Genomic DNA, 1,153,433 nt, shown 5'->3' with positions numbered 1-1,153,433 from the left:
CAGTAAAGTACAAAATCTGAAATCAGTTACCTTTAATTAAATCCTCCTCCTGTTACTCGTCAAAATAATCATTTTAAAACATTCTTCTCAAAATGCTTCAACCTGTTCCCTCACCTCAGATAGGTAAGTCAGTAAGTCAGCATGTTGCACGTGCTCGGAATCGAACTGCCACCGTACCGCACGGCCTATGCCGTGCTACCACCCTTGAGTCACCACTGCCGACTACTGTGTCTCCTCATTCACGGTTAACAGTGCGCGTCATCTTCCGCCATCTTGCCTTCTCGATTACTGCTTCCCTTTCAAGTCATTGAAGTGTTAGAAATGAAGTTTGGTTTCTGTACGAGTTGTAGACAATCTTGTGTCCCCGTGTTTTATTGATGGCATCTCCAGAGCTTCAAAGAATGTTTTAATTAAGATTGTCAAAACCTTTCTCTAAACATGCAAATGCTATAAACACAGTTTCGCAGTGAGCTGTCAGGTCAGAGGGGTGTTCTGAACACAATTTCGACACAAAAGAGCTCAATAGGTTGTAGAGTGGAAGGGGTAGGCTAGCAATAGAACAATGCATCAATATTGACTAGTCACCCTTTCATTGAACACATAACTCAGGTATTACCCAAAAGGAACAATCAGTACAAAATTACAAAATAATATTCTTTTCCTTTAAGTCACTCAGACATTTAAACAGGCAAATAGCAATCATTTAACTGAAAGCCTTTTAAGAAAGCAAGACTAGAAATTTTGAATGATAAGTTAAAATCATATTTAAATATGCTCTGACCGAGAACATATTTTAAAACGAAATACTTCCTTTAAGAAACCAGCGATCAAAATTAATTACATAATCCTCAACAACCACATTACATCCAAGATATTTAAAATTAAACAGTAATATATAACATCAGAGAGCTGCAGTCCTAAGTTTTAAGCAGCACGTTTCAGATGGACTGCACTGCAACAGTACAATACAAGTCCCTCAGAGGATCTCCCCACACAGGAAGTTATTGCCGCAATCGACAAAATATCAACATCATTCCATGTACATACCTAAAATAAACTAAAAGCTCTCTTAAGTTTGGTACAGTTAATTCCCTTTCAACATAATATACATCACAAGTCTAGCCCTAGGACATCACCGACACCCCGCAATTTAGCACGCGAAAAACTACAGCGATGCACTCGTCACGTATCCTTACAAAATCCAAGAACCGAGAGCCGGCTCCCCAATAGCGGAACATTTAACCACGCGCAGCGTGCGGGTTTGCGGGATGCTGAACTCGCCATTAACTTCAACACCAGTTCAAATACTAGTCAGCCTACAATCTTGAACCACCATACACATTCCTTCAGTTACTGCATAGAAAGCCAATGTGATAGGCAACAGACCAGCATATGACAAAACCTTAAGCAATTTCCTTACTAGATAACCCTTATGAATAGTAGCCGTAATTTTTTTTTAAACGTGAGCACACCCACCATCAAAAGACAAACAACGCCAATCATAAGGACAGTAGCGCGTAAGCAAGTAGCAATCGAAACTTCTGCTTAGATTGGCCACAAATCAGCGCGTGGTTTAACACACCAGAGAACGGTCTTTACAACATTACCATCAATACAATAGCGAATTACACATGTACTCCCTCACGATTTCGATTCGCAAAGCCATAGGCAAAACGTGGAGAACGTATCACTTAGACCAAATAACTGACTCCCTAGGTTGCACAGCAAAGAACCAGACCTAATCAAACCACCACAGTTTTCGCCTCTAAATTGTCACACTACAAGAGAGACTCAATCACAAACGTAATTTTACATCACGAGTTCCCGTATAGTCAATATAAGCGCCTGATTTTCACCCGTTTATAACGGCAGGCAGCAACACCGTACGGAAAAGAGCGTAGACACAAGCTCTTACCAATTCTCTTTTCCGAAAGTAGCCACCGCAACTCTCGGGAACCGCTGGGACATGCAAAAATCGTTACTCCTTCACACAAATTAAGGGGCACCCGCTTCCCGCTGCTTGCTACGGCGCCTTCCGTTCAGAGCCAACTTGTATATCTCCATGCGATAGGTCCGGTCCCACACTCGCTGCGTCAACCCGACAACCGTCTCCCACCACGTCCCGGAGCACACCCCGCACAGGACCTCGCCTCGTTACTCCTCGCGTAGGCCCTAAGGGGCGCTGCTTACCGCCCTGGCCGTGGCAGGAAGGAAAAACCACCAGAGTGGCACTATCGATATGAGCCGCCACGGCTCAAGCAGTTCTTCAGTCTGTCTACTTAGCTAAGTGCTAGGATCAGTATTGCCTTGCGTGTTCAGACATTTCACAGGAGTCTAACACTGTGCTTATGTTAGTTTGTACAACCCTTCCTCCTCTCCTCCCCACATATTCCTTCCACTTTCTAGCCTTCTCTTATTTGCTTAGTTCTGGCTTGCCAAATGAGTTCTTGACACTTGCTTCTCCTTTGAGCAAAGTTTTCTTTCTTCTTTCTCTTCCCCTATGTTTTCCAAGTGCAAAATCGCGTTGCGATTTTGGACTTTCTGTCAACGTCATGTTTAGACATTTCTGCTTCCCATGGCCTACTTTATTTGCTGCATTTTTATATTTTTCCCACTTATCAAATTTAATATATCACGTTTTATCTATCGATTTCTACTGTATCTTTTTCCCGTTCACATACTCTGCTGCCTTCACCATTTCTTCTCTCAAAGATATCCATTCGTATTCTAGCGGATTCCTTCCTCTGTTTCAGTCAGTCGCTGCATTGCGGTAACTTTAAGATTATCGAAAAACTGTGGGTCTTGACTTATTCAAGTTCCATCTCCTTAATTTGCTGCCGTTTACTGTCTCTTTAGTTGCAAACTGCACCTCGTAACCAATAAATTATTGTAGTTACAATGAAATGAAAACACTTAGCTGCTTACAGGCGTTGACATACGTCAACGGGGATCTCCCGCTTACATGGCAGACGCTCTATCATCTGAGCCAACGAGGACACAGAGGATAGCGCGACTGCAGGGACTTATCTCTGTCACGCCTCCCGCGAAACCCACATTCTCAACGTATTGTCCCGCACTACATTCGTAGTGCCCCCGCCCATTATACTCATTACTCGCGGCGCGTTGCCGATTCCCGTAAGAGTTCGGGCACTGTTTGTGCATTCGCACAGAAGAAGAAGATGGTCAAGTGGCCGGTGAGCCTTAACTATGTATATATACTTAGATGGTATCTGTTCTTTCGGACATGTCCGAAAGAACAGATACCATCTTAGTATATAAATTATTGTAGGTTTGCGTCTGCACCTGTAAATGTCTTACAATTTAAAATCTGGTTTCAAAAACTGTTCCAAATATATATTATTCTTTCGTGATTCTTAAGCAAGGTGCTGGCGATGATTACATTATGCTCTGTGGGAAATTCTGTCAGGTGACTTCCACTTTCATCCCTTCCCCATAGACTTTGTGTTCTTACTGTTTTCGTGTACCTGCTACCGCATCACATTTTAAATTTTTGTCTCGCTTAACTATCTAAGTAATCTCTTTTATCGTACATTGTTTAAATGTGTTAGGAGATGAACGGTAGTCATGAAATCTCTTTATGGTGAAATGATAAAACATGAATAATGAAATATGTGAAAGAGTACATTGTACTCAGTTTAATAAGTCACAGCTGCAAAATACTAACGCGAATTCTTTACAGATGAATGGAAAAATTGGTATAAGGCGACCTCGCGGAAGATCAGTTTGGATTCCGTAGAAATGTTGGAACACGTGAGGCAATACTGACCTTACGACTTAACTTAGAATAAAGATTAAGGAAAGGCATACCTACGTTTCTAGCATTTGTAGACTTAGAGAAAGCTTTCAACAATGTTGACTGGAATACTCTATTTAAAATTCTGAAAGTGGCAGGGGTAAAATACAGGCAGCGAGAGGCTATTTACAATTTGTACAGAAACCAGATGGTAGTTATAAGAGTCGAGGGGCATGAAAGGGAAGCAGTGGTTGGGAAGGGAGTGAGACAGGGTTGTAGCCTCTCGCCGATGTTATTCAATCTGTATACTGACCAAGCAGTAAAGGAAACGAAAGAAAAATTTCGAGTAGACATTAAAATCCATGGAGAGGAAATAAAAACTTTGTGGTTCGCCGATGACATTGTAATTCTGTCAGACACAGCAAAGGACTTGGAAAAGTTTTGCTATTTGGGCAGCAAAATAACTGATGATGGTCGAAGTAGAGAGGATATAAAACATAGACTGGCAACGGCAAGGAAAGCGTTTCTGAAGAAGAAAATTTTGTTTACAAATAGTGTAGACAAGAAGAGAATAGAAGCTTTCGAAATGTGGTGCTACAGAAGAATGCTGAAGATTACATGGGTAGATCAGATAACTAATGAGGAAGTATTGAATAGAATTGGGGAGAAGAGGAGCTTGTGACACAACTTGACTAGAAGAAGGGATCGCTTGGTAGGACATGTCTGAGGCATCAGGGGATCACCAATTTAGTATTGGAGGGCAGCGTGGAGGGTAAAAATCGTAGAGGGAGACCAAGAGATGAATACACTAAGCAGATTCAGAAGGATGTATGCTGCAGTACGTATTGGGAGATGAAGAAGCTTGCACAGGATAGAGCTGCATCAAAGCAGTCTCAGGACTGAAGACGACAACAACAACAACAAAATTGAACAGAAAATGAAAAATTGGTATGTCTTCACCCAACTTCGTCTTTCCTTGATTTAGGTGTAAGATATAGTTAATCAAACGCTAGCGTCTGCCGCTTCCAGATGGGAACGCCAATTCCACGAGCCGCCGCGTCAAAACGGAAAACGCTTGCCGCTGCCGTTGCCGCACGCCGCGCTGCCGCGCTCTAGTGGGAACCGGCATTTAGGCAGAGATGGTTCAAGCAGGCCTCCATGCGAAACAGTATCTCTGATGCCACAGCGCGCTTACAACTTCAAACAGTACAAAGGCGCTTCCGCTTTCATAACATTCAAAAACTAGAGAAATCCGCATGAAATTATCTACAGCCCCCCATCAATCTCTACCAGTCTGCTACCCAAACACGATTTCACATGAGTTCTCCTGTATATCTCGCGGGATGTTTGGAAGGTATGAGATGTACTGGCGGAAGTAAAGTTGTGGGGGAACGTCGTTACTCGTGTTTGTATAGCTCAGTCGATTTGTTGATGAGCCCACACGAGCCGTAAATGGTTGCGAAAACACGCCTGACCTCTTAGCCACTAATAATCCTTATCTGATAGAGAGCGTCATGACGGATACAGGGATTAGTGACACAAGGTCATTGTAGCGAGGCTCAAAACAATTTCAGCCAAAACCACTAAAAATAAACGCAAAATACACTGCTGGCCATTACAATTGCTACACCAAGAAGAAATGGAGATAATAAACTGGTATCCGTTGGACAATATATTATACTAGAACTGACATGTCATTACATTTTCACCCAATTTGGGTGCATAGATCCCCAGAAATCAGTACCGAGAACAACCACCTCTGGCCGTAATAACGGCCTTGATACGCCTGGGCATTGAGTCAAACAGAGCTTGGGTGGCGCCTACAGGTACAGCTGCCCGTGCAGCTTCAACACGATACGACAGTTCATCAAGAGTAGACTGGCGTATTGTGACGAGCCAGTTGTTCGGCCACCATTGACCAGACGTTTTCAATTGGTGAGAGATCTGGACAATGTGCTGGCCAGGGCAGCAGTCGAACATTTTCTGTATCCAGAAAGGCCCGTACAGGACCTGCAACATGCGGTCGTGTATTTTCCTGCTTAAATGTTGGGTTTCGCAATGATGGAATGAACGGTAGAGCCACTGGTCGTAACACATCTGAAATGTAACGTCCACTGTTCAAAGTGCCGTCAATACGAACAAGAGGTGACCGAGACGTGTAACCAACTCCACCCCATACCATCACGCCGGGTGATACACCAGTATGGCGATGACGAATACACGCTTCCAATGTGCGTTTACCGCGATGTCGCCAAACACGGTTGCGACCATCATGATGCTGTAAACAGAACCTGGAATCATCCGAAAAAATGACGTTTTGCCATTCGTACACCCAGGTTCGTCGTCGAGTACACCATTGCAGGCGCTCCTGTCTGTGATGCAGCGTCTAGGGTAGCCGCAGCCATGGTCTCCGAGCTGATAGTCCGTGCTGCTGCAAACGTCGTCGAACTGTTCGTGCAGATGGTTGTTGTCTTGCAAACGTCCCCATCAGTTGACTCAGAGATCGAGACGTGGCTGCACGATCCGTTACAGCCTTGCGGATAAGATGCCTGTCATCTCGACTGCTAGTGATGCGAGGCCGTTGGGATCCAGCACGGCGTTCCGCAAGGTAGTGTCATAGGCCCACTGCTGTTCCTGATTTACATAAATGATCTAGCTGATAATCTGAGCAGCCCCCTTAGATTGTTTGCACATGATGCTGTAATTTGCCGTCTAGTAAAATCGTCAGACGGTCAATTCCAATTATAAAATGATCTAGAGAGAATTTCTGTATGGTGCGAAAAGTGGTAATCGGCACTAAACAAATAAAAGTGCGAGGTCGTTCACATGGGTACTAAAAGAAATACTATAAATTTTGGGCGGAGGTTCGAGTCCTCCCTCGGGCATGGGTGTGTGTGTTTGTCCTTAGGATAATTTAGGTTAAGTAGTGTGTAAGCTTAGGGACTGATGACCTTAGCAGTTACGTCCCATAAGATTTCACACACATTTGAACACACAAATTTTGGGTGTACGACAAATCGCGCAAATCTTAATTCGACTTAATATCTAGGAATTACAATTAAGAGCAACTTAAATTGGAAAGAGCACATAGATAATATTGTGGCGAAGGCGAAACAAAGACTGCGCATTGTTGGCAGAACTCTTAGAAGACGCGACAAACCCACTAATGAGACAGCCTACATTACAGTTGTCCGTCCTCTGTTGGAATATTGGTGCGCGGTGTGGGATCATTACCAGGTAGGATTGACGGAGGACATCGAAAAAGTGCAAAGAAGGGCAGCCCGTTTCGTGTTATCGCGCAATAGGGGTGAGAGTGTCACTGATATCATACGCAAGTTGGGGTGGCAGTCACTGAAACAAAGGCGGTTTTCTTTGCGGCGAGATCTATTTACGAAATTTCAATCACAAACTTTCTCTTCCGAATGCGAAAATATTTTGTTGACACGCACCTACGTAGGGAGAAATGATCATCGTAATAAAATAAGAGAAATCAGAGATCGAACGGAAAGATTTAAGTATTCGTTTCTCGCATGTGCTATTCGAGAGTGGAATGGTAGAGAACTAGTATGAAAATGGTTCGATGAACCCTCTGCCAGGCACTTCAGTGTGAATTGCAGAGTAACCATGTAGATGCTGATGCAGATAACTGCATCATCTGCAAAAAGTCTGAGGTTACTCTTGTCTGCGACGCCATTAACATACAGGCCGGCCGGAGTGGCCGAGCCGTTCTAGGCGCTACAGTCTGGAGCCGCGCGTTCGCTCCGGTCGCAGGTTCGAATCCTGCCTCGGGCATGGATGTGTGTGATGTCCTTAGGTTAGTTCGGTTTAAGTAGTTCTAGGGACTGATGATCTCAGAAGTTAAGTCCCATAGTGCTCAGAGCCAACTGAACCATTAACATACAGCATGAACAGGAAGAGTCCCAACACACTTCTACATCTGATGATGACTCTCCATCCAAGATAACATGCTATGTCCTCCCTACCAAAAAGTTCTCAATCCAGTCACAAATTACATTTGATAATCCACATAATCGTACTTTTGACAAGAAGCATAGGTACGGTACTGAGTCAAATGCTTTTCGGAAATCGAGTCCTGGTCCGACACACAGTTTTAATCTACCAGCAAGTGTCAAATGAGCGCACACTCCAGTTTAGGAATCTGCGGCTTGTGGTCTCGCGGTCGCGTTCTCTCTTCCCGAGCACGGGGTCCCGGGTTCGATTCCCGGCGGGGTCAGGGCTTTTCACCTGCCTCGAGATGACTGGGTGTTTGTGTCGTCCTCATCATTTCATCATCATTCATGAAAGTGGCGAGATTGCACCGAGGAAAGGTTGAGAATTTGCATGGGCGGTGATAACCACGCAGTTGAGCACCCATAAACCAGACATCATCATCATCGTCCACTTCAGGATGAAAGTTCTTCTGGAACTCGATTCCTGTTCCCGTGAACAGTATGAAGCTGATGTCGGGGGGGGGATCCGTAGTTCGATATCGCCTGTCGTGACGAACATACACAATTAACACTGGAAACAGAAAAGATTGTAACAACTACAGAGGTATCTCTTTCATCAGCGTTGTGGGTAAAATCTTCTAAGGTATTGTTGAAAGGAAAGTGCGAGTATTAGTTGAGGACAAATTGGACGAAAATCAGTGTGGGTTTAGGCCTCTTCGAGGTTGTCAGGACCAGATCTTTAGCTTACGGCAAATAATGGAGAAGTGTTACGAGTGGAACAGGGAATTGTATCTATGCTTTATAGATCTAGAAAAGGCATATGACCGGTTTCCTAGGAGGAAGTTATTGTCTGTTCTACGAGATTACGGAATAGGAGGCAAACTTTTGCAAGCAAAAAAATGGTTCAAATGGCTCTGAGCACTATGGGACTTCACATCTTAGGTCATCAGTCCCCTAGAACTTAGAACTACTTAAACCTAACTAACCTAAGGATATCACACACATCCATGCCCGAGGCAGGATTCGAACCTGCGACCGTAGCAGTAGCGCGGTTCCGGACTGAAGTGCCTAAAACCGCACGGCCACCACGGCCGGCTTTTGTAAGCAATTAAAGGTCTTAAAGTCAGGCAGCAGTTAGAGTTGACGGTAAATTGAGTTCATGGTTCAGAGTAGGACAAGGCTGCAACCTGTCTCCACTGTTGTTCATATTGTTTATGGATCATATGTTGAAAACAATAGACTGGCTGGGTGAGATTAAGATATGTAAACACAAAATAAGCAGTCTTGCATATGTGGATGACTTAGTTTTGATGGCAGATTCGATTGAAAGTTCGCAAATTTCAGAGCTAGATCAGAAATGTAAGGACTATGGTATAAAGATTAGCATCTCCAAAACGAAAGTAATGTCAATTGGAAAGAGATATAAACGGATTGAGTCCCAAATAGGAGCAACAAAGTTAGAACAGGTGGACGGTTTCGAGTACTTAGGATGCATATTCTCACAGTATGGCAACATAGCGAAAGAACTGGAAGCGAGGTGTAGCAAAGCTAATGCAGTGAGCGCTCAGCTACGATCTACTCTCTTCTGCAAGAAGGAAGTCAGTACCAAGACTAAGTTATCTGTGCACCGTTCAATCTTTCGACCAACTTTGTTGTATGGGAGCGATAGCTGGGTGCTTTCAGGTTACCTTATCAATAAGGTTGAGGTTACGGATATGAAAGTAGCTAGGATGATTGCAGGTACTAGTAGATGGGAACAATGGCAGGAGGGTGTCCACAATGAGGAAATCAAAGAAAAACTGGGAATGAACTCTATAGATGTAGCAGTCAGGGCGAACAGGCTTAGATGGTGGGGTCATGTTACACGCATGGGAGAAGCAAGGCTACCTGTGGTGTCACCGCCAGACACCACACTTGCTAGGTGGTAGCTTAAGTCGGCCGCGGTCCATTTAGTACATGTCGGACCCGCGTGTCGCCACTGTGTGATCGCAGACCGAGCGCCACCACAAGGCAGGTCTCGAGATACGGAATAGCATTCGCCCCAGTTGTACGACGACTTTGCTAGCGACTACACTGACGAAGCCTTTCTCTCATTTGCCGAGTGACAGTTAGAATAGGCTTCAGCTAAGTCCATGGCTACGACCTAGCAAGGCGCCATTAACCGTATCTGAAGATAGTCTTATTTGTATTATCAAGAGCGATGTACCACAAGGATAGAATAAAGTTAAGTATTCGAGAAGCTGCTTACTTTTCTTATTAGCATTCACTACTTATCCTGTTCCAGAATTCACGCCCGTCGGCGTGTGTGTACGCGTGCCTTTCTTTCGGCTACCCGTCACTGTGGACTGGCTGCCTTGTCAGTCCACTACACTACCCAAGAGACTCATGGGTTCAGCAGTAGAGGGTAGGAGGAGTCGGGGTAGACCAAGGAGAAGATACCTGGATTCGGTTAAGAATGATTTTGAAGTAACAGGCTTAACATCAGGAGAGGCACCAATGTTAGCACTGAATAGGGGATCATGGAGGAATTTTATAAGGGGGGCTATGCTCCAGACTGAACGCTGAAAGGCATAATCAGTCTTAAATGATGATGATGATGATGATGAAAGGAATCTCAAAATGGTTCAAATGGGTCTAAGCACTATGGGATTTAACATCTGAGGTCATCAGTCCCCTAGAACTTAGAACTACTTAAACCTAACTAACGTAAGTACATCACACACATCCATGCCCGAGGCAGGTTTCGAACGTGCGACCGTATCAGCAGCGTGGTTCCGGATTGTACGGCCTAGAATGACTTGGCCACAGCGGCCGGCTGAAACGAATCTCACAGATGGGACAGCATTTAATCAGCAGATTACTGAAATGTTGGTCAGACGCCGAATATTGTCACTGTTACAATGGAATCATAAGAAGGGCACCGAATATGAAATTGTTTGACTGGTTCACCTCGTATGAAAATAAAATACAGGTATACGAAATGTTACCAGAATTCCTAGCACATTTCAGCTTTCGAGAGGAAAACGTACTAATTTTCTATATATACGAAGACAGTAACTTGTTCTCGAAAGAACAGTTACTGTTGATGACCGTGCAGTTTTTCCCTGGAATAAATGATGACTAACTGAAAACCTCAGCTGCCGACAGGTGTTGTTGCTATACCTCGATGTGGGCAGCTGAAAATGTGTGCCCCGACCGGGACTCGAACCCGGGATCACCTGCTTACATGGCAGACGCTCTATCCATCTGAGCCACCGAGGACACAGATGAATAGCGCGACTGCAGGGACTTATCCCTTGCACGCTTCCCGTGAGACTCACATTCCCAACTGTCCACAATTCTACATATGTATTGTACCTTATAGACATTTGCCCATCCATAGACATTTGCCCAACAACACCTGCGAATGCGCACAGGTTGCCCAAACTCTTACGGGAATCGCCAAAGCGTGCGCGAGTAATGAGAGGGTGGGCAAATGTCTATAATCTGTGACAAAGTAGAATCCGTCATTTATAACCCTGCATAAAATTACGAAGTCCAAAAAAATTTTCAGATGTGTGTGAAATCTTATGGGACTTATCTGTTAAGGTCATCAGTCCCTAAGCTTACACACTACTTAACCTAAATTATCCTAAGGACCAACACGCACAGCCATGTCCGAGGGAGGACTCGAACCTCCGCCGGGACTAGCCGCACAGTCCATGACTGCAGCTTCAAGGACCGCTCGGCTAATCCTGGGCGCCTATGAAGTCCAATGTACAGGGCTATTACAAACGATTGAAGCAATTTCATAAATTCACTGTAGCTCCATTCATTGACATATGGTCACGACACACTACAGATACGTAGGAAAACTCATAAAGTTTTGTTCGGCTGAAGCCGCACTTCAGGTTTCTGCCGCCAGAGCGCTCGAGAGCGCAGTGAGACAAAATGGCGACAGGAGCCGAGAAAGCGTATGTCGTGCTTGAAATGCACTCACATCAGTCAGTCATAACAGTGCAACGACACTTCAGGACCAAGTTCAACAAAGATCCACCAACTTCTAACTCCATACGGCGATGGTATGCGCAGTTTAAAGCTTCTGGATGCCTCTGTAAGGGGAAATCAACGGGTCGGTCTGCAATGAGCGAAGAAACGGTTGAACGCGTGCGGGCAAGTTTCACGCGTAGCCCGCGGAAGTCGACGAATAAAGCAAGGAGGGAGCTAAACGCACCACAGCCGACGGTTTGGAAAATCTTACGGAAAAGGCTAAAGCAGAAGCCTTACCGTTTACAATTCCTACAAGCCCTGACACCCGATAACAAAGTCAAACGCTTTGAATTTTCGGCGCGGTTGCAACAGCTCGTGGAAGAGGATGGGTTCAGTATGAAACTTGTTTTCAGTGGTGAAGCAATATTTTTTCTTAATGGTGAAGAGAACAGACACAATGTACGAATCTGGGCGGTAAAGAATCCTCACGCATTCGTGCAGCAAATTCGCAATTCACCAAAAGTTAACGTGTTTTGTGCAATCTCACGGTTTAAAGTTTACGGCCCCTTTTTCTTCTGCGAAAAAAACGTTACAGGACACGTGTATCTGGACATGCTGGAAAAGTGGCTCATGCTACAACTGGAGACCGACAGCGACGACTTCATCTTTCAACAGGATGGTGCTCCATCGCACTTCCATCATGATGTTCGGCATTTCTTAAACAGGAGATTGGAAAACCGATGGATCGGTCGTGGTGGAGATCATGATCAGCAATTCATGTCATGGCCTCCACGCTCTCCCGACTTAACCCCATGCGATTTCTTCCTGTGGGGTTATGTGAAAGATTCAGTGTTTAAACCTCCTCTACCAAGAAACGTGCACAGAACTGCGAGCTCGCATTAACGATGCTTTCGAACTCATTGATGGGGACATGCTGCGCCGAGTGTGGGAGGAACTTGATTATCGGCTTGATGTCTGCGGAATCACTAAAGGGGCACATATCGAACATTTGTGAATGCCAAAAAAAACTTTTTTAGTTTTTGTATGGGTGTGCAAAGCATTGTGAAAATATCTCAAATAATAAAGATATTGTAGAGCTGTGAAATCGCTTCAATCATTTGTAATAACCCTGTACTAAGACGACATGAGCAATGGAATAGCGATATGCACATATACAGATGGCGGCACTATCACGTACAAAGGGATAAAAAGGCAGTGCGTTGGAGGAGCTGCCATTTGTAGTCAGGTGATCCATGTGAAAGGGTTTCAGACGTGATTATGGCCGCGCGATAGGAATTAACAGACTTTGAAACCCGAGTGGTGGTTGGTGCTAGACGCCTGGGACATTCTATTTTGGAAGTCGTTATGGAATTCAATATTCCGAGATGCGCTGTGTCAAGAGTGTGCCGAGAATACCAAATTTTAGACATTAACTCACACCACGGACAATGCAGTGGCTGACGGGCTTCACTTAACGACCGGGAGCAGCGGCGTTTGCGTAGAGTTGTCAGTGCTAACAGACAAGCAACACGGCATGAATTAACTGCAAAAATCAATGTGGGACGTACGACGAACGTATCCGATAGGGCAGCGCGGGGAAGTTTGACGACCGACGCGAGTGCCGTTGCCAACAGCACGACATCGCCTGCAGCGGCTTTCCTGGGCTCGTGACCATATCTGTTGGATCTATTGGATCCTAGCCGACTGCAAAGACGTGGTCTGGTCAGGCGACCTCGACTGCAGTTTGTAGGAACTGATGGTAGGGTACGAGTGTGGCGCAGACCCTACGATGCCATGGACCCAAGATGTCAACAATGTTCCGTGCGAGGTGGTGCTGTCTCCATAATGGTGTGTTTACACGAAATAGATTGGGTGCTATGGTCTGTTTGACTACTCGGATAGCATTTACAGCCATTTATGGACTTCATACTCAGAAACAGCAACGAATCCACAACTGTTCGCCGTTGGTTTGAAGAAGATTCTGGAAATTGCGCGCCTGTGCCCCTGAGTTTATATTACCGATAGTCCCAGGGAGTCAGGCATCTAGGTACCAACTGTGCCCAATATTCCTTAATTTGAGTGATTGGGCCACTGTGCAAGTCCTCTATCTAATACCTGTTTGGTTCGCTTCCTCCTCTGCCACGTGGGACAGTGCCCCTTCCCAGACGCTCTCCCATTCGGGTACCAACTGAGGCCAACACTTCTTCATTTGAGTGATTGGGCGAGTGCTGATACTACCATTGCGGCAGGACCTCTACCTGATTCTGGCCTGGTTCGCTTCCTCCTCTGCCACGTGGGCCAGTGCCCCTTCCCAGACACTCTCCCATTCAGGTACCAAACGGGGCCAACACTACTTCATTTGAATGATTGGGCGAGTGCCGATACTACCATTGTGGCAGGACCTCTACCTGATTCTGGTCTGGTTCGCTTCTTCCTCTGCCACGTGGGACAGTGCCCGTTCCCAGACACTCTCCCATCAGGTACCAACCGGGGCCAACACTCCTTCATTTGAGCGATTGGGCGAGTGCCGATACTATCATTGTGGCAGGACCTCTACCTGATTCTGGTGTGGTTTGCTTCCTCCTCTGCCAGGTGGGACAGTGCCCCTTCCCAGACGATCACAAATGGTTCAAATGGCTCTGAGCACAATGGGACTTAACATCTGAGGTCATCAGTCCCCTAGAACTTCTTAAACCTAACTAACCTAATGACATCACACACATCCATGCCCGAGGCAGGATTCGAACCTGCGACCCTAGCGGTCGCTTGGTTCAAGACTGAAGCCCCTAGAACCGCTCGGCCACCGCGACCGGCCAGACGATCACCCATTGAGATACCAACCGTGGCCAACACTACGTAATTTGAGTGATACTATCATTGTGGCAGGGCCTAAAGCGGTCGCTGGCATGGTGCCTCGGCTGTAGCGCCTCGGTCGCCTCTCTCCAGTGGCGTACGTGTTCGGCTGGCCCCCGCGTGCCGTGGCGGACGTGCCGAGTGGATCACACCACGCCACACTCGCACGACCACGGCCTGCCCTCCGCACAGTTCACCGGTTGTGGCGCTGCCCGATAACGCGACGCGGCCAGCCGTCCGTCTGTCTTTCTCAGGGCGGACGAACTCGTTGCGTCACCCAGACCTCTCCCGATCCCGACACCGTACAGGAATGAAAAAACAGTGACGAAACACACACTCCACGTGCAAAAAAATCTGAGTCAGAACAACTCGGACGTTACACTAAGAATGGACTACAGACCGATTGCACATATTTGTTTCAAAATATCACACTGCACAGAAAACATTCACCCACAGGAGACATCGAGCTAGTACCGTCTCCAGCCTTGATAGATGCCAGACAGTCCACAATTGACTCCAGAGGTATCTCACTGCATGAGTGTTATGAGGTATACAGCGTGATCCATTGATCGTGACCGGGCCAAATATCTCACGAAATAAGCGTCAAACGAAAAAACTACAAAGAACGAAACTTGTCTAGCTTGAAGGGGGAAACCAGATGGCGCAATGGTTGGCCCGCTAGATGGCGCTGCCATAGGTCAAACGGATATCAGCTGGATTTTATTAAATACGAACCCCCATTTTTTATTATCTATTCGTCTAGTACATAAAGAAATATGTTGGACCACTTTTACGCTTTGTGATACATGGCGTTGTAATAGTCACAGACATATGGCTCACAATTTTAGACGAACAGTTGGTAACAGCTAGATTTTTTCAATTAAAATACACGGCGTAGGTACTTTTGAAAATTTTATTTCGGTTGTTCCAATCTGATACATGTACCTTTGTCAAGTTATCATTTCTGAGAACGTATGCTGTTACAGCGTGATTAACTGTAAATATCACATTAATGCAATAAATGCTCAAAATGATATCCGTCAACAGCAATGCATTTGGCAATACGTGTAACGACATTCCTCTCAACAGCGAGTATTTCGCCTTCCGTAAAGTTCGCATATGCATTGACAATGCGCTGACACATGTTGTCAGGCGTTGTTGGTGGATCACGATAGCAGATATCCTTCAACTTTCCCCACAGAAAGAAATCCGGGGCCGTCAGATCCGGTGAACGTGCGTTCCACGGTATGGTGCTTCGACGACCAATCCACCTGTCATGAAATATGCTATTCAATACCGCGTCAACCGCACGCGAGCTATGTGCCGGACATCCATCATGTTGGAAGTGCATCGTCATTCTGTCATGCAGTGAAACATCTTGTAGTAACATCGGTAGAGCATTACGTAGGAAATCAGCATACATTGCACCATTTTGATTGCCATCGATAAAATGGGGACCAATTATTCTTCCTCCCATAACGCCGCACCATACATTAACCCGCCAAGGTCGCTGATGTTCCACTTGTCGCAGGCATCGTGGATTTTCCGTTGCCCAATAGTGCATATTATGCCGGTTTACGTTACCGCTGTCGGTGAATGACGCTTCGTCGCTAAACAGAACGCGTGCAAAAAATCTGTCATCGTCCCGTAATTTCTCTTGTGCCCAGTGGCAGAACTGTACACGACGTTCAAAGTCGTCGCCATGCAACTCCTGCTGCATAGAAATATGGTACGGGTGCAATCGATGTTGATCTAGCATTCTCAACACCGACGTTTTTGAGATTCCAGATTCTCGCACAACTTGTCTGCTACTGATGTGCGGATTAGCCGCGACAGCAGCAAAAACACCTACTTGGGCATCATAATTTGTTGCAGGTCGTGGTTGACGTTTCACATGTGGCTGAACACTTCCTGTTTCCTTAAATAACGTTACTATCCTGCGAACGGTCCGGACACTTGGATGATGTCGTCCAGGATACCGAGCAGCATACATAGCACACGCCCGTTGGGCATTTTGATCACAATAGCCATACATCAACACGATATTGACCTTTTCCGCTAATGGTAAACTGTCCATTTTAACACGGGTGATGTATCACGAAGCAAATACCATCCGCACTGGCGGAATGTTACGTGATACCACGTACTTCTACGTTTGTGACTATTACAGTGCCATCTACCAGAAAGCGAAAAAAGTGGTCCAACTAAAACATTCATGTTTCTTTACGTACTATACGAATATGTAATAAAAATGGTTGTTCCTATTTAAAAAAACGCAGTTGATATCCGTTTGACCCATGGCGGCGCCATGTACCGTGCCAACCATAGCGCCATCTGGTTTCCCCCTTCAAGCTAGACGAGTTTCGTTCTTTGTAGGTTTTTCGTTTGATGCTTATTTTGTGAGATATTTGACCCGATCATTATCAGTCGACCACCCTGTAGAGGATGATTTTTTCCGCCGTGTACAAACTATAGGGATTGATCAGTGAGAGGCTACGGAACAAGAAAGGTCTGATCCACGTAGGTCTAGAAACGCATGGTTTGCACGCTAGGGACGATATATTCAACCATACTGCTGTCTGTTACACGCTGAACCGTGTAGCCACAGTTACAGCATGCATGGTTTCCTCCTAGAGGGTGGTACCGTTCCTCATACGTCATGCCCTAGCGCCATCTTCTGCCATAGTAACTGGTGATGTTGTGTCCGATTCACTTCTCTTCCTGACTTACCTTGTGGTGGACGTGATACAGCTTTGTATACAACTGTTGAAATTAGTCCGGTAGCCCATTTTCACTAGTATTTCTCTTTCCGTCCTTGTTTCTCTTTTCCCATAACTCATAGTGGTGTGATTGAATGAATGTGGTTGTGTGTCACGTTGCTAGACGGTGGCGTAGTATGCTGCAGAAAGTCTGCGATAGTCGTACAGATTCAGCAGCAGTTGCACAGAATAGCCAACTCTCGTAGTGGTCAAGTAGGCAAAGAGTGTTTCGCTACTTGTGAGAAATCCACCTGCGTTAGGTTGGTGGCGGAAATGGCATCTTGGGGTTTTCCGGGCCACGCGGAGCGTGGAAGAGGCTGGAGAAGCGGGAGGCAGTCTGCCGCCGGTACGGGAAGCGTCCACAGCTGTGCTCCAGTCGAAGAAGGGTGAGTTAGACTGACCGCGTGGCGCGTTGTTACTTGGCGAGGGGAGAGCTGTTAGCTTTTGGTCTCGCTTTTCAAATCTGGAAGATTGCTTTGCCTTGTCGCAGAAAGGAATGCAAAACTTTGGCAGATTTTTCTTTTAGCAAATTTCTGTAGCAGACTTGGATCCGCCGGAACAGCGCCACACAAAGGTGTCGATAAGAAGTGAGCACTCGCTTCTGTATGAATGTCTGTTTGCCTTCAGCTCTGCCTGCATAAGCTTTCACCTTTCTAAATACTTAGAGCTTTGCCTTCTCGTAAATTTTCCTTGCTTTATGTGTCTTTCGTCCGTGGGGAGCCAACCACGTGGTAGAACATTATAGTTGTTGGGCTACCGGCATCACTAACTGTCCGATCGCATGTTTGTATTAGATAATGTTAACGTGATTGTGTGATGTGATATTGTTGGAATTTGGCACTATACCTAGAAATTGTGCCTCCACAAACCACGTGTTATCGGGAATCATGTACATGCCTCACATCCTTATCTTAGGAATAAATGATTTTATCTACAATTTTCTCTTGTGTTCCGAGATTACGTTTTTCCACCTAAGCCACTCACCTCGTAGCTTTCCCGTTAGCACATCCAATGCGTTTCCTTATGCACAGGTCCAGTGATTAGTCTCCCCTTGTATTTTATAACAAATGCTTTAGATTAAGTCTTATTTTCAGGTGCGTTGCTGGGAGCTGATCTTATGCACAGTGTTCTTGCATGTGCTATTTTATTTTAAATGTTTGATTGTCGTGAACAGTGCACGGGGAACGCTATTAATTACATCGTATCCCCTATGAGCGACATCACAACGTATGCATTTTTGTGAGTTTTTGGTCTGTGATCAAATTAATTTATTTTCCGACTCGACCAAACCTTTGATTAGTTGTATGGTTAGAGTCGGTGGAGACCCTACTCTTTTCACGTTAATTTCATAAGCAATAAGTATTTCCATTCCCAATAATAAGGAATAACCCGTAGTAACAGGTTAGTTACACTGTTCCGTATTCGAATCGAGGGCTCGCCGACATGGTGTTTACTTTCGGAAAGGCAAATCGCAACGGACGACGGGCAGCAAGTTTGTATCAGGAGACGTATCCCCACCGACAACAACCACAGCATGCAGTGTATGCAACAGTGTTCCGTCGTTATTCTGAGACATGGTCGCTTCAAGAAGCAGGAAGTCATGATGGATGTACCCGAAATCTTCGTACACAGGCCCTCGAGGAATGTGTGATTAACAATGAGGAAGGCGACCGCCGTGTCAGTACCAGGCTGTTGGCCCGCCAGTAACAGGGTAAGCCAGACGACCGTACGGAACGTTCTCCATGACTATTATTACTACCCTTATCACTTACAGCGTGTGTCTTCTTCTCCCAAGAGGTCCATTTGAAAATGCAAGTCCTCGTCCCATTGGGATGTGGAGATTAGGGCATAAAATGACTCAGAGCACTATGGGACTTAACTTCTGTGGTCATCAGTCCCCTAGAACTTAGAACTACTTAAACCTAACTAACCTAAGGACAGCACACACATCCATGCCCGAGGCAGGATTCGAACCTGCGACCGTAGCAGTCGCGCGGTTGCGGACTCAGTGCCTTAACCACGAGACCACCGCGACCGGCATTAGGGCATAGCTCGGTAGGAGAATGAAAACTTGCAACTTCCACATATTATAAATTTTAACTAACACAATATTGCGACAGTGCATGTATAAACGTCTCTATCGCACCAGCTCAAAAGACCGACAGACACCGAGATTGATGAAAAAAAAAAAAAAAAACAATTAGGTACATAAAAACCGATAGTATAGCTTTCAGTTTTTTGTAAGCTTAATCAGTTATAATCTGCCTCCCTGAGATACCTTTGCGGCACGGAGGCGGCGCGAACAAGAATGATTACAAATGTTTATATATATATGTAGGCCGTTTAAAGAACCTAGACACACACATCCATCCCCTTCCCCTTACACCGCACAAAAAGCTGAAAGGATCAGAATTTACCGCTTTACTACATTTTCGCTGTTCACACAGATAAATTTCTCCACCAGAAGCGGCGTATTAATTTATTGCATCTTCATTAACGACTCTATTCACAACTCAGGGGTTGTATACGTATCTACATCCACCACTGAATATACCTGCGAACTTATGTTATTGTGCAGCACATGACTCAGGAGATACTACGTCATAGATATTTACGAGCCTGAATACCTAGCTTCTGCGTGCAGTAAATCTTCAACATCATGCATGACTGTTTAATTCATTACTTCTCTACTGCTAACTCTATTCGCAACACCTTCTTCTGGCGGTATCTACATACATCAGTGAATATACCTGGAAATCTATATCGTTGTAAAACACCTACACTGAAGAGCCAAAGAAACTGCTACACCTGTCTAATGTCCTGTAGGGCCTCTGCGAGCACGCAGACGTGCCGCAACACATCGTGGCATGGACTCGACTGATGTCTGCAGCAGCGTTGTAGGAAATTGACACCATGAATGTGGCATGACTGTCCATGCATATCTAAGAGTATGAGGCGGTGGACATCTCTTCTGACAAGGGAACCTCCCCATCGCACCCCCTTCAGATTTAGTTATAAGTTCGCACAGTGGATAGGCCTTGAAAAACCGAACACAGATCAATCGAAAAAACAGGAAGAAGTTGTGTGGAACTATGAAAAAAATAAGTAAAATATACAAACTGAGTAGTGCACGCGAACATGGGCAACATCATGGACATTTCGAGACAAGGAGCGCCGTGGTCCCGTGGTTAGCGTGAGCAGCTGCGGAGCGAGAGGTCCTTGGTTCAAGTCTCCCCTCGAGCGAAAATTTTTCTTTATTTTTTGCAAAGTTATGATCTATCCATTCGTTCATTGACGTCTCTGTTCACTGTAATGAGTTTAGTGTCTGTGTTTTGCGACCGCACCGCAAAACCGTGCGATTAGTAGACGAAAGGACGTGCCTCTCCAATGGGAACCGAAAACTTTTGATCGCAAGGTCATAGGTCAACCGATTCCTCCACAGGAAAACACGTCTGATATATTCTATACGACACTGGTGACGGCATATGCGTCACATGACAGGAATATGTTGTCGACCCACCTAACTTGTACACTTGGCGAATGGGTAAAAAGATTCTTCTACCTTGCCCGATTTAGGTTTTCTTGTGGATGTGATAATCACTCCCAAAAAAGTGATGAAAACATAAGAGTTTGTCACATAAACTGAAAATAAAAAATTAAACTTTTTACTCGATGGAAGATTTGAACCAAGGACCTTTCGTTCCGCCGCTGCTCACGTTACCACGAGACCACAGCGCTCCTGTGTCCCCAGTGTCCTTGATGTTGCATATGTTTCCATGAACTACTCAGTCTGTATATTTTTCTTATTTTTTCACAGTTCCACACAACTTCTTCCTGTTTTCTCAATTGATCTGTGTTCAGTTTTTCAAGGCCTATCCACTGTGCCAACTTATAACTAAATCTGAGGGGGGTGCGATGGGGAGGTTCCCTTGTGAGCAGCACTTTGCAAGGCATCCCAAATGTGCTCAATAATATTCATGTCTGGTGGCCAGCGGAAGTGTTTCAGCTCAGAAGAGTGTTCCTGGAGCCACTCTGTAGCTCTGGACGTGTGGGGTGTCGCATCGTCCTGCTGGAATTGCCCGAGTCTGTCGGAGTGCACAATGGACACGAAAGGATGCAGGTGGTCAGACAGGACGGTTACGTACGCGTCACCTGTTAGAGTCGTATCTGGACGCATCAGGGATCCCATATCACTCCAACTGCACATGCCCCACACCATTACAGAGCCATCAACAGCTTGAACAGTCTCCTGCTGAGATGCAGGGTCCACAGATTCATGAGGTTGCCTTTATACCCACACACATCCATCCACTCTACACAATTTGACTCGACCGACCAGGCAACATGTTTCCAATCATCAACAGTTCAATGTCGGTACTGACGGGCCCAGGCGAGGCGTAAAGCTTTGTGTCGTGCAGTCATCAAGGGAACACGAGTGGGCCTTCAGCTCCGGAAGCCCATATCCATGATGTTTCGTTGAATGGTTCGCACGCTAACACTTGTTGATGCCCCAGCATTGAAATCTGCAGCAATTTGCGGAAGGGTTGCACTTCTGTCATGTTGAACGATTCTCTTCAGTCGTCGTTGGTCCCGTTCTTTTCCGGCCGCAGCGATGTCGGAGACTCGATGTTTTACCAGAGTCCTGATATTCACCGTACGCGGCCCCTTCCGGCGGAGGTTCGAGTCCTCCCTCGGGCATGGGTGTGAGTGTTGTCCTTAGCGTTAAGTTAGTTTAAGTAGTGTGTAACCCTAGGGACCGACGACCTCAGCAGCTTGATCCCTTAGGAATTCACACACATTTGAATACATTTTTCACCGTACGCTCGTGAAATCACCGTACGGGGAAATCCCCCCACATCATTGCAACCTTTGAGATGCTGTGTGCCTTCGCTCTTGCACTAACTGTAACACCACATCCAGACTCGCTTAAATGTTGATAGCCTGCGTATGTTTCTAGCATTTGTAGACTTAGAGAAAGCTTTTGACAATGTTGACTGGAATACTCTCTTTCAAATTCTGAAGGTGGCAGGGGTAAAATACAGGGAGCGAAAGGCTATTTCCAATTTGTACACACACCAGATGGCAGTTATAAGAGTCGAGGGGCATGAAAGGGAAGCAGCGGTTGGGAAGGAAGTGATGTTATTCAATCTGAATATTGAGCAAGCAGTGAAGGAAACAAAAGTAAAATTCGGAGTAGGAATTAAAATCCATGGGGAAGAAATAAAAACTTTGAGGTTCGCCGATGACATTGTACTTCTGTCAGAGACAACAAAGAACTTGGAAGAGCAGTTGAAAGGAATAGATAGTGTCTTGAAGCGAGGATATAAGATGAACATCAACAAAAGCAGAACGAGGATAATGGAATGTAGTCGAATTAAGTCGGGTGATGCTGAGGGAATTAGATTAGGAAACGAGACACTTATAGTAGATGAGTTTTGCTATTTGGGGAGCAAAACAACTGATGAGTAGAGAGGATATAAAATGTAGACTGGCAATGAGAAGGAAAGCCTTTCCGAAGAAGAGAAATTTGTTAACATCGAGTATAGATTTAAGTGTCAGGAAGTCGTTTCTGAAAGTATTTGTATGGAGTATAGCCACGTATGGAAGTAAACGTGGACGATAAATAGTTTAGACAAGAAGAGAATAGAAGCTTTCGAAATGTGGTGCTACAGAAGAATGCTGAAGATTAGATGGGTAGATCACATAACTAATGAGGAGGTATTGAATAGAATTGGGGAGAAGAGAAATTTGTGGCACAACTTAACTAGAAGAAGGGATCGGTTGTTGGACATGTTCTGAGGCATCAAGGGATCACCAATTTAGTACTGGAGGGCAGCGTGGAGGGTAAAAATCGTAGAGATGAATACACTAAGCAGATTCAGAAGGATTTAGGTTGCAGTAAGTACTGGGAGATGAAGAAGCTTGCACAGGATAGAGCAGCATGGAGAGCTGCATCAAACCAGTCTGAGGACTGAAGACCACAACAACAACAACCGAATTCCGACAAACGTCAAGCATAATTTCAAATCTTTTCTAAACGTTTACTCGTTTAAGTGCTTAAAGGCAAATATTTAACACATTAGCGCATTTTTGTAGTAGTCAGATATTTGAAGCTGTTTTAAACATGGGAGTTCGACTGTTTTAAGGAACCGGAGGTTTACTGCATTATTTATGATTACCTGACTACCCGGCGTTGTGCTGGTGTGTATTTATTTGAGTTCTGTTAGTTCATCTCTTCTTTTGCCCCCCCCCCTCCCTTCTCTCTCCACCTGCTCCACCCCTACCCTCTGTCCATCTCCTCCTCTTGCTTCTCTCTGTCCATCTCCTCTTTCCTCCTAAGGAATGTGTCGTACAATGATACACTTTTGTAGGCAGCATATGGAGATACTGTCTGATGGATGTGTTGCGGACGGCGTCAGTAGCAAAGAAACAATAAATATAGATGTCATTACCCCATGCCCCATTTATTTTGTTGTTATTGGTCTGGCGAATCTAATAAAACATGTCCCAGACGTGTATCTACAGTAGTTTTCCAGATCATCCAGAGAAACAAAGGCTAGTGTACAAGTAAATTTGTTTACTTTCCATTAAGAACGTAGAAACGTTTGTGTCATTGTTGGCGACCGTTAGTTATTTCAGGTGTCTCCTAACCATGAAACGAGTTAGTTTTCCGTATTGTTCAGTGGAGGAACATAATAACAACAGTGTATTTAAATGAAAACACATAGTAACTGTTGTTTGTAGATTATTTATGAAATAGAGATGCCTTTCACATTTACGACAGAGGAATACGCCGATATGGTGTTTACTACCATCATTTTTGCAAAATTAAATTCTCTACAACTTCTGTTGAAAACTTCGTGCAGTTGTCTGGAATTTAAAAAACAAATAGGGCCAAGTAGATAATAAATTAAGAATTTTACGAAATTACTTCTTTGCTCCTCTGGATATTCTCTAAAACTAGTGCAAATACACACCTGGGCCATGTTTTATTAGATTCACCAGATCAATAACAACAAAATAAATGGAAATCCTGCTTTACTTTAACCTCCTACAGTTTTGCGATGCCTTCATATTATCGAAGTTGCTGAACTTCAGACAAAATCTTTCATTAGCAGTAACTCCGCAAGTAAACATTTGTGGACCTATGTTTATATGACCTTTTTTCGTTAGCTTTACTTATGGAATAACATATTAAAATATTTGCATGTCTTCCTGCATCACACTGTATAATTGAACATATGAGGAGGACCTACAGCACCTCAAAGACATGTGTATCTCGATTATCAAGTGTACATACTGTAAATAAATTTATTATTGTGTTATCTTTGGTAAATGTCTGGTTGTCTTTACTGGCCACCTCACAATCGACACATCAGACATATTACAGCAAGTGTGACGGATATCTTAATTAACGAATTATAACCACAGCAAGCAACGCTTAGACGGAAGTATGTAGCTCGTTTTCACAGTACCCTTTGTGTCGTATGTTCTTTCTAAGAGCCAAATAACAACAAAAGCTATTTGTCGCATTCACTAGGGCAGACTTTCTAATTGGTGAAGCAATCAGCATTAGAAACCGATGAAGAGATTGAGGCAGCAGTACAGGGAAGTTTCGTGGAGGAGCAACTTGTCGGCGGAAGCTTTGCAGCGGGAATGTATTTCACAGCAGTACACGCATTTCTTAAGTAAAAAACGACCGTATGTTACGGTCACAGCGAGAGGTTTTCGCACTTCCTTTGTAGCGGAAACTAGTTCTACGACTGTCTTTGTTTTGACGCAAAAACGCGTCTCAAGTGAGCTAACTGTACTTCTAACGTGTTCCGTTGCTTTTCTTCAGCTTAACCGCCTTGGATTACGTAAATGTGGATTGCGATTATTTTTTTTTTCCATCTGCGAGACTGTAGCTTTCTACGTAAGGTTGCATGGTGGCATTACCGCAGAATGCTGTAGAGCAATACTTTTAACTTTGTGTTCTGCCTTACGGGAGGTCTTGACATGGGGCAAGCGTCGTCAGAGAGGTCCACCGCATGAGCGTCTAGGGAAGTGATTCCAGTGGTGGTTTCCCGTTACCTTCCACTGATGATGATGAAATGATGAGGGCAACACAACACCCAGTCCCTGAGCGGAGAAAAATGCAACAGCTTAATTTCTCTGATAGTGCAATGAGATGGTTTGAAAGCTACTTAAAAGACAGACAGCAATGTGTTGTCTGCGTAAATGAAAAATCTTCCTGGAAACATGTTTCCTCGGGAGTGCCACAAGGAACAGTCTTAGGACCACTTTTGTTTTCTTTATATGTCAACGATATTTCGTCGGTTCTGTCCTCCTGTAAATGTCATTTCTATGCCGACGACCTCCAGCTCTACCTAAGCGTCAGACCTGAAGATGTAAACACTGCAATCGGTCAGATGAATGATGATCTGTCTTCAGTAGTGACATGGGCGAAAAACCTGGGGCTTAAACTAAATGCAAAAAAGACGCAAGTAATCTTAATAGCCCATCAGAAATTAATAAGTTCAGATTTCCGCGAACGGCTACCTCCTATTCTGCTCGACGGTACTCCAATACCATATCAGAAAACAGTGAAGAACTTGGGCGTAACTTTGGATGAGCATCTCAACTGGGCGGAGAATACAGTCGCAGTGTGCCGAAAGACGTCTGCTTGTCTCTATGCTCTCAAAAAGTTTCGGAACATATTTCCACAGGACTTGAAACGCCAGCTCGTGCAAGCACTCGTTCTACCGAACCTCCACTATTGTGATGTGATTCAACAAGGCACGAGTAGTGAAAACAAAAGACGGCTAGAGCTAACCATGAATGCCTGTGTGCGTTACACCTGCAACATTCGCCGATATGATCATGTTAGTGCTTCATACTCCGAGCTAGGGTGGCTGCGACCGGACAAATTGCGTGACTACCACACTCTATGTCTACTCCACCGACTCCTCGTCGCGCAAGCACCCCAGTACCTTGCTTCAGAGATTAAAAACCTGTCATGCCATCGTAATCGAAACACGAGGTCACTCTTATTTGGTATCCTAACTGTGCCCACTCACAAAACTTTTGCAAACTCCTTCTCAGTTGCCGCTGTCCGGCTCTGGAACAAATTGCCCCTTACCTTGCGCAAAATTCAATCTCCTGCTGCTTTCAAGAAGAAGTTGAAGCATTTTCTACTATCATCCTCATAAAGTTCTCCACAAAATTAATGTACAAGGCCAATCCTCTCATCTGTCAAATAGCAAAGCTAGCGTCTCCTATCTTGCTCCTGAGATGCCTCCCTCTTCATCTATCTCTATTAGCCACGCAGTCTTCTTTTCCTTTATATTTCCTTAATTATGTATCATCATGTCTCTCTATTCTTCTCCTCCCTTCACCATGAGTCTCCCTCATACTCCCTGCTGCCAGCACTCCTATCTAAAATCTGTCTCTTCAATAATGTCTAATTATACCAGTACTTGTGATCTACGAATATAAACTCTATATGTATGTATTTTTCTAGGTGTACCTTTCTAATTATTTATTTCACTTTTTGTACTAGATGTAGTTTAACGTGCCTACTAAAACATATGAATGTAAAATAAGTAGAATGCCTGGTTAGATGTAAGAAAGGGCCTCATGGCCCTAATCTTGCCAGGTTAAATAAATAAATCTCCGACCCAGCCGGGAATCGAACCCGGGCCCCTTGGCGTGGCAGGCCACCGCGCTGACCACTCAGCTGTCGGGACGGACGTAGAGAAATAGTGTGGAGTAAATAAAAGTGGCAAGGAGGACAGAGTTCCAGGGTACAAAGAAACAGCAGGGGAAGGGTAACACGGTACTGACCTGACTACATCAGATGTTGAAAGTGACCGCCATTCATCTCTTGTCACTTTTGGGTCCTGGTCGTCAACTTGATGACGGCGGATCGAAACTGGACTGCTGGAGTTGCAGAGGATGGTTGCGATACGCCTTAGGATCGCGCACATTGACAGTCAGGTGACCTTGGTGGCCAGCTAGGTCCACGAGTCGTGAAGATTGTGTAGATGTGGTCCAAGGTTCGGCCGGCTGAATGTGCAGTTGGTCTGTCCTGTTGGAAGTAACTGTAGGTCTTTTCATCCTCCGTTAATGCCGTGACAAATGGTTTCAAAATGCTGGCAATGAAACGCTCCGAAGTCAGCGTCTGATGAAAGAAGATGAGATCAATAATGTGGCGTGCAAAAACTGCACACCAAACCCGAACCTCCTGATCGTACAATGATGTTCCCTGGAAGTTATGCGGATTCTCAGTTGCCCAGAACCTCTGATTCTGTGAGCTGATATACACGGTGGTCCATTGATCGTGATCGGGCCAAATATCTCACGAAATAAGCGTCAAACGAAAAAACTACAAAGAACAAAACTTGTCTAGCTTGATGGGGGAAACCAGCTGGCGCTATCGTTGGCCCGCTAGATGGCGCTGCGATAGGTCAAACGGATATCAGCTGCATTTTTTTTAAGAGGAACCCCCATTTTTATTACATATTAGTGTAGTACGTAAAGAAATACGAATGTTTTAGTTGGACCACTTTTTTCGCTTTGTGATAGATGGCGCTGTAATAGTCACAAACATATGGCTCACAATTTTAGACGAACAGTTGGTAACAGGTAGGTTTTTTAAATTAAAATACAGAACGTAGGTACGTTTGAACATTTTAGTTCGGCACTTCCAATGTGATGTACCTTTCTGAACTCACCATTTCTGTGAACGCATGCTGTTACAGCGTGATTACCTGTAAATACCACATTAATGCAATAAATGCTCAAAATGATGTCCGCCAACCTCAATGCATTTGGCAATACGTGTAACGACATTCCTCTCAACAGCGAGTAGTTCGCCTTCCGTAATGTTCGCACATGCATTGAGAATGCGCTGACGAATGTTGTCAGGCGTTGTCGGTGGATCACGATAGCAAATATCCTTCAACTTTCCCCACAGAAATAAATCCGGGGACGTTAGATCCGGTGAACGAGCGGGCCATGGTATGGTGCTTCGACGACCAATCCACCTGTCATGAAATATGCTATTCAATACCGCTTCGACCGCACGCGAGCTGTGTGCCGGACATCCATCATGTCGGAAGTAGATCGCCATTCCGTCATGCAGTGAAACATCTTGTAGTAACATCGGTAGAACATTACGTAGGAAATCTGCATACATTGCACCGTTTAAATGGCTCGGAGCACTATGGGACTTAACATCTATGGTCATCAGTCCCCTAGAACTTAGACCTACTTAAACCTAACTAAGCTAAGGACATCACACAACACCGAGTCATCACGAGGCAGAGAAAATCCCTGGCCCCGCCGGGAGTCGAACCCGGGAACCCGGGCGCGGGAAGCGAGAACGCTACCGCACGACCACGAGCTGCGGACATTGCACCGTTTAGACTCGGATCGATAAACTGGGAGCCAATTATCCTCTTCCTCCTATAATGCCGTACCATACATTAACCCGCCAAGGTCGCTGATGTTCCACAATGGATTTTCCGTTGCCCAATAGTGCGTATTATGCCGGTTTACGTTACAGCTGTTGATGAATAACGCTTCGTCGCTAAATAAACGCGTGCAAAAAATTTGTCATATTCCCGTAATTTCTCTTGTGTCCAGTGGCAGAACTGTACATGACGTTCAAAGTCGTCGCCATGCAATTCCTGCTGCATAGAAATATGGTACGGGTGCAATCGATGTTGATGTAGCATTCTCAACACGTTTTTGAGATTCCCCATTCTCTCCCAATTTGTCTGCTACTGATAGGCGGTTTAGCCGCGACAGCTGCTAAAAAAACTACTTGGGCATCATGATTTGTTGCAGGTCGTGGTTGACGTTTCAGACGTGGTTGAACACCTTCTGTTTCTTTGAATAACGTAACTATCCGGCGAACGGTCCGGACACATGGATGATGTCGTCCAGGATACCGAGTAGCATACATAGCACACGCCCGTTGGGCATTCTGATCACAATAGCCATACATCAACACGATATCGACCTTTTCCGCAATTGGTAAACGGTCCATTTTAACACGGGTAATGTATCACGAAGCAAATACAGTCCGCAATGTTGCGTGATACCACGTACTTATAGATTTGTAATACAGCGCCATCTATCACAAAGCGAAAAAAGTGGTCGAACTTAAACACTCATATTTCTTTACGTAATACACGAATATCTAATAAATAATAGCGGTTCCTTTTTAGAAAAATGCAGTTGATATTGGTTTGACCTATGGCAGCGTCATGTAGCGGACCAACCATAGCGCCATCTGGTTTCCCCCTTCAAGCTAGACGAGTTTCGTTCTTTGTAGTTTTTTCGTTTGGCGCTTATTTCGTGAGACATTTGGCCCGGTCACTATCAATGGACCACTCTGTATATGCATATCGCTCGCTATCCCATGACTTTTGCACCTTTGTGTATAACCACTCGGTACTTACCACCTCCTCCATTGACAGCTTCAGCAACCCCATCTGTCGACACGAATGGTGCAGATACGAGTTCTATTAGGCCATTAGTACGGACTGCACTACCTGCCGCAGCCGAACAACCAGCAGTTACTCGCCACCCCATTATCCCATTGTGCATAAAAATATTTCCATTGTCGAAATTGCATTCTACGCTGACATCTTGTTTTGATTACGTGTTTGTGATGTGGCTATCGAAATTTCCCAGCGACAGGAGATTTTTGCCCTTGTGAGCAATAGTTCGAAAGCTATTAGTAGTTTATCGATGCTTCACTGACATTGAGTTCCGCTCTCCATTAACCCACATATGCCCACAGGTTCGATAACCACCGTGCTGTGACCCTTCGAGGTCCACATATTATTCTCACTGGTCAGGTCAGAAGAAGATTTGCGCTTTGGAAAATAAAACTGTCCAAATGTGCTGCAAATGTAACATAAATATGCGCGACAAATGCTTTGCAGGGTTTCATGCATGATATTAAGTCTTACAAGGGGAGGCCACCAATTGTGAAATTCAGATTCGATTCATACTGCGCATAATAAAAGGTCCGGCTAGAGGTGTAATGTGGCAAAGCACCAAGATGCACTTCTCAGCCGTTGTCGAGAAAATCGACAGTTAAAAGAAACCGTTGCGGCGAAATACTCTCTACGATTAATAATTTTCTGCAGCGTCGTGGCGCAGCGGTAAGCGCACGGGTTTGTAATGCGAAGGTCGCCGGATCGAATCTCGCGCCATGCAACTTTTTTTTATTATTTGTTTTTTTGTAATTCAAATGTCTGCTCGTGTCTGTGTATGTGCGGATGGATATGTGTGTGTGTGCGAGTGTATACCTGTCCTTTTTTCCCCCAAGGTAAGTCTTTCCGCTCCCGGGATTGGAATGACTCCTTACCCTCTCCCTTAAAACCCACATCCTTTCATCTTTCCCTCTCCTTCCCTCTTTCCTGACGAGGCAACCGTTGGTTGCGAAAGCTAGAATTTTGTGTGTATGTTTGTGTGTCTGTCGACCTGCCAGCACTTTCATTTGGTAAGTCACATCATCTTTGTTTATATATATATTATATATATATATATATATATATATATATATATATATATAAAATTCCTGGCAATCAGTTGCAACAATTATTCATATAATAAGTTGTTGAAAGTCGTTTGTCGTGGAAAAATAAAACACAATATCACAAATAGTATTCAAGTGGATACAATTTATTGATACGTTCGGTACACACTCGCACATAATTATCAATTAGTGACCAGAAGTAGCTGGAGTATCGCACGAACCAGAGTGACAGTTATCATAGAAACATGGAAAGCAGAAAACAGCACGGCATCGAGCACATCTGATAAACGATGCGTTTTTACAAGAACAATTGTTGTTGAAATTATCTGATGGGAAACACACCTGATTGACATTCTGAAAAATTGTTCTATCGTTCGTCAGGTTTGATGCATACCACGCGTATCGTATCATATCGGCAAAAATCGGAGAAGACAATTGGCGGTGGACGATGGATTGGATATGTGTGTGTGTGTGTGTGTGTGTGTGTGTGTGTGTGTGTGTGTGTGTGTTCATTTGAATTACAATTCCCACCGAGCGAGGTGGCGCAGTGGTAGCGCACTGGACTCGCATTCGGGAGGACGACGGTTCAATCCCGTCTCCGGCCATCCTGATTTAGGTTTTCCGTGATTTCCCTAAATCACTTCAGGCAAATGCCGGGATGGTTCCTTTGAAAGGGCACGGCCGATTTCCTTCTCCATCCTTCCCTCACCCGAGCTTGCGCTCCGTCTCTAATGACCTCGTTGTCGACGGGACGTTAAACACTAATCTCCTCCTCCTCCTCCTCCTTGAATTACAAAAAATAAAAAAAAAGTTGCATAGCGCGCGATTCGATCCGGTGACCTTCGGATTACGAACCCGAGCGCTTACCGCTGCGCCACAACGCTGCAGAAAATTATTTGTTGTAGAGATTATTTCGCCGTAACGGTTTCTTTTAACCGTCGATTTTCTCGACAACGGCTGAGAAGTGCATTTTGGTGCTTTGCCACATTACACCTCTAGCCATGAGCTTTTATTATGCGCAGTATGAATGGAATCTGAATTTCACAATTGGCGGCCTCCCCTTGTTAGGTTCCTTACCTATGGTTCAAATGGCTCTGAGCACTATGCGACTTAACGTCTGAGGTCATCAGTCGTCTAGAACTTAGAACTAATTAAACTTAACTAACCTTAGGACATCACAAACATCCATGCCTGAGGCAGGATTCGAACCTGCGACCGGAGCGGTCGCTCGGCTCCAGACTGTGGCGCCCAGAACCGCACGGCCTCTCCGGCCGGCCCCTTACCTGTGTAATATGGTTACTTATTACTTCATATCTAGCAGTAATAACAACTGACAATCAAATTCCTAATAATAAACATTTAATTATTCCTGTTCCACAGTAGTGTATGACTTCGTGTGCCCATGGGGTGATTGTCGATCCACTGAAGAAAATCTCAACTACAAATTACTGTTAAGGAAGTTCTGGGCATTGTAAGGTACCCTTCTGTTCAAGCCACATTTTTTTTCCTTATTTTCCAGTTTTGTAATTTTGTATCGCGTCTGCAGGTATCATGTAGCATTAATGTGAGTAAAGCGATTCTACAGAAGGCACACATTCGCGAGGAAGTTTTCAGTTGCCACGCTGACTGAAGCAGCCGTTGAACCATATTGCGGAGTCGTCACTGGACGTTGATATGATGTGCTGTGGCTAGATATGAGAACGGCCGCACGCCAGCAGTAGAGCGCCCAGGAAAAGCATATTTACTCTGGATCTTTGTAAAATTGCTGCACGTAATTTTGCTTAATATATGTTGATAAAGCGGCAAATAGAACATACACAATAATAAATGCCCATACCACAACTGATCACAAAATAATAGAAAAGACCACAGAGAAGATATGGATGGATTTTGGGGGATTTTGGATCAGGCACCAACGAACATCAACAAAAATCACGCTAACATTTTAATTGGAGACTTTAATGCCCAATTAGGAAGGGAAAAGAGATACAAAGATGTAATAGGGAAATGGCCAGCACAACGAAGAACAAACCAGAATGGCATGAGATTCGTGGAATTCTGTAGAAACCGTGATATGATCTCAAAATCAACATACTTCATGAGAAGACCAAATAAACGTAAAACTTGGGAACACTCAGACTAGACAAAAGGAGAGTGGCAGTTGGATCATGTCTGCACGGATAAGAACTACCACATGGAAATCTACAATGTGAAAGTCCTGTGAGACACTGACACCGTATCAGATCATTACTTGATAAAAATAAAAATTAAATCCACCTCACTGAGAAAGAAAAAATCCCACCCAAAAAATTCACCTCACTGAGAAAGAAAAAAACCCACCCAAAAAAGAAGAGAACCTATAACCCTCATAAATTGATAAATAACAAGGAATATGAAGAACAAACTAGGAATATAAAAATAACAGTTGACCTGGATGAAATAATTCTCCAATTGAAACAAATAGCTGAACGAGTAGCCCCAATAAATCCTAGGAAAAAACACCAGTGGTGGAATGACGATTGTGGCAAAACAGTGGAACACAGACACGACGCCTGGTTAAGCTATCAGAGTCAAAAAACAGAAGGATCTTACATGGAACTCACAAAACAAAGAAACGTGACTCAAAAAACATTAAGGACTGTTAAACGCCAGTATCAAACAGATATCCTTTCTATGTCAGAAACAAATAGTAATAAAACTATCTCACGAGATTACTACGAAACATTTAGCACATAACTCCAAAGATATGATCCCTCAACACGAATGCTAAAAGATAAAAACAATAAGATGGCCCATAGTGATAAAAGAAATTCATAAATTGCAGCAGAAACATTTAATGAACTACTAAACTGTGGGGATACACCTGAACTTCTTTAAACAAACACAGAAACTCCAAGAAAAAACCACACCAGAAAATATAAACCCACCGACAATTCAGGAAGTTTACAAAGCTTTGAGCGACTTCAAGAACTACAAAGCAAGTGGAGAAGATAAAACATTTGCAGAACTCTGGAAATACGCAGCAGAACCCGTGAAGATATCATTACATCAACGCATAGTTAAAAATCTGGATCGGAAAAGAGCTACCAGAACACTGGACTACAGCTATCATACACCAATTACACAAAAAAGGAGAAAAAAATCAAATCAGGACAACTACAGAGGGATTTCCCTATTGGATTGCACATATAAAATATTGTCAAGAATTCTCTACAATCGCTGTAAAGATCAACTTGAAAAGGAGCTAGGAGACTATCACGGAGGATTTAGACCCTGGAGAAGCTGCCCAGAACAGATCATCACATTAAAATTAATAATTAGAGACAGAAGCAACTAGTCATAACCTTTTGTAGACTTCAAAAAAGCTTATGATTGCATCCACTGATCCTGTGTGTTGGACATACTAAGAAATTTTGGACTTCATCCCAAATTAATAAAAATGATAAAATTAACTCTTACAAACACCAAGTCCAAAGCAAAATTCAGAGGAGAACTATTTGAGCCATTTACGATTAAAACAGGGTTAAGACAAGCAGATGGTCTATCACCACTATTCTTCAACTGTGCTCTTGAATACTTGATGAGGGAATGGTTCAAAGAGAATCCTAAAAACATAATTGGAACCAAGAGAGACGATATAAACCTACAGTGTTTGGGATTCGCAGATGACTTGGTATTACTAGCTAATAATGTACAAGAAGCTAGAAATCAAACAATGAGCCTGCAAAATATAGCGCAAAAAGTAGGACTCGAGATATCCTTCGAAAAAACCGAGATGATGGTAACAGACCTGCTAGTAATAGACCACATAACAGCAGACAACAGAAAAATTAAAATAGTGAAGCATTTTAAATATCTTGGATAGATTATAACACACAAGTTGGATGGAAAACCTGCTTGGCAAGAGAGAACCAATAAAATGATAAAAGCTCAAAACTAACATGGTCTACATACGATAAGAAATGTTTATCAGTTCAAACAAAATTAAAACACTACTAGACGGTGGTTCAGCCAGAGGTAACATACGCAAGCGAGACTCTTTTTAAAGTCACTCAGAGTCGACAAAATACTAAAAGTAGAGAGAAGAATAGCTAGAATGTGTGTAAATAAAAAATACCAGAAGGAAGGACAATGGCGGATAGTGCCGAATGAAGTAGTGCACGGGGAACTGGAGCCCATAGCGGGTACTATACGTAAAAAGAGGATTTCTTTCTTTGGCCACATAATGACAACAGAAACCAGATTGCAAGAAAAATTATGCAGAAACTATGGAATCTGAAGCAACAAGTACGATGGATCAAGGAAATTGAAGAGGATTTTGGAGAACTAGATATAACCTTGGATAATCTGCAAAACAAGACAGAATATCTCAAGAAACTGAAAGACAAGAAAATAAGATTTTAACCAAAAGTAGACAAACGATACACAATGAAAAGGGTATTTACAGATGAGGAAAGACAGGAAAGATCAGAACAAATGAAAAGATGCGGGGCAGTTAAGAAAGAACGAAAGATGCGCTTACTGAAGGAGAGGAGCAGGAAATGATGGTCCAGTGAGGCCGTAAAAGCAAATAATAAATATTATTATTATTATTAGGTTACCTTCCATTCGGAAAGTGGGTGCACTCAGCGACTGTTATGTGGCTCATAAATTTCAAGAAATGTGACTGTCGTCCGAATAATAGGGACTTAATGCATCGAGAATAGAAAATAGTGCGTTGAGAATGGCTAGCCACTAGCCGAAATCTGGATTTGCGTAATAAAATCTAAAAAAGGATGACTGATTGCTGCACTCTTTAATTTATAAAATTATTATTATTATTATCATCGTTAATTCCGTGTTTAGGAGAGCGTTAAAACACAATCAATTTTCATGGCACTTCTTGTGTCTCTTTCTTTTCTCTTCCCAAAAACCTCTCGTATATTAACTATGTTTCTTCTTCCCCCTCTTGTGTCCATTTCTTTCCTGGTTTCTTCTCCTCTGGCGTTTCCTCGAATTTCTGTTTCCTGATGTTTTTCTCTGTATTTTTCTCTGTTTGTTATTTCTCCTGTGGAGGTATTTAGTTTCTTGAGGTCTTCCATGGTTTCCTTTGCCCAGTTAGTTATCATCGTATGGCTCATCACTATGTTAAAAATCATCTTGATCAGCCTACTTTCGTTCATCCTATAAACGTTCCCGTAGTATATAGACCTTCTTTTCCTGATGTTGTCTGTAATTGTCTCCGTCTGTTTGTATAGTTCTTTTGCAGGTCTTTTTATCCAGATGCGCTGCCTCTATACTGGCCCATAGATCTTTCTCAGAATTTTCCTCTCTTGCTTTAGAATTTCCTTGATTTTCGTTCTTCACCTGATTACTGTCGTTTCTGAGGCATACAAGGCTTCTGGTAAAACTACTGTTTTGTAATGTCTTAATTTGGCATTAACAGAGATACTTCTTTCATTGTAATGGTTCTGAAATCCCTGGACTAGCGGGACAGAGCGGGTGAGGTTACATTTGTGGAAAGGGACCAAAATAAGTCGCTATCAGTTACACTCAACATATAAATTTTATTAGTTAAAACACACAATAACATAAGCAAGAATTAAAAACTCTCAAGGTTTTAACGAAAGAGCTCCTTTGATTTGATTTAAATCGGCTGAAAGCCACATACGAAAATCCAGGGCCTAAGGCCTAAGCAAGGAATTGAAGTCCAAGAGTTCTTCTGGAAGTTTCACTTCTTTCAAAAAAAATTTTTTTACTTCAATAAAAAGAGGCTGAAAGAACAGTGTTACGGCTTAAGGCTAAAACAACGATTTTGAGTGTTAATCCTAAATGGACTGAAACCCGGCAAGGCCGCATATCAAACAAACAATTTAACAGCTTAAAGCCTAAGAAGAAGGGCTTTCAATTTAACAGACTGAGGGCCTTAGCTTAAAACATTTCATGCAAACTCGGCTGAAGGCCTCATACCCCAAAAAAATAACAATGTTATGACTTAATGGCAAGAGCAAAATTTTAAATTTAAAAATTGGCTGAAGGCCACACACCATGGAGAAAACAATTTCACGGCTCAAGACCTAAAGAGAAAAGAACTTACAATTTTAATAAGCTAAAAAAATGGCTCTGAGCACTGTGGGACAACTTCTGAGGTCATCAGTCCCCTAGAACTTAGAACTACTGAAACCTAACTAATCTAAGGACATCATACACATCCATGCCCCAGGCAGGATTCGAACCTGCGACCGTAGAGGTCACGAGGTTCCAGACTGTAGTGCCTAGAAGCGGTCGGCCATCCCGGCCGGCTTTAAATAAGCTAAAACTCGGCTGAAGGCCACACAGAGTACTTAACACTAAAAGGAAATCACTATGTAAAACACAATGACTGGCACTCAGAAGGTTCCATGGGTCGGTCTGGGAAGTAAGACCGACGCACGTTTGGGTGAGACAGGCAGCCAGACCGACCACCTCTTAATCGGAAGGCAACCCAACTGAAGGCCAGCCGACAAACCAACCAACAAATCAGTTCTGCTCCACCCGATGAGCAAACTGGCAACAAGACATCAATAGCTCAATGCTCTGGATACTGGTGCCCAATCCAGCCAAGTCAGAATAAACTCCCAAAACTACCAACAACACCTCAGCTGCCAAACTACACGCCACGCTGGACAGCAACAACACGCTGAGGAAAATACGCTGCCATAAACTACGTCAACGCCCGGGGCAGATAACCGGAACATTAACGGACACAAGGCAGAAGATACCGCTGGTACACTTCACTAATGAAGGAGTGAATTAAATTAAGTTCAACCCCATACAAGAAAACGGCTGCAACTCTAGCCGACTTCAAAGCACACACGCTGTAGCTCGCAGGAATCTCACAGAAAGCAACAACCAGCATCAAACGAAGAGAAGTGATAGCAATTGAGGCTTGATAGTAGGCCAAGTGAGCACTCAGCTTTAGAGTGCAAGATCGGTGGGCGACGAACTTCGTAACCCTCGCAAGAAGCGCCTCACAACCCCAACCACGCGTGCACACCGCCAGTGGTTCCGGTCTGACCCCACACGATGGGGACCTCCTCGCTGCTCTGCACCAACCGACTGACTCCCCAACACCCGGAAACGGTCAAAAGGTCAAATACACGTCGGCGATGAGGTGACCGACCGAACGACCAACCAACGGTCGTTACCACTCCAGGCCTCTTCAGTGTGACAGTGCATGTGTGTCGCCAGCAGTCGGCAAGTACGAGGTGCATTCAAGTTCTAAGGCCTCCGATTTTTTTCTCCGCACTGGAAAGAGATAGAAACATGCGCATTGTTTTAAAATGAGGCCGCGTTCATTGTCAATACGTCCCAGAGATGGCAGCACCGTATGGCAGATGGCATTTTACTGCCAGCGGCGAGAATGAGAACTGTTTTAAATACTTAAAATGGCGACGTTTTCCTTACTTGAACAGCGTGCAATCATTCGTTTTCTGAATTTGTGTGGTGTGAAACCAACTGAAATTCATCGACAGTTGAAGGAGACATGTGGTGATTTAGTTATGGATGTGTTGAAAGTGCGTTCGTGGGTGCGACAGTTTAATGAAGGCAGAACATCGTGTGACAACAAACCGAAACAACCTCGGGCTCGCACGAGCCGGTCTGACGACATGATCGAGAAAGTGGAGAGAATTGTTTTGGGGGATCGCCGAATGACTGTTGAACAGATCGCCTCCAGAGTTGGCATTTCTGTGGGTTCTGTGCACACAATCCTGTATGACGACCTGAAAATGCGAAAAGTGTCATCCTGGTGGGTGCCACGAATGCTGATGGACGACCACATGGCTGCCCATGTGGCACGTTAAACCCCATCCAATAAAACGGCTGCTACTCTAGGCGACTTCAAAGCACACACGTTGTAGCTCGCAGGAATCTCACGGAAAGGAAACTCATGCTGTGGCCAAATCCTTAATCTCACACAGTACATGGAAGACGGCTATCAGAGAGGAGAAGTAACTGGGGTCGCGTTCCTGGATCTCAGTGCTGCATATGACACAGTTAACCATAAGTTGCTTACCCAGAAAGTGTATAATGTCACTAAGGACTACACCCTTTCTATGTTCGTGCAATGTCTGCTACAAAACAGACGCTACTATGTAACCTTACAATCTAAAAACAGCCGATGGAGGACACAGGAAAATGGTCTTGCACAGGGTAGTGTCTTGGCTCCAATACAGGGTGATTCAAAAAGAATACCACAACTTTAAAAATGTGTATTTAATGAAAGAAACATAATATAACCTTCCGTTATACATCATTACAAAGAGTATTTAAAAAGGTTTTTTTTTTCACTCAAAAACAAGTTCAGAGATGTTCAATATGGCCCCCTCCAGACACTCGAGCAATATCAACCCGATACTCCAACTCGTTCCACACTCTCTGTAGCATATCAGGCGTAACAGTTTGGATAGCTGCTGTTATTTCTCGTTTCAAATCATCAATGGTGGCTGGGAGAGGTGGCCGAAACACCATATCCTTAACATACCCCCATAAGAAAAAATCGCAGGGGGTAAAATCAGGGCTTCTTGGAGGCCAGTGATGAAGTGCTTTGTCACGGGCTGCCTGGCGGCCGATCCATCGCCTCGGGTAGTTGACGTTCAGGTTTCATAACTAACCTTTTTCGTAGGACTCTCCATACAGTTGATTGTGGAATTTGCAGCTCTCTGCTAGCTCTGCGAGTCGATTTTCCTGGGCTGCGAACAAATACTTGCTGGATGCGTGCTACATTTTCATCACTCGTTCTCGGCCGTCCAGAACTTTTCCCTTTGCACAAACACCCATTCTCTGTAAACTGTTTATACCAACGTTTAATACACCACCTATCAGGAGGTTTAACATCATACTTCGTTCGAAATGCACACTGAACAACTGTCGTCGATTCACTTCTGCCGTACTCAATAACACAAAAAGCTTTCTGTTGAGCGGTCGCCATCTTAGCATCAACTGACGCTGACGCCTAGTCAACAGCGCCTCAAGCGAACAAATGTACAACTAAATGAAACTTTATAGCTCCCTTAATTCGCCGACAGATAGTGCTTAGCTCTGCCTTTTGTCGTTTCGGAGTTTTAAATTCCTAAAGTTGTGGTATTCTCTTTGAATCACCCTGTATTATTTAACATCTATACCAATGATCTTCCCATCAGCCACCAGACACGAATGTTCATATATGCTGATGATGCAGCAGTGGCCACACAGGATAAAACCTTTGAACAAGTGGAGGAGAATCTCACAGGAGCCTTAACAGAACTTGCTACCTATTACGACGGCAATAATCTCAAACCAAACCCTAGTAAATCTCAAGTATCCGCCTTCCATCTTAGGAACAAACAAGCCAAACGGAAACTCCGAGTCATGTGGCAAGGGGAAGAGCTGAAACATACAAACAGCCCAAAGTACCTGGGAGTAACATTGGAAAGAGCACTTACTTTTAAGCAGCACAGTCACAACACTAAAAAAAAGGTCTGTGCCAGGAACAACATACTGCAGAAGCTAACAGGTTCATCGTGGGGAGCTCAACCACATGTTTTGCACACCACGTGTCTGGTGCTGAGTATCTCAGCAGCGGAATACGCGGCGCCAGTTTGGAGGAACTCTGCTCACACTAAGCAAGTTGACGTCACCGTAAACGAAACTGTACGTATTGCCGCAGGATGCCTCAAACCAACTCCCACAGACATCATTTATCCCATCATAGGCATAGCACCACCCACTATCCGCAGACAAGTAGCCGCCGAGATCGAAAGATCAAATCAAAAGAAAGTAAGACACGATGCCGGCCACATACAAGAGGACCAACACATAGCGCGGCTTCCTTTTTGCGGTGCTACAACGAACAAGATAGCCAGAGTCCTGAAGAGGCAAGAAATAAAACCAGTTTTCCAACCACCTAGGAAAATTAAGGAAATGTTGAGACCAGTCAAAGATAGTCTCGGCCTAAGAGTGCCGGGAATTTATACTATTCCTTACGAATGCGGCAAGAATTGCGTGGGCCAGTCTGTAAGAACCGTTGCCTACTGCTGCATCGAGCACCAGCGCCACCTGAAATACAGGTATTTGGAAAAATCAGCGGTGGCTGAACATAGCCTGCTTAACAAGCATAAGATTTTATTTGAAGAAACCAGAGTAATAGCCCACGCATCGAATTACTGGGACTCTGTGATCCGGGAAGCAGTCGAAATTAGACTTAGCGATAATAACTTTAACAGAGACAACAGCTATGCACTTAGCAACACTTGGAAGAGTGCACTGGATAAAGAAAAGTCGCAGAGAAAAACTTCTCGCACTTTACCTCCTGATTCAAGGGATGGCGCTGCAAGCAAGGCGGGATAGCAACTACATCTATGGAAGTAGAGGGCACCACTTCACTACGCGCCATATCGCTGACGTATTCCAGCCAATCAGAAGCCGTCCTTTGCATATAAAAGTGGGAACCTCGCTAGTTCACGACAGGTTCCTCCATCTCAACCCCTCCAAAACCCAGGCAATCATCATAGGCCGCACCACTCGCTCCTTTCGCCTCCATGATTTCTACCTTACCCTTTATGGTCGTCCTATCCAACTCACCCCCACCCTGAAATACCTTGGCCTCACCCTTGACCGACACCTCACCTGGACTCCTCATCTCCTGACCATCCAGCAGAAAGCCCATTCCCGCCTCCGCCTGCTGAAACTCCTGTCCGGCCGGACATGGGGATTGCATCCTTCTACCATCCTCCACACCTACAAATCCCTCATCCGTCCTATCCTCTGTTATGCCAGCATCGCCTGGATCTCTGCCCCCACACGCTTTTACAAGGCCCTCCAAATCCGTGAACCCCATGCGCTCCGCCTTGCCTTCCGTATCCGCCTTCCTTCCCCCACACGGCTCCTGTATGAACTGATCCCCTTCCCCCACCTCCTCCTGTTCCTCCAACATCTCCGCATCCTTTACATTGTTCGCAGGCTTGATCCCCCCCACCCTCTCGTTTCCTCCTTCCTCTCCACCCCCCGCCCGTTGCCGCGCCTCTATCGCTGTATCCCTCCCTCTCTCCACCTCCACACCCTCCATCTCCTTCATCAGGGCAATATCCAACGCCTCCCCCTCTCGGATGACGAACTTCGCCGTGACATCTACCCTTCCTTCCAACTATAACCTGGCCTTGTTCACCCCCCCCTCCCCAGGGCCCCCTTTTCCTCTTTCCTCCTTCCACCAGAGCGGATTTTCCTCCGTTCCCCCCTCCCCTGAGGCCCTGCACCCCATATTTGCCTCTCTCCTTCCCACATCCCTCCCTACCTGGCCCTCTTCCGTGCACCTCCCACTCACCTCCCCCATCTCTTCCCCTCCCTCCCTTCTTCAGGTCTCCGTCATCTCCTAGCGCCTGGCAGATCCTCTGTATTGATCATCATCAGTGAGCCACATCAGTGTTGTGTTTAGTGCTGTTTCTCTTGTGCATCTAGAGGTGTGATTTTAATTGTGTACGGCCTTGAGGTTCGCCGTCATGTGTTACGTTATGTGCTATGCCATCCGTCGCTACCTTTATGCTCCTGTCGTACTGTGCCTTGTGTTCTTTTAAACGTCGCAGTGTGTGGCTTTTTGTGTGTGCTACTTTTAAACAGTTTTTTATCTCCATTTTACAGTCACCCCGTTTTTTGTCTATTGCCTTCCATGATGTTCCCCCTTTTATATATCTATGTTCACCTTATTCTCTCCTTTGCTGTTTTTAAATGTCTTCTATTGTTTTGTTCTGTCTTTCGGCTGAAGAGCAGCGCCTATGCTGCTGCCAGCCCGCCCCGATGGGGAATTGAAATACAATAAAGAAAAAAAAAAAGTTCACGACAGTCAGTTTTAGCCCTGGCGACGACCATGGAGGTAGTGGTCGAAATCTTGGAGTTCTATCCTGAATTGACGCGGCATGTACACCGAGAGATTTTTACTCAAGAAATACGTCGCGAAAGACTTCGTAGCCAAAAGAATGATCCTCGACACCCGATGCATATGCACCGAAAACAACGTGTCCATATGAAATCCCGCAGGAGTCTCATTGAAACTACTGAAGAGCTCGCCACCAAGCCCGTTGCAAGGCGGCTATCTCTTTGGGAAGAAATGGTACCACACTCCACAATGGAACTACTTGAGGAGGGATCTGCAGGATTTCAACTACCTTTTACAACTTGGAGGTCCTTAAACCGGCTACGCGCTGGAGTAACTGGGTGCAAATCAAACCTATTTAAATGGGTTTACAGTGATAGCGATAGGTGCGAATGCGGAGCAATACAAGACTTGGACCACCTACTGATTTGCCCAGATATGTCTATAACATGCACTAAAGATGATATTTTGAAAGTCAATGACAAATCAAACTATGTTGCTAATTAGTGGGAAGGGAAGATATAATTGGTGCATCCGGATACAGAAGAAGAAGAACAGAAAGCAACAACCAGCATCAAACGAAGAGAAGTGATAGCAATTGAGGCTTGATAGTAGGCCAAGTGAGCACTCAGCTTTAGAGTGCAAGATCGGTGGGCGACGAACTTCGTAACCCTCGCAAGAAGCGCCTCACAACCCCAACCACGCGTGCACACCGCCAGTGGTTCCGGTCTGACCCCACACGATGGGGACCTCCTCGCTGCTCTGCACCAACCGACTGACTCCCCAACACCCAGAAACGGTCAAAAGGTCAAATACACGTCGGCGATGAGGTGACCGACCGAACGACCAACCAACGGTCGTTACCACTCCAGGCCTCTTCAGTGTGACAGTGCATGTGTGTCGCCAGCAGTCGGCAAGTACGAGGTGCATTCAAGTTCTAAGGCCTCCGATTTTTTTCTCCGCACTGGAAAGAGATAGAAACATGCGCATTGTTTTAAAATGAGGCCGCGTTCATTGTCAATACGTCCCAGAGATGGCAGCACCGTATGGCAGATGGCATTTTACCGCCAGCGGCGACAATGAGAACTGTTTTAAATACTTAAAATGGCGACGTTTTCCTTACTTGAACAGCGTGCAATCATTCATTTTCTGAATTTGAGTGGTGTGAAACCAATTGAAATTCATTGACAGTTGAAGGGGACATATGGTGATGGAGTTATGGATGTGTCGAAAGTGCGTTCGTGGGTGCGACAGTTTAATGAGGGCAGAACATTGTGTGACAACGAACCGAAACAACCTCGGGCTCGCACGAGCCGGTCTGACGACACGATCGAGAAAGTGGAGAGAATTGTTTTGGGGGATCGCCGAATGACTGTTGAACAGATCGCCTCCAGAGTTGGCATTTCTGTGGGTTCTGTGCACACAATCCTGCATGACGACCTGAAAATGCGAAAAGTGTCATCCAGGTGGGTGCCACGTATGCTGACGGACGACCACACGGCTGCCCGTGTGGCATGTTGCCGAGCAATGTTGACGCGCAACGACAGCATGAATGGGACTTTCTTTTCATCTGTTGTGACAATGGATGAGACGTGGATGCCATTTTTCAATCCAGAAACAAAGCGCCAGTCAGCTAAATGGAAGCACACAGATTCACCGCCCCCAAAAAATTTCGGGTAACCGCCAGTGCTGAAAAAATGATGGTGTGCATGTTCTGGGACAGCGAGGGCATAATCCTTACCCATTGCATTCCAAAGGGCACTACGGTAACAGGTGCATCCTACGAAAATGTTTTGAAGAACAAATTCCTTCTTGCACTGCAACAAAAACGTCCGGGAAGGACTGCGCGTGTGCTGTTTCACCAAGACAACGCACCCGCACATCGAGCTTACGTTACGCAACAGTTTCTTCGTGATAACAACATCGAAGTGATTCCTCATGCTCCCTACTCACCTGACCTGGCTCCTAGTGACTTTTGGCTTTTTCCAACAATGAAAGACACTCTCCGTGGCCGCACATTCACCAGCTGTGCTGCTATTGCCTCAGCGATTTTCCAGTGGTCAAAACAGACTCCTAAAGAAGCCTTCGCCACTGCCATGGAATCATGGCGTCAGCTTTGTGAAAAATGTGTACGTCTGCAGGGCGACTACGTCGAGAAGTAACGCCAGTTTCATCGATTTTGGGTAAGTAGTTAATTAGAAAAAAAATCGGAGGCCTTAGAACTGTCTGCACCTCACTGGAGCTTCGTGCCCGGCGCTTCCTTTTCCCAGACCGCTGCTCCGTCCCCGACTGCACTGCTGGTCCGTCTCCAACTGACTTCCCGACACACGACGACCCGGAAATACTATCGGTCGCTCCAGAGATGGTACGACAGTGCACTATCGATACGCGCTGCTGCTGCCACTCACGGGCAAGTAAGGTAGGAAGTTAGTGACGCCAGTAAATGGAATAAGAAAACGAAGAGGCAGTACCATATTCGAATATGAAAAAAAATAAATGGCATGAACACGAACCGTGCACGCCTCAGGTTCCATGGAAGTCTGTAAGCTTTCTGTAGCTTTGTAACTCTTTCTTCATTGCCTGTCAAGTTTTGTCCTATTTTCTGTATAATCTCTCCCAGGTATTTTAAACTTTCAAACTTTCTACTTGTGCTATCGTTCCATACTTTGTTAGCAATGAGTTTCTGGCTCAAATGGTTCAAATGGCTCTGAACACTATGGGACTCAACATCTGTGGTCATAAGTCCCCTAGAACTTAGAACTACTTAAACCTAACTAACCTAAGGACATCACACACACCCATGCCCGAGGCAGGATTCGAACCTGCGACCGTAGCAGTCGCGCGGTTCCTGACTGAGCTCCTAGAACCGCTCGGCCACTACGGCCGGCTAATGAATTTCTGTCTGTGGATGTTGTACCCATGTACTGTTTTTTTTTATACGAAATTTGTAATCCTGTTCTGGCTGCGATTTCATGTAGTGTCTCTAGGGCTTCTTTGGCTTCTTTGCTGTTATTTGTTATGATGGCTATATCATCGGCAAAAGCCAGACAATGTACACTCCTGGAAATGGAAAAAAGAACACATTGACACCGGTGTGTCAGACCCACCATACTTGCTCCGGACACTGCGAGAGGGCTGTACAAGCAATGATCACACGCACGGCACAGCGGACACACCAGGAACCGCGGTGTTGGCCGTCGAATGGCGCTAGCTGCGCAGCATTTGTGCACCGCCGCCGTCAGTGTCAGCCAGTTTGCCGTGGCATACGGAGCTCCATCGCAGTCTTTAACACTGGTAGCATGCCGCGACAGCGTGGACGTGAACCGTATGTGCAGTTGACGGACTTTGAGCGAGGGCGTATAGTGGGCATGCGGGAGGCCGGGTGGACGTACCGCCGAATTGCTCAACACGTGGGGCGTGAGGTCTCCACAGTACATCGATGTTGTCGCCAGTGGTCGGCGGAAGGTGCACGTGCCCGTCGACCTGGGACCGGACCGCAGCGACGCACGGATGCACGCCAAGACCGTAGGATCCTACGCAGTGCCGTAGGGGACCGCACCGCCACTTCCCAGCAAATTAGGGACTCTGTTGCTCCTGGGGTATCGGCGAGGACCATTCGCAACCGTCTCCATGAAGCTGGGCTACGGTCCCGCACACCGTTAGGCCGTCTTCCGCTCACGCCCCAACATCGTGCAGCCCGCCTCCAGTGGTGTCGCGACAGGCGTGAATGGAGGGACGAATGGAGACGTGTCGTCTTCAGCGATGAGAGTCGCATCTGCCTTGGCGCCAATGATGGTCGTATGCGTGTTTGGCGCCGTGCAGGTGAGCGCCACAATCAGGACTGCATACGACCGAGGCACACAGGGCCAACACCCGGCATCATGGTGTGGGGAGCGATCTCCTACACTGGCCGTACACCACTGGTGATCGTCGAGGGGACGGTACATCCAAACCGTCATCGAACCCATCGTTCTACCATTCCTAGACCGGCAAGGGAACTTGCTGTTCCAACAGGACAATGCACGTCCGCATGTATCCCGTGCCACCCAACGTGCTCTAGAAGGTGTAAGTCAACTACCCTGGCCAGCAAGATCTCCGAATCTGTCCCCCATTGAGCATGTTTGGGACTGGATGAAGCGTCGTCTCACGCGGTCTGCACGTCCAGCACGAACGCTGGTCCAACTGAGGCGCCAGGTGGAAATGGCATGGCAAGCCGTTCCACAGGACTACATCCAGCATCTCTACGATCGTCTCCATGGGAGAATAGCAGCCTGCATTGCTGCGAAAGGTGGATATACACTGTACTAGTGCCGACATTGTGCATGCTCTGTTGCCTGTGTCTATGTGCCTGTGGTTCTGTCAGTGTGATCATGTGATGTATCTGACCCCAGGAATGTGTCAATAAAGTTTCCCCTTCCTCGGACAATGAATTCACGGTGTTCTTATTTCAATTGCCGGGAGTGTATGTTGATCGTTCTATTTTTGTGTCCCCTATCTTTGCCCCATTGACTCTTTTGTCCCATGTCCTGATTATTTTCTCTAAAACTGTGTTAAATAAAATGCGTGACATGCCATATCTCTGTCTCACTCCTGTCTTGATTTCGAATTGTTGCGGGATATCTCCCATGAATTTCACTTTGTATTTAGTATTTGTTAATGTTTCCTGGATTAGGATCTTTTTCCGGCCGCAGTGATGTCAGAGATTTGATGTTTTACCAGATTCCTGATATTCACGGTACTATCGTGAAATGGTCGTACGGGAAAATCCCCATTCCATACCCATCTAGAACATGCTGTGTCACATCGCTCGTGAGCCGACTACAACACCAGTTATATAGGCTTTGCCGACCCCAGCGGCGTATTCTGCCTGTTTACATGTGTCTGTATTTGAATACGCATGCCTAAACCAGTTTCTTTCGCGCTTCGGTGTAGTTTTTACGCCGGCCGGTGTGGCCTTGCGGTTCTAAGCGCGTCAGTTTGGAACCGCGTGACCGCTACGGTCGCAGGTTCGAATCCTGCCTCGGGCATGGATGTGAGTGATGTCCTTAGGTTAGTTAGGTTTAAGTAGTTCTAATCTCTAGGGGACTTATGACCACAGCAGTTGAGTCCCATAGTGCTCAGAGCCATTTGAACCATTTTTTGTAGTTTTTACCGAGCTAAATGTTTATGACATCATACCTCGTGAACTGTGTGTCGTGCAACGATGTATTTTTGTAAGTACATTCTGTCTTACATGTGGATACTGTATGCAAAATGTGTTGCACTTAGAGCTGATAGTAAAGAAGTAATAAACTCCAACCTCATGGATATTGAAATTTTACTGCATCGACAGCGAAAAATGTAGCAAGGGATAAAACTTTTCCCTTTCGCTATTTTGTACAGGTTGTCAGCAAGAAAATCTAATTCTGATATACTCGATGAATATAGTCTGGGCAAATTCCTCAAGTCATATACATAATTTGTAACTTCAGTATTTGACTTTTGGGTTAAGCCTTTAACGTAAAATTACTTTTGTAATGTGTATATTGACAGCTTTTTACATTTTTAAATTCGTTAAAAAATAATATGAAATATTTTTTGTTTCCCCAGGAAACCCTCAGATAGCCGGCCCGCAGCTGGGTTTTTTGTACCGCACACCATGATAGCCGCTTACTGACGTTTAATGGGAAGTCAAACGGACACAAGACAGATGGAAAAATGTAAGTGAACTGTTTATTATTTCAAAAGCAATCGCCAAAACTGTTAAATCATTTATCACGCTGTGAGAGGAGACGGCAGTGCCTAAACGGAAAAATATTTGCGATTGCCTACGGAACCGTGTTTGTACCCTGGCGTGTTCCTCTTCGCCAGAAGCAAATCTAAGGCCGCGAATGTCTCTTTTGAGAGCTCCAAAAATATGGAAATCGCATGGGGAGACATCAAGACTAGAAGGAGGGGGTGTAAGCGCTTCGCAGCGGAACTTTTGCTGCGTAGTCGACTATACAAATTATACACCCATACTCATAAATTAAGGATAATTGCAGAATGTGGTGCCAGGCAACGTGGCACTACACAAAACTGGCGCTAATAGCATAGGCACATACGGAACATACACTACACAGATCTATGTGTCCACAGTAATGGTGATAAGTTGAGAAAACCATTCCGAAACACACGTGCTACAAAACGCCACTGTTTCGTGCTCATGTACCACGACATCAGTATGGGATATGATCACCATGCACACGTACACAGGCCGCACAACGGGGTTGGCACACTCTGGATCAGGTGGTCGAGCACCTGATGGGGTATAGCCTCCCATTCTTGCACCAGTGCCTGTCGGAGTTCCTGAAGTGTCGTAGGGGTTTGAAGACGTGCAGCAAAATGTGGACCAAGAGCATCCCAGACGTGCTCGATGGGGTTTAGGTCTGGAGAAAAGGCAGGGCAATCCATTCGCCTGATATCTTCCGTTTCAAGGTACTCCTCCACGATGGCAGCTCGGTGGGGCTGTGCGTTATCATCCATCAGGAGGGAGGTGGAACCCACTGCAACCCTGAAAAGGCGGACATACTGGTGCAAAATGACGTCCTGATACATCTGACCTCTTACAGTTCCTCTGTCAAAGACATGCAGGGGTGTACGTGCACCAATCATAATCCCACCCCACACCATCAAACCATGACCTCCATACAGGTCCCTTTCAAGGACATTAAGGTGTTGGTATCTGGTTCCTGGTTTACCCCAGATGAAAACCCGGCGAGAATCACTGTTCAGACTACACCTGGATTCGTCCGTGAACATAACCTGGGACCACTGTTCCAATGACCACGTAGTGTGTTCTTGACACCAGGCTTTACGAGCTCTCCAGTGACCAGGGGTCAGTGGAATGCACCTTGCAGTTCTCCGGGCAAATAAACCATGTCTGTTCAGCCGTCTTTCGGCTGTGTGTCTGGAGACAACTTGTGGTGTGCGTATTGTAAGACCTTTGGTACACACACCATCAGATTATTTGACTTGTCGCTCTAACGGAGTAGGCGAGTGTCAGCAATATGTCTCGTGGTCTTATCGTGGCATGTTTATCTTCTGCCGTTAGGTCAGATGATAGAAATGCCACTTGCACGCTTAGAGTAGCAGATTGACGGTGACCAACTTTAAACAGAACTTGATTAATTTTCACACACATTTATTAAAATAATAACAAGCATAAAAATAACTTCGTGTTGAATGCTACTTACAATTGACAATCTGAAGTTCCTTTGGGTCTTGGTACGTTAATCTTATTCTCACATCTCTGATACTTGACAAAGTGTCTATACATTTATCTTCATGGGTATGTACAGGAATATGATAATTTTACTAGGCGTAGACTGAAACTTCAATGCAGACTAATGCAGACTGAGTAATCAGAGGTCTGTACACTCGTTATAATACCTCGTGCACTCAGGTATCACTGCATGAGTGTGGTCCGCGAGGAGAAAAAGTTCTACGTTAGCAGCAATCTCACTAGCTGCGTTACATATTAATACGCGGATCGGCGGAAGCAGAATTTGGTCCGTCTCTATGGCAGCGCCATCTCGTAGTGCGGAGACGGACGAGCACTGCGCCTGCGCTGTTGTGCTTAGCAGGGCGCGCTCTAGTGGGAAAGTTGTGTAGGCGCTGACTACGCAGAACTATGTACACAACACAACTGTTCCAGCGGCTGCGGTAAGGTCCCGAGCAAGGCTGCCTGCAGTACTCCGTGGCTGTCTACGGGCACTGATGGTGAGATATCGGTCTTCTTGTGGTGTTGTACACCGTGGACGTCCCGTACTGTAGCGCCTGGACATGTCTCCTGTCTGCTGGAATCGCTGCCATAATCTTGAGATCACACTTTGTGACACACAGAAGGCCTGTGCTACGACCTGCTATGTTTGACCAGTCTCCCGTGGCCCTAGTATTCTACCCCTCATAACGTCATCAATATGTGTTCTTTGAACCATTTTCAACACACAGTCACCATTAGCACTTCTGAAAACCTCTGCACACTTACTCGCTGCATCGTACTCCGACATGCACCAACACACATCTGCATATGTGGACTGCTGCCAGCGCCACCGTGCGACGACCGCAGGTCAAATGCACCGCATGGTCATACCCCGAGGTGATTTAAAGCCGCAAACCGCACACCAGAGCGTTGTTTCACCATGTATCACCGTTGTACTTAATTTTTGAGCAGGAGTGTAAATATGTGTGTATGTATATTTCACATCTCGTCCCAAACCACTGGACCGATTTTAAGCCAATTTGGTACACATATTATGTCTGCAAAGACTCACTCTGGGGATAAGAACCACCACCCCATTAAAGGGGTGGGGATGAAATAGCAGTGTAGGAAACGATGCGAGAATATCTATTCTTTAGTCATCCAGTATTTGAGATTGAGATCATTAATAGACTTGCAACAAACTTTACATTAAACCTTTACGAAACTTTTTCTCGCTGGCGACCCCCCCAAAATGACGAAAGGAAGAAACGTTCATCGCCTACAACGTTTTCGCAATCCATGCAATAAAACTGCCACATGAAATATGACGTTTTAATTTAGTACTTCTTTACTACTAACGTTATTCATGACACATTTCGCAGACGATAGCCTCATATACCACGTGACGTCAAATTATATCATTGTACAGTTCATAGGTCAGGAGATGCGACGTCATAAACAATGAGCTGTGTGAAAATGAAAGGCAGAATGAAATTCGAGTGAATACGAGTGAAATAGGTTACATATGTGTGAAATGTATTTGACATGTGCGGATGCAAGCAATACCACGGATAAAAAGCTCATCCTAAACCCCTGGCAAAGATTTCAATTAAATTTGGTTCATATGCTTGTTATAATCTGAAAAGAAATACCGTATTTACCGTAGGGGTAAGAACTACCAGCCCCTATCGCGGTCAGTGTGATAACGAAGACAGAACAGAGAGGCCGAGGAGGTGGACACACAGCAAGGGGGAAAGAGGAGATAGGCACAGAGAGGAGGCGAGAGGCAGAGATGGGAGAGGTGGAAATGGGAGAGGAGGAGGTGTACAGAGAAAGGAAAGAGGTGGAGATGGACAGAGACACAGGGAGGAAGAGACAGGCAGACAGATGGGGGAGCAGAAGATGAACAGACAGAGGGGGAGGAGGTGGACAGAGAGGAGCAGGTGGACACAAAAAGGGATGGGGGGGATGAACAGGAAAATGAGTGAGGAAAAGAGGAGCAGTGACAGGGAAGGAGGAGACTGACAAAGAGAGGGAGAGGAGGAGATGGACAAAGGGAGGAGATGCACAGAGTGGGGAGGAACAGATTGAGAGAGAGGGGGGGAGGAAGAGATGGATAGAGTGGGTGGGTTGGAGGAGAAGGACAGAGATTGTGAGGTGGAGGATTTAGACAGAGAAAGGGGTTGGTGGAGATGGACAAAGAGAGGGAGAGAGGGACAAGGAGGTAATGGACTAACAGAAGATTGGAATCAATAGATATTAGGGGAATGCGGGTACTTAGCTAATATATAAACAAACTGCATGTAGGAGCAAACATGGTCGTTACGGGTAGATGCATTGTGCTTTCCAGAGTGAGGATATCACTCACAGAATCCCCTGCGGTCTGATCGCTTCCGCCGATTGTTGCAGTGTGAATTCTTTCAGACGTTTCATGCTGCATATATATATATATATATATATATATATATATATATATATATATATATATATATCAGGGCGAGTCAAAAGTCCTTGGAGACCTTCATTGGTTGGAATATTAAAGGGCAAATTGAAATATGATGATGGGAACACACGTTTGACGTGGGGCCGCAACTTTTGGAGTGAATGTCATTCATGACCGCCATCTTGAAATCCGCCATTTTGGATTCAAGTCATTTTTTTCATGGGAAGGGGGGTTTATGACACATCAAATAACACTCGCTTGAGCTCTGGAATTGAGTGGCGTAATTTGTTTTTGTCTATCTTGTGCAGTTTAGAGGTTATTAATGTTCAAAGTTGGGAAATGACCTTCATACCGACTGTTACAACACATGTTCTAACTGTTGTCCATCCCGTGCAATGCACAACTGTAGTCGCCGCAACCACTCTGACTGGTGTTCCGGCAGATATTTGGAGTTTCGTTTTTGCAGTGTGTAGCTAGAGCCAGTGTCGACGGAAAGCTTCGGCTTGTTTTCCATTATAAACAGAATTATTTTTAAAGCAGAATTTTATGTGCTCATTCGATAGAGCGGCCCCAAATTAGTGCGATATTCGTTGTATCCATACGTATCAACTGGGACAGTAAATCACAAAGGACAATCAGTACTGCAGCAACCACACCACCCCCTAGGCTGTGCTGACCACTACCACCAGAGATAAAACGAATATCGCACTACACTAATATGGTACCACTCTGTCCAGCGGGCACGTAACATTCCAATTCAGAAATAAGTTTCTTTGTAACACGAAACAAACTGCGCTGTGCAAGAAAGACATGATGTGCGGCATTTGTTTTGGCTGGTTCCAGTTACACGTTTTCAAAATAGAAATTACAAATACCTGCCACACCAGCAGACAAGATGCGGCTGACGACTCTACACCTTATATTCAGGGTGATTCACGAAGCCACTACCCGTGGGTTTTGTGCAACCCACAACGCCTTCAAATACCATGTCTAAGACTCTCATATTCTCTCCCTCGCTGTGTAAATCCTGCAGAGAAATGAATGGGAAATATTTCTAGGAAATTTAATGTGTTTAAATTTTGTACTGGGATATGTTTTTGCTAGAGACCGCAGTTTTACAATTATTCAAGTGACCTTGAGACGCGTTTTTCTTGAATAACTCGAGAACGATGGCCTCCATTGAAACCCAGCACAAAATTTTACTGTTCATTAGATTTGCCTACATTAAATTTCCGACAAAAAGATCATGTTCATCTTTTCTGGGGTTTTAACAGATTGCATGTACCGAGCAAGCAAATATGAAAATCTCTTGGGTGATTTCTGAAGGCACTGCAGGTTGCATAAAACCTATCGGTAGGGGTAGCTGAATCATTCTCTCTCTCTCTCTCTCTCTCTCTCTCTCTCTCTCTCTCCCCCTCTCTCTCTCTCTCTCTCTCTCTCTCTCTCTGACTAGTGCTTGGGTAGCTCAGTCAGTAGAGCATTTGCCCGCGAAAGGCAAAGGTCCCGAGTTCGAGTCTCGGTCCGGCACACAGTCGTAATCTGCCAGGAAGTTTCACATTAATGTAACTGGACAGGGTGTATACAGAGTGAAGAAAACTTTGCGCACACTGAATTCTCAGCGCGATTTCTCACATACCAGCGACACGAAAATATCTGCCACAAAACTTCGTCCTGCGCATATTTCCGGCAGTAAATGGACGTTAAAGACTGGCAATCTGTCAACCATATAATCACATTTGCAGTAACTACGTCTGTCAGCGTATAGACTTAGTGTTGTCTAGTTGGTGCAGTGGGTAGCGTTTTGAGTTAACAGTTAGCAGGTCGAGGATTCCATTCTCAGTAGAAGCGTATTTATTTTTATTTGCCAATTTCATAATGCCATATACTACTGAAATATAAACTGAGACGACCCACAATATGTATACAGGGTGTTACAAAAAGATACGGCCAAACTTTCAGGAAAAATTCCTAACACACAAAGAAAGAAAATATGTTATGTGGACATGTGTCCGGAAACGCTTACTTTCCATGTTAGAGCTCATTTTATTACTTCTCTCCAAATCACATTAATCATGGACTGGAAACACACAGCAACAGAACGTACCAGCGTGACTTTAAACACTTTGTTACAGGAAATGTTCAAAATGTCCTCCGTTAGCGAGGATACGTGCATCCACACTCCGTCGCATCGAATCCCTGATGCGCTGATGCAGCCCTGGAGAATGGCGTATTGTATCACAGCCGTCCACAATACGAGCACGAAGAGTCTCTAGATTTGGTACCGGGATTGCGTAGACAAGAGCTTTCAAATGCCCCCATAAATGAAAGTCAAGAGGGTTGAGGTCAGGAGAGCGTGGAGGCCATGGAATTGGTCCGCCTCTACCAGTCCATCGGTCACCGAATCTGTTGTTGAGAAGCGTACGAACACTTCGACTCAAATGTGCAGGAGCTCCATCGTGCATGAACCACATGTTGTGTCGTACTTGTAAAGGCACATGTTCTAGCAGCACAGGTAGAGTATCCCGTATGAAATCATAACAACGTGCTCCATTGAGCGTCGGTGGAAGAACTAAAATGAGCTCTAACATGGAAATTAAGCGTATCCGGATACATGTCCACATAACATCTTTTCTTTATTTGTGTGTGAGGAATGTTTCCTGAAAGTTTGGCCGTACCTTTTTGTAACACCTTGTATAAAAACTTCTCACGTTAAGTTTTCTTAACAGACATCGTCCAGTTGCAATTTTATTATATGTATATACTGGAGACGGTAGCGGTTCGTAACGACGTAATTATCTCGCAAAATAATGGCTCTAAGCACTATGGGACTTAACATCTGAGGTCACTACTTAAACCTAACTAACCTAAGGACATCACACACATCCATGCCCGAGGCAGGATTCGAACCTGCGACCGTAGCAGCAGCGCGGTTCCGGACTGAAGCGCCTAGAACAGCTCAGCCAAATTATCTCGCAAACGGCTGGCTGGCGGACCAATGTACACCAGGCAGAACAATTATGACAACCTACCTAATAGCCAGTATATGTCCACGTTTACCACGTCTAACAGCGGCGACGAGTCAAGGCGTGGAAGCAATGAGGCCTTGTTAGGTCACTGGATGGAGTTGGTACGCTGTCTGCACACACAGGTCACCTAAAACTCGTAAATTCCGGGGATCGCGGCCGATGAGATCTGACGCCACGTCCAATTACATCCCGGATGTGTTCGACCGCGTTCACATCTGGCGAGCTGAAGGGCCAGCACGCCAGTTGGAACTCGCCACTGTGTTCCTCGAACCACTCCATCAGGCTCCTGGCCTTGTGACATGGTGCATTATCTTGCTGAAAAATGCCACTGCCGCCGGCAAACATGACTGTCATGGAGAGGTATACGTGGTTTGCAACAAGAGCACCATACTCCTTGGCCGTCACGGTGCCTTGCAGGAGCTCCACTCGACCCATGGATGCCGAAGTGAATGTTTTCCAGAGCATAATGGAGCCGCCGCCAGCTTGTCTCCAGTGTCTCCAGTACAAGTGTCGAGGAAGTGTTCCCCTGGAAGGGGACGGATTCGCGACCTCCCACCGGCACGATGAAGAAGGTGCTGGGATTCATCATCAGACCGTGCAACGCTCTGCCACTGCGACAACGTCCAGTGCGGATGGTCACGTTTCCATTGTAGTCGCAGTTCACGAAAATGGTTCAAATGGTTCTGAGCACTATGGGACTTAACATCTGAGGTCATCAGTCCCCTAGAACTTAGAACTACTTAAACCTAACTAAACTAAGGACTTCACACACGGCTAGTCCCGGCGGAGGTTCGAGTCCTCCCTCGGGCATGGGTGTGTGTCTTTGACCTTAGGATAATTCAGGTTAAGTTCAAAATGGTTCAAATGGCTCTGAGCACTATGGGACTTAACATCTGAGGTCATCAGTCCCCTAGAACTTAGAACTACTTAAACCTAACCAACCTAAGGACATCACACACATCCATGCCCCAGGCAGGATTCGAACCTGCGACCGTAGCGGTCGCGCGGTTCCGGACTGAAGCGCTTAGAACCGCTCGGCCACTCGGGGCGGCCCACTTGTAATACTAGAATTATTGTGTTAAACCTTTAACATGAGATTATAGAACTTAATAAGTAGATACTGGTAGCATTTTAAATTTTTAAATTCAATTAATGTGTGTTTGGAATACTTAAAATCGAAATTTTGCTTGCCCTTGGAAGACTTTAGATAGGCAACCTGCCACTGGAGGCGCGTCTTGGGTTAGTCGTTTAGTAATATAGGTGGTTCTCAGGATGCCCCAAAAAGGGCCGAAACCAATTATCTGGTTATCCAGTACAATAAAAACCAACCTAGACTTACTTCACCCATTATTAAACTACGTTTTAAGTTTCAGCTCTTGCTTCCTTTCCGACACTGGCCAATTTCTGACGTCGAATCCATTTGTAAAAACGCTTCACCAAATGTAAAACGCCCAGTAACAACAACGAATTGTGTTGATCGACTTCTCACTTGCTACTCAGAGCACGTAAGTTCGATGCTGCTGAGTGTAGCTTCGCTAAGTTATCTCTCTTCGTACTAAAAAGTGATTGTTCAATTTCTGTCATGTTTAGTAGTGTGACTCTTCATTTTAATATTCACGTAATGAAGTAGAAGAAGAGGGTAATTTCTAGATTTAGGAGCCTCTTAAATCTCAAGGCCACAGAGAAATGGAAACGAGCGTTTGGCGTCATTGGCCGGGAGGCCCCTTCCCGCGCCCGGGTTCCCGGGCTCGATTCCCGGTGGGGATAGGGATTTTCTCTGCCTCGTGATGACTGGGTGTTGTGTCATGTCCTTAGGTTAGTTAGGTTTAAGTAGTTCTAAGTTCTAGGGGACTGATGACCATAGATGTTAAGTCCCATAGTGCTCAGAGCCATTTGAACCATTTTGAACCGGGAGTCCCCTTGCAGGGCAGGTTAGGCCGCCTTGGTGCAGGTCTTATTACATTCGACTCCACATTGGGCGACCTGCGCGCCGGATGGGGATGAAATGATGATGAAGACTACACAACATCCAGTCCCTGAGCAGAGAAAATTCCTCGACCCATTCGGGAACCGAACCCGGCCCGCTAGGACGGCACTCCGTCACGCTGGCCACTCAACTATCGGTGCGGACGCCACAGAGAAGACAAAGGGGTATCTGGTTAAACGAGAACCTGCGACCGTAGCGGTCACGCGGTTCCAGACTGTAGCGCCTAGAACGGCTCAGCCACTGCCGCCGGCGCAGTTCCCGACGTCGTGATGTTAACACTGACACATGCATGGGTCGTGAGCTGTGGAGGCCCATCGGTAGCAGAGTTCGGTGCACTGTGCATGCAGACACACTTGTACTCTGCCCAGCATTAAAGTCTGACGTTAGTTCTACCACAGTTCGCCATCCGTCCTGTTTTACTAGTTTGTCCAGCGTACGACGTCCGACATACACTATGTGATCAAAAGTATCCGTACATCCCCAGAAACATGTACGGATACTTTTGATCACGTAGTGTATGTCGGACGTCGTACGCTGGACAAGTGGCTGTCCACCGCCAGCTACAACAGCTGCGTGAGGAGCTGCGGGTCCTCAGGAAGACGCCTACCCCCACCGCCAGCTCCAATGCGAGTCGGCCAGCGGGGGTCGACGGCTCCACCCAGACGGAGCCACCCGCGCCGCCAGTTGACGTGACGGGCGGCGTAGAGGCACCCGTGGACATGGAAGTGGAGCAGCCTGCTCTCCCTCGAGCCGCGGGCACACGACGAGGGGACGCACACGGAGACACCCCCAGCTGCTATGCCTGCCGCTCCCTACGGAGTACAGCCTGCAGCCTGTGCTGCAGTTGGTCGCCGCGACTCTTCATGACGGGTCATACCCGCACCTGGACAACCTCTATCCATCCACTCCACCCCACAGGACGAAGACCGCTTCTTCGCAAGCTGAAGAAGCGGTAACCGACGAAGAGCTGCCCCTCCCGCTCCCAGACGAGCGGCGCGTGCAGCCCTTCCTCAAGAAGATCGTGGCGTCGCTGAAGGACGGGTCGTACCCTCACGGGGAAAACCCGTACCCCTTCACGCCGGCGCACGCGAAGCCACCGCCGCCTCACAAACTGTGTGACCTCAGGCACATGCGTTGCATGTTGCGTGAGGCGGTAACCAGGAAGGAGCTGATTTTGCTCAACAGCCGCCCCATCTTCACCGCTTCGGACTGGGAACACATCACCCTGGTCACAGAGAAGTGGGTAAAGGAGGAGTGGCGCTCTGGCAGGCGTCAGCCTACCCCAGAAGACCTACCAGCAATAAACTACTTCGCTAATTTAAAATTAGCGGGGTAGCCAGAGGCCCATTCGAACGAGAGGCCACACTTACGACAACCCAGATGTTAAAGGAGGAATAGCAGCACTGCTGCTTAGCCTCCCCCATCTCCGGACAGAGGATGTCCGTGAGTTTAGCGAGACGAGACGAGACACCTACTGCCAGGTACTCCACATCAGCGACCTCAGTAGCCATTAGACATCGTGAGAGAGCAAATGGGACACTCCACGAAACTCATGGACTTCGAACGTGGTCAGGTGATTGGGTTTCACTTGTGTCACACGTCTGTACACGAGATTTCCACACTCCTAAACATTCCCAGGTCCACTGTTTCCGATGTGATAGTGAAGTGGAAACGTGAAGGGACACGTTCAGCGCAAAAGCGTACAGGCCGATCTCGTCTGTTGACTGACGGAGACCGCCGATAGTTGAAAAGGGTCGTAATGTGTATTAGGCAGACATCACTCCAGACCATCACACAGGAATTCAAAACTGCATGAGGATTCACTGCAAGTACTATGACAGTTAGGTGGGAGGTAACTTGGATTTCACGGTCGAGCGCCTGTTTATAAGCCACACATCACGCCGGTAAATACGAAACGACGCCTCGCTTGATGTAAGGTGCGTAAACACTGGACTATTGAACAGTGGAAAAACGTTGTGTGGAGTGACGAATCACGGTACACAATGTGGCGATCCAATGGCAGGGTGTGCGTATGGCGAATGGCCGGTGAGCGTCATCTACCAGCGTGTGTAGTGCCAACAGTAAAACTCGGAGGCGGTCGTGTTATGGTGTGGTCGTGTTTTCCACGAAGGGCGCTTCCACTCCTTGTTGTTCTGCGTGGCAGTATCACAGTACAGGTCTGCAGTGATGTTTAAAGCACCTTCTTGCTTCCCACGGTTGAAGAGCAATTCGGGGATCGCGATAGCATCTTTCAACACGATCGAGCCCCTGTTCACTATGCACGGCCTGCGACGGTGTGGTTGGACGAGAATAACATCCTTGTAATGGACTAGCCTCCATAATCACCTGAATCCTATAGAACACCTTTGGGATGTTTTGGAACGCCGACTTCGTGCCAGGCCTCGCTGACCGACATTGATGCATCCTCAGTGCAGCACTCCATGAAGAATGGACTGCCATTCCTCAAGAAACCTTCCTGCTTGAGCGTATGCCTGCGAAAATGGAAGCTGTCATCAAGGCTAAGGGTAGGCCAACACCATATTCCTGCATTACCGATGGAGGGGGCCACGAACTTGTAATTCATTTTCCAGCCAGGTGTCCGGATACTTTTGATCACATAGTGTATGTAATTTGGGTCGGTACCCAACGCCACGACGTGTGGACGTGGTTTCACCTTGGTATCGCCACCTGTTGAAGACACTCACTGCAGCACTCCTCGAACACTGAACAAGTCGTGCAGCTTCCGAGATACTCGAGCCGAGTCTCCGGTGCATCAGAATCTGCCCTCGGTCAGATTCGAATAGATCGCGCGCCTTTCCCGTTCTGCACACGGATTGCACGCTCACTGATACTGCAGGCGCCGTGTGTGTGTCTGACTGGCAGTCACTCCTCCCCAGGTGACGCTGCTACCGCCTGGACGGGATTATATCGATAGTAGGTACGTGGTCATAATGTGTACTGGACCGTTTTTGCTTCTGTTTTTATTAAAGTTGCTACACCACGAAAATGAAGTGCTACAGACGCGAAATTTAAACCACAGGTAGAAGACGCTGTGATATGCAAATCATTAGCTTTTGAGAGCATTCACACAAGGTTGGAGCCGGTGGCGACACTTACAACGTGCTGACATGAGGAAAGTTTCCAACCAATTTCTCATACACAAAAAGCACTTGACCGGCGTTGCCTGGTGAAACGTTGTTGTGATGCGTCGTGTAAGGAGGAGAAATGCGTACCATCACGTGTCCGACTTTGAGAAAGGTCGGATTGTAGCCTATCGCGATTGCAGTTTATCGTATCGCGACATTGCTGCTCGCGTTGGACGAGATCCAATGACTGTTAGCAGAACATGGAATCGGTGGGTTCAGGAGGGTAATACGGAACGCGGTGCTGGATCCCAACGGCCTCGTATCACTAGCAGTTGAGATGACAGGCATCTTATCCGCATGGCTGTAACGGATCGTGCAGCCACGTCTCGATCCCTGAGTCAACAGACGGGGACGTTTGCCGTTTGCAAGACAACAACCATCTGCACGAACAGTTCGACGACGTTTGCAGCAGCATGGACTATTAGCTCGGAGACCACGGCTGCGGTTACCCTTAACGCTGCGTCACACACAAGAGCGCCTGCGATAGTGTACTCGACGACGAACCTGGGTGCACGAATGGCAAAACGTCATTTTTTCGGAGGAATCGAGGTTCTGTTTACAGCATCACGATGGTCGCATCCGTGTTTGGCGACGTCGTGGTGAACGCACATCGGAAGCGTGTATTCGTCATCGCCATACTGGCGTATCACCCGGCGTGATGGTATGGAGTGCCATTGGTTACACGTCTCGGTCACCTCTTGTTCGCATTGACGGCACTTTGAACAGTGGACGTTACATTTCAGATGTGCTACGACCCGTGGCTGTACCCTTCATTCGATCCCTGCGAAACCCCACATTTCATCAGGATAATGCTCCACCGCATGTTTGAGGTCCTGTACGGCCCTTTCTGCAGAAAATGTACGTCTGCTGCCCTGGCCAGCAAATTCTCCAGATCTCTCACCAACTGAAAACGTGTGGTCAATGGTAGCCGAGCAACTGGCTCGTCACAATACGCCAGTCACTACTCTTGATGACCTGTGGTATCGTGTTGAAGCTGCATGGGCAGCTGTACCTGCACACGCCATCCAAGCTCTGTTTGACTCAATGTCCAGGCGTATCAAGGCCGTTATTACGACCAGAGGTGATTGCTCTGGGTACTGATTTCTCGGGATCTATGCACACAAACTGCGTGAAAATTTAATAACATGTCAGTCCTAGTATGATATATTTGTCCAATGAATACCTGTTCATCATCTGCATTCTTCTTGGTGTAGCAATTTTAGTGGCCAGTAGTGTACTTATGAGACACGGTGTAGTTTTTTTTTTTTTTTTCTCGCGACAACGGCTGGAGTGTGGGAGCTGGAGTCCGGCCGGCAGCCTTGGAAGGTCGTGGCGCTGAGACGGGTCGTGTTTGTCCAGCGGAGGAGCGGGAACGAGGAAGTCGTCACCTCACGTCACGTGGAGGGGCGTGGCCACCTGCGCCATGCAAATGTATGCAGATGCGGGCGCCGCGCCGCTCTCAGTATTTGCTAGTACAGATCTGCGCCACTCGCCGTCTGCATACATATTTATGGTAATGCCGCGTTTCTCCAGCAGCGCCGCGCGGCGGTGCGCTGCCAAGACGCCGGGCTATTTGTGGAGCGCCGCTCCCAGCAGCCGCGGCGGCGGCGGCGGCGGCAGCTGGAGGCCAGCGCCTGCTGGAGAACGGGTCCGGCGCCACGCGCAGTCTGTCGCACGTTTCCAGCTGGAAGCGAATCTGCTGCGGAATATGTCCAGAGTTACCGCGATGCCCGGCGGAGGTTCGAGTCCTCCCCCGGGCATGGGTGTGTGTGTTTGTCCTTCGGATAATTTAAGTAGTGTGTAAGCTTAGCGACTGATGACCTTTGTTGGGTTGCCAGAAGAGCCAACACCGTGTTACTAGAGGAGGCCGAAATGTACGCGTTTTAGCTCACGCAGGCTGGCGTGAGGAGGGAAGGACTCTACTGACGTGAGGTCTGGAACATGACAAGAAACTAGAATTCAGAAAGCGAACGTAATTAGTTTGATACTTTAATCCATTAATGAGGAACGTCGCTCTTGACGACACATAATTCACAATATTAATTGTTCAGATTATAGTAACTGAATATGGCCCCTTGCTAGGTCGTAGCAAGTGACGTAGCTGAAGGCTATGCTAAACTGTAGTCTCTGCAAATGAGAGCGTATGTAGGCAGTGAACCATCGCTAGCAAAGTCGGCTGTACAACTGGGGCGAGTGCTAGGAAGTCTCTCTAGACTAGACCTGCCGTGTGGCGGCGCTCGATCGGGTCCGACGTATACTAACGGACCGCGGCCGATTTATAGGCTACCACCTAGCAAGTGTGGTGTCTGGCGGTGACACTTCAACCTTAGCAGTTAAGTCCTATGAGATTTTACACACATATCAACATTTTTTTACCGCGATGAAGTGGGCAGTTCAGAGCTGACGATAAGAAACAATTCTACATCTACAAGGATACTCTGCAAATCACATTTATGTTCCTGGCAGAGGTTTCATCGAACCACCTTCACAATTCTCTATTATTCCAATCTCTTATAGCGCGCGGGGAGAAAGAACACCTATATCTTTTCGTACGAGCTCTGATTTCCCTTATTTTATCTTCGTCACCGTTCCTCCCTATGTAGCTCGGTGTCAACAAAATATTATCGCATTCAGAGGAGAAAGTTGCTGATTGGAATTTGGAGAGAAGATTCTATCGCAACGAAAAACGGATTTCTTTTAACTATTTCCAGCCCATACTCTGTATCATTTCTGTGACACTCTCTCCCATATTTCGCAATAATACAAAACGTGCTGCCTTTCTTTGAACTTTTTCGATGTACTTAGTCAGTCCTATCTGGTAAGGGTCCCAAATTGCGCAGCAGTATTCCAAAAGGGGACGGACAAGCGTAGTGTAGGCAGTCTCCTTAGTAGGTCTGTTACATTTTCTAAGTGTCCTGCGAAAAAAGGCAGACTTTGGTTAGCCTTCCCCACAACATTTTCTGTGTGTTCCTTCCACGTATTTAGTTGAACTTACGACTTTTAGATTAGACTGATTTATCGTGTAACCGAAGTTTAACGATATTAACAGAATCTTCCGTCGGTTCTTGGTAGAACAACATTATAATAAATGAAAAGCACCAGTTTGCTTTCGTTCTACAATATTACTTTTATTGTTAACCGCTTTTCGACTTACAAGGCCATCTCAGTAAATGTCTGAAGATGGCATTGTAAGCGGAAAACCGGTTAACAATAAAAGTAATGTTGTAGAACAAAAGCAAACTGGTGATTTTCATTTATTATGAAGTTTAACGAGTTCCTTTTAGCACTCATATGGATGAGCTCACACTTTTCGTTATTTACGGCCAACTGCTACTTCTCGCACCATTCAGATACCTTTTCTAAATCTTCTTGCAGTTTGTTTTGATCTACTCATGACTTTATTAGTCGATAAACGACAGCGTCGTCTGCAAACAACCGAAGACGTCTGCTCAGATTGTCTCCCAAATCGTTTGTATTGATAAGGAACAGCAAAGGACCTATAACACTACCTTGGGGAACGCCAGAAATCACTTCTGTTTTACTCGATGACTCTCCGCCGCTTACTACGAACTGTGACCTCTCTGGCAGGAAATCGCAAATCCAGTCACATAACTCAGACGATATTCCATAAGCACGCAATTTCAATACGAGCCGCTTGTGTGGTACAGTGTCAAAAGCCTTCCGGAAATCCAGAAATACTGAATCGATCTGAAATGCCTTGTCAATAGCACTCAACACTTCGTGTGAATAAAGAGCTAGTTGTGTTTCACAGTGACGATGTTTTCTAAACCCATGTTGACTGTGTGTCAACGAAATTCCAGCTGGAGAACTGGAGGCCGGGTCCAGCGCTTTCCACTGTCTCCCACAGTTCCACCTCGAAACGGAATTGGAGGATAGGTTCAGGCCTGCCCCACTGGAACGGGAAGTTTACGGCTAAAATTACGAAACAGATCCGGCTGGAGAGCTGGCGAACAGGTCCGGCACTATCTACAACGTCATACAAAATGGTTCAAATGACTCTAAGCACTATGGGACTTAACAACTGAGGTCATCAGTCCCCTAGAACTTAGAACTACTAAAACCTAACTAACATAAGGACATCACACACATCCATGCCCGTCGCAGGATTCGAACCTGCGACTGTAGCAGCAGCGCGGTTCCCGACTGAAGCGCCTAGAACCGCTCGGCCACAGGGGCGGCCAACCTCATACAATGCCAGCTGGAAACGAAAGTGAAGAATAGGTCCAGAGGTGCAACGAAGAAGTGGGCCACTGAGAGCTGAGAGCATGATACAGTTCCAGCTGGAGAATTGGAGAACAGGTTCGCAGTACTCAGAGTCTCAGTCAGTTCCAAGTGGAAACGAAACTGAAATCCAAGGCTGCTCCGCTGAAATGGGCAGTTCAGAGCTAACAGTACAAAACAGATCCAGCTGGAGAATTAGCTGGTAAGTGTGGTGTACATGGAACTGGGCACCCTCCCATTCAGTGTGTTACGCCTGTTACGCATAGGGTAGAGCTTTCTGAGCCTCGCGTATGCTTTGTTGGTCACGTGTTGAATGTGGTACCCCTCAGAGTAGTTTCCGGTCCAGCCAGACACCGAGGTATCTGACCTTCTCGCGGAAACGTATTGGGCGTGCATGTAGTGTTATTGGGTCGCAGTGTTGATGTTTGCGCAGTTGCTTCGGTCTTCTAGTAAACAGAACGGCTTCGCACTTGTCGACGTTTACTCTAACACTCCGTTTCACCAGCTAAGGCTCTGCCACTCTGAGTGTAGTCTGTTGTCATGAGTTAATGTTAAACGGTTTCCAATCTAGCGCTAGGATGGCACTGTCATCCTCGTAGATTTCCACTGTCGTGTTGTGTGTAGCTGGGAGGTCGTTAATGTAGAGGTTAAACAGTAAGGGCCCTAGGATGCTTCCTTGGGGTACTCCTGCCTGGATACCGTGTCGTGTCGATTGTTTGCCCTGCACGTCGGTGTTGAAACTCCTGTCCGTGAGATATGAGTGTACGAGACGTACGAGCCCGTCGGGGAACCCTGCGTCGTTGACTTTGCGTTTGAGGCCGTTGTGCCACAGACGATCGAAGGCTTTTCGATGTCCAGGAACACCGCCATGTCTAACACGTCTGCCCTATGACCCCTCCGGTAGGGAATGTCCGTCGGTTCGGTCGGCGCTAGTGTAATGTACACTCCTGGAAATGGAAAAAAGAACACATTGACACCGGTGTGTCAGACCCACCATACTTGCTCCGGACACTGCGAGAGGGCTGTACAAGCAATGATCACACGCACGGCACAGCGGACACACCAGGAACCGCGGTGTTGGCCGTCGAATGGCGCTAGCTGCGCAGCATTTATGCACCGCCGCCGTCAGTGTCAGCCAGTTTGCCGTGGCATACGGAGCTCCATCGCAGTCTTTAACACTGGTAGCATGCCGCGACAGCGTGGACGTGAACCGTATGTGCAGTTGACGGACTTTGAGCGAGGGCGTATAGTGGGCATGCGGGAGGCCGGGTGGACGTACCGCGGAATTGCTCAACACGTGGGGCGTGAGGTCTCCACAGTACATCGATGTTGTCGCCAGTGGTCGGCGGAAGGTGCACGTGCCCGTCGACCTGGGACCGGACCGCAGCGACGCACGGATGTACGCCAAGACCGTAGGATCCTACGCAGTGCCATAGGGGACCGCACCGCCACTTCCCAGAAAATTAGGGACACTGTTGCTCCTGGGGTATCGGCGAGGACCATTCGCAACCGTCTCCATGAAGCTGGGCTACGGTCCCGCACACCGTTAGGCCGTCTTCCGCTCACGCCCCAACATCGTGCAGCCCGCCTCCAGTGGTGTCGCGACAGGCGTGAATGGAGGGACGAATGGAGACGTGTCGTCTTCAGCGATGAGAGTCGCTTCTGCCTTGGTGCCAATGATGGTCGTATGCGTGTTTGGCGCCGTGCAGGTGAGCGCCACAATCAGGACCGCATACGACCGAGGCACACAGGGCCAACACCCGGCATAATGGTGTGGGGAGCGATCTCCTACACTGGCCGTACACCACTGGTGATCGTCGAGGGGACACTGAATAGTGCACGGTACATCCAAACCGTCATCGAACCCATCGTTCTACCATTCCTAGACCGGCAAGGGAACTTGCTGTTCCAACAGGACAATGCACGTCCGCATGTATCCCGTGCCACCCAACGTGCTCTAGAAGGTGTAAGTCAACTACCCTGGGCAGCAAGATCTCCGGATCTGTCCCCCCTTGAGCATGTTTGGGACTGGATGAAGCGTCGTCTCACGCGGTCTGCACGTCCAGCACGAACGCTGGTCCAACTGAGGCGCCAGGTGGAAATGGCATGGCAAGCCGTTCCACAGGACTACATCCAGCATCTCTACGATCGTCTCCATGGGAGAATAGCAGCCTGCATTGCTGCGAAAGGTGGATATATACTGTACTAGTGCCGACATTGTGCATGCTCTGTTGCCTGTGTCTATGTGCCTGTAGTTCTGTCAGTGTGATCATGTGATGTATCTGACCCCAGGAATGTGTCAATAAAGTTTCCCCTTCCTGGGACAATGAATTCACGGTGTTCTTATTTCAATTTCCAGGAGTGTATCTTGTGAAAGCAATTATGGTATAAAGCAACAGAGCAGTGTCTGAGAGGAATTTCGTTATGTTGGCCGTGTTGTACCTAGCGGAGGTGGCTTATCGGGAGTGAAAGTCAGAATTACGTAAATATTTGTGTAGTGTTGGCAGAAGAGCCAACACTGTGTTTCTAGAGGAGGCCGAAATGCACGCGTTTAATTACTCTCTGACTGGCGTGAGGTCTGGAACGGGACAATATCTTGAGAATTGCAAATAAAGTAAGTAGATGATGTAATACTTAACTTTAATCCACAATTGTAGAACATCTCTCTTGATGATACATGCTTCACATAATAAATATCAATTGAATACGGCGCCTTGCTAGGTCGTAGCAAATGTAGCTCAAGGCTATGCTAACTATCGTCTCGGCAAATGAGAGCGTAGTTGTCAGTGAAGCTTTGCTATGAACGTCGGCTGTACAACTGGGGCGAGTGCTAGGAAGTCTCTCTAGACCTGCCGTGTGGTGGCGCTCGGTCTGCAATCACTGACAGTGGCGACACGCGGGTCCGACGTATACTAACGGACCGCGGCCGATTTAAAGGCTACCACCTAGCAAGTGTGGTGTCTGGCGGTGACACCACAATTTGAACAGTAACAAACAATATTTTTGCCTAGCTGCACTGTTTAACGGATAAAGAAAACGGTCGCCAGCCTAATTAGGCAAGAGAATGATTAACATTCTTGTTCAAGAAAATGGTTATTAGTAACTTTAACGCATAAACACAACCTATACTTTGTCACACTCGAGTGCAGTGAACTCTGACACATACACGTGTTTACGGTAAGATTGAACCTAACAGCTAGAGCAGCACAAACTATTTGCAAAAATATAACAGATAACGAAACACACTATTACTTTCAGGGCTTATTCAAACTGAATGGTCTTTATAGCGTTACTATTAATATTCACTGCGGAATCATTAATTGGACATAGGTACAGTATTATTGTTCAAACATTTTCCTAGCTGACATAAAATTATAAATGTAGTTCACTGCAAAATTATGAACTGATCACAGGGTAAGTCTCTCTCAACTAAATACTTTTCTATTAAGAATAAAGGTTATATGGAATTCATCTACAGGTTACTTCTCACTGTCTTTTGAATAAAGAAATTAATGTTTTCGTAGATAGTGGTCTTCACATTACTTGTTACCCAGCATTAACACAATAGACAAACTGTGGATCCTGTTATACTATTAATATGCACTTCCAATACACAAGAGAGACACACACTTAGCAAACGAGTATATAACCTTCCGTAAATGCAATTCACGACTTTTGCTGCAGTGAGACGCAATGTTGACAAATTTGCAAGATACTGACTCACCTTCTGCGATTTACAACAGGCAGCAATGTGATCATTTACTAAGCAAAACTTTATAAGCCTCAGTCTTAAGAACTTTTAATTTTGAAGTTGGCAACAACACTTTAATAAGCAGTTTTAATAGGAAAATTATTTTCAGCAAGCATCATTAACTTTAACTCACTCTCTTGCCACATTAACTTTCTTTTTACTATGTTCAAGAGGCATTAATTAGAAAAAAAGGTCTTTAATGTTCTTTCAGTAGGGACACTCGGTAATCACTTTAGTTCAAACGGAGAGGAACCTAAGCGGTGTTATGATAAGGAAAAAATTAAGGCAGGTACATAAATTCAGTTATAAGTTACCTTATACGAGGGCAGTTCAATAAGTAATGCAACACATTTTTTTTTCTGAAACAGGGGTTGTTTTATTCAGCATTGAAATACACCAGGTTATTCCCCAATCTTTTAGCTACACAACACTATTTTTTAACGTAATCTCCATTCAATGCTACGGCCTTACGCCACCTTGAAATGAGGGCCTGTATGCCTGCACGGTACCATTCCACTGGTCGATGTCGGAGCCAACGTCGTACTGCATCAATAACTTCTTCATCATCCGCGTAGTGCCTCCCACGGGTTGCATCCTTCATTGGGCCAAACATATGGTAATCCGACGGTGCGAGATCGGGGCTGTAGGGTGCATGAGGAAGAACAGTCCACTGAAGTTTTGTGAGCTCCTCTCGGGTGCGAAGACTTGTGTGAGGTCTTGCGTTGTCATGAAGAAGGAGAAGTTCGTTCAGATTTTTGTGCCTACGAACACGCTGAAGTCGTTTCTTCAATTTCTGAAGAGTAGCACAATACACTTCAGAGTTGATCGTTTGACCATGGGGAAGGACATCGAACAGAATAACCTCTTCAGCGTCCCAGAAGACTGTAACCATGACTTTACCGGCTGAGGGTACGGCTTTAAACTTTTTCTTGGTAGGGGAGTGGGTGTGGCGCCACTCCATTGACTGCCGTTTTGTTTCAGGTTCGAAGTGATGAACCCATGTTTCATCGCCTGTAACAATCTTTGACAAGAAATTGTCACCCTCAGCCACATGACGAGCAAGCAATTCCGCACAAATGGTTCTCCTTTGCTCTTTATGGTGTTCGGTTAGACAACGAGGGACCCAGCAGGAACAAACCTTTGAATATCCCAACTGGTGAACAATTGTGACAGCACTACCAACAGAGATGTCAAGTTGAGAACTGAGTTGTTTGATGGTGATTCGTCGATCATCTCGAACGAGTGTGTTCGCACGCTCCGCCATTGCAGGAGTCACAGGTGTGCACGGCCGGCCCGCACGCGGGAGATCAGACAGTCTTGCTTGACCTTGCGGCGATGATGACACACGCTTTGCCCAACGACTCACCGTGCTTTTGTCCACTGCCAGATCACCGTAGACATTCTGCAAGCGCCTATGAATATCTGAGATGCCCTGGTTTTCCGCCAAAAGAAACTCGATCACTGCCCGTTGTTTGCAACGCACATCCGTTACAGACGCCATTTTAACAGCTCCGTACAGCGCTGCCACCTGTCGGAAGTCAATGAAACTATACGAGACGGAGCAGGAATGTTTGAAAATATTCCACAAGAAATTTCCGGTTTTTTCAACCAAAATTGGCCGAGAAAAAAAATGTGTTGCATTACTTATTGAACTGCCCTCGTATTTGTGCACACTAAATCGCCCAATAAGCTGATCCTTCACTGTACATTATTATAGTATTCCGTTACAGTGATTGCGCAGTGTGGTGGCAACTGCATGTTGGTAGGCGGATTTGTAGACAGAATTGCTGGACTCTGGCCATTCTTGGTGGCGATGATGAATACCAATTCCAGAATCGTTCCAGCCATTTATCCATCCATCCGAGGCATTGGAAAGTGGCAGAAAAAGCCTCTCTCGGAACCAGCACAATATGCAACATTTACATGGCAGTGCACAGCTTGGCAGCTCGTCCCCGACTGACTCTTGTTCCACCTTTTCTACCTAGGCCAACCACAATTTGCGCGCGCTACACAGTTCCGTTCCCGAGGGGAACCACTACACCTTTTACATACAAACTAACTAAGAACCCTAAGTGAGGATCAGCAGTTTACATAACAGTAACCAAATACATTAAATAAAACACAACATTTGCACATATTGACATTTCTACAAAAAAATTATTCACACAGAAATTACAATTATATACAGTAAGTTTTGTTCCCTCGAAATGGAACAAAGAATTTAAATGACAGATACACTACTTTGCATAGAACCAAACCATGACATCAAAGTTCGTACAAAGAAAGGAGTATACAATTTTGTGTTATCTATTCAATCAAAGACATTTACAGAAGCTTAACGATGTAATATTAAATGAAACAAAAGCAAAATAAATCAGTAAAGCACTAGAGTTATGGTGTTACAAGGTCATTAGTCTCCTAGACTTAGAACTACTTAAACCTAACCTAAGGACATCACACACATCCATGCCCGTGGCAGGATGCGAACCTGCGACCGTAGCAGCAGCGCGGTTCCGGACTGAAACACCTAGAACCGCTTCGGCCACAGCGGCCGGTATGTTACTGTTAAATAAAAGATTTAGTTCATCATTAAGCAAATTATTTTTGAACTGACAATTTCAGAATATTTATTCGTCTCATACAGATATGATTTTAGGTAGATAGACTGGAGTGGCGACTGGAAATACTAATCAAGGCTGAGTCTCTTGCTTACTAGGCATGCGGTTTTATTTTCACCCGTATGAGATGTATTTCTTTACTCTTTCGTTACGTCTCATGTCCACTTTTCTGATGACGACACTCGAATAGTGACTGTATCCTTTCACGAAATCATGGAAAATCCGCAAGTCAAAAATTAGAATTCCTGCGCACTTCGACTCGTCGATTTTATGTATTTTTTCGTTCCGCTATTGGTTTCTTGTTCTCCGCTTCGATCTGAGTGTGAGCCTACTGTGGTTCTTGCCTCATCTCTAGTACTTCCACCGTGATCATACCGGTTTCAGAGCGCTCAACAACACGGTTATCAGAGCTCTTGCAAATACGAAAAAACTACCTAGCTGGAATGTAAAGTGTTTCCTCGAAAGCAACTGCGTAGAACAACGGCCTGTGGACACATTCGTTGACGCAGTTCTTCACTTCGACCTTTTGTACTCCTCGAATTACAGTAGATCCTGTTTCTGTTTCTTCTTCCGTTTCGTTTCTCCTCGTCAATCAGTCACTCTGTAATTTTTCTTGAGATTGTCTAAACACTTAAGCCATGGCATTTTAGCGACAAACGATACGTTTTTTTATCGTTGTTAAACTCATAATGACGAAAGCGCTCTGGACTTGCATTGTATACATTCCAATTACAGTGCATTTGTCTGCGTCTCGCATCTTTCATGTCGTTCGCACATCTCTGCAGCAGTCTGACACATCTGAAGCATTCTCTCTGTCTCTTCACAAGAAGAAGAAAATGTGTTACAAAGCGACGGATTCCATGTGGCGATATATTTTTGCTGCTCACTTCCACTCACGCACATCCACCGATTATAAACTTTATCGCTTGTGGCAAATGAAGACTACCTACCACAACAACAGTGGTCACGCACACAGACACACACACAAACACACACGTTGTATATACAGGGTGAATAGCATTTAAACCGACAAACTCTGGAAGGTTATAGGGGACATCAAAACAAATATTTTTCCCTAATCTCATTTTTGAGGAGTATTTAAACCGGTGGAGGCCATATTACGTTCTTCAGATGTAGGCAACTGCTGTCCACCAGTGTAGTAGTGCATTGTCTCTCTTTACTGATGGAGCGATACACCTGGAGTGAGTACACTGATATGGTTGGTGCGTACTACGTAGCGCACCACAACGGACGAGCTGCAGAGCGGGTTTATCAACAACAATATCCTAATCGCCGTATCCCGCATCATACGACCTTTGCTGCTGTGTACCAACATCCACGTGAGACCGGGTCATTTAGCAGGTTACCTGGACAGGAACGCCGTCTCACGGTAAGAACGCTGCAATTTGAGGAAGCTGTCTTGCAGCATGTGGAGCGGGATCCTTCAATCAGCACTCGTGCAATTGCACGTAACACGGGGACGAATCAGACGAATGTAAGAACAGTTGAAACGTCCCCTTTTTGAACAATTTATACAGGACTGTGCTTAAACTGACACACAATATTTTGTTAGCGCAACGCAATCTGACTTTCAAAATTCCCTACAAAAGAATGGCCCTGACTAACATTAAACTATACCTTTCACAAATCACTTACCTCACAAAAATCTTCGCTGCTCAAGCTGCTGCAATACAGCGAGCGCCACTACTGCCAGCTAAATAAAAGATTCAAACTATGGAAGGCACTAACTACTGATAGGGATAGTTAGCAAATGAAAGATATTAATAGAGAACAAACAATGTATTTACCTTGATATCATCATATATAAATATAGCAGTTCATGACAAATTTCAAAACTCCGCCATCTCTCTCCCCACATCCACCACTGCTGGCGGCTCACCTCCAACTGCGCAACGCTACGCGCTGTTCACAGCCAGCTGCCTAACACTACAATGGCGAGTATTACAACAATGCAAAGCAGACACAGACTGCACACAGCACAGCCAGTGCAGGGCCATTCTTTGTAGGGAATTTTGAAAGTCAGATTGCGTTGCGCTAACAAAATATTGTGTGTCAGTTTAAGCACAGTCGTGTATAATTGTTAAAAAGGGGACGTTTCACAGTCCTTCGAGAGAAATTGTTACGTCCATTTGACTTACAGCGTGTCCACAACCTGGAACCAGTCGATTATCCACCCAGAGCACAGTTTTCGCAGCGGTACCTGGAACAGTGTGAAGTGCATCCTACATTTCCATCCTCTGTGTTGTTTACCGATGAAGCAACTTTCAGGCGTGATGGAGTCTTCAACATGCACAATTCGCATGTTTGGAGTGAGGATAATCCACATGCCAGAGTTACTAGTGCTCATCAAGTGCGGTTCTTCGTTAATGTGTGGGTCGGTGTTGTTGGGGACTGTTTAATTGGGCCGTATCTGCTACCTAGTTGTTGTCTCTTGGTCATAAAAAATGGAAAAGTGTTTGTTGGTTTAATTAATTTGCCACCAGAGAAATCTTCCTCTACCGGCTTAAATACTCCTCATAGAAAAAAAGGACGTTATGGAAAAATATTTGTTTTGATGTCCCCTGCAACCTCCCAGAGTTTGTCGGTTTAAATATTTTCACCCTGTATACACGCCTCAACAAAACTTTGGAGTATCACACAGTTTACTACAGCGGCACGTTTTTCCCTCCTCTGCCGTTCAAACCGCTACCCTTCGTTCAACTTTCGACCCAATCTATCTCCAGGTGAGCGCGTATTAATGGTTAACCATCAGTAAACGTAGGCAAACACCGCAGTGCCCACATCCTGCGAGACCTATTTGTTGTTGTTGTTGTGGTCTTCAGTCCTGAGACTGGTTTGATGCAGCTGTCCATGCTACTTTATCCTGTGCAAGCTTCTTCATCTCCCAGTACCTACTGCAACCTACATCCTTCTGAATCTGCTTAGTGTATTCATCTCTTGGTCTCCCTCTACGATTTTACCCTCCACGCTGCCCTCAAATACTAATGGGTGATCCCTTGATGCCTCAGAACATGTCCTACCAACCGATCCCTTCTTCTGGTCAATGTGCCACAGACTTCTCTTCTCCCCAATCCTATTCAATACTTCCTCATTAGTTATGTGATCTACCCATCTAATCTTCAGCATTCTTCTGTAGCACCACATTTCCAAAGCTTCTATTCTCTTCTTGTCCAAACTATTTATCGTCCATGTTTCACTTCCATACATGGCTACACTCCATACAAATACTTTCAGGAACGACGTCCTGACACTTAAATCTATACTCGATGTTAACAAATTTCTCTTCTTCAGAAACGCTTTCCTTGCCATTGCCAGTCTACATTTTATATCCTCTCTACTTCGACCATCATCAGTTATTTTGCTCCCCAAATAGCAAAACTCCTTTACTGGTTTAAGTGTATCATTTCCTAATCTAATTCCCTCAGCATCACTCGACTTAATTCGACTACATTCCATTATCCTTGTTCTGTTGATGTTCATCTTATATCCTCCTTTCAAGACACTGTCCATTCCATTCAACTGCTCTTCCAAGTCCTTTGCTGTCTCTGACAGAATTACAATGTCATCGGCGAACCTCAACGTTTTTATATCTTCTCCATGGATTTTAATACCTACTCCGAACTTTTCTTTTGTTTCCTTTACTGCTTGCTCAATATACAGATTGAATAACATCGGGGAGAGGCTACACGTGAGGCAATACTGACCTTACGACTTATCTTAGAAGAAAGATTAAGTAAAGGCAAACCTACGTTTCTAGCATTTGTAGACTTAGAGAAAGCTTTTGACAATGTTGACTGGAATACTCTCTTTCAAATTCTGAAGGTGGCAGGGGTAAAATACAGGCAGCGAAAGGCTATTTACAATTTGTACAGAAACCAGATGGCGGTTATAAGAGTCGACACCTACTTAGTGAAAACTGTGCAGAGATGGCAGTAGACCTCTTGTGTTGTCCATCATGCCGATGTGAGCGAGGAAAGGCTCGATCTCTTATTTAAAAAAATTAAAAAAAGATGTGGTCAGTAGAGAAGCTGTGGCAGCAGAATGGGTTCTGTCAGGAGACGTCAGTGACCGATCGTGGACTGGTCTTTAGGTGTCACCTTAGTAACGAATCGACCACTGGAATTTCAACGTTTAAAATTTCAGATAGCATTCTGGAGCACAGCGATCGGTATAAATGCTAAAAATTAGATAAATGCAGTTTCGATCGCGCTTTCATATTTTTGTAGTTGTTAGCAAGCGGTTTCGGCCCTTTCTTCGCACCGTCTTCAGCCTTTTGACCGCCATTATGGCTGCTGGTGGCGACAGACGGAGCGAGATCTTTAAAGGTAAGGTTGCCAATGTTGAATCTACATCTACGTGATTACTCTACTATTCACAATAAAGTGCCTAGCAGAGGGTTCAATGAACCACCTTCAAACTGTCTCTCTACCTTTCCACTCTCGAACGACATACGGGAGAAATGAGCACTTAAATTTTTCTGTGCGAGTCCTGATTTCTCTTATTTTATCGTGATGCTCATTTCTCCCTATGTAGGTGGGTGCCAACAGAATGTTTTCGCAATCGGAGGAGAAAACGGGTGATTGAAACTTCATGAGAAGATCCCGTCGCAACGAAAAACCCCTTTGTTTTAATGACTGCCACTCCAATTCACGTATCATGTCTTTCGCACTATCTCCCCTATTTCGCGATAATACAAAACGAGCTGCCCTTCTTTGTACTTTTTCGATGTCATCCGTCAGTCCCACCTGATGTGGATCCCACACCACACAGCAGTACTCCAGAATAGGGCGGACAAGCGTGGTGTAAGCAGTCTCTTTAGTAGACCTGTTGCACCTTCTATGTGTTCTGCCAATCAATTGCAGTCTCTGGTTTACTCTACCCACAATATTATCTACAGGGTGAAAAGTATTTAAACCGACAAACTCTGGCAGGTTGCTGGGGACATTAAAACAAATATTTTTCCCTAATGTCATTTTTTCCTATGAGGAGTATTTAAACTGGCAGAGGAAGATTTCTCTGGCAGCAAATTAATTAAACCAACAAACACTTTCCCATGTTTTATGACCAAGATACAACACATTAACACAACCCAATTTAAATTACAGTAGTTTTTCAAAAATTCCTCCATTGACACGTAAACAAAAGTTACACTGTCGGATCACGTTCTGTCTGACACGGGCAAAAACCCCAGGAGTATCCCGAATTGTTCCTGCTGCTGCTACCATCCGGGCGACCAGATCCTCTTCTGATGCAACAGGAGTTGCGTAAACAGGGTTCCGCATCTCTAACCCACACAAAAAAGTCCAGAGGGGACATATCTGGGGATCGAGCAGGCCATGGTACAGGACCACCTCTGCCAATCCACGTTTCTGGAAACTGTCGGTCCAGGAATCGACGCACACGACGACGGAAATGTGCCGGCGCCCCGTCATGTTGGAACCACATGCGTTGTCTTGTAGGGAGCGGGACTTCCAGCAATTCTGGCAATGCTCTGGCGAGAAAATTGTAGTAGTGCCTGCCATTTAATGGCCTAGGTAGCAGATACGGCCCAATTAAACAGTCCCCAATAACACTGACCCAGACATCAACGAAGAACCGCACTTGATGAGCGATAGTAACTGTGGCATGTGGGTTATCCTCACTCAAACCATGCGAATTGTGCATGTTGAAGACTCCATCACGCCTGAAAGTTGCTTCATCGGTTAACAACACAGAGGATGGACATGTAGGATGCATTGTTGTGTTTCAGAAGAACGATATTTTCTGAAACCGTGCTGACTACGTGTCAATAAATCGTTTTCTTCGAGGTAGTTCATAATGTTCAAATACATTATATGTTCCAAAACCCTACTGCAAATCGACGTTAGTGATCTAGGCCTGTAATTCGGCGGATTACTCCTACTTCCCTCACAGTCCACTTCACCCCTCCGCCGCCCCACACCGAACCCAGGGTTATTGTGCGGTTCAGCCCCCGGTGAACCCCGCCAGGGAACGTCTCACACCAGACGAGTGTAACCCCTATGTTTGCGTGGTAGAGTAATGGTGGTGTACGCATACGTGGAGAACTTGTTTGCGCAGCAATCGCCGACACGGTGTAGCTGAGGCGGAATAAGGGGAACCAGCCCGCATTCTCCGAGGCAGATGGAAAACCGCCTAAAAACCATCCACAGACTGGCCGGCTCACCGGACCTCGGCACAAATCCGCCGGGTGGATTAGTGCCGGGGACCAGGCGCTCCTTCCAGCCCGTAAAGCCGTGCGTTAGACCGCACAGTGAACCGGGCGGGCTAAAGTAAATGATTACAATACTTAACTTTGTATTTACACAGATGTGTCGTACGCAAAGGGCGACAGACAAAATAAACAAGTTTCCTCATAATAGACAGTGCTACATAGTAGAAGCGAAATGACAAGCCTTGGTGCTATTCTTGAGCTGGGCCGTGACCAGTCCTCTTCGCATAGAGGCCGCTGCTGTAGCGTTGTCGTCCTGGAGAGCGGTCGGCCAGCATGCGATTGGCTGACGTCTTCTTCACAGCCATCGCTGCTTCCTCGTTCCCGACTGGCGTGCCGGAGCTTGAGTTTACGCCGTAACAATCACATCCTTACTTCTAAGGATCTTGCTCCGTCTGTTGACAGTAGCAGCCATAATGGTTGTCAAAAGCCTGAAGTAGGTCTGAGGAAATGGCCGAAATCGCTTGATAACAAATGAAAAATCTGAAAGCGCGATCGAGACTGTATTTATCACACTTTTATTTCAACGTTTCTAAAGCTGTCCAATTCGGCTGTTGGTGATGTTTGGACAACATGATTGGGGAGAAACAGCGACTGCTGAAAATTAACTCAGTGTTAAGAAGAGTCTTAGCCGCGTTTTTTTATTTATTTAGTGCCGACGGTTTCAGCCCATCGCAGGGGCCGTCTTCATGGCGAACATATGGTCGACTGGAATGAGATTTTAACTCTGCAGCGGAGTGTGAGCTGATGTGAAACTTCCTAGCAGATTAAAACTGTGCCGGACCGACTCGAACTCGGGACCTTTGCCTTCCGCTGGCAAGTGCTCTGGAAACATCCCCCAGGCTGTGGCTAAGCCATGTCTCCTCAGTATCCTTTCTTTCAGGTGTGCTAGTTCTACAAGGTTAGCAGGAGAGCTTCTGTAAAGTTTGGAAGGTAGGAGACGAGGTACTGGCAGAAGTAAAGCTGTGAGGACGGGGCATGAGTCGTGCTTGGGTAGCTCAGTTGGTAGAGCACTTGCCGGCGGAAGGCGAAGGTCCCGAGTTCGAGTCTCGGTCCGGCACACAGTTTTAATCCGTCAGGAAATTTCATGTAGTCGACTGCTGGTGGCGGCACGTCTACCAAGGTGTGGCAGGAGGCTGACGCCACTAAATAAACAAAAAATTGCGGTTAAGACTGTTTTCTTAATACTGTGTTGGTGATGTGGTTGTGAAGCGAAAACGCGAAGAAAGAGACACAGACAGACCAGGCAGGCCGCATGTACTGGCGCACACTGTGAGGGTACGAGGGTTTCCAGATATGTAGCAGCCAAAGTTGGGAAATAAATAATTCCGTTGAGTGAAAGTGAAATCGGGTACTAATTCTGACTACAAATAAACAAGCTTTATTGCCAGGCTTATATGCAGTTTTGTTATCCACGATAACCGTTCAGAATATAAAGTTTTAATTATTATGCAGCAAGATTTATTACGGGACAAGTCCTCTTTTGTACACTACTGACCATTAAAATTGCTACACCAAGAAGATATGCAGGTGATAAACGGGTATTCATTTCACGCAATTTAGGTGCACAGATCCTGAGAAATCAGTACCCAGAACAAGCACCTCTGGCCGTAATAACGGCCTTGATACGCCTGGCCACTGAGTCAAACAGAGCTTGGATGACATGTATGAGTACAGCTACCCATGCAGCTTCGACACAATACCACAGTTCATCAAGAGTAGTGACTGCTGTATTGTGACAAGCCAGTTGCCCGGGCATCATTGACCAGACGTTTTCAGTTGGTGAGAGAGCTGGCGAATGTGCTGGCCAGAGCAGCAGTCGAACATTTTCTGTATTCAGAAAGGCCCGTACAGGACCTGCAACATGCGGTCGTGCATTATCCTGCTGAAATGTAGGGTTTCGCAGGGATCGAATGAAGGGTAGAGCCACGGGTCGTAACACATCTGAAATGTAACGTCCAGTGTTTAAAGTGCCGTCAATGCCAACAAAAGGTGACCGAGACGTGTAACCAATGGCACCCCATACCATCACGCAGGGTGATACGCCAGTATGGCGATGACGATTACACGCTTCCAATGTGCGTTCACCACGATGTCGCCAAACACCGATGCGACCATCATGATGCTGTAAACAGAACATCATCTTTACTTTGTCTTACTTTGTTATGCTAATTATTGCTATTCTGATCAGATGAAGCGCCATCTGTTGACATTTTTTGAACGTTTGTATTTTTATGGTTCTAATAAAACCCCATGTCATTCCAAGCATGTGTGTCAATTTGTATCTCTCTATCTACATTATTCCGTGATTTATTCAGTTTTCAAATTTATACTGACTTTTAGATCACCTGGTAAATTTGAATATTTATTAGAAATTAGAAACGTAGCGATTTGAGAACAATCAGTTGAATCTCATACTAGCGAAGATTATTGCAGGAATACTCAACAGATGGGTGGATCACAAAATTGAATAAGTAATAGGAGAGGACCAGTTTCGATTTAGGAAGGGAAGAAGGAACCAGAGATTCCATCCGCACAGTGAGGATATTGTCGGAGACAGTCTTGGCTGTTAACAAAGAAGTTTGTGAAACTTCCTGGCAGATTAAAACTGTGTGCTGGACCGAGACTCGAACTCGGGACCAGTGCCTTTCGCGGGCAAGTGCTCTACCAACTGAGCTACCCAAGCGCGACTCACGCCCCGTCCACACAGCTTTACTTCTGCCAGTACCTCGTCTCCTACCTTCAACACTTTAGAGAAGCTCTCCTGAGAACCTTGCAGAATTAACACTCCTGAAAGAAAGGATATTGCGGAGACATGACTTAGCCACAGCCTGGGGGATGTTTCCAGAACGAGATTTTCACTCTGCGGCGGAGTGTGCGCTGATATGAAACTTCCTGGCAGATTAAAACTGTGTGCCCGACCGAGACTCGAACTCGGGACCTGTGCCTTTCGCGGGCAAGTGCTCTACCAACTGAGCTACCCAAGCACGACTCACGCCCTGTCTTCACAGCTTTACTTCTGCCAGTACCTCGTCTACCTCCAACACTTTACAGAAGCTCTCCTGCGAACCTTGCAGAACTAACACTCCTGAAAGAAAGGATATTGCGGAGACATGGCTTAGCCACAGCCTGGGGGATGTTTCCAGAATGAGATTTTCACTCTGCAGTTTCTGTAAAGTTTGGAAGGTAGGAGACGAGGTACTGGCAGAAGTGAAGCTGTGAGGACTGGGCGTGATTCGTGCTTCGGTAGCTCAGTTGGTAGAGCACTTGCCCACGAAAGGCAAAGGTCCCGAGTTCGAGTCTCGGTCCGGCACACAGTTTTAATCTGCCAGGAAGTTTCATATCAGCGCACACTCCGCTGCAGAGTGAAAATCTCATTCTGAAACGAGTTTTGTGTTTGTGTCATAGATAGGTGATAAACGGGTATTCATTTCACGGAATTTAGGTGCACAGATCATGAGAAATCAGTACCCAGAACAACCACCTCTGGCCGTAATAACGGCCTTGATACGCCTGGCCACTGAGTCGAACAGAGCTTGGATAACATGTACAAGTACAGCTACCCATGCAGCTTCGACACAATACCACAGTTCATCAAGAGTAGTGACTGCTGTATTGTGACAAGCCAGTTGCCCGGCCACCATTGACCAGACGTTTTCAATTGGTGAGAGAGCTGGCGAATGTGCTGGACAGGGCAGCAGTCGAACATTTTCTGTATTCAGAAAGGCCCGTACTGTACCTGCAACATGCGGTCGTGCATTATCCTGCTGAAATGTAGGGTTTCGCAGGGAACGAACGAAGGGTAGAGCCATGACTCGTAACACATCTGAAATGTAACGTCTACTGTTCAAAGTGCCGTCAATGGGAATCACAGTTTTAATATGCCAGGAAGTTAAATATCAGCGCACACTCCGCTGCAGAGTGAAAATCTCGTTCTGGAAACATCCCCCAGGCTGTGACTAAGCCATGTCTCCGCTATATCCTTTCTTTCAGGAGTGCTAGTTCTGCAAGGTTCGCAGGAGAGCTTCTGTAAAGTTTGGAAGGTAGGAGACGAGGTACTGGCAGAAGTAAAGCTGTGAGTACGGGGCGCGAGTCGTGCTTGGGTAGCTCAGTTGGTAGAGCACTTGCCCGCGAAAGGCAAAGGTATCTAGTTCGAGTGTCGGTCCGGCACACAGTTTTGAGCTGCCAGGAAGTTTCATAATAGCGCACACTCCGCTGCAGAGTGAAAATCTCATTCTGAAAGGAGTTTTTTGTTTGTTTCATAGACTGGCAGAATGCCTTAGGCAGAGTCAACTGGCTAAAATTGATGAACATTCTTAAGGCGATAGGAATAAATAGGAGAAGCCAGAGACTAATTCTAACTTGTACCTGGGACAAAGAGTAAAGGTGCGGTTGAACTGCGGAGATACAAGTAGCGTGAAAATAGGAGGAGGCGTCAGATGAGGGTGTTGTCCATCGGCTAGTCTCTTCACCCTGTGTGGGGAATGGCTGGCGAGGGAAGCGTTGATGCGAAGACTTCAGGATATGAGGACGCCTCATGAGTACCAACAAGTATGCAGACGACCTGGTAGTGCTTGCTAAAAATGAAACACAACTGCAACACACGATGAACTAGTTGGTGGAAACTGGAAGGAAGTACGGCATGGAAATCAACATCGAAAAGTCAAAAGTGATGCGTATATCGAAAAGGGAGAAACCCTTGAAGATAACCATAGAGAGTCGAAAACTGTAGGATGTGAAACAAACCGAGTACTTGGGTAATAGGGGATGCCCAAAGTACCAGTGAAATTCTTGCAAGAATCTCTATGGCCAATAGTGCATTCAATAAAAAGAGGAATCTGCTGATGAGAAAGTTAAGCCTGGAATTAAGGAAGAAACTGGTGAAGTGCTACATCTGGAGCATTCCGCTGTGTGGAGCGGAAACGCGTGGACCAAGACACAAATATGAAAAAAAGATACCTTGAAAGTTTTGAGATGTGGTGCTGGAGGAGAATGGAGAAGATCAAGTGGACCGATTGGGTGACGAATAATGATGTACTGAGAAGAGTAGGAGAGAAGAGAGACATTCTGGATACAGTTATTCAGAGGAAGGCGAAGTGGATCGGATACGCACTTGGACACGGAAGACGCGTACACAAAGTCACTGAAAGGAAAATTAAAGGAACAGTAGGACGAGGAAGAAGAAGACATGAAAGATGGAAACAGAGGCAGCAGACTGAAGGAAGAAGCTGAAGACAGGAAACATTAGCATCACAAGTTCTGCATACGAAGACGCAGACCTGCCACTACGCGGAATGTTATACAGGGTGGTCCATTGACTGTGACCAGGCCGAATATCTCACGAAATAAGCGTCAAAAGAAAAAATACAAACTTGTCAAGCTTGAAGGAGGAAACCAGATGGCGCTATGGTTGGCCTGCTAGATGGCGCTGCCATAGGTCAAACGTATATCAACTGCGTTTTTTTTTAAAAATAGGAACCCCCATTTTTTAATTACATATTCGTGTAGTACGTAAAGAAATATGAATGTTTTACTTGGACCACTTTTTTCACTTTGTGATAGATGGCGCTGTAATAGTCACAAACATATTGCTCACAATTTTATACAAACAGTTGGTAGCAGGTAGGTTTTTTAAATTAAAATACAGAACGTAAGTACGTGTGAACATTTTATTTCGGTTGTTCCAATGTGATAGATGTACCTTTGTGAACTTATCATTTCTGAGAACGCATGCTGTTACAGCGTGATTACCTGTAAATATCACATTAATGCAATAAGTGTTCAAAATGATGTCCGTCAACGTCAGTGCATTTGGCAATACGTGTAACGACATTCCTCTCAACGGCGAGTAATTCGCCTTCCGTAATGTTCGCACATGTATTGACAATGCACTGACGCATGTTGTCAGGCATTGTCGGTGGATCACGATAGCAAATATCCTTCAACTTTCCCCACAGAAAGAAATCCGGGGACGTCAGATCCGGTGAACGTGCGGGCCACGGTATGGTGCTTCGACGACCAATCCACCTGTCATTAAATATGCAATTCAATACCGCGTCAACCGCACGCGAGCTATGTGCCGGACATACATCTTGTTGGAAGTACATCGCCATTCTGTCTTGCAGTGAAACATGTTGTAGTAACATCGGTAGAACATTACGTAGGGCCGGCCGCGGTGGTCTCGCGGTTCTAGGCGCGCAGTCCGGAACCGTGCGACTGCTAGGGTCGTAGGTTCGAATCCTGCCTCGGGCATGGATGTGTGTGATGTCCTTAGGTTAGTTAGGTTTAAGTAGTTCTAAGTTCTAGCGGACTGATGACCACAGCTGTTAAGTCCCATAGTGCTCAGAGCCATTTGAACCATTACGTAGGAAATCAGCATACATTTCACCATTTAGATTGCCATCGATAAAATGGGGGCTACTTATCTTCCTCCCATAATGCTGCACCATACATTAACCCGCCAAGGCCGCAGATGTTCCACTTGTCGCAGCCATCGTGAATTTTCCGTTGCCCAATAGTGCATATTATACCGGTTTACGTTACCGCTGTTGGTGAATGACGCTTCGTCGCTATATAGAACGCGTGTAAAAAATCTGTGATCGTCCCGTAATTTCTCTTGTGCCCAGAACTGTAAACGTCGTTCAAAGTCGTCGCCATGCAATTCCTGGTGCATAGAAATATGGTACGAGTGCAGTCGATGCTGATGTAGCATTCTCAACACCGACATTTTTGAGATTCCCGATTCTCGCGCAATTTGTCTGCTACTGATGTGCGGATTAGCCGCGACAGCAGCTAAAACACCTACTTGGGCATCACCATTTGTTGCAGGTCGTGGTTGACGTTTCACATGTGGCTGAACACCTCCTGTTTGCTTAAATAACGTAACTATCCGGCGAACGATCCGGACACTTGGATGATGTCGTCCAGGATACCGAGCAGCATACATAGCACACGCCCGTTGGGCATTTTGATGACAATAGCCATACATCAACACGATATCGACCTTTTCCGCAATTGGTAAACGGTCAATTTTAACACGGGTAATGTATCACGAAGCAAATACCGTCCGCACTGGCGGAATGTCACGTGATACCACGTACTTATACGTTTGTGACTATTACAGCTGCCATCCATCACAAAGCGAAAACAGTGGTCCAACTAAAACAATCATATTTCTTTACGTACTACACGAGTATGTAATAAAAAATGAGGGTTCCTATTTTTAAAAAAAACGCAGTTGATATACGTTTGACCTATGGCAGCGCCATCTAGCGGGCCAACCATAGCGCCATCTGGATTCCCCCTTCAAGCTTGACGAGTTTCGTTCTTTGTAGTTTTTTCGTTTGATGCTTATTTCGTGAGATATTTGGCTCCGTCACTATCAGTGGACTATCCTGTAAAATAATAATCATGTCTTATTTGCGCTTGATCTCCGCGCCGTTCCAAGAGTGTTGAAGCCGTACTTCGAGTCTTGACTTGACAGGCAAAGTAGTCAAAGGCGGTAAAAAGAGTTCTGCACCAGCCACTGTCACCAGACCATAGATTTACATCAAAAGTGTGTATACGAGCATGTGCGTCTTGAAAAGACACTTTTTATTCGTTACCAAACATGGCTGCTGTAACAAGGTATTTATCACATAATATGTGTTGTTTTTAAAAGCACAATAAAAGCCTTAAAAGACTGGAGTAGCCAAGTCGTAGTTTTTAGTGAAAATTAAGCTATTGTACAGACAAGAAGAATAGTTAACAAGTCGGGGGTTCGCAGACTACTCCGAGCTGAAGGTCGCAACGAGGTAACTTAAAACATAAACGAACCCTCACGACAGGGACTGTCGACGGCGGCTGGATAAAATCAGTGGTGAATCCCAAAAGTCCGGCCACCAGTGCAGCCAACACAATGACTGCTCGTAGGGAGTTGAAAAGAATGGTGTACAGTGATAGAACAGCTCCTTATTAACCTCAGGTTTTTCTACAGAGCGCTAAGAAACGCTTGAGATGGGGTAAAGAGCAAAGTCACTTGGAGTGACGAATCACTGTATACGGTGTGGCATTCCGTTGGAGGGGGAACGCTACCTGGCTTCATGTGTCGTGCCAGCCTAAAGGCCGAAATACTAAATGTCTTTTTCCAGAGCTGTTTCACAGAGGAAGACTGCACTGTAGTTCCTTCCCTAGATTGTCGCACAGATGACAAAATGGTATATAGCGAAATAGATGACAGAGGGATAGAAAAACAATTAAAATCGCTCAAAAGAGGAAAGGCCGCTGGACCTGATGGGATACTAGTTCGATTTTACACAGAGTACGCGAAGGAACTTGCCCCCCCTTCTTGCAGCGGTGTACCGTAGGTCTCTAGAAGGGCGTAGCGTTCCAAAAGATTGGAAAAGGGCACAGGTCATTCCCGTTTTCAAGAAGGGACGTCGAACAGATGTGCAGAACTATAGACCTATATCTCTAACGTCGATCAGTTGTAGAATATTTGAACACGTATTATGTTCCAGTATAATGACTTTTCTGGAAACTAGAAATCTACCCTGTAGGAATCAGCATGGGTTTCGAAAAAGACGATCGTGTGAAACCCAGCTCGCGCTATTCGTCCACGAGACTCAGAGGGCCATAGACGCGGGTTCCCAGGTAGATGCCGTGTTTCTTGACTTCCGCAAGGTGTTCGATACAGTTTCCCACAGTCAATTAATGAACAAAGTAAGAGCATATGGACTATCAGACCAATTGTGTGATTGGATTGAAGAGTTCCTAGATAACAGAACGCAGCATGTCATTCGTAATGGAGAGAAGTCTTCCGAATTAAGAGTGATTTCAGGTGTGCCGCAGGGGAGTGTCGTAGGACCGTTGCTATTCACAATATACATAAATGACCTTGTGGATAACATCGGAAGTTCACTGAGGCTTTTTGCGGATGATGCTGCTGTATATCGAGAGGTTGTAACAATGCAAAATTGTACTGAAATGCAGGAGGATCTGCAACGAATTGACGCATGGTGCAGGGAATGGCAATTGAATCTCAATGTAGACAAGTGTAATATGCTTCGAATACATAGAAAGAAAGATCCTTTATCATTTAGCTACAATATAGCAGGTGAGCAACTGGAAGTAGTTAATTCCATAAATTATGTGGGAGCAGGCATTAAGAGTGATTTAAAATGGAATGACCATATAAAATTAATCGTCGGTAAAGCGGATGCCAGACTGAGATTCATTGAAAGAATCCTAAGGAAATGCAGTCCGAAAACAAAGGAAGTAGGTTACAGTACTCTTGTTCGCCCACTGCTTGAATACTGCTCACCAGTGTGGGTTCCATACCAGATAGGGTTGATAGAAGAGATAGAGAAGATTCAACGGGCAGCAGCGCGCTTCGTTACAGGATCATTTAGTAATCACGAAAGCGTTACGGAGTTGATAGATAAACTCCAGTGGAATACTCTGCAAGAGAGACGCTCAGTAGCTCGGTACGGGCTTTTGTTGAAGTTTCGAGAAGATACCTTCACCGGGGAGTCAAGCAGTATATTGCTCCCTCCTAAGTATATCTCGCGAAGAGGCCATGAGGATAAAATCAGAGAGTTTAGAGCCCACACAGAGAAATACCGACAATCTTTCTTTCCACGAACAATACGAGACTGGAATAGAAGGGAGAACCGATAGAGGTAGTCAAGGTACCGTCCGCCACACACCGTCACGGGTCTTGCGGAGTATGGGTGTAGAAGTAGAACACTAAAGTACGGAGGAAGCGATGTTACAGTGTAAGGGCGTTTTTCCCGGTTGGTGTGTGATGCCCTTATTGCGCTTAATAAAACAATAAATACGGAAGAATATGAATACATTTTACGGCATTGTGTACTGCACAAAGTAAAGGAACATGATGACTCTCGCAGCGTGACAACACACCATGTGATAAAGCACCATCTGTGAGGCAGCGGTTTGTGGACAGTTACATTCCTGAAACAGAGTGGCCTGCGTAGTCCCTGCCTCACCTCAATGGGAAACCCTTGGGACCGGTTAGACTTCGCTCTAGACTCAGTTTCCAACATGGCTGCCTTTTCTGGTTTCGCCTCCTGAGAAAGAATGTGCTGCCATTCCTCCCCAGAAGATTTCAAGCTATCGTAAAGGCGAAGGCTGGCACATCGTATTTTAAGATTAGGCCTTTAGCCGTGTTTTATTTAAAAATTCTTGTTTGATCTGTATTTAGGCCTTCAGCCGCGTTTGTTTTAAAATTTGTGCCTTTCAGCCGTAATGTGTAAATTCCTGTCTGTAAGGTTTCTCTTTAATTATCTTGAATTTTTAAAATAGTTTTTAGCCGTCTGTGTAAATGCTTATCTCAAGGTTTGTCTTTCACTATTTTGAATAATTCTTTGGGTTTTCAGCCGTGAAGATACTTCAAGTTTTCTTAAGTTGGTTTTCTGTTGTACTGTGTAAATGCTTGTCTTTAAAGGTTGCCCATTATTACACTCCTGGAAATTGAAATAAGAACACCGTGAATTCATTGTCCCAGGAAGGGGAAACTTTATTGACACATTCCTGGGGTCAGATACATCACATGATCACATTGACAGAACCACAGGCACATAGACACAGGCAACAGAGCATGCACAATGTCGGCACTAGTACAGTGTATATCCACCTTTCGCAGCAATGCAGGCTGCTATTCTCCCATGGAGACGATCGTAGAGATGCTGGATGTAGTCCTGTGGAACGGCTTGCCATGCCATTTCCACCTGACGCCTCAGTTGGACCAGCGTTCGTGCTGGACGTGCAGACCACGTGAGACGACGCTTCATCCAGTCCCAAACATGCTCAATGGGGGACAGATCCGGAGATCTTGCTGGCCAGGGTAGTTGACTTACACCTTCTAGAGCACGTTGGGTGGCACGGGATACATGCGGACGTGCATTGTCCTGTTGGAACAGCAAGTTCCCTTGCCGGTCTAGGAATGGTAGAACGATGGGTTCGATGACGGTTTGGATGTACCGTGCACTATTCAGTGTCCCCTCGACGATCACCAGTGGTGTACGGCCAGTGTAGGAGATCGCTCCCCACACCATGATGCCGGGTGTTGGCCCTGTGTGCCTCGGTCGTATGCAGTCCTGATTGTGGCGCTCACCTGCACGGCGCCAAACACGCATACGACCATCATTGGCACCAAGGCAGAAGCGACTCTCATCGCTGAAGACGACACGTCTCCATTCGTCCCTCCATTCACGCCTGTCGCGACACCACTGGAGGCAGGCTGCACTATGTTGGGGCGTGAGTGGAAGACGGCCTAACGGTGTGCGGGACCGTAGCCCAGCTTCATGGAGACGGTGGCGAATGGTCCTCGCCGATACCCCAGGAGCAACAGTGTCCCTAATTTGCTGGGAAGTGGCGGTGCGGTCCCCTACGGCACTGCGTAGGATCCTACGGTCTTGGCGTGCATCCGTGCGTCGCTGCGGTCCGGTCCCAGGTCGACGGGCACGTGCACCTTCCGCCGACCACTGGCGACAACATCGATGTACTGTGGAGACCTCACGCCCCACGTGTTGAGCAATTCGGCGGTACATCCACGCGGCCTCCCGCATGCCCACTATACGCCCTCGCTCAAAGTCCGTCAACTGCACATACGGTTCACGGCCACGCTGTCGCGGCATGCTACCAGTGTTAAAGACTGCGATGGAGCTCCGTATGCCACGGCAAACTGGCTGACACTGACGGCGGCGGTGCACAAATGCTGTGCAGCTAGCGCCATTCGACGGCCAACACCGCGGTTCCTGGTGTGTCCGCTGTGCCGTGCGTGTGATCATTGCTTGTACAGCCCTCTCGCAGTGTCCGGAGCAAGTATGGTGGGTCTGTCACACCGGTGTCAATGTGTTCTTTTTTCCATTTCCAGGAGTGTATTTTGAAATATTATTGGGCCTTCAGCCGAGGAATTATTTCAAATTTTCCTCAATATGGCTTTTAGTCGAAATTTGTAAATGCTTACCTTTTAAAGAATTTCCTTTGGTCATCTAGAATATTGTTTGGGCCTTCATCCGAGAAGATATTTTAATTGCACTTAAGTAAGGCCCTCAGCCGTTTGTCTAAATCGTTGTTCTAAAACGAATTATTTAAACTCTTTGTTATTGAGAAGTTAAATGGTTCAAATGGCTCTGAGCACTATGGGACGTAACTGCTGAGGTCATCAGTCCCCTAGAACTTAGAACTACTTAAACCTAAGTAACCTAAGGACATCACACAAATCTATGCCCGAGGCAGGATTCGAACCGGCGAACGTAGCGGTCGTGTGGTTACAGACTGTAGCGCCTAGAACCGCTCGGCCGCCCCGGCTGGCATGAGTAGTTACTTGGGCCCTCAACCGTGAATTGATTCTTGTTGTTTTAAAGAGAAAACTGTGCACTGGTTTTCGAGGAATAAAGTTGTGTGTTCTTATGTAAATAACAGTAATTGATCTTGGCCCCTTTCCACAACCTGATCCGCTGCGTCCTGCGAAACCAGATTTCACTCATCTTCAGAAAAAACCTTGAACGATTAGAGGTAGGATTTTCATATTCAAGGGCATGTATATTAGTATACTCTGTATAATTATCATTTCAGTACCTCGGTTCAGCATGTGTCCTGTAGCCTTATTCCATGCGTGGTGGCATTGATGTGTATAAGATGCGAATGGCGTCCACGCTGCACTCACCTGGTTCCAAACTTCATCTATGGTAGTTCGCACTGCGTCACAGAACCGCACCTGTCGTTTCACCACATCCAACTAATTTCAACTGGCGACACGTATGGTTATCCGACCCGCCAGGGCAAAAGACAGACATTCTGTAACACCAAGAAGGCAAGTATTCGTACAGAAACATGTGGTCGTGCGTTGTCATGCTGAAAAATGGCCTGTGGGGTATTGTCCAGAAAGGGCATGCCTCTGGGTCGTAGGATGTCATTCACGTAGGGCGCACTGGTCACAGTGCCCTTAACAAGTACCAACTGTGATTTGTAGTTGTATCCAATAGCAACCCACACCATAACGTCTTGATCTGGCGCTGTATTTCTTGTGCGATTGCAGTCATTGTAATGCCGCTCCCCCGTCTGTGGCGAACCAAACCGCGGCCGCCATTTTCAAACAAACAGAACCTGCATTCGTCTCCAATGACATCGTTCCATACACCATTGCCGTCTAGCATATTTCTGGACATTCTTCTAAGGTGGGCGGAGAAGTGGACGTCGCACATGTAACCCATTCCTTAATAAACGGCAATGGACTGTCACCCCTGATAGTTTACTATGTGGTACACTGTTCACTTTTGAGCCAGAACCGAGGAGGATCTGGATCTGTCCTGCAATGCCGTTCGGAGGACGTGTCGATCTCGTCGTGTTCTACGGCTTTCCGCGAAGCATTCAACACACTTCCTTTGTACTGCCGAGACACTTCATCCTACACGAGCAGTAACTTCTGGGACGGATGCATCACATTTTCTCATGCCCAGAACGCACCCTCTTTCAAACACTCTGATATGACGGCACGGTTCGCGCATACTGCCTTCGGCTTATAGCGACAACGAAAGCCGCAGGTGCATTTTACTGTTAGGTGGTGTAGCGCCGCGATGTCGATGATGACCTTAAGGGGACCACACCGAGGGTCAGATCGAAAAAAAATGGGTTTTCGGTTTTCACCAAATTTCGATAGATTACGGTTTTTTTCAAGCACTTTGAAAAGGATTTCGCTGAAAAAATTTTTTTCGAGCATTTTCTACCACGTGTTTATGTGCCACGCCCATTTTTCAGTCACCCAATTTCCTATATATATTTTAGATCTTTATATCCCCTACATTTCACGTTATGGATTTTTTTTTTTTTACTCCCGAGTGTGTTGGCTATGCCGGCCGCGGTGGCCGTGCGGTTCTAGGCGCTTCAGTCCGGAACCGCGTGATTGCTACGGTCGCAGGTTCGAATCCTGCTTCGGGTATGGATGTGTGTGATGTGCTTAGGTTAGTTAGGTTTGAGTAGTTCTAAGTTCTAGGGGACTGATGACCTCAGCTGTTAAGTCCCATAGTGCTCAGAGCCATTTTTGTGTTGGCTATCCTTGGAATGCAATGGTCGGTATTCTTTTGTTTATGCTGTTTGTAAACAACACGCTTTCAAACATGCGGTTAGTTTTGTTCAAGTGTGATTGCGAACAGTTGTTATACTTACGTTTGCAGTGCTTGTTTACGTGTGTTTTGTTGTGTTTATTGAAGATGACGAAACGTAAAAGCATTTTCAAGACACGACAATTTAGAGGAAACGAGCTTAGAAAGCTCTCTGCACAAGAGGTTATGTCGCCTGGCAACGATGTTTCTAATTGTAAATCTTCAGCAAGCTCTCACCACTTCAAGAGTGTTACAACGAATTTACTGTAAGTGACAAGGGGTGCAGTAATATTATTATAAATCTGAGAATATTATCAGATGTAATTTCTAAATTTGTACAATGTAGGCAGTGCGGTGAGTCACAGAGTGTGAAAATTTGCGAGAGTGCCAGTGGGAGAAAAGGCCTAGCAATTGCTTTGGGTTTAATTTGCACTAAATGCTCAGCTGTGATTTCATTTATGAGTTCTTCAAAACCAGATGCAAGTGGCCTTTATGAAATCAATACTAGATTTGTTTATGCCTTACGAACCATGGCTGCAGGGAGAACATGAACTTCATCAATCACCAAATAAATTTGAAAAACTGACTGGAATATTAGAGAAAGCTGTATGTGAAGTGAGTGAGGAAATCATGAAACTGGCTGCTAGGGAAGCAGTGGAAGAAAATTATGGATGTTCAGATATTGCAGTTGCACTTGAGGGAAGTTGCCAGAAAAGAGGACATACTTCTCTGAATGGAGTAGTGACTGCCACGAGTGTAGACACCGGTAATGTTTCTAGAATGAAATTTTCACTCTGTGCGCTGATATGAAACTTCCTGGCAGTTTAAAAGTGTGTGCCTGACCGAGAATCGAACTCGGGACCTTTGCCTTTCGCGGGCAAGTGCTCTACCAACTGAGCTACCCAAGCACGACTCACGCCCCGTCGCTTTACTTCTGCCAGTACCTCGTCTCCTACCTTCCAGACTTTACAGAAGCTCTCCTGCGAACCTTGCAGAACTAGCACTCCTGAAAGAAAGGCTATTGCGGAGACATGGCTTAGCCACAGCCTGGGGGATATTTCTAGAATGAAATTTTCACTCTACAGCGGAGTGTGCGCTGATATGATAGTTTAATACCGGTAATGTGTTAGATGTGGAGATAATGTCTAAATATTGCAAATGTTTCTAAGTCAGTGAACATAAAGAACACAAGTGTGTGGCTGATTTTAGAGGAACAAGTGGTGGTATGGAAGTTCATGTAGTACAAAAAATATTTCATCGCTCCATAGAAACAAGAGGCGTACGGTACGCCAAATATTTGGCCGATGGTGACAGTAAGGCATACAACATTATGCTGAACACTAATATGCAGATGCCATTATTAGCAAAATAGAATGTGTAGACCATGTTCAAAAACATTTGGGAACAAGGCTGGCAAAACTGTTTTTTTCATAAATGTGTCAAATACTTGCCTAAATTAACATGGGTTAGATAAGCAGAGTGTCGTCCCCTTAAACACGCGGCCCGACATTGTTTTAATGCTAACGCTTTCCGCAGAACATACTAATTTACATGTCTTGTGAATGTGAACGTCTATCCCTAGTTGTTCAAGGTGTTAGTTTTTTTCTGAACATGAATATATATACGCACACAGAGTGTCCCCGGAGGAATGGTCAGTGTATTCATATGACAGGAACGATCGTCGAAGCAAAACAGTAAACATGAGGACAGGAACACAAAGTAAAATTGAGAAATAGGTGATTGACAGAAGGAACATGCAAGCGACAGAAAAGAAGACGAAATTCTGCGAGTAACGGAGACAGCAAATAAGCCACCGCATGAAACCTTACTGATAAAGGCGAAGGAAAGGAAATCAGGTCCTAAGTAGGCCATTTTTATGAGCATGTACAATACTCCGTAAGGAAGAGCCTCTACATGTCTTTTCCCCGTAAGGCTTCACGTTTCCACATAAGAGGAAAGGGTTCTCATTGTCTCTGAATAAAATCTGTACTTGCCTTTTCGTCGCAAGGCTACACGCTTCCGTATAAGAGAAGAATACTGTTAATATCTCTACTTCTATGAATTGTGGCCGAGTTGATTAACCGAAAATACAAGTATTTACTGTAAAAGTTCCCGGTAGAAGGGAATTAGCCTAGTTGTATGAGGAGAAGACTGCATGCACTTAAATTCCAGAGAAATGACACAAGTTTCCTCGTAGAGTGCTTCTAGGAACCCGCTAGTCAGCGTGTTTGCTTTCGTTTACATCGCACGGCTAGGGAATCCGGTAGCGCCATCTGCCGACGAGCCAACGGTAGCGGCGCCCGCGGCTTATCTCCAGTAATAGCCGCTAGGCGGCAGCAGCGACATTGCGAAATGTGCTTTTAATGCTCTCGTAAAACGGTTTAAGGTCCATTCGTGACGTTAGAAATTGCGTCTACAGAAGCGTGTGTACAGTGATGACCGTTTGATAATAATTATCTCCTCCAGAGCCGAGTCTCTGTACGAATTGTTCTCATTATCGTTCGTGCATATTATGCATTTTGTGCACAACAGTTATCCCACGATTTATTGTGTGTAAACGGATGCTACTTCAAGAAATAGTTCACGAGGCGGACGTGATAAATTCTCTTTAATGTTTCTACACGTCTCTTCCACTCTAGTAATCGTAATAAGCATGCATGTCATAGAGAGCAATATTCAGATCGGAAGCGATTGCAATGGATCAGATGTAGAAATAAATTCTATTGCTCATGTTGAGCTTAATATATGCAAATATAGTGTCGTATTTTCATGTCATAAATGGCAGTCCAGATTTTCTTTGTGGTGCAATTGCTGTCGTCAAGTTACATACTGAACAAATAGTTTTTTAGGGTCTCTAAAAGAGACACAAAAATGTAATTCACAGAAGTAACTGTTTCGTGTGTTCAGGAGAAGAAGCAGCTGAAGTTGTTCGGGTCAGTTATAGTTTCTGATACCATTGCAAGAGATGACGATTACCCTTCCGTCGTTACTGAATTAATGAGTTAACGAATGTAGAATGAAAACAGAGTTAAAATTGTGTAACATCAATTTGAAAGTAACATATGATTGAAATCCATACACTAAGTTGATAATTGACGTACAAATTCACTTTAGCGGACTGCCCGACTAGCTCAGTCGGTAGAGCAGGAGACTCAAACTCCAATTTGGGCGACCGGTCGTGGGTTCGAACCCCACGCTGGGCAAAAGTTTTTTTAATTTACTGCTTACAGCAGAATATATGTCAGATTGTAACATTAAAATGTTTTGGCCACAAAAAATGACTTTTGGTGCAGCGCATTGACTTTTCATTGGAGATCAGGTGCTCTGTCTCATCTACACTGCGTGCGCTGATATTAATGGGTACAAATTCCTTACTAGTTTAAATCTACATTAACACCACTGTGAGGTGCATGGCAAAGAGTTCGTGCTACTGTACCGGTTATTAGGATTTCTTCCTTTTCCATTCACGTGTTGTGGTGTTTGTTTGAACGCCTCTGTGCGTGCAGTAATTATTCTAATATTACCCTCACGAAGCTTGCACAGGACAGAGTAGCATGGAGAGCTGCATCAAACCAGTCTCAGGACTGAAGACGACAACAACAATATGCCCTCACGATCCCTATGCGAGCGGTACATAGGGGATTGTAGTATATTCCTAGAGTCATCGTTTAAAGCCCATACTTGCAACTTCGTTAACAGACTTCTGTCTTCAACAGTCTTACAGTTCAGTTTCTTTGGTATCTCTGTGACACTGTCCCATTCATTAAATGAACCTGTCGCCATTCGTAAGGCCTTTCTATGTATACGTTCAATATCCCCTGTCGATACTATCCGGTACGAGTTCCACTCACTTGAGCAATATTCTAGGATGGGTTGCGCAAGTGATTTGTAAGCAATCTCATTTGTAGACTGACTGCATTTCCCCACTATTCAACCAATAAACCGAAGTCTGCCACCTGCTTTGCCACAACTGAACCTATGTGATCATTCCATTTCATATGCCTACAAAGTGTTACAGCAAGGCATTTGTATGAGTTGACTGATTCCAGCAGTGACTCATTGATATTATAGTCATAGGATACTACGTTTTTCCGTTTTGTGAAGTGAAAAATGTTACATTTCTGAACATTCAGAGCAAGTTGTCAATCTCGGCACAACATTGATATCTTATCAAGATCAAACTGAATATTTATGCAGCTTCTTCCAGATAACTGCATCGCCTGAAAAAAGCCTCATTTTACTATTAATATTGTCTGCAAGGTAATTAATATACAACATGAACAGCAAAGGTATATACGAAATTTCGCGTACTGAGACAGACAAGATTTACATAATCATAATCAGGCCATAGCTTCTGGATTAATGCTTTCAGTAACTAACACATCTTTCAGCGATGGAGCTCTTAGGTGTGTTAATACCACTATCGGACTTATTTTATTGGATGCGATTTTAGACAGGAGTGTTTTCGTGTCATCCTAGGCACCCTATTTGTTAGTGTTTCGTGGAAACTGAGGTAAACTAAACTGAACATTGCCTTCTGGAATATAAAAATTATCTCAAGACAAGCGGCTACGCCACCTATGGGAATGTAGATCGAGTAGGACTGTTACTACTTGTAAATGTATCAAAATTCGATATATCGCTATTTTAAAAGCATCGCTACCGGCCACTCGTCAGTCGGGACAGGTATCGATATATCGACGGGAAATATATCGACTTATAGGCCTATAACGTAGCGGCTGGGCTGCATGCCGTAAACAGACTGCCGCTTTAAGAGTTGTATATTTAAGTACTGATTTATTATTAGATGTTCTTTACATCAACAAGCTAGCAGCCTGATTATCCAGAATTGGAGGGAAAAAGATGCACGTACACACTTGGCGATAGCTGCTTTGCTAACAATGGTAACTGCATTTAAGTGAAAAGGCGTCTGGTGGGTCCGTCATTCGGTTTCATCTCATATCGGATTCGTCGGGAATACTTCATGTCGACTTTCCTGGTTTTTGTTTCTGCAAACACCAGCGATCTAGAAGTTGTAGTGTGAAAATTGTGTGGTGCAGCTAAACGTTGTAATTTTTCTGTTCGTGTCGCCCATTACGTCAGCATCCCCCCCCCTTTCCCCCCCCCCCCCCCCCCCCAAAGGCAAATCTTGCCATTTAGATTTTTGTTCATGATTTTTCGTCAACTGTTTTTGAAGAATTTCGAAGAGATGAAATAGCATACAAGTTTTCGTTATTCCATTCACACTCTTCCCCCCCCCCCCCCCCCCCCACTCCCCACCCCGCCATTGCAATTGGACTACTACTTTGAAGATTGGACGTGATGAACGCTCAAATATCGGCACTCGATATTTCCATTTCAATATTTGGGCGAAGTATATCGCCGATATGTGAGGGTTACTTCTCTACATAGCCACCGCTCTGACGTAGACATTTGTCGGAACGTTATTCCAAAATTCCGACACCATCGTCATACAAGTGATAAATGACGTAGAAATTCCCTTTGGCAGACTGCCCGGCTAGCTCAGGCCGGCCGCTGTGGCCGTGCGGTTAAAGGCGCTTCAGTCTGGAACCGCGTGCCCGCTCCGGTCGCAGGTTCGAATCCTGCCTCGGGCATGGATGTGTGTGATGTCCTTAGGTTAGTTAGGTTTAATTAGTTCTAAGTTCTAGGCGACTGATGACCTCAGAAGTTAAGTCGCATAGTGCTCAGAGCCATTTGAACCATTTTAACCGAGCCTGGTGGGTGAGCGGTAACGCTCGGGCCTGGCATTCGGGAGGACCTGGGTTCAATTCCCAGTCCGGCAGTCTTGACTGAGGTTTCCGTGGTTTCCTTAGTCACACCAGGCAAATGCCGGGACTGTACCCTTTCGATGGCCACGGCTAACATTCCCGCCCAATCCCTTCCCCCCGATAACGACAGTTCCGTTTCAGCCGCGCTCGCGAGTGGCCGCTGTTAACTGTTGCGCTGCACTTCAGTGTTTACATCGCTGTACTTGCGCTTCGCCGAGTGCCGTCCGTCCGTTAATCTCCGTGTTCGTTCCTGTTCCTTGTGATCTGATCGCTCTTTCTGGTCTTGCTGCTGCTACTTGGAATTTCGGTTGTTTAACCGAAATTGCTTCGCTGGATTAACCATGGCTACAAACCTCAGGAAGAATACTCTGGTATTTGCTTTTGACAAAGAATCCCATCCCGTTCAGCCGACATCCCTGGAAATAAATGACTGGATTACACAGGTAATTGGTCTAAATTCTGAAACCGTTCATACCTGGCAACTGGATCAGGAAAAATACTGTGTTTTTGTCAAGTTAATCAGTGCTTCGACTGTTGATAAAGTGTTACGAAAGTGGGGCTATGAAGTAGACTTTGTGCATAGAAATGGTTATAAAAGTAAGGTTTCCATCTATAGAGCGGACATTCATTACAAAACCGTTCGTGTCTTGAATCTCCCCATCGAAATTGAAAATGATAAGATTAAGGATGCTCTTTTAAACTACGGAGACGTTAAATCAATTGCAAATGAAAGATGGTCGCCTCGCTTTAAACTGCAGTGTTTTAACGGGGTCCGCTGTGTAGAGATGGACGTTAAGACGAATATTCCGTCTCACATAACTGTTTGTGGGTATAAGGCACAAATTGTTTATACAGGTCAGGAAGCTACATGTCATATATGTAATGAAACCGGCCACTTCAGACAGGAATGTCCGCGGCGAACTGTTGTGCTTAAAAGTAATTTGATACAGCGTCAGAAGCTTACCTTAAATGATCTGTTCCCAAAGAATAGCCCGGAACAACTGGTTGAGGATGTTAACGCAGCGGGACAAGCTGATGTCTCCCTTCACGATAACAGTCAATTTCCCCCGTTAACAACAAAAGGAAACCCCGTTGCCACTACTCGTGAAACTGAAATGCAACCGAAAAAACGACCTCTGGAGATAACTGATAGTTGTTCAGAGGACGAGCTGTCTTGTCCCACTCCCTCACTTCGCAAGCAAAAACAGTGCGATGAGAAGGCAGAGGAACCTGAAGGCAAAATGCGAATGGAAACTAATGAACAGAAAGATAATACACATACGGTACCAGAAAATGAAAGGGGTGTAAGCAGCATTAATTTGCAAGAAACAACAGATGCAGTAGCCGATTGCAAAGATCAGAATCTATCTGTTAATAAACAAATTCAGGGAGAGGATGCAAAACTACAGTCTCCATTTGTTTCCCTCGATCAGAAAGTGAGTGAAATTAATAAAGAACGAGGAAGTGGTGGCCAAACTGAAATCACGGTCAACACCTCAGGGCAGGCGCCGGCAACCGAAATTGCTAAAGCGTCTGCTGCTGCTCCAGATAAGCCGCGAAGTAAAATACCGACGCAACCAAATGAGAATGTAGCTCGTAACCAAGGGAAGGGAAAATCCAGTAGGGGCGACCCAAGCCCAAAGAATGTTCAGTCCGAAACGGTCGTACACGAATCACTGGAGGAAAAATCAGAAAGTTTACCAGGAAATCAGTCTGCTTGCGGTACAAGAGAAAACATCAGAAGTAGAAAAAAAACGGGACAGTAACTAATAAACTGATTGAAGTGTTATTCCATGTTCAGCCTTCCGAGAAAACTGTTACAGCTTAACTGAACCCTGAACCACAGTAAACTAAATTAGTTCAACAAAACAACTACATAGTGACAGCACAATGACGCAATCTTATTCTGTCACCACTATAAACATAAATAAAATCACGACCGGTTTGAAATTACCGGCCCTTAAGGAATTTTTGTACGAATCCGCGACTGATATTGCCCTGTTACAAGAAGTTCTAATTTCGGATTTGGTAATTCCCGGTTTTGTCAGTTACATAAATGTGTCTCCCGAAACAAGTGTTGGAACAGCTGTTTTGGTAAGGGAAGGGATTACAGTAAGCGAGGTGGAACGACTGGAATCCGGAAGGGGAATAGGACTAAATATCTATGATGTGACTATCATCAACTTGTACGCCCCTTCAGGAAGTTCTCATCGAGCTGACAGGGCACGTTTCTTCAAAGACGACTTGATATACTTGTTAAGGAAATCACCAAGACAGTTATTACTTGGAGGTGATTTTAATTGTGTTTTAAATCGAAAAGATCAGTTACCTAATTTTAATTTCTCAAGTGAAGTAAAACAATTAGTTACTGGTTTAGAATTAAAGGATATATGGGAAATCAAATACCCCTCCATTGTTGAGTTCACTTATGTCACGGCAACATCACGTAGCAGGATTGACAGACTATATATTTCTAAAAATCTTGTAACTTCCGTGACAAAAGTAGAAACCATTCCTACGTACTTTTCAGACCATTCAAGTGTCTTAGCTTGCATAAATCTAACAAGACAGCCGGTTCGCCGATTCAAGAATCAGTGGAATTTGAACACTTCCTTGTTAGTTAATCATGATTTAGAAGATCTGATTAAAGAAACATGGGCAATATGCCTGCGAGCCCGTAGTAGATATGCCACTGCTATTGACTGGTGGGTTAAAATGGCAAAGCCAAAGTTGAGGAAAGTTCTTATTCAATACAGTGCCCAGAGCGCAAGGGAAATGAAATGCACTATAGAGTATTACTATTCCGTTTTGAGAGATCTATATGATCAAGTCTCAGCAGGTTCCTCACTTCGGATAGCAGACATCAAAAAAGTCAAAGCCAAGTTACTTAATATCAAGAGAAGTCAAATGGAAGGGTTGAAAATAAAATCGAAGGCAAATTCGGTGTCAGCAGATGAAACTACTTCCCTATATCATTTAGTGAAGCATACGAAAAACGGGAGAAGGACTTTTATTGAAGAAATTCGAACAAAACACGGTACGATTCTCAGAACCCAGCAGGATATCATGGACGAGATTTATCGCTATTATTGCGAGCTATATTCTGTACATCAAAGTAGTGAAGCTTCCTTGGAAGAATTCCTTGACATCCTAGCCCCACAGCTGACAGAAGATGACAACGAAAATTTTCTCGAGGTTGTCAGTGAAGAAGACGTGTATGAGACTCTGTGCGCCTCGCCACCAAAAAAATCCCCAGGACCGGATGGTCTGCCAGCAGAATTTTACATCCGTTACTGGCCAATAGTGGGTGCGAAAATCACGGACATTGTAAATGAGGTTATTCAGGGTAAAATGATTCCGGCTGAGTTTAAGGAGAGTAAAATTGTTCTGGTGCCAAAAAATAATGGAAACAAAGATTTAAATAATTTTCGTCCAATTTCACTGCTGAATTCTGATTATAAATTAATAGCTAGAATAATAAACAAGAGAATTTCATGCCTTACAGACAAAATTATTAGTCAACATCAGAACTGTGCGCAAGGCAGAACCATTTTTCAAAATCTAGCGGAATTCAGGGATATCATTGCAATAACTTCTGTAACAAACATAAAGTGTGCTTTATTGTTTTTAGATTTTTATAAGGCGTTCGATGTAGTAAACCATGAATATCTTCTACAGACATTGAAGAAAATAGGTTTCAACGATAGGGTTATACAGTTGATTAAGAACATAGCAACTGGAATAAATGCTAAAATAGGTGAATTGTCAACAATCCAGGCCGATGCAAATACAACGAGGTGTTCCTCAAGGAAGTCCTCTGTCCATGTCGCTCTTCGTAATTTCGCTGGAACCTTTCCTCCGACATGTCCATGCTAAATTAAAAGGCTTAACATTATCAGGAAACAAAACAGTTATAAGAGCCTATGCTGACGATATAGGGGTCATTATAAGGAATAATGACGAGGTAACCACGCTAGCAACAGTGATTGATTCGTACTGTAGAGCATCTGGAGCCAATGCAAACGGAAAAAAAGTAAGATGTTAAATCTCAGAGGTTTTGATAATATCAACGTCGAGTGGGCAAACTTAGTCCGACAACATAAAACACTTGGGATCACCCTGACAGCATGCCCTATGAAAATGACGGCTTTAAATTGGAAAGTTGCAGCAGATAAAGTGCAAGGAGCCATTGTAGAGAATTTAACTCGATATATGAACCAAGTTCAAAGAACACAGTATATCAACTCATGCATCCTTGCTAAGGCTTATTATACTGCCCAGCTGTTTCCAATACTGAGAATGAAAGCGAGGAGAATAATGTCCAAAATCACAAAATTTTTGTGGAGAGGTGAAGTGTTCAGAGTACCTGCTAAAGTAGCCACTTTAGATCCTAAAAATGGTGGACTAGGATTAACTGATATAACGGATAAAGCCTCTGCTCTTTTTATCAAAAGGCAAGTTAATTTAATAAGAGACTCGCGAGAAAGCATAACCAGCCAACTTTTCAACATCATTAAACCTCCAAGCCTGCTTCCCCCGATTGACGTGCAGAATATCAACAGTCGCTTACAGCACGTGAGGATTTTCTATGTTGAGTTTAGTTATGTCAGTGTCGAACTCAGGCAGTCCCGACACTTAACATCGAGAGCCATAATGCGGGAACGAAAGAAAAGCGAAGGAAGAAACAAAATAGAACGACAGGTTCCAAACATTGAGTGGACTGAGATTTGGAAAAACATTAGTTCTAATGTGCTCACGTCTAATATAAAAACGTCTTGGTACAAGACAGTTAACAACATAGTTAGCACCAATGAAAGACTGCACGCAATCGGACTCTGTGAAACAAATTTATGTCAACAATGTCATCTAGTTGACACAGTAATTCATCGATATACTTGCAGTGGTCACATGAATAGTTGGAAGTGGATCCGGGAGCAAATAGCTCTGATTACAAGAACATCCCCTGAGTATATATCGCTGTCATTGATACACAGGCCTGAAGCACGTTGTTTCCCAGAAGCAAAAAATAACGCTGTGTACTGGTTGCTGGGAAATTTTGTTAACTACGTCCTTAACAAATTAGGATCCGATAGCATCATAGACTTCAAGGTACACATGCTGTGTGAGTTCCACAAAATTAGAAGCTATTCGAATCACAAGAAAAAGTTCGGTAATATGCTAAAAATTGTATTTGAAAGAATGGGCACTGGTTAATATAAAAAAGAAGACTGTGTTGACAGTGATGTATTGTAGTTACCTTAAGAATACTATTTAAGATTTTACAGTATATTTATGATGTGTGCTTTCTCTACTTCAGAGAGTAATTTTTTGAAATTTATAATCTAATGTACAGAACTTATGTGACATTGAGATTGTGTGTCTAATAGTGCCAAACACAAATCATGAAAGGTGCATTATTGGCTTATACTAGAAATTTGGAAATAGACAGTTTTTATAGAAATCTCCTTATCGATTGGTTAAAACCATAAGATACTATCCGATAAATGTAATATTCAATGGCTGCCACATTGCCCTGTTCATTTTTGCAGTGAAAGACTGATTATATAGATCTGATCACTTCAAATACTAAGATTCAATTAATGTCCAGAACGTGTAGTTGGAAGGCTAGTCAACTTTATTATATATCTCCTTTCCGCCATTCTCAAGTATTTATGTTTAATTTAATTCTTTCTGGTGATTTAGTCAGTAACACAATCTTCTGTTGTCTTTCCTTAATGTCAGCGCAATTGAAATGATCAAACCGCTTTGTTTAAATAACTTCATGTATGTATAACTTAGTATGTATTAGCAATGTGTAACATTGTTTTTTTAATAAAGGTTTTATAAAAAAAAAAAAAAGTCGGTAGAGCAGGAGACTCAAACTCCAATTTGGTCGACCGGTCGTGGGTTCGAACCCCACGCTGGGCAAAATTTTTTTTAATTTACTGCTTACAGCAGAATATATGTCAGATTGTAACATTAAAATGTTTTGGCCACAAAAAATGACTTTTGGTGCAGCGCATTGACTTTTCATTGGAGATCAGGTGCTCTGTCTCATCTACACTCCTGGAAATGGAAAAAAGAACACATTGACACCGGTGTGTCAGACCCACCATACTTGCTCCGGACATTGCGAGAGGGCTGTACAAGCAATGATCACACGCACGGCACAGCGGACACACCAGGAACCGCGGTGTTGGCCGTCGAATGGCGCTAGCTGCGCAGCATTTGTGCACCGCCGCCGTCAGTGTCAGCCAGTTTGCCGTGGCATACGGAGCTCCATCGCAGTCTTTAACACTGGTAGCATGCCGCGACAGCGTGGACGTGAACCGTATGTGCAGTTGACGGACTTTGAGCGAGGGCGTATAGTGGGCATGCGGGAGGCCGGGTGGACGTACCGCCGAATTGCTCAACACGTGGGGCGTGAGGTCTCCACAGTACATCGATGTTGTCGCCAGTGGTCGGCGGAAGGTGCACGTGCCCGTCGACCTGGGACCGGACCGCAGCGACGCACGGATGCACGCCAAGACCGTAGGATCCTACGCAGTGCCGTAGGGGACCGCACCGCCACTTCCCAGCAAATTAGGGACGCTCCTGGGGTACCAGCGAGGACCATTCGCAACCGTCTCCATGAAGCTGGGCTACGGTCCCGCACACGGTTAGGCCGTCTTCCGCTCACGCCCCAACATCGTGCAGCCCGCCTCCAGTGGTGTCGCGACAGGCGTGAATGGAGGGACGAATGGAGACGTGTCGTCTTCAGCGATGAGAGTCGCTTCTGCCTTGGTGCCAATGATGGTCGTATGCGTGTTTGGCGCCGTGCAGGTGAGCGCCACAATCAGGACTGCATACGACCGAGGCACACAGGGCCAACACCCGGCATCATGGTGTGGGGAGCGATCTCCTACACTGGCCGTACACCACTGGTGATCGTCGAGGGGACACTGAATAGTGCACGGTACATCCAAACCGTCATCGAACCCATCGTTCTACCATTCCTAGACCGGCAAGGGAACTTGCTGTTCCAACAGGACAATGCACGTCCGCATGTATCCCGTGCCACCCAACGTGCTCTAGAAGGTGTAAGTCAACTACCCTGGCCAGCAAGATCTCCGGATCTGTCCCCCATTGAGCATGTTTGGGACTCGATGAAACGTCGTCTCACGCGGTCTGCACGTCCAGCACGAACGCTGGTCCAGCTGAGGCGCCAGATGGAAATGGCATGGCAAGCCGTTCCACAGGACTACATCCAGCATCTCTACGATCGTCTCCATGGGAGAATAGCAGCCTGCATTGCTGCGAAAGGTGGATAAACACTGTACTAGTGCCGACATTGTGCATGCTCTGTTGCCCGTGTCTATGTGCCTGTGGTTCTGTCAGTGTGATCATGTGATGTATTTGACTCCAGGAATGTGTCAATAAAGTTTCCCCTTCCTGGGACAATGAATTCACGGTGTTCTTATTTCAATTTCCAGGAGTGTATATTGCGTGCGCTGATATTAATGGGTACAAATTCCTTACTAGTTTAAATCTACATTAACACCACTGTGAGGTGCATGGCAAAGAGTTCGTGCTACTGTACCGGTTATTAGGATTTCTTCCTTTTCCATTCACGTGTTGTGGTGTTTGTTTGAACGCCTCTGTGCGTGCAGTAATTATTCTAATATTACCCTCACGAAGCTTGCACAGGACAGAGTAGCATGGAGAGCTGCATCAAACCAGTCTCAGGACTGAAGACGACAACAACAATATACCCTCACGATCCCTATGCGAGCGGTACATAGGGGATTGTAGTATATTCCTAGAGTCATCGTTTAAAGCCCATACTTGCAACTTCGTTAACAGACTTCTGTCTTCAACAGTCTTACAGTTCAGTTTCTTTGTTATCGCTGTGACACTGTCCCATTCATTAAATGAACCTGTCGCCATTCGTACGTATATATATGTATATGTGTATGTATATATGTATACGTTCAATATCCCCTGTCAATACTATCCGGTACGAGTTCCACTCACTTGAGCAATATTCTAGGATGGGTTGCGCAAGTGATTTGTAAGCAATCTCATTGGTAGACTGACTGCATTTCTCCACTATTCAACCAATAAACCGAAGTCTGCCACCTGCTTTGCCACAACTGAACCTATGTGATCATTCCATTTCATATGCCTACAAAGTGTTACAGCAAGGCATTTGTATGAGTTGACTGATTCCAGCAGTGACTCATTGATATTATAGTCATAGGATACTACGTTTTTCCGTTTTGTGAAGTGAAAAATGTTACATTTCTGAACATTCAGAGCAAGTTGTCAATCTCGGCACAACATTGATATATTATCAAGATCAAACTGAATATTTAAGCAGCTTCTTCCAGATAACTGCATCACCTGCAAAATGCTTGATTTTACTACTAAAATTGTCTGCAAGGTCATTAATATACAATATAAGCAGCAAAAGTCTATATGAAGTGACTTCTGAAATTTCACACACTGAAACAGACAAGATTTACGTAATCATAATCAGGCCATAGCTTCTGGATTAATGCTTTCAGCAACTAACTTATCTTTCAGCGGTGTTGCTCTTAGATGTGTCAATACCGCTATCGGACATATTTAATTGGATACGATTTTATATAGGAGTGTTTTCGTGTCATGTCATTTGTTAGTGTTTTGTGGAAACGGAGGTAAACAAAACAGAACATTGCCTTCTGGAGTTTAAAAATTATCTCAAGACAAGCGACTAGGTCACTCAAGGGAATGTAGATCGAGTAGGACTGTTGCTGCTTCTAAATGTATCGGTAGTGCGATACATCGATATTTTAAAAGCATCACTACAGGCCCCAGATATTATGGAAGGGGTATCGATATATCGACCGGAAAAATATCGACTTACTGGCGTATTACATATCGAAAAAAAATGGTTCAAATTGCTCCGAGCACTATGGGACTTAACAGCTGTGGTCATCAGTCCCCTAGCACTTAGAACTACTTAAACCTAATTAACCTAAGGACATCACACACATCCATGCCCGAGGCAGGATTCGAACCTGCGACCGTAGCAGTCGCTCGGCTCCAGACTGAAGCGCCTAGAACCGTTTGCCCTTTGAGGCCGACTATAACGTATCGGCTGCATGTTGTAAACATACTGCCACTTTAAGAGTTGTATATTTAGGTACTGATTTATTATTAGATATTGTTCACATCAACAAACTAGCAGCCTGATTATCCCCCTTAGAACAAGAATTGGAAGGAAAAAGATGAACGTACACAATTGGCGATAACCACTTTGCTAACAATGATAACTGCATATAAGTGGCACAATAAAAGGTGTCCGATGGGTCCGTAATTCGGTTTCGTCTTATATCAGGTTCGTCCAGAATACTTCATGTCGACTTCCCTGGTTTTTGTTTCTGCAAACAAAAGCGATCTAGCAGTTGTAGTGTCAGATTTGCCCGGTTGAGCTAAATGTTGTTATCTTTCTGTTCGTATCGCCGATCATTTCCCCACACACGTCTCCACCCCCCACAAAGGCCAATCTTGTCATTTAGATTTTTGTTCATGATTTTCGGCAACTGTTTTTGAACAACGCCGAAGTGAAGAAACAGCATACAAGTTGTGTAATTCCATTCACACTTCTCCCCACCCCCCCTCCACGACTGGACTACTACTTTGAAGATTGGCGCGTTGAAAACTCAAATATCGGCAGTCGATATTTCCATTTCAGTATTGGGGGAAAATATATCGCCGATATATGAGGGTTGTCCGGAAAGTTCTGGTCGGTCACTAAATGGAATCCACAGTGAAAATCAGAAACATTTTATTTGCGAGAGTTAGCTACAATTTCCAGATACTTCTCTACATTGTCACCATTCTCACTTAGACATTTGTCGGAGCATTATACCTAATTTCCAACAACATCGTCATAGAAAGCAGCAGCTTGTGCTTTCCGATAATTCTCTGTGCTGCTCTATAGCGTGTAGCCTGCGCTCAAGTGTTGTCTTCATATCCAGTGTTTCATGTGAACAGAGATGATACCCAGAACGTGCGAATTAGGGCTGTGTTGTGGGTGATCGAACACTTCCCACCGAAAAGGCTGCAGGGGCGTCTTCACTGCCCTTGCAGAGTGCGACTGAGAATTTCCATGAAGAAGGAAGTGCGTGGCAGTTGTGTTAGGTGGGCTGCATTCATTAAGGCGTAGCCTCTCAGCGGGCGTGAGACATTGTTGTTCTAGGCACCTTTACTCGCTCACAGTGCGCTCACAACTGAAAAGAGCGTCTTGATACGATCGATGGTCATACTAGAGACACTACCCTACACGTCTGTGCAAAGCCTCATCGGGTTTCCACTGTGGTGTCCATTTTGCGACCGATCGGAACTTACTTTCTGGACAACCCTCGTATGTAGATATTGTATCTACAGCCCTAACATCAATGGAGAATCCAACGACAACAATGTAATTTTATTTGTTGTGCATGGCCTTGTGTACACCATGTCGACAACACCAGGATGAATAATTTTTTATTTGGCTTGCTAAGCAAAGTTTGGAAAATGAAATTGAGACTTTGTTAGATGACATACAGTTTGGTTTTAGGAAAGGTAAAAGCACCAGAGAGCTAGTTCTGACGTTGCAGTTGATAATGACAGCTAGAGTGAAGCAAAATCAAGAATGTTCGTAGTATTTGTCAGTTTAGAAAAAGTGCTCGAGAAGGTAAAATGATGTAATTCTGAGAAAAACATGGGTAACTTAAAGGAGAAGACTGATAAGTATGCACAGGGACCAACAGGGAACAATAAGAGTGTAAGGCCAAGTACGATGTGGGAATCTTTTTTTTTTTTTTTTTCCTTTTGTGGTAGTTGCTATGGGACCGAACTGGTGAGGTCATCGGTCCCTTAATCTACTTAAACTAACTTACGCTAAAGATAACACACACTCCCCTGGCCGAGGGAGGACTCGAACCTCCGACGGAGGGAGCCGCGCGAACCGTTTCAAGGGGCCTGAGACCGCGCGGGTACCCCGCGCGGCAAGTACGATGTGCTCGGATTAAAGACAGAGATGTGCTCTTTCGCCCCTCAAACTATACATCGAAGAAGCAATGTCGGGAATAAAACAAAGGTTAAAGTGCGGGATTAAAATTCAGGGTGAAAGGATTTCAGTGTGAAGATTTGCTGATGACATTGCTATCATTGGTGAAAGTGTAGAGCAAATACAGGATCTGTTGAATGGAATGAACAGTCTAATGAGTACTGAAAATGGATTGAGAGTAAATCAAAGAAAGAGGAAAGTAATGAGAAGTAGCAGAAACTTAACATCAGAATTGGTGCTCAGGAAATAGACGAAGTTAAAGAATTTTGGTACTGGTCAGCGAAACAACACATGACGGACGGAGCAAGGACATAAAAAGCAGACTCTCACTGGCAAAACGGACATTTCTAACAAAGAGAGGTCTATTAATGTCAAACATAGACCTTGAGGACGAAATTGCTGAGTGTACCTTTGAAGGACAGTATTGTATGGTAGTGAAACATGAACTGTGGGAAAACCGGAAAAGAAGGGAATCGAAACATTTGAGACGTGGTGCTACAGAAGAATGTTGAAAATTTGGTGGACTGATAGGGTAAGGAATGAGGAAGTCATCCGCAGAATCGAAGAGGAACGAAATATATGGAAAACACTGACAAGAAGAAGGGACTGGTTCATAGAAACATCATGGAATATCTTCCATGGTACTAGAGCGAACTGTATAGGGTAAAAAGTGTAGAGGAAGACAGAGACTGGGATGTATCCAGCAAATAACTGGAAGGCTTCTCTGAGATGAAGAAGTAGAAGTTAACACAGGAGAGGATTTCGTGGCGAACCGTATCAAACCAGTCAGAAAACACCATTATCACACTGATGTATACGTGCTTGTTTCAAATATTAGTGCAGTAATTACAGAGTACACAGAAATTGAAATTTCCATTGTTGGAAGTCAGTAGAAACACGTACGTAAAACTCAGAATCTATAAGTAATTTCGTTCGTTATGTTGTAAAAATGGCTGCATATATATCTTGCGTTCATGACACTGAAGTTGGCATAGATAAAGGGCTGTCACTTACAGACAGTTGCGTACATAGTACGGTGAAAATAAGTATGCAGTTTTATGGAAAAATGAATACTTTAAAAGTTGACATCTTGAACTTTTGTACTCATGTCTTCCTCAGTTGCGTGTAATATTACCGGATACTGATAATTTATACTTTTTGGACCATCTGACAACAACTGAATGAGACACAATTCTCGTGCCATATGTGTTTCGCCTTTATTCTCTGCAAGGCATCCTCAGTGGCGTGGAATATGATATTTTTACTATTTACTTTTCATTTTGGGGGAATGCACCTATAGATTATAAACAGTTCGGGTGGTTGGTTTTTGCTATGAAGTAGTAATATTTTAAATTCTACTTACAGGTTGCGCGGACGATCTCCTACATATTTTGCTTCTGTTCTGTTTTTGGTGCTGTTCCTCTTCTTATAATTGCCTGATGGGGTTTTTTCCACATTTCACAGCACTAGGAACTGAACACTTGTTTTGATGCAACGTTTTGGTTTGTGTTGCCGACTGTCGGATGTTGTTGCCAAAGATCGAATGTTATTGTCAACTTTCGAGTGTAATTTTTGAAGTATTTGTGATCTGTTTGTGTATGCATATGTGTGTGTTTAGAAGGCGAAGGGATATGTATATATACAGGGTGTTACAAAAAGGTACGGCCAAACTTTCAGGAAACATTCCTCACACACAAAGAAAGAAAATATGTTATGTGGACATGTGTCCGGAAACGCTTACTTTCCATGTTAGAGCTCATTTTATTACTTCTCTTCAAATCACATTAATCATGGAATGGAAACACACAGCAACAGAACGTACCAGCGTGACTTCAAACACTTTGTTACAGGAAATGTTCAAAGTGTCCTTCGATAGCGAGGATACATGCATCCACCCTCCGTCGCATGGAATCCCTGATGCGCTCATGCAGCCCTGGAGAATGGCGTATTGTATCACAGCCGTCCACAATACGAGCACGAAGAGTCTCTACATTTGGTACCGGGGTTGCGTAGACAAGAGCTTTGGAATGCCCCCATAGATGAAAGTCAAGAGGGTTGAGGTCAGGAGAGCGTGGAGGCCATGGAATTGGTCCGCCTCTACCAATCCATCGGTCACCGAATCTGTTGTTGAGAAGCGTACGAACACTTCGACTGAAATGTGCAGGAGCTCCATCGTGCATGAACCACATGTTGTGTCGTACTTGTAAAGGCACATGCTCTAGCAGCACAGGTTGAGTATCCCGTATGAAATCATGATAACTTGCTCCATTGAGCGTAGGAGGAAGAACACACTGACGAAACTAAAATGGACTCTAACATGGAAATTAAGCGTTTCCGGACACATGTCCACGTAACAAATTTTCTTTATTTGTATGTGAGGAATGTTTCCTGAAAGTTTGGCCGTACGTTTTTGTAACACCCTATATATATATGTATATACACTCCTGGAAATTGAAATAAGAACACCGTGAATTCATTGTCCCAGGAAGGGGAAACTTTATTGACACATTCCTGGGGTCAGATACATCACATGATCACACTGACAGAACCACAGGCACATAGACACAGGCAACAGAGCATGCACAATGTCGGCACTAGTACAGTGTATATCCACCTTTCGCAGCAATGCAGGCTGCTATTCTCCCATGGAGACGATCGTAGAGATGCTGGATGTAGTCCTGTGGAACGGCTTGCCGTGCCATTTCCACCTGGTGCCTCAGTTGGACCAGCGTTCGTGCTGGACGTGCAGACCGCGTGAGACGACGCTTCATCCAGTCCCAAACATGCTCAATGGGGGACAGATCCGGAGATCTTGCTGGCCAGGGTAGTTGACTTACACCTTCTAGAGCACGTTGGGTGGCACGGGATACATGCGGACATGCATTGTCCTGTTGGAACAGCAAGTTCCCTTGCCGGTCTAGGAATGGTAGAACGATGGGTTCGATGACGGTTTGGATGTACCGTGCACTATTCAGTGTCCCCTCGACGATCACCAGTGGTGTACGGCCAGTGTAGGAGATCGCTCCCCACACCATGATGCCGGGTGTTGGCCCTGTGTGCCTCGGTCATATGCAGTCCTGATTGTGGCGCTCACCTGCACGGCGCCAAACACGCATACGACCATCATTGGCACCAAGGCAGAAGCGACTCTCATCGCTGAAGACGACACGTCTCCATTCGTCCTTCCATTCACGCCTGTCGCGACACCACTGGAGGCGGGCTGCACGATGTTGGGGCGTGAGCGGAAGACGGCCTAACGGTGTGCGGGACCGTAGCCCAGCTTCATGGAGACGGTTGCGTATGGTCCTCGCCGATACCCCAGGAGCAACAGTGTCCCTAATTTGCTGGGAAGTGGCGGTGCGGTCCCCTACGGCACTGCGTAGGATCCTACGGTCTTGGCGTGCATCCGTGCGTCGCTGCGGTCCGGTCCCAGGTCGACGGGCACGTGCACCTTCCGCCGACCACTGGCGACAACATCGATGTACTGTGGAGACCTCACGCCCCACGTGTTGAGCAATTCGGCGGTACGTCCACCCGGCCTCCCGCATGCCCACTATACACCCTCGCGCAAAGTCCGTCAACTACACATACGGTTCACGTCCACGCTGTTGCGGCATGCTACCAGTGTTAAAGGCTGCGATGGAGCTCCGTATGCCACGGCAAACTGGCTGACACTGACGGCGGCGGTGCACAAATGCTGCGCAGCTAGCGCCATTCGACGGCCAACACCGCGGTTCCTGGTGTGTCCGCTGTGCCGTGCGTGTGATCATTGCTTGTACAGCCCTCTCGCAGTGTCCGGAGCAAGTATGGTGGGTCTGACACACCGGTGTCAATGTGTTCTTTTTTCCATTTCCAGGAGTGTATATATATATATATATATATATATATATATGACTGCTTGCATGTGGTATGGTTTTTATCTTATCATTTCTTTTATGAAGTAAGGAGCCTGTTCTGATGTGTGTTTGCTCATTTATCACCTGTTTGTTTTCAGCGATGGCTTTCTGAATGTGGAGGTTTTCTTGCATTTGTATACGATATTTGTCATGGTTGCTTATTCTCATTATTTTTCTTCCTTGTTCCATGTTTGTAGGCTGGTGGTTATGGTACGATAATTGTGTGTCATTCAGTTGTAGTCATACGGTCCAACAAGTAAAAATTATCAATATACCGGAACTTTAAAGGTTGCTTTAGCACGTTGTAAATGGCATGGATTTTGGTTGTTATAATACCGGGAAACTAATACTTCAGCTTCTTTTTTTTTGGTCATCAGTCTACTGACTGGTTTGATGCGGCCCGCCCCGAATTCCTTTCCTGTGCTAACCTCTTCATCTCAGAGTAGCACTTGCAACCTACGTCCTCAATTATTTGCTTGACGTATTCCAGTCTCTGTCTTCCTCTACAATTTTTGCCCTCTACAGCTCCCTCTAGTACCATGGAAGTCATTCCCTCATGTCTTAGCAGATGTCCTATCATCCTGTCCCTTCTCCTTATCAGTGTTTTCCACGTATTCCTTTCCTCTCCGATTCTGCGTAGAACCTCCTCATTCCTTACCTTATCAGTCCACCTAATTTTCAACATTCGTCTATAGCACCACATCTCAAATGCTTCGATTCTCTTCTGTTCCGGTTTTCCCACAGTCCATGTTTCACTACCATACAATGCTGTACTCCAGACGTACATCCTCAGAAATTTCTTCCTCAAATTAAGGCCGGTATTTGACATTAGTAGACTTCTCTTGGCCAGAAAGGCCTTTTTTGCCATAGCGAGTCTGCTTTTGATGTCCTCTTTGCTCCGTCTGTCATTGGTTATTTTACTGCCTAGGTAGCAGAATTCCTTAACTTCATTGACTTCGTGACCATCAATCCTGATGTTAAGTTTCTCGCTGTTCTCATTTCAACTACTTCTCATTACCCTCGTCTTTCTCCGATTTACTGTCACACCATACTGTGTACTCATTAGACTGTTCATTCCGTCCAGCAGATCATTTAATTCTTCTTCACTTTCACTCAGGATAGCAATGTCATCAGCGAATCGTATCATTGATATCCTTTCACCTTGTATTTTAATTCCACTCCTGAACCTTTCTTTTATTTCCCTCATTGCTTCCTCGATGTACAGATTGAAGAGTGGGGGCGAAAGGCTACAGCCTTGTCTTACACCCTTCTTAATACGAGCACTTCGTTCTTGATCGTCCACTCTTATTATTCCCTCTTGGTTGTTGTACATATTGTATATGACCCGTCTCTCCCTATAGCTTACCCCTACTTTTTTCAGAATCTCGAACAGCTTGCACCATTTTAAATTGTCGAACGCTTTTTCCAGGTCGACAAATCCTATGAAAGTGTCTTGATTTTTCTTTAGCCTTGCTTCCATTATTAGCCGTAACGTCATAATTGCCTCTCTCGTCCCTTTACTTTTCCTAAAGCCAAACTGATCGTCACCTAGCGCATTCTCAATTTTCTTTTCCATTCTTCTGTATATTATTCTTGTAAGCAGCTTCGATGCATGAGCTGTTAAGCTGATTGTGCGATAATTCTCGCACTTGTCAGCTCTTGCCATCTTCGGAATTGTGTGGATGATGCTTTTCCGAAAGTCAGATGGTATGTCGCCAGACTCATATATTCTATACACCAACGTGAATAGTCGTTTTGTTGCCACTTCCCCCAATGATTTTAAAAATTCTGATGGAATGTTATCTATCCCTTCTGCCTTATTTGGCCGTAAGTCGTCCAAAGCTCTTTTAAATTCCGATTCTAATACTGGATCCGCTATCTCTTCTAAATCGACTCCTGTTTCTTCTTCTATCACATCAGACAAATCTTCACCCTCATAGAGGCTTTCAATGTATTCTTTCCACCTATCTGCTCTCTCCTCTGCATTTAACAGTGGAATTCCCGTTGCACTCTTAATGTTACCACCGTTGCTTTTAATGTCACCAAAGGTTGTTTTGACTTTCCTGTATGCTGAGTCGGTCCTTCCGACAATCATATCTTTTTCGATGTCTTCACATTTTTCCTGCAGCCATTTCGTCTTAGCTTCCCTGCACTTCCTATTTGTTTCATTCCTCAGCGACTTGTATTTCTGTATTCCTGATTTTCCCGGAACATGTTTGTACTTCCTCGTTTCATCAATCAACTGAAGTATTTCTTCTGTTACCCATGGTTTCTTCCAGCTACCTTCTTTGTACCTATGTTTTCCTTCCCAACTTCTGTGATGGTCCTTTTTAGAGATGTCCATTCCTCTTCAACTGTACTGCCTACTGCGCTTTCCCTTATTGCTGTATCTATAGCGTTAGAGAACTTCAAACGTATCTCATCATTCCTTAGTACTTCCGTATCCCACTTCTTTGCGTATTGATTCTTCCTGACTAATGTCTTGAACTTCAGCCTACTCTTCATTACTACTATATTGTGATCTGAGTCTATATCTGCTCCTGGGTACGCCTTACAATCCAGTATCTGATTTCGGAATCTCTGTCTGACCATGATGTAATCTAATTGAAATCTTCCTGTATCTCCCGGCCTTTTCCAAGTATACCTCCTCCTCTTGTGATTCTTGAACAGGGTATTCGCTATTATTAGCTGAAACTTGTTACAGAACTCAATTAGTCTTTCTCCTCTTTCATTCCTTGTCCCAAGCCCATATTCTCCTGTAACCTTTTCTTCTACTCCTTCCCCTACAACTGCATTCCAGCCGCCCATGACTCTTAGATTTTCGTCCCCCTTTACATACTGCATTACCCTTTCAATATCCTCATACACTTTCTCTATCTGTTCATCTTCAGCTTGCGACGTCGGCATGTATACCTGAACTATCGTTGTCGGTGTTGGTCTGCTGTCGATTCTGATTAGAACAACCCGGTCACTGAACTGTTCACAGTAACACACCCTCTGCCCTACCTTCCTATTCATATCGAATCCTACACCTGTTATACCATTTTCTGCTGCTGTTGATATTACCCGATACTCATCTGACCAGTAATCCTTGTCTTCCTTCCACTTCACTTCACTGACCCCTACTAAATCTAGATTGAGCCTTTGCATTTCCCTTTTCAGATTTTCTAGTTTCCCTACCACGTTCAAGCTTCTGACATTCCACGCCACGACTCGTAGAACGTTATCCTTTCGTTGATTATTCAATCTTTTTCTCATGGTAACCTCCCCCTTGTCAGTCCCCTCCCGGAGATCCGAATGGGGGACTATTCCGGGTTCTTTTGCCAATGGAGAGATCATCATGACACTTCTTCAAATACAGGCCACATGTCCTGTGGATACACGTTACGTGTCTTTAATGCAGTGGTTTCCATTGCCTTCTGCATCCTCATGTCGTTGATCATTGCTGATTCTTCCGGCTTTAGGGGCAATTTCCCACCCCTAGGACAAGGGAGTGCCCTGAACCTCTATCAGCTCCTCCGCCCTCTTTGACAAGGCCGTTGGCAGAATGAGGCTGACTTCTTAGGCGGGAAGTCTTCGGCCGCCATTGCTGATTATTTATCAAAATGTAGGCAGTGGCGGGGATCGAACGCGGGACCGAAGACGTTTTGATTTTGAATCAAAGACGCTACCCCTAGACCACGTGTCATTTCGGCCTCTGATGTTTCATTAAAAAAACTATTTGGCGTCTGAGTACTGAGTAGTGCGTATGAGTAAGTGATGTATCTATAGTGCGACATTGTAATGCGTGAAAAATTACGCAGTGCGTTGTTAAGTCTTGATCAAAAGTACAGTATTGGATCAAAAGTATCAAAACGTCACTTTGTTAACATTAATAAGGACCGTGTCCACTCTTCTCCTTGATGGCAGTTGAAGTCTGCTGGAGACACTTCCAATGAGACGTGTGAATGTGTGGGGACTAATACCAGCCCATTTGTTCCTCAAGCGCCGTTACTGATGTTGGTCGCTGGTGTATGGGGCAAAATTGGCGTTCTAATTCATTGAAGAGGTTTCCATAAGGTTAGGGCTGGAATACAGGCAGCCAGTCTATTTCAGGAATGTTGTTGTGCGCAAACGATTGCTTCACAGATGTCTGTCAGGGTGCATTGTCGTGGTGAAAAAAAAAAGAGTGATCGTCTCCGAATTGCTCCTATACTGCATGCAAAGTGTGTTCATATCGCTCCGCATTTAGCATTTTCTTAAGAGCAATAGCGAGCGAGGTGGTGCAGTGGACACGCATTCGGGACGACGGTTCAAACCCGTATCCGGCCATCCTGTTTATGTTTTCCGTGATTTCCCTAAATCGCTTCAGGTGAATGCCGGGATGACTCCTATGAAAGGCCACGGCTGACTTCCTTCCTGATCCTTTTTTAATCCGATGTGACCGATGACTTCACTGCTTGGTCGCCTCCACCCCCCCCCCCCCCCACCCCCCCGTATCAACCAACCAACAAGCTAATCTTTAGCGCAATAAGGGGAACACACCCTAACCATAACAATCCCCTGTATATCCCATCCCCATGTCTCCTAACACTGCATGCTTCTTAGTTCACTGTTGACACAACAGATGATTGCAAATAATGTTCTACAGCCATCCGCCAAAACCAAAGCCTTCCATCGCATTGCCACAGGGTATAGGATGATTCACCACTCCAAATCACTCGCTTCAACTCATCCACTGTCCAGCGACGTTCCTCTTTACACCACCTTAAGCGTATCTTATCTCTGACTACAGAAATGTGTGGGGCTTACACGCATCACAGTAGTACAAGTTTATATGCCAGCTACCTCCGCAGATGATCAAGAGTTTGAAGAAATATATGATGCGATAAAAGAAATTAGTCAGATAGTTTTAATGGAGACGAAGATTTAATAGTCATGGAGGACTCGAATTCGATAGTAGGAAAAGCAAGAGTAGGAAAAGTAGTAGGTGAATATGGACTGGGGATAAGGAATGAAATAGGAAGTCGCCTGGTAGAATTTTGCACCGAGCATAACCTAATCATAGCTAACACTTGGTTTAAGAATCATAAAAGAAGGTTGTATACATGGAAGAGGCCTGGAGACACTGGAAGGTTTCCGATAGCTTACATAACGATAGGACAGAGATTTAGGAACCAGGTTTTAAATTGTAAAACATTGCCATGGACAGATGTGGACACTGACCACAATTAATTGGTTATGAATTGTAGATTAAAACAGAAGAAACTGCAATAAGCTGGGAATTTAAGGAGATGGGGCCTGGATAAATTGAAAGAACCAGAGGTTGTGGACAGTTTCAGAGAGAGCATTAGGGAACGATTGACAAGAACAGGGGAAAGGAATACAGTAGAAGAAGGATGGGTAGCTTTGAGAGATGAAATAGTGAAGGCAGCAGAGGCGACGGCTAGTAGAAATCCATGGGTAACAGAAGAGATATTGAATTTAATTGATGAAAGGAGAAAATATAAAAATGCAGTAAATGAAGCAGGCCAAAAGGAATACAAACGTCTCAAAAATGAGATCTACAGGAAGTGCAAAATGGGTAACAGGGACAGCTAAGGGACCAATGCGAGGATCTAACGGCATATATCGCTGTGGGTAAGATAGATACTGCCTACAGGAAAATTAAAGATACCTTTGGAGAAAAGTGAACCACTTGCATGAATAGCAAGAGCTCAGAAGGAACCCCAGTCCTAAGCGAAGAAGGGAAAGCAGAAAGGTGGGAAGAGTATGTAGATGGTCTATACAAGGGCGATGTACTTGAGGGCAATATTATGGAAATTGAAGAGGATGTAGATGAAGATGAAATGGGAGATATGATACTGCGTGAAGAGTTTGACAGAGCACTGAAAGACCTAAGTAGAAACAAGGGCCCGGGAGTAGACAACATTCCATTAGAACTACTGACGGCCTTGAGAGCCAGTCATGACAAAACTCTACCATCTGGTGAGCAAGATGTATGAGACAGGCGAAATACCCTCAGACTTCAAGAAGAATATAATAATTCCAATCCCATAGAGATCAGGTGTTGAGAGATCCGAAAATTACCGAACTATCAGTTTAATACGTCACGGCTGCAAAATAGTAACACGAATGGAAAAACTGGTAGAAGCCGACCTCAGGGAAGGTCAGTTTGAATTCTGTAGGAATGTTGGAACACGAGAGCAATACTGACCCTACGACTTTTCTTAGAAGGTAGATTAAGGAAAGGCAAACGTACGTTTATAGCATTTGTAGACTTAGAGAAAGCTTTTGACAATGTTGACTGGAATACCCTCTTTCAAATTCTGAAGGTCGTAGGGGTCATATACAGAGAGGTTATTTACAATTTGTACAGAAACCATATGGCAGTTATAAGAGTTGGGGGGGCATGAAAGGGAAGCAGTGGTTGGGAAGGGAGTGAGACAGGGTTGTAGCCTATCCCGATGTTATTCAATCTGTGTATTGAGCAAACAGTGAAGGAAACAAAAGAAACATTTGGAGCACGAATTAAAATTCATGGAGAAGAAATATAAACTTTGAGGTTCGCCGATGACATTGTAATTCTGTCAGAGACAGCAAAGGACCTGGAAGAGTAGCTGAACGGAATGAATAGTGTATTGAGAGGAGGATATGAGATGAACATCAACAAAAGCAAAACGAGAATTACGGAATATATTCGAATTAAATCAGGTGATGCTGAAGGAATTAGATTAGGAAATTGAGACACTGAAAGTAGTAGATAAGTTTTGCTATTTGGGAACAAAAATAACTGGTGGTTCTCGAAGTAGAGAGGATATAAAATGTAAACTGGCAATGGCAAGGAAAGCGTTTCTGAAGAAGAGAAGTTTTTTAACATCGAGTATAGATTTGTCAGGAAGTCGTTTCTGAAAGTATTTGTATGGAGTGTAGCGATGTATGAAAGTGAAACATGGACGATAAATAGTTTGGACAAGAAGAGAATAGAAGCTTTTGAAATGTTGTGCTACAGAAGAATGCCGAAGATTAGTTGGGTAGATCACATAACTAATGAGGAGGTATTGAACAGAATTGGGGAGAAGAGGAGTTTGTGGCACAACTTGACTAGAAGATGGGATCGGTTGGTAGGACACGTTCTGAGGCATCAAGGGATCACCAATTTGGTATTGGAGGGCAGCGTGGAGGGTAAAAATCGTAGAGGGAGACCAAGACATGAATACACTAAGCAGATTCAGAAGGATGTAGGTTGCAGTAGGTACTGGGAAATGATGAAGCTTGCACAGGTTAGAGTAGCATGGAGAGCTGCATCCAACCAGTCTCAGGACTGAAAACCACAACAACAACAACAACAACAACAACAATGGGGAGCTGCACGACCATTTTACCCCATTCTTTTTAACTCCCTACGCACAATCACTGTGCTAGTTGGATTGCCAGTAGCACTATAGATCTCAAAAGTTATTGTTTCTGCTGATTTACAGCCACACTCTGGAATGCTCGACCGTCACTGTCCGTCAGTAGACGAGATCAGCCTGATGTGGTTCAGGTGCGGTTGTTGCTTCGCTTTTCCACTTCACAATTACATCACGAACAGCCGACTTGAGCATATTTACAAGGGTTGAATCGTCTCTCACGGGTTTGTTTCTCCGACCGATCCACCTCGCTGTCGCTGCCTCTCTACTGACAACACAAATGCCCCCTCTTCTGCTGGCGGGTCAGCCTCTCGCGACATCTAGCGGTCATTTCAGCATTACATATAGGTTTCCGGAGATTTTTAAACATATATGCAGCTCGTTAGAATGAAATTTCAATTAAATCAATACAATGAAATGAATACCCTTAGCTGCATACAGGCGTCGATATATGAAGGGCTTATTTCAATAGTGGTAGAAGTCCATTACCTCCACTTTTCTGCCGATAAAGCTTCTGAAGTTAATGATCCAAACAAACAGAAAGAAAGGTTCATCTCTAGTAAGAAGCAATATGCTTGAATATTTCTGGTATCTCAACTGCAGATTTTTCAGCGGTCATTTAACTTTAGGACTCTGTATCTCAACATGAACAAAAATGGACTTACACCTCTATTGAAATAAGCCCTTCATATGTCAACAGAGACCGTTGAAAATGTTTGCCCCGACTGCGACTCGAACCAGGGATCTCCTGCTTACATGGCAACCGCTCTACAATTTTTTTTTTAATCTCAATTTGTTCGCTTTCGTTCGGTGCATCTGTCTGGGGCGGACGTCGTAAGACATCCATTTAAGTTCGTCGTTGATGGATTAACTCAGTTTTTTTTTTATTACAGAGGGCAGATAACCCTGTAACCGAACAGGCTAAGCTACCCTGCCGACATCTGAGCCATCGAGGCCACAGAGGACAGTGCAACTGCAGGGACTTATCTCTGGCACGCCTCCCGTGAAACCCACATTCCCAACTTATTGTCCCGCACTATATTCGTAGTGTCCCTGCCCATTACACTCATTACTCGCGGCTTTACTGATTCCCGTAAGAGTTCGGGCAATGTGTGTGTATCCGCACAGAAGATGGTCTATTGGGCGACACCATCTTCATATACACTCCTGGAAATGGAAAAAAGAACACATTGACACCGGTGTGTCAGACCCACCATACTTGCTCCGGACACTGCGAGAGGGCTGTACAAGCAATGATCACACGCACGGCACAGCGGACACACCAGGAACCGCGGTGTTGGCCGTCGAATGGCGCTGGCTGCGCAGCATTTGTGCACCGCCGCCGTCAGTGTCAGCCAGTTTGCCGTGGCATACGGAGCTCCATCGCAGTCTTTAACACTGGTAGCATGCGGCGTCAGCGTGGACGTGAACCGTATGTGCAGCTGACGGACTTTGAGCGAGGGCGTATAGTGGGCATGCGGGAGGCCGAATTGCTCAACACGTGGGGCGTGAGGTCTCCACAGTACATCGATGTTGTCGCCAGTGGTCGGCGGAAGGTGCACGTGCCCGTCGACCTGGGACCGGACCGCAGCGACGCACGGATGCACGCCAAGACCGTAGGATCCTACGCAGTGCCGTAGGGGACCGCACCGCCACTTCCCAGCAAATTAGGGACACTGTTGCTCCTGGGGTATCGGCGAGGACCATTCGCAACCGTCTCCATGAAGCTGGGCTACGGTCCCGCACACCGTTAGGCCGTCTTCCCCTCACGCCCCAACATCGTGCAGCCCGCCTCCAGAGGTGTCGCGACAGGCGTGAATGGAGGGACGAATGGAGACGTGTCGTCTTCAGCGATGAGAGTCGCTTCTGCCTTGGTGCCAATAATGGTCGTATGCGTGTTTGGCGCCGTGCAGGTGAGTGCCACAATCAGGACTGCATACGACCGAGGCACACAGGGCCAACACCCGGCATCATGGTGTGGGGAGCGATCTCCTACACTGGCCGTACACCACTGGTGATCGTCGAGGGGACACTGAATAGTGCACGGTACATCCAAACCGTCATCGAACCCATCGTTCTACCATTCCTAGACCGGCAAGGTAACTTGCTGTTCCAACAGGACAATGCACGTCCGCATGTATCCCGTGCCACCCAACGTGCTCTAGAAGGTGTAAGTCAACTACCCTGGCCAGCAAGATCTCCGGATCTGTCCCCCATTGAGCATGTTTGGGACTGGATGAAGCGTCGTCTCACGCGGTCTGCACGTCCAGCACGAACGCTGGTCCAACTGAGGCGCCAGGTGGAAATGGCATGGCAAGCCGTTCCACAGGACTACATCCAGCATCTCTATGATCGTCTCCATGGGAGAATAGCAGCCTGCATTGCTGCGAAAGGTGGATATACACTGTACTAGTGCCGACATTGTGCATGCTCTGTTGCCTGTGTCTATGTGCCTGTGGTTCTGTCAGTGTGATCATGTGATGTATCTGACCCCAGGAATGTGTCAATAAAGTTTCCCCTTCCTGGGACAATGAATTCACGGTGTTCTTATTTCAATTTCCAGGAGTGTATATATATATAGATGACCATCTTCTGTGGGAATGCACAAACAGTGCCCGAACTCTTACGGCAATCAGTAAAGCCTTGAGTAATGAGTGTAATGGGCAGGGACACTACGAATATAGTGCGGGACAATAAGTTGGGAATGTGGGTCTCAAGGGATTCGTACCAGAGATAAGTCCCTGCAGTGGCAGTGCAGTGGCTGAGATGTATAGAGCGTCTGCCATGTACGCAGGTGATCTCGGGTTCGAATCCCGGACGGGGTACACATTTTCAACTGTCCCCGTTAACGTATATCGACGCCTGTATGCAGCCAAGGGTATTCATTTCACTGTATTGATTTAATTGTCATTTTTAATCCGACATTGTACCTCTCAGCTCCAATTGGCCGTAGTAATCACAACTACGGTCAGCTTTGCTTGCTGATCGCTTTCGTTTACAGATGCGAACTGCGCAGGCGCGTTGCTACCAACATTGAAGCGAAAAGATTTCCTGAAACGATACGTGGAAATTGCGTCACCAGCTACGTAAAGACGAGAAAAAAAAGACTGTCCTCAGAGATAGCTACGGGACGCATTGTTTGTGTGGGTGCTAGATGTTCTGTAATTGTGCCAGCTTTTTTGTAGAAAATTCGCCTGCTCATGAGACTGTGTCAGGATACATAAACATAAAAATCTTTATTAGTCCAGTCAAATTGCAGATATACCTTGCAAAAGGTGGGGCAGAAGACTTTATTTTTTCAACTCGTTCATATGGTTGGAAAGATTAGAAAACCGAGTTTTGCCAACAAAATTTCGCTTGGGAAAACTTTCTGCAGTCAAAAAACTTGGAAAATTTCGGCCTTTTTTCAGTTTTATCAAAATCTCAGTTTCATTTGCTCCTATCGCTTTGACGTCTATTTTCTTTTTTAAATAGCACAAAATTCTCTACAAATTTGATTCTTACCATTTTTTTTCTACTCCCAATATCTAAGGCGCTGCAGCTCCTAAAAATACCAATTTTTCAAATTTTGAGCATAGTGGCAAGATACCTTATTTTTGAACACTATTTTTTCAGTTTATGTTTGTGTAGTATAAATACATTATACATCAAGTTATATGTTGGAAATTAGCACCTCACTTTCAAGTATTCAATTCCTGTGCATGCAACATGAGGATTGCTGGGCACCCAACTATCGTGATTCTTACATCACTAACTCAAGTTCACTATGGGGCACCTCAGCCCCGGTATTTGTAAAACTATAAATGTAAAAATACATCATTAAGACACACACACATACACACACACACACACACACACACACACATACACACACACATACACACGCACACAAAATAATTTGTCTCAGGAAACTGAACTATTATTAGCTGCAATAGGCAACCTAATTACGTAGGTAATTATTCTTGTGTATAAAAGCCACACAGTTGACATTAAGTAGCTTTATTACAATTAAAATGCATTGTCAGTTACTAAAAAATGTGGACACTTCTGGGTGTGTAATACTTGTAATATCGCACTTTACCGCACTTGACACAGATATGAGCATCACTTCCAACGTTTTGATGGGCCAGGTTCCTCAGTGTCACCAGAAATACCTTGATTTACGGATTCAGGGTCTGTACATAGAGTTGATCCCAGATTGACCTCTTCTTTAAACAGCGAGTCAGCCTCAGCAAGTTCGTTGATTTCGTCAGCGGTTTCCTCAACATCCTCCATAACATCTTCTTCACTGTCTTCATATAAAAATTTTGGCACGTTTTCACTGTTGACCCCAATACATTTCTTACAAATTGAAGAACATTTCAAACCCGCTTTTCTGCAGGAGCACACTCCGCCACAGTTCAGCTTCATGAGCATGGAACAATGTGAAGAATTGCTTCAGGTGCTGGATCTTGGCTCATTATAACGGGTATTGGACCGTGGTCACTGTGATTCCAGCCCCATTTCTCAGGAGGTTTCCAGTTTCCCATCCAACTTTGGACTTGTTGGTAAGTCCGCAACGAATGATGTTGTGCAGCATATTGTGTAGGTGGTAACCGTGCAAGATTCAGTTTGCTTTTTGTGGTAGACTTGGCGAATAGCTGGTACCGAAAATGGTCTAGTGTGTGGGAACTGCTGACACCTCCACTATACAATGCGATAATAACCTGTTCTCCTGCTGTTATTATTTCTTCACGGGTAGCATGTGGTTTATTGAACGTGCAAAGGGCTGAGGTTAGGTGTACATTTTTCGCAACAATATTGCAGCAATTAATTTTTCCTTGACCAAAAAAAGCGGATGTATCACAGCCGCTAAAGGCGTAAGTGAACAGAATATATTCACTGTCAAACTTGTAAGCTGCAGTGGAATACCACTTGTCTTCTGCATTTCTTCTTCCTGGCTTTAAGAAAAATAAGTTTTCAATGCCTTGTCCCAAACCGACCGGTCATGAGCACAAGGAGGTCAACATCTTCTCCTACAATGACAACACTTCCAAAATCTTTGGTTCTTGAAATGGCAGATGTTACAGTCATAACGTCAGCATCTTCTTGTGCCTGGAGCAATTCAATGCTAAACTCCAGAAATTCCTTTTTAAGAAGTGTGATCAAACGCATCTTGTTTCGTTCGTTGTACAAGAACTTGTCCTGAGAGACTTGGTTCACCATCTCTGATTCAGCCACGTCAATCGAAGAATGTTTTTTGGACCTACGAATCCTCTCAGCACTCTTTGTGCTACATTTGCCTCCCTCACATCGATACCCATCAAATACAATAGCAAATTGAGATCCAAAATGACGCAGGTAAGAAACATAGCTTTGGGCTACTGACTTGAAGCAAACATTTCGAGTCCAAGTCACTCTGTGGATAAGGTACCCTCCATCAATGACAAAAAATTTACTCAGTCCACCCGACTTTACATCTTCCACTGGAACGAAGGCCAAAGAAAAAATACGCTTTTGTCCGCTAAAGAACAATTCCTAAATACTTTTTCTTATAACTGATCATTAACGTAAATCAACTGTAGAAAATGTACGGCACCTACATGCAATCGTATCACATATTGTAACACAAATAAACTTCACGCAATCCGACGTGAATGTGTTCGTAGTTACTGAATATGATGCTGTTTGTCCTGGCCCTGCAGCAGAGTGAGATTGTAAATTCCAGTGAATAACATGGTGAGTAATATGTTTATACTACACAAATAGAAATTGAAATAACAGTGTTCAAAAATTAGGTAATTTGCCACTTTGCTCGAAATTTGAAAAAAATGGTATTTTTTTACGTGCTGTAGCGCCTTAGATACTGGGAGTAGAAAAAACTGGTAAGAATCAAATTTGTGGAGAATTTTGTGCTCTTTAAAAAAGAAAATAGACGTCAAAGCGATAGGAGCAAATGAAACAGATATTTTGAAAAAACTGAAAAAGGGCCGAAATTTTCCAAGTTTTTTGACTGCAGAAAGTTTTCTCAACAGATTTTGTTGGCAAAACTTCGTTTTCTAACCTTTCCAACAACATGAACGAGCTAAAAAAATAAAATCTTCTACCCCACCTTTTGCAAGGTACAGACTTTTTTTCTGACAGTTTCACTGGACTATACCACACCAAAACGGATAATATTTTACGTATCTTAGTCTGTTAGTAGTAGACCAGGTTTGTTTCTATTTAGAGAGACAGTTATCTCAAGGTGAGAGACAGGTAAGGGAGCATCAGGTTACACCTGAGGCAATTGTGCGGGGTATACTCTTGGTCAACTCCTACCCCTCTTTCCTGGGGATGACCGGCCCCTCCTCTTCCACCTACCCCTCTCCGCTAACAGGATGGTTTAAAAAAGGCGGGAAGCCCCTCCCTGCCCCTGTGGGCCAATAGCAACGCATTAAAATGGTGGTGAACACCACCATCCTCCTCCTTCTTTTATTAGTGGCGCATTTCAGTCAGCGTCGTCCTTCGAGGTCTGTTCACTATAATGACAGGACCATGTCTTTTATAAATAATAGTAAAAGGAAATTAATTTTTCCACTATTGGCAATACTTTTTATCCTTTTCTTCCAAGTCCAATTGCATGATCCTAGTCACTTGCGCTCTGTAGTGAAATAATCACGGTCTTTTGTATAATAGTAACTTTGATATAACAAAGTAACTTACGGTTTGTAAAATATTTTCATTTTCACTGGATTTTTGTTAACACTTTTTATTAAAAGTAGTTTTTGAAGTTTTTACAGCTATTTTTTAATTTATGCTTTAATACCAATCATTTTCAATGCTACTTTACAATAAATTATTTTTTGTACTTTAAATATGACTTATCTACATGTATATCGTACTGAAAAAGTAAGTTGATTGGTAAATCCTAAAAGTAACTGGTGAAACCGAAGACTTACCATCACAGTGTGGTAAAAGTTCGAAATTTCCTGCTATAAATTATTTTAAACTAATACACTTGGCACGCACAACTCCACAGACAAACGATTTATTTACACTAATGCTAGAAAATAAGATTATATTCCCCACTTACTCATTTTTCCCTGATTGGTTTTTGTAGACTTCAATTTTCTTTTTACAACACGCATTTTTCTATGACCAGTTTTCATGTTAGTACGAGGAGTAGGTTTAATAATGAGTAAAAAAATAGGAGTGCGGGTAAGCTACTACAAACGGCATAGTGAACGCATTATTGTGGCCAAGATAGACACGAAGCCCACGCCTACTACAATAGTACAAGTTTATATGCCAACTAGCTCTGCAGATGACGAAGAAATTGATGAAATGTATGATGAGATAAAAGAAATTATTCAGATAGTGAAGGGAGACGAAAATTTAATAGTCATGGGTGACTGGAATTCGATAGTTGGAAAAGGGAGAGAAGGAAACATAGTGGGTGAATATGGATTGGGGGAGAGAAATGAAAGAGGAAGCCGTCTGGTAGAATTTTGCACAGAGCATAACTTAATTATAGCTAACACTTGGTTCAATAATCATAAAAGAAGGTTGTATACGTGGAAGAATCCTGGAGATACTAGAAGGTATCAGATACATAATATAATGGTAAGACAGAGATTTAAGAAACAGATTTGAAATTGCAAGACATTCCGAGGAAAAGATATGGACGCTGACCACAATCTACTGGTTACGAACTGTAGATTAAAACAGAAAAAAAACTGAAAAAAGGTGTGAATTTAAAGAGATGGGACCTGAATAAACTGACAGAATCGGAGGTTGTAGAGAGTTTCAGGGAAAGCATTAGCGAACGATTGACAAATCTGGGGGAAAGAAATACAGTTGATGAAGAATGGGTAGCCATGAGAGATGAAATAGTGAAGGCAGCAGAGGATCAAGTAGGTAAAAAGACAAAGGCTAGTACAAATCCGTGGGTAACAGAAGAAATACTGAATTTAATTGATGAAAGGAGAAAATACAAAAATGCAGTAAATGAAGCAGGCAAAAAGGAATACAAACGTATCAAAAATGATATCGACAGGAAGTGCAAAATGGCTAAGCACGGATGGCTAGAGGACAAATGTAAGGATGTAGAGGCTTACCTCACTAGGTGTAAGATAGATACTGCCTACAGGAAAATTAAAGAGACCTTTGGAGAAAAGAGAACCACTTGCATGAACATCAAGAGCTCTGATGGAAACCCAGATCTAAACAAAGAAGGGAAAGCAGAAAGGTGGAAGGAGTATATAGAGGGTCTATACAAGGTGCGATGTACTTGAGGACAGTATTATGGAAATGGAAGAGCATGTAGATGAAGATGAAATGGGAGTATGGTACTGCGTGAAGAATTTGACGGATCACTGAAAGACCTGAGTTGAAACAAGGCCCCAGGAGAAGACAACATTCCATTAGAACTACTGATAGCCTTGGGAGAGCCAGCCCTGCAAAACTCTACCATCTGATGCGGAAGATGTATGATTCAGGCGAAATACCCTCAGATTTCAAGAAGAATATAATAATTCCAATCCCAAAGAAGGAAGATGTTGACAGATGTGAAAATTACCGAACTATCAGTTTAATAAGTCACGGATGCAAAATACTAACGCGAATCCTTTACGGACGAATGGAGAAACTGGTAAAAGCCCACCTCGGGGAAGATCAGTTTGGATTCCGAAGAAATGTTGGAACACGTGAGGCAATACTGATCCTACGACATATCTTAGATTAAGGAAAGGCAAACCTACGTTTCTAGCATTTTTAGGCTTAGAGAAAGCTTTTGACAATGTTGACTGGAATACTCTCTTTCAAATTCTGAAGGTCGTAGGGGTCATATACAGAGAGGCTATTTACAATTTGTACAGAAACCAGATGGCAGTTATAAGAGTCGAAGGGCATGAAAGGGAAGCAGTGGTTGGGAAGGGAGTGAGACAGGGTTGTAGCCTATGTCCGATGTTGTTCAATCTGTGTATTGAGCAAACAGTGAAGGGAACAAAAGAATCATTTGGAGCAGGAATTAAAATCCACGAAGAAGAAATAAAAACTTTGAGGTCCGCCGATGACATTGTAATTTTGTCAGAGACATCAAAGGACCTGGAAGAGCAGTTGGGCGGAATGGACAGTGTGTCGAAAGGAATCTGTAAGATGAACATCAACAAGAGTAAAACAAGGATAAGGGAATGTAGTCGAATGAAGTCGGGTGATGCTGGGGAATTTAGATTAGGAAATGATGAACTTAAAGTAGTAGACAAATTTTGCTATTTGTGGACCGAAGTAACTAATGATGGTCGAAGTAGAGAGGCTATAAAATGTAGACTGACAATAGCAAGGAAAGCGTTTCTGAAGACGAGATTTCGTTAACATCGAGTATAAATTTAAGTGCCAGGAAGTCGATTCTGAAAGTATTTGTATGGACATGTTCTGAGGCACCACCAATTTAGTATTGTAGGGCAGCGTGGAGGGTAAAAATCGTAGAGGGAGACCTAGAGATGAATACACTAAGCAGATTCAGAAGGATGTAGGTTGCAGTAGGTACTGGGAGATGAAGAAGCTTGCACAGGATAGAGTAGCATGGAGAGCTGCATCAAAACAGACTCTGGACTGAAGACCACAAGAACAGCACGAGGGTCGTTCAATAACAAATGCCCCATATTTTTTTAAGCCACTACATAGACAAACGTGCTCGTAGCTGCTTAACATTTGATGTTTGTCTTGTGCGTCGGTGAAGTTTCGAACCATTCTGGCAGATGGCTGAGCCATAGTACAGCGTCAAAATGGTGTCTACATACGACACACGTTACAAGCAGCGGGGAAGAAAGGAGAGGTTAAGCCCTAACAAGGTGCAACTCCTCGTACAAAGACCTACGCGCATTCACGAAAGAAATGTTATGCATGTAATGGATCAGCGACGGTGTGGTGTGCTACGACTTGCTCCCCTGAGCTGTGAACATCAGTTCTGACATTTATGGTCAACAACTGAGACGTCTTACAGACGTAGTCCAAGAAGAACGACCATGAAGACTGCGTAGAGTTGTGCTACTCCACGATAGCTCCTACACGTATTCTGGTAGAATGACAAGAAAACACTACACAGGAGTTGGGTCGGGTAGTCATTCCGCACACACTTCAAACATCTGATCTTGTACCCTCAAATTTTCATCTCTTACACTCTCTGTCGAACTTTCGTTCTGGATGAAACTGCGTTCCGAAAATGGGTCGACGCTTACTTGGCTTAAAACCGCGTGATGTCTACAGACGCGGAATCCAAAAGTTACTCCCGCGTTGGAATACTAATCTAAATACTGAAGGTGAACGTATTATTGATGAATGAGTTCTCTATTATGTGTTTGTGTTGTTCAAACTTACGGAAAAAACACTACGAATTTATGGACCACCCCAGTATATTAGTAATGTGACGTTGCAATTGGCTGGTAATGGAGATACCATCAAGAACTTACATAGGCGTCAGGTCTTGGTCGGAGTTTGCCATGATTGGACTGTGCTCTACTCTGTATTATTAACAAATCAGAATCTATAAATGGATGTCGTCATTTTTAGGAAGTCATACAGTGATATTCCGTAAGAATCAGTAGTCCTAAACCCGCATTTAAAATAGCTCAAGTGAACATTCCACTACCACAACGATCCATGTCTCCTTAGCGTATATACACTGAAGCGCCAAAGAAACTGGTATAGGCATGCGTATTCGAACACAGAGATATGTAAACAGGCAGAATACGGCGCTGCGTTGGGCAACGCAGTTCTTAGATCTGTTACTGCTGCTACAATTGGGAGGTTATCAAGATTTAAGTGAGTTTGAACGTGGTATAGTGAGCGTACGAAACCAACGGGATTCAGCATCTCCGAGATAGCAATAAAGTGAGGATTTTCCGCAAGAGTGTACGGTGAATATCAGGAATTCAGCAAAACATCAAATCTCCGACATCGCTGCGACCGGAGAAAGATTCTGCAAGAACGGGACCAACGACGACTGAAGAGAATCGTTCAACGTGACAGAAGTGCAAGGCGTCCGCAGACTGCTGCAGATTTCAATGCTGAGCCATCAAGAAGTGTCAGCGAGCGAACCATTCAACCAAACATCATCGATATGGGCTTTCAGAGCCGAAGGCCCACTCGTGTACCTTTGATGACTGCCCGACACAAAGCTTTACTCCTCGCCTGGGTCGACATTGGACCGTTGATGACTGCAAACATCTTACCTGATCATCGAGTATCGTTTCAAATTGTGTCGAGCGGATGGACGTGTATGCGTAAGGAAACAACCTCAATCCATGGGCTCTGCATGTGAGCAGGGGACCGTTCAAGCAGGTGGAGATTCTGTAATACTGTGGGTCGTGTGCTGTTGGAGTGATCTCGAGCCCTGATACGTCTAGATACGACTCTGACAGGTGACACGACGTAAGCATCCTGTCTGATCACCTGCATCCATTCATGTCCACCCGGCTTCGATTCTCGGCGGGGTCAGGCATTTTCACCTGCCTCGAGATGACTGGGTGTTTGTGTTGTCCTCATCATTTCATCATCATTCATTCAAGTGGCGAGATTGCACTGACTAAAGGATGGGAATTTGTAACCGCAGTTGAGCGCCCCACAAACCAAACATCATAATCATCATCATCATTCATGTCGATTGTGCATTCCAGCGGATTTGGTTAATTCTATCAGGACAATGTGACATCCCACACGTCCAGAATTGCTACAGAGTGGCTCCAACAACACTCGTCTGACTTTAAACACCGCTGCTGGCCACCAAACTACTGGCTGTTCAGAAGATATCTCCACCCCGTCGTACTCTTACGGATTTACGGGCAGCCCTGCAGGTTTCATGGTGTCAGTTCCCTCCAGCACTACTTCAGACATCAGTCGAGTCCATGCCACGTCGTGTTGCGGCACTTCTGCGTGCTAGCTGGGCCCCTAGACGATACTAGGCATTTGTACCAGTTTCTTTGGCTCTTCAGTGTAAATAGTGAAAATGAATGCATTATTGATGACTAAATTTTCTATTATGTGCATCTGTTGTTTAATCTTGTGCAAAAGCGCTATGAACTTTTATCCGAAACTAATATATTAGTAAAGCGACGTTGCAGGTGACAAGTAATGCTGATACCATCGATGTCATAGGTAAGCGTCAGGTGTCAAAAATGGCTCTGAGCACTAAGGGACTTAACTTCTGAGGTCATCAGTCCCCTAGAACTTAAAACTACTGAAATCTAACTAATCTAAGCACATCACACACATCCATGTCCGAGGCAGGATTTCAACCTGCGACCGTAGCGGTCGAGCGGTTCCAGACTGTAGCGCCTAGAACCGCTCGGCCACTCCGGCTGGCCGTCAGGTGTCGCTGAGTATCAGTAATAGCTGCACTGTACTCTGTGTTATTAACAAATGACAAAGTGTACATTGATGTCATCATTATTAGCAGGACACGAAGGGATGTTCTGTAAGGGTCAGTAGGCCTAAAGCTGTATTTGAAATACCACTCCACTACCACAACTATCGACGTCTTTTTAGCGTATAAATAGCGTTTTGCGTTATTTTATTTTTTTGGTTGACATTTGGAACCGGAGAAACACACGAACTTGCAGACACTTTGTAGATTCTCTCTAGTGTTGTGAATAGATACAAATCACTATTGGGTGCTAAAGAAACTTGGTAGGATAAGGAAAAAGAGCACAAATATACTTATACATTGTAAGTAGGCTGTTTAGGTTTTTTTATTGGTAACGCCACCTCTGTATGAAAATCACTGGCTGTGCTGTGTGCAGTCTGTGGCTGCTTTGCATTGTTGTAATACTCGCCATTGTAGTGTTGGGCAGTTGGCTGTGAACAGCGCGTAGCGTTGCGCAGTTGGAGGTGAGCCGCCAGCAGTGGTGGATGTGGGGAGAGAGATGGCGGAGTTTTGAAATTTGTCATGAACTGCTATATTTATATATGATGATATCAAGGTAAATACATTGTTTGTTCTCTATTAATATCTTTCATTTGCTAACTATCCCTATCAGTAGTTAGTGCCTTCCATAGTTTGAATCTTTTATTTAGCTGGCAGTAGTGGCGCTCGCTGTATTGCAGTAGCTTGAGCAGCGAAGATTTTTGTGACGTAAGTGATTTGTGAAAGGTATAGTTTAATGTTAGTCAGGGCCATTCTTTTGTAGGGAATTTTGAAAGTCAGATTGCGTTGCGCTAACAAAATATAGTGTGTCAGTTTAAGCACAGTCATGTATAATTGTTCAAAAGGGGACGTTTCAACATTTCTCCCACATTTTTCTTTTCTCATATTTTTCATATTTTTATCGATATTTTATGCATAAATGTTGAAACGTCCCCTTTTGAACAATTATACATGACTGTGCTTAAACTGACACACAATATTTTGTTAGCGCAACGCAATCTGACTTTCAAAATTCCCTACAAAGGAATGGCCCTATATATATATATATATATATATATATATATATATATATATATATATATATATATAGAGAGAGAGAGAGAGAGAGAGAGAGAGAGAGTGTGTGTGTGTGTGTGTGTGTTCATCTATTCCGGGAATAGCGAATCTCGACGATTTTCGGCTTTTATCGACATTGGTGCTTGCAGAAAGTCGCTACGTGGGATATTCCAAAACTTTCAAGAATGATTTAAGTCTTGTATTACGCCACCACCTTGGCTTATTGTACTTAACCTATATCGGTATGTACAAGTCCAATGAAGACTGTACACTATCATCTGTTATGCAGGCTTTTTTTTGTTGACACTAAATTAGGCCCTACAGAATTCAAGAGGGTGGTGGAATAGTGGCGGCGTAATAAAATTTTACGACCGGGTGAAATACATATTTAGTGAAAGTGAGAGTCACCATAAGTTCTGTTTTTTATTATTAACCCCCACACAAAGCTAGTGCTGTAGTTGCACTGAAGTATAATACGATCATGTTTAATAACATCCTATTCACTTCAAATGCGAACATTTCAGGTTAGGCCTCACCGTGACTGTTACTGACATCAAATGAAAACAACAAGTTTACTGTTACCGGTCACTGTTTATGTGTCTTAACATCGCGTTTCAAAGGTTTAAACCTCCATCATGAGGTGGATTTACATTTGTTAGTATGAGGTACGTGTGTGTTGTGCTACGATATTTAGAGGAACTTATGGCACTGTCTCCTGTGGTCATAGGTTTCTTTAACTGTCGTAACACAACATATGAGATGTGTTAGGACAGTGAATGAACCTGTGACCACTGGAGACAGTGCCGCAAGTTCCTCTAAATATCGTAGCACAACACACACGTACGTCATACTAGCAAATGTAAATCCACCTCATGATGGAGGTTTAAACTTTTGAAACGCGTCGCGGAGATAAATAGACTGTGACTGGTAACAGTAAACTTGTTGATTCATTTGATCCTATTCACTCACAAAATCATCACAAGCAAATGAAATAGTTACAAGTACACTACTGGCCATTAAAATTGCTTCACCAAGAAGAAATGCAGATGATAAACGGGTATTCATTGGACAAATATATTATACTAGAACTGACATGTGATTACATTTTCACGCAATTTGGGTGCATAGATCCTGAGAAATCAGTAACCAGAACAACCACCTCTCGCCCTAAGGACAGCCTTGATACTCCTGGGCATTGAGTCAAACAGAGCTTGGATGGCGTATACAGGTACACCTACCCATGCAGCTTCAACACGATACTACAGGTCATCAAGAGTAGTGACTGGCGTATTGTGACGAGCCAGTTCCTAGGCCACCATTGACCAGACGTTTTCAATTGATGAGAGATCTGGAGAATGTGCTGTCCAGGGCAGCAGTCGAACCTTTTCTGTATCCATAAAGGCCCGTACAGGACCTGCAACATGCGGTCGTGCATTATCCTGCTGAAATGCATATGCAAGGATCGAATGAAGGGTAGAGCCAAGGATCGTAACACATCTGAACTTAACGTCCACTGTTCAAAGTGCCGTCAATGCGTAAAAGAGGTGACCAAGACGTGTAACCAATGGCACCCCATACCATCACGCCAGGTGATACGCCAGTATGGCGATGACGAATACACGCTTCCAATGTGCGTTCACCGCGATATCGCCAAACAGGGATGCGACCATCATGATGCTGTAAACAGAACCTGGATTCATCCGATAAATGACCATTCGTGCTCCCAGGTTCGTCGTCGAGTACACTATCGCAGGCGCTCCTGTCTGTGATGCAGCGTCAAGGGTAACCGCAGCCGTGGTCTCCGAGCTGATAGTCCATGCTGCTGCAAACGTCGTCGAACTGTTCGTGCAGATGGTTGTTGTCTTGCAAACGTCCCCATCTGTTGACTCAGGGATCGAGACGTGGCTGCACGATCCGTTACAGCCGTGCGGATAAGATGCCTGTCATCTCGACTGCTAGTGATACGAGGTCGTTGGGATCCAGCACGGCGTTCCGTATTACAGTCCTGAACCCACCGATTCCATATTCTGCTAACGGTCATTGGATCTCGACCAACGCGAGCAGCAATGTCGCGATACGATAAACCGCAATCGCGATAGGCTACGATCCCGACTTTATCAAAGTCGGAAACGTGATGGTACGCATTTCTTCTCCTTACACGAGGCATCACAACAACGTTTCACCAGGCAACGCCGGTCAACTGATGTATGTGTATGAGAAATCGGTTGGAAACTTGCCTCACGTCAGCACGTTGTAGATGTCGCCACCGGCGCCAACCTCGTGTGAATGCTCTGAAAAGCTAATCATTTGCATATCACAGCATCTTCTTCCTGTCGGTTAAATTTCGCGTCTGTAGCACATCATCATCGTGGTGTAGCAATTGGAATGGCCAGTAGTGTAAATAAGGCTGTTGGACATTCAAGAGAAGGGACTGATAGCTAGGCTGCTACGCTGTGAGCACACTGCTCCGTTCCAGCGATCTGACGACAGTGACTGGCAAAATTTGAGTTCGAACGGTTTCGCGTGCCAGAAGGGCGTCTTCCTTTTGCTCATTACCACTCTAACGTTTTCTGAGTACATTGTGACCTATACATATCGAAGCTGATTGCAGATCTTACCATACTTTTTAAACGGCGTCTTTCTGTTGTCCGCCAGCGGATGAAGTGTCTCCTTAGTTCCTCCTGTCTTTCCTCGTAACAATCGCCCCGTCCTTCGAGAGCCAATCCTACCCCCTCACGATCAGTCATACAATGACAAGTGTCAATTCTCCAGGAGCATCCTCCCACCTGTCATTAATTTCAAAAGCTGCTACGTCAGACCGGGCTGACCGATGGAAGTCCCGCATTTTCACGCCTAGAGGCCTATAGCTAACTGGATAAAGGATGGATAAGACGTGTAACACCCCACCCGTCACTTATCTGGTTTTGGCGTGTGTTCACCCCAGGTAATTGACTAACAGATCAACAGAGAGTGCAAATCTGCCGCAATCTCGGATAACGCAAAGAAAGTAATAAGGCCCTGTGACTCCTGATTGAACTGCGGTGGCAGTGTTGACATTAATTGATTCAGCTATTGAATACCAGATGGAAATGTTGAACATAAAATTAATTAAGAACGTGACTTGGGATTTCAACTACTTGATTGAAAACAGATACAGTCGGTTATCACAAATTTATTTTAACTCACGACCTTCAATCATCACATCGCATGTCTCTCCTACCAGGCAGAGGTAATAAATTGCGTTTGTGTGGAGTAAAGCGCGATAACTCAAAAGTAATTTCTATCGGCTGACCCAGGCGTAATACGAAGTGCGAGAAGAATTCTACAATCCACGGCTCATGAAACCCTCGTGGAAGCTTTGCCAACGTGATCCAACAAATTAATCAGTGGCCGGAGCGGGCGCAATATCACCGAATACAGCGTGGCGGAGCGGTGTCGTCGTGCGGACGTCGGCCGACCTCGTGGTGCTGCAAGGCTGCGCTCGTCTGTTCACTCCTAACTATCTTGCTCAGTACATAGTTGAACCAAAACTTCCTATCTCCAAGCTGAATCGTTCCATTTTCTAAGTCCTAAACTGCAGAGATGCTCACTCTCTCTCAGGCAAGCTGAGTACAGAACGCCACGTCCGCACTCTAGGCAAGCTGGGAACGGAAGACCACTACTGAGACTTCTCCCAGTCCGCTCTTCGCCTCGGTTTCCCCTCCAGCAAAATCGCTTACGCCAATTGCAGCGCAAGTCGCGTTAATTATGCGTCGCTTCCCAGCGCCGACCAATGCCTGCTCTGGGAAGTGAACAAATTCCCACAAAATTTCCCTTCCTCTCAACTTCTGCTATTTAGCTCCTCCCAGGCCACCCATCAAGGTTAGCGTCTGCACAAAACACCAATTTTTCCGGAATTCTGACTCCCAAGAGAGTACTTCAGATTCCTCGGTCCTATGTTCCCATCGGAGGCCGGCATATTTCATTCTGTCGCTCTTCACCTTGATTACTTCAGACTCTGTGGACCGTGAATTCAGCCTGAAGTTGCTATAGTCACGAACACGCATATTTTGGCCTCTGTTGACCGCTCCACCGTAGCTTTGCGTGGCTTTCTCGCATGTTTCACTGAAGACGGGATGACGGACATTTATCAACAGGCGTACAAGTTCCCCATCTTCTTCCCGGTACACCAGCATGGGGTCAACCACCCCCTCACTGTCACTCATCTTAAGGCGGCTGGAGGCCGCGCCCCGTTACCGCCTTCTCAGAGCTTGAGCCGCCCTAAGCTGCCTATTGTCGCTTCCCTTCGCCGCTCCCCAGCCGCGCGCCGTGGTCAACTCGAATTCTTCCCTGGGATAAACTAGTCCCCAGTAAATCGACGCGTTTCCACAAAGTTTTCATGTCGTGTGAATTACTTTAAAACCATCACCCAACATTAATTATTCCAATACATCCATACTATACCCTCTACAAGATGCATTGTGCCTTGTCAGTCATTTTTGTTCAGCCCTACTGTTCGCTCAACGTGAGTTAGGTGATCTTTCATGACTTCATGTAAGGGGCATAGTTCTTGCCATCTTGCAGACGCACCATGGTTTAATAACGAAACTTGTAAGATGCTGAGAAAGTAGAGGCTGACAAACTGCCTATTGGCTTCTATCTCGGGTTCTTCAGCCGACGTTCATCTAATGATTTTACTGACGTTTCGCCAGCACGAGTGGCTGGCATTGTGAAAGCTTCACCCTCCATTTCCGGTGGTGAGCTGGATGGAGGGTGAAGCTTTGACAATGCCAGCCACTCGTGCTGGCGAAACGTCAGTAAAATCATTAGATGAACGTCGGCCGAAGAACCCGAGACAGAAGCTAATAGGCAGTTTGTCAACAAATGGCCACGAAAGCCTTAACAATTTTGTAAAGCAGAGGCTGTTGCACTCTACGTTCAAAAGGGGGTGCACAAACGACGACAAGCGAAGCTTAGTACAGATTCGTGCGTGTGTGGAAAGATGTATGCGGGAAGCACACAACTACCGCCGGGGTAACCCCTTAGCAAAAGCTCTGGCAGAGAACCCGAGAAAATTTTGAACGTTTGTTAAATAGCGTAGCGGTTGTAAGGTCCCTTACCGACCTGTGGTGTGGCAGTTGAAGATAGCAAAACGAAAGCCGAAGTTTTAAGTTTCATTTTCAAGAAATCGCTCACACAGGAGAACCGTACAAACATACCATCATTTGACCATCGGGCAGACTCCCGTATGGATGACATAGTACGAGGGTAATTTCAAAAGTAAGGTCTCCTATTTTTTTGTAAGTAGAGAACTCTGATTGTGTGGCAGTTGGTCACACTGTTATGAAGAGTGCTTCACGCGCTGTGTGTAAACATGCGCACGCCGCGCTGTGGCTTGGCAGCCGTTGAGAATGGAGCTCCCGTTGGATGTTACCGCCAAGTGCGAATTGCGCGCAGTTGTTCGGTTTTTGAACGCAAAGGGCACTGCGCCGACTGAAATCCGTCGCCAATGGACGGAAGTGTATGGTGTGTCGTGCACGGACGTCAAAAACGTTCGTAAATGGTGCAGAGTGTTTTGCAGTTGGTCGGACCGAAATTCACGACGAACAAAGAAGCGGGAGACCGTCAGTTACTGAGGAGACAGTGTTGAAGGTTGAGCAAAGCATCCGTGAAGATCGACGGATCATCCTGGATGATCTCTGCACGTTGGTTCCTGAGGTTTGGCCGGAAAGAGATCAGCTCCGACGACGAGGTGAAAGAAGGGGTTCATAACTTTCTGAACAGCTTGGAGGCGAGCTGGTATGACATGGACATACAAAAACTGCCACAGCGTCTCCAAAAAAGCATCGACAGAAATGGTGATTATGTCGAAAAATAGCTAAGTGTTCAAGCTGTAAACTTATGTAAACCATTGTAAAAATAAACAGGTCTATGTACGTATAAAAAAATAGGAAACCTTACTTTTGGGATTACCCTCGTAATAAACACCCTCGGCGTAGAGAAACAACTGAAAAATTTGAAAGCAAATAAATCAGCAGGTCCGGATGCAATTCCGGTTAGATTTCACAGACAGAAATTTACGGCAGTGGCCCCTTACGTAGCTTGCACTTATCGTGAATCTCTCGCCCAACACAAAGTCACAAGAGACTGGGAAAACGGCGCAGGTGACTCCAATATCTAAGAAGGGTAAAAGAACGGACCCACAAAATTTCAGATCAGCAGCAGTAACTTCCGTTTGCTGCAGAATCCTTGAACATGTTCTCAGTTGGGATACAATAAACTTTATTGAGACTAAGAAGCTTATGTCCACGACCAGCAAGGTTTTGTCCGCCCCCGCCAGCTGAGTGGTCAGCGCGACATAATGTCAATCCTAAGGGCCCGGGTTCGGTTCCCGGCTGGGTCGGAGATTTTCTCCGCTCAGAGACTGGTTGCTGTGTAGTCCTTATTATCATGATTTCATCCGCATCGACGCGCAAGTCGCCGAAGTGGCGTCAAATCGAAAGACTTGCACCAGGCGAACGGTCTACCCGACCGGAGGCCCTAGTCACACGACATTTACATTTAGCATGGTTTTAGAAAGCATCGCTCATGTGAAACTCAGCTTGTTCTTTTCTCACATGATATACTGAAAGGCAACAGGCAGATTCCATATTTCTAGTTTTCCGGAAAGCATTTGACCCAGTGCCCCATTGCAGGCTGTTAACGAAGGTACGAGCGTTTGGTATAAGTTCACAGATACGTGAGTGGCTCGAAGACTATTTAAATAATAGAACCAAGTATGTTGCCCTCGATGTTCATCAGAGACAAGGATAACGTCAGGGGTGCCCGAGGGAACTGTGATAGGAACGCTGTTGTCCTCTGTACACGTAAATGATTTGGCGGGCAGGATGAGTAGCAATCTGCAGTTATTTGCTGATGATGTCGTGGTGTACGGTAAGGTGTCGGAGTTTTGTGACTGTAGGAAGATACAAGAGGACTTAGCCGGCCGGAGTGGCCGAGCGGTTCTAGGTGCTTCAGTCCAGAACCGCGCGACTGCTTGGATGTGTGTGATGTCCTTAGGTTAGTTAGGTTTAAGTAGTTCTAAGTTCTAGGGGACTGATGACCTCAGAAGTTAAGTCCCATGGTGCTCAGAGCCATTTGAACCATTTTTGAACAAGACGACTTAGAAAAACTGTCGAGTTGGTGTGATGAATGGCAGTTAACCCTAAATGTGGAAAAATATAAGTTAATGCGGATGAGTAGGAAGAACAAACCTGCAATATTCGGGTACAGTATTGCTAGTGTCCCGCTCGACACGGTCAAGTCTTTTAAATATCATATTGCAAAGCGATATGAGGTGCAACGAGCATGCCAGAACTGTGGTAGGGAAGGCGAAGGGTCGACTTCCGTTGATTGGGAGAATTTTAGGAAAGAATGGTTCAGCTGTAAAGGAGACGGCATATAGGACACTGGTGCGGCCTGTTCTTGAGTACTGCTCAAGTGTTTGGGATCCGTACCAGGCCGGATTGAAGGAAGACATCGAAGCAATTCAGAGGAGGGCTACTAGATTTGTTACCGGTAGGTTCTAACAACACGTAAGTGTTATAGAGATCCTTCAGGAACTCGAGTGGGAATTCCTGGAGGAAAGGCGGCGTTCTCTTCAGGAAACGCTACTGAGAAAATTTAGAGAACCGGCACTTGAACCAGACTGCCGAACGATTCTCCTTCCGCCAACATACGACGCGCGTAAGAACCACGAAGATTGTTGTTGTTGTAGTGCTCTTCAGTCCTGAGGCTGGTTTGATGCAGCTCTCCATGCTACTCTATCCTGTACAAGCCTCTTCATCTCCAAGTACCCACTGCAACCTACATCCTTCTGAATCTGTTTAGTGTATTCATCTCTTGGTCTCCCTCTACGATTTTTACCCTCCACGCTGCCCTCCAATACTAAATTTGTGATCCCCTGATGCCTCAGAACATGTCCTACCAACCGGTCCCTTCTTCTTGTCAAGTTGTGCCACAAACTACTCTTCTCCCCAATTCTATTCAATACCTCCTCATTGGTTATGTGATCTACCCATCTAATCTTCAGCATTCTTCTGTAGCACCACATTTCGAAAGCTTGTATTCTCTTCTTGTCCAGACTACTTCACTTTCATACATGGCTACACTCCATACAAATACACTCCTGGAAATGGAAAAAAGAACACATTGACACCGGTGTGTCAGACCCACCATACTTGCTCCGGACACTGCGAGAGGGCTGTACAAGCAATGATCACACGCACGGCACAGTGGACACACCAGGAACCGCGGTGTTGGCCGTCGAATGGCGCTAGCTGCGCAGCATTTGTGCACCGCCGCCGTCAGTGTCAGCCAGTTTGCCGTGGCATACGGAGCTCCATCGCAGTCTTTAACACTGGTAGCATGCCGCGACAGCGTGAACGTGAACCGTATGTGCAGTTGACGGACTTTGAGCGAGGGCGTATAGTGGGCATGCGGGAGGCCGGGTGGACGTACCGCCGAATTGCTCAACACGTGGGGCGTGAGGTCTCCACAGTACATCGATGTTGTCGCCAGTGGTCGGCGGAAGGTGCACGTGCCCGTCGACCTGGGACCGGACCGCAGCGCCGCACGGATGCACGCCAAGACCGTAGGATCCTACGCAGTGCCGTAGGGGACCGCACCGCCACTTCCCAGCAAATTAGGGACACTGTTGCTCCTGGGGTATCGGCGAGGACCATTCGCAACCGTCTCCATGAAGCTGGGCTATGGTCCCGCACACCGTTAGGCCGTCTTCCGCTCACGCCCCAACATCGTGCAGCCCGCCTCCAGTGGTGTCGCGACAGGCGTGAATGGAGGGACGAATGGAGACGTGTCGTCTTCAGCGATGAGAGTCGCTTCTGCCTTGGTGCCAATGATGGTCGTATGCGTGTTTGGCGCCGTGCAGGTGAGCGCCACAATCAGGACTACATACGACCGAGGCACACAGGGCCAACACCCGGCATCATGGTGTGGGGAGCGATCTCCTACACTGGTCGTACACCACTGGTGATCGTCGAGGGGACACTGAATAGTGCACGGTACATCCAAACCGTCATCGAACCCATCGTTCTACCATTCCTAGACCGGCAAGGGAACTTGCTGTTCCAACAGGACAATGCACGTCCGCATGTATCCCGTGCCACCCAACGTGCTCTAGAAGGTGTAAGTCAACTACCCTGGCCAGCAAGATCTCCGGATCTGTCCCCCATTGAGCATGTTTGGGACTGGATGAAGCGTCGTCTCACGCGGTCTGCACGTCCAGCACGAACGCTGGTCCAACTGAGGCGGCAGGTGGAAATGGCATGGCAAGCCGTTCCACAGGACTACATCCAGCATCTCTACGATCGTCTCCATGGGAGAATAGCAGCCTGCATTGCTGCGAATGGTGGATATACACTGTACTAGTGCCGACATTGTGCATGCTCTGTTGCCTGTGTCTATGTGCCTGTGGTTCTGTCAGTGTGATCATGTGATGTATCTGACCCCAGGAATGTGTCAATAGAGTTTCCCCTTCCTGGGACAATGAATTCACGGTGTTCTTATTTCAATTTCCAGGAGTGTACTTCCAGAAATGACTTCCTCACACTTAAATCTATACTCGATGTTAACAAATTTCTCTTCTTCAGAAACGCTTTCCTTGCCATTGCCATTCTACGTTTTATATCGTCTCTACTTCGACAATCATCAGTTATTTTGCTCCCCAAACAGCAAAACTCCGTTACTACTATAAGTGTCTCATTTCCTAATCTAATTCCCTCAGCATCACCCGACTTAATTAGACTACATTCCATTATCCTTGTTTTGCTTTTGTTGATGTTCATCCTATACCCTCCTTTCAAGACACTGTCCATTCCGTTCAACTGCTCTTCCAAGTCCTTTGCTGTTTCTGACAGAATTACAATGTCATCGGCGAACCTCAAAGTTTTTATTTCTTCTCCATAGATTTTAATACCTACTCCGAATTTTTCTTTTGTTTCCTTTACTGCTTACTCAATATATAGGTTGAATATCATCAGTGAGAGCCTACAATCCTATCTCACTCCCTTGCCAACCACTACTTCTCTTTCATGTCCCTCCACTCTTATAACTGCCATCTGGTTTCTGTACAAACTGTAAATAGCCTTTCGCTCCCTGTATATTACACCTACCACCTTTAGAATTGGAAAGAGAGTATTCCAGTCAACATTGTCAAAAGCTTTCTCTAAGTCTACAAATGCTAGAAACGTAGGTTTGCCTTTGCTTAATATATCTTCTAAGATGAGTCGTAAGGTCAGTATCGCCTCACGTGTTCCAACATTTCTATGGAATCCAAACTGATCTTCCCCGAGGTCGCTTTCTACCAGTTTTTCAATTCGTCTGTAAAGAATTCGCGTTAGTATTTTGCAGCCGTGACTTATTAAACTGATAGTTCGGTAATTTTCACATCTGTCAACACTTGCTTTCTTTGCGATTGGAATTATTATATTCTTCTTGAAGTCTGAGCGTATTTCACCTGTCTCACACATCTTGCTCACCAGATGGTAGAGTTTTGTCAGGACTGGCTCTCCCAAGGCCGTTAGAATAGAACAGAAGATCGGATACGAGATAGAAGATAGGATACGAGAAATAAGGAGTTATGCACAGTCATATAGATAGTCGTTTTTCTCTCGCTCTGTTTGCGAGTGGAACAGGAGGGGAAATGAATAGTAGTGGTAAAAATGGCTCTGAGCACTATGGGACTCAACATCTTAGGTCATAAGTCCCCTAGAACTTAGAACTACTTAAACCTAACTAACCTAAGGACATCACACACACCCATGCCCGAGGCAGGATTCGAACCTGCGACCGTAGCAGTCCCGCGGTTAGTAGTGGTATATGGTACCCTCCACCACGCACCGTCTGGTGGCTTGCGGAGTATCTACGTAGATGCAGATGTAGATGTACAGCTAAAGAAACGACTGTTTTGTCCGTCCTGTCGGTGATTCAAACGAGCACGTTAACACGTTATTTACTACCACCCTCCTAAGATTCCTACCCCTCCCGCCGGAGGTTCGAGTCCTCCCTCGGGCAGAGGTGTGTGATGCTCTTAGCGTAAGTTAGTTTAAGTAGTGTGTAAGTCTAGGGACGGATGACCTCCGTAGTTTGGTCCCTTAGGAATTCACACACACACGTTAAGATTCCTATCTGCTTGAGCTGGTGTGTTTTCTGGCGCCAGTTTCCATCGATCGTCATTTTGATGTCTGAGTCGACTTCGATGCTTACTTGCTTCGACCATAGATACTAGTAGACTGGCCTTGCTGTGCAGAGGCTATAGGGCTGGTGTGGCTCCAACATAAACCACGTGACTGTTGGCAAAACGTGGTGGGATTTCAAATCAGCGGTCTGCCATTCTATGTTTCTGTCGTATTTTACCCACATTTCTCAATTGACTGCCAAACGCTTCCAACAGAAATTACTTTTTTATTTGCGAAAAATTATGCCAGAACTACATTTGACCTGGATTTGTTCACAGTGCAATTTATAAAATCTAACAAATATATCGAACGCCCCTCTGGTGGGCAGCGGGACGAAATTACTATAAAATATGAATTAAAGTAAAATGTCGTTAAAATTCTTTTAAAGAGTAAGAGTGGGCTCGTGTCAAAACTTTAAACATTGGATTCACCGCGTTTTGAGCTCTAGTGACTTATAAAAGAAAATGGGATATGGGAATTATGTCAACTATAGGTGCCAAAATTGTCGACTTCAGGAGCAGGTGCATTTTAGAGTATCAATTGTAGGTGTACTCCAAAGGTTCAGTTCCTACTATTTTTACAAAAGTTGAAACTATCAGTTTAAAAAAAAAATTATATTTTAGATGAAAGGTGAGACTTTGAAGTTTCAGAAAGTAATTTTGGAGCCTACATTTATTTAATAGTGTGGTGTCACCGGCCGACACCACACTTCCTAAGTGGTAGCCTTTAAATCGGCCGCGGTCCGTTAGTATACGTCGGACCCGCGTGTCGCCACTATCAGTAATTGCAGACCGAGCGCCGCCACACGGCAGGTCTAGAGGGACTTCCTAGCACTCGTCCCAGTTGTACAGCCGACTTTGCTACCGATGGTTCACTGACCAAAACACGCTTTCATTTGCCGAGACGATAGTTAGCACAGCCTTCAGCTACGTCATTTGCTACGACCTAGCAAGGCGCCATTATCAATTGCTATTTATCTTGTGATGCATGTACCGTCAGACCGATGTTCACCAATTATGGATTAAAGTTAAGTATTCCAGAAGCTACGTACCTTTTTTGCTAGTCTCAATTCCTTGTCATTTCCAGACCTCACGCCAGCCTGCGTGAGCTTAAACGCGTGCCCTTCGGCCTCCCGTCCTAGCGGATTGGCTGTCTTGCCAGTCCACAAAAAATAGCATTAGAAGGTAGAAAAAAATTCTCTTCATATGTCGACTATAGGTGCTCTTACCTTATTATAATCTCAATTGTGCATACAAAAAGGCGTGTATGTGCAGATGGCTTAAACTTTCTCCGTTTCAGGGCCTAAATCCAAAGCTGCCTTCGGTTTTCATCCTTAGGGAACCTATGAGTAGGAACGAGAAACAGTTATACTTCTGTAACCGAATTATCACAGATACTTTCCAAAATGTAATATGAGTCTGACTTTAGACTTTCAACACTTTAATTTACGTGATACTCTATTTCAAGCGTAAAAAAACATTTAAAAGTCAATTCAGCACACTTCAATAAACGCATCTGCACTATCATAGAAACACTTACACGTGGAATGTAGTGCCATTTCCCCCGACAAAACGCTAAGTACAGCCATAAGCGCAACACGAAACAACCATGTTTTGCCAACATTCACGTGACTTTAGCCCAGAGATGTTGGAGCCACGAAAATGACGTCAGGGCCAGTCTATTATACAGGGTGTTACAAAAAGGTACGGCCAAACTTTCAGGAAACATTCCTCACACACAAAGAAAGAAAATATGTTATGTGGACATGTGTCCGGAAACGCTTACTTTCCGTGTTAGAGCTCATTTCATTACTTCTCATAAAATCACATTAATCATGGAATGGAAACACACAGCAACAGAACGTACCAGCGTGACTTCAAACACTTTGTTACAGGAAATTTTCAAAATGTCCTCCGTTAGCGAGGATACATGCATCCACCCTCCGTCGCATGGAATCCCTGATGCGCTGATGCAGCCCTGGAGAATGGCGTATTGTATCACAGCCGTCCACAATACGAGCACGAAGAGTCTCTACATTTGGTACCGGGGTTGCGTAGGCAAGAGCTTTCAAATGCCCCCATAAATGAAAGTCAAGAGGGTTGAGGTCAGGAGAGCGTGGAGGCCATGGAATTGGTCCGCCTCTACCAATCCAGGGGTCACCGAATCTGTTGTTGAGAAGCGTGCGAATACTTCGACTGAAATGTGCAGGAGCTCCATCGTGCATGAACCACATGTTGTGTCATACTTGTAAAGGCAAATGTTCTAGCAGCACAGGTAGAGTATCCTGTATGAAATCATGGTTCAAATGGTTCTGAGCACTATGGGACTTAACATCTGTGGTCATCAGTCCCCTAGAGCTTAGAACTACTTAAACCTAACTAACCTAAGGACATCACACACATCCATGCCCGTGGCAGGATTCGAACCTGCGACCGTAGCAGTCGCGCGGTTCCGGACTGCGCGCCTAGAACCGCTAGACCACCGCGGCCGGCAATGAAATCTTGATAACGTTCTCCATTGAGCGTAGGTGGAAGAACATGGGGCCCAATCAAGACATCACCAACAATGCCTGCCCAAACGTCCACAGACAATCTGTGTTGATGACGTGATTGCACAATTGCGTGCGGATTCTCGTCAGCCCACAAATGTTGATTGTGATAATTTACAATTTGATCACGTTGCAATGAAGCCTCATCCGTAAAGAGAACATTTGCACTGAAATGAGGATTGACACATTGTTGGATGAACCATTCGCAGAAGTGTACGCTTGGGGGCCAATCAGCTGCTGATAGTGCCTGCACACGCTGTACACGGTACGGAAACAACTGGTTCTCCCGTAGCACTCTCCATACAGTGACGTGGTCAACGTTACCTTCTACAGCAGCAACTTCTCTGACGCTGACATTAGGGTTATCGTGAACTGCACGAAGAATTTCCTCGTCCATTGCAGGTGTCCATTGCAGGTCTTCCCCAGTCGCGAGTCATAGGCTGGAATGTCCCGTGCTCCCTAAGACGCCGATCAATTGCTTCGAACGTCTTCCTGTCGGGACACCTTCGTTCTGGAAATCTGTCTCGATACAAACTTACCGCGCCACGGCTATTGCCCCGTGCTAATCCATACATCAAATGGGCATCTGCCAACTCCGCATTTGCAAACATTGCACTGACTGCAAAACCACGTTCGTGATGAACACTAACCTGTTGATGCTACGTACTGATGTGCTTGATGCTAGTACTGTAGAGCAATGAGTCGCAAGTCAACACAAGCACCGAAGTTAACATTACCTTCCTTCAATTGGGCCAACTGGCGGTGAATCGAGGAAGTACAGTACATACTGACGAAACTAAAATGAGCTCTAACATGGAAATCAAGCGTTTCCGGACACATGTCCACATAAAATCTTTTTTTTATTTGTGTGAGAGGAATGTTTCCTGAAAGTTTGGCCGTACCTTTTTGTAGCACCCTGTATTTATGGTCGAAGCTTACATGTCTTCTGCTCATCTTTGGCGGCGCAGATTTAACGGCTGCACGTGCGCTCTGCTGGGGAGGTGTGTCCCCATTGGCGGTGAGCAAGAGTCACTTGGGACTGTGTACGTAGGCAGGGCGGCGAGAGGACGAGTCGGACAACGGAGGAGCGGGGCCAGCGGCTACGGTGTGTTGAGTCGTGAGGGCAGGTCCACCGCCCACGGTGATTTGGTTGTCCTAGAGGTCGGAAGGACGAGCTCCTCCGAGTCTGTTATAAGCTACGCCGGCCGATTGAGTTGGAGTCGCCGAGGTGCTTCGGTGAGTTGCGTGCTGCTTAATTGAATATGCCAGTGTACTAAAAATCCTTTAGAATTGTTTTAGTTGTTTATCACTTACCTCGGTGTCGTGACTATCTTGACGGCAGTTGAGGAAGTGTAGCTACGCCCAACCAACCCACATGAAGCGTGGTTAAAGACGTAGCTACACTATTGGCCATTAAAATTGCTACACCAAGAAGAAATGCAGATGATAAACGGGTATTCATTAGACAAATATATTCTACTAGAACTGACATGTGATTACATTTTCACGCAATTTGCGTGCGTAGATCCTGAGATATCAGTACCCAAAACAACCACCTCTGGCCGTAATAACGACCTTGACACGCCTGGGCATTGAACAGAGCTTGGATGGCGTGTACAGGTACAGCTGCCCATGCAGCTTCAACACGATACCACAGTTCATCAACAGTAGTGACTGGCATATTGTGACGAGCCATTTGCTCGGCCGCCATTGACCAGACGTTTTGAATTGGTGAGAGATTGGGAGAATGTGCTGGCCAGGCCAACAGTCGAACATTTTCTGTATCCAGAAAGGCCCGTACAGGACCTGCAACATGCGGTCGTGCATTATCCTGCCGAAATGTAGGGTTTCGCAGGGATGAAGGGTAGAGATACGGGTCGTAACACATCTGAAATGTAACGTCCACTGTTCAAAGTGCCGTCAATGCCTACAAGAGGTGACCGAGATGTGTGATCAATGGCACCCCATACCAGCACGCCGAGTGATACACCAGTATGGCGATGACGAATACACATTTCCAACGTGCGTTCACCGCGATGTCGCCAAACACGGATGCGACCATCATGATGCTGTAAACAGAACCTGGATTCATCCGAAAAAGTGACGTTTTGCCATTCGTGCAGCCAGGTTCGTCGTCGAGTACACCATCGCAGGCGCTCGTGTCTGTGATGCAGCGTCAAGGGTAACCGCAGCCGTGGTCTCCGAGCTGATAGCCCATGCTGCTGCAAACGTCGTCGAACTGTTCGTGCAGATGGTTGTTGTCTCGCAAACGTCCCAATCTGTTGACTCAGGGATCGAGACGTGGCTGCACGATCCGTTACAGCCGTGCGGATAAGATGCCTGTCATCTCGACTGCTAGTGATACGAGGCCGTTGGGATCCAGCACGGAGTTCCGTATTACCCTCCTGAACCCACCGATTCCATATTCTGCTAATAGTCATTGGATCTCGACCGACGCGAGGAGCAATGTCGCGATACGATAAGCCGTAATCGCGATAGGCTACAATCTGACCTTTATCGAAGTCGGAAACGTGATGGTACGCATTTCTCCTCTTTGCACGAGGCATCACAACAACGTTTCACCAGGCATCGCCGGTCAACTGCTGTTTGTGTATGAGAAATCGGTTGGAAACTTTCCTCATGTCAGCACGTTGCAAGTGTCACCACCGGCGCCAACCTTGTGTGAATGCTGTGAAAAGCTAATCATTTGCGTATCACAGGATCTTCTTCCCGTCGGTTAAATTTCGTGTCTGTAGCACGTCATCTTCGTTGTGTACGAAATTTAATGGCCAGTAGTGCAGAAGTGCAACGAGTAGTGAGTAAGTCCGGCTCAGCCGTTTCAAGACACGCCGAGATACGTCCTCTATTGTACCTTTTAGTTCATTTGGTAGTTGGGCGTGTAAATGTGCCCAGAGATAATTCTTGTCATATTAACTTTAGGGCATGATTTTTAGCGAACTTTTTGACACTGGTTAAGTAACTCACGGAGGCTAATTTGTTTCTATTCAGTTGTACTGATTACCTGTTCTTTGGATAAGATTGTGCAGTTTACGTCTGAGAATACTGTCTGCCGTTGATGTGTGTTGTGTTACAGATAATTGGCAGTGGTCGACGCGAGCATTTTGGCAGCAGAGCAGCACTGGGGCAGAGAGATATTTAAGGCCCTGTCCTCTCCTTCACAATTTGGGTTATTTTGTCAGATTCCATCTTTCCGGTGGAGAATTATAGCATCCGAAGTTCAATTGCAGTGCAAAGTTGAGTACATTTCTATGTCACTTCCTGTCTCGTGGGTCTCTCGTATTGATTTGAATCCTTGGTCAGCTCGTGTCTGTCGCTAATTCACACGCAATATTGAAGCGACTTCATTTTAGGGGTATTGTCATATGGTCATGTTCTAGTTGTAATCATTCTAAGAATATTGTTGATTAATCAACTGAGTAAGTAAACTTGAAGCAGCTCCTTAATTCGTTTAGTCATTTGTATATAGTTTTGTTTAGGAAAGTTGGCTAGCCAAACGTTAAAAGATCTGTGTTCTTACCCTTAATCTGTTCCTCAGCTCATCATCATCATCATCATCATCATCATCATCATTTAAGACTGATTATGCCTTTCGGCGTTCAGGCTGGAGCATAGTCCCCTTTATAAAATTCCTCCGTGATCCCCTATTCAGTGCTAACATTGGTGCCTCTTCTGATGTTAAGCCTATTACTTCAAAATCATTCTTAACCGAATCCAGGTACCTTCTCCTTGGTCTGCCCCGACTCCTCCTACCCTCTACTGCTGAACCCATGAGTCTCTTGGGTAACCTTGCTTCTCCCATGCGTGTAACATGACCCCACGATCTAAGCCTGTTCGCCCCGACTGCTACATCTATAGAGTTCATTCCTAGTTTTTCTTTGATTTCCTCATTGTGCACACCCTCCTGCCATTGTTCCCATCTACTAGTACCTGCAATCATCCTAGCTACTTTCATATCCATAACCTCAACCTTGTTGATAAGGTAACCTGAATCCACGCAGCTTTCGCTCCCACACAACAAAGTTGGTCGAAAGATTGAACGGTGCACAGATGACTTAGTCTTGGTACAGACTTCCTTCTTGCAGAAGAGAGTAGATCGTAGCTGAGCGCTCACTGCATTAGCTTTGCTCTACCTCCTCCCTTCCAGTTCTTTCACTATGTTGCCATCCTGTAAGAATATGCATCCTAAGTACTTGAAACCGTCTACCTATTCTAACTTTGTTCCTCCTGTTTGGCACTCAATCCGTTTATATCTCTTTCCCACTGACATTACTTTCGTTTTGCAGATGCTAATCTTCATATCATAGTCCTTACATTTCTGATCTAGCTCTGAAATATTACATTGCAAACTTTCAATCGAATCTGCTATCACAACTCAGTCATCCGCATATGCGAGACTGCTTATTTTGTGTTCACATATCTTAATCTCACCCAGCCAGTCTATTGTTTTCAACATATGATCCATACATAATATTAACAACAGGTTGCAGCCTTGTCTTACCCCTGAAACTACTCTGAACCATGAACTCAATTTACCGTCAACTCTAACTGCTGCCTGACTATCTATGTAAAGACCTTTAATTGCTTGCAAAAGTTTGCCTCCTAGTCCATAATCTCGTAGAAAAGACAATAACTCCCTCCTAGGACGCCGGTCTGGATCTATAAAGCATAGATACAATTCCTCAGCTGATTGGAAGTAATGAGAGTTCTGATGGTAATTTATGGATATTCGTATTATTTAAGTAAACCTTTACCTGAGTATATTTACCTAGTCATACTCAAATTTCAAGTATTATGGGCCTTGTTCCGGTTCTTGTTGTTGTTGTTGTTGTGGTCTTCAGTCCTGAGACTGGTTTGATGCAGCTCTCCATGCTACTCTATCCTGTGCAAGCTTCTTCATCTCCCAGTACCTACTGCAACCTACATCCTTCTGAATCTGCTTAGTGTATTCATCTCTTGGTCTCCCTCTACGATTTTTACCCTCCACGCTGCCCTCCAATACTAAATTTGTGATCCCTTGATGCCTCAGAACATGTCCTACTAACTGATCCCTTCTTCTAGTCAAGTTGTGCCACAAACTTCTCTTCTCCCCAATCCTATCCAACACCTCCCCATTAGTTATGTGATCTACCCATCTAATCATCAGCGTTCTTCTGTAGCACCACATTTCAAAAGCTTCTATTCTCTTCTTGTCCAAACCATTTATCGTCCATGTTTCACTTCCATACGTGGCTACACTCCATACAAATACTTTCAGAAATGACTTCCTGACACTTAAATCTATACTCGATGATAACAAATTTCTCATCTTCAGAAACGCTTTCCTTGCCATTGCCAGTCTACATTTTCAGGTTCCGGTTAAAGAAATTTATTTGTTATTTGTCGAAGTGATCTGGCCTTGCAAGGCAGTCTCCTGTATTACTGTGATTGTGATTTTAGAATGGTTTTGTTTGTAATAAATTGTGTAGCTACTACAACGCATTACCATCGTGATTTTGGTGTGTCACTAAAGCAGCAGCAGCACTCCGTGTTCAGGCCGCGAGTGGCCTACCGCGACCATCCGACCGCCCTGTCATCCTCAGTGGAGGATGCGGAAAGGAGGGGCGTGGGGTCAGCACACCGCTCTCCCGGTCGGTATTCTTGACCGAAGCCGCTACTATTCGGTCGAGTAGCTCCTCAATTATCATCACGAGGCTGAGTGCACCCCGAAAAATGGCAACAGCGCATGGCGGCCTGGATGGTCACCCATCCAAGTGCCGACAGCGCTTCGGTGATCTAACGGGAACCGGTGAGGTGTGTCACTGCCATTGCCACATTTCACTGCTTGATAGACATGAGGTATTTTTGGGACGAGAAAATTGCAGCCTCGCGCTTGTAGAGCCCTCACACCTGCCGTGCCGTGTTCTTCCGAGAGCACAGAGCCGTAAACACCTGCAGCTTTCACAGAGCCTGCGTGGCGTCCACCGGTATATTGCTCTCCTACTGCGAGACTGGCGCTGTCTTCTTTGTATTCTACGCCCGCGGCTCATTGTTGCCCGTCTTCCGAGGCCTTTACTGTGCTTTACAACGCCCTCTCCACTGTAAAACCCTTTAGCACCGCGGGAGCGACAATCATCTCGTGCGGAATCCCGGCGATTCCTCTGCGGCTGTCCGGATGGCCGCAGGTCATCTGCTGTACGCATTGTGACTTTCGGCCTGCTTTGGTCTGTGAAATTGCCAGCAAAGGTAATACTCAAGAAATAAAACGCCTAGGATGAGATGTTCACTCTGCAGCGGAGTGTGCGCTGATATGAGACTTCTTGGCAGATTAAAACTGTGTGCTCTGCCACTTGCCCGCGAAAGGCAAAGGTCCCGAGTTCGAGTCTCGGTCCGGCACACAGTTTTAATCTGCCAGGAAGTTTCATATCAGCGCACACTCCGCTGCAGAGTAAAAATCTCATTCTGGAAACATCCCCCAGGCTGTGGGTAAGCCATATCTCCGCAATATCCTTCCTTTCAGGAGTGCTAGTTCTGCAAGGTTCGCAGGAGAGCTTCTGTAAAGTTTGGAAGGTAGGAGGCGAGGTACTGGCAGAAATAAAGCTGTGAGGACGGGGCGTGAGTCGTGCTTGCGTAGCTCAGTTGGTAGAGCACTTGCCCGCGAAAGGCAAACGTCCTGAGTTCGAGTCTTGGTCCGGCACATAGTTTTAATCTGCCAGGGAGTTTCAATAAAACGCCTACCTGCCTAATATCGTGTAGGGCCCCCGCGAGCACGCAAAAGTGCCGCAACACCACGTGATAAGGACTCGATTTAATGTCTGAAGTAGTGCTGGAGTCCCTGACACCATGAATCCTGCAGGGCTGTCCATAAATCCGTAAGAGTACGAGGGGGTGGAGATATCTTCTGAACAGCACGTCGCAAGGCATCCCAGATATGATCAATAATATTTATGTCTGGGGAGTCTGGAGGCCAGCGGAAGTGTTTAAACTCCAAAGAGTATTCCTGGAACCACTCTGTAGCAATTCTGGACGTGTGGGGTGTCGCATTGTCCTGCTGGAATTGTCCAAGTCCGTCGGAATACACATTGGACATGAATGAATGCAGGACATCAGGCAGGATGCTTATGTACGTGTCACCTGTCAGAGTCGTATCTAGCTGTATTATAAGTAGGCTGTTTAGGTTTTTATGTCGGTAACGCCACGTAGCGCTCTGTATGAAAATCACTGTGCTGTGTGCTGTCTGTGACTGGTTTGCATTGTTGGAATATTTGCTATTGTAGTGTTGGGCAGTTGGATGTGAACAGCGCGTAGCGTTGCGCAGTTGGAGGTGAGCCGCCAGCAGTGGTGGATGTGGGGAGAGAGATGGCAGAGTTTTGAGAGCGGACGATCTGGACGTGTGTCCGTCAGAAAAAGGAAATTTGTAAGACTGGATGTCATGAACTGATATATACAGGGTGTTAGAAAAAGGTACGGCCAAACTTTCAGGAAACATTCCTCACACACAAAGAAAGAAAATATGTTATGTGGACATGTGTCCGGAAACGCTTACTTTCCACGTTAGAGCTCCTTTTATTACTTCTCTTCAAATCACATTAATTATGGAATGTAAACACACAGCAACAGAACGTACCAGCGCGACTTCAAACACTTTGTTACAGGAAATGTTCAAAATGTCTTCCGTTAGCGAGGATACATGCATCCACCCTCCGTCGCACGGAATCCCTGATGCGCTGATGCAGCCCTGGAGAATGGCGTATTGTATCACAGCCGTCCACAATACGAGCACGAAGAGTCTCTACATTTGGTACCGGGGTTGCGTAGACAAGAGCTATGAAATGCCCCCATAGATGAAAGTCAAGAGGGTTGAGGTCAGGAGAGCGTGGAGGCCATGGAATTGGTCCGCCTCTACTAATCCATCGGTCGCCGAATCAGTTGTTGAGAAGCGTACGAACACTTCGACTGAAATGTGCAGGAGCTCCATCGTGCATGAACCACATGTTGTGTCGTACTTGTAAAGGCACATGTTCTAGCAGCACAAGTAGAGTATCCCGTATGAAATCATGATAACGTGCTCCATTGAGCTCTAACATGGAAATTAAGCATTTTCGGACACATCTCCACGTAACATCTTTTCTTTATTTGTGTGTGAGGAATGTTTCCTGACAGTTTGGCCGTACCTTTTTGTAACACCCTGTATATATTATGATGTGTGTGTGAAATCTTATGGGACTTAACTGCTAAGGTCATCAGTCCCTAAGCTTACACACTACTTAACCTAAATTATCCTAAGGACAAACACACACACCCATGCCTGAGGGAGGACTCGAACCTCCGCAGGGACCAGCCGCACAGTCCATGACTGATGCGCCCTGGACCGCTCGGCTAATGTTTGTTATGACTTTTGAACACTATTAAGGTAAATACGTTGTTTGTTCTCCATCAGAATCTTTCATTTGCTAACTATGCCTATCAGTAGTTAGTGACTTCAGTAGTTAGAATCTTTTATTTATCTGGCAGTATTGGCGCTCCCTGTATTGCAGTAGTTCGAGTAACGGAGAGTTTTGTGAGGTAAGTGATTTGTGAAAGGTATAGGTTAATGTTAGTCAGGGCCATTCTATTGTAGGGATTATTGAAAGTTAGATTGCGTTGTTCCAAAAGAAAAAAAGTGGTAGTTTGTTGATCAGAATAAGTAAAGAGAGAAATGTCTGAGGACATTCACTTTTGCTCAGCTGTTTGAAAATCAAATAACGTAGAGGTTTTCCAGCACTGTCATTTATAAATCTTCCTAAGGGGATGTTTCAGTAGCAGGGGCTCCATATCACTCCAACTGCACGCACTCCACAGCATAATAGAGCGTCCACCAGCTTGAACAATCGCCTGCTGACATGCGCAGACCATGAATTCATGCGGTTGTCTCCATACCAGTACACGCCCATCCGCTCGACACAATTTGAAACGAGACACGTCAGACAAGACAACATGTTTTCAGTCATCAACAGACCAATGTGAGTGTTGACAGGCCCAGGAGAGGCGTAAAGCTTTATGTAGCGCAGTCATCAATGGAAGACGAGTGGGCCTTCCGCTGCGAATGCCCATATCGATACTGTTTCGTTGAATGGTTCGCACGCTGACACTTGTTGATGGCCCGGCATTGAAATCTGCTGCAATTTGCGGATGGGTTGCACTTGTGTCACGTTGAATGATTCTCTTCAGTCGTCGTTGGTCCCGGTCTTGTACGTTTTCCTCAGCAACGGAGATTTGATGTTTCACCTGATTCCTGATATCTGCGGACACTTGTGAAATTGTCGAACGGGAAAATCCGCATTTCATCGCCACCTCGGACATGCTCTGTACCATCCCTGGTGCGGCGACCATAGCTCCACGTTCAAACTCACTTAAATCTTGATAACCTGCCATTGTAGCAGCAGTAACCGATCTGACAACTGCGCCAGACACTTGTTGTCTTACATAGGCGTTGCCGACCGCATCTCCGTATTCTGCCTCTTTACATATCTCTGTATTTGAGTACGCATGCCTATACCAGTTTCTTTGGCTGTGTTTTTACCAATTGAGGTTCAGAACTCTAAAAATACAGAAAATATTTAAAAAATCGTAAAATATTAAAAAATATGGAAAAAACGGATACGAATTGGCAATGCAGGCTATTCTGTATTTAAACAGAGGAAGTAATCAAAACTTGCTGCATAAGCACAAGAAATACGGGAGATGAATGACAGCACATGTATACATAGAAAAAAAGTATACAGAGAGAGTAATCGATGTTTGTGGTAGGACTTTTAATGTTCAAAATTCTTCAAATGTGTGTGAAATCTTATGAGACTTAACTGCTAAGGTCATCAGTCCCTAAGCTTACACACTACTTTACCTAAATTATCCTAAGGACAAACACAAACAACCGTGCCCGAGGAAGGACTCGAACCTCCGCCGGGACCAGCCGCACAGTCCATGACTGCAGCGCCCTAGACCGCTCGGCTAATCCCGCGCGGCGGACTTTTAATGTAATCACTAGTTACATATAGGAGAGGGATGACACGTCATATAGGTGCTTTAATAAGTGGGAGGGAGAAGCTCTAGCGACGAAACTGCCACATTCCCTTACAGGTGGGTTTTACTGCAACAGCAATGGACATAACAGAAAAAAGTTCAGCAGGGAGGCGCTGAAAACCATGTAGAGGAGATATAAATGCGAAGATGTGGCCATAGTCATAGGCCAAAGTCAAATTCATTTTGTAATGGATGAAGTGCCAGAACACGATTGTCAGCTAATGGATGTCTATATAGTGTAAGACTTTACTCAGACGCCTTAAAATCTGGACGTGGAATGGCAATGTAGGCTGTTCTGTATAATTTATTTTGCATTGAAGATCCTACTGTGGAGCTATCAAATAATACTATATAATAATATACGAATAATGGGGCTGTTTCTGTTAATAAGAAACCAAACACGGTAGCGCGGGAAATCCGGGTTTGAATCCTGGTTTGGCACAAATTTTCATGTGTTATTAATTTATAGTATTCCCGCGCCCGGATTCCCGGGTTCCCGGGTTCGATTCCCGGCGGGGTCAGCGATTTTCTCTGCCTCGTGATGACTGGGTGATGTATGATGTTTTTAGGTTAGTTAGGTTTATGTAGTTCTAAGTTCTAGGGGACCGATGACCACATATGTTAAGTCCCATAGTGCTCAGAGCCATTTGAACCATTTTTTAAATTTATAGTACAGGAGTTGTAAATCGTTTTCGCAATTTGCAAATCCATTTCATAATTTATTACAGCTGCAGTCATGAGCAGTGCCTGTTTCTCCGCAGATACAGGGATGTCCGAAGGAATGATGCACCAAACTATACAGACACTGTTCTACTGAGAAAAAAAAAATTGTCTATAGAATAGTGTTAACAAAAATGCAATACAAAAAGGAAGTAGTTGTTAACAAACCATAAGTTAATTTGTTGTATCAAATTTGTTATTTACAAAAGAGCCTGATCCTTTCACTACAGAATACAAATGTCTAGGTTCATGCAACTGCCTTAGAGAGAAAAGGATGAAAACTATTGTTAATAATCCAGAAACGAATTTGATATTATTATTAGTATTAGTTGCAACAACCTTATCTTCTCATTATGGTGAGAAAGCCTTGAATGACAAGGCTCATTGAACTGCCCTAGTAAGAACAGGACGAGAAGGGGATGGGTTCTCGCCATTTTAATGAGTTCCCATTGGCACAGAGAGGAAGGGGAAAGGGGACTCCTATTGGTTAGAATGGGAAGGGGGAGGAGGCGGCTGTTGCTCAGGGAAGGGGAGCTGTTACCTCAACAGTACACTGACAGGACAAATGTCACGGGATACCTCCTAAGTTCCTTTAGTCTGTTATAGTGTAGCAACTCGACATTGCATGGACGTGGCAAGTCGTTGGAAGTCCCCTACAGAAATGAGGTAGGCTGTCTCTATGTTGTTGTCGTGGTCTTCAGTCCTGAGGCTGGTTTGATGCAGCTCTCCATGCTACTCTATCCTGTGCAATCCTCGTCATCTCCCAATAGTTACTGCAACCTACATCCTTCTGAATCTGCTTAGTGTATTCATCTCTTGGTATCCCTCTAAGATTTTTACCCTCCACGCTGCCCTCTAATAATAAATTGGTGATCTCTTGATGCCTCAGAACATGTCCTACCAACCGATCCCTTCTTCTAGTCAAGTTGTGCCACAAACTTCTCTTCTCCCCAATTGTATTCAATACCTCCTCATTAGTTATGTGATCTACCCATCTAATGTTCAGCATTCTTCTGTAGCAACACATTTCGAAAGCTTCCATTCTCTTCTTCTCCAAACTATTTGTCGTTCATGTTTCACTTCCTTACATGGCTACACCCCATTCAAGTACTTTCAGAAACGACTTCCTCACACTTAAAACTATACTCGATGTTAACAAATTTCTCGCCGGCCGAAGTGGCCGTACGGTTAAAGGCGCTGCAGTCTGGAACCGCAAGACCGCTACGGTCGCAGGTTCGAATCCTGCCTCGGGCATGGATGTTTGTGATGTCCTTAGGTTAGTTAGGTTTAACTAGTTCTAAGTTCTAGGGGACTAATGACCTCAGCAGTTGAGTCCCATAGTGCTCAGAGCCATTTTTGAACAAATTTCTCTTCTTCAGAAACGCTTTCCCTGCCATTGCCAGTCTACATTTTATATCCTCTCTACTTCGACCATCATCAGTTATTTTGCTCCCCAAATAGCAAAACTCCTTTACTACTTTAAGTGTCTCATTTCCTAATCTAATACCCTCAGCATCTCCCGACTTAATTCGACTACATTCCATTATCCTCGTTTTGCTTTTGTTGATGTTCATCTTATACCATCCTTTCAAGATGCTATCCATTCTGTTCAACTGCTCTTCCAAGTCCTTTGCTGTCTCTGACAGAATTACGATGTCACCGGCGAACCTCAAAGTTTTTATTTGTTCTCCCTGGATTTTAATACCTACTCCGAATTTTTCTTTTGTCTCCTTTACTGCTTGCTCAATATACAGATTGAATAACATCGGGGAGAGATTACAACCATGTCTCACTCCCTTCCCAACCACTGCTTCCCTTTCATGTCCCTCGACTCTTATAACTGCCACGTGGTTTCTGTACAAATTGTAAATAGCCTTTCGCTCCCCGTATTTCACCCCTGCCACCTTCTGAATATCCAGCGGTAACGTTAGGTGACTCACCCCGTATATATATATATATATATATATATATATATATATATATATATATATATATATATATATATATGTCGTCGGCTGATACTCGTATCCGAGTTTTCATTTCTCTCCTGAGATTTCCTTTGTCACGGTTCAGGCGTGGAAGTGTCGTTGATGGCTTAGCAATCCAATCCTAGCGTGGAACAGGCGGCCACAGACATTACAGCTGATGGAAGGTGGAGGACGTGGCTGTGCCTGGAGGAGTTTACGTCTCCGGAGTTTGTCATTCTCCATTCTTCGACGTTCCAGCTCAAAGTTTTGAAGAGCATTTGAGGTAACTGAGCTCCAGCGACTTCGATCTTCTGCTATTGTGGACCAGTTACTCGGATCGATGTTCAAGTTTTTCAGATTTTTCTTGTACTGATCCTTATAACGTTTGGGAGGGGCACCTCGTGGCCTTTTAGCTGAGCTCACTTCGCTGTACAGCATTTGGCGTGGAAGTCTGTCATTTTTCATCCGCTGGACATGTCCGACCCATCTGAGTTGATGCCCAATGATAAGGGCTTCCGTGCTATACATTTTTGCTTTCTCAAGAACAGCCGTGTTGGTTATGAAGTCATCCCATTTCAGGTTCATGATATAACTTAGCTTCTGTTGGTTGAAGCGTTCTAGTTATATATATCAAGAAGTACTAATACGTCTCATACTTTTTGAATGTCACAAGTAAACAACTGCTTACAACTTTCATTCATCTGACGTACACTCCTGGAAATGGAAAAAAGAACACATTGACACCGGCGTGTCAGACCCACCATACTTGCTCCGGACACTGCGAGACCGTATGTGCAGTTGACGGACTTTCAGCGAGGGCGTATAGTGGGCATGCGGGAGGCCGGGTGGACGTACCGCCGAATTGCTCAACACGTGGGGCGTGAGGTCTCCACAGTACATCGATGTTGTCGCCAGTGGTCGGGGGAAGGTGCACGTGCCCGTCGACCTGGGACCGGACCGCAGCGACGCACGGATGCACGCCAAGACCGTAGGATCCTACGCAGTGCCGTAGGGGACCGCACCGCCACTTCCCAGCAAATTAGGGACACTGTTGCTCCTGGGGTATCGGCGAGGACCATTCGCAACCGTCTCCATGAAGCTGGGCTACGGTCCCGCACACCGTTAGGCCGTCTTCCGCTCACGCCCCAACATCGTGCAGCCCGCCTCCAGTGGTGTCGCGACAGGTGTGAATGGAGGGACGAATGGAGACGTGTCGTCTTCAGCGATGAGAGTCGCTTCAGCCTTGGTGCCAATGATGGTCGTATGCGTGTTTGGCGCCGTGCAGGTGAGCGCCACAATCAGGACTGCATACGACCGAGGCACACAGGGCCAACACCCGGCATCATGGTGTGGGGAGCGATCTCCTACACTGGCCGTACACAACTGGTGATCGTCGAGGGGACACTGAATAGTGCACGGTACATCCAAACCGTCATCGAACCCATCGTTCTACCATTCCTAGACCGGCAAGGGAACTTGCTGTTCCAACAGGACAATGCACGTCCGCATGTATCCCGTGCAACCCAACGTGCTCTAGAAGGCGTAAGTCAACTACCCTGGCCAGCAAGATCTCCGGATCTGTCCCCCATTGAGCATGTTTGGGACTGGATGAAGCGTCGTCTCACGCGGTCTGCACGTCCAGCACGAACGCTGGTCCAACTGAGGCGCCAGGTGGAAATGGCATGGCAAGCCGTTCCACAGGACTACATCCAGCATCTCTACGATCGTCTCCATGGGAGAATAGCAGCCTGCATTGCTGCGAAAGGTGGATATACACTGTACTAGTGCCGACATTGTGCATGCTCTGTTGCCTGTGTCTATGTGCCTGTGGTTCTGTCAGTATGATCATGTGATGTATCTGACCCCAGGAATGTGTCAATAAAGTTTCCCCTTCCTGGGACAATGAATTCACGGTGTTATTATTTCAATTTCCAGGAGTGTAATACAGGTACGTTAAATTTTTAGCGTTATGCACTTCCGATACAAGACAAACGCTATACACTATATTTTTTTTATTTATGGTACTTTAATTGTAATATGTCTAGTAAACGAACTTTAAAGGAGATAAATGCAAGTAACGAATAATTTTTACAGCCACTGTATCAAATTTTCCTGTGCTGTACGTAGTAGGCTACTATGAGTATATTACAGCAGTAAAGAAAGGCATTTAACGAATGATTTCGCCGTATTGTCTTGTGCTTTTGATTCGGTGAGTGTGTACTCCACTACTCCACTACTGGCCAATCAAAAGTTCCGCCCACAGTTTGGCAGAAAAATGGCCGCCGTATAGTCCGGTTGGCCACTCTCTCCCTATACAGGCTCTCTATGGACAAGTATGCTCCAGTGCCCTCTACACGAGATTTCGTAGCACTAAACTCGGAACGCGCACCTTATTCTACGTATTTCCATGATGTCCAAGTTTTGAAGCTAGTTGGCCCACCGTGGGCAGACCCGACACAAACGCACACTGGTTTCCCGCACAGCAACCCTGCAACGCGGGCACGAAGCGCCATACCCACCAGGCGCTTCCCAACAGCACCTGCTCCTAACAAGGGGGCGCTCATTTTTATTTATACCTACAGCATTTAACCACAGGCCTTGCCTCAGTGGTAACACCGGTTTCCGTCAAATCACCGACGTTAAGCACCGTCGGGCTTGGCTAGTACTTGGATGGGTGACCATCAGGTCTGCCGAGCTCTGTTGGCAAGCGGGGTGCACTCAGCCCTTGTGAGGCAAACTGAGGAGCTACTTGTCTGACGCCCAAACCCCCAGTTGTGAGACACCCAGATCGGTACCAAATGTTGTGTGTCGATAGAGTACCAACCAAACACCGATTTAGTTCGTGCTGTGTACTGTCGTCGAGTAGAACATTTGTAACTACTTGCTTTGGAGCTCTCTCGTGGGTGAGATGGTACGGGGTGTGGTCGTAGTACCAGAGGTCCTGCGTTCAAACCCCCCTGAACACAGTATCTTCCCTTTTTTTTTACTGTTTATGCTTGTAACTGTTATATGGGAGACAATTTTCTTGACTCGTAAAACACTTCCAAGCATAACACATTAAAAAGTATTGTCATCGTTAGCATTTGAACCCAGGTCCCTCGGTGCCACAATCTGATGCTTCACAAACTTCTGCACGGGAGCTACACATATTATGAATGCAATGAAGGCATTTTTTTTTTTACTGTTTATGCGTGAAACTGTAATATGGGAGAACATTTTCCTGACTTGTAAAAGGACATTTCGGGGTTTGTAGCAACTGTTGCAATGTTCTTTTGGTAGTCTGCTTTCGCTTCGTTAGTTGAAAGTAGCAAACCTATAGAGCACATTTGTACAGAGAGGTGTGCTGTACTGTCGGACATCTACATCTATATTTATACTCCGCAAGCCACCCAACGGTGTGTGGCGGAGGGCACTTTACGTGCCACTGTCATTACCTCCCTTTTCTGTTCCACTCGCGTATGGTTCGCGGGAAGAACGGCTGCCTGAAAGCCTCCGTGCGCGCTCGAATCTCTCTAATTTTACATTCGTGATCTCCTCGGGAGGTATAGGTAGGGGGAAGCAATATATTCGATACCTCATCCAGAAACGCACCCTCTCGAAACCTGGACAGCAAGCTACACCACGATGCAGAGTGCCTCTCTTGCAAAGTCTGCCACTTGAGTTTGCTAAACATCTCCGTAACGCTATCACGCTTACCAAATAACCCTGTGACGAAACGCGCCGCTCTTCTTTGGATCTACTCTATCCCCTCTGTGCGAGAGAACAGACACCACTCGTGATGAAGAGGCTAGTGCATTTGTAGTTCCACAGAATAAACAAAATCACAACACTAGAATAAAGAAACAATTGCATCACACGTTCGGAATTATTTAAAGCGCCATATAACACTTTTATGCAGAATACAGTAAAAAAAATTGTCTTCATTGGGACTTGAATGTTGAAATGTGTGTGAAATCTTATGGGACTTAACTGCTAAGGTCATCAGTCCCTAAGCTTACACACTACTTAACCTAAATTATCCTGAGGACAAAGACACACACACCCATGCCCGAGGGTGGACTCGAACCTCTGCCGGGACCAGTCGCACAGTCCATGACTGTAGTGCCATAGACCGCTCGGCTAATCCCGCGCGGCATTAGGATTTGAACTCAGGTTTGATCCTAAGATCTGATGCTCTACAACCTTCTGCACGGGAGCTATACGGATTAGCTACTCACAGTTAAACTTTTTCTGTGCTCCGTAGTTCTGGCGTTACTTCTAATTAACGTTGTATTAACCAATTACTCTAGCCCCTCTCCTCACGTTCGGTCTGTGGAATCGATTCGTCAGTATTTGATGTGGTTTATGAAATATATCCAGCGGTAACGTTAGGTGACACACCCTGTATATATATATATATATATATATATATATATATATATATATATATATATCCTTCGTAGATAACAAACGAAAAAGATTACAAAAATCAGGTAATGTTAAATGTAGGCTACTGTAATAACGACCAAATATAACAAGAAAACTACCGTATCCCTTCTACCCCACAGGAAGTAGGCCTATTAAAAATTGTCTTCAAGAGTACCTACGATTATTTACTACGAATAATGTTTCAGCAACTACAACAACTGCGGGAAACGTGATTACAACTTGCCTGCGTCAACAGCCAGGCAATAATACTGAAACAAGTCTCTCAGTAATTCAAATACCTTTTAATCGTTTCCAAAAGTCCTCTGAACTTCAATTCAACTCAAAAGCACGGCGAACATAGAAAGTGCGAGAGACATTTGGCAGAAAAAAGGCCGCAAAACTAATCAACCAATCACGGGCAACTTCACCTATGGCCACTCTCCCTGTATACAGGCTCCCTACTTGTCCAGTGCTCTGCTGGCATTCCACATTGAAGTCGATCTGATACGTGCTATGAAAACGGCCCGTAAAAAGGGAATCGGACGATGACGCATTTTTCAGGTAGTGTTTGTGTGGCGTGTTTAATTTATGACGGCGATCTTGCTCGGTTGTCAGGATGAAATAAGATGGGTAGCACTCGAGAAGGTATACTTACGACATTTTTAACAGGTGTAATGACGGACGTCGATTTTAAATTAAACTAACACCGATATATTATCCGATATCGTTGCTTACAAAATTTCGTCTGCGGGGCTCCTTTTGTAAATGGCTCTCTTACTTGTTCTACGGTATAAGTAACGAGTTAGAATGTCTTTCCGTGCGCATATCTGCACGTTTTTAGTGGACGGACATTTTGCCACTTCGTGGTAACGCCGCGCGGGAAACAATTATTATGCAGCAAAGCAAAATATTCCCCAATATTGAACTATATTTTGAAAATTATTATGCAGAAACGCTGTGGTAGACTTCAAAGTGGAAAATGCCGTGACGGAAACTTCATCTGCACGGCGTTGTTACATTTGAAAGGTGACATCGAAATAATTAAATAAAGTTCAAAATGACGTCTCGATGCACCTGACGATTACAGTTCCTGTTTCAAAGACATGCAGGTGTGTACGTGCACCAATCATAATCCCACCCCACACCATCAAACCACGACCTCCATACAGATCCCTTTCAAGGACATTAAGGGGTCGGTATCTGGTTCTTGGTTCACGCCAAATGAAAACCGACCGAGAATCACTGTTCAGACTACGCCTGGACTCGTCCGTGAACATAACCTGGGACCACTGTTCCAATGACCATGTACTATGTTGTTGACACCAGGCTTTACGGGCTCTCCTGTGACCAGGGGTCAGTGGAATGCACCTTGCAGGTCTCTGGGCGAATAAACCGTGTCTGTCCAGTCGTCTGTAGACTGTGTGCTTGGAGACAACTTTTCCAGTGGCTGCGGTAAGGTCCCGAGCAAGGCTACCTGCAGTACTCCGTGGCCGTCTGCGGGCACTGATGGTGAGATATCGGTCTTCTTGTGGTGTTGTACACTGTGGACGTCCCGTACTGTAGTGCCTGGACACGTTTCCTGTCTGCTGGAACCGTTGCCTTAGTCTTGAGATCACACTTTGTGGCACAGGGAGGGCCCGTGCTACGACCTGCTGTGTCTGACCAGCCTCCAGTCGCCCTAGTATTCTACCCCTCATAACGTCATCAGTATGTGTTCTTTGAGCCATTTTCAACACACAGTCACCATTAGCACTTCTGTAAATGTCTGCACACCTACTCGGTGCACCGTAGTCTGCCTGGACTGCTGCCAGCGCCACCGTGCGACGACCGCAGGTCAAATGCACCGCATGGTCATACCCCGAGGTGATTTAAACCTGCAAACCGCCCACCAGAGCGTTGTTTCACCATGTATCAGTATTACCCTTAATTTATGAGCATGAGTGTAAATACAACAAAAGTCTTGGAGGACTTTGTATCCATTTTTCGCTGATGTCCAGTTTTTGGAGCGAGCTGGCCCAGTGTACGGCGGTGTGAGTGTTTGGGTGGGCAGGACGTGACCGCGGCGGCGCCGCTGCGGCAGATAAGGTGGGCGGCAGTTCACGGGTCCCCGCCAGCGGGCATCGGCGGGCGCGCGCCGCTGGAAGCCAACTGTTTGACGGTCGCCTCTTTGTCCGCCGCCGTCAATCCCGCGGCCAGGGGTCGCTGGACGAGGGCGCAGAGCGCCGTCTCTGCTGTGCGCATGGACCCCTCATTTTCTGTCACACAGTGCAGAATGGCTAATCAGGAATGGCAAGAGGCTAAACGTAAAGAATTTAAAGCATACGAGGTGCGGCAATAAAGTAATGAGTTGTTGTTGTTGTGGTCTTCAGTCCTGAGACTGGTTTGATGCAGCTCTCCATGCTACTCTGTCCTGTGCAAGCTTCTTCATCTCCCAGTACCTACTGCACCCTACATCCCTCTGAATCTGCTTAGTGTATTCATCTCTTTTGGTCTCCCTCTACTATTTTTACCCTCCACACTCTACGGTCGCCGGTTCGAATCCTCCCTCGGGCATGGATGTGTGTGATGTCCTTAGTTAGGTTTAAGTAGTTCTTAAGGTACGTTTACACTGGGATACATGTATCGCGACATGTATGAGCGACATGTCAATTTGAAATGTCGCGATACATCACCTCATACAAAAATTCACGGAACTTGTATGCGGACCCTCCAGCTCATACATGTCGCATATACATTTTGTATATCGCTTTTTGGCCATATGCGCGACATGTATGAGCGACATTTGAAGAACTCGCGCATGCGCAGTACTATCATTTCCTATCGTCTTGTCGCCTGCCGCTTATTTTGACGATTAGCGCATGCGTAGTACCAGGCTCTTTGGCGGCTGTTTGAGTTTTGAAGGTGCCGACTATCGTTTCGACGTTAATGTATCTGCATAGAACATCAAAAAGTGCCATATGCAACATTATTCTTCGTGTTTGCGAGGCTATTGTGCAAGTTTTATGCCAAGAAGTGAAGGTAAAAGTTTTATATATATCAGAGTATGTAATACATTCTATAATTTTTTCATGCATCTGGCACGTATATCAATGTTTTGCTGTTATTCCGGCGGCCTCGCGTGATAATGTTGACAACGGATGCCGACAATTGTGTGTGAGACGTTGGCATTAGCAATCGCGCGACAATGCAAATGTTTTGTAATGAAATCTTCGTTTCAAGAGGAATCCCCAGTGGCCAAAAAACGGAGTGTTTCTGCCAACTGATCCTCTGGTTGAATCACTTCCCGAAAGTTTGTGTTGGTTTTGGACACAAGAGGAGCCACAAGTGATAACAAACCGCGGAAAGCCTCCATACTCATCCTAACATAATTTCTAAAATATGCGCCATCCTTTAGCGTTAATTCGCGAGAATGCCACCATCTACGCTTCCTCCACCTTTTCTTCCTATCATCTTCCAAAAGAGCAAGTGTACCAGCACATAAAAATGTGAAATCTTCCAAATCGTCGTCGAAAGCTATCGCACAGTGATACATATCAACCAGTGTAAACGCACGCTCATACATGTATGAGGTTGATACTTGTCAACTCATACAAGTCGCGATACATGTCGCAAAGTCGCATATACATGTATCTCATACATGTGCCGATACAAATCGCAGTGTAAACGCACCTTAAGTTCTAAGGGACTGATGACCTCAGATTTTAAGTTCCATAGTGCTCAGAGCCATTTGAACCATTTTGAACCGTGCCGCCTAGGCACGGCCGGATTTGAAGACTAGCCGTCATACGAACGCTACAGCAGTTACTTGCGAACTGAATTGTTTTGTTTGCATTGAAATTCTATATACCGAAGGACACTGATTACTTGCGTGTCGCCATTTGCTTGCGACAAACCTTTTTGAATACGCAAAGTTAAGTATTGTCAATTTAACTTACTGTAATAAACTCCGTTAATATGATTTGCTTGAACTGTTGTCTAGCAATCCGAGAAAACAGCTTCCTATGCACTCTATATTACACGAGTGGGCTGGATACTACACATTAAGTGTTAGGAAGTCTTTTCTGAAAGTGTTTGTATGGAGTATAGCTGTAAATGGAAGTGAAGCATGGATGGTAAACAGTTTAGACGAAAAGAGAATAGAATCTTTTGAAATATGGTATTAGAGAAGAATGCTGAAGATTAGATGGGTAGGTCACGTAATTAACGAGGAAGTACTGAATAGAATTGGGGAGAAGAGGAATTTGTGGCACAACTTGACAAGAAGAAGGGACCGGTTGGTAGACAGGATCATCAAGTTAGTATTGGTGGGCAGCGTGGAGGGTAAAAATCGTAGAGGGAGACCAAAAGATGAATACACTAAGCAGATTCAGAAGGACGTAGGTCCCAATAGTTACTCGCAGATGAAGAGACTTGCACAGGTCAGAGTAGGGGGTAAAAATCGTAGAGGGAGATCAAGAGATGAATACACTAAGCAGATTCACAAGGATGAAGGTCGCAATAGTTACTGGGAGATGAAGAGAAGGTCAGAGTAGCATGGAGACCTGCATCAAACCAGTCTTCAGACTGAAGACCAGTGCATGAACAACAAGTCACAGGTCGTAGCAACTGGTGGGAAGCCATCCAATAAAACAGAAGTCTTACTTGGCTTTCCCCAAAAAAGTGTTCAGCCAGTATTGCATGTAACACTGGAACTGCGAACCTTTTCATTAAGCTGTCGGCACATGGGACAAGGCAGCTGACATTGACGTGCATGCAGTCTGGATTTCCGGCGTCACGGCAGAAGGAACTGGCCGGGTAACGTGGTTTTGCGCTGCACTCAGCGCTCTCCAGCGGCAGTCGTCGGCTTTATTTGGCGCGCAAGCAAAACAGTACGAAAACAGCCGCACGTAAAGTTCGTACAGTCCCTTGTCCATATGCTAGTCATGTTGGTCTGTCTGTAGTATACATGAATAAAAACTTCAGTATTTGTGAATATGTAATCAGACAAAAAGGAAAGATACATGTCCAGCCAGTAAAGACATCAGCTTATAGTAGTTCACCAATTCGAACAAACTCATTGCTGACAGAGAACGTATATTTACACGCCGGCCGCTGTGACCGAGCGATTCTAACGCTTCAGTCCGGAACCGCGCTGTTGCTACAGTCGCAGGTTCGAATCCTGCTTCCTGGCATGGATGTGTGTGAAGTCCTTAAGTTAGTTAGGTTTAAGTAGTTCTAAGTCTGGGGGACTGATAACCTCAGATGTTAAGTCCCATAGTGCTTACAGACATTTGAACAATTTTTTATATTTGGACAACATCAATCGGCAGCAGAGCAACTTCGATTAAAAATCGAGCACCAAAACTGTGTGGACTGATACGTTGGGCGTTATTGCTGAATATTGTACACTGCTGCGCAATAAATGACCTTCCATATAAAACCCACAGATACGTGCACAAAAACGTACTTCAGCTCGTTTACTACACTATTAAATAAGGCATATACACTACTGGCCATTAAAATTGCTACACCACGAAGATGACGTGCTACAGACGCGAAATTTAACCGACAGGAAGAAGATGCTCTGATATGCAAATGATTAGCTTTTCAGAGCATTCACACAAGGTTGGTGCCGGTGGCGACATCTACAACGTGCTGACATGAAGAAAGTTTCCAACCGATTCCTCGAACACAAACAGCAGTTGACCGGCGTTGCCTGGTGAAACGTTGTTGTGATGCCTCATGTAAGGAGGAGAAATGCGTACCATGACGTTTCCGACTTTGATAAAGGTCGGATTGTAGCCTATCGCGGTTGCGGTTTATCGTATCGCGACGTTGCTGCTCGCGTTGGTCGAAATCCGATGACTGTTAGCAGACTATGGAATCGGTGGGTTCAGGAGGGTAATACGGGACGCCGTGCTGGATCCCAACGGCCTCGTATCACTAACAGTCGAGATGACAGGCATGGCTGTGACGGATCGTGCAGCCACGTCTCGATCCCTGAGTCAACAGATTGGGACGTTTGCAAGACAACAACCATCTGCACGAACAGTTCGACGACGTTTGCAGCAGCATGGACTATCAGCTCGGAGAGTACGGCTGCGGTTACCCTCGACGCTGCATCACAGACAGAAGCGCCTGCGATAGTGTACTCAGCTACGAACCTGGGTGCACGAATGGCAAAACGTCATTTTTTCGGATGAATCCAGGTTCTGTTTACAGCATCATGATGGTCGCATCCGTGTTTGGCGACATAGCGGTGAACGCACATTGGAAGCGTGTATTTGTCATCGCCGTACTGGCGTATCACCCGGCGTGATGGTATGGGGTGGCATTGGTTACACGTCTCGGTCACCTCTTGTTCGCATTGACGGCACTTTGAACAGTGGACGTTACATTTCAGATGTGTTACTACCCCTGGCTCTACCCTTCATTCGATCCCTGCGAAACCCTACATTTCAGCAGGATAATGCGCGACCGCATATTGCAGGTCCTGTACGGGCCTTTCTGGATACAGAAAATGTTCGACTGCTGCCCTGGCCAGCACATTCTTCAGATCTCTCACCAACTGAAAACGTCTGGTCAATGGTGGCCGAGCAACTGGCTCATCACAATACGCCAGTCACTACTCTTGATGAACTGTGGTATCGTGTTGAAGCTGCACGGGCAGCTGTACCTGTACACGCCATCCAAGCTCTGTTTGACTCAACGCCCAGGCGTATCAAGGCCGTTATTACGGCCAGTGGTGGTTGTCCTGGGTACTTATTTCTCAGGATCTATGCACCCAAATTGCGTGAAAATGTAATCACATGTCAGTTCTAGTACAACATATTTGTCCAATGAATACCCGTTTATCATCTGCATTTCTTCTTGGTGTAGCAATTTTAATGGCCAGTAGTGTATGTAGTGCTGTGAGACGACCTTTTTGGTTGCAAGTGGAGAAGACACTCCGTACGCTGGGATCGTAGTATAGAAAGTTTCATTGTTCTGAGACTGTTGAAATGAGTCAATGGAACAATGAAAGGTTCTATAGTGCAATCGCGGCGTTCGAAGAGTGTTTCTGATTTCCAAGAAGGGGAGACATATACAAAAGTGGAGCTGTGTAGAGGAATTTTTGTACCCAACCATTTCGGATAATATCGGTGGTAGTTCTGTCTTAACTCGATACCGGTACACGTCATAACTCCGGTTAATAATGAAATAAAGCTATCCACGGCAGTGCGACCCATCTTCATTCATCCTAACACTTCCTCAGGATCTTTGTCAAGAAACAGCAAGGAACGGAAATTTAGCAAGGTTGCGTTTATTTTCCCACAAACCAGAATAAACAGATGATAGCAATATAGAAACAATGTAAAGAATGCGGAACGTAAATAGTTGTGACATGCAAAGCAGTAGACAAAAATATTTTTTTTCTTTACTGAACAGGTTTTCACTGACTTTGCGACAACTGGTTAATGCGCTCAGTATGGGGTGTGGCCACCTCTGGCAGCAATACGGGCCTGAAAACGACGGAGCGTGCTGTGAATGACGTCATCAGTGGCACGTTGAGGCAATAACGCCCATTCTGCCTGTGCAGAGCTTCTCACAAGTCTTACTCTGCCATCCACAATTAAGTGCTTGGCAGAGGGTTTAATGAACCACCTTCAAGCTATCTCTCTATCGTTCCACTCGAACGGCGCTCGGGGAAAACGAGCACTTAAATTTTTCTGTGCAGGCCCTGATTTCTCTTATGTTATCGTGATGATCATTTCTCCCTATGTAGGTGGGTGCCGACATAATGTTTTCGCAATAGCAAGAGAAAACTGGTGATTGAAATTTCATGAGAAGAGCCCGTCGCAACGCAAAACGTTGTTTTTATGATTGCCACTCCAATTCACGTATCATGTCTGTGGCACTGTCTGCCCTACTTCGAGAAAATACAAGATGAGCTGCCCTTCTTTGTACTTTTTCGATCCCATCCGTCAGTCGCATCTGATGCGGATCCCACACCGCACAGCAGTACTCCAGACTAGGATGGTCAAGTGTAGTGTAAACAGTCTCTTTAGTAGACCTGTTGCACCTTCTATGTGTTCTGCTAATGAATCGCAGTCTTTGGTTTGCTCTACGCACAGCATTACCTATGTGATCGTTCCAACTCTGGTTATTTGTATTTGTAATCCCTCAGTATTTAGTTCAATTTACAACATTCATATTTGTGTGACTTATCGCGTAATCGAAATTTAGCGGATTTCTTTTAATACTCATGTGAATAACTTAACACTTTTCTTTATTCAGGGTCAAGTGCCACTTTTCGCACCATACAGGTATTTTATCTTAATCATTTTGCAATTAATTCTGGTCATCTGATGACTTTACAAGACGGTAAATGACAGCATCATCTGCAAATAATATAAGAGGGCTACTCAGATTGTCTCCTATGTCGTTAATAGAGATCAAGAACAATAGAGGGCCTATAACACTTCATTGGGGAACGCCTGATATTACTTCTGTTTTACTCGATCACTTTCCGTCTATTACTACTAACTGTGACCTTTCCGACAGGAAATCACGAATCCAGTCGCGCAACTGAGGCGATACTCCGTAGGCACGCAGTTTGGTTAGAAGACGCTTGTGAGGAACGGTGTCGAAAGCCTTCTAAAAATCTAAAAATACGAATTTGACATCCCCTGTCGATAGCACTCACTACTTCATGAGTATAAAGAGCTAGATGTGTTTCGCAAGAACGATCTTTTCTGAATCCGTGCTGACTATGTGGAATATATCGATCTCTTCGAGGTGCTTCGTAATGTTCGAATACAGTATATGTTGCAAAACCCTACTACTAGTGATATAGGCCTGTAATTCAGCGGATTGCTCCTATTTCCCGTTTTGGGTATTGGTGTGACTTGAGCAATTTTCCAGTCTTTAGGTACGGGTCTTTCTGTGAACGAGCGGTTATATATAGTTGCTAAATATGGAGCTATTGCATCTGCATACTCTGAAAGGAACCTGACTGGTATACCATCTGGACCGGAAGCCTTGCATTTATTAAGTGACTTAAGTTGCTTTGCTCCCCGTCTATCTCAGACACGCTCTGTGGGTTTCAACTCGGGACAGCGAGCAGGCCTGGCCAGATGTGTAATATCTTCCTCGACCAAGAAAAACACCTATACTCTATGAGGTCGAGCATCATTGTCCAACAGTACGAAGTCTGGGCCCACAGCACCTCGCAACAACCGCACATGAGGTCCCAAGGCCTCGTCACGGCACCTGACTCCAGTCGGCCGGAGTGGCCGAGCGGTTCTAGGCGCTACAGTCTGGAACCGCGAGACCGCAACGGTCGCAGGTTGGAATCTTGCCTTCGGCATGGATGTGTGTGATGTCCTTAAGCTAATTAGGTTTAAGTAGTTCTAAGTTATAGGGGACTGATGACCTCAGATGTTCAGTCCCATAGTGCTGAGAGCCATTTGAACCAATCACCTGCACAATTTCATGAACAGGGGTTCCAGTGGCCAACACAACGCCTCCCTACAACACAGCTGACTAATTCTAATGATTAATGAAAACCACCGCAGTTGTGTTATTACACATTTATTGTGTATTACGTTTCGTTCGTCGAACATCTTCAGGTGGCCTAGCAGTGCTAAAGGCAGACCATTTGTGTCATGACTTGAGCACAGTTCGGCAACCTGAAGATGTTTAACGAACGAAACAGGCTACAACACATACACATGTAATGATACGCCTGAGGTGCTTTTCATTAATCATTATTATCTGAACAATGTGTCGTTTCGCTGTTTACCGGCAAACTGTCACGGCACGAATAATGTGGGCTTGTGGCTAGAATGACGTCGCAGCTTTGGACGTATGCACTGGTGCAGGACCGCTGCTAGGTGTTTTGTCGCCCTACCCGAGAATAGAAAAATGACGCGTGTTCTCTTTTAGTAGCATCGTTCTCCCCGATATGCCCCCCCCCCCTTTCCATCACCACCAATATCCAACGGCACAACAATGCAAATATCGTCTTAGATGGTTCAAATGGCTCTGAGCACTATGGGACTTAACTTCTGAGTCATCGTCCCCTAGTACTTCGTACTACTTAAACCTAGCTAACCTAAGGACATCACACACATTCATGCCCGAGGCAGGATCCGAACCTGCGACCGTAGCGGTCGCGCGGTTCCAGACTGTAGCGCCTAGAACCGCTCGGCCATCCCGGCCGGCAGTCTCGTATTAGACTTTTCATCATTAAACTAAAGTCACCACACGTCCTCATGTTATGGACACAGTCATCACTTGTCATGCTTTCTCCTCAATTCTCTTAAAACTGATTAAGGACAACAAACGTCACACCATCTAATGCTATGTGAGACTCACTGTCCCCTTTTTTTATAACCAATTTGTGTCTGATTTTATTCTGAGAAGCTCAGTAAAGTATGTAAATACCGTAAATGTAAATTTGATTCAGAAAGTACTTGTAGTGAAGTGAAGCGCAGCTGGACGGCAACAAACTCTTTAGCGCGCAATCCCTGCAACGATAGTAGTTGTGAATCTTTGAGTATGGACTCTAAAAATAAAGACAATTGATTTTTTTTAAAAAAAAGAGGACTGTTAATCTGTATCTTGTGGAAAGAGGACGTGTTGCTAGGCCGTCGTTCAGAACGTATTGTTACATTTGATGAAAATTGATATTTTAGTGATAAAACCGAGTAAAGCATATGTAAGAGTTGCCAAACATTTATGTATACAAATTTTCTGGAAGTGAAGAATAGAAATATCTTGTTTTTGGAAAGGGAAGTGAACTGCATTGTCGTCGCCGTCTATCAATCGAAAGAGTTGTAAGTGTACAAAGTTCACTAAAATACAGGAAAAGAAATGCATTCTCTATAGTTTTCATTCAATAAGTAACAACCTCTCATCATTTCTTAATTACAGTAATTGGCTTATGTTCTTGTACAATAGTATGGTGCTGAACTCCACTGACCAATTTTGATGCAGAAGGACGTGTAGTTTGAAGGAAGTTTGTGTGCCAAGCAATGTCTTTTCTCACGAAAAGCAGATTGCTGTTAGGTATGAAAAGCTGCGAAAACTTGGGCTCAAAGCTATCCACAATACGGCCAAGAAATTAACAGAGTCGTATTTTTAAACCTTAAAGATCAATAACTTCCACCAGATTGTAATACGTCACCAACTGGTGCAGAAGCTGATCATTCAAGGAGGCAGCAACCAAAATTCAGGTACCAGTTACGACTTTAAGTAAAAATCTCAATCAAAAATCAATCCCTCTCTCTCTCTCTCTCCCCAAACACATATTTATATTCATATTACTAAAAAAAATAATTTTATAACCAGTTTTCAAGAGAGGCAATAAGAGTAGTTCACTAAATTACAGGCCCACATCATTAACGTCGATATGCAGCAGCATTTTGGAACATGTATTGTGTTCGGACATTATGAGCTACCATGAAGAGAACGGTCTATCGAGATATGGGCAAACGGATTTAGAAAACATCGTTCTTGTGAAACACGACTAGCTCTTTACTCGCACGAAGTGTTGAGTGCATTCGGCAAAGGATTTCAGATTGATTCTGAATTTATAGCCTTTCAGACGGCTTTTGACACCGTATCTCAAACGTGGCTTGTAATCAAATAGCGTGCTTTTCGAATATCGTCTCAGTTGTGCGACTGGATTCGTGATTTCCTGTCAGAGAGGTCACAGTTCGTAGTAACTGATGGGAAGTTATCGAGTAAAACAGATTTCTGGCGTTCCCCGAGGTAGTGTCATCAGAAGATTAAAACAATTTGCAAACCGGTTGAGATAAGCTATACGTATGGTGCGAAATTGGAAATTGACCCTAAATACTGGAAAGTGTGAGATCATCCATATGAGTGCTAAAAGTAATTAGTTAAACTTCGGTTACACGACAAATCAATCAAATCTAAAGGCCGTAAATTCAACCAAATGCCTCTGAATTACAATTACGAACAAGCTGAATTGGAAAGAACACCTAGAAGATGTTGTGGGGAAGGCGAATCAAAAATTGCGTTTTATTGGCAGAAAACTTAGAAGATACAACAGATCATCTAAAGAGACTCCCTGCACTACACTTGGTCGTACTCTTTTGAAGTATCGCAGCGCGCTGTGGTATTCTTACCAGATAGGATTAATGGAGTACATCGAGAAAGTTCAAAGAAGGGCAGCACATTTTCTATTATCGGGAAATAGGAGAGAGACAGTCACTGACATGATGCAGGATATGGGGTGGACATCACTAAAACAAAAGGGTTTCTCGTTGGGGCGAGATCGTCTTACAAAATTTCAATCACCAACTTTCTCCTCCGAATGTGAAAATTTTTGTTGACGCCGATCTACATAATGAGAAATCATCATCATAATTAAATAAAGAAAATCAGAGCTCACACGAAAAGATACAGATTTTGGTTTTTCCTGCGCGCTGTTCGACATTACAATAACAGGGAACTATTGTGAAGGTGGTGCGATGAACCGTGTGCCAGGCACTTAAGTGCGATTTGCAGAATATCCACGTAGATGTAGATGTAGATGAAAAATCCTGAATTTCTTATTTTTTTGTGTCGAATTTCTAAAATTTCCCAAAATAATTGAAATAGGAAGAAGGCACTGAAAATTTTAAACTAGAAATCAACTGAATACACTAGTGCAACGAAATTTAATATTAATTACTTATTTAATGAGAAGAAAATGGACTAATAAATGTGTAGAACTATATTTCTGGTGCGAATGAGTTTTTCCTTGAATTGAGAACCTATGCTGTACTGATGGGAGATATGCCGAAGCATCGGACCACATCTGCAAAATCGTGGTGTTATTTCGTTTCTGTTTTAATTGGAATATTTTGAAAATGCGGAATAAATATCATCTTTTTCAGCATCCATTCTCTTGCGAGTAAATAAATAAATGACGGCGTGTTTGCATTTTCTGTAGAGCGTTCTATAAGTTTTATTAGCCGCCCCAATGACGCAATAGTCTAAGCGATTTCCGTTTCGTTCCGGTAGCGGCTGCTTCAGTTTTGAGGTTGAGGTGGTTGTTGTTGTTGTTGTTGTTGTTGTTGTTCTGGTCTTCACTCCAGAGACTGGTTGGATGCAGCTCTCCATGCTACTCTATCCTATGCAAGCCTCTTCATCTCCCAGTACCTACTGCAACCTACATCCTTCTGAATCTGTTTAGTGTATTCATCTCTTGGTCTCCCTCTACGAGTTTTACCCTCCACGTTGTCCTCCAATACCAAATTGGTGATCCCTTGATGCCTCAGAACATGTCCTACTAACCGATCCCTTCTTCTAGTCAATTTGTGCCACAAATTCCTCTTCTCCCAAAACTGTTCAGTACCTCCTCATTACTTATGTGATCTACCCATCTAGTATCCAGCATTCTTCTGTAGCACCACATCTCAAGAGCATCTTTTCTCTTCTTGTCTAAACTGTATCGTCCATCTTTCACATCCATACATGGTGGCTACGCTCCATACATACACTTTCAGAAAAGACTTCCTAACATTTAACTCTATACTCGATGTTCAGAAATTTCTCTTCTTCAGAAATGCTTTTCTTGTCATTGCCAGTCTGCATGTTATATCCTCTCTACTTCGACCATCCTTAGTTATTTTGCTGCCCAAATAGCAAAACTCATCTATTGCTCCTAGTGACTCATTTACTGATCTAGCTCGTCAATATCGCCTGATTTAATTCGATTACATTATATTATCCTCGTTTTGCTTTTGTTGATGTTCAACTTACAGCCTCCTTTCAAAACATTGACAGTTCCGTTAAATTGTTCTTCTAAGTCCTTTGCTGTCCCCGACAGAATTACATCGTCAATGGCAAACCTCAAGGTTTTTTATTTCTTCTCCCTGGATTTTAATTCCTACTCCAAATTTTTCCTTGGGTTCCATTACAGCTTGTTCAATGTACACATTGAACAACACCGGGGATACGCTATAACCCTGTCTCACTCCCTTCTCAACCACTGCTTCCCTTTCATGTCCCTATTATTATAGCTGCCTTCTGGTTTGTGTAAAAATTCTGAATAGCGTTTTGTTCCCTGTATTTTACCCCTGGCACAATCAGAATTTGTAAGAGAGTATTCTAGTCAACATTGTCAAAAGCTTTCTGTAAGTCTACAACTGCTATAGCCGGCCGAAGTGGCCGTGCGGTTAAAGGCGCTGCAGTCTGGAACCGCAAGACCGCTACGGTCGCAGGTTCGAATCCTGCCTCGGGCATGGATGTTTGTGATGTCCTTAGGTTAGTTAGGTTTAACTAGTTCTAAGTTCTAGGGGACTAATGACCTCAGCAGTTGAGTCCCATAGTGCTCAGAGCCATTTGAACCAACTGCTATAAACGTAGGTATGCCTTTCCTTAACCTGGGTTCTAAGATAAGTTGTAGGGTCAGTATTGCCTCGCGTGTTCCAACATATCTACGGAATCCAAACTGATCTTCTCCGAGGTCGGCTTCTACCAGTTTTTCCATTCGTCCGTGATTCGTGTTAGTATTTTACAGCCGTAACTTATTAAACTAACAGTCCGGTAATTTTCACACCTGTCGTCACCTGCTTTATTTCGGTTTGGAATTATTACATTCTTCTTGCAGTCTGAGGGTATTTCGCCTGTCTCATACATCTTACCCACCAGATGGAAGAGTTTAGTCATGGGTGGCTCTCCCAAGGCTGCCAGTAGTCCTAATGGAATATTGTCTACTCCCGGGGCCTTGTTTTGACTTAGGTCTTGCCGTGCTCTGCCAAATTCTTCAAACAGTATCATATCTCCCATCCCATCTTCATCCACGTCCTCGTGCCTCGGACATGGATGTGTGTGATGTCCTTAAGTTAGTTAGGTTTAAGTAGTCTAGGGGACTGATGACCTCAGATGTTAAGTTCCATAGTGCTCAGAGCCATTTGAATTTGAGGATCAGAATGGGTCGCTCCGAGGAACTCATGAACGTGGTCAGGTGAATGGGTGTCACTTGTGTCATACGTCTGTACGTGAGATTTCCACACTCCTAAACACGCCTAGGTCCACTGTTTCCGATGTGATAGTGAAGTGGAAACGTGAAGGGACACGTACAGCACAAAAGCGAACAGGCCGACTTCGTCCGTTGACTGACAGATCCCGCCGACAGTCGGAGAGGGTCGTAATGTGTAATACGAGGTGCATTCAAGTTCTAAGGCCTCCGATTTTTTTTCTCCGGACTGGAAAGAGATAGAAACATGCGCATTGTTTTAAAATGAGGCTGCGTTCATTGTCAATACGTCCCAGAGATGGCAGCACCGTACGCCAGATGGAATTCTACCGCCAGTGGCGAGAATGAGAACTGTTTTAAATACTTAAAATGGCGACGTTTTCCTTACTTGAACAGCGTGCTATCATTCGTTTTCTGAATTTGCGTGGTGTGAAAACAATTTAAATTCATCGACAGTTGAAGGAGACATGTGGTGATGGAGTTATGGATGCGTCGAAAGTGCGTTCGTGGGTGCGACAGTTTAATGAAGGCAGAACATCGTGTGACAACAAACCGAAACAACCTCGGGCTCGCACAAGCCGGTCTGACGACACGATCGAGAAAGTGGAGAGAATTGTTTTGGGGGATCGCTGAATGACTGTTGAACAGATCGCCTCCAGAGTTGGCATTTCTGTGGGTTCTGTGCACACAATCCTGCACGACGACCTGAAAATGCGAAAATTGTCATCCAGGTGGGTGCCACGAATGCTGACGGACGACCACACGGCTGCCCGTATGGCACGTTGCCAAGCGATGTTGACGCGCAACGACAGCACGAATGGGACTTTCTTTTCGTCGGTTGTGACAATGGATGAGACGTGGATGCCATTTTTCAATCCAGAAACAAAGCGCCAGTCAGCTCAATGGAAGCACACAGATTCACCGCCACCAAAAACATTTCGGGTAACCGCCAGTGCTGAAAAAATGATGGTGTCCATGTTCTGGGACAGCGAGGGCGAAATCCTTACCCATTGCGTTCCAAAGGGCACTACGGTAACAGGTGCATCCTACGAAAATGTTTTGAAGAACAAATTCGTTCCTGCACTGCAACAAAAACGTCCGGGAAGGGCTGCGCGTGTGCTGTTTCACCAAGACAACGCACCCGCACATCGAGCTAACGTTACGCAACAGTTTCTTCGTGATAACAACTTTGAAGTGATTCCTCGTGCTCTGTACTCACCTGACCTGGCTCCTAGTGACTTTTGGCTTTTTCCAACAATGAAAGACACTCCGTGGCCGCACATTCACCAGCCGTGCTGCTATTGCCTCAGCGATTTTCCAGTGGTCAAAACAGACTCCTAAAGAAGCCTTCGCCGCTGCCATGGAATCATGGCGTCAGCGTTGTGAAAAATGTGTACGTCTGCAGGGCGATTACGTCGAGAAAAACGCCAGTTTCATCGATTTCGGGTGAGTAGTTAATTAGAAAAAAAATCTGAGGCCTTAGAACTTGAATGCACCTCGTAGGCAGTCCGTATGTTTTTGAGAACAACTCGGTGATTTAATCTTTCGGCTTTTCGTTTCTTCTCCACATTTGCTCGATTTTTGTGCTGTTTTATTTGAAATTAATCTTTTTGTCCCTTTGCCACTTCTAAAATTTTGCCGCCCTATGTGTCCGCCGAATCTTACCTAATGTTAGAAGCGGTCCTGCACTGGTGCAACGTACATAAGATTTCGCGGCACTAAAGTCAGAATTGCACACCTTTTTCTTTTCTATTCCGTCCACGTTTTGAAGCTAGTTCTCCCACCGCGCTGAGGTTCAGGTTTTGTTCTTTCCTGTCGTAGAAGTCGTCTTGAGACTCTTTGGAACGAGCAGCAAGGACCTGTAATTACATGAGGATAACAACCTCTGCTGAAAGCAGCGTCAGATAGCAGCCAATAAGCGACAGCAGTTAAGAGCACGGCCTGAGTACCTGGAGGTGCCGGCAGGCGTGCAAAGTGGCCGCTTGCTGGCGCTGATGAGGCGTCTGCAGTCGTGCACTTCAGGGCTGGAATGCCCGAGGAGCAGAAAATCCTTACCGCGTCGCAGGTGCCGAAACTGCAGGGTAATTACATTTACAGCTCTAACAGGCGTAGCCCACTAACGGGCAGTCTTGTTTCCAGCTGTCTTCAGGAAGGACGCCCTCAGGGTAGGACCGTCACAGCTGCGAACTGCAGGTGCAGGGCTGAGGTTGCTAACGTCCACCGGGCGGAGAGAGCCACTTCAAAGACCGTCCGCGGAAGACGTTTTAACCTTCGGTATTTTAGTGGGTAGCAGGGAAAATTATTACACTACTGGCCATTGAAATTGCTACACCAAGAAGAAATGCAGATAATAAACTGGTATTGGACAAATGTATTATACTAGAACTGACATGTGATTACATTTTCACGCAAGACGAGTGCATAGATCCTGAGAAATCAGTACCCAGAACAACCACCTCTGGCCGTAATAACAGCTTTGATACGCCTGGGCATTGAGTCAAACAGAGCTTGGATGGCGTGTACAGGTACAGCTGCTGCCCATGCAGCTTCAACACGATACCACAGTTCATCAACACTAGTGACTGGCGTATTGTGACGAGCCAGTTGCTCGGCCACCATTGACCAGACGTTTTCAATTGGAGAATGTGCTGGCCAGGGCAGCAGTCGGATATTTTCTGTATCCAGAAAGGCCCGTACAGGACCTGCAACGGGCGGTCGTGCATTATCCTGCTGAAACGCAGGGTTTCGCAGGGATCGAATAAATGGTAGAGCCACGGGTCGTATCACATATGAAATGTAACGTCCATTGTTCAAAGTGCCGTCAATGCGAACAAGAGGTGACCGAGACGTGTAACCATTGGCACCCCATACCAGCACGCCGAAAGATACACCAGTATGGCGATGACGAATACACGCTCCAAATGTGCGTTCACCGCGATGTCGCCAAACACGGATGCGACCATCGTGATGCTGTAAACAGAACCTGGATTCATCCGAAAAAATCACGTTTTGCCATTCGTGCGCCCAGGTTCGTCGTTGAGTATGCAGGCGCTCCTGTCTGTGACGCAGCGTCAAGGGTAACCGCAGCCATCGTCTCCAAGCTGACAGTCCGTGCTGCTGCAAACGTCGTCGAACTGTTCGTGCAGATGGTTGTTGTCTTGCAAACGTCCCCCTCTGTTGACTCAGGGATCGAGACGTGGCTGCACGATCCGTTACAGCCATGCGGATAAGATGCCTGTCATCTCGACTGCTAGTGATACGAGGCCGTTGGGATCCAGCACGGCGTTCCGTATTACCCTCCTGAAGCCACCGATTCCATATTCTGCTAACAGTCATTGGATCTCGACCAACGCGACGAGCAATGTTGCGATACGATAAACAGCAATCGCGATATGCTACAATCCGACCTTTATCAAAGTCGTAAACATGATGGTACGCATTTCTCCTCCTTACACGAGGCATCACAACAGCGTTTCACCAGGCAACGCCGGTCAACTGCTGTTTGTGTGTGAGAAATCTGTTGGAAACTTTCCCCATATCACCACGTTGTAGGTGTCGCCACTGGCGCCAACCTTGTGTGAATGCTCTGAAAAGCTAATCATTTGTATATCACAGCATCTTCTTCCTGTCGGTTAAATTTCGCGTTTGTAGCACGTCACATTCGTGGTGTAGCAACTTTAATGGCCAGTAATGTATTTTAATTTTTAAGTATTGTTACAGCAATTTTTACGTACCGCCTGCAAGCTACACTATGTCATCGAAAGTATCCGGACACCCCCATCGGTGCATTGTTCTGCCACCTGCTGCCAGGTACTCAATATCAGCGACCTCATTAGACATCCTGAGGGAGCAGAATGGCCGGCCGCTGTGGCCGAGCGGTTGCAGGCGCTTCAGTCCGGAACCTAGCAGCTGCTACGGTCGCAGGTTCGAATCCTGCCTCGGGCATGGCTGTGTGTGGTGTCCTTAGGTTAGTTGGGTTTAAGTAGTTCTAAGTCTAGGGGACTGATTACCTCAGATGTTAAGTCCCATAGTGCTTAGAGCCATTTGAATTTGAAGATCAGAATGGGTCGTTCAGCAGAACTCACGGACTTCGAACGTGATCAGGTGATTGGGTGTCACTTGTGTCATACGTCTGTACGAGAAATTTCCACACTCCTAAACACCCCTAGGTCCACTTTTTCCGTTGTGATAGTGAAGTGGAAACGTGAAGGGACACGTACAGCACAAAAGCGTACAGGCGGAGCTTGTCTGTTGACTGATAGAGACCGCCGACAGTTGATTAGGGTCGTAATGTGTAATAGGCAGTCATCTATTCAGACCATCACAAAGGAATTCCAAATTGCGTCAGAATCCACTGCAAGTACTATGACAGTTAGGCGTGAGGTGAGAAAACTTAGATTTCACGGTCGACCATCTGCTCATAAGCGATACATCACGCCGGTAAATAGCAAACGACGTCTCGCTTGGTGTGAGGAGCGTAAACATTGGACGATTGAAGGGTAGAAAAACGTGGTGTGGAGTGACGAATCACGGTACACAATGTGGCGATCCGTTGGCAGGGTGTGGGTGTGGCGAATGACCGGTGAACGCCATCTGCTAGCGTGAGTAGTGCCAACAGTAAAATTCGGAGGCGGTGGTGTTATGGTGTGGTCGTGTTTTTCATGGAGGGGGCCTGTACCGCTGGTTGTTTTGCGTGGCACTATCACAGCAAACGCCTACATTGACGTTTTATGCAGCTTATTACTTCTCATTGTTGAAGAGGAATTCGGCGATGGAAATTGCATCTTTCAATACGATCGAGCACCTGTTTATAATGCACAGCCTGTGGCGGAGTGGTTACACGACAGTAACATCCGTATAATGGACTGGCCTGCACAGAGCCCTGACCTGAATGCTATTGAACACCTTTGGGATGTTTTGGAACTTCGTGCCAGGCGTCACCGACCGACATCGATACCTCTCCTCACTGCAGCACTCCGTGAAGAATGGGCTGCCATTCCCCAAGAAACTTTCCAGCACCTTATTGAACGTATGCCTGTGAGAATGGAAGCTGTCATCAAGGCTAAGGGTGGGCCAACACCATATTGAATTCCAGCGTTACCGATAGGGGGCGCGACGAACGTGTAAGTCATTTTCAGCCAGGTGTCCGGATACTTTTGATCACATAGTGTACTTGGTTTCCTCATATCGATATCTGCAGCATGTTCCAGCCACGAGGGATAAGTGCGAAGAATTATTGTCTCTAAGCCTCCACGGCGCTTTTACTTCTGCTAAACGAATATGTGAAGAATCGCGCTGCTCTTCTTCGGATGTTGTATATTTCTACACCTGCGTCTACATAAATACTTCACAAGCTACTGTACGGTGCATGGCGGAAGGTACGATGTGTTGCTGCGTAAGGTCAAGTGGCGGTACGCCAATCGGGAACCACAGAGAAGGGAACTCTGTGAGAAGACGTCAGCCAATCGCACGCTGACCGACCGCTCTCCAGGATGACCATGCGACAGCATCGGCCCCCAAGTGAAGAGAACACAAGCGTCGCGACCGACTGGTGACTGCCCAGTTCAATAGCAGCCCCCCTCTGCCTTTTCCCATTCCCTCTCGCATCTGCCCTGCCCCTCCCCCCCCCCCCTTATGAGTCCTCTCCATCCTTTGGTTCCCCTCCCCCCTTTCGTTTTTCCTCTCTTTCCTCCCTCCTTGTTTTCCCCCTCATCTGTCCAGGTTCCCCCCCCCCCCCCCATCTGCCCTTGGCTACGGTGTGTCATCTAGGTGCCGACATTTTCGTGCAGTGTTTACAGTGAGTGTTCAGTGTTGTGTGTCTTTTCGGAGGTGTTGCGAACGGACATCATACTGTCGCTGGGTGTGATTTTCATAACTCTTGCGAACGGAAACCAGACTGTCGCCATGTTTTTTTAATTGTCTGTCTACTATGTTACTTGTCTGCTCCTGAGGCTCGTGCAAGATTCAATTTCCACCCCCACACTACTACAGAAGTCAGACAGACGCTCCTAACGTTCTAAAGAGAAATGCCTGAAAAACTTTCAGTAATAAATATCTTCTGGAGTCGTCCGCTGTAAGGAAATGACACAAAAACTCAGAAAATTTCTTACGTAACTAGTGGGATACTTGGGTACTGGAGTAGTGCTAGTTAGCGTAAGAAAAACATGCAACTAAAGAAAATTATTATTTATTTTGCAAAAATTCTGACAAATCACAATGGCACTTTTAGTTATGAACTGAACAAGTTATTTCCGGGTTCTTTTCAGAATGTGAAGTTACCTCTTAAGGATAGGAATCGCTAATGAAATTTCTATACAAAGTTTAAGATTAATATTGACTTGGCAGAATGGCTGAGAACCGCGCCTACTCAACTTGAATAATTATCCGTTAGAATGTTGCTAGGTACGGTCGAGGCTGTCGCGAGTGAAATGCAGTGAAGTGTACTGTTGTGGAGGAAATATGGGGCTCGCAATAGCTGTAGCGCACAATACCGTAAGCTGCGATGACTGCTGTCTGCGCCGCTCGCTGCTGACAAATAAGATAATTCTCGTTCTATCTGGATTGACCTTCGCCAATCAAACTCTCCCTACACCTTGATGAAGTCAAGGATTCCTATTCGCCCCTAGTCTAACTATTGGCGTGGTACACCGGTCAGATAACCAGTCCACTGCGATGCCACTCAAAAATTGGTTCGCAGGCGTTTAACTGTAACTCTGTCCGTTCACACCGCACAATAAGAGTGGCGGCCAACACAGTGAACAACGCTTAATCACAAGGACTCATATAAGATCCCTTATCATTTAGCTACAATATAGCAGGGCAGCAACTGGAAGCAGTTAATTCCATAAATTATCTGGAAGTACGCATTAGGAGTGATTTAAAATGGAATGATCATATAAAGTTGATCGTCGATAAAGCAGATGCCTGACAGATTCATTGGAAAAATCCTAAGGAAATGCAATCCAAAAACAAAGGAAGTAGGTTACAGTACGCTTGTTCGCCCACTGCTTGAATACTGCTCACCAGTGTGGAATCCGCACCGGATAGGGTTGATAGAAAAGATAGAGAAGATCCAATGGAGAGCAGCGCACTTCATTACAGGATCACTTAGTAATGGCGAAAGCGTTACAGAGATGATAGATAAACTCCAGTGGAAGACTCTGCAGGAGAGACGCTCAGTAGCTCGGTACGGGCTTTTGTTGAAGTTTCGAGAACATACCTTCAACGAGGAGTCAAGCAGTATATTGCTCCCTCCTATGTATATCTCACAAAGAGACCACGAGGATAAAATCAGAGAGATTAGAGCCCACACAGAGGCATACCGACAATCCTTCTTTCCACGAACAATACGAGACTGGAATAGAAGGGAGAACTGATAGAGGTACTCAAGGTACCCTCCGCCACACACCGTCAGGTGGCTTGCGGAGTATGGATGTAGATGTAGATGTAGATGTAGATATAGAGTCGCACTCCGATTCGCTCTCGACAGAGGTGCTCTCCCAGTGAAGTACTGAGGAGAGACTTGTTCCTCGCTCTTTGAGTACACATACGAGTGCGCACACTCTCGTTATGTGTTCTCGCTCCAAGAGCGACAACGGAACGGCCCCTCTCCACACCAGACCCGAAGGGGTATATCTTTCAGTCTCTTCCATTACTCCTTCAGCTCAAGGCGTCAGGAATATCGTCTGCCAATCATCATTGCTCTTCTAAAACGGGAGAATGACGTTTCGTTTAAGGCGACCAATCTGGAAATCTGAAGCAACGGCGTTTGGCGTTTGCTGTCTCCCTGTGAAAACCTCCCTTTCACTCGGGCAAACGCTGTCTGCTCTACGGGCGGTCGCCAGCCGACGTAGATAGGTTGACTCGTCCTCTGAAGGGACCGGCCTATTGGCGTGCGGTTTGCCTCTCCTGAACTAAAAGCTTTTGTGACCGTCGTGCCTTGAATGTGTGTGTGTACGCCAGCCTCGAGTATTTCAACCAATTCCTAACTTGCTGGTCTTGAAGTGCCTAATCTTGATGCTGCTCTAGAAATGGGCCACGACCAGTAATGGTGGCGCTTACGTCCTCTCCGCATAGATGTCCCTGCCGTCGCGTTGTCGTCCTGGAAAGCGGTCGGTGAGCATGCGATTGGCTGACGTCACAGCCCTCTCTGCTGTCTCGTTCCCGACTGGCGTGCCGGCGCTGGACTTTACGCCATAAGAGTTTCGCGTCTTCTACCCACTATTCTCGCAGATCAACGAGTGACTGGATGGAAGCGATTTTATGTAGGAGTAGAATTTTCTCGAGTTCTCGGCAATATCTGGGACGGTGTTAGTTCTAAGGTTTGCGCATCGATCTTTTTACAGACGCACGAATTTCTACTAACCTTTGCCTGTCATCATTTATGCATCCTCTTTCGAACAGAGAGTGCAACAGCCTTACTTCCTCGGCATTTTTCGAATTTTGTTGTTAAACCACGGTGTTTCATATCCGTCCGCAATCCACTTACTCGGTACATACTTCTCCAGGGTATGATTTGCAATTCGTTTAAAGTTTGCCCGTAATTTGTCTATGTCCATCATACTGAAACTAAATGATATTAATTCATTGTCCAAGTGGGATACTCACACTTACCTCTCTTCTCTTTCTTGCAGAAATATTCCCCTGGCTTACTTGATTGATTTATTAACTTTAGTAACGAAAGTCGCTATAATGACATCGTGACCACTAATCCCTGTCTCTGTACTGATCCGTCGATTAATGGTTCAAATGGCTCTGAGCACTATGGGACTTAACTTCTGAGGTCATCAGTCCCCTAGAACTTAGAGCTACTTAAACCTAGCTAACCTAAGGACATCACACACATCCATGCCCGAGGCAGGATTCGAACCTGGGACCGTAGAAGTCGCGCGGTTCCAGACTGTAGTGCCTAGAACCGCTCGGCCGCGTCGATTAGATCGGGCCATCAATCCTACCTGTGACGGGTCCCACAATAGCGAGCAATATTAGGAGTCTGTTCTTCTCAGCTACCCTATAATATAAACAGGTTTTACGACATCTTTTGGAAAAAAAAATGAAGTAATTGTCGTAAATTTTTGTAATCCTTGGACAATATATTCTGATTTTTTTAAAAAGAAATTCAGTGACCATTACGCGCCCATTTCGAGAAGTTAATAGTTACTCTGGCCAGAGTGAGGTGTGTCCATAACGCAAGTCCTGCCGTCTGCACATCGTATTTGAAATCAAACGACAACTAACTTTCTTAATCCATGCCATATTACCTACGAAGTAATGACACAGTTTTCTGAAATTTGAAAAGGTAATAAAATAGCGGGTATTTGAAACAAGGATGTAGTTTTGTTGTGTGTTTTTGGTCTCGGTTTCTGAATAAATTAGTATACGTTGTATGTCAAGCTAACGCAGTGGATTGCGGTCACACTAATAAACAGATGTTTCTGAAATTTGGCTTCCTCGGATATTTTTGGAAGGAGTAGTAGGCTATTATTTGATTTTAATTAATTCATTAGTTATTGCAAAAAAAATGTGGTCAAAAACACACTACAAAGCTATATCATTGGTTAAAACGCCTCTATTTTTATTATTTATTTTTCAATTAAAAAGAAAATGTGCTATTACTCCGTGCGCAAGATGCTATAGATTAAGAAAACTCCTTGCTCTTCGATTTCTGATGGGATTCGCAGACTGCAGGACGCAGCACTTCCGTCATTGACACGCCTCATTTTGGACAGAGCAAGTTTGGCTCCTCGCATGAGGGCTTTAATGATGACGAAATTTCTTTAAAAAATCCGAAAATGTTGTCTAATAATCAAAAAACAATGTTCATAAAATATTTACGTTAATTGCTTGAGTACGTTTTCCAAAACAATCGTAAACATCGTTTATACTGCATGCTGACATAGGAGGGTGAACCATTAAAGTGTACATCGAGCGTAAGTTTTGCAAACTTGCTGCTTCGTGGGGGGACTAGGTTTACTGAGGATTTTTCCAATGAATGTGTCTGCATGTGCCTCTCCTGCGATAAGTTTTATGTACTCATCTACATCTATATCTACATCTACATCTACATCTACATAGATAATCCGCAAGACACCATTTGCGTAGCCTAGGGGTATCCTGTACCACTGCTAGTCATTTCCCGTTCCACTCGCAACAGAGTGAGGGGAAAGCTACTGCCTGTATGCCTCCATGTTGTTGTTGTGGACTTCATTCCTGAGACTGGTTTGATGCAGCTCTCCATGCTACTCTATCCTGTACAAGCTTCTTCATCTCCGAGTACCTACTGCAGCCTACATCTGTCTGAATCTGCTTCTGTATTCATCTCTTGGTCTCCCTCTCCGATTTTTACCCTCCACGCTGCCCTCCAGTACTAAATTGGTGATCCCTTCATGCCTCAGAACATCTCCTACCAACCGATCTCTTCTTCTAGTCAAGTTGTGCCACAAACTTCTCTTCTCCCCAATTCTATTCAATACCTCCTCTTTAGTTATGTGATCTACCCATCTAATCTTCAGCATTCTTCTGTAGCACCACATTTCGATAGCTTCTACTCTCTTCTTGTCTAAACTATTTATCGTCCATGTTTCACTTCCATACATGGCTACACTGAATACAAATACTTTCAGAAACGACTTCCTGACACTTAAATCAATACTCAATGTTCACAAATTTCTCTTCTTCAGAAACGCTTTCCTTGCCATTGAGAGTCTACATTTTATATCCTCTCTACCTCGACCATCACCAGTTATTTTTCTCCCCAAACAGCAAAACTCCTTTACTACTTTAAGTGTCTGATTTCCTAATATAATTCCCCCAGCATCACCAGATTTAATTAGACTACATTCCATTATCCTCGTTTTGCTTTTGTTGATGTTCATCTTATAGCCTCCTTTCAAGACACTGTCCATTCCGTTCAACTGCTCTTCCAAGTCCTTTGGTGTCTCTGACAGAATTTCAATGTAATCGGCAAACCTCAAAGTTTTTATTTCTTCTGCATGTATTTTAATGCCTACTCCGAACTTTTCTTTTGTTTCTTTTACTGCTTGCTCAATATACAGATTGAATAGCATCGGGGAGAGGCTACAACCCTGTCTCACTCCTTTCCCAACCACTGCTTCCCTTTCATGTCCGTCGACTTTTACAACTGCCATCTGGTTTCTGTACAAATTGTAAATAGCCTTTCGCTCCCTGTACTTTACCCCTGCCACCTTCAGAATTTGAAGAGGGTATCCCACTCAACATTGTCAAAAGCTTTCTCTAAGTCTACAAATGCTAGAAACGTGAGCCCCAATTTCTCGTATTCTATCTTCATAGTCCGTAACGCAATCTTTGTTGGCGGCAGCAGAATCTAGAACGCCGCCTTTCCTCCTGGGACTCCCATTTGAGTTCCCGAAGCATCTCCGTCACATTTGCGTGTAGTTCGAACCTGCCTGTAGCAAATCTTGCTGCCCGTCTCTGAATTGCTTCGATGTCTTCCTTCAATCTGACCTGGTACGGATCCCAAACACTCGAGCAGCACTCAAGAATAGGTCGCACCAGCGTCCTATACGCGGTCTCCTTTACACGTGAACCATTCTTTCCTAAAATTCTCCCAATTAACCGAAGTCGACCATTCGCCTTCCCTACCACACTTTTCACATCCTCGTTCCATTTCATATCGCTTTGCAACGTTACGCCCAGATATTTAAACGACTTGACTGTGACAAACAGCACACTAGCAATACTGTATCCGAATATTACAGGTTTGATCACCCTACTCATCCGCACTAACTTACAAGTTTCTATTTTCAGAGCTAGCTGCCATTCATCACACCAACTGTAAATTTTGTCTAATTCGTCTTGCATCCACACACCGCAAGATGGCTTGAGAAGTACGCTACTGACCATTAAAATTGCTGCACTATGAAGATGACGTGCTACGGACGCGAAATTTAACCGACAGGAAGAAGATGCTGTGATGTGCAAATGATTAGTTTTTCAGAGCATTCACACAAGGTTAGCGCCGGTGACGATACCTACAACGTGCTGACATGAGGAAGGTTTCCAACCGACTTCTCATACACAAACAACAGCTGACCGGCGTTGCCTGGTGAAACGTTGTTGTGATGCCTCGTGTAAGGGGGAGAAATGCGTACCATCACGTTTCCGATTTTGATAAAGGTCCGATTGTAGCCTATAGCGATTGCGGTTTATCGTATCGCCACATTGCTCCTCGCGTTGGTCGAGATCCAGTGACTGCTAGCAGAATATGGGATCGGTGGGTTCAGGAGGGTAATACGGAACGCCGTGCTGTATCCCAACGGCCTCGTATCACTAGCAGTCGGGATGACAGGCATGTTATTCGCACGGCTGTAACGGATCGTGCAGCCACGTCTCGATCCCTGAGTCAACAGACGGGGACGTTTGGACGACAAAAACCACCTGCACGAACAGTTCGACGACCTTTGCAGCAGCATAAACTATCAGCTCGGAGCCCGTGGCTGCGGTTACCCTTGACGTTGCATCACAGACAGGAGCGCCTGCGATGGTGTACTCGACGACGAACCGGGGTGCACGAATGGCAAAACGTCATTTTTTCGGATGAATCCAGGTTCTGTTTACAGCATCGTGATGGTTGCATCCGTGTTTGGCGACATCGCGGTGAACGCACGTTGGAAGCCTGTATTCGTCATCGCCACACTGGCGTATCACCCGGCGTGATGGTATGGGGTGCCATTGGTTACACGTCTCGGTCACCTCTTGTTCGCATTGACGGCACTTTGAACAGTGGACGTTACATTTCAGATGTGTTACGACCCGTGGCTCTACCCTCCATTCGATCCCTGCGAGAGCCTACATTTCAGCGGGATAATGCACGACCGCATGTGGCAGGTCCTGTACGGGCCTTTCTGGATACAGAAAATGTTCGATTGCTGCCCTGGCCAGCACATTCTCCAGATCTCTCACCAATTGAAAACGTCTGGTCAATGGTGGCCGAGCAACTGGCTCTTCACAATACGCTAGTCACTACTCTCGATGAACTGTGGTATCGTGTTGAAGCTGCATGGGCAGCTGTACCTGTACACGCCACCAAGCTCTGTTTGACTCAATGCCCAGGCGTATCAAGGCCGTTATTACGGCCAGAGATGGTTGTTCTGGGTACTGATTTCTCAGGATCTCTGCACCCAAATTGCGTGAAAATGTATTGACATGTCAGTTCTAGTATAATATATTTGTCCAATGAATACCCGTTTATCATCTGCATTTCTTCTTCGTGCAGCAATTTTAATGGCCAGTAGTGTATTTACCTTGCCATTTGAAGTACGTTGAAGTCATGCACAACTCAACCAGGTCGCACATGTCTGGCGGGACATGCTCCTGAAGGATGCGGATAATTTCATCTAGTGGCGCCTTCGTAAGTAGTGACTTCACGTCACAGCTGAACACGGTGGCCGTAGGTAAAATTTTTTTTTCCCTTTAGGCGTTCTATAAAGTGCGTCGAGTTCTTCACGTAATAGTCCGTGTTGGCGACCTTTACACCTGTGTAGGGGGATGGACACAAGCAGGTGGCAGCTCCATTACGCTGTGGATAACATTCACGTGGGCTGCCATGTGTCCAGTGGAGCTCGTGCAAGGCACCATGACGGTCAAGGAGTATCGTACACTGGTTCCAGACCACGTACACCCCTTCATGACGATATTGTTTCGTGACGGCAGTGGCATTTTCCATCAAGATAATGCACCATATCACGTCGCCAGCAGTGTGATGGAGTGATCGAGGAACGCAGTGACGAGTTGCAATTGTGCTGAGCGGCCAACTCGCCAGACCTGAACTCGATCGAACACATCTCGGCTGTGGTTGAACGTAGTGTCATAGCTGATAACACCCCCCCCCCCCCCTCCCCACACCCAGGAATTTGCGGGAATTGGGTGACTCGTGTGTGCAGATGTGGTGCCAACTACCTCCAGCGATCTATGAAGCCCTCATTGCTTCCATGCCACGACGCGTCACAGCTGTTATCCATGCCAAAGGTAGGCATACCGGCTATTAGGTAGGCGGTCGCCATGTTCTGGCTGATCAGTGGAATGCTTCTTTCTACGAGGTGCATTCAAGTTCTAAGGCCTCGGACTTTTTTTCTAATGAACTACTCACCCGAAATAGATGAAACTGGCGTTACTTCTCGACGTAATCGCCCTGCAGACGTACACATTTTTCACAACGCTGACGGCATGATTCCATGGCAGCGGCGAAGGCTTCTTTAGGAGTCTGTTTTGACTACTGGAAAATCGCTGAGGCAATAGCAGCACAGCTGGTAAATGTGCGGCCACGGAGAGTGTCTTTCATTGTTGGAAAAAGTCACTAGGAGCCAGGTCAGGTGAGTAGGGAGCATGAGGAATCACTTCAAAGTAAAGTTGTTATCACGAAGAATCTATTGCATAACGTTAGCTCGATGTGCGGGTGCATTGTCTCGGTGAAACAGTACACGCGCAGCCCTTCCCGGACGTTTTTGTTGCAGTGCAGGAAGGAATTTGTTCTTCAAAACATTTTCGTAGGATGCACCTGTTACCGTAGTGCCCTTTGGAACGCAATGGGTAAGGATTACGCCCTCGCTGTCCCAGAACATGGACACCATCATTTTTTCGGAACTGGCAGTTACCCGAAATTTTTTTGGTGGCGGTGAATCAGTGTGCTCCCATTGAGCTGACTGGCGCTTTTTTTCTGGATTTAAAAATGGCATCCACGTCTCATCCATTGTCACAACCGACGAAAAGAAAGTCCCATTCGTGCTGTCGTTGCGCGTCAACATTTCTCGGCAAAATGCCACACGGGCAGCCGTGTGGTCGTCCGTCAACATTCGTGGCACCCACCTGGATGACACTTTTCGCATTTCTAGGTCGTCATGCAGGATTGTGTGCACAGAACCCACAGAAATGCCAACTCTGGAGGCGATCTGTTCAACAGTCATTCAGCGATCCCCCAAAACAATTCTCTCCACTTTCTCGATCGTGTCGTCAGACCGGCTTGTGCGAGCCCGAGGTTGTTTCGGTTTGTTGTCACACGATGTTCTGCCTTCATTAAACTGTCGCACCCACGAACGCACTTTCGACACATCCATAACTCCGTCACCACATGTCTCCTTCAACTGTCGATGAATTTCAATTGGTTTCACACCACGCAAATTCAGAAAACGAATGGTTGCACGCTGTTCAAGTAAGGAAAACGTCGTCATTTTAAGTATTCAAAACAGTTCTCATTCTCGCCGCTGGCGGTAAAATTCCATCTGCCGTACAGTGCTGCCATCTCTGGGACATATTGACAATGAACGCGGCCTCATTTTAAAACAATGCGCATGTTTCTATCTCTTTCCAGTCCGGAGAAAAAAAATCGGAGGCCTTAGAACTTGAATGCACCTCGTATGCATACCTCCCGAAAATACCTTGAAGGTAGAATTAGACAGACTGGAGCTCACAAGCTGTCTTACCAAGAAGCGCTATTCTGGAGCAGAATTCACGACTGTAATAGGGAAGCGAGGAGAGTGACAGCGATACACAAAGTACCCTCTGCCACACACCACAAGGTGGCTTGCGGAATACAAGTGCACTAGTATAGAAGAGCTACGTCTCTCCGCTAACTGAAACATGAAACTGGATACCGGATATCGTAAACCGCTCCGTTAGTAAATTTCACTGAACGAGCAGCGCTGAGCACCACATGGTACTAGAGTAACAGCCGCGCGGGATTAGGCGAGCGGTCTGAGGCGCTGCAGTCATGGACTTTGCGGCTGGTCCCGGCGGAGGTTCGAGTCCTCCCTCGGGCGTGGGTGTGTGTATTTGTGCCTAGGATAATTTAGGTTAAGCAGTGCGTAAGCTTAGGGGCTGATGACCTTAGCAGTTAAGTCCCATAAGATTTCACACACACACTACTGTGCCGCGGTTACAAAAGCAATGCTCGCCGCCACAAAACGGATATCGCTGCGCCGGCCAGGGTGGCCGAGCGGTTCTAGGCGCTACAGTCTGGAACCGCTACGGTCGCAGGTACGAGTCCTGCCTGGGGCATGGATGTGTGTGATGTCCTTAGGTTAGTTAGGTTTAAGTAGTTGTAAGTTCAGGCGACTAATGAACTCAGAAGTTGAGTCCCATAGTGCTCAGAGCCATTTGAACCATTTGATACCGCTGCGAGGCAGCTGTTTAGAGTGCTGTTCTCTTTACTGAGCCTGAGCTTACAGATTCCTCCTAGAAATAACACTGACATCAACAAAGAAGGCTCATTAAATCGATTTGCATGACTGAAGTAAGCGACGAAAGCAATTAGCACTGTTTCAAACTCCCGGCTATTAATAGCGAGAACGTGTTCGTTTCTATTTACGTAGGAGATTAAGCCACAGCGTTTATCGCACAAGAGGAGAAAAAAAGGCAGTTTTAATTAAATCAGATGTTCGTAGCGTCATCGACAAATTCACTTGTGATTTAGTGCGGTGAGTCATCCAGCGATAAGGCGATCCGTGTGTGTGGAAGAGTCCAGCTGTCGCCACGTGTTCTGCAGTAGCTTTACGCGTTCCACATCAGGGGAAGGAATTACATTCGTAAAGTTTATAATAAGATGTCAAAGCAAACAGCCACAGATGAGACAGAGAGAACCCATTTGCCTACTTTCTTAAATTCCTCCTTTCCGAAGAGGAAGACGAAGACTATCAATTATGCCTTGAACTGTCTGTTTTGATTATACGGTCTGTAGAAAGATAGCGTGCACGGAGATTTCATGTTCCGCTACTAGCAAAAGCACACGCAAATGAACAGAGGACGCTATTGTATTAACTAACTCGAGCAGAGCTGCTAATGGACATGATAACAACAGAATCTGCATTCAAAATGAGAAGTTTTACGCATCGCATACTCGGATAAATAATTTGCGAGTTTAAAAAGTGAGTAATAAATATAAATACATATTTAATAGTTTATTTTTTCCTATCAAAATACCAATAATACTTTAAGTTTTTCCCCAGATCAGGAGCTAGGTCCGCAGTTGTTTCTTTAGTAGCCTACTCGTGCAATAAACATATGGCTGCAGGTTCCATACAATGCGAAGAAGGAATTTTATAGGATATATATATATATATATATATATATATATATATATATATATATATATATATATACAGGGTGAGTCACCTAACGTTACCGCTGGATATATTTCGTAAACCACATCAAATACTGACGAATCGATTCCACACACCGAACGTGAGGAGAGGGGCTAGTGTAATTGGTTAATACAAACCATAAAAAAATGCACGGAAGTATGTTTTTTAACACAAACCTACGTTTTTTTAAATGGAACCCCGTTAGTTTTGTTAGCACATCTGAACATATAAACAAATACGTAATCAGTGCCGTTTGTTGCATTGTAAAATGTTAATTACATCCGGAGATATTGTAACCTAAAGTTGACGGTTGAGTACCACTCCTCCGCTGTTCGATCGTGTGTATCGGAGAGCACCGAATTACGTAGGGATCCAAAGGGAACGGTGATGGACCTTAGGTACAGAAGAGACACGAACAGCACATTACATTCACATGCTAACACCTTTTTATTGCTCTTTTTCACTGACGCACATGTTTATTACCATGAGGGGTGAGGTACACGTACACACGTGGTTTCCGTTTTCAATTACGGAGTGGAATAGAGTGTGTCCCGACATGTCAGGCCAATAGATGTTCAATGTGGTGGCCATCATTTGCTGCACACAATTGCAATCTCTGGCGTAATGAATGCCGTACGCGCCGCAGTACATCTGTTGTAATGTCGCCGCAGGCTGCCACAATACGTTGTTTCATATCCTCTGGGGTTGTAGGCACATCACGGTACACATTCTCCTTTAACGTACCCCACAGAAAGAAGTCCAGAGGTGTAAGATCAGGAGAACGGGCTGGCCAATTTATGCGTCCTCCACGTCCTATGAAACGTCCGTCGAGCGTGTACCTCACCCCTCATGGTAATGTACATGTGCGTCAGTGGAAAAGACCAATAAAAAGGTGTTAGCATGTGGACGTAATGTGCTGTTCCAGTCTCTTCTGTACCTAAGGCCCATCACCGTTCCCTTTGAATCCCTACGTAATTCGGTGCTCTCCGATACACACGATCGAACAGCGGAGGAGTGATACTCAAGCGTCAACTTTAGGTTACAATACCTCCGGATGTAATTAACATTTTACAATGCAACAAACGGTACTGATAACGTATTTGTTTATATGTTCAGATGTGCTGACAAAACTAACGGGGTTCCGTTTAAAAAAACGTAGGTTTGTGTTAAAAAACATACTTCCGTGCATTTTTTTATGGTTTGTATTAACCAATTACACTAGCCCCTCTCCTCACGTTCGGTGTGTGGAATCGATTCGTCAGTATTTGATGTGGTTTACGAAATATATCCAGCGGTAATGTTAGGTGACTCACCCTGTATGTATGTGTGTGTGTGTGTGCGTGCGTGTGTGTATGTATACATGTGTGTGGGCGTACGTGTGTGTGTGTGTGTGTGTGTGTGTGTGTGTGTGTGTGTGTGTGTTTGTGTTCATGTATTTGTATATGTACAAAGGAAGGAAGAAAAAATAGAGTCTAACGTCCAGTTCACATCGAGGTCATTAGAGACGCGTGGGATAGGAAATCAGCCCTACCTTTTCAAGGGGACCATCCTGGCATTTGTCCGCAGCGATTCAGGGAAACCACGGAAAACGTAAATATGGATGGCCCGAAGCTGATCTGAAACGTCGTCCTTCACAATCCGAGTGTGTGGAACTTTAATAGTGGCAACTATTTATTTACAGCTCGTAAAAAAAAATACGTTTTTCAAAGTTTTACTGGCCTTTAGAGTAGTCACCACCATTCTGTTCATTTTTGGAACACAACCTACGACCAGCGTAGAGACAGAAGTGATGACACTTTCTGCAGGACCTGACCATTATTTTGCAGGACAATGCTCAAACACGTACAGTGAAAGCTGTTACTGATTTGTTTGACTGATGGGGCTGCTAAGTGCTATACCACCTACTGCACTCCCCTGACTTAAGCCCTAGTAAGTTCAACTCGATTTCCAAACTGAAGGAAACACTTGACGGCGTTCGCTTCAGAACTGCTACAAATTCGTCGGGCAATAGACCACGCCGCTCGAACTGTCAACACAACTGGCACTGCTAAGAGTATTCTACGACTTCCACGTCGCTGGCAACGGGTTATACACAATGCTGGTGACTACTTTGAGGGTCGGTATAGTTGCCAAAAACTACAATGAACGAAACTTGTCTAGCTCGAAGGGGGAAACCAGATGGAGCTATGGATGGCGAGCTAGATGGCGCTGCCATAGGTCAAACGGATATCAACTGCGTTTTTTAAGAATAGAAACCCCAATTTTTTATTACATATTCGTGTAGTACGTTAAGAAATATGAATGTTTTAGTTGGACCACTTTTTACGCTTTGTGATAGATGGCGCTGTAATAGTCACAAACATATGGCTCACAATTTTAGACGAACAGTCGGTAACAGGTAGTTTTTTTAAATTAAAATACAGAACGTAGGTACGTTTGAACATTTTATTTCAGTTGTTCCAATGTGATACATGTACCTTTGTGAACTTAACATTTCTGAGAACGCATGCTGTTACAGCTGACGCATGTTATCAGACGTTGTCGGTGGATCACGATAGCAAATATCCTTCAGCTTTCCCCACAGAAAGAATCGGGGGACGTCAGATTGGGTGAACGTGCGGGCCACGGTATGGTGCTTCGACGACCAATCCACTTGTCATGAAATATGCTATTCAGTACCGCTTCAACCGCACGCGAGCTATGTGCCGGACATCCATCATGTTGGAAGTACATCGCCATTCTGTCATGCAGTGAAACATCGTACAGTAACATCGGTAGAACATTGCGTAGGATATCAGCATACATTGCACCATTTAGATTGCCATCGATAAAATGGGTGCAATTATTCTTCCTCCCATAATGCCGCACCATACATTAACCCGACAAGGTCGCTGATGTTCCACTTGTTGCAGCCATCGTGGATTTTCCGTTGTCCAATAGTGCATATTATGCCGGTTTACGTCACCGCTGTTTGTGAATGACGCTTCGTCGCTAAATAGAACGCGTGCAAAAATTTGTCATCGTCCCGTAATTTCTCTTGTGCCCAGTGGCAGAACTGTACACGACGTTCAAAGTCGCCGCCACGCATTTCCTGGTGCATAGAAATATGGTACGGGTGCAATCGATGTTGATGTAGCATTTTCAACACCGACATTTTTGAGATTCCAGATTCTCGCGCAATGTGCGGATTAGCCGCGCAAGCACCTAAAACCCCTACATGGGCATCAACATTTGTTGCAGGTCGTGGTTGACTTTTCGCATATGGCTGAACACTTCCTGTTTGCTTAAATAACGTAACTATCCTGCGAACGGTCCGGACACTTGGATGATATCGTCCAGGATACCGAGCAGCATACATAACACACGCCCGTTGGGTATTTTGATCACAATAGTCATACATGAACACGATATCGACCTTTTCCGCAATTGGTAAACGGTCCATTTTAACACGGGTAATGTATCACGAAGCAAATACCGTCCGCACTGGCGGAATGTTACGTGGTACCACGTACTTATACGTTTGTGACTATTACAGCTGCGATCTATCACAAAGCGAAAACAGTGGTCCAACTAAAACAATCATATTTCTTTACGTACTACACGTGTATGTAATAAAAAATGGGGGTTCCTATTTTAAAAAAAAAACGCAGTTGATATACGTTTGACCTATGGCAGCGCCATCTAGCGGGCCAACCATAGCACCATCTGGATTCCCCCTTCAAGCTAGACGAGGTTCGTTCTTTGTAGTTTTTTCGTTTGATGCTTATTTCGTGAGATATTTGGTCCGGTCACTATCAATGGACCACGATATATATATATATATATATATATATATATATATATATATATATATATATTATCAATGGACCACGATATATATATATATATATATATATGTGTGTGTGTGTGTGTGGTGTTCAGTTAGCTGAAGTTAGTTTAACAAGTGTGTAAGTAGAGGGACGGATTACCTCAGCAGTTTAGTCCCTTAGGAATTCACACATACACACACACAAACACACACACGATTCTCATTCAGAAAATAAAAAATATGAGATTCCGCGTTTTTGGAACTCAAAATCTAGGAGAACAGAAGTTAAAGGAAGCTTTTTTTAAGCAATTCAGCATCAAAATACTAATAAAGCATTTTTAAAACTACATTATGAAAATTGGCATTTGACTCGTTGGTTGCAAATGAGAAAATATATTTATTTCAGAGGTTTTGATAATTCAACCCCTAAAAGGGTGAAGAAGAAGATGAAAAATTTTTATGAAAATATTTTATTATGAAAGTATTTTTAATGCTAAATCTAACAAAGTTTACATGAGGCTTCTCCGTTAGAAACAAAAAAAAGGATATGTCTTTCTGTGTTTTTAGAAATTCGGTCCTTTAGAGCGTAAAATCGGGGAAGAAAGCTTTTATGAAAACATTTCGTAACGGGAGCATGTGAAACTAAAGCACTGAAAATTTGTATTTCGTTTCTCGGTCAGGAATTGAAAAAAAAAGTTTTCAGTGCCTTTTGGAAATTCAGCTAGTAATGGTGTGAAATATGGAACGAAAACTGTTATGAAAATATCGCGTTATATTAAATTATTTTTAAAGCTAAGTATTCGAAATTTTGTGCTTGACTTCCAAAGAAATAGAAATGGCAATTTCTGTGGGGATACCACAACAAGAAGTCAAAACCCAGAACTAACAAAGACCTCCGACTGCAGCTACCAGAATCACTTTCTGGTCAGAAGGACATCCGAAAAAGCCGATGCTTCTAAGGCCTTAATTAGCATGGAAACTTCAGAAGTTGTTTCAGTCTGTGCACAACATAAAATTCGATTAAAGAAAAGAAAACAAAGTGAAGGGCATACAGTATACGCGAGCGAAGCAACGGACGCTAAGATAGTATGTATATGCATTACTGGCCATTAAAATTGCTACACCACGAAGATGACGTGCTACAGAAGCGAAATTTAACCGACAAGAAGAAGATGCTGTGATATGCAAATGATTTGCTTTTCAGAGCATTCACACAAGGTCGGTCCCGGTGGCGACACCTACAACGTGCTGACATGACGAAAGTTTCCAACCGATTTCTCATACACAAAGAGCAGTTGACCGGCGTTGCCTGGTGAAGCGTTGTTGTGATGCTTCGTGTAAGAATGAGAAATGTGTACCATCATGTTTTGAAAGGAGGGTATAAGATGAACATCAACAAAAGCCAAACTAGGATAATGGAATGTAGTCTAATTAAGTCGGGTGATGCGAGCGAATTAGATCAGGAAATGAGACACTTAAAGTAGTAAAGGAGTTTTGCTATTTGGGGAGCAAAAGAACTGATGATGGTCGAAGTAGAGACAATATAAAATGTAGACTGGCAATGGCAAGGAAAGCGTTTCTGAACAAGAATAATTTGTTAACATGGAGTGTAGATTTAAGTGTCAGGAAGTCGTTTCTGAAAGTATTTGTATGGAGTGTAGCAATGTATGGAAGTGAAACGTGGACGATAAATAGACAAGAAGAGAATAGAAGCTTTCGAAATGTGGTGCTACAGAAGAATGCTGAAGATTAGATGGATAGATCACATAACTAATGAGGAGGTATTGAATAGAATTGGGGACAAGAGGAGCTTGAGGCACAACTTGACTAGAAGAAGGGATCGGATGGTAGGACATGTTCTGAGACATCGAGGGATCACCAATTTAGCATTGGAGGGCAGCATGGAGGGTAAAAATCGTAGAGGGAGACCAAGAGATGAATACACTAAGCAGATTCAGAAGGCTGTAGACTGCAGTAGGTACTGGGAGATGAAGAAGCTTGCACAGGATAGAGTAGCATGGAGAGCTGCATCAAACCAGTCTCAGGACTGAAGACTACAACAACAACAACATGTTTCCGACTTTGATAAAGGTCGAATTGTAGCCTATCACGATTGCGGTTTATCGTATCGCGACATTGCTGCTCGCGTTGGTCGAGATCCGATAACTGTTAGCAGAATATGGAATCGGTGGGTTCAGGAGGGTAATACGGAACGCCGTACTGGATCCCAACGGCCTCGTATCACTAGCAGTCGAGATGACAGGCATCTTATCTGCACGGCTGTAACGGATCGTGCAACCACGTCTCGATCCCTGAGTCAACAGATGGGGACGTTTGCAAGACAACAACCATCTGCAAGAACAGTTCGACGACGTTTGCAGCAGCACGGACTATCAGCTCGGAGACCATGGCTGCGGTTACCCTTGACCCTGCATCACAAAAAAATGGCTCTGAGCACTATGGGACTTAACTTCTAAGGTCATCAGTCCCCTAGAAATTAGAACTACTGAAACTTAACTAACCTAAGGACATCACACACATCCATGTCCGAGGCAGGATTCGAACCTGCGACCGTAGCGGTCGCTGCATCACAGACAGCAGCGCCTGCGATGGTGTACTCAACGACGAACCTGGATGCACGAATGGCAAAACGGTATTTTTTCTGATGAATCCAGGTTCTGTTTACAGCATCATGATGGTCGCATCCGTGTTTGGCGACATCGCGGTGAACGCATATTGGAAGCGTGTATTGTGTCTCTGAGCACTATGGGACTTAACATCTGAGGTCATCAGTCCCCTAGAACTTAGAACGACTTAAACCTAACTAACCTAAGGACATCACACACATCCATGCCCGAGGCAGGATTCGAACCTGTGCAGTTTGAATTATGTGGGAGCCTTCATGCGTCTAGATACGACTCTGACAGGTGACACGTACGTAAGCATCGTATCTGATTACCTGCATGCATTCATGCCAATTATGCACTCCGACGGACTTGGCCGATTCCAACAGGACAGTGCGATACCCCACACGTCCAGAATTGCTACAGAGTGGCTCCAGGAACACTCTTCTGAGTTTAAACAGTGCCGCTAGCTACCAAACTCCCCACACATGAACATTATTGATCGTATCTTGGATGCCTTGCAACGTGCTGTTCGGAAGAGATCTCGACCACCACGTACTCCTACGGATTTATGGACAACCCTGCAGGATTCATGATGTCAGTTCCCTCCAGCACTACTTCAGACATCAGGCGAGTCCACGCCACGTCTTGTTGCGGCACTTCTGCGTGCTTGCGCGGGCACGATATCAGGAAGGGTGTACCAGTTCCTTTGGCTCTTCAGTGTATACATGTGTATGGAATAAAATATTGTCGTAATTTATGCCAGTAAGAAAAGCACGAAGAACCTTTAAATTACGTTACAGGATAGCTCATGGTGAAGTCGTAATATTATAAAATAGCGTTAATTTATAACAACATTTATTGATTCTAGCGGGACTACCACGGGAAAGCGGCTGTTTTGGGCGGAGAGAAACACAACAGTGGGAAAATGAAAGAAACGATAACGCATGTGAAAGAGTAGCACGAAAGGTGGAGAAACCGACACAAATATCCTAAAAAAGACAGTAGACGAACAACGAAAGTTCACAAGATGTAACAAATATTGGAACTGACAATTAGAAGTGACAAATGTACGTTAATTTTATTTACCGATTTAAATATTTTTCATTTTTTCGCAGTAGTTTAGAGAGGAGTTACAAATTCAGAAATCGTGTGACATAGCTAACGAAATAACAGTCTAAATAACGTATCATGAATTGCTGGAATCGGTAACCTATGCAAGTCAGTTTTAGTTACCGATTCCAATAGTTATTTTTGCTCAGCAGTTCAGAGAGCAACCAGAAATGCAGAAATCCTATTACATTTCAGCGCGCACACCTACTGGAAAAACGATCAAAATAATGGAACCGCTGAATGGTTGGAATTGCTAACTACAATTGCTCTATGTAGCTTAATTCTAGTTACCCATTCCAATATTTGTTGTGAATTTTTGTTACTTGCGTAGTGGCTTTCTTCCAGGATATCTGTGTCACGTTTTCCACATGTCATGCTAGTTTTTTTTTATGCTTCTTGTATGTTATCATTTATTTCACTTCCCCGTTGTTGTGTTCCATTATAGTTTCTCCCCAGTCATAGCCCCCTCTTTCCCGCACTAGTCCCGTTTGATTCAATGTTTGTTATTAAAAATTATCGCTATTTCACAATACTACGTTTCCCCCATGGGTTATACTATAATACATTTAAAGGTTCTCTGTATTTTTCGTGCTGGCATAAATTACGATTATAATTTATTTCAGACATGTATATTTCTCTTTTTCTGTATTTATTTATTTTCGTTACCTTCAATTCTTTTCGATACAATTCGTGGCTAAGTAATTAACCAAGTGAACTGTGATTGGTATTTTATCGCATAGACCATAGAAACATAGACTGAGCATGACGTCACTTTACTGAAACGAACATCTATGTCACGTGACCCGGGGCACGAAGCCGAGCATTTCATTACGCATTTATAGTGCACAGTTAATGAAATTTTTGTTACAGACCAAATGTTGCACTTTTTACTAGATGCAGAAGTAAAAACCATCACTTATGCTCAGATTAGGTAGTTTTTCGGCTACAGATTAGGTAAAGTGACGGAAATCTCTGTTGCGTAAGTGAATTACTTGAAAATACTTGCAGAGGTGTTTCCATAAGTTGATAGTACGGATGTTGTCTTTGGAAGTAAAACTTCATGAATGACTAAGATTTTAAGACGACATATCGTTAATATCTGGCTGACTACACCAGTATAATCAACGTTTCGTAATATATTACGTTTCCTATCTTGATAACGTTTCGATATATGTACTGGATTAACCAAAAGCCAGATGACATATGTGCTTATTTTGTGTAAATACCTGACATTATGCACATAAACGAATTTCCTTTCTAACGCAATCTTACTAAAGCATATCACACATATTCTTGTGGAATCGTTAGAAAACTAATGCTACGTTCAAAATTGTTATTTTCTCTTCCACTTCTGTGAAAGCTGTGAACTACAAGAAATCACCGTGGGAAAAAAAGTATTCACTAAAGCGATGTCTATCTGTCGATTCTTAGCAGAACTGTCGATACATTTCAATTTGACCACATGTAAAACGATAACAACGGCTTATTTATCAGGAATTACGGAGAAAGTAGGTTAAGTGCACTACTGCATGTGTAACAATAGTACTACAGTTCCCAGAATGAGATTTTCACTCTGCAGCGGAGTGTGCGCTGATATGAAACTTCCTGGAAGATTAATACTGTGTGCCCGACCGAGACTCGAACTAGGGACTGCGCAAGACGTCACTTTACTGATACGAACATCTACGTCACGTGACGCGTGGTACGAAGCCGAGCATGTCATTACGCATTTATAGTGCACAGTTAATGAAATTTTTGTTAAAGACCAGACTCCCGAGTTCGAGTCTCGGTCGGGCACACAGTTTTAATCTGCCAGGAAGTTTCATATCAGCGCACACTCCGCTGCAGAGTGAATATCTCATTCTGGAAACATCACCCAGGCTGTGGCTAAGCCATGTCTCCGCAGTATCCTTTCTTTCAGGAGTGCTAGTTCTGCAAGTTTCGCAGGAGAGTTTCTGTAAAGTTTGGAAGGTAGGAGACGAGATACTGGCAGAAGTAAAGCTGTGAGTACCGGGCGTGTGTCGTGCTTCGGTAGCTCAGATGGTAGAGCACTTGCCCGCGAAAGGCAAAGGTCCCGAGTTCGAGTCTCGGTCGGGCACACAGTTTTAATCTGCCAGGAAGTTTCAGTACTACAGTTCTTCGAATTATCAAAATCAGTGCCTGATTTCAGCTATAAATGAGACAAAATACGGCGTGTTCAAAAAGTCTCTCCGCAGTGCCGTAAGATTGTTAGCCGCGCATGCCGTAGGATTGTTCGCCTGCCTGGGTTACTTCCCTTCAAGTGGGGGACACTCTCAACATTTAATGTGAAAATTTGTAAGTAAAAATGAATATTCAATAAACTAATAACTTGTATTTCACTGAGTTTCATTTCGGTATATTCACTGCGGCATACGGCACGCACGGCTAACAATCATACGGCACTGCGGACAGACTTTTTGAACACCCCGTATAAGTTTCATCTTCACTTCACACAGCGCATAATGACAGGAACTCGGCTTCCTGTCCCGAGTCACGTGACTTATATGTTGGTTTTAAGCGTTAACGTGGTACAGATGCGCAGTCTATGTTATATATGGTCTACGTTTTATCGTATGTTGCATTCGTTTGTTTACGAATACGCTCAGTTACTTTCAAAGCTTGCCTTTGTGTAGCATCTTTGCCGGAGGTATGACGTCATTGCTCATAGTTGACGAATGGAATCGGAGGGTCTAGTGAAGCAGGGGATACAACACGTCCGCTTTGACTAATGACGTCAGAGTTGGCCAGAGAGCATTTATTACACAGATGAAAGAGCTGACAAGACTTTCAGAAACAAAGGAATACGAGGGACGAAAAATGTAGTTGACATACATCAAGGCAAGTAGTCTTTTCACGTTAAGGATATCGCGTGTTTGTATCATATTACTTCTGTGGAAAATGAAGGGGAAAAAATGGATGGAAATATTCTTCACGTATATATGGGTTGTATCTCGAACCTCATTCGAACTGTATACGTTAACTGTAGTACGGGATACAAGTTTAGCGTACGTCGATTTTCTCGTTTTCGTTAGCATAAATCATGTTGTTCAGTTGAACTATTCAGGGTGTCCCAGCTATCTTGTCCACCCAAAATATCTCTGGAACAATAACAGCTACTGGAAAACGACTTTCACCGGTATCAATGTAGGGCTGGGGCCCATGAATGTACATATTTGGAAACATTCTAAAACGAAAGCATATGTGTTTTTTAACACAAACTTACGTTTTTTTAAATGGACCTCCTATATTTTTTCTTCAGCAACCCATAGCATGACAAAGCACATACACAATGGCGTTGATTGCATCACAATATTCCCATTCTATCCCGAGATATTGAGACGCGAAGTTGACGCTTGAAACACCCGACATGCGCTGCTAGCGCACGTCCTGAGGCTCAGGCGTGAACCCCATGCTGCCCGTAATCGCGATGTGATTGACATGTGTAATCACACCTCCATACTTATCAAGAGGTCCGAAACGAATAATACGGTCTGCTGCCATCCTGCATTAACGTCGTACATTCCAACAGGTATGGGGTTCACGCCTGAGCCTCAGGACGTGCGCTAGCAGCGCATGTCGGGTGTTTCAAGCGTCAACTTCGGGTTTCAATATCTCGGGATGTAATGGGAATATTGCGATGCAATCAACGCCATTGTGTGTGTGCTTTGTCATGCTATGGATTGCTGAAGAAAAAATATAGGAGGTCCATTTAAAAAAAACGTAAGTTTGTGTTAAAAAAACACATATGCTTTCGTTTTAGAATGTTTCCAAATATGTACATTCATGGACCCCATCCCTACATTGATACCGGTGAAAGTCGTTTTCCAATAGCTGTTATTGTTCCAGAGATATTTTGGGTGGACAAGATAGCTGGGACACTCTGTATACATAGATCAATTGAAGCACGGGATACAAATTTTACACGTGTTGTTTCTTTCGCCTCCGCTACCACTAATAGTCTGTTCTTACGTAGATAGTAGTACTACCGGTGGCAGAAGGGCTACGTACACAATATTTGTATCTCATACTTCCGTTGACCTATATGTATGTACACTGCTAACGAAAACGTAGAAATCGACGTACGTTACATTTGCAACCTGTACCTCAGTTGAACTACGCGAAGAGGCAATCAGACGACACATAAACAATTTGTATCGCGTACTTCAGTATGCGGTACAGTTTTTCGCCTTCGATGCTAATAGTATCGACTGAAAGTCATAGTTTTGATCACAGCAGTGACAATAGTATCCCATTCCTTAGTTGAGCTATACAGCTATACACAACGTTTGTATCCTGCTCTCCAGTTGACATATATAGGCAAATCTCATCAATGTTACATATGTCGTTCTTTTCGAATACGTGGTGTCAGTGTAAAGATCAACTGAAGGACGGGATGCAAATTTTAGCTGTGTCGGGCGTTTCGCCTTTAATATCCATCGAACTACAGACCTATAACATTGACGTCGGTTTGCAGTAGGGTTTTGGAGCATATACTGTACTCAAACATTATGAATCACCTCGAAGGGACCGATCTATTGATACGTAATCAGCATGGTTTCAGAAAACATCCTTCTTGTGCAACGCAGCTCGCTCTTTATTCGCACGAGGTAATGGCCGCTATCGACAGGGGATCTCAAGTTGATTCCGTATTTCTAGATTTCCGGAAAGCTTTTGACAGCGTTCCTCACAAGCGACTTCTAATCAAGCTGCGGGCCTATGAGGTATCGTCTCAGTTGTGCGACTGGATTCGTGATTTCCTGTCAGGAAGGTCGCAGTTCGTAGTAACAGACGGCAAATCATCGAGTAAAACTGAAGTGATATCAGGTGTTCCCCAGGGAAGCGTCCTGGGACCTCTGCTGTTCCTGATCTATATAAATGACCTGGGTGACAATCTGAGCAGTTCTCTTACGTTGATCGCAAATGATGCTGTAATTTACCGTACAGTAAGGTCATCCGAAGACCAGTATCAGTTGCAAAGCGATTTAGAAAAGATTGCTGTATGGTGTGGCAGCTGGCAGTTGACGCTAAATAACGAAAAGTGTGAGGTGATCCACACGAGTTCCAAAAGAAATCCGTTGGAGGCAATTAGAGTATTCGATAAATAGTACAATTCGCAAGGCTGTCAAAAAAAAATGGTTCAAATGGCTCTGAGCACTATGGGACTTAACATCTATGGTCATCAGTCCCCTAGAACTTAGAACTACTTAAACCTAACTAACCTAAGGACAGCACACAACACCCAGCCATCACGAGGCAGAGAAAATCCCTGACCCCGCCGGGAATCGAACCCGGGAACCCGTGCGTGGGAAGCGAGAACGCTACCGCACGACCACGAGATGCGGGCTCGCAAGGCTGTCAATTCAACTAAGTACCTGGGTGTAAAAATTACAACAACTTCAGTTCGAAAGACCACATAGATAATATTGTGGGGAAGGCGAGCCAAAGGTTGCGTTTCATTGGCAGGACACTTAGGAGATGCAACAAGTCCACTAGACAGCTTACACTACACTCATTCGTCCTCTGTTAGAATATTGCTGCGCGGTGTGGCATCCTTACCAGGTGGGATTGACGGAGGACATCGAAAGGGTGCAAAAAAGGGCAGCTCGTTTTGTATTATCACGTAATAGGGGAGAGAGTGTGCAGATACGATACGGGAGTTGGGATGGAAGTCATTAAAGCAAAGACGTTTTTCGTCGCGGCGAGATCTATTTACGAAATTTCAGTCACCAACTTTCTCTTCCGAATGCGAAAATATTTTGTTGAGCCCAACCTACATAGGTAGGAATGATCATCAAAATAAAATAAGAGAAATCAGAGCTCGAACAGAAAGGTTTAGGTGTTCGTTTTTCCCGCGCGCTGCTCGGGAGTGGAATGGTAGAGAGATAGTATGATTGTGGTTCGATGAACCCTCTGCCAAGCACTTAAATGTGAATTGCAGAGTAATCACGTAGATGTAGATGTACGAGGTGCATTCAAGTTCTAAGGCCTCCGATTTTTTTTCTAATTAACTACTCACCCGAAACCGATGAAACTCGCGTTACTTCTCGACGTAATCGCCCTGCAGACGTACACATTTTTCACAACGCTGACGCCATGATTTCATGGCAGCGGCGAAGGCTTCTTTAGGAGTCTGTTTAGACCACCGGAAAATCGCTGAGGCAATAGCAGCACGGCTGGTGAATGTGCGGCCACAGAGAGTGTCTTTCATTGTTGGTAAAAGCCAAAAGTCACTAGAAGCTAGGTCAGGTGAGTAGGGAGCATGAGGAATCACTTCAAAGTTGTTATCACGAAGAAACTGTTGCGTAACGTTAGCTCCATGTGCGGCTGCGTTGTTTTGGTGAAACAGCACACGCGCAGCCCTTCCCGGACGTTTTTGTTGCAGTGCAGGAAGGAATTTGTTCTTCAAAACATTTTCGTAAGATGCACCTGTTACCGTAGTGCCCTTTGGAACGCAATGGGTAAGGATTACTCCCTCGCTGTCCCAGAACATGGACACCATCATTTTTCAGCACTGGTGGTTACTCGAAATTTTTTTGGTGGCGGTGAATCTGTGTGCTTCCATTGAGCTGACTGGCGCTTTGTTTCGGGATTGAAAAATGGCATCCACATCTCATCCATTGTCACAACCGACGAAAAGAAAGTCCCATTCATGCTGTCGTTGCGCGTCAACATTGCTCGGCAACATGCCACACGGGCAGCCGTGTGGTCGCCCGTCAGCATTCGTGGCACCCACCTGGATGACACTTTTCGCATTTTCAGGTCGTCATGCAGGATTGTGTGCACAGAACCCACAGAAATGCCAACTCTGGAGGCGATCTGTTCAACAGTCATTCGGCGATCCCCCAAAACAATTCTCTCCACTTTCTCGATCGTGTCGTCAGACCGGCTTGTGCGAGCCCGAGGTTGTTTCGGTTTGTTGTCACACGATGTTCTGCCTTCATTAAACTGTCGCACCCACGAACGCACTTTCGACACATCCGTAACTCCATCACCACATGTCTCCTTCAACTGTCGATGAATTTCAATTGGTTTCACACCACGCAAATTCAGAAAACGAATGATTGCACGCTGTTCAAGTAAGGAAAACGTCGCCATTTTAAGTATTTGAAACAGTTCTCATTCTCGCCGCTGGCGGTAAAATTCCATCTGCCGTACGGTGCTGCCATCTCTGGGACGTATTGACAATGAACGCAGCCTAATTTTAAAACAATGCGCATGTTTCTATCTCTTTCCAGTCAGGAGAAAAAACATCGGAGGCCTTAGAACTTGAATGCACCTCGTAGATGAAATATTGCTAGTACAGATTCGAAAAAATCGTACTGATACTAGTGCTGGGAAACTATAGAAGAACGACAGCTGCGAAATTTCTATTACGTACTGGACTACACGAAAACATACGTAATGGTGTAACACAACAATGAAATTCTTAAAAGAACCGTAGCTCACCTAGAAAGACATCAACAAAAATCACATACCCTTATACACAACAAACAAAACATTACGAAAACACCCACAGACACACACACACACACACACACACACACACACACACACAGACACATAAACACACACACATATACACGCACAGACACACACATTCACCCCCCACATCCCATCCTAATGTGCAATTAGCTAACATATTTCGGACGGTACATTTTCCCAACACGTTTAACAAAATATTTAAACGGGCAATACGTTTGGGGAGTACTACACCTCCATGAATATTCGTCTAAGTGACTTTGAAGTGTGGTAATCCGGCGTTTCCCTAACCCACAAGAGATTTCACAGCTGACCAATGACCCTCTATGCTATCTGTGCAAGCCCCTGTGAATAATGATCTGAACTCAATATTGTGATTTACTACGAGATGCTGATAACCCGTTTCCCGTAAATCCCTATATGAAGAAAAACCATCTGAAATTACAATCGAATCATCTGCAACGCGATCTTCTATTAAGCTGACCAAAACTTCTTTCCTTCGATTGCGTATTACTTTAAAGACCACATCATCACACTCTTCAACTGAAACTACAGCCCCCCAAACCCATAATCCCACCGGAGGTTCCTCCCCTGTTGTACTTCATTTTGCCAAACTGCGACTCGTCAATTTCGACCATAACACCCCCCCCCCCCCCCTATATTTCATATATTCCCCACAAACGTGCCTACAAAAAGAGTACCAATCCACAACTGTACGCTTACTTATACGACATTCATGGACACGCTGCCACACAGGGTATCTCAGACACCAACAGTACGTGATTTTCATAATGTCTCTCAAGGTGAGCTTAGATTTTTCGAACCACGTCCCTCGTCTAATGGACCGCCACAGCCGATCTTTGCTGCAGCGCCGTACGAATAAGCCGTGCGTACGGCGACGACATATATTTGTGAGTCGCACATGTTGGGTCTAGTGAAGCAGGGGATACAACCCGTCGGCTTTGACCAATGACGTCATACTTTAGTCATAGATAGTAGTGTCTTCACTTCGAGGCATAGATAATAAAACAATTCTGCTTTCCGGATAAAAGCTATCATTGTACATTAAAATAATTATTCGTAATGATATTGAGGTAATTTGGAGTATTACTTTGTTATTGTAGAACAATTTTTAGTGTCTTATTTTCGTTTATAGGAATGGATTTGTCTGTTTGTGGGTATGTAATTTTCGTTACTGTCTGTCTAGGCGAGCTTCGGCTTTTCCTCGATATTTCCGTGTGGTAAGCTCACTTTTCCATTTGTTCCTTTCACTGTATTTCACTATTGTCCGCCCCAGTAGCTGAGTGGTCAGCGTGACGGATTGCCGTCCTCTGGGCCCGGGTTCGATTCCCGGCTGGGTCGGAGATTATCTCCGCTCAGGGACTGGGTGTTGTGTTGTGTTCATCATCATTTCATCCCCATCCGGCGTGCAGGTCGCCCAATGTGGCGCCGAATGTAATAAGACCTGCGATATGGCGGCCGGACCTGCCCCGCGAGGGGCCTCCCGGCCAATGACGCCAAACGCTCATTTACATTTCACTATTTTCACATATTTCTCTGTTTTATTCCACCAATATGTGTATTTTCGTGTTGTGAAGTACGTAATAGAAATTTCTCGCCTGTCGATCTTCTTTCGTTTCCCAGCACTAGTATCAGTACGACATTTTCGAATGTGTACTTCCTATATTACAGGCGAAACCCCCGGCACAACTAAAATTTTTATCCCGTGTTTCACTTCGCCTTTACACTGACGACACAATGAAAATTTGTATCCCATCCTTCACTTCGCCTTTACACTGACACTATATATACATCAATTGGCGAGCAAGATAGAAATATTGCTTATAGCTATATAGCTCACGTAACGAATGGGATACTATAGGCGTCCAAGGCAACAAGGAAACTGTACCCCATAGTGAAGTACGGGATACAAATTGTACATGTGTCGTCTTTTTGTCTCCGGGTAGTTCAATTGAGGTTCAGGTTGCAAATGTAACGTACGTCTATTTCCACCTTTTCGTTACCAGTGTACATATATAGAGGTCAACGGAAGTCTGGTATACATATATTACATACCTAGGTCCTTCTGTCATCAGTAGTACTGATATGTCCGTAAGAAAAGACTGTTAGTAATAGCGGACACGAAATAAACAACACATCTACAATTTGTTTCCCGTATTCCACTCAGGGTTTACTGAAGCGGAGGATACATCGTTCAAGTGAATAACAGGACAGTAATGCTAGTCAAAACGAAGAAATCGACTTACGACAAACTCGTATTCAGTACTGTACTTAAGCAACACACTTCGAGTGAGCTTTTAATTTGTATCCGGTGTTTCATTTACTGTTTAGTGAAGCAGGGGATACATAGTTCAAGTGAACAACAGGACAGCAATGCTAGTTGAAACTAAGAAATCGACGTACGCTGAACTTGTATCCCGTACTGCACTTAAGCAATACAGTTCGAAAGAGTTTCGAGATACAAATGACATACATGTAATGTGATGTATTCTTTGCTAGTAATATATTTCATTCACGTCTTTCCATTGTATTTTGCGGAGAAATACTAAGATACAAACATGCGATATCATTAACGTGAAAATACTACTGGCCCTTATATATGTGAAATACAGTTTTTCTTTCTTGCATTCCTTTGTTATTGAACATTCTTCTCGGCTCTTTCATCTTTATAATACTTGATCTCTGGCCAATTCTGACGTCATTGGTCAAAGCCGACGGGTTGTATCCCCTGCTAAACTAGACCCCACATGTTCGCCGCACTCACGACATCGAACATACTCCGCTACGAGACCACACATTTATAAAAAACAAATCGTAGCCAACATATCTACGCCCATAGCCTCCATACTTACAAACTAAAATGAGATACTAAAAATTGAAATCACATTCAATTATTTTAATGTACAATGATAGCGTTTATCCGGAACACAGAGCTGTTTTACTATCTATGGCTGAAAGTGAAGACATTATTATCTATGAGTAATGTATGGCGTCATTGCTCAAAGCCATAGAGTAAATATCTCTGGAGTGAGCATTCACATGCGCAGAACAGATTTTGTGATGTCAGCATACATTGCCGGCCTGGTCACGTGATCTCGGGACGACGTGTGTTTGTCCGTATAGCGCCGTGTATATTTAGAATGTCACTACATCCCTAGTACAGACGGATTCTTTTCGAACGTGTCGTGGATTATTTATATATGTTGCGCAGACATTTTAACAGGATCCATTTGATGCCGGGAATAAACCAGCTACGTAACTTTTAAGGGCAAGGCATCCTGCTTCTTTGCGATAGGTGTCACATTAGGGATGCACTCGATTTTTGGTAGTTTTCGGTATGATACGGCACTTTATAGTATTACAGAGAATGACGTACATTTTTGCAGTGATGGTCTTGCAAAACGACTTGACAGTACGCTAGTGGTTTTGCAAGTGTCCGAAAAACACCGAATTTGCCATACATTAGCGATTATATGCCTGCTAATTTGTCCTTTTTTTCTGCTATTTCTGCATATTTATTTTCTCAGTTTTGCGACCTAAACCACAGTTTTTCTTACTGGTGACGCTTTGAAGTATTTATTTAAGGCATTTTACGTACTTACTCCCAGTTTATTAAATAAATAGTAGACTGAGTAATCTATATACATAATCGACAAGTCACTGATAAATGCATGGAGGATAGTATTTGCTGAAACAATTATCCATTCCCTTTCCTGTTCCACTAACAAATTTACGAGAGGAAGCGATTGTTTGTAAGCTTTTCTACGAGCCGTAATATCTATTATATAGTCTTAAAATCGTAGAAAAATAGGTCTACAGAATCAAGCGTCTCGAAATTTTTAAACATATACAGTGTCTCTTACTAATATGATAACTACAATTAGAGCTACATGGTATGTACCCATGAAAAGTTACTATCCCTCCTTTTACATATTTTTCTTTGCATCCGTAGCAACAACAGTAATTCACCATCGCTATTACTCTATCAACAAACGGTTAAACAGAACAAAAACTCTTGATATTATGAACATCAAATGCTGCAGAAAGCACACACGCACAGCGAAGTCCCGAAAACACGTGACAATCCTGGTTTGATGTTGACAATATACGCAGAACACAATGCTCACTCAAGAGATATTTACTCTATGCTCAAAGCCGACGGGTCGTATCCCCTGCTTCACTAGACACGAATCGGACACTAGAATTGACCCATTTAGCCTATTTGAACCGCATTTACTCTATCAAAACACATCGACGGTGTGAACCACGACAAAAAAAATGTCAAAAAGTTAATCGACTCTTACCTTCGACCATAAATATAATAGACTGGCCCTGACGTCATTTTCGTGGCTCCAACATCTCTGGGCTGAAGTCACGTGAATGTTGGCAAAACATGGTTGTTTCGTGTTGCGCTTATGGGTGTACTCAGCGTTTTGTCGGGGAAATGGCATTACATTTCACGTGTAAGTGTTTCTATGATAGTGCAGATGCGTTTATTGAAGTGTGCTGAATTGACTTTTAAATGTTTTTTTACACTTGAAGTAGAGTATCACGTAAATTAAAGTGTTGAAAGTGATGCCTGTAAAGTCAGACTCATATTACATTTTGGAAAGTATCTGTGATAATTCGGTTACAGAAGTAAGTTTAACTGTTTCTCGTCCCTACTCATAGGTTCCCTAAGGATGAAAACCGAAGGCAGCTTTGGATACAGGCCCTGAAACGGAAAAACTTTAATCCATTTGCACATACGCGCCTTTGCTCGAAGCACTTCGCGGAGAAGTGTTTTGATAGGTTAGTTATTATTTACAATGTATATCTATAATTTGTATTTACAGTGTCTGTCATTTTTAAACCTAGGCTCCAAAATTACTTTCTGAAACTGCAAAGTCTCACCTTTCATCTAAAATATAATTTTTTTTAAACTGATAGTTTAAACTTTTGTAAAAATAGTGGGAACTGAACCTTTGAAGTGCACCTAAAATTGATACTCTAAAATGGACCTGCTCCTAAAGTAAACAATTTTGACACCTATAGTTGACGTAATTCCCATATCCCATTTTCTCTTATAAGTGACTAGAGCTCGAAACGTGGCGAATACAATGTTTAAAGTTTTGACACGAGCCCACTCTTACTGTTTAAAAGAATTTTAACGACATTTTATTATAATTGATAGTTTATAGTAATTTCGACCCGATGCCCACCAGAGTGGCGTTAGATGTATTTGTTAGGTTTTATAAATGGTACTTTGAACAAATCCAGCTCAAATGTAGTTCCGGCATATTTTTCGCAAATAAAAAGGTAATTTTTGTTGGAAGAGTTTGGCAGTCAATTGAGAAATGTGGGGAAAATCCGATACAAACATAGGATGGCAGACCGCTGATTTGAAATCCCGCCACGTTTTGCCAACAGTCACGTGGTTTCTGTTGGAGCCACACCAGCCCTATAGCTTCTGTACAGCAAGGCCAGTCTACTAGTATCTACGGTCGTAGACTCTTACTGATAATATAGGCAGTGTCGCTGCGGACGCAGACGATGCGTTTTTGTTGTCAGCGGCGAACTGTCACCGAGTGTCCGCCGAGGCGGAGACCGGCGGTGACGTCACGAGGCGCGCCCTGCCGGAGGCCGACGCCGACGCCGCCCCCGACGCCGCCAGCGCTAGCGACGCCCGGCCGGCGCCCGACGCCTCGGCGCCCCCCGGCGCCGCGACGCCACGCCGACGCCGCTGCCGTTGCTACGGAGACGCGCCAGCAGAAGCAGCCGCCGCCGCTGCAGTGGCCAAACAACACACAGCGGCGTCTTCTTAGGGCGGCGGGGAGAAGCGGCGTCGGGTTGCGTCGCTGTTTGCAGGACTGCCACAGGCGCCGACACGACAGCGGGCGGCTCGGTAGTCACCGTACACGTAAACAAGCTATTAAGACTGCATCAAAACAAATTACACTACTGGCCACTAAAATTGCTACACCAAGAAGAAATGCAGATGATAAACGGGTATTCACTGGACAAATATATTATACCAGAACTGACATGTGATTACATTTTCACGCAATTTGGGTGCATAGATCCTGAGAAATCAGTACCCAGAACAACCACCTCTGGCCGTAATAACGGCCTTGATACGCCTGGGCATTGAGTCAAACAGAGCTTGGATGGCGTGTACAGGTACAGCTGCCCATGCAGCTTCGACACGATAGCACAGTTCATCAAGAGTAGTGACTGGCGTATTGTGACGAGCCAGTTGCTCGACCACCATTGACCAGACGTCTTCAGTTGGCGAGCGATCTGGAGAATGTACTGGCCAGGGCAGCAGTCGAACATTTTCTGTATCCAGAAAGGCCCGTACAGGACCTGCAACATGCGGTCGTGCATTATCCTGCTGAAATGTAGGGTTTCGCAGGGATCTAATGAAGGGTAGAGCCACGGGTCGTAACACATCTGAAATGTAACGTCCACTGTTCAAAGTGCCGTCAATGCGAACAAGAGATGAGCGAGACGTGTAACCAACGCCACCCCATACCATCACGCCGGGTGATACGCCAGCATAGCGATGACGAATACACACTTCCAATGTGCGTTCACCGCTATGTCGCCAAACACGGATGCGACCATCATGATGCTGTAAACAGAACTTGGATTCATCCGGAAAAATGTCATTTTGCCATTCGTGCACCCAGGTTCGTCGTCGAGTACACCATCGCAGTGGCTCCTGTCTGTGATGCAGCGTCAAGGGTAACCGCAGCCACGGCCTCCGAGCTGATAGTCCATACTGCTGCAAACGTCGTCGAACTGTTCGTGCAGATGGTTGTTGTCTTGCAAACGTCCCCATCTGTTGACTCAGGAATTGAGACGTGGCCGCACGATCCGTTACAGCCGTGCGCATAAGATGCCTGCCATCTCGACTGCTAGTGACACGAGGCCGTTGGGATCCAGCACGGCGTTCCGTATTACTCTCCTGAATCCACCGATTCCATATTTTGCTAACAGTCATTGGATCTCGACCAACGCAAGCAGCAATGTCGCGATACGATAAATCGCAATCGCGATATGCTGCAATCCGACCTTTATCAAAGCCGGAAACGTGATGGTACGCATTTCTCCTCCTTACACGAGGCATCACAACAACGTTTCACCAGGCAACGCCGGTCAACTGCTGTTTGTGTATGAGAAATCGGTTGGCAACTTTCCTCATGTCAGCACGTTGTAAGTGTCGCCACCGGCGCCAACGTTGTGTGAATGCTCTGAAAAGCTAATCATTTGCATATGACAGCATCTTCTTCCTGTTGGTTACATTCCGCGTCTGTAGCAGATCATCTTCGTGGTGTAGCAATTTTAGTGGCCAGTAGTTTATAAGCAAGGACGGGAAGACAGCAATCAGTCGCAGTCCAATCGCGTTTTTATTATTGCAGCACAACCAGATTACATCTGTAAATAGCCGCCTTCTGTGTTAAAGTATTAGGAGGCAATTAGAGTATCAGAAGGGATTTACATAAAAAATACGACGGTCGTTCAATAAGTCATGCCCCCTTTTTTGTCATAACTGAAAGACTTAAGGCGAAACAAGGCCCTCGCAGTAGACAACATTCCATTAGAACTACTGTCAGCCTTGGGAAAGCCAGTCCTGACAAAACTCTACCATCTGGTGAGCAAAATGTATGAGACAGGCGAAATACCCCCAGACTTCAAGAAGAATATAATAACTCCAATCCCAAAGAAAGCAGGTGTTGACAGATGTGAAAATTACCGAACTATCACTTTAATTGAATAGAATTGGGGAGAAGAGGAGCTTGTGGCACAACTTGACTAGAAGAAGGGATCGGTTGGTAGGACATTGTCTGAGGCATCAAGCGATCACCAATTTAGTATTGGAGGGCAGCGTGGAGGGTAAAAATCGTAGAGAGAGACCTAGAGATGAATAGACTAAGCAGATTCAGAAGGATGTAGGCCGCAGTAGATACTGGGAGATGAAGAAGCTTGCACAGGATAGAGTAGCATGGAGAGCTGCATCAAACCACTCTCAGGACTGAAGACCACAACAGCAACACATCACTTTAATAAGTCACGGCTGCAAAATACTAACGCGAATTCTTTACAGAAGAATGGAAAAATTGGAAGAAGCGGACCTCGGGGAAGATCAGTTTGGATTCCGTAGAAATATTCGGACACGTGAGGCAATACTGACCCTACGACGTATCTTAGAAGATAGATTAAGGAAAGGCGAGCGTACGTTTCTAGCCTTTGTAGACTTAGAGAAAGCTTTTGACATTGTTGACTGGAATACTCTCTTTCAAATTCTGAAGGTGGCACGGGTAAAATGCAGGGAGCGAAAGGTTATTTACAATTTGTACAGATCCAGATGGCAGTTATAAGAGTCGAGGAGCGTGAAAGGGAAGCAGTGGTTGGGAAGGGAGTGAGACAGGGTTGTAGCCTCTCCCCGATGTTACTGAATCTGTATACTGAGCAAGCACTAAAGGAAACAAAAGAAAATTCAGTGTAGGTATTAAAATCCATGGAGAAGAAATAAAAAGTTTGTGGTTCGCCGATGACATTGTAATTCTGTCAGAGACTGCAAAGGACTTGGAAGAGCCGTTGAACGGAATGGACAGTATCTTGAAGGGAGGTATTACGTCGGGTGATGCTGAGGGAATTAGATTAGGAAATGAGACACTTAAAGTAGTAAAGGAGTTTTGCTATTTGGGGAACAAAATAACTGATGATGGTCGAAGTAGAGAGGATATGAAATGTAGACAGGCTATGGCAAGGAAAGCGTTTCTGAAGAAGAGAAATTTGTTAAAGTCGAGTAGAGATTTAAGTGTCAGGAAGTCGTTTCTAAAAGTATTTGTATGGAGAATAGCCATGTATGGAAGTGAAACATGGTCGATAAATAGTTTAGACAAGAAAAGAATAGAAGCTTTTTAAATGTGGTGCTACAGAAGATTATCTGGGTCGATCACGTAACTAATGGGGAGCTAGTGAATAGAATTGGGGAGAACAAGAGTTTGTGGCACAACTTGAGTAGAAGAAGTGATCGGTTGGTAGGACATGTTCTGAGACATCGAGGGATCACCAATTTAGTCTTGGAGGTCAGCGTGGAGGGTAAAAATCGTAGAGGGAGACCAAGGGATGAATACAATAAGCCGATTCAGAAGGATGTAGGTTGCAGTAGGTACTGGGAGATGACGTTTGCACAGGGTAGAGTAGCATGGAGAGCTGCATCAAACCAGTCTCTGGACTGAAGACCACAGCAGCAACAACAACATCTATTGTTAAGAGCTGGTGACAATACATACCAAGATGTCTGTCCATGTCCTATTTTGCCACGTAGTCTCCGTCCAGTTCTATGGCCGTATGCCAACGTTCTGATAAAGCGTGTATTTCCTGCTGGTAAAAACTCTTGTCCTGTAGGCGTAGCCGTGTTTTCACTGCATGACTGACACTCTCCTCATCTTCAGTGTGTTCCCCCTAGAGAACCTTTAAGAAGCTCAAAGAGATGGAAGTCTGAGGGTGCCAGATCTGGGCTGTAGCGTGGATGAGCCAATGATGTCCAACCCAATTTGCCGATGAGTTCGCGGGTTCTCAGACTTGTGGATGGGCGTGCATTATCGTGTTGGAGCATGATTTCTGCTGGATTCTTGTCCGTACGAACGCATCGGAAACGAAACTTCCTGGCAGATTAAAACTGTGTGCCCGACCGAGACTCGAACTTGGGACCTTTGCCTTTCGCGGGCAAGTGCTCTCCTTTCTTCCAGGAGTGCTAGTTCTGCAAGGTTCGCAGGAGAGCTTCTGTAAAGTTTGGAAGGTAGGAGACGAGGTATTGGCAGAAGTAAAGGTGTGAGTACCGGGCGTGAGTCGTGCTTCGGTAGCTCAGTTGGTAGAGCACTTGCCCGCGAAAGGCAAAGGTCCCGAGTTCGAGTCTCGGTCGGGCACACAGTTTTAATCTGCCAGGAAGTTTCATATCAGCGCACACTCCGCTGCAGAGTGAAAATCTCATTCTGGAAACATCGGAAACGGTTCTCGAGTTTATTCGGAGTCTTCATGTGTGCCTCTGAATTGATGGTTGATCCTCTTGGCGTCACATGCATGAGAATGACGCCAGCACAATCCCAGGGCACTGTCACCCTGACTTTCCCAAGTTGATGTCCCCCAATGTGGCGTCGAATGAAATAAGACTTGCACTTGGTTGCCGAACTTCCCCGAATAGGGGCCTCCCGGGCAACGATGCCATATGCACATTTCATTTTTTTCCCAGGTCGACTTGAATTTCTTCTTTTGTGGTGAATGAGCCCTTTTGTTTTCGGCGCAAAATGGTGCACCCAGCTTTCGTCCCCTGTAACGACTCGTGACAGAAAGGCGTCTCCATCTGTCTCACAAAACGCTCCAAGAATTCAGATGGAATGGCCTTTCTTTGAATTTTGTGGTCCGCTTTGAGCATTTGTGGAAGCTCTCTTTTAATATCCGAGAGTCTCGATCATTGCAGACGCACTTCCAATGCTGACCGACAACTGAAGAGCCAATTGTCGAATTGTGATTGGCCGGTCGGCACGAATAATTGCATCCGCACGATTCAGCATGGCCGGTCGGTGTGGCCGTGCGGTTCTAGGCGCTTCAGTCTGGATCCGCGTGACCGCTCCGGACGCAGGTTCGGATCCTGCCTCGGGCATGGGTGTGTGTGATGTCCTTAGGTTAGTTAGGTTTAATTAGTTCTAAGTTCTAGGCGACTGATGACCACAGAAATTAAGTCGCATAGTGCTCAGAGCCATTTGAACCATTTTGAACCATTCAGCACGCCTGGAGCAGTGGCTGTGGCAGAACGTCCCGAGCATGGCTGATCGTGGAGGTCTGTTTCTGCATTTCCTCAAGCTGTGACTTTCTCTACCTATTCCCCCAAACTGTACTACTATCAATTGCAGCATCGCCATACACTGCACCCAAACGTTTATGGATGTTCACCACGGTTTCTTTTTCTGCAGGCAGGAATTCAATAACAGCACGCTGCTTGTAACGTGAGTCGTATGTAGACGCCATTTTGACGCTGTACTACGGTTCTGCCATCTGCCGGAACGGTTCAAAACTTCACCGGTGCAAAGTACAAACATCAAATGTGAAGTAACAACAAGGACGTTTGTCTATGTCTATTAATGGCTTTTTAATAAAACGTAAGGCATTACTTATTGAACGGCCCTCGTACATAAAACACCACATTATCCCATTTTAGTCAACATACCATTTGAGTGAGCTAGAATCCAAACAAACTCGCAGCAGTACATGTTGCCACATGGATTTACTGGTGTCTGGTCTCAAGGAAACTGATGTTCACACCAGCTTCAATTTTCGTCACATAATATAATATACGCTCTCTATACAAACTTATCAGTCTTACTTTTTTCCGATGGTAGTTTAAACCCCTTTTTTTATAAACTGAAATCAGCAAGTAAAGGTGCGTATCACCATTAAAATACATCAAGAAAAACCGAGCTGACAATCTTTTGGTTCATACAGGGTGTTCCAAAAATGACCGGTATATTTGAAACGGCAATAAAAACTAAACGAGCACCGATAGAAATACACCGTTTGTTGCAATATGCTTGGGACAACAGTACATTTTCAGGCGGACAAACTTTCGAAATTACAGTAGTTACAATTTTCAACAACAGATGGCGCTGCAAGTGATGTGAAAGATATAGAACACAACGCAGTCTGTGGGTGCGCCATTCTGTACGTCGTCTTTCTGCTGTAAGCGTGTGCTGTTCACAACGTGCAAGTGTGCTGTAGACAACATGGTTTATTCCTTAGAACAGAGGATTTTTCTGGTGTTGGAATTCCACCGCCTAGAACACAGTGTTGTTGCAACAAGACAAAGTTTTCAACGGAGGTTTAATGTAACCAAAGGACCGAAAAGCGATACAATAAAGGATCTGTTTGAAAAATTTCAACAGACTGAGAACGTGACGGATGAACGTGCTGGAAAGGTAGGGCGACCGCGTACGGCAACCACGGAGGGCAACGCGCAGCTAGTGCAGCAGGTGATCCAACAGCGGCCTCGGGTTTCCGTTCGCCGTGTTGCAGCTGCGGTCCAAATGACGCCAACGTCCACGTATCGTCTCGTGCGCCAGAGTTTACACCTCTATCCGTACAAAATTCAAACGCGGCAACCCCTCAGCACCGCTACCATTGCTGCACGAGAGACATTCGCTAACGATATAGTGCACAGGATTGATGACGGCGATATGCATGTGGGCAGCATTTGGTTTAGTGACGAAGCTTATTTTTACCTGGACGGCTTCGTCAATAAACAGAACTGGCGCATATGGGGAACCGAAAAGCCCCATGTTGCAATCCCATCGTCCCTGCATCGTCAAAAAGTACTGGTCTGGGCTGCCATTTCTTCCAAAGGAATCATTGGCCCATTTTCCAGATCCGAAACGATTACTGCATCACGCTATCTGGACATTCTTCGTGAATTTGTGGCGGTACAAACTGCCTTAGACGACACTGCGAGCACCTCGTGGTTTATGCAAGATGGTGCCCGGCCACATCGCACGGCCGACGTCTTTAATTTCCTGAATGAGTATTTCGACGATCGTGTTATTGCTTTGGGCTATCCGAAACATACAGGAGGCGGCGTGGATTGGCCTCCCTATTCGCCAGACATGAACCCCTGTGACTTCTTTCTGTGGGGACACTTGAAAGACCAGGTGTACCGCCAGAATCCAGAAACAATTGAACAGCTGAAGCAGTACATCTCATCTGCATGTGAAGCCATTCCGCCAGACACGTTGTCAAAGGTTTCGGGTAATTTCATTCAGAGACTGCGCCATATTATTGCTACGCATGGTGGATATGTGGAAAATATCGTACTATAGAGTTTCCCAGACCGCAGCGCCATCTGTTGTTGAAAATTGTAACTACTGTAATTTCGAAAGTTTGCCTGCCTGAAAATGTCCTGTTGTCCCAAGCATATTGCAACAAACGGTGTATTTCTATCGCTGCTCGTTTAGTTTTTATTGCCGTTTCAAATATACCGGTCATTATTGAAACACCCTGTATATTGCTGGTGGAAGGATCCACCAAATCTTAGTCAAAAGATCATCAACATGCTCCAAATTTGGAAATTTGTGTAAAGGTCTCATGGGACCAAACTGGTGAGGTCTACTACTTAATCCAACTTAAACTAACTTACGTTAAGGACGACACACACACCCATACCCGAGGGAGGGCTCAAACCTCCGACGGGGTGACCCGCGGGAACCGTAGCAAGGCGTCCTAGTCCGCACGCCTGCCCCGCGCGGCCTTTTTATTAAATACATCTGGGTATATTAGTCTTGACATGTTGATTACAGTATTTTACCATGATGTTGACAAATCTTCGCAAAGTCGCCCCCCTGTTCCGCCGGGACGTGGAACAGGCCAGTCGCTTCACGGCTGGAATCCGCCAGGTCTTCGGAATAGGTTGGGGGGCAGTACATTACTATTGGATGTGACAAGCACCGATCATGACATTAGATTAAGGTTAGTTATAAGATCAAATTAGGATAAGAGAAATAGTATAAAACTGCAGCGACCAAGTTATCGGCCAGCCCAGTGCCAGGGGAACTCCCACTGGGATTAGCTCAGTGGGAATGGCCAAAAAAAAGAAAAGTAGGTTTGTATTGACTCTGGCACACTTGTAACGCTGCAGGTAGGGTAGTTATAATAAGTAATCATCCGAAAGTAGCATCTTAACAATAGAAGCCAAAATTAAAGTAACACTAGAAAAATAATAACATAGTACAGCATAGTAGCAGAACACTCCCGTAGTGGTGATGGATTATTGTAAATCCTGTAGTGTTAAACATAATAATAGCTGCAGATAGAAACTTAGAAATAGAAAATAATAGGACCTACTAATGTATTCAGGTAGTAGGTTATTTTGTATCACAATAATGATGGAATAAAGAATTTAAAAAAAATAAAAATAAAAAAAAACAAAAAAGTCGATTTCTATGAACTTTTTATGTTTATTTCATATTAATTACTTAAAAAAAGCACTCCGTCTTCAGGCCACAAGTTTCCCATCGGGACCATCCGACCGCCGTGTCATCCTTAGCTGAGGATGCGGATAGGAGGGACGTGTGGTCAGCACACCGCCTTCCCGGTCGTTATGGTGGTTTTCTTTGACCGGAGACGCTGCGGTTCGGTCGAGTAGCTCCTCAGTTGACATCACGAGGCTGAGTGCACCCCGAAAAATGGCAATAGCGCATGGCGGCCCGGATGGTTACCCAACCAAGTCCCGGCCACGCCGTACAGCGCTTAACTTCGGTGATCTGACGGGAACTGGTGTGTCCACTACGACAAGGCCTTTGCCATTATATTAATGACTTAGTGCACCACAAAAACACTTTGATACGAGCGAGTGCGCTAGATTTTACCTTTTACGAATTTCAAATTGATACAGAACTTTCAACGAATTTCAAATTGTTGTACAACTATTTGTTATGAAGATGATCTTCAAAAACTTTTAATTTTTATTTGAACTGTTATGTAGCCATTCTGTAAAGGACAGTTGTATAATTCTGTTAATCATCATTTGATTAAGATTTGGTGGATCGCTCCACCACTACCATATAAACAAACACATTGTGAATTCGGCATTTCTTGATGCATTTTAAGGGTGATGCGCAACTATACTTGGTCATTTCATTTGATTAAAGAAAGGGTTTTAAACTACCACATCAGAAAGAAGTAAGATTGGTTAGTTTTTAACATAGAGGGCTCTCCTTACGCTACCTGAAGCAAACTGCCGGCCGCGGTGGCCGAGCTGTTCTAGGCGCTTCAGCCAGGAACCACACGACTGCTACGGTCGCAGGTTCGAATCCTGCCTCGGGCATGGATGTGTGTGATGTCCTTAGGGTAGTTAGGTTTAAGTAGTTCTAAGTTCTAGGGGACTAATGACGTCAGATGTTAAGTCTCATAGTGCTCAGAGCCACTGTAACATTTTGAGGCAAACTGAGGCTACTGTACTTGTTGTGAACAGCAGTCACAGTTTCCTTTCGCCTGCACGCCAGTAAAATCATATGGTGAAATGTACTGCTGCGAGTTCGTTGCATTCTGACTCACTCAAATGGTGCCTTGACTAGACTGGATCATTGCCATTGGATAACGCGGTGTTCTACTTACTTTTTATGTAAATTAGCTCTGATTCTGTAACTTCCACGTATTTTGGCACTGAAGATGGCTATTTATAGCTGAAATCTCGATGTGCTGGAATAATAACAATAAAAAAAGGGCAATGGAGTTGCGACTGGTTGCTGTGTTCCTATCCTTCCTTATAGGTCTGTGGTAACTGTGCACAACAATTCCTTATGCAATCCTAGTTGGTTAAAAAATTTTTATATATTTTGATTTGACTATTAATAAAATGCCAGACATCTGTGGCACGTTAAATGTGGGTGTGACCATAAGTTCCCGTGGCTGTCGAAAGAGTCCTTACTCGTACACTCATATGTAGCACACCTTCACCCATTGCAGACTATGGCGTCGTTGACCGCTTAGTAAAGTCATCAGAACACCAAAACGAAGCTGGCCGCGGTGGCCGAGCTGTTCTAGGCGCTACAGTCTGGAACCGCGAGACCGCTACGGTCGCAGGTTCGAATCCTGCCTCGGGCATGGATGTGTTCAAATGGCTCTGAGCACTATGGGACTTAACATCTGTGGTCATCAGTCCCCTAGAACTTAGAACTACTTAAACCTAACTAACCTAAGGACATCACACACATCCATACCCGAGGCAGGATTCGAACCTGCGACCGTAGCGGTCACGCGGTTCCACACTGAAGCGCCTAGAACCGCACGGCCACAACGGCCGGCGGCATGGATGTGTGTGATGTCCTTAGGTTAGTTGGGTTTAAGTAGTTCTAAGTTCTAGGGGACTGATGACCTCTGAAGTTGAGTCCCACAGTGCTCAGAGCCATCTGAACCATTTTGAAGCAAACCGAATTAGAAAATTATTTAGACCAGGAAACCCTTCCCTCTCACACCTATCCCCTCCCCTACACTTTCCCCATACCCGAACTTTAAAGAATCGAACCACATCTACAAGACAGCTGCAAACGTCTGTTTAGAAATGGCTTAATGTGTTAAAGGGGCGGTGGGGGGGGGGGGGGGTTGGGGGGGGGGGGGGGAAATGTAGGGCGTCGAACGGCCCCACTTGGAGCGGGAGAGGCACCACAGGGCATTTTAATTTCCACTGTCTATACTTATACAAATCAACTCGTAAAACTTTGTCAGCATGACCAGAAAGGATTCAGGATTCACACTCATAGCAGTGGAAGTTTAAAAAAAAATAACAAATAATTTTTTTAAAAAGTGAAACTCCATCATTTTTTTCACTTACTATTGGCTTCATTTGCTGCTATATGTACACTTTTCTTCATAAGTAAGAGAGGTTCTTCAATGAATTTTGCACAGCATACAAACCATACTTACAGATGTGTGAAACTCTACAATTTTCCAGATCTTTTAAAAACTGTGGTAAATATTGAGATAATTAACTGTAAAATTTGAGTTTTTTCTAAAAATGAAGTTTAAAATGTAACAGCTCATTCGGTTTTTCATAAATTAAATAAATTCTAGCGTTTCATAACCTGTAAGTGTCCTCCGCCGAGGGTACCGGGAAGAACAGGGAATTGCAGAATCTGCTGCAGAAACAATTCTAGTTGCGATCGTTTGAACCACATCAATTGCGTCATGAGAAAGAGGCTCAATAGTCGCAATGGAGGTGAACGAGTCCCAGTCAGCCCTATTCGTAGCCCATCTGGAGGGGCGCCCAGAAGAGTGACGCTGTGGTAGTGACAGAAAGATCGAAAAGTGGTCACTACTGCACAAGTCGTCAAGCACACTCCATTGGACGGACGGTAGAAGGTCGATTGCTGAGTACGTACCATGTGCCACACTGAAATGTGTGGAGGCACCATTATTTATGAGGGTAATGTCGAGCTGTGCCAATATGTGCTCAACGACAGCACCTCGGCCTGTCGCCACCAAACCGCCCCACAAAGGGTTACGGGCGTTAAAATCGCCCAGTAACAGATAAGGTGGCGGCAGTCGGGCTATCAGCGCAGCCAAGACATGCTGCGGGACATCACCATCCAGTGGAAGATAGATATTGCAGACAGTAACAGCCTGAGGCGTCCACACCCAAACAGCGACAGCCTCCAAAGGTGTTTAAAGAGGTACGCACTCGCTGTAAAGAGAGTTAAGGACATAGATGCAGATACCACCAGATACGCTCTCATAAGGTGCCTGATCCTAAAAATAACCTCGATAGCCATGGAGGGCAGGGGTTCGCTTCGCCAGAAGCCAGGTTTCCTGGAGAGCAATTCAGAAGAAAGGGTAAAGGCCGAGAAATTGTCAGAGCTCAGCAAGCTGGTGGAAAAAACCGCTGCAATTCCACTGGCGGATGACATTGGACGCGGCCGAACAAGTCATGATGGAACCGATTAAGCAGATCACGCCGCTGGGTCATTTACTGCCACCGTAGGAGAGCCAGAATTGAGAACCATTGCGTGTGAGGTAGAGGTGAGATCGAGGTTGTCGGGAGACGCCAAGATCTGCAAATCGTTCTCAGGCGGAGAGCTGGTTGTAACAGATGGCACAGAGGCAACCTGAACCTCTGCCTTCCTACCCAGCGGTTTCTTCTTCCTCTTCGTCAGCCTATCCACTTGCTGCTCCTTACAAGGGAACCTCCCCATCACACCCCCCTCAGATTTAGTTATAAGTTAGCACAGTGGATAGACCTTGAAAAACTGAACACAGATCAATCGAGAAAACAGGAAGAAGTTGTGTGGAACTATGAAAAAATAAGTAAAATATACAAACTGAGAAGTCCATGCGCATGATAGGCAACTTCAAGGACAGACTGAACACAGGAGCGCCGTGGTCCTGTGGTTAGCGTTAGCAGCTGCGGAACTAGAGGTCCTTGGTTCAAGTCTTCCTTCCAGCAAAAACTTTAATTTTTTATTTTCAGACAATTATCAAAGTTCAGGCACTCACACATAATCAACTTCGCTCTCCAAAATTCCAGGACATGTTCAGATTTGCTTGAACATATGCAGGATATGACGGTCTACACACGAAAATTTGAAAACGTAAAAAAACATATGTTTTGACAGAGCACAGGGAAAAGTGTGCGAGTGTGAGACTTTTGGGTTCATTTGTTGCAGTTTATGTGACAAACTGTTATGTTTTCATCACTTTTTTGGGAGTAATTATCACATCCACAAGAAAACTTGAATCGGGCAAGGTAGAAGAATCTTTTCACCCATTCACCAAGTGTATTAGTTAGGTGGGTCAACAACATATTCCTGTGATGTGACGCACATGCCGTCACCAGTGTCGTATAGAATATATCAGACGTGTTTTCCTGTGCAGGAATCAGTTGACCTATGACCTTGCGATCAAATGTTTTCGGTTCCCATTGGAGAGGCGCGTCCTTTCGTCTACTAATCGCACGGTTTTGCGGTGCGGTCGCAAAACACATACACTAAACTTATTACAGTGAACAGAGACATCAATGAACGAACTGCCAGATCATAACTTTGCGAAAATAAAGTTTTCACTCGAGTGAAGACTTGAACCGAGGACCTCTTGTTCCGCAGCTGCTCACGCTAATCACGGGACCACGGAGCTCCTGAGCTCACGCTATCCTTGATGTTGCCTATCTTGCACATGGACTACTCAGTTTGTATATTTTGCTTATTTTTTTCATAGTTCCACACAACTTCTTCCTGTTTTCTCGATTGATCTGTGTTCGGTTTTTCAAGGCCTATCCACTGTGCGAAGTTATAACTAAATCTGAGGGGGGTGCGATGGGGAGGTTCCCTTGTTAGGAGCAACCACGGAGGGAGTCTCAGAAGGAGGGTCAGGGACAGACGAGCAGCGGGAAACTCTTTGATCTGGCGGCCGTGGTTCCTTGAGCCACTGACTGACGTTAGCTGCTGTGCTGGAGGATGCCTTAGAAGGTAGACTTCCAAGGGACTCTTTCTGCACGAGAGAAGCCGGAGGAGGCTGAGGTACCTCTAGGGGGGCGGTGGGGTCTGATATCCCCGTCAATTTGGGGGGTTGGTCTCCCAATGGAGGTACCTCGGAGCACCAGTAGAAGCAGTGTCCCTCATCACGGACATGGGGGAAGAGTCGGGGCGGCCCTGAGGGCTGACTGGAGGTGTAACAACTGTAGGGACAGCCATCGCCAATGGGGGCAACGAAGCCTCAGTCGCAGCATAGGACGCAGTCATTGGAACAGGCATCTTGATAGGTGAATCTGTTCAGGGTTTGGATTTCCAATATTCGCCGTTCCTTATGGAGAACAGGGCAGTCAGGTGAGCAGGGCGGAGTGGCGCTTCCCACAGTTGACACAAGTGGCAGGAGGCACACACGGAGCTTCCGGGTGCAGAGGGCGACTGCAATCCCTGCAGATGGCACTGGAGTTACAGTGAAATGACATGTGGCCAAACCTCCAGCACTTGAAGCACCTCATAGTAGGAGGGACGTAAGTTTCCACGTCGCAACGATAAACCATCACCTTGACGTTTTCAGGTAACGAGTCACCCTCAAAAGCCAAGATGAAGGCACCAGTTGCGATCCCGTTTTCTTTGGGTCCCCTATGGACGTGCCGGATGAAGGGGACACCCCATCGCTCTAAGTTTGCGCTTAGCTCCTCATCCAACTGCAAGAGGAGGTCATGATGGAAAATATGACCATGGACCATTTGAAGGCTTCTATGGGGAGTAAAAGAGACAGGGATATGACCCAGCTTGTCACAGGCGAGCACTCCCGCAACTGGGCTGGGGAGGCCGCCTAGATCAAAAGCACCCAACACGCATCTTAGACAATGCTGCCACTTCCGCAAACCTATCTTCAAGGTGGTCTATGAAAAACTGAGACTTTGTTGCCAGAAAAGTCTTTCCATCAGTCCTGCTGCAAACCAGGTACCAAGGCAAATATGGCTCTCGAGACCTGGTCGCCCTATGGTCTCCCCAAGGTGTAGCCAGGGAGGGAAACGATTGGGAATCATATGTCACGGCATCAAATTCATTCTTACCACGCTTGGAGACTGCTGGGGCGGAGCGACCACCAGCTTGATTCGATTTAACCCGTTTCATTGCGGGTCATCCACCCTGATGCCCCCCACTCCGACCAGGGGCTCTCCCCATGGGTGCCACCCAGCCTCAGCAAGGACCACCTGGTGGGATGGCCATTGCCGGGAGTCCTGGTGCCCCAGAAGGATGGGCACCTACTCCTTGGCATACATGTGGAGGTCTCAGCTCAGGCATCAACAGTGTGATCCCTGTGTTATCAGGGGCTACCACCAAGAGGGTACATGGCGACCCAACCATGACAGACTGGCTACTGCACTGGATTTTTGGTGTCGAAATGGTCCAGAACTGTCGTGGGCGCTAAGGATGGGACCGCGCAGGAGACAAGGAGGAGGCAACCCAGAAGACATTGGCTGCAAAGCCCGCCACACGACAATAAGTAGCATGCAAGATTTTGGTGCATGATGGACAAACAAAAAACATCACGTAAGGCGTCCTTCCCCAGATGCCACGCGCTAGCAACAGAAATTTAAAAAAAGAAAAGGAAGTCAAACCCGAGAGGGGACCAACACATAAAGGCCGAAACGTTGGGGACTCCTTTTAGTCGAATACCGCAACCCTATTCTACCACCGGACCTACGGGGGGGGGGGGGGGGGGGGAGAAATCGTATACAGGCATGCACCACAATGCCCCCAGAGGCAAATCCGTATTTACGTAGCGTATACATATGCAAATATCGGAGCTCACGCAAAATATTGGATTAGTAATAATGACCGTCGCCATGCGGCGCTGCCGTCGGATTTACGCTGTGATAACGGCGCAAAACTCAACTGGTAATGGATAAATTAAGAAATAAAATAAAACATAATAGATCATGTGGGAATATACACAATGGAGGACGTGCCAGATCGAAAGCTATGCACAGAAACATAGAAAACCGTTATACTCCAAAGCGGTGTAATAGTATAACAAAATAGAATACTTAGGGCAATAAAATAAAGATTAGGCTTAAATCTATGGTTGAAACATAACAATGCCGAAAAGATAAAATACAACTGCATACACACGAGAAGCGACGAGGGCCCTGCTAATAAATAGTTAAAAACTAATAAATTGCATGTTTCACGTTTTTAAACAGTCATAGAAAACCTGATTCTTCCTTGAAAACTGATCATTGAGTAACGTATCCTTCTTAGCGTGTGAATGTTTAACAATTTCGATCTTTTCAAGTACATTCCATTACCTTTGGGTGCGTGGTGCAAAATCCTTAAGTTTATGAGCGCGGGTGGTTGGTGGTCGCTGGCTTTAAGGTGCTCAGCGAAGGCGGAATTATGCTTAACCTGTCCTTTCTTAGTGAATAAATGCTGCTGAGACCTAATTTACAAGTCTTTTCCATCTGGCCAATATAAGCTGCTTCACATTCACAGCACTCGAGCATATATATGCGCCACACACAGCATATTTATCTTTCTGGGAACGCTCATTGTGAATGTATTGACACGGTACTGGATTTTATTAGAGGTGGTATACTGATTTTATCAGGTTAGTGACCCTCCGTATTAGTATTGTGTATGACGTACTTCAATTTACGAATTACTCCGATATTTGCGATATTAATGTGATGTGATTTTAACACTCTGCCAGAGTTCAAACGCAAATAGCAAACTCTGAAACAAAGCACGTTTGCAGTTTTTTTTAAGTATTCCAGAATTACGTGCTTTTGTCAGTGAATTTCCCCTCTTTTTGTTAGCACTGTGATTCAATTAGCATACCGGTCCCACAGTACTGAAAGACAAAATATGTTTGACATGACGCACTTAGTTTTCTAAAGATTGCTCAAAAATACGCTTGACTGTATTTTTATGCTTCAATTTACGTAATTCCTCCGATATTTGCGATATTAACGTGATTCAATTGGGTTCTGTGACTGCCTGTGCAGACATTTCCTTAGAAGGTCAGGATGAGCCAAGTCTCTGAAAATAGGTTTAATTGCTGTAAAAACAGCAGCAGCAACAGAATGCTGGTGAGAATAAGATTCTCCAGTTGCCGGAGCCCTATTGTATTTGCACCACGAATTTTCTCCTGATGGACACAATCCATGACATGGCTTATCATCAGTAGAGGACTTATGGAAGAATATGGCCCAAACATCTCACTTCATTGCCTCCAGATTTTCTTTATTTCTCCTACTTGCCTGCCCATAGTATACCTGCAAGTTTTCTATTTCAGTTTTAGTTAACTGACCTTGTCCGGTCAACAATTTTCCATCTTACAATTTTTTTCCTCTCATGTCAACAATTAAGCTTTCTCAGCCTTGTTGCCAAACGTTTTTGAACATGGCCTACACATTCTACACTCCTGGAAATGGAAAAAAAACACATTGACACCGGTGTGTCAGACCCACCATACTTGCTCCGGACACTGCGAGAGGGCTGTACAAGCAATGATCACACGCACGGCACAGCGGACACACCAGGAACCGCGGTGTTGGCCGTCGAATGGCGCTAGCTGCGCAGCATTTGTGCACCGCCGCCGTCAGTGTCAGCCAGTTTGCTGTGGCATACGGAGCTCCATCGCAGTCTTTAACACTGGTAGCATGCCGCGACAGCGTGGACGTGAACCGTATGTGCAGTTGACGGACTTTGAGCGAGGGCGTATAGTGGGCATGCGGGAGGCCGGGTGGACGTACCGCCGAATTGCTCAACACGTGGGGCGTGAGGTCTCCACAGTACATCGATGTTGTCGCCAGTGGTCGGCGGAAGGTGCACGTGCCCGTCGACCTGGGACCGGACCGCAGCGACGCACGGATGCACGCCAAGACCGTAGGATCCTACGCAGTGCCGTAGGGGACCGCACCGCCACTTCCCAGCAAATTAGGGACACTGTTGCTCCTGGGGTATCGGTGAGGACCAATCGCAACCGTCTCCATGAAGCTGGGCTACGGTCCCGCACACCGTTAGGCCGTCTTCCGCTCACGCCCCAACATCGTGCAGCCCGCCTCCAGTGGTGTCGCGACAGGCATGAATGGAGGGACGAATGGAGACGTGTCGTCTTCAGCGATGAGAGTCGCTTCTGCCTTGGTGCCAATGATGGTCGTATGCGTGTTTGGCGCCGTGCAGGTGAGCGCCACAATCAGGACTGCATACGACCGAGGCACACAGGGCCAACACCCGGCATCATGGTGTGGGGAGCGATCTCCTACACTGGCCGTACACCACTGGTGATCGTCGAGGGGACACTGAATAGTGCACGGTGCATCCAAACCGTCATCGAACCCATCGTTCTACCATTCCTAGACCGGCAAGGGAACTTGCTGTTCCAACAGGACAATGCACGTCCGCATGTATCCCGTGCCACCCAACGTGCTCTAGAAGGTGTAAGTCAACTACCCTGGCCAGCAAGATCTCCGGATCTGTCCCCCATTGAGCATGTTTGGGACTGGATGAAGCGTCGTCTCACGCGGTCTGCACGCCCAGCACGAGCGCTGGTCCAACTGAGGCGCCAGGTGGAAATGGCATGGCAAGCCGTTCCACAGGACTACATCCAGCATCTCTACTATCGTCTCCATGGGAGAATAGCAGCCTGCATTGCTGCGAAAGGTGGATATACACTGTACTAGTGCCGACATTGTGCATGCTCTGTTGCCTGTGTCTATGTGCCTGTGGTTCTGTCAGTGTGATCATGTGATGTATCTGGCCCCAGGAATGTGTCAATAAAGTTTCCCCTTCCTGGGACAATGAATTCACGGTGTTCTTATTTCAATTTCCAGGAGTGTATTTTGCTAATAATGGCATCTGCATATTAGTGACCAGCATAATGTTGTATGCCTTACTGTCACCATCGGCCAAATATTTGGTGTACCGTACGCCTCTTGTTTCTATGGAGCGATGAAATATTTGTTGTACTCCATGAACTTCCATACCACCACTTGTTCCTCTAAAATTAGCCACACTGCTGTGCTCTTTACGTTCATTCACTTTACAACATCTGTAATATTTAGACATTATCTCCACATCTTAGACTTTACTGGTGTCTACACTCGTGGGACTCACTTCTCCATTCAAAGAAGTATGTTCTCTTTTCTGCCAACTTCCATCAAGTGCAACTGCAATATCCGAACATCCATCATTTTCTTCCACTGCTTCCCTAGCAGCCAGTTTCATGATTTCCTCACTCACTTCACATACAGCTTTCTCTAATATTCCAGTCAGGTTTTCAAATTTATTTGGTGATTGATGAAGTTCATGTTCTCCCTGCAGCTGTGCCCTTATCAATGGATCGTAAGGCATAAACTAATCTAGTATTGATTTCATAAGGGTCACTTGCGTCTGGTTTTGAATAACTCATAAATGAAATCACAGCTGAGCATTTAGTGCAAATTAAACCCAAAGCAATTGCTAGGTCTTTTCTCCCACTGGCACTCTCGCAAATTTTCACACTCTGTGACTCACCGCACTGTCTACATTGTACAAATTTAGAAATTACATCTGATAATATTCTCAGATTTATAATAATGTTACTGCACCCCTTGTCGCTTCCAGTAAATTCGTTGTAACTCGCATGAAATGGTGAGAGTTTCTTTGATGATGCACTTGTTGAAGAATTACAACTAGAAACATCATTGTCGGGCGACATAACCTCTTGTACAGAAAGCTTTCTAAACTACTTTCCTCTAAATTGTCGTTTCTTGAAAATGCCTTTACGTTTCGTCATCTTTAATAAACACAACAAAACACACATCAACATGCACTGCAAATGTAAGTATAACAACTACTCGCAATCACATTTGAAAAAAACTAAGTGCGTGTTTGAAAGCGTGTTGTTTACAAACAGCAGAAACAAAAGAATACCGACCGTTGCATTCCAAGGATAGCCAACACACTCGGGAGTAAAAAAAAAAATTCCTAACGTGCCATGTAGGGGATATAAAGATCTAAAATATATACAGAAAAGTGGGTGACAGAAAAGTGGGCGTGGCACATAAGCACACATGGTAGGAAAATGCTCTTTCAATGCTCGAAAAAAATTTTTTCAGCAAAATCCCTTTCAGAGTACTTAAATGAAACCTTAATCTATCGAAATATGATGAAAACCGAAATTCGATGTTTTTCGATCTGAACCATGGTGTGGTCCACTTAAAGAAGCGCATCGACGTCCTTATTTATGTTAATATACTGCCAAGCAACAATTATTATTTATATGTGTTTATTCACAATTTATGAGCATATGTGAGTTCTTGAATATATATTTCATTAATCTCTATGTCTTTTTTCATTTTAGTAGTTGTAACAATGATGTAAGCGGCTGCGACATGACAGAGATTTGTGTGCAATCTGATAGAAAATTATAAAGTCCCAGTGTAAAAGAACCATAAGTCAATCTTCAAGGCAGTTTTACTGCAAAAGTCCGATATTTCACACTGTAATGCAAAAATACTTCGCAAATGCACGACCTCAGCCACCAATGCCATTGTTCGCACGCCAGACAATGTGTGAGGAAATAATTTTGTTTAATCTGAATACTTTGAAGTACAGGGTGTTTTCAAAAAGAATATATGTATTACGAAGTATTATTTTGTCCAAACTATCGATCGCTGCGCCTCGGCTTGGCTATTGAAGAAACAAATACATAGTCTAGTTTATATTAAAAGCCGCTAGATGTCAGTTGTCTTCTGTTTTGCGTGGTAGCCGTCATATGTTTAAAATGGCTACTCCACGGCAGAAATCATTTTGCGTTAAGTATGCGAAGTGCAGTTCCGTGAATACGGTGCAAAGACATTTCAGGTTGAGGTACCAAATTGATCCTTCGAATGGGTGGAACATTCGCAGATGTTATATAAAGGGTGTGTATGTAAAGGAAAGAGTCCTGGCCGCATTCGTGTTCCTGAAGAAAATGTTGCACGAATTCAAATTGTTCGCGATCTTGCGGGCACTGGAGCACATGAGACATTCTTCCTCTCCTAAATTTCTTGTCTGTTCCGACTGACTCAGTGCCCTTCACTCATTGCAACGTTTGTATGCGGCAGACAAAATTGTCCAGACCATCCAGGATGCCCCCCTCCGACTACAGCGACTGGGGAAAGTTGTAGCTTTCTGCTGGGTTCCGGGGCATGTCAGCATTGCTGGGAATGAAAGGGCAGATGTCGCAGCCAAGGAGGCGTGTCTCGCCCCACAAGTATCTCAGTGTGCTATCCCCTTGCACGCACTCACCTCGCTGTTGAGCTCACGGGTCATGCGTCGGTGGGAGGATGAGTGGCTGGAAGTGACTGACAATAAGCTCCGTATAGTCAAGCCCACAACAAGTGTGTGGTGTACTTCCTTCCAGCCCCGCCGACGGGACGAGGTTCTCCTCACTCGGCTTCGAATAGGCCACAGCCCTATGACGCACGGCTTCCTGCTCCGGCGAGAGGACCCTCCAATTTGTGCTGCTTGCGGCGTCCAGGTCACTGTGCGCCACGTTTTATTGGATTGCGTTTTACACTCCTGGAAATTGAAATAAGAACACCGTGAATTCATTGTCCCAGGAAGGGGAAACTTTATTGACACATTCCTGGGGTCAGATACATCACATGATCACACTGACAGAACCACAGGCACATAGACACAGGCAACAGAGCATGCACAATGTCGGCACTAGTACAGTGTATATCCACCTTTCGCAGCAATGCAGGCTGCTATTCTCCCATGGAGACGATCGTAGAGATGCTGGATGTAGTCCTGTGGAACGGCTTGCCATGCCATTTCCACCTGGCGCCTCAGTTGGACCAGCGTTCGTGCTGGACGTGCAGACCGCGTGAGACGACGCTTCATCCAGTCCCAAACACGCTCAATGGGGGACAGATCCGGAGATCTTGCTGGACAGGGTAGTTGACTTACACCTTCTAGAGCGCGTTGGGTGGCACGGGATACATGCGGACGTGCATTGTCCTGTTGGAACAGCAAGTTCCCTTGCCGGTCTAGGAATGGTAGAACGATGGGTTCGATGACGGTTTGGATGTACCGTGCACTATTCAGTGTCCCCTCGACGATCACCAGTGGTGTACGGCCAGTGTAGGAGATCGCTCCCCACACCATGATGCCGGGTGTTGGCCCTGTGTGCCTTGGTCGTATGCAGTCCTGATTGTGGCGCTCACCTGCACGGCGCCAAACACGCATACGACCATCATTGGCACCAAGGCAGAAGCGACTCTCATCGCTGAAGACGACACGTCTCCATTCGTCCCTCCATTCACGCCTGTCGCGACACCACTGGAGGTGGGCTGCACGATGTTGGGGCGTGAGCGGAAGACGGCCTAACGGTGTGCGGGACCGTAGCCCAGCTTCATGGAGACGGTTGCGAATGGTCCTCGCCGATACCCCAGGAGCAACAGTGTCCCTAATTTGCTGGGAAGTGGCGGTGCGGTCCCCTACGGCACTGCGTAGGATCCTACGATCTTGGCGTGCATCCGTGCGTCGCTGCGGTCCGGTCCCAGGTCGACGGGCACGTGCACCTTCCGCCGACCACTGGCGACAACATCGATGTACTGTGGAGACCTCACGCCCCACGTGTTGAGCAATTCGGCGGTACGTCCACCCGGCCTCCCGCATGCCCACTATACGCCCTCGCTCAAAGTCCGTCAACTGCACATACGGTTCACGTCCACGCTGTCGCGGCATGCTACCAGTGTTAAAGACTGCGATGGAGCTCCGTATGCCACGGCAAACTGGCTGACACTGACGGCGGCGGTGCACAAATGCTGCGCAGCTAGCGCCATTCGACGGCCAACACCGCGGTTCCTGGTGTGTCCGCTGTGCCGTGCGTGTGATCATTGCTTGTACAGCCCTCTCGCAGTGTCCGGAGCAAGTATGGTGGGTCTGACACACCGGTGTCAATGTGTTCTTTTTTCCATTTCCAGGAGTGTATTTTCTGACCAGCGGGCCGCGGCTGACTTGCCAGCGGACCTGCCGTCTCTTTTAGGCAACACTCGGACGAATGTGGCTAAAGTTTTAAAGTTCTGTGCCCTGTCAAATGTTTTTACAAAGATTTTAGGGAGAGGATTTTAATTTGCTGGTGGTGGTTGGTTGGTTGGTTCGGGGAAGGAGACCAGACAGCGTGGCCATCGGTCTCATCGGATTAGGGAAGGATGGGGAAGGAAGTCGGCCGTGCCCTTTCAGAGGAACCATCCCGGCATTTGCCTGGAGTGATTTAGGGAAATCACGGAAAACCTAAATCAGGATGGCCGGACGCCGGATTGAACCGTCGTCCTTCCGAATGCGAGTCCAGTGTCTAACCACTGCGCCACCTCGCTCGGTACATTTAATTTGCTCACTGTGTGACAAGCTCGCCCATATTTTATGTAAGTGGCCAGCCAATAACAATTTCCTGTGACATTCTTGTTGCTATGTTTCCCCTTTCCTTAGGTTTTACATTCTTATGTAGCATTTTCCTTCTTTTCCTGCTTTGTTTGAGTGTGTGCTTTAGTTTTCTTACGTCTGCCCACATTCGTTCCTTTTAATGTGTGTCAGGGCGCTGATGACCTCGATGTTGAGCGCCCATAAGCCCCAACACACCACCACCACCACCAAATTACTTTCCAACGTAGTCCTTCAAAATCAACTCGTGCCAGTCGGGAGTTACAACTGCCTACAACAACTATCTCGCGTGTTTTGAGACATTGGTTTGTTATGAAGCCGTACGAGTTACAGCTGCTACAAGCTCTGCGTCCTGATGACAAACGAAAATGTGCGGCATTTTGTAACGAGATTCTTGATGCTGTTGGCAATGACAACACTTCTGCACAACGCATCGTGTTCAGTGATGAAGCGACTTTCCATGTTAGTGGTCAGGTAAGCAAACGCAACCTTCTAATTTGGGGCCTACAGAACCCACATGCAGCCATTGAAGATGTACGAGATTCACCCAAAGTCAATGTGTTTTGCGCGATATCCCGATCATCTGTTTACGGTCCATTCTTCTTTGACGAAAACACGGTTGACGGTCATCAGTATCTTGCTATGTTACAAAACTGGTTGTTTCCGAGGCTGCACGAAGACAACTTCATTTTTCAACAAGATGCGGCACCCCGTCACTGGAGTCGCCAAATGCGTGTATATCTAACAAGGGAACCTCCCCATCGCACCCCCCTCAGATTTAGTTATAAGTTGGCACAGTGGATAGGCCTTGAAAAACTGAACACAGATCAGTCGAGAAAACAGGAAGAAGTTGTGTGAAACTGTGAAAAAATAAGCAAAATATACAAACTGAGTACTCCATGCACAAGATAGGCAACATTAAGGATATTATGAGGTCAAGAGCGCCGTGGTCCTGTGGTTAGCGTGAGTAGCTGCGGAACGAGAGGTCCTTGGTTCAAGTCTTCCCTCGCGTTAAAAGTTTAATTCCTTATTTTCGCAAAGTTATGATATGTTCGTTCGTTCTTTGACGTCTCTGTTCACTGTTATAAGTTTAGTGTGTGTGTTTTGCGACCGCACCGCAAAACCGTGCGATTAGTAGACGAAAGGACGTGCCTCTCCAATGGAAACCGAAAACATTTGATCGCAAGGTCATAGGTCAACCGATTCCTGCACAGGAAAACACGTCTGATATATTCTATACGACAGTGGTGACGGCATGTGCGTCACATGACAGGAATATGTTGTCAACCCACCTAATTTGTACACTTGGCGAATGGGTAAAAAGATTCTTCTACCTTGCCCGATTTAGGTTTTCTTGTGGATGTGATAATTACTCCCAAAAAAGTGATGGAAACATAAGAGTTTGTCACATAAACTGAAAATAAAAAATTAAACTTTTCAATGGAGGGAGGACTTGAACCAAGAACCTCTCGTTCTGCAGCTGCTCACGCTAACCACGGGACCACGGCGCTCCCGAGCTCGTGTTATCCTTGATGTTGCTTATCTTGCGTATAGACTACTCAATTTGTATATTTTACTTACTTTTTCATAGTTCCGCACAACTTCTTCCTTTCTTTCTCGATTGATCTGTGTTCAGTTTTTCAAGGCCTATCCACTGTGCAACTTATAACTAAATCTGAGGGGGTTGCGATGTGGAGGTTTCCTTGTAAGTAAAACGCTACCGAACCGTTGGATTCGTCGTCAAGGAGCTGGCGACTTAGCATCTCTCAGCTGGGCTCGGCGGTCACCGGATTTGACACCCTCTGACTTCTCCCTGTGGGGTTTCGTTAAAGACAACGTTTATGTGCCATCACTCCCACAGAACCTGGCAGAGTTGAAGAACCGGATCCGTACTGCCGTAACATCAGTGACGAAGGACATGCTTGCCCCAGTGTGGGAGGAATTTGAGTATCGATGTGATATTGTTCGTGTCGCTGATGGAGGACATATTAAACATCTGTAATGTGAACTTGAGAGATTCGAAAATACATGTGTGAAGTTTCATATTCGTATGTCTTAAAGTTCAATAAATGTATATATTCGAAATACGTATATTCGTTTTGAACACCCTGTATTATTAATTGTCTGATCTGTATACTCACCCTCACAGGCAGAAGTGTTATTATTATTTATATTATTTAAATTATTTATAAGTTCTGAAGGTGGCAGGGGTAAAATATAGGGAAGTTCTGAAGGTGGCAGGGGTAAAATACAGGGAGCGAAAGGCTGTTTACAATTTGTATAGAAACCAGAAGAAGAGTCGAGGGGCATGAAAGGGAAGCAGTGGTTGGGAAGGGAGTGAGACAGGGTTGTAGCCTATCCCCGATGTTATTCAATCTGTATATTGAGCAAGCAGTAAAGTAAACAAAAGAAAAATTCGGAGTAGGAATTAAAATCCATGGAGAAGAAATAAAAAACTTTGAGGTTCGCCGATGGCATTGTAATTCTGTCAGAGACAGCAAAGGACCTGGAAGAGCAGTTGAACGGAATGGACAGTGTCTTGAAAGGAGGATATAAGATGAACATTAACAAAAGCAAAACGAGGCTAATGGAATGTAGTCGAATTAAATCGGGTGATGCTGAGGGAATTAGATTAGGAAATGAGACACTTAACGTAGTAAAGGATTTTTGCTACTTGGGGAGCAAAATAACTGATGATGGTAGAGAGGATATGAAATGTAGACTGCCAACGGAAAGGAAAGCGTTTCTGAAGAAGAGAAATTTGTTAACATCGAGTATTGATTTAAGTGTCAGGAAGTCGTTTCTGAAAGTATTTGTATGGAGTGTACCCATGTATGGAAGTGAAACGTGGACGATAAATAGTTTAGACAAGAATAGCTGGTTTCGAAATGTGGTGCTACAGAAGAATGCTGAAGATTAATGGGTAGATCACGTAACTAATGAGGAGGTATTGAACAGAATTGGGGAGAAGAGAAGTTTGTGGCACAACTTGACAAGAAGAAGGGACCAGTTGGTAGGACATGTTCTGAGGCATCAAGGGATCACAAATTTAGCATTGGAGGGCAGCGTGGAGGGTAAAAATCGTAGAGGGAGACCAAGAGATGAATACACTAAGCAGATTCAGAAGGATGTAAGTTGCAGTAGGTACTGGGAGATGAAGAAGCTTGCACAGGATAGAGTAACATGGAGAGTTGCATCTGTCTCTGGACTGAAGACCACAGCACGTTCTATTTGCAAGAATCGACAATGTATTCTTTTATGAAACGGAATAGAACCGTTTAGTTTTTGCCCCCCAGAAAAATTTCGTTTTACCCCTCAGGGGGTAATTACCCGTAGATTGGAAACCACTGCTGAAGGCAAACAATTCGAGTGTCTATACGTACATAGACCAAATGTGGAACAGAAACGAAATACAGTTTCTCGTGAGGTGAGGTTGCAGCGCTGAGGGAGCAGGGCTGAGAGAGAGAGAGAGAGAGAGAGAGAGAGAGAGAGGAGTAAGAGAGTGAGGGTGGAGGGGGGGGGGGGGGAGGGAGCATACACAGACACAAACAGTTACGGTGGTGGGCGTGGCACGACAGTACGGAACAGTCTCCACCCTTCTACATCTCTACATCTACATCCACACTCCGCAAGCCACCTGACGGTGTGTGGCGGAGGGCACTTTGAGTACGTCTATCGGTTCTCCCTTCTATTCCAGTCTCGTATTGTTCGTGGACATAAAGATTGTTGGTATGCCTCTGTGTGGGCTCTAATCTCCTTGATTTTACCCTCATGGTCTCTTCGCAAGATATACGTAGGAGGGAGCAATATACTGCTTGACTCCTCGGTGAAGGTATGTTCTTGAAACTTCAACAAAAGCCCGTACCGAGCTACTGAGTGTCTCTCTTGCAGAGTCTTCCACTGGAGTTTATCTATCATCTCCGTAACGCTTTCGCGATTACTAAATGATCCTGTAACGAAGCGCGCTGCTCTCCGTTGGATCTCCTCTATCTCTTCGTTCAGCCCCACCTGGTACAGATCCCACAGCGGTGAGCAGTATTCAAGCAGTGGTATCGTTCCCAGAACCGATCGCGGTCCTCTGGTTTGGAACCGAGTGGAAGGCTTAAACCAGAGACGCAGACGATTCGGCAGAGATCTGGGGTGCAAATTTCTCGACTTCCGCAATCGGGTGGAGAAATGTAGGGTCCCCCTGAATAGGTCAGTCGCGCACTACACGCAGGAGGCGGCTACAAGGGTAGCGGAGTACGTGTGGAGTGCACATGTGGATTTTTTACGTTAGAGAATTCCCTCCCTAGGCCCGACAAGAACCCTCCTGAGACGCGACAAGATAGTAGTAGGCAAAACGCAACAGGGAATAACAATATTAATGTGTGAAACTTCCTGGCAGATTAAAACTGTGTGCCCGACCGAGACTCGAACTCGGGACCTTTGCCTTTCGCGGGCAAGTGCTCTACCATCTGAGCTACCGAAGCACGACTCACGCCCGGTACTCACAGCTTTACTTCTGTCAGTATCTCGTCTCCTACCTTCCAAACTTTACAGAAGCTCGCCTGCGAACCTTGCAGAACTAGCACTCCTGAAAGAAAGGATATAGCGGAGACATGGCTTAGCCACAGCCTGGTTCGCAAGAGAGCTTCTGTAAAGTTTGGAAGGTAGGAGACGAGATACTGGCAGAAGTAAACCTGTGAGTAGCGGGCGTGAGTCGTGTTTCGGTAGCTCAGATTGTAGAGCACTTGCCCGCGAAAGGCAAAGTTTCAGAGTTCGAGTCTCGGTCGGGCACACAGTTTTAATCTGCCAGGAAGTTTCATATCAGCGCACACTCCGCTGCAGAGTGAAAATCTCATTCTGGAATATTAATGTGGTAATAGTAAATTGCAGGAGCGTCTATAGAAAGGTCCCAGAACTGCTCTCATTAATAAACGGTTACAATGCCCACATAGTACTAGGGACAGAAAGTTGTCTGAAACCAGATGCATACAGTAATGAAATTCTAAACTCAGTTTGGAATGTATACCGCAGAGACAGGCTGGACAGTGAAGGGGGAGGCGTGTTTATAGCGATAAGAAGTGCGATAGTATCGAAGGAAATTGACGGAGATCCGAAATGTGAAATAATTTGGGTGAAGGTCATGGCTAAAGCAGGCTCAAACATGGTAACTGGATTTTCAAATAACTTCCGGGAATTCAGCCAGGTAACATTTTCAGCGGCCGCCGACGTTTCGGCGGGAGAACACCCCGCCATTTTCAAGGCAAACTGGAACGGACAGGCGGCGTACATGCAAATTTAAAACCTCGGTTCTCGGACTGAAGCAGGAAAGATAACACACACACACTTAACACTAGTGCCACCAAAGATAATCAGAGTCAGAGGTATCGATAGTGAGACTACGAATTCTCAGGTGAGGTAGCATTGAGTCTGTCCCTCTGTTTTTTGACAGGGAGAGAGCCGGATTCCAAACAGAGTTTAAACAGAAACCTCCACCCCTGTTAACGAGGTTGCTCGCTAATTTAATCTCAACTGCCTCCCTAATGACACTGTCCCAATAGCTGGACGTGCATGCCAATATCTCGGTGTTATTATATAACATGGCGTGACCAGTATCCAAGCAGTGTTCGGCAATAGCAGATCTACTTGGCTGCTGTAATCGTGTGTGCCGTTTATGCTCAGTACATCGGTCCTCCTCCTGATAGTTTGACCAATTTATGCCATGCCGCAGCTACAAGGAATGCGATATACACCCGCCTTACGCAGACCAAGATCATCCTTAACGGAACACAATAGCGCTCTAATTTTAGATGGAGGTCGGAAAACACATTTCACATCGTATGTCCGTAAAATACGACCGATCTTGTTGGAAGTGTTTCCTACGTAAGGCAAAAAGGCAGTAGGTGTTGACTCAGAATTATCACCAATCGCCCGATGTACAATTGGTCGATAGCGCAACGCACGTTCAATCTGTCTATCACTATAACCATTTTGACGAAATTTAACTTCAAGATGGGACAGCTCAGCTGGTAAAGTCTCAGCGTCAGAAACGACATGTGCCATGTGTACCAAGGTACGAAGTACCCCTTCACGCTGAGCCGAATGGTGACAACTATTAGCTTGTAAGTACAAGTCGGTGTGAGTACGTTTCCTGTAGACTGCATGTCCCAATGATTCATCATCCTTCCTCCTAACCAACACGTCGAGAAAGGGAAGGCAACCATCCTCTTCCACCTCCATCTTTCTAGAACATCTGAACTCGATCCACCCGAACATTCGTTTTACGATGGAGGTGGAAAAGGATGGTTGCCTTCCCTTTCTCGACGTGTTGGTTAGGAGGAAGGATGATGGATCATTGGGACATGCAGTCTACAGGAAACGTACTCACACCGACTTGTACTTACAAGCTAATAGTTGTCACCATTCGGCTCAGCGTGAAGGGGTACTTCGTACCTTGGTACACAGGGCACATATCGTTTCTGACGCTGAGACTTTGCCAGCTCAGCTGTCCCATCTTGAAGTTACATTTCGTCAAAATGGTTATAGTGATAGACAGATTGAACGTGCGTTGCGCTATCGACCAACTGTACATCAGGTGATTGATGATAATTCTGAGTCAACACCTAAGTCTACTGCCTTCTTGCCTTACGTAGGAAACACGTCCAATAAGATCGGTCGTATTTTACGGAAATACGATGTGAAATGTGTTTTCCGACCTCCATCTAAAATTAGAGCACTTTTGAGTTCCGTTAAGGATGATCTTGGACTGCGTAAGGCGGGTGTATATCGTGTCCCTTGTAGCTGCGGCATGGCATATATTGGTCAAACTATCAGGACCGTGGAGGACCGATGTACTGAGCATAAACGGCACACACGATTACAGCAGCCAAGTAGATCTGCTATTGCCGAACATTGCTTGTATACCGGTCACCCCATGTTATATAATAACACCGAGATATTGGCATGCACGTCCAGCTATTGGGACAGTGTCATTAGGGAGGCAGTTGAGATTAAATTAGCGAGGAACCCCGTTAACAGGGGTGGAGGTTTCTGTTTAAACTCTGTTTGGAATACGGCTCTCTCCCCTGTCAAAAAACAGAGGGACAAGTCAATGCTTTCTCACCTGCGAATTCATAGTCTCACTATCGATAGCTCTGACTCTGGTCATCTTTAGTGGCACTAGCGTTCAGTGTTCCTGCTTCAGTCCGAGAACCGAGGTTATAAATTTGCATGTACTTCGCTTGTCCGTTGCAGTTTGCCTTGAAAATGGCGGGGTGTTCTCCCGCCGAAATGTCGGCGGTCGCTGAAAGTGTTACCTGGCTGCGTTCCCGGAAGTTATTTGAAAGTTGTATACGCTAGGAGAAACTCAGGTCTCACATGGTAATTGGATGTCTCTATAGGCCCCCTGGCTCAGCAGCTGTTGTGGCAGAACACCTGAGGGTAAATTTGGAAAATATTTCGAGTAGATTTCCCTACCATGTTATACAGGGCTATTACAAATGATTGAAGCGATTTCATAAAATCACTGTAGCTCCATTCATTGACATATGGTCACGACACACTACAGATACGTAGAAAAACTCATAAAGTTTTGTTCGGCTGAAGCCGCACTTCCGGTTTCTGCCGCCAGATCGCTCGAGAGCGCAGTTAGACAAAATGGCGACAGGAGCCGAGAAAGCGTATGTCGTGCTTGAAATTCACTCCACATCAGTCAGTCATAATAGTGCAACGACACTTCAGGACGAAGTTAAACAAAGATCCACCAACTGCTAACTCCATTCGGCGATGGTATGCGCAGTTTAAAGCTTCTGGATGCCTCTGTAAGGGGAAATCAACGGGTCGGCCTGCAGTGAGCGAAGAAACGGTTGAACGCGTGCGGGCAAGTTTCACGCGTAGCCCGCGGAAGTCGACGAATAAAGCAAGCAGGGAGCTAAACGTACCACAGCCGATGGTTTGGAAAATCTTACGGAAAAGACTAAAGCAGAAGCCTTACCGTTTACAATTGCTACAAGCCCTGACACCCGATGACAAAGTCAAACGCTTTGAATTTTCGGCGCGGTTGCAACAGCTCATGGAGGAGGATGCGTTCAGTGCGAAACTTTTTTTCAGTGATGAAGCAACATTTTTTCTTAATGGTGAAGTGAACAGACACAATGTGCGAATCTGGGCGGTAGAGAATCCTCACGCATTCGTGCAGCAAATTCGCAATTCACCAAAAGTTAATGTGTTTTGTGCTATCTCCCGGTTTGAAGTTTACGGCCCCTTTTTCTTCTGCGAAAAAAACGTTACAGGACACGTGTATCTAGACATGCTAGAAAATTGGCTCATGTCACAACTGGAGACCGACAGCGCCGACTTCATCTTTCAACGGGATGGTGCTCCACCGCACTTCCATCATGATGTTCGGCATTTCTTAAACAGGAGATTGGAAAACCGATGGATCGGTCGTGGTGGAGATCATGATCAGCAATTCGTGTCATGCTCTCCACGCTCTCCCGACTTAACCCCATGCGATTTCTTTCTGTGGGGTTATGTGAAAGATTCAGTGTTTAAACATCCTCTACCAAGAAACGTGCCAGAACTGCGAGCTCGCATCAACGATGCTTTCGAACTCATTGATGGGGACATGCTGCGCCGAGTGTGGGAGGAACTTGATTATCAGCTTGATGTCTGCCGAATCACTAAAGGGGAACATATCGAACATTTGTGAATGTCTAAGAAAATTTTTTGAGTTTTTGTATGTGTGTGCAAAGCATTGTGAAAATATCTCAAATAATAAAGTTATTGTAGAGCTGTGAAATCGCTTCAATCATTTGTAATAGCCCTGTAGTTCTGGGTGGAGATTTTAATTTGCCAGATATAGACTGGGAGACTCAAACGTTAATAACGGGTGGCAGGGACAAAGAATCCACTGAGACTTTTTTAAGTGCATTGGTGAACAACTCCGGCAACACCTCGGCAGTACTCCAGTATCAGCCTGATACATGAGCAATATTGCCCGTCCACGTGTCAGGATTGCAGAGTATGGCAGCCACGTTAGAGTAATGTTGAGGGCAGCGCTATGGCGACCGCACACAGCCGTGAAGTACAGGCGGTGTGAACGCGGCGTGGCGCTCTGCCACCAGCTGAGAGGAGAGGTTTGTGACCGGCCGGCGCCGCCTGACCAGACGGCGTCGGCGTCGCGGCGCCGGGCGTCGCGCCGGACACAGGCGTCGGCCGGCGACGCCAGCAGGGGGCGTCAACAGCGCCGAGATAGCGACGCCGCGGGCGCCGGCGACGCGCCAAATCACCGGCCGTGTCCGCGTCCCCTCCACCCCCACACCCTCCCCCACCCTCTCGGGGGGGGCGGCGACGTCATGTGTGACAGCTGCACCCCACACGGAGGGTCGCCAGTGGCGGGTGGTGATCATGTGCTAAGCAGGCAAACTTCCCTCAGATTTAGTAGTCCCAGTTTTCAAAAAGGGTCGCCGAGCAGATGCGCAAAACTATATCTCTGACATCGACCTGCTGTAGACTTTTAGAACATGTTTTTTGCTCGCGTATCATGTCATTTCTGGAAACCCAGAATCTACTCTGCAGGAATAAAAAAAAATGGTTCAAATGGCTCTGAGCACTATGGGACTTAACATCTGTGGTCATCAGTCCCCTAGAACTTAGAACTACTTAAACCTAACCAACCTAAGGACATCACGCACATCCATGCCCGAGGCAGGATTCGAACCTGCGACCGTACCGGTCATGCGGTTCCAGACCGAAGCGCCTAGAACCGCACGGCCACACCGCTCGGCTGTAGGAATCAACATGGAATCCGGAAACAGCGATCGTGTGAGACCCAACTCGCTTTATTTGTTCATGAGACCCAGAAAATATTAGATACAGGCTCTCGGGTAGATGCCATTTTGCTTGACTTCCGGAAGGCGTTCGATACAGTTCCGCACTGTCGCCTGATAAACAAAGTAAGAGCCTGCGGAATATCAGACGAGCTGTGTGGCTGGATTGAAGAGTTTTTAGCAAACAGAACACAGCATGTTGTCCTCAATGGAGAGACGTCTACAGACGTTAAAGTAATCTCTGGCGTCCCACAAGGGGTGTGTTATGGGACCATTGCTTTTCACAATATATATAAATGACCTAATAGGTAGTGTCGGAAGGTCCATGGCTCTTTTCGCGGATGATGCTGTAGTATACAGAGAAGTTGCATCATTAGAAAATTGCAGCGAAATATAGGAAGATCTGCAGCGGATAGGCACTTGGTGCAGGGAGTAGCAACATAGACAAATGTAATGTATTGCGAGTACATAGAAAGAAAGATCCTTTATTGTATGATTATATGATAGCGCAACAAACACTGGTAGCAGTTACTTCTGTAAAATACCTGGCAGTATGCGTGCGGAACGATTTGAAGTGGAATGATATAAAATTAATTGTTGGTAAGAGGGGGTACGAGGTTGAGATTCATTGGGAGACGCCTTAGGAAATGTAGTCCATCAACAAAGGAGGTAGGTTACAAAACACTCGTTCGACCTATACTTGAGTATTGCTCATCAGTGTGGGATCCGTACCAGATCGGTTTGACGGAGGAGATAGAGAAAATCCAAAGAAGAGCGGCGCGTTTCCTCACAGAGTTATTTGGTAAGCGTAATAGCGTCACGGAGATGTTTAGCAAATTCAAGTGGCAGACTCTGCAAGAGAGGCGCTCTGCATCGCGGTTTAGCTTGCTGTCCAGGTTTCGAGAGGGTGCGTTTCTGGATGAGGTATCGAATATATTGCTTCCCCCTACTTATACCTCCCGAGGAGATCACGAAAGTAAAATTAGGGAGATTCGAGCGCGCACGGAGGCTTTCCGGCAGTCGTTCTTCCCGCGAACCATAGGCGACTGGAAAAGGAAAGGGAGGTAATGACAGTGGCACGTAAAGTGCCCTCCGCCACACACCGTTTGGTGGCTTGCGGAGTATAAATGCAGATGTAGATGTAGATGTAGATGTAGTCGTAAGATGGCCCAGTGGGTAGTCCATTAAAAACTAAAAACACGAGGGTCGTTCAATAAGAACTGTCCCACATTTTTTTTTCATAACATATTTATTGTTAAGAGTCAGAATTTGGTGACAGTATACAGGGAGCGAAAGGCTATTTACAGTTTGTACAGAAACCAGATGGCAGTTATAGGAGTCAAGGGGCATGAAAGGGAAGCAGTGGTTGGGAGACGGGGTAGTAGCCTATCCCCGATGTTATTCTATCTGTATATTTAGCAAGCACTAAAGGAAACAACAGAAAAATTCGGAATTAAAATCCATGGAGAAGAAACAAAAACTTCGAGGTTCGCCGATGACATAATTCTGTCAGAGACAGTAAAGGACTTGGAAGAGCAGTTGAACGGAATGGACAGTGTCTTGAAAGGAGGATGTAAGATGAACATCAACAAAAACGAAACGAGGATAATGGAATGTAGTCGAATTAAGTCGGGTGATGCTGCAGGAATTAGATTAGGAAATGAGACGCTCAAAGTAGTGAATGAGTTTTGCTATTTGGGGAGCAAAATAACTGATGATGGTCAAAGTAGAGAGGATATAAAATGTAGACTGGCAATGGCAAGGAAATCGTTTCTGAAGAAGAGAAATTTTTTAACATCGAGTATAGATTTAAGTGTGAGGAAGTCGTTTCTGAAAGTATTTGTATGGAGTGTAGCCATGTACGAAAGTGAAACGTGGACAATAAATAGTTTAGACAAGAAATAGAAGCTTTCGAAATGTGGTGCTACAGAAGAATGCTGAAGATTAGATCACATAAGTAATGAGGAGGTATTGAATAGAATTGGGGAGAAGAGGACTTTGTGGCACAACTTGAGTAGAAGAAGGGATCGGTTGGTAGGGCATATTCTGAGGCATCAAGGGATCACCAATTTAGTATTGGAGAGCAGCGTGGAGGGAAACCAAGAAATGAATACACAAAACAGATTCAGAAGGATTGCTGTAGGTACTGGAAGATGAAGAAACTTGCACAGGACAGAGTAGGATGGAGAGCTGCATCAAACCAGTCTCTGGACTGATGACCACAACAACATCAACATGTCTCGTCGATGTCTTATTTTTCTACGTAGTCTCCATCGCGTTCTATGGCCATAAGCCAACGGTGTGGAAGAGCATGTATTCCCTGCCGGTAAAAGCTCTTATCCTGTAGGCGTAATCATGTTTTCACTGTACGACTGACATTCTCGTCATCTTCAAGGTGTGTTCCCCGTAGAGAATCTTTAAGCTCCCCAAAGAGTTGGAAGTCCGAGGGTGCCAGGTCTGGACTGTACGGTTGATGGGGCAATGATGTCAAACCCAATTTGGAGGTGTGTTCCTGGGTTCTCGGACTTGTTTGTGGGCGCGCCTTATCGTGTTGGAGCAAGATTTCTGCTAGATTCTTGTCCGATCGAACACATCGAAAACGGTTCTCGGGTTTATTCAGAGTCTTCGCGTATGCCTCTGAATTGATGGTTGACTCTCTTCGCATCACATCCACGAGAATGACGCCATCACAATCCCAGAAGACTCTCACCGTGAGAGGGCATTGTCTCGAATTTCTTGTTTTGTGGCGAATGAGATTATGCCACTCCGTGGACTGCCATTTTGTTTCTGGCGCAAAGTGGTACACCTAGCTTTCGTCCCCCGTAACGATCCGTGACATAAAGGCCTCTACGGGGGCCTCAAAACGCTCCAACAATTCAGAAGAAACGGCCTTTCTTTGAATCTTGTGGCCCGCTATGAGCATTCGAGGAACCCATCGTGAGCACCTCTTTGAATATCCGGGAGCCTATCATTGAAGACGCACTTCCAATGCTGCCCGACAACTGTAGAGCCAATTCTCGAGTTGTGATGCGCCGGCCGGCACGAATAATGGCTTCCGCACGCTTCAGCACGTCTGGAGCAGTGGCTGTGACAGGACGTCCCGAGCGTGGCTGATCGTAGAGCTCTGTTTCTGCATTTCCTTAGGCTGTGACTGTCTTTACCCATCGCCCAACTGTACTCCTATCAACTGCAGTATCGCCATACACTACTCACAAACGTTTATGGATGTTCACCACGGTTCTTTTCTCTGCACACAAGAATTCAATAACAGCACGCTGCTTGTAACGATAGTCGTATGTAGACGCCATTTTGACGCCGTACTACGGCTCTGCCATCTGCCAGAACGGTTCGAAACTTCAGCGGTGCGCAGAACAAACATCAAATGTGAAGCACCAACAAGGACGTTTGTCTATGTATATTAATGGCTTAAAAACAAAAAAACAAAAAACAAAAAAAGGTGGGTGCATTACTTATTGAACGGCCCTTGTAGATCAAGCGTGAAAACAGAAGAAGGCGCACTGAACTAATAGCAAAATAGACCCAGTGAAATGTCCGAGCTCAAGATGGGTACGTTCGAGCAAACATCTCTAGCAACGGCGTCGTAGTAAACTGTTTACGGTAAAAAATGGAAATGTCGTGTGGCTAGGGCCTCCCGTCGGGTAAACCGTTCGCCTGGTGCAGATCTTTCGATTTGACGCCACTTCGGCGACGTGCGCGTCGATGGGGATGAAATGATGATGATTAGGACAACACAACACCCAGTCCCTGAGCGGAGAAAATCTCCGACCCAGCCGGGAATCGAACCAGGCCCTTAGGATTGACGGTCTGTCACGCTGACCACTCAGCTACCGGGGCGGACTATACAGTATTGGACCACCAAAGTGGGAGATCCATGTTCAAATCTCTGTTCGTCCCTGTGGCGTCACCTGGATCTAATGTATGACGCGATTTATTAAAATGATACGAATGAAATCTAAAAAGAGAAAATAATTCCTGTAACCTTACGACTTATCTTAGAAGAAAGATTAAGAAAAGGCAAACCTACGTTTCTAGCATTTGTAGACTTAGAGAAAGCTTTTGACAACGTTAACTGGAATACTCTCTTTCAAATTCTGAAGGTGGCGGGGGTAAAATACAGGGAGCGAAAGGCTATTTACAATTTGTACAGAAACCAGATGGCAGTTATAAGAGTCGAGGGGCATGAAAGGGAAGCAGTGGTTGGGAAGGGAGTAAGACAGGGTTGTAGCCTCTCCCCGATGTTGTTCAATCTGTATATTGAGCAAGCAGTAAAGGAAACAAAAGAAAAATTCGGAGTAGGTATTACAATTCATGGAGAAGAAGTAAAAACTTTGAGGTTCCCCGATGACATTGTAATTCTGTCAGAGACAGCAAAGGACCTGGAAGAGCAGTTGAACGGAATGGACAGTGTCTTGAAAGGAGGATATAAGATGAACATCAACAAAAGCAAAACGAGAATAATGGAATGTAGTCAAATTAAATCGGGTGATGCTGAGGGAATTAGATTAGGAAATGAGGCACTTAAAGTAGTAAAGGAGTTTTGATATTTAGGGAGTAAAATAACTGATGATGGTCGAAGTAGAGAGGATATAAAATGTAGACTGGCAATGGCAAGGAAATCGTTTCTGAAGAAGAGAAATTTGTTAACATCGAGTATAGATTTAAGTGTCAGGAAGTCGTTTCTGAAAGTATTTGTATGGAGTGTAGCCATGTATGGAAGTGAAGCATGGACGATAACCAGTTTGGACAAGAAGAGAATAGAAGCTTTCGAAATGTGGTGCTACAGAAGAATGCTGAAGATAAGGTGGGTAGATCACGTAACTAATGAGGAGGTATTGAATAGGTTGGGGAGAAGAGAAGTTTGTGGCACAACTTGACTAGAAGAAGGGACCGGTTGGTAGGACATGTTTTGAGGCATCAAGGGATCACAAATTTAGCATTGGAGGGCAGCGTGGAGGGTAAAAATTGTAGAGGGAGACCAAGAGATGAATACACTAAACAGATTCAGAAGGATGTAGGTTGCAGTAGGTACTGGGAGATGAAGAAGCTTGCACAGGATAGAGTAGCATGGAGAACTGCATCAAACCAGTCTCAGGACTGAAGACCACAACAACAACAACTTTATAAGTCACTATGTCGAGTCTGATAATATTCTGTGATAAATATTGCAAATATTTTCTATTAATATCATGAAAGCCTGGAACATATATACCCAAGAGCCACGTTGCTCGCCCCTGTTTATTATTTGCCGGCCGCTGTGACCGACCGGTTCTAGGCGCCTCAGTCTGGAACCGCACTGCTGCTACGGTCAGAGTTTCGAATCCTGCCTCGGGCATGGATGTGTGTGATGTCCATAGGTTAGTTAGGTTTAAGTAGTTCTAAATCTAGGGGACTGACGACCTCAGATGTTAAGTCCAATAGTGCTTAGAGACATTTGAACCATTTGTTTATTGTCTGTTTTTCGCTTGATCTCTCTTTCCTGCGCATCGATGTACGTATAACTAGCTATCTGTATGACCTTTAAGGTTGCAGTATATAATTAATTGAAAGTATGTTTCCTTTCAAAAATACTTCTCCCTTCACATGAAATTTATTTAAAGATCAGAATAACATTGCTGTCGGTTGCCCATCTGGGTGCGAGTATTTCGTGGCGGTGATTCCGCCATTACGTGTGCTAAAAAATGTTTCAATGTTTGCGAGCTTCACTCGAAAGGAAAATAATTCTAACTGCTTTTATGAATTGTGACAGTCAGTTTTCAATATTAAATGTTAGTTAATATTTTTTGATTACGAAACTCATTCGGAGATTTAACACCGCAAGGCTTGGGTGGAGCTTCACGTCGGTTTAAAATTTTTTCAGTTGATTCAAAGGATTAAAAGTTAACTCTATTCTTAAAGAGATAAAGTTAAAGAAGTTTCATACAATTATTTTAATAATACGACGGTGCTTGTACCATTCTTTCTTTCCGTGTAAAATTAATTTTCTGGGAAGAGAAATCATTTCACGCTCTATATTGTCGTTGGGTTAGGTGCAGGTTCGTAATGTTGTCATTCATTGAAAGAGAGCATAACATTTCCGTTAATAATAAATAGCTTTTTGCCTGCGCATTGAGATTAAGTTCCGCTACGTATATTTAAGACGCATTTACTTGCGCTCAAAATACACGTGGTGTTCCAAAAATCAATACGCAGTATGTTATCTGCTTCACTACTGGCCATTAAAATTGCTACACCAAGAAGAAATGCAGATGATAAACGGGTATTCACTGGACAAATATATTATACTAGCACTGACATGTGGTTACATTTTCACGCAATTTGGGTTCATAGACCCTGAGAAATCAGTACCCAGAACAACCACCTCTGGCCGCAATAACGGCCTTGATACGCCTGGGCATTGAGTCAAACAGAACTCGGATGGCGTGTACAGGTACAGCTGCCCATGCAGCTTCAACACGATGCCACAGTTCATCAACAGTACTGACTGGCGTATTGTGACGAGCCAGTTGCTCGGCCACCATTGACCAGACGTTTACAGTTGGTTAAAGATCTGGAGAATGTACTGGCCAGGCAGCAGTCGAAGGGCCCGTACAGGACCTGCAACATGCGGTCGTGCATTATCCTGCTGAGATGTAGGGTTTCACAGGGATCGAATGAAGGGTAGAGCCACGCCTCGTAACACATCTGAAATGTAACGTCCGCTGTTCAAAGCGCCGTCAGTGCGAACAAGAGGTGACCGAGACGTGTAACCAGTGGCACCCCATACCATCACGCCGGGTGATAAGCCAGTATGGCGATGACGAATACACGCTCCCAATGTGCGTTCACCGCGATGTCGACAAACGCGGATGCGACCATCATGATGCTGTAAACATAATGGTTCAAAGGGCTCTGAGCACTATGGGCCTTAACGCCTAAGGTCATCAGTCCCCTAGAACTTAGAACTACTTAAACCTAACTAACCTAACGACATCACACACATCCATGCCCGAGGCGGGATTCGAACCTGCGACGGTAGCGGTCGCGCGGTTCCAGGCTGTAGCGCCTAGAACCGCTGTAAACATAACCTGGATTCATCCGAAAAAATGACGTTTTGCCATTCGTGCACCCAGGTTCGTCGTCGAGTACACCATCACAGGCGCTCCTGTCTGTGATGCAGCGTCAAGGGTAACCGTAGCCGTGGTCTCCGAGCTGATAGTCCGTGCTGCTGCAAACGTCGTCGAACTGTTCGTGCAGATGATTGTTGTCTTGCAAACGTCCCCATCTGTTGACTCAGGGATCGAGACGTGGCGTGCAGCCATGCGGATGAGATGCCTGTCATCTCGACTGCTAGTGATACGAGGCCGTTGGGGTCCAGCACGGCGTTCCGTTTTACCCTCCTGAACCTACCGATTCGATATTCTGCTAACAGTCATTGGATCTCGACCAACGAGAGCAGCAATGTCGCGATGTCCGACCTTTATGAAAGTCGTAAACGTGATGGTACGCATTTCTCCTCCTTACACGAGGCATCACAACAACGTTTCACCAGGCAACGTCGGTCAACTGCTGTTTGTGTTTAAGAAATGGGTTGGAAACTTTCCTCACGTCAGCACGTTGTAGGTGTCGCTACCGGCGCCAATCTTGTGTTAATGCTCTGAAAAGGTAATCATTTGCATTATCACAGCATCTTCTTCCTGTCGGTTAAATTTCGCGTCTGTAGCACGTCATCTTTGTGGTGTAGCAATTTTAATGTCCGGTAGTGTACATTACATTATCATCGTTGTAAGTTGCGACTGACAGTTGCGCGCTTATTTCAAACCGCACGTAGCAGTCTGCAATGACTTATACGGATGTTAAGTCCCATAGTGCTCAGAGCCATTTGAACTTATACGGAGTAACTAAATTAATTCAATGCCACAACAATTAGGCGGAAAGGAGGTAATGGTACATCCCCCCAGTTTTTTTATTATATTTTATTTTATTTACAATAAGAGAAATTTTTTAACATCGAGTATAGATTTAAGTGTCAGGAAGTCGTTTGTGAAAGTATTTGTATGGAGTGTACCATGTATGGAAGTGAAACATGGACAATAAATAGTTTGGACAAGAAGAGAATAGAAGCTTTCGAAATGTGGTGCTACAGAAGAATGCTGAAGATAAGGTGGGTAGATCACATAACTAATGAGGAGGTATTGAATAGAATTGGGGAGAAGAGGAGTTTGTGGCACAACTTGACTAGAAGAAGGGATCGGTTGGTAGGACATGTCCTGAGGCATCAAGGGATCACAAATTTAGCATTGGAGGGCAGCGTGGAGGGTAAAAATCGTAGAGGGAGACCAAAGGATGAATACACTAAGGAGATTCAGAGGGATGCAGGTTGCAGTAGGTACTGGGAGATGAAGGATAGAGTAGCATGGAGAGCTGCATCAAACCAGTCTCAGGACTGAAGACAACAACAACAACAATATTATGAACTGTCTGTCTTTTAGTGATGTGCCTGTTTGCTGTTCTCAGATCTGCGTCTGTGTTGTGACGTTACGTCCGTTTGCAACAGTGATGTGTAAGAAAGGGACCTCCTGACATACGTACCTCCTACTTGTTCTACACAATTGCTACGTGTTACGACTCTTGGGTTTTGTTGTGGAAATTTTGACTTTTGAATTCCTTTGTTGTATCATAATTCACACCCGCTTATTTCTTGTTTTCATTTCGGTGAAAGGTCGATTCTGCTTCTCACCTGCGCTCACTATTCATCATATTTACTTGTGACGGTAATATATTCTTACCATATGGCTCATATTCTACGGGGTGTTCAAAAAATCTCTCCGCAGTGCCGTATGATTGTTAGCCGCGCGTGCCGTATGTCGCAGTAAATATAGCGGAAAGAATTCGGTGAAATACAAGTTACTAATTTATTGATATTCATTTTTACTTACAAATTTTCGCATTAAATGTTGAAAGTGTCCCCCCTGTTGTTGAAGACACAATTCAATTCGCCTAATCATGGTTCAAATGGCTCTGAGCACTATGGGACTTATCTTCTGAGCCCATCAGCCCCTAGAACTTAGAACTACTTATACCTAACTAACCTAAAGACATCACACACATCCATGCCCGAGGCAGGATTCGAACCTGCGACCGTAGCGGTCACGCGGTTCCAGACTGTAGCGCCTAGAACCGCTCGGCCACACCGGTCGGGGTCTAATCATGTTCCCGAACACGAGGTGTAACATTTGTTATGTAACAGAAGCAGTGAAAGTGTATATTTCAGTATTCAGTTCATCTATGGATTTTGGACGGATTTTATGGACAGTTGCTTTCGTTGTGTTAGGTCAGGCGATCGTGGGGGCCAAAGTCTCTGTGAAATTATGCGATCACCAAAAACATCAGCAAGCAGTGACATTGAAACGCGAGCTGTACGCGCGGTTGCACCATCTTGTTGAAAATAACCGTTCAGTATTTCACTTAACACAAGTTCTCCTATGAATGGGTACAGATTAGATTAGATTAGATTACATTTACTTTCATTTCAATTGATCCGTAGTGAGGAGGTCCTTCAGGATGTAGAACATGTCAGAAAAACAACAATACATGACAAATATTTACAACTCCAACAAATAAGCTAATGTACCATTCCACAGGACCCAAGTGGAATTCTCGCCATTTTTTAATGAATACTATATGAAAGAATCATTTTACAAATTTTAATGCACTAAATTTAAAAAAACAGTTTTTTAAATTTATTTATAAGGTAATAAACGTATAATACTGTAGTGTTGGCAGTTAGCCAACACTACGCACACTACTTGAGAGAGGAGGCCAAATGCACGCGCTTTAACTCACGCAGGCTGGCGTGAGGTCTGAAACAGGATACGTAATGAATGCTATAAAGAAAAGTACGTAGCTTCTGGAATACTTAACTTTAATCCACAATTGTAGAACATCTCTCGTTACGGTACATGCTTCATAATATTAATTATCACTTGAATACGGCGCCTTGCTAGGTCGTAGCAAAGGTAGCTGAAGGTTGTGCAAACTATCGTCTTGGCAAATGAGAGCGTATTTGTCAGTGAACCATTGCTATGAACGTCGGCTGTACAACTGGGCGACTGCCAGGACGTCTCTCTAGACCTGCCGTGTGGTGGCGCTCGGTCTGCAATCACTGACAGTGGCGACACGTGGGTCCGGCGTATACTAACGGACCGCGGCCGATTTAAAGGCTACCACCTAGCAAGTGTGGTGTCTGGCGGTGACACCACAAATACAACTACTATAATACTTATTTACTGCAGTGCAGAGCACGAACGAGTGTCTTCAGTTTTAGAAACGTTCAGTCATAAATGAAGTAATTCAACAAAAGCAATGTCTTCATAGCAGACTTTCTTTTATAGAAAGTTTGGAAAAAGAATTCTTTATACCAATTGCTTCATATTCTATTAATTAATGCAGACAAGCAATTAGCGTCCTAATTCACGAACCGCTTTTTCGCAATAAAGAACAGTGGTAGTTGTACGTTGCGCGTTTATTGCCTCGTTGAAAAATATGGGACCCACAAGCCGACGTCTAGAAATTGCAATCCAAACTCCTGTTTTCACAGAATGAAGTGTCTCCTCATGAATACACAATGGATTTGCAGTACTCCACATACGAGAATTTTGCGAGTTGATGTACCCGGATAAGCGAAACCACGCCTCATCAGTGAAAAACGTTTTATTAAGAATATGCCTTCCATTTTGTTGAACGAAATTTTTGAACCATAGACAATAATGCAGTCTCTTGCCATGATCAGTATTTTTCAGTTCTTGGACGACTGTGACTTTGTATGGGAAAAGTTCGGATTTTTTCTTAACAGCCGTGTGGGCCGTTCAGACACTAACATCGATTTCCTGGGCGAGTTTTGTTACTGACTTGTTCGGTCTCGTGGACATTTTATCGAGAATATCGAGTAGTTTATCCTCAGACAAAACGCTAGGACGACCACTTCTCTGTGCATCTGTCACTGAACCTCTACTTCGAAATTTGTTTATCATATCTCGCACAATATCGCGATGTGGGAGTGTTGTCTCCAGGAAAACTGAATTAAATGTTTGACGAACTGAAACTGTGCATTTATCGCCAGGTCTGAACACTTGTTCGACTAAAAACACACGTTCTCCAATAGTTAGTATTTTAACAGTGACAAAAACGAAACAAACGAATAAAGGAACTAAACTTTAAACGTCCACATCAACACGTAACGACACACACCAACGATGCTACTGACGCTGGCTGCGATAAACGAAACAGTGGAATGTTGGGAGAGTCCACTTGAAGGGAAGTAACCCAGGCAGGCGAACAATCACACGGCACGAGCGGCCAACACTCATACGGCACTGCGGAGAGACTTTCTGAACACCCCTTATATATATAGGATGACAATTGTTAAGACTGCAGAGGTTAAAAGCGACCGGTCGGAAAGTTCATAATTCTGTGTCAAAAAGAAAAGAAAAAAAAATGGGGCAATAGCGAGATTTGAATACGGATCTCCCCCTTCGAATCCAACACCGTGGCCGGCCGGTGTGGCCGTGCGGTTCTAGGCGATTCAGTCTGGAACCACGTGACCGCTACGGTCGCAGGTTCGAATCCTGCCTCGGGCATGGATGTGTGTGATGTCCTTAGGTTAGCTATGTTTAAGTAGTTCTAGGTTCTAGGGGACTGATGACCACAGATGTTAAGCCCCATAGTGCTCAGAGCCATTCCAACACCGTGACCACAGAACCACGACACCGTTTCTACGGGTATACGCTCGATGCTACACATCTCAAGCTTGTACCATTAACTGTTTCTATTTTGCTTTTTTTTTCACAGTTCAGTACACCTTGTTCCTGTTTTCATGCTTGATCTGTGTTCAGTTTTTGACGGGCTATCCTCTGGGCCGTCTTTCGAGTTTCCCTAGCAAGGTGTTACAGTACGCTTGAAACACACTGACTGGAAAAAATATCAGCATCGAGAAGGAGTTCTGTGACATAAATGAAAGTTCGCAAGCGCATTTCTACACTACTGGCCATTAAAATTGCTACACCAAGAAGAAATGCAGATGATAAACGGGTATTCACTGGACAAATATATTATACTGGAACTGACATGTGATTACATTTTCACCCAATTTGGGTGCATAGATCCTGAGAAATCAGTACCCAGAACAACCACCTCTGGCCGTAATAACGACCTTGATACGCCTGGGCAATGATTCAAACAGAGCTTGGATGGCGTGTACAGGTGCAGCTGCCCATGCAGCTTCAACACGATACCATAGTTTATCAAGAGTAGTGACTGGCGTATTTTGGCGAGCCAGTTGCTCGGCCACCATTCACCAGACGTTTTCAATTGGTGAGACATCTGGAGAATGTGCTGGCCAGGGCAGCAGTCGAACATTTTCTGTATCCAGAAAGGATCGTACAGGACCTGCAACATGCGGTCGTGCATTATCCTGCTGAAATGTTGGGTTTCGCAGGGGTCGAATGATTGGTAGAGCCACGGGTCGTAACACATCTGAAGTGTAACGTTCCCTGTTCAAAGTGCCGTCAATGCGAACAAGAGGTGACCGAGACGTGTAACAAATGGCGCCCCATACCATCACGCCGCGTGATACGCCAGTATGGCCATGAGGAATACACGCTTCCAATGTGCGTTCACTGCGATGTCGTCAAACAGGGATGCGACCATGATGATGATGTAAACAGAACCTCGATTCATCCGAAAAAATGACGTTTTGCCATTCGTGCACCCAGGTTCGTCGTTGAGTACACCATCGCAGGCTCTTCTGTCTGTAATGCACCGTCGAGGGTAACCGCAGCCATGGTCTCCGAGCTGATAGTCCATGCTGCTGCAAACGTCGTCGAACTGTTCGTGCAGCTGGTTTTTCTCTTGCAAACGTCCCCATCTGTTGACTCAGGGATCGAGACGTGGCTGCACGATCCGTTACAGCTATGCAGATAAGTGATACGAGGCCGTTGGGATCAAGCACGGAGTTTCGTATTACCCTCCCGAACCCACCGATTCCATATTCTGCTAAGAGTCATTGGATCTCGACCAGCAATGTCGCGATACGGTAAACCGCAATCGCGATAGGCTACAATCCGACCTTTATCAAAGTCAGAAACGTGATGGTACGCCTCCTTGCACGAGGCATCACAACAACGTTTCACCGGGCAACGCCTGTGAACTGCTGTTTGTATATGAGAAATCGGTTGGAAACTTTCGTCACGTCAACACGTTGTAGGTGTCGCCACCGGCGCCAACCTCGTGTGAATGCTCTGAAAAGCTAATCATTTGCATATCAGAGCAACTTCTTGCTGTCGGTTAAATTTCGCGTCTGTAGCACGTCATCTTCGTGGTGTAGCAGTTTTTAATGGCCAGTACTGTACATCTGAAACATGATGTGTGTTCAGGTTCTTCGCCATCCGCAAAAGAGTGTCGCTCGTAGGCCATCATGACGATTGAAATCAGGTTTGCTTCAAGTGCTCGCTGTAAAGGTCGTCAGCGTTTACGTTCGAGACAGGGCGCGGTACGTTGATGTTAGTCAAGAATGCGTTTAAGGCCACAAAGAAGCCATTATTAGCGACTCTCTGAATTTGAACGTGATCGAAAAAAAAAAATGGTTCAAATGGCTCTGAGCACTATGGGACTTAACTTCTGAGGTCATCAGTCCCCTAGAACTTAGAACTACTTAAATCTAAGGACATCACACACATCCATGCCCGAGGCAGCATTCGAACCTGCGACCGTAGCGGTCGCGCGGTTCAAGACTGTAACGCCTGGAACCGCTCGGCCACCTCGGCCGGCGAACGTGATCGTGTAATAGGCCTACTGTAAGCTAGGTGTTCCTTTTGCGATACCACAGAAAGACTTGGCAGAAATGTAGCCACTATACAGGGTGTGTTTCGAAAGTTTCAAGACTTGACTCAGAACTAGAAATTTGTTGGACATTTTAGTGCAGCAGACTAAAATTCTTCAAAATACGATCCTTCAGCATCAACACAGCGCTGCCAGCTCGTCTTCCACTGTTGGTAGCCCTTCTGGAAGGCCGCGGGCGTCGTGCTGTCAAGGGCTCTCGTTGAAGCCTGCTGGATGGGGTCGATGGAGTCGAATCGCTTCCTTTTTAGGCCTGTCTCGAGTCGGGGGAAGAGCAAAAAGTCACTTGGAGCCAAGTCGGAGCTGTAGGGTGACGGGGCAGTGTTGCCACGTTGAACTCGACCAAAACTTCGGCGGCTGCGCGTGACGTTAGAGCGCCCGCGTGTCGTGCTGGAGAATCCAATCGCCCTCGATCGCCGGGCGGTTGCTGCGAACTCGATCCCTCAAGCGGCGGAGCAGCGTCATAGTCACCTGTGAAAGTCTGTCCACGAGCAACAAACTCCTTGTGAATCACTCCTTTACCATTAAAAAAATACGAATCAGCAAGCACTTTACACACGATTTGCTCATGCGAGCTTTCTCGGGCTTCGGCGAGGAAGCAGTGTGCCATTCTGAGCTCTGACGCTCCGACTCAGGACCGTACTTGTAGACCAAGGCCTCATTACCAGTAACCACTTTCCCCATAAGTTCGGACCAGCATTCAACTGTTGGAGCATTTCCTGCCAAACAGTCATGCGCCGTTTCTTCTGATCCACCGACAACACTTTTGGCACCAGTTTGGCACACATTTTTCGCATCATTAAATTCTCCGTCACAATCCTCCACACCGTACTCTGACTGAGTACCAGTTCATCAGCAATTAATCTACACTACTTGCCATTAAAATTGCTACACCACGAAGATGACGTGCTACAGGCGCGAAATTTAACCGACAGGAAGAAGATGCTGTGATATGCAAATGATAAGCTTTTCAGAGCATTCACACAAGGTTGGCGCCGGTGGCGACACCTACAACGTGCTGACATGAGGAAAGTTTTCAACCGATTTCTCGAACACAAACAGCAGTTGACCGGCGTTGCTTGGTGAAACGTTGTTGCGATGCCTCGTGTAAGGAGGAGAAATGCGTACCATCACGTTTCCGACTTTGATAAAGGTCGGATTGTAGCCTATCGCGATTGCGGTTTATCGTATCGCGACATTGCTGCTCGCGTTGGTCGAGATCCAATGACTGTTAGCAGAATATGGAATCGGTCGGTTCAGGAGGGTAATACGGAACGCCGTTCTGGATCCCAACGGCCTCGTATCAGTAGAAGTCGAGATGACAGGCACCTTATCTGCACGGCTGTAACGGATCGTGTAGTCACGTCTCGATCCCTGAGTCAACAGATGGGGACGTTTGCAAGACGACAACCATCTGCTCGAACAGTTCGACGACTATCAGCTCGGAGACCGTGGCTGCGGTTTCCCTTGATGCTGCATCACAGACAGGACCGCCTGCGACGGGGTACTCGACGACGAACCTGGGTGTACGGATGGCAAAACGTCGTTCTTTCGGATGAATCTAGGTTCTGTTTACATCATCACGATGGTCGCTTCCGTGTTTGGCGACATAGCGGTGAACGCACATTGGAAGCGTGTATTCGCCATCGCCGTACTGGCGTATCACGCGGCGTGATGGTATGGGGTGCCACTGGTTACACGTCTCGGTCACCTCTTCTTCGCATTGACGGCGCTTTGAACAGCGGACGTTACATTTCAGATGTGTTACGAGGCGTGGCTCTACCCTTCATTCGATCCCTGTGAAACCCTACATCTCAGCAGGATAATGCACGACCGCATGTTGCAGGTCCTGTACGGGCCCTTCGACTGCTGCCTGGCCAGTACATTCTCCAGATCTTTAACCAACTGTAAACGTCTGGTCAATGGTGGCCGAGCAACTGGCTCGTCACAATACGCCAGTCACTACTCTCGATGAACTGTGGTATCGAGTTGAAGCTGCATGGGCAGCTGTACCTGTACGCACCATCCAAGCTCTATTTGAGTCACTGCCCAGGCGTATCAAGGCCGTTATTACGGCCAGAGGTGGTTGTTGTGGGTACTAATTTCTCAGGATCTATGCACCCAAATTGCGTGAAAATGTAATCACATGTCAGTTCTAGTATAATATACTAGAATAATAATGAATACTCGTTTATCATCTGCATTTCTTATTGGTGTAGCAAATTTAATGGCCAGTAATTGCCCACATTGGCACATTACATATGTAGATTGTGAACAGTTGGGGATGTGGATCTCACGGGGAGCGTGCAAGGGATAAGTCGCTGGAGTCGCGTTATTCATCTGTGTGCTCGGTGGCTCAGATGGATAGAGCATCTGCCATGCATGCAGGAGATCCCAGGTTCGAGTCCCGGTTGGGGCACACATTCTCAGCTGTCCACATCGAGATGTATCAACAACATCTGCTGGCAGCTGAGGGTTTCAATTAATTATCGTTTATTCTAGAGAAATCATCAATGGTATCTGTTCTTTGGGAACAGTTACTATCTTCATATTTATTATTATTATTTATTTTATGGCCTTGATTGGACCACTGTAGTCAAAAATACAAAGTTCTAAACAAGTTGTTACACATGGATACAATTTGGTTCGACAATAACTTAATATATTTAGGTAATATAATTATTAGAGGCTATTCTTATATGAAAGGTGTTTTGCTCTTCTGTCTGCCCAATATTTCTTCATTCTTTCAGATATTTTCTTTCTTTCTTCATCTGAGACAACTCTTCCTGTACTCCTTTTATTGATTTTCATTTGTAGTCTGGTTTGCGGGTCTTGCAGTATTCTGGTTTCCTCTGTCTTGTTTTTTATGTCATCTACTGTAATTTGAAGTTCTTTTATATCTTCCTTAATTTCTGTGATCCATTTAATGTCGCTCTTGCTATTCCACAATTTTTGTATTATTTTTTTACTAATTCTATTTTCTGGAGTTCTCATCAGATGTCCAAAGAATGAGATGCGTTTCTTCCTGATTGTGCTCATGACTGGTTCTACTTTCTTATATACTGTTTCATTTGAAGCTATTCTCCATTGTCCATTTATTTTATACTGTTTATTTATACATGTCCTAATTATTCTTCTTTCTGTTTTTAGTATTCTGTCAATTTCTGCTGTATTAGTTGTGTTGAAGATAGTTTCAGCTGCATACGTTATATCTGGTTGTGTAACTGTTTTATAGTGTTTTAATTTTGCATCTATAGATAGGCTTTTTTTGTTGTACGTAGTTTTGGTAATGTAATTTGCATAGTTCAGTTTTTTTACTCTATTTTGCCATGATGGCTTCTCATTTAGATTGTATGTTATTATTTCGCCTAAATATTTAAATTTATCAACAATTTTGATTTCCTGTTCTCCTATTGTAATTTTGTTTGCAAGTGGTGGATCAGTTAGCATAATCTCCGTTTTTTGAAATGATATTCTAAGGCCTACTTTCTCTGCTATTTCTTGTTGTGATTTCACTTGTTGCCTGGCTTCTTGAACGGTGTTGGCTAGGAGAGCAAGATCATCAGCGAATCCCAAGCAGTTTAAGCTAATATCATCTTTTGCACTTCCAATTCTTATCCTCTTTGGATTGTCCTTGTACCATTGTCTTCATATTTAATTAACTGTAATTAATGTAATTTCCAATGTGTGTGCTGTATGGGTGACATAGTATACCAACCTGTAGTTACTTACTTCTCTGGCAAAACAGTTCCTGCCACAGGCGAGTAAATTATATTAAAAGGAATGTACAGTCGCAAGGACACTGGGCCACGTGGCACTCCGACAGGGAAGGTCCATAGTGTTCGGAGTATGGCTCTGGTGCCCCGTACTGCATCTGCAGCAGCAATTTGGGCAGCGTTTGGCGACACAGTACTGTACATGGCTGCTCTGGTTTGGGTTTCCCCTGGCCAGAGGTGGATTATCATCAGGGATCCCCGAGCTTCTGCTCATACTCCCTTCAAGTCCAACCCATGCATCCACTACCCAACTCCGCCACAACGAAGGAAACCAGCTCGGAAAAACTACCCCCTTTGTGGGGGAATGGACCTGCCATCTGAAGAGCGCCTTTGGCCTCCCTTTTGGGTGCCCACGGGGAACCACGTGGAGGCGGCGCCGCCACTGCTGATGGCGACCCTTTTCATCAGCAGTATAGCATCCACGTACAGCATAATCGTAATTACGGAGGTGCTCAGCGGAACATCCTGTAGCCCCCAGGCTGGCGAGGCCCACATGCTGTCGATCACCAGTTTCCCAGGATCTCGGCCAATTCCTGTCCATGTACTGGTATTTCTGCCCTCCGACATTCCCTTCTCGCCACTGGTGTCCCAGGAGCCATGTAGAGGCATCATCGGTGGTTCTGAGAGTCAGCTCGTCACCCCTCCACACTCAGCCATGGTTCCTCCAAGTGCGCGAGATATCAGGGCTGTTTCGGAATCATGGGTCAAGGAAAATGTTGTTTTCCACTTGGTACTGGTTCTTGTGCTGGGTCGCAATCGTTTCCTACCATTTACTGTATATTTCTTTAGATTGCTTCACTGATGATTCTCGCTACTTCCCTGATCTCAAATGCTTCCTCAGCAAATGCCTTTATTGCTGAGAATCTATCTACTGTTTGGAGCAGAGTTTCCTTTCTGTGGTAGGATGTGTGTCCTACTGTTTGTATAAGCTGACTTCTGGGCTCAGCGTACTGCTTACAGGTGTAGAGGATGTGATTGGAATCCTCTTCCTCACCACATGTGCATCTGGCGTCATCTTCAATGCCCAGGTAGCAAATTTTCTTTTTCAGACCGTGGTGAGTCAGCAGGCACGTTAGGGAGTATGGTCTAATCGTCGCCCTCCGCCAACTTGCCTGCCACATTCCCACATCTGGTATCCAGCTGTAGGTTTCCCTGCCCTTCTCTGTCTGGTTCCATCTGTTCTGCCACTCCTCCTGTACATGATGTCTATTTGTCTGCTGCCATCACGTCTAGAGCTATGCCCAGCAGTGGGTCTTGGAGCCTGGAACCCTGCGACCGAGCCAGGAACGCCATGTCGCGTATAGTACAGCAAGGCTGCTTTCACTATATCCAGGTCGAGCGGCATGCATCCTGTTAGTACCACAGTGACACAACCAACTGTTCACAGTCGGTTACTTCAAGGACAGCTTCGAGCCAGAAGCCCTGTCACACATGCATTCCAGTGACACCGAACAACCGCCATTTACGTCTTCGGTGGTGCCGAGCAGGTCTCTTGTGTTTTCTGACGAAACTGGTTCTCCCTCAGTGCCTGTGTTGGTTAAGAGGCCAGTTGAGGACCGGCAACCAACCTGTCTGCGTGCTAGACACAGTAAAGCTATGATCAGGGGTGCAATTTCGTATGATACCACGAGAATTCTCGTGTTTATCCCACACACCCTGACTAAATTTCTACGTCAGTCTGGTGATTCCACTTGTTGAGCTGCCATGCATCAACAGCATTCGAGAGTGGCCAGAATGAGATTTTCACTCTGCAGCGGAGTGTGCGCTGATATGAAACTTCCTGGCAGATTAAAACTGTGTGCCCGACCGAGACTCGAACTCGGAACCTTTGCCTTTCGCGGGCAAGTGCTCTACCAACTGAGCTACCGAAGCACGACTGACGCCCGGTGTCACAGCTTCACTTCTGCCAGTATCTCGTCTCCTACCTTCCAAACTTTACAGAAGCTCTCCTGCGAAACTTGCAGAAGTAGCACTCCTGAAAGAAAGGATACTGCGGAGACATGGCTTAGCCACAGCCTGGGGGATGTTGCCAGAATGAGATTTTCACTCTGCAGCGGAGTGTGCGCTGATATGAAACTTCCTGCCAGATTAAAACTGTGTGCCCGACCGAGACTCGAACTCGGGACCTTTGCAGAAGTGAAGCTGTGAGACCGGGCGTGAGTCGCGCTTCGGTAGCTCAGATGGTAGAGCACTTGCCCGCGAAAGGCAAAGGTCCCGAGTTCGAGTCTCGGTCGGGCAAACAGTTTTAATCTTCCAGGAAGTTTCATTCAAGAGTGTGTTTTCCAACAGGATAACGCTCCGCTACCTACTGCTGTTGTAACCCAACATGCTCTACAGGGTATGGACGTGTTGCTCGGCCTGTTCGATCACCAAATCTGTCTTCAGTTCAGCACATATGGGACGTCATCGGACCACAACTCCAGCGTCATCCACAACCAGCATCAACGGTTTCTGTATTGACAGACGAAGTGTAACAAGCATGGAACTTGATCCCACAAACTTACATCCCGCACCAGTGAAACAGCCGGCCAGTGTGGCCGAGCGGTTCTAGGTTCAAATGGTTCAAATGGCTCTGAGCACTATGGGACTTAACATCTGAGGTCATCAGCCCCCTAGAACTTAGAACTACTTGAACCTAACTAACCTAAGGTCATCACAAACATCCGTGCCCGAGGCAGGATTCGAACCTGGGACCGTAGCGGTCGCGCGGTTCCAGACTGAAGCACCTGCGGTTCTAGGCGCTTCAGTCTGAAACCGCGCGACCGCTGCCTTCGCAGATTCGAATCCTGCCTCGGGCACGGATGTTTGTGATGTCCTTAGGTTAGTTAGGTTCAAGTACCGGTACTTCTAAGTTCTAGGGGACTGATGACCTCAGATGTTAAGTCCCATAGTTCTCAGAGCCATATGAACCTTTTTTTTTAACCTGTGCAACACAATGCATGGACGTTTGCATGCTTGCATTCATCATTCTGGCGGTTAACCGGTTATTAACGTACCAGCATTCCACGCGAGCAATGACTTATCTCGCGTTTACATTAACCTGTGATCTTGCTATGGCAGTTACTTAAATATGTTACCTAGACAAATGCATTGCCGAAATTTCACTACTCTACATTAATTACACTCGCCAACGAAAATTTTTTTAAAACTTTTTTACTTTGATAGCTGATCTTTATAGATTTTTATGAGCTGAATCCAAATCTAGCCTTAGTTTTTTTGTATCACCCATAGTTCTCGAGCAATATGCTTTTTATTATTTAGTATAAAAATCCTATACTATACGGTAAACGAGGAAATTAATGAAACGCTTTGTTACAATGTAAGATACTTAAAACAATGATGTGTGTTAACTGAGGTTTCACTTGTCCTTTGCAGTTGGTTGGTATTTTCTTTCTCTTTTTGCTTTGAAGCTTCTTGTGTAGATTTTTCTACGATGAGTCGCTTGCTGAACTTCTCGGAGAAGTGACCAACAGTGGCCGTCCATGATGCTGGTGTTCCAGAGGCCTTGGTAGCGTTTTTCCATCACTTTAATGTCCTGGTTAAAACTCTCTCCTTGCTCCTCACTAACATCTCCCATATTGTCGGGGAAGTAAACAAGGTGACTGTGCAAAAAGTGAACGTCCAGGCTCATCGAGCATCCTAAAGTTTTAAACTTCTTTAGTATTTTAGCTATAATAGAAACATATTCTGCGTCTTTTTTATCTCCTAAGAACTCTGTAACGACCCGCTTGAATGATACCCATGCTTCTTTCTCGTTTAAGGTCATTGTGGATTCAGGGCCAACATCAAACATCAATTTTCTAATGTCAGGTCCGACAAAGACGACTTCTTTTACTTCAGCTTCTGAAAGCAGTGGAAAATTTTGACAGTGATACTTAAACATTGGTCCATCTTTAGGCATAGCCTTTACAAAATGTTTCACTAGGCCTAACTATCTGTAGAGGTGGTAGGAGTACGTTTTTTAGGTCTACAAGGTTTTTGCGTAGAATGTTCTTCTCAGCAGGTTTTAAAGACTGCGTGTCAGGCCAGTTCTTTCTGCACCATTGTTGATCCCTAGCCCTACTGACCCATTCACACAAGAAACATGGAAATTTAGTAAAGCCACCTTGCTGCCCTACTGTTCGGATGGCGGACAGAAGGTTAGGGTAGCTCATTACCTTCTTGTTTTTCGAATTATGACCAGTAATATCAACACTGCAAAAGTATCAATCATCGGAATTATTTCTTGGCTCCCTCCATATCATAGGAACAGCAAATCCAAAGGCTTTTTTCTCCTTTTTGGACCATTTTCTCAGATCTTCAACACACACATAACATACCTTATGTGGCGCTCAAGATTTATCTTGATCACCAACTTTAGATCCAAAGTATGATAGATAAACCTTTTTCACAAAGTCTGCAATGTTTATTTGGTGTTATTTAATCACAAATACACCACCATTTAACAAAAACTGTCAGCAGAGTTTTTACCACCACGATTAGACATTGTACTTAGCACTAGTACAGGAAACGGTGAAGTGAGGTTAGGTTGACAGTAAACAAAACACCATCTGTTAACACAAAAATAGAATCGACCTTTTTTTGCCAGCAAATGTTTTTCAGCAGTGGTACCAACGTCATCTTTTTATTATTATTCACATATTATTTTATTATTATTTTAACTATATAAAATGTAGAAATAATTCAAAAGCCAAGATCGGCTTAAATACTGTTTACTAGATGACCGGTTTCAACACACTAAAGGTTCTATCATCGGATATGTGAAGATATAACATGACAGGTCTGAGGGAGGGCTTACATGAGTTACACTATATACATTACTATTAGTATAGTACCACATACCTGAATGTAGCTTAACATGTATAAATCATTTGGATATAACGATACATGAGGCAGACCAGCTGATATAAAATCATTGTCAGAAAAATAAAAAATAAAAAACAACTGCTCTCATGGTCGTTCTATGAGTTCACTGCAGTATATAAAATCTGTTAAATTCTTTAAAAATGGCTTAATTTAATCAGTTTAACTGTAAAATGTGAATAAATGATGGGTGATACTGTTTTTTAAATATCATATGTGGATTTCCCACCTTAAGAAACATAATGTATTTTCAGCAAAAAAGTTTTCCATCGTTGACCTGTGTTATTTTTTGGTGATGCCATTTTTTCCGTCAATGTATCACACTAAAATTATGTCTTTCCTCTTCGCATACATGCTGGCATACAAAGAAAACGGACCAAAACATGATCTGTAGAGCTCTCTCCGCGGTAACTGAAAACCACGACGCCGAGTGCTGAAATTTCCAGCCGCATTACGATCCACACACGAGAAGAGCCCGTCAAGTGCCATAACTTTGGTGGGCGCAAGAAAATCAAAAAAAGTAAAAACTTGTCTCGGCTTATCTGTACATATTCGTCTGTTTCTGAGGAAACGACCATCGAGGTTGTCGGGAATTTCAGCACATACGTAGTTCACCAAAAGTGATAGCACAAACGCTAACGTCGCGGATTAACACTTTTGGGACCTTTTAGTCAAGGGAAGGCACGATTCCGTTACAATTGTGGACGGGGCCGTAGTGAGTTACTATTGGCTGTCTTTTACAGTTACACACATTTACTTTTAAAACAGTAATTCCACACTCAACAATAAATTTTAAAAAAATGCAACACGTTATTAATGAAGGAATAAACAACTGTGTAAATAATAGTGTTTTCAGTGCGTTACAATTTAGCAATCACCATAAAATAAAGTTACAGATAACGTTAAAAAAAATAAAAAATAAATAAACAAGCCACTGTGATCACGGGTGAAGGCCTTACACGCCAGGAATGGCAATTTATATAAAAAAATTTAGAAACCTGCTATAAAACAGCAAATAGAATGTTGTGTACATAGTTCCGCGTAGTCAGCGCGTACACAACTTTCCCACTAGAGCGCGCCCCGCTAAGCACAACAGCGCAGGCACAGCACTCGTCCATCTCCGCACTACGAGATGGTGCTGCCTTAGAGACGGACCAAATTCTGCTTCTGCCGATCTGCGTATTAATATGTAACGCAGCCAATGAGATTGCTGGTAACGTAGAACCTTTTCTCCTCGCGGATCACACTCGCTCTGTGATACCTGAACGCGCGAGGTATTATAATGAGTGTACAGACCTCCGATCAGTCAGTCTGCATTTGTCTGCACCAGTCTGTACCAGTCTATAGTCAAGTTTCAGTCTGCACCTAATAATAATACCATATTCCTGTACATAGCCATGAAGATAAATGTATAGACACTTTGTCAAGTATCAGATATATGTGAGATAAGATTAACGTACCAAGACCAAAGGAACTTCAGATTCTCAATTCTAAATAGCATCCAGAATCAAGTTACGTAATGTTTATGCCCTCCCCCCATGAACCATGGACCTTGCCGTTGATCGGGAGTCTTGCGTGCCTCAGTGATACAGATAGCCGTACCGTAGGTGCAACCACAACGGAGGGGTATCTGTTGAGAGGCCAGACAAACGTGTGGTTCCTGAAGAGGGGCAGCAGCCTTTTCAGTAGTTGCAAGGGCAACAGTCTGGATGATTGACTGATCTGGCCTTGTAACACTAACCAAAACGGCCTTACTGTGCTGGTACTGCGAACGGCTGAAAGCAAGGGGAAACTACAGCCGTAATTTTTCCCGAGGGCATGCAGCTTTACTGTATGATTAAATGATGATGGCGTCCTCTTGGGTAAAATATTCCGGAGGTAAAATAGTCCCCCATTCGGATCTCCGGGCGGGGACTACTCAAGAGGATGTCATTATCAGGAGAAAGAAAACTGGCGTTCTACGGATCGGAGCGTGGAATGTCAGATCCCTTAATCGGGCAGGTAGGTTAGAAAATTTAAAAAGGGAAATAGATAGGTTGAAGTTAGATATAGTGGGAATTAGTGAAGTTCGGTGGCAGGAGGAACAAGACTTCTGGTCAGGTGACTACAGGGTTATAAACACAAAATCAAATAGGGGTAATGCAGGAGTAGGTTTAATAATGAATAGGAAAATAGGAATGCGGGTAAGCTACTACAAACAGCATAGTGAACGCATTATTGTGGCCAAGATAGATACGAAGCCCACACCTACTACTGTAGTACAAGTTTATATGCCAACTAGCTCTGTAGATGACGAAGAAATTGAAGAAATGTATGATGAAATAAAAGAAATTATTCAGATTGTGAAGGGAGACGAAAATTTAATAGTCATGGGCGACTGGAATTCGAGTGTAGGAAAAGGGAGAGAAGGAAACATAGTAGGTGAATATGGATTGGGGGACAGAAATGAAAGAGGAAGCCGCCTGGTAGAATTTTGCACAGAGCACAACATAATCATAACTAACACTTGGTTTAAGAATCATGAAAGAAGGTTGTATACATGGAAGAACCCTGGAGATACTAAAAGGTATCAGATAGATTATATAATGGTAAGACAGAGATTTAGGAACCAGGTTTTTAATTGTAAGACATTTCCAGGGGCAGATGTGGACTCTGACCACAATCTATTGGTTATGACCTGTAGATTAAAACTGAAGAAACTGCAAAAAGGTGGGAATTTAAGGAGATGGGACCTGGATAAACTAAAAGAACCAGAGGTTGTACAGAGATTCAGGGAGAGCATAAGGGAGCAATTGACAGAAGTGGGGGAAATAAATACAGTAGAAGAAGAATGGGTGTCTTTGAGGGATGAAGTAGTGAAGGCAGCAGAGGATCAAGTAGGTAAAAAGACGAGGGATAGTAGAAATCCTTGGGTAACAGAAGAAATATTGAATTTAATTGATGAAAGGAGAAAATATAAAAATGCAGTAAGTGAAACAGGCAAAAAGGAATACAAACGTCTCAAAAATGAGATCGACAGGAAGTGCAAAATGGCTAAGCAGGGATGGCTAGAGGACAAATGTAAGGATGTAGAGGCCTATCTCACTAGGGGTAAGATAGACACTGCCTACAGGAAAATTAAAGAGACCTTTGGAGATAAGAGAACGACTTGTATGAATATCAAGAGCTCAGATGGAAACCCAGTTCTAAGCAAAGAAGGGAAAGCAGAAAGGTGGAAGGAGTATATAGAGGGTCTATACAAGGGCGATGTACTTGAGGACAATATTATGGAAATGGAAGAGGATGTAGATGAAGATGAAATGGGAGATACGATACTGCGTGAAGAGTTTGACAGAGCACTGAAAGACCTGAGTCGAAACAAGGCCCCCGGAGTAGACAATATTCCATTGGAACTACTGACGGCCGTGGGAGAGCCAGTCCTGACAAAACTCTACCATCTGGTGAGGAAGATGTATGAAACAGGCGAAATACCCTCAGACTTCAAGAAGAATATAATAATTCCAATCTCTAAGAAAGCAGGTGTTGACAGATGTGAAAATTACCGAACTATCAGCTTAATAAGTCACAGCTGCAAAATACTAACACGAATTCTTTACAGACGAATGGAAAAACTAGTAGAAGCCAACCTCGGGGAAGATCAGTTTGGATTCCGTAGAAACACTGGAACACGTGAGGCAATACTGACCTTACGACTTATCTTAGAAGAAAGATTAAGGAAAGGCAAACCTACGTTGCTAGCATTTGTAGACTTAGAGAAAGCTTTTGACAATGTTGACTGGAATACTCTCTTTCAAATTCTAAAGATGGCTGGGGTAAAATACAGGGAGCGAAAGGCTATTTACAATTTGTACAGAAACCAGATGGCAGTTATAAGGGTCGAGGGACATGAAAGGGAAGCAGTGGTTGGGAAGGGAGTAAGACAGGGTTGTAGCCTCTCCCCGATGTTGTTCAATCTGTATATTGAGCAAGCAGTAAAGGAAACAAAAGAAAAATTCGGGGTAGGTATTAAAATTCATGGAGAAGAAATAAAAACTTTGAGGTTCGCCGATGACATTGTAATTCTGTCAGAGACAGCGAAGGACTTGGAAGAGCAGTTGAATGGAATGGACAGCGTCTTGAAAGGAGGACAAAGATGAACATCAACAAAAGCAAAACAAGGATAATGGAATGTAGTCTAATTAAGTCGGGTGATGCTGAGGGAATTAGATTAGGAAATGAGGCACTTAAAGTAGTAAAGAAGTTTTGCTATTTGGGGAGCAAAATAACTGGTGATGGTCGAAGTAGAGAGGATATAAAATGTAGGCTGGCAATGGCAAGGAAAGCGTTTCTGAAGAAGAGAAATTTGTTAACATCCAGTATTGATTTAAGTGTCAGGAAGTCATTTCTGAAAGTATTCGTATGGAGTGTAGCCATGTATGGAAGTGAAACATGGACGATAAATAGTTTGTACAAGAAGAGAATAGAAGCTTTCGAAATGTGGTGCTACAGAAGAATGCTGAAGATTAGATGGGTAGATCACATAACTAATGAGGAGGTATTGAATAGGATTGGGGAGGAGAGAAGTTTGTGGCACAACTTGACCAGAAGAAGGGATCGGTTGGTAGGACATGTTCTGTGGCATCAAGGGATCACCAATTTAGTGTTGGAGGGCAGCGTGGAGGGTAAAAATCGTAGAGGGAGACCAAGAGATGAATACACTAAGCAGATTCAGAAGGATGTAGGTTGCAGTAGGTACTGGGAGATGAAAAAGCTTGCACAGGATAGAGTAGCATGGAGAGCTGCATCAAACCAGTCTCAGGACTGAAGACCACAACAACAACAATGTTTATGCTTGTTATTATTTTAATAAATGTGTGTGAAAATTAATCAAGTTCTGTTTAAAGCTGGTTGCCGTCAATCTGCTACTCTAAGCGTGCAAGTGGCATTTCTATCGTCTGACCTAACGGCAGAAGATAAACACGCCACGATAAGACCACGAGACATATTGCTGACACTCGTCTACTTCGTTAGAGCGACAAGTCAAATAATCTGATAGTGTGTATAACGAAGGTCTTACAGTACGCACACCACATAGAAGCACAAGTTAATTAAAAGAAACAAGCAACTGACCACCATATGGGTGAAATATGACGATGGTAAACCTTGTAACACAACCCTTAACATCCAGTGAACACTATAATGCTGTCGAATTAGATGATGTGATGGAAGAAAAACAGGAGTTGCTATAGAAGAGATAGGGTATCCAGTCTTAGAATTTAAAAGGGCTTTGGACGACTTAGGATTGAATATGGAAGACGGGATATAATACATTCCATCTGAGTTTCTAAAATAATTGGGAAATAGCTACAAAACGGCTATTTACACTGGTGTATAGAATTAATGAGATTGGCGATAAACCGTCAGACTTGCGGAGAAACGCTATCCATTCAACTCACGCATCAAAGATACTGACAAGAATAATATGCGGGAGAACTGAAAAGAAAATTGAGGATATGTTACGTGACGATCCGTTTGGCCTTAGGAAATGTAATGGCAGCAGAGAGGCAATTCTGACATTGCGGCTGATAATGGAAGCAAGGCTGAAGAAAAATCGAGACACGTTCATTTCATTTGTCGACCTAGAAAATATGTTCGATATTGTCAAATGGTGCAAGATGTTCGAAATTCTGAGAAAAACATGGGTAAGCTATAGGGAAAGACGGACACATCTACATCCACATGGACACTCGGCAAGCCACCGTATGGGGCGTGGCGGAGGGTACCATGTACCACTTCTAGTCATTTCCTTGCGTGTCCCACTTGCAAGTAGAGCGAGGGAAAAACGACTGCCGGCCGGAGTGGCCGTGAGGTTCTAGGCGCTACAGTCTGGAACCGAGCGACCGCTACAGTCGCAGGTTCGAATCCTGCCTCGGGCATGAATGTGTGTGATGTCCTTAGGTTAGTTAGGTTTAATTAATTCTAAGTTCTAGGGGACTGATGACCTCAGAAGTTTGCCATTTGAACCATTTGAAAAATGGCTGTCTGTATACTTCCGTATGAGCCTTAATTTCTCGTACCATTTTTCGTGGTCCTTACGCGCACAGTATGTTGGCGACAGTAGTCTCGTTCTGTAGTCAGCTTCAAATGCCGGTTCTCTAAATTACCTCAATATTATTTCTCGAAAGGAACGTCGCCCACGCTCCAGGGATTTCCATTTGAGTTCCTGCAACACCTCCGTAATACTTAAGTATTGTTCGAACCTAGCGGTAACAATTCTAGCAGCCCGCCTCTGCATTGGTTCGATGTCTTCCTTCAATCCGACATGGCAGGGGTCCCAAACATTCGAGCAGTGCGGTTCCTTCAGATTTTGCGTAACTTCTTAAAGTTCGAACACTGCACCCTTGTCTGCAGTATTTATATCATCAGCTTTAAAAATTCCTTTATCTGACAGATATAACACAATATCTCATAGTTTACGTGAAACAGGCAAGTGTTAGAAATAACAAAGTTTCACTCACACGTAGCCTACATAAGCGTGTTATGAACTACACTGAAGCGTCAAAGACACTGGTATCAGCAACCCTATTCGCAAACAGAGATGTATAAACAGCAGAATACATCACTGCCGCCGGCAACGCCTATATAAGACAACAAGTGTGCCCGCAGCTCGTGGTCGTGCAGTAGCGTTCTCGCTTCCCGCGCCCGGGTTCCCGGGTTCGATTCCCGGCGGGGTCAGGGATTTTCTCTGCCTCGTGATGGCTGGGTGTTGTGTGATGTCCTTAGGTTAGTTAGGTTTAAGTAGTTCTAAGTTCTAGGGGACTGATGACCATAGATGTTAAGTCCCATAGTGCTCAGAGCCATTTGAACCATTTGAACAACAAGTGTCTGGCGCAGTTGTTAGTTCGGTTACTGCTGCTACAATGCCAGGGTCTCAAAATTTGAGTGAGTTTGAACGTGGAGTTGAAGTCGGCGCACGAGCGTGGGACACAGTATCTCCGAGGTAGCGTTGAAGTGGGGATTTTCCCGTACGGACGTTTCACGAGTGTACCGCGAATATCAGGAATCCGGTAAAACATCAAATCTCCGACATCGTTGCGGCCGGAAAAATATCCTGCAAGATCGGGACCAACGACGACTGAAGAGAATTGTTTAGCGTGACAGAAGTGCAACCCTTCCGCAAATTGCTGCATATTTCAGTTCTGGACCATGAATGAGTGTTAGCGTGCGAACCATTCAACGAAACATCATCGATACGGGCTTTCGGAGCCGAAGGGCCACTCGTGTATTCTTGATGATTGCACAACACAAAGATTTAAGTCTCGCCTGTGCCCGTCAGCACCGACATTGGACTTTTGATGGCTGGAAACATGTTGCCTGGTCGGACGAGTTTCATTTCAAATTGTATCGCGCGGATGTACGTGTACGAGTATGGAGAGAACCTCACGAATCCATGGACCGTGCATATAGTCAGGGGACTGTTCTAGCTGGTGGAGGCTCTTTAATGATGTGAGGCGAGTGCAGTTGGAGTGACACGGGACTCCTGATAAGTCTAGATACGACTCTGACAGGTGAGATGTAAGTGAGCATCCTGTGTGATCACCTGCATGCATTTATGTCCACTATGAATTCCGACCTCCCCATGAACCATGGACCTTGCCGTTGGTGGGGAGGCTTGCGTGCCTCAGCGATACAGATAGCCGTACCGTAGGTGCAACCACAACGGAGGGGTATCTGTTGAGAGGCCAGACAAACGTGTGGTTCCTGAAGAGGGGCAGCAGCCTTTTCAGTAGTTGCAAGGGCAATAGTCTGGATGATTGACTGATCTGGCCTTGTAACACTAACCAAAACGGCCTTGCTGTGCTGGTACTGCGAACGGCTGAAAGCAGGGGGGAACTACGGCCGTAATTTTTCCCGAGGGCATGCAGCTTTACTGTATGATTAAATGATGATGGCGTCCTCTTGGGTAAAACATTCCGGAGGTAAAATAGTCCCCCATTCGGATCTCCGGGCGGGGACTATTCAAGAAGACGTCGTTATCAGGAGAAAGAAAACTGGCGTTCTACGGATCGGAGCGTGGAATGTCAGGTCCCTTAATCGGGCAGGTAGGTTAGAAAATTTAAAAAGCGAAATGGATAGGTTGAAGTTAGATATAGTGGGAATTAGTGAAGTTCGGTGGCAGGAGGGACAAGACTTCTGGTCAGGTGACTACAGGGTTATAAACACAAAGTCAAATAGGGGTAATGCAGGAGTAGGTTTAATAATGAATAGGAAAATAGGAACGCGGGTAAGCTACTACAAACAGCATAGTGAACGCATTATTGTGGCCAAGATAGATACGAAGCCCACACCTACTACAGTAGCACAAGTTTATATGCCAACTAGCTCTGCAGATGACGAAGAAATTGGTATGATGAAATAAAAGAAATTATTCAGATAGTGAAGGGAGACGAAAATTTAATAGTCATGGGTGACTGGAATTCGAGTGCAGGAAAAGGGAGAGAAGGAAATGTAGTAGGTGAATATGGATTAGGGCTAAGAAATGAAAGAGGAAGCCGTCTGGTAGAATTTTGCACAGAGCACAACTTAATCATAGCTAACACTTGGTTTAAGAATCATGATAGAAAGTTGTATACATGGAAGAACCCTGGAGATACTCAAAGGTATCAGATAGATTATATAATGGTAAGACAGAGATTTAGGAACCAGGTTTTAAATTGTAAGACATTTCCAGGGGCAGATGCGGACTCTGACCACAATCTATTGGTTATGACCTGTAGATTAAAACTGAAGAAACTGCAAAAAGGTGGGAATTTAAGGAGATGGGACCTGGATAAACTGAAAGAACCAGAGGTTGTACAGAGGGAGAGCATAAGGGAACAATTGACAGGAATGAGGGAAAGAAATACAGTAGAAGAAGAATGGGTGGCTTTGAGGGATGAAGTCGTGAAGGCAGCAGAGGATCAAGTAGGTAAAAAGACGAGGACTAGTAGAAATCCTTGGGTAACAGAAGAAATATTGAATTTAATTGATGAAAGGAGAAAATATAAAAATGCAGTAAATGAAGCTGGCAAAAAGGAATACAAACGTCTCAAAAATGAGATCGACAGGAAGTGCAAAATGGCTAAGCAGGGATGGCTAGAGGACAAATGTAAGGATGTAGAGGCTTATCTCACTAGGGGTAAGATAGATACTGCCTACAGGAAAATTAAAGAGACCTTTGGAGATAAGAGAACCACTTGTATGAACATCAAGAGCTCTGATGGAAACCCAGTTCTAAGCAAAGAAGGGAAAGCAGAAAGGTGGAAGGAGTATATAGAGGGTCTATACAAGGGCGATGTACTTGAGGACAATATTATGGAAATGGAAGAGGATGTAGATGAAGATGAAATGGGAGATACGATACTGTGTGAAGAGTTTGACAGAGTACTGAAAGACCTGAGTCTAAACAAGGCCCCCGGAGTAGACAACATTCCATTGGAACTACTGACGGCCTTGGGAGAGCCAGTCCTGACAAAACTTTACCATCTGGTGAGCAAGATGTATGAAACAGGCGAAATACCCTCAGACTTCAAGAAGAATATAATAATTCCAATCCCAAAGAAAGCAGGTGTTGACAGATGTGAGAATTACCGAACAATCAGTTTAATAAGCCACAGCTGCAAAATACTAACACGAATTCTTTACAGACGAATGGAAAAACTAGTAGAAGCCGACCTCGGAGAAGATCAGTTTGGATTCCGTAGAAATACTAGAACACGTGAGGCAATACTGACCTTACGACTTATCTTAGAAGAAAGATTAAGGAAAGGCAAAGCTACGTTTCTAGCATTTGTAGACTTAGAGAAAGCTTTTGACAATGTTGACTGGAATACTCTCTTTCAAATTCTAAAGGTGGCAGGGGTAAAATACAGGGAGCGAAAGGCTATTTACAATTTGTACAGAAACCAGATGGCAGTTAAAAGAGTCGAGGGACATGAAAGGGAAGCAGTGGTTGGGAAGGGAGTAAGACAGGGTTGTAGCCTCTCCCCGATGTTATTCAATCTGTATATTGAGCAAGCAGTAAAGGAAACAAAAGAAAAATTCGGAGTAGGTATTAAAATCCATGGAGAAGAAATAAAAACTTTGACGTTCGCCGATGACATTGTAATTCCGTCAGAGACAGCAAAGGACTTGGAAGAGCAGTTGAACGGAATGGATGGTGTCTTGAAGGGAGCATATAAGATGAACATCAACAAAGGCAAAACGATGATAATGGAATGTAGTCGAATTAAGTCGGGTGATGTTGAGGGTATTAGATTAGGAAATGAGACACTTAAAGTAGTAAAAGAGTTTTGCTATTTGGGGAGTAAAATAACTGATGATGGTCGAAGTAGAGAGGATATAAAATGTAGACTGGCAATGGCAAGGAAAGCGTTTCTGAAGAAGAGAAATTTGTTAACATCGAGTATAGATTTAAGTGTGAGGAAGTCATTTCTGAAAGTATTTGTATGGAGTGTAGCCATGTATGGAAGTGAAACATGGACGATAAATAGTTTGGACAAGAAGAGAATAGAAGCTTTTGAAATGTGGTGCTACAGAAGAATGCTGAAGGTTAGATGGGTAGATCACGTAACTGTTGAGGAGGTATTGAATAGGATTGGGGAGAAGAGAAGTTTGTGGCACAACTTGACCAGAAGAAGGGATCGGTTGGTAGGACATGTTCTGAGGCATCAAGGGATCACCAGTTTAGTATTGGAGGGCAGCACGGCGGGTAAAAATCGTAGAGGGAGACCAAGAGATGAATACACTAAGCAGATTCAGAAGGATGTAGGTTGCAGTAGGTACTGGGAGATGAAGAAACTTGCACAGGATAGAATAGCATGGAGAGCTGCATCAAACCAGTCTCAGGACTGAAGACCACAACAACAACAACATGAATTCCGACGGACTTGGGCAATTCCAGCAGGACAATACGACACCCCAAACGTCATGAATTGCTAGACAGTGGCTCCAGGAACACTTCCGCTCGGCTCGAAACTTCCCCAGACATGAACATTATTGAGCATACCTGGGATGCCTTGCAAAGTGCTATTCAGAAGAGATTTCCACCCCCTCGTACTCTAAGGGATTTATGGACAGCCCCGCAGGATTCATGGTTTCAATTCCCTCCGGCAGTACTTCAGACATTAGTCGAGTCAATGCCACGTCGTGTTGCGACATCTCTGCATGCTCGTGGGGATCCCACACGATATTAGGCAGCCGGCCGGAGTGACCGTGCAGTTCTAGGCGCTACAGTCTGGAACCGAGCGACCGCTACGGTCGCAGGTTCGAATGCTGCCTCGGGCATGGATGTGTGTGATGTCCTTAGGTTGGTTAGTTTTAATTAGTTCTAAGCTCTAGGCGACTGATGACCTCTGAAGTTAAGTCGCATAGTGCTCAGAGCCATTTCAACCATTTGATATTAGGCAGGGTATCAGTCTGTTTGGCTCTTCAGTGTAAATCGTCTAACCTTCTCAGTGCACCGATACGTCACGAATTGATATCCGTCAATTTCTTAATTTTTGTATACGATATTAATCAGAGTCTATCATAACAATCGCGAAACTCCGTCTAGTTTACGTTACCTATATAATTTGTAGCGTGCCAACCGGACAGCAAGTGGCACTTCTGGGTACAATATCGGATGAATGCGAATCATTTACGTCGATTTATAACATAGTTTTTTACAATATGGAACGTGTGTACTGCCATAAAAGCCGACAATAACTAAAACCTGACACCCTGGTAGGTACGGAACTGTAGTTTACATGACAGTTTGTTTACGATTGTTTTGTAAGATACGGATACTTACAGGAGAATGTCATTTTTCTTTTTGACAAAAAATTGCCAGTAAACTCCGTAATACACGATCTTTTGCAGGAAGACGCCATATATCTGCCCACCAACTCGACATTTATTTCGCTACACATACAGCCCAGTTCACTGAATATGGTAACTATGGAACCTGTATGGAATGTAATACTTACACAGGGTGTTACAAAAAGGTGCGACCAAACTTTCAGGAAACATTCCTCACACACAAAGAAAGAAAATATGTTATGTGGACATGTGTCCGCAAACGCTTACTTTCCATGTTAGAGCTCATTTTATTACCTCTCTTCAAATCAATCATGGAATGGAAACACACAGTAACAGAACGTACCAGCGTGACTTCAAACACTCTGTTACAGGAAATGTTCAAAATGTCCTCCGTTAGCGAGGATACATGCATCCACCCTCCGTCGCATGGAATCCCCGATGCGCTGATGCAGCCCTGGACAATGGTGTATTGTATCACAGCCGTCCACAATACGAGCACGAAGAGTCTCTACATTTGGTACCGGGGTCGCGTAGACAAGAGCTTTCAAATGCCCCCATAAATGAGAGTCAAGAGGGTTGAGGTCAGGAAAGCGTGGAGGCCACGGAATTGGTCCGCCTCTACCGGTCCATCGGTCACCGAATCTGTTGTTGAGAAGCGTACGAACACTTCCACTGAAATGTGCAGGAGCTCTATCGTGCATGAACCACATGTTGTGTCGTACTTGTAAAGGCACATGTTCTAGCAGCACAGGTAGAGTATCCCGTATGAAATCGTGATAACGTGCTCCATTGAGCGTAGGTGGAAGAACATGGAGCCCAGTCGAGACATAAGCAACAATGCCTGCCCAAACGTTCACAGAAAATCTGTGTTGATGACGTGATAACACAATTGTGTGCGGATTCTCGTCAGCCCACACATGTTGATTGTGAAAATTTACAATTTGATCGCGTTGGAATGAAGCCTCATCCGTAAAGAGAACATTTGCACTGAAATGAGGATTGACACATTGTTGGATGAACCATTCGCAGTAGTGTATCCGCGGAGCCCAATCAGCTGCTGATAGAGCCTGCACACGCTGTACACGGTACGGAAACAACTGGTTCTCCCGTAGCACTCTCCATACAGTGACGTGGTCAACGTTACCTTGTACAGCAGCAACTTCTCTGACGCTGACATTAGGTTTATCGTCAACTGCACGAAGAATTGCCTCGTCCATTGCAGGTGTCCTCGTCGTTCTAGGTCTTCCCCAGTCGCGAGTCATACGCTGGAATGTTCCGTGCTCCCTAAGACGCCGATCAATTGCTTCGAACGTCTTCCTGTCGGGACACCTTCGTTCGGGAAATCAGTCTCGATACAAACGTACCGCGCCACGGCTATTGCCCCGTGCTAATCCATACATCAAATGGGCATCTGCCAACTCCGCATTTGTAAACATTGCACTGACTGCAAAACCACGTTCGTGATGAACACTAACCTGTTGATGCTACGTACTGATGTGCTTGATGCTAGTACTGTAGAGCAATGAGTCGCATGTCAACACAAGCACCGAAGTCAACATTACCTTCCTTCAATTGGGCCAACTGGCGGTGAATCGAGGAAGTACAGTACATACTGGCGAAACTAAAATGAGCTCTAACATGGAAATTAAGCGTTTCCGGACACATGTCCACATAACATCTTTTCTTTCTTTGTGCGTGAGGAATGTTTCCTGAAAGTTTGGCCGCACCTTTTTGTTGTTGTTGTTGTTGTTGTTGTTGTTGTTGCGGTGTTCAGTCCTGAGACTGGTTTGATGCAGCTCTCCATGCTGCTCTATCCTGTGCAAGCTTCTTCATCTCCCAGTACCTACTGCAACCTACAGCCTTCTGAATCTGCTTAGTGTATTCATCTCTTGGTCTCCCTCTACGATTTTTACCCTCCACGCTGTCGTCCAATGCTAAATTTGTGATCCCTTGATGCCTCAGGACATGTCCTACCAACCGGTCCCTTCTTCTAGTCAAGTTGTGCCACAAATTTCTCTTCTCCCTAATTCTATTCAATACCTCCTCATTAGTTATGTGATCTACCCATCTAATCTTCAGCATTCTTCTGTAGCACCACATTTCGAAAGCTTCTATTCTCTTCTCGTGCAAACTATTTATCGTCCATGTTTCACTTCCATACATGGCTACACTCCATACAAATACTTTCAGAAACGACTTCCTGACACTTAAATCTATACCCGGTGTTAACAAATTTCTCTTCTTCATAAACGCTTACCTTGCCATTGCCAGTTTACATTTTATATCCTGTCTACTTCGACCATCATCAGTTATTTTGCTCCCCAAATAGCAAATCTTTTCTACTACTTTAAGTGTCTCATCCCCTAATCTAACACCCTTTGCATCAACCGATTTAATTCGACTACATTCCAATACTCTCGTTTTGCTTTCATTGATGTTCATCTTATATCCTCCTTTCAAGACACTGTCCGTTCCGTTCAACTGCTCTTCCAAGTCCTTTGCTGTCTCTGACAGAATTACAATGTCATCGGTGAACCTCAAAGTTTTTATTTCTTCTCCATGGTTTTTAATACCTACTCCGAATTTTTCTTTTGTTTTGTTTACTGCTTGCTCAATATACAGATTGAATAACATCGGGGAGAGGCTACAACCCTGTCTCACTCCTTTCCCAACCACTGCTTCCCTTTCTTGTCACTGGACTCTTATGCCATCTGGTTTCTGTACAAATTGTAAGTAGCCTTTCGCTCCCTGTATTTTACCCTTTGTAACACCCTCTATTATTCAACGTACCATGTATGTCATCACACCTGTTGTTTGTTGGAGCAGGGGGGGGGGGGGGGTAGAGGGGCTACACGACACTAGGCAGGTGTACCAGTTTCTTTGGCAGTTCAGTGTATGCTGAAAATTTATGTACAGTTGCTGCTGTCAGTCATGTTTAAAATAGTGTTGATAATATTGTTTACTCCGCTACAAGGCTGGTTACATGAGTACTGTAGGAGTAGCGGCAGAGACAGGTGTTTGCTGCGGCCCGGCTGGCGGTCGGCCACCGGCAGAGCGGCGTCGGCGGCCGGCGTCGGCGTCGGCGTGGCTGGCGACGCTCCTCCGCGGGCGTCCGGGCGTCGCGGCGCCGGCGGCCGCGTCCGCACTGCGGCGCGCAACGCGCCGTAAACACCGACGGCCGGCCGACGCCAGCCGTGCCGGGCCCCTACTGTGTCGCCACCGCTCTACCGATCACCGCATAGCGGCAGCCCTCTTAGCCATCTCTCTGTTCTTGCATCCACTCCTCAGCACTGTACGCTTTATTCTTTATTTGTACTCTACTGGCCATTACAATTGCTACACCACGAAATGGCGTACTACAGACGCGAAATTTCACCGACGGGAAGGAGATGCTGTGATATGCAAATGATTAGCTTTTCAGAGCATTCACACAAGGTTGGCGCCGGTGACGACACCTTCAACGTGCTGACATGAGGAAAGTTTCCAACCGATTTCTCATACACAAACAGCAGTTGACCGGTATTGCCTGTTCTCATGCCTCATGTAAGGAGGAGAAATGCGTACCATCACGTTTCCTACTTCGATAAAGGTCGGATTGTAGCCTATCGCGATTGCTGTTTATCGTATCGCGACATTGCTGCTCGCGTTGATCGAGATCCAATGACTGTTAGCAGAATGCAATCGGTGGGTTCAGGAGGGTAATACGGAGCGCCGTGCTGGATCCCAATGGCCTCGTATCACTAGCAGTCCAGATGACAGGCATCTTATCCGCACGGCTGTAACGGATCGTGCAGCCACGTCTCGATCCCTGAGTCAACAGATGGGGACGTTTGCAAGACGACAACCATCTGCACGAACAGCATGGACTATCAGCTCGGAGACAGTGGCTGCGTTTACCCTTGACGCTGCATCACAGATAGGAGTGCCTGCGATGGTGTACTCGACGACGAACCTGGGTGCACGAATGGCAAAACGTCATTTTTTCGGATGAATCGAGGTTCTGTTTACAGCATGATGATGGTCGCATCCGTGTTTGGCGACATCGCGGTGAACGCACTTTGGAAGCGTGTATTCGTCATCGCCATACTGGCGTATCACCCGGGGTGATGGTATGGGGTGCCATTGGTTACACGTCTCGGTCACCTCTTGTTCGCACTGACGGTACTTTGAACAGTGGACGTTACATTTCAGATGTGTTACGGCCAGTGGCTCTACCCTTCATTCGATCCCTGCGAAACCCTACATTTCAGCAGGATAATGCACCACCGCGTGTTGCAAGTTCTGAACGGGCCTTTCTGGATACAGAAAATGTTCGACTGCTGCCCTGGCCAGCACATTCTCCAGATCTCTCACCAATTGAAAACGTCTGGTCAATGGTGGCCGAGCAACTGGCTCGTCACAATCCGCCAGTCACTACTCTTGGTCATCTGTGGTATCGTGTTGAAGCTGCATGGGCAGCTGTAGCTGTACACGCCATCCAAGCTCTGTTTGACTCAATACCCAGGCGTATCAAGGCTGTTATTACGGCCAGACGTTGTTGTTGTCGGTACTGATTTCTCAGGATCTATGCACCCAAATTGAGTGAAAACGAAATCACATGTCGGTTCTAATATAATATATTTGTGCGATGAATACCCGTTTATCATCTCCATTTCTTCTTGGTGTAGCAATTTTAATGTTTTTGTCCACCGTGTACAAACTCTAGGCATTGATGAAAGGATACGGAACGAATAAGGTCTAGTTCACTTACGTCTGCAAATGCGTGGTCTCCATGCTAGAGACCATTTATTCAATCAGCCTTTGTAACTGCCGCGCGGGATTAGCCGATAAGTATAAGAGATGGAGCCCCTCCACGCCCGCACCAACGTGGTGACCAGACCAAAAGTTCTACTGTCACCTCCTTCAACATGTTAGTTATCTAGTAAGTGGATCACAGAAACCTGGGCTGTTATTTTATCCGTGCGTCTGGGTAAGACTACGCATTAACACGGTCCATCAGGTGATAGATAGTGGACGAAACGCGAATGAGGGTAGCAATTTGAAGAACAAAGGGAAAAAAGTGCCAAGGCTCCTGCCGTGGGAAAGAAACCTCTTGCGACAGTGCGATGGGTAGTAAGAGCAGTAGTGGCTTACTAGCTGCGATAGTTGATGCAAGGTTGGGTTTTTTAATATGGGTATCATGCATCATTACCGTGACAAGCGATGGCGATGTATCCCAGTTTGCTGCAGTCGCTGCATTCCTGGAACAATCAAGATCGTTATACAGGGTGTCCCAGCTATCTTGTCCACGCAAAATATCTCTGGAACAATAACAGCTATTGGAAAACGACTTTCACCGGTATCAATGTAGGTCTGGGGCCCATGAATGTACTTATTTGGAAACATTCTAAAACGAAAGCATATGTGTTTTTTAACACAAACTTACGTTTTTTTAAATGGACCTCGTATATTTTTTCTTCAGCAATCCATATCATGACAAAGCACATACACAATGGCGTTGATTGCATCGCAATATTCCCATTACATCCCGAGATATTGAGACGCGAAGTTGACGCTTGAAACACCCGACATGCGCTGCTAGCGCACGTCTTGAGGCTCAGGCGTGAACCCCATGCTGCCCGTAATGGCGATGCGATTGACATGTGTAATCACACTTCCATACTTATCAAGAGGTCCGAAACAACTGTAAAACTTTTAGTTCACTTGCTCGTTTCACTAAAACCATCAACATGAATTTTACTATTACGAGTGAATGATTAGCTGTCACTTGCGCAAGGTCTACAGTAAAGTAAAGTTTTAACGTTGAACGGCATTACCTTTTTAGTAACGGATTAACGATAAGCGAAGCTAACTTTGTGACTAACGTTGCGGTACACAGATATGTTACAGAACCGCATCACCCCTAGCCTAAGGGATAAATACCTGCTGGAATGTACGACGTTAACGCAGGATGGCAGCAGACTGTATTATTCGTTTCGGACCTCTTGATAAGTATGGAGGTTTGATTACGCTTGTCAATCACATCGCGATTACGGGCAGCATGGGGTTCACGCCTGAGCCTCAGGACGTGCGCTAGCAGCGCATGTCGGGTGTTTCAAGCGTCAACTTCGCGTCTCAATATCTCGGGATGTAATGGGAATATTGCGATGCAATCAACGCCATTGTGTATGTGCCTTGTCATGCTATGGATTGCTGAAGAAAAAATATAGGAGGTCCATTTAAAAAAACATAAGTTTGTGTTAAAAACACATATGCTTTCGTTTTAGAATGTTTCCAAATATGTACATTCATGGGCCCCAGCCCTACATTGATACCGGTGAAAGTCGTTTTCCAATAGCTGTTATTGTTCCAGAGATATTTTGGGTGGACAAGATAGCTGGGACACCCTGTATAATAGTGGGAGATCGGCCATAGATCATCTCACTGGGTGGGGGGGGGGGGGGGGGGGGGGGTGTGGAGCTTGTTTGCACGCAGTGTACGGTACGGCTTCCGCGTGGTGCCAGTTATTCGGCAAGTGGGATTAGCCGAGCGGTCTGAGGCGCTGCAGTCATGGACTGTGCGGCTGATCCCGGCGGAGGTTCGAGTCCTCCCTCGGGCATGGATGTGCACGTTTGTCCTTAGGATAATTTAGGTTAAGTAGGGTGTAAGCTTAGGGACTGATGACCTTAGCAGTTAAGTCCCATAAGATTTTACACACATTCGAAGATTTTTTTCTTTGTAGCAAAGACTGCGGTCTAATATGCGCTGTATCATGCAGCCACGGTTATAGTATGCATGGGTTCCTCCTAGAGGATGGTACTGTTCCTCATACGTTAGTTAGTAGTTACTTTCATGTTATGAAACTTCCCCTTTGAATGTAAAGAATGACAGTGCTGGAAAAACTGTTACGTTATTAGATTTTCAAACAGCTGAGCAAAATTCAACGTACTCAGACAGTTTTCTCTTTACTTATTCTGATCATCACTAAACTGACACGCATTTTTAGTGCAACGCAGTCTGTCTTTCAATAATCCCTACAGAAGAATGGCCCTGACTAACAATAACCTATACCTTTCATGAATCACTTACGCCACAAAAATCATCGTTACTCGAACTACTGCAGTACAGCGAGAGGCAATACTGCCAGCTAAATAAAAGATTCTAACTACCGAAAGCACTAACTACTGATAGGCATAGTTAGCAAATGAAAGATTTTGATGAAGAACAAACGATGTATTCACATTAATAACGTTCAAAATTCATAATACATATATCAGTTTGTGACATCCAGTCTTACTAATTTCCTTGTCTGTCTGACGGTCACACGTCCAGATTATCCACTCTCAAAACTCCGCCATCTCTCTCCCCACATCCACCACTGCTGGCGGCTCACCTCCAACTGCGCAACGCTACGCGCTGTTAACAGCCAACTGCCCAACACTACAATAGCGACTATTTCAACAATGCCCACCAGCCACAGACTGCATACAGCACAGCCAGTGATTTTCATACAGAGCGCTACGTGGCGTTACCAACATAAAAACCTAAACAACCTACTTACAATGTTCCATGGGTAAGTTTGCACGATAAATCGTCATGATGTGGAACGAGTCATTTTACATTCATATTGCAAATTAATCTGTCATATATTTTTACTCTTTCAACATCAACATATAATTTGTTTTTCCTCGAAATGAAAACAAGATATACAGATTGAGTTAGCAAATCCTACCCACCACCTTACACATTACAAACATAGATATTCTTCTACGGAATAGAAGGAGTTGTTAAGGAGAAACTTTCACAATTTATTTTCAAATTTTACCTTGGTGTCTTTTAGACATTTTATATGACTGGGTAAGTGGTCAAACATTTTTGTTGTAGCGTTTTGCACCCCTTTCTGTGCTAAAGACAACCTTAATGTTGAGCAATGAATGTCATCTTTTCCTCTAGTATTGTAATTGGGTACCTTTTTGTTCCTCTTGAACTGTAGTGCATTAGTTACAACAAACTTCATAAGTGAATAAATATACTGAGTACAGAGTACGCGAAAGAACTTGCCCCCCTTCTAACAGCCGTGTACCGCAAGTCTCTAGAGGAACGGAAGGTTCCAAATGATTGGAAAAGAGCACAGGTAGTCCCAGTCTTCAAGAAGGGTCGTCGAGCAGATGCGCAAAACTATAGACCTATATCTCCGACGTCGATCTGTTATAGAATTTTAGAACATGTTTTTTGCTCGAGTATCATGTCGTTTTTGGAAACCCAGAATCCACTCTGTAGGAATCAACATGGATTCCGGAAACAGCGATCGTGTGAGACCCAACTCGCTTTATTTGTTCATGAGACCCAGAAAATATTAGATGCAGGCTCCCAGGTAGATGCTATTTTTCTTGACTTCCGGAAGGCGTTCGATACAGTTCCGCACTGTCGCCTGATAAAGTAAGAGCCTACGGAATATCAGACCAGCTGTGTGGCTGGATTGAAGAGTTTTTAGCAAACAGAACATAGCATGTTGTTATCAATGGAGATACGTCTACAGACGTTAAAGTAACCTCTGGCGTGCCACAGGGGAGTGTTATGGGACCATTGCTTTTCACAATATATATAAATGACCTAGTAGATAGTGTCGGAAGATCCATGCGGCTTTTCGCGGATGATGCTGTAATATACAGAGAAGTTGCAGCATTGGAAAATTGTAACGAAATGCAGGAAGATCTGCAGCGGATAGGCAGTTGGTACAGGGAGTGGCAACTGACCCTTAAAATAGACAAATGTAATGTATTGCGAATACATAGAAAGAAGGATCCTTTATTGTATGATTATATGATAGCGGAACAAACACTGGTAGCAGTTACTTCTGTAACATATCTGGGAGTATGCGTGCGGAACGATTTGAAGTGGAATGATCATATAAAATTAATTGTTGGTAAGGCGGGTACCAGGTTGAGATTCATTGGGAGAGTCCTTAGAAAATGTAGTCCATCAACAAAGAAGGTGGCTTACAAAACTCTCGTTCGACCTTTACTTGAGTATTGCTCATCAGTGTGGGATCCGTACCAGATCGGTTTGACGGAGGAGATAGAGAAGATCCAAAGAAGAGCGGCGCGTTTCGTCACAGGGTTATTTGGTAGCGTTACGGAGATGTTTAGCAAAATCGAGTGGCTGACTCTGCAGGAGAGGCACTCTGCATCGCGGTGTAGCTTGCTGTCCAGGTTTCGAGAGGGTGCGTTTCTGGATGAGGTATCGAATATATTGCTTCCCCCTACTGATACCTCCCGAGGAGATCACGAATGTAAAATTAGAGAGATTCGAGCGCGCACGGAGGCTTTCCGGCAGTCGTTCTTCCCGCGAACCATATGCGACTGGAACAGGAAAGGGAGGTAATGACAGTGGCACGCAAAGTGCCCTCCGCCACACACCGTTGAGTGGCTTGCGGAGTATAAATGTAGATGTAGATGTAGTCAGAATGCTCAACCCATAAAACAGATGTTTATGCGTACAAGATGATCACGGGCCAGCACCATATATTACTCTTACAGCACGTTTTTGGGCACTGAAGATCTTCTTTCTTAAGGATGAGTTATCCCAGAACGTTATTCCATATGACATTGGAAATGAAGTCCGATGCTTCTTTACAGATCGTAGGGGAATGATGAGGGAGGCCCGCACTGCCCTCCTATGCAAGGTCCTGGTGGAGATGGTTTGCCGTTGCCTTCCACCGACCGTAATGGGGATGAATGATGATGATGAAGACCGTACAACAACACCCAGTTATCTCGGGGCAGCCGGGTGGGTGGCCGAGCGGTTCTAGGCGCTACAGTGTGGAACCGCGCGACCGCTACGGTCGCAGGTTCGAATCCTGCCTCGGGCATGGATGTGTGTGATGTCCGTAGGTTAGTTAGGTTTAAGTAGCTCTAAGTTCTAGGGGACTGATGACCTCAGAAGTTAAGTCACATAGTGCTCAGAGCCATTTTATCTCGGGGCAGGTTAAAACCCCTGACCCCGCCGGGAATGGAACCTGGGACTACGTGCTCGGGAAGCGAGAACGCTACCGCGAGACTACGAGTGGCGAACTCCGTATGACATTACTAAATGAAAATAAGCAAAATATATCAACTTACTGATTTCTGTCTCCCCAAAATTTTCTATGATTCTAAGTGCAAATGTGGCTCAACTAAGTTGTTTTAGGAGATCCAAAATGTGTTTTTTCTCATTTCACTTCTCATCAATATCGACACCTAAGAATTTTGAAGTTTTCACCCTATGTATTACTTCATCACGAAGTGTTACACTTGTCACTGGCACAGAACCCCTAGAGGTACAGAACAGAATAGGATGTGTCTTGGTGAAATTCGGGGTGAGACCATTCGCTGAAAACCAGTCAGTGATGCTTTTAAGAACTATCTTCCGTTTTTCTTGCCCTACCGCCCTTTCCTGTCGTAATAATTGGTAATGTTGTGTCTGATTCACTTCTATTGTCCGGAACCGTGCGACTGCCACGGTCTCAGGTTCGAATCCTGCCTCGGGCATGGATGTGTGTGATGTCCTTAGCTTAGTTAGGTTTAAGTAGTTCTAAGTTCTAGGGGACTGATGACCACAGCAGTTGAGTCCCATAGTGCTCAGAGCCATTTGACCCATTTTTCACTTCTATTACTGACTCACCTTGTAGTGGATGCGATATAGCGTTGTACGCAATCGTTCCGTATTCGAATCGAGGGCTTGCCGATATGGTGCTTACTTTCCGAAAGGCAAATGACAAGGGGCGGCGGGGAGCAAGGTAGTATCAGGAGACCTATCCCCGCCGACAGCAACCACAACATTCAATGTTTGCAACTGGGTTCCGCAGTTTGTCTCGGGCTCGTTTCAGGAAGCAGGAAATCGTGAAGGACCTACCAGAAATGTTCGGACACCAGACTTGGAGGAAAATGTGATGAACATTGTGAAAGGCGACCGCCGTGTCAGTACCAGGCAGTTGGGCAACAGTACAGGGAAAGCGAAACGACTATGTGGAACATTCTCCAGCACAGTTGCATGGCATGGCTCTGAGCACTATGAGACTTAACATCTGAGGTCATCAGTCCCCTAGACTTAGAACTACTTAAACTTAACTAACCCAAGCACATCACACACACTCATGCCGGAGGCAGGATTCGAACCTGCGAACGTAGCGGTCGCGCGGTTTCAAACTGAAGCGCCTAGAACCGCTCGGCTACACCGGCCGGCTTCCAGCACAGTTGTTACAACCCTTACGGTGACAGACTTTCCACATCGAGAGCAGTTTTGTGACTGGTTTTTTCACCAGGCAACCACGGTTCCGGGATTTGTATCAATCATCCTCTTCATAGATGAGTCCGGCCTTAGGGAGAGTGTTATCTTCCAACTTTCATAACCGTCATTTGTGGGATAGTATGCAGAACCCCCAAAGTATAGTGACAGCAAATCATCAACATCGGTGCAGCCGGAGTGCTTGCGCCGAGGTAACTGGCGACCGTATTTTGGGACCAGTCTTCCTTCCACGTCGCCAAACAGGCCGGAAGAAACGGCGTTTCTTGAGGGTGACTTTGTCTCCCCTGCCGGAAGAAGTGCCACTGATGATTCGAAAGGTTACGCGGCTGCCACATGATGGTTCTACAGCCCACTTCACCGAACGCATCTCATTCGTGTCTTCCCTGGGCGATTGATCGGACGAAGGCGCCCAGTTGCATAGCCTACACGTTCACCAGACTCAACCCCTGCGGTTTATGGTTACGGCCCCATCTCAAAAGTATCAGGTATGCAAAGCCCACTCCAGATGTGGAGACATTGTTGTTGTTGTTGTGGTCTTCAGTCCTGAGACTGGTTTGATGCAGCTCTCCATGCTACTCTATCCTGTGCAAGCTTCTTCATCTCCCAGTACCTACTGCAACCTACATCCTTCTGAATCTGCTTAGTGTATTGATCTCTTGGTCTCGCTCTACGATTTTGACCCTCCACACCGCCCTCCAATGCTAAATTTGTGATCCCTTGATGCCTCAAAACATGTCCTACCAACCGATCCCTTCTTCTAGTCAAGTTGTGCCACAAACTTCTCTTCTCCCCAATCCTATTCAATACCTCCCCATTAGTTATGTGATCTACCCATCTAATCTTCAGCATTCTTCTGTAGCACCACATTTCGAAAGCTTCTATTCTCTTCTTGTCCAAACTGGTTATCGTCCATGTTTCACTTCCATACATGGCTAAACTCCATACAAATACTTTCAGAAACGACTTCCTGACACTTAAATCTATACTCGATGTTAAGAAATTTCTCTTCTTCAGAAACGATTTCCTTTCCATTGGCAGTCTACATTTTATATCCTCTCTACTTCGACCATCATCAGTTATTTTGCTCCCTAAATAGCAAAACTCCTTTGCTACTTTAAGTGTCTCATTTCCTAATCTAATCCCGTCAGCATCACCCGATTTAATTTGACTACATTCCATTATCCTCGTTTTGCTTTTGTTGATGTTCATCTTATATCCTCCTTTCAAGACACTGTCCATTCCGTTCAACTGCTCTTCCAAGTCCTTTGCTGTCTCTGATAGAATTACAATGTCATCGGCGAACCTCAAAGTTTTTATTTCTTCTCCATGGATTTTAATACCTACTCCGAATTTTTCTTTTCTTTCTTTTACTGCTTGCTCAATATACGGATTGAATAACATCGGGGAGAGGCATTGAAGCAGACTAATTATGCTGCCTTTGACACTGTTCGGATGCAGCCTGACCGATGTGAACGTGTGAGACATCTACATCTATCTAATAACTCTGCTATTCACAATAAAGTGCCTGGCAGAGGGTTCAATGAAGCACCTTCAAGCTTACGGTATATTAATAATTTTTACTTATGGACCCTCTGACAGCAACTGAATAAAACACAATTTTAGTGCCATACGCGTTTCGCCTTTATTTTCTGCAAGGCATCATCAGTGGTCTGGAATATGTACATATGTTAGCTATTTTATTTACATTTTTGTCAATGTGCCTATAGGTTATAAACAGTTCTGGTGGTTGGTATTTCCTATTAAGTAGTAATGTTTTGAACTGTACTTACAGGTTGCGTAGACAGTTTCTTACATATTACGCTCCTGTTGCATTTTTGGTGTTGTTCTTCTTCTTATGAACGCCAATTTGCGGTTTTTTCCCATTCCACAACACTATGCACTGAACGCTTGTTTTAAAGCAATGTTTTGGTTTCTGTTGCCGACTGTCAAATGTTTTTGCCAAAGATCGAATGTTATTGCCAAACTTATGAGTGTAACTATTGGAGTATCTGTGGTCTGTTCGTGTATGCATTTGTGTGTACGTTTGTGTATGTGTGTGTGTGTGTGTGTGTGTGTGTGTGTTTTGGTGTGATATATATTTTTTGTGCTGTGTGCGTGTGTGTGTGTGTGTGTGTGTGTGTGTGTGTGTGTGTGTGTGTGTGTGTGTGTGTGTGTGTGTCTCCAGATGATGTGGGGAAGAGTTTTCTTTTTTTTATTATTTTTTGTTTTATGTTATCATTTCCTTTACACACACACACACACAGCACAAAAAAATATATATCATACCAAAACACACACACACACACACACACACACACACACACACAAACGCACACACAAATGCATACACGAACAGACCACAGATACTTCAATAGTTACACTCATAAGTTTGGCAATAACATTCGATCTTTGGCAAAAACATTTGACAGTCGGCAACAGAAACCAAAACATTGCTTTAAAACAAGCGTTCAGTGCATAGCGTTGTGGAATGGGAAAAAACCGCAAATTGGCGTTCATAAGAAGAAGAACAACACCAAAAATGCAACAGGAGCGTAATATGTAAGAAATTGTCCACGCAACCTGCCACTGATGATGCCTTGCAGAAAATAAAGGCGAAACGCGTATGGCACTAAAATTGTGTTTTATTCAGTTGCTGTCAGACGGTCCATAAGTAAAAATTATTAATATAGCGTAATATTACACATAACTGAGGAAGACAGGACTATAAAAGTTGAAGATGTCACCTTCAAGCTGTCTCTCTACCGTTCCACTCTCGAAAGGCGCGCGGGAAAAACGAACACTTTAAATTTTTCTGTGCCAGCCATGATTTCTCTTATTGTATCGTGATGATCATTTCTCCCTATGGAGGTGGGTGCCAACAGAATGTTTATGCAATCGGAGTAGAAAACTGGCGATTGAAATTTCATGAGAAGATCCCGTCGCAACGAAAAACGCCTTCGTTTTAATGATTGCCACTCCAATTCACATACCATGTCTGTGACACTGTCTTCACTATTTCGCGATGGTACAAAACGAGCTGCCCTTCTTTGTACTTTTTCGATGTCATCCGTCAGTCCCACCTGATGTGGATCCCACACCGCACAGCAATACTCCAGAATAAGGTGGACAAGCATGGTGTAAGCAGTCTCTTTAGTAGACCTGTTGCACCTTCTAAGTTTTCTGCCAGTGAATCGCAGTCTTTCGTTGGCTCTACCCTCAACATTATCTATGTGATGATTCCAATTTAGGTTATTTGTAATTGGAATCCCTAAGTATTTAGTTGAATTTACATTCTTTAGATTTGTGTGAATAACTTCACACTTTTCTTTATTCAGGGTCAAGTGCCACTTTTTGCACCATACAGGTATTTTATCTTAATCATTTTGCAATTAATTCTGGTCATCTGATGACTTTACAAGACGGTAAATGACAGCATCGTCTGCAAACAATCTATGACGGCTACTCAGATTCTCTCCTATGTCGTTAATACAGATCATGAACAATATAGGGCCTATAACACTTCCTTGGGGAACGTTGGATATTGCTTCTCTTTCACTCTATGACTTTCCGTCTATTACTACGAACCGCGACCTTTCTCGCAGGAAATCACGAATCCAGACGCACAACTGAGGCGATATTCCATAGGCACGCAATTTGGTTAGAAGACGCTTGTGAGAAACGGTGTCGAAAGCCTTCTGGAAATCCAAAATATGGAATCAATTTGACATGCCCTGTCGATAGTACTCATTACTTCATGAGTATAAAGAGTTAGTTGGGTTTCGCAAAAACGATATTTTCTGAATCCGTGCTGACTACGAGTCAGCCCAGCCTGGTAGCGCTTAAGTTCGTGATCTGACGGGACCCGGTGTTACCACTGCGGCGAGGCCGTTGGCAAATAGTCAAATAATATGAAATTCACTATAACTTAACGAAAATTCACGAGGTTTGATTTTCATTATATTACCACTCAAATAGCATATAAATATTAACATATGGCTGCGCGGGATTAGCCGAGCTGTCTGGGCGCTGCAGTCATGGACTGTGCGGCTGGTCCCGGCGGAGGTTCGAGTCCTCACTGGGGCATGGGTGTGTGTGTTTGTCCTTAAGGTTAAGTAGTGTGGAAGCTTAGGGACTGATGACCTTAGCAGTTAAGTCCCATACGATTTCACACACATTTGAACATTTTGAATTAAAAAATGTACGAGGGTGTGTCAAATGAAAACCTTAAATTTGTAACAACTAATCGAAATTTCGCACCGTTAACGTGTAAGTTGGTAAGAGTGCTACAAACAGCGTGCAGAATGGCCTGTAGGTGGCAGCATAGTGCAGATGCACACATACCATCGCAGTATCAGTATAAAGATGGCCGCCCCACTTGCGACTTGCACCAGGGAAGGACCGCGTTCTGTTATTCCGTTTTAGCGCAGTGAAGGCGTAAATTCTATTGAAGTTCATGACGAATGAAGGTTCAGTACGGTGATGCATTTTTGTCACAGCAGCAAGTCTACGAATGGAGTAGGAAGTTCGCAATTGGTGTGACTTCAGTGGAAGATGCTCCTCGTCCAGGTCAGGCACAACGAGTTGTGACTCCACAGAACATTGCAGCAGTTGAAGCCATAGTGAAGGAAAACCGCCGAGTGACACTGAATGACACTGCAGAATATTTACAGATTAGTCACGGGCCAGCACACCACATTGTGCATGATGTGCTCCAGTTTCACAAAGTGTCTGCAAGATAGGTGCCACGCCAGCTGACTCCTGAAATGAGAGAACGACGTGTTGATGTTTGTGAAGAACTTCTTCAGCGCTTTGAGCGAGAAGGTGATGGCTTCCTTGAAAGAATCGTTACTGGAGACGAAACCTGGATTCACTTCCACCAACCGGAAAAGAAGAGAGCGAGTAAGGAATGGCGCCATTCCTCATCACCAAAACCAATGAAGTTTCGAACAGAACAATCAGCAGGGAAGGTTATGCTGACTCTCTTTTGGGACAAAAGAGACGTCATTTTGGAGCATTACATACCTAGAGGGACCACTGTCACCAGTGCATCGTACACAGATCTCCTAAAAAATCATCTGCAGCCTGCAATCAAATCAAAACGACGTGGAATGCTGTCAGCAGGTGTCCTTTTGCAACATGACAGTGCGAGGCCCCACACTGCCCGTGCAACAGTTGCAACAATCACAGACCTGAATTTTGAGTGTCTTCCTCATCCACCGTACGCACCAGACCTTGCCCCAAGTGATTTCCATATGATGACTAACTGAAAACCTCAGCTGCCGACAGGTGTTGTTGATATACCTCGATGTGGACAGCTGACAATGTGTGTCCTGACCGGGACTCGAACCCGGGATCTCCTGCTTACATGGCAGACGCTCTATCCATCTGAGCCACCGAGGACACAGATGAATAGCGCGACTGCAGGGACTTATCCCTTTCACGTTACCTGTAAGACTCACATTCCCAACTGTCCACAATTCTACATATGTAATGTACCTTATAGACATTTGCCCACCCACTCATTACTCGCGCACGCTTTGGCGATTCCCGTAAGAGTTTGAGCAATCTGTGTGCATTCGCACAGACGAAGGTCAATGGCTGGGTAGCCTTTAACTATATATACGAAGACAGTAACTTGTTCTCGAAAGAACCGTTACTGTTGATGACCGTGCAGCTTTTCCCTGGAATAAGCAGGAGATCCCGGGTTCGAGTCCCGGTCGGGGCACACATTTTCAGCTGTCCACGTCGAGGTATATCAACAACACCTGTCGGCAGCTGAGGTTTTCAGTTAGTCATCATTTATTCCAGGGAAAAGCTGCACGGTCATCAACAGTGACGGTTCTTTCGAGAACAAGTTACTGTCTTCGTATATATGATTTCCATATGTTTGGACCACTCAGAGACGCAATGAGAGGAAAGAAGATCCGTTCTGATGAAGAGGTAGGCCACGCGGTGCACAAGTGGTTGCGCGGACTACCAAAAGAATTTTTTTCTAAAGGAATTTATGCACTTTGTAGGCGCTAGAGGACTTGCATTGAGTGTGGGGGAGATTATGTTGAAAAGTGATACAGCTTTGTACCACTTCTGCACAATAAGTAATATTTAAAAATATATTTAAGGTTCTCATTTGACTCACCCTCGTATATTAAAAAAGTTAAGTGTTACCTGGATTCAAACCTTGGCCTCGTCCACGACTCTCTTGCATAGCTAACCATTTTCTTACTCCTATTGTTCGCTGTACGAGGTGCATTCAAGTTCTAAGGCCTCCGATTTTTTTTCTCCGGACTGGAAAGAGATAGAAACATGAGCATTGTTTTAAAATGAGGCCGCGTTCATTGTCAATACGTCCCAGAGATGGCAGCACCGTATGGCAGAAGGAATTTTACCGTCAGCGGCGAGAATGAGAACTGTTTTAAATACTTAAAATGGCGACGTTTTCCTTACTTGAACAGCGTGCAATCATTCGTTTTCTGAATTTTCGTGGTGTGAAACCAATTGAAATTCATCGACAGTTGAAGGAGACATGTGGTGATGGTGTTATGGATGTGTCGAAAGTGCGTTCATGGGTGCAACAGTTTAATGAAGGCAGAACATTGTGTGACAACAAGCCGAAACAACCTCGGGCTTGCACAAGCCGGTCGACGACACGATCGAGAAAGTGGAGAGAATTGTTTTGGGGGATCGCCGAATGACTGTTGAACAGATCGCCTCCAGAGTTGGCATTTCTGTGGGTTCTGTGCACACAATCCTGCATGACGACCTGAAAATGCGAAAAGTGTCATCCAGGTGGGCGCCACGAATGCTGAAGGACGCCCACACGGCTGCCCGTGTGGCATGTTGCCGAGCAATGTCGACGCGAATGACAGCACGAATGGGACTTTCTTTTCATCGGTTGTGACAATAGATGAGACGTGGATGCCATTTTTCAATCCAGAAACAAAGCGCCAGTCAGCTCAATGGAAGCACACAGATTCACCGCCACCAAAAAGATTTCGGGTAACCGCCAGTGCTGAAAAAATGATGGTGTCCATGTTCTGGGACAGCGAGGGCGTAATCCTTACCCATTGCGTTCCAAAGGGCACTACGGTAACAGGTGCATCCTACGAAAATGTTTTGCAGAACAAATTCCTTCCTGCACTGCAACAAAAACGTCCGGGAAGGGCTGCGCGTGTGCTGTTTCACCAAGACAACGCACCCGCACATCGAGCTAACGTTACACAACAGTTTCTTCATGATAACAGCTTTGAAATGATTCCTCATGCTCCCTACTCACCTGACCTGGCTCCTAGTGACTTTTGGCTTTTTCCAACAATGAAAGGCACCTTCCGCGGCCGCACATTCACCAGCCTTGCCGCTATTGCCTCAGCGATTTTCCAGTGGTCAAAACAGACTCCTAAAGAAGCCTTCGCCGCTGCCATGGAATCACGGCGTCAGCGTTGTCAAAAATGTGTACGTCTGCAGGGCGATTACGTCGAGAAGTAACGCCAGTTTCATCGATTTCGGGTGAGTAGTTAATTAGAAAAAAAATCGGAGGCCTTAGAACTTGAATGTGCCTCGTATTTGTTCGACGCGGACGTCCCATAACACCCGTTCACGTTCATCGTTGATGCGTTCACTCGGCTTATTAACGACAGAGGGTAGCTAACCCTCTTACCAAACATGCAGAGCTTCTTACAGCTGGTAGCTTCGCGCAGATACACCAGATACTAAACAGATGCGTAAAAAATTTGGAAATTTGTGTTAACTTCCTATGGGGACCAAACTGCTGAAGTCATCGGTACCTAGACTTACCACTACTTGATCCAACTTAAAGTACAGGGCTATTACAAATGATTGAAGCGATTTCATAAATTCACTGTAGCTCCATTCATTGACATATGGTCACGACACACAACAGATACGTAGAAAAACTCATAAAGTTTTGTTCGGCTGAAGCCGCACTTCCAGCTTTCTGCCGGCAGAGCGCTCGAGAGCGCAGCGAGACAAAATGGCGACAGGAGCCGAGAAAGCGTATGTCGTGCTTGAAATGCACTCACATCAGTCAGTCATAACAGTGCAACGACACTTCAGGACGAAGTTCAACAAAGATCCACCAACTGCTAACTCCATTCGGCGATGGTATGCGCAGTTTAAAGCTTCTGGATGCCTCTGTAAGGGGAAATCAACGGGTCGGCCTGCAGTGAGTGAAGAAATGGTTGAGCGCGTGCGGGCAAGTTTCACGCGTAGCCCGCGGAAGTCGACGAATAAAGCAAGCAGGGAGCTAAACGTACCACAGCCGACGGTTTGGAAAATCTTACGGAAAAGGCTGAAGCAGAAGCCTTACCGTTAACAACTGCTACAAGCCCTGACACCCGATGACAAGGTCAAACGCTTTGAATTTTCGGCGTGGTTGCAACAGCTCGTGGAAGAGGATGCGTTCAGTGCGAAACTTGTTTTCAGTGATGAAGCAACATTTTTTCTTAATGTTGAAGTGAACAGACACAATGTGCGAATCTGGGCGGTAGAGAATCCTCACGCATTCGTGCAGCAAATTCGCAATTCACCAAAAGTTAACGTGTTTTGTGCAATCTCCCGGTTTAAACTTTACGGCCCCTTTTTCTTCTGCGAAAAAAACGTTACAGGACACGTGTATCTGGACACGCTGGAATATTGGCTCATGCCACAACTGGAGACCGACAGCGCCGACTTCATCTTTCAACAGGATGGTGCTCCACCGCACTTCCATCATGATGTTCGGCATTTCTTAAACAGGAGATTGGAAAACCGATGGATCGGTCGTGGTGGAGATCATGATCAGCAATTCCTGTCGTAGCCTCTACGCTCTCCCGACTTAACCCCATGCGATTTCTTTCTGTGGGGTTATGTGAAAGATTCAGTGTTTAAACCACCTCTACCAAGAAACGTGCCAGAACTGCGAGCTCGCATCAACGATGCTTTCGAACTCATTGATGGGGACATGCTGCGCCGAGTGTGGGAGGAACTTGATTATCGGCTTGATGTCTGCCGAATCACTAAAGGGGCACGTATCGAACATTTGTAAATGCCTAAATAAACTTTTTGAGTTTTTGTATGTGTGTGCAAAGCATTGTGAAAATATCTCAAATAATAAAGTTATTGTAGAGCTGTGAAATCGCTTCGATCATTTGTAATAACCCTGTAACTTACGCTAAGGACTACACAGACACACACCCATGCGAGAAGGAGAACTCGAACCTCCGACGGGGGCAGCCGCGCAACCGTGGCAAGGCGCCTGCGGCCGAGCGGCTGCCCCGCGCGTCCGAATGCGTAAAAATTCTCTTGCAAGTTTCTTGGAATTGCCAGAGTATTGCACCTTAGTACTTGCACATTATATTGTTTCCATGACCTGCTAAAGGTGTACAATGTTTGAAGTAAATCCCTTATCGCAACGTAGTGGCCTCCTCTTGTTAGAGTTTCTGATGTCGGCAATGACATATGCAAAGCACCTCACGGATTTTAGCAAAGTACGTGTATGGAAAGTGGCAGGAGTTAAAAACAGGCAGCGAAAGGCTATTTACAATTTGTACAGAAACCAGATGGCAGTTACAAGAGTCGAGTGGCATGAAAGGGAAGCAGTGGTTGGGAAGGGTGTGAGACAGGGTTGTAGCCTATCCCCGATGTTATTCAATGTGTATATTGAGCAAGCAGTAAAGGAAACAAAAGAAAAATTCGGAGTAGGTATTAAAATCCATGGAGAAGAAATAAAAACTTTGAGGTTCGCCGATGACATTGTAATTCTGTCAGAGACAGCAAAGGACCTGGAAGAGCATCTGAACGGCATGGACAGTGTGTTGAAAGGAGGATATAAGATGAACATGAACAAAAGCAAAACGAGGATAATGGAATGTAGTCGAATTAAGTCGGGTGATGCAAAGGGAATTAGATTAGGAAATGAGGCAAAGTAGTAAAGGAGTCTTGCTATTTGAGGAGCAAAATAACTGATGATGGTCGAAATAGAGAGGATATAAAATGTAGACTGTCAATGGCAAGGAAAGCGTTTCTGTAGAAGAGAAATTTGTAAACATCGAGTATAGATTTAAGGGTCAGGAAGTCGTTTCTGAAAGTATTTGTATGGAGTGTAGCCATGTATGGAAGTGAAACGTGGACGATAAATAGTTTGGACAAGAAGAGAATAGAAGCTTTGGAAATGTGGTGCTACAGAAGAATGCTGAAGATTAGATGGGTAGATCACATAACTAATGAGGAAGTATTGAATAGGATTCGGGAGAAGAGAAATTTGTGGCTCAGCTTAACTAGAAGAAGGGACCAGTAGGTAGGGCATATTCTGAGGCATCAAGGGATCACCAATTTAGTATTGGAGGGCAGCGTGGAGGGTAAAAATCGTAGAGGGAGACCAAGAGATGAATACACTAAGCAGATTCAGAAGGATGTAGGTTGCAGGAGGTACTGGGAGGTGAAGAAGCTTGCACAGGATAGAGTAGCATGGCGAGCTGTATCAAAGGAGTCTTTGGACTGAAGACCACAACAACAATAAGAATGAACCCCTCGAGTATGAGGTCGCAAAAGGCCAATGATGTTAACGGCATTCGACAGCCCATATGTTGTTGCAAGACAACAACCATCTGCACGAACAGTTCGACGACGTTTGCAGCAGCATAGACTATCAGCTCGGAGACCGTGGCTGCGGTTAGCATTGACGCTGCATCACAGACAGGAGCGACGACGAATCTGGGTGCACGAATGGCAAAACGTCATTTTTTCGGACGAATCTAGGTTCTGTTTACAGCATCATGATGGTCGCCTCCGTGTTTGGCGACATCGTGGTGAACGCACATTGGAAGCGTGTATTCGTCACCGCCATACTGGCGTATCACCCGGCGTGATGGTATGGGGTGCCATTGGTAACACGTCTCGGTCACCTCTTGTTCGCATTGACGGCACTTTGAACAGTGGACGTTACATTTCAGATGTGTTACGACCCGTGGCTCTACCCTTCATTCGATTCCTGCGAAACCCTACGTTTCAGCAGGATAATGCACGACTGCATGTGGCAGGTCCTGTACGGGCCTTTCTGGATACAGAAAATGTTCGACTGCTGCCCTGGCCAGCACATTCTCCAGATCTCTCACCGACTGAAAACGTCTGGTAAATGGTGGCCGAGCAACTGGCTAGTCACAATACGCCAGTCACTACCCTTAATGAACTGTGGTATCGTGTTGAAGCTGCATGGGCAGCTATACCTGTACACGCCATCCAAGCTCTGTTTGACGCAATGCCCAGGCGTTCAAGGCCCTTATTACGGCCAGAGGAGGTTGTTCTGGGTACTGATTTCTCAGGATCTATGACCCAAATTGCATGAAAATGTAATCACATGTCAGTTCTAGTATAATATATTTGATCAATGAATACCCGTTTATCATCTGCATTTCTTCTTGGTGTAGCAATTTTAATGGCCAGTAGTGTAGATGGTGTGAACTTCCCTTTTTGGCCCTTTTCTTCTGTCTCTTCTCCTCTTCCTTCTCCCTTCGTCGCACCGCGGCTATATCTCAGGGTTTTCAACACAAGAAGGGAGGGAGAAAGGAGACACGTGTGTGTGCTTGATCACGATGACGTAGTGTTGTGTGCGAGTGTCACACTTATCTCCGTTTTGAGAAGATTGATGACTGAAGCAGAAACATTCCTCTAAAAGGAAAAGGTAAGCGCTCTCTTTCTGAAAAAAAGATAAATAGTAGTGTAGACTACAATGTCTATCGTTCTGCCAAACTGAAGGAACACTGCACAGTTTGTACAGTTTCAACTTCGGATGAAGTTTATTGATCCCAAGGAGCTGAAACAAAACTGATCCATTCCGAATGTCATTCACAACGACAATAGTTAGTTTTCTGGTGTGTGTATGTGTAGTGGTAACTAATGATTGAAATGATCGTTGCGGTAATTCTATCACAATGTGTTTATGGGTTGCTAAGCAACGTATCAAGTAGCTGACTATTCCGTGAATAATATCTGTCGTATTCAAACACTAAATCAACTCACACTTGCTTTAAGCATCAAGAACGCTTACTATCCCTTCCGATAATTCTTTGATAATTATATTTAAGTTAATGTCAATAAATCACGGTGAGCGTCACTTAATTCTTCACGCGACTATAACGCGCGATAGCCTATCGCGTATCTCAAACTTCAAAGCCATTTGTTTCTAACAAAGTTTGGCCGGGGTTCCCTAGAATATTTTCCAAACCAACTCCGGGTTGTGAATTATCAGTTGTATGTACATCCATAAAAATTTCAGAGGACCCGCACTCGGTTACGACTTGTCCGGCCTACTCGAGCAACTCAGAAGGTAATCATCCTTCTCGAAGAGAAAAAAATCACGCATAACGCAGCATTGCGATCTGCTATGTCAAAACACATTTATATCCATCTCATTAAGACTCATTACCTATTGATCCTAAAACATATTGTACTTAATTCTTTACTCCATAAATAACTACGAGGGTAATCCCAAAGATAAGGTCTCCTATGTTTTTATAAGTACAAAGACCTGTTCATTTCTACAATGGTTTATATAAGTTTAGACCTTGAACATTTAGCTATTTTTCGACATAATCACCATTTCAGTCGATGCATTTTTGTAGATCCTGTGGCAGTTTTTGTATGTCCATGTCGTACCAGCTCCCCGCCATGCTGTTCAGAAAGTTATAAACCTCTTCTTTCACCTCGTCGTCGGAGCTGAATCGCTGGGACCACAATTAACGCTGACAGGTACTGTAAGACTCTGAAAAAACTCAAACGGGCATTTCAGAACCGGAGAAGAGGAATGTTGAGCAAGGGCGTACACATTCTCCATGACAACGCTCGCCCACACATCGCTCGGCAAACCGTTGCTCTCCTGCAACAGTTTCAGTGGAACATAATCACCCACCCACCCTATATTCCTATCACCTGCTCCCTAGGTTAAAAGAACATTTGACCGGAAAGCGATTCAGCTCCGACGACGAGGCGAAAGGAGAGGTTCATAACTTTCTGAACAGCATGGCGGCGAGCTGGTATGACATGGGCATACAAAAACTGCCACAGCGTCTACAGAAATGCATCGACAGAAATGGTGATTATGTCGAAAAAGTAGCTAAATGTTAAAGCTGTAAACTGATGTAAAGCATTGTAGAAATAAACAGGTCTATATACCGGGTGATCAAAAAGTCAGTATAAATTTGAAAACTTAATAAACCACGGAATAATGTAGATAGAGAGGTAAAAATTGACACGCATGCTTGGAATGACATGGGGTTTTATTAGAACAAAAAAAAAAAGAAAGTTCACAAAATGTCCGACAGATGGCGCTGGACAGCTAAACGTCAGTGACTGCGCATGACAATCGTGTATAAAAGGAGTTGTAATGAGAGAGAGAATCAGATGCGCCAGCAGTCGCAGCATGTTGACGTTACCTGAAAAGGCCCTTTTAGTGAAGCTGTATTGTCAGAATGGGGAAACAGCTAGTTCAGCGTTACGATCTTATCACCATAGAAAGGGGATTCGAACGGGTAAAAGTCCGTTGACAAATGCAGCTGTGGCGAGAATGATTTCGAAGTTCGAAGCCATGGATTGTTTAGACGATAGACTCCGTAGTGGCTGACCGAGCACAAGGCGTAATGCTGCTGAGACAGTTCAGGAAGAAATGGAGACGGTAGCGGGTTCGTCTGTGCACGGGGAAGTCAGCGCTCGTGCAGTCGCACGTCGCACCGGCATTCCATACACTACCGTTTGGTTGGCACTGAGGCGTACCCTCTGATACTATCCGTACAAAATCCATCGGCATCATGAACTGTTACTTGGCGATTTAGTGAAGCGGAGGGCATTTGCGGTGTGAGCGTTTGAAAAGATGGCGGAAGATGACGATTGGTTGAGTAACGTGTTGTGGACCGACGAAGCTCATTTCACGCTCCGAGGGTCTGTCAACGCCCACAACTGCAGAATTTGGGCTACCGAAAATCCTAGAACTGTCGTGGAAACTCCATTGCACGACGAGAAAGTCACGGTATGGGTTGGATTTACCACATCTACCGTTATCGGACCTTTTTTCTTCGAGGAAATGCGTAATACGGTTTTGTAACTGCTACCGTGACGGGTGAGAGGTACGCCGATATGTTACAGAATCGCATCATCCCCAGCTTGGCTGATAAGCACCTGCTGGAACGTACGATGTTTATGCAGGATGGCGCTCCACCCCATATTGCTAGACGCGTGAAAGATCTCTTGCTCGCGTCGTTTGGTGATGATCGTATGCTCAGCCGCCACTTTCGTCATGCTTGGCCTCCCAGGTCCCAAGACCTCAGTCCGTGCGATTATTGGCTTTGGGGTTACCTGAAGTCGCAAGTGTATCGTGATCGACCGACATCTCTAGGGATGCTGAAAGACAACATCTGACGCCAACGTCTCACCATAACCCCGGACACGCTTTACAGTGCTGTTCAGAACATTATTCCTCGATTACCGCTATAGTTGAGAAATTATGGTGGAGATATTGAGCATTTCCTGTAAAGAACATCATCTTTGCTTTGTCTTACTTTGTTACGCTAATTATTGATATTCTGATCAGATGAAGCGCCATCTGTCGGACATTTTTTGAACTTTCGTATTTTTTTTGTTCTAATAAAACCCTAAGTCATTCCAAACATGTGTGTCAATTTGTACCTCTCTATCTACATTATTCCGTGATTTATTCAGTTTTCAAATTTGTACTGACTTTTTGATCACCCGGAACTTATAAAAAAACAGGAGACCTTATTATTGGGTTTACCCTCGTAATAAAATTTAGAAATGATTTACATGTATACTGTGTCAATCACTCAGCAAAGATTTCACAACAGAAAAATCTCGACTTGAAGTGACGTCATGGGTTACTACCTGTTTTGATTCTCCTATTCTCACGTGATACAAGGTATATCCGACTGTAATGGGCATCGCCAAGGGCTACACGGACGATTACCCGTGTAAGGCTGCAATGGTAAAATCCGTTCCTCGACTGTGGTGTACGCTTTTTTGTCTAAGTCACAATTTGCGAGCAAAACGTTGAGAAAACCGCCCAGCTGTAGCTGTGTGACACAGTACTGTTCGCCATTCGGCTACACTCCTTGCAACAGGTGGGTCCGGGTCCGAGGCATATCCGGCTCTTCTACAGGTTGCTAGCCTGCTGCGACGTTGTGCTAGAGGACTCTATGAGTGATGAGAATAAAACACACAGTCTGCTTAGTAGTACTCATGGCCTAGAGTTAGAGCCGACTATTTGTGAAGTGAACAATTATTAGAAGCTAACAATGGAATACTCTCTTTCACATTCTGAAGGTGGTAGTGGTAAAATACAGGGAGCGAAAGGCTATTTACAATTTGTACAGAAACCAGATGGCAGGGACATCAAAGGGAAGCGGTGATCGGGAAGGGAGTGAGACAAGGTTGTAGCCTATCCCCGATGTTATTCAGTCTGTATAATGAGCAAGCAGTAAAGGAAACAAGAGCGGTTGGACGGAACGGACAGTGTCTTGAAAGGAGGACATGAGATGAGTATCAAAAAAGCAAACCGAGGATAATGGAATGTAGTCGAATTAAATCAGGTGATGCTGAGGGAATTAGATTAGGAAATGAGACATTTAAAGTAGTAGATGAGTTGAGCTGTTTGGGGAGAAAAATTACCAACAATGGACGAAACAGAGAGGGTATAAAATATAGACTGGCAATTGCAAGGAACTCGTTTCTGAAGACGAGAAATTTGTTAAAATCGAGTATAGATTTAAGCGTCAGGAAGTCTTTTCTGAAAGTAGTTGTGTGGAGTTTAGCCATGTATGGAAGTGAAACATGGACGAGAAATAGTTTAGACAAGAAGAGAATAGAGGCTTTTGAAATGTGGTGCTACAGAAGAATGCTGAAGACTAAATGGGTAGATCACGTAACTAATGAGGACGTAATGAACAGAATTTGGGAGAAGAGGAGTTTGTGGCACAACTTGACTAGGAGAAGGGAAACGGTTAGTAGGATATGTTCTGAGTCGTCAAGGGATCACCAATTTAGTACTGGAAGGAGGCGTGGAGGGTAAAAATCGTAGAGGGAGATCCAGAGATGAATACACCAAGCAGATTCAGAAGGATGTAGGTTGCAGTAGTTACGCGGAGATGAAGAGGCTTGCACAGGATAGAGTAGCATGGAGAGCTGCATCAGACCAGTCTTTGGACTGAAGATAACAACAAAAACAACAACAACAACCTCAAAACCGGAGCAGCCGCTACCGGTACGAAACGGAAATCGCTTAAACCATTATGCTACTGGGGCGGCTAATAAAAGTAAGTAAGGCACTGATCGCATACACAAAGAAAGGGATCAGTTTGAGATAACGCCTGATAAGTATGCAACACCCCTAATGTACAGGTAATGCGGCTATGGACGTAACTGACAATAGCTACTAGGAAAATTACTGTACTCTGTGCTTGCTTATGGCAGTCTAAGGTAAGCTACGGTAGCTATGAACTCCAGAGGCATTACATCGGCAAAATCTCGAGCTAGCTGGAGGGCCGTGCCCGTAATGATCCAAGCGTTCACAATTGGGGAGCGATCTGGCGATCCTGTGGGTCAAGCCAGGGTCTGGCAAGCACAAAGACAAGCAGTACAAACTGTAGTCGTGTGTTGGCAGGCATTATCTTGCTGAAATGTCAGTCCAGGATGTGCAAGCACAAAGACAAGCAGAAGACAAGCAGTACAAGCTCTAGTCGTGTGTGGGCAGGCATTATCTTGCTGAAATGTCAGTCCAGGATGTGCAAGCACAAAGACAAGCAGAAGACAAGCAGTATAAACTCTAGTCGTGTGTGCGCTGGCATTATTTTGCTGAAATGTCAGTCCAGGATGGCTTGCCACAAAGGGCACTAAACAGGATATAGAACATTGTCGACAAACCATTGTGCTGTAAAAGTGCCATGGATGACAACCAAAGGGGTCTCGCTATGAAATTAAATGGCACCCCAGACCATCATTACTGCTTGTCGGCCATATACTGTGTGGCAGTGAGGTTGGTGTCCCACTGTCCAGGTCATTTCCAGATACGACTTCGCTGGTCATCAGGACTCATATCGAAGTGGAACTCATTACTGAAGAGAATTCTACTCCAGACCATGAGATTCCAGGACAAAGTGCCTGACACCATGGCAAGTGGGCTTGTTGGAGTACAAAGAGCCATGGTCAAGGGGCGCTGTGAGCTCAGATCCCTTTCTGTGAGCTGGCTATTAATAGTCCTCGTCGTCAATGAAGCACCAGTTGCATGTCGGATCGATGATAATGATGAATTTGTGACTGTTAAGTGCTTCTTTGACATCGTCTCGGTCCACCCGTTCTGTCGTCTGTCTAAGCCGACAGCATTCTCCTTGACGCTGTGTTCGGCTATGGTTCACTTACATATCATGGGATACCTCCTAACATTGTGTCGGATCTACTTTTGCTCAGTGTAGCACGTCAACTCGACGTGGCGTGGACTCAACAAGACGTTGGAAGTCCCCAGCAGAAATATTGAGGCATGCTGCCTCTATCGCCGTCCCTAATCGCTGTAGAGTGCCCCACTACACGAAACGAAATGTAGTGTGAGGAAGGCTACGCGAGAGGCGTTTTCAAGGGATTCGAAAGTAAAGTTCTATGTACTGACTTGGCTGAAAATCCTAACAAGGGAACCTCCCCATCGCACCCGCCTCAGATTTAGTTATAAGTTGGTACAGTGGATAGGCCTTGAAAAACTAAACACAGATCATTCGAGAAAACAGGAAGAAGTTGTGTGAAACTATGAAAAAAATAAGCAAAATATGAAAACTGAGTAGGCCATGTGCAAAATACGCAACATCAAGGACAAAGTGAGCTTAGGAGCGCCGTGGTCCCGTGGTTAGCGTGAGCAGCTGCAGAACTAGAGGTCATTCGTTCAAGTCTTCCCTCGAGTGAAGAGTTTATTTTTTTATTTTCATACAATTTGATGTGTTGGCAGAAGAGCCAACACCGTGTTGCTAGAGGAGGCCTAAATGCACGCGTTTAAGCTCACGCAGACAGGCGTGAGGTCTGGAACAGTTAAAGGAGTTGAGTCTACTAAATAAAGTTCGGAACTCTTGGAATACTTAACTTTAATCGATAATTGGAGAACATCGCTCTTGTTGATACATAATTTATAATCTCAATATAAACTGGTAATGGCGCCTTACTAGGTCGTAGCAAATGACGTAGCTGAAGGCTATGCTAACTATCGTCTCGGCAAATGAGAGCGTATTTGTCAGTGATCCATCTCTGGCAAAGTCTGCTGTACAACTGGGGCGAGTGCTAGGACGTCTCTCTAGACCTGCCGTGTGGTGGCGCTCGGTCTGCAATCACTGATAGTGGCGACATGCGGGTCCGACGTATACTACCGGACCGCGGCCGATTTAAAGGCTACCACCTAGCAAGTGTGGTGTCTGGCGGTGACGCCACACAATTATTATCTGTCCGTCCGTCCGTCCGATGCGAGGTAACTGCGCCGTAGTATGGGGACGCTACACCTAAACAAACATCGAAACACACGACGTCAGTCGACTACAGCGCACGGAAGAGAGAGTATTCCTGCTAACGAGGCTCCCTGGCTGGCAGTTGACTGTTCGCTACTTTAGAAGAGAGTGCATTAAATACGTGAGATGTATTCCGTGGGCAATATGAACCCAGCAAATATAGCTCGCGACTTCAATAACAAGGTCAATGAATATCTTCCGAACTGTAAGTTTGTGGTGCGGTCGCAAAACATAGACACTAAACTTATTACAGTGAACAGAGACGTCAATCAACGAACGGACAGATCATAACTTTGCGAAAACAAAAGAAGAAAAATTTTCAGCCGCGGGAAGATTTCAACCAAGGACCTCTCGCTCCGCAGTTGCTCACGTTAACCACGGGACCACGGCGCTCCGGAATTCACGTCCTACTCGTTGTTGGTTATCTTCCCCATGGACTACTCAGTTTGATAATTTGGTTATTTTTTTCATAGTTCCACACAACTTCTTCCTGTTTTCTCGAATGATCTGTGTTCAGTTTTTCAAGGCCTATCCACTGGGCCAACTTATAACTAAATCTGAGGGGGGTGCGACGGAGAGGTTCCCTTGTAAGAAATTTTGGTCTTATGTCAAAGACATAGGTGGATCGTAACAAAAATGTCCAGACACTCTGTCATCAAAATGGTACTGAAACATAGGATCACAGACTAAATGTCGAAATACTAAATGACTTTTTCAAAAGCTGTTTCACAGAGGAAGACTATAGTTCATTGGCTCTGAGCACTATGGGACTTAACATCTATGGTCAACAGTCCCCTAGAACTTAGAACTACTTAAACCTAACTAACCTAAGGACAGCACACAACACCCAGTCATCACGAGACAGAGAAAATCCCTGACCCCGCCGGGAATCGAACCCGGAAACCCGAGCGTGGGAAGCGAGAACGCTACCGCGCGACCACGAGCTGCGGACATACTATAGTTCATTCTCTAGATTGTCGCACAGATGACAAAATCATAGATATCGAAATAGATGACAGAGGGATAGAAAAACAATTAAAATCGCTCATAAGAGGAAAGGCCGCTGGACCTGATGGGATACCAGTTCAATTTTACACAGAGTACGCGAAGAAACTTCCCCCTTCATGCAGCGGTGTACCGTAGGTCTCTAGAAGAGCGTAGCGTTCCAAAAGAGTGGAAAAGGTCACAGGTCATCCCCGTTTTCAAGAAGGGGCAGCGAACAGATGTGCAGAACTGTAGACCTATATCTCTAACGTCGATCAGTTGTGGAATTTTGGAACACGTATTATGTTCGAGTATAATGACTTTTCTGGAGACTAGAAATCTACTCTGTAGGAATCAACATGGGTTTCGAAAAGGAAGATCGTGTGAAACCCAGCTCGCGCTATTCGTCCACGAGACTCAGAGGGCCGTAGACACGGGTTCTCAGGTAGACGCCGTGATTCTTGACTTCCGCAAGGCGTTCGATACAGTTCCCCACAGTCGTTTATTGAACAAAGTAAGAGCATTGTGTGATTGGATTGAAGAGTTCCTAGATAACAGAACGCAGCATCTCATTCTGAATGGAGAGAAGTCTTCCGAAGTAAGTGTGATTTCAGGTGTGCCACAGTGGAGTGTCGTAGGACCGTTGCTGTTCACAATATATATAAATGACTTTGTGGATAACATCGGAAGTTCACTGAGGCTTTTTGCGGATGATGCTGTAGTATATCGAGAAGTTGTAACAATGGAAAATTGTACTGAAATGCAGGAGGATCTGCAATGAATTGACGCATGGTGCAGGGAATTCACATAATTTTGCTCTCAGGTCCTGTTTGCTTTTTGCCGGCTACTGTGTACATTTTGCACGCTTAGGCCTACTTTTGTTTAGCACAGTACTGTCTGACTCGAATATTGGTATGATTAATTGTAATAACCCATATCACTCTAAACACCGTAGGAATTTCATTAGCACATTGGTTTTTAACACTGATAGCACCTCTGAAGGGTCGACAGAAGCGTCCGATCCCACGCGTCGGCTTTGACCCGTGACGTAAGGGTGTTGTGTGTGACGTCATGACGGCGCGGAGTTTGGTTTGAGTGTGGCGTGTTTGTAGATGTCGTGGTGTTGTGGTTTGTTGTGCTCTCTGGTGGTATGTTCTGGGTTTTCGTTCGTGTGGTGTAATGGGCTCAGTTTGCTTTTGCTCATTATCCAGAACTGTTAGTGTGTCAGCTGTGTTTGTAGTGGAATTCGTTTCAGTGAGTTAACGATTTTGTGTGAAGGTTAATTTAGTGTTCGCTGTACGTCGCGTGGTAATTTTAGTAGAATTAATTGGTTGTTTTTGTTCAGGAATGGATATGACGGATAAAATTAAGTGCGCAAGGCAAGGGAAGTGTTCGACCCCGATGTGTGGCTGTGTATCAGATGTTTTTGAGCTGTATAGGCCAAGGGACCTGTTTGATCCTAATTTATGGGATCGGGAGCTGCTGTTGAGCTATATAGGTAAAGGTAAGTGTACGATTCCAGATGATATTGTTTAGTGGTATTTGGGGAGTTTTGTGATGTCGGTTTTTTTTCGTCTTTTTGTGTGGTTTTGTATGGGGGTAGGCGTCTAAATTTGTTTATATTTAGTTTGCCCCCACCCAAAACACCCCATTTCCCGCGCTTGTCCCGTTAGTGCCATTACACTTCTTGTGGAAAGTGTGTGTGTTTGTTTTTCGATGTATTTTCGTCCTCACAATGTGTACATAACTACTTTATATGCGCCATATTGGAATCGTGGTTTATGGTCGTTTCCGCCATATTTGTGACGTCATGGGTCAAAGCAGACGGGCGGGATCGGACGCTTCCGTATTTCCCCTCTGAAAGTGGTTGAGTTTGCAACATTTGATCAAATATTTTACCATTTACGAAGTATAATCACCACCTGACAACACATGTTAAGTATCTAAACGCAATTATTCGACCTACCTCTGATTCATACTTTATATTTGATTAAAAATCTAAATACATATCATGTGCCTAGTTCTTCATTCAGTTCAATTTAGTACATTAACCCTGTTAGTATTTTTAGTAATTTATATGCAAATACAATATAAGTACTTGACATGCAACAAAGTACCTTTGTCTGTAATCTAACACTGCAACTTTTTCCCTATGTAACTTGCAATTTTTGAAGCAGAAAGTTTAAGTACAGTATAAGGTACAAATATAGACATCAGGTTAGGCTATAGAACAATCTGCTGTCACCTACATTTAGCATTTGCATTAGTTGGCTTTGTAAACACTATACCTTTTTCAAATGAGTTGGAAATCCAAATACTGTCGATATAGCATCGTCCTTCAGTTGACGTCTATTTACATACTTGTCCATGTAACAATTCTCTTCAAAATGAAGAGAGCGCAGCAAATTATTTGCTGTCGGTTGGAAGCTCTCTCTCCGAGTAGCAACAATCCATTTCCGATTTAGAAAATCATTTGTAAGGGGAATTCTAAACAAAAACAAACGATCATGATGTATTATTTCTCCATGAAAATACTATATACAAGTAATAGAACGCAACAAACAACCATAAATGACTGACCTGTGAAATGTAACATTGTTTCCGTCTTCGTCTTTGCTTCCATTCTTACTGTTACAATTAAAAGCAGCACACGACCGAACTATGTTTACGCACTGTTTCCCTGCAAATGGCTGCTACCGTCACGTTCAATGTGGGGACACGACACTAGCGCCAATGCGCGGTCTAGTTTTTATTTAGTAAGTCTACGTCTGGAACACAGAACTGTTTTATCATCTATGGCTGAAAGTGAAGAGTAATGTATGGCGTCATTGGTCAAAGCCATAGAATAAATATCTCTGGAGTGAGCATTCACATGCGTAGAACAGATTTCGTGTTGTCAACATACATTGCAGCCCTGGTCACGTGATCTCGGGATGTCGTGTTTTTGTCCGTATAGCGCCCTGTGCATTTAAAATGTCACTACATCCCTAGTACAGACGGTTCTTTTCGTACGTGTCGTGGATTATTTATATATGTTGCGCAGACATTTTAATAGTATCCATTTGATGCTGGGTATAAACCAGCTACGTAACTTTTAAGGGCAAATGATATTACATTCTGCTTCTTTGCGATAGGTGTCACAGTTCAGATGCACTCGATTTTTGGTAGTTTTCGGTATGATACGGCACTTTATAGTATTGCAGAGCCTGACGTACATTTTTGCAGTGATAGTCCTGCAAAATGACTTGACAGTTCGCTAGTGCTTTTGCAAGTGTCCAAAAAACACCGAATTTGCCACACATTAGCGATTATTCCCTACTAATTCGTCCTTTTTTCTTGTATTTCTGCATATTTATTTTCTCGTTTTTGAGACCTAATGCACAATTCTTCTTACTGGTGGCACTTTGAGGTATTTATTTAACACATTTTAAGTACTTGCTCCCAGTTAATTAAATAAATATTAGACTGAGTGATCTATATACATAGTCGACAAGTCACTGATAAATGCATGGAGGATATTATTTACTGAAACAACTAACCATTCCCTTTCCTGTTGCACTAGCAAATTTACGAGAGGAAGCGATTGTTTGTAAGCTTTTGTACGAGCTGTAATATTTGTTATATAGTCATAAAATCGTAGAAAAATAGGTCTACAGAATGAAGCCTTAATTATAAGGCGTCTCGAAATTTTTAAATATATGCAGTGTCTCTTACTAATATAACTATAATTAGAGCAACATGGTATGTACCCATGAAAAGTTACTATCCCTCCTTTCACATATTTTTCTTTGCATCCGTAGCAACAACAGTAATTCACCATCGCTATTACTCTATCAACAAACGGTTAAACAGAACAAAAACTCGTGATATTATAAACATCAAACGCTGCAGAAACCACACACGCACAGCGAAGTCCCGAAAACACATGACAACCCTGGTTTGATGTTGACAACATGCGCAGAACGCAATGCTCACTCCAGAGATATTTACTCTTGGTCAAAGCCGATAGGTTGTATCCCCTGCTAGACCCCAGTTTTTTCTCTCTTGCTTTGCTTTGTTTCTGAACATTCTTCTCAGCTCTTTCATCTTTGTAATATATGCTCTCTGGCCAATTCTGACGTCATTGGTCAAAGCCGACGGGTTGGGATAAATTCTAGTGTCCGATACCACCCGTCGGCTTTGACCAATGATGTCATACGTAAAGCAAAGTTGCTGCTGTGGACAGTTTATGACTGGAACGGATCATACTGTTAAACAAACGAATGTAGCATGCCGTAAAATAATAAATTTAATGCGACTATTATTTAGACGCGAATTTCATTTAAACGAGTTGAAGATGACTGAAATAAATAAGAACACGAGAGCAATTACGAGTGCATATATTATATTTTACACATTGGTCGGCAACTAGAAGCAACCTATGTAGGAGGTCATTTCTAGCTACCGATTCCAGTATTACCACCAACACCTAAGTGACAAAACGAGGCTTGTACATGTTGCTGCCTACTTTCATAAAAGCGAGAAATAAACAATAACCCTTAGGAATACTCTTCGTCCAACAGTATTCATTTAAATGGCCTTGCAACACAGAAGTCCTTCTGTTTCCCTGCCCGACAACAGATTTTACAGCCCCCAAATACCCCTTGATAATATTGGTACCTGCCCCCGTCTTATAATCTTTAAACTGAATATTGTGATTCACGACCAAATGATGATAGCCCCTTTCACTCAACCCTTTGTACGAAGCAAACCCATCCGACTTGACTACAGAACCTTGTTCCACATAATCTTCTATTGAAGTTGTCAAGACTTCCTTTGTCCGATTTGGCACGACCCTAAATACAACATCAGCACAATCTCCTCCAGAAACTTCTACTCCAAAAACTCAAAGCCCAACCCCCTCGTGCCCCCTTTCGTACTTTCTCTTTCCAAAATGTGATCAACTACTTAAACTATAAACCCTGACCCCCCCACTGTCAACCTATACTTTATAAATTCCCCACAGACTCTTCTACAAAACGAGAACCAGTCGACTTCAGTGCCAAACGAAACTCCTGCTACGTGCATGACAGATTTGCAAGAATATTCATAGCAAAAATAGTAGGTCAGCATGACAATTACTTCTGAATTCATCCTCGATCTTTCGAACCACGTCCCCCTGCGTATGGATCTCCATATGTTATTTTTAGTGCACCTCCAAATGAAATCGTCGCAAGTTCGTGATGACGCAACCTTCGTCGAAGCCATTTCCACAGACACTGCACTTGCAAAATTCAGCAATGACGCCCAATGATAGCAAAAAATTTATAGTTGATATACGGTCACTCATTTTCTGAAGCAGAATTTTCGCAGTAAAAACAACTGACATCCATAACGAACAGCTTCAGAAATCAAGACATTATAAATCACGACTACGTATAAATCTCTACTTTCATTAACACAAGATGCCGAGAATAAATTACGTGATGAAAACAAAACAATCTACAGAGAATTTTTAATATACGCGCGTAACGGGGAAATCCAGAGAAATAATTTAACGTTCAACGACAGCAATCTGCGCCGCAAACAAAAAAACATCACACATTACGTCATTGGTCAAAGCCGACGGGTGATATCGGACACTAGAATTGACCCCACGAGTTGTATCCCCTGCTAAACTAGACCCGCGGTGCTGATGCACGGACAGCAACTTCTCTATCTCAAGGAAATTGATTATATTGGTACTGAGAATATGTTCGAGAATCCTGCAACAAACTTGCAACACGAAATTGGTCGGTCGGTCGGTAGGCCTATAAATTGGTGTGTGTGTGTGGACGCAAAGCAGCGAACGCTCCGCTAGCTAGCGGCGCCAGTCGTGACGTCACCAGCGTCCGTCGCCTAGGAGCGGCCCCAGAGATAATAACCAGCTGCATCCGCCGTGTTGCGGACGGGCTGGTCGGCGGCAAGATGTGGGGCGGCGCCTGCGGCGTTGGCGCCGGCTTTGTCTCCGACGCCGCGACGCCGTCCTCCGCCCCCGCCGGCGGCGTCGCCTCGGGGGCGGCGCTGCGGCCGCATGTGTTTGCCAGCCGGCGGCGGCGGTGGCGGCGCCGCGACGCCGCGGCGTCCTCGGGGGCCGGGGGTGGCGCTTGGCGCCTGGGGGCGCGCTCGCCAAATGTCGCCACACCTCAAATGTCGCGCGGCGCTCTGTCAACACTACACGGCGTGGGGCGGCGTCTCCAGGGGGAGCAGGGCGCGAGCGAACGGGGGAGCCACGCGGCCCGTCACAATGCCTGGGTTATTCATAAGTAGAGCCCACACCACCAAAGCGCTGGCCGAGTTCATTTCTTTGTTCAGAAGGCGAGGCCGACGAGTGTTTTCCACCTTTCGGCCGTAAGGCGATTGCAGAATCGAGACGCACTCCCTAAAATCATTCCAAACGATTTTACAGACTTTTTTTTCCTTTATTGAATTTCGTCTCCCCCCCCCCCCCCCTCACCCGAAGGGGGCGGGCTGGCAGCAGCTTAGTACGCCGCTCTTCAGCCTACAGAATTTGTTTTAACAAAGGAGATGATAATATATAATAAAAAACAGGCGACAAAATCGGAGACAAAGGGTAACATGGCGAAAAAATCGTGGAACTTAAAACATAGAACAAAGAGATGATGATGCTAATAAAATACATGTGAAGCAAACAGGTAAAATAATAGACTGACAATTAAAAGACACAGCGACAGTCTGGTTTCTGTTCGCAAAAAGACATACAATTCACACCCAGCGACAGCATGGTTTCTGTTCGCAACACGGCCAAAGACGAAACAACATTGAACATTCACTGGACCACTGCACTAAAATATGACATACCACAGCTAAGAGCAGATGGGGGGGAAACAGGACCTGAGAGCAAAATTATGTGAATTAAATAATAATCGTACTGTCTGCTACTTTAAATGTTTCATGTAATTATCTAATGCAAATAGCTCGATGTAAACTCGCTCTACCTTGTCAGGAAAGAGCCTTACATTCTTAAATTTCGCGTCTCTGTGCAGGCGTATTTCGGAAATTAGGAAACTTCATTTATTTCAGTATACTTTTAAAATAGACTCGAATACTCAGTATTTTTTTTAAAGAAACATGTGTTTAATTTGTGCTTCAATTTGCTCTTTTTGCATCTCATATACCTCAAATCACAACCCCAGTACTAGGAGTCATCCCTGTAAATGGCGGCGATCAGCTGCTTCAATTGGGGAACACTTGCCTCGCTTCTCCGCTACGGCGTGGTAGGGGCTTGGTTCCAGACAAGCGCTATCATTGTACATTAAAATAACTGAATGTGATTTTAGAAGAGATCGCTACATATTGCTCAGAATATTCTTCGTGTGCGTTTATTTAAATTATTGGTTATAAGCAATTCATTCAGTACTTAATTTCATTCTTAGCGACATTGAGGTGATAGGGACTATTAGTTTCTTATTTTAGGACAATTTTTAGCATCTCATTTTCGTTTGTAGATATGGCTTTTGCCCCCCATGAGCCATGGACCTTGCCGTTGGTGGGGAGGCTTGCGTGCCTCAGCGATACAGATAGCCGTACCGTAGGTGCAACCACAACGGAGGGGTATCTGTTGAGAGGCCAGACAAACGTGTGGTTCCTGAAGAGGGGCAGCAGCCTTTTCAGTAGTTGCAGGGGCAACAGTCTGGATGATTGACTGATCCGGCCTTGTAACAATAACCAAAACGGCCTTGCTGTGCTGGTACTACGAACGGCTGAAAGCAAGGGGAAACTACGGCCGTTTTTTTTTCCCGAGGGCATACAGCCTTACTGTATGGTTAAATGATGATGGCATCCTCTTGGGTAAAATATTCCGGAGGTAAAATAGTCTCCCATTCGGATCTCCGGGCGGGGACTACTCAAGAGGATGTCGTTATCAAGAGAAAGAAAACTGGCGTTCTACGGATCGGAGCGTGGAATGTCAGATCCCTTAATCGGGCAGGTAGGTTAGAAAATTTAAAAATGGAAATGGATAGGTTGAAGTTAGATATAGTGGGAATTAGTGAAGTTCGGTGGCAGGAGGAACAAGACTTTTGGTCAGGTGACTACAGGATTATAAACACAAAATCAAATAGGGGTAATGCAGGACTAGGTTTAATAATGAATAGGAAAATAGGAATGCGGGTAAGCTACTACAAACAGCATAGTGAACGCATTATTGTGGCCAAGATAGATACGAAGCCCACACCTACTACAGTAGTACAAGTTTATATGCCAACTAGCTCTGCAGATGACGAAGAAATTGAAGAAATGTATGATGAAATAAAAGAAATTATTCAGATTGTGAAGGGAGACGAAAATTTAATAGTCATGGGTGACTGGAATTCGAGTGTAGGAAAAGGGAGAGAAGGTAACATAGTAGGTGAATATGGATTGGGGCTAAGAAATGAAAGAGGAAGCCGCTTGTTAGAATTTTGCACAGAGCACAACATAATCATAGCTAACACTTGGTTTAAGAATCATGAAAGAAGGTTGTATACATGGAAGAACCCTGGAGATACTAAAAGGTATCAGATAGATTATATAATGGTAAGACAGAGATTTAGGAACCAGCTCTTAAATTGTAAGACATTTCCAGGGGCAGATGTGGACTCTGACCACAATCTATTGGTTATGACATGTAGATTAAAACTGAAGAAACTGCAAAAAGGTGTGAATTTAAGGAGATGGGACCTGGATAAACTGAAAGAACCAGAGATTGTACAGAGTTTCAGGGAGAGCATAAGGGAACAATTGACAGGAATGGGGGAAAGAAATACAGTAGAAGAAGAATGGTAGCTTTGAGGGATGAAGTAGCGAAGGCAGCAGAGGATCAAGTAGGTAAAAAGACGAGGGCTAATAGAAACCCTTGGGTAACAGAAGAAATATTGAATTTAATTGATGAAAGGAGAAAATATAAAAATGTAGTAAATGAAGCAGGCAAAAAGGAATACAAACGTCTCAAAAATGAGATCGACAGGAAGTGCAAAATGGCTAAGCAGGGATGGCTAGAGGACAAATGTAAGGATGTAGAGGCCTATCTCACTAGGGGTAAGATAGATACTGCCTACAGGAAAATTAAAGAGACCTTTGGAGATAAGAGAACGACTTGTATGAATATCAAGAGCTCAGATGGAAACCCAGTTCTAAGCAAAGAAGGGAAAGCAGAAAGGTGGAAGGAGTATATAGAGGGTCTATACAAGGGCGATGTACTTGAAGACAATATTATGGAAATGGAAGAGGATGTAGATGAAGATGAAATGGGAGATATGATACTGCGTGAAGAGTTTGACAGTGCACTGAAAGACCTGAGTCGAAACAAGGCCCCCGGAGTAGATAACATTCCATTGGAACTACTGACGGCCTTGGGAGAGCCAGTCCCGACAAAACTCTACCATCTGGTGAGCAAGATGTATGAAACAGGCGAAATACCCTCAGACTTCAAGAAGAATATAATAATTCCAATCCCAAAGAAAGCAGGTGTTGACAGATGTGAAAATTACCGAACTATCAGCTTAATAAGTCACAGCTGCAAAATACTAACACGAATTCTTTACAGACGAATGGAAAAACTAGTAGAAGCCAACCTCGGGGAAGATCAGTTTGGATTCCGTAGAAACACTGGAACACGTGAGGCAATACTGACCTTACGACTTATCTTAGAAGAAAGATTAAGGAAAGGCAAACCTACATTTCTAGCATTTGTAGACTTAGAGAAAGCTTTTGACAATGTTGACTGGAATACTCTCTTTCAAATTCTAAAGGTGGCAGGGGTAAAATACAGGGAGCGAAAGGCTATTTACAATTTGTACAGAAACCAGATGGCAGTTATAAGAGTCGAGGGGCATGAAAGGGAAGCAGTGGTTGGGAAGGGAGTGAGACATGGTTGTAGCCTCTCCCCGATGTTATTCAATCTGTATATTGAGCAAGCAGTAAAGAAAACAAAAGAAAAATTCGGAGCAGGTATTAAAATTCATGGAGAAGAAATAAAAACTTTGAGGTTCGCCGATGACATTGTAATTCTGTCAGAGAAAGCAAAGTACTTGGAAGAGCAGTTGAATGGAATGGACATGTCTTGAAAGGAGGATATAAGATGAACATCAACAAAAGCAAAACAAGGATAATGGAATGTAGTCTAATTAAGTCGGGTGATATTGAGGGAATTAGATTAGGAAATGAGACACTTAAAGTAGTAAAGGAGTTTTGCTATTTGGGGAGCAAAATAACTGATGATGGTCGAAGTAGAGAGGATATAAAATGTAGACTGGCAATGACAAGGAAATCGTTTCTGAAGAAGAGAAATTTGTTAACACCGAGTATAGATTTAAGCGTCAGGAAGTCATTTCTGAAAGTATTTGTATGGAGTGTAGCCATGTATGGAAGTGAAACATGGACGATAAATAGTTTGAACAAGAAGAGAATAGAAGCTTTGGAAATGTGGTGCTACAGAAGAATGCTGAAGATTAGATGGGTAGATCACATAACTAATGAGGAAGTATTGAATAGGATTGGGGAGAAGAGAAGTTTGTGGCGCAACTTGACCAAAAGAAGGGATCGGTTGGTAGGACATGTTCTGAGGCATCAAGGGATCACCAATTTAGTATTGGAGGGCAGCGTGGAGGGTAAAAATCGTAGAGGGAGACCAAGAGATGAATACACTAAGCAGATTCAGAAGGATGTAGGTTGCAGTAGGTACTGGGAGATGAAGAAGCTTGCACAGGATAGAGTAGCATGGAGAGCTGCATCAAACCAGTCTCAGGACTGAAGACCACAACAACAACAACAACAACAGATATGGCTTTATCTGTCCCGACGAACCTGGATGATTTGAGAGTGGCTATGGGCTTAGATATGTTGAGGACAGTTTGTTTTTTACAAATTTGTGGTCTCGTTGCCGAGTATGTTCGATGTCGTGAGTGCGGCGAATATATGCGCCTCACGAGTGTACATGCGCCATACTCAGGACTTACTCATATGGCGCTGCATCAAAGATCGGTTGTGGCAATCCATTAGACGAGGGACGTGGTTCGAAAAATCTAAGCTCGCCTTGAGAGTCATTATGAAAATCACGTACTTCTGGTGTTTTGAGATATCCTTATAGCTCAACTAAAGAATGGGATACTATTGTCACTGCTGTGATCAAAACTATAACTTTCAGTCGATACTATTAGCTTCGCAGGCGAAAAAAAAACTGTACCTCATAGTGAAGAACGGGATACAATGTGTATATGTGTCGTCTTATTGCCTCTTCGCGTAGTTCAACTGAGGTACAGGTTGCAAATGTAATGTACGTCCATTTCCACGTTTCCGGTAACAGTGTACATATACATAGGTCAACTGAAGTATGGGATACAAATATTATACACGTAGCTCCTTCTGCCATAGGTAGTACTACTATCTACGTGAGAACAGATTATTAGTGGTGGCGGAAACGAAAGAAACAACACATGTAAAATTTTGTATCACATGCTTCAGTTGACCTATATAGTTCAACTGAACAACAAGATATGGGTCGACAGAAGCGTCCGATCCCACGCGTCGGCTTTGACCCGTGACGTAAGGGTGTTGTGTGTGACGTCATGACGGCGCGGAGTTTGGTTTGAGTGTGGCTGTCTCCAGTTCTGTTTTATTTTATTTACTTTTCTGATCTGTTCGTTCTATCTCGTGAGTTTTTTTTAATTTAAAAACACTTATTACTTATTTTAATTATCTGTTTCCTCCAATTTCTGTTTTAGTTTATTATATTTATCTTTCTGATCTGTTCGTTCTATCCCGCGAGATTTTTTTTTAAAAAGACAAAAAACACTAATCAGCTACTGAAGCATCTTTATCTTCTATGGGTTGCAGGGGTTACGACCCCTGGGGAGGTGGGTGGGTATTCATGTATGGCTGTCTTCACTTACACGTTGTAGCTACGCAAGGCATCTAAATTTGTTTATATTTAGTTTTCCCCCACCCAAAACACCCCATTTCCCGCGCTTGTCCCGTTAGTGTCATTAGGTTCAAATGGTTCAATTGACTCTGAGCACTATGGGACTCAACTGCTGAGGTCATTAGTCCCCTAGAACTTAGAACTAGTTAAACCTAACTAACCTAAGGACATCACAAACATCCATGCCCGAGGCAGGATTCGAACCTGCGACCGTAGCGGTCTTGCGGTTCCAGACTGCAGCGCCTTTAACCGCACGGCCACTTCGGCCGGCAGTGTCATTAGGCTTCGTGTGGAAAGTGTGTGTGTTTGTTTTTGTTTCCGCCATATTTGTGACGTCATGGGTCAAAGCAGACGGGCGGGATCGGACGCTTCCGTATTTCCCAAGATATTAATGCTAACGAAAACGAAGAACTCGAGATACGCTAAACTTGTATCCCGTACTCAGTTAAACAATACAGTTCGAATGAGGTTCGAGATACAACCCATATATATGTGACGTGAGGTATTCTATGCTACCAATATTTCCACCCATTCTTTCCGCTTCATTTTTCACAGAAATAATACGATACAAACGTGAAATTACTACTTGCAGTGATATGTCAACTATATTTTTCGTCTCTCGTATTCCTTTGTTTCTGAACAGTCTTGTCAGCTCTTTCGTCTGTGTAATAAATGCTCTCTGGCCAATTCTGACGTATTGTTCAAAGCCGACGGGTTGTATCCCCTGCTTCACTAGACCCAAAAACTGTACTTCACATATATAAGGGCCAGTAGTATTTTCACGTTAACGATATCGCGTGTTTGTATCTTAGTATTTCTCCGCAAAATACAATGGAAAGAAATGAATGAAATATATTACTAGCAAAGAATACGTCACGTTACATGTATCTCAGTTGTATCTCGAAACGCTTTCGAACTGTATTGCTTAAGTGCAGTACGGGATACTTGTTCAAGGTACGTCGATTTCTTAGTCTCAAGTGGCATCGATGCCCTGTTGTTCACTTGAACTGTGCATCCCCTGTGCCACTAAACCGTTAATGAAACACCCGTTACAGATTAAAAGCTCGTTCGAAGTGTGCTGCTTAAGTACAGTACGGAATACGTGTTTGTCGTAAGTCGATTTCTTCGTTTTCACTAGCATTGCTGTCCTGTTCTTCACTTGAACGATGTATCCTCTGCTTCAGTAAACTTTAAGTGGAACACGGGATACAAATTGTAGATATTGTTGGAATTGTGTGAACAATATATTTCGTGTGTGTCGGCGCAAAGTGCAGTGTGTAAAATAGACCTCTTTGGCATTGTCTAAAACTCTTTGTGTGCGCTAATTATTCTGTTGTGTTCGCTGTAAATTTTTTGTTCTTGAATGTGCAAATATAGTTATTAGTAAAATGCTCTTTTTTTCTCCTTAATACTTATTCAGCTGCGCAAATTCCAATAGATATGTTGTTTATTTCGTCTCCGATATTACTAACAGTCTTTTATTACGTACATATCAGTACCACTGATAACAGAAGGACCTACGTATGTAATATATGTATACCAGACTTCCGTTGACCTCTATATATGTACACTGGTAACGAAAAGGTGCAAATAGACGTACATTACATTTGCAACCTGTACCTCAATTGAACTACGCGGAGACAAGAAGACGACACATGCACAATTTGTATCCCGTACTTCACTATGGGATACAGTTTTCTTGTTGCCTTGGACGCCAATAGTATCCCATTCGTTACTTGAGTTATATAGCTATACGCCACATTTGTATCTTGCTCACCAATTGACATATATAGTGTCAGTGTAAAGGCGAAGTGAAGGACGGGATACAAATTTTAGTTGTGTCGTCAGTGTAAAGACGAAGTGAAGGACTGGATGCAAATTTTAGTTGTGTCGGGAGTTTCGCCTGTAAAAGTGAAATATGTCAAACTAGTGAAATACAGTGAAAGAAGCAAATGGAAAAGTGAACTTACCAAACGGAAATATCGAGGATAACCGAAGCCCGCAAAGATAGACAGTAACGAAAATTACAGACCCACAAACAGACAAATCCATTCCTATAAACGAAAATAGACACTAAAAATTGTTCTACAATAACAAAGTAATATTCCAAGTTACCTCAATATCATTACGAATAATTATTTTAATGTACAATGATAGCGCTTATCCGGAACGCAGAATTGTTTTACTATCTATTCCTCGAAGTGAAGACATTACTATCTATGACTAATGTATGACGTCACTGGTCAAAGCCGACGAGTTGTATCCCCTACTTCACTAGACCCAGCACGGCTTTAGAAAGCATCGCTACTGCGAAACGCAACTCGCCCTTTTTTCACGTGATATCTTGCGAACCATGGATGAAGGATATCAGACGGATGCCATATTCCTTGATTTCCGGAAAGCGTTTGACTCGGTGCCCCACTGCAGATTCCTAACTAAGGTACGAGCATACGGGATTGGTTCCCAAGTATGTGAGTGGCTCGAAGAATTCTTAATGGAACCCAGTACGTTGTCCTCGATGGTGAGTATTCATCGGAGGTGAGGGTATCATCTGGAGTGCCCCAGGGGAGTGTGGTACGTCCGCTGTTGTTTTCTATCTACATAAGTGATCTTTTGGATTGGCTGGATAGCAATGTGCGGCTGTTTGCAGATGATGCTGTGGTGTACGGGAAGGTGTCGTCGTTGAGTGACTGTAGGAGGATACAAGATGACTTGGACAGGATTTGTGATTGGTGTAAAGAATGCCAGCTAACTCTAAATATAGATAAATGTAAATTAATGCAGATGAATAGGGAAAAGAATCCTGTAATGTTTGAATACTCCATTAGTAGTGTAGCGCTTGACACAGTCACGTCGATTAAATATTTGGGCGTAACACTGCAGAGCGATATGAAGTGGGACAGGCATGTAATGGCAGTTGTGGGGAAGGCGGATAATCGTCTTCGGTTCATTGGTAGAATTTTGGGAAGATGTGGTTCATCTGTAAAGGAGACCGCTTATAGAACGCTGGTGCGACCTATTCTTGAGTACTGCTCGAGCGTTTGGGATCCCTATCAGGTCGGATTGAGGGAGGACATAGAAGCAATTCAGAGGCGGGCTGCTAGATTTGTTACTAGTAGGTTTGATCATCACGCGAGTGTTACGGAAATGCTTCAGGAACTCGGGTGGGAGTCTCTGGAGGAAAGGAGGCGTTCTTTTCGTGAGTCGCTGCAGAGGAACTTTAGAGAACCAGCATTTCAGACTGACTGCAGTACAATTTTACTGCCGCCAACTTATATTTCGCGGAAAGACCACAAAGATAAGAGAGATTAGGGCTCGTACAGAGACATATAGGCAGTCATTTTTCCCTCGTTCTGTTTGAGAGTGGAACAGGGAGAGAAGATGCTAGTTGTGGTACGAGCTACCCTCCGCCACGCACCGTATGGTGGATTGCAGAGTATGTATGTAGATGTAGCCTACACTCTCCCCGACCGATTGCACTCAGCGATTACTGCGCCACCCTTTTGTTCTGATTTGTTCATTGAATTTCGAGATCCCGCTTTGTTTTACACAGAAACAAAAGCGGGTTTGCCCTCTGTAGTTTTAGAGGTAACAAAGACAAAAAATAGCTGAGCGAAGGCTGTGGCAAAGTAGCTAATGAAATGAAAGAAATTCATCCACGTTCTGTTACTTAAGCAGTTGGGAGCCGATGGTTGTCGTAATTGTCTCAGAACTAGCAATAGGGCTTTGCTACGGTTCAGTCTGCTTAAGTGGGGGGTAGGACGAAAAATGTTTTTAAAAAATCGATTTTTCAAAAATATGCCTATTTCTTTGTCGGAACGGAAATTTCTGTTCGGACACTGACAATAAGTTCAAGGCCATCATAAATGCGTTTTAGACTGGTTCGTGCCGAGTAAAACTGTGATGGACGGGAAAAACCCACCGTGGTTCAACAACAAAGTTAGGAAACTACTGCGAAAGCAAAGAGAGCTTCACCGCAAGTTTAAACGCAGCCAAAATCTCTCAGACAAACAGAAGCCAAACGATGTCAAAGTTAGCATAAGGGAGGCTATGCGTGAAGCGTTCAGTGAATTCGAAAGTAAAATCTATGTACCGACTTGACAGAAATTCCCGGGAAGTTCTGGTCTTACGTTAAATCAGTAAGTGGATCGAAACAGCATATCCAGACACTCTGGGATGATAATGGCACTGAGTCAGAGGATGACACGCGTAAAGCTGAAATACTAAACACCTTTTTTCAAAGCTGTTTCGTCCGCAGCTCGTGTTCGAGCGGTAGCGTTCTCGCTTCCCGCGCCCGGGTTCCCGGGTTCGATTCCCGGCGGGGTCAGGGATTTTCTGTCTCGTGATCACTGGGTGTTGTGTGATGTCCTTAGGTTAGTTAGGTTTAAGTAGTTCTAAGTTCTAGGGGACTGATGACCATAGATGTTAAGTCCCATAGTGCTCAGAGCCATTTGAACCATTTTGAACCAAAGCTGTTTCACAGAGGAAGACCGCACTGCTGTTCAAATCCTCGCACGAACGAAAAAATGGCTGACATCGAAATTAGTGTCCAAGGAATAGAAAAGCAACTGAAATCACTCAACAGAGGAAAGTCCACTGGACCTGATGGGATACCAGTTCGATTCTACACAGAGTACGCGAAAGAACTTGCCCCCCTTTTAACAGCCGTGTACCGCAAGTCTCTAGAGGAACGGAAGGTTCCAAATGATTGGAAAAGAGCACAGGTAGTCCCAGTTTTCAAGAAGGGTCGTCGCGCATATGCGCAAAACTGACATCGATCTGTTGTAGAATTTTACGACATGTTTTTGCTCGCGTATCATGTCATTTCTGGAAACCCAGAATCTACTCTGTAGGAATCAACATGGATTCCGGAAACAGCGATCATATGAGACCCAACTCGCTTTGTTTGTTCATGAGACCCAGAAAATATTAGATACAAGCTCCCAGGTAGATGCCATTTTCCTTGACTTCTGGAAGGCGTTCGGTACAGTTCCGCACTGTCGCCTGGTAAACAAAGTAAGAGCGTACGGAATATCAGACCAGCTGGGTGGCTGGATTGAAGAGTTTTTAGGAAACAGAACACAGCATGTTGTTCTCAATGGAGAGACGTGTACAGACGTTAAAGTAACCTCTGGCGTGCCACAGGGGAGTGTTATGGGACCATTGCTTTTCATAATATATATAAATGACCTAGTAGACAGTGTCGGAAGTTCCGTGCGGCTTTTCGCGGATGATGCTGTAGTATACAGAGAAATTGCAGCATTAGAAAATTGCAGCGAAATGCAGGAAGATCTGCAGCGGATAGTCACTTGGTGCAGGGAGTGGCAACTGACCCTTAACATAGACAAATGTAATGTATTGCGAATACATAGAAAGAAGGATCCTTTATTGTATGATTATATGATAGCGGAACAAACACTGGTAGCAATTACTTCTGTAAAATATCTGGGAGTATCAGTACGGAACGATTTGAAGTGGAATGATCATATAAAATTAATTGTTGGTAAGGCGGGTGCCAGGTTGAGATTCATTGGGAGAGTCCTTAGAAAATGTAGTCCATCAACAAAGGAAGTGGCTTACAAAACTCTCGTTCGACCTATACTTGAGCATTGCTGATCAGTGTGGGATCCGTACCAGATCGGGTTGACGGAGGAGATAGAGAAGATCCAAAGAAGAGCGGCGCGTTTCGTCACAGGGTTATTTGGTAAGCGTGATAGCGTTACGGAGATGTTTAGCAAACTCAAGTGGCAGACTCTGCAAGAGAGGCGCTCTGCATCGCGGTGTAGCTTGCTGTCCAGGTTTCGAGAGGGTGCGTTTATGGATGAGGTATCGAATATATTGCTTCCCCCTACTTATACCTCCCGAGGAGATCACGAAAGTAAAATTAGAGAGATTCGAGCGCGCACGGAGGCTTTCCGGCAGTCGTTCTTCCCGGAACCATACGCGACTGGTACAGGAAAGGGAGGTAATGAGTCACACGTAAAGTCCCCTCCGCCACACACCGTTTGGTGGCTTGCGGAGTATAAATACAGATGTATATGTAGATGTGGATTCTGTAGCGGATATCTTTCTAAATAGTTTGATGTATAAAACATATACAGAGGGGTCCAAACAATGTATCCACTGTTTAAAAGTCCATAACTTGCAAACTAATTCACGGAGTTCTCATTTTTCGTGAAAGTGTAGCTTAAAGTCCAACTTAAAGATATCATTGTAGGTGTTCGAAATGGTCACCATTAACATTCACACACAAACGATGCCGCCGAACTGCAGCACGAACTACTGACTGCAACGTGTTCAGTTGGATATTTGCACATGAATGTACGATGGATTCTCGAAGTTCATCCAATGTGCCTGGCTTTTGTCGATAATCGATGTCCTTTAGTGTTCCCCGCAGATAAGAGTCCAGAGGAGTTAAGTCTGTGGAATGTGGTGGATACTCCACAGCACAGCTACGGCCAATCCATCTTCCTGGTAGATTTTCGTCGAGACACGCCCTAACACGAGTTTAGTAGTGGGCTGGGGCATCATCTTGTTGAAAGTAAACTCTTCTGTCTCCATACAAGTCTCGGATGGGAGGAAAAGTGGATGACTGAAGCTTCTGAAAGTACACCTCACCGGTAACTGTGCTGTCAAAGATGAATGGCCCATCAAGCCGCGGTAAGACAACTCACACCACACATTTACTCCTGGCAAATTCACGGCTTTGTCTACGTGGACGTTCGGATTTTCGGCGGCCCAGTAGATGCAATTGTGGCGATTTACTGTACCTACAGGGTGTTTCAAAAATGACCGGTATATTTGAAACGGCAATAAAAACTAAACGAGCAGCGATAGAAATACACCGTTTGTTGCAATATGCTTGGGACAACAGTACATTTTCAGGCGGACAAACTTTCGAAATTACAGTAGTTACAATTTTCAACAACAGATGGCGCTGCAAGTGATGTGAAAGATGTAGAAGACAATGCAGTCTGTGGGTGCACTATTCTGTACGTCGTCTTTCTGTTGTAAGCGTGTGCTGTTCACGACGTGCAAGTGTGCTGTATACAACATGGTTTATTCCTTAGAACAGAGGATTTTTCTGGTGTTGGAATTCCACCGCCTAGAACACAGTGTTGTTGCAACAAGACGAAGTTTTCAACAGAGGTTTAATGTAACCAAAGGACCGAAAAGCGATACAATAAAGGATCTGTTTGAAAAATTTCAACGGACTGGGAACGTGACGGATGAACGTGCTGGAAAGGTAGGGCGACCGCGTACGGCAACCACAGAGGGCAACGCGCAGCTAGTGCAGCAGGTGATCCGACAGCGGCCTCGGGTTTCCGTTCGCCGTGTTGCAGCTGCGGTCCAAATGACGCCGACGTCCACGTATCGTCTCATGTGCCAGAGTTTACACCTCTATCCATACAAAATTCAAACGCGGCAACCCCTCAGCGCCGCTACCATTGCTGCACGAGAGACATTCGCTAACGATATAGTGCACAGGATTGATGACGGCGATATGCATGTGGGCAGCATTTGTTTTACTGACGAAGCTTATTTTTACCTGGACGGCTTCGTCAATAAACAGAACTGGCGCATATGGGGAACCGAAAAGCCCCATGTTGCAGTCCCATCGTCCCTACATCCTCAAAAAGTACTGGTCTGGGCCGCCATTTCTTCCAAAGGAATCATTGGCCCATTTTTCAGATCCGAAACGATTACTGCATCACGCTATCTGGACATTCTTCGTGAATTTGTGGCGGTACAAACTGCCTTCGACGACACTGCGAACACCTCGTGGTTTATGCAAGATGGTGCCCGGCCACATCGCACGGCCGACGTCTTTAATTTGCTGAATGAATATTTCGATGATCGTGTGATTGCTTTGGGCTATCCGAAACATACAGGAGGCGGCGTGGATTGGCCTCCCTATTCGCCAGACATGAACCGCTGTGACTTGAAAGACCAGGTGTACCGCCAGAATCCAGAAACAATTGAACAGCTGAAGCAGTGCATCTCATCTGCATGTGAAGCCATTCCGCCAGACACGTTGTCAAAGGTTTCGGGTAATTTCATTCAGAGACTACGCCATATTATTGCTACGCATGGTGGATATGTGGAAAATATCGTACTATAGAGTTTCCCAGACTGCAGCGCCATCTGTTGTTGAAAATTGTAACTACTGTAATTTCGAAAGTTTGTCTGCCTGAGAATGTACTGTTGTCCCAAGCATATTGCAACAAACGGTGTATTTCTATCGCTGCTCGTTTAGTTTTTATTGCCGTTTCAAATATACCGGTCATTTTTGAAACACCCTGTATGAGTTTGAACTGTGCCTCATCAGACCACACAATCATCTCTGCAAACTCTTCATCATTGAGCACCATGTTAGTAAAACACTCGGAGTACTCCATTCTACGATCTGGGTCGCCCTCGTTCATTGCGTGTAGCAATCGTGGGATGTAGCACTTCCACTTTGCTGTCTTCAAAATTCGCCGAACACTTGAGCGACTCACTCCAATTTCACGGGCACACTGTCTCACTGACTTCTGTGTTGAAGTGAATTGTTGTAACACACGACGGGAGTTAAGACCCGTCCACACGCAACGATCTGTCTGCGCACATCACATCTGCGCAGACATCGTTGCGTGTGGACAGAAGATGTGCACCAACCTGAGGTGTGTGCAAACCTGGAAGTTGGAGTTGGAGGTTTGAGCGAAACCTCTCAAATCTGTGGGTTCAAACCACATCTGTGCAGACAAGTTGGAGCGTGTGGACAGGAGATCGCCGCAAATCTGGCGCGAAACAGCTGTTTGTTCAGTCTAGTGTTTGTCTTTGTGCGCACGGGGCATTAAAATGGCTGATACTCGTCAGCGTTCTCGAGAGTTTGTAAGTGAATGCATTGAAATATATAGAAACCACCCACGTTTGTGGAAGATTAAAAGTAAAGAATATAGTGACCGAGACAAAAAGACAGTAGCATACAAGGTTCTAATTGAAAACTTGCGGGTATTATTTCACTCAACTCTTGTTTCGATATTGCAGTTGAAAATTCCAAATCCTTGTAGCTCCTTCCTGTTGCTAGGAATCTTAATGTTACCGCCAGCCGTTCATGAGAAGAAATTGCCCTTCTCTAGACAAGTATTTTTTCTCATAATATGAGGGTTTACAAGCTTTAAGAGATAATTATAAGTTTCGACATCCATCCGCAAATAATTTCGCCAGTCGTTAGGTTCGCCCTGCAACTCTCGCAATAAATTTACGTGAGAAAACTGCTTTCGCTTTAGCAGCCACTGTCTACATCATTTTGACCGCTTTCTCTGTTTCCTGCGGTTGGTCTGAATGTTTTTTGCAACACAAGTTGCGAACACAGACCACAACAGAACTTCCTCCATTTCTGTATTTCAAAATAACTGAATTAAATTTTTGACGTTTACGGGGAGCGTAGTCGCTTGCCACTGATATTTCTTTTCTACACTGACTGGTGGCGGGCGAGTAGTAGATTGGGGTTTGTGTCGTGTGAACACACCACATTTGCAGCGATCTTTTGCATGTACAGACATCTGCGCCGATGTCTGCGCAGACAGATCGATGCGTGTGGACCAGGCTTTAGCTGGACTTGTTTCTGTCATCTGACAAAACAAAACAACGCAATACTACGCTTGTGTGGCGACTGCCGGAACTACAAACTATTACACTACCAAAGATGAGACAACTCCGTCAATTAGTTTGCCAGTTATGGACTTTTAAACAGTGGATACATTTTTTTTTGGACCCATTTGTATATTTGAGAGATTATAAGGCACGTTATTTGGTCTTAAGTGTACCAAGATGCAGTGCCACACCTCTTTGCACAGCACTCTTCTGTCATACGCAAGTGAATTCCGCTCTGTAGAATTCGAATGTTTATACTTGCGCCAGAGATTTTCTCAAGTGAAACAAATGACTACTGAGGTCGATACTTTCTCCGCTGCTATCGACGTGCACTGTTTTGATCGCTGATTCTGTTTGTTCTCTGTTTTGAAAGGCTTGCAGTGTTTTGTTGTGAATTTCTAAACGAATTTCATCTGACTTGCCCAGGGGGGCGCAGAAAGCTATGCGCAGAAAGCAACGTGTTTTCTCAGTTGTGCGCATGACGTCACGGTGGAAGCAGCTGTGCCAAACAGTACACAGTTCGAATTGTGTGTGATTGTTTTTCTTGTGTTGTTTTGTGCTTGAAGGAGTATTTTGATTGAGTTCTTTCTTCTGAGGTACTCAGTCAACAGCGGAAACATTCGGAATTCGGGATTGTTAACGGTTTTTGCTGTAACTGATATTTGATTCGGAACTGAAATAGTTAGCGATAGTGGAAGGCGGGATTAACATTGTGTTCGCCAGCTCTATAGTTTATGGTCCGTCCTGTAAAATTCTTATTGGAGAATCTACAAGTGAGTGAGGAAACTAATTTTTACAATGCCAGGCTGTGCTGTTACGGGCTGTTTTTCCTACAACCGGACCACAAAGGGAACTGACGTAATGTATCACAGTTTCCAGCGTAATGAAACATTACAAAAACTATGGTTGTCGAAATGTTGTAGGAAAGACAGTGTAAATGCTGCGCATGCACGAATATGCTCTCGCCATTTCGCAGAAACAGATTACTTAAGGGATTTACAGTCTGAATTGCTTAATTTGCCCCGCGAAAAAGAATGCTCAAGCCAGATGCAGTTCCTTCGTGCAGTTTGCCGTGCAGTAGTGCGACTGTCAATGTGTCACCCGCAACAGAAGACAGAACCAAACGGTATAAGAAACGAGAACTACGTAAGAGATCTCTGGAAACTCTGGAAAAGCTGTCACCAAATAAGAAACATCGTAATAAGAGCACATGTACAGATGACAGTCTTTTTTTTTTCAGACACAGATAAAGTTACTTTGATGAATACTATAGCGGCTTTAGAAAGGAGGAATGCTGTTCATACAAACAAGTGTGTGCAACTTCGAGCTTTTAAGTAAATTCATTTCAATGCGATTAAATGAATAGTTTCTGATTTATTTGAGCCGAGGTTTCGAATTTCAAGTGTGTGTCAGTGTGGTCGTGATCTGATATTTTACCGATGTGTGAGGCATAAGCTGCGAAAGAATATAACTCATCAGTTTTAACTGTAATATTTTAGCAGCAGAAAAGCAGTTTAGACATCTCAATTCTGGTATAGACAAAATCTTCCGCCAAAAACTTGACGTAAACGCGCATGCCATGTCGTCTGCTTGTGAGCGCTTGCTTCCACGCTGACGTCACTAGGCCAGCCAATGGCAGAGCAGAGCGCTTACTGCCCAACCTTATTATTTAGTAACCTTGGACTTGGCCATAAGACGGAACACAGGGGACTTGAAAAATATGAAGCAAGCAGTAGGGGCCTTATACTTCCACAAAATGTACACAGACAATTACCCTATCCACAACTTGTGCGTGTGAAGAATATCATCACTGGAAATCTCTACAAACTACTGTATTGGAACCGTCAAACCTATATTCAGCTACCTTGCAAATGAAAACTCATTGAAGAAATGTCTTCATGGCGGTACCCAAAACCCAAATGAAAGTTTTAACCGATGTGTAAGGGAAAGATTGCCGAAAACTATTTTTGTGGGAAGGAATGCACTCACTATTGGTGTTTATGACGCAGTTTCACGTTTTAATGATGGTGGGCAAAGCAGGAAATATGTTGTAGAGAAAATGGGAATTAAGTCGGGAGCGAACTGCATGCGATAGACAGAGAGTATGTAGTGAAAGCAGATAAATAATTTTTTTATGGTGATAAAATCGAGAAGAGTGCATCATAAGAATGTGAAAAGGAAGAAAACTGATTTATAAAATGAAAACGGACGTGCTAATGGCCTTGGACAGTTCTAAAAGAATGCCAAAAACAAGCAGAAACTTTAACGGCCATTTTCCGCAAAACACAAATTTCTGTACTTACGTATATGTAACATCCAAATTAAATATCGTATTAGTTTCAAACTTGGTATGCTTATTAAACACAAACTCCTTAATGCAAATCTCTAGAATTTTCCAAGTCTATTAAAAACTGTGGAAAAAATTAAGATACTTAGCTATAAAATTTCAGTTTTTTTCTAAACCTGAAATTTAAAATGTAACAACTCTTCCTTTTTTCATAAATGAAATCAGTTCTAGAGTTTCATACACCTGTACGTATGGTTTGTGTGCTGGACAATCTTCATCGAAGAATCTGTTACTTATGAAGAAAATTGTACCTACAAATGCAGCTAAGTGAAAAATGATGAAATTTCACATTTAAAAAAATTATTTTGTTATGTTTTTGAACTTCCACTCCTATGAGCGTGAATCCTGAATTCTTCCTGGTCATGCTGACGAAGCCATGAATTTATTTGTAAAAGTATAGACAGTGGAAATTAAAATGTCCTGTGGTGCCCCCCGTTATGTTCATTGAATTTCGAGATCCCGCTTCGTTTTACACAGAAACAAAAGCGGGATTTTGCCTCGGTTGTTTTAGAGGTAACAAAGCCAAAAAAAAAATAGCTGAGGGAAAGCTGTGACAAAGAAGTGGCTAATGCAATGAAAGAAGTTCACCCACGTTCTGTTACTTAAGCAGCTGGGAGCTGACAATTGTCGTAATTTTCTAAGAACTAGCTGTACCCGGCGATGCTTTACTACGCCTCAGTCTGCTTATATGGAAAAGAAAGATAAGAGAAAGCACACATTTTTAATATTTATTGGAACTGAATATGCGTCCTAATCTTCTTTCCCCTGCCGCTGTCCATCTTTCCATCTCCCCCTCTCTTTGCCCATCTCCTCTTTCTTCACCCAACCCCTATCTGTCCATCACTTCCTCTGCCCCTTCCTATGTCCATCTTCTTCTCCTCCTTTCCCTCTCCCACTCCCCCTCCCCCCCATCTCTCTGTCTCCTCCTGCCACCCCCACCCCCCTGGCCTCCTCTTCCTTTCCGGTTTGTGTGTCCACTTCCTCCTACCCTTTGTCCATCTCCTATTTCCTCCTCTCTCTGACTTTCAGCCCTGTTTACTGTAAATGCAAATTCAAATTCTGTTGCAGTATTCTAGTCATAAACCAATATGCTATAAATCCAACTAAAAAGCATACAGCCGAGCGGTCAAAGGCGCTGCAGTTATATGGACTGTGCGGCTGGTCTCGGCGGAGGTTCGAGTCCTCCCTCGGACACGGGTGTGTGTGTGTTTGTCCTTAGGATAACTTAGGTTAAGTAGTGTGTAAGCTTAGGGACTGACGACCTTAGCAGTTACGTCCCGTAAGATTTCACACACATTTCAACATTTTGAAAAAGCATATAGTCTACCTCTGTCCAAACGTTTATTACAGTAATAAGTAAAAATTTGAAAGAAATTGGCAAGCTGCATTTTCAGATTAATGGGAACAATGTTTTCCTTTGTACGGCCCAGTAGCTGAGTGGAAGCCGGTACGGTAGCTCAGCGTGTTCGGTCAGAGAGCTGGTTGGCCTGTGTAATAAAAAACTGAGTGGAAGAATCAATAACGGATGTCATGTGACGTCCGCAACGACCAAACACAACAATAAAAAAAAGTGGTCAGCGCGCAGAATGTCAATCCTAAGGGCCCGGGTTCGATACCCGGCTGGGTCGGTGATTTTCTCCGCTCCGGGACTGGGTGTTGTGTTGTCCTAATCATCATTTCATCCCCATCGACGCGCAAGTCACCGAAGTGGCGTCAAATCGAAAGACTTGCACCCGGCGAACGGTCTACCCGACGGGAGACATTTATTTATGTTTTCTCTTTACGTATTAGATATTACATGTCGTTGTTGTCTTCAGTCCGGAAACTGGTTTGATGCCGTTCTCCATGCTACTCTCTTTGTCGCCCTCTACGATTTTTACTCCCCCCCCCCCCCCCTCCCAAGCACACACACGCCCCTCCAATATTAAATTTGTGCTTCCTTCATGTCTCAGAATGTGTCCTATCAACGGATCCCTGAATGTGTCGTATCAACCGATCCCTTTTTTTTGGTCATATTGTGCCACAAATTTACTACCCCAGTTCAGTTCAGTACCTCCTCATTAGTTATGTGATCTAGCTGTCTAATCTTCAGTATACTTCTGTAACACCACATTTCAAAAACTTCTAATCTCTTCTCGTCTAAACTGTTTATCATCCATATTTCAATTCTATATATGTCTACACACCAAATGTATACCTCCAAAAAGGTCTCCCTAACGCTTACGTCAATATTCGATGTTAACGAATTTCTTTTATTCAGAAACGCTTATCTTGCCATTGCCAGTCTACACTTTATATTCTCTCTACTTCGACCATCATCAGTTATTTTCCTTCGCAAACAGCAAAACTCATCTACTACTTTAGGTGTATCGTTTCCTAATCTAATTCCCTTAGAATCACCTAATTTAATTCAACTACATCCCATTATGCTTGTTTTTCTTTTTTTGATGTTCATCTTATATCCTTCTTTCAAGACACTGTCCATTCCCATCAACTGTTCTTCCAAATCCTTTGCTGCCTCTGACAGAATTACAGTGTCATTTGGAAACTTCAAATGTTCCATTTCTTCTCCTCGGCCTTTAATTCCTACTCTAAATTTTTCTTTTGTTTCCTTTATTGCTTGTTCAATGTACATATTGAATAACACTGTCGATAAGCTACAACCTTGTCTCATTCCCCTCTCAACCACTGCTTCCCTTTCATGTCCCTTGACTCTTATTATTGCCGTTCGAATTCTATACAAGTTGTAAACTGCCTCCCGCTCCCTGTATTTTACCCCTGCTACCTCCAGAATTTCAAAAAGGGTATGCCAGTCTTCGTTGTCAAAATTTTTCTCTAAGCCTACAAATGCTAGAAACGTAGGTTTACCTTTGCTTAATCTACTTTCTAAGATGAGTCATAGGGTCAGTATTGCCTCGTGTGTACCGACGTGTCTCCAAAATCAAAGTTCATCTTCCCCGAGGTCAGCTTCTACCAGTTTTTCCACTCTTCTGCTTTCTTTGGAATTGCTATATTCTTTGTGAAGTCTGTGGGTATTTCACCTGTCTCATACATCTTATGTTATGTTAACCGGGGACCTAGAAACGACGGAGAGGCTCCGTCCCCGCCGCAGCCGCAGTGGTCCACAACCCCACGACGACTACCGCAGTCCACTTCACCCCTCCGCCGCCCCACATCGAACCCAGGGTTATTGTGCGTTTCGAACCCCGGTGGAGTCCCCCAGGGAACGTCTCACACCAGACGACTGTAACCCCTATGTTTGCGTGGTAGAGTAATGGTGGTGTACGCGTACGTGGAGAACTTGTTAGCGCAGCAATCGCCGACATAGTGTAACTGAGGCGGAATAAGGGGACCAACCCGCATTCGCCGAGGCAGATAGAAAACCGCCTAAAAACCACCCACAGACTGGTCGGTTCACCGGACCTCGACACTAATACGCTGGGCGGATTCGTGCCGGGGACCAGGCGCTCCTTCCCGCCCGGAAAGCCGTGCTTTAGACCGATCGGCTAACCGGGCGGGCCTCATACATCTTCCTCGCCAGCTAGAAGAGTTTTGTCATGGCTGTCTCTCCCAAGGCCATCAGTAGGTTTAACGGAATGTTGTCTACTCCTATTTTGAAACCATGACTTATTAAATTCGGTAATTTCACACCTGTCAGCATCTTTCTTTGGAATTTGAATTATTACATCCTTCTTGAAGTCTGCAGCTATTTCGCCTGTCTCACACATCTTGCGTACCAGATGGAAGAATTTTGTCCTGACTGGTTCTTCCAAGGCCACCAGTCGCTCTGACGGAATATCGTCTACTTCCGAAGCCTTGTTTCGACATAGATCTTTCACAGCTATGTGAAATTCTTCTAGCAGTTACATAACTCCTATCCCATTTTCTTTTACATCCACTTCCCTTTATATAATATTGCCTTCAAGTTCATCTGCCATGTATAAACCCTCTATATAGTCCTTCCACGTTTCTGCTTTCCCTTCTTTGCTTAGGATTGGTTTTCGATCTGAGCTCTTAACATTCATACAGTTCCTTCTTTTTTCTCCAAAGATCTCTCGTAGGAGGCACCTACACTACTGGCCATTAAAATTGCTACACCAAGAAGAAATGCAGACGATAAACGGGTATTCATTGGACAAATATATTATACTAGAACTGACATGTCATTACATTTTCACGTAATTTGGGTGCATAGATCCTGAGAAATCAGTACCCAGAACAACCACCTCTGGCCCTAATAACGGCCTTGATACGACTGGGCATTGAGTCAAACAGAGCTCGGATGGCGTGTACAGGTACAGCTGCCCATGCAACTTCAACACAATACCACAGTTCATCAAGAGTAGTGACTGGCGTATTGTGACGAGCTAGTTGCTCGGCCACCATTGACCAGACGTTTACAATTGGTGAGAGATCTGGGGAATGTGCTGGCGAGGGCAGCAGTCGATCATTTTCTGTATCCAGAAAGGCCCGTACAGGACCTGCAACATGCGGTCGTGCATTATCCTGCTGAAATGAAGGGTTTCGCAGGGATCGCATCAAGGGTAGAGCCACGGGTCGTAACACATCTGAAATGTCCCCCCAGGGGGTCCACAACTCTTTTGTGGATACGTGCGTAGCGAGCACGGGACCCCGAGCTAATGTGGCCCTCCTTCCTTTCCGGGCTGCATACCCTCCCTTTCCGCATCCTTCCCTGTCCCGCATCTTCGCCCCCCTCCCCCTCACCTCTGGCTCTTTCCTTCCCTTTCTCCCCCTCTGGGAGTATGGTTTGTGCCTACGTCCGGAGACGGACGCTCGAAACTGTTACAAATTCCTTGATTTCTATACTTGCAAGTCTTCGTCCTTCCTCTGTCCTTCTCTTTTCCTTCCCTCTTCTCTTTGCACTTTTCTCCGCTGCGGCGTTTGAGACCCCTCTTCTCTCCTTTCCCTTTCTCTTTTTTCCTCTCTGTGTCTGAAGGCCGACCCACGCACTTCCATGCGTAGCCGGTGACGGGGTAACGCGTAATTCCTCGCCCCGGGTAGACAGGTAGGACACGTACGTACCCCCTGGTAACGGCCAGGCCCAGGGAAGGGGTGATTACCCGAGCTGATACCTTCCGAAAGTGCCGATTGGTCCCTCCGTCCGTTTGTCGGGAAGTGTGACCTGAGGTGTGAACAATCACCTAAGGCGGGAGTGCCCTCAGAGAGGGCCCCCACAAGGGAGGAGCGCGCCATCGGAGACGCCGGTAATCATGGGGGATTCTTCCGCAATGGTTTCCTCACCTTCCACTATGTCTGCTCACAAGCGTAAGTTCACTGAGTCTCAGCCACAGTTCCTTGTTTTTTCTCGGTCTGACGAAGGTCACTACTTCTCCATGGTCAACCCTTTCATTATTCAGAAAGGTGTCGACGCAATTGCAGGTCCTGTAAAGTCTTGTTCCAGATTACGGAATGGCACCCTGTTGTTAGAAACAGTCAGTGCCCTCCAGGCACAAAAATTGCTGCGTACCTCACTACTACACACCTTCCCTGTCCGGGTGGAACCGCACCGTACTTTAAATTCCTCGCGTGGAGTCGTTTATACACGCTCCCTCGATGGATTGTCTGACGAAGAAATTCAGCACCACCTGTCTGACCAGGGCGTAACGGCTGTTCATAGGGTTATGAAAAGGGTTGACACGAACATCATTCCAACCCGCACTGTCTTCTTGACATTTGACACAGTTCAACTCCCATCGAAAATCAAAGCAGGCTATGAGATAATTTCCGTTCGCCCTTACGTCCCAAACCCTACGCGTTGCTATCGGTGTCAGCGGTTCAATCACACCAGCCAGTCCTGTTCCAATCCGGCCAAATGTGTTACGTGTGGCAAGGATGCCCATGAGGGTGCTTGTCCACCTCCATCCCCTCGCTGCATAAACTGAATGGGTGACCACGCTGCTTCCTCTCGAGATTGACCCGTTTTTAAGGACGAAAAGCTCATCCAGGAAATTAGAGTGAAGGAAAAGGTGTCGACCTTTGCTGCTCGAAAATTATTCGCCAGTCGACAGCCCACCGTGCCTCAGACAGGAAAATACAGCACTGTCCTTGCTTCTCCTCGGCCAACAAAGGAGGCGGCCGCGCAGACTTGCGACCTCACCTTTAGTACCATGGTCGTCAGATCGGCCAGCGCAAAGATCGCCCGTTCAACCTCACCACTTTCGCCTGCCCACTCTCTGGCTCACTCTTCGTCGGGTTCTGCTAAATCTCGAGCCCAAAAGTCAGACACCAAGACTTCGAAAAAAGAGCATACTCGTGAAGAGTTTTTACGTACCGCAACTTCCCAACCCTCAGTTCCTCCTTCATCTAAACATCATACTTCCAAGAAGGCTACAAAGAAACCCAGTTCCTCTCCTTCTCCGCCAAGGCGTGTCCCATCTACAGCACCACCTGGCGGAAATCGCCCTCGGCTGTCCTCTGTGTCGCCGAGGCGCACTGCTGGCGGCCGCTCAACCAGCCGATCGCTGGTGGCAGGAGCTGCTCCTGACCAGCCTATGGATCAGGATCTTCTGCCTTCGGCTGAATGCCATTCCATGCTGTCGGTCGCAAGCTCTGAGCAGTCGTTGAGTTGACAGCGACCTTGGTCACATTCCTCCATTTTCTGTTCACCCTATGTCCATTATCCACTGGAATATGCGCGGTATTCGAGCCAATCGGGATGAATTGTCGATCCTCTTACGATCCTACTCGCCGGTCATCTTCTGTCTTCAGGAAACAAAGCTGCGTCCCCATGACCGCTTTGTTCTCCCTCATTTTCAGTCCGTCCGATATGATCTCCCCTCTGTTGAAGGCACTCCAGCACATGGAGGACTCATGATTCTTCTCCATGATACTCTCCATTATCACCCAATCCATTTAAACAGTTCCTTCCAAGCTGTCGCCGTCCGTCTTTCCCTTTCCGGATACACGTTCTCTCTTTGTACTGTATACATTCCATCGTCCACACCAATGGCACGAGCTGATCTCCTTCATCTTCTTGATCAGCTTCCACCCCCCTATTTGCTGGTTGGGGACTTCAGTGCCCACCACCCACTTTGGGGATCTCCACATCCTTGTCCACGTGGCTCACTGTTGCTAGACGTCTTCCACCAAGCGGATCTAGTTTGCCTCAACACTGGGGTCCCTACATTTTTGTCTGCCTCCACGACAAATTTATCTCATTTGGACCTTGCGGTCGGTACTGTTCCGCTAGCTCGGCGCTTCGAATGGTTCGCCCTTGATGATACACACTCGAGTGACCACTTTCCATGTGTCCTTAGACTGCAGCCTCAACTGCCATACATGCGCCCGCGACACTGGAAGTTTGCCCAAGCTGATTGGACACTTTTTTCGTCTCTAGCGACATTCGATGACCGTTACTTTCCCAGCGTCGACGATGAGGTCACACATATTACCGACGTTATTCTTACAGCTGCGGAACATTCAATACCACGCACCTCCGAGTTGCCCCGGCGCCCCCCAGTTCCTTGGTGGAACGAGGCATGCCGTGATGCAATACGTGAGCGGCGACGTGCTCTCCGCGTTTTCCGCCACCACCCTACTTTGGCCAACTGTATCCGCTATAAGCAGTTCCGAGAGCGATCCCGTCGTGTCATCCGCGATAGCAAGAAGGCAAGCTGGAAATTCTTTATTAGCTCATTTAACACCTTCACTCCCTCCTCGGAAGTTTGGAGTCGGCTTCGACGGTTGTCAGGCGCGCCTATTTTCTGCCCGGTCTCTGGGCTCACTGTCGCGCATGACACATTAGTGGACCCCGTCGCAATTTCTAACTCGTTGGGTCAGCACTTTGCTGAGATTTTGAGCTCTTCAAATTACCCGCCAGCGTTTCTCCCGAAGAAACGTGCAGCGGAAGTGCGACCTCTTGCTTTCTCCTCCCAAAATCGCGAAAGCTACAATACTGTTGTCTCCATGCGGGAACTCCAACATGCACTCTCTTCTTCTCGCTCCTCCGCCCCAGGACCGGATGGTATCCACGTCCAAATGTTGCTGCATCTATCAACCCATAGTCTGCGTTACCTCCTTCGCCTTTATAATCGAATTTGGACCGACAGTACTTTTCCCAGACGATGGCGGGAAGCTATCGTCGTTCCTGTTCCGAAACCTGGAAAGGACAAACATCTCCCCTCTAGCTATCGCCCCATTTCTCTAACGAGTAGTGTCTGTAAGGTTTTGGAGCGTATGGTGAATTACCGTTTAGCGTGGTGGCTGGAATCCCGCAGTCTTTTAACACCTGCCCAATGCGGATTCCGAAAGCATCGTTCTGCAGTTGACCATCTTGTTGCTCTCTCCACTTATATCATGAACAATTTTCTCCGGAAACGCCAAACAGTAGCAATATTTTTTGATCTGGAGAGAGCATACGATACCTGTTGGAGGACAGGCATCCTCCACACACTGTTCTCTTGGGGCTTTCGAGGTCGGCTGCCCCTTTTTCTTCGCGAATTTATGGCAGAGCGCACATTTAGGGTGCGGGTGAACACTACTCTCTCCCGTACTTTCTCCCAAGAAAACGGGGTACCCAGGGCTCCGTGCTGAGTGTTGTACTTTTTGCCATCGCCATAAATCCAATTATGGATTGTCTCCTTCCTGATTTCTCTGGCTCCCTCTTTGTGGACGATTTTGCGACCTACTACAGCTCTCAACGGACCAGCCTTCTTGAACGACGTCTTCAAGGCTCTCTCTATCGCCTCCACTCTTGGAGCATCGAAACCGGCTTCCGTTTTTCTCCCAGTAAGACAGTTTGTGTTAATTTTTGGCGACGTAAGGAGTTTCTTCCGCCCTCCTTACATCTAGGTCCTGTCCACCTTCCGTTTTCAAACGTCGCTAAATTCTTGGGTCTTATGTTTGACAGAAAACTGTGCTGGTCCTCCCACGTTTCCTATCTTTCGGCTCGCTGTCTGCGATCCCTTAACACCCTTCGTGTCCTGAATGGTACCTCCTGGGGAGCGGACCGAGTGGTCCTTCTCCGCCTCTATCGCGCCTTAGTGCGCTCGAAATTGGACTATGGAAGCATAGTCTACTCCTCTGCTCGGCCGTCTATTCTTCGGCGTCTCGACTCTATCCACCACCGTGGATTACGTTTAGTGTCTGGAGCTTTTTACACCAGCCCTGTGGAAAGCCTTTATGCTGAGACTGCTGAACCTCCGCTGTCCAATCTGCGAGCGGTCCTTCTGAGTCGTTATGCTAGCCATCAGTCTTCCATGCCTGCTAATCCAGCGCATGACCTTTTTTTCGACGCCTCCTTTGATGTAGGGTATGCAGGCCGCCCCTCCTCCCTACTACCACCGGGAGTCCGCTTCCGTCAACTGCTCCATTCTCTTTCCTTCCGCTTTCCTAAAACCACCTTGACAACTTGGGGTACAGCACCGCCTTGGCTCCGTCCCCAGATTTGCCTGCTCCGTGACTTTTGTCGATTTCCCAAGGATGGTACCCCTTCACTTGTTTATCGTCGGGCATTTGCTGCTCTATGTGCACAAATGACGGACGCCACATTTATTTACACCGACGGCTCGAAAACATCGTTAGGTATAGGGAGTGCCTATATTGTTGGCGACACCCCAAATCCCTTTCGGCTTCCCGACCAGTGTTCGGTGTATACTGCGGAGCTTTACGCTGTTCTCCAGGCTGTCCACTACATCCGCCGCCATCAGCGGATACAGTACGTTATCTGCTCAGATTCTCTTAGCTCTCTCCTCAGTCTCCAAGCTCTTCATCCTGTGCACCCTCTGGTCCACCGGATTCAGGACTGTCTGCGCTTGCTCCACTTGGGGGGCGTCTCAGTGGCGTTCCTCTGGCTCCCGGGACACGTTGGTATCTGTGGGAATGAGGCGGCCGATATTGCAGCCAAGGCTGCAGTCTCTCTTCTTCGGCCAGCTATCCAATCGATTCCCTTCGCCGATCTACGGAGCGTTTTATGTCGTCGTGTTGTTCATTTATGGCACGCGCATTGGTCCACACTTCCCCATAATAAATTGCGGGACGTGAAAGCTCTTCCTTGTGCTTGGACCTCTTCCTCCCGAACGCGTCGTCGGGAGGAGGTAATTTTAACTCGACTCCGGATAGGGCACTGTCTTTTTAGCCATCGACATCTTTTAAGCGGCGATCCTCCCCCACTCTGGTCCCACTGCTCTCAGCTGTGGACGGTAAGACACCTTTTAATTGAGCGCCCCTACTTTAATCCGTTACGCTCCCGTCTACAGCTATCGCCTGATATATCGTCGATTTTAGCAGATGACACGCGCTCAGCCGACCGCGTTCTCAAGTTTATTAGTGCCAGTGCAATGACGTCAGTCATTTGAAGCTTTTTTTGGGGAAAACCAACCCCTTTCTGTAGTGAATTTTTAAGCCTTCCTTCTGCTTTTAGTTTCTCCAATTTAATGACTTTCGTTCCCATTGCTGCTGGTTTTCAATTTCGGTTTTTTTACTGTTTCCTAAGTCACGGACCGGGCGCTAATGACCATAGCAGTTTTGCGCCCTAAAACCAAAACAAAAAAAAACATCTGAAATGTAACGTCCACCGTTCAAAGTGCCGTCAATGCGAACAAGAGCTGACCGAGACGTGTAACCAATGGCACCCCACACCATCACGCCGGGTGATACGCCAGTATGGCGATGACAAATACACGCTTCCAATTTGCGTTCACCGCGATGTCGCCAAACACGGAGGCGACCATCATGATGCTGTAAACAGAACCTGGATTCATCCGAAAAAATGACGTTTTGCCATTCGTGCACCCAGGTTCGTCGTTCAGTACACCATCGCAGGCACTCCTGACTGTGATGCAGCGTCAGGGGTAACCGCTTCCACGGTCTCCCAGCTGGTAGTCAGTGCTGCTGCAAACGTCGTCGAACTGTTCGTGCAGGTGGTTGTTGTCTTGCAAACGTCCCCATCTGTTGACTCAGGCATCGAGACGTGGCTGCACGATCCGTTACAGCCGTGCGGATAAGATGCCTGTCATCTCGACTGCTAGTGATACGAGGCCGTTGGGATCCAGCACGGCGTTCCTGAACCCACCGATTCCATATTCTGCTAACAGTCATTGGATCTCGACCAACGCGAGCAGTAATGTCGCGATACGATAAACGCAATCGCGATAAGCTACAATCCGACCTTTATCAAAATCGGAAACGTGATGGTACGCATTTCTCCTCCTTACACGAGAGATCACAATGACGGTTCACCGGTCAACTGCTGTTTGTGTATGAGAAATCGGTTGGAAACTTTCGTCATGTCAGCACATTGTAGGTGTCGCCACCGGCGCCAACCTTGTGTGAATGCCCTGAAAAGCTAATCATTTGCATATCACAACATCTTCTTCCCGTCGGTTAAATTTCGCGCCTGTAGCACGTCATCTTCGTAGTGTGGCAATTTTAATGGCCAGTAGTGTACCCTTCCCCTAGTGAAATATGCTTCTAAATGATTACATTTATCCTCTAGCCAGTCCTGGTTAATCATTTTGCACTTCCTGTCAGTCTCATTTTTTAAACGTTTGTATTTCCAATCAACTGCTTCATTTTTTTATATTTTCTCCTTTCATCAGTTAAATTCATATCTCCTGTGTTATCCAATAATTTCTACTAGGCTTTGTCTTTCTACCTATCTTATCCTCTGCTTCCTTCACCGTTTCATCTCTTAAAGTTACCAATTCGTCTTCTGCTGTATTCCTTTCCCCTGTTCTTGTCAACTGTTACCTGATGCTCCCTCTGAAACTCTCATGAACCTCTGGTTCTTTCAGCTTATCCAGGTCTCATCTCCTTTATTTCCTACCTTTTTCCATTTTCTTCAGCTCGTAACCAGTAAACTGTAGTCAGAATCGACATCTGTCCCTGGAAATGTCTTCCAATTTAAAATTTAGTTCCTAAATCTGTGTCATACCATTATATAACCAATCTGAAACCATCCCGTGTATCCAGGTGTCTTCCACGTATACAGCCTTCTTTCGTGATTTTTAAACCACGTAGTGCTGGTTAAATTATGCTCTGTCCAAAATTTTTCCAGACAGGTTCCTCTTTCATTCCTTTCCCCGAGTCCGTTTTCACCTATTTTTCTTTCTCTTCTTTTTCCTACTATCGAATTCCCGTCCGCCATCATAATTAAATTTTCCTCTGCTTTAACTGTTTGAATAACTTCTTTCATGTCACTGTACATGTCTTCAATCACTCCATCTGTGGAGCTAGTCAGTACATATACTTTTACTACTGTGGCAGGCATGGGCTTCGTATCTATCTTGGCTACTAAAAATGTGTTCAAAATTCTGTTCATAGTAGCTTACCTACGTTCCAATTTTGTTATTCATTATTAAACCCTCTCCTGTATTACCCATATTTGATTTTGTGATTATAACCCTGTATACATTTCGCCAGAAATCCTGTTCCTCCTGCCATCAAACTTTCTAATTCCCACTACATAATTTCTACCTATCCATTTCCCTATTTAAATTTTGTAAAGTACCTGCCAATTTAAGGGATCTGACATTCCGCGTTCTGATCCGTAGAACGCTAATTTTGTTTCTCCTGGTGATGACATCCTCCTCTGTATACCCCACCCAGAGATCCGAATGCGGTCTATTTTACCTCCGGAATATTTTACCCAAGAGGGTGCCATAATAAAGAATTAGGTATCTAAGAACACGAACTTATTAGAACCTGTCGTTGTGTCAAAATTTCAGCGCAATGTTTCCATCTATGTTTGTACTTACAAAGAAATTCCGAATGTTCCTAATCGCAAATCTTCGAAAGTTTTTGACGGAACGCTGTGAAATTTTGACACTAAGTTGCATTTGAATACGCGTGTTTTATATACTCATTTTTCGTATATGTAATACATAACTTTGTATAAATTTAATAATTGGGAAACGTCGTTACAAAAATCTTAAGAAATACGTACGTGTATCGTATATCATGTATTAAAGAAGTAAGTACCTAAAACACTTCGTATCCAAATCCAACGCTGTAAAATTTCGAAGCAATCAATTCGGAGATATACGATTTTGAACAAACGAACATATATTGCAATTTCGGCCCCTATGGCTGTTAAGTGGAATTTATGTTATTGCTTACGACCTTCTTGTGTGTGCTGCGTTGCAAACTCTGCTCAACTTTTGCTGTCATCCGTTATATTGGGTGTGGTAAATGATTCCATATTTGTTTTTGTTTCATATGAAACATGATATTCTGTGGACTAGCATCTGTTTGTTACTGCTTAATAATTTGTGTGAACTGTTTGATATAAATGAATTCTAAGTATATTGCTCGTATTCTACGTTTTTTACGTTCCCGTCCGCTTTTCACACTCTCGCGTTTAACAGAGGCCACCGAAATTTTCATCGACTTCTTCTAAATGGTTCAAATGGCTCTGAGCACTATGGGAATTTACATCTGAGGTCATCAGTCCCCTAGACTTAGAACTAATTAAACCTAACTAACCTAAGGGTTTATACAAGGGTGATGTACTTGAGAACAATATTATGGAAATGGAAGAGGATGTAGATGAAGATGAAATGGGAGATACGATACTGCGTGAAGAGTTTGACAGAGCACTGAAAGACCTGAGTCGAAACAAGGCCCCGGGAGTAGACAACATTCCATTAGAACTACTGACGGCCTTGGGAGAGCCAGTCCTGACAAAACTCTACCATCTGGTGAGCAAGATGTATGAGACAGGTGAAATACCCTCAGACTTCAAGAAGAATATAATAATTCCAATCCCAAAGAAACCAGCTGTTTACAGATGTGAAAATTACCGAACTATCAGTTTAATAAGTCACAGCTGCAAAATACTAACGCGAATTCTTTACAGACGAATGGAAAAACTGGTAGAAGCGGACCTCGGGGAAGATCAGTTTGGATTCCGTAGAAATGTTGGAACACGTGAGGCAATACTAACCTTACGACTTATCTTAGAAGAAAGATTAAGAAAAGGCAAACCTACGTTTCTAGCATTTGTAGACTTAGAGAAAGCTTTTGACAATGTTGACTGGAATACTCTCTTTCACATTCTAAAGGTGGCAGTGGTAAAATACAGGGAGCGAAACCAGATGGCAGTTATAAGAGTCGAGGGCCATGAAAGGGAAGCAGTGGTTGGGAAAGGAGTGAGACAGGGTTGTAGCCTCTCCCCGATGTTATTCAATCTGTATATTGAGCAAGCAGTAAAGGAAACAAAAGAAAAATTCGGAGTAGGTATTAAAATTCATGGAGAAGAAGTAAAAACTTTGAGGTTCGCCGATGACATTGTAATTCTGTCAGACACAGCAAAGGACTTGGAAGAGCAGTTGACCGGAATGGACAGTGTCTTGAAAGGAGGATATACGATGAACATCAACAAAAGCAAAACGAGGATAATGGAATGTAGTCAAATTAAATCGGGTGATGCTGAGGGAATTAGATTAGGAAATGAGACACTTAAAGTAGTAAAGGAGTTTTGCTATTTAGGGAGTAAAATAACTGATGATGGTCGAAGTAGAGAGGATATAAAATGTAGACTGGCAATGGCAAGGATATCGTTTCTGAAGAAGAGAAATTTGTTAACATCCAGTATTGAGTTAAGTGTGAGGAAGTCGTTTCTGAAAGTATTTGTATGGAGTGTAGCCATGTATGGAAGTGACACATGGACGATAACTAGTATGGACAAGAAGAGAATAGAAGCTTTCGAAATGTGGTGCTACATAAGAACGCTGAAGATAAGGTGGGTAGATCACATAACTAATGGGGAGGTATTGAATAGGATTGGGGAGAAGAAAAGTTTGTGGCACAACTTGATTAGAAGAAGGGAGCGGTTGGTAGGACATGTTTTGAGGCATCAAGGGATCACTAATTTAGCATTGGAGGGCAGCGTGGAGGGTAAAAATCGTAGAGGGAGACCAAGAGATGAATACACTAAGCAGATTCAGAAGGATGTAGGTTGCAGTAGGTACTGGGAGATGAAGAAGCTTGCACAGGATAGAGTAGCATGGAGAGCTGCATCAAACCAGTCTCAGGACTGAAGACCACAACAACAACAACAAACGTAAGGACATCACACACATCCATGCCCGAGGCAGGATTCGAACCTGCGACCGTAGCAGTCGCGCGATTCCAGACTATAGCGCCCAGAACCTCTCGGCCACCGCGGCCGTCACGACTTCTTCTAAAATGTACTATTACAACACCTGTTAATAGCGTGTGAAAACATTTGCGTTACTACTGTCAGTTTCAGCATTTGCAAGGAAGAATGCTCTAATCACTAAGACTAGAAAGTTTATAGGGCCCATTCATCCGCATCCATTCTGTGCAGGACAATGTGAAATGTATGGCGCATAAAGTGGCCAGAAGCAACACCATCAGAGCAGAATTACATACTCAATCAGTGACAAGATATAATACAGTTGAATACCAATACTTTCCAAATCTGCGAACATGGAGATAAATGCGAGAAAGTATATACGGGAAACGGATGCAAACAAAAATAGAATAAAAGCTATACTCTCACAATGCATTCAAATCGAGCAGTTCACACACTCACTCATAATCAATAACAAATACACGTCCGTCCACATAACACGATGCAACGAAAGTTGCTTCTGTTTTACGCGAAACAAAAACAAATATGAAATGATTTACCCCATCCAATAGTGATGCGAACAGAACCAACACCGACTCAAAGGAAGGCCTCGGCGCTTGTTGGTGACGTCACGTCAACTAGGCACGGCGAACGCCAGGTCTGTTGCAGACATACACATAATGGTGGTGTCTCCCTCTCTGACACAGGAAAATGTGAAACTATTGGCGGTAGTTGACCAACACACATTGCTCTGAGAGATTTCTGCAATCAATTAATTGTGCAATTCATTACACTTCTTAACAAATAGTGTACTCCTGAACTTAATTTTTTCCACCTGTTTTATGGATTGACATACAAAAACAACTTCATGGTCCAACAGCAACAGAATTCGTGCTTCTTTACCTTATTTGTAAATCTGAGGAAGTTACGTTTGTACTGGGTTGCTTTTACAAGAAACTGTGAACATATTGGTGCTCTTCTTTAGGTATCTTGGTTGACTATGGGGTGAGGAGCACTGAATGTTAATGAAATATCTTGCGATTGTACACGTTGGGGGAGGGGGTGGGGGACAGAAGAAGAGGCAGAAGAGAGATACTTGTTTTATCAAACAAAATTTTTTTATGCTATAAAGTTTCTCCTTTCAGTTGCAAGAGGGGAATATTTACCTTTTCTAATGTGCATGTTTAAAAAAGTTTAAGCTCAGTAGTATTTTCGATGTATGAAGTTATTTTGTTTCCTGTTTAGAATACCTTTCGTTGAAAACGACTGTAATCTAATGACTGGCAACAGTTGGACATTTACACGTGTAAATTAGTTCACATTTCCAGTGACGATGTCAAACGAAAATAAATAAATAAATAAAAGAAACGATTTCATTGTAAGGGGATTGGGGTAAGTTCCGATAGCAAAATGGATCAAGTAAATATAGTTACTTGAATGTAAAATTTACAACGCTTGTAATGGGGTATAAAGCATCTTCTGATATTGATCTACGTTTGATTCGACAGAATTCAGTAATACAGAACTATGATCTTCATTTGTAGCTTTACAATAGTAAGAAAATCTTTCATTTAAATAAAACTGCAGAATCCAAAACAATACCAAACATTTTGTCCAAAAATAAGGGATTTATAGTGATAAGCATGCCCAGGCATTTCTGCCTGCAACAGACCTGGCGTTAGCCGTGCCTAGCTGACGTGACGTCACCAACAAGCGCCGAGGCCTTCCTTTGAGTCGGTGTTGACAGAACGCACCCAGAATACGAGTAACATTTACATTGCAATTCAAAGAGTGCAATACAGACGAAAAGCCGTAATCGGACGCAAAATGTAATGAACTCAACTGTTATCTACGAAACGAAAACAACCATGGAAAGCTAAAATTCAGCCAGTAAGAAAGTAAGATGATGGACTGATAAACTTGCAGCGCTCCAAGTGGCATGCCAGCGAACCGGAAGTCCTATACGAGTTTCACCATCGTGTTTGTAGCGACCCGAAACAAGTCAGTGTGAACATACTATAGAACTATCCCATTATATTTTATCCCACTCACTTATACTCTCACACTCTCTAAATGTAATGGAGTCATTTGTTCTCAAATTTAAGCACATACACAGAGATTGAACATGTATATAAATAACAGAGTACTGCATTGCTTTCACAACCAATGTGATACGAGAAATATATCTTTAATAATGAATTATCATAGTCGGTTCAGACTTATCTTAGACGGTAGATGACAGGGCAATGATGCCAACAGCTCGATCAGCTGAAGGGTGGCTTCCGTTTGCAGGCAGCTTAGGAAATAAATTCGATTTTTTTTCTAATTTTGTGATACTTTCAGTAGAAGCTTTCTTATAACGGTGAAGCCTTGGGCAGAGTTTGGCTGCCCTGAAAGGAACTGCTATTTCGTTCCATGTCTGGATTCTCGAACAATATGTAAAATAAAGTTATTAAAGATAAAGTAAATTATGACCGAAAAATAAATTAATTGTAATACAATAAGTATGTCTCTGGTATAGGAGTGAATGAGATCTGTTCAAAAAATTCCGGAACTTTGTCCACTCCATTCAGATTAGTAAACGAAAGATGGCGCTGCTACGAATGAAACAACTACCACTGACATGTACATTTTTTCTTGTCACAAATATTTGACACTTTTGTTCAGAATATTTCGCGATTTCAATGGGTGCAGTTAGGCAGGAATCTAATTTAACTGCTGCGAATGAAATGACCAGCAATGACATTTATATTCTTGCATGTTACAAATACTTGAGTCTTTCGTCCCGAATATGTTGCGCTTTCCGAGAGTGTGAATAGGAAGAAACCTGAGCATAGCTAGAATTCCAGAATGAGATTTTCACTCTGCAGCGGGGTGTGCGCTGATATGAAACTTCCTGGCAGATTAAAACTGTGTGCCGGACCGATACTCGAACTCATGACCTTTGCCTTTCACGGGCAAGTGCTCTACCGACTGAGCTACCCAAGCGCGACTCACGCCCTGTCCTCACAGCTCTACTTCCGCTAGTACCTCGTCTCCTACCTTCCAAACTTTACAAACTCTCCTGCGAACCATGCAGAACTAGCACTCCTGAAAGAAAGGATATTGCGGAGACATGGCTTAGCCACAGCCTGGGGGATGTTTCCAGAATGAGATTTTCACTCTGCAGCGGAGTGTGCGCTGATATGAAACTTCCTGGCAGGTTAAAACTGTGCACCGGACCGAGACTCGAACTCGTGACCTTTGCCGTTCACGGGCAAGTGCTCTACCAACTGAGCTACCCAAGCACGACTCACGCCCCCTCCTCACAGCTTTACTTCTGCCAGTACCTCGTCTCCTACCTTCCAAACTTTACAAACTCTCCTGCGAACCATGCAGAACTAGCACTCCTGAAAGAAAGGATATTGCGGAGACATGGCTTAGCCACAGCCTGGGGGATGTTTGCAGAATGAGATTTTCACTCTGCAGCGGAGTGTGCGCTGATATGAAACTTCCTGGCAGGTTAAAACTGTGCACCGGACCGAGACTCGAACTCGTGACCTTTGCCGTTCACGGGCAAGTGCTCTACCAACTGAGCTACCCAAGCACGACTCACGCCCCCTCCTCACAGCTTTACTTCTGCCAGTACCTCGTCTCCTACCTTCCAAACTTTACAAACTCTCCTGCGAACCATGCAGAACTAGCACTCCTGAAAGAAAGGATATTGCGGAGACATGGCTTAGCCACAGCCTGGGGGATGTTTCCAGAATGAGATTTTCACTCTGCAGCGGAGTGTGCGCTGATATGAAACTTCCTGGCAGGTTAAAACTGTGCACCGGACCGAGACTCGAACTCGTGACCTTTGCCGTTCACGGGCAAGTGCTCTACCAACTGAGCTACCCAAGCACGACTCACGCCCCCTCCTCACAGCTTTACTTCTGCCAGCATCTCGTCTCCTACCTTCTGAACTTTACAGAAACTCTCCTGCGACGAGGTACTGGCAGAAGTAAAGCTGTGAGGACGTGGCATGAGTCGTGCTTGGGTAGCTCAGATGACAGAGCACTTTCCCGCGAAAGGCAAAGGTCCCGAGTTCCAGTCTCGGTCCGGCACACAGTTTTAATCTGCTAGGAAGTTTCATAGCTAGAATTTCTGCGAATGAAGCGAGCAGCAACCATATTTATAGCACAGTCTAACATATACAGTCACGACATTCGTTGCTTTGAAAATTGTTACGGTCTGACAGTAATTATTTCTTGTGGCGGTTTATAAAAAGCACTGTTTGTGTGTTTATGTGCCTCTGTTACCAACAGTAATGAATGGACTGAGACGTCGCATAACAGCAGCTGTGGAAGCTGTAACTCAAGACATGCTCGCTGCAGCTTGGGAACAATTTGAATACCGCACTGACAAATGCCATGCATCTCAAGGGGGCATATTAAAAACCTATGAAAAGGTATGAAAAAAACTTTTTGAGTTTTACAGGGTGTCCAAAAAGTCTCTCCGCAGTGCCGTATGATTGTTAACCGTGCGTACCTTATGATTGTTCGCCTGCCTGGTTACTTCCCTTCAAGTGGGCTCTCCCAACATTCCACTTTTTCGTTTATATCAGCCAGCGTCAGTAGTATCGTTGGTGTGTGTCGTTACGTGTTGACATGAACATTTAAGTTTAGTTCCGTTTTTTTCTTTTTTGTCGCTGTTAAAATGCTAACCATTGGAGAACGTGTGTTTTTAGTCGAACAAGTGTTCAAAGCTGGCGGTAGATACATAGTTCCAGTTCGTCAGACATTTAATTTAGTTTCCCGGAGACAACACTCCCACATCGCGATACTGTGCGAGATTTGATTAACAAATTTCGAAGTACGGGTTCAGTGACAGATGCGCCGAGAATTGGTCGTCCTAGCGTTTTGTCTGAGGATAAACTACTCGGTATTTCCGATAAAATGTCCACGAGTCCGAACAAGTCAGTAAGAAAATGTGGTATACACCACTTCTAACAAACACCGAACAACGCGCTCCAGTACGCGGCCGCCAAATACATCGCTGGCCGCCTTTCGCGCGCGCGCGTTTGTCAGCACACAGCAATTGGCTACGCCAGGAAACATTGCGATTGGTTTTCCCTGGAAAACAGCGACCCCATCCGACGGCTCCATTAACTAGCGAGCCTTATATAAACCCGGCCGCCGCCGCAAACGACATGCGGCCCTTTGTTATCTGGGATTCGACTGTAAAAGAGCCTCCCGGATGACAGGGTTCCGTACACACGCACCGTTACCACACTACATGGTCGAGTTAGCCGACTCGGCTGATTCCCGCGCCATCCTGCAGATAAAGAGCTTTCTGCGGATGGACGTACGTGTAGAACTTCACGAACCACCCAACGTCCCCCAACAATGCAACAACTGCCAGCGGTTCGGCCACTCGGCCCTCCGCTGCGGCCTGGCAACTCGCTGCCGCGGATGTGCTGGCAGTCACAGATCCAACACTTGCACACAAACACAGCCAAACCAGCGACGCTGTGCCAACTGCAGTGGGCCCCATGCGGCAAACTTCAGACAGTGCAACTCATACAAACAGGCGCTGAAGCGAAAACAAGACAAAAGTAGGGTACTGCACGACATACCACGTCCAAGGCCAGCGCCGAACCCAGTAAGGAATGGCGTAACGTTTGCCACGGTTGCACGCCCTGGCGGAACGGCACAGGCCGCGGAACCTCAGCGCCCTACACACACACGTGAAACAACCGCTGCAACAGCCACACAACAACCACAGTCAACACCTGAAACCCAGCAAGCATCGGTACCAACACCTATGCCCCCAAACAACACGAACCCACTCCCGGAAATCAGGTGCTGCGAAGAAACGCACCATATACAGGAAAACACACCCACACAAGAACCCCCCGAACCCCAAGCCCAGAGGAGGAATAGACGTACACGCAAACACAGGGCGGAGAACACGAAATCACCACAACAGGCCACACAGCAACAACAGAACAGCAACACACAGGAAAACAGTCAACAAGACACCGAGACTGTAACTCACACTACCATCCCCCTCACCACAGAAGTAACACAGGCGCCACAACCTCTGCCACAAAGCACAAATGCCGCTCCGAACAACACACCAATACCCGCACAAGCGGCCGCTAACTCCACAACAGCACCTCAGGCTGCCACACCCAACACCAACACACCACCTGGCGGAATACTGGAAACACTATTCCCCCGACACACGACCGTTCAAATCCTTACCAAGGTGCTGACGGCCGTCGCTACACTCATCACCCAGCTCATGAGCGCCGAACCCGGGCAATACTGGGCTGTCATACACACTGCCATCACAACACTCTTTCACACTCTTACATGAATAATATACCACACCCGGACCATAACGCAGACCCGCATACACTATCACAGATCCTGTTCTGGAATGCAGACTCGATCCACAACAAAAGGGCAGAATTTGCCGCGTTCATGGAGCGCAAGGGAATCCTTGTCGCGCTACTGAGCGAGACTAAACTTAAACCGCACAAACAAACTTTCCTGGGTACTGCGTCTATCGTACCGATCGACCGGGCGACGCCGTGGCAGGTGGAACTGCAATCGTCATACACAAAGACATTGAGCACACAAACATAGACCTCCCTGAACTGGAAAAAATCGAGGCTACGGCCGTCAGAGTCAAGTTCAACGGAGCCTACACCACGCTGATATCGGCATACAACAGCCCTGTAGGCATCTCAACACGCGATATCAGCACATTACTCAACATTTCACCGCGAGTAATAGTCGCTGGAGATCTGAACGCAAAACACCCAGAATGGAATTCACGCATACGAAATCCCAACGGCAAAAAACTGTACGAACATTCGCTAGGCAGAAACTACATTATACTAGCGCCGACTGAACCGACGCACATTCCCTATCAGAGGGGACACAGCGCAGACGTGATAGACATGGCCCTCAGCAAGGGCATTACAGCGACACTCAACGTTGCCGTTGAAAACGATCTGCCCTCAAACCACCAACCTGTAATACTATACATTGAGGAAACACTGCAGCGCATGGAACAAAAATGGAAGGGATATTCTTAATGAAACGCCGCGCGGGATTAGCCGTAGTGTGTAAGCTTAGGGACTGATGACCTTAGCAGTTAAGTCCCATAAGATTTTACACACATTTGAACATTTTTCTTAATGAAACGTTTTTCACTGATGAGGCGTGGTTTCATTTATCCGGGTATATGAACTTGCAAAATTATCGTATGTGGAGTACTGCAAATCCATTGCGTTACAGAAGAAATGTTACAGCTTGTGTTTGCAAACATGATTAGACGAATTGAATTGCGTATTCAGCAACAGTGGGGGGGGGGGGGGGGGGGGGACACTTTCAGCATTTAATGTGAAAATTTATAAGTAAAAATGAATATTCAATAAATTAATAACATGTATTTCACTGAGTTTCATTTCGGTATATTCACAGCGGCATACGGTACGCGCGGCTAACAATCATACGGCACTGCGGACAGACTTTTTGAACACCCCGTATAACTGCTGCTTTCTTAGCTGAAAACAAGAGAATATAAACGCATATTTCATGCATGAGAAGAGTATATTTTTGTTGTTGTCAATTCTTATTACGACAGGCATTTTCCTTGACACGCAACAATTGTGTAGGGAGTCTTACACTTCACACGACTTTCTAATACCTACATAATATTTTTGTAAATATAATTACTTTCTCTTCAGAAACGAATGTGTTGAGGATTCTTGCCGTTTGTGGCTCAGACGCAGCAACTGTTGTGGAACTGCTTTCCTCGTCTTTTGTCCTTTTAGTGTCACGTCTATACGGTTTTTGCTTGCGGTAGCTTATCTGCTACGTTGTGTAATGTAGGTACTGCATTCCATATACGTTTCTTTATGTTTCACAGTCACTGATTTGACTGGAAGTGTAGCGAAGTAAACTTCGTTTTTGAGTAGATATACCGCGTCTTTCAGCAAAAGATCAGCTGTTCTGCTATTCACTAACAACTTTTTTAACTCTTAAGGAGCATTACATTCTTCAGTAAGTATCTGTATGTTACAAGAAAATCGTAAATAAACTATTCTATAGTGTAGTGGTTCCCGCCTCCTAGAGTCGTTAGGAAACCTAAATTAAGACGAGTGTCATATCTTCTTGTTGTTGCTGCAATTTATTGTGCAACTGTCGCTTCCGTTTGTGAAGACCATACTACCAATATAAACAATTTGTTAGACTGTGTTTGTAGTCTTGGCGGTCAAGACAAAGATCGTAGCACACAGCAAGGAATTGATGCCACGTGACCGATTTCTGAACGCAAATTTCATGTGGCAGTACTTCTTCATTGTAGTCACTCGGACACTGTGACTTCCGGAAGTATGGCGGATTAATAGCACAGTATGGCACCGCAGGGAGCGCTGAATAGCGTGTTACAGCCTCTATGTATACTCTATCGCTTTGCTGTTACATCAGGAGGCGGCACCTCTGCGTGCCAGCGTAGGATCCTACACGATATTAGGCAGGGTATCAGTCTGTTTGGCTCGTCAGTGTAAATCGTCTAACCTGCTCAGTGCACTGATACGTCACGAATTCATATCGGTCAATTTCTCCATTTCTGTACAGGTTATTATTCACAGCCTAACATAACAATCACGCCGGCCGAAGTGGGCGTGCGGTTAAAGGCGCTGCAGTCTGGAACCACGAGACCGCTACGGTCGCAGGTTCGAATCCTGCCTCGGGCATGGATGTTTGTGATGTCCTTAGGTTAGTTAGGTTTAACTAGTTCTAAGTTCTAGGGGACTAATGACCTCAGCAGTTGAGTCCCATAGTGCTCAGAGCCATTTGAACCATAACAATCACGAAACTACGTCTAGTTAACGTTACCTATAGAAATTGTAGCGTGCCAAGCGAACAGAAAGTGACACTTCTGGGTACGATATCGGAGGAATGCCAATCATTTACGTCGATTTATTAGTTTTTTTAAAATATGGAGCGTGTGTACTTCCATAAAAGTCGACAATAACTGAAGTCTGACACCCTGGTAGGTACGTAACTGTAGATTACAGGACAGTTTATTTACGATTGTCTTGTAACATAGCCGGTCTCTGTGGCCGAGCGGTTCTAGGCGCTTCAGTCTGGAACCGCGCTGCTGCCAAGGTCGCAGGTTCGAATCTTGCCTCTGGCATGGATGTGTGTGATGTCCTTAGTTTAGGTAGGCTTAAGTAGTTCTAAGTCTAGGGGACTGACGACCTCAGATGTTAAGTCCCGTAGTGCTTAGAGCAATTTGAACCATTTCTTGTAACATACGGATACTTACCGAAGAATGTTTTCCTTTTTTACAAAAAATTGCCAGTAAACACTGCAAGTCCCGATCTTTTGCAGAAAGACGCCATATATCTGCCCACCAACGCGGAATTTATTTCGCTACACACCCAGCCCATTTCACTGAATATGGTAAGTATGGAACCTGTATGGAATGTAATACTTGTATGTCACCTGTAATTGAAGGGCAAGTCGTACAGATGTCGTAATAAAACCCCAAAAAGCAATAAAACTGTTTCGAAACAGGAAAGAGATCAATTCCACAATTGTTGCTACATCTGAGCCACAAATGGCAAGAATCTTAAACATATTCGCCTTTGAAGCAGCGGTAACATATCTACACAAATATTCATTTATCAGAAAGTCGCGTGAAGTGCGAGAATGGGTGAAGTATTACGCCGCTTTCACACTATACGGTTTTGACCGTACGGCAAAAAGCCGTACGAGTTTTAGCCGTGCCTGTGTTGCTTTCACATTACACGGCTTTTTGACGTGACCAGTTGTTGGTGTCTATTCAGTTTGCTTAATGTGTGTATCAAGATGAACCGTAAACGAGTTGTTGCTTTGTGGTTGCTTCATCGTCGCCGCAAAAGAAAAGGTCGTCTTTTGTGGGTACACCCCATTAACCAGAGAAGAGACGAAGTGGGTTTATTTTATACACTCTTTGAAGATTTGAGGAACGACGGAAATAAATTCTTTAACTATTTCCGAATGTCTATTACCTCGTTTGACGAATTACATAGAAAACTAAAGGATGTGTTACAACGACAAAACACACAATTCCGCAATTGCATCCAACCTGTTCAAATGCTGGCTATCACGTTAAGGTAATTTAATACATAAAAACTAGTTCTGTTTATTTACTTATTTATTTGTGTTTTACATTTTTATTACGCTCAGATTATGAAGTAGAAAAGTCAATATCAATATCAGCAGTTGAAACCAAAGAGTTTGTAGCAGGACTGACTGTACTGTCACTTTGTGGCGACAGGCTCTCTGCAAAAACGTTGTAGAACTGCGTTGTTGATGGTGGGCCTTCATGGCTACTTGTGGAAGGCGAAGGGTATGGTGGTGGCACTTTATTAATTCGTTGATAAGAACTGCGACCTTGAGAAGTCTGTAATGGTTGTTCGAGAAAAGTAGTTGGGTTTGGTGCAGCTGGAGGAGGACGAATCTGATGCGTATGGTAAGAGGATATTGGAGCAGCATTTTCCATAGGTGAATAAGAATAAGCTTGAAATCTATTATTATAGGGCATGGGAGGTGTGTAATGGGTAAATGGAGGAGGTTGAGCTGTCAATATATTTCTCCTTTCATATATATTTTCTATAACTTTGAGGACTCCCATCTGAAACTGAAGATAATCCTGTTCATCAAATTTTTCCAGATGAGGCTTCAGACTAAGTAAAAATGACATTTTGCTGCAAGGTTTGTCTTCTTCCAGAGCTCGTAATATTTTCATTTCGATTGCATCAGGTTTTCTATGTTTTCTGTTTGTATGGCACTCGCTTTTGGATGTTTGTTGTGTGGGTGCTGTATCAAATGGCCCAGAAACATTCTCAGTATTTTCGACGGAGCCCTGCGTTTCTATATCTTCTTCCAGTCTGGCGGTGCGTTCCGATTGAAAACTGTCCTCCGTCTCTCGAGCATCATACAGCTTTTTTAGAAACTGCAGCTGATCAGAATATACATACTTTTTCATTTTCTTTGCTGCTGAGCCACTTTTTTTCGCAGCTTGAATTTTTATGTTTGACTTCACAAAGGAGTCTCGTAGATTGGTCCACCTCCGTATTACTTCTATACCTACATCAAAAGAAAACAAAACTGTATGAAAACATTTTAATTTTGTATAGAAAAAAGCAAAACTGTAACAAAAAATGTCCACTGCAAACTAAATGTCACTGATTTTTTTTCGTTTTGTTCAGGTATCTGGCAAGCGGTTGTTCCTTCACTGACTTACATTTCCAGTACAGAATTGGGATTTCTACAGCAAGTAAAGTGGTTAATGATGTATGCACAGCAATTTGGTCATCACTGCGGGAAGAATGTATACAAAGACCGACCAAAGAGGTATGGGAATCAATAGCGGCTGGATTTGAACGTACTGCTAATTTCCCCCACTGCTTAGGAGCGGTGGATGGAAAACATATCCGTCTTACTGCCCCATTTAATAGCGGATCAATGTACTTCAATTACAAAGAATACTTTTCTGTGGTTCTGATGGCTGTAGCGGATTCCAACTACAGGTTCATTTATGTCGACGTAGGAAGTTATGGCAAAGACTGTGACTCTTCAGTGTTCAGACGGTCCAGTTTATGGAAGTCAATAGAAAGTAATTCCCTGGAATTTCCAGACGTCCAATGTCTGCCTGGTACGGAAGGTCCAAAAGTACCCTACTTCTTCGTGGGAGACGCAGCATTTGGCCTACACACGCATTTGCTCCGGCCTTTTGGGGGAACAAACTTGACAGTTGAGAAACGTGTATTTAATTACCGTTTGTGCAGAGCAAGGAGGTATGTGGAATGTGCTTTTGGCATCCTCACCAATAAGTGGCGGTTGTTTCACCGACCTTTAAATGTTCATCCAGATTTTGCAGTAAAAATGGTTAAAGCTTGCATTGTTTTACACAATTTTGTACGTCAGAGAGATGGATTTATAATTGAAGACACCACATCCTTCACTGGTTTGGAAGACTTAGCCCAAGATGCCAACATAAGAGGAGGACTGACAGCCAACGCCATAAGGAACACTCTTTGTAAATATTTTATGACAAATGCTGGAAGCGTGTCATGGCAGATGTCAAAGATATAAATTAACAAGCCTTTTCCTTTTTGTAGATTGTTTGTGAAAGCCTGCGACTGTATAGTAAATAGTTTTCTTTATAAATAAATTACTGCTACCACTCACGTTTTTAATCGTTTTGTTTATATTTTGTACGACGCGTTTCGGGAAATAATTCCGATCTTCAAGTGCGTTTTTTTCTCTAAGTTTTCATTATGTGTAGTGTTTTTTTATTTGTGAGGTCTTGTGCGTGTTTCTCTTATAAATTACAGTAAAGAAAACAGAATGCAAGACCTGACACATAAAAAGACACCACACATGATGAAAACTTAGAGAAAAACGCACTTAAGGATGGGAATTATTTCCCGAAACGCGTCGTGCAAAATATAAACAAAACAAAAAAAACGTGACTGGTAGCAGTAATTTACTTATAAACAAACGATTTACTTTTAGAATAAAATTTATAACGTTAAATAAAAACTGTTTAAAACGTATTAAATGTAATATTAATATATTAAATAAATACTTACCAAACGCATTTTTATCTTTGTCTTCCATCTCATCAAAATCTTGCTTCAGTGCTACGCAAACTTCCCGCCAAGCATTCTTTGTAGCAATACGATCTCTATACGCATCTAGAGTTTTGTCCCACAGAACAGGTCTTACTTCCACCAAGGTTATCAAAAGTTCAGTATCAATTTCATCCATTCTTCTACACTTTTCAGTAAACAAGAATAAACACAAATGAATAAAACGACACTACAACGAACTAGTCGACGCCGTACGGCTCAAAACCGTCCAGTGTGAAAGCATGCACTTAGTCACGTAGGCCACTGTTGTCGAACTTGCCGTACGGCGACCGTCTGTTGTAGTGGCAAGACACGGCTGCAGCACGGCACGGCAGCGGCATTTTGCCGTCGCCGTATAATGTGAAAGGCGCCATACATTTCTTCACACCTACAGCCGTACGGCTTTTTGCCGTACGGTCAAAACCGTATAGTGTGAAAGCGGCGTTAGGCTCCATAAAAATTCTTTCACACGTCAAAGAAAGTACCTACCACGATAAGAAGTGACAACTACAAAAATATACGCTTTTCATGCATGAAATATGTATCTCTATTCTCTCTCTCTCTCAGCGAAGTAAGTTGCAATTATACACATACTCGAAAGCATTTCTTCATGAATAAGTTGTACCTTATGTCACTGAATCAGTGAAATTCGGCTGTTTTTGCATTTATTTGACGATAATTCGTGTCCTTTGGTAAGTTTGTAACACATGGATTGCAACAATATAACAGTTATTCCGTTAATTAAGTAGAAAAATAAATAAAACTTTCATTATCCCTATGACGCGTGCGTTCTCGCCATCTGGAGCGCTAGTATCGCCAAACCGTAATTACTTTCACTCGAAACTGTCGCGACTGTACTTATTAGATTGTGGTATTAATAATGGTCGTGCACACGCAGCTGCTGAAATGTTTTTTCGTCACGATACGCGTTTAGTTTTATTACGTTAAAACGTCGACAATGAAAGAATTTTTTCGCCAGTTTATTGCTTTCAATGTGGATGCGACGTCTGCATGCACATTTCACTTAGCTTCCCTCTTTGGATTGGCATTTTAAGGGAAGTTTGCAGGCAAAAAAAAAAAAAAAAAAATCGTAATTCTTGACATTTTACAAAACAGTTCCTAGAATATTCTTTACACTTTCCTGCACAAAGCGTATATAAATAATCTTTGTGTGATTTTTAGAGGTATTTAATTTGTGGGATTCCGAACGTCACTCGGTAAAAACGGAACCCTTATGCTTACAGGATCGCTTTACCGGTCTGTTAAGAAGTATTTTGCTCAGGAACGGTTACCCATATCAAGTTGAAATTTGTCACATGCTAAGATCTACGATGCCTTGGCGGTGTAAAAAATGAAAGCTTCTAAGTCAATGCTGTCGAAAGATACGGTCATTCGTGCCACATACTTTGATACTCGCAAACTCACTCATCAAAACCTACAGGTTACTTTCCGTTTGCCTAGAATCATGAAATTTGACTTGACAAGAAGCAGGGTTCCACAGTACAATCACAGGATAAAATTCGAGAACTGTAAATCTATAATTATGTCACACGAAAATAATTTTCTTTGTCATCTGTTGTGTAACTGTTTGTCGGTCTGTCTTTAAGACCCCGTTTTACATGAAGTGGTAGACATATCAAGTTTAAATTTGTCACATACTACGATTTATGGTGCCTTGGCGGTGTAAAAAATAGAAGCTTCTATGCCAATTTCGTCAAAAGATACGGCCATTTATGTCATATGTTTCGATTCTCGCACTCACTCATCAAAACCAACAGGGTACTTCCAGTTGACGTAAAATCATGAAATTTGGCAAAAACCAAATATTCATAGAACATCTAAACGAAAATATTCGAAAACTGCAAATTTGTGTTTATATAACACGACAGACAGTATTTTTTTGTCTTTTGTTGTTCGACGTCGATCTTGAAATTTAAATATTGTTTAAAATCTTGGAATCACTGGGGCCGATGTCTTGCTAGTGTAAACGTCGATAACAGGCAAAAGTATAGGAAATTTTCAGTTGTTGCAAAGAATTAATTGGCTGTATACACTGGTCCAAAATTAAAGCAATAAACCACTATTTCGCCGTCCTGTGTCTAATTCACGATCTAATCATACACACTGTCAAATGTTCGTACGATCGTGTCCTGCACGGAAGATGGCATTCTGGTCAACCATCTCAAAAATGACGTCAGGGCACCTATCAAAGGGGGTAGTGCTGCCGAGTAGTCCCACATCCACAATCACTGTGTACAGAATCACAGACGGTGCAACATAGCACAGAGAAGACGCGTACCAGACTCTCTGTGTTGAAGGACCATGAGAAAAATCGAATCAGGACAGTCGCAAATTGATGTGGCCCGATGGCTTAACGTGAACCGTTCTGTTGTTTTCCGGATGTGGCTCCAGTTTACAGAGACCGACACTGTATCCCGAAGACCAGGGCGGGGCCGACCACGTGTCACATCGGAAATGTTGTTGTTGTTGTTGTTGTCTTCAGTCCTCAGACTGGTTTGATGCAGCTCTCCATGCTATTCTATCCTGTGCAAGCTTCATCTCCCAGTACCTACTGCAGCCTACATCCTTCCGGATCTGCTTAGCGTATTCGTCTCTTGGCCTCCCTCTGCGATTTTTACCCTCCACGCTGTCCTCCAATACTAAATTGGTGATCCCTTGATGCCTCAGAACATGTCCTACCAACCGATCCCTTCTTCTAGTCAAGTTGTGCCACAAACCTCTCTTCTCCCCAATTCTATTCAATACCTTGTCATCTAATCTTCAGCATTCTTCTGTAGCACCACATTTCGAAAGCTTCTATTCTCTTCCTGTCCAAACTATTTATCGTCCATGTTTCACTTCCATCCATGGCTACACTCCATACAAATACTTTCAGAAACGACTTCCTGACACTTAAATCTATACTCGATGTTAACAAATTCCTCTTCTTCAGAAACGCTTTCCTTGCCATTGCCAGTCTACATTTTATATCCTCTCTACTTCGACCATCATCAGTTATTTTGCTCCCCAGATAGCAAAAGTCCTTTACTACTTTAAGTGTCTCATTTTCGGCTCTAATAGCAGCTGGTAATTTCCAGTCAGTGTTGCTGATATGCAGGGGCTTGCCGACGTTTGTCGCTTGTTGGTGTATCTTAGTTTACCATTGGTGGCTATGCCCTAGCTGGTAGTGTCTTTGGCCGCTTGCGCTTCCACCTATGGTTGTGATCGTAGTTTCCCAGAGTGAGGATGAAAGGGTTGTTCGAGTGTTTCGAGTTCCTGTATAGTCGTGTGGCGCGTTTCCTGAATACTTCCTTGAGAGTTTCAAGGCGGTATTCATTGTGAAGATCCACGGTGAGTGTGTAGCGTGGAGCGTTGCTAATGATACAGGGTGTTTCAAAAATGACCGGTATATTTGAAACGGCAATAAAAACTAAACGAGCAGCGATAGAAATACACCGTTTGTTGCAATATGCTTGGCACAACAGTACATTTTCAGGCGGACAAACTTTCGAAATTACAGTAGTTACAATTTTCAACAACAGATGGCGCTGCAAGTGATGTGAAAGATATAGAAGACAACGCAGTCTGTGGGTGCGCCATTCTGTACGTCGTCTTTCTGCTGTAAGCGTGTGCTGTTCACAACGTGCAAGTGTGCTGTAGACAACATGGTTTATTCCTTAGAACAGATGATTTTTCTGGTGTTGGAATTCCACCGCCTAGAACACAGTGTTGTTGCAACAAGACGAAGTTTTCAACGGAGGTTTAATGTAACCAAAGGACCGAAAAGCGATACAATAAAGGATCTGTTTGAAAAATTTCAACGGACTGGGAACGTGACGGATGAACGTGCTGGAAAGGTAGGGCGACCGCGTACGGCAACCACAGAGGGCAACGCGCAGCTAGTGCAGCAGGTGATCCGACAGCGGCCTCGGGTTTCCGTTCGCCGTGTTGCAGCTGCGGTCCAAATGACGCCAACGTCCACGTATCGTCTCATGCGTCAGAGTTTACACCTCTATCCGTACAAAATTCAAACGCGGCAACCCTTCAGCGCCGCTACCATTGCTGCACGAGAGACATTCGCTAACGATATAGTGCACAGGATTGATGACGGCGATATGCATGTGGGCAGCATTTGGTTTACTGACGAAGCTTATTTTTACCTGGACGGCTTCGTCAATAAACAGAACTGGCGCATATGGGGAACCGAAAAGCCCCATGTTGCAGTCCCATCGTCCCTGAATCCTCAAAAAGTACTGGTCTGGGCCGCCATTTCTTCCAAAGGAATCATTGGCCCATTTTTCAGATCCGAAACGATTACTGCATCACGCTATCTGGACATTCTTCGTGAATTTGTGGCGGTACAAACTGCCTTAGACGACACTGCGAACACCTCGTGGTTTATGCAAGATGGTGCCCGGCCACATCGCACGGCCGACGTCTTTAATTTCCTGAATGAATATTTCGATGATCGTGTGATTGCTTTGGGCTATCCGAAACATACAGGAGGCGGCGTGGATTGGCCTCCCTATTCGCCAGACATGAACCCCTGTGACTTCTTTCTGTGGGGACACTTGAAAGACCAGGTGTACCGCCAGAATCCAGAAACAATTGAACAACTGAAGCAGTACATCTCATCTGCATGTGAAGCCATTCCGCCAGACACGTTGTCAAAGGTTTCGGGTAATTTCATTCAGAGACTACGCTATATTATTGCTACGCATGGTGGATATGTGGAAAATATCGTACTATAGAGTTTCCCAGACCGCAGCGCCATCTGTTGTTGATAATTGTAACTACTGTAATTTCGAAAGTTTGTCTGCCTGAAAATGTACTGTTGTCCCAAGCATATTGCAACAAACGGTGTATTTCTATCGCTGCTCGTTTAGTTTTTATTGCCGTTTCAAATATACCGGTCATTTTTGAAACACCCTGTACGTAGCACTTTGTTCTGTATGATCTGCAGGCGGCGCAGTCGTGTAGGAGCTGCATATCCCCAGACGGGAGCTACGTACGTCATCAGAGGTCTAATCAGTGTCATGTATATGGACCTTGACACCCTCCTATTCAGTGTGCTTTCCCTGTTGAGCATTGGGTAGAGCTGTTTGAGCCTCGCATGCGTTTAACCTTTTTTAAATATTAAGGATAATAAGTTGCCGTCTCTTCATCTAAGAATAGATGATGAATGCAGCTAGCCGCTAACTTTGTGTAATGTCTTGTCTGTATAGACGTGTATCTGTTGCCTTTAAGATCCCTTCACCTTCACGCATAAATCTATAAGACACGCGAAAAGTTAGACTAATGGAGGATTATTAGTATTATCTCTATTTTCATTCGCTCTCTCTCTTTCTCTCCTTTATCTATGTACAGTTTTTAATATAATATTTCATTACGTGAAATCAGCCAAATAGAATCTTTGGTGGAGTCCTTCGTCTTGGTAATCAGCGGCTGGCTTGCTGTAAGAGATCTTTACATCTATTATTACTGTTAAACACTGCATTCAGTCGGGAGAATCAATCGTGTGGACAATTTGTTCCTTTTACCAAAAGATTGCGAATTCCAGATGTGTACGAAGCCTTTTTGGACGATTTAACACAGACTCAGTGATTGCAGGCTCTCCTCGACACAGCTGAAACTTCCCCACTAATTACAGGGCCAACGTGATCAACAAATGATTCAGGAAAAACTCATTCGTTCATTCACTCCAGAAAAAAAGTCACAAACCTTATTTATGATGGAAATTGTGTATTCAATCCATCTCCATTACATGTCCAGATCTCCGGTGATTCCACGTCTTAATTATTTTCCGTTTACAGTCTCTTTCTCTTCAAACAAACCGCTAGCGGCACAAATGTTAATTGGCTCGCTTTAGCGAGAAGAAAAGCAAAATATATACCTCTCAGAAACACGTCAATCCCTCAACAGGTACTACAGAAGCTGTCCTAGTTACCACTCTAACAACAATGGAGAATGCATATATGCATCTCTGTTATTTCAAAGAATAAACGCACTAGAAAATACTTTGGCGTCGTCGAGCTGTCGCCGCTTATGTTACGAGAAAATCAGATCAGATACTTTTCCAAAATGAATGAATGTGGATGATTTGATTGACAATGATTAATTGGTGCGTGGTAGAGGGTATTTTCTGTGGGGACACTACATGCGGTCTGTTGCCAACGTACTCGATGTGGTCCCCCCACGTAAGTTTCCGGTCCAGCCAGACACCAAGGTACCTGACTTTCTCTCGGAAACGTATTGGGCGTGTATGTAGTGTTATCGGTCTACAGTGTTGATGTTTGCGCGGTAGTTTCGGTCTGCGTGTGAACAGAACTGCTTCGCCTTGTCGACGTTTACTTTAATACGCCATCGCTGCAACCAGGGCTCATATGTTCTGTATTCGTGAATTAATGTTTGACGGTTTCCAATCTTGCGCAAGGATGGCGGTGTCATCCGCGTAGATGACTAACATCTACATCTACATGATTACTCTGCAATTCACATTTAAGTGCTTGGCGTCCGCAGCTCGTGGTCGTGCGGTAGCGTTCTCGCTTCCCGCGCCCTGGTTCCCGGGTTCGATTGCCGGCAGGGTCAGGGATTTTCTCTGCCTCGTGATGACTGGGTGTTGTGTGATGTCCTTAGATTAGTTAGGTTTATGTAGTTCTAAGTTATAGGGGACTGATGACCATAGATGTTAAGTTCCATAGTGCTCAGAGCCATTTGAATTATTTTTGAAGTGCTTGGAAGAGGGTTCATCGAACCACAATCATACTATCTCTCTACCATTCCACTCCCGAACAGCGCACGGGAAAAACGAACACCTAAACCTTTCTGTTCGAGCTCTGATTTCTCTTATTTTATTTTGATGATCATTCCTACCTATGTAGGTTGGGCTCAACAAGATATTTTCGCATTTGGAAGAGAAAGTTGGTGACTGAAATTTCGTAAATAGATCTCGCCGCGACGAAAAAGTCGTTGCTTTAATGACTTCCATCCCAACTCGCGTATCATATTTGCCACACTCTCTCCCCTATTACGTGATAATACAAAACGAGCTGCCCTTTTTTGCACCCTTTCGATGTCCTCCGTCAATCCCATCTGGTAAGGATCCCACACCGCGCAGCAATATTCTAACAGAGGAAGAACGAGAGCAGTGTAAGCTGTCTCTTTAGTGGACTTGCATCTTCTAACAAGGGAACCTCCCCATCGCACCCCCCTCAGGTTTAGTTATGTTGGCACAGTGAATAGGCCTTGAAAAACTGAACACAGATCAATCGAGAAAACAGGAAGAAGTTGTGTGGAACTGTGAAAAAAATAAGCAAAATACACAAACTGAGTAGTCCATGGGCAAGATAGGCAACATCACGGATAGCGTGAGCTCAGGAGCACCGTGGTTAGCGTGAGCAGCTGCGCAAGGAAAGGCCCTTGGTTCAAGTCTTCCCTCGAGCGAAAATTTTAATTTATTTTCAGACAATTATCAAAGTTCAGGCACTCACACATAAACAACTTCGCTCTCCAAAATTCCAGGACATGTTCAGATTTGCTTGGACATATGCAGGATTTGTCGGTCTACACACGGAAAAATTTGAAAACGTTATAAACATATGTTTGACAGAGCACAGGGAAAACTGTGCGACTGTGAAACTGTTGCATTCATTTGTTGCAGTTTATCTGACAAACTCTATGTTTTCATCACTTTTTTGGGAGTGATTATCACCTCTACAAGAAAACCTAAATCGGGAAAGGTAGAAGATTCTTTTTATCCATTCGCCAAGTGTACAAGTTAGGTGGGTCGACAACATATTCCTGTCATGTGACGCACATGCCGTCACCAGTGTCGTATAGAATATATCAGACGTGTTTTCCTGTGGAGGAATAGCTTGACCTATGACTATGCGATCAAATGTTTTCGGTTCCCATTGGAGAGGCACGTCCTTTCGTCTACTAATCGCACGGTTTTGCGGTGCGGTCGCAAAACACAGACACTAAACTTATTACAGTGAACAGAGACGTCATTGAACGAACGGACAGATCGTAACTTTGCGAAAATAAAGAAATTAAAATTTTCAGTCGAGGGAAAACTTGAACCAAGGACCTCTCGTTCCGCAGCTGCCCACGCTAACAAGGGGACCACGGCGCTCCTGAGCTAAGCCTATCGTTGGTGTTACCTATCTTGCGCATGGACTACTCAGTTTGTATATTTTGCTTATTTTTTTCGTAGTTCCACACAACTTCTTCCTGTTTTCTCGATTGATCTGTGTTCAGTTTTTCAAGGCCTGTCCGCTGTGCCAACTTATAACTAAATCTGAGGGGGTTGCGATGGGGAGGTTCCCTTGTAAGTCTCGTGCCAATGAAACGCAACCTTTGGCTCGCCTTCCCCACAATATTATCTATGTGGTCTTTCCAACTGAAGTTGTTCGTAATTTTAACACCCAGGTACTTGGTTGAATTGACAGCCTTGAGAATTATACTACTTATCGAGTAATCGAATTCCAACGGATTTCTTTTCCGTTGCTGGGAAGTCGTTAATGTACAGGTTGAACAAGATGGGCTCTAGGATGCTTCCTTGCGGTACTCCAGCTTGGATACCATGTTGTGTCGATTGTTTATCCTGCACGTTAGTGTTGAAACACCTGTTCGTGAGATATGAGTGTATGAGACGTAGGAGTCCGTCCGGGAAACCAGCTTCGCTTAGTTTGCGTATGAGGCCGTTGTGACAGCACGTCCGTCGTAGATGTAAACGTAGGGGGCTGGCCCGGTTGCGGTGGTCTGTAGGCAGCGGGTGGGGACCGGCGCGGCGCCTCGGCAGACAGACGACGCCGCCGCCGGGCGCCGAGCGGGCAGACGCCGCCGCCGACGCCGCCCCCGCGCTGCCACGCCCTCCGGCGCCTGCCGCCGCTTCCTCCCCCTGTTTATCCCCGGCTATTGGCTTCTGGCCACCGCACCCATCCCCAACACAATACATCGCCCGTCATCGGCTCGGAGCGCCAGCCACGTCACGCTTCACTCTAGCCTCGCTCTGTTGGTTCCAGCCGGCCGTAAGTTCGGCTGTCGTTAGCGGCGTCTTGTCTGACGCCGTGGTTGTTTGCTTCAAGAGAGCACAGTGTGCTGTTTTTAGTATACAGGGTGTTACAAAAAGCTACGGCCAAACTTTCAGAAAACATTCCTCACACACAAATAAAGAAAAGATGTTATGTAGACATGTGTCCGGAAACGCTTAATTTCCATGTTAGAACTCATTTTAGTTCTTCCACCGACGCTCAATGGAGCACGTTATCATGATTTCATACGGGACACTCTACCTGTGCTGCTAGAACATGTGCCATTACAAGTACGACACTACATGTGGTTCATCCACGATGGAGCTCCTGCACATTTGAGTCGAAGTGTTCGTACGCTTCTCAAGAACAGATTCGGTGACCGATGGATTGGTAGAGGCGGACCAATTCCGTGGCCTCCACGCTCTCCTGACCTCAACCCTCTTGACTTTCATTTATGGGGGCATTCGAAAGCTCTTGTCTACGCAACCCCGGTACCAAATGTAGAGACTCTTCGTGCTCGTATTGTGGACGGCTGTGATACAATACGCCATTCTCCAGGGCTGCATCAGCGCATCAGGGATGCCATGCGACGGGGGGTGGATGCATGTTTCCTCACCAACGGAGGACATTTTGAACATTTCCTGTAACAAAGTGTTTGAAGTCACGCTGGTACGTTCTGTTGCTGTGTGTTTCCATTCCATGATTAATTTGATTTGAAGAGAAGTAATAAAATGAGCTCTAACATTGAAAGTAAGCGTTTCCGGACACACATCCACATAACATATTTTCTATCTTTGTGTGTGAGGAATGTTTCCTGAAAGTTTGGCCGTACCTTTTTGTAACACCCTGTATATGTTGTTCTGTTCTGTACGTCAAGTGGTGTGCATTTGTGTGAACATGTGCAGTTCATTTGTAGGCACATATAGACTACTGGCCATTAAAATTGCTACACCACGAAGGTGACGTGCTACAGGCGCGAAATTTAACCGACAGGAAGAAGATGCTGTGATATCCAAATGATTAGCTTTACAGAGCATTCACACAAGGTTGACGCCGCTGGCGACACCTACAACTTGCTGACGTGAGGAAAGTTTCCAACCGATTTCTCATACACAAACAGCAGTCGACCGGCGTTGCCTGGTGAAACGTTGTTGTGATGTCTCGTGTAAGGAGGAGAAATGCGTACCATCACGTTTCCGACTTTGATGAAGGTCGGATTGTACCCTATCGCGATTGCGGTTTATCGTATCGCGACATTACTGCTCGCGTTGGTCGAGATCCAATGACTGTTAGCAGAATATGGAATCGGTGGGTTCAGGAAGGTAATACGGAACGCCGTGCTGGATCCCAACGGCCTCGTATCACTAGCAGTCGAGATGACAGGCATCTTATCCGCACGGCTGTAACGGATCGTGCAGCCACGTCTCGATCCCTGAGTCAACAGATGTGGACGTTTGCAAAACAACAACCATCTGCGCGAACAGTTTGACGACGTTTGCACCAGCACGGACTATCAGCTCGGAGACCGTGGCTGCAGTTACCCTTGACGCTGCATCACAGACAGGAGCGCCTGCGATGGCGTTTTCAACGACGAACCTGGGTGCACGAATGGCAAAACGTCATTTTTTTTCGGATGAATCCAGGTTCTGTTTACAGCATCACGATGGTCGCATCCGTGTTTGACGACATCGCGGTGAACGCAATTTTGGAAGCGTGTATTCGTCATCGCCATACTGGCGTATCACCTGGCGTGATAGTATGGGGTGCCATTGGTTACACATTCTCGGTCACCACTTTTTTGCATTGATAGCACTTTGAACAGTAGACGTTACATTTCAGATGTGTTACGACCCGCGGCTCTATCCTTCATTCGATCACTGCGAAACCCTAAATTTCAACAGGATGGTGCACGGCTGCAATTTTCAGGTTCTGTACGGGCCTTTCAGGATACAGAAAATGTTAGACTGCTGCCTGGGTCAGCACATTCTCCAGGTCTCTCACCAATCGAAAACGTCTGGTCAAAGGTGGCCGAGCAACTGGCTCGTCTCAATACGCCAGTCACTACTCGGATGAACTGTGGTATCGTGTTGAAGCTGCATGGGCAGCTGTACCTGTACACGCCATCCAAGCTCTGTTTGACTCAATGCCCCGGTGTATCAAGGTCGTTATTAGGGCCAGAGGTGGTTGTTCTGGGTACTGATTTCTCAGGATCTATGCACCCAAATTGCGTGAAAATGTAATCACATGTCAGTTCTAGTATAATATATTTGTCCAATGAATACCCGTTTATCATCTGCATTTCTTCTTCGTGTAGCAATTTTAATGGCCAGTAGTGTATGTTGTTGTGTTCGGCTCTCTGCGACAAGTGCTGCGCTTTAATTGTGTGTACATGTGCCAGTCATTAAACTGTATCATTTGTAGGCACATATACGTATAGTAGGAACATATACGTATAGTTACTCATCTTAGAAAACAGATTAAGGAAATGCAAACGTACGTTTCTAGCATGTGTAGACTTAGAGAAAGCTTTTGACAATGTTGACTGGAATACTCTTTCAAATTCTGAAGGTGGCAGGGGTAAAATACAGGGAGCGAAAGACTGTGTACAATTTGTACAGAAACCAGATGGCAGTAACAAGAATCGAGGGGCTTGGAAGAGAAGCAGTGGTTGGGAAGGGAGTGTGACAGGGTTGTGGTCTATCCCGATGTTATTCAATCTGTATTTTGAGCAAGCAGTAAAGGAAACAAAAGAAAAATTCGGAGTAGGTATTAAAATCCATGGAGAAGAAATAAAAACTTTGAGGTTAGCCGATGACATTGTAATTCTGTCAGAGACAGCAAAGGACTTGGAAGAGCAATTGAACGGAATGGACAGTGTCTTGAAAGGAGGATATAAGATGAACATCAACAAAAGCAAAACGAGGATAATGGAATGTAGTCGAATTAAGTCGGGTGATGCTGAGGGAATTAGATTAGGAAATGAGACACTTAAAATAGTGAAGGAGTTTTGCTATTTGGGGAGCAAAATAACTGATGATAGTCGAAGTAGAGAGGATATAAAATGTAGACTCTCAAGAAGAGAAATTTAACATCGAGTATAGATTTAAATGTCAGGAAGTCGTTTATGAAAGTATTTGCATGGAGTGTAGCCATGCATGGAAGTGAAACATGGACGACAAATACTTTGGACAAGAAGAGAATAGAATCTTTCGAAATGTGGTGCTTCAGAAGAATGGTAAAGATTAGATGGGTAGATCACATAACTAATGAGGAGGTATTGAATAGATTTGGGGACAAGAGAAATTTGTGGCACAATTTGACTAGAAGAAAGGATCGGTTGGTACGGCATATTCTGAGGCATCAAGGGATCACCAATTTAGTATCGGTGGGCAGCGTGGAGGGTAAAAATCGTGGAGGGAGACCAAGAGATGAATACACTAAGCACATTCAGAAGGATGTAGGCTGCAGTAGGTACTGGGAGATGAAGAAGCTTGCATAGGATAGGGTAGCATGGAGAGCTGCATCAAAGCAGTCTCAGGACTGAAGACCACAACAAAATACGCATACTTAACATCAAATGACGCCACACACACACACTACCGCGACAACACAACTTATCAGGGGCAAATGACACAGTCCTTTTTTTATGCAAATATTAAATTGAAGAGTCAGGGTAACTGGTCCACCTGCCTAATATTGTGTAAGGGTCCCGCGAGCACGCATAAGTGCCGCAACACGATGTGGCATGGACTCGACTAATGTCTGAAGTAGTGCTGGAGGCGATTGACACCATCAATCCTGCACGGCCGTCCATAAATCCGTAAGAGTACGAGGGGTGGAGATCTCTTCTGAACAGCACGTAGCAAGGCATCCCAGATATGCTCAATAGTGTTCATGTCTGTGGAGTTTGGTGGCTAGAGGAAGTGTTTAAACTCAGAAGAATGTGTCTGGAGCAACTCTGTAGCAATTCCGGACGTGCGGGGTGTCGCATTGTTCTGCTGGAATTTTCCAAGTCCATCGGAATGCACAATGGACATGAATGGATACAGGTGATCGGACAGGATGCTTACGTACATGTCACCTGTCAGAGTGACGTATCAGGGGTCCCATACCACTCCACCTACACATGCCGCACACCATTATTGAGCCTTCACCAGTTTGAACAGTCCCCCACTGACATGCACGATCCACCGATTCACGAGGTTCTGTCCAGTACATGTCCATCCGCTCGATACAATTTGAAACGAGACTCGTCCGACCAGCCAACATGTTTCCAGTCATCAACAGTCCAATGTCGCTGTTGACGGGACAAGGCGAGTCGTCAAGGGTACACGAGTGGACCTTCGGCTGTGAAAGCCCATATCGATGTTTCGTTGAATGGTTCGCAAGCTGAAACTTGTTGATGGCCCAACATTGAAATCTGCAACAATGTGCGGAAAGGTTGCACTTCCGTCACGTTCTCATCAGTCGTCGTTGGTCCCGTTGTTGCAGGACCTTTTACCGGCCGCAGCGATGTCGAAGATTTGATTTTTAGCGGTTTCCAGATATCCGCGGTACACTCGTGAAATGCTCGTAGGGGAAAATCCCTACTTCATCGCTACGGCGGAGATGCTGTGTGCCATTACTCGTGCGCCGACTATAACACCACGTTCGAACTCACTTAAATCTTGATAATCTGCCACTGTAGCAGCAGTAACCGACCGAACAACTGAGCCAGAAACTTGTCATGTAGGCGTTGCTGACCGCAGCGCCGTATTCTGTCTGTTTACATATCTCTGTATTTGGATATGCATGCCAGTTTCTTTGGCGCTTTAGTGTAGCTTGTTTGTTAATAATATATCTAACATTCTTTGTTGCATTGCAGTTCCATTGAAATTAATACCATTTTGTCATGGGTTCGCGTGGAGAAATATCACTGTGTGGCGTATTTATCACTGATCATTCAAATGGTTCAAATGGCTCTGAGCACTATGGGACTTCACTTCTGAGGTCATCAGTCCCCGAGAACTTAGAACTACTTAAACCTAACTAACCTAAGGACATCACACACATCCATGCCCGAGGCAGGATTCGAACCTGCGACCGTAGCGGTCGCTCGGTTCCTGACTGATGCGCCTAGAACCACTCGGTCACTCCGGCCGGCTCACTGATCATTCCGGAGTAAGTTAATTTCTGTGAAATTATGGAGACGTTGAGCGAAAACCATACAAATTTGATGAAAACTACTACAAATCGTTGCAAAAAAACATGACACTGAAGTTAAATAATTGAATTAAAATGCAGGTTTTGTAAGTTACTGACGCGGCTCTGTGCCGTTTAATATTGGTGGTATTCAAATAAGACCTTGGACCTCTTCCTCCCGAACTCGTCGTCGGGAGGAGGTAATTTTAACTAGACTCTGAATAGGGCACTGTCTTTTTTTAGCCATCGACACCTTTTAAGTGGCGATACTCCCCCGCTTTGTCCCCACTGCTCTCAACTGGGGACGGTGAGACACCTTTTGCTTGAGTGTCTGTATTTTACTCCGCTACGCGCACGTCTACAGTTGTCGCCTGATATTTCTTGCATTTTAGCAGATAACACGTGCTCAGCCGATCGCGTCCTCGAGTTTATCAGTGCCATTGAGATGACTTCTGTCATTTGAAGCTCTTTTTGGTTTTCTAAGCTTTCCTTCTGTTTTTTAGTTTCCCTAGTTTTTGAGTTTCGCTCCCATTGTTGCTGATTTCCAATTTGATTTTTTTACCTTTCCCTAAGCCATAGACCGGGCGCTAATGACCGTAGCAGTTTTGCGCCCTAAAACCATAACAAAAAAAATGGCCATGTAGGCTTCGCATATGTTCGTGGAGGACATATTGAGCAGCACTCCTCGCCAGTTGGCAGCAGTGTTTTCACTGCAGACCTGGCGGCCATATCTCGTGCCCTTGAATACATCCGCTCATGCCCTGGCGAGTCATTTCTCCTGTGTACTGACTCATTGAGCAGCCTACAAGCTATCGTCCAGTGCTACCCTCGCCACCCTCTGGTAGCGTCCATTCTGGAGTCCATCTATGCCCTGGAACAGTCCCGCCGTTCCGTGGTGTTTGTGTGGACCTCAGGACACGTCGGAATCCCCGGCAACGAACTTGCAGACAGGCTGGCCAAACAGGCGACGTGGAAACTGTTTCTGGAGATAGGCATCTCCAAAGCTGACCTGCGTTCTGTCTTACGCCGCACGGTTTTCCGGCTTTGGGAGACGGAATGGCATAACAGCACGCACAACAAACTGCATGTCATTAAGGAGACTATGAATGTGTGGAAGTCTTCCATGCAGGCCTCTCGAAGGGAATCAGTTGTCCTCTGCCGGCTCAGCATTGGCCAACCGTGGCGAACGCACGGTTACCTACTCCGTCACGAGGACCCATATCGGTGTCGCTGTGGCTCCCAAATGACAGTCGTCCCCCTCTTGCTGGACTGCCCACTTTTAGCTGCTCTGTGGCAGACTTTTAACTTTCCCAGTACCCTGTCGTCAGTGTTGGGTGACAATGCTTCCACAGCAGCTTTAGTTTTATGTTTTATCTGAGAGCGGGTTTTATTCTTCTATGTAGGTTTTAACGCATGTCCTGTGTCCCTCTGTGTCCTCCACCCTAGTGCTTTTAGGTTGGAGGTTTTAATATGTTGCAGAGTGGTTGGCTTTCCCGTTTTATTCTCGTGGTTGGCCAGCCGCTGTAATCTGCTTTCATGTTTTACTCTCTTCTGTTTCTAGCGTCTCTCTGTTTTCTTGCCCTCTTTTGTTCCTTTTAGTGTTCGTTGCCTTCCCTTCATTCTTGTGGCTTTTCCTTTCTTTCCGTTTTGTGTTGTGTGTTTCATCCATTTTTTTTTCTCACACTTGTGGCATTGCCTTTTTAGGAACAAGGGACCGATGACCTCATAGTTTGGTCCCATCTCCCGCCTTTACACTAACCAACTGATTTCATCAATTTTAGGGCCAATTTTTTTCATGATTTGGCTATGGTCATTTGTTTTACCTTAATACTTCATAAATTGCATCTCGCACAGTCAATTATTTCCAAAATGTTCAAAGATTACTGCCCTCTTTGAAGTTTTTGTAGCAGGTTTCCTCTAAAATTTTCCTCCTGGCAGGAATGGCACCCTGATCCAAAGGATGAATTAAGGCTGTCACATTATGGGGTAACTATTTTATATCATCCCACAATATCATTTCAAAACAAGTTTCCCCCCCCCCCCCCCCCCCCCCTGTGGGTCCGGGGTAAGAATAGGCCCGAGGTATTCCTGCCTGTCATAAGAGGCGACTAAAAGGAGTTTCAACCGTTTCGGCCTTCCATGTGATGGTCCCCCTTGGGGTTTGACCTCCATTTTTCTAAATTCTACATAAGTACGAGCCTTTTGGGGAAGGACGCCTTACGTGGTGTATCACTGGTCCTCAGTGCACTAAGACCTTGGCACTCAGCATTGCAACGGCGTTGTAACCACACCCACTATTCCTCCAATTGGGCCTAAACCCCTGATGGGTTGCACAAGTTACGCCCATAGTGCGTCCCCATCTGCACCTACGATCATGATGGACTTTCCAGCACGGTAGCCAGCACGGTAGCCAGCCCGTTGTGGTGGGGTCGTCGTGTACCCTCTAGGTTGTAGCCCCCTGACAACACAGGGATCGCACTGCCGATACTTGAGCTGTACCCACCCCACGTCGGCCAAGGAGTAGATGCCCGTCTCCTTGGGGCATCAGGACTCCCGGAAATGGTCATCCTGCCAGGTGGCCCTTGCTGAGGCTGGGTGGCGCCCATGGGGAGAGCCCCTGGTCGGAGTGGGTGGTATCGGGACGGACGTTTCGCAGATGAAACATCAACATGTATCAGGCCGCTCTGCGGCCGAGTCTTTTAAAAAGAAAGGTACTGTCTCTGGTTCTGGTTCTCCTGCCCTTTCCCCCTTGGCTACTCCCTGGGAGGAAGGACAGGCCCGCCGGCTTGGGGCGAAGTACTTCCCCCGCTATTTAGTCTGGTCTCGGACCGATGGGGGGATGTTCGCCACCTCCAAGCCCATGTTCTTTGTCCAGCACATCGAGGACATCTTCGGGGAAATCGAGACTCTCAGTAAAATGCGTTCGGGGTCCGTTCTTATAAAGACCACCTCCGCCACGCAGTCGGCGGCGCTCCAGGCGTGCGACCGACTAGAGGAACATCCCAGTGTCCATTGTCCCGCATCTGGCACTGAATAGGACGCAGGGGGTTATTTTTCATCGGGACCTCCTGCTGCAATCTGATGAGGAGCTCAGGGCCAACCTGGAGTGCCGAGGCGTGCATTTCGTCCGGCAAGTCCAGTGCGGCCCCAAAGACAGTCGCATCGACACTGGGGCCTTTATCCTCGCCTTCGAGGGGGACGTTCTCCTGGAGAAGGTAAAGGTGATGTGCTACCGGTGCGACGTGCGACCTTACGTCCCACCTCCTATGCGCTGCTTTCGGTGTTTGCGCTTTGGGCACATGTCGTCATGGTGTGAGGCTGAGCCCCTTCGTGGCGATTGTGGACGTCCTCTTCGTGAGGAACATACATGCACCCCACCACCTCGGTGCGTCAATTGTCCTGGCATCCACTCGCCTAGATCTTTAGACTGCCCCGCGTATCAGATGGAGAAGAAGATTCAAGAATTAAAAACTTTGGATCGTCTCTCTTATTTTGAGACCAGGAAGAAATATGACCGCCTCCATCCCATGACGTTGACAACTTCGTTTGCCTCAGTCGTGTCCACTCCCTCCACAATATCCTCACCCCTATCCTGTCCCCCCTCCACCTCCGCACCCCATCCGAGGTCTATGCCTCCGCCTCCCAAATCCCTCTCTTCCAAATCCTCCTCCCTCGCGGCCCCTGCCCCCTCTGCCCCAGGGGCCACCATTCCTCCTCCCCCCCTCCGCCGCCTGAGAAGCGATCCTCTTCTCAGGCTTCCATCGGGGAAACGATCCAGACACCGGCTTCCGAGGTCTGGCGTTCCAAAACGGACCCCGCGCGTGAGGACCTTCTTCGGGTCCAGCCCACCATCCCCATGCCTCATCGGATTTCCAAGAAGGCCTCCAACAAGAAGTCTTCATCCCCCTCTCCACCCCGACGCATTTCGTCTGACGCTCCATCCGCGAGTCGCTGCTCCCGGCCGTCCTCAGTTTCGCCGGGAAGCTCTGCTGCCAGGCGCTCAGCTGGCCTCTCGTCGGCGAATGATGCTGCCCCTCCTACGCAACCCGGGAAAGCGGCCGCAGCTGGCGACGACTCGATGGAACTGGATCCGCCTCCCGCCAGTTGTAGCATTGTTCCCTCGAAACCTGGCCCTCTGCGGCCGTCGAGGTGACCCGCTCTTCACCCGTTTCATTCCCCCTTTTTTTTCTGACTAGCGATGGCTTTGTTACATTGGAACATAAGAGGTATTCGATCTAATCAGGAGGAATTACGACTGCTCCTCCACCTGCACTGTCCGCTCGTCCTTGGTCTCCAGGAAACCAAGTAGCGCCCAACTGACCGTATTGCTTTTACCCACTATACCTCGGAGCGGTATGACCTCACCCCTGCGGATGGTATTCCAGCTCATGGTGGGGTCATGTTGCTCGTTCGGGACGATGTCTATTACCATCCCATCCCATTGACTACCCCACTCCAAGCCACAGCTGTCCGTATTACTCTTTCTGCCTTTACTTTTTCTATTTGTACCGTCTACACTCCATCGTCATCCGCAGTAGGTTGGGCTGACATGATGCACCTGATTGTTCAGCTTCCTCCGCCGTTTTTATTGTTTGGCAACTTTAATACCCATCATCCCCTTTGGGGCTCTCCTGCATCCTGTCAGAGAGGCTCCCTCTTGGCGGATGTCTTCAACCATCTCAATCTTGTCTGCCTCAATACTGGCGCCCCGACTTTCCTCTCGGACTCTACTCATACCTACTCCCACTTGGACCTCTCGATCTGTTCTACCACTCTTGCCCGTCGGTTCGAGTGGTATGTCCTTTCTGACACCTATTCGAGCGACCACTTCCCCTGTGTTGTTCGTCTCCTGCACCACACCCCATCCCCACGTCCTTCGAGCTGGAACATACGGAAAGCTGACTGGGGACTTTACTCCTCCCTGGCGACCTTTCCGGACCACGATTTTTTCAGTTGTGACAGTCAGGTCGAATACCTCACGGCTGTTATCATCAATGCTGCCGAACGTTCCATTCCTCGTACTACCTCTTCTTCATGTCGCGTTTCCGTCCCCTGGTGGAATGAGGCTTGTAGAGACGCTGTCCGTGCTCGACGACGTGCTTTACGCACCTTTCGCCGCCATCCTACGTTGGCGAATTGTATTGGATACAAACGACTCCGAGCGCAATGCCGTAGAGTCATCAAAGACAGCAAAAAAGCTTGTTGGGCCTCTTTCACCAGCTCCTTTAACAGTTTTACTCCCTCTTCTGTCGTCTGGGGTGGCCTGCGCCGGCTGTCGGGCATTAAGGCCCACTCCTTGGTACCTGGCCTGACTTCAGGTAATGAGGTCCTTGTTGATCCTGTGGATGTCTCCAACGCCTTCGGCCGCTTTTTCGCGGAGGTTTCCAGCGCCGCCCATTACCACCCCGCCTTCCTTCCCAGGAAAGAGGCAGAAGAGGCTCGGCGACCTTCCTTCCACTCACTGAATTTGGAAAATTATAATGCCCCCTTTACTATGCGGGAACTCGAACGTGCACTTGCACTGTCCCGGTCCTCTGCTCCGGGGCCAGATGCCATTCACGTTCAGATGCTGGCACACCTTTCTCTGGCGGGCAAAAGCTTCCTTCTTCGTACCTACAATCGCGTCTGGACCGAAGGTCAAGTCCCCATGCGTTGGCGTGACGCCGTCGTTGTTCCTATACCCAGACCCAGGAAGGATAGACACCTTCCCTCTAGTTACCGCCCCATTTCTCTTACAAGCTGTGTCTGTAAGGTGATGGAGCGCATGGTTAACGCTCGGTTAGTTTGGATTCTTGAATGGTGACGGCTACTTACCAATGTTCAATGCGGCTTTCGTCGCCGCCGCTCCGCTGTTGACCACCTTGTGACCTTGTCGACATTCATCATGAACAACTTTTTGCACAAGCGCCAAACGGTAGCCGTGTTCTTCGATTTGGAGAAGGCTTATGATACCTGTTGGAGAGGAGGTATCCTCCGCACTATGCACAGGTGGGGTCTACACGGTCGCCTGCCCCTTTCTATTGATTCCTTTTTAACAGATCGAAAGTTTAGGGTACATGTGGGTTCCGTATTGTCAGACGTCTTCCTCCAGAAGAACGGAGTGCCTCAGGGCTCCGTCTTGAGCGTAGCCCTTTTTGCCATAACGATCAATCCAATTATGGATTGCATTTCACCTAATGTCTCGGGCTCTCTTTTTGTCAATGACTTCACGATCTACTGCAGTGCCCAGAGAACATGCCTCCTGGAGCGCTGCCTTCAGCATTGTCTAGACAGCCTCTACTCATGGAGCGTGGCAAATGGCTTCCAGTTCTCTGAAGAGAAGACGGTTTGTATCAACTTTTGGCGATATAAAGCGTTCCTTCCGCCATCCTTACATCTCGGTCCCGTCGTTCTCCCCTTCGTGGAAACAACAAAGTTTCTAGGGCTCACACTGGACAGGAAACTTTGTTGGTCTCCGCACGTCTCTTATTTGGCGGCCCGTTGTACACGTTCCCTTAATGTCCTCAGAGTTCTTAGTGGTTCATCTTTGGGAGCGGATCGCACTGTCCTGCTTCGCTTGTATCGGTCCATAGTCCGATCAAAGCTGGATTATGGGAGCCTCGTCTATTCGTCTGCTCGGCCATCCCTCTTACGCCGTCTCAACTCCATCCTCCATGGGGGGTTACGACTTGCGACCGGAGCATTCTACACTAGTCCCGTCGAGAGTCTTTATGCTGAAGCTGCCGAATTACCATTGACCTACCGGCGCGACGTACTGCTTTGTCAGTATGCCTGCCAGCTATTGTCAATGCCCGACCACCCCTCTTATCAGTCCTTCTTCGCCGATTCTCTCGACCGTCAGTATGGGTTGTATGTGTCTGCCCTGCTGCCCCCTGGAGTCCGCTTTCGTCACCTGCTTCGATAATTGGATTTTGCCCTCCCTACCACCTTCAGAGAAGGTGAGAGCCCGACACCACCTTGGCTCCAGGCTCCGGTTCATATTTATCTCGACCTCAGCTCGCTCCCGAAGGAGGGTACTCCGGCTGCAGTGTATTGCTCACGGTTTGTCGAACTTCGTGCGCGACTTGCCAGTCACACCTTTATTTACACTGATGGCTCCAAAACTGACGATGGTGTCGGCTGTGCCTTTGTCGTCGGGGCCGTCGCCTTTAAATACCAGCTCCTCGACCAGTGTTCCAGCTTTACGGCCGAGCTTTTTGCTCTCCATCAGGTCGTTCAGTATGCCCGCCGCCACCGCCACTCGTCGTATGTACTCTGCTCTGATTCACTCAGTGCTCTTCAGAGCCTTGGAGCTCCATATCCAGCCCATCCCTTGGTGCAACGGATCCAGCAGTCCCTCCATTCTGCTGCAGATGGCTCTCCTGTCAGCTTTCTGTGGGTTCCCGGCCATGTAGGAGTGCCTGGGAATGAGGCTGCTGATGCTGCAGCCAAGGCTGCAGTCCTCCTGCCTCGGCCAGCGTCCCATTGTGACCCGTCATCTGATGTTAGTGGGGTTGTTTGTAAGAGGCTTGTGTCGTTGTGGTGGGATACTTGGTCATCACTTCAAGGAAACAAGCTCCGGGCAGTAAAACCGTTCCCAACTGCTTGGACAACCTCCTCCCGACCATCTCGCCGAGAAGAGGTCCTACTGACCAGGTTGCGGATTGGGCATTGCCGGTTTAGCCACCGCTACCTGCTCTCCGGTGACCCAGCCCCGCAGTGCCCTTGTGGTCATGCATTAACAGTGCGCCATGTTTTATTGTCATTTCCCCGTTTTAGTCAATCTCGTGTTGTCCTGTCTCTGCCATCTACTTTACAGGATATTTTAGCTGATGACGCTCGAGCAACTGCTCGTGTTCTTCGTTTCATTACTTTGACTGGCTTGTCCAAAGACATCTAACTCTTTCAGTTATTTTATCTGTATCTTTGTAAGAACTTTCTGGTGTCCCCCCCCCCCCCCCCCCTCGAGTTTTACTAGATTCCATGTGCTCTAACAATTGTGACTGGGCACTAATGACCTCAGTAGTTGAGCGCCCTTAAACCCCAACAAAAAAAAAAAAAAAATGATCTAAACATCATTAGCGATAGGAAAGAATCTGTAACAGCAAATGTGAATGCGTTAATCAAGGCTAGTGAAGATGTAGGTCTAAGGATAAGTCAAGACAAAACTAAATACCTGGTTACTACTAGAATTCCAACAGCACTAGATCAGGAAATGTTAAGAGTTGGAGACATGCAGTTTGAAAAAGTGAACACATTTAAGTATCTAGGAGTGCACATCACTTCGAGAAATGAGATTGAATCCAAACTGAAGAAGAGATTGCAGGCGGGAAATGCGTGCTACTTCTCATTGAATAGAGTACTTTCATCACGGTTATTGTCTAGGAATTTAAAGATTAGAATATACAAAACTATTATTCTACCAGTTATGCTGTATGGGTGTGAGACTTGGTCTCTCACTGTGCAAAATGAAAAGCTGTTTAGAGTATCTGAAAACAAAATTTTGAGGAAAAATTTTGGAGCAAAAAGGGGTGAAATTAGCGGAGAATGGCGAAAACTGCATAACAGAGGTTCACAAACTCTATTCAAGCCTTGACATAATCAGTATTATTAAATCACGTAGGCTGCGATGAGCAGGTCACGTAGCTCGAATGGATGAGGGCAGGGCAGCGCGCAGAGTACTGGTAGAGCACCTAGAGGGAAAACGTCCTGTGGGGAGACCGAGGCGTTGATGGGAGGACAATGTGAAGGCTGGTTTGAGAAGCCTAGGTATTGAAGGTGAATGGAAGGAAATAGCCCAAGACAGGGACAGATGGCGAAAATCCATTGCTGCGGTAATGGATTCCCGAGTCTGGTATGACGTGTGTGTGTGTGTGTGTGATACGTTTTTGCTGGAGGCCACTGTTTTCGAGAAAAAAGTATTTGAAGGTCACTTTTGCACATTTTTCTCAAATAATTCGAAAACTAAGGCATGAAGTGAGAATGTATCCTAGTACAAAATTTAAGTACATTAAATTTCCTACAATAAGCTCTGGTCATTTTTTTCTGCAGGAGTAACAATTTGCACGTAGCGAGTGAAAAAATATGAAAATGTTGCATGTGGTAACTGAAGTTGTTACTGGTTATATAAAGCCCATTGGAAGTGTCAGCTGAATCGCCCTGTATATGTAGGAATGTGCACTCCCGGAATTTCCACAGTAGACCAGACTGAGATGCACACTAAATCGTATAGCATCTGTCACTGGAGCCAAATGAGCATCTCCGCAATGCTTTTGCACTTACTAAGCAAACTGCTGGTCTTTGGAGGTTCTCTGTTTTCCTGTTATCCCACAATGAGCAGTACTTGGGTGGTAGCTGAACAAGGATTTTGTAAGCTAACTCCTCTGAGGGTGGATCCTAAGGATTCTTCAGGTGAATCTGTTGGGCAGCTGCCTTTCCTACAATTAGTTTTATGTGGTCATTCCACTTTAAATAGCTCCAGATTCATACTCGCAGATATTTGAAGCGTGTGCACGGATAATGCTGTGTGGCAAATTTCACAATTTTTAGGGAATTGACAATAACTCATAATTCCAGAAAATTATTGCAAAATAGCAGATATGTATTTTTTGTGCAGACTGTTGAAACTACTTGGTTGTGCTTTTTAAAATTGTGCTAAACATAGGTTTTTGAAAATAAGTAATCATTAAAATGAAAAAACACTGTATAGCGACAGGTATATGGCATTATTCCAGATCACTCTGCTCTTCTGTAATGATAAGATTGCCTAGAATTCAAAAGTTGTAAGTAACAAAATTACAATTAGATACAATTTAATATTTATTATAAACTAATTTGGCCTTAAAATGGTAACAGAACATGAGTTTGCTATCAAGCTGAGACAAAAATATGGTACATTAAACTCGGTTGTCACACTGGAGGTTTTCATAAAAATCCCTGGTTTTGGCTCCCTATATTTCGACATGTCCAGTAGTTCACTTTTCTTCCCCATTGTGGAGCAACTGAAAATCAGAAGGCAAAAGAAATTTTATTACTTCATGTTAACAACTATGTTTCACAATACAATATCTTACCCACAGACAAAGCACGTTGTGATTGACATATGCTTATGCCTTGAGGATCGTCACTACACAGTTTTGACAAGAGCACAGCAGCAATTTTCAAAGCAGGTGGCATTTTGAAAACCAACTCAATGGATCCTATGCCCTTGAAGTCTTCCATCATCGTCTCCTAAATGGTCAGTTTTGAAGGATCGGAAAAGGCCTAAGCAATGACATGCTTCAATTCTAAAGGAATCATAACTTTTGGCACTTACTTTTTCTCAATCATTGCGGAGTTCCTGTCGCAAGGTAGGAAATTATTACTCGAACATAAAAACTTTTGCTGTATTCCTATAAAGTACTTGCAGCTGACCACATAGAAATAAAGCTCTAAAACTCTCTAGTTATTGTTCTGCCTGACACAACGGTGAGACCACACTGTCAGTTTGTGGCCCATACATTCTTCAACAATCACAAATTTAAGCAGACAGGAAACTACATTGGCTGAACCTCTCCTTGTGGCAGATTCATCCCACAAATTTACTGTGTTGTCTCCAGTACCAAAGTCGTGAACTGTCAAATTATACGACAACAGCTGTCTTTGTCAGAACACCGTGGAATGCGTAAATGTAGGACAAAGTAAAATGTGTTGCAAGTTAACATATAGAACATGTATATTGTTGTTCCTTTTAGACTTTTTACTATCATTTTTAGCACTTTGTACGCTTTTGCAAGATGCAACTAATTCTTAAGTTCACTGTTGTGGATTTCCATTCCAGCCGAAGCTGCGATCATAAACAATTGATACATTCTGCAGATGTTGAGATCGGGGTACAGAAATTCTATTGAGGATTTATTTCTGCTGTAATGGCTCATCTGTTTCAGGAAATTCGAAATGTGTTCCCAAATCAGAGCCCTATTGTCATTTAATGTGACATGTGGGCTATTGAAATGTTTTCCTCAACCGTCTTTAGGAGCCGTCATTCTACCTTGCAGTTTATGTTGAAGAGTTGGTATTTGTTGCTGGGTGATGCAGAATATGTCGAGCAATGTTTTTTGCCACATTTCTTTTCAGTGGACTTTGTATTTGAAAGTACAGGGTTATTACAAATGATTGAAGCGATTTCACAGCTCTACAATAACTTTATTATTTGAGATATTTTCACAATGCTTTGCACACACATACAAAAACTCAAAGTTTTTTTACGCATTCACAAATGTTCGATATGGGCCCCTTTAGTGATTTGGCAGACATCAAGCCGATAATCAAGTTCCTCCCACACTCAGCGCAGCATGTCCACATCAATGAGTTCGAAAGCATCGTTGATGTGAGCTCGCAGTTCTGGCTCGTTTCTTGGTAGAGGAGGTTTAAACACTGAATCTTTCACATAACCCCACAGAAAGAAATCGCATGGGGTTAAGTCGGGAGAGCGTGGAGGCCATGACATGAATTGGGGATCATGATCTCCACTACGACCGATCCATCGGTTTTGCAATCTCCTGTTTAAGAAATGCCGAACATCATGATGGAAGTGCGGTGGAGCACCATCCTGTTGAAAGATGAAGTCGGCGCTGTCGGTCTCTAGTTGTGGCATGAGCCAATTTTCCAGCATGTCCAGATACACGTGTCCTGTAACGTTTTTTTTCGCAGAAGAAAAAGGGGCCGTAAACTTTAAACCGTGAGATTGCACAAAACACGTTAACTTTTGGTGAATTGCGAATTTGCTGCACCAATGCGTGAGGATTCTCTACCGCCCAGATTCACACATTGTGTCTGTTCACCTCACCATTAAGAAAAAAATGTTGCTTCAACACTGAAAACAAGTTTCACAATGAACGCATCCCCTTCCATGAGCTGTTGCAACTGCGCCAAAAATTCAAGGTGTTTGACTTTGTCATCGGGTGTCAGGGCTTGTAGCAATTGTAAACGATAAGGCTTCTGCTTTAGCCTTTTCCGTAAGATTTTCCAAACCGTCGGCTGTGGTACATTTAGCTCCCTGCTTGCTTTATTCGTCGACTTCCGCGGGCTACACGTGAAACTTGCCCGCACGCGTTCAACCGTTTCTTCGCTCACTGCAGGCCGACCTGTTGATTTCCCCTTACAGAGGCATCCAGAAGCTTTAAACTGCGCATACCATCGCCGAATGGAGTTAGCAGTTGGTGGATCTTTGTTGAACTTCGTCCTGAAGTGTCGTTGCACTGTTATGACTGACTGATGTGAGTGCATTTCAAGCACGACATACACTTTCTCGACTCCTGTCGCCATCTTGTCTCACTGCGCTCTCGGGCGCTCTGGCGGCAGAATCCTGAAGTGCGGCTTCAGCCGAACAAAACTTTATGAGTTTTTCTATGTATCTGTAGTGTGTCGTGACCATATGTCAATGAATGGAGCTACAGTGAATTTATGAAATCGCTTCAATCATTTGTAATAGCCCTGTACTTATTTTCGTGAACAGTTGTCTGTCTTACCTTTCTTTCATCTGGCTGGCAAGCGATTTTCCACGGGATCTAAAAATGAACTGCTCATTGTGCATCAAAGTATGACATTCTTCATACAGCTTCATCTTAATTTCCAGGTTTATGTCCTTGCATCCTTCTTTTGAACATATTTCTGCATTGCATACATGACCCTGAACCATGCAGTCAGTATTACTACCTAATATTCAACTGAATTATCGTATTTCACATTCTCTTGTAATAATATAGCAATGCTCATAATGTGTAATATATTTTTTTGTCAATGATAACAGAAATGTACTTAATTTTATTAACGTTACATATTTTTTCTGTAATGTTCTCAGAAGACGCTCAAAGTACGTTATTAGACCCATGTACTCTGGAGGGCACATACACCACTGTACAGGACACATATGCTACTCTAGAGACGTACCAAACCGATGCAACGTTATTCCACTCACCCGCATTGGAGGCTGTTTCGCACGAATTACCTTTCCTTTTATGATTTATGTTCCACTTCAGCATCACAAAGTATTTTCCTCTTAAGTATCCTGCCATTTCCCAAAGTTAATTTTCCTTTTCTGAGCATTATTTGCACGTCCACTTGTGGTAAGCATTGTTCACACAAAGGTACGAAAACTGAGTCTCTCTCCTCCCTGTCTAGTACTGCCCTTCAACGGTAAACAGGTCAACTATTACAGCAGGTTATGCAGACTGTCATGTAACACATTATTCCATGTGATTCTACAAAACATGAAAATATGCCACACAGCGTTATTCATGCACACACTTCATTTAGTGGTTGGGATAATTTTCAGGGACTGTTATATCATGTAATCGAACAATAATGGGTTCTCCTACTTATTTATGAAACATGATACATTTGTTTACATTGCTGGTCAACAGTCAATCCTCTCCAGGTCTCTACAGTTCTACGTACATAACAGATAGTGTGGACACACACACACACACACACACACACACACACTGTAAATCAAACTGCAAATTTTGTCTAAAATACTTTTATACTGAATTAACATAAAATCACTTTACAATGGGATAGACTGAAGAAAAAGGAAGATACACAAGCTTTAGACACAACTACAGTTTTTAACACAACTTACATTGCAACAATAAATTAGACATCAGTTGTTTTAGACCTTTATAAATGCCTTTATCTTTACACAGTGCAGTTTGCAAATGGTGAAGAGAATTGCACAAAGCCGACAGACAGATATCAGTGGCGCGAAAAAAAAAAATCATTTTCACTGCAAACCACTCCATCTCCTAATATCACAAAAGCACAAAGCCACCAAGAACATGGTCTCTGCACACAATTTAACAGCCTTTCTTGCTGTACACCAAAGCACCCAAAAAAGCATTTCTCACCAAAGAGAAACACCCACTTTCAGAAGCAGCTTGTACGTAAAAAGTGCAGCATCAGGCAATATACGATAAGTATCTACGTGCAGTCGAGACTTCCACATTTGCCTGTCACAAGTCTTAACAACTGACAAATACCACAGCACATTTCAAAATTCACCACCAACACTCGCAAAAAAATCATTTTCAAGTTTCACAGTTCTAACACCCTGGCCACAATAATGTGTACGAGTATTTCCATGTGCGCATAATTATAGTGAACTCGGAATGAAAGTTTCAAAAATTATCTATGCCTACACAAAGGTACAGGTACATATCAGTCAAGCGATGCAGGAGGAAGATACGAATTCTGTGGAGGTTGCTGGATTCTACAGTAATTAAAATCTTTAAATGAGTATTACATTTTGATTTTACAATTATATAAAAAGAAATATCTCAGTGTATACTAAATAACTGATGCACAAAACTTACAGGTACTATCACAAAAATTTTCTTCCATTGTTAGAGACTCCACAAATGCTCTGTTTACTTCCTACATAGTAAAAAAAAATTACATCGGCTAATTTTACACGAGGTTCTATAAGAAGTCTGATATCTTTGCGAGGCCATTCTACAAACTGTTGTAGAGGTGAAATGTAACTATAATGTATATTAACATAAGGCATCGTCCTGCTTTGTTTCAATCTTTCTGCTGGCAGAAATTAAAAAAAAGTGAAAGACAAGATGAGGTTAAAACACATCAATAAAAGGTGACAACAGTAGCAAATTTCTTTTTATGTAGTTATAGATTACCACTCATGACTCTGGACAGAGCTGAAGCAAAACACTTAGCTCTGGCAGATGAGAAATACACGCCAGTGAGTGTACACAAGCAAGGATATCTCTCCACACCGAAGAGATTCAAGGCACATACAACAGTTAGCTTCATGCTGAAGGAACTGGAAGTAGCAGTTCTCAAACTACTGAGCTCACTCCAAGTCTTGGAGGGGGAAAAAAATTTAAGACAGTGGCTTCATTATCACTAATACGAAGCCAGCAGAACTTTATTCATACACGTACCTCCTGATCTGTACCTAAAACTTCCTGGATCACCAACTAATATTTGACCCAGACGGTACCTCCTCAAATGGTGAAATAAATAAAATGGCAGCAGCAGTAAATGCAGAAGATGCTTGGACATCCAGTTTCATTTCAGAGTACCACATTTCACAAACTACAAGCACCACTTGACTTTGGAGACTACCAGTCTTATTATCAGAAACTGAGGTTGTGTGTGGCCACGGCTTTGCACCACATTATTCAGCAACATCCACATGACAGAATAAATATTTTTATGGAAGATGAACTTTGTTACACGTAATTTCAAGACGAGGCAAAAGAAAATCACCATCACACAAAGGCATAGGAATTGCTGTAATATTGAACCACAAATATTTAATGAGTAACTCCATTTTTAAAGCCTCTGCATTGCAGTATATATATCTTACATAAATGTGTTACAATTGGCACCACAGTATTTTAAGGCTATTATTTTGTGGAAGAATTTCTTTACACTGCAAGCAATGTAGCAGTTTATGGGAAACTTCTACATACTGATAATCATTCCGTAATTGGGTCGTTTGACTGAGTTAACGAGACTGTGTGTTCTCAGGTATAACAGAGATCAGTGTCTCAAGTTTTATCAGCCGAACACTCGGTCGTCAACTAGGCGAGGCACTTGCCTCTGCCTAGTAGCTGAAGCAGAGAAAAATGAACAGGCACGGTACTTCCACTGCCGTATCACCACTTCAGGGCGCAAATCTCTACCGTCCCGCAAATGGTGCGCCGAGCTTCTACACGGTCGTGATGCGAATCGACGCAGTGTTTAGTTGGAGAGGTGGCTCTTCCCTCTTGACCAACGTCGGTATCTGCGACCTCACGGGCGGCGGCTGCTGGATCTGCGACGTCGGTGGGCTGTAATTGAACGGCTGGACGATGGCAGACGCTGGGCGCGGGTTAGCGGGGCGAGCGAAGGGTCGGCCGGGGCCGGTGGCCGCGTGTGGTGCCTGTGCGGGCACTGTCGTGGCGGGATCCTCGCGCACTCTCCGGGGCTTGGCCAGTGAGCTGGCAATCCCTGTAGTGCCTCTCCCTGTGGTCTGACCTCCCCTCTCCGTGCGGGTGGCGGCTGACGTCAGTTCTGGTGAGTGTCAGAATAAAGGTCATTAATATTCTGCCTCTCTCTCAGTATCTTAACGTACAATTATTATTTCTCATACGAACTGTTTTTTGCTATTTCTATGATAACGGGAAGTATTTGGTGTCCTAAAAAAATTTGAGGATGGATATACTAGGTGTACCGGTATGAAATGAGCGTTAAGATACAAATGTGTCGATAGGGAACATTTGTTGTGAACGAGCCTTAATTTTTTTTTTGTTTGGTTGGTATGACACCTGTCAAAGATATTTAGTATACATCAAGTCATGGAACAAACATCATCATATGTAGAATGAAATTTTTACTCTACAGCGGAGTGTGTGCTGATATGGAACTTCCTGGCAGATTAAAACTGTGTGCCGGACCGAGACTCGAGCTCGGGACCTTTGCCTTTCGTGGGCAAGTGCTCTACCAACTGAGCTACCCAAGCACGACTCACACCCCGTCGTCACAGCTCAGATGGTAGAGCACTTGCCCGCGAAAGGCAAAGGTCCCGAGTTCGAGTCTTGGTCCGGCACACAGTTTTAATCTGCCAGGAAGTTTAACATCATATGCTTTCATCGTGTTAACAATGTCGAATTTTGTACCAGAAAGTGATGTTTTGCGGAAAGCATTAATTTTTTTGTTTTCATTTGAAAAAAGTGCTGCAGAGTCGCATCGAATGCTTGTCGAGGCATACGGTGATCGTGCTCTATCTGAAGCAACATGCAAAAGATGGTTTCAACGGTTCAGAAATAATGATTTTGATGTAGGAAATGAAGAATGTGGAAGACCACCAAAAAAGATTCGAAGATGCCGAATTGCGAGCAATATTGGATGAAGATGATACTTTGAGTCAGAAGCAAATGGCAGCAATGCTAAATGTTGCACAACAAACAATTTCTGACCGTTTGAAAGTTGTGGGAAAGATCCAAAAGTGTGGAAAATGGGTGCCACATGAATTGAATGAAAGACAGATGGAAAACCAAAAAACCATTTGCCAAATTTTGCTTCAAAGACATGAAAGAAAATCAATTTTGCATCGAATTGTTACTGGCGATGAAAAATGGATTTATTTTAAGAATCCTAAATGGGAAAAATCTTGGGTTAATCCGGGACAACCGTCAACATCGACTGCAAAACAAGATCGATTCGGCAAGAAGACAATGCTCTGTGTTTGATGTGATCAGAAAGGTGTGGTGAATCAGGAGCTTCTACAACCCAGAGAAACTGTGAATACTAATCGCTACAGACAACAAATGATCAATTTGAACTATGCTTTGATCGAAAAAAGACCAGAATGGGCCAGAAGACATGGCAAAGTAATTTTTTTTTTACACGACAATGCACCTGCACACAAAGTAAAACTGGTTCAGGATACAATCAAAACACTTGGCTGGGAGCTGCTACCCCGCCCGCCGTATTCACCAGCCTTTGCCCCTTCCGACTACCATTTGTTTTCATCAATGGGACACGCATTGGCTGAGGAACACTGATTCCTACAAAGAAGTCGAAAACTGGGTGTCTGATTGGTTTGCTTCAAATGACGAATATTTCTATTGGCGCAGTGTCCACAAATTGCCAGAAAGGTGGTCAAAATGTATAGAAAGCAATGGTCAGTACTTTGAATAAAATGTTTTTACTTTTCGATTCAAAATTGTTTCATTTTCACAAAAAAACGCTCATTTCATACCGGAACACCTGGTAGGCTTAAATTCCTGTAAAGGAACAGAGAAATTGCCCAACCTGGCAGCAGACATTAGGAAAGACACTGACATTTTATTTAATGTATCAAACACAGTGTTGGCTCCGTAATGCCTTTTCGGCACAGAAACGCAAAAATGTTGTACTGCAGATTGGATGTCAACCCTTTGGCTGCTGTGCTGTTGTGCTGTGGGCGTGTACATGTGCATTGCATGGGTTTTCCTACAGTGCTATGGACGTCTGTATGCATCTTGAGCCACTGACCTCTCACACCTGGGCCTGCATATCTCAGTTAATAAAAAAAGTCTTGAGTGTGTAACATATATGCCTTATTGTGTGCTATTATTTGCAAAAAATCATTTCAATATCTTGAATTGTTTATTAAATATTAGATTTGTTATGCCCACACGATTCACGATGAGCAAGGATGTGAATGGGCACATCACGTGTGGCCACCCATCAGATATAAAACCCAGTTACTCGAGAATGAATTCTGCCCCCAATTTTAAATGAAATTTCGATATCGTGTCTACATCTCATTCATTGTAATGTACAACTAAAATTGACCATATGCTAAGTTTATACAATGCACTTTACCTCTGCAAAATGTCATGCAATGGTTTACTTAATTTGATACAGCACAGTAACCATGGCATATAACGAAAACAAGTTCATCCCTTTATCGAATGACAATATCAGATTGTAAGATGGGCATAAATCAATTTTTTCATCTAAAATCATATAAGTATTTCATAGCAGCTTGGAAGTCTGCATGCAGAAAACTGGGCATGTTGTAAGTGGCCATCCATTGGATATAAAACCCAATAACTTGAGAATAAATGAGACATAGTTCTGCTCTCAATATTAAATAAAATTTCAACATCTTATCTACATTTCAGTCACTGCAATTTATGGGCCGAAATTAACCAAACACAGTCTTTACACAATGCAGTTTTATCTCTGCGAACTCTTTAAACTTTCGTGCCACGTTTCATTTTATTTGATGCACTGCAGTATGATGGATAACGAAAAGGAATTCAGCTCTTTATTGAGTGAAGACATCACACAGTAAACTGTGCAAAAGTCAAACTTTTCACCTAATAGTTTTCTTAAAATTGGACGATACGTATTTCATATCAGCTGGAATGCTGTCTCTCAGCACAGGCACCAGTATTTGGCGAGCTGTACAGCCATAACAAAAGCCACGCTCAGCATGGAATGAACAGAGCAGATCTGTAGCAACGAAAAGGTTCAAATACTGATGAAAAATCTGGTCAAGTCATTGATATTACACAGCCATTTAATTAGTAGTAAGTTGCACCGATATGGCAGCAGAAACCATTTCAAGAACTTGAGCTGTACAACAGTCCGGCCTTATGTGGCATTCAGTAAGTTATATTCTTCGTGAATAATGGGTTTATTCTTCCAACTTGCAAGGATCCACTGTGTTTGCTTACACTTAACCAGTGTCAATATTTTGAGAGAGTTTCCACTCCCTCCATTGTGGCAAATTTCCTACTTAGACAAATATAAACACCCTCATTGTTTAGTGGCAGAGTTATGTTGAACAAGAAATTACACTTCTATGTACTGGCCCGCATGCTGCCTTCTTGTTGTAATACATTTCTTAAGTGTACCTACAAATCGTGCTATGAAATTCTCTGAAGTGTCCCAACTCTCTGGACAAACAGTGCCCATTGTGTCACTAAAAAACAAACACACACACACACACACACACACACACACACACACACACAGGAGGAGGGGAAAGATTACTCAAACAATAAAACGGCATAATTTGGGACACTGTGAAAGTACCTGGACAAACTGCTGCTAATAAAACACGAGATATAAACAGAAACAATGAGTACTTATGACTGTGTTGGAGGAAGAAAAGCTGGAGATAATTGGAAAATGTCAATTAGTTTTATAAATATGAAAGAAACTGCCTTTGTAGTGGATGTAGTCCAGAACATTATAGACATAAAAACTACAGTGAGAAAATATGCATGAAGTTAGGTATCCATTCTGTGGCAAAAGGAGCAGGAATTCAAACTTAGAGCTTCTTACCAGTGTTGAGATTTTCAGGGGGACTGTCATGTTTCTTGATAAACAATGGACAAAATTATATATAAAAATATATGCAAGCAGTTGCATAAAAGAAATTTAATTTCTTGACTGGTTTCAGGCACTTAATGCCCTTCTCAGAAGGCTTATTAGTGATACATTCATCATTAAAATAAATATGGTTTGCAGATCTTTAGTTTACTGAAGACTCAAAAGACTGATAAGACTTCTGAGAAGAGCATTAAGTGCTGGACCAATCAGAAATTAAAGTTCTTTTATCAGGGTGTATACGTGGACAAGGAAAAAAATTCCCGGATTTCCCGGTTAAAAAATACACTTTCTCCAGGGTGAAAACACACTTTTTCCATGTTAAGTGACAGTACACTCTTATTCGGCAATGTAAAACTCATCATGTTTACGGTTTTATATACCGGAGTAGAATTTCCCGGCACTTTAGAAAACGAAACTCGGGAGGAAAAACACATTTTGAAAGACCTTTGATGTGCAGCAATATGTACGCTGCATATTTTTGTATTACGAAGGTAAAAATTCGAATTCAACCAAACACTGCATGTCACTTTCCGAAGCATTGAAATCGAGATTGTGATGTGCTTTTGTAAGCCAGTCATAGCTCATGTCACGTGATCTCGCCAGCTAATGACAGCACAGGACACGTGATGTGGTCAGCCAATAGCAAGATCACTGTTACGTAGCGCGCTTGTTACACTTTAAGATACATCACACAAATTTGCCAGTAAAATTTTTAATAACGAAGTAAATGTCTGATCTTCTGGGCTCGAAATTCTTCTAAATGGCCATCCTCAAAGAGTCGATTTTTAAATGAGAATCAAACGCTTTGTGATTTAAGAAATTAATCATACATTCTCGCACATAAAAGGAAATCTGCTTTCAATGTAACGCTTTTCAAACCACCATTCGCAATACTTTCCCGCGACCTGTTAGAAACACGTTCGTTTCAGCAGTTGCAAGAGGGCGCCTGATAACAAGCGTCACCGCGCTTGGGCAGCTAAGATGACACAGGAAGCCCATATGTTCGTACGTGTAAGATATTAAAAGATCTTAAATTATGTCATAAAAGAAACAAGACATCAGAGGATATTTCAAGAGCGTTGGAATTTCGTGAACCATACTAATACGCATAATTCGGCTTAAAATGCACATTCGTATGTAAATTTTCTTAGAGTACCAGTACTGTATTATCTCATGTTTGGTCCTTTATTATGACATAATGCCATATGTGCACTTGAAATGCAGTGAACAGTTGAAACTAGCCAATAGTGTGAAATTAAACACTTCATTTCAAATAAATTCACTGCCTCAACAGAAAAGATTTCTGTTCTGTTCTGTTCTGTTCTGTAAGGCAATTAATGTTTGACTGTCAGAAAGGTGGAAATAAAATCTAAAACTAATAACATATTTTAGCCTTCCATAATTACGCGAACGTATTTTAATCCATTTGATAGCTCCCGGCCACAAAAATCACTAAATGTAAACACAGGTCACGTGGAGACAACCCACCTCCCCACCACAACTCGGACTGCTGTGCATTAGCCCCAGATTTACTGATTTCCTAACCGGGGCAATATTAAGTAATGGCTCCCAGCCACAATTCTGTAACCAGAAGCGGGAGAAGGTACTACTCATACGCGACTTAACTGCGCATGCGCAAGAGCCCTCCCGCGACTGCTCAAACGAATCTAATTTAAACAGTTGTCGCGCCACGCTCATCGGAGGCAATTTGTTGTTACAAAGCATTGCATAGTCTTCCTAAAGCCTTTGACACACTTTGCTGTTTGCAGACGCTCGTATGTTCACTGTTTTGTTGTTGTATACGGCGCATTTCCTTTGCAACTTAAGTTTTATTTTCGTTTTTTTTTTTTTTTTTTTTTTTTTCTCTCTTTCATGTTTTGTTGCTGTAGTATTATTCTACAGTAGTGGGACACAGTAATATCCTTTGTTAGAGTATTGGTTCTTACCAGTCAAAATCACAAAAATTCAACTGAAAACTAAAACAATGAAAAATCCCCGGGATTCTAAACAATTCCCGGGTTTTTCACGGTTTTCTCCCAGATGAAAAAACTCCCGGGTTTCTCCCAGATCTCCTGGCTGTCCCGGGTCGTATACACCCTGTTTATGCAACTGGTTGCTTATTATTTCATTATACACGAGTACTATTGCTGATGATGGATAAAATATTAAAAAGGACATAATTCGATATATGTGCAGTTCACTGGAAGATGTCACTACAGAATACAGACTAACTTCTGAATCCCCCCACCCTGATAGTGCCACCGCTCACCTTTACGAGCCACCTTCTCTGTACGTGTCGGCGGCGCTGCCGAGTCAACTGTCGGGATCCGGGAGGTCAGTGCTCTCGTTGCAGTCCGTCCTCGTCCGGTAGTCGAGCTCGCTTTCTGCGCTGTTGCAGACTGCGCCACGTGAGAAGCGGCACTGCCTCCTCCCCTTGCTTCCCTCTTTTGCAGTTGTTGCTGTTGTTTCTGCTTTGTTTTTGATTCTTCAGCCTGTACACAAAAGCATATATTTACAACTGTAATCTCAAAAGAACCTTACAATGAGATGACAATAATCGTTAGGAACGAGTCTCGTTTTTTAATTTTACAGCAACTGATTGGATTGGTGCGGATAGGATGTACTTGCTGATGAATTGAAAAAAGTTTTTAAATTCGATAATATAGCTTCCGTGGTGATGAATAAACACTGCAATGATCAGTTTAACTGTACCTAATTTTGGACCCTAACTCATATTCAGATGTTGATACATGATTCTTGCACACATTGGGTGCTGTTTTTTGTGAAAAAGTAATCTGTGACTCACTGTTATATAAGTCCAAGGAAAAAGACAATCCAGGTAGAGCCAATTAAATGAAGTTAAGTTTGAACTCAATTTTGAGAGCGAGCAGCCTCAAATAAAGAAATCATATTTCTGAACTGCATTATAAGCATCTTAGTCACACTGCAGATACATGGGACAGTGGCAGAGTATTACCGTTACTGCCTTTCTCGCTCTCCCCCCCCCCGCCCCCCCCCCCCCCCCCCTCACGCCTGTGGTTGGAAAGTGTGTGTCCAATAGTTTGAAGAGTGCTCAAACACATTTTAAATGCTGTTTCTCTGTGTAATGCTGCTTTCCAATGGGTGTTCCTCGAAGTGCAATTAATTGAAAGCTGAGTTACGCACAGAACAGAGTATATTCAGTCTGCTGCAGAGGAATAATCACTTGCCGCAAATGTTCTGATTTCATGATTGAGAGTTTCATCTTGACTTTACTGCCATTAATACTATGCTATTCTACTGTCTGTAACCCAGATGGTCACCAAACCCACAAACTTGTTACATTACATACATTTTATAATAATAATTAGAAGAAAAAAAAAGGCAGTTCCAACTGGAGGCGTAGGGCTACACTTGAATTTTATATAGTCCACACTTGGCCAGAATCAATGAAGAAAATAATTGGAGCAGTAAATGTAGGAGAGATGGAGGATGGATAGTGGGTCTTGCATGGATGGGTCACTCAGGAAGCATTAGACTTCCAGTGGACCACACAGTTTTAACCCTTTAACACTGTTGGGAGTTGCATGGTGTGGCATCACATGATATGCAATTGTCCACCTGCATGAATTCCACTGCACAATGAAGTAATATGGCAGCAAACATTGCATATTTCTTGTTTCACATGAAATACAGAATCAGTTTTTGGTAACAAAAGTGAGTACATATTACTACATCTCTGTTCTGAAAACTATGCTCAACAATAAAAAATGCGTTTTCATATTGTGTGTTGAGTGGGTGACTCAGTATTTTTTCTGCATAACTACCGATACTCAGTTTTATTTTGTGTGTGTGTCATTAAGCTGTCGTATGATCTACTGTAGCCGTAATTTTATAACTAACTGGCATGTCTGACGGAACAGAAATTGTTAACAATCCACAGCTGTACGAAATCCTTCAAAATATATTTACTGACTGTGAATTCCTCGGCATCAGCTGTATAATGTGTAGATATACTATCCATTGGTGACATATAAAAATTTGTGCCAAACCAGAACTCGAACCTGGACTTCCCACTTATCACGAATAATTACATTAGCCACTCCAGTTATCCCTATACTGCTGATGCCAAAGAATTTGCAGTCAGTAAATATATTTTGAATTGCATATAGTGAACATTTTATGAATTTGCAGTCAGTGAATATATTTTTAAGTATAATTTTATCATTTCATTTCACTGTGAATTGCTGGTCTAGAAACTGAACACTAACAGGAGTATGATCAGAACTGATCATTTCTTCGGGGTGGGCTGGAGGAGGAGGAGGAGGAGGAGGAGGAGGAGGAGGGGGGGGGGGGGGGTACATATTACATTCCTCAATCATCAGAAAATGAGCAAATAGAAAAAGGAAGACGCTGAAACTTTGCTCCGTGGGTTACATTCTGGACTAAATAGCTAAGGCATTCTTTTGTTGATATGTCATATGATGGGCCTTGTGTCTAAAGATTTGGTTTCTTAGGATCTTACTGTAATATCACTGAAAAAGAACATAACAATCATAAAACAGTGAACAGATAAGGATGCTTTAGGCACAGAAGAGCAAGAAGAGTGAATACCTTTTTCCAGAGCCCAGCGATCTTGCTGGTAGCTTCGCGCCGCGCCGTGCCCCTCTTGGCGGAAGTGGGTGCAGATGCGGCCTGTGCACCGACTGTGACCGCAGACGCAGACGTCGTCGGCCTGCCGGCAGTCACCGGCCGCCTCTTCTTTCGGTTCTGTTCGGGCGGAGCTGCCGTCGCCACTGTCGGCTTCGCTGCAGTAACCGCCGTGGGTTCGTCCTTCGTGAATGTTCCCTGACGCTCTGGTGGTCGAAAACTGAAACAGAAGTGTACTTTTACTCCGTAATTCTGCATATAATTACTGTAACACTCACAGGCAAACATTAATCACACACCTCTGTAGCTGAGCTCAGTGATAGGTGATATTAAGAGTGGTGTAGCTTATTCAAATCCCAGAAGTGTACAAAACTTTGGTCCTAGCAGTGGGATGAGACCAGTGTCACAATATGTTGTCAACAGACTATTCTCTCACAAACCGTTGATCTTGCCACGGTGAGATGACTTGCAGGCCCATAGGTCCGACAACTATGGAGGTGTATCTGTGGAGGAACCGAACTATTTTGTGGTTTCTGAAGAGGTGCAGCAGCTGTTTAAGCAGTTACAGAGGTAGCCTATTGCTTTACCCCCGACTTCTTTTATGTGGGGTTTCCAGGTGAGGTGCCTATCTATGGTAATGTGCAGGTATGTTGCTGTGCACAACCGTGTGATGGGGTCTTCCACGATTCGCACTGGTGGGAGATCCGCAGTGATTCTTTTTCGGGTGATGACTAGGGCCTGGCTTGTGGTAGCAGTATATTTCAAGCTCCATTTAGTGGACCAGGATCCCAGGGTGCCGCATGCTATCTGCGGACAACGGTGCGTGGCATTGGGGTTTAAACACACGGTGTACAGGGACGTGTCATCTGTGCACAAAGCTAACTTGACCCTGTCCACCTTTGGCGTGTCACAGGTGTAGAGGGAGTACAGCAGGGGTCCTAAGACAGACCCCTGCAGCACTTCTGCTAGGATCTGCCTCACTGTCAATGTGTCATCTCCGGCACAGACACGGAAGGTCCTAACCTCGACGTATGATGCGATGAGCCTGACGTGCGGTACCGGTACACCCACTACAAGCAATTTGTAGAGGAGGCCCAAATGTCACACACAGTCAAAGGCCCTGGAGACGTCGAGAAGCACCACACCTGTGTACTCCCGACACTCCGAGGCACATATTGCGTTCTCTACAAGGTGTAGAAGCTCCTGCTGCATACACAGTCTGCAGTGGAAACCAAGTTGTTCTGGCAGGATTAGACTTTCCTCATCTACACTGTGGAGCAGACTCTTTAAGTATATCTCTAAAAAAATTTTTGAGAGGGGTGGGAGGAGGCTAATAGGCCTGCAGTTTTGAGGAAGCCTGTCATCTTCTTGCTCTCATACTACAACCATCTCTGTATACTTCCAGGCCTTGGGGAAGTTGCCGGTCTATACAATTTTATTGAATATGTCTGTGACAGGACTGAAAGCATTCGGTGGTAGTTTCTTTAAAATAGCAGCCGGATCTGCAAGTTGACCTCTTCCACTGTTGTTCTCTCTAACTGACCTTCATACCCCACTTTGAGAAAGGCCAGCAGCCTTTGCTGCACTAACCTCACACGCTCACGTCGATGCAGTCACCGACTGCTACGAAGTTGTCCGTGAACACATCTTCCGAGGCATTTGCTGGGTGCCTGGTCAGCTGCCATTTCATAAACATACGATTTTTATGCACGATCACATCAAGCATTTTTGGGGGAAACTGATGTAATTTTGTCCCTAGTGGTTCTCTGAGGGACACAGCATCAACCGCCCACAGTGCTATTGTAGTGACACTTTTTATCGCTTCGTCTCTCCCTGTATTTTCCACATTGACAGTCCAGTGCTTCTTGCATGCTCTCCTTGAACTGCTCTCAATCTACCTTCCCCAGCAGTCTTATGTGACTTTTCGTTTGCTCACCTATGATCTCTAGATCAAACAATACCGAGAGATGGTCAGATGCTTGTGCAACTCGTGTAGTTGCTGTACCACAGTTTCCCATACCCCTGAGCAGCACGATGTCCGGGACATCCGCTTGCCCACCATTCGTTAAGTAAATCGTAGCACAGTGTCATTGTGCCTCCTAACAATGCACAGCTGTTGGCATCCGCTGCTGTTAGTGGCTCTGGAGTTCCTGTCGGAGTGCTTGGCACTGAAGTCCCTCGCGACGAAGTTTTGGCCTCGGATGGACACCGATGCCTCGAAGTCCGACGGGTCCAGTAAATCTCTTGGAGGATGATAGGCTGCCACGGATGTTATTTTCCCCAATGACGTCATAACTGCAATGGCAGTTGCCTCCACCATTCGTAGTTACGACAGCTGGGCCACACGGTGTTAATCGACGTTTTGATGTAAACAGCAGTGCCTCCACATGCAGTTAACCTATCGCTACAGTGGCAAATGTAGTTTGCCACACGTACGAACACACCAGGCTTAAGATGGAAATAAGTGTATGGCATCATTGACCGGGAGGCCCCTACTGGGGGAAGTTGATGATGATATGATGATGATGATATGATGATGGAGATGGAGATGAGATGATGATGATGATATGAGGAGATGATGATGATATGAGGAGATGATGATGAGGAGGAGGAGGAGGAGGAGGAGGAGGAGATGATGATGATGATGATAACACAAAACCCAGTCCACTAGCGGAGAAAATCTCCAACCCGGCCGGGAATCGAACCCGGGCCCACTCGCACGGGAGGCAAGCACGATACCACCCAGCTAAGAAGGCAGACAGGCTTACGATGAGTTCTGTCATGAGACATATGTCTACTGCTTCATGCCACAGAAACTGCTGAACTCAGTGACCTGCGTGCAAATTCCATTTGCTTTCCACATGCAGACCGTTAATCCGTGTAAGATGTTACTCACGGCTCAGATCTGTCAGAGGCTGCACGCGATGGTCATCTTAACTGCATTTGCAAGGAGGGTTATCATCATCTCCTTATTTCCCGTCAGGAAGGAGCGGAGCTCGTCCGTGATACTTTCACTTGCAGTGTGTGCACGTTCTGTATCTGGTCCGCACCGAGACGCACCTGCTGCCTAGTCGAAAGCCTGTTCGGTGGCATCTCAGTTGGCAGCCTGCACACTCTGCACGGCAGTGTTTTGTTTTTCCTACGTGTGTCCGTATTGCCCCAGGAGCGGGTGTGAGGACGGGCCTGCCGGTTTTTCCTTTTGCAATGTTGCTGTAGCTAATGCCAGCTTTAACCTTCCTTGCTGGACGTTGTTTGCATACTGTTTGCTGCCGGCTTTTTTTAAGCCCTTTCTTAAGCCCTAACACCTGCGGTAACCTGCCACGGGTGCAACCTCACAGTTGCAGCACTTTTGGGTGTCTGTTTTTTTTTGTATTGGGCATTCTCTACTTTCGTGTTGCCCAACCCATTTAACACACTGGAGCAGCATGGTACAATACTTCACGACACGGTTTAATCCCTGACATTCGAAGCGCCGGGATCTGCGACTTTCTCGACGGTATTTCTCAACTTGGGCATTATTCGCATTTGCTACACTGGTCAGCTGAAAGATTTTTCTGTTAGCAATACTGTCTACTAAAGATGACTAAGAGGAGGGGTGTTCACCTGTTTGTTCTTGGTGTATTCAAACTACACCCTATCACATCTAGCTCCTCCTTCAGGTGGGCAAGTTCCATCTAAAAAGGCAGTGTTCAGAACACTACCTTGAACAGCTTTAACTTCTTCTGGAGAATGAGTGTAAGAGTGCAGGCCATCACTGCATATCATATTCATTGCAGCTGCGTGGTCCTCCCTTGTCTTAGTATACACTTTGCTCATCTCCGTCCCTCCTGCCTTGAGGGTAACTGGACACTTTCACCCCCTTCATAAGAAGCTGCAGACTTCGGTAGTCTTCCTGCCACATAATGACAGTCGGTGGCAGCTGGACAACTGACTGAGATTAGCTGATAATCTTTATTGCTCTGTTGTCTGTGAATGACAGAGGTGACTTCTACGCAGATATAGCTTCTGTCCGCTTCCGCAGACTCACCTTCTCCTCGTACCTGTCTGTTTCCCACCCTCGATTATCTCCCTTAGGAATTCGAGGCTTTCTGTACCTGTGGTCCTATCAATTGCACTGTCCTCATTTGTAGTCACAGTCGTAGCCCTGTCTGCCAATGTTTTCCCTTTTGCTTCCACAGCAGGGGTGATTTTTATCTTCCCTGCCTGTTGCCTTTGTAGTGTCTTCATTTTCTACATCAACACCTACATCTACCTCATTACTCTGCTATTCACAATAAAGTGCTTGGCAGAGGGTTCAATGAACCACCTTCAAGTTGTCTCTCCACCTTTCGACTCTCGAACGGCACGCGGGAAAAATGAGCACTTAAATTTTTCTGTACAAGCCCTGATTTCTCTTATTTTATCACGATGATCATTTCTCCCTATGTAGGTGGGTGCCAACAGAATGTTTTCGCAATCGGAGTATAAAACTGGTGATTGAAATTTCATGCAGATCCCGTCGCAACGAAAAATGCCTTTGTTTTAATGATTGCCACTCCAATTTACGTATCATGTCTGTGACACTATCTCCCCTATTTTGCAATAATACAAAATAAGCTGCCCTTCTTTATAATTTTTCGATGTCATCCGTCAGTCCCACCTGATGCGGATCCCACACTGCACAGCAATACTCCAGAATAGGACGGACAAGCATGGTGTAAGCAGTCTCTTTAGTAGACCTGTTGCACCTTCTACGTGTTCTGCCAATGAACTGCAGTCTTTGGTTTGCTCTACCCACAATATTATCTATGTGATCATTCCAATTTAGGTTATTTGTAATTGTAATCCCTTAATTATTCAGTTGAATTTACAACCTTCATATTTGTGTGACTTATCTCGTAATCAAAATTTAGCTGATTTCTTTTGGCACTCGAGTGAATAACTACACACTTTTCCTTATTCAGGGTCAACTGCCACTTTCGCATCATACAGATATCTTATCTAAACCACTTTGCAAGTCGTTCTGATGATCTGATGACTTTACAAGACTGTAAATGACAGCATCATCTGCAAACAATCTAAGACAGCTACTCAGATTGTCTCCTATGTCGTTAATATAGATAAGGAACAATAGAGGGCCTATAACACTTCCTTGGGGATCGCCGGATATTACTTCTGTTTTACTCGATGACTTTCCATCTATTACTATGAACTGTGACCTTTCTGACATGAAATCACAAATCCAGTCGCACAACTGAGATTCGGCAGAATCAGTGTAACCATTTTAGGGGGCGCACCTTTGCTTGTGCCTCTCTCTGGCAGAAGTTGGGCGGGAGGTGGGAGGGCTCTGGTGGGACGGGTGAGTGCTGCTGGTGTTTGTGAGCCTGCCGTTTCCCTACCACTGCCCTCGTCGATGTCTGGCAAAGTTACCTGTGGGATAGCTCTCTCTCCTACGACTTTCTTATCTGCACGGGAGGCAAAGCTGCGAGGGAGTCTAAGTGTGGCACTTTCATTGTCACTATTACACACATCCGGTGACACAACTGATCCTAGAGCCTGACACGCGCAGGTATCTCGGCTCGAGACAGCAAGAAGACACACGACGACCCGTGTCCACCCGGAACTCGCAAATGCCAATTTTGCTCGACTGCCGATTCAGCTGCTTGTGCCAGTTGAAATCTCACTCCCAATTTGAAAAAAATCAAGAGCTCAGAAGCCTTAGAATTTAATACGTACAGCTATGAAACACCATACAACCGACCTGACTAATTCCACAAGCAGATTCCTAAGACTAAGTAACTGTGGAGATGGAGTGTATTAGCTTAGACACGTACGAGGGTCGGTCAAAAAGTAATGCCTCCCATTTTTTTTCTACTTAAAGAAATTAAGTTAAGTGAAAAATTTGAATTTGGCGCCATTCCTCAAACCTTCTTCTGCAATCCACTGCAGTAGTAACTTTCTGTGTCAACAGGTGGCAGCACAGCAGAAGTTTGTAAGATGGCCGACATCGATGTTCGTTTGAGACAGCGTTGTGTGATTGAATTCTTGAATGCAGAAGGTGAAACGCCCATACGCATTCATGAAAGACTGAAGAAGGTGTATGGTGTTGTGACAGTGGATGTCAGCACTGTTAGACGATGGGTTCGTCGTTGTAAGGAAGCTGAAGGGCAAACACCGTTGACTGACGAAAAGCGGAGCGGCAGGCCGGTGAGTGCAGTGACTCCACACAACATTCAGCAAGTTGATGACATCATTCGTGGTGACCGTCGGGTGACTGCAGATGAAGTGTGTCGCATTATTTCTCTTAGTAAAGGCAGTGTGATCACGATTATTAAACAATTGGGGTACTCAAAAGTTTGTGCACGGTGGGTTCCAAGAATGTTAACCGATCAGAATAAAGAGGCAAGGAAAACAATAGCCTCCCAACACTTGCAGCGCTTCCGTTTGGAGGGAGATGAGTTTCTGAAAAAAATTGTGACTGGGGACGAAACATGGGTGCATTTTTTTGAACCCGAATCAAAGAGGCAGTCAATGGAGTGGCGTCACACAAGCTCGCCGAGGAAGAAAAAATTCAAAACTGTGCGATCGGCAGGGAAAGTTATGGCAACAGTTTTCTGGGATACAGAGGGTGTGATTCTGGTTGATTTTTTGGAGCAGGGATGCACAATAAATTCTGTTCAATACGTCACAACCCTCAACAAACTTAAAGCACGTCTTCAGCGAGTTCGCCCAACAAAATCAATGGCAGATGTTCTTCTTTTGCATGACAATGCAAGACCACACACCAGTCGTCACACCTCTGACGAGATTGTCAAAATTGGATGCGAAGTTTTGCCTCATCCCCCATACAGCCCTGACCTGGCACCATCAGACTTCCATCTGTTCGGGCCACTAAAAGAAGCTCATCGTGGGATTCATTTTGAAGATGAGGAGGCCGTCAAAACATCCGTGCGTCAATGGCTTAGGAAGCAGAGCTGTGATTTTTACCGTGCTGGGATACATGCCCTTGTTCAAAGATGGACCAAAACTGTAGAGATGGGCGGAGATTACATTGAAAAATGACAAAATGATCCTCAATGTTGTGGTTTTCAACCTATGTAATTGCATTTAAATTTCCTGACAAACGTAGAAAAAAAAATAGGAGGCATTACTTTTTGACTGACCCTCGCATATGCGTCCACACACTCAAACGGCTCTACCGACTGAGCTACCGGAGCTGACTCGTGACCCATCCTCACTGCTTTACTTCCGCCATTGCCTCGTCTCCTACCTTCCAAACTTCAGGGAAGTTCCCCTGCGAAACTTGTGGGACTAGCACTCTAGCAACAATTTCCCCATGCTGTGGCTAAACCACATCTCTTGCAATTCCTTTTTTCTGAGGGTGCTAGTCTTGCAAATTTCACAGACCTTCCGTGAAGTTTGGAAAGTGGGAGAGGAGCTACTGGTGGAAGTAATGGTGTGAGGACCGGTTGTGAATTGTAGGCAGGCGGCTCAGTCAGTGGAGCACTTGCACACAAAAGGCAAAGGTCCCGGGTTCGAGTCCTGGTCCAGCTCACGGTTTCACTTTCCCAGTAAGTTTTAATTAGTGTCATTGTTTTACATTTTCTCTTCAACTGCAGTGAAAATCCAGTGAATAGTGTCAAACTAACACATGTACAAGATCCTGAAATGCTGAGGAAGGGCGATCCTGCAGTTTAGTGACAAGTGTACTACTTCCAAACATTTCACACTTGGGTTGAAATTCACACTCCTACAGTGTCCACACACCCTGCCATTTTACTTGCTTTGTCTAAACAGCACACTCACCATACAAAATACCCCTATTTCAAAAATAATAGTTTTACAAGCAGTTCTAGCATGCATAGTATCGAGTAATCTTGTTTGTCAATTATTAGCATAAAAAATGGACCCCATCAGTGTTCACAGAGTTGGCACACTATTTTTGTTCTTTCATTCTCTTTTCTATTCCTTCCAGTGTAAACACTTACTCACGGGTACCGGCAAATTGTACAGAAAATTTTCTGTAAATACCAATTTGCTGGTGTTTCTTTTCACTCACTCCACTGTAAACAAAGTCAATGTATGAAGAAGTACCGTGGGTCAGGTTGCTGCTGCTCCGACTCCAGCGGTGCTGGCGCCACAGGCAGCTGCTGGACTGGTATCTGCGACTGCTGTTGTTGTTGTTGTTTCGGCTGCTGCAGCTTCTGCTGCGGCACTTTCGCTGTCTGTACAACAGGGACCTTGATAGGAGCCACAGCCGTCACAGGTATACCACTCCGACCGGCACGCAGAGGTTTACGCCGTCCTCTTATCGGCTTCGGGCTGCCGTCTGCACTCCCGTCACGACTCCTCGTGACCTGTGACGAATAAAGAATTATCTCTAAAAATCTACACAGTCAGTTATGAAGTGCATATTGAAAGTCCTTTGTGAAGTATTTATTAAAGTGAATTCTGTGTTGATGCCACTGTGTCCTGCACCTTCCCTCACTTTTCGGGAGAAAGCAAGTTTAATCAAATATAGTGGGCATGAGGAAACAAAAAAGGATATCATCCACACTGCTGTCAACAAGCCCCAAAGTGTGATGAATTCATATAATCAATGCTAAGCTTCTTGTAAAAATTCTGTAATTTTTAGATAAGGTGGTCTACTTTTGAAAACATGATTGCTTGTTTTTCTGGAAATTCCTGGGTGGGATACAAAAAAAATATTGTGTGTGCCAATCACAATGTCCCCCCTCTGCACCATGCTGAGTTAGCCAGTTCCACATTCCCTTGTCCATTCCATCCGAGACAATCTCTTCATCCAGAATGAGATTTTCACTCTGCAGCAGAGTGTGTGCCGATAGGAAACTTTCTGGCATATTAAAACTGTGAGCCGCGAAAGGCAATGTCCTGAGTTCGAGTCGCGGTCTGGCACACAGTTTTAATCTGCCAGAAAGTTTCATATCAGCACACACCCCGTTGCAGAGTGAACATCTCATTCTGGAAACATCCCCCCACTCTGTGGCTAAGCCGTGTCTTCGCAAGATCCTTTCTTCCAGGAGTGCTAGTTCTGCAAGGTTCACAGAAGAGCTTTTGTGAAGTTTGGAAGGTAGGAGAGAAGGTACTGGCAGAGTTGAAGCTGTGAGGGTGGGTCGTGAGTGGTGCTTGGGTACCTCAGATGGAACAGCACTTGCCCGCGTATCTCTTCATCCTCATTAGGCTGCAGTGTTGGGACAACGTAGCCACATATGTGTATTTGGTAGCATGTTAACTCTGAGGTGGATTTCTATGTGCCTGTAGTCCTATGTATGCCTCTACTAATCTTACTCCTTCCACTGATTGCTTATTTATTGCTAGGATGGGGCATGTAAGTGAGAAAGCATAAAGGCTTACTACCACAAGAGAACATCAGAAAAATATCTGGCATGAAAATATACATTTTGTATCTCTACATACAGTTAACCTTTTAAAACTGGAGCAGGGGACAGCATTGATATTTAACATCCTACCATCTACACTCAATACTGCTACCAAGGAAAAGAAATTTCTCCAATTCTTCTTCGTTTCCTAAACTATGAAACTTTTACTATAAACAAAAAACGCATGTAACATCAATTTTTCATACAAATACTATAAACTATTGTAGATACAGATAACATATACAAAAAAAATCTGATGACTGCTACTGCAATTTGTATCAGAAACAATGTACACCCTAATGAGAAAGACATATATATGGAGAGAGATAGAGAGAGAGAGAGAGAGAGAGAAAAAATGTTGTACCTAATCTCAAGCCATAGTGCATAGATATTTCTGTCCTATAAAATGAGATGTTTCGGTATTTTTAAAAATGGTGCCCACTTGAACAAAAAAACTGTTTTGCAGTATGTTTGGAGCATAAACAAAAGTAGAAATCACTGTGTTCAGCAAAATGGAGTCATAAAGAAACACACATATATATATATATATATATATATATATATATATATATATTAGCTAACTTAGCTTCTCCAATAAGGAAAATGGCACCTGCTTTGGATCATATCCTGTTTGAGAACAAATAAAATGCACTGGCCACAAGGCACCACAATGGCAGTTGCACTGCAACAGCATCGTTTTACTGCAGCAGTCGGTAAGCACTCTACTTTCAAAAGTCTTAACGCACCGTCAGTTCAGAATAATGGCACCCAGAGCTGAAGAAAAAATAATTTGTCAGAGCATACGTTTATGTGACACTGTTTGAAAACAAAACTAACAGTGAGTTGTAACAGTACAGCACATTGAAAATGTCTGTGGACCATATACAGGTATCCTACATGGCAAAGCACTGCCCAGATCAGAAATGCATCTTGAAACTTCCTTTTATATCTGCAGACCTAAAGTTAATTTCATGCTTTACTCTCTACAAAAATCTTCATGTTCCTGAAATTCATATCCCCCCCCCCCCCCCCCCCCCCCCCATGCAGCCAATTCAGTATCACATGCTCTATGTTCTTCATAAAAGTTTGTATTAAAAACCATGATTTGCAACAGGAGAATAAAGAAATTCTTCCAATCCATATGTGGCATACAGCAAACAAGTGCTTAACAGTATACAGATCTTAGTGCCTCTCGTGTCCATCTACAAAAGATAAGCTGAAGATAACTAAATAAGGAGAAACGCGTCGTCGAAGGGGGAAGGAGGGGGGGGGGGGGGGGTGGGGGGGGGGGGAATTGCAACCAAGACTGTTTTTAACCAATACAGGAGAATAAAATTATTCTTTAAAATTGTTCTTCATTGCATCTGTCGAGGGATATTGTTGAAAGGTAAATACAGGTTTCCATCATTCTCTTGAAATCTTATTTGTTAGTCGTATGTCACTATGGACAATGTTTTAATACCCCTCTCCATCTTTTCCCCTGTGTGTTCTTAGGTAACGGATTTGACTTACGGGTTTCACAATCCTCGGTTTCTTCTGGGCACACTCTTCATCATCTGTTGATGAACTCTGGTCTTCAGAATTTTCAGACAGCCCTTCCTCTCGCTCTTCCTCCTTCGCCGCCACCGGACTGTCACCTACGAGGTTCACTTCTGCCGGCACGGCCTCTCCGTACGCCACGCATTCCGACGCGGTCCGCTGCCGCCGCGGCCCGGCCGCCTCCTCCGCTTCGCCGAGCCCGAGCACTTCGTCGGGATCCGGCGTGTCGCAGCCGCCCGCCCTCAGCGTCTTCTCTTCCACGTCACCCTCCTCCCCTTCGTCGTCGAGCATGGGGTGGAGGAGCTCCGCGTGTGGAGGGCCCGCTTCCACTTCGACTTCGACTTCGACTTCCACTTCGGCGTCTTCGTCCCCGTTGGAGCCCTCGACGCCGTGGCCCGACTCGCTCGTGTTCTCGCTGTCGATGCTGACCAGGCTGAGCGTCTCGCACTCGAGCAGCAGGCTGTCGCCCGTGCGCAGCGTCTCCACCTCCTCGGCCAGGATGTGTGCCTCCCTCTCCAGCAGGCTGTTGAGGAGCAGCTCGTCCGCCGCTGACGGAGGCGAGTGGTTCTGTGGGAGAAACATTTTGTTACCGTGCGTTACACCCTATGTTAAGAACTCGTTCTCACTTACGGCACAGAGGTTGAAACGGGACAATGTCAGCTGTGCTGTGCAATGTAACAGACCGAAGTCTGACTGTTGTACCATACAATACACTCCTTTAGTAAACACCTTTTTTAGGGTTCCGTGTCTCCGTCTGGAAAGATGGAACCCTTATTCGGCTCTGAGCACTGTGCGACTTAACTTCTGAGGTCATCAGTCTCCTAGAACTTAGAACTAATTAAACCTCACTAACCTAAGGACATTCCACACATCCATGCCCGAGGCAGGATTGGAACCTGCGACCGTAGTGGTCGCTCGGTTCCAGACTGTAGCGCCTAGAACCGTATGGCCACTCTGGCCGGCGAACCCTTATAGCAGTGGTTCCCAACACGTGTCCGTGGACCCCCATGGGTCCATAAGCTATGCCAGAGGGGTCCTCAAGATGCTATTAGAATAAAAAATATATTAAATATATTTCGTATGATAACAGATTTTTTGTTTTGGCCGCTTCCTGCACGAGCAGAGCTTTAGCGAACGCTAACTTCTGCATCTAGCGTCTTCCTAGAGTATGAAGAGATTGGCAGTGAGCGTGAGCAACTTCTTATTCATACGGAAGTAAGATGGATTTCTCGAGGTAGGATCTTGTCAAGATTTTTTGAACTTAGAGACGAGGTTCGTGTCTTCCTTCTTGACACAAAGTACACAGATTTTCTCACATCACGCGGTTCCAGACTGTAGTGCCTAGAACCACTCGACCACTCCGGCCGGTAAATGTAGACATGTTCAAAGTTGTGGATAAGATTATCACTATGGTCAAAAAGTATCAGATAAGGTGTCAAGTATAGAAAACAAGTCACTAACTAACTTTTCTACTTTAAAACAATTCTTGGAGTCATCAGAGGAGAGTTTGCCTTGTAAGTATGCTGTTTAGGTTCTTATATTGGTAATGCCACCGCCACATAGCGCTCTGTATGAAAAATCACTGGCTGTGCTGTGTGCAGTCTATGGCTAGTTTGCATTGTTGTCTGCCATTGTAGTGTTGGGCAGCTGGATGTTAACAGCGCATAGCGTTGCACAGTTAGAGGTGAGCCGCCAGCAGTGCTGGATGTGGGGAAGTGAGATGGCGGATTTTTGAGAATGGATAATCTGGAGGTGTGTCCATCAGAAACAGTACATTTGTAAGAATGGATGTCATGAACTGCTGTATATATTATGACTATTAAGGTAAATACATTGTTTGTTCTCTATCAAAATCTTTCATTTGCTAACTATGCCTATCAGTAGTTAGTGCCTTCAGTTGTTTGAATCTTCTCTTTAGCTGGCAGTATTGGCGCTTGCTGTATTGCAGTAGTTCGAGTAACGAAGATTTTGGTGAGGTAAGTGATTTGTGAAAGGTATAGGTTAATGTTAGTCAGGGCCATTCTTTTGTAGGGATTATTGAAAGTCAGATTGCGTTGCACTAAAAAATACTGTGTGTCAGTTTAAGCACAGTCATGTATAATTTTTCTAAGGGGACGTTTCAGCCTGACCAGATGAAGATCAGTGTAGCCAAGCATCTACGCAGCCTAGCTGCTACTTTTAGAGAGTATTTCCCTGAACCTGACAACAGATGGATTCGAAACCCCTTCAGCTGTGAAGAAATAGACAGAGTCCAAGGCCTCACTGAAGAAGAGCAAAATCAACTTGTGGATCTGTCCAGCTGTGGTACGATGATAAACATTTTCATCAGTGATAAAATTACTGACTTCTGGGCATCAGCACGCAAGGACTACAAGAAACTAGGAGATAAGGCAATGAAAAAGATCCTCCCATCTGCAACCACATATAGGAGCGAGCAAGCATTTTCTTCCATGTGCTTCATGAAAAACAAATATAAGAATCGGCTCGACATGCGGTCGGATTTCAGAGTGAAAGTTTCATGTTTGGAACCTAATATTTAAGAAATAATGGACTCAAAGGTCAGATTGAACTCCAGTTCATTAAGAACTAAAAATTAAAACTGTCTACTGATGGTGTACTCTGTTGTAACTGTAATTTTTTTTTTTTCCAAGTAATACCTTGTATTAAATGAGTGTTTTCTTATTTTTCACACATCTTCTCAATGCAGTCTCAAGCATAGTACACTTGAAAGGCCAATACACTCAGTTTTAATTTTTTCCTGTCATTTTCAGTTCATACTCAATTTTTATTTTTTAAGGAGTTTGTTATACTAAACACCCAGATTTGAAGACAAAGATTTTGGGCAATAATCACAAATTTAACAATAACAATTATGGCTAAATTGAAAAAGTTTTAAGCTCAATATTTTTTCAATAATGAATATGTCACTGTTTTTTCTAAGTACCAAAAATATAAAACGTATAAAAGTCTTAATTTGGCTTTTTTAGGTACTTGATACAGTGATATGACAAGGTACCAATCATGCTCGATGAGGGGGCCCTCGAGAAAATTTTGTTGGGAACCCCTGCCTTATAGGACTGCTTTGTTATTCATCAGCCCACATGCCTGTCTGTCTGTCCATCCGACTAAGAATCCTTTTCCTCAAACAAGTAGACATATGAAGTTCAAATTTATGTCACGTATTAAGATCTGTGGTCCCTCGGAGGTGTAAAAGTATAAGCATGTAAGTGAAAGGATATAATTATTTGTCACATATTTTGATACTCATAAACTCATTTAACAAAACCCATAGGTACTTCACCTTGACCTAGAATCATGAAATTTGGCAATAAGCAATGTAAAGGGAAAAAGTTTGAAATTGCTAATTTGTAATTATACCACACAAAAACAAAATATTTTGTTTGTCAATTGTTACCTGACTTCAAAACTGAAATTAAAACAGTCTTGAAAATCCTGGCAGTATCAGTGTCGATAACGCGCAAAAACTGTCAATGTCTTCAATTTTCAGAATGGATAAATGGTTTTTATACACAATTAAGTTTGTACAGAATCTTCAGTGCACAAATCCTACTCACAGCTGGCCAATTTTTACAACGTAAACATATATTTCTGTTCATTTCTAGGTTCTCAGTTTACACTTATTACTGTTTCACAAGATTTCAAACAATATTTAGTCTACATTCTACAAGATGATGCAATTATGTGATCAAATGTAAACAGTTATCACGTTGTTATAGTCTTCAATACAATCTGAATCACTAATTTTCACATAAAATGATATGGCTCCAGCATTGTAGTTGCCACTATTGTAGATTATTAGAATACTCATTTATTTATAGTGAAATTTACATTATAAAGTAGTACAATAGTGATTGTTAAAAACATTAATTTTATGAAGTTTCATAAAGGAGAGTTGGCATTTTACAAAAAAAATTCAAACTGCATTTTTATTTTCTGCTTACCATGTCATCACATGAGAGTTTATTTGCCAAGAAGTTATAATTATGTCAAAATTGTGCACTGTCAAGAATCACATAAAAGCCAAAATAGGCCAAGGCAAGTAGATATTGAGGAAAATTCAATTTATAACTAAAATGTTAAGCCAATTTATGTCTTGAATAAGAGCACTGGCATTATAGGAGCCAGATGTATATGCTTCTGAATCAAGTGTGAAGAGTGACTGTAGAGAAAGGGCCGTGGCAGTTGTTGGTGCACATTTTGCTTGAGGTAGCAGCAGTTGTGATTTCACCAGATTTAAAAATCAGTTGTTGATAGAAACAAATACAGCAGTTACATGGACTTTCTTCCTGGTGTTTTTTAAATTGATGAACAGATCATCTAGAGAGGAATAACTGTGAAGTGATTAATTAAAACTAAAAAGAGAAGAAAGACTGGTTCAGATTAAGTGTAGGAAGCAACAATCAAGATGTTTATGCACTTTTTAGGAGAATACTAATGGTTCAGTAGTCATCTCTTAATTGTTGTCAAACTTTTGCTGGAACTGGAAAGAGAAAATACATTGATCATCCTGAATCTAATGCATCCCACCATAATTGCATCATGTCATCCCACAATTTTCCTATGCCTGAACAGTGCATGGTCAACTATTTTTTTAAATGTGAGCCATAGTTCCTCTACATGCTATGTGCTGTGCTGAAAAATTGAAGTTCCTTGTTTACATGTGACACTACTAATTTTTTATCTAGTTTACTGAACATGTGTATCTTTCTGCTTATTTCAGTTGTCCTCTGTACTTTGGTAATCATTGTTGCCACAACTGAGTCATGGCCACGGATACCAGTTTAGATGAGGACATTGTCAAAGACGTTGGGTCTATTTGTTGCCATTATATACAATATATTTTCATCTCGTGAGTGGGGTTCCTAACTATCTGTTCTACATACTTTTCAGAGACAATGTTTAGTAAAGTTTCACAGGATGTCTTATCACGCCCACCACTAACAAAACTTTAATTTTTGCAGTTAAGTGTTGGATTATTAAAGTCTACACCGATGATTACAGTAAGACTGAGGAACTTACGTACAAATGAACTGAGGTCTTCTCTAAAGTTTTTGATTACATCAGGAGATGAGTCTGGTGAATGATAGAAGGGTCCAGTTACTTTATGCTCACCCCTGATACTGAGTCTTGCTCGAACAATGTCGCATGCAGCTTCAATTTCTGTGTCTGTGGATTTGAGTTTTTTGCCCAGAGATGTGTTTAGGTTCATTATCAGATGCTGAGAAGATCCTGCTCAAAAAAGAGCACTTGTAGGATTCCAAACATTAGCTGTTGAAAGATGGTGTGACACACTCTGTTCAACTTTTTCGGAGACAGAATTGGGAGGAGGAGGAGGAGGGGGGGGAGGGGGAGACGGTTAGCAGTGATAGGGTCAGATTTCACTTTGCCGTGCTTATAGATGCACAGTATCTGTTGGTCTTTGTTGAACACAAATAGAATATAATTTGATACGTCTCTGTGAGAGAGAGAGGTACGCAGACACAAATCTTTCCCTGCATTCTTTCTTTTGTCCTTTTGTCCCCTCCTTGGGGACATTTAAGAATAAGTGTGTCCTTTGACAGGGGCACTTACATACTCGAACTGCCCCTTTGTGATATTTAATGCCCACAGTGATGTCGTGTGTCCATCACAGGACTAATGTCCGACGGGGGATTTTGAGGAAGTGGTATCACTACGAGGTGCTATCCAAAATTTTCAGGACTGGTGCTGTCATCTATTGAAAACCTTACCTCTGGACTAACGGTCACCATCACCCTCGAAGTAATTCCCATCCACACATACTCACTGGTCCCAGCACTTCTGCCACTGGTCAAACATTTTCTGGAAGTCCTGTTCTTTGAGAGTATTTATCACTGCCAGCGATGCTTCTTCAATCCCCTCTAGAGTGTTGAACTGACGGCCCTTTCAACTTGACTGTGTTTTGGGAATAGCGTGAAGTTGCAAGGTGCCAAATCTGGCGAGTGTGGTGGTGGGGTACAACCACCGTGTTGTTTATTGCCAAAAAGGTCCTGGTGAGCAAGAACGTGTGATAGGGTGCATTGTCGTGATGCAGCAGCCAGTTCCCTTAACACCAAAGTTCGGGCCGTCATCGCCACATGTTTTCACAGAGCTGTCGCAAAATGTCACAGTAGTACGCGGAATTGACTGTTTGGTTGGGTGGGGCGAATTCTTTGTGCACAATTCCCTCGGTATCAAAGAAAACGATGATCGTGCTCTTCACTTCGCTCTTCACCTGTCTCGCCTTTTTGGGTCTCGGAGAGCCCGGGCTCTTCCACTGGGACGATTGTTGCTTTGTCTCTGGGTCATAACCGTAAATCCAGCTCTTGTTGCCAGCGATAACCCGTGACATGAAGGTTGGATCATCAGACGCGGTCTGATGAAGGTCCGTGCACACTTCAACACGCTGTGCCTTCTGATCGGCAATCGAGATCCTCGGCACAAATTTTGCGGCGACACAATGCGTGTCCAATTCGTGAGTCAACATTCGTTGACATGTCCCATAGCCAGTACCCACTTCATCTGCAAGGTCTCGAATGGTTCAACGTCGATCCGCACGAACCAATTGTTGAAGTTTGGCAACAATGTCTAGCGTTGTGCGGCTAAAGGGCTTTCCAGTGTGAGCATAATCTTCGACGTCTGTACGGCCGACCTCGAACTGAGCATGCAACTCACACACGCGTACGGCACATGCTCTGTCCCCCAAACACTTGAGTCATTGCAAGGGTCTCTGTAGCACTTTTCCAAGATGTTGCACAGAATTCGATGCACACACGTTGTTCTGTTTACGGATCCATCGCAAAGTCGCCACACACCAAACACAGAATATTACGGAAATTACTGTGGACACGCAACACATCCTCCCAGCTGAATGCCAATCCGCACACTGACTCACCAGATATGCAGTTCTCGCCACTTAGCAGTGCAAAGATATCTACCACTCCTACTTTCCAGATGGCAGCACCATTCCTGAAAATTTTCGATTCCACCTCGTAATTCTGTTGGGTGGCAAGATCACAACGAGAGTGTGGCACGGGTTTTTCAGTAGTCCCACAGGCAGGAGTATTGAGCATTATGGAAGTGCCAGAAGTGTGCTAGTCATCATTCTTATAAGCTTGAGATGAGCCTGAGATGTAGGGGATGTCCAGCTGAGTAGTGATCATAATCATAAGAGGACATTGTATACCTTCCATTGACTAAAAAGGTAAAAGCTAGTTATATACTGTAAGGTCAATGGTTGGAAAGGACCTGTGAGCTGTACAAAAATTATTGGGGAAGATTATAAGGTTTAAAAACATATGTTCTAATAACTTACCACGGTTAGTGTTTTTAGAGCTGCCCTGTGAAGTCACCCATAAAAGAAAGGGCACAGCACAAATCGGTGATCTCAAGTTATCTCTTCCTCTAGGGTGAATCTTTTATTTTACCACTATGGTATGAAGTTGTATTTTATCGTAAAGTTGGTCTCGGGAAGCTGCATACACATACCACTAGAGGCTCTTTCAGTGTCAATTCAGTTCTTATAACAGACTGAACAATTATGCGAAATGGATGAATATGTTGTAAGGAACAAGGTTTCCTGAAGAGCTGTGCAAGCCACTGAGTGGTGTGAGAGCAGTTGTTTCATTTACGATACATGATGTCAATAACAACTGAGGGGTTTGGCGCAAGAAGGATGCAGCTTCACTTTTTGGCTCTATCGAGTTGAACATTCAGTCACATACAAAGAGAAAGCCCCTTCGTTTGGTGCAAGAAAGAGGCAGCTCCACCCGTTAGTTTCAGAGAAATCCAACAGTTGGAGCTGCCTGTACTCCAAGTTTGCACGAAAACAGAGGCAGCTCCAGGAGCTGCCTCGTTCTTCCTCCAAACATTGGCAGGAAGGAGGTTGCGTTACATATTGTTCAACAGTACAGTGTAAACATCACACGTTTCATGTCGCTGAAGTGGGCCCGAGATTTATTTTCCACTTTGCTGACACGTTGAAGAAATTTTTTGTAAAGAACCCTTACGTATCATTATCGAACAAGAAGAGAGGAAAATATTTAATCACTAAGCACAAAATATTTCTCTATGAACAGCGATACATCGGTAAAGGGATTATTTAATGCAGCGCAACTGTAGGGATGACTGTCTTCGATAATGTGCAAATTTGCAACCGAGGACCTGCGAGTCTCATAACAGTGGACCACCTTCATCGAGCTTATGATTGTCTCCTCCTGCTTAAAGGCCAAAAGTTTAAAGATGTCAAAGATCTGGCCAGAAAGTATGTTGGGCAAAATGAAATGTGGTTTCACGACCAGTTGATGTCAGGTGCTTCAAACGATCCTGAGGTGACTGAAGGGGGCCTACAAGACTGAAGAAGAACTGTATTATGCCCATAATGTTGTACTTTGGAGCAAAACGGAGGCAGCTCCAAAATTCAAAATTCTATTGCACGTGCCTGAGTGTGTGCATTTGTGTGTATTCTCGTCAGTAGTATTAGATACCCCATAGCCTAAAACAAGGCTGACAACTTTTTCGTTTGGGTGAAAACTGAATTTCAAAAAAAATTTTTTTAATTTGCCACAAACTGGAAAAAGTGGAGCTGCCTCCTGCTTGCACCAAACCCTTCAATTTCTATTCTGTTCTATTATGTTTGTGTGCATGCGCAACGCAAGTATAAAAAGGATCAAATTGTTACTCACTACTCAGAATGAGTTGATACCACCACCACCTCCTTTCGGTTGTCATCTGTTTGCTCGATTTCAATAGTGGTGGAGGAGAATCGGGGGCAGTTGGGGTTGCTGGGCCTGCCTTCACATTTGGTTTTTTCTCATAGTCATCATCATCATCATCATCATGGAGTTTGGGTTCAGTACAAGGTGTATCCAGATGTCACCAGGTGTCTAGTACTGATGATGAACTGGTTGTTTCATAGCCCATTTCCACACTCTTGCAGCTGCTGGCTGTCATTAGGCTGTGGTATTTTTGTGTAGAGTACTAGGACACAATCCTCCACCATGGGGTGCTATCAGGCACAGCTCTTCACAATAAAGGTAGAGATGACCGAGGTCCTCAGTGCTGATGTAGAGGTAACGAACACAATAACAGATAAACGAAGATCACCGCTAATGCCCAGTGAAGAGAAAGGAGGTGGAATATTTGTCCCCACAGTAGATGACGGAAGGGTTGCTTTTTGGGAGTAAGTTGCTGCCATCCGGGCAGGGTAAAGGTGATTGTACTTGTTCCTGGCTTCCTGATATGTTGAATAATCAAAGATCTTGAACTCCAAAATCTCGCACTCCTCTTTTGCGGTGTGGCCATCAGGTTATCTGGTGGAGGGATTGGACAGATATGTTCATTTGTACAACCAGATGACGTGTGACCAAATTTCGTAAACTTGAAGTATCTCATTGCTGTCGCTATATAGAGCTTCACATCACATAACTATGAGATAAAATGGGCACCCCCATCTCTCCAAATTTGCACACAATGAAGTATGAGACCCCTGTTGAAGATATACCCTTGACCGTATTCAGTTTCCCACAGGGAGTAATTGTGACAGGGATGTCACCAAGTTTGTCACAGTTAATCAGTACAGATCCGTTCCAGATTGTGAACCAGCATGGATCTATTCCACATTTTCTACCTGAAGTGACTTATTTGTATTTGTGTTTCAGATGTTCATCAAATATAATGCATTGGTTTTTAAGATGGATTCACTTCAGACTTGATACTGACCAGTTTCTCTCCTCATATTGTAAGGGTCCAGTGCCCCTACATTGTATCAATCGTGCACTACGCAGTCATCATAAAATAAAACAAAGACTGCAGTGCAGTCAACAATGTGCAAGTGGGTGAGAGAGATAGTCGAGTGTTGGAGTCCGTGAGTGGAAGTTGGGTGTGCGAGAGGCTAGAGACAGTTGCTCGGTAACGAGGCTGGAGATTAGTGGCAGAATGTAGGTGTAGTGGCAAACAGTATTTAATTCCTGTCGAGTGTTTATAAATGTTGGTTTACGAAAGGGTGTTTCTAATTAATAAAATCCAATATTTGTGAAAGGAGATGTTATCATTTAGTAATATTATTACTAAAAGTGTTCCCGGACTTTATGTACACCCTTTATGTGGATGTAAGACGTTCTAAGCAATATTAACCAACTAATAAACTTAGCAGATGAAAGTGGAATAGTTACGCACAAAAATATTATTGCCCACAACTCTCATAATGAACAATAGGGAGGTATGTGGCACAATGTGCAATGTGCATTCCCCTTGATCTACGGAATCTGTGAGGGAAAGGGTACACACACCCCACACACACACACACAGACACACACACACACACACACACACACACACACACACACACACACACACACACACAGCCACTTCATCTATTCTGTCTATTCGTCAACACTGATTGGATTATTTACAAAAATATTGGCCATATGTATTCAAATATTTTGAATATAATAGAGGGAAACATTTCAAGTGGGAAAAATATATCTAAAAACAAAGATGCTGTAACTTACCAAACGAAAGCGTTGGTACGTTGATAGAGGCAATAACAAACACAAACACACACACAAATTTCAAGCTTTCGCAACCCACAGTTGCTTCATCAGGAAAGCGGGAAGGAGAGGGAAAGACGAAAGGATGTGGGTTTTAAGGGAGAGGGTAAGGAGTCATTCCAATCCCTGGAGCGGAAAGAGTTACCTTAGGGGGAAAAAGGGACAGGAGCGCGCACACACATACATACATACATACATACATACATACATACACACACACACACACACACACACACACACACAGAGATATATATATATATATATATATATATATATATATATATATATATATATATATATATATATATATATAATAGAGGGAAACATTCCACGTAGGAAATATATATCTAAAAACAAAGATGATGTGACTTACCAAAAGAAAAAAGTGCTGGCAGGTCAACAGACACACAAACATACACACAAAATTCAAGCTTTCGCAACAAATTGTTGCCTCATCAGGCTCTTTGTCTTTAAATATGTCTGCTTGTATATATATATATATATATATATACAAAGATGATCTGACTTGCCAAATGAAAGTGCTGGCAGGTCGACAGACACAATTTTGTGTGTATGTATGTGTCTGTGTTTCTATCGACCTGCCAGTGCTTTTGTATGATGTGACTTACCATACAAAAGCACTGGCAGGTCGATAGAAACACAGACACATACATACACACAAAATTCAAGCTTTCGCAACAAACTGTTGCCTGTTGTATATATACAGACACAAGCAGACATATGTAAAGGCGAAGAGTTTGGGCAGAGATGTCAGTCGCCGAGTTATCTGGATACTTCCCATTGACACCAACCTATCAGAACTACGGAGATGGGAACTTGCCCTTCAATATATCCTCTCTCACCGTTACCCACCAGGCCTCAACCTCCGATAATTTCAAGTTGCCGCCCCTCATACATCACTTTTCACTCAACAACATCTTTGCCTCTGTACCTCCCCCTGTGTGTCTTTCCACTCCCAGGATTGGAATGACTCCTTACCCTCTCCCGTAAAACCCACATCCTTTCGTCTTTCCCTCTCCTTCCCTCTTTCCTGATGAAGCAACCGTGGGTTGCGAAAACTTGAAATTTGTGTGTGTGTTTGTTATTGTCTTTATCAACATACCAATGCTTTCATTTGGTAAGTTACAGCATCTTTGTTTTTAGATATATTTTTCCCACAAATATTTTGAAATGTATATCAAATTTGTTAAGATGAGGTAGCGAACTTAATGACACCATAAGAAATAAAACATGGCCACTACACTTAACACTCAAATTACATCCAGGGGAAAATTGGTGATTCATCAAGAAATAATATAAGTTGACGAGGATGAAAGCAATCTGACACTCAATGCTTACTTCAGCATCTTCAGCTGCTTTCAGGTCTCTGTCCCCATCCAGAGTGCGCGTCCTGAACCTGTCTCGGCTCTCGGCAGACCTGCGGTGTTTCCTGGTGGCGGCGGCTGCCACCATCGGGGTAGACTCTGCCGTGGGTGGGCTCATCGCGATATCTCGGCCCTGGGTGGTGGGGGACGTGACGGCGACAGCCGGTTTGTCCAGCACCTGCGTCTGGAACCGCTGTCGGTCCTCCTGCCTCCTCTGCTTCGGTGTGATGCGGTACGTACCCGTCCGAATGCCAGTTTCGTTCTCTGGTGGTGGTGAAATTTCTGTTGGAGAGGATATAACAAATGGTCAAATTGGATTAACAAAAAAACTGTTAAAGTACTTACTTTTATTTCATATGAACCCTCTGCTACAATCACAAAAACCTCAATCTTCTCAGTAAATTAGGTTAATGTAGGATAACAATGCAAACGGTGAACAATAATGCTTCTACAGCCAGTACAAGCAACTGGACGGGATTATTTTAGTAAATGCAATGCAGGAAGTTTACTTAGACTCTCCTCTTTAATGTTATACTCTCATTTTTCGACACAGTTGCCAGATACGATGACAAATTTCTGTCAACAATATATAAGTTTCGTGAAGCTGTCACAGAAGAGCTCTGCCTTCCATTTCTGCAACCAGGCACTATCAACCATCTGAATTTCATCATCTGGAGCTGTAATTAGTTAGAACTCACTTCATTTCAGCTAACAGATGAAAATCACAAGGTACCAAATGGGGACTGCACAGCGGGTGTGGTATTATCATTGGATTCAGCATTGTAAGGTCTGCTTTGGTGGCATGTGACTTAGGTATTCTCATGGTGTCTTGTTGCAACAAAACATTCACTTTCATCCCTTGAATGAATTATTCTGTGGAAATTATTTAGAGTTTGGACAGTATCTAGATAAAGAGTTGACATATTGATTATGTTTGATTCATACAGTAACTCCATCACCATTCCAAAAGGCAGATGATAGTACTTTTCTAACTGGCAGCTTTTTTTTTTTTTTTTTTTTTAATTTGGGGTAAATGGATGACAACGATATCGGCTGATGACACTGCTATCTTCACTGAAACGAGGAGAAATTATGGGATTTGATTAATGGAATGAACGGTCTAATAAGCACAGCATATGGATCAAGAGTAAACCAAATAGAGAGGAAACTAATAAGTAGTCGTAGAAGTGAGATCAGTGATAAACTTAATGCAAGCTAGGAGCAATATAGTACATAAAACAAAAGAATTCTGCTACTTCAGAGGAAAAATAACACATGATTGATGAAGTAAGGTGGATATAAAAGATAGATAAGCACCACCAAACAGGACATTCCTGGCCAAAAGCAACCTACTATTTTCAAATGCTAGTCTTAATTTGCGGAAGGAATTTCTGAGAATGCACTGTGGAGCGCACTGATGCATAGAAGTGAATTGCTGACTGTGGGAAAAGGGGAAAAGAAGAAAACTGGACAGCTTGATATGTGGTGTTACAGAAGGATATTGCACACTAAAGGATGAAAAAGGAAAAAAATGAGGAGGTTCTCTGTTGGATCGGTGAGAAAAGAAATACATGGAGAACACTAATTACAAGAAGGAATAGGGTGATAGAACATGTGCTAAGGCATCAGGGAGTAACCTCCATAGTAATAGACAGCAAAAAAAACTATGACAGCAAGACAGAGTGCAATACATCCAACAAATAATGAAAGACATTGGGGTGTAGGATGACCCTGTGAGATGAAGTCGTGGTGTGCTACATCAAAATAATGAGATGGAAAAAAAACCAACTTTAAGAAGAACTTGCAGTCTTGTTGCGAGCAGTTTCACCTGCAATTAGGGAAAATTTCAGATCTGCAGACCTTCACTGAATCTGTGGAATGCAGTGAGCACAAATCTTCTGATACTCAAGTAAAGTGAAAATGAGTCAGACAGCCTTGTGAAACTCATCAGTCACTGACAAATGACATTTGACACTGTTTTTCACCCAATTCCATTCTTCCAGTTCCGACAGTCTTACACTTGAATGAAATTTTCATTCTGCGGTGGAGTGGGCACTGATACGAAACTTCCTGGCAGATTAAAATTGTGTGCCAGACTGAGACTCAAACTCAGGACCTTTACCTTTCGCAGGCAAGTGCTCTACCATCTGAGCTATCCAAGCACGAAGCACGACCCATCCTCACAGCCTTAATTCTGGTGGAATTAAGGCTGTGAGGACAGGTCGCGTGTCGTGCTTGGGTAGTTCGAGGGGTAAAGCACTTGCCCGCGAAAGGTAACAGGTCCCGAATTCAAGTCTTGGTCTGGCACATGGTTTTAATCTGCCAGGAAGTTTCAGTCTTAAACCTGTTTAACCATCACCCCACAGCTAACATCATCAGCACTGTGGTTACCATAAATGACTTTTATTTTTTAATACATTTCCCCACCTCCTGTTGAAAATTCGATGACACTGGACATAAGCTAGGCCATTTCTTCACACTATTCTTTCTTCCAGTAGCAATAGTCCCACAAGATATGCAGAACTTCCAGAGCTGAGGTACTGGCAGTAGTGAATGTATGAGGGGTCATTAGTTGTGCCTCGATAGCTCAGTGGATAAGAACACAGCCTGTGAAAGGTAACGTTTTGTGTTTTGAGTCCCGAACTGGCACTCAGTTTGGACAGTGCCGCCACCTGTTGAGGAGTACCAACTACAGGGGTGCCACATATCATTCAGCCCTCATAAGAATCACCAGAGTGAGTAAGATATTAACTCCCAATTACTAATAATGGACACCGAATGAGGAAGGCCACAGCAATGACTCACAGCTAGGAAACATCACAGTATTTCCTCTGAACAGTTTGGGGAAGGCAAAGGAACACATAAGCACGAGTAAATCAGAGACAATGTTAATGTCTTCTGAGAATAACTGCTAAATGGAAGGCCTGTGATGGCACTTTACAAGATGGCAGCTATGCACGTAAAGAGCTTTCGTGTGTTAGAATATGTAAAGTATTCGTCGATTATGAGCATTCAGTGTAGTCATACACAAGTACCTGAAAGCTGCACCTGGTCAACAGAGCATTTGGCGTCGGTTTTGCCAGTTTTGTGGTACTAGTTGTCCATACATAGGGAAAGTCACATGATGTCTCAGAGGAAATCGTTTTGTGTGAGACTGAGAGCAAGAGCGCTGTGGGCAGCCCACTAAAATCAACCATCCACACAAGCCATGAACTAGACATTCTGCAGAAAATAGTCTGTAATGTTTTGTGGCAGAATTCCCATTTCAAAACCTCCCCTGTATTTTGTAGGCATACTGCTGTGTCACTGTGTTCAATTCTATGAAGTATTGGTGCTGATGTAGAGACAATCACATACAACCAATATAACTACACGTGTTTAACAACGGGATGTATACATGGACAAAGAAAAAAAATTCCCGGATTTCCCGGTTAAAAATACATTTTCTCCCAGGTGAAAACATACTTTTTCCCTGTCAACTGACAGTACATTTTCACTCGGAACTGTATAACTTATCCATCCTTTGAATGGTTATGGTTTTATACACGGGCGTAGAATTTCCGGCACTTTAGAAAATGAAACACAGGGGGAAAAAGTTTTGGAAAGATCTTTGATGTGAAGTAACATGTACACTGCATATTTTTGTATTACACGAAGCATTGAAATCGAGATTGCGATGTACTTTTGTAAGCCAGTCATAGCTCATGTCACGTGATTTTCACCAGCCGATGATACCAGGTATTCAGAGCTTATGACACGTGATGAAGTCAGCCAATAGCAACTTCACAACATCACTGTTAAGTAGCGCGAACACACAAACAGAAAAAGTTAATGGTTTAAATTAATATACACAGTGTTGCTACAAGAACAGTAAAGCTTTCACTTATAATATTGGCCTATAAGATTAATACGCTGAAAGAGAAGCTAAGCTTTCACATATAATGTTGGTCTTTCATGCACGTAATACAATTTAAGATATATCACACAAATGTACCATTAAAATTTTTAAGAACGACATAAATGTCTGTTCTTCTGGGCTTGAAATTCATCTAAATGGCTCGTCATCAAAGAGTTTATTTTTAAATGAGAGTCAAACGCTCTTTGATTTAAGAAATTCATCGTACATTCCCGTACGTAGTTCAAATTGCGTAAAAGGAAATTTTCTTTGATAGTAACACTTTTCATCCACCATTTGGAATATTTTACCGCGACCTGTTAGAAATAGGTTCGTTTTTGCAGTTGCCAGAGCGCGTCAGATGACAGGCGTCACCGCGCTTGCGCAGCTACGATGTCGTAGGGAGCCGTATGTTTGTACGTGTAAAACATTAAAAGATCTTACATTGGGTCATAAAAGAAACAAGACATTCAAACCTGTGGCTGGTTACACAGCCAATAGCCATATTTCTGTAGCCAGAAGCTGGAGAAGGTACTACTCAACTGCGCATGCGCATCATTCCGCTTGTAACTGCTAAAACGAATCTTGCGTAAAAAGTTGTGACGTCACACTCGTAGGAGTCAATTTGTTGTTACGAATCATTGCATATTCTTCCTAAATCCTTTGACAAATTTTGCTGTTGGCAGACACTTGTATGAGCACTTTGTTTTGTTGCAGTATATGGCGCATTTATTTTGTAGTTTTAAGTTTTATTTTCTTTTTTTCACTCGTTCATGTTTTATTACTGAAGTATTATTCGGCAGTAGCAAGATACAGTAATATTCTTTGTTAGAGTATCGGTTCTTACCAGCCAAACCTACAAAAATTTAACTGAAAACAATGAAAAATTCCCAGAATTCTAAAATATTCGCAGGTTCTTCCCGCTTTTCTCCCGGATCTCAGAGTTGTCCCGGGTCGTATACACCCTGAACAAGCACCTATCATGTAAAAGTTTTAAAAAAGCAACTCTGAAGCAGCAATGAAAAAAACAAACAAAAAGGAAATGATAAAAAGCTTCTATACCTGACGGAGGAGGCTCTTCCGCTAAGGGTGTGGTGGCTTCCACTGCTTCCTCCACCGTCTCACTGGCCACCGTCGCATGGAGTTCTGCAGCGGCTGCCGCCGCCGTGTTGACAGTGTAAGTGCGGTAGCGGTCGCGCGCGGCTTGCCTCCTCTGCCGTGGCGTCTGTCTCGTCGCTATCCGAGATTGTGAAGCCGGCTTGGCAGTCGTACCGTAAGTGACAGGAGAGGCCGTCCCCCCGCCGCCTCCTCCTCCTACTCCGCCCCCTCCGCTGCCCGACTCGGTAAGGTCTTCCCCGCCAGTGCTGCAGCTGGCTCCCCCGTCTGGTAGATCTTCCTCCACCTCGGCAACCTGAAACAGGTAAATTATGAGTGCTTGCAGCTTTTTTTTTACTTACAAGAATGACACAATTTTAACTACAACTGTTCTCTTTTCCCACTGATATGGAGAAAAACTATCGTCTCATTTCCCTGCACTGGATAAATAAATGGTTTAAATCCTTTCATCTGGTCTCCATCAGTCAATCTGGGGTCCCAACTCAAGATGAAAGTGAAAAGTAAAATATTAAATGAAATTCCTTTATTGTACCTGTATTTTCAGGCCCCCCATTTCTTGCCAATAATGTTGACCTGGTCCACTGCCTTGTCTTTAATGAGTTATGTAATGCAGATCATGTGAGAATGACTTTAGTAAGTCAAATCTGTATATGATGCCTGTCATCTCAACTGCTAGTGATACGGGACCATCGGGATACAGCATGGCGTTCCGTATTACCCTCCTGAACCCACCGATACCATATTCTGCTAACAGTCATTGTATCTCGACCAACGCGAGCAGCAATGTCGCAATACGATAAACCGCAATCGCGATAGGCTACAATCCGACCTTTATCAAAGTCGTGTGTGTGTGTGTGTGTGTGTGTGTGTGTGTGTGAACAAAGGATGAAAAGTACAATAAAAAAACTTCATTTATAAGACCTTAAAACAGGTAATGTGTATCCACAGGACATGTGGCCCGTAACTGAAAAAAGAGTCATCATGATCTCTCCATCGGCGGAAGATTCTGGAATAGTTCAGATCTCAGGTAAGGGCCTACCAAGAGGGAGGGGGGGGGGGGGGGGGTGATCATGAGAAAAAGATTGAATAACTGAAGAAAAGATAACATTCTATGAGTCGGGGCTTGGAATGTCAGTCCGAACGTGGTAAGGAAGCTAGAAAATGTGAAAAGAGAGATGCTAAGGCTCAATCTAGATATGTTGGGGGTCAGTGAAGTGAAATGGAAAGACGACAAGGATTTCTGGTCAGATGATTATAGGCTAATATCATCAGCAGCAGAAAATGGTACAAAGGGAGTAGGATATGTTACGAATAGGAAGCGAGGGCAGAGAATGTTAAATTCAGGCATACACGCCGACATCAGAAGCTGAAGTATATATATATATATATATATATATATATAGGGAAACATTCCACGCGGGAAAAATATATTTAAAAACAAAGATGATGTGACTTACCATACGAAAGTGCTGGCAGGCCGATAGAAACACAAACAGACACATACATGCACACAAAATTCAAGCTTTCGCAACACACTGTTGCCTCATCAGGAAAGTTGGAAGGAGAGGGAAAGACGAAAGGAAGTGGGTTTTAAGGGAGAGGGTAAGGAGTCATTCCAATCCCGGGAGTGGAAAGACTTACCTTAGGGGGAAAAAAGGACAGGTATACACTCGCGCACACACACACATATCCATCCACACATATCATATGTGTGGATACCTTAGGGGGAAAAAAGGACAGGTATACACTCGCGCGCACACACACACATATCCATCCACATATATCATATGTGTGGATATGTGTGGATGGATATGTGTGTGTGTGTGTGTGTGTGTGTGTGTGTGTGTGTGTGTGTGTGTGTGCGAGTGTATACCTGTCCTTTTTTCCCCCTAAGGTAAGTCTTTCCGCTCCCGGGATTGGAATGACTCCTTACCCTCTCCCTTAAAACCCACTTCCTTTCGTCTTTCCCTCTCCTTCCCTCTTTCCTGATGAGGCAACAGTTTGTTGCGAAAGCTTGAATTTTAGGGAAACATTCCACGTAGGAAAAATATATCCAAAAACAAAGATGATGTGACTTACCAAATGAAAGTGCTGGCAGGTCGACAGACACACAAACAAACACAAACATACACACAAAATTCAAGCTTTCGCAACAAACTGTTGCCTCATCAGGAAAGAGGGAAGGAGAGGGAAAGACGAAAGGATGTGGGAAAAAAATATATATATATCTAAAAACAAAGATGATGTGACTTACCAAATGAAAGTGCTGGCAGGTCGACAGACACATAAACAAACACAAACATACACACAAAATTCTAGCTTTCGCAACCAACGGTTGCCTCATCAGGAAAGAGGGAAGGAGAGGGAAAGACGAAAGGATTTGGGTTTTAGGGAAAGGGTAGGGAGTCAGTCCAATCCCGGGAGCGGAAAGACTTACCTTAGGGGGAAAAAAGGACAGGTATACACTCGCGTGCGCACACACACACACACACACACACACACACACACACACACACACACACACACACATCCATCCACCCAAATCCTTTCGTCTTTCCCTCTCCTTCCCTCTTTCCTGACGAGGCAATCGTTGGTTGCGATAGCTAGAATTTTGTGTGTATGTTTGTTTGTGTGTCTATCGACCTGCCAGCGCTTTCGTTTGGTAAGTCACATCATCTTTGTTTTTAGATATATTTTTCCCACGTGGAATGTTTCCCTCTATTATATTAAAATATATATATTATTATACTGATGAAAATGAAGCACAAGTCATTCAGAAATGAAATAAATAGGAAGTGCAGCAAAGCTAAGGTGAAATGGTTGAAATGGCTGTATGAAAGATGTGAAGAAATTGAAAAAGAAATGATTGTCGGAAGGACATACTCAGCATACAGCAAAGTCACGACAACCTTCAAGGACATTAAAAGCAAGAGTCGTAACATTAAGAGTGCAAAGGGAGAGCCAGATTTGTCTGATATAATAGAAGAAACAGGAGTAGATTTAGAAGAGATAGGGGATACAGTATTAAGATCAAATAAGGCAGAAGTGATGGGTAACAATACATCACAATTTCGGAAATCATTAGGGTAAGTAGCATGACTATTCACGTCGGTGCTTAGAATGGCGATAAACCACCTGACTTTCAGAAAAATATCATCCCCACAATTCCGAAGACTACAAGACTGCTAAATTCGAGAATTATCACATAATCGGCTTAACAGCTCGTGCATCCAAGTTGCTGACAAGAATAATATACAGAAGAATAGGAAGGAAAATTCAGGAAATTTGGCTTTAGGAAATGTAAAGGCACCAGAGGGGTAATTTTAATATTGTGGTTGATAATGAAAGCAAAACTAAAGAAAAATCAAGACACATTCATTGGCATCTGTCGACCAGGAAAAGGGTTTGACACTGTCAAATGGCGCAAGATGTTCAAAATTCCGAGGGAAATGGGGTAAGTTACAGGGAGAGATGATAATACACAACATGTACAAGAGTCAAGAACGAAAATTAGACCAAGAATGAAGTGCTCGGGTTAAAAAGGGTGCAAGTCAGGGATGTAGTGTTTTGTCCCTACTGTTCAATCTATACATCAAAGAAGCAATGATGGAAATAGAAGAAAGGTTCAGGAGTGGAATTAAAATTCAAGGTGGAAATGATATCAATGATATGATTTGCTGATGACATTGCTCCCTCAGTGAAAGTGAAGAAGAATTATATGACCTACTGAATGGAATGAACAGTCTAATGAGCACCAAATATGTTAAGAGAGTTAACTGAAGAACAATGAAAGTAATGAGAAGCATCAGAAATGGGAACAGTGAAAAAGTTATCAGGGTTGATGGTCACAAAGTTGATGAAGTCAAGACTTCTGCTACCCAGGATGCAAAATAACCAATGATGGATGGAGTTAGGGCAACACCAAAAGCAGACTAGAACAGGCAAAAAAGGTATTCACAGCCAATCGAAGTCTACTAGTATCAAATATAGATCTTAATTTGAGGAAGAAATTTCTAAGAATAAATGTTTGGAGCAGCACAGCATTGTATGCTAGTGAAACATGGACTGTGGGAAAATCTGACAGAAGAGAATCGAACCATTTGAGATGAGGTGCTACAGATGAATGTTGAAAATTACACTACTGGCCATTAAAATTGCTACAACAAGATGACGTGATACAGACACGAAATTAACCGACAGGAAGAAGATGCTGTGATATGCACACGATTAGCTTTCCAGAGCATTCACACAAGGTTGGCGCCGGTGGCGACACCTACAATGTGCTGACATGAGGAGAGTTTCCAACCGATTTCTCATACACAAACAGCAATTGACTGGTGTTGCCTCGTGAAATGTTGTTGCAATGCCTCGAGTAAGGAGGAGAAATGCGTACCATCACGTTTCCGACTTTGATAAAGGTCGGATTGTAGCCTATTGCGATTGTGGTTCATCGTACTGCGACATTGGTGCTCACGTTGGTCGAGATCCAATGACTGTTAGCAAAATATGGAATCTGTGGGTTCAGGAGGGTAATATGGAACATCATGCTGGATCCCAACAGCCTCGTATCACTAGCAGTCGAGATGACAGGCATCTTATCAGCATGGCTATAACGGATCGTGCAGCCACGTCTCGATCCCTGAGTCAACAGATGGGGACATTTGCAAGACGACAACCATCTGCACGAACAGTTCGACGACGTTTGCAGCAGCACAGACTATCAGCTCGGAGACCATGGCTGCGGTTACCCTTGATGCTGTATCACAGACGGGAGCGCCTGTGATGGTTTACTCAACCACAAACCTGGGTGCACGAATGGCAAAACGTCATTTTTTTTTTTTTTTTTTCCAGATGAATCCAGGTTTTGTTTACAGCATCATGACGGTCGCATCCGTGTTTGGCGACATCGTGGTGCACGCACATTGGAAGCGTGTATTCGTCATCACCATACTGGCGTATCACTCGGCGTGATGGTATGGGGTGCCATTGGTTACACATCTTGGTCACCTCTTGTTCGCATTGACGGCACTTTGAACAGTGGACGTCACATTTCAGATGTGTTACGACCTGTAGGTCTACCCTTCATTCGATCCCTGCGAAACCCTACATTTCAGTAGAATAATGCATGACCACATGCCTTTCTCGACACAGAAAATGTTTGACTGTTGCCCTGGACAGCACATTCTCCAGATCTCTCACCAATTGAAAATGTCTGGTCAATGGTGGCCGAGCAACTGGCTCGTCACAATATACCAGTCACTACCCTTTATGAACTGTGGTATTGTGTTGAAGCTGCATGGGCAGCTGTACCTGTACACGCCATCCGAGCTCTGTTTGACTCAATGCCCAGGCGTATCAAGGCCGTTATTACGGCCAGAGGTGGTTGTTCTGGGTACTGATTTCTCAGGAACTATGCACCCAAATTGCGTGAAAATGTAATCACATGTCAGTTCTAGTATAATATATAATTGTCCAATGAATACCCGTTTATCATCTGATTTTTCTTCTTGGTGTAGCAATTTTAATTGCCAGTAGTGTAGATGGAGTGATGAGATAAGGAATGAGGAGGTTCTGCACAAAACAGGAGAGGAAAGGAATATGTGGAAAATACTGACAAGGAGAAGGGACAGGATGATGGACATTTGTTAAAGAAAGCTGGGAAAACCTTCCCAGTACTAGAGGGAGCTGTAGAGAGTAGTGACTGCAGACAAAGACATAGAATGGAATACATCCAGCAAATAATTGAGGTCTTAGGTTGCAACTGCTGCTCTGAGATGAAGAGGCTGGTACAGAAGAGGAATTCATGATGAGACCTTCACCTTTCAGACAGTGTACCTAGTCTGTCCAAAATACAGAGGGGTCCAAAAATGTATCGTTTAAAAGTCCATAACTTGCAAATTAATTGATGGAGTTGTTTCATTTTTGGTGAAAGTGTAGCTTAAAGTCCAACTTAAAGATATCACTGTAGGTGTTCTAAATGGTCACCATTAACATTCACACACAAATGATGCCGTCGAACTGCAGCACGAACTACTGACTGCAACGTGTTCAGTTGGATATTTGCACATGAATGTACGATGGATTCTCCAAGTTCATCCAATGTGCGTGGCTTTTGTCGATAAACGATGTCCTTTAGTGTTCCCCGCAGGTAAAAGTCCAGAGGAGTTAAGTCTGGGGAATGTGGTGGATACTCCACAGCACCGCTACGGCCAATCCATCTTCCTGGTAGATTTTCGTCGAGACACGCCCTAACACGAGTTTAGTAGTGGGCTGGGGCATCATCTTGTTGAAAGTAAACTCTTCTGTCTCCATACAAGTCTCGGATGGGAGGAAAAGTGGATGACTGAAGCTTCTGAAAGTACACCTCACCAGCAACTGTGCTGTCAAAGAAGAATGGCCCAATCGAGCCCCGGTAAGACAACCCACACCACACATTTACTCCTGGCAAATTCATGGCTTTGTCTACATGGACGTTCGGATTTTTGGCGGCCCAGTAGATGCAATTGTGGCGATTTGCTGCACCATTGAGTTTTAACTGTGCCTCATCAGACCACACAATCATCTCTGCAAACTCTTCATCGTTGCGCACCATGTTAGTAAACCACTCGCAGTACTCCATTCTACGATCTGGGTTGTCCTTGTTCATTGCGTGTAGCAATCGTGGGATGCAGCATTTCCACTTTGCTGTCTTCAAAATTCGCCAAACGCTTGAGCAACTCACTCCAGTTTCACAGGCACACTGTCTCACAGACTTCTGTGGTGAGTGAGTGAATTGTTGTAACACACGACGGGAGTTAGCTGGACTTGTTACTGTTACAGGTCGGGCAGATCATTGTGTGTGTACATCTTTAACACAGCCTTCGGCTTCAAATTTGTCTCGTATGCGACGAATCATTAAACGTGTCAGTGGCTCTGTTTGATACTCGTTTCACCATTGCCATTGAACCTCATTAACGTTTTCGTACTTAAAATACCACTTCAAAACTTGCTCCAGCCATGTTTACTTCAGTAACTAGGTGCAACTAAGAAAAAAACACTCACTATCTGGCGACTGTCATCTGACAAAACAAAACAACGCAATAAAACACTTGTGTGGCGATTGCCGGAATTACAAACTATTACACCACCAAAGATGAGACAACTCCGTCAATTAGTTTGCCAGCTATGGTCTTTTAAACAGTGGATACATTTTTTTGGACCCCTCTGTATTAAATTCTGCAGCTAAAAATATGAGCGACCAAAAATTTTCTGTTTGGGGGCACTGCCGCGGCACATATGCACGTGCGACTCCAATACCGGTATACAAGCACTGACATGTAGACAGTAGATTAGTGTGTCATTTTTGTCTTTCTGACGTGTGTTCGGTAAATGCGGAAATGTGAGTTATGGCAACGTTATTACCAAATGCGTCCAAAAAGTACCAATATGCTCTTATTCTTTTCTTAGCTGCCAAAGGATGAACACTGAGAGACATTCACCAGAGAAATAAAATGCACGTCCTCATACCGCAACTGTTGTAGTGCAGACGCTATGCCGATTCGAGTAGGAGACACCCACCTATAGCCCCGATCGCTCCCCACGCAATCGACACGCTGTTACAGACTTGTTCGTGCAGCAAGACACTGACTTTTACCAAACGGATAACTTCAACGTGATGTGTCAGTGACACGATTGCCACAGTGCTCACAGTGATTTTGCTGATAGGCATAGCAATTGTGGACTTTACGGCCTTCGAACAGAAAGTTTTTGATTGCCCCTTATACATTCGCACAAGACAACAGCTTCTATTGCAACAGTTTTTTTAATTACCAACAAACTCACAAATAACTGCTGTGTAATAAACATTTCTCGTGTATAGAAACAACTGTAACAACTCAGACTACACACAGTACCTTGCACTAACACATTTTCCATTACCAAAAAATCAATAAGTGTTCAGGAGCAACCACACAAATGAAATATGGCTCCCTTGATAACACAAAATATTCTGAAAGTAGCAGGTGCAGCTCGACAGACAGGTTCATTTTACAAGGATTCTGAACAGTGTAAGAGTGTACCACGCTTTAGATTGATAACCGAAATATAACCTTGTGCAATGTCTTCACAAACATATGACTGGATGGGCAAATTTTTCACCAATAGAAGCCCGTATCTTTTACACAATGGCAAATGTTCTATACAGTGTTAAGGACAGAAAGACATCATCACCACAGACGTTAGTGAACTCGTTTCAGTAAGTTATGCACAGAATAGTGTAGATCACATTTTATGTAACTGTAATGGCCAATTTCATGTAAGTTAGGTCGCCTTCAGACTTATAACTAAAATACTGCACTGTCAGTATCAGCAGCATCAACCAATGAGCATTGTCACAAGTTGTAATGAACACCAGCTGATGCCGGTGGCACTGTCAGTCCATTATTTAAGTGCAAGTCTGAAGATGACCTAATTCAGCTGAAAGTGGTCATGATAGTTACATAAGATGTGATCTGGACCGTTCTGTGCATGAAAGAAACTACTTGGGCATATTACAAGACCACTAATATTCTCAGAATAGAAAAATTATTTAGCTTGCCGATTGAGCTATTCGCGTACAGTGCAATTTCACAGTTCGATTTCTGGCCGTAGGCCCTTCTGCGTGCCTTGCTGAACTGGATCTTCTTGGAGAATGGATACAGCAGAGGACAACTTAGTCATGACTTGAAGTTTGTTTCCAGAATATGCAAAATTTAATAAAATTTCCTGGCAGATGAAAACTGTGCAAAGCTGGGGCTAAGACATAGGCCACAGTCTTCGGAGGCACAATTCACGTTTCAACTCGCAGCTCGAGTCTGTGAGAAGTTCTCCCTCGGGAACAACAGAGAGGTTTACTGTTAGAGTTTCTCACAGGGACATACGTTTAATGCACTGAGAAGTTTCAGTTCGTATACTCTGCAGAGTGAAAGATTCAGTCACCAAACTCAAGTGCTTCATTTGTACATCCTAGGGTGTGTTTGATGCAGCATTACAAATTACAGTGGGGTGACCTGGAGGAGATAATTCCACAACAAACTTCATGAAGCCAAAGCAAAGACCAAAAGATGAAATAATAAATTATGAATATCACTGTTTCAGAATTTTGGTTTCTTAGTTGAGGATCATTTGCACAGAGTATTCTATGACAGTCAATTACTTGCTGCAAATACATGTCTACAACTATGACACAATTAAAGAAATGTGACTGATAACTTATTCCAATCATCTTTTTATAGAGGGTTTCACAGTGGTGAAGTTACTGAAAGTTAGACACACGCTTCCACCTCAAGTGCTCCTGGTTGACTTGTAAATATTTATATTTAGTGCTTTTCACACAATTGGCCAATTCTGGCCTTACAAGCCTTTCTCAAGTCCTACAGGTATCAACACCGACAGCACGTATGCATACTAATATCACAACTCCCAATATTTACCACGGCAAGTGGAAACACATACAGCAATGTATCTGGTTATAAATAACAGACATTGGCTTTTAGTAAGTGGGAATATGCTCAAGCAAGTGCCAGATTTAAAAATAAGTAACTAAATAAAATACGATAAAAATTTAAAAAAATAAAATAAATAAGTGTTTGCCCACACAAAAATGAGCACATCGATGGTACGCTGTCACTTTCGAAACAACAAAGTCAGTTACTTAAAACGGTGTATATTGGGAGCTACAATATAAGTATGCCTACATGTTGTCAGTAAAAATGAAATGATTGTACGACACTGCCAGCCGGGAGGCCCCATCCGGGGAAGATCGGCCGCCGAGTGCGAGTCTCATTTCAGTCGACGCCACATCGGGTGACTCGCGTGCCGGTAACGAGGATGAAATGACGACGAGGGCAACACAATACCCAGTCCGTGAGCAGAGGAAATCTCAAACCTGACCGGGAATCGAACCCGGCACGGGAGGCAAGCACGTAACCACTCACCTGCGCAGGCAGACAAGTAGTCAGTATTTTGATACCTACAGGACTTCAGAACAATCTGCATGGCTGAAACTGGCCAGCTACTAAAACACAGTGAATAAAAATACTGGCAAACTGAGCAATAACAGACAATGTGGAACCGTGCCCCTAACCTCCAACAAGTTGTTATCTCGTGGGACAGACCTCAGAGGTGATGCTGGCGACGCTCAGCATGCTGCTCTCCATGTCGGCCGGGGGCCGCACGTGGTCCAGCTGCGAAGTGCAGCTGCTGGAAGCACTCACACAGCCGTTGTCCCCGGACAAGTTCTCCAGGCTGCCGAGAGCCCTCCGCACCTGTGCACAGTCGAGCAGGAAATAATATTTCAACTTTCGTTGCACTGATGGCATCGTGTATGTCACCGAGTTCGACTACACGGTAATAGAAATGCTGCAGATGTGGAGTGCAATTAATAGTGCACTGCAGTCTATTTAGAGGACATCTGTGTCATTGGTCACAGCTCAGTTAATGCAAAAATGATACTCAAGTGAGAGATGCTAAACAAAGACACTGCTGCGAGGGAGCAGAATGTTAGACTCTTGTCTTGCAAAGTTACTGAAAACAATGGGTACATAATTAAGTCATTAACCATGCCTTCTACAATTTATCAGAATATCTGGACTAAGCCCCACTTAACTCTAACATTTGTATTAAACAGATGTTGACTTTACACAGAATACCAACAGCTGTCTATATACTGGCAAAGTAATGTAAATGTTTTTATTTGAAGTATCAGATAAAAACACCTGATGAGTAGTACAAGATGATGAGAAAAGGCACATTTTAAAGCAGCTGTTTTCTCCTAAAATACAGAAATGACTTAAGCCACTTATTCCTTAAAGAATAAAACTTCCGTGTATACAACAGCTCGAAATGTTTGATTATTTTACAAATGATAATGTGTTAAATTATTTGATTTTAAGCATGTAAGTGAGAAAAAGATTAAGGAAGATTTGAAATAATGATTAAAATATGTCAGAAGTCACTAAGTGTTCTCGTTATGAAACACTTGATGAATATAAACTAAGATATTTGCTCTTCATTTTAAGCAAAAGCTAGTTTTTCAATGTTTATGTCGTCATATCTCCTGAGCTATATGTTGGGACTGTGTTGCAAATATAGTTAGTAGTAAAGAACTAATAAATTAAGTCACACCTGAGATTGAAGTTTGACTCCGTGAACAATGGAAATTTATTAAGTGATTGACTTTTTTCCCCTACCATTTTGTGGGGGGATGTCAACAAAAACATGTTTTGTATAGGTTTGAAGTAATGTGTAAGCTTTGTTTGAAGTTGCTAAGCGCTTTCTTTCTCAAATACCGGATGAATTAAGTTAGTGTATTTGCTACTTGTTATTTATGCTGCCTCTAGACAAACATACTGTTTCTACCTGTAATACTCATCTTAATGTGTAATTTAATATTTTCCAGGCAAATTAAATGTTCGAAGAGATTTTGGGACAGCAGACGGTTGTCGTAAACTTCGTTCCACAATATTTCAACTGGTCTGAAGACGACTGGAGGTGTCCAGTTGAAATATCATGGAACAGACTTTACAACGACCGGCTGCGATCCCAAAATCTCTTCAAACATCGTCTTAATGTGTTAAATGTTTATCATAAGATTATACAGGGTGGTGCAAATAAAAGTGACCCAGACAAGTGGATACGGCTGGATGCGAGTGTGTGCATATGCATGTGTGTACACCACGTGTACACCTGCCACATGATCCATACCAGTACACGGTTTAGTAGCACACTTACACAATCTCCACACCTGACAGTGTTGTCAACAGAGGTAAGTCTGGTCACGGCTCAAGCAAGCCACACAGATTACCTGATTCTCAGTGTGTGATTACTTTGTGTGGGGAGCCCTCAAGTTTAAGGTGTATCGCAACATGCTTTGTAGTCTTCAAGAACTGCAGCAGAACATTCTGCACGAGATCGCAGCTGTCCAGCCTCGATCCGCCTTCAGTAACTTGCTGACCGGCCCCAAAAGCACTAAGAGACAAATGGTGGCCACTTTCAACATCTGCTATAGTCAGGTTATCACTGTATTTCCTTTCCTCTACTGTGTTTCCTCATACCCCAGAACTACGTTCTCCGGGCCACTTTAATCTGTCCCATCCTGTACTGCTTCATGAGTGGAGTATGACAGCTACTCAAATTTTTAAATTCGACCAATAATTAAGCGAAATATTGAAACCTGATGTTTTACTCCGCCTATACTGCAACTGGCACTGGATTCCAGGTTAATAGAGATCTCTTGTTCTATACATATTTAGCAACTGCAAAGCTCTGATGGGTTCACCAGTACAAGGGGCGTTTGAAAAGTCCGTGCATAGTCCAAGAGATTGCACCGCCGGCGTGTATCGAGGTCACATTTAGTTAGTAGCATCTTTGGAAAGAACGCACACCAAGTTTCAGCCATATTGGTCCATTTCTTCGTGTTTGATATTCGTGTGGATCAAGGAAGTCGAGTGATTGTCGAAAAATGGACAAAGAAGAATTTCGAGTGGTGATGAAACATTACTTTATGAAAGGCAAAACGCCTCAGGAGACTAAAGAGGAGCTTGATAAACATTACGGTGACTCTGCACCTTCGATTAGAACAGTTTATAAGTGCTTTCAAAATTTTCAGAGTGGCCATATGGGCACAAGTGATGCTGAACGTTCTGGATGCCCTGTGGAGGTTACAACTCCAGAAATCATTGATAAAATCCATGAGACGGTGATGGATGACAGAAGAGTTAAGGTGCGTCAGACTGATAGTGCTGTGGGCATCTCGAATGAACGGGTACATAATATTTTGCACAAACATTTGGACATGAGAAAACTATCTGCAAGATGGGTTCCACAATTGCTCACGGTTGACCAAAAACGGAATCGTGTGAAGTGTTGCAAGGATGGTTTGCAGCTGTTCAGGAAGAATCCGCAGGACTTTATAAGTGTTGCTTCGTCACTGTGGATGAAACATGGATACATTATTATACTCCTGAGACCAAACAACAATCTAAACAATGGGTGGCCAAGGGAGAATCTGCACCAAAAAGGCGAAGACCAGTCCTTCGGCCGGAAATGTTATGGCGACTGTCTTTCGGGATTTGCAAGGGATAATCCTCATCGACTATCTGGAAAAGGGTAAAACTATTACAGGTGCGTATTATTCATCGTTATTGGACCGTTTGAAAACCGAGCTGCAAGGAAAATGCTGGCGATTGGACCGCAAAAATGTCCTTGCCCATCACGACAATGCATCAGCACACACCTCAGCAGTTGTCGTCACAAAATTAATGGAAATACGATTCCAACTCGTCCCCCCCCCCCCTCCCCGCCTCTCCACATTCCCCAGACTTGGCTCCCTTGGACAACTACTTGTTCCCCAATTTGAAGAAATGGCATGCGGGACAAAGATTTTATTCAAACGAGGAGGTGATTGCAGCAACTAATAGCTATTTTGCAGCCTTGGACAATTCCTATAATAACAAATTAGAAAAGCGTTGGACAAAGTGTATAAGTTTAAAAGGATACTATGTCGAAAAATAAAAAAGGTTTACCCCAAACACGTAAGTAGTTTTTATTTTTGCACGGACTTTTCAAATGCCCCTCGTAATATACAAATGTTTTGTATTTGTGAGTGCTCAGAAATATTCTAATTTCCAAAAATGGCAACTAGACTGAGGTGAGAGCAGCTTGCAGGTCACTAGTCTAATTGTGGCCATCCCTGCTATGTAAGTTCTGCATAGGGCACTGGCTTAGAAGAAAACCACCATACTGGTGGAGGCAGCTTGCAACACTGACCAGAACACTGTCTGTACAACAACACAGTAATGTCGGACAAATGCTTCACGAGTTCTTGCCGTGTCAGATTTACATTCAGTGTCGAGCTTTTGACCACTCGAAAATTAGAGAAATACTGTGTCCAGTAAAAGACAGCCTTAGCTCCATGTTCCTTCTTCATAAAATACCATGTGAATCTGTTACCATTTACATTAGTTAATCAATATAAACATTTTCAGGACATTGCCACATTAAATATCGTAACTTCAACAAATTTGCTGTTCCCCAAAACAGCCTCATGAACGTACATACATTTATGTTATATGAAACATAAATATTATCTCATGCATAGATTGAAATTTGTAACAACTACTTTAACCGGGACAATGGCTATACCATAGGTGCATGGAAACAACTGCTTGATGCTGAATGATAACAGAGAAATATGGTGAGTCATCAGCCGTCTAGCGAAATCAGCATCACTACCAATATTCTTCAGTCATAAACATCGACATAATCTCTGGCAGCACAATACGTGACTTTGTGAAATCTCCAACACATAATTCAATGATCATAATTCAACGAACTAAATAAAGTACCAAATGGCCTACTGAAATCTCCTGAAGATCACTATCGAGGAAGTCGTCAAAAGCTATGTTGTCACAATAATACATGATAATGCATATAACAATATTTGTTTATGGTTCATTTAATTTTTTTTATAACTTTTTGCTTTAAAATTTTCGCAGATTGGTCTGTATACGTTAAGTAAAGTGTACTATACCGGAGATTGAGGTTCTTTGCATTGTATGTGAGTAATGTAAGTAAAATACTAAATAAATTGTTTATTATATTAAATAACTTTCCGATGACCTTTCGTATTTAAAAATATTTGTGTATATAATTTGTTCATGTTGATGTAAATTTGACAATTTAAGAAATGGTCACGATTAGCAACAATATAAGAAATAGGTGTCACGTAAAAGCCAGTGTGCTTCTGTTTAAAATAAAAGTAGCTCTGGGGAGAGGAAAAGATGGCAATGGTGAATTGGTGCGCTACCTAGAGAAAACGCAGAAAGTCACACAGTCTGTAGGCAGCAGTGACTGAGACAACACCTTTGTGAAGCAGGAGAAGCTTTGCGTGCAAATTCGCACAAAATGCCTCGGATGGATACTGTAAATGGCTTACGGCATAGCTGAGAGTTGTTGGGCTAATGTATGTAGAACTGAACTACGCCAAGAACAGAAACTGAGCCCATACAGTAAGAGACTTGCAGACCATATTGTGGGTAGTGTAGCCACCGTAATTGTTCACCACACCCAAGCCTACAGCCACCATATTGTAAATTTACATTTGTACAGTGTGAACCATTAATTTAAACTGTGTTTTAATAACCATTCTTGAACTTTATGGAAAGTGGTTCAACCTGTTATTTCATCCTAATCATACACCTATATAGGATTCCTTCCTGGTGTTTGATGAATCTGAGTATCCTATTTTATAAACGTATGAAGTGCCAAGTTAATATAAAGAGGCGCCATTTAAATTGTTTTTGTTTTGTCTTAATAATTACAAAGTGTTATAGTAAAAGTTTACTTACATAAAACTCAAACAGAGTGTAGCTAAGGTATTAGAATCTGGTAAAAGACTATACAGAGTTTGTTAAACAAATTATAGCTTTTGAAAGTAAATTCCAGTAACAAAGAGGTTTTCTTGAAGTGAAATGATAAGTATAAAAAGTGTGCACTTTAGTATCTAAGTATTCTAGTATTTAAGTTTGTTTATTATAGAAAATGATTTTCTATATATCCCCCTGGGCAATTTTTTTTTTTAGCTTCCCTGAAGTTATCTACTGGGCTTGTTCTCTTTTTAAAATGCAATGTATAAGGGTGTAGTACTCAAAAAGAAATTCCAGTGTCTGCACCAACATTGTTTACGTAGAGTAATATTTATTTGAAGAACCAAATTAAACAGTAGGAGGAAAGCAGGCAAAATTCATACTTCTGCTTTTCCAATACTTCACTGTTTCATTGCCTGGTGACCATTAGTACGTGTCATAAACCACTAAATGAATTTGGAACTGAGTTGTCCTAGCTTCAGTATAATATTATTCATACTGTGTTTTTATTCAACCGCTTGGTAAAATCTTAGGAAAAGAATTGAATAGTCTGATTTATTTATTCATTAGACACAAAACACTGTCAAATCTTGAAAAGGGTAACTCTATTGACTAGCTTTTCCTATTAACAGGGCTATTCTCCCATAGTGTACTTTATTTGGAAACTAAACTATTTGTTCTGTTGGGGTGTAGTATATGTGACAACATAGAGACAAGTTTTTCTGTTATTTAGGCAAAAGCATACTAAATTACAATAGTAAAGGTAGGGATATATGCAGTCACGTATCTGGAAAAGTTTAATACAACACAATAGTTCCTCTTAAGAATACAGTCATGTCCTAATTAAAAGGACGGTACAAAATACTTTATTTTATTTTTTGATTTATGTATTTATTATTTGAATTGACAGTTATAGAGAGGAGTGGATTGCTCACCATGAGGCTGGGCAGAGACCTCTTACGGTTCTGCCGCACTGAGCCACCCGACTGCTGCGTGGTGACATTTATGGCAGCTGCCACAGCCTCTGCTTCGGCAGCCAACGCGGCGCCGGTCTCGGAGCTCGTCGTCATGGAGATGAGGCTGGTCATCAGCGACGGAGGACGTACGGCGTCGAGCTCAGTCGATTCGCTTCCTTCTGGCACTGTCAGGCTGGGGAAGGACACGTCATTGGGTGACACCTGCCAAACGTAAAGAAAATTAGAATCGTGCTGAAGGAATTACTCTCAACCTCATGTACTAGTCCTGGATGGAATCACAAAAGTATTAGGAAAAGGACAGTGCTACTCACCATACAGAGGAAATGCTGAGTCACAGCCAAGCACAATGAAAAGACAATTACACATTTAAACTTTTACTCAATAGGCACACTTATGAAGTAGAAAACACACACACACACACACACACACACACACACACACACACACACACACACTCACATAAGCACAACACACATACGTGGCTACTGTCTCTAGCTGCCATGGCCAGACTGAGTGATGTGTGTGTGGGTTGAGCTTGTGTGAATATGTGTGTTGTATGCCAAAAAGTTTAAATGTGTAGTGTCTTTTCATTGTGTTTATCTGTGACTCAGCATTTCCCCTACATGGTGAGATGCAATCTATCCTTTTCATAATATTGTTGTTAGAGAAACATTTGACATCCCTTTGAATGATGCACGAAATCATGTACAGCAAATGAGGTGTGTCCAAATGTTTCTCTGATCTGTTGTATTTCTTACTTTTAGACAAATCATTTCACGAAACATTTTACAGATTTTTTATCAAAATATTTTTTATTCATTTAATCTATCTGGAGTACATTAAACAACAATATGGTGAGGATAGATTCCCCCTAACTCCTAAATTTTTACATTGTTTGCAATAAATATAACAAGTGCTGATTTTAAAACTAATTAATATGGAATATACAAACTTTACAGGTTGAAAACGTAGGGATATCTAGAAGTCGTACCAAACGTCTGGTACAAACCCGACCAGACTGCACTGTGGCATAAGAGCGTAAGAGTTCTATGCAATATTGTAGATAACAGGATATATCTTACTTGTCATTTGACAGACAATTCATGTACGTGAACTTTCCGATGACTCTGTCTTTTGAAGGCAATTTTCCTACACCTCACAGTGCACTCAAACCTTCAACTTACCATCAAATTTCCTTTAAAAAACATTAAAAAACATCCCAGGGCCAGCTGCTATGTGCTGCAGTATCTAGACTATCAAGAACTTTCCTCACACACACAAATTCTGCTGCAGAGTGAATAATGAATTATGGAACTCACAATTTTTTTCACAAGTTCTACACTGACTAGTACACCACTTCCTGAAACCACAGACACTTAAATTTCATCACTAAATGGATAATGACAAGTGTGGGGAGTGAATTTTTCGAACTGGGTAAATAACCTTTTTCAAGCAAAAATACATTTTAACTATATATGATGGTAGTATCTGTTCCCGAAAGAACAGTTTCAGTTGATGACCATGCAGCTTTGCTAGAAATGAAATGAAAATTAAATGGACACCATAGATGCAAACAGGTGTTGATATACTTCATTGGGGACATGTTGAAAATGTGTGCCCCGACCGGGACTCGAACCCAGGATCTCCTGCTTACATGGCAAAAGCTCTATCCATCTGAGCTCAGATGGATAGAGCTCTGCCATCTAAGCAGGAGATCCCAGGTTCGAATCCCGCTTTGGGGAACACATTTTCATCATGTCCCCAATGAAGTATATCAATGCCTGTTTGCAGCTAGGGTGTCCATTTAATTATCAAAAATATATTTGTTTTATGTAGTCCATTTTCAGGTGAACTTTTGTCCAATTCTTCTCCAGTAAGTTTATTGGATCTCTGAAGTACTTGCAAAACATCAATATGCAGTTGGGTCAGATAGCTGAGCACGTTAACATGCCACTTCTGGGATTTTGGGGAGGAAAGTCAGCCCCGGATCAAATCCACTTTGCAGATTAACAACTAGGGCTCGTGAGGTGAACAGCACAGATGTAGCTTTTTAGGTGGTTTCTCAGATCCAACTATGTAAAACTGCCGGGCTGGTAAACATTTCCTGACTCAGATAAATGCTATGCAAACATTTAGCAAATGTTCTCTGACTTTACTCTAAATGCAGATAGATGTGATGTAAAGTTTCCGTCCTCAGGAGAGTGGTGATGTCAGGGGCGGCATCCGGCCACCAGTTGCCACAAAGATTGCCAGATACCATCAAGAAAGCCAACTCCACAGAGAAATGTGAAAAACGCAAAAAAAAGAAGACCCAAATACAGCTGCCATGGTCTCAGAACATTTTCCAGGCAAAAATTTATTTTATTCCAGTAACAATGCCAATTTTTCCATACAGCTGTATCACACAACTTTATGTTCAGTTTAATAGCCTGATTTTAAGGCCACATACTATTTGTTCACAATATCCTGACAGAGTTCTCTGCCGAGTGTGGGAGTGCAGAAAACAAGCTTCACCCACAGGTACACTACAAAATGTCAGTGGCATGGAGAGTGGTGGTGTGGAAGGAGGGGAGGTGCAAACAAACTACACTTTCCTCATGCAGGGCTGGCTCTTTAATGTCACAAAATTTTTCATGCAAACATTTATACTCTTAACTGCTTGTGCAATTACAAGTTACATTTAGCTATGCCTTGCATCTGTCAGGTAAAGTAAATCGATATTGTATTTTACTGCAGAATTGTTTAATATGTTTTTAGTTTTAATTCACAAGAATCTGATTCTAAACCCCTCACACCACTGGTCAATGACTGTCACAGTCGACTGGCGATTGTGCGCTGTGTACTGTAGGCTAGCAACTATTGCACCTGTCTTGAAAGCCAAAGATGAGTTGAGAACACAAACTCCACAATGCCACACGCACTACTGTTGTTTGTTTATTCATTTCCAAGCGAGCTTCCCGCCCTTAAAATGGCCACTGAACCAGCTATTTGAAATAGAAAGAGAGAACTGCCATACACTGCACGCAAGTTTACTGCTTCATATCGCACTTCATTAAAAATTGTCACGCAAATGCTTCGTTGTACGTCCGGAGATACATTAATTTACTACAGAGCACAACATGGCATGACAATAACATCATAAAGGCTACCATATGCCCAAGCATTGTAGTTTTAGATTAGTAGTTTGTTTTATTTATCTACTTACCAATTATCCTTCAAAGACTACCGTCAGGGATTCTCCCACATCTATCCAGACAAAACTCATTTCATATTCCCCTCTACACAAATCTTTAGTAAAAGGCAAGACAATCATTTGTTTGGAAGGGAAATCAGAGTAAATATTGGCAGTGGCCAGGCGAACGACACTTTTGGCCTGAGTCAATCTACTTCTGCTTCTACCAAACTAGGTAGCTCTGGCTAAAGACACTGAATAAACAACAGTGTCCTCACGAAGTGTCATATCCACCACAAAAGTTGAATGCCAAAATCACCAAAAACAGCAAACATGTTGTATATATTATTGTATTAAAAGACATTAAATTTGTGGAAAGTACAGATTAGAGAACAAACTAGCTGATGTTATAAAAGTGAAACAGACTACAACTGTGTAGAAGTGAACTGACAGAGCCCAAACTGTACTGTGCAATTCAATAAGACAGACCTATTTGTGACTTGTAACGGTTCTTGAATTACGTAACTATTACGGCAGCTCACCTGAACCTCTCGATACCAGCAAAATTCTAATGTGTTTCTGTAAAGTAGTTAACATATTTCTGAGACAGCATTTAGATTTGATTTCATTAATGTAGAGGTACTTTTGATACATCAATATGTTTATATTGCAATGATATTATTTTTATGTGTATTCTTTCTTTTGTCACTATGATCTTTGACGTACTTGTAACTCTGATTTTTGGGCGCGTAAGCAGTTAGTTGTTAGAGTGTCGGACCTTGAAAAAGTCAAGTCTTGGACGTCATGTTGCAAAGACGCATATTGTAGTTAGCTTATAAATTTTGAGGAAGATGTTTTCAAGTATGTTTTGTATTGTGAAGTTATGTTTTGTGTGTTACGTGACATTGCAACAAAAGCAATAAAAAGGAAGTGCAACTTAAATTTGGAGTGCTGATTATTTTTTTACATCACCATTGTGCTAACTTTCAAAGGTTTAATCTTCAAGAATGGTTTGTGAAACATATCTATAAAACTTTTGAATATAGCAGAATAAAACCTAGGCCTCTTCGCATCCGAGCTTGGAATCATCACCACCTAGATTTTCGATGATTGAGCCATGATTTTACGAGACCAGCGTGGGAAACACGAAAAGATGAGTGCCTAGTTTATTCATTATTACATGAAATGACTTTATTAACTGTGCTCTAATGACACCTGCCACATAATAACTTTTTTGTTGCCCGAAAATGCAGTATTTAGCAGCGTGAGCAACACCACAGTCATAATTAAATTTTTACCTCTGTTGTGGTAGGGTTGTTAGAGACTGAAAACTATTTTTCTTCCCATATACTTAGTGTATGCGGTTCAGACATATTCAGACTTTATATTTATAAATATAATTTTTTTTAAAAAAAGTAAAGCAAGCATTTACTTTTACCTCTTCGTTCCACGTGTCCCCAGCACCGTAGCTCTGTCGCATTACGATAGCCGAGTCTAGAACTCCGGTCCTCCCCAAAGGTCCACCGGCATCTAGTGGTGAAGGCGTCTGCACAGAATCGACATCAGATATCGTGTGGTCACCAGTCGGCAGCCTGGGCCGCACCGAGCCAAAAGCGCCTTCCGCTAACTCGGCACCTTCCACCTTGGCTGCAGCATTCTCCTCCGTCGGCCACTCCGGCAGCCTGTCACCCGAGGGAGACTCCTTCTGTTTCGACTCTGACGAATACGAGCCGGGTGTCGCTATGTTGGGCCTGTTGAGATTGGAGTCGGGGCTGAGAGAGTCCAGAGAATACGTACGGTCGTCGGGCACTACATTCGCCGGCATCTCTAAATCAGTTTCTGTGGATTCGAGACCGAGTTGTAAACCGGAGCCTTCGGTAGGCGAGACGAGGGTGTGCTCCTGAATGTCACTCAGCAGCCTCTGGATCGACGGTTTACAGTCTCGTCTCCCTCTCCTCGGCGAAGCGTCGGCCGGAGTAGCTATGGCGATAGCTCGTACCGAGCACGGTACCTCTTCGCCGACTGCCGCGGGAATGTCACCGTCGTGCCGATTGACATCTGAAAGTGAGTCGGTGTTAGATTCACTACGAGGACCCACAATCTCGTAAGGTGTCACAGCTGCTTCGCTTACAGCGGCAACAGCTTCAGACCTCGATAATGAACTCTTAACCTCTTGTCTCACATCAGGCACACTTGCAAACTTCTCTGACTGGATTGTGGCCTCATCAGGGAGATCAGTTTTATATGCCAACTTCGCCTCCGAAGTACAAGAGAGATCGGCGACTCCTATGGTACCGACAGCACCCTCTGCACGTTCCAAATTGTCCAGCAGGCCAATCATGACGTCACTAATGTCAGTACACGCCTCTTCTGCTACCTGCAGGTGTTCTGCAGATTCACCTTCTATGACATTACGAGGAATGCTGTCTTTATCCAGTTCGTCGAGAACTGACCGAGCGATATCGAGGTCTCCGAGATTGACGACATCCGGTTCACTGACATAAGCCCTATCAGAAAACCCATCCCCAGGACTGTCATCCTCCTCTTTCACATTGAGATTGAGGATATTTTCAGCACTATCACAGACAGCTGTCACTTGTGCATCTACTCCTCGGTGTTCCTCCTCTGCAGAACCGAGTTCGTCACCATCAGACACAAACTGTTCTTTTAGCACATCACGTGCTCTTTCTGGGACATGGCCTTTGTCACACTGAAACTCGTATGTTTTGTTACTGTGTACATCAACATTCAGTGACATAACATTGTGATTGGGAGAGATATCTAACTGGTCCCCTAACAAATACTCCTGATCTGTACATCTTAGCTTATCGGGACTCGGTGTCGAGTGAGGCAGTTCTAAACTGAACTTCAGCTCGCTCTCCAACAACGAGGGCTCGTCAGCAGTCACTCTACCATCAGCAGAGTCCTTAACATCCTCTGAACAATCTGCAGAGATACGAGATTCAACTAAATAGGCTTCAGTTTCATTACTGAAAACTTCACACTCTGCCATAACATCTCTGATATCTCGGATGTCATTGTCATAAAGTGGTTCATCCTTATCAGTTTCCACAAAAATTCCTGGTGAGTGGCACGGCAGAACGTTACGTACCGTCCTCGTCTCTCGTACTGTCGCATCTAACAGCCTGTTGTCAACACACACCGGTGCAAGATCCGAAGTGCAAGCGTCTGCCGGTGTGATGCCATCCGCCACAAAGACGTCCCCACCGAGTCTCTCCTCGCTCGGCAGTCGTTCCCCGTCCGCGTCACCGGTATACGCTACTCTACACCGTCGAATCTCTACGTCAGTCTTATTGACAGAACTGCCACTGTCGCCTGCAGACAAAGCCTCCCTCGTATCCGTATCGCGAAGCCTGTTATCCATTTCGTCACTTGCCGTCGAGCCACTTTTACTGGCAGTTTCCGTCCGGCAAGACTCGTAGTCTGCCAGACGACCGTTCACACCGCAGACTCTACCGACGGCCGCGGGGAGGCCTCCGGCAGGAACACTCGGGCTGCTGTCCGGTGCCCCTCCAGTCGGCGGATGTGCTCGAGGAAGGAGCTGCTCCGTCGGCTTGGTGCTGGTGGTGGCCGTGTCCGTGGTGGTGACGGTGGTGGTGGTGCTTGCGCCGCCTCCGCCGTCCGCCGCAGTCTGGGCAGCAGCAGGAGGAGGAGGCGGCAGCCTCTCGTTTTTTGGCGGTCGGCTTCCGTCGTCGTCGGCCGTCCTCAGAGACAGGACTGCCATTCTCGACTCGAGCTGTGCGATGCCGTGCTCGTGGTTACGCGTTCGGCTGAGCACCTCTGCCTTCTGTGCTTGCATGTTTCGGTCCACCTGAGCAGTCACAACAAACAAACAATATTTAAAGTGTATATAATAATACTGCATATAAGTATATACAATAATACTGTTACATTCCATCCTGGATTTTCCATTGTTTGATATTTAAAGAAACATTTTTCTTAGAAGTAGATACCTTAGGGGTTGCGAAGCAACTCAAATCGCTTGATACGGGCAAGTCTTCAGGTCCAGATGGTATACCGTTTAGGTTCCTTTCAGATTACGCTGATACAATAGCTCCGTACTTAGCAATCATATACAACCGCTCGCTCACCGATAGATCTGTACCTACAGATTGGAAAATTGTGCAGGTCGCACCAGTGTTTAAGAAGGGTAGTAGGAGTAATCCATCGAACTACAGACCTATATCGTTGACGTCGGATTGCAGTAGGGTTTTGAGCATATACTGTATTCAAACATTATGAATCACCTTGAAGGGAACGATCTATTGATACGTAATCAGCATGGTTTCAGAAAACATCGTTCTTGTGCAACGCAGCTAGCTCTTTATTCGCTATCGACAGGGGATCTCAAGTTGATTCCGTATTTCTAGATTTCCGGAAAGCTTTTGACACCGTTCCTCACAAGCGACTTCTAATCAAGCTGCGGGCCTATGGGGTATCATCTTAGTTGTGCGACTGGATTCGTGATTTCCTGTCAGGAAGGTCGCAGTTCGTAGTAATAGACGGCAAATCATCGAGTAAAACTGAAGTGATATCAGGTGTTCCCCAGGGTAGTGTCCTGGGACCTCTGCTGTTCTTGATCTATATAAATGACCTGGGTGACAATCTGAGCAGTTCTCTTAGGTCGTTCGCAGATGGTAAATTTACCATCTAGTAAGGTCATCCGAAGACCAGTATCAGTTGCAAAGCGATTTAGAAAGGATTGCTGTATGGTGTGGCAGGTGGCAGTTGACGCTAAATAACGAAAAGTGTGAGGTGATCCACATGAGTTCCAAAAGAAATCCGTTGGAATTCGATTACTCGATAAATAGTACAATTCTCAAGGCTGTCAATTCAACTAGATACCTGGGTGTTAAAATTACGAGCAACTTCAGTTGGAAAGACCACATAGATAATATTGTGGGGAAGGCGAGCCAAAGGTTGCGTTTCATTGGCGTGACACTTAGAAGATGCAACAAGTCTACTAACGAGACAGCTTACACTACACTCGTTCTTCCTCTGTTAGAATATTGCTGTGCGGTGTGGGATCCTACCAGGTGGGATTGACAGAGGACATCGAAAGGGCGCAAAAAAGGGCAGCTCATTTTGTATTATCACGTAATAGGGGAGAGAGTGTGGCAGATATGATACGCCAGTTGGGATGGAAGTCATTAAAGCAAAGACGTTTTTCATCGCGGCAAGATCTATTTATGAAATTTCAGTCACCAACTTTCTCTTCCGAATGCGAAAATATTTTGTTGAGCCCAACCTACATAGGTAGGAATGATCATCAAAATAAAATAAGAGAAATCAGAGCTCGAACAGAAAGGTTTAGGTGTTCATTTTTCCCGTGCACTGTTCGGGAGTGGAATGGTAGAGAGATAGTATGATTGTGGTTCGATGAACCCTCTGCCAAGCACTTAAATGTGAATTGCAGAGTAATCATGTAGATGTAGATGTAGAATTTTAATCCAGATGCATATGTAGATGTAGACTTTTAATCCAGATGCATTGTTGTCCTTCAGAAGGATTTTTGCAGAGGAGGTTCAAACTTCTTATACTACAACTCTGTTCTACCTTCCAACAGATGGTATTAGTATATACTTCTTCCAACTGACTCATACCACTGTTGAAATCATCATCTAACCTTCACTGTTAAGTTAGCATTATTCCGTGCGCCGACGAAAACTTGGTTTGCTGAAAACGGATTATCTGCCTGCCTAGCCGGCCTTCTAGTTGATAGGTAAGTATGACTTCTTGGTGTACATTTGTATTAGAGAAATAACAGTTTACATATTCTCTCAGAACGTCTTATTACTGCAGTAAAGGATAACATGGGTAGTTGCATCCCTTTTATAAAATCAGTGACTTGACTGTTTAAGGACATTAGCTTCATGCAGACAAAAATCAGATGCAATGCTTTCCGTCTTTTGTCTTTTGCGGTAACACAAGTACACATGTGCTTACACACTATTTTGGAAAGTATGGGGTAAAGCTGTTTATTCAAGGCCAACCTGTAATATATGGGTCGATGTTCTGGTGTGAAGGGCCAAGTAATAGATATCTGCCATGGCTTGTACCACAACAGAATGCTGGCATATTGCCAGAAAAATACAGGGTGTACGAGGGGGGGACCCAAAAGAAACTGGATTGTTGTCATAAAGATTTTATTGATGAACCTTTTTACAAAATTACTTCAGTCACCTTCAAAATACTCTCCATTACATGCGATGCACTTGTCAAGTCTCTTTTCCCACTGTTGGAAGCATGTTTGGAGCTCTTCAAGTTTGATACTGTCCAGCGCCCTTTGCGAAGCTGTTTTTACTGCCTCCAAATCGTCATAAAGCTCCCCTTTTAGCGTTCTTTTTTTTTTTTTTTTTTTTTCTCATTCGTGGAAATAGGAAAAAGTCGCACGGGAATAGGTCCGGCGAATACGGAGCGTGGGCAACGACAGACCACCTCTGAGATGCCAAATAGCGGATCACTCGTAAGGCCGTGTGTGCTGGAGCGTTGTCGCGATGCAGAAACCAGTCACCTGATCGCCAAAGTTCCGGCCGTTTCCTCCTCACAGCCTCTCGCAGACGCCTTAAAACATCCAAGTAAAAGTGCTGGTTAACAGCCTAGCCAGGGGGTACGAATTCCCGATGAACAATTCCACTAACATCAAAAAAGACAATGATCATCATCTTCACATTTGACGTCACTTGCCTTGCTTTTTTTTGTCTGGGAGAGTTGGGAGTGCTCCACTGGCTTGACGCTTGCTTGGTTTCTGGGTCATACCCATAACACCAACTCTCATCCCCTGTAATGACTTTGTTCAAGAAGTTTGGATCACGTGCAATCTCTGTTTTCAAGTCCTGACACACATTCATGCGGATGGTTTTTTGCTCCTGTGTGAGAAGGCGGGGAACAAATTTAGCAGCAACACATCTCCTGTGCAAATCCTCACTCAAAATCCGCTGGCATGAGCTCCAACTGATTCCTGTCTTTGCTGAAATTTGGTTGATCGTTTGGGGACGATCCTCGTTGATCTTTTGGCGGACCTTTCTCAATGTTCTCCTCATTTCGCGATGTTGAAGGGCGTCCAGAATGAGCTTGGTCTTAAACACACATCTCACCACATTTAAAGCGCCCAAACCACTCGAAAACCTGTGTGCTCATGGCGTCATCCTGGAAAGCATCCTAGAGCATTTAGTGTGTCTCCGTTACAGTTTTTTTTGAGCAGGAAACAAAATTTCATACACTCTCTTTGTTCTTTTAAAGTTGCCATAACGACTTCGCAGAGGTAACCCGCCAACAGTCAGAGAAACACAATACCACACTTGCACGTTCAGCTCTACACTGACGCCGTCTGCACAGCTGTTTCATGAAGGTCTCTACTAACACCATCTAGCGTGAGAACCCTGCACGACTTCTATGAGTGGCAGCGCCCTCAGAGTCCGGTTTCTTTTGGGTCCCCCCTCGTACATAAAGTACAGGTACACTTTCAATTATTTATTGTACAAGAACTAAACATTGTACAAATGTCATACATATTGCATTTTGAAGAGAAATTCCGTTATTTATTTATTTATTTATTTTTTATTTATTTATTTATTTTTTTGTTTTATGCGAACCATGAGTGACCCAGCAGACGTCAATACGGCAACCAAATTCTTCCCATACCCATCCCAGCATGGCGTCATTGACTGTGGCAGTCGCTTCCCGTATTCTCTCCTGGAGCTCTGCTACTCTCGTGATAGGGGCGGTCCATACACCAGATGTTTAATGTGTCCCCACAGAAAAAAGTCATACAGAGTCAGATCTGGTGCTGGGAATGCCATTTCATGAAACATCTGTCCCCTTCTGTGGCACGGCCGATCCATCGAAGTGGAAGCTCCGTGTTCAGATACCCCCGAACTTCACGATGAAAAGGAGTGGAGCCCCATCCTGCTGAAAGATGAAAAGAGAGTCCAATTGCATTTGAAGCATCAGCCATTGCCGCAACATGTCCAAGTAGGAATATCCAGTGACAGTGTTCTCGGCGAAGAAGAATGCCCCGTACAGTTTTCGACGTGACAAGGTGCCAAAAAACATTTACCTTTGGCGAATCACCCTTGAATTCAATGAATTCGTGTTGATGCTTTGTACCCCAGATTCAACAATTAAACCTGTTCACTTCCCCATTAGTGTGAAAACTGACCTCGTCGCTAAAAATTAAGCGATCAACAGTGCCATCCTCATTCTCATTCAATTGTTGCAACTGCGAACAAAACTCAGAATGTTGTCGTCATCACAGAGCTTCTGCACTAGCTCCAATTTGAATGGTTTCATATAGAGCTTCTGTTGCAGGACTTTCCACACTGTCAATGGAGTCATTCCGAGTTCACGGGATGCACGACGCACAGATTTCTTTGGACTCCCTACGAATGTCTCTCGTACATGCTCCACATTCACTTCACTCCCACTACCATGTGTGCTTCTCCTTGCTGGCCTCAAGCACACTGTCATAACAAATTTGTTGTGCCAGTGGTAAATAGCCTTCCTTGTTGGTGGCTTCTTACCATCCTTGGTTCTAAACATCGATTGAACAGCTGTAGCACACTTATTTTTGTCAAACTTCAACACACAGAAAACTCGCTCCACAACAGCAAAGAACTTCCTTGGTCCAACCACCACTTATTTGCCTGGCTACATGTTTCACTCACCTCCTTCCACAGTCGTAACATACCTTCTACACCATCCCCACCCCTAATCAATTTTCTCATCTCCTCTCTCTCTCTCCCAGCAATTTTCAACATTCATCTCATTCTGTGTCCCTCCAGTTTTAATGATGTTTTCACTAAAGTCCACCTCTCATATCTATGTACCAAAAATTCTAATTCACATTAAATGTTACAGTTCAATTTTAGACTTGATGAAAGTTTGGAAAATCCAAAATTTACAATATTGCAATACTTATTGCAAATGCAACACTACTAAGCAACTTTTTTCTGCACACACTACTGTGACTGAGATAAATACATAAAATAAGTTCACAGTATGAATACTTCATGATGAATAATAACAGTTGTGACACACACCATAATTAGGCCATAACACATAGGAAATGCTTCAAAAGTGATGTGGGGCAGTACTGAATCCACTCTCTGCATAGTACTAAATTAAAATTTCTTTTCGTGTGAAAAATGTGCAGTGTTCAAAAAAAGTGGCCCTTGCAGTTTTCATGGTGCAAAAGAAGAAACCTGTGAATGCTAGTACCTTTTGTGAAGGAACTTTAGTCAGTTGCAGGGCTGGGGTAGTTCTACAAGTATTCCCTTACATTCTCTCTTTAGCAAACATAGTACATATATAAAGCGTAGACAACACATGGCTTGCTTTTCCCTAGAATATATTTTCATATAGATTAGCATTTGTTTTCATTGTAAAAGAATGTGTTCCATAATTTAAGTACTACCTCCACTTCTTGTTTGTAATGTAAAGCCAAGGTCACTGACAATGTTTGAAAGAGTGCACAGAAAGTGCACACTTTACAATCTCAGCAAAAATATCCTTCCCAGTATTTTCTTGCAGATCTTTTGGGGAATTTTGTAAATTAGTGCCAGGATGGAAGCAGAGTGACAGGATGAAATTCCCCGGAATGTGAGCCCACTAAGACCCTGATTAAAGCAATGGTAATACAAAAAATTACAGACTCTCTGATGGAGACATTGGTTGTAAGTAATAGCCTGTACTCAGTAATTCACATATGAGGACTGCCAAAACAGAATACACACATTTTGCAAGCACCGAGCCATCATTCCTGATATAGAGACCTGAACGCATAGGACAAGAGAGCAAGGTGACAGAAGCACCTGGAGACAAACTTAATGGAGACCAATCATTGTGCACTTGACTTAAACCAAATCTGACACCTGGTCTGAAATTAGACAGACTCAAATATTACAATATTGTGTTAATATAATCTACAACACTGAGGCAGAATTGTCAGTCAGAATTTATCTCCAGGAGGTGAAATATTTAGTAATTCCAATGTCGATGTCATCGTTGCCGTCGTAGTCTTCAGTCCTAAGCCTCCGGCAGCTCTCCATGCTACTCGATGCTGTGCAAACCTCTTCATCTCTGAATAACTACTGCAACCTACATCCTTCTGAATCTGCTTACCATATTCAATCTTGATGTCTCTCAATACCCACACACCCTTCCAATACCAAATTGGGGATTCTTGACATCTCACAATTCATCCTATCAACCAATCCCTTCTTTTAGTGAAGTTATTCCACAAATTCCTTTTTTTCCCCCAATTGTTTTCAGTTGAAAATTACACTTACATTACACTTTGGAGTAGTCTGTGGGATATTCATATTATGTGTGTTCATTTTTGTTTTCACTGGATTTTACTTTGCATGTAAAGCCTCAAATAACATTTTTGTTAATAGCATAATTTTTAGTTTATATGTTTCTGCTGAAACTGGTTAATTTTTCAAACACGTATGTCCCAAAAATGAAATTTTCTTATTGAACACACAAATTACAGAGCTGGTGTGCCCCATGAATTGTGCAAAATGAAATGAGTAAGACATCTTACTCACCATAAATAACACAGACGCATACTTGGGACAAAAGAGCTAGTACATGTAATTGTATAATCAATAGCTATCCACAACTTAGGGCGGCAGCAGTGGAGAGACACGCAAAGGAAACAAACTCTGGTGACTTTCAAAAGTACTGATCACTGGCAAAGCTGGACAGATTAGTGTCTCAGGGGACAGTAAACACATGCACAAATCGATAAGACACACAGTGCCCGTCTATCCTACCTTACTGTTACACTAGCCTATCTTGACAGGCACATGAGATAAGAAATGATAAGTTGTCAGTTTGCCTTCTTTCTTGAACAGAGCCCTTCTTTACTACTTGGCTGACAAGTGCTCCATGTGACTACATCAGCACTGCACAATTATTTAAATTCCCATTGATTAGGCTTCATTCTTTCTCACCCTCACACACTGCTGATTACTTCTGCTCAACCTTAGATTCTCATTTAACCGTATCACTCCTTGGTATTCTCCTAGGCAGTATTCTTCCTTTTTCCTTGCTGTGTCAACTCTGTGTCTCTAATAAATAGTTCATAAACCTACAAACTCCAAATTTCTTTTTATTCTTTTGTAAATCTCTTCTTTGTGGGAAGTACTTTGTTTATATATATTATAGTAATGCAAATTTGGATGGATTTGGCGGTAAGAAATTTAAAAGCATCCAATCATCCACTGATACATGATGTGGACCCACACACACAGAACATGTCAGAATATTGACTAGCACCTGAAATGTGTAATTATTCTGTGAGTGATTGAGGACAGAGAAACTAAACCAGAGGAGCATGATACTGTACCTCAAAAATTAATGCAAATATCATATCTGTTATCTACATCTATATCTTCATGACCACTTTGCAATCCACACTTAATTTCCTGGCAGTGGGTTCATCAAACCACTTTCACACTATTTCACTACCATTCCACTCTCTAACAGCACAGGGAAAAAACAAACACTTAAATCTTTCAGCACAAGCTCTGATTTCTCTTATTTTACTACAATGATCATATCTCCCAATGCAGGTGGTTATCAACAAAATATTTTTGAATTCATAATAGTACATTGAGATTGAAATTTCATGAAAAGATCTTGCCACAGCATAAAATACCTCTGTTTTAACAATTGTTCCTAACTCGCGTATCATATCTGTGTCACTCTCCCCTATTTCACAATAATACAAAACGAGCTGCCCTTCTTTGAACTTATTCAATGTCCTCTGTCAATTCAATCTGGTACGAAACCAATACCGCACAGCAATACTCTAGCAGAGGATGGATAAGTATAGTGTAGGCAGTCTCTTTAGCAGATATCTTGTATCTTCTAGATGTTCTGTTAATAAAACAAAGTTTGTGGTTTGCCTTCCCCACAGCATTACCTATGTGATCATTCCAATTTAAGTTGTTAGTAATTGTAATTCTTAGGTATTTAGCTGCTGAATGGACAGCCTTTAGAATTGTATAACTGAAATTTAATGGATCGTTCTAGTGCTCATATGTACGACTTCACAAGCTTCATTATTTAGGATAAATTGCCTCTTTTCACACCATACAGAGATCCTGTCAGTCATTTTGTAATTGGTTTTGATCTACTGATGACTGCTGGATGGTAAATGACAACATCATCTGCAAATAATCTAAGAGGATAACAGCTCATATTGTCTCCTAAATTTTTTATACAGATTAGGAACAGCAGAGGGGCTATAACACTTCCTTGTGGAATGCCATATTTCACTTCTGTTTGTGGTGTAACCTGATGTTCCCTCTCTTTCTCACAATGAGATGAAAGAGGTTCATGTAAAAATGTTGTTTAGGTTGTTAGCATGTAAGAACTTCCCATTGTTCGTGTGCTGGTTTGTTAAATGTACAGTGTCAGTTCAAGAGACGTGAGCACAGAACGTCACTGAGGCGTGACGCCAATGGGGCAAATCCACCTGCCACGAAAGGGTCACTTGTGCTTTGGCATCGCAGCTTGGTGGTGTTTTGTAAGGCAGAGTACAAGAGGTGATGCCTACTATGACAACAATCAGAAATAGTTGAAAGAAGCTGTTGAGAAACTTAATTCTCATATGCTCTATTCTGAGATTTGGGTTGGAGATGAAGTTCAGACAAATAAGCAATCTCTGCAGATGGAGACAATGTCACACGGTACAAGGAGCGGGACTGCAAGGCTAGGTCACAGATTCAAGAAACAACAATAAGGCAACTATAAGAAAACAATCAACTTAAAAGCAATCACGAAGATCATGCAGGTGGCAGAGCATCAGTAAAGTTGTTGACTCTGTTGCAACTCATAACTTGAGACTTAACACTTCATGTTTTGTGGGATGACTTTCCATCGATTACAAGAAATTGTCCCCTTTCTGACAGGAAATCACAAATCCAGTCACACAACTGAAACAATACTCGCTTGTGAGGAAGGGTATCAAAAGTCTTCTGGAAATCTAGAAATATAGACTCAAACTGAGATCACCTCTCAATAATGCCCAGTCCTTCGTGGGAATAAAGAGCTACATGTATCGCACAAGAACAATATTTTCTGAATCCGTGCTGACTGTGAGACAACGGGTTGTTTTTCCTCGAGATAATTCAGAATGTTAAATCGGAAGCAGTAATATGGGTCTGTGATTCATTGCATTACTCCCACTTCCTTTCTCGAGTACTGGTGTGACGCATGCAACTTGCCAGTGTTTAGGTACAGATCTTTTGTCAAGTGAGTGGCTGTATATGGCTATTAAATACAGAGCTATTATATCAACATACTCTGAAAGGAATCTCATTGGTATGCAATCTAGACTGGTCGACTTTGCTTTATTAATGCTTTTAAGCTGCTCTATTATGAGTATCTGTGTGCCACTTAGCATTCACCTGCATGTGAGTGGCTCACTTCCTTTGTTGCTTTTTTTAATGTTATTTAACTTTCATTCTGTACAGGCTGCAAGTGAATATTAACAATTCTCTGACTCCTTGAACAGGGAAAGGTTAGCATAACTGGACTCACATTTGGCAAGGTTAAATTCCCATCCGGCTATCAACATTTAGGTTTCCCATCATTTCCCTTAACTGCTTATTGAAAATATCAGGATGGGTCCTTTGAAAGCACACAGTCAGTTTCGCTCACAATCCTTCCCAAAGTCCAAGCCTGGCTCTGTGTCTAATGATTTTGTTTCTGATAGGACATTACACCTTAATCTACATTCTTTCTTCCTTTGAATTCTCTTTGATCTCTGTTCAGAGTGTATTGTGTAACACATCTAGGAAAAAATGATGAAAAACAAGGGTTCTTAATTGTAAAGCCTATGTTGCAATGGGTTGTTTTAAGGACAGTTTTAGTAGGCCTCTATGTTAGCACCATTTACAGTGTGAAAGTATCACTGATATGGTGATTCCTAAGGCCTCCACTAATTGGCCACACAAATCTGGAACAGCAATCACACAAATCAGACATGTTTTAAAATTTATTGAACCCACTAAAGCAAATATGATGGGGACAGGTCCAGCAATTGAGGTGGCCACAGTGTACTTCCAAAATGTCCCAACTGGGAAATGTCGCGTACAATGTCAGCATAGTGTGGAGGGAACAAGGGCCGATGGAAAATGGTCGACGGTAGAGCTGAGGTACAGTACAATCTGCAGCACACCTATCATTGATACCAGAACAGAATGCTGTTGTAAGTGGAGAGGGTTGTACCACAATCGACACAAAAATTGTGTTGAGCACATGCAACTGATTTCATTTCAGTCAGCAACACACTGTGTTTACTGAAATGGGCTACTCTCTTGCTCGTTGCCCGTCTTTACTCAGTTGAAGTGAACAGGTACATTCCTCATTATTATTGTGTGAATGGGCATGGATCTCTTCCATGCAGCTGGCTAACAATTTGATTTCTTATTTCCAGTTCTGTAAAACCCAATACAGCATGTGCAGTATATAGATAAAAATAATAAACTTTGCTTTAAAAGTATTATTCATATAAAATATGTGTAATCCATTTTAAAGATAATACACTTTTGATTGAATACATAGAGACTTGCATTTGTGTAAATCCATGTGTACACTATCACACATTTTGATCCTATTTCTATTCCCAGTTAGTGAACTCTACTGACAATGATTATGTCAGTTTACATGCCTTGATACAGCTTTGAAATTGATCACACTGATCCTCCTAGTGTACATTTGGGTGATTGTGTGTGTATGAATATGTGTACTTTTACTAGAAAAAGAATAAAAGCTTGAAAGCAGTGTAAATACTGTTTTCTGTAACACGTTTCTGTGTACCACTCATTGGTCCCCTATAAGCGAGTGACTGGCTTTCCCTTATTTTATGCATTTTCACACGTGATGTTTCTATATCAATTTATACAACTGTAGGAAAAAGTTATTATTTACAATCACAGGGGCAGCTGAATTTTCAACATGTTCTACCAACAGAGAAGAAAGAGGCAAAGAGTGTTTACTGATGCAAGCATACTGTGTTCCTCACACTTACAATGAGCAATGTATTGTTCCTTTATGTAGTAGTTCTCTTCGGGCTTCCACATAGCAAGTGCAAGTCTAGACACTGTTGAGGATTGAACGACATTGTAGGTTTGGTAACTGAGTAGTCAGAAGTGGAATTCATACAGTATGCTCAGCACACAGAATAGACGCATAATGAAATCATGGGTACTTCCAAAAAGGACGACTTTTGAAGTACCTTTGTATTCTTGACGATGTCATATATATATATATCTCAAGAGATTATAGAAGAATGAATTTTGTTGGATTTAATTTTTGGTGCGGTGTGCATCCGTTAAGTGCAACAAAAGTAACTTCTGAGCAATTTTGCATGCAGGAATGATGCTGAATTCTCAATTATTTGAGGGGACTGATAAGCTCCTATCATTGTTAATGATTTTATCCACAGAAAAAGGCAGGATTATGACCAACGAAGTGAAAGTGTGTGACTCTGACATGATAAGAACATTATTAATTGGCAGCTTCAAAAGTAAATTAAAAATGATACTGAAACTTAACTTTGGATCTGTTCTACAGTTAAATTTTTTCGTTCGCTAATAGCATACAATCGGACCGAAATTTTAAGCATGTTCATGTTGTTTAGGGCATGTGGTTCCAGTTGAAACAAACGTGACCTGCACATGTCGGCCCCGCTACTAGCAATCTGCCTAAATGTTGATGAAATACAACAGTGTGAAAATTGGTAGACAGCACTTACTCTGAGATGCAAATCTTTGCTAACCATCAGCTCATTTCCAGATGTTCTAAGGTAACAACTTAGATAAAAAAATGTACTCACCAAGCGGCAGCAGAACACACACATAAAAGATTATAATTAGGCAAGCTTTTGGAGCCAGTGGTTCCTTCTTCAGGCAGAAAGGTTGAAGGGGAAGGAAGAGCGGTGAGCAAAAAGGGCTGGACAAGTCTATGAAAAGGACAAGAGTTTGAAAAGTGACCCAGAACCTTGGGTCAGGGGTGCTTACTGGATGGTAAGTCTCCACTTATCGTCCAGTAAGTCTCCCCTGAGCCACGGTTCTGGGTGACTTCCCTGAAATCTACCCCTTTTCCTAAATCTCTCCAATCCTTTTCCTTCACCCCTCTTCCTTCCCCTTCAACCTATCTGCCTGAAGGAGGAGCTGCTGGCTCCAAAAGGTTGCCTAATTATGATCTTTTGTGTGTGTTCAGCCGCCACTTGGTAAGCAAATTTTTTTTATCTATCCAATTACCTGATTTTGTCAAAAACTGATTGTTTTCATTGTTATATTTCCAGATACTCTGTATGTTAATTCAAGCAATTTATGAGAACACCTTATAAAATTTATACGAGTTGTGTTACTCAGGACCTACATCGACAAAATCTTGAGACACATCAGTTCACAGACTTCATTCATTCTGACACATTCATTCTGAAAGAGTAACGTCTACAGACAGAGTCACAGTGTCGACACTTGCCGGCAGGGGAATTCTACAGGCAGCAGCCCGAGAGGACGATCCGCGGCTCTTCGGCATTCCCGAATTGATGCACTGTTCCAGCAGGGCCTGCTCCGAGGGCGTCGGCTCCGTCGAGCCGAGGGAGTCGACACTCAGTGAACTCAGGGATCCCCCGCGACTGAGAACAGTCTGCACTTCTTCGGACGCTGATGCGCAGCTCACACCAAGCTCCTCTGGAAAAATAAGCATATTGTAAAAACTTTGTCACCTACATAATATTGTTCTGACACACTGCCATTTGCAACACAATGGCTCCAAGAATGTACATAAGATACTCTGTTAGTTACAAAGCATTAAGCACGTGGCTGGTTGAATGCCGTTCAAAATTTTCAGAGATTATACTACAGTGGCCAGTTATTTGGAATTTACCCTGTATCTTCCTTGGTGAACTCAGTGCAGAAGACACGATTTTATTTTGCCCTCGGCCTTACCTGAAGCCTGGCAGCTGTTGTCCTCCACTGTGGTGGCGTCCAAAGAACTGGGAGAAGTGCCCCTAGCCGGGGGCACAGCACCCTCCGGGAACGCAGGCACCGGTAGGCTGCTACTGCTGCAGCCATTCTCAAACACGGGATGTCCTTGTGAAGGTCTGGAAATGACAACATTGTTATCCACGTTAATGCACACAGGGTCACTTTTAATAGGCAAGAGATACATCATCGACTTGGAAAACAAACAGAAAACTATGTATGATAATGGGGTCTCATTTCGCTTCGGTTCCAAGTTGCCACTCTATAATATGGGTTGCCGTTAATCTTAACTTTGGAAGCCAGCAACTTATGAAACTGTTTCAAAGAGAGCTGTATTGTTTGGAGACGAAGCTCTAAGCAGAGTCTATGTGTGTATGTCCACAATCTCCTCCCAAGCCCCTTAAGGGGCTCCGGAATGCCCTATACTTGCAATGTTAAAATAACGCTTATAAATTACATCTTTCCTCACAAAGTATTTGAGGTAGGAAGTTGAACTTTTTACAGATTATTTATTGGAATATGGGCTACAACTTAACACAGGGATTATACTAAATTTTAGTTCAGTTATTAAAGATGATTTTTTTTCAATTGTAATGAAAATTCACAACATTTTTTTGCAATTTTTTATTTATATATTCAAAAATATATAGTTTTATATAAAAACAAAGATGAGGTGACTTACCGAACAAAAGCGCTGGCAGGTCGATAGACACACAAACAAACACAAACATACACACAAAATTCAAGCTTTCGCAACAAACTGTTGCCTCATCAGGAAAGAGGGAAGGAGAGGGGAAGACGAAAGGAAGTGGGTTTTAAGGGAGAGGGTAAGGAGTCATTCCAATCCCGGGAGCGGAAAGACTTAACTTAGGGGGAAAAAAGGACAGGTATACACTCGCACACACGCACATATCCATCCACACATACAGACACAAGCAGACATATTTAAAGACAAAGAGTTTGGGCAGAGATGTCAGTCGAGGCAGAAGTGTAGAGGCAAAGAAGTTGTTGAAAGACAGGTGAGGTATGAGTGGCGGCAACTTGAAATTAGCGGAGATTGAGGCCTGGCGGATGACGAGAAGAGAGGATATACTGAAGGGCAAGTTCCCATCTCCGGAGTTCGGATAGGTTGGTGTTGGTGGGAAGTATCCAGATAACCGGGACGGTGTAACACTGTGCCAAGATGTGCTGGCTGTGCACCAAGGCATGTTTAGCCACAGGGTGATCCTCATTACCAACAAACACTGTCTGCCTGTGTCCATTCATGCGAATGGACAGTTTGTTGCTGGTCATTCCCACATAGAATGCATCACAGTGTAGGCAGGTCAGTTGGTAAATCACGTGGGTGCTTTCACACGTGGCTCTGCCTCTGATCGTGTACACCTTCCGGGTTACAGGACTGGAGTAGGTGGTGGTGGGAGGGTGCATGGGACAGGTTTTGCATCGGGGGCGGTTACAAGGATAGGAGCCAGAGGGTAGGGAAGGTGGTTTGGGGATTTCATAGGGATGAACTAACAGGTTACGAAGGTTAGGTGGACGGCGGAAAGACACTCTTGGCGGAGTGGGGAGGATTTCATGAAGGATGGATCTCATTTCAGGGCAGGATTTGAGGAAGTCGTATCCCTGCTGGAGAGCCACATTCAGAGTCTGGTCCAGTCCCGGAAAGTATCCTGTCACAAGTGGGGCACTTTTGTGGTTCTTCTGTGGGGGATTCTGGGTTTGAGGGGACGAGGAAGTGGCTCTGGTTATTTGCTTCTGTACCAGGTCGGGAGGGTAGTTGCGGGATGCGAAAGCTGTTTTCAGGTTGTTGGTGTAATGATTCAGGGATTCCGGACTGGAGCAGATTCGTTTGCCACGAAGACCTAGGCTGTAGGGAAGGGACCGTTTGATGTGGAATGGGTGGCAGCTGTCATAATGGAGGTACTGTTGCTTGTTGGTGGGTTTGATGTGGACGGACGTGTGAAGTTGGCCATTGGACAGGTGGAGGTCAACGTCAAGGAAAGTGGCATGGGATTTGGAGTAGGACCAGGTGAAACTGATGGAACCAAAGGAGTTGAGGTTGGAGAGGAAATTCTGGAGTTCTTCTTCACTGTGAGTCCAGATCATGAAGATGTCATCAATAAATCTGTACCAAACTTTGGGTTGGCAGGCTTGGGTAACCAAGAAGGCTCCCTCTAAGCGACCCATGAATAGGTTGGCGTATGAGGGGGCCATCCTGGTGCCCATGGCTGTTCCCTTTAATTGTTGGTATGTCTGGCCCTCAAAAGTGAAGAAGTTGTGGGTCAGGATGAAGCTGGCTAAGGTGATGAGGAAAGAGGTTTTAGGTAGGGTGGCAGGTGATCGGCGTGAAAGGAAATGCTCCATCGCAGCGAGGCCCTGGACGTGTGGAATATTTGTGTATAAGGACGTGGCATCAATGGTTACAAGGATGGTTTCTGGGGGTAACAGATTGGGTAAGGATTCCAGGCGTTCAAGGAAGTGGTTGGTGTCCTTGATGAAGGATGGGAGACTGCATGTAATGGGTTGAAGGTGTTGATCTACGTAGGCAGAGATACGTTCTGTGGGGGCTTGGTAACCAGCTACAATGGGGCGGCCGGGATGATTGGGTTTGTGGATTTTAGGAAGAAGGTAGAAGGTCGGGGTGCGGGGTGTCGGTGGGGTCAGGAGGTTGATGGAGTCAGGTGAAAGGTTTTGCAGGGGGCCTAAGGTTCTGAGGATTTCTTGAAGCTCCGTCTGGACATCGGGAATGGGGTTACCTTGGCAAACTTTGTATGTGGTGTTGTCTGAAAGCTGACGCAGTCCCTCAGCCACATACTCCCAACGATCAAGTACCACGGTCGTGGAACCCTTGTCCGCCGGAAGAATGACGATGGATCGGTCAGCCTTCAGATCACGGATAGCCTGGGCTTCAGCAGTGGTGATGTTGGGTGTAGGATTAAGGTTTTTTAAGAAGGATTGAGATGCAAGGCTGGAAGTCAGAAATTCCTGGAAAGTTTGGAGAGGGTGATTTTGAGGAAGAGGAGGTGGGTCCCGCTGTGACGGAGGACGGAACTGTTCCAGGCAGGGTTCAATTTGGATGGTGTCTTGAGGAGTCGGATCATTAGGAGTAGGATTAGGATCATTTTTCTTCGTGGCAAAGTGATACTTCCAGCAGAGAGTACGAGTGTAGGACAGTAAATCTTTGACGAGGGCTGTTTGGTTGAATCTGGGAGTGGGGCTGAAGGTGAGGCCTTTGGATAGGACAGAGGTTTCGGATTGGGAGAGAGGTTTGGAGGAAAGGTTAACTACTGAATTAGGGTGTTGTGGTTCCAGATTGTGTTGATCGGAATTTTGAGGTTTTGGAGGGAGTGGAGCTGGAAGTGGGAGATTGAGTAGATGGGAGAGACTGGGTTTGTGTGCAATGAGAGGAGGTTGAGGTTTGCTGGAAAGGTTGTGAAGGGTGAGTGAGTTGCCTTTCCGGAGGTGGGAAACCAGGAGATTGGATAGTTTTTTGAGGTGGAGGGTGGCATGCTGTTCTAATTTACGGTTGGCCTGTAGGAGGATGCTCTGAACAGCCGGTGTGGATGTGGGAGAGGAAAGATTAAGGACTTTTATTAAGGATAGGAGTTAACGGTTGTGTTCATTGGCTGAGTTGATGTGTAGGTGAAGGATTAGGTGGGTGAGGGCAATGGATTGTTCAGTTTGGAACTGGTATAGGGACTGATGGAAGGAAGGGTTGCAGCCAGAGATGGGAACTTTGAGTGTGAGGCCTTTGGGGGTAATGCCAAATGTCAGACAAGCAGGCTTCCTCTCCCACATCCACACCGGCTGTTCAGAGCATCCTCCTACAGGCCAACCGTAAATTAGAACAGCATGCCACCCTCCACAAGCAGGCTTGTCTGACATTTGGCATTACCCCCAAAGGCCTCACACTCAAAGTTCCCATCTCTGGCTGCAACCCTTCCTTCCATCAGTCCCTATACCAGTTCCAAACTGAACAATCCATTGCCCTCACCCACCTAATCCTTCACCTACACATCAACTCAGCCAATGAACACACCCGTCAACTCCTATCCTTAATAAAAGTCCTTAATCTTTCCTCTCCCACATCCACACCGGCTGTTCAGAGCATCCTCCTACAGGCCAACCGTAAATTAGAACAGCATGCCACCCTCCACCTCAAAAAACTATCCAATCTCCTGGTTTCCCACCTCCGGAAAGGCAACTCACTCACCCTTCACAACCTTTCCAGCAAACCTCAACCTCCTCTCATTGCACACAAACCCAGTCTCTCCCATCTACTCAATCTCCCACTTCCAGCTCCACTCCCTCCAAAACCTCAAAATTCCGATCAACACAATCTGGAACCACAACACCCTAATTCAGTAGTTAACCTTTCCTCCAAACCTCTCTCCCAATCCGAAACCTCTGTCCTATCCAAAGGCCTCACCTTCAGCCCCACTCCCAGATTCAACCAAACAGCCCTCGTCAAAGATTTACTGTCCTACACTCATACTCTCTGCTGGAAGTATCACTTTGCCACGAAGAAAAATGATCCTAATCCTACTCCTAATGATCCGACTCCTCAAGACACCATCCAAATTGAACCCTGCCTGGAACAGTTCCGTCCTCCGTCACAGCGGGACCCACCTCCTCTTCCTCAAAATCACCCTCTCCAAACTTTCCAGGAATTTCTGACTTCCAGCCTTGCATCTCAATCCTGCTTAAAAAACCTTAATCCTACACCCAACATCACCACTGCTGAAGCCCAGGCTATCCGTGATCTGAAGGCTGACCGATCCATCGTCATTCTTCCGGCGGACAAGGGTTCCACGACCGTGGTACTTGATCGTCGGGAGTATGTGGCTGAGGGACTGCGTCAGCTTTCAGACAACACCACATACAAAGTTTGCCAAGGTAACCCCATTCCCAATGTCCAGACGGAGCTTCAAGAAATCCTCAGAACCTTAGGCCCCCTGCAAAACCTTTCACCTGACTCCATCAACCTCCTGACCCCACCGACACCCCGCACCCCTACCTTCTACCTTCTTCCTAAAATCCACAAACCCAATCATCCCGGCCGCCCCATTGTAGCTGGTTACCAAGCCCCCACAGAACGTATCTCTGCCTACGTAGATCAACACCTTCAACCCATTACATGCAGTCTCCCATCCTTCATCAAGGACACCAACCACTTCCTTGAACGCCTGGAATCCTTACCCAATCTGTTACCCCCAGAAACCATCCTTGTAACCATTGATGCCACGTCCTTATACACAAATATTCCACACGTCCAGGGCCTCGCTGCGATGGAGCATTTCCTTTCACGCCGATCACCTGCCACCCTACCTAAAACCTCTTTCCTCATCACCTTAGCCAGCTTCATCCTGACCCACAACTTCTTCACTTTTGAGGGCCAGACATACCAACAATTAAAGGGAACAGCCATGGGCACCAGGATGGCCCCCTCATACGCCAACCTATTCATGGGTCGCTTAGAGGGAGCCTTCTTGGTTACCCAAGCCTGCCAACCCAAAGTTTGGTACAGATTTATTGATGACATCATGATCTGGACTCACAGTGAAGAAGAACTCCAGAATTTCCTCTCCAACCTCAACTCCTTTGGTTCCATCAGTTTCACCTGGTCCTACTCCAAATCCCATGCCACTTTCCTTGACGTTGACCTCCACCTGTCCAATGGCCAACTTCACACGTCCGTCCACATCAAACCCACCAACAAGCAACAGTACCTCCATTATGACAGCTGCCACCCATTCCACATCAAACGGTCCCTTCCCTACAGCCTAGGTCTTCGTGGCAAACGAATCTGCTCCAGTCCGGAATCCCTGAATCATTACACCAACAACCTGAAAACAGCTTTCGCATCCCGCAACTACCCTCCCGACCTGGTACAGAAGCAAATAACCAGAGCCACTTCCTCGTCCCCTCAAACCCAGAATCCCCCACAGAAGAACCACAAAAGTGCCCCACTTGTGACAGGATACTTTCCGGGACTGGACCAGACTCTGAATGTGGCTCTCCAGCAGGGATACGACTTCCTCAAATCCTGCCCTGAAATGAGATCCATCCTTCATGAAATCCTCCCCACTCCGCCAAGAGTGTCTTTCCGCCGTCCACCTAACCTTCGTAACCTGTTAGTTCATCCCTATGAAATCCCCAAACCACCTTCCCTACCCTCTGGCTCCTATCCTTGTAACCGCCCCCGATGCAAAACCTGTCCCATGCACCCTCCCACCACCACCTACTCCAGTCCTGTAACCCGGAAGGTGTACACGATCAGAGGCAGAGCCACGTGTGAAAGCACCCACGTGATTTACCAACTGACCTGCCTACACTGTGATGCATTCTATGTGGGAATGACCAGCAACAAACTGTCCATTCGCATGAATGGACACAGGCAGACAGTGTTTGTTGGTAATGAGGATCACCCTGTGGCTAAACATGCCTTGGTGCACAGCCAGCACATCTTGGCACAGTGTTACACCGTCCCGGTTATCTGGATACTTCCCACCAACACCAACCTATCCGAACTCCGGAGATGGGAACTTGCCCTTCAGTATATCCTCTCTTCTCGTTATCCGCCAGGCCTCAATCTCCGCTAATTTCAAGTTGCCGCCACTCATACCTCACCTGTCTTTCAACAACTTCTTTGCCTCTACACTTCTGCCTCGACTGACATCTCTGCCCAAACTCTTTGTCTTTAAATATGTCTGCTTGTGTCTGTATGTGTGGATGGATATGTGCGTGTGTGCGAGTGTATACCTGTCCTTTTTTCTCCCTAAGGTAAGTCTTTCCGCTCCCGGGATTGGAATGACTCCTTACCCTCTCCCTTAAAACCCACTTCCTTTCGTCTTCCCCTCTCCTTCCCTCTTTCCTGATGAGGCAACAGTTTGTTGCGAAAGCTTGAATTTTGTGTGTATGTTTGTGTTTGTTTGTGTGTCTATCGACCTGCCAGCGCTTTTGTTCGGTAAGTCACCTCATCTTTGTTTTTATATATAATTTTTCCCACGTGGAATGTTTCCTTCCATTATATTGATATCAAAATATATAGTTTTTTGGAAAAAGGCTGTGTTAAATTATGCAGAAGGTACTGTGTAACATTTACTGAAAGTTTGAAACAAATAGGTTTGGAAGATCCTTAGAAAACATGTAATTAGTATGAGAAAATAAAAGTTTTGGGAATCGAGCGACAAAGATTGGATTAACTTTTTAGTGCATTCCAGGTCCATAGGATGGATTATCTTCATCCTCTGCAAACTCCTCCTCCAGCTTCCTCTTGTTCCTCCTCCTGTTTACTCTAGCTTGTATTTCTAGACTCTTTACAGCCCTGTCTGCAGCCCGAAGGCGTTCCTTGTCTAAAGCAAGCATCGCTCGTTGTTGTGTTCGTAGATTTTGCTACCATTTTCTTCAGTTGCAGTTTCTGCAACACTGTTCCAAAAGGTGGTCATGTATGAACACTTATCACATTTCAGTTGTATTTCACTAGCAAGTCCTACGTGCTTTATTATGGAGAGTTCCAGACCAACTTCACTACAATGAATACATCTTACACAGTTTGAAAAAATTCCTTTGAGAACCGACATATCAAATATTTCATTCACATCCGATTCGCCCATAAAACATTCATAGTTTTCACTCATTGAACCAGGCTTCTTCTGTGAAGTATTTTCTTTCCCACTTTCACTGCTATGGGCAGGTGTACTTGAGAGGTTAGGTTCACTCACTTGGTTATCGTCTTTATTGTTTACAGTAATGACACATACCTTTGGCTTTCCAATATTTGTCCTTTTCTTAAAATCCTTCAGAGGATTTCTAATAACTTTACTTTTACTCATTATTATACTTCAACAAAACAGAGAATCAAGAAACAGAATTAATTACGAATATTTTGGAGATAACGACAGAGTAAATAAACATGAAACAATCGACAATCACACCAGCGATATATATTGAACCATCACAGGTTAGCCACAACACATACTTTATCTCACATCACTAAAATGTACCTGATGAACACGGACGTTAATAATAACACCATTTGACAGCAGTTTAACAGCGCCACAGTGGGTCACGCCCATGTAGAACACATTTCAAAAAAATTTAAAAATAGTTGTAGTCTTCGGAATTGAATAAATTATATATCTATTAAAAGGTAATAGTCTGCAGATTCAGAAAACGCAAAAAAGTAAAAATTGAACTTTTCATGATTTTGAGCCTTTCCGGAGCCCCTTAATCGATTTCAGGCAAATTTGGCATAAAAACAGCAGGTCTCACAAGTAATAGCGCAGTGGGGTTTATAACTTCCTGGCTCCAACAGGAGTGGAGATACGGGCAAAAGTGTGTTTTTTCATCTGTGGCATACAGGCTGCTCTGGACGAAAGGCATGCTATGTAAAAACAGTATTGGCCTACCAAAGCAACCTGCTTTGCAGTGCAGTCTACATGTCAGGGGCAAGAAATGGTTCTCCAGACCCCCACATGTAGGCTGACCTAATTGAAAGGTTATATTGTGGTAGTAGTATTGGCCTACTTTAATGAACTGTATTGCAGGGGCTACACATGCTGATGAGCGCTGCTGCAGACAGGTTGAGATGGATAGGAATGGGGATGGACACAGTGAGGTGAAGGAGAGAGGGGGAAGAGGAAATGTACAAAGAGGGAAGGAGGGTGAAATGCATGAGGCATATGGAGAGTGTAGAGGGCTGATGGAAAAGAAAGAGGAGGAAGTGGGAATGGAGATGGAAAGAGAGATGGGGAGGAAGATACAGTCAAAGGGTGGAAGGTGGAAAGTATAGTAAGAGGGAGGGGAGTGGAAGATACAGTAAGCAGAAGGGGATGGAGAAAATGGACAAAGAGAAGGGGAGGAGTAGATGAAGAGACAAAGAGTGGGGAGGTGGAGATAGAGGTGGGAGGATGAGGAAGACAGACTGAGTGAGGATGAGGTGGAACAGGATTTTTTTATTTTTTTTATGGGGGGGGGGGGGGGGCAGATGTGTTGAATACAGGTGTTTAACACACATGGTCGAACCCATAGGGAAAAGGCTAGTAGTTAACAATGATGAAAAAATAATTTTATATCATTAATTAATTGTCTACAAATAACTAAATTTGGAGGGCAGAGGACAGTTTTATTTCAATGTTTGCCTTTCAACTTACAAAATTATTGGTTGAAGGTTTCTCAAACATACAGCAAGATTGATTGGTTGTTGTGGAACACACTTTTGATGGCGTGTCATGCCATCATCATCAGATTATTATGGTCAGTCTCTATGCAATGTTGCTCAATTGCTGATTTTGTTGGTTGCCAGAGATCGGTATGTCTTTTACATTCAGTACAGTTTTCTTCAACTGTGCAAGTGGATTGTCTGACACATGCATTTCTGCTCTAGCACAGTATGTAATACAAACCAGGTTTTAAGAGTCCCAGGTCATCATTTACTGCCCATAGAAGGTATTTAGCCTCAGTCAATGGGAGGTACACATCTCTGATATTTTGTTAGCAAAAAATTCTACCGATTTTTCTGAATACGTTGCTCGCATATGCGATGTAGTCTGCCAATGTGGGTTTACCCTTATCAGTCGTCGGCTGTCGTGTGGCCTTCCGATTAAAGGAGCGTTGACTTGGCAGTGAATATAGCCACGAAGATGGCACATTATGCCATCACAATTTGTTCCACAATGAACAAACAATCCACCTGACCTGCATGCCTGAGACACCTCAGGAGCAGCATATTTTCCGGGAAAACCTTTGAACATCAGTTATTACTGAACATTGACCGAACCAAGCTCACTGCAATATGCTTCCCTGTGTAGAACTTCAGACTGAGCAACATCCGCAGCCACCAATTTATAAAATCCTATCGATTACGCGATAAGTCACACAAATCTGAAGGCTGTAAATTCAACTAAATAGTTAGGGATTACAATTACAAATAATCTAAATTGGAATGATCACATAGATAATATTGTAGGTAGATCAAACCAAAGACAGTGATTCAATGGCAGAACACTTAGAAGGTGCAACAGGTCTACTAAAGAAACTGCTTACGCCACGCTTGTCCGCCATATTCTGGAGTACTGCTGTGCGGTGTGGGATCCGCATCAGGTCGGACTGATGGATGACGTCGAAAAAGTGCAAAGAAGAGCAGCTTGTTTTGTAGTATCGCGAAATAGGGGAGATAGTGTCACAGACATGACACGTGATTTGGAGTGGTAATCATTAAAACAAAGGCATTTTTCGTTGCGACGGGATATTCTCATGAAATTTCAATCACCAGTTTTCTCCTCTGATTGCGAAAACATTCTGTTGGCACCCACCTACCTAGGGAGAAATAATCATCACTATAAAATAAGAGAAATCAGGGCTCGCACAGAAAATTTTAAGTGCCCGTTTTTCCCACTGTTCAAGAGTGGAACGGTAGAGAGACAGCTTGAAGGTGGTTAATTAAACCCTCTGTCAGGCACTTTATCGTGAATAGCAGAGTAATCACATAGATGTGGATGTAGATGTGTAACCCTTAACATTTTGGGCTATAGCCACAAGCAGCCTTCTTCACGGTGACTTGTGTGTCGCATATTCACAATTATAAACACAATACTGTGCCATACTACCCATCCCCCTCGGCTGCTAAAGGACAAGGACACCTTGCCACTCCATGTGAGGACACAATGGCGATAACGGGGAGCTCGTATGCTTTACGGTCAAAACTGCTTCTTACTGTTTGTTAATCACAAATCAGACAGAAACTGCTCCTGTAATGCACTACTGCTTATGCAATTTCCCACAGTTCAGAGGATCTGCCAGGGCATACTGTTCATTCTCTTGGGCTATTTGCCCTCATGCACTGTGGGTCGCCTCTACTGCAACAGGTTCAGTCAGGTAATATCCACATACTTTGCATAAAGGGAGAATCGGTACGGTCTGTCGTGAGCGAATATGCCTACTGGGATGACATAGCAGCAGCTGATGTAATATTAATAAGATGATAAGTAGTTGTTGTGATGGTCTTCAGTTTGACAACAGTGTATACTGTGCAAGCCTCTTCATCTTTGAATAACTTCTGCAACCTGCACCCTTCTGAATCTGTTTGCTATATTCCTCTACCAGTCTCCCTCTATGATTTTTACTCTTGACACTTCCCCCCATTACCAAATTGGCAATTCCTTGATCATCTCAGAATGTGGTCTATCAACTGATCTCTTGATGTAGTGAAGTTGTAAAGTGAATTTCTTTTCTGCCTATTTCAATTTAGTACCTCTTCGTTAGTTGTCAAACCTACCCATCTTATCTTTAGCATTCTTCTGCAACAACACATTTCTAAAGCTTTTACTCTCTTATAGTGTGAACTGTTTATCGATCACATTTTGCTTCTGTAGGAAGTTCCTACTCTGGACAAATACCTCCAGATAGGCCTTCCAAGACAGCAATTTTGATTTGGCTCCTCTTTCCACGGAATCTCAAGCCCATCATAATCTGAAGTGTCCCCTTTCCTTACATCCACCTCGCGCCCACATCACTCCAATCTTCCCTCTTCTATTTTGCCTTGTAGAAGATTCTCTTTCACTAGGTCTCTCAGTATTTGATTCTCCACTCATATAATTGTGTCACTCATTCTAGTATTCAAAAACTTTCTTTCACAAACCCATATTCTGCTTCTTTGACTTTACTTCAATATCATATGCAGCAAAGCTGAAATAGGTGCACAGTAGGTCTTGTATATGAGTCTTTTGCAGTTTTGGGGCACTTCCTTGTTGAAAATCAGTCTTCTTGTGGTTCTGAAAAATTCTGTTATACCCTTTAACTTATCTCTTCCCTGTTACCCCACAGGATTATCAAGGAATATTCAGAGAATATTACACAGAAAATGAGGACTGTTGGGGGTGGGGAGGAGAAGGGTGTATGGTGACGGAGGGATACCATACTTCAGTTTGTAACATGAACAACAGTAAATAAACTGGATCAAGGAATTCCTTCAGTGTCAGGTAAAGAATAAAAAGGAGAGTATGCTACAGAATAGTATGAATATATAAAATCCACTACAAAACTGGAGTTACCAAACCACCATGCACTTTTAGCAAGTGTACAGGTGATACAAACACACTTTTCTTAAATTCATATCTCCATGTGCTAAAAATAGTGGTCCTACAGGGTGGCAACACTGTTGCACCAAAAGATTTACCTGGAATTTCATTTTTTTTTCCAGGTTGGTGCTCCAGCTTTCCTGACCCCATTTTTGTAATATTTGAAGTTTTACTCTACTAGTTTTCAGGGATACAAATTTTTTTTTGTTTTCCCATTTTGGTTGGGATTTACAGTTTTATAACAATTCACCACATTATAAGCTCTTGGAGCCCCCATAAATTCCTCCATTACTGTTGTCTGATCCCATTTCATGCCTCATTGCATCACTGTAATAATCTTAAGTATGATAAATTCTCACACCAAATGACTTCAAACTGTTGTCAGTGGAATGTAATATCGATAACTTTGATATTAACTACACATCATTTTGAAATTGCAGGTCTTCACACAAAGGTCATTGCTAACTCCAAGCATGCTACTGTGAGCAATTCACCAAAGCAGAACCATATTCACAGCTACCTGACAAATTGTAATGTACACGAATTACACTCCACAACACAATAGTGACTATTCTCGAGGTTGGTGTGCCCTAGAGTTAGCCACAATCGAGCAACAAACATTACAATTCAATGTCTTCCTTCACCTTTCCTAACATGACTTCACAAATTGCTGTTACTGAATCAGACTCTTAATGGTGTAACAAAAGACTCAGCAGATTTCTTTCCATCAATGAAATTTTATCTTCCATTTAAAATATCTCAGGTATCCTGCCGAGTCTTCCAAAATTCTCCGAGATGTCTGTGACTTACTGGCCCCTTCAGATCCCCGATAACACCCAATTTTCCAGGTTTCTCCGACAAGCTGCCATCTCGTTACGGGACAAAGACTGCTTACTGACCTCTTCAACAGTACTGCAGGTTCTCCCGAGCCCGTGGTGAGGTCGCTGAGAGAAGAGCGCACCGAGAAGTTGTGCGGGCTGTCCTCGGTGGCAAACGTCTCCAGTTCGTCCTGGGCAGCCTGCCCCGGCGGCGGCACTCGCAGCCTGGAGGACAGCGAGGACGCGCGCCTCGGCACCACCCGGGCAGCTGAGGCGGTGTCCGCAGCAGCCACGGGTCGGTGCAGCACCGTAGTGGTGCTGGGCGTCTTAGCCTGCAATACCGACACACAAACTCTGCCTACTGTGGGTCTGACACAAATACAGAATTACAGAGTTTAGTTACACAGATTGTCCACAGCAATTTTTTTTATATAATTTACTAAGTTAGGTTTCTGTCAGAGACACAAATAGTATTTTTATTAGCAACTAATTTCTAACATTTCATTCATTCTCAAACCATTACGTACATTAGAAGGTACAATATTAACAAAATATGAAATACATTTTGTGTACCTAGATCACAGCAGTACAACAAATCATTTATAGCATTAACCTGCATTTGTAACGCTTCACAGTACATAATACATCTGTTTTTACATCAACTCTATATAACAAATGTTGAAACTTCCTGACAGATTAAAACGGTGTGCCGGACCGAGACTCGAACTCGGGACCTTTGCCTTACGCGGGCAAGTGCTCTACCAACTGAGCTACCCAAGCATGATTCACGCCCCCTCCTCACAGCTTTACTTCAGCCAGTACCTCGCCTCCTACCTTCCAAACTTTACAGAAGCTCTCCCGTGTACCTTGCAGAACTAGCACTCCTGAAAGAAAGGATATTGCGGAGACATGGCTTAGCCACAGCCTGGGGAATGTTTCCAGAATGAGATTTTCACTCTGCAGCAGGTCCTGAGTTTGAGTCTCGGTCCGGCACACTGTTTTAATCTGCCAGGAAGTTTCATATCAGTGCACACTCCACTACAGAATTAAAAACCTCATTCTGGAAACATCCCCTAGGCTGTGGCTAAACCACATCTCCGCAATATCCTTTCTTTCAGGAGTGCTAGTTCTACAAGGTTCGCAGAAGAGCTTCTGTAAAGTTTGGAAGGTAGGAGACAAAGTACTGGCAGAAGTAAAGCTGTGAGGACGGGGTGTGAGTTGTGCTTTGGTAGCTCAGATGGTAGAGCACTTGCCTGCGAAAGGCAAAGGTCCCAAGTTCGAGTCTCGGTCCGGCACACCATTTTAATCTGCCAGGAAGTTTCAACATTTGTTGCAAAAGGCAAAGGTCCCGAGTTCGAGTCTCGGCCCGGCACACCATTTTAATCTGCCAGAAAGTTTCATATCAGCACACACTCCGCTGCAGAGTGAAAATCTCATTCTGATAACAAATGTTACTTGACTGTATTACGGTTCTCTTGATACACTGAAAATATGATAGCCATCTTTCATCGCTTATATATAAAAATTTGACAGGGGCATTTATTGTTTATTATGTGCTCGACTGTTCTGTCTCTCAGAGGTCATAAAGTTACAGCTAAATATGCAGATGCTGTACTGACAAAAGGTCTCAGACATTATTGAACTATTTTATGAATTACCAATATGTCATAAACTAACTGTATAACTGAATCATGAATCACTTTTAAAAAGAAAAAAAAAATTATTGTATTAAATTTTGTACTGTTCGTTCATAAATTTGTCCGACTCCTTTATTTTCCATTATGTATTTTCCAGTCTTCGAGTATGTCTAACTTCGTTCCTTTAGGTGCCATTTGAAAAATTTTCATAGTGTTCTCACTATGAAGACTATGAAATACACAAATGGAAGACAAAGGAGACAGAAAAATTGACTAATGAACAGTCAGAATTTAAATAAAATAATTTTTTCTATTTCACTGTATGATTCATGATTCAGTAAAGCAGTTAGCTTATGACATATCGGTAATTTATAAAACAGTGCAATAATGCCTGAGATATCCATCAATACAGTATCTATGTATCTAACTGGAACATTATGAGTGCTGAGAGACAGAGAATATGAACGCATTACAAACAATTGAAGGTGCCTGTTCACTTTTTATATAAAAACAAATAAAGATGCCTGTCCAATTTTGACTGTGTCTAGACAATTGTAATACAGTTGAATAACATTTGTTAGACTGATGTGATGTAAAAAAAAATTATTATGTACTGTGAAACATTAGAAATGCAAGTACGTCATAAAACATTTATTGCACTACTGCAATCTGTGTACACAAAATATTTAAAAATTTTGTATTTTATGTTTTCTTAATAACACTGTACCTTATAATGTAGGTGGTTTGAGAATGAACAAAAATGTTCAAAAATAGCCACCAATAACAATATTATTTCCAACTCTGATGGAAACCGGGTTACTCTAAATGATGGACCCACTTTCAAAAATTCGCAGGTATTCAAGTAAAAATCCAAAATGAATAAGCTTTATACCAACTAAAAGAGGAAGTTTTTGGCAGGCAGCAGCGGGAGGGCGGTGATGGTTTCAGATGCGGCCGGTAGAGTTCACCCGGCAATAGGGCCGTCATTCTGTATCACAGTCAGTTGTGAGTGAGATGGCGACTGTGGAGCACAAGGTTTTCCGAGTTTTCAAGTTTGCAAAAAGTGAGTTTCAAATTGCAGAGCAGTGGGCATTTAGTACCAAATTCTGTATTTGACCTCCAACTCGCAAAAGCATTAGCCGTTGGTTTAAGCAATTTAAACATGCTGAGAGTGTATGCAAAGGAAAAAGCACAGGCCGACCGTATGTGTCAGAGGATGATGTCCGACAGATTCGAGAACATTTTGTGCACAGTCCCAGTAAGTCTATCAATACAGCCAGTTGAGAACTTGGAATATGCCAACCAATTGTATCGAAAGTTCTGAGATGGCATTTGCTGTACAAGCCCTACCAATCACAACTTGTGCAAGCTCTCAACCCCAATGACAAAGAGAAGCATCTCACATTTCGTGGTCATGTGTTAGCAAATATGGAGGATGACGCAGTTCTACAGCGTGTAATATTTAGCGACAAAGTGACGTTCCACCTTAGTGGAAAAGCTAACAGCCACAACGTTCGCATATGGGGTTTGGAAAATCCACATTCCCCATTGCAACATGAAAGAGACTCACCAAAGATCGACGTGTTCTGTGCCGTATTCCGTACAAAGGTTTATGGGCCATCTCTCTCTCTCTCTCTGTAATGGGAATCATGTACCTGGACATGATGGAACAATGGCTGTTCCCTCAAGTTACGGAAGATTCCCAGGACTTCATTTTTCAACAGGATGGGGCTCCACCCCATCGGCACCCTGATGTACGAGACTTTTTGAATGACTCCCTTCCTCAGCGCTGGATCGGTCGCAGGGGACTTGAGGACCAACTCTGCACTTCTAGCCACCGAGATGATCTCAGACCCTGCGACTATCTCTTATGGGGTTGTGTGAAGGAAGCTGCTTACGTCCTACCTCTACTGACCACTCTGAATGATCTGCGGAACCGGATCACTGCTGCCGTGGACTCAGTTAACAGCAGATACCCTTTCGCGTGTGTGGGACAAGTTTGGCTACCGCGTCGATGTTTGCCGTGCAGCCACATTGAACATTTATCACAATTCTGATTATTTAATTATTATTAAAAACTAATTAACTACAAATTATTAAATTGATATCAAACATTATGAAAAAAACTTTGAAACATCCTCTTTTCATTGGTATAAAGCTTGTTCATTTTGGATTTGTACTTGAATAAATACGAAGTTTTGAAAATGGGTCCATCATTTAGACTCTTGATATCAACACAATGTTAGAAGTACGTAAAATCTTTTTCGTTAGATATGCGGAAGTGTTTCAACAGCTCTTTCTTTCACAGCATTTACCTTCTCATTGAGGATCCACTTGTTTTCATGATTTGGTAAATTTATATCTCGCCAGATGCCTTACTGTTACCGTAGCCTTCAGTTAACACAACGGTGGCATGTGCGTCATTGGTCTGTTTAAAAAGTATTCTGTGTATCATTATATTTTAACTGTGTGTGTATTGTATTTCCTCAGATGGAGATGAGAGGCCGACCCAGCATGTGCCCAAAGAAGCATAAAAACTGTCTAAAAATCCAGACTTAGGTTGGCTGGTGTGCAATGCCAACAGTCATTAATCCACCGCACAGATGTGACCCGGGTCTGGCTCATCTCCCTGTCATGCTGGCTAGCAACCTGCATGCTGCTACATGAGGCGGTTACAAGAAACCAGGCAAAGCTTTCTCTAACAATTCACTTCAAATTCAGAATGAAAATTTGAAGCTAAGATTAATCTACTGGGTGATCAAAAAGTCAGTATAAATTTGAAAACTGTATAAATCACAGAATAATGTAAATAGAGAGGTAAAAACTGACACACATGCTTGGAATGACATGGGGTTTTATTAGAACCAAAAAAATACAAAAGTTCAAAAAATGTCTTACAGATGGCGTTTCATCTGATCAGAATAGCAATAATTAGCACAACAAAGTAAGACAAAGCAAAGATGATGTTCTTTACAGGAAATGTTCAGTATGTCCACCATCATGTTCACAAAATGTCTGACAGATGGCGCTGGACAGCAAAATGTTTTGTAACTGCTACCGTGATGGGTGAGAGGTACGCCGATATGTTACAGAACCGCATCATCCCCAGCCTGGCTGATAAACACCTGCTGGGACGTACGATGTTTATGCAGGATGGCGCTCCACCCCATATTGCTAGACACGTGAAAGATCTCTTGTGTGCGTCATTTGGTGATGATCGTGTGCTCAGCCGCCACTTTAGTCATGCTTGGCCTCCCAGGTCCCCAGACCTCAGTCCGTGCGGTTATTGGCTTTGGAGTTACCTGAAGTCGCAAGTGTATCGTTATCGACCGACATCTCTAGGGATGCTGAAAGACAACATCTGATGCCAATGCCTCACCATAACTCCGGACATGCTTTACAGTGCTGTTCACAACATTATTCCTCGACTACAGCTATTGTTGAGGAATGATGGTGGACATATTGAGCATTTTCTGTAAAGAACATCATCTTTGCTTTGTCTTACTTTGTTAGGCTAACTATTGCTGTTCTGATCAGATGAAGCGCCATATGTTGGACATTTTTTGAACTTCTGTATTTTTTTGGTTCCAATAAAACCCCATGTCATTCCAAGCATGTGTGTCAATTTGTACCTCCATATCTACATTATTCCATGATTTATTCAGTTTTCAAATTTATACTGACTTTTTGATCACCCAGTATTTTACTATATAGCTAAAGTGGTCACTCCATTCATCAGTCCCAATTGCAAGTTGACTTTCAAACGGTTTTCCAAGGCCAATAACAATTTTACTTTCAATATTTCATGCAGCTGACCAATTTAAACAATTAAAATGCTGACATGATCTACTTGTTAAGAGGTACAATCTCATACTGAAGGTTCAACACAAGCATTAAAGATAGAAAATGTGTAGATGTCTTGAGGGAGTATAATTTAAAGTGCACAAAATACCCAGACTATATTCATTCATTCATTTCAATCCAGATAATGATAGCTACATGAAACCCAGAAGTATCAGTGTAAGACTGAAAGAAATGCATCACGCAGGTGTGAGTATTTAAATTCTAATGGCGTGCCGAAGCATGATCAACAACATGCCAGAGTTTGAAGCATCCACGAAAAGCGGTGAAGCTCACATAATACTAGGTACAGAAGCTAAAAAATTGAAGCTGCATGTGAAATTGTTTGGGCAGTATCGGGGGTGGGCATAAAAAGATAATTGGATCCTTCTCTTGCCCACCAGATCTCCTGAAGTAACTGAAAACTTCAGAGAAAACTTCAGTTCACTCGTACGTAAGTTCCCCCACCATATCGTAATCACCGGTGGAGACTTAAATCATTCAACAAGTAATTGGTAAAATTACAGTTTTGTTAGTTGTAGAGGTAATCAGACATCCCGAGAAACTTAACTAAATGCCTTCTCTGAAAACTACCTAGAACAGATGGTTGGGAACCCCACTCATGATGGAAATACACTACTGGCCATTAAAATTGCTACACGAAGAAGAAATGCAGATGATAAACGGGTATTCATTGGACAAATATAGTATACTAGAACTGAAATGTGATTACATTTTCACGCAATTTGGGTGCATAGATCCTGAGAAATCAGTACCCAGAACAACCACCTCTGGCCGTAATAACAGCCTTCATACGCCTGAGCATTGAGTCAAACAGAGCTTTGATGGCGTGTACAGGTTCAGCTGCCCATGCAACTTCAACACGATACCACAGTTCATCAAGTGTAGTGACTGGCGTATTGTGACGAGCCAGTTGCTAGGCCACCACTGACCAGACTTCGGTGAGAGATCTGGAGAATGTGCTGGCCAGGGCAGCAGTCCAACATTGTCTGTATCCAGAAAGGCCCGTACAGGACCTGCAACGCGCTGAAATGCAGAGTTTCGCAGGGATCGAATGAAGGGTAGAGCCACGGGTCGTAACACATCTGAAATGTAACGTACACTGTTTAAAGTGCCGCCAATGCGGACAAGACGTGACCGAGATGTGTAACCAATGACACCGCATACCATCACGTCGGGTGATACGCCAGTATGGCGATGACGAATACACGCTTCCAATGTGCGTTCACCGCGATGTCACCAAACATGGATGCGACCATCCTGACGATGTAAACAGAACCTGGATTCATCCAAAAAAATGACGTTTTGCCATTCGTGCACCCAGGTTTGTCATCGAGTACACCATCACAGGCACTCCTGTCTCTGATGCAGCATCAAGGGTAACCGCAGCCACAGTGTCCAAGCTGATAGTCCATGCTGCTGCAAATGTCGTCGATCTGTTCGTGCAGATGGTAGTTGTCCTGCAAACGTCCTCATCTGTTGACTCAGGGATCGAGACGTGGCTGCACGATCCTTTACAGCCGTGCGGATAAGATGCCTGTCATCTCGACTGCTAATGATACGAGGCCATTGGGATCCAGCACGGCGTTCCGTATTACCTTCCTGAACCCACCGATTCCATATTCTGCTAACAGTCATTGGATCTTGACCAACGCGAGCAGCAATGTCGCAATACGATAAACCGCAATTTCGATAGTCTACAATCCGACCTTTATCAAAGTCGGAAACATGATTGTATGCATTTGTCCTCCTTACACAAGGCATCACAACAACGTTTCATCAGGCAACGCCGCTCAACTGCTGTTTGTGTATGAGAAATCGGTTGGAAACTTTCTTCATGTCAGCACGTTGTAGATGTCACCACCAGTGCCAACCTAGTGTGAATGCTCTGAAACGCTAATCATTTGCATATCACAGCATCTTCTTCCTGTTGGTTAAATTTCGCATCTGTAGCACGTCATCTTCATGGTGTAGCAATTTTAATGGCCAGTAGTGTACATTGTACAGTATTTAAACTAATGTGACGCACCTTGAAGGAGTTATGCAAATTGGTCACAGATTGATATTCCTACAGGTATCGATGGAAAATGCAAAATTGTAAATTTGGTGGTTGATGAATGAATGTGTGATGCTGCAGTACAATTTCATGGCACAGTTGACAAAGATAATAAAAAATTAGAAGGTATTAAGTCTTTGCAAATTTCATTCCACATACGCATTCCCAGATGGATAGTAATTGTGCCTCACAAACAGGTGTGTGAACAATATACGCAGATTTCAGGATCGGAGAGAGGATGTGTAGTTGGGCTGAAAGAGGCCGGTTGCAGTAATTAATGAATCGCTTGGCATTTGAATACGAGTGATGCCACTGTTTGATGATGTTGGCAGGAATGGATGAACCGTGGTGAACACACTGCAAAGAAACAAGTGGTCGACCTAGAGATATGACAAAATGTGAGGACCGAGCAATAGTAAGAGAGGCAACAACTGCTGCTTCAGTGATCACAACGACCATTAATCGGCAGGCTCACAGAAACGAAGCTGAGCTTATGGCCCCCCTTGCACTGACTACCATTGATCTCTGTACACCAATGGTGCATTTGCAGTGGTGTCAGGCACATTCGGCTTGGAATATCATTGACTCGAGTAGAACAGTCTTCAATGATGAAACCACTTCGAAATGAGTCCCAATGACCAGCAAAGATGTGTCTGGAGATGCCCAAGACAGTGATGGGATACTAAAACGAATGTTACCTGCCGTACAATACAACAACCGGAGTGATGGTCTGTGATGCCATTTCATTTCACAGTAAGGCCCCTTTGGTCATCCATGGCACCCAAAAGCACAAAGGTATGTCAACGATATTCTACACCCCAGTTTTGTTGCCCTTCACAGCAAGCCATCCTGGGCTTACATTTCAACAAGATAACGCTCACCTGTGTATGGCAAGAGTTTCTACTGTTTGTCTTCGTGCTTGCCAAACCCTACCTTGGCCAGCAAGGTCTCTATCAATCAATGCCAACTTGAATAACTGCTTGCACAAGCATCAGAAGTGGATCAAAGCATTATTAACTTGCTCAACTTGTGAAGCCCTATCTCTTGAGTAAACGGTCCAATTTTTCTGAAATTGCAATCATTTGTTTGCCTGCGCATGTACAACACATCTACTGATTTCTGTCCTATTCAGATAAGTTCTTCGTGGTGCATTGTTGTTTTTGTCTTAAGGGTGTATCAGCACTTCTGCAGCTCCTTCCACCTAATAAAGATAAAAAAGTTTTTCTTAAACTAATCTCTACAAGTGAGAACTGGCGATATAACATGCCCTCAGTTCTTGTGACCACCTGGTCTTAATGTCAATTACTTTCTTCAGTCTCAGTATTTCTTCTCAGTGACTATTCCTTTCCTCACTCCCTTTTAGTTTTCTATATCTTTCATTTTCTGACCTGCCTTTTTTTGCCCTCTCCCCACCACTTAACTTTCTATTCTTATTAACTTGTGGACAATGTTTTGTCAGTAATCTCTGTTTCGCGTATTACCCTATCTTCCACCTTTAAGCTCCCCAATTTTCAAATCTTGTCTGGCACAGTCCCCAAAAATCAGTCTTTCCTTCTCGTCTCGTCTGGTAAGTCTTCCCTGACCTAGGGTTCTGGGCGATTCTTCTGTACTCTCCCCATTTCCTAAATCTCATCGGCCCCTTTCCATTATCCCAGTTCTTTCCCCGTCAACTCTTCTGCCAAAAGGAGCCACTAGTTCCGAAAGCTTGCAAATTTCAATACTTTATATGTGCTTTCTACTGCTACCATTTGGCGAGTAGTTTCCTATTCATCCAAAACCATTATATTTTCAAAAACTGATTATTTTCATTGTTAAATTAGTAGTGGAGTGAAACTTCCTGGCAGATTAAAACTGTGTGCACCGACCGAGACTCGAACTCGGGACCTTCTGTAAAGTTTGGAAGGCAGGAGACGAGATACTGGCAGAAGTAAAGCTGTGAGGACCGGGCATGAGTCGTGCTTCGGTAGCTCAGTTGGCAGAGCACTTGCCCGCGAAAGGCAAAGGTCCCGAGTTCGAGTCTCGGTCGGTGCACACAGTTTTAATCGGCCAGGAAGTTTCATATCAGCGCACACTCCGCTGCAGAGTGAAAATCTCATTCTAGTAGTGGAGTGTTTACATGTTCTGTGAGAAACAGCATTGGCATGTCAATTCACACGCAAATGTATTTTGCAGTGCACGTAAAAGCATTACATATGTTTAACGTGCATTCTATAGGAACATTGATAGCGACAGTAACAGTAAGGCCTAAGATAGTATTTTTGCAGTGCACTCCAAAGTTGAAATACGTGGAAAAGTATGATTCTTGTGGGCAAACGTATGAGTTGTACAAAGGTTCACCATGAAATTCTAACAGTATATGAACCAAATTCAGTGTCATGACCAGCTGTACTGAAATGATGCCAACAATTTGACTGACATCACAGATGTGAGTGATGTTGATCAGAAAGACCAGATCTTGCACTGTGCGGGTTTCTCCTTTTTAGAAGCTGAAAGGACATCTGTGGAGAAAGAGATTTGCTCATGACTACAATCACACTGCAATTCTCAAGTGGCCCTGTGACTGACGAATGGATTTCTATTGATGAGGAACTGAATGATTGGCCGAGTGTTCTGACCATTGTTTTCAAAGACTCTGTGACTATGTTGAAAAACTGTGTCCTTATCCGTGCCACTTTGAAGAGAAGTGCACAATTCAATGAAAGTTACTCAGCCTGCCAAAGTAATGTCTTAACTTTTTCAAGTTCCCTTATAGATGGTACAAAAACAGTGCGGGCAACTAATTTGGATCATTTCATTCTTACTAATGGTTTAATGATACCCATCCAAATATAGTATACTGAACAAAACCTGCAAGACAGACAGATAATGACTCCACTTCCTCATATCCAAATAAATTAGGTAAGTCCACAATAACAATGACAGGAAGTGCCAAACACACACACAGCTAAAGACTTATGTGATATTTGTGGACAAAGGGCAAACTGTCTTTTGTAGTGTGTCGTGGAAGTGCACATGTGCTACTGGCACGCGCGCACGCGCACACACACACACACACACACACACACACACACACACACACACACACACACACACACACACACACACTCTGTATATCTAACAGAGCACTTTACCTTAGGCATGCCGGACTGGATGCATTCTGCCAGCATGTTATCATCACCGCCAGCTGACAAGTTGTCGTCCGAGAGGTCCCCGGTTCCCGTGCCAGTCCCCGGTAACGACAACACAGAGAGGTCGGAACGTGAGCCGGCGTGAGACAGACCGGCTGCCGGAGTGCCCTCGGTGCAGTAGGTGCGCACTGTGTCCTCACACGGACCTCCGGCGTTCATCTGCTGGGGAGGAGCAAGTGACCCAAAATTAGAGTCAGTACTTTTCACCAACATAACTAAGAAACATGTCAGTGTACTACCTCATTTTTCCCCTAAATGAAATAAAAAACTGTCAAAACTCGTCGCTGGATTTTACCAGTATGCTGCAGTTAAGCACCTGTGAGTCCAAAGCACTACTTGAAATAAAAATATAAATTATTCTCAGAAAGTATACATGTATAAAAAGCAATGACAGTACTTCTTACTTCGAAACTAGCTCTGGAAGACGTAGTCTATGTGTATGACCATAGTATGAGAAGAAATTGTTGTATAATCACCAAATTGTAAATTTGAATTACATTACATGAAAAGGTCTATCCGTGGGCAGAGAATTGAAAATTTTGTAAAAGCAAAGTTGGGGATCTGCGTTCTAATTATTGCAGAATCCACTGTTACTTCCATTCATTTCTCAGCACTGTTTTTCACTTTTAGTAGTTTATCCAAATACTGTTTCCAACTTTTTACTTACCGCCTCTTGTTGCATTATTAGCTCTCCATTTTTCTCTTTCACCAGCCTTCCACTATCACTTTCTTACACTTCTTTTCACTTTCCTGGCATTTCCTTTTACTTTCTTCCTTTTTATCTGTGTTTCATTTTTCTTCTTTTCCTTTGCTGCTTTCCTCACCCTTTCTTTCCACAACGGTGTCTCCTTACCCTTCATCCTCCAAGACATTCTGTCACAGGTGTTCTCTGCAGAGTGTAAAAATGCCTCTTTGAACTTATCCCATTCTGCCTCCACATTTCCAAATTCAGTGCTTGGTATTTTGAGCTTCAGTGACTTCCTGAACTTTTCTTGTATCTTCGTACCTTTTAGTTTCCACACTTTTATTTTTTTTCTCCCTTTCTGTCTTTAATCTTCCATTTTACCCATCCTCATCTTCGCCACCACTACTCAATAGTCTCTATCAAAACCTTCTTCTGGGAGTGCAGTTACATCCATCAACTTACATGATGTTGTTTCTCGACCAGAAAGTAGTCAATTACCATATTTGTCGTTATCTGCCCCCATCCATACCGTCTTGTCTTTTCATTATTTTTCTTCCCAAATCATGTGTTGCCAACAATCAAACCATTTCTTTTGCAAAAATCAACAAATCTGTACACAAGTTCAATATTACTCTTTAACAATAAGCTACTTGGTATTAGAAGTATTGGTAGAAAGACTGTGGATTTCATTAAGGTATATCTGAAAGTAGATTACATTGTTTATTACATTTTATTCTTGTTTGACAACATACACCACTGTTTACATATCAATTCCCGTTTCAGGTCCACCTCAAGACACTACAAAAGTCATGGCATGGATGAAAAGGCACCTGCACTTCCACTCTTCCTATGCAACTGTTTCCCTTGCATTTAGCCCAGGTTTGAAGTCTTGGGAAATTTTTGTATGCTTCATCAAGTCAGATTCTGTGATCACTGCCAACTGCTTGCCAACAATCCTTTCTGAAATTGTGACCTTTGTATACCCTACTTTTGGTGTTCCGTAGCTCTGGTAGTATATGGATTACATTTATAAAATTCATAATTCTCTTGTTTGTCAATTTCTCCACTGCTGTACACAATAAACTCACAACAATAAACAACTATTACATGGACACTATATTGTGGCAATAGGCCGTGAGTGTACACGAACGAGAACTTAAGACTGCTCGAGAGGTGAGGTGTTATGCGGGGCAGCAAGCCCCGCCTCCCTCTCACAGTGCTGCCACCTGTGTCCGTGTTCTGTGCATCTACGAAACCAGAGCTGTCCTAACAGTCATAGGGATCACTGACACCTTCTAGTGTAGTGAGAGTTGCAGAGAAACCTCTTTATGCAGCAATGTTATCGTCTTCACTCACTTCAAAATAAGAAAGAAAATGACAGTGCACAAGACAAAGCAAAGTGGAGTGCAAGAAACTATTTGGTGGTGGCTACAGCGTAACTGTTCACTGCAGTTCGCAGTGGTGAAACACGGCCGACCTACTGTTAACTTACAAAACCACAGTGCAAAATAACCGCACCTAAAACTGCTACATTATAGTGTCCGCATAATAACAAAATAGACAGCTATATGTACGCACACAAACTTCTGAACAAAAGCAAAATGGCGTTGTTTTCACTCAGACATGTGGCCGCACCACTGTCAGTGAGGGTAGTGACAAATAAAAGTGAGAGCGAGAGTGAAGCATTTACAGATAAGAACAGAGGTAGATATTAGCCGGCAATACAAAGTATTCTCCACCCTTGGTGGAAAACATCAGCAACTCCACATCAATATGCAGGTAACTACCTGCAACATCAGCAATACTGCCCTGCCACACTGCAAAATTGCTGTGTATTGCATCCACATTGCAGCAATGTTGACAATAATGCTTCTAACAACAAATATTGCCGTAAAATATAGACAGTGAAAACACACCTTAAAAGACATTGTCAGAAAGCTGAGACTCTAACTCGGGACCTTTGCCTTTCGCGGGCAAGTGCTCTATCATCTGAGCTACCCAAGCACGACTGACACCCCATCCTCACAGCTTTACTTCTGCCAGTACCTCATCTCCTACCATCCAAACTTCACAGATGGTAGAGCATTTGCCCACGGAAGGCAAAGGTCCCGAGTTTGAGTATCGGTCTGGCACACAGTTTTAATCTGCCAGGAAGTTTCAATTTCAATCTTGTTTACATGCCTGCTGTCTCCGGTCAATGCTATATGTCGAGTGGTTACATTTACTCCTTCCATTATTTATTACTAATCTCCAACATAATTCAAGATTGGCACATGACATACATTATGATGCAGGCACACACAGTTATCTACAGCTTCACCTTACTGGTAATGGTATTTTATAACTTCCTGGCAGATTAAAACTGTGTGCCGGGCTGAGACGAGACTCGAACTCGGGACCTTTGCCCTTCGCGGGCAAGTGCTCTACCGACTGAGCTATCCAAGCACGACTCACGCCCCGTCCTCACAGCTTTACTTCTGCCAGTACCTCGTCTCCTACCTTCCAAACTTTACAGAAGCACTCCTGCGAACCTTGCAGAACTAGCACTCCTGAAAGAAAGGATATTGCGGAGACACGGCTTAGCCACAGCATGGGGGATGTTTCCAGAATGAGATTTTCACTTTGCAGCAGAGTGTGCGCTGATATGAAACTTCCTGGCAAATTAAAACTGTGTGCCGGGCCGAGACTCGAACTCGGGACCTTTGCCTTTCACGGGCAAGTGCTCTACCAACTGAGCTACCCAAGCACGACTCATGCCCCGTCCTCACAGACGAGGTATTGGCAGAAGTAAAGCTGTGAGGACGGGGCGTGAGACGTGCTTGGGTAGCTCAGTCAGTAGAGCACTTGCCCGCGAAAGGCAAAGGTCCCGAGTTCGAGTCTCGGCCCGGCACACAGTTTTAACCTGCCAGGAAGTTTCATATCAGCACACACTCCACTGCAGAGTGAAAATCTCGTTCTGGAATGGTATTTTTGTGTAATGAATGTTTGCTCACTGTGTTCTAATTTCAGTAACTAACTTTCTCGAAGACATGTAAAAGCAGTAAATCAAATGCACAGTAAAGAAGAGTGCAGCACAAACCTCTACGTAGTTGTTTTGCGGCTGGGGCGCAGCCACCACTTTGGCATGCCTGCGAGGGCCGGCTCCCACCTTGAGTGGAATGCCGCTGGGGCGGCCCGGGCTCCGGTTCGCGTGGCCGGCCGAACGGTGGCCCAGCCTGTCGTAGTGGCGCTGCCTGCAATGGCGAGAAGTCTCAGGTGAAACTAAGGAAGAGGTACATTGTCAGACAGAAATAATCACAAGTAATGACGGGCGATCTGAAACCTGTTACGTACGTAACAAGGGTGGTGGTATACTTATAAAAGAAAAGGGTACAGACTTCACTAAAATGGAAAGCAGGATAACACACATACATATGTATATAACAATGAAAACAATCAATTACTCATAAAATTATTTAAATGGATAGATAAAAAATCTACTCACCAAGCAGCGGCAGAACACACACAAAATAGACTGCTGTGAATGGCAAGCTTTCAGAGCCAGCGGCTCCTTCAGGCAGAGGGGTTAAAGGGGAAGGAAGAAGCGTGAAGGAAAAGGACTGGAGAGGTATAGGAAAAGGGGCAGATTTTGGGAAAGTCACCCAGAGCCGTTGGCAGGGGAGACTTACCATACAGGATGGGAAGGAGGAACTGATTGTTGGGGACTGATCGGACGAGATTTGAGAACCTGAGAGCTTAAAGGTGGAAGACAGGGTAATATGCAAAGACAGAGATTACTACTAAAAGATTGTGCACAAGTTAATAAGAGTAAGAAGCTACGTGGTTACCGTAACTACTCTTTGCACCACTCTGTTATAGTTTTCTACATCTTTCGTTGTATTTCCTGTCTATTTTACTGCCCCCTCCCACCTCTGTTATGTACATTGCACTTAGCTTCTCACTCTTATTAACTTGTGCATCATGATTTAGTAGTAATCTCTGTCTTGGATATTACCCTGCCTTCCACCTTTAAGCTCTCAGGTTTTCAAATGTTGTACGATGCAGTCCCCAACAATCAGTCCTTCCTTCGCATTCCTTACAGTAAGTCTTCCCTGGCCCACAGTGCTGGGTGGCTTTCCCAAAATGTGCCCCTTTTCCAGACCTCTCTAGTCCTTTTTCTTCACCCTTCTTCGTTCCCCTTCAACCCTTCTGCCTGAAGAAAAAGCCACAGACTCCGAAAGCTCGCCAATCCTGCAGCCTTTTATGTGTGTGTTCTGCCGCCGCTTGGTGAATTTTTTGATCTATTCAATTAAATAATACATATGTTAATGTTTGACACAGGCAAGACTCCCTACATGAAGGATTATATTGGACTCTCAGTACTGAATATGCCCTCCTCAGGCACTAATACAAATTTTGCACCTGTTATTCATGCTGGCTACCAAACTGTCGAGTCCTTGGGGGATACTGCCACATTCCTCTGTCGAGACGGTTTTCAGTTCTTGCACGGTTTGGGAGGGCGGTGTTCACTGAGAAGAACGTCTGCTAAGAGCATATCACTTATGCTCTATAGCGTTTAGGTCCAGAGAATACGCAGGTCATTCCAGACGTTCAATATCTTCGTTTTCCAGTGTGCCTCGCACCTCAGCAGTCCTGGGCAGGTGGGCACTGTCACCCACAAACAGAAAGTTGGGGCCTACAGGACCCGTTAACAGAAGGACACGATCCAGAAGAATATCACTGCAATAATACACTGCAATAATACTCTGCTCTAACAGTACTTTGTGCAAAGATATGCAGCAGTGTTTCGCCATTGTGCATAATGCCTGTCCACACCATAATGTCTAAGACATACCGATGACACTCACAAACATTCTCTGTCGTGTAGTGTGTTCCCCTCTCTTCACATTAACTGGCGTCCAGGATCACTTGCCACAGTGAAGCAGAATTCACTGCAGAAATATCACTCTGGAGCACTGTTGCTGACCAAACCTACATGCTCCTTACACCTGCAAACTCATTCTCGACAACAGCGTGGTTGAATCGGGATGCATTCAAAGGCTTCTGAGTGTACAAATGAGCCTGATGTAATAGCCGTGAAATAGTTTTGGCAGCAGCTGCAAGATCTGCCGTGATTTACCTAGGAGTGAGCCTTCTGTTCCCTTTTGCCATTAGGGCTCCATATCTATTCTCTTGCGGTGTGGTGGTACATCTATGACCACTGGTGTGCTTCCGCATAGCATTTACACCGTCAGTGGCCTGTCTTAACTGTGAGATGACATTTTTGGACATGCACATTATTGTGGTCATGGCAGTAATACCTTGACTGGCTTCAAGTTGTCCAACTGCTCATCCACAATCGTAAGTACCAACTAATGTCTCATAGACATGTTGCTGAACCACATGGAATGTCACACTAATTGGTTCGACAACCACCTTTGTCAAACACTGTACTTGTTGAACTGTTGAATGCAGTTAACACATCCCACCCTTTACCCTTTTACTGTCATCGGTTGGGTGCTCTGAAGTAATTGTCGGTTGTTCCGTAGCTGTTGGCAGTTGTTCCTTAGCTAGTGTCAAGCAGTATGTTCGGTGCCTGTGAAATTCAGAACTATTGACTACTGTAGTAAAATTTCATCATCGTCCTGTGACATTGCCTGAAGAGTTATGGCTAGGCAGAACTTTGTGATGAGCAACGTAAACGAAGTCTGACTGCACGGAGATGAACTTCGCTAATTTATAGGGTCAGGAATGGCATTTGTTGAGGTACTTCTTAACACACTCAACACCATTACTGAGATACAATATACTGAAGATATGACATTTTTATTCTTATGTTGTACGATCCAGCTGAAACAATGCACGGCAGCCACCTGTACCTGTATGAGATTGTGAAACCGTTGACAGGTCAGAATTTTTTCAGATGTAGCCAAACCTTTTAAGTGGCGAGAATGAGAGAGAGAGATCGTATACGAACAGTTATCGTGCTTTTAGAACTTGACAGCTTTCCAGAGCGGCCGTGTCGGATAGTTACTTTCCACAGATAGTACTTGATTTCTGACAAATAAGACTAATATTGGCACAGTGTTATCTTTGTGTTATTTCAGGAATCACATCAGCTGCATTCATACTCCACAGTCACCCGTACAGTGTCGATATGAGCTTTCTGGTAATAGTGTTATTGTGCACTTACTTTCTGTAGACAGATTCTACAGAGGATAACTACATGTTCAATTCTCAATTCACTCTGATTTCTATAAATAAGTCAAGTTTTGACAACAAATTACTACTAAGCATGGAGACTTCAAAACCTTCCTCCACTTGTCTGAATATAAACAAGAGATGAAGGTGTAGTAGATGACTCAGGCTGATTTCACAAGAAGCATGCAGAGAAAATAGATTAATAATACACAACACTTTGCACGTTGCAAAAAATATGGAGTGTTTCAGTATTTAAAAATATGTCGATTCTTTGGTAAACTATACAGGTGGAATACTGATTTAAATTACTTACGAATATTGAGGGGTCACAGGTAACGATAAGAAGCACTCTTTAAGTTCGTGTATTAAAATGAGAGTTCAGGTTGTATACGTGGACAAGGAAAAAAAATTCTCGGATTTCTCCTGGTTAAAAATACACTTTCTCCTGGGTGAAAATACACTTTTTCCGTGTTAAGTGACAGTATACTTTTCCTCGGAACTAAAACTTATCAATTTATAGAGATTGCAACGCGCTTTTGTAAGCCAGTCGTAGTTCATGTCACGTGATCTCGCCAACCGATACAGCAGATGTTCAAAGCAAAGGACACGTCATGTCAACCAATAGCATTATCACTGTTAAGTAGTGCGTACACACAAACAGGAAAAGTTAATGGTTTAAATTAATATACATAGTGTTGCTACAAGAAAAGCAAAGCTTTCACATACAATATTGGTATCAACAATTAATAAGCTGCACGAGAAGCTTAACTTTCACGTATAACATTGATCTTCTTTGCGCGTGTTACACTTTAAGATACATCACACAAATGTGCCAGTAAAATTTTTAATAACGACATAAATGTATGATGATCTGGGCTCAAAATTTTTCTAAATGGTCATCCTCAAAGAGTTGATTTTTAAATGAGAGTCAAACGCTCTGTGATTAAAGAAATTCATCGCACATAGTTCATCTTGGGTAAAAGGAAATTTACTTTGAAAGTAACGCTTTTCAGTCAATCATTCGCAATGTTTTCCCACAAACTGTTAGAAAGAGGTTCGTTTCAGCAGTTGCCAGAGAGCGCCAATTACAGGCGTCACACCGCTTGCGCAGCTACGATGACGCAAGAAGCCCGTATGTTCATACGTGTAAAACACTGAAAGATCTTACGTTACATCATAAAAGAAACAAGACATCAGAGGATATTCCAAGAGCATCAGAATTTCGTGAACCATAATAATATGCATAATTCGGTTTAAAGTGCACATTCGTACATCCAGATTCGGTTGTAAATTTTCTTGGAATACCAGTAGTGTATTATTTTATTTTTGGTTCCTTATTATGGCATAATGCCATACTTGCAAGAAGACGAAAACATGCTCTTTTGAAATGCAGAGAACAGTTGAAACTAGCCTATAGTGTGGAATTAAGCATTTCGTTACAAATAAATTGACTGCCTCAGCGGAAAAGATTAATAAAAACCACTTTTCTTTAGAAATAGACAAAAATAACTTCATTGTTCTGCAAGGCGATTAATGCTTGACTCAAATTGCCACCTGGGGTAGATACCCCGCTCCTAGTGAATATGGCAGATTGCGCGCGACAGTAAAATTTTTCCGAATAGCATCTTGCTGCTACTGCTTATATAGCTAACAGACACACTTTAGTAGCCATAAGTGGGAGAATGTACTACACACACGCGACGCAACTGTTCACACGAATCTAATGTAAACAGTTGTGACATCATGCTCATTGGAGGCAATTTGTTGTTATGAAGCATTGCATAGTCTTCCCAAAGCCTCTGACACATTTTGCTGCTGGCAGATACTTGCATGAGCACTGTGCTTTGTTGTTGTAAATGGCACATTTTCTTCGCAACTAAAGTTTTTTTTAGTTTCTTTCTCTCATTCATGTTTTATTGCTGCAGTATTATTCTGCAATAGCGGGATACAGTAATATCCTTTGTTTCAATGTTATTTCTTACCAGTCAAAATGACAAATTTAACTGAAAACTAAAACAAAAAAATCCCGGAATTCTAAAAGATTCCTGGGTTTTTCCCGGTTTTGTCCCGTATGAAAAAATTCCCAGGTTTTTCCCGGATCTCCTGGGTCGTATACACCCTGGAGTTACTCAAAGCTGCAACTTATCACTCCTTCTCACATAATTAGCTGGAAAATCTCAGGAAAACTGAACTAGTCTCAGAACCAGAGAAATTATACAGAAATGTTTGTCACTACAAACAGGTCACGCGTACAATGTACTACACACACTGACAACGGGAGGCCACGACACTGGGATCACAGATTTGCTTGAAACTTAATACACTTTTAGTAGGCCATCAAAACAACATAATGTGCAAGTAGTAACATGCACTACTCTGGCAATTTTGAGAAAATCGTAAGAGAAGTTTTATGCGACTATTATCTAACTGATGTGTCTGTACATAGGAGCCAGACAGCAGAGTTCACGGTGGTCACGTGGTTAGCGTTCGATCTTTGTAAGATGAAAGTATACGAGGCTAGAGTTCGACTCCCACTGAAACCTTCATTTTTGCAGTGCAAATGTACATTCCCAAAAAATTTGCACATACACTATTTGTTCTTGCTACTTAAGCTATGTATCACCACTACACAGGTTAAATGCCAGAAGGGGCCTGCCTTTGTGTCTGCAGCTCAAAGCGTTGAGATGCAATGTAGTTCCAGATACCTTACCAGATTGCACGCGTAAGAGATTTCACAAATTACGACAGGCGAATGCAGTAAGGTACCGACCTGCCCGTGCCGGGCATCCCCACGCTGATGCAGGCGTTGAGCATATCCTCGTCCGCCTCCTCCTCGCCCTCGCTGACAGGAGGCAGCTCGCCGCACTCCGTGCCCTTCTCGCGGTCCTGCTTCTCCGTGCCGTCCTCTTCGGACGTCACCTGCAGCGACGGGGACTGCCTGGGTGTCGTACGAACTTCCTGTGGTGGGAGAATTACGGCGGTGACATCCGGAGAAAAGAGTGAGAAATAGTTCTGTTAAGAAATAGTAGATGAAATGGTACAGTATCAATATTTGGAAAGCTAGGGAAAAGGACAAAGTGGCCTTCAACTTTACAAAAAAATTTAATCACGTCTTTCTGCTCACTAAAACTGCTACCAACCAAAACCAAAGTATAAATAACATTTTGCACCCTTAAATAGACCAACTGCAACCTACATGTTGAGACAACTGTAATCATTTATATTCTGAGATTGAATCGCTGGACAGTAATTACTTTCAGGAGGAGAAATGTTAAGTACTGTTGACAGACAGACATAAAAGCACAACTATTAGTTCCTCCTCAAGGAGGAGACAGTGACAGGTTGAGAAAGATTAGGAAGGAAGGGCCAGTTACTCAAACCCCTGGGTTTTGCAGGAACTATGTCATCTCTCTTTCGAGGACTCCTATGCAATTTCTCTTACGTGAGAGTACAGAAGTGTTGTACAGTTAAATTCACGATGTTTCCCTTTACAGTCATTGTATATAAATGAGTAATCAGGTTGTTTATTAATATTACGTTAAAGTCAATACAATTTAAACAATACACTATTGCATTTCTTATTTTTAGACAAATAATATTGTGTGTTAGTACAAATACTGGTTTATGTTATTATGTTATTTGTTTGAGGTACTCCTTCGGTGGTGTGTGGTGGTTTGAGTTTGCCAGTAGACACCTTTACCTCAGAATGAGCAATGTCAATATTTTCGAGGGAGAATATTCATCAACAACATATATAAATGCATTCGGTAAAAATTTACAAATCATTTTAATGTCAATTCGATAGCCACACTAAAAATACTAATATATATGATCGCACAATAAATGCACACCAATGTACAATTTAGTAAAACTTATTTAAAATGCGCAAGAGAAAAAGTAAATAATTAATATGCTGAAATGAAATATACTCCCACGAATACGTTTCAAATTTTGTCACCTCAGTACCCTACCATGTGGTGACACCCTGGTGTGAAATATGACTCTGAAAGAAATAAAGTTCACACTGAGAATTAAAAACCAACATGAAACTAATGAATGAAGAAAATATTTACTACATGTCTTTACTACATTTTTGGATGGCCCATACCCTCTAGAGCTCTGGTTGGCAAAACCATAAAAAATATTCTTGAACAATGAAAACTCTAGGTTGGAATATTAGGAAAGGTTAGAATGCTAGTCACCATAAAGATGGCACATTGAGTCACAGACAGCACAATGAAAAGACTGCTACACAGTGAGCTTTTGGGCAAAGCCTTCTTAAAAAAAACACATGCACATTCACACCTCACGCATGCACGATCCCCCCTACCTCGGGCAGCCTAAAAGAGCAGTGTTGTATGCATGAGATGTGTTTGCTTGGGTGAATGTCTGTGTGTTTTCTTTTCTGAAGAAAGCTTTGACCAAAAGCTCGCTATGTAACAGTCTTTTCATTGTGCTGTCTACAACTCAACGTCTCACCTTTATGGTGAGTAGCAATCTGTACTTTTCCTAAAGATATTCTTGAAGTATATACTGTTTTAACATATTAATTATTTACTTTTTCTTTAGCGTACTTTAAATAAGTTTCCACTGCACTGTGTATCCATGTACATTTACTGCGTGAACATACATTATAGTGCTTTCATTGTGAATATCAAATTGACATGAAAATGATTTACAGATTTTCAGAGAACTTTTTTGATATGCATTGTTAATGAATGTTTTTCCTTGAAGAATATTCACTTATCTTCTTCTGAGGGGCTGTGTGGAGTTGGAAGCTGCATGATATACTTGTTTTGATGTAAAGGCATCTGCCGAAAAACTCCAACTGTCCCACATCACAAAAGTAGTACCTCAAACCAATTATAATACAACACTAACCAATAATTTTACTAACAGAAAATATTATATGTATAAAAATATGAAATGTGAGGGTGCATTGTTTAAAGTGCACTGTCTAAAACGCATTGTTAATAAACAACATGATTACTCACTGATAAATGACGACGAGGGTACAGTTAACTTTTCATCTCTATTTAAGAGAAAAATACCAAATTTAGCTACACAAAATTTCTGTTCCCCCACAGTTACACTTTTTATGAGCTATACTGATGTATTACAACTCTACCACCACACTGTCTGTTGCCATGCCTACTCGATAAAGACAATACTCCAGGGATTGATTGCACTTGTCTGCTATTTACTTTACAGATATGCTGCACTGTCCCAGAACACTTTTAATCCAAGATTTCCATTTGAAAGGAATGAGTATGCTTAAAATGATGTAAGGTGTTACATCTCACTTGCCAACAGGGCATTGTTGAGGTGGAGAGCGAAAAGTATTCTCTTGTAATATGTCAAAATGGAATGTAACAGAGTCCCTGCAATGATTTCATTTCTACTGAGCACCTCTGAGGTACTACTGAGCAAGCTGTGTACATGCAGCTCTGACCAGTCACCATGGGGTCATGAACTTGTGGATTAGGACTGCTGTATAATGCAATCAGTATCTTGTGGAGTCTGTCCCACAATGCTTTGCTGTCGTCAACTGTGTGAAATGGAAGGTGCACTGTGCTATGAGATGTCTCTAATCGAAAGAGAATGAATGGTCTTTCAGAAGTCACTGCTAATGTATGCATGGTCAAAGGTGGTGGTGGTGGTGGTTAGTGTTTAACGTCCCGTTGACAACGAGGTCATTAGAGACGGAGCGCAAGCTCGGGTTAGGGAAGGATTGGGAAGGAAATTGGCCGTGCCCTTTCAAAGGAACCATCCCGGCATTTGCCTGAAACTATTTAGGGAAATCACGGAAAACCTAAATCAGGATGGCCGGAGATGGGATTGAACCGTCGTCCTCCCGAATGCGAGTCCAGTGTGCTAACCACTGCACCACCTCACTCGGTGAATGGTCAAAGCTCATAACTGTTGTATCAACAGCTATACTGACACTAGTATTATTTTCTTTACTGGAATGATATACTTTTTTAAAAAACCATTCAAAAGACTAGTACAGTGCTCAACACTTGTTAAGGTTAGTACTGAAACTTCCGTGAAAGTATCCGAGATAAGAGCTAAAACTGCGTGGCAAGGTAGTTGGAATATGCTACTATGATATAAACATTTCTAAACTTCTTCCAGCATATAAAAATGGAACCTTCCATGAAAGCCATACTTCACGGTATTCACACTGCAATAGTGGGCTCGGCCACTTTATATCACAATTTCAGCACATTTATCGGATTATCGATGTCTGTTCCCAGTTAATGTAATGCTTAGGACATGACAATATTAATACTTCAATACTTGCAGGTTCCATATATTTATCGCTGTACAAGTTATTTAACAAATATGAGATGTATATAAACAAACGAATACATAAATTAATGTTGTGTAACTTCCACCTGACGCAAGCTATGCTTGCGAGTCAAATCCATTATTAGTTCTCATTTGGTCTCAACAGGCATTTTGCACTGAAACTTACTATTTGTGAAAAATTTTAACATAAAAGAGACTTTTAACTACTACAGGTAAAAGGGCATCACGGATGTCCAGCTTCATATTCATTATGAATAGCATTTCATTTGTTTTAAAGTACTTATTAACATGATAATTTGTATACAGCATTTTCATAGACAATAACTGTGATCACTGCAGTAGTCTATTATTCCTACCTGTCGTACACGTTGACTTTTCTAAAAGAATATGCTCTCAGAAACGACAAACATATATGTCACTGTCACCTTGAATTGTGATTTACCTACTTCTACTACTGCCTAACATGCTTACTGTAAACCAATTGTGTTTAAACTTATGTGCGTGGAAAGGTATATACAAGGATGCATCACGTTGTTCAGTTAATTTTTAAAGATATTTTTTCTTCATTCCCACAAATACCCTTACCCCAACGACTATTCTTATTCCAAATACTGTCATTATTTACTGGTTTGACGCGTATATCATCATCTCCACTTTGTCAACTGCACACAATCTCTTTGCGCTGAACTCAGTAATGATAATTACCTGTTCTCTCTTTCTTTCTAGATGTTACATAGTTCTATTTAAATGTCACCACCAACCTATTTCCACTTACATAAAAAACTACACAGTTGAAAGAAAATGTTCCTTACCTTCAAAAGAGTATCATTTGAGATCTTTGGCTCATCATCAATGGTCAGTGACGAGAGACTCGTTGCTCTCGAAAACTCCACAGGCGTGTCCTCCTCCTTAAATGCTGCTACATCATCTTCAAATACACTTGCCTTGGGAGCGTTCGATCTGCCACCTGTCCGTAAAATACAAAATTTTCAATGATGAAACACAGCTTAGTGGTGAACAGGCAAGCCAGAGTGTATAAAGGAAGTAATAACCCAACACTAAAACATCAATAATAAGGTGATAAACCAGACAAGTGTGAGCAGGATGCATACACTGAGGGGTGCATGCAAAATTAATTGTGTGTATAAATAATAATAATATTGTGTGGTTCAACGGCCCGGTCCAAGTCTTTCTACTGGAAGCCATTTCCTTGTGTTGCATGTCCCTAACACATCCCAGTTACACAGGGAATGAGGACCTACAGTTTAATGTGGAATCTGAACTACCTGCTGTTTCTGGTGACTCCTCACATCATTCCAAGGTACAGGGTAGGTTAAAACAAAGACTGAAAAATCTGTGGTCTGACCAAGATTTGATCCTGTGATCTCTTGGTTTGTATGCACATGCTTTACTGCTAGACTAACATGCCTGACATGAATGTAGATAGTTCACCTACAACAGTGAGCTAAAATTAATGCCTCCAAAAGTTTTATGTAAAGACTCTTTAAAACTTTTTAAATAAAACACACTTCATTAACATTCAACATCATTATCCTTCATGTCTACATGTTTATTTCTCAACACAGTCACCCTAGTGATGAATATATTTATTCTAATGAGGGACCAGTTTGATGATACTGTCACTGTAGAATGTTTGACTTTGTTAATGGAGCCACAACCTCACCTCTGCTTGTGTTTGCTTCATCACTATCTAAGTGAACTCCTCAAGGGGTACTTTAAGTTTTGGAAACAGATGAAAATGGGATCAGGCCAAGTTGGGACTGTGCGGAAAGCGTTACTTTTCAAAATGTCTTTATATGTGTTTTGATTAGTGAGTTTGCGAGTATCATAATACATAATGTATATGACTGTATCTTTTGACTGCATTGACCAAGAAGCTTAAATTATTTACATTGCCAAGGGACCATAGAACTTAGTACCCGACATAAATTTCATCTCATTACCTCTAGCTATTCCTGAGAAAAAGGGCTCTTATCAAACAGAAGACAGTCAGGGAGAGAGAGAAAAAATCGTGTGACATTATTACAAATTAACAATTTTCATTTTCCTTTACTTGAACAGTGAAACTTGATTCTCGTCAAATTTCATTGATGCTACTAGGAAGAGGGAAGTACCCTATGGATTTTGATGAGTGAATCTGTGAATGTCAAACTACACAACATATATGGCCATATCTTTTGGTTGCACTGACTTAGAAGCTTTGGCTTTTTGACGCTACCAACAGACCATAGACCTCAGTATGTGACGTATGTTTCAATTTAGGACAGAAAGAAGGCCAACATCAGTCATAACATCTGCGTGTTTTTTTATTGCATTTCAGATCTACATTCCAACTGACAATGCAGCTACCATCAGTGCGTCGTAAGTAGTCATGCTGACTGAATGTAGTTATAATGAGACACATTGCAATTTGACTCAGGCATGTACATTTGATACATCTACTTGTTCCTGTGGAAAGGGGGTCTTAACAGTTTGACAGGACAGACAAGACAACAAAGCGATCTTGTAAGGTTCCGTTTTTTCCGACTGAGGTACAGAATCCTAAAAATGAAAGTTTATGCCAGCCTACGACTCAAACCTATATCCCCCGCTTTTCACGAGCAGTTGCCTTAACAGTGAGACTATCTGTGCACACCTTCCGCCCTGACCCAGGCTTTCACTGTTGCTGATGTTTCCACCCATGATTACTAAACCCTGCAACCACAGGTTCTCACACGAGGTGTGTGGGAAATGCACCACTGGGAGAATCAAGTCAGTGGAGGACTCTGTCTTGCGTGCCATTAGGGGTATATTGCAGTGAAGATTCATTGAAAAGAAATGAATGATACAGTAAGTTTTCACCAATACCATTTCACATCTTGATTTAATAACATTTCACATCTTGATTTGACTCCTATCAAACCATTCACTTCATTTCAGAAACCCTACTTCTGTTGACTATCACATCAGTTTTCACTTTTGTTACAAGCTGCTACCCAATAGAGATCATTAGAGATCCACGAACTCTTTTGAGACTCGACTCTCAAGTCTATAGCACTGCCCATTTATGGACGTAAACCCGTTTCTTGAGTCTTGTCAGGTATAAGTAGACTCTACCAGTGTTGGAAGGGGAACAAGTACACGAGCTTGCAAGAATAACTGAGGATTCACGGCATTGCAACCACTTACGCAACTGTTGAGCTCTACGATTATTATAAAAATAACATGAGAAGTTCTCTGAATTCAATAGAAACTTTTTTTATTTTTCAATGTAGTCTTTCTGTATACTAATGCACTAGATCTAGCGATGTTCCAATGTCACTATCTCATCTCAAAAATTAGATTCCTCTAGGCCCACAAAATACTCTTCTTCTGCTGTCAGTTCTATGTTCAAAGAGAATTTCCATCCCATGAGAAAAATTTTGAGTTCGGGGGAGAGATGAAAGTCTGACGGAGTCAAATCGGGCGAATATGATGGGTGTGGCACCAATTTCTATCTTAGTTCACATATATCTGCCACAGTAATGGCACTTGGGTGTGGGCAAGCACTGTCTTGATGAAGGATAACTTACTTCCTTTTTAAACCTTGCCCTTTTCCATGTATCTTTTGGCGTAGTTGGTCCAGGAGGTTAGCATAACAATGTCCCATTAATTCTTTCACCGATGGGAAGATACTTTAGCAGCAAAATCTTTTTCACATCCCAAAAAACTGACCTGCGACCTTTATGACTGACCATATTGATGAATCAACATACTTCCACTGCTTTGACTGTTGTTTCTTTTTCTGGGGTATAGCAGTGAGCCCAAGTTTCACCTACTGGTGCAAGAAGGCTTGCTGGTTGCTCCAAAAAATGTGTCAAACACGGTTCATACATTTGCATACTGATCCTGCATTAAGAATCGCAGCACCCATCTAGTAGATAATTTTCTCATATCCGATTCCATTGTTAAGATGTGATGTGCCTGTTTAGATGACATCCTTACTCAGCAGCAATGTCCCACACTTTCAGTCGGCAATCCTCCATGATTATTTTATGCACATCTGCTCGTGTGAGCCGGCTCGTGTACACAGCACAGCAGTAAACAACCAGCTAACTGATGGTGATATGACATGAGGAAAGGTTGAGTGAGCTGAAGATAGGGGACGGAGGATAGCTTTGCGATGAGTCTTGTTCTGTGGCCAATAATGTTATGTTCCAGAGATATGCATTGTTTCATGATGGCTCATTAATGTGTTTCGTGGCAAACTTATTTTCTAAGACAGTTGTATTAGTGAGAAATGACAATGACCTGTAGTGAAACATTTCTTAATATTTTGATGAAGCGAAGAAATTGGGGCAACTATGTACGAGACATGATATTTCTTATCTGAGCAGCCTCATGATGAATGTCGTTCCAACAGGAAATTTAAATTGACCAACATATTTTGTTAACATTTAATGTAAACATTAAACACAGAAACACAGGATGTCAATCAATATTACTTATTTTGCCATTCACTAAAGAATCAATATCACACAACTTGTTGAACACTGCTATTTCGAAGACAAACTTTTAAGTTGAAGTCAGTGAGCTCCTATGGGTCTATTTCATTCTCTTCATTGTAGAAAAAAGTTGCTCGCACGAGTATATAGATCGATTCATCAACATAATTGCAGCTACAGACTTATAATAAGAAAATAAGATGGCAAGACTAAATTTGTTATGAAACTTACCACACAAGTGTCACACTGTATTTCTGTAAGTCATATATATAATATATGGTAACTTGCTCAACTTGCAGATTCATTTGTTGAATGTTCCTCTAGGGGGAAAAAAAATCTTCATAGTGAAAATGAGGAAAGTTACTCAGGTATTTATTTCTCTGCTACTGTATGACAAATACTTATTTCTGTCACATCGCTTAACTGCACTTCCTTTAATTTTGGCACCTCCATTTTTCACTGTTCACTTTGCAATTGTGCATAATTGTCTGCACTGAAGGTATTGTAATGTCATCGTAGACTGAATTTTTTTCATTTTGTTCAGAGTTTTGAAGCACACAAAACATATCAAGTTATCATCACATATTACAAACATTCAGGCATCCTGCACTGAAGAGATGTAAATTGATGTCTGTGTGTGTGTGTGAGAGAGAGACCTTTGCTACTTTTCAACGGTTTAAAAAGAGTTACTCTCCACTTTCAGCACTGCACCATAAGTATACACGGTGTTACAAGAAGGTACGGTCAAACTTTCAGGAAACATTCCTCACACACAAAGAAAGAAAATATGTTATGTGGACAGGTGTCCAGAAACGCTTACTTTCCATGTTAGAGCTCATTTTATTACTTCTCTTCAAATCAAATTAATCATGGAATGGAAACACACAGCAACAGAACGTACCAGCGTGACTTCAAACACTTTGTTACAGGAAATGTTCAAAATGTCCTCCGTTAGTGAGGATACATGCATCCACCCTCCGTCGCATGGAATCCCTGATGCGCTGATGCAGTCCTGGGGAATGGCGTATTGTATCACAGCCGTCCACAATACGAGCACGAAGAGTCTCTACATTTGGTACCGGGGTTGCGTAGACGAGAGCTTTCAAATGCCCCCATAAATGAAAGACAAGAGGGTTGAGGTCAGGAGAGCGTGGAGGCCACAGAATTGGTCCGCCTCTACCAATCCATCGGTCACCGAATCTGTTGTTGAGAAGCGTACGAAGACTTCGACTGAAATGTGCAGGAGCTCCATCAAGCATGAACCACATGTTGTGTTGTACTTGTAAAGGCACATGTTCTAGCAGCACAGGTAGAGTATCCTGTATGAAATCATGATAACGTGCTCTATTGAGCGTAGGTGGAGGAAACTAAAATGAGCTCTAACATGGAAAGTAAGTGTTTCCGGACACATGTCCACATGACATCTTTTTCTTTATTTGTGTGTGAGGAATGTTTCCTGAAAGTTTGGCCATACCTTTTTGTAACACCCTGTATACGTTTGTGTTTAAGGCTGTGCCAAACCTAACTATGGTCATTAAGCTAAAGCCAGTGCATCACTTGCACTTCCCCCGTGCTATATAATGACGTCCCTTCACCCCATTTTACCACAAAAGCTCACTGCCCAGGTGACAACCAAGTGTGAGAGCTCTCGCTTGCCTAGCCACCTCCTAAACAGTCACAATATAAGCTATCTCTACCAAATTTAAACTCTATTGATCTGTTGGAATTACATTTTCCTTCTTTGATAAGGATAGAAGCTGAAGTAATGAATTAAAATTTGTGCTACAGCTGGGAATTTAACGCAGGTTTCCTCCTTGCAAGGTGGATGTGCTAATCACTGCACAGACTACCCTAGACCAATTCCGACCCTAACACAAACTTCATTTCACACCTTCAGCCCATTTTCCTCTTCTTAAATCATCGGTATTAAGATAAAAACTTGAGACTCGTATGTCTCCAGGAAAACGTAATTCCACCAAATCAATATCTCACCTACTCCTGAGGTACAGGCAGGATTTCCCCGTTATGTACAAAGCTGGGGTGCTATTCCAGTGTCGGAGAGCCTCGGCAAAACTGATGACTTAACAAGGGGAAAATGAGCTGAAGGTGTGAGCTGGTTTGTGTTTGGGAGGATACTAGACTAGGTTAGCCCGTGCAGCTGTGGTAGCCACAATGCCACGGTAGTATTGTGATTAGCACACCTGCAGAAGACCCAGGCTCAAGTTCCAGCCATTTAATTCATTACTTCAACTTCTACCCTTATCGAAGAAAAACTTTAACTTGTCTGTCCACTCTAGTTGAATATGAAGGAGTAGGGTCCACCAGTGTGTTCTGAAAATTGGCACGACTTCTTTGTTGTCATACCTTTCTTTATGAAGTGCTTAATCACTTCGCCAATCTATTTTTTTTTCCATCTTCATAAACCACAACATGGGAACAACCATAGAGAGATACATCTGCACCACTGATCTCTCCCAAGAGCACTGATATGACACGTGTTTACTGACAGAGGATGACCTATTATTGCGCAGGAACCTTGTCGCGCTAGCACTGATGTCTGGTGAAGATTCCGAGAACTTTAAAAGTTACTCTCATAGATACCAATATGACGACTGACTGGTTAGCAATGAATATTATTCTGTTTATACATACATTTACATAGATGTGTATTCATTATGTGCAACTGGACCCTATCAAATCATGCAAAACTATTATATCTCGATTGTCGGAGAGTCAAGCAGCTCTAATTTTTTCTCCTTCGATTCTTTTTCTTTTCTTAGTCTACCATGTGCTCAGTCTGTTGCTGACTTTGTTTTCTGGCAGTACTACCCACTTGCTAATTTTCTGTCTGTATGAGTTTATGTTCAAAATGTCTGATGGAATTATACACTGAAGCACCAAAGAAACTGGTATAGGCATGCGTATTCAAATACAGAGATATGTAAACAGGCAGAACACGGCACTGTGGTTGGCAACACCTATATAAGACAACAAGTGTCTGGTGCAGTTGTTAGATTGGTTACTGCTGCTACAATGACAGGTTACCAAGATGTGAACAAGTGTGAACGTGGTGTTAAAGTCAGCGCAAAATCAATGGGACACAGCTCTCCGAGGTAGCGATTAAGTGGGGATTTTCCCATTCGACCATTTCACAAGTGTACCACGAATATAAAAAAATACGATAAAACATGAAATCTCTGAGAACGCTGTGGCTGGAAAAAGATCCTGCAAGAACAGGACCGACGATGACTGAAGAGAATCGTTCAATGTGACAGAAGTGCAACCCTTCCGCAAACTGCTGCAGATTTCAATGCTGGGTCATCAACAAGTGTCAGTGTGTGAACCGTTCAATGAAACATCATCAATATGGGCTTAAGCCTAAGGTCCACTCATGTACCCTTGATGACTGCAAGACACACAGCTTTCCGCCTCGCCTGGGCCCGTCAACTCCGACACTCGACTACTAATGACTGGAAATATGTTGCCTGGTCAGACAAATCTCATTTCAAATTGTATAGAGCGGATGGACATGTGCAGTTATGGGGACAACCTCATGAACCCTTGGACCCTGCATGTCAACAGGGAACTGTTCAAGCTGGTGGAGGCTCTGTAATGGTGTGGAGCCTGTGTAGTTGGAGTGATATGAACCACTCATACGTCTACATACAACTCTGACAGGTGACATGTACATAAGCATCCTGTCTGATCGCCTGCATCCATTCATTTCCATTGTGCATTCCGACAGGCTTGGGCAATTCCAGCAGGACACATACATATGCATATGCAACTGCATATGTATATGCAGGTATATACGTATTTGTGGCACGTGTTAGAGTGTGTGTGTGTGTGTGTGTGTGTGTGTGTTTCCAACAGCTGCTTCACTACACAGACCATTTGGGTACTCCATTCCGCCACAAGTTTCTTTAAACCATACACAAGGGAACAATCTCTCTAGCACATCCTGGCCTATAACCTCTACTAAACTGTTCCCACTGCCTCACCTTCTTCCTTCTCTCATCTGTCCGCACCAGTCCTTCACTACTCAGATCGTGCATTGCCTTCCCCCTCCACTCTTCCTCCTGCCATGAGGACTTTCTCTCTCTCTCTCTCTCTCACCCCTCAATTTGTTTCTCTTCATCTTCACCTTCACCTTTCTCTCCCCCCCCCCCCCCCCCCCCCCCCCCCCCCTTCCTTCATCTCGTTCTGATCTATCCTCTGTACTCTTTTCATCTTGCTGTGCAGCCCCGGAGACTTTGGTCCAAAAATTTATCTGTTTCCCACAACACCCTCCCCACCTTCATCAGCCCATGCAACTACTTCCAATAATACTGTATCAGTAATCAGTCTTGCCATGACCACGAGAGTAACCAGTTGGATATCTGTATGGTTGTATGTGTACATGTGTGTTCTACTGTTAGAAAAAGATCAAATGTTCAAAAGCTAGTATTTTCAGTTAAGCATGGATCAATCCGCTAATACATGACTGGTTGCCTTTTCCTTATTTTACATATTGCTCCACCCAGGAATTTCCATTATTGTAATGTATCTATATAAATATGAATGTATATCACACACTGCCAAAAGCAATGTGACATCTCAAAAAAAACCATTTGTGGGAAATCATGTTTAAAGATGTGAATGGTAATTTAGTTTCCTAATAAGATAAGGGATGAAAGTATTATTACATTCATGGTTGCTAAGTGCATTTTAAGCATTTATCTAAACTTACAATTTGGAATTATCACACTGCTCTATTGGTTATCATGAAACTGTTGAAGAGATTTATCTTTTTATACTTCTTCAGTAATGAAATATCTAAATTAAAATTAATTACTTTTTACATGTAATTATGTAGTAGTTGTCTTTGCAATGTAATGGGGTGTACCCCCTGCTACGCACCTCACAGTGGTTTGCAGAATATAGATGTAGATGCACAATCGTACTTGTGGTTTTATGTGTATTGTTAATTGAAGTATAAATTTTTAGAGGTTTTCATTTCCAACTGCCAATGAAATTGATGAACTAGGCAGAACAAAATTTTGAAACTCTCTGGGCTATAATTATTTCACTAAGATTTTTGATCAAGGTGTAAAACCTGATAGCACTCTAATATGCAATTTGTTTACCCGAAATAAAGAAAAAATAACTGTTGTAATTTTTCAGACTATCATTGTGTTGTGAATGTAGTATGATGTCTTGATATCTTTTTAACTTTAACTTCTACATGAATCATAATAGAGGAGATCAGGATTTTGTAGAATGAGATTCTAATGTAATGAAAAATCTGTTTATTCTCAAAAAAAAACATGAAGATGACAGTAGTACTGATTAAATTTGCCAATGCATCATATGACAATACGATAATTAAATACGGTCATAATTGTTCAACATTTACAATATTAATTTGAAACTTATAAAATTTTTGTTAGTGTTAAAAATAAAAATACAATATTAAAACTAAAAAATGTAAAATGAGACCATTTGAAATATAAAAATAGTAATAATATTAAAATTAAAACAACCATTTTTTCACATCTCTTTAAATGTTCTAAATATTAATGATGGAACCATAAAAGTTAAAATAAGAAGTTGGAATGTATTTCTCACAAGCTGGAGTCATCAAGTCGTTCTTTCTCATAGTTGGAGCTCCTTGTGGCAGTCTGTGGGCTTGACTTATTTCCAGTCATTAAATGATTTGTCTCCTATTTTCTAGCAAATTACATTTTTGTTTTTCGTGAATTGAATAGCTTCTCTATTTCCTCTCATTTTTCTGATTTGACCTATCTTTTCTTTCCACACAGACTTCACCTTTGCATAGCTCTACTGCTCCATAATCTTCATTGCAAGACTTCTTTACATTTTTATACATCCAATAGAAAATCATATTCAGTTGGTGGTCCTCAGAAGTAAACAGCTTAATGCTCTCGGTACTCTTCAGTGGAAACTTCACAGGAGCCCAGTAATTTTTTCTGCTGCACTTCCTTTTGTTATTGGCACGGTCTTTAGACAAACCTTTGTCTTCTTCAGATGTAGAAATATTGTTTCATTCATAGCAAGATCACGATCTTCTATGCTATCAATGCTGTTACGAAAGAGTTTATACTTATTGTCATTCAGTCTGATGCACATCCTTCTGTTTGAGCATTTTACTAAAGGAGGAGATAGCAGAAACACTTTTCAAGAAGGAATCAAGTCCTGCTTACTTCTGGTCTGCAAGTACTGAGCACAATCATAATTGCAAGACAGTCAAACATTCTGATAAAATTAAAGCAAACCTGCTTACTACAACATTCCTTTCTAGTTTCACCTGTTCCTTTCATCATAAGCACACTTTCTGGTTCCGGATAGTCCTCAGTCTTTTGTGTCTTGGCAATTAAAACTATTTTTCGGAATCTCCGAGTGGGTCCTGGGACTGTTGAATTGTTGACATGTTGATTTTAATGTCTAAAAATATGAAAAAACAAAAATAAATAAGTAAAGGGAAATTATACCTATAGGATAAGCCATACCTTTCTGTGTGGTGCAATGCTACAAATTAAAATAAAATCAAAATAACAAAAATAAGGAATATTACAAAAATTAAACACACAAATTATGCTACTTTAGAGGATATAATTCTTTCTGTGGTCTTATCAGTAATAATTCTGGATAAAGTTAGTTGGCTGATCAGAAACTACTTTACTGTAGTTGTGTCTAAATGAAAAAGTGTGACAAATTTTGCATTAGTGGGAAGTTGGTTAAGTCAGATAACATCATCCTTTCAAGACTTAAAGCTATTTTTGTTTTGTATCATGTCACTTTCGGTCAAGTTCTGCTGCTGCTCTGTTTGTTTGGGCTTTGTACGGCAATGAGAGTAGCCGAGCTGCACATTCCATTATCACAAGTAAAGCTAACAGACCCTCCATGCAGTACGCTGCTCCAAGAAATATCGACGACCCGAACATCCGACAGACAATGACAACTAAATTGAAGTGATTGGTAATGGCATTTGTTTTATCACTTAAGACAAAGACAACTCACTGTATGTTAAAAGAAGAATAAGTTATTTTTTATCTTCAAGTTCTTAGTCTACTCCTTTAATAGAGTTGCAAATTAATGAATAACTAATGAGAACCTGTCAGGAGTTTAACAACTTTTGCTAAATAAAGAAGTGTTTGACGGTCGTGGACTCTCACTCTTGGAGACTCCTCAGTGAGGAATACTGCTACAAGGAACACGGTGCAAGCCCAAAAACAAATGGTTATCAGAAATAGAATCATACTAACAATGACAGCAAGATGCAACAAGAAGAAGCAACCAAATTTTGACATCAATCCAACACTACTGACAAGAAAACGAATACTACAGAGACGAAATACAGAAAACTTAAGTTCACATGTGTAATTCTGGGCAGTGAAACAGAGATAAAGAAGCCAAAGGATTGTAATCTTAAAATACAAAAGTCTGACACCATGATTAGATCATCAAAAAAGTGACAAACTTCTTTCAAAACATATGCTGACAAGTTAATCGTCGCTTAAGAAGTATTTTACAAGATTATACCTTTAAAAATACAATTAGGAATGCATTAAACAAATCGGTTGTTACACAATTAAACACGGGGATACATGCGAACAAAGAAACTTGATATTTGATTCACAATAAAAACTGACCAGATAAGCAATATGTGGACACTAGTTGATATTTTGTGGGGTACAAGGATAAATTAGGATTCAACGAATCACGATTTCGTGTGATACTGTGCTACACTCATAATTATACATAAAATCACATCGCCCAGTAACAAATTAACAACACAGGTTCGACTACCACATCAGTGTTTCGAGGGTTTCAACACGGGTTGGTAGCCAGTGGGTTTGGATTACAGTGCGTCTCTAGGAGACTGCATCCGACAGTCTCAGTCACAATACGCACTGGCAGCGGCAGCCAACAACACGACACTACATACACGGTACAGGGAATTTCAAACATAATTAATGTGATGTTAAGATGTAGGAGACGTTAAATTACAAATGAAATATACTTAGTAATGAACATTTTTTCACTTCTAGATTTTAGATTTATCTGCATAATCAAATAACATAATACGGCTTTCATTAAGGATAATGTAACCACGGAAGGGTTTATGCAATCAGTATCAGACCAATTTTCTCAAAGGAATAACAGATTCACACAAATGGACAGAAATTTTGCAAAGATCGAGAACAGATTAGATGATATAAAAAGTAAACTACAAGACTTAATTTCCCATCTTAATGGTAGAATGAATAGGTAGGAAAAGTGATTACACCAAGAATTCAGTAATGCTGCCAAAATAGATGAATGACTTTGAATCGTAGAAGAAAAGCTGTGCCATAAAACAGAACATATACATAACAAAAAATTTGAACAAGGAAATTTAATAGCTGTAATTGGTAGTGACCTCAGTATCAAGAAAAGTCTTCTTCTCTCGGGGACCCGTACGTTAAGACAACAACAAATTAATTGTTTGTTCATCTTCAAGTTGTTGGACTGCTTCTTTAATAGAGTTGCACATTTACAGATAATTAAGAAGTGCCTGTCAGGAGTTTTAACACCTTTTGCTAAAACAGAAGTGTTTGACAATAGTGGATGCTTGCAGACTTTGCAAAATCCTAAAGGCAAGCAATGTGACAAGCACAAATTCAATTGCCTAGCAATGCGATAATTAGAAAATCCTACAGAAAAATGACAAACAATGTACCATTTCACCCACAAGTCACTCTACTGACCATATAGTACACCTGACAGCCTGAAGCTAACTCAGCGATTCCTAACTGTTACGAGGATGGACAAGCCACTCCCCTCTTTTTTCTCCAACACAGTGCTGGTACAGACATCTCTTGGAAACTCTATGCACTTGGATTACTGCACTACCGCAGTTCTGTAGAGAGCATTCTGCACTATTCCCTCACAGTGGTAACTAAAAAATAATATTTTTTTGAGATTTCACGTTGTTAGTGTCACTGTGCAATATATGTATGCATTATATCTATATGTATGTATGTATGATATCAATATAATAGAGGGAAACATTCCACGTGGGAAAAATTATATATAAAAACAAAGATGAGGTGACTTACCGAACGAAAGCGCTGGCAGGTCGATAGACACACAAACAAACACAAACATATAAACAAAATTCAAGCTTTCGCAACAAACTGTTGCCTCATCAGGAAAGAGGGAAGGAGAGGGAAAGACGGAAGGAAGTGGGTTTTAAGGGAGAGGGTAAGGAGTCATTCCAATCCCGGGAGCGGAAAGACTTACCTTAGGGGGAAAAAAGGACGGGTATACACTCGCACACACACACATATCCATCCACACATATACAGACACAAGCAGACATATTTAAAGACCTTCTGTCTGTATATGTGTGGATGGATATGTGTGTGTGTGCAAGTGTATACCCGTCCTTTTTTCCCCCTAAGGTAAGTCTTTCCGCTCCCGGGATTGGAATGACTCCTTACCCTCTCCCTTAAAACCCACATCCTTTCGTCTTTCCCTCTCCTTCCCTCTTTCCTGATGAGGCAACAGTTTGAATTTTGTGTGTATGTATGTGTTTGTTTGTGTTTCTATCGACCCAGCGCTTTCATATGGTAAGTCACATCATCTTTGTTTTTAAATATATATATGTATGTATGTATATAAATCGTTTCAGAGAGTACTTTTTTTTTTTTTTTTTTTTTTTAAAAAAAATCTCTGTTCCGACAATGTCTAACAATTACATTGACATAAACATTTATTGAGTGTGACAACAGTACAAGAAAGTAGGACATGAGGGTGAAGTGTGCGGGCCGGGTTTGCTGAGAGGTTCTAGGCGTTACAGTATGGAACCGCGCAACCGCGACGGTTGCAGGTTCGAATCCTGCCTCGGGCATGGATGTGTGTGATGTCCTTAGGTTAGGTAGGTTTAAGTAGTTCTAAGTTCTAGGGGACTGACGACCTCAGAAGTTAAGTCCCATAGTGCTCAGAGCCATTTGAGGGTGAAGTGTGTTCTCTACATAGTGTTAAATGTTAAGATAAATTTATAGAAGTCTTCAAAAAAGTTATAGAAATGAGTGATAAGCTACACATTTTGCTATTAGCGCATAAACACAAGTTGTCATGACTAAAAGAACTCGTAACAATGGCGAATCCTGGATGCACTAATATGTACAATAAAGGAAAGGCAACCACTCACTTGTAGCTGACCGATGCGTGGCACACAGAAATGTGCGACAGAGAATAGTATATACTAGCTTTCGAGCTCTTGCACTTTCTCTGGAAAAAGCACTCACATTCACACACACCACCATACAGACACCAACACATACACACCCACTGTTTGCACGTGGGGTCTGTTAATGTCGCACACTGACCGTGGTGCCTGGCAGCCGGCAGCAGGTGCGTCCTCTCGGGAAGACGGCCCACGAAGTCTCCGGCCCTGTGGCCGGACCGGGCAGGCGCTCCGGTGACGGAAGCCGGCCCGGAGTGGTGGGGGCCGGGGCTCGGAGGCACCGTCTGCGTCGGCGAGTCGGGCAGCTCGCTGGGAGATACGGCACCGCTCGTCCTGCGGCTGTCACAGAAGCGTACCACATAGAGGTGCACACTATATAGGTAGCTGCTACAAAAATTAACTGCAGCTTAATACAGGGTGTATACGCGGACAAGAAAAAAAAATTCACGGATTCTTCCCGGTTAAAATTACGCTTTCTCCCGGGTGAAAATACACTTTTTCCCTGTCAAGTGACAGTATACGTTTCCTCGGAACTGTAAAACTTATCAACAAATGAACAAAGTAAGAGCATATGGACTATCAGACCATTTGTGTGATTGGATTGAAGAGTGCCTAGATAACAGAGCGCAGCATGTCATTCTCAATGGAGAGAAGTCTTCCGAAGTAAGAGTGATTTCAGGTGTGCCGCAGGGGAGTGTCATTGGACCGTTGCTATTCGCAATATACATAAATGACCTTGTGGATGACATCGGAGGTTTACTGAGGCTTTTTGCGGATGATGCTGTGGTGTATCGAGAGGTTGTAACAATGGAAAATTGTACTGAAATGCAGGAGGATCTGCAGCAAATAGGCGCATGGTGCAGGGAATGGCAATTGAATCTCAGTGTAGAAAAGTGTAATGTGCTGCGAATACATAGAAAGATAGTTCCCTTATCATTTAACTACAAAATAGCAGGTCAGCAACTGGAAGCAGTTAATTCCATAAATTATCTGCGAGTACGCATTAGGAGTGATTTAAAATGGAATGATCATATAAAGTTGATCGTCGGTAAGGCAGATGCCCGACTGAGATTCATTGGAAGAATCCTAAGGAAATGCAATCCGAAAACAAAGGAAGTAGGTTACAGTACACTTGTTCGCCCACTGCTTGAATATTGCTCACCAGTGTGGGATCCGTACCAGATAGGGTTGATAGAAGAGATAGAGAAGATCCAACAGAGAGCAGCGCATTTCGTTACAAGATCATTTAGTAATCGCGATAGTGTTACGGAGATGATAGATAAACTCCAGTGGAAGACTCTGCAGGAAGACGCTCAGTAGCTCGTTACCGGCTTTTGTTGAAGTTTCGAGAACATACCTTCACCAAAGAGTCGAGCAGTATATTGCTGCCTCCTACGTATATCTCGCGAAGAGACCATGAGGATAAAATCAGAGAGATTAGAGCCTACACAGAGGCATACCGACAATCCTTCTTTCCACGAACAATACGAGACTGGAATAGAAGGGAGAACCGATAGAGGTACTCAGGGTACCCTCCGCCACACACTGTCAGGTGTTTTGTACTATAACCATTCAAAGGATTGATCTACATCTACATCTACATCCATACTCCGCAAGCCTGCGGAGTATGGATGTAGATGTAGATGTAGATCAATCCTTTGAATGGTTATAGTACAAAACACGTTTCGGAAAGATCTTTGATGTGCAGCAACATGTGCGCTGCATATTTTCATATTACAAAAGTGTAAATTTAAATTCCACCAAACGCCACATGCTACTTTCTGAAGCATAAAAATCAAGATTGCAATGCGCATTTGTAGCCAGTCATAGTTCGTCACGTGATCTCACCAGACGATGACAGCAGATCTTCTAGCGTAGGATACGTGATGTAGTCAGCCAATAGCAATATCACTGTTAAGTAGCACGTACACACAAATAGGAAAAGTTAATGGTTTAAATTAACATACACAGCGTTACTACAAGAAAAGCAAAGCTTTCACATAAAATATTGGTCTCGGAGATTAATAAGCTGCAAGAGAAGCTAAGCTTTCGCATATAATGTTGATTTTTTTGCGCGTGTTACACTTTAAGATACAACACAAAAATGTGTCAGTAAAATTTTTAATAAAGACATAAATGTCTGATCTTCTGAGCTCGAAATTTTTCTAAATGTACGTCCTCAAAGACTTGATTTTTAAATGAGAGTCAAACTCTCTGTGATTTAAGAAATTCATCGTACATTCTCACGCATAATTCATCTTGCATAAAAGGAAATTTACTTTGAAAGTAACACTTTTCAAACAACCATTCGAAATATTTTCCCGTGACCTGTTAGAAATACGTTCGTTTCAGTAGTTGCCAGAGAGCGCCAGAAACAGGCATCACCGCGCTTGCGCAGCAACGATGATGCAGGAAGCCCATATGTTCGTAGGTGTAAAACATTAAAAGATCTTACCACTGTGTCATAAAAGAAACAAGACATCAGAGGATACTCCAATAACATCGGTTTTCCGTGAACCATACCACAATGTGTAATTTGGCTTAAAGTGCACATTCGAATGTTCAGATTCTGACGTAAATTTTCTTGAGTGCCGGTACTGTATTATCTCATGTTTGGTTCTTTATTATGGCATAATGCCATAAGTGCTAGAAGATGAAAACATGCACTTTTGAAATGCAGCGGACAGTTGAAACTAGCCCATAGTATGGAATTAAACACTTCGTTTCAAATAAATTGACTGCCCCAGCGGAAAAGATTAATAAAAGCCAAATTTCTTTGCAAACCGACAAAAATAACTTCATTGTTCTGCAAGGCGATTAATGACTGACTGTCAGAAAGGTGAAGATAAAACCTGAAACGAGTAACATATTTTAGCCTTCCATAATTATCATCATCATCATCATCATCATCATCATTATCATCATCATTTAAGACTGATTATGCCTTTCAGCGTTCAGTCTGGAGCATAGTGCCCTTTATAAAATTCTTCCATAATTATGCGAACGTATTTTAATTCATTCGATAGCTCACGGCCATAGATATCCGTTTTGTTTTTGTTTAATGTGAGAGCAATAAATGAAGAGGAAACAGCAAAATCACTAAACGTAAACACAGGTCACGTGGAGACTCCCCACTAGAACTCAAACTGCTCTGTGAATCAGCCCCGGATCTCCGATATTTCCGAACCGGGGCAATATTTGATAGTGGCGCCCAACCACACGTCTGCAGCGAAAAGCGGGAAAAGGTACTTCTCATACGTGACTCAACTGCACACGCACAAGGGCTGGCCCACAACTGCTCAAACGTATCTAAAGTAAACAGTTATGACATCACGCTCATCGGAGACAATTTGTTGTTAGGAAGCATTGCATAGTCTTCCCAAAGCATTTGACACACTTTGCAGTTGGCAAACGCTTGTATGAGCACTGTGTTTTGTTGTTGTATATGGCGTATTTCTTTTGCGACTTAAGTTTTATTTTCGTTTTTTGCTGCAGTATTATACTGCAGAAGCGGGATACAGTAATATCCTTTGTTAGAGTATTGGTTCTTACCCGTCAAAATCAGAAAAATTTAACTGAAAACTAAAACAATGAAAAATTCCCGGGTTTTTCCCGGATCTCCCGGGTCGAATACAACCTGTAATAGTAATGAACTTAATCACTTTTGATGGGCCTCGAGTAGTTTAAGAAAGGAAGTGAGGTTTAACTGAGACCCCGACTACAGAAGACCTAACTTAGTAATTGCAGAATATGAACACTGCTCTTCTCCTATGAGATTCTGGTGTGTTCTGTCTCACCTCACTTGGTCCCTATACTTTAGTCAAATGATTTAAAAAATTATGATATCAGACAATTAAAAGTTTCACAGTTCATTTTACATTACAGAAAGTTCTAATAATGGTGAAAATCACATGGAGTGTCAGGTAAAAAGTTCCACTTCTTCCAGTGAAGTATTGAGTTTTCAGCAACCACACCGAAAAAAGGGAAACCATTATTTTTAATCCATCTTTATTGTGGAATGTGGTTCCGTAGATAGATGCCTTGCTACAAATTCAACAGTCCAGTTCATTCTAGGATTTTTCTCAGTTGCTTATCTCTTTTTTGAACTTGGGGACTCATGAGTTACATGAAAAAGGATAATCTGCACACTTTAAACATGATGCTCGCGTCACCCAAAAACTGACTGGGTAAGTCATTTCACAGATAGGAGAAAGGAAACAGCATATCATCTTTAATATTTGATTAAAGGTACTAGTTCTACTTTATCACTAATAATTATTTGCATTCAGCCACTTTAATAGTACTAGATATAATACAACAACACATTTCAAGAGACAATACACTCATCATCAGATTGTTGACACTCAGTTTGTAGCATTCATTAAATACATTAAATGCCACAAACTGCTATCAATGACCTGAAGATGAGAGGATTGTCTCCTGAAATATGTTATTTGATCATCCAACAATCAATGGGGAAACTGATAGTTTCGTTAGTGGTGAGCAATATAAGACATCCTCTAAAAATTGTTTGCCTTCTCTGAAAACTACCTAGCTCAGAACCCCACTCATGAAGAAAATATATTAGATCTAATGACTATAAATAGAACTGACTTCTTTGAGGATGTTCACATCAAAGCTGGTATTAGCGACTATGGCGCTGTCGTATCAAAAACAATTACAAAGCACAAAGGATAACTCTCAGGACATGATAAGAGCATGTACGGGAATAATTTAAATGCATTCCACAGATACGTACCCAGTACAACCCACCATGGTACACATATACAGTTACTATAAAGAAATTTCAAAAGAAATGGAGAATACTGCATAATATGTGTGAACAAAGCCCAGGAATATAGAAAGAGCGATGTTGAATGGAACATGTTACGCTGTCAAGAGAACAATTCAACAATCCTTCAGTGACTGCCATAGCAAAATACTGTCAAATGATCTTTCACAAAACCCAAAGAAATTCTAGTTGTATGTAAAAGTTGTTACTGGCACTGAAGTTAACATCCAGTCACTCGTGAATGAGACAGGAACTGACATTGCAGGCAGTGAAGCAAGAGCTGAAATGCTTAACTCTGTTTTCAAATGGTCCTTTACATAGGAAATTCCAGGGCAATTGCCCTGATTTAAGAGTTAGTGTCAATAGCGCTGAGAAACAGCTGAAATCATTAAAAATGAACATAGCTCCAGGGTCCAATGGAATCCCTATCAGATTCTATACTGAATTTGGGCTGAGTTAGACCCTCTGATGCCTGTAATCTATCACTGATCCCTCAAACAGAAAACTGTGCCCAATAGTTGGAAGAAAGCACAGGTCACAACTGTCTATACGAAGCGTAGCAGAAGAGATCCAAACTACAATCCAATACCTTGTTATCAAATTTTTGTGGTATCTTAGAGTATATTCTGAATTCAAACGTAATGAAGTATCTCGAACAGAATGGCCTCCTCCGTCCCAACCAGCGAGGATCACAAAAACATTGATCATGCAAAACGTGACTCACATGTTTCTCACATGACATACTGAAAGTTTTGGATCAAGGGAGTCGGTAGGTGCAGTAGTTCTTAATTAATTACCTTGCAAACAATATTAATAATAAACTAATACTTTTGCAGATGATGCTGCATACACATTCAATCACATCTAAAAAAAATATAAAGGAGAAAGAGAGAGGAAGAAAATGGAGAAGAAGGTATCCTACGACGAGTCACAGCTGGAATCGGTCAACTCATTCAAATACCTGGGTGTAGCACTTTGCAGGGATATGAAATGGAATGATCACATAGGTTCAGTCATGTGTAAAGTAAGTGACAGAGTTCGGTTTATTGGCTGAGACTGCTTACAAATCACTCGTAAGACCCATTCTGGCACATTGTTGATGTGTGTGGGACCTGCGCCAAACAGGACTAACACAGGATATTTAAAGTATACAGAGAAGGGCAGCATGAATGGTCACAGGTATGTTTGTCCTATGGGGGAGTGTCACAAAGATGCTAAAGAAACTGAGCTGGCTGTGTCTTGAAGTTAGATGTAAAAGCACCGTACCTAGTACGTAAGTCACACTGAACAGTTTTTACTGACTCAGACTGTGCAAAACGTCAAACACAAAATGCTTTCTGTTGTCCCAACACCATTTTTACTAGAACTGAAGTGAGCACACACTGCTGCTACCAAGAGGGAACTGTGTGAAACTTGAGAGTTTGTTCTTTCCAACAGTACACCGTTCACGCACATATCTTCTCAAATAGCATAATAGTTATGATTTTCTTAAATCGGAGGATTCTTTTTGATAGCAGAGATTAAGTAATTCATAAAGAAAGGTATGAAAGCAAAGGACATTCATGCTGATTTCCAGAATACACTGGGGGGGGGGAGGGGGGGGGGGGGGCTGTGCTCCTTCATATTCAACTGTTGCCAAGTGGACAAAGGAATTTAAATTTGGTAGGGAGAGCTTAGATGTTGATCCCCGGAGTGTTCAGCCAAAGATGTGTCACTACTCCAGAAATCATTGCAAAAGTGCACAAAATGGTCATTGAGGATCACTGACTGAAAGTGCGAATTGCTCATGCTTGCCAGCTATCACCTAAAACCATATTTCACATTTTAACTGAAGAATTGCAAATGAAAAAATTATATGGAAGATGAATGCCGCTAGTCTTCACGCTAGATCAATGACATGTGCCATCACCACGGCAAAATTACACAAACTAAGGTGTGAATTGTTGCCACACCCGCCTTATTCACCTGATACTGCTCCATCAGACTCCCATTTCTTCCCAAAACTGAAAACTATTCTTGGTGGACGAAGATTCACTTCAAACGAAAAATTGATAGTTAGAGTTGACAACTATTTTGCAGCCCTGGAGGATTCTCATTTTCGAGATGAGATCAAGGCACTGGATCATCGTTGCGCCAAGTGCATTAATGTACAAGGAGACTACATTGAAACATAAAAAAAGTTTCAGTGATGTAAGTACTTTTTTCTATTACGTTCCGAGAACTTTTCAAACCACCCTCATACAAAGTTTCAAGAACCGGTTTTAAATTATGACTACAGGAATAAACTACAACCTCCTATGTATCACTCACTCAGGGATTGTTAGGACAAGATTAGATTAATTACAGCACACACAGCAGCATTTAAGCAATAATTCTTTTGCTACTCAATATGTGAACTGAATGGGAAGAAACCATAGTAACTGGTATAGTGGAATGTACCCTCTGCCACGCACTTCACAGTGGTTTGAAGAGTATAGATGTAGATGTAGACTGTGTTGTATCAAGTACTGTTTAAAGTGGCTGAATGCAAACAGTTATTCCTGATACGGGTATACCAATTCCAACAGGTCCAGCTGAACATGTAGTATTCGAATAACTTACAGTTTAAGGACAGATTTACTCTTTTCATTGTACCAGAGGAAAGTTCTCTCGAGGAAACTATAAAATTAATGAACACAGATAAAAAATGTGTTGCATATATAGAGTATAGCATTGAACTTTTTACCAGGCATCACTCTTCATCTTATGGAACACATTTTTAAAATTGTATAAACTGCATCAGTTAATTTTTGTCTTATACCCTCCATAATCTCACAAAACACAGTTTTCTTAGGGGCCATCTGATCCCGACAACTAATCGTTTTGTCCTTCAGTGCTATTTTACAACAGCAAGATTGTGCAATCGTGGACCAACGTGCCACCGTTCTCAGACTCGTCATATTCACAGAAGCACAGCGAGGTGGAAGGAATCCATTAAATATCTCTTATACGCCGACAACCTTCAGTTATACCTGAGCAAAAGTCCGACAAACCTGTGCACAGCCATCTAGCATGTAAATGCTGACTTACTTGCTTATCAGAGTGGGTGCAGAATAGAGGTCTGAAACTTAACCCATCTAAAATGCAAGCAAATCTTAGTCAGTCAGACTGAGCACACATCTGCAGTCTGTAAGAAACCTTCAGCATTGTTTCACTCACTACAGAAATATAAAAAAGTATTTCCTTTTGAGTTTAAAAAGAAGCTCTTAGAGACCCTAATACTCCCCACCTTGACCACCGTGATGCCATTCCCCAATGACTTCATACAAAAGCTCACGTAGGCTGGAACTGACAATGAATGCTCGTGTACAGGGCACGCAGAATACCGTGGCTGGTAGATGCGCAGATGGCAGGGCGTGCGTGGGGATAGCGGTAGTGGTGGGGGTTACGGACAGCCGCTGTACGTGAAATGCCGAGTGCTGGAGAGCGAGAGTGCCGTTCTAAACTGAAGCCTACACTCACATTTTCTGTAAATATTAAGTGGGAGACCCTCCACGGTCACAGTTGCACGGTGACCATTTGAAAGGATCTACTGTCACCTTTGCTTTGGTTAGTACTAATGTGAATTTTGCCGAAAATGTAGTGATTTATTTTCACCTGGCTAGTTAACCATTTGTAACTTTCAGAGAAGGGTAATGAGTGGCGAATTTTGATTAAAACCTACACATTTCTCTGGTTGTCATGTTAAAATTTGCTTCTTTTGCCAAAACACAGCAGAGTTTACACAGTCTCGCCTCACTAATATGTCGTGCAAACGTAATTGGAAAATAATTCTGAAAAAGTGGTTAGCTTATGAAAAAGCACATTCTCAGTACAAAATAAATGTGCAATGTCTTCACTTATGATGTTCCAAAACACATAGCATTTCTCATTTCATCAGCTATCAATGGCCCTTAAAAATTGTATTCTTTGATTGAAAAAGTCTGTAGTTAGTGAAAGAACATGGCAGATAATGAAGTTTTGCATAATGACTATATGGCAAAATAGTCATTTGCCAAAATCTCATTTCAGTATCTCAAACTGTTTATTACATATGAGGAATGTTGTGGATATTTCACTTTATTCCTGGTGCAGCGCGATCACAAATGAGTGTGCTACGTTAGATCAGTTTTCTGGAGATTGGTGACAGACAAAGACCTCAAAGCAATTCTAAAGAAAAATTCAATATATAAGCTAAATTTCATGTGCTGCAACATATTATTTAAAATGCACCAAACGCAAATTCATAGCAACCTCCATTTTTCATTGCAAACTTTTTAGAATTTCACACACAGTGTTTTACTTCCACATAAATATCACAGTAACTATGACCATGAATGAAATTATGGGCACATCACCATGAACCTGACGTACAAAGCCATTAGTAAAGCAAAAACGAATTTTTTTACCCATTGGTTTGTGTAAAATCGTTTGAGAAAGACTGCAGGGCGTGCATCTCAATTCTGTCATGGTCGACCAGCCGAAAGGTTTCAGACACTGTAGGCCAAAAGGTTTCAGACTCTGTCGGCCTTCCCTTCCGAACAAACAAATGAATTCGCCCAGTGCTTTGGACGAAAAGTGGTCACTGTGCGTTGGCCACCGTATCCTACGTGCGCTATACAATACTTTTGCAGCATACGCTATTTGGCTCATATCATTCCTGTGATTTAAAACTTTCCCAGCGTACATATTGTTTCACAAAATTTCAGCCAAACTGCCAGACGTTTGCAACTTCCTGCCACAATATTTGGCGCAGAATCTTCTGACCTATTGGCCAAAAATAAAATGGCAGGTTTTCAAAACAAATGTCTTAGGTTTCACGATAATTAACTAAAAATATGGAGAAATAGTGGAATACTCAGGAGGTGGGATAAAAATTAGAAAACCATAAGTATCCCACTTAAATCAGGAGAAGTGGCAAGAGTATTCTTAAAATCTAATATTTAACATATTAACTCATTTGAAAAGTATTCAGCAGAAGTTTAAAGCTGTTCTGGACATGGGAGTATGATCCTTAACAGAAGTAAGGGTTTACTGGTAGACATTTACAGGAGTACACACAATATTCTAACTTTCGGGACTGATAGTTCCATTCTCAGGCCAGACATAGGGAAGGTTAAAAAGCAAAGGCAGCCAATGAGACCTTCTTGTGGTGATCCCTCTCATCTTGCAGGCTGCATGAGCTGCCCTTCCTTTCTAACCTTCCCCACCATAGCCACCTTCCCTCCTACTGGTACAACTCGTTAATTCCTAAATCTAGGAAACTTAAGTATTTTGGTGTGTGTCTATTGGCAGTACTCTCATTTCTCCTGTAGGTTAGAACTGGCCAGCAATTCTTTTAATCTTCATTGATCCATTATGGATCGTGGGGCAACAGCTGGCATGAACTTCTTGATGCAATAATTTAATGTATTGTAGAAATTTATTTTATTTTATTAACTTCTATGTGCTACCAGTTTCGGCATTACATTGATGCCAGCTTCAGGCCCCAGTATAATGAGTAGAAGAAATGTACTATTATAAAAAATTATAAAAAATATAGAACATACGTTAATAATTGACAGGTATCATGTTAGCTATGGAAGTGGCTCAAAGAGATATAATGTATATCATTAAAACTATATGTAACATTAGGACACATATGCTTCTGCCTGTGTCATGCTGTTGTTGATAGTTTTCACTGTTTTACTCAAATAAAGCATGATATATGAACTTATGTATACGCTATTATTCATAAAACCGTAACACACAGTTATAATAGGCCATGCAACACATCAGATGTACTGCACACAGTACATGTATGCATGTGAAAACTACTAACAACAGCATGACACAGGCAGAAGCATATGTCCCCTAATGTTACATATAGTTTTAATGACATACAATATACCTCTTTGAGCCACTTACATAGTTAACATGATACCTGTCAATTATTAACATATGTTCTATATTTTTTATAATATTTTATAATAGTACATTTATTCTACTCATTGTACAGGGGCCTGAAGATGGCATCAATGTAATGCCGAAACTGGTAGCATATAGAAGTCCATAAAACAAAATAAATTTCTACAATACATACGGCTGTTGGTAAATTATTGCATCAAGAAGGCCAGCAATTCTGTCCAACAAGTTCATAGTTGCCCTTTTTTACTGTATTGTGGAAAATTTATTTATTGCACTCCCCCATTTTCAGCCTGTTCTGTCTCAAAACTACATAAACTACAGTGAGAAGAAAATTTACTACACATTTTAAGAGACATACCTGAAATCACTTATGACAGAGCTGCGGTCATCGTGTATCGAATGCTGCTCGAAGCTGCTCAGTGACCCGAGAGAACTGCATCGAGAGAACATCAGTGGTGTTTCCTCTGCTCCAGCAAAGGTGACGACTTTGTTAGCACATGCACCTGAAAATGATTACTCAGTCAAAGCATTGCCAGTTGCACTCTTTTGCATATCAAACAAATGACCCATCCAAGAGAAGTTATAATATCATATCTCAACTACGAAATAAAAACCAAAAAATAAAATTAATATTTAAGCAAAATATATAGAATATTGCAAAGCGTGTCGCGAAATTATTTGAACCATATCTCTTGAATCAGAGAACGTGAAGACTTCTTGGAGTGACACATATGAAGAATAGAATGGTTTTAAATGCGGTGGTTTTTGTTTCCTCATTCCTATAACATGTGGCTTCTTTCTTACACAAAAAAATAAAAAATTAAAACAAAAACTGAAGATACTAATGATCGCACAAGGTTCCCACAGTAAGAATTGTCCCACTGATGGATGCAACAGTAGCTGCTAATGCATTACAATACCTATCCACCTGCTAAACAGATACAGCATATGAACAACACCTCAGAGTTCCCCATTTCCAAAGCAAGATGATTCAAGATCTGGATTACAAAACTTCAAAAAGACTCAAAACCAGTTTCAAAGTCGTGATTCGAGTTCAATAAAGTACGGTGTTATCTAGGGCTGGCTCCTAGTATTAGGCTCAGCATGACCAGCGTCAAAGCCAAGACAGTGTCAAAAAAGGGCAGCTGAGGAAAGAGAGTGAGGGCTATTCCAAGGGACCAGGATGACAGCAGTGGACTGCAAGTACTGACTATCCACCTACTTTTTAGGTCCTTCAGTTCCTCAACAAATAGTAGACCACAGAATAATAAATGGTATTTGCTTCAGACATCAACACTAGAATATTTTCCAAAAGAAGAAGCACGTACCTACCAACCAGAATAACTGTAATAGAGAAATCAATCAATCCACTCACTTCCACAGCCACGACAGTCACATTGCACCAATCTTTCCGCACTACTTGAAACACAAAAGCTATACATTTTATGTGAAGCAAGTTGTGTAATGATACAGTGTACCAGTAATCAGCACTGGTGATACTAAATTTCGCAATACATCAGTTTTTAATAGAAAATAAATTTAAAACAGTTGTCTGCATCACACACACAAGTACCTATTTTAATTTCTCTTGTAAAATAGACAGTTGCAGATTTCCTAACAGCAGGCTCACATGCCTGAAACAAAAGTTCAGTATACACGTCTGTGAAGAAATCCTCTGAGAAATACTACTGTAATATAACAAATGTACTTTGCACAAGATATCTATATTACTAAGCAGCTATCCCAGAACCCAGAATACCGTACCAATTGCAGGTTGCCTCTCTACTGACTTCCAGAGGCAATGAAAATTTGATTTTCTATACTTCACATAATCATTGACTCAATTTAAAATGTTGCAATAATCTACTCACTAAGAGGTCTAATCTTACATTAAAAGTTTGACTCAATAAGACTAGTATTAGTTAGAAACTTTATTTTCTTGAGTCATCATTACTAACAGTGAGAGCCATGTAAGTGTGGTACCAGTACCAAAGGTTCCTCAAGTACTATCCTCTCCTGTGGGTCCTGTTTCCTCTGCAGAAAGTACGGGATGTGTCATTACTCATCCGCTCAACTGCGAGTGGCATTTCAGTGGTAGCTCTAGGCATCCTGTAAGATGTGTATGGGGACCAGGGATGACTCAAGGTGTTGTACTGATCCCCCTAACCAACAACTTTGAGGTGCTGTATTCCACTGAAACGGAGACAGAGGGACTCACTTAACCTGTTTTGGGAAAACTTGTTTTGGTTGGTGTCAACAGGAGGCAAATGCAAAAGAGTAGGGGGTCTCTTAATCTATCAGCAGTTGAAACTTATGGTGAGTGACGGTACCTCTTAAGGATATGGGTAGCAACGGAGAGGACAGAATATCAGGTGCACTCAATGTGTATGCCTGAGGGCCCTCATTCAACATGTTGAAGAGCCTGTTCTGGCAGAAACTGAGAGAATGAGGTGCAAGCAACAGCAGATTGAAACTTCCTGGCAGACTAAAACTGTGGGCTGGATCGAGACTCGAACTCGGGACATTTGCATTTCGCAGGAAAGTGCTCTACCGGAAGGTAGGAGACGAGGTACTGGCAGAAGTAAAGCTGTAAGGACGGGGCGTGAGTCGTGCTTGGGTAGCTCAGTCGGTAGAGTACTTGCCCGCGATGGGCAAAGGTCCCGAGTTCGAGTCTCAGTCCGGCACACAGCTTTAATCTGCCAGGAAGTTTCAGATCAGTGCACACTCCACTACAGAGTGAAAATCTCATTCTGGAAACATGCCCCAGCCTGTGGCTAAGCCATGTCTCCGCATTATCCTTTCTTCTAGGAGTGCTAGTTCTGCAAGGTTCGCAGGAGAGCTTCTGTAAAGTTTGGAAAGTAGGAGACGAGGTACTGGCAGAAGTAAAGCTGTGAGGGCGGGGCGTGAGTCGTGCTTCGGTAGCTCAGCTGATAGAGCACTTGCCCGCGAAAGGCAAAGGTCCCGAGTTCGAGTCTCAGTCCGGCACACAGTTTTAATCTGCCAGGAAGTTTCATATCAACGCACACTCCGCTGCAGAGTGAAAACCTCATTCTGGAAACATCCCCCAGGCTGTGGCAAACCCATGTCTCCCCAATATCCTTTCTTTCAGGAGTGCTAATTCTGCAGGGTTTGCAGGAGAGCTTCTGTTAAGTTTGGAAGGTAGGAGGTGAGGTACTGGCAGAAGTAAAGCTGTGAGAACAGGGCGTGAGTCATGCTTGGGTAGCTCAGTCGGTAGAGCACTTGCCCGCGAAAGGCAAAGGTCCCGAGTTCGAGTCTCAGTCCGGCACACAGTTTTAATCTGCCAGGAAGTTTCATATCAACGCACACCCCGCTGCAGAGTGAAAACCTCATTCTGGAAACATCCCCCAGGCTGTGGCAAACCCATGTCTCCCCAATACCCTTTCTTTCAGGAGTGCTAATTCTGCAGGGTTCGCAGGAGAGCTTCTGTTAAGTTTGGAAGGTAGGAGGTGAGGTACTGGCAGAAGTAAAGCTGTGAGAACAGGGCGTGAGTCATGCTTGGGTAGCTCAGTCGGTAGAGCACTTGCCCGCGAAAGGCAAAGGTCCCGAGTTCAAGTCTTGGTCCGGCACACAGTTCTAATCTGCCAGGAAGTTTCAGATCAGCGCACACTCTGCTGCAGAGTGAAAATCTCAATCTGGAAACAGCAGATTGCGATGCATGTTGGAACAAATGATGCCTGTCATAGGGGCTCCGAGGTCGTACTTGGATCATTCCAACAACTGGCAGAGAAGGTTGGGAAGAGCAACCTCACATGAGGAGTTTCAAGGAAGCTTGCAATTTCCTGCATTGTCCCCAGAACTGATCGTGCCCCCTCGATTCTGAGTCGAGTGGTAGGAATGAACCAGAGACGTCAAAAGTTCTGTGACAAACTAGGCTTCGGCTTCCTGCACTTGCGCCACAGGGTAGAGAGCTGCAGGGTGATACTGATAGCACTGAGATTTTTGGGGAGCATTAAGTGCATATCGAAAGGATAGGCTAATGAAAAATGGAGGTGGTGTATTTGTTACAGCAGACAAGAAGTTCAACTAATTAAAGTCAGCTTGTTTATTGCCATATGCATTTTACTTCTTTTATTTGTGAAGCATCTTCAGTGGTGAATTCAACACTGTTAGCTCATGCTCGCGGTCCTGGAGATGTGTTAATCGGTCTCCGTGCTCTCGTTAGATGCGAACACTGCCACAAGAATTCTGTGCTGTAGGTTTATAATGCCTTGTCAAATAGTGAGGTAAGTATTTAAGTTTACAAGGGGAGTATATTGAAAAGCAGAATAGATCTATCTCTGAGGATATAAGTTTATTTCGTTCCTTAAATTTCTGCAACCCACAAGACCGATACCGTATTTACTCAAATCTAAGCCACACTTTTTTTCCGGTTTTTGTAATCCAAAAAACCGCCTGCGGCTTAGAATCGAGTGCAAAGTAAGCGGAAGTTCTGAAAAATGTTGGTAAGTGCTGCCACAACTAACTTCTGCCGTCGAATATATGTAGCGCTACACAGGCGTGCTTTTCAGGCACAAAGATAAATACTGGCGCCAAAACCTCTGCGTCAGTAAATAAATTAAAAAAAAAAAAAAAAGAAAAAAGAAAAGGTGGAAGATGAGCTTTCTTCTCCGCCCCGAGTTTCGACCACTGCATTTTCATACATTACCCAACAAAGTAAATACAAATTCTGTATTGTTCATCTTCGAATGTAGCAGCATTTCAATGTACTACAAAAATCCAACTGGCAAGACTGTTTGGGATGTTTGTCAATATGGCCAACTCTACGTTCTGAATTTTTTCCTATCTGTCAGAAGAGATGGTTGCTAATAGGAACTTTTATGAATTGTGATATCACATGCAGTATTCTCTTCACCATAAGAATAATATCAATAGAAACATTTTGCCATGTATTCTTTTATGTTTGCTGCTATCTCATTTAAATCCTGTCTGCCTAATAAACTACGAAACTAGAGAGAGACAACAGCAAATGTGGAATAATATACATATCATGTCATGTTTATATTCGTATTATTCTTATGCCTAATAGTGGTACAGTCAGAATTGAAGCACGGCAATAGACTAGATTTTTAAATCTAAGTTGACTCTAATTTCTGTGCAGAATGTAATGTACTAGAGAGGCATCTGCAAAGATTTTCAAAATGAGAAAAATTTTTGCTAAACTCTCATTCAGAACATCATCTATCATACGCAGTCTATTGTTTGGTTCTTGTTGATCATTATCAAAGAAAGCAGCAGTGTAAGTAACAAGAAATAGCAGTCTCTTGCCATTGTTTCGATAATGAGACGATTTTTTTTTTTTAATTTATTTATTTATATAAGCGGCGGTATCATGCACAAAAGCAACCCATGCCGCGAGCTGTCACAGGCCGTAAACACTCATTATCAGAATGCGACAAACAATGCATGACACAGTACAGTAATGCATTTTCAGCTTAGAGTGACGTAAACACCTATAACAAAGAGAACGGCACTTATCAGATCAAAGAAAAATAAGCAATCAATTCAAACCAGATGAAGCATGTGAAAAAGGAAGGGTACCCGTATAAATACGGACGGAGGGCCTGACGCATAGCAATGGCTATCTGGTAAAGCTTAACTGCTAAGCTTACGACTCGAACCAAACTACTGTAGGTGTATCATCATTCATTCGACCTAAATTGTGTCTCGTGTTACAATGGACCAACTTTGTTTTGATTTGGAGGTGCGGCCTAAAACTTCTCTCTCCTCTTGAATTTCGAGTCCCAAATTTCAGGTGCGGCTTACAAGGGAACCTCCCCATCGCACCCCCCTAAGATTTAGTTATAAGTTGGCACAGTGGATAGGCCTTGAAAAACTGAACACAGATCAATCGAGAAAACAGGAAGAAGTTGTGTGGAACTATGAAAAAAATAAGCAAAATATACAAACTGAGTAGTCCATGCCCAAGATAGGCAACATAAAGGATAGTGTAAACTCAGGAGCGCCGTGGTCTCGTGGTTAGTGTGAGCAACTATGGATCGAGAGGTACTTGGTTCAAGTCTTCCCTCGAGTGGAAAGTTTAATTTCTTATTTTTCAGACAATTATTTTGCGAAGCTGCACAGGTACACAGAGCAGTATTGTTTACGTGATCGTGTGTCAATTATCAAAGTTCAGGCACTCACACATAATCAACTTCGCTCTCCAAAATTCCAGGACATGTTCAGATTTTCTTGGACATATGCAGGATTTGACGGTCTACACACGGAAAAATTTGAAAACATTAAAAACATATGTTTTGACAGAGCACAGGGAAAACTGTGTGACTGTGAAACTGTTGCATTCATTTGTTGCAGTTTATGTGACAAACTCTTATGTTTTCATCACTTTTTTGGGAGTGATTATCACATCCACAAGAAAACCTAAACCGGGCAAGGTAGAAGAATCTTTTTTCCCATTCTTCAAGTGTACAAGTTAGGTGGGTCAACAACATATTCCTGTCATGTGACGCACATGCCGTCACCAGTGTCGTATAGAATATATCAGACGTGTTTTCCTGTGGAGGAATCGGTTGACCTATGACCTTGCGATCAAAGGTTTTCGGTTCCCATTAGAGAGGCACGTCCTTTCGTCTACTAATCGCACAGTTTTGCGGTGCGGTCGCAAACCACAGACACTAAATTTATTACAGTGAACAGAGACGTCAATGAACGAACGGACATATCATAACTTTGCGAAAATAAGGAAACTAAACTTTTCACTCGAGGGAAGACTGGAACCAAGGACCTCTCCTTCCACAGCTGCTCACACTAATCACGGGACCACGGCGCTCCTGGGCTCATATAAGCCTTAATGTTGCCTATTTTGCACATGGACTACTCAGTTTGTATATTTTGCTTATTTTTTTCATAGTTCCACATAACTTCTTCCTATTTTCTCGATTGATCTGTGTTCAGTTTTTCAAGACCTATCCACTGTGCCATCTTATAACTAAATCTGAGGGGGGTGCGATGGGGAGGTTCCCTTGTTAAGTTTCAGGAAATTTTTTTTCCTTGATTTCGAGTCTCATTTTTCAGGTGCGGCTTAGATTCGAGTATGGCTTAGATTCGAGTAAATACGGTATGTCCTGGGAAGTAGCAAAATACCCCTAGACATGAGATGAATGTACCACTACTCGATAAGCAGGATGGCCAGGAAATTCCTTGTTTGTGACTTTTTCTTGTTCTTTGTTGAATTCCAATATCCAGTTGAACACAAATTTCCATGAAATAAAGTTCTAGCCACATACAGGACAAATTTTTCTCTGGATGCGCTCTGTGGGCACTCCCTCCACTCACAGGAACTGCATTCTTGTCGGGTACACACTCATAGCACTCCTGCCTTCTTGGTCTGGCAGGAGATCATTATTACTTTTTATCGGCTACCTTCCACACAATGTGTTCTACCACCTTCTAGATGTGTACAGGTACGAAATGTAAAACAGTATGTGCTATTCTGGCATTTGTGATTTATTTATTGCCTCACCCTCATATTTAACACATTAATTCACTTGTAAAGTAATCAGATGTTTGAAGCTGTTTTATAAACAGGAGATTGATTTTTTTTAAAGCATCGGGGTTTACTAGTATACACTATTTGCACAGTCACCTGAAGGATGGAAGATAGGACTGAACATCTTGTGGAAGACAAGATCACTGGGATGGAGCACAAGCTCAGACCAAGGCAAGGAATGTCAAGGAAGGCAGCCACATCCTTTCAAAGGATATCATTCTGGCACTTGCCTTGCACAATTTTGAAATCTGGAGAGCTGGGCAGGGATCTGAACCGCTATCCTCCCAAATGTGAGTCTCAAGAGTTAACCACTGTGCCACCTCACTTAACCAACATTGTTGTTACAACAATGCAACACACTTGCCGTCTGGTATGTTCTTCTAGATGTCACTAACATTTTAGCCTGAGGACTTAAAGATTTGTAATAAACTACTATATCTCGAGTTATTCAATCTGACCACTGAACAGGCAGTAAAGGAGGCCAAATAGAAACTTGGAAAAGGACTTAAAAATCAGGGAGAAGAAAGAGAGACTTTTGAGGTTTGCCAACGAGACTATAGTTCTGTCAAAGACAGCAAAAGGACTTGGAAAAGCAGTTGAATGGAATGTATAGTGTTTTGAAATACATTCGAACATGAACATCAATATACAGGCATGTTAATCAAGGGTACTGAAGGATATCCAAATAAATGCAGGGTATGCTAAGATAATTGGACTAAGAAATCTTCTTTCTTTTTCTTATGCTTGTGCCTTCCTCCAGCAATGATGCAGGGTCAGCATGGTTAATCGGATTTGGCAAGGTTAATTTAAGGGGTGGCCGGATGCCCTTCTTGCCGCCACCCCGTACCCCCCGGGACGGAATTAGTGTACCCCAACTGTCTGCACCTAGTGTAATCTATGGAATAGTGCGAATGTGTTCAGGTGTCTGCGAGCCACGTAACTGAGGCGGGATGTGGGGACTAGCCCAGTTTTTACCTAGTGGGAAGTGGAAAACTGCCTAAAAACCACATCCAGGCTGGCCATCACATCGGCCTCCGTCGTTAAGCCGCCAGGCGGATTCGATCCGGAGCCGGCGCGCCTACCTGAGTCCAGGAAGCAGCGCATTAGTGCTCTCGGCTAACGTGGCGGGTAATTGGATTAAGAAATGAGACACTTAAAAAAGTTCTGTGATTTGTACAGCAATGGATAAAATTGAGAGGAAATAAAATTTGCACTCACACTAGCAATAAAGGCCTTTCTGCAAAAGGGAAATTCGTTAACAACAAATACAAACGTAAATGTCAAGATGTCTTTTGTGAATGTATTTGCCTGGAGAGTAGTGCCATATGCTTGTCTGTCCTCTTCTGGATTATTGCTACTCAGTACAATATCCTTACATCATAAGACTGAGGGAGGACACTAAAAAAGCTAAAAGAAGGGCAATTAATTTTGTATTATCACAGAATAGGGGAGATAGTATTACTGATAGAATAAGCACATTAGGGTGGTAATCATTAAAACAAAGATGTTTTTCCTTGTGTGGTTTTCACAAAATCTGAAACATCAACTTTATCCTGCAAATGCCAAAATATTCTGCAGATTCCCACCTCCATAGCAAGAACTCTCCATTGCAATAAAATAAGAAACATCAGCTCGCATAGGAAGATTATACACTGCTTTTTCCTACTTGCTATTCAATAGTGAAACGGTCTGGAAACTGTCTGAAAAAAGTTCTAAGACCGCCTTACCAAAAAATTAAGTGTGAATTGCAGAATACATACTTAAATGTGGGCGTATGAGGGGCATTCCAACTGTTGTGGGATATCGTAGAATATTCCCACTTCACTCCATATAGTTCCATGATGTTCTGATAGGTGGCGGCACTGTACACAGCCTTCAAAATAGCATTTGTAGCAGAGATGCATTCATAACAGAGCTGTCATTGGGTTTCCTTTGGCAGAAAACCAGAGCACTGCATGTATTCGTAAGCATACGCAGAATGTCTATGGAGACCTGGCAGTGAACAAAAGCACGACGAGTTGTTCGCCGAGGCGTCTGTCATCGTCAGAACAAGGTCACACAAACCGGTCTAATCTCCCGTGTGCCGGCTGGCCGCTAACAGCTGAGGCTCCTATAACCTTGTAAAACACAGACACTCTCATTTGAGCTGATTGAAGGATCACAATCAACCACCCCACTACTCAACTGGACATCTCTGTTGGTAGTGCTAACACAATCATCCACCAGCTGTGGTACTCAAAGGTGCGTGCCAACAGTATTCCTTGCTACCAAACAGAAGACCGTAAATAGCCACTGGAGGACCATATGTGCAGAACCGCTTGCGCATTACGAGGTTGATTGACAATTTTTTGTCAAAAATCGGTACTGGCAATCAAACAGGGTTTCATCATTTCAAACTGGAAACAAAAAGGCAATCTAGAGAGTTTCGCCACACCATCTCCCCTCCAAATAAAAACCTCAAAGCCACGCCCTCAGCCGGTAAAGTCACGGCGACAGTCTTCTGGTACTCTGAACGGGTTGATGTCCTCACTCACTATGCAATGACCAACTCTGAATTATACTGCTACCCTGGAAACTGAAGAAACAACTTCAGCATGTCCGTTGCCACAGAAGTGCTAATGACTGCTCTTTACCCGTGACAATGTGAAGCCCCACACAAGTCTGTGAGCTCGAGAGAAGCTCACAAAACTTCACTGGATGGTTCTTCCTCATCCACCACGCAGCACGGATCCTGCACTTTCAAACTCCCATCCGCCTGGCCTAATGAAGTACGCACTCCGTGGGAAGCAGCATGTGGATGACGGGGGAGGTTATCGGTGCAGCGAGATGTCGGCTCCGACATCTACAAGTAGAGTGATACCTTGTGAGCTCACGGGAGACCGAGTTGAAAAATAGCATTCTGTAGCCAAAAGAGTGGGGAATAATATGGAGCATTCGAACTCAGAATACAACCAACCTGTTTTCACAAAAAAAGTGTTGCATTACTTATTAGTGTGGAGAGCAGCATCAAACTGGACTGTGGATTGAAGACCACAACAACAACAACAACAACAACAAAATACGTATGAAATGTAAATTAGTAATTCCTTGATAAATTTCTGAAATGCCATTAATAAGAGTAACCATTGGTGCAGAAATTGGAAATTTGTGGTAAGTTCTATGGGACCAAACTGCTAAGGCCATCGGTCCCTAGGCTTACACACTACTCAATCTAACTTACGCTAAGGACAACACACATACACCCGTGCCCGAGGGAGGACTCGAATCTCTAATGGAGGGTGGGTGGGTGGCGCGCGAACCGTGGCGAGGCACCTCAGATCGCACTGACGGATACCCCGCGCGGCTAACCGTTGGTGCCAAAAGTTGACTGAAGTGTAAGTTAAAATCTGATAACAGGAAAGTATTGAAGCCAGAAGCAACTGAAAGCATCACTCACACAGACAGACAGTTTCACTCACCATCCCTCTGCTCCTTGGCCTCCTCCACAACCGTTTCCTGCGGGTGTAGAGCTCGTCCGGTCGGCACTGCGGCCTGGGCAGACGCCGCGGTGCCCACCAGGTGCCTGTGGTCGTCCGGTGCCGCGGGGTGGCTGGCCAGGGAGCTGAGCGAGCTCACGCGGGAGAAACAGGGTGTGCCCTCCTCGCAGTATGCGACGGGCTTCTCGGGGGACACAAAGCCGGCAGGTGTAGCCTCTGCCTGCACTTCCACTGTGGGCTTCAGCTGCAACGGTACCAGTAAGTTATGTCGGCATAAAAAGTCTGTATAGACCCACTATTTTACAGCTGCTCAGTGGAGGATGTAAGTACTGAGCTAGTCTTCAGCTACAATATGTATAAGCACTTGGAAAACATATTACTGACTTCCTCAAATCCTGCCCTGAAATGAGATCTATCCTTCATGAAATCCTCCCCATTCCACTAAGAGTGTCTTTCCGCCGTCCACCTCACCTTCTTAAACTCTTGGTTCATCCCTATGAAATCCCCAAACCACCTTCCCTACCCTCTGGCTCCTACCCTTGTAACCGCCTCCGGTGTACAACCTGTCCCATTCACCCTCCCACCACCACCTACTCCAGTCCTGTAACCCGGAAGGTGTACACGATCAAAGGCAGAGCCACGTGTGAAAGCACCCACGTGATTTACCATCTGACCTGCCTACACTGTGATGCATTCTATGTGGAAATGACCAGCAACAAACTGTCCATTCGCATGAATGGACACAGGCAGACAGTGTTTGTTGGTAATGAGGATCACCCTGTGGCTAAACATGCCTTGGTGCACGGCCAGCACATCTTGGCATAGTGTTACACCATCCGGGTTATCTGGATACTTCCCACCAACACCAACCTATCCGAACTCCGGAGATGGGAACTTGCTCTTCAATATATTCTCTCTTCCCGTTACCCACCAGACCTCAACCTCCGCTAATTTCAAGTTGCCCCCTCTCGTACCTCACCTGTCATTCAACAACATCTTTGCCTCTGTACTTCCGCCTTGACTGACATCTCTGCCCAACCCCTTTGCATTTACATATGTCTGCCTGTGCCTGTATATGTGCGGATGTGTGTGTGTGTGTGTGTGTGTGTGTGTGTGTGTGTGTGTGTGTGTGTGTGTGTGTGTGTGGGCGCGCGCGCACGCACGCACGAGAGTGTATACCTGTCATTCTTCCCCCCTAAGGTAAGTCTTTCCGCTCCCGGGATTGGAATGACTCCTTACCCTCTCCCTTAAAACCCACATCCTTTCGTCTTTCCCTCTTCTTCCCTCTTTCCTGATGAAGCAACCTTGGGTTGCGAAAGCTTGAAATTTGTGTGTGTGTGTGTGTGTGTTTTTTTATTGTGTCTATCAACATACCAGCTCTTTCTCGTTTGGTAAGTTACAGCATCTTTGTTTTTTATATGTATTTTTCCCACGTGGAATGTTTCCCTCTATTATATTCATATTACAGACTTAGTTTGAGATAGTGTTATGTTCACAAAAATATGATTAATGTCAGTTTACAAACATGAAATAAAAAAGTTGCACAAATGGACAAGAGTTTTATGTGAGGTGCTTTGTACAAAAATACTACTACACCACAGATGAGCTTCCCCATACCATCAGAATTTCATTTTGATAATATAGATCCATGATGAAGGAGATGGTGGACCAAATATGGTGATAACAGGGAGGGGGTGGGAGGAAGGAGGGGAGAGGCACAATAGAGGAGGTAGGTCAGATAATGAGGGAGAGAGGGGATAGATGAAATCCTGTGGTCCTACATCCTTCTCTTGTCCTGCAGGTCGTATGCCACTGCCTCCTTTGCCTCTCATACGAGATTAGAACATTTCTGAGTGCTGCTAAGCAAAAAATATTTCCCTCTAAATACTGTAGTAACCGGTATTTGAGTACGGAGCTTGACAGTTTTGTAATCGTAATGTCAATGGTTAAAATCTCACTAGCAGTAACTTTATTTTGCTTTTATTTCAGTTCCATATTTATGTAACAAATGGAAACTGACAGATACTGAACGATAATTTTTTAATAAAAATGACATATTGGTACATTTAATTAACAATCACATGAAAATGCAAATATTCACAATAAATCAAAATTTGATACAAAAGTTTGGGGCTTCAAATTGAAAATGAAATACTCTCTTTTTTCTACAATCTGAACAGTATTATTACTATACATAATTTTTTAATTTAACACTATGGTGTTGCGCATATGTACAAAATTCTAATTTATTTTTGTATGACCATTACTTAAAAATAAAAAGATGTTATTTTTATCAAAACATTATGACTCAATATTTGTTATTTAACATTTGCATTTGATAAAAAGTATAGATTTTAATGTTTTTCTTAATAAAGATGTAGCAACTACTGACTTTAGAATGGACGATTACATGATTCCAAGACTTTTATGGTACACATTAGGCAACCTGCAACTATTTTTGTACTTAACACTGATCAGAAATATTCTAATCCTTCCATTTTTCAAAAAAAGAAAGAATGTTATTTTTATTTAAAAATATTATTCAATACTTATAACATTTCCTTTTGGTAATAAATACAGAATTTAAATAAAAATGTGGTTACTAACAAGGATTGAAACAGGGGCTTCGTGATTACAGGACTATGTACTCTGCTATAGGTGAGCCTGTTAAAATGTTGGAAATGTGCAGTACTTTACAGCACACTGAAATCTTCTACTCCTCAAATGTGATTTTTTTTTCCATTTTTAATAGCATTTTTGAGAACTGTGTTCTACTACTTTAGCAAACAAAGGTCTGAACACTGACATTTAAATCCACTAAGGACGAAGAAAACTGAACAGGACTAGCACACTCCTAAGATGTATATACATGGCACAGGTAATATTCCCAGTTCTTTGAAAATTGATGACAATCGTATTGTGATCTTCATAATTCATATTCGCATGAGAAATACTTTGCTGTATTGACCCCAGAAAGGAATACAGTATAAAATGACTGTGTTAACCAGAGCAAGGTATAGAGTTCTAATAGTGGCCAAGTCACTCTCTGATTGATAACTAAGAGCATAAAAGAAGCTAATCATTTTGCACAGCAGTCTGCTTCTGTGTATATTCCATTTTATTTACCCACAGCCCATGGAATTTAGTCCCAGTGAGCAGTTAAATTAGTTGATTATCTATGACTACTGTTTCTAAGTGTGCTGTATGGTTCTGTGATGAGTGGAAGACCATTTGAGCTGGTTTATCCGTATTAAGTATGAGGTTGTGATCATAAAGCCAGTACAGGTTCCTTTCAGTCAACCAAGTGAGCTCTCATCTGCTGTGGGTATATGTAAATAATGCAGGTACTGTGGATGGCAGATTTCTAGGAGATCTTTAACAAAAAGAAGGAAGAGGAGGAGGGCTAAGGTTGAGCCCTTACTGATATCAAATCTATGTGAGTAGTTCTTCCACTGAGTTATTTCTAACAACTGCCCTCTGCTCGATAGAAGAAATTGACTTAGATGGCCATTAGAGGGGACAGTATTGCCACAGTTCTGTGCTTGTGTAGCAGGTACGCCTCTTATCCTGCCATGTGACTATGTCAACCAATAGCATTCCTCACAGCCAGTATAGATACGGCCACCCAGCAAAACGTCAGCCAGTTCTGTACTCCCATCTTATACGAGGTGTGGCTAGAAAAAAACCGGACTAGTACTGGTGAAACAATAAAACAAATGCAATAAGGCTGAAAGTTGCGTGGCCTGTCACGTGACTCTCGCTCCGCCTACTGCTCGAGTTTCATCTGCCTCCTGCACTCAGCCTGCCCGTGGCGTCTGTTTTAAGTAGTTGACGTTTTGTCTGTGCGTCGGAAAATGTTGAGTGTACAGAAAGAACAGCGTGTTAACATCAAATTTTGTTTCAAACTAGGAAAATCTGCAAGTGAAACGTTTGTAATGTTACAACAAGTGTACGGCGATGATTGTTTATCGCGAACACAAGTGTTTGAGTGGTTTAAACGATTTAAAGATGGCCGTGAAGACACCAGTGATGACACTCGCACTGGCAGACCATTGTCAGCAAAAACTGATGCAAACATTGAAAAAATTGGTAAACTTATTCGACAAGATCGCCGTTTTACAATCAGAGCAGTGTCTGAGTTAACAGGAGTTGACAAGGAAAGTGTTAGGCAGATTCTTCATGAAAGTTTCAACATGAACAAAGTGTGTTCAAAAATGGTTCCAAAGTGTCTCACAATTGAACAGAAGGAACGCCGAAGAATGATTTGTTCTGTCATCCTGGAAAACATTGAAAGTGATCCCACCTTCTTACAAAATGTTATTACTTGCAATGAATAGTGGTTTTTTACTTACAATCCCGAAACTAAACGCCAATCGATGCATTGGAAAACTCCTGGTTCTCCACGACAAAAAAAAGCACGAATGTCAAAATCGAAACTCAAGGCAATGATGATTGTTTTTTTTTTTTTTTTTTTTTGACATCAAACGGATTGTGCACATTGATTGGGTACCAGAGGGACAAACAGTGAATCAGCATTACTACATTAGCGTCCTGGCTACCCTACGTGAGCGAGTACGGAGAAAACGGAACGATTTGTGGAGAAAAAAGTCATGGATCCTTCACCAAGACAATGCCCCAGCTCACAGTGCGTTGTCAGTGAAGACGTTTTTGGCAAAACACAACATTCCCATCTTAAATCATCCACCCTACTCACCTGATTTGGCCCCCTGTGACTTTTTTCTTTTCCCTAAAGTCAAGTCAGCTTTGAAAGGAACTAGATTTGAGACTGTTGAAGCAGTAAAAGAAAAAGCGACGGAAGTAATGTATGGACTTACCGAAAATGATCTGCAGCATTGCTATGAACAGTGGAAAATTCGTATGGAGCGGTGTAGAGACCGAGGAGGAGAGTACATTGAAGGAGATAACACGAAATTGTAAATAATTGTAAATAAATGTTTTTTCCAGCATCAGTCCGGTTTTTTTCTAGCCGCACCTCGTATTCTCCATTACTATCCTTGCTGTACTATAGACTATTTGATGACAATCTCACTTGGAACTTTGTCTTTCTCTCTAGCCCCAATTCAAACTGTTTCTTTCTTTGCTTGTGACCTGTTGGCATCATTGTGCCAAAGATTTCTGCTTTGCACCTCTTTGTCACATAGGTTGCTTTGGGTTCGTCCTAGTATGTGTCCTGATTGCTCACTGTGAGCCTCGTTTAGCTCGACTACCGCTTGGTGTCATTTTCTCTTCTGCAGATGACCCTTCCACCTCGCGGCTTCATCCATTTCCCTCCTGTGTTCAGATGCATGCCCTGGTATCTGGTTGCTCACGTATATAACAGTACCAAATAAGAGGTAAGGGAGCCTGCTGACCCTAATCTTGGCAGATTAAATTTACCAATAAACAGAATGAAATAAAGTGGAACAACCACAGGAAACTAGACGTATGGAAGGTAAGCACCATGCCAAAATCTAGTGCAAGAATTCGGCATAAAAGAAGAGGCTTACAAAACACTCATCTGATCGATTTTCTACATCTACATCTACATGGATACTCTGCAAATCACATTTAAGTTCCTGGCAGAGGGTTTTTTCGAACCACCTTCACAATTCTCTATTATTCCACTCTCGTATAGTGTGCGGAAAGAATGAACACCTATATCTTTCCGTACGAGCTCTGATTTCCCTTATTTTATCGTGGTGATCGTTCCTCCCCATGTAGGTCAGTGTCAATAAAATATTTTTGCATTCGGAGGAGAAAGTTAATGATTGGTATTTCGTGAGAAGATTCCGTCGCAACGAAAAAGCCTTTCTTTTAATGATTTCCAGCCCAAATCCTGTATCATTTCTGTGACACACTCTCCCATATTTCGCGATAATACAAAACGCGCTGCCCTTCTTTGAACTTTTTCAATGTACTCCATCAGTCCTATCTGGTAAGGATCCCACACCGCGCAGCAGTATTCTAAAAGAGGACGGACAAGCGTAGTGTAGGCAGCCTCCTTAGTAGGTCTGTTACATTTTCTAAGTGTCCTGCCATTAAAACGCAGTCTTTGGTTAGCCTTCCCCACAACATTTTCTATGTGTTACTTCCAATTTAAGTTGTTCGTAAATGTAACTCCTAGTTACTTAGTTGAATGTACGGCTTTTAGATTAGACTGATTTATCATTTAACTGAAGTTTAACAAGTTCCTTTTAGCATTCATGTGGATGACCTCACACTTTTCAAGCACTGTTCATCAGAGTGGGATCCTCAAAAAACTGCATTAGTAGAATTATGTCATGAAGATCCAATGAAAAACAGCACACTCAATCGTGGTATCACTTAGCACACGAGTGACACAGAGATGCTAGTCGAACTCCAGAGGTAGATCCAACAAGAGACACATTGTGCACTACGGACAGGGTTACAGTTAAAATTCACAGACAATAAGTTTCAAGAAGAGTTGAACAACATATCATTTTCCCCAAATACATCTCGAGAAATGACCATAATGGGCAAGTCGAAAAAATAGAGCTTATACAAAGGGTTACCAACAATTATTCATCCTGTGCACCATTTGTGAATGGAGATGAAAAAAGGAAAAATGACAGTAATACCCCACTATACAAAATGAGATGGCTTCCAGAGTACGGATATAAATACACATTTCTTTACCTGTCTCTCAACAGCCACTTCCTCCTCGGCTGGATTGGCATCATCGGATGCCGCGTGTGGTGCTTCGACTTCTTCCTCCTTCACCTTTTCTGACTGTGGGGTAGGTGGTTCACATCTCAGATCCGACATGGAGGTCGCAGTGGAGAAATTGTACGGTGTCTCGTAAGGTGTCCCTTCTGTGCAGTACGTCTTCAAGGTGTCTTCGTGAGCAGCGTCACTGTAGTAATTTACACGGTCTTGGTCACTCCCGTGGAGCTGGAAAAGGAAAATCACAGAATACAATCTACCATCTTTTTCATTTAACACAATACTTGAAAGTTGTGGTTGGAACAAAATAATGGAAAGAGTAAAGTTAACTAATCAATATACTGCACAGGTGTTGTGTGATCAAGAGGCACATGACCAAAACTGAAATCCTGTTCCGTGAGGTTTTGGGATTGCAGCCAGATGGTATCCACATTTTGCCATGATATTTCAGCAGATGACCATTCGGCCACCCTAAGGTGCAGTTTACACAGAAGGCTGCTGGTCGACAGAACTGACTTTATACTAAAAATTGGTGTGGTGGTGCATGTGCACGTATTTTCCTGCATGATCCCATTCTGTCAAGCTGAGAGTGCTCTCTCAAAAACTGCTATATCTGAGGCGTGTAGATTACATTAGATGTACTTTTCATTCCAATTGATCCACAGTGAGTAGATCCTCTGGGATGTGGAACACATCAGAAAACAATAACACTCAAAATATTTACAAAACAAGAACTCAAATGGATGTGGAATCACTCAAAAAAATCTTAAGCATATTTACATTTAAAAGAATATATAACTGGTCACCGGACATTAAATGTTCAATACCCTTAGGTACATATGTAGGCACGCATCATCAAATAAAAAAGAAGTACAACAAAAATATTTTACAGCACTTATTTACAAAGATGGAATTACTGCACAAAATTTGTACAGAAGTCAGATTGTACACAATATTTACATTATATGATATTATTAACAACATACATGCATTAATCGGTTCTCCTATGTAATTCGTGAATGGAGTAGAAGGATTTGGCCACCAACAAAATCTTTAGACTCTTCTCAAACTGAACTTTATTATTAGTTAAACTTTTTATGGCTGCTGGCCTGTTGTTGAAAATGCGCACTGCAAAATACTGGACACCTTCCTGAACCAAATCTTACTGAAAGTTATTCTTATTTCTGGTATTCATTCCATGAACTGAGCTGTTGGTTTGAGAAAGGGATATACCTTTAATGAAAAATTTCATTAAGGAATAAATATATTGGGAAGCAGTACTTAGCATCCCCAGTTTCTTACACAGTCCTGTGCAGGATGATCTTCAGTTCACACCACATTTTTGGGCTCGGAAAACTTCAGCCTGGCTTTGTTTCGGCACTTGCGCAATGCGATATTAAATGCACGATGTCTGTCAAATTTTGAACCACCAGAGTTAAAATTTAGTGGTCAAAATAATACATTAATCTGTCATAACAGGTGAAATTTTGTACAAACTTTGTCTTTGTAAATAAATTAAAGAAATCAATGGGTCTAACATCTTGCCAAGTTGAAGGCACCATCATGATTAAATACATCTTCTGCCAACCATATTTCCACAGTTTCCTTAATTATTGAACAACACAAGGATTTCATTGTCATCAAAATTTCGTGGCAGAGTAATCCACTGCATATCCCATGGAGATACAGTGCACACCTATTGCAGATTTACAGGGTTTCTCTGTTTCTTCAGAAGTTTCCTTAAAGTGACTGTGTAACATAGACGTTCCCTCCCATTACTGGGTACATATCCATCCAGCACATAGTCAATTATTCTTTTAAACTTGAGTCACAGTTCCTCTACATGCTCCTGCCTTCTGCTGAAAGTTTGAAGTTCCTTGTTGAGATATGACACTACCGATTTTTTGTCTAGTTTTCTAAACATATATATCTTTCTGCCTGTTTTAGTTGTCCTTTGTACTTGGGTAATCACTGTTGCCACAACTGCATAATGGTCATTGGTACCAGTTGAGATGCGGACATCCTCAAAGAGGTAACATCTATTTGCTGCCATTAGATCCAATATACAGGGTGATCAAAAAGTCAGTATAAATTTGAAAACTTAATAAACCACGGAATAATGTAGATAGAGAGATAAAAACTGACACGCATGCTTGGAAAGAAAAAGAAAAAAAAGTTCACAAAATGTCCGACAGATGGCACTGGACAGCAAAACTGCTACCGCGACGGATGAGAGGTACACCGATATGTTACAGAATCGCGTCATCCCCAGCCTGGCTGATAAACACCTGCTGGAACGTACAATGTTTATGCAGGATGGCGCTCCACCCCATATTGGTAGACGCGTGAAAGATCTCTTGCGCGCGTCATTTGGTGATGATCGTATGCTCAGCCGCCACCTTCGTAATGCTTGGCCTCCCAGGTCCCCAGACCTCAGTCCGTGTGATTATTGGCTTTGGGGTTACCTGAAGTCGCAAATGTATCGTGATCGACCGACATCTCTAGGGATGCCGGAAGACAACATCCGACGCCAATGCCTCACCATAACTCCGGACATGCTTTACAGTGCTGTTCACAACGTTATTCCTCAACTACAGCTATTGTTGAGGAATGATGGTGGACATATTGAGCATTTCCTGTAAAGAACATCATCTTTGCTTTGTCTTACTTTGTTATGCTAATTATTGCTATTCTGATCAGATGAAGCGCCACCTGTCGGACATTTTTTGAACTTTTGTATTTTTTTGGTTCTAATAAAACACCATGTCATTCCAAGCATGTGTGTCAGTTTGTACCTCTCTATCTACATTATTTATTTATTCAGTTTTCAAATTTATACTGACTTTTTGATCACCCTGTACTTCCAACATGAGGGGGGTTCCTAACAACCAGTAACAATGACGAGGGGTGAATCGATAAGTGAAATGGGTTTTACAAATTTATTGGGTGTTGTCATTGGCAATGACTTCAACTGGAAGCCACATATTACAGGTCCTCTACAACGGCTTAAGTTCTGAACTTGTGTGTCACTGAAATAGAAAGAATGGAGGTGAAACTGGCAAGAAGTTGACACGTTTAGTGTATTTTCTATCATTATCACTCTACAGCATCAAATAATATTGAAACTCTTCATTATAGAATACACCATTCTTCTTCTTCTTCTTCTTCTTCTTCTTCTTCTTCTTCTTCCATTTCACCCTCTTTGGGATACGCTGGATCAATCATTTCTTTCTGTGTTGTTCTTTTCTTATGGCCCAGTATTTCTTCATTCTTTCTGATCTTCCTTTCCTCTCTTCTTCCGAGATGAAAGGTTTGGACTTTTGTGTAGATTTGTCTTGGAACCTTATGTTTTCATCTTTAGTAATTAATTTAGCTGTTTGATAAATAAGTGAATTTTCTGAAATCTTTAATTCTACTAGGTCTTTCTCAGTTTCTTTAAACCAGTTGGGTTTCGTTTTGTGGTTACGGAAAAAGTCAAAGATTTGTTTAGTTAATCTGTTGGAATTCATTCTGAGAAGATGACCATAATAATTTATTCTCCTTTTTCGCATAGTATCTGAAAGTTTTTCAATTTTCTTGTAGAGAGTTTCATTTTTGATGTATATAATCTTATTGTCTTGAAATTTTGGCCCAAAGATTTCTCTTTCCTTTAGCTCAAGTTTCTCCATTTGGCCTTTGAAAATCATGTTGAGTGTTTCTGCTGCATACAGTGCTTCTGGCTTAACCACGGTAATGTGTAATATATACCATTCATTGTTTATAGAATCCTGTGATAAACTAATTCTGTCCACTGTTGTTGCCTTGAAAGGATTTTACCGGTTTGAGTCACTAACAATGATTTTTATTTTAATACCTAAAGCATATAAAGGCCTGGAGGCTCTTATTTTCCAGTGCTTTATCAGTTTACACTGTCTTTTCTAAACAAATTGGCACATAGGTATATTACAGGATGTAGCAGCTACATTTTTACAAAATTAACACAAAAAAGAGAATTACTTACTGTTACTAGCAATGGTACAGGTTACTATTCTCAGGTTATTATGAACTAATGCAGGCAACACTTACTTTTCTTTACTGGTTAAGTTTTGTAAGAATTGTAGCTGAATAACCATGTAATACGCAAATACACTCTTGAAAATACCAGTAGTTGCCTATTTTAAAAAATGATATAAACTACTGGAATACTCTCTTTCAAATTCTGAAGGTGGCAGGGGTAAAATACAGGAAGCGAAAGGCTATTTACAATTTGTACAGAAACCAGATGGCAGTTATAAGAGTCGAGGGACACGAAAGGGAAGCAGTGGTTGGGAAGGGAGTGAGACAGGGTTGTAGCCTCTCCCTGATGTTATTCGATCTGTATATTGAGCAAGCAGTGAAGGAAACAAAAGAAAAATTTGGAGTAGGTATTAAAATCCATGGAGAAGAAATAAAAACTCTGAGGTTCGCCGATGACATTGTAATTCTGTCAGAGACAGCAAAGGACTTGGAAGAACAGCTGAACGGAATGGACAGTGTCTTGAAAGGAGGACATAAGATGAACATCAACAAAAGCAAAACAAGGATAATGGAATGTAGTGGAAGATGATGGTCGAAGTAGAGAGGATAGAAAATGTAGACTGGCAATGGCAAGGAAATCGTTCTGAGGAAGAGAAATTTGTTAACATCGAGTGTAGAATTAAGTGCCAGGAAGTCATTTCTGAAAGTATTTGTATGGAGTGTAGCCATGTATGGAAGTGAAACATGGACGATAAATAGTTTGGACAAGAAGAGAATAGAAGCTTTTGAAATATGGTGCTACAGAATTATGCTGAAGATTAGATGGGTAGATCACATAACTAATGAGGAAGTATTGAATAGGATTGGGGAGAAGAGAAGTTTGTGGCACAACTTGACCAGAAGAAGGGATCGGTTGGTAGGACATGTTCTGAGGCATCAGGGGATCACAAATTTAGCATTGGAGGGCAGTGTGGAGGGTAAAAATCGTAGAGGGAGACCAAGGGATGAGTAAACTAACCGGATTCAGAAGGATGTAGGTTGCAGTAGATACTGGGAGATGAAGAAGCTTGCACAGAATAGAGTAGCATGGAGAGCTGCGTCAATCCAGTCTCAGGACTGAAGACGACAACAACAACAACAACAACAACAACAACAACAAATACACTTTCTCCCGGGTGAACATACACTTTTCCTGTGTTAAGTAATAGTATAGTTTTCCTCGGCACTGTAAAACTTATCAGTCCTTTGAAAGCTTATGGTTTTATATGCCGACGTAGAATTTTCCGGCACTTTAGGAAACGAAACTAAGGGGGAACAAAACACGTTTTGGAAAGATCTTCGATGTGCAGCAACATGTACGCTGCACATTTTCGTGTTATGAAGGTATAAATTCCAATTCCACCATACACCGCATGTCACTTTCCAAAGCATTGAAATCAAGATTGTGACGCGCTTTTGTAAGCCAGTCATAGCTCACGTCACGTGATCTCGCCAGCCGAAGACAGCATAGGACACGTGATGTAGTCAGCCAATAGCAAGATCACTCTTAAGTAGTGCGAAAACACATATAGGAAAAGTTAATGGTTTAAATTAATATACATAGTGTTGCAACAAGAAAAACAAAGCTTTCACATATAATCGTCGTCTCGAAGATTAATAAGCTGCAAGAGACGCTAAGCTTCCACATATAATGTTGATCTTTTTCGCGCGTGTTACACTTTCAGATATATCACACAAATGTGCCAGCAAAAATTTTAATAACTACGTAAATTTCTGATCTTTTGGGCTCGAAATTCTTCTAGATGGTCGTCCTCAAAGAGTTGATTTTTAATTGAGGGTCAAGTGCCGTGCGATTTCAGAAATTCATCGTACATTCTCGCACATTGTTCATGTTGTGTAAAAGTAAATTTACTTTGAAAGTAACGCTTTTCAAACAACCATTCGCAATATTTTCCCGTGACCTGTTAGAAATTGATTCGTTTCAGCAGTTGCCAGAGAGCGCCAGGTAACAGGCGCCACTGCTACGATGACGCAGGAAGCTCGTATGTTCGTACGTTTAAAACATTAAAAGATCTTGCACTATGTAACAAAAGAAACAAGACATCAGAGGACACTTCAGAGTATCGGAATTTCGTGAACCATACTAAAATGCATAATTCGGCTTAAAGTGCACATTCGTATGTCCAGATTCGGATGTAAATTCTCTTGAGTACCAGTACTATCTGTCACGTCATGCTCATCGGAGGTAATTTGTTGTTAGGAAGCATTGCATAGTCTTCCTAGAGCCTTTAACACACTTTGCTGTTGGCAGACGCTTGTATGAGCACTATGTTTTGCTGTTGTATATGGCGCATTTCCTTGACGATTTAAGTATTATTTTCGTTTTTTTTCCCTTCTCGTTCATGTTTTGTTGCTGCAGTATTATTCCGCAAAAGCGGGATAGAGTAATATCCTTTGTTGGAGTATTGATTCTTACCAGTCAAAATCACAAAAATTTAACTGAAAACTAAAACAATAATAGACTCCCTGAATTCTAAAAAATTCCCGGGTTTTTCCCGGATCTCCCGGTTGTCCCGGGTCATAGACACCCTGAATAAGGACTCCCTGAAAACAGCCCCACAGTACAACCTCTCCCTTGTGAAGGGTAGGAGCATGTGGCTGATCCCTCACCTGCCTGTGAGCAGCTTCTGCACTCTCCTCGTCTTCCTCCTCCTGGTACTGCAGGCTGTAGTCGGTCGGCTGGTCCAAGTCCGTCTCTGCGTAATCCCCGTACACGCTGCTCAGTTTCTTCTTGTACATTGCTCCTGCTTTAACTCTGCAAATTAAATTGCACGGGTGATTAGGTACGCAACCCCTATCTCGACCACTCGAGGTGGGATCAGAAGTACGTAATTAAAGGCTGCATGCATCAGCACGAGCAGTTACCTGACCGCGTACTAACCAGCTGCAAAGTCACTCATAAATCTGTACTGCTCTGTCATATGTTGACAACAGGCAACACCACTTCATCAACGAAGTGTAAGGATATCTGTCCCGATGCACTGCTAAAAACCTCATTTATACTGGAGCAAACAGCAGAGAAAACAAGCTAACATTGTACTTGTGAATGGGCATTTAAACTGGAGGCAATGGAAGAAGACATAAGAGACATTCCTACATAATTACAAATGCTGCCGTTTTCTTTATTATTGTTTTTGTATCTCCCCCCTCCCTCCACTTTAATTGTGATGCAGTTTTCACTAAGTACTTGACACACAGGTTTCACGCAATACACCAGCTAAAGCCACGACGCAAAACCTACATATTCAGATAGGATTATTTTGCTTGGTGAACACATTGTTTTTGACATAATGAGAAAAGCGATAGAATGGTCTGGGCAAGTCAGTTTGAAGGTTGCGGGGAGGCAATGATATACCATCTGCACCAGGACCACGCCTAGTGAAGCACTGCAACACTGAAACCAAACTTCACACTGAGGACGGTATTAACTATTTACAAATTGTGCGGGGTTATGAACTGCGTTTCTGAGACATGTTTGGATGTCACCAAATGCAAAGATATGGGTTCAAACTGCAGTTCCAGCGTAAAATTTTAATCTGTCAGATACAGGAACATTTGTAAACACACTTTATGTTGGACTAAGTTTCATTATTAATGTTGAACTCTAACTTCTTTTACATTCACCATTTTAATATAAACTATGAAGGTGCGTAAAATTAAAACAACACCCAAAAGTAAAGAACAAATTTTACTGAATATGGAATCTTGCTTTCCTTGTAACAGCTACTTCATTTACTCTTATAGTGCGACCAGTTTCGAAATACCAAATTTAATTTTCAAGTGCATCTGTGCGAATCATTAATGCCTTTTGAAACTAGTAGCTAGTTTTGTAGAGTTGCTCAAGTAGTAATTGAACATGACAGCATATATGGAAATCTGATACTGCATTTGCTTCACCATCATTTATTAGAGCCAGCACAATGTAAACATATGCTCTGTGTGTGGTTTACAGAATGTGGATGTAGATGTAGAAATGGCTGAGTCACATATGTGATGTTGTAAAAGGTTCCGATGATTTGTACAGGCACACTTGAAGATGAACCCTGACATAACCAAACTGGTCATGAGATAGAAAGAGTAAAGTACACGGTGGAGCAGAGGAAACGCATGTTTTTTGAGCCGCTAGTATGTGGCGACGAGAGGGGGTATTTACCTTCAATGAATGTTGGCAGACTGACCATAAGACAGTTTCAGTCGCTACGGAGTGTTGGAGCATAGAGCACTGTGTGTTCGTTCTCGAGCAGTACTTTAGAAACAATGATTCTGTAGTCACAGTGCAACGTCTTTTCGTCAAAATTTTAGAGATGGAATTTGAGGTGCAGTGCCTGATTGAAATACTGTACCCCGATGGGTTGCAGCGTTTAGAAGTATTGATCTGTGATGAAAAAGAAACCACCTGGTCTTCCCCGTTCAGTTCGTACTCCGGAAAATGTAGACCGAGTGAGAACGGCAGTTCCTGCTAGTCCGAAATGATCGGCTAGACGACAGGCTGTAGTGCTGTGTACATCACGTCTTACGTGATAATCTCAAGTTTCATCCGCACAAGATAATGATCATCCAGCAGCTTAGTGAAGAGGATTTTGTGCAGCGCAGAGAGTTTTGTCGCATAATGGACAAAATTTTTACGGAAGATGCAGATGCTTCAGTCGTCATGAGTGATGAAGCACATTTTCATGTAAACGGTTATGTCAATGTTCAAAATTGTCGGTATATTACAACAAAGACCTCTCCACAGTTTAAAAGTTACAGTGTGGTGCTGCATTTCAAAGATGGGGATTGTTGGACCCCCCCTTTTTTTTTAAGAGGACGGAACTCCAGTTACTGTGACATCAGCGTGCTACGTTAAAATGTTAAAACAACTTTCTTTGTCCATAACTTGAAAGGTGTGAAGTGAACATGAGAGAAATATGGTTTGAGCAGGAGGGTGCCACAGCTCACATGGCAAGAGCATCCATGAGCATCCATGGAAGTGGTGCGAGAAATGTTCCCAGGACATGTTATTTTGAGATATAGTGATGTTTACTGGCTTCCTTGCTCACCCGATTTGTCGATATACGACTTCTTTTTGTGGGGATATTTAAAATCTAAAGTCTACATGAACAAGTCTCACACAATCGATGACCTGAAGAATTCCATTCGTCAGGAAATTGAAGCCGTGCCAAATGAAGTGTTGGAGAGAGCCAACTTTTGGGGAGAGGGTCCAAATTTGTGTCCAGCAAGAAGGACGTCATCTCCAAGACATTATTTTTTGAACCTAATTAAAGTATGTACATTTCAAAACTGCATCAAAAAATCTATTACTTAATGCTTGTTTTTATTACTTTTACCAAACCGTGTCTCTGTCATTCACTAGTGAAAAACGCGTTTCCTCTGCTCCATCCTGTATCTGTTACAAGAAAATCAAGTTCTTGGACTTCAGAATTCGCGTCTGTGAACCAAGCACAATATTTTTAACAATATGGAGATAAGTAAGTGAAGAACTTCTACTCGAAAGTAAATTGTTTGCACTGGAAACTGATCTAATGTTTCAGAAGAAGATTTTGAAAATGAACACATCAGTTACAGAAATTTTCATAGCAGAAGTAACAATGTGCATCCAATACACGCAATGTGAAGAATACTGTTTTGAATGCAAGCATCGCATTTTGTTCGGATGAAATGATAATGTCAAGGTATGTAACACTTACTACATCCATTTCTCAAAAGTTATGAAGAAAAACAACCTCCTCAAGCCTTGTTCTGATTAAGAGGCATATTATGAATTCACCTCATTTAAACTGTTGGAACAAAACCTCAGGATCTATTTCTAACAGCAGATGCAGCAATAAACAGCACTCAAATTACTGCAAAAGCTGACATCCACTTTCACAAACTGTACGCAATTGACCCTATGAAACATTGCCAATCTGTGTTCAGCTGTTCCAAAGCAATTGCTATTGTGAGTGTCAGACAAATGCATGAGCTGCACATCAGCAGTTACCTATTAAGCTGTCTGAAGTTTCAAGGCTCTCTTACACTTCCCTTACTCTCACAATCATGTTACCACATTCACTGACATGTGTAACCCAACATATGAAGACAGGAGAATGCAATCACAATTAAAACACTAACAAGAATCACAATGGGTTCTCAATACTGATCTTTACACACAATGAAAATACATAGCAATGGTTCATTAATATTCACTACACTGTTAATAAACAATTTGTTTATCACTAGAATTTAAGATGAAACATAAATTGTATCCGTGATGATTTTTGCTTTATGGGGAGTAGACAGTGGTGTGAGGCATGTTTTTGACCCTATCATCCCACCTCCTAATGCTGGAAACATCAGTGGCTATAAAGACTAAGATAGTAGTTTCATACTTAAGCTCTGCAGGCCTAACTGTTCACACTTATCCACACAATGGTCACCAAGTTGTGGTGCCATGTGTTATGTAGCTTGTGGTGGGGAAGATCTGGCACTGTTTGCTTTACTTAGCACTGAGGCCTACAACTTGTCAATTTCAATCCTCCTCCTCTTCTGTTAAAAATATTTCTGAGTTTTTGAATTTCTATTACCTACATCCTAGCATGGTAATGACTGAACTTCAATAAAACCATAGTACAGGAGAAACAAATTTGGTGGATCCCTCGACCCAATGCACAATCTGTTACTTCCAATTCATCCACACTGCCCAGACAACAATTCCTCTTTTGCTCTTTGAGCTGGACGTTATTGATTAGTTTTGTAGTACGAACACACGTCGTACACGAACACACGTCAGCGCTACTCCGCAGCAGTCTGATGGCATCATGACCCAATACATATAAACAGTTTGGCTTGCTGAGCTGTTTTTAAGTGTGAAACTGTTATCCGAGTCTTTATAGCCGATGACGACGACGATGATGATGATGATCTCTCCAGCATTATCAGATGAAACATTAGCCACAGAATATTACTGCAGAAGTTGGAACATTATGGAGTAAGGGGAGTAGCTTACAATTGGTTCGCCTCCTACTTTAAGAACAGAAAGCAGAAGGTAATCCTCCGCAATATTGAGAGTGGTAATGATGTTCAGTCCCAATGGGGCACTGTTAAATGGGGCGTTCCCCAAGGGTCGGTGCTGGGGCCACTGCTGTTTCTTATTTATGTAAATGATATGCCTTCTAGTATTACAGGTGATTCAAAAATATTTCTGTTTGCTGATGACACCACCTTGGTAGTGAAGGATCTTGTGTGTAATATTGAAACATTATCAAATAATGTAGTTCATGATATAAGTTCGTGGCTTGTGGAAAATAATTTGATGCTAAATCACAGTAAGACTCAGTTTTTACAGTTTCTAACCCACAATTCAACAAGAACTGACATTTTAATCAGACAGAATGGGCATGTTATAAGCGAGACGGAACAGTTCAAGTTCCTAGGCGTACGGATAGATAGTAAGCTGTTGGGGAAAGCCCATGTTCAGGATCTTGTTCAGAAACTAAATGCCGCTTTATTTACCATTAGAACAGTATCTGAAATAAGTGACATTTCAACACGAAAAGTAGTATACTTCGCATATTTCATACGCTTATGTCATATGGTATTATTTTTTGGGGTAATTCTTCTGATTCAAAAAGGGTATTTTTGGCTCAAAAACGGGCTGTTCGAGCTATGTATGGTGTAAGTTCGAAAACCTCTTGTCGACCCCTATTCAGTAGTCTGGGAATTTTGACATTGCCCTCACAGTATGTATTTTCTTTAATGTCGTTTGTTGTTAGCAATATTAGCTTATTCCCAAGAGTTAGCAGCTGTCACTCAGTTAATACTAGGCAGAAATCAAATCTGCATGTGGAATGCACTTCCTTGACTCTTGTGCAGAAAGGAGTGCAGTATTCTGCTGCATCCATTTTCAATAAGCTACCACAAGAACTCAAAAATCTTAGCAGTAGCCCAAACACTTTTAAGTCTAAACTGAAGAGTTTCCTCATGGCTCACTCCTTCTATTCTGTCGAGGAGCTCCTGGAAGAGCTAAAAAATTAAGCAAATTCCAGTGTTACATTCTTGATTTTCTTTATTTAAACTAACGACTTGTCGCCTGAATATGTTTCTTATATTTCATTTTATCTGTTTCTACAATCGTGTTATAATTTCATGTATTGACTCGTTCCATGACCATGGAGACTTCTCCTAAATGTGGTCCCACGGAGGGGGGGGGGGGGGGGGGGGGGGGGGGGGGGGGGGGGGGGGGGGGGGGGGGGGACAACAACAACCTTTGACCACGGCCTAATACTCGGGAAACACAAATTAATAAGGACATAAATACCAACTGTGAAAGTCAGCATCATACAAACTATTCTCACAGTAATTTTGTGGAAGGATTGCGCTTATAACTAGAACTACTTACCGCGCACTTGTAAGAGGAAGGTCTGCTGTCGTGACAGGTGCTCTGGCCGTGACTTGGGGGGTACGGCTCTGTGTCATTCGAGAGTTCTGGAGTGGGCAATCCATTTCTCGCTGTAGTACTGACGTCTGCAACGTACTCGCAGCGGACCGTCGTCGTCGATACGGTGGCGACAGTATTACTTGTAGATGACCGGTCGAACCGTTCGCTCGAGACCGAAGACGTTGCCGCACGTAGAGAGGAATAGCCACTACGAATCTCCGGTGAAGCAGAATCGCTGCGCCTAGGTTCAGTCTGAATCTCTCCTGTACAAGGCAGAAGGGTGTGTCATACATTAGATGATACACACGTACCAATAGAAGGCAAATCTGCGATCAGTATTTCTACTTCACTGCCTTCGTGACTCTGCATCTATCACAGAGCAAACTTATAAAATAAATATATATTAAGTTTGCAATGCAAGTTCAAGTCATGAGGAGGCTTTACTGATTTGTCTGAGCAGGTTCTCCAAGGCCATTTCAACTAGAAGGTTTCAGTAACCAAAATAATTCAAACATGTTGCCTCACTTCGACTGTCTCCAAAACTTACTGTCACTCTCATTTTACTGACAGCAGCGAAAGTATTTTACTGTTAACAGTATTTACAGCAACTAGTCACTACACAAGTTTTGGAATTCACTACATTTTCCGTTTTAGTTTAGTGTATTCCCACGTATCATACGTCCCTTTCTCAATTTCACCTGGAACATGTATATTTATCAATGAGGAAAATAAATTCTTGGTATAAAGCCACACTCATTAAGAACTTTGCAAATATTGCCGTTCTGAATGCCTAATAATTTTTTATTGTTCCATTTAAATGATTTGACCCTGCCATCATTTGACCCAAACCTATAATTTCCTAAATAAAACTCTGTGTTGTTATACAGTAAATCCTATGCTAAAGCAATTTTTAACTGGCCTTGTTCTTGCTTTAGCATAGTACTTATTGTACAATTATACTGATCTTTATTTCAGAACATCCAAGTTTGTGTCCAACAATGGCAGCAATCTAAATGTATTACATGAAATAAAGTAAAAAATAAAAATCATTAAGCAAACAAGACAGCTTTTTACTGTAGCACACACAACAAATAAGAGTCATACTCTTACTTGATCCTGCTTCCTTGCAATTTTATCATTCTTCTTTTTAGTTTAATGAGTACATACTCCTACTGCGGAATATACCCAAATCAATGGGAAGAATGAAGGAGTCACACAATGGGAAGAATGAAGGAGTCACACCTCACTTGCAAAGAAAGGTGATATCCTTGTGTAGTAAGCCAGATCGTCAGAAGTACCTTTTGCAAAAAAATCACCAAGTCAAAACTCTCCAGACCAAAATACTGTGATGTTTTCTTTTTTTTCCAACAGGGTTTGCAGAATGCTTGTTCTTTCATATTTGTCATTGCAGCCATTGACACATATCTATTCTATAGAGTATAAAATGTAAATTGTCAGAGAAGGCTATCCACTAACATCCATCACCATTCCACTTTCAGTGCAAGAGAAGTAAATTATATTTCTGCCACACATTTCACTTAGTATGGCAGCAGACACCACATGTGTATAAACATCAATGTTCTCAGAACTGTTGTGATAAATACAGAGTGCGTTCCATAAGTAATGCGACCAATTTTTTTCCGACGCAACGGTACACCACAGCGTGTTGTAACCGGCTGGGCTAAGTGGAGGGCGGGGGGGAGGGCGCGTTAGCTTCAAAACACTTTTAGTCTCATTCGGCTGCGAGCTGCCGGAGAGTCAAGACGTGCGTTTCCGTCAACCCCGTTTTGAGTTTATGTAACACAGCACAATGGATCATTCTGTAGAGCAACAGTACGCTATCAAATTTTGCGTTAAACTTGGGAAGTCCGCCACCGAAACGTTTCCAGTACTTCAGCATGCCTTTGGGAATGATTGTTTGTCCAAATCACAAGCTTTCCGATGGAACAAGTCTTTCATGGAGGGCCGAGAGGAGATCACCGACAAACCGCGCAGTGGGCGGCCATCAACCGCAAGAGTCGACGAAAATGTGACGCATGTGCGCGATTGTTTGAACTCTGACAGGCGGCTGAGCCTTCAATTGATAGCACAAACTCTAAACATGTCAAAAACAACAGTTTCCGCATTGTGACCGAAGATTTGAACATGAGAAAGGTGTGTGCCAAACTCGTCGCAAAAGTGTTGACTGACAAACACAAGCACATGCGAGTGCTTCGGTGCCGAGAAATGTTGGAAATGTGTGAAAATGATTGTCATTTTTTAAACTCAGTTATCACTGGTGATGAGTCGTGGATTTTTGTGTACGGCCCTGAGACAAAAAGGCAAAATTCAGAGTGGCACACCCCACTGTCGCCCCGTCCAAGATGGCATGCATGAGCAAGTCCAGGATCAAAACCGTGCTCATTGTCTTCTTTGACGTCAGAGGCATTGTCCACCACGAATTTGTACCTACTGGGACTACAGTGAACTCAGCTTTCTACTTGGAAGTGCTCAAAAGACTGAAAAGGAGGGTATCGCACTGCCGAAGCGACATCGAGGACACGTGGAAAGTTCACCACGACAACGCGCCAAGTCACAGCGCCTTCATTGTCAATGACTTCCTGGCCGGAACCAAGACCCCATTGGTTCCCCAGCCTCCCTACAGTCCTGACCTGGCTCCCGCTGACTTTTTTGCTTGTTTCCTCAGTTAAAAGGAGTCATGAAAGGAAAACATTGGGACACGATTGAAAGCATCCAGGCTCATGTTACATCATCTCTAAAGGACATTCCCAAAAGGCATTCCAGGATGCCTTCCAGGCATGGAAACACTGCCTCCAGAACTCTATCGAAGCAAGAGGTTCTATTTTGAAAATTTTTGATTATTTGTACGAATATATTCAGTAAATGATTTTTTATTATTTTGTCGCATTACTTATGGAACACACCTCGTATGACTCTGGTTGCCCTTTGGTTTGAGTCAACAGTTCGTTGTTTCACTGTAGCAAGTTACCAGAATGGGTATCTAAAATGATAACTTTATGCAGTAACAATAAGTGTTCCACGCAGAGGTACAAGAACATTTTCCACGCTTCAATATTTCAGCTACTCCCCCCCCCCCCCCCCCCCCCCCCCCTCCACCGACTGTGGAGTTGATGAGAATCACATTCTAAAATGTGAATAAATCAGTTTCTTTACCCTACAGACCTGTAAACTGGAAAAAAAAGAAGGAACATGACATCGCGCTGTTTGTCCAAAGCACGGAGAATGAGAATGGATGGCAGCATTTAAAACAGAAATTTACAGAGCAAGGCTGAAAATAAACTACAAGACTAAAATTATGTGTAAACAACATACAATAAAGAAAATCATACAAATTAACAAGGGAGTTATGGACATAGTTGTTTTTATGTTTATAGCAGGTGAAAACAATGATGGCAGAGACAGAAAAAATGTAAACAAATGAGTAGGAATGGCACGGAGTATTTTGGTAAAGCAAATAGTGTTTCCAAAGCTAACCCTTCAGTATCTCTGAAAAGGAAAATTAGCAATTAGTGTGGATTATCAGTTCTGACTTAAGGCAAAGAGACATGGACTTCTAATGCAAAAAAATTATCTAAAAACAGAGAGTTGTTCAGGCTCATGAAGAGGTGAATGTTTGGAATTAGTAAGTGAACAGATGGTAGTTCTCATCTTATTTCATAAAATCCGGTAAAGACCGAGATACAAACGTAATGGAAGGTGGGTAGATGGCACTAGAAAACACAATGAAGCAACATGGATGTGTATTGCTAAAGACTATAATCCAAGGATATGTTGTGGGGAGCCCTTTATCCAGTGGTGCATGTGGAATTAGGTGGTTGTTGGTGATGAAGATATCCCATGATAAAAATGCATGCAAGGAGTTTGTAAGTCACCTTATATGCATTTCACATCCAGAAACAGCAGCACATAACCAACTACCCAATGATGTAAAGAATTCCATGGCTAATAAAGTTAACTTTTAACACAAACCGAAATAATATCTGAATGTGTAATAAAAATTTGTGTGTATGTTTGTGTGTGTGTGTGTGTGTGTGTGTGTGTGTGTGTGTGTGTGTGTGTGACAGAGAGAGAGAGAGAGAGAGAGAGAGAGAGAGAGAGAGAGAAAATCGAACACAGTGAAGTGTAAATCACAGTATATAAAAAAAGAAAAAATTGTGACTTCAGACAGTCGTACAAATGGTCAACATGTTGCCATATTTTTCACTGAAAAAGTGCACAAGGTCTACCCTGAAAGGAATGTCCCCAATTCTGTAGTCTTTGCATTCAGGATAGTTGGTGTGTGTTAGCTTCCCAACAGAACCAAACCTAGTTTCCTTCGAGCTCCCTGAGTGCCAGAATGTATACCTATGTGAACCTCTGGTTTGGTGTTCCAGTTCCGTCAACACGCAGCATTCACTTGAACAATGTTACATAATCAAATTCCGCACAAATCCTGGGAAGTCCACTGCCGAAATGTTTCCAATGAGTGAGCATGCATTTGGGACTGAATGTATGTTAAACAGCATGTGTTTCAGTGACACAAAGCGTTTTTCACTGGTCAATATGATGCCAACAACAAAACTTGCACTGGACAGCCTTCAACATCAGAAGGCGAAGATTGTGGTTCGTGTGTCTGAATTTTTGAACACAGCCTTTGACATCAGAAGGTGAAGATTGTGGTTCGCGTATCCGAATTTTTGAACACAGTGGTCATCTGATACTTCAGAGTCTGAAGATACCCAATGCTGTTGTCTACGAGACTGTAGCTGCACAATTGCAGATGAAGAAAGTGTGCAAATTTTATACCAAAGACACTGCTTGACGACTGCAAGTCCAACAGAGTACACATTTCCAAAAAACTTCTGGAACTGGTGGTACCGAGTAGAAATGATGCTATCGTTTTGGACCCTGTTCTAATGCGAGATGACACGTGGATTTTTGAATACGGGCACGAGACAATGACACACAGCTCCGACTGGCACATCTCGCAGACACCACACTCCCAGAAGACACGCACAACCAGAACTGATAACGCCGACCGAGCCCCGCTACAGTCCTGATCTCGTTCCGGAACACTTTTATTGTTTTCCCCAGCTCAAGGCGCCCTCAAAAGCACACCATCAAGACACCAACAATTAGAATGATGTTGTTACGTGTGCACTAAAGGACACTCCAACCTGGAGCTCCCAGAATGCCTACATCACCTGGAAATATCGCTGGAAAAAATGTATTGATGCAGGAGGATTCTATTTTGAATAATTTTGATGCAGTCGACTGTGCTCACGATAAATTAAGTTTTTACGGACCCAGGGACATTACTTTGACAAATCTTGTATTATATTTTGTAATACTGATACCTGCCACATCACAGCAAGAGATTGCAATTATCATCCAGGGATCAGGACAAAGACTGAACTAAATTGTACATACTCTAGAGAGTGTGCTCACCTGCAGCGCTCAGTGGCCGGACCCCTCTCGATTCCTCGGAGCTCAGCCTGGCGGCATGTGGCAGCGAGTGCGAGCGCCTCTCCCTGCTGCCGGTGGACCCCCTGTCCTCCTCGGGCACGGTGCCCGGGCACAGTCCACGGTGGCGCAGCAGCCGAGCTGTCGACGGAGGGACCCTCGACCCCAGCATGGCGCGTTCGAACACCGAGTCCGAATGAGTGCTCGTCACAGAATCCTTACTCTCGGATCTGCAAAACATAATTGTGACACTGGTTTTCCTCTCTCAGTATACTGAATAACAAGGTACTTTATGTGCAATACATTGTGCACTCTAATCTGCAGTATTTTTGATTTTTCAGCTACGGTAAGATTATTCTGCCACAATAAATCAACACTTTCTGATCTGTGTTCGTCAGGTATCTCACAGCCTTCAGTTCAACACAAATGTGATCTGCAGAGATATAACACGAACTTTTATGGCAACTACTGTCTCCTGGCACCAACAAATATGTTCTATTCGAATTATATTAATTTTTCTGGTTTCTGTGTTGTTTTTGGGGAGGGAACAGAGAGAAAATATTACATTACTTTAATGGGAAACCATTTAGTGGACTATTTACTTCTGTCAAGAATGTGATACATAATCAAAATTTTGTGCTTAAATCTTTTCTCTTCCCATTTCAGTATATGCTATACTACGTGTAAGTATTTGTTCCAATGCATATATTACTTTTATTATTAGTCCTGTTACTTGGACAATTACTAAAAAAAGAAGCCTTTGTTTGTACTTTTACAGTAGATGCATTACATAGCACAGGCTAATGACATACTTTTGTTTGTAGTTAGTGACGGCTCTAAGGACTGTGAGACTTTAACATCTGAGGTCATCAGTCCATAGACTTATAACTACTTAAACCTAATTAACCTAAGGACATCACACACATCTGTGCCCGAGGCAGGATTCGAATCTGCGACCGAGCGAGGTGGCGCAGTGGTAGCACACTGGACTTGCATTTGGGAGGACGACGGTTCAATCCCGCGTCCAGCCATCCTGATTTAGGTTTTCCGCGATTTCCCTAAATCGCTCCAGGCAAATGCTGGGATGGTTCCTTTGAAAGGGCACAGCCGACTTCCTTCCCCATCCTTCCCTAATCCGATGAGACCGATGACCTCGCTGTTTGGTCTCTTCCCCCAAACAATTCATCCAATCCAAAGATGGAGAACTCGACCGAACTCGAATCTGCGACCGTAGCAGCAGTGCGGTTGCAGACTGAAGTACCTACAAACGCTCGGCCACAGCGGCCGGCTGTAGTTTGTGAGATAAATACAGTGGTATGTGTGTGAAGTGACAAGCAATTATATGCCATTTCATGTATATTAATACTTAAATCATCAGGACTGCATACAATTAATGTATAAATGGCTTTCTTTTATTCGATGATGCTCCCTTAAAGGCCTGAACTATGTAATTTTCAATACTTGACACTATAGTAACAGTATTTATGTTTTGATGCAACATGTTAATTGTCACTTAGTTACATGGATGTAATTCATAATAAGATACTATGTATCATATATGTGTTGCACTCTCCTTTTTTTTTACATTATATGATGTAACTACTGTATGGCCAAGTGTTTGTAGGATTCTAATTATGTACACTCACCATGGTAATCCTGCCAGTGTTCAAAGCCAAAAGATAGCACAAAATTCTTGATTTGGTAGGGCAAGGTTTTAGCACATGATTTTAAAAATCGCTCAATAAATCACTTACATAATAAAATGTTTTACACAAAACGCCCATTTTTAAAACAATTAAAATAAAATAGAAGTAACAATATTAATTAGGATAGATTATTAGTCATAACATTGAGGAAGTGCTGAACAGCAGACAGGCATATTTAAAAGTAGACTGTTGGATATTTTTAGCTAAAAATAGCTAAAACAATATTAATAAAAAATAAGAAATGCATAAAAATATCCAATTGTCTACTTTTAAAAGAGCCTGTCTGTTGTTCAACTTTTCCTCTGTGTGATGAATAGTAATCTATCCCAATTCATACTGTTACTCCATCCCAGACTTACCAATGTTTGAAAACAGAAGGATGAAAGAAACACCCTCTTCCTTGACTCACATACGTAACATCAAACTACTCCTTTTGTTACGGTTTTTTGCAGTCGCTTCCAATATTACTGCCTCCCACTTGTAAAGGAAGGATAACAACAGAGGAGATGCGTTCTTTTTATCATTAAAGATAAGGACTAAATATCCACCAGCAACCTATTTAATGACATTAAACAAATCATATACAATATTTAATTTTCTAACAGAAATGTTATTTGCTAGCACATGCTGTTACTTTGCTCAGAAAAATTGACCATATATACCTATGAAATAGGGTAGTTGATTTAACTTGCTAAACCTGCCTTCTTGCCTCCTAGTGAACTGAAGTGCCACTCTTCAAAATACACACAATATTGCAACAAAATCACAATTCCAGTCTGCTTGCTTGTTGTACCAACTGCTCAACTTGAAAAGTTAATGACCAAGTCAATGTTGTATAGTAGCACACTTTCTTATGTTTCCAGGCTACAAATCTTTGGTATGGTAGTTCAAAGATAGTGCTTATTCACAGTATACCAGTAGAAGAGTTCACTTGCTTATTCCTTGTCTCATGCACTCTTCTTTGGCGCACATACATAACATTAAACTCTTCCATTTGGCTGAAGAGGTTAAGATAATAAAACCAATAATGTTTCATCAGTATAATTCATAAGTAACACATACTCCAATATCCATTCTCGAATATACTAGTTGACACTAAGTCATGTTTCCAAATAACAACACTTTTTAGATGTGTGTATGTACAAAGTAACTATGCTAAAAGGGGAAAAACTGCAAGAAATGACATCTGAGAAGATGTTGTTGTTGTTGTGGTCTTCAGTCCTGAGACTGGTTTGATGCAGCTCTCCATGCTACTCTATCCTGTGCAAGCTTTTTCATCTCCCAGTACCTACTGCAACCTACATCCTTCTGAATCTGCTTAGTGTATTCATCTCTTGGTCTCCCTCTACGATTTTTACCCTCCACGCTGCCCTCCAATACTAAATTGGTGATCCCTTGATGCCTCAGAACATGTCCTACCAACCGATCCCTTCTTCTGGTCAAGTTGTGCCACAAACTTCTCTTCTCCCCAACCCTATTCAATACTTCCTCATTAGTTATGTGATCTACCCATCTAATCTTTAGCATTCTTCTGTAGCACCACATTTCGAAAGCTTCTATTCTCTTCTTGTCCAAACTATTTATCGTCCATGTTTCACTTCCATACATGGCTACACTCCATACGAATACTTTCAGAAATGACTTCCTGACACTTAAATCAATACTGGATGTTAACAAATTTCTCTTCTTCAGAAACGCTTTCCTTGCCATTGCCAGCCTACATTTTATATCCTCTCTACTTCGACCATCATCAGTTATTTTGCTCCCCAAATAGCAAAACTCCTTTACTACTTTAAGTGTCTCATTTCCTAATCTAATTCCCTCAGCATCACCCGACTTAATTAGACTACATTCCATTATCCTTGTTTTGCTTTTGTTGATGTTCATCTTATATCCTCCTTTCAAGACACTGTCCATTCCATTCAACTGCTCTTCCAAGTCCTTTGCTGTCTCTGACAGAATTACAATGTCATCCGCGAACCTCAAAGTTTTTATTTCTTCTCCATGAATTTTAATACCTACTCCGAATTTTTCTTTTGTTTCCTTTACTGCTTGCTCAATATACAGATTGAACAACATCGGGGAGAGGCTACAACCCTGTCTCACTCCCTTCCCAACCACTGCTTCCCTTTCATGTCTCTCGACTCTTATAACTGCCATCTGGTTTCTGTACAAATTGTAAATAGCCTTTCGCTCCCTGTATTTTACCCCTGCCACCTTTAGAATTTGAAAGAGAGTATTACAGTCAACATTGTCAAAAGCTTTCTCTAAATCTACAAATGCTAGAAACGTAGGTTTGCCTTTCCTTAATCTTTCTTCTAAGATAAGTCGTAAGGTCAGTATTGCCTCACGTGTTCCAGTGTTTCTACGGAATCCAAACTGATCTTCCCCGAGGTTGGCTTCTACTAGTTTTTCCATTCGTCTGTAAAGAATTCGTGTTAGTATTTTGCAGCTGTGACTTATTAAGCTGATAGTTCGGTAATTTTCACATCTGTCAACACCTGCTTTCTTTGGGATTGGAATTATTATATTCTTCTTGAAGTCTGAGGGTATTTCGCCTGTCTCATACATCTTCCTCACCAGATGGTAGAGTTTTGTCAGGACTGGCTCTCCCACGGCCGTCAGTAGTTCCAATGGAATATTGTCTACTCCGGGGGCCTTGTTTCGACTCACGTCTTTCAGTGCTCTGTCAAACTCTTCACGCAGTATCATATCTCCCATTTCATCTTCATCTACATCCTCTTCCATTTCCATAATATTGTCCTCAAGTACATCGCCCTTGTATAGACCCTCTATATACTCCTTCCACCTTTCTGCTTTCCCTTCTTTGCTTAGAACTGGGTTTCCATCTGAGCTCTTGATATTCATACAAGTCGTTCTCTTATCTCCAAAGGTCTCTTTAATTTTCCTGTAGGCGGTATCTATCCTACCCCTAGTGAGATAGGCCTCTACATCCTTACATTTGTCCTCTAGCCATCCCTGCTTAGCCATTTTGCACTTCCTGTCGATCTCATTTTTGAGACGTTTGTATTCCATTTTGCCTGTTTCACTTACTGCATTTTTATATTTTCTCCTTTCATCAATTAAATTCAATATTTCTTCTGTTACCCAAGGATTTCTACTAGCCCTCGTCTTTTTACCTACTTGATCCTCTGCTGCTGTCACTACTTCATCCCTCAAAGCTACCCATTCTTCTTCTACTGTATTTAATTCCCCCATTCCTGTCAATTGCTCCCTTATGCTCTCCCTGAATCTCTGTACAACCTCTGGTTCTTTTAGTTTATCCAGTTCCCATCTCCTTAAATTCCCACCTTTTTGCAGTTTCTTCAGTTTTAATCTACAGGTCATAACCAATAGATTGTGGTCAGAGTCCACATCTGCCCCTGGAAATGTCTTACAATTTAAAACCTGGTTCCTAAATCTCTGTCTTACCATTATATAATCTATCTGATACCTTTTAGTATCTCCAGGGTTCTTCCATGTATACAACCTTCTTTCATGATTCTTAAACCAAGTGTTAGTTATGATTATGTTGTGCTCTGTGCAAAATTCTACCAGGCGGCTTCCTCTTTCATTTCTGTCCCCCAATCCATATTCACCTACTATGTTTCCTTCTCTCCCTTTTCCTACACTCGAATTCCAGTCACCCATGACTATTAAATTTTCGTCTCCCTTCACAATCTGAATAATTTCTTTTATTTCATCATACATTTCTTCAATTTCTTCGTCATCTGCAGAGCTAGTTGGCATATAAACTTGTACTACTGTAGTAGGTGTGGGCTTCGTATCTATCTTGGCCACAATAATGCGTTCACTATGCTGTTTGTAGTAGCTTACCCGCATTCCTATTTTCCTATTCATTATTAAACCTACTCCTGCATTACCCCTATTTGATTTTGTGTTTATAACCCTGTAGTCACCTGACCAGAAGTCTTGTTCCTCCTGCCACCGAACTTCACTAATTCCCACTATATCTAACTTCAACCTATCCATTTCCCTTTTTAAATTTTCTAACCTACCTGCCCGATTAAGGGATCTGACATTCCACGCTCCGATCCGTAGAACGCCAGTTTTCTTTCTGCTGATAACGACATCCTCTTGAGTAGTCCCCGCCCGGAGATCCGAATGGGGGACTATTTTACCTCCGGAATATTTTACCCAAGAGGACGCCATCATCATGTAATCATACAGTAAAGCTGCATGCCCTCGGGAAAAATTACGGCTGTAGTTTCCCCTTGCTTTCAGCCGTTCGCAGTACCAGCACAGCAAGGCCGTTTTGGTTATTGTTACAAGGCCAGATCAGTCAATCATCCAGACTGTTGCCCTTGCAACTACTGAAAAGGCTGCTGCCCCTCTTCAGGAACCACACGTTTGTCTGGCCTCTCAACAGATACCCCTCCGTTGCGGTTGCACCTACGGTACAGCTATCTGTATCGCTGAGGCACGCAAGCCTCCCCACCAACGGCAAGGTCCATGGTTCATGGAGAGGATCTGAGAAGATAAGGAACCAAAAAGGTGAAGCTGACATATCACCATAAATGCTTTCTGAGACAAGCACACCTACTTGAAGGTCGAGACAAAGGATTGTTGGAAGTGTAGATTTCAATGATTGAAAGCACACATGAGAAAACACCAGGCATCATGCTGTACTGTACATGTGTGATGAATTAATAAATACTCTGTAGCATAAACACCATGCATTTCCAGCCACATGTCCACATGACCTTTTTGCTCCTCATCGTCTAAGGCGATTGTTTCTCGCAGTTTGTCCCCATTCAGCAAACTCACACTGTGTATATACACATCTGAAAAATTCTGCACTTTGGAAACATATTTGAGTATCAGTTGTGAGTCAGATTGCTATCTGACCAGTTCTTCAACACAAATAAGTACAAGTTTCTGGACTGTTACAAGCAACACTTACTCACTCTTACTTATAGACAATGACAAACAGATAAAAAGCAGCCACATGAATGCCAGCTAATTATCAGTTACAATGAATAACCTCATTGTTACACTTTCTGATGCATGTTCCATCCTAAGTGGATCATTGCACCCGTATTCTGAATTTTGTTTTAACTCCAGATGAGACCTTGGGAAAGTGCCAACCCTTTTGATCAACAAAACACCAACAAAAGATCAACTCAACTACTAGGCAGTTTCTACTGCTCGAATTTAATGCCTCGACTATCTCAGCTTGACTCCAATCTATAGTTGTCATTTAATAGTCTATGTAATTACTATTTTGTCACTGTTCATAAGATAAATGTGTACTTAAAATAAATATCACATGACTAATGAAAATTTATGCCGCACCAACAATGAAACCTGTATTTCCCACCATTCACGATCAGTTGCCTTAACCGTTACCCTGTCTCAGCACACCTCCAAGCCAGACGCAAACTTTCACTACCACTGATGTTTCCTCCAATTACTGCTGAACAAACACAGCCTTTCTCCATTCTGGAATACAATCTATAGAGGAATGAACAAGACTGGGATCACAGTTTTCCCAGTCATAACGGAAATGTACCAATTAAATTGAATTTACTGAAAAGAAATGTGTGGAAATGATGACAAACTGAACAAAATGCAGTGACACACAACGGCATCAGTTAAGACTCACTAAATGCTGAACTCTGAGGTAATGGAAACGTTGGGGTTGATTAAATTTCACGTCATCGCATTTCATCGATTCCATCTTCATTTTTTACAAGATCTGTTCCTCCATTTCCCACGTAGGAGAACCTCCACTGTAGTGTTTGAAAGTAATACGAGGAAACATCAGCGACAATGGAAGTTTGGGTGAAGGCTGGACGAATGCACACATAGTCTAATGATTAAGATGACTGCTCACAATAGGCAGGAAATACAGGTTTCACTCATGGTCTGGTGCAAATTTTCATTAGGTATAACGCATTTATGACACTGGATCAATAACTAGCCTTGCCATGGCTTTGGGATGCTCAAAAACTGGTGTGAATATTGTTTTCCTTTACGTGCTAATGTGCTTCACGCATCGGTCCGCTGAAGGTGACTGGTCATTTTTCCTTCATTTTACATACTGCTCCAACCAGGAATTTCCATTATTGTCACACACTGGAGTTGGCATATTTCAGTGTACTTCAATGACATTATTTCATGTTACTGCATTTGACTGAATCATCTCATCAAATCCATCCATTTCATGTCAGTGAATTCAATATAAGATACTCAGAAAGCAATAATGTGGTAGACATTATTTAGCAATGGACCTGAAGGGGTAATGACTAAACCTGCAATTGCAAATGAGAACGAGGCAACACGGCAATCAGATTTTTGTAAGTATTTATATCTACGGTAAGCGAAGTTTAGAACTCAAATGTCAGTCAACCAAAGCAGTACATTGCAACTCCAAATTCTTCGAGAAAATCAACTTGGAAGTTTACCAAAAATCTCTAATTCACTAAATTTACAACAATTTTTCAATGGGCCACATGGCTCTGTGGGACAATGCTTGCCTGGTACATGCCAATGCATGCTCTACACCCATTTCCATGAAGTGTAAAAGAGAAGAGTGATGGATAACCCTACGTCTATATTGGCAAGGAATGATGCTCAGAACTAAAAATAATATAGTGATTTAATATTTAGGAGAACACAACTGTCATGTGGTTTTGTTACGTAATTAGGACGTGGAGAGGAAATTGAGGGCACCACATCTTTCGAATCAGGGGCAGTGTTTGCATTAACTGCACGAGGTGAAGTATCTACACGAGCATTTGTGTTTATCCCCAGGACGGAGTAACGTGGCAAGCCCAGAGCACATGCCCCCAGACTGGCGATGCTTTGAACTATTCGTGAAGAAACAACAGAAGATTGTGAAATTTTATTCATGTCAGTCTTATGTCAGATGTAAAGACTATAAGATAAGAGATGTTCCTGTATCAAGCATGTGTTGTAAGTAAGAAATTAGTGTATTGTTATCAACAAGTCTACGAAGAAGGCCTTTGAAGTAAACGTTCAGATAAATTTCCAAGAACTTGATGTTATATTAAAGCATCTTCCTACCAGCATTATTGGGTTGGGTTGAGGTTGTTTGCAGGAGGAGACGAAACAGCGAAGTCATCGATCTCATCTGAGTAGGGAAGGATGGGAAAGGAAGTCGACCGTGACCTTTCAAAGGAACCATCCCGGCATTTGCCTGGAGGGATTTAGGAAAATCAGGGAAAACCTAATTCGGGATGGCCGGACGCTGGATTGAGCCGTCGTCCTATCGGCATTATTCCAGATGGCAAAGGAAAAGAAATCCAAGAAATTTATGCAGCCACGGTCCGGAGCATCATTAAACAAAATACTATACAGTAACAATAGGTCAGCTGTGAACTGACATGCAGTATCGGACAGGAGCCTGACCTGCTGACAGAGTGCTGCTGGTGGTAGAAGCTGCTGGCTCGGTGGCCGCTCCTCGTCAGGCGGTCCGCCCCGCTGTCCGAGTGGAACGAGCGCGCGCCGGTGGGCGGGGGCGACGTGCTGGGTTCGATGTTATCGCACGTCTCGGCCAGCGTCTGGTCCAGTTCCTGCTCCAGTGCCCTCTGCTTGCGGATGTACAGGCTGGGCAGTTGCGGGAGGCCCATCCCTGTAAAAAAGGCACAGCAAAGTTAGTACAACCCACGTACAGTGTAGCCACTCGCCAAATAGGCTGCATTAGGTCAGTGCACTTCAACCGACAGTTTTCCACTGAGCAGAGCCATCTAAAAAGTGTACGTATTTTCCTTCATATATCAAGAAAACAAACACAAATCTTAGTAAATCAAACAATGGAAAATCTGGGATGGAATGTAACAAAGATTTCGATTACTTCTGGTCGTGCCCTGAAATGAGAAATGTCCTGCCCACTATCCTTCCCACCCCTCCTACCGTGGTATTCCGCCGTCCACCAAACCTACACAATATCCTCGTCCACCCTTACACAACTCCTGCTGCCAATCCCTTACCTCGTGGCTCATACCCCTATAATAGACCTAGATGCAAGACCTGTCCCATACATCCTCCCACCACCACCTACTCCAGGCCAGTCACTAACATCACCTATCCCATCAACGGCAGGGCTACCTATGAAACCAGTCATGTGGTCTACAAGCTAAGCTGCAACCACTGTGCTGCATTCCATGTAGGCATGACAACCAACAAGATGTCTGTCTGCACGAATGGCCACCGACAAACTGTGGCCGAGAAACACTCTGCGAAACATATCCTACATTTCAATGACTGCTTCACACCCTGTGCCATACGGATCCTTCCCACCAACACCAGCTTTAATGAATTGCGCAGGTGGGAACTTTCCCTGCAACACATCCTACGTTCCCATAACCCTCCTGGCCTGAACCTTCGTCAGTCACTGTCCTCACCCATCCAGCCCCTTTCCTGTTCCCATTCCAGCACTACACAGCCGTCATTCCACCACCACACCAAGTCTTTTTATTTCTCTCTTTTTCCACTACTCCCCCCACCCAACCTTTACCCTGCCCTCAGTCTACCCTGCAGCACTTCACTGTCTGCCATCCCCACCACACTACCCCTCCCTGCTCCAGCCTCCTCCTTACCCCTACCCAGTCGGCACTCCCATCATGTACTGGTGTCGCTGCTCATAGTGTGGTTTCAGTTGCCTGAGACTGCGGACAGTATGGGAGATGTTAGTGAGGAGCAAGGAGAGTCTTTCCACTAGGTCATTAAATTGATGGAAAAATGCTACCAAAGCTGCTGGAACACCAACATAAAGGGGGACTACTGTTGGTCACATCACCGAGAAGTTCATCAAGCGACTCATCGTAGAAAAATCTACACAAGAAGCTTCAAAGAAAAAAGAGAAAGAAAATACAAACCAATTCCAGTTGACAAGCAAAACCTCTATTAACACATATCATTGTTTTAAGTAGCTTACTGTAAATACAAACCACGCTTATATTGTAACAAAGTGTTTCATTAATTTCTCCGTTTACTGTATAACATAGGATTTTTATACTATACAATAAAAAGCATTTTGTTCACAAACTGTGGATGATACAAAAAAACTAAGGCTAGATTTGGATTTAGCTCATAAAAATCTATAAGATCAGCTATCAAAGTAAAAAAGTTTTTCAAAAATTTTTTTTGTTGGCCTGTGTAATTATTCATAATCCATTTTCAGCATACAAAAATGAGAGATGATAATATTCCACCTCTTGGTGACTTTCTAACTAACTACTATTTGTGCCCTGCCGCCCACTACCAAATCCCTCACTGTGTCACGTACATATTTAAAGTTAAATGGACGTACTGGACAGGGAAAAGCATCCTGTGACCTATTGTAACAGGCAAAGTTTTCTCAGTTCACTATCAACACATATCTTACAGAATAAGTCAAACTTGATCAGTTAATGTATGCCTAGGACAGGATATGACAAGCCAGTGAGGAATACTTCAGTACTAGGATATGGACAGATATGAGCAGGAAAGAGTGAATAAAGGGAAATGGGTCCAATAAAAAGTCACTTTTCTTTGGTTCTGCAGGCAAGTTCGAAACAGATACTGGAACAGCAGTACTAAGGTTGTCATCCAGGTGGTGAAATGGGAAATACTTCAGTACGTTATCAGCTTGCTTCCTTGAGGTTCCTAAGGCTAGCGTGAAAAGGAAATCCGACACGTGTTTCCCAGCCACTGAGATTACTTCAGATAAAAATCTGTCCTATGTCTCCATATTCACTTATTTTAATAATACTGACAAATCTCTCTCAGTTTCTTCCCTTTTCTATTTTTTTGATTTAATAACTCTCTTTCACTATTCATTATTATTTGTTAGAGTCTTTGTTCCTTTGTAATATAACATGGAGGGCAGTTCAAGCAGTAAATTAGTAATAGTAAATTCAGTATCATAAGATTTCATACGAGAAATGAGTGCAAATCAGAAAAAGTGCTCGAATGGTTGTCTTCTGGCAGAGAACAAGATCACAAAAATACTATGAGTACTTTAACAGACAACAACAAACATGTACATGAATTACGTCCAACTTCTTTAAAAAAAAAAAGTGTAATGTAAAAATATCCGATTAATATTAAAGGCCTAGGTTATGGATCATTACTAAAAGATGAAAAAGTAACTGAGAGGACATAATTCACTTATCACTACGACATATAATTGTTGAAACCTGTTGACACAAATAATGACGTTCCAAATGGGTTTCTTTCAACAACAACAGTAAAATAATAATAATAATAATAATAATAATAATAATAATAATAATAATAATAATAATAATAGAAGATACAATACTGTTCATGTATCATGTAATCAACTGTAAAAAATTACCTATAAGTAACTGGGCTACTTCTGAGGAAGCTAAAAGTAAAATGCAAGTCCAATTAAAATTACTTGATAGTTGATGTCTGTCACTAGCCAGAAGTGCAGAAGTATCTACTAGTGTTGGTTGGTGTTGTGTATGAAACATGTGAATTTCTTTAGCATCTTTGTGTTTGTGTATAGTTTGTCATCATGTAGTGTGTCTGTGTGTTTTTTCTTTTTTGTGTGGTTCTCTTGTTATCATGTGTGACGAAATATGAAATAAAAGGACCAGATCGAGGATTCAGGATCCAAACACATCAAGAGCAGACATGCCAACTTTCAAAAGTGAAAAATCAGGAGAATTTTAGCGGTGTACTATGTGATCCCTGATGATTAAAGTTGCAATAATTCAATAACTGCAACAATTCAATTCCAGTTGCTTTATTATTTACATGTAAATACTAAATAATGGACATACCTGAGCCTTCGGACTGTATAATTTATCATTCAACACGCTGAACAATATAAATGATGAGCTCTGCAGGTTTCTTTGGATTCACACACATTCAAATGAAGCACTCTCGAAAGAATTACAGTTCAAAATTACGATCCGAGGAAACAAATTAACGTAGATTAGATTTCTGTTTTGACATTAGCACAGTTTTTGCATGAATAAATCACTGTTAAATGATCACACGTTTTCATTTCATAATGCAACCTATATTTGCATGGCATCTTATACATCTTATATGCGTAAGACGTCTTTCCCAAATTTAAATCAATTTTATACAGGATGTACATGTTAGGCTTAGCAAATAATCTGAATAGTTTATCAGTCTGAATTTGTCTGATTACGGTAGTTACTTATTCAGCACACCCATAGCTGACTTAGCCTTCTTCAAAAACTCTGAACTAAATATCTGCTCAAAGCACTTGCCTTTTTGAACTGATTTTAAAATCAAAAATTTCTCCAAAGACTTCCTGGCAGATTAAAACTGTGTGCCCGACCGAGACTCGAACTCGGGACCTTTGCCTTTCGCTGGCAAGTGCTCTACCAACTGAGCAACCGAAGCACGACTCACGCCCGGTACTCACAGCTTTACTTCTGCCAGTACCTCGTCTCCTACCTTCCAAACTTTACAGAAGCTCTCCTGTGAACCAGGCTGTGGCTAAGGCATGTCTCCGCTATATCCTTTCTTTCGGCAGTGCCAGTTCTGCAAGGTTCGCAGGAGAGCTTCTGTAAAGTTTGGAAGGTAGGAGACGAGGTACTGGCAGAAGTAAAGCTGTGAGTACCGGGCGTGAGTCGTGCTTCGGTAGCTCAATTGGTAGAGCACTTGCCCGCGAAAGGCCAAGGTCCCGAGTTCGAGTCTCGGTCGGGCACACAGTTTTAATCTGCCAGGAAGTTTCATATCAGCGCACACTCCGCTGCAGAGTGAAAATCTCATTCTCCAAAGACGTTTCTGAAAGTATGGACCTGAACTGAGTTTTGGTGTTTGTAACTGTGCTAAAAATTCTCTCACATTTCGCATTACTATGTGGAATTGACAAAATAGCCAGCATCACCTTCGCAAGTTTATCATATTGAAGAACCCCATCAGCCGATTTCTTCTGACCTACCAACGCCCACTGAACATCAATTCTCTCTGCTGCCAAGTTGGTTTCTTCCAGCTGAAAGTTACAGAACTGAGAGAGAAGAATATCAAGTTCTGTATCTAAGTGTTCACTTTCGCTGGTCAGAATATTAGAAAATCTGTTTATGAAAAATCTAAGGTTGGAAAATGATGCTTTGCCAATTACAGAAATATTTGCATTAAAACTTCATCTTTGAATGGAAATTTGTGTATCATGTAATCATATGATGATAAGAAACATCTTCTTACAGACTTAAAGAATATAGACTTTTCCTCAGGCTTCCAAGTTGTCACCAAAGTAACATAGTAAGGGAAGTACTGAAACTGCTCTGAAAATCGGGAGATCGGTCTTCACTGTCGGGAGATCGGGAGGAAGAAGGAAAAATCGGGAGTCTCCCGCTTAAATCGGGTGAGTTGGCATGTCTGCAAGAGACAAGGAATTCGAAGTGAACCAATTGCTGTGATACTCTGGCAATGGCAAACAGTTCAGGCATGATGTTGAGAGCTCTGATTGAAAGAAACCAGTTAGAGCGTGTGAAGTGTCAGCTATCAAGTAATTTTAATTGGACTACAGTAGACTTGATTGTATGCAATACTGTAATCTCTGATGTGGAAAATATAAAGATGATGATGATGATGATGATGATGATGATGATGATGATGGTGGTGGTGGTGGTGGTGGTGATAAGAAAAAGGAGGAACTGAACTACTGGCAGAGGCACACCAGGAACTCTTCATATTTCTGAGTGAGGGTCTGCTATCATTACCTTTGGCTGTGGCATCCATGGGAAAGAGCGCCTCGTGGTGGGGGCGCGCGGCCAGCAGATTCTTGAGGGCAGCAGATGAACCCATGGAGATCATCTTGTGCTTGGAGTGTACGAGCGAGCGCAGCATCGCGACAGCGCCCAGCTCCCAGAGTGCGCGCTGGTCGCGTGCGGAGTGTGCCGAAAGGTTCCACAGGGCACCGCACGCGTTGCTCACCACTGTCAACGATGGCGACTTCAGCTGCTGCAGCAGCGTCTGCAGGCAGTTGTGCTCTCGCAAGATTTGCCTGCAAAATTAATAATTGTGAAAGTCAGCAACACCGAAGCCCACACGAATGAAGATGAGATTTAACACAATCATATAATGAGAGCAATGGTGGAAGGTCTTAACTTCCTGGCAGATTAAAAATGTGTGATCAGTACTCTAAACCAGAACATATCCTTTCACGTGCCATATTCTTACTGACAGTTCTAGCCGAGCACAATTCACAACATACCCTCACAGTTGCAATTCTCCCATTGTATGTCTGCTGAACTTCCGAACTTCACAGAAATGTGGTTAAGCTACACTACTGGCCATTAAAATTGCTACACCATGAAGCTACAGACGTGAAATTTAACCAACAGGAAGAAGATGCTGTGATATGCAAATGATTAGCTTTTCAAAGCATTCACACAAGGCTGGCGCTGGTGGCGACACCTACAACGTGCTGACATATGGAAAGTTTCCAACCGATTTCTCATACACAAACAGCAGCTGACTGGCGTTGCCTGGTGAAACGTCGTTGTGATGCCTCGTGTAAGGAGGAGAAATGCGTACTATCACGTTTCCGACTTTGATAAACGTCGGATTGTAGCCTATCGCGATTGCAGTTTATCGTATCGCAACATTGCTGCTCACGTTGGTCGAGATCCAATGACTGTTAGCAGAATATGGAATCAGTGGGTTCAGGAGGGTAATACGGAATGCCGTGCTGGATCCCAACGGCCTCGTATCACTAGCAGTCAAGATGACAGGCATCTTATCTGCATGGCTCTAACGGATCGTGGAGCCATGTCTCGATCCCTGCACGAACAGTTCGACGACATTTGCGGCAGCAAGGACTATCAGCTTGGGAGCCATGGTTGTGGTTACCCTTGACACTGCATCACAGGCAGGAGCGCCTGCGATGGTGTACTCAATGACGAACCTGTGTGCACGAATGGCAAAACGTCATTTTTTCGGATGGATCCAGGTTCTGTTTACAGTATTGTGATGGTCGCATCCATGTTTGCCGACATCGTGGTGAACGCACATTGGAAGCATGTATTCATCATCGTCATACTGGCGTATCACCCGGCGTGATGGTATGGGGTGCCATTGGTTACACGTCTCAGTCTCCTCTTGTTCGTATTGACAGCACTTTCAACAGTGGACGTTATATTTCAGATGTGTTATGAGCCGTGGCTCTACCCTTCATTTGATCCCTGCAAAACCCTACATTTCAGCAGGATAATGCACGACCGCATGTTGCTGGTCCTGTACGGGCCTTTCTGGATACAGAAAATGTTTGACTGCTGCCCTGGCCAGCACATTCTCCAGAACTCTCACCAATTGAAAACGTCTGGTCAATGGTGGCCGAGCAACTGGCTCGTCACAATATGCCAATCACTACTCTTGATGAACTGTGGTATCGTGTTGAAGCTGCATGGGCAGCTGTAACTGTACATGCCATACAAGCTCTGTTTGACTTAATGCCCAGGCGTATCGAGGCCGTTATTACGGCCAGAGGTGGTTGTTCTCGGTACTGATTTCTCAGGATCTATGCTCCCAAATTGCGTGAAAATGTAATCACATGTCAGTTCTAGTATAATATATTTGTCCAATGAATACACGTTTATCATCTGCATTTCTTCTTGGTGTAACAATTTTAATGGCCAGTGGTGTATTTCTCCGCATATCCTTTCTTCCAATATGCTAGTCCCACAAGGTACACAGGAGAGGTTGTGTGATGCTTGGAAAGTAGGAAGAAGGTATTACCAGAATTGAAGATGTGAGAGTGGGCTATCTCAGACAGTATGAGTATTATAAAGTGTAAACTTTCACGGCCGGAAATGTCACAATTAATACATTCTGGGCTATTGTGCTGTGGTTGAATTGATTTCACATTTAAATTCAACATTTCGTCCCCATATGTGGAGAACATTTCCTAGGAGGACCGTAACTTCTTTGAGTGGTCCTTCACTCCCTGGCTCGCTACTGACTGCAGCAAAATTCCATTTTGAGTGTGCTTCTGCACAGTGGCTTGATGTCACACATTTTGAATATCCATGCCCAGTTGGCTGTTCCCAACTGCCTTCATCTGCTGTTGGTATCATGGAAGACTGGTATACACCATTTCAGCACCAGTATCCAGACGTCATTCAACTTCAGCCCTCCTCTTTCCCATTCAAATTCCTGGGTTGTTTTACAATCTCTATGGCCTCTCTATATAGCCTTTCTGGGTATCTGCTTGTAGCTGCCAGTACTGGAGTCTTGCCAAAATGAATGTGGTCTCTTCTACAATTGCTGTTGTGCTCTTCTAGTCGTTTTTTGGGCATTCTTTTTGTAGTGTCCACATAACCCTCCCCACAACTACATGGAATCCTACAAAATACTGCTATTTTCGAGCAGTTTGCCGATTTTATGTGATCTTGTATCTTCTGGTTTGCAGATTACAGCAGTGTTCTGAGTTTTCAAGATTTCGTGCTATGCGATCAATAACATCCTTAATGAAGGGTAGGAAAATTCCAATTTCACGCAGGCCGAAGTGGCCGTGCGGTTAAAGGCGCTGCAGTCTGGAACCGCAAGACCGCTACGGTCGCAGATTAGAATCCTGCCTCGGGCATGGATGTTTGTGATGTCCTTAGGTTAGCTAGGTTTAACTAGTTCTAAGTTCTAGGGGACTAATAACCTCAGCAGTTGAGTCCCATAGTGCTCGGAGCCATTTGAACCAGCCATTTTCCAATTTCACAGGCACCTGTGCTTCGTTATCACTTCTGTGTGGTGGTCTGAATGCTCTTTTTACCTCATTGGATGAATGATCATTCTTGAGTAATGCATTTGTGAGATGTTTTAATTCTGTGTCAAGCAGCTCTGATTCGCAGACATTCCTTTCTCTACCTGCCAATGTTTTTATGATGCCCCGCTTTTGTTGTGGGTGGTGGTTCGAGTCCCAGTGTAGGTAACAGTCCCTGTGCAGGGGTTTTTGGTAAACCATGTGGCATCTTTCTTGAAAACTAGCACTTCAAAAAAATTTAATCTTCCATCTGCCTCCTCCTCCTCCATGGTAAACTGAATCTTCGGAATAATCCCGCTGAGATGTTTGTGAAAACGACCTGAGTCAAGTGATTCAATCTTTATTCCAAAACCAGGATCATCAAGGACACTGGAAAGCATTTATCATCACACATAGACATAAGCCAGGGTTAGTTATGGATGCAATCTGTCTCCAGTCCTATTTCACATATCAAGTTAAATGGCAGTTCTCATTCTATTGTACAAACCAGAATGTTGGCCCTTGAGAAAGGAAATCCTTAGACAACTGGAATTATCAGAAATGAAGGTCCAACAATTTGTAAAAAGCTGTACCAGAGCAGATAAAATGCAGAATTAGGTATGAAATTTAGAAAATTGAAAGCTGCATAGAACAAACAGGAATTGACAGAACCTATCCTGCAAATGTCAGATACCACACAAGCTAGAACAGTCTGGTCTAGGACTTCAGCCCTGATGGGTCATACGAATCTTTTGTAGAAACAAAAATGTAGTCTCTGTTGTAGTAAAGGTATTAGGTAGTCTGCGCCAATCCTGACCCAATTGATGTTAAGCTGGATTTGGGGTTTCTCTACAGAGGTAATTCTTCTTGCCATATATTCACCTTTTGTTATAACAGGTATGCAAACACAGTACAAGGAGTCACACATTCAATACAGATATACCGTTGTTCGCAAGTATAAAAGATGCTGCTCTTAGCTCTGTAGAAGTGCTAGCTCATTTTGTCAGATCAAAATTATAGAAACTACTGGTTTTCTCTGCATGTGCAGGCATTTTTCCAAAAGTTATCGGGACGTATTGTTATTTCATAATGAACACCTAATTAGACACAAAAAGAGGGAACAGCAGTTAAAAGTGTAAGAGGGGGTACCCAAAAGAAACCAAACTAATTTTTTGCCACCAGGAGCACCCAGAGTGAACATCAGGGGTTTCCTCATTTCAGAAATGGTGAAATATCAATTGATGACAAATCTCATTCTGGTCATCCATCCAAGGCCCAAACACATGAAAATGTTGAAGACATTCATGTACTCAGTAACAAAGATAGACACTTGTGGAGCTGTCGGGACTGACTTGGAGTTCACTGCAGTGAACTGTGACAGAAAATTTGGGAATGAAAAAGGTTGCTGCCGTATTGGCACCATAACTGCTGACTACTGAACAAAAGCAAGGTTGAGTGAAAGCATGCTGTGCTTTGAAAGAAGAGTCCTGAAATGCCTTTTTTTTTTTTTTTTTCAAAAATTATCACAGGTGACGAAAATTGGTACTATGCTTACAATGTCAATTTGTCATGCATATGTGCATTGGTGGACTGTATGATTACACGTTTGTTTAAGGTTATGGTTTGAAAATGGACATGATGATCCAAAGCCAGTCGCCACAAGGAAATGACTATTATCACAACTGTGGCTGATACTGCAAAAAGATTAAAATGCTAATTTGTTTTTTCAATGTAACAGGAGTCACCCATTAAGAGTTTGTTCCGCAGAGTCGGACAGTTAACCAAGTGTTCTATTCGCCAGTTTTGAAAAGACTGCACAACCATATGTGGTAGAAGTGATCTGCAGCCATGTCTGTACAACAATTCATGGCCAAAATTGGTACAATCCCTGTTCCTCACCCGGTATGCTCACCCGACCTTGTCCCAAGTGATTTTTTTTTGTTTCGTAGAATGAAAAGAGACATGAAAGGAGAGTGCTATGCTGATGTTGCTGAAGTGAAAGAAAAAATGACAGAGGCGCCGTCAAGCATCACAGGGGATGAATTTAAACAATGTTGTGAAACATGGAATAAAAGATTAGTCAAGTGTATTAGTGCAAGTGGACAGTACTTTGAAGGGGACTGAAGGTTTGTCCCTAAAATGTGGATAAATAAGTTAAAAAAAGTTCTGTATCTTTTGGGCACCCCTTGTATTTTCGTCACATGTACAAGTCTTCTAGTCAGTATAAAACAAATTTCACAAGATTATCCAATTGCAACCTAATGCTTATCTTTAGGGGCATCTGTGCACTTTCAAGTTCTGAAAAGAAGAAAATGTGTGAAAATTTTGTGAGCAGATGAAATCCGTTAACAGCTGTATACCTGTAGTCTTCCCTCACAGCAATGTGGCTCGAGATGTTACGTAGTATGCCACCAGCATTCTCGACAATGGCCAGTGTCTTTGATGGGGCTTCATAGCTCAGCATATCCACCAAAAATCCAAGCGCACCCTCAACTTCACATATGTCAACCTGAAAGTTGGAAGTTAATAGTTTATAGTACCGGCCCCTTTTTAGCAACAAACTTTCAATATTCTCAATTAGAAACATTTATCCCTACAACAAAATGGATTCAAGGTACGAGGATCCACTTACGACTGGCCAGGCACGCTCACCTTGTTCATGCTGCAGTGTGCCGACAGGTTCCAGAGGGCAGACAGTATAGACTTGAGTGTCGCCTCCTTCGTGCCAGCCATAGCAGCCCGGACGAGTGCAGGGACTGCCCCCACCTCACGCAGTGCCTGCTTGCTGGCTCCGTCCGCACGCCACGACAAATTGCGCAGCACACTTGCCGTCACCTGTAGGAAACGACTCGTATAACATCTCTCCGACATCTTCCACTGATACGGCTAATACATTTTATAATTGTTGTTTGCATGTTGACAAAGAGGACAGGGCAGTAAGGTAATACGAATTAGCAGACAGTACACATCTTCACTCTCAAAAGCTTCATTGTCCTCTTGTATTTCTCCTATATCCCTATAAATTCAACCACAGTGTGCAAGATTTAGTTGCTTGTATTACCACTGACCTAATTCCTCCATTCTGAAGAAAGTAATAATGTAAATATTGCTTCCCAATAATTAGAATGAGTAACACACTGTTAAATAAGCACTGTTGGTACCGATGAAAGTTAGCATTTTACACATTTTTCAGAAATTTAAGAGTCTAGCCACACTAACAGGATAAACAACATCACATCTTCAGTAGTGAGATGGTGTGTGGAACACATTAACACACAACAGAAAACAACATTCATTCAGACTTTCGATCACTAGCTCCTTTTCTAGCAAAAGGGCGCATATTCACACACACAACCACACAGACATGCATATGCAAGTGTGTGCTTGGACGTCTGTGTGGTTGAGTAGGTGAATGTGTGAACTGATGCTAGAAAAAGGGCTTGTGCTCGAAAGCTAGTGTGAATGCCGTTTTCTGTTATGCATAGCTGTGCTGCATGCACCAATTCACTATAGGTGAGTGGTTGCCTTTCCCTCATGTATTTCCCTTACTTACAATACAACAACATACTTGACTAGACTTCCTGTCAGTCTCTCATCAGAAAAAAAAAGTTCAGTTCAATAGAAAGGCTCCATCTTATTGTCAGGAATAACAATAGTACAACATTTTTCCACCCAAGTCACAGCCTAGGTGCGACAATTTATTAATACAATCACTTTTGGTTGAATCAGGCCATTTTGAGATCTAAAATACACAGAGTAAAATACCTATCAATGACGTCAGCGGGTGTGCACTATTTGTTTATATCATGGTCAAAATCATAACACCACAAGTGACAATGAAATAAAATAATAGTAACCTATGTTTAATGTGTGCTGTGGTTCTATTTGAAACACCACCAAGTGCATCTTTTAATACTGCTACACATGCTCTTTAAGCGATGTCACACAGATGAAGCAGATGGTCCAATGTCGTCATGTCCCCCCCCCCCCCCCCCAAAGACCACGAGAACACTGTAACCAGTTCTGACCAGTCAATTCAGTAGGTAGGCACAGGCAAGTAACCTCCTTCATGACCCCCAATTTGCTTAATATGAATTATCTTGTACATCACCAAAATGCTGAAGGGGCACTGTGGCGAAGGCATTACCTTGGTGTAAATGGTTTTTCTGGTTCCTCCAATGACTTTTAATGACTCAAACTCTACAATAAAACTTTCCATTCTCAAGTACAAGTCCAAGATCTCGAGTGAGGTTGAAATCCTTTGTCACGCCAAATACGCAGATATCGCATTACACAAGTTTGTCATTACAGTAATGGATGCCTAAGAGTGACAGCGTGCAAAAAACAATACTGCTTAGCAGCAGCACTCCATTGGGCACAAGGTGGAGAGCAACAGCTATGAAGGAAGAAGGCAGGTGTGGCAACAACCCTCCCCACAAAGGCTAAAATGTGTGTCAATTTTAAGCATTCTTTATTGGCTTTGCAGATGCATTGGACACAACAGGGATTAACCTGTGAAAACAAAGCAGTTCTTATCTTGCTAGGTGTAGCTATCTTCAAATCTCTTAGCTGTCAGCAAAGGATACTCTGGATAAGATGAAAGTTACTCCATGAATGGTGCTTTGGATGACAATTTCTTCACAAGCACCTTCGATCTGTTTAAACTCCTTTATTTAGGGATGTTATATTATTTACTTTTTCCTTTCAACAAAGTCCATCTTTCTTATTTAAGAAATAACTGTTCCGCTTAAGTATTTTTGAAGCATTCTAAGTGATGATCAGCTGGAGATATTTTTGTTGTTGCTTGTACAATACCGTGGATGCGTGAGCACATTTCACCATTAACAATGTCACATGCGCGTGTGGTATCTGTTCCTTTGAAGACCAGTTACATATATTAGCTGGAGACTTGCAGGTACATGCTACAAATGTTTACTGGAGTGTGCCACCATTTACATACTCAGCAGAGCACAGATGTGACAATGATCATGATAAAAAGCGATTAACCACACTTTCAACACAAATTAAGCATAATGCCATTGGTTGATATTTAGAAGCCTTTTATCTATCTTTACAAAAAGGAAACACAGTATTTCTTTCAGTAAGAAAGAAACTAACACCACAAATAGAAAGTTATGTTGACTTAGAGCCTGTGCCCTCATTCATCTGCCAGATATTCAGTACAACTTTCCCCATGGCAAAAACTACTGGAAACCTTTTGCATGGTGGAAGTCAAATAATTGATAATCAATGTTAACTTTTTCCCATTTGCAAGTCACACAAACAATTTTAAGACACAAGTGAATTACAGACATTGGCTGCGAGTAGGCACTGACGTAAATGCGTACTGCATGGGTAAGTTGAGAATCTGGGTTTGACGGGAGGTGTGCTAGGGTAGTCCAGGAAGTTGGGATGACCACTGTGTCCGGATGGCTAAGTGGTCAGAGCAACTGCCTAATAAGCAGGAAACCCAGGTTTGAATCCCAGTTCGGCACAAACTTTCAACTTTCCCCATTGGTTTACATCAATGCTCATTCACAGCCAATGTCTGTAATCATTTATGTCTGAATGTAAAGTGGCTGCTGGATCAAAAAATAGTGTCTGTACTTTTGGACATGTCCTAAAGAATAGACACCACATATGTATAAACAAATGACTGTGCAAAAAAAATCCTTGTCTGTTTAATGTGTTTCCACACTTACATCACATACATTTACTGTAGTTCTTTTACATTTTTTAAATATGCAAGTGTCATGCAACAATCCAATAATTTTATTGCTGAATCCAAATCTAATTTAGTTATTATTTAGAACCAAAAACTTACTGCAACTAAATTAACAACTTTATCTTAAAAATAACATTAATTTTAACAATTGTGAGTTGATCATATAATGTGCTTGTATGAAGTTTCGCAGGAGCCAGAGAGAGAAAAAAACACTATAGGATGTGTCCTCTCTTTCAGTGGGAAAAGTGAAAAAGTTATTTTAATAGCGAGAGTAAGAAATTCACAAGTAAGTAAGTAAAAAGTGTAACATTTCTTTGTAGCCCTCCCTATGCTATTTTGTTTCACAGCATATTTCACAGTGGACTAACGCATTTTCTTAGTGTAAAATAATCCATCTGCAGCTGTCCCTTACACCAAACAACAAAGTAATGGTCGAACAAAATGAAGCTAGATTTGGGTTTCAAATTCGCTTAACAGTAAAGTCATTAGAAATGCAGCTCAAGCTAGGGGAGAATACTGGCAGCGTCCTATTCAAAGGAAAGGCTCCAGCATTTGCCTTAAAGCGATATGGGGAACTTGTGGAAAACAAATCTTGATGGCTGTGTGAGGATTTAAACTGGCGTCTTCCTGAGTGTGGAGTCCTGTATCAACAACTGTACCACACTATTCTATAATATAAACTGGATAAAATTTGAAAGCTGTATACGTGTTCACTCTCACAGATCTATTGTGTTTTCTATTATCCCCTTCCACTAAGAAAGCTATTTTAAAACATCTTATATTTATTATATTGTTTCAATTTGTTTGTCAACCCGCTGTTGTTGTTGTGGTATTCAGTCTGAGACTCGCTTGATGCACCTCTCCATGCTACTCTATCCTGTGCAAGCTGCTTCATCTCCCAGTACCTACTGCAACCTCCATCCTTCTGTATCTGTTTAGTGTACTCATCTCCTGGCCTCCCTCTATGATTTTTACCCTCCACACTGCCCTCCAGTACTAAATTGGTGATCCCTTGATGCCTCAACACATGTCCTACCAACCGATCCCTTCTTCTAGTCAAGTCGTGCCGCAAACTTCTCTTCTCCCCTATCCTATTCAATACCTCCTCATTAGTTATGTAATCTACCCATCCAATCTTCAGCATTCTTCTGTAGCACCACATTTTGAAAGCTTCTATTCTCTTCTTGTCCAAACTATTTATCGTCCATGTTTCACTTCCATACATGGTTACACTCCATACAAATACTTTCGGAAACGATTTCCTGACACTTAAATCTATACTCAATGTTAACAAAATTCTCTTCTTCAGAAACGCTTTCCTTGCCATTGCCAGTCTACATTTTATATCCTCTCTACTTCGACCATCACCAGTTATTTTGCTCCCCAAATAGCAATACTCCTTCACTATGTTAAATGTCTCATTTCCCAATCTAATTCTCTCAGCATCACCCAACTTAATTCGACTTCATTCCATTATCCTCATTTTGCTTTTGTTGATGTTCATCTTATATCCTCCTTTCAAGACACTGTACATTCCGTTCAACTGCTCTTCCAAGTCCTTTGCTGCCTCTGAAAAAATTACAATGTCATCGGTGAACCTCAAAGTTTTTATTTCTTCTCCATGGATTTTAATACCTACTCTGAATTTTTCTATTGTTTCCTTTACTGCTTACTCAATATACAGATTGAATAACATTGGGGATAGGCTTTCTGTACAAATTGTAAACAGCCTTTCGCTCCCTGTATTTTACCCCTGCCACCTTCAGAATTTGAAAGAGTATTTCAGTCAACATAGTCAAAAGCTTTCTCTACGTCTACAAATGCTACAAACGTAGGTCGGCATTTCTTTAATCTAGCTCCTAAGATAAATCGTAGGGTCAGTATTGCCTCACGTGTTCCAATATTTCTACGGAATCCAAACTGATCTTCCCCGAGGTCGGCTTCTACCAGTTTTTCCATTCGTCTGTAAAGAATTTGCTTTAGTATTTTGCATCCATGACTTATTAAACTGATTGTTCGGCAATTTTCACATCTGTCAGCACCTGCTTTCCTTGAGATTGGGATTATTATATTCTTCTTGAAGTCTGGGGGTATTTCGCCTGTCTCATACATCTTGCTCGCCAGATGGTAGAGTTTTGTCAGGACTGGCTCTCCCAAGGCCGTCAGTAGTTCTAATGGAATGTTGTCTACTCCTGGGGCCTTGTTTCGGCTCAGGTCTTTCAGTGCTCTGTCAAACTCTTCACGCAGTAGCGTATCTCCCATTTCATCTTCATCTACATTCTCTTCCATTTCCATAATATTGTCCTCAAGTACATCGCCCATGTATAGACCCTCTATATACTCCTTCCACCTTTCTGCTTTCCCATTTTTGCATACAAGGGAACCTCCCCATCGCACCGCCCTCAGATTTAGTTATAAGTTGGCTCAGTGGATAGGCCTTGAAAAACTGAACACAGATCAATCGAGAAAACAGGAAGAAGTTGTGTAGAACTATGAGAAAATAAGCAAAATATACAAACTGAGTAGTCCATGCAAAAGATATGTAACATCAAGGACAGTGTGACCTCAGGGTTGCAGTGGTCCCGTGGTTAGCGTGAGCAGCTGCGGAATGAGAGGTACTTGGTTCAAGTCTTCCTTCGAGTGAAAAGTTTAATTTTTTTATTTTCAGTTTATGTGACAAACTCTTACGTTTTCATCACTTTTTTGGGAGTGATTATCATATCCACAAGAAAACCTAAATCGGTAAAGGTAGAAGAATCTTTTTACCCATCCGCCAAGTGTATAAGTTAGGTGGGTCGACAACATATTTCTGTCATGTGACGCACATGCCGTCACCAGTGTCGTATAGAATATATCAGACGTGTTTTCCTGTGGAGGAAACGGTTGACCTATGACCTTGCGATCAAGTGTTTTCGGTTCCCATTGGAGAGCCACGTCCTTTCGTCTACTAATCGCAAGGTTTTGCGGTGCGGTCGCAAAACACAGACACTAAACTTATTACAGTGAACAGTAAACTAATTGCAATGAACAGAGAGGTCAATGAACAAACGGACAGATCATAACTATGTGAAAATAAAAAAAGTAAAATTTTCACTTGAGCAAGGACTTGAACCAAGGACCGCCCCTTCCGCAGCTACTGACGCTAACCACGAGACCACGGCGCTCCTGCAGTAATATTATCCTTGATATTGGATACCTTGAGCATGGACTACTTAGTTTGTATATTTTGCTTATTTTTTTCATAGTTTCACACAACTTCTTCCTGTTTTCTCGATTGATATGTGTTCAGTTTTTCAAGGCCTATCCACTGTGCTAACTTATAACTAAATCTGAGGGGGGTGTGATGGGGAGGTTCCCTTGTTAGTACTGGGTTAACCCCCTATTGTTCATAAATTAGCAGATGGTGTAGAAAGACATTTCAATTCTATCTTGAGTACGTTCTGTTACTAGCATAAATGTTTCTAACACTAGCCTCACACAACACAATAAAAAAGTTTTAGCTCAGTCCAGATGGTGTGAATACAGTGTATTAACAGTCCCAGAAATCTACCACTAAGGATAGCATTTCTTGTTTGAAGCTGGTACTATTCTCAAACAGCCAATAAAAAAAATAGATTTTAAAATAATTGCTGTTATATAAATCTACCAGAAAACATTTTCTGTACAAAAAGCATACATTTGTAAGTCCCTTCTACCAATCATAACAGGTTCCTTTGCACAACAATAGTAGTCTCAAAAATGAGATCAAATAGAAACCTATTGGCAGCTGTGTGCACAGAGTTGATGGCAAGAATAAGTTAAAATTTCCAGAATGCTTAATTCTGAATGCTGGTCCTGGCCTCAAGCCCAAAACTTTGCCTTCTGTGGGCAGTGTCCTTAACAACTTAGTTATCACGGAGTGATTCACAACTTACTCTCTCAACTTCAGTTCAAACAGTACTTCTCAATCCTACTTTCCAATCCTACATACAGTTGGAAAAAATAATGGAATGTTCTCAACAACAAGGACATTTTTTTGGGAAGTGACGTGACAGGTTGTTCATCGTCGTAGGAGCATATGATAAAAAAGTCAGACCAAATGAAACACATGTCACAATAAACGGAGCCCAAACAGTTTCATCAATATCACAGCGTACCCTCCTCTTGCAGTAACATAGGCACGTACGTCAGATGCGAACAATCGCAAGGATGCCAAATGACAATAGACTGTCCCCAGCATTTTGTCCTTTTTGTTACAATTTGGCAATAGTTCTTGCAGGCCCTGGAGGGCTAGGGAGTTCTAGTATCACATGACCTATACATCTTCATTTGACAAAAGATCTGGTGAAGTTGCTGCCCAGGGCTGTTGTTGTACACCACAAAGAGCAAGTTACATCAAAGTAGCTGTTTCTGGACGTGCACTGACCTGCTGCAAATCCGCATCACCTTCCTGTTGAAGAAATGGCAGTAGCTCAGGGATAATAATAAAGTTTGAAGTGGGACACACTTGGAGATAGACAACGCGCTAAACGGAAGGGGCTGCTCACTAAATTCCAAAATCCGATCTTCGCCGAGGATGTAGAGCATATATTCCAGAATGAGATTTTCACTCTGCAGTGGAGTGTGCGCTGATGTGAAACTTCCTGGCATATTAAAACTGTGTGCCGGACCGAGACTCGAACTTGGGACCTTTGCCTTTCGTGGGCAAGTGCTCTACCAACTGAGCTACCCAAGCACGGCTCACGCCCCGTCCTCACACCTTTACTTCTGCCAGTACCTCATCTCCCACCTTCCAAACTTTATGGAAGCTCTCCTGCGAAAGGCAAAGTTCCCCATTTCGAGTCGCGGACCAGCACACAGTTTTAATCTGCCAGGAAGTTTCATATCAGTGCACACTCCGCTGCAGAGTGAAAATCTCATTCTGAAAACATCCCCCAGGCTGTGGCAAAGTCATGTCTCTGCAATATCCTTTCTTTCAGGAGTGCTAGTTCTGCAGGGTTCGCAGGAGAGCTTCTGTAAAGTTTGAAAGGTAGGAGACAGGGTACTGGCAGAAGTAAAGCTGTGAGGACGGGGCGTGAGTTGTGCTTGGGTAGCTCAGTGGCAGAGCACTTGCCCACGAAACGCAAAGGTCCCGAGTTCGAGTCTCAGTCCGGCACACAGTTTTAATCTGCCAGGAAGTTTCTTAGAGCATATATTATTACCACCAACTTTCAAATTGCGCAATGATCACCACTCAAAGATAATGGAAATTAGAGCTCATACAGAGGCGTTCAGACAGTCATTTTCCTTCACACGATCTGTGAGAGCAACAGAGGGAGGGAAATATGATTTTGGCGCGAATAGTGCCCTCTGCCATACACCGATTGGTGGCTAGTGGAGTACATATCTAGAGGTAAATAGCCTGTGAAATTTAGTGAGTACCAGTTACTTCATCTTGCAGGATACCAATGTGCCATTGAGTTGTAACTGATGTCCACCACACAGGGATGGGACCCAAGCATCATGGGCAAATGCACTCTGTAACAGGCAGCTCACCAGGTCTACGGCATATACATCTACATCTACTCCATCACTCGCATACAGACAGACCCTACTCTCATCACTGGAGACAACTGAGTGTCATTCCACCTTACAGTTAACTCTTTCAGAACCACAAAGTAACCACACTTGGCACTGTCGTGATGTCAGCGGGAGCCTAGCCATAGACACACGTGATCTAAATCATGCTGCAAGCAGACTGTTCCCAATGGTCCCAATGACACATCAGATGTAACACATACCCTTAATATGTCCCTAGATCACGTTCGGTCAGCCATGCTGCTCATACAACACATTGATCTTGACGCGGGTCTGTACTATGTGGACATCTGGAGCCTAGTCTACAGGTGTGGGAATGATTCTCAGACCACCGTTGCAAGCAGTGACACACCGTCAATACAGTGTGCCCAACACGTGTGGCAATCTGTCATTACATTCATCTTGCTTTCCACAGGCCCACAGTGTAACCTCGTTCAAATGGAGGAGGCCATACAACACGAATACGTACTCACCAGAGGGCATGAATGTATCTAGAATGAATGTTGCGAACACTCTTCACCTCTAAAGCTCAGAACAGTTTCTGCTTGCAGAGTCAAAGTAGAGTGTGCACAGACAGGGCTTCTAAGCACCATCAGATTGCTGATGACCATGATAAGTGAATCACTAACACTGCAACCTCTCTGTATATATGTACACTACTGGCCATTAACATTGCTACACCACCAAGATGACGTGCTACAGACGGGAAATTTAACCGACAGGAAGAAGATGCTGTGATATGCAAATGATTAGCTTTTCAGAGCATTCACACAAGTTTGGCGCCGGTGGCGACACCTACAACGTGCTGATGTGAGGAAAGTTTCCAACCGATTTCTCATACACAAACAGTAGTTGACCGGCATTGCCTGGTGAAACGTTGTTGTGATGCCTCGTGTAAGGAGGAGAAATGCGTACCATCACGTTTCCGACTTTGATAAAGGTCGGATTGTAGCCTATCGCGATTGCGGTTTATCGTATCGCGACATTGCTGCTCACGTTGGTGGACTATCAGCTCGGAGAACATGGCTGCGGTTACCCTTGACGCTGCATCACAGACAGGAGTGCCAGCGATAGTGTACTCGACGACGAACCTGGGTGCACGAATGGCAAAACATAATTTTTTCGGATGAATCCAGGTTCTGTTTACAGCATCATGATGGTCGCATCCGTGTTTGGCGACACTGCAGTGAACGCACATTGGAAGCGTGTATTCGTCATTGCCATACTGGCGTATCACCCGGCGTGATGGTATGGGGTGCCATTGGTCACACGACTCGGTCACCTCTTGTTCGCATTGACGGCACTTTGAACAGTGGACGTTACATTTCAGATGTTTTACGACCCATGGCTCTACCCTTCATTCGATTCCTGTGAAACCCTACATTTTAGCAGGATAATGCACGACCGCATGTTACAGGTCCTGTACGGGCCTTTCTGGATACAGAAAATGTTCGCCAGCTGCCCTGGCCAACACATTCTCCAGATCTGTCACCAATTGAAAACGTCTGGTCAATGGTGGCCGAGCAACTGGCTCATCACAATACGCCAGTCACTACTCTGGATGAACTGTGGTATCGTGTTGAAGCTGCATGGGCAGCTGTACCTGTACACCCCATCCAAGCTCTTTCACTCAATGCCCAGGCGTATCAAGGTCGTTATTACAGCCAGAGGTGGTTGTTCTGAGTACCGATTTCTCAGGATCTATGCATCCAAATTGCGTGAAAATGTAATCACATGTCAGTTCTAGTATAATATATTTGTCCAATGAATACCTGTTTATCATCTGCATTTCTTCTTGGTGTAGCAATTTTAATGGCCAGTAGTGTATCATATTCTAGTGGCACTGGACACATTCCTTGAGGGTGCTGCATTTTTTTTTTTAATTTTACTTTATTTATTTATTTATTTAATTACTTTTTCTGGCAGGACTAGCATTCCTGAAATATAAATCTGATTATGAAGAAACAATTAGGCTACAGTCCATAGGTCGTTTTCAGAATTATTGGTCTGCTGGTGTCCCCAATGCTACACAATCTGAAACCATTCATGACTGGTGTCACTGATATTTCTTTTGAGAAGCAAATGAAAAAGGTTTCAATTTTTCAGTCATAGTCAGTTCTGAGTAGGAATTAAGCTCCATGGAGAAGAAGTAAAAACTTTGAGGTTCGCCGATGACATTGTAATTCTGTCAGAGACAGCAAAGGACTTGGAAGAGCAGTTGAACGGAATGGACAGTGTCTCGAAAGGAGGATATAAGATAAACATCAACAAAAGCAAAACGAGAATAATGGAATGTAGTCGAATTAAATCGGGTGATGCTGAGGGAATTAGATTAGGAAGTGAGACGCTTAAAGTAGCAAATGAGTTTTGCTATTTGGGGTGGGGGGTGGGGGGGGGGGGGGGGGGGGGCGGCGGCGGCAAAATAACTAATGATGGTCGAAGTAGAGAGGATATAAAATGTAGACTGGCAATGGCAAGGAAAGCATTTCTGAAGAAGAGAAATTTGTTAACATCGAGTATAGATTTAAGTGTCAGGAGGTCTGTTTTTGGCTTACAATAAAAGAAATATTGTAGAACAAAAGCAAACTGGTGCTTTACATTTATTATAATGTTGTTCTACCAAGAACTGACGGAAGATTCTGTTAATATGTCAGGAAGTCGTTTCTGAAAGTATTTGTATGCAGTATAGCCATGTATGGAAGTGAAACGTGAACGATAAATAGTTTAGACAAGAAGAGAATAGAAGCTTTCGAAATGCGGTGCTACAGAAGAATGCTGAAGATTAGATGGGTAGATTACGTAACTAATGAGGAGGTATAGAATAGGACCGGGGAGAAGAGGAGTCTGTGGCACAACTTGACGAGAAGAAGGGATCGGTTGGTAGGAGATGTTCTGAGGCATCAAGGGATCACCAATTTAGTATTGGAGGGCAGTGTGGAGGGTAAAAATTGTAAAGGGAGACCAAGAGATGAATACACTAAGCAGATTCAGAAGGATGTGGTTTGCAGTAGGTACTGGGAGATGAAGAAGCTTGCACAGGATAGAGTAGCATGGAGAGCTGCATCAAACCAGTCTCAGGACTGAAGATGACGACGACAACAACAACAACAACAACAACAACAACATCAAGTCTTCAGTTCAAAAATTGGTTTGCGACAGCTATCTATGCTTCTCTACCCTGTGCAACCACCCCATTTCTGCACGATTACTGCAACTTATATCCAGCTGAACCTGCTTCCTATACAGTGTGTCCCACGAGGAATGGTCAGTATTCAGGGATAACACAAATGATCATTCGAAGCAAGAAATTCTAAAATGCATTTTCATGCTTGAATCTGTGACACAAATCTTTTCTACCGCACAATCTTTGCTTTCCATATGTTGGGTGGGGTTAGTATGGACCAACGCAAGAAAAAATTGTGTTGGAAACATGGGTTCTAAAGTGCATACTTTAACAGCTATGAGCACGTGTTCAGTAGAAGAGATATGTTCCACAGTAGCAAAGATGAACAAGTGCTCATAGTTCTTAAAGTATGCACTTTAAAACCTATGTTTCCAACACAATTTTTTCTTGTTTTGGTCCATGCTACCACCTCCCAAAATATAGAAAACAAAGAGCCTGCAGTAGAAGAGATTTGTTTCACAGTATCTCAGATAAAGAAGTGCTTATAGGTCTTAAGGTACCCATTTTAGAGCCAATGTTTACTCAGCAGAATGAATGTTCCTGCCATATACCTGACTTTTGATCATTCCTCCTGGGACACCACATATTTAATCCTTGGTCTTCCTTTACACATTTTACCCTTCTGTGCCTCTTCTCTTCAATCCCTAATTATTTCTTGGTGCCTCTGGACACGTCCTATCGTCCTATCAACCTATCCCCCCCCCCCCCCCCCCCAGTTTCTTTTTCTTTTTTAAAAAAAAAAGTTGTGCTGGAATTTCTTTCTCATTGATTTGATTTGGTACTTCTGTGTGAGCCTGCCAAATCTGCCTGGCTTACAATGCTGTTGGCAAACCTTGAATTTTTTGAAACTTCTTGGCAGATTAAAACTGTGTGCCGGACCGAGACTCGAACTCGGGACCTTTGCCTTTCGCGGGCAAGTGCTCTACCGACTGAGCTACCCAAGCACGACTCACGCCCCGTCCTCACAGCTTTACTTCTGCCAGTACCTTGTCTCCTACCTTCCAAACTTTACATAAGCTCTCCTGCGAACCATGCAGGACTAGCACTCCAGAAAGAAAGGGTATTGCGGAGATATGGCTTTAGCCACAGCCTGGGGGATGTTTCCAGAATGAGATTTTCACTCTGCTACCCAGCTCAGTCGGTAGAGCACTTGCCCGCGAAAGGCAAAGGTCCCGAGTTCGAGTCTCGGTCCGGCACACAGTTTTAATCTGCCAGGAAGTTTCATATCAGCGCACACTCCGCTGCAGAGTGAAAATCTCATTCTTGAAATTTTTATTTTTTTCACTTGAACTTCAAATTCCTTTTTCAAATTTCTCCTCACTTTCTGTTACTGGCTACTCAGTGCACAGACTGAATAATATGATGAGTATTTTACAGCTCTGCCTCACTCTTTTCTCAACTCCTGCCTCCTCCTCATGTCCTTTGACTCTTAAAGATTTAGAACATCTTGCTGTAAAATTAACAAAAAAACACGCATTGGCTAAAACTCACCTTCATGCGTTGCAACCATCATAACAGTCACTGAAACAATGCAGCTTCTCTTTCTTCCACAAACAAAGTGAGTTTCTATTAGCCTGGATTCTGGTTGACCTGGAATCCCCCGCCCCTCCCCGCCTACGATACCACTCACATCATAAAGGAAAGCCATGTCAAACAACCTGAAAATTGGAATATTCTCTATCAACTGATGTATATTATTGTGTCAACTCTGGTAGCTGTAGTGCAGAGGTTTCTAAAACCCCATACATACTCATGAATAACACTGCATATCAACTGCTTTAGCATGAAATGCCAATAGTAATCAGCAGTGAGGCAACAGTGCAGTTGTGTAAATGGTGGCACAAAGCTTACAATATCTGAAAGATTACGTTATATTGTGAAAGCGTATGTGGGCTGTGTCATTCAAGCACTGCTGGCCAACTTTTCGTGCAGTATCCCAAAATCCGTATTTTACCTGCATCGCAAACGGTGTCTCGGTTATATGTACAGACTGAGTATATCTCTTGCCGTTTGTTATGTCCACAACCAACAGTGCAGTCTCAACATGGTAAACAAAGAAATAAACAGCAGTAAGTGAGGAAACATAAAATTAAACAAAGTAAGCATGTTTACACGTCACAATGAAGCAGCAAAGTAAGGGGCTGCATCTTTACTCCATGCAACATCTGCTACGACAAACGACGAAAGCCCTCACTGGTAAAATCAATTCATTTCATCTTCTTACTTTCACTTGCATCACAAAAATCTACATTAAACTTTGACAAAATGTTTGTGGAATCTCTTGCTTTTCCCATGTTGTTAAGATAATAGCACCAAACTATGTTGCAGTAAATGAAATTCCAGTGCAGTCTAATGGGATAGTCTAGAATAAAAATATGAGAAAGCAGGCAATTTAGTCAGAATGTTGACAGACCATAAACTACATCTCAAATTTCCAAGGTGCAGTTGACCACTGAATCACAATTCGTATAACGGTGAGAAGAAAACAAAGTATGCTTCCATTTGTATCACTAGCAGCAACATAAAACATGAGTATAATTTCCATGTGACAGTGAGAGCAATTATCTTGATACATACTTTTGACAAAATAAAACTGTGAGTCTGAGCAGCTATGTTTCCTTCTCTTTTTAATACAAAGCTGGAGGAAAGAAGAAAAAAGAAGAAGAAACTGGTATTACTAGAAGAAGAATAAATGAACTGATTACACATTGAGTATCACTCTGCAACAGGTACAACAAGAATGCCAGATTAATTTTGGTTTAAATGTTGGCATGAAATTAAAACAACTAAGCATACACATCAATATACAGCTTTGTCACATTTCTACATACTGCCATGTATCAGAATTGAGACAGGATACAAAAACAACAAAATAGAAAATAAAATCATCACACAATCGTGTGCAGCAGTACCTGTCGGAGGTCTTCGCTGGGAGACGCCAGCTGTGCGACGAGCGCCCTCATGAAGGGCCGCAGTGAGCACAGCAGGGCCTTGTTGGCGCCGTCGCCAAACGTCAGGTTTGTCAGCGCCATTCCGGCAAACCGCCTGAGTGTCACGCACGCCTGGTCGGATGTCGCTCCACCGTGGGCCTCGTGGTCCATCTGCACAATAACGACAAACAGCCCTCAAATGTGTGCCCCGAGTCACGCTTTACTAGTCATACCTCAACACGTTCAGGTACAGAAATGTTTTTACTGTATGACTTGCTGCAAACATTACTCTACACAGCAGCAGGGTAATGAAAGTTGTTCTTTCAGAAACTGTCAAACTGTTTCTAATTCATTTTCTTACATTTATTAACAGTACCATATACAACAACATTCACTGTCACCACCTCTATTTGCAGTTCATTTTTGTGTGTGATATCACTTTCCTCAGTTTATTTACATTTTAAATGCTTTCCCTATTGAATCCTCTCATCTTTGCCATCACGTAATACACATCTATACTACACCATAACTTCTCTTGACAGGCACTTCTTGCTCGTGGTCTTGCGGTAGCATTCTCGCTTCCCGCACACACGGTCCCGGGTTCGATTGCCGGCGGGGTCAGGAATTTTTCCTGCCTCGAGATGACTGGGTGTCGTCTTCATCATCATCATTCATCCCCATTACGGTCGGAGGAAGGCAATGGCAAACCACCACCACTGGGACCTTGCCTAGTACGGCGGTGCAGGTCTCCCGCATTGTCCCCTACACTCTTCGGAGTATGGGACCTCACCTATGAGATCAGTGGTTGAGGCAAGGCATCATGTTATCTATGTATCCACATAACCTCTATGTCGCCTTTCTTGTAAAGAGACACGTCATTGTAAGAAACAAGTCAGGCTGAGTACTTGACCAGCCTATGTATCTTCATAGTCTGATGTACCACTTTTATTCCAATTATGAGATTTCTTCCCAAACTCATCATTTGAAAAACACAGGGTTGTCTTACATTTGCAGATTAAACTAATGTTGCTGGGGTCAACATTTTTACATAATTCTGAAAAGCTGCACACAAGGGTTGTCTTACATTTATATATGAAGGTTTGACAACTGATGTCCCACACAGATTTATTTTGGAGAATATTGTCATTTTCTCACATCAATATAGATGTGAAATCTGCTAGGTGAAACTATTATCCCATTTGCTAGGCACAACTGATGGTTTGCCAACCTATGAGCATTAGACACACACTGCTGTAACTGGCAAAGACTGTGCTCTAGGCTTTAGCCCAGGAGACAAATTAATGCTAACAAAATACGTTCACATTGAACACTTGAAACACAGCACAGCAAATGAAACACGAGCTTCAACAATGACCCTAAATTAGCTACTGCTCTACAGTACTGTTGTTTTTCAAAGCTGCTACAGTATACATACACAGGGTGTATACGTGGACAAGGGAAAAATAATTCCGGCTTTTTCCCGGATTTCCCAGTTAAAAATACATTTTCTCCCAGGTGAAAATACACTTTTTCTGTGTTAAGTGACAGTATACTCTTCCTCGGCACTGTAGAACTCAGCAATCCTTTGAATGTTCACGGTTTTACATACCGACGTAGAATTTCCCAGCACTTTTAGAAAACTAAACTCAGAGGAGGGGGGGGGGGACACGTTTTGAAAGACCTTTGATGTGCAGGAACATGTACGCTGCATATTTTCGTATTACAAAGGTATAAATCTGAATTATGTCACTTTCTGAAGCATTGAAATCGAGATTGCGATGTGCTTTTATAAGCCAGTCATAGCTCATGTCACGTGATCTCGCCAGCTGATGACAGCACAGGGCACGTGATGTAGTAAGCCAATAGCAAGATCACTCTTAAATAGCACGAACACACAAATAAGAAAAGTTAATGGTTTAAATTAATATACATAGCATTCACATAAGAAAATTAATAAGCTGGAAGGGAAGCTAAGCTTCCACATATAATGTTTATCCTTTTTGCGCATGTTACACTGTAAGACACATCACACAATGTGCCAGTAAATTTTTGATAATGATGTAAATGTCTGATCTTCTGCGCTGGAAATTCTTCTAATGGTCATCCTCAAAGAGTTGATTTTTAAATGAGAGTCAAACACTTCGTGATTTAAGAACTTCATCGCACATAGTTCATCTAGCGTAAACGGAAATTTACTTTGAAAGAAAGCTTTTGAAACCACCAATCGCAACATTTTCCCGCAACCTGTTAGAAATAGGTTCGTTTCAGCAGTTGCCAGAGAGCGCCAGATAAAGGGCGTCACCGCACTTGCGCAGCTACGATGACGCAGGAAACCTGATGTTACTACGTGTAAAACATTAAAAGATCTTACATTATGACATAAAAGAAACAAGACATTAGAGGATACTTCAAGAGCATCAGAATTTCGTGAACCATACTAAAATGCATAATTCGGCTTAAAGTGCACATTAGTATGTCCAGATTCGGATGCAAATTTTCTTGGAGTACCAGTACCATATTAACTCACGTTTGGTTCTTTATTATGGCATAATGCATATGTGTACTTGAAATTCAGCAAACAGTTCAAACTAGCCAACTGTGTGAAATTGAACACTTTGTTTCAAATAAATTGACTGCCTCAGCAGAAAAAAATTAATTAAAGCCAAATCTCTTTAACAAACCGACAAAAAAACTTCATTGTTCCGCAAGGCGATTAATGCTTGACTGTCAGACAGGTAGACATAAAATCTGAAACTAATAACATATTTTAGCCTACCGTAATTATGCGAACATATTTTAATTCATTTGCTAGCTCCCGGCCACAAAAATCTGTTTTGTTTTCATTTAACATGAGAGCAAGAAACAAGAAGAAAACAACAAAACCACTGAACGTAAACAAAAGTCACGTGGAGACGACCCACCTCCCTACCACAACTCAGACTGCTCTGTCCTCTGTGCATCAGCCCCTGATCTACTAATTTCTGAACCGTGACAATACTACATACTAGATAGTGGCACCCAGCCACACTTCTGTAACCAGAAGCAACTGCGCATGTCCAAGAGCCCGCCCGCAACTGCTCAAACGAATCTAATTTAAACAGTTGTCACGCCACGCTCATCGGAGGCAATTTGTTGTTATGAAGCATTGCATAGTCTTTCTAAAACCTTTGACACACTTTGCTGCTGGCAGATGCTCATCTGAGCACTGTGTTTTGTTGTTGTATATGGCGCACTTCCTTTGCAACTTAAGTTTCATTTCCGTTTTCTTTTTTTCTCTTGTTCATGTTTTGTTGCTGCAGAATAATTCTGCAGTAGCGGGATACAGTAATATTCTTTGTTAGAGTAACGGTTCTTACCAGCCAAAATGACAAAAAATAAACTGAAAACTACAACAATAAAAAATTCCCAGAATTCTAAACAATTCCCGGGTTTTCCCTGGTTTTCTCCCGGGTGAAAAAATTCCCGGGTTTTTTCTCGGCTGTCCCGGGTCGTTTACACCCCGATACATCTATAAATTCAAATTTGTAAAATTTTGCTGGTTCAGCTGTAGGTAGCCAAGAGGACAACATATTGTTGTCATTCAGTTTGTTTATATTGTCAGTGCTGTATGAAATGTAAAGTACAGTAATTGATAATGGATGCAAATTACAGCCACTGACTCACTGAGAAATGTTAATTTTAAATTAGTGGTGGTTCAGAAAGACTGTTCAGCAGGAAGAAAATTTGTAGTCACAGAAGCAAACATTTGTGGATGGTGTCCAATGTAGAACAACTTAAAGAATGGCAGTGCCACATGCCAAACTTTCAGGACCAAAATGGGGAAGGTTTCACTAACGGGAGCAGCAGCTTGTTCAGTACATTCAAGAGAAACACAACAAATTTGCAATTTTCTCAAATAAATTTTCCTTTTAATCTTCATCATTCATATGCAGGTTGAGTGGTTGCCAGTTCTAACATTTTTGTTTTTTTCTTCCATCCTGGTCATTCTTGCAATACTTAAAATATAAAGACTACCGAAACCACTTCTACTCAACAGTGGTTTATTGGTTGCAGTACGTAAGTGGTGAATATGTTGATTAATCATGTCTGTCCTGCATTTTCAAGCAAGTTTCAGTTTTCCCTGCTAGATTGTGGATTCCCAGTACAAAGAATGACTGCAGCTGGCTCCGGAACTATTCTATAAAGGTTACTTAACTTACATATTGGTAGTTAAATGGCAGTCTTTGAGGGCAGTTTTAAGTGTTCCACAGGTATAGTACCTGAAGGGCAATAGGCTGGAATCGTATACGAGAGGATCAAGGGCACCCCAACAGAAATGCTGCAACAATTTCTGATTCATCAATATCACTGATTGTAGAAAGTAGTGCTGTATACACTATCACTGGTTGTAGTTTATGAAGCAAAAGAAAATGAGCTCCACTTTCTTGCAGTTTACATTAAAATAATACTGTTCATGCAGAACTTATGCCATAAACTGGAACTGTTATTGGGACAATGAAGATGTCTACAGCATCTCACACTTATATGTGTTACCCTTCCATGAACATTTAGAAACATATTCATATATTCTCCTTATGCTATTGCATTACTGTATGTGACCTAACAAGAAGCATGTGCTCTTCAGCACATCATATATCCTCTGCATTTTCTCAGTACAACTCATTTTTCACATTATTTCATAATATGTCAAATAAGGTGAGGCAGCACTGCAAAAAGGGTTAGCCAAGTGTGGTTTGGAATTAACAGCTGACAATATCTTCCAATGGACAGCATGCAGAAAATACTTTACAGACAAACAATAAAAATTCTGCACATGCTTACAAAGTCTACATCAGTAGAATTCTCATATAAAAGACAATCATTGCTTAACCACGTCACTTGTGGGGAGAATGGAGGTGATCCTTACAATAATAACAGAAAATTTACAGTTGACATGACTGGAATATATTAATACTTTTAAACAATATATCTTCTTTTAAAACATATAAAATTACTAAACCTTCTTTCATTAATAATGAACTCAATCTAATTTACTTGAAGATAAGCCTCAGACTTAGGATTTTTGGGCTGTGCTTGCATATTTCTCTCCACACATCTATTGTAAAACAGTTTCAGGACAAATTTCAGTTCCTGGAAGTTGCAGGTTTCCGTCTGGAGTAGGAAACCGTTTGTGTGTGGCAGAAAGTGGTTAAGTCAGGATACAAGGTTGATTCAAATGAAGACCTTAAAGTTTCATAGAGTTGTATGATGGAGTTGGTAGGTAGTAATTTTCTCTGAGGTTCAGAAAGTGACCGACAGGTGGCAGAGAGAAGACAACAGCATCCACAACAAGATGGCTGACCTTCTGTCAACAAGCACTGTGACTGAGCAGTGATCTGCGATGTGTTTGTTGGGTGGTGAAGGTGTCAAACCAATCGAAATTCCATTACAGAATGACAGCACAGTACGATGATTCATGTTTGTCTTTGCAGCAAGTGTACAAATGGTGTAGGGAGTTTAAAAGCAGTTTAACTTCTATGAAGGCAGGCTCACTGTGTAGTGACGGACAGAACAATGTGTCAGTGGAAGAGATTGTAAAGTAGAGCAGATGCATAATTCTGAATGAAACAGCCACAAGACTGAAGATTAGTACTGATTTAGTTCAGAATACTGTTCACGATGTACTGCATTTCAATAATGTGTCTGCAAGATGAGTGCCACATCAGATGACTGCCACACTGAAAGAACTTTTGCATTGTTTCCACGTCGAAGGTGATGCATTTCTGAGAAAAACTGTGTGGTGTCACAAGGCTTAGGCCTGTCCCATCCCTCATTAAATCGACCAAGACTTATACAAATAATTGTAAGAACATTTATTATTATTATGTTCTTTAAGCCTGTTTTTGGGTTCTCGGAAATTCTGTGGGAAGAAAGTTTATTTATGTTGCAGATAACATGGAAGACGTTGCCCAACGATCACCGTGAAAGTTCGACATAGTGGCAAGTGGGCAAGAAATAAAATGAATGCTGCAAACTACCGCGAGCCATGGAAGAGCCTGGGCCGCAAGGGCGTCGAGCTTCCTAGGTCGTTGTTGGACAACATAAAAAAAAAGAGATATTCTGCTTTCTCTTTGTAAACAGATCGATCGAGTCTTGAAAGGTTCATGTAAAACGTATAGGCCGGTGACACATTAGGTGGGACCCGATGCCTGTAATACTTCCACAGTTATTAAAGAGTTGTTAAACGGCAAAACCAATAGTTCATCATTTATATAGATAAAAAGTAGTAAAGGTATAGGAAAGGAAGAGTCTGGTACATCATCTTTATTTACCAGACCCCAGTCCTAGTGACTTCCAGCTGTTTGCTGCACTTAAAGCAGCAATGGGGGTGACAAAGAGGTGAAAACTGTAGTGCATGACAAGCTATACACACGACCAAAACATTTCTTTCATCATGGTATCTACGCACCCAGGATCGGTGGAATACATGCATTCAACGTCAGGGAGAGTACGTCAAAAAAGTGACACGTAAGGTTCCCCCCCCCCCCCCCCCCCCCACATTCTTACAATTAAAAATACTATAGTACTTTTAAGGTTTACATTTTAATCATAATCGTACTTTGAAATAACTTGGTGTATTGCTACAAACAAACAAAAAATTTAAGAGCATAATAGGATAACATTGGCCCACACATAAAACAAAGACAACCGAGACTGTGTTACTGCACACTGCAATAGCTGCGATACTGAACCGTGTATTCACTCAGTACAAGCCTTCAATTACTTCTATTTCATAATGACTAAAGCCATAATTACAATATTCTTAACAATATTCTAGATGAGACAACACTGCGCAATTTGCTCCTTTCTGAAAGAGGCTTGGGAGCATTAACTCAAAACAATTATGCCAATAAGGTTCCATTCACCTTCCTGGCTGCGAGAAGAACACACACGAGAAACTAAACAACTGAATTACCTGGATGAGTTCCGCAACAGCAAGCAGTCCACCTAGGTGGCACATGGCGTGGCGATGCTCTTCATCAAACGATAGCTTCATGAGTGCTGCAATTGCTGGACCAGGGTGGTGGTCTGTTTCATCTGTTATAAAAATAATACACACTCAAAAATTGTGCAATGCTCACCGTTCGGTAATAAAAGTGTTGTGGATTTATTTTATTTTATTATTTAAATCGCAACTTTCCAACAAGAAACAATCATTTATGGTAAGGTAACAAGTGAAATGAGTTGTTTATTAAATGGAGCTTAAGAAATGTAGGTTAAGGCTTAATGTCCCAACAGCACACAGATCATTATGAAAGAAGGAAGTTGTCAATAAATGCAAAATTATTGGTAGACTTGTTGTTAACAACTATAAAGTGAGTCTTTAACTCCTCACAGTTTGGATCAGAACTATATTAGTTATATTTTTGGTGTTCATGTCGTACATGGAAGTTATCAAATAACACATAAATGTTATAAATACTAAGTCAAGTGGTAAACAGGCACCTGAACAAGGCTCAGCTAATATGATGGAGGATCGGAAAGAAACACAAAATAATTTTTATCTCCACTGGTATTGCAGCGGGAAGGTTGAAATTTCACTATGAGAGACTTCGAAGTTTGCACTACAGAGCATATTTTGTTTTCATATACTACTCTAGCAAGAGGAGCCTGAACTATGAAACAAACATGGTGCACACGAAGCATAGTTCGATATTTGTGGGCCAAAGGACATAAAACAGAGTGAAATTCACAGGGACATGCGTGGCACGTACGGGGACGAATGTTTGTCTCCAGGTGGTGTGTATTCTTCCAAGAGGGGCGTGTTAACCTTACTGATTTCCCACACTCCAGGTGACCGGTAACAACGGCAACCCATAGAACGTCAGAGACACTGAGGCAGCAATTTTGAACAACTAGCGTGTGCAACTACGAACCTTATCGCAGTGGTTCAACATTTCGCATGGTGCGGTATATGATACTGTTCACGGCGTGTTGAAATTTCGTAAAGTTAGCCCTCACCTGGTGCCTAAGAACCTGACAGGCAACCACAAAGGCCAGCCAATGATGACATGACTTTCTGAAATGAAATCAGCACTGGTGATGAGTCATGAACATACCACTACACACCCAAAACTGAGCAGGCATCTATGAAGCGAAAACATTGATGGTTCCCCAGTATGAAAAAAAATTCAAAGTGAGTCAGGTTGCTAGGAAAGTGCTTGCGACAGTGTTCTGGAATAGACATGGTGTGTTATTGGTGCACTCTGCTGAACATGGAACCACTGTGAATGCTGCAGCCTACATTACAACTAAGTTGCATCTTGCCTTTCAGGACGAATGCCATAACATAATAATAATATTATTAATAATAATAATAATAATAATGGATGATAAATCTCTGATCACGTATAATGTAGTCCAAACCTTGCTCCTAGAGAAGTACAGCTTCTCACAAAGCTAAGAATTCCTGGATGGGAAATATTTCATAAACAATACCATCTTAACAACGCTGTAAACTGGCTCAACGACCTGGTGGCAGCCAACTTCTTCTTCAGTATATTTTTCTTACAACTGGTCTCAACTAGACCCTCTCGCCTTTCCTTTGTCCTTCATCTCTCCTTTAATCTGCTGCTAACTTTGTGAATTTCTAATGTCAGCTAGCATCCCAAACCGTTTTCTTACTTTCCCTCCCTTTCCTGTAGTCTTCCCTTCTATAGCTCTGAGTCAGACGCAGTTTCTTCATGCTGTATCTCCCAACCAAGATGTTTCACTCATTCTTACCATTTCCACTACCTTTCCTTCCTCTCCAATTGTTACAAACACTTCTTTATTTCTCGTTCTGTCAGTGCATTTAACTTTCAGCATTTTTTCTCCACAACCACGTTTGAATACCACCCAAGTATTTTTCCTCTTTTCAACTGTACACATTTCACTGTCATGTAAAACTACACACCAGAAACACCCACCGGATGAAGCACAAAAGCACGGTACCTGACTATGACATACAAATTGTAAAGCTCATGGAACAACACAATTTCTTTTAAATAACAGACGATTAAAGGAAGACATCGAAGTAATACAGAGGCGGGTTACTAGATTTGTGAATGGTATGTTCGATCAACCTGCAAGTATTGTGGAGATACTTCTTGAACTCTAACGGGAATCCTTGGAGGGAGGATTATGCCGTTTCTGCAAGGCACTGTTGCGCACATTTAGAAAACAAACATTTCGTGCTTACTGCAGAACAACTCTACTTGCTGCCAACATACATTTAGTGTACAGACCATGAAGATAACATGGAAGAATCCATGCCTCATGCAGAGGCTTTTAGACAGCTTTTCTTCCCTTGTTCTATTTCCAAGTGTAATAGGAGAGGCTAGGACTAGCAGTTGTACAGGTTTTGTTTTCCGGTCACTATATTGAAAATTGCAGAAATGAAAAAAACTGGCTTTTGGCTGCAAATGCAAACGAACTAGAATTATGACCACCAGAGGGAAAAGGATCCACACAGTGAAACAAGCCCCGCCTCCCTCTCCTCTTCGTTCTGTGTTTCTGCAAAAACAGAATAGACACATCGTCAAAGAGATTGCTGATCCCTTGCGGTGTTGCGAGTGTCGTTATCAAACTCCTAGGTGGACCAGGGTCAGTCTGTCCACTTGCTTCAAAAAAAGAAAGGAAAACAAAGAGCAATAAACAACACAAACTATTTAGTAACAGCTACCATTGCTAAGGTTGGCAGTGTTGCAGACATGTTAGTTCACATCTGAACTCTACCAGTATTTGATGCAACCACAACTCGAAACACCAGACATCTAAAGCTGCCACGTTGAAGTGTTCACTTTTAACCAACTTTTGAACTTTGGCTAGCAGACAAATGCACTCATTTTTTTGGTCTGGTATGCTAGTCCCATGGCTGACTGTTACACTGTATTACATAGTGTGTATCTTATGGAAACCATTCAACAGCCCATAACTGACTTGGCACCAGAGCATCGAGTGCACAGACAAATTTTTATTTTGCAAATGTTATTTTTGTCACAAATGCGGATTTTTTAGGTCCACAGTTAAAAGTGATGGACTTCTTGTTAACAAAATATATTTCTTGAATTTAATTTTTTCTCTGCTGTGGACATGTATACACATTCTACTATGCCATTCTCCAGGTGTTGTTGACATCTATAAATGTGCCGCTAGAATTTTCCTACAGTGCTATGGATGTCTGAAGGCATCCTGTATTGTTGACCTCTCACTACCGTGAACAAGTTACTTCCACATTTTGGTGAATAAAAAAGTTTCGAGTATTTATCATATAACATATATGCCTCAGTGTATGATATATGATTTGCAAAAAATCTCGTGTCTATATGTTGAATCATTTATGAGGTATGACAAGTGTTATGACCCCATGGTTTGTGATGAGCAAGGACATGAAAGGGCGCATTGTGTGTGACTGTCCTTCACATATAAAACCCAATAACTTGAGAACAAAATGAGATATCATTCTGCCCTCAATTATAAAAAAATTTTGATACCTTATCAACATTTCATTCACTGCAATCAATGAGCTATTATCAATCATACACAAAGTTTGCACAATGCATTTTTAGCTCTGCAAACTTTTTAAAATTTCGTTCAATGTTTTACCTAATTTGACGCAGCTCAGTAAGTATGATGGACAACAAACACAAATTCAGATCTTTATTGAGTGAAGATACCGGACTATAAGATATGCAAAAAAACATTTTTTTTTCAGAAAATAATTTTTGAAAAATTGCACGATAAGTATCTCACATCGGCTGGAGCGCCATCTCTCAGCACACGCAGCAGTATCTGGCGAGCAGTACAGCCATAACAAAAGCTGCCTCAGCACGGTATGCACGGAGCACGTCTGTAGCAGTGAAAGAGTTAAAGCTAAACAGTCATCGCTCCCCGATTTAACCTCACAGCATGAGAACAAAACAGGCAAATGTCGAAAAACTGAGAGAAGGAGAAGGAAGAAGCAGATGAAGGGGTAACAAATAACGTTTTGTAAACGCCTTGATCAGTGCACTGCAGATTTGTAGGCGACTATAATTATTCAGATGTTAGGTAAGGTAGAAAGCAAAGATTCGACTGACCGTCCTGCGGGGAGGGCTGCCCCTGCAGCGTGGCCCTCAGGGTCTCGCAGTACTCGCGCAGCTGCTCCAGCAGGCGCAGCACGCGCGCCTCGCGCCGCCCGCGCCTGTCGGGCTCCGGCGTCGCCTGCACCACGTTGCGCAGCGCACGCGCAGCTCGCGCCCGCACCTCCGCGCTCTGCCCCGGCGAGTGCAGCAGCTGCACCAGCAGAGGCAGGCAGCCTGCGGCACAGGGAAGAGGTACCTGAGCGAGCGGGAACTCCGACGGGAATGCACAATGGACAACTGACGAGGAAGCTGTTTAATGTCCTATCCAAAATGAGGTCATTACGAACAGTGTGTGAGCTCAGGCTGGACACAGATGGAGAGCGAAAACATACGTGACATTGTTAAAAGAACCGTATCTCACATTTTAGGGAAACTGTGGGAAACCTCAATCCAGATGGCAAGATAAGCACAGAAACCCAAAAACAAGTCAAACATTCTCTCCACTAACACACCCAAATTACATATAATTGCTTCTCAGGGGTTGATAAACAAATCATTCAGTTGACCTCATCACGGTTCAAAAGAGAAGAAGACTGGCAGTCCATCAGTCACCAGGGTTGAAACAAAAGCCAAATATATGGTTCCTGCGTTTTTGAGAATGGCGGTACTATCACCTCTTGGAAGAATTGGATGGAAAAGAGAAGATATTAAAACATTAGTGCAAGAAATGTTAGTTCCCTGTTTTCATAATCAGGAGGACTTTTTTTCCTTTTTGTGAGTTTGTATCTTATGATAACAATATTCTCGAGTGGTTCATACTCCATTTAAATCGAGTTATGTTTCACAAAAGTTAATGATAAGAGTAACAAGTCAGGTACAGTGTTACAAACAAGGTCCAGCAATCCATTACACAAAGTTTGTTTTCATTGAGCAGTAAAAAAATCAATAACAGCTTTCAGAACTTTACTCTTCCTTACTGGATTTTTCTTTTTTAAAATTCAGTCTCGATTGCACCACGAATGCTACGAGAACATAGGTGACCGGTTTCGGTCGTATCACATGACCGTCATCAGACCTGTAATTTAATTTAGAAAGTAATAGAAACCTTACTAGATTGACAATAAAATATAACCAAATGCTTATAAGGATAAAATACAATAAGACTTGTTATACCCATGGCATCCTTCGAAGATGGTAAGTGGAGCATTCATCTCAGCTGCTGTGATGTCAACTGGTGTCAGCAAGTGATTGGCATACGCTTAAATACGAAGATGCTCCATCTACCTCTTCTCCCTCTACCTCACGTCAACCAATCAGTGTAAAACGGGTTCACATGATCGTCAAAATGTAAACAAAGTACAATAATAACATAAAAACAGTTATGTATAAAATATCTCTTTACAACCATGGAACTACTTAAATATTGTATAAAATATCAATTAAAAGCTTTAAAGTAACTGCACAGACAATGTATACTCAGTGTGCCATCTACAGGTTAAGGTGGTACTACCACAATGGTTTCAAAGTCAACGATGTTGTGAAGGTCTTTGGCATTGCGCATCATGTCAATATGTGAATTGTGATTCAACTGCAAGTATACACCCATGCTAGATTCAGTCTGTCTGTCTTATATTAACTTTATTTGCCACTGGTGATATATGTAATAATGGAATGATCAGTTGCAGAGTGGTATGATATTACACATGATCGCTGTTCCAAAAATGTTTATTAAAATTATAGAGTTTTCCTTTTAATAGATCTTCATGTTTACAGTAAAATCTATTTTCATATACAAGAGACTAAAGAAAAAAATAGCAACAGGGAATATGGCAACTGTGGGCTATCTTTTAACTTGAAGAATTCAGCTTATCCAGTTTTGCATTGTCAAAAATATCTCACATCATATTAATGTAGTGTGGCAATAAAAAAAAAAAAATAAAAAAAAAAATAGAAATTTTTAAGTTATTACTTGTGCATGTAGACTGGAAACTTTATTTGCATGAATTTATCTAATATTAAAACATCGTACTCCAACAACTATCGTGGAATCTCTTTATTGTCAATAACATACGAAATTCTATCTAAAGCCCTACTAAACCGATCAGAACCTCAGCTGGATTCAAAACTAGGCGAATACCAAGGCAGATTCAGAAAAGGTCGATGACGCGTACAGTAAATCCTTAACTTGAAAAACTCAATGAAATATTTGCATAGTACTTCAAACAAAAGTTATGTCATCATGTTTGTTGACTTTAAAATAGCATATGACAGTATAGACCAAAAATCCCCTTTTGAAGTGTTAGCAGAAATTGGACTAGATCAAAGGACCACAAACATCATAAAAGAAACACTCACAAGACCGAATCCAAAGTAAAATTTATGGGAGAATTGAGCACAGAATTTGAAATAGACACAGGAGTGCGACAAGGGGATGGACTGTCCCCAGTGCTCTTCAATTGTACTCTTGAAAAAGCTGTTCGAGAATGGAGAAAAGCAGGTGCACCAGCACACAGATTGGGACCAAAACGTAAGGGCATAGAATTAAACTGTTCAGCATTTGCTGATGACATGGCACTGATCTCCAAAGGCATTATCGATGCACAGAAACAGCTAGAATTATTACAAGAGCAAGCAGCAAAAATAGTATTAGAAATTTCATTTGAAAAAACAAAATTTATGACTGAGACCAAAGATGCACCTTCTGATCTCAAAATTGGTAATAACTACATCCCTCAAGTAAAAGAATTTCAATATTTACGTGAATGGATTGCAGAAAATTGGACTGAAAAGAAATCTGTCAGATCAAAAGTCCAGAAAATGGAGATGGTGTTTCAGTTAACAAAAAACATTTACAACAAAAAGAGTCTCTCATGGAACTGCAAAATACAACACTACACAACAGTAATTAAACCCAAAGCTCTCTATGCATCTGAGACACTAAACCTTCAACACAGAACACTAAAAGGGGAATTAGAAGTGAAAGAATGTAAAACAATGACAAATATCCTAGGACCAAGAACTAAAGATGGTGTGCATTATCCAAAACCAAATGCATAAAAATATAAAAATATCTCCAAAATAACAGACACAATGCGCATGAGAAGAATCCAATTCATGGGAAATTTAGAAAGAATGGACTCAAACAAGTTAACGCACAAAATCCATACATTTTTAAAGAACAAACCTACAAGACTGAACTGGTTCAAACAAACGGAAAAAAACCATGAGAGAATTAGGGTCTCAAATCTACACAAGAGAAATGAAATCAGAAAAATCACAAACACACGAGGTTTTGAGGAAGAAGAGACAAAAACTAATCGACATATGTGATCTCCGCAACAAAAACTAGCCCATTCATTGCGTATGAACTGGGAGAAAAGGAAGGCCAACAAATGTTGATTTATGCATGGTGAAAAAGAAGAAGAAGAAGAAAACATCATACTTTTCAACGGATGTTGAGATTTGTTACGGGAAGCTATGTAATGTATTTATGTTATTTGTTATTACTTTCTGCATTGTTACTCTCTTCATGAGCTAGGAGTAGACTGATACATGAGTGTCTCAGGAAATTGCATAAATTTACTACAATCTCAGCAGTAAAAACACATCCATTCTGCACAGAAACAAGGCATGACAGTTTCATTGTTGGCAAACAATGTGATGGTATCCAGGATGAGACTTTCGCTCTGCAGTGGAGTGTGCGCTGATATGAAACTTCCTGGCAGATTAAAACTGTGTGCTGGATTGAGACTCGAAGTCGGGCCTTTGCCTTTCGCGGGCAAGTGCTCTACCATCTGAGCTACCCAAGCACAACTCATGCCCCATCCTCACAGCTTTACTTCCGCCAGTGCCTTGTCTCCTACTTTCCAAACTTCACAGAAGCTCTCCTGCGAACCTGGTAGAGCACTTGCCCACAAAAGGCAAAGGTCCCGAGTTCGAGTTTCGGTCCAGCACACAGTTTTAATCTGCCAGGAAGTTTCAATGTGATAGTAGTCAAGCTGTTACAAGTTAATTGGTGAGGAGTAATTTGTTTGTCAATTGTAGCTCATGTAATGCAAGAAATTATATTGTATTTTAAATTTTACAAATATTTCACCCATTCAACCAAATTTCATTTATCTAATGAAGCATCAATTAACTAAAATTGAAAGACTGTTGGAATTAATATTTTCCACACTACTATAAAGTGAACTCCACAGAATTTGTCTTTGTACAAGTGTATCAACACAAAAAAGTTCCAAGTTTTCGGCCGTGAAAACTGATGGAAATTTAAACTGGAAATACCATATAGTCGACCTGATAAAACATTCAGGTTCTGCTATATTTACCAAGAGAATGATGACCAATTTCAAGGACACAGAGATCTTTGTATACATGTATTTTGCACATTTTTTATACCCAGATGACCTGTGGGATGATGTTCTGGAGTAGCTTATCAATTAGACAAAGCATATTCATTGCACAAAAGAAAGTATTTAGAAGACGTTTGACGTCCGCATCCACCTTGCAGGCATTTGTTAAAGCAAACTGAGAATATTAACTAAAACCTCACAGTATATTTCTCTTTTTTCAATGGCAGAATGGGCTGTCAATGATCCATTACAGTTTGAGAGTAATAGGTATATTCATCAATATAGTTGGACACTAAAAGGAAAAAGGAGGATATAAGATGAACATCAACAAAAGCAAAACGAGGATAATGGAATGTAGTCGAATTAAGTCAGGTGATGCTGAGGGAATTAGATTGGGAAATGAGACACTTAAAGTAGTAAAGGAGTTTTGCTATTTGGGGAGCAAAATAACTGATGATGATCGAAGTAGAGAGGATGTAAAATGTAGACTGGCAACGGCAAGGAAAGCGTTTCTGAAGAAGAGAAATTTGTTAACATCAAGTATAGACTTGTCAGGAAGTCGTTTCTTAAAGTATTTGTATGGAGCGTAGGGATGTGTATGGGAGTGAAAGATGTGTATGGAAGTGAAAGATGGACAATAAATAGTTTGGACAAGAAGAGAATAGAAGCTTTCGATATGTGGTGCTACAGAAGAATGCTGAAGATTAGATGGGTAGATCACATAACTAATGAGGAGGTATTGAACAGAATTGGGGAGAAGAGAAGTTTGTGGCACAACTTGACTAGAAGAAGTGATCGGTTGGTAGGACATGTTCTGAGGCATCAAGGGATCACCAATTTAGTATTGAGGGCAGCGTGGAGGGTAAAAATCGTAGAGGGAGACCAAGAGATGAATACACTGAGCAGATTAAGAAGGATCTAGGTTGCAGTAGGTACTGGGAGATGAAGACACTTGTACAGGATAGAGTAGCATGGAGAGCTGCATCAAACCAGTCTCAGGACTGAAGACAACGTCAACAACAACAACAACAACAACCCCAACAACAACAATAGTTGAACACTAAAAGGAAAAATTATCTGCATTTCTCCGTGGCGAGCGTAACTTTAGCAGCAAAAAGAGAGTGAAATAATGCAGCTACAAAACCATAGGTCTATAGGTCTATAATGTCTGGCCAACATCAGAAATGTTTTCAGATTTAGATTCAATTTCATTCTCCTTCCCAATCTGTTTAATATCATACAGCAATTCTTGAATAGACTTAAACTAGTCAATAGCCAGATTGTAGCCATAGCTTTTCTGTAGTTTCCTCTGCAACCTTCAGTTCAGCAGAGATGTTCCATAACACAACACTTACCACGAACACAAGCTACAAAACACGGAGCTACTTAATAACTTCTGAGTGACATACCAGACTGGCGCATGGCGGCGCAGCTCTCGGGCGAGCTCGACATGGCGAGCAGGGTGCGACTCATGTCCTGGCGCTCGTGGCGCAGCATTGACAGCAGGTTGTACACCATGTCCACCTTGTGGCCCAGCTGCTGGGAGCTGTACGACCGGCGCTCGCTCTCCAGGGAACATGCGCCGGAGGGGGGGCCCGCGCCATTTGACGATGTAAAGCTTACGGTGCTGGATATCTCCTGTTAGAACACACACACGTGTAGGGGTGGTACCAAAATATGGCAACAGTTGTGAAAAATGTGTTTACTGACTTACCTGTAGCTTAATGAGATGATTTATTATCAAATTAAATAAAAGCACTACTGAAGCCTTATTTCTAAGTTTACCTCAAAAGTAAATTTTTTTGTCTTTATTATTCTATACGTAACAAGTACAGTAAAATCATACGAACTCGTGCATATTATCCACTACACTTTTGTCCTGCAATAGTCACACATGTATAAAAGTGTGTGTGTGTGTGTGTGTGTGTGTGTGTGTGTGTGTGTTTTTCCCAAATTGCCACCTAAGCCACTGGATCAATTTCAATCAAATTTGGCACACAGAATACTTATTTGTCTGGAGGAAACAGAAGCTCCAATAGGGATGAGGCTGGTGGGGTGATAGGCGTTGTTAACTCCTACGCATAGGTAACCCCTGACATCTAGGCTGCTCTGCAGGATATGTACAGGGTGTCCAAAAAGTCTTTCCCTGATTACATAAATTGATAACTCAGGCTAGAAGTAAAATACAAATATGAAACTAGTGTCTGATTGTTTACAGACTATGAAAGTTTTTTTTTTCTTTTTTAGGTTCGCAGTACGTAAGTAGTGGATGTGGTACAGTGCCCAAGAAGCCATGTTAACCAATCAGGAGAAGGCACAGTGTGTCCTGTGGTACCATGAGAGACGATCACCAACCACAGTGCAGAGACACTTCCAGACAACATTTGGAAGGAATCCACCTGTTGTCAAGAGCATTAAAGCCTGGTACGAGAGGTTCAAGAACACAGGATCGGCTGCTGACCTTCCGAGGTCTGGTCGACCAAGAACCTCAGCAGACAGGGTGGAAACTGTAAGGCCATCTTTTCTGCGAAGTCCGAAGAAATCGGTGCGCAGGGCCTCACGTGAATTACAGATGCGAAAAAGCTCTCTCCATGACATTTTACACAAACGTTTATTGTTTCGTGCATACAAAGTGCAAATCGTTCACGCCTTGTTGCCCAATGACAGTACACGTCGATATGACTTTGCGGTCGAAATGCTATCACGTATTGAGGATGATGATGGTTATCTCAGACGAATTGCCTTTTCCGACGAAGCGACCTTTTTTGTCAGTGGAGCAGTGAATCTCCATAACGTGCGCATTTGGGGTTCACAACCCCCTGGTGAGGTCATGGAGTGCACCAGAGGCAGTCCAAAGGTGAATGTTTGGTGCGCACTATTGCACGATCGAATTATCGGGTCATTCTTCTTCACTGAGGCTACCATCACATCTGCAGTGTATCTGGACATGTTGCAACTGTATGCTGTTCTGTATGCTGTACGCTGCTTCAATATCACCCCAATGTCTTGTTTCAGCAAGACGGTGCACCGCCTCATTGGGGTTTGGACGTCCGTGCCTATCTCAATATGACCGTTCCTGAGCGATGGATTGGTCGTTATGGGCCAACGGTTTGGCCTCCACGCTCTTCTGAGATAACCCCATTAGACTTCTTTTCATGGGGTTATGTCAAGGACGAGGTCTACCAAACACGTGTACCAGATCTTGAAACGCTGCGGCAACGGATAACCACAGTCGTTGAATCGATCCCTCCAGTGATGTTGGCTAATGTGTGGGCGGAAATTGAATATCGCATAGATGTGCTACTTGCTACCATGTGCTCATGTGGAAGGGTGCTCATGTGGAAGTTTACTGATGTGTGAAAAAAACTTTGATAGTTTGTAAACAATTAGACACCAGTTTCATATTTGTATCTTACTTCTAGCCTATCAATTCATGTAATCATGGAAAGACTTTTCGGACACCCTGTAGTTTCGATAAGTGGCCTCATCCTCAAATACTGGATGAATATAGTCGGCATAATTTATTCGCCGTGAGTTGCGATTGCTCAAAACACGTATACCGTTTCTAATACTTTTTATGTTCAACTTTCAAACGTAACTTTATACCCCTTCATGAGTACATGGGAACAGCGATTTCATTTTTTTTTAAAATTAGGTCAAAGTCATATGAAATATTGAAAATAAAATCATCGTTCCCATTGCAAGCTGTTAGGTAGGCAACCTTCAACTGGTACCATGCACCGTTTTAACCTTTTAGTCATACAGATACCAAAATGCTCGAAATATCCCTGAGAAACATTCGAGATTTTGTCGGAGGCTGGGCTCTGCTTTTTTTTTTTTAAAAAAAAAAAAAATTTAACTTCGCTGATGGTACTCTTAAAAATCAGATGACAGCCGTACGGAGCTGAAACACGGACTGAGGTTCCGAAAGGGATGAACACACTGGTCTGCACAAGTACAACACAGCGTTGGCAGACTATGCACAGTATTGTTAGTCTCACTACTTTTGTCTCACACCTCGTATTTGTGGGGTGATGACTATGCTGTTTTAAGTGATCAAATGTGGAATGATTGCTGCATTTCTTTATATTCATTTCTAAATATGTGCTAAGTCATTTCTCTTACAATGAAATGTGGAGACCAGAGAACAAGCAACTGATAAATGACAGAACATAGACAAACAGCAACACAGTGCTAAACCTATCAAAAGACTTGAAATAGATGGAAACACCCTCCCACCCTCCCCCCATACACACACATACAATCCTGGAAATTGAAATAAGAACACCGTGAATTCATTGTCCCAGGAAGGGGAAACTTTATTGACACATTCCTGGGGTCAGATACATCACATGATCACACTGACAGAACCACAGGCACATAGACACAGGCAACAGAGCATGCACAATGTCGGCAGTGTATATCCACCTTTCGCAGCAATGCAGGCTGCTATTCTCCCATGGAGACGATCGTAGAGATGCTGGATGTAGTCCTGTGGAACGGCTTGCCATGCCATTTCCACCTGGCGCCTCAGTTGGACCAGCGTTCGTGCTGGACGTGCAGACCGCGTGAGACGACGCTTCATCCAGTCCCAAACATGCTCAATGGGGGACAGATCCGGAGATCTTGCTGGCCAGGGTAGTTGACTTACACCTTCTAGAGCACGTTGGGTGGCACGGGATACATGCGGACGTGCATTGTCCTGTTGGAACAGCAAGTTCCCTTGCCGGTCTAGGAATGGTAGAACGATGGCTTCGATGACGGTTTGGATGTACCGTGCACTGTTCAGTGTCCCCTCGACGATCACCAGTGGTGTACGGCCAGTGTAGGAGATCGCTCCCCACACCATGATGCCGGGTGTTGGCCCTGTGTGCCTCGGTCGTATGCAGTCCTGATTGTGGCGCTCACCTGCACGGCGCCAAACACGCATACGACCATCATTGGCACCAAGGCAGAAGCGACTCTCATCGCTGAAGACGACACGTCTCCATTCGTCCCTCCATTCACGCCTGTCGCGACACCACTGGAGGCGGGCTGCACGATGTTGGGGCGTGAGCGGAAGACGGCCTAACGGTGTGCGGGACCGTAGCCCAGCTTCATGGAGACGGTTGCGAATGGTCCTCGCCGATACCCCAGGAGCAACAGTCACCCTAATTTGCTGGGAAGTGGCGGTGCGGTCCCCTACGGCACTGCGTAGGATCCTACGGTTTTGGCGTGCATCCGTGCGTCGCTGCGGTCCGGTCCCAGGTCGACGGGCACGTGCACCTTCCGCCGACCACTGGCGACAACATCGATGTACTGTGGAGACCTCACGCCCCACGTGTTGAGCAATTCGGCGGTACGTCCACCCGGCCTCCCGCATGCCCACTATACGCCCTCGCTCAAATTCCGTCAACTGCACATACGGTTCACGTCCACGCTGTCGCGGCATGCTACCAGTGTTAAAGACTGCGATGGAGCTCCGTATGCCACGGCAAACTGGCTGACACTGACGGCGGCGGTGCACAAATACTGCGCAGCTAGCGCCATTCGACGGCCAACACCGCGGTTCCTGGTGTGTCCGCTGTGCCGTGCGTGTGATCATTGCTTGTACAGCCCTCTCGCAGTGTCCGGAGCAAGTATGGTGGGTCTGACACACCGGTGTCAATGTGTTCTTTTTTCTATTTCCAGGAGTGTATAAAAAACCATTAATATCATATACATATATTCCATAGTTGAAAAACCTCAAAAAAGAAGACAAAATGGTGAAATATTTATAATGCAGGACGTACAAGATCAGTTTCACCAGCATAACAGTACCACACATTCATGTAGTGCAAAAGTAATACACATACTGTAAATAATGAAATACATGGTGAGGACGGAAATGCCAAACTGTTTATAATTCACAAGTACAATGTCAGAATATGTCAGTGAAAATGTGTAAGTATTTCAGGCCACTGAAGATGCTTCAAAAAAGTTGAGCCAAAACATGTGTGGTAAATATAAACTGCATTTATTCAGCTGCAGAAATATATGAGCTAAAAACGATTTTTCCTCTTCCTTTCATTATTCCCTATGTAGAATCACAGATAGCTCCTTTAAGGATTGTGTTTTTCTTCTCCTCCTCCTAGCACATCTTCATCCTTTCTCTTTGTCTCTCCCACTCACTTTTCAAGGTCTTCAGTATCCTCTTCACTTGTCCGCTTCACTGGTTATTCTCTGTCCTTATCCTATATCCTCTTGCACTATCCATCGTTTCCCATACACTTTTGTTATTCTATGACCCTCCAAACCTTACACCTTTTCATCCTGGTTTTACCTTATAATTGTTCTGCACTGTGTGTCCCTCTTGTTACATAGTCTCAGCTGTATACAGAACCATTGCTTGTCTGTAAATACAGGATGCTATGTTTAGATACCAGAAAAGAAAAACATTATATACAACAAAACGATGCACATTTACTGCTTATTAACAGTACATACAGAATGCGGCACTTATCAACCTAATGTCCACGTCGCACCGTGTGGCGCATTTCTGGAGTGATTTGCTGAAAGGCCGCTGTAATCTGCCTATGCAGATTGGCAAAATTCTGTGCACTTTGTGCATACACAGTTGACTTGACGTAGTCCCACGCAAAAGATCTGTTGACATTAGATCCGTCTTCAGCTCTGCCGATAAGCGGTGGAGTGACTTTTATGGGCAAGTCACAGCTTGTTGAATATCTTGCTCCTTGTTTCTATCGTACAACCTTCCACCTGGATGAAGTATCTGCAGTCCATTTTGCAAGAACATGCTGTACCATTTATAATGTCTCAATGTCATGGGACACTTGACAGCTCACTGCGTGTCTATGGCAAATGAAAATTTTGCATACCATACAACACATTGAGCGTGTTGTTGTGGCATTACGATCATTTCCAGTTAACATCTGGTGTTTGCGCTGTGAGTTATGCACTCCGTACAAAATATTTGCGATATATGACATTCGTGCTGTGAACTATTTGCTGTCAGCTTTTCTCCTGGAGCATGGTCACTCACTGTTAACTCTCATAATTTTAATGTACATTACAGAAAACTGCTCAGAGATATATATGTTAACTTAATAAATATAAAACAGTATATATCTTTCGTCATATATAAGGCCCATATCATCTTCATCATTATAACATTAATACGTGAACACGAAAACTGGAGTACCAATTTTTAATATTAATTGTACAAGGAAGCCAATGAAACATATAATTCGAAAGGTACTTTGCCATAGATGTGCACAAAGGCAAAATCACATGCATTCGTAGCCATGGCAAAAGGAAGTAGAATATTTCTATATTCATAACCTTGATGATAACTTCTCTATCAGACACTAAAATCTCCAATAAGTGAACATCCACTAGTGGAGTGCTGCCTAACTTCTGCCCTCAATACCAATCAGGTTCTGTGGTAAAAATGAAACATGAAAGTAAAAATGTTTCGTGAAATCGAATTCTATGGACGTTGATATTTAAATGTTGCAGAGGGTTCATTTGCAGTAACAAACGCGCAATAAGCAGCTACAATGTCACAGCTGCTACTTCATTTATGTTGTCAGTAGTGGAAAATGAAATTTAGTAAAGAAATCATTAGGGGCAACAATCGTTTATTAGCATAATTTTTTTCTCATTTTGAATAGCTACGATTTTCCTTATTGCAAAGAAACTATGTTTGTTTAAGGTGATGCCTCGAAGAACAATAAAGAGTTGGACTGAAAGACAAAGCGATAGAGGGACACGATTTTTTCATAGACAAAGTAACAGGAATAACGTGGATGCTGATAATCATAATGCTATTCCTGTTTTTAAAAGATAAGATTTAAATGTGCACTAAACATAATTTCAAATAATTTTAAGAGTTATTATTGCAGTTTGAAGAATTTACAGTCCATATTTAGTAATGCGAATCATATCACATCTGCTGTTACTTTACGCGACATAATGGCACTCGCATTGTGTTGTCAGAAGTTATTTTGCCCTCAATACACAAAATTTATTTTTCAATATTGAGCACTCACTTCAAATGATCAAACAATGAAAGGGAAATCATGCTACGGGTCATTTCTGACACTAAAATTTCAGAGTTCTGCATGGAGTGTATCACTTTTGATATAGACGGCATTTTTTATCGCACGTCAGATCCACTGATCCAGTTGGTCAAATATCGAACGCAGGCAACACTAGTCTCTATTATTCCCTCATTCTTCATGTTGTATATTCTCCCAGATATGCTACTGGTGTTTCCCAATCCCCAGTAGTACTCAGTGTCTCAGTCTTATTACAGGCAAACCTCAGTTACACTCCTCAGGCTACCTCACTCACATTGAAGAGTTATTCCTTTATGTCTTTTTCTGTATCTCAATGCCGTCATAATAATAACGGGTGATCAAAAAGTCAGTATAAATTTGAAAACTTAATAAACCACGGAATAATGTAGATAGAGAGGTACAAATTGACACACATGCTTGGAATGACATGGGGTTTAAAAACACAAAATGTCTGACAGATGGCGCTGGACAGCAAAACGTCAGTGACTACACATGACAATCTTGTATAAAAGGAGCTGTAATGAGGAGAGAATCAGATGCGCCAGCAGTAACAGCATGTTGATGTTACCTGAAAAGGCGCTTTTAGTGAAGCTGTATTGTCAGAATGGGGAAAGTGCTAGTTCAGCGTTACCATCCTATCACCATAGAAAGGGGATACGAACGGGTAAAAGTCCGTTGACAAATGCAGCTGTGGCGAGAATGATTTCGAAGTTCGAAGCCACGGATTGTTTAGACGATCGACCCCGTAGTGGCCGACCGAGCACAAGGCTGCTGAGAAAGTTCAGGAAGAAATGGAGACTGTAGCGGGGAAGTCAGCGCTCGTGCAGTCGCACCGGCATTCCATACACTACCGTTTGGTTGGCACTGAGGCGTACCCTCTGATGCTATCCGTACAAAAGCCATCGGCATCACAAACTGTTACCTGGCAATTTAGTGAAGCGGAGGGCATTTGCGGTGTCGGCGTTACAAAAGATGGCGGAAGATGACGATTGGTCGAGTAACGTGTTGTGGACCGACGAAGGTCATTTCATGCTCCGAGGGTCTGTCGACACCCACAACTGCAGAATTTGAGCTATAAAAAATCCTAGAACTGTCGTGGAAACTCCATTGCACGACGAGAAAGCCACGGTATGGGTTGGATTTACCACACCTACCGTTATCAGGCCTTTTTTCTTCGAGGAAATGTGTGATTCTGGTTTTGTAACTGCTACCGTGACGGGTGGGAGGTATGCCAATATGTTACAGAATCGCACCATCCCCAGCCTGGCTGATAAACACCTGCTGGAACGTACGATGTTTATGCAGGATGGCGCTCCACCCCATATTGCTAGACGCGTGAAAGATCTCTTGCATGCGTCGTTTGGTGACGATCGTGTGCTCAGCCGCCACTTTCGTCGCGCTTGGCCTCCCAGGTCCCCAGACCTCAGTTCGTGCGATTATTGGCTTCGGGGTTACCTGAAGTCGCAAGCATATCGTGATCGATCGACATCTCTAGGGATGCCGAAAGACAACATCTGACGCCAATGCCTCACCATAACTCCAGACATGCTTTACAGTGCTGTTCACAACATTATTCCTTGACCACAGCTATTGTTGAGGAATGATGGTGGACATATTGAGCATTTCCTGTAAAGAACATCATCTTTGCTTTGTCTTACTTTGTTATGCTAATTATTGCTATTCTGATCAGATGAAGCACCATCTGTTGGACAATTTTTGAACTTTTGTATTTTTTTGGTTCTAATAAAACCCCACGTCATTCCAAGCACGTGTGTCAATTTGTACCTCTCTATCTACATTATTCCATGATTTATACAGTTTTCAAATTTATACTGACTTTTTGATCACCCGGTACATCTACCTACTGAGGACTGACAAAGAGACAACATTACAAAAGCACAGCAGCGACGGCAGACGCTACCTGGCTGCCGTTGAGCTGCGCGTGGAGACCCCTGGGGTTGCCACTGCCGGCACCCAGAGAGCTGGGCCCACTGTGCCACAGGCCGTGCTCCACGGGCCACGTGCCATGGTACAGCGAGGTCAGCCGGTCCCGGTCGCAGCCGGGCTCCGACGTCGACATCGGACTGTCGTGCGGGAGCGCCGGCCTCCGTTCCTCGTCTTCCTGCTGGCCGGGCGACGGCTGTTCTGTCCTGCTCGCTCCCAGCCTGGAGTTACTCTCTGTCTCCACTTCTTCTAATTCGTTCTTTGACTGTAACAGGTAAATATTAGATAATGTCTGAAGCATTTTTGCTTCTCAACAGAACACGCAATAACAGCATACAAACACATAACAGAATGTGACTTCTGAAATTTTCCCGGCGTATTTCTGCTTCTAATAATTTCCGGGTATACAGCCGGATCCCGTCGACATTCTGCCACGATATTTTGGCCCGGAGACGTCCGGCCATCATCAGGTGAGTATACAACTATTGAAGAGCCCAGGTGCAGTCGCGGTATTTATGCCAAATCTCGCGCATGCCTGAAGGCAGCACGTACAACGCGGCTATGCTGCGCATGTCAACACCTGACGCATGCGCTATAGGATGCCAGTACATTTCGCATGCGCGAGATTTGGCATAAATACCGCGACTGCACCTGGGCTCTTCAGTAGTTGTGTACTCACCTGATGATGGCCGGACATCTCTGGGCCAAAATATCGTGGCAGAATGTCGACGGGATCCGGCTGCATACCCGGAAATTATTAGAACATAACAGAATGTTTTGCATAACTTGATGTTGTAAGGAAATGGTACAATATGTGGTAAAAGTTACAAAGTAGACACCCTCAGGAATTTTTTACAGTTTGTGGATGAAGTATGTACATGTATGTACATGCCTCGATCATGGATGTGTGTGATGTCCTTAGGTTAGTTAGGTTTAAGTAGTTCTAAGTCTAGGGGACTGGCGACCTCAGATGTCAAGTCACATAGTGCTTACAGCCATTTGAACAATTTTTGAAACGCAACTGAAAGATTAGAAAACAAATAAGTCACCTGGTCCGAATGGGATCCCAGTTCGGTTTTGCAGAGAGTATTCTACGGCACTGGGCCCTCGATTACCTTGCATTTATAGTGAATTTCTCGCCCAGCGCAAAGCCCCAAACGACTCGAGGAAAACAGAGGTGGCTAAAGTTTAGACGAAGCATAGAAGAACGGACACAAAAAATTACATACCAGTATTCTTAACATCGGTTTCTAACAAAATGTTATGATATGTTATGTTAACCGGGGACCTAGAAACGATGGAGAGGCTCCGTCCCCGCTGCAGCCGCAGTGGTCCACAACCCCACGACAACTACCGCAGTCCACTTCACCCCTCCGCCGCCCCACACCGAACCCAGGGATATTGTGCGGTTCGGCCCCCGGCGGACCCCCCAGGGAACATCTCACACCAGAAGAGTGTAACCCCTATGTTTGCATGGTAGAGTAATGGTGGTGTATGCGTACGTGGAGAACTTCTTTGCGCAGCAATGGGCGACATAGTTTAGCTGAAGCGTAATAAGGGGAACCAGCCCGCATTCGGCGAGGCAGATGGAAAACTGCCTAAAAACCATCCACAGACTGGTCGGCTCACCGGACCTCGACAAAAATCCGCCGGGCGGATTCGTGCCGGGGACTGGCGCTCCTTCCCGTCCGGAAAGCCGTGCGCTAGACTGCACGGCCAACTGGGCGGGCTATGTATGCACATAATAAACATCAAAATACTGATCAAAGACTTGTCCATTACGTAATATGTGTTTTCTAAATTTACCAGGCAATTTTAGCTTTGATGAAAAAAAGTGTGTGAATTACGGCAAAGTGTGTTTAAATATGACACTAACGTAAACATCAGGCTATGCTCTAGGTGAGTCTATTACCATAAACTTAATCTGACATTTACATTCCTCAGCTTCGACTCTCAAGCAAATTATCCCCTTCAGACCTAACCTAGATATAGTAAAATAAAAAGACAAAAAGACGATGTTTGCAGATGGTATGGTAATATGGGGTGATAAAGAGGTAGATGTACAGTTACAGCTTGATGCGCGGAAGGAAATAATGAAAAGGTATGGATTAAAAATAAATAAACATAAGAGTGAAGTAATGGTATTTGGAAGAGAGAAAGGGATCGAGAGAAATATTACCTTGAATGGAGAACCCCTCAAAGTGGTAGAAAGTTTCACTTATTTAGGGAGTGAAATATCTAGGGTTGGAAGAATAACTAACAAAATTAATAGGAGGGAGGAAATTTCTACCAAACAATAAAACACCTGGTTTGGAATAAGGAAGTTTCAGAAAAAGCAAAACTCCTTATGTATAAGAACTATTACTTCCCTATTGTCACCTATGGTGGAGAAACATGGACAGTGACAGAAAGGGACTGGAGCAGACTGCAAGCAGGGGAAATGAAATTTCTCAGAGCAGTTAAAGGAAAAACAAGAATGGACAGAGTAAGGAATGTAGAGATTAGAAAGGACCTTAAACAAGAAAGTATGAGAGAAGAAATTGAAAAAAAGAGATTAAGATGGTATGGGCATGTTAAGAGGATGCATGGGCAGAGACTCCCCAATATTATGGAAGAACTAAAGATGGATGGGAAAAGACCCAGAGGGCGCCCAAGAACACGGTGGAAAATGGGAGTGAGAATATCTGTAGACAGGAGAGGTGTGACCTGGCAGCAAGTGGAGGAAAAAAAGTGGTGGGAGGACCGAGCCAAATGGAGAGGACTCGTCAGCACCCAGACCCGGCAGTAGCTGGAGCAGGATTTGGATATAGATAGATAGACCTAACCTAGACCTGGGTCTGTGCTACAGGTAAGTCTGTCAAAAGAGAAAGGAAGATTAAATTGTAATGTCCAGTTGACAACATTGTTTTTAGAGACAGCACAAGCTCAGTTTATGAAAGCATAGGTGAAAGATATGGCTTTGCCCTTTCCAAAGGAACCATCCTGGCACTTGCCTGGAGCACTTTAGGGGAATCATAGAAAACATAAATTTGACAGCTGGATGGGAATTCAAACCACTTTCCAGAATGCAAGGGCAGTGTGCTAACCAGTGCACCACTCGCTCGTGTAAGTTTGTTACCACAACCAAAATTTCAGAGGCATCCAATAACACCCTCTAATAGCAATATGTTTAAAAACCTCAGATAAACTGGAATACATTACATGGAAACATGCACGATACACAACATGTGCATGAGCCTAGAGGGAACTGTAAGAAGGAAAGGCTTAGGGAGCTATACATGGGATGCACTCTTTCTCCTCTACTTTTCAATCTGTACAGTTCAGAAATTCCCGTTACAAACTTTTAGGACTTGTAGAGGGGTGTGAGTAGACAATATTTTCACTGGAAGCCGTGTCCATAAATGTACCATTTCCATGCTACAAATGTTTGAAGACACATTAGTACTGCAACTACTTTTACAAGCAATTGATTAGGCATGACCCAGTACATCACTTGTCTTACAATTCCACTCATCAGTAGCCAAAGAAATTATTCGTGTACTCGTTGATGGGTTCTCTTCAATACAATGCAGCAGGGCCTCCTCTAACGTGGGTGTGTGGTGTCTCCTTGGAGCAATACAGTCACACCTGCTTGCAGTGAAGGTAGGTGGCAAAAATAGTATGTGATGGAGTCTGACACTGTGTAAAACAATCTCGATAAAGATGATGTGCAGTTCTTCCGTTACCGTGATTTTTGACATTCAGAAGGATTATGTCACTGTACTGTGCAAACATGTATTCAACCATGTTGCTCTAACACTCACAGACACGCGAACGAGGCTCGAATCAGGTCAGAGAGGTAGAGCAGACATGAAGTGACATCAGCCATCTGACGTAACCACCCTCAAAATGATTATCCTGTCACATACCTACCTAACAAACACGTTCTCAAAAGGCTGCAACACGGGAATGATCATTCAAAATATTATGTACTCACTCCCCTTCTACAAGTCCTAGAAGTTTCTAACAGGAATTTCCAAACACTCTGCATATCATTGAAGCAATGAAACAAAGAAATAAAGGTTCAGGAGAGGGATTAAAACTCAGAATGAAAAGATATCAATAATAAGATTCCCGGTAAAAGTTTAGAAGCGGCCATCTACACTCTAGCTTCGAAGAGTTCATAATAGTATGCTGGTATTTGGTAACACCTGTTGCGAACACTTGTGGTAATTTGAGATAGCAAACCAGCTGATTTCTATAGCCAATCATGTAACAATATGTTTTCATACTGATTGCAGAACAGATAACAAGTGTTTAATGTAACAACATTAACATAGCAGTTGCTAGAGTGCAATGATACAGAATTTTCAGAGAAAAACACTTTATTTGATAATTTTTTTGGCAGGTTCCTGGATGCATGTAAACACAAAACACAAAAATAATGGAAAATCCAACTATCAGCTACCAAGCTAACAGACTTCAGCCTACACTGTAGAAGATCAATCTGTCATATTAACCAAGATTTAATATTCATGTTAGCTGGCTTTGCTAACTTACAACCAGTCACCTGTCAATAAACCTAGACGTCGAGCTATGCTACGTATCAGTCTGCCCTGACACACTGTACTCAACTTTTGAGACGAAATCATTAATAATATTTTAACACACATAGTGAAAGTGCTGTATATAATGATAGTTGAAAAGCTACAATGAGGCCAAAGCAGGCAATGGAAAAAGGGCTCCCCCACAACACGAGTAATATGTGTCTTTTGTCACCACAACCAGGACTCGTATATGTGGGGAAAGCATACATTTATAACATTTCATATCTTTCTGCTTGACATGGAGACGCATTGCTAAAACCTGGTCTGTAGCACAGTGCATGGACGGCCCTCTAAAATTTGGCAAGGGTCACTGATGACATTGCTGTCCTTTATCACAATGAAGAAGAATTACAGGACCTGTTGAATGAAATGAACGGTCTAATGAGCAGAGACTACGGATTGAGGATAAACCAAAAAAAGACAAAAGCATCGAGGAGCAGCAGAAATGAGATTAGGAGCAAATCTGACTTCATAATTTTAGTACTAGAAAAAGTGAAGCAAAATAATGCATGCCAGATGAACAAATGAAACCAAATGAAGCAGACTATCACGTCCAAATAGAGCATTTCTTATCAAAAGGATTCCACTAGCATTTTACATAGACCTTAACTTGGCAGAAGAAATTTCGGGGAATGTGGAATACCCTATAGAAGTGAATCATGGATTGTGTAAAAACTGGAAAAGGAGAGAATCAAAGCATTGGATTTGTGATGCAGAATAACGCTGCCATTGGGTGTAATTGCTACGCTGAGGTTAAAAAATTGGCACAGGAGAGAAAATCTGGTGGGCTCCATCTGAACACACAAAAAACTTATGGCAGGAAAAGTGGAGGTGGAATGGTGAAGGGAATGTACAACTCAGTGACAGTTATATGATAATCTTCATAAAAATATGACTATTACATTTTCTTATATGACTCTAGAGAATTCCAAGACATATCAAGCCAACCGCAAATGTCTGTCATGTATAATTTAAACACTATGCACACAAGACAAGACGCTTCAAAACAAAGTAAACAAAAATGTATATATGATTAACAGACGAAAAGAAAAATAACACTAAGTGTTTCATGAAATTAAATATCCCAATTCTGTTGATGTACTCTGAGCCGTGCTCTCTCCCAACTATGCGTTTTCAAAAATTTCACTGTCTATCTGTGTTTGGTTTCCCGCCCTTGTCACGGTTACGTCATGGTTCTTCTTCCTTCTATGTGTGGCAGCAGTGATGTGTATCGATATTTGTGCCATGTACCATCTTTGGTTTGGTGCATACAGTTTCCGGCAAGGGGGTCTGGGGGGTGTCGGTCGGTTGTTGCGGACGAGGGAAGTTATCCACGCGGTTCGGTCGGCTGGGGCCGCTGGCAGGGCAGTGTCGGAGAGTGTGTGGAGCTGTTCAATCGCTACGAGCTTCGTGGTTCGCCGATGCAGGACGTCAAAGTTTAGTAGTGGTTTCAACTACCCGAGCCACATGTTTCATGTTGTGGTGGTCCGCTTCTGTGGTTTGCTGTTAGGGAGGTTTTCCGGTAAGCAACACCGCGTGGTTCTACTGCTGAAATTTTACCGCCATGCGGTGCAATTAACTATTTTGGTAGACTACGATTTGAGTGAAGCAGTGGAATTTTCTGTCTTGTGGCCGTTAGTGTTCTGGTTACCTGCCTTGGGCACTGACGTAAATTCAGGCAGTGTTCTTTTCAGCGAGTTAACTATTACCGTGTTTCAAATTCAAGTGTACCAGCAGAATTTTCTGCCTAGTGGCCGTTAGTGTTCCGGTTACCTGCCCTGGTCACTAATGTAATTTCAGGCAGTGTCCTTTCCTCACCTGTTGTCGCTGTCCAACATGGTGTGTAATTTTTACAGCTAATATGTACTCCATTGTGGTTATCATGTTTGCAACATTGCCGGTTGGGGTTCTCATGTACTGATTGATGGGAAGCAAGTTGTTGTGTCGGTCGGTCCGTGGCTGCCCCCTGGTTGGGTTCCGATGGATCAAGTACAGTTGGGCTCACCACCTGCCTAAGCGAACGAGGGCAGACCGACCTCCCTGGAGGCTTTCTGAGTGCCACCGGTGTTTAATTATCTGTTGTCAGCTATTTTAAATTTTAGGCTTATAGTTATTGCTTGTTTCTTAAAATTTTGCGAAATTAATTTTTAAACTTATCTTTCAAGCTTAAACACTGTGGCCTTCTGCCTTTAAAGATTATGGTAATATATTTTGAAATTTTGAAGTCTGATTGTGGCCCTCAGCCATTTGTATTGCACTTTGCATATGTTGTTTTTTTGAATTATTTTATTGCTATCTTAACTGGATTTATATCTTGTTAAGATTTCTTGTTGAAGGCCTTCAGCAGTGAAAGAGTTGCTAAATTACAATAAATGACAATTAGAAGCAGAAACTGACCTCAACCCTTGGCCCTTTCCACAATCCTATTACCTGTTCTGCCCAGCGGGTTTAGCGAGCGTCTCATGCTCATTGTAAACTGGACTGTGTCACATGCAGGAAATATTTGCCAGTCAATCTCATAACTATGTAAGGAGCACCACGCTGGGAATTGTGACACACCACTTTACACTGTTACATTGACATTCTATCCACTATTTAATTAATAGCACTGTGAACCTAGAATATGTTCTGTGTCATCTAATCAATACTGAGATGAAACACAAGACGTTAAAACCTTCAGGAAGGAGGGAACATTACAGTTTATCATCTCTTTAAGTATTGGGGCATTAGAGAAAGTGCCCACACACTGAGTGGGAGAGGATGAGAAAGAAATCTGGCTGTGTAATTTTTGAGAGAATTATTTGCCTTTAGTAATTCAAGAAACCCACAGAAAATCTACATATGAGTTCCTGGACATGGATCTGGTCAACTGTCCTCTAGAATGCGAGTTCATTAACTTATCAGAGCACAATGTGACTCAGTGGGAATATTCAGAACAACAGCACAATGTATAGTACAAAACTCAGCTGCATGTAATTACTTTTCAACCATGTTAAGTCAGTTGGTTAAAAGAGGTGGGAAGCGAGCTTGGAATATTTAGTTCACGTAGAATTTTATTCCACCCTGAGGAAGATAAATAAGGAAACTGAAAAAATACCTCAAAGTGACAAATAATACATAGGGTGAAGTGGGGTAAGTGTAACCATGAGGTTAGTGTAACCACGGCTTATGGTGCCTTAAAGAAGCTGTATTTTTACCTCTGACCTATCACACATATTAATTTACTCCTTGCTTTGTTATATTTCACTATAAGTTGTCAAATCTGACATAAATTGGTAATTAATTTTTGGACTTGAATTGATGTCTACATTTTCACTCTGCGAGTGAGTGACATGCTAAGAATTTGGTGGTCTGTCATTTTTGCAGTTTTAAAGATAACTGCACAATTTTTTGGTTACAAACTAACTTTTGCATGACAATTTCAAATATTAGAATCATTTTACTCTACTGATAAAGCTCTTGGTATGCCAGGCATGGTTACACTTACCCCAACTTTTTCCCATGTGGGGCAAGTGTAACCAACAGGCTGGGGCAAATGGGGGAGGGGGGGGGGGGGGGGGTTTACACTTGCCCCAAACAAACTTACCGGAACAGATTTATTTATTTAAGCCGTAACCTTGTTTTTGCTATCACACTAGATCAACTAAACTGGCCTTCCTGTACATATGGATACCAGAATACTTGATGTGCTGGATTTGTAGGCCTACTGAGTTTGTGTGAGATATTTTTTATTTAAGTCTACTATATTTTTAAACCACGTTTCCTTTTATAAATTATGACACAGTCCGACAGTGTAGTCCCACTGGTAAAACAAAGAAGAAAAGGGTTGCACCAGGAGCTGAAGTTATCACTTTTCAAGATGCCATCTATAAAGAAAAAGATTTTAACGGAAACAAGAATAATAAGGAGAAAGCAAAATGAAAAAGCATTATCGACATAAAAAAGGGCTTGGTAATGAAAAGTAAATCTTCCAAACAAAGTGCTGTTACTTTATTCAAAATGGCATCTCGGAATGTTGTGGGAAAAAATCCCTGATTGCTCATGTGGGTAACAAGAAAAAAAGACTGGAAGTTGAATCAACAAGTGAAGAAAGTGAAACTGAAGGAGGCCTATCTTTAATAAGTAGTGTTGAAGAAAATGGGACCATAATAACACTGGACAATATCAGGAAAGAAATGATAAACTGTGAAGAAGAAAAAGAGGCAAACGTTTTAGGAGCCAAAGATAAAATTACAGTTGGAAACTATGTTCTGGTAGCTTTTGCAACAATATGTAAGAAAGTTCATTTTATTGGGCAAGTTACAAAAATTAGTGCTTTAGGAGATCCAGAAGTGATTTTCCTCAGATGCAAAAATAAGACAAAGCATGGCACCACATTCTACTGGCCTGATAGAAGAGATGAGACAGAAGTTCCATCCTCTGATGTCATTTCAGTGCTGCCTGAGCCTACTTTGAGTCGCAGGGGATACCTGACATTTGGTGTTACATTTGATTCATACAACATTCAGTGACTAAATAATAGTTAGGGCCTAAGTGTGAATATAATAAGTTGAATTAGGGCAGTTTAGCGTTAAACACAAATTGCCAACAACTTTAGTTCAATTACCATGAAAAATAATAGAAAGTGAACTTATAAAGTGAATTTTTCTTTTCTCTTGATACTAGATATTTTATTATTTTTGTTAAATTGCCTACTAAAGAAAAAATATTACTGTCCTAAAACAAAAATAAATCGTCTATGAAGCAATCTGTTTCAGTGTTTTATGGTTTAGGCTAACACTTATTTTTTAGTTTAGCTAACTTTTCTGTGTATTTCATAATATACAAAGAGGCATGTGCAAAAAAGTTCATATCTTGAATAAAATTTAAGGTATTTAAATAATTTAAAAATCCTCAAATTCAGTAAAAATTGGGTAATCAGGTCACTTACCCCAAGTCTCTTTTACAATGCTCTGTATGGGTACAATAATGCGGGGTTACACTTGCCCCAAACCATGGGGCAAGTGTAACCTCACAACACAAAATTTTGAAAACAATTAATTGACCATATGATTTCTTTTTTCAAAAACAAAATGTAGATTGTTTAAAAGTCAATAAGTCAAACTTTAAGCTTGAGAAATTTCAAAATCATATCTTCAATAACAAGTTGGCAATTTGGTGTCAAAGTTGAACTATGCCAAAATGTGGTTACACTTACCCCACTTCACCCTCAAGTGGTGCAACCTCCTACAAGAGACGGACATGAAGCACAGCAGTAGGAAGGCATGGAAACTGGTCAAAAGTCTCAACAACGACCCAACAGAACCACAACCAAATTACAGTGAAGTTACACCTGATCAGATAGCTCACCAACTACTCATGAACGGAAAAACTAAAAGGAAGATCAGGAATGGCAAAATTAAAAGAAAATTGAACGAGGAGATTAGCTTCCTAGCTCACCCGTTCTCCATTCAGGAGCTACAAGATGCCATCAAAGATTTGAAAAACAATAAGGCCGCTGGCCTCGACGATCTGAGATCTGAGCAAATAAAACATTTTGGACCGGGAGTACAAGCATGGATCCTAGAGCTAATGAATAACTGTATTACAACAATGCAAATCCCTAAACTGTGGAGGAAAGCCCGGGTTATTGCGTTACTAAAACCAGGGAAAGACCCAGCTGAAGCTAAAAATTTCCGGCCTGTCTCACTGCTTTGTCATTTATTTAAAGTGCTGGAGCGAATGATCCTCAAACGCATAGCTGATTATGTGGACAAAGTCCTCATTAACGAACAAGCTGGATTCCGACCAGGAAAATCATGCTGTGGCCAAATCCTGAATATCACACAGTACATCGAAGACGGCTATCAGAGAGGAGAAGTAACTGGGGTCGCATTCCTGGATCTCAGTGCTGCATATGACACAGTTAACCATAAGTTGCTTACCCAGAAAGTGTATAATGTTACTAAGGACTGCACCCTTTCTATGTTCGTGCAATGTATGCTACAGAACAGACGCTACTATGTAACCTTACAATCTAAAAACAGCCGATGGAGGACACAGAAAAATGGACTTGCACAGGGCAGTGTTTTGGCTCCAATATTATTTAACATCTATACCAACGATCTTCCCATCAGCCACCAGACACGAATGTTCATATATGCTGATGATGCAGCAGTGGCCACACAGGATAAAACCTTTGAACAAGTGGAGGAGAATCTCACAGGAGCCTTAACAGAACTTGCTACCTATTACGACAGCAATAATCTCAAACCAAACCCCAGTAAATCACAAGTATCCGCCTTCCATCTTAGGAGCAAACAAGCCAAACGGAAACTCCGAGTCATGTGGCAAGGGGAAGAGCTGAAACATACAAACAGCCCAAAATACCTGGGAGTAACACTGGACAGAGCACTTACTTTTAAGCAGCACTGTCACAACACTAAAAAAAAAAGGTCTGTGCCAGGAACAACATACTGCGGAAGCTAACAGGTTCATCGTGGGGAGCTCAACCACATGTTTTGCGCACCACGGGTCTGGTGCTGAGTATCTCAGCAGTGGAATACGCGGCGCCAGTTTGGAGGAACTCTGCCCACGCTAAGCAAGTTGACGTCGCCGTAAACAAAACTGTACGTATTGCCACAGGATGCCTCAAACCAACTCCCACAGACATCATTTACCCCATCATAGGCATAGCACCACCCACTATCCGCAGACAAGTAGCCGCCGAGATCGAAAGATCAAAACAAAAGAATGATCCTCGACACCCGATGTATATGCACCAAAAACAACGTGTCCGGCTGAAATCCCGCAGGAGTTTCATGGAAACTACTGAAGAGCTCGCCACCAAGCCCGTCGCAAGGCGGCTATCTCTCTGGGAAGAAATGGTGCCACACTCCACAATGGAACTACTTGAGGAGGGATCTGCAGGATTTCAACTACCTTTTACAACTTGGAGGTCATTAAACCGGCTGCGCACTGGAGTAACTGGGTGCAAATCAAACCTATTTAAATGGGGTTACAGTGATAGCGATAGGTGTGAATGCGGAGCAATACAGGACTTGGACCACCTACTGATCTGCCCAGACATGTCTATGACATGCACTAAAGATGATATTTTGAAAGTCAATGACAAAGCAATCTACGTTGCTAATTACTGGGAAGGGAAGATATAATTGGTGCATCCGGACACGGAAGAAGAAGAAGAACCCTAATTAAAAAATCTTGGACTTAACTGGGTTATTTAAATTAAACCATACACATGGCTGAACATCGAAGTATCATATTTACCTGGTCATCAGTCTCTGTTTGCTTGTTAGACACAAGTTCATGAAGCCTATGTAAGTAAACTAAAGGAGAACTGAATTATACAACTCATATGATGCAAATATTTAAACACTTCTTAAAGGTTGGTGCAACTTCGGAACTAAATCCAGACAGGAGGGTGACAAACTTTTGCACAATTTCTGAGAAATCCTCTTTCTCATTAGAGGTGGGTCCCATTCAACCTGGTGTCTGAGTGACTTGCGCTTTCCTTTTAACACTAGAAGGGCCCCCTCCATCATTTTGACAGTTACTCTGTTTCAGTAAACTTATTTCTTGTAGATGATTTATTTTACAGTTCCCATTTTCTATGACTTTATTAAAGGATTTGTGAGGCCCATTTAAACTTTTAGGACCTTTCTGAAAAGTGACACAATGAACTCCTGCTAAAAGTACTGCCATTTGACATTTTGCTGGGTACGAACGTGTGGACAACAGCTTTTGGAACTGTCTACAGCTACTATTGATTGCCTTCCTGTTCGGTTTATGGTATTCTACCAATCCTTTGTCAATTTCATTTGTTTCATAGTGGCCTTTTTGAGACATAGTTTGTCTGGTGTCGTATTTCAACTAATATTTTGGAAAGTATTACGGGGGTTTTCCAAGTTAATTTTGCTGCACAATAATTTGAAGCTCATTGTTCATGCTGTAATTGAATTACTGTTCATTGTTGATGCTGTAACTGATTTACTGTACGGGTATTATATATTTTCAGGTATGTCAAACAATAGTGTGCCCTTACCCCAGCTAACAGCATTAAAGACATTCATAGCAGAGTGAAGGAAAAGCTCAAATGGAAGATATCCTTCCACTGAAAGTAGTTAAACAGCTAATGATGGAACAACGTGAACTATAACACCTACAAAAGTTGTTCCTGGAACATGGTCACAGCAGAACATCTTGAAAGTAGCACCAGGACCACAGGTTATGAAAAGAAGTCCATCAGAAAAGGTATACATTATAGTGCATGGGGTTACTAACAGATAACAATAAGCTTCAAAATGTAATGAAGTGTCCACAAAACAGATGGCATGTCAAGAACCGTGTTGTGGTGACTGGACCTTTGGCCCCGATGCAACAAAAGCCACTATATCACATTTGTATTTACAAGGAAAAATACTTTGCGTTGAAGTTCTTATCGTCAAACACGAGTACCAGCATTTTTCTGGAAGACTGAGAACACAAATAAATTCGCTGAAATTTTTCAGATAATACAATTTGATGAACAGGACTGACTGCAGAGTGAGGGTAGATCGCTTTAGAACCTGCTGCCCCTTTGGGGAACCATTAGATTGCCAATTTTTTGCATTGTTACATTTCTAGTGAAAATATCACTTTCGATGAACACCTGTTTCCAGGCAAAGCTAGATGCTCTTTAATTTAACATCTGAGTTTTGGCTTGCATGTGATTCAAAGAGGCAAAGATGAGCAGCACTCTACAGATGTTCGTATTGCGGAGCACACGTAACTTGCCTTATACAGCCCTTTGTTTCTGCAGGAAGAAATATTAAATGAGGCAGATGTGCAAAAAACTTCACAGAACAATTTTTTCATAACCAAATTACTTGCAGAAAGCTTGAAACATAGGAGTACGAGCATTGCAGGCACAATGAGGAAATCTAGAAGGCAAATCCCTCAATCAACAATGTCTACTGTAACACCATTACACACAGCTACACAGATGGCATGACTGTAACATGCTATAAGGGAAAAAATAACAAAAATTGTATTCCTTTGAGTTCAATGAGTGACGTAGTTAAGACTCCATGAACGACATCCTAAAAAGCTACCGCAATCAGTAGTGTACTACAATAACACAAAGTACACCACTGACCTCATCAACCACATGGCTCGGCTTCACACTGTGAAGTATGGATGTCGCAGATGGCCAATGCATTTTTTATTTATTTATTTTTTTTTCAAAGTATTGCTTGGCACCTATTAATGCATGAGTACTCTATAAGGAAGTAACAAGTGAAAAAGTAACCTAGCGTCCCTTTATATGTAAGTTAGCAGGAAAGCTTCAGCATATAAGGCCACACAGGTGCAAAATACTCTTCCTAATATAGTACCACAACATAGCAACATTTGCATGACTTGTCAGATGAGAGAATGTAGAAGGAATACACAAGCAAGCATTTATATAAAAAGTGCAGCAAGTACACTTGTGGAACATGTTTACACAATGCTGAATACAAACGTTATGTGTACCACTGTGCAGCAGGTGGCTCTGAATGAGTGAAATGTGAACTCAGCTTATAAATGTTTGCTGTACCATATATTGTGCTATTCAAAATTTTATGTAAAAAAAAAAAAATCATATTTCTGTCAAGGGAGGTAATCCATTTCACATTTTGTTATCATATATATTTGGATCAATTATGTGGTAAAAAATGTTCACTGTACCATGTAATTCCTCAGAAAAAAGTAAAACTATATCCTGGTAAACTGTATAAATACTATGAAAAAATTGGTATGTACAGTCTATCCAAATTTGTTTACTATTTTTAAGAAGGCAAACAAAACTGCACCCATCAAAATGACAGGTTGGTCCTTCTGGATAGATCCTAATTCCCGATCCTTCTATTGTTAATCCTCCCCAACCCATTCATTTCCAGGATGGAATCATTGGTCCTGAAAGCTAGATTGTCTGTCAATTTTGCTTTTGTGTGTCTCTGTCAGCATAGTATAAATTTCGGTGAGGGCTGTGTGTGTGTGTGTGTGTGTGTGTGTGTGTGTGTGTGTGTGTGTGTGTGTGTTTTCGGAATGGGTTAAGCTGCATGTGAATTTAAAATGGTGCAATTAATGCCAGAATCGTGAATGAAACTGCGTCATTGTTACGTTCGTTGCTATACAATACGAAACTAAGGCAGAGCCGTAATCGCAAAAGTTCTTACGTATGTGCCAGAAGAAATATAATCCCACAGTTCCCTGTAAGATTCAAAATGTGCGTTACCGGTACCTCTGTTCACTCGCTGCTTAATGAATTCTTTAGTAAGTACCAAAGCTGCTACTCATTCGTCGGATCCACTAACTCATAGTAAAGCTGATACATTTCAACATAACCTAGACCTCAGATTACGCTACAAATGTTTCACCAGTATCTACATTCCAAATAATAAAACTGATGCAAAACAAATATTATCAGCGACCTGATTTGCCTCTTTTCGATTTCGAATACCCGCTCACAGCGAGATAAAAGCGTATCACAGCAAACAGCTTCTGCTAGTTCATGCTTTTACCGCGAGAAGCGCTATCACTGCCTCTAGATAACGAAAACAACTTCCTTCCGCAAGGGCTGAAGTCACGCCCTTTACTGACACGGATCTTACGGTAAGAAAGCAATGTTCTCATGCAGTACAGTAACTGAGTTGTACATCTTTAATTCTAGCTATCGCCTCGAATTCCAAGCACAAAAGGTGTAGAGACATAGTAATCTACGCACAACTGCATTTCATTTCAAATGAACTGCTTGCTTAGACCTCCTAACAGAAACTACATGCATTCTCCTCCTAAACTAACTACATCAGATTACTGAGTCGATATTTAAAAGAACAATATAAATATCAATAAAACTTGCATCTCATGGTTCTGTGACTCACCTCATTCTTCTCGTCTTCTTCCTTTGGCTCCTGCATACTGCCCTCTTTGTTGCAATGTCCCACTGGCTTTGGCATCAGATTCAGTCTCGCCAGGAGTGACTCTGTCGTAGTCATCTGCTGGTACTGCAACACACAGTCAAAATGGCCTTGTAAGCATACGAAATGTAGAGAAAATTGCTTCCTGAAAACATAGACACATAATCACTACGTTGCATCGGGCTCCCAAACCTGGATTTCATAGGCCGAGGTCATGTAAACACTTCAGTATCGACTCGCCGGGTTTCAATTTCTACAATCGGCTTTCGCTTCGATTAAACGCACATCCGTTTTTGAAACCCACTTGGGTTGTCACGTTACCGTCTTATTTTTACAAATTTTCTGTTAATATGGACGGATTGACTTTCTGTGCAGCGAAGAGAAATAGGAATCTCCGCTTGAGCACGAAGTTGTCTACAAAATCCCCAAGAATTCTCTTTAAATAATGATCTAAAAAATTGTACTCTTTAGAATCGCCTTTATTTAAAGGATACTTAGAATAAATTTTGCAAAACTGGAAGAGGAAATTGTTGGATTGGGAATCTCCATTGGAGAAGAAATACTGCACGTTTCATTCTTCGCCAACGACCACGTCCTGACAGTAGCAGACAAAGAAGACTCCAGTTACGTAAATATTCAGAAAACTGCACGAGGAATACTCAAAATGGGGCCCAACTACAAACACAAAAAATACGGAATACATGTTAGTAAATGAGGAGGACCAAGACCGTCTGGATGTAGGATTGTGTAAGACTAAAGATGTCTACACGTTTAAATACTTGGGCGTCACCTTTACAACAGATAGGAGAAGCACACAAAACATTTCAAATAAAACTGGCTAAGTAAAAAGAGAAATTTTGGTATGGTCACGTCCAACGAATGGACGATAACCGATGGCCAACAAGAATCTATGAATGGGCATCAGCTGAAGACGAAAACGTGGAAGGTCACCTAGAACAGTGGTTCCCAATCTTTCTTAGACCATTACCCCTGACTGCAATTAGACATTAGCTAGTACCCCCGTCCTCCCCCGCCCCCTTCCTCCACATTATCATCAACTTTAGCACCTAGATAAACTGTAGAATGAAAGACTTTTCTTGGAAAACCTTTATTTTTTTTGTTATGAAAGATGAATGACAATGTGTGTGTGTGTGTGTGAGAGAGAGAGAGAGAGAGAGAGAAAGGGGGGGGGGGGGGGGATGATAGAATTAATGACAAAGGAATTCGTGGTACAGCGCAAGTGCTACCCACATCTCCTTCTCAGATAAGAAAGCTAACTATCAGCAGTGAGGGTAGACACTTGCCACAAAACACACTTCTCCTGCATTACTCCTCTCCACTGAGATACTTGCTTGACCTGCACACTGCAACCCATTTAAAATCAACCAAGTTAAATGTATGCTCTATACTTAGTGTTCGTAAATCACTTGACTGCTGCACTCCTAACTTCTGAATTGACAGAAATTGGACGACTTCAGGCTTTGTTGCTGACCACTCTTAATAATAATAATAATAATAATAATAACACTGGGTTTAGTACTGTACTAGCCCTTATATAGTTATTGCTGTGTCAATTAACTCCTTTGTGTGTTTCGAAGCGAGTAATGAGGCAATTTGTGGGCTACTGCGGGTACTATCTAAAACTTGGAGAAGGTATTTTCTTGGCATATTAAGCATTTGTTAAATATCTGTCTTACTTTTATCATCAGCGATGCACGGGACAAAGCACGACATATGTGTGTAGTGGGTGGACGGTGTGAGAAACCTGTAACCTTCATCGCATTAATGCTATTAACTGAGAAAAAGTAATTGTTGATAACTTACGACTCTTACAAAATTGTGATAACAGTAATGACCTCTTGAAAATAAGTTTCGTGACTGAAACAGAATCGAATCATTTAGTTTTTACCCCTCAGGAGTAATTACCCCCAGGTTGGGACCTGGAAGGTGGCGCCTTGAGGAAAAACACTGGACAAACATGGAGAACCTGCTAAGCGGAGGGCAATGACTGTCATAAAAAGGTCGCCCGCGCTATGTAATGTATACCTGTAATATTTAACTGAAGGGGAACAGTCATTGTGCCCCCCCCCCCCCCAAAAAAAAAAATTATAGAACACTAAAATACAGACACACACACACACACACACAGCACAAAATATATATATCACACCAAAACACACACACACACACACACATACACACAGGATAAAAACAAAACAAAAAATAAAATAAAATAAAATTAATATCACATCAAAAAACACACTCTCTCTCTCACACACACACACATACACAAACGCACACACAAATGCATACACGAACAGACCACAGATACTTCAATAGTTACACTCATAAGTTTGGCAATAATTTTCGATCTTTGGCAAAAACATTTGACAGTCGGCAACAGAAACCAAAACATTGCATTAAAACAAGCGTTCAGTGCATAGTGCTGTGGAATGGGGAAAAAACCGCAAATTGGCATTCATAAGAAGAAGAACAACACCAAAAATGCAACAGGAGCGTAATATGTAGGAAATTGTCCACGCAACCTGTAAGTACAGTTCAAAACATTACTACTTGATAGGAAATACCAACCACCAGAACTGTTTATAACCTATAGGCACAGTGACAAAAATGTAAATAAAATAGCTAACATATGTATATATTCCAGGCCACTGATGATGCCTTGCAGAAAATAAAGGCGAAACGCGTATGGCACCAAAATTGTGTTTTATTCAGTTGCTGTCAGACGGTCCGTAAGTAAAAATTACCAATATACCGTAATATTACACGCAACTGAGGAAGACAGGACTACAAAAGTTGAAGATGTTAATCAATGGCTATTGAACGGGAGGTGTTGGGGTGGACGGCAAAGGACAGTTCCATCCCGCACGTTTGCCCTGAGAAGGGGGAGTAACCACCTTCTCCCTCATACGGTAGAAGTTGCACCATCACATGGCGTTATTCTCACTGTCGAGCGTCGTGACTCCGGGAATCCATCGCGGACGGTTATCAGCTTCTCTCAGAGCAGTTGTTCCCAGGCTGGGGTAAGTACCCCCTGAGGGGTAAAAACAAAACGATTCGATTGCGTTTTGGTCGTGAAACTACATCTTTTTTTAAAAAAAAGATCACTACTGTTGCCTCTCATCTTCATCACATAAGCCAGCCATTTCACACATACTTTTTACTCCGCACGATGCGTCTATGACAGCAAGACCGAGACACACAACATCACATACGCTTAAAAACCTCATGAAACTGACTTCTCCGAGTTGTTGGGATTTCCGGGAATAGACTAGAAATTGGTTCATTATTCATTCTGCAACAGTAAACGAACTAACAGGCAACACAAGAAACTGCAGGTGCTACGCTCTAATAATAATAAAAATAATAATAATACTCGAAGAAAGCAATCTTGATCCGAAAATAAGACGACTCACACAACAAACCCTAACCGACACAACTTCCAAAGTCAAGTTCACTGGAGAAATCTCCCAACCTTTCCTCATCAAAACCGCCGTCCGACAGGGTAAACGGACTCTCCGCCACCATCACCGTTCTCGATCAGGTCATCAAAGAATGAGAATAGGAAGTGAAAAAAACAAAACAGCTGGAGACGCATCATGCTAGGAAAATAACGGGATAACATCAATGTCACATGTTTAACCTTCGCTGACGTTCTGGCTATCCTCTCGGAGGATCAACAAACAGAAATTCGTCAGATCGAAGAACTCAAGTATGTGCCGAAAAAGTCGGGCTCCAAATCTCTTCCATAAAGACGGTATTTATGGCCACAAAACAGGTCAAAACCGAAAATTTGCCGGCCGGGGTGGCCGAGCGGCTCTAGGCCCTTCAGTCCGGAACCACGCTGCTGCTACGATCGCAGGTCCGAATCCTGCCTCGTGCATGGATGTGTGTGATGTCCCTAGGTTAGCTAGGTTTACGTAGTTCTAAGTATTGGGGACTGATGTCCTCAGAAGTTAAGTTCCATAGTGCTCAGAGCCATTTGAATTTGAACCGATAATTTGGTCACAGAATACGGCACAATAAGCAGAGTCAATCACTTTAAATACTTAGGTAAAATCATCGAACCTACAGGAACAGAAAGATTAGCCCAAACAGCACGTGAAGTCAAAATGCGAAAACCATACGGGAAAATTGTGAACATCTACAACAAAAGGTGCAAGAATATCAAAACAAAAATTCGACACTATGCGACTGTCATCAAACCCGAAGCACTATATGCAAGCGAGACCCTATACCTCAATTACAAAGGGGATCTCGATAGCATAAAAATAGTTGAAAGGAAAATAATTCGCAAAATCCTGGGTCCAAAGGTCACAGACGAAGGATATCGGCTACATTCAAACATGACATCAGGAAAAAACCTCCAACATTGAAACAGACTTCCGCAAACGACGAAGTTCTATGGACACATCATGAGACTGGATGACAACAGATTAACAAAGAATATTCTAATGTACTCACAGAAACTAAAAACGAAAGCAGTCTGGATCAAACAAGTTCAAACTGATCTCAAAAATGCCAACATCACATCATCAGACATCGCAGATCGAAAATCACACGAGGATCCACAGCTGGGAAGTTGCACCAGAAGAATAACCCTAAAGATCTACGGGAAAATGGACGGAAAAATGTGGAACTAAGCATAGCGAGAGGATGAAACAATTCTGGACGGACAAGAAAAATAGCAACCACCAATCGTAGTTCGCTTTGTGTGGGCCTCTACGGGTCTAAACAGTTTAAATAAATAAGTAATAATATCTGTAAATATTATTATTAGTGCCAGTGACAAGCCTCAAAGTATTGGCAGCCTCCAGTCTCCCAATTTCTGCCAGTTCAGTAGTATGGAGTCCAGCAATCAAGTAATTTACAAGCAGTAGACATATGTATGGTGCACACGTTTCAATCTGATTTTGGATAGAGGTGCAGGTGCCGCTAGGAAGAGGAGTGGTGCAGAGAAAGCATGTTTTGCAACAAGTGTCAGCTCTCAATTTGGCTAGTTAGCTTTCTTCTCCGTGGAGTTGTAGGAAGCAACTGTGATGCACTGAAAAGTGCTTCACCATTTTACAAGGAAATATTAGAAATAAGCATTGCTTCATTGACTCACTAGTTCACGATTTAATAAAACGCCCACAGAAAATAAATGTCATTTACTTTTTTTTTTAAAAAAAAGGGTGTTAATGTTGATAATGAGGAGGGGAGAAGAAAAGCGTATGAGTGTGTGTGTGTGTGTGTGTGTGTGTGTGTGTGTGTGTGTGTGTGTGTGTGTGTGGAGGGGGGGGGAGGAGGGGGAGTAACAGCTAATACACTAGTGTCCAAAATTAGAGCAACAAACCGAGAATTCTTCAGGGTTGTATGGCCGTGGTGCATGGAACTCTTCTATCCCTGACGTTTCGTCCAAAGCTACGTTGGACATCTTCGGAGGTGCTCCTGGTTGTGCCGAGTCTTGCCGACTGCCGGCAAGACTCAGCACAACCAGGAGAACCTCCCAAGGTGTCCAACGTAGCTTTGGACGAAACATCAGGGATAGAAGAGTTCCATGGATCACGGCCATTGTAATATTAGTAATTTTCGCCTCACAAACATTAATATACGCTCAATAGTAAACGCCTGATGGCCTAAAGTTATCGAACAATTATAAAATAAAAGAAATGAACCATCGCATAGTAGCGACAGAATCTATTATTCTTTATCTTTGCCGTTCTTGTGCGGTGCCTGTAAATCTGTATGTACATGTAACGATTAATGTCACAAAAAATAATTCTGTTGTTTCAAGAAAAATGAGGCATTGGGCGCCTCTCCTTTTACTGTTTGTATTCCATGAAAGGCGGACGCGGACTTGCTGCGTTCCGCATCGGTATTTTATATTTTATGTGAAAATATTCGAAAATATTCAGTAAATATGCCAATTGTGATTTTTCCAATCAGAAAACATGTAGTTTCTTGTAACTGATTACGAACAGACAGCATCAAGAAGACATATTGACTGTTATGTATAAAGTATTGAACCACAATGGTCATCTATTGTAATTTAATATGAAAGGGTACGTAACATTTAAAAAAAGTGTGTTGAAGATAAGTGTGCTTATTTTAGTAAATTAACCTTGATGATTTCCATCTCCTTATTTACTTGAATGATAATTATTTTGTGTTAGTTCATCACCAGAAATTACGATCACGCTGATAGGCCGAACGCGGCACGAGGCAGAAGGAACATTATCATTTTCCTATTATTTCTCAATTAACTTTTTTTTTAATTGGGTAGTGTTGCATTTCTTTTAAAGACTATAAATCTTCTGGTCCCTTAGTGTTGTTCCGGGTATAACTACATCGCGACCATAAAAATGCACACAAATGATAATATTGCTTCCGAACGATCTCAAATATACCAATATGCTGCTCTTATTCAGGTATTTAATGCTCAACATATGTTATTACAAAAGTGTAATCAATCTCTGATTCTGTTGCCAAGTGGTCTACCAAAATATCCACTTTTTCGATATTTTTCCAAAAAAATATATATATAATAACAATTCTTTCTCTTTGCGCCCCACCCAAGAGCAACGCTACACCATACAACCCGGAAGAACTCTCGGCAGCTGAAACGTCCGGTCGTGAAAGCCTTCATTCTATGAACAAACCGAAATTTTGCAAGGTTCCGTTTATTTTGCCACAAAACAGTATAAACAGGTGATAGTAAAGTAGAAACAATATAAAGAATACGCACTGTAAACAACTGCAACATGCATAATGGCGGACAAAAATGTTCTTCGCTTCTTTCCAACTTGACGGATTTTCACACACATCCCGACAACTGGTTAAAGCGCTCAGTATGGGGTGTGGCCACATCTGGCAGCAATACGGGCCTGACAGTGACGGAAGATGCTATGAATGATGTCATCAGTCTCATGTTGAGCCAGTAACGCCCATTCTTCCTGCAGAGCTGCCCACAAGTCTTGGAGAGTGGTCGGTGGATGTTGACGTGATGCAACCCGTCTCCTAGTGCATCCCAGACATGCTCTATGGGAGACTGGGCAGGCCATGCCATGCGTGCAATATCTTCCGTTTCAAAAAAAACACCAACTGCCCGTGCTCTAAGAGGTCGAGCATTCTACATCTACATGGATACTGTGCAAATCACATTTAAGTGCCTGGCAGAGGGTTCATCGAACCACCTTCACAACTCTCTATTATTCCAATCTCGTAGAGCGCGCTGTGGGAATGAACACCTATATCTTTCTGTACGAGCTCTGATTTCCCTTCCTTTATCGTGGTGATCGTTCCTCCCCATTTAGATCGGCGTCAACAAAATTTTTTCGCATTCGGAGGAGAAAGTTGGTGATAGGAATTTCGTGAGAAGATTCCGCCGCAACGAAAACGCCTTTCTTTTAATGATTTCCAGCCCAAATCCTGTATCATTTCTGTGACACTGTCTCCCATATTTCATGATAATACAAAACGTGCTGCCTTTCTTTGAACATTTTAGATGTACTCCGTCAGTCCTGTCTGGTAAGGATCCCACACCGCGCAGCAGTATTCTAAAAGAGGACGCACAAGCGTAGGGTAGGCAGTCTCCTTAGTAGGTCTGTTACATTTTCTAAGTGTCCTGCCAATAAAACGCAGCCTTTGGTTAGCCTTCCCCACAACATTTTCTATGTGTTCCTTCCAATTTAAGTTGTTCGTAATTGTAATACCCAGGTATTTAGTTGAATTTACGTCTTTTAGATTAGACTGATTTATCGTGTAACCGAAGTTTAGCTAGTTCCTTTTAGCACTCATGTGGATGATCTCATACTTTTCATTATTTAGGGTCAACTGCCACATTTCCCACCATTCATATATTTTTTTTAAAATCGTTTTGCAGTTTGTTTTGGTCTTCTGGTGGCTTTATTAGTCGATAAACGACAGCGTCTTCTGCAAAGAACCTAAGAAAGCTGCACAGATTGTTTCCCAAATCGTTTATATAGAGAAGGAACAGCAAAGTGCCTATGACACTAACCTGGAGAGCGCCAGAAATCACTTCTGTTTTACGTTCCGTCAGTTACTACGAACTGTGACCTCTCTGACAGGAAATCACAAATCAAGTCACATAACTGAGACGATATTCCATAAGCACGCAACTTCAGTACGAGCCGCTTGTGTGGTACAGTGTCAAAAGCCTTCCGGAAATGCCGGCCGTGGTGGCCGAGCGGTTCTAGGCGCTACAGTCTGGAACCGCGCAACCGCTATGGTCGCAGGTTCGAATCCTGCTTCGGGCATGGATGTGTGTGACGTCCTTACGTTAGTTAGGTTTAATTAGTTCTAAGTTATAGGCGACTGATGACCTCAGAAGTTAAGTCGCATAGTGCTCAGAGCCATTTGAACCTTCTGGAAATCCAGGGATACGGAATCGATCTGAAATCCCTTGTCAATAGCACTCAGCACTTCATGTGCATAAAGAGCTAGTTGTGTTTCACAGGAACGATGTTTTCTAAAGCCATGTTGACTGTGTGTCAATAGGCAGTTTGTTTCCGTCGAGGTAATTCTGTCCATCAGTACGACGTCTGGACCCACAGCACCTCGCAATAGCCGCGCATGAGAATCCAAGATATCCTCACTGTACCCGACAGCAGTTAAAACTTGCTGATTCACCTAAACAATTTCATGAAGAGAAGTTCGAGTGGTCAACATAACCCCTGCCCACACTGTTACGGACCCACCTCGATATCGGTCTCTTTCCACTATGTTTCGGCTCCGAAATCGTGTTCTGCGTGCCCTCCAGTTACGAATCCGTCGAGAATCACTCCCCAGGCCAAACTAGGACTCGCCTGTGAAAAGAGAACTGGCCCACTGTTCGACCGTCCAAGTGGCATGTTGACGGCTGCACTCTAGACGTTCCGTTCTTATAAGACACGTCAGAGGTAGACCACTTTGATGAAGCCTTCTGTACACCGTTTGCCTCGGTACAACACATCCACGGGACCCTGCGAGGTCAGATGCCAGTTGCAGTGCAGTACTAAGGCGGTACCGCCGCGCCCTTACAGCCAAACAACGGTCCACTCTTTCTGAAGTCACACGTAGTCGGCCCTGTCCTGGTCTCCGCGATATACACTACTGGCCATTAAAGTTGCTACACCACGAAGATGACGTGCTACAGACGCGAAATTTAACCGACAGGAAGAACATGCTGTGATATGCAAATGAGTAGCTTTTCAGAGCATTCACACAAGGTTGGCGCCAGTGGTGACACCTACAACGTGCTGACACGAGGAAAGTTCCCAACCGATTTCTCACACACAAACAGCAGTTGACCGGCGTTGACTGGTGAAACGTTGTTGTGATACCTCATGTAAGTAGGAGAAAGACGTACCATCACGTTTCACACTTTGATAAACTTCGGATTGTAGCCTATCGCAATTGCAGTTTGTCGTATCGCGACAATGCTGCTCGCGTTGGTCGAGATCCAATCGCTGTTAGCAGAATATGGAAACGGTGGGTTCAGAAGGGTAATACGGAACGCCGTTCTGGATCCCAACGGCCTCGTATCACCAGCAGTCGAGATGACAGGCATCTTATCCACATGGCTGTAACGGATCGTGCAGCCACGTCTCGATCCCTGAGTCAACAGACGGGGACGTCTGCGAGACAACAACCATCTGGACGAACAGTTCGACGACGTTTGCAGCAGCATGGACTATCAGCTCGGAGACCGTGGCTGCGGTTACCCTTGGTGCTGCATCACAGACAAGAGCGCCCGCGATGGTGTACTGAAAGACGAACCTGGGTGCACGAATGGCAAAACGTCATTTTTTCCGATGAATCCACATTATGATGGTCGCATCCGTGTTTGGCGACATCGCGGTGATCGCACATTGGAAGCCTGTATTCGTCATTGCCATACTGGCGTATCATCCGACGTGATGGTAAAGGGTGCCATTGGTTACACGTCTCCGTCGCCTCTTGTTCGCATTGACGACACTTTGAACAGTGGATGTTACATTTCAGATGTGTTACGACCCGTGGCTCTACCCTTCATTCGATCCCTGTGAAACCCTACATTTCAGTAGGATAATGCACGATCGCATGCTGCAGGTCCCGTACGCGCCTTTCTGGATACAGAAAATGTTCGAATACTGTCCTGGGCAGCACATTCTCCAGATCTCTCACCAACTGAAAACGTCTGGTCAATGGTGGCCGAGCAACTGGCTCGTCACGATACGCCAGTCACTACTCTTGATGAACTGTGGTATCGTGTTGAAGCTGCATGGGCAGCTGTACCTGTACACGCCATCCAAGCTCTGTTTGACTCAATGTCCGGCGTATCACGGCCGTTATTACGGCCAGAGGTGGTTGTTATGGTTACTAATTTCTCAGGATCTATGCACCCAAATTGCGCGAAAATGTAATCACATGTCAGTTCTAGTATAATATATTTGTCCAGTGAATACCCGTTTATCATCTGCATTTCTTCTTGGTGTAGCAATTTTAATGGCCAGTAGTGAAGTTTTGGTCTCTATAAACCGTCCTCTCATCCGAGAAACAACAGAACAATTTACATTAAGCCATCGGCCCACATCAATTTTGCGACTCTCCTGCTGCCATTCTTCCTATGGCCATTCTTCCTCTGTGCCATACCGCATCGTCTGTGAGTGTTTACACAGCGAATGAGGATGTGGGGTTACTCTGCAGCCGGCCGAAGTGGCCGTGCGGTTAAAGGCGCTGCAGTCTGGAACCGCAAGACCGCTACGGTCGCAGGTTCGAATCCTGCCTCGGGCATGGATGTTTGTGATGTCCTTAGGTTAGTTAGGCTTAACTAGTTCTAAGTTCTAGGGGACTAATGACCTCAGCAGTTGAGTCCCATAGTGCTCAGAGCCATTTTCGTTACTCTGCAAAGACTACACCACTTGATAGGTGCCCTGATGTCATTGCTGGCGTGGTTGTCCGTTTGTCGGAATGCCATCTTCCGTGTAAAACACAATCGTAACGACATATGTTGACAGTTTGTATCATTATATCCTGAATTCGACATAGGACTGGGAAATAGCAGTTTGTTGCTTTAATTTTGGACACCAGTATATTTGAGGGGGCTGCAGGGAAATTGTCTCAGTAAGGTCGGGACCACTTGCTAAAGAGGTAGACTGGAGGTCTTCACGGTTTGGTCGATGCACATGCTCACTGATCTCCACCTCGATTTTTCCTTCCATGATCAATGTTTCTAGATTTTCTCCGCATCTTTTTACAATTCTTTAGTTGGCACGAGAACAAAGGAACCTAGATATACTGAGTTGCTTAATAATGGACACATTAGTTGTTTATATTAAGATAGTGACTGTTCTCGAAAGAACAGATACCATTGATGACCGTGCAGCTTCTCTAGAATAAATGATAATTAATTGGAACCCTCAGCTGCCGACAGGTGTTGTTCACATACCTCGATGGGGACAGGTGAAAATGTGTCCCGACCGAGACTCGAACCCGGGATCTCCTGCTTACATGGCAGTCACTGTAACAATCTGAGCCACCGGGGACACAGATGAATAGCGCGACTGCAGGGACTTATCCCTTGCACGCTACCGGCCGCTGACCTTCGTCTGTGCGAATGCGCACAGGTTGCCCGAGCTCTTACGGGAATAGTCATCTTAGTGGGCGCGAGTAATGAGTGGATGGACAAAGTACCTATTAGGGACATTACGTATGTACATTGTAGACAGCTGGGAAAGTGATTCTCACGCGAAGGATGCAAGGGATAAGTCCCTGTAGTCGCGCTATTCATCTGTGTCCCCGGTGGCTCAGATTGTTAGAGGGACTGCCATGTAAGCAGGAGATCCCGGGTTCGAGTCCCGGTCGGGACACACATTTTCAGCTGTCCCCATCAAGGTATGTCAACAACACCTGTCGGCAGCTGAGGGTTTCAATTAATTATCATTTACATTAGTTGTTCTTTCCGTTCATTCCATGGACAGTATCGTGCGCCAGCACCAAAACTCAAACGCATCAATTCGTCTCTTGTCTGGCCTTAAGGGTCCACGTTACGCAAGTGTGCAAGATGACGTAAAACGCGAGTGCTTGAACAAGCCGACTCTTTGTACTTCTTCGTTATCGTTCTGTTCTGCCAGATGTCGGTGGGCTACTGCGTCGCCACTCACGCCGGCGTGATCCGTCCTCTTATCTCGTCTTCAGATCTTCCCGTGTCGCAGATGCTTGACACAAGATGAGGAAAGAATCCACGACTTGCAGTTCATTTAATCCACCTGTGTTCTTCGATCAGTTATCACCAGTTTAAACCTGCTGAGACTGATATCTAATCCATATAATATACTGACGTTCTTTACTTTTTTTTGGTAGGTCAGCAAGTTCACCTTAGCTGTTTGCTAGCAGCACGGTGCCATCGGCAAATTGGAGGCTGTTAATAGTCCTTCCACCAACTGAGATGCCTCTAAATTGTAAATTTGTGGTAAGATCTTATGGGATCATACTGCTTATGTCATCGGTCCGTAAGCTTACGCACTACTCTTAATCTAATTTAAACTAAGCTACGCTATGGACAACACACACAACCATGCACGAGGGAGGACTCGGACCACCAACGAAGGGTGAGGGGGGGGGGGGAGCGGCACGGATCGTGACAAAACGCTCCTAGACCGCGCGGCTAGATGCCGCTAGTCCGACCATCAAGAGCTTCGGCACAGATGTTCTACGGTTGGGGGTATAACACATCTACATGGATACTCTGCAAATCACATTTAAGTGCCTGGCAGAGGGTTCATCCAACCACCTTCACAATTCTGTATTATTCCAATCTCGTACAGCGCGCGGAAAGAACGAACACCTATATCTTTCCGTACGAGCTCTGGTTTCCCTTATTTTATCGTGATGATCTTTTCTCCCTATGTAGATCGGTATCAACAAAATATTTTCGCATTCGGAGGAGAAAGTTGGTGATTGGAAAATCGTGAGAAAATTCCTCCGCAACGAAAAACACCTTTGTTTTAATGATGTCCATCCTGAGTCATTTCAGTAACACTCTGTCCTCTATTTCGCGATACTACAAAACGTTCTGCCCTTCTTTGAACGTTTCGGTGTACTGCGTCAGTCCTACCTGGTAAGGATCCCACACTGCGCAGCAGTATTCTAGAAGAGGACGGACAAGCGTAGTGTAGGCAGTCTCCTTAGTAGATCTGTTACATTTTCTAAGTGTCCTGCCAATAAAGCGCAGTCTTTGGTTAGCCTTCATCACAACATTTTCTGTGTGTTCCTTCCAATTTAAATTGTTCATTATTGTAATACCTAGGTATTTAGTTGAATTTACGACTTTTAGATTAGACTGATTTATCGTGTAACCGAAGTTTAACGCGTTCCTTTAAGCACTCATGTGGATGACCACACACTTTTCGTTATTTAAGGTCAGCTGCCACTTCTCGCACCATTCCGACATTTCTTCTAAATCGTTTTTCAATTGGTTTTGATCTACTGATGACATTACTAGTGGATAAACGACAGCGTCATTTGCAAACAAGCAAAGACGGTAGCTCAGATTGTCTTCCAACCTGTTTATATACATAAGGAACAGCATAAGGCCTATAACACAACCGTATCTCACACTTTTTGGTAGATTGAAGAAATCAGATGTGCCAGCACTTGTTTTCACAGCTGCGAGGTAATTATTGTATAGAATTCTGATTAATGGTGTCAAACGTGGCGGGACTCTAATCTGTACAACCGCCTGCCACAAACTTTCCCAGACAACATGGCCAAAGGCTTTCCTGTACTCAAGGAAACCGATGAAAACTGGAACAGAGAACTCCCGATTTCTCAAATTACTTGTCGTATGTTGAGTATCTGTCCACACAGCGGTAACAAAACCTTAAAGATGCCTAACAGAATGACACGTTCAACGCAACAAAGCAATCAGCAATGTTTATAACCACACACAACTATGGGTCGGCCGAAGTGGCCAAGCGGTTCTAGGCGCTTCAGTCTGGAACCGCGCGACCGCTACGGTCGCAGGCTCGAATCCTGCCTCGGGCATGGATGCGTGTGATGTCCTTAGGTTAGGTTTAAGTAGTTCTAAGTTCTAGGGGACTGATGACCTCAGATGTTGAGTCCCACAGTGCTCAGAGCCATTCACACAACTATGGCCTTATCACAACCGATGGAGTGACTTCCTTGTCCAAACGATTACGGCAAGTGAGTCTATTCATGCAGCGCTCCTAGAATATTCCTGTACAGCTCGCTTGTGGGGAACGGAGGTTTCTGTTTCCACGCCATCGACAAAATTGCTTGTGCTGTGAGAGCTGCATGCTGCGCAGTTTGGCGCCATTACCGTGAAATTGAGGTTATGAGGGAGCGTCCTTATAAAAAAGTGGAAATACAGCAACAGACTGAAGGAACTATAACAGTGACCGTTTAGTTTACTAATGGTCGCCGCGTTCGATGGCCGTCTGGTCCAAGGCGCCTTGCCATGGTTCGCGCGGCCCTCCCTCGGGCGTGGATATGTGTGTGTGTGTGTGTGTGTGTGTGTGTGTGTGTGTGTGTGTTGTCGTTAGTTTAAGTTAGATAACGAAGTGTGTAAGTCTTGGGACCGATGACTTCAGCAGTCTGAAATGAGAATTATATTAATACCTTCAGCTGCTGGCGGGCGTTGATATACAGGGTTATTACAAATGATTGAAGCGATTTCACAGCTCTACAATAACTTTATTATTTGAGATATTTTCACAATGCTTTGCACACACATACAAAAACTCAAAAAGTCTTTTTTGGCATTCACAAATGTTCGATATGTGCCCCTTTAGTGATTCGGCAGAAATCAAGCCGATAATCAAGTTCCTCCCACACTCGGCGCAGCATGTCCCCATCAATGAGTTCGAAACGGTAAGGCTTCTACTTTAGCCTTTTCCGTAAGATTTTCCAAACCGCCGGCTGTGGTACATTTAGCTCCCTGCTTGCTTTATTCGTCGACTTCCGCGGGCTACGCGTGAAACTTGCCCCCACGCATTCAACCGTTTCTTTGCTCACTGCCGACCCGTTGATTTCCCCTTACAGAGTTATCCATAAGCTTTAAACTGCGCATACCATTGCCGAATGGAGTTAGCAGTTGGTGGATCTCTGTTGAACTTCATCCTGAAGTGTCGTTGCACTGTTATGACTGACTGATGTGAGTGCATTTCGAGCACGACATACGCTTTCTCGGCTCCTGTCGCCATTTTGTCTCACTGCGCTCTCGAGCGCTCTGGCGGCAGAAACCTGAAGTGCGGCTTCAGCCGAACAAAACTTTATGAGTTTTTCTACGTATCTGTAGTGTGTCGTGACCATATGTCAATGAATGGAGCTACAGTGAATTTATGAAATCGCTTCAATCATTTGTAATAGCCCTGTATATATCAACGGGGAAAGGTGAAAATGTGTGCCCCGACTGGGACTCGAACCCGGGATTTCCTGCTTACACGGCAGACGCTCTGTCCATCAGAGTCACCGAGGGCACAGAGGATAGTGCGACTGCAGGGACTATCTCGCGCACGCCTCCCGCGAGACCCACATTCTCACCTTATATGTCCACACATTCGTAGTGTCCCACCCCAACACACTCATTACTCGTGGCAGACATTGTTACCAAGTCCCGTAAGAGTTCGAGGAATATGTGTGCATCCGCACAGAAGAAGAAGGTCATGGCCAGTATTGCCAGAACTATATACTTATATGGATATGGATATGTCCGAAAGAACAGACACCATATCCATATCAACAGTCTGGTCCCATAGGAACGTACCACAAATTTCCAAATACTAATGGTCAACGAAAATTCATTGTGGATTTTCTTGACAGAGGTAGTATGGTAAATTCTTCACACTGCTGAGAGCCTAAAGAATAGTAAAAGTGTCATCCAAACTAAAGTTGCATTAAAAAAGGCAAAGTGCGTTTAAATGTGGCGCGAAAGTAAACATTAGGCTACGCTACATGTGATCAATTTGTTACCACAGTGTTTATTTAGTATTCACATTCGTTAGCTTCGTCAACTCACAACCAAATTACAAATTATCACATTTCAACCTAACCTAGACCTCCGTCTACAGATCAGTCTGTTACGACAAAGAAGATTTCAGGATGTGAGACCAATGACACGCTCGAGCCAAGTGGAAATCCTCATGCAACGTTTGCAATGTGTCACGGATACAAAGCAAAAAATAAAATAAAAATTGAGAAGATATCAAAAAGCACGATATCCATTACTACAATTATGAAACGTATTCGCAAATTGCGAATCCGTCTACAGATCAGTCTGTTACCACAAAGAAGATTTCAGGATGCGAGACCAATGGCACGCTCGAGCCAAGTGGAAATCCTCATGCAACGTTTGCAATGTGTCACGGATACAAAGCAAAAAATAAATTAAAAATTGAGAAGATATCATAAAGCACGGTATCCATTACTACAATTATGAAACGTATTTGCAAATTGCGAATGCTACTGTACACCAACTATACGATTTACTAAAAACATGAAAATTTTTGCCGAGCGGGGGATCGAACCCGGATTTCCTGCTTTACGGGAGTGGTCCCGTAACAGCTTTGACTACCCGTGCAGGACTGGTGGTGTAGGTACATCCCATGTATCACACCCTGCAGCCACTCGCCCTAGGGGGCCGTTGTTTGAGAGTCACTGACGAAACAAAAAATTCGGAATTTTGTGTGACACGCAATAGCATTAAAATGCTGGCTCAAATACCCTGGTTGCGTGGTGTATTCGGTAGGATATGCAAGAGATAATGAGTTCGAATGTCGTCAGCTGTGCTAAGTCTCTTTATTTTTAAATATTTATCAATTTCACTTTGATCATTCCCTTTTCAGCTAACTGGTTTAAATGTAATTTTTTATTTCTGTTTCTTTGTCAGATTATTTTAACCACCATATGAACTTTTTTCATCTCAAAATATCCACGGGTGTGCTGCCGGTCTATAGTGTCCAACGGGCACAATATTTCGGCGATCATACATGTCGCCATCATCAGGTGAACTGACGGACTGAGCTCCTGTGAACGTGCCGGCATGGAGATCCGTACGCTATGGCTGCTCAGAGGGAACTGGGTTCGGTCGCGGCGGCGGCCGATTTAAATACCCTCCGCCCGCGGCGCAATCCCTCCGCCGTCCGCGCCCCGCGCCACGGTCGCGCGGTGGAACAGATTGCGACGGCGTCTGAGATGAAGTCGGTGTGATGGCTCTGTCTGCCGTGGTCGTCACAACTATACGTTTGCTCAGTTTACTCTTGATTAACCCAATCGCTGGTTCCCAAGCCTTGCTAAGATTATAGCCACAGTCACGGTTTATGAGGCCTCTCTAACGACGCTGTCCCAGTATCTCGACGTCTGTGCCAGAATCCTCGTGCGTTCATACTCAATAGCGTGATTTTCCGACAAACAGTGTTCAGCGACCGCCGACTTGCTCGGATACTTCAGTCGAGTGTGCCTCCGGTGTTCACGGCATCGATCCTCGACGGTACGCGTCGTCTGACCAATATACGACTTGCCACATTGACACGGAATCTTGTACACGCCGGCCTTCCTCAAACCGAGGCTCCCCACCAGTGCACGGGTTTTATTCGGAGGACAAAACACAGTTCCGATCCGGTGTTTCTTCAAAATGCGGGCGATTTTCCCCGAGAGTGCGCCTGTATATGGGATAAACGCAGTGCCTACTTCCTCCCTCGTGATTTCATCCATCTCCACAGGTGGTGCTGTAGTGGGTGGGAGGAGAGCACGTTCAATCTGCCACTCTTGAGTACCCATTTTTTCGAAATACAGTTCTCAGATGTTCCAATTCCTGGGGTAGACTCTCCGCGTCAGAGATAGTGCGCGCCCTATGTACTAGAGTTTTAAGTACCCCATTCCTCTGTGAAGGGAATTTTCATCTGTTTCATTTTTTCTTGACCGCCCCCGGTAGCTGAAGTCAGCGCGACAGAATGTCAATCCTAAGGGCCAGGGTTCGATTCCCGGCTGAGTCGGAGATTTTCTCCGCTCAGGGACTGGGTGTTGTGTTGTGTGCCGAAGTGGCGTCAAATCGAAAGACTTGCACCGGCGAACGGCCTACCCGGCGCGAGCCCCTAGTCACACGACATTTACATGTTTTCTTTATACCATTACTTTTCCATTCGGAATTTTTGTGAATATGAATTTAAATGTATTTATCTACGATAATGTTCAATTCTTTGAAAATTTTGATCAGTTAAAAAACAAAAGACCAAATGAATTATTTATATTGACTGTGTAGTGGTGTGAAAATGTATTTTTCTTTACCAGATGCGCATTTTTTTTCATGGTAATCGTTGTACAAACATTTAAAACATAACCTAAATATCTATTTCACTATGGGAAAATTAAAACATGAAGATTTAAATGAAAGAAGGGTTTATAAGAATAACGAAATTCAAACAAAATGAGAAACAGACACAACGGACACAATAATGTGGACGTAAAGAGTGGGAGACAAAACAAAAGAAATTAAATCGAAATTAATGCATAAAATTGGTTACATGACATGAAAAAAGATTTCAAGTGGGGAACGAATGACATCACGAAAAATGAGAGCAAATGAAGAAGACGATATTATGATTACAACATATGACAAAGCAATGAATATAAAAAACTATTTAAATGAATTAATTGAATAAAAATTATCATCAAAATCATTTCGATAAAGATTTTTAAAAACTCTTCACTGGATATGTCAAGGTTTGAATCCACAACTTCTTGCATGCGAAGCTGTTATCCTACCGATTACACCACACAACCTGACTACAGGGTGGTCCATTGATAGTGACCGGGCCAAATATCTCACGAAATTAGCATCAAACGAAAAAACTACAAAGAACGAAACTCGTCAACCTTGAAGGGGGAAACCAGATGGCACTATGGTTGGCCCGCTAGATGGCGCTGCCATAGGTCAAACGGATATCAACTTCGTTTTCTTAAATAGGAACCCCCATTTTTTATTACATATTCGTGTAGTACGTAAAGAAATATGAATGTTTTAGTTCGACCACTTTTTTCGGTTTGTCATAGATGGCGCTGTAATAGTCACAAACCTGTAAGTACGTGGTATCACGTAACATTCCGCCAGTGCGGACGGTATTTGCTTCGTGATGCATTACCCGTGTTAAAATGGACCGTTTACCAATTGCGGAAATGGTCGATATCGTGTTGATGTATGGCTATTGTGATCAAAATGCCCAACGGGCGTGTGCTATGTATGCTGCTCGGTATCCTGGACGACATCATCCAAGTGTCCGGACCGTTCGCCGGATAGTTACGTTATTTAAGGAAACAGGAAGTGTTCAGCCACATGAGAAACGTCAACCCCGATCTGCAACAAATGATGATGCCCAAGTAGGTGTTTTAGCTGCTGTCGCGGATAGTCCGCACGTCAGTAGCAGACAAATTGCGCGAGAATCGGGAATCTCAAAAACGTCGGTGTTGTGAATGCTACATCAACATCGATTGCACCCGTACCATATATCTATGCACCAGGAGTTGCATGGCGACGACTTTGAACATCGTGTACAGTTCTGCCACTGGGCACAAGAGGAATTACGGAACGGTGACAGATTTTTTCCACGCGTTCCATTTAGCGACGAAGCGTCATTCACCAGCAGCGTTAACGTAAACCGAGATAATATGCACTATTGGGCAACGGAAAATCCACGATGGCTGCGACAAGTGGAACATCAGCGACCTTGGCGTGTTAATGTATGGTGCGGCATTATGGGAGGAAGGATAATTGGTCCCCATTTTATCGATGGCAATCTAAATGGTGCCATGTATGCTGATTTCCTACGTAATGTTGTACGATGTACTTCCAACATGATGGATGTCCGGCACATGCGGTTGAAGCGGTATTGAATAGCATATTTCATCACAGGTGGATTGATCGTCGAAGCACCATACCATGGCCCGCACATTCACCGGACCTGACGTCCCTGGATTTCTTTCTGTGGGGAAAGTTGAAGGATATTTGCTATCGTGATCCACCGACAACGCCTGACAACATGCGTCAGCGCATTGTCAATGCGTGTGCGAACATCACGGAAGGCAAACTACTCGCTGTTGAGAGGAATGTCGTTACACGTATTGCCAAACGGATTGAGGTTGACGGACATCATTTTGAGCATTTATTGCATTAATGTGGTATCTACAGGTAATCACGTTGTAACAACATGCGTTCTCAGAAATGATAAGTTCACTAAGGTACATGTATCACATTGGAACAACCGACATAAAATGTTCAAACTTACCTACCTTCCGTATTTTAATTTAAAAAACCTACCTGTTAACCGACTGTTAGTCTAAAATTGTGAGCCATATGTTTGTGACTATTACAGCGCCATCTATCACAAAGCGAAAAAAGTGGTCCAACTAAAACACTCATATTTCTTTACATACTACACGAATATGTAGTAAAAATGGAGGTTCCTATTTTAAAAAAACTCGGTTGATACCCGTTTGACCTATGGCAGCGCCATCTAGCGGGCCAACCATAGCGCCATCTGGTTTCCCTCTTCAAGCTAGACAAGTTTCGTTCTTTGTAGTTTTTTCGTTTGACGCTTATTTAGTGAGAAATTTGGCCTGGTCACGATCAGTGAACCCCCCTGTACATGATCTAGCTTTTTAATGCTGTTGCGGGTGACAAAAAATTTCGAATTTGTCGAACAATGGCACAAATGTATAAAGTGCACCGCACGTCTGTTGCAATCTCACAGCTCACGCGACCCCTGGGGAAAGCCTGCTACTCGCCGCTATTCAATAACGAGGGCATCCACCCGGTCGACAATGGCATCGATAATGCGCTGCGAGTGCAACGGACAGTCGAAGCGACCACGTGCTCTCTCTCTGCAGTCACGTGGGTATGCGCCCGTGAGTCTCTAGCGAAAGTTTGGCACCTCAGCACTCTTACAGGAACCACATCCTCTTCCCTGGACCGTGGGCAATGGCATTACGACTCCATTCAGCAGTTTTCATGTTACGATCTCTGGCGCGTTTCTTTTTGAGCGTACCATATACTCTGGTCAGACGATATTCAACAACTCCAGTACAAAATAAAGCATTAAATCGGGAGTTCCAATCGTTTCAAAAGAAAATAAAAACACACCTCATTAGGCACTCTTTCCACAAATTAACTGAACATCTAACTTCGGAGATTGGAATGATCTGTTACCTACATGATAAGTAACAGTGTTCGTTAATGCTCTGTGACAAGTACTAACGTACTATAAATAGGGCTCACTTTCTTTGAAAGATACAAGTGCAATCAAGTAACATTAAGCTACTAATAGCAGGTAAACAACAGCTGTACAGTATTACTGAGGAGTCGGCAGCTTTCTGTCTAATGTATTCGCTGAAATTTAGCTGTCAGAAAATGACAAGTTTGCCGTTAGCACTGAATAAAAATGGTTCAAATGGCTCTGAGCACTATGGGACTTAACATCTGAGGTCATCAGTCCCTTAGAACTTAGAACTACTTAAACCTAACTAACATAAGGACATCACACACATCCATGCCCGAGGGAGGATTCGAACCTGCGACCGTAACGGTCGCGCGGTTCCAAACTGTAGCGCCTAGAACCGCTAGCCACACCGGCCGGCAGCACTGAATACACACTATTTTCTTGTCTTTTCTGATTACATAAAATGATTCGTTCTACATCACTGGAAGTTTGTCTTCTTGTTGGGCTCTACCGAACACGAAGGATGGATGAATGTTACAGATACCTGAAACCCAATAACAAATGTGGACTCAATATGAATCCATCTGGAAAGTAGATTATGATGGCGTTTCTCGCTTTTGTGTAGCATCAATAATTCATTCGCCTGTTTGATTTTTAAGCATAATCTGCAATTGGAGATTCTACCTGTGGGCAGCATTCATTAAGTCACACGCGGTGTTCTGAAAACAGAGACATGAAAATGAGGTTTAAGAAATGTGGAACGAGTCAAATTAAACGAAACTAACACAAGCGGCTAGCATTTGCTAATTTACACAGAAAACTGTCAACTACCTCCTACCCACGTAAAGTTAAAAAATTTTACGGATCAACGTTAGTGTTAACTAGAATTTACATACCCGAATTCAAATACACTGATAAATTAAAAAATGGTTCAAATGGCTCTGAGCACTATGGGACTTAACAAAAAATGGCTCTGAGCACTATGGGACTTAACATCTGAGGTCATCAGTCCCCTAGAACTTAGAACTACTTAAACCCAACTAACCTAAGGACATCACACACATCCATGCCCGAGGCAGGATTAGAACCTGCGACCGTAGCAGCAGCGTGGTTCCGGACTAAAGCTCGGCCACAGCGGCCGGCCTGATAAATTAAAGAAGGCGTATCTAATAAGGCATTATTTTAATTTCGTTTGAAAGATTTGGAATATTTCACTCTTCTGACATATCTACCTGTGATGTACTTTTGCGCTACAAAATGTAACTCCGTTCTTAATCTTCAGGAAGAGCGCAATATGTATTTACAAATTATTTTTACTTCTAGCACTATAGCTGCGAATTTCACGGTTGTTCCTACATCGATTCTTATTATTAACCACAAATACTACTAGGAGGTTACTGCAACAGAACTACGAACGCGTCAGCACTTGGTCTAGAAAGGCACTGTCGTCTTCATACAACTGCATAGAAAAACGACAGGAATTAACCGAAACTCAAAAAGTGCTGCAAAAATAGCGTGGAAAATTCGATATCGTACCACACATACTGACATAACCCTATCACATGTAGCGTCTCGTAGTTGTCCACTACGAAGAGCTTCGGGGAATAATAATGACGACCTAGACTTCACAAGTACTAACCAGCACAAATTTTCCAGTTGGTTGCGTGGCAAAAATGTTACCCAATTTTGTTATCCCCGATATTTATCGTAATACGTATCTTTCTGAAATTGTATATTTTTACTACCAGGCAACATTTCTTTCGGGAATACCCACAGAACAAAGGTAGGCAAAGCTCTCGTAACAAACTAATGCGTTTTCGCTTGCTTCTCGAGATTGTCATAACATAGTAAACACAAAATTAGGAACTCGCCTGTGGACTTACCTTGCTCGCCACGTATCTCATTGCGGTTATAAGACACATGACCTCTATAGGAATATCGTAGTTCATAATGACGCTGCTAATTATCACATGCACGACGGATCAAACCCGAAGTATCCTCAGGTCCACAACGTGTTAGAAGAGATTAACTACTACACACTATTCCCTTACATAGGCTTGTCATTACGCACTTGGCTAACGCCTCCGGTAAACTGACAGTTACACTGTTTATTGACTGCTTTGAAGACTTAATATCTTTGGTGGACGACAATAAACGGCAGATTCTGACAACAATCGAGATAGAGTAAATGTCCAGTTAACGGCTCCGACCAACCTTTTCCGTCTTTAGACTCAGGCCCCAGAAGCCAGACAAGCGGTTACTACTAGCGACAGCACAATGTTAAATATTTATAATACACACATACAAATATTAAATGGTGAGAAAGAGAACACGTCAAAAGGAACAAAAAATAATCAAATTTTATACAGGGTGCCCCATTTATCTTGACCACCCTAAATAAGTGTTTGTCCAGATGCAAATTACAAAATGTTTCAAGCAAATGTTCTTTAGCCGTCAGGGGGACATCATTCAGCATGATTGCTTTCGTTGTAGCTTTGTTTTTTACAAAGATATGAACAGCGGTACGACTTTTTTAAATGGCACCCTGTATTATTTATTCGGTGATTGATTTTCCCTCCTTCAAAAATGTTCACATTTGTGTGAAATCTTATGGGACTTAACTGCTAAGGTCATCAGTCCCTAAGCCTACACACTACTTAACCTAAATTATCCTAAGGACAAACACACACACCCATGCCCGAGGGAGGACTCGAACCTCCGCCGGGATCAGCCGCAGTCCATGACTGCAGCGCCTAAGACCGCTCGGCTAATCCCACGCGGCTTTCTCTCCCAAAGACCTATTCAAAAATGTATCAGTGTACCATTCACTGAAACACAACGTTATTAATTACATAACACAACATTGACGTTGACGCTCCCAGCGCTTAGTGCAGGTACTCGGAGTAATGGAACACTTCCACGTGCTGACCCTAACAGAGGACAAATGTAAACATAAGTAGAATGCACAGCCGTCATTTCGTCAGCTGAAGAGTTGTGTGAGTAGAATGTACACCAACGAAGAGAAGGTAGAAATGCTACTCATCTATGGGGAATGTAAGTTAGCAGAACAGTAATTGCAACGCTGTTTTCTTAAGTACGGGTACATTTAGAACAGTAGTTTAGTCCTTTTAAGGGGCTCCGGAAAGGCTCAAAATCATGAAAAGTTCAATTTTTGCGTTTTCTGAATCTGCAGACTATTACCTTTTAATAGATATATATAATTTATTCAATTCCGAAGACTACAACTATTTTTAAATTTTTTTTGAAATGTGTTCTACATGGGCGTGACCCACTGTGGCGCTGTTAAACTGCTGTCAAATGGTGTTATTATTAACGTCCGTGTTCATCAGGTACATTTTAGTGATGTGAGATAAAGTATGTGTTGTGGCTAACCTGTGATGGTTATCGCTGGTGTGATTGTCGATTGTTTCATGTTTATTTACTCTGTCGTTATCTCGAAAATATTCGTAATTAATTCTGTTTCTTGAGTCTCTGTTTTGTTGAAGTATAATAATGAGTAAAAGTAAAGTTATTAGAAATCCTCTGAAGGCTTTTAAGAAAAGGAGAAATGTTGGAAAGCCAAAGGTATGTGTTATTACTGTAAACAATAAAGACGATAACCAAGTGAGTGAACCTAACCTCCCAAGTACACCTGCCCATAGCAGTCAAAGTGGGAAAGAAAATACTTCTCAGAAGAAGCTTGGTTCAATGAGTGAAAACTATGAATGTTTTATGGGCGAATCGGATGTGAATGAAATATTTGATATGCCGGTTCTCAAAGGAATTTTTTCAAACTGTGTAAGATGTATTCATTGTAGTGAAGTTGGTCTGGAACTCTCCATAATAAAGCACGTAGGACTTGCTAGTGAAATACAACTGAAATGTGATAAGTGTTCATACATGACCACCTTTTGGAACAGTGTTGCAGTAACTGCAACTGAAGAAAATGGTAGCAAAATCTACGAACACAACAACGAGCGATGCTTGCTTTAGACAAGGAACGCCTTCGGGCTGCAGACAGGGCTGTAAAGAGTCTAGAAATACAAGCAAGAGTAAACAGGACGAGGAACAAGAGGAAGCTGGAGGAGGAGTTTGCAGAGGATGAAGATAATCCATCCTATGGACCTGGAATGCACTAAAAAGTTAATCCAATCTTTGTCGCTCGATTCCCAAAACTTTTATTTTCTCATACTAATTACATGTTTTCTAAGGATCTTCCAAACATATTTGTTTCAAACTTTCAGTAAATGTTACACAGTACCTTCTGCATAATTTAACACAGCCTTTTTCCAAAAAAACTGTATTTTTTTGAATATATAAATAAAAAATTTCAAAAAAAAATGTTGTGAATTTTCATTACAATTGAAAAAAAATCATCTTTAATAACTGAACAAAAATTTTGTAAAATCCCTGTGTTAAGTTGTAGCCCATATTCCAATAAATAATCTGTAAAAAGTTCAACTTCCTACCTCAAATACTTTGTGAGGAAAGATGTAATTTATAAGCGTTATTTTAACATTGCAAGTATAGGGCGTTCCGGAGCCCCTTAAATGCTGTTGTGTAGAGGAGGCAAGGAGTAAAGGCTGTCCTTCCTACAAACTGCATCGATATAACGTTTGTTTTATTGTTGTTGTTGAAGATAGCCGAAACGCTAGGCAGGCAACAGAACTGTGCAGAGCGCGATATCCTGACAAGAACCCACCTTCCCGACGGATGTTTTCTCGTCTTGCTGCGACGCTTCAGGAAACCGGAAGTTTCACCCCACGACAGCGCAATCGTCGTAGTACTCGCACAGACGAAACTGCCGAAGTTACTGTTCTCGCTTCCGTTGCTATAAATACACTTGTGAGCACACTACTGCTTGAACACGAGACTGGCATTCCTAAAACCAGTGTACATCCTAGTCTTACAAGTCACCGGTTCCATCCTTACTATGCACACCTACATCAAGAATTGCATGGGAATGATTTCCAGAATCGTGTACAGTTCTGACAGTGGGCACAGCAGCGAATCCTCGCCAACCCGAACTACTTCTCCAATGTTCTATTTACCAATGAATGTTCCTTCTCAAAGGACATGTAAATACAAGGAACAGCGACAACCCACGATGCCTTAGACAGGTGGAACATCAGTGTCAACGTCTCGTGTGGGGTGCTTGGTACTACAATTATTGGCCGGCCAGGGTGGCCGAGCGGTTCTAGACGCTACAGTCTGGAGCCGAGCGACCGCTACGGTCGCAGGTTCGAATCCTGCCTCGGGCATGGATGTGTGTGATGTCCTTAGGTTAGTTAGGTCTAAGTCTAGGGCACTGATGACCTCAGAAGTTAAGTCCCATAGTGCTCAGAGCCAATTGAACCATTTTTTTTATGTCCAGTACATAATGTCTTGCGTGCAGGTCGTGTTCTGAACCGAAGGTATCCTGCCAGATGGATTGGTCGAGAGGAACAGTTGCTTCTGATTTAAATCTTCTGGACTTTTCTCTTTGTGGATGCATTACAGACGTTGTCTATCGCGATATTCCAACAACTCCGGAGGACATGCAGGAACGTATCGTGCTTGTTTGTAATTCTCTTCAGCAGGCAACACTGGAAGCAGCAAATAATTCTTTCATTCTATGCTACTCCTGGGCGATGGTACAGGAGAGTCAAAGTCAATTTTGTGTTATATTTTTACTTGGTTTTAATTTGTTTTCTGACAACTCCAGAACGTGGACGAGTTTGTCATCTCGGGCACAAAGACAATGTTGTGTTATGTAATTAATAACGTTGTGTTTCAGTGAATCGTACACTGTGATAAATTTTTGAATAGGTCTTTAGGAGAGGAAATGAATTACTGAATTAAAATTACAGAATGCCATTTAAAAAAGTCATACCACTTTTCACAGCTTTGTAAAAAAGAAAGCTACAACGAAGACAATCATGCTGATTGATGTCCCCCTGACAGCTAAAGAACATTTGCTTGAAACATTTTGTAATTTGCTTCTAGACAAACAGTTATTTAGGGTGGTCACGAAAAATGGGACACACTGTATACTGCGCTTTTTCCATAATACACTCCTGGAAATTGAAATAAGAACACCGTGAATTCATTGTCCCAGGAAGGGGAAACTTTATGACACATTCCTGGGGTCAGATACATCACATGATCACACTGACAGAACCACAGGCACATAGACACAGGCAACAGAGCATGCACAATGTCGGCACTAGTACAGTGTATATCCACCTTTCGCAGCAATGCAGGCTGCTATTCTCCCATGGAGACGATCGTAGAGATGCTGGATGTAGTCCTGTGGAACGGCTTGCCATGCCATTTCCACCTGGCGCCTCAGTTGGACCAGCGTTCGTGCTGGACGTGCAGACCGCGTGAGACGACGCTTCATCCAGTCCCAAACATGCTCAATGGGGGACAGATCCGGAGATCTTGCTGGCCAGGGTAGTTGACTTACACCTTCTAGAGCACGTTGGGTGGCACGGGATACATGCGGACGTGCATTGTCCTGTTGGAACAGCAAGTTCCCTTGCCGGTCTAGGAATGGTAGAACGATGGCTTCGATGACGGTTTGGATGTACCGTGCACTATTCAGTGTCCCCTCGACGATCACCAGTGGTGTACGGCCAGTGTAGGAGATCGCTCCCCACACCATAATGCCGGGTGTTGGCCCTGTGTGCCTCGGTCGTATGCAGTCCTGATTGTGGCGCTCACCTGCACGGCGCCAAACACGCATACGACCATCATTGGCACCAAGGTAGAAGCGACTCTCATCGCTGAAGACGACACGTCTCCATTCGTCCCTCCATTCACGCCTGTCGCGACACCACTGGAGGCGGGCTGCACGATGTTGGGGCGTGAGCGGAAGACGGCCTAACGGTGTGCGGGACCGTAGTCCAGCTTCATGGAGACGGTTGCGAATGGTCCTCGCCGATACCCCAGGAGCAACAGTGTCCCTAATTTGCTGGGAAGTGGCGGTGCGGTCCCCTACGGCACTGCGTAGGATCCTACGGTCTTGGCGTGCATCCGTGCGTCGCTGCGGTCCGGTCCCAGGTCGACGGGCACGTGCACCTTCCGCCGACCACTGGCGACAACATCGATGTACTGTGGAGACCTCACGCCCCACGTGTTGAGCAATTCGGCGGTACGTCCACCCGGCCTCCCGCATGCCCACTATACGCCCTCGCTCAAAGTCCGTCAACTGCACATACGGTTCACGTCCACGCTGTCGCGGCATGCTACCAGTGTTAAAGACTGCGATGGAGCTCCGTATGCCACGGCAAACTGGCTGACACTGACGGCGGCGGTGCACAAATGCTGCGCAGCTAGCGCCATTCGACGGCCAACACCGCGGTTCCTGGTGTGTCCGCTGTGCCGTGCGTGTGATCATTGCTTGTACAGCCCTCTCGCAGTGTCCGGAGCAAGTATGGTGGGTCTGACACACCAGTGTCAATGTGTTCATTTTTCCATTTCCAGGAGTGTAGTATCTCACGCTGAAAAATACTCTCGAATGCTGAAGAATACTCTTAAGTACTCTTAAATCCACTTCGGTATTAAAAAATGTCATAATAAATATACGTATATGGGGTGCTCGGAATTCCCATTACAAGCTTCTAGAGAGGGGAGGGAGTTCATACTACACTCATGCTCATAAATTAAGGATAACGCTGATACATGGTGAAACAACGCTCTGGTGGGCGGTCTGCGGGTTTAAATCACCTCGGGGTATGCCCATGCTGTGCATTTGACCTGCGGTCGTCGCACGGTGGCGCTGGCAGCAGTCCACATACGCAGAGGTGTGTTGGTGCATGTCAGAGTACGGTGCACCGAGTAAGTGTGCAGACGTTTTCAGACGTGATAATGGTGACTGTGTGTTGGAAATGGCTCAAAGAACACACATTGATGACGTTATGGGGGGTAGAATACTAGGGCGACTGGAGGCTGGTCCAACATAGCAGGCCGTAGCACGGGCCTTCCGTGTGCCACAAAGTGTGATCTCAAGATTATGGCAACGATTCCAGCAGACAGGAAACGTGTCCAGGCGCTACAGTACGGGACGTCCACAGTGTACAACACCACAAGAAGACCGATATCTCACCATCAGTGCCCGCAGACGGCCACGGAGTACTGCAGGTAGCCCTGCTCGGGACCTTACCGCAGCCACTGGAACAGTTGTCTCCAGACAAATAGTCTACAGACGACTGAACACAGACGGTTTATTGCCCGGAAATCTGCAAGGTGCATTCCACTGACCCCATGTCACAGGAGAGCCCGTAAAGATTGGTGTCAAGAACACAGCACATGGTCATTGGAACAGTGGTCCCAGGTTGTGTTCACGTATGAGTCCAGGTATAGTCTGAACAGTGATTCTCGCCGGGTTTTCATCTGGCGTGAACCAGGAAACAGATACCAAACCCTTAATGTCCTTGAAAGGGACCCGAATGGAGGTCGTGGTTTGATGGTGTGGCGTGGGATTATGATTGGTGCACGTACACCGCTGCACGTCTTTGACAGAGGAGCTGTAACAGGTCAGGTGTATCGGGACGTCATTTTGCACCAGTACGTCCGTCTTTTCAGGCGTGCAGTGGGTCCCACCTTCCTCCTGATGGATCATAACGCACGGCCCCACCGAGCTGCCTTTGTGGTGGAGTACCATGAAACAGAAGATATCAGGCGAATGGAGTGGCCTGCCTGTTCTCCAGACCTAAACCCCATCGAGCACGTCTGGGATGCTCGGTCGACGTATCGCCGCACGTCTTCAAACCCCTAGGAGCTCCGACAGGCACTGGAGAAAGAATGGGAGGCTATACTCCAGCAGCTGCTCGACCACCTGATCCAGAGTATGCCAACCCGTTGTGCGGCCTGTGTACGTGTGCATGGTGATCATATCCCATATTGATGTCGTGGTACACGTGCAGGAAACAGTGGCGTTTTGTAGCACATGTGTTTCGGGACGGTTTTCTCAACTTATCACCAATACCGTGAACGTACAGATCTGTGTCGTGTGTGTTCCCTATGTGCCTATGCTATTAGCGCCAGTTTTGTGTAGTGCCACGTTGTGTGGCACCACATTTGCAATTATTCTTAATTTATGAGCATGAATGTAGAACGGAAACGGTACGTTTCTCGACGTGATCCTTAATTTATGAGCATGAGTGTAGAACGGAAACGGTATGTTTCTCGACGCGGATTCCTATTCAAAATATTATGTACCCAGGAAAATTGAACCAATTTAATCCCCGGGCCACTGAAAAGACGAATGATATAAATATTGAGAAACAGCTAACATCGTTAAAATTGAACAAATCTCCAGGCCCCGTCAAATTTTATTTACGCCTGTGTTAGCTCCTCTTCTAACTATAATCTACCGTAGATGGAGACAGTATTAATAGCAAAAGCCATGCTTTTTGCGGATGATGCAGTTATCTACGGTGAAGTGGCTATCTGAAAAAATGGTTCAAATGGCTCTGAGCACTATGGGACTCAACTGCTGTGGTCATCAGTCCCCTAGAACTTAGAACTAGTTAAACCTAACCAACCTAAGGACATCACCCACACCCATGCCCGAGGCAGGATTCAAACCTGCGACCGTAGCAGCAGCGCGGCTCCGGACTGGAGCGCCTAGAACCGCACGGCCACCGCGGACGGCGTGGCTATCTGAAAGAAGCTGCATAAATATTCAGCCAGATCTAGATAAAATTTCAACGTGGTGCATAGATCGGTAACTAGCTTTAATCGTTCAGAAATGTAAAATTTTCACTTAACAAAAAGAAAAATCGTGGTAACCTATGGCTATAATATCACTGAGTCACTGTTGAAATCGGCCAACTCATCCACATACCAGGGTGTAATACTTTTTAGGGATATGAAATGGAATGATTACATAGGTTCAGTTGTGGGCAAAGTAGGTGGCAGACTTGGGTTGGTTAGTAGACTACTGGAGAAGTGCAATCAGTCTACAAAAGAGATTGCTTACAACCACTCGTGCAACCCACAGCAGAACATTGCTGAAGTGTCTTGGACCCGTACCAGGCGCCATTGAACGTATACAGAGAAGGTTAGCACAAAAGCCACTGGTTTGTTTAATCCATGGGACAGTGTTACAGAGATACCAAAGGAACTGAAATGGCTGATTCTTGAACCCCGACGTAAACTATCCCGAGAAAGTCTATTAACATCGGTTCAAGAGCCAGCTTTAAATGATACTACAACCACTTGCGTATCGCTCGCACAGGGATCGTGAGGATAACAGAATAATTACTGCAAGCACAGCGGCCTTCAAACAATCATCATTGATGCGCTGCACACGGGACTGGAACAGGAAGAAATCCTATTAACTGGTACAGTGGGACGCACCCTCTGCCATGCACTTCACAGTGGTGTGCAAGGTATAGCTGTAGATGTAGCCCCTTCTACAAGTCCTAGTTTGTAACGGGAATTTCTGAACGCCATGTGTAACAAATACAAGCCTTATTGTCCCTGCGTGTCGTTATAACTTCTTTCAAACTGAAATTGTCTTTCTCGCTTTTACGTGCAACGAGTTACATTTATTTACGCCGGGGATCAACTGCCATTTCTGCACCGAGCGTCCATCCTCTGCTGGTCTTTTCTAGCGTTGCAACTTCTCAGTATACAACAGCATCATCCGCGAACACTTTCACGTTAATTTCAACGTGATGTACTATCTCACTTATCAGCCCCGGATGTAAGATATTGCCGAACCGAGGCAAAAACTTTATAGTGGCGCCCTCACCCCCACCCCCTCGAGACACGACGTCAAAGATTAAATAAAATCGAGTTTTGAAAAATGTGTTCGTTTTGTAGTGCACATCTTTCTGAAGAGTTTGATATATAAAACATGTATGTTCGAGGAAATGTGAGACGTGTTATTTTGTTTTAAGTGTGCCAAAGCGCAACACCACACCTCTTCACACAGCATACTTCTATCATATGTCACCCATTTCGCTGTAAGGAATTGATACAGCGTGGGATTATTTGTGACCGGGAGAAAAAGAACTCTTCAGAAAATTTGCCTATTAGCTAATAACTTTCTCTTCTGTGTGACATAAAATTAAATATAGGAAACATAAAAGCAGTAAAGACAAGAGACAAGACAGTACACATTTGTTCAAACCTTAGGTACCAGTATTTTTTCCTCTCTATCTTGCTACAGCTTTACATCTTGGCTCCTGCTGAGACCGAGAGTTATTTTGGACTTGCTAATTTTAAGAAAGGTAGCAGGCCAGATTTTACATTCCAATCCCCGTTTTTTAACATTTTAGATATGCATCACGGATTAACAGTAGTTTACACTGAGGGCTCCCAACAAGGAGATTCCCTTGGCTGTAGCGTTCCTGGCCACGCTGCCAGGATTCTCCTTCCTGACGAGTATATCGTTTTCGCAGCAGAACTCCACGCGACCCTGAAGGCACTGGATGCAGATGCTGATGCAGATGCGTCGTACTCGGGGCAAACGGTTTCTCATCTGCTGCGATTCTCTCAGAATCGTTACAGAACCTGTACCCACCTGACAAGATGGCCCAGCTGATATATGACCAACTGTATTAGCTCCAATGGCGGGATAAGCAGGTGTCATTCTGCTGGGTGCCATGCCATGTAGGGATACGGGGATTTGAACAGGCCGAGCGGGCAGCCAAGGAGGCCTGCAGTGGGCAGCATTTGGCACAGTGTCTTGTTCCCTTGCAGGCTATCGTTTCTGCACTACGCAGGAAGTGTACGCAGTTGTGGGGTGAGAAATGGCTGGCGGTGACAGCCAATAAGATGCGGCTGGTGAAGTCAATTATTCGGCCGTGGCGTTCCTTCTGCCACTTGCTCAGGTGACCGTCACACGTCTTCGAATTGGGCACTGCCTCTCACACAAAGCTTTTAACTACGGCGAGAGGATCCCCCGTTTTGTGTTGCTTTTGGCGTGCACGTCTCTTATCAATTAAAGACATAAAGTCTGAAAATGAGCCCGTGATCATATTTTTGGCACTTTATTTTACAGATCAGTCTTGATCACAGAAACTTTTACACTCCACTAATACCGGTTTCGGCTACTGCCATCTTCAGATCATAAAATATTCTGATGTAGTATCAACGTCAAACTAAACACATACATAGTAAGTGCACTTACTATGTGTGGCGTCGATAGTTAATTATGCCACAACGTATGTGCGCGCTCTCGTAAGTTGGCATTACGAGAGAAGACTAACTACGCCGACCACAGCGCCCCCTGGCCGACGCTGTGGAGCTCAGCGAGTGCTGTCTTGATTTCTGCCCCATATTTGATCAATTCTTTACACACGAATGGAAAAACTGGTAGACGCCGACCTCGGGGAAGATCAGTTTGGATTCCGTAGAAATGTTGGAACACGTGAGGCAATACTGACCCCACGAATCTTACAAAATAGATTAAGGAATCTACGTTTCAAGCATTTGTAGACTTAGAGAAAGCTTTTGATAATGTTGACTGGAATACTCTCTTTCAAATTCTCAAGGTGGCAGGGGTAAAATACAGGGAGAGAAAGGCTATTTACAATTTGTACAGAAACCAGATGGCAGTTATAAGAGTCGAGGGGCATGAAAGGGAAGCAGTGGTTGGGAAGGGAGTGAGACAGGGTTGTAGCCTCACCCTGATGTTATTCAATCTGTATATTGAGCAAGAAGTAAAGTAAACAAAAGAAAAATTCGGAGTAGGTATTAAAATCCATGGAGACAGCAAAGGACTTGAAAAAGTAGTTGAACGGAATGGACAGTGTCTTGAAAGGAGGATATAAGATGAACATCAACAAAAGCAAAACAAGGATAATGGAATGTAACCGAATTAAGTCGGGTGATGCTGAAGGAATTAGATTAGGAAATGAGATGCTTAAAGTAGTAAATGAGTTTTGCTATTTGGAGAGCAAAATAACTCGTGATGGTCAAAGTAGAGAGGATATAAAATGTAGGCTGGCAATGGCAAGGAAAGCGTTTCTGAAGAAGAGAAATTACCTAACATCGAGTATAGATTTAAGTGTCAGGACGTCGTTTCTGAAAGTATTTGTATGGAGTATAGCCATGTATGGAAATGAAACGTGGACGATAAATAGTTTAGAGAAGAAGAGAATAGAAGATTTCGAAATGTGGTGCTACAGAAGAACACTGAAGATTAGATGGGTAGATCACATAACTAATGAGGAGGTATTGAATAGAATTGGGAAGAAGAGGAGTTTGTGGCACAACTTGACTAGAAGAAGGGATCGTTTGGTAGGACATGTTCTGAGGCATCAAGGGATCATCAATTTAGTATCGGAGGGCAGCGTGGAGGGTAAAAATCGTAGAGGGAGACCAAGAGAGGACTACACTAAACAGATTCAGGAGGATGTAGGTTGCAGTAGGTACTGGGAGATGAAAAAGCTTGCACAGGTTAGAGTAGCATGGAGAGCTGCATCAAACCAGTCTCAGGACTGAAGACCACAACAACAACAACAACATTTGATCAAGAGCAGACGGCCTGGAAATATTGCTTCTACTGGCGAGTGAGCTAACTTGCTATTGAGACTTTTTATTAGTTACGTTCAGTTAAAGTTTGGACAGCAACGAGTATTTGTTAGCTTTGAGGTTATACAGAACGGTCATCCTAACTTCAGAGGATTAGACATGGACTACGGCTTCACACCTACGTGCTCATCCTAGCCGAAGTTATGGATGCATTTGATATTTACTGGTGTTTTTGTCTCTAGTAAAAGGTGTTAAAGTTACATGCAGTGCCGAAGTGCTTCACCTATCCTGCTCCTGTTCGCTTCCCTCCCTCTCGGCCTATATTGCAGAAGCAGATCATAGTAGCAGGCCCACGCACCGCCTATCCAGGCGGGATACAAAACTATGTACCTACATGTTTAGTTTGACGTTGATACAACATCAGAATATTTTATGATCTGAAGTGGCAGTAGCCAAAACCGGTAATAATGAAGTGTAATAGTTTGTGTGATCAAGACGGACCTGTAACATAAAGTGCACGTCTCTATTCGCCATATTTTAACGGAGTGCACTCTATTCCATGATGCAAGGGCAGCAAATTTAGCTGATTTCTTTTAGTACTCATTTGAATAACTTCACACCTCTCCTTATTCAGCGCCAATTGCCACTTTTCGCAAAGTCACGAGTGTGACTAAGGTTTAAAAGTATTCTCTGGACTCTGGCCTAAGCTTTTAGGCTGGAGGTTTTAGTGCGTCGCAGAGTGGCAGGCTCCGCCTTTTATTATTCTTGGGGTCAGACAGCCACATCCACCTGCTATATTGTCTTACAAGGGGAGGCCGCCAATTGTGAAATTCAGATTCGATCCATACTGCGCATAATAAAAGCTCATGGCCAGAGGTGTAATGTGGCAAAGCACCAAGATGCACTTCTCAGCCGTTGTCGAGAAAAATCGACAGTTAAAAGCCACCTTTGCGGTGAAATACTCAATTATTTCGTACAGCGTCGTGGCGCAGCGTTAAGCGTTGGGGTTCGTAATCCGAAGGTCGCCGGATTGAATCTCGCGCCATGCAATTTTTTTATTATTAGTTTCTTGTAATTCAAATATATATACTATTAATGAATTGCTTATGCATGTTGGTGAAGGCGGATCGCTCTCCAATTGTACCGCCTCCATTTTTCCGTTTGTTTAACAGGGTTTACCAAAGCTCTCACGTCCGCACCGATTTTCGACGATGTTATAAGTTGCGCTAGGGACCGCATCTGCCTATTTTCGAAGTTAGCAGGCAACTACGCTGTTATGCAGCGGCTCGTTTCGGCCCAGTCAACATCTGTCCTTCAAGTCTAACGAACGAGTAACGGAGTTTATATTTCATGCCTGCCACAGAAAATTTGTGTTCGTGGGGTCTCTATTCTAATTCGAACGTTTGACTTACGCTATACGTATTCGTTTCGGAATATCGTTTCTACGTCTTCCATTAACTATACGTGGATAACATTATGAAGATAATTAATAACATTTATGAAATACAACTTTGTTTGCGGAAAACATAATGATGTTCGAAGTCGCCAGTTTTTCCACGACAAACGACTTTCAACAAGTTATTATACGCATTATTATTGCAACAGATTGCCCGGAATTATATATATATATATATATATATATATATATATGTGTGTGTGTGTGTGTGTGTGTGTGTGTGTGTGTGTGTGTGTGTGTGTTTGTGTGTATACACGGATTTGAATTACAAAAAACAAATACTAAAAAAAAAGGTTGCATGGCGCGACATTCGATCCGGCAACCTTCGGATTACGAACGAGAGCGCTTACCGCTGCGCCACGACGCTGTAGAAAATTATTAATCCTAGAGAGTATTTCACTGCAGCGGTTTCTTTTTACTGTCGATTTTCTCGACAACGGCTGAGAAGTGCATCTTGGAGCTTTGCCACATTACACCTCTGGCCACGAGCTTTTATTATGCGCAGTATGAATCGAATCTGAATTTCACAATTGGCGGCCTCTCCTTGTTAGTTCCTTACGCCCCTTCCTTCCTGACGCAATACTGTGTGCCGTGCTTCTGTGCGGGTACGCACATAGTTTTCTAATTTTCGTTACCTTTCTCATCAAATGAGTTCGCAATTGCGAATAAGGACTACCATCAGCTATGGAATGGAATGACGACAATGAAAATTTGTACCGGACCGGGATCGCGAGCGGTCGCCTTACCACTCGGCTATCCGTGCACGACTCACGGCCAAACGCAAACTTCCATACGTCGCCAACCGTGCGTCTGCGACCTGGACTCGTACATCCATTATGTACGAGGTGCATTCAAGTTCTAAGGCCTCCGATTTTTTTTCTAATTAACTACTCACCCGAAATCGATGAAACTGGCGTTACTTCTCGACGTAATCGCCCTGCAGACGTACACATTTTTCACAACGCTGACGCCATGATTCCATGGCAGCGGCGAAGGCTTCTTTAGGAGTCTGTTTTGACCACTGGAAAATCGCTGAGGCAATAGCAACACGGCTGGTGAATGTGCGACCACGGAGAGTGTCTTTCATTGTTGAAAAAAGCCAAAAGTCACTAGGAGCCAGGTCAGGTGAGTAGGGAGCATGAGGAATTTCAAAGTTGTTATCACGAAGAAACTGTTGCGTAACGTTAGCTCGATGTGCGGGTGTGTTGTCTTGGTGAAACAGCACACGCGCAGCCCTTCCCAGACCTTTTTGTTGCAGTGCAGGAAGGAATTTGTTCTTCAAAACATTTTCGTAGGATGCACCTGTTACCGTAGTGCCCTTTGGAACCCAATGGGTAAGGATTACGCCCTCGCTGTCCCAGAACATGGACACCATTTTTTCAGCACCGGCGGTTACCCGAAAATTTTTTGGTGGCGGTGAATCTGTGTGCTTCCATTGAGCTGGCTGGCGCTTTGTTTCTGGATTGAAAAATGGCATCCACGTCTCATCCATTGTCACAACCGACGAAAATAAAGTCCCATTCGTGCTGTCGTTGCGCGTCAACATTGCTCGGCAACATGCCACACGGACAGCCGTGTGGTCGTCCGTCAGCATTCGTGGCACCCACCTGGATGACACTTTTCGCATTTTCAGGTCGTCATGCAGGATTGTGTGCACAGAACCCACAGAAATGCCAACTCTGGAGGCGATCTGTTCAACAGTCATTCGGCGATCCCCCAAAACAACTCTCTCCACTTTCTCGATCGTGTCGTCAGACCGGCTTGTGCGAGCCCGAGGTTGTTTCGGTTTGTTGTCACACCATGTTCTGCCTTCATTAAACTGTCGCACCCACGAACGCACTTTCGACACATCCATAACTCCATCACCACATGTCTCCTTCAACTGTCGATGAATTTCAATTGGTTTCACACCACGCAAATTCAGAAAACGAATGATTGCACGCTGTTCAAGTATGGAAAACGTCGCCATTTTAAGTAATTAAAACAGTTCTGACGGTAAAATTCCATCTGCCGCACGGTGCAGCCATCTCTGGGGCGTATTGACAATGAACGCGGCCTAATTTTAAAATAATGCGCATGTTTCTCTCTCTTTCCAGTCCGGAGCAAAACAATCGAAGGCCTTAGAACTTGAATGCACCTCGTATATTCCCCTACAGGTGAGACGTTATGCTTGAAAGTCGTTTGCCCGGTAACGGCAAATAAATACGACATTGCAGTGTCTGTGTTATTCTCATTACGATGTTCCTTTGGACATGCATGCATCGTAATTATAACAACAGAGGCACTTCGTTTTTCCTCCTGCTTCGTGTATTTTACTGACAATCGTGTCAATGTGTTTTGGCGTGGATGCTGAAGATCTCGCTGCCAACATTACGGGAATGCTCCTCCTACAACTCAAAGACGAGCAAACGAATGCAGTTGCCGAGTGACTCCAGTGAACTGGCAAGACAGACTTGAGAGTGCCTCGGGGAGGGGCGCTGCCACGTGTAGGGGGCAGGAGCACGTGCGAGTCTGGCTTTCCTTGGCGCATCAGTTTACCGTGGGACGAGAGCCCCACTGACGTGCGTGTCGCTGCTGCCTCGCCCCCCCCCCCCTCCCCCCCCCCCCCCCCCCCCCGCACACACCAGACACCAGCACATGTGCTTTGGCCTGTGGCACCAGGGAGCCACAGCAAGCACAAACGAGAGTTTTTTGCTAACAAATATGCATCAGTAATAATTAATAAAGTAGTAACGTATGTATATAGAATTAATGTAAGAGTGGAACGTTTAACATTGGATGATAGAGCAAATAAGAAAATTTTTGAAGACCAAGGAGCTTTGGAAAAAGTTCGTATAGCCTGTAGCAATAAAATAGGTCCATTTAGTCTCAGACCTGAACGTTCATCTGGCGTTCCTTGGCGTAAGTACACTAGAAATGCGGAATCATTACAATTACAAATAGGCTCGGCATCATATTTCGTTATACATATCAAAGCTGTTTTCCTACTCCTACATTTTTGGACATCAAACACACCACTTATACTACCAAACATAAACTCAAGACCGCTCCTAACCTCCGTTAACAGCTTAGCTTCAGTCAACTTTAGATATGCATGTATATGAGTTAAATTACCTTGTGCAAAAGGCTCTTCAGAAATACAGTACTCAATAAGATTCCAAGTAGCCAATACAGTGTTAACAAAGTGACGTGTCCCGTTTTATATTGCTTTGCAAATAGCTGGTGATGAACCTGCTAAGAATGATGTAGTGCAAAGTGAAGTGAAATATGTAACGTTTGTTGTTAGAAATAGAGTGTACATGACTTTTTGTAAACGCAAGGGTACAGTAACGTTCTGAATAAAGATTGTTATTTACAGCTAATGTCTGCGTTGGCGTTTTTTTATGGCAACTGGGACCATATCAGAAATTACCCGGACGACCTACGGCTCACCTTCCTTGTTCCTACCAGTCAAGAAAGAATTGATGAATTAGCAATTACGTTTCGTGGAAACAAGATTAATTATTCAGCTGCTGTAATTGTACTGCAAGAACTCTGGTATTATAAGCCAAACCTTGATGATTTAATACGGCAATTCAGGGAAGCATACAGAGAGTTTGTGTATATGCCTAATGGAATAAGGTGTGCCCATAGGTATTACGATTTTAGACAGGGACGGTACAGGCCTTTATGGTATAATTATTAGAACCACAGTGAATAAAAACCTCAAAGTCCTGCTCAGACGCACAGCCGAAGGCCATCCTAGAAAATGGCCTCACGGGCAGTGAGGTCTCCCAATCAGGGTACTAGCAAAGTTTTGTAAAACAGATTTATTTGTTTAATTTTTTTCCAAGTAATTTCCGCCACACCGAATACACCTCCCTACCCTCCTAAACCAATCCCTACTCTAGTTCTCCCAAGTTTCTGTAGGGAGTAAGGCACACTCTTTGTCCCAAGCCCTGGGGAAGTCCTGGTCAGCCGGCTGGAGTGGCCGTGCGGTTCTAGGCGCAACAGTCTGGAACCGCGAGACCGCTACGGTCGCAGGTTCGAATCCTGCCTCGGAAGTGGATGTGTGTGATGTCCTTAGGTTAGTTAGGTTTAAGTAGTTCTAAGTTCTAGGGGACTGATGACCTCAACAGTAAAGTCCATAGTGCTCAGAGCCATTTGAACCATTTTCAAGTCCTGGTCACTTGAAAACTGCGCTCCTTTCAGCTTTATTTCCACGTGCGGGAGCAGTGCAGAGTCACAAGGAGCAAGGTCTGGACTGTAAGGAGGGTGCTCAAGAAGTTTCATTCTTGCACCCAGCCGCAAATATATGGCGCACGATTTGGTGCGGTGATGGTTCAAATGGCTCTAATCACTATGGGATTTAACATCTGAGGTCATCAGTCCCGTGGACTTAGAACTAGTTAAACCTAACTAACCTAAGGTTCAAAATGGCTCTGAATACTATGGGACTTAACTTCTGGTGTCATCAGTCCCCTAGAACTTGGAACTACTTGAACGTAACTAACCAAAGAACATCACACACATCCATGCCCGAGGCAAGATTCGAACCTGCGACCGTACCAGGCGCGCGGTTCCGGACTGCCTAGAACCGCTCGGCCACATGGACCGGCTTGGCGCGGTAAGCTCGAGCGTTGTCGTGATGGAGCAACCGAGTGTCCGTTCTTCGTTCTCGGGTTCTTCAAGGATTGGACGGCTTTGGCCAGGCACTGCTCAGTGTGCCACTTAGCTGTGACTGTCTTCTGTACGTCCAGAACAACACGCTCCACAATTCCACTCGATTTAAAAGAAGAAATGCTATGATTTTCTTCTTTACTGATCGGTATTTTCTGTCAGCTACGGATGTGTCGTAATCTTCAAAGACACAAACTTTGTTTTGAATCTTGGTCGGCACGTCATAATAATACAGCTGAGTCTCGTCACCTGTCACAATGTTATTCACATACGGAGACTGTCTTTAGAAAACTTTAAGTCTCCCGGCATCAAGTCACACATCGTGTCATCTGCTCTTTCGTCAGTTTATGCGGCACCCAGAGACAAAAGTTTCTTTACTTGCAAATGATCACGTAGAACAGAACCAATCGCAGATGCATTTAGCCCCATGGTATCCTCTATCTGGTTATAGCTCGCTCGTCTGTCTTCGACTAGCATTTTCCTCACAGCATCAATGTTTTCCTCCGTAACTGGTAATCGTGGCCTTTCCGTCCTCTCAGCGGCCTTCAGAGTGAAATTTCCTCTTTGGGGTTCTATGCACCACCTGAATATAGTTTTATGATTTGGACACACATCACCATTTCTTCAAAGCACTGGTCTACGTTTCAAACACGCGCTAAGTTGTACCGCAAAACTGACCACGATGCCACAGCAAGCACTTCAAACCAACCTGCTAGTGTGCGACTGGACGCGCAGTCTCAGCACAACGGCAACAATGCAAGTATGAAGTATTCTCAGAACACAGCAACAATCATCCTCCTGCGATAGAAGTAAAATACAGTAAAACAAGCGAAATCCGTGGGCAACCAAACAAATATCTTTTTATTTTATTGGAAAGACGGAATTTCTAAGAAGAGACCTGTGATCTATTTTGATACTAAGAAACGACAGAAAATACGTAAAATCAGTTCTTTTTTTCTAAAAAAAAAGTTTGAGAGTACTCCGACATCGGCTAGAATGCAGTGAAAATTACTTATAACTCTAGCATGGGATGCCACCCGTCTGCTTTTTAGCCATGGCGTCATCAACATGTCGAACTAAAAAAAGGGTATCGGACTCTTCAGTTGACTTTACTATAGCAGGAGAACAAGTAAAATAATTTGTTACTTTTTTGTTCATCTCTCACCTCCAACTTAACTAACAAGTTGCAACGAAAGACAGGACACACTGTAAAACTTCGCACAATCGATAAGAATGGAACAAGAAACACAAACGAATATAGAACAACAAAACAAAGATAGCAATGAATCGCGAAGGATCATGATAGCGGGACCGTAGAGACATCAATCGGTAGCTCGGCGTTTGAGCGTACGCATATCCGTTTAACACTACCATCGCCCACTATTAGCGGGCGAGGGCACTACATGCTTGTCGAACTGGCTGTCGGCGATTCAGTTGTCGAGAACGGTTGCCGCAGCTTCCAAATGCTTGAAAAAATGACATCGCTTTTCCCACAAAAAATTGCACTAGTATCGTTCGTATAGCAATTACCAACACGAAAAGATTAAATAAAAAATTTACACCCGTGAAATAAATCTTTGTCATTCTTCCAAGTCCTCAACAGCGTAAAAAAAACTACTCTGTCGATGAAAAAGTTTAGGGGTGCGCATCCCCCAGCGTTCCCCCAGAAAAACAGCACTGCGTAAAATGATGAATATAGCATTGTTTGAAACGAAGTAGACGGGCTGGCAATGAAGTTAGCGCGTGTTACCAATGGTGACATAGAGTCGCGGTGGATAAGCAAACCAATACAGTTGCAGTTACCTGTGACATCTGGAATGCTCACCTGAGAGCATTAGTCTTTTGACCTAGTGGTCACGTTATGACGGGTGACAGAGAGTACATTGGACGCACAATGCGTCAAATGGCCATTGAGCCGTGAGAAGAATTACGGAACATTGCGCGCGCTGGTTTGAGGCAGCGACGCCGGCTGTAGAAGCAGTTCGAAACGGCCATCAATGTGCGTCTGCATGCGGCCGGCTAGTCGAACGGCGCAGTATGCAGGCAGGTGGTGACTTCGGCTCGATGTTGAACTGAGTGGCAAGGTGAGGGAAACGACGCGAGTCGTCTGATCCACCAAGTCTGACCAAAGCAACTCCTGCTCCTGCCATCCGGGTAAAAGGAACGGACTCACTGCGTCCCCCTCTGACATGTCTCAGCATTTGTTGCGAGACTAGCAGGAGCTGTTTCCTACATACTGTTCGGTCCAGTCATATTAATGTGCCCACCGCGTATGTTAGACGTTAACGTTCAATAACTAATAATAGACGGCTGCTGGCAGAACTAGCGGTGGAGGGATAGTTGGTTGGTTGGTGCGAGGGGACCAAACAGCGATGTCATGTCACACGTTGCAATTCGGAACCCTTTAAGAGCAGAGGGTTGCAACTTGCGTTGGCAAAGTGGGAAAGTCGACAGAGTTATATGGATCATCCAATATTGAGAACAGAATTAAAAAATATCTGTTGTTTTTGTGGTCTTCAGTCCTGAGACTGGTTTGATGCACCTCTCCATGCTACTCTATCCTGTGCCAGCTTCTTCATCTCCCAGTACCTACTGCAACCTTCATCCTCCTGAATCTGTTTAGTGTAGTCCTCTCTTGGTCTCCCTCTACGATTTTTACCCTCCACGCTGCCCTCCGATACTAAATTGGTGATCCCTTAATGCCTCAGAAAATGTCCTACCAACCGGTCCCTTCTTCTAGTCAAGTTGTGCCACAAACTCCTCTTCTCCCCAATTCTATTCAATACCTCCTCATTAGTTATGTGATCTACCCATCTAATCTTCAGCATTCCTCTGTAGCGCCACATTTTGAATGCTTCTACTTTCTTCTTGTCCACACTATTTATCGTCCATGTTTCACTTACATACGTGGCTACACTCCATACAAATACTTTCAGAAACGACTTCCTGACACTTAAATCTATACTCGATGTTAACAAATTCCTCTTCTTCAGAAACGCTTTCCTTGCCATTGCCAGTGTATATTTTATCTGAAGCATTACAATTCAGGACGCCGGCGGGTATAAAGAGAAATTTGTCCTCTGACCCTTCTCTGCAGCGTGCCTGGATAAATGTCATTTCCAATTCTTAAGCTTACGACAGCTGTCAGGCAGTCAGTGATGTTACACTTGAAGCCGATGGCGAAGGTATCTCTCAAACGAGAGAACATTACTCGAAATGTGGCGACATAAATACTGGAAATATTTTATTCATAAATGGGAAATTTTTGAACAAACGCCAAAAGGTGATGCGGGTAGAAAGAATGCAAAAGAAAAGAAAACCTGTAGTGAACGAGGCCGCTATTAAAGCCACTCCATTTGTATGACATCTCAAGCAAATTAAAAAAAGTGTGATTAACTTCTCATGGTTGGCATTCACAGTCATATAATATTTCTTAAAAGACATCATAGTCGCCGTTGACTGAATAAAATATTTATTGTTACTATTGCAGTTTCGGCCTTATGGCCATTTTCTTTTGCAGTGTTACTTGAAAATGGCCACAAGGCCGACATTGGAATAGTAACAATAAATATTTTATACGGTCAACGGCGACTATGATGTCTTTTAAGAAATATTATATGACTGTGAATCCCAACCATGAGAAGTTAATCAAATGTATGCCTAGCCAGGCATATGGGATATTACTGCACTACCAAATGTAAGTAGTGTACATTTATCTCCAATTTTTATAATTGAGCTACTTTCTTAATTAAATGTTTGCTTAATTATGTATATACACCCTGTGCTTCACTTTTGTATTTTTGTGTTTAGGTGATTTTTGCAGTGTTACTTGAAAATGGCCATAAGTCCGAAATTGCAATGGTAACAATAAATATTTTATACAGTTAACGGCGACTATGATGTCTTTTAAGAAGTAAGAAAAGTGTCTTTTACGATTTCTCAACTGCACTGAACAAAAGGTAGACTGCAGAATTTAAAAATCATCGTCATCATCAGTGAGGCATCGTGTCCATTCCATCATCTCTCGCACGGAGCCCGTAATTACTATTCGGTGGGGCTGAGTGAATGGTAAGTAATAGGCTCCCCAAACAATGAACTGGGAGCTGATTCTTTTTTGGTACCAAAATACCCCAACCGTATGCTGCGCCTTGTCGCTTGGCAGTTCGAACAATGAGCATCGCGTGATCAAAGAGAGGGCGAGGGGAACAGGAGAGGGGGCGGAAGAGGATGGAGTGGACGCGAAGGAGGGGGAGGGGAGGAAACAAAACGTTCTGAGGGCCAGACGGTCGATGCCCGCGCATGCGCACACGCGGTAATCCATACAATGGCGGGCCGGCAGCGGAAGGAAGAGTCCTGGTCAGAGGCAGACAGCGCCTTTCCGATTTCTCGTCTCCCGGCGCCTTACATGCAGTCACCCACTCAGGGAGATGTCACGCTAATACCCAGCAGCACCGCCTCTGGCCTTTTATAATAACGGTTCCAGTTCGGCAAGGAATAGAGTCTACAAGTTTCTTCAGCTATGCTACACTACTGGCCATTAAAATTGCTACACCAAGAAGAAATGCAGATGATAAACGGCGATTCATTGGACATATTATACTAGAACTGATTTGTGATTACATTTTCACGCAATTTCGGTGCATAGATCCTGAGAAATCAGTACCCAGAACAACCACCTCTGGCCATAATAACGGCCTTGATACGCCTGGGCATTGAGTCAAACAGAGCTTGGATGGCGTGTACAGGTAGAGCTGCACATGCAGCTTCAACACGATACCACAGTTCATCAAGAGTAGTGACTGGCGTATTGTGACGAGCCAGTTGCTCGGCCACCATTGACCAGACGTCTTCATTTGGTGAGAGATCTGGAGAATGTGCTGGCCAGGACAGCAGTCGAACATTTTCTGTATCCAGAAAGGCCCGTACAGGACCTGCAACATGCGGTCGTGCATTATCCTGCTGAAATGTAGGGTTTCGCATGGATCGAATGAAGGGTAGAGCCAAGGGTCGTAACACACCTGAAACGCAACGTCCATTGTTCAAAGTGCCGTCAATGCGGACAAGAGGTGACCGAGACGTGTAACCAATGGCACCCCATACCATCATGCCGGGTGATACGCCAGTATGGCGGTGACGAATACACGCTTCCAATGTGTGTTCACCGCGATGTCGCCAAACACGGATGCGACCATCGTGATGCTGTAAACAGAACGTCGATTCATCCGAAAAAATGACGTTTTGCCATTCGTGCACCCAGGTTCGTCGTCGAGTACACCATCGCAGGCGCTCCTGTCTGCGATGCAGCGTCAAGGGTAACCGCAGCCACGGTCTCCGAGCTGATAGTTGTAATGGTACTTTGACTATCGCGCCTCCGCCAATACAAAGATATAATTTACGATAGCGCACGCAGAAGAGCGCTGCGCCAGCGACCGATTTTTATAAATAATTTTGTTCGTCTTTTTACTTTTTGCGTAGGTTTTTGTTTTTAACAACTACAGGCCTATGACAAATGATTGAAGCGATTTCATAAATTCACTGTAGCTCCATTCATTGACATATGGTCACGACACACTACAGATACGTAGAAAAACTCATAAAGTTTTGTTCGGCTGAAGCCGCACTTCAGGTTTCTGCCGCCAGAGCGCTCGAGAGCGCAGTGAGACAAAATGGCGACAGGAGTCGAGAAAGCGTATGTCGTGCTTGAAATGCACTCACGTCAGTCAGTCATAACAGTGCAACGACACTTCAGGACGAAGTTCAACAAAGATCCACCAACTGCTAACTCCATTCGGCGATGGTATGCGCAGTTTAAAGCTTCTGGATAACTCTGTAAGGGGAAATCAACGGGTCGGCCTGCAGTGAGCGAAGAAACGGTTGAAGGCGTGCGGGCAAGTTTCACGCGTAGCCCGCGGAAGTCGACGAATAAAGCAAGCAGGGAGCTAAACGTACCACAGCCGTTTACAATTGCTACAAGCCCTGACACCCGATGACAAAGTCAAACGCTTTGAATTTTCGGCGCGGTTACAACAGCTCATGGAAGAGGATGCGTTCAGTGCGAAACTTGTTTTCAGTGATGAAGCAACATGAGAATCCTCATGCATTCGTGCAGCAAATTCGCAATTCACCAAACGTTAACGTGTTTTGTGCAATCTCACGGTTTAAAGTTTACGGCCCCTTTTTCTTCTGCGAAAAAAACGTTACAGGATACGTGTATCTGAACATGCTGGAAAATTGGCTCATGCCACAACTGGAGACCGACAGCGCCGACATCATCTTTCAACAGGATGGTGCTCCACCGCACTTCCATCATGATGTTCGGCATTTCTTAAACAGGAGATTGGAAAACCGATGGATCGGTCGTGGTGGAGATCATGATCAGCAATTCATGTCATGGCCTCCACGCTCTCCCGACTTAACCCCATGCGATTTCTTTCTGTGGGGTTATGTGGAAGAGTTCAGTTTTAAACCTCCTCTACCAAGAAACGTGCCAGAACTGCGAGCTCGCATCAACGATGCTTTCGAACTCATTGATGGGGACATGCTGCGCCCAGTGTGGGAGGAACTTGATTATCGGCTTGGTGTCTGCCGAATCACTAAAGGGGCACATATCGAACATTTGTGAATGCCTAAAAAAACTTTTTGAGTTTTTGTATGTGTGTGCAAAGCATTGTGAAAATATCTCAAATAATAAAGTTATTGTAGAGCTGTGAAATCGCTTCAATCATTTGTAATAACCCTGTAATTGATGACACTCTCTCTTGTCTTCATACGAAAGACGTGTATTTTTCGGCGATGTGTTGAATGTGCTTTTGGGTGGAAATTAAAATTATATTACAAAGCGAGGTTGTTTCAATAGTGATTCGAGGTGGTTATCGCCAAATTTGTAAATTCATCATGACAGTGACAACTTGAAGAAGTTTTCAACAGACGGAGAAAAGTGAAAGACGGGTTGTCCTACAAGAGAAATTAGGAGGACAGCCATGAAAACTATATTGTAATTAATACTGCGTATCTAATAAGATTATAAGGTAAATTGCAATTAGTTTCTGATGCTATTTCCGTACAGTCGCTTTTGTAGTGTTGCCGACACGGTCTGCCATGCACGGTCAAATTACAGCACGATCTCAATCAATAATACGAAGTCCGCCTTATCCGTAACTGAATCCACCAAAATTCAAAACCCAATCAGATTTTCTATTTTATATTTTTCACGGCAGAACCCCGAGGAAAAGGAAACACTACAATTGTCCATGCTGCTGCAAACGTCGTCGAACTGTTCGTGCAGATGGTTGTTGTCTTGCAAACGTCCCATCTGTGGACTCAGGGATCGAGACGTGGCTGCACGATACGTTACAGCCATGCGGATAAGATGCCTGTCATCTCGACTGCTAGTGATACGAGGCCGTTGGGATCCAGCACGGCGTTCCGTATTACCCTCCTGAACCCACCGGTTCCATATTCTGCTAACAGTCATTGGATCTCGACCAACGCGAGCAGCAATGTCGCGATACGATAAACCGCAATCGCGATAGGCTACAATCCGACCTTTACCAAAGTCGGAAACGTGATGGTACGCATTTCTCCTCACACGAGACATCACAACAATGTTTCACCAGGCAACGCCAGTCATCTGCTGTTTGTGTATGAGAAATCGGTTGCAAACTTTCCTCATGTCAGCACGTTGTAGGTGTCGCCACCGGCGCCAACCTTGTGTGAATGCTCTGTAAAGCTAATCATTTGCATATCACAGCATCTCCTTCCTGTCGGTTAAGTTTCGCGTCTGTAGCACGTCAACTTCGTGGTGTAGCAATTTTAATGGCCAATAGTGTATATTTGCTGAATCCATTCGTTGATGCTGGCATGTCAAACATACTGCAAAGTGTGGCGATGTTGAGTGCTACTTCTCATGCGCTAGTACAAACAGTGCCGGCTATTTCTGCGGATTAAGATCGAGTGATTTAGCGAACCACTGCAAATACAAGGTGACGATTATTGAACTATATGAAATACAATCATCATATTTCTGAACGATTTGCGTTTGGACGTTGAAACTGCACGGTTGGCGGCGGGGCGTGATGGAAATTAGTATGCATTATGGTTTGGTTTAGCGACGAAGCCCACTTTCATTTGGATGTGTTCGCCAATAAGCAAGTCCGTCGCATTTTGGGGCTGAGAATCCGCATTTCGAGATGGAGAAGTCTCTTCATCCCCAACGGGTGGCCGGCCGAAGTGGCCGTGCGGTTAAAGGCGCTGCAGTTTGGAACCGCAAGACCGCTACGGTCGCAGGTTCGAATCCTGTCTCGGGCATGGATGTTTGTGATGTCCTTAGGTTAGTTAGGTTTAACTAGTTCTAAGTTCTAGGGGACTAATGACCTCAGCAGTTGAGTCCCATAGTGCTCAGAGCCATCTGAACCCAACGGGTGACTGTGTGGTGCGCAATGTCCAGTCACGGAATAATCAGTGCGATATTCCTTGATGGCACGGTGACTACCGAACGGCATGTGAATGTTTTGGAAGATGATGCCATCCCCATTATCCCTGGTTTTGACAAGATGTGGTTCATGCATGACGGAGCTGGACTCCATCGAAACAGGAGAGTGTTTGATGTCCCGGAGCAGCACTTTGGGGACCGCATTCTGGCTCCAGGTTACCCAGAGGCCACTGGCATGGGCCTCAATTGACGACCATACTCTCCGGATCCGAACACATGCGAACCCTTTGGTGGGGCTAAATTAAAAACAACGTATTCAGCAATAACCCCAAAGCTATGAAAACAACCATCCAGGAGGTCGTCGACAAAAATGGCTCTGAGCACTATGGGACTTAACATCGGAGGTCATCAGTCCCCTAGAACTTAGAACTACTTAAACCTAACTAACCTAAGGACATCACACACATCCATGGCCGCGGCAGGATTCGAACCTGCGACAGTAGCAGTCGCGCGGTTCCAGACTGAAGTGCCATTGTCAATGATGGCAGTCATATCAAACATGTCATAAGGTACATCCGAATATCTGTAGTGATGTTTACATGTTGAATAAAGTGTGCGCAGCCCGCATCTCGTGGTCGTGCGGTAGCGTTCTCGCTTCCCACGCCCGGGTTCCCGGATTCGATTCCCGGCGGGGTCAGGGATTTTCTCTGCCTCGTGATGGCTGGCTGTTGTGTGCTGTCCTTAGGTTAGTTAGGTTTAAGTAGTTCTAAGTTCTAGGGGACTGATGACCATAGATGTTAAGTCCCATAGTGCTCAGAGCCATTTGATTTGAAATAAAGTGTGCGCACGCCGTAGTTTGTAACTAACTTACATATCTTTTTCATGTAGTTCAATAATTGTCAGCCTGTGGAAGCAGTACGGCATCAATTGATGAATGCGAGCGGGCAGCCCAGCGAGTACGGCTGATTCCATGGAAAATGGAACACTCATGACTAAGATGTAGAAGAAACGGCTACACATGTTTACTAAAAATGTCAACTAAACATACTTACTGGGCCGTATGAATAAAGCTGATGCACAAGCTTGGAAAGTAAAGGTAAAAGAGCATTTCCTCGCGAGCAAAAGGAATAAAACGATGCTTTTGCTTCAGGCTGTATGAATAACATTTACCTTTTCTTCCTACCTTTTGGTAAAATGTAAATGTCGTGTGACGAGGGCCTCCCGTCGGGTAGACCGTTCGCCGGGAGCAAGTCTTTCGATTTGACGCCATTTCGGCGACTTGCGCGGCCATGGGGATGAAATATTGATGATTAGGACAACACAACACCCAGTCCCTGAGCGGAGAAACCTCCGACCAAGCTGGAAATCGAACCCGGGCCCTTAGAATTGACATTCTGTCGCGCTGACCACTCAGTTACCGGGGGCGGACACCTTTTGGTACTAATATAAAATCAAAGGCTTCCAGCGATCTGCTTCGTCTGTATTGTGGAGTAAGCGAGGCTATATGTTTTCGCTGTTCTTTTGGCCCTAGGACTTCCTGTCGCTTCATTTCTTCTAAGTCAGCACATGTGACTTGTCAATTAAAGGTGTCCTCATCCAATTCGGATGAAAGCTCGGTATGTGCAGAAAGTAAGTTACGAGACTATTTTTTAGAATCGTATCCCGAATTATTATAGAAACGAAAACTTTCGGAAGCAAAAAGAAAGAAACATGAAGCAACTCCTCGCCTACAGCAAGTTCACACGGCAGGCCACGGTCCTTGAAGGAAACAAAATGTTTAGCAGAAACAGATGAAACAAAGGTGCTCGGTACCACAGAATTACACACACTGGTTCTACTGAAATAAGTGAAATTGGTAAGGATGCAAACTATGATAATGAACTTTCTTAATGCAAAGATGAACTACGAAATCAATGTTCAAGAGGAGAAAAGAGAAAACAGTTTTAATATATGTACTGTGGTTTGGACTACGTATGTTACCAAAAATGTTCAAATGTGTGTGAAATCTTATGGGACTTAACTGCTAAGGTCATCAGTCCCTAAGCTTACACACTACTTAAGCTAAATTATCCTAAGGACAAACACACACGCCCATGCCCGAGGGAGGACTCGAACCTCCGCCGGGACCAGCCGCACAGTCCATGACTGCAGCGCCCAAGACCGCTCGGCTAATCCCGCGTGGCGTATGTTACCAATAAGCAGTTCTGTATGTTTTCATAAATAAATTAGCTCAAAATCATACATCTTGTGTTAGAGCTTTTTTTTTTACTTTTCATGTCCTCTCCTAAGAATTTTCTCGTCACTTTCAGGCTAGTCTTCATTATCGCCATCGTCACAGAAATCCCGCGCAATATCTTGAAAATCTTCACCCTGTACATGTTTCGCTACATTATGCAGTACAAAACAATAAGGTTTAATTACTGGAAGATTCGATAAGGACACACACACACACACACACACACACACACACACACACACACACACAAAAACTGTAAAATAGGAAACTTTTGCTGGTAAAAACAAGCCCCTACCATAACTCACACATAAAATGCAAAATAGGAAACCCCTTTAGCTGATCAAAACAGGATCCTACCATGACACTCTTAAGCCTGCTGAATGATTTGTGACTCTCTTCAGTTGATTTGTGGTAGGGCTTCATTAAGCAGGGCTCCACGCCATAGCCTTCACCATCCAAAAGAACAGTGGCCTCAAATTCAATCACAACTTACCCGACACTTGAATTTCTCCCTATTTGATTGTCACGTGCGGACCCGGGCCAGCTAACCTCACCGCTACTGAACTGTGCCTTTACATTGCGCGTAGCCTGTACATTTATACTAGCGTAACTCTTTCCATTCACATTCTCGTATGCGTCGCCATACTGCATAGGTTTCAGAATTCGCACGTATGTAAAATCAATTACACGTGTAGCACATGGAAATCTACACTCCTGGAAATTGAAATAAGAACACCGTGAATTCATTGTCCCAGGAAGGGGAAACTTTATTGACACATTCCTGGGGTCAGATACATCACATGATCACACTGACAGAACCACAGGCACATAGACACAGGCAACAGAGCATGCACAATGTCGGCACTAGTACAGTGTATATCCACCTTTCGCAGCAATGCAGGCTGCTATTCTCCCATGGAGACGATCGTAGTGATGCTGGATGTAGTCCTGTGGAACGGCTTGCCATGCCATTTCCACCTGGCGCCTCAGTTGGACCAGCGTTCGTGCTGGACGTGCAGACCGCGTGAGACGACGCTTCATCCAGTCCCAAACATGCTCAATGGGGGTCAGATCCGAAGATCTTGCTGGCCAGGGTAGTTGATATACACCTTCTAGAGCACGTTGGGTGGCACGGGATACATGCGGACGTGCATTGTCCTGTTGGAACAGCAAGTTCCCTTGCCGGTCTAGGAATGGTAGAACGATGGGTTCGATGACGGTTTGGATGTACCGTGCACTATTCAGTGTCCCCTCGACGATCACCAGTGGTGTACGGCCAGTGTAGGAGATAGCTCCCCACACCATGATGCCGGGTGTTGGCCCTGTGTGCCTCGGTCGTATGCAGTCCTGATTGTGGCGCTCACCTGCACGGCGCCAAACACGCATACGACCATCATTGGCACCAAGGCAGAAGCGACTCTCATCGCTGAAGACGACACGTCTCCATTCGTCCCTCCATTTACGCCTGTCGCGACACCACTGGAGGCGGGCTGCACGATGTTGGGGCGTGAGCGGAAGACGGCCTAACGGTGTGCGGGACCGTAGCCCAGCTTCATGGAGACGGCTGCGAATGGTCCTCGCCGATACCCCAGGAGCAACAGTGTCCCTAATTTGCTGGGAAGTGGCGGTGCGGTCCCCTACGGCACTGCGTAGGATCCTACGGTCTTGGCGTGCATCCGTGCGTCGCTGCGGTCCGGTCCCAGGTCGACGGGCACGTGCACCTTCCGCCGACCACTGGCGACAACATCGATGTACTGTGGAGACCTCACGCCCCACGTGTTGAGCAATTCGGCGGTACGTCCACCCGGCCTCCCGCATGCCCACTGTACGCCCTTGCTCAAAGTCCGTCAACTGCACATACGGTTCACGTCCACGCTGTCGCGGCATGCTACCAGTGTTAAAGACTGCGTTGGAGCTCCGTATGCCACGGCAAACTGGCTGACACTGACGGCGGCGGTGCACAAATGCTGCGCAGCTAGCGCCATTCGACGGCCAACACCGCGGTTCCTGGTGTGTCCGCTGTGCCGTGCGTGTGATCATTGCTTGTACAGCCCTCTCGCAGTGTCCGGAGCAAGTATGGTGGGTCTGACACACCGGTGTCAATGTGTTCTTTTTTCCATTTCCAGGAGTGTATATTATTCTATGCAATAGTTTTTTGCCAAAATCACATAATGTGGTGACGACATATTCTATAGGTATGTCAGTTTTTCCCAGGTATGTCAGCTTTTACCGAAAGAAAATATTCATCCTCAGTTCTGACGACATAGCCCCACCTCTTCTCCCCCCTGTGTCTGGCAGAAAGTGATTGGCTCTGAGCACTATGGGACTTAACATCTACGGTCATCAGTCCCCTAGAACTTAGAACTACTTAAACCTAACTAACCTAAGGAATCACACAACACCCAGTCATCACGAGGCAGAGATAATCCCTGACCCCGCCGGGAATCGAACCCGGGAACCCGGGCGTGCGAAGCGAGAACGACACCGCACGACCACGAGCTGCGGACGGCAGAAAGTGATTGGCAGTCCATTTAACATCTTGCACGTTCAAACGATACAGATTGTTATAATGCTCTTCAAAGTGTACACTCGCCGCGTGGAATTAGCCGAGCGGTCTGGGGCGCTGCAGTCATGATGGACTGTGCGGTTGGTCCCGGCGGAAGTTCGAGTCCTCCCTCGGGCATGGGTGTATGTGTTTGTCATTTTACGTTAAGTAATGTGTAAGCTTAGGGTCTGATGACCTTGGCAGTTAAGTCCCATAAGATTTCACACAAATTTGAAATTTGAAGGCGTACACTCGCTGCTACCTGAGCCACATCTGCAATCTGTAAGCGTGACTCTATTGCTGACCAGCTTTCGCATTTTAGAAGCTATTGGGTTCAGAACTAAGTCAGACCTTCGCTTTATTTCTACGGTTTATCTAATATCGAAGCCACAGCACAAGGCGAAGCAAAAGCTTTCGTTTCGTCCCTACGAGCTAGAGCTCTTGCTTTATTCTCAAATTCCGAAGGTTAAGCTTCGAAATTTAAAGGAAAATCGTTTGTTTCACATTACTATGGACAGCCCTGCAGGATTCACGGTGTCAATTCCGTCCAGACATCAGTCGAGTCCACGCCACGTCGTGTTGCGGCACTTCTGTATGCTCGCAGGCGACCTACGCGATATTAAGCAGGTGTACCAGTTTCTTTGGCTTTTCAGTGCAAGTAGGTGTAGATAATAGAAGCGGACACGAAACTGAACACGACAAGGAGAGGATAAGAAGTAGCCTGAATTAATTAGGTATACTGGATGTTTGTTGGAACACGGCTCAAAAGTTATTTTTTTCCACATCACAGCTAAACCTCGGGGAAGATCAGTTTGGATTCCGTAGAAATATTGGAACACGTGAGGCAGTACTGACCCTACGTCTTATCTTCGAAAATAGATTAAGGAAAGGCAACTCTGCGTTTCTAGCATTTGTAGACGTAGAGAAAACTTTTGACAGTGTTGACTGGAATACTCTCTTTCAAATTCTGAAGGTGGCAGGGGTAAAATACAGGGAGCGAAAGGCTATTTACAATTTGTACAGAAACCAGATGGCAGTTATAACAGTCGAGGGGCATGAAAGGAAAGCAGTGGTTGGGAAGGGAGTAAGACAGGGTTGTAGCCTCTCCCCGATGTTATTCAACCTGTATATTGAGCAAGCAGCAAAGGAAACAAAAGAAAAATTCGGAATAGGTACTAAAATCCACGGAGAAGAAATAAAAACTTTGAGGTTCGCCGATGACATTGTAATTCTGTTAGAGACAGCAAAGGACTTGGAAGAGCAGATGAATGGAATGGACAGTGTCTTGAAACAAGGATACAAGATGAAAATCAACAAAAGCAAAACGAGGATAATGGAATGTAGTCGAATTAAGTCGGGTGATGCTGAGGGAATTAGATTAGGAAATGAGAAAGTAGTAAAGGAGTTTTGCTATTTAGGGAGCAAAATAACTGATGATGGTCGAAGTAGAGAGGATATAAAATGTAGACTGGCAATGGCAAGGAAAGCGTTTCTGAGAAAGAGGAATTTGTTAACATCGAGTATAGATTTAAGTGTCAGGAAGTCGTTTCTGAAAGTATTTGTATGCAGAGTAGCCACGTATGGAAGTGAAACATGGCCGATAAATAGTTTAGACAAGAAGAGAATAGAAGCTTTCGAAATGTGGTGCTACAGAAGAATGCTGAAGATTAGATGGGTAGATCACATAACTAATGAGGAGGTACTGAACAGAATTGGAGAGAAGAGAAATTTGTGGCACAACTTGACTAGAAGAAGGGATCGGTTGGTAAGACACGTTATGAGGCATCGCGGGATTACCAATTTATTATTGGAGGGCAGCGTGGAGGGTAAAAATCGTAGAGGGAGACCAAGAGATGAATACACTAAGCAGATACAGATGGATGTAGGTTGCAGTAGGTACTGGGGGATGACGAAGCTTGCACAGGATAGAGTAGCATGGAGAACTGCATCAAACCAGTCTCAGGACTGAAGACCTCAACAACATCAACAGCAGCTAAATTTTTAGGTAACTCCTTTTGTTTCAAAAGATTCTTACTATTCCTAGACGTACGGAGGCGTCTAGAGAAACGTTGTCTGTGAATCGTCAAGTGTCAGGCTGTAACGTAAAAAGCAGTCACAGGGAAGATCAAAGATGTACGTGAACGCAACAGAGCGACGACGCGCGTTTGTATTATGAGATCAGCGGCTCGTAAATGCCACGCAGCACCGTGAAAATGTCATCCTTCCCACAGAGGAGACGACCAAAGGTCGAAAAGCGCTCGTCAACAAAAACCACTGGCCAGCCGGCCTCGTCACGAAACTTTGTACACAGTATGTGTGTCCACATGGCGTCCCATACCACTGGGGCACTGCTCGGCTACTTGCACTCCGCGCGCAACAGAATCAAAAGGAGCAGCGTTTGTCAACTACGCACCACGTGGGCTGCCTGTTATAGCTTCAATAAAAGCAAAGAAATAAATAACTTTTTTTGTACAAACCGTTTCGTTGGTTCTCAAAATATCAGCCTTTAAAATTTACACACTTCTGCGTACGTTCGGAAAAATCTGAAAAAGTTTCTTTCACTCTATTTCTGGCACCTCAAAAGACCGTGATTTTGCAACAGCTTATCGAGGTGGTGAAATTCGCTGGCAAAATAACATTTTATTCGACACCAGGGAACAAAAACAAACTGTCAAAACAGGTGAATACGGGCAACAATGGCATGAAGTCGATGTTTCTCTCCGTTAAATAATCACTGTTCGACATGTTTAAAATTTACACACTTCTGCGTACGTTCGAAAAAAATCTGAAAACGTTTCTTTCACTCTGATTCTGGCACCTCCAAAGACCGTGATTTGGCAAAGATTCAAAATATTATCGAGGTGGTGAAAGTCGCTGGCAAAATAACGTTTTAGTCGACTCGAGGGAACAAAAACAAACTGTCAAAACAGGTGAATACGAGCAGCAATGGCATTAAGTCGATGTTTCTCTCCGTCAAATAATCAACTGTTCGAGATGTTGGCAACAGCTGGTGTGCCGGCCGAAGTGGCCGTGCGATTAAAGGCGCTGCAGTCTGGAACCGCAAGACCGCTACGGTCGCAGGTTCGAATCCTGCCTCGGGCATGGATGTTTGTGATGTCCTTAGGTTAGTTAGGTTTAACTAGTTCTAGGGGACTAATGACCTCAGCAGTTGAGTCCCATAGTGCTCAGAGCCATTTGAACAGCTGGCGTAATCATCAAGAAGAATGATGCTTCGTTTCCGGTTGTTGTGCTTGGTTTCATCGGCGACTTGTTCACAGAACACAACTCTTCGCCAGGTCACAAGGTTCAAAATGGTTCAAATGGCTCTAAGCACTATGGGACTTAACTTCTGACGTCATCAGTCCCCTAGAACTTAGAACTACTTAAACCTAACTAACCTAAGGACATCACACACATCCATGCCCGAGGCAGTATTCGAACCTGCGACCGTAGCGGTCGCGCGGTTCCAGACTGTAGCGCCTAGAACCGCTCGGCCACTCCGGCCGGCAATGTCACAAGGTTCGAGTGGCTGTAGGTAGTATCAATCTGAAACAGTGAACAGTCGACACCGAGTGTTCCGAATGGTAACGATTTAACGATCAGTAGCTGTGGCCGGCGGCCAACTTATCGCAACCGAACTATAGATAGTTTCATAACTTACACAGAAGAGCCAAAGAAAATGGTACACCTGCCTAATATCGTGTTGGGCCCCCGCGAGCACGCAGAAGTGCCACAAAACGACGTGGCATGGACTCGACTACTGTCTGAAGTAGTTCTGGAGGGAACTGACACTATGAACCCTGCAGGACTGTCCATAAATCCGTAAGAGTGCCAGGGGGTGGAGATCTCTTCTGAACAGCACGTTGCAAGGAATCCCAGATATGTTCAATAATGTTCATGTCTGGCGAGTTTGGTGGCTAGCGGAAGTGTTTAAATTCAGAAGAGTTTTTCTGGGACCACTCTGTAGCAATTCTGGAGATGGGGAGGTGTTGCATTGTTCTTCTGGAATTTCCCAAGTCCGTCGGAAAGCACAGTGCACACGAATGGATGCAGGTGGTCAGACAAGAGGCTTACCTCCGTGTCACCAGTCAGAGTCGTGTCTAGACGTAACAGGTGTCTCTCCAGTGCCACACGGCCCACACCATTACAGAGCCTCCACCAGTTTGAACAGTCCCCTGCTGACATGCAGGGTCCACGGATTCATGAGGTCTCCACACCCGTACACGTCCGTCCACTCGATACAATTTGAAACGGGACTCCTCCGACCAGGCAACACATTCCCAGTCATCAACAGTCCAGTGTCGGTGTTGACGGGCTCAGGTGAGGCATAAAGCTTTCTGTCGTGCAGTTAAGGTACACGAGTGGGCCTTCGGCTCCGAAAGCCCATATCGATGATGTTTCGTTGTATGCTTCGCACGCTGACACTTGTTGATGGCCCAGCATTGAAATCTGCAGCAATTTGCGGAAGGGTTGCACTTCTGTCACGTTGAACGATTTTCTTCAGTCGTCGTTGGTCCTGTTCTTCCAGGATTTTTTTTCCGGGCGCGTCGATGTGGGAGATTTTATGTTTTACCGGACTCCTGATATTCACGGTACACTCGTGAAATGGTCCTACGGGAAAATGCCCACTCCATCGCTACTTCGGAGATGCTGTGTCCCATTGCTCCTGGGCCGACTACAACGCCACGTTCAAACTCACTTAAATCTTGATGATCTGCCATCATAGCAGCAGTAACCGATCTAACAACTGCACCAGACACTTGTCTTATATAGGCGTTGCCGACCGCAGCGTAGTATTATGCCTGTTTACGTATTAGAATCCGCATGCCTATATCAGTTTCTTTCGCGCTTCAGTGTATTACCGGTTAAACAATTCCAATTTTTCAGAAATTTTTCTCTCGGTATGGCCAGCCTGCATCTTATATCCTTTCTAGTTCAACCATCATTGTTATTTTGCTGCTTAAAGAGCAAAACGCGTCTACCAGTTTTACTGTCTCATGTCATAATATTTGTATCTAACTTTTCTGGTAGTAATGATTTTATCTTGGAACTCTTCCATTTGGTCCGTGTTTGTGTAGAATACAGTAATATCAGAAATTGAGTCCGCCTTGATGCAAAACACCTTGTTATTCGTTTATATCTTTATTCTCCCAAACTAATTTCGGCGACAAATATCACCATCATGAGTGGGTTTTTTTTAAATGTAAAACATGGAGAAAATAGCATGGTTACACAAACCATGTGTGACCATGCTATTTTCTGCACGTTTTAGATTTAAAAAAAAAACGACTGATGATGGTGATATTTGTCACCGAAACTAGTTTGGGAGAATAAAGAGATAAACGTATAACAAGGTGTTTTGCATCAAGGCGGACTCCATTTCTGATATTACTGTTTTCTGGTAGTAATTTCGATTACCACTGGCGGCCATTTGATAAATGAGAGCCGCGCGGGATTAGCCGAGCGGTCTGAGGCGCTGCGTTCACGGACTATGCGGCTGTTCCCGGCGGAGATTCGAGTCCTCCCTCGGGCATGGGTGTGTGTGATTATCCTTAGGATAATTTAGGTTAAGTAGTGTGAAAGCCTAGGGACTGATGACCTTTAGCAGTTAAGTCCCATAAGATTTCACACACATTTGAACATTTTTCTGATAACTCAGGTTCTCATCCTAATAAATTGCCTGAGGTGATTATCAACGGAGAAAGAAGACGGCTTACAAACTGTCAATCACGAAGTTAAATGAATTATGAACACATACATACTGACTGACATGTCCATCGTAGTGGTATTCCGTAACCGCAAGATGAATACTAACACAAGACGAGTGCTTCCTGCAATCAACGAACAAGTCGAGTACTCTCAAACAGATAACGCATGACGTTGCAGAATTGTGTATATTAAGATAACGGCCAGTGGGACAGTAGCTGATATTATCACTCAACACAATAAAATGCAGATATTGGCCGGAGAAAGCACGACGACATTCATCATTACGCTATGTCTTCGCACTACTCATGCCTGAGAGTGGACTCAGTCAGAGATTAAGATGTTAACAATATCTCAAAATATAGCAGCGATGTCGATTTTCGTTTGAGAAAAATAAATTAATGGGTCTGAGCACTATGGGACTTAACTTCTGAGGTCATCAGTCCTCTAGAACTACTTAAACCTAACTAACCTAAGGACATCACACACATCCATGCCCGAGGCAGGATTCGAACCTGCGACCGGAGCGGTCGCGCGGTTCCAGACTGTAGCGCCTAGAACCGCTCGGCCACTCCGGGCGGCAAATAATAAGTCTTTTCTTAAATCTAGATTAAGTAGGCCTACTCGTTTTATTGCCGGCGGGAAATGTTAAATAACGTTTGGCAGGCTATTCTGTCAAGGTCAACACGTAAAGAGTCGAATATAACTGTAATATACTGTTGGAGGAATAGCTGTAGAGTAACACGACTGTCTCCTACTGATTTAAGAGGAAAACAATTTGTTTCCAATACCAATGCGAAACTTTCAGAGAAATGAAATGATCGTGTGGCATTGTTGGTGGCAGGGAGGCCTCATTCGGGGGAGTTTGCCGCCGTATTGCAAGTCCTTTTTAGTTAACGCCATACCGGCGATTTGCGAGCCAATGATGATGAAAGACACACAACACCCAGTCCCCTGCCGGTAATCTACATCTACATCTACATTTATACTCCACGAGCCACCCAACGGTGTGTGGCGGAGGGCACTTAACGTGCCACTGTCATTGCCTCCCTTTCCTGTTCCAGTCGCGTATGGTTCGCGGGAAGAACGACTGTCTGAAAGCCTCCGTGCGCGCTCGAATCTCTCTAATTTTACATTCGTGATCTCCTCGGGAGGTATAAGTAGAGGGAAGCAATATATTCGATACCTCATCCAGAAATGCACCCTCTCGAAACCTGGCGAGCAAGCTACACCGCGATGCAGAGCGCCTCTCTTGCAGAGTCTGCCACTTGAGTTTGCTAAACATCTCCGTAACGCTAGCACGCTTACCAAATAACCCTGTGACGAAACGCGCCGCTCTTCTTTGGATCTTCTCTATCTCCTCCGTCAACCCGATCTGGTACGGATCCCACACTGATGAGCAATACTCAAGTATAGATCGAACGAGTGTTTTGTAAGCCACCTCCTTTGTTGGCGGACTACGTTTTCTAAGGACTCTCCCAATGAATCTCAACCTGGTACCCGCCTTACCAACAATTAATTTTATATGATCATTCCACTTCAAATCGTTCCGCAAGCATACTCCCAGATATTTTACAGAAGTAACTGCTACCACTGTTTGTTCCGCTATCATATAATCATACAATAAAGGATCCTTCTTTCTATGTAGTCGCAATGCATTACATTTGTCTATGTTAAGGGTCAGTTGCCACTCCCTGCACCAAGTGCCTATCCGCTGCAGATCTTCCCGCATTTCGCTACGATTTTCTAATGCTGCAACTTCTCTGTATACTACAGCATCATCCGCGACTGGCCGCATGGAACTTCCGACACTATCTACTAGGTCATTTATATGTATTGTGAAAAGCAATGGTCCTATAACACTCCCCTGTGGCACGCCAGAGGGAATCGAACCCGGGCCCCCTGTGTGGTAGGCAGTAACGCTACCGCTACGCTACGGAGGCGGACACTTTCAGAGAAATGTGTCTAGGAGAAAATAACTATCATCTGTGGTTGCACATTCCTTAATACATTTCCTAAATATCTGCGGTGCAGGTTTGAGGCGATTCGCCCTGTACAGCTGCAATTGACAATCGCTCGTTATTGGGAAAAGCGACACGCGCCGCGCGTTACCTGGCGACAGATCCGTTTAACTGTCCAGTGGCTCTGAGAGAGATATCCCGGCAGCTAGTTCCGAGGCGACCGCTCGACTAATCTCCTAGAGACAATGCTCTGTTTGTTCTCTCTGTGAGATAGCGGCAGGTGCGTGGCGTGTGCTGCTAGGCGGACCATCATTCACTACCCAGTCATTCTAAATCGAGTAATAAGCCCTATTCTACAAGCTGCGACATGGTCGCGAACTGAACAGTGACTCAAATACAGAATAAAGTACCTTTACTTGACGTCTATGGTCATAAATTTTTCTGTCATCAGACTACCGGTTTCGGTGTACAATGCCCATCTTCAGATCTGTTTTATAAAAACATGTTCTAATATACTGGAGTCACAGGGCGTCCACAAATGCTAAACACCTATGGAACATTGTGTGTATTGTAATGTATGTTAACCGCGGGCCTAGAAACGACGGAGAGGCTCCGTCCCTGCAACCGCAGTGGTCCACAACCCCACGACAACTACCGCAGTCCACTTCACCCCTCCGCCGCCCCACACCGAACCCAGGGTTACTGTGCGGTCCGGACCCCGGTAGGCACTCCCCCCCCCCCCCCCCCCCCCTCTCCCGGGAACGTCTCACACCAGACGAGTGTAGCCCCTATGTTTGCGTGGTACAGTAACGGTGGTGTACACGTACGTGGAGAATTTGTTTGCGCAGCAATCGCCGACGTTATGTAGCTGAGGCGGAATAAGGGGAACCAGCCAGCATTCATCTACATCTACATACACACTCCGCAATCCACCATACGGTGCGTGGCGGAGGGTACCTCGTACCACAACTAGCATCTTCTCTCCCACTCCCTAACAGAACGAGAGAAAAATGACTGCCTATATGCCTCTGTACGAACCCTAATCTCTCTTATCTTTGTGGTCTTTCCGCGAAATGTAAGTTGGCGGCAGTAAAATTGTACTGCAGTCTGTCTCAAATGTTGGTTCTCTAAATTTCCTCAGTAGCGATTCACGAAAAGAACGCCTCCTTTCCTCCAGAGACTTCCACCCGAGTTCCTGAAGCATTTCCGTAACACTCGCGTGATGATCCAACCTACCAGTAACAAATCTAGCAGCCCGCCTCTGAATTGCTTCAATGTCCTCCCTCAATCCGACCTGATAGGGATCCCATAACGCTCGAGCAGTACTCAAGAATAGGTCGTATTAGTGTTTTATTACAGATGAACCACATCTTCCCAAAATTCTACCAATGAACCGAAGACGACTATCCGCCTTCCCCACAACTGCCATTGCATGCTTGTCCCACTTCATATCGCTCTGCAATGTTAAGCCCAAATATTTAATCGACGAGACTGTGTCAAGCGCTACACTACTAATGGAGTATTCAAACATTACAGGATTCTTTTTCCTATTCATCTGCAATAATTTACATTTATCTATATTTAGAGTTACCTGCCATTCTTTACACCAATCACAATTTCTGTCCAAGTCATCTTGTATCCTCCTACAGTCACTCAACGACGACACCTTCCCGTACACCACAGCATCATCAGCAAACAGCCGCACATTGCTATCCACCCAATCCAAAAGATTACTTATGTAGATAGAAAACAACAGCGGACCTACCACACTTCCCTGGGGCACTCCAGATGATACCCTCACCTTCGATGAACACTCACCATCGAGACAGATGGAAAACCGCCTAAAAACCATCCACAGACTGGCCGGTTCACCGGGCCTCGACACAAGTCCGCCGGGCGGATTCGTGCCGGTGACCAGGCGCTCATTTCCGCCCGGAAAGCGGTGCGTTAGACCGCACGGCTAACCAGGCGGGCTTATGGAACGTTCGTAAAAGACCAGTCTTCATCATGCATCATCGTTTGGAAGTGCAGGAATTGTAAAATACAATGAACACCGAAAACAAGACAGAACCCACGTATCAGTATTGTGGAACCATATGTACGACGCGTATTCGGAAAGTAAGGTCCGATTAGGAGCAAAATGGAAACCACTGTGAAAATCCGATGGAACTTTGCACAGATGTGTTGGGCAGTGTCTTTAGTGTGCCTCTCGATCGCTTCACGTCGCTCTTTTCAGTTCACAGCGCAAAGTGATCACGTAGATATGACTAAAACAACAGTGTCTCCAGCAAGTATGTGGATCTGGTGAGAGATTTACCCTGAAGCTATGCAGCCCACATGACATAAATGTCATACGTTTCTTTCTGCAAGACAATTTTCAGCCGCATTGTGCAGGGGCAATGAAGACGCTCCTGCAGCGTTTTCGGTGGTAAGTGTTTCATCACCCACAATACAGCCCTCAATTGTCTCCCTCCATTGTTCATCGCTGCTCATATGAAAGACTGGCTACGAAGACGACTTTTGGAATAAACAACGAAAGGCAGACCAGAGTAGACAATTGGCGGAAAGCACAGGCCGCTGCTTTCTGTCACGAGGGTACTGGAAAGTTTGAGAAAACGCCACGACAAATGTCTAACTGGGAGCGGGAACTATTTGGAGAGGTAGCTGGAAGGTGTGGCTAAGTGTTGCGAGTAAAAAGTTTTTGATTTTCACTGTGGTTTTAATTTCGGTCCGCCCCGATAGCTGAGTATGATGATGAGTTGAGTTGAGGGGGCGCTCGACATCACAGTCATCAGCCCCCTGACGAAAAATCAACATGAAATCTCATGGGTGGGGACGAAGGCTGTCCCCACATGCAGAGCAGTTTATAACGTACTAGAGTCTGCCGCCCTTCCCCACCAGTTTAGGGATGAGGCCTGATAGTTCACAAAATTTCACCACCCTGTCAACACTCGTATCAGTATCTGCGAGAACGGTGGGCAGATCTCCAGCGAGTCCAAGGGCTGCCCTATTATCAGTATACAGGACACACGTAGCCACAATATGCTGAACTGAAAGCGGCACGCCACAAACTTCACACAAAGGTGGATCCTCCCCCCGGAGGAGGAAGCCATGTGTGAAAGGGCTATGCCTGATGCGCAGTCTGGTAAGCAAAGCCTCTTTCCAGCGGCGACGCTGGGAGCTTTTCTGGTCGATTTGAGTGACCGCAGTTTGTTGTCCGACACTTCCAACCATGCAGTCTCCCACTGACGCATGATGGATCTGTCAGAAAACGAGATTACGGCGTGCAACGGGATGGGACATTGATGGACAGCACCATCCCAACATGCTTCCTTGGCAGCTTTATCAGCCACGTCGTTACCCTGCATCCCAACGTGGCCAGATACCCAACAAAAGATCACCTCCTTGCCGCGGCGTTGGAGCCGCTGTAAGGAGTCATGGATGCGCTGAATCAGCGGGTCTAACTCTAACTCTACATGTATACTCCGCAAGCCACCCAACGGCGTGTGGCGGAGGGCACTTTACGTGCCACTGTCATTACCTCCCTTTCCTGTTCCAGTCGCGTATGGTTCGCGGGAAGAACGACTGCCGGAAAGCCTCCGTGCGCGCTCGAATCTCTCTAATTTTACATTCGTGATCTCCTCGGGAGGTATAAGTAGGGGGAAGCAATATATTCGATACCTCATCCAGAAACGCACCCTCTCGAAACCTGGCGAGCAAGCTACACCGCTATGCAGACCGCCTCTCTTGCAGAGTCTGCCGCTTGAGTTTGTTAAACATCTCCGTAACGCTATCACGGTTACCAAATAACCCTGTGACGAAACGCGCCGCTTTTCTTTGGATCTTCTCTATCTCCTCCGTCAACCTGACCTGGTACGGATCCCACACTGATGAGAAATACTAAAGTATAGGTCGAACGAGTGTTTTGTAAGCCACCTCCTTTGTTGATGGACTACATTTTCTAAGGACTCTCCCAATGAATCTCAACCTGTACCCACCTTACCAACAATTAATTTTATATGATCGTTCCACTTCAAATCGTTCCGTACGCATACTCCCAGATATTTTACAGAAGTAACTGCTACCAGTATTTGTTCCGCTATCATATAATCATACAATAAAGGATCCTTCTTTCTATGTATTCGCAATACATTACATTTGTCTATGTTAAGGGTCAGTTGCCACTCCCTGCACCAAGTGCCTATCCGCTGCAGATCTTCCTGCATTTCGCTACAATTTTCTAAAGCTGCAACTTCTCTTTATACTACAGCATCTTCCGCGAAAATCCGCATGGAACGTCCGACACTATCTACTAGGTCATTTATATATATTGTGAAAAGCAATGGTCCCATAACACTCCCCTGTGGTACGCCAGAGGTTACTTTAACGTCTGTAGACGTCTCTCCATTGAGAACAACATGCTGTGTTCTGTTTGCTAAAAACTCTTCAATCCAGCCACACAGGTGGTCTGATATTCCGTAGACTCTTACTTTGTTTATGAGGCGACAGTGCGGAACTGTATCGAACGCCTTCCGGAAATCAAGGAAAATAGCATCTACCTGGGAGCCTGTATCTAATATTTTCCGGGTCTCATGAACGAATAAAGCGAGTTGGGTATGACACGATCGCTGTTTCCGGAATCCATGTTGATTCCTACAGAGTAGATTCTGGGTTTCCGGAAACGACATGATACGCGAGCAAAAAACATGTTCTACCGGATACATTTCGTGAAGCGCTTGCCGTGCACTAAGAGAGTCAGAACAGACAAGAAAACTCGTACGGTGATGTCTGTGAACCCTCTCCAGTGCCATTAGAATGTCATATAACTCCGCATCATAATTTGAAAATTACACTGGAAAACGCACTTTAAAAACCCTATCAGGGAAAACCACAGAACAACCGAGAGCATTCCCCTGCTGGGATCAGTCTGTATAAATAACGATAAAACGATGGTACAAGCTTAAAATAGACGAAAACAAAGTTGTAAAAATCATATCTGGAGCATAATTTTTCGGGTACTGCGTCAAGCTTAAAATCATTTTGGGCTTCCGAAGACACAAAGGCGGCAGTGCGTTCCATACCCAGCCCGAGAGATCCAGCAGATCCTTGAGGCGGGCCGTAGCGCGGATACCAAATGGCTGGGCCGCGTGGGGCCGATTCCTGAGTAGTCGATAGCTGAGTAGTCAGCGAGGCGGCTTGTTACGCCAAGGGGCCCGGGTTCTATTCCCGGCTGGGTCGGAGATTTTCTCCGCTCAGGGACTGGTTGTTGTGTTGTCCTCACATCATCTGTGGAAGGCAACGGGAAACTACCACTGGGATCACTTTCTTTGACCCTCATGCGGTGGATTTCTCTGACGGGGCTTCCCCCACGACAAGACCTGCCGTAAGGCAGAACAAAGTTTTTTTTTTTTTTAATTTCGTGTCCGATCGGACCTTGCTTTCCGAATAGTCCTCGTATTCCATAATACAGTGGCTACTCGTCTGCGAGATAACCTCCAGAAGTGTAGAGTCTGTCCACCATCTATCAAACGTGTGACTCAGGAACATTTACAGAGATCTCGACACATACTTCGGGGACCGGTTCTGAAACAACACAAGAAATGTCGATATCTACTACGTATGAGACCGCAGCTCATGAGCAATCTAGTCTCTCGAGCATCACCAGTTTCACCTGGCACTTCTACAATAATTTCTGACAGACATAGACGAATTCGTCGCTTCTTAACGATGTTAAGAGACCCAATACTGGAGGACTGCTTTACATTTAATTCGTGCTGGCTACGATCCACATAACCACCACCATGCCGGCCGGAGTGGCCGAGCGGTTCTAGGCGCTACAGACTGGAACCGCGCGACCGCTACGGTCGCAGGTTCGAATCCTGCCTCGGGCATGGATGTGTGTGTTGTCCTTAGGTTAGTTAGGTTTAAGTAATTCTAAGTTCTAGGGGACTGATGACCTCAGTAGTTAATTCCCATAGGAGCCATTTGAACCACCACCCTATGGATACCACGCTCCTCAACGCCGAATTTCAACGTGTTCGCGCTGTTGTCACAGATAAGATTAACCATTATAATGCTCTCGCTGATGGATGGACATATGTTTGCAGATACAAATTGATTAATTTTCCCTTCACAACAGCAGAGCTGATTTCCTTCAAAAGTATTCTTCTGGCGAGTGCAGAGGAACAGCCAAATAAGGATATAAAATACCCAATTACCCAATGGACTTAACAATCATATACAACCGTTCGCTCGACGAAAGATCCGTACCCAAAGACTGGAAAGTTGCACAGGTAACACCAGTATTCAAGAAAGGTAGTAGTAGTAATCCATTAAATTAGAGGCCCGTATCATTAACGTCGATATGCAGCAGGATTTTTAAACATATATTGTATTCGAACATAATGAATTACCTCGAAGAGGTCCGCTCCCGGTGGCTGGGTGGTCCGCGCGACAGAATGTCAATCCAAAGGGCCCGGGTTCGATTCCCAGCTGGGTCGGAGATTTTTCTCCGCTCAGGGACTGTCCTAATCATCATCATCATTTCATCCCCATCAACGGGCAAGTCGCCGAAGTGCCGTCAAATTGAAACACTTGCACCCGGCGAACGGTGTACCCGGTGGGAGGCCCTGGTCACATGACATTTATTTTACCTAGAAGAGAGCAGTTGACAAACAGTCAACACGGCTTCATAAAACATCGTTCTTGTGAAACACAACCCGCTCTTTACTCGCACGAAGTGTTCGGCGCTACTGACAAGGGATCTCAAATTGCTTCCGTATTTCCTGATTTCCGGAAGGCTTTTCACATTTTACCACACAAGCAGCTTGTAGTGAAATTGCGTGCTTATGGAATATCGTCTCAGTTATGTGACTGGCTTCGTGATTTCCTGTCAGAGGGGTCACAGTTCGTAGTAACTGACGGAAAGTCCTCGAGTAAAACAGAGGTGATTTCTGGCGTTCCCAAAGGTACTTTTATAGGCCCTTTGTTGTTCGACATCTATATAAACGATTTGGGAGACAATCTGGGCAGCTGTCTTAGGTTGTTTGTAGATGACGCTGACTAGTAAAGTCATTAGAGATCAAAACAAATTGCAAAACGATTTAGAAAAGATACGGTGCGAAAATTCGCAATCGCCCCTAAATAACGAAAAGTGTGAGGTCATCCACATGAGTGCTAAAAGGAATCCATTCAACCTCGGTTACACGATAAATCAGTCAAATTTAAAGGCCGTAAATTCAACTAAATACGTTAGAATTACAATTACAAACAACATCAATTGGAAGGAACACACAGAAAATGTTGTGGGGAAGGCTAACCAAAGGCTGCGTTTTATTGTCAGGACAGAAAATGTAACAGACCTACTAAGGAGACTGCTTACACTACGCTTGTCCGTCCTCTTTTAGAATACTGCTGCGCGGTGTGGTATCCTTACCAGATAGGACTGACGGAGTACATCTAAAAAGTTCAAAGAAAGGTAGCACGTTATGTATTATCGTGAAATATGGGAGAGAGTGTCACAGAAATGATACAGGATTTGGGATGGACATCATTTAAACAAAGGCGTTTTTCGTTGCGGAGGAATCTTCTCACGAAATTCCAATCGCCAACTTTCTCCTCCGAATGCGAAAATATTTTATTAACACCGATGTATATAGGGAGAAACAATCACCACGATAAAATAAGGGAAATCAGAGCTCGTACGGAAAGATATAGGTGTACGTTCTTACAGCGCGGTATACGAGATTTGAATAATAGATAATTGCGAAGGTGGTTCGATGAAACTTTTGCCAGGCACTTAAATGTGATTTGCAGAGTAGCCATGTAGGTGTACGTGTAGACGACACGTTGTGGATCTCTAATTATGATCAAAAGAAACAAACAAACAAAACAACAAAAGTCGTCGACTGCCAGTGTCTCTCTTCCAGATGCACTTATGTGTCTTTCCGTACCAATACTATCGGTAATCTTCCCGTTTACTACGTGATATGTATAGTGCACCAAAACTAGCGAACGTTAGTTGTAACCTTGTTGGCTAACCCGATTTGGCCCTGTGACGAAGCTGCGTAGTTGGTGCGTCCAAACAAACCATTTAACAGCAAGTATCTTTGGAGGCATGGGGTTGTCTTCCTGCCACCGTTATACGAGGGCTTTTCAAGAAGTAAGGTGACTTCTCAAATTGCGCGGGCAACGTAAATTCAATTATCGATCTTTTTTTTTCTTATGTTCGTACACATGTTGACAGTGGCATACGGTGAGTCTGCTCTAAGTAAGTTCTTCCAAGATGGCCGAGAAGGTGCCAATGACGAACCTCGATCTGGACGCCCCAGAGCCCAGAACATCAACAACAGGTGATACCATCGAAGCTGTGAAGAAAATTGTTTTGGAAAATTGTCGAATTACCGTAAGAGAAGTTGCTGAGAATGTTGACATATCGGCCGGCCCGTGTCATGCAATTTTTTCGGATGTTTTTCAGATGAGATGTATATCAGCGAAGTTTGTTCCAAAACTTCTCAATTTTAATCAGAAGAACCGTCGCATGAGCATCACTCAGGAGCTACAGAATGACGTCAATGATGATATCCTGATTTGATCAATACGGTCATAACTGGTGGCGAAACATGGGATTACGGTTATGACGTCGAAACCAAAGCCCAGCCGTCCCCATGGAAGCATCCCGGAGAACCAAGATCGAAAAAAGGACGCCAAAGTTTTGCTCACTGTTTTCTCCAATTACCGTGGCGTAGTGCATTATGTATTTTTCCCTCAAGGTCGTATGGTCAATAAGGAGTGTACTTTGACGTTATGCGCCGTTTGCAGGAAGCAATACGCAAATAAGTCCAGAATTGTGGACAAATAATTCATGGCTTTTGCATCACGACAATGCACCTGCTCACTGATCGTTGCTTGTGAGAGATTTTCTTGACCAAAAGAACACGACAGTCATGCCTCAGCCACCATATTCACACGATTTGGCCCCCTGCGTCTTTTTCCTGTTCCAAAAACTGAAGAGACCTATGAAAGGACGAAGATTTTCAACGACTGAGGAGATGTTGAAGCCGGCCGGAGTGGCCGAGCGGTTCTAGGCGCTACAGTCTGGAACCGTGCGACCGCTACGGTCGCAGGTTCGAATCCTGCCTCGGGCATGAATGTGTGTGATGTCCTTAGGATAGTTAGGTTTAAGTAGTTCTAAGTTCTAGGGGACTGGCTCAGAGCTATTTGAACATTTTTTTTTTTTTGAAATGTTGAAAAATGTTCAAATGTGTGTGAAATCTTATGGGACTTAACTGCTAAGGTCATCAGTCGCTAAGTTTACACACTACTTAACCTAAATTATCCTAAGGACAAACACACACACCCATTCCCGAGGGAGGACTCGAACCTCCGCCGCGACCAGCCGCACATTCCATGACTGCAACGCCCCAGGCCGCTCGGCTAACCCCGCGCGGTGACTGAGGAAATAAAAAACTGCATCACTGGAAGTACTCAAGCCTGTACCTAAAAGTGGTTATGAGAAGTGCTTCGAGCATTGGAAGAAGCTTTGGCACAACTGTGTTGTAAGTGAGAGGGATTATTTTGAAAGGGACATCATGAATATTGATGACTAAATAAATATTTTTTCGTAAAAATATAAAGTCACCTTAGTTTTTCAACATATCTCGTATGTTTGGTGTCAAGTGAATTTGACGAGTACAACAATTTGTACAGAAACCAGATGGCAGTTATAAGAGACGAGGGGCATGAAAGGGAAGCAGTGGTTGGGAAGGGAGTGAGACAGGGTCGTAGCCTCTTCCCAAAGTTATTCAATCTGTATATTGAGAAAGCAGTAAAGGAAACAAAAGAAAAATTCGGAGTAGGTGTTAAAATGCATGGAAAAGAAATAAAAAACTTTGAGGTTCGCCGATGACATTGTAATTCTGTCAGAGACAGCAAAGGACCTGGAAGAGCGGTTGAACGGAATGGACAGTGTCTTGAAAGGAGGATATAAGATGGACATCAACAAAAGCAAAACGAGGATAATGGAATGTAGTCGAATTAAGTCGGGTGATGTTGAGGGAATTAGATTAGGAATGAGACACTTAAAGTAGTAGATGAGTTTTGCTATTTGGGGAGCAAAATAACTGATGATGGTCGAAGTAGAGAGGATATAAAATGTAGACTGGCAATGGCTAGGAAAGCGTTTCTGAAGAAGAGAAATTTGTTAACATCGAGTATAGATTTAAGTGCCAGGAAGTCGTTTCTGAAAGTATTTGTATGGAGTGTAGCCATGCATGGAAGTGAAACATGGACGATAAATAGTTCGGACAGGAGGAGAATAGAAGCTTTCGAAATGTGGTGCTACAGAAGAATGCTGAAGATTAGATGGATAGATCACATAACTAATGAGGAGGTATTGGATAGAATTGGGGAGAAGAGGAGTTTGTGCCACAACTTGACGAGGAGAAGGGACAGGTTGGTAGGACGTGCTCTGAGGCATCAGGGGATCACAAATTTAGCATTGGAGGGCAGCGTGGAGGGTAAAAATCGTGGAGGGAGACCAAGAGATGAATACACCAAGCAGGTTCAGAAGGATGTAGGTTGCAGTAGGTACTGGGAGATGAAGAAGCTTGCACAGGATAGAGTAGCATGGAGAGCTGCATCAAACCAGTCTCAGGAATGAAGACCACCACCACAACAACAACAACATAAAATTCTGGCGAAAAGGACAAGAGAGATATAAGGGACAGTTCGAGGGGCTTACTGCCGGAAAATGCTGGCGGTACTTACATTGATGAGACGGAACTGCGAAAGACTTGACGACCGCTTTGACACGCAGTAACAGCTGTCTGTACTCGCAGGCTGAATGAGCGGGGCTCGCCACAACACGAGCAGCGGCCAATTGGCGCGGTGTTGCGTCAGCGAGCGAATCCTCCCAATTAGGCGCGATGGCAGCTGGAATCCATCCAGGCCGGCCGAGGCGCATATTACGCGGTCGGCCGACGGCAGTTTGGAGTATGCGCGCCCATTAGGCGGTTGACGCGGCGACGATATTCCACACCTGCGTGGGTCCAGTGTCACAGGGTTCCATGTTTCTGGAGCGAGGCGGTAAAGGATGGAAAGAAGCATGCTCAGCTGTGCAGGCACTCTTCCATGCGAATGCCACCATTTGAAATGCACTGTGGTGCGTTTTCGCCTTCCATTCCACCCAGTTGCGCTCTATCGTAAACATCTACAACACTACTCTGCCTTTCACACTTATGTACACTGAAGAGCCAGGGTAACTGGTCCACCTGCCTAATATTGTGTAAGGGTCCCGCGAGCACGCAGAAGTGCCGCAGCACGAAGTGGCATGAACTCCACTACTGTCTGAAGAAGTGCTGGAGGGAACTGACACCGTGAATACTGCACGGCCGTCCATAAATCCGTAAGAGTACGAGGAGCAGGAGATCTCTTCTGAACTGCGCGTCTCAAGGCGTCTCTAATGTTCATGTCTGACGAGTTTGCTGGCCAGTAGAAGTGTTTAAACTCAGAAGAGTGTTCCTGGAGCCACTCTGTAGCAATTCTGAATGTGCAGGGTGTCGCATTGTCATGCTGGAATTGCACAATGGACACGAATAGATGCAGATGATCACACAGAATACTTACGTACGTGTCTCCTGTCAGAGACGTATCTAGACGTTATCAGGGGTCCCACATCACTCCAACTGCACACGCCCCACACCATTACAGAGCCTCTACCAGCTTGAACAGTCCCTTGCTGACATGCAGGGCCCATGGATTCATGAAGTTGTCTCGATACCCGTACACGACCATCCGCTCGATACAATTTGAAACAAGACTTCTCCGACGAGGCAACAAGTTTCCAGTCATCAACAGTCCAATGTTGGTGTTGACGGCCTCAGGCGAGGCATAAAGCTTGGTATCGTGCACTCGTCAAAGGTACACGAGTGGGCCTCCGGCTCCGAAAGCCCATATCGATGTGTTTCGTTGAATGGTTCACACGCTGACACTTGTTCATGACCCATCATTCAAATCCGAAGCAATTTGGGGGAAGGGTTGCTCTTCTGTCATGTTGAACGATTCTTTTCAGTCGTCGTTGGTCCCATTCTTGCAGGATCTTTTTCCGGCTGCAGCGATGTCGGAGATCTGATGTTTTACCGGATTCCTGATATTCGTACGGGAAAATCCCTACTTCATCGCTAACTCGGAGATGCAGTGTCCCATCGCTCGTTCGCGGACGATAACGCCACGTTAAAACTCACTTAAATCTTGATAACCTGCCATTGTAGCAGCACAACCGATCAGCCGGCCGCGGTGGCCGTGCGGTTCTGGCGCTGCAGTCCGGAACCGCGGGACTGCTACGGTCGCAGGTTCGAATCCTGCCTCGGGCATGGGTGTGTGTGATGTCCTTAGGTTAGTTAGTTTTAAGTAGTTCTAAGTTCTAGGGGACTTATGACCTAAGATGTTGAGTCCCATAGTGCTCAGAGCCATTTGAACCATTTGAACAACCGATCAGTCAACTGCGCCAGACACTTGTTGTCTTATATAGGCGTTGCCGACCGCAACGCCGTATTCAACCTGTTTACACATCTCTGTGTTTGAGTAAGCATGGCTATACCAGTTTCTTTGGCACTTCAGTGTATTTCGCAGAGGTCGGCAGGGCCTTTATGAGAAGCTGACCGCTACTTGTCATCACGGATTTGGTCCACATTTTTGGTATACGCAAATGAAAATGACACAAGTTGGAGCTTCAGTTGGCCAAGAGTTTGGAAAAAAAAATCTGGTGCGGGTCGGAGTAGTCATGAGCCATTTACGGTAGCGTAGTATCGAGACAATTGTTGGCCCAGCCCAGTGTCGAAATTTTTTTCTTTCATTTTTTACATTAGACTGTAAATAAACCAAAATAATGCACAATATCTTGCATTTATTAATATTTCCATAAAAGGCATGAGATGGATAGCCAATTGCAAAATTCGGGATTGCAAATAAATTTGCAGAAAGGGATTGTAAGGCGTACACGAAAACTTCGCACATAAAATTAGATACTTTCCACCGCTGGAGTGAAATTCATCGTAAAAACAGGGGAAGCAACAATTTTCTAGATATTTTGCACACTTTATGAACGCAGCATTTTATGAATTACATGGCGGTTTCAAAGCTTCTATAGAAAATCAAACCAGATTTACACTCATAAAATCACGCGTAACGCATCATTTCGCCAAATACTGGCAAGGATAGCTAGCGATGCGCAATGGCATTTATGTTGATGCAGGCTTTTCTGGAAGTGATTTCTTTTTCTCCCTCGATGAAGTACGAGCTGTAAAAATTTTTTTGTTTATTTATAGACGCAATCACATTCTTATGACACTTAAAAAATAATCAATCACTCACTGCAATGACAAAATGTCGTTTGTTGCAAAAGTAAGAGCTGGTTTAAAGTTTTTTTGATCAAATTGTTTACTTATAGATAAAGACAGACATCGCAGGACTGCGCTAGCGAATTGCATTTGGGAGGTAATTACTCTTCATACGGCACGATGGAAACCGCCACGACTCAGTTAATAGAATGGTATAGAATATTTTTTTGACGGAACACACCGCCATCTGACTGTCTTATCGTTTATTTACGTATATGCCAGGTTTTGGCCTTTTAAGACACTTTCAAGTATTTGATTTTATATCTTTAACATGTATTGCGAGACACTCACGTTGTCCAGCTCAAAGTTAGCCATAAATTAAGGAAAATATTGGCTGCCCACGAAATGCCACATGTAAAATCACCATCTTGTAATAGATCAGTAAATAACCGTGGGAGCATGTCATAATTAGCAAAAACAGGCTTACGTTGGTAAATAAAAGATCAGCACATGTCCTTAAAACGTTTTATGCGCTCATGTTTTATTTATCAACGTTTGTCTGGACATCGGCGGCACCGTTTCCGATTTACATCTACATAGATACTCTGCAAATCACATTCAAGTGCCTGGCAGAGGGTTCATCGAACCGCCTTCACAACTCTCTATTATTCCAATCTCGGATAGCGCGCGGAAGGAATGAACACCTATATCTTTCCGTACGAGCTCTGATTTCCCTTATTTTATCGTGGTGATCGTTCCTCCCTATGTAAGTCGATGTCAACAAAATATTTTCGCATTCGGAGGAGAAAGTTGGTGATTGGAATTTCATGAGAAGATTCCGTCGCAACGAAAAACGCCTTTCTTTTAATGATTTCCAGCCCAAATCATTTCTGTGACACTCTCTCCCATATTTCGCGATAGTACAAAACGTGCTGCATTTCTTTGAACTTTTTAGATGTACTCCATCAGTCCTACCCGGTAACGATCCCACACCGCGCAGCAGTATTCTAAAAGAGGACGGACAAGCGTAGTGTAGGCAGTCTCCTTAGTAGGCCTGTTACATTTTCTAAGTGTCCTGCCAATAAAACGTTGCCTTTGGTTAGCCTTTTCCACAACATTTTCTTTGTGTTCTTGCCAATTTAAGTTGTTCGTAATTGTAATTCCTAGGTTCAAATGGCTCTGAGCACTATGGGACTTAACATCTTAGGTCATAAGTCCTCTAATTCCTAGGTAATTAGTTGAATTTACGGCTTTTAGATTAGACTGATTTATCGTGTAACCGAAGTTGAACGAGTTCCTTTTAACACTCATGTGGATCACCTCACACTTTTCCTTATTTAGGGTCAACTGCCACTTTTCGCACCATTCAGGTATTTTTTGTATATTGTTTTGCAGTTTGTTTTGATCTACTGATGACATTATAAGTCGATAAACTACAGCGTAATATGCAAACAACCGAAGACGGCTGCTCAGATTGTCTCCCAAATCGTTTATACAGATAAGGAACAGCAAAGGGCCTATAACACTACCTTGGGGAACGCCAGAAATCACTTCTGTTTCAGTCGATGACTTTCCGTCAGTTACTACGAACTGTGACCTCTCTGACAGGAAATCACAAATCCATTCACATAACTGAGACGATATTCCATAAGCACGCAATTTTACTACGAGCCGCTTGTGTGGTACAGTGTCAAAAGCCTTCCGGAAATCCAGGAATACGGAATCGATCTGAAATCCCTTGTCAATAGTGTGGTGTCACCGCCAGACACCACACTTGCTAGGTGGTAGCCTTTAAATCGACCGCGGTCCGTTAGTATACGTCGGACCCGCGTGTCGCCACTATCAGTGATTGCAGACCGAGCGCCGCCACACCGCAGGTCTAGTCTAGAGAGACTCCCTAGCACTCGCTCCAGATGTACAGCCGACTTTGCTAGCGATGGTTCGCTGTCTACATACGCTTTCATTCGCAGAGACGTCAGTTTAGCATAGCCTTCAGCTACGTCATTTGCTACGACCTAGCAAGGCGCCATATTCAGTTACTATATGTCTTCTGAACAGATAATATTGTGACTCATGTACCGTCAAGAGCGACGTCCATCATTACTGGATTAAACTTAAGTATCAAACTAATTACGTCCGCTTTCTGAATTCTCATTCCTTGTCATGTTCCAGACCTCACGTCAGTATAGTTCTTCCCTCCTCACGCCAGCCTGCGTGAGCTAAAACGCGTGCATTTCGGCCTCCACTCGTAACACGGTGTTGGCTCTTCAGCCAGCACAACAAATAGCACTTAGCAGCAACTAATGGCTATTTTGCAGACTTGGACAATTCCTATTATTCGGAAGGGATCAACAAATCAGAACAGCGTTGGACGAAGTGTATAAGTCTAAAATGAGACTATGTCGAAAAATAAAAAAAGGTTTACCCTGAACACGTAAGTAGTTTTTATTTTTTTGCACAGACTTTTCAAAGGTCCCTCGTATAGCACAGAGGTGGCAACGCCAATACGTACACAGGGAGGAGTAGGCAGACACTGGCTGTGTTTGCCGGCCAGCTGTGGAGACGGGTTTTTTCCTCGCGGTTAGTCAGCACGGCGCTTCCTTCCGCTGGCCTTGGAGCGGCACGCGCCAGCCGCCGCCTTGTACGTACTTCACTTGCACTTGGCCCGGCTCCTTGTGGCCGGCAGAACACAATGGCATCATCTGCACAGTAGCATGACATTCGGCGTTTTCTTCACTCAGAATCATCTGCTTTTCTAGTGGACTGGTGCAGGTCTTTATGTTTCCCCACTTTCTAGCAAACTTTTCATTCCTCCATAGGTATGGAGTACCAGGCGTGTTTTTTTTAAGTAAGTACCGCTTTGAAATTAAAAATAGACGTCCTAAGATGTCTCAATATTAGCTTTACAAAAAAGCCTGTACCTTAATCTACGCACTGACGCCATTACAGTCTGATTCTTCCTTGTTTACGCTGTGTACTGAGCGTTTAAGATGCCTCCGATAAATCGTGAGTCCCCCCGACTGTGAAGATACGGGCTGTTATAAGATTTCTTAGTGCTAAAGGCCTAAAAGCGATCGATATTCATCGTGAGATCTGTGCAGTTTACGAAGAAAACATTATGAGTGATGGAATGGTAGGAAAGTGGGTGAGAGCATTTAAAGATGGCCGCACAAATGTGCACGATGAACAACGGAGTGGGCGTCCTTCGGTCGTTAATGAAAGTTTGGTGCAGGAAGTGGACAATAATGAGAGAGAAAACAGACGCTTTACGATTTCCTCCTTGCGGGATGACTTTCCTAATGTTTTTCGTAGTGTTTTGTATGGCACTGTGACCGAGCACTTGAATGACCGAAAATTGTGCGCATGTTGGGTAGCGAAAATGTTGATGGATGTGCGCAAAACCAAACGTTTAGACAGTGCATTGACTTTCCTTGAGCGGTACCACAACGACGGTGATGATTTCTTAAGCCAAATTGTTACGGGCGATGAAACATGGGTGGCCTACGTCACACCAGAGTCAAAGCAACAGTCCATGAATTACAGTAGTTCAAAAGTTAAACGCTTTTTGTGTGCTCCGTATTAAGCTTTTTATTTATCTTATGCACCCAGACTCGTTTCGCCTTAGTTACAAGCCGTCTTCAGTGGGTGTCCTGAAATATTAGACGAGTAAAATGTTTGCACATACAGCTTGTCCTTTGCACATACAGACTACAGATTCAAAATAGTCGATTGACATTTTTGTAATAATGGAGGTGCTCTTACAGACCAGACTTGGGTGAGAGGGGGGGTTGGGTTGTTTGGGGGAAGAGACCAAACTGCAAGGTCATCGGTCTCATCGGATTGGGGAAGGAAGTCCGCCGTGCCCTTTCAAAGGAACCATCCCGGCATTTGCCTGGAGCGATTTAGGGAAATCACGGAAAACCTAAATCAGGATGGCCGGACGCGGGATCGAACCGTCGTCCTCCCGAATGCGAGTCCAGTGTGCTAACCACTGCGCCACCTCGCTCGGTCTTACAGACCAGATAATGAATTAGACGCTGATCTGAAAGTGCGGTTATGCCGTGGTTCTTCCTCTTTCTACGTGTGGCAACAGCAGTTTGTATCGATATTCGCACCTAGTACTATCTTTGGTCTGGTGCTTATAGTTCACGGCTAGCCGGTGTGCGGCAGTCGGTCAGTTGGTGTGGATCAGCCAGGAAGTCTCCGCGCGGCGCAGTGGGCCGGGTCCGCTGGCGGTCTCTACGCAGTGTCAAGAGTGTCTGGCAGCTGTTCTGATTGCTACGAGGTTCGTGGCTCACCGGCCCAGGACATCAAAGTTGAGTGGTGATTTAATTACCGAAGCCAGTCTGTTCGCATTGTGCCGCTGGTTTTCATGGTTGGCTGTTGTGGGTATTCCCGTGATCAACAGCGAGTGTTCGAGTTGGCGGAAGTTTGGCCACCATCCTGTGGAGTTTAACTGAATTTTGGTTATTAAAGTCCAAGTACACCAGCGAAATTTTCTGCCTTGTGGCCGTTGGCGTTCCGGTTACCTGCCCTGGCCACTGACGTATAATTCAGGCAGTGACTTTTCCTCACCGTTTTGTCGCAGTCCAACACGTGTGTGTAGTTTTGACAGCTTATGCATACTTGGTTGTGGGCGGCTACACCTTTTTCGTTTTGGCTTTGGAGTTCCTTGTGTACTGGTCGGCTGGAAAGCAAGTCGTCTTGTCGGTGGGTCCGTTAACTGTCTCTTGGAAGGGTTGCCAGCGGATCAGATATAGTTGGGCTGACTACCTGTCTCTCCTAAGGCGAACGTCAATATTTCAAGTGCAGACCGACCCCCGGAAACTTCTGAGCGCCGCTCGCTGTACGGCCTTTTCTTATTGGTGTTTGATTGTATATTTTAAGGACTCACAGCCGATAGTTTGAATTTGTATGCTATTAGTTGGGTTTTAAATAATGGGCCTTCAGCTGTTTTACAATTGAAAGTTCCTTACTTGTCAAGTTTTGCACTGTTTGGGCCTTCAGCCTCATTTTTTGAACAAAATATTTAACGATAACGCCTTGTGCGTTCTGCATTGTAAAAATTTATTGTAGTTGTGTTTTGAATCATGGGCCTTTTTAAAGGTAAAATTCCTTATTGTTAAGTGTTAGATTGTTTGGGCCTTCAGCCTCCTTTTTTAAAATTATTCAAGGATAAAGCTTAGGGGCCTGCCTTTGAAAATTTATTGTAGTTGTGTTTTTAAATCATGGGCTTTCAGCCGTCTTAAAATTAAAATTCCTTGCTTGTCAAGTCTTAGACTGTTTGAGCCTTCAGCCTCACTGAAATATTATTTAAGGATAAAACCTTGGGCTTCCTGCCTTTTGAAAATGTATTGTAGTTGTGTTTTAAATCATGGACCTTCAGCCATTTTAAAAATTAAAGAGGTTGTGGCCTTAAGCCATAAAATTGTGTGACATATTCAGTCGATAGTTAAGCTTGAAAATTTGCGCTGTAATGTTTGGGCAACTAAATAAAGTTATATGTGTTTGAGTGTAACTGACAGTCGGTTATTTTTGGCCCCTTTCCACAATTCCAACTACCTGTTCTGTCCTGCGGATTTAACCAGGCGTCTCAGTTCGTTTTATTTTTTAAAAAAACTTTAAGACTTTCCATCAAAAAATTCGGAGCATTACTTTTCAGCACCCCCTGTTCTTTTTACGTATAACTGGCAACACTAGGAGCTTTTATAGGTCGATAGTGCACTTGGCGATTAAGTGGACGGTTAGAAAGTTATCACATGTGATATGTATACCTACGAGTAAGTTTGTCCAAATATACACAGCAAACTGGTCAGAAGCACTGAGCACTCCGTCTTCAGGCCACGAGTAGCCTACCGGGACCATCCGACCGCCGTGTCATCCTCAGGAGGATGCGGATAGGAGGGGCGTGTGGTCAGCACTCCGCTCTCCCGGTCGTTATGATGGTATTCTTGACCGAAGCCGCTACTATTCGGTCGAGTAGCTCCTCAATTGGCATCACGAGGCTGAGTGCACCCCGAAAAATGGCAACAGTGCATGGCGGCCTGGATGGTCACCCATCCAAGTGCCGGCCACGCCCGACAGCGCTTAACTTCGGTGATCTCACGGTAACCGGTGTATCCACTGCGGCAAGGCCGTTGTCTCAAACTGTGTAAGTAGGCTGTTTAGGTTTTTATGTTGGTAACGCCACGTAGCGCTCTGTACGAAAATCGCCGGCCGAAGTGGCCGCACGGTTCTGGCGCTGCAGTCTGGAACCGCGAGATCGCTACGATCGCAGGTTCGATTCCTGCCTCGGGCATGGATGTGTGTGATGTCCTTAGGTTAGTTAGGTTTAACTAGTTCTAAGTTCTAGGGGACTAATGACCTCAGCAGTTGAGTCCCATAGTGCTCAGAGCCATTTGAACCATTTGTACGAAAATCACTGGTTGTGCTGAGTGCAGTCTGTGGCTGGTTTTCATTGTTGTTTGCTATTGTAGTGTTGGGCAGTTGGTTGTTTAACAGCGCGCAGCGTTGCGCAGTTGGAGGTGAGCCGCCAGCAGTGGTGGATGTGGGGAGAGAGATGGCGGAATTTTGAGAGCGGACGATCTGGACGTGTGTCCATCAGAAAGAGTAAATTTGTAATATTGGATATCATGGACTGATATGTATATTATGACTTTTGAACGCTATTAAGGTAAATACATTGTTTGCTCTCTATCAAAATCTTTCATTTGCTAACTATGCCTATGAGTAGTTAGTGCCTTCAGTAGTTTGAATCTTTTCTTTAGCTCGCTGTATTGGCGCTCGCTGTATTGCAGTAGCTCGAGTAACGAAGATTTTTGTGAGGTAAGTAATTCATGAAAGGTATAGGTTATTGTTAGTGAGGGCCATTGTTTTGTAGGGGTTATTGAAAGTCAGATTGCGTTGCGCTAAAAATATTGTGTGTCAGTTTAGTGATGATCAGTATAGGTAAAGAGCGAAGTGTCTGAGTACGTTCAGTTCTGCTCAGCTGTTTGAAAATCAAATAATGTAAGAGGTTTTGGTTCTAATGGCTCTGAGCACTATGCGACTTAACTTCTGAGGTCATCAGTCGCCTAGAACTTAGAACTAATTAAACCTAACTAACCTAAGGACATCACACACATCCATGCCCGAGGCAGGATTCGAACCTGCGACCGCAGCGGTCGCTCGGCTCCAGACTGTAGCGCCTAGAACCGCTCGGCCACTCCGGCCAGCAATGTAAGAGGTTTATCAGCACAGTGATTCATTAAGTTTTATAAGGGGACGTTGCAACTTGTCAGAAGAGAGTTGTAAAAATACCACGTGGGCAGCTTACGCGGCTCTGTTGGTGTTTTACGTGAACCGTGCTTTCAATTTCGTGCTGTTTCTGGAAACCAGTGTACGCCGCGACTGCCAGACAGCTATACGGACGGTTCCCCTGCAGTGTAGCGCTGCAGCGGGCGCTCCCCCTACCCGCTTGGCAGCCTTTTGATGTGGCGGTACGCGCGCCGCAACCCCACCCATCCACCCACGCGCCGCGCTACGCTACGCCACGCCACGGCGACCCTCCCCAAAAATTACGCCGCAGCGCCGTAAACATTGCACGGCCGAGTGCGCGCGACCCTCCACAACGCCGCCGACAGCTCGTCACAGCCAGGGGGAGCCGGCAGGCAGTATGCAAATCACCCGCCGACAGCCGACGCCACAGTAGCAGGGGCGGCAGATTACAGCCGCTACGCCACTCTGCAATCGCATACCGCCCGCGGCACTTGGGCGTGGCCGAGCTCTTCTGTCTGCTGCTGTGACCGAGCGGTTCTAGGCGCCTCAGTCCGGAACCGCGCTGCTGCTACGGTCGCAGGTTCGAATCCTGCCTCGGGCAAGGATGTGTGTGATGCCTTAGGTTTAAGTACGAGGTGCATTCAAGTTCTAAGGCCTCCGATTTTTTTTCTCTGGACTGGAAAGAGATAGAAACATGCGCATTGTTTTAAAACGAGGCCGCGTTCATTGTCAATACGTCCCAGAGATGGCAGCACCATACGGCAGATGGAATTTTACCGCCAGTGGCGAGAATGAGAACTGTTTTAAATACTTAAAATGGCGACGTCTTCCTTACAAGAACAGCGTGCAATCATTCGTTTTCTGAATTTGCGTGGTGTGAAACCAATTGAAATTCATCGACAGCTGAAGGAGACATATGGTGACGGAGTTATGGATGTGTCGAAAGTGCGTTCGTGGGTGCGACAGTTTAATGAAGGCAGAACATCGTGTGACAACAAACCGAAACAACCTCGGGCTCGCACAAGCCGGTCTGACGACACGATCGAGAAAGTGGAGAGAATTGTTTTTGGGGATCGCCGAATCAATGTTGAACAGATCGCCTCTAGAGTTGGCATTTCGGTGGGTTCTGTGCACACAATCGTGCATGACGACCTGAAAATGCGAAAAGTGTCATCCAGGTGGGTGCCACGAATGCTGACGGACGACCACCCGGCTGCCCGTGTGGCATGTTGCCGAGCAATGTTGACGCGCAACGACAGCATGAATGGGACTTGCTTTTCGTCGGTTGTGACAATGGATGAGACGTGGATGCCATTTTTCAATCCAGAAACAAAGCGCCAGTCAGCTCAATGGAAGCACACAGATTCACCGCCACCAAAAAAATTTCGGGTAACCGCCAGTGCTGAAAAAATGATGGTGTCCATGTTCTGGGACAGCGAGGGCGTAACCCTTACCCATTGCGTTCCAAAGGGCACTACGGTAACAGGTGCATCCTACGAAAATGTTTTGAAGAACAAATTCCTTCCTGCACTGCAACAAAAACGTCCGGGTAGGACTGCGCGTGTGCTGTTTCACCGAGACGACGCACCCGCACATCGAGCTAACGTTACGCAACAGTTTCTTCGTGATAACAACTTTGAAGTGATTCCTCATGCTCCCTACTCACCTGACCTGGCTCCTAGTGACTTTTGGCTTTTTCCAACAATGAAAGACACTCTCCGTGGCCGTACATTCACCAGCCGTGCTGCTACTGCCTCAGCGATTTTCCAGTGGTCCAAACAGACTCCTAAAGAAGCCTTCGTCGCTGCCATGGAATCATGGCGTCAGCGTTGTGAAAAATGTGTACGTCTGCAGAGCGATTACGTCGAGAAGTAACGCGTTTCATCGATTTCGGGTGAGTAGTTAATTAGAAAAAAAATCGGAGGCCTTAGAACTCGAATGCACTTCGTAGTTTTAAGTTCTAGGGGACTGATGACCTCAGATGTTAAGTCCCATAGCGCTCAGAGCCATTTGAACCATTTTTTATTTAAGTACTCTGAAAAGGATTTTGCCGAAAAAATTTTTTTATGAGCATTTAAATAGCATTTTGCTACCACGTGTGTTTATGTGCCACGCCCACTTTTCTGTCACCCACTTTTCTGCATATATTTTGGATCTTTATATCACCTACATTGAAAATTAGGGATTTTTTTTTCTACTCCCGAGTGTGTTGGCTATCCTTGGAATGCAACGGTCGGTATTCTTTTGTTCCTGCTGTTTGTAAACAACACGCTTTCAAAGACGCGTTTAGCTTTGTTCAAGTGTGACTGCGAGTAGTTGTTATAGTGCTTAGAGCCATTTTTGAACTACCCCGTGTGATAGGTGCCCTGACGTCATCTTTGGCGCGGTTGTCAGTTGACCGGAAGACCACCTTCCGGGCACAACACCATCGTACGAACATCTTTTGACAGTTTGTACGATTATATCATAAATTAGACACAACACGGGGAAACAGCGGTTTGTTGCTTTAATTTCGGACACCAGTGTATTTCATAGCTACAAGCTGAGATGACGAAAATACAAAGAACCGAGCCGAGAGTGGGAGAAGCAATTGCTGTCGGACATTGCTGCACAGTAAGAGCTCACTTCCCGGCTGCAACGTGGGCAGCTGCGGCGATAGTGACTCAGTGGCGCGTGGGCTTTAGTCGGGCGCGGCGCAGATGTAGTCGGAATGCCACCGAGTGCCTACAACACTTTCTGCAATTGTCATACAAACACTACTGCTTCGCTACTACCTTCATGTTGGTTTTACGAGTAACTCGAAAAACCTTTCCAGTACAAGAAAAAAAGCTGTGAGAACGTTGCGTGATTCGTGCTTGGGTAGCTCAGATGGTAGAGCACCTGCCCGCGAAATGCGAAGGTCCCGAGTTCGAGCATCGGTCCGGCACACAGTTTTAATCTGACAGGAAGTTTCGTATCAGCGCACACTCCGTTGCAGAGTGAAAATCTCATTCTTTCCGACATAGGTTCGCATTCTTCGAAGATCGTCGTGTCCCACGTTGCACTCTCTCAGAAAGAACAGAAAAATCTACCTCTCTCTGAAGTTTCCTGCTACGATCGATTTCCGCAAAAGCACTGCGGCTGACATCTCCTTTGTTTTCTTGCCTAGTCTGAATTACATATAATGGAGAAAAGAGTAATCGATCACGAAATCAGTCGTTTTATTACCGCAAGTCTACACTGCAACTATGCATATAACAATAGGTGACATTAGTCCAAAGCCCCACCTAGTAAACAATACTGGTTAAAGTACAACATATAGGAGTCTGACAAGAAGTGCCCCAGTTAAAAAAAAAAGTTAACGCTTTCTACGGAAGGCGAGAGGAGGACGTGAAATGTAACTCACTACGCACGCAGTCGGTGAGATAGCAGCGTACGGAGACAGAACTGGACTGCTTTTCTCCAGGACTCTACCTGGGTAATCCTTGTCGAGCTCTGACACGATAGCGTGTGTTTACGAACGAAAATGAAAAATTTGATACTTCTATTTGGGCTGCTCATTTCATAAAAACTGAAATATGCACATTTTAGCTATAGAGCACAGATAGTCCCAGTCTTCAAGAAGGGTCGTCGAGCAGATGCGCAAAACTATAGACCTATCTCTCTTACGTCGATCTCTTGTAGAATTTTAGAACATGTTTTTTTGCTCGCGTATCATGTCATTTCTGGAAACCCAGAATCTACTATGTAGGAATCGACATGGATTCCGGAAACAGCGATCGTGTGAGACCCAACTCGCCTTATTTGTTCATGAGACCCAGAAAATATCAGATACAGGCTCCCAGGTAGATGCTATTTTCCTTGACTTCCGGAAGGCGTTCGATACAGTTCCGCACTGTCGCCTGATAAACAAAGTAAGAGCCTACGGAATATCAGACCAGCTGTGTGGCTGGATTGAAGAGTTTTTACCAAACAGAACACAGCATGTTGTTATCAATGGAGAGACGTCTACAGACGTTAAAGTAACCTCTGGCGTGCCACAGGGGAGTGTTATGGGACCATTGCTTTTCACAATATATATGAATGACTTGGTAGATAGTGTCGGAAGTTCCATGCGACTTTTCGCGGATGATGCTGTAGTATAGAGAGAAGTTGCTGCATTAGAAAATTGTAGCGAAATACAGGAAGATCTGCAGCGGATAGGCACTTGGTGCAGGGAGTGGCAACTGTCCCTTAACATAGACAAATGTAATGTATTGCGAATACATAGAAAGAAGGATCCTTTATTGTATGATTATATGATAGCGGAACATACACTGGTAGCAGTTACTTCTGTAAAATATCTGGGAGTGTGCGTACGGAACGATTTGAAGTGGAATGATCATATAAAATTTAATTGTTGGTAAGGCGGGTACCAGGTTGAGATTCATTGGGAGAGTGCTTAGAAAATGTAGTCCATCAACAAAGGAGGTGGCTTACAAAACACTCGTTCGACCTATACTTGAGTATTGCTCATCAGTGTGGGATCCGTACCAGGTAGGGTTGACGGAGGAGATAGAGAAGATCGAAAGAAGAGCGGCGCGTTTCGTCACCGGGTTATTTGGTAACCGTGATAGTGTTACGAAGATGTTTAATAAACTCAAGTGGCAGACTCTGCAAGAGAGGCGCTCTGCATCGCGGTGTAGCTTGCTGTCCAGGTTTCGAGAGGGTGCGTTTCTGGATGAGGTATCGAATATATTGCTTCCCCCTACTTATACCTCCCGAGGAGATCACGAATGTAAAATTAGAGAGATTAGAGCGCGCACGGAGGCTTTCAGACAGTCGTTCTTCCCGCGAACCATACGCGACTGGAACAGGAAAGGGAGGTAATGACAGTGGCACGTAAAGTGCCCTCCGCCACACACCGTTGGGTGGCGTGCGGAGTATCAATGTAGATGTAGATGTAGAACTACACTGAAGCACCAAAGAAACTGGTATAGGCATGCCTATTCAAATACAGTGAGATGTAAATAGAAAGAATACGGCACTGCGGTCGGCTATGCCTATATAAGACAACAAGTCTCTGGCACAGTTGTTATATCGGTTACTACTGCCACAATGGCAGGTTATCAAGATTTAAGTGAGTTTGAACGTAGTGTTATAGTCGGCGCAAAGCGATGGGACACAGCATCTCCGAGGTAGCGATCCAGTGGGGATTTTCCCGCACGACCATTTCACGAGTTTGCCGTGAATATCAGGAATCTGGTAAAACATCAAATCTCCGACATCGCTGCTGCCGGAAAAAGATCCTGGAAGAACGGGACCAACGGCGACTGAAGAGAATCTTCAAAGTGACAGAAGCGCAGCCCTTACGTAAATTGACGTAAATTTCAATGCTGGGCCATTAACAAGTGTCAGCGTGCGAACCATTCAACAAAACACCATCGATATGGCCTCGGAGCCCACTCGTGTACCCTTGATGACTGCACGATACAAAGTTTTTTGCCTCGCCTGGGCCCGTCAACACCGACATTGGACTGTTGATGACTGTAAAAATGTTTCCTGGACGGACGAGTCTCGTTTCAAATTGTATCGAGCGGATGGTCGTGTACGGGTATGAAGACAACCTCATGAATCCATGGACCCTGCATGCCAGAAGGGGACTGTTAAAGCTGGTGGAGGCTCTGTAATCGTGTGGTGCGTGTACAGTTGGAGTGATATGGGAGCCCTGATACTCCTAGATATGACTCTGACAGGTGACACGTACGTAAGCATCCTGTCTGATCACCTGCATTCATTGATGTCCACTGCGTATTCCGACGGACTTGGGCAATCCAAACACTCTTGTGAGATTAAAGATTTCCACTGGCCACCAAACTGCCCAGACATGAACATTATTGAGCGTATGTGGGATGCCTTGCAACGTGCTGTTCAGAAGAAACCTCCACACCCTCGTACTCTTACGGATTTATGGACAGCCCTGCAGGATTCATGGTGTCAGTTCCCTCCAGCACTACTTGAGACATTAGTCGAGTCCATGCCACGTCGTGTTGCGACACTTCTGCGTGCTCGCGGTGGCCCTACACGATATTAGGCAGGTGTATCAGTCGGGAAGTCTTTTCTGACTATTTGTATGGAGTGTAGCCATGTATGGGAGTGATACATGGATAATAGGGTAGCATGGAGAGCTGCATCAAACCAGTCTCTGGACTGAAGACCACAACAACAACAGTTTCTTTGGATCTACACTGTATAACAGGTGTACCGGTATGAAATGAGCGTTTTTTTGTGAAAATGAAACACTAATTTTGAATTGAAAAGTAAAAATTTTATTAAAAGTACTGACCATTGATTTCTATACATTTTAACCACCTTTCTGGAAATTTGAAGCAAACCAATCAGACACCCAATTTTCGATTTCTTTGTAGGAATCGAATCCTCAGCCAATGCGTGTCCCACTGATGAAAACAAATGGTAGTCGGAAGGGGCCAAGTCTGGTGAATACGGCGCGTGGGGTAGCGGCTCCCAGCCAAGTGTTTTGATTGCATCCTGAACCAGTTTTGCTTTGTGTGCAGGTTCATTGTCGTGTAAAAAAACTGCTTTGCCATGTCTTCTGGCCCATTCTGGTCTTTTTTCGATCGATGCATAGTTCAAATTGATCATTTGTTGCCTGTAGCGATTAGTATTCACAGTTTCACCGGGTTTCATAAGCTCACGATACACCACACTTTTCTGATCCCACCAAACACAGAGCATTGTCGTCTTGCCGAATCGATCTTGTTTTGCAGTCGATGTTGACAGTTGTCCCGGATTAACCCATGATTTTTCCCGTTAAGGATTCTTAAAATAAATCCATATTTTCATCGCCAGTAACAATTCGATGCAAAACTGATTTACTTTCATGTCTTTGAAGCAAAATTTGACAAATGTTTTTTTCGGTTTTCCATCTGTCTTTCATTCAATTCATGTGTCACCCATTTTCCACACTTTTGGAACTTTCCCATAGCTTTAAAACGGTCACAAATTGTTTGTTGTGCAACATTTAGCATTGCTGCCATTTGCTTCTGACTCAAAGTATCATCTTCATTCAATACTGCTTGCAATTCGGCGTCTTCGAACTTTTTTGGTGGTGTTCCACGTTCTTCATTTTTCACATCAAATCATTATTTATGAACCATTGAAACCATCTTTTGCTTGTTGCTTCTGATAGAGCATGATGACCATATACCTCGACAAGCATTCGATGCGACTCTGCAGCACTTTTTTTCAAATGAAAACAAAAAATTAATGCTTTCTGCAAGTCATCACTTTCTGGTACAAAATTCGACATTGTTAACACGATGTAAACATATGATGTTATTTGTTCCATGACTTGATGCATATTAAATATCTTTGACAGATGTCATACTAACCAAACAAACAAAAATTAAGGCTCGTCACAACTAATGTTCCCTATCGACACATTTGTACTGTGACTCCTCTTGCACTGAGCGAATTTTCTGGAAAATCAAATTATGGCACTTGCCGTGTTATCCTCGTAAGTCGTCACTGACTGAACGCTTCGTGTCGCGTCGAGCCTGAGGTAACGGCAGCCAGAGCACGCCTGGCCGAGCTCTGCGTTCTGCACCGCGGAGCGCGGCGGCTCCGTTTGAAGCCAACGGATGGGCAGACGGGTCCGGTCCACTGTGCTGTTACCACCACCCTGGAGGTCATCTCAGCGGCAGCTGCACGCTCTCGCCTGTACTGGGCACTCTACAGCTTCCCCCGACATCAGAAACCTGTCGGGTACATCTCTCCTGGTAGGGTCGCCACCGACGACACTCTGGTTTAAATTACACTACTGGCACTTAAAATTGCTACACCAAGAAGAAAAATCAGATGATAAACGGGTATTCACTGGACAAATATATTATACTAGAACTGACATGTGACTACATTTTCACGCAATTTGGGTGCATAGATCCTGAGAAATCAGTACCCAGAACAATCACCTCTGTCCGCAGCTCGTGGTCGTGCGGTAGCGTTCTCGCTTCCCACGCCCGGGTTCCCGGGTTCGATTCCCGGCGGGGTCAGGGATTTTCTCTGCCTCGTGATGACTGGGTGTTGTGTGACGTCCTTAGGTTAGTTAGGTTTAAGTAGTTCTAAGTTCTAGGGGACTGATGACCATAGATGTTACGTCCCATAGTACTCAGAGCCATTTGAACCAATCACCTCTGGCCGTAATAATGGCCTTGATACGCCTGGGCACTGAGTCAAACAGAGCTTGCATGGCGTGTACATATACAGCTGCCCATGCAGCTTCAACACGATACCACGGTTCATCATGAGTAGTGACTGGCGTATTGTGACAAACCAGTTGCTCGGCCGCCATTGACCAGACGTTTTCAATTAGTAAGAGATCTGGAGAATGTGCTGGCCAGGTCAGCAGTCGAACGTTTTCTGTATCCAGAAAGGCTCGTACAGGACTTGCAACATGCGGTCGTGCATTATCCTGCTGAAATGTAGGGTTTGGCAGGGATCGAATGAAGGGTACAGAGACGGGTTGTAACACATCTGAAATGTAAGGTCCACTGTTCAAAGTGCCGTCAATGTGAACAAGAGGTGACAGAGACGTGTAACCAATAGCACCCCATACCACCACAGCCGGGTGATACGCCAGTACGGCGATGACGAATACACGCTTCCAATGTGCGTGCACCGCGATGTCGCCAAAAACGGATACGACCATCATGATGCTGTAAACAGAACCTGGTCTCGTCCGAAAAAATGACGTTTTGCCATTCGTGCACCAAGGTTCGTCGTTGAGTACACCACCGCAGGCGCTCCTGTCTGTGATGCAGCGTCAAGGGTAACCGCAGCCACGGTCTCCGAGCTGATAGTCCATGCTGCTGCAAACGTCGTCGAACTGTTCGTGCAGATGGTTGTTGTCTTGCAACTGTCCCCATCTGTTGACTCAGGGATCGAGACGTGGCTGCACGATCCGTTATAGCCATGCGGATAAGATACCTGTCATCTCGACTGCTAGTGATACGAGGCCGTTGGGATCCAGCACGGCGTTCCGTATTACCCTCCTGAATCCACCGAGTCCATATTCTGCTAACAGTCATTGGATCTCGACCAACGCGAGCAGCAGTGTCGCGATACGATAAACCGCAATCGCGATAGGCTACAATCCGACCTTTATCAAAGTTGGAAACGTGATGGTACGCATTTCTCCTCCTTACACGAGGCATCACAACAACGTTTCACCAAGCAACGCCGGTCAACTGCTGTTTGTGTTTGAGAAATCAGTTGGAAACTCTCCACATGTCAGCACGTTGTAGGTGTCGCCATCGGAGCCAACCTTATGTGAATGCTCTGAAAAGATAATCATTTGCATATCACAGCATCTTCTTCCTGTCAGTTAAATTTCGCGTCTGTAGCACGTTATCTTCGTGATGTAGCAATTTTAATGGCCCGTAGTGTACTTCTCGCCTGACGTCAGCGATTCCAAGTTTCGTCCAGCACTGCGTGCAACCAGCCAACTCTCCGTGACGATAGAAAATCCCTTTAAAGCCCATTTTCTGCAGTGCCAGACACTATGAACGTGGCGTGCGCGTCAAGGAAAGGTTCGCCGCCTGAAATGCTGAGACCGCACATTCCGAGAAGAGTGTGACAGTAACTAGCACGTCTTGTACACACCCGCAAAGTAACTTTGACAGAAAATCCTGATAAATTCGGGGTCATTCGGCACCTCAGCGACAGTCATGTTTTTAGCCACTCTCATCAGTGATAATGATGATGATGAAATGGGTGGGGAAATTTCCCAACTCGGCCGGGAATCGAACCCGAGACCACGAGAACAAGAGTCAGCAATGCTAGCCATTAGTCCACGAGCTGGGGACAGCTGTAGCTTTGGACGACATTTGGACATATACACGGTTTATAAATTATTGCTGCAGCAATCAGTCGTCCTTTTTTTAGATTTCATTACGCAAATCCAAATTTCGGCTAGTGGCTAGCCATTATCAATGCTTAAATACAAGAAGTACCACTATTTTCTATTCTCGATGCATGTAAGTCCCTGTTGTTAGTGTGTCAGTCACATTTCTTTGAATACCTCAATTGAGGTATACATAGTCTAGGGCGCTGCAGTCATGGACTGTGCGGCTGGTCCCGGCATAGGTTCGAGTCCTCCCTCGGGCATGGGTGTGTGTGTCTGTCCTTAGGATAATTTATGTTCAGTAGTGTGTAAGCTTAGGGACTGATGACCTTAGCAGTTAAGTACCATAAGATTTCACACACATTTCGATTTTTTTGAGGTATTGATCATGGCTAACCACTAGCCGAAATCTGTATTTGCGTAATAACATCTAAAATAGGACGACTGACTGCTGCACTCTATAATTTATAAAGAGCTACGGATCATCACTGTAGCCTCACAATATATAAATATAGGGTGAGTCACCTAACGTTACCGCTGGATATATTTCGTAAACCACATCAAATACTGACGAACCGATTCCACAGACCGAACGTGAGGAGAGGGGCTAGTGTAATTGTTTAATTCAAACCATACAAAAATGCACGGAAGTATGTTTGTTAACACAAACCTACGTTTTTTTAATGTAACCACGTCAGTTTTGTTAGCACATCTGAACATATAAACACATACGTAATCAGTGCCGTTTGTTGCATTGTAAAATGTTAATTACATCCGGAGATATTGTAACCTAAAGTTGACGCTTGAAACCTCCGACGTTCAGTTGCGTGTTGTAACAAACACGGGCCACGGTCGGCGAGCAGCATCTGCAGGGACATGTTTACGATGACGACCGTGTTTACGAGTGTGGCTGTAGTGCACTGTTCTGGTTTGGTCTAGCTATCGCAGTGTCCGCATGTAGCCATTGCTGCTATTGTTATTCTGCATTGGTCTCCGCACGCAGACCAACTGTAGCACACCGTGTTACCAGACGCCTGTGATAGTGTAGTGTTGAAGGAACTGTGACCATGGTGTATTCGAACTCTGAAAAGGCGCAGATGATACTCATCTATGGCGAGTGTCGACGAAATGCAGCTGAAGCCTGCAGGGTGTATGCAGAACGGTACCCGGACAGAGAGCATCCAACGTGCCGCACATTGCAAAACATCTACCGCCAACTGTATGCAACAGGTATGGTCGTAGCACGCAAACGGATCCGTAACAGGCCCGTCACAGGAGAAGCGGGTGCAGTTGGTGTGTTAGCTGCTGTTGCCATGAACCCACACATGAGTACACGGGACATTGCGAGAGCCGGTGGACTGAGTCAAAGTAGTGTCATGCGCACACTGCATCGTCACCGCTTTCACCCGTTTCATGTGTCGCTAAATCAGCAACTACATGGTGATGACTTTAATCATCGAGTGCAATTCTGTCAATGGGCATTAACAGAGAATGCGTTGCAGTTCTACCTGTTAACCGATGAAGCGGGTTTCACAAACCACGGGGCAGTGAATCTACGGAATATGCATATCTGGTCCGTGGACAATCCTCGCTGGCTCAGACAGGTAGAGCGACAGCGACCGTGGACTGTAAATGTATGGTGCGGAATCATTGGCGACGTCCTCATTGGTCCTCACTTCATTGCAGGGGCCCAAACAGTTGCAACATACATCGCGTTTCTACAGAGTGGTCTGCCAACGTTGCTCGAAAATGTCCCACTGGAAACGCGTCGACGTATGTGGTATCAGCATGATGGTGCACCTGCACATTCCGCAATTAACACTAGGCTGACCCTTGACAGGATGTTCGACGGGCGTTTCATAGGACGTGGAGGACGCATAAACTGGCCAGGCAGTTCTTCTGATCCTACACCTCTGGACTTGTTTCTGTGGGGTACGTTAAAGGAGAATGTGTACCGTGATGTGCCTACAACCCCAGAGGATATGAAACAACGTATTGTGGCAGATGTACTGCGGCGTGTACGACATTCATTACGCCAGAGATTGCAATTGTGTGCAGCAAATGATGGCCACCACATTCAACATGTATTGGCCTGACATGTCGGGACACACTCTATTCCTCCCCGTAATTGAAAACGGAAACCACGTGTGTACGTGTACCTCACCCCTCATGGTAATGTACATGTGCGTCAGTGAAAAAGACCAATAAAATGGTGTTAGCATGTGGATGTAATGTGCTGTTCGTGTCTCTTCTGTACCTAAGGTCCATCACCGTTCCCTTTGGATCCCTACGTAATTCGGTGCTCTCCGATACACACGATCGAACAGCGGAGGAGTGGTACTCAAGTGTCAACTTTAGGTTACAATATCTCCGGATGTAATTAACATTTTACAATGCAACAAACGGCACTGATTACGTATTTGTTTATATGTTCAGATGTGCTAACAAAACTAACGGGGTTCCATTTAAAAAACGTAGGTTTGTGTTAAAAAACATACTTCCGTGCATTTTTTTATGGTTTGTATTAACCAATTACACTAGCCCCTCTCCTCACGTTCGGTCTGTGGAATCGGTTCGTCAGTATTTGATGTGGTTTACGAAATATATCCAGCGGTAATGTTAGGTGACTCACCCTGTATATATATATATATATATATATATATATATACACTTATGAAATTTGTTATTAACAATGCAAACGAATTCAAAAGTAATAGCAGTGTACATGGCTACAACACTAGGAGAAAGATTTAACCTTGAGTAGTGAAGATCGTCCTAACTTTGGCTCAGAAGGGGTAAATTATGCTGCCACAAAAGTCTTTTGTCACTTACCTAATAGCATCAAAAGTTTGACAGATAGCCATATAGCATTTAAAAGGAAATCAAAAGAATTTCTGAATGGGAACTCCTACTCATCAGATGAATTTTTGGATATAGTAAGTCGGAAATTTCCTCACCCACCACAAAAAAATAAATAAATAAATAAAAAATTAAGTGTCATGTAATATTTTGTGTAATTTAATATCTTGTACAGACACTGTTGTGGACTGGCAAGACAGCCAATCCACTATGACAGGTAGCCGAAAGGCACGCGTTTAAGCTCACGCAGGCGGGCGTGAGGTCTGGAAAATGACAAAGAATTGAGACTAGCAAAAAAGGTACGTAGCTTCTGGAATATTTAACTTTAATCCATAATTGGTGAACATCGGTCTGACGGTACATGCATCACAAGATAAATAGCAAATGAAAATGGCGCCTTGCTAGGTCGTAGCAAATGACGTAGCTGAAGGCTACGCTAACTATCGTCTCGGCAAATGAGAGCGTAATTTGTCAGTGAACCATCTCTAGCAAAGTCGGCTGTACAACTGGGGCGAGTGCTAGGAAGTCTCTCTAGACCTGCCGTGTGGCGGCGCTCGGTCTTCAATCACTGATAGTGGCGACACGCGGGTCCGACGTATACTAACGGACCGCGGCCGATTTAAAGGCTACCACCTAGCAAGTGTGGTGTCTGGCGGTGACACCACACACACCTTTTATGAACCTGACACGTTCCACATCATTACGAAGCGTCGTATTCATGATCTACGCAACAAGTACTAATGTAATCTCTAATCTAATCTATAAGCCACATAACAGCCGCTGAGTGCAGCCACTTTCCGAACGGAAGGTAACCTGATGTACACGGTGTTTCCCTAATGGTGTTACAAACTGTCTGGGATGATGGAGGAGCGTGAATGTATCTACTTGAGGTAAGGAAGCCTCGACCGAGTCGAAAGGTACAGGGTCCGGCAATAACACCTCGCTCATTTGACGTAGCCGGCGTGCGAGTTGTAGTGAGGATACTGATAAGAAGTGTGTTTTGTATCAAAGCGGTCTACGTGCCATGGTGTTGCTTCGTGCGTTTGTTGTGGAGAAATTTATTCGTAATAGTGGTTCTGTGATTAGTACTCAGCGAGCGTTTCGGAGACGATAAGAACTCGGCCGACATGACCGTGTCCCCTATAGAAAAACTATTCAACTGTAAAAAAAAAAACTACCGGCCGTTCTTGGACTGCAACAACGCCGGAAAATGTGACGCGTGTGAGACCGGAAAATGTGGCGCGTGTGAGAGAGTGTGTGCAACAATCATCAATGCGTTAAACATGCAGCTGCCCTGGGATTATCTGATAGGAGTGTACGAAGGATTTTTCATAGAGAACTTCATACGAAGGGCTTATCTCAATAGTGGCACAAGTCCATTACCTCCACTTCTCTGCCTGTAATGCTTCTAAAATTAATGAGCCAAACAAACAGAAAGAAAGGTTCATTTCTAGCAAGAAGCCATATGCTTGAATATTTCTGCTATCTCAACTGCAGATTTTTCAGCCCTCATTTAACTTTAGGACTCTGTATCACAATATGAACAAAAATCTACTTGTACCACTATTGAAATAAGCCCTTCATATGCTCTCGTTCAAAACGATGGTTACTCAGGAATTAAGAGAAAGAGGGTTTGAACCTCCAGAGCTGCGTGTAAGGAAATTCTTCAAAACATTGCAGCTGGCGCTGTGTTTATTTCTTACAAGGGAACCTCCCCATCGCACCCCCTTCAGATTTAGTTATAAGTTGGCACAGTGGATAGGCCTTGAAAAACTGAACACATATCAATCGAGGAAACAGGAAGAAGTAGTATGGAACTATGAAAAAAATTAATAAAATATACAAACTGAGTAGTCCATGCGTAACATAGGCAACATTCAGGAAAATGTGAGCTCAGCAGCGTCGTGGTCCTGTGGTTAGCGTGAGTAGCTGCGGAGCGAGAGGTCCTTCGTTCCAGTCTTCCCCCGACTGAATATTTTACTTTCTTTATTTTCGCAAAGTTATTATCTGTCCGTTCGTTCATTGACGTCTCTGTTCACTGTAATAAGTTTAGTGTCTGTGTTTTCCGACCGCACCGCAAAACCGTGCGATTAGTAGACGAAAGGACGTGCCTCCCCAATGGGAACCGAAAACATTTGATCGCGAGGTCATAGGTCAACCGATTCCTCCACAGGAAAACACGTCTGATATATTCTATACGACACTGGTGACGGCACGTGCGTCACATGACAGGAATATGTTGTCGATCCACCTAACTTGTACACTTGGCGAATGGGTAAAAAGATTCTTCTACCTTGGCCGATTTAGGTTTTCTTGTGGATGTGATAATCACTCCCAAAAAAAGTGATGAAAACATAAGAGTTTGTCACATAAACTGAAAATAAAAAATTAAACTTTTCACTCGAGGGAAGACTTGAACCTAGGACCTCTCGTTCCGTAGCTGTTAGCTGCTCTCGCTAACCACGGGACCACGGCGCTCCTTCACTCCTAGTGTCCTTGATGTTGCATATCCTAAAGTGGACTACTTAGTTTGTATATTTTACTAATTTTTTTCATAGTTCCACACAACTTCTTCCTGTTTTCTCGATTGATCTGTGTTCAGTTTTTCAAGGCCTATGCACTGTGCCAACTTATAACTAAATCTGAGGGGGGTGCGATGGGGAGGTTCCCTTGATAGGATGAGGCCCATTTCCACTTATCAGGAACTGTAAATTAACAGAATTTACGCTACTGGGCCGCAGAAAATCCTCGTGAAAGTCATGAACGACCACTATATCGCACTCATATGGCAGTTTGGTGCTCTGTTACGGAATGTTTTGTGTGGGGACCGTATTTCTTCGAAGAAAGTGGCACACGGTAACGGTTAACTCAAACTTTTATTGTCACGTGTTGGAGACCTTCCACCAACCTAGGCTAAACCACTTTATTGCAGATCAAGAAAGATAAAGAAGTGTGGCTCCAGCGAGACGCAGCAACATCCCACACCTCTCGGCATTCTATGAAAATGTAGCGCGAGTTGGTTGGCCATATTGTCTCTCTGCGAGAAGAGATCGCGTGGCCCTCGAGGTCGCCTGGTTAATTGCCTTGTCAGTTTTTTCCTTAAGGGACACTTAAAGGTTCTAGTGCACAAACGCCTGCAAGCACTTAGAGGCCATTACCCACGAAGATCCATCCAAGAGAAATGACACGAAGATGTATGAAGAACTTTCGGGATAGACTTCGTCAATGTGTCAAGAATGGAGGACATCACTAACTATGTTTTTGGATAGGTTCCGCCACACATAAAATTATGAATTTGTACCTTTTTAGCACATGGTGTGATTTTTTTGATGTATTGTGTTTCTACAGTGACTGTTTCGTTCCACAGTATGTCATCTGCAACCAATTACACCTTTAAAGTAGATAGATTGTTTAAGGCAAAATTACGATTTGAAAATTGTTATTTCTATGCCTGAAATTAATTAATTCTGCGTGTGTGTGTGTATTTACATTATGTTTCACTTACATTTTCTGTTTCCTCGTCTTCATCACTGTCAAACACTATATATTGGGCCGGCCGGAGTGGCCGTGCGGTTCTAGGCGCTACAGTCTGGAGCCGACCGACCGCTACGGTCGCGGGCTCGAATCCTGCCTCGGGCATGGATGTGTGTAATGTCCTTAGGTTAGTTAGGTTTAATTGGTTCTAAGTTCTAGGCGACTGATGACCTCAGAAGTTAAGTCACATAGTGCTCAGAGCCATTTTGAGCTGTCACTGTTTCACTGTTCACCAGCTGTAAAAACAAAAAGGTGGACAATGGAACAGTTGAAGGTGTAAAAACAAGACGGCTGACAGTGGAACAGTTGAAGGTGTTCCTAGCGGTTGTTCTGAATCTTTCAGAGGTGTCTGTGCATGTGTGTGTGTGTGTGTGTGTGTGTGTGTGTGTGTGTGTGTGTGTGTGTGAGTGTGTGTGTGAGAGAGAGAGAGAGAGAGAGAGAGAGGGAGAGGGAGAGAGAGAGAGCATTAAAAAGTAACAGCTGTCATTCCACATTTGCTGCACACCTTACAGCAAGAAACATAACACAACAAACATCAATACTGATTTGAAATTCTCAAATGCAGCAACAGCCTCCCACAAAACCTAATAATCGAAGAAATTTATCAGATACAAAAAGCCATAGTGGAAGGAAAACAAGTGATAAATGAATACACAGCTCTCTGCACTGGAACCCTGTTCTCTGCCCTTACAGAATTATTAGACAAGACCAACCTGTAGAGCTCTCATCCCCCCCCCCCCCCCCCCCCCCCCACACACACACACACACAAAACCTGAGCTCAGTCTATGTGATCGCCGTAAGCTTATTCACACCAGTGCTTACTAATTTAAGTTATATATTACAGCACTGAAGATGGTCACTAAGTGACCGAAAATCGATTTTGCGATAATAAACAAAAATATACGACCAATGCTGTCTCTCCTTCCAAGTATACCCATTATCTGGTCGTAGTGCACAGGACACTATGGAGTCGCCAATCAATAACTACTGTCACTCTCTCTCTGCCCCCCTTTACACACACTCTCTCTCTCTCACACACTCACACACACACACACACAAATGCACAGACACCTCTGAAAGATTCAGAACAACCGCCACAAACACCTTCAACTGTTCCACTGTCAGCCATCTTGTTTTACACCTTCAACTGTTCCAGTGTCCACCACGTTTGTTTTTACGGCTGGGAAACAGTGACAGCTCAATATGTAGTGTTTGACAGTGAGGAAATTGAGGAAAAAGAAAACGTAAGTGAAACGTAATGTAAATAGACAAATAGACACACACACACACACACACACACACACACACACACAGAACTAATTAATTTCAGGTATAGAAATAACAATTTTCAAATCGTGATTTTGGCTTAAACAATTTATCTACTAAGGTTTATGTGGTTGCAGATGACATACTGTGGAACAAAACAGTCACTGTAGAAACACAGTACATAAAAAAAAACCACACCCTGTGGTAAAAAAGATATGAATTCATAATTTTATGTGTTTTTTGAAGTATCTGTAATTACAATTTAAAAACTAATAGTTACATGTATACAAACAGTACAGTACAGAAAAATAAAAGCCCACTGAAGATGCTGCAACTGCAGCGAAACATGTTTGGGTTAAAAAACAAAAACTGTGTTTTGTTAAAGGCGGAACCTGTGCAAAGCAAACACGGAAAAAAGAGCTTCAACCCCGATGGCATTTAGCAGATATAATTTTTACAACCAAATAAACCAAGAAGGCAAAGTATGTATTTTTCATAAATAAAAGTAATTTTTCTTCACCATATTTAGCTATTTTTCACCTATTAAAATGAGGGAGGTTTTATTGCCGGACTCTGTGCAAGCGAAAACCAAGTTCTCCCTTAATCCCACGCCGCGCTCACACTAAGGTCCCCAACTCCAAAATCCTGATCGTGACGTACAGAATTCCCATAGAATACTCCCCAATACCCTGAGATAACTTCCCTTGTTGATACACTAATGACGGCGCTCGTAACTTCATGTCAGGGAGACCAAAACTACCAAGTCTACGGTACAGCAATAATGAATTCAATTTACTTGCACAAGTTTCACAGGCTGCTACATTTACAACAGCAGTTCAAAATGGCGTACCTCACAGTTACCGCACGTACTGCATGATCGCACAATGTTCTGTTGTACCGTATCTACGAGGGTCGTTCAATAACTAATGTCCCACATTTTTAAAAAAAAAAGACATTAATATACATAGACAAACGTCCTGGTTAGTGCTTCACATTTGATGTTTGTTCTGTACGTCGGTGAAGTTTCGAACCGTTCTGGCAGATGGCAGAGCAGTAGTACAGCGTCAAAATGGCGTCTACATACGACTCACGTTACAAGTAGCGTGCTGTTGTAGAATTCTTGTGTGCAGAAACAGGAACCATGGTGAACACACACAAACGTTTGTGTGCAGTGTATGGCGATGCTGCAGTTGATAGGAGTACAGTTGGGCGATGGGTAAAGAAAGTCACAGCCTCGGGAAATGCAGAAACAGAGCTCCACGATCAGCCACGCTCGGGACGTCCTGTCACAGCCACTGCTCCAGACGTGCTGAATCGTGCAGATAGCATTAATCGTGCCGACCGGCGCATCACAACTCGACAATTGGCTCTACAGTTGTCGGTCAACAGTGGATGTGCGTCTTCAATGATAGGCTCCCGGATATTCAAAGAGGTGCTCATGATGGGTTCCACGAATGGTCACAACTCACAGCGGACCACAAGATTCAAAGAAATGCCATTTCATCTGAATTGTTGCAGAGTTTTGAGACCGACAGAGCTGCCTTTCAGTCACGGATCGTTACGGGGGACGAAAGCTGGGTGCACCACTTTGCGCCGAAAACAAAAAGACAGTCCACGGAGTGACATCATCCTTATTTACCACAAAAGAAGGAATTCGAGACAACCCCCTCTGCCGGAAACGTCGCGGTGACAGTCTTCTGGGATTGTGATGGTGTCATTCTCGTGGATGTGATGCTAAGAGGGCCATCCATCAATTCAGAGGCATACGTGAAGACTCTGAATAAATTCAAGAACCGTGTCCGACGTGTTCGATCGGACAACAACCCAGCAGAAATCTTGCTCCAACACGATAACGGACGACCACACACAAGGCTGAGAACCCGGGAACACATCGCCAAATTGTGTTGGACATCACTGCCTCATCCACCCGACAGTCCAGACCTGGCACCCTCGGACTTCCCTCTCTTTGGACCGCTTAAAGATTCTCTGCGGGAACACACTTTGAAGATGAAGAGAGTGTCAGTCGTGCAGTGAAAACATGGCTACGCGTACAGGACAAGAGCTTTTACCAGCAGGGAATACATGCCCTTGACTACGTTGGCGTATGGCCATAGAAGTGATGGAGACTACGTAGAAAAATAGGACACGGACGAGACACGTTGATGCAAGGCCGTTCGGGGATGTTCACAAACGCGCAGTCCAAAGTGAAGTGACTCCATCATCGTGGTAGCACACTCGCTGACGAATAACGAGTGAGTATGTTCCAGAAACCTGGGTAATACCCAACAGTCGTAGCAACAACAGTACCGGTACAGGCACAACTGAGCAACAAAGAACCTGCGTTCGGCGACAGCGTTCCGTTCTCCTAGCCACCGTAACCATGAAACTCTTGCCCGTTACAGTGACGGCATCTCCGAGAACTGTGCCCACATCCCATGCTTCGTGAGCCTGGGCGGTAAATTAGCCACATCGAGGGAAGTGTACTGACCTACTCTTTCTCCGCCGCAACACGGACACTACCCTGACTATAAAATGGTTCAAATGGCTCTGAGCACTAAGGGACTTAACATCTCAGTCATCAGTTCCCTAGAACTTAGAACTACTTAAACCTAATTAACCTAAGGACATCACACACATCCATGCCCGAGGCAGGATTCGAACCTGCGATCGTAGCGGTCGCTCGGCTCCAGACTGCAGCGCCTAGAACCGCACGACCACTCCGGCCGGCACCCTGACTATACACATACGTTGAACCCGAACTCCACCAACAAAATTACGGACGTTGCTCAGGGATATTATTTGAGAATTTTGGTATACGTGGTCTCCGGTGGCTCGTGACACAGAACTGCATTTCGTTTTACACTCTTTCTCGACATTAGTCTTTGTATCTGTCTTACGCTGAAAATATCTGCGCAACAACGCAGGTGTCGACGTTATGCGCCGTCTGTCTTGTTTGGAAACCACAACCACAGATGGAAACATAGTAGACCAAAGACACTATTGGCAAGGAACTAAACATTTATGGTCCATAGCACGCTAACACGACAGTACTGGCGAGCCCCTGCAACACAGCTACTGGTAACCCCAATGCTCGACCTGCCGAAAAACAGCCAACCGCAGTGAAACCGTATTGCACACAGCACGCGAACCACCCACACACCCCCTACACTGCGAGCTGATCTGTCACCGATCGCCCACTACTGTATGACGACCTTGAACTGTTCCAGGGACGCAGCAACTGTCGCAGATAGCAAGCCGCTACTGCCCTTACTACCCGTCTTACTGTCGCAGAGGTTTTTCTCCCTTGGCGGTTGCCTTGGCACTTTTTTTCCTCTGCCCTTACAACCGCTACCCTTCGATCGCTTTCGTCCACTTTCTATCTCCTGATGGACCATGTTAATGAGTAATCTTACCACGCATGGATAACATCACAGCGATCTAGACGTCGTTACTCGTATACGAGAATGTAAACTTTAAATGAAACAACAAGTTTACTGTTGCCAGTCACCGTTTTATTTTTTCCACGACGCGTTTCGAAGGTTTAAACCTCCATCATCGGGTGGATTTACATTAGTTAGTATTACATATGTGTGTGTGTGTGTGTGTGTGTTGTGTTGCGATTTTGGAGGAACTTGTGGCACTGCCTAGTGCAGAAACAAGACTCTATTTCAGAATATGGTTTTGGATAACTTTTGACAAAAAATTAAACTGATATTTAATGGTAAATTTTAATAAGTAAACTAGAGTACCTCCAGTGGTCACAGGTTCCTTTTGCTGTCGTAACACTTCACATGTATACTGCCACATTTGTAAACAAATATGGCGTCTGGAATCAGCTGGGTGCAAGGTTCGTATAGCAGAAGAGTAGTCATAATCGCAAAGTGCCAAGAATATACATCGTAACAACATTATTACAGAATAATCGTTTAAAGTATTTGGAGGTGTTTGTTTTGAGGTGTCCAATATATGAGTGTGTACTTCAGATGGTATATAAATCCAATTTTGAAAAGTCAAAACAGCTAAACATTCGTACTCGCTTATACAATCAGGTGAAATGTTAAAATGGCTTAAACTTCATACCTGATTCAAAAACTAACATGTTATACGGAGGTGACAGTAGAACTTTTGGTTTGGTCACGACGGTGGTGTGGGCGTGGAGGGGCCCCATCCCTTAATAAATGTTTGGAAAAAAAATAAACTTGTTATGTTCATTCCTGGTACTTGCATCATTTTGAACTGGATTCGACTAAATGGCACCATTCCAACTCCCCAAAGAAGGAATTCAAAAGTGCGCCTTCAGCAACAAAAGTGATGGCTGCTGTGTTTTTTGATTCAGAAGAACGGTTGTTTGTGAATTTCATGTCACGCGGAACCGCTATCAGTTCTGGTACGTACGTGGTAGCCTTCAAAAAACTTCGTTCTCGAATGTATCGCGTTCGAAAACATCGGCAAAAACATGAGGTTTTGCTGTTGCATTGTAACGCCCGGCAACATGTCACTGAGAAAACCACCACTGAAGTTACAAAGCTTGCAGTGAAACACCCACCCTAGAGCCCTGATCCAGCAACCGTGTGACAATCACCTGTTCGGCAAACTGAAGGAACCCCTTTGAAGATGATGACTGCCTCGTGAGGGAAAGGGACGGAGATTATATGCAAACATGACATTTTGTCTCTCAAGAATGTATCAAAATACTGTAAAAATACCACCGCTATGGAGCCTCGTATACACAATATCCCCCGTTTATTCGGTTCCGTACCTCAATTGGTAAAAACGGTGCCATTAGACCACCAATTTTTTTCCTGTCTTTCTGTTAAGACTCCCTTTTCTCACGAACGGTTAGAGGTATCAAGCTGACATTTATGTCAAACACTAATGCGTACGGTCCATTGGCGATTTACAACTTATACGTCAACGCAGTCAAAAGAAATTTTCTATTTAAAAAGAAAGGGTTACACTACCGGTTTCAACGAACTACGTCATTTTCAAATGTAAAAACACCAGTTGCAGAATATACGAGGGTTAGAACTTTAATACTGGCAACTATTTACTGACAGCTCGTAGAAAATAGATACATGTTTCGAAGTTTTAGTGTCATTCAAGCCGGCTGGAGTGGCCGAGCGGTTCTAGGTGCTTCACTCTGGAACCGCGCGACCGCTACGGTCGCAGGTTCGAATCCTGCCTCAGGCTTGGATGTGTGTGATGCCCTTAGGTTAGTTAGGTTTAAGTAGTTCTAAGATCTAGGGGACTGGTGACCTCATATGTTAAGTCCCACAGCGCTCAGACCCATTTTTTTCGTATCCGTCAAAGTAGTCACCAGCACTGTGTATAACCCGTTGCCAGCGATGTGCAAGTCGTAGGATTCTCTTAGCAGTGCCAGTTGTGTTGACAGTTCGAGCGGAGCTGTCTACTGCCCGAAGAAATTATAACAGGTCTCAAGCGAATGCCGTGAAGTGTTTCCTTCAGCTTAGAAATCTAGTTGAACTCACGAAGGCTTAAGTCAGGAGAGTGCAGTAGGTGGTATAGCACTTAGCAGCCCAATCAGTCAAACAAATCAGTAACAGCTTGCACTGTACGTGCTTGAGCATTGTCCTGCAAAATGGTCAGGTTCTGCAGAAAGTGTCATCACTTCTGTCTCTATGCTGTTCATTTTTGGAACACAACCTACGATTAGATTAGAGACAGAAGTGGTGACACTTTCTGCAGGACCTCACCATCATTTTGCAGGACAATGCTCAAGCACGTACAGTGCAAGCTGTTACTGATTTGTTTTACTGATGGGGCTGCTAAGTACTATACCACCTACTGCACTCCCCTGGCTTAAGCCTTCGTGAGTTCAACTCGATTTCTAAACTGAAGGAAACACTTCACGGCATTCGCTTCAGAACTGCTACAAATCCGTCGGGCAATAGACCGTGCCACTCGAACTGTCAACACAACTGGCACTGCTAAGAGTATCCTACGACTTGCACATCGCTGCCAACGGGTTATACACAGTGCTGGTGACTAATCTGAAGGTCAGTAAAACTTTGAAACACGTATCTACACTACTGGCCACTAAAATTGCTACACCACGAAGATGACGTGCTACAGGCGCGAAATTTAACCGACAGGAAGAAGATGCTGTGATATGCAAATCATTCGTCATCGCCATACTGACGTATCACCCGGCGTGATGGTATGGGGTGCCATTGGTTACACGTCTCGGTCACCTTTTGTTCGCATTGACAGCACTTTGAACAGTGGACGTTACATTTCAGATGTGTTACGACCCGTGGCTCTACCCTTCATTCGATCCCTGCGAAACCCTACATTTCAGCAGGATAATGCACGACCGCATGTTGCAGGTCCTGTATGGGCCTTTGTGGGCACAGAAAATGTTCGACTGCTGCGCTGGCCAGCACATTCTCCAGATCTCTCACCAATTGAAAACGTCTGGCCAATGGTGGCCGCGCAACTGGATCGTCACTACTGTTGATGAACTCTGGTATCGTGTTGAAGCTGCATAGGCAACTGTACCTGTACACGCCATCCAAGCTCTGAATCAATGCCCAGGCGTATCAAGGCCGTTATTACGGCCAGAGGTGGTTGTTCTGGGTACTGATTTCTTAGGTCTCTATGCACCCAAATTGCGTGAAAATGTAATCACATGTCAGTTTTAGTATAATATATTTGTCTAATGAATGCCCGTTTATCATTTGCATTTCTTCTTGGTGTAGCAATTTTAATGGCCAGTAGTGTACTGAGCGATCTAGACGTCGTTACTCATATACGTGTATGTATTCTTGTCGAGCTTCTTGGGAAATCGACTAACATGTTCGTTTCGGAGCACTACTTCGGCAAGATTCTTACTTGTCATCATTTGGAAAAGACTCATCAGAACGCCGCATCGAAACGAATGAATTACTCGGCCGATTTCCCGAGAAGAAGTAATGTGTCTGCGTGAAGCAGGGCATTTAGAAAGTAAACAAGGTCCCTGGAGTGTGGGCTTTACCGTGATTTCGCGGCCCAGGGAGCGCCTCTGGAGGCGGGCCCGCCCCCGCGCCTGCTCGGCCAGGAGGCGGCGCTCCTTGTCGGCGTGTGGCCGCGAGAAGGCCAGCCCCAGGTCCGGCCGCCGGCTGCGGCCCCCGGGGGCGGCCGCCTCCAGCTGCTGCAGCGCCGCCGGCGGGTCGCACAGCGACGTGGGGCGGCGCGCCGGCCTGGGGGCGGCGGCGGCCGCCGCGGCCTCCTCTGGGGGCGGCGTTGCTGTCGTCGCCATCTCCAAACTGCACTCTCACATCCCAGGCCCACTGCACTCTGTGTTCTCCTCCCGACGCCTCAGACTCACTTCACAGTTCTTGTACAACTTTCTTTCTCCAACGCAACACACTCCTGTTATTGATCACTGACCTCGTGTCTAGTACCCGGTATCTCTGGTCGCTGATCCAAATTCAGTTAACCCCAAATGTGGTCCTGATTTGAGAACTTTTGATGGACTGCCAAATGGATAATGATCTTTGAATCACTGGCTGGACTTAGGGTTCTTCCGGCCACTGCCTGGACTCGAGGTAGTTCTGATCGTCGGCTGAACTTTCGGATCTTCTGATAACTGTCAGAATTTCGGCGATCTTCTGATCACTGGCAGAATTTGGGGATCTTCTGATCACTGGCAGAATTTGGGGATCTTCTGATCACTGGCAGAATTTGGGGATCTTCTGATCACTGGCTGAAATTAGGGTTCTCATGGTCGCTGGCTGGAGGTTCTTTCCCACTGGTTGAACTTGGGGATCTTCCGATCACTGGCAGAACTTGGGGGTTCTTCTGATCACTGGCAGAATTTGGGGATCTTCTGATCACTGGCTGAAATGAGGGTTCTTGTGGTCACTGGCTGGAGATTCTATCACTCACTGGCTGAACTTGGGGATCTTCTGATCACTGCCAGAACTTGCAGTTCTCCTGATCAGAGGCAGAACTTAAGGGATCTTCGGATCACTGACAGAATTTGAGGTTCTTCTGACCACAGGGTCCACTTATAGCACTTCTGACCACTGGCTGGAGTCGAGGTAGCTCTGATCAATTGCTGAAATTGAGACACAGCCAAAGAGTACCTTCTGACCGCTGCCTGCAACTTTTTCGGCAGTTCCCACCACTGTTGGAAGCTTTAGATAGCTTTGATCACTGACTGATCACACAGATTACTGACAAAACTTTATGGGATATGTCTGAGAAGTGATAAGTCTCCATGTACTTCTGATCGCTGGTGAAAATTTTCAGCGTCATATAATCGTTGGTCCACCTTCTTCAGGTCGTACAATTCTTGGTTAAACTTCTAAACACGTCTGATCACTGACTTACTTATCACCAGTTGCTGGTCTATGTGTAGATATATTTACCGCTCAACCAACTGTTCCAGAACCTAATCTTTAGCAAACATTGTGATTGCTAAGATACTCAGTTCAAAAGTTGTGTCTTCAACCTCCTGTGAAGTTTTAGAACTTGTTTCTTTAAAGGTAACTTGTTATTCCCAGACTCATTTCACACAGATTTTTCTTGTTCGTACGGGCGAACGATCTACACAATTTCAGTTTTAACAGTGAAGCACAGAAAAAATCTGAAGTCTGTGTCGATCAAGTTTACTTCTGTACTGAGATGAGAAACGGCGCACTGGATCGTGAGAAATCGACTACTTGCACGAAGAAGTTGTCTTTAGGTGCTCTGCGCTGCGCTAAAAAGACTACAATGCAAAGATACTGCCGCGTGAAGTTAACAGTGCACAACTCGAAGAGGCTCCCTGATCGTCTTCTAATGTGAATGACGCTCCTGTGGGCTATGCTAAACTGCGCTCGTATTCACGATTGGCTAATTTCGCACTGGAAGACGCCCTCAGTATTCAGAATATCACTCTGTGTACGTAACGGTGACCGCAAATTTTAACGTAGTGTTTATTACATACGGCTGCACATTTGCGAAACGAAAACCGTTCTTGTCTGCAGACGTTAGAAAGCACGTGGTGCTTTGAAATGGCCCACCACTAATAACAGACTTTCCGTTACCTAGTACCTTCCCAACAAAATTTCCTGGAAGATGGACCCTGGCTCTCTCGTATACAGTGATTGTAACAGCTACATATGCAACTCGAGAAAGCGCAAAGTTACTTCAGATCACTGTTTAACTGTAAACAGGATAAAATCCGTGCTTGAATTCCACAAGCGCCGCTTTACAATGTTTTACGAGACAACTAATTCGTTCAATGTCACGTTTCACGACAAAAACCGCAGAACTACTCTTACGTTTTCACATGCTTCAAAAACCTTTTAAGAAATAAACTACACCGTCTCTTCGGATTAATACAAAATAAGAAAGAGAAAAACTTTATTCCAAAAAATGCTAATTTTCCCGACTTTTTTCTGCTCAAAATATATCCTTTTTATCTGACTGAAGATTTTTGTCGTTATCCTCTCTTTTAGCAAAAAATTTTCTCACACAGCCACTTTGATGATTGCCAGAAATCACGTCAGTAACAAGAACAACCAGATACTTAAAAAGTCTTCTGACTACAATAACAGAGGGAATAGCGAGATTCGTAAACTACGTGGGTTCCACCAAAAAGCGAACGGAACATGTCTAGGGTGTGCTGAGCTATTGCGTTTGCCCGACAAGAGCTGTCGGGAGGTGAATGTGGGTATTGTGGGGGAAATCTGTTAGTCTGACGATCAGGTGCGCCAGCTAGCATCTACCGTGAGAGAATTCTGAACAGCGGCAAAGGGAGAAAGTACACCTTACTAGTAACGTACCTATAGGCTACTGGAACTACGCTTTTCGACGCGAAATCTCCTACCGCTAGCAGTCTTAGCTATCGACTAATTTAAGCTCGTATATTTTTGACGGCAAAAAGGGTACAAGTACGATTGCTGAAGTGAGCGAAAAAAGAACTTAACGTACTATTGTGTGTTAGTACAAAAGTCTACGCAACAACACCTTACTTCTAGGTCTTAATGCGAGCTATAAAATTCGTCAGTGGTAAAAAAATGAATCACAGAATTCCTTCTCCGAAAACGAGGCCACGAAATTCCTCCAGATATACAAAACGGTCTGTACTCCTCAAGAAAAATATACTCTTCTTAAAGAAATACTTGAAAACGGTAAACAAAACGTTGCGGGCTCCTTTGAAGAGCTAGGTTGCTTCCAACTAGACGCACCGTCTCTTTCAGGCGAGCATAAAAAAAATATCGTTATGTAAATATGATGCCTCTGTCGGAGAATCAAGTAAACAACAATGCTGCAGTTTTAAATAAATTCCGTTTCTTACGCTTCGAAATAGCACCTCGTTCTTTCGAAGTTTGTAAAAATGGTCTACAAGAAGAAGTCTCAACTGAGCAACCTCCACAAACTACAAAAATTTCAAAAAATTCCTAAGCTCTGCACAAGGTGGATTTCACCATTAATCTGTATCGGTAAATGTTGTGACTACGTGCTTCCAACAAAATACTGCGTTTTTTGTGTGTCCCTCCGAAATATTCAAATAACAACAAAAATTCACCGTTCTGATTGCAAAAAAAGTCGAGTGTCTTCCCCTACGAATCAGTACCGTTTACGTCCTCTTTTATAAAACGAAGAAAGGCGAGGAATCGCAATAGGTGACAAATCTTTAGACAGGCAGAATTGCAAAAACTGTTTCGCTTTGCAATAGTTGGTACATCGGCACTCCTCACTATGGCTATCTTCGTCACTTAACAACGAGCACAGACAGTTTATTGAACAGCGAGGAGATAAATTCGCTACCGCCAATCCAGATGCTTTTAACAATTACAACAAATAACAGGGACGACACTGAGCTACGTATGTAAACAAACAGCGGCTAATCACTGGCAAGAAGACTTCGAAAACGGAATCCGTCAACGAGATAGTAGCAAGACAACATTACTTTACAGTAAAATTACCCTCCACTAATCAAACTCGCTGGAGACGTTTCTCCTCAAGTACGTGAAAAGGTTTTGAATGGCAAAATAGTAAAGGTAGAAGGTAGTTCGTCTGTTTATGTAATGCCCGGATGACACAATTGGGTCAAAAATTTTTCCGTTTACCGCAAGTTTGTAGGCGGCGCTGGGAATAGTTAATTACCACGCAGTAATTCAGCTGCTGGTTACGTCGCAGCTATATTGGCTGTGACTGAACGTGAACAGGCCATAGAAACGTGTAATGTTGGCTGTTTTCCTAGAAAATTACTCACCAGCTATAGTCAACTTCGTCGGACATTTCAGTGCCTGAGAACCTCAAGTACAGGCTTTGGATGGCAAAACAGTACGCACAGATGATGGTTAGTCTGTTTGTACAACGACGGCTGTAACGAATTTTTTTAGCTTTTCAGAGTCGAACGGCTGTACTGTGCAAGAGGGGTTGGAAATGGCTGTCGTGGAGCGCGAATAGAGCTGTCTTGCTACGTCGCAGCTATTTTGGAACTCGGGGTAGAGCGGGAAGTGTGTACACACTTATTGATTGCGCGGTGTAGCGGTGTAGACATCTGGCGACGGCCATTTCAATGTGGGAACTGCAGCCAGCGAAAATCGATTCGTTGTGTGTGCTGGGAGAGAAGGTGGGGGAGATAGGGAGAGGAGAGAGAGAGAGAGAGAGAGAGAGAGAGAGAGAGAGAGAGAGAGAATTCTCTCTCGGAAAGCTAGTGATTGCGGCGCTACAATGCGCCGTGACAATGGTGGAAGATTAGCCCGGAGCTGTCGGCAGCAGATCCGTTGTGTAACAGCCGCCCCCGTCTCTCCGCATTAGGCACGCGCTGACAACACAGCATGGACTACACGCGGCTGGTGGGTGTGGCAGATCGCGGGATAATCCAGAGAGGCGGATTCCGGACCGACTCGGAACACGTCATCGCTCGGATCAAACGATACGCACGCACGCACCACCGCAGACGTGCGCTGCGCACGCAACACGCACACGCTCCTTATAGAACACCCCCCAAAAGAGTACGCCCTATGCTGACGGAAACGGCGCTGTCAGCAAGCGGGTCGATCCCGGCTGACCTCTAGAACTTCCCTCTGACCTCGCCGCTATCGATCACGTGCTGGCTGCCGTCAGCTGCCACCATAAACACACCGGCTGCCCGCCAGTCGCCGGAAGCTCTTCCCAATACTCTCCGCGACACTTCAGCGTTGCACCAAAACCCACAACAAGGCCTTAACCTCACCACCTCACTGCTTCCTACACCTTTGACTCAAGATCGAACTAATCTTTACTCCAGCACAACCTAACTCTTCCGCACACCGCCTATCTCACCACGTGGGCAGCTCCACCTGTCTTAAAAATCAGTTTCAAAAGTCCTGAGAAGTTCATTATCCTCATCATTTCTCTGTCTCTTAACAACTCTTCCTTATAGCCCAGAGAATCGTATTTACTGTCTCGCAACACTCGATCAGTTTGGATTCATCGTCACAAGTTCACAAATCTGACTGCTGACAGATACTGTTCTTTTATTGCGTTACACAAAAAAATCACAAGAGCACCAAGAATTTCTTATTTTGTCCTGTGTTGCATTTAGGAGTTCATGAGCGCAGTGCAGTAGAGAAGATGACCTTTCCCACAACTTCGTCTTACCTATGGCGACATAAATAACATGATAGTGTTTACGAAAGTAGTACAGCTACTCGCCGTTGTCTCTCCAGACGTATCTTTCACCTTCTGCACTCCCTGGCAAACTTCAGCTCCAGCAGACTTTTTCTGGATCTATCGATCTGCACACGCGTTCACTACAAATACTGCCGTAGGTATCTGCGGGAAATACGGCAACGACCAGCAGATGTTGCTGGCGTGAAGGGAAGACAGCTGCATAGATGTTAATCGCGGCGCGGAGATATGCAATAAAAACCGGGAACGCACACCGCGGAGTGTGAGAACGGGCGCCGTAGCGACGCGCAGTGCAGAGCCTGCGCCGGCAATCCCTCTCCCAGGGACCAGGGAGCGCTACTGCTGGAAGTCGCGCCCTCTGCTGGAGTCGTGGAGGGCCAGAGGAGAGAGGAGGAGAGGGAAAGAGCGGACGGTGCCGCAGAGGTGCCGGTGGCGCCGGCTGGCGGTGGCCGGCGCAACCGCGCCCCGCCACGGCGGCGCTGCGTCAATATAGGGACGGGTGGGCTGGTCGCCGCTGCAACCGCATCCGACGCACCAGCGCACCGCTCACGTGCCACGCTGGCGTCTGGGCCAGTGACGTAATAGCGGTGCACTACTAGCCCTAGCTAGCAACCCTGGATTCTCGCCTGGAAAATGCATTTTTTTTCCTAGTTCTGCACTTCTTCTTCTTCAGTAGCTCTACAGCCCTTGGTGAGCCTTGGCTTCTTCAACAATCTTCCTCCACACTTTTCGGTTATTTGCTGCTCCTTTCCACCCCCGGACTCCCATATTGCTGATATCCATTACTACCCCATCGATCCATCTTCTTCTAGGTCTCCCTTTTCGCCTAACTGAATAGATCATACCTTTCATCATTTTCTTTGGAATTCTATATCCTCTTCCATTCTCTCCAAGTGTCCTAGCTATCGTATTCGCTGTGATTTCACAAATTTTACCATGTCCCTGCCTTGTAATTCGGCATTGTAGCGTATTCTCCAGCCTTCTTCCTCCCTTATTGGCCCATAGATTTTGCGTAGTATTTTCCGCTCAATGCTTCTTAGAGCATTTTTATCGTGTTCTGTCAACGTCCATACCTCTGAGCCGTATGTGATAACTGGGCGGACTAGGGAATTATATATTAGCAGTTTAGTTTTTCTTGTAAAAAGGCTATTTTTGAAAAGCTGCTTATTTGCAAAGTAAGCTCTGTTTCCTGCTTGTATTCTTTCCCTTATAGCCTTTCCAATACTGTTATCATTTGTTATTAGGGCTCCCAAGTAGTTAAAAGAGGACACTCCATTGAAGCATTTCCCATTGATGTTTAGGTTTTAGGGGTTCTTGGCTGGCTCTGAGCACTATGCGACTTAACTTCTGAGGTCATCAGTCGCCTAGAACTTAGAACTAATTAAACCTATCTAACCTAAGGACATCACACACATCCATGCCCGAGGCAGGATTCGAACCTGCGACCGTAGCGGTCGCTCGATTCCAGACTGCAGCGCCTAGAACCGCATGGCCACTCCGGCCGGCTTTAGGGGTTCTTCCGGCCTCAGATTGTGACATTACCATATATTTTGTTTTGTTTTCATTTACTATGAGGCCAATTTTTAAAGCTTCTCTTTCCATTGCCCGGTATGTTTCTAGGAGTGTATTGGTATTTCTTCCTACTATAGCAATGTCATCAGCGTGTGCATATATCTGGCTAGTTTTCATAAATACGGTGCCTCTTTTGTTGATTTTATTTACTGCACTATGCAGGGCTATGTTGAAGAGGACAGTGAAGAGACTATCCCCTTGCTTCACACCTTTCTTGAAGTCAAAGCTTTCACTTGTTGTGCTAAGGTCCTTACCAGTTCTGCACTACAGGCCATTAAAATTGCTACATCTCTCCAGACACAAATAACTAGGAAGTCTGTTTACAAGCCATCACTGACATCGGTACGAAATACTGTCCTAGTTAGCACAAACCAGTAAGTCAGATATTGTCATAGTTAGTACAAACCACTAAGCCTTACGCATCCGATTCTTAACAAATCGAATGCCCATGTAATAGTAATTTTAGACATACATCCAGTGCTATAACTGGACACAACCTGAAAAATGTGTTGCGAATACGGTTAGTAGTAAGAAGCAATAAGTTAAAGCGTTGTGCTTGAAGCTGAAGATTTACGGCAGCAACAGCCGGCCGGTGTGGCCGTGCGGTTAAAGGCGCTTCAGTCTGGAACCGCGTGACCGCTACGGTCGCAGGTTCGAGTCCTGCCTCGGGCATGGATGTGTGTGATGTCCTTAGGTTAGTTAGGTTTAAGTAGTTCTAAGTTCTAGGGGACTGATGACCACAGAAGTTAATTCCCATAGTGCTTAGAGCCATTTGAACCATTTTTTACGGCAGCAACAACCAAAACGCAGCAAGTGATAAACCCCTTTTCATCCATCATTTTGAAGGAGGTGTCAACGAGAAAACTTTTTCGATAGTATGGCGTTTATACCTCATCCCTGCCCACGTTTATTACACCTCTATTGCTATGTTTTAATGCACAGTATAAGAAGATTTTGTTACATGAGGCCAGAGAGTAGGTAGGATCACAAGGCAGAATCATCCAAAGATGTGCCAGATGGCCACACAGGGGGAGAACGGCCGGGCGAGCGAGAGCAGTATCGTACTGGAGCAGAGAGAGAGAGAGAGAGAGAGAGAGAGAGAGACAGAGAGGATTCACCTACCACGCTGGGCGCTAAGAGAGCGCATCTTTTATTATTTATGTTTGCTGTTTCGTTATTAATATACAGCAGTATAATAACACACAACCGTGCTGACGTCACTTGCACTAATAACTTGTTAGTCAGTCTACGATAGGTTTTCGAAGTGGTAACACGCGATCTACTGTGTGGAGTGCATCTCCGCGGAGAGACGGAAATAATTGCTAAATTTGCCTCGGCAAACATACAATACTGGCCATTAAAACTGCTACATCACGAAGATGACGTGCTACAGACGCGAAATTTTATCGACAGGAAGAAGGTGCTGTGATATGCAAATGATTAGCTTTTCAGAGCATTCACACAAGGTTGGCGCCGGTGGCGACACCTACTACGTGCTGACATGAGGAAAGTTTCCAACCGATTTATCATAGACAAACAGCAGTTGACCGGCGTTGCCTGGTGAAACGTTGTTGTGTAAGGAAGAGAAATGCGTACCATCACGTTTCCGACTTTGATAAAGGTCCGATTGTAGCCTATCGCGATTGCGGTTTATCGTATCGCGACATTGCTGCTCGCGTTGGTCGAGATCCAATGACTGTTAGCAGAATATGGAATCGGTGGGTTCAGGAGGGTAATACGGAACGCCGTGCTGGATCCCAACGGCCTCGTATCACTAGCAGTCGAGATGACAGGCATCTTATCCGCACAGCTGTAACGGATCGTGCAGCCACGTCTCGATCCCTGAGTCAACAGATCGGGACGTTTGCAAGACAACAACCATCTGCACGAACAGTTCGACGACGTTTGTAGCAGCATGGACTATCAGCTCGGAGACCATGGCTGCGGTTACCCTTGGCGCTGCATCACAGACAGGAGCGCCAGAGATGGTGTACTCGACTACGGACCTGGGTGCACGAATGGCGTGATGTTATGGGGTGCCATTGGTTACACGTCTCTGTCACCTCTTGTTCGCATTGACGGCACTTTGAACCAGTGGACGTTACATTTCAGATGTGTTACGACCCCTGGCTCTACCCTTCATTCTATCCCTGCGAAACCCTACATTTGAACAGGATAATGCACGACCGCAAGTTGCAGGTCCTGTACGGGCCTTTCTGGATACAGAAAATGTTCGACTGCTGCCCTGGCCAGCACATGCTCCAGATCTCTCACCAACTGAAATCGTCTGGTGAATGGTGGCCGAGCAACTGGCTTGTCACAATACGCCAGTCACTACTCTTGATGATCTGTGGTATCGTGTTGAAACTGCATGGGCAGCTGTACCTGTACACGAGATCCAAGCTCTGTTTGACTCAATGCCCAGACGTATCAATGCGAACAAGAGGTGACCGAGACGTGTAACCAATGGCACCCCATACCATCACGCCGGGTGATATGCCAGTATGGCGATGACGAATACACGTTTCCAATGTGCGTTCACCGCGATGTCGCCAAACACGGATGCGACCATCGTGATGCTGTAAACAGAACCTGGATTCATCCGAAAAACTGACGTTTTGCCATTCGTGCACTCAGGTTTGTCGTCGAGTACACCATCGCAGGCGCTCCTGTCTGTGATGCAGCGTCAAGAGTAACCGCAGCCACGGTCTCCGAGCTGATAGTCCATGCTGCTACAAACTTCGTCGAACTGTTCGTGCAGATGGTTGTTGTCTTGCAAACGTCCCCATCTGTTGACTCAGGGATCTAGACGTGGCTGCACGATCCGTTACAGCCGTGCGGATAAGATGCCTATCATGTCGACTGCTAGTGATACGAGGCCGTTGGGATCCAGCGCGGCGTACCATATTACCCTCGTGAACCCACCGATTCGATATCCTGCTAACAGTCATTGGATCTCGACCGACGCGAGCAGCAATGTGGCGATACGATAAACCGCAATCGCGATAGGCTACAATCCTATCTTTATCAAAGTCGGAAACGGGATGGTACGCATTTATCCTCCTTACACGAGGCATCACAACAACGTTTCACCAAGCAACGCCGGTCAACTGCTGTTTGTGTATGAGAAGTCGGTTGGAAACTTTCCTCATGTCAGAACGTTGTAGGTGTCGCCACCGGCGCCAACCTTGTGTGAATGCTGTGAAAAGCTAATCATTTGCATATCACAGCATCTTCTTCCTGTCGGTTAAATTTCGCGTCTGTAGCACGTCATCTTCGTGGTGTAGCAATTTTAATGGCCAGTAATGTACATTGTACAATATTTAAACTAAACTACACTACCTGCAGCGTTACAGGTGTGCCAGCATTATATACAAACCTACATTGTTGTCCGTGCCCACCGACTAATCCCAGTGGGCAAGCCCCTGGCACTTGCCTGGGCCAAGATGTTAGATTCGCTGCAGTTCTATCCTAGCAAATAATCCAATCTTAACCTACATCTAACGTAATTCATATTTCTACATCTACATCTACATGGACAACTACATGATTACTCTGCAAGTCACATTTAAGTGATTGGCAGAGGGTTCATCGAACCACAATCATACTATCTCTCTACCATTCCACTCCAGAACAGCGCGCGGGAAAAACGAACACCTAAACCTTTCTGTTCGAGCTCTGATTTCTCTTATTTTATTTTGATGATCATTCCTACCTATGTAGGTTGGGCTCAACAAAATATGTTCGCATTCGGAAGAGAAAGTTGGTGACTGAAATTTCGTAAATAGATCTCTCCGCGACGAAAAACGTCTGTGCTTTAATGACTTCCATCCCAACTCGCGTATCACATCTGCCACACTCTCTCCCCCATTACGTGATAATACAAAACGAGCTGCCCTTTTTTGCACCCTTTCGATGTCCTCCGTCAATCCCACCTGGTGGTGGTGGTGGTTTTTGGGGGAAGGAGACCAGACAGCGAGGTCATCGGTCTCATCGGATTACGGAAGGACGGGGAAGGAAGTCGGCCGTGCCCTTTGAAAGGAACCATCCCGGCATTTGCCTGGAGCGATTTAGGGAAATCACGGAAAACCTAAATCAGGATGGCCGGACGCGGGATTGAACCGTCGTCCTCCCGAATGCGAGTCCAGTGTCTAACCACTGCGCCACCTCGCTCGGTCTCCCACCTGGTAAGGATCCCACACCGCGCAGCAATATCCTAACAGAGGACGAACGAGTGTAGTGTAAGCTGTCTCTTTAGTGGACTTGTTGCATCTTCTAAGTGTCCTGCCAATGAAACGCAACCTTTGGCTCGTCTTCCCTACAATATTATCTATGTGGTCTTTCCAACTGAAGTTGTTCGTAATTTGAACACACAGGTACTTAGTCGAATTGCCAGCCTTGAGAATTGTACTACTTATCGAATAATCGAATTCCAACGGATTTCTTTTGGAACTCGTGTGGATCGCCACACACTTTTCGTTATTTAGCGTCAACTGCCACCTGCCACACCATACAGCAATCTTTGCAACTTATACTGGTCGTCGGATGACCTTACTAGACGGTAAATTACAGCATCATCTACTGTCATGTTCGGTGTTTTGTCAAGATCGGTTGAATGTACAATCTCCCATAATCCGCGACGTGGCGGATCCCAGCCGTGAGACGGCTGGCCCCGGCGGAACAGGACGAGTCTAATTTGGGTTTTATATTAGTTTTGGGCGTTCCTTTGAAATTCTCGCAGGACTTTGCTTGATATTTCATTTGATGGTTCAAGTGGCTCTGAGCACCATGGGACTTAACACATAGGTCATCAGTATCCTAGAACTTACAACTACTTAAACCTAACCAACCTACGGACATCACACACATCCATGCCCGAGGCAGGATTCGAACCTGCGACCGTAGCGGTCGCGCAGTTCCAGACTGAAGTACCTAAAACCGCTCGGCCACAACGGCCGGCTATTTAATTTGATAGTTCGTTGAAAATGTGAAATGTGTCCTCTTGCCTGAGCAGATGGTGGTGGTGGAGGCGGTGGGTAGTGTTTAACGTCCCGTCGACAACGAGGTCATTAGAGACGGAGCGCAAGCTCGGGTTAGGGAAGGATTGGGAAGGAAATCGGCCGTGCTCTTTCAAAGGAACCTGAGCAGATGATGCGTCTCGTGATCGGGTAGTTGTTGCCTTAGTTGTGATGCAACGTCATAGAAAAGGGAGCACTCGTACAGCACATGGTCTGGGGTGCCCTGTATGGTGCTACAGTCACACGATGGTGTAGCCCGCTTCCCGAACCGGCATAGGTACTCCGGTTACGGTCCATGTCCAGTAAGGAAGTGCAGCAGCCTCCTAGTTGGTTTACAGTACCTGAGCGGCAGGCGCTCCTTGATATTTGGCAGCAACTCGTACGTTCTCCGCCCTGTTTCATCACCATCCCACCACTGCTCCTGCCATAATTCCTCTCTCCCCCCCCTCCCCCTGATTCTGGCTTCATCCCCTACGTAAACTCCCATTATTTGAACTATTTTTTGCCTTTTTCCTTTCTTCACCCAACACCAGCCTGCCTGTTCTCTAATCTTTATATCAAGGGGACAGAGCCCCGTCAATACTAACAATGCCCCCAGGAGTTGGTCTTTATGCCCCTACCGAGCGCAGGAGCATATTTCGCGGCACTCTTCTTACGGCCATGCACCCTCGTAAGCCTGTGTGCCCACACTCTTCACCCATATCCTACAATGGAAATTAATGTTGTGGCATAATTTTCTTAGGTCCGGTGGCAGGTGGAAACGTTTGTGGCCCATTCCAATTATATTGTTGAATGTTTCAACCGACCTCTGTGTTACAGTATCAATATACAGGGTGGTCCATTGATAGTGACCGGGCCAAATATCTCACGAAATAAGCAATAAACGGAAAAACTACAAAGACGGAAACTTGTCTGAAGGGGGAAACCAGATGGCGCTATCGTTGGCCCGCTAGATGGCGCTGTCATAGATCAGACGGATATCAACTGCTTTTTATAAAAATACGTCAAACGGATATCAATTGCGTTTTTTAAAATAGAAACCCCCATTTTTAATACATATTCGTGTAGTAGGTAAAGAAATGTGAATTTTTTAGGTGGACCACTTTTCTCGCTTTGTGATAGATGGCGCTGTAATAGTCACAAACGTATAAGTACGTGGTATCACGTAACATTCCGCCGGTGCGGAAGATATTTGCTTCGTGATACATTACCCGTGTTAAAATGGACAGTTTACCAATTGCGGAAAAGGTCGATATCGTGTTGATGTAAGGCTATTGTGATCAAAATGTATGCTGCTCGGTATCCTGGACGACATAATCCAAGGGTCCGGACCGTTCGCCTGATAGTTACGTTATTTAAGGCAACAGGAAGTGTTCAGCCACATGTGAAACGTCAACCACGTCCTGAAACAAAGGATGATGCCCAAGTAGGTGTTTTAGCTGTAGTCGCGGCTAATCCGCACATCAGTAGCAGACAAATTGCGCGAGAATCGGGATCTGCAAAACGTCGGTGTTGAGAATGCTACATCAACATGGCGACGACTTTGAACGCCGTGTAGAGTTCTGCCACTGGGCACAAGAGAAATTACGGGACGATGACAGATTTATTGGACGCATTCTATTTAGCGACGACGCGTCATTCACCAACAGCGGTAACGTAAACCGGCATAATATGCACTACTGGGCAACGGAAAATCCACTATGGCTGCGACAAGTGGAACACCTTGGCGGGTTAATGAAGGGTGCGGCATTATGGGAGGGGGTGATCCACCGACAACGCCTGACAACATGCGTCAGCGCATTGTCAATGCATGTGCGAACATTACGGGAGGCGAACTACTCGCTGTTGAGAGGAATGTCGTTACACGTATTGCCAAATGCACTGAGGTTGACCTACATCATTTTGACCATTTATTGCATTAATGTGGTATTTACAGGTAATCACGCAGTAACAGCATACGTTCTCAGAAGCGATAAGTTCACAAAGATACATGTATCACATTGAAACAACCGAAATAAAATGTTCAAACGTACCTACGTTCTGTATTTTAATTTAAAAAACCTACCTGTTACCAACTGTTCGTCTAAAATTGTGAGCCATATGTTTGTGACTATTACAGCGCCATTTATCACAAAGCGAAAAAAGTGGTCCAACTGAAACATTCATATTTCTTTACGTGCTACACGAATATGTAATAAAAAATGGGGGTTCCTATTTTTTTAAAAAGCAGTTGATATCCGTCTGACCTATGACAGCGCCATCTAGCGGGCCAGCCATAGCGCCAGCTGGTTTCCCCCTTCAAGCTAAACGAGTTTCATTCTTTGTAGTTTTTTCGTTTGACGCTTATTTCGTGAGATATTTGGCTCGGTCACGATCAATGGACCACCCTGTATGTTGCGTAATTTCATCTTTTATGAACCACTACACCCAAGTATCAGGCCTCGCGGCGCCGAAGAGATGGTGATCCGTCTATCCTAACTGTGGGCTTTCTAATACGTTATCCTTTTATTAGTAAGTAAGTATATTTGCTGGGTGCTATTGCCATTTTCGTTCTACGGCACCATGCGGTCAAGATGGACTTTGCTCTTTCCACTTTTGGCTCAACGTCTTCCCGACTACGACCGCCAACCAGCAGGAGGAGGTCGTCTGCATATGCTATGACCTCTAGCACATCATCACAGCTCTCGAAGTTCTCCAGAAGAGGTTCAATATTGACATCCCAAAAGAGTGGCCAAACGACAGAGCCCTGTGTACATCCCTTCGTGGTCCTCTTACCCACTCTCCCTCTAGGGGACGATAGCCAGGCCTCTCTTCCTTCGCAGTAGCTCCTAAGACAGCCATATAGCGGCCCTGGGCAATCCTTCTCCCACAAGCAGAAGAGCGAAGGCCACCACGGGTTTTCAAAGATACCACTGATGGACAGAGATAGGGAGGGAGGGTAACTGACTGAGAGAGGGGAGAGGAGGAGATGGTAGAAAAGGAAAGCAGAGGAAACGAATGGGGAGAGGGGGAGGAAGAGATGGAAACTAAGGAGAGAGGAGAAGAATGCCAGAAAGAAGGGGGAGGAGGAGCTGGAGAAAGAGAAAGAGTAGGAGTATGGGGAGTGAAAGGAGTTGGTTGAATTAGAGGGTAGGATATGGAGAGAGGGAGAGAACGAGCACGTGGACAGAGGGGGGAAGGAGCAGGTGGACTGAGGGAGAGGAGCAGATTGACAGAGATAGGAAGGAGGAGATGGAGAGTGGGAGTGTAGGAAGTGGGCAGGGATAGCGGAGAAGAGATGGGAAGAGAAGAGGATGAAGGGGAAGATAGACTCATAGAAGATTGGGAAAAAATACATATTCGCGTAACGGCAGGTGCTCAGCTAGTAAATGCATTAGGCCTTAAAATTGCAATATTCGTTTTCAAACACACGCTGTTGAAGGTCCATGTACCCGCCAGGTAACCGGCCGCGGTGGCCGTGCGGTTCTGGCGCTGCAGTCCGGAACCGCGGGACTCCAACGGTCGCAGGTTCGAATCCTGCCTCGGGCATGGGTGTGTGTGATGTCCTTAGGTTAGTTAGGTTTAAGTAGTTCTAAGTTCTAGGGGACTGATGACCTAAGATGTTGAGTCCCATAGTGCTCAGAGCCATTTGAACCATTTGAACCCGCCAGGTTGGCCGAGAGCGCCTCCTGGACTCGAGTAGGCGCGTCGGCCCCGGATCGAATCCGCCTGGCGGATTAACGACGAGGGGTGGTGTGCCGGCCACCCTGGATGTGGTTTTTAGGCGGTTTTCTACACCCATCTAGGTGAATACCGGGCTGGTCCCCACGTCCTCCCTAACTTCTACATCTACATCTACACACATACTCCGCAATCCACCATACGGTGCGTGGCGGAGGATACCTAGTACCACAACTAGCATCTTCTCTCCCTGTCCCACTCCCAAACACAACGAGGGAAAAATGACTGCCTATATGCCTCTGTACGAGCCCTAATCTTTGTGGTCTTTCCGCGAAATGTAAGTTGGCGGCAGTAAAATTGTACTGCAGTCAGCCTCAAATGCTGGTTCTCTAAATTTCCTCAGTAGCGATTCACGAAAAGAACGCCTCCTTTCCTCTAGAGACTCCCACCCGAGTTCCTGAAGCATTTCCGTAACACTCGCGTGATGATCAAACCTACCAGTAACAAATCTAGCAGCCCGCCTCTGAATTGCTTCCATGTCCTCCCTCAATCCGACCTTGTAGGGATCCCAAACGCTCGAGCAGTACTCGAGAATAGGTCGTAATCGTGTTTTATAAGCGGTCACCTTTACAGACGAACCACATCTTCCCAAAATTCTACCAATGAACCGAAGACGACTATCCGCCTTCCCCACAACTGCCATTACATGCTTGTCCCAATTCATATCGCTCTGCAATGTTACGCCCAGATATTTAATCGACGTGACTGTGTCAAGCGATACACTACTAATGGAGTATTCAAACATTACGGGATTCTTTTTCCTATTCATCTGCATTAATTTACATTTATCTGTATTTAGAGTTAGCTGCCACTCTTTACACCAATCACAAATCCTGTCCAAGTCATCTTGCATCCTCCTACAGTCACTCAACGACGACACCTTCCCGTACACCACAGCATCATCAGCAAACAGCTGCACATTGCTATCCACCCTATCCAAAAGATCATTTATGTAGATAGAAAACAACAGCGGACCTACCACACTTCCCTGGGGCACTCCAGGTGATACCCTCACCTCTGATGAACACTCACCATCGAGAACAACGTACTGGGCTCGATTACTTAAGAAGTCAAGTGTGTGTGTTTTTGATCCAAAAATACCCTTTTTGAATCAGAAGAATTACCCCAAAAAATAATACCATATGACATAAGCGTATGAAAATATGCGAAGTAGACTACTTTTCGTGTTGAACTGTCACTTATATAAGATACTGTTCTAATGGTAAACAAAGCAGCATTTAGTTTCTGAACAAGATACTGAAGATGGGCTTTCCACAACAGCTTACTATCTATCCGAACGCCTAGGAACTTGAACTGTTCCGTCTCGCTTATAATATGCCCATTCTGTCTGATCGAAATATCAGTTCTTGTTGAATTGTGAGTTAGAAACTGTAAAAACTGAGTCTTACTGTGATTTAGCATCAAATTATTTTCCATAAGCCACAAACTTATTTCATGATCTACATTATTTGATAATGTTTCAATATTACACACAAGATCCTTCACTACCAAGCTGGCGTCATCAGCAAACAGAAACATTTTTGAATCACCTGTAATACTAGAAGGCATATTGTTGTTGTGGTCTTCAGTCCTGAGACTGGTTTGATGCAGCTCTCCATGCTACTCTATCCTTTGCAAGCTTGTTCATCTCCCAGTACTTACTGCAACCGACTTCCTTCTGAATCTACTTCGTGTATTCATCTCTTGGTCTCCCTCTACGATTTTTACCCTCCACGCTGCCCTCCAATGCTAAATTTGTGATCCCTTGATGCCTAAAAACATTTCCTACCAACCGGTCCCTTCTTTTTATCAAGTTGTGCCACAAACTCCTCTTCTCCCAATTCTATTCAATACCTCCTCATTAGTTATGTGATCTACCCATCTAATATTCAGTATTCTTCTGTAGCACCACATTTCAAAAGCTTCTATTCTCTTCTTGTCCAAACTATTTATCGTCCATGTTTCACTTCCATACATGGCTACACTCCATACAAATACTTTCAGAAACGACTTCCTGACACTTAAATCTATACTCGATGTTAACAAATTTCTCTTCTTCAGAAACGCCTTCCTTGCCATTGCCAGTACATTTTATATCCTCTCTACTTCGACTATCATCAGTTATTTTGCTCCCCAAATAGCAAAACTCCTTTACTACTTTAAGTGTCTCATTTCCTAATCTAATTCCCTCAGCATCACCCGACTGAATTTGACTACATTCCATTATCCTCGTTTTGCTTTTGTTGATGTTGATCTTATATCCTCCTTCCAAGACACTGTCCATTCCGTTCAACTGCTCTTCCAAGTCCTTTGCTGTCTCTGACAGAATTACTGTTGTGTCTAGACAAGACAGCTTAGACACAATGAGAGGAAGCCGAAAGGCACGCGCTTAAACTCATGAAGGCTGGCATGAGGTCTGAAACAGGATACGTAATGAATGCTATAAAGAAAAGTACGTAGCTTCTGGAATACTTAACTTTAATCCATAATTGTAGAACATCGGTCTGTCGGTACAGGCTTTATAAGATAACCAGCAAAAGATAAATGGCGCCTTGCTAGGTCATAGCAATTGACGTAGCTGAAGGCTATGCTAACTATCGTCTCGTCTAATGAGAGCGTTATTGTCAATGAACCATTCCTATGAACGTCGGCTGTACAACTGGGGCGAGTGCTAGTAAGTCTCTCTAGACCTGCCGTGTGGCGGCGCTCGGTCTGCTATCACTGATAGTGGCGACACGCGGGTCCGACGTATACTAATGGACCGCGGCCGATTTAAAGGCTACCACCTAGCAAGTGTGGTGTCTGGCAGTGACACCACATTTACAATGTCATCGGCGAACCTCAACGTTTTTATTTCTTCTCCTTGGATTTTAATACCTACTCCGAATTTTTCTTTTGTTTCCTTTACTGCTTGCTCAATATACAGATTGAATAACATCGGGGAGAGCCTACAACCCTGTCTCACTCCCTTCCCAACCACTACTTCCCTTTCATGTCCCTCGACTCTTACAACTGCCATCTGGTTTCTGTACAAATTGTAAATAGCCTTTCGCTCCCTGTATTTTACCCCTGCCACCTTTAGAATTTGAAAGAGAGTATTCCAGTCAACATTGTCAAAAGCTTGCTCTAAGTCTACAAATGCTAGAAATGTAGGTTTGCCTTTCCTTAATCTATTTTCTAAGATAAGTCGTGGGGTCAGTATAGCGTCACGTGTTCCAATATTTCTGCGGAATCCAAACTGATCTTCTACGACGTCGGCTTCTACCAGTTTTTCCATTCGTCTGTAAAGAATTCGCGTTAGTATTTTGCAGCCGTGACTTATTAATCTGATAGTTCGGTGATTTTCACATCTGTCAACACCTGTTTTCTTTGGGATTGGAATTATTATATTCTTCTTAAGTCTGAGGGTATTTCGCCTGTCTCGTACATCTTGCTCACCAGATGGTAGAGTTTTGTCAGGACTGGCTCACCCAAGGCCGCCAGTAGTTCTAGTGGAATGTTGTCTACTCCGGGGGCTTTGTTTCGAGTCGGGTCTTTCAGTGCTCTGTCAAATTCTTCACGCAGTATCATATCTCCCATTTCATCTTCATCTACATCCTCTTCCATTTCCATAATTTTCTCCTCAAGTACATCGCCCTTGTATAGACCCTCTCTATATACTCCTTCCACCTTTCTGCTTTCCCTTCTTTGCTTAGAACTGGGTTTCCATCTGAGCTCTTGATATTCATACAAAGGTCTCTTTAATTTTCCTGTAGGCAGTATCTATCTTACCCCTGGTGAGACAAGCCTCTACATCCTTACATTTGTCCTCTAGCTATCCCTGCTTAGCCATTTTGCACTTCCTGTCGATCTCATTTTTGAGACGTTTGTATTCCTTTTTGCCTGCTTCATTTACTGCATTTTTATATTTTCTCCTTTCATCAATTAAATTCAATATTTCTTCTGTTACCCAAGGATTTCTATTAGCCCTCGTCTTTTTACCTACTTTATCCTCTGCTGCCTTCACTACTTCATCCCTCAAATCTACCCATTCTTCTTCTACTGTATTTCTTTCCCCCATTCCTGTCAATTGTTCCCTTATGCTCTCCTTGAAACTCTGTACAACCTCTGGTTCTTTCAGTTTATCCAGGTCCCATCTCCTTAAATTCCCACCTTTTTGCAGTTTCTCAGTTTTAATCTACAGTTCATAACCAATAGATTGTGGTCAGAGTCCACATCTGCCCCTGGAAACGTCTTAAAATTTAAAACCTGGTTCCTAAATCTCTGTCTTACCATTATATAATCTATCTGAAACCCGTCAGTATCTCCAGGCTTCTTCCATGTATACAACCTTCTTTTATGATTCTTGAACCAAGTGTTAGCTATCATTAAGTTGTGTTCTGTGCAAAATTCTACCAGACGGCTTCCTCTTTCATTTCTTAGCCCCAATCCATATTCACCTACTACGTTTCCTTCTCTTCCTTTCCTACTCTCGAATTCCAGTCACCCATGATTATCTGAATGATTTCTTTTATTTCATCATACATTTCATCAATTTCTTCATCATCTGCGGACCCAGTTGGCATATAAACTTGTACTACTGTAGTAGGTGTGGGCTTCGTATCTATCTTGGCCACAATAATGCGTTCACTATGCTGTTTGTAGTAGCTTACCCGTACTCCTATTTTTTTTTTATTCATTATTAAACCTACTCCTGCATTACCCCTATTTGATTTTGTATTTATAACCCTGTATTCACCTGACCAAAAGTATTGTTCCTCCTGCCACCGAACTTCACTAATTCCCACTATATCTAACTTTAACCTATCCATTTCCCTTTTTAAATTTTCTAACCTACCTGCCCGATTAAGGGATCTGACATTCCACGCTCCGATCCGTAGAACGCCAGTTTTCTTACTCCTGATGGCGACATCCTCTTGAGTAGTCCCCGCCCGGAGATCCGAATGGGGGACTATTTTACCTCCGGAATATTTTACCCAAGAGGACGCCATCATCATTTATCCATACAGTAGAGTTGCATGCCCTCGGGAAAAATTACGGCCGTAGTTTCCCCTTGCTTTCAGCCGTTCGCAGTACCAGCACAGCAAGGCCGTTTTGGTTAGTGTTACAAGGCCAGATCAGTCAATCATCCAGACTGTTGCCCCTGCAACTACTGAAAAGGCTGCTGCCCCTCTTCAGGAACCACACGTTTGTCTGGCCTCTCAACAGATACCCCTCCGTTGTGGTTGCACCTACGGTACGGCCATCTGTATCGTTGAGGCACGCAAGCCTCCCCACCAACGGCAAGGTCCATGGTTCATGAGGGGGGGGGGGGGGGGAGGGAAGGGAAGGTTATCATTAACAAAAGAGATATAGAGGAGACGGGAAGGTTTCACCATATACAGGATAGCGACACGCTTTCTCGCCGCGTACGCGTCAGCGAGCGGAGTAAGAAGAGAGGACCCACCCCGGTCCGCACACCGCTCTTTGCCTTCTCAAGTAAAGGACTTGACGCAGAGCACTTTTCTGTACGTGACACACGGTGAGCCGTTTGTGCGGGCAGTAGCCGCCTTCTTCCGTGAAGAGAAGAAAAAACTGTAGAGCGCATGCTGAATGTTTCAGCGCTCGGGCGCTGCAGTAACTTTTGGGAGCGTCCGCCATCAGCAGAGTGCAGCGTTACTTATGCAGCAGTGGGACCTCCGCTACCTGGTGCAGGCCCTGTTCCCCAGAATATGTGGAGCGGCCGCGGTGACCGCTCCAGGAAGTTCCCGCTGACCTCACGTGTATATTTAACGCCGCTCCCAGTAAACACGGCAGCCGGGGTCTGGTTTCGCCGCGGCGTGTTTTTTGCCCGCTTTGACGCCTCGTATGAGCTGGCAGCCCACATAACGCACAGCACGCGCTACCCTCTGCTTTTTCTTACTCTGACGCGCAACAGGCCAGAGGCGCTGTGGTAAACTCCACTTCAATGCGTTCATCGTAAGAATAAACCTCATGTAAACATTACGCCATGTATTCTTCCCCGTTTCCTAGACTGTCATTGGATTTCGTTCCACGCGGACCGGAAGCCAAGCCTTGACAAGTGCAGTCAAGTACGGTCAAATGGTTCAAATGGCTCTGAGCATATGGGACTTAACTTCTAAGGTCATCAGTCCCCTAGAACTTAGAACTACTTAAACCTAACTAACCTAAGGACATCACACACATCCATGTCGGAGGCAGGATTCGAACCTGCGGCCGTAGCGGTCGCGCGGTTCCAGACTGTAGCGCCTAGAACCGCTCGACCAACCCAGCCAGCTGTGACCAGTAGAGATGGGTCGAACTCGTTCATTCCAGTGAACTACTTCATTCATTTCACTCTTTGCCGTGAAGCGTTCAAATGAAGTAGTTCATTCATGAACTACGGAAGCCTGGCGAAGTTGCCCAGTTCGCCGCTCAGCCGCGGCTGCGCTCGCTTCGCCTCGCTCGTACAATAAAGCTTCGTAATACTTCATAATTTTACCAACAGATGGCCGAACTATGCAGTAACGTGCACGCAACGTTTTACGCTCTTACAGCGTCCGAGTTAACTTAAATGGTCGAAGGGGACAAAGGAAAGATAAAGAGAGAAGCCTGTCACACATAAAGAAGGTATTACATTTAATCTTGCTCGACATTTTCTCATGAAGCGTCCAAAAAAGTCTTTATCTGCCAAATGAAATATTATTTGTTGTATTCATGAACTGAAAAATAGGCTACCAACGAAATGCAGTCCAATTTTATGTTCCTTGTAAAATTTAATCCAAAATAGAATGAGTATGTTTACCACTGTCACAGTCTATATACCTACGTTAAGTAATTATTCAGAAGTTTTCCTGTAGATTGTATTTTTGTTGAGAATAATAACCCTCCAGATTCAAAACGTAAACTGTCACCTGTAGTCACTGGTACGATTTCACGTAAAATCCCTCTTTCAGTGTTATTAACAAACCTTTTATTTTCATGTCGGCTGTGCGTGCTCACACAGATAGCCACTTCGTTTCTATCTTTAATATTCATTTGTCTTCAAGCGCTGCCAACGGCAGGCTACCCGTAGACGCGAAGTTTAACTGCACAAATAGTCACGGGTAATGTTGTCAGCACTGCACGTAGCAGCTGACGCTGCCTTCCCCTCGCCCCTCACCTCCACAACCCCTCGTACACCTATCGTTCCCCACAAACCCCGCGCGATTCGTCGACAGGCAGCAGAGGGAGGACTGAAGTGAAGGGAGGATGAGTGACGTAGAGCCGATGTAGAGGGAGAGGGGAAGAGAGTGAGTGAACTAGAAAAAAGTGTGGAGTGTGCTATCTGTGAAGAGTTTGAAGTACCAGTTAGTTCATTGAAACTGAGTGGTTAGTTCACACTTCACGGAAGTGAAGCGTTCATTTGAACGACTCATTCACGAGCTCCCCATGACTAGTGACCAGTACAGTCCACAAGTACGCTGTGTTACACGCACACAGACTGCCCGATAATGCGGGACAACAGCTATACCGGAGTATTACACTAGCACAGCACTAGCAGGTCAGCTGCTACAGCTAGCCTGCAACGCTGTGACGAGTCGTAGTTCAGACATAAAAAGAGACAAGCAGAGAAACAATACAGCTTCGAACGTCATCTAATTTTTAAATGGAATGAAATACAGGTTGACACACGCGACACGAACGTAGTACTGAGGACGCGGTGGTGGGAGGTGGTCGTGGTGGGGACAGTTCTGATCCACACAAGACGCCATCTCATTTACTCAGTCACTCTGGGGCAGTGGGACTTGCAACGTCGACTGTTTGTCTACGACAGTTTCGTGAAAAATGGTGAGTCTGTTATTGCTACACAGCGATTGTTTCGTGCGCGGTTTAATGTCGGTCGACATGGAGCTGTTCCGAGCCGTAACACAATCCTCAGATGGGTGGAAAACTTCAGATCAACTGGAAACATACTGGAGAAGAAGCATCCTGGCCCGAGACGCAGAGTAACGACACCAGAAAATGTTGAAAGGGTATAAGACAAGCGGCAGTCAGAAGCCCAAGACGGTCAGCTAGACGTCATGCTAGTGAGTTACGAATCATTTGTGAATCGGTTAGACGAATTTTGCATAAAGAATTAAAAATCCATCCCTACAAAATGCTCATTGTCCGACAACTTAAGGAAACTGATTTTGCTGTACGAGAAGACTTCGCTTACAGAATGCAAGTGATTTTGGGATCGAATGAAAATGAAATTTTATTGATGAGCGATGAAGCTCATTTTAATTTAAACGGAACCGTGAATAAGCAAAACCTACGTTACTGGGCTCCAGAGCATCCACACCTGACCCACCAGCGTCCTCTACACTCACAAGGGGAGGCCGCCAATTGTGAAATTCAGATTCGATTCATACTGCGCATAATAAAAGCTCATGGCCAGAGGTGTAATGTGGCAAAGCACCAAGATGCACTTCTCAGCCGTTGTCGAGAAAATCGACAGTTAAAAGAAACCGTTGCAGTGAAACACTCTCTACGATTAATAATTTCTCTACAGCGTCGTGGCGCAGCGGTAAGCGCTCGGGTTCATAATCCGAAGGTCGCCGGATCGCATCTCGCGCCATGCAACTTTTTTTTTTAGTATTTGTTTTTTGTAATTTTAATGTCGCCGGATCGAATCTCGCGCCATGCAACCTTTTTTTTAATACTTGTTTTTTGTAATTTTAATGTGTACACACACACACACACACACACATATAATTCCCGGCAATCAGTTGCAACAATTATGCATATAATAATTTGTTGAAAGTCGTTTCTCGTGGAAAAACTGGCGACTTCGAACATCATTATGTATTCCACAAACAAAGTTGTATTTCACAAATGTTATTAATTGTCTTCATAATGTTAACCACTTATAATTAACGGAAGACGTAGAAACGATATTCCGAAACGAATACGTATAGCGTAAGTCAAACGTTCGAATTGGAATAGAGACCCCACGAAACACAAATTTGCTGTGGCAGGTATGAAATATAAACTCCGTTACTCGCTGGTTACACTTGAAGGACAGATGTTGAATGGGCCGAGACGAGCAGCCGCATAACAGCGTAGTTGCCTGCTAACTTCGAAAGAAGGTAGATGCGGTCCCTAGCGCAACTTATAACATCGTCGAAAATCAGTGCGGACGGGAGAGCTTTGGTACACCCTGTTAAACAAACGGAAAAATGGAGGCGGTACAATTGGAGAGCGATCCGCCTTCACCAACATGCATAAGCAATTCATTAAAAAAACTAATTAAAAAAATTGCATGGCGCGAGATTCGATCCGGCGACCTTCGGATTACGAACCCGAGCGCTTATCGCTGCGCCACGGCGCTGTAGAGAATTATTAATCGTAGAGAGTATTTCATCGCAACGGTTTCTTGTAACTGTCGATTTTCTCGACAACGGCTCAGAAGTGCATCTTGGTGCTTTGCCACATTACACCTCTGGCAATGGGCTTTTATTATGCGCAGTATGAATCGAATCTGAATTTCACAATTGGCGGCCTCCCCTTGTCAGAAAAAGTGACAGTCTGGTGTGCTCTTGGCTCTGTTGGCATTATTGGACCTTATTTTTTTGAAGAGAACGGGGCCACAGTTACTGTTAATTCGGATCGTTACACTCGTATGCTTCAAACATTCTTGAAACCAGAACTAAGAAGACGACGAATACCTTTAGAACGCGTTTGGTTCCAGCAGGATGGGGAAACATCGCACACCGCAAACACTTCAATGACAGTTCTTAGACACATGTTTCCTGGCCGGATTGTCTCACGTTTAGGCAATGTTCCTTGCCTTCCCACGTCTCCCCACTTCTCAGTATGTGACTTATTTCTGTGGGGGTACCTTAAGAATGTCTGTAACCACAAACCACGAAATTTGGACGAGTTGAAGTATGCAATCATTCAAGAAATTGCTGCCATCCCTGCAGACATTTTAGTCCGTGTTGGTTGAAATGGCTCTGAGCACTATGGGACTCAACTGCTGTGGTCATAAGTCCCCTAGAACTTAGGACTACTTAAACCTAACTAACCTAAGGACATCACACACATCCACGCCCGAGGCAGGATTCGAGCCTGCGACCGTAGCGGTCGTGCGGTTCCAGACTGTAGCGCCTTTAACCGCTCGGCCACTCCGGCCGGCCTTAGTCCGTGTGATGGAGGATTTTCAGAAGAGACTTGTCCTGCATTCGAAATGATGGACATCACCTTGACGACATTATTTTTCACACATAACTTTGTTAACTAAAATGGCAAATAATGAGCTTTGATTTTGTGTAAATAAACATTCATTAATTTTAAAGTTGGCTGAGTATTATTTCATTAAAAACCGTCCGTCTCCCGTGTGTCGCCCTGTAATATTTGGCAAAATTCCGTCACTACGGCGCGCTTCTTAGGTGACAAGACGGAAAGCATAAAATGCTCTCGTTGTCATCTGACATAGTACTCTAATTACAAAGAAGAGTGACGAGAATTTCTAACTTAAACGTAGGGTAATGCAAAAGCTGTGTGTAATGCAAAAGCGTACTGCAGGGATTTCACCGTACTTTCGAATACCGAAGCCAATGAAGGTATTAATTACAGTCAGTCGTCTGGTAATCCCTTAGCTCCTTCCTTATCCGAATCCGAGAAATACATTTCAGTTCTGGAACTGTCATCTTTTACGTTGATAACGAGTCGATCAACAACAGAAGCCAACCACGCGCCGCATTTTATCCTCTTCTTTTATTACGAGCCGTTTCTATATCCCGCCATCGATCGGCAGTGAGGTGTGAAAAAGGCTACGTGCGTTAGTTCCAGTACGTCTGGCAGCTTAACAGTCCTGTTACTTATCGGGCCAAATCCCTTAACTTGGCTCCAGATCAGTTCTGTTAGGTTCATATCGTATTGGTGCAGTAGCAAATGTAAAGATGCAGCATTTATATGGTGTCCCCGATGCTGTGAAAATGATTGTTTCATCGTGTTTCTACGACACATCTGTGGTATAAAACGGAGGACATAGTCCAAATAAAGAGTATTTGGTTTTTCATTTTTGCATTAAAAATTGTTATGTTTTCTTAACTGAAGCAACCTTTATTAACAGTCTTTCATAAAATATCGATAATATGAAATGAAAACAGGAATTTCGTGTGCAATATGTAATTAGAAACAAGAAGACGTGCATTATTCATCATTTTGTGGGGGTACCAGCAATAAAAAGTTTCCTAAGAGTTTCAAACTATGTGTAAAGCATTTTCGAAGTCGCTAAGTGCGTCATTTTCAAATACTGAATGAATGTATTCTGAGTAATTTGCTTGGTGTGAGTTCGTTCCGTCAGTATATACACACACTTTTTAACTTTAATACTTGATATCACCAACAATTTTTCTGCTTTAGGGCCAGCAGCATAATATATGTGTCTCAATCACATTATTATTAGAGTAGATGCACCAAATAGCTGCTTATCATAAGTAATCTTATTCTCGACAGACTGTTTCGGCTTTATCGCCATTCCCAAGTACGTCAGATCTATGTGACGTCCACGTTACGTCGTTATCGGACTGTCTTATAACTGTCACTGTTTTAATAAGATAATTGATGTCAATATGTCGAAAAAAATTGTTAATGACGATGTGGCAGTTCAAAAAATGGTTCAAATGGCTCTGAGCACTATGGGACTTAACATCTATGGTCATCAGTCCCCTAGAACTTAGAACTACTGAAACCTAACTAAGCTAAGGACATCACACACATCCATGCCCGAGGCAGGATTCGAACCTGCGACCGTAGCAGCCGCGTGGCTCCGGACTGACGCGCCTAGAACCGCTCGGCTACCGCGGCCAGCCGATATGGCAGTAATTTGACTCTTATGACGCTGTATGTAACTGTCAAATGACTGTCACATCGTAATTAACACTGGATGTCACATCAATCTAGACGTACTTGAAAATGACGATAAAGCCGAAACAGTCAGTCGTGAATAAAGGTTACTTATGATAAGCAGCTATTTGGTGCATCTAATCTAATAATTTAACACTTGGCATATCCTGCTTAAACCTTTAACATAAGATTATACCTATTAACCCTTTGAGTCCCAAAAATATGAAAAAAGATTTCACTCTAAAATTCCCCACGGAATTTTAATTTTTTCTTGACAAAATTAACCTTTAGTATCATAAGGAACGAATTTAAGAAGGAATTGCCAAAAGCAATCAGTCATTTGTTTTAAGGACGGTGGTTTCGCTTTGAAACGACTAGGACATACAGTTTTTTAATCACCCATCATTTCATGTGTTACGAACAGACGAAACTACAATCTTAGGGCCATAACTGTGTGTCGTTTGGTTGCTCTCGGAGATGGCTCACTGGACTACAACGTATAAAATATTAGTTCACTTTATTGCACGAATGATAAAAAGATGTCCTTACCTTGTTACAATCCTTTGCCACAGGAGCGCTTGATAATTTACAACTGTCACTGATGTATGCAGTTGGACTCTTCTTTTGAAATACACTGCTGAACATTTACAGAAGTACATTTTCGTCTGTTACTTGAATAAATCTTTAGTCCTACTCGACGATGTTTACTTTTTCAGCTGAGGCCACAAACTGGGCAGAACGCTTCCATGCCCTGCTCTATATTGGCCTCTGTATGAGGGCACTGAGACTAGGAAGACGTTGTTGCGAGGTGGAAACAGTATTATGAAAAGCTGTACATTGGAATTAACAACAGTACGGACAATCAAGCAGTTGAGCAACTTACTTTGGAACCTACAATTTTACGCAGTGAAATACAGAATGCGATTAAACATCTGTAGAATTATAAAGCCCCTGGTGTAGTTGGTATATCTGGAGAAATGATCAAAGAAATGGGACAGGAAGATATTGATGTGCTGTATTCATTGTGTAAAAGTCCGCCCCCGCTACCTGAGTGTTCAGCGCGACAGAATGTCAATCCTAAGGGCCCGGGTTCGATTCCCGGCTGGGTCGGAGATTTTCTCCGCTCAGGGACTGGGTGTTGTGTTGACCTAATCATCATCATTTCATCGCCATCGACGCGCAAGTCGCCGAAGTGGCGTCAAATCGAAAGACTTGCACCCGGCGAATGGTCTATCCGACGGGAGGCCCTACTCACACGACATTTACATTTCACATCGTGTAAAAGAATATGGAAAACTGGGGAGTGGCCGTATGACTGGTCAAACTTTCTCCTCATCCCCTTACACAAGAAAGGAAAAAAAATTGTTCAAATGTGTGTGAAATCTTATGGGACTTAACTGCTAAGGTCATCAGTCCCTAAGCTTACACACTACTTAACCTAAATCATCCTAAGGACAAACACACACACCCATGCCCGAGGGAGGACTCGAACCTCCGCCGGGACCAGCTGCACAGTCCATGACTACAGCGCCTTAGACCGCTTTTTTTTCTTTTTTTTTTTTTTAAATCTCATTTTGTTCGTTATAGTTCGTTTCAATTGTTCGTGGCGGACGTCACCTGACGCCCATTGAAGTGCGTTATTCATCCATTCACTCAGTTTTTTTTTTTTTTATTACAGAGGGCAGCTAACGCTCTGACCGAACACGCTGAGCTACCGTGCCGGCCCGCTCGGCTAATCCCGCACGGCACGAGAAAGGATGTATCAGGAACTGCTACAACTACCGAACTATTGCCCTCATATCTCACGGAAGTAAAATTTTGCGCTACATCCTGAACCAACGTTTGAAACCGTCATTCAGCCTCACATATGCACAGAACCAGCAGGTTTTGTTGAAGGGAAAGGAACTTGTGAACAGATCCTCAACGTAAGACAAATAATAGAAAAATCGCGAGAGTTCTGTGTTCCTGTTTTCATCTGCTTCCTTGACTATAGCAAAGCCTTTAACTGTGTTGTTTGGGAAAAGTTGTGGCAGGTGCTTGCAGAGTTCGGTATCCCACCCCACTTGTTAGCACTGATCAAAAGTCCATACAATAATCACTTCGCACTTGTAGAGACATGTGCTGGCATGTCTGATTCGTTTAGAGTATCAAACGGTGTGAGACAGGGCTGTGTCCTGCCGCCTCCACTGTACCACATGTATGCAGAACATGTCATTAGCAAAGCTCTTGATGGTTGCACCAAAGGCCTCTCAATTGGTGGGAGAACTATCAACGACCTCCGTTTTGCTGATGAAACCGTGCTGAGCTACTGACAAGAATAAAGGACATCAGTCTAGCATCTGGATTAGACATCAACCTCAGCAAGTCCAAACTCATGATAACTGATCGAGAAGAACAGATCCAGCTCACAGGTCGATTAAAGGAACTGGAAGTCGTGCATTCCTTCACCTATCTTGATTAAAGGAACTGGAAGTCGCGCATTCCTTCACCTATCTTGGGTCAGCCATCTGCAGCACGGGAACTTGTGAATACGAGATGAGATGACGGATCACGCTAGGGCGAGTGGCTATGGAGGAGCTCACCAAGATCTGGCAGAGCAGAGCAGTAACAAAGCCGGCTAGTGGAAACACTCGTGCTTTCTGTCTTGTTTTATGGTTGCGAAACATGGACACTCAAGGCCAGAGACAAACAGCTGATCGGTGTATTTGAGCTTTGGTGCTGGCGCAGGATGCTACGCATAAAATGGACCGAAAGAAGAACAAATGTGTCCATTACTGAACAACTCGATATCTCCAGAGGCCTTTTTTCTCGAGTCACCGAAAAAATTCTCCATTTCTTTAACCATATTGTCGCAGAAGAAGCTGACAAGGGAACCTCCCCATCGCACCCCCCTCAGATTTAGTTATAAGTTGGCACAGTGGATAGGCCTTAGAAAACTGAACACAGATCAATTGAGAAAACAGGAAGAAGTTGTGTGGAACTGTGAAAAAATAAACCAAATATACAAACTGAGTAGTTCATGCGAAGATATGCAACATCAAGGGGGCTGGGAACGCAGGAGCGCCGTGGTCTCGTGGTAACGTGAGCAGCTGCGGAACGAAAGGTTCTTGGTTCAAATCCTCCACCGAGTGAAAATTTTAACTTTTTATTTTCAGTTTATGTGACAAACTCTTATGTTTTCATCACTTTTTTGGGAGTGATTATCACATCCACAAGAAAACCTAAATCGGGCAAGGTAGAAGAATCTTTTTACCCATTCGCCAAGTGTACAAGTTTGGTGGGTCGACAACATATTCCTGTCATGTGACGCACATGCCGTCACCAGTGTCGTACAGAATATATCAGATGTCTTTTCCTGTGGAGGAATCGGTTGACCTATGACCTTGCGATCAAATGTTTTCGGTTCCCATTGGAGAGGCACGTCCTTTCGTCTACTAATCGCACGGTTTTTCTATGTGGTCGCAAAACAAACTAAACTTATTACAGCGAACAGAGACGTCAATGAACGAACGGACAGATAATAACTATGCAAAAATAAAGAAAGTAAAATTTTCACTCGAGTGAAGACTTGAACCAAGGACCTCTCGTTCAGGAGCTGCTCACGCTACCACCGGACCACGGCGCTCCTGAGCTCACATTGTCCATGATATTGCTTATGTGGCCCATGGACTAATCAGTTTGTATATTTTGTTTATTTTTTCACATTTCCACACAACTTCTTCCTGTTTTCTCAATTGATCTGTGTTCAGTTTATCAAGGCCTATCCTCTGTGCCAACTTATAACTTAATCTGAGGGGGGTGCGATGGGGAAGTTCCCTTGTGAGTAGCACCGTGGTGTAATGGTTATGATACTAAACTGTTGGAGTGTCGTGATTTCAAAATACGCCTGGACTGTACAATTTTAATTTCTATATTCGGTTCGAGTACATTCTAGAAGTATCGAGACAATGTCAAGAATCAATCTACTGGAATGTTCTGTAGCTGTGTAGAATCTGTATGTGTTCTGGCCGGAGGTACTTCGCTCCGCGCTATTGATTTGCAAGTGCTGAATAAACCTTTGTTATGAGAAGTTAGCGTACGTAATTCATCTGATTACACCTTCTTCCGCGTGACATTATTCTGGCGGAGGCGCTGGGTATTTGAACCTGTGATAGCGCACATTATCGACCACATAGTGGCTCCCATCAGGCCACGACAGAGCCGCCTTTTACGTGGCGAGAAACCAGAGTTCGAGCCATAATCAACAGATCGCACTCTATCAGAGACAGAAGGCGTTACGGTGACACCAACTGGGTGCCACCACATGAGACATCCTTCCGGGTTCTCTGGTGACGATGGCCAAGATCCAAACAAGTGGCTGAACGTATATGAACGTATAGCCAGATTTAACATATTGGATGACACCGTGTGTTTGTCTAACGCATTTTTCTACTTGGAGGGCACCGTCAAGCAATGGTATGAGAAGCGGCCGGATGACTGGTCAAAGTGTCTCTTCATCCAGCAGTAGTAAACCAAGAGCGCGGAGCGGCCAGAACACATACAGTATCTACACAGCGACAGAACATTCCAGTAGATTGATTCTTGACATTGTGTGCATACTTCTAGAATGTACTCGAACCGAATATAGGATATATATAGAGAACAACGAGAAGTTGACAAGCTGGGAATTATTCCACGCGCAACTGCGCAAGTATTTCGGCGGCACACGACGACAGAAGTGCAAGGCTGAAGATAAACTAAAGCGTCCAGGAGAAACTACAGCAGCCTACATTCAAGACGTCTTGGAGCTGTGTAAAATAGTGGATCCTAGATTGAATGAGGAAGGTAAGGTTGCACATCTCATGAAGGGTGTTGCTGAGGACATGTATCAAGCACTACTCCTGAAGGAGGTTTCGACAGCAGAGGACTTCATAAAATGGTGCCAGTAGGAAATCAGCATACATTGCATCATTTAGATTGCCATCGACAAAATGGGGGCCAATTATCCTACCTCCCGTAATGCCGCACCATACATTAACCCGCCAAGGTCGCTGATGTTCCACTTGTCGCAGCCATCGTGGATTTCCTACGTAATGTTCTAGCGATGTTACTACAAGATGTTTCACTGTATGACAGAATGACGATGTACTTCCAACATGATGGATGTCTGGCACATAGCTCGCGTGCGGTTGAAGCGGTATTGAATAGCATATTTCATGACAGGTGGATTGGTCCCAGTATATTGAGACAATGTATCAAAAAAGAATTACACACAAGAAGGTTGAATGGCTTCGGTTTACGTTACCGCTGTTGGTGAATGACGCTTCGTCACTAAATAGAATGCGTGCAAAAAATCTGTAATCGTCCCGTAATTTCTCTTGTGCCCAGTGGCAGAACTGTACACGACGTACAAACTCGTCGCCATGCAATTCCTGGTGCATAGAAATATGGTACGGGTGCAATCGATGTTGATGTAGCATTCTCAGCACCGACGTTTTTGAGATTCCCGATTCTCGCGCAATTTGTCTGCTACTGATTTGCGGATTAGCCGCGACAGCTGCTAAAACACCTACTTGGGCATCATCATTTGTTGCAGGTCAGGGTTGACGTTTCACATGTGGCTGAACACTTCCTGTTTCCTTAAATAACGTAACTATCCGGCGAACGGTCCGGACATTTCGATGATGTGGTCCAGGATAGCGAGCAGCATACATAGCACACGCCCGTTGGGCATTTTGATCGCAATAGCCATACACGAACACGATATCGACCTTTTCCGCAATTGGTAAACGGTCCATTATAACACGGGTGATGTATCACGAAACAAATACCGTCCGCACTGGCGGAATGATACGTGATACCACGTAGTTATACGTTGGTGACTATTACAGACCCATCAAAAGCGAAAAAAAGTGGTCCAACTGAAACATTCATATAAATGGAGATTTTTATTTTAAAAAACGCAGTTCATATCCGTTTGACCTATGGTAGCGCCATCTAGAGGGCCAACCATAGCACCATCTTGTTTCCTCCTTCAAGCTAGACAAGTTTAGTTCTTTGTAGTTTTTTCGATTGACTCTTATTTCGTGAGCTACTTGGCCCGGTCACGATCAATGGACCACCCTGTATGAATGTAATGCTTGACTATAACGCAGCAATATCCATACTCATGAGTTACTATACAATCGTTTTAAAATGTGTTCTGAGCTGAAAGTGCACCGTAGTTAATGCAAGGTAAAGCATTAATTAAGCCATCCATCGGTAGTCGCTGTAGCAGAATGTTACCGTTCCACCTCGCGATCGTATTAGGCGGTCACATTAAAACCCCACCATGTGCACACCACACCAACGCCGTCCCCGCGAAGATGATGCAGATGTGTCGGGCGGCTACCCGCGGAGCAGATCTCTATTTGCGTCACGGACCGAAAGACAGAGCCGCCATTCAAGACGGCGGACGAAGAGGAAAGTCCGATGGCGCAGCGTGTGCTGACGTCACTCGCAGATCACAGCTTCAACAAGTCTTTCTTTAACACATGACCCAGCTCCAGCTCCTCAGAGCACTGGGGCGGTGGAGTCAACTGCAATTAATTGACGAATTAATGGAACCGGTCGCGTTTATTTCTTCTCCTTTTCGTACTACTCCGCCAAGACACGTTGAGGCATTTCACCAACCTTCACTGACTTCTTGATGGAGGATACTTCCTGGAAACGTACTGATATTTTTTCTGTCCCGTCCCAGGCGACTAGGGAAAAATTCTGTCTACAAAGCTCTGCATGCGCCCTGATCCAAAAATGGTTCAAATGGCTCTGAGCACTATGGGACTCAACTGCTGTGGTCATCAGTCGCCTAGAACACAACTACTTAAACCTAACTAACCTAAGGACATCACACACACCCATGCCCGAGGCAGGATTCGAACCTGCGACCGTAGCAGCAGCGCGGCCCCGGACTGCGCGCCTAGAACCGCACGGCCACCGCGGCCGGCGCGCCCTGATCTCTCCAGCCTTATTGTCATCATCTACATCTACATCTACATCCATACTCCGCAAGCCACCTGGCGGTGTGTGTAGCCGGCCGGTGTGGCCGTGCAGTTCTAGGCGCTTCACTCTGGAACCGCGTGACCGCTACGGTCGCAGGTTCGAATCCTGCCTCGGGCATGGATGTGTGTGATGTGCTTAGGTTAGTTAGGTTTAAGTAGTTCTAAGTTCTAGGGGACTGATGACCACAGATGTTAAGTCCCATAGTGCTCAGAGCCATTTGAACCATTTTGACGGTGTGTGGCGGAGGGTACTTTTGAGTACCTCTATCGGTTCTCCCTTCTATTCCAGTCTCGTATTGTTCGTGGAAAGAAACATTGTCGGTATGCCTCAGTGTGGGCTCTAATCTCTCTCATTTTATCCTCATGGTCTCTTCGCGAGATATACGTAGGAGGGAGCAATATACTGCTTGACTCCCTGGTGAATGTATGTTCTCGAAACTTTAACAAAAGCCCGTACCGAGCTACTGAGCGTCTCTCCTGCAGAGTCTTCCACTGGAGTTTATCATCTCCGTAACGCTTTCGCGATTACTAAATGATCCTGTAACGAAGCGCGCTGCTCTCCGTTGGATCTTCTCTATCTCTTCTATCAACCCTATCTGGTACGGATCCCACACCGGTGAGCAGTATTCAAGCAGTGAGCGAAAAAGTGTACTGTAACTTACTTCCTTTGTTTTCGGAGTGCATTTCATAGGATTCTTCCAATGAATGTCGGGATAGCATCTGCTTTACCGTCGATTAATTTTATATGGCCATTCCATTTTACATCACTCCTAATGCGTACTCCCAGATAATTTATGGAATTAACTGCTTCCAGTTGCTGACCTGATATATTGTAGCTAAATGATAAGGGATCTTTCTTTCTATGTATTCGCAGCACATTACACTTGTCTACATTGAGATTCAATTGCCATTCCCTGCACCATGCGTCAATTCGTTGCAGATCCTCCTGCATTTCAGTACAATTTTCCATTGTTACAACCTCTCGATGTACTACAGCATCATCCGCAAAAAGCCTCAGCGAACTTCCCATGTCATCCACAAGGTCATTTATGTATATTGTGAATAGCAACGGTCCTACGACACTCCCCTGCGGCACACCTGAATTCACTCTTACTTCGGAAGACTTCTCTCCATTGAGAATGACATGCTGCGTTCTGATATCTAGGAACTCTTCAATCCAATCACACAATTGGTCTGATAGTCCATATGCTCTTACTTTGTTCATTAAACGACTGTGGGGAACTGTATAGAACGCTTGCGGAAGTCAAGAAACACGGCATCTACTTGGGAACCCGTGTCTATGGCCCTCTGAGTCTCGTGGACGAATAGCGCGAGCTGGGTTTCACACGACCGTCTTTTTCGAAACCCATGCTGATTCCTACAGAGTAGATTTCTAGTCTCCAGAAAAGTCATTATACTCGAACAGAATACGTGTTTCAAAATTCTACAACTGATCGACGTTAGAGATATAGGTCTATAGTTCTGCACATCTGTTCGACGTCCCTTCTTGAAAACGGGGATGACCTGTGGCCTTTTCCAATCCTTTGGAACGCTACGCTCTTCTAGAGACCAACAGTACACCGCTGCAAGAAGTGTATACCGCATGAGGCAGGTAAGATAGGACACCCAACATACACTGGGAGACAAAAAACTGAAGCGCCCAGAAAGGTAGTGGAAACGAAATTAAATATCACTGGTTGGGTGCGTATGTGATGTTATTGCAGTGACTACAAAATTTACAATAAACTTGGCAGTTTGAGAAAACTTATCAGTAGAGTGTTGCACGACCTCTGGTGTGTATGCATGCACTGATTCAGTTGGGATGGATCTTACGGGTCTTTGTCATTAGTGCTGATTCAGTAGGGAAATGTGTCATAAAATGGCTCTGAGCACTATGGGACTCAACTACTGTGGTCATCAGTCCCCTAGAACTTAGAACTACTTAAACCTAACTAACCTAAGGACATCACACACAGCCATGCCCGAGGCAGGATTCAAACCTGCGACCGTAGCAGTCGCACGGTTCCGGACTGCGCGCCTAGAACCGCAATGTGTCACAAAACCGTTCTAACCTGTTGTTGTTTTTCTTCGGTAGATCGGTACTTTAAAACACTTAAGCAGTACAATAGATAAACAAAAATATTTAAAACCTCCTGGCAAATTAAAACTGTGTGCCGGACCGAGACTAGAACTCGGGACCTTTATCTTTCGCGGGCAAGTGCCCGCGAAAGGCAAAGGTCCCGAGTTCCAGTCTCGGCCCGGCACACAGTTTTAATCTGCCAGGAAGTTTCATATCAGCGCACATTCCGCTGCAGAGTGAAAATCTCAGTCTGGAAAAATATTTAAAATTATACGGAGAAATACCCCAAATGAGTATAACATAAAATGAAGTAAAAACGAAAGCAAATAAAAAACTTAATATGGCGATTAAAATGATGCGGTGAAGAATTAAAACTGACAAATTATATTTAAACCAGACATGTCAATAAAAACAAAGATGGGAATAGTTTTGATAAAACGAAAAATAAGAGGATTGTACTCAGCGGGTTTGAACCCACAACTTTCAGCACACCAGCCTAATGAATTAACAGCTACTCTACGGGGCTGCTTTGAAATCATTGCTAACTTCACGGCTATAGTCAATCACAAGGAATTCTGAAACATTGCTTAGTCGATTTTTCGTAATTGTGGATCACTCTGGTGAATGGTTCTAGGCTGTGATACCTGGGACCCTAATATACACCAGCTTACAGATAGTTTGAAACAATCGATTCCACACTGGAGACCTCATTTGTTATCGACTACTACATCTCGATATACACTGCATCGCCAGACAAAATGGTTTAGGCATGCGTATTCAAATACAGAGATATGTAAACAGGCAGAATACGGCGCTGCGGTCGGCAACGCCTATAACAAGACAACAAGTATCTGGCGCAGTTCTTCGATCGGTTACTGCTGCTACATGGCAGGTTATCAAGATTTAAGCGAGTTTGAACATGGTGTTATAGTCGGCACACGAGGGATGGCACACAGCACCTCCTAGATAACGGTGAAGTGCGGATTTTCCTGCATGGCCGTTTCACGAGCGCACCGTGATTAACAGGAATCCGGTAAAACATCAAATCTCCGACATCATTGGGGTCGGAAAAAGGTCTTGCAAGAACAGGATCAACGACGACTGAAGAGAATCGTTCAACGTGACAGAAGTGCAACCCTTCCGCAAATTGCTGCATATTTCAATGCTGGGCCAACAACAAGTGTCAGCATGCGAACCATCCAACGAAACATCATCGATATGGGCTTTCGGAGCTAAAGGCCCACTCGTGTATCCTTGGTCACTGCACGACACGAAGCTTTACGTCTCGGCTGGGCCCGTCAACACCGACATTGGACTGTTGATGGCTGGAAACATGTTGTCTGGTCAGACAAGTCTCGTTTCAAATTGTATCGAAAGGATGGAAGCGTACGGGTATGGGACAATTTCTTGAATCCATGGACCATGCATGTCAGCAGGGGACTGTTCAAGCTAGCGGAGGCTCTGTAACTGTGTGGGCCGTGTGCAGTTGGAATGATATGGACTCCTGATACGCCTATATACGAATCTGACAGATGACACGTACGTAAGCATTCTGTCTGATCACCTGAATCCACTCATGTTCAAAAAACGGGCTGTGAGCACTATGGGACTTAACATGTGAGGTCATCAGTCCCCTAGAACTTAGAACTACTTAAACCTAACTAACCTAAGGACATCACACACATCCATGCCCGAGGCCAGGATTCTAACCTGCGACCGTAGCAGCAGCGCAGTTCCAGACTGAAGCGGCTAGAACCGCTCATCCACAGCGGCCGGCTGTCACGAAGAATTTCGTATTCGTCATACTTTCCCATGATGACTGTGATGGTAGTCTCAAAGCAAATATACGAGGGTCGTTCAATTAATAATGTCCCACATTTTTTTCAGAAAATATTTATTGTTAAGAGTCAGAATTTGGTTACAATATACATCAACAAGTCTTTCCATTCCTACTCCATCACGTTCTATGGCAGTACGGCAACGTTGTGGAAGAGCATGTATTTCCTGCTGGTAAAAGCTCTTGTCCTGTTGGCTTAGCCATGTTTTCCCTGCATGACTGACACTCTCGTCATCTTCAAAGTGTGTTCCCCGTAGAGAAGCTTTAAGCGACGCAAAGAGATGGAAGTCCGAGGATGCCGGGTCTGGACTGTGGGGTGGATGAGGCAGTGATGTCCAACCAAATGTGGCGATGTGTTGGGTTCTCAGTCTTGTGTGTGGGCGTGCATTATCTTGTTGGAGCAAGCTTTCTGCTGGATTCTTGTCCGACAGAACACGTCGGAAACAGTTCCCGAGTTTATTCAGAGTCTTCACGTATGCCTCTGAATTGTTGGTTAGCCCTTTTGGCATCACATCCACGAGAATGGCGCCATCACAATCCCAGAAGACTTTTACCATGACTTTTCCGACGGAGGGAGTTCTCTTGAATTTCTTCTTTTGTGGTGAATGAGGATGATGCCACTCCATGGACTGCCTTTTTGTTTCGGGCGCAAAGTGTTGCACCCAGCTTTCGTTTCCCGTAACGATCCGTGACAGAAAGGCCTCTCCGTCTGTCTGGAAACGCTCCAACAATTCAGATGAAATGGCATTTCTTTGAATCTTGTGGTCCGCTGTGAGCACATCCGAGAGACTCGATCTTTGCAGACACACTTTCAATGCTGACCGACAGCTGTAGAGAGCCAACTGTCGAGTTGTGATGCGCCGGTCGGCACGAATAATGGCATCCGCACGATTCAGCACGTCTGGAGCAGTGGCTGTGACAGGACGTCCCGAGCGTGGCTGATCGTGGAGCTCTGTTCCTGCATTTCCTCAGGCTGTAACTTTCTTTACCCGTCGCCCAACTGTACTCCTATCAACTGCAGCATCGTCATACACCGCACACAAATGTTTACGGATGTTCACCACTGCTTCTTTTTCTGCACACAAGAATTCAGTTAACAGCGCGCTGCTTGTAACGTGAGTCGTATGCAGACGCCATTTTGACGCCGTACTACAGCTCTGCCATCTGCCAGAACGGTTCGAAATATGTATATCAATGGCTTTTTTCTTTTTTTTTAAATGTCGGGCATTAGTTATTGGACGAGCCTCGAACTTCATCATTTTACACCTTAAATGCACAAAAGCAATCAAAGCGACATGTAAACAATGGGCCTTACCCTAACTTTTGTCGAAGATCTTCGCTAAAAGCTTCCTTACTATAATGTCAAAGATTTTCAAATGTTCAAATGTGTGTGAAATCTTATGGGACTTAACTGCTAAGGTCATCAGTCCCTAAGCTTACACACTACTTAACCTAAATTATCGTAAGGACAAACACACACACCCATGCCCGAGGGAGGACTCGAACGTCCGCCGAGACCAGCCGCACAGTCCATGACCGCAGCGCCCCATCCCGCTCGGCTAATCCCGCGCGGCGCCAAAGATTTTAGCATTGGGCTTTGATACGTATTTATCGTTGAACATGAACACTACGTTGCTGACGTCACACAGACGTGCGCTCAGGCCTGTAATTACCGTTGACCACGGGCTGTGTGCTGACGTCAAAAACAGCCACAACCGCGCCTCTCGCCTTCCTAAGTCCACGGGACACTCTCTCATTCCACTCCCCCCTCTCTCTCTCTGTACCCAGGAGACTGCAGTTGGGCCAGACACAGACACTCGGCCGCCTCCCGGTCGATACGCGGCGGCGGTAGTTGCGTCTGCGGCCTGCCGGGATAACAACAGAGCCCGGCCGGCTGCTAAGTGATTACCACCCTTTGTGGCGACAGGCCTCCCATTTCCCGCCGCGGCCAATGACGGATAGAGACCGCTGCTTTCTGCTCCGCTGATTAAAATTGTTCTTCTGCAGATGCGCTCGTTACGACAACAGTCGGCGCGTTCAGACAACTCTTGTTGCTTCATTTTCGTCCTCGCACTGTCGTGAGACACGAAGCGAGGTGCAACCGGTAGGTATAATACAGCCTGTCCCGATAAAGTCTTCCTATTTCAGAACGTAAATCATTCACATGAGTGAAGACAGAAACTCGGGTGCTACACTACTGGCCATTAAAATTGCTACACCACGAAGATGACGTGCTACAGACGCGAAATTTAAACAACAGGAAGAACATGCTGTGATATGTCGCGATTGCGGTTTATCGTATCGCGACATTGCTGCTCGCGTTGGTCGAGATCCAATGACTGTTAGCACAATATGGAATCGGTGGGTTCAGGAGGATAATACGGAACGCCGTGCTGGATCCCAACAGCCTCGTATCACTAGCAGTCGAGATGACAGGCATCTTATCCGCATGGCTGTAACGGATCGTGCAGCCACGTCTCGATCCCTGACTCAACAGATGGGGACGTTTGCAAGACAGCAGCCATCTGCACGAACAGTTCGACGACGTTTCCAGCAGCGTGGACTATCAGCTCGGAGACCGTGGCTGCGGTTACCCTTGACGCTGCATCACAGACAGGAGCGCCAGAGATGGTGTACTCGACGACGAACCTGGGTGCACGAATGCCAAAACGTCGTTTTTTCGGATGAATCCAGGTTCCGTTTACAGCATCATGATGGTCGCATCCGTGTTTCGCTACATCGCGGTGAACGCACATTGGAAGCGTGTATTCGACATCGCCATACTGGAGTGATGGTATGGGGTGACATTGGTTACACGTCTCGGTCACGTCTTGTTCGCATTCACGGCACTTTGAACAGTGGACGTTACATTTCAGATGTGTTACGACACGTGGCTCTACCCTTCATTCGAGCCCTGCGAAACCTTACATTTCAGCAGCATAATGCACGACCGTATGTTGCAGGTCCAGTATAGGCCTTTTTGGCTACAGAAAATGTTGGATTGCTGCCCTGGCCAGCACATTCTCCAGATCTCTCACCAATTGAAAACGTCTGGTCAATGCTGGCCGAGAAACTGGTTCGTCACAATACTCCAGTCACTACTCTTGATGAACTGTGGTATCGTGTTGAAGCTGCACGGGCAGCTGTACCTGTACACGCCATCCAAGCTCTGTTTGACTCAATGCCCAGGCGTATCAAGGCCGTTATTCCGGCCAGAGGTGGTTGTTCTGGGCACTTATTTCTCAGGATCTATGCACCCATATTGCGTGAAAATGTAATGACATGTCAGTTGTAGTATAATATTGTCCAATGAATACCCGTTTATCTTCTGTATTTCTTCTTAGTGTAGCAATTTCAATGGCCACTAGTCTATATAAGTCATGGGATAGCGATATGCACACATGCAGATGGCGGCACTATCGCATACGCAAGGTATAAAAGGGCAGTGCACTGGCGTAGCTGCCATTTGCAGTCAGGTGATTCATGTGAAAAGATTTCCCACAGCACGACGGAAATTAACAGACTTTGAAGGCGGAATGGTAGTTGGTTCAAATGGCTCTGAGCACTATGGGACTCAACTGCTGTGGTCATCAGTCCCCTATAACTTAGAACTACTTAAACCTAACTAACCTAAGGACAGCACACACATCCATGCCCGAGGCAGGATTCGAATATGCGATCGTAGCGGTCGCGCGGTTCCAGACTGAAGCGCCTACAACCGCTCGGCCACACTGGCCTCCTAATAAATCAACATCCTCGCAAAACTATGAAGTGGCTTCGGCTTGAATGATGTACTTTATCTACATCTACATCTACATCTATACTCCGCGAGCCACCTTACGGTGTGTGGCGGAGGGTACTTATTGTACCACTATCTGATCCCCCCTTCCCTGTTCCATTCACGAATTGTGCGTGGGAAGAACGACTGCTTGTAAGTCTCCGTATTTGCTCTAATTTCTCGGATCTTTTCGTTGTGATCATTACGCGAGATATATGTGGGCGGTAGTAATATGTTGCCCATCTCTTCCCGGAATGTGCTCTCTCGTAATTTCGATAATAAACCTCTCCGTATTGCGTAACGCCTTTCTTGAAGTGTCCGCCACTGGAGCTTGTTCAGCATCTCCGTAACGCTCTCGCGCTGACTAAATGTCCCCATGACGAATCGCGCTGCTTTTCGCTGGATCATGTCTATCTCTTCTATTAATCCAACCTGGTAAGGGTCCCATACTGATGAGCAATACTCAAGAATCGGACGAACAAGCGTTTTGTAAGCTACTTCTTTCGTCGATGAGTCACATTTTCTTAGAATTCTTCCTATGAATCTCAACCTGGCGCCTGCTTTTCCCACTATTTGTTTTATGTGATCATTCCACTTCAGATCGCTCCGGATAGTAACTCCTAAGTATTTTACGGTCGTTACCGCTTCCAATGATTTACCACCTATGGCATAATCGTACTGGAATGGATTTCTGCCCCTATGTATGCGCATTATATTACATTTATCTACGTTTAGGGAAAGCTGCCAGCTGTCGCACCATGCATTAATCCTCTGCAGGTCCTCCTGGAGTACGTACGAGTCTTCTGATGTTGCTACTTTCTTGTAGACAACCGTGTCATCTGCAAATAGCCTCACGGAGCTACCGATGTTGTCAACTAAGTCATTTATGTATATTGTAAACAATAAAGGTCCTATCACGCTTCCCTGCGGTACTCCCGAAATTACCTCTACATCTGCAGATTTTGAACCGTTAAGAATGACATGTTGTGTTCTTTCTTCTAGGAAATCCTGAATCCAATCACAAACCTGGTCCGATATTCCGTAAGCTCGTATTTTTTTCACTAAACGTAAGTGCGGAACCGTATCAAATGCCTTCCTGAAGTCCAGGAATACGGCATCAATCTGCTCGCCAGTGTCTACGGCACTGTGAATTTCTTGGGCAAATAGGGCGAGCTGAGTTTCACATGATCTCTGTTTGCGGAATCCATGTTGGTTATGATGAAGGAGATTTGTATTATCTAAGAACGTCATAATACGAGAACACAAAACATGTTCCATTATTCTACAACAGATTGACGTAAGCGAAATAGGCCTATAATTATTCGCATCTGATTTATGACCCTTCTTGAAAATGGGAACGACCTGCGCTTTCTTCCAGTCGCTAGGTACTTTACGTTCTTCCAGCGATCTACGATAAATTGCTGATAGAAAGGGGGCAAGTTCTTTAGCATAATCACTGTAGAATCTTAAGGGTATCTCGTCTGGTCCGGATGCTTTTCCGCTACTAAGTGATAGCAGTTGTTTTTCAATTCCGATATCGTTTATTTCAATATTTTCCATTTTGGCGTCCGTGCGACGGCTGAAGTCAGGGACCGTGTTACGATTTTCCGCAGTGAAACAGTTTCGGAACACTGAATTCAGTATTTCTGCCTTTCTTCGGTCGTCCTCTGTTTCGGTGCCATCGTGGTCAACGAGTGACTGAATAGGGGATTTAGATCCGCTTACCGATTTTACATATGACCAAAACTTTTTAGGGTTCTTGTTTAGATTGTTTGCCAATGTTTTATGTTCGAATTCGTTGAATGCTTCTCTCATTGCTCTCTTTACGCTCTTTTTCGCTTCGTTCAGCTTTTCCTTATCAGCTATGATTCGACTACTCTTAAACCTATGATGAAGCTTTCTTTGTTTCCGTAGTACCTTTCGTACATGATTGTTATACCACGGTGGATCTTTCCCCTCGCTTTGGACCTTAGTCGGTACGAACTTATCTAAGGCGTACTGGACGATGTTTCTGAATTTTTTCCATTTTTGTTCCACATCCTCTTCCTCAGAAATGAACGTTTGATGGTGGTCACTCAGATATTCTGCGATTTGTGCCCTATCACTCTTGTTAAGCAAATATATTTTCCTTCCTTTCTTGGCATTTCTTATTACACTTGTAGTCATTGATGCAACCACTGACTTATGATCACTGATACCCTCTTCTACATTCACGGAGTCGAAAAGTTCCGGTCTATTTGTTGCTATGAGGTCTAAAACGTTAGCTTCACGAGTTGGTTCTCTAACTATCTGCTCGAAGTAATTCTCGGACAAGGCAGTCAGGATAATGTCACAAGAGTCTCTGTCCCTGGCTCCAGTTCTGATTGTGTGACTATCCCATTCTATACCTGGTAGATTGAAGTCTCCCCCTATTACAATAGTATGATCACGAAACTTCTTCACGACGTTCTGCAGGTTCTCTCTGAGGCGCTCAACTACTACGGTTGCTGATGCAGGTGGTCTATAGAAGCATCCGACTATCATATCTGACCCACCTTTGATACTTAACTTAACCCAGATTATTTCACATTCGCATTCGCTAATAACTTCACTGGATATTATTGAATTCTTTACTGCTATAAATACTCCTCCACCATTGGCGTTTATCCTATCCTTGCGGTATATATTCCATTCTGTGTCTAGGATTTCGTTACTGTTCACTTCCGGTTTTAACCAACTTTCCGTTCCTAATACTATATGCGCACTATTTCCTTCAGTAAGAGATACTAATTCAGGAACCTTGCCCTGGATACTCCTGCAGTTTACCAATATTACGTTAACTTTTCCTGTTTTTGGTCTCTGAGGACGGACGTTCTTTATCAACGATGATAATGTCCTCTCTGGTAAGCCGTCAGGTATTTTATCGTTTCGCCCAAGGGGGGGTCCCTCTAACCTAAAAAACCCCCGTGTGCACGCCACACGTACTCTGCTACCCTAGTAGCTGCTTCCGGTGTGTATTATAATTCAAGATATTCAATTATTTGCGTTTGAACACTCATTCGCAATCCGGGCATAAGAACTACAGTTATCAAGTTCGCGTATGCTTATCAGCCTGCCGCGACTAGGTGAAGCAAATTTGGTTAATTGTTTCAGATTAAGGGCGTTGTTGCGGTACCAAGTGGTGCAGTCGCTGTGCAGGTAAAGAAAACCGACAGACTTCGAACACCAGTGCTTCAATTTTAAACAAGGGCTGCTTACACATTCCGGCGTGCTACTCTATCGATATGCTGATATCAGTCTAGGGGAGATAGTGTCTGAGACTAATCAACCAAGCGAGGAGTTGGTTACAGATCGGAGTCGCGGCGATCGACGGACGCTGTTCCATGTCAACCAGACTGAGACAACCATCACCATCGAGCCGACACAAATAAAACGCCACACTACATAAATGATCTGGGAGACAATCTGAGCAGCTGTCTTAGGTGGTTTGCAGATCACGCTCTCATTTATCGACTAATGAAGTCATCAGAAGATCAAAACAAATTGCAAGACGATTTAGAAAAGATATGTGTATGGTGCAAAAATTAGCGACTGACCCTAAATAACGAAAAGTGTGAGGTCATCCACATGAGTGCTAAAAGGAGCTTATTAAAGTTCGGTTACATGATAAATCAGTCTAATCTAAAAGCCGTAAATTCAACTAAATACTTAGATATTAAAATTACGAACAACCTAAATTGGAAGGAACACATAGAAAATGTTGTGGGGAAGGCTAACCAAAGACTGCGTTTTATTGGCAGAACACTTAGAAAATGTAACAGACCTACTAAGGAGACTGCCTACACTAAGCTTGTCCGTCCTCTTTTAGAATACTGTTGCGCGGTGTGGGGTCCTTACCAGGTAGGACTGACGGAGTAAATGGAAAAAGTTCAAAGAAAGGCAGCACGTTTTGTATTATCGCGAAATATGGGAGAGAGTGTCACTGAAATGATACAGGATTTGGGATGGACATCATTAAAAGAAAGGCGTTTTCGTTGTGACGGAATCTTCTCACGAAATTCCAATCACCAACTTTCTCCTCCGAATGCGAAAGTACACTCCTGGAAATGGAAAAAAGAACACATTGACAACGGTGTGTCAGACCCACCATACTTGCTCCGGACACTGCGAGAGGGCTGTACAAGCAATGATCACACGCACGGCACAGCGGACACACCAGGAACCGCGGTGTTGGCCGTCGAATGGCGCTAGCTGCGCAGCATTTGTGCACCGCCGCCGTCAGTGTCAGCCAGTTTGCCGTGGCATACGGAGCTCCATCGCAGTCTTTAACACTGGTAGCATGCCGCGACAGCGTGGACGTGAACCGTATGTGCAGTTGACGGACTTTGAGCGAGGGCGTATAGTGGGCATGCGAGAGGCCGGGTGGACGTACCGCCGAATTGCTCAACACGTGGGGCGTGAGGTCTCCACAGTACATCGATGTTGTCGCCAGTGGTCGGCAGAAGGTGCACGTGCCCGTCGACCTGGGACCGGACCGCAGCGACGCACGGATGTACGCCAAGACCGTAGGATCCTATGCAGTGCCGTAGGGGACCGCACCGCCACTTCCCAGAAAATTAGGGACACTGTTGCTCCTGGGGTATCGGCGAGGACCATTCGCAACCGTCTCCATGAAGCTGGGCTACGGTCCCGCACACCGTTAGGCCGTCTTCCGCTCACGCCCCAACATCGTGCAGCCCGCCTCCAGTGGTGTCGCGACTGGCGTGAATGGAGGGACGATGGAGACGTGTCGTCTTCAGCGATGAGAGTCGCTTCTGCCTTGGTGCCAATGATGGTCGTATGCGTGTTTGGCGCCGTGCAGGTGAGCGCCACAATCAGGACTGCATACGACCGAGGCACAAAGGGCCAACACCCGGCATCATGGTGTGGGGAGCGATCTCCTACACTGGCCGTACACCACTGGTGATCGTCGAGGGGACACTGAATAGTGCACGGTACATCCAAACCGTCATCGAATCCATCGTTCTACCATTCCTAGACCGGCAAGGGAACTTGCTGTTCCAACAGGACAATGCACGTCCGCATGTATCCCGTGCCACCCAACGTGCTCTAGAAGGTGTAAGTCAACTACCCTGGCCAGCAAGATCTCCGGATCTGTCCCCCATTGAGCAAGTTTGGGACTGGATGAAGCGTCGTCTCACGCGGTCTGCACGTCCAGCACGAACGCTGGTCCAACTGAGGCGCCAGGTGGAAATGGCATGGCAAGCCGTTCCACAGGACTACATCCAGCATCTCTACGATCGTCTCCATGGGAGAATAGCAACCTGCATTGCTGCGAAGGGTGGATATACACTGTACTAGTGCCGACATTGTGCATGCTCTGTTGCCTGTGTCTATGTGCCTGTGGTTCTGTCAGTGTGATCATGTGATGTATCTGACCCCAGGAATGTGTCAATAAAGTTTCCCCTTCCTGGGACAATGAATTCACGGTGTTCTTATTTCAATTTCCAGGAGTGTATAAACAGGTCGAATACTGCGCTGCGGTAGCAACGCCTACATAAGACAACAAGTGTCTAACGCAGTTGTTATATGGGTTACTGCTGCTACAATGGCAGGTCATCAACATGCGAGTAAGTTTGAACGTGGTGTTAAAGTCGGCGCACAGCATCTCCGATGTAGCGACAAAGTGGGGATTTTCCCCTACGCCCATTTCACGATTGTACCGTAAATATCAGGAATCCGGCAAAACATGAAATCTCCAACATCCTGCAGGAATGGGACCAAAGACAGCTGAAGAGAATTGTTTAACGTGACAGAATTGAAACGCTTCCGGATACTGTTGTAAATTTCAATGCTGGGCCTTCAGCAAGAGCCAGCGTGCGAACCACTGAACGAAACAGCATCGATATGGCCTTTCAGAGCCGTAGACCCACTCGTGTACCCTTGATGACTGCTCGACACAAAGCTTTACGCCTCGCCCGGGCGGATCAACATCGAGATTGGACTATTGATGACTGGAAACATGTTGCCTAGTCGGAAGAGTCTCGTTTCAAATTGTATCGAGCGGATGGACGTGTACGGGTATGGAGACAGCCTCATGAATCCACGGACCCTGCATGTCAACAGGGGGCTGTTCAAGCTGGTGGAGGCTCTGAAATGGTGTGGGGCGTGTGCAGTTGGAGTGATATGGGAGCCCTGATACATCTAGATATGACTGACAGGTGACCCGTACGTAAGCATCCTGCCTAATCAACTGCATTGTGCACTCCGACGGACTTGGGCAGTTCCAGCAGGACAATGCGAGACTTTACATGTCCAGCATTGCTACAGAGTCCAGGAACACTCTTCCGCTTTTAAACACTACCGATCCCCACCAAACTCCCCAGACATCAACATTATTGAGCATATCTGGGATGCCTCGCAACGTGCTGTTCAGAAGAGATCTCCACTCCCTCTTAGTCTACCGATTTGTGAACAGCCCTGCAGGATTCATGGTGTCCTCTCCTGTACTACTTCAGACATTAGTCGAATGCACGCCACGTCGTGTCGCGGCACTTCTGCGTGCTCGCTGGGGCCCTACACGATATGGCTCTTCAGTGTAGCAGCTATCGCAGCAGGATTCGCGACTTCGCGTTTTGCCGCCTCTTTTCACATTTCAGTAGCGCCTTGAGAAGCGAGAGGCACTTGACCGGCGCCGCTTGCCGACACCCTAGAAGCGGGGAGCCGGCCGTTTCCTTGACTCGCAGCAGGAGTCCGCCGATGTGGTTTTGCAGGGCAGAGATTGCGGTCGCGACTTCCTCTGAGGTTTTGCGGCCAGCGCCGCTCCGTCGCTTCTGTTTTGCTGCTATACTAGCCGCGAGACTGTGCGGCAGGAGCAGTGAAGGACAGAGCTGGATCGCATTGTGGACACAACACTGTGTCAGCTCAGAGACTGGCAGGAGACAGAGGGCGGGTTACAAACTTTCCAGAAAGGAATTTTCACTCGGCAGCGGAATGTGCGCTGATATCGCATTTCCTGGCAAATTAAAACTCTATGTACTGACTTGGCAGAAAATCCTAAGAAATTTTGGTCTTATGTCAAAGCGGTAGGTGGATCGAAACGAAATATCCAGACTCTCTGTGACCAAAATGGTACTGAAACAGAGGATGACAGACTAAAGGCCGAAATACTAAATGTCTTTTTCCAAAGCTGTTTCACAGAGGAAGACTGCACTGTAGTTCCCTCTCTAGATTTTCGCACAGATGACAGAGGGACAGAGAAAGAATTAAAATCGCTCAAAAGAGGAAAGGCCTCTGGACCTGATGGGATACCAGTTCGATTTTACACAGAGTACGCGAAGGAACTTGCCCCCCTTCTTGCAGCGGTGTACCGTAGGTCTCTAGAAGAGCGTAGCGTTCCAAAGGATTGGAAAAGGGCACAGGTCATCCCCGTTTTCAAGAAGGGACGTCGAACAGATGTGCAGAACCATAGACCTATATCTCTAACGTCGATCAGTTGTAGAATTTTGGAACACGTATTATGTTCCAGTATAATGACTTTTCTGGAAACTAGAAATCTACCCTGTAGGAATCAGCATGGGTTTCGAAAAAGACGATCGTGTGAAACCCAGCTCGCGCTATTCGTCCACGAGACTCAGAGGGCCATAGACGCGGGTTCCCAGGTAGACGCCGTGTTTCTTGACTTCCGCAAGGTGTTCGATACAGTTCCCCACAGTCAATTAATGAACAAAGTAAGAGCATATGGACTATCAGACCAATTGTGTGATTGGATTGAAGAGCTCCTAGATAACAGAACACAGCATGTCATTCTTAATGGAGAGAAGTCTTCCGAAGTAAGAGTGATTTCAGGTGTGCCGCAGGGGAGTGTCATAGGACCGTTGCTATTCACAATATACATAAATGACCTTGTGGATAACATCGGAAGTTCACTGAGGCTTTTTGCGGATGATGCTGCGGTATATCGAGAGGTTGTAACAATGCAAAATTGTACTGAAATGCAGGAGGATCTGCAACGAATTGACGCATGGTGCAGGGAATGGCAATTGAATCTCAATGTAGACAAGTGTAATGTGCTGCGAATACACAGAAAGAAAGATCCCTTATCATTTAGCTACAATATATCAGGTCAGCAACTGGAAGCAGTTAATTCCATAAATTATCTAGGATTGATTTAAAATGGAATGATCATATAAAGTTGATCGTTGGTAAAGTAGATGCCAGACTGAGATTCATTGGAAGAATTCTAAGCAAATGCAATTCGAAAACAAAGGATGTAGGTTACAGTACGCTTGTTCGCTCACTGCTTGAATACTGCTCAGCAGTGTGGGATCCGTACCAGATAGGGTTGATAGAAGAGATAAAGAAGATCCAACGGAGAGGAGCGCGCTTCGTTAGATGATCATTTAGTAATCGCCAAAGCGTTACGGAGATGATAGATAAAGTCTAGTGAAAGACTCTGCAAGAGAGACGCTCAGTAGCTCGGTACGGGCTTTTTTTTGAAGTTTCGAGAACATACATTCACCGAGGAGTCAAGCAGTATATTGCTCCCACCTACGTATATCTCGCGAAGAGACCATGAGGATAAAATCAGAGAGATTAGAGCCCACACAGAGGCATACGGACAATCCTTCTTTCCACGAACAATAAGGGACTGGAATTGAAGGGAGAGCCGATAGAGGTACTCAAGGTACCCTCCGCCACACACCGTCAGGTGGTTGGCGGAGTATGGGTGTAGATGTAGATGTAGATGTGTGCCGTACCGGGACTCCAAGCCGGCACCTCTGCCTTTCATGGGCGACTACTCTGCCATGTGCTAGGTGGGTTCCGAGAAAGTAGACGGATGCTCACAAACGAACACAGCGTCACCAAACTTCTGCAACAGAACGAGAATTCTGGGCAAGAGTTACTTGCAAAAATTTTGACGGGGGATGAAAACCAGTCGCATCATTCTGAAACGAAGACGTAACGACAATCGATGGAATCGCATCGCCCAAACTCATCGAAGAAGAAGGAATTCAAAGCTTCGGCTACAGCAGGAAAAGTGATGTTTACGGTGTTTCTTGATTCATAAGGGCTGTAGCTTTTGGACACCACGCCACATGGAACCACTACGAAATTAGACGCTTATGTGGAAACCCATAAAACAATTTACAGTCGGATGTGCAGCGTTCAGCAATATCGGCAAAAACACGATATTTTTACGTTGCATGACAACAGTGAGAAAACCACTATGGAGGTCGCAGAGCTTGGGCAGACAAAGGGTGAAACAGCCACAGAACAGTCCAGATCTGACAGCGCGTAATTTCCACCTCATCGCGAAACTGAAGGGGACACTTCGTGGGACGAGATTTGAAGATGATGACTGCCTTGTGGAGGTTGCGAAAGAGTGGCTGAAACGTGCTGGTCCTCACTTCAACCAGTTCCGTGGTGGCTAAGGGGCGAACATTACATGGAAACGTTACATTTTATTTCTCAACGTATTGGTAAAAATATCAAAGGTATGAAAAATAAACTGGTTTCAAAAAGGTGCATTTCTTTCGGACTTACTCTCGTAATAACTGTGACATTACCGGCCTTGAAAGTTATCGTTTCTCAAAACACACTACTAAAATAATTACATTCGCCTTCAAAGTATTCTCCATGAGTCGCTATACTATTATAAACGTTCCCATATAACTGAAAAAACTTACTAGTGATGACTCCCTTGGGCAAAACGTTCTCTCTTTTCTTGCCGAGCCAAATTAGAGTAAAACTTCAAAGTCTTTTGTCATCACCTTCGTGGCCTCCATCAGGAATAATTCACTGTCACTACTGCTACTATGATGACTTTCTTAATTACGAATAATCGACCTGCGAGTGGTCGACCTACGTCATCGCGACGTCATGCTTTCAAATGTCATGTTCTTCCCACCCCTTCAGTCCTACCACTTCTAACAACCCTACCACAACAAAGGTCAAAAATTAATTATGATTGTGGTGTTGCTCACGCTGCTAAATATTGCATTTTCGGGCAACAACAAAGTTATATTATATGGCAGGTGTCATTAGAGCACAGTTAATAAAGTCATTTCTTGAAATAATGGATAAACTAGGCACTCATCTTTTCGTGTTTCCCACGCTGCTATCGTTGTGAACTCGTGGCTCAATCGTCGAAAATCTAGGTAGTGACGATTCCAAGCTCGGATGCAAAGAGGCCTAGGTGTTATTCTGCGACATTCAAAAGTTTTATAGATGTGTTTCATAAACCATTCTTGAAGATTAAACTTTTGCAAGTTAGGACAATGGTGATGTAAAAAAGTGATCAGCACTCCGAATCTAAGTTACACTTCTTTTTTATTACTTTTGTTGCAATATCACGTAACTCGTTCCAAAACATCACTTCACAATATAAAACATACTTGAAAATATCTTCCTCACTGTTAAAGTTCGCATTTTACAAACTGACTACAATTTGCGTCTTCTTAGCATGACGAGCAAAGCTTGACACTCTAATAATCGCTTACGAACCCAAAAATCAGAGTTACAAGTCCGTCAAATATCATAGTGACAAAAGAAAGAATACACATAAGAATAATATCATTGCAATATATACATATCGATGTATCGAAGTACCTCTACATTAATGAAATCAAATCTGAATGTTGTCACAGAAATATGTTAACTACCGGGTGATCACAAAGTCAGTATAAATTTGAAAACTTAATAAACCACGGAATAATGTAGATAGAGAGATAAAAATTGACAAACATGCTTGGAATGACATGGGGTTTTATTAGAACCACCCCATATTGCTAGACGCGTGAAAGATCTCTTGCGCGCGTCGTTTGGTGATGATCGAGTGCTCAGCCGCCACTTTCGTCACGCTTGGCCTCCCAGGTCCCCAGACCTCAGTCCGTGCGATTATTGGCTTTGGGGTTACCTGAAGTCGCTAGTGTATCGTGATCGACCGACATCATCTCTAGGGATGCTGAAAGACAACATCCGACGCCAATGCCCCACCATAACTCCGGACATGCTTTACAGTGCTGTTCACACATTATTCCTCGACTACAGCTATTGTTGAGGAATGATGGAGGACATATTGAGCATTTCCTGTAAAGAACATCATCTTTACTTTGTCTTACATTGTTATGCTAATTATTGCTATTATCATCAGATGAAGCGCCATCTGTCTGACTTTTTTTGAACTTTTGTATTTTTTTGGTTCTAATGAAACCCCATGTCATTCCAAGCATGTCTGTCAGTTTTTACCTCTCTATCTACATTATTCCGTGATTTATTCAGTTTTCAAATTTATACTGACTTTTTGATCACCCGGTATTTTACAGAAACACAGTAGAATATTGCTGGTATCGAGAGGTTGCGGTGAGGTGCCGTAATGGTTACATAATTCAAATATATTTACAACCTCCACCATGCGACGGATGAAGGCCCAAGTATTTATCCATGTTTACTTGTTTCCTCTTATACACCGAGATTGTCCAGGCTCCAATGTTCTTATTATTCACTGTAGCGCGTTTCCTCCATAGCCATCATGAGTGCTAATTATTACATGTTCTTTACGGGTGTCGACAAGATGTCTTTTACGTACCATCGTTAGAGTGTGATGGAATGAGGACTATGACCGACACGTGTCATGACGAATAGTAGACACATTGCGGTGCATACAAATTCTGTGTGTGACTGGTAAAAATGATCGCTTCCGTTACTTCGACCAGTGCCTCTGAAAGGAATAATTGCAGGTTAACATTTGCCTCCCATATTTCATGGAAAATGCTCTTTGGGGACTTTCATCTTCGACACGAGTGGCAGAAAGCCAGAGTACAGATAATTACCCCCAGTGAGGCGCAGCGCACGCCGTGAAATCAATGCCGGCACGAAGCGAGCCCTGCAAACGATCATGCGCTCGGCTTCACAATTACTGTACTCTCTAGCAGGTCCCCGTAATGAGGGGAGCGCCTGGCAAGCGGGCAACCCGCGGAGCACCGCGGCGTGGCGGGTCAGTCGAGCGGCACCGCTGCAGGCGCCACCTGCTCTTCTACAGGCAGCCGCACAACAGGCTCCAAAACTCCTTTCTACAAAGTCACTCTGGCGTACGGGCAAATCCTGGCCCGGGTTTTAGGGTGGTTTACCCCGGTCCTACGGTAGACAACGGAACTGTATCCAATAAGACGCTGCAAATAAATTCCTATTTGGGAGATATAAAAAGGCCCTCTCCATAGCATAAACTTTCATCAACCATGGGATAATCAAAAAGTCTCTCCGCAGTGGCGTATGATTGTTAGCCCCGCGTGCCGTATGATTGTTCACCTGCCTGGGTTACTTCCCTTCAAGTGGACTGTCCCAACATTCCACTGTTCCGTTTATCTCAGCCAGCGTCAGTAGTATCGTTGGTGTGTGTCATTACGTGTTGACGTGAACGTTTAAGTTTAGTTCCTTTGTTCGTTTGTTTCGTTTTTTTACTGTTAAAATGCTAACCATTGAAGAACGTGTGTTTTTAGTCGAACAAGTGTTCAGACCTGGCGATAAATACACAGTTTCAGTTCGTCAAACATTTAATTCAGTTTTCCCGGAGACGCCACTCCCACATCGCGATACTGTGCGAGATTGGAGTAACAAATTTCGAATTACGGGTTCAGTGACAGATGCACCGAGGAGTGGTCATCCTAGCGTTTTGTCTGAGGATAACTACCAGCCCGAACAAGTCAGTAAGAAAACTCCCCCACGAAATCGATATTAGTGTCGAAACAGACCAAACAGCTGTAAGGGAAAAATTAGAATTTTTCCCTTACAAAGTGAGAATCGTGCAAGAACTGAAAAATACTGATCATGGCAAGAGACTGCACTATTGTCAATGGTTCAAAAATTTCGTTCAACAAAATGAAAAAGATATTCTAAATGAAACGTTTTTCACTGATGACGCGTGGTTTCATTCATCCGGGTACACGAACTCGCAAAATTCTCATATGTGGAGTATTTCAAATCCATTGTGTATACATCAGGAACCATTTCATTCTGTGAGAATACGAGTCTGGATTGCAATATATAGGGAGTCGCAATATTTACGCTGTGAAAAGAAGTGTACGACGAAATAGTTCTATCGAGTGACAAAAGAACGATAGTCCACCACAAAAAAGAGTGAGAAACATGGTGAACAGTGTGTGGATGGCGAAAACATAAAGACGTGAATATATTGCAGTTATAAAAGTGGTAGTGCGACCTCCAGACCAGATGTGAGGAAACGCAGACCAGCAAATCATCCCACTGATGATGCCTTAGAACAGGAGAAGGCGAAACGGATATGAGATAAATAAAGAAACTAGCAGCAGAAAAAGGCAGTTTGATTTGCAAAACAAGTATTTACATGCTTCCTGCCGAGGATGAGCACGCAAACACAGTTGTCATCCACAAAGTACTTGAAAATGACCTAAGGCCGGAAACTTACAATCGGACATGACATAAAGAGAATGGCAGCTGAAGGCGTCACGAAATCATTCGAAAAATTATATATTAATGATGTTTAGGTTAGGGCTGTCTGTATGGAACTGTTGTGTACATAGTTCCGCGTAGTCAGCGCATACACAACTTTCCCACTAGAGCGCGCCCCGCTAAGCACAACAGCGCAGGCGCAGCGCTCGTCTTAGAGACGTACCAAATTCTGCTTCCGCCGATCCGCGTATTAATATGTAACGCAGCCAATGAGATTGCTGCTAACGTAGAACATTTTCTCCTCACGGATCACACTCGCGCAGTGATACATGAACGCGCGAGGTATTATAACGAGTGTACAGACCTCCGATTAGTCAGTCTGCATTAGTCTGCAGGTCTGTACCAGTCTATAGTCAAGTTTCAGTCTGCGCCGAATAAGATTATCATATTCCTGTACATAGCCCTGAAGAGAAATGTATAGACACTTTTGTCAAGTATCAGAGATATGTGAGAATAAGATTAACGTACCAAGACCAAAGAAACTTCAGATTGTCAATTGTAAATAGCATCCAAAACCAAGTTAAGTAATTTTTATGCTTGTCATTATTTTAATAAATGTGTGTGAAAATTAATCAAGTTCTGTTTAAAGTTGGCCACCGTCCATCTGCTACTCTAAGTGTGCAAGCGGCATTTCTATCGTCTGACCTAATGGCAGAAGATAAACGCGCCACGATAAGACCACGAGACATATTCCTGACACTCGCATACTTCATTAGAGCGACAGGTCAAATAATCTGATGGTGTGTGTACCGAAGGTCTTACAGTACGCACACCACAGGAACTGAACAAACGCAGTATTTGTTTTGCCAGGCGCCTTGCGGCTTAGTTTATTAAGGCATCGCCAGTGGCTACGTGTGCTGGTATTGCTATAGAAGTGCTCTCGCTGCACTACTATTGCTATACAGGTGCCATTGCTGCACTACTGACGAAGCTGTTACTCAGTCTGCACCACCGAAAACAATTCTCAATAGGGCAGACACTGAACACAGACTCTGCTTCCATGTTACCTCAACACAGCCGAAGTCGTGCAAGCGTGTGTGGGCACTTTTCTAATGCAGAAAACCATTAAAAATCGGCGCACAATCCGCAACACATCTTATTAAAGTTTCAAGCAAGAATAAACAACCTAGGTACGAAGATGGTTTCTCACTAACAGCTACACAAAATGGCACTTCCAGGGATAGAATATGGCGCTGCATCACGGAATGTCAACATTTACAGCGGCGGATCAAGTCGAACAGATGAGAGCCGTAGCAAGCCAGCCAGGTACTCACCTCCGGTAGCGTCGACGACGCGGACGTAGACCAGCCGTCGCCGGCCGCGCGCAGCCCGTTGAGGCAGCCCCTGCAACACACAGACCTAACTAACCTCTCACCACACAACAGTCAGCGGCCAGGTCTACCAAAACACCTGGCAAGAAGGCACTCAACATCACAAACTCCCAAACAACCCTGTATGAGCTACGTAACACGTTCAGAGCGGACTGAGTTAAAACCCCTCGTTTGTGGCGTCACTCTTATCCCCAATTAGAAACATGTGAGAAAAATTGCCGTTACAGCTTGTGAAGGCACAGAAGAGACAGTACTGAAAAATAATTCCTCCAAAATTTTTATCCTATTCTCAATACTGGTATGGGTATACACTGAACGGATAAAGAAACTAGTATAGGCATGCTTATTTAAATACAGAGATATGTGAACAGGCAGAATACGGCGCTGCGGTCTGCAGTTGTTAGATCGGTGACTGCTGCTACAATGGCCGGTTATCAAGATTTAAGTGAGTTTGATCGTGGTGTTATAGTCGGCGCACGAGCGATGGGACACAGCATCTCCGACGCGCGCGCGAGAGAGAGAGATAAAGAGTGTGTGTGTGTGTGTGTGTGTGTGTGTGTGTGTGTGTATGGAGTAAAGGGGATAGGTCGAGAGAGCCAGAAGGAATAAGCTACGAGAAGAGACGAAACTAAAGGAAAGCGACATTTTATTTAAAGACTGTCCTTCTGACGTCAACGCGACGTAAACACCGCCGGGGGAAACCCTTGCCGAGCACATCTATATTAAACTGAACTTCGATTTTTTTTTCGAGTCATCGGTCTTCTGAGTAGAGCTGATGTCAGGCAGTCGGCCACAAATCCTTTCCACTGCCGATCACTTTAACTCAAGAGTAGCGCTTGCATCTGGCATCCTGAATTATTTATAGCACACATTCAAATCTCTGTCTTCTCCTACAGTTCTTAACCGCTACAGCTCCATCTAGTAGCTCCTCGACGATTGTGCGGAGAATGTCCTCATTCCTTACCTTATCAGTTCACCTAATTTTCAACTTTCTCCTGTAGTACTGCATCTCAAACACTTCGATTCTCTTCTGTTAAGGTTTTTCCACACTCGATCATTCACTATTCATAAAATTCTTCCTAAAGGGCCTGTATCTGTTACCTACTAGTGCCCTTCTAACGACCACGAGTATTCTCATCGCCTTTGATAATTTGCATAATAATGTCCTCCTTGCTTCGCTCAGCCTCCAACCAGCACAGCAATGAAACTTCCCGGCAGATTAAAACTGTGCGCCGGCCCGAGACTCGAACTCGGCACCATTGCCTTTCATGGGCAAGTGGTCTACCAACTGAGCTACCCGAGGACGACTCACGCCCCGTCCTCAAAGCTTTACTTCTGCCAGTACCTCGTCTCCTACCTTCCAAACTTCACAGAAGCCCTCTTGCGAACCTTGCAGAACTAGCACTCCTGAAAGAAAGGATATTGCGGAGACATGGCTTAGCCACAGCCTGGGGGATGTTTCCAGAATGAGATTTTCACTCTGCAGCGGAGTGTGCGCTGATATGAAACTTCCTGCCAGATTAAAACTGTGTGCCGGACCGAGACTCGAACTCGGCACCTTTTCCTTTCGCGGGCAAGTGCTCTACCATCTGAGCTACCCGAGCACGACTCGCCGTGTCCTCACACTCCGCTGCAGAGTGAAAATTTCATTCTGGAAACATCCCCATGGCTGTGGCTAAGCCATGTCTCCGCAATATCCTTTCTTTCAGGAGTGCTAGTTCTGCGAGGTTCGCAGGAGAGCTTCTGTAAAGTTTGGAAGGTAGGAGACGAAATACTGGCAGAAGTAAAGCTGTGAGTAGCGGGCGTGAGTCGTGCTTCGGTAGCTCAGTTGGTAGAGCACTTGCCCGAGAAAGGCAAAGGCCCCGAGTTCGAGTCTCGGTCCGGCACAGACTTTTAACCTGCGACGAAGTTTCATATCAGCGCACACTCCTCTGCAGAGTGAAAATCTCATTCTATCACAGCACTGTCGTCAGCGAACCTTATGCTTGACATCCTTTCACAATGCGTTTTGATCCCGCACTTGAATCTTTCTTTTATTTCCGTCCTTCCTTCTTCGGTGCATAGACTGAACAGTAGGGGCGAAAGGCTACATCACTGTCTTACACCGTTTTTAATCAGAGCACTTCGTTCTTGGTCTTCCACTCTTATTATTCCCTCCTGGCTCTTGTACATATCGTATATTTCCCGTCTTGCCATACAGCTTCCTCCTATTTTAGTCAGAACTAGCTGAGTATCCGGCGTTGCTTGGGTATGTATTTATTCCCACCTTCTATTAATCCATCTCTTCCATCCCCCATTTTCTGTCCATGTCCTCGTCTCTCCTCCACCCTTTCTCTGTCCATCTCTTCCTCCCTTCATCCTCTGTTCGTTTCCTCATCCTCTCTATCTCTGTTCTTTTCACACACTTCCGTCTCTCCAGCCTTCTCATACCTCCCTCTTTCTGTCCATGTCCTCTCCCTCCTCTTTGACCATCTCCTCCTTCCCCCTTTCTGTCTGTCCATCCCCACGTTATCACTCCTACCCGAATAGGAAGTTGATGGTTCTTACAGCCACAGCACTTGTTTCCGATAGTAATACATTTCTGTACCAAATGTGATTGTAATCTACCCTGGGGCTTAGGAGTACCTTTTCACCCGCGGCTTCGCCCGTGTGCGCATATGTCACATATATGTAACACATTTCACACACATTTTATCTGCATCTCTTGAAAAGTTCGCCAGTATCTCGTGAAGTATGTGTTGTATAATGGTACAATTCTGCAGGTACATTAATATGTGAGAACACTGTATACAAAAGTACGTTGCGAATAGAGTTAGTAGTAAACAAGTAATAAACCAAAACGTCATCCATGATGCGACAGTTCCTCAAGTATCTCAGTTTTTATGACGTCATATCTCCTGGAATATATGGTGTAAAATGATATAATTCTGCAGGTACATTCAGTGTTATATGTGAATAATGCCTGCAAGTGAAGTATTATCGATAAACTATTTTTTCTTGATCTTTTTGTGGGAGGGTCAGCGAGGAAGAGATTAGTGAAGATTTAAATTTAAGTTAAAATTTTAATGCACGTCGCTAAGTGCTCTGACTCTCAAATATTGCAAGAATATAGACTAGCTGTTTGCATGCAGTCCCTTATACTCATTTTTCACTTGCATTCCTGCCTCTTTGAGAGAGAGATGATTCTTACCCACACAACGACACTTTCAAGATAGTAAGTGATCCGTGTACCAAATTTAGTTGAAATCGTCGAGTGGTTTGGGATCAGATGTCGAACATACATAGGTACACACACTGATCAGGCAAATCATTGCTGACCACCGACCTACTGTCGATATAAACTCGTCCAGGCGACAGCAGCGTCACCTGGCAAGAAATGACTGCTGGTCAGAGACACGCATGGTGCATGAAGTATCAGTGAGCCTGCTGTCCGTGTGCAGAATGGAGAAGGCACGCTATCTATCTGACTTTGGCCGAGGACAGATTGTGACGGTCCGGAGGCTCGGCACGAACATTTCGGAAACTGCACGACTTGCCGGGTGTTCGACGAATGCGGTGGTGAGTGTCTTCAACACGTCACGATACCAAGGGGAAACCACGTCCAGACGTCGCGGGGTTGGGTGGCCGCGCCTCATTACAGATGTCGGATGTTGTGGGCTGGGCAGACTGGTAGAACAAGACAGCCGGCGAACTGTGGCGGAACTAACAAGGGAACCTCCCCATCGCACCCCCCTCAGATTTAGTTATAAGTTGGCACAGTTGATAGGCCTTGATAAACTGAACACAGATCAATTGAGAAAACAGGAAGAAGTTGTGTGGAACTGTGAAAAAATAAGCAAAATATACAAACTGAGTAGTCCATGTGCAAGATAGGCAACATCATGGACAATTTCAGTTCAGGAGCGCCGTGGTCCCGTGGTAGCGTGAGCAGCTGCGGAACGAGAGGTCCTTGGTTCAAGTCTTCCCTGGAGTGAAAATTTTACTTTCTTTATTTTCGCAAAGTTATGATCTGTCCGTTCGTTCATTGACGTCTCTGTTCACTGTAATAAGTTTAGTGTCTGTGTTTTGCGACCGCGCCGCAAAACCGTGCGATTAGTAGACGAAAGGACGTGCCTCTCCAATGGGAACCGAAAACATTTGATCGCAAGGTCATAGGTCAACCGATTCCTCCACAGGAAAACACATCTGATATATTCTATACGACACTGGTGACGGCATTTGCGTCACGTGACAGGAATATGTTGTCGACCCACCTAACTTGTACACTTGGCGAATGGGTAAAAAGATTCTTCTATCTTGCCCGATTTAGGTTTTCTTGTGGATGCGATAATCAATCCCAAAAAAGTGATGAAAACATAAGAGTTTGTCACATAAACTGAAAATAAAAAATTAAACTTTTCACTCGATGGAAGATTTGAACCAAGGACCTTTCGTTCCGTAGCTGCTCACGTTACCACGAGACCACGGCGCTCCTGCGTTCCTACCGTCCTTAATGTTGCCTATCTTCCCTTGAACTACCCAGTTTGTATATTTTGCTTATTTTTTCACAGTTCCACACAACTTCTTCCTGTTTTCGCAATTGATCTGTGTTCAGTTTTTCAAGGCCTATCCACTGTGCCATCTTGTAACTAAATCTGAGGGGGCTGCGATGGGGAGGTTCCCTTGTAAGATCAGACTTAAATGTTGGGCAAGGTACAAGGGCGTCTGAACACACAGTGCACCCAACACTCCTAACGATCGGCCCCCGCAGCTGATGACCCGTGCATGTGTCAATGTTAACACCACAGCATCGGCGACTATGACAAATGGGCATGTGACCATCGGCACTGGACGTTGGGGCAGTGGCAGAGCGTTGCACGGTCTGATGAATGCCGATACCTTCTTCATCATGCCGATGGGAAGGCGCTAATCCGTCGTATTCCAGACGAAGAGCTCCTTGACAACTGTGCTACCTGTGCTCTCGGAAAGAGACAAGTTGGCGGTGGCTCCATTTTGCTCTGGCGAAAGGTCACATGGCATCCATGTGTTCAGTGGAGGTCGCGCAAGGCACCATGACGGCTAATGATGGTCGTACTTTGCAAACCACCTCTTCATGACGACCCTGTTTCCCGAAGGCAGCGGTACTTTTCAGCAAGACAATGCGGCATGTCAGAATGCCAGGAGTATAAGGATGTGCTTCTGGGAACACAGTGGCGGCTTCCAATTGATATGCCCCCCCCCCTCCCAACTCGCTAGATCGACCACATCCGGGATGTGACAATGTGGCGTTAGAGGTCATCACCCACTCCCAAAAATTTACGAGAATTGGGTGACTTGTGTGTGCAGATGTAATGCCAACTTTCTCCAGCGACCTACCAAGGACTCATTGCTTCCATGCTACTACGCGTCGCCTCTGTTCAAATGGTTCAAATGGCTCTGAGCACTATGGGAGTTAAGTTCTGAGGTCATCAGTCCCCTAGAACTTAGAACTACTTAAACCTAACTAACCTGAGGACATCACACACACCCATGCCCGAGGCAGGATTCGAACCTGCGATGGTAGCAGCAGCGCGGTTCCGGACTGAGTCGCCTAGAACCGCTCGGCCACAGCGGCCCTCTCGCCTCTGTTATCCGTGCCAAAGATGGACACACCCGCTACTTGGGTACGTGCTAATACTGTTCTGGTTGATCACTGTACATACATTTTTTATAATATGTTTGGTTTTCAAATATCTTTCCCACATTACATTAACGATCGCTTTTTCCAGACGACAAATTCTACGAACGTCTCTTGATTGTCTTGCTTTCATTGTGAACTGCTAGGTCAGAAATGCCTCTCTTGTGCATTTACTTCTCCTAAAGCCACATTAACTGATAGTCATCTAACACATCCCCAATTTTTCCATTCTTCCTCTATATTATTCTTGGCTGAATGAGAACTTAGGCTGATTGTGCGATAATTCTAACACTTTTCGGCTTTTGCTATCTTCGCAACTGTGCGGATAATGTTTTTTCCGAAAGTCTGGTGGTATATCGCCAGGCTCAAAGCTTCTTCACACCAACATTAAATATACCTTCGTTGCCACTTCCCCCCAATGATTTCAGGTTTCTGATGGAATTTTATCCATCCCTACTGCCTTATTCGATCTTGTCTTTCAAAGCTGTTTTAAATTCTGATTCTAATACAGGATCCTCTGTATATTGCAGATCGACTCCTGTTAATGTTTCTATCACGTTACCAGACAATTCCTCCCATTAGTAGGGGCCTTCCATACACAGGTACTCTTTCCACCGGTTTATTCTCTCATCTATGCTGAACAGTCGATCTCCCCTGCCATTCTTAATGTTCACACCCTCGCTTCTATTTCACTGAAAGTTGCTGTGACTTTTCTATTAGCTAAATCAACCCTTCCGACGACCACGTTTTTTTCGATTTTTTCACATTTTTCCTACACCCATTTCGCATTGGCTTTTCTCAGCTTCCCAAATGATTTATATTTCTGTATTCCTGAATTTTCCTGAAGGGTTTTGTAATTGTCTCTTTCGCCGATCACTTGAACTATTTCTTCTGTTACCCAACGTTTCTTCGCAGTTACCTTCCACGCACCGATGTTTGTATGAACAACTTCTGTGATTTCTCTTGTTAGAGGAGATCATTCCTCTTCAACTGCACTCTCTACTGAGTTGTTCCCTACCGCAGTGTCTATAGCCTCAAAGAACTTTCGTTAGTACTTCTGTGTCCCACTTCTTTGTGCACTGATTCTTCATGACTAGTCTCTTAAACTTCAACCTAAACTTTATCATTACTAAATTGTGATCTGCGTCTGTCTACTCCTGGATACGCCTTAGAATCCAATACATATCTGATTTCAGAATCTCTACCTGACCATGCACTAACCTAATTGAAATCTTCTTGCATCTCCTCCTCTTGTGATCCTTAATAAGAGTATTCGCTATTACCAGCTGTAACTTACTGTAGAAAATTAGTCTTCTCCTCTCTTAATCCCAGTACCTAGTAACACTTTCTTTCAGTCCCTACCCTACAGCCGCATTCCAATCCCCCATGACTATTAATGTTCATCACCCTTTACGTACTGTATTACCATTTCAAAATCGTCATATTCTTTCTATGTCTCTTCATCTTCAGCCTACGATGTCGTCATGTATACCTGAAGTATCGTTGTCGGTGATGGTTTGCTGTCGATTCTGAAGAGAAAAACCCTGTCACTGAACTGTTCACAGTAACACACTCCGTGCCCTACGTTCCTATTCATAACGAATCCCACTCCCGTTACACCATTTTCTGCTGCTGTTAATATTACCCTATACTCATCTGACCAGAAATCCTTGTCCCCTTTCAGTTTCATTTACTGATACTCACTGTATCTAAATTGGGCAACGGCTTTGCCGCAGTGGATACAGCGGTTCCCGTCGGATCACCGAAGTTAAGCACTGTCGGGCGTGGCCAGCACTTGGATGGGTGACCATCCGGGCCGTCATGCGCTGTTGCCATTTTTCGGGGAACGCTCAGCCTCGTGATGCCATGCACTGAGCAGAGAGCTAATCGACTGAATAGTAGCGGCTCCGGTCACAGAAAACCATCAAAACGACCGGGAGAGCGGTGAGCTGACCACACGTCCCCCCTATCTGCATCCTCAATTGATGATGACACGGCGGCCGGAGGGTCCCGATGGGCCACTTGTGGCCTGAAGACGGAGTGCACTGTATCTAGATTTAACCTTTGCATTTTCCTTTTCAGATTTTCTAGCTTCCCTATAATGTTTAAACTTCTATCATTTCGCGTCCCGACTCGTACAACGTTATACTTCCGCTGGTTATTCAATGTTCTGAGTCCCCCGAAGGAGATGCAAAGGGGGGGGGGGGTGCTATTCCGGAACCTTTTGCCAATGGAAAGATCATCATGACACTTTTTGAATTACAGCTGTGGAAAAAGCCAATTCTGTTGCATGTGAAGACAGCTCTTTTCTTAAAGAAAGAGGGGATAGGAGTCTTTCTTACGAGAAATGGCACAAAGAACGTTCACTATACATGAGTCTGTTTCGTACTCAGTAATGTCTTGAGGGTTCTGGAGTCCTCATATGCGCACATTATGTCAGTTTACTTTACCGCTAACAAGAAATGCTGCTTCCTCAATGAAAATTACCCGCTGTGAAACTGTCTCCTCTAGCACAGGATTGCTGAAGTAACCCGCTTCCTTTTATCACCAACTGCAAGAGCTTCCACTAACTGTAGTCTACATGGTTTTTAGACCAAACGACGCCTCAACACTCGCCAGAGAGACGTATGAGGCATTTCCAGTTCTCTGCTTGCTTGGCAAGTAGCCTTCTGTAGACTCCACTCAATTTGGCGAATTCTTTCCACCATCCATCAGAAATGTAAGGTCAACCTGGCCTCTTACCTCTGCATAAGCATCTTCTCTCTTCAAATTGGCGATACCAATGACGATTGTTTTTGGGTGCAGGCGCATCAATGGAATAACGTCGACGAAAGTCGTTGACTGACTCTTTGCAAACTACAGCATATTAATAGCCTTCTGCTGAGCGGACGCCAACTTGCTTCTGACTGACAACTAAAGACGATTTTCTGAAACGCTATGCCAAGCCCATTCAAACAACACACGTCTCCCTGCCAGTACGTCCCATTACTACCGTCCAAAATCAGACCATCCCCTGTATAACTGATATATCTTCAAGGTAATACATACACTACTATCCATTAAAATTGCTACACCACGAAAATGACGTCCTACAGACGCGAAATTTAACCGACAGGAAGATGCTGTGTTATGTAAATGATTAGCTTTTCAGAGCATTCACACAAGGTTGCCGCCGGTGGCGACACCTACAACGTGCTGACAGCAGGAAAGTTTCCAACCGATTTCTCATACACAAACAGCAGTTGACCGGCGTTGCCTGGTGAAACGTTGTTGCGATGCCTCGTTTAAGGAGGACGAATGCGTACCATCGCGTTTCCGACTTTGATAATGGTCAGATTGTAGCCTATCGCGATTGCGGTTTATCGTATCGCAACATTGCTACTCGCGTTGGTCGAGATCCGATGCCTGTTAGCAGAATATGGAATCGGTGGGTTCAGGAGGGTAATACGGAACGCCGTGCTGGATACCAACGGCCTCGTATCACTACCAGTCGAGATGACAGGCATCTTATCCGCATGGCTGTAACGGATCGTGCAGCCACGTCTCGATCCCCGTGTGAACAGATGGGGACGTTTGCAAGACAACAACCATCTGCACGAACAGTTCGACGACGTTTGCAGCAGCATGGACTGTCAGCTCGGACACCATGGCTGCGGTTAACCTTGACGCTGCAACACAGACAGGAGCGCCTGCGATGGTGTACTCAACCACGAACCTGGGTGCACGAATGGCAAAACGTCATTTTTTCGGATGAATCCAGGTTGTGTTTACAGCATCATGATGGTCGCATCCGTGTTTGGCGACACCGTGGTGAACGCTTATTGGAAGCGTGTAATCGTCATCGCCATACTGGCGTATCACCCGGTGTGATGCTATGGGATGCCATTGATTACACGTCTCGGTCACCTCTTGTTCGCATTGACAATACTTTGAACAGTGGACGTTACATTTCAGATGTGTTACGACCCGTGACTCTACCCTTCATTCGATCCCTGCGAAACCCTACTTTTCAGCAGGATAATGCACGACCGCATGTTGCAGGTCCTGTACGGGCATTTCTGGATACAGAAAATGTTCGACTGCTGCCCTGGCCAGCACATTCTCCAGATCTCTCATCAACTGAAAACGTCTGGTCAATGGTGCCCGAGCAACTGGCACGTCACAATCCGCCAGTCACTACTTTTGATGAACTGTGGTATCGTGTTGAAGCTCCATGGACAGCTGTACCTGTACATGCCATCCGAGCTGTGTTTGACTCAATGCCCAGGCGTATCATGGCCGTCATTACGGCCAGAGGTGGTTGTTCTGGGTACTGATTTCTCAGGATCTGTGCACTCAAATTGCATGAAAATGCAATCACATGTCAGTTCTAGTATAATATATTTGTCCAATGAATACCCGTTCATCATCTGCATTTCTTCTTGGTGTAGCAATTTTAATGGCAGTAGTGTAGTTTCCGACGGCCTTGATTAAAATTGCAAAACAGCGACAGGGGGAGAAGTGTTGGAAGAGGGAGTTCGTAAGAGTGCACGCGTGCAGGGAAGCACACGCGTTCCCTTGCCACAGAAGCCGCACGTCGCCGCCGCCAATCACGGCACCGCCTGCTCCCATCCCACCCCAACAGACGGCGCCGCGCATCGGAAGCAATCAATCCGGCGTCCCCAAACAGCAGACGCTATCTCATCCCGAACCGAATCGCAGCCTCCTTTCGCAGCGGGCGCCTGTATCTCGGGACCTGCAACGCAGCCCTCATACCGGGAGGGAGGTTCTGGCGGTACGCGAGGGAAGGGCCCACACGTAGCGACAGGCTTCCGCTGCGTGAATCAGGAATTCCTGTTTGCCCCGTAATGGCCGCATGACTCACCGCCGATACACATTACTCAATGGCCCCTCTCCTTACGCTAGTGGGGGACGCTTACCTTCGTCCTTTTAGTAAAGACAGAGTCAAAAAAGAAATTCTTCTGCTCTTTCTACACGTACATGATCCAATGAAATAGAAATACCGACTTTAACCGCAGGCGGATATTCAAATGAATTAAATGGCAATGAGGGTAAATTTCTGCCTGACCGCGACTCGAACCCGTATTTCTTGCTTTACGTAAACAGTCGCCTTAATAACTTCGGCTATGCGAGTATGCTTTCTATCCAACGCAAATTCCTAAATTTGTGGCAAACCACTTGCGTAGTGTCCATAATATTGATTACTCGCACCCTCGCTATGATCCCCTCGAGAGTTTGGGAGAGAGAGTTCATCCACATATAAATGTATATGACGGTAATATCTGTTCCCGAAAGAACAGTTACCGTGGATGACCATGCAGCTTTGCTAGAAATGAAATGATAATTAAATGGACACCCTAGCTGCAAACAGGCGTTGATGTACTTCATTGGGGACAGATGGATAGAGCGTCTGCCATGTAAGCAGGAGATCCCGGGTTCGAGTCCCGGTCGGGGCACACATTTTCAACATGTCCCCAATGAAGTACGAGGGCAGTTCAATAAGTAATGCAACACATTTTTTTCTGAAACAAGGGTTGTTTTATTCAGCATTTAAATACACCAGGTTATTCCCCAATCTTTTAGCTACACAACACTATTTTTCAACGCAATCTCCATTCAATGCTACGGCCTTACGCCACCTTGAAATGAGGGCCTGTATGCCTGCACGGTACCATTCCACTGGTCGATGTCGGAGACAACGTCGTACAGCATCAATAACTTCTTCATCATCCGCGTAGTGCCTCCCACGGATTGCGTCCTTCATTGGGCCAAACATATAGAAATCCGAAGCTGCGAGATCGGGGCTGCAGGGTGCATGAGGAAGAACAGTCCACTGAAGTTTTGTGAGCTCCTCTCGGGTGCGAAGACTTGTGTGAGGTCTTGCGTTGTCATGAAGAAGGAGAAGTTCGTTCAGATTTTTGTGCCTACGAACACGTTGAAGTCGTTTCTTCAATTTCTGAAGAGTAGCACAATACACTTCAGAGTTGATCGTTTGACCATGGGGAAGGACATCGAACAGAATAACCCCTTCACCGTCCCAGAAGACTGTAACCATGACTTTACCGGCTGAGGGTATGGCTTTAAACTTTTTCTTGGTAGGGGAGTGGGTGTGGCGCCACTCCATTGATTGCCGTTTTGTTTCAGGTTCGAAGTGATGAACCCATGTGTCATCGCCTGTAACAATCTTTGACAAGAAATTGTCACCCTCAGCCACATGACGAGCAAGCAATTCCGCACAGATGGTTCTCCTTTGCTCTTTACGGTGTTCGGTTAGACAACGAGGGACCCAGCGGGAACAAACCTTTGAATATCCCAACTGGTGAACAATTGTGACAGCACTACCAACAGAGATGTCAAGTTGAGCACTGAGTTGTTTGATGGTGATCCGTCGATCATCTCGAACGAGTGTGTTCGCACGCTCCGCCATTGCAGGAGTCACAGCTGTGCACGGCCGGCCCGCACGCGGGAGATCAGACAGTCTCGCTTGACCTTGCGGCGGTGATGACACACGCTTTGCCCAACGACTCACCGTGCTTTTGTCCACTGCCAGATCACCGTAGACATTCTGCAAGCGCCTATGAATATCTGAGATGCCCTGGTTTTCCGCCAAAAGAAACTCGATCACTGCCCGTTGTTTGCAACGCACATCCGTTACAGACGCCATTTTAACAGCTCCGTACAGCGCTGCCACCTGTCGGAAGTGAATGAAACTATACGAGACGAAGCGGGAATGTTTGAAAATATTCCACAAGAAATTTCCGGTTTTTTCAACCAAAATTGGCCGAGAAAAAAAATGTGTTGCATTACTTATTGAACTGCCCTCGTACATCAACGCCTGTTTGCAGCTAGGGTGTCTATTTAATTATCATTTCACATATAAATGATTTTAATGTCCGTCAAGTCCGAGAGAACAAACAGAGCGCGCGCGCGAACGCCCCCCCTCTCTCTCTCTCTCACACACACACACACACACACACACACACACACACACACACACACACCTTCTCTTGAGGCGTTTGCGAGGGAAGTTGGAACCGCAACACTCAGCATTGAAAACACGCGATTTTCTTACGGCTTATAGAGGAAAACATTTTCAGTCACACAGAACTGCTCGGAATCCGCCCGAAAAGGCCTGACCAGGTGGCGTAAAGGGTGTCAGTGAAACCACCCTTTCCCCTGAGGCGTCGAGTCCCACACATTTAGCGTTCGAAAAGGACAGTTCACATTGCGATGAACAACTCAAAAGATGTTCTGGACATCCTTTGACTTTTCTGACACTCTCAGACCATTCAGCCTTCTTTTAGTCCATTATGCGGCTGCATTTCCATCAAACGTGATCACACACCTTTGGAGTGCAGTGCAATCGCAATTTTTGCTCTGGTGTACAGGGTGGAAGCTCTAGGGAGACTTCAAAACCATTCGACGAAATTTGAACGCGATCTGGATTACAAACGCTACGTTTTATACTGGCATTCATAAAAGGCTGTACGTTACCTAACCAGTCTAAGGACTGTATTGTACAGTAATTGTGGTTTTTATGGATTTCAAGTAGGAGTCCAATTTCACAATAGCATATCAGCATATGTTTTTAACTAAAGACAGTGCATTGCACTCCGTCTTCAGGCCAAAAGTAGCCCATCGGGACCATACGACCCCGTGTCATCCTCATCTGAGGATGCGGATAGGAGGGCCGTGTGGTCAGCACACCGCTCTCCCGGTCGTTATGATGGTTTCCTGTGACCGAAGCCGCTACTATTCGGTCCTCAATTGGCATCACGAGGCTGAGTGCACCCCGAAAAATGGCAACAGCGCAAGGCGGCCTTGATGGTCACCCATCCAAGTGCCGGCCACGCCTGACAGCGCTTAACTTCGGTGATCTGACGGGAACCAGTGAATCCACTGCGGCAAGGCCGTTGCCCCAAAGACGCATTTTAATCTTTATATTGGCGACACTGGTTAATATGTTCTCTAGCTAAAGTGCTTTCTGCTGGCAATAGGTTCCTGTATAAATACGTAACGCAATCTGATTTTTATCAGCACATACCATGTACTCACATGTTTAACTTGACGAAGATTTTTTATCAGAATATCTTAACGGTATGTACGGCTGCTATACATGGCTACAAATATTTTATATTTTTATATTTATATTTCATGCATCATTGATACTGTATAGATACAGTCTTAACTAACTGAACCTAGTCGCTTACGCAATATTTATACAGAGGGGTCCAAAAAAACGTATCCACTGTTTAGAAGTCCATAACTTGCAAACTAATTCACGGAGTTGTCTCATTTTTGGTGAAAGTGTAGCTTTAAGTCCAACTTAAAGATATCACTGTAGGTGTTCTAAATGGTCACCATTAACATCCACACACAAACGATGCCGCCGAACTGCAGCACGAACTACTGACTGCAACGTGTTCAGTTGGATATTTGCACATGAATGTACGATGGATTCTCGAAGTTCATCCAATGTGCGTGGCTTTTGTCGATAAACGACGTCCTTTAGTGTTCCCCACAGGTAAAAATCCAGAGGAGTTAGGTCTGGGGAACGTGGTGGATACTCCTCAGCACCTCTACGGCCTATCCATCTTCCTGGTAGGTTTTCGGCGAGATACGCCCTAACACGATTTGGTAGTGGGCTGGGGCACCATCTTGTTGAAAGTAAACTCTCCCGTCTCCATACAAGTCTCGGATGGCAGGTAAAACGGATCTCTAAAGCCTCTCAAGGTACACCTCACCGGTAATTGTGCTGTCAAAGAAGAATGGCCCAATCAAGTCCCGGTAAGACAACCCACACCACACATTTACTCCTGGCAAATTCACGGCTTTGTCTTTTTCGGCGGCCCAGTACATGCAATTGTGGCGATTTACTGTACCACTGAGTTTGAACTGTGCCTCATCGGACCACACAATCATCTCTGCAAACTCTTCATCGTTGCGCACCATGTTAGTAAAACACTCGCAGTAGTCCATTCTACGATCTGGGTCGTCCTCGTTCATTGCGTGTAGCAGTCTAGGGATGTGGCACTTCCACTTTGCTGTCTTCAAAATTCTCCGAACACTTCAGCGACTCACTCCAGTTTCACGGGCACACTGTCTTCGTGGTGAGCGAGTGAATTGCTGTAACACACGATGGGAGTTAGCTGGACTTGTTACTCTTACAGGTCGTCCAGATCGTTGTTTGTGTACATCTTTAACACAGCCTTCGGCTTCAAATTTGTCTCGAATGCGACGAATCATTAAATTTATCGGTGGCTCTGTTTGACACTCATTTCGCCATTGCCGTTGAACCTCGTTAATGTTTTCGTACTTAAAATACCACTTCCAAACTGACTTCCCTTCATCGAATGTAAGCCTTGCGCCAGCCATGTTTACTAGGGTAACTAGGTGCAACTAAGAACAAAAACACTGACTATCTGGCGACTGTCATCTGACAAAACAAAACAACGCAATACAACGCTTGTGCGGCGATTGCCGGAACTACAAACTATTCCACTACCAAAGATGAGACAACTCCGTCAATTAGTTTGCCAGTTATGGACTTTTAAACAGTGGATACATTTTTTGGGACCCCTCTGTATTTACAACAGATCAAAAAGCCGAAACCGGTTCAAAAATGGCTCTGAGCACTATGGGACTTAACTTCTGAGGTCATCAGTCGCCTAGAACTTAATGTTCTTAGGTTAGTTAGGTTTATGTAGTTCTAAGTTCTGGAGTGCTAAGACATCTCAATAATTTTATTTTTACATGAAAGTCTGTACGTTAATCTACTTTTCTACATAATTTCCGTCAATTTGAGGCACTTGTCATAACGTTGTACCAGTTTTTGAATACCCTCCTCATAGAAGTCTGCTACCTGACTCGTTAACCACTGCATCACCACTGTTTTGACTTCGTCATCGTCTCGAAGACGCTGACCGCCCAGGTGTTTCTTCAAGTGCAGGAACAGATGGTAGTCACTGGGCGCAAGATCGGGGCTGTAGAGAGGATGATCCAGAGTTTCTCATCGAAAAGATGTGATGAGATCTTTGGTCTGATTCGCCACATGCGGACGGGCATTGTCTTCCAGCAAAACGTAGCCCTTGCTCAACTTTCACGGACTGTTACTTTGATTCTGGTGTGACGTAGGCCACCCATGTTTCATCACCCGTAACAATTTGGCTTAAGAAATCATCACCGTCGTTGTGGTACCGTTCGAGGTAAGTCAATGCACTGTCTAAACGTTTGGATTTGTGCACATCCGTCAACATTTTCGGTACCCAACGTGAGCACAATTTTCGATAATTCAAGTGCTCGGTCACAATGTCATGCAAAAGACTACGAGAAACATTAGGAAAGCCATCCCGCAAGGAGGAAATCGTAAAGCGTCTGTTTTGTCTCACCTTATTCTCCACTTCCTGCACCAAACTTTCATTAACCACTGAAGGACGCCCACTCCGTTGTTCATCGTGCACATTTGTGCGGCCGTCTTTAAATCCTCTCACCCACTTTCTTACCATTCCATCACTCATAATATTTTCTCCGTAAACTCCACAGATCTCACGATGATTATCGATCGCTTTTAGTCCCTTAGGACTAAGAAATCTTATAACAGCCCGTACTTCACAATCGCCGGGACTCACGATTACCGGAGGCATCTTAAACACTCAGTACACAACGTAAACAAGGAAGAATCAGACTGTAATGGCGTAGATAAGGTACAGGCTTTCATGTAAAAATAAAGTTATTGGGATATCTTAGCACGTCTTTTTTTAATTTCAAAACGGTACTTACTTAAAAAACAAGCCTCGTATCTACACACTGCAAAACTCTCAACATGATTAAATGGCTCTGAGCACTATGGAACTCAACATCTGTGGTCATCAGTCCTCTAGAACTTAAAATTACTTAAACCTAACTAACCTAAGGACACCACACACATCCATGCCCGAGGCAGGATTCGAACCTGCGACCGTTGCGGTGGCGCGGTTCCAGACTGAAGCGCCTAGAACCGCTCGGCCACACCGGCAAGCGCAAAACTTTCGCACATGCAGAATGAAAACTGTATTTTTACAAAAATAGCGTGCATTTCTTTAGGAGTGACCTTCGTATGTTTGCTTATTGTAATAAAACTCATTAATACGACTATCTGATTGTGTAGCAAACCGAGAAGCCACGATTACTGAACATCCCATATCTGACGACAAGGAAATAATAAAATCCGTGAATCTAGCGTCATGGCCTCGTTCTGTAGGCGCTGAATCTTCCCCGACTCTTCCCTACTGTTTTATACTTTTATGCAGCTGAGTTACGATTCGCCAAGTGTCAAATAACCCCTCCCTCTGGTGCTAGCCACAGGCTGACAAGAACAGGGAATTCCCATCTAATAAATTAAAAATATTTAATAAACTTCCATTTTCTTCTCGGTCGGCTCACATAAGTAGCTTCAGGAACAAGCTACTAATCAATCCTTTTTACAATATAACAGAATTTATGAATATAAAATCAACTGACATTAATTTTTAAGGATTTCATTATGTGATGTCACTGAATGTATTTATCTTACGTTATGGTCTATGTTATCATCTGTGGCACTATGTGCAATGCTCATTTAGCTTTAAGGTACTATTCAAGGAAAATGTTATATGATATCCATGTAAATTGCCTATTCCACCTCAGGTGGTCAATGGTGAATAAAGAACCTGAGTAAAGAATCTGGTATGACTCCTCCCCCACTACAGATCTAACTAGGAGACGGCACGACCGTGGGGTCGGGGATTTGTCCGCAATTTTGTGTGCTGAAAGAGGACCCGTAACACATCACGTGGTTAAAATCCTAGGACGGGCTCGGATTCTTACGACAGAGGTCTCGTGTTCGATTCCTCCTGTGGCAGTTTTTTTCTTCTGTTTCGTTTTCTTTGGTTATTGCACCAATTATTCAGAAAGTTTCTCAAACCTACATTATTTTAAAACGTTATTTTAGCTCATGAACGTAAAGTTTTTCATTCAGTGAAAAATATTGGTGTTCGTTTTTCTATTTCGTTTTATGGCGTTTCAAGGTTTAAAGGGGCTTTGTAAGCGCCCCCTTGGGATTATAACGGTCATCTGCGCATAGGACTGTCAGCGAGCCGTGAGAAGTAAACGGCAGTTTGTTTTTCGATTTCGTCGCGAACAGACGTGCCTGTTTCAAATTTCAACGTTTTATTCCGATCCGAGGTTAAACACGTCGACTGAAGAAGTTGCTGGCTCGTCTGGAACAGGGGAAGAAATTCCTGAAGAATCCATTCATACTGATCTATCAAAATTACGATGAAGGACGCAGTGGTGTATTATGAAAAGCTGTTGATGGAAAATAATTTAATTGCATCGACGTCTTCGAAAGAAATCTCTCGCGATGCTATGTTCTTGTTTATAATTATTACATGTATAAAAACTGAATGTTTCCCAATCGACTTTGTTATTCTGATTAAAAACCCAGTGTTTTCTCCTCATATACTTTACAATGAAAAATGGAAAACCCACCTCCATGAATTGTGTTGTTCGACAAAAAGAAATTCTTTTTTATTCAATAATGTAACTAATTTGTTAAAGATAATAATTGTGGAATAACAGAAGAAAATGAAACAGAAAAAAAAGTGCCGGAGGAGGAATCGAACCCGAGACATCTGGCGTTAGAGTCCGAACGCTATCCATCTAGGCCAGACGGCGGCTCGGCAATGGACTAACACTGTATACTCATAAGGCATCTAAAAAACTTTGGATCGATTTTTCCAGAGATTTTCCGGGTAGTGCGTCCTAATATGTTAACCACGTGAGATGTTAGGGGTCCTCTTTCACCACACAAAATTTCGGACAAATCCCCAACTCCACGGTCGTGCCGTCTCCTTGTCAGACAGGTGTTAATGATAGTGTCCTCCGAAATTGAAATAGACATCGTTTTTTAAATGTAGGGAAACGCTTATCAGCTTTCGTTTATTTTGCACAGCTTCTTCTTGGAGTTGCGATTTCTTCTCCTTCAGTGTATGCATACAGTGGTACTTCTCCACGTTTAAAACCCCCGAAGCGATGTACACGACAAATGATTAAATATAAGTGACGTTGGGTCGCAAATGTCGGGGAACTCCTTAAAAGTGGATAACAAATGTTGAACATGTGACGTCACCAGATGTCTTACCTCGCTGCACGTGCAGCAGTGGAGCCTATAGGCCTGTGGCACGTAATCGACCTGACGCAGCTCAAGTAGTGTACTCTGGTCGGTGTGGCCTTGGACTAAAGGTACGACTTTTGCGCGTGGGGTGCAGGATTTGAGTCTTGCGTCTAGTAGGCAGTACTCTTTTGCATGTCGTTAGACCGTTATGCGTTTAGATTGAGATAACATTTTTTAGTTTATTTACCGGTTTCGCTGTTCCGCTATAACGGAAACCTACCGCACTGTTTCAAAATCAAATGAATATACGCTTCCGAATTGCACCATTACCAGTAAATAATCTATGTCTTCTTTCTAAATAAAGTCTGTGAAAAAAAAAAAAAAAAAAAAAAAAAAAAAAAAAAAAAAAAAAAAGGGCAAAAGCAGAAAAATCTAATTAGGAACGACTTTTGTTTGGTTACTTCTGGTGACCGTCACATGTTGAATATCTGTCAGCCTCATTTGGAGCATTTCCCGACAGTTGCGGCCCCATTTGTCTCATATTAAATTGCGAGTACTTGTCTCAGGGTGTCATCTACGTCGTTTCGGGGATTTTTAAACGTTACAAACGTTTTTAAACTTTGTATACAGGGTGTTTCCATAAGAGCGTGTAAAAATGCAACAGGACATAGAGAATGCTTCACTTGACCATTTGAGGTAGGGAAACTGGGATCGGATGATGTGGTGTCACCGCCAGACACCATACTTGCTAGGTGGTAGCCTTTAAATCGGCCGCGGTCCGTTAGTATACGTCGGACCCGCGTGTCGCCACTATCAGTGATTGCAGACCGAGCGCCGCCACACGGCAGGTCTAGTCTAGAGAGACTCCCTAGCACTCGCCCCAGTTGTACAGCCGACTCTGCTAGCGATGGTTCACTGTCTACATACGCTCTCATTTGCAGAGACGACAGTTTAGCATAGCCTTCAGCTACGTCATTTGGTACTACCCAGCAAGGCGCCATATTCTACATCTACATCTACATTTATACTCCGCAAGCCACTCAACGGTGTGTGGTGGAGGGCACTTTACGTGCCACTGTCATTACCTCCCTTTCCTGTTCCAGTCGCGTATGGTTCGCGGGTAGAACGACTGTCTGAAAGCCTCCGTGCGCGCTCTAATCTCTCTAATTTTACATTCGTGATCTCCTCGAGAGGTATAAGTAGGGGGAAGCAATATATTCGATACCTCATCCAGAAACGCACCCTCTCTAAACCTGGCGAGCAAGCTACACCGCGATGCAGAGCGCCTCTCTTGCAGAGTCTGCCACTTGAGTTTATTAAACATCTCCGTAACGCTATCACGGTTACCAAATAACCCTGTGACGAAACGCGCCGCTCTTCTTTGGATCTTCTCTATCTCCTCCGTCAATCCGATCTGGTGCGGATCCCACACTAATGAGCAATACTCAAGTATAGGTCGAACGAGTATTTTGTAACCCACCTCCTTTGTTAATGGACTACATTTTCTAAGCACTCTCCCAATGAATCTCAACCTGGTACCCGCCTTACCAACAATTAATTTTATATGATCATTCCACTTCAAATCGTTCCGCACGCATACTCCCAGATATTTTACAGAAGTAACTGCTACCAGTGTTTGTTCTGCTATCGTATAATCATACAATAAAGGATCCTTCTTTCTATGTATTCGCAATACATTACATTTGTCTATGTTAACGGACAGTTGCCACTCCCTGCACCAAGTACCTATCCGCTGCAGATCTTCCTGCATTTCGCTACAATTTTCTAATGCTGCAACTTCTCTGTATACTACAGCATCATCCGCGAAAAGCCGCATGGAGCATGGAACTTCCGACACTATCTACTAGGTCATTTATATATATTGTGAAAAGCAATGGTCCCATAACACTCCACTGTGGACGCCAGAGGTTACCTTAACGTCTGTAGACGTCTCTCCATTGATAACAACATGCTGTGTTCTGTTTGCTAAAAACTCTTCAATCCAGCCACACAGTTGGTCTGATATTCAGTAGGCTCTTACTTTGTTTATCAGGCGACAGTGCGGAACTGTATCGAACGCCTTCCGGAAGTCAAGGAAAATGGCATCTACCTGGGAGCCTGTATCTAATATTTTCTGGGTCCCATGAACAAATAAAGCGAGTTGGGTCTCACACGATCGCTGTTTCCGGAATCCATTCCTACAGAGTAGATTCTGGGTTTCCAAAAACGACATGATACGCGAGCAAAAACGACATGATACTCGAGCAAAAAACATGTTCTAAAATTCTACAACAGATCGACGTCAGAGATATAGGTCTATAGTTTTGCGCATCTGCTCGACGACCCTTCTTGAAGACTGGGACTACCTGTGCTCTTTTCCAATCATTTGGAACCCTCCGTTCCTCTAGAGACTTGCGGTACACGGCTGTTAGAAGGGGGGCAAGTTCTTTCGCGTACTCTGTGTAGAATCGAATTGGTATCCCGTCAGGTCCAGTGGACTTTCCTCTGTTGAGTGATTCCAGTTGCTTTTCTATTCCTTGGAAACTTATTTCAATGTCAGACATTTTTTCGTTTGCGCGAGGATTTAGAGAAGGAACTGCAATTACTATAATTCTGAAAAGGTAATATTGTGAATCATGTACCGTCAAGAGCGACGTTCATCATTAATGGATTAAAGTTAGGTATGAAACTAATTACGTCCGCTTTCTGAATTATCATTCCTTGTCATGTTCCAACCTCACGTCAGTATAGTACTTCCCTCCTCACGCCAGCCTGCGTGACCTAAAACGCGTGCATTTCGGCCTCCTCTCGTAACACGGTGTTGGCTCTTCTGCCAACACAACACTGATGATGATGATGATGATGATGTTTGGTTTGTGGGGCGCTCAACAAGCGCGGTCATCAGCGCCCGTAGGAAGTCCCAAGTTTTGTAACAGTCCAGTCGCGCCACTGTCACGAATGATGGTGATGAAATGATGAGGACAACACAAACACCCAGTCCCTGGGCAGAGAAAATCCCCAACCTGGCCGGGAAACGAAAACGAACCTGGGACCCTGTGATCCAGAGGCAGCAACGCTAGCTACGAGACCGCAAGCTGCGGACCCTGGGGTTGGAGAAGCCAGCTTCAGGAGATATTGAAGTAAACTTGTCTACCACTTTGCCTTGTAAGGGCCGCGCTGCCCGTCTGTAAAGAGCCGAGATGGCATCGGAGACGGTCGCAGCAGCTACGACGGAGAACGCCCGCTGTGGCCAGGTGGGCCGATCGATGCAGTGAGCAGACATTAAGGGCCGACGGCGGAGAGCGCGCCTACCTGCTGACGTCATCCAGCGTCGCGACGCCGCCGCTGCCGACCCACTGGGAGACGCCCACCAGCCCGGGCGTCGACGCCGCCGAGTTGTTCAGGTCCAGCTCTAGTCTCTCTGCAACACACCGGGGGCGGCAGCGGTCAGGTCACGTATCACACACACACACACACACACACACACACACACACATATATATATATATACACTCCTGGAAATTGAAATAAGAACACCGTGAATTCATTGTCCCAGGAAGGGGAAACTTTATTGACACATTCCTGGGGTCAGATACATCACATGATCACACTGACAGAACCACAGGCACATAGACACAGGCAACAGAGCATGCACAATGTCGGCACTAGTACAGTGTATATCCACATTTCGCAGCAATGCAGGCTGCTATTCTCCCATGGAGACGATCGTAGAGATGCTGGATGTAGTCCTGTGGAACGGCTTGCCATGCCATTTCCACCTGGCGCCTCAGTTGGACCAGCGTTCGTGCTGGACGTGCAGACCGCGTGAGACGACGCTTCATCCAGTCCCAAACATGCTCAATGGGGGACAGATCCGGAGATCTTGCTGGCCAGGGTAGTTGACGTACACCTTCTAGAGCACGTTGGGTGGCACGGGATACATGCGGACGTGCATTGTCCTGTTGGAACAGCAAGTTCCCTTGCCGGTCTAGGAATGGTAGAACGATGGGTTCGATGACGGTTTGGATGTACCGTGCACTATTCAGTGTCCCCTCGACGATCACCAGTGGTGTACGGCCAGTATAGGAGATCGCTCCCCACACCATGATGCCGGGTGTTGGCCCTGTGTGCCTCGGTCGTATGCAGTCCTGATTGTGGCGCTCACCTGCACGGCGCCAAACACGCATACGACCATCATTGGCACCAAGGCAGAAGCGACTCTCATCGCTGAAGACGACACGTCTCCATTCGTCCCTCCATTCACGCCTGTCGCGACACCACTGGAGGCGGGCTGCACGATGTTGGGGCGTGAGCGGAAGACGGCCTAACGGTGTGCGGGACCGTAGCCCAGCTTCATGGAGACAGTTGCGAATGGTCCTCGCCGATACCCCAGGAGCAACAGTGTCCCTAATTTGCTGGGAAGTGGCGGTGCGGTCCCCTACGGCACTGCGTAGGATCCTACGGTCTTGGCGTGCATCCGTGCGTCGCTGCGGTCCGGTCCCAGGTCGACGGGCACGTGCACCTTCCGCCGACCACTGGCGACAACATCGATGTACTGTGGAGACCTCACGCCCCACGTGTTGAGCAATTCGGCGGTACGTCCACCCGGCCTCCCGCATGCCCACGCCCTCGCTCAAAGTCCGTCAACTGCACATACGGTTCACGTCCACGCTGTCGCGGCATGCTACCAGTGTTAAAGACTGCGATGGAGCTCCGTATGCCACGGCAAACTGGCTGACACTGACGGCGGTGGTGCACAAATGCTGCGCAGCTAGCGCCATTCGACGGCCAACACCGCGGTTCCTGGTGTGTCCGCTGTGCCGTGCGTGTGATGATTGCTTGTACAGCCCTCTCGCAGTGTCCGGAGCAAGTATGGTGGGTCTGACACACCGGTGTCAATGTGTTCTTTTTTCCATTTCCAGGAGTATATATATATATATATATATATATATATATATATATATATATATATATATATATATAGGGTGTTACAAAAAGGTACGGCCAAACTTTCAGGAAACATTCCTCTCACACAAAGAAAGAAAATATGCTATGTGGACATGTGTCCGGAAACGCTTACTTTCCATGTTAGAGCTCATTTTATTACTTCTCTTCAAATCATATTAATCATGGAACGGAAACACACAGCAAACAGAACGTACCAGCGTGACTACAAACACTTTGTTACAGCAAATGTTCAAAATGTCCTCCGTTACGATACGTGCATCCACCCTGCGTCGCATGGAATCCCTGATGCGGCTGATGCAGCCCTGGAGAATGCCGTATTGTATCACAGCCGTCCACAATACGAGCACGAAGAGTCTCTACATTTGGTACCGGGGTTGCGTAGACGAGAGCTTTGAAATGCCCCCATAAATGAAACTCAAGAGGGTTGAGGTCAGGAGAGCGTGGAGGCCAAGGAATTGGTCCTTCTCTACCAATCCATCGGTCACCGAATCTGTTGTTGAGAAGCGTACGAACACTTGGACTGCAATGTGCAGGAACTCCATCATGAACCACATGTTGTGTCGTACTTGTAAAGGCACATGTTCTAGCAGCACAGATAGAGTATCCCGTATGAAATCATGATAACGTGCTCCATTGAGCGTAGGTGGAAGACCATGGAGCCCAGTCGAGACATCACCAACAATGCCTGCCCAAACGTTCACAGAAAATCAGTGTTGATGACGTGACTGCACAATTGCGTGCGGATTCTCGCCAGCCCACACAAGTTAATTGTGAAAATTTACAATTTGATCACGTTGGAATGAAGCCTCATCCGTAAAGAGAACATTTGCACTGAAATGAGGATTGACACATTGTTGGATGAACCATTCGCAGAAGTGTACCCGTGGAGGCCAATCAGCTGCTGATAGTGCCTGCACACGCTGTACATGGTACGGAAACAACTGGTTCTCCCGTAGCACTCTCCATACAGTGACGTGGTCAACGTTACCTTGTACAGCAGCAACTTCTCTGACGCTGACATTAGGGTTATCGTCAACTGCACGAAGAATTGCCTCGTCCATTGCAGGTGTCCTCGTCGTTCTAGGTCTTTCCCAGTCGCGAGTCATAGGCTGGAATGTTCCGTGCTCCCTAAGACGCCGATCAATTGCTTCGAACGTCTTCCTGTCGGGACACCTTCGTTCTGGAAATCTGTCTCGATACAAACGTACCGCGCCACGGCTATTGCCCCGTGCTAATCCATACTTCAAATGGGCATCTGCCAACTGCGCATTTGTAAACATTGCACTGACTGCAAAACCATGTTCGTGATGAACACTAACCTGTTGATGCTACGTACTGATGTGCTTGATGCTAGTACTCTAGAGCAATGAGTCGCATGTCAACACAAGCACCGAAGTCAACATTACCTTCCTTCAATTGGGCCAACTGGCGGTGAATCGAGGAAGTACAGTACATACTGACGAAACTAAAATGAGCTCTAACATGGCAATTAAGCGTTTCCGGACACATGTCCGCATAACATCTTTTCTTTATTTGTGTGTGAGGAATGTTTCCTGAAAGTTTGGCAGTACCTTTTTGTAACACCCTATATATATATATATATATATATATATATATATATATATATATATATATATATTCTCGTCACTGTGAATTACCAGGGCTATTCCTAATGGCCGCTCCGTCATGATTACAAATCGCTCTCCTTTTGGGTAAAATGGTATAACCCTAGAAATACACTGAACAGCCAACGAAACTGGTACACCTGCCTAATATCCGGTGGAGCCCCGGCAAACACTCCGAAGTTCCGCAACTTAACTGGCATGTCTGAACTAGTGCTTTAGGGAACTCACACCATGAATCTCGCAGGGCTGTCCATTAATCCCTAGTGTGAGGAGGTGCAGATCTCTTCTGAACAGCACGTTGCAAGGCATCCCAGATATAGTCGATAATGTTCATGCCTGAGCAGTTTGGTGGCAAGCGGAAGTGTTTACACTCAGAAGAGTGTTCCTCGAGCACTCTGTAGCAGTTCTGGACGTGTGAGGTGTCGCATTGTCCTGCTGGAATTGCCCAAGTCCGTTACAAAGCACAATGGACATGAATGGATGCACTGGATCAGACAGGAAGCTTACGTACATGTCACCTGTCAGTCGTATCTAGAGGTATCAGGCGTCCCATGTCACTCCAACTGCACACGGCCCACACCACTACAGAGCCTCCATCAGCTTGAACAGTCCCACGCTCACATGCAGTGTCATCTACATCTACATCCATACTCCGCAAGCCACCTGACGGACTGTGGCGGAGGGTATCTTGAGTACCTCTATCGGTTCTCCCATTAATTTTAATCTCGTGGCCGACCGGAGTGTCCGAGCGGTTCTAGGCGCTACACTCTGGAACCTCGAAACCGCTACGGTCGCAGGTTCGAATCCTGCCACGGGTATGGATGTGCGTGGTGTCCTTAGGTTAGTTAGGTTTAAGTACTTCTAAGTTCTAGGGCACTGATGACCTCAGTAGTTGAGTCCCATAGTGCTCAGAGCCATGGCAGGTTATGTACATCTACATCCATACTCCGCAAACCACCTGACGGTGTGTGGCGGGGGTATCTTGAGTACCTCTATCGGTTCTCCGTTCTGTTCCAGTCTCGTATTGTTCGTGGAAAGAAAGATTGTCGGTATGCCTCTGTGTGGGCTCTAATCTCTCTGATTTTATCATCATGGTCTCTTCGCGATATGTACGTAGGGGGGAGCAATATACTGCTTGACTCCTTCAACAAAAGCCCGTACCGAGCCACTGAGCGTCTCTCTTGCAGAGTCTTCCCCTGGAGTTTATCTATCATCTCCGTAACGCTTTCGCGATTACTAAATGATCCTACAACGAAGCGCGCTGCTCTCTGTTGGATCTTCTCTATCTCTTCTATCAACCCTATCTGGTACGGATCCCACACCGCTGAGCAGTATTCAAGCAGTGGGCGAACAAGTGTTCTGTAACCTACTTCCTTTGTTTTCGGATTGCATTTCCTTAGGATTCTTCCAATCAATCTCAGTCTGGCATCTGCTTTACCGACGATGAACTTTATATGATCATTCCATTTTAAATCACTCCTAATACCTACTGCCAGATAATTCACGGAATTAACTGCTTCCACTTGCTGACCTGCTATATTGTAGCTAAATGATAAAGCATCTTTCTTTCTTTGCATTCGCAGCACATTACACTTGTCTACATTGAGATTCAATTGCCATTCCCTTCCGGCCGGTGTGGCCAAGCAGTTAAAGGCGCTACAGTCTGGAACCGCGTGACCGCTACGGTCGCAGGTTCGAATCCTGCCTCGGGCATGGATGTGTGTGATGTCCTTAGGTTAGTTGGGTTTAAGTAGTTCTAAGTTCTAGGGGACTGATGACCTTAGAAGTTAAGTCCCATAGTGCTCAGAGCCATTTGAACCATTTTTTTGCCATTCCCTGCACCATGCTTCAATCCGTTGCAGATCCTCCTGCATTTCAGTACAATTTTCCATTGTTACAACCTCTCGATATACTACAGCATCATCCACAAAAAGCCTCAGTGAACTTCCGAGGTTATCCACAACGTCTTTTATGTATATTGTGAATAGCAACGGTCCTACGACACTCCCCTGCGGCACACCTGAAATCACTCTTACTTCGGAAGACTTGTCTCCATTGAGAATGACATGCGGCGTTCTGTTATCTTGGAACGCTTCAATCCAATCACACAATTGGTGTGATAGTCCATATGCTCTTACTTTGTTCATTAAACGACTGTGGGGAACTGTATCGAACGCCTTGCGGAAATCAAGAAACACGGCATCTACCTGGGAACCCGTGTCTATGGCCCTCTGAGTGTCGTGGACGAATAGCGCTAGCTGGGTTTCACACGATCGTCTTTTTCGAAACCCATGCTGATTCCTACAGAGTAGATTTCTAGTCTCCAGAAAAGTCATTATACTCGAACATAACACGTGTTCCAAAATTCTACAACTGATCGACGTTAGAGATATAGGTCTATAGTTCTGCACATCTGTTCGACGTCCCTTCTTGAAAACGGGGACGTCCCGGGGCCCTTTCCAATCCTTTGAAACGCTACGCTCTTCTAGAGACCTACGGTACACCGCTGCAAGAAGGGGGGCAAGTTCCTTCGCGTACTCTGTGCAAAATAGAACTGGTATCCCATCAGGTTCAGCGGCATTTCCTCTTTTGAGCGATTTTAATTGTTTTTCTATCCCTCTGTCGTCTATTTCGATATCTACCATTTTGTCATCTGTGTAACAACCTAGAGAAGGAACTACCGTGCAGTCCTCCTCTGTGAAACAGCTTTGGATTTATGAGGTTGTCTCCATACTCGTACACGTCCATCCGCTCGATACAATTTGAAACGAGACTTGTCCGACTAGGCAACGGTTTTCCACGCCTCAACACTCCCATGTCCCAGGCGAGGCGTAAAGCTTTGTGTCGTGCAGTCATCAGGGATACACGAGTGGGTCTTCGGCTCCGAAAGCCCATATCGAGCCAATAACAATGCTGTTTCGTCGAATGGTTCTCACACTGACACTTGTTGATGGCCCAGCATCGAAATCTGCAACAATTTGCGGAAGGGTTGCACTTCTGTAGCATTGAACGATTGTCTTCAGTCGTCGTTGGTCCCGTTCTTGCACGCAGTAGTAATGTCGGGGATTTGATGTTTCACCGGATTCCTGATATTCACTGTACACTCGTGAAATGGTCGTATGGGAAAATCTCCAGTTCATCGCTACCTCGGATATTATTGATAAAAGCCTTTGTTCTTTTTGGTCCTGGTGGTGGAAGGATTCGCCGCTAGGATTCTTCCTAACGCCTAGTCTACGGCCGATCGTGCTAAAACTCGTCCTCTCTTTGTCAATAATGACTCTTGCAGCATCTTCGTGGAGGCTCCTTACTTGTACCCAGCCAAAAGTGCTTTGAACATCCACCTTGGCACTATGTTTCACCGCCGCAGAATACGCACCACCCGTCTGGCAAAAATCCGCGCATGCTGAACATGTAGATACAGCCCTGAACGAGACAGGACGCATTGTTACAGGCTGCTTACGACCTACTCCTGTCAATATGTTGTTGTTGTTGTTGTTGTTATGGTCTTCAGTCCTGAGACTGGTTTGATGTAGCTCTCCATGCTACTCTATCCTGTGCAAGCTTCTTCATCTCCCAGTACTTACTGCAACTTACATCCTTCTGTATCTGTTTAGTGTATTAATCTCTTGGTCTCCCTCTACGATGATTTTTACCCTCCACGCTGCCCTCCCGTACTAAATTGGTGATCCTTTGATGCCTCAGAACATGTCCTACCAACCGATCCCTTCTTCTAGTCAAGTTGTGCCACAAACTCCTCTTCTCCCCAATTCTATTCAATACCTCCTCATTAGTTACGTGATCTGCCCACCTAATCTTCAACATTTTTCTGTAGCACCACATTCCGATAGCTTCTTTTCTCTTCTTGCCTAAACTATTTATCGTCCATGTTTCACTTCCATACATGGCTACACTCCATACAAATACTTTCAGAAACGACTTCCTGACACTTAAATCTATACCCGATGTTAACAAATTTCTCTTCTTCAGAAACACTTTCCTTGCCATTGCCAGTCTACATTTTATATCCTCTCTACTTCGACCATCATCAGTTATTTTGCTCCCAAAATAGCAAAACTCCTTTACTACTTTAAGTGTCTCGTTTCCTAATTTAATTCCCTCAGCATCACCTGAGTTAACTAGACTACATTCCTTTATCCTCGGTTTGCTTTTGTTGATGTTCATCTTATATCATCCTTTCAAGACACTGTCCATTCCGTTCAGCCGCTCTTCCACGTCCTTTGATGTCTCTGACAGAATTACAATGTCATCGGTGAACCTCAAAGTTTTTATTTCTTCTCCGTGGATTTTAATACCTACTCCGAATTTTTCTTTTGTTTCCTTTACTGCTTGCTCAATATACAGATTGAATAACATCGGGGGGAGGCTACAACCCTGTCTCACTCCCTTCCCAACCACTGCTTCCCTTTCATGCCCCTCGACTCTTATAACTGCCTTCTGGTTTCTGTACAAATTGTAAATAGCCTTTCGCTCCCAGTATTTTACCCCTGCAACTTTCAGAATTTGAAAGAGAGTATTCCAGTCAAGTTTGTCAAAAGCTTTCTCGAAGTCTACACTTGCTAGAAACGTAGGTTTGCCTTTCCGTAATCTATTTTCTATGATAGGTCGTAGGGTCAGTATTGCCTCACGTGTTCCAATATTTCTACGGAATCCAAACTGATCTTCCCCGAGGTCGGCTTTTACCATTTTTTCCATTCGTGTGTAAAGAATTCGCGTTAATATTTTGCAGCCGTGCGATCTTAAAAAGTAATTGCGTTGAATACTGAACTAGAAAGCTAAAAATTGTTCGGAATATGCAAATGTACGCCACAAAAGTTGCATGTCTGAACTGGATGACAATAACTTTCTGCGTTTTTATGAAAAATTGAAGTCGCTAAACACGTATTAGAAAGATAAAAATTCGTATGTAGCCCATGCGGGCCTTTCTCACTTCCAAAGTTGAAAACCCTGTTGAAAGGCCGAAGATTTGCAACGATAGACGAAGTAAAAGAAAATTTGGAGAATGTGCATCGCTCGATCCAGCTAGAGGCGTACCAAGATTGCTTCCGGAAGTGGGCCTTGGGAGCGGTGTATCAGTTGTGGAGGAGAATAAGGTAAGCGCGGAAAAATTTTGTGGCCAAAATTTCGGCGTATTTTTTTTTTTCGAGACCTCGTATAAGGTGGCTTGCACATTATAAAATGGTTCAAATGGCTCTGAGCACTATGGGACTTCACACTTTTACTTATTCACGGTCAAAGAAATGGTTCAAATGGCTCTGAGCACTATGGGACTTGGCTGCTGAGGTCATCAGTCCCCTAGAACTTAGAACTACTTAAACCTAACCAACCTTATGACATCACATACATCCATGCCCGACGCAGGATTCGAACCTGCGACCGTAGCGGTCGCGCGGTTCCAGACTGAAGCGCCTAGACAGCTTTTTTTTTTGCATTATTGTTCGTTGTTGATCGTTGTGTTTGGTCGTTGCGGACGTCACAAGACATTCGTTAAAGTTCGTTTGTTGCTCCTTCCACTCAGTTTTTTAGTACACAGGCCAACCAGCTATCTGACCGAACACGCTGACCTGCACATTATATGCATATGGACTATCAGACCAATTGTGTGATTGGACTGAACAGTTCCTAGATAATAGAACGCAGCATGTCATTCTCAACGGAGACAAGTCTTCCGAAGCAAGAGTGATTTCAGGTGTGCCGCAGGGGAGTGTCGTGGGACCGTTGCTATTCACAGTATACATAAATGACCTTGTGGATGACATCGCAACTTCACTGAGGCTTTTTGCAGATGATGCTGTGGTATAGCGTCAGGTTGTAACAATGGAAAATTGTACTGAAATGCAGGAGGATCTGCAGCGAATTGAGGCATGGTGCAGGGAATGGCAATTGAATCTCAATGTAGACAAGTGTAATGTGCTGCGAATACAAAGAAAGAAAGTTCCTTTATCATTTAGCTACAATATAGCAGGTCACCAACTGGAAGCAGTTAATTCCGTGAATTATCTGGCAGTAGGTATTAGGAGTGATTTAACATGGAATGATCATATAAAATTAATCGTCGGTAAAGCAGATGCCAGACTGAGATTGATTCGAAGAATCCTAAGGAAATGCAATCCGAAAACAAAGGAAGTAGGTTACAGAACACTTGTTCGCCCACTGCTTGAATACTGCTCACCGGTGTGGGATTCGTACCAGATAGGGTTGACAGAAGAGGTAGAGAAGATCCAACGGAGAGCAGCGCGCTTCGTTACAGGATCATTTAGTAATCGCGAAAGCGTACGGAGATGATAGATAAACTCCAGGGGAAGACTCTGCAAGAGAGACGCTCAGTGGCTCGGTACGGGCTTTTGTTGAAGGAGTCAAGCAGTATATTGCTCTCCCCTACGTACATATCGCGAAGAGACCATGATGATAAAATCAGAGAGATTAGAGCCCACACAGGGGCATACGGACAATCTTTCTTTCCACGAACAATACGAGACTGGAATAGAAGGGAGAACCGATAGAGGTACTCAAAGTACCCTCCGCTTGCGGAGTATGGGTGTAGATGTATAAATGTATATGTGTGCACTCTCTTATAGAGCATGGTGGCATCTCTGTATGAGCAAAATTGTTACAGATATGCTACGAATAGTTCTACCAAAGTAACGCATCAGCCGACAGTTATATGCCAAATGACAGTTTCTGTTCGATTTCATGGGTGTGGACACTGGGATTGCCGCAGCGCGATTCATGTGAAAGTCTCGACTACATAATCTAACCTTTCCTTCACTCATTACTGTAGGCATGAACACCAGCCACAGCTCCCAAAGAATTTGTGTATTTGCAGATCATCTTGCACACAAATATCGAATTACAGAACGCACTTCGCTGCTGGCAGGATCAACTATCTTAGAAGGGGCATTCTTTTTTAAGTTCAGAAACCACTACTAAAACAAAACAGTGACTTATACGACTCCATAAGCAATCAACAAATTTAGCTGGATTCGTGAAACTTTGTCGTAGCTGCTCACATTTAAATACACAGCAACCAAACAGCCCTTACTTTTCCCATACGTCTCGTATAGCGAACATTAGTTCGTTACAGCCAATTTCAGAGAGTGTTCAAGAAATACTTTAATGACTATACCGATTTCGACTGTCTATCTTGTTTATAAGTACCGGCCGTAGTGGCCGAGCGGTTCTAGGCGCTACAGTCTGGAACAGTATGAATCCTGCCTCGGGCATGGATGTGTGTGATGTCCTTAGGTTAGTTAGGTTTCAGTAGTTCTAAGAATAAGTATTGATGACCCGATGGCTGCTCGTACTGGAGTCGAACGGCATAAAAGCACAGCAGTAGTTCAGAAGTCAGACATCGAGCTAACTGCAAAGGACACCAAGGAGAAATTTGAAAAGAGTATTACACTTCTGAAAGAAGAAACAAAAACGTTTGATGTGCCGATGACATTGTTATTCTGTGACAAGACGCAAGGTGACTTGGAAGTGCAATTGAACGGGATGAATGACTTCATGACAAGAGATTATAAGACAAACATTATCAAAATCAAAACAAGGGGAGTCGAATCTAGTCGAACTATATAATTACGTGACCACTAATTCTCTCATTTTGTTGTTGATATATAAGATCACTTATTATGAGGTTTATACATTTTAAATCAGAAGGTATTAATGATCAATCAAGAGAACACTGAACGAATTTACTGTTTGAAAACAAATCGCATCTGATCCGTCAGCGTATCGCACAGGTAGTGAATTGTCACGAATGGTTTGTGCGAATTTCGTACTCGCAATGCACGAAGCGCCGCTAGAGCCACCTATTGGCCGCGTCGCGCCTTACCGCGCACGACCCGCGCTGCGCTTGCCCCTCGACAGATGGCAGCACGGGTAAATGGCGAGTCAATGAACGGGGCGCGTCGCGAATGTCAAGTTCACGCCCGAGCGCTGGCCTAGCGCAGCCAGTTCAGACCGGCAAACTGTTTTTGTTGCAGTTCTCGCGTTGAGAGTCGCTTTACCCGGAACGAGGCAAATTAGTTTTTTTTTTTTTGTTTTTAATACCAATAATCTGCCCACTGTATTTTGTACTTTCCGAACATTAGCTCCATACTTACCAATCATATACAACCGTTCGCTCGACGAAACATTCGTACCCAAAGACTGGAAAGTTGCACAGGTCACACCAATATACAAGAACGGTAGTACGAGTAAACCACTAAATTGCAGGCCCATATCGTTAACGTCGATACGCAGCAGGATTTTAGAACATATCTTATGTTCGAACATTATGAATTACCGCGAAGGAAACGGTCTATTGACACACAGTCAACACGGGTTTAGAAAACATCGTTCCTGTGAAACACATCTAGCTCTTTATTCACATGAAGTGTTGAGAGCTATTAACAAGGGATTTCAGATCGATTCCGTATTCCTGGATTTCCGGAAGGCTTTTGACACTGTACCACACAAGCGGCTCGTAGTAAAATTGCGTGCTTGTGGAATATCGTCTCAATTATGTGACTGGATTTGTGATTTCCTGTCAGAGAGGTCACAGTTCGTTGTAATTGATGAAAAGTCATCGAGTAAAACAGAAATGATTTCTGGCGTTCCCCAAGGTAGTGTTATAGGCCCTTTGCTGTTCCTTATGTGTATAAACGATTTGGGAGACAATCTGAGCAGCCGTCTTCGGTTGTTTGCAGATGACGCTGTGGTTTATCGACTAATAAAGTCATCAGAAGATCAAAACAAACTGCAAAACGATTTAGAAAAGATATCTGAATGGTACGAAAAGTGGCAGTTAACCTTAAATAACGAAAAGTGTGAGGTCATCCACATGAGTGGTAAAACGAACTAAAACTTCAGTTACAAGATAAATCAGTCTAATCTAGAAGCCGTAAATTCAACTAAATAATCCTAAGTATTACAATTACGAACAATTGGAAGGAACACATACAAAATGTTGTGGGGAAGGCTAACCAAAGACTGCGTTTTATTGGCAGGACACTTAGAAAACGTAACAGACCTACAAAGGAGACTGCCTACACTACGCTTGTCCGTCCTCTTTTAGAATACTGCTGCGCGGTGTGGGATCCTTACCAGATAGAACAGACGGAGTACATCGAAAAAGTTCAAAAGAAGGCAGCACGTTCTGTATTATCTCGAAATATGGGAGAGAATGTTACAGAAATTATACAGGACTTGGGATGGAAATCATTAAAAGAAAGGCGTTTTTCGTTGCGACGGAATCTTCTCACGAAATTCCAATCACCAACTTTCTCCTCCGAATGCGAAAATATTTTGTCGACATCGACTTACATAGGGAGGAACGATCACCACGATAAAAGAAGGGAAATCAGATCTCGTACGGAAAGATATAGGTGTTCATTCCTTCCGCGCGCTATCCGAGATTGGAATAATAGAGAGTTGTGAAGGCGGTTCGATGAACCCTCTGCCAGGCACTTAAATGTGATTTGCACAGTATCCATGCAGATGCAGATGTAGAAAGTCGGCATTGCTAACGTGTACGGCTGCAGAATGGTTCCTGGTTCATACAAACAAATGGATAGTTCTGGAAAGGACGACGTCATTCCACCCACGACTGTAAAAGCTATCCGTATTCGCCACTGGCCAATTTCGGCATCTTATGCGCAACGAGTAAGCTTCAATATTTGAATATACTAGTATAATCGTTCCTTTTCGTATAGTACTTGTGTTGTTGCCTCTTTTTATGAGGATTAAATTAATTACAGTGCGTTGATTGCAACTGCTGTTTGACAATAGACGAAGAGCTGAAACAGCAAATATGAATAGCATTTCCACTCGTAAGCCGATCATTACGACAGTGGCATCCGACAGAAGTAAAGCAATTCTTGTTTCCATTGTGAAACTAAATTTCTTATTTTAAAGCGATCTTTTCATCTAACCAAGTTAAGGGGGTACAGTGACTAACATTGGTACACCACAGCGACAAAGCAATTTACATGGGTCACAAATCTGAATATGTATAAGAGCCACTCAAATCAAAACGAGACGGATGGAGAAAAGTTAAGTAAACCGTTTATTATTTCAAACGTAATCGCCCTGATTGTAAATAGACTTAGCCCACTGTGCGACAAGACGGGGCATATCTGCGGTTGCCCACGGAACCATGATTACACGCAGGCGTGCCAGAAGAAAACCGACAGCTACAAACGTCTTTCTTCAAATGGTTCAAATGGCTCTGAGCACTATGGGACTTACTTCAGAGGTCATCAGTCGCCTAGAACTTAGATCTACTTAAACCTAACTAACCTAAGGACATTACACACATCCATGCCCGAGACAGGACTCGAACCTGCGACCGTAGCCGTCGCGCGGTTCCAGATTGAAGCGCCTAGAACCGCGCGGCCACAACAGCCGGCTGTCTTTCTTCGTGGCTCAGAATGGTGATAATCGCATGGGCAGACATAGAGACTGCGTGGGTTCGCACTAGAGATGGGTCGTTCGCGAACGGGTCCAAAGGAACGGTACACCAAGATGAACGGAAGGAGAGCGAGGAACGAATTCTAAGGAACGGTCTTCCATTGCTCACTTCGGTCTCCGCTTTCTACTTATAGTTCCCGGGAACGGGAAACGGTCGGTCTCGTTCCCGAACGGCACGTCGGCCGCTCTCGTTCCAGCCTCGGTCCCGTTCCCGCCTGTCTCGGTCTCGGTCTCGCTCGGCCGGACTCGTCCTTCTTCCGGTGGCCACTCGTCGCAGTTCCACTGCCGGCTGCTCATAGTTAGTTCAGTATCGAGTTGTTCGTTTCGTTCGCTTCGCACGCCCATTCTACATACGTTTCAAATCTTTTTTGAGCTCTGAACGTCTGGTTCTTTTCGTATTCTTATGTTATTCAGCGTCCACGGCCGGTTATTAATATGTATTTTATAATTACGTAAACTACATAAAAATTACATGGTATGTAATACATACATCTCTTCAGGTATCAAAACAGCGTATCAACTTACTTCACTATTTCGATAAACAGCAGAAGAAATGCTTGTACAAAGAAAAAGTTTTTCTGATTTTTTTTTTTTTTTTTTTTTTGTTATTACACATGCAAAGGAAGCCGGCAGGGGACACGAGAGTGGCCACTTTCCGTCTTTTTTTCATCCACGGTAAAAGGGCATGTTCATTGTTATGGAAGGCAGACCGACTTACAACTGAATGAAGCCCGCGCTTCGTAATCGAGTGTTTGGTGTCACATTTTGTAAAGATGATATGATAAGTATTCTAGTATAAAACATGGCAACGAAGAAAATCTGAAATGTTCGTAATACCGTCAACCGTATTCATAATATTTCTCAACGATATATCTCAATTACAGAGCGTGGTTTTGGCAACATTTTCAGACGACACCGCGTCACTTGTAACTCCTACAATATTATTACAGTCGTACCGGGTGGCGCACGAAAAATCGGCCCCGAGTACTATACCGCTCACTGTCGCCCACCAATCGTCATCTATTGTTTCGAAGTTGCTTGCATTGGCTTATTTGTTATTTCTTCACTGACTAATTATTACATATTCATTTATTCTTGTCGTTGTTGTTGTTGTTGTTGTTGTTGTGGTCTTCAGTCCTGAGACTGGTTTGCTGCAGCTCTCCATGCTACTCTATCCTGTGCAAGCTTCTTCATCTCCCAGTACCTACTGCAGCCTACATCCTTCTGAATCTGCTTAGTGTATTCATCTCTTGGTCTCCCTCTACGATTTTTACCTTCCACACTGCCCTCCAGTACTAAATTGGTGATCCCTTGATGCCTCAAAACATGTCCTACCAACCGATCCCTTCTTCTGGTCAAGTTGAGCCAGAAACTCCTCTTCTCCCCAATTTTGTTCAATACCTCCTCATTAGTTATGTGATCTACCCATCTAATCTTCAGTATTCTTCTGTAGCACCACATTTCGAAAGTTTCTATTCTCTTCTTGTCTAAACTATTTATCGTCCACGTTTCACTTTCATACATGGCTACACTCCATACGAATACTTTCAGAAATGACTTCCTGACACTTAAATCTATACTCGATGTTAACAAATTTCTCTTCTTCAGAAACGCTTTCCTTGCCATTGCCAGCCTACATTTTATATCCTCTCTACTTCGACCATGATCAGTTATTTTGCTCCCCAAATAGCAAAACTCCTTTACTACTTTAAGTGTCTCATTTCCTAATCTAATTCCCTCAGCATCATCAGACTTAATTCTACTACATTCCATTATCCTCGTTTTGCTTTTGTTGATGTTCATCTTATATCCACGTTTCAAGACACTGTACGCTCTGTTCAACTGCTCTTCCAAGTCATTTGCTGTCTCTGACAGAATTACAATGTCATCGGCCAACCTTAAAGTTTTTATTCCTTCTCCATCGATTTTAATACCTACTTTGAATTTTTTTTTTGTTTCCTTTACTGCTTGCTCAATATACAGATTGAATAGCATCGGGGAGAGGCTACAACCCTGTCTCACTCCCTTCCCAACCACTGCTTCCCTTTCATGCCCCTCGACTCTTATAACTGCCATCTGGTTTCTGTACAAATTGTAAATAACCTTTCGCGCCCTGTATTTTACCCCCGCCACCTTCAGAATTTGAAAGAGAGTATTCCAGTGAACATTGTCAAAAGCTTTCTCTAATTCTACAAATGCTAGAAATGTAGGTTTGCCGTTCCTTAATCCATTTTCTAAGATAAGTCGTAGGGTCAGTATTGGCTCATGTGTTCCCATATTTCTACAGAATCCAAACTGATCTTCCCCGAGTTCGGCTTCTACCAGTTTTTCAATTCGTCTGTAAAGAATTCGCGTTAGTATTTTGCACCTGTGACTTATTAAACTGACAGTTAGCGGTCAACAAATCGTGCGTAATTGGCGATCAGTTTGTACTCGGGGCCGGTTTCTCGTGCGCCACCTTACGTTATTTCACTGCGATCAGCCACATAACACTACAGTTGGCTGGACGGGATGTTTCGCAGAATCACGAAGATTACAAGTCTTTGAAGATTCTGTTATGAATAAAAACCCTGTACTCCATGGGGGAAGCAAGTGGTCCCTCTTGTCACCTTCCATCTCCGGTCGCCTATGCTACTAATTTTCAGTTTTTCGTAAGAACCGTATACCAAGCGCAATGAACGGTGAACGAGTAAAAATGAACGGTTCCCAAAAAGGAGCGATCATTAGTGAACTATTTCCCACGGATGAACGACTTTGCCCATCTACAGTTCGCACACATCTTCCATATAGTCCCCGTGTCATTCCCGTATTTTTTCAAGCCCTGAGGAAAGTCACTCTTGGCCGACGATTTGCTTCGGACGACGGAGCGCACGCGTGTATACAATGCACCCGCAAACATTTGTCCATGAAGACACTTATGGTCTTGTATCATAGCGGGATAAATTTATTACTTCTGCATTAAGGAAGAGTTTACTAACTTTTTGCTACTTTCTCATTTTCTTTAGTCTCCCCCTTATAATTAATCCGTACAGTAGAAGAAACATTAGAAGAATGTTTTATGCGATTTTTTAAATTGTATTGTGGACTGCAGTTAAAATTGCACTTGAGCTTAATTGACAAGACCAGGAAAAAAAAATTAACGATAACAGACACTAATTTGCTGCGAAGTTTCATAACGTTTACAATGTGTTGCATTCACCGTGGAAACAACCGCTATGCTTGTGGCTAAGCCATTTCCCCGCAGTACCCATTACTACAGTAGTGCCTAGGCCGCAAGTTAAGCAGGTCAACCTCCGAGTCGTGACATGTTGCGTCGCTAAATGACGCAGAGACGTAGCAAAAGTAACTGGCGGCCACACAGGCCCACCACCACCTACAGAGCTGAAATGTTAATTAAATCCAGACCCTAAGCTGTCGACAGGCGTTGATATACATCAACGAGGACAGTTGAAAATGTGTGCCCCGACCAGGACTCGAACCCGGGACCTCCTGCTTACATGGCAGACGCTCTATCCATCTGAGCCACCGAGGGCACAGAGGACAATGCGACTGAAGGGATGTCCGACAGAACAGATACCTTCTTCATATAGTTTAGCCTAACCGGCCATCGACCTCCTTCTTCTGTGCTGGATGCACACGCATTGCCCGAACTCTTACGGAAGTCGGTAAGATTGTCTGCCGTGAGTAATGGGTATAATGGCAAGGGCACAACGAATGTAGTGCCTGGACTATAAGTTGAGAATGTGGGTCTCACGGGGAGTGTGCTGGCGATAAATCCCTGCAGTCGCACTATCCTCTGTGCCCTCGTTGGTTCAGATGGATAGAGCGTCTGGCATACAAGCAGGAGACTCCGGGTTCGAGTCCCGGTCAGGGTAGACATTTTCAACTGTCCTCGTATAACAACGCCTGTCGAAAGCTTAGGGTCTTGATTTAATTATCATTTCATTCTAAGAGAGACGCATAGTCACCGATGGTATCTGTTCTTTCGGACATGTCCCAAAGATGAGATACCATCTTCATATAGCTACACAGCTTGTGACACTTGCAAGGAGATGAAATATGTTCGACATTTCTCCGGAGACCAGGACACGTTAGATAGAGGACCTCGGAATAGGCTGTTCCAGAAGCAGAATACACCGGCCCAACGCTACTATCTGCGACGTGTTACATCTACATCTACATGATTACTCTGCAATTCACATTTAAGTGCTTGGCAGAGGGTTCATCGAACCACAATCATACTATCTCCTTACCATTCCACTCCCGAACAGTGCGCGGGAAAAACGAACACCTAAACCTTTCTGTTCGAGCTCTGATTTGTCTTACTTTAGTTTCATGATCATTCCTACCTATGTAGGTTGGGCTCAACAAAATATTTTCGCATTCGGAAGAGAAAGTTGGTGCCTGAAATTTCGTACATAGATCTCGCCCCGACGAAAAACGTCTTTGCTGACTTCCATCCCAACTCGCGTATCATATCTGCCACACTCTCTCCCCTATTACATGATAATACAAAACGAGCTGCCCTTTTTTTCACCCTCTCGATCTCCTCCGTCAATCCCACCTCGTAAGGATCCCACACCGCGCAGCAATATTCTAACACAGGACGAACGAGTGTAGTGTAAGCTGTCTCTTTAGCGGACTTGTTGCATCTTCTAAGTGTCCTGCCATATGAAACGCAACCTTTGGCTCGCCTTCCCCACAATATTATCTATGTGGTCTTTCCAACTGAAGTTGTTCGTAATTTTAACGCCCAGGTACTTAGTTGAATTAACAGCCTTGAGAATTGTGCTATTTATCGAGTAATCGAATTCCAACGGATTTCTTTAGGAACTCATGCGGATCACCTCACACTTTTCGTTATTTAGCGTCAACTGCCACCTGCCACACCATACAGCTATCTTTTCTAAATCGCTTTGCAACTGATACTGGTCTTCGGCACCACTAAAGAGCGTGTGAACAAATGATTCAAATGGCTCTGAGCACTATGGGACTTAACATCTGAGGTCATCAGTCCCCTAGAAGTTAGAACTACTTAAACCTAACTAACCTAAGGACATCACTCTCATCCATGCCCGAGGCAGGATTCGATCTGCGACCGTAGCTGTCGCGCGGTTCCAGACTGAAGCGCCTAGAACCGCTCGGCCACTCCGGCCGGCTAGCGTGTGAACAGTAACACAATGGTGTAGGGAACGTCTGGACAAACAACTTGACATGGGGCACTTGTGGTCTAACGAGCAGGCAAACAGTGTCAAACTGGTCTGAAAAAAAAGCCACCTAAGCGGACCGCGCAGGGTCTAGGCTACAAATCCTCTTTTAATATGAAAAACTCCTTGTTCTTGGAGTTACAAAATGTAAAATTGACGTATCTCAAAAATTTATCTCAACGTATTGCGAATTTTAACGGCATAAAATTAAAACTAAACCGTTTTGTTTGTTTGGCCTTCTTAGTATTAAATGACAGTCCTTGAATAGATAAATTTAGATCAAATCGTGAAGATCTATTTTATTTCTATACCTCCTGAGGAAAGTTCAAATTAATAATGTTATCTAAATAGCGGGTAAAACAGGTGGTTAGATTAGATTAGATTAGATTAATACTAGTTCCATGGATCATGGATATGATATTTCGTAATGACGTGGAACGAGTCAAATTTTCCAATACATGACATAATTAAGTTAATTTAACAACATAATTAAGTTAATATAACAACTTTTTTATTTTTACTTTTTTATTTTTTATTTATTTTTTAAATTTTTTGTTTGGTTTTTTTTTCTTTATTTATATCTAAAAACTCCTCTATGGAGTAGAAGGAGTTGTCATTCAGGAATTCTTTTAATTTCTTCTTAAATACTTGTTGGTTATGTCAGACGTTTGATACTATTTGGTAAGTGACGAAAGACTTTAGTGGCAGTGTAATTCACCCCTTTCTGTGCCAAAGTTAGATTTAATCTTGAATAGTGAAGATCATCCTTTCACCTAGTATTGTAGTTATGCACACTGATATTACTTTTGAATTGGGTTTGGTTGTTAATAACAAATTTCATAAGAGAGTATATATACTGAGAAGCTACTGTGAATATCCCTAGATCCTCAAATAAATGTCTGCAGGATGATCTTGGGTGGACTCCAGCTATTATTCTGATTACACGCTTTTGTGCAATAAATACTTTATTCCTCACTGATGAATTACTCCAAAATATGATGCCATATGCAAGCAATGAGTGAAAATAGACGTAGTAAGCTAATTTACTAAGATGTTTATCACCAAAATTTGCAATGACCCTTATTGCATAAGTAGCTGAACTCAAACGTTTCAGCAGATCATCAATGTGTTTCTTCCAATTTAATCTCTCATCAATGGACACAGCTAATAATTTTGAATATTCTACCTTAGCTATATGCTTCTGATTAAGGTCTATATTTATTAATGGCGTCATATCACTTACTGTACAGAACTGTATGTACTGTGTCTTATCAAAATTCAGTGAGAGTCCGTTTACAAGGAACCACTTAGTAATTTTCTGAAGGACATTATCAACAATTTCATCAGTTAATTCTTGTTTGTCAGGAGTAATTACTATACTTGTATCATCAGCAAAGAGAACTAACTTTGCCTCTTCATGAATATAGAATGGCAAGTCATTAATACATATTAAGAACAACAAAGGACCCAAGACCGACCCTTGTGGAACCCCATTCTTGATAGTTCCCCAGTTTGAGGAATGTGCTGATCTTTGCATATTATGAGAACTGCTTATTTCGACTTTCTGCACTCTTCCAGTTAGGTAGGCGTACGAAACTCGAGAGGATATTGGAAATCTCTCACGCCACGCAACAGAATTGCTAAAATTAAAAAAATTATCGGAAATCCGATGCTTCTATCCTTGGGGACCATCTCCACCCCTACATGCAGTCAGTGTTTCCTTGACACGATGGAATGTACCAGCAGGACAATGCAACGCGTCAAAATGTTCACAGTATACGTGCGTCCATTAACTTCCCGGATCTAAACCCAATCTAGAATCTTTGGGAGCCACCTCGATCGGGCTTTTCGCGCCATGGACGCTCAACCGAAAAATCTAGGGCAGATGGCCATGGTATTGGAATCGGTATCTTCCAGGACCACAGGGGCGGTGGAAAGGGGGGGGGGGAGACTATGGCGATGGGGGCTATACCCCCACCCCATGGAGTATCATATTACACTGGATAAAACGACTTCAGAAATCAGCGAATATACAGTGTGTTACAAAAAGGTACGGCCAAACTTTCAGGAAACATTCCTCACACACAAAGAAAGAAAATATGTTATGTGGACATGTGTCCGGAAACGCTTACTTTCCACGTTAGAGCTCATTTTATTACTTCTCTTCAAATCACATTAATCATGGAATGGATACACACAGCAACAGAACGTACCAGCGTGACTTCAAACACTTTGTTGTAGGAAGTGTTCAAAATGTCCTCCGTTAGCGAGGATACATGCATTTACCCTCCGTCGCACGGAATCCCTAATGCGCTGATGCAGCCCTGGGGAATGGCGTATTGTATCACAGCCGTCCACAATACGAGCACGAAGAGTCTCTACATTTGGTAACGGGGTTGCGTAGACAAGAGCTTTCAAATGCCCCCATACATGAAAGTCAAGAGGGTTGAGGTCAGGAGAGAGTAGAGGCCATGGAATTGGCCCGCCTCTACCAATACGTCGGTCACAGAATCTGTTGTTGAGAAGCGTACGAACACTTCGACTGAAATGTGCAGGAGCTCCATCGGGCATGAACCACATGTTGTGCCGTACTTGTAAAGGCACATGTTCTAGCAGCACAGGTAGAGTATCCCGTATGAAATCGTGATAACGTGCTGCATTGAGCGTAGGTGGAAGACGTGGGGCCCAATCAAGACATCACCAACAATGCCTGCCCAAACGTTCACAGAAAATCTGTGTTGATGAGGTGATTGCACAATTGCGTGCGGATTCTCGTCAGCCCACACATGTTGATTGTGAAAATTTACAATTTGATCACGTTGGAATGAAGCCTCATCCGTAAAGAGAACATTTGCACTGCAATGAGGATTGACACATTGTTGGATGAACCATTCGCAGAAGTGTACTCGTGGAGGCCAATCAGCTGCCGATAGTGTTACAGCCTGCACACGCTGTACATGGTACGGAAACAACTGGTTCTCCCGTAGCACTCTCCATACAGTGAGGTGGTCAACGCTACCTTGTACAGCAGCAACTTCTCTGACGCTGACATTAGGGTTATCGACAACTGCACGAAGAATTGCATCGTCCATTACAGGTGTCCTCGTCGTTCTAGATCTTCCCCAGTCGCGAGTCATAGGCTGGAATGTTCCGTGCTCCCTAAGACGCCGATCAATTGCTTCGAACGTCTTCCTGTCGGGACACCTTCGCTCTGGAAATCTGTCTCGATACAAACGTACCGCGCCACGGCTATTGCCCCGTGCTAATCCATACATCAAATGGGCATCTGCCAACTCCGCATTTGTAAACATTGCACTGACTGCAAAACCACGTTCGTGATGAACACTAACCTGTTGATGCTACGTACTGATGTGTTTGATGCTAGTACTGTAGAGCAATGAGTCGCATGTCAACACAAGCACCGAAGTCAACATTACCTTCCCTCAATTGGGCCAACTGGCGGTGAATCGAGAAAGTACAGTACATACTGACGAAACTAAAATGAGCTCTAACATGGAAATTAAGCGTTTCCGGACACATGTCCACACAACATCTTTTCTTTATTTGTGTGTGAGGAATGTTTCCTGAAAGTTTGGCCGTACCTTTTTGTAACACCCTGTATTACTTCAATAGATTCAATCTTTTTTTTTATATAATTATGTTGCAATATAGGTTGCAATGTGTCCCAAACACATTTTAACAAAAGAATAAGAGCGGCAAAGAGATTACTAGATAAACCAATAAATATCATTTAACTTAAAATAATTATTAATACACGTTACTTCACATAATTATTAATACACATTTTTTATCCTGAACACCAAAGCAGTTACCACAAACTAAGCAACACCAAATTTTACCAGTTTGTCGGTACAGCATTCCAACTCTCCTTTTTTCAGCCATATTCCATTCCCCCAACCCCCCCCCCCCCACCCCACCCCCCACCCCTTGACCGACTTCAAGAATCGCCCCAGCAGTACGTGCAATAACTCTCTTCCCGCACGACACTCCCTGCAAAAGGTGCTCATTCTGGCTTTTGACATGCAGTTACATTAACGTGACTCGACAATATAAGTTACCTGGCGCGTGATAATGTGTAACTTACTTTTTGAAGCCGCCTCATTCTTCATGGTTACTATGGCTCTCGCCTGAACAGCCATATGCAGTCATTTACAAAACACGGTACTTGCTACAGCGTATGTTGCGTTCAGCTTCAGACCATACCTCAAACATGTAGCATAGAAGATGATCGCAATGTATATTTCGTAAACAAGTGTACCCAGCTCGACACCCGAGTGAAGTACAAACCACACTGAACCGCCAATGAAACTGGTATCGGGATGTGTATTCAAATACAGAGATATGTAAACAGGCAGAATACGGCAGTGCGGTAGGTAACGTCTATATAAGACAAGTGTGTGGCGCAGTTGTTAGATCCCTTACTGCTGCAGGTTATCAAGATTTAAGTGCGTTTGAACGTGGTTTTATAATCGGCGCACGAGCGATGGTACACAGCATCTCCGAGGTAGCGATGAAGTGGGGATTTTCCCGTAAGACCATTTCAAGAGTGTACCGTGAATATGTGGAATCTGGTAAAACATCAAATCTCCGACATCGCTGCGGCCGGAAGAATATCCTGGAAGAACGGGACCAACGACGACAGAAGAGACTGGTTCAACTCGACAGAAGTGCGACCCTTCCGCAAATTGCTGCAGATTTCAATGCTGGACCATCAACAAGTGTCAGCGTGCGAATGATTCAACGAAACATCATCGATATGAGCTTTCGGAGTCTTGATGACTGCACGATACAAAGCTTTACGTCTCGGTTGTGGCCGTCAACACCGACATTGGACTGTTGATGACTGGAAACATGTTGCCTGGTAGGACGAGTCTGGTTTCAAACTGTATCGAGTAGATAGACGTCTACGGGTATGGAGGCAACCTCATGAATCCGCGGACCCTACACGAAAGCAGAGGACTATTCAAGTTGGTGGAAGGTCTGTAATGGCGTGGGGTGTGTGCAAATGGAGTGATATGGGACCCCTGATAGGTCTAGATACGACTTTGACAGGTGACACATATGTAAGCGACCATTCGTGTCCATTGTGCATTACTACGGGCTTGAACAATTCCAGCAATACTCTTGTGAGTTTAAACACTTTCGCTGGTCACGAAACTCACCAGACATGAACATTATTCAGCATATCTGGGATGCCTAGCAACGACCTGTTCAGAAGAGATCTTCACCCCCTCTTACGGATTTATGAACACCCCGGCAGGATTCATGGTATCAGTTCCCTCGAGCACTTTAAGGGGGGTAGAACGTCAAACGGGCCGACTTGGAGCAGGAGAGGCACCACAGGACATTTTAATTTCCACTGTCTATACTTTTACAAATAAGTTCATAAAACTTTGTCAGCATGACCAGGAAGGATTCAGAATTCACACTCATAGCAGTGGAAGTTCTAAAACATAACGAAGTAATTTTTTTACATGTAAAATTTCATCATTTTTTTCACTTACTAATGGCAGCATTTGTTGCTATAGGTACACTCTTCTTCATAAGTAAGAGAGATGGTTCGATGAATTTTGCACAGCATACAAACCATACTTAAAGGTGTATGAAACTAGAATTTTCCAAATCTATTAAAAACTGTGGTAAAAATTGAGGTAATTAACAACAAAATTTGTGTTTTTTCTAAAGATGAAGTTTAAAATACAACAGTACATTCGCTTTTTCATAAATTAAATAAATTCTAGAGTTTCATACACCTGTACGGATGGTATGTATGCTGTGCAAAATTCATCGAAGAATCTCTGTTCCTTACGAAGAAAAGTGTACCTATAGCAACAAATGCAGCCATTAGTAAGTGAAAAAATGATGAAATTTCGCCGGCCGGTGTGGCCGTGCGGTTCTAGGCGCTTCAGTCTGGAACCGCGTGACCGCTACGGTCGCAGGTTCGAATCCTGCGTCGGGGATGGATGTGTGTAATGTCCTTAGGTTAGTTAGGTTTCAGTAGTTCTAGGTTCTAGGGGGGCTGATGACCACAGATGTTAAGTCCCATAGTGCTCAGAGCTATTTGAACCATTTTGATGAAATTTCACACGTAAAAAAATTATTTTGTTATGTTTTCGAACTTCCACTGCAACGAGTGCGAATCCTGAATCCTTGCTGGCCATTCTGACAAAGTTTTATGAATTTACTTGTAAAAGTATAGACAGTGGAAATTAAAACGTCCTGTGGTGCCTCTCCTGCTCCATGTCGGACCGTTTGACGTACTATCCCGCTTAAGGCACGTCGTCTTGTGGAACTTCTGCGTGCTCGCGGGGTCCTTACACGATATTAGGCAGGTGTAGCTATTTCCTTGGCTCTTGAGTGTATATCTGGATGGTAGTACTGTGTTTTCAAGTGTCATAATCCAGAATGGGCGCGCAGTATTTCAAATATTAGCCTCCCTCCCTCAGTATAGAGACACGTGGAAATGCAGCTGCTGCTGTATGATCGTGAAGTCGCCCCCCACTACATCGTTACAATCAGCTAAGTGCACATCTTCACAATATCGCTTGTTTAACGCCAGCCGGCACCTCCCAGGAAAGAGATAGCAGAGTTGTCGGTGAATATTATTGCTAGAGGAGTGCGCAGTTTTTCTCGGCGCAGAGTCGCCCCCCGCTGTTACACAGACACCCCGGGGCCTCTCGACCTCCCCCAGCTGCCGACACAGGCGGGGGCGTCGAGTGTTAAGGAAGGAAGGAAGGAAGAGTGCGCGGGCAGCCCGGCTTGCTGAGGCGCCACTTAACGAGCTGCAGGCGAAGCTAGGGGGGCCACGCGACGGAAGACAACAGACAGCGGCAGAGGCGTCCGCTGGAGCCCAAGGGTTGCGCGAGAGGGAAAACAGCGTCAGAGGGCAGGGCACGGCGAACCCCGCAGCCGCGGCAATCACCCCGTAATTGCGTCCTCACGGCGCGGGTGTGGGTGGGTGCGAGCGAGTGGCACGGCGTAACGGCGTAATATCGCGACGCCCGGGCGTCGTTAATGTAAATTCTAAACAGCCGCACCCTAGTAATACCGAGTTATACAGTCGCAGCCCAGACTACACCCACCTCTCTCTCTCTCTCTCTCTCTCTCTCTCTCTCTCTCTCTCTCTCTCTCTCTCTCTCTCATTCCCCTACCCCTCTTTTCACACTTCGCTCTGTTGTTGTTGTAGTTGTGGTCTTCAGTCCTGAGACTGGTTTGATGCAGCTCTCCATGCTGCTCTATTCTGTGCAAGCTTCTTCATCTCCCAGTACCTACTGCAACCTACATCCTTCTGAATCTGCTTAGTGTATTCATCTCTTGGTCTCCCTCTACGATTTTTACCCTCCAATACTAAATAGGTGATTCCTTGATGCCTCAGAACATGTCCATCCAACCGATCCCTTCTTCTAGTCAAATTGTGCCACAAACTCCTCCCCAATTCTATTCAATACTTCCTCATTAGTTATGTGATCTAATCTTCAGCATTCTTCTGTAGCACCACATTTCGAAAGCTTCTATTCTCTTCTTGTCCAAACTATTTATCGTTCACGTTTCACTTCCATACATGGCTACACTCCATATAAATACTTTCAGAAACGGCTTGGAAATACTAGAAGGTATCAGATATATTATATAATGGTAAGACAGAGATTTAGGAACCAGGAATTAAATTGTAAGACATTTCCAGGGACAGATGTGGACTCTGACCACAACCTATTGGTTATGAACTGTAGATTAAAACTGAAGAAACTGCAAAAAGGTGGGAATTTAAGGAGATGGGATATGGACAAACTGATTAAACCAGACGTTGTACAGAGTTTCAGGGAGAGCATAAGGGAACAATTGAACAAATGGGGGAAATAAATACAGTAGAAGAAGAATGGGTAGCTCTGAGGGATGAAGTAGTGAAGGCAGCAGAGGATCAAGTAGGTAGAAATACGAGGGCTAGTAAAAATCCTTGGGTAACAGAAGAAATATTGAATTTAATTGATGAAAGGAGAAAATATAAAAATGCAGTAAATGAAGCAGGCAAAAAGGAATACAAACGTCTCAAAAACGAGATCGACAGGAAGTGCAAAATGGCTAAGCAGGGATGGCTAGAGGACAAATGTAAGGATGTGGAGGCAAGAAAAGCGTTTCTGAAGAAGAGAAATTTGTTAACATGGAGTATAGATTTAAGCGTCAGGAAGTCGTTTCTGAAAGTATTTGTATGGAGTGTAGCCATGTATGGAAGTACAACATGGACGATAAATAGTTTGGACAAGAATAGAATAGAAGCTTTCTAAATGTGGTGCCACAGAAGAATGCTGAAGATTAGATGGGTAGATCACATAACTAATGAGGAGGTATTGAACAGAATTGGGTAGAAGAGGAATTTGTGGCACAACTTGACTAGGAGAAGGGACCGGTTGGTAGGACATGTTCTGAGGCATCAAGGGATCACAAATTTAGCATTGGAGGGCAGTGTGGAGGGTAAAAATCGTAGATGGAGACCAAGAGATGAATACACTAAGCAGATTGAGAAGGACGTACGTTGCAGTAAGAACTGGGAGATGAAGGAGCTTGCACAGGATAGAGTAGCATGGAGAGCTGCATCAAACCAGTCTCAGGACTGAAGATCACAACAACAACAACTTCCTGACACTTAAATCTATACCCGATGTTACCAAATTTCTGATCTTCAGAAACGCTTTCCTTGCCATTGCCAGTCTACATTTTATATCCTCTCTACTTCGACCATCAACAGTTATTTTGCTCCCCAAATAGCAAAACTCCTTTACTACTTTAAGTGTCTCATTTCCTAATCTAATTCCCTCAGCATCAGCCGAGTTAAATCGACTACATTCCATTATCCTCGTTTTGCTTCTGTTGATGTTCATCTTATATCCTCCTTTCAAGACACTGTCCATTCCGTTCAACTGCTCTTCCCGGTCCTTTGCTGTCTCTGATAGAATTACAATGTCATCGGCCAACCTCAAAGTTTTTATTTCTTCTCCGTGAATTTTAATTCCTACTCCGAATTTTTCTTTTGTTTCCTTTACTGCTTGCTCAATATACAGATTGAATAACATCGGGGAGAGGCTACAACCCTGTCTCACTCCCTTCCCAACCGCTGCTTCCCTTTCATGCCCCTCGACTCTTGTAACTGCCATCTGGTTTCTGTACAAATTGTAAATAGCCTTTCGCTCCCTGTATTTTACCCCTGCCACCTTCAGAATTCGAAAGAGAGTATTCCTGCCAACATTGTCAAAAGCTTTCTCTAAGTCTATGAATGCTAGAAACGTGGGATTGCCTTTCCTTAATCTTTCTTCTTAGATAAGTCGTAAGGTCAGCATTGCCTCACGTGTTCCAACATTTCTACGGAATCCAAACTGATCTTCCCCGAGGTCGGCTTCTGCCAGTTTTTCCATTCGTCTGTAAAGAATTCGCGTTAGTATTTTGCAGCTGTGACTTATTAAACTGATTGTTCGGTAATTTTCACATCTGTCAACACCTGCTTTCTTTGGGATTGGAACTATTATATTCTTCTTGAAGTCTGAGGGTATTTCGCCTGTCTCATACATGTTGCTCACCAGATGGTAGAGTTTTGTCAGGACTGACTCTCCCAAGGCCGTCAGTAGTTCTAATGGAATGTTGTCTACTCCCGGGGCCTTGTTTCGACTCAGGTCTTTCAGTGCTCTGTCAAACTCTTCACGCAGTATCACATCTCCCATTTCATCTTCATCTACATCCTCTTCCATTTCCATAATATTGTCCTCAAGTACATCGCCCTTGTATAGACCCTCTACATACTCCTTCCACCTTTCTGCTTTCCCTTCGTCTAAGGACGAAAAAGTAGGGTGGGACAAAACATGAGCTCAGAGGTCTTGTGTCTTCATTGCCGGGTGTAGAGATTAGAGACTGCCCTTACAACCGATTCACTATGTTCACTTGTGAGACGAATACCCGACATCGGAAAATTCTTAGGGTATTTTAGTTCTGTCGTTGCAACTACAAGAAAATGCGTGTTTTTCCCACCAGACGCGTTTCGCTTTATTTAGGCAGAGCATCATCAGTTGTCTGTAATTAAAGATATTTACAATTCTACTGTTGGCACTACACACGCTGGCAGACGACGTTCACCGGGCATTCGCCATACCCACAGCCTGCCATCGGATCGTCACATTGTGTACCGTGATTCGTCACTCCTCAAAACGTTTTTCCACTGTTCAATCGTCCAACGCTTACGCTCGTTACACCAAGCGAGGCGTCGTTTGGCATTTACCAGCGTGATGTATGGTTTCTGAGCAGTCACTCGACCATGAAATCCAAGTTTTCTCAAGTCCCGCCTAACTGTCATAGTACCTCCAGTGGATCCTGATGCAGTTTGGAATTCCTGTGTGATGGTCTGCCTATTATGCATTAAGGCGCTCTTCAACTGTCGGCGGTCCCTGTGAATCAACAGACGAGGTCGGCCTGTACGCTTTTGTGCTGTACGTGTCCCTTCACGTTTCCACTTCAGTGTCACATCGGAAACAGTGGACCTAGGGACGTTTACGAGTGTGGTAATCTCGTATAGAGACGTATGACACATGTGACACCCAGTCTCCTGACCACGTTCGATATCAGTGAGTTTCTGCTGAGCGCCCCATTCTGCTCTCTCACGATGTCTAATGACTAGTAAGGTCGCTGAGATGGAGTACCTGGCAATAAGTGGCAGCACAATTCACTTAATATGAAAAACGTATGTTTTGGGCGGCCGTCGGGATACTTTTGATCACATAGTGTATATACACTCCTGCTCATAAATTAAGGATAACTGCAGAATGTGGTGCCACACAACGTGGCACTACACAAAACTGGCGCTAATAGCATAGGCACATAGGGAACACACACGACACTGATTTTTAAGTCCACGGTATTGGTTAAAAGTTGAGAAAACCGTCCCGAAACACATGTGCTACAAAACGCCACTGTTTCCTGCGCATGTACCCCGACATCAGTATGGGATATGATCACCATGCACACATACACAGGCCGCACAACGGGTTAGCAGACTCTGGATCAGGTGGTCGAGCAGCTGCTGGAGCATAGCCTCCCATTCTTTCTCCAGTGCCTGTCGGAGCTCCTAGGGGTTTGAAGACGCGCGGCGATACGTCGACCGAGCATCTCAGACGTCCTCGATGGGGTTTAGGTCTGGAGAACAGCCAGCCCACTCCATTCGCCTGATATCTTCTGTTTCAAGGTACTCCTCCACGATGGCAGCTCGGTGGGGCCGTGCGTTATCATCCATCAGGAGGAAGGTGGCACCCACTCCACCCCTGAAAAGGCGGACATACTGGTGCAAAATGACGTCGTGATACACCTGACCTGTTACAGTTCCTCTGTCAAAGACATGCAAGGCTGTACGTGCACCAATCATAATCCCACCCCACACCATCAAACCACGACCTCCATACAGGTCCCTTTCAAGGACATTAAGGGGTTGGTGTCCGGTTCCTGGTTCACGCCGGATGAAAACCCGGCGAGAATCACTGTTTAGACTATACCTGGACGACTGTGAACATAAGCTGGGACCACTGTTCCAAGGACCATGTACTGCGTTCTTGACACCAGGCTTTACGGGCTCTCCTGTGAATGTCGAATGCACCTTGCAGGTCTCCGGGCGAATAAACCATGTCTGTCCAGTCGTCTGTAGACTGTGTGTCTGGAGACAACTGTTCCAGTGGCTGTGGTAAGGTCCCGAGCAAGGCTACCTGCAGTACTCCGTTGCCGTCTGCGGGCACTGATGGGGAGATATCGGTCTTCTTATGGTGTTGTATACTATGGACGTCCCGTACTGTAGCGCCTGGACATGTTTCCTGTCTGCTGGAATCGTTGCCATAATGCTGAGATCACACTTTGTGGCACACGGAGGGCCCGTGCTACGACCTGCTGTGTTTGACCAGCCTCCAGCTCCCTAGTATTTTACCCCTGATAACGTCATCAATATGTGTTCTTTGAGCCATTTTCAACACACAGTCACCATTAGCACGTCTGAAAACGTCTGCACACTTACTTGCTGCACCGTACTCTGACATGCACCAACACACCTCTGCATATGTGGACAGCTGCCAGCGCCAGCATGCGACGACTGCAGGTCAAATGCACCGTATGGTCATACACTGAGGTGATTTAAACTCGCAAACCGCCCACCAGAGCGTTGTTTCACCTTGTATCAGCACTATCCTTAATTTATGAGCATGAGTGTAGTTTCTAAAAAATAATCCCGGTTTTTTTTGGGGTACCCCTCGTAGTATGAGGCTGCTATCAAAGCGAGTGGCTTATTTCATTCGTTATGACGCTGTAGCTTTCGCCTATTTTCCACTTCTGTTTAACTGTGCGCAGCATGAATATGTTCAAAAAAATGGCTCTGAACACTATGGGACTTAAACTTCTGAGGTCATCAGTCCCCTAGAACTTAGAACTACTTAAACCTAACTAACCTACGGACAGCACACACATCCATGCTCGAGGCAGGATTCGAACCTGCGACCGTAGCGGTCGCGCGGTTCCAGACTGAAGCGCCAGAGCCACTCCGGGCGGCTGAAGATGTTCGACGAACGAAGCTGGTCGTAACATACTAAATGTGTAATAAGACAGATGAGGTCCTTTTTTTTTTTTTATTAAGCATTAAAATTTTATGCGCCTCCTAAGGACAGTCTATAGGGGGACCTGCTGTAGCCCTGAACGCGACCGGGCTCCGCCAGTGACATGAGTCACGAGCCACTGGCTGTAAACGTCACATCTCGGCGACACTTATCATAATGCGATTCGGCAGTGGAAGACAATGGGGTGCTAAACAGCCGTGGGGCGTCGACAACATATGCGTGCCTGGGGCTGCGTGGATGGGGTGCGCGCTCCGGTCCGTTGGCATTCCTCCCGCACGCCACGGCACCGCTCTAGGGGCAGGGCTGCATCTCCGTATCCTCCCCACTTAGCGGCGCGCGCCTTGCCGTCGCTTCACAGCATTCTGCGGGACTCCCCGTTTCTCCTCCCTCTTCCGCCCGCCACGGGGGATGGCTGAGCAGTGTGTGGTGGTGGGGGGGACACACACTTTCTGCAGGCGAGAGCCTCGGGGCGCAAAGGCTTCTGCTAATTGCCTGGCTGGCTCCGGGCTGCAAGTTGCCCTGCCTGGCTAGAAATCCGTACCGCTGTGCCGCGCCTACAACACTCCCACACTACGCAGTAGGACTTGAGATATCTTTAAAAATCCACAATGAGATTTTCACTCTGCAGCGGAGTGTGCGCTGATATGAACTTCCTGGCAGATTAAAACTGTGTGCCCGACCAAGACTCGAACTCGGGACCTTTGCCTTACGCGGGCAAGTGCTCTACCAACTGAGCTACCGAAGCACGACTCACGCCCGGTACTCACAGCTTTACTTCTGCCAGTACCTCGTCTCCTACCTTCCAAACTTTACAGAAGCTCTCCTGCGAACCTTGCAGAACTAGCACTCCTGAAAGACAGGATATTGCGGAGACATGGCTTAGCCACAGCCTGGGGGATGTTTCCAGAATGAGATTTTCACTCTGCAGCGGAGTGTGCGCTGATATGAAACTTCCTGGCGGATTAAAACTGTGTGCCCGACCGAGACTGGAACTCGAGTTCGAGTCTCGGTCGGGCACACAGTTTTAATCTGCCAGGAAGTTTCATCTTTAAAAATATTTGGAATCAGACCTGTCGACATTACCTCTCCATTACTTGCTCCATCCACCCATCTAATCCTCAGCATTTGTCTGCAGCATCATATTTCAACATAATCTATTCTCCTTTCCCTTACTTATTCTAGTCGTCTCCTTACTCGTTTCGATGCCATCCATCACTGTCGTTATGCTGTGTCTATCCGTACACTGCTACACTCCTTACGAAAACACTTCCGAATACTTAAAAATCATACTGGATTCTAATAAATTTCTCATTTTTGTAGAAATGATTCTTTTTAATTATAGACACCCTGCACTTTATATCGTGTCTACTTACGCCACTGTCAGTTGTTTTCCTGTCGGAACACCAAAACTCATCTCTTACTATGAGGTGTGTTTTTTAAGTAAGTACCGTTTTGAAAAAAAGTCGTGCCAAGATATCTCAATAATTTCATTTTTACATGAAAGCCTGTACCTTAATCTACTTTTCTACATAATTTCCGATAATATTGAGGCATTGGTCATAACGTTGTACCAGTTTTTGAATATCCTCCTCATGCAAGCCTGCCGCCTGACTTGTTAACCACTGCATCACCACTGTTTTGACTTCGTCATCGTCTTGAAGACGCTGACCGCCCAGGTGTTTCTTCAAGTGCAGGAACAAATGGTAGTCACTGGGCGCAAGATCGGGGCTGTACGGAGGATGATATAGCGTTTCCCATCGAAAGGATGTGATGAGATCTTAGGTCTGATTCGCCACATGCGGACGGGCATTGCCTTCCAGCAGAACGATGCCCTTGCTCAACATTCATGGACTGTTGCTTTGATTCTGGTGTGACGTAGGCCACCCATGTTTCACCGCCCGTAACAATTTGGCTTAAGAAATCATCACCATCGTTGTGGTACCGCTCGAAGAAAGTCAATGCACTGTCTAAACGTTTGGTTTTGTGCACATCCGTCAACATTTTCGGTACCCAACGTGCGCACAATTTTCGGTAATTCAAGTGCTCGGTCACAGTGCCATACACGTGAAACATTAGGAAAGTCAACCTGCAAGGAGGAAACCGTAAAGCGTCTGTTTCCTTTCACCTTACTGTCCACTTCCTGCACCAAACTTTCATTAACGACCGAAGGACGCCCACTCTGTTGTTCATCGTGCACATTTGTGCGGACATCTTTAAATGCTCTCACCCACGTTCTTACCAGTCCATCACTCATAATGTTTTCTCCGTAAACTGCGCAGATCTCACGATTAATATCGATTGCTTTTAGTCCTTTAGCACTAAGAAACCTTGTAACAGCCCGTATTTCACAGTCGGCGGGACTCACGATTATCGGAGACATCGTAAACATTCAGTACACAACGTAAACAAGGAAGAATCAGACTGTAATGGCGTCAGTGCGTACACAACAGATGTAGGTACCCAGTGCGCTGCGGCCGCGGTGTGGCAAAACGATAGTTACTTAAAAAACACGCCTCGTATTAGCGTCCATATTCTTATCTAATCCCCTCAGCCTCGATTACATTCCATTACCACTGTTTTACTTTTCTTCATTTTAAAGTTATAATCTCTTTTCACGGCGCTATGAATTCCATCCACTCGCTCTTCCAAATCCTTTACTGTCTCTTAACACAATTACAATGTCACTAGCGCAACTCAAAGTTTTTATCTTCTTCCTGAACCTTAATTCTCATTCCAAATTTCTCCATCCTTCCCTAAACTCCAGGCTCAATGTACATCTTGAATAACAACGGGAAGACACCACAATCCTGTATCAGTCCGTCCTCATCTACAGCTTCCCTTCCACGTCCTCAAACTCTTCTAACTGCAGTCTGGTTGTAGATTACATCATACTACCGTTATTTTAGCCTGCTACTGTCAAGCGTAGTGAGGCCAAATTTGTCTCCTATTGTTGTTGTTGTTGTTGTGGTCTTCAGTCCTGAGACTGGTTTGATGCAGCTCTCCATGCTACGCTATGCTGTGCAAGCTTTTTCATCTCCCAGTACCTACTGCAACCTACATCCTTCTGAATCTGCTTAGTGTATTCATCTCTTGGTCTCCCTCTACGATTTTTACCCTCCATGCTGCTCTCCAATACTAAACTAGTGATCCCTTGATGCCTCAAAACATGTCCTACCAACCGATCCCTTCTTCTGGTCAAGTTGTGCCACAAACTTCTCTTCTCCCCAATCCTATTCAATACTTCCTCATTAGTTATGTGATCTACCCATCTAATCTTCAGCTTTCTTCTGTAGCACCACATTTCGAAAGCTTCTATTCTCTTCTTGTCCAAACTATTTATCGTCCATGTTTCACTTCCATACATGGCTACACTCCATACGAATACTTTCAGAAACGACTTCCTCACACTTAAATCAATACTGGATGTTAACAAATTTCTCTTCTTCAGAAACGCTTTCCTTGCCATTGCCAGCCTACATTTTATATCCTCTCTACTTCGACCATCATCAGTTATTTTGCTCCCCAAATAGCAAAACTCCTTTACTACTTTAAGTGCCTCATTTCCTAATCTAATTCCCTCAGCATCACCCGCCTTAATTTGACTACATTCCATTACCCTTGTTTTGCTTTTGTTGATGTTCATCTTATATCCTCCTTTCAAGACACTGTCCATTCCGTTCAACTGCTCTTCCAAGTCCTTTGCTGTCTCTGATAGAATTTCAATGTCATCGGTGAACCTCAAAGTTTTTATTTCTCCTCCATGGATTTTAATACCTACTCCGAATTTTTCTTTTGTTTCCTTTACTGCTTGCTCAATATACAGATTGAATAACATCGGGAATAGGCTACAACCCCGTCTCACTCCCTTCCCAACCACTGCTTTCCTTTCATGCCCCTTGACTCTTATAACTGCCATCTGGTTTCTGTACAAGTTGTAAATAGCCTTTCGCTCCCTGTATTTTACCCCTGCCACCTTCAGAATTTGAAAGAGAGTATTCCAGTCAACATTGTCAAAAGCTTTCTCTAAGTCTACAAATGCTAGAAACGTAGGTTTGCCTTTCCTTAATCTAGCTTCTAAGATAAGTCGTAGGGTTAATATTGCCTCACGTGTTCCTATATTTCTACGGAATCCAAACTGGTCTTCCCTGAGATCGGCTTCTGCCAGTTTTTCCATTCGTCTGTAAAGAATTCGTGTTAGTATTTTGCAGCTGTGACTTATTGAACTGATAGTTCGGTAATTTTCACATCTGTCAACACCTGCTTTCTTTGGGATTGGAATTATTATATTCTTCTTGAAGTCTGAGGGTATTTCGCGTGTTTCATACATCTTGCTCACCAGATGGTAGAGTTTTGTCAGGACTGGCTCTCCTATTATGCACGGTATATCCCGCTAGAAGACTTTATGAAATGCAGGAAGACCAACATAGCATTGATGATTGATGCAGACACCGGAGTTCACCCTCAACGTAAATGTCACGCACTGCGCATAAGAACGGCACAATATTCATTACTGCTCGAGTAGTAGACAAGTCACTGGAAACAGTAACAACCGTAAAATACGAGGGCGTCATGAAAAGTAATACATCCTAATTTTTTAGTATGTTCTTAATATCGGCTGAGGTATTGCATGTCACGCGTATTACGCGGCCAAGTTTTCCGCTTCGCTGACTCAAGTTGCAAACCTCTGCCCTAAGAGGGCTCCGCATTGCAGCGGGTAACATGTCCGTGTGTAACGTATCTATGTTGGTGCGTGAGAAACATCGTGCTGTAATCGAGTTTCTAACCAGTCTAGTTTCTAATTGCAGAAAACGTTCGTCAACGCATGGTGCACTCTCTCACTCAGCATGACAATGCGAGAACACAACCGAACCGTAAGACATACACTATGTGATCAAAAGTATCCGGACACCCCCAAAATCATACGTTTTTCATACGAGGGCTATCCACAAAGTACATTACGTTTTGGAATTAAAAATAAATAAAGTATTGGAAATTTTTTTAATTATATACAGATGAAAGCCACACTTAAATATTACTTTTCTACATAGTTGCCATTTAAATTAGGGCACTTATCGTAGCGATGGACGAGCTTGGAAATTCCTTCGTCGTAAAATTCGGCCGCCTGCGCCTTCAACCACGTGGTTACCTCTTCTTGAAGCTGTGCGTCGTCATCAAAACGCTGCATAGCCGACCACTTCTTCATTGCTGGGAATAAGTGGAAGTCGCTCGGTGCCAGGTCGGGACTGTACGGCGGGTGAGGAAACGACTCCCACTTAAAAGATTCGAGAACTTCACGAGTGGTGTTTGCCGTGTGGGCCCGGGCGTTGTCGTGAATCAGCAAGATCTTTGAGCCCAACTTCCCCCTGCGCTTGTTTTGTATTGCTCTTCTGAGGTTGTGCAGAGTTCGGCAATACCTTTGAGAGTTTGTTGTAGTGCCTCTTTCCAGGAAATCCACAAAAATCGTATTTCTACCGGGTTACTAATTAACCACGTGGTTGAAGGCGCAGGCGGCCGAATTTCACGACGAAGGAATTTCCAAGCTCGTACATCGCTATGATAAGTGCCTTAATTTAAATGGCAACTATATAGAAAAGTAGTATTTAAGTGTGGCTTTCATCTGTATATAATAAAAAAATTTCCAATACTTTATTTATTTTTAATTCCAAAACGTAATGTACTTTGTGGATAGCCCCCGTATTAGGTGCATTGTACTGCCACCTACTGCCAGGTACTCCATATCAGAGACCTCAGTAGTCATTAGACATCGCGAGAGAGCAGAATGGGGCGCTCCGCGGAACTGACGAACTTCGAACGTGGTCAGGAGACTGGGTGTCACTTGTGTCGTACGTCTGTACGCGAGATTTCGACACTCCAAAACATCTGTAGGTCTACTGTTTCCGATGTGACAGTGAAGTGGAAACGTGAAGGGACACGTACGGCACAAAAGCGTACAGGCCGACCTCGTCTGTTGATTCACAGGGACCGCCGAAAGTTGAAGAGGGTCGTAATGTGTAATAGGCAGATATCTATCCAGACCATCACACAGGAATTCCAAACTGCATCAGGATCCACTGCAAATACTATGACAGTTAGGCGGGAGGTGAGAATACTTGGATTTCATGGTCAAGCAGCTGCTCATACGTCACATATCACGGCGGTAAATGCCAAACGACGCCCCGCTTGGTGTAAGGAGCGCGAACATCTGACGAGTAAACAGTGGAGAAACGTTGAGTGGAGTGACGAATCACGGTACACAATGTGGCGATCCGATGGCAGGGTGTGGGTATGGCGAATGCCTGGTGAACGTCAGCTGCCAGCGTGTGTAGTGCCAACAGCAAAATTCGGAGGCGGTGGTGTTATGGTGTGGTTGTGTTTTTCATGGAGGGGGCTTGCACCCATTGTTGTTTTGCGAGACACTATCACGGCACAGGCCTACGTTGTTGGTTTAAGCACCTTCTTGCTTCTCACTGTTGAAGAGTAATTCGGGGATGGCGATTGCATCCTTCAACACGATCGAGGATCTATTCATAATGCACGGCTTGTGGCGGAGTGGTTGTGACCTCCCCTTCTCTCTTTGCTCCCTTTCTTTCGCTGATCTTTTCTTTCTTCCTTTTTCGTACCGCAGCTATATCTTAGGGTTTTCAATGTAGAAATGTAGTGATAATGGGTCACATATGTGTGGTGGTTCACGATATCGTAGTGCTGTGAGGGACCGTCACTCGTGCCTCTGGTTTGAGAAGACTGACGACTGAAGCACGAACAAAACAAAAAAACAGGTATGTGCTCTCTTTTCTTTTAAAACTGTAAATAGTAGCGTAGCTAGTACTGTCTATCGTCCTACTAAAATGAATGAACGCGATACCATTGATGAAGTTTCAACCTTGAAAGAAGTTTATTAATACCAGTTAGCTGAAATAAAAAAAAACTCATCCAATCAAGAATACAGTTTGAGTAATTAGTTTCTGATGTGTATGTAGTGGTCATTGATACTTAATAGATCGTTTCAGTAATTCTATCACTGTCCGTTTATGAGTTGCTAAGCAACGTAACAACAAGCTGACTATGCAGTGATTAATATTTGTCGTATCCCGACAGTAAATCGCTTATCGCTTGCTTTAAGCATGAAGACGATTACTATGCCACTTACATAAGTCTTTGCTAGTAATTATCAAGCTAATGTCCGTAAATTGAGGTTAATGTTACTGAATCCTACACGCAACGATAACGCCCGATATCCAGCCGCGTATCTTAAACTCCGCGCCGATATTTGAGAATTCGAGCGCGATTTGTTTGCACCAAAGAAGGGCCGTGGTTTCCTAGAATAATTTTTAAATCAACTGCGGCTTGTACATTAACAATTCTATGCCCATTCACGAAAGTTAGAGCACTCGACGACTACTTAATCGCTCACACGAGCAACATATATAGTTCTTATAAAGGGAAAACATATCATGCATAATTCAACAAGGTGATTTGTTATGTCAAAACATATATATAAATATCTGTCTCATTACAACTCATTACCTATCAAATGTTGTACATAATTAAATTCTTTACTCTGCAACTAATCAATAAAATTTAGAAATGAATTATATGTATAAGAAAAAACTCAGATTGATATGACGTCATGGGTCACCACTTGTTTCGACTCCCCTACACTCACGTGACTCAAAGTAGATCCGACTATATTGGACATACTCATGTAATGCTACATAGTTACACGACAATGACATCCCTGTAATGGACTGGCCTGCACAGAGTCCTGACGTGAATCCTACAGAACACCTTTGGGCTGTTTTGGAAGGCCGAGTTCGTGGCAGGTCTCACCGACCGACGTCGATACCTCTTCTCAGTGCAGCACTCCGTGAAGAATGGGCTGCCATTCCCCAAGAAACCTTCCAGCACCTGACTGAACGTATGTCTGCGAGAGTGGAAGCTGTCCTTAAGGCTAAGGGTGGGCCAAAACCATACTGAATTCCAGTATTACCGATGGAGGGCGCCACAAACTTTTAAGTATTGTCCGGATACTTTTCACCATAAAGTGTATGGAACAATCAGTCGTTCTGGTTTCACTGCCCGCAACGTCCTCCATGCAGTTCCGACTTGGCCCCATCCGATTTTCATGTGTTTCCAAAACTTAAAGAACACATTCGAGGACTTCACTATGGTAGTAGTGACGCGGTGTAAGCAGAGGCAAGGTTGCCGTTCCGTCAACAAAGTCAAACATTCAACAGTGACGTTACCAACAAACTGGCATCTCCTTGGGAGAAATGTGATCGTCGCCAGAGTGACTTTGCTGAGAAATAAATATGTAAAGTTGAAGAATGAAGGTGTAGAATGTTAATTACGTTTGCTTTATTTAAAAAGCTTTGAGAGTTTTAACATAAAAAAATCGGAGGGATTACTTTGAGTGCGCTCTCACACACTACGACAGCTGCCCGGAGTGATCTGATGTAGAACGGCCACACAAACAGAAGAGCAAGAAACGCAGATGCCAGGAAGAGATTTATTGGGCGGAACCGAAGGAAATAAAATCCATCGAAGAAATAAGTGACTTACAGACCACTCCTCCGATTGTTTCTTGAGCATTCTTCATCAGAGAGCGATCGTTACGAGGTACGGCAACAACAGTCGAACACTGTCTGTATGGACACAGGTGGGGGCAGCGCGCGCAACATAGAGTCTTGCAGTGCTGAGACTTCAAAGATAGGGCACAACCACCAGCATAACGCTTCACAAATGTAACGCCTCTCACCGACTATGCCAACTACGAATGTCATTCAGTAACTAAAGATAGAAATTGGTCTGGAAAAAAGGGCTTTTACAAAACAATACTTTTACTAGAATGAGATTTTCACTCTGTAGTGGAGTGTGCGCTGATATGAAACTTCCTGACAGATTAAAACTGTGCCCGACCGAGACTCGAACTCGGGACCTTTGCCTTTCGCGGGCAAGTGCTCTGCCAACTGAGCTACCGAAGCACGACTCACGCCCGGTACTCACAGCTTTACTTCTGCCAGTACCTCGTCTCCTACCTTCCAAACTTTACAGAAGCTCTCCTGGTAGAGCACTTGCCCGCGAAAGGCAAAGGTCCCGAGTTCGAGTCTCGGTCGGGCACACAGTTTTAATCTGCCAGGAAGTTTCAATACTTTTACTACTTTTCAACATAATCCCCTTGAACATTTATGCAATTGTTCCACCGGGCTACAAGCTTTTTTTATTCCGGCTGCACAGAGCTCTTTATCTTCATTTTTGGACCAATTTCCCAAAAACTTTTTCACGTGCTCGTTGTCCTGGAACCTCTTCCCACGTAATGCCTCCTTCAGTGCACCAGACAAATGGAAATCACTGGGTGCTATATCAGGACTGTAAGGGGGATGAGGCAGTACTTCCCAGCTCATTTTGTCGATGGTTTCACGCGCTAGTTGAGCAATATGAGGACGTGCGTTGTCTTGCTGGAGAATCACACCTCTCCTCTGACATCCACGATGTCTCTCTCTCACGGCTGACTTCACCTAGTTTAAAAACAAATCCGAGTAGTATTGGCTCTTCATTGTGTGCTGCTCTTCGAGATAATCACAAAAAGCTGGACCTTCACCATCTCAAAACACCGTCAACATGACTTTGCCTGCTGATGCTTCGGTTTTGAATTTTTTCTTGACATGTGAGTTGGTGTGCTTCCAATCCATGCTTTGTCTTTTTAATTCTCGCTCATAATAGTGAACCCATGATTCTTCACAAGTTAAAATTTTGTTGAGGAAGTGCTCACCCTCTCTTTCATAACGTTCCTTTAGCTCTGTGCACACTCTCAACCTTGTTTCCTTGTGTAGCCGCGTCAACTCCTTTGGGACCCATCTTGCACATGTTTTGCGGTACTTCAGCTTGTTACAGATAATGTTATGAACTGTAACAGTACTAATTTGAACCTTATCAACTATCATTTCCACAGTCACACGCCGGTCGGCACAAATAATGTCATCAATTCGACTCTCAAGTGAGGGATTTGAAACTCCAACTGGTCGGCCAGAACGGTGTTCGTCAGTCTCTGAGTCGCAGCCATTTTTGAACTGCTCTACCCACTTGTAAAAATTTGCACGATTCATACAACCTTCACCATAAACTTCAGACATTCTACAGTATATATTCACTGGTTTCTCGCCTCCAGCAAGTAAAAAATGAATACCAGACCGTTGTTCATCAAATGTGGACGTTTCAAGCGCACTCGCCATCTTGAAATGTATTTTTGAGGTTATAAACAAAACAATGTTGATACATCAGCTGATCATGGGTCATCCCAGTGATGCCAACTTAAAGCCATAAAAGTTCCAAACTTGCCTTACTAACAGTTTTTTTTGCCCCAGACGAATTTGTCTGATACTGAATTCAGTGTTCCGAAACTGTTTCACTGCGGAAAATCGTAACACGGTCCCTGACTTCAGCCGTCGCACGGACGCCAAAATGGAAAATATTGAAATAAACGATACCGGAATTGAAAAACAACTGCTATCACTTAGTAGCGGAAAAGCATCCGGACCAGACGAGATACCCTTAAGATTCTACAGTGATTATGCTAAAGAACTTGCCCCCTTTCTATCAGCAATTTATCGTAGATCGCTGGAAGAACGTAAAGTACCTAGCGACTGGAAGAAAGCGCAGGTCGTTCCCATTTTCAAGAAGGGTCATAAATTAGATGCGAATAATTATAGGCCTATTTCGCTTACGTCAATCTGTTGTAGAATAATGGAACATGTTTTGTGTTCTCGTATTATGACGTTCTTAGATAATACAAATCTCCTTCATCATAACCAACATGGATTCCGCAAACAGAGATCATGTGAAACTCAGCTCGCCCTATTTGCCCAAGAAATTCACAGTGCCGTAGACACTGGCGAGCAGATTGATGCCGTATTCCTGGACTTCAGGAAGGCATTTGATACGGTTCCGCACTTACGTTTAGTGAAAAAAATACGAGCTTACGGAATATCGGACCAGGTTTGTGATTGGATTCAGGATTTCCTAGAAGAAAGAACACAACATGTCATTCTTAACGGTTCAAAATCTGCAGATGTAGAGGTAATTTCGGGAGTACCGCAGGGAAGCGTGATAGGACCTTTATTGTTTACAATATACATAAATGACTTAGTTGACAACATCGGTAGCTCCGTGAGGCTATTTGCAGATGACACGGTTGTCTACAAGAAAGTAGCAACATCAGAAGACTCGTACGTACTCCAGGAGGACCTGCAGAGGATTAATGCATGGTGCGACAGCTGGCAGCTTTCCCTAAACGTAGATAAATGTAATATAATGCGCATACATAGGGGCAGAAATCCATTCCAGTACGATTATGCCATAGGTGGTAAATCATTGGAAGCGGTAACGACCGTAAAATACTTAGGAGTTACTATCCGGAGCGATCTGAAGTGGAATGATCACATAAAACAAATAGTGGGAAAAGCAGGCGCCAGGTTGAGATTCATAGGAAGAATTCTAAGAAAATGTGACTCATCGACGAAAGAAGTAGCTTACAAAACGCTTGTTCGTCCGATTCTTGAGTATTGCTCATCAGTATGGGACCCTTACCAGGTTGGATTAATAGAAGAGATAGACATGATCCAGCGAAAAGCAGCGCGATTCGTCATGGGGACATTTAGTCAGCGCGAGAGCGTTACGGAGATGCTGAACAAGCTCCAGTGGCGGACACTTCAAGAAAGGCGTTACGCAATACGGAGAGGTTTATTACCGAAATTACGAGAGAGCACATTCCGGGAAGAGATGGGCAACATATTACTACCGCCCACATATATCTCGCGTAATGATCACAACGAAAAGATCCGAGAAATTAGAGCAAATACGGAGACTTACAAGCAGTCGTTCTTCCCACGCACAATTCGTGAATGGAACAGGGAAGGGGGGATCAGATAGTGGTACAATAAGTACCCTCCGCCACACACCGTAAGGTGGCTCGCGGAGTATAGATGTAGATGTAGATGTCTCTTTAATTACTGAATCACCCTCGCAGTAGTGATGGTGTAGTGTAGACAATAGCACCCCATATCATCACGCTAAATGCTTGACCCGTATTACTATATAGTCACGTTCCTTCTCTTCGGAGTCTCCACACATGGATACTTCTGAAACGACGACTTTTGCCGCTGCATTCTCCAATGTTGTAGTTTCAAGAACCGCTTTTGGGGCTCCACTCCCTGTTGCTGCGTCGTGAGAAGCACGATACGTCCGTGTGGTACTCGTCTTGCTACAAAGAACCTCATTTCGGACTTCGAGCACGTTGCTATGCGAGCGACCCATATGTCTGTCCTCTCGGGCGCTAGTCACGAGGGGCCGCAGAGATCCTGCACGACACTGATCACGGCTCACCTGAAGCCATCGATTCCATATTCGCGTGACGGTCATAAACTATACACGAGGCGCATCGAGATCTTCTCACAAATAAACAAACCATTTAAATGCGATTCTAAATGAGAAACCCACTTCGTGCCATTAAAATTACAACACCAAGAAGAAATGCAGATTATAAACGGGTATTCATTGGACAAATATACTATACTAGAACTGACATATGATTACATTTTCACGCAATTTGGGTGCATAGATCGTGAGAAGTCACTACCCACAACAACCAACTCTGACCGTAATAACGGCCTTGATACGCCTGGGCATTGAGCCAAACAGAGCTTGGATGGCGTGTCCAGGTACAGCTGCCCGTGCAGCTTCAACACGATACCACAGTTCATCAAGAGTAGTGACTGGCGTATTGTGACAATCCAGTTGCTCGGCCACCATTGACCAGACGTTTTCAATTGGTGAGAGATCTGGAGAATGTGCTCGCCAGGGCAGCAGTCGAACATTTTCTGTATACAGAAAGGCCTGTACACGACCTGCAACATGCGGTCGTGCATTATCCTTCTGTAATGTAGGGCTTCGCAGGGATCGAATGAAGGGTAGAGTCACGGGTCGTAACACATCTCAAATGTAACGTCCACTGTTCAAAGTGTCGCCAATGCGAACAAGAGGTGACCGAGACGTGTAAACAACGGCACCCCATACCATCACGCCGGGTGATACGCCAGTATGGCGATGACGAATACACGCTTCCAATGTGCGTTCACCCCGACGTCGCCTAACACGGATGCGAGCGAGCATCATGATGCTGTACACAGAACCTGGATTCATACGAAAAAAATGACTTTTTGCCACTCGTGCACCCAGGTTCGTCGCCGAGTACATCGTCGCCGGCGCTCCTGTCTGTGATGCAGCGTCAAGGGTAACCGCAGCCACGGTCTCCGAGCTGATAGTCCATGCTGCTGCAAACGTTGTCGAACTGTTCGTGCAGAAGGTTGTTGTCTTGCAAACGTCCCCCATCTGTTGACTCAGGGATCGAGACGTGGCTGCACGATCCGTTACAGCCATGCGGATAAGATGCCTGTCATCTCAACTCCTAGTGATACGAGGCCGTTGGGATCCAGAACGGGGTACCGTATTACCCTCCTGAACCCACCGATTCCATATTCTGATAACAGTCATTGGATCTCGACCAACGCGAGCAGCAATGTCGCGATACGATAAACCGCAATCGCGAAAGGCTACAATCCGACCTTTATCAAAGTCGGAAACGTGATGGTACGCATTCCTCCTCCTTACACGAGGCATCACAATAACGTTTCACCAGTCAACGCCGGTCAACTGCTGTTTGTGTATGAGAAATCGGTTGGAAACTTTCCTCATGTCAGCACGTTGTAGGGATCGCCACCGGCGCCAACCTTGTGTGAATGCTCTGAAAAGCTAATCATTTGCATATCACAGCATCTCCTTCCCGTCGGTTAAATTTCGTGTCTGTAGCATGTCATCTTCGTGGTGTAGCAATTCTAATGGCCAGTAGTGTAGATACAGTACTTGTACCTACTTTGTGCGTGCGCTGATATGCTAATCATTTGTATATCGAAGCAGGTGCTTAATGCTAATCTGACGACTGTTGCAAGCTGCCTTCACGGTGCTGCAATTTTATTCGCCAGCAGGGTATGCAAATTTCAGATGGATGAGAATCCGACGCAGCGGCTGTGAAATGGCGGCAAGGCGTGTACCGCCTGTGGCCATAAAGAAACGCAGCCAGCGTGGGGTATCGCCGCAGAGACTAATAACGGCGAAATAAAAACAGACGCGGGGGCAGTTTGGCAAACCGGGAGACGGTGCTCCCCACGCCCACACCTCTCAAACACACATACGCTGTCACTCCCGTTCCGTGCCCCTCGGCTGTTTGTCCCCTTGTTGTGTTCCTTTATGCTCCGTTCAGTGTCGGATCGCATTCTCAGCGCGGTCGCCGAGAAGTGACGTTTACTGCGCGATCCGCCTGACACATGTCACGTGATGTGCGTTGGCGGAATGCCCCTTCCATTTAGGGTGTCGTCCCCATGCAACGCGGCCGTCGCAGTGCCCACGAAGGAAACACATGCAATGGCATTTAAACAACATAGTATGGTATTGGTTAAAAACAGTCTTGGTTGCAATTTTATTTTTTTTTTATTTTTCAACGACGCGTTTCGCCTTATTTAGGCATCTTCAGGTTATCTTAATTTGGTATTTCTTACAAGGGAACCTCCCCATCGCACCCCCCTCAGATTTAGTTATAAGTTGGCACAGTGGATAGGCCTTGAAAAACTGAACCCAGATCAATTGAGAAAACAGGAAGAAGTTGTGTGGAACTGTGAAAAAATAAGCAAAATATACAAACTGAGTAGTCCATGGGCCACATAAGCAACATCATGGACGAAGTGTGCTTAGAAGCGCCGTGGTCCCGTGGTAGCGTGAGCAGCTGCTGAACGAGAGATCCTTGGTTCAAGCCTTCCCTCGACTGAAAATTTTACTTTCTGTATTTTCACAAAGTTATGATCTGTCCGTTCGTTCATTGACATCTCTGTTCACTGTAATAAGTTTAGTGTCTGTGTTTTGCGACCGCACTGCAAAACCGTGCGATTAGTAGACGAAAGGACGTGCCTCTCCAATGGGAACAGAAAACATTTGATCGTAAGGTCATAGGTCAACCGATTCCTCCACAGGAAAACACATCTGATATATTCTATACGACACTGGTGACGGCATGTGCGTCACATGACAGGAATATGTTGTCGACCCACCTAACCTGTACACTTGGCGAATGGGTTAAAAGATTCTTCTACCTTGCCCGATTTAGGTTTTCTTGTGGATGTGATAATCACTCCCAAAGAAGTGATGAAAACATAAGAGTTTGTCACATAAACTCAAAATAAAAAATTAAACTTTTCACTCGATGGAAGATTTGAACCTAGGACCTTTCGTTCCGCAGCTGCCCACGTTACCACGAGACCACGGCGCCCCTGCGTTCCTATCGTCCTTACTGTTGCTTATCTTCCCTTGAACTACTCAGTTTGTATATTTTGCTTATTTTTTCACAGTTCTACACAACTTCTTCCTGTTTTCTCAATTGATCTGTGTTCAGTTTTTCAAGGCCTATCCACTGTGCCAACTTATAACTAAATCTGAGGGGGGTGCGATGGGGAGGTTCCCTTGTTAGAAGAATCCTTTAGGCAGTGTAGCCAAAGGGCATCGTCGAATATATCAGGCCAACATCGCCTTCGTTAAACTCAGTAAAAACTTTTCTAGATGGACGCGAGTGACTCCAAGACCTGCATAACGCGTTCCCGTTCAGAGGAGCGAGTAACAGAATAATATGGGGGCTCAGGTAGTAAGCATAATGCCAACATTACCTGCACGATTCCTTATCGAATGCACGATAATTAATAGTGAAAACTGCCAGGAATGAAACAACACGAGAATAGACTGAAGAGCCAAAGAAACGGTACGCCTTCCCCGCGAGCACCCAGAAGAAATGGTTCAAATGGCTCTGAGCACAATGGGACTTAACATCTGAGGTCATCAGTCCCCTAGAGCTTAGAACTACTTAAACCTAACTAACCTAAGGATTCGAACCTGCTGCCGTAGCGGTCGCGCGGTTCCAAACTGTAGCGCCTAGAACCGCTCGGCCACCCCGGCCGGCCACCCAGAATAGCCGCAACACGACGTGGCATGCAGTCGACTAATGTCTGAACTAGTGTTGGAAGGATTTGACACCATGAATCCTGCAACGTTGTCCATAAATCCTTCTAAGGAACACGTTGCAAGGTATCCCAGATATGCTAAATAGTGTTCATGTCTAGGGAGTCTGGTGGCCAGCAGAAGTGTTCAAACTCAGAAGAGTGTTCTTGGGTCACTCTGTAGCAATTCTCGAAGTCTGGGGTGTCTCGTTGTCCTGCTGGAATTGACCAAGTCTGTCGGAATGTACAATGCACATGAATGGATGCATGTGACGAGAAAGGATGCTTACGTGCGTGTCGGGCTGTCAGAGTCGTATCTAGAAGGTACCAGGGGTTCCGTATCACTTTAACTGCACACGCCCCACACCACTACACAGCCTTGAATGTCTCCACCTAGCATACAGGCTCCATGGATTTATGAGGTTGTCTCCACACCCGTACACGCCCATCCGCTCGATACAATTTCAAACCAAACTCGCCCGACCGAGCAACATGTTTCCAGTCATCAACAAATGATGCAAATAGCTCTGAGCACTATGGGACTTAACTACTGAGGTCATCAGTCCCCTAGAACGTAGAACTATGAGGGCAGTTCAATAAGTAATGCAACACATTTTTTTTCTGAAACAGGGGTTGTTTTATTCAGCATTGAAATACACCAGGTTATTCCCCAATCTTTTAGCTACACAACACTATTTTTCAACGTAATCTCCATTCAATGCTACGGCCTTACGCCACCTTGAAATGAGGGCCTGTATGCCTGCGCGGTACCATTCCACTGGTCGATGTCGGAGCCAACGTCGTACTGCATCAATAACTTCTTCATCATCCGCGTAGTGCCTCCCACGGATTGCGTCCTTCATTGGGCCAAACATATGGAAATCCGACGGTGCGAGATCGGGGCTGTAGGGTGCATGAGGAAGAACAGTCCACTGAAGTTTTGTGAGCTCCTCTCGGGTGCGAAGACTTGTGTGAGGTCTTGCGTTGTCATGAAGAAGGAGAAGTTCGTTCAAATTTTTGTGCCTACGAACACGCTGAAGTCGTTTCTTCAATGTCTGAAGAGTAGCACAATACACTTCAGAGTTGATCGTTTGACCATGAGGAAGGACATCGAACAGAATAACCCCTTCAGCGTCCCAGAAGACTGTAACCATGACTTTACTGGCTGAGGGTATGGCTTTAAACTTTTTCTTGGTAGGGGAGTGGGTGTGGCGCCACTCCATTGATTGCCGTTTTGTTTCAGGTTCGAAGTGATGAACCCATGTTTCATCGCCTGTAACGATCTTTGACAAGAAATTGTCACCCTCAGCCACATGACGAGCAAGCAATTCCGCACAGATGGTTCTCCTTTGCTCTTTATGGTGTTCGGTTAGACAATGAGGGACCCAGCGGGAACAAACCTTTGAATATCCCAACTGGTGAACAATTGTGACAGCACTACCAACAGAGATGTCAAGTTGAGCACTGAGTTGTTTGATGGTGATCCGTCGATCATCTCGAACGAGTGTGTTCGCACGCTCCGCCATTGCACGAGTCACAGCTGTGCACGGCCGGCCCGCACGCGGGAGATCAGACAGTCTTGCTTGACCTTGCGGCGATGATGACACACGCTTTGCCCGACGACTCACCGTGCTTTTGTCCACTGCCAGATCACCGTAGACATTCTGCAAGCGCCTATGAATATCTGAGATGCCCTGGTTTTCCGCCAAAAGAAACTCGATCACTGCCCGTTGTTTGCAACGCACATCCGTTACAGACGCCATTTTAACAGCTCCGTACAGCGCTGCCACCTGTCGGAAGTCAATGAAACTATACGAGACGAAGCGGGAATGTTTGAAAATACTCCACAAGAAATTTCCGGTTTTTTCAACCAAAATTGGCCGAGAAAAAAAATGTGTTGCATTACTTATTGAACTGCCCTCGTACTTAAACCTAAATAAGCTAAGGACATCACGCACATCCATGCCCGAGGCAGAATTCGAACCAGCGACTGTAGCGGTCTCGTGTTCCAGACTGTAACGGCTAGAACCGCTCGGCCATATCGTCCGGCCAGTCATCAACAGTCCAATTTTGATGTTGACAAGCCCAGGCGAGGCGTAAAGCTTTGTGTCATGCAGTCATCGAGGGTACACGAGTGGGCCTTCGGCTCTGAAAGCCCAAATCGACTCACACTTGTTGATGGCCCAGCATTGAAATCCACAGCAATTTGCGGAAGGGTTGCACTTCCGTCATGTTGAACGATTCTCTTCAGTCGTCGTAGGTCCTGTTCTTGCAGGGTCTTCTTCCGGTCGCAGGAATGCTAGGCGCTTGAAGTTTTACCGGATTCCTGATGTTCACGGTACACTCGTCAAATAGTCGTACGGGAAAATCCCCACTTCATCGCCACCTCGGAGATGCTGTGTCCCATCACTCGTGCGCCGACTATAAGATCATGTTCTAACTCACATAAATCTTGACAACCTGCCATTGTAGCAGCAGTAACCGATCTAACAACTGCACCAGACACTTGTTGTCTTATATAGGCGTTGCCGACCGCAGCGCCGTCTTCTGCCTGTCTACATATGTCAACAGGATTATTACAAATGATTGAAGCGATTTCACAGCTCTACAATAACTTTATTATTTGAGATATTTTCACAATGCTTTGCACACACATACAAAAACTCAAAAAGTTTTTTTAGGCATTCACAAATGTTCGATATGTGCCCCTTTAGTGATTCGGCAGACATCAAGACGATAAAAAAGTTCCTCCCACACTCGGCGCAGCATGTCCCCATCAATGAGTTCGAAAGCGTCGTTGATGCGAGCTCGCAGTTCTGGCACGTTTCTTGGTAGAGGAGGTTTAAACACTGAATCTTTCACATAACCCCACAGAAAGAAATTGCATGGGGTTAAGTCGGGAGAGCGTGGAGGCCATGACACGAATTGCTGATCACGATCTCCACCACGACCGATCCATCGGTTTTCCAATCTCCTGTTTAAGAAATGCCGAACATCATGATGGAAGTGCGCTGGAGCACCATCCTGTTGAAAGATGAAGTCGGCGCTGTCGGTCTCCAGTTGTGGCATGAGCCAATTTTCCAGCATGTCCAGATACACGTGTCCTGTAACGTTTTTTTCGCAGAAGAAAAAGGGGCCGTAAACTTTAAACCGTGAGATTGCACAAAACACGTTAACTTTTGGTGAGTTGCGAGTTTGCTGCACGAATGCGTGAGGATTCTCTACCGCCCAGATTCGCATATTGTGTCTGCTCATTTCACCATTAAGAAAAAATGTTGCTTCATCACTGAAAACAAGTTTCACACTGAACGCATCCTCTTCCATGAGCTGTTGCAACCACGCCGAAAATTCAAAGCGTTTGACTTTGTCATCGGGTGTCAGGGCTTGTAGCAATTGTAAACGGTAAGGCTTCTGCTTTAGCCTTTTCCGTAACATTTTCCAAACCGTCGGCTGTGGTACGTTTAGCTCCCTGCTTGCTTTATTCGTCGACTTCCGCGGGCTGCGCGTGAAACTTGCCCGCACGCGTTCAAGCGTTTCTTCGCTCACTGCAGGCCGACCCGTGGATTTCCGCTTACAGAGGCATCCAGAAGCTTTAAACTGCGCATACATTCGCCGAATGGAGTTAGCAGTTGGTGGATCTTTGTTGAACTTCGTCCTGAAGTGTCGTTGCACTGTTATGACTGACTGATGTGAGTGCATTTCAAGCACGACATACGCTTTCTCGGCTACTGTCGCCATTTTGTCTCACTGCGCTCTCGAGCGCTCTGGCGGCTGAAACTTGAAGTGCGGCTTCAGCCGAACAAAACTTTATGAGTTTTTCTACGTATCTGTAGTGTGTCGTGACCATATGTCAATGAATGGAGCTACAGTAAATTTATGAAATCGCTTCAATCATTTGTAATAGCCCTGTATGTTTGAATACGCATGCCTGTACCAGTTTCTCTGGCGCTTCAGTGTAGAAGCGATCCTTTCCAGTACATATCTCTCCAGACACAAATAACTAGGTTTTCTGTTTACAAGTCACCACTGACATCGGTACGAATTACTGTCCTAGTTAGCACAAATCAGTAAGCCAGATATTGTCCTACTTAGTACAAACCACTAAGCCTTCCACATCCGACTCTTAATAAATCGAACTCCCATGTTTAGTCTGGATAAATTAAGCTGCCTTCTTAGAAATGATAAGTTTTTCACGCAGCTCAATGTTTATGACGTTTTATTTTCTGATTATACTTGGTACAATGGTAATTTTAGACATACGTCCAGTGGCATAAGTGGACACTATCTGAAAAATGTGTTGCGAATACGGTTAGTAGTAAGAAGCAATAAGTTAAAGCGTCGTGCTTGAAGCTGAAGATTTACGGCAGCAACAACCAAAACGCAGCAAGTGATAAACCCCTTTTCTTTCATAATTTTGAAGGAGGTGTCAACGAGAAAAACTTTTTCGAAAGTGTGGCGTTTATGCCTCATCCCTGCCCACGTTTATTACACTTCTGTTGCTATGTTTTAATGCACTGTATAAGAAGATTTTGTTAAGTGAGGCCATCGAGTGGGTAGGATCACAAGGCAGGCTCATCGAAAGACGTGCCAGATGGTCGCACAGCCTGAGAACGCCCGGCCGAACAAGGGCAGTACTGTAGTGGAGCAGAGAGAGATATTGGAGACTCACCTACCACGCTGTGCGCCAGGAGGCGATTCTTTTATTATTTATATTTACTGTTTGGATATTAATATACAGCTTCAACCGTGCTAATGATGTCACTTGCACTGATAACTTGTTGGTCAATCTACGATAGGTTTTCGAGGTAGTAACACGAGAACTAGCGCGTGAAGTACAACACGTAAAGATGGAATTAATTGCTAAAGATGCCTGGGAAAAGATATTTGTGCGATGCGATGTGGATTATACGATTGTTTCAAGGATTTTGTGACTTCTGCGATGCTCTGGAACTAATAATTAATGACCGGAAATCTTGCTACGAATATTAACGATAGACTGGTTCTAGAAACCGTCTTACTAATTTTGGGATTGGTGAAATAAATCAAAATTAGCTAGCATCCTAAGAATTTACGATTGTCATTACGCTTAGCATTTAAATCTACCCACTTGACATATTATTACGAGACGCGAGGTAAGCAAGTTGGTTACAAATGGTTCAAATGGCTCTGAGCACTATGGGACTTAACATCTGAAGTCTATCAGTCCCCTAGAACTTAGAAATACTTACACCTAACTAACCTAAGGACGTCACACACATCCGTGCCCGAGGCCGGATTCGAACATGCGACCGCTGCAGCAGCGCGGTCCCCGACTAAAGCGCCTCGAACCGCTCGGCCACAGTGGCCGGCAACCAACTGCAGATCCTTTACAGTAAAAAAAAATGGCGAAACGTCTGGGAAAAATAAATTAACAGTGCAACTGGAAAAGGCGCTTTTATGTACAAGACAAATATCTGATATGTTTTTGTTCAGCTCTTTTTTTAATTTTACCAAAAAGGTAACATTACCATTGTCAGGAGCAGTTATCATGAGTAATTACCATGAGCAGTTATTCCATAAATTTTGAGAAAATGGTTTTTTAGCGCTATTTGATAAATGTATAGTTTTTTTTCTATTTTCAAATCCATATCGCTCTGTTGCACATTACGAATCAACAATTTTCGCATAAATCTGAAGTGCATATTGACCATTTCAATTTTGCTATAAACGCTGTTAAATATGTAGAACAAAAATTTTGCGTAGATTACGCGGCCCTGTATTTATTATCAATCAGTTTCTAGACGGTTCACCGCTTCCAGTTTGTAGGAGAATCTACTAAGATACTGACTGCCTACTGAAACTTAGTTAACGCACAACGGGTATGCAACACACATAACGTACAAGGGATATGGTTACTGTCTTAAGTGAGCAAATCTTCTAGGGAAACTTACTTGTGATAGCCTACGGTAGTTTTACAACTCTAGTTGTTACTGCTTGTCTACTGACATTACAATGCTCGTCACGCCCTCTTACACTGACGGTTCATCCTTACATGAGATTTAATCGCCAATGTCCAATTACAAAGGGTGACCGCACACTTACGATCGCTGAGTGTATTCGCGTACTCTTCCTACTTGCTGTATGCGGACAGTAACTGAAGTTTTATTATTTGTATTCCTCCTGGTGTTGCAGTTTTAAAGGTCGGCGCTGTACAGGATCTATCAAAAAGAATCATCCACTTTTAAAAAAATCATAAGTATTATGTTACTTGACATGTGTGCGTGAGAACAACGTACTGTTGCAGACACTCGAGTTTTAACTGATTCTCGCTAGGTTGCAGCAGTGTGCGCCCACTTCGGTTCTAGTAAAAATGGTGTCAGGACAACAGAAAGGGTTTTTTGTTCTACGTTTTGCGCAGTGCAGGTCAGTAATGAGTGTTCAGCGCGACTTTCGTACTAGGTATGGTGTGGATCCTCCTACATCACAGAGCATTAGACAATGGCGTGAACAATTCCGAGAAACAGGTTGTCTGTGTAAAGGCAAATCGCCGGGCCGTCCCCGAGTGTCTGACACAGACGTCGAACGCATCCGTCATAGTTTCACGAGGAGTCCGCAGAAATCCGTTCGCCGTGCAGCTCGACAGCTCAACATACCCCCCGATGTCCGTCTGGCGTGTGTTGCGTCCACGTTTACACACGAAACAGTACAAAATTCAGATACTGCATGCTCTTCGTGAAGGTGACAAACAACAACGTTTGGAGTTCTGTAATTTCGTTCTTCGCAAGATGGAGGATGACAGTTTTCTTCCACGATCAGTGTTTCGAGATGAGGCAACATTCCATTTAAGAATGAAAAGGTGAATCGTCATAATGTGGGAATATGGGGTACGGAACAACCACATGAAGTTGTACAACATGGGAGGGACTTTCCAAAATTTAATGTGTTTTGTGCAGTTTCACGGGAAAAGGTGTGCGGTCCATTTTTCTTTGCCAAGAACACTGTTACAGGAAGCACATCCAGTTCGAGACTGATTCCAGCGACTTCATTTACCAACGGTACGGGGCACCACCACACTGGCATCTGGAGGTGCGGGAATTTTTAAATCGAAGGATTAGTGAATGATGGATCAGTCGTACTGGACCAAATGGTTCAACCTTACATTACTGGCCACCAAGGTCACTGGACCTGACTGTGTGTGATTATTGCTTGTGCTGGTTTATAAAAGACTCTATTTGTGTGCCTCCGTTATGAATAAACTGAGACATCGCATAACAGCAGCTGTGGAAGCTGTAACTCAAGACTTGCTCGCTGCAGTGTGCGAACTATTTGCACACCGCATTGACATATGCCATGCATTTCAAGGGATGCATATTGAACACAGGTAATTTACAAGAATGATTGCCTATCGAAGTCGCGGGGTCCAAACGATACATATCGAACGTACGATCGTAAATCGATCATATGACTCTGATGGCGGGCGTTGTGATCAATTATTTGTGATCGTCATTTTTATCTCTTTTTCCGTCGTTCCCTTACTTGCTCTAAATTACATACCTCCGCGAATTATTTGACAGATGCTAGGGAAACCCAGACGATTTATGTCGTTGCTGAGTGGGATGTCTGGTGTTCTTGACGTTTCTCTCACATGGCAGAATGTAATGCCATGTTTATGCAGCGTAGAAAATTGTTTCACTTTTTGTCGCAAATATGGAATACTATAGTGCGCGTCATTTATGACGGCAGCCAAATTTAGGTTCGTTCTGCGCATCTGACGTCACAAAACACAGTCAGCCAATGAACAAAGAACGACGTTGCCAGAGCTCGACTGCAGAGCACGGACGAGTGTCTTCAGTTTTAGAAACCTTCAGTCATAAATAAAGTAATTGAACAAAAGCAATGTCTTGATAGCAGACTCTCTTTTATAGAAAGTTTGGAAAAAGCATTCTTTACACCAATTGCTTCATATTCTATTATTTAATTAAATCAAACAAGCAATAAGCCTCCTAATTCAAGCGATAGCAAGGAAAGCAGTTTCTATCATTCTCACTAACCGCCTTTTCGCAATAAAGAACAGCGGTAATTATTATTTCCTATGTCGGTATGTTGCGTGATAGTTTAAAGCCCTCGGGGAGAAGAGTTGAATGACAAGCTGCGATAGCATAATGGTTAAAGTACACTCCTGGAAATGGAAAAAAGAACACATTGACACCGGTGTGTCAGACACACCATACTTGCTCCGGACACTGCGAGAGGGCTGTACAAGCAATGATCACACGCACGGCACAGCGGACACACCAGGAACCGCGGTGTTGGCCGTCGAATGGCGCTAGCTGCGCAGCATTTGTGCACCGCCGCCGTCAGTGTCAGCCAGTTTGCCGTGGCATACGGAGCTCCATCGCAGTCTTTAACACTGGTAGCATGCCGCGACAGCGTGGACGTGAACCGTATGTGCAGTTGACGGACTTTGAGCGAGGGCGTATAGTGGGCATGCGGGAGGCCGGGTGGACGTACCGCCGAATTGCTCAACACGTGGGGCGTGAGGTCTCCACAGTACATCGATGTTGTCGCCAGTGGTCGGCGGAAGGTGCACGTGCCCGTCGACCTGGGACCAGACCGCAGCGACGCACGGATGCACGCCAAGACCGTAGGATCCTACGCAGTGCCGTAGGGGACCGCACCGCCACTTCCCAGCAAATTAGGGACACTGTTGCTCCTGGGGTATCGGCGAGGACCATTCGCAACCGTCTCCATGAAGCTGGGCTACGGTCCCGCACACCGTTAGGCCGTCTTCCGCTCACCCCCAACATCGTGCAGCCCGCCTCCAGTGATGTCGCGACAGGCGTGAATGGAGGGACGAATGGAGACGTGTCGTCTTCAGCGATGAGAGTCGCTTCTGCCTTGGTGCCAATGATGGTCGTATGCGTGTTTGGCGCCGTGCAGGTGAGCGCCACAATCTGGACTGCATACGACCGAGGCACACAGGGCCAACACCCGGCATCATGGTGTGGGGAGCGATCTCCTACACTGGCCGTACACCACTGGTGATCGTCGAGGGGACACTGAATAGTGCACGGTACATCCAAACCATCATCGAACCCATCGTTCTACCATTCCTAGACCGGCAAGGGAACTTGCTGTTCCAACAGGACAATGCACGTCCGCATGTATCCCGTGCCACCCAACGTGCTCTAGAAGGTGTAAGTCAACTACCCTGGCCAGCAAGATCTAAGGATCTGTCCCCCATTGAGCATGTTTGGGACTGGATGAAGCGTCGTCTTACACGGTCTGCACGTCCAGCACGAACGCTGGTCCAACTGAGGCGCCAGGTGGAAATGGCATGGCAAGCCGTTCCACACGACTACATCCAGCATCTCTACGATGGTCTCCATGGGAGAATAGCAGCCTGCATTGCTGAGAAAGGTGGATATACACTGTACTAGTGCCGACATTGTGCATGCTCTGTTGCCTGTGTCTATGTGCCTGTGGTTCTGTCAGTGTGATCATGTGATGTATCTGACCCCAGGAATGTGTCAATAAAGTTTCCCCTTCCTGGGACAATGAATTCACGGTGTTCTTATTTCAATTTCCAGGAGTGTATATGGCTGCTAATTGAAAGGTTCTGGGTTCGAACCTTGTGTAGTGCTTCATATTTTCTTTATTTAAAAACAATATCGAAGTGTCTTACTTCATGAATTTTATTCGTTTGAATGTAATTTTTTAAAAATTTCTAGCGCTTTGTCTCTTCATTAACCCTTTCGCTGCTACAGAGACGTACTCCCCGCAAGATACACTTATCATTCGATTTAAGAAAAATTATTTGGCCCAAAAATTTGATTTTTACACATCTTCTTGACTGATAACTTCCCCCCATAAATGACTTAATTTTGTTTCGATGTTCAACGCAGTTATTGTGCAGCATTAAATGTAGTAAACCGTTGAACGAAATTTTGAGGAGTTTGCAGAGGTAAAAGTCCATAACGTATACTTTCCGTATGGTCGATTTCAGTTGCCACGATGTTGAGAATGAAATGTGGACAAGATACCTAAATTTCATATAAAATTTACTGTATAACAATATCTCATTTAATTTAAGTACCAGATAGATGTCGCATGTAATATTGAGAAATATTCCGTCTTTCGCGACTGTAATAAAAGTTTTATTTACACCAGGCACGTTAGGTTTTGTGGAATCGAATGATAAGGGTGTCAAAGCAGTCGGAACACCATGTGTCTGCACAGGCGAGCAGTGCAGTGATGACAAAATCGCGCACAGCGCGGAAACCGGGGAGCACGTCTTTGTAGCAGCGAAAGGGTTAATGCGGCCGTGGTGGCTTTACTTCATGAACTGCGCGCTCCCCCCTACACGTAAGTTTCCGAACTATACTATGGCGCGTATACTCTTGGCGCGTGCGTCGTGTGCAACTGGCAACGCAGCAATCTCCCGCGTCTGGGCGGGCATGCGCGAGCCGCCAAGATAAAAGAATTGAACTATAACAGACGAGGAAAAGAGGGACTGTGTAGAACGTGGTGGTGCGAAGTATGTAAAACTTCGTAAGAAGAGTTTCGATACTGAAATACGGTTTCAATTTCATTGCGGACAGTAAAGAAAACGAACGCGTATCAGGAAGAATACTCTTCCAAATTATCCATCCAGACCAGCGTAATTCTTCTATTGCGTGATATTGCAGAGTTCACTGAGGCTATGGCAAGAAGGGAATTGTTCCCGTAGCATACACATCAGATGGACTTTCACATGACGACAACACTGACTTAGAGTAAGGTAAGTCGTCTCCTTTGTAATTACAAGTATTTTTGTAACGCTCTTCTTTTGTCGTTGCTATTGTGACCACCATAAACATACTCATAACGCCCGCCACCAGAGTCGCATGACCGATTTAGGTTTGTATGTTCGATATGTATCGTTTGGACCCCGCGACTTCGATAGGCAAACATTCTTGGAAATTACCACACCTATGAATAGTACAAAAAAAAAACTTTTTGAGTTTCCCGTTCATCTGTTGAGTGGTACTTAAGATAGGCAAATAAATTAGTGAAATCAATGTGAAGTGAAGTAGAAATTAGAAAATAAATGAAAAACTTAGTTTAGTTTAACACTGGCAAACAGCGGGCAGAGAAGCAGAGGCAATGACCGTGAAGTCAGCACGTTCAAGCGAAGCCATCGCGCTCCCCACATAAGCGGAAGCTGTCGATTCAGCCGTCAGGGCATCGCCCGACCGGCTCACGTGTTTCTCAATTGTCACATGTGGTCAAAGGCCCTCGCCTACATTCCAAGAGCCAATGACCGACGTTAAGATGATTTCGAAGAAGCTTTTCAATGTGACAGAAGAGGCAATGACCGTGAAGTCGTTCACCTCCAGTGAACTGAAGTGAATAAATACGCGAGATGCAGTGGGTCCGACAGGAGTAGTTTTCAGTTCCAGGACAGTTCAGTCGGTGCTGAATACCGTCATGCAGGAAGAGACTACATCGTACACAGAAGCACCAAGTCCGCCGCTGTAATGGAATAGCAAGCAGGAGCCTCACTGCCAAAAGGTATTTGAAGACTGATTTTTACGAACCCGGGTGACTCGTGAGGATGGGAAGGAGACGGCCTCACATCAGCAGTCACCTGAGAGCTGGGATGAAGATCTGATAGCCGAAGACTGGCAAGCTGGAGTCCATTGTTCGAGTCCGGGACACTGGCCTTCCCCCGCCGCGCCGCTCCGCTGGCCGACGCACAACACACGCGGCCGCTTAGAGAAGAGAAACACTGGGACGCCACATCCAAGGTATCACCATCCGATTCACGACCTCGTTCTCAATAATTAAACGGGCCACCTCATGATGCGCGTCTCCAGTCAACTGGGCGAAACAGCGACACGAGATACACACTGCCACGCGTAATCAGACGCCGCCGCCCACGCAGCAGAAGGCTTCGCAGACAACACAGCTGCCGCTCTCCCAGCCAGAACAATCGAGTAAGGAAACCATTGTAAAAATCTTTCAATAAAAGTTATCTCATGTAAAAATGCTGTTTCATTCTACCTCATACCCGAGCCAACGAAGAAACCACCCTGCTCACATATTGTTGAGAAAAAGTAATTTTTTAGTGAAACTTCCTGGCAGATTAAAACTGTGTGCCCGACCGAGACTCGAACTCCCTTTGCCTTTCGCGGGCAAGTGCTCTACCATCTGAGCTACCGAAGCACGACTCACGCCCGGTACTCACAGCTTCATATCAGCGCACACTCCGCTGCAGAGTGAAAATCTCATTCTGGAAACATCCCCCAGGCTGTGGCTACGCCATGTCTCCGCAGTATCCTTTCTTTCAGGAGTGCTAGTTCTGCAAGGTTCGCAGGAGAGCTTCTGTAAAGTTTGGAAGGTAGGATACGAAATACTGGCAGAAGTAAAGCTGTGAGTACCGGGCGTGAGTCGTGCTTCGGTAGCTGAGATGGTAGAGCACTTGCCCGCGAAAGGCAAAGGTCTCGAGTTCGAGTCTCGGCCGGGCACACAGTTTTAATCTGCCAGGAAGTTTTATATAGATCAATTGTCAATGCATAAACTGTATGTGGCGCCTGGCTAGATCGTAGCTTAGCTGAAGGCTATGGTCACTAGCGTCTCTGCACATGAGATCTCTGAAACTATAACGAGTCAACCATTCCTATGAAAGTCGACTGTAAAGCTGGGCAGTGCGCTAGCTCGTCGTAAGACCAGCCGAATGGCGGCGCTCGGTCTGCTAGCGTCGACAGTGGCGACTCGCGTGTCCGACGTGTACTGACGGACCGCGGTCGATTTGACACCTATAACCTAGCAAGTGTGGTGCCTTGCGGTGACACCATAGTAGTTTTACAAGAATAGATGTACAGTCCATTTTTCTTTGCTATAACACTGTTACAGGAAGGACATATCTCCATATGCTTGAGAACTTTGTTTTCCCACAGTTGGAGACTGATTTGAATTGCTTCATATACCAACAGGATGGGGCACGCCACACTGAATCACGAAGTGTGGGAATTTTTGAATCAAAGATTACTGAATGATGGATTGGTTCCACTGGACAAAATGATTTAGCCTTACATTACTGGCCTCCAACGTCACCGGACCTGACTGTATGTGATTATTTCTTGCGGGGAGTTTATCAAATACTCTGTCTGTGTGCCTCCGTTACCAACAATAATGAATAAACTGAGACATCGCATAACAGCAGCTGTGGCAGCTGTAACTGAAGACATACTGCTGCAGTGTGGGAGCTATTTGCACACCGCATTGACATATGCTGTGCATTTCAGCCGGACGGTGTGGCCGAGCGGTTCTAGGCGCTACAGTCTGGAACCGTGCGACCGCTACGGTCGCAGGTTCGAATCCTGCCTCGGGCATGGATGTGTGTGATGTCCTTAGGTTAGTTAGGTTTAAGTAGTTCTAAGTTCTAGGCGGCTGATGACCACAGCAGTTGAGTCCCATAGTGCTCAGAGCCATTTTGTGCATCTCAAGGGAGGCATATTGAACACCTATGAAAAGGTACAAACAAACAAACAAAAAAAACTTTTTGAGTTTCCCGTTCATCAAAAAGGAAAATGCACTGTACATATTCATTAGTTTGAGACATACAGATGTGCCAAATCGGATGATTCTTTTTCATACAGCCTGTATTTCACAGAGTGCACGGTCTCAGGGAATGCGCTGCGAGGGCAACGCGAGACAAACAAGACCAGACAGATGGAGACGCAGACACAGACAGACGGGGCGATGTCGGCGCCGAGTGCAGTTATTCCAGAGCGGGGCTCCCCTCGCAGTGCGCGCCGCCTAACGAGATTACAGAGAGGCCGGGCGCCGCCCTGCCACGCGGCGACTTTATTACGCACCCCCACTGACAGTTATTGCTCTCTGTCGCCGGCCCTCTGCGGAAGAAATCACCGCCTTCGTCCGCGGCGGCCGCTGTACAAACAGCGCATCGTCGGCACTATTCTCGCGACGGCCGGTCCCCCAGCGAACGCGCCGCCGAGCTCCGCCCCTTCTGTTTCCCGCGGACTCGGTCGCTGCAGACCGACCCGTGCTGTGTCTCCGCGATGCCCCGTTCTCTGGTAGTAAGGCTACGGCCACAGCCGACTCGCCTGACTTGTCGCCTGACAAGGGAACCTCCCCATCGCACCCCCCTCAGATTTAATTATAAGTTGGCACAGTGGATAGGCCTTGCAAAACTGAACACAGATCAACTGAGAAAACAGGAAGAAGTTGCGTGGAACTGTGAAAAAATAAGCAAAATATACAAACTGAGTAGTTCATGGCAAGATAGGCAACATTAAGGACGCTGGGACCGCAACAGCGCCGTGGTCTCGTGGTAACGTGAGCAGCTGCGGATCGAAAAGTCCTTGTTTCAAATCTTCCATCGAGTGAAATCTTTAATTTTTTATTTTCAGTTTATGTGACAAACTCTTATGTTTTCATCACTTTTGGGAGTGATTATCACATCCACAAGAAAACCTAAATCGGGTGAGGTAAAAGAATCTTTTTACCCATTCGCCAAGTGTACAAGTTAGGTGGGTCGACAACATATTCCTGTCATGTGACGCACATGCCGTCACCAGTGTCGTACAGAATATATCAGACGTGTTTTCCTGTGGAGGAATCGGTTGACCTATGACCTTGCGGTCAAATGTTTTCGGTTCCCATTGGAGAGGCTCGTCCTTTCGTCTACTAATCGCACGGTTTTGCGGTGCGGTCGCAAAACACAGACACTAAACTTATTACAGTGAACAGAGACGTCAATGAACTAACGGACAGATAATAACTATGCAAAAATAAAGAAAGTAAAATTTTCACTCGTGGGAAGACTTGAACCAAGGACCTTTCCTTCTGCAGCTGCTCACTTTACCACGGGACCACGGCGCTCCTGAGCTCATGTTCTCCTTTATGTACTGATGATCAGTTTGTATATTTTGCTTATTTTTTCACAGTTCCACACAACTTCTTCCTGTTTTCTCAATTGATCTGTGTTCAGTTTATCAAGGCCTGTCCACTGTGCCAAGCTATAACTAAATCTGAGGGGGGTCCGATGGGGAGGTTCCCTTCTGAGTACCACGCGACTCGCCTTGCTAAAGCCGTCGACACACGGACCGTGCTGTCGAACGTTAACGTTGAGCGTGCCAAGTTCAACGTGCTGCTGAACGCTCGGGAACGATGCGACTTGTGCGCACGGTACGTGGGCCCCAACGTGGCGTACGCAATCGCAAAGCACTCCAGTGGCAGTTGAGGGATGTTTCTAGTCAGCTGGCACGGTAGCTCAGCGTGTTTGGTCAGAGGGCTGCGTGCTCTCTGGAATAAAAAACTGAGTCAAGGAACCAACGATCAGTTTGAACGGATGTCTTGTGACGTCCGCCCGACCAAACGCAACGAACTATATCGAAAAAAAAGGAAAAGAAAAAAAAAGTTCGTAAATCACACTGGTCCGCAGCGCGTGGTCATGCGGTAGCGTTCTCGCTTCCCGCACCCGGGTTTCCGGATTCGATTCCCGGCGGAGTCAGGGATTTTCTCTGCCTCGTCATGACTGGGTGTTGTGTGATGTCCTTAGGTTAGTTAGGTTTAAGTAGTTCTAAGTTCTAGGGGACTGATGACCATAGATGTTAAGTCCCATAGTGCTCAGAGCCATTTGAAGCAAATCACACTGTTTACACAACGGGCGCGCGTAAAAATCCCACACTAGCTCTATTAAAACTCACATTTACTCCATCATCCATAAAAAGCAAAGTACCATGTCCAATCAATATGGACACAGACTTATAAAAGTTCCATTACAAACAGAGCGCTACAAATTTGGAATACATCTCCGCATAAGATAAACATTATTTCATCATTCCCACATTTTGGTAAAACCTCAAGGTAAGTCTTACTTGATCACTGTTCCTACGCAGTGGCAGAATATTTGCAACATGCGAATTACGAAGCGTAAAAGAAAAAGCAGCAAAGCTGTCCTGTAGATTAAGCCAATCGAACAAAGTCACCCCTCAAAAAAAGGTGAACTTATATTTACATAACATCAAATATTATAGTGTATGTTTATATTAAACCAATAATAATAAAGTATTAGAACCTAATAAAAACGCGAATGTTAGGAAAAAAAATTTGGAAGTGTTAAGACACGAACCACCGCCCAAACAAAAACTCATTACTGGTCACATCTGCAACTGATTACACTACACCAACAACTTTCTGTACATATGTAATGATATTATGTTACCCCTTGCTAAAAACGTTAATCGTAATTATGTTACTAATTGAAATTTAATTATTTTGTACCAAGAACAATGCGTTTTGGGTGGATCTTCAGTGTGTCGCTGCCTTGAAATAGCCTACTCTCATAATACGCAAGTTACAATAATTCTTTTGCAACGAATGTGATGTTTCTCATTATTTTATTGGAACGAATCACACAGTTAACAACGAGTTTTCCAGCGATTCTCAATTTGCTGGTGATCAGAAACGGCATATATACGTATAGGCTTGAACTGAATGCCAATATGGCGCCTCTCTGTACTGAAGGAAGACAGCGTGCGTGTGACGTAGGGGGCGTTGTGCCACCGAATTGGTCAACGCTCAGATGCACTCTCAGAATATCTGACGTATCAGATATGTGCAGTTGACGGACTTTGAGCGAGGGCGTATAGTGGGCATGCGGGAGGCCGGGTGGACGTACCGCCGAATTGCTCAACACGTGGGGCGCGAGGTCTCCACAGTACATCGATGTTGTCGCCAGTGGTCGGCGGAAGGTGCACGTGCCCGTCGACATGGGACCGGACCGCAGCGACGCACGGATGCACGCCAAGACCGTAGGATCCTACGCAGTGCCGTAGGGGACCGCACCGCCACTTCCCAGCAAATTAGGGACACTGTTGCTCCTGGGGTATCGGCGAGGACCATTCGCAACCGTCTCCATGAAGCTGGGCTACGGTCCCGCACACCGTTAGGCCGTCTTCCGCTCACGCCCCAACATCGTGCAGCCCGCCTCCAGTGGTGTCGCGACAGGCGTGAATGGAGGGACGAATGGAGACGTGTCGTCTTCAGCGATGAGAGTCGCTTCTGCCTTGGTGCCAATGATGGTCGTATGCGTGTTTGGCGCCGTGCAGGTGAGCGCCACAATCAGGACTGCATACGACCGAGGCACACAGGGCCAACACCCGGCATCATGGTGTGGGGAGCGATCTCCTACACTGGCCGTACACCACTGGTGATCGTCGAGGGGACACTGAATAGTGCACGGTACATCCAAACCGTCACCGAACCCATCGTTCTACCATTCCTAGACCGGCAAGGGAACTTGCTGTTCCAACAGGACAATCCACGTCCGCATGTATCCCGTGCCACCCAACGTGCTCTAGAAGGTGTAAGTCAACTACCCTGGCCAGCAAGATCTCCGGATCTGTCCCCCATTGAGCATGTTTGGGACTGGATGAAGCGTCGTCTCACGCGGTCTGCACGTCCAGCACGAACGCTGGTCCAACTGAGGCGCCAGGTGGAAATGGCATGGCAAGCCGTTCCACAGGACTACATCCAGCATCTCTACGATCGTCTCCATGGGAGAATAGCAGCCTGCATTGCTGCGAAAGGTGGATATACACTGTACTAGTGCCGACATTGTGCATGCTCTGTCGCCTGTGTCTATGTGCCTGTGGTTCTGTCAGTGTGATCATGTGATGTATCTGACCCCAGGAATGTGTCAATAAAGTTTCCCCTTCCTGGGACAATGAATTCACGGTGTTCTTATTTCAATTTCCAGGAGTGTATATTGGCAGTTTAGAGATGGAATCGAGTTTTATGATATCACTTCATTGGTAGTGTCAATAACCTACATTCACGATGTGGTTAAAATACCTGATTTTAACATAGGAAATACTGTGTATCAACTGTTAGACATTTTCAATTGTAAATAAATTATACCACACTACAGGTAATGTACTGTCATTATAGTAAACTGCGTTTAGGTACTGCAAATTGGAATACTAAAGGCTGTTATGAAAGTACCAATTAGTTTCTGTTCTGGGACGATCGGTTTCCTCAGTGAGATAGTAATCAGTTACGAGTAGTAATCATCAAATGTGTTTATGGTAAAATACGAACATATGAATATCTGAAAGGGTACATAAAATAAAATAATAAATTGGTACGTCTTCACCGAACTTCGTCTTTCCCTCATGTAGGTTCACGGTACAGTTAAACGCACCGGGCGTCTTGAGACAGGGTAGTACTTTCATCTGTTGTTCGCTGGGTTTCACTTTATAAAATACAAGAATATCCCTATAATTGCGTACGCTTCTGGGACCATAGTCAGTCAAAAAAAAATGGTTCAAATGGCTCTAAGCACTATGAGACTTAACATATGAGGTCATCAGTCCCCTAGAACTCAGAACTACTTAAACCTAAGTAACCTAAGGACATCACACACGTCCATGCCTGAGGCAGGATTCGAACCTGCGACCGTAGCGGTCGCGCGGTTCCAGACTGAAGCGCCTAGAACCGCCGGGCCACAGCGGTCGGCATAAGCCAATGTAACGTACTGTGGATACGAGAGGCGTTCAATAGGTAATGTAACATTTTTTCTCGACCAATTTCGGTTGAAAAAATGCGGAATTTGCCGTGGGACATAGCGCAATATTCCTGCTTCAGCCCCTACAGTTTCATGAAGCTCTGATGGGTGGCGGTATTATACGTAGCCTTCAAAATGGCATGTGTAACAGAGGTGCGTTCAAAGCAGAGAGCTGTCACAGAGTTTCTCTTGGTGGAAAACCAGAGCGTCGCATATATTCTCAGGCGGTTGCGGAGTGTCTATGGCGACCTGGCAGTGAACAAAAGCACGGTGAGCCGTTGGGCGAGGCGTTTGTCTTGATACCAACAGAACACGTCAAACCTCTCCGATCTGCGTGCCGACCTGCCGTACACAGCTCTGATTCCCGAAATGTTGGAACGTGCAGACAGTCTCATTCGAGGTGATCCGCGGATCACAAACACCTCGCTGCTCAATTGGACGCGTGCAGTGTATGGACGACGGGGAGCTTATTGATGCAGCAAGACGTTGGCTCCGGCGTCTACCAGTAGAGTGGTAGCATGCGGCCAGACAGGCCCTGTCAGTGAGGTGGCCTAAGGTCGTCGCATTGAACGGAGATTATATTGAAAAATATAGGGTTTTGTAACGTGTATAGCAATCCTGAATTAAAACAACCTGCTTACAATACCCTCATTGGCATTGTAGCGAGAAGGAAGTGCTTCTCTGGGCGGTATCACTAACCTGGTGTCTTGCAGCGTCGGTAAGACCCTCATAGCACACTACGAGGTGCATTCAAGTTCTAAGGCCTCCGATTTTTTTTCTAATTAACTACCCGAAATCGATGAAACTGGCGTTACTTCTCGACGTAATCGCCCTGCAGACGTACACATTTTTCACAATGCTGACGCCATGATTACATGGCAGCGGCGAAGGCTTCTTTAGGAGTCTGTTTTGACCATCGGAAAATCGCTGAGGCAATAGCAGCACGGCTGGTGAATGTGCGGCCACGGAGTCTTTCATTGTTGGAAAAAGCCAAAAGTCACTAGGAGCCAGGTCAGGTGAGTAGGGAGTATGAGGAATCACTTCAAAGTTGTTATCACGAAGAAACTGTTGCATAACGTTAGCTCGATGTGCGGGTGCGTTGTCTTGGTGAAACAGCACACGCGCAGACCTTCCCGGACGTTTTTGTTGCAGTGCAGGAAGGAATTTGTTCTTCAAAACGTTTTCGTAGGATGCACCTGTTACTGTAGTGCCCTTTGGAACGCAATGGGTAAGGATTACGCCCTCGCTGTCCCAGAACATGGACACCATCATTTTTTCAGCACTGGCGGTTACCCGAAATTTTTTTGGTGGCGGGGAATCTGTGTGCTTCCATTGTGCTGACAGGCACTTTGTTTCTGGACTGAAAAATGGCATCCACGTCTCATCCATTGTCCCAACCGACGAAAAGAAAGTCCCATTCATGCTGTCGTTGTGCGTCAACATTGCTCGGCAACATTCCACACGGGCCGCCATGTGGTCGTCTGACACTTTTCGCATTTTCAGGTCGTCATGCAGGATTGTGTGCACAGAACCCACAGAAATGCCAACTCTGGAGGCGATCTGTTCAACAGTCATTCGGCGATCCCCCAAAACAATTCTCTCCACTTTCTCGATCATGTCGTCAGACCGGCTTGTGCGAGCCTGAGGTTGTTTCGGTTTGTTGTCACACGATGTTCTGCCTTCATTAAACTGTCGCACCCACAAACGCACTTTCGGCACATCCATAACTCCATCACCACATGTCTCCTTCAACTGTCAATGAATTTCAATTGGTTTCACACCATGCAAATTTAGAAAACGAATGATTGCACGCTGTTCAAGGAAGGAAAACGTCGCCATTTTAAGTATTTAAAACAGTTTCATTCTCGCCGCTGGCGGTAAAATTCAATCTGACGTACGGTGCTGCCATCTCTGGGACGTATTGACAATGAACGCGGCCTCATTTTAAAACAATGTGCATGTTTCTATTTCTTTCCAGTCCGGAGAAAAAAAATCGGAGGCCTTAGAACTTGAATGCACCTCGTAGTAGCGCTCAGTCGCCAGGTTCCATATAGTTGGTGATCCTGCTGAAGTGGACTGTTTAGGGATGCCAGTTGCTAATTGTCAACAACGTCTGTGATACACCTGTTTTAATACAGAAATTGCTTTGTCACACACGTCACAGAATCAGCAATTGCAATATGGCGGTCCTGGACTACGCCGTTATATTCGACCCTTCACACAGTTTTCTGACTTTACATAATGATAGACACTGCCCGCGACACGTGGCGTTCTTATAACTAATAACTTCACTTTATATCTTGTTTAACACCTGAAATATGCACTCGCGACCGTTCTTTAAGAGCCGTCCCGGTTACTCGACCGTGCGTTTTGAGTGGCTAACACGCCCTGTCTTCCCGAAGGACAAGAGAGACCCCCCCCCCCCCTTTCTCCCTCAGCCAATAAGGACACTTCTCTCGTTTCCTGCATATATCGATATCTCCAAACCTTCAGCGAATGGCCGTTCAGATCGCTGTTGCTAGGCGGATCTGACGTCACGTTGGCGGACATTGTGACGGAAGTTTGTCTCCGAACACTGTCTCAGATTGTAGGATCCTACTCCCAAATAGTCTGACATTGTCCCTACTAAGGTTGCACAACACTGCCTCCTATGATTTCATCACTAATGCTCCTTGCTGACGCTTAATTGTTAAATGTACGTGTAGCCTGGCTGCTACTGAGCATTCCCGATCGCATAAATGTGCGTAATACTTGGCTTAAACACGTGAAGGGAATGCATATATGCATTACATGCTTTCAGAAAAAAAATGTGTACATTACTCGTTGAGAGCCCTTTGTACACAGACAGACTCTGTCGTAGGACTTCTGAAACAAAAATCACTGGAAGCACTTACTTCCATAAAATACCTATAGGAATGAGTGTACGGAGTGATTTGATATGGAACGACAATATACAATTAATCGCGAGTAAGGTTCAGATTCAGTCAAAGAATCCTCACCAAATGTACTCCATTAAGAAAGGAAGTAACACACAGAACACTCATTCGAAAAATATTTGAATATTGGCCATGAGTATGCGATCCGTGCCAGATGGGACTGATAGAGCAAACAGAGGAGATCCAAAGAAGAGCAGCACATTTCTTTACATGTTTATTCAGTAAGCGCAGAAGCGTCACACAGATAATCGTCCAACTTCAGTGGCGGCGCTGCATGAGAGGCGTTCTGAATCTCGGCGTGGTCCACTCTTAAAAGTTCGGGGAGAGTCAACTACTAGATTCCCTCCACCCACATACATACTGCAAAAAGAGCATGAAGATAAAATCGACGGATTCGAGCGTACAAAGGGGATTACCGACAATAGTTCTTGCCGTGAACTATTTGCAAATCGAAGAGACTGACAACAGTACATATTCTGTTCCACTCACCGTAAGGTGCCATACGGTGTGCAGATGTAGGTGTAAAAGTACGAGGGTCGTACCGATAGTAACGCCTCTTATTTTTTGTGCTGACTTTTGATGTCCACGCCAGATGTGATCTGGTTCACCTTTGGCGAAAGTTCCTAATGAACGGTGTTGGCTATGTTGAAAAATGACAGTCTGTAGCTGAAATATTGCTCTATCTAGCTGTGCTGGTGTGATTTATGTATCTCCTGTAGTTTCCTACGAGAAAGAAAACTGGCGTTCTACGGATCGGAGCGTGGAATGTCAGATCCCTTAATCGGGCAGGTAGCTTAGAAAATTTAAAAAGGGAAATGGATAGGTTAAACTTAGATATAGTGGGAATTAGTGAAGTTCGGTGGCAGGAGGAACAAGACTTTTGGTCAGGTGAATACAGGGTTATAAATACAAATTAAAATAGGGGAAATGCGAGAGTATGTTTAATAATGAATAGGAAAAAAGGAATGCGGGTAAACCACTACAAAGAGCATAGTGAACGCACTAATGTGGCCAAGATAGACACGAAGCCCACGCCTACTACAGTAGTAGAAGTTTATATACCAACTAGCACTGCAGATAACGAAGAAATTGAAGAAATGTATTATGAGATAAAAGAAATTATTCAGGTAGTGAAGGGAGACGAGAATTTAAAAGTCATGGGTGACTAGACTTCGACAGTAGAAAAGGAAGAGAAGGAAACGTAGTAAGAGAATATGGATTCGGGCTAAGAAATGAAAGAGGAAGCCGCCTTGTAGAATTTTGCACAGAGCATAACTTAATCATAGCTAACACTTGGTTCAAGAATCATAAAAGAAGGTTGTATACATGGAAGAATCCTCGACATACTAGAAGGTTTCAGATAAATTATATAATAGTAAGACAGAGATTTAGGAACCAGGCCTTAAATTGTAAGACATTTCCAGGGCCAGATGTGGACTCTGGCCACAGTCTATTGGTTATGAACCGTAGGCTAAAACTGAAGAAACTGCAAAAAGGTGGGAATTTAAGGAGATGGGACCTGGATAAACTGAAAGAACCAGAGGTTGTACAGAGTTTCAGGGAGAGCATAAGGGAACAATTGACAGGATTGGGAGAAAGAAATACAGTAGAAGAATGGGTAGCTTTGATGGATGAAATACTGCAGGCAGCAGAGGATCAAGTACGTAAAAAGACGAGGACTAGTAGAAATCCTTGGGTAACAGAAGAGGTAGTGAATTTAATTGATGAAAGGAGAAAATACAAAAATGCAGAAACTGAAGCAGGCAAAAAGGAATACAAACGTCTCAAAAATGAGATCGACAGGAAGTGCAAAATGGCTAAGCAGGGATAGCTAGAGGATAAATGTAAGGATGTAGAGGCTTATCTCACGACCGGTAAGATGGATACAGCCTACAGGAAAATTAAAGAGACCTTTGGAGAAAAGAGAACGACTTGCATGAATATCAAGAGCTCAAATGGAAACCCAGTTCTAAGCAAAGAACGGAAAGCAGAAAGGTGGAAGGAGTATATAGAGGGTCTATACAGGGGCGATGTTGTTGAGACAATAATATGAAAATGGAAGAGGATGTAGGTGAAGATGAAATGGGTGATACGATACTGTGTGAAGTTTGACAGAGCACTGAAAGACCTGAGTCGAAACAAGGCCCCGGGAGTAGACAACATTCCATTAGAACTACTGACAGCCTTCAGAGAGCCAGTCCTGACAAAACTCTGCTATCTGGTGAGCAGGATGTATGAGACAGGCGAAATACCCTCAGACTTCAAGAAGAATATAATAATTACAATCCCAAGGAAAGCAGGTGTCGACAGATGTGAAAATAAGCGAACTATCAGTTTAATAAGTCACAGCTCCAAAATACTGACGCAAATTCTTTATAGTCGAATGCAAAAACTGGTAGAAGCCTACCTCGGGGAAGATCAGTTTGGATTCCGTAGAAATATTGGAACACGTGAGGCAACACTGACCCTACGACTTATTTAGAAAATAGATTAAGGAATGGCAAACCTACGTTTCTAGCAATTGTAGACTTAGAGAAAGCTATTGACAATGTTGGCTGGAATACTCTCTTTCAAATTCTGAAGGTTGCAGGGGTAAAATATAGGGAACGAAAGGCTATTTACAATTTGTACAGAAACCAAATGGCAGTTATAACAGTCGAGGGACATGAAAGGGAAGCAGTGGTTGGGAAGGGAGTGAGACAGGGTTGTAGCCTCTCCTCGATGTTATTCAATTTGTATATTGAGCAAGCAGTGAAGGAAACAAAAGAAAATTTCTGAGTAGGTATTAAAATCCATAAGGTTGAGGTTCGCCGATGACATTGTAATTCTGTCAGAGACAGCAAAGGACTTGGAAGAGCAGTTGAACAGAATGGATAGTGTCTTGAAAGGAGGATATAAGATGAACATCAACAAAAGCAAAACGAGGATAATGGAATGTAGTCGAATTAAGTCGGGTGATGCTGAGGGTATTAGATTAGGAAATGAGACAAAGTAGTAAAGGAGTTTTGCTATTTGGGGATCAAAATAACTGATGATGGTCGAAGTAGAGAGGATATAAAATGTAGACTGGCAATGGCAAGGAAAGCGTTTCTGAAGAAGAGAAATTTGTTAATATCGAGTATAGATTTAAGTGTCGGGAAGTCGTTTCTGAAAGTATTTGTATGGACTGTAGCCATCTATGGAAGTGAAACGTGGACAATAAATAGTTTGGACAAGTAGAGAATAGAAGCTTTAGAAATGTGGTGCTACAGAAGAATGCTGAAGATTAGATGTGTAGATCACATAACTAATGAGGAGGTACTGAATAGAATCGGGGAGAAGAGGAGTTTGTGGCACAACTTGACTAGAAGGAGGGATCGGTTGGTATGACATGTTTTGAGGCATCAAGGGATCACAAATTTAGCATTGGAGAGCAGCGTGGAGGGTAAAAATCGTAGAGGGAGACCAAGAGATGAACACACTAAGCAGATTCAGAAGGATGTAGGCTGCAGTAGGTACTGGGAGATGAAGAGGCTTGCACAGGATAGAGTGGCATGGAGAGCTGCATCAAACCAGTTTCAGGACTGAAGACTACAACAACAACTGTGGTATTCTTGAATAAAAATATGAAGCATTATTTTCGGAACGACCATCGTAATTAACAACTTTGCCCCGTCTTTAGCCAACGGTTTGCGGGGGAATGCTCCGTCTGATGTCACAGAGCACAAGGTGGGAGTCGCGGCTGCAGAAGCGGACAATTCGCAGCGCGGGCACAAATTGCTTTAGCGCCTGAGTCAGCGGCGGGATGAGAGTTTAGGGCGGCGATACGGCGACAGATATTGGCGCGGGCGCTCTCGCGGGAGCCGCCTCGGGCACACGCGTGGACCCAGCACTGTGCCCTGGGGAACGCCCGGCCGCTGCTCACTGCGGCTGCCGTGGCGGCGACTCCTGCTGACGTCACCAGCTCCGGAGGACGCATACCGCGACCGGTCGAAGAGGCGCCGCCGTGGTTTAACTGGCCGTCACCTCACGTCCCGTCACAACATTCGCGCCCGCACTGGCCATCCCATCCCGTCCCGTCACTTCTCTATCAATACGAGGATAAGTCAAATGTAAACCCTAAATTTGTAACAGCAAATCGAAATTTCGCGCCGTTATCCTGTTAGTTGGTAAGCGTGCTACAAACAGCGTGCATAATGGCCTGTAGGTGGCAGCATAGTGCAGATACACACATACCATCGCAGTATCAGTATAAAGATGGCCGCCCCACTTGCGACTTGCACCAGGGAAGAACAGCGTTCCGTTATTCGGTTTTTGCGTAGTGTAGGTGTGAAACCTGTTGAAATTCATCGACGAATGAAGGTTAGTACGGTGACGCATGTTTGTCACAGCAGCAAGTCTACGAATGGAGTAGGAAGTTCGCAAATGGTGTGACTTCAGTGGAAGATACTCCTCGTCCAGGTCAGGCACAACGAGTTGTGACTCCACAGAACATTGCAGCAGTTGAAGCCATAGTGAAGGAAAACCGCCGAGTGACACTGAATGACACTGCAGCATGTTTACAGATTAGTCACGGGTCAGCACACCACACTGTGCATGATGTGCTCCAGTTTCACAAAATGTCTGCAAGATGGGTGCCACGGCAGCTGAATTCTGAAATGAGAGAACGACGTGTTGATGCTTCTGAAGAACGTCTTCGGCGCTTTGAACGAGAAGGTGATGGCTTCCTTGAAAGAACCGTTACTGGAGACGAAACCTGGGTTCACTTCCACCAACCGGAAACGATGAGAGCGAGCAAGGAATGGCGCCATTCCTCATCACCAAAACCAAAGAAGTTTAGAACAGAATCATCAGCAGGGAAGAATATGCTGACTCTCTTTTGGGACGAAAACGGCGTCATTTTGGAGCATTACAAGCCTAGAGGGACCACTGTGACCAGTGCATCATACACAGATCTCCTAAAAAATCATCAGCGGCCTGCAATCAAATTAAAGCGACGTGGATTGCTGTCAGCAGGTGTCCTTTTGCAACATGACAATGCAAGGCCCCACACTGCCCGTACAACAGTTGCAACAATCACAGACCTGAATTTTGAGTGTCTTCCTCATCCACCGTACGCACCAGACCTTGCCCCAAGTGATTTCCATACGATGACTAATTGAAAACGCATCTGCCGACAGGGGTTGTTGATATACCTCGATGTTGACAGCTGAAAATGTGACTCGAACCCCGGATCTCCTGCTTACATGGCAGACGCTCTATCCATCTGAGCCACCGAGCACACAGATGAATAGCGCGACTGCAGGGACTTATCCCTTGCACGCTTCCCGTAAGACTCACATTCCCAACTGTCCACAATTCTACATATGTATTGTACCTTATCGACGTTTGCCCACCCACTCGTTACTCGCGCACGCTTTGGCGACTCCCGTAAGAGTTTGGGCAACCTGTGCGCATTCGCACAGACGATGGTCAATGGCTGGGTAGCCTTTAACTATATATACGAAGACAGTAACTTGTTCTCGAAAGAACCGTTACTGTCGATGACCGTGCAGCTTTTCTCTGGAATAAGCAGGAGATCCCGGGTTCGAGTCCCGGTCGGGGCACACATTTTCAGCTGTCCACGTCGAGGTATATCAACAACCCCTGTCGGCAGCTGAGGTTTTCAGTTAGTCATCATTTAGTCCAGGGAAAAGCTGCACGGTCATCAACATTAACTTCGTATATATGATTTCCATATGTTTGGACCAATCAAAGACACAATGGGAGGAAAGAAGTTCTGCTCTGATGAAGAGGTACGCCATGTGGTGCATGAGTGGTTGCGCAGACTACCAGAAGAATATTTTTCTAAAGGAATTTATGCACTTTGTAAGCGCTGGAGGACTTGCATTGAGCGTGGGGGAGATTATATTGAAAAGTAATACAGCTTTGTACCTCTTCTGCACAATAAACAATATTTCAAAAAATATTTAAGGTTTTGATTTGTCCCACCCTTGTATTCGTGAGGAAGAAAGTTTTGACGGTTGACGTCATCCGTCCGTTGTTGGTCACATGAGCTCAAGTTCATTTCCTCCCGACACATTGCCATGGACAGATTTCCATGCTTCGTTTTATCGTGGTTTACATTGTTGATATCAGTTCTGCAATGTTCGTTATTGGTTATAAATTGTTTCGTTTATTTCTTTCGTTAAAACTTATAAGATATGGCGAAAGATTAATTGAAGCAGTGAGGTAGCAGTCTGAATTGTACGACATGAGCGTACTAAATTATTTTTTATACACTGAAGAGCCAAAGATACTGGTACACCTGCCTAATATCGTGTAGGGCCCCCGCGAGCACGCAGAAGTGCCGCAACACGACGTGGCATGGACTCGACTAATGTCTGGAGTAGCGCTGGAGGGAAATGAGACCATGAATCCTGCGCAGCTGTCCGTAAATCCGTATGAGTACGAGGGAGTGGAGATTTCTTCTGAACAGCAGGTTGTAAGGCATCCCAGATATGCTCAATAGTGTTCATGTCTGGGGAATTTCGTGGCCAGCGGAAGTGTTAAAACTCAGAAGAAAGTTGCTGGTGCCATCCTGTAGCAATTCTGGACGATCGCGTTGTCCAGCTGGAATTGCCCAAAAGCGTCGGAATGTACAATGGACATGAATGGATGCAGGTGACCATGTAGGATTCTTACCTGCGCGTCACCTGTCATAGCCGTATCTAGACGTATCATGGGGCCCATATCACTCCAACTGCACACGCCCCACACCGTTACAGAGCCACCACCAGATTCAATAATCCCCTGCTGACATGCAGGATCCATGGATTCATGAGGGTGTCTCCATACCCATACACATCCATCCGCTGGCTACAAACTGAAACGAGACTCGTCCGACCAGGCACACGTTCCCAGTCATCAACAGTCCAGTGTCGGTGTTGACGGGCCCAGGAGAGGCGTAAAGCTTTGTGTCGTGCAGTCATCAAGGGTACACGAGTGGGCCTTTGGCTGCGAAAGCCCATGTCGATGACGTATCGTCGAATGGTTCGCACGCTGACCTTTGTTCTAGGCCTCGCATTGAAATCTGCAGCAATTTGCGAGAGGGCTGTACTTCTGTCACTCGTGAAATGGTCGTGCGGGAAAAATTCCCACTGTATCGCTACCTCGGAGATGCTGTGTCTCATCGCTCGTGCGCCGACTATAGCACCACGTTCAAAATCACTTCAATCTTGATAACCTGCCATTGTAGCAGCAGTGACCGATGTAACAACTGCGCCAGACATTTGTTGTCTTGTATAGCCGGTGCCGATCGCAGCGCCGTATTCTTTACACAACCCCTTCTTAAATATTTAATTAACAAGGCGAGGCCGCCAATTGTGAAATTCAGATTCCATTCATACTGCGTATAATAAAAGCTCATGGCCAGAGGTGTAATGTGGCAAAGCACCAAGATGCACTTCTCAGCCGTTGTCGAGAAAATCGACAGTTAAAAGAAACCGTTGCGGTGAAATACTCTCTACGATTAATAATTTTCTACAGCGTCGTGGCGCAGCGGTAAGCGCTCGGGTTCATAGTCCGAAGGTCGCCGGATCGAATCTCGCGCCATGCAACCTTTTTTTTTTTAGTGTTTGTTTTTTGTAATTCAAATGTGTGTATATACACACACACACACACACACACACACACACACACACAGATATATATATATATATAATTCCCGGCAATCAGTTTCAACAATTATGCATATAATAAGTTGTTGAAAGTCGTTTGTTGTGGAAACACTGGCGACTTTGAACATCATTATGTTTTCCACAAACAAAGTTTTATTTCACAAATGTTACTAATTGTCTTCACAATGTTAACCACGTATAGTTAACGGAAGACGTAGAAACGATATTCCGAAACGAATACGTATAGCGTAAGTCAAACGTTCGAATTGGAATAGAGACCCCACGAACACAAATTTGCTGTGGCAGGTATGAAATATAAACTCCGTTACTCGCTCGCTACACTTAAGGACAGATGTTGAATGGGCCGAAACCAGCCGCCGCATAACAGCGTAGTAACCTGCTAACTTCGAAAGAAGGTAGATGCGGTCCCTAGCGCAACTTATAACATCGTTAAAAATCAGTGCGGACGTGAGAGCTTTGGTACAGCCTGTTAAACAAACGGAAAAATGGAGGCGGTACAACTGGAGAGCGATCCGCCTTCACCAACATGCATAAGCAATTCAGTAATAGTATATATATATATATATATATATATATATATATATATATATATATATATATATATGAATTACAAAAAACTAATAATAAAAAATATTGCATGGCGCGAGATTCGATCCGGCGACCTTCGGATTAGGAACCCGAGCGCTTACCGCTGCGCCACGACGCTGTAGAAAATTATTAATCGTAGAGAGTATTTCACCGCAACGGTTTCTTTTAACCGTCGATTTTCTCGACAACGGCTGAGAAGTGCATCTTGGTGCTTTTCCACATTACACCTCTGGCCATGAGCTTTTATTATGCGCAGTATGAATCGAATATGAATTTCGCAATTGGCGGCCTCCCCTTGTAAGACATACAATGCATGACTGATCCTTCATGAAGTTTTTTGCCCCTATCGAAGAAAGAAAAAAACTAAGATAGGTGCGCAGACCATGTGATCTTTGTTAACAGTTAAAGCTAAACACAACAGTTAAACAGAAGTTACATAGAACATAAAAATAAGTGTGAATGGCAGTAGTATAGCATAAATAATTGCTCTACACAATCGCGGTTTCTGCTCTGAGCCATTGTGTTTGCAACAAGTTCGAGAACGGAGGAAGACCCCGAGCCAAAAAGAGGGAAATGAAGTATGCTTCTGACTGGGGCCCAAACTGAAAAGGCTGAAACTGATTGGTCGGCATCTGCGGATGACTTAGCCATTTTTGACAACAATATTAACTCATTAATGATAACGATTGTTCAATCGACACAGGTATGTGAGAGAGTAGGATTACAGGTCCTCTTGGGGAAGACAAAATAAGTGACAAGCATCAGAAAATGGACCGGAACGGATGGTTTCAAACTGAAGGAAGATTAATCATGTGTAGAAATTTAGATACCTAGATGAGGTAATAAAACAGCGTGGCTTGGAAATGAAAAGATTAATCTTATTATGCGGAAATTGAACCGAGCTTAGGACCTGATGAAAAATTTCTGTACGTCTAATAAGACGTCGCTGAGGATTGGAGCAAAGCTAAGGCACTGCAGATTACATATGCTTTTCGGCTTCTATTGCGGGTAGGAATTTGATTCGTAGTTTTTAACAGAATGTCAAAGTAAAATTTCAGCGATTAACCTCGGCCAAAGATAATGGTAACCAAAGATAAGATAGGCTGCACATGTCTGTCTGTCGTTGTACATTCTCTCTTCGACAGAGGAAGGTAAAAACTATGAAGGAACAGTCTTCCATTGTATCTATTAATTACATCTGTAAAAAGATATTGTGAAAACAGAGTTGCAATATAACGGGTGAGGTACTTTCCGCCATTAGCAAAACTATACGTAAATGACAGTCGGAAGGTATTTTAGTAATTTCTTTCTGGGTAGGTTCTAATGGCTGTAAAAAGATAAAAAGCTTTACAGACCTCATACTGGGTCGAAGTGTGCAGGCGAAGATGAAAGAAAAATAAAAGTAAAAAGCTATATTTAATTTATAATTATTATATCTTATCAAACACTAATCCATCTAAAGTTGTGTTTTCAAACGCACCATCCTGTCTCAGTCCCCACAGAACAAGTAATTTTTTATAACATCCGCTTCACATTTATTGCCTTTCCTGGAGCACCCACCTCTAACTTTTAAAAGCAAGGGTGGATGTTGTAACATAATCGCACAGTTGTCAAACGAGAAGCACTATATGTTTCGGAGGCTTTGAACGCGAATAGACGAGGACTAAGGGATTATTAGTCAAAAGAGAACGCAGGCTATTAATGAAGATTTTTAGGCAACAGATGGACTAATGTTTATGTATGTTTGAGATAAAATGAGTAACTGTGCAGAAAACTAGAGCCAGTAACATCAGCGATTAAAAAGAAATAGCTGTTGTCAGGTTACCTTCTATTCAGAAGGCTGTTGCACGCAGGGACTGTTATATTGACTTGTAAATAATAGATTTCAGCTATCAGTCGTCCTTTTTAAATTTTATTGGCAGATCTAGATTTCAGCTAGAAACTAGCCATTCTCAATGCACTATCGTTTTTGATCAATGCATGTAATGCCTGTTGGTCGGGTTTCATCTGCAGTTCATTGACTACTACTCAGTAGATGTTGTTCTACGGGCACATATCGTGGATGTTCGTCCTAATTTTTGTGCTAGCAGAAGAGCCAACACCGTGTTACGAGTGGAGGCCGAAATGTACGTGTTTTAGCTCACGCAGGCTGGCGTCAGGAGGGAAGAACTATACTGACGTGAGGTCTGGAACATGACAAGGAATTAGAATTCAGAAAGAGGACGTAATTAGTTTGATACTTAACTTTAATCCATTAATGATGAACGTCGCTCTTGACGGTACATGAGTCACAATATTGTCTGTTCAGAAGACATAGTAATTGAATATGGCGCCTTGCTAGGTCGTAGCAAATGACGTAGCTGAAGGCTATGCTAAACTGTCGTCTCTGCAATTGAGAGCGTACGTAGGCAGTGAACCATCGCTAGCAAAGTCGGCTGTACAACTGGGGCGAGTGCTAGGGAGTCTCTCTAGACTAGACCGGCCGTGTGGCGGCGCTCGGTCTGCAATCACTGATAGTGGCGACACGCGGGTCCGACGTATACTAACGGACCGCGGCCGATTTAAAGGCTACCACCTAGCAAGTGTGGTGTCTGGCGGTGACACCACACTAATGTTTTTGCGTTTGGCCTTATGAAATTCCAGATTTTCTTTGTTAGACGTTTCCGAGAATATACACACATCTAAAATGAAACTTTATGTAGAGGACGAAAACATGGATAGGAATGGCTTTAGATAAGTGGCGAATAACTATCCAGGTTTTATGGTGGGTGAAGTACTGAAAAGAAGAAGAGGCCCTCTGCCAGAAGACCAGAAGGCTCTGGCTGACGGGCTCAGGATTGAATGGGAGCACATAACAGCTGGCAGACGAACAAAACATGGGAAATGATATTTATTGTTAACTCCTAATTAATAGCGGCTCAATTCAAAAATAATTTAAAATAGATAGTAATAACATTTTTATTATTAGTTTTGGCCAACATTGGACCACTTTAGTCAATATCATGAATTACGTTGTTCCGTTTCTTATTGGCCCGACACTTTTTCATTTTTTCAGATAGTGCCGTTCTCTCCTCATGCGAAATTACCCTTCTCATTTTCTATTAATTTTCATTGGTAATGTGTTTGCCCTGAAGTATCTTGAGCGCGTCTGTCTTGCCTTTCAAATCCTCCATCGTAATCTGTCATTGCAGAATGTTCTCCTTGATCTCTGCGATCCATCAAGTGCCGCTCTTGCTATTCCATAACTTCCTAATTATTCTCCTGCTAACTCTACTTTCTGCTGTATTAATCAAATGTCCGAGTAATAATAATAATAATAATAATAATAATAAGTGCAGTAGCAGCCGCCGAGCCGAGAGGACGCGCCGCAGCAGCACTTGTCTGATAAACAGTACATTAATTTAGTCTTTGTTTTTTTTTCCCACGTGCTTTTCCAAACAAGTGAACTATACCTGTGTATTTTACCGTGTACACTAGTGATTAGAAAATTAATCGTAGTTTTAGTTTTTACGTAAGTCTTGTGAATATCCTTGTGCACGGCGGCCTCCTAGTGTAAATTTTGGTTCAAATGGCTCTGAGCACTTTGGGACTTAACTGCTAAGGTCATCAGTCGCCTAGAACTTAGAACTAATTAAATCTAACTAACCTAAGGGCATCTCACAGATCCATGCCCGAGCCAGGATTCGAACCTGCGACCGGAGCGGTGTAAATTTTCCCGTTGCCAGAAACTCCGTCACGCCAATATGTATTAATTTTGTGCTAGTAGACAGCATAGACTTTAGATCACTGTATTCTAGTTTAAAATATTTATTTCGTGCATTAAGCTTTCGGTAAACAGGATTTCTGATAATAGGTATATGTAAATACACTACTGGCCATTAAAATTGGCCGGCCGGAGTGGCCAAGCGGTTCTAGGCGCTACAGTCCGGAAACGCGCGACCGCTACGGTCGCGGGTTCGAGTCCTGCCTCGGGCATGGATGTGTGTGATGTCCTTAGGTTAGTTACGTTTAAGTAGTTCTAAGTTATAGGGGACTTATGACCTCAGCAGTTGAGTCCCATAGTGCTCAGAGCCATTTGAACCAATAAAATTGCTACACCACGAAGATGACGTGCTAAAGACGCGAAATTCAACCGGCAACAAAAATGCTTTTCACAGCATTCACACAAGGCTGGCGCCAGTGGCGACACCTACAACGTGCTGACATGAGGAAAGTTTCCAACCGATTTCTCATACACAAACAACAGTTGACCGGCGTTGCCTTGTGAAACGTTGTTGTGATGCCTCGTGTAAGGAGGAGAAATGTGTATCATCAGGTTTCCGAGTTTGATAAAGGTCGGATTGTAGCCTATCGCGATTGGGGTTTATCGTATAGCGACATTGCTGCTCGCGTTGGTCGAGATCCAATGACTGTTAGCAGAATATGGAATCGATGGGTTCAGGAGGGTAATACGGAACGCCGTGCTGGATCCCAACGGCCTCTATCACTAGCAGTCGAGATGACAGGCATCTTATCCGCATGGCTGTAACGGATCGTGCAGCCACGTCTCAATCCTTGACTCAACAGATGGAGACGTTTGCAAGAGAACAACCGTCTGCACGAACAGTTCGACGACGTTTGCAGCAGCATGGACTATCAGCTCGGAGACCACGGCTGCGGTTACCCTTGACGCTGCATCACAGACAGGAGCGCCTGCAATGGTGTACACGACGACGAACCCGGGTGCACGAATGGCAAAACGTCATTTGTTCGGATGAATCCAGGTTCTGTTTACAGCATCATCATGGTCGCATCCGTGTTTGGCGTCATCGCGGTGAACGCACTTTGGAAGCGTGTATTCGTCATCGCCATACTGGCGTATTACCCGGCGTGATGGTATGAGGTGCCATTGGTTACACGTCTCGGTCACCTCTTGTTCACACTGACGGCACTTTGAACAGTGGACGTTATATTTCAGATGTGTTACGACCCGTGGCTCTACCCTTCATTCGATCACTGCGAAACCCTACATTTCAGCAGGATAATGCACGACTGCATGTTGCAGGTCCTGTATAGGTCTTTCTGGATACAGAAAATGTTCGACTGCTTCCCTGGCCAGCACATTCTGCAGATCTCTCATCAACTGAAAACGTCTGGTCAATGGTGACCGAGCATCTGGTTCGTCACAATACGCCAGTCACTACTCTTGATGAACTGTGGTATCGTGTTGAAGCTGTATGTGCAGCTGTACCTGTACACACCATCCAAGCTGTGTTTGACTCAATGCCCAGGCGTATCAAGGCCGTTATTATATTGTTCTCGGTACTGATTTCTCAGGATCTATGTACCCAAACTGCGTGAAAATGTAATCGCATGTCAGTTCTAGTACAATATATTTGTGCAATGAATACCCGTTTATCATCTGCATTTCTTTTTGGTGTAGCAATTTTAATGGCCAGTAGTGCAAAAACCTAAAATAAATCAGTATGCAGAGGACAAAAACATGGATAAGAATTTTAGACGAATGGTGGATAATAACTATCCGGGTTTTATGCTGGGTTAAGGAATGATAAGAAGAAAAGGGCCTCTGCCAGAAGACCAGAAGGCTCTGGCTGACGGGCTCAGGATTGAATGGGAGGACGTATAAGCTGACAGACGATCAAAAACTGGGAAATAGTATTTATTATTAGCTCGCAATTGATAGTGGCTCAGGTCGAATATAACTTATAGTAGATAGTAATAATATTTTTTATTATTAGTTTGGGCCAACATTGGACCACTTTAGTGAATATAATGAATTGAGTTGTTCTGTTTTTTGTTGGCCCAAACTTTTTCAGTCTTTCACATTGTGCCGATCTTTCCTTATGCGAAATTACCCTTCCCATTATTCTCTGTCTGTTAATTTTTATTGGTAGTGTGATATGTTTGTCCTATCTTGCCTTTTAAATCCTCCATCGTAATCTGTGACTTTATGATGTTCACCTTGATCTCTGCGAGGCATCTATTGCCGTTCTTACTATTCCATAACCTCACAATTATTGTCCTGCTAATCTTCTTTTGTTGCCCTCATAAAATGTTCGAGTAATAACAATAAATGTAGCGGAGCTGCCGAGCCGAAAGGACACGCAGCAGCAGCAGCATTTGTCTGATTAAATTAATGTACTGTTTGTCTTTGTTTTTCTTTTTCACGTGCATCTGCAAAGAAGTGAATGAACTATATGTGTATATTTTACTGTGTACACTAGTGGTTAGAAAATTAATCGTAGTTCTTGTTTTTGCGTAAGTCTTGTGAATATCCTCGTGCAGGGCGGCTTCCTAGCGTAAATTTTCCCGTTGCCGGAAACTCCGTCACGCCACTAACTTTTAGTTTTGGGCTAGCAGACAGCATACAGTTTGATCAGCGCATTCTAGTTTGAATATTTATCTCGTGCAGTAACTTTTAGATAAACAGGGTTACTAATAACTGGTATCTGTAAATACATCAACCCCGGCAAAGAAATTTATTTCTGTTTAATAGCTTGCGGTCTCAGAGTACAGTGAGAAATCTGCACAGCAACTTTTAGTGTTATTTTATTCTCCTTTAGTACATTTTTTTATACATTTCAAACTCAATAGCGCCATTTGAGACCTTACATCTGTTGTATACATATACACAGTACGATATGGTTAGGGCCTGTGATTGTTGTGAGCGGACACAAGGAGCGTTGCCTGCTATCCGTAAACAGCTGGAAGCTGCGCTGGCTATATGTGACACCCCAAGAAACCCGAAAACCCGAATAAGAATGTCTTGATAATTTAAAGTAGGGAACAGTGTTATACTGACAGGTACGACAACTTGGACAATAATATAACACCTTAAGGTTTTGATGAACACCAATTTCGATAATTACTGAGTATGTCATGATATAAAGGTAGAAACAAGGAAAGGTTATTTTTAATTAGCTATCAAACATCTCAGTAATAACTGCAAATCAGTACGACGAAAGTTAAGTCCAAAGTAATATGTCGGTCAGAGATAACATTTATTGTGAAAGAGCGTTGTAAACGCGCCGAAAAGGAAATTCAATGCGTCTACAATGCTCGATCATGGAAATGTTAGTCGCTTGCTAGCTTGCGTGCTATCAAGTCGTGAGAGAGCACCGTTTGTTATAGTTCTACAAACGGAACGCTACGAGATTGTTTCTATCAAAAAAAAAGTACTATTCCGTGGTAGAGATGCGCGGACTTTGTTCTCAGTTATTCTGACTTGAGAACTTGAACTGAAGTGATATTCTGATAGTGTGCGACGAGTCAATGAACTGTAATTATTGGAGATATTATTGTTGGACTCAATCTTCATCAAAGTGAACAGTTACAACGAAGAATGGTCATAGTATTGAAGACTGAAGTGGTCGAGCGGTTCTAGGCGCTACAGTGTGGAACCGCGCGACCGCTGCGGTCGCAGGTTCGAATCCTGCCTCGGGCATGGATGTGTGTGATGTCCTTAGGTTAGTTAGGTTTAACTAGTTCTAAGTTATAGGCGACTGATGACCTCAGAAGTTAAGTCCCATAGTGCTCAGAGACATCTGAACATCTGCTACAATGGTAGGTTATCAAGATTTAATTGAGTTTGAACGTGGTGTTGTCGGCGCACGAGCAATGGGACACAGCATCTCCGAAGTAGCGATGAAGTGGGCATTTTCCCGTAGGACCATTTTCATGAGTGTATCGTGAACATCAGGAGTCCGGTAAAACATCAAATCTCCGACATCGACGCGCCCGGAAAAAAAATCCTGGAAGGACGGGACCAACGACGACTGAAGAAAATCGTTCAACGTGACAGAAGTGCAACCCTTCCGCGAATTGCTGCAGATTTCAATGGTGGGCCATCAGCAAGTGTCAGCGTGCGAAGCATACAACGAAACATCATCGATATGGGCTTTCGGAGCCGAAGACCCACTCGTCTACCCTTGATGACTGCACAACACACAGCTTTATGCCTCATCTGAGCCCGTCAACACCGACATTGGATTGTTGATGACTGGGAATATGTTGCCTGGTCTGACGAGTCCCGTTTTAAATTGTATCGAGTGGACGGACGTGTACGGGTGTGGAGACAACCTCATGAATGCGTGGACCCTGCATGTCAGCAAGGGACTGTTCAAACTGGTGGAGTCTCTGTAATGGTGTGGGCCGTGTGGAACTGGAGAGATACGGGACACCTGATACGTCTAGACACGACTCTGACAGATGACGGGTCCTGTCTGATCACCTCCATCCATTCGTGCCCATTGTGCATTCCGAAGGACTTGGGCAATTGCAGGACACTTCGACACCCCACACGTCCAGAATTCCTGCAGAGTGGTCCTAGCAACACTCTTCTGAATTTAAACACCTCCGCTGGCCACCAATCTCGCCAGACATGAACATTATTGAGCGTATCTGGGATGCCTTGCAACGTGCTGTTCCGAAGAGATCTCCACCCCCTGGCACTCTTACGGATTTATGGACAGTCTTTCAGGATTCATAGTGTCAGTTCCCTCCAGCAGTAGCTCAGACATCAGTCGAGTCCATGCCACGTCGTTTTGCGGCACTTCTGCGTGCTCGCGGGGGCCCAACACGATATTAGGCAGGTGTACCATTTTCTTTGGCTCTTCTGTGTATGTTATGAAACTATCTATAGTTCGGTTGCGATAAGTTGGCCGCCGGCCACAGCTACTGATCGTTAAATCGTTACCATTCAGAACACTCGGTGTCGCCTGTTCACTGTTTCAGATTGATACTACCTACAGCCACTCGAACCTTGTGACATTGCCGGCCGGAGTGGCCGAGCGGTTCTAGGCGCTACAGTCTGGAACCGCGCGACCGCTACGGTCGCAGGTTCGAATCCTGCCTCGGACGTGGATGTGTGTGATGTCCTTAGGTTAGTTAGGTTTAAGTAGTTCTAAGTTCTAGGGGACTGATGACCTCAGAAGTTAAGTCGCATAGTGCTCAGAGCCATTTGAACCATTTTTTTGCGATGATGTCAAGGAGCCAGTGACGAGACCTGCGACATTGAAATCCTCTGGTCACCCGGACGTCACTACGGCTTCCGATACGCAACATCTGACCGGTCCTTCCTCACTCCAGGGTCGGTGGCAGACAGTGGTGGGTTCACGTGTCATTGGGCGGGAGGCGAAACAGGGAACAGGCCGTGCGGCTGGCTCCCTACGTCTTAACAGCAGCTACGAGGTGCTTCCCAGTGTTGATTATAACTTTGAGCCAGCACGGGACGCCTCTCCTGTTGGGCCAGCGGTCGATTTTCCTGCCCAGTCCGGCAAGTACAGAGGGTGGGTATGCTAAAATAGTCATTGGGAGCTCCAATGTTAGGCGGGTGATGGAGCCCCTCAGGGAGACAGCAGGCAAGGCGGGAAAGAATTCCAGTCTGCATTCGGTATGTTTGCCGGGTGACCCATCCGTGATGTGGAGGGTGTGCGGACATTTGCCACGGCGGATATTTGCCACGGTTTTACCTGCTCCGAAAACCGTCGGCACACGGACCGTGCTTCCGAACGTTGAGCGTTGAGTGTGCCGAGTTTCTGACGTCATAGCGTGGAATAGCACGTTCGGGAGTCTTTCCGGAAGCCGTCGGCACACGGACCGTGCTGTCGAACGTCAACGTTGAGCGTGCCGAGTTCAACGTGCTGCTGAACGCTCAGGAACGATGCGACTTGTGCACACGGTACGTGGGCCCCAACGTGGTATACGCGATCGCAAAGCACTCCAGCGGCAGTTGAGGGATGCTTCTAGTTCGTAAATCACACTGTTTACTCAATGGGCGCACGTAAAATTCCCACGTTAGCTCTATTAAAACGCACATTCCCTCCATCGTCCACGAAGAGGAAAGTACCATGTCCAATCAATAAGGTACGTTACAAATTTGGAATAATTCTCCGCATAAGAAACATTATTTCATCATTCCCACATTTTAGTAAAACTCCAAGGTCAGTCTTACTTCATAACTGTTCCTATCCAGTAGCCGAATCTTTGCAACATGTGAGTTATGAAGCGTAAAAGAAAAAGGAGGAAAATATCTTTATACAAGTAGCGCAAGCTGTCCTTTAAATTAAGCCAATCGAACAGAGTCACCCCTCAAAAAAAGGTGAACTTATATTTACATAACATCAAATATTATAGTATATACTTATATTAAAGTAATAATAAAGTATCAGAACCTAATAAAAACGCTAATGTTACGAAAAAAAAATTTGGTTGTGTCAAGACACGAACCATTGCCCCATCAAACAACTCTTTACAGGATACTGACGCTACTCATTACACTAAACCAACAGCAGACCAGTAGCACGTTATCATATTATGTTACACGTTGCTGAAAACGTTAATCATAGATATGTTACTAATTGAAATTTAATTATAACAAATTGCACCAAGAACAATGCGTTTTGGTCGGATGTTCAGTGTGTCGCTGCCTCCAAATAGCGTACTCTGATAATACGCAAGTTACAATAATTCTTTTGCCACGAATGTGATGTGTCTTATTACTTTATTGGAATGAATCACACTGTTAACAACGGTTTTTCCAGTGATTCTCAATTTGCTAGTGCTCAGAAACGGCATATATACATATAGGTTTGAAATGAATGCCAATATGGCGCCTCACCACTCTGTACTGAAGGGAGACGGCGTGCGTGTGACGTAGGTGGCGTTGTGACATCTCATTGGTCAACGGTCAGACGCACGCTCAGAGTATCTGACACGCCAGATATTGCTGTGCACGTTCGGAAAGACTCCCCAAGCGTGCTATTCCACGCTATGACGCCAGAAACTCGGCACGCTCAACGCTCAAAGTTCGGATGCACGGTCCGTGTGCCGACGGAGCAATATCTGGCATGTCAGATATTCTGAGCGTGCGTCTGAGCGTTGACCAATGAGATGGCACAACGCCACCTACGTCACACGCACGCCGTCTCCCTTCAGTACAGAGTGGTGAGGCGCCATATTGGCATTCATTTCAAGCCTATACGTATATATACGGTTTCTGAGCACCAGAAAATTGAGAATCCCTGGAAAAACCGTCGTTAGTTGTGTGATCCGTTCCAATAAATAATGAGAAACATCACATTCGTGGCAAAAGAATTATTGTAACTTGCGTGTTGTGAGGGTAGGCTATTTGAAGGCAGCGACACACCGAAGATCCACCCAAAACACCTTGTTCTTGGTACAATTTGTTATAATTAAATTTCAATTAGTAACAGAATTATCTACGATTAACAATATGGCGAACTGCATAGAGCGTGTTGTTGGTTTAGCGTAATGAGTAGCGTCTCTGCTCGCTAATCTGTATTTGTTGGGGCGGTGGTTCGCGTCTGAACACTTATTCATTTTTTTCCTAACATTCGCGCTTTTATTAGGTTGTGATACTTTATTATTAGTTTAATATAAACATACACTATATTATTTGATGTTATGTAAATATAAGTTCACCTTCTTTTGAGGGGTGACTTTGTTCGATTGGCTTACAGGACAGCTTGCGCTACCTGTATAATCATATTTTGCTCCTTTATCTGTTACGCTTCGTAATTCACACGTTGCAAAGATTCTGCTACTAGGTAGGAACAGTGATCAAGTAAGACTGACCCTGGGGTTTTACTAAAATATGGCAATGATGAAATGATGTTTTATCTTAAGCGCAGAAGTATTCCAAATTTGTACCGCAATTTTGTAATGGAACTTTTGTAAGCCTGTGTCATTATTGATCGGACATGGTACTTTCGCGCCCGGGTTCCCGAGTTCGATTCCCGGCGGGGTCAGGGATTTTCTCTGCCTCGTGATGACTGGGTGTTGTGTGATGTCCTTAGGTTAGTTTGGCTTAAGTAGTTCTAAGTTCTAGGGGACTAATGACCATAGATGTTTAGTCGCATAGTGCTCAGAGCCATGGTACTTTGCTTTTCGTGGACGATGAAGGAAATGTGCATTTTAATAGGGCTAACGTGGGTATTTTACGCGCGCCCATTGCGTAAACAGTGTGATTTACGAACTACCAGAAACATCCCTCAACTGCCGCTGGAGTGCGTTGCGATCGCGTATATCACGTTGGGGTCCACGTACCGTATGCACAAGTCTCTACGTTCGTGAGCGTTCAGCAGCACGTTGAACTTGGCACGCTCAACGTTAACGTTCGACAGCACGGTCCGTGTGCCGACGGCTTAAGGGTTGGGTCCCTTGTCTCCCCCTCCTCCTCCTCATCGCTGTCGCGCAGTAAAGGTACTTACTGAACCTTTCCGCTGCTTTTCTTAACATAGGACCAGAATCTCTATGGATTTTTTTTCGCCACATTTCTAGAGCGAGTTTCGTTGTGGAAACTATTAAATGCGTCTCGCATTGAAATCCGCACCAAATTTCAAGCCTAAGTAAAACTTCGCCAATCTTGGAGATTTTGCGCTCGTCTAAATTATACGTGCCTTTTCCGGTGCTCCTGCAGCAGCTTTCCGTCGTGTTTTGTGTACCATGGGGGATCAGTTTCGTCTGACATTAATTTATTTGGTATGAATCTCTCGAGTGCTGTTGATACTATTTCTTTGAACTTAAGCCACATATGGTCTTCACTTGCATAGTTTGGAAGGATTGGAGACTGTCTCTTAGAAAGACGTCACCCGAATTTTTGGTTGCTTCTATAAACAGATATATTTCGCGTTTGCCGGCCGGAGTGGCCGAGCTGTTCTAGACCCTTCAGTCCGGAACCGCGCGAACGCTACGGTCGCTGGTTCGAATCCTGCCTTGGGCATGGATGTGTGCGATGTCCTTAGGTTAGTTAGGTTTAGGTAGTTCTAAGTTTTAGGGGATGATGGCCTCAGAAGTTAAGTCCCATAGTGCTCAGAGCCATTACAACCATTATTTTGCGTTTAGTTTTGGTGAATTTCTTTGTTGCGGAATTGAGCCTCGCTACGACTCTGTGTTCACTAATCCCTGTGTCCGCGTGATGCTCAGGATTATTTGTGGCTAAGAGGTCAAGTGTGTTTTCGTAACCGTTTACAATTTGAATGACCTCTTGAACTAATTGTTGTAAATAATCTTAAAAAAAGCGTTTAGAACAATTACGGAAGTTGTTTTCTATCTACAACAGGGTCTGAAAATGTATTTTTGTCAGCCAGCTGTTGTGGCCGAGCGGTTCTAGGCACTTCACTTCAGTCCGGAGCCGCGCTGCTGCTACGGTCGCAGGTTCGAATCATGCCTCGGGCATGGATGTGTGTGATGTCCTTAGGTTAGTTAGGTTTAAGTAGTTCTAAGTCTAGAGGACTGATGACCTCAGATGTTAAGTCCCATAGTGTTTAGAGCCATTTTGTACTTTTGTCAGCATACGGAAGGTAGATTGAAGTCACTGCCAACTACAATTGTATGAGTAGGGTACCTGTTTGTGATGAGACTCAAGTTTTCTTTGAACTGCTCAGCAACTGTTTCACCTGAGACCGGGGGTTGCTAAAAGGAGCCAGTTATTAATTTATTCCGGTTGTGGAATATAACGTCTGTCCATACTAAGTCACAGCAACTACCTGCTTCAATGTCGCTTGTGTGCTGGAACACACATTACCTTATTTTTCCTTAAGTTGTGCTTCTTGTTTCTGTTGTAGTGCAGATCATTACAGTTACGGCTTTTCCCTCCAAAACCTAGGATGCTTACTCTGTGATCCTGTAAATACCAGAGCTAAACAATGTAGAACAACAACGTACGGTACAAGCATAGCATTCTGTATTACTTCATTTCCTTATTTCTAACATTTTAAAATTGTACGTCGACTTTAGATGACATTTCAATCATAGATGTTCTTACCTCTGTTCATGAACGTTGTCCCTTTACACTTTATTAGCTAATGTTTCGCCGCAAGGGATATCGGGTTTTAGAGTAAATTAATATGAAGTATGTCGTCCTTCTTTTCAAACATTCACATACCCATTTCTTCTTTCCTTATTGCCTGTTGGGCATGCAGTTGTAGCAATTAAAGTAGGCACAAATGCAGCGATCAAAAAGAAATGGTTAGCGTACATTCGCATTCTGTTTACACCGTTCCTCTCTTGTTGCTCTCATGGCGATGGACTGTTTCTATCGCAATCAGTAAGCGTGAAAGGAAGCTACCGTACAGACAGAGGGATCTATATTTATACTTGGCGGAACTAATTACATACTGACATAATCGTCGGAATTGCTTTCGTTTCCAAAAAGATACAAATATTTCGATTTCGGAAAAGAAGCTCTGTATTTGGCCAAGATGGCGAAGAAGAAGGTCCCTTACGTACTGGTTGTATCGAGTAAGATGTGGAGACGGCTGTTTGAAAGCGGACAGAAGAAATACGAGGAAGGGCGTCCCTTACCTGAGGGATCGCTACTCAAGCTACCTGGCGAAGGGAAAAGTGTGGCAAAAGTCCGGCGTGGCAAATGTCCGGCATTCATGTGGAGGGGGCTATCGAGCGCACTGGGTGTAACCGGTTGCATGAAGTGGCACATGTCGGCAAGAATGATGCCTGCCGCTTGGGTTCTGAGGCCATCCTCCCGGTCCTTTCGGAGGCTGGCTGATTCGGTGAAGGCAACTGGCAACGCACGCGGAGTGCAGACTAAGCTATTTGTAGCATCGTACCCAGGCTTGATAGTGGACCTCTGTTTTGGAGCAGAGTGGAAGGTCCAAACCAGAGGCTCAGATGACTCTGCGACGGTATCGGGTCCGAATTTCTCGACCTCCGCTATCGGGTGCAGAATTGTACAGTGTAACGTCCCCTTAGAAAAATTATACATGACTGTGTTTCAACTGACACACAATATTTTTAGCGCAATACACCAATACACCAATAAAAAAACCTAAACAGCCTACTTGAACAGTTTCCTTAATAGAGCAGGCGTGCACTACACGCAGGAAGCGGCTACTAGGGTAGCGGAGTACGTGTGGCGTGCACATGTGTGTTTTCTAGGTTAGAGAACCCTTCGCATCAAAGACGATTTGCCTGTTCAAAATGATTCAAATCGCTTCGAGCACTATGGGACTTAACATCTGAGGTCATCAGTCCCCGCCGGCCGGAGTGGCCGTGTGGTTCTAGGCGCTACAGTCTGGAGCCAAGCGACCGCTTCGGTCGCAGGTTCGAATCCTGCCTTGGGCATGGATGTGTGTCATGTCCTTAGGTTAGTTAGGTTTAATTAGTTCTAAGTTCTAGGGGACTGATGACCTCAGAAGTTAAGTCGCATAGTGCTCACAGCCATTTGAACCATCAGTCCCCTAGAACTTAGCACTACTTAAACCAAACTAACCTACGGACATCATACACATCCATGCCCGAGGCAGGATTCGAACCTATGACCGTAGTAATCGTGCGGTTCCAGACTGAAGCGCCTAGAACCGCTCGGCCACCGTGGCCGGCATTTGCCTGTTAAATCAGCCACAGGGTCCTCGCAGATCAGAGATATAAAAAAGTAATACGATTTCAGTAAACTGCAGGAGCATCCAAGGAAAGGGCCAAGAATTAGTATCGCTTATTGAAGGTTATAAAGCACAGATAGTATTGGGAACAGAAAGATGGTTGAAACCAGACGTCAACGACAACGAAATCCTAAGTTCAGATTGGAATGACGGCGTGTTTATTGCAGTAAAAAAATTCAATAAAATCTAGTGAGGCTATCACGGATTCCGAATGTGAATTAACCTGGGTGAAATTGGATATCAAAGAACGGTCAATAATGGTGATCGGATGTTTTTTAGGCCACCTGGGTCAGGATCTGCAGTTATAGAGCGCTTCAGATAGAACTTGCAGAATATCATTAGTAATTTTCCTGATCGTGCCGTTGTAATGGGGGGGGGGGGGGGGGTGACTTAAACTTGCTAGGTACAGATTGGGAGTGTTATGCCATCAAAACTGGTGCCAGAGACAGCGATTCGTGTGGCACTGTTTTGGATGTCTTGTCCGAACATTACCTTGGGCAGATAGAGAACCAACTCGAGAGGGTAACGTCTTAGACCTCCTAGCAAGAAACAGACCTGAGCTTATCGAATCAGTTAACTCAGAGGAAGGTATCAGTGATCATATAAGGCTGTGACAATATATGACGACGGGTCCTACAAGCAATGTTAAGAAAGGTAGGAAGATATATTTGCTCAGCAAGGGTGACAGGATATAAATTTCAGGATATCTCAGCAATCAGCATCAAATATTCGGTAGTGATGACGAAGATGTGGAGAACAAATGGAAAAAATTCAAAGGCATCGTTCAATATGCCCTAGACAAGTATGTTCCGAGTAAGGATTTAAGGGATGGAAAAGATCCACCATGGTTTAATAGCCGTGTTAGAACGCTGCGTAAACAAAATGCACTTCATCTCAGATTCAAGAGAAGTAAAAACCTAGTTGACAAACAAAGGCTGAACAAAGCGAAAATGCGCGCAACTAGAGCAATGAGAGAAGCGTTCAATGATTCTCAAAGTAAAACGCTGTCAACCGACCTGAGTAAAAACCCTAAGAGATTTTGGTCATAGCCGGCCGCTGTGGCCGAGCGGTTCTAGTCGCTTCAGTCCGGAACCGCGCTGCTGCTACGATCGCAGGTTCGAATCCTGCCTCGGGCATGGATGTGTGTGATGTCCTTAGGTTAGTTAGGTTTAAGTAGTTCTAAGTCTAGAGGACTGATGACCTCAGATATTAAGTCCCATAATTAAAAAAAAAATATTGGTCATACGCAAAATCAGTAAGTGGGTGAAAATCATCTATTCATTCTCTCGGCGACCACATCGGCACCGAAACAGAAGATAACAGAGAGGAGGCCGAAATACTGAATTCGGTCTCCGAAGTTGTTTCACCGTGGAAGGTCGCAACACTGCCCCTCCTTTCAATCGTCGTACGAACGTCGAAATGGCAGATATTGAGATAACCAATCGCGGAACTGAAAAGCAGCTAGAATCCCTTAGCAGTGGAAAGGCGTTAGGACCAGATGAGATACATACAAGATTCTATAAAGATTATGCGAAAGAACTTTCTGCCCTTCTAGCAGTAATTTATCGTAGATCGCCTGAGCAACGAAAGGTACCTAGTCCCGTTTTTAAGAAAGGCCGTGAGACAGATTCACACAATTATAGACCTATATCGTTGACGTCAACGTGAAGAAGAATTATGGAACATGTTTTATGCCTAAGAATTATGACGATTTTGGAAAATGAACATCTCTATAAAAATCAACATGGATTTCGCAAACAGAGGTCCTGCGAAACTCAGCTCGCTCTGTTCCTGCATGAGATCCACAGTGCAGTGGACAACGGCGCTCGCTCAGGTTGATGCCGTGTTTTTCGATTTCAGTGAGGAATTTGACACCGTCCCGCATTTGCCGTTTAATGAAAAAAAAAATACGAGCCTACGGAGTATCGGAGCAGACTTGCGACTGGACTCAAGACTTTCTTCCACATAGAACTCAACACCTCGCTCTCAATGGAGCTAAATCGACAGATGTAAAGGTAATGTCCGCAGTACACCACAGGGAAGTGTGATAGGACCGTTGCTGATTACAATACATAAAAATGATCTAGCAGAAAGCGTCAGGTGCTCTTTAAGGCAATTCGCAGATGATTCAATGCCATAAGATAGCAAGAATTTGCAGGACGACCTGCAGAGAATTGGCGAATGGTACAGACTCTGGCAGTTGACTCTGAACGTAAATAAACGTAACATTCTGCGCATACATAGGAAAAGAAGTCCACTACTGTACAGCTACACTATTGATGACAAACAGCTGGAGACAGCGTCTGCAGTAAAATATCTAGGCGTAACTATCCAGAGCGACCTGAAGTGGAATGACCACATAAAACAGATAGTGGGAAAAGCAGACACCACAATCAGATTCATCGAAAGAATCTCAAGGAAATGTAAGTCATCCGCAAAAGAAGTGCCTTGAGTATTGTTCATCTCTCAGGGATCCCTATGAGGTAGAGCTGATAGAGGAGATAGAGAAGATCCAACGAAGAGCGGCGCGTTTCTTCACGGGATTGTTTAGCTGGCGAACTCCACTGGCAGACGTTACAAGAGAGGCGTTGTGCGTCACGGAGAGATTTCCCATTGAAATTTCGGTACGGCACTTTTCAGGAGGAGTCGGACAACATATTACGTCCCCACACATACATCTCGCGTATTGATCACGAGGAGAAAATTCGGGAAATTAGAGCCAATACAGAGGCTCACCGACAATCATTCTTCCCACGCACTATTCGCAATTGGAACAGAATTGGAGGGATCAGATAGTGGTTCCGAAAGTACCCTCCGCCATACACCATTAGCTGGCTTGCGCAGTATGATGTAGAGGTGGATGATGATGAACAAGAAGAAAATATGTAAGCGCGTTGTTTAGCAAGCAATCCTCATAAATGGTTCAAATGGCTCTGAGCCCTATGGGACTTAACATCTGTCATCAGTCCCCTAGAACTTAGAACTACTTAAACATAACTAACCTAAGGATATCACACACATCCGTGCCCGAGGCAGGATTCGAAACTGCGACCGTAGCGATCGCGCGGTTCCAGACTGAAGCGCGTAGAACCTCTCCGCCACAACGGCCGGCAGCAATCCTCGCTTTTAGAATGCTTTTCATATTGAATTTTCATGAAGTCTTACTGCCGTAAGTGAAAAGCTGTAAAGCATAGAGAGGTGAGCTTCCTCTAGAGACAAACCGGAATCTTGGTTTTGAAGACCCTGTTTAATTCACCAAAAAGAAATGCAGGTCGTTTTACCGTCTGCTCATTTCTTTCGCTGTCCCGCCACTAATTGTCTTCAACCGTCGTAAACACAAAAATGGTAATAATAATTAAGCGGACTTTCATACGCCACCCGAGAAAATGGCCGCAACTCCAGTGCCGAGGCCTCATTAGCAAGCGACTCAACCAGCGGAACTGTAGGGAAGGAAGCAGGCGGAAGAGACGAAGTAGGGGAGGAGAGGGGAAGTAGTCAGCTAGGGGGAAGGAGATGTCAATGGGTGGGAACGTGAGAGAAGGAGACGCAGGGGAAGCAGTGGGAGGAGACGAGTGGGATAAAAATGAGAGGGGGCCGGCCTCCGCATTCCCGCAGCAGCGGAGGAGAGAGAGAGAGAGAGAGAGAGAGAGAGAGAGAGAGAGAGACAGTCCGTTATCAGACGGCACGGGGAGCACCACGGCCTCCAGACGGCCTTTTAACAAGAAAGAAAGTTGGGGACGGGGGGGGGGGGGGGGGGGGGGCGAGACTGCGGGAATTCGGAATGGGGGTATTACGACACGGGGAGCTCCCATGTCGGAAACGCCGTAATTTGGAATCTATTACGAGAGATTTGCTACCGTTTCTGGTCTCACGTTGCCAGAATCCCGATTCTGCCGAACGGCAGCGAGTGCACAACGCCCCCTATAGCGTGGACAGGGGGAAGAATCGTGGCTGGAAAATTTCGAACGAGGATACGAAATCCTTACACACTTCAGGAAAGGCGACGGAAAACCGACTACAAGCACACCACACGGCGATCGGATTTTTGATTATTTACACTGCTGGCCATTAAAATTGCTGCACGAAGAAGAAATGCAGATGATAAACGGGTATTCATTGGAAAAATATATTATACTAGAACTGACATGCGATTACATTTTCACGCATTTTGGGTGCATAGATCTGGAGAAATCAGTACCCAGAACAACCACCTCTGGCCCTAATAACGGCCTCGATACGCCTGGGCATTGAGTCAAACAGAGCTTGGATGGCGTGTACAGGTACAGCTTCCCATGCAGCTTAAACACGATACCACAGTTCATCAAGAGTAGTGACTGGCGTATTGTGACGACTCAGTTGCTCGGCCACCATAGACCAGACGTTTTCAGTTGGTCAGAAATCTGGAGAATGTACTGGCCAGGGCAGCAGTCGAACATTTTCTGTATCCAGAAATGCCCGTACTGGACCTGCAACATGCGGTCGTGCATTATCCTGCTAAAATGCAGGCTTTCGCAGGGATAGAATGAAGGATAGAGCCACGCGTCGTAAAACATCTAAAATGTAACGTCCACTGTTCAAAGTACCGTCAATGCGAACAAGAGGTGACCGAGACGTGTAACCAATGGCACCCCATACCATCACGCCAGGTGATACGACAGTATGGCGATGACGAATGCACGCTTCCAATGTGCGTTCACCGCCATCTCGCCAAACACGGATGCGACCATCGTGATACTGTAAACAGAACCTGGATTCATCCGAAAAAATGACGTTTTGCCATTCGTGCATCCAGGTTCGTCGTTGAGTACACCATCGCAGGCGCTCCTGTCTGTGATGCAGCGTCAAGGGTAACCCCATCCATGGTCTCCGAGCTGATAGTCCATGCTGCTGCAAACGTCGTCTAACTGTTCTTGCAGATTCAAAAAATGGCTGTGAGCTCTATGGGACTTAACTTCTGAGGTCATCAGTCCCCTAGAACTTAGAACTACTTAAACCTAACTAACCTAAGGACAACACACACATCCATGCCCGACGCAGGATTCGAACCTGCGACCGTAGCGGTCGCGCGATTCCAGACTGTAGCGCCTAGAAACGCTTGCCCACTCCGGCCGGCGGTTCTTGCAGATGGTTGTTGTCTTGCAAACATACCCATTAGTGGACTCAGGGATCGAAACGTGGCTGCACGATCCGTTACAGCCATGCGGATAAGATGCCTGTCATCTCGACTGCTAGTGATACGAGGCCGTTGGGATACAGCACGGTGTTCCGTATTACCCACCTGAACGCACCGATTCCATATTCTGCTAACAGTCATTGGATCTCGACCAATGCGAGCAGCAATGTCGCGATACGATAAACCGCAATCGCGATAGGCTACAATTCGACCTTTATCAAAGTCGGGAACGTCATGGTACGCATTTCTCCTCCTTACACGAGGCATCACAACAACGTTTCACCATGCAACGCCGGTCAACTGCTGTTTGTGTATGAGAAATCGGTTGGAAACTTTCCTCATGTCAGCAAGTTGTAGGTGTCGCCACCGGCGAAAACCTTGTGTGAATGCTCTGACAAGCTAATCATTTGTATAGCACATCATCTTCTTCCTGTCGGTTACATTTCGCGTCTGTAGCATGTCATCTTCGTGGTGTAGCAATTATAATGGCCAGTTGTGTGTATTTATGGCACATGAAGCTCAGGTCTCAAATATCTATCCTTCCCAGTAATTTTACGTAATTTTAAAAAATCTCGAGTATATCGACTGTGTCTTTAATACCATAAAGAAAAATCGATTTTTCTACGGGCAGCGTGGTTCTGTGTTAGAATGTTTAGCTATCACATGGGGCATCTATGTTCGATTACGGACCGACGCAACATTTTAACCAATTGTTGACGTTTTACAAGCATTTCAGTGAAGCGTTAAATACACAACGGCGAAAAAATTGTTTGTTCTTAATTTAAACAACCTTTATTAACAATATTTTATAAAACGCCGGAAGTTAAGAATTTATATCTGCAATGAAAACGGAATTTTTGTGTGAGACGTGTAATTAGAAAAAGGAATAAGTGTTTTTTCATAAAAATCACAATCAAATAATTGTTAATTTGGGTATATTTGATGAACTTCATATTTAAATGACATAGGTCCGCACTAGGTGGGACTGACGGACGACACTGAAAAAGTACAAAGAAGGGCAGCTCATTTTGTATTATCGCGAAGTAGAGGAGATAGTGTCACAGACATGATACGTAAATTGGAGTGGCAATCATTAAAACAAAGGCGTTTTTCGTTGCGACGGGATCTTCTCATGAAATTTCAATCACCAGTTTTCTCTTCCGATTGCGAAAACATTCTGTTGGCGCCCACCTACATAGGGAGAAATGATCGTCACGATAAAATAAGAGAAATCAGGGCTCGCACAGAAATATTTAAGTGCTCATTTTTCCCGCGTGCCGTTCGAGAGTGGAACGGTAGAGAGACAGCATGAAGGTGGTTCATTGAACCCTCTTCCAGGCACTTTATTGTGAATAGTAGAGTAATCACGTAGATGTAGGTATTCTCACTGAAAGGAAAACACGAAAAATAATGACCGAAATGAGGCTCGTACCAGCAATACACCGATTAGTAGTCGCGGCTGCTATTAATTTTTTTCCCCATCTTTATGTATTTTACGCTTGACCTAAATGCTCACAGAACATGCAACATAGTAAAAAATTTGCACAGGCTTGGACTCGAACCCAAGTTCCCGCACACGGCAAGCGAGGATTCTATCACAGAGCCTCTCGAAAAAATCGACCTTGCTTTAGCGTATAATAGTCGCTTAGAAAATTTTAAATTAGATTTTCTCAAGAATTTTTAGTGGTACACTCGAACGCTTTGATGGGTTGGTATCCGAGTTCTCAACTTCACGTATTACAAAAATCCGATTGCCGTCTGGGATCCTTGTGGGATCGATCTGGTAGACAACATCGGACGGGGAAAACACTACAGAAACGTGTGGTTGCTTGGCTGATTTATGGCAGGGGACCAAACAGAGAGCTAATCAGTCCCACCGGCTTCGGGAAGTACGGGGAAGGAAGTCGACCGTGTCCTTTCAAAGGAACCGTCCCGACATTTGCCTGAAGCTATTTAGGAAAATCACGGAAGACCTAAATCAGGACGGCCGGATGCGGGTTTGGACCGTCGACTTACCGAATGCAAGTCCAGTGTGATAACCACTGCGCCACCTCGCTCCATCATAAAAACGTGTGCTATGACGAGAGTCGGCAACAAACACTCCTACAACATATAGACGAGACTGATGCCAACACCGCAACACTGGAATAATGCGAATGTGCCGTGAGCATTCTACGAAAACAATACGCGGCAGTCTCCAAGTATCAGAGGTGTGATCTCTTCAAATCTAGACGTTTGCATTTAACAACCACGTGCGAAAGAACCCCACTCGAATAGATGACGGTCTGTCAGAACTTCCGCCAGCTTTGGAAGAGCCAGCCACCACAAAACTCTTCCATCTGGAGTGCAAGACGTATGAGACAGGTGAAATACCGTCACACTTCAAGAGGTAGTACGAGGCTGAGTCAAATGAAAACCTTAAATTTGTAATAACAAATCGAAATTTCGCGCCCTTATCCTGTAAGTTGGTAAGCGTGCTACAAGCAGCGTGCAGAATGGCCTGTAGGTGGCAGTATAGTGCAGATGCACACATACAGTCGCAGTATCAGTATAAAGATGGCCGCCCCACTTGCGACTTGCACCAGGGACGAACAGCGTTCTGTTATTCGGTTTTTGCGTAGTGAAAGTGTGAAACCTGTTGAAATTCATCGACGAATGAAGGTTAGTACGGTGATGCATTTTTGTCACAGCAGCAAGTCTACGAATGGAGTAGGAAGTTCGCAAATGGTGTGACTTCAGTGGAAGATGCTCCTCGTCCAGGTCAGGCACAACGAGTTGTGACTCCACAGAACATTGCAGCAGTTGAAGCCACAGTGAAGGAAAACCGCCGAGTGACACTGAATGGCATTGCAGCATGTTTAGTCGTGGGTCAGCACACCACATTGCGCATGATGTGCTCCAGTTTCACGAAGTGTCTGCAAGATGGGTGTCACGGCAGCTGACTCCTGAAATGAGAGAACGACGTGTTGATGCTTCTGAAGAACGTCTTCGGCGCTTTGAACGAGAAGGTTATGGCTTCCTTGAAAGAATCGTTACTGGGGACGAAACCTGGGTTCACTTCCACCAACCGGAAACGAAGAGAGCGAGCAAAGTATGGCGCCATTCCTCATCACCAAAACCAAAGAAGTTTCGAACAGAATCATCAGCAGGGAAGAACATGCTGACTCTCTTTTGGGACGAAAAAGGCGTCATTTTGGAGCATTACATGCCTAGAGGGACCACTGTCACCAGTGCATCATACACAGATCTCCTAAAAAATCATCTGCGGCCTGCAATCAAATCAAAGCGACGTGGATTGCTGTCAGCAGGTGTCCTTTTACAACATCACAATGCAAGGCCCCACACTGCCCGTACAATAGTTGCAACAATCACAGACCTGCAATTTGAGTGTGTTCCTCATCCACCATACTCACCAGACGTTGCCCCAAGTGATTTACATATATTTCGACCACTCAGAGACGCAATGGGAGGAAACAAGTTCCATTCTGATGAAGAGGTACGCCACGCGGTGCATGAGTGGTTGCGCGGACTACCAAAAGAATTTTTTTTTCTAAGGGAATTTATGCACTTTGTAAGCGCTGGAGGACTTGCATTGAGCGTGGGGGAGATTATGTTGGAAAGTGATACGGCTTTGTTCCACTTCTGCACAATAAATAATATTTAAAAAAATATTAAAGGTTTTCACTTGACTCGCCCTCGTAATAGTTCGTATTTGAAAGAGAGTAGGTGCTGAGAGGTGTGAAAATTACCGAACTATCAGTTTAATAAGTCATGGTTGCAAAATACTAACAGGAATTCTTCACAGAAGAATGCAAAATCTGGTAGAAGCTGATCTGTGAGTTGATCAGTTGGGATTCCAGAGAAATGTAGGAACACGCGAGGCAATACTGACTGTACGACTTCTCTTAGAAGACAGGAAAGGCAAACCTTGGATTAGAGTGTTTGTAGACTGAGAGAAAGTTTTTGACAATGTTGACTGGATCTTTCACTGAAGTTCTGAAGGTAGCAGGGATAAAACACAGGAAGAGAAAAATTATATACACCGTGTACAGCAATGAGACCGCAGTTACATGAGTAGAGAGGCATCAGAATCTATCAGCAGCTAGAAATGAGCAAGAGAGGGTTGTAGCCTATCCCTGCTATTATTCGATCTGCACACTGAGCACCGTGGCCCTGTGGCCGAACGGTTCTAGGCGCTGCAGTCCGGAACCGCGCTACTGCTGCGGTCGCAGATTCGAATCCTGCCTCGGGCATGGATGTGTGTGATGTCCTTAGGTTAGTTAGGTTTAAGTAGTTCTAAGTGTAGGGGACTGATGACCTCAGATGTTAAGTCCCACAGTGCTCAGAGCCTTTTTTTTTTTTTTTTTTTTTTTTTGCGCACTCAGCAAGCAGTAAAGGAATCCAAAGAAAAATCTGGAGAAGAAATTAAAGTTCAGGGAGAAGAAATAAAAACTTTGAGGTTTGGCGTTGACATTGTCATTCTGTCAGAGACAGCAAAGTACTTGGAAGAGCAATTGAATGGAATGGACAGTGTTTTGAAAGGAGGATATAAGGTGAAAACCATAAAAGAAGGATAATGGAATGTAGAAGAATTTACTCAGGTGATGCTGAGGGAATTAGATTAGGAAACGAGATACTTAAAGTAGTAAAGGAGTTTTGCTATTTAGACAGCAAAATAACTGATGATGGTCGAAGTTGAGAGGATATTAAATGCATATTGGCGTTGGCAAGGAAAGCGTTTCTGAAGAAGAGAAAATTGTTAACATCGAGTATAGATTTAAATGTCAGGAAGTCGTTTATGAAAGTATTTGTGTGGAGTGTAGCCATGTATGCAAGTGAAACATGGACGATAAACAGTTCAGACAAGAAGAGAATAGAAGCTTTTGAAATGTGGTGCTACAGAAGAATGCTGAAGATTAGATGGGTAGATCACGTAAAGAATGAGGAGAGATACTAAATGGAAGTGGGGAGAGAAAAAATTTGTGGCACTACTTGAGTAGAAGAAGGGAACGGTTGGTAGGACATACTCTGAGACATCAAGAGCACTCTGTGTTGATGACAACCTCATCTTATCTGCACATATTGAATTTTTAATTTTAGATTTGAAGACGCCATATCCGTTTCTAGTTCAGTAGTTATACTCACGCCTTTTATGCTGGCATGGTCTCCAAATCTGTAATAGTTACGTCCGTACTTACTAAACTTGTGCACAACTCTTATTAAGGACACCTCCACATGTTATGTTTCTACACTCTTCTGTGTGCATCGTAACATGCGATAAATATAATAACTTTTGTTTTGATTTACATCGATAATGCACAAAGGGGAGAAATTATGTAAGAAATGAAGTAAAATGTTTATTCCCGAGTACATGGACAGCCTCCGCAGAATTACAGGGTAGCGCAGTCAAAAACAGCCCGACTCCAATTTGAATGCGAATGCAATATTTCGACTTATGAAATAGACTTAAGAGCAACAACAGTGAACAGTTAATGAATAATCGATTGTTAGCATTCTCCTGTCAGCATTTCAGTTTATTTCATCAGTGAAATTACACGTTTCTCTTTGTGAGCTGCAAAATGAGTTTATCGATAGAAGACAATTAAAATTGTTGAAGCATATGTGAAAACAGGTTTGATTATGGGAACTCGGAAAATTTTCGGGTCAAGTATCCGGATAGAGGACTACCATCAAAGGGAGCAATAGAGAGGCGGCACAAAAACGGTGCACCTACGGATCCGTGCAAAATGTAAAACGAAAGAATTCCTTCAGTTCGCTCACCAGAAGTTATTGCAGACATTCGCCGAAGAGTTATTCAGGGCTCAGGCGCGTGCAAGGAAGAGGAGTTGCCGGCTTATATTGAAAAGTCTTAATTTGAAGCCATATCTTGTGGCGGTTTGCAGCAATTGCGGGAAGATGACAGTCAGAAACGTGTAGATTAGTGCACGTGGCTTTTAAGTAACATAGACGATGGTTTGTTAGTCCCTTTTCATTGCATCATGACTGATAAAGGCCGGCCTATGTGACCGAGCGGTTCTAGGCGCTTCAGTCCGGTACCGAGATGCTGCTCCGGTCGCAGGTTCGAACCTGCCTCGGGCAGGGATGTGTGTGAAGTCCATAGGTTAGGTAGGTTTAAGTAGTTTTAAGTTCCAGGGGACTGATGACCTTAAATGTTAAGTCCCATAGTGTTTAGAGCCATTTGAACCATTTTTTTGACTGATGAAGCATGGTTCGCCGGCTCTAGCAACCTGTGACTTTTTTTTCCTGTGGGAACGCTCGAAGAGCAAGGTCTATGAAACAAGTCCACACACAATACAGGAACTGAAAGACAGCTTGAGCCGTGAAGCTGCCACCATCGATATCCGAGCTTTACGCCGGTCGTATCTGAATATGCTTAGATGTGCACAGCTGTGTACTGATGTTGCAAGGGGTCAAAAAAATGGTTCAAATGGCTCTGAGCACTATGGGACTTAACTTCTGTGGTAATCAGTCCCCTAGAACTTAGAACTACTTAAACCTAACTAACCTAAGGACATCACACACATCCATGCCCGCGGCAGGATTCGAACCTGCGACAGTAGCAGTCGCGCGGTTCCGGACTGAGCGCCTAGAACCGCACGGCCACAGCGGCCGGCTGCAAGGGGTCACATTCAGTATCTACAGTAAATGTATTTTTCACTGTAGTAAATAATACGTCAATTTCATCTCTTCGTTTCTGTAATTTCAGTACATTTCCTTTGTATTTAAATTGGCTACTTTTATTTGTGCCATCCTGTATAAAGCGTGTTTCCGTAAGAGCACGCAAAAAAATAGGATATTTGTGGTAAGATCTTGTAAGACCAAACTGCTAAGGTCATCGTCCCTGCGCTTACACACTACTTAATCGAACTTAAACTAACACTAAGGACAACACACACACCCATGCCCGAGTGAGGACTCGAACCCCCGACGGAGGGAGCGGCGCGGACCGTGACAAGACGGCTGAGACCGCGCGCCTACCCCGCGCAAAAATTTAACAGGACGTAGAAGATGCTCCACCGAACAATCTGAGGTAGGGATCCTGGGTTAGGAGATGCCAGCTTAAGGAGATAATAGCAATATAATTGTGTACTTTTTTATTTACGTTAGTTAACTGCAAACACCAATTTGATACAATGAACGTACCATTTGTACTGTATCTTACAAAATGTGCTGAAACTGACGGCCATCAGCACTGCAAGCATGACATTTGTGAACAAGATTCCGAAACGCCTTCACAAATAACCCTGGTGTGTTTCGAATCACATCACAGGCAGCTACAATTCGGGCAACTAAATGGGGTTCAAATGGGTCTGAGCACTATGCGACTTAATTTCTGAGGTCATCAGTCGCGTAGAACTTAGAACTAATTAAACCGAACTAACCTAAGGACGTCACACCCATCCATGCCCGAGGCAGGATTCGAACCTGCGACCTTAGCGGTCACGCGGTTCCACACTGACGCGCCTAGAACCGCACGGCCACACCGGCCGGCTCGGGCAACTAATTCCATCTCCATATGCACTCAGGTCTCTCATACACGTGACTTTAGATATCCCCGTGGGAAATAATCAAGGGAATTCAGGTCAGGTGACAACACAGGCCATGGAAGAGGACCTCCACTTCCAATTCAGCTACCAGGAAATACCGTACCGGTACTGCTCCATCGTACTGTACTGTATGTCTCTTAACAGCACTGAGTAATGAATGGATCTGCCGTTAATTCATAGCTCGTTCTGTCGAGGGACAATGTAAACACGATACAACAGACCCATCTACATCTACGTGATTACTCTACTATTCACAATAAAGTGCCTGCCAGAGGGTTCAATGAACCACCTTCATGCTGTCTCTCTACCGTTCCACTCTCGAACGGCACGCGGGAAAAATGAGCACTTAAATATTTCTGTGCGAGCCCTGATTTTATCGTGACGATCATTTCTCCCTATGTAGGTGGGTGCTGCCAGAATGTTTTCGCAATCGGAGGAGAAAACTGGTGATTGAAATTTCATGAGAAGATCCCGTCGCAACGAAAAACGCCTTTGTTTCAATGATTTCCACTCCAATTCACCTATCATGTCTGTGACACTATCTCCCCTATTTCGCGATAATACAAAACGAGCTGCCCTTCTTTGTACTTTTTCGATGTCATCCGTCAGTCCCACCTGATGCGGATCCCACACCGCACAGCAGTACTCCAGAATAGGGCGGACAAGCGTAGTGTAAGCAGTCTCTTTAGTAGACCTTTAGTAGACACCTTCTAAGTGTTCTGCCAATGAATCCCAGTCTTTGGTTTGCTCTGCCCACAATATTATCTACGTGATCGTTCCAATTTAGGTTATTTGTAATTGTAATCCCTTGACATTAGTTGAATTTACAGCCTTCAGATTTGTGTGACTTATCGCATAATCGAAATTTCGCGGATTCTTTTAGTACTCATGTGAATAACTTCACACTTTTCCTTATCCACCTTATAGATGAGTAATGTCAACAAAACCTGCATCGTGACTTCCTGATAACCAGGCTCTTCCTCCTTGTTTCCTTGAACGAAATGAAGAGTGTACAAGTAAATAAACAGCACAGTACTTGTAAACTTGTACGCATGTTACTTGTAAATGAGTAATGCTAGACAAAGCGGTAAACAAATTTAATTCTATATCTCCTTAAGCCGTCTTCTCCAACTCCTGGTTCCCTATTTCAACCATTCTCTACGTCCTGTTACAGTTTTGCACACTCTTACGGAAACACCCTGTAGAATATCACATATGTTCAGCCTGCAAGAGTGGCCGAGCGATTCTAGGCGCTACAGTGCGGAATCGCGCTGCTGCTACGGTCGCAGGTTCAAAATGGTTCAAATGGCTCTGAGCACTATGGGACTTAACATATATGGTCATCAGTCCCCTAGAACTTAGAACTACTTAAACCTAACTAACCTAAGGACAGCACACAACACCCAGCCATCACGAGGCAGACAAAATCCCTGACCTCGCCGGGAATCGAACCCGGGAACCCGGGCGTGGGAAGCGAGAGCGCTACCGCACGACCACGAGATGCGGGCTCGCGGGTTCGAATCCTGCCTCGGGCATGGGTGTGTGTGATGTCCTTAGGTAAGTTAGGTTTAAGTAGTTCTAAGTTATAGGGGACTGATGACCTCAGAAGTTAAGTGCCATAGTGCTCAGAGCCATTTGAACCATTTTGAACCTATGTTCAGAGATCATAACTGCAAGAGAACAAAAGATACAAGGAAAAACTCTCTGAAGAAGACAAAAACAGTTTGCGTAAAGAAAGGAGACGAGCAAGTAAGAAAGATTGGGGTTAAATGTGGCGCTCGGATGAGGCCTTGGAGACATTGCAGAAGCTCACAGAGAACCTGTGCCACCCACGCACTGCAGGCTACACAGCTCACACGCTGTCATGTTATCACCGCCACTAATCACTTCCAGCAACTCTCGCTCTTCTCAACCCCACAGTGCCATTCTAAATACCGGGACGTATTAATTTTGTAACGTCTTCTAACTTGATGCCTTTGTTACAAGATGTAAAAACCTCATGATGAACATTGCTCCTGTCATGCCGTTTAATTCACTTCCGAGTGCGTGGGTCGAACTCGGCAGGATTCAATAAGTAATGCCCCACAATTTTTTCTCAAAACATATTTATTGTTAAGAGTCAGAATTTGCTGACTATACATCAACATATCTCGTCCATGCCCCATTTCTCTACGCAGTCTCCATCACGTTCTACGGTCGTACGCCAATGTTTGAAAGAGCACGTACTCCCTGCGGGTAAAAGCATGTCTTACACTCCCGTCATCTTCAAAGTGTTCCGCGTAGAGAATCTTTAAGCGACCCAGAGAGATGGAAGTCCGAGGGTGCCAGGTCTGGACTGTAGGGTGGATGAGGCGGTGATGTCCAACCCAATTTGGCGACGTGTTCCCGTGTTCTCAGACTTGTGTGTGAGAGTGCATTATCGTGTTGGAGCAAGATTTCTGTTGGATACTTGTCCGATCGAACATGTCGGACACGGTTCTTGAGTTTATTCAGTCTTCACGTATGACTCTGAAATGATGGTTGACCCTCTTGGTATCACATCCACGAGATAGACCCCATCACAATCCCGTGACTTTTCCGACAGACGGGATTGTCTTGAATTTCTTCTTTCCTGGTGAATGAGGATGATGGCTCTCCCTGTGGACTGCCTTTTTGTTTCCGGCGCAAAGTGGTGCACCCAGCTTTCGTCCCCCAGAGCGATCCGTGACAGAAAGGCCTCTCCGTCGGTCTCAAAACGCTCCAAGAAATCAGATGAAATGGTCTCTCCTTCAATACTGTGGTCCGCTGTGAGCATTCGTGGAACCAATCATGAGCACCTCTTTGAATATCCGAGACCATCGGTCATTGCAGACGCACTTCCAATGCTGACCGACAACTGTGGAGCCGATTGTCGAGTTGTGATGCGCCGGTCGGCACGATTGAGCACGTCTGGAGCAGTGGCTGTGACAGGACGTCCCGAGCGTGGCTGGTCGTGGAGCTCTGTTTCTGCATCTCCTGAGGCCGTGACTTTCTTTACCCATCGCCCAGCTGTACTCCTACCAACTGCAGCATCGCCATACACTGCACACAAACGTTTATGGGTGTTCACCACGGTTTCTTTTTCTGCACATAAGAATTCAGTAACAGCACGCTGTTTGTAACGTGAGTCGTACGTAGACGCCATTTTGACGCTGCACTACGGCTCTGCCATCTGCCGGAACGGTTCGAAACTTCAGTGGCGCGCAGAACAAACATCAAATGTGAAGCACCAACCAGGACGTTTGTCTATGTATATTAATGGCTTTTTTTAAAAAAATGTGGGGCATTACTCATTGATCGACCCTCGTATTTGTTTGCTGAACTACCTCTAAGTCTTTTTAGTGCACTTTATAATACAAGTACGGAGACATATCTGGACTTTTGTCAGTGTTATCATTGTGGTCACTCCTGTTCATTCACGTCAGCGTGAGTAACCTCGATGAATTAATGTAACACAGCAATTGTTGATTCACGCCTGTAAGCAGAGCCTAGTACGATACTTTCCATGCTACGCGAAACAGAAATGGCTCTGAGCACTATGGGACTTAACATCTAAGGTCATCAGTCCCCTAGAACTTAGAACTACTTAAACCTAACTAACCTAAGGACATCACACACATCCATGCCCGAGGCAGGATTCGAACCTGCGACCGTAGCGGTCGCGGGGTTCTGGACCGACGCGCCTAGAACCGCACGGCCTCCGCGGCTGGACGAAACAGAAATCTCCACAGTAGATGGTCACACTGGTTCCAAGAATACTCAACGAGAAACATGTGCCCATTTTGGACTCGAACCCACATGATGTTAAGGGCAACAGTTTGAGAGTTGTACATCAGCAAGGTTACTGAATGCTCTCGGTGTCTTGAACAGACGGTGCCAATACAATTTAGCACCTTTAGCGCAGAATGACCTAGGTAGATTTTTTATGTAGCATCTCATCAGAGCAGCCTACAGTTGATGTGTCAAGGGCAGCGCGAGGGTGTGGACACTCACCGTTGTCGTTGTGGTCGAGCAGCAGCGAGGAGGAGGCGGACAGCTCCCTCTGCAGCTGGATGGTCTCGTGTCGCAGCGAGCGCACGCGCACCAGCAGCTCCTCATAGCTGGACACGGGCAGCGTCATGTCCCCGCTGGGCGGCTCGCATCTGCAACGACACACCTGCCGTCAGCATACGAGCAAACAAGCTGGGACACCGTTAACCTGACACAGTCCAGTAGCTTGTACATTCCAGAACGACGACAACGACGACGACGAAAACGCTTCCAGGGCATGACTCACAGTTTTGCTTCAAAATGGTTCAAATGGCTCTGAGCACTATGGGACTTAACATCTATGGTCATTAGTCCCCTAGAATTTAGAACTACTTAAACCTAACTAACCTAAGGACATCACACAACACCCAGTCATCACGAGGCAGAGAAAATCCCTGACCCCGCCGGGAATCGAACCCGGGAACCCGGGCGTGGGAAGCGAGAACGCTACCGCACGACCACGAGATGCGGGCACAGTTTTTTTTTTTACTGATCTCTCGAGTAGCACTCTTAACTATACCATAAGACACAGACTCTGCTGCCCTCCAAACTTCATCCCAACCACACTTTTGACACACAACAATCCAACAAGCTATCCCTTCACGTTACCATCCATCCATCCATCCATCCACTCATCCAACCAACTACCCATCCACCGACCCATACACCCACTGTTTTATTTATCCCTCAAGAAACAGTTCAAACTACATCATTGGAGGCAGACTCTGCAGTCCTCCATATATCTATCCAGTTATGCTTCCAACCAACCTGACAACCAGCCATCTATTAACCACACATCCAACCATCCATCCACGATACAACCACACCCATCCATCGATGCAAGCTTCCATCTATTGAAACAACCATCCACCCATCCATCGATAGAAACTTACAGTCATTGGTACAACCATCTATACATGCATCCATCCGTCCACCCACCCAGCTAAAAATCCAGAAACCACCTAGTAATCCATTTGCAAGCCACCGACCCAACCACCCATCTGTCTATCCAGCCATTCACTTATCCAACCATACAACATCCCATCCATCCATTTATCCATCCATCTACCCTAACAAAAACAATCGGTTTTCCAAGATCTAGCTGAGAAGAAGAGCTACCAGATCCGTTTGTTCACGGAACCGCTTTCATAACGTCACAGCAGTTGTAACAATACATACTGAAACGTCAACATAAACGGATTCTGTATTCTTATGCGGCAGAAAAAGAGAGATTCTGGTACGAAGGGAAGAACTACAGCAATAATGACAAGGGAAAGGCCCTTACGCTTTGCCGCGACAGGTACATACACTACCTGATCAAAAGTATCTAAACACCTGTATGTAATGTGGAACGGACCACATGATGCCAGGAGAAGTGGAGTCGACAGTGTAAAAGGAGGCGGGTAGTCTTGTGTTGTCAGTTGTTGTTGTTGCGTCTTCAGTCCAGACACTGTTCACTGTTTTGATGCAGCTCTCCATACTACTCTATGCCGTGCTAGCTTCTTCATCTTCAAGTAACTACTGCACTCAACATCCTTCTACACCTGCATAGTGTATGCATCTCTTGGTCTCCCTCTACGATGTTCACCCTCCACGCTGCCCGCCAATACTAAATTGGTGATCCCTTAATGACAAAATGGTAGATATAAAAATAAGTGACAGAGGGGCAGAAAAACAATTAAAATCGCGCAAAAGAGGAAAGGCCGCTGGACCTGATGGGATACCAGTTCGATTTTATGCAGACTGTGCGAAGAAACTTGCAGCGGTGTACTGTAGGTCTCTAGAAGAGCGTAGCGTTCCAAAGGATAGGAAAAGGGCACAGGTCATCCCTGTTTTCAAGAAGGGACGTCGAACAGATGTGCAGAACTATACACCTATGTCTCTAACGTCGATCAGTTGTAGGATTTTGGAACACGTATTATGTTCGAGTATAATGACTTTTCTGGAGACTAATAATCTACTCTGTAGGAATCAGCATGGGTTTCGAAAAAGACGATCGTCTGAAACCCAGCTCGCGCTGCCGCGCGGGATTGGCCGAGCGGTCTGGGGCGCTGCAGTCATGTACTGTGCGGCTGGTCCCGGCGGAGGTTCGAGTCCTCACTCGGGCATGGGTGTGTGTGTTTGTCCTTAGGATAATTTTAGATTAAGTAGTGCGTAAGCTTAGGGACTGATGACCTTAGCAGTTAAGTCCCATAAGATTTCACACACATTTTTGAACCAGCTCGCGCTATTCGTCCACGAGACCCAGAGGGCCATAGACACGGGTTCCAAGGTAGATGCCGTGTTTCTTGACTTCCGCAAGGCGTTCGATACAGTTCCCCACAGTCGTTTAATGAACAAAGTAAGAGCATACGGACTATCAGACCTGGATTGAAGAGTTCCTGGATAACAGAACGCAGCATGCCATTCTCAATGGAGAGAAGTCTTCCGAAGTAAGAGTGATTTCAGGTGTGCCGCAGGGGAGTGTCGTAGGACCGTTGCTATTCACAATATATATAAATGACCTTGTGGATAACATCGCAAGTTCACTGAGGCTTTTTGTGGATGATGCCGTAGTACATCGAGAGGTTGTAACAATGGAAAATTGTACTGAAATGCAGAAGGATCTGCAACGAATTGACGCATGGTGCAGGGACTGGCAATTGAATCTCAGTGTTAACAAGTGTAATGTGCTGCGAATAGACAGAAAGAAAGATCATTTATCATTTAGCTACAATATAGCAGGTCAGCAACTGGAAGCAGTTAATTCCATAAATTATCTGGGAGTAGGCATTAGGAGTGATTTAAAATGGCATGATCATATGAAATTAATCGTCGGTAAAGCAGATGCCAGACTGAGATTAATTGGAAGAATCCTAAGGAAATGCTGTCCGAAAACAAAGGAAGTAGGTTACAGTACGCTTGTTCGACCACTGCTTGAATACTGCTCACCGGTGTGGGATCCATACCAGATAGGGTTGATAGAAGAGAGAGAGAAGATCCAACGGAGAGCAGCGCGCTTCGTTACAGGATCATTTAATAATCGCGAAAGCGTTGCAGAGATGATAGATAAACTCCTGTGGTTGACCCCGCAAGAGAGACGCTCAGTAACTCGGTACGAGAAAATACCTTCACCGAGGAGTCAAGCAGTATATTTCTCCCTCCTACGTATATCTCGCGAAGAGACCATGAGGACAAAATCAGAGAGATTAGAGCCCACACTGAGGCATACCGACAATCCTTCTTTCCACGAACAATACGAGACTGGAATAGAAGGGAGAACCGATAGAGGTACTCAAGGTACCCTCCGCCACAAACCGTCAGGTGTCTTGCGGAGTACGGATGTAGATGTCTCAGAACACGTCCTACCAACCGATCCCTTCTTCTGGTCAAGTTGTGCCACAAATTCCACTTCTCCCCAGTTCGATTCAGTACCTCCTCATTAGTTACGTGAGCTACCCATCTAATATTTAGCACTCTTCTGTAGCACCACATTTCGATGTGGTGTTGTCAGCAGAGAAGCATAAAGGAGAACGGGTCGGTCACGGGAACTCAAGTCATTTCGTATGTGGGCTGGTCACTGGATGTAAACTGAGTAACACATCTATCAGGGCCACGTCAATGCTTTGTAAAGCTGCCCACGTAGACTACTGGTGATGCGACTGTGAAGTCGCAACTCGAAAAAAACAATCGCAGATAAACCAAGACCACGCCGACTTCACGTACTGACTAACAGGGACTGTCGATCATTGCAGAAGGTGTTTGCAAAAAATCGTACGAAATGAATGGAAGGGATCAGTGGTGAAGTGGTCGAGCTGCTCCTCATAAGCCAGACATTTCTGTAGACACTGCTAAGCGACTGATGTCGTGGTGTAAAAACCGACGCCATTGGATACCGGATGACGGGAAATGAATGATTTGGAGTGAAGGATCTGGATATACGAGGGTTGTTTTTTAAGTAAGAGCCTTTTTTTTAAATATACAAATACTTTTGTAAAAAAACTTTTATTTTCTGATTCTACACACTTTTACCTATTTTTCTGCATAGTTGCCTTGTTTACTTAAGCACTTGTCATACCGCACAACTAAGTTTTTAATTCCCTCTTCAAAGAATTCGGCCGCCTGCTCCGACAGCCAAGAGTTCACGGCCGCTTTCACTTCATCGTCGTCATTGAAGCGCTGCCCGCCAAGATGGTGTTTCAGGTACCGGAAAAGGCGAAAATCGCTAGGAGCAAGGTCGGGGCTGTATGGTGCACGGTCCAAAACTTCCCAGCCAAAAGAATCAATCAAATCCCGAGTCTTTTGAGAGGTGTGAGGCCTAGCGTTATCGTGCAGGAGCAAAACTCCTTTTGTCAGCATGCCACGCCTTTTGTTTTGAATTGCTCTGCGGAGCTTCTTTAGAGTTGCACAGTAGGCATCTGAGTTGATTGTCGTTCCTCGTGGCATTAAGTCCACTAGCAAAACACCGCGCTGGTCCCAGAACACAGTTGCCATAATCTTGCTTTGACAGCGTCTGTTTGGCTTTGACCTGGACGGGTGAGGTTGTGTGTCGCCATTCCATCGATTGTCGCTTGCTTTCGGGAGTGATATGGGATACCCATGTTTCATCTCCAGTGACAATTTGACTCAACATGTCATCCCCTTCTTCCTCGTAACGAATCAAAAAGTCCAATGAAGTGGCAAATCTCTTCCCTTTGTGGTCCTCTGTGAGGAGTCTGGGTACCCACCGAGAACACAGCTTCTTAAAGTTTAGGTTTTCAAACACAATTTTGTACAAAACCGATCTCGAAACTTGTGGAAATTCCAAAGAAAGAGTGGAAATTGTGAATATTCTGTCCTCACGAATCTTTGTTTCGACTGCAGCCACCAAATCATCAGTGATCACAGAGGGCCGGCCTGAGCGTTCTTCGTCATGGGCGTTTTGACGGCCATGTTTAAACTCTCTAACCCATTGACCCACTTTACCTTCACTCATTGCATTCGAGCCATAAACTTCTGTTAACTGACGATGAATTTCTGCAGCTGATAGGCTTCTCGCGGTCAAAAAACGTATCACTGACCGTATCTCACACACGGCGGGCGATTCAATAATCGTAAACATTATAAAGTAGCACAGCGATGCGTACACGTCAGCTACAGAGCTGCATCTTGCATCAGTGTGAACGGGAAGGATGCCGGCAAGTGGCGCGGTGGCTTGTTGCGGCGTCCGCGCGAACTACGGGACTACACGCGCGAACGGCCCTTACTTAAAAAACAACCCTCGTACTCTGGGCAATTCGATGGTACGATGTGGGTCTGGCGAATGCCTTGAGAGCGTTATCTGCCATCATGTATAGCGCCAACAGCGAAATCTGGTTATGGTGGTGTTACGATATTTTTCATGGTTAGGGTGTGGGCCCTTTACAGTGCTTAAGAATATTCTAAATGCGAAAGGATGTGAACACATTCTACAGCAAAGTGCACTGTGTAGAATAGACCAACTGTTTCGAGACGATGACTGGTGGTATCAATGTGACAACGCACCCTCTTCTAACGAAGGATATGTGAGGCAACAGTGGGCATAACATACCCGAAATTGTCTACCCAGAGCCTCGACATGAGAACAACTATGGGATGAGTCACAACGCCGACTTCGCTACAGACGCCAGCGTCCTTGTCTGGTTTCGTCTCTTGAGGAAGAATGGGCTCCCTTTCTCACATTCATTCAGACAGCTCGCAGGAAGTCCCCGCAGTAGAGATGACGTCTTAATTAGACGTGCATACACACTGGGCGAACGAAGACGAACGTAAAACACCCAAGCCGGCCGCGGTGGCCGTGCGGTTCTGGCGCTGCAGTCCGGAACCGCGAGGCTGCTACGGTCGCAGGTTCGAATCCTGCCCCGGGCATGGGTGTGTGTGATGTCCTTAGGTTTAAGTAGTTCTAAGTTCTAGGGGACTTATGACCTAAGATGTTGAGTCCCATAGTGCTCAGAGCCATTTGAACCATTTGAAAACACCCAACAGCTTCGTTGGCTGAGACTTGCTTAGTGTGTACGTGTAGCAAACCGAAGTCGACAAAGCGGTTAGACCCGGTTGCGGTTCGGACTGCCAACGGTAACATCAAAGTGTTGGCTGTGGGCTGGATCCCTGATCTAATGTGGCCGCCGGGACGAATATTCTTTGGTTCAGCAACGATTTGCAGTGTCTGCTGACTAGGTGTGTATTTACTCGTTCAAAAATACTGCCGTATGGAGTGGGAGGATTTTATCGTGAATGGGAATGTTTATGGGACCCTATGATTATAAAAACAAGTCGAAAAGCTTACATACTTCGAGAGAGCTGTTATGAAGTAATGTCCAGGATATGAATAAGAAAGTGGCGCCTTTATTAACATCAGAGTGTGCTGATGAAATGTACAAAACGACCTAGATGTCTTTTAGCAGTACGGGCTTCGCTGGAAAAAAAAAACTTTGAACACAAGAGATCAGTGGTACCGTTTTAACATAACTTATGTATATATTATTTCAGGCGTCATTATTCTTCTTGTAACAAAACCTCATGTTATTAGCCACAAAATGCTTTTTAAAAGTTAATAGAAAACACAGAAAATTTAAAACTGCATTACTTTTCATTTTTACAATAACACAGAAACTCATAAATTGCGAAACATGGTCAAATTCACTACGGGTTTAATTTTGAATGATCAGTTTAAATACGCAATTAAGTTGTACCCCTTTTCAATTAGATTTTTCAGGCATATACCACGCCATTCTACTCTGCCGAATAGGGATAATCAGCGATTTCCTCCCCGTTGTTTCACTTCTTGATCCACTTTTTCTAGCTCTTTTTGTAAGGATGCATATACGACGACTGCTAAATCCTCTTCTTCCCTCCTAATATCCGCCGGAGACACTGTAATTAAAACGCTACTATCGATTACACCTGGCAGAATTCCCTGGACCCTACCGCACGGTCTAGTGAGAATGACAGAGCGAACGCCAATACGTTCACGGCCAACGTTCGGCAGAATCCAATGGCTTTCGTTTGTTAGCCTACGCTGGACTAGTAAGCATCTTATAGGGCACTAATGAGATCTTGACACTTTGAACCTGATAATGTAACATCTCCGACCGCGTGCTAGACTTCAGTACGCCACAGGGAAACTTGGACGCTGCCATCCACTCGTGCTCGCAAAACTACAGACAAGTCAATAAACGTCGACCGATTATCCTGAGGCACTAGTCAAAAGGCAATGCTAACGGCTTTGCCGCAGTGGTAACACCGGTTCCCGTCAAATCACCGAAGTTAAGCGCTGTCGGGCTGGGCTAGCACTTGGATGGGTGACCATTCTGTCTGCCGAGCGCTGTTGGCAAGCGGGGTGCACTCAGGTAAACTGAGGAGCTACTTGACTGAGAAGTAGCGGCTCCGCTCTCGTAAACTGACATACGGCCGGGAGAGCGGTGTGCTGACCACATGCCCCTCCATATCCGCATCCAGTGACGCCTGTGGTCTGAGGATGACACGGCTGCCGGTCGGTACCGTTGAGCCTTCATGGCCTGTTCGGACGTAGTTTAGTTTAGTTTAGTTTACTTCTAGTTCTTGAGTCACAAGGTACTGTGTCACGAAGCCGCGATAAAAGATTCAACAATTATGTGGTGAAGTACACTACTGCCCATTAAAATTGCTACACCACGAAGATGACGTGCTACAAACCCGAAATTTAACCGACTGGAAGAAGATGTTGTAGGATGCAAATGATTAGCTTTTCAGAGCATTCACACAAGATTAGCGACGGTGGCGACACCTACAACGTGCTGACATGAGGATAGTTTCCAACCGATTTCTCATGCACAAACAGCAGTTCACCGGCGTTTCCTGATGAAACGTTGTTGTGATGCCTCGTGTAAGGAGGAGAAATGCGTACCATCAGGTTTCCGACTTTGATAAAGGTCGGATTGTAGCCTATCGCGATTGCGGTTTATCGTATCGCGACGTTGCTGCTCGCGTTGGTCGAGATCCAATGACTGTTAGCAGAATATGGAATCGGTGGGTTCAGGAGGGTAATACGGAACGACGTGCTGGATCCCAACGGCCTCGCATCACTAGCAGTCGAGATGACAGGCATCTTATCCGCATAGCTGTAACGGATCGTGCAGCCACGTCTCGATACCTTAGTCAACAGATGGGGCAGTTGCAAGACAATAACCTTCTGCACGAACAGTTCGACGAGGTTTGCAGCAGCATAGACTATCAGCTCGGAGACCATGGCTGCGGTTACCCTTGACGCTGCATCACAGACAGGAGCGCCTGCGATGATGTGATCGACGACGAACCTGGGTGCACGAATGGCAAAACGTCACTTTTTCGGACGAATTCAGGTTCTGTTTACAGCATCATGATGGTCGCATCCGTTTTTGGCGACATCGCGGTGAACGCACATTCGAAGCGTGTATTCGTCATCGCCATACTGGCGTACCACCCCGATGGTATGGGGTGCCATTGGTTACTCGTCTCGGTCACCTCTTGTTCGCATTGACGGAACTTTGAACAGTGGACGTTACATTTCAGATGTGTTACGACCCGCGGCTCTACCCTTCATTCGATCACTGCGAAACCCTACATTTCAGCAGGATAATGGACGACCGCATATTGCAGGTCCTGTACGGGCCTTTCTGGATACAGAAAATGTTCGACTGCTGCCCTGGCCAGCACATTCTCCAGATATCTCACCAAATGAAAACGTCTAGTCAATGGTCGCCGAGCAACTGGCTCGTCGCAATACGCCAGTCACTACTCTTGATGAACTGTGGTATCGTGTTGAAGCTGCATGGGCAGCTGTACCTGTACACATCATTCAAGCTCTGCTTGATTCAATGCCCAGGCGTATCAAGGCCGTTATCACGGTCAGAGGTGGTTGTTCTGGGTACTGATTTCTCAGGAGCTATGCACCCAAATTGCGTGAAAATGTAATCACATGCGGTCGCAGGTTCGAATCCTGCCTCGGGCATGAATGTGTGTGATGCCCTTAGGTTAGTTTGGTTTAATTAGTTCTAAGTTGTAGGCGACTGATGACCTCAGAAGTTAAGTCGCATAGTGCTCAGAGCCATTTGAACCATTTGTAATCACATGCCAGTTCTAGTGTAACATATTTGTTCAATGAATTCCCGTTTATCATCTGCCTTTCTTCTTGGTGTAGCTGTTTTAATGGCCAGTAGTGTATTTCTGCTCGACGTGTTTGCAGATATTCAAATTTGCAGTTTTCGAGAAGCACTCGTCGCAGGTGTTTCTCGCTGCCAGACTTGATAGAGCCAGTAGACTAGAAGTCGGCGAGCCTCGCAGGAGAGGCCTTACTTTCTCCGGCCGCCTCCCCTAAATGACCGCCGGTTTGTGAAGCGGAACTAATCACCGCTTCCCTCCCCGCCACTATACTGGCCCCAGAACGGATCCGCGGGGGACGCGCCGGCAGTGAGAGGCGTGGCGCGGAAAGCCTGCCGGCCCAGACAATGGGTCCGCGGCCGTCTTAATAACTACGCCCTTACCTCCTCCCCCACCCCGTCTCCTTTCCCACGGTGGTGCAATTAGCAGCGCCAGCGCCGGAACCGCACACTCAGCCGGCCGCAATTCCCCATTATCCTCCCCACAGCCTGCTCCAACTTGCGCTGGCGGACTCAGAAAAATGGGCGGACCAGTCGGTTAGCTTACGGCCGGCGCACACCTGGCAACTAACAAGGGAACCTCCCCATCGCACCTCCCTCAGATTTTGTTATAATTTGGTACAGTGGATAGGCCTTGAAAAACGGAACACCGATCAATCGAGAAAAAAGGAAGAAGTTGTGTGGGACTATCAAAAAAATAAGCAAAATATACAAACTCAGTAGTCCATGCGGAAGATAGGACACATCAAGCGTAGTATTAACTCAGGAGCGTCGTGGTCCCATGGTTAGCGTGAGCAGCTGCTAGACGAGAGGTCCTTGGTTCAAGTCTTCCGTCGAGTGAAAATTTTACTTTCTTTATTTTCGCAAAGTTATGATCTGTCCGTTCGTTTATTGACGTCTCTGTTCACTGTGATAAGTCTAGTGTCTGTGTTTTGCGACCGCACCGCAAAACCGTGCGATTAGTAGACGAAAGGACGTGCCTCGCCAATGGGAACCGAGTCAACAGATTCCTTCACAGGAAAACACGTCTGATATATTCTATACGACACTGGTGACGGCATGTGCGTCACATGACAGGAATATGTTGTCGACCCACCTAACTTGTATACTTGGCGAGTGGGTAAAAAGATTCTTCTACCTTGCCCGATTTAGGTTTTGTTGTGGATGGGATAATCACTCCCAAAAAAGTGATGAAAACATAAGAGTTTGTCACATAAACTGCAACAAATGAATGCAACAGTTTCACACTCACACAGTTTTCCCCTGTGCTCTGTCAAAACATATCTTTTTAACGTTTTCAAATTTTTCCGTGTGTAGACCGTCAAATCCTGCATATGTCCAGGCAAATCTGAACATGTCCTGGAATTTTGGAGAGCGAAGTTGATTATGTGTGAGTGCCTGAAGTTTGATAATTGACACACGATCACATAAACAATACTGCTCTGTGTACCTGTGCAGTTTCGCAAAATAACTGTCTGAAAAATAAGAAATTAAACTTTTCACTCGAGGGAAGACTTGAACCAAGTACTTCTCGATCCATAGTTGCTCACACTAACCACGAGACCACGGCGCTCCTGAGTTTACACTATCCTTTATGTTGCCTATCTTGCGCATGGACTACTCAGTTTGTATATTTTGCTTATTTTTTTTCATAGTTCCACACAACGTCTTCCTGTTTTCTCGATTGATCTGTGTTCAGTTTTTCAAGGCGTATCCACTGTGCCAACTTACAACTAAATCTCAGGGGGGTGCGATGGGGAGGTTCCCTTGTAAGCAGCGCGCCTGTCTAATTCCTCCTTTTCTTGACATAATACACTGAACAGCCAAAGAAACTGTTACACCTGCCTAATATCGTGTAGAGCTCGCCGGAGCACGCAGAAGTGCCGCAACACGACGTTCTATGGATTCCACTAACGTCTGAAGTAGTGCTGGAGGGAAACGGCATCGTAAATCCTGCAGGGATGTCCATTAATTAATAGGCAACCAAGATATGCTCCATATGTTCATCTCTGGGAGTTTGGCGGCCAGCGGAAGTGTTTAAACTCAGAAGAGTGTTCCTGGAGCCACTCTTTAGCCGTTGTGGACGGGTTGGGTGTCGCATTGTCCTGCTGGAATTGTCCAAGTCCGTCGGAGTGCACAATGCACATGAATGCACTCAAGAGAGGGAAGTCCACTGGACCTTACAGGATACCAATACGATTCTGCATAGAGTACGCGAAAGAACTTGCCCCCCTTCTAACAGCCGCGTGCCGCAAGTCTCTAAAGGAACGGAAGGTTCCAAATGATTGGAAAAGAGCACAGGTAGTTCCAGTTTTCAAGAAACTATAGGCCTGTACCTCTGACATCGATCTGTTGTAGAATTTTAGAACACGTTTTTTGCTCGCATATCATATCATTTCTGGAAACTCAGAATCTACTCTGCGGGAATCAACATGGATTCCGGAAACAGCGATCGTGTGAGACGCAACTCGCTTTACTTGTTCATGACACCCAGAAAATATTAGATACAGGCTCCAGGTAGATGCCATTTTCCTTGAGTTCCGGAAGGCGTTCGATACAGTTCCGTACTGTCGCCTGATAAACAAAGTAAGAGCCTACGGAATATCAGACCAGCTGTGTGGCTGGATTGAAGAGTTTTTAGCAAACAGAACACAGCATTTTGTTATCAATGGAGAGACGTCTACAGACGTTATAGTAACCTTTGGCGTGCCACAGGGGAGTGTTATGGGACCATTGCTTTTCACAATATATATAAATGACCTAGTAGATAGTGTCAGAAGTTCCATGCTGCTTTTCGCGGATGATGCTGTAGTATACAGAGAAGTTGCAGCATTAGAAAATTGCAGCGAAATGCAGGAAGATCTGCAGCGGATAGGCACTTGGTGCAGGGAGTGGCAACTGACCCTTAACATAGACAAATGTAATGTATTGCGAATACATAGAAAGAAGGATCCTCTATTCTATGATTATATGATAGCGGAACAAACACTGGTAGCAGTTACTTCTGTAAAATATCTGGGATTATGCGTACGGAACGATTTGAAGTGGAATGATCATATAAAATTAATTCTTGGCAAAGCGGGTGCCAGGTTGAGATTCATTGGGAGAGTCCTTAGAAAATGTAGTCCATCAACAAAGGAGGTAGCTTACAAAACACGCGTTTGACCTATACTTGAATATTGCTCATCAGTGTGGGATCCGTACCAGATCGGGTTGACGGAGGAGATAGAGAAGATCCAAAGAAGAGCGGCGCGTTTCGTCACAGGGTTATTTGGTAAGCGTGATAGCGTTACGGAGATGTTTAACAAACTCAAGTGGCAGACTCTGCAAGAGAGGCGCTGTGCATCGCGGTGTAGCTTGCTGTCCAGGTTTCGAGAGGTTGCGTTTCTGGATGAGGTATCGAATATACTGCTTCCCCCTACTTATACCTCCCGAGGAGGTCACGAATGTAAAATTAGAGAGATTCGAGGGCGCACGGAGGCTTTCAGACAGTCTTTCTTCCCGCAAACGATACGCGACTGGAACAGGAAAGGGAGGTAATGACAGTGGCACGTAAAGTGCTCTCCGCCACGCACCGTTGGGTGGCTTGCGGAGTATAAATGTAGATGTAGATGTAGATCACGTAGAGTCCCCGGGAGCACGCAGAAGTGCCTCAACACGACGTGGCATGGATTCATCTAACGTCTGAAGTAGTGGTGGAGCGAACTGACACCGTGAATCCTGCTGGGCTGTCCATAAATCCGTAGGAGTACGAAGGGTTACAAGGCAACCCAGATATGCTCAATAATGCTCATGTCTGGGGAGTTTGGTGGCCATCGGAAGCATTTAAACTCAGAAAGTGTTCCTGGAGCCACTCTATAGCAACTTTGGACGTGTGGGGTGTCGCATTGTTCTGTTGGAATTGTCAAGTCCGTCGGAATGCACAATGGACGTGAATGGATGCAGGTGATCACACAGGATGCTCACTTACATCTCACCTGTCAGAGTCGTATCTAGACTTATCAGGAGTCCCTTGTCACTCCATATGCACACACCCCACACCATCACAGAGCCTCCACCAGCTTGATCAGTCCCTTGCTGGTATGCAGGGTCCATAGATTCATGAGGTTGTCTGCATGCCCGTACACATCCATCCGCTCGATACAATTTGAAACGAGACTCGTCCGACCAGGCAACATGTTTCCAGTCATCAACAGTCCCACTTCAGTGTTCAGGGGCAGAGGCGAGGCGTAAAGCTGTGTGTCGTGAAGTCATCAAGCGTACACGAGTGGGTCTTTGGCTCCGAAAGCCCATATTGATGATGTTTCGTTGAATGGTTCGTATGATGACACAGTGACGCTACCGAGCGAGGTGGCGCAGTGGTTAGACACTGGACTCGCATTCGGAAGGACGACGGTTCAATCCAGCGTCCGGCCACCCTGATTTAGGTTTTCCGTGATTTCCCTAAATCACTCCAGGCAAATGCCGGGATGGTTCCTCTGAAAGGGCACGGCCGACTTCCTACCCCATCCTTCCCTAATCCGATGAGACCGATGACCACGCTGTCTGGTCTCCTTCCCCAAACCAACCAACCAACCAACCAACCAACAGTGACGCTCCACCGTAAAGTGACGTGTGGAATGTAGCTGCATAATATAATGATGTAGTGAATCATAAGTACATCAGTACGTAAAGTTCCACGTTCTCACCCTAAGCCCACCAATCTAACTCTACCGATCGCCGTGTCGTTATCTGCCAATGGTTTCATCCTGTGCGGTACGGTGAGGCATGTGGCCAGCACACCAGTATCCGGATTGGAAGTGATGTTAGAATATTTTCTAGGTTTGTACGTGTATCTGAACGCTGCCATCTCGCACTGTTTATGACTATGACATGCAGACGCTTGGAGCTGTGGACCGTCTGCAGCAGGTAGGAAAATGTTAGAACAAAAGAAAACAAAATTCAGCAGTTCGGTTGACATGTCCAGTTCCCATTCTTCACTTTAAAATTTCGCGTTTCAAGAAGAACACGGTGCAATATTTATCAGAAAACGTGGAATTAACATCGGAAGGCAATTTCTCTAATTGAATTTGGGTGTAATTTTACTTACACCTGGCGCGCGGGGTAGCCGAGCGGTCTGGGGCGCCTTGTCACGGTCCAAGCGGCTTCCCCCGTCGGAGGTTCGGATCCTCCCACTTGGGCATCTGTGTGTGTGTGTGTGTGTTTGTGTGTGTGTGTGTGTGTGTGTGTTGTGTGTGTGTGTGTGTGTGTGTGTGTGTGTCTGTGTGTGTGTGTGTGTGTGTTCTCCTTAGGTTAAGGTAGATTAAGTAGTGTGTAAGCTTATGGAGCGATGGCCTCACCAGTTTGGTCCCATAAGACCTTACCACAAATTTCCAGTGTTTTTAACTTAAACCTGTATGTGTTTCATATTACCAGTGTTTTAATATTCCTACTGAGCATTCTGAGAGGTGTTTGTTTTGAAGACTTGATCTTCAAATACATTTAAAGTGCTTCATTTTAAATAGAAAACTATACACAGGGTGTTACAAAAAGGTACGGCCAAACTTTCAGGAAACATTCCTCACACACAAATAAAGAAAAGATGTTATGTGGACATGTGTCCGGAAACGCTTACTTTCCATTTTAGAGCTCATTTTAGTTTCGTCAGTATGTACGGTACTTTCTCGATTCACCGCCAGTTGGCTCAATTGAAGGAAGGTAATGTTGCCTTCGGTGCTTATGTTGACATGCGACTCATTGCTCTACAGTACTAGCATCAAGCACATCAGTACGTAGCATCAACAGGTTAGTGTTAATCACGAGCGTGGTTTTGCAGTCAGTGCAATGTTTACATTTGCGGAGTTGGCAGATGCGCATTTGATGTATGGATTAGCACGGGGCAATAGCCGTGGCGCGGTACGTTTGTATCGAGACAATTTCCAGAACGAAGGTGTCCCGACAGGAAGACGTTCGAAGCAATTGATCACGGAACATTTCAGTCCGCAGGACTGCTACGGTCGCAGGTTCGAATCCTGCCTCGGGCATGGATGTGTGTGATGTCCTTAGGTTAGTTACGTTTAAGTAGTTCTAAGTTCTAGGGGACTTATGACCTAAGATGTTGAGTCCCATAGTGCTCAGAGCCATTTGAACCATTTTGAACATTCCAGCCTATGACTCGCGACTGGGGAAGACCTAGAACGACGAGGACACCTGCAGTGGACGAGGCAATTCTTCGTGCAGTGGACGATAACCCTAATGTCAGCGTCAGAGAAGTTGCTGCTGTACAAGGTAACGTTGACCACGTCACTGTATGGAGAGTGCTACGGGAGAACCAGTTGTTTCCGTGCCGTGTACAGCGTGTGCAGGCACTATCAGCAGCTGATTGGCCTCCACAGGTACACTTCTGCGAATGGTTCATCCAACAATGTGTCAATCCTCATTTCAGAGCAAATGTTCTCTTTATGGATGAGGCTTCATTCCAACATGATCAAATTCTAAATTTTCACAATCAACATGTGTGGGCTGACGAGAATCCGCACGCAATTGTGCAATCACGTCATCAACACAGATTTTCTGTGAACGTTTGGGCAGGCATTGTTGGTGATGTCTTGATTGGGCCCCATGTTCTTCCACCTACGCTCAATGTAGCACGTTATCATGATTTCATACGGGATACTCTACCTGTGCTACTAGAACATGTGCCTTTACAAGTACGACACAACATGTGGTTCATGCACGATGGAGCTCCTGCACATTTCAGTGGAACTGTTCGTACGCTTCTCAACAACAGATTCGGTGACCGATGGACTGGTAGAGGCGGACCAATTCCGTGGCCTCCACGCTTTCCTGACCTCAACCCTCTTGACTTTCATTTATTGGGGCATTGGAAAGCTGTTGTCTACGCAACTCCGGTACCAAATCTAGAGACTCTTCGTGCTCGTATTGTGGACGGCTGTGATACAATACGCCATTCTCCAGGGCTGCATCAGCGCATCAGGGATTCCATGCGACGGAGGGTGGATGAATGTATCCTCGCTAACGGAGGACATTTTGAACATTTCCTGAAACAAAGTGTTTGAAGTCACGCTGGTACGTTCTGTTGCTGTGTGTTTCCATTCCATGATTAATGTGATTTGAAGAGAAGTAATAAAATGAGCTCTAACATGGAAATTAAGCGTTTCCGGACACATGTCCACATAACATCTTTTCTTTATTTGTGTGTGAGGAATGTTTCCTGAACGTTTGGCCGTACCTTCTTGTAACACCCTGTATAGTAATCGAATAGAATGTGTGTTAGGTCTTCTTAACCATATACTTGCCAGGGCGTGCTGAAAAGTAATACTTCCCGATTTTTTTTCTGTTTTCAATATAAGTTGGGGAATTACATATCACGCATATTACTTGGTGGGCTTCGCTGACGCATGTTGCAACCTTCTGCCGCTATAGAGCTCTGCATTGTAGCGTGTAAGAGGGCGGTGTGTAATGTAACTATGTCGGACGTGAGAAACAGCATGCTGCAATCGAGTTTCGAAATCGGAAAGTTAGTCTACACATGCAGCATCCTCTCCTTCAGCAGGACAACGCCACACCACGCACAGCGCTGCGACAACTTCAACAATCCAACGCCTTGACTTGACTGTCATCGATCATCCACCGATACAGTCCCGACTTGGCGCCACTCGATTTTCATCTACACTCCTGGAAATTGAAATAAGAACACCGTGAATTCATTGTCCCAGGAAGGGGAAACTTTATTGACACATTCCTTGGGTCAGATATATCACATGATCACACTGACAGAACCACAGGCACATAGACACAGGCAACAGAGCATGCACAATGTCGGCACTAGTACAGTGTATATCCACCTTTCGCAGCAATGCAGGCTGCTATTCTCCCATGGAGACGATCGTAGAGATGCTGGATGTAGTCCTGTGGAACGGCTTGCCATGCCATTTCCACCTGGCGCCTCAGTTGGACCAGCGTTCGTGCTGGACGTGCAGACCGCGTGAGACGACGCTTCATCCAGTCCCAAACATGCTCAATGGGGGACAGATCCGGAGATCTTGCTGGCCAGGGTAGTTGACTTACACCTTCTAGAGCACGTTGGGTGGCACGGGATACATACGGACGTGCATTGTCCTGTTGGAACAGCAAGTTCCCTTGCCGGTCTAGGAATGGTAGAACGATGGGTTCGGTGACGGTTTGGATGTACCGTGCACTATTCAGTGTCCCCTCGACGATCACCAGTGGTGTACGGCCAGTGTAGGAGATCGCTCCCCACACCATGATGCCGGGTGTTGGCCCTGTGTGCCTCGGTCGTATGCAGTCCTGATTGTGGCGCTCACCTGCACGGCGCCAAACACGCATACGACCATCATTGGCACCATGGCAGAAGCGACTCTCATCGCTGAAGACGACACGTCTCCATTCGTCCCTCCATTCACGCCTGTCGCGACACCATTGGAGGCGGGCTGCACGATGTTGGGGCGTGAGCCGAAGACGGCCTAACGGTGTGCGGGACCGTAGCCCAGCTTCATGGAGACGGTTGCGAATGGTCCTCGCCGATACCCCAGGAGCAACAGTGTCCCTAATTTGCTGGGAAGTGGCGGTGGGGTCCCCTACGGCACTGCGTAGGATCCTACGGTCTTGGCGTGCATCCGTGCGTCGCTGCGGTCCGGTCCCAGGTCGACGGGCACGTGCACCTTCCGCCGACCACTGGCGACAACATCGATGTACTGTGGAGACCTCACGCCCCACGTGTTGAGCAATTCGGCGGTACGTCCACCCGGCCTCCCGCATGCCCACTATACGCCCTCGCTCAAAGTCCGTCTACTGCACATACGGTTCACGTCCACGCTGTCGCGGCATGCTACCAGTGTTAAAGACTGCGATGGAGCTCCGTATGCCACGGCAAACTGGCTGACACTGACGGCGGCGGTGCACAAATGCTGCGCAGCTAGCGCCATTCGACGGCCAACACCGCGGTTCCCGGTGTGTCCACTGTGCCGTGCGTGTGCTCATTGCTTGTACAGCCCTCTCGCAGTGTCCGGAGCAAGTATGGTGGGTCTGACACACCGGTGTCAATGTGTTCTTTTTTCCATTTCCAGGAGTGTATTTCCGAAACTTAAAGAACACCTTCACGGACTTCACTTCGATGGTGATGGAGCGGTGCAGCTAGAGGTGAGATTGTGACTCCGTCAACAAAATCAGATACTGTACAGTGACGGTATTGAGAAACTGGTCTCTCGTTGGGAGAAATGTGTTTGTCGCCAGGGTGACTGTGTAGAGAAATAGGCAGGACATTATGACCACCGACCTACTTATCCATATAAACCCTTCCAGGCGATATCAAGACCACCTGGCGAGGAATAGCTGCTAGTCAGACGCACGTAAGGTGCATGAGTATCAGTGAGCGTGCTGTCCCTGTGTACAATGGGGAAGGTGTCGGGTCTTTTTTTTTTTTTTTTTGGTTATCAGTCTACCGACTGGTTTGATGCGGCCCGCCACGAATTCCTTTCCTTTGCTAACCTCTTCATCTCAGAGTAGCACTTGCAACCTACGTCCTCAATGATTTGCTTGGCGTATTCCAATCTCTGTCTTCCTCTACAGTTTTTGCCCTCTACAGCTCCCTCTAGTAGCATGGAAGTCATTCCCTCATGTCTTAGCAGACGTCCTATCATCCTGTCCCTTCTCCTTATCAGTGTTTTCCACATATTCCTTTCCTCTCCGATTCTGCGTAGAACCACCTCATTCCTTACCTTATCAGTCCACCTAATTTTCAACATTCGTCTATAGCACCACATCTCAAATGCTTCGATTCTCTTCTGTTCCGGTTTTCCCACAGTCCATGTTTCACTACCATACAATGCTGTACTCAAGACGCACATCCTCAGAAATTTCTTCCTCAAATTAAGGCCGGTATTTGATATTAGTAGATCTATTTGAGTTTAATCGAGGGCAAATTTTGGTAGACCAGAGGCTCCGCACGAACATTTCGGAAAGTGCATGACTTGTCGAGTGTTCAACGAGTGTTGTGATGAGTCTCTTCAACACGTGCCTAAAGCAAAGTGAAACCACGTCCTGACGTCGTGTGTTTGGGCGGCCTAACCCCATTACAGATGTCGGGCGTCGTGGGCTGGGCAGGCTGGTTGGTTGGGTTGTTTGGGGGAGGAGACCAGACAGGCGAGGTCATCGGCCTCATCGGATTAGGGTAGGGCAGGGAAGGAAGTCGGCTGTGCCCTTTCAAAGGAACCATCCCGGCATTTGCCTGGAGCGATTTAGGGAAATCACGGAAAACCTAAATCAGGATGGCCGGACGCGGGATTGAAGCATCGTCCTCCCGAACGCGAGTGCAGTGTGCTAACCACTGCGCCACCTCGCTCGGTGGGCAGAATGGTAGAACAGGACAGACGGCGAACTGTGTCGGGACCAACATCAGACTTTAATGCTGGATCGAGTACAACTGCATCTGAATACACAGTGCATCGAACACTCCTAACGGGAGCCTCCGCAGCAGACGGCTCGTCCATGTGCCAATGTTGACACCACGATATCGGCAACTACGACTGAACTGGGCGCGTGACGAACGGCATTGGACGTTGGCGCAGCGGCGGAGAACTGCATGGTCTGATGAATCTCGATCATCTATGGGGAACAGCTGTACTGCCGCACGGAAACAAGTTGGCGGTGGCTGCATTATGCTGTGGGGAACATCCAAGTGTGCATCCACAGGTCCAGTAAAGCTCTTGCAAGGTACCTTGAAAGCCAAGGAGTATCGAACATTGACACCAAACCACGTACATCCCTTCATGATGATCATGTTTCGCGACGGCAGTGGCATTTTTCAACAAGATAATGCGCCATGTCACAAGGCCAGGAGTGTGGTGGAGTCCTTCGAGGAACACAGTGGTGAGTTCCAGTTGATGTCCTGATCCTTCAACTCCTCAGATCTGAACTTGATGGAACACATCTCGGATGTGATTGAATGTGGCGTCAGAGCTCATGACCCCCTCCCTGAATTTCACGGGAACTAGGTGGACTGTGTGTGTGTGTGTGTGTGTGTGTGTGTGTGTGTGTGTGTGCAGATTTGGTGCCAACTCTCTCCAGCGACCTACCAAGGCCTCATTGCTTCCATCCCACGACGCGTCGCCGCTGATATCCGTGCCAAAGGTGGGTGTACGCGCCTCTGGTTCCCACGTACATTTGTTGTTGCTGCATAGATCCGAGAGACTATGATGGAGTGGCCGTGCGGTTCTAGGCGCTGCAGTCTGGAACCGAGCGACCGCTGCGGTCGCAGGTTCGAATCCTGCCTCGGGCATGGATGTCCTTAGGTTAGTTAGGTTTAAGTAGTTCTAAGTTCTAGGCGACTGATGACCTCAGAAGTTAAGTCGCATAGTGCTCAGAGCCATTTGAGACTATGATCTCCACATGGTATCTACCATCGCACACATAAGTAGACGTAACAAGGTTGGATATTAAAAACACTTTATTGCGTCTCAGTACACTTCACAATATCTCGCCAACTGCGAGTACTATGCCAAACAATCATCAATGAGGTGCCTACGAGCGGGAGCCCTCTGAGACGTCCGACATATGACATCCGGCATCGGCGGAGTCTCCAACCAGTCTGGATAGCTCCAGGCACTGCGGCTGGGGCAGCAGCGGGACAAAAGAATGTTTACCTGCCGGTGGAAACTCGGCCCGTACAATGGTGGCGAGGCTACCCTCAGTTCCAACATTTCACACAGAGGGCAGACCAGGCTGGGCAGCATCACTTTCTACACTGCCGCCAGATGGCCATTGTGAGTCCAAACAGTCGACATACCGGCTATTACGGAGGTGGTCATAATGTTCTGGTTGATGGGACTATTTAGACATGAAGTTGCACTCGCGGTACAAGACAGATCGGGAGAATGAGGACAGGCAAAAGTTAGTAGAGATTCGTGCTGCTGTAAAAAGAGCGATGCGCGAAGCATTCAACCACTACCACCGTCATACCTTAGCAGAAGATCTTGCTGAAAACCCAAGGAAATTCTGGTCTTACGTAAAATCGGTAAGCGGATCGAAGGCTTCCATCCAGTCACTCACTGATTAGTCTGGCCTGGCAACGGAAGACAGCAAAACGAAAGCTGAAATTTTAAATTTGACATTTGAGAAATCTTTCACGCAGGAGGATCGTACAAACATACCGCCGTTTGAGTCTCGTACAGATTCCCGTATGGAGGGCATAGTGATAGACATCCCTTGGGTTGTGAAGCAGCTGAATGGGTTGAAAATAAATAAATCACCAGGTCCTGATGGGATTCCAATTCGGTTTTACAGAGAGTACTCTACTGCATTGGCTCCTTACTTAGCTTGCATTTATCGCGAATCTCTTGCCCAACGTAGAGTCCCGAGCGACTGGAAAAAAGCGCAGGTGACGCCTGTATATAAGAAGGGTAGAAGGACGGATCCTCAAAATTACAGACCAATATCCTTAACATCGGTTTGTTGCAGGATTCTCGAACATACTCTCAGTTCGAATATAAGGAATTTCCTTGACACAGAGACGTTGCTGTCCATGCATCAGCACGGCTTTAGAAAGCGTCGCTCCTGCGAAACGCAACTCGCCCATTTTTCGCATGATATCTTGCGAACCATGGATGAAGGGTATCAGACGGATGCCATATTCCTTGACTTCCGGAAAGCGTTTGACTCAGTGCCCCAGTACAGACTCCTAACTAGGTACGAGCATATGGGATTGGTTCCCAAATATGTGAGTGGCTCGAAGACTTCTTAAGTAAAAGAACCCAGTACGTTGTCCTCGATGGTGAGTGTTCATCGGAGGTGAGGGTATCATCTGGAGTGCCCCAGGGAAGTGTGGTAGGTCCGCTGTAGTTTTCTATCTACATAAATGATCTTTTGGATAGGGTCGATAGCAGTGTGCGGCTGTTTGCTGATGATGGTGTGGTGTACGGGAAGGTGTCGTCGTTGAGTGACTGTAGGAGGATACTAGATGACTTGGACAGGATTTGTGATTGGTGAAAGAATGGCAGCTAACTCTAAATACAGATAAATGTAAATTAATGCAGATGAATAGGAAAAAGAATCCCGTAATGTTTGAATACTCCATTAGTAGTGTAGCGCTTGACACAGTCACGTCAATTAAATATTTGGGCGTAACATTGCCGAGCGATATGAAGTGGGACAAGCATGTAATGGCAGTTGTGGGGAAGGCGGATAGTCGTCTTCGGTTCATTGGTAGAATTTTGGGAAGATGTGGTTCATCTGTAAAGGAGACCGCTTATAAAACACTAATACGACCTATTCTTGAGTACTGCTCGAACGTTTGGGATCCCTATCAGGTCGGATTGAGGGAGGACATAGAAGCAATTCAGAGGCGGGCTGCTAGATTTGTTACTGGTAGGTTTGATCATCACGCGAGTGTTACGGAAATGCTTCAAGAACTCGGGTGGGAGTCTCTAGAGGAAAGGAGGCGTTCTTTTCGCGAATCGCTACTGAGGAAATTTAGAGAACCAGCATTTGAGGCTGACTGCAGTACAATTTTACTGCCGCCAACTTACATTTCGCGGAAAGACCCCAAAGATAAGATAAGAGAGATTACGGCTCGTACAGAGGCATATAGGCAGTCATTTTTCCCTCATTCTGTTTGGGAGTGGAACAGGGAGAAAAAAAAAATGGTTCAAATGGCTCTAAGCACTATGGGACTTAACATCTGAGGTCATGAGTCCCCTAGAACTTAGAATTACTTAAACCTAACTAACCTAAGGACATCACACACATCCATGCCCGAGGCAGGATTCGAACCTGCGACCGTAGCGGTCGCGCGGCTCCAGACTGAAGCGCCTAGAAACGCTCGGCCACTTCGGCCGGCCTGGAACAAGGAGAGAAGATGCTAGTTGTGGTACGACGTACCCTCCGCCACGCACCGTATGGTGGATTGCGGAGTATGTATGTAGATGTAGATGTAGAAGAATAAAGATGTTGAATGTTAATAACGTCTGTTTTATTTAAAAAGCCCTGAGAGTTTTTAGATGCTTCAGCTGGATACAGCACACCTGCATCAAGTTCCTGACACTCTTTTTCGTCAGTCTGAGTGCTTTATTAAAGCCAGAGCCGGTGTTAAACGGTACTAGCGAGGTTTCTCCTGGGAGTGTCTGTTTTGTTGCGCAGTGTGCTGATGAGGAGACTAAGCGAGAAACGATCTGGCTGGGCCAGGTTGGGGACGGAAGAGCGGGGGTCGCCGACCGGCGGCCTTTCACGGATGGCCGCCGTGGGAGCAGCCGGCAGTGGCTGAATGTCACGCGGCGGTGAAAGGCAGGGGGGGCCACGAGCCTCTAGTGGCGGGCGCCTCAACAGCCTGCCCAGCTACTCAGAATGGGGACCGCCAACAACAGTCAGCATGATCATCTTCGTATCCTTACAGCGAGCCGGGTAGGGCGTTTATCAACAGGGTCCGTCCATTTTGCTCAGTCTTCTCCTCCACTATTCAGACATTCGTTAACCTTGTCGCATTTATGACACGTCACTGCCCACATTTATTTCCATTTTGTTGCCATGTTTCAATGCACGGTATAGGAAGGTTTTGGTGCGGGAGGCTAGCGAGTAGGCAGTAGCAGACTCATCGATCGACACATGAGATGGTCGTACAGCGTGAGAACGGCCGGGCGAGCAAGAGCAGTATCGTACTGGGGCAGCAGAGAGAGAGAGAGAGAGAGAGAGAGAGAGAGAGAGTGGGGATTCAAAAAATGGCTCTGAGCACTATGGGACTTAACTGCTGAGGTCATGAGTCCCGTAGAACTTAGAACTACTTAAACCTAACTAACCTAAGGACATCACACACGTCCATGCTCGAGGCAGGACCCGAACCTGCGATTGTAGAGGTCGCGCCGTTCCAGACTTTAGCGCCTAGAACCGCCCGGCCATAACGGCCGGCCAGTGGGGATTCACTTACCACGCTGGGCACCAGAAAGCGAATCCTCTCTCACCTATATTTACTTATTAGATATTTATATACACCTCCAACCATGCTGATGACGTCACTTGCACTGAGAAAGAACTTGTTAATAATAATTCCAATATCACCCAGTTCATCAGGAAATGCTAGTTACAAATTTTAGTTAGTGCTTACTGATGTGCAATTTTTAGTTAACGCTTACTGATGAAATGCATGGACCAGTGACAAGTGCGCTCTAAGAGGGCAGGCGCCAAACGGTTAACATACACTATGTGATCAAAAGTATCCGGACACCTGGCTGAAAATTGCTTACAAGATCGTTGCGTCCTCCATCGGTAATGCTGGAATTCAATACAGTGTTGGCCCACCCTCAGCCTAGATGACAGCTTCCACTTTTGCAGGCATACATTCAATTAGGTGCTGGAACGTTTCCTGTGGAATGGCAGCCCATTGCTCACGGAGTGCTGCACTGAGGAATCGATGTCGGTCGGTCAGGCCTGGCACGAAGACGGCGTTCCAAAACATCCCACAGGTGTTCTATGGGGTTCAGGTCAGGACTGCGCCTTCTGCAGTGCCCGGCATGACCACGTAGTATTCTACTCGTCGTCTTACGTTTTTGCTCAACAGCCAGCACTCACATTGGTTGGGCAACCACGAAGACAAGCAGGACAGGCAGCGAACTGTGGCAGAACTAATGTCAGACTTTAATGCTGGACAGAGTACAAGTGTGTCTGAACACACAGTGCACCTAACACTCCTAACGATGGGCCTCCACAGCCGGCGACCCATGCATGTGTCAATATTAACAGCACGATATCGGCAACTACGACTGAAATTGGCACGTGGCCATCGGCACTGGACGATGGCGCAGTGGCAGAACGTCTCACGGTCTTATCAATCCCGATGCGAGGGCGCGTATCCTTCATCTTCTAGGAATACAGCTCCTTGACACCTGTACTGTGAGACGGAGACAAGCTGGCGGGGTGTCCCGGGTTCGATTCCCGGCGGGGTCAGGGATTTTCTCTGCCTCGTGATGACTGGGTGTTGTGTGATGTCCTTAGGTTAGTTAGGTTTAAGTAGTTCTAAGTTCTAGGGGACTGATGACCATAGATGTTAAGTCCCATAGTGCTCAGAGCCATTTGACCCATTTTTGAACAAGCTGGCGGCGGCTCCATTATGCTCCGGGGAACATTCACGTGGGGGTCACGGGTCCAGTGGAGCTGCTACAACACAGACCACGTACACCCCTTCATGACGATCACGTTTCCCGACGACAGTGGCATTTTCCAAGAATGTAATGCACCAGATGACGAAGCCAAAAGTATGATAAAGTGGTCCGAGCACCACAGTGGCTAGTTCCAATTGATGCGCTCGCCCTCTAATTCGCCATATCTGAACGCGATCGATGTTGGCGTTAGAGCACATCGCCCCTCCCCCCCCCCTTGCCCGAAATTTACGGGAATTAGGTGACTTGTGTGTGTGTGCACGTGTGGTGCCAACTCGCTCCAGGAACCTTCCAAGACCTCGTTACTTCCATGCTACGACGCGTCGCTGCTGCTATCCGTCCCAAAGTTAGACGTACTGGCTGTTAGGCAGGTGATTGTAATGTTCTGGCTGATCAGTGTACAAGGGAATTCCAACAAATTTTACGAAAGATCTCAAACTTCGCCTCACTTTCTCGTACAAGATTCAGGTGAAGCGCCCTTGAACTTCATAGAAACGACTTGAGTTATCCCTTGCACGCCACTTTAGGAAACTGTAACACACACAAACACTAAAAACAGAGATATCTATATATACAAGGCAATGTCGTGACTGACTCATCATCGTTAATGACACAAACTTTTAATCAGCAGAAGGTGTTGATGTTATATTTTAGCCGTCGTTTAAGAAGGAATTTTTCGAAATTTCAACACTAAGGGGGTGAAACAGAGAATGAAGGGTACTATTCGAAAAATGTCGCTATTAAGGCAATTTAGAAGCTAGACCTACGAAAATTGGTATTTGCTTTCTCGATCAGAAATAAAGAAATAGGCCTACTGTGTTTAAGTATTTTTGAAAATGTAGCCCTATGAGGGTGCAACAGTGGATGAAATTTCTTTTTGAAAATATTTCACATAAAGTATATTTAGAGCCACACCTATGAACATTGGTATATGACTTCTCAGTTCAAAATATAAAAGAATACGCGTTTCCGTGTTGTTGGAAACACAACCACAGGTGGAAACACAAGCGGCCAAAGACACTGCTAGCTAGGGCATAACCACCTATGGTAAACTAACATACGCAAACAGCGACAAACGCCGGTAAGCCCCTGCATATCAGCAATACTGACTGGCAACTACCAGCTGCTATTAGAGCCGACCAAACAGGCCACAGCAGGGACACCGACGAGCTCGCCCACAGACGCACGAACAATCTGCCAACACTCCCTCACACTGTGCCTCCGGTATATGACCTATCGGACACAAGACCGATAACAAACCTAACTGTTGCAGGTTGCAGGACGCTGAACGAGGACTCTGTACCAGCACCCAGCGCCAGCCGCCGAGCAGCACAAACGCACAACGTCAAGGTATCGACATGCATGATGCCCACTACTAACAAAGCCTATCCTTACACAACCTATCGCAGGCAGCAAGACAACCGCTACTGCTCTTGCCGCCCGACCTAACTTTTCCCTTGGCTCTTGCTTTGGCACTTTTTTTCCTCTGCCCTTCAAACCGCTACCCTTCGTCAGATTTCGACCAATCTATCTCCAGATGAGCGCGTATTAATGGTTAATCCTAACCAGACGTACGCAGACATCGCAGTACCCACATCCTGCGACACCTCACTTTAGTGAATACTAACCCTTATGCAGAGATGGCAGTAGACCTTTTGTGTTGGCCATCATGCCGGTGTGGGCGTGGAGGGGCTCCACCTCTTTTTTTTTTAAAAAAAAAGTGTTGTTGGAAATTGAACCCCCAAGGGGGTGAAATGGGGGATGAGATTTTTTATGAAAATTTACATTTGGCTTATCTGTTAGAAATTTAAAAAAAGTGTGTTTCAATATTTTTGGATATTCAATCCCTCTGGGGCTGAAACGGGGTATGAAAATTTTTATGGGAATATTTCATTGTGCAAGCATTTTCGAAGCTAAATCTACGAAAATTTTTATTTGGTTCTCTGTTAGAAAAAAAAAACAAATACGCCTATGATTTGGTTTTGGAAATTCAACGCATAAAGGGCGAAACATTTCATGAAAATATTTCACTGCGAAATTATTTTTAAAGCCAAATCTTTGAAAATTGGTTTTTTGGTTCTCGGTTAGAGATGAAAAAATAATTATTCCACTGTTTCTGAGAATTCAACCAGCTTGTTCACAACAGAAGTGAACGTTTTCTTGAAAATAAATAATAAAGAACATCTATGACAATTAGCATTTGGCTTGCCGGTTACAAATTAAAAAAACGTGTGTTTCGGTGTTTCCGAAAATTCAAGACCCCTTAGGAGACGAAAATTTTTCAGAAAATATTTCGTTACGTTAAAAAAATTTGTAAAGCTAAATTTATGAATAGTAAAATTTGACTTAATCTACATCTACATCTATACTCCGCAAGCCACCCAACGGTGTGTGGCGGAGGGCACTTCACGTGCCACTGTCATTACCTCCCTTTCCTGTTCCAGTCGCGAGTGGTTCGCGGGAAGAACGACTGCCGGAAAGCCTCCGTGCGCGCTCGAATCTCTCTAATTTTACATTCGTGATCTCCTCGGGAGGTATAAGTAGGGGGAAGCAATATATTCGATACCTCATCCAGAAACGCACCCTCTCGAAACCTGGACAGCAAGCTACACCGCGATGCAGAGCGCCTCTCTTGCAGAGTCTGCCACTCGAGTTTGCTAAACATCTCCGTAACGCTATCGCGCTTACCAAATAACCCTGTGACGAAACGCGCCACTCTTCTTTGGATGTTCTCTATCTCAACCCGACCTGGTACGGATCCCACACTGATGAGCAATACTCAAGTATAGGTCGAACGAGTGTTTTGTAAGCCACCTACTTTGTTGATGGAGTACATTTTCTAAGGACTCTCCCAATGAGTCTCGACCTGGCACCCGCCTTACCAACAATTAATTTTATATGATCATTCCACTTCAAATCGTTCCGTACGCATACTCCCAGATATTTTACAGAAGTAACTGCTACCAGTGTTTGTTCCGCTATCGTATAATCATACAAGAAAGGATCCTGCTTTCTATGTTCTCGGTTAGATATAAAGAAATGTTTGTTGTGGCATGAAAGTTGCTATGCAAATACCTCCACAAGAACGCAAAAGAACTTCGGACTCCAGCTACGAGAATCGCTTTTTGGTCAGAAGTATATTCGGAAAACACCATGCTTGTAAAGCCTGAAATAGCGTGAAAAGGATAGACGGTGTTGCAAGTTGTGAACAACATAAAAATTGGATTAAATAAAAGCTGGCCGTGGTGGCCGAGCGGTTCTAGACGCTTCAGTCGGGAACCACGCGGTTGGTACGGTTGCAGGTTCGAATCCTGGCTCGGGCATGGGTGTGTGTGATGTCCTTAGGGTAGTTAGGTTTAAGTTCAAATGGTTCAAATAGCTCTGAGCACTATGGGACTCAACTGCTGTGGTCATCAGTCCCCTAGAACTACTTAAACCTAACTAACCTAAGGACATCAAACACAGCCATGCCCGAGGCAGGATTCGAACCTGCGACCGTAGCATAGGTTTAAGGGGATACGGAATCGGATTTTGGGTTAAAAAATCGAATTTTTTTTTATTGGCGTATTATATTCTGCCATGTTTCCTCTTTAAAATGACGTATCATACATAGCTCTACTACAATTATAACTATTTTATTTTTATATATTTGTGAGATCGGGTATTGCGCTTTAGTTATACACGTCTCTCGTGGCTGACCATGAACTTTTTGGCAGTACCTTTAAAGTGACATGAATTCAAATATCCCGGTTTCCAGCGACTATTTATACACTAGTTGCCCGAAAATGTTTCTCTCTGGTTTCCTCAAGTTACTCTTTGACTTTGTGGCGGGACTGTTTTGTAAACAGTGTGATATAAGAAAGTAGTTGTTGTTGAGTTATTTCGTATTTAGTGCTTCATTTTTCGCAGTGAAAATGCCTAGAGCTAAAGCAAAAGTATTTAAAAAGCGTGTGAACTGGCAAAAGAAAAGAAATAATGATTCATTAGCAAAGCAAAGCAGTTCATCATCATCACTGTTGGAAAATGTGAATCCACTTATTACTGATTTGCCGAACGAACTTACACCAAATGAAAACAGTGCTTCTCATAAAAAACTAAGAGATTTGGAAGAGAAATATAATTTACTTGATAGAGGGAATGAAGTTTTTGAACTCATTGATACGAATATATTGTGTGAAGCTCTTGAAAACAGTTTGTGCTGCAAAAAATGTCATGGAAACGTTTCAGTGAAAGTAGAATCCCATGTTGGCCTGGCTGCCCAGTTTAATTTAATATGCAGTGTTTGTAAATACAGCTGTAAGTTTCCAAGTTCGGTTTCAGTAACTGTAAATAATGGATACAAGAAAACTGAACTTTATAGTGTAAATATTAGGTTAGTTTATGGATTGCGAGCAATTGGTAAGGGCAAAGCAGCTGGTGATATGCTATGTGGTGTTCTAAATCTTCCAAGTGCACCTTCAAAGTTTGAAGCTTACAATTATGTACTAGGATCTGCAGTTGAAGATGTAGCACAGAAGTCAATGCAGGTTGCTGTGGAAGAAGCAGTGGAAGAAAATGACGGCAGTCGTGACCTCACAGTGGCGTTTGATGGCACGTGGCAGAAAAGGGGCCACACCTCCAACAATGGTGTTGTAACAGCAACTAGTGTTGATACTGGCAAGGTTATTGATGTTGCAATAATGTCTAAATACTGTAGGTGCACAGGCAGGATGAAAAATGAACACAGTGATGACTGTATTGCTAATTATTATGGTAGTAGTGGTGGCATGGAGGTTGCTGGGGTGAAGAAAATTTTTCATCGCTCTTCACAGTGGTATAATGTTCGCTATGTCAAATATCTGGGAGATGGTGACTCTAAAGCATTCAAAGAAGTTTTGGAAAGCAAACCATATGGGAACAGTGTAAATATAAGCAAACTTGAATGTATAGGACATGTGCAGAAGAGAATGGGTGCCAGGCTGAGAAGGTTAAAATCAGTTATGAAAGGGAAAAAACTAGATGATGGGAAAACCTTGGATGGCAGAGGAAGATTGACTGATTCCATAATAGACCACATTCAGAACTGCTATGGCCTTGCAATCAGGCAAAATACAGGCAATCTTGAAGAAATGAGGAGAGCTATATGGGCTTTATATTTCCACACCGCATCCACGGATGAGCATCCACAACATGGTTTGTGCCCAAAAGGTGAAAACAGCTGGTGTAAATACAATAGGGGACTAACAACAGGAGAGAAATACATTCACCACCACAATCTACCATCAGCCATCATGGCAGAAATAAAGCCCATTTTCAGAGATCTGGCTGACAGAAGTCTTCTGATGAAATGTCTTCACGGAAAAACGCAGAACCCCAACGAGTGCTTGAATAGTGTGATATGGCATCGTCTCCCAAAAACAGTGTTTGTCGGAATTAATACACTACATTTTGGTGTGTATGATGCTGTGGCAACCTTCAATCTTGGAAATATAACTAAATGCCAGGTCCTTCAAAAGTTGGGTATGTGTGTTGGTTCCCGTACGGTACGTGCTATGTTCTTTTTAGATCAGCACAGACTAAGGCATGCTGATAATATAATCAAGACATTAGTGAAAAAAGCAAGACAGGTGCAGAGGGGTGCCAAAAGAAGACTTGAAGATGATTATGAAGACTGTGAAGGGGGTATTAGCAACGGATCAGGAATGTTTTAATCTTCTTTCTCCGTTTCCCGTAAGTTTACTTTTTACTTCATCTAGGAACATTATCTCAGGTACTGGTCAACCTAGAAGTCTGAAATTTTTATGACGTAGTGACATAGGTCCCTATTACATACTGAAACAACGATTTTTTAATTACTTGATTTACAAAAGACTTAGGGGTGATAGTCTAGTAAAAAGCGATGGAAAAAATTTACTTAAAAATAAATGTACAATATCTCTGTAAGAAAATACTTTGACAATAAACTGTTGTTTCAGTATTGTTGTAACATATGAATGCACATACAGTAAAATTTTTACCTCTCTGTCTCCAGTAGTTTGTGAGAAAATGTTCCCTATAGTAGGCATATACATATTAACATTGCGGGGATAGGTGATTCCGTATCCCCTTAAGTAGTTCTAAGTCTAGGGGACTGATGACCTCAGATGTTAAGTCCCATAGTGCTTAGAGCCATTTTTCGATTAAATAAAAACAAAAACAGAAAATCTCTGCAGGCCATACAGTGTACATGAGCAAAGCAGCGGGCACTAAGCTACTTTACAATCAACACACAAACACGCCATTCCGCTGCTTCTTGAAATCCGAACTGCATTCCGAAGTGAGACAGGCAAAGCAAAGTGGCGCTTCGATATTCGAACCCCGAACAGACATTGCCTCCGCCGTTGCTACTCGCGCTGCACTCTAGCAGCCACAGGGAAGCGCAAAGTGCCGTTAGGTGGGTCTGGAGAGAGAGCTGGAGGCTGCGGCCTTGTAGGCCACGAGCGCCGGAGATGCGGGCCGGCTGGTGATTCAGCCCGCTCGCTCTCTCTGTCTCTCTCTGTCTCTCTCTCTCTCTCTCTCTCTCTCTCTCTCTCTCCCTCTCCTAAACAGCATCTCCCGGGCCCTGACCCGCAAAGCACGCGCTCCGCTCCAGCCGTGTCCCCAGGAACCGGTCCGTAGGCGCCACCGTGCCGTACCAGAACGGGGCCGCCTCTCAAGGCCGCTCTGTTTTAAAACGAGAGGCTTTCTGGCCGAAACCGACCAACATTAACTCACGACTACAGACCGCACTCAGAACGGCGGAGCCTTGGCCGGTGAAATGGCGTGTTAGAGTAAACGTCGACAAGTGCGAGGCCGTTCTGTTCACTAGAAGACCGAAGCAACTGCGCAAACATCAGCACTGTAACCCAATAACACTACACACACGCCCAATACGTTTCCGCGAGGTCAAATACCTCGGTGTCTGGCTGGACAGGAAACTACTCTGGGGGGACCACATTCAACACGTGACCAACAAAGCTAGCGCGAGGCTCAAACAGCTCTACCCTATGCTTAACAGGCGTAGCACACTGAACAGGAGGGTGTCTAGGTCCACGTACATGACACTTATTCGACCCCTGATGACGTACGCAGCCCATGTCTGGGGATACGCTGCGCCAACTCGCCTGCGCCGTCTGCAGCTCATACAGAACAAAGTACTCAAAATCATAAGCAACGCTCCGCGCTACACACGCATCGCGGACCTTCACTGGGAATACCGGCTACATACTATCTTGCAGGTATTCCAAAAACTCTCCACACCACTGTACAATAACACGAGACACTCGCGCAACCCGTTTATCCTTTCTCTGGGTAACTACGACCACAACCATAGATGGAAGCATAACAGACCCAAGACATTACTGGCTAGGAACTGAACATCTATGGTCTATAGAACGCTAACACGACAGCACTGGCGAGCCCCTGCAACACAGCTATTACCGGCAACCCCAGATGTTCGACCAGCCGAAAAACAGGCAACCGCAGGGAAACCGTAGTGTACACAGCACGCAAACCAACCACACACACCCCTTACACCGTCTGTGAGCCGATCTATGACCGATCGCCCACTAATGTACAACGACCTTGAACTGTCGCAGGGACGCAGCAACTGCAGCAAGCACCGCAACGAACTCCAACAACGACAAAGGTAACGATGCACGATACCTCGAACTAACACAACCACACCTTGCATGCACTGTCGCAGATAGCGAGCCGCTACTGCCCTTACTACCCGTCCTACTGTCGCAGAGGTCTTTTTCCCTTGGCTCTTGCCTTGGCACTTTTTTTCCTCAGCCCTTACAACCGCTACCATTCAATCGTTTTCGACCACTTCTATCTCCTGATGGACCATGTTAATGAGTAATCTTACCCAGACGCATGGACAACATCACAGCCCGCATCCTGTGACGCCTGATTCGAAAACTAACATGTTTACGGAGGTGATAGTAGAACTTTTGGTTTGGTCACCACGTTGGTGTGGGCGTGGAGGGGCCCCATCCTTGTGTGTGGCCGAAACCGATTACCGCACTCGCCGTGACAGCTCCTGTAATGAGCCGCCATCCACGTCGCGAGTGGACCTGCAACATCCTGGACCGACCGACTGTACGGCGTGCGCAGTTCTTAACTCTCGAGTACGCTGCACACTGTACGTCAAACAGGGGACTGCCTTCGTCTCCTAATGTTCGACGTTAACCTAATCTCCTCTCACAGCAATGGATTTTGTGGCTGCTTAATATTTATCTCCCGTGTGGAGTTGGCTGGTCTCCCATCGGGCGCCTCACCAGGTGGCGGATAGGGGAATGCTCACCAGATATGGTGGGTACCGGGGAAATAAAATACCCAGGGTCGACCAAAACTAGTAACTGCTGCCTTGTAGTATGATATTGGCTTATCAAAGGCTAAACGAAGAAAACCTTGAGTAAAAATTACCTCGTCCTCCAGGTTGGGGGTTGTGCAGTGGGCCAGCTCCTCACTCACATAAAAACATAAAAATGCTAAAAAACCTAGTAATATGCCTCGGAAAAATTGGAACTTCGGACGACGAACTGGCAATGAGAAACGGAAAATTATGTTTGGATGCTGGAATGTGCAAGGTATTTCCACTAAAATAAATTTACTCCCCGCAGAACTTGACATGTTCAACATGGATGTTGTCGTACTCCCTGAAACAAAGAAGAAAGGCCAAGGAGAAGAAGAACTGGATAATTATGTACATATCTGGAGTGGGGTATCAAAAGCAGTAAGAGCCAAAGCAGGAGTCTCCATTATGATAAAAAAAAATCATGGAAAGAAAGAATCACAAATTGGACATTCATCAATCAACGTATAATAACTGTTGAAATGACATTATTTGCTAGGGAAGTTGTGATTATTGGCGTATATGCACCCACGAACGACACAAAAGATAAGGAGAAAGATACATTTTGGGACACCCTCAGGGAGACTATTGAAAAAATCCCAAGAAGAAAGGAACTGATTATCATGGGAGATCTGAATGGAAGGGTAGGAATTAGAGAATCTTGTAGAATAGTAGGATAACATGGAGAGGACGAATATAATGACAATGGAGAACGATTGATTGCAATTTGTGAACAATTTGATCTAAAAATTACCAACACATTTTTCAAACATAAGGACATTCATAAATATACTTGGCAACAGAACACCAAAGAACTTTGTTCTATAATAGATTATATTATCATTAGGCAAACAAGTAGTTTCAACGCAGTAGACGTCAGATCTTATAGAGGAGCCCAGTGTGGATCAGACCACTATTTAGTTAAAATGAAGTCTTTCTGGCCATGGAAGAATGCAAGGAGTGATACAAGTAACATAAATAAAACGAACCAGACTGAGAAAGATATGCCCGCATCTCGTGGTCGTGCGGTAGCGTTCTCGCTTCCCACGCCCGGGTTCCCGGGTTCGATTCCCGGCGGGGTCAGGGATTTTCTCTGCCTCGTGATGGCTGGGTGTTGTGTGCTGTCCTTAGGTTAGTTAGGTTTAAGTAGTTCTAAGTTCTAGGGGACTTATGACCACAGCAGTTGAGTCCCATAGTGCTCAGAGCCATTTGAACCATTTGAACTGAGAAAGATGAAAATTTACCTTTTAATATTGACAGCCTACAAGACGAAAGTATCAGAACACTCTTCGCGGCCAGGATGGAAAGGAAACTGGTTGAATCATTTGAAGGAAGTACAGAGGAAATATATGACTATATAAAAGCTAAAGTGAAAATCATAGCAACAGAGGTGTTGGGTAAAAAAGATAGCAACCACAACCGTGTAGCAGAGTGGTGGTCAGAGGAACTAGAGGTCCTCGTTAGAGAAAAACGAAATGCGTTCCTTCAGTGGTTGAATGATAATTCAGAAGAAACAAGGTCAATATACAAGGAAAAGAAGAATGAAGTGATGAAAAAAATAAGGATGGCAAAAAATGAAGCATGGGAAAGAACATGTGCCAAGGTGAATAGCAAATTAGGATTTGGGAGAGCAAAAGAAGCATGGTCAGTATTGAAAGGGCTTCGACAGGATACAAAAAGCAAAACTAATCTCCAACTGGTAACACAAAAGGAATGGGAAGAGTATTTCCAAAAATTATTAAATGAGGACAGAGAAGAATATCTAGAAGAAGGAACAGGGGAAGATAAAGGACATGAAGATGATGAGATCCATATTTTAGAAAGTGAAGTACTTCAGGCGTTGAGAACAAGAAAGAATGGTAAATCACCGGGACCAGGCAATATCAATCTGGAGTGTCTGAAATATGGTGGTGACAAAATTGTGAAACTGATAACACAGCTCTTCAACAAAATGATACATGGAGATTCAAGACCCAACGAAATGAAGCTAGGTTACATTAATACAATATTTAAGAAAGGGGATCGCAAAATTTGTTCAAACTATCGAGGAATTTGTGTTACAAACACATTAATGAGAATTTTTGCGAAAGTAATTAAAAACAAACTGGAAAAAAATTTTAGAACCCAAGAAGAACAACGTGGATTCACGGCTGGGAGATCATGTGTAGACCATATTTTCAAATTACGACAGATTTTGGAGAAACATAGGAAAAAATCAAAAAGTATAGGATTAATTTTCATAGATCTAGAAAAAGCGTATGATACTGTTCCAAGAAAATTACTTTGGAGAGCACTACATATGGCAAACATAAACCCTTCCTTGATTAAAATAATACAACAGATGTATAAAGATAACATTTGCCAAGTGAAAGTTGGTAATAAACTTTCACAGAAATTTAGAACAAGCAAAGGCCTTTTACAGGGCTGTCCCATGTCACCATCATTATTTAAAATCTATATAGATATTAGCCTTAGCACATGGTCTCGTAAATGTAATAGTATGGGATTAGAAATAAGAGATGGAGTTTACCTACATCATTTATTGTTTGCTGATGATCAAGTAGTCGTAGCACAAGATGGGGAGGATGCTAACTATATGTGCAATCAACTAGCAGTAGCATACAAAACTTGGGGTTTGAAGATTAATTACCAAAAAACAGAATACTTGACTAATGATTCAGATGAGCTATACATTGAAGGAAAGAAAATCAAAAAGATAAACACTTTCTGTTATTTGGGATCCATTTTAGAAATCGAGGGAAAATCAGAGTCAGAAATCAATAAAAGAATTAGTAGCGGACGGAGGGTCATTGGGATGCTTAACTCAGTCTTATGGAGCAGGAATGTAATGAGCAGAACTAAAAAATTAATATACAAATCCATATTAGAGAGTGTGGTTCTGTATGGAACGGAGACCTGGACAATTAACATGAAGCACATTAAAAAATTACAAGCTCTAGAGATGGACTTTTGGAGAAGATCGGCAAGAATCTCCAGGAAAGAAAAGATAAGGAACACCGAAGTAATAAGGAGAATGGAAATAAAAGAAAGAATATATGACGTAATGGATAGGAAGAAATTACAGTGGTACGGGCATGTACGACGAATGAAGGAAGCCAAAATACCAAAATTGATACTGGAGTGGGAACCGGAGGGGAGAAGAAGAAGAGGACGACCTGCGACCACCTGGTTCCAAAATGTACAGCACACAATGAGGAGAATGGGCGCAGAGGAAGAGGACACGCAAGATCGAAACACCTGGAGAAATATTTTGAGAGTATATTTTAAGAACGTTTATTGTTTGTATTGTGATTTCCAAGTAAATTATTATATTGGAGATAAGCCTCTGTAATGAGGAAAAGCTCAAAATAATAATAATAAAATAATATTTATCTATATACGGGGTGGTTCATTGACAGTGACCGGGCCAACTATCTCACGAAATAAGCATCAAACGAAAAAACTACAAAGACGAAAACTTGTCTAACTTGAAGGGGGAAACCAGATGGCCCTATGGTTGGCCCGCTAGATGGCGCTGCCATAGGACAAACGTATTTCAACTGCGTTTTTTTAAAATAGGAACCCCCATTTTATTACATATTCGTGTGGTACGTAAAGAAATATGAATGTTTTAGTTGGACCACTTCCTTCGCTTTGTGATAGATGGCGCTGTAATAGTCACAAACGTATAAGTACGTGGTACCACGTAACACTCCACCAGTGCGGACGGTATTTGCTTCACGATACATTACCCGTGTTAAAATGGACCGTTTACCAATTTCGGAAAAGGTCAATACCGTATTGATGTATGGCTGTTGTGATCAAAATGCCCAACGGGCGTGTGCTATGTATGCTGCTCGGTATCCTGGACGATATCATCCAAGTGTCCGGACCGTCCGCCGGACAGTTACGTTATTTAAGGAAACAGGAAGTGTTCAGCCGCACGTCAAACACGACCTGCAACAAATGATGATGCCCAAGTAGGTGTTTTTGCTGCTGTCGCGGCTATTCCGCACACATCAGTAGCAGACAAATTGCGCGAGAATCGGGAATCTGAAAAACGTCGGTGTTGAGAATGCTACATCAACTTCGATTGCACCCGCACCATGTTTCTACGCACCAGGAATTGTATGGCGACGACATTGAACGTCGTGTGCAGTTCTGCCACTGGGCACAAGAGCAATTACGGGACGATGACAGATTTTTACACGCGTTCTATTTAGCAACGAAGCGTCATTTCACCAACAGCGGTAACGTAAACGGGCATAATATGCACTATTGGGCAACGAAAAATGCACGATGGCTGCGACAAGTGGAACATCAGCGACCTCGGCGGGTTAATGTATGGTGCGGCATTATGGGAGGAAGATAATTGGCCCCCATTTTATCGATGGGAACCTAAATGGTGGAATGTATGCTGATTTCCCATGTAATGTTCTACCGATGTTACTACAAGATGTTTCACTGCATGACAGAATGGCGATGTACTTGCAACTTGATGGATGTCTGGTACATAGCTCGCATGCTGTTGAAGCGGTATTGAATAGCATATTTGATGACAGGTGGATTGGTCGTCGAAGCACCATACCATGGCCCGCACGTTCACCGGATCTGACGTCCCCGGATTTCTTTCTGTGGGGAAAGTTGAAGGCTATTTGCTATCGTGATCCATCGACAACACCTGACAACATGCGTCAGCGCATTGTCAGTGCATGTGCGAACATTACGGAAGGCGAACTACTTGCTGCTGACAGGATGTATTGCCAAATGCATTGAGATTGACGGACATCATTTTGAGCATTTATTGCATTAATGTGGTATTTACAGGTAATCACACTGTAACAGCATGCGTACTCAGAAATGATAAGTTCACAAAGGTACATGTATCACATTGGAACAACCGAAATACAATGTTCAAACGTACCTACGTTCTGTATTTTAATTTAAAAAACCTACCTGTTACCAACTGTTCGTCTAAAATTGAGAGCCATATGTTTGTGACTATTACAGCGCCATCTATCACAAAGCGAAAAAAGTGATCCTACTAAAACATTCATATTTCTTTACGTACTACACGAATATGTGATTAAAAATGGGGGTTTCTATTTAAAAAAAACGCAGTTGATATCCGCTTGACTATGGCAGCGCCATCTAGCGGGCCAATCATAGCGCCATCTGGTTTCCCCTTTCAAGCTAGACGAGTTTCGTTCTTTGTAGTGTTTTCGTTTGACGCTTATTTCGCGAGATATTTGGCCCGGTCACGATCAATGGACCACCCTGTATACAGGGTGTTTGACAATTCATGTTACACACTTCTAGAGGTTATAGGGGGGACTTAGTAGATCAAGTTTTACACCAGAACCCACGTCGGGAGACGTCATCCAACAGTGGTACAGAGCGTGAAAGTTACGGACGCCGGCGCCCGTGAATGTATGTGCATTTACAGGATGAAATTACAAATTTTCTACAGTTATGCAGAAGGATAAATGTATCAGTTTGAGGTGAGAGTCTCTGTACCGGAAACGAACCAGTCGAAAGTTACAGCGAAAAACATTCTAATACGGTGACAATGGAATACATGTATTAGTATTGTTCCTGCTGGGACTCTAGGGCAGGCAACTTTCGTAGGTGGTAGTAGTACGCACTAAAAAAAAGGTAGATCCACTAAACATGGGCTCTAAAATGTATACCTTAAAAGCTATGAGCACTTATATTCAATAGTGCAGACATGCTGCACACTAGTGAAGATGGAAAGTCATCATAACTCCTGCCGTATGCACTTTAGAGCCCATGTTTATTAATCATTTTTGTCTCATTTTGGTCCATACTACCACCTCTGAAAGCTGCATACCCTACGATCTTAGCAACAACAGTGGTAGATACAAGTATTCCACTGTTAGAGGTATCAGAATCATACGGCACACAAGCCTAACAATCATACGCCACTGAGGAGAGACTTCTTGAACACCCCGTATATCAACAGATCCCGAAAATTTACAGTAGCTATCCTATCATTGGCACTGAAAGTTTGGATCAGGGAAATCTTTTTAGCTGTTTTAAGTTTGGCTTATCGAAAATACTCTACAATAAAGAGGAAAAACAGCTCTTTAATTTTGATGTGGGTTTTCCTTCCAAATTAACGTATTAGCTCGTAAGATACTTCCAATGGATAGATGCACGAAATTATACAGGGTGATTCAAAAAGAATACCACAACTTTAAAAATGTGTATTTCATGAAAGAAACATAATATAACCTTCTGTTATAGATCATTACAAAGAGTATTTAAAAAGGTTTTTTTTTTTCACTCAAAAACAAGTTCAGAGATGTTCAATATGGCCCCCTCCAGACACACGAGCAATATCAACGCGATACTCCAACTCGTTCCACACTCTCTGTAGCATATCAGGCGTAACAGTTTGGATAGCTGCTGTTATTTCTCGTTTCGAATCATCAATGGTGGCTGGGAGAGGTGGCCGAAACACCATATCCTTAACATACCCCCATAAGAAAAAATCGCAGGGGGTAAGATCAGGGCTTCTTGGAGGCCACTGATGAAGTGCTCTGTCACGGGCTGCCTGGCGGCCGATCCATCGCCTCGGGTAGTTGACGTTCAGGTAGTTACGGACAGATAAGTGCCAATGTGGTGGCGCTCCATCCTGCTGAAATATGAATTGTTGTGCTTCTTGTTCGAGCTGAGGGAACAGCCAATTCTCTAACATCTCCAGATACTGTAGTCCAGTTACAGTAGCACCTTCGAAGAAAAAGGGACCAAAAACTTTATTGGCTGAAATGGCGAACAAATGTACAACTGAATGAAACTTTATAGCTCCCTTAATTCGCCGACAGATAGTGCTTAGCTCTGCCTTTTGCTGTTGCAGAGTTTTAAATTCCTAAAGTTGTGGTATTCTTTTTGAATCACCCTGTATAATTGCAGTAACTTTTGAATGCGATCATTTCTGACAAAACGGACTAACTCACAGCAGCCAGGACAACAAACTCATCATCATCATCATCATCATCATCAGTGTCCTGCCAAAAGGCAGGTTTCCACATGGTAGTTCTCCAGGCTGTCCGGTCTTCTCCCATCCTCTTCAGCACTGCATAATTTCCTCTTCCCTTTATGTCGTCTATCATCTTGTATTTCCTTCTTCCTCTCAGTCTTTTCCCACAAATCAATCCTTCCAAAGCATCTGTTAGCAAGAACTCCCTTCTCAATGAATGTCCCAACCATTTCTTTTTCCTTTCTCTTACAACCTTCAGCAGACATCTCTCACCAACCCTTTCCAATACTCTTTCATAACTCACTCTTTCCATGCAGCTTCAAATGCTTCTAACCTTTTTTCATCCTCTCTTCTCAGCGTCCATGTTTCTGCCCCGTATAGTGCCACACTCCAGACAAAACATTTGGCAAGCCTTTTCCTTAGTCCTTTATCTAATTTGCCACATAAGAGTCTCCTCTTTCTGTTGAATGCCTCTTTCGCTATGGCAATTCGAGTTTCCACCTCCTGGTGACATGTCAAGCCTTCAGTTATTGTGCTTCCGAGATATTTAAATGCACTTACTTGGCTAGTGGTAGATTGTCGTATTTTAATATCGGACAGTCTGCGTCTTGTACTGATGACCATACTCTTTGTTTTTGCTGTGTTTATTTGCATCCGATATTCCACACAAACTTCATTCAGATCTTTGAGCACGTCGCTGTCCGCACACTTTCTGCCACTAATACCATGTCATCAGCAAATCTGATACATTCTATTCTCTTTCCACCAATACATATTCCTCTTTTCCCATGTAAGCTTTTCGCAATAATCTCTTCAAGGTATACGTTAAACAACAGCGGGGAAAGGCAACAACCTTGTCTAACATCTCGTCCAATGCTTCTTCCTTCTGACATTTCATTGCTAATCCTTATCCTTATTCCAGTCGTGCGCTCATAATCACTTAGGACAACTTTTCACATGAATAATCTATACTTCTGAGATATTTAAATGCACTTACTTGGCTAATGGTAGATTGTCTGCGTCTTGTACTTATGACAATACTCGTTGTTTTTGCTGTGTTTATTTGCATCCCATATTCCACACAAGCTTCATTCACATCTTTCAGCATGTTATTCACTGCCCGCTCACTTTAAAAATGGTTCAAATGGCTCTGAGCACTATGGGACACAACTGCTGAGGTCATAAGTCCCCTAGAACTTAGAACTACTTAAACCTAACTAACCTAAGGACATCACACACACCCATGCCCGAGGCAGTATTCGAACCTGCGACCGTAGCGGTCGCGCGGTTCCAGACTGTAGCGTCAGAACCGCTCGGCCACCAGCGGCCGGCCCGCTCACTTTATGCCACATATACCATGTCATCAGCAAATCTTATACATTCTATTCTCTTTCCACCAATACATATTCCTCTTTTCCCATCAAAGCCTTTCGCAATAATCACTTCAAGGTATGCGTTAAACAACAGTGGGGAAAGGCAACAACCTTGTCTAACACCTCGCCCAATGTTGCTTCCTTCTGAAATTTCATTTCCAATCCTTATCCTTACTTTCCGGTCTAAATATAGACTCTGTATCAGTCGTCTATCTTTCCAATCAACTCCTTTGCTCTTCAAAATATTCATCAGTTTGCTCGACTGAACTCTGTCAAAAGTCTTTTCTAAATCTATAAAAACAGCAAAGATTTCTCTACCCTTTTCAGAATAAAGTTAACAACCTGAATAATAAAGTTTTGGGGGGGGGGGAGGGGGGGCGATTTGTTTCTACTGATAATATGCATACTATGCGCTTAATGTAGGAAATCTCAAGTCAGAGTTTTGGAGAAAAAGTTAGCGAAAAATTTATATATACCTTAATACATGAAATAGAAGTGCATACAAAGTATGATGGTCATTGTCAACCTGCTTTGTGACGACTCTTCAACTAGAATTGCCACGATAAAGTGTCAGCCCAATACTCTGGACCTCTGGACCGCCCCCGTGGACAGGTCTTCAGTTCGCTTAGGCAGGTAATAACGAGTTGGCTGTGAAGAAAACTGCTTGGCGCCGCTTCTTGTTATCCACCCACGACCATCCTCGGAGTGCACTTCCAGGTGTTGGGACTAGAGATGGGCAAACTCGTTCATCCTTGGGAACTAGTTCCCTGCTGATCGTTCTTTTTTGGGAACCGTTCATTTTTACTCGTTCACCGTTCATTTGTGCTTGGTATACGGTTCTTACGAAAAACTGAAAGCTAGTAGTGTAGGTGACTGGAGGATGGAGGGCACCAAGAGGGGGCACTTGCCTCCCCACTGGAGTACAGGGTTTTTATTCATTTCAGAATTCTTACACACTTTTTGAAGTAATTTCTGTGAATCTGCAGAACCTTTCGTTTAGCCAACTGTAGCGTTGTGTGGCTGATCGCAGGTAAATAATATAGGGTGGCGCACGGAAAACCGGCCCCGAGTACAGACTGCTCGCCAATTACGGGCGATGTGTTGCCCTTTACGAGCAGATACATCAAACAGACAAACATGTAATAATTAGACAGTGAAGAAATAACAAGCTAATGCAAGCAAAAATGCCGAAACAATCGATGACGATGTGTAGAGAGCTGGAGAAGAGGACATGGAAATCTCACGCGACGCGCATGGGCTATAGCACATGTAGCCTTGTAAACCTGTTGGTGGCTGTTTCCAAACTTAATAGACCACAAGTGTCTTGTATAAAATTCTTCGTTTCGACTTCCACTACATAGCTATGCTACGTTGTAAACAATAATCGTTTAACCGTACATATATTTCACGTTGTCTCTGAGTTCGTAGGCGAAGTAGACTTTATGGAAGCATAAAATAAAATGTGGTTTTCTCATCATACTTGCGTCACACGCTTAGTAAAAATTAGGTTTTTATGTTGCATTATTAAAGTTAATGCAGCAATAATAATAATATTTAAGTTCGGAGTAATAAAGTTTTTGGTTTGAAAGCTCCTTCTGAACAAATGTTTTTGATATAATAAGTAAATACGATTTTGTGGCAATCTATGACTTTTCAAATGGAGAAGCACCGCTTTTCCTACTGAGCCAAAATGGCCCACAAAGCACTTTTCTTTTTCAAAGAAACGAAACTAGCAGGTAATGCAAATTGGAAACAACCAAACTCAAAAATAATTAGAGCCTTCCTAAATGTAATGTTTTTTACATGAAAGATACACAAAAATCGTTTTATATCGATTTTCTTACACTAAAAATTAAGCAAATTATTGAAAGTTAGTTGCTAAATCAAGTCGATGAAACAAGCAAATTATTGAAAGTTAGTTGCTAAATCAAGTCGATGAAACCAAAAAATATGTGAATAACAAAAGAATGTCTCCTGCTGTTCATCGATATAATGAAGGGAGCTGATATGCCCTTTTGTTACCTGAAAAGACGTACCTATTACATGCAACGTAATTTTTATGTAATGTACGTAACTATAAAATACTTTCTGATTGCCGGTCGTGGACGGTGAATAGCCAGAACCAAGTGCAAGAACAGTTTGGAACACATGTAAAATGGGCGAGCGCACTGAACGAAACGAACAACTGGATACTGAACTAACTAGGAGCAGTCGGCAGTGGAACTGAGACAGGTGGTCATGCGAAGAACGACGAGTGCGGCCGAGGGAGACCGAGACTGAGACGAGCACGCGACCGAGGCTGTAACGAGAACTGCCGCCGAAGTGACCGCCGCGACAGAAGTGAACTAGTTACCTATGAACCGATCATTCCTCGTTCCCGGGAACTATAAGTAGACCGCCGCGACATAAGTGAACTATGAACCGATCGTTCCTCGTTCCCGGGAACTATAAGTAGACCGCCGCGACAGAAGTGAACTATGAACCGATCGCTCCTTGGAATTCGTTCCTCAGTCCTTTCTTTCATCTTGGTGAACCGTTCCTTTGCACCCGTTCGTTCGCGAACTACCCATTTCTAGTTGGGACGCCTCAGAATCCCCACCTTGTGCGCGCGCCCTGACCACATGATACAGTGTTTGCCAGTGCGACGGGTCGCGCGCAAACGCAGCCTTTTCCACACAGCAGCGAGAGTGCTCCGGGCGAGAGCACCAAGGACGTTGGCTCGCCGTGACTCACTCCGCGAGGCAGTTTGCGCAAAGCTCTCTCCTCCCCACTCCACTGCTTGGGTCAAACTCCGCCCCGAGTTGTCTCTCCTTCCAGCAGCGCTCACTCAAGCGCCTTCACTCCATTTTACCGCGGCCACATTCTAAGTGTTCAAATGGTTCAAATGGCTCTGAGCACTGTGGGACTTAACTTCTGAGGTCATCAGTCCCCTAGAACTTAGAATTACTTGAACCTGACTAACCTAAGGACATCACACACATCCATGCCCGAGGCAGGATTCGAACCTGCGTTTGTAACAGTCGCGCGGTTCCAGATTGTAGCGCCTACAACCGCTCGGCCACTCAGGCTGGCCTAAGTGTCCACAAACGTTCTCGATGGATAGAAGTCTTCATAAGTGATTTCAGGTGTGCCGAAAGGGAGTGTCGTAGGACCGTTGCTGCCCACAATCTACATACATAACCTTGTGGATGACATCCGAAGTTCAATGAGGCTTTTTGCGGATGATGCTGTAGTATATCGAGAGGCTGTAACAATGGAAAATTGTACTGAAATGCAGGAGGATCTGCAACGAATTGACGAATGGTGCAGGGAATGGCAATTGAATGCCAATGTAGACAAGTGTAATGTGCTGCGAATACATAGAAAGGAAGATCCTTTATGATTTAGTTACAATACAGCAGGTCAGTAACTGAAAGCAGATAATTCCATAAATTATCTGGGAGTAGGCATTAGGAGTGATTTAAAATGGAATGACCATATAAAATTAATCGTCGGTAAAGCAGGTGCCAGATTCAATGGAGGAATCCTAAGGAAATGCAGTCCGAAAACAAAGGAAGTAGGTTACAGTACACTTGTTCGCCCACTGCTTGAATACTGCTCACCAGTGTGGGATCCGTACCAGATAGGGTTGATAGAAGAGATACAGAAGATCCAACGGAGAGCAGCGCGCTTCGTTACAGGATCATTTAGTAATCGCGAAAGCGTTACGGAGATGATAGATAAACTCCAGTGGAAGACTCTGCAGGAGAGACGCTCAGTAGCTCGGTACGGGCTTTTGTTAAAGATTCGAGAACATACCTTCACCGAAGAGTCGAGCAGTATATTCCTCCCTCCTACGTATATCTCGCGAAGAGACCATGAGGATAAAATCTGGGAGATTAGAGCCCACGTAGACGCATACCGACAGTCTTTCTTTCCACGAACAATAAGAGATTGGAATAGAAGGGAGAACCGATGAGGTACTCAAAGTACCCTCCGCCACACGCCGTCAGGTGGCTTGCGGAGTATGGCTGTAGATGCAGATGTAGAACGTCCTCTTACGTGGTCCTATTCAGTTGTGCCTTTACGATTATACAGGACGATTCAAAACTATGTTACCAGTGAGATATGTTGCTGGTCATAAACAGTCACACATTTCCTGATCCTCTGCCCCTACTTTAGCCACTTACGTCTCAGGGACGGGCTGCCGCCCGCATTGCCGGACATTTTACCAAATAACGTGCGAGCTGTGGCTCGTGTTTTAAGTTTTTTAAAAAGCAGTAATATGGCAAAAGAGATTTGATTTCTACCTGGTGACTCCAGTTTCCTGTCTACGTCTTTTAGTTACTGTTCCGTAACGTCTGCCGACCGGAGTGGCCGAGCGGTTCTAGGCGCTACAGTCTGCAACCGCGCGACCACTACGGTGGCAGGTTCGTATCCTGCCTCGGGCATGGATGTGTGTGATGTCCTTAGGTTAGTTAGGTTTGAGTAGTTCTAAGTTCTAGGGGACTGATGACCTCCGGGCATGGATGTGTGTGATGTCCTTAGGTTAGTTAGGTTTGAGTGGTTCTAAGTTCTAGGGGACTGATGACCTCAGAAGTTAAGTCCCACAGTGCTCAGAGCCATTTGAACCGTAACGTCTTGATGTTTTAGATTGGTTTTTTTCTTCTCTTTTATATTGGTCCTCGCGGTCCCAGCATTCTCTGGTTCTTTACTGGGCGCTTAGGACCTTAGATGTTTTGCGCCCTAAAACCCCATACAAAAAAATCTAAATCTACCTGATTACTCTGACAGTTAAGTGCGTGGCGGAGGGTTCATCGATACCACATTCAAGCTCCACTCTCGAACGACGCGCAGGGAATCATGTCGTACGAGGCAAGATTTCTCCTGTGTAGGTGACCGCCAGCAAAATATTCCCACGCTGTGACGAGAAAGTCCTCCCACAACGAAAAACATATTTGTTTTAAGGACTGCCTCTCCAATTCGCGTATCATATCCGTCACACCCCCTCCCCCCCCCCCCAATTTCGCGATAATACTAAACGAGGTGCCCTTCTTCGGACTTTTTGAATGTCCTCCGTCAATCCTATCTGGTAAACAGGAGTAGTCTAGGACAGGACGGAGGGACATAGTGTAAACAGTCTCTTTCGTAGACCTATTGCATTTTCTACGCGCTCAACCAAAAAATCGCAGTCTTTGGTTTGGTTTCCCCACAACATCTGATTGTTTCAATTTAGGTTATACGTAACTGTAGTCCCTGACTATTTAGCTGTACAGGGTGTCCCACTCAAACTTCCCTGATTTCAAGGACCCAGGAGAGAAAAACCTCAGTAGATACGACAATGGCAGCTCAGAAGCTGTTCCAGAAAGTTGTTCATACAGAGCGTGTAATGAAACATGAAAATAAAAGGGAAGTTACCCTGAAGGTTTGGTTTGACGATTTTTTACTATTTTCGTAATGGCCTGATCTAGCATGAATGTTCCGAATCGCCTCTTTTAACATTTGGTAACCAGACACGTCAAAAAAAAAAAAAAAAAAAAAAAAAAAAAAAAAAAAAAAAAAAAAAAAAAAAAAAAAGAACGTTCACAAATGTTTTGCACAATTTCGTCGCAGTTGTGCGACCGCCAATGATGAATTTCACAAAGATCTAACATAATGAGCTACTGAAAAAAAAATTATCATTATCATTTGACGCTCGTTAGACTAGTCCGAGTTACCATCTTGTGATCTGAATACAACTCTTGGCTGCCTTTCTCTTCGCTCGTGAAAGTGTTTTTTGTGTGACCTACTCAGAGGTCGATTCCTGGAGCACCGTCTGTCACTGGCCCTTGCGTTTTATTTTATTATTGTATTATTAAGTTACTGTCATTTGTCTCACCTGTTTGGTGATCCGTTGTTTGTGATTTTCAAATTAACTTTTGCTATGCCATTCGCTGTATGACAGTATATTGGTTAATTTTTTTAAATAATTACCGTTTTGGCGTTAAAGGCCTTCAGCCATGATTGTAGTTACTTGCTTTCCTCGTAAAATTCTGATTGCGACCACACTGGCTTGTCTTCAAAGTTATTGGCTGTCTATATTTTAGGTATTTGTTAAATTTTAAATAACTGCCACTTTTCGCATTAAAAACCTTCAGCCGTGATTGTGGTTACATGCGTTGAAAGTCTGACTACGACCTGACTGACTTGTTTTCAAAAATTTAAAATAAATGAGTGAAATTGCAAAGCAAACCAATAGTAACTGATTCGCGCCCCGTCCACAATCGTAACCCATCCTGCCTTCCCTAATTAACAGGTTTCACCTAATTGATAATCCTACTGCCATTTCTGGTGCGTGTCATGATCGGCTCGAATGTACACCCTCCCCCTAATCCGAGACATGGCAGTTTTCAGCCGTGAAGCGGCTGGCCACGGCGGAACAGGACAGGTGTACCGAGCCTGACTTGGGGTTTTATTTACTGTTGATTGTTCATTTGAAATTCTTTCAGAACTGTACTGGATATTTCGTTTGCAAGCTTGTTTTGATTGAGGCAGTTAAAAAAATTTCATTTAGCAAGTAATGATCCAAGCTCCTATCGAAGTAGCTCCTTGGCTATATATACACAGTCGCCAACGTTTCCGTAGGTCTTTGAAGCAAGCAGAGAATCTTTAACTGCTCACTGGCGCAGCCCGTTGGATGTCTGCGATATCTAAAAGATATCGTCCGGATATGGGATAGCAATGACAGAATGTCTGGCCAGATACTCGGTAACCGATAAAGCAGCATGGCGTCTTGCATTGTGACGCAGTAAGAACCAGTCCTGACAATGTCACAAATCAGGGTGCCAACGTCGAACTGCTTGTCGCAAAAAATTTCAATAATTCTCTGTCAAGAGTGTGTGTCACTGCTTGAACTGGAGGTGAACTAATCCTTTACTACCAAAGAATGCGATCAACACTGTCTTTATTCTCGAAAGTTGTCGTCTGACGTTTTTTTGGAGCTGGTGATCTAGGTCTCCACCATATAGCATTTTGACGCTTTGTGTGAGGGTCATACTGGTAGCACCACCTTTCATGGTTCAAATGGCTCCGAGCACTATGGGACTTAACATCTGAGGTCATCAGTCCTCTAGAACTTAGAACTACTTAAACCTAACTAACCTAAGGACATCACACACTTCCATACCCGAGGCAGGATTCGAACCTGCGACCCCAGCGGTCGCGCGGTTCCAGACTGTAGCGCCTAGAACCGCTCGGCCTCAACGGCCAGCACAGAAACATGCCGAAGGTCATTTCAAGGAGGCACACATACCAAGTAACATAAAAACAACATTTGCTCCTTTTTAGTATTTCAAGTTCAGAAATAAAAAAAGGCTGTCCTGGAACTATTCTGACAAAGGAAGTAGAACCGCATATCGTTCAGTCATAGTTTACTGTGTACTATAAATATAAATTGCATTTTATATGTGATAAAAATTAGTTCGGTGTGTAACTTCTGCTCTTTTAAATAGCGAGAGCAATTACTTTGGATGCAGGTACAGTTTACATCCACAAACATAAAAAAAAGTTCAAATGTGTGTGATATCTTATGGAGCTTAACTGCTAAGGTCATCAGTCCCTAAGCTTACACATTACTTAACCTAAATTATTCTAAGGACAAACACACACACCCATGCCCGAGGGAGGACTCGAACCTCCGCCGGGACCAGCCGAACAGTCCATGACTGCAGCGCCTTAGAACGGTCAGCAAATTCCGCGCAGCTAAAAAAAGTTATATATATATGTAATTATATATAACTATTGTTGACAGTTTCAGCTCAATAGCAAGTTCATCATGATGGAAGGCAAGAGTTTCCTGTTATTATCGATAAGTGCGAAAGTTGAGGAACATGTTTTACGTAAGCTATACGAAGTACTGAAGCAATGTCCGACATGCTTTTGTTCCGCTGATTTTTAAATTCTATGTGTTTTTGATGATACTGCGTTTTCTAGGGCTACATGAAAAATCTGAATGGTTTTCATTATTTTTACAATATCCCTGTGTTTCACGTTGCAAATCAACAATTATCAAATAAAACCTGAATTAAACAGTGAAAATTTCAATTTTCCTGTAAGTACTATTTATTGTTAAGTTGACAAGGGGGTTAACTATGTAAAACAAAAATGTTTCGTACGTTATGGGGCGCTCACTGAGATTCTAGACAGTTCACCGCTTCCGGTTTCTACAGGAATGTACGAGGGTAATCCAAAGCAAGGTCTCCTACTTTTTTATAAGTACAGAACTCAGAATGAAAATTTCACTCTGCAGCGGAGTGTGCGCTGATGTGAAACTTCCTGGCAGATTAAAACTGTGTGCCGGACCGAGACTCGAACTCGGGACCTTTGCCTTTCGCGGGCAACTGCTCTACCACCTGAGCTACACAAGAACGACTCACGCCCCGTCCTCACAGCTCTACTTCTGCCAGTACCTCGTCTCCTACCTACAGAACTCTGTTTGTGTGGCAGTTGGTCACACTGTTATCAAGAGTGCTTCACGCGCTGTGTGTAAACATGCGCACGCCGCGCTGAGGCGCTCAGTCTTGGCTTGGCAGCCGTTGAGAATGGAGCTCCCGTTGGATGTTACCGTCAAGTGCGAATTCCACGCAGTTATTCGGGTTTTGAACGCAAAGGGCACTGCGCCGATTGAAATCCATCGCCAATTGACGGAAGTGTATGGTGAGTCGTGCACGGATGTCAAAAATGTTCGTAAGTGTTGTAGAGAGTTTGCAGTCTGCCGGTGAAGTCATTACAATCGTTTTTTGGGATCGGAAAGGGGTACTGTTGGTCGACTTTATGCCCACTGGGACCACAAGTAACGCTGAAAGATATTGTGAGACTGAAAAAACTCAAACGGGCAATTCAGAACCGGAGAAGAGGAATGTTGAGCAAGGGCGTACACATTCTCCATGACAACGCTCGCCCACACATCGCTCGGCAAACCGTTGCTCTGCTGCAACAGTTTCAGTGGAACATGATCACCCACCCACCCTATAGTCCTGAACTAGCGCCCAGTGACTATCACCTGTCCTCTAGGTTAAAAGAACATTTGGCCGGAAAGCGATTCAGCTCCGCTTTCTGAACAGCATGGCGGAGAGATGGTATGACATGGGCATACAAAATCTGCCACAGCGTCTACAAAAATGCATCGACAGAAATGGTGGTTATGTCGAAAAAGTAGTTAAATAAATGTTAAAGCTGTAAACTGATGTAAACCATTGTAAAAATAAACAGGTCTGTGTACTTATAAAAACTAGGAGACCTTACTTTATCCTCGTAGTAACACACTGATCGCTTACGAAAAGACATCGAAATCAGGTAACGCCCAGTACATAATCTTCTCACCTAACGTACAGGTAACACTGTTTTTTTTCTTATGATACGAGGTGTGGCTAGAAAAAAACCGGACTAGTACTGGTGAAACAATAAAACGAATGCAATAAGGCTGAAAGTCGCGTGGCCTGTCACGTGACTCTCGCTCCGCCTACTGCTCGAGTTTCATCTGCCTCCTGCACTCAGTCTGCCCGTAGCGTCTGTTTTAAGTAGTTGACGTTTTGTCTGTGCGTCGGAAAATGTTGAGTGTACAGAAAGAACAGCGTGTTAACATCAAATTTTGTTTCAAACTAGGAAAATCTGCAAGTGAAACGTTTGTAATGTTACAACAAGTGTACGGCTATGATTGTTTATCGCGAACACAAGTTTGAGTGGTTTAAACGATTTAAAGATGGCCGCGAAGACACCAGTGATGACACTCGCACTGGCAGACCATTGTCAGCAAAAACTGATGCAAACATTGAAAAAATCGGTAAACTTGTTCGACAAGATCGCCGTTTAACAATCAGAGCAGTGTCTGAGTTAACAGGAGTTGACAAGGAAAGTGTTAGGCAGATTCTTCATGAAAGTTTCAACATGAACAAAGTGTGTTCAAAAATGGTTCCAAAGTGTCTCACAATTGAACAGAAGGAACGCCGAAGAATGATTTGTTCTGACATCCTGGAAAACATTGAAAGTGATCCCACCTTCTTACAAAATGTTATTACTTGCGATGAATCGTGGTTTTTTACTTACGATCCCGAAACTAAACGCCAATCGATGCATTGGAAAACTCCTGGTTCTCCACGACAAAAAAAAGCACGAATGTCAAAATCGAAATTCAAGGCATTGATGATTGTTTTTTTTTGACATCAAAGGGATTGTGCATATTGATTGGGTACCAGAGGGACAAACAATGAATCAGCATTACTACATTAGCGTCCTGGCTACCCTACGTGAGCGAGTACGGAGGAAACGGAACGATTTGTGGAGAAAAAAGTCATGGATCCTTCACCAAGACAATGCCCCAGCTCACAGTGCGTTGTCAGTGAAGACGTTTTTGGCAAAACACGACATTCCCATCTTAGATCATCCACCCTACTCACCTGATTTGGCCCCCTGTGACTTTTTTTCTTTTCCCTAAAGTCAAGTCAGCTTTGAAAGGAACTAGATTTGAGACTGTTGAAGCAGTAAAAGAAAAAGCGACGGAAGTAATGTATGGACTTATCGAAATTGATCTGCACCATTGCTATGAACAGTGGAAAATTCGTATGGAGCGGTGTAGAGACCGAGGAGGAGAGTACATTGAAGGAGATAACATGAAATTGTAAATGTAAATAAATGTTTTTTCCAGCATCAGTCCGGTTTTTTTCTAGCCGCACCTCGTACTCTACGGTAGCCTATGGTATTTATTCTACTCTAGTCGCCTCTGAATCTCTACCACGCCTAGCTACTGTATGACACACGACTACTCGCAGTTCCTGCCTGGGTAGGCCGGGCAGGGCACGCCCTCTCGCTTTGTCTCGCTACACTGTGACGTGTGCTTGCTGGCAAGCTGTCCGCATTTACGTCACGCCGGCCCGGCTGTACACAGCTGACCCACCACTACCGTAGATACACCAGTACGAAATATCACCAGTATCACCTATCCACAGCTTTTAAGAAAACACCGCATTTAAATACTGGTGCTGTATAACCACAGCGTCGGCTTCTAAAGAACTGTTGTCGAATGTAGGATATGCTGTCAAAAATGCAAATGAGCGAAGAGGAAACTACTCTTAAAATATTTTTACACCCTGTTTACAAGAATTTGTGGATATGTAATGTTAACTATTGCTGTATTTATTGATAAGTGTCATGTTAGATAAGTTAACGGCCTTGCCGCAGTGGTAGCACCGGTTCCCGTCAGGTTACCGAAGTTAAGCGCTGTCGCGCTGGGCTAGCACTTGGATGGGTGACCATTCTGTCTGCCGAGTGCTGTTGCCCAGCAGGGTGCACTCAGCCCTTGTGAGGCAAACTGAGGAGCTACTTGACTGACAAGTAGCGGCTCCGGTCTCGTAAACTGACATACGACCGAGAGACCGGTGTGCTGACCACATGCCCCTCCGTATCCGCATCCAGTGACGCCTCTGGGGTGAGGTTGACACGGCGGCCGGTCGGTACCGTTGGGCCTTCCGACAGCTGATCGGACGGTCTTTGTTCGTTTTCTTTATGTCAGATAAAACTCTAATCTTCTTAAACAAAACAACGTTATTAACATACATCTTTATTCCTCACGTAAACATATTTACATCCGTTTGCAGCCAGAGGGCTCCGAATCGGACCGTGAACACGGCAGTATAACGCTACTATGTCCGTGGACGAGAAACAGCGCGCTGTAATCGAGTTTCGAATTGGAACAGTTCGTCCACACGACGCCGTGGGTTCACTGTCATCGACCATCCTCCATAAAATCTCCACTTGGCCCCATCCAAGTTTCATCTCTTTCCAAAACTTAACGAACATCTTCGAGGACTTCACTTTGATAGCGGTGCAGGCAGAGGCAATATTGTGGCTCCGTTAACAAAGTCTTACAGATGCGACAACTGTGTTATTTGTCATCGTTTCTTTGTTCAGAAATAAATATGTAGACAGAAACAATAAAGATGTACACTGTTAATAACAGTCGTTTTCTTTCAGAAGCTTAAAGAATTTTCACATGAAAAATTCGGAGCTACCACCTGTCAGCACGGTCTCGTATGTTGTTTTTTAGGCCATACTACAATTTCATTATACACTGAAGAACCAAAGAAACTGCTACAGCTGCCAAATATCGTGCAGAGCCCCTGCGAGCACGCAGAAGTGCCGCAACACGACGTGGCATGGACTCGACTAATGTCTGAAGTAATGCTGGAGGGAACTGACACCATGAATCCTGCAGGGCTGTGCATAAATCCGTAGGAGTGTTAGGGGATGAACATCACTTTTGAACACGTTGTCCTGGAGCCACTCTGTAGCTATTCTGGACGTATGGCGTGTCGCATTGTCCTACTGGAATTGCCCCAGTCCGACGGAATGTACAATGAACATGAATGGTTCAAATGGCTCTGAGCACTAGGTCATCAGTCCCCTAGAACTTAGAAGTACTTAAACCTAACTAAGCTAAGGACATCACACACATCCATGCCCGAGGCAGGATTCGAACATGCGAAAGTAGCAGTCGCGCGGTTCCAAACTGTAGCGCCTAGAACCGCTCGGCCACGCAGGCCGGCGAACATGAATGGATGCAGGTGATCAGACAGGATGCTTACGTACGTGTCACCTGTCACAATTGTATTCAGACATATCAGAGGTCTCATATCACTCCATCTGCTCAGCATTACGGAGCCTCCACCAGCTTGAACAGTCCCCTGCTGACATGCAGGGTCCACGGAACCATGTGGTTGTCTTTATACCCGTACACATCCATCCGCTCGATACAATCTGAAACGAGACTCGTCTGACCAGGCAACATGTTTCCAGTCCGTAACAGTCCAATGTAGGTGTTGTCGGGTCCAGGCGAGAGGTAAAGCATTGTGTCACGGAGTCATCGAGGGTACACGAGTAGACCTTCGGCTCCGAAAGCTCATATCGACGATGTTCTGCTGAATGGTTCGCACGCTGACGCTTGATGGCTCTTTTGTATCTCGCCTGGATATTCGGTGCGTGGGCCTGCTCCTGTGAAGTGCTTCTGTAATATAGGTCGAGAATGAAGCAAGCGAGTAGGAGCAGGAGAGGTGAAGCCCTTCGCTACTGCAAGTAACTTTAACAGAGTCAAAAACACAAGTAAATATCAAATGCATACATAGCTTTGGCTAGAATGAGCAAGTAGGGGTGAAGCCGCAGTCCATGTCTAATCCTGTGAAGTTAGGATGGCTGTTCTGTATAATCTCGAAGTTAACAAATACTCGTCGCTGTCCAAACTTTAACCGGACGTGACTTACAGAAAGTCTCAATAGTAAGCTAGCCCACTGGGTAATAGAAACGATATCTTCAGACCGTCTGCTCTTGATGAAATGGGGCGGAATCAGAACGGCACTCCCTGAGCTCCACAGCGTAGTTGGTCTTGTCTCGTAGTGCCAACATACGAGAGCGTACACCAACGTTGTAGCATCGTAACTATCGACGCCACAGGCACAGCATTGAAACCTGCAGCAATCTGCAGAATGGTTGCTCTTCTGTCACGCTGAACGATTCTCTTCAGGCGCCGTTGGTCCAATTCTTTTCGGCCGCAGCAGTGTCCGAGATTTGATGTTTTAACAGACTCCTGGTATTCACGGTACACTCGTGAAATGGTCGTGCGGGAAAATCCCCATTTCATCGCTACCTCGGACATGCTGTGTGCTGAAACTTCCTGGCAGATTAAAACTGCGTGCGGGGCCGAGACTCGAACTCGGGACCTTTGCCTTTCGCGGGCAAGTGCTCTACCAACTGAGCTACCCAAGCGCGACTCACGCCCCGTCCTCACAGCTTTGCTTCTGCCAGTATCTCGTCTCCTACCTTCCAAACTTTACAGAAGCTCTCCTGCGAACCTTGCAGAACTAGCTCTCCTGAAAGAAAGGATATTGCGGAGACATGGCTTAGCCACAGCCTGGGGGATGTTTCCAGAATGAGATTTTCACTCTGCAGCGGAATGTGCGCTGATATGAAACTACTTGGCATATTAAAATCTCATTCTGGAAACATCCTCCAGGCTGTGGCTAAGCCACGTCTCCGCAATATCCTTTCTTTCAGGAGTGCTAGTTCTGCAAGTTTTGCAGGAGAGCTTCTGTAAAGTTTGGAAGGTAGGAGACGAGATACTGACAGAAGTAAAGCTGTGAGAAGGGAGCGTCAGTCGTGCTTGGGTAGCTCAGATGGTAGAGCACTTGCCCGCGAAAGGCAAAGGTCCCGAGTTCGAGTCTCGGTCCGGCACACAGTTTAATCTGCCAAGGAAGTTTCATGTCAGCGCACACTCCGCTGCAGAGTGAAAATCTCATTCTGAAATGCTGTGTGCTATCGCTCGTACGCCCATTATAACACCACGTTCAAACCAACTTAAATCTTGATAACCTGCCATTGTAACAGCAGTAACCAATCTAACAACTGCGCCAGACTCTTGTTGTCTTATATAGGCATTGCCGACCGCAGCGCCGTGTTCTGCCCGTTTACTATCTCTGTAATTGAATACGCACGCCTATACCAGTTTCTTTGGCGCTTCAGTGTATAAATCGATGTTAATAATGTTTTAGTGTCAATTATTAGCAATCATCGGTGTTTAGGTGTCAAAAATTAAACCGAAATCAGCATTGGCGATTTGCCAACACCGCACGCGTACTGCGAGGCACCAGAGTTCCGATTACAATCCGCAGCTGCCTGTGTTTCCAGAGCAGCACATTCCGCTGAGACACAATTTCTCATTCTGAGGCTGTAACGGAACGTGACAGCATTCCAGTCACAGGCGGTTGCCAACACACCACAGCGGTGAGACGGATCGTTGCCGCGGCTGCAGAAAGATGGCCAAATTTGGCGAGGCCTCGGCAGAAATGAGTGGAGTGGCGTGAAGCCAACACAACAACACGCCAAAGGTCAGGGTACGGCCGAAGCAGCGGCGGGGGCAGGTGGGTGTCTGCTGCTTGTGCAACGGCGGTCAACAGTGGGGACTTCCACTGACGTCACAATCACATCCGGCGCACTAAAGCCTACCCTTAATACTGTACCATGGGCATCCGGAAGGGGTCAGGGTCAAGAAGGTGTACTTGCGCCCTACTGGAATCTAGGGTGGACTGATCACTGAGTCCAGAATTGTCTCGTACTCTACATCTACATTTATACTCCGCAACCCACCCAGCGGTGTGTGACGGAGGGCACTTTACGTGCCATTGTCATTACCTCCCTTTCCTGTTCCAGTCGCGTATCGTTCGCGGGAAGAACGACTGCCGGAAAGCCTCCGTGAGCGCTCGAATCTCTCTACTTTTACATTCGTGATCTCCTCGGAAGGTATAGGTAGGGGGAAGCAATATATTTGATACCTCATCCAGAAACGCACCCTCTCGGAACCTGGACAGCAAGCTACACCGCGATGCAGAGCGCCTCTCTTGCACAGTCTGCCACTTGATTTTGCTAAACATCTCCGTAACGCTATCACGCTTACCAAATAACCCTGTGACGAAACGCGCCGCTCTTCTTTGGATCTTCTCTACCTCCTCTGTCAACCCGACCTGGTACAGATCCCAAAGAGATGAGCAATACTCAAATATAGGTCGAACGAGTGTTTTGTAAGTCACCTCCTTTGTTGATGGACTACATTTTCTAAGGACTCTCCCAATGAATCTCAACCTGGCACCCGCTTTACCAACAATTAATTTTATATGCTCATTCCACCTCAAATCGCTCCATACGCATACTCCCAGATATTTTACAGAAGTAACTGCTACCTGTGCTTGTTCCGCTATCATATGATCATACAATAAAGGATCCTTCTTCCTATGTATTCGCAATACATTACATTTGTCTATGTTAAGGGTCAGTTGCCACTCCCTGCACCAAGTGCCTATCCGCTGCAGATCTTCCTGCATTTCGCTACAATTTTCTAATGCTGCAACTTCTCTGTATACTACAGCATCATCCGCGAAAAGCCGCATGGAACTTCCGACACTATCTACTAAGTCATTTATATATATTGTGAAAAGCAATGGTCCCATAACACTCCCCTGTGGCACGCCAGAGGTTACTTTAACGTCTGTAGACGTCTCTCCATTGATAACAACATGCTGTGTTCTGTTTGTTAAAAACTCTTCAATCCAGCCACACAGCTGGTCTGATATTCCGTAGGCTCTTACTTTGTTTATCAGGCGACAGTGCGGAACTGTATCGAACGCCTTCCGGAAGTCAAGGAAAATGGCATCTACCTGGGAGCCTGTATCTAATATTTTCTGGGTCTCATGAACAAATAAAGCGAGTTGGAGGGAAGTAATGCCTCCCGTTTTTTGTGGTGACTTTGGATGCCCGCGACAGATGTCGTTGGTGTAGTGCTAATGCCTGAGCCTTCCTCTTTCATTTGCAGACGGTTCCGTTGTTCTGCGACAGTTCGCGCCAGCAGAGGAGTGTTCCGAACTGGATTCTGATGTGGAGGCGAGTATAAAACAGCGATGTGTGGTTGACGTCCTCGCTCCTGAAGAAATCTGTCGACACTTGTTAAAGGTGTATGGAGACGATACCATAGACATGAGCAATGTGACGTGATGGGTACAGCATTTTCAACGTGCTAAGAAGTGCGTGCAAGTCAAGCCACGGCCCCATCGACCCTTCACAGCTGTCATCCCTCGCTATGAAGAGCGTCTTCATCAACTCATCCGCGCTGATCGGCGGATACAACCAGAGAATTGTGTACAAAGCTCAATGTCGGCCGTAATGCCTTGCAAACAATGTTCGAACATCCCGCTTATCGCAAAATGGGATCCACGGATGTTTGGAGAACAACAAAAAGCTCATCCAATGGAAATTTGTCGGGACCTGCTGGACCAATATGAAGCTGAAGGTGACAATAGAATCGTCACCGGAGATGAGACGTGGTGTCACCAATATGAGCCTGAAGCCAAAAGACAGTCCACAGAATGGCGACATGCGAATTCTCCGTCAAAAAAGATATTCAAGACAGCCGACTGCAGGCAAAGTGATGAGCACAGTCTTCTGGGACAGCCAGAGTGTGGTTTTTTTGGGTCTCATGGAGTCTGAAGAAACTGTCAGTTCAGCACACTAGAACACGACACCGATTAAGATCAAAGCTCGAATTTCCAGGGTAACATCAGAGAAGGAGACAAACCTTCACCTGCACCATGATGATAGTAGGTCCCACACCAGTTTTGCAACCACGCAACTCGGCTGGACTGTCTTGCCACATCCACCGTCCAGTCCCAATATGGCTCCTGCAGACTTCCATCTCTTTGGGCCTCTGAAAGATGGACTGCGTGGCGAACATTTTCAAGATTCGGATGCTGTTGTCAAAGCTGTAATGAAGTGGTTAGCCTCAGCTGGTTCTGACTTTTACAAGCGCGGCATGCAAGCTCTGGTTCATCGTTGGCAGAAGTGCATGTAACAAATCATGGTGACTATGTGGAAAAATGACACTCCAAGGGCAGTTCGCACCATTCTCAATCGTTTGGGCTACGGAGCCAGGGTCCCGAGACGAAAGCCCTACATCAGCAAAAAGAACAGGAATTCGCGAAACAGCATGTATCGAAGAGAGCAGACTTCTGGGATAATGTATTGTTTAATGATGAAAGCAAATTTAATGTCGTCCACAATGATAGTAGTATCTTGGTCTGGAGAAGACCGAATACAGACCTCGGCCGAAACAACATTCAACCCACGGTGAAGCACGGAGGTGGTGGAGTGATGGTATGGGGCTGTATGTCAGCCTCCGGTGTCGGAAAATTAGTGTTTGTGGAAGGTACCGTGGACAGATTTGTGTACATGAACATTCTCAAACAGAACTTGCAACAGAGTGTTGACCCCTTGGGTCTTCCTAGAAATTAGTACTTCCAACAGGACAATGATCGCAAACATACGGCGCAAATTGCCCGGCTGTGGTTGCTCTACAACACTCCACACACTCTTAAAACACCAGCTCAGAGTCCGGACCTGAATCCCATCGAACACTTGTGCAGTGAGCAGGAAACACGAGTGAGGAAACACGACACCCGTAGTAAGGTCCCTTTGAAAGAGGCTCTCCTCCAAGAATGGGAAGGTATCACGTCGGAAACTAGAAGAAAATTGGTCCATTCCATGCCACGGAAGTTGCCATAAGTAATACATCGGAAGGGTACGAAGTGTTACACATGTTCTGGCTTTGTGTTGGTGTATGAATACTTAATTTCCAGCGCAGTAGAGAACTTGGCAGACGTTTTTGTATTTTGTTTTGTAAAGGCTTGTTCATTCTCGATCTATATACCAGCATAGCTGCATTGGCGACTGGCCAATGTGTGTAGTGCATATCCAATTAGTGTTTTTGGTTTCGTATTGTCAATAAAGGCAGTTTACTTTTCGACGCTCTAGTGTATGAATACTTATTTCCATTACTGTACGTTATACCTTAGAAAATAGATTAAGGAAAGGCAAACCTACATTTCTAGCATTTGTAGACTTAGAGAAAGCTTTTGACAATGTTGACTGGAATACTCTCTTTCAAATTCTGAAGGTAGCAGGGGTAAAATACAGGGAGTGAAAGGCTATTTACAATTTGTACAGAAGAGTTATATGGCAGTTATAAGAGTCGAGGGACATGAAAGGGAAGCAGTGGTTGGGAAGGGAGTGAGACAGGGTTGTAGCCTCTCCCCGATGTTATTCAATCTGTATATTGAGCAAGAAGTAAAGGAAACAAAAGAAAAATTCGGAGTAGGTATTAAAGTCCAGGGAGAAGAAATAAAAACTTTGAGGTTCGCCGATGACATTGTAATTCTGTCAGAGACAGCAAAGGACCTGGAAGAGCAGCTGAACGGAATGAACAGTGTCTTGAGGATATAAGATGAACATCAACAAAAGCAAAACGAGGATAATGGAATGTAGTCGAATTAAGTCGGGTGATGCTGAGTGAATTAGATTAGGAAATGAGACACTTGAAGTAGTAAAGGAGTTTTGCTATTTGGGGAGCAAAATAACTGATGATGGTCGAAGTAGAGAGGATATAAAATGTAGGCTCGCAATGGCAAGGAAAGCGTTTCAGAAGAAGACAAATTTGTTAACATCCAGTATTGATTTAAGTGTCAGGAAGTCATTTATGAAAGTATTCGTATGGAGTGTAGCCATGTATGGAAGTGAAACGTGGACGATAACTAGTTCGGACAAGAAGAGAACAGAAGCTTTTGAAATTTGGTGCTACAGAAGAATGCTGAAGATTAGATGGGTAGATCACATAACTAATGAGGAGGTATTGAATAGGATTGGGGAGAAGAGACGTTTGTGGCACAACTTGACTAGAAGAAGGGATCGGTTGGTAGGACATGTTCTGAGGCATCAAGGGATCACCAATTTAGCATTGGAGGGCAGCGTGGAGGGTAAAAATCGTAGAGGGAGACCAAGAGATGAATACACTAAGCAGATTCAGAAGGATGTAGGTTGCAGTAGGTACTGGGAGATGAAGAAGCTTGCACAGGATAGAGTAGCATGGAGAGCTGCATCAAACCAGTCTCTGGACTGAAGACCACAACAACAACAACATAGTGGTGTTTTTGCATTACATACACGTACCCGGAGACTTTTGATCAGACAGTGTATGTAGACGTGAGCCGTGTGTTTGAAAAGGTCCGAAAAGTTTCGGCGACTTGGCTGCGGGTTGTCAGGTTGCGAGAGTGTAAACAAACAGTAGTGGCCGGGAGAGACTGGCCGCTGTCCAGGCGGCGGGGCGCGTACAATGTTGGCAGCGCTGATGTACGCAGGCGGAGGACAATGAGTTTGGGGAAATGGGTCGGACCCGGCCAGCCAGTGCGTCCGTCCGCAATTAACTGCGCCGCGACACACACACACACACACACACACACACACACACACAGAGAGAGAGAGAGAGAGAGAGAGAGCCTAAAGACCCGGCCCACTCTACTCTGGCGCCTGCTGAGACGCCCGAAAGCAGGTGTTGACTCACGGCCGCCGTGGCGGGACCGATTTAGCCGGCGCGCCGCGTCGCGCCCCCAGGGCAGGCAGTGTGTGACTCGTCACCACGAGGGAGACGCCGTGCTCCGGCAATTACACGGGAAAACAACGCTGCCTGCGTGCGGTGTCTCTCACCTCTCCACACAGGGGAACCACCGACACAAGTTTGCTTTTACGAGGGCTATTCGGAAAGTAAGGTTGTAAGAGGTCCATGACTAAAAAGTTTATTGCTAGCGCATTCGAGCGGATGTAATTTCGATGGATTGCTCACGCACTGCCTGCGATATGTGAGCTATAAGAGAATCTCAGACCAGAGAGCAGTGTTGGCTCCAGTAAGAGCTGTGGCAGTAGCAGTAAGTAGTTGCTAGCAGTCTGGTGTAGGGAGTTGGCGGGGCCGATCGTGGGGACCGATGGCGGTGCATGAGCGATGTAGCATAAGGTAAAAGCAGCTTGGCGCGTATGTACCGGGTGATCAAAAAGTCAGTATAAATTTCACAACTTAACAAACCACGGAATAATGTAGATAGAGAGGTAAATATTGACATACATGCTTGGAATGACATGGGGTTTTATTAGAACCAAAAAAAGGAAAGTGTTGCTAGACGCGTGAAAGATCTCTTGCGCGCGTCGTTTGGTGATGATCGTGTGCTCAGCCGCCACTTTCGTCACGCTCGGCCTCCCGGATCCCCAGACCTCAGTCCGTGCGATTATTGGCTTTGGGGTTACCTCGTCGCAATTGTATCGTGATCGACCGACATCTCTAGGGATGCTGAAAGACAACATCCGACGCCAATGCCTCACTATAGCTTCGGACATGCTTTACAGTGCTGTTTACAACATTATTCCTCGACTACAGCTATCGTTGAGGAATGATGGTGGACGTATTGAGCATTTCCTGTAAAGATCATCATATTTGCCTTGTCTTACTTTGTTATGCTAATTATTGCTATTCTGATCAGATGAAACGCCATCCGTCGGACATTTTTTGAACGCTTGTATTTTTTTGGTTCTAATAAAACCCCATGTCATTCCAAGCATGTGTGTCAATTTGTACCTCTCTATCTACATTATTCCGTGATTTATTCAGTTTTCAAATTTATACTCACTTTTTGATCACCCGGTAGTTTGTTACAATTAAATTTGTGCTATTTATATAACAAGTCCGATGTAAATATTTTAAAAACTCTTTTAATAATAATCTTTCTTATAAAAATTAACGTTTGACAATCATTCATCTCAATTTAAAGAATTTACAAATTTCTCCTATCCATGGTCATCCCAATTATTGTAAAGAAAAATCAGTCGTTTCCTTTCATACATGACAAACCTAGAGGCCAGCATTGCACTGGGCTGCGCCAGCAAAATTTCTTATAGGAGCAGATATGTACGCGTTATCCGGCGACTTCATTGAGGTAAGAATTTTCAGAATGAGATTTTCACTCTGCAGCGGAGTGTGCACTGATATGAAACTTCCTGGCAGATTAATACTGTGATCCAGACCGAGACTCGAACTCGGGACCTTTGACTTTCGCGGGCAAGTGCTCTGCCCACTGAGCTACCCAAGCACGACTCACGCCCCGTCCTCACAGCTTTACTTCTGCCAGTACCCTGTCTCCTACCTTTCAAACTTTACAGAAGCTCTCCTGCGAACCTTGCAGAGCTAGCAATCCTGAAAGTAAGGAGTGCTGTAGAGTGAAAATCTCATTGTGGCTAAGCCATGTCTCCGCATTATCCTTTCTTTCAGCAATGCTAGTTCTGCAAGGTTCGCACGAGAGCTTCTCTGAAGTCTGGAAGGTAGGAGACGAGGTACTGGCAGAAGTAAAGCTGTGAGTACCGGGCGTGAGTCTTGCTTGGGTAGCTCAGTTGGTAGAGCACTTCCGCGAAAGGCAAAGATCCCGAGTTCGAGTCTTGGTCCGGCACACAATTTTAATCTGCCAGGAAGTTTCAAGAATTTTCAGTTTATTCAGAATGATCTTTCAGGGCCATGACGACCAAATTTACCAGTTTAGATTCACAATCAGTTAATTTTTGAAAGGTTGTATATGAGTCACATTTTTTATTGGGAGGATAGTCACATTTTCATTGCGAGATTACGGTGTAACCTCCCATCAGCAAAAATAATATGTATAAATTCACATTCAGTGTAACCTCCCAACAGTTTATTACTCCGTAACCTCGCAATAATAACGTGACTAACACCCCAATAAAAAAATGTGACTCATATACAACCTTTCAATAATTAACTGACTGCGAATCTAAACTGGTAAATATGGACGTCATGGTCCTGAAAGATCATACTGAATAAATTGAAAATTCTTACCTCAGTGAAGTCGGCGGATAACGCGTATATATCTGCTCCTATAAGAAATTTTGCTGGCGCAGCCCAGTGCAATGCTGGCCACTACATTTTTCATGTGTAAAAGGAAACGACTGATTTTTCTTTTTACGATAATCTGGATGACCATGGATAGGAGAAATTAGTAAACTCTTTAAATTCAGATGAATGATTGTCAAAAAGTTAATTTTATGAGAAAGATTATTATTAAAATATTTTTAAAAACATCTACATGGGACTTGATATAACAATAGTACAAATTTAGTTGTAACAAACTACAAATGCGGGCGCCTGCTTTTACCTTTTACTACATCGCTCAGGCTCCGCCATCGCTGCCCTGACCGGCCCAGCCAACTCCATACACCAGACTGCTAGCTACTACTTACTCCAAATGACAGTGCTCTTACTGCTGCCAACACTGCTCTCTGGTCTGAGATTCTCTTATAGCTCACATATCGCAGGCAGTGCGTGAGCAATCCATCGAAATTACATCTGCTCGAATGCGCTAGTAATAAATTTTTTAGTCATGGACCTCTTACAAGGTCCTACAGGTCTCGAAATGTAAAAGACAGCGAAAATCCGATGAAGCTTTGCACAGATGTGTTGGGCAGCGTCCCTAGTACGCCCGTCGATCGCGTCATGTCGCTTTTCAGTCCTGAGAGTACTCTGAGCAGGCAAAGATGCGTGCCCGCTGCGACGTTTCGCCTGATTGCATGCAACCCACATAACGTACCTGTCATGCCGCACACTGCAGCGGCTATGACGACGCCCCTGTACGATTTTCGATGGGAAGTGTTTGGTCACCCACCACACAGCCCGGACTTGGCCCCTCTGATATTCATATCTACTCAAATCAACAGCTCGCTATGAAAACAACATTTTGGCACAGACAACGAACTGCAGACCACCGTAGTGACGACGGTGGTGAAAACTTGGTACAACGCTACGACAAATGTCTGATTATAGATGACTGTGTTGGTTTGGTTTTGTTTTGCTTTAGGAGGCAAAAACAACTGGGGTCACACGCACCCAAGTTGGGTTGTTTGCGGAAAGAGACCAAACTGCGAGGTCATCGGTCTCATCGGATTAGGGAAGGACGGACAAGGACGTCGGCCGTGCCCTTTCTAAGGAACCATCCCGGCATTTGCCTGGAGCAATTTAGGGAAATCACGGAAAACCTGAATCAGGATGGCCGGACGCGGGATTGAACCGTCCTCTTCCCGAATGCGAGCACGAACCCAAGTCAAAACTATAGAACACGAAGACAGGAGTTAAAATGACTATACGTCAGTCCGAATTGACAGAATAGAAGACAGCTAAAAACAGGGACGTGGAAAAAGGGCTAAAAAAGACACCATACTGAAACACAGGTCCAAAACTAAAAATTAAATGGCTTTCGCCAAATTGCTTCGGCGGATAAAAGTAAGACGCGGTCGACAGCCCGCGCGTCATTCGCTAAAACGGCTGATAAATCAGACGGAAAGCAAAAGGTTAAATAATGGTCAGTCCATCAGGAAGGGGCGGGCAGTTAACACTTGAGTGCAACGTGTACAAATTGGTGGGGTAGCGTCAGTTAGGAAATGACGATGGCTAAAAAGGCAGTGCCCAATTCGCAGCCGAGTTAAAATAACCTCCTCTCGGCGGGAGGGCCGAGAGGAAGTCGCCCAAGCTGCTGGGAGAGGCTGAGATAATTGCTGTGAAGGGAGCACCATTGGCGATGCCAAAGGGACACCACCTCCTGACAAACGGCAACACAGGGAATAGAGGTACTCGCGGGCTGAGGTACGAGGACTGCAGCTTTGGCAGCGGAGTCAGCAGACTCGTTTCCTGGCAGACCGACATGCCCAGGGACCCACAGAAACATCACACTGGCTCCACCAAGAGTGAGCAGTTGACAGTTTTCCTGGATGCGTTGCGCAAAGGGATGGGCGGTGTACAGCACACATGGACTTTGAAGGTCATTGGGTGAGTCTGAGCGGAGGACACAATTGAAAAGGTTGTGTCGCATACATTGCTGCGTGGTGTCTGTTCTCTTAACCATGTCTGAGAGAACAGACACCACACATTCATAAGTAAGTGATTCGCCTCGATGGACAATGAATCCAGCTCCTCCTGTGCGGATGCAATTACGCTACTGGCCATTAAGATTGCTACACCTACAAGAAATGTAGATGATAAACGGGTATTCATTGGACAAATATATTATACTAGAACTGACATGTGATTACATTTACACGCAATTTGGATGCATAGATCCTGATAAATCAGTACCCAGAACAACCACCTCTGGCCCTAATAACGGCCATGATACGCCTCGGAATTGAGTGAAACAGAGCTTGGATGGCGTGTACAGGTACAGCTGCCCATGCAGCTTCAACACGATACCACAGTTCATCAAGAGTAGTGACTGGCGTATTGTGACGAACCAGTTGCTCGGCCACCATTGACGAGGCGTTTTCAATTGGTGAGAGATCTGGAGAATGTGCTGGCCAGGGAAACAGTCGAACATTTTCTGTATCCAGAAAGGCCCGTACAGGACCTGCAACATGCGGTCGTGCGTTATCCTGCTGAAATGTAGGGTTTCGCAGGGATCGAATGAAGGGTAGAGCCACGGGTCGGAACACATCTGAAATGTAACGTCCACTGTTCAAAGTGCCGTCAATGCGAACAAGACGTGATCGAGACGTGTAACCAATGGCACCCCATACCATCACGCCGGGTGAGACGCCAGTATGGCGATGACGAATACACGCTTCCAATGTGCGTTCACCGCGATCTCGCCAAACACGGATGCGACCATCATGATACTGTAAACAGGACCTGGATTCATCCAAAAAAGTGACGTTTTGCCATTCGTGCACCCAGATTCGTCGTCGAGTACACCATCGCAGGCGCTCCTGTCTGTGATGCAGCGTCAAGGGTAACCGCAGCCGTGGTCTCCGAGCTGATAGTCCATGTTGCTGCAAACGTCGTTGAACTGTTCGTGTAGATGGTAGTTGTCTTGCAAACGTAAACATCTGTTGACTCAGCGATCGAGACGTGGCTGCACGATCCGTTACAGCCATGCGGATAAGATGCCTGTCATCTCGACTGCTAGTGATACGAGGCCGTTGTGATCCAGCACGGCGTTCCGTATTACCCTCCTGAACCCACCGATTCATATTCTGCTAACAGTCATTGGATCTCGACCGACGCGAGCAGCAATGTCGCGATACGAAAAACCGCAATGGCGATAGGCTACAATCCGACCTTTATCAAAGTCGGAAACGTGGTGGTACGCATTTCTCCTTCTTACACGATGCATCACAACAACGTTTCACCAGGCAACGCCGGTCAACTGCTGTTTGTGTATGAGAAATCGGTTGGAAACTTTCCTGATGTCAGCACGTTGTAGGTGTCGCCACCGGCGCCAACCTTGTGTGAATGCTCTGAAAAGCTAATCATTTGCATATCACAGCATCTTCTTCCTGTCGGTTAAATTTCGCGTCTGTAGCACGTCATCTTCGTGGTGTAGCAATTTTAATGGCCACTAGAGTACTATCTAGTGACATTACAAATAAAGACGTAAGTTTTTGCTTCAATTCTGCCCGGAATCTTGCTCCCTCCCTGTTCAAACAACAGAGTGGCAGAGTCACCGCTACTACTTAATGATGTGCAGTGTATATGTATAGGATATTTTTCCACTGGAGTCCTCAAGAAGGCTGACAGTAGATATCGAACGGATTCATATATTCGTCTACTACCACTTGTTCTCAGGCAGACTGTTCAAGATTCCCCTACCGTCTGCATAAATAACAACTCAAGGCTTAGGAACAGACACCCTCTATCCGTCTCCGTGTAAGCATTCCACTTGTGTGTTAGCCGGACGTCAGAATGAACCAGCTCAGCAAGCATCCAGTGACGAGTGCCTACTTCACAAAATCTGTATTAAAAAAGAAACAGCGAAAAATTAGTGGAAATTGAAGGAAACTAATTACTTACCGTGTTGTCTTGAAAAGTACAAACCATTACTTGCCTAGTACACCACGAACCGCTGGAATGCGTGCCTCATTGCAGACGTCGCCGCAAGCGAAGTAGCTTTCCATGTCGCCACATTACAGCATTACAACTCAGTTGGAACGAAATAATATGTCAGAAAGAAAAGATTTCTTGAACTATGAACAACAAATTATACGGTTCGTCTTACAAATAACATACTTTACGAAAGCATATCGTGCAGAGTTAGCACAGGAGCTAGAAAAATTACGGTGCTTCTCAGACCATCGCGTGCGCGAAAGCCAGTAATGTGATCCAGATTAAAAGCAATCGAACGGTCTACGTATCAAAATTTAAAGCACACAAACTACTCTTCGCACTGAAGCGGGGTTGTAAAGTAGAGAAACTGCTGTTACCTCGCACAGCAACAACAACAACAAGCCACAAAGGAAATAAATGTTTAAAAGTAGTATATTTTTATCAGTGGAGAAATATTGAAAAGCTGTGCCGTTCAGGTGCTAATTCTAACACGACACATTATATCTCTTGATTTCACTTCTGATCCTGGTCATACTGTTAACGGAAAGGTGTTGATTCCGATAGGTGATTCCACAAATATAAGAGGGTTGGAACTTTAATAGTGGCAACTATTTATTTACAGCTCGTACAGTATATATACGTGTTTCAAAGTCTTACTGACTTTCAAAGTAGTCACAAATATTGTGTATAACCCGTTGCATGCGATGTGGGAGTCGTAGGATACTCTTAGCAGTGCCAGTTGTGTTGACAGTTCGAGCGTGCGGTAGCGTTCTCGCTTCCCGCGCCCGGCTTCCCGGGTTCGATTCCCGGCGGGGTCAGGGATTTTCTCTGCCTCGTGATGGCTGGGTGTTGTGTGATGTCCTTAGGTTAGTTAGGTTTAAGTAGTTCTAAGTTCTAGGAGACTGATGACCTCAGATGTTAAGTCCCATAGTGCTTAGAGCCATTTGAACCATTTTTGACAGTTCGAGCGGCGCGGTGTATTGCCCGACGAATTTGTAGCAGTTCTGAAGCGAAGGCCGTGATGTGTTTCCTTCAGTTTAGAAATCGAGTTGAACTCACGAGGGCTTAAGTCAGGGGAGTGCAGTAGGTGGTATAGCACTTTGCAGCCCCATCAGTTAAACAAATCAGTAACAGCTTGCACTGTACGTGCTTGAGCATTGTCCTTCAAAATGATGGTCAGGCCCTGCAGAAAGTGTCATCACTTCTGTCTCTATGCTGTTCATTTTTGGAAAACAACATCCGACCAGCTTGAACTCACGAGGGCTTAAGTCAGGGGAGTGCAGTAAGTGGTATAGCACTTTGCAGCCCCATCAGTTAAACAAATCAGTAACAGCTTGGTCTGTACGTGCTTGAGCATTGACCTGCAAAATGATGGTCAGGCCCTGCAGAAAGTGTCATCACTTCTGTCTCTATGCTGTTCATTTTTGGAAAACAACCTCCGACCAGCTTAGAGACAGAAGTGATGACACTTTCTGCAGGACCTGACTATCATTTTGCAGGACAATGCTCAAGCACGTACAGTGCAAGCTGTTACTGATTTGTTTAACTGATGGGGCTGCAAAGTGCTATACCACCTACTGCACTCCCCTGACTTAAGCCCTCGTGAGTTCAACTCGATTTATAAACTTAAGGACACACTTCACGGCATTCGCTTCAGAACTGCTACAAATTCGTCGGGCTGTAGACCGCGCCGCTCGAACTGTCAACACAACTGGCACTGCTAAAAGTATCCATACCGCTGGCAACGGGTTATACACAATGCTGGTGACTACTTTAAAGGTCAGTGAAACACGTATATACTTTTGTACGAGGTGTAAATAATTAGTTGCCCCCGGACCTTGATCAAGCGTGACTTCCTTTTAACTGTGCGGTATATGTTACATTGCATTTAGGAACTTTCGGGTAATTGAACATGTATCAATAATTACAGAATTACAGATTTCTATAGTCGTATATATACGTTTGGATGTAGCTGTATTGCGTTGGTGTACAGGTGGATATTGTGTGGTATGACTCCTGTAGTTGAAAGTATAATTGGTATAATGTCAACTTTATCCTGATGCCCCATGTCCTTGACTTCCTCAGCCAGTTGGATGTATTTTTCAATTTTTTCTCCTGTTTTCTTTTGTATATTTGTTGTATTGGGTATGGAAATTTCGATTAGTTGTGTTAATTTCTTCTTTTTATTGGTGAGAATGATGTCAGGTTTGTTATGTGGTGTTGTTTTATCTGTTATAATGGTTCTGTTCCAGTAAAATTTGAATTCATCATTCTCCAGTGCATTTTGTGGTGCATACTTGTATGTGGGAACGTGTTGTTTTATTAGTTTATGTTGTATGGCAAGTTGTTGATGTATTATTTTTACTACGTTGTCATGTCTTCTGGGGTATTCTGTATTTGCTAGTATTGTACATCCGCTTGTGATGTGATCTACTGTTTCTATTTGTTGTTTGCAAAGTCTGCATTTATCTGTTGTGGTATGGGGATCTTTAATAATATGTTTGCTGTAATAGCTGGTGTTTATTGTTTGATCCTGTATTGCAATCATGAATCCTTCCGTCTCACTGTGTATATTGACTTTTCTTAGCCATGTGTTGGATGCGTCTTGATCGATTTGTGACTGTGTTAGATGATACGGGTGCTTGCCATGTAGTGTTTTCTTTTTCCAATTTACTTTCTTTGTATCTGTTGATGTTATGTGATCTAAAGGGTTGTAGAGGTGGTTATGAAATTGCAATGGTGTAGCCGATGTATTTATATGAGTAATTGCTTTGTGTATTTTGCTAGTTTCTGCTCGTTCTAGAAAGAATTTTCTTAAATTGTCTACCTGTCCATAATGTAGGTTTTTTACGTCGATAAATCCCCTTCCTCCTTCCTTTCTGCTTAATGTGAATCTTTCTGTTGCTGAATGTATGTGACGTATTCTATATTTGTGGCACTGTGATCGTGTAAGTGTATTGTGTGCTTCTAGGTCTGTGTTACTCCATTTCACTACTCCAAATGAGAGGGTCAATATTGGTATAGCATAAGTATTTATAGCTTTTGTCTTGTTTCTTGCTGTCAATTCTGTTTTCAGTATTTTTGTTAGTCTTTGTCTATATCTTTCTTTTAGTTTTTCTTTAATATTTGTATTATCTATTCCTATTTTTTGTCTGTATCCTAGATATTTATAGGCGTCTGTTTTTTCCATCGCTTCAATGCAGTCGCTGTGGTTATCCAATATGTAATCTTCTTGTTTAGTGTGTTTTCCCTTGACTATGCTATTTTTCTTACATTTGTCTGTTCCAAAAGCCATATTTATATCATTGCTGAATACTTCTGTTATCTTTAGTAATTGGTTGAGTTGTTGATTTGTTGCTGCCAGTAGTTTTAGATCATCCATGTATAGCAAATGTGTGATTTTGTGTGGGTATGTTCCAGTAATATTGTATCCATAATTTGTATTATTTAGCATGTTGGATAGTGGGTTCAGAGCAAGGCAGAACCAGAAAGGACTTAATGAGTCTCCTTGGTATATTCCACGCTTAATCTGTATTGGCTGTGATGTGATATTATTTGAATTTGTTTGGATATTAAGTGTGGTTTTCCAATTTTTTATTAATATGTTTAGGAACTGTATCAGTTTAGGATCTACTTTGTATATTTCCAATATTTGTAGTAACCATGAGTGGGGTACACTATCAAAAGCTTTTTGGTAATCAATGTATGCGTAGTGTAGCGACCTTCTTTTAGTTTTAGCTTGATATGTCACGTCTGCATCTATTATCAGTTGCTCTTTACATCCTCGTGCTCCTTTGCAACAGCCTTTTTGTTCTTCATTTATAATTTCGTTCTGTGTTGTATGTGTCATTAATTTCTGTGTAATGACTGAAGTTAATATTTTGTATATTGTTGGTAGGCATGATATGGGGCGATATTTAGCTGGGTTTGCTGTGTCTGCTTGATCTTTAGGTTTCAGATAAGTTATTCCATGTGTAAGTGTATCAGTGAATGTGTATGGGTCTGCAATGTAACTGTTAAATAATTTAGTTAGATGTGAATGCGTTGAGGTGAACTTCTTTAGCCAGAAATTTGCTATTTTATCTTTTCCAGGGACTTTCCAATTGTGAGTAGAATTAATTTCTTGGGTGACTTCATGTTGCAAAATTATCACTTCAGACATTTGTGGTATCATCTTGTACGTGTCTGTTCCTGCTTGTATCCACCGTGCCTGCCTGTTATGTTGTACCGGTTTTGACCATATGTTGCTCCAGAAGTGTTCCATGTCTGTTATGTTTGGTGGTTTGTCTATTTTAATGTGTGTGTTATCTATTGTCTGGTAAAATTTCTTTTGGTTTGTGTTGAATGTTTAGTTTTGTTTCCTTCTATTTTCACTTTATTCTTATTATTATTATTATTGTGTGGGGCGTAAGTAATGTAACACTTCTTTTCTGACAGCAGGTTCTTTTTACTCACAGTTCCAATACACTACATTGTTCTCACTCATTCTGCTACAAAATTCTGTTTTTCAACATAACCTTCGTTCTCTTCAATGCGACGACCTTACGCCATCTTACTGGCAGGTCCTGTATGCCCGCACGGTACCACTCTACTGGTCGACGTCGGAGCCAGCGTCTTTCTGCATCAATAACCTCCACATCATCCACATATTGCTTGCCGCATCCTTCATTGGGCCAAATCGATGCAAGTCGGAGAGGCGAGATCTGTCCTGTAGGGTGGAAATCGGACGTGTTTGCGCTACCTTCCTGTGATGACGACAAACGCATCACCCAAAGACTCGCCGTGCTTTTGTACACTGCCAGATCTCCGTAGACAGTCTGCAGGCGCCTATGAATATCTGCAATGCTCTGATTCACCGACAAGAGAAAGCTGCTTGGAAAGCACCTCCGTTCCAGACGCCATCTTGGAGACTACGTATAATTCCGCCACCTATTGGGACTTCATGAAACTGTAGGAGCTGAAGAAGGGATATCCCACTGTCTCACAACAACTTCCGCATTTTTTTCAACCGAAACTGGCCTAGAAAAAACTGTGTTGCATTACTTATTGAATATCCGTCGTATTATTACAGAGATGGTGGGTCACTGTATCGAGTTTAACCAGAGGAGAAAACGAATGAGAAATTTTTAAAGGAAATTATACTTCAATTAGAAGAAATAAAAAGTTTTTGGTTCGCCAATGAGATCGTAATTCTGTCTGCGACGCCAAAGGTCTTATAACAGCAAGTGAACGGAGTCTTGAAGATGTTCTACGATGAATATGAACAAAATTAAGAGAAGAGTTGAGCAATGTAAATGGTATTATATCAGTTTTGCTAAATGGACAGAAAAGTAACGGACGATGATTGAAACAGAGAGTATACAAACTACACTAACTACGGCACATAAAAACACCTATGAAATAGAGACATTTGATGACTTCGAATGTAAAATTATGCGATAGGTAGTTTTTCTGAAGGTTTTTGTCAGGACTGCAGCCTTTTACGGAAGGGAAAGGTGGACGATGAGAAGTTGCACAAGGAATGCAAAGCCGCGCGGGATTAGCCGAGCGGTCCGGAGCGCTGCAGTCATGGACTGTGCGGCTGATCCCGGCGGAGGTTCGAGTCCTCCGTCCGGCACGGTTGTCCTTAGGATAACTCAGGTTAAGTAGTGTGTAAGCTTAGGGACCGATGACCTTAGCAGTTAAGACCCATCAGATTTCACACACATTTGAACAAGAAATGCAAAAAAGTTTTTGAAATATGATACTAGAGGAAAACCTTTTGATACGACAGATCCTGAGGCATCAAGGAATTGTCAGTTGGGTACTAGTGGGAAGCGTGAGTGATAAACAATGGACCTGGAGGCCAAAGGTTGAACTACAGTAAACAGGTTCAAATGATAGTACGTTGAAATACGAGGGCGGTTCAGAAAGTAACCTCCGATTGGTCACAGTGCGGGTTGTGGGGGGAGTAGGGACGCCATCTGTGCGTTCACGCACTCAACAGGTCAGTCGGCATCAAGCCGTGGTCGAGTGAACGTCGTACCTGCGCTAGTTTAGTTTTTGTGGCAGTTTGAAATGTGTGCTGCAATAGAAAACCCCGCCAAATGTGAAGTGCGTGCTGTCATAAGGTTTTTTACAGCCAAAGGATATTCTGCAGCAGCTATTCATCGTGAGCTTTGTGCCGTGTACGGACCAAGAGTTATGAGTGAAGGAGTTGTCCGTGAATGGGTACGTTTATTTAAAAGTGGACGAGAAAACGTTCATGATGAAGAGAGGAGTGGTAGACCATCATTGGTGACTGACGAACTCGTTCAGACAGTTGATGCAAAAGTTCGTGAAAATCGACGTTTCTCAATGTCGGAGTTGTCTACTGGTTTTCCACAGATTTCTAAGACTCTCTTGTACGAGATAGTGACAGCAAGATTGGGTTACCGTAAGTTCTGTGCACGATGGGTGCCCAAAATTCTTACCGACCACCACAAAACTCAAAGAATGGCCTCTGCATTAGACTCTCTGTCACATTATGAGGACGAAGGAGAACCATTGTTAAACAGAATCGTGACCAGTGACGAAACCTGGATTAAGTACGTGAACCCTGAGACAAAAGAACAATCAAAGATGTGGGCACATTCAAATTCGCCTACCAAACCAAGAAAAGCCTCGCAAGATTTTGCTGCCAGAAAACTGATGGCAACGGTATTTTGGGATGCCAAAGGGGTGTTGTTGGTTGAATTCATGGAACGTGGTACGACCATTAATCAAGACGTGTACTGTGAAACAATAAAAAAAGTTACGACGGGCTATACAGAACAAACGCCGTGGTATGCTGACTTCCGGTATCGTTTTTTTGCACGATAACGCCCGTCCTCACTCTGCTCGCAGAACAACGGCCCTTCTTGAGTCCTTCAAGTGGGACGTTATCAACCATCCACCTTACAGCCCAGACCTGGCGCCAAGTGATTATCACCTCTTCATGCATTTGAAGAAATGGCTCGGGTCACAGCGGTTTGATGACGACGAAGAGCTCAAAGATGCGGTCTCAGGCTGGCTCCAGGCACAAGCGGGTGATTTTTATGCAGAAGGAATTTCAAAGCTTATGAAGAGATACGGTAAGTGCCTCAATCGCTATGGAGACTATGTAGAAAAATAGTGCAAAGATGTAGTTGTAAGATGTATATATTAAAATATTTTTATTTAACTTGGTGTATTTTTTTAAATCAACCGGAGGTTACTTTCTGAACGGGCCCTCGTAGTTATTCTGAGATGAAGAGGCTTGTACAGGAAAAAATAACATCGAGAGCTGTGTCAAACTTGTCTTCAGTCTGAAGGCCACAGCAACACAAAAGGTTACGAAGAAAACTCGCGGTAGCTACTGTGAAACACAGGACAGCTTTAGCTTTCAAGATGGCAAATGATGCACATTCTGAGGGAAGATTTGGAGAACCTTCGTGGTTCCGCCTGTACGCCAGATAGCACTCCCCCGATGTACCAGGCACAGGCCTTTAGCAGGACAGGGGCACTTACGCAGCTCACAGAGTGGAGCGGTCTGAGATACACTTGGCTGCGGCATCTGCGCCTGCCCTGGGCAACAGACCGCAGCTGCGAGATGAAAGAGGGCGGCCGCGCCTAAACAAGCCTTCAGCACGACACGAACACGAGGCCACTCTCCCACCGACTCCGACGGCCTCCACGCCGATGTCATGCGTAACAAAACCTCGTCCGTAATGGACTACTGCTTACGGGCTGCGACTCATTTACATACGAACCAATAACACACCCCTCTCCCCTCCCCCATTACAAAATCTAACGGATCGAACTCCTATGTATAAAACAAAGTAAGAGTGATTTCGGGTGTGCCGCAGGGGAGTGTCGTAGGACCGTTGCTATTCACAATACAGGGTGTTCCAAAACTTTCAGGAAACATTCCTCACACACAAATAAAGAAAAGATGTTATGTGGACATGTGTCCGGAAACGCTTACTTTCCGTGTTAGAGCTCATTTTATTACTTCTCTTCAAAGCACATTAATCATGGAATGGAAACACACAGCAACAGAACGTACCATCGTGACTTCAAACACTTTGTTACAGGAAATGTTCAAAATGTCCTCCGTTAGCGAGGATACATGCATCCACCCTCCGTCGCATGGAATCCCTGATGCTGCTGATGCAGCCCTGGACAATGGTGTATTGTATCACAGCCGTCCACAATACGAGCACGAAGAGTCTCTACATTTCGTACCGGGGTTGCGTAGACAAGAGCTTTCAAATGCCCCCATAAATGAAAGTCAAGAGGGTTGAGGTCAGGAGAGCTTGGAGGCCATGGAATTGGTCCGCCTCTACCAATCCATCGGTCACCGAATCTGCTGTTGAGAAGCGTACGAACACTTCGACTGAAATGTGCAGGAGCTCCATCGTGCATGAACCACATGTTGTGTCGTACTTGTAAAGGCACATGTTCTAGCAGCACAGGTAGAGTATCCCGTATGAAATCATGATAACGTGCTCCATTGAGCGTAGGTGGAAGAACATGGGGCCCAATCGAGACATCACAAACAATGCCTGCCCAAACGTTCACAGAAAATCTGTGTTGATGACGTGATTGCACAATTGGGTGCGGATTCTCGTCAGCCCACACATGTTGATTGTAAAAATTTACAATTTTATCACGTTGGAATGAAGCCTCATCCGTAAAGAGAACATTTGCACTGAAATGAGGATTGACACATTATTGGCTGAACCATTCGCAGAAGTGTACCCGTGGAGGCCAATCAGATGCTGATAGTGTTACAGCCTGCACACGCTGTACATGGTACGGAAACAACTGGTTCTCCCGTAGCACTCTTCTTACAGTGACGTGGTCAACGTTACCTTGTACAGCAGCAACTTCTCTGATGCTGACATTAGGGTTATCGTCAACTGCACGAAGAATTGCCTCGTCCATTGCAGGTGTCCTCGTCGTTCTAGGCCTTCCCCAGTCGCGAGTCATAGGCTGGAATGTTCCGTGCTCCCTAAGACGCCGATCAATTGCTTCGAACGTCTTCCTGTCGGGACACCTTCGTTCTGGAAATCTGTCTCGATACAAACGTACCGCGCCACGGCTATTGCCCCGTGCTAATCCATACATCAAATGGGCATCTGCAAACTCCGCATTTGTAAACATTGCACTGACTGCAAAACCACGTTCATGATGAATACTAACCTGTTGATGCTACGTACTGATGTGCTTGATACTAGTACTGTAGAGCAATGAGTCGCATGTCAACACAAGCACCGAAGTCAACATTACCTTCCTTCAATTGGGCCAACTGGCGGTGAATCGAGGAAGTACAGTACATACTGACTAACCTAAAATGAGCTCTAACATGTAAATCAAGCGTTTTCGGACACATGTCCACATAACATCTTTTCTTTGCTTCTGTGTCAGGAATGTTTCCTGAAAGTTTGGCCGTACCTTTTTGTAACACCCTGTGTAAATGACCTTCTGGATAACATCGAAAGTTCATGAGGCTTTTTGCGGATGATGCTGTGGTATATCGAGAGGTTGTAATGAAATGCGGGAGGATCTGGAGCGAATTGACGCATGGTGCAGGGAATGGCTATTGAATCTCAATGTAGACAAGTGTAATGTGCTGCGAATACACAGAAAGATAGATCCCTTATCATTTAGCTACAATATAGCATGTCAGCAACTGGATGCAGTTAATTCCATAAATTATCTGGGAGTACGCATTAGGAGTGATTTAAAATGGAATGATCGTATAAAGTTGATCGTCGGTAAAGCAGATGCGGGACTGAAATACATTGAAAGAATCCTAAGGAAATGCAATCCGAAAACAAAGGAAGTAGGTTACAGTACACTTGTTCGCCCACTGCTTGAATACTGCTCACCGGTGTGGGATCCGTACCACATAGGGTTCATAGAAAAGATAGAGAAGATCCGACGGAGTGCAGCGCGCTTCGTTACAGGATCATTTAGTAATCTCGAAAGCGTTACGGAGATGATAGATAAACTCCAGGGGAAGACTCTGCAGGAGAGACGCTCAGTAGCTCGGTACGGGCTTTTGTTGAAGTTTCGAGAACATACCTTCACCAAGGAAACACGCAGTATATTGCTCCCTCCTACGTATATCTCGCGAAAAGACCATGAGCATAAAATCAGAGAGATTAGAGCCCACACAGAGGCATACCGACAATCTTTCTCTTCACGAACAATACGAGACTGGAATAGAAGGGAGAACTGATAGAGGTACTCAAGGTACCCTCCGCTTGTGGAGTATGGATGTGGACGTAGATGTACATTTCAAACGCCATATTACTTTACAAATGAGTTAATGTGTCGAATACAGTCGCAGTCTTGGAAACAGCCGAGTGGTCTCATTATCAATCACTAGAGAAGTATAGTCGGAGTAATAAGCGCACCGTTTTAAGAAAACCTAGTTTTTCACGCATCTCAATGTTCACCACATTGTATCTCCTGAACTGTGAGTCGTATAATGATATAATTTTGCAGGTACATCCAGTGGCGTTTGTGAATACTCTCGGCAATATTCCTCGCTAACAGACTACTAAGTCTGTTGAAAAGTAATAAATTAAAACGTCTCCCAGGATACTGAACTTTTACCGCATGAATAGCGAAAACGTAGTAACTGGGTGAACCGTTTTCCTCTCGTCATTCTGTGTGGAGGAAGGGGGTGGACAGCTAGAAAAGGTTTCCTAAGAGTTTGAAATTATGCATAAAGTTTTCTTCGAAGACGTTAAGTGCTCGCATTGTGAAAGTGGGTATTTTTGCGCGCCATGACTTAGGGTGCCTCAAAACATCCACAAATTCTGTCAAATATATTTTATTCCAGCCTTTGACCACAATATCAATTCTTTAGACGATGACCGGTTTCAGTCCGTAATGACCATCCTCAGATCTACAATATTCAAATATATACACCTAGTGAGCAGTGTGTTTTTCAACATAATACAGCAATACGTATCCCAATATACTATCATACAACCGGGGCAATGTACAGATGAAATACGGTAAAACTGTAATACTTGGCTTACTGTGCCAAACCCCCAATATACGACAATCTCTTAATCACTATTTTACGACAGCATTTTAAGTTTTTAAATTCAGTCTGTAATTATATGAAATACTGAAAATCATTTTTTTCTTACCCCTGCAAACCATTAGATAGTCAACCTGCAACTTGGAAAGTACGACCTTTCTAGCCGTTCAGTAAACAGGTAGCGTTTACAGCTCGAACGTATGATCGTCGCTGAGCCAACGCTAAATGTTCCACTCCTGCTGTTTCATTATTTCACGTTCTCCCTCTCGCTCGCCTCTTCATTCAATGTCTTTCTTAACTTCTTGTCATTTGTATTCTTCACATAACAGAGCAGTAACTACCAGATTTTTTCGCGGTGGACAATTTAAGTCGTGAAACACTGGTGCCGGCCGGGGTGGCCGAACGGTTCAGGCGCTACAGTCTGGAACCGCACGACCGCTACGGTCGCAGGTTCGAATCCTGCCTCGGGCATGGATGTGTGTGATGTCCTTAGGTTAGTTAGGTTTAAGTAGTTCTAAGTTCTAGGGGACTGATGACCTTAGAAGTTAAGTCCCATAGTGCTCAGAGCCATGTTTTGAAACACTGGTGAACCGCGTCTCGAAACCGGTACCTTTGCTTTCTCGTTCAAGTGCTCTACCGACAGAGCTCATGATGATGATGACAATGATGAAGTCCCATACTCCTTGAGAGAGCGTAGGGGACGATGCGGGAGACCCGCACCGCCGTACTAGGCAAGGTCCTAGTGGAGGTGGTTTGCCATTGCCTTCCTCCGACCGTAATGGGGGATGAATGATGATGATGATGATGATGATGATGAAGACGACACAACAACACCCTGTCATCGCGAGGCAGGTGAAAATCCCTGATCCCGCCGGGAATCGAACCCGAGACCCCGTGCTCGGGAAGAGAGATAGACAGAGCTACCCAACCAGAACTCACAACCCGCCATCATAGATTTACTTCCGCAAGCACCGTATATCCCTAGCTTGCTTTAGAAGCTCAGTTGGTAGAGCACTCGCCAAAGGTCTCAGATTCGAGTCTCGGCCCGGCACACAGTTTTAATCTGCCTGGAAGTTTGAGATGAGCGCACACCCCGCTGGAGAGTGAAAACTCATTCTCGCTTCAAGTTAGTGTTGGGTCACGCGAAACAAGACAAATGGTACAAATGGCGCTGAGCACTATGGGATTTAACATTTGAGGTCATCAGTCCCCTAGAACTTAGAACTACTTAAACCTAACTAATCTAAGGACATCACACACATCCATGCCCGAGGCAGGATTGGAACCTGCGACCGCAGCGGTCGCGCGGTTCCGGACTGAAGCGCGTTGAACCGCTCGGCCAGGAACAAGACACACCGATACTTTTATGGCGACTCCTCTAAAAGTCTCGGTGTTTGGTATATCGCTGCAGAGTTAATTCCATATCTGGCTGGCGGATGTCTGAACTAGCTCTCACACGCAGAAGGCAAAGCTGAGACGAAGAGGACGGAATTCTCCGCAGCGTGGCGCGGAACAAGTTGCGAAAGTCGGGACTTGCGGAACAAGCTTTCGCGCCGCTGGGAGAGTCTGTGGCAGAGATCAAAGCGGGTCGTGTGTTGTACGAGCGCTGTGAGGAAAGCCCCAGGGAAAAAGGCCGGCTGGAGAACCGCGCCGCACAAAGCACGTCTCGCAGACAAACGCCTGTAGCCTGCAACGTCGACGCTTTCCTGATATCGTAAGCTGGCGGTAAAGATCAAAGGGAAAAATCCTTTACCAGAGTAACCTGCTTTAATCACTAAGGTACTGTCAAGTTCAGGAAAAAAAAGTAGTAACCTATAGCGCCAGTCAAAAAAGTTCCGTGACTGATTTTATGCCTGGCGTACAGGCGACGTCAGCACAGTAACAAAGCTGCCAGCTTGAACTAACAAGTCTAAACAACAGATGGACAGGTCTGCAATGGAATAGTCAGTTGCGACCAGGCAGTGTTAAGTAGTGTGCGTGTGGCCGTAATGTGTCAACGTTGTTGAGACACTAATCGCAACTGACATAGTTACTCTTCAAGGAATTAACATGTAACATTACATTTTGTCTAGACGCTGCGGTAGGTTGCCACCGTAGAACTTTATAACGAACAGGCACGTACTAACGTATAAAGCCAGCTTGATACCAGCCCTGAGAACAGCAACGTCAGCAGGCTCACAAGGGTTAGAAAGAGGGCGAAAATGCCAAAAAACTGTTGGCCTAGCCCGAGAGCCCTAGCCGGGGAGCCCGAGAGGCGGGGCTAAATGACGTGTAACAATAATGTTGCAAGCATTATTTGTCAGAGTAGTTACGTTTAGCTTTCAGCTGAGCAATGTTGACACCAAATACCGACTTACTTACAAGGGAGCCTCCCCATCGCACCCCCCTCAGATTTAGTTATAAGTTGGCACAGTGGATAGGCCTTGAAAAACTGAACACATATCAATGGAGAAAACAGGAAGAAGTTGTGTGGAACTATGAAAAAATAAGCAAAATATACAAACTGAGTAGTCCATGGGCAACATAAGCCACATCAAGGATGATGTGAGCTCAGGAGCGCCATTGTCCAGTGGTTAGCGTGGGCAACTGCGAAACGAGAGGTCCTTGGTTCAAGTCTTCCCTCGAGTGAAAAGTTTAAATTTTTATTTTCAGACAATTATCAGAGTTCAGGGACTCAAACATAATCAACTTCGCTCTCCAAAATTCCAGGACATGTTCAGATTTGCTTAGACATATACAGGATTTGACGGTCTACACATGGAAAAATTTGAAAACGTTAGAAACATATGTTTTGACAGAGTACAGGAAAAAGTGTGCGACTGTGAAACTGTTGGATTCATTTGTTGCAGTTTATGTGACAAACTCTTATGTTTTCATCTCTTTTTTGGGAGTGATTATCACATCCACAAGAAAACCTAAATTTGGCAACGTAGAAGAATCTTTTTACCCATTCGCCAAGTGTACAAGTTAGGTGGGTCGACAACATATTCCTGTCATGTGACGCACATGCCATCACCAGTGTCGTATAGAATATATCAGACGTGTTTTCCTGTGGAGGAAACGGTTGACCTATGACCTTGCGATCAAATGTTTTCGGTTCCCATTGGAGAGGCACGTCCTTTCGTCTACTAATCGCACGGTTTTGCGGTGCGGCCGCGAAACACAGACACTAAACTTATTACAGTGAACAGAGACGTCAATGAACGAATGGATAGATCATAACTTTGCTAAAATAAAGAAAAATTTTTCGCTTGTGGGGAGACTTGAACCAAGGACCTCTCGCTCCGCAGCTCCTCACGCAAACCACGGGACCACGACGCTCCTGCGCTCATCTCATCCTTGATGTTCCCTATGTTGCCCATGAACTACTCAGTTTGTATATTTTGTTAATTTTTTCATAGTTCCACACAACTTCTTCCTGTTTTCTCGATTGATCTGTGTTCCGTTTTTCAAGGCCTATCCACTGTGCCAAATTATAACTAAATCTGAGGGGGGTGCGATGGGGAGGTTCCCTTGCTAGTGCAACTGTATTAACATCCCCGCCTTAGGAGCAGTGGAGGGGACTTAACTAAACTGTGACTGGCAGGCACCTGCAAGAGACCTGCGGGATTGGCTGGGTGGCTGTAAGTGGGAAAAACAGTGCCCCCACGCGACTCCCCTAGATTTCGCAAAATATTTTCGCATTCGGAAGAGAAAGCTGGTGATTGAAATTTCGTAAATAGATCTCGCCGCAAAGAAAACCGCCTTCGTTTCAGTGACTGCCGCCCCAACTCGCATATCGTATCAGTAACACTCTCACCCCTATTGCGCGATAACACGAAACGAGCTGCCCTTCTTTGCACTTTTTCGATGTCCTCCGTCAATCCTTCCTGGTAAGGATTCCTCACCGCGAATCAATATTCCACCAGAGGACGGGCAAGTGTAATGTAGGCTGTCTCTTTAGTGGGTTTGGCGCATCTTCTAAGTGTTCTGCCAACAAAGTGACGTCTTTGTTCCGCCTTCCCCACAATATTATCTATGTGGTTTTTACAGTTTAAGTTGCTCGTAACTGTAAATCGTAGGTATTTAGTCGAATTAAGAGCCCTTAGATTTGTGCGATTTATCGTATACACAAAATTAATAAGATTTCTTTTAGTTCCACAGAGGATCACCTCGCACTTTTCTTTGTTTAACAAAACCCAGAATGGCTCTCTGATGGCTGACATGGTGTTTAGTGTATCTGGGGTTGTAAATCAGTTAAGATCCTTAGACGCCAGGAATGCATCTGGCCCAAAAGGCATCCCTGTAAGATTCTATGTTGACTATGCTACAAATCTAGCACCATTCTTATCCGTCATGTATCAGAGATCATTGGAACGGCGGAAAGTTCCAAGGGACTGTAGGAAGGCCCAGGTCATAGCAATCTATAAAAAGGGTAGAAAATCGGATGCCCATAATTACCGGCCAATTTCACTGACATCGATTTGTTGTAGAATCATGGAACATATTTTGTGTTCAGACATAATGACCTTTCTAGACTCTGAGAAGCTCATCTGCAGAAACCAGCACGGTTTTAGGAAACAGCGGTCATGTGAGACACAGCTGGCCCTCTTTGTGCACGATATACAACAGGCTCTAGATACCGGCACCCAGGTTGATGCCATATTTCTCGACTTTCGATAGGCGTTCGACTCAGTTCCGCACTGTTGCTTGCTACAAAAAGTGCGCGCTTACCATCTATCCAATGACATATGCGGTTGGATACGAAGTTTTCTAACAGGCAGACAGCAGTATGTCGTCGTGAATGGGGTGACTTCAAGAGAAACATTCAGGTGTACCCCAGGGTAGCGTAATAGGTCTGCTGCTTTTTACGATTTACATAAACGATCTGGTTGATGGTATTGACAGCGGCATTAGACTGTTTGCCGATGATGCTGCAGTCTACAGGAAAGTACTATCACACGAAATTTGTGAACAAATCAACGAGGATTTGCAGAAAATAAATGCGTGGTGTAGTGACTGGCAGTTGTCCCTCAATATTAGTAAGTTTAACCTACTGCTTATAACAAGGCGAAAATCCCCATTAATGTACGAGTACAAAATAAATGCCCAGTCTTTGGAAGCGGTAACATCAGTCAAGTATCTGGGTGTGACTATTCGAAATGATCTCAAATGGAATGATCATATTACACAAGAAACAGGCAAGGCAAACTCTAGATTGCGGTTTATTGGTAGAATCCTGAAGCGATGGAGTCCTTTAACAAAGGAAATAGCTTACAATACGTTAGTTCGTCCAGTCTTAGAGTATTGTTCGTCTGTATGGGACCCTTACCAGTTGGGTCTGATTCAAGAGATTGAGAAGGTCCAAAGAAGAGCGGCAAGATTCGTGACTGGTACATTGAGCCTTCGGGAGAGCGTTACAAATCTCATAGAAAGTTTGAAGTGGGGCACACTTGCAGATAGACGGCGCGCTAAGCGGAAGGGGCTGCTCAACAAATTCCGAAATCCGATCTTCGCCGAGGATGTAGAGCATACATTATTACCACCAACTTTCAAAACATACAATGATCACCATTCAAAGATAAGGGAAATAAGAGCTCATACTGAGGCATTCAGACAGTCGTTTTTCCCTCGAGCGATCCGCGAGCGTAACAGAGAGGGGGAAATATGACTTTGGCGCGAATTGTGCCCTACGCCACACACGGCTTGGAGGCTAGCAGAGTATATATGCAGATATACGTAGATGTAGATGATTCGCCATGACCAGACCTGAATCCGCTGCATTTCTGCGTATGTAGACATTTAGACCCTGGTGTAAGCACATCTCATCGACTGTGCGCAGACGTATCTACTTAACTAAGAAGTCATTTCGCAACGCCACCGCACCAAAATTTACTACAACAAACACTCAGCAGTAAGGTAGAGTACAGAACAAATCCGAAAAAACAGCTGAGGCTACCTCTTCCTCTACACATATCAAAAAGTATTTGAGCTGTGACACTAGTCATAACCAAGGGAAACTGCAGTCGAGTTTCTCTCGTCAAACCTTTACACTAAGTTCATTCCACACATCGAACGCAATTCATTAAGAGGGAGACATCAATACAATTCACCAAAGGATTAGTGCTTTTTGAAAATTTCAAAAACTCGATTTTTCTTTTTTTGCTTAAAATGTTCTCTGGGATGTTCTCTTTACTGTAATGTTCGTACCAAGTCCGCCAGAAACTCCGATATCGAGTAACAGTGCAATCTGTGAAAAAGTGTTTTCGAAGACCACTCACAGCGGGAACAAAATGGTCGATATGTAACGACGATCCAACAGGCGTTATGGACATTATGAACGTTCTCGGACTTGAGACCGGACCAACCTTTACAACTTCTGCACAAAAGCGAACGGAAAGCGTATCGAGCTAGCAGAACAGAGGATGACGGAAGACGCCAAAGAGGCGCGCAGGACCGCCACGGCTACAAAGAGGACGGAGGCGGCCCTCTTTACGGATCCAACGAGCGGTGATTAGAATTACATTTAACTTAACTACAAAAAATGTAACACAACTCTTATACGCCCAAAATCAAGATGAGAACTATGCTTTTCATCGGAATTTGGTTCCGGCATTCCAAATATCATTCTCTGTCAGTCTACGGACTTGTTTATATCCTCGTAAGTCTATTTTTGGCGAACGCTTTTTGGGCGAAAAAAATGACGTTACTTTCAACACGTCATCATTTGATAGAGAATATTTTTCAGTTATCCTACATATGCTGATAGAAAATGTATTGAAACTGACTTAAACAAAATTCATTTTGTTAGAGGTCCAACAGGAAGTCTTCGGGAATTCCCGCAGATTATTAATGTGCCGGCGGGAAGGGGTCCTTTCCCTGGTACAGAGGTTACAGCGGTTGACACAAAAATGATTAAATATTGAAGACAAAGGGGTAACAAATAAATCTATATAATCAAATTTAGCGTTATTTTTGATTTTACGAGACGTGTTTTTTTAAGTAAGTACCGTTTTGAAATTAAAAAAAGACGTGCTAATATATCTCAATAATTTTATTTTTACGTGTGAGCCTGTACCTTAATCTACTTTTCTACATAATTTCCGTCAATATTGAGGCACTTGTCATAACGTTGTACCAGTTTTTGAATACCCTCCTCATAGAAGTCTGCCGCCTGACTTGTTAACCACTGCATCACCACTGTTTTGACTTCGTCATCGTCTTGAAGACGCTGACCGCCCAGGTGTTTCTTCAAGTGCAGTAACAGATGGCAGTCACTGGGCGCAAGATCGGGGCTGTACGGAGAATGATCTAGAGTTTCACATCGAAAAGATGTGATGAGATCTTTGGTCTGATTCGCCACATGCGGACGGGCATTGTCTTGCAGCAAACGATGTTCAACTTCCATGGACTGTTGCATTGATTCTGGTGTGACGTAGGCCACCCATGTTTCATCGCTCGTAACAATTTGGCTTAAGAAATCATCACCGTCGTTGTGGTACCGCTCGAGGAAAGTCAATGCACTGTCTAAACGTTTGGTTTTGCCCACATCCATCAACATTTTCGCTACCCAACATGCACACAATTTTCGGTCATTCAAGTGCTCGGTCACAGTGCCATACAAAACACTACGAGAAACATTAGGAAAGTCATCCTGCAAGGAGGAAACCGTAAAGCGTCTGTTTTCTCTCACCTTATTGTCCACTTCCAGCACCAAACTTTCATTAACGACCGAAGGACGCCCACTCCGTTGTCCATCATGGACATTTGTGCGGCCATCTTTAAATGCTCTCACCCACTTTCTTACCATTCCATCACTCATAATGTTTTCTCCGTAAACTGCACAGATCTCACTATGAATATCGATAGCTTTTAGGCCTTTAGCACTAAGAAATCTTATAACAGCCCGTACTTCACAGTCGGTGGGACTCACGATTATCGGAGGCGTCTTAAACAGTACACAACGTAAGCAAGAAAGAATCAGACTGTAATGGCGTCAGTGCGTAGATTAAGGTACAGGCTTTCATGTACAAATAAAATTATTGAGATATCTTAGCACGTCTTTTTTTAATTTCAAAACGGTACTTACTTAAAATCCACGCCTCGTACTTGAGAAAAAAACGTTACGAAAGTATTTTTTTTTTCCCCTCACACCTTTAGGGAGGGCTCTATCCCCCCAACCCTCCCCACCCAAAGAAGCTACAAAACCCACAGTATTTTTTAACAAGATGTGTCTGTGCTAGTGATGTGCTTAGGGGCAAACCTCACTCCAGACAACAGCCAGGTAATCCGCTCCTCTATAGCTGATGCCTGTAATACAGTGACTGCATGCAGTAACCACAGTGGAAAAGCAGTGACGCAAAACACTCTAGGACGTTAGACAGCTAAGTCTTCAGACATAAAAAGCGAGCATGCTCACAAAGGTACGCTCCTACGCGATAAACGCTTTACTTGATAAAGCCGCACATCATACTCCATAACAACAAGTAAAGCAATTTTCAGAAGATGCTCATGCAAGCACGAGTGTAAAGAGGTTTCACTTGAGCGCATGAGAGGAAATTTTACATCTAGAACTATATTCAGCGAATTACTAGAAGAGCGTGTGAGAGTGTACTTCTTACTGTACTGAATATTGAGGTTTGTTCCTATTCCATTAAAGAATGATAAGATCATAATAAATACCCATGGTCAGCTGTTTATGCGATAAAATGTAGCACCTGCTCGAAGTTCCGCATACGCCAAAGGGAGAAAACTTGTGATGGTTATCGTAGAGAACTTTGTAATGTAGTTAGTAATAAAACAGCTATTACTTCTCGTTAAAAAAAAAGGTGACGTAATGTAGTACGCATTGATCAAAGTCGTGATATCTGCCATTATATTCCTAAAGGACTCCATTTGGATACACTTTAAAAGCTTGAAATCTATGTTACTAAATTTAAGTCCCCGCCACGTTCTTCTGTCTGTATGTGAATGGTAATCTCAGATTTTGATAGGATTTTCACCAATAGGTAAAGTAAGTCACGAGGAAGATTTATTTATGTACTGTATGTAGAAAAGGCAGAATGCCTGCTCATAAGTAAGAAAACCAGAAAAGATGCACCTCTGTAGATGGATTCAATTTCAAGACTGTTGACCACTTCAATTACCTAGGAAGTTTTTTTTGTAATAACAACAGAACAGATATAGAAATAGATGCCCGTTTATCAACAGCAAACAAGACACTTTAGTTTCATCAAATTCTAAGAAAAAGATCACTTAGCAGTAACTTCAAAATCCGCTTATATCAATCGACCATTATACCTGTGGTGTTATATGGATGTGACACATTAATATTTAGAAAGAAAGATGAAGAAAAACTGTTAATATTCGAAAGAAAAGTGCTAAGGAAAATTCTTGGTCCTGTATACGACGAAAATAACATGGAATGGAGAATAAGAAGAAATGAAGAATTAAGAGGGCTGTACAAACACCGTAACATCGTCGAAGTGCTCAAGAGGAGAAGGTTTAATTGAGCAGGCCGTATAGCACGAATGACAGAGAATAGAATACCTAGAATGGCATTCAGCGGAACAATAGATGGAACGAGAGGAAGAGGGAGACCCAGAATCAGATGGCGGGGTAACATTCGGGAGGACACAACTAGGATGAACAGCAACAGCAACCGGATAAACAGCGCAAGTGGAAGAGGCTCATAGGGCAGGCGTATGGTCGATAAGGCCCTTGCCACATGTAAAGTAAAAGTATGTATACGGTTGGTTGGTTGATTTATTTGGAGGAGTGGAGCAAACAGCGAGACCACGAGCTGTGGACGGTTACATGTAAGGGGCAGTCAAATGAAAGAGAGACGGATGGTAAAAAAGTCAGTAAACAGTTTATTGTCTCGAAAGTAACGGATTAGTAAAGGAACCATCCCGACATTTGCCTGAAACGATTTAGGGAAATCACAGAAAACCTCAATCAGGATGGCCGGACGTCGGATTAAACCGTCGTCCTCCCGAATGCGAGTCCAGTGTGCTAACCGCTCCGCCACCTCGCTCGGTTACATGTATGATGATGAGGTCCATACCTGACAGAGCGTCGGGGACGATGCGGGAGACACGCACCGCCGTACTAGGCAAGGTCCTAGCGGAGGTGGTTGCCACTGCCTTCCTTTGACCGTAATGGGGATGAATCATAATGACGAGGGCGACACAGCAACACTCAGTCACCTCGAGGCACGTGAAAATCCCTGACCCCGCCGGGAATCGAACAGGGACCCCGTGCTAGGGAAGCGAGAACGCTACCGCGAGACCACGAGCTGTGGACGGTTACATGTAAGGGGCAGTCAAATGAAAGAGAGACGGATGGTAAAAAAGTTAGTAAACAGTTTATTGTCTCGAAAGTAATCGTCGAAACTGATGATACATCAATCCACAGCCCATATTGAGCAGCTGTAATGTGAGATAAAAACTTGGAGAGATGTTCTGACCACCGGCATATGCCTCTTTTCTATATGCCTTGTAATTTTTGGGCACTTGTGTTGTGAAACCTTGGAGCTACGAATGAATAATCGTGTACGTCGCGCCCCTCGCCTCGCTGGAATAAGAAACGGTGGGAAGTATTTTTCTCATACTGTTACTTCTGACCGCGACATTAATTAAAATAACTATAAATCATTGTGTTTCAGTAAAAAAAAAGCACTACAAGATTAACATATACACTCCTGGAAATTGAAAAAAGAACACATTGACACCGGTGTGTCAGACCCACCATACTTGCTCCGGACACTGCGAGAGGGCTGTACAAGCAATGATCACACGCACGGCACAGCGGACACACCAGGAACCGCGGTGTTGGCCGTCGAATGGCGCTAGCTGCGCAGCATTTGTGCACCGCCGCCGTCAGTGTCAGCCAGTTTGCCGTGGCATACGGAGCTCCATAGCAGTCTTTAACACTGGTAGCATGCTGCGACAGCGTGGACGTGAACCGTATGTGCAGTTGACGGACTTTGAGCGAGGGCTATAGTGGGCATGCGGGAGGCCTGGTGGACGTACCGCCGAATTGCTCAACACGTGGGGCGTGAGGTCTCCACAGTACATCGATGTTGTCGCCAGTGGTCGGCGGAAGGTGCACGTGCCCGTCGACCTGGGACCGGACCGCAGCGACGCACGGATGCACGCCAAGACCGTAGGATCCTACGCAGTGCCGTAGGGGACCGCACCGCCACTTCCCAGCAAATTAGGGACACTGTTGCTCCTGGGGTATCGGCGAGGACCATTCGCAACCGTCTCCATGAAGCTGGGCTACGGTCCCGCACACCGTTAGGCCGTCTTCCGCTCACGCCCCAACATCGTGCAGCCCGCCTCCAGTGGTGTCGCGACAGGCGTGAATGGAGGGACGAATGGAGACGTGTCGTCTTCAGCGATGAGAGTCACTTCTGCCTTGGTGCCAATGATGGTCGTATGCGTGTTTGGCGCCGTGCAGGTGAGCGCCACAATCAGGACTGCATACGACCGAGGCACACAGGGCCAACACCCGGCATCATGGTGTGGGGAGCGATCTCCTACACTGGCCGTACACCACTGGTGATCGTCGAGGGGACACTGAATAGTGCACGGTACATCCAAACCGTCATCGAACCCATCGTTCTACCATTCCTAGACCGGCAAGGGAACTTGCTGTTCCAACAGGACAATGCACGTCCGCATGTATCCCGTGCCACCCAACGTGCTCTAGAAGGTGTAAGTCAACTACCCTGGCCAGCAAGATCTCCGGATCTGTCCCCCATTGAGCATGTTTGGGACTGGATGAAGCGTCGTCTCACGCGGTCTGCACGTCCAGCACGAACGCTGGTCCAACTGAGGCGCCAGGTGGAAATGGCATGGCAAGCCGTTCCACAGGACTACATCCAGCATCTCTACGATCGTCTCCATGGGAGAATAGCAGCCTGCATTGCTGCGAAAGGTGGATATACACTGTACTAGTGCCGACATTGTGCATGCTCTGTTGCCTGTGTCTATGTGCCTGTGGTTCTGTCAGTGTGATCATGTGATGTATCTGACCCCAGGAATGTGTCAATAAAGTTCCCCCTTCCTGGGACAATGAATTCACGGTGTTCTTATTTCAATTTCCAGGAGTGTATATCTATAGTAGTGTGTACAATAACTCAACTAACATGGGAAATGGAGGAGTGAGCGATAGTATGAACCGCAGTTGGGCCGTGTACATCGGTGGCAAGGAGGTTTATAGGTCTTTGGTCAGTTTACGACTGAGGTTAGGTAAGCCGTGGGAATAACATTAACCTATGGGTCAATGTTCACTTCACTGGAGTACAGTGCGACAGTTTTGTAGTATTTTAGTGTTACTTTAGCATATAGCAGAACACATCTACAGTAGTGTGTACTACATACGAATTTACGAAATAAACTAAGCAGTGAGTAAGCGTGAGGACTGTAGCTGGGTAATATACCTGGGCGTCAACTGCCAGGTAAAATATCTGGGTTCAAGAGCCAGGTGGCCTACTTGATGTCAACATACGGGTGTCCTATATGGGTGTCAACAGCCAGGTGAAATACCTGAGTGTCATCAGTAAGCACTGCCCGATATGAGACGGCCAGTGGCCAACCTGGATGTAGAACGCCAGGTGTCACAACTGGGCGTGAATAGCTGGGTAGCATATCTGGGTGTCAACTGGCAGGTAGCATATCTTGATGTCAACAACGAGGTGGCCTAATTGGGTCTTCACAGCCAGGTGGCATAACTGATTGTCAAGACCAGGTAGGATATCTCAGTATCGACGACGAGGTGGTGTGTGTCAATAGCGAGGTACCATACTTTGGTATCAATGACCAGATAGCATTCCTGGATGTTAACAGCCAGGTAAAAGCTGGGGTAGCCTACATGTCTAGCTCAGCCAGACTGCACATTTGTGTATCAACAGCCAGGTAGCATACCTGAGTATCAACATTCAGATTGCACACCTGGATCCAGAATGAGATTTTCACTCAGCAGCGAAGTGTGTACTGATATGAAACTTCCTGGCAGATTAAAACTGTGTGCCGGACCGAGACTCGAACTTGGGATCTTTGCCTTTCGCGGGCAAGTGCAGGAGTGCTAGTTCTGCAAGGTTCACAGGAGAGCTTCTGTGAAGTTTGGAAGGTAGGAGACGAGGTACTGGCGGAATTAGAGCTGTGAGGACGGAGAATGAGTCGTGCTTGGGTAGGTCGGTAGAGGACTTGCCCATGAAAGGCAAAGGTCCCGAGTTCAAGTCTCGGTCCGGCACAAAGTTTTAATCTGCCAGGAAGTTTCAGTTTTAATATGTCAGGAAGTTTCAGCATATCTGGATTTTAACAGCCAGGTAGTACAGCTGACTGTCAACAGCTAGGTAGCATACCTGGGTATCAATACCTGCAGGTAGTCAACAGTCAGGTAGCCTACCTAGGTAGAATACAAGGGTATGAACAGTCAGGTTGGCTACTTGAGTGTGAACAGCTGGATTGCCTACCTGGGTGTCACCAGCCAGGTAGTATACCTGACACAAATGGCTGACTGCCTACCTGGGCATTAACAACCAGGTAGCCTAGCTGGGTGTCAACAGCGAGGTAGCCTTGCTGGGTGTCAACAGCAAGGTACCATATGGTTCAAATGGCTCTGAGCACTATGGGACTTAACTTCTGGGGTCATCAGTCCCCTAGAACTTAGAACTACTTAAACCTAACTAACGTAAGGACATGACACACATCCATGCCCAAGGCAGGATTCGAACCTGCGACCGTAGCGGTCGTGCGGTTCCAGACTGTAGCACCTACAACCGCTCGGCAACCCTGGCCGGCCAGGTAGCATACCTGGGTGTCAACAGCAAGGTAGCATACCTGGGTGTCAAAAGCATGGTATCCTACCTGGGTGTCAACATCATGGTAGCCTACCTGGGTGTCAACAGCAAGGTAGCATACCTGGGTGACAACAGCAAGGTAGGATATGTGAGTGTCAATAGGAAGGTAGTCTACCTGGGTGTCAATAGCAAGGTAGCCTACCTGAGTGTCAACAGCAAGGTAGCCTACCTGGGTGTCAACAGCAAGGTAGCGTACCTAGGTGTCAACAGCATGGTAGCCTACCTGGGTTTCAACAGCAATGTAGCCTACCGGGGTTTCAACAGCAAGGTAGCCTAGTTGGGTGTCAACAGCAAGGTAGCCTACCTGGGTGTCAGCAGCAAGGTAGCCTACCTGGGTGTCAACAGCAAGGTAGCCTACCTGGGTGTCAGCAGCAAGGTAGCCTACCTGGGTGTCAACAGCAAGGTAGCCTACCTGGGTGTCAACAGCAAGGTAGCCTACCTGGGTGTCAACAGCAAGGTAGCATACCAGAGTGTCAGCTGCTGGGTACCGTAACTCGGTGTCAACTGCCGAGTAGCATACCTGGGTGTGAACTAGCAAGTTGGAATGTAAAGCTACTGTGCCAGTTTACAACTCCAGTACACTGCAGGGCTGCAGATTAGGTGATAGCTGACTCAGTTTGTCGTCAAGTGCTGCCTCGGTGAAGAAAAGCGGTGCCTACGATAGTGGCGACAGTGTGCAGAGAGGACAGAGGTCACGCGCACATCTACTGGAGAGAGGCTGAGGCTGAGGCTGAGGCGGCGGCAGACAACAAGCAGCGGCCCGGCTACTCACTCCCACTCGAGCAGCAGCTCGTAGACGCTCTTGCGGGCGGCTGCGGCCGCGGGCGCCCCGGCGGCCGGCGTCGGCCCCTGGCGCATGTCGTCGGCGTCGCGGCGGCCGGCCAGCGCGCACGCGCCGACATGGACGCCGCCGCGGCCTCACTGCGGCGCGCCTCCGCCTCCGCCTCTACTCTGCCGCGAGAGCGGGCGCGGGCGCGGCGCGGGCCTGCGGGCGCAACACACCGCCGGTCCAGCGACACTGCCGCTGCCGCTGGCGCTCGCCAACATGCCTCACTCCTGTACTCTCTGACGGGCAGCCGAACCAAAACCGAGGACCCGCCGCAAACACAGCGTGAAGTGGTTCCACTCGGAGGCACACTACTGGCCATTAAAATTGCTACACCGCGAAGATGTGCTACAGACGCGACAAGAAGAAGATTCTGTGATATGCAAATCACTAGCTTTTCAGAGCATTCACACAAGACTGGCGCCGGTGGCGACACTTACAACGTGCTGCCAAGAGGAAAGTTTCCAACCGATTTCTCATACAAAAACAGAAGCTGACTCGCGTTGCCTAGTGAAACGTTACTATGATGTCTCGTGTAAGGAGGAGAAATGCGTACCATCACGTTTCCGACTTTGATAAGGGTCGGATTGTAGCCAATCGCGATTGCGGTTTATCGTATCGCGACATTGCTGCTCGCGTCGGTCGAGATCCAATGACTGTTAGCAGAATATGGAATCGGTGGGTTCCGGAGGGTAGTACGGAACGCCATGCTGGATCCCAACGGCCTCGCATCACTAGCAGTCGAGATGACAGGCATCTTATCCGCATGGCTGTAATGGATCGTGCAGCCACGTCTCGATCCCTGAGTCAACAGATGGGGACATTTGCAAGACAACAACCATCTGCACGAACAGTTCGACAACGTTTGCAGCAGCACGGACTATCAGCTCGGAGACTGTGGCTGCGGTGACCCTTGACGCTGCATCACAGACAGGAGCGCCTGCGATGGTGTAATCAACGACGAACCTCGGAGAGCGAATGGCAAAACATCATTTATTCCGATGAATCCAGGTTCTGTTTACAGCATCACGATGGTCGCATCCGTGTTTGGCGACATCGCGGTGTACGCACATTGGAAGCGTGTATTCGTCATCGCCATACTGGTATATCACCCGGCGTGATGGTATGGGGTGCCATTGGTTACACGTCTCGGTCACCTCTTGTTCTCATTGACGGCACTTTGAACAGTGGAACTTACATTTCAGATGTGTTACGACCGTGTCTCTACCCTTCATTCGATCCCTACGAAACCCTAAATTTTAGCAGGATAATGCACGACCGCATGTTGCAGGTCCTGTACGGGCCTTTCTGGATACAGAAAATGTTCGAGTGCTGCCCTGGCCAGCACATTCTCCAGATCTCTCACCAACTGAAAACGTCTGGTCAATGGTGGCCGAGCAACTGGCTCGTCACAATTCGCCGGTCACTACTCTTGATGAACTGTGGTATCGTGTTGAAGCTGCATGGGCAGCTGTACCTGTACACGCCATCCAAGCTCTGTTTGACTCAATGCCCAGGCGTATCAATGCCGTTATTACGGCCCGAGGTGGTTGTTCTCGGTACTGATTTCTCAGGATCTATGCACCCAAATTGCGTGAAAATGTAATCACATGTCACTTCTAGTATAATATATTTGTCCAACGAATACCCGTTTATCATCTGCATTTCTTCTTGGTGCAGCAATTTTAGCCGGCCGCGGTGGTCTAGCGGTTCTAGGCGCGCAGTCCGGAACCGCGCGACCGCTACGGTCGCAGGTTCGAATCCTGCCTCGGGCATGGATGTGTGTGCTGTCCTTAGGTTAGTTAGGTTTAAGTAGTTCTAAGTTCTAGGGGACTGATGACCACAGTACGTAAGTCCCATAGTGCTCAGAGCCATTTTGAACCAGCAATTTCAATGGCCAGTAGTGTAATCACCTCACGCCGTAAGGCATTTATCCCACTGGGAGAGGATACGATCAATTCCTCTTTCGTAGAACGCGGTCGGCTGCTGTCTGATCGACAGCCGCACCTATTCTTGCACTTCCTGGTCCACCTGAAACCGACGTCTCCGCATGTCTTTTTCAGGTCACGAAATACAGGGTGAACCAAGAGGAAAGGTACGTGTTTTGACGGGAGACAGCATTACTGGCTCTGAACAAAAGACTTGTTGCGGACATATGCCCTATTCCGAATGGTTTCCGAGACAACACTTTTAATGTACATTTCTATTTATTTTCTTCGTTATTCATTGTCATTTTTTACAACGTACCACAGTAGTACAGAGGAAGTTGAGATGGACAGTTGATACAGGAAGCTTGTGGTCGGAAAATTACCTCAAACTGGTCTACAAAAAGTACCTACGCCACAGCTGCAAGTCAAAGAACAAGGTCGTCATGACCTTACCGGAACTTGGGTAAACAGCTTTCGATTTCTGTGGCGAAACTTTTAATAGTCTATGAAGATGGCACCTGTTCTTTCGGACATGTCCGAAAGAATAGATACCATCTTCATACCGTTAAGGCTAACCGGCTGATGACCTCCTTCAGTGCAGATGCATACGAATTGCCTGACTGTTACGGGACTCTGGGTTGTCTGCCGCGAGTAATGGGTATAATGGCAGAGGCACTACGGATGTAGTATGTGCACAGTAAGTTGAGAATGTGGGTCTCACGGGGGGCGTGCCGGCGATAAGTCCCTGCAGTCGTACTAGCCTCTGTGCCCGCGGTGGCTCAGATGGATAGAGCGTCTGCCATGTAAGCAGGAGATCCCCTGGGTTCGAGTTCCGATCGGGACACACATTTTCAACTGTCCCCGTTGATGTGTGTCAACGCCTGTCAGCGGATATTGGTATTGATTTAATTGTAATTTCTTTCAATATTCTCGCGATCTCTTCGCGCGAACTGTTAGTCCTAGACAAAAAATAAATAGGACAAACTGCCAGTCGGCTTCTGTCTCGGATTCTTCGGCCGACGTTCATCTAATGATTTTTCTGACGTTTCGCCAGCACGAGTGGCTGGCATAGTCAAAGCTTCACCCTCCATTGCCAGTGGTGAACTGGAGCCGAGCTCTTTTTTCTTTTTTTTTCTTTTTTTTTTTGCACTTTTCATTCCCTTCTCGGATGGAGAAGGGCAGGCTGTTATAGAGCATGCGTTGGACTCTTTTCAGCCATGGGTTTTAGTTATTCTGTTTTGTCACCGTTTATTATTTTTGTTGCTGGGGTGCGGGGAAAGGGGTGGATATCTCCCAATTGGGAATTTATTTGCAGGAGTTTGTAGGGGGCAGTTCCGGTATTTACCTTAGCGGCCAAGGAAAACCTGGAAAACCCGGCCAGAACTGCTTGTCATGGTTCTTCTCTTTATTTACCGAGACGGAGTCGCCATCGTAGTTGGCGCTGTCGTTCACGGTGGGCAAGGGCGGCTTCGTGTTCCGCCTCTCGCTCTCTTCTTTTTCTTTCTTCTCTTACTCCGAGGTCTTCTACCTCTGGGGAGGGAGATCTCGGAATGAGCGGTTTGCTGCTCGTTGTCTCGATCTTGTGCAGCTTCCATGGAGACCTAGTGGGCTCCATGGCTGCCACTTCGGTTTGCGTGCCGATGGACTCCGCATCCGCCGTCTCGGTTTGGGAGAGCTCGCGGTCGCAGACTATATGTACCTGGCGCGCCAACGTCCGAGGGCTTCTCTGCGGTCATTTCCGGTGCAGTTCTCCTCTTGCTACCTGCGACGGTCGTTCGCTGCAGTACTGGAAGCCAGGATCCGTTTACCTTAAGCCTTTCCTCTTTCTTGTTCAAACTGTTCGCGTGTTTTTGTATTTCTACAGCTTCTCTGAACAAGCGCGTGTGATTGTGCTTCTCTACAGCCAGAACTTCCGTGTCGGCGAATTTTATTACGTGGTCGGTCTCACTCAGTGCGTGCTCTGCCACTGCGACTTGGAAACCTAAGGTGTGGTACAGGTACGTCGATGACACTTTCGTGGTGTGGAGCCACGGTGAAGAACATCTCGGTGACTTCTTAAGACATTTGAACAGCCTCCATGCCAACATATCATTTACCATGGAAGTAAAAAAGGACAAGAAACTGCCATTTCTAGATGTGCTGGTCACAAGGGACGGCGAAAACCTGGGACACAGCGTGTATCGAAAGCCGACACACACTGACCGATACCTGCACAAACTGTCAAACCACCACCCGAGCCAGAAGAGACATGATTAGTACGCTCGTAGCGAGATCAGGACGAATATGTGAGACGCAACACCTCAAACGAGAAATGTAACGCCTGGAAACTGTCCTGAGGAGCAATGGGTACTCCACAAATTACACTCCTGGAAATTGAAATAAGAACACCGTGAATTCATTGTCCCAGGAAGGGGAAACTTTATTGACACATTCCTGGGGTCAGATACATCACATGATCACACTGACAGAACCACAGGCGCATAGACACAGGCAACAGAGCATGCACAATGTCGGCACTAGTACAGTGTATATCCACCTTTCGCAGCAATGCAGGCTGCTATTCTCCCATGGAGACGATCGTAGAGATGCTGGATGTAGTCCTGTGGAACGGCTTGCCATGCCATTTCCACCTGGCGCCTCAGTTGGACCAGCGTTCGTGCTGGACGTGCAGACCGCGTGAGACGACGTTTCATCCAGTCCCAAACATGCTCAATGGGGGACAGATCCGGAGATCTTGCTGGCCAGGGTAGTTGACTTACACCTTCTAGAGCACGTTGGGTGGCACGGGATACATGCGGACGTGCATTGTCCTGTTGGAACAGCAAGTTCCCTTGCCGGTCTAGGAATGGTAGAACGATGGGTTCGATGACGGTTTGGATGTACCGTGCACTATTCAGTGTCCCCTCGACGATCACCAGTGGTGTACGGCCAGTGTAGGAGATCGCTCCCCACACCATGATGCCGGGTGTTGGCCCTGTGTGCCTCGGTCGTATGCAGTCCTGATTGTGGCGCTCACCTGCACGGCGCCAAACACGCATACGACCATCATTGGCACCAAGGCAGAAGCGACTCTCATCGCTGAAGACGACACGTCTCCATTCGTCCCTCCATTCACGCCTGTCGCGACACCACTGGAGGCGGGCTGCACGATGTTGGGGCATGAGCGGAAGACGGCCTAACGGTGTGCGGGACCGTAGCCCAGCTTCATGGAGACGGTTGCGAATGGTCCTCGCCGATACCCCAGGAACAACAGTGTCCCTAATTTGCTGGGAAGTGGCGGTGCTGTCCCCTACGGCACTGCGTAGGATCCTACGGTCTTGGCGTGCATCCGTGCGTCGCTGCGGTCCGGTCCCAGGTCGACGGGCACGTGCACCTTCCGCCGACCACTGGCGACAACATCGATGTACTGTGGAGACCTCACACCCCACGTGCTGAGCAATTCGGCGGTACGTCCAACCGGCCTCCCGCATGCCCACTATACGCCCTCGCTCAAAGTCCGTCAACTGCACATACGGTTCACGTCCACGCTGTCGTGGCATGCTACCAGTGTTAAAGACTGCGATGGAGCTCCGTATGCCACGGCAAACTGGCTGACACTGACGGCGGCGGTGCACAAATGCTGCGCAGCTAGCGCCATTCGACGGCCAACACCGCGGTTCCTGGCGTGTCCGCTGTGCCGTGCGTGTGATCATTGCTTGTACAGCCCTCTCGCAGTGTCCGGAGCAAGTATGGTGGGTCTGACACACCGGTGTCAATGTGTTCTTTTTTCCATTTCCAGGAGTGTATATTAGAAGTGTAACAGAGCCAAACACTCGGCGAAGTAAGGAACCAGAAAAAGAAATCTCGGGTACGGCCTTTCTGCCATACATTCCCAGAGTGACGGACAGAATCGGCCGTATATTGCGCAAACATGGCGTAAAGACGATTTTCAAACCGTCAAGGAAGATCAAAGAGTGTCTTAGATCGGCGAAGGAGAAAAGAGACCCACTTGCAATGTCGGGAATATACCGTATACCATGCACATGCGGAAAAGTTTATGTCGGAATGACTGGACGATCCATCAACAGCAGGATCAAAGAGCATAAGCGACATTGCAGGTTGGGGCAGGTGGAGGAATCGGCCGTGGCAGAGCACGCACTGAGTGAGACCGACCACGTAATAAAATTCGCCGACACGGAAGTTCTGGCTGTAGAGAAGCACTATCACACGTGCTTGTTCAGAGAAGCTGTAGAAATACAAAAACACGCGAACAGTTTGAACAAGAAAGGGGGAAAGCCTTAAGGTCAACGGATCCTGGCTTCCCGTACTGCAGTGAACGACCGTCGTAGGTAGCAAGAGGAGAACCGCCCCGGAAATGACCGCGGAGAAGCCCTTGGACGTTGGCGCGCCAGGTACATATAGTCTGCGGCCGCGAGCTCGGCTCCAGTTCACCACCGGCAATGGAGGGTGAAGCTTTGACAATGCCAGCCACTCGTGCTGGCGAAACGTCAGAAAAATCATTAGATGAACGTCGGCCGAAGAACCCGAGACAGAAGCCAATTGGCAGTTTGTCAACAAGTGGCCACGAAAGCCTTAACAATTTTAATAAATAGGACCTTTTTACTGCAAATATTTTACCCTGTACTGAGACACGCTTTCGTTAAGAGTGTGGGATTTTCGAGTTATTAAAGAAAAACGTGTCCATATGAAGTTTTTTGCTCAGAATCATTGATACTGTCGCGTCTCAAAGCGTGTACCGTTCCTCCTGACTCACCCTGACTCACAATCCAAGCTGCACGAATGGCGTTGCAGCGTTTCCCAACGAAATCAATGAAGCACGTGGCAGTGTGGGGGCAGGACTTATCATGGAACAGGATGATTCCATGCGACAGCATTCCTGGGCATTTTGACTTTACAAGCGCGTCGTCACAGTGTCAGCAAAGTGTCTTGGTAGCACTACGTAAAGACTGGGGTTCCACGCTCATGGAGCGAGCGAGGTGGCGCACTGATTAACACACTGGCTTTGCATTCGGGAGGACGACGGTTCAAACCCGCGTGCAACCATCCTGCTTTAGGTTTTCCGTGATTTCCCTAACTCGTTTCAGGCAAATGCCGGGATAGTTCCTTTGAAAGGGCACAGCCGACTTCTTTTCCCATTCTTGCCTAATCCGATGGGACCTATGACCACAGTGTCTGATCCTCTCCCCCAACCAACCAACACTGAAGGAACTCGGCGAGCAGACGGCTCCCGCAAGTCAAAGAACAAGGTCATCATGACCTTACCGGAACTTGTGTGAACAGCTTTGGATTTTCAAGTAACTTCCGGAAATTCAGCCAGGTAACATTTTAGCGACCGCCGATATTTCGGCTAGGTTTAGTGCTGAATTAACTAATCTCTTTCGGCATGTGTTGACATCCACTTAAGTTTTACTCAGTGGCCGGTATTACGAGCAGACAGATGGAGTTGCGATGTCCCCTGTGATCGCAAATTTGCTTATGGAAGACTTCGAGGAAAGTGCATTGCGGTTGGCGCCTTTGAAACCCGCCTGTTTCTTTATATACGTTGACGATACCTTTGTTGTTTGGCCTCATGGTACGGAAAATTTGAATGCCTTTCTAGAACATCTGAACTCCATTCACCCGAACATTCGTTTTACGATTGAGGTTGGAGAGGATGGTTGCCTTCTCTTTCTTGACGTGTTGGTTAGGAGGAAGGATGGTGGATCAACTGGACATACAGTCTACAGGAAATGTAATCACACCGATCTGTACTTAGAGGCTAATAGTTGTCACCATCCGCCTCAGCGTGGAGGGGTACTTCGTACCTTGGTACACAGGGCACATGTCGTTTCTGACGCTGCTAGCTGAGCTATCCCAGCCGGCCGAAGTGGCCGTGCGGTTCTAGGCGCTGCAGTCTGGAACCGCGAGACCGTTACGGTCGCAGGTTCGAATCCTGCCTCGGGCATGGATGTGTGTGATGTCCTTAGGTTAGTTAGGTTTAACTAGTTCTAAGTTCTAGGGGACTAATGACCTTAGAAGTTGAGTCCCATAGTGCTCAGAGCCATTTGAACCATTTTTTGAGCTATCCCATCTTGAAGTTACATTTCGTCAAAATGGTTATAGTGATAGACAGATTGAACGTGCGTTGCGCTATCGACCAACTGTACATCGGGTGATTGATGATAATTCTGAGGCAACACCTAAGTCTACTGCCTTTTTGCCTTACGTAGGAAACACTTCGAACAAGATCGGTCGTAATTTACGGAAATACGATGTGAAATGCGTTTTCCGACCTCCATCTAAAATTAGAGCGCTATTGTGTTCCGTTAAGGATGATCTTGGTCTGCGTAAGGCGGGTGTATATCGCATTCCTTGTAGCTGCGGCATGGCATATATTGGTCAAACTATCAGGACCGTGGAGGACCGATGTACTGAGCATAAACGGCACACACTATTACAGCAGCCAAGTAGATCTGCTATTGCCGAACATTGCTTGGATACTGGTCACGCCATGTTATACAATAACACCGAGATATTGGCATGCACGTCCAGCTATTGGGGCAGTGTTATTAAGGAGGCGGTTGAGATTAAATTAGCGAGCAACCTCGTTAACAGGGATGGAGGTTTTTGTTTAAACTCTGTTTGGAATGCGGGTCTCTCCCTTGTCAAAAAACAGAGGGACAGACTCAATGCTACCTCACCTGAGAATTCGTAGTTCAAAATGGTTCAAATGGCTCTGAGCACTATGGGACTTAACATCTATGGTCATCAGTCCCCTAGAACTTAGAACTACTCAAACCTTACTAACCTAAGGACGTCACACAACACCCAGTCATCACGAGGCAGAGAAAATCCCTGACCCCGCCGGGAATCGAACCCGGGAACCCGGGCGTGGGAAGCGAGAACGCTACCGCACGACCACGAGCTGCGGACGAGAATTCGTACTCTCACTATCGATACCTCTGACTCTGATCATCTTTGGTGGCACTAGTGTTCAGTGTGTGTGTTATCTTTCCTGCATCAGTCCGAGAACCTAGGTTTTGAATTTCCATGTACGTCGCCTGTCCGTTGCAGTTTCCCTTGAAAATGGCGGGGTGTTCTCCCGCCGAAATATCGGCGGTCGCTGAAAGTGTTACCTGGCTGAATTCACGAAGTTATTTGAAACTTGTATACGCCAAGAGAAACTCAGGTCTCACAGCTTTGGATTTCTTTGGCGTGGGAGATGTGGAATGTTTTCACTGTTTGCTTTGCCATTTGCCCGCCAACTCGAAATGGTGGTACCACGACAGATCATGATGGCCTCCTTCTTCGACGGCGGGAACCACTATCAATGCTCAGCGCTATGAGGACACTTTGCGGAAACGCTGACCCACCATAAAATCAAAATGCCCCGACATGTTGTTGGCCGGAATCATTCTGCTGCACGATAACACCCGACCCCAAACTGCCAATGCGACGAAAGTTACGCTTCAGCGTTCCGAATGGGAAACACTGTAACATCAACTACACAGCCCGTATCATTCACCAATGAATTTCACATCTTTGGCGACGTGAAGAAAGATATGTGTGGATGTCTGTTACAGCTGGAGTAGGAGGCACAATAGTTGGTGTAGTTGTGGATCCATCAGCAGCTGACCGCACTGTACGAAACAGGAATTGATCGTCTCCTCTCCCAGTGGGGTAAAAGTCTCAACGCGTGTGGTGATTACTTTTGAATGGAACCATTCCATGGTCCTGTTGTGGCAGCTGTTCAGTTTTCATTTGACTGCCCCTTACATTACCGTCTCTCTCAACATGTAACCCACCTCCCCTCAGGTGTCTGCTCAACGCCGGGCATACTGTAGTTGTACACTTCTCACAACTGAATAGGCTGTAGCAAACGGCTATCAGACATCATTGGAATGGCGGAGAGTTCCACGGGTCTGCAAGAATGCCCAGGTCATAGCAATCTACAGGGTGTCCCAGCTATCTTGTCCACCCAAAATATCTCTGGAACAATAACAGCTATTGGAAAACGACTTTCAATGTAGGGCTGGGGCCTATGAATGTACATATTTGGAAACATTCTAAAACGAAAGCATATGTGTTTTTTAACACAAAATTATGTTTTTTTTAAATGGACCTCCTATATTTTTTCTTCAGCAATCCGTAGATTGACAAAGCACGTACACAGTGGCGTTGATTGCATCGCAATATTCCCATTACATCCCGAGATATTAAGACGCGAAGTTGACGCTTGAAACACCCGACATGCGCTGCTAGCGCACGTCCTGAGGCTCAGGCGTGAATCCCATGCTGCCCGTAATCGCGATGTGATTGACATGCGTAATCACACTTCCATACTTATCAAGAGGTCCGAAACGAATAATACGGTCTGCTGCGATTACGGGCAGCATGGGGTTCACGCCTGAGCCTCAGGACGTGCGCTAGCAGCGCATGTCGGGTGTTTCAAGCGTCAACTTCGCGTCTCAATATCTCGGGATGTAATGGGAATATTGCTATGCAATCAACGCCATTGTGTATGTGTTTCGTTATGCTGTGGATTGCTGAAGAAAAAATACAGGAGGTCCATTTAAAAAAACATAAGTTTGTGTTAAAAAAACACATATGCTTTCGTTTTAGAATGTTTCCAAATATGTACATTCGTGGGCCCCAGCCCTACATTGATACCGGTGAAAGTCGTTTTCCAATAGCTGTTATTGTTCCAGAGATATTTTGGGTGGACAAGATAGCTGGGACACCCTGTATAAAAAGGGAGAAAATCGGATGCACATAATTACCGGCCAATTTCACTGACATCGATTTGTTGTAGAATCATGGAACATATTTTGTGTTCAGACATAATGACTTTCTAGACTCTGAGAAGCTCATCTGCAGAAACAAGCACGGCTTTCTCTTTATGCACGATATACAACAGGCTCTAGATACCGGCTCCAGGTTGATGCCGTATTTCTCGACATTCGAAAGGCATTCGACTCAGTTCCGCTCTGTCGCTTGCTACAAAAAGTGCACGCTTACGGTCTATCCGATGACATATGCGGTTGGATAGAAAGTTTTCTAACAGACAGGGAGCAGTATGTCGTTCTGAACGGGGTGACTCCAACAGAAACAAGAGTAACTTCAGGTGTGCCCCAGGGCAGTGTAATAGGTCCTCTGCTTTTTACGATTTACATAAACAATCTGGTAGATGGTATTGACAGCGGCCTTAGACTGTTTGCGATGATGCTGTAGTCTACAGGAAAGTAGTATCACACGAAAGTTGTGAACAAATCAATGAGGATATGCAGAAAATAAATGCGTGGTGTAATGACTGGCAGTTATCTCTCAATATTAGTAAGTGTAACCTACTGCGTATAACAAGGCGAAAATCCCCATTAATGTACGAGTACAAAATAAATGATCAGTCTTTAGACGCGGTAACATCAGTCAAGTATCTGGGTGTGACTATTCGAAATGATCTCAAATGGAATGATCAGATTACACAAGTAACGGGCAGGGCGAACTCTAGATTGCGGTTTATTGGTAGAATCCTGAAGCGATGCAGTCCTTCGACAAAGGAAATAGCTTACAATACGTTAGTTCGTCCAGTCTGAGAGTATTGTTCGTCCGTATGGGACCCTTACCAGTTGGGTCTGATTCAAGAGATTGAGAAGGTCCATAGAAGAGCGGCAAGATTCGTGACTGGTACATTTAGCCGTAGCGAGAGCGTTACAAATCTCATAGAAAGTTTGAAGTGGGACATACTTGCAGATAGAGGGCGCGTTAAGCGGAAGGAGCTGCTCACTAAATTCCGAAATCCGATCTTCGCCAAGGATGTAGAGCGTATATTATTACCACAAACTTTCAAATCGCGCAATGATCACCATTCAAAGATAAGGTCAGTTAGAGGTCGTACTGAGGCGTTCAGACAGTCGTTTTTCCCTCGAGCGATCCGCGAGTTGGGGGGGGGGGGGATATGACTTTGGCGCGAATTGTGCCCTCTGCCACACACCGCTTCGTGGCAAGCGGAGTATAGATGTAGATGTAGAATGTAAGTGAGATGCAAGTCTTCTAGACAGCAGACCACAGTCAACATCATTCCTGCTGACGAGGAGACTCAGAAAGGTGGATACGAAGTCCATATTACTACGGAGATAAGATAGTCACCCGCTCCCAGTTGCATGTTCCTCGTTTAACGGCTCCTAGGGGCAGTATTTCGTGTATTTATTGACTAAATATAAAAATTTTAAATGCTCCGTTAGCTACTCATTGACAAGTATAATATTAAGTTAAAGGTTCAACGTAATAAGTACTAAAATAGAACCTGTGTATATCTCTTCAGGCAGCGTCACAGAGGAGCGAAAATTCATCGAATATTTGAGAACCAGAGCAAATGGTGACTTCCAACAACCTTTACACATAATTTCAAAAGGTTTTTATGGCTTAGTACATTTTCGGCGTTTATGCAGTATGATTTTACTATCAGCTACAACGTTCTAATTTATTACTTCTTTACAACACATTTCTCAGACAGTATCCACATACACCATTAAATGCACATACAAAATAATCATTGTACAACATATAATCGTAGAATATACACTCCTGGAAATGGAAAAAAGAACACATTGACACCGGTGTGTCAGACCCACCATACTTGCTCCGGACACTGCGAGAGGGCTGTACAAGCAATGATCACACGCACGGCACAGCGGACACACCAGGAACCGCGGTGTTGGCCGTCGAATGGCGCTAGCTGCGCAGCATTTGTGCACCGCCGCCGTCAGTGTCAGCCAGTTTGCCGTGGCATACGGAGCTCCATCGCAGTCTTTAACACTGGTAGCATGCCGCGACAGCGTGGACGTGAACCGTATGTGCAGTTGACGGACTTTGAGCGAGGGCGTATAGTGGGCAAGCGGGAGGCCGGGTGGACGTACCGCCGAATTGCTCAACACGTGGGGCGTGAGGTCTCCACAGTACATCGATGTTGTCGCCAGTGGTCGGCGGAAGGTGCACGTGCCCGTCGACCTGGGACCGGACCGCAGCGACGCACGGATGCACGCCAAGACCGTAGGATCCTACGCAGTGCCGTAGGGGACCGCACCGCCACTTCCCAGCAAATTAGGGACACTGTTGCTCCTGGGGTATCGGCGAGGACCATTCGCAACCGTCTCCATGAAGCTGGGCTACGGTCCCGCACACCGTTAGGCCGTCTTCCGCTCACGCCCCAACATCGTGCAGCCCGCCTCCAGTGGTGTCGCGACAGGCGTGAATGGAGGGACGAATGGAGACGTGTCGTCTTCAGCGATGAGAGTCGCTTCTGCCTTGGTGCCAATGATGGTCGTATGCGTGTTTGGCGCCGTGCAGGTGAGCGCCACAATCAGGACTGCATACGACCGAGGCACACGGGGCCAACACCCGGCATCATGGTGTGGGGAGCGATCTCCTACACTGGCCGTACACCACTGGTGGTCGTCGAGGGGACACTGAATAGTGCACGGTACATCCAAACCGTCATCGAACCCATCGTTCTACCATTCCTAGACCGGCAAGGGAACTTGCTGTTCCAACAGGACAATGCACGTCCGCATGTATCCCGTGCCACCCAACGTGCTCTAGAAGGTGTAAGTCAGGTACCCTGGCCAGCAAGATCTCCGGATCTGTCCCCCATTGAGCATGTTTGGGACTGGATGAAGCGTCGTCTCACGCGGTCTGCACGTCCAGCACGAACGCTGGTCCAACTGAGGCGCCAGGTGGAAATGGCATGGCAAGCCGTTCCACAGGACTACATCCAGCATCTCTACGATCGTCTCCATGGGAGAATAGCAGCCTGCATTGTTGCGAAAGGTGGATATACACTGTACTAGTGCCGACATTGTGCATGCTCTGTTGCCTGTGTCTATGTGCCTGTGGTTCTGTCAGTGTGATCATGTGATGTATCTGACCCCAGGAATGTGTCAATAAAGTTTTCCCTTCCTGGGACAATGAATTCACGGTGTTCTTATTTCAATTTCCAGGAGTGTATAATCAATTACCTTCTTTTTAAATATATTAAGTCATGTCATCTATCATATCTCTTCAAGAGAACTAAGATCACTGCCGTACAAAAGCCAAACAAGGATGCAAAGCTGAAAACCATCGCCCCGTTGCTTTCTTTAGTGCGACGTTCATGTTTCTGGAGGCGCCCATTGGTAACAGTATTTGATCAGCCATCAGTAAACACCTCCCAATAGAGCCAACTAGGTTTAAACCAGGAAGAGGATGTGGGGAGTGGTAGGAGTAGCAAATCATATCGAAAACATCACTGAGAAGCAGAAGATAAACATGAGGGTCTTCTCAGATCTGACTGCAGCCTATGGTAATGTCTGTCGGGAAAAACTCCTGCTCAATTTCATCAGTGTAATTCCGTGCCGGGAACTAACCACTGTAATTGACAATACATTGTACAACAGATACTTCCAGATGTTCTCAGGTAAAAGCAGAGTTCACAAAATAAATGCTGGCATCACACAAGGCTTTCTTTTGCCCCCCCCCCCCCCCCCCCACCTTTTAAAATTGTTTACATACGGTCTTCCAGAAACAAAGTCCAGTACGTGCCTTTAAGCTGATGATATTCCTATGATCGCTCAGAATCTACATCTACATGCGTACTCTACAAATCACATTTAAGTGCCTCGCAGAGCGTTCATCGAGCCACCTTCACAATTCTCCATTATTCAAATCTCGTATAGCGCGCGGAAAGAACGAACACCTGTATCTTTCAGTAAGAGGTCTGATTTCCCTTATTTTCTCGTTGTAATCGTTTCCCCCTATGTAGGTCGGTGTCAACAAACTATTTTCGCATTTGGAGGAGAAAGTTGGTGATTGGAATTTCGTGAGAAGATTCTATCACAACGAAAAACGCCTTTCTTTTAACGATTTCCAGCCCAAATCCTTTATCATTTCTGTGAAACTCTCTCCCACATTTCGGCATAATACAAAACGTTCTGTCCTCCTTTGAACTTTTTCGATGTACTCCGTCAGTCCTATGTGGTAAGGATCCCACACCGCGCAGCAGTATTCTAAAAGAGGACGCACAAGCGTAGTGTAGGCAGTCTCCTTAGTAGGCCTGTTACATTTTCTAAGTGTCCTGCCAATAAAACGCAGTCTTTGGTTAGCCTTCCCCACAACATTTTCTATGTGTTCCTTAAAATTTAAGTTGTTCGTAATTATAATACCTAGGTATTTAGTTTAATTTACGGCCTTTAGATTTGACTGGTTTATTGTGTAACCTAAGTTTAACAGATTCCTTTTAGCACTCATGTGGATGACCTCAAGCTTTTCGTTATTTAGAGTCAACTGCCAATTTTTGGACCATTCAGATATCTTTCCTAAATCTTTTGCAGTTTGTTTTGATCTTCTGATGACTTTATTAGTCTATAAACGAGAGCATCATCTGCAAACAACCGAAGACGGTTGCTCAGATTGTCTCCCAAATAGTTTATATAGATAAGGAACAGCAAAGGGCCTTGGGGAACGCCAGAAATCACTTCTGTTTTATTCGATGACTTTCCGTCAATTACTCCGAACTGTGACCTCTCTGACAGGAAACCACAAATCCAGTCACATAACTGAGACGATATTCCATAAGCACGCAATTTCACTACGAGCCGCTTATGTGGTACATTGTCAAAAGCCTTCTGGAAATCCAGAAATACGGAATCGATCTGAAATCTCTTATCAATAGCACACAACACTTCATATGAATAAAGAGCTAGTTGTGTTTCACAGGAACGATGTTTTCTAAACCCGTGTTGACTGTGTGTAAATAGACAGTTTTCTTCGAGGTAATTCATAATGTTTGAACACAATATATGTTCCAAAATACTGCTGCATATCGACGTTAACGACATGGGCCTGTAGTTTAGTGGATTACTCCAACTACCTTTCTTGAATATTGGTGGGACCTGCGCAACTTTCCAGTTCTTGGGTACAGATCTTTCGTCGAGCGAACGGTTGTATATAATTGTCAAGTATGGAGCTAATGCATCAGCATACTCCGAAAGGAACCTAACTGGTATACAGTCTGGACCATAACACTCGCTTTTATTGGTTTAAGTTCCTCCGAGGATATTTACTTCTACGTTACTCATGTTTGCAGCTGTTCCCGATTCGAATTCTGGAATATTTACTTCGTCTTCTTTTGTGAAGGCATTTCGGAAGGCTGTTTTTAGTAACTCTGAATTTGACAGCACTGTCTTCGATAGGATCTCCAAAGCTTTACGGAAGCTATACTAACATGAGACCTGAAGACATTAGATGATTACTTCAAACATAACTCTCGAACCAAATCCTCAGAAGACCATTGTATGTACTTTGTACCTACGAAATGAACACGCAACCTACACACCTACCATCACACTTTGAGGTTAGACTCTCCAATATTGAAACACCCCAAAACCCCTATGCGTGATCGTAGACAGGTCTTTGACATACAAAATCGATCTCTGTAATGAGGCAGGTGAAATCAGAAACCGGAACAATATACTCAAGAATTTACAGGGTGGCACAAAATAGGTGGTCGAAAATTTTTGTCTACTATGACGTGATATATTCTTGTTATCAGATTTATGCTATAGCAGACAATTTGAAATTTGATACGGAAGCTTTTCAAAGCGGTTTCCTTCTGCAGCAATGAGTGTAGAGAGCCTTGAACTTAATTCCGTCATGGCTTTCTGAAGAATATTTTCGGCTGCACCAATCGGTCTGGAAATTGCAGTTCGAAGATCCTGGGATGGTGTAGGAACACCTTTGAAGAGTCTGTCCTCTAAATAGCCGCATAAGAAATAATCATAGTGACTATAAGAGCGCCAATTCTCACCATGCCCAATCAATGCTAAGGCGTCCAGCGAGACGATCTGATACCTCAGAATGAGATTTTCACTCTACAGCGCTGATATGAAACTTCCTGGCAGATTAAAACTGTGAGCCGGACCGAGACTCGAACTCGGGACCTTTGCCTTTCACGGGCAAGTGCTCTACCATCTGAGCTACCCAAGCACGACTCACGCCCCGTCCTCACAGCTTCACTTCTGCCAGTATCTCGTCTTCTACCTTCCAAACTTTACAGAAGCTCTCCTGCGAACCTTGCAGAACTAGCACTCCTCGAAGAAAGGGACTACCAGGAAGTTTCATATCAGCGCACACTCCACTGCAGAGTGAAAATCTCATTCTGGAAACATGCCCCAGGCTGTGGCTAAGCCATGTCTCCGCATATCCTTTCTTTCAGGAGTGCTAGTTCTGCAAGGTTCGCAGGAGTGCCTCTCTAAAGTTTGGAAGGTAGGAGGCGAGGTATTGGCAGACGTAAAGCTGTGGGGACGGGTCTTGAGTGGTGATTGGGTAGTTCAGTTGGTAGAGCATTTGCCCGCGAAAGACAAAGGTGCCGAGTTCGAGTCTCGGTCCAGCACACAGTTTTAATCAGCCAGGAAGTTTCAGATCTGATACCTGAATGTGTGCTCCTTTCTGCGTGAACCATTAGTTTTATCGCATTCAAAAAACGGTTCAAATGTCTCTAAGCACTATGGGACTTAACTTCTGAGGTCAGCAGTCCCCTAGAACTACTTAAACCTAACTAACCTAAGGACATCACACACAGTCATGCCCGAGGCAGGATTCGAACTTGCGACCGTAGTAGCAGTGCGGTTCCGGACTGAAGCGCCTAGAACCGTTCGGCCACAGCGGCCGGCTTAGAGCATTCGGCGGCGGCTTGCAACCAGTACTGATTCATATTCCAGGACTTGTCTGTATTTCTTTTTGTTACGGGTTCCTCGATAAAAATGGTCTCAATAATTCATTGTGCACATATTGCGCACCAAACAGCGAATTTTTGTGGATGAGTTGAAGCGGCAGTCTGAACCTGTGGGTGCACAGTACCGCTGTTCCAATGTTAGTGCTTTCATTCTTAAATGTGGACTGATACATCAGTGAGTGAGCTAAAGAACTTTCAGAGCTACAATAAAACAATATCACAAGGAGAATCATTTAGGATAGACGATTAAACCACAGCAGACGAACATTTTGTAACACGTATTTTGCGCCACCTTGTAACAACAGTTCATTATTAATACTAAGACAATTGTTTGAAAAGCACTGGGAATATGATAAAGATATCTACAGCCTGTTCGTCGATTTTCAACGTGCATATGACAGCATCGACAGGAATAGCCTATACAATGCAATGTGTAACTTCAGAGCCCCTGAGAAGCTAGTGAGAATGGTGCAAGCTTGTATGGAAGGGTCAAAGGCAGCAGTAAGTTTCCGAGAAGCCACATCAGAAACATTCGAGACTAAGACAGGCCTCAGACAAAGGGATGGATGCTCCCTCATGTGTTCTGTTCATCTTAGAGAAAGTAATAAAAAGAGTGTAAGCAACTGGAGTGGGCTGGAGTAGAGATGGACGGTAACTTCAATTGTCTCGTATATGAGGATGGCATAGTACTACTAAGTGAATCAAAGCACGTGTTGAAAGAAATGTACCAGAAAATGGACAATTATGCACAGAGGGCTCAAAGTGAATAGAGACAAAACAGAGCTTTTTTCGGATTTGGCAATGTTAATGCTAGAGGGTTGTCAGACGCCCTTTCTGACGACACCTCCCCCGCCCCCCTCCAACTTCCCACATCGGCCAGTGTCTAGTATTATCCCATGTATAAGCGTGATAACGTTTTCTAAATTTTTGCATGGCTTGTCTCTGTGAGGCAGGCCGTGGGTCCCCAGCCCAGTACTCATCTAGTCGGATGTGGAAAACAACCTAAAAACCCCGTCCAGTCTGTCCATAAGCCGCCGGTTGGGTACTGATCCGGGACGGAACCCCGCGCGCCGGCCGGAGTGGCCGTGCGGTTCTAGGCGCTACAGTCTGGAGCCAAGCGACCGCTACGGTCGCAGGTTCGAATCCTGCTTCGGGCATGAATGTGTGTGATGTCCTTAGGTTAGTTAGGTTTAAGTAATTTAAGTTCTAGGGGACTGATGACCTCAGAAGTTAAGTCGCATAGTGCTCAGAGCCATTTTGAACCCCGCGCGGTTTAACGCGCTAGGCTGTCATGGTGGATCGAAGCATTAATTCGAGAAGCCGCCGCGAATAGCTGTGTATTCGTGGAAAGGGGTTCATTAATTTTTGTACTTGGCAGCAAGGGATACACTACTGCTCCTAATTTTTTATCTCATTCACGATTTAAATTGCCTTTTTCCACGACTGCTAGTCCCGTAAAGTACGGTTCGAGTCACGGTCCGGCACATCTCCAAACCAGCACACACTCCTCTGCTGTAGACTGAACATTAATTCTGGAGACAGTGCTGTACGTGCTTTCGACGTCTGCCGAGGCTAATCTGTGGAAAGCTACTGTTCATGTCTTCTGCATTACGGGAAAAAAAATGAGTCCGTAACGCGGAGCACAGGCGGCCAAGTGGAGGTCCGCCAAAGGTCACGGTGCCGCAGCACCGCACAAGAAACTCCATTGCCGTAAATGTCAGCCAGCCGGCGGTCTACTTAGCCACTCAGGCCGCTGCTCCTGAAACTCATAAACCAGGCTGCGTAGTTAGTCGTCTCGTTAGCTACCGCTCCTCACCCCTAGTTACGTAAGAGATACCTTTGTCGCATTTCATATTAACGCAAAAGCCAGGTAAGCAGCCGCGTTCTGGCCTAGACGGGCCAATCGAGACCGACCGACCGACCGACCGCCATGTCTTCCTCTGCCAGTGACGTCATTGGATGCAGTATTGTCAATACGCCACTCCCGGCCGTCGTCGATATTCTTGACCTTGGAACCGCTCCTGGTTGGTCGAGCAGGTACCACTCCTCCGACAAAGAAAAAATTCCTGGCAGAACCGGAATCCCATATCACTTGCAAATCTTTTCAAAACATATGTGGCTCTGTGTGAACATAATATACAGTACGTAGAAATGGTTCAAATGGAACCCTCAGGTTAGCAGAGCGCGCTAACGCGCTGCTTCCTGGACTCGGGTAGGCGCGCCGGCGCCGTATCGAATCCGCCCGGCGGATTAGCAACGAGGGCCGGTGTGCCGGCCACCCTGGATGTGGTTTTTAGGCGGTTTTCCACATCCCCCTAGGTGAATACCGGGGTGGTCCCCACGTCCCGCCTCAGTTACACGGCTCGCAGACATCTGAACACTTTCACTCTATTCCAAGGATTACACTAGTCACAGATACTTGGGGTACACTAATCCTACCCGGGGGGTACGGGGTGGCGGCAGGCAGGTCATCCAGCCACCCCTTCAACTAACATTGCCACATCCGATTAACCATGCGTATCCGCGCTAAAAATGGCACAAGCAAAAGAAGAAGAAAAAGATGAAAAGAAGAAATGGTTCAAATGGTTCTGAGCACTATGGGACAACTTCTGAGGTCATCAATCCCCTAGAACGTAGAACTACTTAAACATAACTAACCTAAGGACATCACGCACATCCATGCCTGAGGCAGGATTCAGACCTGCGACGTAGCGGCCGCGCGGTTCCAGATTGTAGCGCCTAGAACCGCTCGGCCACTTCGGCCGGCTGCAGTACGTAGAAAGCCTGGTTAGATATAAGGGAGGGTGTTGTAGCCCCAATCTCACCACACTTAATTAATAAGTAAAGATAGTGTCAGCAGTATTACTTAATCCAGCCTAATCTAAAAGCTGTAAATTCAACTAAATACCTTGGTATTACAATTACGAACAACTTAAATTGGAAGGAACACATAGAAAATGTTGTGGAGAAGGCTAACCAAAGACTGCGTTTTATTGGCAGGACACTTAGAAAATGTAACAGACCTACTAAGGAGACTGCCTACACTATGCTTGTCCGTCCTCTTTTAGAATACTGCTGCGCGGTGTGGGATCCTTATCACATAGGACTGACGGAGTACATCGAAAAAGTTCAAAGAAAGGCAGCACGCTTTGTATTATCGCGAAATATGGGAGAGAGTGTCACAGAAATGATGCAGGATTTGGGATGGACATCATTAAAAGAAAAGCGTTTTTTGTTGCGACGGAATCTTCTCACGAAATTCGAATCAGCACCATTTTCCTCCGAATGCGAAAATATTTTGTTGACACCGACCTACATAGGGAGGAACGATCACCAAGATAAAATAAGGGAAATCAGAGCTCGTACGGAAAGATATAGGTGTTCATTCTTTCCGCGCGCTGTACGAGTTTGGAATAATAGAGAATTGTGAAGGTGGTTCGACGAACCCTCTGCCAGGCACCTATATGTAATTTGCAGAGTATCCATGTAGATGTAGATGTTGATCCTGAGAAATAAATTTCTGTAATCGTCTTTCGTTGTTATCATGAGACTAAAATAAGAAGCATTAAGGCGCAGAGTACACGAAGATTATGCATTCGGCCCATATGCGAATAATTGGGGAAGAGAACTGCCAACATTCGCGCGAAGTACCATCCGCTACGCAACGCACAGTGGCTTACAGGATATACAGCTAGGTGTACTTTCACTAAGTGTAATTGCAAACGCTAGACATTTTCCGGCACTAGTTCCGCACAAATTTGCCGTACCCGCAATGAATATCATTGTACAGGACAGATGATTGTTTAATTACAAATTTTATGCAGTCGTTACACATTAATGAAATCTTACTTCAAATAACCTGTCGCGCCTCATATCTGAATCACTATGGGAAGAGCGGTTCATAACTCCAAACAGAAATGTGATAGCTCAACATCTTACTGGAAAGCAGCGAGAAAGGAAACAGCAAGCCCACATGAGTAGACTTAAAGGAACTGTTTTTCTATCTGTAACGAAAAGAAAATTGCTAAGTTCATGTCACTTTCTGGCAACTGGCGTAGTTTTAACTGAATAAAAGGAAAAGTATAAGGTGATTAAAAATTCACTTACGTAGTTGCTATGACAGTGCAAGTATTGCAAAAGCACATAACATCTGACAAGGGAACCTCCCCATCGCACCCCCCTCAGATTTAGTTATAAGTTGCACAGTGGATAAGCTTTGAAAAACTGAACACAGATCAATCGAGGAAACAGGAAGAAGTTGTGTGGAACTATGAAAAAATAAGCAAAATATACGAACTGAGTAGTCCATGCGGAAGACAGGCAACATCAAGGGCAAACTGAACTCAGGAGCGCCGTGGTCCCGTGGTTAGCGCGAGCAGCTGCGGAACGAGAGGTCCTTGGTTCAAGTCTTTCTTCGAGCGAAAAGTTTAATTTTTATTTTCAGTCAATTATCAAAGTTCAGGTACTCACACATAATCAACTTCGCTCTCCAAAATTCCAGGACATGTTCAGATTTCCTTGGACATATGCAGGATTTGACGGTCTACACATGGAAAAATTTGAAAACGTTAGAAACATATATTTTGACAGAGTACAGGGAAACGTCTACGACTGTGAAACTGTTGGATTCATTTGTTGCTGTTTATGTCACAAACTCTCATGTTTTCATCTCTTTTTTGGGAGTAATTATCACATCCACAAGAAAACCTAAATCGGGCAACGTAGAAGAATCTTTTTACCCATTCGCCAAGTGTAGAAGTTAGGTGGGTCGACAACATATTCCTGCCATGTGACGCACATGCCGTCACCAGTGTCGTATAGAATATATCAGACGTGTTTTCCTGTGGAGGAATCGGTTGACCTATGACCTTGCGATCAAATGTTTTCGGTTCCCATTGGAGAGGCACGTCCTTTCGTCTACTAATCGCACGGTTGTGCGATGCGGTCGGAAAACGCAGACACTAAACTTATTACAGTGAACAGGGACGTCAATGAACGAACGGACAGATCATAACTTTGTGAAAATAAAGAAAGTAAACTTTTCACTCGAGGGACGACTTGAACCAAGGACCTCTCGTTCTGCAGCTGTTCACGCTAACCACGGGACCACGGCGCTCCTCGCCACACATTTCCCTTAATATTGCTTATCTTACACATGGACTACTCAGTTTGTATATTTTGCTTATTTTTTCATAGTTCCACACAACTTCTTCCTGTTTTCTCGATTGATCTGTGTTCAGTTTTTCAAGGCCTATCCAGTGCCAACTTATAACTAAATCTTGGGGGGCGAGAGGGGGGGGGGGGTGCGATGGGGAGGTTCCCTTGTGAGTGGGGGGGTACACCGTTACCACGAGAGGCGGTGGGGAGCTGAACTTAATGACGCGTCAAATAGCCCTGAGGTGGGTCGTGTTAACCATGTAGCTCCTACACTGTCCACAGCGCACGGGAAGATACTCGTTAGCACAGCACTTAGCCTTCGTTATGCGAAAGTCGCTGCGACGGAGGACAGCTGTCATGCAGCTTGACACTAGACTAGCTGATGAGCAACAAGTAGGTCAACCATACAGTCTTAATGCAGGTTATTTTCCCTCTTGCATGCTTTCCATAAAGTTATTACACTATGTAAAAACACTTCCAAAAAAGTCCGTAACAAGATATACTCATCCTTGTGCATAACTTGTTACTGTAGTAATGGTTCAAATGGCTCTGAGCACTATGGGAGTCAACTGCTGAGGTCATTAGTCCCCTAGAACTTAGAACTACTTAAACCTAACTAACCTAAGGACATCACACACATCCATGCCCGAGGCAGGATTCGAACCTGCCACCGTAGCGGTCGTGCGGTTCCAGACTGTAGCGCCTTTAACCGCTCGGCCACTCCGGCCGGCTACTGTAGTAATGCACAGTAATTGAACTCAGGTACACAACTACACCTTTTGATGTTCATTTGTGTGTGCCATGTACCGGGTGGGTAAAATATAACGGCCATCAAAATGTTCCCGTCTGAGGGCAGTGCTGCAGCGTAAATGCACTGCAGCGCGACTCCGATGCGCTTATACTCTGAAGAGCGAAAGGACTGGTACACATGCCTAATACCATGAGCCCCCCCCCCCCGTTCCCCCCAAGAGCATGCTGAAGTGCCCCAACATGACGTGACATGGACTCGACTAATATCTGTAGTAGTGCTGTAGAGAATTGACACCATGACCAGGTCTCTCCATAACTCGGCAAGAGGTCGAGACGATGGAGACCCCTATTCTGAACAGCACGTTGCAAGCCAAATGGCTCTGAACACTATGAGACTTAACATCTGAGGTCATCAGTCCCCTAGAACTTAGAACTACTTAAACCTAACAACATCACACACATCGACGCCCGAGGCAGAATTCCAACCTGCGTCCGTAGCAGCAGCGCGGTTCCGGAATGAAGTGCCTAGAACCGCTCGGCCACACCGGCCGGCTCATGTCTGAGCAGTTTGGTGGCCAGGGGAAGTGTTTAAACTCAGAAGAGTGTACCTGGAACCACTCTGTAGCAATTCTGGATGTGTGGATGTCGCATTGTCCTGCTGGAATTGCCCAAGTCCATCGGAATGAACAATGGACATGAATGGTTGCAGGTGATCAGACAGGATGCTTACGTACGTCTCACCTGTCAGAGTCGTAACTAGACGTATCAGGGGACCCATGTCACTACAACTGCACACGCCCCACACCATTACAGAGCCTTCACCAGCTTGAACAGTCCCCTGTTGACATACAGGGTCCATGGATTCATGAGGTTGTCTCCATACCCGTTCACGTCCATGCACTCGATACAATTTGAAACGGGACTCGTCCGGCCAGACAACGTGTTTCCAGTCATAAAAACTGTTGTGTCTAGGCAAGACAGCCTAGACACAATGAGAGGAAGCCGAAAGGCACGCGCTTAAACTCACGCAGGCTGGCGTGAGGTCTGAAACAGGATATGTAATGAATGCTATAAAGAAAAGTACGTAGCTTCTGGAATACTTAACTTTAATCCACATTTGTAGAACATCGCTCTTGATGATACATTAATGGAATCTCAATATCAATTGAATACGGCGCCTTGCTAGGTCGTAGCAAATGTAGCTGAAGGCTATGCTAACTATCGTCTCGGCAAATGAGAGCGTATCGGTCAGTGTAGCTTTTGCTATGAACGTCGGCTGTACAACTGGGGCGAGTGCCAGTACGTCTCTCTAGACCTGCCGTGTGGTGGCGCTCGGTCTGCTATCACTGACAGTGGCGACACGCGGGTCCGACGTATACTAACGGACCGCGGCCGATTTAAAGGCTACCACCTGGCAAGTGTGGTGTCTGGCGGTGACACCACAAAAACTCCAATGTCTGTGTCGAGGTGTAAATCTTTGTGTCGTGCAGTCATCAAGGGAACAAGAGTGGGCATTCGGCTCTGAAAGCCCACTCACTTCTATGGTGTTCGCTTGAATAGTTCGGACGCTGACACTTGCTGATGGCTCAGCATTGAAATCTTCAACAATGTACGGAAGGGTTGCACTTCTGTCACGTTGAACGATTCTCTTCAGTCGTCGTTGGTCTCTTTCTTCCAGGATCTTTTTCCGGCCGCAGCATTGTCGGAGATTTGATGTTTCGCCGGATTCCTGATATTCACGGTACACTCGTGAAATGGGCGTACGAGAAAATCGCCAGTTTATCATTACCTCAGAGATGCTGTGTCCCATCGTTCATGCGCCGACTATAACACCAGATTCAAAGTCACATAAATCTTGATAACCTGCCACTGTAGCAGCAGTAACCGATCTAACAACTGCGCCAGACACTTGTTGTCTTATATAGGCGTTGCGGACGGCAACGCCATATTCCGGCTATTTACATATCTCTGCGCTTACGATCTGCCCTCGGTCAAACTCAGGTACATCGATCGCATTCCCCATTCTACACGAAGACAGCATCTGACTGATACTACGTGCACCGTGCGTGCATCTAAAAAAATGTGTGTGAATTCCTAAGGGACCAAACTGCTGCGGTCATTGGTCTCTAGACTTGCACACTACTTAAACTAACTTATGCTACGAACAAGACGCACACCCACGCCCGAGGGAGGACTGCAACCTCCGGCGGGAGGGGCCACGCAGTCCGTGTCATGGCGCCTCTAACCGCGCGGCTGCGTGTGTCGTACTAACAGCCATTCCTCGCCAGGCAACGCTGCTTTCGCCGGATCGGGTTTATATCGATAGTTGGTCAGTGGTCATAATTTCGTGGCCCGATGACTGTATTTATTTCGCAGCATAGTCACCGCAGCGATGAACGCATTTCTCGCAACGAGAGATCAATTTGTTGAACCCTCACCGTGAATGTTTGACTATGATGATCGGAGCTACAACCACATCTCTGATTGCAGTATCCAAGTGTCGTCTTCGAAGGCGTTGTTTATGTGGTATCACCGCCAGACACGACACTTGCTAGGCGGTAGCCTTTAAATCGGCCGCGGTGCGTTAGTATACGTCGGACCCGCGTGTCGGCACTGTCAGTGATTGCAGACCGAGCGCCACCACACGGCAGGTCTAGAGAGACTTCCTAGCACTCGCCCCAGTTGTACAGCCGACTTTGCTAGCGATGGTTCACTGACAAATTACGCTCTCATTTGCCGAGACGATAGTTAGCATAGCCTTCAGCTACGTCATTTGCTACGACCTAGCAAGGCGCCATTATCAGTTGCTATTGATCTTGTGATGCATGTACCGTTCAGGCCGACGTTCACCATTAATGGATTAAAGTTAAGTAATCCACCAGCTAGGACCGTTTTTCTAAATTCTAATTTCCTTGTCCTGTTCTAGACCTCACGCCAGCGTGCGTGAGCTAAAACGCGTGCCTTTCGGCTACCTCTTGCAACCTGGTGTTGGCTCTCCTGCCAACCCACAACAGTTTAAGTTTTGGAAACAGATGAAAATCGGATGGCGTGAAGCTGGGTCTGTATGGACGATGACTGATGGTAATGACCCCAAGGCATAGGATTGTTGCAGGCGTTTCAGCTCTCGGGAATGGTCTAGCACTGTCATGCTTAAGCAGAAGGTGCTCCATGTGTGGACGAACTCGATTACAGCTCGCTGTTTCACACACAGACATAATCGCGCTACACACCGCCACTTTACATGCTACAGGACGGATTCCTGTAGCGACACAGGGCTGCAAGTATGTAGACACAAAGATTAAAGATGTGGAATGGTGATAATGTTTGTTTCATTTAAGAAGCTTTACGAGATTTCACGTTAAAAATTGGGGGCGTTACTTTCCAGCACACCCTAGAAGTTAAGCGCAGGGTGGTGGATAGAAGTGCCGAGTTACGAAACATGCGCTGATGGTTCATGCTTTGGTGTATGCTAACTTTTTTCTCTCATCTTCGCATTTTCTGAAAGGTTGTAGAAGTTTTTTTATTAAATAAATAGATTCCATGATAGTCCATTCGATGCTACATAAATATGAGTGTCCAAAAATGGTTCAAATGGCTCTGAGCACTATGGGACTTGTAAGGTCATCAGTCGCCTAGAACTTAGAACTACGTAAACCTAACTAACCTAAGGACATCACACACATCCATGCCCGAGGCAGGATTCGAACCTGCGACCGTAGCGGTCGCGCGGTTCCGGACTGTAGCGCCTAGAACCGCTCGGCCACCCCGGCCGGCCCGGCGGGAGGGGCCGCGCACTCCGTGACATGACGTCTCAAACCGCGCGGCCAACCCGCGCGGCTGCGTGTGTCTTACTCGCAGTCATTCATCGCCAGGCGACGCTGCTGTCTCCGGAATGAATTTATATCGATAGTTGGTCAGTGGTCATAATTTTGTGGCTGATCAGTGTATTTATTTCGCAAGATAGTCACCGCAGCGATGAACGCAATTCTCTCAACGAGAGATCAATTTGTTGAACCGTCAACGTAGAAGGTTTGACTTGGTTGACGGAGCTACAACCACATCTCTGCTTGCAGTATCGATGTGTCGTCCTCGAAGGTGTTGTTTGTTTTGGAAACAGATGGAAATCGGATGGGGTGAAGCTGAGACTGTATGGACGACGATTGATGGCAATGACCCGAAAGCATCGGATTGTTGCATACGTTTGAGCTCTCATGAATGGTCTAGCACTGCCACGCTCAAGCAGAAGGTGCTCGATGTGTGGACAAACTCTTCGAATTCGTAACTCGATTACGTCTCGCTGTTTCTCACGCACCGATATAGTAGCTCTGCACATCGCCATTATACATGCTACAGAACAGAGCCCTGTAGCGACAGAGAGCTGCAAATATGTAAGGTTAAAGTTGTAGAATGGTGGTAATGTTTATTTAAGAAGCTTTAAGAGATTTCACATTAAAAATTCAGGGCGTTACTTTCCAGCACGCCCTAGAAGTTGAGCGCATCGTGGTGGATAGAAGTGCCCAGGTACGAGAACACGCGCTGCTGGTTCCTGTTTTGGTCGATGCACTCATCTCCGCTTTTTCTAAAAGGTTGTGGAAGTTTTTTTATTAAATAAACAAAAATGTTTTCAGTAATAGTCCATTCGATGCTACATAAACATACGTGTGCTCTATCTTAGGAGTGATTTTCTGCGATTTTGTGAAGTTTTAGAAAGCTGGTATCCTTATTTAATGATCATCAAACATCAACAAAAGTAAAACGAGGATAATGGGATGTAGTCGAATTAAGTCGGGAGATGCTGAGGGGATTAGATTAAGAAATGAGACGCTTAAAGTAGTAAAGGAGTTTTGCTAGTTGGGGAGCAAAATAACTGATGATGGTAGAAGTAGAAAGGATATAAGATGTAGACTGGCAATGGCAAGGAAAGAGTTTCTGAAGAAGAGAAATTTGTTAACATCGAGTATTGATTTACGTGTCAGGAAGTCGTTTCTGAAAGTATTTGTATGGAGTGTAGGCATGTATGGAAGTGAAACATGGACGATAAATAGTTTGGACAAGAAGAGAATAGAAGCATTCGAAATGTGGTGCTACAGAAGAATGCTGAAGATTAGATGGGTAGATCACATAACTAATGAGGAAGTATTGAATAGGATTGGGGAGAAGAGAAGTTTGTGAGACAACTTGACCAGAAGAAGGGATCGGTTGGTAGGACATGTTCTGAGGCATCAAGGTATCACCAATTTAGTATTGGACGGCAGCGTGGAGGGTAAAAATCGTAGAGGGAGACCAAGAGATGAATACACTAAGCATATTCAGAAGGATGTAGGTTGCTGTAGGTACTGGGAGATGAAGAAGCCTGCACTGGATTGAGTGGCATAGAGAGCTGCATCAATCCATTCTCAGGACTGAAGACCACCACCACCACAACAACAACATGTACATGGATAAAATGGTTCAAATGGGTCTGAGCACTATGGGACTTAACGTGTGAGGTCATCAGTCCCCTAGAACGTAGAACTACTTAAAGCTAACTAACCTACGGACATCATACACACCCATGCCCGAGGCAGGATTCGAACCTTCGACCGTAGCGGTGTACATGGATATTTAAGTTTTTACTGACACTACAGACACAACAACGAGTAGCACAGGGGCAAGGGAGGAAACATGCGTTTTAATAGAGCTGACGTAGTACAAAACGCAGTACCATTACCGTAAAAGTGGTATACGACCCATATACAGCCGACACCTGCCGCGGGCGAGCGCTGCAGTCACAAATCACGACGGAGTGCACGTCCCGTGTAAGGAGATCGCCGCCTCTCGTTGCGACGGATTTCCCGTCGCCGTCCACGCCCACGTCAGCGCCCCGTGTGAGGAGTGCGGCCACGACAGTGGTTTCCAGCGCGGCCCAGTTTTCCCCCGAGGCGCATTCCTGGGGCCGGAAAGGAAGGGAGAGAGAAGCGCCGGCCAAGGACGGCCCGAGCACGGCGTCGGCGGCGGCGCTATCTCCCGTTCTCCTGGCCTGCCCCCCGGCCGCAGGGAAACGCGATACCTGGGCGTGGTCGCGGCAAAGCGGGCCCGCCCAAAACTGCCCGCGGTCCCCTTACAGAGAGGGCCCCCTGCGTCCACACGGCATTCTACAATTTCTCACTATACCGTCATTATGTAACAGTTAACCATTGTCGTACACCGAACTAAATGTGCGTGCGAATCGAATGCAAGGTGATGTATTGATCCACAAGATCTTCAGAGAGTACTGATATAAGAACTGAACAGCCGGCCGGTGTGGCCGAGCGGTTCTAGGCGCTACAGTCTGGAACCGCGCGACCGCTACGGTCGCAGGTTCGAATCCTGCCTCGGGCATGGATGAGTGTGATGTCCTTAGGTTACTTACAAGGGAACCTCCCCATCGCAACCCCCTCAGATTTTGTTATAAGTTGGCACAGTGGATAGGCTTGAAAAACTGAACACAGATCAATTGAGAAAACAGGAAGAAGTTGTGTGGAACTATGAAAAAAAATAAGCAAAATATACAAACTGAGTAGTCCATGCGAAGATAGGCAACATCAAGGATAGGATGAGCTCAGGAGCGCCGTGGTCCCGTGGTTAGCGAGATGTCTTCCGTTGAACGAAAATTTTATTTACTTTATTTTCGCAAAGTTATGATCTGCCAAATGGTTCAAATGGCTCTGAGCACTATGGGACTTAACATCTATGATCAGTCCCCTAGAACTTAGAATTACTTAAACCTAACTAACCTAAGGACAGCACACAACACTCAGCCATCACGAGGCAGAGAAAATCCCTGACCCCGCCGGGAATCGAACCCGGGAACCCGGGCGTGGGAAGCGAGAACGCTACCGCACGACCACGAGATGCGGGCTATGATCTGTCCGTTCGTTCATTGACGTCTCTGTCCACTGTAATAAGTTTAGTGTCTGTGTTTTGCGACCGCACCGCAAAACCGTGCGATTAGTAGACGAAAGGACGTGCCTCTCCAATGGGAACAGAAAACATTGGATCGCAACGTCACAAGTTAACCGATTCTTCCACAGGAAAACACGTCTGATATATTCTATACGACATTGGTGACGGCATGTGCGTCACATGACAGGAATATGTTGTCGACTCACCTAACTTCTACACTTGGCGAATGGGTAAAAAGATTCTTCTACCTTGCCCGATATCGGTTTTCTTGTGAAAGTGATAATCACTCCCAAAAAAGTGATCAAAACGTAAGAGTTTGTCACATAAACTGCAACAAATGAAAGCAACAGTTTAGTTGTAGCGTCCCCATACTACGGCGCAGTTACCTCGCATCGGACGGACGGACAGATAATAATTGTTTGAAAATAAAAAAATTAAACTCTTCACTCGAGGGAAGACTTGAACCAAGGACTTCTCGTTCCGCAGCTGCTCACGCTAACCACGGGACCGCGGCGCTCGTGATCTCACACTATCCTTGATGTTGCCTATCTTGAAGATGGACTATTCAGTTTGTATATTTTGCTTATTTTTTCCATAGTTCCACTCAACTTCTTCCTGTTTTCTCGATTCATCTGTGTTCAGTTTTTCAAGGCCTATCCACTGTGCCAACTTATAACTAAATCTGAGGGGCGTGCGATGGGGAGGTTCCCTTGTTAGGTTGAAGTAGTTCTAAGTTCTAGGGGACTGATGATCTCACAAGTGAAGTCCCATAGTGCTCAGAGCCATTTGAACCATTTAAGAAGTCAACAACAACACAAAGTAAAAAAAAAAGTAGTAAAAATACAACGAACCGCCAACGAAACTGGTATAGGCGTGCGTATTCAAATACAGAGATACGTAAACAGGCAGAATACGGCGCTGCGGTCGGCAACGCCTATATAAGACAACAAGTGTCTGGCGCAGTTATTAGATCGGCTACTGCTGCTACACTGGCAGGTTACGAAGATTTAAGTGAGTTTGAATGATGTGTCAGCGCACGAGCGATAGGACACGGCAGCTCCGAGGCAGCGATCAAGTGGGGTGTGGGCCCCTTTTGCCTTGTCCTGCACTGAGCTGCTCTGCTGTCACACCGGTAAGACACTGCCACATGATTCTTTCCACATAGTAATTTGGATGTAACAACGCTAATCATGTTAGCTGTGACAACTCTTTATCCCCAATCTAGCCTCTTCTTTTTTTTTAAAGAAAAAATTAGTATCCGCTCACTATAAAATATTTTATTTTTTTCTTTCTAGATGAAGGAAAATTTTAAAGAATGGAGCACGTCTTTTTTGTGGTGTCACCGCCAGACACCACACTTGCTAGGTGGTAGCCTTTAAATCGGCCGCGGTCCGTTAGTATACGTCGGACCCGCGTGTCGCCACAATCAGTGATAGCAGACCGAGCGCCGCCACACGGCAGGTCTAGAGAGACTTCCTAGCACTCGCCCTAGTTGTACAGCCGACTTTGCTAGCGATGGTTCACTGACAAAATACGCTCTCATTTGCCGAGACGATAGTTAGCATAGCCTTCAGCTACGACATTTGCTACGACCTAGCAAGGCGCCATTATCATTTGCTATTTATCTTGTGATGCATGTACCGTCAGACCGATGTTCACCAATTATGAATTAAAGTTAAGTATTCCAGCACCTATGTACCTTTTTTGCTAGTCTCAATTCCTTGTCATTTTCCAGACCTCACGCCATCCTGCGTGAGCTTAAACGCGTGCCTTTCGGCTTCCTCTCATAGTGGCTAGGCTGTCTTGCCAAGTCACAACATTTTTTACCTTAAGTTCGCCATAGTATTGACGATATTCTCTGAATAGTAAATTTTGACTAGGAGCGATGAGTATGTCTATGCTTTTTAACCTTGTTAGTATAGTTTAGACATTCCTTTATTAAATTTAATATCCACAAAATGTGTTGACACTGTTCGTTGCTTTTTACCGTTTAAGTTCACCTGAACATGCGATTTGACGCCTCAGAACCAGCGATGTTTTACTAAACAACAATTTTAGCAGCTGTAAGTCGAGTTGTTCCAACATTATGGCTTTCAACAGCGGCGGATGCCCGGATTGTAAAATAGTCTGTGGGAATAAACAATGATGGACGTAGAGGAATAATGAGCTAAGTATAAACTGATTTAAATCGTGCTCATGAGAAGCATGTGCATAGTTAAGTGGAATAAGGTAGGACAAGACCCACCGTCGTTTAAGAACAGAATTCGGAAAATGCTGAGGAAACAAGAGATGGTTGCACTCTCGGTTGAAAAAAGCGCGCGGAAACGTCAACAGGTGACAGAATAAGTTCGTGTACGAAAAACGAGAGAGAGAGAGAGAGAGAGAGAGGAGAAGAAGAAGAAGAAGAAGAAGAAGAAGAAGAAACGGAGCGCGAAGCATACAACTTCAGGCGACATACCTTAGCGAGAGACCTGCCTGAGAACTCGAGAAAATTCTGGTCATACGTAAAGTAAAGCGAATCAAAGGATTGTCTCCAGTTATTCATCGGCCAGTGTGACATGGAAGTAGACGACAGCAAAAGGAAAGCTGAAATTTTTTTTTGCGTTTAAAAAATTATTCACGCACAAGGATCGTGCAGCCATACCATCGTTTCACTGTCGTAGGGACTCCATATAGAAGACATAGGAATAGGCATCCCTGGCGTTGAAACGCATTCAGTCCGGAACCGCGCTGCTGCTACGGTCGCAGGTTCGAATCGTGCCTCGGGCATGGATGCGTGTGATGTCCTTAGGTTAGTTAGGTTTAAGTAGTTCCACGTCTAGGGGACTGATAACATCAGATATCAAGTCCCATAGTGCTTAGAGCCATTTGAACCATTCTTGAAACGCAACTGAAAGAGTAAAAAACACATAAGCCACCTGGTCCGAATGGGATCCCAGTTCGGTTTTGCAGAGAGTATTCTACGGCACTGGGCCCTTGATTACCTTACAACAAATGGCTCTGAGCACTATGGGACTCAACTTCTGACGTCATCAGTCCTCTAGAACTTAGTACTTAAACCTAACTAACCTAAGGACATCACACACAGCCATGCCCGAGGCACGATTTTACCTTGCATTTATAGTGAATTTCTCGCCCAGCGCAAAGCCCCACGCGACTGGAGAAAAGCGGAGCTGGCTATAGACGAAGCGTAGAAGAACGGACACGAAAAATTACATACCAGTATTCTTAACATCGGTTTCTAATAGAATGTTACGTTATGTTAGCCGGGGACCTAGAAACGACGAAGAGGCTCCGTCCCCGCCGCAGCCGCAGTGGTCCACAACCCCACGACGACTACCGCAGTCCACTTCACCCCTCCGCCGCCCCACATCGAACCCAGGGTTATGGTGCGGTTCGGCCTTCGGTGGACCCCCCAGGGAACATCTCACACCAAACGAGTGTAACCTCTATGTTTGCGTGGTAGAGTAACGGTGGTGTACGCGTACGTGGAGAATTTGTTTGCGCAGCAATCGCCGACATAGTGTAGCTGAGGCGGAATAAGGGGAACCAGCCCGCATTCGCTGAGGCAGATGGAAAACCGCCTAAAAACCACAACAGACTGGCCGGCTCACCGGACCTCGACAAGTCCGCCGGGCGGATACGTGCCGGGGACCGCACGGCCAACCGTGCAGGCTTCTAACAGAATAGCATATTCGAAGTTCCAATACACTAAACTCCGTTGAGACAGGAAAGCTTCTCTCCACAAATAAACACGCATCCAGAAAACTTCGCTCGTGCGAAACTCAGCTTGCGCCTTTCTCGCGCGATGTAGAGCGTGCCATGGATGAAGCGCAACTCAAAATGTGGAAAAAAGTCAGTTAATGCGGATGTGCAGGAAGAACAAACCTGTATTGTTCGGATACCGTATTACTAGTGTTGCGGTTGAGACAGTCATTTAAATATCTGGTCGTTACGTTTCAAAGCGATATGAGATGGAATGAGCATGTGAGAACTGTGGTAGCGAAGGCGAATGGTCGACTTCAGTTCATTGGGAAAAATTTAGGAAAGAGTTATTCACCTGTAAAGGAGATCGCATATAGGACGCTGGTGCGACCTGTTCTTGAGTACTGCTCGAGTGTTTGGGATCTGTACCAGGTCGGGTTAAGGGAAGACATCGAAACTATTCAGAGGTGGGCTGCTAGTTTTGTTACGCGTAGGTTCTAACAACACGCGTGGCTTAGCGAGACGCTTCGGGACCTCAAGTGGGAATCCGTGACGGAAAGGCAACGTTGTTTTCACGAAACATTATTGAGTAAAATAAGAAAGCTGGCACCTGAGACTGACTGCAGAACGATTCTGCTGGCGCCAACGTACATTTCACTTATGGGCACGAAGAAAACATGAAATTAGCGCTCATACGCAAGCACATTCGGCAGTAGTTTTTCCCTCGCTCTGTTTGCAAGTGGGCAGGAAAGGAAATGACTTAGTAGTGGCATAGGGTACCCTCCCGCCTTTGCTTGCAGAGTATGTATGTGGATGTAGGTGTACACTGCTTCAGAGCAAATGTTGGCAGCAGCTGTACGTGGGAGACAGAAGTTAATATCCGGTATGTCGATAACAGCGTGCGTCAGCTAATCTCTCCGTGACCCACATCTCCGGATTCCGCTGGAGCGCCGATGCCGTTATCGACTGGACAAACTTCGCAACAGGTCAGCCCCCCGTAGCGAGCACATTCTGCTGCAGCGCAATAAGCACGCCGATTCCAACAGAGAGCGTAGAGAGTGGGATTGCGAAGAACCCGGCTTTGGGTTACGATCAATGGACCACCCTGTATATACACACACACGCACAAACACACACACACACACACACACACACGCACACGCACACACACACACACACACACACACACACACACAAGTATTATAAAACAGATACCAAGAAGATAGCAAGCTGCTTGAAAGTTAACGGGATTGCAACACCATGTTAGGCATGGTAATGTGTTTTTGCTGTTCGCATGTGTGTGTCCCACCCCTGTATAGTGTTCCGAAATCGGATGAATGTTTTGGAAACATTCTGTAGGAGAGGTGTAATACAGACATTGGACGCGGCAGCAAATAAAGTGGCTGTACGCAGTCGCGGCGGGCGGCCTGCGCTGTTGAGAGGCTCCCGCAGTCAATACGGTGGCGGCGGTCCAGCAGCAGGCTGCCATGTGGGTCGCGCTCCAGCTGACTCGTCCACTTATCGACGTGCCGGGTATTGCCTTCTGTGTCTCGCTAGCGCAATCTGTAGTGAGCAACGGCGGCCATTGTACAGCCACGAAGATGTTACAACCGTTCCACAATGACAATAGCGCCGGCTGTGTCAGTTCAGCCTTCCTGCCACACAGCTCGTATGTGGAACACTGGTCTCAGGGAGCTCAACGATTCAAAAACACTACTATCCGGAAGGTAACGCGCCTTTCCATGTAGCATGGTAAGTAGTGCGGGGACAGACCAGTCTTTACACTGACCTATGCAATAAGCCATTGTAGAAGAGTGACTGACCCACGCTGGGTCTCGTTCGCCAGCAGTACCCGTTATACACTACTGGCCGTTAAAATTGCTACACCACGAAGATGACCTGCTACAAACGCGAAATTCAACCTACAGGAAGAAGATGATGTGATATGCAAATCATTACCTTTTCAGAGCATTCACACAAGGTTGGCGCCGGTGGCGACACCTACGACGTCCTCACATGAGGAAAGTTTCCAACCGATTTCTCATACACAAACAGCAGTTGAACGGCGTTGCCTGGTGAAACGTTGTTGTGATGCCTCGTGTAAGGAGGAGAAATGCGTACCATCACGTTTCCGACTATGATAAAGTTCGGATTGTAGCCTATCGCCATTGCCGTTTATCGTATCGCGACATTGCTGCTCGCGTTGGACGAGATCCAATGACTGTTAGCAGAATATGGAATCGGTGGGTTCAGGAGGGTAATACGGAACGCGTTGCTGGATCCCAACGGCCTCGTATCACCAGCAGTCGAGATGACAGGCATCTTATCCGCACGGCTGTAACGGATCGTGCAGCCACGTCTCGATCCCTGAGTCACCAGATTGGGACGTTTGCAAGACAGCAGCCATCTGCACGAAAAGTTCGACGACGTTTACAGCAGCATGGACTATCAGCTCGGAGACCGTGGCTGCGGTTACCCTTGACGCTGCATCACAGACAGGAGCGCCTGCGATGGCGTACTCGACGACGGACCTGGGTGCACGAATGGCAAAACATCTTTTCTTAGGATGAATCCAGGTTCTGTTTACAGCATCACGATGGTCACATCACTGTTTGGCGTCATCGCGGTGAACGCACATTGGAAGCCTGTATTCGTCATCGCCATACTGGCGTATCACCCGGCGTGATGGTATGGCGTGCCACTGGTTACACGTCTCGGTCACTTCTTGTTCGCAATGACGGCACTTTGGACGTTAAATTTAACTTTCAGACGTGTTACAACACGTTGCTCTACCCTTCATTCGATCCCTACATTTCGGCAGGATAATGCACGACCGCATGTTGTAGGTCCTGTACGGGCCTTTGTGGATACAGAAAATGTTCGACTGCTGCCCTGGCCAGCACATTCTCCAGATCTCTCACCAATTGAAAACGTTTCGCCAATTATCGCCGAGGACTGGCTCGTCACAATACGCCAGTCACTACTCCTGATGAACTGTGATATCGTGTTGAAGCTGCATGGGCAGCTGTACCTGTACACGCCATGCGAGCTCTGTTAGACTCAATGCCCAGGCGTATCGAGGCCGTTATTACGGCCATAGGTGGTTGTTCTGGGTACTGGTTTATCAGGATCTATGCACCCAAATTGCGTGAAATTGTAATCACATGTCAGGTCTAGTATAATATATTAGTCCAATGAATACCCGTTTATCATCTGCATTTCTTCTTGGTGTAGCAATTTTAATGGCCAGTAGTGTAGCTTCACATGCAGGACGCTGTGCGTTCGAACGTGACCAGGTGCAGTAAATTTATTCGCAACTGCGAATACGTCTAATGTATTTCTTGCGCTGACACCGCCAGATCTGCACCTGCTGGCCAAAACTAGAGCTACAGTTTTACAGCATAAATCAGGCATTAGGGTATCTACTAATTTTCGCTGCCATATATCACTAGGGGTAAGATAGATATTGCCTATACGAAAATTAGAGAAACCTTTGGAGAAAAGAGAACCACTGGTATGAATATCAAGAGCTACCATGGAAACCCAGTGTTAAGCAAAGAAGGGAAAGCAGAAAGGTGGAAAGAGTATACAAGGGCGATGTACTTGAGAACAATATTATGGAAATGGAAGAGAATGTAGATGAAGACGAAATGGGAGATACAATACTGCGCGAAGAGTTTGACAGAGCACTGAAACACCTAAGTCGAAACAAGGCCCCGGAAGTAGACAACATTCCATTAGAACTACTGTCAGCCTTGGAAGAGCCAGTCCTGACAAAACTCTACCATTTGGTGAGCAAGATGTATGAGACAGGCGAAATACCCTCAGACTTCAAGAAGAATATAATAATTCCAATCCCAAAGAAACCAGCAGTTGACACATGTGAAAATTAGTGAACTATCAGTTTAATAAGTCACAGCTGCAAAATACTAAAAGGAATTCTTTACAGACGAATGGAAAAACTAGTAGAAGCCGACCTTGGGGAAGATCAGTTTGGATTCCGTAGAAATGTTGTAACACGTGAGACAATACTGACCTTACGAATTATCTTAGAAGAAAGATTAAGGAAAGGCAAATCTACGTCTCTAGCATTTGTAGACTTAGAGGAAGCTTTTGACAATGTTGATTGGAATACTCTCTTTCAAATTCTGAGGGTGGCAGGGGTAAAATACAGGGAACGAAAGGCTGTTTAGAATTTGTACAGAAACCAGATGGCAGTTATAAGAGTCGAGGGACATGAAAGGGAAGCAGTGGTTGGGAAAGGAGTGAGGCAGGGTTGTAGCCTCTCCCCGATGTTATTCAATCTGTATATTGAGCAAGCAGTAAAGGAAACAAAAGAAAAATTCGGAGTAGGTATTAAAATTCATGGAGAAGAAATAAAAACTTTGAGGTTCGCCGATGACATTGTAATTCTGTCAGAGACAGCAAAGGACTTGGAAGAGCAGTTGAATGGAATGGACAGTGTCTTGAAAGGAGGATATAAGATGAACATCAACAAAAGCAAAACAAGGATAATGGAATGTAGTCTAATTAAGTCGGGTGATGCTGAGGGAATTAGATTAGGAAATGAGGCACTTAAAGTAGTAAAGGAGTTTTGCTATTTGGGGAGCAAAATAACTGATGATGGTCGAAGTAGAGAGGATATAAAATGTAGACTGGCAATGGCAAGGTAAGCGTTTCTGAAGAAGAGAAATTTGTTAACATCGAGTATAGATTTAAGTGTAAGGAAGTCGTTTCTGAAAGTATTTGTATGGAGTGTAGCCATGTATGGAAGTGAAACATGGACGATAAATAGTTTGGACAAGAAGAGAATAGAAGCTTTCGAAATGTGGTGCTACAGAAGAAAGCTGAAGATTAGATGGATAGATCACATAACTAATGAGGAGGTATTGAATAGGATTGGGGAGAAGAGAAGTTTGTGGCACAACTTGACTAGAAGAAGGGATCGGTTGGTAGGACATGTTCTGAGGCATCAAGGGACCACAAATTTAGTATTGGAGGGCAGCATGGAGGGGAAAAATCGTAGAGGGAGACCAAGAGATGAATACACCAAGGAGATTCAGAAGAATGTAGGATGCAGTAAGTACTGGGAGATGAAGAAGCTTGCACAGGATGGAGTAGCATGGAGAGCTGCATCAAACCAGCGTCTGGACTGAAGACCACAACAACAACAACGATAATTAAAGTCCATGCTGGACCTGTATGAGTACTTGCAGTTTAATTACAACCATCCCAGCAGTCTAACGTGTAGGCATCTGCCGACTCGGCGCTTCGCCGTTGGCGCAGCTACAACGGCGCCTCGCGATCCGTTCGGCCGCGGTTGAGCAGGCGGCGCCTGGGATATCCGGCCCTGTGTTAGGATCCGCGTGGGAGGTGTGCAGACGTAGCGGGCGTGTCAACCGCCGGTTTTAGAAACCGCGGAGGCGCCGGCCGTGCGGTCTGTTTGTTTACGCAGGCGCGCGCGGGCCAGATCACCTCCAACCCCCGTTTCCGCGTCTGAGGTTCTCCCGGATGTGCCGACAACGGCTCTGACCACATCGCCCAACACGCGCCAGGCTATCAGCTGGCAACTGGGAACCAGGGCGGCGTGATGCCTGCCGGTTGCCCCACTAATGTCACCGACTCCTTACTCCAGCTACCAACAAGGACGCGTTGTGTCCTCGAGTTCATTATGCCAGAGAGGTAGCTTACTTGGAGAAATGCGTGATACACACTGTGCTGTCTTACAATACATTTATTCACTACCGGTTTCATTCACGAACCATCTTCACAGTGCTATCACTGAAATGGAAACAAAATGAAAATTGTGATTCTCAAAACACATTACATTTTCATGAGAATTATTAGTCACAAAAATTAAGTGTATATACAAAAAATATCTGTGTACATCTACATGGATACTCTGCAAGTCAGCCGGTCGGGGTGGCCGAGCGGTTCTAGGCGGTTCAGTCCGGAACCGCGTGACTGCTACGATCGCAGGTTCGAATCCTGCCTCCGGCATGGATGCGTGTGATGTCCTTAGGTTAGGTTAGGTATGAGTAGTTCTAAGTTCTAGGGGACTGATGACGTCAGATGTTAAGTCCCATAGTGCTTAGAGCCATTTTCGTCCAAGGTAAACTACCACAACCCGCCCCATTCATCATTCTTCCGTAGAGAATTTGGAAATCGACAGTGGCTTCTGGCGTTGCCACTTTCTTATAGACAACCCCATCATCTGCGAACAGCCTTAAAGAGCATCCAGCGCTTTCTACTGGATCATTTACATACACTACTGGCCATTAAAATTATTACAACAAGAAGAAATGCAGATGATAAACGGGTATTCATTGGCCAAATATATTATACTAGAACTTACATGTCATTACATTTTCACGCAATTTGAGTGCATAGATCCTGAGAAATCAGTACCCAGAACAACCACCTCTGGCCGTAATAACGGCCTTTATACGCCTGGGCATTGAGTCAAACAGAGCTTGGGTGGCGTGTACAGGTACAGCTGCCCATGCAGCTTCAACACGATACCACAGTTCATCAACAGTAGTGACTGGCGTATTGTGACGAACCAGTTGCTCGGACACCATTGACCAGACGTTTTCAGTTGGTGAGAGATCTTGAGAATGTGCTGGCCAGGGCAGCAGTCGAACATTTTCTGTATCCAGAGATGCCCGTACAGGACCTGCAACATGCGGTCCTGCACTATCCTGCTGAAATGTAGGGTTTGGCAGGGATCGAATGAAGGGTAAAGCCACGGGTCGCAACACATCTGAAATGCAACGTCCAGTGTTCAAAGTGCCGTCAATGCGAACAAGAGGTGACCGAGACGTGTAACCAATGGCAACCCATAGCAACAGGCCGGGTGATACGCCAGTATGGCGATTACAAATACACGCTTCCAATGTGCGTTCACCGCGATGTCGCCAAACACGGATGCGTCCGTCATGATGCTGTAAACAGAACCTGGATTCATCCGAAAAAATGTCGTTTTGCCATTCGTGCAGCCAGGTTCGTCGTCGAGTACACCACCGCAGGCGCTCCTGTCTGTGATGCAGCGTCAAGGGTAACCGCAGCCACGGTCACCGAGCTGATAGTCCGTGCTGCTGCAAACGTCGTCCAACTGTTCGTGCAGATGGTTGTTGTCTTGCAAACGTCCCCATCTGTTTACTCGGGGATCGAGACGTGGATGCACGATCCGTTACAGCCGTGCGGATAAGATGCCTGTCATCTCGACTGCTAGTGATACGAGGCCGTTGGGATCCAGCACGGCGTTCCGTATTACCCTCCTGAGCCCACCGATTCCATATTCTGCTAACAGTCATTGGATCTCGACGAACGCGAGCAACAATGTCGCGATACGATAAACCGCAGTCGCGATAGGTTACAATACGACCTCTATCGAAGTCGGAAACGTGACGGTACGCATTTCTCCTCCTTAGACGAGGCATCACAACAAGGTTTCACCAGGCAACGCCAGTCAACTGCTGTTTGTGTATGCGAAATCGGTTGGAAACTTTCCTGATGTCAGCACGTTGTAGGTGTCGCCACCGGCGCCAACCTAGTGTGAATGCTCTGAAAAGCTAATCATTTGCATATCACAGCATGTTCTTCCTGTCGGTTAAATTTCGCGTCTGTAGCACGTCATCTTCGTGGTGTAGCAATTTTAATGGCCAGTAGTGTACGTGACATAAATAGTCGTATCTCTTGCACTGACTTACAAGCTTAAATCTTTTGCACCGCCAAGGGACCATAGACCCTAGTATGTGACGCACATTTCAACTTGGTACCTTTACCCGGTCCCGAGAAAGAGGTATTGTAACAGACGGACGGAGGGACAGGCAATCAGACAGAGAGGAACAACAAAGTGACCCCGTATTTACCGACGGAGATACGGATCCCGTAAAAATGACACAATTCAATCTTCAGCCGTCACTTGTACCGGACAGCAAACACAGCGGCGGAGTAGTAAACTAAGGCCCGCCGGAAGTGTCAAAGTGGCGTGGCGTGTTAATGGAAATGGGCCGTAGCCGCTCCCGTGTTACAACGCCCGCCAGCAATTACGCGGAGCGGCGGCACGTGAAACGCGATCCCCGCCTGTTCTGGCCTGTCCGGGATAACGAGTCAATTTCTGCCCCCTGCTGGACCCCACCCACTCACGGCCGTCGCGCGCGGACTCTGCACCGCAACACCGTCAGGCAGCGTCGTACAATGGGCCCTTGCTTCTGTATATCAAATTCTATACATGAGACTGGAATGTACACTCCTGGAAATTGAAATAAGAACACCGTGAATTCATTGTCCCAGGAAGGGGAAACTTTATTGACACATTCCTGGGGTCAGATACATCACATGATCACACTGACAGAACCACAGGCACATAGACACAGGCAACAGAGCATGCACAATGTCGGCACTAGTACAGTGTATGTCCACCTTTCGCAGCAATGCAGGCTGCTATTCTCCCATCGAGACGATCGTAGAGATGCTGGATGTAGTCCTATGGAACGGCTTGCCATGCCATTTCCACCTGGCGCCTCAGTTGGACCAGCGTTCGTGCTGGACGTGCAGACCGCGTGACACGACGCTTCATCCAGTCCCAAACATGCTCAATGGGGGACAGATCCGGAGGTCTTGCTGGTCAGGGTAGTTGACTTACACCTTCTAGAGCACGTTGGGTGGCACGGGATACATGCGGACGTGCATTGTCCTGTTGGAACAGCAAGTTCCGTTGCCGGTCTAGGAATGGTAGAACGATGGGTTCGATGACGGTTTGGATGTACCGTGCACTATTCAGTGTCCCCTCGACGATCACCAGTGGTGTACGGCCAGTGTAGGAGATCGCTCCCCACACCATGATGCCGGGTGTTGGCCCTGTGTGCCTCGGTCGTATGCAGTCCTGATTGTGGCGCTCACCTGCACGGCGCCAAACACGCATACGACCATCATTGGCACCAAGGCAGAAGCGACTCTCATCGCTGAAGACGACACGTCTCCATTCGTCCCTCCATTCACGCCTGTCGCGACACCACTGGAGGCGGGCTGCACGATGATGGGGCGTGAGCGGAAGACGGCCTAACGGTGTGCGGGACCGTAGCCTAGCTTCATGGAGACGGTTGCGAATGGTCCTCGCCGATACCCCAGGAGCAACAGTGTCCCTAATTTGCTGGGAAGTGGCGGTGCGTTCCCCTACGGCACTGCGTAGGATCCTACGGTCTTGGCGTGCATCCGTGCGTCGCTGCGGTCCGGTCCCAGGTCGACGGGCACGTGCACCTTCCGCCGACCACTGGCGACAACATCGATGTACTGTGGAGACCTCACGCCCCACGTGTTGAGCAATTCGGCGGTACGTCCACCCGGCCTCCCGCATGCCCACTATACGCCCTCGCTCAAAGTCCGTCAACTGCACATACGGTTCACGTCCACGCTGTCGCGGCATGCTACCAGTGTTAAAGACTGCGATGGAGCTCCGTATGCCACGGCAAACTGGCTGACACTGACGGCGGCGGTGCACAAATGCTGCGCAGCTAGCGCCATTCGACGGCCAACACCGCGGTTCCTGGTGTCTCCGCTGTGCCGTGCGTGTGATCATTGCTTGTACAGCCCTCTCGCAGTGTCCGGAGCAAGTATGGTGGGTCTGACACACCGGTGTCAATGTGTTCTTTTTTCCATTTCCAGGAGTGTATTATACACCGCCGGAAAGAATAATTAAAGAAGGTAAAATATATGATCGGACGTCGACGTAAGTTCCTCACCATAACACCGTTGCTGGGTATGTTGATAATGTTGTTGTTGTGGTCTTCAGTCCAGAGACTGGTTTGATGCAGCTCTCCATGCTACTCTATCCCTTGCAAGCTTCTTCATCTCCCAGTACCTACTGCAACCTGCATCCTTCTGAATCTGTTTAGTGTATTCATCTCTTAGTCTCCTTCTACGATTTTTGCCCTCCACACTGCCCTCCAATACTAAATTGGTGATCCCTTGATGCCTCAGAACATGTCCTACCAACTGATCCCTTCTTCTCGTCAAGTTGTGCCACAAATTTTTCTTCGCCCCCATTCTATTCAATACCTCCTCATTAGTTATGTGATCTACCCATCTAATCTTCAGCATTCTTCTGTAGCACCACATTTCGAAAGCTTCTACTCTCTTCTTGTCTAAACTATTTATTGTCCACGTTTCACTTCCATACATGGCTACACTCCATACAAATACTTTCAGAAACGAGTTCCTGACATTTAAATCTATACTCTATGTTAACAAATTTCTCTTTTTCAGAAACGCTTTCCTTCCATTGCCAGTCTACATTTTATATCCTCTCTACTTCGACAGTCATCAGTTATTTTGCTCCCCAAATAGCGAAACTCCTTTACTACTTTAAGCGTCTCATTTCCTAATCTAATTCCCTCAGCATCACCCGATTTAATTCGACTACATTCCATTATCCTCGTTTTGCTTCTGTTGATGTTCATCTTATATCCTCCTTTGAAGACACTGTCCATTCCGTTCAACTGCTCCTCCAGGTCCTTTGCTGTCCCTGACAGAATTACAATGTCATCGGCGAACCTCAAAGTCTTTATTTCTTCTCCATGGATTTTAATCCCTACTCCGAATTTTTCTTTTGTTTCCTTTACTGCTTGCTCAATATACAGATTGAATAACATCGGGGAGAGGCTACAACCCTGTCTCACTCCCTTCCCAACCACTGCTTCCCTTTCATGACCCTCGACTCTTATAACAGCCATCTGGTTTCTGTACAAATTGTAAATAGCCTTCCGCTCCCTGCCACCTTCAGAATTTGAAGAGACTATTCCAGTCAATATTGTCAAAAGCTTTCTCTAAGTCTACAAATGCTAGGAACGTAGGTTTGCCTTTAGTTAATCTAGCTTCTAAGATAATTCGTAAGGTTAGTATTGCCTCACGTGTTCCAACATTTCTATGGAATCCAAACTGATCTTCCCAGGGTTCGGCTTTTACCAGTTTTTCCATTCGTCTGTAAAGAATTCGCGTTAGTATTTTGCAGCCGTGGCTTATTAAACTGATAGTTCGGTAATTTTCACATCTGTCAACACCTGCTTTCTTTGGGATTGGAATTATTATATTCTTCTTGCTGTCTGAGGGTATTTCGCCTGTCTCATACTTCTTGCTCACCAGATGGTAGAGTTTAGTCACGGCTGGCTCTCCCAAGGCTATCAGTAGTTCTAATGGAATGTTGTCTACTCCATGTAAATAATAAGAAGTGCAATATGGCAGCAGCGTCGATATGTGATGTCTATGTTTAGAGTAGTTACCAGGCATTGTCTATGTCTACATCTACATCGACACTCTGGAGATCTCATTCAAGCACCTGGCAGAGGGTTCATCGAACCACCTTCACAATTCTCTATTATTCCAATCTCGTATAGCCACGGAAAGAACACGACCTCTGATTTCCCTTATTGTATCATGGTGATCGTTCCTCCGTATGTAGGTCGGCGTAAACAAATTATTCTCACATTCGGAGGAAAATATGGTGATTGAAATTTCGTGAGTAGATTCCGTCGCATCGAAAAACGCCTTTCTTTTTTTTTTAATGATGTCGATCCCAAATCCTGTATCATTTCTGTGACACTCTCTCCCATATTTCGCGATAATACAAAACGTGCTGCCTTTCTTTGAACTTTTTCAATGCACTCCGTAAATTCTATCTGGTAAGGATCCCACACCGCGCAGCAGTATTCTAAAACAGGACGGACAATCTTAGTGAAGGCAGTCTCCTTGGTAGATCTGTTACATTTCCCAAGTGTTCTGCCAATAAAACGCAGCCTTTGGTTATCCTTCCCCACAACATTTTCTGTGTGTTCTGTACAATTTAAATCGTAGCTGTAATATCTAGGTATTTAGTTGAATTTACGGGTTTTACATTTGACTGATTTATCGTGTAACTCATGTGGATGACCTCACACTTTTCGTTATTTAGGGTCAACTGCCAATTTTCGCGCCAAACAGATATTTCTTCTAAATCGTTCTGCAGTTTGTTTTGATCTTCTGATGACTTTATTACTCGATAAACGACAGCATCATCTGCAAACAACCTAAGACGGCTGCTCAGATGTGTAATAGGCAGAGCCGGCCGCGGTGGTCTAGCGGTTCTGGCGCTGCAGTCTGGAACTGCGGGACTGCTACGGTCGCAGGTTCGAATCCTGCCTCGGGCATGGGTGTGTGTGATGTCCTTAGGTTAGTTAGGTTTAAGTAGTTCTAAGTTCTAGGGGACTTATGACCTAAGATGTTGAGTCCCATAGTGCTCAGTGCCATTTGAACCATTTTTTTGTAATAGGCAGACATGTATCCAGACCATCACACAGGAATTACAAAAAAACTGCATCACGATCCACTGCGAGTACTATGACAGTTAGACTGGAGGCGACAAAACTAGGATTTCATGATCGAGCGGCTGCTCATAAGCCACACATCACGCCGGTAAATACCAAACGACACCTCGCTTGGTGTAAGGACCGTAAACAATGGACGATTGAACTGTGAAAAAAACGTTGTGGGGAGTGGAGAATCACGGTACACAATGTGGCGATCCGATGGCAGGGTGTGAGTATCGCGAATGCCCGGTGAACGTCATCTACCAGCGTGTGTAGTGCCAACAGTAAAATTCGGAGGCGGTGGTTTTGTGGTATGTTGGTGTATTTCATGCAGGGGGCTTGCACCCCTTGGTGTTTTGCGTGGCACTATGACAGCACAGCCGGCCGAAGTGGCCGTGCGGTTAAAGGCGCTGCAGTCTGGAACCGCAAGACCGCTACGGTCGCAGGTTCGAATCCTGCCTCGGGCATGGATGTTAGTGATGTCCTTAGGTTAGTTAGGTTTAACTAGTTCTAAGTTCTAGGGGACTAATGACCTCAGCAGTTGAGTCCCATAGTGCTCAGAGCCATTTATGACAGCACAGGTCTACTTTGACATTTTAAGCACCTTCTTGCTTCCCACTGTTGAAGAGCAATTCGGGGATGGCGATTGCATCTTTCAACACGATCGAGTACCTGTTCATAATGCACTGCCTGTGGCGGAGTCGCTACACGACAATAACATCTCTGTAATGGACTGACCTGCACAGAGTCCTGACCTGAATCCTACAGAACACCTTTGGGATGTTTTGGAACGCCGACTTCATCCCGGGTCTTACCGACCGACATTGATACCTCTCCTCAGTGCAGCACTCCTTGAAGAATGGGCTGCCATTCCCCAAGAAACCTTCCAGCACCTGATTGAACGTACGCCTGCGACAGTGGAAACTGTCATCAAGGCTAAGTGTGGGTCTAGACCACACTGAATTTCAGCATTACCGATGGAGGACGCCACGAACATTGAAGTAATTTTCAGCCAGGTGTCCGGATACTTTTGATCACATAGTGTACCTGCTCGCCAAACACTGCCGGTGAAAATTTTTTCCAGCATCAAGATTCGAACTGGCTACCATCGAGTAGAGCGCCGCCGTACAGGGCTGTGCTGGCGACATCGGGTACGGAGTCGGATGAAAGGTTGTCTAGAACACGTGTAGCACGACAATACTCGGATGCATCAGTTTCGAAATAAAATGGTTGGTTTGAAACTGGCTGTGCAAAGCGTGCAGCTTGCTGGTTAGTCAGTGATGGACAGTTCTCTAAGGCAGTTTTATGAGGGCAGTCTCGCCCGGGCTGTTTGTCGTGGCTTTACTAGGTGGGCATAACAGTGACTAACGTCCCTTGTTCCGTGAAGAGGTGACCGCAATCACGCAGTGCACCAGAAGCGGTGACTAACACGCGCCATTCAAATGCCTCTCCACGCAGCTGGCGGTTTCCACTCATCGCAGCCTTTAAATGGCCCTTTACACGCGCGGATATTTCCACCGACTTGTCTGCACAGACAAATCGTTGCGTGTGAATGGATCGCCGGCTGAAAAATATGTGCTTTACTGTCTGTGTTCGGCCTATGCAATGTCTGGTGGCGCTTGAATTGAGACAACAGACGTGGAGATCAGATGAACTGCTTTAAACTTCACGTTTGGTACGACAGGCTTCCGGAATGATATGGCTAAACGACGATGATGAAAAAACATTTCAGATCTGCATAGATTCTGCCAGCTGACAAGTACCTCAGTGATACTACAAGCCTCTATGCTCATTACAGTGTCATTTCTCCTTACATACGGTGTAACATACTGAAGAAGTCCGCCTGCTTAGCTGGGGTGGCGGAGGTGGAGGAAGGGGTGACGTGGTTGCCTACCATCCAGCGAGCTTGGGTTCGATTCCCGGCCGGGTTGAGGATTTTCTCCGCTCTTAGACTGGGTGTTGTGATGTCCCGATCATCTCATCACCACATACGCGCAAGTCGCCCAATGTGGCGTCGACTGAAATAAGACTTGCACTTGGCGGCTGAACTTCCCCGGTTGGGGACTCTCGGCTATCAATGCCACACGATCATTTCAATTTTATACATTGAAAAAAAAAATGGATCTCTCTTCGTCCTAGATAGGCGAACCAGTCCTTTTTTTACAATATGTAGCTTCTTCAAAAGATTAACAACGCAATCATTTCACACTTTGGAAGCCACTCTTTCATCCATTGACCCTGAATAAAGAAAAGTGTGAAGTTATTCACATGAGAACTGAAAGAAAGCTAAATTTCGATTACGCTATAAGCCACACAAATCTAAAGGCTGTAAATTCAACTAAATACTTAGGGATCACAATTACAAATAACCTAAATTGGAACGATCGCATAGATAATGTTGTGGGTAGAGCAAACCAAAGACTGCGATTCATTGGCAGAACACTTAGAAGCTGCAACAGGTCTACTAAAGAGACTGCTTACACCACGCTGGTCCGCCCTATTCTGGAGTATTGCTGTGCGGTGTGGGATCCGCATCAGGTGGGACTGACGGATGACATCGAAAAAGTACAAAGAAGGGCAGCTCGTTTTGTACTATCGCGAAGTAGGGGAGATAGTGCCACAGAGATTATACGTGAATTGGAGTGGCAATCATTAAAACAAAGGCGTTTTTCGTTGCGACGGGATCTTCTCTTAAAATTTAAATCACCAGTTTGCTTCTCCGATTGCGGTAACATTTTGCTGGCAGCCACTTACATAAGGAGAAATGATCATCAAGATAAAATAAGAGAAATCAGGGTTCGCACAGGAAAATTTTAGTGCTAGTTTTTCCCGCGCGCCGTTCGAGATTGGAACGGTAGAGAAACAGAATGAAGGTGGTTCATTGAACCCTCTGTCAGGCACTTTATTGTGAATAGCAGAGTAATCACGTAGATGTAGATGTGGCTCTTCTTCGTACTGACCTCTTTCTTTTTACAACTTCCGAAATAATATCACTAGAAGCAATAATTATCGGATTAACGAACTTAATTATTTTGACCATGACCAGAAAATACGCTGCACTCTCGGACTGTGACTCAGGACTGTGCGAAACCTGCACTGTGATTGGAAGGTGTAAACACGAATTCAGCTCTGGAGGCCACATAAGCAGTCGGTTGTTGCGAACATCAGCTGCTCAAACAAACCAGAGCGTGTAAAGGGCCCTTAAATCCGTAGCCTGAACAAGGACAGTGATGTAGACAAATTTTTCAGCCGGTGATCAATTCACACGCAACGATTTGTCTGTACACACGCCGTATGCATCTCAGCGTGTGAAGGGCCCTTTAGATCACGTCCTGTCACGGCGTGCCAAACTTGACGCGTGCAGCGTGTGCGGACCGCGGGCTGGCCATCGCCCACCCTGTCACTAGGATTTACTCGGTCCTTCTCGGAGGTACCAGCAACAGCGCGACATTTCATTTAGCATTGCGATGCGGCATTTCTCGGCCGGCCAAGTGTTTCGGCGTAACGACAAACGCTGGCACGTACAACCGTGGACAAAACGAGCGGGACCCCCTCGCCTTTTCGTTATGCTGATCCGCACAGCTTTAAAGTCTGCTACACAGCATAACAGGCAAAGCGACAAAGTGCTACCAACATACTATGCACAGGCGTGAAATTGACAAACTATCCGAACTTTGTCAGACTGTTTTCAATCATGTGTATGAATATATTAATGATGATTAGTGTGTTGAACACAACACGTAAATATAAGATGTAAATGAAAGAAGAAAAGCTAATTAGTATGAACTGTACTAACAAAAATTAATTTCAGCTTATCGAGATAACATAACTGTTTTAGTAAGAGAAAGTACCCCAGATCGTTACGAAGTAGCAAAACGGGTTTTAAGGGCTGCATAGACTGATAGACGGTCAGGAAAGTGAGACTAGTAGGGTTCCATTTTTACCGATTTAGGTGACGAAATCCTAACAACGAAAATAGCTACAACAGTTACTGAAGATGAGGGCCGCATAAATACACTCCTGGAAATGGAAAAAAGAACACATTGACACCGGTGTGTCAGACCCACCATACTTGCTCCGGACACTGCGAGAGGGCTGTACAAGCAATGATCACACGAACGGCACAGCGGACACACCAGGAACCGCGGTGTTGGCCGGCGAATGGCGCTAGCTGCGCAGCATTTCTGCACCGCCGCCGTCAGTGTCAGCCAGTTTGCCGTGGCATACGGAGCTCCATCGCAGTCTTTAACACTGGTAGCATGCCGCGACAGCGTGGACGTGAACCGTATGTGCAGTTGGCGGACTTTGAGCGAGGGCGTATAGTGGGCATGCGGGAGGCCGGGTGGACCTACCGCCGAATTGCTCAACACGTGGGGGGTGAGGTCTCCACAGTACATCGATGTTGTCGCCAGTGGTCGGCGGAAGGTGCACGTGCCCGTCGACCTGGGACCGGACCGTAGCGACGCACGGATGCACGCCAAGACCGTAGGATCCTACGCAGTGCCGTAGGGGACCGCACCGCCACTTCCCAGCAAATTAGGGACACTGTTGCTCCTGGGGTATCGGCGAGGACCATTCGCAACCGTCTCCATGAAGCTGGGCTACGGTCCCGCACACCGTTAGGCCGTCTTCCGCTCACGCCCCAACATCGTGCAGCCCGCCTCCAGTGGTGTCGCGACAGGCGTGAATGGAGGGACGAATGGAGACGTGTCGTCTTCAGCGATGAGAGTCGCTTCTGCCTTGGTGCCAATGATGGTCGTATGCGTGTTTGGCGCCGTGCTGGTGAGCGCCACAATCAGGACTGCTTACGACCGAGGCACACAGGGCCAACACCCGGCATCATGGTGTGGGGAGCGATCTCCTACACTGGCCGTACACCACTGGTGATCGTCGAGGGGACACTGAATAGTGCACGGTACATCCAAACCGTCATCGAACCCATCGTTCTACCATTCCTAGACCGGCAAGGGAACTTGCTGTTCCAACAGGACAATGCACGTCCGCATGTATCCCGTGCCACCCAACGTGCTCTAGAAGGTGTAAGTCAACTACCCTGGCCAGCAAGATCTCCGGATCTGTCCCCCATTGAGCATGTTTGGGACTGGATGAAGAGTCGTCTCACGCGGTCTGCACGTCCAGCACGAACGCTGGTCCAACTGAGGCGCCAGGTGGAAATGGCATGGCAAGCCGTTCCACAGGACTACATCCAGCATCTCTACGATCGTCTCCATGGGAGAATAGCAGCCTGCATTGCTGCGAAAGGTGGATATACACTGTACTAGTGCCGACATTGTGCATGCTCTGTTGCCTGTGTCTATGTGCCTGTGGTTCTGTCAGTGTGATCATGTGATGTATCTGACCCCAGGAATGTGTCAATAAAGTTTCCCCTTCCTGGGACAATGAATTCACGGTGTTCTTATTTCAATTTCCAGGAGTGTGATTCCCCCTACTCTGTATTCGAAATGTTCTAGTTGCAGTCGATATATCAAGCATATTACTTGTAGCTATGCTTTAGATCCAAATCACGTTTACAGGAATGCAACTAAAATCCATTTGCATATACACGTGGTAATTCTGATCCCAGTACTAATGCCACCGCGTTTTAGAAGTGCGAGCATTCCCATTGCTAGGTAGCGTAAGAAACACTTCGGCTAATGAACGTTTTCTGGCTGTGGCGATTCTAATGAAGAATTTGAAACACTGTAGAATACGTTTGGCAGCTATGTAGCCGTTTATTTCCTGGGGTGGTGCAGAATTACCCTACTAAATTTACTCGCTAATAACAGTATTTTGTTGCTTCGATAAACATCCCGAATGATTGTCACATAAGCGGTGACATAAAGGTAGAACATTTTTGTTTTTGAGTCCAGAAAGCTCTATGCAACAGAAACTGCGGATCATTTTGCCATTTTCATTGCGAAATTGCCAGCTTATTCAAGTCTAGGGTAATAATAGAGGGCTGTCTGCTAGCGTAGTGAAAGGTGTTTGCTACTGCAAGGGAGGTCTGGTTTGTTTTTCGGCTCTAATCCCGATGGAGGCAGTAGACGAGCAGTAAAGCAATTTTAAGAAATTCTCGCTCCCCCAATACGGTTTATTGCTACCTTTATTCTGTACCGGCGCCCTGTGGATGTCATTATGAAACTCTTGTAGAATTTCATACCTCTTACTGATTACTTTTTCCGCTTCTGTCGATAATTGAATAGACTTACGTGTGGCACTGAACGATTTTTAACTGAATTTCGTTATGAATCTTGACGCATTGCTAAATTTGCACACTTTCATGGTAGGTCAGCAACGGTAATCCAGTGTGACGTTGACACAGACCGTTTTGCAGCCAAATACGCATAATATTTTGCTAATTCGTAACTATCTGGAGTACTTTGTCTTACTAAAACAGTTACGTTATCTCGATAAGCTGAAATTCACTTTTAGCTTTTCTTCTTTCATTTACATCTTATACAGGGTTATTACAAATGATTGAAGCGATTTCACAGCTCTACAATAACTTTATTATTTGAGATATTTTCACAATGCTTTCCACACACATACAAAAACTCAAAAGGTTTTTGTAGGCATTCACAAATGTTCGATATGTGCCCCTTTAGTGATTCGGCAGACATCAAACCGATAATCAAGTTCCTCCCACACTCGGCGCAGCATGTCCCCATCAATGAGTTCGAAAGCATCGTTGATGCGAGCTCGCAGTTCTGGCACGTTTCTTGGTAGAGGAGGTTTAAACACTTCACCATTAAGAAAAAATGTTGCTTCATCACTGGAAACAAGTTTCGCATTGAACGCATCCTCTTCCATGAGCTGTTGCAACCGCGCCGAAAATTCAAAGCGTTTGACTTTGTCATCGGGTGTCAGGGCTTGTAGCAATTGTAAACGGTAAGGCTTCTGCTTTAGCCTTTTCCGTAAGATTTTCCAAACCGTCGGCTGTGGTACGTTTAGCTCCCTGCTTGCTTTATTCGTCGACTTCTGCGGGCCACGCGTGAAACTTGCCCGCACGCGTTCAACCGTTTCTTCGCTCACTGCAGGCCGACCCGTTGATTTCCCCTTACAGAGGCATCCAGAAGCTTTAAACTGCGCATACCATCGCCGAATGGAGTTAGCAGTTGGTGGATCTTTGTTGAACTTCGTCCTGAAGTGGCGTTGCACTGTTATGACTGACTGATGTGAGTGCCTTTCAAGCACGACATACGCTTTCTCGGCTCCTGTCGCCATTTTGTCTCACTGCGCTCTCGAGCGCTCTGGCGGCAGAAACCTGAAGTGCGGCTTCAGCCTAACAAAACTTTATGAGTTTTTCTACGTATCTGTAGTGTGTCGTGATCATATGTCAATGAATGGAGCTACAGTGAATTTATGAAATCGCTTCAATCATTTGTAATAGCCCTGTAAAAATGGCTCTGAGCACTATGGGACTTAACATCTATGGTCATCAGTCCCCTAGAACTTAGAACTACTTAAACCTAACTAACCTAAGGACATCACACAACACCCCGCCATCACGAGGCAGAGAAAATCCCTGACCCCGCCGGGAATCGAACCCGGGAACCCGGGCGTGGGAAGCGAGAACGCTAAATAGCCCTGTATTTAGGTGTTGTGTTTATCACACTAATCATCATTAATATACTCATACACATGATTGAAAACAGTCTGACAAAGTTCGGATAGTTTGTCAATTTCACGCCTGTGCATAGTATGTTGGTAGCACTTCGTCGCCTTGCCTGTTATACTGTGTAGCAGACTTCAAAGTTGTGCGGATCAGCACAACGAAAAGGCGAGGGGTCCCGCTCGTTTTGTCCACGACTGTACATGGAGAACGCAAGACCAGAGAAGGCTGTGACACGACGTCAGGCAATAGTTGGCTGACTAGGACCGCACCACGATAGGAGCGGCCTCGGCCGGACAGTAGAAGACGGACACTAGAAGACCCGGAGTAGAAGACAGCACTAGGAGAGCTAATACTTAAGATCCATTTACACTCATGCTCATAAATTAAGGATAATTGCAGATTGTGGTGTCACACAACGTGGCACTACACAAAACTGGCTCTAATAGCATAGGCACATAGGGAACACACACGACACACATCTGTAAGTCCACAGTATTGCTGATACGTTGAGAAAACCGTCCCGAAACACATGTGCTACAAAACGCCACTGTTTCCTGCGCATGTACCCCGACATCAATATGGGATATGATCACCATGCACACGTACACAGGCCGCACAACGGGTTGGAACACTCTGGATCAGGTGGTCGAGCAGCTGCTGCGGTATAGCCTCCCCTTCTTCCACCACTGCCTGTCGGAGCTCCTGAACTGTCGTAGGGGTTTGAAGACGTGCAGCGATACGTGGACTGAGAGCATCTCAGACGTGCTCGACGGGGTTTAGGTCTGGAGAACAGGCAGGCCACTCCATTCGCCTGATATCTTCTGTTTCAAGGTACTCCTCCACGATGGCGGTTCGGTGGGCCCGGGCGTTATCATCCATCAGGAGGAAGGTGGTACCCACTGTAAAGGCCTACATACTGGTGCAAAATGACGTTCCGATACACCTGACCTGTTACAGTTCCTCTGTCAAAGACATGCAGGGGTGTAAATGCACCAGCCATAATCCCACCCCACACTATCAAACCACGACCTCCATACACGTCCCTGTCAAGGACATTAAGGGGTTGGCAGTGCTCTTTTTCTGGGGGAACGCTGGGGGATGCGTAACCTTAAACTTTTTCGCCGACAAAGTAATTTTTTGGCAATGTTCAGAACTTGGAAGAGTGCCAAAGATGTATTTCACGGACGTAAATTTTTTATTTCATTTTTTCGTGTTGGTAATTGCAATACGAAGATACCAGTACAGTTTTTTGTGGGAAAAGCGATGTCATTGACTGACGGGTTGATTGGGCTCACCTGTTTCATCTGAGGTGTATCATAGGTCAATTGAAGTGTACGATACCATTTTCTTTTATTGTTCAGGAGTTGATGGTATTCGCATTCTTTATTTGAGGTGATGTAAACTGAAATGTCCGATACCACATTCTCTTGTATGTTTGGGTGCTTCTCGGTATAGTCTGCTTCATTTGAGCTCGAGCCAACTGAAGAGTCCGATACCAGTTTGACATGTTGATGTCGTCATGGCTAAAAGCAGACGGGTGGTATCCCATGCTTCAGTAATAAGTAATTTTCGCTACATTATATCCAATGTCGGAGTACCCTCATACTTTTTTTTTCAGAAAAAAGCACTGGGGATTGGTATCTGGTTCCTGGTTCACTCCAGATGAAAACCCGGCGAGAATCACTATTCAGACTATATCTGAACTTGTCAGTGAACATAACCTGGGAGCACTGTTCCATAGACTATGTAGTGTGTTCTTGGCACCAGCCTTTACGCGCTCTCCTGTGACCAGGGGTCAGTGGAATGCACCTTGCAGGTCTCCAGGCGAATAATCCGTGTCTGTTCAGTCGCCTGTAGACTGTGTGTCTGGAGACAACAGTGGCTGCAGTTAAGGTCTCGAGCAAGGCTACCTGCAGTACTCCGTGGCCGTCTGCGGGCACTGATGGTGAGATATCGGTCTTCTTGTACACTGTGGACGTCCCGTACTGTAGCGCCTGGACACGTTTCCTGTCTGCTGGAATCGTTGCCATAATCTTGAGATCACACTTTGTGGCACACGGAGGGCCCGTGCTACGACCTGCTGTGTTTGACCAGCCTCCAGTCGCCCAAGTATTCTACCCCTCATAACGTCATCAATATGTGTCCTTTGAGCTATTTTCAACACACAGCACAGAGTCACCATTCGCACGTCTGAAAACGTCTGCACACTTACTCGTTGCACCGTACTCTGACATGCACCAACACACCTCTGCGTATGTGGACTGCTGCCAGCGCCACCGTGCGACGACCGCAGGTCAGATGCACCACATGGTCATACCCCGAGGTGATTTAAACCCGCAAACCGCCCACCAGAGCGTTGCTTCACGATGCATCAGCATTATGCTTAATTTATGAGCATGAGTGTACATTACTTGCATGGATATTCTACACAGCGAAAGACATTGATTATTTGCATGTCGCCCATCGCTTGCGACACGTTTTTGCAGTACAAAGTTGAGTATTGTCTATTGTATTTATGGTAACAAAAAACATTAATTTGATTCGGTTGAACTGTTGTACAGCTATGCGAGAAGGCAGAATCCTTTGGGAACCCTATAAGAGACGAGTGAGCTGGACCCCGCAACAAATCTCTTCAGTTCGGCAGAATCGTGGTGTCAGTGGTATTTACCCTTCGCTATTTGTTTGCGGTGTGAAGGCCGTTCACATATCCAGTGGCTGTTTGCGCAAAAGGGGCAGCTAGCGATCTATCGTCACAGGTCTCTAAAAAGGAATGGGAATGACAGGCGAGAGGCATCAGAATTCTCAATATACAGCGTGCAGTCGCATAAGCGACGGGTACTGCGAATTTTCCACGAAACGACATTAGAATCCCACGCAGAAAGAATTCAGAGATTTACTCGTATTTGACAACGACAGAGCAGTAAATTACAGCGCTCGACAGATGGGATTTATTGTACATCAAGAAGCACTTTGTGCTAAATATGCAGGCAAGGAGCAGATGAACAACTGGTGGTACGAATAGTCACATTTCTGACGTCGCAAGGATTATTCTGAATTCATCTACAACAGTTTACGATGGAACTGAACAAAGATTATGGAGACTTATTGAAAAGTACGTTGGTTGAGCCAAGACGACTGGAACGATTTTTCGATTCAAAACTCGGTACTGTTGAATTTATGAAGGAGAAGTGCAGGAACGAAAATTAGAACATCCGGAACGGAAAGCAGACCTCGTGCTTTCGAGTTTTAAGTGGACTTGACTGCAACTGCCCACAGGGCAGGGGGATGAATTTAAAAAGAAAATCGCGTTGTACAACGGACAAATTCAGACATCCAGTCCAGTTCCCTAAGCTGACTGGCATTAAAGAAAACGGGAGGTTCGGTGACATCATTGTGGTTTTAAAACAATGGTGAGGTGATTTCTCAAACGTTTCGAAGACACTGCCAATCCTGCATCTCTTTTCGAGCTGTGTTTGAGATTCTTTACCACAGTCGAATTAAGTAGGGTGATGCTGAGGGAATTAGATTAGGAAATGAGACACTTAAAATAGTAAAGGAGTTTTGCTATTTGGGGAGCAAAATAACTGATGATGGTCGAAGCAGAGAGGATATAAAATGTAGACTGGCAATGGCAAGGAAAGCGTTTCTGAAGAAGAGAAATTTGTTAACATCGAGTATAGATTTAAGTGTGAAGAAGTTGTTTCTGAAAGTATTTGTATGTAGCCATGTATGGAAGTGAAACATGGACGATAAATAGTTTAGACAAGAAGAGAATAGAAGCTTTCGGAATGTGGTGCTACAGAAGAATGCTGAAGATTAGATGGGTAGATCACATAACTAATGAGGAGGTATTGAATAGAATTGGAGAGAAGAGAAATTTGTGGCACACCTTGACTAGAAGAAGGGATCGGTTGGTAGGACATGTTCTGAGGCATCAAGGGATCACCAATTTAGTATTGGAGGGCAGCATGGAGGGTAAAAATCGTAGAGGGAGACCAAGAGATGAATACACTAAGCAGATTCAGAAGGATGTAGGTTGCAGTAGGTACTGGCAGATGAAGAAGCTTGCACAGGATAGAGTAGCATGGAGAGCTGCATCAAACCAGTCCCAGGATTGAAGACAACAACAACAACAACAACAACAACAACAACCAATTCAGTTCAAAGCACCCCAGTGCACGTGCAGATACAACTGATTGATCTACAAGGTAATTCCCTTTTTAAAAAACAAATCCCTTTAATCTTAGAATCGTCCAGGACGTTGCCATTACTTTCCCCAGGTAGACTTCCAGCGTTTCCATAACGAGGTTCCTAATGTTCTACAATGTTTTCATCGACATCTTGTGTGGGCGAGCTTTTCTCGATGAATACACTAAATAACTCAGGATTACCTCGCCGTGAAAATGAGTGAAATTCTCTATGGCTGTCCATATATATGGCTTCAACATGCCAAAAGTAACTAAACAATACGGAACATTTGTTTTTTATGTGTGTTGTTGACAAATATGAAATATAAAATCAATTGAAGTGTTGCGAACTGCACTGTCAGTTAAATGCGGCGCATTTACAAAACCGCCGGATGTAAATCCTATCAAACCCACATGGTTCAGTATAGGGGGGCAACACCGCGTACGTGAATCAGCGGGACGTTATTTACGCAAAGTGTGCGTAGACAACGAATGTCGTATATCTCCAAAAACGTACCAGCAAACTGTGGCATCCCTGACACGCAGGATCAGTGATGCATTTCGTTGCAAACACGGGCAGACAAGCTATTAAGCAGGTAGTCGTAATGTTCTGGTTCACCCGTGTATGTAGTCCGCGCGACCGCTCCAGGGTTAACGTAGGGCAGCTGCAGCATGAAACGCAGCGTTAAGGTTTTTTTGGACATCGTAAGGAGAGTGGCGCTGCAGCCCAAAGCACGTGAGCAGGGTCCCACACGCGGCGTGCTATTTTGTAGGGTGGGGTGGGGTAGGGTAGGGCAGACAGCATTCACTCACAATGCAGAGGCCGGCAGCGTGTGTGTTTCGCGGTGCGGGTCGCGAACAAAGCGCCGTGGGCGTGACCGGCTGGCTGGCTCTACTGATTCATGCCGTGTGGCAGGCAGGCGGAACCAGCAAGCCTCGTCTGCTCTGACTGACTCACTCACTGCCGGGTTCAACACACTGTGTGCAGAGGCACACTGTCAAACCGCGAGGGTCGTTCAATGTCCCACATTCTTTTTCCTCAGAACGTATCTATTGTAAATGTAAATGTCGCGTGAGTAGGGCCTCCCGTCGGGTAGACCGGTCGCCGGGTGCAAGCCTTTCGATTTGAAGCCACTTCGGCGATTTGCGCGTCGATAGGGATGAAATGATCATGATTAGGACAACACAACACCCAGTCCCTGAGCGGATAAAATCTCCGACACAGCCGGGAATCGAACCCGGGCCCTTAGGGCTGTTATTTTGTCGCTCTGACCACTCAGCTACCGGGGGCGGACACATTTATTGTTAAGAGTGACAATATACATCAACATGTCTTGTCCACAATTTTTCTACGTAGTCTCCATCGCGTTCTATGGTCGTACGACAACGTTGTGGAAAACTCTTGTCCTGTAGGCGTAGCCATGTTTTCACTGCACGACTGATACTGTCATAATCAAAGTGTGTTCCATGGAGAGAATCTTTAAGCGGCCCACAGAGATGGAAGTCTGAGGGTGCCAGGTCAGGGCTGTAGGTTGGATGAGGCAACGGTGTCCAACCCAATTTGGTGATGTGTTCTTGGGCTCTCAGACGTCTGTGTGGTCCTGCATTATCATGTTGGAGCAAGATTTCTGCTGGATTCTTGTCCGATCAAACACGTCAGAAACGGTTCTCGAGTTTATTCAGAGTCTTCACGTATGCCTCTGAATGATGGTTGACCCTCTTGGCATCACATCCACGAAAACGACGCCATCACAATCCCAGAAGACTGTCACCGTGACTTTTCCGGCAGAGGGCATTGTCTCGAATTTCTTCTTTTGTGGTGAATGGGGATGATGCGACTCTGTGGATTGCCTTTTTGTTTCTGGCACAAAGTGATGCACCCAGCTTTCGTCCCCCCTAACGATCTGTGACAGAAAGGCCTCTCCGTCGGTCTCAAAAGGCTCCAACAATCCAGATGAATTGGCCTTTCTTTGTATCTTGTGGTCCGCTGTGAGCATTCGAGGAACCCATCGTGAGCACCTCTTTGAATATCCGAGAGTCTCGATCATTGAAGACGCACATCCAACGCTTACCGACAACTGTAGAGCCAATTCTCGAGTTGTGATGCGCCGGTCGGCACGAATAATGGCATCCGCACGACTCAGCACGCCTGGAGCAGTGGCTGTGAAAGGACGTCCCGTGCGTGGCTGATCGTGGAGCTCCGTTTCTGCATCTTCTGAGGCTGTGACTTTCTTTACCCATAGCCCAACTGTACTCCTATCAACTGCAGCATCACCATACACTGCACACAAACGTTTACGGTTGTTCACCACAGTTTCTTCTTCTGCACAAGAATTCAATAACAGCACGCTCCTTGTAACGTCAGTCGTATGTAGACGCCATTTTGACGCTGTATTACGGCTCTGCCATCTGCCAGGACAAACATCAAATAAGAAGCACCAACAACAATATTTCTCTATGTATATTAATGTGTTTTTAAAAAAGATGTGGAGCATTACTTCTTGAACGACCCACGCAGTATAGCGCGCGTTCACACATTCCTGCAAGTGCTCATTCTTCGTAGTAGCCTATGCACAAGTGCAGTGGGAAGAAAAAATATGTAATACAACAGGAAGTATGCTCAGCCATACACTTTATAATAGGGGTGTACAGACTTGCTAGTACCGCGGGCCACAAACCCTTCACTGTGACTCCGGAAGAGCCGCAAGAATGGAAAAGAGTTACATAATCAGTTACAATTTCGTTCACAAATATTGACTTTATTTAACAAATATGCGCTGTCCTGTCACAGTAACGCGACACCTGTCAAAGGTGTGAAGAACCGGCTTTTGCTGGGGACCGCTGCGAGACGAGCAGCAAGAGTGTCACTGAGGTTCTGGCAGGTTCAAATGGCTCTGAGCACTATGGGACTTAACATCTGATGTCATCAGTCCTCTAGACTTAGAACTACTTAAACCTAACTAACCTAAGGACATTACACACATACATGCCCAAGGCAGGATTCGAACCTGCGACCGTAGGTAGCGGCGCGGTGGTGGTGGTGGTTAGTGTTTAAGGTCCCGTCGACAACGAGACGGAGCGCAAGCTCGGGTTAGGGAAGGATTGGGAAGGAAATCGGCCGTGCCCTTTCAAAGGAACCATCCCGGCATTTGCCTGAAACGATTTAGGGAAATCACGGAAAACCTAAATCAGGATGGCCGGAGACGGGATTGAACCGTCGTCCTCCCGAATGCGAGTCCAGTGTGCTAACCACTGCGCCACCTCGCTCGGTAGTAGCGGCGCGGTTTCGGACGGATGCGCCTAGAACCGCTCGGCCACAGCGGCCGGCTTGTGTGCGTTCAATGTAGCTAAGTTTTCAATCGGAACACTGAATACAGCTACTTTCAGATAGGCCCACAGCCAGAAGTCACACGGATTAAGATCAGGTGATCGGGACGGCAGGCTGCAGGGAAATGGCGGCTGATAATTCTAGCATTTCCGAAATGGCGGCTCAGCAGCTGCTTAACTGAATTTGCAATGTGCGGAGGTACGCCATCGTGCATAAAAATGATCCCATCCACGCTGTTGGAGAGCTGGAATGACGTGGTTGCGCAAAAGACGTCCATAGCGCTTACCAGTGACAGAACAGATGACACCGCGCGACTGCTACGGCCGCAGGTTCGAATCCTGCCTCGGGCATGGATGTGTGGGATGTCCTTAGGTTAGTTAGGTTTAAGTAGTTCTGAGTTCTAGGGGACTGATGACCTCAGATGTTAAGTCCTATAGTGCTCAGAGCCATTTGAACCATTTTTAGTACAGATAAACACCTGTCTCTTCGAAAGACTATGGCCCTATGATAAGTAATGTCGTAAACCCGCAGCGCACAGTGACCTTTTCAAGATGAAGTGGTACTGACTGATTTGCTTGGGGATTTTCCGTTGCCAATATTCGACAGTTCTGTGTATTGACATATCCTGTCAGATGGAAGTGGGCTTTGTCTGTCCACAACACCTTCCACGGCCAATCATCGTCCACTTCTTGCTGGCAGGTCAGCAGGAAGCAACTCGTGCACATGGGTAATTTCGAATGGATAGCAAAGAGGGATGCTTCGTAGGATTTTAAGCACTGTGCTAAGGGGTATGTCCAGTGTTCGGGCAGTTCTCCGTGCACTACACGTTTACACGCCACCACTCGCCTCCTCCTGCACTGCTGTGGCCACTGCTTCCACTGACGTCGCATCAATTCGTTTCCTCCCTCTACCAGGTTGCCCACCAAAAGAACCTGTCTTTTCGAATTCCGAATCATTTTCTCCAGACCCACAGCTGTCATCGGACGAACGCCTTTTTTCAAAGCCTTCAGAGCGACGTGTGCACAGTCACCATTCTTGTAATACAGCTTTACAAGCAGAGCGCGATCCTGCATTGAGACAGTCATGGCGAACGTCGCAGACGCGAAAGGAGGAAAAGCCGTGTGCCCGGCGTGTTTATACCAACTTCAATGGGTCGTCCGAATGACAGGTGTTTTTATTTACGTATTCTAACACATGTAGTGCTATGTATTGATCAATTTTCACACTATTTTTTTCTTGTGCCATACGTTTCCCCTTTCTCTGATAATATTCCGTTGCAATTTAACGTCATTCTGACCAGTGGTGTTATTTCTACGGCATTTTGAAAGTTTAACTTTAATTATAATCAACCTGTACATCTTTCACCGCCAATATGACGTTTCCAGTCGTTTTACTACAATAAATTGAACGAATACCGACACGTTTTCAAGAAATCCTCGTTGTGCTGGTCTTTTGAAACAGTTTATTCACAGAACATAAGTCAAATGAGATGTCACTTTCATTCGTCAGCTACAATGACAATCCACCCTTTTTAGTTACAGACCATCTCCAGAAACTAATCTGCAGAGTTTCTAAAATAAACGTAATGTTGTTCGGACATCAAAAATGAATATTACTAAATACACTCTTGGAAATTGAAATAAGAACACCGTGAATTCATTGTCCCAGGAAGGGGAAACTTTATTGACACATTCCTGGGGTCAGATACATCACATGATCACACTGACAGAACCACAGGCACATAGCCACAGGCAACAGAGCATGCACAATGTCGGCACTAGTACAGTGTATATCCACCTTTCGCAGCAATGCAGGCTGCTATTCTCCCATGGAGACGATCGTAGAGATGCTGGATGTAGTCCTGTGGAACGGCTTGCCATGCCATTTCCACCTGGCGCCTCAGTTGGACCAGCGTTCGTGCTGGACGTGCAGACCGCGTGAGACGACGCTTCATCCAGTCCCAAACATGCTCAATGGGGGACAGATCCGGAGATCTTGCTGGCCAGGGTAGTTGACTTACACCTTCTAGAGCACGTTGGGTGGCACGGGATACATGCGGACGTGCATTGTCCTGTTGGAACAGCAAGTTCCCTTGCCGGTCTAGGAATGGTAGAACGATGGGTTCGATGACGGTTTGGATGTACCGTGCACTATTCAGTGTCCCCTCGACGATCACCAGTGGTGTACGGCCAGTGTAGGAGATCGCTCTCCACACCATGATGCCGGGTGTTGGCCCTGTGTGCCTCGGTCGTATGCAGTCCTGATTGTGGCGCTCACCTGCACGGCGCCAAACACGCATACGACCATCATTGGCACCAAGGCAGAAGCGACTCTCATCGCTGAAGACGACACGTCTCCATTCGTCCCTCCATTCGTCCCTCCATTCACGCCTGTCGCGACACCACTGGAGGCGGGCTGCACGATGTTGGGGCGTGAGCGGAAGACGGCCTAACGGTGTGCGGGACCGTAGCCCAGCTTCATGGAGACGGTTGCGAATGGTCCTCGCCGATACCCCAGGAGCAACAGTGTCCCTAATTTGCTGGGAAGTGGCGGTGCGGTCCCCTACGGCACTGCGTAGGATCCTACGGTCTTGGCGTGCATCCGTGCGTCGCTGCGGTCCGGTCCCAGGTCGACGGGCACGTGCACCTTCCGCCGACCACTGGCGACAACATCGATGTACTGTGGAGACCTCACGTCCCACGTGTTGAGCAATTCGGCGGTGCGTCCACCCGGCCCCCCGCATGCCCACTATACGCCCTCGCTCAAAGTCCGTCAACTGAACATACGGTTCACGTCCACGCTGTCGCGGCATGCTACCAGTGTTAAAGACTGCGATGGAGCTCCGTATGCCACGGCAAACTGGCTGACACTGACGGCGGCGGTGCACAAATGCTGCGCAGCTAGCGCCATTCGACGGCCAACACCGCGGTTCCTGGTGTGTCCGCTGTGCCGTGCGTGTGATCATTGCTTGTACACTCCTCTCGCAGTGTCCGGAGCAAGTATGGTGGGTCTGACACACCGGTGTCAATGTGTTCTTTTTTCCATTTCCAGGAGTGTATATACCGCACGTTAAATGGATTAAGTGCAGGTTGGCTTCAGCATGTTTGTCTGCTCGTAAATCAGCCGGTAAGTTAGCAGTAAATAGTTAGTACCAGTATTTCAAAAAATGGTTCAAATGGCTCTGAGCACTATAGGACTTAACATCTGTGGTCATCAGTCCCCTAGAACTTAGAACTACTTAAACCTAATTAACCTAAGGACATCACACACATCCATGCCCGAGGCAGGATTCGAACCTGCGACCGTAGCAGTCCCGCGGTTCCGGACTGAGCGCCTAGAACCGCTAGACCACCGCGGCCGGCACCAGTATTTCAGTTAGTTCCGGAATTAATTCTCGCACACACTTTAATGTCTCCCTTGTTCATAATCCAGTTCATATAAAAGCAGAATTTTATATATTTATATACAACGTAACTTATAGGTTATCGCACCCTACAATAAAAAAAATCGTTACCCCAAGTTCTCTCAAACGGAGGCGAATGTTATTGTTTTGAACGTGATGATAAAAAAAAAAAAAATGTTCAAATGTGTGTGAAATCGTATGGGACTTAACTGCGAAGGCCATCAGTCCCTAAGCTGACACACTACTTATCCTAAATTATCCTAAAGACAAACACACACACCCATGCCCGAGGGACGACTCGAACCTCCGCCGGGACCAGCCGCACAGTACATGACTGCAGCGCCTAAGACCGCTCGGCTAATCCCGCTCGGCAACGTGATGATCGCCTTACGTGTTGTCAAAGTCGACTGACAGTTTGTTTGCGTCTTCGATACAGTGCGCCGTCACGTTTGCACCAAGTCTCGCGAGATGAGTTTTATCCAAAGCACGAGGTAGGCTTTAAGTATATCCAACAATAGTATCGACATATCGACGGAAAAAATATCGTCGTATCTGCCTATAAGAATATCGGTTGTACATTATAGAGGTGTACATTTAATATTGATTTATTGTTAGATATTGTGAACATCAACAACCTAGTAGCCTGCCTATGTCCCTTTGTGCAAGAATTGAAAGGAAAACGATGCACATTTGCGCTTGGCGATAACCACTTTGGTAATGATAGTAATTACATGTAAGTGGGACAATAAAAGGTGTCAGCCAGGTTCTTCGTTGGGTTTCGTCACATATCGAATTTGCCCGGAACACTTATTGTCGACTTCTCTGTGTTTTTCATTCCTGCCAACGCCAGTGACCTAGCAGTTGTAGTGTCAGAATTGCGTGGTGAACTTAAACGTTGCAAATTATGTTGATAGCGCCGAGCGCCGATTACGTCAGCATGTCCCCCTCACATGTGCCCGCCCACCGCAAAGACCAGTCTTGTCATTCAGATTTTTGTTTATCACGTTCAGGAACTGTTTTTGAAGAATGACGATCTGAAGAAATACCACGCCAGTTGCGTTAATATTATTGTTTAAGGGGGGGCGTTGATGAAATTGACCAAAAATGTCAATCTTCGATTTATTTCTTATTTGTTAGTACAACTCATGGACAATAACTTCCCCAAGTTTCGATGTTGAAATCGCATCCGAAGTGCCTGAAAATTAATTAAAAGTGTGATGCGGCTTCCTTGCCACGTCCACGTTTTGAAGCAGCAGAGGGATAAACAACACCTACATTCACAAGGAGAAGCTTCCAAATTGTATCCTGGATCTTGTCAAGCCAACTTACAGGTTTCTGGCCGATCCTGCACTTCTCAAAATGTCTCTAAATCCACTCCTATGGAAACGATGCCCTAAAAACACATTTGCATCTGCTAAAGTTGTCAGAATTGCAACTTATGATGCAGTTATTGTATTTAATGATGGGAACGTCGGGAGGATAAAGGTATTAGAAAGAATAGGCTACAAGATAAGAAATTTTACTCAAGACACCGTAAGAAAAATAGATTATAGCGCGTCTCTGCAGCTGAAAAGTCAGTTAATGACCTGGTAAAGGAAAGAAGACAGACAACAAGAAACTGGAAGAGAAGCCTTGAAGGGAAAGACGACCCAGAGTGCAAATGTGGTGCCTTCTGAAGAACTGACATAAGGAAAAAAGTTAGGTTGAACTTTAACTTTCGATTCCTGAAGGGTTTGTTTTTTAAAGTTTATTTACCTTTCCTTAGATTCTATCAATACTAGAATTATGAAATTTTGTACACATATTTCTGTAAACCTAATAAACGTTGTCTCTACAGAAAATTTTTAAATTCTTATTGCAAGCTGAGATATGGGGCAAAGTGCTTGGAATTTTGCATGGATTTAAAATTGTACTTGTGGTATTATAATTAAAAAATTATGAAAATTCTCCTATTTGTCCTATTCCAAAAACCTCATGAGAGAAGTTTACAACATATAAAGAGATGAAACAGAGAAATTTTTGTAGAAATCTATTGAGTACTTTCTGAGAAAAAGGAAAATACATTATTTTTTGAAAATAAAATTTCGAATTTCATTAAAAAAAGTTGAGTATATATAATCAAAGGATTTTATACGTAAATGTGTTACTTTCATGTAAAGCGTGGTACAAAATGTCATTGCCATATCTCCAAAACTGAGGATTTGGTGCATTTTTGAAACAGTGTGTGTTTTTCATTAACGTCCCCCCTTAACGCCACTGGTGTGTTATTTGTTCACATAGGAAATCTTCTTATTGCATTCACACCACCACGCCCCCCCCCCTCCCCCACCCAGTGCAATCGGACTACTACTTCTTTTGAACAACTTCAAATATCTACCGAAAATTGTGAAAAAATATAACGTAAAATAAAAACATCAACAGATCGATATTGCAGTTTCCATTCAGACAGGTTGATATATCGATATTTCATGAACAGCCCTAGTTGAGACACAGCCCTACTGATGTTTCCAGAATGAGATTTTCACTCTGCAGTGGAGTGTGCGCTGATATGAAACTTCCTGGCAGATTAAAACTGTGAGCCGGACCGAGACTCGAACTCGGGACCTTTGCCTTTCGCGGGCAACTGCTCTACCAACTGAGCTACCCAAGCACGACTCACGCCCCGTCCTCATAGCTTTACTTCTGCCATTACCTCGTCTCCTACCTTCCAAACTTCACAGAAGCTCTCCTGCGAACCATGCAGAACTAGCACTCCTGAAAGAAAGGATATAGCGTAGACATGGCTTAGCCACAGCCTGGGGGATGTTTCCAGAATGAGATTTTCACTCTGCAGCGGAGTGTGCGCTGATATGAAACTTCCTGGCAGATTAAAACTGTGAGCCGGACCGAGACTCGAACTGGGGACCTTTGCCTTTCGCGGGCAACTGATCTAGCAACTGAGCTACCCAAGCACGACTCACGCCCCGTCCTCACAGCTTTACTTCTGCCAGTACCTCGTCTCCTACCTTCCAAACTTTACAGAAGCTCTCCTGCGAACCTTACAGAACTAGCACTCCTGAAAGAAAGGATATTGCGTAGACATGGCTTAGCCACAGCCTGGGGGATGTTTCCAGAATGAGATTTTCACTCTGCAGCGGAGTGTGCGCTGATATGAAACTTCCTGGCAGATTAAAACTGTGAGCCGGACCGAGACTCGAACTCGGGACCTTTGCCTTTCGCGGGCAACTGATCTAGTAACTGAGCTACCCAAGCACGACTCACGCCCCGTCCTCACAGCTTTACTTCTGCCAGTACCTCGTCTCCTACCTTCCAAACTTCACAGAAGCTCTCCTGCGAACCATGCAGAACTAGCACTCCTGAAAGAAAGGATACTGCGGAGACATGGCTTAGCCCCAGCCTGGGGGATGTTTCCAGAATGAGATTTTCACTCTGCAGCGGAGTGTGTGCTGATATGAAACTTCCTGGCAGATTAAATCTGTGTGACGGACCGAGACTCGAACTCGGGACCTTTGCCTTTCGCGGACAAGTGCTCTACCACCTGAGCTACCCAAGCACGACTCACGCCCCGTGCTCACAGCTTTACTTCCGTTAGTACCTCGTCTCCTATGTTCTAAAACTTCACAGAAGCTCACCAGCGAACCTTGCAGAACTAGCACTCCTGAAAGAAAGGATAACTGCGGAGACATGGGTTAGCCACAGCCTGGGGGATGTTTCCAGAATGAGATTTTCAGTCGACAGCGGAGTGGGCGCTGATATGAAACTTCCTGGCAGATTAAAACTGTGTGCCGGACCGAGACTCGAACTCGGGACCTTTGCGTTTCGCGGGCAAGTGCTCTACCAACTGACAAGGGAACCTCCCCATCGCACCCCCCGCAGATTTAGTTATAAGTTGGCAGAGTGGATTGGTCTTGAAAAACTGAACACAGATCAATCGAGAAAACAGGAAGAAGTTGTGTGGAACTATGAAAAAAATAAGTAAAATATACAAACTGAGTAGTCCATGCGCAAGATAGGCAACACCAAGGAAAGAGAGAGTTCAAGAGCGTCGTGGTCCCGTGGTTAGCGTGAGCAGCTGCGGAACGAGGGGTCCTTGGTTCTAGGCTTCCCTCGAGTGAAAAGTGTAATTTTTTATTTTCAGTTTATGTGACAAACTCTTATGTTTTCATGACTTTTTTGGGAGTGATTATCACATCCACAAAAAAACCTAAATCGGGCAAGGTAGAAGAATCTTTTTACCAATTCGCCAAGTGTACAAGTTAGGTGGGTCGACAACATATTCCTGTCATGTGACGCACATGCCGTCACCAGTGTCGTATAGAATATATCAGACGTGTGGAGGAAATGGTTGACCTATGACCTTGCGATCAAATGTTTTCGGTTCCCATTGGAGAGGCACGTCCTTTCGTCTACTAATCGCACGGTTTTGCGGTGTGGTCACAAAACACAGACACTAAACTTATTACAGTGAACAAGGACGTCAATGAACGAACGGACAGATGATAACTTTGCGAAAATAAAGAAAGTAAACTTTTCACTCGAGGGAAGACTTGAACCAAGGACCTCTCGTTCCGCAGCTGCTCACGCTAACCACGGGACCACGACGCTCCTGAGCTCACACTGTCCTTGATGTTGCCTATCTTTCGCATTGACTACTCAGTTTGTATATTTTGCTTATTTTTTTCATAGTTCCACACAACTTCTTCCTGTTTTCTCGATTGATCTGTGTTCAGTTTTTCAAGGCGTATATACTGTGCCAACTTACAACTAAATCTGAGGGGGGTGCGATGGGGAGGTTCCCTTGTGAGTTAGTTGTGAGGACGGGCTTTGGTAGCTCAGTTGGTAGGTCCCGAGTTCGAGTCTCGATCCGGGACACAGTTTTAATCTGCCAGGTAGTTTCCGCCCTACTGACGTGTACGCAGCGCGTGACGCGCAGGTGCCACTAGGAGTGGAATCAGAGCGGAAAGCGCCTGGCGTGAAGCACGCTGCGTGACACGCTACGCCACTGTACGTGCAGCGCCGGCCGGCGCTCTGGAAATAACACGAGCCGTGCAGTCTTGTCTCCCCACAGGGCGCGCGCGCGGTCGGCCGGAGAAGCCCCTCCCTGCTCTGCTGCAGGCTGCCTGCCTGCACGTGCCGACAAGCGCTCAAGGGCCTACTTATCTCTCTGCTGTGCCGTAGCGGATCTCACTACCGCCAGTACCGCAGACGGTCAAATCAGGGTAGCGAAAACAGCACTAGCTAAATAAAGTACCGTGATACGGGTCACAAAGCGAGACTAGTGATGGCAGAGACGACGAATTTATGACAAACAAACAAAAAAAACCGTCTCCATTACTTCTTTATTTCATGCCTGGAACCGCAAATTGTTCTCTATAAACATAAACGATTTGGCACCAATCTGCGATTGTTAGCTGATGATGCCGTGGTGTAGATGACGGTATCGAAATTGAGTGTTTTTTTTTTTTTTTTGGTCATCAGTCTACTCACAGGTTTGATGCGGCCCGCCACGAATTCCTTTCCTGTGCTAACCTCTTCATCTCAGAGTAGCACTTGCAACCTACGTCCTCAATTATTTGTTTGACGTATTCCAATCTCTGCCTTCCTCTCCAGTTTTTGCCCTCTACATCTCCCTCTAGTACCATGGAAGTCATTCCCTCATGTCTTAGCAGATGTCCTATCATCCTGTCCCTTCTCCTTATCAGTGTTTTCCGCATATTCCTTTCCTCCCCGATTCTGCGTAGAACCTCCTCATTCCTTACCTTATCAGTCCACCTAATTTTCAACATTCGTCTATAGCACCACATCTCAAATGCTTCGATTCTCTTCTGTTCCAGTTTTCCCACAGTCCATGTTTCACTACCATACAATGCTGTACTCCAGATGTACATCCTCAGAAATTTCTTCCTCAAATTAAGGCCGGTATTTGATATTAGTAGACTTCTCTTGGCCAGAAATGCCTTTTTTGCCATAGCGAGTCTGCTTTTGATGTCCTCCTTGCTCCGTCCGTCATTGGTTATTTTACTGCCTAGGTAGCAGAATTCCTTAACTTCATTGACCTCGTGACCATCAATCCTGATGTTAAGTTTCTCGCTGTTCTCATTTCTACTACTTCTCATTACCTTCGTCTTTCTCCGATTTACTCTCAAACCATACTGTGTACTCATTAGACTGTTCATTCCGTTCAGCAGATCATTTAATTCTTCTTCACTTTCACTCAGGATAGCAATGTCATCAGCGAATCGTATCATTGATATCCTTTCACCTTGTATTTTAATTCCACTCCTGAACCTTTCTTTTATTTCCATCATTGCTTCCTTGATGTACAGATTGAAGAGTAGCGGCGAAAGGCTACAGCCTTGTCTTACACCCTTCTTAATACGAGCACTTCGTTCTTGATCGTCCACTCTTATTACTCCCTCTTGGTTGTTGTACATATTGTATATGACCCATCTCTCCCTATAGCTTACCCCTACTTTTTTCAGAATCTCGAACAGCTTGCACCATTTTATATTGTCGAACGCTTTTTCCAGGTCGACAAATCCTATGAAAGTGTCTTGATTTTTCTTTAGCCTTGCTTCCATTATTAGCCGTAACGTCAGAATTGCCTCTCTCGTCCGTTTACTTTTCCTAAAGCCAAACTGATCGTCACCTAGCGCATTCTCAATTTTCTTTTCCATTCTCCTGTATATTATTCTCGTAAGCAGCTTCGATGCATGAGCTGTTAAGCTGATTGTGCGATAATTCTCGCACTTGTCAGCTCTTGCCGTCTTCGGAATTGTGTGGACGATGCTTTTCCGAAAGTCAGATGGTATATCGCCAGACTCATATATTCTACACACCAACGTGAATAGTCGTTTTGTTGCCACTTCCCCCAATGATTTTAGAAATTCTGATGGAATGTTATCTATCCATTCTGCCTTATTTGACCGTAAGTCCTCCAAAGCTCTTTTAAATTCCGATTATAATACTGGATCCCCTATCTCTTCTAAATCGACTCCTGTTTCTTCTTCTATCACATCAGACAAATCTTCACCCTCATAGAGGCTTTCAATGTATTCTTTCCACCTATCTGCTCTCTCCTCTGCATTTAACAGTGGAATTCCCGTTGCACTCTTAATGTTACCACCGTTGCTTTTAATGTCACCGAAGGCTGTTTTGACTTTCCTGTATGCTGAGTCTGTCCCCTTCCGACAATCATATCTTTTTCGATGTCTTCACATTTTTCCTGCAGCCATTTCGTCTTAGCTTCCCTGCACTTCCTATTCATTTCATTCCTCAGCGACTTGTATTTCTGTATTCCTGATTTTCCCGGAACATGTTTGTACTTCCTCCTTTCATCAATCAACTAAAGTATTTCTTCTGTTACCCATGGTTTCTTCGCAGCTACCTTCTTTGTATCTATGTTTTCCTTCCCAACTTCTGTGATGGCCCATTTTAGAGATGTCCATTCCCCTTCAACTGTACTGCCTACTGCGCTATTCCTTATTGCTGTATCTATAGCGTTAGAGAACTTCAAACGTATCTCGTCATCCCTTAGTACTTCCGTATCCCACTTCTTTGCGTATTGATTCTTCCTGACTAATTTCTTGAACTTCAGCCTACTCTTCATCACTACTATATTGTGATCTGAGTCTATATCTGCTCCTGGGTACGCCTTACAATCCAGTATCTGATTTCGGAATCTCTGTCTGACCATGATGTAATCTAATTGAAATCTTCCCGTATCTCCCGGCCTTTTCCAAGTATACCTGCTCCTCTTGAGATTCTTGAACAGGGTATTCGCTATTACTAGCTGAAACTTGTTAGAGAACTCAATTAGTCTTTCTCCTCTTTCATTCCTTGTCCCAAGCCCATATTCTCCTGTAACCTTTTCTTCTACTCCTTCCCCTACAACTGCATTCCAGTCGCCCATGACTATTAGATTTTCGTCCCCCTTTACATACTGCATTACCCTTTCAATATCCTCATACACTTTCTCTATCTGTTCATCTTCAGCTTGCGACGTCGGCATGTATACCTGAACTATCGTTGTCGGTGTTGGTCTGCTGTCGATTCTGATTAGAACAACCCGGTCACTGAACTGTTCACAGTAACACACCCTCTGCCCTACCTTCCTATTCATAACGAATCCTACACCTGTTATACCATTTTCTGCTGCTGTTGATATTATCTGATACTCATCTGACCAGAAATCCTTGTCTTCCTTCCACTTCACTTCACTGACCCCTACTATATCTAGATTGAGCCTTTGCATTTCCCTTTTCAGATTTTCTAGTTTCCCTACCACGTTCAAGCTTCTGACATTCCACGCCCCGACTCGTAGAACGTTATCCTTTCGTTGATTATTCAATCTTTTTCTCATGGTAACCTCCCCCTTGGCAGTCCCCTCCCGGAGATCCGAATGGGGGACAATTCCGGAATCTTTTGCCAATGGAGAGATCATCATGACAATTCTTCAATTACACGCGTTACGTGTCTTTAATGCAGTGGTTTCCATTGCCTTCTGCATCCTCATGTCGTTGATCATTGCTGATTCTCCCGCCTTTAGGGGCAATTTCCCACCGCTAGGACAAGAGAGTGCCCTGAACCTCTATCCGCTCCTCCGCCCTCTTTGACAAGGCCGTTGGCAGAATGAGGCTGACTTCCTATGCCGGAAGTCTTCGGCCGCCAATGATGATTATTTATCAAAATTTAGGCAGTGGCGGGGATCGAACCCGGGACCGAAGACGTTTTGATTATGAATCAAAGACGCTACCCCTTTTTTTCCCTTTTGTTCGTTGTTCGTTGTGTTTGTTCGTTGCGGACGTCACATGACATCCCGTTAAGTTCGTTTGTTGATCGTTTCACTCCGTTTTTTTTTTTTTTTTTTTTATTACAGAGACCAACCAGCTCTCTAACCGAACACGCTGAGCTACCGTGCCGGCACCCCTAGACCACGGGTGACCTTGAGTGAGTGTAGGACGAAACAATGCGACTTTGAAAAATTTTCTAGTTGTATATGAAGATATAGTACTGGAGGGCAGCGTGGAGGGTAAAAATCGTAGAGAGAGAGCAAGAGATGAATACACTAAGCAGATTCAGAAGGATGTAGGTTGCAGTAGGTACTGGGAGATGAAGAAGCTTGCACAGGATAGAGTAGCATGGAGAGCTGCATCAAACCAGTCTCAGGACTGAAGACCACAACAACAACAACAAGCTGCTGGACGATCATCATCCTGTACGGGTGAAACTTAAGACCATCACGTAAGATGCGGTGAAGCGAACGACGTGACATACCCAGCGCTACAGCCTGTTGTCTAGCCGGTCGTTTCCAACTAGCAAGAACTACCATTCTCATTCAGTGTCCATTTTCCGGAGTACGAACTGAACGGGGAAGACCGGGTGGTGTGTTTTTCATCACGGATCCCGTACTTCTAAACGCTGCAACCCATCGGGGTACAGTATTTCGATCAGGCACAGCACAACTCTAAAATTTTGACGGAAAAGACGTTGCACTGTGACTACGGAATCACTGTTCCTAAAATACTGCTCGACAATGAACACACGATGCTGTACGCTCCAACGCTCTATAGCGACTGAAACTGCATTGTATGGGCAGTCTGCCAACATTCATTCGAGCTCAATACACCCCCTCTCGTCGCAGCGTACCAGCGGTTCAAAAACATGGCGTTTCCTGTGCTCCACCCTGTACATAAATAAGTCGCACTTTCATTTCGCACGCTCCCTGCAGCGTGGGAAAGGGGACCACGGTTCCACCGCTGTGCTGACGAGTTGGTGGCGGTACACTAGTGGGACACTCATACAGCACTTTCTCATGCTTTACCGCAAAGCAGACCACGCAACTGTCCACAAAAAGCACATAAAAGGCAAAGCGTCGCATGTGTTAAATGAACACGATGTCAGCAAAGACATTCTCTTCTACGCGTGACAAATGATAAGTCTTCGAAATTTACGTGCAGGTTACCTTACAGACGTTCTGAAGCATATCTTATTAGTATTACTGCACACGCATCGCGCCATTACTATTAAAAAAAAAAAAAAAAAAAAAAAAGTTCAAATGTGTGTGAAATCTTATGGGACTTAACTGCTAAGGTCATCAGTCCCTAAGCTTACACACTACTTAACCTAAATCATCCTAAGGACAAACACACACACCCATGCCCGAGGGAGGACTCGAACCTCCGCCGGGACCAGCCGCACAGCCCATGACTTTAGCGCCCTGGACCGCTCGGTTAATTCCGCGTGGCGCTATTACTCATTCGGGACGGTGCATCACAGTGCTGAATTAAATCCGTAGTGCCCTCGAGACAATAAACTCGTTGTTGACAGGTCCAAGAGCTAAATATGCAACTGCACCTGGTTTTCTGCACAATTATACGTCCATTCCGTCATAGCAGTAATTGCCTTTCGTCTGAGCCCTCCGTGTGTCGTTTGCGTTAAGACTATACCTCACGTAATTACAGAAAGCTGCCACAAAACAAGAGAAGGCTGCTCCAGGAAACGTAACCGACTGGAAGGTTCCGTTCACGATCTGACCGCTGTTTGTGTATCACATACGACATACAAACTATTCGGAATAGAATCACAGATGCTATCGAAGATTCTCTTAATTCACAGTCCAACGAGTAATACAATGAGAAATGCACCACATTCATTTGATTAAACACTATCCACCGTGGTGAAAAAAATTCCAACGCGAAAAATGAATGCAGAGTAATGAAATTTCGAGAATATATTTATCTAGGTAACATACACTGCAAGGTCACGGATAATGTAAGCGCAAGATAAGGCACTGCAAATGTGATATGCTGGTGCATTAATAGCGTGTGTAGCAGCCAGAATGTTGAATGCAAGCATGCAAACGTGCATGCACTGTATTGTACAGGCGTCGGATGTCAAGTTTGTGGAAGGGTGTACCATGGCTGTTGCATATGATCGGTCAGTACAGGGACAGTTAATGCTGTTTGTGAATGATGTCCCACACGTGCCCGATTGGAGACAGATCTGGTGATCGAGCAGGCCAGGCAACATTTCAGTACTCTGTCGAACATGTAGGGGCACCACAGCGGTATTTGGGCGAGAGTTATCCTGTTGGAAAATACTCCGTGGAATGTTGTTCGTGAATGGCAGAACAAAACGTCGATTACCCAGGCCAGGCAACATTTCAATACTCTGTCGAGCATGTTGGGGTACAACAGCGGTATTTGGGCGAGAGTTATCCTGTCGGAAAACACTCTGTGGAGTGTTGTTTGTGAATGGCAGCACAAAAGGTCGAATACCCAGGCCAGGCAACATTACAATCCTCTGTCAAGCACGTTGGGATACAAGAACGGTATTTGGGCGAGAGTTATCCTGCTGGAAAACACTCCGTGGAATGTTGTTCGTGAATGGCAGCACAAATGGTCTAATCTCCAGGCCAGGCAACATTTCAATACTCTGTCGAGCATGTTGGGGTACAACAGCGGTATTTGGGCGAGAGTTATCCTGTTGGAAAACACTCTGTGGAGTGTTGTTTGTGAATGGCAGCACAAAAGGTCGAATACCCAGGCCAGGCAACATTACAATCCTCTGTCAAGCACGTTGGGATACAACAACGGTATTTGGGCGAGAGTTATCCTGCTGGAAAACACTCCGTGGAATGTTGTTCGTGAATGGCAGCACAAATGGTCTAATCCCCAGGCCAGGCAACATTTCAATACTCTGTCGAGCATGTTGGGGTACAACAGCGGTATTTGGGCGAGAGTTATCCTGTCGGAAAACACTCTGTGGAGTGTTGTTTGTGAATGGCAGCACAAAAGGTCGAATACCCAGGCCAGGCAACATTACAATCCTCTGTCAAGCACGTTGGGATACAACAACGGTATTTGGGCGAGAGTTATCCTGCTGGAAAACACTCCGTGGAATGTTGTTCGTGAATGGCAGCACAAATGGTCTAATCCCCAGGCCAGGCAACATTTCAATACTCTGTCGAACATGTAGGGGCACCACAGCGGTATTTGGGCGAGAGTTATCCTGTCGGAAAACACTCTGTGGAGTGTTGTTTGTGAATGGCAGCACAAAGGTCAAATACCCAGGCCAGGCAACATTACAATCCTCTGTCAAGCACGTTAGGATACAACAACGGTATTTGGGCGAGAGTTATCCTGCTGGAAAACACTCCGTGGAATGTTGTTCGTGAATGGCAGCACAAATGGTCTAATCTCCAGGCCAGGCAACATTTCAATACTCTGTCGAGCATGTTGGGGTACAACAGCGGTATTTGGGCGAGAGTTATCCTGTTGGAAAACACTCTGTGGAGTGTTGTTTGTGAATGGCAGCACAAAAGGTCGAATACCCAGGCCAGGCAACATTACAATCCTCTGTCAAGCACGTTGGGATACAACAACGGTATTTGGGCGAGAGTTATCCTGCTGGAAAACACTCCGTGGAATGTTGTTCGTGAATGGCAGCACAAATGGTCTAATCCCCAGGCCAGGCAACATTTCAATACTCTGTCGAGCATGTTGGGGTACAACAGCGGTATTTGGGCGAGAGTTATCCTGTCGGAAAACACTCTGTGGAGTGTTGTTTGTGAATGGCAGCACAAAAGGTCGAATACCCAGGCCAGGCAAAATTACAATCCTCTGTCAAGCACGTTGGGATACAACAACGGTATTTGGGCGAGAGTTATCCTGCTGGAAAACACTCCGTGGAATGTTGTTCGTGAATGGCAGCACAAATGGTCTAATCCCCAGGCCAGGCAACATTTCAATACTCTGTCGAGCATGTTGGGGTACAACAGCGGTATTTGGGCGAGAGTTATCCTGTTGGAAAACACTCTGTGGAGTGTTGTTTGTGAATGGCAGCACAAAAGGTCGAATACCCAGGCCAGGCAACATTACAATCCTCTGTCAAGCACGTTGGGATACAACAACGGTATTTGGGCGAGAGTTATCCTGCTGGAAAACACTCCGTGGAATGTTGTTCGTGAATGGCAGCACAAATGGTCTAATCCCCAGGCCAGGCAACATTTCAATACTCTGTCGAGCATGTTGGGGTACAACAGCGGTATTTGGGCGAGAGTTATCCTGTCGGAAAACACTCTGTGGAGTGTTGTTTGTGAATGGCAGCACAAAAGGTCGAATACCCAGGCCAGACAACATTACAATCCTCTGTCAAGCACGTTGGGATACAACAACGGTATTTGGGCGAGAGTTATCCTGCTGGAAAACACTCCGTGGAATGTTGTTCGTGAATGGCAGCACAAATGGTCTAATCCCCAGGCCAGGCAACATTTCAATACTCTGTCGAGCATGTTGGGGTACAACAGCGGTATTTGGGCGAGAGTTATCCTGTCGGAAAACACTCTGTGGAGTGTTGTTTGTGAATGGCAGCACAAAGGTCAAATACCCAGGCCAGGCAACATTTCAGTACTCTGTCGAACATGTAGGGGCACCACAGCGGTATTTGGGCGAGAGTTATCCTGTTGGAAAACACTCCGTGGAATGTTGTTCGTGAATGGCAGCACAAAAGGTCGAATCGCCAGGCTGACGTAAAAATTGCAGTTAGAGTGCATGAGATAACCACGAGAGTGCTCCTGCAGTCATACGAAATCGCGCCTCAGACCATGACTCCAAGTATATGTGCACAGTGTCTGGCAAGCAGGTAAGTTGGTTGCAGGCCCTCAACAGGTCTCCTTCTAACCATCACTGGCATCGAGGCAGAAACAGATTTCATTACGAAACACAACAAACATCGAACCTACCCTCCGATGATGTCTCGCTTGACACCACCGAAGTTGCAAAAGTTGCAAATGATGGTGGTGATTTGGAGTCAGTGGAACGCACGCTACAGGGCGTCCGGCTCGGATCTGTCTTTGAAGCAACAGATTTGTACCAGTTTGTTGTGTCACTGCGGTACCAACTGCAGCTCAAATTGCTGCTGCAGATGCAGTACAATATAGCAGAGCCATACGCCATTATTTTCCATGTTGCCTACCTAACGGCTTTTTGGCGAAACAAAAATTTTATTTTACGGCATTTCGGATGGTTATTGATCCGATTTAAAAAGTTAAAAATGATGTAATCTACACACTGAGAGGAATAATGTAAAGTTACGGGTTTAACACAGTAGGTCAAGAGTTAAAATTTAGAAATTGGGTGCTTGGCTTGTCGGAGCGGAACTCACAGCGAGCAAATACTCGGACTTAGCGAGTATTTGAGAATGAGAGCATTTAGCGACTTGCAACAAACTTTACTGATAATTTCACATCTTCATGAAACTTTTTCTCGCTGAAACCGCTCACAAAATGATGAAAGGAAAGACGTTTATATCCTGCTACATTTCCGCTGATCTTGCAGAAAACCTGCTGCATCAGGCAACACGCAATTTATTACTTCCTTATCACTAACTGTTTTCGTGACAAATTCTGCAGACGGTATCCACGTACAGATCTGCACGTACCTGCAAAATACACTCCTGGAAATTGAAATAAGAACACCGTGAATTCATTGTCCCAGGAAGGGGAAACTTTATTGACACATTCCTGGGGTCAGATACATCACATGATCACACTGACAGACCCACAGGCACATAGACACAGGCAACAGAGCATGCACAATGTCGGCACTAGTACAGTGTATATCCACCTTTCGCAGCAATGCAGGCTGCTATTCTCCCATGGAGACGATCGTAGAGATGCTGGATGTAGTCCTGTGGAACGGCTTGCCATGCCATTTCCACCTGGCGCCTCAGTTGGACCAGCGTTCGTGCTGGACGTGCAGACCGCGTGAGACGACGCTTCATCCAGTCCCAAACATGCTCAATGGGGGACAGATCCGGAGATCTTGCTGGCCAGGGTAGTTGACTTACACCTTCTAGAGCACGTTGGGTGGCACGGGATACATGCGGACGTGCATTGTCCTGTTGGAACAGCAAGTTCCCTTGCCGGTCTAGGAATGGTAGAACAATGGGTTCGATGACGGTTTGGATGTACCGTGCACTATTCAGTGTCCCCTCGACGATCACCAGTGGTGTACGGCCAGTGTAGGAGATCGCTCCCCACACCATGATGCCGGGTGTTGGCCCTGTGTGCCTCGGTCGTATGCAGTCCTGATTGTGGCGCTCACCTGCACGGCGCCAAACACGCATACGACCATCATTGGCACCAAGGCAGAAGCGACTCTCATCGCTGAAGACGACACGTCTCCATTCGTCCCTCCATTCACGCCTGTCGCGACACCACTGGAGCCGGGCTGCACGATGTTGGGGCGTGAGCGGAAGACGGCCTAACGGTGTGCGGGACCGTAGCCCAGCTTCATGGAGACGGTTGCGAATGGTCCTCGCCGATACCCCAGGAGTGTGATAGGGTATAAGTACGTTTTTAGTCATTATTCTGTGACCATGTTATAGAATATAGACAATTCTTTGTTTTAAATTCTGAAGAAGACACTCCTAGCAGTGTTGAAACCAGGTTAATTTGTTAAAAATAGTGACCGAGGGCTGTTTTTCTTTCAATTGTAACTATTCACGGTCTCTGAACGTGCGGCCATGAAAAAAAAAAAAGGATTGGTCTAAGCTGTCCTCCAGACGTTACAGGTGGGTGACACCAGTGCACATGAAGCAACCCGAATGGAGGCAGGTGTATCAGAAATAGCGCGTGATTCACTGCGGTGAAGGGCTAAATGGAGTGGCAGGATGCGTGATAACCACATACAGCATTGCCTACTGCCCACTTCTACGTAATAGGCACATAAGAATGAGAGGACACATTGTTCTATTCCTCAACACGAACATACGTCGATGTGACAAATGTCATGAGATAGCCATATGCAGATGGTTGTAGTATCACATACCAAGGTATAAAAAGGCAGTGGATTGGTGCAGCTGTCATCGGTACTTACGTAATTCACGTAAAAAGGTTCCAGACGTGATTATGGCTGCTCCCCGGGAATTAATAGACTTTCAATGCTGAATGGTAGTTGAAGCTAGAAGAAGGGGCACTCTGGTGATTTCTCAAACTGGGGAACAATCAAGAATGGGGTGCCGCAAGGTTCGGTCTTAGGTCCTCTGCTGTTCTTAATATATATTGATGACTTGCGATTCTACATTCACGAAGATGCAAAACTGGTACTTTTTACCGATGATACAAGTATAGCTATCACACCCAACAGACAAGAATTAACTGATGAAATTGTGAACGATGTTTTTCAGAAAATCATTAAGTGGTTCTCTGTAAATGGGGTCCTGGGTGTTGTGTGATGTCCTTAGGTTAGTTAGGTTTAAGTAGTTCTAAGTTCTAGGGGACTGATGACCACAGCTGTTAAGTCCCATAGTGCTCAGAGCCATTTGAACCATTTTTGTAAATGGGATCTCATTAGACTTTGACAAAACACAGTACATACAGTTCCACACAGTAAATGGGATGACACCATTAATAAATATAGACTTCGATCAGAAATCGGTAGCTAAGGTAGAATATTCAAAATTTCTAGGTGTATGCATTGATGAGGGGTTGAACTGGGAAAAAAAACACACTGAAGATCTGCTGAAACGTTTGAGTTCAGCTACTTATGCTATTAGGATCATTGCAAATTTTGGCGATATACATCTCAGTAAATTAGCTTACCACGCCTAGCTTCATTCTCTGCTTTCGTATGGCATCATATTCTGGGGTAACTCATCATTGACTAAAAGAGTGTTCATTGCACAAAAGCGTGTAATCAGAATAACTGCTGGAGCTCATACAAAATCATCCTGCAGACATTTATTTAAAGAGCTAGAGATCTTCACTGTAGCCTCACAATACATATATTGACTTATGAAATTTGTCATTAACAATCCGAATGAATTCAAAAGTAATAGCAGTGTACATGGCTACAACACTAGAAGAAAGGATAATCTTCACTACTCAAGGTTAAATATAACTTTGGCTCAGAAAGGGGTAAATTATGCTGCCACGAAAGTCTTTGGTTCAAAAATGGTTCAAATAGCTCTGAGCACTATGGGACTCAACTTCTGAGGTCATTAGTCCCCTAGAACTTAGAACTACTTAAACCTAACTAACCTAAGGACATCACACACATCCATGCCGACTGCAGCGCCTCGAACTGCACAGCCACTTCGGCCGGCAAAGTCTTTGATCACTTACCTAATAGCATCAAAAGTCTGACAGATAGCCATATAGCATTTAAAACGAAATTAAAAGAATTTCTGAATAGCAACTCCTTCTACTCATTAAGATGAATTTTTGGATACAGTAAGCGGGCAATTTCCCCACCCCCCATCAAAAAAAAATTGTCATGTAATATTTTGTGTAATGTAGTATCTTGTACAGACACCTTTTATTAACCGTGCACGTTCCACATCATTACGAAGTGTCGTATTCATGATCTATGGAACAAGTACTAATCTAATCCAATCTATTTCAAATGGCTCTGAGCACTATGGGACTTAACATCTGAGGTCATCAGTCCCCTAGAACTTAGAACTACTTAAACCTAACTAACCTAAGGACATCACACACATCCATGCCCAAGGCAGGATTCGAACCTGCGACCGTAGCGGTCGCTCGGTTCCAGACTGAAGCGCCTAGAACCGCATCTATTTCGGAAATCGTTAGGGACTGCAATATTCCGAGATCCACAGTGTCAAGAATGTGTCGAGAATAACAAATTTCAGGTGTTACCTATGGCCACGGACATTGCAGAGGCCGATGGACTTCACTTAACGACCGAGAGCAGCGGCGTTTCCGTGGATTTGTCGCTGCTAACAGACAAGCAACACAGCTTGAAATGACCGCAGAAATCACTGTGGGACGCACGGCGAACGTACCCGTTAGAACTGTGCGGCCGAAATACGGCGTCATTGAGCTATGGCAGCGGACGACCGGTGTGGGAATCTTTGCTAGGAGCACATCACCTGCAGCGCCTCTTCTGGGCTGCTGACCATATCGATTGGATCCTTGACGAGTGGAAAACCCTGGGCTGGTCGGATGAGTCCCGATTTCGGTTGGTAAGGGCTGATGGCGCGGTTCGAGTATGGCGTAGACCCCACGAAGCTATGGACCCAAATTGTCAACAAGACACTGTGGCGGCTCCATAATGGTGTGGGCTAAGTTTACATGGAAGGCACTAGCTTCTCTGGTCGAACTGAAACGATCAGTGATTGGAAATGATTATGTCCAAAATGGCTCTGATCACTACGGGACTTAACTTCTGAAGTCATTAGTCCCCTAGAAGTTAGAACTACTTACAAGGAGACGGCACGACCGTGGGGTCCAGGATTCGTCCGAAATTTTGTGTGGTGAAAGTGGACCCGTAACACCTCACGTAGTTAAAATATTAGGACGAACTACTCGGAAAATCCCGGGAAAAATCGATCCGAAGTTTCTCAAGTGCCTTATGAGTATAAAATGTTGGTCCATTGCCGAGCCGCCTACATGGTTAGTGCTCGGACCCTTACGCCAGAGGGCGCGCGTTCGATTCCTCTTCTGGCACATTTTTTTTTTCCTTCTGTTGCTTGCAAAATTGCAGCGCATTGTTACAGGAGAATAGTGAAATTAATTCCCGGGAAGACTGTATAAAAATTCATTCTACAATTCACCATCAGTTATCGTCACCAATATTCCGAGACATGATTCAATATGCCTGGTTTGCCTCAAAATTATCAGAAACTCAAAACATTTTCGTAAATGTTAATGGGGCATATTTTTGTACAGACTTATTGCAAACGCCCTGTGATTGTAAAAAATCCGCTTTTATATGTTGCGCAAGATGACGCAAAAATTATTGCTTTGTTTGTTTTTACGATAATTACCACTGCAGTTCTTGTTTATAATTATTATATGTATAAAAATTGAATGTCCCCCAATCGAATTTGTTATTCTGATTAAAAAACCAATGATTCTCCTTGTATACTTTACAATGAAAAATGGAAAACCCACAGCCATGAATTGTGTTGTTGGACAAAAAAAAATAATTTTTATTCAATAATGTAACTAATTCGTTAAAGATAATGTAGCTCTGGGGAACTTTCTGAATAATTGGTGGAATAACAAAAGAAAATGAAACAGAACAAAAAAAAGTGCCAGAGTAGGAATAGAACCCGAGACCTCTGGCGTAACAGTCCGAGCCCTAAACATCTAGGCCAGACGGCGGCTCGGCAATGGACTAACATTTTATACTCATAAGACACTTAAGAAACTTTGATCGATTTTTCCCGGGATTTTCCGGGTAGTGCGTCCTAATATTTTAACCACGTGAGGTGTTAGGGATCCTCTTTCACAAAATTTCGGACAAATCCCCGACCCCACGCTCGTGCCGACTCCTTGTTAAACCAAACCAACCTGAGGACACCACACACATCCATGCCCGAGGCAGGATTCGAACCTCCGACCGTAGCGGAGACGCGGTTCCAGACTGTAGCGCCTACAACCGCTCGGCCACACCGGCCGGCATGATTATGTCCGGTTACTTCAGTTCCAGCCATCCATGGAATTGATGCTCCCAAACAACGATGGAATTTTTATCGATGACAATGCACCATGTACTGGGCCACAAATGTTCGGGACTGGTTTGAAGATCATTCTAGAGAATTCAGGCGAATGATGTGACCACCCAGATAGCCCGACATGAATCCCAACGAACATTTATGGGGTATAATCGAGAGACCAGTTCGCGCACAAAATCCTGTACCGACAACACTTCCGCTATTATGTGCGGTTATAGAGGGCAGAATGGCTCAATAATGAGATTTTCACTCTGCAGCGGAGTGTGCGCTGATATGAAACTTTTCTGCTAGATTAAAACTGCGTGACGGACCGAGACTCGAACTCGTGATCTGTGCCTTTCGCGGGCAAGTGCTCTAATCTGCCAGGAAGTTTGATATCAGCGCACACTCCACTGCAGAGTGAAAATCTCATTCTGGAAACATCCCATAGACTGTGGCTAAGCCATGTCTCCGCAGTATCCTTTCTTTCAGGAGTGCTAGTTCTGCACGGTTCGCAGGAGAGCTTCTGTAAAGTCTGGAAGGTAGGAGACGAGATACTGGCAGAAGTAAAGCTGTGAGTACCGGGCGTGAGTGGTGCTTCGGTAGCTCAGATGGTAGAGCACTTGGCCGCGAATTGCAAAGGTCCCGAGTTCGAGTCTCGGTGCGGCACACAGTTTTAATCTGCCAGGAAGTTTCATATCAGCGCACACTCCGCTGCAGAGTGGAAATCTCATTCTGGAAACATCCCCCGGGCTGTGGCCAAGCCATGTCTCCGCAATATTCTTTCTTTCATGAGTGCTAGTTCTGTAAGGTTCGCAGGAGAGCTTCTGTAAAGTTTGGAAGGTAGGAGACGAGGTACTGGCAGAAGTAAAGCTGTGAGGACGGGGCGTGAGTCGTGCTTGGGTAGCTCAATTGGTAGAGCACTTGCCCGGGAAAGGCAAAGGTCCCGAGTTCGAGTCTCGGTCCGGCATACAGTTTTAATCTGCCAGGAAGTTTCAGAATGGCTCAATATTTCTGCAGGGAGCTTGCAACAACTTGTCAGGTACACGCCGGAGCAAAAAGAGGTCCGAGATTAGGAACTATCCCATGACTTTTGATACCTCACTGTATTGTTGTAGGAGGTTTTCTTCTAGTTTTGACCAGTACTACCTCCTGCAGAAATATGTGACACTGACTTTTTAAATACACTATACAACTGCGAAACACGGCTGATGTCAGGGGTCAAAACCAAACTTATGTGGTTATCAAGAAAGAGTTACACAGATGAGAAAAAAGCGGACCTCTTGAAATCCTCGCAGCGTCGGCAAACCGCCTGCTTCCGATGGCCGGGTCCGTGCAGCGTAGCCATTACGCTGCCGCTGACATAACACAGGACGGGCTGGGGCTGTCACTCGCTGCACCGCGCAACACGCAACCGCGTACAACGCACCGCATGCTCCAGATGCCTGGCGGCTACTGAGCAGCCAGATGTGCGACAGCGGGCCACGCGTGAGACGGGCCGAGTGGTGGGGGGAGGGGTGACCGGGTGGGGGAAGTCGTGAGTGCGAAGGGTGGGGGAAGCGAACGCAGCTTCGTGGACCGGCCGAGGCCGTCTGGCGGCTATTCTACTCCACTGCGGCGATAGGCGACCGTGGTACGAGTCGACTGGCTGGCCATTTCGATTGCTTAAACCAATCGCTTAATCATATCGATGACGTGAATCCTGATCATCGATTGTTCGATTAATTCTTACGTTACGGTCTTTTCCCGTTCCTCGTATTGGCCAACAAAGGACCACGTGTGAACCCCAAGTCCTTGTTCTCTTCTTTCCTTTCACTACTCTTACACCTCTGTACTATGTCTTTTTTCCCTGTCCTCTGATTACTTCACACCAGTTTTTTTCACAAACCTACCTTGGAATCCTTCCATATTCAGTACCTTTTCACTAAACACTTCTCAGTTGTTTCTTCAACTTTTCTATTATCGAATCCTGCCTCGGGCATGGGTGTGTGTGATGTCCTTAGGTTAGTTAGGTTTAAGTAGTTCTAAGTTCTAGGGGACTGATGACCTCGGATGTTAAGTCCCATAATGCTCATAGGCATTTTTTTTAGTTTTTAAAAAGTTTTCCTCAATTTCTGCAAGTTTCCACTTTTGAAAACCTCTATTACTTCTTCTAATTATCTTTGCTGGTTCCTTTCTTTGCTGTTTAAATTGATCGTAGTGTTCAATTTTTCTTGAGCATTTCCATTTTTTCTCCATTTTATGGGCTCTCTGTTGAAGCTCATTCACATACTTCATTCTACCATACATTCTTTTCATTTTTGATCGACTCAAATATTTTTCGTGCAGCATTATTGTCTGCAGATAATTCTGGCCTGTTGCCATGTTTATCTATTTTATTGTCGCCTTGATTTTTTGAATCGATTCTTTTGTTGTGGTAAACAGTTATGTATTATTTTTTATTAGTTCTTGGCCTATAAAGCATTCGACTGGAATCACTTAGATCCCAGAAGCGCATATAATGCTTACATTCTTCTGGCACCAACATCTCATTCTCTTCAGAGCACACCATCGCTCACGCAACTCGTGTCAGGAAGAGAAGCAGACAAGACAGCAAACGAAAGAGTTCTGTAACTTCAAAAATGGTTCAAATGGCTCTGAGCACCATCGGACTTAACTTCTGAGGTCATCAGTCGCTTAGAACTTAGAATTACTTAAACCTAACTAACCTAAGGACATCACACACATCCATGCCCGAGGCAGGATTCGAACCTGTGACCGTAGCGGTCGCGCGGTTCCAGACTGTAGCGCCTAGAACCGCTTGGCCACTCCGGCCGGCGTTCTGTAACTGCTAGCGACCAAGTGGAGAGGGCGCGATCTTCCTTTGGCGGTTCGCTAAAACACCGACAAACAGCGGAACACGAACGAACACTAGCGAATGCCGTTTGCTCAGGCGCGCCTAGTGTCTACACCAAAGAAAACTGCCGCCCGGTTTTGTGCGTTCGCTCCGGCGCAGTGGGGCCTTCATATTGCGATCTAGGCTATACCGGTAATAGTGAAGAGAGCAGTGTGCGTGAGGAGGAGTTAAATGGTGGGGAGTGAGAGGGAAGGGTGGGTAGCGTGGCTGTGTTGGAAAATTTGTGGTAAGCTCTTATGGACCATACTGTTGAGGTCAGCGGTCCATAAGCTTACCCACTACTTAATCTAACTTACGTTAAGGACAACACGCACACCCATGCCCGAGGGAGGACTCGAACCTCCGACGGTGGGAGCCGCGCGAACCGTGACAAGACGCCACAGACCACGCGGCTACCCCGCGCGGCTGTGGCTGTGTTAATCACGAAACGTGACAACATGCTAGTACATACGGCTGCAGCCGTCTTCCCTCGGTGCGGTATACTTCCACTAAAACGTGCCCCTCACAGTCTTAGACTCGCGTGTTCCCTAGCCGTTAACACTTTGTCGTGAATCCACAGGTTGGAAGCGCTGCTCAAGGCTACGTCTTATAAAAGAGAAGGAAGACTTTTGACGGCGTGACCTACATCTGTATCTACAGTGGTATTACTTGCACTCACTTTTAGATTATGCAAAGCGTAGTTTTACGATCAGATCTAACAAAAAGGGCTAACTCAGTGCAAAATAAACTAGGCTACCCGCATCGCTCAGTGTGAATCGACAAATTTCCGCGAGCTCATCGCTGATGGGCTACAGAGGGAGCGATATACGGGAAACTACCTAAACAAAAAGAAAAAAAAATCACATCATCAGCGAAGTGTGGAAAGTGGGGAGACAATACTGTGTTGGTGGGCTGATTTCGGGGGAAGAGAGCAAACTACGAGGTCATCGGTCTCATCAGATTAGGGAAGGATGGGGAAGGAAGTCGGCCGTGCCCTTTCAAAGGAACCATCCCGACATTTGCCTGAAGTGATTTAGGGAAATCACGCAAAACGTAAATCAGGATGGCCGGACGCGGGATTGAACCGTCGTCCTCCCGAATGCGAGTCCAGTGTGCTAACCACTGCGCCACCTCGCTCGGTAATACTGTGTTGAGAGAAAGTATCCTGTCGCAAACTGGGCTTCAATATGAAGAAACGTAATTAACCGGATTTATACATCAGAGGCCAACGCAGCGTGATACCAAACAGTCAATGATCTACCCGAGTGGCAAACCAGCTGGTTAGCGCAATCGGGCGGAGGCAAATAATGTCTGTAACATATGAGAGCTAAAAAAAAAAAAATTAAAACTCCTCCAGAACAGGCCTTGAAGCTCCAGCGGTACCGACCGGCCGCCGTGTCATCCTCAGTCCATAGGCGTCACTGCATGCGAATATGGAGGGGCATGTCGTCAGCACACTGCTCTCGAGGGCCGTATGTCAGTTTCCGAGACCGGAGCCGCTACTTCTCAGTCAAGTAGCTCCTCAGTTTGCCTCACTAGGGCTGAGTGCACCCCGCTTGCCAACAGCGCTCGGCAGACCGGATGGTCCAAGTGCTAGTCCAGCTCGACAGCGCTTAATTTCGGTTGTTGTTGTTGTTGTCGTGGTCTTCAGTCCTGAGACTGGTTTGATGCAGCTCTCCATGCTACTCTATCCTGTGCAAGATTTTTCATCTCCCAGTACCTACTGCAGCCTACATCCTTCTGAATCTGCTTAGTGTACTCATCTCTTGGTCTCCCTCTACGATTTTTACCCTCCACGCTGCCCTCCAATGCTAAATTGGTGATCCCTTGATGCCTCAGAACATGTCCTACCAACCGATCCCTTCTTCTGGTCAAGTTGTGCCACAAACTTCTCTTCTCCCCAATCCTATTCCATACTTCCTCATTAGTTATGTGATCTACCCATCTAATCTTCAGCATTCTTCTGTAGCACCACATTTCGAAAGCTTCTATTCTCTTCTTGTCCAAACTATTTATCGTCCATGTTTCACTTCCATACATGGCTACACTCCCTACAAATAGTTTCAGAAATGACTTCCTGACACTTAAATCTATACTCGATGTCAACAAATTTCTCTTCTTCAGAAACGCTTTCCTTGCCATTGCCAGTCTACATTTTTTATCCTCTCTACTTCGACCATCATCAGTTATTTTGCTCCCCAAATAGCAAAACTCATTTACTACTTTAAGTGTCTCATTTCCTAATCTAATTCCTTAAGCATCACCCGACTTAATTCGACTACATTCCATTATCCTCGTTTTGCTTTTGTTGATGTTCATCTTATATCCTCCTTTCAAGACGCTATCCATTCCATTCAACTGCTCTTCCAAGTCCTTTGCTGTCTCTGACAGAATTACAATGTCATCGGCGAACCTCAAAGTTTTTATTTCTTCTCCAAAGTTTTTATTTCTTCTCCATGGATTTTAATACCTACTCCGAATTTTTCTTTTGTTTTCTTTACTGCTTGCTCAATATACAGATTGAATAACATCGGGGACAGGCTACAACCCTGTCTCACTCCCTTCCCAACTGCTGCTCCCCTTTCATACCCCTCAATGCTTATAACTGCCATCTGGTTTCTGTACAAATTGTAAATAGCCTTTCGCTCCCTGTATTTTACCCCTGCCACCTTTAGAGTTTGAAAGAGAGTATTCCAGTCAACATTGTCAAAAGCTTTCTCTAAGTCTACAAATGCTAGAAATTTAGGTTTGCCTTTCCTTAATCTTTCTTCTAAGATAAGTCGTAAGGTCAGTATTGCCTCACGTGTTCCAGTATTTCTACGGAATCCAAACTGATCTTCCCCGAGATCGGCTTCTACTAGTTATTCCATTCGTCTGTAAAGAATTCGTGTTAGTATTTTGCAGCTGTGGCTTATGAAACTCATTGTTCGGTAATTTTCACATCTGTCAACACCCGCTTTCTTTGGGATTGGAATTATTATATTCTTCTTGAAGTCTGTGGGTATTTTGCCTGTCTCATACATCTTGCTCACCAGATGGTAGAGTTTTGTCATGTCTGGCTCTCCCAAGGCCATCAGTAGTTCTAATGGAATGTTGTCTACTCCCAGGGCCTTGTTCCGACTTAGGTCTTTCAGTGCTCTGTCAAACTCTTCACGCAGTATCGTATCTCCCATTTCATCTTCATTTACATCCTCTTCCATTTCCATAATGTTGTCCTCAAGTACATCGCCCTTGTAGAGACCCTCTATATACTCCTTCCACCTTTCGGCTTTCCCTTCTTTGCTTAGAACTGGGTTTCCATCTAAGCTCTTGATGTTCATACAAGTGGTTCTCTTATCTCCAAAGGTCTCTCTAATTTTCCTGTAGGCAGTATCTATCTTACCCCCTAGTGAGATAAGCCTCTACATCCTTACATTTGTCCTCTAGCCATCCCTGCTTAGCCATTTTGCACTTCCTGTCGATCTCGTTTTTGAGACGTTTCTATTCCTTTTTTCCTGCTTCATTTACTGCATTTTTATATTTTCTCCTTTCATCAATTAAATTCAATATTTCTTCTGTTACCCAAGGATTTCTACTAGCCCTCGTATTTTTACCTACTTGATCCTCTGCTGCCTTCACTACTTCATCCCTCAAAGCTACCGATTCTTCGTCTACTGTATTTCTTTCCCCCATTCCTGTCAATTGTTCCCTTATGCTCTCCCTGAATGTCTGTACAACCTCTGGTTCTTTCGGTTTATCCAGGTCCCATCTCCTTAAATTCCCACCTTTTTGCAGTTTCTTCAGTTTTAATCTACAGTCCATAACCAATAGATTGTGGTCAGTGTCCACATCTGCCCCTGAAAATGACTTACAATTTAAAACCTGGTTCCTAAATCTCTGTCTTACCATTATATAATCTATCTGATACCTTTTAGTATCTCCAGGGTTCTTCCATGTATACAACCTTCTTTCATGATTCTTGAACCAAGTGTTAGCTATGATTAAGTTGTGCTCTGTGCAAAATTTTACCATGCGTCTTCCTCTTTCATTTCTTTGCCCCAATCCATATTCACCTACTACGTTTCCTTCTCTCCCTTTTCCTACTACCGAATTCCAGTCACCCATGACTATTAAATTTTCGTCACCCTTCACTATCTGAATAATTTCTTTTATTTCATCATACATTTCTTCAATTTCTTCGTCATCTGGAGAGCTAGTTGGCATATAAACTTGTACTACTGTAGTAGGTGTGGGCTTCGTATCTATCTTGGGAACAATAATGCGTTCACTATGCTGTTTGTAGTAGCTTACCCGCATTCCTATTTTCCTATTATTATTAAACCTATTCCTGCATTACCCCTATATGATTTATCTGACGGGAACGGTGTTACCAGTGCGGCTAGGCTGTTGACCAACATATGAGAACTACAAAACACTAATTCACATGTTACACGATAAACGAAACGTCAAAATGGTTCAAATGGCTATGGAACTTGACGTCATCAGTCCCCTAGAACTTAGAACTACTTAAACCTAAGTAACCTAAGGACATCACACACTTCCATGCCCGAGGCAGGATTCGAATCTGCGACCGTAGCAGCAGCGCGGTTCCGGACTGAAGCGCCTAGAACCGCTCGGCCACCGCGTCCGGCCAAATGTCAAAATTTGAGGGGAAAAAGTACTGTAGGCCTGTTGCTTACTAGTCGAGCGGAGAATTATTTCATTCCGAAAATTTTAATAAAGCGCGAAAGAAAAAACTGTAACAAAATACTATCTCAAAAACAAATACAACTCAGTCACGTGGTTAAGGGGCTCCGGTAAGGCTCAAAATCATGAAAAGTTCAATTTTTACTTTTCTGCGTTTTCTGAATCTGCAGACTATTACCTTTTAATAGATATATAATTTATTCAATTCCGAAGACTACAACTATTTTTAAATTTTTTTTGAAATGTGTTCTACATGGGCGTGACCCACTGTGGCGCTGTTAAACTGCTGTCAAATGGTGTTATTATTAACGTCCGTGTTCATCAGGTACATTTTAGTGATGTGAGATAAAGTATGTGTTGTGGCTAACCTGTGATGGTTCAATATATATTGCTGGTGTGATTGTCGATTGTTTCATGTTTATTTACTCTGTCGTTATCTCGAAAATATTCGTAATTAATTCTGTTTCTTGAGTCTCTGTTTTGTTGAAGTATAATAATGAGTAAAAGTAAAGTTATTAGAAATCCTCTGAAGGCTTTTAAGAAAAGGAGAAATGTTGGAAAGCCAAAGGTATGTGTTATTACTGTAAACAATAAAGACGATAATCAAGTGAGTGAACCTAACCTGTCAAGTACACCTGCCCATGGCAGTCAAAGTGGGAAAGAAAATACTTCACAGAAGAAGCTTGATTCAATGAGTGCAAACTATGAATGTTTTATGGGCGAATCGGATGTGAACGAAATATTTGATATGTCGGTTCTCAAAGGAATTTTTTCAAACTGTGTAAGATGTATTCATTGTAGTGAAGTTGGTCTGGAACTCTCCATAATAAAGCACGTAGGACTTGCTAGTGAAATACAACTGAAATGTGATAAGTGCTCATACATGACCACCTTTTGGAACAGTGTTGCAGTAACTGCAACTGAAGAAAATGGTAGCAAAATCTACGAACACAACAACGAGCGATGCTTGCTTTAGACAAGGAACGCCTTCGGGCTGCAGACAGGGCTGTAAAGAGTCTAGAAATACAAGCAAGAGTAAACAGGAGGAGGAACAAGAGGAAGCTGGAGGAGGAGTTTGCAGAGGGTGAAGATAATCCATCCTATGGACCTGGAATGCACTAAAAAGTTAATCCAATCTTTGTCGCTCGATTCCCAAAACTTTTATCTTCTCATAATAATTACATGTTTTCTAAGGATCTTCCAAACGTATTTGTTTCAAACTTTCAGTAAATGTTACACAGTACCTTCTGCATAATTTAACACAGCCTTTTTCCAAAAAACTATATACACTCCTGGAAATGGAAAAAAGAACACATTGACACCGGTGTGTCAGACCCACCATACTTGCTCTGGACACTGCGAGAGGGCTGTACAAGCAATGATCACACGCACGGCACAGCGGACACACCAGGAACCGCGGTGTTGGCCGTCGAATGGCGCTAGCTGCGCAGCATTTGTGCACCGCCGCCGTCAGTGTCTGCCAGTTTGCCGTGGCATACGGAGCTCCATCGCAGTCTTTAACACTGGTAGCATGCCGCGACAGCGTGGACGTGAACCGTATGTGCAGTTGACGGACTTGGAGCGAGGGCGTATAGTGGGCATGCGGGAGGCCGCGTGGACGTACCGCCGAATTGCTCAACACGTGGGGCGTGAGGTCTCCACAGTACATCGATGTTGTCGCCAGTGGTCGGCGGAAGGTGCACGTGCCCGTCGACCTGGGACCGGACCGCAGCGACGCACGGATGCACGCCAAGACCGTAGGATCCTACGCAGTGCCGTAGGGGACCGCACCGCCACTTCCCAGCAAATTAGGGACACTGTTGCTCCTGGGGTATCGGCGAGGACCATTCGCAACTGTCTCCATGAAGCTGGGCTACGGTCCCGCACACCGTTAGGCCGTCTTCCGCTCACGCCCCAACATCGAGCAGCCCGCCTCCAGTGGTGTCGCGACAGGCGTGAATGGAGGGACGAATGGAGACGTGTCGTCTTCAGCGATGAGAGTCGCTTCTGCCTTGGTGCCAATGATGGTCGTATGCGTGTTTGGCGCCGTGCAGGTGAGCGCCACAATCAGGACTGCATACGACCGAGGCACACAGGGCCAACACCCGGCATCATGGTGTGGGGAGCGATCTCCTACACTGGCCGTACACCACTGGTGATCGTCGAGGGGACACTGAATAGTGCACGGTACATCCAAACCGTCATCGAACCCGTCGTTCTACCATTCCTAGACCGGCAAGGGAACTTGCTGTTCCAACAGGACAATGCACGTCCGCATGTATCCCGTGCCACCCAACGTGCTCTAGAAGGTGTAAGTCAACTACCCTGGCCAGCAAGATCTCCGGATCTGTCCCCCATTGAGCATGTTTGGGACTGGATGAAGCGTCGTCTCACGCGGTCTGCACGTCCAGCACGAACGCTGGTCCAACTGAGGCGCCAGGTGGAAATGGCATGGCAAGCCGTTCCACAGGACTACATCCAGCATCTCTACGATCGTCTCCATGGGAGAATAGCAGCCTGCATTGCTGCGAAAGGTGGATATACACTGTACTAGTGCCGACATTGTACATGCTCTGTTGCCTGTGTCTATGTGCCTGTGGTTCTGTCAGTGTGATCATGTGATGTATCTGACCCCAGGAATGTGTCAATAAAGTTTCCCTTTCCTGGGACAATGAATTCACGGTGTTCTTATTTCAATTTCCAGGAGTGTATTTTTGAATATATAAATAAAAAATTGCAAAAAAATGTTGTGAATTTTCATTACAATTGAAAAAAAAATCATTTTTAATAACTGAACTAAAATTTTGTAAAATCCCTGTGTTAAGTTGTAGCCCATATTCCAATAAATAATCTGTAAAAAGTTCAACTTCCTACCTCAAATACTTTGTGAGGAAAGATGTAATTTATAAGCGTTATTTTAACATTGCAAGTATAGGGCGTTCCGGAGCCCCTTAACATGATAATGTACACATTATGTACTGAATATACAAGGTACGAATGAGCCAATAGAGGTCATTATCTTCATGCTTGCCGAGTATGAGGGAAGCGCCACATCCAGCGACAACAAAGGAAGACATGGAAATACACGGATCAGCCAGAACATTATGAACACCCACCTACCATCAGTATAAACGCGTCTAGGCTGTAGCAGCGTCGCCTGGCGAGGAAAGACTGCTAATGAGACACACACAGCCGCGCGGTTTGAGGCGCCATGTCACGGACTGCGCGGTCCCTCCCGCCACAGGTTCGAGTCCTCTCTCGGGCATGTGTATGTGTGTGTGTGTTTTGTTCGTAGCATAAGTTAGTTTAAGTAGTGTGCAAGTCTAGGGACTGATGAAATTGCTCTGAGCACTATGGGACTTAACATCTATGGTCATCAGTCCCCTAGAACTTAGAGCTACTTAAACCTAACTAACCTAAGGACATCACACAACACCCAGCCATCACGAGGCAGAGAAAATCCCTGACCCCGCCGGGAATCGAACCCGGGAACCCGGGCGTGGGAAGCGAGAACGCTACCGCACGACCACGAGATGCGGGCAGGGACTGATGACCTCAGCAGTTTGGTGCCTTAGGAACCCAGGCAGAATAGGGAAGGCGCGCTATCTGAGTTCGACCGGGGGCAGATTGTAATTGCTCGGAGGCACAGCACTAGCATCTCGGAAACTGCACGACTTATCGGGTGTTCGAGGAGTGCTGTGGTGAGTGTCTTCACCACGCGACGAAACCAAGGTGAAAGCACGTCCAGGCGTCGTGGGGTTGGCTGGCCGCGCCTCGTTACTGCTGTCGGACGTCGTAGGCTGGGCGGACTGGTAAAACAGCACAGGTGGCGAACTGTGGCAGAACTAACATCAGACTTTAATGCTGGGCAGAGTACAAGTGTGTCTGAACACACGGTGCACCGAACTCTCCTAAGGATGGGTTTCCGCAGCCGACGACCCACGCATGTGCCAGTGTTAAAAGCACGACATCTACGACTGAAATGGGCACTTCACCATCGGCACTGGGCGTAGGCGCAACGGCAGAGCGTTGCAAGATCTGATGAATCCCCATACCTACTCCATCATGCCAATGGGACGCCACGAATCCGTTGTCTTCGAGGGGGTCATCTCCTTGATACCTGTACTATGGGACGGACACAAGCTGGCGGCGGCTCCATTATGCTCTGGGCAACGTTCACGGGGCCATCCATAGGTCCAGAGGAGCTCGTGCAAGGCACCAAGACGGCCAAGGGATATTGTACGCTCGTTGCAGACCACGTACACCCCTTCATAACGATCATGTCTCCCGACGGCAGTGGCATTTTTCTTTTTGAACACGACAATGCGCTATGTGATAGGGCCAGGAGTGTGATGCCGGCCGGGATGGCCGAGCGGTTCTAGGCGCTTCAGTCTGGAACCGCGCGACCGCTACGGTCGCAGCTTCGAATCCTGCCTCGGGCATGGATGTGTGTGATGTCCTTGGGTTAGTTACAGATAAGTACTTCTAAGTTATAGGGGACTGATGACCACAGCAGTTAAGTCCCATAGTGCTCAGAGCCATTTGAACCATTTGTGATGGAATGGTTCGAGGAACACAGTGGCGAGTTTCAGTTGATGTCCTGGCTCTCCAACTCGCCAGAACTGAACTAGAACGAACACATCTGGGATGTGTCCGTCCCCGGTAGCTCAGCCGTCAGCGCGACAGAATGTCAATCTTAAGGTCCCGGGTTCGATTCCCGGCTGGGTGTTGTACTGTCCCTATCATCATCATTTCATCCCCATCGACGCGCAAGTCACCGAAGTGGCGTCAAATCTAAAAACTTGCACCCGGCCAACGGTCTAACCGGCGGGAGGCCCTAGTCACACGACATTTATTTATGATTTCTCTTTACGTATTAGACATTACATGTCGTTGTTGTCTTCAGTCCAGAAACTGGTTTGATGCCGTTCTCCATGCTACTCTCTTTGTCGCCCTCTACGATTTTTACTCCCCCCCACCCCCACCCCCAAGCACACACACGCCCCTCCAATATTAAATTTGTGCTTCCTTGATGTCTTAGAATGTGTCCTATCAACGGATCCCTGAATGTGTCGTATCAACCGATCCCTTTTTTTGGTCATATTGTGCCACAAATGTATTACCCCAGTTCAGTTCAGTACCTCCTCATTAGTTATGTGATCTAGCTGTCTAATCTTCAGTATACTTCTGTAACACCACATTTCAAAAACTTCTAATGCCTTCTCGTCTAAACTGTTTATCATCCATATTTCAATTCTATTTATGTCTACACACCAAACGTATACCTCCAAAAAGGTCTCCCTAACGCTTACGTCAATATTCGATGTTAACGAATTTCTTTTATTCAGAAACGCTTATCTTGCCATTGCCAGTCTACACTTTATATTCTCTCTACTTCGACCATCATCAGTTATTTTCCTTCGCAAACAGCAAAACTCATATACTACTTTAGGTGTATCGTTTCCTAATCTAATTCCCTTAGAATGACCTAATTTAATTCAACTACATCCCATTATGCCTGTTTTTCTTTTTTTGATGTTCATCTTATATCCTTCTTTCAAGACACTGTCCATTCCCATCAACTGTTCTTCCAAATCCTTTGCTGCCTCTGACAGAATTACAGTGTCATTTGGAAACTTCAAATGTTCCATTTCTTCTCCTCGGCCTTTAATTCCTACTCTAAATTTTTCTTTTGTTTCCTTTATTGCTTGTTCAATGTACATATTGAATAACACTGCCGATAAGCTACAACCTTGTAGTATCAACCAGCGAAGGAGAAAAATTACACAATTACCTGTTCCGTATGTTGATTCATTTCCCTATTGGTTATTTTTTCAGCTTTCTGTAAAAACAGATTGCCTACTGTGAAGTGTCTAAGTCTACGACTACAACACACCACTCGAGAGCAAGCGATAAAACCTGCAGCCAGCAGACAACGAAACGGTGTCAGTGCAACTCCACTCTTCATTTACGGGTTAAAACCGCCTTCTGCAACAATAACTCGGACAAAAGAACCAGTAGCTCACTTGAAGAAACTTCTGTAACATAGTTGTAACATACCAAATAGGGGGTGTTTCAAAGTTACTATAAAAGCTAGGCATTTATTACATCCACCTTAGAATTACAGATAATACCTCAAATGAGAGAGTTTTTCTCACAACTGTTCAATACGAGCATCGTTTGTCACACATAGAATCGACAGGCGAGACCTTCCCAAACCCTGATCAGTGTTTCTGGAGTAACTGTTGCAACAATGCCGTTTCTAAACTCGGGTAGATCAGCTGGTAGCGGAGGCACATTCACATTACCCTCTTCATGAAACCCAAAAGGCGACAATTGCATGACGCCAGATCGTGCGTGAACGTGGATGCCATGCGAAACAAGCTGTCTTCCGGCACTCTTGAGTCCAATGCAGCGTCCGTGTACAACGCCGTATAAGAAATCGCGTACCGAGTTACGCCAGGGATGAGGCGCACCGTCTTGCTGCGAAACAAAACTCTGTGTTTCAGATACTTCCAACTGAGGAAAGAGGCACAGTTGTAGAGCGCCAAGGTAAGAATCACCAGTCGCCTCACCGAAAGAGAGAGGCCAACAGACTTTCCGGCGGGATATGGCACAAAAAACTTTCAACTTAGGGAACTCTCGTTGCAACCGTACCAACTTGTGCATTCAAGTTCTAAGGCCTCCGACTTTTTTTCTAATTAACTACTCACCCGAAATCGATGACACTGGCGTTACTTCTCGACGTAATCGTCCTGCAGACGTACACATTTTTCACAACGATGACGCCATGATTCCATGGCAGCGGCGAAGGCTTCTTTAGGAGTCTCTTCTGACCACTAGAAAATCGCTGAGGCAATAGCAGCACGGCTGGTGAATGTGCGGCCACGGAGAATGTCTTTCATTGTTGGAAAAAGCCAAAAGTCACTAGGAGCCAGGTCAGGTGAGTAGGGAGCATGAGGAATCACTTCAAAGTTGTTACCACGAAGAAACTGTTGCGTAACGTTAGCTCGATGTGCGGGTGTGTTGCCTCGGTGAAACAGCACACGCGCAGCCCTTCCCGGACGTTTTTGTTGCAGTGCAGGAAGGAATTTGTTCTTCAAAACATTTTCGTAGGATGCACCTGTTACCGTAGTGCCCTTTGGAACCCAATGGGTAAGGATTACGCCCTCGCTGTCCCAGAACATGGACACCATCATTTTTTCAGCACTGGCGGTTACCCAAAATTTTTTTGGTGGCGGTGAATCTGTGTGCTTCCATTGAGCTGACTGGCGCTTTGTTTCTGGATTGAAAAATGGCATCCACGTCTCATCCATTGTCACAACCGACGAAAAGAAAGTCCCATTCGTGCTGTCGTTGCGCGTCAACATTGCTCGGCAACATGCCACACGGGCAGCCGTGTGGTCGTCTGTCAGCATTCGTGGCACCCACCTGGATGACACTTTCCGCATTTTCAGGTCGTCATGCAGGATTGTGTGCACAGAAGCCACAGAAATGCCAACTCTGGAGGCGATCTGTTCAACAGTCATTCGGCGATGCCCCAAAACAATTCTCTCCACTTTCTCGATCGTGTCGTCAGACCGGCTTGTGCGAGCCCGAGGTTGTTTCGATTTGTTGTCACACGATGTTCTGCCTTCATTAAACTGTCGCACCCACGAACGCACTTTCGACACATCTATAACTCCGTCACCACATGTCTCCTTCAACTGTAGATGAATTTCAATTGGTTTCACACCACGCAAATTCTGAAAACGAATGATTGCACGCTGTTCAAGTAAGGAAAACGTCGCCATTTTAAGTATTTAAAACAGTTCTCATTCTCGCCGCTGGCGGTAAAATTCCATCTGCCGTACGGTGCTGCCATCTCTGGGACGTGTTGAGAATGAACGCGGCCTCATTTTAAAACAATGCGCATGTTTCTATCTCTTTCCAGTCCGGAGAAAAAAAATCGTGGGCCTTAGAACTTGAATGCACCTCGTACTAACCCCCAGATGCGTAAATTAGGAGTTTTCACGTTTCCACATATATGAAATGTTGATTCATCGTTGAAGACAACACGATCCAGGAAATCTTTATCGTCGTGCAGCAAAATTTCGTTTGGAAAGATGCGACGTAAATCGTATTCTGTACCCTTTAGAGCTGCGAAGAAACTGGTACACCTGCCTAATATCGTGTAGGGCCTCCGCGAGCACGGGGAAGTGCCGCAACACGACGTGGCATGGACTCGACTAGTGTCTGAAGTAGTGCTGGAGGGAACTGACACCATGAATCCTGCAGGGCTGTCCATAAATCCGTACAACCGGCTGGAGATCTGTTCTTAACAGCACGTTGCAAGGAATCCCAGATATGCTCAATAACGTTCATTTCTGGGGAGTTTGGTGGCCAGTGGAAGTGTTTAAACCCAGAGGAGTGTTCCCGGAACCACTGTGTAGTAATTCAGGACGTGCGGGATGTCGCTTTATCCTGCAGCAATTGCGCAAGTCTGTCGGAATGCACAATGGAGATGAATGGATGCAGGTAATCGTACAGGATGCTTACGTACATCTCACCTGTCACAGTCGTATCTAGACGTATCAGTGGTTGCAACTGCACACGCCCCACACCATTACACAGCCTCCACCAACTTGAACAACCACCAGCTGACATGCAGGTTTCATGGATTCGTGAGGTTGTCTCCATACCCGTACACGCCAATCCGCACGACACAATTCGAAAAGAGACTCGTTCTACAAAGCATCATGTTTCCAGTCATCAACAGTCCAATGTCCGAGCTCACGGACCCAGGGGAGGCGTAAAGCTTGGTGTCGTGCAGTCATCGAGGGTACACGAGGTCGCCATCGGCTCCGAAAGTCCACATTCATGATGTTTCGTTGAATGGTTCGCACGCTGACGTTGATGGCCCAGCACTGAAATATGCAGCAATTTGCGGCAGCGTTGCACTTCTGTCACCCTGAACGATTCTCTTCAGTCGTCGTTGGTCCTGCGCTTGCAGGATCTTTTTCCGGCCGCAGCGATGTCGGAGATTCGATGTTTTACCGGATTCCTGATATTCACGGTACGCTCGTGAAATGGTCGTACGGGAAAATCCGCACTTCATCGCTACCTCGGAGATGCTGTGTCCCATCGCTCTCGCGCCGACTATAACACCGCGTTCAAACTCACTTAAATCTTAATAACCTGCCACTGAAGCAGCAGTAACCGATCTAACAACTGCACCAACACTTGTTGTCTTATCTAGGCGTTGCCGACCGCACCGCCGTATTCTGCCTGTTGACATCTCTCTGAATACGCATGCCTAGAGCAGTTCCTTTGGCACTTCAGTCTACAAGGACATAGGTGTAAGCGTCTCCTTAAAAGTCTCCCAGCGCCATCACTGGAATTGCTAATTAATGAACAGCCTTCCGAATTGATTTTTCAAGGCAACATGGGACAGACTCTCACTCGTTCCCGAGCGGTTCTAGGCGCTTCGTCTGGAACCGCGCGACCGGTAACGTCGCAGGTTCGAATCCTGCCTCGGGCATGGTTGTGTGTGACGTCCTTAGGTTGGTTAGGTTTAAGTAGTTCTAAGTTCTAGGGGACTGATGACCTCAGATGTTAGGTCCCATAGTGCTCAGAGCCATTTGAAGTATTCGTTCGAAACGCTCTTCAGACACATTTCGTCGTTTCATACTCTTCCCTTTGCACACAGGTACATAAAAAAACTGTTTGAGTTGGTCTTTCATTTGACGTATTGTTTATAATTGTCAGGTGAATGTAACAAATGCTGCTAAGCCTTAAAACGCGTATACTGATTCTGAAAGACCCTGTATTATGGTCTGGTGGCTCACAGCCAAACTCCTCCGACGTGTGCCCTGGCACTGCGTTTCCCTGCATCAGAACACACAGCACTGGTCTGGCAGAATCCCACACGTGCCAAACAGGTGGACGCGGCGTTCAATGAGACTTGACGCAATGTGACTGGCTGCCTACGACCAACTCCTGCCAGCTAAATTTGTCAAATTGCGGGTATAGCGCCACATTACAACCGCAGAACCACAGTCTACATCTACATATATACTCCGCTAGCCACCAAGCGGTGTGTGGCGGAGGGCACAATTCGCGCCAGAGCCATATTTCGCCCCCCTCTGTCTCACTCGCGGATCGCGCGAGGGAAAAACGACTGTCTGAACGCCTCAGCACGAGTTCTAATTGTCCTTATCTTTGAATGGTGATCATTGCGCGATCTGAAAGTTGGTGGTACTAATATATGCTCTACATCCTCGGTGAAGATTGGATTTCGGAATTTAGAGAGCAGAACCTTCTGTTTAGCGCGTCGTCTACCTGCAAGTGTGTCTGACTTCAAACTTTCAATAAGATTTGTAACGCTCTCGCGATGGCTAAATGTACCAGTCACGAATCTTGCCGCTCTTCTTTGGATCTTCTCAATCTTTTGAATCAGACCCAACTGGTAAGGGTCCCATACAGACGAACAATACTCTAAGACTGGACGAACTAACGTATTGTAAGCTATTTCCTTTGTTGAAGGACTGTATCGCTTCAGAATTCTACCAATAAACCGCAATCTAGAGTTCGCCTTGCCCGTTACTTGTGTAATCTGATCATTCCATTTGAGATCATTTCGAATAGTCGCACCCAGATATTTGATAGATGTTACCGCTTCCAAAGACTGGGCATTTATTTTGTACTTTTACATTAACGGGGATTACGCAGTAGGTTACACTTACTAATACTGAGAGACAACTGCCAGTCATTACACCACGCATTTATTTTCTGCAAATCCTCATTGATTTGTTCACAGCTTTCGTGTGATACTGCTTACCTATAGACAACAGCTTCTTCGGCAAACAGTCTAATGCTGCTGTCAGTACCATCAACCAGATCGTTTATGTAAATCGTAAAAAGCAGAGGACCTATTACGATGCCCTGGGGCGCACCTGATGTTACTCTTGTATGTGTTGTAGTTAACCCGTTCAGGACGACATACTGCCCCCTGACTGTTAGAAAATTTTCTATCCAACCGCATATGTCATCGGATAGACCGTAAGCGCACATTTTTTGTAGCAAGCGACAGTGCGGAACTGCATCGAACGCCTTTCGAAAGTCGAGAAATATGTCATCAACCTGGGAGCCGGTGTCTAGAGCCTGTTGTATATCACGCACAAAGAGGGCCAGCTGTGTCTCGCATGACCGCTGTCTCCTAAAACCGTGCTGGTTCCTGCAGATGAGCTTCTCAGAGTCTGGAAAGGTCATTATGTCTGAACATAAAGTAAGTTCCAGAAATGGAGAAAAATATGTAGGAAATCGATCCTAGGCACCTCCCGTTTCGATATGAACCACGAAAACCTAGGTTGAGCTGGAGGAGGATCTTAGCGCGCACATCAGCAATTCCATCTGTGATGTCGTCCGAAGAACGAGGACCCGAGGCATGGTTCGTACGTCGTGACAGGACGACAAGTAAGCACTGCCGGTCTGGACGCAACCTCTACGTCGACGCAACCTTAATGGGTTCCATACGTCACCTCTAAATACGTCAGAGCGCAGAGCCTCTCAGCCCACAAGGAGAGGTCTCCAACAGTGCGATCGAGTTTTTGGAACTACGAGGGCTATCCGGAAAGTAGGGAACGTTTCCGCCTGCTGCCGCTAGGAGCGCCCCGATCGCGTCTATATTTTACGAGGGCAGTTCAATAAGTAATGCAACACATTTTTTTTCTCGGCCAATTTTGGTTGAAAAAACCTGAAATTTCTTGTGTAATATTTTCAAACATTCCCGCTTCGTCTCGTATAGTTTCATTGACTTCCGACAGGTGGCAGCGCTGTACGGAGCTGTTAAAATGGACCGTCTATGGCACAACGGCCTCATCCGCAAACTCAGCGACGCGGGATTCCCCTCACAGACAGGAGTTTCAACACTGACGTGCAGGGAAAACAATCAACACGACACAGTATACACGCGGGAGTACCCCAGGGAAGCATCCTAGGGCCCCTACTGTTTAACCTCTACATAAACGATCTCTCAACCACATACTACACAACAACGGCAATCTACGCGGATGACACAGCCATCCTTGCGCAAGATTGGAAACCATCAAACATTACGTCACGCCTACAGACTGCACTCAGAGTGGCCGAGCCTTGGTTGGAGAAATGGCGTGTTAGAGTAAACGTCGACAAGTGCGAAGCCGTTCTGTTCACTAGAAGACCGAAGCAACTGCGCAAACACCGCTACTGCAGACCGATAACTCTACATGCACGTCCAATACGTTTCCGCGAGAAAGTCAAATACCTCGGTGTCTGGCTGAACCGGAAATTACTCTGGGGGGACCACATACAACACATGACCAACCGAGCTAGCGCGAGGCTCAAACAGCTCTACCCTATGCTCAACAGGCGTACCACACTGAACAGAAGGGTGTCGAGGTCCATGTACATGACACTTATCCGACCCCTGATGACGTACGCAGCTCCTGTCTGGGGATACGCTGCGCCTACACGCCTGCGCCGTCTGCAGCTCATACAAAACAAAGTACTCAAAATCATAAGCAATGCTCCACGATACACACGCATCGCGGACCTTCACCGGGAATACCGACTTGAGACTCTCACGGAGGTAATCCACAAACTCACCACAAGACTATACAGAAACTCCAGACATTCGCAGAACCCGTTTATTCTGAATCTGGGGAACTACGACCACAACCATAGATGGAAACATAAAAGACCAAAAGACATACTTGTAAGGACATAACATCTATGGCCAAGCATACGCAAACATAACGGCACAGGCGAGCCCCTGTTAATCAGACGCCATTACTGGATATCCAGCTGAAATACACTGCCGAATAACTGGCACCACATAGGGAAGCTGTACCGTACACTGCATGCAGACAAGCTCCACACATCCCCCACACAGTGAGATGATCTATGGCCGATCTCCCACTACTGTATAACGATCTTGATTGTTCCAGGAATGCAGCGGCTGCAGCAAACTGGGATACATCGCCATCGCTTGTCACGGTAATGATGCATGGTACCTATACTAACAAATCCAACCTTGCATGAGCTATAGCAGCTAGTAAGCCACTACTGCTCTTACTACCCATCCCACTGTCGCAGAGGTTTTTTTCCCACGGCACGAGCCTTAGCACTTTTTTCCCTCTGCTCTTCAAATCGCCACCCTCACTCGCGTTTCGTCCACTATCTATCACCTGATGGACCGTGTTAATGCGTAGCCTTACCCAGACGCACGGATAACATCACAGCCCACCATCGTGTGATCCACTTACTACATAACTAACATGTTTACCGAGGTGACAGTAGAACTTTTGTTCTGGTCACCACGTTGGTGCGGGCGTGGAGGGGCCCCTTCTCTAATTTTTTGCTCGGCAGCTCAGTCGGCATCCATCTGTGACAGCGGGAACGTCTCTGCGCGTCTGGTTTTTTCAATATTCGAATTTGAAATGTGCGCTGCAATCGAAAATCCCGCCAGTTGTGAGGTGCGGTCTGTGATACGGTTTTTGTTGGTAAAAAACCTAAAATCCATAGGAATTTGTCGTGAACAGTGCGAAGTGTATGGAAACAATGTAATGAGTAAATGTTCCGGAAATCGCATAAATGTTTTCTGGTTATGGTACCGCGTCATAATGTAAAAACTACTGCTACTGGAGAAAAACCCAGAAGAAGGCCGCTGCAATAATGGCCGAAACGTTGGTTTTTCTCCAGTAGCAGTAGTTTTTACATTATGACGCGGTACCATAACCAGAAAACTTTTATGTCGACTGACTCTGGCCGCTGAAGCCTACGCAATTATGTTCCGGAAATGGTCCATTCAGTTTAAAAATGGCCGAACCAACGTTTATGATGAAGAGGAGAGTGGACGCCTAAGCATCGTGACTCACAGTTTGTCACCCGCAACTATGTTTTCACATAAATTATTAATCTCAGGCATAGCCACAACTGTTTATAAATCGTAATTTTTGCGTAAATATTTTGCCTACATTAAGTTGCATACAGGGTGTTACAGCCAAACTTCAGGAAACATTCCTCACACACAAAGAAAGAAAATATGTTATGTGGACATGTGTCCGGAAACGCTTACTTTCCATGTTAGAGCTCATTTTATTACTTCTCTTCAAATCACATTAATCATGGAATGCAAACACACAGCAACAGAACGTACCAGCGTGACTTCAAACACTTTGCTACAGGAAATGTTCAAAATGTCCTCCGTTAGCGAGGATACATGCATCCACCCTCCGTCGCATTGAATCCCTGATGCGCTGATGCAGCCCTGGAGAATGGCGTATTGTATCACAGCCGTCCACAATACGAGAACGAAGAGTCTCTACATTTGGTACCGGGGTTGCGTAGGCAAGAGCTTTCAAATGCCCCCATAAATGAAAGTCAAGAGGGTTGAGGTCAGGAGAGCGTGGAGGCCATGGAATTGGTCCGCCTCTACCAATCCATCGGTCACCGAATCTGTTGTTGAGAAGCGTACGAACACTTCGACTGAAATGTGCAGGAGCTCCATCGCGCATGAACCACATGTTGTGTCGTACTTAAAAAGGCACATGTTCTAGCAGCACAGGTAGAGTATCCCGTATGAAATCATGATAACGTGCTCCATTGAGCGTAGGTGGAAGAACATGGGGCCCAATCAAAACATCACCGACAATGCCTGCCCAAACGTTCACAGAAAATCTGTGTTGATGACGTGATTGCACAATTGCGTGCGGATTCTCGTCAGCCCACACATGTTGATTGAGAAAATTTACAATTTGATCACGTTGGAATGAAGCCTCATCCGTAAAGAGAACATTTGCACTGAAATGAGGATTGACACGTTGTTGGATGAACCATTCGCAGAACTTTACCCGTGGAGGCCAATCAGCTGCTGATAGTGCTTGCACACGCTGTACATTGTGCGGAAACAACTGGTTCTCCCGTAGCACTCTCCATACAGTGACGTGGTCAACGTTACCTTGTACAGCAGCAACTTCTGTGACGCTGACATTAGGGTTATCGTCAACTGCACGAAGAATTGCCTCGTCCATTGCAGGTGTCCTCGTCGTTCTAGGTCTTCCCCAGTCGCGAGTCATAGGCTGGAATGTTCCGTGCTTCCTAAGACGCCGATCAATTGCTTCGAACGTCTTCCTGTCGGGACACCTTCGCTCTGGAAATCTGTCTCGATACAAACGTACCGCGCCACGGCTATTGCCCCGTGCTAATCCAAACATCAAATGGACATCTGCCAATTCCGCATTTGTAAACATTGCACTGACTGCAAAACCACGTTCGTGATGAATACTAACCTGTTGATGCTACGTACTGATGTGCCTGATGCTAGTACTGTAGAGCAATGAGTCGCATGTCAACACAAGCTCCGAAGTCAACATTACCTTCCTTCAATTGGGCCAACTGGCGGTAAATCGAGGAAGTACAGTACATACTGACGAAACTAAAATGAGCTCTAACACGGAAATTAAGCGTTTCCGGACACATGTCCACATAACATGTTTTCTTTATTTGTGTGGGAGGAATGTTTCCTGGAAGTTTGGCCGTACCTTTTTGTAACACCCTGTATAGTTGCAGGCGACAAGCTGTAAAGTAAAACAGACACTATAAAAACGTAATACAACAGGAAAACCACATCATGCGGTACGAAGGTATGAATACACAATTTTATGTGCTCCTCAAAAACCTGTAATCACGATTTACAAACTAATATTTGTATGTACTGAAACAGTAAAGAACATGCCTTATGTTTGACAGGCATAACAATAAAAAAACCACTGATGATTCTGCAACTGTAGTGAAACATGTCTGGGACAAAGAAGAAAATTGTGTTTTGCTAAAGGCTGACCCCACTCAAAAACATATGTTAAGGAAGAAGCTCGCGTAGCATACAACAGCATGGAGAGCTGCTTCAAGTGATACTACGGACCGGACTGAATACCAGAAAAACAGTAAAACTATGAGACGTGGTCCTGAAGTTCAGCAATACTATTGAATTCGTTGCCTTGAATACTCATTCATCAATCCCCTAGAACTTAGAACTACTTAAACCTAACTAACCTAAGGACATCACACACATCCATGTCCGAGGCAGGATTCCAACCTGCGACCGTAGCAGTCCCGCGGTTCCGGACTGAAGCGCCTAGAACCGCAAGGCCACCGCGGCCGGCTGAATTCGTTCCCTTGATCAAGGGTATTGTCTCGCATATATGCCAACATTTATGGAGTCGCTACTCGTTACAGGAGGAATTTCTGTCGCAATCGTGCGCTCCTTCCTTTTCTCGCAGTAATCCAGCGACATTAGTGTACAGTAGACAAGAGTACTTGTGAACCTGTTTTAGAAATTGCTTACGCCTACTAAGAGCATTAGCGGTCCTGTTTCGCTTGCCAGTTGCGCACCTGACTTTGAATGATCGCCATGCAGTGCGAGGTACTGAGTTCTGTCGGCCGGTGTTACGAGGGCGAAAAGCACAAATGAGCGTGTCGGTGGGCAGAAACACGCACCATTCAAACCTTGGCGCAGTTTCGGTACAGTCAGACGGACCTCAGTGATAAATCGACTTCAACAGGCCATCTCTCTCACCTGTCACAACAGCTGCGGCGAATGTATTTCGGAAAGGAATTCCGGCCGGAGGAATGTGGACGCTTTCCGTACACAGCCGCGCACTGTATGGTGCGCTACGGGACTCGCGGTGCGTGATGGAGGGTACTGACTGTAGGCGCCTGCACACGATTTCATATTGGCATTCCCATTTTTGCGTACCATACGCTACCTCAACCGTGCCTTCGTTACCCCGAGAAACGAGGAATCAAAGACAGACTGACACTGGACGTCAACGGAAAACGATGGAACGTCAGGCGACGTCAACCTCACATTGTGGAGGCTTCAGACTAGACGGAGCATTAACACGTCAATTCGCTTAGCTCAGTACCGAACAGCCAAAGCGAGAGTACGAGATACAATTCGCCTTACAGAGTGTCAGGCTATAGTATCATAACTAATACTACGTTACTTTACTCTATTTAAGTCATTATTTCATTATTGCAGTTGATACCAATTGGTGGCCCCACCAATCTCGTATTGTCAATGTTGTTGTTGTTGTGGTCGTCAGTCCTGAGACTGGTTTGATGCAGCTCTCCATGCTACTCTATCCTGTGCAAGCTTCTTCATCTCCCAGTACCTACTGCAACCTACATCCTTCTGAATCTGCTTAGCGTATTCATCTCTTTGTCTCCCTCTATGATTTTTACCCTCCACGCTGCCCTCCAATACTAAATTGACGATCCCTTGATGCCTCAGAACATGTCCTACCAACCGATCCCTTCTTCTGGTCAAGTTGTGCCACAAACTTCTCTTCTCCCCAATACTATTCAATACTTCCTCATTAGTTATGTGATCTACCCATCTAATCTTCAGCATTCTTCTGTAGCACCACATTTCGAAAGCTTCTATTCTCTTCTTGACCAAACTATAGGGCAGCAAAACCACGCCATTTTTTGCCAAAAGCTGTCTAACAAATGGCTGTGGATGTGCAGGTGCGTTGTGGTAGTGGAAGAACCAGTCTGCTGTCTGCCACAGATTGGGTCCTTTTCACGAACACCGAGCCTGATAACCCACTAATCTCTGACAATTGATCAATTTTCTATCGACGTCTGTGAACACAATCTCTCTATAATTTTTTTCAAAATTTTCGCCGCTTCGGGTAGTTCATGGATGTCCAGAAAGACAATCGACATGGCAGCATTTTTAAATCGAGCGACCCACTCGTACACTCCAGTTTTTCCCACAGCATCATCTTCGTAAGCTGTTTCCAACATTAAAACAGTTTCAGCAGTACTTTTACCGAGCAGAAAACAAAATTTCAGAGATGCGCGTTTGTTCACAACAGCGCTAGCAAAAACAATTACTGCAGTTGAACAGAACAAGCCAGGTCAACAACATGGCGGCACTGAACTGCCAATAAGTTGCGCAGGCCCCAACAACCGCACGAGTGGTCGACTGTGAAGAGCGGACAAATTGAATAGCTGGGCGGTGGCCATTAGAGTGGTAAACTGACGCGCGGAGTTCGAATGTTTATACATCGCTTTTGGTTATAAAATGACTTCCCTTGACTTAGGTCACAAACATAATGCCTCATTTAAATACGTTACTACAATATACTTTTTAATTTACGAACAAGCAGCAACTAGTCACTGTTTACGAATTTATCTTACGTACTACATGGAATCTGCCGTAGCTAAAAGTTATGGACCGGACCCCTAGCATTTTTCGTAGTTCATTTACGATAGATGTACGCAAAATGCAGCAAAATACTCCAATATTTGCCCATTATATTAATAGATATTTTCTGACTCTACCTTGCTTTAGATTTTATGACGAGAAGTGCGTTATATACGGCATAGTGCTTTGGCAACTCACGACGAAATTATCAAGTTTCAACCTAACCTAGACCGTGAAAACACTACCTATCAGCCAACTTTCTTCAAAACGATCAGAACATATAAAATGGTATTCAGTCGGTCGGAAATCTTGCCTCCTGACAGCGTGTAACCATTTTTGTAACAGCTATGGTTTTGAGAAAGGAAACCTGCAAATAGATGCACAGACATTATGCTAATACCGTGTTACAAAAACATTTATTAAGCAAGTGCACCGACATACAAAACAACTTAAAATATCCACATACCTGTGAAATGTAATATTCGTTCCTTTCTCGAATTTATTTGTACAATTAATCGCTGCACAGCTCTTCACCATTGTACTTCTTTTGATTGGAACGTACAGACAGTAGAATTACGAGTAACAAATACTGTATGTACGCCCCAACAAATATACAAAGTTGAATCAGGGTCTTCATAAACAACAACACTACACAACACATCAGACTACAACCACTATAATGGCGTCCAGCCGAAGGTTCAAATTATCCCGCGACTGCAGCGCCATCAGTGAGTCTAGTTATTTTTTACAAGGTCTTTGAAGTTGCGCTAAACACGCCTAGCGCCAGAAAAGCGTACTACACAAGCTCCCCCCACGGCAATGTTATTCCTTTTTCTTTTTGGACCCCCTCATATTTTGTATTTGTCATACCACTGCAGACCATATAACTGTAATTAACTAATGCATGAACTATATTATTATGATTATTTTCGATTATTGCCTTTTAAGAGAGCTATCGAACTTGAGTAGTCATGATTTCTTCTTATTTCTCCGTTCTTCCCAAATTCTCTTCATACGTTCACTGTGTTCTCTCTTGCGTTCTTCTGACCGTCTTTTTCCCGTTCTGTTCTCCGTGTGTTCTTGTTTAAATGTGTGTTTCTTTATGATGTTTCTAAACTGTTCTCTACTGTTTATGTTGTCTTGCGTGATCCCCAGTTCTTTAATTTCTTCTGCTTCAGTGATCAACTTTGTCTTGTTTTTGCTCTTGTTTCTATATCAAAGATTTGTCTTGTGAGCCTGCTTTTATTCATCCTGCTGATATGTCCATAAAATTTCATCCTTCTCTTTCTAATGGTTATTGTTTCTATGTCTTTGTAAATCTCTCTAGTTGGCCAAATTCCTTCCCGAAGCACTGGTCCATATATTTTCCTCAGAATTTTTCTTTCCTGCTTTTCAATCTCTCTGATCTTCGTATGACCACGAATCACTGTAGTTTCTGCACCATAAAGTGCTTTTGGTAGGACTACTGCATTGTAATGTCTTAGTTTCGCATTGAAAGAAATATATTTCTTATTATAGTGATTCCAAGTGAACTTATTTGCTGTTTGGAATCTGGAGATTCTATCTTTATTGGCTATTGAGTTCAGTCCTGATGGTTGGATTATCTCTCCGAGATATCTGAAGTGGGCAACTTGCGCCACTTTCCCATACTGAGTAGTAATGGGGAGATTATCTACAGGTTTGTTTTCCATATACTGTGTTTTCTTGTAGGAGATTTTTTTAGCCCAGTTTTCTGTGAGATTTCGTGTAGTTTTTCCAATGCAAGTTTGGCTTCCTCTCTATTGTTCGTTAGAATGGCAAGATCCAAGATCGTCTGCGAAAGCCAGACACTTCGCCCTGATTCTCTGCTTTTTTTTTTTTTTTTTTTTTTTTAATCCCAAGCAGAATTCCTTTTATATCCTTTTTCCCATGTCTTCACAATTTTTTCCAGAACCATGTTAAATAGAAGGGGGGACATTCCATTTCCTTGGAGAACACCAGTATGGATATGAAATGCTTTTGATGTTTCTCCCATAAACTATATTATTACAACTTCCTTTCCATAACATTTGCAAAAAAATGGTTCAAATGGTTCTGTGCACTATGGGACTTAACATCTGTGGTCATCAGTCCCCTAGAACTTAGAACTACTTAAACCTAACTAAGCTAAGGACATCACACACATCCATGCCCGAGGCAGGATTCGAACCTGGACCGTAGCGGTCACGCGGTTCCAAACTGAAGCGCCTAGAACCGCACGGCCACACCGGCCGGCTAACATTTGCAGAAGAAAAAGTTGCAGTGCTTTAGAAACAATGTAACATTTCCCCCATCTAGTATTCTAGGATTAAGGAATGAGTGATGTAAGATTTATCAATGACCAAAGCAAATTACATAACGAACTTTCTTGATCAATTTTGTACGGTAAACTGCTGAAGAGTGAAACATTTCAAAACATTGATATTTACTTCCTAGTTGAAATATACAGGTTGCTTAAAAAAAAGCGTCACATATTCCCGCAGATCGTAGTATTGGTATTTAAAGATAATGTAAGACATAACGTGAAAAATAACTGCAGTATTCTTCTTCAATAAAAATAAATGATCACTTAAAAAACGGGGTTATTTAACGAAATTTGCTTCATCAGTTTATGTTCTTATTTTCACTCACTGTAGACATCTGTTCTCTTCAGTTATTCAAAAACATTAATAATTTTCAATTTTAGATTTATGACCTCTCTCGTGGAAGATCACCCAATGAAAAAAAAAAAAGGCCAGGTCGTTATGGAAAATCTGCAGTGTGTCGAGAAAATAAAGCCAAATAATAGGATGAAGAAGACGCAAAGCACGAAATCCACTGCTGTAGCATAAGTAAGCGTGGTGAAAATATGTTAACTTGCGACGTTAGCAGGCGGCGACAACATGCCGCCTACCGAGTCAACGTCAAAACTTTCTTCCCGAGTAACATAGAGCGTGACGTCCCGCTTCGTTGCGTTCCGTTCCGTTGACGGCCTGTGTGAGTGCCGCCATTTGAAATGCACTGTGCAACGCTCTGACGGTCTGTCTCATTCTGTCAAGTGAGCATCGACCTACAAGCTCTCTGACGAAGGCCACTTGCAACAGTAGTTGGCAAAATCTGCTGTACACAAGGGGCACAGAAATGAAAACGAGAGAGATGGAGAAAAATAAGTAAACTGGTTATTGAAACTTCCTGTGCAGATCAAAACTCTGCGCCGGAGCGAGACTCGAACTCGGGACCTTTGCCTTTCGCGGGCAACTGCTGTACCATCTGAGCTACCAAAGCACGACTCACACCCCGCCCTCACAGCTTGAACTCCGCCAGTACCTCGTCTCCTACCTTCCAAACTCGTAGAGCACTTACCCGCGAAAGCCAAAGGTCCCGAGTTCGAGTCTCGGTCCGGCACACAGTTTTGATCTGCCATGAAGTTCCATATCAGCCCACACTCCGCTGCAGAGTGATAATTTCATCCTGGAAACTGATTATTGTTTCAAAAGTAATCGCCATAGCTCTTAATACATTGATCCCACTGTGAGACAAGACGATCAATGCCTTCGTGGAAATAAATGTTTGCAGGCGCCAACGGAACCGTGACTGTATTCTGGCGTGTACCTCTTCGCCCGAAGCAAATCGACGGCCGCAAAGTCTTTCTTCGGGGCTTCAAAAATATGGATACAACTGCGGTTCCTTAGACAACAACAAACATTTTCCCATGAAGGCACTGAGCGTGAAGTCCGAGCGAGGTGGCGCAGTGGTTAGCACACTGGACTCGCATTCGGGACGACGACGGTTCAACCCCGCGTCCGGCCATCCTCATATAGGTTTTCCTTCATTTCCCTAAAGCGCTATAGGCGAATGCCGGGATGGTTCCATTGGAAAGGCACGGTCGACTTTCTTCTCCATCCTTCCCTAATCCGATAGGTCTGATGACTTAGCTGTTTGGTCACCCGCCCCCAAATAAACCAACCAATCGACCGACTTGCCTCATAGTGGGATAAATGTATTAGCTGTTATGGCGATCACTGTTAGAACCATCAACAGTTCATTTACTTTTTTCCCCATCTGTCTCGATTTCATGTCAGTACCCCTTATAGTTTGCTAGCAGACAGATAGCGTTGTACCGGGTAAAACATTTTTATTTATCATCAAGTGTCTCTAACATAACAGTGATACATGTCATTACATCTACCATGAAAGCAAGCAGCGAGAATTATCAGGTCTTTCGTACATTTTTAATTTTAACCTGCCTAATAGCCACATCTAAGCCAACGGCCTTGCCGCAGAGGTAACGCCGGTTCCCGTCAATCACCTAAATTAAGCGCTGTCGGGCTGGGGTAGCACTTGGATGGGTGACCGTCCGGTCCGCCGAGCGCTGTTGGCAAGCGGGGTGTATTCAGCCCTTGTGAGGCAAACTGAGGAGCTACTTGATTGAGAAGTAGTGGCTCCGGTATCGGAAACTGACATACGGCCGAGAGAGCGGTGTGCTGATCACATGCTCCTCCATATCCGCATCCAGTGACGCCTGGGGTTGAGGATGACACGGCGGCCGGTCGGTACCGCTGAGCCTTCGTGGCGTGTTCGGAGTTTAGGTTTAGAATAGCCAAATCTTCGCACTTCTTCATTGTCGGAAAAATTTATTGTGCTTTTACCCCTCAATAAAAATATTATAGACTGTAGTTATTCACTCCTTTGCCAGTTGTCGCAAGCATCTAACTAATTTATTTTCTTTCTCGCACTCTAGTTGGACTTTTCCCTTCTTCGACAATTTTCTACCAGAAATGTTTCATTCCCTTCGGCATTTGGGCTGTGGCCCTCCTGGATCCGAGAAACACGTATCATATCTGTTAACTTCTAGGACCATCTACATCTACATGATTACTCTGCTATTCGCAATAAACTGCCTGGCAAAATTACGTTCTCTTCAGACTACTACTCCGCTCACGCAATTATGTGAACAAGGAAAGTGGACAAGACAGCATGCGAAAGTTTCTGTACTGCTAGCGCCGAAGCGGACTGGATTTGAACTTTCTTTGACGGTGCGCCAAAAGACATAAATAGCGGAACTCTCGCGAAGAAAAGCAAATGAGAACAGAAAACGACCGAACGCGTTTGCTCAAACGCACCTACCGCTTACGCCAGAGCTAATTCAATGTAATGATATTGTTCCAACAGCCGTGGTTTTGATGTTATTTTATTAGGATCCAGTTTCGATGTTCCCATCACGTCATCGTCAGGCCTGTCGCATGAATGACGCTGAGTACCACTCGTGCGTGTCTAAGACAAGGCACGAATGTAATCGGAGTACCACAGGGAAGCGTAAAACACCCATTGCTGTTTAGAATATATAAAAATCATCTAGCAGAAAGCGTCGCATGCTCTTAAAGGCTATTCGCAGATGATGCAGTTGCAGGCTGATGTGGCCGAGCGGTTCCAGGCGCTTCAGTCTGGAACCGCGACCTCAGATGTTAAGTCCCTTGGTACTCAGAGCCATTTGAACCATTTGATGTAGTTATCTATACCAAAGTAGCAACGCCAGAAGATAGTAAGAATTTGCAGAACGACCTGCAGAGAATTGATGAATGCTGCACGCCCTGTCAGTGGACCCTGAGCGTAAATAAATGTGACATATTCCGGATACATAGAAAAAGAAATCCACTACTGTACAGCTACACTTTTGATGACAAACAGCTGGAGACAGCGTCTGCCCTAAAATATCTAGGCGTAACTATCCAGAGCGACCTCAAGTGGAATGACCGTATAAAACATATAATAGGAAAAGCACATACCACACACAGCTTCATCGGAAGAGTCTTAAGGAAATGTAACTCATCCACGAAACAAGTGGTTTATAAGGAGTTTGTTCGCCCGATTGTTGAGTATCTGGGATACGTATCAGGTAGGACTGATAGAGGACGTAGAGTAGATCCGACGAATAGCGGCGCGTTTCTTAACGGGATCGTTTAGCTGGCGAGAGAGCGTTACGGAGATGCTGAACAAACTACATCGGCAGACGTTACAACAGAGGCTTTGTGCGTCACAGAGAGATTTACTATTGAAATTTCGGGGCAGCACTTTTCAGGAGGAGTCTGACAACATATTACTTCTCCGTACATACATATCGCGTATTGGCCAAGAGGAGGAAATTCGAGAAATTGGAGCCAATACAGAGGCTCACCGACAATCATTCTTCCCACGCACTATTCGCGAGTGGAAGAGGGTCGGAAGGATCAGATAGTGGTTCCCGAAAGTACCCTCCGCCATACACCATTAGGTGGCTTGCGGAGTATGATGTAGATGTAGATGAAGATCAAGAAGAAGAAGAAGATAGCCGGCAGGGGTGGCCGAGCGGTTCTAAGCGCTACAGTCTGGAACCACGCGACCGCTACGGTTGCAGGTTCGAATCCTGCCTCGGGCATGGGTGTGTGTGATGTCCTTAGTTAGGTTTAAGTAGTTCTAAGTCTAGGGGACTGATGACCTCAGAAGTTAAGTCCCATAGTGCTCAGAGCCATTTGAACCATTTTGAACCAGGCTCATATTTATCTGAACAATCTTAAGGAAATGTAACTCATCCACGAAAGAAGTGGCTTACAAGGCGCTTATTCGCCCGATTCTTGAGTATTGTTCATCTATCTGGAATCCTTATCAGGTAGGACTGTTAGAGGAAATAGAGAAGATCCGACGAAGAGCGGCGCGTTTCGTCACGGGATCGTTTAGCTGGCGAGAGAGCGTTACGGAGATGCTAAACAAACTCCACTGGCAGACGGTACAAGAGAGGCGTTGTGCATCACGGAGAGAGTTACTATTGAAATTTCGGGACAGCACTTTTCAGGAGGAGTCTGACAGCATATTACTTCGCGCCACATACATCTCGCGTATTGATCGAGAAAATTCGAGAAATTGGAGCCAATACAGAGGCTCACCGACAATCATTCTTCCCACGCACTATTCGCGAGTGGAAGAGGGTCGGAGGGATCAGATAGTGGTTCCGAAAGTACCCTCCGCCATACACCATTAGGTGGCTTGCGGAGTATGGTGTAGATGTAGAGTAGCTGAGTGGTCAGCACGATGGATTGCCATGCGACGCGGCCCGGGTGCGATTCCCGGCTGGGTGTTGTGTCGTGATGTCTTCATCATCATCATCATCATCATCATCATCATATCATCACCATCGGCACGCAAGTCACCGAAGTAGCGTCAACTCAAAAGACTTGCACCAGGCGACAGGTCTACCCACCTGAAGGCCTTAGCCACGCGACATTTCATTTTCATTGTTCGTTGGTAGATTCTGCGACTGTATTTAGATTTTTCACCCTTCAAATGCCAAACTGCGCGGCAGACAACTTTTCTGGTGCTGACGTGTAAACAAAAATGATCACTCACGACAGACGAGGCTTACAGGTGGAGGCCACGACGTTTGGAACGCGGATTTACTGTAAACTTCGTACATTCATAGTACTCCATTAGGACAACAAAGCGTGCGGACAGTAGCGCGTACTTCTCAAGCGTTATTGAGAAAAACGCAAGATAATATCGGTCGTCAAATATATACCTGTGCGTGGCCATTTATACCATAAAGCGGCGGCAGCCGCGTGATTAGCGTTCAAGCCCCGTAATCGCTGGTTCGAGTCCCATTCGTCAGTTCTTTTTTTATTTTCAGCACAGTCATTTTCTTTACTATTTATATTACAATTGATATAATGGGAAAAATACGTGTAATCGGATGAACCTTTATTTAATTTACAATGTTATTTGGCAGTCTACAAATGTTTATTATCACAAATAATATAATATTCATAACTATCGACTAGTAAGCGGCCAAACGCATAAAGTCATACTGAAAATGTATGCTTCTCCGTGTCTTCAAAAATTGTTCGTATTTAATCGAAAGAGAACGAGAATGGCTTCTCGTGAAGACGCTATTAAAATTCAGTCGATACTGCATGACCAATTATCAGCGCCGATATTTAAGGAAATTCTGAGTTAGGCAAGGTTGCTTCCAAATTATCGGTTGAAAGAGGTTTTTGTAAATGTTAACGAGGTTTGCTTCTCCACGGAAAAACTCAAAAGACCTTGCGTATGCGGAAACACAGCATTTATTCAATGCTGCTGGTGCTCTTTAACTTTATGTTTTCCATGTTTTTACGCAAAATACCATCCTGCAACTTGTAGTGTCGAAAGCTACGATTAATTGTACATCTTTCGAAAGCCGTCTGTGCCGGTCAAAACTTGGAGGTAACAAGTCGTTTCGGGCTCCTTCCAGGTACAAAGGATTTCTCGAATCACGGACAAGCATACATTTTCAGCATCACTTTATGCGTTTGGTCGTTTACTAGTCGATATTTATGAACAATATATTATTTGCGATAATAAAAATTAGTAGAATGCCAAATAACATTGTAAATTTAATAAAAGTTCATCCGATTACACGTATTTTTCCCATTATATCAATTGTAATATAAGTAGTAAAGAAAATTACTGTGTTTAAAATAAAAAAAGAACTCACGAACGGGACTCGATCCAGCGATTGTGGGGCTTGAACGCTAACCACTCGGCTGCCGCCGCTTCATGGTAAAAATGGCCACGCACAGGTATATACCAGGTGATCAAAAAGTCAGTATAAATTTGAAAACTTAATAAACCAAGGAATAATGTAGATAGAGAGGTAAAAACTGACACACTTGCTTGGAATGACATGGGGTTTTATTAGAACAAAAAGGAAAAAGCAAAGTTCACAAAATGCCCGACAGATGGCGCTGGACAGCAAAACGTCAGTGATTGCGCATGACAATCGTGTATAAAATGAGCTGTAAAGAGAGAGAGAATCAGATGCGCCAGCAGTCGCAGCATGTTGACGTTACGTGAAAAGGCGCTTTTAGTGAAGCTGTATTATCAGTGCTAATTCAGCGTTAAGATCCTATCGCCATAAGAAGGGGATTCAAACGCGTAAAGGTCCGTTGACAAATGCAGCTGTGGCGAGAATGATTTCGCAGTTCGAAGCCACGGGTTGTTCAGACGATACACCCCGTAGTGGCCGACCGAGCACAAGGCGTAATGCTGCTGAGACAGTTCAGGAAGAAATGGAGACTGTAGCGGGTTCGTCTACGCACGGGGAAGTCAGCGCTCGTGCAGTCGCACCGGCATTCCATACACTACTGTTTGGTTGGCACTGAGGCGTGCCCTCCGATGCTATCCGTACAAAATCCATCGGCATCATGAACTGTTACCTGGCGATTTAGTGAAGCGGAGGGCATTTGCGGTGTGGGCGTTTCAAAAGATGGCGGAAGATGACGATTGGTTGAGTAACGTATTGTGGACCGACGAAGCTCATTTCACGCTCCGAGGGTCTGTCAACGCCCACAACTGCACAAGTGCGTGATTCTGGTTTTGTAACTGCTACCGTGACGGGTGAGAGGTACGCCGATATGTTACAGAATCGTATCATCCCCAGCCTGGCTGATAAACACCTGCTGGAACGTACGATGTTTATGCAGGATGGCGCTCCACCCCATATTGCTAGACGCGTGAAAGATCTCTTGCGCGCGTCGTTTGGTGATGATCGTGTGCTCAGCCGCCACTTTCGTCATGCTTGGCCTCCCAGATCCCAAGACCTCAGTCCGTGCGATTATTGGCTTTGGGGTTACCTGAAGTCGCAAGTGTATCGTGATCGACCGACATCATCTCTAGGGATGCTGAAAGACAACATCCGACGCCAATGCCTCACCATAACTCCGGACATGCTTTGCAGTGCTGTTCACAACATTATTCCTCGACTACAGATATTGTTGAGGAATGATGGTGGACATATTGAGCATTTCCTGTAAAGAACATCATCTTTGGTTTGTCTTACTTTGTTATGCTAATTATTGCTATTCTGATCAGATGGAGCGTCATCTGTCGGACATTTTTTGAACGCTTGTATTTTTTTGATTCTAATAAATCCCCATGTCATTCCAGGCATGTGTGTCAATTTGTACCTCTCTATCTACATTATTCCGCGATTTATTCAGTTTTCAAATTTATTCTGACTTTTTGATCACCCGGTATTTGACGGCCGAAATTATTTTGCGATTTTCTCAGTAACGCTTGAGAAGTACGTGCTACTGATTACACATTTTGCTGTCCTAATGGAGTACTGCGAGTGTACGAAGTTTGCAGTAAATCCGCGTTCCAAACGTTGTGGCCTCCCACTTGTTAGTACGGGAATAAGACGCCAGGGGCGCTGCAGTAGCCGCACGTGTCTCGAGCAGTCGCGGAAGTCAGTAGTGTGGAAGAGGCTGTGCGGGCGTGCACGTG

At 44.5% G+C, this 1,153,433-nt stretch overlaps 2 protein-coding genes, 9 non-coding genes and 2 pseudogenes across 11 annotated transcripts; 5 read left to right on the top strand and 8 right to left on the bottom strand.

Annotated features, from left to right (window-relative positions):
- Positions 1-10,891: 10,891 nt before the first annotated feature.
- Positions 10,892-10,965, bottom strand: Trnat-ugu (transfer RNA threonine (anticodon UGU)). Its single transcript has one exon. It is a non-coding gene; the product is annotated as a tRNA-Thr (tRNA).
- A 20,390-nt stretch (positions 10,966-31,355) lies between these two features.
- Trnaa-cgc (transfer RNA alanine (anticodon CGC)) lies at positions 31,356-31,427 on the top strand. The gene has a single exon. It is a non-coding gene; the product is annotated as a tRNA-Ala (tRNA).
- A 60,885-nt stretch (positions 31,428-92,312) lies between these two features.
- Trnas-cga (transfer RNA serine (anticodon CGA)) lies at positions 92,313-92,387 on the bottom strand. Its single transcript has one exon. It is a non-coding gene; the product is annotated as a tRNA-Ser (tRNA).
- A 207,908-nt stretch (positions 92,388-300,295) lies between these two features.
- Positions 300,296-300,370, bottom strand: Trnat-ugu (transfer RNA threonine (anticodon UGU)). Its single transcript has one exon. It is a non-coding gene; the product is annotated as a tRNA-Thr (tRNA).
- A 63,313-nt stretch (positions 300,371-363,683) lies between these two features.
- On the bottom strand, positions 363,684-366,271 carry LOC126427982 (uncharacterized). Its single transcript, XM_050089867.1, has 2 exons — positions 366,094-366,271; positions 363,684-364,585 (listed from the first exon to the last, which is right to left on the bottom strand). Exons 1-2 carry the CDS (start codon positions 366,269-366,271, stop codon positions 363,684-363,686), a joined length of 1,080 nt encoding a protein of 359 aa, XP_049945824.1.
- A 27,537-nt stretch (positions 366,272-393,808) lies between these two features.
- Positions 393,809-1,118,713, bottom strand: LOC126427981 (uncharacterized). Its single transcript, XM_050089866.1, has 40 exons — positions 1,118,631-1,118,713; positions 938,742-938,890; positions 829,140-829,248; positions 806,983-807,052; positions 642,898-643,020; positions 627,385-627,672; positions 618,813-619,041; positions 613,067-613,285; positions 608,923-609,044; positions 601,950-602,138; positions 587,225-587,407; positions 586,933-587,081; positions 581,559-581,842; positions 576,256-576,478; positions 567,140-567,384; positions 561,653-561,954; positions 556,146-556,159; positions 555,886-556,030; positions 549,193-549,447; positions 542,518-542,779; positions 531,890-532,034; positions 520,957-521,153; positions 520,775-520,777; positions 506,909-507,063; positions 502,555-502,742; positions 496,684-496,837; positions 492,863-493,081; positions 482,259-482,509; positions 469,244-469,398; positions 468,774-468,985; positions 453,685-456,078; positions 449,033-449,275; positions 442,848-442,997; positions 432,661-433,009; positions 427,678-427,985; positions 415,724-416,317; positions 412,905-413,167; positions 404,796-405,051; positions 402,472-402,694; positions 393,809-396,383 (listed from the first exon to the last, which is right to left on the bottom strand). The coding sequence occupies exons 1-40, from the start codon at positions 1,118,696-1,118,698 to the stop codon at positions 396,040-396,042; spliced, it is 10,431 nt and encodes a 3,476-aa protein (XP_049945823.1). The 5' UTR covers positions 1,118,699-1,118,713; the 3' UTR covers positions 393,809-396,039.
- On the bottom strand, positions 482,884-482,958 carry Trnat-cgu (transfer RNA threonine (anticodon CGU)). Its single transcript has one exon. It is a non-coding gene; the product is annotated as a tRNA-Thr (tRNA).
- Positions 491,689-491,762, top strand: Trnas-cga (transfer RNA serine (anticodon CGA)). Its single transcript has one exon. It is a non-coding gene; the product is annotated as a tRNA-Ser (tRNA).
- On the bottom strand, positions 496,277-496,351 carry Trnas-uga (transfer RNA serine (anticodon UGA)). Its single transcript has one exon. It is a non-coding gene; the product is annotated as a tRNA-Ser (tRNA).
- Positions 814,413-814,530, top strand: LOC126428681 (5S ribosomal RNA; annotated as a pseudogene).
- Positions 846,349-846,423, bottom strand: Trnat-ugu (transfer RNA threonine (anticodon UGU)). The gene has a single exon. It is a non-coding gene; the product is annotated as a tRNA-Thr (tRNA).
- Positions 945,990-946,107, top strand: LOC126428603 (5S ribosomal RNA; annotated as a pseudogene).
- Positions 1,118,247-1,118,321, top strand: Trnas-gga (transfer RNA serine (anticodon GGA)). Its single transcript has one exon. It is a non-coding gene; the product is annotated as a tRNA-Ser (tRNA).
- Positions 1,118,714-1,153,433: the final 34,720 nt, after the last annotated feature.

Source organism: Schistocerca serialis, chromosome 12 (assembly GCF_023864345.2).
Source record: "Schistocerca serialis cubense isolate TAMUIC-IGC-003099 chromosome 12, iqSchSeri2.2, whole genome shotgun sequence".
Classification (NCBI taxonomy): Eukaryota; Metazoa; Arthropoda; class Insecta; order Orthoptera; family Acrididae; genus Schistocerca; species Schistocerca serialis.
The sequence above is the reverse complement of the archived record's forward strand: the minus strand, read 5'-3'. Positions and strand labels throughout refer to the sequence as shown.

Coding starts and splice junctions, on each gene's coding strand:
- LOC126427982 (XM_050089867.1), bottom strand. CDS start 366,271: ATGGATGAAATTGATACTGAACTTTTGATAACCTTGGTGGAAGTAAGA. Junction 364,586..366,093: donor CAAAGATAAAAATGCGTTTG/GTAAGTATTTAT, acceptor CTTTTGATGTAG/GTATAGAAGTAATACGGAGG.
- LOC126427981 (XM_050089866.1), bottom strand. CDS start 1,118,698: ATGGCTACGCTGCACGGACCCGGCCATCGGAAGCAGGCGGTTTGCCGA. Junction 613,286..618,812: donor CGCCGCCATGCGCCAGTCTG/GTATGTCACTCA, acceptor CCTGTGCCGCAG/GCTGCCTGCCTCTGCTGGTG. Junction 561,955..567,139: donor CCGGCCACTGAGCGCTGCAG/GTGAGCACACTC, acceptor TGCCTTGTACAG/GAGAGATTCAGACTGAACCT.